General features: G+C 33.2%; 6 protein-coding genes and 1 pseudogene across 8 annotated transcripts; 2 read left to right on the plus strand and 5 right to left on the minus strand.

Annotated features, from left to right (window-relative positions):
• Window positions 1-73,900: 73,900 nt before the first annotated feature.
• Window positions 73,901-165,844, minus strand: LOC140450765 (sodium-dependent neutral amino acid transporter B(0)AT3). The gene is made up of 9 exons (XM_072544439.1): window positions 165,790-165,844; window positions 133,988-134,286; window positions 127,157-127,452; window positions 122,641-122,813; window positions 107,132-107,366; window positions 101,095-101,531; window positions 93,122-93,483; window positions 83,353-83,616; window positions 73,901-74,172 (listed from the first exon to the last, which is right to left on the minus strand). The coding sequence occupies exons 2-9, from the start codon at window positions 134,194-134,196 to the stop codon at window positions 73,977-73,979; spliced, it is 2,172 nt and encodes a 723-aa protein (XP_072400540.1). The 5' UTR covers window positions 134,197-134,286; window positions 165,790-165,844; the 3' UTR covers window positions 73,901-73,976.
• A 2,391-nt stretch (window positions 165,845-168,235) lies between these two features.
• LOC140439307 (uncharacterized) lies at window positions 168,236-169,485 on the plus strand. The gene is made up of 2 exons (XM_072529148.1): window positions 168,236-169,014; window positions 169,073-169,485. Exons 1-2 carry the CDS (start codon window positions 168,267-168,269, stop codon window positions 169,213-169,215), a joined length of 891 nt encoding a protein of 296 aa, XP_072385249.1. The 5' UTR covers window positions 168,236-168,266; the 3' UTR covers window positions 169,216-169,485.
• A 41,627-nt stretch (window positions 169,486-211,112) lies between these two features.
• On the minus strand, window positions 211,113-212,707 carry LOC140439317 (uncharacterized). Its single transcript, XM_072529159.1, has 3 exons — window positions 212,470-212,707; window positions 212,207-212,311; window positions 211,113-211,970 (listed from the first exon to the last, which is right to left on the minus strand). The coding sequence occupies exons 1-3, from the start codon at window positions 212,646-212,648 to the stop codon at window positions 211,634-211,636; spliced, it is 621 nt and encodes a 206-aa protein (XP_072385260.1). The 5' UTR covers window positions 212,649-212,707; the 3' UTR covers window positions 211,113-211,633.
• A 59,427-nt stretch (window positions 212,708-272,134) lies between these two features.
• LPCAT (lysophosphatidylcholine acyltransferase) lies at window positions 272,135-494,572 on the plus strand. 2 transcript variants are annotated; one of them, XM_072544453.1, is made up of 11 exons: window positions 272,135-272,519; window positions 365,422-365,567; window positions 396,238-396,452; window positions 436,044-436,217; window positions 454,496-454,589; window positions 465,735-465,872; window positions 471,532-471,657; window positions 475,751-475,901; window positions 478,424-478,522; window positions 481,341-481,482; window positions 483,937-494,572. In XM_072544453.1, the coding sequence occupies exons 1-11, from the start codon at window positions 272,409-272,411 to the stop codon at window positions 484,062-484,064; spliced, it is 1,524 nt and encodes a 507-aa protein (XP_072400554.1). In that variant the 5' UTR covers window positions 272,135-272,408; the 3' UTR covers window positions 484,065-494,572. The 2 variants fall into 2 exon arrangements, with proteins under 2 accessions (XP_072400554.1, XP_072400552.1); XM_072544451.1 differs by lacking the exon at window positions 396,238-396,452 and adding an exon at window positions 431,705-431,919.
• Window positions 385,850-391,075, minus strand: LOC140450769 (uncharacterized). 2 transcript variants are annotated; one of them, XM_072544446.1, is made up of 2 exons: window positions 390,873-391,075; window positions 385,850-390,670 (listed from the first exon to the last, which is right to left on the minus strand). In XM_072544446.1, exon 2 carries the CDS (start codon window positions 390,354-390,356, stop codon window positions 386,496-386,498), a length of 3,861 nt encoding a protein of 1,286 aa, XP_072400547.1. In that variant the 5' UTR covers window positions 390,357-390,670; window positions 390,873-391,075; the 3' UTR covers window positions 385,850-386,495. The 2 variants fall into 2 exon arrangements, with proteins under 2 accessions (XP_072400547.1, XP_072400542.1); XM_072544441.1 differs by having other exon boundaries at window positions 385,850-390,710.
• Window positions 494,573-497,098: 2,526 nt separating the features above from the next.
• Window positions 497,099-510,480, minus strand: LOC140450783 (probable ATP-dependent RNA helicase DDX17 pseudogene; annotated as a pseudogene).
• Window positions 510,481-522,410: 11,930 nt separating this feature from the next.
• On the minus strand, window positions 522,411-882,989 carry Syn1 (Syntrophin-like 1). The gene is made up of 6 exons (XM_072520238.1): window positions 882,743-882,989; window positions 881,822-882,010; window positions 542,500-542,702; window positions 540,154-540,487; window positions 527,859-528,043; window positions 522,411-523,892 (listed from the first exon to the last, which is right to left on the minus strand). Exons 1-6 carry the CDS (start codon window positions 882,987-882,989, stop codon window positions 523,800-523,802), a joined length of 1,251 nt encoding a protein of 416 aa, XP_072376339.1. The 3' UTR covers window positions 522,411-523,799.
• Window positions 882,990-1,080,449: the final 197,460 nt, after the last annotated feature.

Here is a 1,080,449-nt window from a genome sequence, read left to right on the forward strand (position 1 = left end):
GGAGTCTTCGAATGTTGTTTATTCTATACCGTGTACCAATTGTAACAATACATCGGAGAATCATCTCGTAATTTCCACAGTAGTGTGATCTCATATCGTAGTGACATAAAAAACCAATAAAATAAATGCATGTTTACTTACAAAACATGCATTAACCTTGAAACATAAGTTTAATTTCAAAGATTCCTGTATTTTGGCAAAAGAAAAAAACCATTCAAAACGTGTTTTCTTGGACACGTGTTATAGAAAATCTAGTACGTCTTTCATAAATAAAAAGTTTGACATAGATAAACTGAGCAACATTTATTGTTATTTACTGGAAAAACATCAAAAATAAAATAAATATTTACTTATACATATACCCTTCACAATACACCTGTGTGCATAACAGGTTACATTAATACAGGTTTAAAAATTAAAAATTACCCATTATGGGCCTCTTGGTTTTTGAAAAGAAATCAAGAACCACACCATCAAAAGATGTCTTAAAATAAACAAACTTTTCCTATCCTTACCAAAATTTTAGAATTTATTTTGTCCATTATTTTATGTATGTGTTATTAATGTTGAGGGTCAAAGCTTATTATAAATAATCTCAACAACTAGTAGGTTGCACTGACGAATTGTGATCTTTTGTAAATATTTACATATTCTTTTTATCTATATTACAGCGTCTTGAAAAAGGAATAAAACAGTTCCGAAAGCTAGACAAAAAGTCAAAAGAGTGTTTCTTTAACATCCCGGCCAACCTTCTGACTGCAGCCCTAATACTCCGTCCGGCTCGCGGAGATAAGAATACGGCCGGGGTCAGAAAGCCCTACCTGTCGTAAGAGGCGACTAATGGGTAGGAATCGGGAGGTGGAGAGCCGTCGCTTGAGGTGTCGGGTTGGTAGAAACGCACACGGTCGCTTCGGCGACACGGTCACCGGTCTACATTCCTAGTATCCGAGACGAGACTCTCGTGGGACCACTCTACTCCCATTTCAAAAGAGCCTGGTGAGGTTGAACGAGCTGGGCCCGTACATACCTCTCCTGACCTTGTGTCAGGCGTGGTGTGGGTGTCCCGGCACATACCCACCGGGAGATCCAAGAGTGGTAGAGGAGAGATCCTCGGCGGCGACCTGTCTACGTGCGAGGTGGAAATTCCTCCGCCTGCCAAGCCTATCTTTTCTTTCATTTTCTTTCATTCCAAAAGCTCTCTTGGCTTAACACCCCATTATATTCTTATTTTTCTACAATAACTTCCCCGCCTTGGATATAAAAATAAATTGAGATTGAAAAGAAAAAATTTTTTCAGACCCAAAATACTAAAGACTACATGTCTCTACAATTTTTTTTTATTCAAAATAACGGTATATATCATTAATGTTAAAAAATATACCCCTAATATTGCCATTCTCTATGTGCCCTAATATGTAGCTGTTTACAGAATCTGCTGTTTGCATGACATATGGACTTTCAAATATACTGGCAGCAATTACGCACAAACACCGTTATTCAAATTGGACACTCTCAATTATCAATGTTCTCACCATTACTTTTTTTTAACAATGACTACTGGATTTATGTATTGTGAATCACATCTTTCAATTATTTTATCCCTCACATGTTATCTATTTCTTGACCTACATCTTTTCTATATTTAAACAGAATAGGATATGTCTTCAAACGGAAATTAGATAAGATTTTAATTTTAATCGTGTGTTCGTATTCCGTCGCAACTTTATTTTCTGTATTGATTATTCCCGTGTGTTCTGCCAATAAGTCATACGTCATTTCTTCTTCACAAACCATTGATGTGAACCTTTTCGCAATTCCTTGATTTTATACACATATTAAACTTAATGTCTTTCTCTTCCTCCTCCGATTCTTTTACTTTAACTACAGTTTCTTTCTCCTCCAATATCTTCTCTAGTATTTCCAATTCTTCTCCTCTTTCTACAATTGTGTCCACCTGTATCGGCGTTACACTTCCTTTCTTCCTATTTCTTCTCCTCCTCTTCTTCCCCTCTTCTCTTTCATTGGTGTCCATCGTTTGCGATGCTACATTTCTCATTCCATTAGATTCAATATGCATTGTCAAAACATCTACTTTCGGTGCTGCACTGACTTTCTATTCCTCTTCGTCTTCCTTTAAACTTTCTTCCATTATGTCCTCTCCAAATTTTATATTTTTGTTTTCAAAATCAATTTTCATTGTATACATATCCAATTCATCAACTCCAATGAAAATATTATTTTTCATGTCCTCAATTATAAAACAATTTATCAAATGTTCTTTATTTTTAAATCTCAATGTCAAAATAATAGCCTTATTCGTAGTCGAAATCTTTTTTGAATTAGCACTTAATAACCTTATTCGAGAAATATTATATATATATATATATATATATATATATATATATATATATATATATATATATATATATATATATATATATATACTTTTGAGAACTTAGTCCTAAATTATATATCAATTGTTTATTAACTAATGATACCTCTGAACCAGCGTCCAAAAGTATATTAATCTTTTTATTTTTAATATATCCATGTACCATAACCAAATTATTTCACACGTTTTCAATCTTTTTTCCCGCTAAAGTGATAAATTCCCTAGGGTGAGTATATATTCCTGAATTCAATTTTATCTAAGTGTTTAGTGAGTGCCCTCCCGAAAAGATGGCCCTGCTCTATTGTTTTCTACTTCCACATTGCCTATTTCTTGGTGTCCTTGTTCATCTTCTTCCCTGATTAAACGTAGGTTGTTTATTTCTCTGTTTTGTGTTCTTCCTTGTCCATTGTTGTAGTTATATTGGTTTCCTCTATTAAAATTTTCCCGTCCTGGATTTGGCTGATGTGGTTGACTGTTATAATTTCTCCCATTGTTTTGAAATCTATTTTGCTGATATCCATTTCTATTCTGCTCATTTCTATTTTGATGAAAATTGTTTAGATATCTTAGTCTTCCATTATCTTTATATCCATTGTATCGGTAAGGATTGCCATTACGGGCCGGTCTGTATTTTAGTGTGCGATTTGTTTGATTGTTCCCATAGTTTTCCGGTTGCCTATCGTCCTTCTTTCTTTTCTTCGGGCCTCTCTTACAGCTAAGAACTGGCATAAACTGTCCATGTTTCTATATCCTTGAAAGGTGACATAGTCTTCTATTGTATTGTTAAAATGTCTTGCTATCAACTCAAATAGCTGTTCTTCCGGATAATTATAATTTAAGTATTGCCCACTGACGTATACTTGTAATGCATATCTCTCTTCGGATATTCCTAATTTTTCATCATATTTCCCATTTTGTAATTCACTATTCACGACCATCTGTTTCTCTTTTCCCTAATAATATCTCAAAAATTTCCTTTCAAAATCTTCCCAATCTTGTTACTAACTTTGCTTACTCTCGAACCATAATGCTGCTTCTTCCTTAAAGTGATTCTCTTCAAAATCTTCATACCCTTGTTTTCTATTTTTCAGCCTCCTAGTAAAGGAACTGGGTGCTGTTTCTTTATATACTTCCAATAGTTTCTTATCTATTATCTATTTTTTTTAATTTATCCTCTATTTCCTCGTCTCTATCTTCTACATGTTTCTCCAAATTGTGTAGTTTCTTGGTATGTTTTTCTAAATTTTGGCTAATTTCCTTTGTTTTCTGCTCTATTTCATATTTCATCTGTTGTAAATATATTTGTACCTCCTCTTTAAATTGTTCTCGTCGCTGTTCCATTTGTTTAAAACCTAGATCTTGTCATTTACCTTTTTCGTCTATACGCTTTTCTATTCTTTCTGCTTGTCTTTGATTATTATCATTTATTTTTTTTTTAATTTCTTCTGTCTGTCTTCTACTGTTCTCTTCTTGTATTTGTAGCATTTGACATATCCTATCCATTGTTGAAATTTCTACTCTCCTTGATAGTTGTTTCTGTAATACTATTTTTTTTGTCTATTTCTTCTATTTCTACATTTTCTATTTCTTCCTCGCTATAACATTCTCTTGTCTACTTTTGCTTTTTGCTGTATCCTGTCTCCATTTTTTTTCTTTTTCTGAACTGTACAATGTGAAAGTAAAAACCAATTGAAATATTATCTTTGCCTATTCCCCACGAGTGTTGATCAAATTAAAATATCTGGTTATGTAAAAAAGATATTCAAAGCGAAAATGATTTGAATAATAAAAATTAAAAATAAATGTCGAAATTTGGCAGAGAAAAAAAAATTAGAGAAATCCTGTAAGAAAAGATATATTTTCCAGTACACTTTGTCTTTGTATTGATGTTTCTGCTTTGCCTCACACGTTGGGCGACAGTTGTTTTGTTTCTATTTCTTTCTTTTGTGTATTTGTGTATAAAAAAATCTACGTATATTTATTTTGAATTAATAATTTTTTACACATTTTACGTCATTCAATCACAGAAATGCAAAACCAATACTCAAATAAAATTCAAAAATAAAATATAATCGTATATTAAAAAAAAAATATTGTTCTGAAGCTATTTTCTTGTGGCATTTTAAAGTAATTACTATTTAAAAGGTGAAAGAAATAATAAGTTAGACTTACTCACAATCAATTTAATTTAACTAATCGGACGACCGGTTTCGCTTTCTACAATATGCAAAGCATCTTCAGGTCACGATACAAAGTTAAAATGCTGAAAACAATAATCCCATATTAGGGTGTTGTCTAATAAAGATAAAAACATAGGTAGGTGATACAAATTATATAAATTACAGTAATTATGCCAATATTACATGTCTGTGGTTTTATAAATGAATAAAATAATAATAATAAAATGTTTAAGCAGACAAGGTAAGACCCACAAATTGGTAACATCGTCTATTAAACTGTAATGAATCAATAAATAAATGAACAACTAAATAAACATTACTTACATGCCGGTACTCTATTAATTGATGGAAATTACTATTTAAATGGGAATAAGCCACAATTAAAGGTTAAATTACGTTTATTGACGTTTCAATTTCCACTTCGAACATTTCCAAAAAAAAAATGTTTCTACCAAAGAAATAAACACAAATTTTAATGACAGCATCAATTGCACAAAACAAACAATCCATGAAAAAAGTAAGTAATTATACAGGGTATTTCAAAAAGATATGTCATAAATTAAATCACGCATTCCGGGGACAAAAATAAATTGATTGAATCCAACTTACCGTAGTACAAAAGTATACACAAAAAAGTTACAGCCCTTTGAAGTTACAAAATAAAAATTGTTTTTTTGCATTATCCCCTAAGCTACTTGACATTTTGTAATAGAAATGGACACGTTACTTTCTTGTTCTGAAAGCATTTTTCATACAAAATAAACAACAAAATCTAAGCGCACAGATAAATTTTAAGGGGGGTGTGCAGCCCTAAATCCCACCAAACTTTTGAGTACGTTTAAATCAAATAAATTTTGTGGCATCATTAGTTTAACACATTATTTTTAAAACTTTTTTGCCTCTTATCACTTTATCGAAAAACTAGTTTTTTCTAGTTGGCCATAAAATTACAATTAGTTTCTACGGATACAATAATTACAAACAGTTCCATCAATAATAGCCAATAATTTGAAGCTATCATTTATTATGTGAATAAGATTAATATTAAAAATTTTGATATTACAATGGCCTATACATTTCAGGAAATGGCAGATATGCATTTAACTTTGGGTAAGTTGGATCGGATTAAATTATGATTTTAATAAACTATCGGGAATATCGTAGGTGAATGTCAAGGAAATGTCAAGGCGTTATGCAGTAAAATAACCCAATCCCCATCACATTACAGTAATGAAGTCCGGGAATACCTTTGCAGGCAGTATCCTGGTCGGTGGATTGGAAGGGGTCTTGACGCACCTATTTCTTGGCCACCCAGAAGTCCAGGTCTTAACCCCATGGACTTTTGCTTTTGGGAGTTTATGAAAGAGAAAGTGTATTCTGTAACAATAGAGGACGAACAACAATTGAGAGTTAAAATAATTAAAGCTGCAAATCAATTTCGTTAGAAAAATATGATTTTTCAGCGCATTCGGTTTTACTTATTAAAACGATACCAAATGTGTATCAAAGAAAATGGGAGTCATTTTGAACATTTATTGTAATATCATATTTATAGAGGTTATAGACATTTTTTGTACGTGTTAATTCATTCAAGCTATTTATTTAGTTGCACGTAATTTTTTAAAGGTTAATGAAAAGGGCCGTAACTCAATAAAAACTGTTTCTTGAAAAAATTAAAATTTTAATGAGTTACCTATTAAAGTGTAAAAGTGTAAAAAGACCAAGTAGCCTATAAGTTATTGAATATGTTTATTCTCGAGAGCGAGTATTTAAACAACTTTACTTTACTTACCTAAACAGTCACTCTATAGTTATTTTGTATATTAAAAAAAACTCAAGATATATTCAATTTGTTATTAAAAAACAGTTTAAAAAAGGGATGACTTTTTACTTATAAACATTTATAATAACTTTGACATTTTGTATGGTATAAACTTCTATGTAGGTCCAATGAAAAGCTGGTGAAAAAACACAAAACACCAAACATTAAAAACTAGGACCTTCTATCACCAATAGGAAACCAGATAGCATTTTTTGTCCTTAAATCCATATTTCCATTGTTTATCAATTAAAAGATCTGAAATTTGTACAAATTGTAAAAGAAGATCTAAATCTTATGATTCAACTGATAGATGGTAGTGAAGAAGATGACACAGTGAAAAAGTAAAAAGTTATAACCTCTTAAAAGAATGGTACTCGTAAAATAACAGTGAACAGTGAACGGGAGAACTGTCCGTAGCAGTATCTCAGTTTGTTTCTTGTTATTGGTCATAGAAGGTTCTGTTTTGTTTTGAAAAGTACGCTTTTATTCAGCTCTTTATGGAGCCTACTTATAAATATAGAAGATATAAAAAAATATCAAATTTATTATAAATGTTTAGAAGCTAATAAATCAACCCATTTTCAAACTGTTTTTTAACAATAAATTTAATAAAATGTTAATTTACATTAAACCTGTGTGTGATGTGTTTGAAATTTGGGATACTTTAATAATTCATTAACTGCCATAATTTTAAGTAGTCATATTACATGTGTTTGTTTAAAAAAACAATGTTATTAACATTTATAACCTACTACAAAAATAAGTGATTTTTTAATTATCTCGTTTAATTGTTTACGAATTTTATTTTACTCAAAGAACTCTCAAAATACAGAGCTTTTTATGATCTACAACTTTTATTTGAGATATTTTTCTCTAGAAGTTATAAATATTCCTATATATTTTCCTTTAGCTTTAGCCTATATATATATATATATATATATATATATATATATATATATATATATATATATATATATATATATATATATATATTTTATAGGCAAAAACTATGTTTTTTACTTTTTAAGATTACTTTAAAAAATAACAAAACAAAATCAGCTGTCTTCACGGATTTTTCATCTATCTATCGGAGGAGCTACTCCTCCGATACCTTTTAAAACCTTCAAATACTATCAGATTTTTTCCTCATTGACTGGGGTAATCATATAGTATATCCACTTGCAGCTTATTCGGATATTCCTTTTAGTCGAATAGCCCTTCGTGGCGATTGCTTCGTAGAAGGTGTTGTCGAATGCTTCCTCTATATCGAGAAATACATCCAGCATCTCCTCTTATTTTTTCAGAACGTACTTTACTCTCTGTACGAGAAGGTGCAGTGCCATTTTGATAGATAATCCTGTTCTATACGTATATTTCCCGGATCTATCGGACATTCAGCTAATACACCATACCTAATGTGCCTATCGAGCAGTATTTCTTCAGTACAGATGACATCAGATTTATCGGCCTCAGGCTCCTTTGACTGGATTATTTCCTGACGCAGGTGCTCACAGGACACGGTTGTTTTAGGGCCTATCTCTATAGGATTGGAAAGGCTGATACAGATGAATGCCTATACTGTGGATACTTGAACACTGTGACACATACGATGTTAGATTGCAGCAGATGGATAGTGGAAAGGAACAGAATGGAGAGAGAGACAGGTGTGAATTTTGTTACAGTGAGAGAAATGATTGAGAGAATGATTGAAAATAAATTAGTTTGGACTAACATACACAGCTATATCCGTGCAGTGATGAAAAAAAAAGGAAGAGGAAGAAAGACTGCTGGACCAACGCTAAAGGTAAGAGTGAATGATGCTGAAAGGTGAAGCTAGAAAAGTGGGTCACACTGTATGAGTTAGAATGCGTGAGTCAGACTGTGGGGAAGGAGGAAATGCCCATCTGGGAATGGAATGATGCCGAACTAGGAGCGATGAGTGTCTTCTACGCGCTACCTGGAACGAGACAGGGAGCCTCCTTGCTGATGAATAGAGTATGGATGTGTATGAATGGAGAATGAATGAATAAAGGTAGTGATTCGGAAGTGATGCCAGCCTTACAGCGGCCATTCCGCTTCCGGATCGCTGGATGACAGAGGAGGGTCTGGTTTAGCAGGTAGGCGTTCGGCGTAGACTCGGCGACAAGAGGGCATTTTAAAGTACCTCGGGAACTATCGCCGGGAGTACGAAGAACGAATCCTAAAGTTAGTCAGGCGGCGTCCTGGACTGAGATGTCTTTTGAAGATTCCAGACCACCCCTCTATAAAGACGAAAAAAAAAGGCTCCTGTGTATGTATCGACTAATAAATTTTCTTATTGGGCGTTGAAGACCCATAAGGCAGCGTATACTTAAATTGTTGAAAGCAATGTCTGAAAAATCAATCTAAACAAGGAAAAGTCCACTCAACCTTAAATACAAAAAGTAGTTAGGTAACTTATTTAAATATTTAGGTCAAATACGTAAAAAAGCTAAAGTAAATATCAAGGTAAAAGAACCCAGGTAATTCTCAAGATGAAACAAATATATTGGGAGCTAAGGAAAAACCCGTAATTCTCTCTGCAGAACAAGATTTTTCATTTACATAATCGACATTATGGAGTATGCAGCGGCATGAAATTCTTCAACATAATTTTTTTTTTAAATTCCCAATTAAAAATACTCAGAACAATAATAAAAGCTCCTTTCTGTGTCTTAAATGCAACACTCCACAATGATCTTGGAATACCTTTAGGAAAAATATATTTACAGCTTACGGGACACATTGTATAATTGACAAAAAACTAAGATGCCATGAGAAAATAGTCACAAAATTACAAAAAAACAAAGCACATAAACTTTTGTATCAAAAGCGTTATCTTGTTATGAATTCATAATGCGCTTATCAAATAGTTTAATTTAATGGCACACTCATGACAATACAAATACGTTGCATATCTTTATTATTCATTTGGATCTGGAATTCGAGGTCAAAAACAACACTAAACGTGTTTTATTATCTAATTGCATTTCTGTGAATATCTATGTTGAAATAATAATCGAAAACAAATTAGAACTTACAAATGGTTATCAAAAACTGCAAATTTAATGAAGGTTAGCTTTAGTATTATCATTCATGAAAATTCTATAACCAGAAGAAATAAACTCAAAGAAAAATATTGTGAAATATTTACATGGCGAATATTTTTAATCTCTTACGTATCTGATCTGAACTGTTTTTGTGTGACGAAACAATATATTTACATTATATATCTTTTTTAAACATAAACCACAAAGTTACACGTTTTTGATGTTTGAACCCCAGGTTCGGAAATCGTTTAAAAAAATTTAATGAATATAACAAATAATATAATCTGTAAATAATATGTTTTTCTGTCATTTGGCAGTTAAATAAATTAATTCTTCGCAGTACTTCGCCTGGAGTTTGGCAGCATCAGCAATTTAGATCGCTACTGAAGCCGATCCTAGCAGGTACGAACAGTAGGAAGTTAGACCTCCTAAGACCGATCCATTGTATCACCCTTATCATACGGACTAAGGACCTAGCCTTCGACGTTTCTGGGGCTTAGACTGCTTAAGGCTCCCATATCTGCTATTATCAGCAGGGACTCACAATCTGAGCTCTTCATACCGTTCTGAACGTCTAATCCTTTATTAACCTTGTGGCCTCATAGAAAGCCACAAGTCTCAGCCACAGGCCCATTTGGTTAATTTGCATAAAGGCCGAACCAAGGATCTGCCATCTCTGATGGGCTAGTGCCAGGCACTTTCAGAGGAAATGTGAGAGCATCTTATACGATCTGGAAGGAAAAGTTGGGCTGTAAGACTTTTGGATGGCCCCAGTATTTAAACACTAGCCTATCTCATACCTCCACAAATGGCCCAGTCGTCCAAGAATCTACCTGGAGATTCCTGAGTCTAAAGAATTACCTTATAACTGACTTTGGACGCTTTCAAAGCTCTTGAAAGAGAGCACTTTATCTCCTAGTACATACCAGGATCGCAAAGATCTGGGGCTGAAATATTGATGGATGAGAGCCGAGAGCCTGGCTAGATTCAAATCTGGTTCCGCTACCATATACTTCAGCACTTTCCTGCTCGTCCATTCTGGATCCATTCGTGAACCAGGTGAGGCCGCTTAGATGGATCAGTGTCGTTCTCATTCCATCCACTTATCCCGATCAGAAAATTAAACTAAGAAGGAGGATGAGAATTCAAATTAGGGGGTTATGCTCTCCTGTACCATAGAGAGACAGAACAACAGCCGATGGCATGTCTCCAAATGGCACAACGGCCCATCCGCCCATTTATTTTCAGTCAGTATCCAGTTGAGACGATAGGCTGCCATCATCGCTTCGTGCTCTACAATAAGATGTAGAGGAGGTTAATCTAACAGAGCCTCAAGAGCCGCTGTGGAAGTGGGCCTCATGGCTACTGAGATGCCAATATATGCCAACTGCTGGAGGTGAGTCAACTGGACCCTAGCAGAAGCTAGTCTAGCCCGGTGCCACTACACAATGGCCGCCATTGTATAGGCTTTGTCATGGATTAGTATATCCAATATAGAGTTTTCTAGTTGGTAGAGCTGGTATAGTAGAAACAAAGCAAGGGATATATTTCCCGATAAGTCTATCTACGGATGTTACAATTTTCCAGGCAGGAATAACGTCAATCTATCACTACGTAGAAGAAATAGAAGGTCAGAACAGAATGCACCGTTCAATTGCCATCTTCGTAGATAGCCAGGCAACGCTCTAAAAGTCAATTCTAAGGTGGTATGAGATTGCGTGGATGCCGTAAATAAACTAGAAGATCGTAGAAAGGTTAATGTAGCTTCGGTACCAGGTCACGAGGATCATAAGGGCAGATGAATGAAAAAGCAGATGAAATGGCCAAACGAGGCTCATTAATTCCGTTCATTGAAACGGAACTCTTTTGCGGCATTACAAAGACAGTACCAAGAATGGTACAGGACACAGACAGCCGAAACAGTTTATTATAGAACATTCGCCAAAATTTACAGCAGACCTAAAAAGCAAAGACAGGAAAACAAAGCCATAGTAGGTCTGTTAGCAGGTCACTGCTAACTAGAAAATGTAATCTAGGAATATAGGATCATAATAGATCTGAAAAGGTCGCAGCGCAATAGGCCAAAAGCTACCTCATTTAATCTATCTATCTATAACCGGTGAGCACCGCGTGATAAAATCATGTACCTGCCTGATAAGAAACCAGATTGACTAAATATTAGTCAACGAACGCAAATTAGAAGGAAACATGGGTTTAAATGTTAATGCGAATAAGACTAAATTTATGAACTTAAATAATTTGTTTTAAATTTGGGAAAATATGTCACGGATCAAATGGACCGCAATAAGAAAATCAGATATAGAATTGAGTTTGCTCGTTCAACATTCATTTAAATAAAATCTATTATAAAAAACTCGAACATCGAAATAAAAACTTTTGTTGTAAGTGGTATATTTAATTAAAAAATAAAATTAAAAAAATTCAAATGAATTATAATAAAGTTAAGGACGTTTTCAGACTAATCAGTCCATCTTCAATATACTTTTTAAGTACGTGCTTAACTAACCGCAAAACCAAACAGTGATTGGGTTTATGTTTAAGATAATTTTTCGACTGTTCTAACAACCATTCAAATTTCGTCATTTTGTGTCATGTGGAACAATTTCACCCAATCATGTCAACATTAGACTGATAATTGCATTCAGTGCAATTTTCAATCCCTATGACAACACGATCGAGTTTGACAACTTCATTCAAATAAATTTCAAAATGTCACGTTTTGAAAAGAACACCACAACAAGATTATAAATATTATGCGTGGTAATAGATCTTCTATAGTAGAGAACAGCAACGAATCTAATGTTAACTTAAATTTTAATAATTGTACTTTCACTAACTGTACTTTTAATAAATAAATGTTTCGTTATGTTGAGTTATGATTATTTTTTTTCGAAAAATTATCCGCCGAATATCCCTCAGACATTGATGAATGTCTCATAATTTCATGACAAATTTCTCAAGCTCGTTGCTTGGTAACAGCACTCAGCCTTCGGCTTCGTGCTGTTACCAAGGAACGAGCTTTCGATTGTAATGAAATTATCTAGTATTCGACCTTTTGTTCGGATGTAGAACAAAAAATTTATTATTATTTATCTTTTGAAAATTGACTCAATAAATACTATCAATATTTTACACATCATAAATAATATACTTACTGATTTCACAGTTGCTCTATAAATATATTTAACCATTTTATGTATACTACATATATTCTACTACACATTTAAAAAATTCATTTTATCTATATTTTTATTGATATTTCCATCGATTTTGTTTTATTGTATTGTTTTTCTTTCAGGGCGCTTATAAAATTTGTGCTTTATCTGCGGTAGTGCTTTCGCAGTGAATTTAAGGTGTTTTTAGTGATTGCATATCATACGTTTAAATTTGAAACCTATATTTAATAATGATCAATTTTTAGATTCTCAGTTAACTATAATAGAAATACAACTAAGAGAAGAATCAATAATTAAACATTTTGAACGTTATAATTTTATACAAGATAACATAGAACAAGCCACTGACGATGCCGATGCTCTTGAAAATCGTGATCTTATTGAAAAACACTATTTTAAATATTTAACTTTATTACGCGAAAAGTGCAAATCTCTCGTAGAAACAAATCTACCCACTCAAACTCCCACTGTTACACAAACCACGCCTACTAATGTAAAACTACCCCAATTATCTCTTCAAATGTTCTCAGACAACTAAGATGAATGGATATCATTTTACCAACTCTTTACCTCTCTATTCATTGATAACCCCTCTCTGACAAACATTCAACGGTTTATATACCTGAAATCTTCTCTAAAAAATGAAGCTCTCGCCTTAATTGACTCTCCCGAATTAACCCACGAAAACTTTACCATTGCTCTTGCCTATTGAAAATACAATACCCTAACAATTTAAATATAATTAACGCGAACTTAAAATCCATTTTGTACCACCCCACTCTCACTAAGGTTAATGCCCAAACACTCGAGACTCCGTAACTACAATAAGAGAACACATACAATCTTTAAAAAATTTAAACATTCCAGTAGAGACTTGGGATATCATCTTAGTTTTTATCTTATCACGAAAAATTGACTATAACTCTAAAAAACAATACCAACAAAAAAGAATTAAATCAGGTTTACCCACATTAGACGAGTTTCTAGACATTTTAGAAGATAGGTGCAATTTATTGGGTGATTTAAATGACTCACGTGACTATAAAACGAAAAAACCTATTCCAAAATTCTCTCGCACTACTTTTCTTCACACCAATGTTACCTACAATAATTCTTCCACTTCTAAATGCATATACTGTAATGACTTGTCTCATAAAATATGTATATCGTTGCCCACGTTTCTCATCTCTACCACACTCTGATAAATTAAATTTAACACATTCTCAATACATGTGCACAAACTGCTTGGGCAGTTTAGACATTCTTACAATGAATGCATCTCTAAAACTTGCTCGATTTGCTCTAAAAAACATCACACTCTCTTGCACGTACGCAAAACACACATTCTGATGTCAATTCCAGAAAACATAATTATCGTCAAACTCAAGAACAATCAAACCCTAATTTAAATTTTAATAAAAACCACACAGAATTCGACAACATGCCATCCTCCTCTGTCAATAACATTCACCTTGAGTCTGTCACAGCGGTATCTCTGGATACCACACGTAACTTTACATTCTCCGCTAAACCTTGTAATGTTCTATTAGCAACAATTAAAATATCTATTCAATCAAAATCAGGACATATGATAACAGCCAAGGCACTTCTAGGTAATGCAAGTTTAAGTGGATTTATATCAAGGAATCATTTCGAAAAAATTAGCTGTAAAACCCACCAACAACTACTTCAAATTTCTGGAATTGCCCAGAGCTCAATCATGTCTAACATAATGGCAAACCTTACAATTTTCTCGACTAATAATAAAAGCAATAAACTTAACATGTCTTGTTACGTATTTAATAGAATAACTACCCCACTACCGCAGACGCACATACCCCTAGAATTGCTCTAAATACCACACAACATTTCCTTAGCCGAGAATGAGTTCTTCTCTACTTCAAGCATAGACATTTTGGTAGGTGCTGACAAATACTAGGAACTTATTACCGATGGCATTGTAAGATTATGAAAAAATCTCCCTGTACTTCAAAACACCTTTTTTTGTTGGATTGTCGCTGGTAGTGTACCTCATAATCATTTACCAAATAAAAGAATATCCTTATTTACTCAAACTTCTAATGTTATCTCCGAAAACACTTCTTCCCTTAACTCGCTTCTTCCCAAATTCTGGGAAATGGAGGAAATACCCACTAAAAAACTTCTCACCCCGACTGAAGAAATTGCTGAACTTGACTTTAGGAAAAATTTTAAAATTTTAGAAGACGGACGATTCCAAGTCAATCTTCCCCTTAAATGACTTTTTCCTTATTGCTAAAAAACGATTCGAAGGCTTAGAAAAGAAATTCCAATTAAATCACACTTTATTTTTTGAATACAAAAGGTTTATCGATGAAGACATTACTTAATCATGCACGATATATCCTACTCACACTATACAATAACTTATCCGAACACAAATATTTTTTGCCCCATCATTGCGTGATAAAAGACAGGCAGTACTAGCACTCGATTACGCGTTGTTTTTAATGAAACATTATGCTGACAGGTCCACAGGTACAACCTAATCTATTTGACATTTTTTGCCGTTTTAGAATACAAACCTTCCTGCAAAATATACTGTGGAGAGATGATCGCTCTAAACCACTTGAATGCATTGAACTTACTAGCGTAACGTACGGCCACATATCTTCAAGTTTCTTATCTGTTCGGGCTATAAAAGAGCTTGCGTCCACTAATATACAAAAATACCCCCTTGCTTGTGAAGCCTTCTTTACACAAACTTACGTAGACGACATCCTCTGTGGTACCGAAACTGAAGCTGACCTAGAAACCACATAACACGAATTAAATACCGTTCTATGCAGTTATTGCATTTAACTCACAAATTGGTTTCCAATTCCACAAGGTTCACTGAAAAATATTGTAACAATGATCAACCTACTTCATATGATATCCAAATCGAAAATGCCTCTAATAAAGTTTTAGGACTTTCATGGAACCCTTCTCCAGACACACTCTCAATTTCAGTACCCAAAGCCCCAAATGACACTCACGTTACAAAAAGAATTGCCTTATCCACTCTAGCTAAAATGTATAACCCCTTAGGGTTGATAACTCCTGTGATTCTACATGGAAACTTATTCATTAAGGGACTTTTCCTCGAACGAATATACTGGGACGATATCTTGCCTCCCTCTTTGGAAAAACAATGGACAACCTTTGTAAATAATACACCTCACTTAAAGTCCTTAAAAATCCCACGCTGTCCATTTCTTAATAAAAAAATCTTTACATATAGTATACAGTACTTTTTTTTGTACTGTATACTCTGATAATACAGTTTCCTGCATACTGGTTACAGGAAAATCTCGGGTAAGCCCTATCCGGACAACTACCCTACCTACACTTGAACTCTGTGCCATGTAACTCCTCTTAAAACTCACCGATAGAATCATATCAATATATGAAAACAAACTGTCATTCTCTAGTGTCAATTTGTGGAGCGATTATACAGAAAATGGCTGACTACAAACAACGATGAAGTTTATAAAGAATATAGAGAAAAAGATAGAGAGGTGAAAAAACAAATAACACAACAAAAGAATGAAGAATGGGAAAGAACCTGCTTAAATATTGAAACATACATAGAAGGTACAAGAAATTCGGAGTCATGAAAAGTACTGGGAGGATTGAAACAAAACTCAAAAGAAAAAATTTGGGAAATATACAGGACAAAGAATGGAAGGACTATTACAAGGAACTATTAACAGAACAAAGACCACAATTCATTGGAAGAGAAAACAGGCGAAGACGGAGCAGATCCCCACAACAAGAAATAGAAATAACAGAAAAGGAAATGAGAACGGCCATAAAAGCAATCAACAATAAGAAAGCACCGGGACCTGGAGGCATCTCACCTAAGCTTATAAAATACGGATCAAAAAAATTACACCAGATGATACAATGGATATTTCAGAAAGCCATAAATGGAGAACAGCTCTTAAAGGAGTGGACGGAGGCATATATGACATCTATATTTAAGAAAGGAGATAGAAAACGATGCGAAAACTAGAGGAATAAGCGTAATATCATCAATAGGAAGATTATATGGGAAGATACTGCGATATTCTGTACCAAGGTCAGAACTATGGGATGCAATGTACAAATTAGAAATACAGACGGAACTCATAGAAGCTACAAAAGCTCTGTATAAACAAAATAAAGTGTCCATTAAAACGGGAACAAGAATCATAGGAGACTTCACCACAACAAAAGGACTCCTGCAGGGTTGTTCCACATCTCCAACCCTATTCAAAATATACTTAGAGAAAACCTTGACTACATGGAAAAGAAAATTCGAAGGCATGGGAGTATTGGTACGGAACGAATACCTATATACGTTAAGCTTTGCAGACGATCAAGTAGTGATTGCACAAGACCAAAACGACCTCAGCTACATGATGAAAACACTACAAGAAGAATATACCAAGGCTGGCCTAGATATTAAACTCGCGAAAACAGAGTACCTATCTACAAGTGGAGAAGGCATAGAAGATCTACAGATTGATGACAACGTAACAATCAAAGGCAAGGTGAAACGGGCAGGGGTTCTCTGACACCGTCCAAGTGAGCCGAATAAATATTTCGGCTGGGTACTAGTAATTATGTATAATTACTTCGGATTATTCCTTCGACTTTGGTATATTTCCATTAAGCGGTGGTTCTTTTTGTTGTGTGTATTTAAATAAAGTACTTCTTACTCAGTAGAAATGTATTTCAATTATAAATATTATATCTTCAAATTGTTTTGAAGTTGAAACGGAAGTTGAAACTTAAGAGCGGTGTGCCTGCTCAGGTCGACAGTTAAGCGTAAAAGATGAATAATTCTGTGCAATCCTTCGAGGAGTCAAATTTTGGACCGTGACAAAGGGCGGTCAGGGGTAAGACGTGGGGGCGCTGTTGCCAGTTTGGATCAAGTCCGAACAAACTCCCCGGCCGTTGAATATCTCATTCTATAATGAGGTAGAAAAATAAGAAAGGAATGAGATCTAATGGTGAAGTTGGAACGTGAGAAGATACAGAAGACTTATGATATATGAACAAGAAAGTAAGCAAGAATAAAGAATAAAGAAATAAACAACAATCAAAATTAAGAATCTTCAGGTAAGGGACATAACATGGGCCTAATGCTAATGAAGACTCCTTCACTGGTTCGAATCCGTACAGCTCTGACCTTTAAGTCTAAGCCAGGAAAAATTTCTAATATTCTGGCCAAAGGCCACCTAAGGGGGGGAGTCTCATCCTCCTTCAAGAGAACAAGATCATCAATTTTTAAATTTTCTTTAGTTTGAAACCACTTGGGCCGTCCCTGTAATCTGTTTAAATATTCCAAATAAAATTTCTTCCAAAAGTTCTGTTGAAGCTTATTACAGCGGTGAAAGAGGTTTAGTCTATCTCGAAGTCAGGCATTTTAGATCGGCGGGGTCGCTAGATAGAGGGCAAATTGATCTGGAATTTAATATAGCCTCTATCTAAATTAATACAGTAGCCAATTCTTCAAAAGTGAAGTGGGCGTTGCCTAATATTCGACGAATATGAAATGTTGTCGATTTTATGACGGATTCCCAAATTCCTCCCCAATGAGGACTATGAGGACTATATCCATTTCGATTTTATTAGATTTTCTGAGGCAAAGTTTGAATTGAAGTAGAATGTTTGGAGGTTTTGAGGAAGTCATACAGTTCACAAAGACAGTTATTAGCTCCAGTAAAATTGGTACCGGTATCGCTAAATATAACAGAGTGGTTCCCTCTACGAGCAATAAAACGTTTGAGTGATAGTAAAAAGGAGTCACTAGAGAGAGAGGATACGAGCTCAATATGGACAGCTTTTGTACTCAAACAGATAAAGAGTGCCACATAACATTTTGTGAGAGGGGCCTTACGAAGACGAGATGTTTTATCATAAGTGGTACACTATAGTCAGTACTAACATTTTGAAAGGGCCGTGAGGTCGAAACTCGTTCCTTTCGTAAATCAGGCATGATTTGCTATGCAGGTTGTGCCCGAAATCTGAAACAAGTAGGGTAATTTCGAATATATTTCTTAATTTCCCGGAGACCATTCAAGGGCTAAAATCTTTGTCTGACGTTGGAAAGTAAGTGGTCCGACATGACCAAGTCTAGTATGTTCGTGTGAAAGCAGTAGAGTGACTACATGTGATTTAGAGGGAAGTAAAATAGGGTATTTGTGATATTCTAGAATGTTTGCATTTTTTAAGCGTCCACCGACACATAAAAAACCAGAGTGATTTATGAATGGGCTAAGCGAGACCATGTTTTTATGTGACATTTATTTGCTATTTTGGATTTCAGTGATTTCTGAACTGAAGTGTTGGTGTTGAACAATTTTACAAATTGAGTTAGTGGACGCTAGGAATCCATCTACAGATAGTGGATCAGTACGAGTTTTAGTGGGAAATCTTGAATTGTGAATAAATCTGTGAAAATATGCTATTGCGTGCACTAGTCTAGAAAATTTAGTAAATCTTGGAAATATTTTATGCCAAAAATTTTCATCGGTAGGTTTAGGTAAGAAGTGAAATTTTTCTTTCTTTTAGTAAGTTCATTCATTAATTTTTTCATTAAAATGAGCCAGATTTAGATTGAGGTCTTGCAGAAATGAAGGACCTGACCACTATAAATCTAATATTAAAATGTTTTGGGCTAGTAATCCTCGAGATAGGGAGTCGGCATCATTTTTTGCAGATTTTATGTGGCGCCAATGAAAGGCATTTGTGATTTGAGCAACTTGATTGGAAACAAAGGTATTCCAGCGGGATGCGTGAGATTGTATCCACGATAGTGCTATTCTTGAATCGGTCCACAAATTGACACTAGAGAATGACAGTTTGTTTTCATACATTGATATGATTCTTTTGGTGAGTTTTGAGAAAAGTTACATGGCACAGAGTTCAAGTCTAGGTAGGGTAGTTGTCCTGATAGGGCTTACCCGAGATTTTCCTGTAACCAGTATGCAGGAAACTGTATTATCAGAGTATACAGTACGAAAGAAAGTGCATGCTGTGTAAGCCCTTTCGTTGCTGTCAGCAAAGCCATGAATTTGTATGTTTGCGATTTTCTTATTAAGAAATAGACAGCGTGGGATTATTAAGGATTTTAAGTGAGGTATATTATTTACAAAGATTGTCCATTCTTTTTCCGAAGAGGGAGGCAAGATATCGTCCCAGTCCATTCGTTCGAGGAAAAGTCTCTTAATCAATAACTTTCCATGTAGAATCACAGGAGTTATCGAGTTATCAACCCTAAGGGGTTATACATGTTAGCTAGAGTGGATAAGGCAATTCTTTTTGTAACGTGTGTGTCAGTTGGGGCTTCGGGTACTGAAATTGAGAGTGTGTCTGGAGAAGGGTTCCATGAAAATTCTAAAACTTTATTAGAGGCATTTTCGTTTTGGATATCATATGAAGTGGGTTGATCATTGTTTCAATATTTTTCAGTGAACCTTGTGGAATTGGAAACCCATTTGTGAGTTGAAATGCAGGCACTGCCTATAATGGTATTTAATTCGTGATATGTGGTTTCTAGGTCAGCTTCAGTTTCGGCACCAGGATGTCTTCTACGTAAGTATGTGTAAGTAAGGCTTCACAAGCAAGGGGGTATTTTTGTATATTAGTGGATGCAAGCTCTTTTATAGCTCGAGTAGATAAAAAAACTTGAAGATCTGAGGCCATACGTTACGCTAGTAAGTTCAATGCATTCAAGTAGTTTAGAGGGATCATCTCTCCACAGTATATTTTGCAGGAAGGTTTGTATTCTAAAAACGGCAAAGAATTTCAAATAGATCAGGTTGTACCTGTGGACCTGTGAGCATAATGTCATTTAAAGAGGTTCCAGAAGAGGATTTAAAAGATTCATCAAAAACAACGCGTAGTCGAGTGCTAGTACTGCCCTCTTTTATCACGCAATGATGGGGCAAAAAATATTTGTGTTCGGATAAGTTATTGTATAGTGTGAGTGGGATATATCGTGCATGATTAAGTAATGTATTCATCGATAAAACTTTTGTATTCAAAAAATAAAGTGTGATTTAATTGGAATTTCTTTTCTAAGCCTTCGAATCGTTTTTAGCGATAAGGAAAAAGTCACCTAGTTTGGAATGCTCTGAGGGGCATTTAAGGGGAAGATTGACTTGAAATCGTCCGTTTTCAAAAATTTTTAAATTTTTCCTGAAGTCAAGTTCAGCAATTTCTTCAGTCGGGGTGAGAAGTTTTTTAGTGGGTATTTCCTCCATTTCCCAGAATTTGGGAAGAAGCGAGTTAAGGGAAGAAGTGTTTTCGGAGATAACATTAGAAGATTGAGTAAATAAGAATGCTTTTTTATTTTGTAGATGATTATGAGGTACACTACCAGCGACAATCCAACCAAAAAAGGTGTTTTGAAGTACAGGGAGATTTTTTCCTAATCTAACAATGCCATCGGTAATAATTTTGTAGTATTTGTCAGCACCTATCAAAATGTCAATGCTTGAAGTAGAGAAGAACTCATTGTCGGCTAAGGAAATGGTGTGTGGTATTTAGAGCAATTCTAGGGGTATGTGCGTCTGCGGTAATGGGGTAGTTATTCTATCGAATACGTAACACGACATGTTAAGTTTATTGCTTTTATTATTAGTTGAGAAAATTGTAAGGTTTGCCATTATGTTAGACATGATTGAGCTCTGGGCAATTCCAGAAATTTGAAGTAATTGTTGGTGATTTGGTTATCATATGTCCTGATTTTGATTGAATAGATATTTTAATTGTTGCTAATAGAACATTACAAGGTTTAGCGGAGAATGTAAAGTTACGTGTGGTATCCAGAGATACCGCTGTGACAGACTCGGGGTGAATGTTATTGACAGAGGAGGATGGCATGTTGTCGAATTCTGTGTGGTTTTTATTAAAATTTAAATTAGGGTTTGATTGTTCTTGAGTTTGACGATAATTATGTTTTCTGGAATTGACATCAGAATGTGTGTTTTGCGTACGTGCAAGAGAGTGTGATGTTTTTTAGAGCAAATCGAGCAAGTTTTAGAGATGCATTCATTGTAAGAATGTCTAAACTGCCCAAGCAGTTTGTGCACATGTATTGAGAATGTGTTAAATTTAATTTATCAGAGTGTGGTAGAGATGAGAAACGTGGGCAACGATATACATATTTTATGAGACAAGTCATTACAGTATATGCATTTAGAAGTGGAAGAATTATTGTAGGTAACATTGGTGTGAAGAAAAGTAGTGCGAGAGAATTTTGGAATAGGTTTTTCCGTTTTATAGTCACGTGAGTCATTTAAATCACCCAATAGATTGCACCTTCTAAAATGTCATCTTCTAAAATGTCTAGAAACTCGTCTAATGTGGGTAAATCTGATTTAATCATTTTTACTCCGTATTGTTTTTTAGAGTTATAGTAAATTTTTCGTGATAAGATAAAAACTAAGATGATATCCCAAGTCTCCATTGGAATGTTTAAATTTTTTAAAGATTGTATGTATTTCCTTATTGTAGTAACGAAGTCTCGAGTGTTTGGGCATTAACCTTAGTAAGAGTGGGGTAGTCACTCCGCTCTTAAGTTTCAACTTCCGCATGGTGAATCGTCCGATCACGTGTTAACAATAATTGTAAGTGATAATATTTTGTATAAAAGTAGAGAGCAAATAAATAGTAATTGTATTATCTATCAAACAATTTAAAGATATACTATTTATAATTGAAATGCAGTTCTACTGAGTAAGAAGTACTTTATTTAAATACACACAACAAACAGAACCAACGCTTAATGGAAATATACCAAAGTCGAAGGAATAATCCGAAGTAATTATACATAATTACTAGTACCCAGCCGAAATAGTTATTCGGCTCACTTGGACGGTGTCAGAGAACCCCTGCCCGTTTCACCTTTCTTTTGATTGATACATTGTTATCAATCTGTAGATCTTCTATGTCTTCTCCACTTGTAGATAGGTACTCTGTTTTCGCGAGGTTAATATCTAGGCCGGCCTTGGTATATTCTTCTTGTAGCGTTTTCATCATGTAGCTGAGGTCGTTTTGGTCTTGTGCAATCACTACTTGATCGTCTGCAAAGCTTAACGTATATAGGTATTCGTTCCGTACCGGTACTCCCATGCCTTCGCATTTTATTTTCCATGTAGTCAAGGCTTTCTTTAAGTATATTTTGAATAGGGTTGGAGATGTGGAACAACCCTGCAGGAGCCCTTTTTTTGTGGTAAAGTCTTATATGATTCTTGTTCCCTTTTTAATGGACACCTTATTTTCTTTATACAGAGCTTTTTCAGCTTCTATGAGTTCCGTCTGTATTTCTAATTTGTACATTGCATCCCATAGTTCTGACCTTGGTACAGAATATCGCAGTATCTTCCCATATAATCTTCCTATTGATGATACTACGCTTATTCCTCTAGTTTTCGCATCGTTTTCTATCTCCTTTCTTAAATATAGATGTCACATATGCCTCCGTCCAATCCTTTGGGAGCTGTTCTCCATTTATGGCTTTCTGAAATATCCATTGTATCATCTGGTGTAATTTTTTTGATCCGTATTTTATAAGCTCAGGTGAGATGCCTCCAGGTCCCGGTGCTTTGTTATTTTTGATTGCTTTTATGGGCGTTCTCATTTCCTTATCTGTTATTTCTATTTCTTGTTGTGGGGATCTGCTTCGTCTTCGCCTGTTTTCTCTTCCAATGAATTGTGATCTTTGTTCTGTTAATAGTTCCTTGTAATAGTCCTTCCATTCTTTGTCTTGTATATTTCCCAATTTAATTTTTTCTTTTGAGTTTTGTTTCAATCCTCTCAGTATTTTCATGACTCCGAATTTCTTGTACCTCCTATGTATGTTTCAATATTTAAGCAGGTTCTTTCCCATTCTTCATTCTTTTGTTGTGTTATTTGTTTTTTCACCTCTCTATCTTCTTCTCTATATTCTTAATAAACTTCATCGTTGTTTGTAGTCAGCCGTTTTCTGTATACTTGCTTTTTTTCTTCAATTATTCTTCTTGTTAGTTCATTTATTTCATAATAGTGCTGTTTATTTGTTATATGTTCTTTTTCTCCAAGGGCTTCGAATGCTGCTTGCATTATACTCGCCTTTATATGCTCTTATATTTATCCGATGTTGCCGTATCTAAATTCTATTAATTTTTGCTTCAGACTTTGTTGGTATAGCTCTCTTATTGATTATTTTTGCAGTAGTTTTATATTGTATTGTTTTTCTGTTATAGTGTTCAACGGTTCTTCTGTAAAGGGGATCTTGTTATGTTTCCAATTAATGCCCATTTTTGCTGTCAGTAGTCTATGGTCCGTTCCACATTCTGCTCCTCTTCTGACTTGCACATCTTTGATCGTTATTGTGGTATTTTGTTTGATTATTACGTAGTCTATTATCGATTTCAGCTTTTGTGTTTCTTGCGTCCATGTATATTTATGAATATTTTTATGTCTGAAGAATCCGTTGGTTATTTTTAGGTTGTTTAGATCGCATAATTCAATGAGACGTTCTCCGTTATTGTTTTGTTCATCCTCTCATGTTTATATATAAATTATATCAAATGTCCGTTCAACTTATAATTATGGACACAAAAGTATATTATATTATATGGTCAAGTTTACAAATTTTTTGTATCTGCTACTTATACTTAAGTACATACCAACTCATTTTTTACTTGTTATTAATTAAGAATTGTTAAATATTTTACAGTTTCATGTAAATCATTATTCTTTATATAAAAACATTATAAGGGAGATAAACTGTTAAAAGACGCCGAAAAGGACAAACAAATACGTAAGAAAAAATATTCTTGTTGAAACTCTTTCTTTCTTTTTCTCTTCGTTTTACCAGAGATAAAATGTATATATTCCCTAAACAAACCATTTATAAATCTTTAGTTGTACTATTATAATTTCTAATAAATTCCATTTACAGCATCTCCAATTAAAGTGGATAGGAAACTCGAGCAACAGTATTAATGCAGCTCTATCCTAATGATGCAATTCTGTTGACCTAATCTCTAATTCTCTACCATCATCTTAAAGGACTAAAATTTCATGCCAGAGCCAATTTACTTTCATTATGATTCTAATTTATCTCTCTGACGTTCTCGTCTCATCATTCAACGCAACTTGTCAGAGTGGAAAATTATGGTAACAAACCCTTCCTTGACGAAGACCAATGTCCGATCCATCTTTGTTAACGTCAGTTTTCCGATAGTCTGGTGAAGATAGGTTTGAAAGTGAAAAATATTAACATGACTTGATCTGTATAGATTTTAACAGGATTTAAAAATATTAAAGTTTATTCGTTTACCAAATTCCCATCAGTAAACATGAGCACGTGTTGATATTCGCCGTCTCATTCGTCAAGAGGCTATAAAATATAATTTATTACCGTAAGCTAGACAGATTCTCATGTTACAGATCCCAACTTGTGATCATTTTAAATTCTAATTGTATCGTGTTGATTTTTAATTTAATATATTGTGTTATATTTATGTTATAGTTATTGTTAAGTTATTTACTGGTCGTGTTATTTTTTAGAGTTTAGTTTAATTGTAATATAATGATTAAATTTCAAGAAATTCTTACACTAACAGTTTCAAAAGTAAATATTTTTAAAAATCATATGATACATAGGTCGTACATCAGTACGACCCTGTTTGGCTTACACGTGGTTATATTGACGATTGGGAATTTGTAGAATGAATAGGGTTTAAACACTAACACATTTATATATATATATATATATATATATATATATATATATATATATATATATATATATATATATATATATATATATATATATATATATATATATATATTGTTATGATGTGTTTTTTGTTTGAATGATGAGCAATGAGTATTTTTAATAATATAATATATAGGGTTTTTATCGCGGTTCTCAAAGAATTAGTTTGTAAGTACTTTTTTAAATTATCTTTATTATAACTATTATGAAACACACATATATATCTAACCTAGCCAATGTAAATTTAAAATAAACTATCTTTAAATTGATACTCTTATAAAACTAATTAAATTCTATCTGACCACTTGGATCTGATGTCCTATGTCTTTCCCTACTATGACTTCTACTCACATTTTCCTGCCTTGTACTACTTCGTTCCCTGTCTTCGCAGCTTCTATTCCTTCGAACACAATTTACCTGTCTGTTATAGTTAGGTCGCTCTGTATTTTTTCTATTGTTAAAATCTTGTCTATTATTATTAGTTCTGTTATTAAAATGTTGTCTATTATAATTAGTATTATTATTAAAATTTTGTCTATTTGGATTACTGTTATTATTATTAAAATTTTGTAAACTATCACCATACCTAGTATTATTGTTATATGATTGTCTATATTGTTGATTATCATTTTTATTATATTGAAAGTTATTATTGTTTTTTCTGTTGTTATTATTACTTGTCATATTGCCTCTTTGTATTCTTTGAATAAAATTAATAAAACTATCTATTGTTTGAATATTTTGTACAGTTACGGTTTGCACAACATCAGCATCAAAATGTCTAGATACATTTAAGACTGTTTCATCCTCTCTAAGTGGTGGTTCTAAATATTTTGCAACTGTTATCAGTTTTAATGCATAATCTACCATATTTGATTTTAAATTGTGATTATACTTTCCAAAATATAGAATTTCTCTAAACTTTGCTTGCTCTAATTCACCCCAATAATAATTTAAAAATTTATTTTCAAATGTTTGAAAGTTATCTAAATCATTTTCAATACTAGCAAACCAAGTTGCTGCATTGTCATTTAATGTCATTCTAATATAATCTTTAATATCATTAATATTATTCACAAATCTTAATTTATGTTTTAAACTATTTATGTATACTCTAGGATGCAAATTTTTTATATTACCAGAGAATTTAATCCCAGTCTCATTTGTTAAATTTAAGTAAGGTCTCCCTATGTCTCTCATTTGTGAAATATCATCTATTCTCTGTTCCACATTTCTTATTTGATTACTATTTATTTGGATATTTTGTTGTATATCGTCTAATTTTTCTTCTGTGTTTCTCCTGTCTTCGTTAATTTTTACTTCTAAGTTACATTTCTGCAACTCTATTTTCTGTTCTATTTCTATCTTATTATCTTGAATAATCCTCTTTACTTCTGTCCTCTCATTGTCTATCCTTTTCTTGTAGTCATTCCGTATACTTTTTATTTCATTTGCTACTTTTTTCTCTGCAGTTTCAAGTTTTTTATCCATTTGTTTTTCTATTTGCTTTACAATTTTATTATTATTATCTTCTATTTTCTTTTCTAATTTTCTATAATTCTCTTCCAATTTCTGTTCCATTTTTTTCATGTCCTCTTTGACTTCTTTTGAATTCTCTTCCATTTTTTTCGTATTCTCTTCCATTTTCTGTTCTATTTTTTTTATGTCTTCTTTGACTTCTTTTGAATTCTCTTCCATTTTTTTCGTATTCTCTTCCATTGTCTTGTTCATCTGCATCATTAATGACATCAAAGCTGCCATATTGACATTTTCCTCTCTTTTTGGATTCATTTCTGCAGTATCTTGTGGAACTTGAACTAAACTCTCCTCTTGTATAGGTTGTGTTTCTACTTCCACATCTTCTTCATTCTTTTTGCTTCTTGTACCTTTCTTTCCTTGAGACATTTTGAGACTTTACTTGTTCAAATATAATTAAAAATAAAATCTATAATTTTTTCTTTCTACTGATAATTAATTTAATTATATGAGAGCACTTATCTTCCCAAACTAATTCTTTTAAATAGAGAGCCACCGCGTTGGGTGCCAAATTGTTATGATGTGTTTTTTGTTTGAATGATGAGCAATGAGTATTTTTAATAAAATAATATATAGGGTTTTTATCGCGGTTCTCAAAGAATTAGTTTGTAAGTACTTTTTTAAATTATCTTTATTATAACTATTATGAAACACACATATATATCTAACCTAGCCAATGTAAATTTAAAATAAACTATCTTTAAATTGATACTCTTATAAAACTAATTAAATTCTATAGACAATGTAAAATTTAAACAAACTATCTTCAAAATTGAAATTGTTATGACATTAACTAAATTATATTAACAAAATTTTGTACCTTTCTTTCACTGAATGCCTAAATGAACTGTTTTCCACTATATAGATTCTAATCACCACTGAATGTCTTCGTACTTCGGTTATCCTTGTTTTTGGTGAAATTACTTTTTTCAATTATCAGCTTCTACCAATTTAAGATATATTTTTCTTCACCAGCATTTATACACCACCAAGCAAACCAGCAAACACCATTTATATTTATTCTTCTTTTCAATATACCAATATCCAATTATTATAAGTTGATTTATACTAATCTCCAATCATAATATAATTTTAATTCCTTCCAATGTCCATCCAATATTCATCTAATATACTTTTATAATCTTTAATAATTATTTGTGTATAATTATAAATGTGCATTAAATTATATGCATAATTTTTAATCTTCATTTAACTCACTATATTAAACAATTGGACTATTTGTACTTGATTCACTGACTCCAACTAACTTTCATATTTCTTACTAAACTTTTCTGACTGACTTCTTGAAAATTCTGAACAATTTACTTCACTAACTAAATGTGTCTACTAACTTTCATAATGAACTGGCCTGACTTCTGACTAAAAACTGCCATCTTGAATCCAAATCACGGGTATTTATATGTTTTTGGATATTCTAGAATCATCTGGTAAGAAATCATGTTCGATTTCGTTCTATTTCTTCGATATGGATGTTCTCGAAAAAAATATCTGTTCCATCCACCGACATAATCATTATTCCAGAATGTTCGACCGTAAACAATGGTCACACTCTGCACTCTGGAGAATTCGTTAATGTTCCATTGATAATTTTGTTGACATTTAGGCTTTTCAGATCAGAATAAACATTCAAATTAGTAACTAACACTCTAATTTAATAAAATACACATTTCAAACAATATATTATTATAACCCCACTTTATATTCCCAATTATTTCCTAAAATGTCACTTGGAGAGTAAGTATATTTGTCTATCACTCACTGTATAGTTGGTTGCCTATGCACATGGCTCACTTAAATATATTTACAACATTAAAATACAACTTTTTACAATTATTATATGCTAATTTCTTAAAATGCCCTCACATAAATATATTTTTATAAAATTCTCTAGTATATAACTTATTTAAAACAACCAAATATCTAATATTATGTAGTATATAACTTATAAATTATTTTCTATAAACCCTAATCGTATCAATACCCCAAAATAATATTTAAAATAAATAATTTACTTATTATTTTTTTAAATATTAATTTTCTCATACCTTATTAAATTTAATAAATTAATAATTCAATTTTTTTTTTATTTAAAATGTGTTAAATACATCCCTGTTCGCTGTCTATGTCAAAGCAGAGAACAACGGAGCACAGTTCGGCTATTCTATGGTCAAACTGTCATGTCAAATGGAGCAATGGATGCGATATCAGAGAATAAAATATAACCTTAATTAAAAATATAATCGATATGGTGTTCTGTTTATTTATAGACAAAATCTAGGAATTATTTCCATTCAAAATAACTTTCATCAATATAAATTGGTAAGTTTTTTCACTTTATTATATTAGAAAGACATTTTTATAGCAATTATAGTATCAATTTTGTGTCTAACCCCAAATTATGATTTTTAGGGTACAAATTAATTTCCATATATACAAAGTTCAACAAGTATGATGTCAAATTGATTCAAAATAATGAAATCTACCATCTACCATTTAACAAATCAAGTCTATTGAATAAAATGGATATATCAGTAAGTTATTGGTGTTATTATATTTGTGTTAAAGGTATAGAAAATATTATTCAATCTCTTCATGATATTGAAAAATGTCGTTGATATGAAATATGCCTCTTAGTCTGTTCTCTGCATCTATTAACACATAACTATTTAGTCCATTCTGATTTTCAATTGTATATGGACCTTCAAACATTGGTTGTAATTTCTTACAACGGTTTTCTTTAACATTACTTTTTCTAAGTGAACGAATTAACACTAGGTCTCCTTTTTGAAATGTGATTGGTTTTTTTATATTTCGATTTTGTCTTCTGATATATTTTTCAGCTTTCCTCCTAATTCGGTTATTCACTTTCTGCATTACTTGTTCTAACATGTCCTGATTATATTCACTAATCCACTTTCTGTTTCCTATATGGCCAAACATTAAATATTCTGGTACTTCCTCTGTATTCAAATTATGTGTATTATTTAAAAAATACTCTACTTGTGGTATATGTTGCTGCCAAGTTTCGTGTTGATTTTGGCACAGTATCCTTAAATATTTTATAACTTCTTTAATATATCTTTCTGCAGGATTTGCCTGAGGATGTCTGATACTTGTAAAATGAATGTTGATTCCCTTTTTCTCACAAAATGTCCGAAATTTTTGGTTGTTAAAATATGTAGCATTATCTATTATGCAATTTCTAAATGGTCCTATTTCTTCGAAAAATTGATTAATATATAATTTCAATGTTTTAACATTTGTTCTTGAGCAGGGATATAGTTTAATAAATTTTGTATATAAATCAACTATCACTAGTATATACTTTTTTCCTGTTGGACTTGGAACTAAATTTGAAATAAAATCCATGGAAACTGTATTTAGTTTTTCATATACAACATTAGATTTATATGTGTTCTGGTTTTTGAAATTCTTTTCTTTGTTTAGTTGACATATTGGGCATTGGGTATTAATTTCTTTTGCTATACTTATGTCATTCTTTGCAAAATAATTGTCCCTAAATAGCATCCATAGCTTTCTTGAACCAATATGCATATAATTGTTATGTAAATTTTTCAATATTTTCTTTGCTAAAGTTCTAGTTATTACATATACTTCTATGCCATTTATTATTTTATAATATACCCCATCTTTCCTAAGGACTTTTTGTTTTTCACTCAAATTGATCTGATCTCTTATAATTTCTTCTTTAGAATATAATCCAGTACTTTCTACTAATTGATTTAATCCAATTTTTATTGTTCGCTGCCCTTTTTGTGGTGTATTTTCTAACCTTGATAAAGCATCTGCCACTATATTGGATTTTCCAGAAATGTATTTGATTTCAAAGCAGTATTCACTAAGTATTAGACTCCACCGATGTATTCTACTGTTTCCATATTTGTTATTTAATATAGACGTTAAAGCTTGGTGATCTGTTTCTATTGTAAATTCATTACCCAACAAATAAAATCTTAATTTTGTGACACAGTGTATTATACTTGCTAGTTCTAATTCTGAAACTGAGTAACCCTTTTCATGTGGCTTTGTAATTCTTGAAATGAATTGTATTGGGTATTCGACCCCATCATGTATTTGTAATAATACCCCTGATAATCTCTCTATTGATGCATCTGTTCTTAATATGAATGGCTGTGTGTAGTCAGGATAGTATATTTTCAAATTTGACAGAAAAATGTTTTTAATTTCTTGGAATGCTAGTTCTCTTCTCTGATCCCATCTCCATTTTACACCTTTTCTCAGTAGTTCAAGTAATGGAATTTCTTTTATACTTAGATCTGGTATCATCCTTTTATAATAATTAATTATTCCAATAAATCCTCTTAAAGTTCTTAAATTGTGTGGTGTTTTATATTCCTGAATGACTTGTGTCCGTTCTGGATCCATTTCGATTCCCTTAGTGTTAAGTTTATAACCTAGATATATGACTTCTTTTTGAAAAAATGTACATTTTTCTTGATTTATTTTTAGTCCAACTTTGTCTAATCTATTTATTATAATTTTTAGGTGTTTCTCATGATCTTCAGCCGTTTTAGAAAAAATTAATATATCATCAATGTAGTGAATTACAAAATGTTCATATTGATCCAAAATATCATGAAGACATCTACATAGAGCACTGCAAGATGATTGAAGTCCAAATGGTACTACTTTGAATTGATATACTACTCCATCTATCTGAAATCCTGTATACTGTCTACTTTTTCTTTCTAGAGGTATTAACCAGAAACTATGCTGTAAATCGATTTTAGTGAAAAATGACATTCCTGTAATTCTTCCTAATATTCCATCTATACTCATTGGTGCTTCAAATTGCTTTTCAGTAATCTTGTTAATATTCCTTGCATCCAAACATAACCTGATTTCACCTGATCTTTTTCGTACTACTACTATGGGGTTAATAAAACGTGTGTCTGCCTTCTCAATGATCCCAACTTCTAACATATTATTAATTGTTTTGTTTACTTCTTCTCTGTATTTATATGGTATTGGGTATGATTTTGTTTTAAAATCTTTTTCTTCTTTAACTTTTATACTATGGATATAATTTTGTGCAATTCTATTTTCTTTATTGACAAGTCCCTTGTGTTGCTGCAATATGGAAATGACTATTGATTTATATTCTTCAGGGCAATTTAAAACTTTTATCATATCTTCTTCTTTACAAATAAAATTATTCTTCATTATGTACTCATTATTCCTTGCTTCCAATTTTACGCACTCCTCCTCGTAGGCATCCATCTGCTTAAAATTTCCATTCCTTAAATATTCACTACAATAATTATTCTTTACATTCTTTTGGGACATTTCCCTATCATCAAAATACATTTCTTCTTCATAAACATCATTATTTTCTTTTAATAATATCCTATCAACTCTTATTCCTTCTTCTACCTCATCTTTCTGCATAAATTTAATTATTTGCCCTTCCAAAGTTACCATTCTTTCTTCAAAATCTATCTTTACTTTCCTCTTTTCCAATTCATCATTTCCCATTAATATATCAACACATAAATCCTTGACAATAAATCCTTGCATATTAATTTCTTTATTAAGAATATTAATTTTAAAATTGGCTAGTTTATCAATTTCACCCAACTTCTTATTATTTGCACCAACAATTTTAATTTTTGGAATCTTTATTATATCTGATAATTTTAATGTATTAAAAATAAAATTCTCCGAGACTAAAGTACTTTCTGAACCAGTATCTATCATAATCTTAATCATTTTATTTTTGGCCAAAGCATTTATATAAATTAAATTAATAGATTCAATAATTTTCTCTTCATCTAAAGAAATAAATTCAGAAGGTTTTTCATAATAGCAATGGCCTAACTTGTAATTCAGAAAGTTTACTGCACAAAATTTTGATTATTAGAATTGTCAGATTGTATCTGACCACTTGGATCTGATGTCCTATGTCTTTCCCTACTATGACTTCTACTCACATTTTCCTGCCTTGTACTACTTCGTTCCCTGTCTTCGCAGCTTCTATTCCTTCGAACACAATTTACCTGTCTGTTATAGTTAGGTCGCTCTGTATTTTTTCTATTGTTAAAATCTTGTCTATTATTATTAGTACTGTTATTAAAATGTTGTCTATTATAATTAGTATTATTATTAAAATTTTGTCTATTTGGATTACTGTTATTATTATTAAAATTTTGTAAACTATCACCATACCTAGTATTATTGTTATATGATTGTCTATATTGTTGATTATCATTTTTATTATATTGAAAGTTATTATTGTTTTTTCTGTTGTTATTATTACTTGTCATATTGCCTCTTTGTATTCTTTGAATAAAATTAATAAAACTATCTATTGTTTGAATATTTTGTACAGTTACGGTTTGCACAACATCAGCATCAAAATGTCTAGATACATTTAAGACTGTTTCATCCTCTCTAAGTGGTGGTTCTAAATATTTTGCAACTGTTATCAGTTTTAATGCATAATCTACCATATTTGATTTTAAATTGTGATTATACTTTCCAAAATATAGAATTTCTCTAAACTTTGCTTGCTCTAATTCACCCCAATAATAATTTAAAAATTTATTTTCAAATGTTTGAAAGTTATCTAAATCATTTTCAATACTAGCAAACCAAGTTGCTGCATTGTCATTTAATGTCATTCTAATATAATCTTTAATATCATTAATATTATTCACAAATCTTAATTTATGTTTTAAACTATTTATGTATACTCTAGGATGCAAATTTTTTATATTACCAGAGAATTTAATCCCAGTCTCATTTGTTAAATTTAAGTAAGGTCTCCCTATGTCTCTCATTTGTGAAATATCATCTATTCTCTGTTCCACATTTCTTATTTGATTACTATTTATTTGGATATTTTGTTGTATATCGTCTAATTTTTCTTCTGTGTTTCTCCTGTCTTCGTTAATTTTTACTTCTAAGTTACATTTCTGCAACTCTATTTTCTGTTCTATTTCTATCTTATTATCTTGAATAATCCTCTTTACTTCTGTCCTCTCATTGTCTATCCTTTTCTTGTAGTCATTCCGTATACTTTTTATTTCATTTGCTACTTTTTTCTCTGCAGTTTCAAGTTTTTTATCCATTTGTTTTTCTATTTGCTTTACAATTTTATTATTATTATCTTCTATTTTCTTTTCTAATTTTCTATAATTCTCTTCCAATTTCTGTTCTATTTTTTTCATGTCCTCTTTGACTTCTTTTGAATTCTCTTCCATTTTTTTCGTATTCTCTTCCATTTTCTGTTCTATTTTTTTTATGTCTTCTTTGACTTCTTTTGAATTCTCTTCCATTTTTTTCGTATTCTCTTCCATTGTCTTGTTCATCTGCATCATTAATGACATCAAAGCTGCCATATTGACATTTTCCTCTCTTTTTGGATTCATTTCTGCAGTATCTTGTGGAACTTGAACTAAACTCTCCTCTTGTATAGGTTGTGTTCCTACTTCCACATCTTCTTCATTCTTTTTGCTTCTTGTACCTTTCTTTCCTTGAGACATTTTGAGACTTTACTTGTTCAAATATAATTAAAAATAAAATCTATAATTTTTTCTTTCTACTGATAATTAATTTAATTATATGAGAGCACTTATCTTCCCAAACTAATTCTTTTAAATAGAGAGCCACCGCGTTGGGTGCCAAATTGTTATGATGTGTTTTTTGTTTGAATGATGAGCAATGAGTATTTTTAATAATATAATATATAGGGTTTTTATCGCGGTTCTCAAAGAATTAGTTTGTAAGTACTTTTTTAAATTATCTTTATTATAACTATTATGAAACACACATATATATCTAACCTAGCCAATGTAAATTTAAAATAAACTATCTTTAAATTGATACTCTTATAAAACTAACTAAATTCTATAGACAATGTAAAATTTAAACAAACTATCTTCAAAATTGAAATTGTTATGACATTAACTAAATTATATTAAGAAAATTTTGTACCTTTCTTTCACTGAATGCCTAAATGAACTGTTTTCCACTATATAGATTCTAATCACCACTGAATGTCTTCGTACTTCGGTTATCCTTGTTTTTGGTGAAATTACTTTTTCCAATTATCAGCTTCTACCAATTTAAGATATATTTTTCTTTACCAGCATTTATACACCACCAAGCAAACCAGCAAACACCATTTATATTTATTCTTCTTTTCAATATACCAATATCCAATTATTATAAGTTGATTTATACTAATCTCCAATCATAATATAATTTTAATTCCTTCCAATGTCCATCCAATATTCTTCTAATATACTTTTATAATCTTCAATAATTATTTGTGTATAATTATAAATGTGCATTAAATTATATGCATAATTTTTAATCTTCATTTAACTCACTATATTAAACAATTGGACTATTTGTACTTGATTCACTGACTCCAACTAACTTTCATATTTCTTACTAAACTTTTCTGACTGACTTCTTGAAAATTCTGAACAATTTACTTCACTAACTAAATGTGTCTACTAACTTTCATAATGAACTGGCCTGACTTCTGACTAAAAACTGCCATCTTGAATCCAAATCACGGGTATTTATATGTTTTTGGATATTCTAGAATCATCTGGTAAGAAATCATGTTCGATTTCGTTCTATTTCTTCGATATGGATGTTCTCGAAAAAAATATCTGTTCCATCCACCGACATAATCATTATTCCAGAATGTCGACCGTAAACAATGGTCACACTCTGCACTCTGGAGAATTCGTTAATGTTCCATTGATAATTTTGTTGACATTTAGGCTTTTCAGATCAGAATAAACATTCAAATTAGTAACTAACACTCTAATTTAATAAAATACACATTTCAAACAATATATTATTATAACCCCACTTTATATTCCCAATTATTTCCTAAAATGTCACTTGGAGAGTAAGTATATTTGTCTATCACTCACTGTATAGTTGGTTGCCTATGCACATGGCTCACTTAAATATATTTACAACATTAAAATACAACTTTTTACAATTATTATATGCTAATTTCTTAAAATGCCCTCACATAAATATATTTTTATAAAATTCTCTAGTATATAACTTATTTAAAACAACCAAATATCTAATATTATGTAGTATATAACTTATAAATTATTTTCTATAAACCCTAATCGTATCAATATATATATATATATATATATATATATATATATATATATATATATATATATATATATATATATATATATATATATAAATATGTATATATATATATGTAAATATATATATATATATATATATATATATATATATATATAGGTTTTGTATAAAACTTAATGAGGTCGCTGGTTAAATGATATTCGATAAATAATAATAACGAAAAAATGGAATAATTTGTTTGTAAATCAATTAGCGAAAAATAGCAAATATAACTGTCAATAAATTAGGAAATTAACTGGTCTTACTCATTATTGATGTTTGTACAAAGAAAGACTTGCCTTTTGAAATATTGGAATCGTAGCCAAGGAAATCTCGTTGGTACCGCGTCGGGGCGCCGGCCGACGCTCGTTGGCGAAAACCTATCGCACTAGGTCTGTTTAGTTCGATGTCTTGCGATGAAGTGTTTTTAGATTGCAGGTCAGAAAAGAATCTTTTGGCCGTTGGGTAGAAGAGGGTACATCAATAAATCACCCTATTGTATTGTAATTGAGACCGTAATACGAAACCGTACACTTGTGTGCATATTTGTGACACAGAATACAAAGGAAGTCAAATTCTCCGCACTTATAACATAATACATGAGACAACCAGTTTTTACAGGAAGCAATATATTTACCAAAGTCGTTAGGATACATAGCATTATATTAGATCACATTACAGTACCGTAACAGAAATATTAATAGTAAAAATATGAAAAGAAATAGTATATACTTTCCCAAACATTCTCCCGCGCCAAAAACGAATGTTTTTAAGAACAGCTGAAAATATAAGTGTAAAGAATAGACATGAAAGATCGATATACTAATAAAGAACTAAGTAAGAATGAAATATGAATTGACAAATAAGCGGCGGTCATATTTTGACCACAGAACATTGTTGGATGTCATCTGACCCTGTGCTCAGATTAAAAACGAGTACAATGTCATCAATTAGAAAGGAATAGCGTCGAATCAGTAGAATTTTTTCGACCGACTAAACTAGAAAGACTGTGTCATACACAATACCGTTGGCCCCTTTTCCTATAAGAATTCCGTGGGGTGCGAAAAGACAAGAAGAAGAATAGCGTCGAAATCTCGGCGTGGTGTCCCATTTTAAGTCTTCAATGACAGCCGGAAAGTAATGACATTTCGACGAGCTCCACGGTAGGAAAATGCCAGTTTGGTGAAAATTGTAATAATTGTGCCAGTGATAAAACACGACTAACACAATCAGAGAGGTGTTGATTAGAAGGCATTTGATGCCGAGTAAAGTGTGGTATCAGTTCTTGTATGTGTTTAATACGATTGCCAATTTAGGGGTAGAAAAAATAGCTCAAGAGAGCGCAATCGTCGATATCGGAATCGAAATATCGGAAGATCGGACGAACAACCCTTTGACAAAAGTGACTAGATCAGCCAGCATTATGACTGCCAGGAGTTCCAATCTTGTCGAGACAGAGCGAGCATGAAAATTGGACTAGACTCGTTGACAAAAGTGACTAGATCCGTCAGCAGTATAGCTGCCAAGAGCTCCGATCTCGCGATAGATGTTCCTGTATAGAAATAACACCAGAAATGTAACACATACAAGTACAGAGATCAGATGTATCTGTTCAGATGTTTCATCATCCCAGGATACATTGAAGTACCACAACGGTTTTAGAAGACGTTTGACTAGCAAAAAGACATGGAAAATGAATAAAAACAAGAGGATAGCAACAAAAATACGACTGATTTACAAACGAATGGCCCGCTTTGTGAACGGTTTGTCAAAGGGACAAGAAGAATGAGAAAAGAAATCAGTCGTAGGATTCCATTTTCGGCCCAGTACCGTAAAAATGAAAGGTTCCTCTTTGCCAACGAACAACATGTCAAAATGCGTAAGCCAAAGCCTGAAAATAATTAGAGATGGTTGCTGACGTTGTCGATTTGTCTAGCGTAAAACCATCGTATCGTGCTTTAAAAGCTAAGCAAGTTCTCACTGCAGAAGGTGAGTAGATCAAAGAGAATCACTTGTAGCGTGATTCTGACGTAAGTCCGTCGAGATGGCTGCTGGCCCACTGCCTAGCGGAAAACCATCGAGCATTAAAAACTAAGCATTACTCTTGTAGAATTTATAAGCGAAAGAAAACGAAGAAGTACCGTTAGTAATGATACGTAGTAAAAACTCTTGGAGAGGTTTAAAAAGTCCGATCTCCAGAGAACCCCTTTTATAGTTCCAAAATTCCTTATTTACTTTAATTTGTCGATACGTTTGCTCTATATCGCAAATAAAACAACCACGAAGATATCGAAAATTAAGCAAAGAACGAGATGCCCTTTTAGGACCAGTATCAAAAGCGTCGATTAGCGAAACACCTCGAACGTCATATAGATTGGCGTCGAAGCTAGTACAAATTTTGGATAAAAGAAGCGAAATAAAAATTTGTTTTTTGAAAACTGTGTGAAAGTTATAAGAAATAATCGATTTAAAATCGGATTCAGAAACCGGCATCATATGTTGAGAAGTAACAAAATCTTCCACGAATGCAACATATGTCTCTTTGAGATTCGGAAGTTTCCTAATGCGATTCTCTAGCATACAAATTGAAGATATGCATAAGAATAAAGAATAAGTAGCGAATATAAACAAGAGAAAAAGAAAAATGGATGATACAATGGATATTTAAGAAAGCCATAAATGGAGAACAGCTCCCAAAGGAATGGACGGCGGCATATATGACATCTATATTTAAGAAGGGAGATAGAAAACGATGCGAAAACTACAGAGGAATAAGCGTAATATCATCAATAGGAAGATTATATGGGAAGATACTACGAGAAAAGATAGAGCAAGCGATAAAAGGCAAAATCGGAGAGGATCAGGCAGGCTTCACGGCAGGAAGATCATGCATAGACCACATATACACACTGGAACAACTGTTGGAAAAGAAAAAAGCAAAAAATAGAGATATACACTTGGCATTTGTGGACCTGAGAAAGGCGTATGACTCTGTACCAAGGTCAGAACTATGGGAGGCAATGTACAAATTAGAAATACAGACTGAACTCATAGAAGCTACAAAAGCTCTGTATAAAGAAAATAAAGTGTCCATTAAAATGGGAACAAGAATCATAGGAGACTTCACCACAACAAAAGGGCTCCTGCAGGGTTGTTCCACATCTCCAACCCTATTTAAAATATACTTAGAGAAAGCCTTGACTACATGGAAAAGAAAATGCGAAGGCATGGGAGTACCGGTACGGAACGAATACCTATATACATTAAGTTTTGCAGACGATCAAGTAGTGATTGCACAAGACCAAGACGACCTCAGCTACATGATGAAAAAACTACAAGAAGAATATACCAAGGCTGGCCTAGATATTAACCTCGCGAAAACAGAGTACCTATTTACAAGTGAAGAAGACATAGAAGATCTACAGATTGATGACAACGTAACAATCAAAGGAAAGGATAAATTCAAATACCTGGGGTTTATAATCACGAAAAAGGCAACAACAGAGGAAGAAATTACACAAAGATTAGGACAAACAAGAACAGCAATCCGACAACTTAACTCAGTATGGTGGGATAGACACCTAAATATGAAGACAAAAACGCAGATTTATAAAACATTAGTGCGAAGTATTATGACATATGGGGCTGAAAATTGGATCATAAACAAGAAAACCAGCAGTAAGATAGTAGCAATAGAGATGGAATGCCTGCGAAGATGCTGCAGAGTAACAAGAATGGATAGGAGAAGTAATGACGAAATAAAGCAAAGAACATCAATAGAAACAGACATACTAACATATATAGAACAAAAAAGACTAAAGTGGTATGGACATGTAAGAAGAACTAGCGACAGCAGATGGATAAAGAAAATAACCGAATGGAGCCCCATAGGAAGGAGGAAAAGAGGACGACCCCGAAAATCCTGGAGGAACGAAGTAGACGACGCCATGAGTAAGAGAGGACTAAACGATGGAGAATGGAACAACAGAGAGAGATGGAAACGGTTGAGCGAGGGAAGGCAGTGAATACTGTAGAATCCCTAAATATATATATAAAAAGAAAAATAAAGACGATTGGGTTGTAAAAACGGTGGAATAACAGAAAATCGGCTTGTTAATTTTCGAAAAATTAACAACTGAGAAATATCCTTCACGAGCTTCGTCGTGTTGGGACAAAACTAACAGGTGCCTACTCTTTCCGACTTCCCAAAACCTTTGTAGAAAAGATCTATGTTTGTATACATAGAAGTAATGAAAGAGGTGAAATAAAATATAGAATAAGTCGTAGAAACTCGCCCTTATAGAACATAATTGAAAATGATTTCTAAGACCACAGGATGATTTGGTTCGCCAAGAATTTTGACCAAAATTTACGAAACGAAAAACCAATTCAACACCTATGAGTATGTCTATAAGATCTGATTACAAAAATGCGTGATTTGGTAGATCACGGAAATAAAATTGGCTGTGCAGCCTGTATCTAGCAGGATACGAATTATAAGAAAGATGCGAAAACATATTTGATCTGTATCAACTATGTGGAAAGAAATAGACGAGGACATTAAATGTGGTTGTGTAGCAAAATAGAAATGTTAGTATTTGAAGAAGTGATTGTCTAAAGGAACAAGATGAATTTGAGCGTTGGTTAACAAACGAAGCAAAACGTGAGACCGTGATTCGCAAACCGTGCAATTCGTCGTTTCGAATGAGGTGAAATCAGGCCATGTACACAAGGATTATGTGGATTAACCAACGAGAAAAGTTCTTGAAGCCGTTTAGTCCCAAAAAATACAAACATTTACATGAATAGTAAGAACCAGAACACAAAGCACGAAATAGACGAGGACATTAAATGTGTTTGTGAAGCAAATTAGAAATGTTGGTATTTGAAGAAAAGATTGTCTAAAGGAACAAGATGAATTTGAGCGTTGGTTAACAAACGAAGCAAAACGTGAGACCGTGATTCGCAAACCGTACAATTCGTCGCTTCGAATGAGGTGGAATCAGGCCACGTACACAAGAATTATGTGGATTAACCAACGAAAAAAGTTCTTGAAGCCGTTTAGTCCCAAAAAATACAAACATTTATATGACTGATAAGAACCAGAACACAAGACACATTTAACACCTTGATTAGTTACCTTAGAGTGCTTTGTGGCACTAACGAAACCACAAGTAACGGAGATTTTATCAAAATATTGAAATAAGACAGCGATTATCAAAAGCGAGTAGAAGAAGACAATAAATTCAATCGAAACAAGGTTGTGAGATTTATGAAAATCTAGCCTGGCTACGAATAATAATGAAGGCGTGTGGTTTTGATACTTGAATGCGTTTCATAGGCCTCCTTAAATCTAGAGAATGCCGAGTATGGCGCGAAAAGTTGCATTTGTTCATTTTGTTGAGCATTGTAAGATACAAGCACGAAAGAGAGAACAATGCAGACATAAATTAACAAATCAACACGAAGAGAATATCTAGATTTAAAGAAGTGAACGGTTTTAAACAAAATCAATTGCAAACAAATAAGAATATCGATAAAAAGGTAAGTAACGAAAGGTATAGTAACAAAGAAAATCAAAAGAAATGTGTTTAAGTTAACAAACAAGACGTACAGAATGAGTTGGAAAGTATTGTACAAGTAGAACAAACATAATTCATAAAAATCAACACAAAAATAATGTAAATATGTAATATATATGTATAATTAATATATGGTATTAATCAAAATATATATAAAAGTATTTTACCTACTAAAATTATGAATTATAAAAATAGAAATAAATTTAAAAATTGCTGTGTAAATATGATCCAATTTAATTATGTAAATTAAGTTTAAAAATAATGCCGAAGGACCGATTTAAAGTTAAATTGAGAAGAAAAAAAAACAATTAAAATGAATTAATTGAAACACAATGAAATTAATTGAATCAAAGTCAAAAAAAATTATTATTTATCATCCGCGCTCGAAGTGACCAAATGTTTTGTATAAAACTTAATGAGGTCGCTGGTTAAATGATATTCGATAAATAATAATAACGAAAAAATGAAATAATTTGTTTGTAAATCAATTAGCGAAAAATAGCAAATATAACTGTCAATAAATTAGGAAATTAACTGGTCTTACTCATTATTGATGTTTGTACAAAGAAAGACTTACCTTTTGAAATATTGGAATCGTAGCCAAGGAAATCTCGTTGGTACCGCGTCGGGGCGCCGGCCGACGCTCGTTGGCGAAAACCTATCGCACTAGGTCTGTTTAGTTCGATGTCTTGGGATGCCTCCGCACTTATAACATAATACATGAGACAACCAGTTTTTACAGGAAGCAATATATTTACCAAAGTCGTTAGGATACATAGCATTATATTAGATCACATTACAGTACCGTAACAGAAATATTAATAGTAAAAATATGAAAAGAAATAGTATATACTTTCCCAAACAATATATATATATATATATATATATATATATATATATATATATATATATATATATATATATATATATATATATATATATATAGAAAAAGATTAATGCGAGTTAATAGTAATATAAAGGTAAAAGATATAGCTATCGGCATAGCTCGCAACAAAGTACTGTGCAATTTCGACTTAAGCCAATCATTTGGTAATATCTTAAAGTCATAAATTCTGTTGAAGAGATCACAAAGTGCTTTAATTCTATTTCCTCCCAAAAACTTTATTATTTCAGCACTTACTTTATCGGGGCCAAGTGCACCTGTTATAGCAATCGGTGTATTTCATCTTCAAATAATTCAGATCTTTTATTTCATCTTCAAATAATTCAGAAATGTAATTTTTCTATTCTTTTAACTATTTATTGATATTTAATATTCTGTGTCTATTTTGTCTTCTAAACTTTGGGATAGTTGTTTCGGTTTAATTTCGGCGATGCCTTTTAATATCTTGTGTAGATGAAATGTATCGTGTTTCTTTTCATATTGTTTAATTAATTTCATTAAATTCTTTACTATGAAATTTCGCACGTCTTATCTTCTGCCTGATTATTGTGTGAATCCTCTTGTATTCCTTTTATTTTTATTTCTGATTTCTTTTCTTTAGTCCATTATTTTCAGTATTTCTTCTGTCATCCACTCTTGTATTTCTTTTTGTACTGCACTTATTTAATATATATTTAATTCTCGTCTAGTCTTCCTCAGTACTTTCATCTTTGTTTAATGTCAACTTTATTTGTTGCTCTAATACACTGATTATTTTTACGGTATCATTTTATGTTTTACGGTATCATTTGATACCGTTTCTTTATCAATAGTAACTGTTTGCTTATTACTCCTTGTAACTCTTTTCAATTCCAGTCTTATTTTTTCTACCAGAATATTATGATCTTTTGGTACATCCGTACTTGGATATGTTTTGACTGCCAATACTGAATATCTGTATCTTTTATTTATACATATGAAGTCTATTTGGTTACAAACCACACGTTCAGGTGTATCTGCTGGTGATCTCCAGGTGCAAAGAAGACGCTTTGGAAGTTTGACAATTGCTTTTGTTATTACTAGTTGCTTTTCTATAAAAAAAAGATGCCAACATATTCCCTCTCTCATTTTGTATTCTCAGACAATATTTTGCTATGATATCTTCCTGTTCTCCTTCGCCAATCTTTGCATGAAAATCTCCCATGCCAATATTGAGCTCGTGTTTTTTTGTAGACGCTAATACTTTTTCTAACTCCTGATAGAATTTCTTAATTTCTTCTTTTTCATAGTCTTGTGTGGGTGCATATGCTTGTAATATATTCACATTTATTGTTTTTCTTTGTATTTGTAACATTAGTATCCTGTCTGAGAATAGGACGACGTTTTTTACAGTTTCATTTAATTCCTTCGTTACAATTATTTTTACACAATTTTTGTGTTTTTAACTGTCTTCTCCTGAATAGTATACAACGTGATCGTCCATAGTTCTTTCCGAGACTCTGGTTATCTCATTTCACTTATTCCAAATATACTTATATTTAGGCGCTTTATTTCTTTTATGGTGTTGTGAAATTTCCTGGTTCGTACATGCTTCTGCTTTCATCAGAAAATGTATTCATGCTTCTATCTGATCGCGAGATTCTTAGCACCCCTGCTTCATTTAAGGGGCGTTCGTACTCGGGGCACTTGTAGTTATCAGCCATTTCCATGATTGTTTCTTGGGAAAGTTAGGCTCTAGGTGGTTTTTCGTTGCCTTCCTAGAGTGTGCAGTAGAGGGAAATATAGTTGCCCGTCTTCCCGGGGTGGGGCGGGCTAACTCTTGTTTCTTCCCGGGGTGGGAAGAAACAAGAGTTAGCCAAGAGAAGCTGATAGGAAATATGAAAGACATTTCACTTAAGACAAGTTGAAAAGAAGTAAAATGTGAAGGCCGTTATGATCCGCCAGGTACCTTTTATAAGGGCATGGGTTTATACTTCGGTGTTTTGACTACAAACTGTATGGCTCGTCCAGTATGCCATAGCATGGAGCTTACAGTGCCCATTATTTTTACAATGTGGACATCCCAACTCCATTATACGTAATAAGCAAATATGACTGACATTATACATTGTAAGCAAATATCATACAAAAATAAACAATACATAAACAAATGTGAGGTATTTGAGGTGTGGGCAAATCGACGAATATTAAAAATATGAAAACATAAAGAAATGAAAGATAAAGGATTTAATCAGGAACGACAGGATAAAAAGACAAAAACTAAACTAAAAGATAAATACAAAGTATTACATTTGTTTATAAAGGAAAAGGTTCAGGGCAAGGGCATCATAGGAAGAAGTACGATTTCTTCCTTGAGAAAGCAAATGATTCGATTTTAGTTTTATTCAACTGCTGGGTACCAACCCTGAGATTTAAAGTTTCCATGATAATAACAAACCTTCTTAGTTTAGATAACATTTGACGAAGAATAAGTGAGTATCTTAATGTAAATATTTTTAAAAACAAAGTCTTCTTGTAAGGTTCAATGAGTTTTGAGATTTTTTAAATAAAACAGATGGAGAAGAGGTAAGTTTATTAGTTTATTATAATTTAGAGTTGGTTTGTAATCATCGAATCGTTCATGAAAGATCTGTCATCATCTCTACCAAGTATCCTCGAAGAACAATAGACTATTTCAGATGAATAAAGCATATATATTGTAAATTGGTAAATGTAATGATTGGAATGATCTAGAATTATCTACGCCTGTTAGAGGATTATTATTATTAAACTGGATATCTGGTGATGTTCTATTTAAATCAGTGAATTACCTACTCAAAAAGTGGATCCGAAAGAGGTTTGTTTAAATGTACCTAACCGATTATCGTAAACGTTTCCTTATTAAGATGCAAGTTAACTATCATATTTGTCGACTAAATGTACATATTATGTGGGATAATATATAATGAGAATGATAATCGATTTTAGATTAATATTCAATTAATTTTGGATCATGTTTGGTGTGTTGTAACGATCAGATAGATGAGTTTTCAGAAATATTTTTATGCGACAAACTAAATAATATAGTGTTATTATAGGACAAGTTTTACTAAATCTCTTTTTCTCGAAATACCGTAACAAGTATGCTTTTTAGGAAAATCTTTTATATTTTAAAAGTAATAGAATAATATGTTTTATGTGCCCTCCTCAATATGTAGCCTATTCTCGTCATCTCGCCTATACTTTACTAGAAATTCGTTCCTCTTCAAGCTCCATGTTCTTATTGGAGGTATGTATACCAATTTTGATCTCAGTTGTGTCTGGTATAAATAGTTGATTTATTGTGATCCTAAAGCAATCTCCAACTTGTTCTTTTAACTTTTTTTTCTTCATTGGCCCCTTTTATCGTTTTGATATCATCTTTAAGAAACTTTCTTTGTTTTTAAGGTTTTTAATTGTTTGTGTGTGCGATGAATATAATATAATGAATATAAAAAAAAATCCAATAACTAAGTATTACATAATAAATATATACATTTGGAATTTTATACATAACCTTTAATTTGATTGGTGTAGTGAACCTTGGATTCATTCTTCTTCTTGTAGTGCCTATCCGTTTCGGATGTTGGCGACGGTCATGGCAATCTGTATTTTGGAAACTGCTGCTCTAAAAAGATTTGTGGTTTTGAACCACGCACGTAGATCTTTCAGCCAGGAAATCTTCGCCTTCCTGGACCTCGTTTTCCTTCTACTTTTCCTTATAGAATTAATTGCAGCCACCCATATCTTTCTCTGTTCCTCATGATGTGACCGAGGTATTCGATTTTGACTGTTTTTATTGTGGTTAACAACTCTTTTCCTTTTTGCATTCTTAATAAAACGTCACAAATAGTAACGTGGTTGGTATAGGATATCTTTAGGATTCGACAATAAAGCCACATTTCGAAAGCCTCATTTTTATTTCAGGTAGCGTCTGTGAGAGTCCACGACTCAACTTCGTACAACAGTATAGGAAAGATATAACATCGTAGTAACCTGATTTTTATGGGTAATAATAAATCATGGCATTTGAATATCTTAGCCATTTTTTGAAATACAGATCTTGCTTTCTCCATCGTAAAATTTATTTCTAGGGTATGGTCCGAATTTTTATTGACGTTCGTACTAAGGTAGTGTATGTTTTTACTCTTTCTATTGGTTGACCATTCACACTGATTCTTTCAATTTGCTGTTCTGCGGTGCAAACTGCATCGATTTGGCTCTGACGTTAGGTTCAAAATTATTTCAAAGTTTACCTGCTTTCCACGCGTATATAGGTTGCGATTACACAGCTGCATTTTATAGTAAAGGAAAAATTAGATAAGTCAAAATATTTTCTCAGAATGAAAGGTATCAAACTGTTTTTACAACATTTACTGATGAAGCCGACTTATTCATTGATGAAAAAATGAATGTTGTTCAAGATTTTACTGCGAAAATGTATGCCCTCAATAACTGCAACAGAGTAGATGATTCAAGAAATCGCACTTGTATAAAAAAATTATGCTGCAACGAACAGTTTTTGAAAAAAATTAAAAGCTTTGAATACAACACTTTGCCACCATGCTGGAAATCTTTACAACAAAAAATTGTTTCTTCATACAATCCTGTCTGGAATAAACACCCTATGTGATTTCTTAAAATTGTATTTTTTGTGATGTGATCTGGTTTCTCATTAAAAATGTCATTCGTCACAGACCTTAGTAAAACCTCCATAGCTGTTGTTCAAGTAGTACCTTATCACTAGTTACCCCCATACACTCAAGTCTTTGCACCTTGCTAAGTTTGGCTTTTGCAGCTGTTTGAAGTGTCTTAATCTACCACATCGTCGCTGCATAGGTAGTTGAGGGTTTGATCACCATGGTATACACTCAGTGCATCATGTCTGATTTTAATCACCATTTCTTTCCATACATACGCCTGACCCCCATAAGTGTTGTAACTGTACTGATTTTTATTTTTTTTTAATTGCCGGTTCTAGGTTATTTTTTAGTCTAGTAGAACGCCCAAATACTTTACCTCTCCCTTTGGCTGAATAAATTGTCCCTGTTGCTTTAGAGGACCTTATCTCTCTAGTTTCCGTTTCCGCGACTATAATGGATTTGTGGGGACATACATTTAGCCCCTCTCTATAAATCCATTGTCTCACTAGTTCTAGGGCCTCGTTCATGCGATCTTTAATTACCATATTGTTATTTCCTTGCGAGATAATTACCAAATCATCTGCATATCAAATTGTTTTATGACCATCTGCCGTTAAAATTCCTAGTAGGGAATGCCGGGGGTGCCATTATCGCAATCATCGTCCATTACCAGACTACACAGTGGTGGGGACAGAATTCCCCCCTATGTACATCCTCTGTCGACCCGACCCAACACGGTCTCTCCAAGGATAGTGGTATTTATTACTCTATTCCTGAGCATAGATTCTATCCAGTTCAAACATATATCCCCGACTCATTTGCGTCTCAGGGCACTGGTTATGTATGATATCGAAGTGTTGTCGAAAGCCCCCTCTATATCCCAAAACGCTCCCAACATCACATCTATATTTCCATTTGTGTTCTCTATATGTCCACTTTTTCTAAGAGTAGGGTGCTGTCACGATTGAATTATTTGCTTTATGGGCATGTGGTTCCAGATATATTGGAGTGTGTACCAATGTTTTATCCCTAATATACCTGTTGAGCAATTTCTCTATTGTTTCTGTACGAATGCCATTAGACTTATTGGTCTCAGAGACTACTTTGCCTTTTCCCGTCATCTTGTCCTCGGTTTAGGGATGAAAGTTACTTTAATAGCTCTCTACGCTTTAGGTATGTACCCAAAGGCTACACTACTTCTGAGTACATTGCATATTCTGCTGCATAGAAGTTCCGGTTCCTTTTGTAATAACACTAGATATATTAAATCCATTCCTAGTGATTTATAAGGCTAGCATGAGTTTGTTGTCCTTTCTACTTTTTCTTAGTTTACAATCTTTTTGACTATCTGCCAGTTAGTTCTTGAGGACTTCTGCTCTGCAGAGCCTCATTACCTAGTGATTTCCACTCAATTGGTGATTCAACTATTTGTGATCCAGGGAAGTGCACCCTGAAGAGCTCTTCAGCCGTAAGTGTCTCCGCAGTAAAAGCACCTTGTCTCTTTGAGAGCACCTTTTTTACGTCTGGCACAAGCATAAGAGCTTTCAATTTCCTCACAGTGCTTCCTCCATGTGCCTCTCTTCTCTTATAGCTGTATAGCCTTTCGTGTAGTTCTGTATTTTCCCCATTCCCGGGTTACTTTGGCTCTGTTTAATAGCTTCGTTGTCCTTTTCCTCAACACAGCCCGTTCTTTATTCCACCTTGTGATATCACTGGTGGAACTCCTCTCCGTTAGAGGGCAGGTTTCTTGGAATGCTGAAATGACAGTGTCATTTAGATCATTCACTGCCATTTCTAGACCCGTGGCGTCATTGATCTTTGTCCTCATCCTCGACAGATGCTGGTTTAGAACTTCTTTTATAAGTCTCCAAGTCGGTTAAAGTTGGGTTCCAATAAGTGACTTTTGCGGCTTTCCCCTCTAAGGTGTCTCTAATATGTCTATGGTCTGAGCAGCTCCCGTCCTCAGACACATGCCATTCTGATATAAAATTGCTCAGGAAAATTGAGACTATTGTAATGTCTATTACTTTCTTTCTACTTTTGGTTATAAAATTCGGTTTTTTGTCTACATTTAATATGTCCAAATTATTTGTTATAATAAATAGCATTAACAACTCACCTCTTTTATTGGTGTTCGTGCTCCCCCAAGTCCTGTGGTGTGAATTGGTTTTATAGCAGATGAGCAGCTGCATCACTGTTTTTCTGCAGTATCTCACCAGCTTCATCCACTTCATTGGTCAGTGTCGCTGCAGGATCGTCTTAAATAAGACAGATTGAGCCCAGAATAATCTCTCTCGATCCTCTTCCTTTCTTGATCTTGACTCTTAATGTCTTTAGATCTCTGGAATTAGCGGCAGTATCTTAAGCTCCTTTTTGGTAATCACATAGGTCAGGGGACTTCACTAGATCTACTGTAGATCACTTCTCCATTTAATCCTACACCTTTGATCTCCCTTTGGTTTACCCAAGGCTCTTGTAGAAGGGCAATATCAAACGTTCTTTTTAAGTGCTACAAAGACTGTTAAGACTATCTTGTGTTGGAGGTTATCTGAACTACGCTTAGGCCTATCTTTCTTGGCTTGCAGATCTCTGAAGGTTACCCTACCAAGTCCGTAGTAAGCTTTGTATTTCTTCTCCTTCAGATTTCTGCAGGACTCTTTATCTACAAAAAGGGGCTGGCCCTCCTTCTCTATTTGCTTGTTTAACAGATCCTCAGCATCGGATTCAGATGCTAAAGGCGCGTCATAATCATCTGTGTATCTATGAATTTTGGTTAAGGGATGAAGACCAGGATCCTGGTTCTCACCGGGAGGTCCTTGAATTCAACTACTGTAAAACTCGCCCAGGTCAATGATAGCACTCGCTGCCGAAAGGGCATCATAAAGTACTTCCAGTAGTTTGTTTTGCACCAAGTCTGTCTGTTGTGGCTTAATGTGTAATTGGGATGGCGTCTGTGTATCACCGCCATTCTGATGCACCTCGCCGCTTCGCTATAGCTCACCTCTTTTGAGATATCAGATTAAGAAAAAAGAAAAGTATTAACGAAATAAATAGATGTCTCGCATTTTCTATTCTTCCTTAATAATATGTTTTACACATATTTCCCATTTGTCTAGACTGATTTGTTTAACTGCGCTTGTTCAAAATATTTCAGAATATCTCCCATATTATTATCTGATTGCCACCGAAGACCAATAGGGTATAGTTCTAAGTGATAGAGATGTAGCTGAATATTCGCTATTTCGAAAAGAGCATATATTTCAAACCGATGTTTGTGTACATTCATATTTTTTTTAAAAACAAAACATTAAACAGTTTTTTTGTCTCAGAAATTATTTAAGCATTTTTCCAAGGAGTTGTGTAGGCGATTTTTTAGATCTTTTTCAATGAAATGGAACATTGTACAAAATAATTAAGGAATCTGTTGAAATTGTCTTGACCATTTGCTTAAAGTATTCTCAAAAAGCTTCAGCGTTTATACCTTTGTGATACTGACTAAGACGTTAGTAAACCAACATTCAAAAACCGATGCACTACTACAGATTTAGGCGACTTTCTTATTTTTATAATTTGGATCTAGATTTGGTCTTTTTCCTTTGCTAGAATGTAGTTTTATTTCCGTAGATAGTTCATTTGAATTAACATCCGTCTTGGAATTTGATGTTAAATAAGAGCATTTTCCAATAATATTTTTAATATATAAAGAAATAATAGGAAATAAAAATAACCAAGTAACACTGATGCTTTATTCCACCTATTAACAGAACTATATACAGTCATGTTATTAGAATAAATTTATTATAACCAAAAAAAGAACAACTGTTTTATAACAATTATAGCAAATAATTTTTTCTTATTGTCGTAAATATCAACGTAATTTATCTAAGTATATATTACATATTTATAGTGATATTTTTATAACACGTGTATATATAGAGCTCCTTAATACTAAATTATTGTCTAAATTACTTTTATGATCATTTTAATAATTTTAAAATTGACTAAGTGTAATGGCAAGTTAGAAAATATGCATGCCTCAAAGTGTTATCCAAAAAATATGTTATAATAAAATAAGAATTAAAAATATCTTTTCTCGATTTTTACTTCATAATTTTCTTAGTCTAACTCTCTGTTTTACGGTTTCTGTTGCTTAAGTACGATTTTACTAAAAGAAAACTGTAGCTTAGTAATTCATGTAAAGTGATTGTTGTTGTTAGTGTAGACTGTTGTGAGGGTCCAGCAGGACATCAACAGCAATAGGTAATAAGCCGAATATCCAAAAAGCGAGTAACCAAATTTTAGGAGGCAGAAACCAATTATGAGTACACCCAATAACAAAGGAAAGTTAGCTTGACATAAAAAGAAAGCTTTTACCTGAAAACCAAAACTTCTTAGTGGATATTATTGAAAGGACAGTACAAAAGTCTCACAACATGTATCGAATGCCAACGACAAGTCTCTAGTGTTTCTCCTGATTCAAGAAGAATAATTTAGGAGAGAGTAAACCTTGATATTACATTATTTTACCGAAATTTCTTGAATATCTGAAATACTGAGGCTTAATTTTTCTTTAATGATTTTTTAATATAATTTTCTATTCCATAGTACTGTTGAATTATAGCGTATTCATTTTTGACTCCGAATTAATATTAGCTTTCCTTTTGGATTTAATTTTGCTTCATCATCATCTTTGGCTCGACAATCCTCTGTGGATCTTGGCCTGCTCTAAGATTCGTCGCCATTCTGTTCGGTTTCTGGCAACATGTTGCCATCTTCTGATTTTTAATATCCGTAAGTCGGTTTCAACTCCATCTAACCACCTAATTCGCGGTCGGCCTTTGCTTCTTCTTCCTACAGGTGTTCCTGTGGTTAGCTTTTTAGCAATCGTATTTTCTGGCATTCGTATTATGTGTCCAACCCATCTAAGTCGCTGTGTTTTAATGAACGTTATGACATCTGGCTCTTCAAAGAGCTGATACATTTCAAAATTATATCTTCTGCGCCACTGCCCTTGGTCGTTTATAGCTCCAAATATTTTGCGGAGTATTTTACGCTCAAATGTTCCCAAAAGTCTTTCATCTTTCTGCGTTAGAGTCCATGTTTCTGCTCCATATGTGAGGACCTGCCTCAGCAATGTTTTGTATATAATAATTTTAGTTCTTCTTTGAATGTTTCTTGAGTGGAGATGCTTTTGGGGTCCATAGTATGCCCTATTTGTAAGATTTATTCGTCTCTTGATTTCTTCGCTTGTTTTATTGGTAGCAGTCAATAGCGACCCAAGGTATGTGAAGTTGTTAACACGTGAAAAGGTATGACTTCCAAAGACTGTTTCTCGTTCCTCATTTGCTATCGGATCCTTTGTAACCAACATGTACTTAGTTTTGTCTTCGTTGATGACTAGACCGACCTGTTTCGCCGCTGTTTCCAATTCTAGGAGATATTGCTCAACATCTCGCTTGCTACGCCCTATTATGTCAATGTCATCAGCATATGCTAAGACTTGTATCGATCTATTGTAAATAGTACTGCCGTCCCTAATTCGTGTATCTCGGACTGCCTTTTCTAAGGCAATATTAAATAGGAGGCAAGCCAGAGCATCCCCTTGTCTGAGTCCATCCTTTATCTCAAAGGATCTAGAATTCTCTCCCTGTATTCTAACAGTGGCTTCTAAGTTAGACATTGTCATTCTCATTAGTCGGATAAGTTTCTCTGGTATACCAAACTCATGCATTGATTGGTATAGCACTGTTCTCTTGACACTGTCGTATGCGGCCTTGAAGTCGACGAATAGGTGATGGGTTTCAATATTGAATTCTAATGTTTTCTCGAGAATCTGTCTTAGTGAATGAATCTGGTCAATTGTTGATTTTTCTGGAGTGAATCCACCTTGATATTTACCAACTATGCCCACTGTGTAAACTTGCAGCCTTTCGTAGAGAATATTTGCTAGTATTTGGTAAGCAGTTGTTAACAGGGTTATACCTCTATAGTTGTCACACTGAAGCTGGTCACCTTTTTTATGTAATGGGCATATCACGCCTTGAGACCATTCACAAGGCATGGTCTCATTATGCCAAACAAGAAGTAAAAGCTTATGCAGTGTCTGTAGTAGGGCATCGCCACCATTCTTGTAGAGCTCACTGCAAATTTGATCAATTCCTGGTGATTTATTATTTTTAAGCTTTTTAATGGCTTGGGCAACGTTTTCGATGGTAGGTGGTCTTTCGCTTAATTTACTTTAAGCGGTTACTTAATTTACGGTTAATTTTGGTTACTCTGATGAAAAGAAGATGCCTATTTGTAAATCTGAAATTTAACCAGAAACAAGTGACTCCGTTGAGAAGGTCAGTGTGACCTTCTCTGGCTACGAGAAGCTTATACTCAATATCCCCAAAAAGTAAATGTATGGGCTGGGATTGTTAGGAATACCATTATAGGAGCGTAGTTTTTTGACGGTACTGTGACGGGTGAAAGGTATTTAGAGATGTTACAAACCTACGTAGTTCAATTTTTAACTACAACATTTCCAGATATCAATAATACTGGTCAAATAGATCCGACCATTTGGTTTCATCAGGATGGAGCAAGTCCACATTATGCTGTGGTGGTTAGAAATTTTCTAAATTTAACTTTTTCCAATCGCTGGATTGGACGACGCGGCCACATTGAATGGCCTACTAAGTCTCCAGATTTGAATCCCATGGACGTTCCTATTTGGGGTTATTTGAAAAGTAAGGTATACGTAAACCGACCTATTAATTTGGTAGACCTCAAGCAGAGAATTCGTACTGAAATGCAACAAATTACATCAGTGATGTTGTCAAACATAACCCAAGAATTCATTGGACGTCTTGGATAGTGTCAATTAAACCAAGTAGTTGAATTCGAGCATGTAATTATGTTATACGAGCACTGGTTTCCTTTACACTCTGTAGTATAGTGAAGTTTGAATGTGATGAGTTTGGTGCGGTTGTACTCAGAAAAATATAAGCTTTTAATTTTTTAGATAAAAATATATCTTTTCTATTTAAAAAAAATATCGATGACGTCACATCTGCTAAGGTAGTGGGGGTAAAAGACATTTTTTTTTCAAAAAGGTTAAAAAACAAAAATAAAAATCGACCTCAACAACTGTGAAAATAATTAAGTCATGAAATAATAGACCGTTTCCACATTGTATATGAATTACACCAAAATATTTTTAACTAAGCCAAAATACAAGATATGGACTTACTTAATGTGCGAAGAATGTAAACTGCTCCATTTAATAGCTAAAGCTCTTTAAAGAAGTGTTTAATAGAATTCTCTTTAAAATAGTTTTCTTGGATTGTGACTACATTTATAAGTGGACGTTTCATCAAGTATTTTAATTGAAGCTATGAGGGTCTCGTTTGCGTATATAGATGTTAACATCTAAAGTGTCTCGATATCCGATAAATATCTGAATAACGAATAGTGATGATGTGTGCATATTGTTCAATTTTCAAATCTTTACGCTAAATGTACTTGATAAAAATAAAATTATTTTTTAATATTTTGCCAAAATCAATATAAATCAAATAACAATGCCCACTGTGTAAAACAGAACTTAATATTTATGTGCGCCATGCATATTTTTGTCGATGAGTGAAGGATGGATCTTTTTCCTATACTTACTAATTGTATAGAAAATCATATACAAATATGTACTTTTTTAATATACATAACTATTGACAATATTGCCATAAACTAGTACAGTAACATTCTGCAATTATAAAGGGTAGGGTTAGCACAAAGGTTTTTTACATTTTGATATCGGCAAACATTTTAATACAAAAAGCATTTTTAGTGTTATACTTCAGAGTTTAATATAAAGTTTTGTGGATATAAATATATTGTTTCGAAATTTTTTTAAAAAACCAATTATTTTAACCAGTGTTTGGCTTTTCGCTACTGAATCTGATATTGTTGTTGTTTGTCACTTTATTGTAAAACAACTGACAAAACTGAGTGATAAAAAAGGTAAAAAAGTTAGATTTTAATATTTTATGTTATCAGTACAGTGGTCCTTACTAGTAAAATGATTAAATTTTCAACTTGATTCGTCATCTTACTGCAGAAGCTGGTTCAATAATGTGTTAAGGACCCACGATTTCTTATATCACACGCTTGTTTATTGTTCTGATTGGGGTATTTAATTCCAAGTTACTGCAACTTCGTGAGTGGGAAAATAGATGGAGATATATGCAGTAGAATTAGGGTTGGTTGGATGAAGTGGAAGGAAACGAGTGGTGTGTTGTGTGACATAACAATTCCAATGAAGCTGGAGGAAAAATTCTATAAAACGGCTATAAGACCAGCTCTAATGTACGGATCTGAATGTTGGGCAGTTAAAAAGAAAGAGAAACAACTAATGCATGTGGCAGAAATGAAAATTTTTAGATGGATGAGTGGAGTGACGAAAAAGAATAAAATTAAGAATAAGTATATTAGAGGAAGTCTAGGGTGGCGATCACAATCCAGTTATAATGGATTTTAGACTTAAAAGTTTCTTAAAGTTAAAAGGGAAAAAGTCTCAAGAAAAATAGGCATCTCACAACTGAAGAACCCTAAAAAGAAAAATAGAAAAATGAAATAAGTATCAAGATCAAGTATCAAGTATCAAGGTTGAAACAGAAATAGAAACGCCAGAGAACTTGGTACAAACAGACGTTGAAGTAACATGGGCGGCTCTAAAAACGAAAATAACAAAGATACAATACGAGTCAGATAGAGATATAAAACAAGTCAATAAAATCAGAAAACGTGCAGAGAAGCTAAAGAAAACTGGATGTCAACCAAATGCCTAGGAATTAAACAACTTCAGGAAATATGCGACACCTTTAATGTCCATAAAAAAGTAAAAGAAATGCGAGTTAGGTACAGTAAGAGACAAGAAACAATATTAAGAAATAGTAATAACGAGATAATATAGGTACAGAAGACAAATTGGAGAGATGGAAACAATACAGTCAGACACTTTGTGACGATGATAGACCTTGTTCTCCACCATCCAAGGATGATCGAATAAATGAAAATAGACCAAACATAACAAAAGAAGTTATTTATGCAGTAACAAAAGCTCAGAAGAACGGAAAAACCACCGGTCCAGACCATATTAATGTCGAAATACTTAAATTAATTGCAGACAACGAATGACCAAATGACCGAAAATTACCAAATTTTGTATTTTTCTCTCTGTGATTATGCTGAGTAATTTTTTTTATTTACTCATACGCCGAAGTACCTCACCGTTGGTAACTTTTGTTCACATGAAATTCTCAGCATCCGTCAATATATATATTGACTAAATAAAAAACTGATTAATAAAAAAATTACTCAGCATAATCACAGAGAGAAAAATACAAAATTTGGTCATGTGTTGAGAGGTGAAAGATATGAATTACTCAAATTTTATTGGAAGGTACAGTGCGGGGCAAAAAGATCGTTGGAAGACGCCAGAACTCGTAGCTGAAAGACCTGAGGAGATGAGGAGAAATCTTTCGTACAGCAGTTTCTAAAGATACAATTGCCATTTGGATCGCCAACCTTCGAAAGGAGACAGCGCAATAAGAAGAAGAAGTAGTGGCAGCAATTAATGCCAACATAAGAGAGCATATTATTGTTAAGATGGTTTGGCCATGTTCAACGTTGAGACGTTAATCACCCAATACGGAGAATTGCTAATCTACGGGTTCTTAGGAGGAGTAGGAGGGACAGAAAAAGAAAACCGGGAGACCAATGTTAAAACGCTTACCAAATTACTGGTCAGATATTTGACAGCTTCAAGATGAAAACATAAAGGAATACTTTAACAAAACTAATTAACATAATTCTGAAATGGTAAATAAGAAAAAGTCAACTGCAGAGAACAGGAACGTGAGTACTGTATATAAAATCACAACTTATTAATTTTTTATAAAGATTTATTCAAAAACTACACCAGACCTGAAACAGTCAAACCAATCTCTTAAATTTCGCAGATCATTTTTTTTTCTTATACCTCCATTTTCCGTAAACATTCATTGAATAATATGTCGTAGGTTAATATTAATTTTCCCTCATAAGTGAAAAGATATTGCAGTCTACGGCTACTATTATGGTTATTAACAATTCACTTCCATCGTAGCGTATGATCAGCAAATTTCCATTTAAATTTTGCTATTTCAGTTGACGTCTTTTACTTTGGTTCTACTACAAATCCAGCTGTTTCTTTTCCTATCTGACAGCCCAATGTTTAGCATCTGTATTTCCATATATCTTTGCGTTTCGCTATCTTTTCTAGATTATCCTTGGTAAATGGCCAAGTTTGACATGTGTGTGTAAGAACAGGTTTTTGATCTTAAGTATATAAGATAGTTTACTAAATGCTACCAAAGCTAATCTCCTTCTTTTAATTCCTTCCTCTGATTTTCCTTGTTCAGTTTTGTGATATGCTTAAAGTATACATATTTATTTACTTGTTCTAAGCTTGTTTTTTCTAGTTTAATATAGGTCTTTAGTTTGGTTGGTCGTAGTTTTCGTTTTATTACGTTTTATTACAGTTCATCTTTAATCAGAATTTTATTGACACATTATTTAACCCTTCAACCACTTTTTGAAATCCTTTTTTTTACTAGATATGACCACGATGCCATCAGCATATTGCAAATGATTTAGGTATTGAGCGCTTATAGTCTAATTTGTTAAACATGTCCTCTAGCGCTTGGTTAAATAGTTTTGGTGGCATGGTGTCTCCCTGTTTGACTCCCCGCCCCGGTTTAATTTAATTCGCTCAGTTTGTTCCATAAGCCTGACAAATGTTGTTGCTTTGTAGTATTTTTCAGATCATGGTCAAGGCATTTCATTCCTTATGCAATGTTTGTCGCTCTTACTTAGAGCTCTCTCTGCTTCGTTTATTGCGGTGAATCACTCGTGAATTACTTCTGTCTATATGTCCCAGCCATTTCAGTCTTTGCGCGTTAATAAATCTAACCATATATTTTCTCTTCATTATGTATTTTAGTTTATGGTTCCTTCTTCTTATTATTTTTCCGTTTTTTATTCTTATCGGGCGCATTATTGTTCTGAGGATTTTCCTTTCGAATATTCGTAATTTGTCATCTTTATCTTTGAGGCACATTGTCTTAGCCGCGAATGTAACTGCTTGTCTGATTGCAACTCTGGGTATTTTCAGTTTTGTATTTCTGTATAAGTTCTTGTTTTTCATTAACCTACGATATCTCCAGTATATTTTGTTACCTGCTAGTATTCGCTCCGTTACTTCTTCATTTCTCTTATTTTTGCCATTCAAAATTCAAAATTATTAACAAATATTTAAATTATTAAAATTTTTTAAAAGTGTTGTTCTTTATGTTGATTTCTCTCGTCTTGTTATCTTCTCTTATTGAGCAGAGTAGATATTTTGTTTTTCCTTCGTTAATTTCTAGACCTTTTTTTCGTGCTTTATTTGCCAGGATTGTTACTGCTTCTTTTAATCTTTCCTTGTTTCTTCCTATAAGAACTATGTCATCTGCATACGCTACTATTTGTGTTATAGAGTGAGTTATAAGTCCCTTAATTTCGCTTGCCATGACTGTTCCTTCTACTGATAGATTTGATAGTCTAGTTGAAGTGAAATCGCCTTGTCGCACTCTTGTTTCTATTGCAATTAAGTTTATGCTACCCTTTTCAGTTGTTATTTTAGGATTCTTCATTTCATTAAATACTTTATTTCTTCCAATACAGTCAAGGAGTTGTCTTGGAGGGTGTGTAGTTCTATGTTGTATTCGTGTATATAATAATATATATGTAATATATTAGATATTGGGACTATATATCTATAATCAATTCTTCCTTTCTGTAAAGCATTTATTATTGATCAATACTCTACTGTATCGAATACTTTCTGAAAATACATGAATGCAACATACAAGGGTAGTTTCATAGTTAAAATGTGGTTACTTGTACTAAATCTCTTTCTAAATCCAGCTTGCTTCTGTGACTGGTAGTTGTCTAATTTTAAAGTTAACCTCGTTGTTAAAATTTTAGTTAGTAATTTATACATAACGTTCAGTAGGTTTATAGACATGTAGTTTTTAATTCCTTTCGCTTCCCTTTCTTAAATAATCATAGCTGATCAGTTTTTATTTCTGCTGTTGGTATTTGTTAGCATTGTACTGTATTATAATTAAGGTGGATAGTAAATTTTTATCTTAAAGAATTTGTATAAGCTGTTCACGGTTCGTTCTGTCAAACGACTTGTAATCAATAAAGCATACATACACATTCAGATTTACATCTAAGCATCGTTGTATACGTATGTTGTACGCAAATAGCGATTTTCATGCCCGCAAACCCTTTCAATTTCGGATCTTGAATATATTTTTTAAGCGTGGCATAAATTCTGTGAAGTATAACTTACAAAAATAGTTGTACTCATTAAACTTACTGTGTGATACTCATTACAGCGTTTGATATTTGGTTTTTTAAGAATTGTTAGAATTTGGAGGTGAATCAATCTTGCGGTATCATGCTAGATCCACCAATGCTGTTACATAAATGTTTTAGGATGTTCATGTGTTTCTCGACTAACAGTTTTATTACTTTTGTTTTGCTATTGTCAGATTCAGGTGGTTTTCCATTTTTTATGATATTCAAAGCATATTAAATTTCCGGTTCTCATATATCCAGACCTGTTTCTTGATTTTAATTGTCTCTTTTCGCCCTTCTTCAAATACATCTTTAATAAATTCTTTTTTAGTTTCTAAATACAAATTTTTTGGTTTCTACTTTTCCTGTTAGGTCTTTTACTTAATGGTATAAACTAGATGTTTTATGTTCATTTTGAAACTGTTTTATTTCTTTTATTTTTGTGTAAACTAAGTGTTATGCATGTATTGTTTAAATTTGTTTTATATTTTCCTAGAATATCCATGAATTTTAAAATATCTTCTATCATCACTAATTTATTGACTATTTTAATGCTTTAATTATGTAGATACATCTTTAATTAATGCTCATATTTTGTTCACATACTGTATTGTTTGAAAATAATAGATTTACTTTTATATAACTTCATACTAATTTCTGTAACTATTTTCGATTTAAATTAATACAATTTAGGGTGGTTACATATACTTTCTCAGAATTCTGTTTGTTTTAATATCTGCAAATGGGTATAACTTAATTGTCTCGATAATATTTCCCTGTCTAATATTATTCATCAAGGAGTCTTTTTGGATTGGTACCATTTTATCTGTAACATATTGTAGATACTAAAAGTCTTCATTTTGAAAGCTTATAATATAACGCATTCGAAATTATGATGTTTTGTTCTGGCAGACCTTCTACCAAGAATCTATTTTTATTAATTCTATCTATCTTTCGTAGACCTACAGAAAGCCTTTGGTTGAATTCAGATGGAGGATGTTACAAATCGTCTATGTATCTGTTTATACGTATTTCGCTTTAATAAAGCTCATCAGAACAGTTATTCATAGGCGTTCTCAACGTGAAAAATAGATCTTTCCTGTCTTAAGAAGCAACAATAAAATGGCTTCGAAACGGACGCAATAGCGACATCTGATATTAAATCCGTAAAATAGTTTCGAAACACAATTCAGATAACTGCCTTAATCTGAGCCTTCTATAAATTGCAAGGCATAGCCAGACGTTGATAAAGATGTTAATAGAGACATGTGGAATCTAAAATTTGCATTCCACGACATGTCTCCTCAACATAAGAAATCGTCAGCGAATTGGTTTCTTGTACTCATACAGAGTAGATCCGAATAAAATGAAAAAGACAGTAAAGATTCCATTTCACGTACAAATCGTCTATGTATCTGTTTATACGTATTTCGCTTTAATAAAGCTCATCAGAACAGTTATTCATAGGCGTTCTCAACGTGAAAAATAGATCTTTCCTGTCTTAAGAAGCAACAATAAAATGGCTTCGAAACGGACGCAATAGCGACATCTGATATTAAATCCGTAAAATAGTTTCGAAACACAATTCAGATAACTGCCTTAATCTGAGCCTTCTATAAATTGCAAGGCATAGCCAGACGTTGATAAAGATGTTAATAGAGACATGGGGAATCTAAAATTTGCATTCCACGACATGTCTCCTCAACTAAGCAGAAATCGTTAGCGAATTGGTTTCTTGTACTCATACAGAGTAGATCCGAATAAAATGAAAAAGACAGTAAAGATTCCATCTTTACTGTCGATCCAGGATCTACTCTGTATGAGTACAAGAAACCAATTCGCTAACGATTTCTGCTTAGTTGAGGAGACATGTCGTGGAATGCAAATTTTAGATTCCCCATGTCTCTATTAACATCTTTATCAACGTCTGGCTATGCCTTGCAATTTATAGAAGGCTCAGATTAAGGCAGTTATCTGAATTGTGTTTCGAAACTATTTTACGAATTTAATATCAGATGTCGCTATTGCATCCGTTTCGAAGCCATTTTATTGTTGCTTTTTAAGACAGGAAAGATCTATTTTTCACGTTGAGAACGCCTATGAATAAATGTTCTGATGAGCTTTATTAAAGCGAAATACGTATAAACAGATACATAGACGATTTGTACGTGAAATGGAATCTTTACTGTCTTTTTCATTTTATTCGGATCTACTCTGTATGAGTACAAGAAACCAATTCGCTAACGATTTCTGCTTAGTTGAGGAGACAAGTCGTGGAATGCAAATTTTAGATTCCCCATGTCTCTATTAACATCTTTATCAACGTCTGGCTATGCCTTGCAATTTATAGAAGGCTCAGATTAAGGCAGTTATCTGAATTGTGTTTCGAAACTATTTTACGGATTTAATATCAGATGTCGCTATTGCATCCGTTTCGAAGCCATTTTATTGTTGCTTCTTAAGACAGGAAAGATCTATTTTTCTCGTTGAGAACGCCTATGAATAACTGTTCTGATGAGCTTTATTAAAGCGAAATACGTATAAACAGATACATAGACGATTTGTACCTGAAATGGAATCTTTACTGTCTTTTTCATTTTATTCGGATCTACTCTGTATGAGTACAAGAAACCAATTCGCTAACGATTTCTGCTTAGTTGAGGAGACATGTCGTGGAATGCAAATTTTAGATTCCCCATGTCTCTATTAATATCTTTATCAACGTCTGGCTATGCCTTGCAATTTATAGAAGGCTCAGATTAAGGCAGTTATCTGAATTGTGTTTCGAAACTATTTTACGGATTTAATTAGACCAATTGAAGAATTTACAGAGAAAATACAATTAAAACGCAAGTAAATTGGGAATTTACAGAACCCATTAAATTATTCAATGGAATCAGACAAGAATAGTAATGGAAGTTCGCCAAGGGAAAGGTTATAAAATGGGGAATACGGAGGTGAAAATTCTATGTTATGCAGAGGATATTGTTTTGGCTACGGAAAATAAACATGATTGTCAGAGGCTCTTATATCGTTTTAACACAAAGTGGAAAAGTCGAAATATAACAATAGCAACTGAAAAAACAGCATGCCCATCTAAAAAGAATGGATAAGATGTAAATTGAAAGTTGACGGGAAAGTGATAGAACAAACACCAACTATTAATTATTTAGGGGTAGAGATATTAAACTCCAGTTGCACCGAAGCTGCAAGCTGCAGAAGCTAATAAAGTAGCAGGCTGTAATGATATGAGCACTAGGGTATACAAGTCAACAACACGCCTCATATAACATGCACTGCAGAAACAAGGCGAAACACAAAGGAATAATGGAAACAACAGAGATAAAAATACTAAGAAGGATAATCGGCAAAACTTAAGACGATAAAGAAACACATGAAGACATTCGAAGACAGTACAAATTAGTTCCATTTAGCATATGTGTACATAAAAGAATTGTACAAAGGCATAAACACTTTGATAGAATGGCGGAAAACAGAATAGTAATAATATCTCGAGACAAATTGCCAATAGGTCGCAGAAGCATTGAATAACCTAAAAACGCTGGAATGATTGTTTGGAAGATACCGAAGATTAAACAGGTATTTTCCTAATAAAACAAAATAAAGAAGAAGATATTCTTGCTCTTGGTAAACTTGAATTATATTATTGCCTCTATTATTACCAGTTTCAAATCCATGATTTTCTACACCACTCTCTACTTTCCACAAGGAATCTACGTTCCTGTAGTTGGCTGTATACCATATATTAAAAAATTTATTAAAATCCTTTGTAAAAGGTATAAATATATACATTTTACAAAGGATTTTAATAAACTCTCTACTTTGTCTTGTCTACAATCATAATTGTTATGGAAATAGACATTAGAAGCTTCTATAGTTCACCGTACTCTTAATTAAATAACAAAGAACAATAATTATGCAACGGATTAATGCAGCGAAGTTACCAAAGATCCTTTAAACCAGTAAATAATACAATAAAACTTAAATCATGGTACAACTACACTACTACATATAATTATTACTTAAAATTGCCTTATTATTCTCACCAGTCCTAACATTTAGCAATAATTTCTTCTTATAGTGGTAGTACATATTCGACGGTACAAACATTTGTGCTATTTTATCACAAGTTTATCGATTACAAAACTGAATAAAATCAATAGTGAACACTGTTTCCTTTCGATATTATTGTCGAATTTTGCATAAAATGAGGCAACCCTAGAGTGTAGGAAATTTCGCTGTCTGTTATTTAAAAACAAGACAACTAATATAAAAAGCGTGATATACATCGATTCTTGTCCGAAAAAAAAAATGTTTATCCAGTATACTTTGAGGTTACATTTTGTACATAAATTATATTTTATTTTGTGGAAAAACTATAAACAATATGGTAGTAACATTGTATTTTCTTCGAGATACATTAAGAATTGTTTAAATAAAATAAGTTTTAAACTGAAATAGCTTATTAAAAAATCATTAATAATGTACATATATGGAATTTCAGGATATTGCATTTCGTAATTTGGCCGATCAAAAATAGTGGCCTTGGATCAAGAAGATTTATCCATTCTCCAAAGTCCGCGTGATCTCAATATAGCGCAGACCCCGGTCACTTGTATAATTAATAAAATCTCTCAGATAACTAAAAGCTTAGCGCTAAGGGCTTCGTACACACCATCGTTCCCGCTCCGCTCTCGATATAGGTATTAGCCAGGAACAAGTTTCAGTCATATTTACATCAAAATTTAGATTAGATTAGATTTTGCTTGATACAAAATCATCATTATCATCATCGTCATTCATCATTATCTTTCTCTTTATCCCTATACGGAGTCGGCTTCCCATATTACATTTCCCCTAAAATTTCTATGTTGGATTATTCCAATATCAAGTCCCTTTACCGACATGTCTCCTCCTTCTCCCAAGTGCCTTCTCTGTTGAGATTGGCGATCAATATGGCAAATTTCTCTTTGTTCTGGGCTTGATGAATTAATTCATTTCCTCTTGTCTGGGTCCAATCTCTGATATTTCGTAGCCAAGATTTTTTCTTTCGTCCTTTGCCCATTTTACCTTCAATAAATAAGTAAATTTAATTATAAACCGTTTTAATGTTTCTCTTGCTCTTCAAATCATAAAAATTTCTGTAATCTTAACTATTCTCTAGCTTTCAACGACAATGTCAAAATGTCAATAATGCAATATTTCTAGAACTCTATTTTGTATTGCACGTCACGGTACATGAGCACATGTTTATTAAAATCAGGAGTGTTTAAAAAAATGTGACTTTTTTTTAAGAGTACTCAGCCACAGCATGAGGACAAAAATATTTTCAACTGTAAAAGAAAATATTTGATTAACTAATAAAGATGGTACTTCACACTCTTTGCAAAAAAGCAAAATTCAAAAGGACACAAACATTGGATACTATCATATAGGGAATCAAAGAAATAATAAATCCATTTGATAATACAATTGATCAAGAACAGTTGTTTAATTTAAAGCTACATTAGAGTTGCCGATTTTGTGCTGAGTGTCAAAGAAACTGGCAGTCAATAAAAATTAGAGTTTATTTTAAATTGCTCTTTAACTCCTGATAGAGTTGAGAAACTCATAAAACGTAACAAAATCATCAATTTTGCTTCTAAAAACATCACAAAAGTTCTCATGACTAAAGATAAAAATAATAAGGTGTTAATGAAAATGGGACAAGACATATTTGGATGACTTCTGACAGTTAGCATACAAAAGAAAATTATTCTAGAACATTGCTTGAATTTCTCACTCGCAAGCAGAAGCGGATACGCAGGGTTTTCACGCTCATGAAATTGCACCTGGATCAAGCAGTTTAATTAAAGCTTCGGATATGGATATTTTGGTGATTTTGCTAAGAAATATGCAGAAAATTTCATAGTCCGCAATTTGGCTAGCTCTTCAGCAATTGAAATGTTACATAACCAACAACTTGATTACATCAGCTGCATCGATTTGGCTCTGAAGTTGGGTTCAAAATTATGTCAAAATTTACCTGCTTTTCACGCGTATACAGGTTGCAATTACGAAGCAGCATTTTGTAATAAAGGAAAAATTAGACCATTCAAAATTTTTTCTCGTAATGAAAGGTATCAAACCGTTTTTACGAAGTTAACTGATGAATCCGACATATTCATTGATAAAAAAATTAATGTTGCTCAGGAGTTTACCGCGCAAATGTCTGCTTTGAATAACTACAGCAGAGTAAATGATGCAAGAAATCGCATTTTTATGAAAACTTATGCTGCGAAAGAGGACAACGAACAGTTTTTGAAAAAAAAAGTTTTGGCTCCAACACTATACCACCATGGTTAGAAATTTTTACAACAAAAAATTTTAACAATTATTTTTGTTAATTCCATGTGGCTTAATTCAGATGATTATTTAAAACCAACAGGAAAAATTGGGACCAAATGCCTTTGAAAGTGCAAGACATTCTCCAAATAATGGAAGATGATGGCGACTGTAGCGAAGGCAATAATGAAAATTTTAGTTCCGATGAATCAGAAGTAGAATAAAAATCACTAATTGGAATAAATGTTTTACAAATGTAATATTTATGTTTATAATTTAGAATAATAAAATCGTTGTACTAAATAAAACATCTTTAAAGTTATTTTTAATTATTAATTAATTATAGTCTGGATAAAATTATATCGGGCACCTCTTGTTTTTATAATTTTAAAAATACTTAATTAGCTATAAAATAATTTTTATCCATTAAACACATCGATAAACGTCTTTCTTATAGCGGATCTTGTACCTACATTTTATCAATTTCTAGAAAAATGCAGCTCCAGAAATTCTAAAAATCTTTTAAAGAAATTTTAGAATGCGTGGAAATACTTTTATTGTACTATTGACATTTCTGCCTTATTCATTGACCGGTGGAAAATAATTAAAATTAAATATTATTTTGGTTTTTAATATGGCAAAGATAAACATATTTTCCGATTTATAATTAAATTTACTTCTTTCTCCTAAGACAACTTTTGATAACCTTACCACTGCTAAAAAAAAAGATAGAAAAAATACTTTCATCCTATACTCTACAGTAATAATGTTCTGTTACAGTATCTGTCATATCAACACATTACTCTGCCGTGACAATTTCCAAATATATAGTTCTCTGGTAAGCTAGTAAAGATAAGAAAAAATAAAACTAATATTATCCATCCATTGGCCATCATATCGACGAATTTTGCAAGCTCTTACTAATTAATTTGTATATATGTCTGCCCAGTCACTTAAATTGTTTAGCCACGAGAATTTTTTTTCTGTGTCCCCCTTTGTCACAATGCTTACTCCATTGTGACAGATTTAATAGCACATCCGTTCCTTTTTATGCCAAAAAAGTGATCATGTGTATGATAATGAAAGCCACATATTGGGACAGTCGATTAAAAACGATGTTTAAGTGTGACCAAATGATTTATTGACTCCGTACGTGTGACACACGTTTTGATTGTGAAAACCGAAGACGAACAACTTGAATGATACGAGCTTAAAAATCTAAGCGGTATTTTGGGAACTACAAAAACTAGGAAAAGCTAGGGAAAACGAACAGGAAGCTTATGATCTGTATAAAAACCATACAATAATAACTTTTGTCAAGAAGCAAAACTAAAATCACTAAAAGAGACACAAAGATTGTTGTACAGTGGAAGAAGGAGGGATAAACCGAGAACAAAATTGATAGAAAATATAAAAGGGCTTTGGTAAGTAAATAGTATTAACTCAAGAAAAGACACAAAACCGAAGATCAAATTTTTTTTAATACTGTCGTTTTGCCTTAATTTGCTGTAATCAAATGAGCTTGACTTTAATAAAGTCGTTCCAGGAAGATAATTAAGCAAGGCATTTTGTTACATTACCTATTAGCTTATAAAACTTATGCTAGTAGATTTCCTAGCTTAAAAGTTTTGCATATTTCCCAAATCATTGGTTAGAAAAGTACTCCCGAAAGGATAATTTGACAAACGTTTGTCTGATGTGGAAAAACTGATAAAAACAACAAGTGCAACTAATTTTTGAGTTTTTAAACCGTTTGCATTTATTTTATAGGTAAATTAATTACATATAAAAAAACAAAAATGAGCTTTAAGTAGAAATTATTAAACACTGTCAATCATCATCCTTTATAATACGCAATTGCATAATATGATTTTCAGCGAATCTCCTTTACAAAAACTCTAAGGCTACCTCTGAATTTTAGCTTAAAATATAAAAAAAAAATAAAAAATAAACATATTATTTCTAAGACACTATTTTTTCAAAACTAAATTTAAGTACTAATTGTTTATACTTTTTAAATCTAATTACAGGCTTTTTCTTCTTCGGTGTTTTCAAAAAAGTTTAATTTATATTGTCGTATACGCAAACTAGAAGCTTCAGTCTTAATAATATGATAAAACTTATTTAAGAGATCTAATGAGCTATTAAAAGTTATTGTGAACTATTTAGTCTTTTGACTTACGAAATAAACTTTTTCAATTCAATTCATTCTTTCTAGGATGATAGTCGCCAGAAAAATATTATTTTTTACAACTAAATATCTTAATTTTTTTAAAGATGTGTTGTAACAATATAAAATGGAATAGCTGACCAATGTGTCCAAGAGTTAGAAAGATCCTTCCGTTAGAAAGAAAAAAAGAAAGAAATAACAAAATGAAGTTAAATGTGTCGATAGCAATTAAAGTAAATTGTATACTCACGCTTAATCAAGCCATTAAGAGCGATGCTGGGAATATTTATATTCCACTATGCATCAACAATTTACCCATATAAATTACCATCTTTTTTGTACTCATTGCGTCGAGTAAGGACGATAAATATACGAAAATGGTTGCGTTTCGATTTAATTTGAGCTTCTTACCACTGTGGTAAGAAGCTCAAATTAAATCGAAACGCAACCATTTTCGTATATTTATCGTCCTTACTCGACGCAATGAGTACAAGAAAGATGGTAATTTATATGGGTAAATTGTTGATGCATAGTGGAATATAAATATTCCCAGCATCGCTCTTAATGGCTTGATTAAGCGTGAGTATACAATTTACTTTAATTGCTATCGACACATTTAACTTCATCTTTCATCACTAGATGTCTCTAGTAGCATACTCTGGTAATTGTTTTTTCTATAATTGCCAGAGTAGTCGGTGCGTTTTGGTTTAGTTTGAGTTTTCTTACAAGCTCTCTCTGATGACGGGAAGACCCAGAAACACGTGTCAGGGAGTGGTAAGAAGCTCAAATTAAATCGAAACGCAACCATTTTCGTATAAATAACAAAATACCAAATTCATATATCAACTCTATCGTCACTGTCTTATCTATTATACTTAATACTTTTTGTAGTTTCTACTTACCACTAATGTAATCTCCATTAACTAGAATTGGAACACAGTGCTAAATGATAGATTATTCTCATTATTGTCAATTTTCATTAATCAGTAATTAAACTTTTTTGAAAATATTAATTGGGTACTTGAAGTTTTTCTGTAATTCCTTTAATGATTAAATATTTTGATTATTAAAAATAAATTTTTGATATGCACATGTTCTGATATTATTCTGATATGACAACATAGTTTACCATTTTATTGTGTAATGATATGTTCATTGAATAAACATAAAACATAATAAAAAATAATAAACATAGTGAACATAAACTTATTAGTTCGTAATGTTTCATTATGCATTTTGCAATTTATTTAAATTTTGCAATGGATTGTGTATTTTATTATCTTTTATTTTGTGATATTGACGATATATGTAATTTTAGTATATTTTAAACTGTTATAGTTATTTTTCTGACTTTTTGTAAGCTTTGTCCATAAAATATACAATATTCTGTGATAATATAGCATATTTCTGTTCTAAAGGAGATTTTTGGCTAAATTACCATTAACGTAATATCTCACAATAATGCATACTACTTATTAGGGTTGTTATCCGTTCCTTTTTTAAAGCATACTAGTATTTCTTCGTATTAATGAAGTTGCTGATTAATTGACCTACATTCTAAAGCATTGACATTCTGATGAAAAGCGCCAATTACGGTGACGTTTTATCATTGAGGTTTTAGAAGGACCCGTTTTGGCGGTATTGATTAAAAATAAATCCTGACGATGAATCAGTAACGAGAACAAGTATGTATAAGCAGATAATACTAACTATACTACGTTTATTCCCAAGTTAAGCTCGAGAACACACCGATCACCGGTGGGTATGTCGTGTCGTGGGAAATTAATTTCTAAAAAATGACAAACTGCCACGACACCAAACACTTAGCGATATTTGTGTTTTCGAGCATACCTTGGGAATGGACGTAGTATCTTAAATAAGCAGTAACCAATACTTCGTAAGTACGTCAATGAATGAATGTCGAATTTCTCATTGTTTCGCGGATGGAAGGAGACCGGTAACCCGGTAACTATAGTTTACTATAGGCAGGTGCAAATCAAGACAGCCGAATGTTTCCAAAAAATAAATGTTAAAAAGACAAAATGGATGGAAGTAAGGAATAATCCTAATCTTTCTTATGGTATAATCACAATGGGTAGTGATATGATTATTAGGGTAACTAGAAAGAAATTAGAGACATAATTGAAAAAAATATAAAAAGTTCTCATACACGATATTAAGGCATGAACACTAACCGATGCAAGTGTGGCCATAATCTAAATGGTTTTAATCTAGATATATGAAGTAATGTTATTAATTGTATTGTTATTGTTACTGCATTATGATATCGTACTATAATTTCCGAGTCTTATGTCGTGCTATGACATGCTCTGCTAGACATAGGCCTCTTCCATTTATTTTCCTTGCTATCTACTCTCAACAATTCTCATTAATTGTGTGCCCACGATGATCCGTCCACTTCTTCTGCGGTCTGTCCATTCCTATTGTTTTCTTTTGGTCTTCAGTTTATTATTATCTGCCTCCATTTTTCACAGTTATCTCGAGCAAAATGTCTGACCAATTGCTAATTAAGTCTCGCTATACGTTCCACGACATTTTTCCACAAATTTTTGTTCTGTCACGAATGTCGGTATTCCTAATCCTGTCTCTCAAACTGGTCCCGAGTATGGCTGCCTTCAACGCTCTTTAAGTTGTACTGAGATGGACTTAAGTTTTCCCTAGTAAGATACTTGTGTTGTATACTCTACACTTTAGACACATTGGTACATCTTCAATATATAGCTTAAATCGTTAAAAACTACCCGATAATTGTATGCACCTTTTATTTTTTCTATTTGGTTTTATTTACCAATTCTTAGAATATGCTCGAATATTTGGTTCACCTGATGAGAGGACATAAATACGCATTACTTCAAAATATAATGCAAGGACAAACAGAAGGAAAACGGAATCCAGGCCGTAGAAGAATGTCATGGTTGCGTAATTTGAGAGAGTGGTTTGGCTGTACCACTAATGAACTCTTTAGGTCAGCGGTAAACAAGGTCAGGATAGCCTTGATGATTTCCAATCCTCGATAGGAGCGAGACAAGAAGAAGAAGATGAATATGCCCAAAGGTATATATATATATATATATATATATATATATATATATATATATATATATGTACAGTGATCTACATTTTCCATACTGATTTTTCAATAATGAGATTAGTTTGTAAATTACTCCTTAAACCTTTTTTTCCCAATCCAGTCCAAACAACTTTGGTAAAATAGTATCATCTTGTCTAATAAAGAAGAAGTTGGTGCATAATTGTGAATAAGTTGAATACTGTATTTACGCTTATTAGAGATCGCTTGGAATTTAGTCATTAAGTTTTTAATTCTCTTATGTACCACAAATCCTACTTCTCCTATATGTTGTTTATTTTCAGAAACGTATTAGTACTAAGTAGTAAGTATGCTTTGATTTGAGTAAAATTGATGCTTCATTCACCTTTAAGCTTCGTCTCGGACAAGCCTAAAATGTTCCATTTTATAGCCTTAAGTTCTTCTTGCAACTCGTTTAGGTTACCTTCTGTTCTCGTCGTTCTGATGTTTTATTTTCCGATGTTTATTCTATGTGAACTAAGCGAAGAATCTCTCTATTTATAATTTTTTATATAGGCCTCTCCCTATCTAAACCATTGGTCTGTACCCAGCCAGTGCTGTTGTCATCCAGCTTATTACGGTAGATTTATTTAGACTAGCTTTATCTGCGATCTTCCTCTCTTGTATTCCCTTCTCTTTCTCTGTTCTTTATCCTTTTTAAGGATGTGGTAACGTAATGGTATTCACTATACGGCTACCAACCATTCTTTTCTCTGGTGTATCTTTGCTGCATCAGAGAGCGAGAGAGAAATAGTGAGTGAGAAAGAGAAAGTGAAAGTAAATCGGTATTGCTTTTTATTTGGTGTGACCATAGAAGTAGCGGGCATCCTCGAGTTATTTCCCATAATCCAAAATTGTAGTGAATGGTAAAAACGATGGAGCATTCAGTGAGCTAGATCATGAAACCAGAAAAGGAAAACTTACATAAAAATAAAATTTAATTTGAAAAAAAAACACTAATAATACAGTGAAATAGTACACTATGATAATATATATATATATATATATATATATATATATATATATATATATATATATATATATATATATATATATATATATATATATCGATGTATGTAAAGATAATTAAAATAAAGAGAAGAGTAGAATATAATAAATAGTATAATAAATAAAGTACAGGAATCTAATAATTTCTTCTTTATTTTGTACTACTATTGGTAATTGGAGATATAACCAATATTATCCAAACCAAGGCCATTTTAATTTTGTTTACAACTGTTGTAAACAATTCGTTTATTGTGCAGCTAAACCATTTTCTTAAATTTCTCATCTAGGACATCCTTCTACAGCCTGGATTTCTTCGGCCCTCGATCTTTCCTTGCGTTATATTATGTAGAAGTCCGTATTTTTATTTCCTAATTAGATAGCCTAAACACTACAACTTTTTCTTTTTATGGTAATTAGTATTTTAGGTTTTTATTCATTCGACTTGTACTTCTTTTTGATGATTCTGTCGGCCCAGCTTATTTTCTTGTCGATTCTCAAAATTCTCAATGCTTTTATATTGTTTTGTTTTAAAGTCCAGGCTTCTACACTATACAGTAAGATACTAAACGCATAACATCTTAATAGTCTCCTTCGGTAAGGAGGACTTGCATAGCCGCAAATAACAGAAACTACAGGATTATGGTCTGAACCAAACCCAGGAATGTTTTCATACATTTAACGGCGTTGGCAAAACTGAACTAATCGATCGTCCCATTCATTTGTAGTTGCAAGGCCATGACTTGCAACTACTTAAATATTATCCAACTTTACCTTGCTCCACCTTAGCATTGAATGTCGCCATCAAATAGATATGTAATGAGGTTTTGTTGTTTTCGTGATATTTTCTAAGCTACTATAAAATTCGTGAATTTTACGAGCTTATTATAAACAGAGCAACATAGAAAGATATAGTAAAAATACGCTAAAGTGACCATTAGTAAGACAACATAAAACAAAACAGTGATCAATTAAATAACGAAATTATTCATTAAAATTCATAAAAAACAAGCAAGAAAAAGAAAAACTAAAAACTGAATTGTTTAACAATTAGCAATTTTCTTTTTTTAATAAACTCACTAAAATAGTTATTCCAAAAGTAAATAGATTGATCCTTCCTAAATAGAAAAATTATTCTTCTTTGCTACATAAGTTTAAACCACCCAACTTTCCGAAAGGACCTTATTTTAGTAATAGTAACAAAGTTAGCGATTAAATTAAATGATTTTATAGATATAAATTTATATCAATTCCTTTATTCTTTTATTCATACCCATCAGTGGGTGGTCCTTCGAACTTTAATTTATTAAATTGCTAGTTTGACTCTAAATGTAAGATTGCCATCTTAATTCCTTGAGCATCTTCCACTAGTAGCATCAAGTTTTTTGCACTTTATTTACACAACATTAATTAAGATGTGAAACACATTTTCAATGACGGAAAATATTAATGCTATATGATTTAGCTGACATTATCTGAATAAATTTACTACTATGCTAATAAAATGGTAAATACTTAGTATAAATAAAAAATAATTTCACTACTTGTGAACTTGTACAATAGTAAACTCCAAATACCCATTGTCTTTAATTATTGTCTAAATAGATCTTTATTGTCTTTAAGTCTCTTCATCGTCATCATCATAAGAATGCATTGTGGGACAGCAAAGTCCTTCAGACCCGTCTGCTCTTATACAGAACAGCAAAGTTTCTGCCGTTGTCACTTCGTGGGGCATGATGCCGTGGAAGTCTTTCAGCTCGTTTGCGGGGAACCAAGCTTTTTCGTTGTCGTATATTAAAACGTATCCAAATAGCCTAAGAACAATCAGTAAATTAACAAATAAAATTACTGCTACTTAAAACAGATATTAAGATATATAATATATACCTATTTCAAAAAGGTTTTAACTCTTCAATGAAAAAAAAATTTCTAGTGTTATTGGTAAAATTATAAAAATATTCAAAAAGATCAAAATTTTAAAAACGTTTTTCTAAGCCTCCTGACTGCTGGATCTAACCAAAATTACCAGCCAACCGCTGGGAATTTGCCTTTTATAAGTTTCGAACTTTCTCGAATTAAAGCCAATACCTTCATTTTTTTTAAATGCTAAAAATTCTTTGAACTGATATTAGCCCTTTTCCTTCTTTGTAAGCAATGTGATTGTTAACATCCAAACGTCCCTTCTCGTAGTTAGAAAGCATAAAAGTCTTCTTTACTGAGTGATTGTAGAAATATAATCACAATCACTAAGTACATTTTCATGGTGTGACTTGGTCACACCACGAAAATATGGGAGAGAGTAATTGACAGACGGATACGTGAAGAAACCGAAATATCCGATAACCAGTTTGGCTTTATGCAAGACAGAGCAACAACAGACGCAATTTTTATTATAAGACAGTTGATGTAAAAATACAGAATTAAAAATACAAATGCTCACATGGTATTCATTGATCTTCAGAAAGCATATGCATAGAGTTCCTCGGGAGATTATGTGGAAGGCACTAAATAAGAGAGGAGTCCCCGGTGAATATGTAAAGATTGTGAGAGACATGTATGAAGGAGTAACAACTAGTGGTAGGACAGCTGTGGGAAAAACTGATAAATTTCATGTGAAAGTAGGATTGTACCAAGGCTCGGTGCTTAGTCCTTATTTATTCTCATTAGCTATGGATCAAATAACAGTGAAACTAAAGGGTAATATTCCATGGTGCTTAATGCATGCTGATGATGTAATGTTAGTAGAAAATAGTGAAAGCGACTTAGAACCAAAACTGGAACAGTGAAAACAAGCTCTTGAGGAAAAAGGTTTAAAACTCAGTAGGACAAAAACAGAGTATTTGAAATGTTCATTTAAAGATGGAGTAAGTACAAATATAATGATATATTTGGATGGTGAAATGATTGTGAAAAGTAATAGTTTAAGTACTTAGGATCGGTGTTACAGAGTAATGGGAGAATTTATGGAGATGGATGCAGTAGAATTAGGGTTGGATGGATGAACTGGAGGTAACGAGTATTGTGTGACAGAAACATTCCAATGAAGCTGAAAGGAAAATTCTATAAAACAGCCATAAGACCAGCTATGATGTAAGGAACTGAATGTTGGGCAGTTAAAAAGAAAGAGGAACAACGAATTCATGTGGCAGAAATGAGAATACTTAGACGGATGAGTGGAGTGACAAAAAAGGGTAAAATAAGGAATGAGTATATTAGGGGAAGTCTAGGGGTGGCACCAATTGTTGCCAAGATGAGAGAGTATAGGTTAAGATGGTTTGGTCATGTTCAACGTAGATATGTTTATCACCCAATACGAAGAATTGCTGATCTGCGGGTTCCTGCAAGTACTAGAACTGGAAGACTAACAAAAACCTGGCGGGAGACGTTTAGACAGGGCATGGTAAAGATTATTAATATTGATTTGACCCAAGATAGACACTTATGAAAAAATGTAATTAGGAAAGCCGATCTCTTATAATAATAAAGGCAAATGAATGATGATAATGACTGAGTGATTGTAGAAATTATAATTTCCATTTAAATTATATAGCTAGGCTATTGCAGTGATAACTATCCGTCGGGTGCATTTTATCTGTAAGATACATAGAGACTATTAAACAGATTTTTCAAATATCGGGTGACGCTACTAAACTGAGTTGTCTGTGAGCTTCCCCTACTATTGTTTAGAATAGTCATGCGTGCTTGAGTGTGTCATTATAATTTCAGTTCTTAAGATTCGAAGCATATTCTAAGTAGTGTACTTTGCGCCCTCTCGTCAAATAAATATTAACATTTCTCGAAAATTAACATTTTTCTACAAGAGTGTAATTTCACATTAGTTTATACATAAGTACTAATATATATATATATATATATATATATATATATATATATATATATATATATATATATATATAATGCGTCTATTCAAGTGACTGTATCTACAACTTTTAGATTTCATCTTGACTGCCGAGAAGGCTAGCCGGACGAATTGCATTTACTTCCTGTGAATAGTCTCGTGAATAGATGATTTAAAACCCTGACAAGAAAACAAATAAACTAACGTATTAGTGTAAAATTAAATCAATCTACTACTTAGATTAAAATACGCCGGTCTACCGGGTCGCCTATGAATGGTCGCACTTTATAGATCCCTACCGAACGAGCTTGTACGTTTAAAAAACCGAGATATAGAGATCTTATAATAATTAGTGTATACATATTATACATATACTATACAATACAGTCGATCAGAAAGATGCGGCATTATTATTAGTTGTGTTTGATAACGATGACGATAATGAAAAAGAAGAATAAGGTGATGAACCCGATACTGAAGAAGAGAATAATATTCAACAGTGGAATGAATGTTCTGATAGTGATCAGTCAGCTTTTATGGATCAAAACTCCGATGACGATTCGGAAAACTTTTTCTTGGAAATCACATAAAATACTGACATATTTCACTGCTATCAAGAGTGACGCAAAAAATGCTATTCTGCATATGAATGTTGAAATTATTAAGCGAGAGATAATATTCTTAATATTACTGTTCGCTGGATAAATATATTGAGTTAGTCTCAAACTAATTTTACCAAGAAAGAGACTGTAAAACAGATAAACTTAAACTTAAAGTAGTGGTAGATTTTTATACCGCTTAGGGGTTCTTTGCAGTACCAAACGACGTCTAAAATAGTTATGGGGTACTAATTAATCTGGATATGCGAAAATGGTTGCGTTTCGATTTAATTTGAGCTTCTTACCACTCCCTGACACGTGTTTCTGGGTCTTCCCGTCATCAGAGAGAGCTTGTAAGAAAACTCAAACTAAACCAAAACGCACCGGCTACTCGGCAATTATAGACAAAATAATTACCAGAGTATGCTACTAGAGACATCTAGTGATGAAAGATGAAGGAAGTTAAATGTGTCGATAGCAATTAAAGTAAATTGTATACTCACGCTTAATCAAGCCATTAAGAGCGATGCTGGGAATATTTATATTCCACTAAGCATCAACAATTTACCCATGTAAATTACTATCTTTCTTGTACTCATTGCGTCGAGTAAGGACGATAAATATGCGAAAATGGTTGCGTTTCGATTTACTTGAGCATTGAGCATTGAGATTTTCGCATATTTATCGTCCTTACTCGACGCAATGAGTACAAGAAAGATAGTAATTTACATGGGTAAATTGTTGATGCTTAGTGGAATATAAATATTCCCAGCATCGCTCTTAATGGCTTGATTAAGCGTGAGTATACAATTTACTTTAATTGCTATCGACACATTTAACTTCCTTCATCTTTCATCACTAGATGTCTCTAGTAGCATACTCTGGTAATTATTTTGTCTATAATTGCCGAGTAGCCGGTGCGTTTTGGTTTAGTTTGAGTTTTCTTACAAGCTCTCTCTGATGACGGGAAGACCCAGAAACACGTGTCAGGGAGTGGTAAGAAGCTCAAATTAAATCGAAACGCAACCATTTTCGCATATTTATCGTCCTTACTCGACGCAATGAGTACAAGAAAGATAGTAATTTACATGGGTAAATTGTTGATGCTTAGTGGAATATAAATATTCCCAGCATCGCTCTTAATGGCTTGATTAAGCGTGAGTATACAATTTACTTTAATTGCTATCGACACATTTAACTTCCTTCATCTTTCATCACTAGATGTCTCTAGTAGCATACTCTGGTAATTATTTTGTCTATAATTGCCGAGTAGCCGGTGCGTTTTGGTTTAGTTTGAGTTTTCTTACAAGCTCTCTCTGATGACGGGAAGACCCAGAAACACGTGTCAGGGAGTGGTAAGAAGCTCAAATTAAATCGAAACGCAACCATTTTCGCATATTTATCGTCCTTACTCGACGCAATGAGTACAAGAAAGATAGTAATTTACATGGGTAAATTGTTGATGCTTAGTGGAATATAAATATTCCCAGCATCGCTCTTAATGGCTTGATTAAGCGTGAGTATACAATTTACTTTAATTGCTATCGACACATTTAACTTCCTTAATTAATCTGGAGTTTAGTTCTTCCGTTGGACAAAGAATATCAAACTTTTTAAAAGTTTCTATCCCGAAATAATAGAACGCAGATGGATTAATCAGCTGAAATACGAGCTACTTAAAAAATTGCAATAAATCCTAAACAATGAGGTAGAATGTTACGATATTTAAAAGCTAGAGGATCTATCCTCGACGGTCAAATTTTCTAGGGCTCCTGTTCTTCTCGCTAGGTATCCAGAGTATCTGAGGTAGGACTGATTTATTTGTGTTGATAATTTTATATTGACCTTTAGTTGCTTCTTAGGTGCATTTATTTTAAAGTTTGAGATGATCTCTTTTAGTCATAAATGCCGCCTGTATTGCCTGACCGATCATATCGACAGGCCCGATTGCATATTACTCACGTTCCAATCTGAAACCGATATAGCGTCGATTTTCAATCGGATTAGTAGGCCTTTCACTTTCTTGGGCCTTAATACATGGCGACCTCAAGGGAATATCGTAACGTAATTTCTAATTTCCTGTCTAATTCTTATACCTAAATTCGTCCTCAGGAGTAAAACTACCTACTTGGTTAATTTCCTACCAAAAGTAACATACCTAAATTGATCACCAAGAATAACAGGTAAGGAAAAGTAAACACATATATCTTCGCTATAACAAAAAATTATTTTTCAATATAAATGGTGTCATAGAGTGGACTCTGTGATATACCCTTCAGTCTGCAAGCCAATATTTGTTTGTGTTGAACTGGAAATGAAAGCAATAGATGAAGCTTTTTATGTCAAACAGATTCTTACATACATTACCCATAGGCGAGGCAAAAGCACTAAACCTACCAATTTTCCGCAGCAAACATAAACCGCAGTAATAGCCCTACAGGCCTTAGATGTCATTGGCATTTTCTAGTATATGCAACGTACCCAACTGCCAAAAATGGTTGAGAGAGTAGCTGAATGTACTACCGACATATAATGTGTTACTGTTACACAAAAAAATAGCGTTTGTTAGACATGTAAATACGACAATTTTATAAGATCGTCGGTAATGAATATAAAGTTTTCTTCTTTTATTGTGGAAATAGTTATTGTTTTTATAAACTCAATAACTTCTGCTCTATTTTTCGGTGAAGATGGTAGAATTTTTCTTCTGTTGTTGTACAGGTTATTGCAAATATAATAAATATCTTTGACAGTGATAATATGTATGTAATTGGGCAGTATTTTTCGTTAAAGATAAATTTACGATCTTAGAAGGCTTCTCACAAACATCTTCGGCTGCTGTTTGTTTAACACTAGGACTTACTATTTGCCTGTTTAGCCTTTTCAATTTTTTTTTATGATTATATTCCACTTCACTGCGTACAATTAAATTCTCTAAACCTATTATACACTTTCACTTTACAGAAGTAATATGATTATTATCTTAATCTTATTTCACAATGAATATGAATTACTGTAAACTAAATTCAAATTTTAGTAAATCTTACAGTTTAAGTAGCCTTCTTAATGTCTTAAAATGTTCCGAGAAATTTTAATCATTTGCTAGGGGACAAGTTTAGTTGTAGGTTTATAGTTCCATAATTAACAGAACTACAAAATAAGGGTAGGATTATATTATATTATTACCAGCTCGAGGACGAATTTAGGCCCGTCCGTTTCTCCGCTTTCAGGATAAAAGATTGCTTGCCCTTCCGCGTATTAATTAAACCAACTAACCAATTTACCACTTAACTCATCAGACCAAAAGGCGTTGGTTAGTAACGGCAGTAAAGACAGTTAGTATAATAAACATTCTTATTATTATTGTTTTTGAATATTTTAAAAAAATGTTAGTTGTACTAATTAAATAATAGTATTATACACACTGTGTTCATTTGAAAAGGTCCCACCCTCAATATTTCCGAAATGTGACATATTAGAAAGAAATGCTGAAACACATCAACTTCTAACTTAAGGAGAAACTTTAAACCGCTGATGTCATAAACGTCAGCTTCATCCCCCCTCCCTATTGGAGATAACCCTTTCTTAAAATTTATCAAGTTATATCTCATTTTAAAGTGTATTCCATCATATTGTTTTGTCTTTTATATCAACCTTCATTGTTATTTATAACCGTAGTTTAAAATTACTTTTTTTTAACTTTTTTTATTCCTCGTATTATGTTGGCAATTTAAAAGGTCATAATAACAGCCAGTGGCGCACCCAGGGGGGTTAAACCCCCCAGTACCCTATTCCGACACTGAAACTCACACATTTTAACGACTCGAAAGCATGGAGGTAGCATCATAAAAAAAATTTTGGCCAACCAAACCCCCCCCCCCGCCCAAAGCAACAAAAATAAAAGCAATAATAAGAATTAAAAAAGTCATAGTGATAATTACAATAGCATGATTAAGATGTGTGGTCTTTATGAGTATATTGTTGATCTTTAATAGATAACACTGGTATTGACCATTTTTCAAAATAGTTTATATACATTTCATATTCAAGAGTTTTAACAATTCTGCTGTGAATTATTTTTAAAAATGTGTTAAGTGTGTGACTCATTAAAGCTATTGTTCTGTGATCTAAGCAAGTTGTTGCACTTGGCTTTTTGGGAATTGCTACAAAAGTCGATTGCATTCATTGTCTGGGGATTGTGGCAATCCGATATATTAGATTAAAGAGTTCAACCATCAATAACATCTTCATCGGTGAGTTTTAATAATTCGATTGGCACATCATCTGATCCAGAAGCTTTACCCTCTTTTGTGTTTTTGATGGCATAGATGACTTCTTCTCTTAATATTGGTGGTCCGGTATCCTCGGTGATTTCTAATGACAGCTCTTCTCTTTCATCATTAAATAGTTGTTTTATGTAATTGGTCCAGTGACATAATCTCTCCTTCATATCAGTAATAATATCCCCTTTAAGGATATTCATTCTTGTACGTTTTCTAGAACCTGTCATTTCTTTGATTTTTTTATGTAAATTAAAGCTATCATACTTTTTATCCAGATCTTCTATTTTCTCGCATCTGTCGGAGAGCCACCTCTCTTTTGCCTCTCGAATTTTCTTTCTGATGTTTCTCTGAATTTCTTTGTATTTATTCGCGTCTTTTGCTTTATGTTTTCTTCGTTCTTCCATAAGTTCAAGAAGTTCTACTGTCATCTAAGGTTTTGTTTTTTCTCCAAGTGGTTTAAGGGTTTCTTTTCCAACTGACAGAAGGACATGTTGAATTTTTCCCCATTTTTGGTCAATAGTTAGAGTTTCCGCATTATCTTCTTTGACTTTCCTTAAGTTCTCGTTTATTTTAAATTTTGTTTCCGCATATGTGTTGTCTTGTTTAAGACGTCTTTTATCCATGATTTTCTTGGTGCTAGAGCTGTTGACCTTCGTTAGTTTCACTCTCATCGACAACACAACCGGGTTGTGATCGGAGGATATGTCCGCTCCTGGATAAGTTTTAGATGATATTATAGAATTTCTATATCTTCTATTGACGATAATATAATCTATTTGATTTCTGACTCTTTTTTATTGTTATTGTCAGCTGGTGGCCTTCATGTATATAGTCTACGTTTAGGAAGTTTGAACAAGGTATTTGTAATTATGAGTTCCTCATTGACACAGAAATCGATAAGCCTATCGCCACGTTCATTCCTTTCCCCGAGTCCATATCGCCCCACGCAATTCTCTACTTCTCCTTGGCTCACTTTAGCGTTCAAATCGCCCATTATAATATTTATATCTTGTCTTTTAGTTAGCCTTAAGACATTGTCGATTTGTTCATAGAAGGTCTCTATGGTGTCTTCATCCTTGTCTGCAGTGGGTGCATATACTTGGATTATATTTATTTTACGTTTTAAATGAGAGTTTAGAGACAACATTAATACTCGATTAGAGTAGGGAACAAAGTTACAAACAGCTTTCTGAGAATTCTTATCAACTATAATGCCAACTCCCTGTTTATGCTTGAAGTCGTTGTTTCCAGAATAATACATTGTTTCATTTCTGGTGTTACATTTTCCTGATTCAGGCCATTGTATATCGCTAAGGTCCAGTATGTTAATTTTTATTCTGCACATTTCCGACACAGCGTAATCCAGTTTGCCTGATTGGTATAAACTTCTTACGTTCGATCCTCCGATTTTCAAGGCTATAGAGTTATTCTTATTTGCTTGACAGGGATTTACCTTGATGACGACCTGAGAGGCCCTGTCGTCTAAATCTGATTGTCCTCCCCTGTCGGATCTTGGATTCCGAGCTCCATGATCATTAAGTAAATTATCCATTAGTGGATCCATGATGATTTTTACTAAGGATATCCTTACGTATCTTTAATGTGGTAGTCATCCCCTGGCTTTCCGCATCCCAATGCCGTTGACTAATTTAGTTCTTTCGCCTTCGGAGTTAATTTCTATGTTCCAGGGCAATGAAGTGCCCTACCACGTGTCGGTTCTTCCATCCGTAGCTGTTGACCAACAGGTGGGGGATTACTTATACCTATAATCGTTCGGTTAATTTAACAGCTCTAGTATCCAATAATATACCGATCCAGGATCATTTCCCTTACGCTCTATCTTGGTACTGATGCTGCTGTCTGACAGAGTAGGATATGTGAATGGAAACTTTGGTAATTAGGTGGGAGAATGGGTTTAGGACATAATTTCTCCCAGGTACCAGGAGATTGGGAGATAATTATGGCTGACGTGGGCAGGGTCGCATCCCTGAAGTAGATCTATCTTCTACCGGTAACTTGTTACCCAACTAAATAAAAAAAAATAAGGGATATCTCCAGTAGGGAGGGAGTGAATCTGACCCTGACCCCATGATATTGGCGCTAAAAAATGTTCCCCCCAAGGAAAATATTCAAGTGTTTCGGTATTTCTTTTTAATATGTAGAATTTCTGAAGAATTGAGGGTGGGTCTTTTTCAATTGAACACGTGGTATAAATAAGGACAGTGTATATAATGTAATTGTATTTAATCGTACCTTGCAATAGCAACACCAGGTATCCATAACACGGAAGCCAACACCAACACAGTAATTAACAAGATAGCCCATAGAGGCCAAGGATGTCGTTCAGTCTCTCCTCTCGCAGCCACCCAAGCCGCATATCCAGTACCATCTACTGCAATTTCGATAAAACTTGCTACTAATATGGATAGCATCGCCAACGGGGAGAGGTATTTCCAACATATTAACCAGTATAGACCAGGACGGCTGCCAGTCATCATTTCTATGTCATCGGCAAATCTAAGACAGATACCAATAAAATACATTAAAAGGTATACTTAAATATTGTTTGATATGTTATCTGACTCGGAGAAGAAAATGGTTCCAAAACAGAATCAGAAAATAAAAGGTAGAATAAGAATAATGTTATAATATTCTGTTTGTCTGCATATCTATCTATCTATCTAGAAGAAAAAAAAAGTTAAAGTTATAATTTAAGTAAATAAATCTGGCAATGAATATTCATTTGTCACGTTATTATTATTCGTCAGAGCTCAACACTATTTCATTATCTATTCCATTTGACGTAGAATTAAGGGCCCCATTCACGTTGAGATTAGTATCGTTACATGTGTCACGACAAATTGCAATACACGTATCTTGAGATTTGTATCTGTACCGCTATTGTATCTACACGTTGAGATGGACTCATTAAACATCAGTTAAATTAAAAATTTTTCAATTCACATCTAGAAGTGTGAAAGTGTAATACCTAACCTCTGACTAAGTGGTTGTAAATCTGAATTTAAGAGTATTTCATCAAATAGCTACATAAAAATAAATTCACAGCTGATTAAAAACAAAATAAATAAAACAGTTGACAGTCGTTATCAATGTTCTCATAGGAGAGAACCAAAACTACACAAAAGGATAAAAATTTAATCATCATTATTAATTCCTTGCACCAGAAATGTTCCTGACCGGGAATGTGGCCGGATTAAATACCAACCAGCAGACTGATCCAATCGACCAACAATCATATCCAATGCTAGAGATGCGAACATCATACATACTTCTACAACAGCCAAACCCAATATCGATAGATATATCACAGTACCATCAAAACCAATTACAACCCTTCCCTAACAGTTTTGCTAATCAATTCAAACTTCAGCCACAACCACCTCCACCGGCTGAAGTTAATACAAATCAGACACCCTTACACAGTCATTCAAATTAAATACAACATCCTCAGCATACAGTCGAAAACCCAAATTACTCTCTAGAGCAGTCGTCGAGCGAAGAAGAAATGGAAAGTCATACAAACGAACATGAAACTCCGTCGTAACAAAAAGTAACCAAAAAAAAGAAAGAAATCACAAATACATAGACCTACTAAGCAAAATATACAAACCATAACAAATAACAGATTCCACAATAACAAGTGCTACAAAAACAAGAGAGCGATGGAAACTAAACTGCCAACAACAACACTGATAACCAAATATCAACAATCAAATGATCAAAGGCCACCTCCATTCTATGTCTACGGAGTGACTGACTATATGGCAACACTCCCAGATAGTGTAGCTAAAATAAACACCTCTTAAGTCCAGAAACGTATAGGAAACTAGTAAGCTATATGAGAGAAAAGAAAATTGTATTCCACAGCTACCAACTTCAACAGGATAGAGCATGTAGAGTTGTAGAAAGGGGACTACATCATACACTTTATACAGATGATATAAAAACTGAACTTGCGAAAAAAGGCCACCATGTTAGAAACATAATCAATGTTAAACATAGACTGACAAAGTAACCTCTTTCACTATTCTTTATCGATCTTGAAACCAACACAAATAATAAAATAGCATACGAAATAGAATTTCTATTCAACTCAAAAAATTAACGTAGAGGCTCCAAGACAAAGGAACAGTATAATCCAGTGCACCAGATGCCAGGGCTATGGGCACTTTAAATCATATTGCTTAATAGCATATAATTGCGTAAAATACGGTGGTCCTCATTATATAAAATCATGTACTAAACCTAAAGATATTCCTGCAACTTGCGTTTTATGTAGTGACAGCCATCCAGCCAATTAAAGAGGTTGCACTATATATAGAGACCTAGTAAAGCACAGAAACAAAAATAATGTACCCAGACTACAATACAGCGTAAAACCCAGAAAACACAGTGCAGCACAATCATATAAATATAAAGGTAGTTATTCCCAAGTCGCTTCAGGAAATCTCCAAAGACAAAATGAAAACAGTAATAATAAGGATATAACTACGCTAAAGTCAGACTTCCTAAATGAATTTAAAATGTTATTTAATCAGTTACTTAATTAGGGTTAATGCGAAGTTTAAAATTCCATAAAAATCATAGATTGGAATACTTGGTTGGTGAAAAATACGAACTACTAGGAATATAATGCAGGGTAAAATCAAAGGCAGAAGAATCGTATGACGACGTAAAATTTCGTGGCTACGCAATCTCCGTGAATGGTTTGGATTAAGTTCAATTGAACTATTCAGGCGCGTAACCAACAAAATTATAATTGCCAGAATGATTTCCAATCTCCGATAGGAGCGGAACATGAAGAAGAAGACTTAATTAGAACAGCATGATCCTCAACATGCTAACAACAGTTATAAGCAAAAAAACAAATTAATGTCTAAGCAAATAAGAGTAGCGGCCTGGAATGCCAACGGCCTAACAAATAATGTCCAAGAAATTACGTTATTTTTAGAAGTTGACCAAATAGTTATATTATTAATTTCAGAGAGTCATTCAACTGATAGAACAGTTATCAAAATTCCATTTTACACAACATTTTTTACCCACCATCCCGACGGAACAGCCCATGCAGGATCGGCAATCATAGTCAGATCATCTGTTAAAAATAACAAAGTTATTCCACACTTAAAATTTAAAGCACTTCAATCAGAATAGAAACCTTCTCGTGGCCATTGATTGCCGAAGCTATTTATTTACCTCCTAGACATAATATTTTAGTTGAAGACAACGACAGCTTCTTCCAAACCCTTGGCTCGCACTTCCTGGTAGCAGGCGGTTGGAATGCTAAAAATACTCTATGGGGATCACGACTAACTACAACGAAAGGTAGAAACCTACATCGGTCATTACAGAAAAACAATTCATTCTTTTTATCCACAGGAGAACCAACATACTGGTCAGCAGATAACAACAAAATTCCGGATCTTCTAGATTTCGCAATATTTAAAGTTTTACCTAAAGACAGTTTTACATTATGCTATTTTTATGCTAGGCAAGAGCCATGCAAGACAGATCATAGAACTGGGCATGCCCACGGGCTATTTCCATGCAATTCCTGTGCTAGACGAAAAATTAGAACATGTTCTATTTTTCATGCTATTTTCTTGCAATTTATCGTTAAAATTTATGTTGCCAACATAACAATTTATAATAGATTACAGAATAAAACATAACCTTATCTCTATCTTTAGCGTATATCATAAATTGCCCTACACACAATGGGAATAAATTGAGATATAGCTGATTCTGATACTCTAAAATTGTACATTAGAGATCGAAACGTTTCACCAGTTGCCAGATACCTCAAGTTATAATTAATTTTGTCCTTGATGGAATGCACTGGCGAAAATTGGTATCTCTTTTCTGAATTAAGGGATTAATTTTTTCCAGGAGCTTAAGGAAAGTGGACTCGTTCATTCGAAGAAAGTTTTTAAAACTTTGAAGGTCTCTAGCATCCAAGAACTCTTGGGGTAACTTCAAATTTCCCAGTCCTGCATTCAACCAAGGTTTGACCCAGCATTTTCTAGGTTTTCTTTTTTTATTATTTTTCATGATTGTTGCTACAACAGCAATATTCAACAATAACAATGTTTTCTTTTCTTTGGTTGACATCCTTTAGCCTTTTAATAGCCATAAATAGTGTATACTTATTTATTATATTATTTATTTTAGTACTTAATTATATTTATTTAAAATAAAATAACCTCAAATTGATAAATATTTTCTCTGTTGGCAACAAGGAAAGTGGGATCTAAAATTGCACAGAAATATCTCTGATGTAAAAAGGTCAAGCTAGGCAAGAGATGTGCCATGCAAGACGGACTTGCATAGCATGAGACTTGCATAGCCTAGATGTAAAGCTGCCTTAAGACACATTCAAAAATAAAGCTACAGTTCATTCAAATTTGACGTGCATTAAAAGTAAACAAAACCAGGCTATGCTACGTAAGACTTCATAGGCGTGCGGTTTTGCCATATGTCCTATTTCCTATCAAATTAATAAAACAGTATGTACAATTAAAGATTTGTTTACTATGAACAACGAAGATAAAATATACAATGTTAGTATTATTTTCAAGGAAATTCAAAATTAGCTTCCCTACTGTAAAATAAAAAGAAACTTAATATAAAATAATAAAGCAGTAATAATAAATAATAAAATTATAAAAATAATAAAGCAGTAATTGCAACGTTGTTTTGACGCTTAAGCGATCGAAATCGAAACATCAAATACACTTATTTTTTAAAGTAAATTGTGTGTTAGTTCGCATCAAAAGTAGTAACTTATTATTATGTTTTCAGTTTTTATTTGAAAAACAATAAAACTCAAGTGATCCAGATTACAAATGTTACTAGAAATTGAAAGCCCATTTTACATACATTTCGTAAATTTGAATACAGATATACCTTAACTTAAAATGTTTTCATAAACAAAAATTTTGTATTAAAAAAAATAAGGTATTGCACTTGGAGAAGTGCCGCCAGAAGCGGCACTTCTGTTTTAATAATTTAATACGAAAGCAAAACCGTATGCCAAATTTTGATTTATTGACTACGAAGGCTTCTGGCTGAGTACAAAATAATCAACTGATCAAATCCTATCACGCGATATAGAAAATAAAAGGGAAGTATATAACGAATATATTAAGATAGAAAATCAATTACATTACAAGATATAACGAATCTTGATAGATTCGTTATATCGTCCCTTTTCATTTGCTATGTCGCATATTAGGATTCGATCAGTTGTTTATTTTCTACTCAGCCAGAGGCCTTCTTTAAGTCAATAAATCAAAATTTGTCTTACGGTAAATTTTTTTTAAACGATACGTCCATTAATAACAAAGATGCCGTGTAGTGCCTTTTTGGTAGTCGCCTTGTTTGTTTTTTCTATCTTAATATAACCGTTATCTCTCCCCTTTAATGTTCTATGCGCATGTGAGAATTCGATCAGTTGTTTATTTTGTAGTCAACCCGAGGCCTTCTTGAAGTCAATAAATCAAAATTTGTCTTATAGTAAATTTATTTTCATCCATAGTGCCCTATGATATCTCGTATGTAACTATACGTCCATTAATAACGAACATGCTGTGTAGTGCCCTTTTGGTAGTCGTCTTGTTTGTTTTGTCTATCGTAATACAATCTTTATCCCCTTACCTTTCATTTTCTATGCTGAATGTTAGCATTCAATCAGTTGTTTATTTTGAACTCAGCCAGAGGCCTTCCTTGATTCAATAAATCAAAATTTGTCTTATAGTAAATCTATTTTCATCCATAGCGTCCTATGATATCTCGTATGTAACTATACGTCCATTAATAACGAAGATGCTCTGTAGTGCCGTTTTGGTAGTCATCTTGTTTCTTTTGTCTATCTTAATATAATCCTTATCCGCTCCCCTTTCATTCTATGTCGCATGTTAGGATTCAATCAGTTGTTTATTTTGAACTCAACCAGAGGCCTTCCTTGAGCCAATAATCAAAATTTGTTTTATAGTATATCTATTTTCATCCATAGCGTCTTATGATATCTCGTATGTAACTATATTTTTATCCCATCCTCTTTCATTTTCTATGTCGCATGTTAGGATTCGATCAGTTGTTTATTTTGAACTCAGCCAGAGGCCTTCCTTAAGTCAATAAATCAAAATTTTGGTGGGAAACCGCCATTAGATATTACATTTAATTTTAATTCAATTTTTACATATTCAATTTAATTTTATTAATTCAATGCATTACAATAACGAATTCACTTATTATGTTGTTGGAAAACCTCATTCTAACATTTATTAATTTAATTTCTTATTCTTCTGATCATAAAGTATAAATGATAACATTTATTATAAATATAAATTAATAAATTCAAGCACTATAATTCCTTGACGCACGCATTGGCTAAAATATTATCACTAGAACAACAGTGGCCCAACTAAGTTATAGCAATTCTTCCGCGTACAAGGACTACTAAATGATATGGTATGCTGTTTATACTTGAGTTTCATATACGATGTCTATTTATATAGTTTATGAGGTGGATATTATGTACGTTTTGTCGTCAGGTGCCACCAATCATGCACCTCGACGTGCATCGCCCTTCCTTCTGGAACTTATAATTAAATTTAATTGGTTGAGAAATGAAAAAGTTTCATATAAAAGTTAATTTATCTTTAAATATGGAACATTTTCGGATCTCAAGTCAGTAGTGTCAGTAGTCTCTAGTACATGGTTTTACCCGTGTAGGGTAGCTCCCTAGAGCACTTTGCTCGAAGGGCTCTGCAAACTTTCTAAGACTCTGAAGCTGAGTTTTTTCTTGTTAGAAAGACTGTGTTTTATTTCCACCACCAATAAAACCATAAAGGCATTGTCTCTTCAAGACAATGCCACAATAAGACCGTACCGCCTAACTACGCAATATTACACCATATTGCGCAATAGTTAGAACAATTAATAAACATGGAAACTTGCACCAAGTTGCTGAAAGGAAACACCTTTTCTTACGTTTATTAATTACACCGGAGATGACATGGCGCCCAACCATTTAACGAACTCTACCACAACTCCGAGATGTCAGAGTTCTCATGCTCCAGCGATCGAAAATCGCAAAAGTTCCAACACGACGCCTGCATCAAAACCACTCAAGAAAACAGCGGGGAGAAGCATCGGATGTTAGTACACCAAACTAACATGCCGATATCCACCTTCTGCAGCCTGAAACCATCGATGTGCCATAACTCCGACGAGCCAGCCTACTTCATGCTAAGTACTGGATGCGATGGATGTCCCCGGAGTAGCCAGTCACTGCCAGCCCTACCATTATGTGGTCCAGAGTCACCACGGAGGCTTAGGCAAACTCGCCTACGACACACCGGCGACATGCAGATGGGAAACGTATAGCTAGAGAGGACGAAGCCGCCGTAGAACAAGCACATCACCGAGGATGGACCTGCAGATGCTGTCAACAACACCGACCACCGCCTGTGAGTGTTTTGTGCAGTGCAAGTGCGTGCTACGCGAGTGTAGTGTGTGTTAGAGAACTGTAAGTAAATTTGACAATATGGACATATCCATTTTTTAATATATTTTATGCATTTTTTCTTTTCTATATGTGAATTGTAAAAAAAATTGTTTTCTTAAGTTTTCTAATAAAATCAGCTTTTTTTATCAGCCTTAGAGTCTCCAAAGCAGGGGAGATATCGTCAGGTGCCACTAATCATGCACCTCGACGTGCATCGCCCTTCCTTCTGGAACTTATAATTAAATTTAATTAGTTCAGAAATGAAAAAGTTTCATATAAAAGTTAATTTATCTTTAAATAGGGGACATTTTCGGATCTCAAGTCAGTAGTGTCACTAGTGTCTAGTACATGGTTTTACCCGTGTAGGGTAGCTCCCTAGAGCACTTTGCTCGAAGGGCTCTGCAAACTTTCTAAGACTCTGAAGCTGAGTTTTTTTCTTCTTAGAAAGACTGTGTTTTATTTCCACCACCAATAAAACCATAAAGGCATTGTCTCTTCTAGACAATGCCACAATAAGAGCGTACCGGCTAACTACGCAATACTACACCATATTGCGCAATAGTTAGAACAATTAATAAACATGGAAACTTGCACCAAGTTGCTAGTTTCATACGTTTATTAATTACACCGGAGACGACAGTTTATACATTGTAAATCGTGATTTGGGAGTGCTCCTCGTAATATTCATAATGTTGATAACGTGTCTTGGTTTGTTTACTGCTACTGCATCTTTAAGTTAAATTTGGTTTAGTTTTGACAAAGTTTTGTTGTAGTTGTTGTAGTGATAAAGTTTTGACCTAAGTTCACCATAATAACATTAAGCACAACTATAACATACAATTAACAGTCATTAAGACTATCTAACAAAAAAACAAAATGGGGACAATTTAAAAACACCATTAACCAGAATATAACGTTAGATCACCAAATAAAATAATCTGATGAGCAGGAATTTGCAGTACAACAGCTAACGGCTGTAATATAAAACGCTGCTTGGGCATCTACCCCTATAAGTAAAAAGGGTAATCCTGAAGACAACAATGTGCCATTACATATCAAACAAATTCTGACTGAAAAAACGAGAGGACGGTTCATTCCACACAAAAAGTGGTAATAAATATTTTTATTCAAAATTACAGCCACATTTATTATTTGAAACGTTATTTCTACCCTCTTTCTACAGATTCTTGGTAAATCGACTATTCTACCTGGGGGCGTTTTAGGGGAAAACCGAAGAGTGAAAGTGGTAAGCTTTTTTTGTATTTTTTTTGGGGTCCCAAAGTTGATATTATCTGCAAAATTCAGCTTGTTTGTATGATTTTTAGAGGTTCAGTTGCATTTTCGTCTCTGACAACTGGATTAATTGTATTGAATTCTACGCATTTATTTTAACGAATTTTTCAGTACCAAATTAGTCTTAATTCACAAGCAATTGATTCAATTCCAGCCATCATCTGGTAACTTTTTCTAGCTTTTGCTTTCACACAACGTTCCTGCTATTTGCTCAGCCTGGTTAAGATTTTTGAGTATTGTTTTCTTTATCCCTTGAAAATAATCTTCATTGTTTTATTTTTTATGTATTCTTATTTGTTAGGATACAAATTCTGTATTCTGTATTATGTATTCTTATTTGTTAGGACAAATAGTTCTTATGTCCAAATAACAGAGATAGAGCTAGAAACGCCGAAGAAAACTTCAGTATAGACCAATATAATTTTGAGGTAGTAAATAAGTTTACATATTTGGGTTCCCTCATAACAAACGATAATAACACATCTGAAGAAGTAAAACGGAGGGTACTGCTAGCAAACAAATGTTATTTTGGACTAAGCAAGCAGCTAAAAAACAGAAATTTAAGCCAGAAAACCAAACTAATAATATATAGCACACTCATCCTACCAGTGCTGACATATGGGTCAGAAACATGGACCATCTCCAAAACAGACGCAAATCTTCTGCTCGTCTTCGAAAGGAAGATACTAAGAAGAAGAATGGGCGCATTCTGTGAGAATGGTATTTGGAGAAGGCGATATAATTTCGAATTGTACGAGAAGTATAAAAAAATAGTAAATGGTAGAGATGTAATATCCTTCATAAAAATAGGTAGGCTTAGATGGGCTGGACATGTGTCAAGAGCAAATGAAAATTACCCACCCAGACGAACTCTATTAACGGTCCCAGTGGGAAATAGGAGTAGAGGCAGACCACGACTGAGATGGAGGGACGGTATAGACGAGGACGCAAGGAAAATCGGCGCAGCAAATTGGCAACGGTTGGCGATGAACAGAAACGACTGGCGAAATAGACTGGGGAAGGTCAAGGCTCAACTAGAGCTGTAGCACCACTGATGATGATGATGATTTGTTAGGAATATTTTTAATATTTAATTTTTCGATTTTTAGACAATTTCGCAACCCGTTGTTTATACAGTTTAGCTTTTGTTTTACATAAAATTGTTAATAATAATATTAATAGATTTTTAAAACTTACCTTCGTAAACCATAAACATACGCTACACCTATACATTCAAAAAAGGCAATGATGAGCAGCGGGTAATTCCCGCAAAAGTTATCAAAGAGTACGAAGACATAGCTTCCAGCGCCATGAGCAAACGCCATAGATATTAGGCAGCATAGTGTACATAGGCTTCCGGTGAGAATCTCCTTGGGTAGGTTAGGGAACAATTTCATATCGACCACTGACGTAACGACACCTTCCAATGTGCCAAACTGTGAGTCTATGCCCAAGGTAAAGAGCATAAGGAAGAAGAGAACGGACCAAAACTGAGCACCAGGAAACTGATTTATTGCTTCGGTGAATATGATGAAAGCCAGGCCTGTTCCGGATGCAGACTAAAAATAAAACTCAATGATTAATATTTTTATATTCAATGTGGAATCCATCATAAAATTGCTTTATCTTTATTTTCAAAGTTTATAAAAAAATATTAGACCCTTCAATTTTAAAATGAGCGCTTTATAAACATAAATTTAATTATACAGTAATTATTTTTATAACTATTTATTTTATAAAAACCTGTATATATTTAAATTTTTAAAAGTTCTTTAACAACCTGATCTTAACGAACCATATTATGTTGGGCCCATTATGAATAGTAGAGGGTAAAGTTTTGAAATTATATAGTGTGGAAACCACTTATAGAACAAAATTGTTTGTGTCCTTATTTTAAAAAATTATAAAATCACTGGGATCCATCAACTTTTAAATTCAAATGTGCGCTTTTAAGACATAAACTTAAATTTACAGGGTATTTCACGCAAGTCTAGCAGTCCATCATCTTTAGTTTTAATGAAACATCCTGTATATCTTGCATATTATTATATGCATATATATATTATATGCATAAAATTTTAAATAATTAATAAATTATCAGGCTTTAAATAATGAAATTTTTTTAAAATAGCTAAATACATACATCAATTTTTTTAACTCGGTATCAATATATTGAGTTTTGTATTTAATCTGTTGATGAAGTTTATACATAATTTCAAAATTTCACATTGTATTATTCATAATATCAGTCAAACTGGCAACAGGTGTTATGTTCTCAAAAAACTTGATAGCGTGTAAAATTTATATTAAAATCAGCTGAGTACTTTCGGCATGTAACATGCCATCTTCATAGCTTCCTATAAGGAACAATATTTTTAGGGACATTTGTTTTTTATATACAATGATTAAATCGGTAAGATAGTTTCGAAACAAATTCAGATTTCTGCTTTAATCTGGAGCCTTCTAAAAATTGCAAGACATGACCAGACGATGATAAAGATGTTAAAGAAGACATGGGGAATCTAAAATTTGCATTCCACGACATGTCTATTCATCTAGGCAGAAATCCTAACGAATTTGTTTCTCGTACTCATACAGAGTAGATCCGAAGAAAATGAAAAAGACAGAAAAGATTTTATTTCACGTTCAAAGCGTCTATGTATCTATTGATACGTATTTCGCTTTAATAAAGCTCATCAGAATAGTTATTCATAGTCGTTCTTAACGTGAAAAATAAAATTCTCTGTCTTATTAGAAGTAACAATAACATGACTTCGTTATGGACGCAATAGCGACATCTGATAGAAAAATCGGTAAGATAGTTTCGAAACAAATTCAGATTTCTGCTTTAATCTGGAGCCTTCTAAAAATTGCAAGACATGACCAGACGATGATAAAGATGTTAAAGAAGACACGGGGAATCTAAAATTTGCATTCCACGACATGTCTATTCATCTAGGCAGAAATCCTAACGAATTTGTTTCTCGTACTCATACAGAGTAGATCCGAAGAAAATGAAAAAGACAGAAAAGATTTTATTTCACGTTCAAAGCGTCTATGTATCTATTGATACGTATTTCGCTTTAATAAAGCTCATCAGAATAGTTATTCATAGTCGTTCTTAACGTGAAAAATAAAATTCTCTGTCTTATTAGAAGTAACAATAACATGACTTCGTTATGGACGCAATAGCGACATCTGATAGAAAAATCGGTAAGATAGTTTCGAAACAAATTCAGATTTCTGCTTTAATCTGGAGCCTTCTAAAAATTGCAAGACATGACCAGACGATGATAAAGATGTTAAAGAAGACATGGGGAATCTAAAATTTGCATTCCACGACATGTCTATTCATCTAGGCAGAAATCCTAACGAATTTGTTTCTCGTACTCATACAGAGTAGATCCGAAGAAAATGAAAAAGACAGAAAAGATTTTATTTCACGTTCAAAGCGTCTATGTATCTATTGATACGTATTTCGCTTTAATAAAGCTCATCAGAATAGTTATTCATAGTCGTTCTTAACGTGAAAAATAAAATTCTCTGTCTTATTAGAAGTAACAATAACATGACTTCGTTATGGACGCAATAGCGACAACTGATAGAAAAATCGGTAAGATAGTTTCGAAACAAATTCAGATTTCTGCTTTAATCTGGAGCCTTCTAAAAATTGCAAGACATGACCAGACGATGATAAAGATGTTAAAGAAGACATGGGGAATCTAAAATTTGCATTCCACGACATGTCTATTCATCTAGGCAGAAATCCTAACGAATTTGTTTCTCGTACTCATACAGAGTAGATCCGAAGAAAATGAAAAAGACAGAAAAGATTTTATTTCACGTTCAAAGCGTCTATGTATCTATTGATACGTATTTCGCTTTAATAAAGCTCATCAGAATAGTTATTCATAGTCGTTCTTAACGTGAAAAATAAAATTCTCTGTCTTATTAGAAGTAACAATAACATGACTTCGTTATGGACGCAATAGCGACATCTGATAGAAAAATCGGTAAGTAATAACAAAAAATCAGTGACTGCTAAATATAAAAAATGTAAAGTTATTACGACTGGACTAGTGCTGCGCATGAAGAAACATATTCTAAAATACGTTCGATCTGAAAATTCTTAGTTACCAATGTCAACTAAGGTACTTTCCACCTAAGAAGACTGCTTTGCAATTAAATGCTGGTAACTTTATTACTAGAGGACCAGATAAGCGGCGATATATTTTATACTACCTTTAAGAATAACATTTTACTGCTATGTTGTTTCAATCAGCACTGCTCAACAGTATTTTGACGTATCGTATAATATAGGTTTACCCAATAACCAAAGCTATGCCTTTACAAGAACATATTATTTGAAAAATAAGGAGTACTATGTGTCATAATAATTTTAATCTGCAAATACACACACTACTGCTTATACACACTTTAAAAATTTGTTTAGTAATGTATGTCTTAAATCCACACAATCATTGAAAAATGATTCATGCTATTTAAAAATATCTTTCTGTTCTGACAAAGTGGATCACATTCAAACTTGTCATCATATTTCACTTCTGTTTATCGTTAAAAATTAATTGATGGTCGTGGATTACATTGGTGTTATTTAATTATTTAGCAAAACACATAATCAGCAAAAATCTTATTTAAAACATCCGAACGGTTTTTGAAATAAATCACAATCAATGCAGTGTTACGCTTGTTTAGCATTGGCTGTAAAATAATTTGTGTTCGATTGTTTCGTCTGTTGTACAAGAAGAAAATCTGGTTTGAAGAAAATTTGTTAAAAAACTTGGAGCGACCATCCATAATAGTGTTGGATAATGAATCCTACCACTCAAGAGTAGAAGAGAGATTTCCTTCAAGCAGCTGGACAAAAGAAGAAATAAAGTTGTGGTTGACAGAAAAGAAAATTTATCACAGTGACATATTTTTAAAAGTCGATTTACTTCAAAGGTATGGAGAGCACAAAATTCAAAAGAAATTTGTTACTGACCAAATGGCTCTTAAATATGGCCATGAAGTTCTTCGACTTCCGCCCTATCATTGCCACTATATTGCAATTGAGTTAGTTTGGGGTATAGCCAAAATTTTTTATGATAAACATGCATCCAAAACAACAGATGACGCTAGCGTTCTTAGTTTATGGAAAGAATCGCTAGAACAAATAAAGGCAGAACAATAGCAAAATTGTATTAGACATACGGAAGACATAATCGTTCAGTCTTTTCAAACCGAGCGAGTTATAGATGAGGTCCGGCTTCTAATTATTTAGATAGACAATTCAAATAGTGACGACTCTGATAGTGAAATATCAGACAGTGAATAGGACAGATCGTTTGCTAAAAAAAGTAACAAAAAAGTGTTTCGGGAATTAAATTCGGACTTTGTGGTGTGTTTTAGTTAAACGATAAAGTACCTTCGGTCTAATTACTGGACTGCATACTCTCAATAGCTTTGGTATTAATTACTGCTCTACACCTTTTTTTTGCTGAACACTCGGAAGTGATTTAGTGCCAATTTGTTTCAAGGCTATATTTAATACAGTGTTTGCAGAAAGTAAAGTATTTGATGTATTTTATTCAAGTTTGGACATACCAGCAAATTGGCACTTATTTTCCAATTTTACTGCATGTAAAACCATTCGTATAATTTTCACTCTACACAAAATAGAGACTTATAGAGACCTTGAACATTTGATGTCAACAAATAATTTCGAGTATTCGAAATATTCCGTCGCACTTCTTTTAACTCGCCCTGTATATACATATTATATTCATTTTATTTGCCTTTAATACAGTAAAATCCAATATTATTACTGAACATAAAATACAGGAAATGAAATTTTTACTTTTCAAGCGATCGGAATTAAATATTAACGCCCCACTGCTTGAGGTCCACTGATCATATCTTAATTGCATATCAGCCGTCATACTGTAAAATGACTTTATCTATGATTCCGAGTGACATGAGTATTTAACGCTAGATAAGATATTCGAAATCCAAAAACCTTCAAGGGATGGTTACCTAGATATTATTACAGGTTTAGTTTTTAGAACTTTTAGTTTCAGAGATTTGCATTAAAAGTTTTTAAATTCACATCCTGTATATTTATTGTCCAATCCTGAAGCATGATTTAATTAAGATTTGAATGACAAAAATTAGAATTACCGAATAAATCTTTTTTTCAGAGCCTATGTCAGTGTTAGCAATGTCAGCATCAACAATCTGATACTGATAGTACCACTGACCATGTGGCTCATATTTGGATAAAGAGCTTAAATCCATCACTAACTCTTGTATGCAAAATGTTTTAAGTTTTCCAATTTTTGTTGTGTTCCTAATATTAATAAATAAAGAATACGTATGTTAAAAATTTGTTTAATGTATTTGAGAATTGTTCTTATGTTTTATTTTTTTTTATATTAATAAAGAAATTGAAAAAACGTTTATTTAATTTAAGTATTATAAACATGTTTTAAACGGTTTTAAACAAAAAACTATTTTAAATCTAAACAAATGTTTAAAACATCTTTACAATAGTTAATTAACACAAAATATTTAAATCCTAACAACCCTGCTACAATATCGAGGCCAAGCATGCCAATCCATCAATTTTTGAAAAGACATAACCTAATAACAACTTGGTTATAAATATTAAAAAAATCACAATTTCAAATCAACGATTTCCGGAGTGAAAATCGAAACGTCAAACATTAGTTAGTTAAAAGTGTAATTTTCGTTACAATCAATAATTGAGGCTTAATCCCGTATAAACATATTATTTAATTAAAATATATAGTGTACGACTTGCTGCAGGGCAATATTTAGATCGCCTTTACTATATTCAAACAATGTTATTATTTGAGACAAATATAAAAGTTAAACATATTTTATTTCAAACAATAAAGTGTTTTCAACTTTTAAATTATGAATAATTATATTCTTAATTAGGTATATCTTCTCTGTGTTCTCCATGTACCATGTCCTTTCAGAACGTTGGTTACCATTATAGCTATCTTAATTTTATTCACTGCCACCCTAAATAGCATGCTTGTATCAACACCATACCAATCTCGCAAGTTCTTCTACCATGAGGTTTTTCTTCGTCCTGGACTGCGTTTGCCTGCTATTTAGCCTTGCATGATGTTTTGTAGCAACCTATATTTGGGACCTCTCATTACATGCCCGAAATACTCCAGCTTTCTTGCTTGGTGCTTTTTATGAAATCAGTAGTCTTGCTGAGACGTTCTAGTATTGTGGAGTTTCGAATCTTCTCTACCCAGGAAACTTTTAAAATTCTTCTATAGCACCACATTTCGAAAGCCTCAAGGCGATTTAGATCGATTTTATTCACAGTCCAGGACTCGACACCATAAAGTAAGACCGAGAATACGTAGCAGCGAAGAAGGCGGATCCTCAATGCCAATTTTAGGTCTCTGTTACATAACACCTTGGACATCCTTCTAAAAGCCGCTCTAGCCTGCTCTATCCTAGATCTAATTTAATTGCAGTCCAAGGTAAACGATTTTATCAACTTGCTCAAGTTTGGTATTATTTACATATATAGACGGTTTTATATGCTGTTGTTTACTTATTACGAGTATTTTGGTTTTCTGTATGTTCAGATCCAGACTTGCCTCCCTACAACTCTAAACGACACTATCAAGTATTATTTGCAGATCTTTTTGACTAGAAGCTGGGAGTACTGTATCGTCCACATATCGCAAATTATTGATGACTTCACCGTTCACAAGTATGCCTTCTTGTTTTTCAGAAAGTGCTTTTCTGAAAATTCTTTCTGAGTAAACGTTGAAAATAAGGGGTGACAAGAGGCGTCCCTGCCGTACTTCTCTTTTAATATTAAGAGACCGTGATTCCACACCATCTACTAAAACTGATGTTGTTTGATTCCAATATAAATTTGCAATTATTCGAACATCTCTGCCATCCAAGCCAATGTCTTTTAGAGCTTCGATCAATATAGAGTGCTTAACACGATCAAATGCCTTTTGGAAGTCAATAAAACAACAGTATATGTCTAGATATATATTTGTACATAATTGAGCAAGTACTTTTATTCCAAACAGTGCCTCTCTCGTTCCAAACCCATTACGGAAACCAAACTGTGTGTCATCCAGGTATTCCTCGCATTTATTGTAGATACGACCATATATTACCTTCAGAAATATTTTCAATAAGTGGTTTTTTAACAAACTAATGGTTCTATAATCAGCACAGGTTTTTGCTGTTGTCTTCTTAGGTAGAGCTATAAACAGTGAATTAGACCAACCATTAGGTAGTTGTCCGCTGGTATAAATGGTATTGAAAAACGAAGTTACAGCCTCTAAAACATTGCTATCATTTATAAGCTTGTATATTTCAGTTGGAATTTAATCAGGACCAGTCGCTCTGCCATCTTTTGATGATTGTATGGCTTTTATAACCTCAGAGCATGTTATTAGGGGTCCGTCGCAGTTAGTAATATTGGAAAGTGACCTACTATCGTCTTCGAATAGGTTCGTGAAGTAATGTTCCCATTCTTTAAGTTTGTCCTCTACTTCAAATATTACTTTACCATGTTCATCCTGTAGCAATGCAGTTTGTTTCTTATTGAGGATACCAGCCGCTTCTTTCACTTTTTTATACATGTTAAACGGGTCGTATCTGCTTTCAAGTTCTTCAATGTCATGACACTGTTTGGCTAGATGTTGACTCTTTGCTTCTCGTATTTTACGTCGAATTTCTTTTTGTATGCTGTTATAAAGTGTTTCGTTGTTTTTTGCTAGTCGCCGTTGTTCCATCAAATCCAATATGTCATCTGTCATCCAAGACTGCTTTTTTAGCTTTGACCTGCCTTGTAAATTTCTCACACAGATTTCTATTACTGTTGTTACGATTTTATTTAAGCCCTCATCGACATTTTCACCAATATTTTCCCAAATTAAATTTTTGTTCAGTTTTCTTTGAACTGATTCCTTAACTTATTAGGTATATTATAGATGTAAACTCTCAGAATAAATGCACATAAAAAACAGAGATATCACAATTATAAAATGTTAAAATACTAACAAAGAAAGAAGCTAAAATGTACAGTATTACCATTTTTATACCAATTTAAAATTTAATTTACAACGTAATATAAAATATAAAAGTCTCACCTTGTCCAACTCTTTTTCAAGATCGCAAATTGGTAATTCAGGCATAATTTTACTTATGATCTCTCCACCCACTGTAAAATTTATTAACGTCCCTGCTTCAGGAAGATTAGTATCATTGTATAAACCTCCAAAAAATTCAGTCAATGTTAAATTCCTATGATCCAAACATCGTTCGTAAGTCATAGTCGCCTTGAATCCTATAATGGAAAATACAACGATGCCAGCGAACATGGAAGTAAAACAGTTGGTAAAAGACACCATAATGGCGTCTCGGTAGCAATTATTATTTACAGGGTTATACGAGGAGAACGCTATAAGGCCACCAAATGCAAGTCCGAGGGAGAAGAAGATTTGCGTTCCCGCCTCGAGCCATACCACCGGATCCAAGATTGTATGCCATGTAGGGGTAAAGAGATGTCGGATACCATCTCCAGCACCTAAAAATATTTATAATTTCACAATTGTAGATCACAGATGATTGATTTTTATTAAAAAGTTGGGAAGAGCAAGAACAAAGTCAAAAAATAAACTAAAGCAAAAAATAAAATAAGTAGCGCTTGTGTTAAACAGAATGGAAGATAATAATGTAAATTATATAAAATCAGTAAAGTGTCAAACTCTTATTATGGAATTCAAAAACAAGTCTTAAGAGCAACACAACTAGTGAAATTAAGACCTAGAATTATATAAAGAGATACCGTATCTTCAAAATTGTTTAATTAGTTGTTGGGTAACGGCTTTAAATAACTAAATTAGGGGAAACCACAATTAACCTAAAAATATGAAGATACCGTATAGAAAAGATTTCTGAAAAATTGACATCTATGAATTAGTTCAATAAGCAAATTTTAACATTAACCAGCAGATACATTTTTTTCGTTTATTTACGATTACAATGTTTCTATAAATATCGAGTAAGTAATTTTTATCTATCCTAAATTACTAGAGTTGCTTGAAATCAAGAGTTTCCCTATAGTGTTCCCTTAGTCTAATCTGAACCTGCACCACGAGCACAAGCACTATGCTCTGCTTTTTTACTGTTACTTAAACTAATACGAAGAGCTTTGTCCTCTTCAGTCTTCTAGTTAGCCCTAGGGAGCTGGATTACTTCAACATTCGTATGGCTATAAAGTCGTTTTTCATTATTTTTAGCCATCTTCTTGATTGAGCATTCCAAATGTTTCTCAATATTTCTGAATTATTTCTATATTACCTTTCTTGGTACACCCCAAGAGTTGGCTAACATACGTCCAAATATATCGTAATATTTGTTTATAAAGTAAAATCTTGTTGTATATAGATAGAGAGGACTTTCTTCCAAGCATCCAATTCATTTTTTTGTATCTTATGCCTAATTCTACTTTTTTTTCTTACCATAAACTTTCCAGCGTATTTGTGCATTATCAATTGTAACTGGCATCTTTTGTATCTTTTTATTCGTAAAGTTAACGTGGACAGATTTATTTTCGTTCAGCCTAATTTTCCATTTTTTGTCCTTATTGCCGATAGTGACATCCACCGCTTAAATGGCAGTATCGTCAGCAAAGCTGGTAATGGTATTATGCTTTAATGCAGGTACGTCACACGTGTATAGCAAATAAAAGACCGGACCCAACATGCTACCTTGCGGAACTTCTGCTCTAATTTCTCTTATGCCTGAATAGGTGTTTTCCTGTTTAATTCTAAAGTGCCTTTCTGATATACTAGACTCTAAAATTTGCGAATATTGCTTCGGCGTAAATGTTTTAGCTTATATATCAAACTTTCATGCCACATTTTATCGAAGGCTTAAACAACATCAGGAAGTATAGTAGTAGTTAATCAATTTCTGAAGCCAAATTGGTGTGTCGTAATTAAGTTTTTTGTTTCATAATTGTTTTCATTCTTTTGAGTAGGAGAATCTCAAATACCTTCAATATTACAGAAATTAGTGATATCGGTCTGTACGAAGAAACTTAATTGGGAGGTTTTTCTGGATTAGCAATGATTATGACTTCCAGTATCTTTCATAATCTGAGTACATACATTAACCCAATTACAGCATTAATAAGATTAGTAAGTTTTACAACAGCTTTACGAGGTAGGTTTTTTAGTACCTCACCAGTGGTTAAATCATAGCCTAACTTTTTTTGGGTTGATATTTTCTTTTGTGTTAGTCATTACTTCTTTAGGAGAACTTGGTTTTATTACTTTTTCTCTACTTGAACTCGTTATTTCCTACTTTGCTCATCTTCTTAGCTTTCATTGGGTTTGAATGTATTTTTAAGATGTTTAGCAAATCTGTCTGCTTTTTCTTCATTCCTCCTGGCCCAACTAGCGCCGTCTAGTCTTATGGGCGGGGAGTGGATAATTGGTCTTCTTAGTTTTTTGTAGCTTTCCATAAAGAATAATCAGTTCTATTATCATACGTTAAGTTTTTTAAGTATGTATTAATTGTTTCATTCTTTAGTTGTTGGATATCTCTTTTGAGTTGTTGGATATCTCTTTTGAGTTGGCTCACATTGTTTAATCTTGTTTTATCTTAAGGAGAGTTAGTTTGTTGCCAATTTCTTCTTAGTTTCCCTTTACCAGCTATTCATTTTCTGATTTTCTTTGGATGATTATTTCAGCTTCCTCATCTAGCTGCTCTGAGTTTTGTAGCGGTACTGCCAGGTTATTGTTCTCTTCAAGACATAGTCCGAAACTTTCCCAATCTGTTAGTTTATTAGTTAATATTGGAATAGTATTTTTGTTAATGATCGTATCGCTTAGAGTTAATACTATGGGTGAATGGTTCGAGTTCATGTCCCAACGATCATTGATACCTAGGTAATTAACTGAAATATTTTGAATTATGAAAAAATCTATTAGGTCAAAAATTTCTATCTGTAGGCCAATAGGTTGGTTAACCAGTAAATATTAATTTGCATCTATATTCGTTGATAGCCAATACAAGCTGCTTTTCTTTAGTGGTAGTTAGTCTAGAACCCCAATGAGTATTCTTTGCATTAAAGTTTTCTTCAACTATATATCTCTCTTTTAAGGTATTTAAGAACTTGTTATGTTGTTCTTTTTTAATGGAATGCCTAGGCCGACAATATATTAATATAACATCTAACATTGATATCACAGTTTCTAGTTCTAAAACATGCAGAAGTCGCTTGTTGATGTTGTAGCAACCCATTTGCATTTCTTTCCATGATTCAAATTTCACTAGCCATTTATGATTTTGGAAATAGCACCCTAAGCGCTATGTTCCAGGCGAGTAACTCTTTAATTCAATTTTTTTAGTTCATCTAGTATGAGCTGAAGAGTCGAGACTTATTATTCTCATGCTGGTTTTCCATTTGTACGTATATTTAGATTGTTGGCTTTTAGATGAATCACTATATTTCTTATTAACGGTAGCTCTCCCTGTTTGTTTCCAATTAGTAGCATTTTCTTTATTTTTAGTTACTCTTCTTTCTGAAGGATTTGGTAGGTTAACCTTTTTTGTATTTCTGTTTTTATTTTCTGCATCTCTTTTGCAACAGTATTTCACCTGTAGTTAGCAGGACGCTTATCACCACAAGGATGCATCTTGGATCTGCGTTTTTTTGCTTGCCACAATTTTTAGTTAAATGCTTTTTTGATTTAACACATCTTGGTTCTCCGGCGCAGTATTTCCAAGTATGGTTAAGAATATGCTTACCATCTCTTACATTGTGGCACTAATTTAGAGCTCTTAACTGACTGGATCTCTACTTTTAATCCTAAGATGTCCGTAAACCCGTAAACCTTATTGACATATTCATTTTGCCTAAAGATTTCTATGCACATGTCTAATGGTTGTGTGGTTCCCTATTTAAGCTTATTGAAGCTATTTATCACTTTGTAGCCCCTGTTTTGTAGATCAGCAACATAATCTTTTTCAGAACAAAAGTTATGTATTTTTTCACTATAACTTTAAATGGCCTATCCTGCTTACTTTCATATGGGTGGTATTGATAATTTTTCTCATTTAAAGCTCTTCTTAACTTTCTATATTGTTTACCATCTTGAACATTAATTTTTATTACATCACTATTAATAAATTTGCTTTAATTAAAAATATTTGTATAAGGTATCGTATTGTTTCATGACATCTATTATCACTGGGGGCGGCATCTTGACTGTTATTTCTCTGAAGACAGGTACAGGTGCTGTGGGAGAAGTATCCATTTTTAGTTTTTGTATATTTTTCTTTTACTCTAATCCATTTCGTTTACTTGGCTAATTACTCGTCGTCTGTACAGTATTCTGCTTCTTTTGCCGATTCTTTTTCTGTTTCTTCTGTCTAGTTGACTTTGGTTTCCAACCCTGTAAGTTGTGTCTTCAACTATGCTATTTGTCTTTCGAGAACAGCAACAGCTTCACTCAGTTTAACCTTCTGATTCTCGGTAGATTTCCAAGCATTGAATAAAGCCTGTTCATTATGTGACAATTCTCATGAAAAACCGCTCGATGGGCTTGCGCTAAATACGCATCGTTTTGTGTGGTTAGTTGGATTTTCATGCATCCATTTTTATTAGTAAATAAAATAAGATAACTTACTTGGTAATTATTTTCGTTTTCGTGATAAATAATGACGGTAAAAACCGGTGATCGGATACCACTCACGATAAATAATATTCTTATCTTAATAACTTATAGATACGAGAGCTCTCGCACAAACAACCTTACCATTCAGTAGACAAATGAGTAATGAAATGAACAAATAAATTAAGAAAAAACAAGAATATAATACAAAAAATGTTACGGAGCTTTTAGATACGGGAAAAAGAGATATCAATATCATGAGATGAGAAATATCGCAACGAAATTTGGACAAATTTTAAACAGCTTAGAAAAAAATCTGTGTAAACAGGTACGCATATAACATAGTTATTATAGGTGGAAGTATTGAAGACATACAAAAACTAATCAACGCCATACTAACGAAAGGTGGCAGGTAAGAACTAATAGTTAATACAAAAAGAAACAAAAGTAGCGACCGTCTCACGCAATCTAGGTAAGAAGAATGGCATTTATATGCAAAAAGCAAATAAAGCCCTTACCAAAGTTTTGGAATTTTGGCTGCTAGATAACGATTATTGCTCTTTACTATGAAGTTCAAATCTGAACTCGAACAGAAAATGTCAGATCAGTTTTCTTGTTAATGAAAAAACACCTCGTAAACCCAACCTATCATTAAATGTTCGAAATGGGTTCAAAAAACTTTTTTATTCCATATTACTGTATGCAAATGAAACGTGGTCTCCAGGAGTAAGCAGTATGGAACGACTGGAAACCTTCGAAATATGGGTATTCATAACAATTTTGAATAACTTATGGACGCAACGCAGAACGAAGTGTGCTACAAATTATGGGAACCGATAAAAAACTTTTTGGCATTATTACAAACCGTAAAATGGGTTACCTAGAACACATTCACCGAGAAGAGTAATAAAAACTCCTACTTATCATAATGGGTGGAAATTAAGGAAAACAGGGGTCCGTGAAAGCAAAAATTCTCATGTCTAAAATATTTAAAAAATGTGACAGGCAGACACAAATATACATTATCAAGAACCGTAAAATATAGACATTAATTTTCCGTGATGATGATCAATCGTTATTAATGAAGAAGGTACGTAAAGGAAAGGAAGAATAAAACAAAGGATACAAAAGCTGTTATACCTGTAATGCAATCGGATAAATATACACTGAAAAAGGCTATACCGACATAAGCGAAATAAAATATTGATCTCTAACTACTATTTTTTCTCTACCATTAAGTTAAGGTTTTTTTTTTCGGAAGCCGTTTTTTGTTACTTATTATAACCTTCTGGCTCAGATTTTACCCAGAACCGACGATTTTAAGTGTCCCTGAAAAATTTTTGCTGTCTGCTGCGATCGAACCCGAGTCGTCCGGCTTGGTAAGCCAGTACTTAGCCACTAAGCTACAGCTCCCACTACGTTAAAGGTTATATACAAAACTAGAGAATGAAACTAAAGGTGTAATGATCTTGTACAATTATTATGTAAAGGAAACCCTTACCTTTGAGAGTGATGCCTCTAAAAAAGAAAATAATGAGCACAAGGTACGGAAACGTTGCTGTAACATAGACGACTTTTCCCGAAGAAGCAATTCCTTTTATCATACAAAGATAAACTAGAATCCAGGCGACGAGTAGAGCAAGCGCTATTTTCCAGTTAAAACTTTCTGGAGTGTTCACGTCTTCTGAGATCATCAGTGTCGTCCTGTACCAGAAGTATTGCGTTGGACTGCTAACCTGCAAAGTAATTTTATTTGTAAGTTATTATAATATCCGTCAGTATCGTGTTCAGAAAAACATTGTCCATTTTTCTAATTAAAGAATATATTCAAACTGGTCTATTGAAACAAATATCTATGCTATAAATTAAAATAAATATCAGAACTTTATATTTTCTGCCAATACTTTTTCTTTTGCTTTAAACCATGTCCATCATAGATGAATTAAAAAACTCTACCTTCAACGGAAGCTATAATTCACTGTTCTTTTTTAATAGGAGTATTAGTAGGATAACGTTTTTTACGCGATAAAAAAATAAATGATTGATGATGAAATGATGAAAAAAACCACCTATAACCGAGGACAACCTATAAGTTGAATGCACATTTAATTTTCTTTGAAAATAAGGCTCCAAGAAAAGTAAAATTGGAGAAATCTATAATTTTCCTAAAATGAACTGTGGATTATTTCAAAAAACATTAAAAGATCTTAATTAAATCTACGCTAAATTTGAGAATATCGACAGAATTGCTAGTACCGTCAGATAAGGATAAGTGTCTAATTGTCACCTAAATTGGGAGCGATACTGGTTTTCTGCAAAATGGTGCCCTTGTTTATATATCGAAAGAAACAGGGGACTATCATGAAGACATGAACTACATATGCTTCGAGAAGTAGTTCGAAAGCATTCTCCAACTTGTAGATAGTAACAGCATATCATAGAATTCGATTATACATCTTATCACAGCCGTCGTGTTGGAGGGATTTCAACGATGACTTGTAGAAAAACCGTCATGCAGATTTACTTACGAGAAACATGCATTTCATTTTCAGAGGATAAATGGTCATAATTTCATAAGAAAGTCATAATTTGAGTAGCTATCTGATTAGAACTAACTGACGGAGTTTTTCTTTTGATAGTAGATTCAGAACCAGCCTTTTTTCTAAGGCCTATGCTTTTCTGCTAGAATAGCTAACGTCTAACTTTTAGCCATTTTCGTTTATTTTATCTGAAGGACAACGTTAAGGCTATGGGGTATCATCTATTTTGGGATCTTTGTTAAGTGGCTCTAATATAGAAACTTATTTTTTTTAGATATATATATATATATATATATATATATATATATATAAATATATATATATAAATACTTTTCTATATAAATATATAGATATAAATACTTTTCTAGAAGATTCCAAAAAGAATATATATATATATATATATATATATATATATATCCTTTTCTATATAAATATATAGATATAAATACTTTTCTAGAAGATTCCGAAAAGAATATATATATATATATATATATATATATATATATATATATATATATATATATATAAATAGGTACGTTAGATATATATATCTATATATATATATATATATATATATATATATATATATATATATATATATATATAAAAATATTCTTTTCGGAATCTTCTAGAAAAGTATTTTTTTCTGCTTTTGATATCATTACACCTACTTGCACCGATTAAGAGATACTCTTTTAATAATTCGATTACCTTGAAAAGATTTTATTAAAATCAACTGTAGAAAAAGCTTTCAAATAAAACTGTAAAAAAATTTAAAACTTGAGTTTATTCCTGACAATCCCTGATTTTATTCTACAATAAAGACGAGAGAGGTTTTAATTAACAGAAAATATTAATCATAACTTTTGTTATACATGGTAAAGTTGGACAGCCCGAGGAAAGCTCAATTTTAATGGCTTGCGAAAATTTCTCAGGCATGCATAAATTAAAAGTTTTATTGGTAAAAAAAAATTCAATTCCGCAGTCTTTTAAAAACTTTTAAATTAGAAACCCTATGGGTTATTTACAAATCTCAAACGATTTACATACTTATAACACACTTTAATTTTTAAAGAATGTTACAATAAAGTTTGTTTTGTTGGAAAAACAAAAAATAAGAAAAATCGTACAAATGCTCTACTTTTGTTGGATAATCGTATAAAGTACGATTATTAGTGGATATCGCGAGTGGTAAACAAAATGATACTTTAGAAGTCTTAAAAAATTCATTAAGAAATTCAGCTCAGGCTTGGGATCCTTATCAATATTTATTATTGCTATATTATGGAGGAATACAAGTAATTTTTTGGTTATTTTATTTTTGTTATCTTGTGAACCTTATGAACAGGAAACCTTATCACATTTAATGTAGAAATAACCATAATGAATAACTAGACAAAACAGATATTTTCTAATACAACAAAAACAAAATATTTGAAAAATTTAAAATTAAAAAAAAATTTGTCCTGACGTCAGAGATTTAATCTCTAAAATCTAGAAGAACAAGCTAAATTTTGCTAAGAATGTCAATTTTGGGATCCCAAAAAGGTGCAAAAAGTTTGCCACTTCTACCCCCGAGTTTCCTATTAAAACTATCCTCGTAGAGGGGGGAAACGGAAAATATCGATTTAATAAGAATCTGTACGCCGTAGAAAAAAATGTTTTAAACAAGAAATGTGGCTGAAATAATTTTGAAAAAAACATTTGTTAGCACTTTTTGTGTAGACAGAACCGTTCTTTCAGAAACAATACTTGAAGCGACCGGCGATTTTGAATGTTAGTTACGCACGCGAAATTAATTTTTTAAATAAAATTTGTATTAATTCGACGGTAAAAATTCGATGTCTTCTGATCAGAGTATCCTATCGATTAATATCAAAATAAGTTTTATATGTGAAAAATTGTTCTTTCGTACGCTATTTCTGAATTTTGTCGCAATTTAAGTCAGTTTCTATAAAGCTGTTAAATAAATTAACGTTTCGCGGTTTTTGCCATTTTGACGATTCTCACGAGATCAATAAAATTTATTGCTTCTATTGACTGGTCGCTGTAGAATTTCCATTGCTAGAGGCTAATTTTCTAAAACCTATGATATAAAATTTCGATTTTGAGTTCTGGCAACAAATATGAGGCATTGGAAATGTGCCTAAAAACGCTGAATTTAAACTTTGAAATGAAGACGGCATTGGGTGGAGTTTGTAGATGAAGTTGTGTAGTTTTGAAAAACGTACGTATGCAATCGAAAAGAAGCAGTTGTAAACGTTTTAGATCGATTGTAAGGTAAAAGTTTAAATTTAGCGTTTTTTAGGCATATTTAAAATGCCTTATATTTGTTGCCAAAATCAAAATCGAAATGCTATGCTATGGGTTTTGAAGATTTTCCTCTAGCACTGGAAATTCCATAGCGACTTGCCAATGGTAGCAACAAATTTTATTGATCTTATGAGATTCATAAAAAATGGCAAAAATCGCGCATCGTTTATTTATTTAACAATTTTATTAAAGCATTTTGATTTTTGTCGATAGGGCGCTCTAATCAAAAGATGTCGATCGAAGTCATTTACGTCTCTTACGACTGGAATATTTTGTTTCTTATTTTAAAGAACTCTTGTATGTTACAAAAGACTATTGTAACATACATCTCTATAACATTTTATGATCGTTTGAAGGAAATCGAAATGGATATCGCAAATGAAATGAAGTTAATTTAATAATTTACAGATTAGATCAAATCAGAACCAAAAGTTTGTTTTTTGGACGTTTAATTTCATTATAATTTCTTATGTTTAATATAAATAAAAAAAAAATCAAAGGTAAGCAGCACATGTCGTCTGTATCAGATACAAAAGAAGATACATTGAAATTCCCAGATATAAGAATTTCGTAATTAATAAAATTGTTAATAATATTTCGAGCTGCTAAAAAATTATTCAAATTCCCTTACTGATAAAGAAGGTAGAATATAAATAGAGTATGCCAGCGCATTTAGTTAAGTATAAAAATGCCATATAAAATGGTAGGTACTGACAATTTTAGGTAGAATGTATATAATTAATGTTCTAAAATAAACACAAAAGTTTTTATAATATACAACTCAATGAATGAGCAACTTTCTGGACTGCCTGTACACGGTGTGTTTTTTTGGGTTTTGTAATGGCACTAGGATAAAATTGTTTTTGACTGGTAGCTGCTGATACAGTGTTACCAACCTTACTATAATTATAGTAGACATACTATAATTACACTCCTTTTTACGATTTACTATCATGCCTTTATAGTATTCCTTAAATCTACTATGATTTTCCATATTTTTATTATGGAATTAATTTCTAATAAAATTATACAATCTAAAAAAAAATAATAAAATAACGACATCGTGGAAATTTTGGAATTCAACAGTTCACAGTATCAGATTTCGTTTGTAAGAGTGATTTAACAGCTTCAATATATTGTTGGACTAGACTTAGCACTCCCCATAAAACTAAACTATGTTTTACATACATACCAATTGTGGTAATGTGATGTGAACTTTAACTTAATTTTCTGTGTTTATATTACTTGTACCAGTAAAAACTCACATACATTAATAGTACATATATTTGAATTTGATAGATGGTTGAATGCTCCAATAAATGAACTTTACAAATAAAAGGAAGATATCGCGTACAGTTTTTTATTAAATCTTGCCCAAGTACTTTCGCTCTCAGAGCATCTTCAGGGGCATTTCGTCAAAAATGTTGGTTATCCAACATGTTAATCAATGTTATACACAATAAATTACATTAACACTAACACTATACAGGGACAAACAGTTTAAAACAAAACAGTTCAAAACAAAAGTTCGATGCTACACTGTGGTTAATTCTGTCTCCTGTCGTTGCCCACAATGTAGCATCCAAATAATTTTTAATTAAATAAATCACATGTTGGTAAGTTGTGTTCATAGCTTTCTGCTTGTAATTTTCTGATTACAAATACTTGGTCCGTTGTGCTTCTCCCTCGTCTAAATCCGCACTGATATTCGCCTCTTATATTTTCAACTTCTTTTTCTAGCTTATCTTTTATGGATTTTGGTAGAATTTTATATACGGTATTTAGTAATGCTACTCCTCTATAATTACTGCATTCTGTTTTGTCTCCTTTTCTATGTAATGGGCAAATAATTGCTTCCTTTAAATCTTCTGGTATTCGTTCGTTTATCCATATCTCCTTTATGCTCTTGTATATCCATTCATTTAACAGTTTTTCTCCATACTTCATCATTTCTGCTGTTATGTTTTCACTTTCAGGGCATTTGTTGTTTTTCAGATTTTTTATGATTTCCTCGATTTGTTCTTTGCTGGGTGAATTATTTTCTATGTCTTTTAAGTGTTCGATTCTTGCTTCTGCTTCCATACATTCTCTTTGGTTTGACTTATTATTGTCATTTAGTGATTCATCAAAATACTCTTTCCATCTTTCGGCTATGTCTGCTTCACCGCTTATATTATTTTCTGCTGTGTTTTTGACGAATATGGGTTTTTGTTGGGAAACCTCTGTTTTCATTTCTAGCACCATGATATAGGTTTTTATTTCTGTAATTCTCTTCTATTTCTTTTAGCTTATTTTCTATGTTTTTTCTCTTTTTTTCTCTCAGCACCCTGATGAGCATATAAGCACCAACATGATACATCTTACTTTAGAGAATACACAAAACAGAGTCAAAGTAAACAATCATGCATCGGACAAATTTATAGCAAACGAAGGATTAAGGCAGGGCGATCCTTTGTCATCATTACTCTTCAATTTATGCCTAGAAAAATAATGCGAGAAGCGAAAATCAATCGAGAAGGACTCCTATATCATAAAAGACACCAAGTTTTGGCATTTGCGGATGATGTAGTGTTGCTGGCAAGACGAAAAAAAGAGCTACAGGAGATAGTACAGAGAATAGTAATAGCAGCAAAGAAAACGGAACTTTACATAAATGAAACTAAAACAAAATGTATGCAGTGGACAGATGATCAGTTCAAGGTTGGACAAAAGTTTAAAGTAGAAGTAGAAGAAGGATCTTCATACATATTCGAAATGGTAGAAAGATTTACATACCTAGATGCAATAATATCACGTTAACTGACATTAAAGAAGAATTACAAGCTAGAATAATGGCAGGCAATAGAAGTGTACGTATGCTCTTAGTGGAATGTTGAAAAGTAAGCTTTTATCAAGAAAGGCAAAAATACAGTTATACTAAACAACTATACAACCATTAGTAACATACTCCAGTGAGACATGGACAATGACAAAAAATGAACAAAATTTACTGGAGATATGAGAAAGGAAAATCCTGAGGAAGATATATGGAGGAATAATAAGGGATGGTTTATGGATAAAAAGATCAAATGATGAGTTAAATGAATTATATAATCAACCTAATATAATAGGAGTCATAGAGGCACAGAGACTAAGATGGAAAGGTCAACCCAGAAGGGATGCCGAACATGAGGACTCCAAAAAGGGTACTGAACTACACTATAGCTTAAAAAAGGAGAAAAGAAAGGCCAAAAAATAGATGGAATCAAGAGCTGGAAAAAGATATTGAAAAAAATTTTACTAGAAGGCCAGAAAAGAAAAATGAATATGAAGGCAAGGCAATAAATGACAAGAAGGAATAGAGAAAAATCACATATCGAGCCAGAGAAGATCTCAGTACATAAAAAAAGCGAAAATGAAGAAAGAACAAACTTTTTAAGCCGTGGGCCTCTAAGACCTTTAGTGCTATTGTATATATATATATATATATATATATATATATATATATATATATATATATATATATATATATATATATGTAGATATATATATATATATATATATGTATATATTTATATATATATATATATGTATATATATATATATATATATATATATATATATATATATATATATATATATGTTGTTTGCGAGATACCATGTATTAACTGTGAAGTTGTATATTAAATATAGACTTCACAGACTAGTTTTTAGAATAGACGAGGAGCCAGGTTTTATTCAACGTTTTTGGAACGTCTAATAAATGTCAATTGCGAGTTTTTCAATCAATAAATGTGTGAGTATTTCAGTCATCTTGTTTATTTTGTACTTGGTTTCTCTAAATCCTCCAATTAGTAATTGAAGATAATATTATCCGTTAATATTAATTAAGTAGACTTTACCTAGAATATTGAGAAGAAAAAAACTACCTTTACAAATCTATTGGTGAGAATTTGACTATGTTTTAAGAGAATAATACTATTGACTACTTTCAATGTAGTTGTTCCGATGAGATTGAATCACCAATGAGGTATCTCTTCCGAGGAGGAACAGAGATCGAGAAGAGTATCAGTGAGATCTGTGTGAGCTTATGCCTGTCTGGTTTGATGTTAAGTTGCAAAATTGAACATTACAGAGAATTCAGAAACTAGAGCTGAATATCGTCCAATGAAAAAAAATAGACAAATATTAATTTATTTTTGAGCTACGAATATTAAATTGTATTGAAAATTTATTGTTTTATTCAATAAAACTTACTTTATTTTTTTAAAATCAAATATTCATATTTCATATATTATTTACAAAATAGTAGTGTTTCATGTTTTATTTTATATATAAAATGTTTGTTGAGTATCATCTGGCTCCGTCAAGGGTGCTTTATATTATATTCGATACTATACTATCGAAAACGAGTTTTCAAGAGGGTTAAAGAAGCTTTGAAAATGTTTCTGAATTCAAAGTTGTTTATTCAACTCCGACAACATGCCGAATCTTATCATTTTCTTTTTCCTGTTTCGTCTGATCTAAAACCACTCATGTACGATCAATAAATTGGTCAACGTTTACTTTTGCCGAAATTCGCTAAACACCTTTGAGGGATTACGCTTCGGCAGTTGAGACCATTCCGAACGTTTTTATGAAGGAATAAATCACCGTCGCAAACCCGCACGGTTTTTATTGCAATACGAAAGGTGTTTTGGTAATCTTTTGGTAAACAAGGACATACAATTTTCCGAAAAAGAAATTGATTAAATAAGTATTTGCTAAAGGTATAAACGTGACAAGCTATTTGATTATGAAATTATTAAATATTTTGACATAAACACAAATAAAGTTACAGTTAACGTAAGTTCTTCCTAATATTTTGACATAGGCCTTCCTTGTGTAACACTCTCATTTATCCATATCACGCAAGTTGTTTGCTTTCTATTTTTCAATGCAGGATTCTTTGCATCGTATTTGCATCATATCCCTTATATGATTATTTAGTATTCTATCTATGATAGTTTTTTGGCAGGCTCATCCCCAAAACATCATATTGGTAACGTTTATTCTCTTCTTATATTCTTTCTTTGTTAGTGTCGATACCTTTGCGCTACATGTAACGGTACTCTTCACAAAGATTATAAAAGTACCTTTCTTGATTTTTACCATTAAAGGATCGTTCCATATTATAGGGTATAACTTTAATAAATAACATTCATTCCTCATTTGTATATCTAACGTATCGATCTAATGTTATTGTAACCCCTAAATATTTCTGTTACGTGTTTAATGCTGCCTTTAGCTTTCAATAAATTATGTCCTTTTGCTTCAATCGCCATGTTTTATTCTTTTCCGTGTTTATATTTTTACACCCATCGTATTACATTTTTGCCACTGAATTAGGGCTTTGTGATTATAAATAAAGTGAAGGAAATGTAACAACTCCGTCGTAATCCTATATTACTTAAAAACTCGTCTGAAATTTTTTGTTCACTGTTCTTCATTTCATGTTATAATGAATTCTCAAATGTAATTCCCTATTGGTTTGTTGGTTTTCTTCTAATTGTCTCAAGCAAAAAATAGCTACGTAGAAACTCCAAGGCCTAATGATCTGGACTAATTCTTCTTATTCCACTCCTTTGGGATATTTGTTCATTGAAAGCATTGATTAAATTCTTCCTTTAGTTTTTGATAACTATTATAAGGAAGCCCTTAAAACCATCCAGTGAAAGGGAGGAATCTTTGAGTACAAGTGATATACCAAAGACTCTTATGTGTATGGTATGTACAGTTTTATTGAAATTAACACAATTTGAACCAGAGCTCTTATTTCCGGTGGACAATACTGGAAGCAATCTTCAGTTAATTCTTCTTCTTTAAGTTCCATCTTCTATGGAAGGTTGAAAATCATCATGGCTATGCGGACCTTGGTGACTCTGAACTCTACCTTTATATCCCGACAACATAGAAACTTTTTAAGTTTAATGAATTGTGTACGTGCTACTTCAATACGTTTCTTGACGTTTTGTTTGTCTACATTTGGTTTTATCCATGTTACTAAGTATTTGTAGGTATTCACGTACTCGATTACAATATCTTCAATAACCAGTTGAATATTTCCATCTGCTGATTCAGTCATGATCCTGCACTTAGCTTTCTTCAAATTCATCATCAGCCCGTATTCATGACAGCATACTTTAAGGCGTTGCTTTACGTTCTATAAATTATTTATATCCGTCATTATTATTGTATCATTATAAGTACAAATACACGACATAGATGCAAGGTGGAGAACAAGGAGTAGCATGGAACGATCATAAGCCGAATGACAACGAATAGAGTAATAAAGACGGCAAGAGACGGTTCCCCAATAGGAAGACGATCAGTAGGAAGGTCACGAAAACGATGGAACGACCACTTACTGGAGGCACATTGAAAAGCAGACAGAGTCGTGTCTACATAAAAAGAAGAAGAAAAAGAAGAAGAAGAAGGAGAACAAGAAGAACAAGAAGAACAAGAAGAACAAGAAGAACAAGAAGAACAAGAAGAACAAGAAGAACAAGAAGAACAAGAAGAGCAAGAAGAACAAAAAGAACAAGAAGAACAAGAAGAACAAGAAGAACAAGAAGAACAAGAAGAACAAGAAGAACAAGAAGAACAAGAAGAACAAGAAGAACAAGAAGAACAAGAAGAACAAGAAGAACAAGAAGAACAAGAAGAACAAGAAGAACAAGAAGAACAAGAAGAACAAGAAGAACAAGAAGAACAAGAAGAACAAGAAGAACAAGAAGAACAAGATGAACAAGATGAACAAGAAGAACAAGAAGAACAAGAAGAACAAGAAGAACAAGAAGAACAAGAAGAACAAGAAGAACAAGAAGAACAAGAAGAACAAGAAGAACAAGAAGAACAAGAAGAACAAGAAGAACAAGAAGAACAAGAAGAACAAGAAGAACAAGAAAAACAAGAAGAACAAGAAGAACAAGAAGAACAAGAAGAACAAGAAGAACAAGAAGAACAAGAAGAACAAGAAGAACAAGAAGAACAAGAAGAACAAGAAGAACAAGAAGAACAAGAAGAACAAGAAGAACAAGAAGAACAAGAAGAACAAGAAGAACAAGAAGAACAAGAAGAACAAGAAGAACAAGAAGAACAAGAAGAACAAGAAGAACAAGAAGAACAAGAAGAACAAGAAGAACAAGAAGAACAAGAAGAACAAGAAGAAAAAGAAGAAGAAGAAAAAGAAGAAGTAGAAGATTATTGTATCGTTTGCCGAACCTAAGTTATTCAAAAATTCTCCATTAAAAGAAATATCCTCTAGTGAATATGAGAGCACTTCTTTAGATACCCCTTCACGGAGAGTACTTGAAGAGCTACTCTTCATTGGAGAGTAGCGAGGACAGCACGCAACCCTGGCGGAATCCTCTCTGTATTTTGATATCTCGGGTGTTTTACTTACCTTAACAGTTTGATTCCAATACAGATTAGATATAATTTATATCGCGACTGTTAATGTCAATGACAAATATGTTTAGAAATAATTTGGCTTGAGGCCATATTATTTCTAAACCCAAATTGTGTGTCACTAATTTCATATTAAAGAGTTTTAACAATTCATTTGTATTATTTTCAACAATGTTTTATGCGTGTGAATTATTAATCCTATTGCTCTCTGATCTGGGCAGATTGTTCTACTTTTTGGGAATTGCTACCAAGGTCGACCGCAGCCAGTGTTTAGAGATTGATATATTATTGCAGTCTGATATATTAGTAATTAATTATTGGTGGTCCAGTATTCTCTACGATTGCTACTTACAGTTCTTCTCTTTTATCGTTAAATAGTTCTTTTTCTTCTTCTTTTTATACCGACATGACTCTGTCTGTTTTCAATGTGCCTCCAGTAAGTTGTCGTTCCATCGTTTTCGTGGTCTTCCTACTGATCGTCTTCCTATTGGGGAACCGTCTCTTGCCGTCTTTACTACTCTATTTGTTGTCATTCAGCTTATATGATTATTCCATTCTACCCTTCTATTTCTTACCCAGTTCTTGATGTTCTTCACCCTGCATCTACGTCGTATATCTGTACTTCTAGCTCTGTCCCATAGTGTCTTACCATCAATTTTTCTAGGTGTTTTCATCTCTGCTGTTTCTAACATCCTTTTTGTGCTCTGTGTGTCAAGTTTTGTTTCTGCCGCGTATGTCATTATTGGTTTGATGACTGTTTTGTAAATTCTGCCTTTCATTTCTTTCCCGATAATTTTATTTCTTCATATTGTTTCATTCAGGCAGCCTGCGGCTCTGTTTGCTTTATTCACTTAATCTTCCACTTCAGTTTCTAGCTTTCCGTAGCTAGATAATGTAATGCCTAGATATTTAAAATCCATCACTTGTTCTAACGGGTGTTTTTTTTAGAGGTATAGAAATAGAAGTTGGCAACACGTTTTTAAGGGGCGGCCATTTTGACAGCTGTCAGGTGATTATTATTTACTTTAGTTTGACATTTCAATATGAATAGACTGACGCCTGAACAACGCTTTCAAATTGTGCAAATTTATTTTGAAAATCATAGTTCTGTTCGCAATACGTATCGCGCACTACGTCCATTTTATGGTATACATAATCGCCCATCAGAGCAATTAATTCGATCAACTGTGGAACGTTTTCGCACCACGTTCACTCTTAATGATAATACGCATCCACAGAGACGTCGTACAGTGCGTACAGAAGATGTTGTTGCTGCTGTTGAGCGTAGTATAGAGGAAGACCCGAATCAGTCTATACGCCATCGTGCACAGCAGTTGGATATGTGTCCATCCACTTTATGAAAGATTTTGCGAAAAGATCTTCGTTTGCGTGCTTACAAAATTCAACTCGTACAGGAATTGAAGCCACACGATCACCTAGTAAGGCGTAGATTCGGTGAATGGGCCCAAAACGAAATTGCCGTTGATCCCGACTTTCATAAGCGAATTTTGTTTAGCGACGAAGCTCACTTTTGGTTAAATGGCTACGTCAACAAACAAAACTGCCGTATTTGGAGTGAAGATAATCCTCAAGTGTATGTTGAGAAATCACTATATCCAGAAAAATTGACTGTTTGGTGTGCTTTGTGGGCTGGTGGAATCATTGGTCCGTACTTCTTCAAAAGCGATGCTGGCCAGAACGTTACAGTCAATGGTGACCGCTATAGAGCCATGATTACTGACTTTTTTATTCCTGAATTGAACAACCATAATATGCAGGAGCTGTGGTTTCAGCAAGACGGCGCAACATGTCACACAGCTCGTGCCACAATGGATTTATTGAGGGAAACGTTTGGTAACCGCATAATCTCGCGTTTAGAACTCGTGAATTGGCCTCCAAGGTCGTGCGATTTAACACCGTTAGACTATTTTTTGTGGGGTTATGTGAAGTTGCTAGTCTATGCCAATAATCCTGAAACGATTGACGAACTGGAGGACAACATTCGCTGCGTTATTGCCAATATACGGCCACAAATAGTGAAAAAAGTCGTCGAAAATTGGACCTCCAGATTAGACTACGTCAGAGCCAGCCTTGGTGGTCATACGCCAGAAATCATATTTAAAATATAATGTCAAAAAATTATCTTTCAAATAAAGTTAATATCCTGTTCATATAAAAAATAATCTTTGTTTTATTCCACTTTAAAGTTCTATACCTCTAAAAAAAACACCCGTTATTATCTGGCCTTCCAGCTCCAATTTACATCTTAGTAAATTTGCTGTTGTAACCATGCATTTTGTCTTTTTTGCAGAAATTATTATGTTAAATTTTCTGGCGGTTATATTAAATTGGTGCAGCATACGTTGTAACTAATCTTCACTTTGAGAGAGTAGTATGTAGTATTGCATCGTCTTCATAGCAGATTATTTTAAGTTTTTTTCTTCCTTTTAGTATCCTTTTTTAGTTCCTACTTTTTTTATTATCTCATCCATAATCAGGTTGAACAATAGAGGACTCTTTTCCCATTACCAGTTTCAATAGGGTCGGTTAGTTCTTCTTCTCCTTTTACTGTTATTGTGTTATTTTGGTAGATATTTTAAATCGTGTTGATTATTCCTAGAGGTACAGTACAGTACAGTACAGTGCCGTAAGTGGATAACGTCTTTTAATTTGCCCGGTCAAATGCCTTCTTAAGGTCCACGAAACATAGATATGCCGGTTTGTTTGTTTATCTAATGATTTCTCTTGCACTTGCTTCATTATAAATATAGCGTCGGTACATGATTTTCCCGATCTAAAACCTTGTTGTTCTTCTGCTAGTGTTATAATTTCATTCAGTTTAATTTGTTATCACTTTGGTTGTTAATTTTAGTGTTGTGTTTAATAAATTAATTCCTCTGTAATTTTCCGGGTCCGATTTGTCTCCCTTTTTGAAGAGAGGTATTAGGATGCTTGATCTCCATTCTTGAGGAATTCTGTTTTGTTCTATTATTTTTTGGATTAGTCTTAATAGTTGTTTACTCAGATCTGGTCATTCGTACTTTAGGAGTTCGTTCGGTATTCTGTCCTCTCCTGGTGATTTTCTATTTTTTTTATTTTCATTAAATAGTTGTTGGATATAATTGGTCCATTGTCGCAATTTCTATTCACATCAATAAATATATCCCCTTTATCATTTTTAAGGATATTCTTTCTTGTGGTATTTCTAGAATCTCTCATTGCTTCGAATTTTCTGTCTGATGTTTTCCTAAATTGTTTTGTATTTAGAAAAGACAGTTAAGATTTGATGTCACGTATAGTGCTTCTTTAATTTGCTTAAACGTATTATCCTACTTATCCTACTGAGGCGCTCTGATGAATCCTGAAAGGATGAAATGAACGAAAAATGGTAAGGATTAAAATTGTTGCAAAGGCGATTTCCTACAATTCCTTTCTTACAAAATTTTTTTGTGAGGTCGATACTTTTCGAGTTAAGGAGAAAAATAGTGGAAGGGGATGAAAGCATTATTATCGAATTATTATTTTAACTTTACGACATAATATATCTAAACAAAAATGGAGAGAATTATATTTTATACAATTGTGACTTATTTAATTTTTTTGCTAAAATCAATATTTGAGGTCGTACGTGTACGGTAAAGGTGCGAACGTAAGATCTTACGGCGATTGGTTTTGTTCAATATCTCGGCCGTTTTAAACTATTCGACAAAATTGTGAGGAGTTAAATTGTTGTAACTATAATTTCCCATAATTTCTTTTTTGCAAATTTTTTCGCGTGCGGTCGATATTTTCCTAGTTATGGGTGAAAATAATGAAAGGGGAGAGAAGCACAAAAAATCAAAGAAATCAAAATTGTATAAAATATAATTCTCTTCATTTTTGCTTAGGTATATTCATGGCGTAAAGTTAATAATAAACGAGATAATTCTTCATTATTAAGTTTCCCACCACTTTCCCTTTTTCGCCCTTAACTCTAAAAATATCGACCGCACGAAAAAATTTGTAAAAAAGAAATTGTAGGAAATCGCATTTAGAACAATTTCAGTCCGTATTCAATTTGTCTAAAAGTTGAAAATGGCGGAGATATTACGCATATTAAGCAAAAACGGTTGTCCTTTAAAATTAAGATGGCGGCTGATGCAATATCGGAATTCAGTTGCGATTTTAAATTTATACTACTATTGATTCCCTCTAAGTATTAGAATAATGAAATTTGGGGCAGCTTGCTATGCAAGGTAAAATTCTCTCCCGACTAGACCACTTGGTACTTGACAGAAACTTTACTAATGAATTATAAATTCTCTCATTTCAGTTAGTTTAATAGACTTATTGCAGAATAAATTGTACATTGTGCTACATAAAGCAAACCTTCATATATTGCAATAGCTTCAGCACTAAATATAGAAAATGTGTTATCCAGTTTGTATTAATAATTAATATTTTTGGAGGGAATATAAAAAGCACATCCTACATAATCCTTGACTTAAATCACCAGTATATATTGCGATAATCTTCGAATCTCGCAAGTATTTTGCTTAATAAGTTCGTATTAATATAAAAATTATCATCATTTTTATATTCAGAAACAATGAATTGTAATCGAACTTGCGGTTAATTCCCTTTAAAGATAGTAAATTCATATGCCTTTCTATACATTATTCACTTTTATATTTTTGTACATGGGTATTATATATTGCAAAAATAATCAAAAGAAATATACAATACTCACTTCGCACTCCGGTTCTATGGTATAGGACCCATTAGGGAAATATACATTCGGACACTCTGCCCAAGGAAGCTGAGACTGGAAGCTTTGAACGAAGTAAAAAAGACACCACGCTATGATGGTGTTATAGTAGAGAGCCACATTAAATGAAACCACAGCGCTGCTGATACCTATTCCTAAATATAATAAAAATAAATTTTTTATCTATATAAAGCCACTCTTTAGTAGTAATATTAAAAAGTTTCTCATCCTGCTTACACTGCATTTAATTTGCATGAGAAGATGTTAAAGATTGCAGTTTTGATTTCGGTAATGTAATACAGGTATCATATATTTTTTTGTGAATTATTTTCTTATTGATTATTGCTTATTGCACTAATTTTCAGTATTGCACTAGTTTTCTCCTACTTACTTTAGAATACTTTTTATTTAATTAATTACTTTCCACGTCAACTTTTACTTTTTTATGTTTACTCTTACGTTTATCTCCATCCTTCTTTTGATTTCTTTTCTATAGCCATAATCTATTTTGACGTATTTCGAGATAAGTACTTTTCGTTTCAAATTTTAGAGTATTATGTCCTATATTTTCCTAATCTATCTCGTTCGTTTTGTAGTATTTTTAAATTCTTCGGTATATATTGAAATCCCCTCGTATATGTTAAAACACCGAAGAATTTTTTTAATGTATTTCTATTTCCTTTCGTACGTATTAAATCACCGAATAAACACATTTTTAAAGTTTGTTTATATATCACAGACGCACATTCGTTGGTATTTTCTTTGATCGTGTTCCGCTTAACATTGCGTTTCAAGGTCGCTGTCAGGAGTAGTTGGCTTCAGTGTTCAAATTCAGGTTCAAATTTTACGTCAAATTTGAAATGTTTTGTCCCTTTATATGGAAAATGTGTAGCAGTGTTAAGTTCAATGTATAGTTACAGTTTAAGTAAGGTTTAAAAGATTGGTCATTGAGAGCACACGGCTGCGTATGTAGTTTGAGTTAACCGGCAAATTTTTAGAAAAAAGTGAATTATACTCAATGTAATCCACGATCCAGCTCCCAAATAAACCCTGGGTGGCCGTCCGCATAAGTTTCGATTTGTTTGCTTGCCCTACTTCCACCCCAGTAGTTTCTGTTCCCAATTTTCAACCCCTTGTAATGATCTTAATGTGGTAGGCAAAATAAATCGTTACACTTTTAGACTTACTTTCGGTTTTCACATTATTTTATTTATTTTTTCATCCATCATAAATACATGTCTAGTCTTTATCCTAAAGTGACTATTCGTTTTTAATGTTCAAAATAATCACAACAATTTTTATCTTTCTAAACGAAATAGATCCAGTCTGCGTCTTCCAGACTCTCGCCTACGATCTATATTCCCTTTTAAAATTAATTGCATAACTTTTCGTATTTCTCGTGATGTAACATATTTCATTCTTAAAATTTTGATTCTTTGAAATGTAGATTCTACAATATACAAATGCACTAGAAAAAATCATTTTGAAAGACATTTTGAAAAATATTGGACTTGGTTTTCTATTCGGCTCTTAGCCATAGAATGATCTCAATTTTCGTTAATAATTAATCCGAGATATCTTTACTCTTTCAAGATATTGATTGTTTGCAAATCTCGCCAATTTAATATATGTTTGTGTAGATTATCATATGTATATGTATTTTGTCTTTAAAGATTTCAATAAACGAACTCCTAAAGTACGGACGATCAGATCTAACCAAATAAAAATTAACCAAAAACATAATAGTCAGAGATCAAGCATCCCAATACCTCTATTCAGAAAGGGAGACAAATCGAATCCGGAAAATTACAGAGGAATTCATTAATTAAACACAACACTAAAATTAATAACTAAAGTGATAACAAATAAACTGAATGAAATTAAAATACTAGCAGAAGAAAAACAAGCTTTCAGGTCAAGGAGATCATAAACCGAAGCATTATTTATAATGAGGCAAGTGAAAGAGAAATCATAAGAATACAACAAACCGGCATATCTGTTTCGTGGATCTTAAGAAGGCATTTAACCATGTCAAATTAAAGGACTTTATCCACTTATTATACGCAGAAGAGATACCTGTAGGAATAATCAAAACGATCGAAAATATCTACCAAAACAACACAATAAAAGTAAAAGTAGAAGAAAAACTAACTGACCATATTGAAACTGGCAATGGGACAAGATAGGGTTGATTCCCTGGTTGCTCTACTGTTCAATCTAGTTATGGATGAAATAATAAAAAAAAGTAGGAACTAAGGAATGATATCAAATGGGTGAAAAACAACAAAAACTAATCTGCTAATCAGACGACGCGAGTCAATCAGCAAGTAATCAGCTCTGTCAAAGTGAAGATGATTTACAACGTATGCTGCACCAATTTAATATAACCGCTAGAAAATTTAACATGTTAATTTACACAAAAAAGACAAAATGCATGGTTACAACAGCAAATTTACTACGATGTAAATTGGAGCTGGAAGGTCAGATAATAGAACAAGTGATGAATTTTAAATATCTAGACATGACATTATCTAGCTACGGAATGCTCGAAACCGTAGTGAAAGATCAAGTGAATAGAGCTATCAGAGACGCAGGTTGCCTGAATGAAACAATATGGAGAAATGAAAATATCAGGAAAGAAATTAAAAACAGAATTTACAAAACGATCACCAGATCAAGAATGACATACAAGCCAGAAACACAACCTGACACAGAGAGGACAAAAATGATGTTAGAATCAGTAGAGATGACAACACTTTTTTGAAAAAAAATTGATTTTTTCTTTTCCACTTCGAACTGGAAGTCGAAACATCAAAATAAACGTATTTTCAACTGAAACTGTAGTTATTTCCCATTAAATGGTAAGATCATGTTTATACTTGGTTTTCTTGGTATTAATCCGTATACCGTATTTATTCCATACTCTTTTTATAATCAATAGTAAGATTTGAAGCTTTTGGATGTTCTTATTAACGGCACAATACTTTTTGTACTGCATATCATGTTATCTTTCTCATTACATCCCTGTCTCACTCCCCGTTTTACTTTTTTTACGTCTAAAACTATATTCTCTGTTCTTATATTGGCAGGTTGATTTCAATATAAATTCAGGATTATTCTCAGATCTTTATCATATATGCTCTCAAGAGTATCTTGAGTAATTCACGGCGTACCCTGTGTAAAGCCTTTTTGAAGTCTTTTAATTAGTTGTGTTCATTGATTTCCAAGCATCATAAGAACATTTAGAGCAAACAGAGCTTCCCTAGTGCCTAGCCCTTTTCTGAATCGCAACGGTGTCTCGCTAATATCAACTTCCAGCTTTCTGTAAACACAGTATTGAATGATTTTTAGAAACACCTTGAGCAAATAACCCTGTAACGAGATTGTTCGGTGATCACAATATTCTTTTGTACTAGCTGTTTCTGGTATTTTAATGAACGTGGATAACAGCCATTCTTGAGGAATAGTACCAATATTGTATATAGTACTAAACATATTATGTAATACTATTATAATTATTGAGTTGTTGGTCATGAGTTTTATAGTTCTGTAGGGATTTCCTCGAGCCTCGTTGCTTTTCCATTTTTAGCATTTTTTAGTGCGTTTTCTATTTCTCTAATAATTCTTTGGCATCTTTTATTATTTTTTTGATGTTTCTTTCTTATTCTTTGTATTTTGGCGGATGCTTTTTTACTTTTCGCCTTTGGTTCATCAACTTCAATATCTCTTGTGTCATCACATTTTTTTATGTTTTTTTGGGTGCGTTGATTGGATATTTTTTGCCCACTGCTTATATCGTTTTATTTATATCAATTTTTCTCGATGGAGCTTACTACGTACGGGTACTGTTTTAATCCCAATATACATTATTTATAATCCTTAGTTCACAACTATTTAATCCAATCGGTTTTAGTATTGTAACTAGTCTTTAGCGTTTTACATTGCCAAACGTTTTCTGATACTCAATAGAGCAAACATAATTGTCGTTGTTCGTGTTCCTGCACCTTTAAAACAACGCCTATATATGAATACTTTTGGTTTCTTTGTTCTCATTGAATTAGGAAATGGGATTTGTGTGCGATCTGTATATTCGTTGACCTATGTTAATATATGACTTATGTTAATATAAATTTGATTTATAGATTTTGATTATAGACATTTTTCATGTATTCACCCAACTACATGTCTTTCTTGTGCTTCAACTTTTTGGATTGCTAGATTACAAAAAAGCTGGTTGCTATTACCACAAACATTTTGTCAAAATTAATCTTATTATGTTGCTTATGGTGGTAGAATAAGTCTTAACTGAAAACTGGATCAGATCTTCTAGTACTTATTGTCTTTCTATGACTTCGATAATTATTTCACTACTTTTGTTATCTTGCTGGTATATCATAACGTCCAATAATAATAGTCTACTCTTTTATGACTATTATAACTACTAACCTACATTTATGCTAAAAAAATTTGATAACTATTTTTGTAAATACATATTTACCTGACAAAAATGGCGATACCTGGTTCCACACTCCAATAGCGCCTTTTCGAAGTCTTTGTCCGATTGCAAGCTCCAAATAGAAGATTGGTATTCCTTCTATTGCTAGCATAACGAAATATGGTATTAGGAAAGCACCGCCGCCGTTTTTTTGAGCTAAATACGGAAACCTCCAAACATTGCCCAATCCGACAGCATAACCGATAGTAGCCAGTAAGAACGTCAGTTTGCTGTCCCAGGATTCCCGTTCATCTTCTCCACTTTCAGGTTTGAAAATACCCTTGCCATCTGTAGAATTTCTTGAAATAAAAGACAAACATTAATGGTATATATCTATATACATTAAAAGAAATTAAAAACATTATCGGCCGGATTTTAGTAGTTAGGAATAATTAAACAAAAATATATTCTAGTTTATCTAATGCAGTGTCGTGGAAACTAATCACATCTTATTCTAAAAACGTGTGGGGTTGCTAGACCTCCATCGAGCGCCTCCCCAGGTGGCGGATAGGGAAATATCTCCCAGATATGGGTGATACCGGGAAATGAAATACCCTGGTATAGGGTACTGAAAACAGCACGCCAGTAACTGACCACGAGAAGGTGGCTGCAAATAGCGTCTGTGTCCAGAGGATAGGCTAAAATACAAACCAGAGAAGGCAACGGGAAACCAATCTGGTAAATATTTCAAAAGAAAACTACAATGAACAGAAAGAGAAATGGCTCCTAGTCTCCGGCAGATCTTAGATAATCAAGTGGTGCGAAGAATCCTCAGAGGAATGGTCTAAATATTTTAAATACGAACTTTAAGATTGCAACATGGAACGTTGGAAGTCTGTTCGAAACAGAAAAACTCTGCAAATACAACACTGCTGACGCAAAACTTGTACCATTTTATGATCGATATTTTTTTTTGATCGATGTACTTATTCAAATATCTGGAAAGCTAGCCAGTAAATATTAATTACATATCATTCAGACTTATGCGCCTACGTCTGATAAATAGACCCATACAGAAGCTAGACACGTGATACGCTGAGATAGAAAATATTATAACGATGAAAAAAAACAAGATCTAACTTTAACCTTAGGTCACTTTAACGCTAAGTCGGATAGAGGAAAGGTTTCTGCACTGATTGGAGACTTTGGGAATTGGAGTAAGGAACGACAGGAGAGGGAGTGTTCCGTGTCCTTATACTTTAGTTCATTTTGTTTTCGATTTTATTTTATTTTATATTCATGTCAATAATTCTTTCTTTAAGTTTGTGTAAATTAGTTTCCAGAAATCTCTAGAAAATATTGAAATACCTTCATTCTTACACACTTCTGGGAAAAATTTGCCTATTTTAATTCTTATCTTTAGAAAGGAGATATTTTAACATTTAGAGTTAGTCGAACCCAGCGGTTAATGTTTGATACGTATTTATGTGTTTCTGTCCCTCCCCTCCACTTCTTCTTCTTTTAGTTCCATCTTCTATCGAAGGTTGGAAATCATCTTGGCTATGCGGACTCTGTTGACTGCCACTCTAAAAAGTTCTGCACTACTGCATTCAAACCATTCCCTTAAGTTCTTGAGCCAGGATATTCTTCGTCTTCCCACATTTCGGTTTTCTCGGATTTTGCCTTGCATAATAAGTTGTAATAATTCGTATTTTTGCCCTTTCATCACTAGTCCTAAGTACTCAAGTCTTTTGATAGTTAATATTATTTCTGCCTCATTTCCTATCCTTCTACTTACTTCCACGTTTGACATTCTTTGAATCCATGATATTCGTAGGATTCCCCTTCACTAGCGACTTTTATTATGCATTTTTGTAGCTGTAAAGTATTTTTGTGGTTAGCAGCCATCGAAACTAAGTTCTTTAATCGCTTATAGTAATCAATAAATAATTCTATGAAAATTGTCGTCGTATATTAATTTAATTTGTTAAAATAATATTTTATACTTAGCAAATATATCTCACGGTAAACTAATCGTGGGTCGCTTCAGAGAGAATGACCAAATTCTACCAATAACACAACATGGTAGCGACAAATACATGGTTTAAAGTACATCCTCGTAGATTATAGACTTGGACTTCACCCCAACAAGATGACAACAGACTAATCGTAACCAAATAGATTATATATTGGTCAACAAAAGATATCACAACGCAATTATCAGTGTAAAAATATATTCAGGAACTAACATCAATTCCAATCCTAATCTAATAACACCCAGAAATAACAAATAGGAATAGGTAACAGAAGAGATTTTACAATTAATGGACAAACGAAAATATACCAAGGGAAAAGACGACAAAGATGGAGAATATAAAAGACTAAATAGAATAATTCGAAAAAAAAATAACCGAGGTAAAAGAAAAATGGCTGGAAACAAAATGCATCAAAACAGAAGAACTGAAACAAAGGCATGACTTTTTTAATCTACATGAAAAGGTAAAAGTGACAACCTGCTAGAATCGACCGAAGATAAACTGAAATAATGGAAAAACTATTTGAAAACATTTTTTACGGCATACGAAAAGAATCAAGAAGGTTGGACAACAAAACAAAAAATCGGAAATTCTGAAAACAAATACGAGCCCAGGTCTAAATGGAATGTACCCAAAAACGTTAAATTTAATCAGCGAAGATCACATCGATATATTTGACCTTTTATTAAATTGCATTAATATCAAGAAAAATACCACAAGACTGGCTAGAATCAACATTCATGCGACTACCAAAGAAGCAAAACTCACAACACAGCAACGAGTTCCGTCTGATAAGCCCTATGACTCATGCAGTAAAAGTCCTATTAAAAGTCGTACATAACCTAATCTATAAAAAGTGCGACACAATCACCGGAGACTATCAGTTTGGATTCAGAGCCGGCACGGAAACGAGAGAAGCCCTGTTAAGTTTACTAATTTTAGCCCAAAAATGCTACGACCAACAGAAATGTATATTTATATGCTTTATATACTTCGAAAAAGCATTTGACAGAGTAAGTCACGAACTAGTATTAGAACATTTGCAAGAAGTCGGTTTGAATGGAAAGGATATCAAACTACTAAAAAACTTATACTGGAATCAGTAGTCAGGATCAAGGGTTCGCAGAAGTAGAAATTAGGAGAGGAGTTAAACAAGAATGCGTTAAAGAGGCACTGGAGAATTCCAAAGATGGAGTCAAGGTGAATGGTGTGAATATCAACAGCATCAGATACGCCGATGATACAGTATTGATTGCGGATTCCGACTTAAGTCGACAGGACCAACTCGGTCTGTGAGCAATTTGGTATGAAAATAAACATTAAAAAAACCAAAGTGATGTCAATCCGCAAAAAACCAAAGGGTACCTCAACCTTGCAAAATAAACGGAAACATTTTAAAACAGGTCAACAAGTTCAAGTACCTGGGATTTTGGATCGATAGTAGCCTAAATCCTGATCTAGAAATAACAGACCAGACAGTCTTTCGAAAAAAAATCAAAAGAATGCTATGTGATTTTCGAATAAAACTCGAAATTCGACTACGTTTATTAAAATGCTACGTCTGGTCGACTCTTCTCTATGCACTTAAAACAAAATTAATTGTAAATAAATTAGAGGCCTTTGAAATGTGGCTCTACCGGAGAATCCTCAAGATTGTATGAACGAAGAATTAGAAGAGGTATTTCATACCTCAAACGAAGAAGTATAGAAGAAGAATAGGCAAATAACCAAAAAGTTTTCAACATAGTGAAAATTAGAAAAACATCATAGCTAATCCATATACTGAGAAATAATAAGTATCAATATTCTCAACTAATAGTGAAAGGAAATATTGAGGCAAAGAGAGCATTAGGAAAGATAAGTCTATAGTCTGTGTCAAGTTAAGAATTCATAAAGGAGCCTTATGGGAAGCGGTGATGCCAGAACTACCGATAGACTGAGATAGGCGAGAGTAGTGGAGTTGCAGCGAAAAAGCAGGGCCGAACTGCATGTTATATTGCACATTAGACGTTTTTTCACTTAGGTAACTTTAAATTTTTTTTGTTTTTTTGAAAAATAAAAATTAAAGACATGTCTTTTTCTCACAACAGTTATTTATTAAATTTCGGCTTAGGTCATCATCAGACTCTTAAAAATATTCTTAATTGTTTAATGAACAAATTGAGTGAGTATTGTGGTAGATATTATTAGTGTCAGTAAAAAACATAAAAAAACAATAAAAACTTCTGTATATTTTAAAAAAAATACAACAGAACCATAGAAATGTAACAAATTATTTGGTTTTTTAGTTTGACATTTATATATTTACAATATTACAATTATCAAAAACTATGTACATTCTTCGTCCATATCCAAATCGGAATTGTCACTACTATCATATAAATCTATAACTATGGGAGTTACGTCTTCCATTAGACCGTCCACTTCCCAAAATTTTTTCTCCAGAGTCATTACATGTTGAATATAGTTTTTCCAGTTATCAGACGTAACATTTGAAAACGCTTTTTTTATGAGGTCCTCCATATCCTTCGCTTTGAAGGTGCTGTTATTTACGGCCACATGCCTTTTTACTTGGCTCCATACCATTTCAATTGGATTTAATTCGCAATGGTATGGAGGCAAACGAAGCACTTTGACATTATTTTGTTGTTTACAAAGTTCTTCAATTTTGTAATTATCAAAATTTTGTTTAAATTGCGCGACTACCTCCAAAAGCTCGCACTTCAGATAATTTTCTTCAAAAAATATGTCTTTTTGTCTTAACCAGTCCATAATGTTATTCTTATTCCACGATTGGTTAGGCAACAACTCGGTTTTTACACTATGATATGGAGCATTGTCCATAACAATAACCGTTTTTCGAACTAAGTTGGGCAACAGTTTGTTTTCAAACCAGTTCTCAAAACACGGACCGTCCATTTCGTCGTGATAATCAGCGCTGTTTTTTTTTGCAAGGAAAAACATTTCAGCACCGTTTACAAAACCATTTTCACTTCCGGCATGGACAAGGATGAAACGTGGTCCACGCTGAGTGGGATGCTTTAGTCCAGTACTTAGCCCTTTTATGAACGCATCTCTTGCCGAGGTGACGGTTTTGTCTTTCCATTCTCTGGAAACCGAGTGCCCCACATTGACCCATGACTCATCCAAATACACAATGTCATAGCCCTCAGCCCGATATTGTTTAATGGCCCTTAAATATCCATGCCTCCATGCAATTATATCAGGACGTTCTATTAGCACGGCACTTTTATCACGTTTTGCATAAACAAAGTTCATGTCTTTTAACAACCTGTACATTGTACTGCGGGTAAAATTTGGCAAGTTTTCGTCTTGGTTCACTTTTGGCAGAAGACGATTCAAAGTAGGAGGAATGTTTTCAAAAAAAAAAACTATGCACTGTTCGACGAACGCCGATACGAACACCTTCATCGTAAGTATAGTCTCTGGAGTTGTTTCGGCAACGGGTTCTTTTTCTGTTTGTTTTTACCTCAGAAAGCTCACCTTCTTTGTCTTCCTGTACGATTTTTTGAATCGTACGAACTGACACTCCTGTCATCGCGGATACTTTGTCGAATACAATACGTTGACTTTCATCTCGAAGCAAATTAATGTGGTATCTCACTACGTTTAAGATCACTTTTTTAGCACTCAGATGTAAAATTTGACCACTTTTAAACGGCAAAACTGGATCCATTTTAACAATATAATTTTTTACACTTGAGATTTGAGTGCGCGATGGTTATGCCTTAACCCTTGTCCGGGCAGAAGAATTTAAAAACGTAATCGGGCAGTTTGGGCTTATGTATACAGACAAACATATAATCTCCACTTCACCTAATTACACTATTTTGAAAAACATACCGCTCATTTATCTATAACTCATAAATCTGTCTGCTTTCCAAATGTGCTTTCCAAATGACACTATTGTTTGGAATGACTAAGTACATAAAGAGAATTAGAAAACTATTAATAGTCAATTATAAAGTAATCAATATTGTTTACTGTTAGGGCCTGTTAGCCCGGCTTGCCCGATAATGGAAGTTTAAGCACAATATCTTAATTATTATTGCTTTCTATTTATTAACTATTGTGAAAGTAATATTTTATAAATAATTTTGAGAGTTGACACCTAAGCTGTCAGAATTACCTGTGCCATAATAATTAACCAATTGCGTAAAACCTAATATTTTAACCACTAATAAAGACATTTTTCTAATAATCTTTAAAATCACTTCCCTGAAAATGTAACCATATTTATAAGTAATTGTAGTCGTTAAGCTTATTAAATAGATACGTACCTATCTTTTTAAAATAAATTTGATTAACATTGGAAAATATAAATAAAAATTTGAATATAAATAAAGAATGGGTTATTTCGGCCGGCCCTGCATAGTCCCGTGAACTATTGGCAACATACGCCCGTAAGAAATGCACTGGCCTATCTGTTCAGTTGTGAATTCTTAACTTGAAACAGTCTTTAGGAAAAAAGTCTGTCGTGGCTAAGAAAGATCCGACAATGGATAGGGATAAATTTTGAACAGCTAATAAGAACAACTAAAGGCAGAGAAGAGTTTGCAATTGTAGGAGCCAACTTCTCTTGAGGAGAGGGCACTGAGAAGATTTTCAAAACGGCAAATTGCAAATATTCATTGAAATCCTTGGAAAATAGAATTGACTCAACACTGGACCCTACGTAGTTTCACTCTCTAATGCAATGAAATAAATATGTAATTTGTAAATCTAAAAAGACAACTTTAGTAGTGATTGACAGCTTAGCTTTAGAATAATAAATAAATAGACCGATAGAACGATAAATAAATAGAAAGAAAAATTTAATAAATTAAACTTCATTTACCTTTTGCTGCTATAATTCGACTTGATCTTACTGCTCGGACTTGCATCTTCGACAAATGCGGCATTGGTGGCGCCATATGCTACACCAGTGTTACCATTTTCGACCACTAGGCGGCCTCGCATTTCTCGTAGTTCTAGGCGATCTAGTGAACGTTGAGGATTTAAATCGCGTGAGCTTTGTCTACGAACTAGATGTGCAGTGTTCGCCATAGTTGTAAGTTGGTGGTAGCCGGTCGGTTTTTGATTCTAGTGCATTTAGTCCTAGATAAGAATGGTGTGTTCCTTGGAGGTTTGCATGTTCTGGAAATAATATATTAGCCTTTATAATAATATATTAACATATATCTATTCTGTTAAGTGTTGTTTAAATAAAAGAATAATGTTGAGGATACATTCTTTGCTATTTAATGTACATTACTGATATGTTGATGGTAAAAAATACCGAAAGTGAATTGAAGTAGAGATAAGAACTGAGAAGATTCTCAATTAAAGAAAAGGTCAAACAGATCAAGGACAAAATATTAAGAATATTCATTGGCTGGGGAACTTAGTAATAGAAATAAAATGGTAATTTTGAATAGTAATATTAAAATAGTGTATGAAATCTGAATGGTAAAAGTTTTCAAACTAACAATTATGTTTATTTGGGATTAAGCCGCAATTCATTGTTATGAAAATTAAATTAATTGTAATTAAACTAATGTGAAAACATTAGCTAAAAATGCAATTTTCATTAGAATTAATTCTGGCCTAATTCCAAATAAACATAATATTTCGAGCATGATCGTACCGCAGCCGACTGATTTATTGTTCTTCTTCCATTCGTGTAATCTTCTGGCTCAGGTTTTTGAAACCGTGGCTCCAAAACCATTCAGTTTGTTCTTTTCATTATTTATTACCTTTCATATAATTTTTTACATATTTTTCTTTTGAAAACTTTTTTAAGATTTTTTTCTGCAATATGGATCTTTACCAGTCTCCTGGAATGAGACGTATAGGTGAAAGATTCAGCCGTAAAGAAAAACAAATGATTGTTAATGTTTTAATTACTTTGAAATCTATTAATGTAATCGCAGCTGTGGCAGAAGCAAGCAAAGCATTATGAAACCTTTTCACTGTTTCAATAATTTCCTTGTATGTGGGAGGGTTTTCTTCTTTACGTCTTTCATTCCTTAGCACTACTACCCCAATATTTCTACATTGTTTAATTTTATACAAATTATTTTATACAAGAAATGATCTCACCAGTTTTCTTTACTGTTTTTTAACATATCTATACAGTTTTAGTTTGTTGTTGTCTCTGCTACATATTCACAGTTCTGCTCTACGGAATGGAAGCATGGACACTGACTGTTGCATCTATGAATCGGCTCGAAGCTTTCGAAATGTGGTGTTATAGGCGCATCTTACGTATATCCTGGGTTGACAGAGTTACTAATGTGGAGGTCCTGCGTAGAATGGGGAAATAATGTGAAATTCTCATGACCGTCAAAACTAAAAAGTTGGAATATCTAGGTCATGTAATGAGAAATCAAGAACGTTACGGCCTTCTCCAGCTGATTCTTCAAGGGAAAGTAAATGGTAAGAGAGGACCGGGAAGAAGACGCACTTCCTGGCTTCAAAATTTGCGAAAGTGGTATAACACGACTACCACTGAACTATTCCGCGCTGCAATAAGCAAAGTGAAGATAGCCGTGATGATCGCCAACGTCCGGAACGGATAGGCACTTTAAGAAGAAGAAGAAGAAGTTGTCTCTGTTATTTGCTTCCATTTGCTCTATTATCCATTCTGATAATTTCTTTTTATATAGTGTCGCTTCATGTTTTTCCGTTTGTATTCATTTAGTTTTTCATCTGTTCCGATTTGTATCTATATCATTCGAGCTTATTTGTTCTCTGTTTTTGACCTTGCATTCTTCATCAAATTACTCTTTTGATTCGCTCTTTTGCCTTTGTTGTATTGTTTCATCTGCTGCCCCTATTACATTTGTTTTGATGTTGTCTCAATCAGTTTTTATATCTTCAGTTTCGACAGGGCTGTTTACGAAAAAGAGTTGGTAGGAGAATGTCAGGCTGATTGCAGACATGGAAGAACAACAACCGACCAAATTTTTATGCTAAAATTATTACAAAACAGCAATTATGGACAAAATCTAGGTTTGCATATGCATTTCAATATTAAGCCATTGTATTGCTTGTGTTCTTTTATTGTTAACTCATGTTCTTTTTTCGTTGTTTGTATTCTACTTTTAGAATGTGATTTAAATTAGGTTCTACTGCATTATTGTATATTTTTGAGAGTGGGTTTGTCCCATTTGTTATCAATAAATAAATAATCATTATTTATTTCTTGTTTGTATTTTATACATTTATATTGTAACAAACCAACCATTGACCCTGCTCCTTTGGAGGACGAGCCGTAATATTATGATTTTCAAACCCCAACATATGGCATCTCGAGAGTCTTGTGAGATGGATTAGTGACCTGAGCGTGTGTGGTCTGACCATTTTGTATATATTTTAGTTTTACATATGTGAATAAAACGCCAAAAGACAGTATTCGCATTATATTTAGTCAGTTAACGTTTATCTTTTTGTAAAAGAAATACGATTATACAGCTCTATCAAATCATCATAATTTTCATTATAAAACAAACCCTACAAAGCATGAGATCATTTATTATTAGTATAACATCGTATTATATGTTCGGCTACGTATACGTCTACGTATTAATATGTTATAATATCAACTGATCCAACGAAGACTGTAGTAACTAAAATTTTCCACTTTTTGTGTTACGAACGCAAAACAATACAACATAATGATCTCTTACCTAGGAAAAAATTGTATCTCAGTAAATATAGTTATAAAACCAATATTACGTGTACGCATTTTATAGTATCAGTGATTTATGAAAAACAACCGTAGAAAATCACCGTATCTTGAGTTACGATAGTCTTCGTTGTTATCCGAGGCAATGAACATGAGTTACTACGATATTCGGCACTAGTTTAAGGTTGTGTTCAAAAGTTAAGTTTTGTTATAACTATAAAAACATTGAAACGGATATTTCTTATCGTTCTTTTAAGGTAAATTCATAATAAACTTTATTTAAAATAATAACAACAAAGTAGAAACCTACTTATTTTTTTAAGGTAACATAAACATATTGCTGTAAGTATTGTCGAAGAAAGCAACTACAAAAAGACGAATGAGATATAAATTCTGCATGAAAAATTATTATTTATTTATCTCTTTTGTGTTTAATTTATCTATGAGGAACCATTTTATGTAGACCCAGATTACATTCTGACAGCAGAGGAATACATTCCTGGAGTAATAATTGAATCTAATAAGAATATAACTGAGGCAACCACAAATAGAAAGAGAAGAAACAGGGACAATATAGAGAGAGTAAGTAGGAAAATAATTAAGAACGTTAGTGAGTGGGTGAATGAAAAATCTAAAACTAGTCTAAATCTGGGAACATGAAAATCGATAAGATATTAAAATTAAAGAAAGACAGACAGGTGCACCATACGCAAACACATTTTGAATAAAATGTGCTACCAAAATAGCTAGAGAAGATAGAGACCTTTTTTTCAATGAGTTTTGGAATTTAGAAGCTCATACGAGAAAGTGGAAGTTTATTGCTAGTCGGAAAGAGGTTTGCAAAACTATGTTTTTGGAAAACCTTAACGTTTCAGAAACTTAGATCACTACAGCAATAAGAAAGGTGAAAGAAGGTGGATCATTAGAGTAAGATAAACGTCGAAAACACAATAACAGAGGACATAAACTATCAACACAACTATTCTTCTTCTTTAGGTGCCGTCCTCTTAGCGAATTTTGGCGATGACCTCTGCAAAGTCTTCCCTATTTTGGGCTTTCCCTTTGGATTTTCCCTTCTATAATAAGCTGAAGGAAGTTATACCTGTCATGTCTAAATATGTGTCCAAGATAAGACGTTTTACGCTTCTTCATAATTTCTGTGAGTTCAAGTTCTCTATTCATACGCCTTAAAACTTCTTCATTTCTAACGCGGTCGGTCCATGGAATTTTCAGCATACGACGAAATACCCACATCTCAAAGCTCTCGAAACGTCGTAACGAGCTGACCTGTTAACGTCCAAGCTTCCACGCCGTGTAATAGTACACTATATCATCATCAATCAGCCCTGAGTTGTCCATTGTTGAACATAGGCCTCCTCTAGACTTTTCCATCTGCTTCTGTTCTGCGCCTCTGCTGTCCAATTGGTCACGATTCTTTTGAGGTCGTCGGTCCATCGCGTTGGGGGTCTTCCTCGGCTTCGCTTGTCAGCATGTGGTCTCCACTCAAGCAATTTTTTTGTCCAATTGTCGTCTTTCATTCTTGCAACATGTCCTGCCCATCTCCATTTTTGCCTTGTAATATGTTTGATAATTTCTTCCACTCCGGTTCGTCTACGAACTTCCTCGTTTCTTATTCTATTTCTTAAGCTTATCTTCGCATCTAACTGTCGCATCTTTAAGAAGGTGTTTCTTGCCTGTTCTATTCTACCTTTAACCTCTTGTTCTTGGTCTAAGGTTTCATGTATCCAACAGCCTAGATACTTAAACTTTTTCACCTGTTCAACTAGATTGTTGTTGACTAGTATGTTTATAACTGGTGTGTGTTTTTTTGAAATTACCATTGTTTTGGTTTTTTTACATTCACCTTAAGGCCGTATAGTTCTCCTTCTCGCACTACTTTGGTTAACAGAATTTGTAGTTCTTCTTCACTGCTAGCAATCAGTACTGTATCATCGGCATACCTGATATTGTTCACGATTTTTCCATTGACTTTTATTCCTTCTTGTGCTTCATCTAGAGCATGTGCAAAGATGTCCTCTGAGTATAAGTTGAATAATAATGGTGATAGTATACAACTTTGTCCAACTCCTCTTTGGATGTTTATGGTTTCAGTATCACCCATTTCAGTTCTGACAAAGGCGTTTTGGTTCCAGTAGAGTTCACGTATTGTATTAATGTCGTTTGGATCCAGGTTCTTTTTTTGCAAGCATTCTATTAGCTGATCGTGTTTGACTTTGTCAAAAGCCTTTTCATAATCTATAAAGCACAAGTAGACATGTTCATAATTTATAAAACACAACTATAGACAATGTAAAAAATCACATAAATCAGTTTTCTGTAGTAAGCTTATACGCGTAAGAATACGACGAAGACGTACTTTGAAGAAGGGCTTAATATCCAGAAAATGTACCGATTGTACAACGAGTATTGCAACTGTACAACGAGTATTCTGTAATGATAACTTGCAACTTCAACTTCGAAAGCGCATGGTTAAATGCTACATTTGGCCAGTCCTCTTATACGGTGTCGAAGCATGGACATTAAAAATATCCATCATTAATCGTCTGGAGGCCTTTGAAATGTGGCTGCACATTCATATACTAAAAATTCCATGGACGGCTATGCTGACAAATGTGACAGTCCTTGAGAGAGCAAATGCTGCTCGCGAGCTGCTTGATAACATCAAATGTAGAAAAATAGCCTATTTTGGACACGTAGTAAGTGGAGACCGATATAATATTCTTCAACTTATTATGATGGGTAAAATCGAAGGACGCAGAGGAATTGGTAGAAAGCAGGCCTCTTGGTTGAAGAATATCAGGGAGTGGACAGGAATGAGGAAAGCTGAGCAACTCTTTAGAATAGCTCAAGACAGAGACAGTTTCGCCATGTTAATCGCCAACGTCAAGGGGACTTGATAGGACTTGATTTAAGAAGAAGAATTGGAAATAATCAGGGTTACTGCTATGTCTGGCATAAGCAAGTGGCTAAAAGAGGTCCAAAAAAATTGCCATTTGGCTTTGTAAATTTTTAGATCTCGATGCAAAATATAGTGTTAAAATGATAACTTAAAATAATTAACTGTGGGAGACAAAATAGGAATCGTTTTGTGTTTTCAATGTTTGCTTTTGCTGCTGCACATTGTCACATCGATGTTGTTCACAGATTTCTAGAAAAAAGGCCACAATCAGAACAAAGGTGACAGTGTACGCAAAGAAAAGGTAATAGGTTGTATAAACGTACCAGAGCAGTGGATCACATTAGTCAGAATAGTTAAAACTACAGGAAGAGTTTATGATGTTATGGAAATGTCCCAAGATAATTTTTTTAACTTTAAACAATTGACTGATCGAAAATTGGAAAGTTGACAACGAACATAAATCAATAAAAGTTTAATAATCTATAATTTTAACGAATTCGGTTATGGTTTTAAAAGTTGTGACATAAAATTAAATCGAAAATGCAGAAGACCGCTTCCCACAACCATCAAATTTCCACCGAAACTGTATGATGCACCATTACCAATTGAAGAAGAAAAGCCAAAAGGATAACTGTGGCTGTGTATTACTAGCAAAATACCCACAACGTACTGTGGATTTTATACAAATCTTATGTACCGTTTAAAGTCGAGCACGAAGTTGATTCAGTTGAGAGCAAAGAAAAGCGAAATACAAAACTGCAAATTAGATCAGTAACTTCTTCAAAATGTAGTATTTTATATAAATAAAGTTGAGAAACAAATAATTTTGGAATTTATTACTTTAAAAATATCTACATCGAAAACTATAGTAACTCATTCAAAAGTCACTTATGACCATTTCTGTAATAAAACTGTTTGACTCCTGTATGATCATTATTAAAAGTATTACTTAATGCTATAAAAACATCAATTTTATGGATTAGTGAATTTTGGTAATGATGTAAATATATGTTTATAATTATCTCAATTACATAAAAAATGAGTTACCACAGTCTTCGTGGGATAAGTCAATATGTTATTTTTTCAATATCGTAATGTTTTAAAGGCTTGTTAGATACTGTTATAACTAATCCAAATAGAACAAGGCAAAATAACCCGGGAAAATTTTATATTGTTTTTGTGTATATTAATTTTTTTTTATAATTCATAATTTCCTTTTTAATAATTCCTTAATCCTTTTTCCTAATTTAGATTTATAAACGATTTAAACATATCTTACATAATTATGTATATAATAATTCAGTTAAGGAAATCTGCTCACACTCCCTCTAAGGGAAAATTCACTCATCCCAGATACCTACGGTATCAAAAGGATTGGGCTCTGGTTGGACTCTTTCCACGTTATTGAGTCCTATATAAATTTCCATACTCATCTGGACGTCGAGAATAGTACAGCTTTCTGCATGGTCTTATAGAGATGTTCATTTAGACCCAGTTTTTTGACGTTTTCTATACAGTGTTCCACGTTAAGAAAATAACAACAAGTAAAGTCAGAATAACAACTGAAGAACCACAAAGCACAAAGCCTTATTATCATTATGTAATCTCAGAGAACGACATAAAATCGCTGACATACGCACACCGTATTATTTTAAGTTGCAATTAGTAATTAGATATATGCATTCCAAGCGGTCCATTTATTTGCTTTTAAATCTTTAATAGCCGGCAAAGTGCATGATTTAACTAAGCAATATTTTCTACTGATTTCTATGATTCATGGTATATGATATTTTTACCGAAAAACAAATAAACTGTCGTTACTATAATTAAAATAAGATAAAATAAAATTATCTGTTGTAAATAGGTACTAATTTATTTAATTAAAATCATTTTCTCTACTTTTCATCTCTTGTTTCGAATGGGCACTTTTGGTCAATTACGTTAAAAAACATTAATTTAATTCGTGTCTGTGAAAACGAAAATACAAATTATACAACCCTGAATCGTGCTTGTGTTCATCGTGGCATCACTGCGCTTCTATCCTCCATAAGAAATACATGGCCCTATCTCTGCAATGTTATTTTCTTAAAGTGAAACGCTCAATGACTCTAGTAGTAGAAAGAATAACAGGTATCGTCTGGGTACTTTCTATTCTCCATTACCTCCTTAATTGTATTTCCAGATCTCTGTACTTATCGATATTTTCGTTGTATTTAACACGCAGATTATTGTTGTTGTTACCTATTGCCACATCGCTTAGTGTTTGTCTATTTTGCCCAGTATAGCTTGTAGTTGTTATTCTCAAGCATACTCTCAGCTATTATTATTATAAATAATATTATTATTATTATAAATACAAAACAGTTTTAATAATCTTTTATCTTAGATATTTAAAGATAATATTTTTTTTTTCTAAAAAGAGACAAAGTTGGATCAAACACATCAATCAGATACGATGCAGTATGATAGTAGATCATGTTGTTCATAATTCGTTGAATGAGTTCTTGTATGAAATGTTCTCATTATTCTCTATATTTCACTAATTAATTCAAATTCCGAAACAACTCAGCAGTATTTAACAATTTTTACAAAAGAAATGTGTCAAAAATGTATGAGAATATTCTTAAAAAAATTAGCTTTAGATAAAGTTTATTGTACTACAAATCAAAGTTTATTTCAGCATGATACATTAATTTCAATACACTTTTATATTCAAGCGATGAAGACACAGTTAAGATATAATAACTAATACCTTAACACAGAACACAAACACAGGCAGAAGTGATTAAAAGTGACAGAAGGGAGTATAAATGATTTTCCCATTCAACCCATACTGAACGAAAAACGTGAGACAGACAGTTATGAATTTTGTCAATCTCAAAACTGAGCAGGCAGGCTTTTTCCTCAACTTTCGAGTATTCTTTTATCGCTTTTTTTATACATTAAAACCATATCATATGCCAAATATTAGCGATTGTGTGGCAAATATGGTAATTTACGTAACAAGTTTCGAAAGTAATGTTTTACGAGACGAGTAGGAATTCTGGAATCCTGCGAGTCTCGTAAAATTACTTTTGGATCGTGTTAAGTACAGTATTTTTTCTGCAGCCGTTTTGTATGTTAAAACGAATTGGGTAGTGGGTAGGAACTCCTTGGAATTCCTTGGATAGTCCTATCAGGAAAAAATGAATCATTTCCTGCCCCCCACAGATTCCAGGTGTTTCCTGACAAGGGAAACTAGTACCTGCTTAGGGTCCCTTGTCCAGGGTTACGGATGAAGACCACAACGGCAGTCACGGCGGAGAAGGAGATCTTCCGTACGGCGAAGATGGCGGAAGTGGCGACCCCGGATTTTAGGGTTTGTATAGAATCACGCAGCGTCTGATCCAGAGTGGGCGGCTGCAAACAGCGTCGGATCCAGAATGGGCGGCTGAAAGTGCAGGTCCTCCAAAGTGGGGGTTTTGGCGTCAGGCTTTAGTATCCTGGCACATGCAAAAACAACAAAAGGCGAAAGTACAAGAAGCAGGATGAACAATAACAATATAGTTCCCGAGGGAGCATTCTGCTTTTGGTAAGAGAAGCCCAGTATTAAATTTCAGCCAACGTCGAAAAGAAAAACAGAGAAAGAGGGAAATCACGTGTAGCACCTGGAGGATTCCGCCATCCAAGGATGGCGAACTAAGGACAAAGAGGTGATAGAGGAATTTAAGAGGATGATACTTTAATGAGAGAATTTAAGACCTTGATATCTTGATAACAACTGAGACCAAGAAAAAGGAAAATGGTACACAATTTGTAGATGGCATCTTCTACTGTTGGAGCGGGAAAAAGAAGGAAGAAAGAGCAGCTGCCGCAGTGGGGATACTAGTCAAGAAAAAATGGGTAAAAACAATAAAAACATGGGAACCCATAAATGAACGAATAGTAAAACTCATCATGGAAATCTATGGCAGGCAAATCGTGATACTGGGAGTATACGGCCCTACGGATAACAGTCTGGTAGCAGAAAAGGATCAGTACAAAAGTAGTACTATCAAAATTAGAGATACACGAGTAAAGAGACGAGCCGAATGTGGCACTGATCACCGATTAATAATTTCACAAATAAGGTTTCCCTACACGGTGAACACCCAAACTAGAAGGAAGAAAGAACACGAAGAAGACCAAGTAGAAAATGAACAAAAAAAAAAAATGAATTTCAACATAAATTTACTTCAAGAGGAATCCATAAGGGACCTATACCAGAGAAGACTGGACCAGAAGTTATAGGATTTCGGTTTCAGAAACGCCAAAGAAACGTACCAGCACGTCAAACACAGCATAAAAAAACGGCATTAGAAGCTTTGGGGAAACTTGAGAAAAGAAATACCCAACACAAAGTAAAAATAAACAAAGAAACCAAAAAATGTATTGAGGAGAAGACAATTCTATATATGAAAAGTATGAGCACCCAATTCCCAGAAGACACACAGAAGTACAAAGAAAAAAACAGAGAAGTAAAACATGGAAGGGCAAAAGAAAAGAATGAAGAATAGGAAGAAACATGTGCACAAATTAAACAATACATAGGAGGAACAAGGAATTCGGAATCCTGGAAAATACTGAAATCTTTAAGGAAGAATAACAACGAAAAGGTCCAAATACAATACATATCAGAAAAATAGTGGGAAGACTACTATAAAGAACTACTCACAGAAAACCGCCCAGATTTCATAGAGACAGACACAGAACAGGGGGACCAGAAGGAATCGTTAATGAACTAATTAAGTACGGAACGGACAAACTACACAGAATTATACACGAAATGTTCAGTAACGCTATAAACCTGAACGAAATACCAGAAGAATAGTCCAAAGCATATATAACCTCGATACATAAAAAGGGAGATAAGAAGAAATGCGAGAATTACAGAGGCATCAGTGTAATACCATGTATGGGCAGGCTATATGGAAAAATACTAAAATAAAAACTGGAAAAATCTATCCCAAATAAAATCGGAGAAGATCAGGCGGATTTCACGGCAGGAAGATCTTGCACAGATCACATATATATACACTCCAACAATTAATTGAAAAAAAAATGGCAAAAAATAGACCAGTACACATGGCATTCATAGATTTAAAAAAGGCATCTGACACGGTCCCCAGAAAACAACTATGGAACACGATGAAGGAAATCGGAATAACTCAGAGGTTAATAGAAGCCGTAAAAAACCTTTACAACAACAACAAGGTAAGAGTTAAAACCGGCAATAAATACTCCAACGAATTTAAAACCACAAAAGGCTTATTGCAGGGATGCTCTACATCTTCGACACTGTTCAAGATATTCCTCGAACAAATATTAAAACCATGAAAAAGAAAATGTGAAAGGATGGGAATACCAATCCGGGACAACTTCTTGTACACATTAAGCTTTGCAGATGACCAAGTGGTAACGGCTCAAGATGAAGAAGATCTGTACTATATGCTCCGAAAATTAGAAAAGGAATACACAAAAAAGGGATTGGAAATAAATCTAGCCAATACCGAATATTTAACAACAGAGCAAGAACCAGTGAGAAACTTGAAAATGGACGATAATAGGGAAATTAACGGCACTGACATATTTAAATATTTAGGATTAATACTTTTAAAAAATGGAACCACCGAGCAAGAGATAACCAGCAGATTAGCACAGACAAGAACATGTATTAAACAAATGAACGGGGTACTGTGGGACAGATTACCAGAAATACAAAGAAGAGAATTTATAACACCTTGGTACGCAGTATAATGACCTATGGAGCAGAGAATTGGGTAATAAATAAACGAAACAGGTCCAAAATCACAGCAACTGAAATGGAGTTTATGAGAAGAAGCTGCAGAGTGACAAAAATGGATCGCATCAGAAATGATGAGATAAAACGAAGAATGGCAGTAGAACAAGACATACTCAGCTACATCGAAGAAAAACGTTTAATTTGGTATGGACATGTGAGAAGAACAGATCATACAAGGTGGATAGCAAAGATTTCGGATTGGAGCCCAATAGGAAGGAGAAAAAGAGGTAGACCCCGAAGATCATGGAGGGATGAAGTAGACGAGGCCATGCAAAGACGAGACCTTAAAGATGGAGAATGGCAGAACAGAAAGGACTGGAGACGTTGTCTGAAAGAAGGAAGGCGGCGACAGCTGTAAAAATCCTTATATAGATAAATAGAACGAATATATGAATAAACTTTACTTATGAACTTTTATTAAACACTTTAAAGTTACTTTCATGAATTCAACATTAGAAAAATCTACTTATGAATATTAATAACACAATTATAACAATTATTTACATTGATATTGTTAGGAATATTAACAATTCATAAATAGCGGCTTTAGCAGTTTCCCTAATCTCATCTGGAATCATTTCGGCTTCACTTTCACTGCTGATTTCTATTTCTTGGAATTGAAAAACGAAAAACTGAGCGAAAAAACACAAATCTTAAATGACAAGCGTTGTCATAATAAAATACAAAGTTGATGTTATTGTCAAAGCCAATACCTAGCTACCAAAAATCGTCCCGAAAGTGAAAAAATTAGTCCTGAAAGTAGCTCCTTTCGGTACGAGTCGTGTAAAATGGTACTTTCGATTTATTAAATCATACCGAAAGTTTTATTTTCGGGACGGCTGCAGAAAAAGAATATTTTTTTTGAAATTTCTACATTTTTCGTAAGTATATCTCTACCAAACTTTAATTGTTTGTTTATAATTTTGTCGAAACCTGAAGGTTTTCGATTTTTCAGTTCCTTTTTTGCTGTTATATAATAACATGAATGCAGTTATAACAATATTTATGAAAATATTCTAAAAATGTTATTTATAATGTTGAAAAACTTATGCCACAAACTACCTTAAACAAATATTTATTTTCCATTATGCAATCTCCTCGTAAATTGTACTTTGCTCTTAAATTTCTTTTAACTTTCGTGTATTTAATCGATCCAATTCCAACGAACAACTACAAAGCTAATTTTACATTCAAACAGAAATTTTTACGAATCCACTCTGTAGGAAACACAGTGTTCACTGTTTAGTATGCTGATCTCGTCGTTGAGAAAAGCCTGGAAAATCCGTAAAGTTAGAAACTGTTGAATAAGCCCTTCTTTTTAAGCGCCAGTATAAAATTTTCGTCAGTTTTTCAATTCAGTTAAGTTAGGTTTATTGATATAGATTTTCTTCTAGTTTTGAATAAATAATACATATAAAAATATATGCTGGTAAAAAATTCCGAACGCATATAGAGACATACAGGTCACGATTATATTTAGTGAAAAAGAAATGAGTAAAATATCTCTTGCTCAAATAAAAAAAAATAAAGAAGTAATCGATAAAGTACACATACTAAATAACACTTAACGTAAGAAACATTCGACGCAAAGCAAGATCTTCACAACAAAGTAACAGGTATCTGGTTTAAGCAAAGACAGACATAGTGAGAATTTAACTGATTTCTCCTTTTTGTGGATTTTAATATCTTCATTAGTTACTGGCGATTAACATGGACCTTTTAAATTGGTTCAAACTGGCTCTGGGCAGTTCTATTGATTTTTTACCAATCCGTTATGTCATATCTTTCAGCCACGAGATTTGTTGTCCAGCTGATCTTTTGTTTTGCTTAATTTACCTAGCGTATAAGAAACTTTTTAGTTCGCCCACACGTGATTTAAATCTGCCATTTTCCCAGATTAATTGTGCAGAGGAGTACCATCTATAAGATCAATAACATCCTGTGAAAAAACTATATTTTGAAGATTATTATTTTAGTCTATTAGGGTCTACACCTCTACTGCATGCATTATTGCAAATACATACTATATACTAGAATTCTAACCTATATTTGTGTACCTATTGCTCTGATTAGAGAATCTATTAAAACTGGCTGAATGACTAATGCCTATGACAATAAAAAAACTATATTCTCAGATGTATACGTTTGTATACATCTTAAATTTAATGGACGAGAGAAGAGAAGAGAAAAATGACCCAGACAAATATAAAACCATAAATATATTAATAAGAACCAAAATCAGAGAAGCGAAAGAAAAAGAAGCAAGGAAAAGATGCGAAGAAATTGAGACTCTGCAGTCAAAGTACGATAGTCACAATGTACATAGGAAAGTTAAAGAACTCACAGGAGGACTAAGACGAAGGCAGAAAGGATATATAACTGATTTTGAGGGAAGCATAGTCTTGGACAAACAGAGTAAAATAGTAACGTGGAAAGAATATCTAGAAAAACTATTTGAACGCCGAAGAGATAACACCTTTGAAATAGAAGAAGAGGTAAATGATGGACCAAGAATATTACAGCAGGAATTTTATTCAGCAATAACACAGTTAAAGAATGGCACAGCGGCAGGCCCTGATAATATATAAGCAGAACTACTTAAACTAATGGACAACGAATCAATAGCCATAATCAAAGATATTCAACAACATATACAACTCTGGAGAAATACCAACAGAATGGCTGAAACCTGAGCTTTAGAAACCTGAACCCAAAAAATCCGACGATTACCGTACTATAAGCCTCATGAGTCATCTCCTAAAATTGTTCCTAAAGATAATTCATCTATCTAAGAGAATCTACAAGCTGTGTAAAAGTCAAATTTCCTCCAACCAGTTCGGTTTCACAAATGCTGTTCGGATTCACAAGGCTGTATTTTGTCTCCTCTAATCTTCAATCTGTACTCTGAAAGAATATTTACCGAAGCTGTACATGAAACTGAAAGAGGTATTCTACTAAATGGTTACCGGCTAAACAACATCAGATAGGCAGATGACATACAAGTTCTTATAAACAAAATCACGTATTACAGTCAACAATATGAACTTAATATAAACGTTAAGAAGACAAAGCGTATGATAATTATCAAAAAAAGGATAACAGAAGATCAACTCTACGTCAACCAATCTTCTGTAGAAAGAGTGACGCACTACAACTACCTCGGCAACATAATAAATGAAGAATGGACGAACAACCAGGAGATTAGAGCACGCATTGCAAAAGCTAGATCCACCTTCAATCGAATGGGGGCCTTCTTCAAGAGTCACAACCTCTCTCTTGATACAAAAGTAAGAATGCTGCGATGCTACGTCTTTTCTGTCCTTTTTTATGGTGTTGAATCGTGGACCTTGAACGAAGATATGTGCAGAAAACTGGAAGCATTTGAGATGTGACTATATCAAAGAATACTTAAGATTCCGTGGACTGACCGAGTCACAAAAGAGGAGGTCCTCAGAAGAATGAATAAGAACTGAGAGGTACTGACCACCATCAAATCTCGAAAGTTACAAGTCTTCGGACATATTATGCGAAATGAATACAGATATGCTCTCCTTCAAGTCATCCTGCAAGGAAAAATATTTGGAAAACGAGGTCAAGGAAGAAGAACATCTCGGTTAAAGAACCTCAGAATCCGGTTCAATACAATATATGTGGAGCTTTTCCGCGCTGCTGCAGATAAGATAAAGATTGCCATGATGATCACCACCACTCGTAACGGATAGGCACATCAAGAAGAAGAACTTTTGTTCAATTGAAATTTATGTTTGGTCAAGTTAGGCTTGGAAACAATTGTATTTCCTTCCGTTCTGCAATGTTACTTATGTTTGTAAACGTCATACTAATCAGTTTCATTTGTGTTTGACTGCGATTTTGTAACTTAAAATGGAGTTGCTAACAGTCTGGCCAAATATAATCATGGTGTGGTCATTTAATTCATACGCAAATGAAAGCAGTGACTGGAAACGTATGTTTTGCGTATTCAACTCTCAAGTATTGGTGTTGAAACTTTAAAAGTGGAAGAAAGGAGACGAATAATAAGCCACGATCAGATGCAGTAAGTACTGCATCAACAAACAAGAACGTGACATGATGAATGGGACATGTCGAAGGTTTGATTAGAGAAAATCGCTGACTGTCAGCCTTCAGCAAAGTTTGTGCCTAAGGAGTTCCTCGCTTTTTATCAGAGGACATCTCACTGAATACAGGCAAAATGGTAATAACTTTTTTTCTTAAAAAAACTGGCTACAAATTTTGGTATCATTATTTTGAACCCTCCAGTAAGCTGTCATCGAAACAATGGAAACACGCACATTCTCCGCAATCAAAGCAGTTTATCAAGCTTGCTTCTGTAGGCAAGGTCATGCTAACAATTTTTTTTCTACCATGAATAGCTCTTGCTCATAGAGTTTACGGAACATAGAGTGCATATTAACGCAAACATGTAAAGTGAAACTTTGAATAAGCTTCATTAAGTAATAAGACAAAAGCGCCCAAGAAAGCTTACACTTGGTGTCATTATCTTGCACTATAAAAATCAGCCGCATGTTGCCAAAGTAGTGAAAGAATATGTACAACGAATGAAATGGAATATATTAAAACATCCACTCTATAGTCCAGATTTATCGCCTTGCGATTTTTAACATCTTCGGGCCACTGAAAAATGCGTTAAAAGGTAATAGTTTTCTGTCTGATGAAGAAATACAAAATGTCGTAAAAGAATTACTAGCCAGATTTCTTTAAAAAGAAACTTTTGTCTACACGAAGCCTTGGGAAGTAAGTTCCAAAAAATGAAATAGTTAGTTTTAATATCAATTCCTACTATGAATTTAGCATTTCCTCCGACAGTTTGGGTATAGCATTAGAGAAACTATACTTTCACGTTATTCTTGAGGACAAGAATGGGGCAAGTCCAATTCTGTTCGTGCCCGATCCTCTTAGTCTTTCTGCCTATCAGGGGAAAATTCGAATAAACATAGAGAAAACTAAAGACATTCAGAAGCTTCTATAATATATTCCAGATAATCATAAGGCATTCTACAATAGTGTCTGCGAATGACCTGAATGATGCAGAAAGTTAAACTGTCCTTTTCTATTTTAAATGTTCTTGTCTTTTTTTCTCTAAAATTAGTAAAGAAGTTTAATGCTTATAATAAACTATATTATTTGTAGGAGTAATTTTACTTTTAATACTTGTTTATTTTGAAAATGAGTTATCCCTTTAAAAAAAAATTCTGTTTCTAGGTCTTTTGAAATTAAAAATAATAAAACAATCATCAGTTTTTATGGTGAATTTTAAAACTAAACACACATAAAAAACTTATTTTGCTAATAGTCTTTAAGATGAGAAGTTTTGTACCTCTCCAGTAAAATTTAAAAAGTGGAGGTGACCCCTTTTAAAAATGACCGATTCAATTATAGATCGTTCTTCTCCTGTTCCTTAATATTCTAATAAAACTCATCACTTCGTTGTAGCCCTAACGTTCTCATTTAATTTGGTGTTTATTAACCAATTGATGTATAAATGGCATTTGTAAGTCAATAAAAGCCCAAATTAAAATTCGCTTTAAATAATTACTTTGAGGGCAATCGTGGAATAAGCCAATATTTTCACTTATTCACCCTTGGCATATAAATTAACCTGTTGGTTTTCCTCTTTCTCATTTGCGTTCGTAGGCTGATTGGATTTTATTAGTTCTTGTATTATGCCTACAGGTTACGTAATTTATTCGTGGGTTTAAATGTGTATTTAAGAAGATTTTGAATAAAGCCTAATTAAAATAAATCATAACTCTAGCAGGGTCAACGATTGTTGTAGGGACAAATAAACAGGAACAGCCAACCAGGCTATTAAATATCCAGACATACTATAAATAAACCAAACAACTAGATAATAAAAAAATATATAAAACCAGATAATATAGGCTAAGTATAGGAAGAATATAGGTCGAAATACGAACTCATATAGAGCTTTTAACATAATGTATAAATTCCTAATAAACTCTACCTTATCATTAGATACCCGATACTGATTTGTCAGGACATTTATTTATTCCATACTATTATACGAAGTGCAAAGGTGGGATTACAACTATAAGCCCGATAGAAGAATTTGAGATGTAGATTTTTCGAAGGATGCTGGAGATCTCTTGGGCAGAGCATGTGAGCAACAATGAGGTGCTGAGAAGGATGAAGACTGAGCAAGAACTCCCTATAACTAGAACTTCCTATAACTGATAACGGAAGGGGAAGTGGAAGAAATAGGATGTCCGGGAAGAAGAAAATACTCGTGAAAAATATGGGAGCCTGGACAGACATGGATACCTATTCATGATTAAGAACAGCTTAAAATAGAGAGCAATTTGTCCTAATTACCGCCATTATTTAGTAATGGAAATGGTAGGTACCTTAAAAATAAAAAGAATATATGCAAACAATATACAAGAGAAATATGAAAAAATAACTTATACACAATTAACTCAGAAACCTAAAGATATTTTAGTTTTTTAGATTTCTACTTTGTCGCGAAAAACTACAAAAAATGCGGAAGGAGATTTAACCAGAATAGAACAAAATTCTAGGTAAGATCAATCATTAGAAATATATAAGGAAAGATAATTGAAGAAAAGAAACAGATAACGTATGGTCCTAAAGTTTTGGAAAACATTTCAAAAGCATATAACTCTGACCACAATTATCTTATATTTTTATTGAATTATTCAACAATTTAACTTAACTATCCCTATTATAAATCAAAATTCAAATGACAGACAAGAGACCATTATGTTTGATTTGCCTAATAATTCCCCTGACACGTTGCATCATCCTTTAGACGACCTCGGCGTCAATTTCTCTAATTTTTGTATATATGCGGCGTCCTAACTGTTCCTGATTTTGTGGTTCCCATCCATTATTATTAACTTTCCGACTTAATATTGCCCAGAACTCTTCAATTGGACGAGCCTGAGGTAGGTTGGGGGGATTGTCTGCTTTCGGTACAAAGGTAATGTTAGTTTCGTACCAGTCCCTTGTGATCCTCGTGTAAAGACATGAAGCAAGATCTGGCCAAAAGACTATTTGATCATTTGCATGATGTGTGTTCACAAACTAAAGCAATTTAGAGAGACATCTTTGAATATAAATATTTGCGTTTAAGGCTTCGCCTCGAACAACACCAATGTAGGGCTGTGAGATAAAGCCAGTCTCAGAAATTGCACACCATACCAAAATTTTTTTCCTTACATTTTTTCTTACTTTTGAACTTTATTTCATCACGATCAACTTGTTGACGAAATGCACTCGCCTTAACGCGCGACAACATCTCGGAATTCTCTCTAATTGATCCTCTGTGTATTTTGGAGCTTTCCTTTTTTTCCGGTAGATAATATTGTTACTCGATAGGGCCCTGTATACTGTAGTCTTTCCAACATGAAATCTTCTGGCCAGTTTTCGCTGTGAGACCCCAATTTTGTTCTTAGCTGCTTCAATCAGTCTTGCCTCTCTTATATGGTTCAAAATCCGCGGTCGGTCACTTTTACGCAAGTTAACACATGGTATTCCTTTCTTCACATTCTCTGATTGTGCGATAAATTGTCGATTTGCTTATGTCTTGATCTCGATAAATATTAACAATATCTCGTTTCGACATTCGCCCAACCATATTATATATAAACACCTCGACGAATATCAATTTTATTAGAAAAATTTGGCAGAGCACTAACCAAAATATTCTGCTTTGTTTATTAAATGTCAATAACTGATGACATTTCAATTCCATGGCCTTCTTTGTTAAATGCATTTTGCTTCTCAATCAGACCAGGTGAAATTTTTCCCAAAACTTTAGGACCATACGTTACTGTATGAGAATAGAAAAATCACATCCCAACAGAGGAAGAAGTAATCAAGACAATTAAAAAACTGATAGTTAAACTACCAGGGGACTAACACGTAAGTATAACTGTAGTTTTTTACAAAAAAAGAGAAGATTAAACAACCTGTGACAATTACAAAGAAGTTATTTTACTAAATGTGACATACAAATTATTGACCTACACTCTTTCTAACTACCCATAGAATATGTTTCCTAAAGCAAGGCAACGAAATTCACTTTACAAAGCCATGGTAGGATTCATTGTATCAGTACACTTAATCAAATTAGTGAAATCAAGTATTTCGACTGTGAAAAGCTTTCAGATTATTATGCAGAACACGGCAGAACGAAATATCAAGATCCTCCAAACAAACATAGATTAACGACACAGCATAGCTATTATTCAACATTGTTTAGGAAAATGTGTATTTATATAAACTTATAGTAGCGTCTTTTTAGGGCATACAAATATTACACATTTTGCTGCGTGTTTGTTGTGTCATTGCTGTTTTCAAGGAATTTCTTGTAAACAGAAAAGTCTGCAAGGGTTTTACGCTTTTACCTTTATTATTCAACATGTATTCGGATAAATTATTCAGAGAAGCCTTAAAAGATTCAATAGATCGATTATAAATCAATATATCATGTAGTTCCATACTCAAAGGATACTGTCTAAAACTTAACCGTAAGATTACATATTCTTATAGTAGGCAAAAACAAGAACAAGAAAGCATAGTTTTATACTAACTGAATCAGACTAAAGCAAAAAAGAAAGAATAATCAGTGAAATCATCTTAAAAGTAGTTAAAACTAGCCACATATCAAGGTGTAATAACCTTTAGATTACATGTAGAAAATATTAAATTTTAAAAATATTGTGACACGAGGTTTACATTAGAAGATTTCACTTTAAGGGACCCTACACATTCCTGTTAGAAAAAGGAAAATTAGAGTTCTACGATTGAGACCAGCCAACTTTTCGAGCAGAGCAGGGATATTAATATGTTCCCTTAAAGTGAAATCCTCTAACATCGACCTCCTGTCACAACATTTTTTAAATTCAATATTTTCAACATGTAATCTAAAGGTTATTAGACCTTGATATATAGGTAGATATTACTATTAAGATGTTTTCACTGATGATGGTCTCATAGAAGCGAAAACGTTCTGAAATGTTTCATCCTTTTGGATAATATAAATTTTATAATAAATATATACCATTTAACGTCAGAAGTTTTTACTTCATTGTAAGTTCTTTTAAACTATGGTATACAGCCAACCACTGGGTATTCCATAACAAATTGATTAATCTGTACTTAATAAGGAATGGGATCACTCTTAAAATATCAACGTTTAACCTTTGTGTCTATACCCAGGTACCTGGGTATCCTTGGTAATTGTTTTATCTGAATCATTGACGATAGTATAAATATTTTTATTCGAGCTTCTAGTTATTCCTAAAATTATTTAGAACGAAGAGATTTATAATAAAAACCAAAGAAAAAAATGCATATAATATATTAAAATTACCTGTCAAAGTTTTTACACCATTACGTCCACACACGTGGCACCCGGGTAACACTAATGTTTAGTAAATTATGAAGCTCTGTCTAGTTTTTTTTATAATAAAAGTGATATTGAAACGTAAATAAAAGTTACATTTGAAACACATTGTCCACATTTACTTATATTTACTGAGTGTTCGTTACATAGTGGACGATTACAAACATTACATGATTTTCGTGTCTTTCTTAGCCGCTTTTTCGCTAAAGACATACACATGTAGCAGTTTCCAACAATTTTGAGGCGTCCAGTGGAATCTCGAAGTGGTAATGACTCTGCAGTATTACTTGAATCTGTAGGTAGCGGTTTTCCTAACATACACTCAATTCCTGACCTTGATGAAAAATTTCGGTATACATTTGGTACTTTAGATCTAGCAGAAATTGCAGGCATCACTAGTTGTTTCCCTAAGTCTTGTAGAAAAATTCTACGCTTACTGGTTTCAGTAGAACTCTGTGGATTATTCTCTGTATAAATTATATAGGTTGCTAGGCAAGCTACGTCTAGGATATTGTAAAAGAAGGCTACTGGCCAACGCAAAGTTCTGCGTTTAGTAAATGTTGTCTACGTCTTCTTTAGTTGTATTATAGAACTGAATTATTTCAGGTTTATTTTTTGGGCCACTTACATTATCGTTGTCATGCATTGTTGACAGCAAGATAACGCTTTTTTTCTTTTTTGGTACATATGAACAAATAGTAATACGATCTGCACTGAATCCGTGTAATCACGATTCAGACTGACGCTCTGGCGAAGGCAGCATTTCTTGTGGAATATATGGTTTGTTTCTTTTCAAAGTACCAACTAATGATAAATTCCAAGACAACACGAGACGGGCTAGTGGAAGAGTTGTGAAAAAATTATCCATTGTTATGTTTCGTCCAGAATTTTTGTATCGGTAACACAAATCTTTTACTACGCGTTCACCTTGATTAGTTTCACGTCCAGTCGAATTTTTTCCAGTATAAATTTGTCCAGTAAGTGGATACGAATTATTGGCGTCACAAACCCACCAAACTTTGATGCCATACTTGGCAGGTTTTGCTGGCATATATTGCGTAAAACGTGTCCTACCTCTAAAAGGAAATAACTGTTCATCCACAGTAAGAGAATCCGACGGTAGATAGTTACGACGTAAATTATCATTGAGAAGATGGAATACATCTGTAATAGCTGCAGCTTTATCATTTTGCAAACGTTCTGCACGTGTTTTGTCATTGTCAAACCGTAAGAATCTGCTGATGCTCCAAAAGCGATTTATGCCCATATTTGCTCGGTACAAAGGATGAGAGTCTGTTTTCCATAAATCTTTCGAGTGCTCTGAATTTGAATGCCGTACTCCTGCTGTAATAAGAATACCTAAGTATGCATCAAATTCTTCTGTTGTGAGTGACTTCCAAACATTTCGAGGTTTGTCGGGGTTTTCAACATTATACTTTTCACAAACGCTATTAGCTTTTCGATTGGTTTCGCGTATAATTATGTCACACATTACGTCACTGAAAACACATTTGAATGTATCTCTAATCGAAAGAGTTTTAGTAGAACGTACTGGGCCCGTTTTTTCACGCAAAAGGTTACGTTTCAGTGTTCGACTTGCAGTAAACGGTTTTAGTTGCCAAATCGTTTTATCTTTTGCAACCAGAACATCACTTTGGGAAGAACTTTCTTGAAAATCGTCAAAATCTTCATCACTACTATCGTCGCCGTCGGTATCGATTTCAATCTTATTATTGATATCAGTAAAAACGTCCTCTACGTCAGAAGCTTCATCTCCATCCGGTTTGCTTTGCGAAACATAGTCCTCATCTGATTCCTGGTTTTCGATATTTTTGTCTACTTCCTCATCTATATCGTCTATAAATTGTTGCAAGTACTTCTGTTGCTTTTCATACGTCATTCTAAAATTGAATGATCTATGTATAAAACATTGTAAAAATAAACAGTAATAACTTACCTTCTAAATTCGCTAGCACTCACTTCTCTTCTTGCCATTATTACAAGTAATTACAATATAAAACACGCATATAGTCACAAAGATATTAACAACTTGTAAGCACAGTTAAATAAACACTGATAGCAAACAAAGAAAAATCCCAATTGTCTGTTATTTTCGGAATGTACAAGCGAAGTTTACCGAAACAATGCCGGGTACCTGGGTAGCACGGGTATATACACCCGTATCAGGTACTTGGGTATTGACATAACGGTTTTAAATACGAAATGTTATAAGTATATTCAATCGCTTGAGAAGTATACTCTGTTCGAAATGAGCCTCAATGTGTAGTTACGAATGAGGACTATCGGATGCTAGGCCCTCTTATACGGCGCTGGGCTCTGACTAAAATCTCATGTAGCTTTCTGAAATCATTTGAAATTTGGGGATATCGCAACATACTTAAGGTACCTCGAACATATCTCACCACTAATTAAATAATCCGGAAGTGAATTAGTATAGAATTAAAAGTCATGACATCAGTGAAATCTAGAAAGGCAATCTGCTTAAAATATCTGATGCAAAATGATATCTTCTGATGCAATTCAAACTTCAAAATTAAATCGAAGCGAGAGAGAATAGGCGTAGATCAACAAAGAATATCATAACTGAAAAATTTAAGGCAGTAGATCAAAAGAATAACCACAGAACTGTTCAGAACAGCGCCAGCGGTTGATTGAATTATCTGGATCTATGTGATTTCAAAAATCTAAAAAATATTACCACTGAAACAAGCAGATACATCCAATATGTTTCTCCTGCTACTACACCTACCCTCTTCTTAATCTTAATCCCTTGAATACCAAATATAATACATTTCCATATTTCTTCATTATCAATTTTTTCTTTCATTCCCGTATTACCATTATAATTACTTGCTACATTAACGAAATATTAACTCATCCAGTCTTTCACGTCTTTGATTGATGATATTCTTCTTCTCTATTTCTTGAACAGTTTATCTCATATTTTCAACATTTAGTTGCCATTACACTTCTCACAAAATGTTGTTAATACATAATCATAAGATTACACTAAATAATAGATAATTTATTTTCCATTCATAATCTCTTAGACCATAAAGGATTTTATATCCAATTATATAATTTGATTTTACATTCATACATTGTAGCATTGTACTGACACATCCTAACTTCAGGCATCATTAAGTGTTTCTCATTTTTTGCTATAAATAAATAATTTTCAATTCAATTTCACAATAAACATTATCAACTTATAATATTGGCTATAATTTATTCATCACTATCACTACCACATTTTAACTTACGACCCTTTCAATTATTTAGTCTTTCTTAGCATCAATAATCCTAGAAAACCCTCACTTTTTCAATCATATTCAAATAATCTTTATTTTACAACAATTACAACTCAAATTTCCCTATTAGCAGCGTACAGCGTACCCTACAGTTGCCCATCAAATTTCCAATACTCTTCTTTTTACTTATTTATCATTAATATTGCCTTATTCACACACAAATAGCTATACTTACACTACAGGATATTATAATCGCTCCCAGTGATCTATAAGATAAATTTCATTTCTTTCAAATTTAGATATTCAACAATTTAACTAATTCTTAATTCACTTACTTTCTCTGATCATCACATTTTAATTTTTGTCTTTTTTGTTTGCTTTTAAAAAAATTAAGATATTATCAATCTTTTTCCGAATATCATTGTCACCGTAAACAGTCAATTATCACTTCCGACATATCAAATTAGTTGGCATTTAATATTACTATAGTTGGGATGCAGAAAACTCTTTCGAGTAGGCACTTATGTTCTGTAGGAATTCTAAGTCCATCGACATATTATTATTGCAAGATAATTTCATAATTTTTAGTATGGTTTAATCCATTTAAACCCAACCACTGTTTGGTGTTGAGGTTAATTTGTACTAAAAAGTAAGTAATTAACCACATGCATATAATAGTCAAAATTTTACCTTACGTTTTTATTAATTTAGTGAAACTACTTGCTTTTAGGTTCACTGAAGATGGACTTAGTGAAGATTAGTACGAAAACATTTTGAACTTCATCCTTTTATATTTTTTAAGTTTAATTTCAATTAATTATACCAATGACAACAGATTTGTTTTACTTCAATGTTTAAGTTTTTTAAATATATAGTATACAGCCAACTCCTAGGAATTATCCCCTTTTTAAGTATACATTCTTTGTTGACCTTGTAACGACGTCTGATAGAATATGGTAGAGTATAAAATACAAACCCAGGATGGAATAGAATATAAATAATAAAGCTCAAAAGTGTATGTAGTAGAACTATGCCCCGGTCAGTGAGACTTCTAATCAACAGTGATTCAGATAATCAGAAAAAGCAAAATCAAAAACAAGGAAACAATATTTAGAAATGTTCGGTTACTGCTGACTTAACAATATTAGCAAAAATAAAAAAGATCTGAAAAAGACAAGAAGAAAAATTTTCGAGAAGAGACATAAGTATGAACTCATAATATTTTCAAAAAGTAAAAATATATGATAATGCGACAACACAGTAAGAAGACGAACCAGACCTAAAGATACAAATGAGACACAGAAAAGTGTATACGAGTACATTTGAAAGAGTGCGATAATGTACATATCTGTTACAAAAGTTACAGTAGATGGTAAACGTGTCAACAAATAAACACAAAAATGTACCAAATATTATATAACCACATATAAAAGAATGGAAAATAAGATACACAGTACACACGAAGATGGAAAGCGATAAAATAACAAAAGGAATTTAATTTAGATATATTATAATTATATAGAATAATAACTAATAGAATAACCTATTTTAAACTGAAATTGTTTTTAGTTCCCAAAAAAATAGTAAACAAAATTAAAATGTCACAAGCAAATGTGTATAGTGAGAACAATATGACAAAAACGCTTTTACTACTGACGCTTTAGCACTAATATGCTCCACTTGCTGCTTCAGGCTGAGACTAGCATTATTCAGTACTTTCAGGTACCGAAGAAATTGTTGTGATTTAATGTTCTCCAATGCTCCAAGTGTTACGGTTTCCACCTGTTTTCGACTAGTAATAAGTACTGCATCAGTTTTGCATTTCGTTTTAAATTAACTTTGTTAATCCACTGGCAGATTATCTTGAAGATGATGTCGAATGTGAGATTGATTTCTTCAAGGTACTTTGCAACGATCACCACAGCCACGTCATCGACGTATGCCACAAGCTTAACATCCTTTAATAATTCTAGTTTTAGCAAGAATCGTGATACATATTATTCTAAAAGAGAGGGCCTAGAGCCCAGAGCCCTGTGGTGCTCCCCAGTGATTTTATATTCCTTCGGGCCAGACGTTGTATCATACTTCAAAAGTCAATCAGTGAAGTAGCTAGTCACTATCTTCCTTATATATGCCGGTACCCTCATTTCAGTTAAAGCTCGCATAATGCAGTTCCAGTTGGCGGAGGAAAAAGCATTTTTTCTTCAAACGTCAAATAATAATGACATTACTTATCTAACTTGATCCTGTCAAAGTTTGATGTCTCCGCCGGCAGCAGTTTTTTTTTTCCATTTCTTTACGGCGGAGGGAAAAATGTTGTCATGGCAACAATATGAAACATGTCACAAAGCAACAATACAAATGTCATTAACAACAATTAAATATCATTTTTATTTATAGTAATATTAAAAGTACAATTAGTTAATGAGGCATTTTCAAAATTGAAACCGTGCAAAAATGTTCCCGACTCTTGATACGCATTGGTAATTGTTGATGATACTGATGGTCGAGAACAACTTTCAGCAATCATTCCCGATGTTGGCGAATCATGAGGGTTTAAAATTTTTTGAGCATTATCGTTCTTATAGGACTTGGAGGGCCCCAAACGTGCTACTGCATCATTAGCCGCGGACTCAATTTCGTTTAGGTTTTCCATTTTCGCACTAAATTTGCGCTTGCGGTTGCAACAACAATAAGCTGTCTTTATTAATTGCAAACAACTGTCAAACAACTGTAACCAGGGAGACGCAAATCCCACCGACGACTTAATTATTTTAATTTCTAACATCTAGACGACTTTGATAGTTGTCACAGTTAATTTCGAATAAAAATAGCGTATGAATTGTACTATTTATGGTTGAAAATTTCTACGTTTAAAGAAAAAATAGTATACTTTATTCGGCAAAGAAGCGACTTTTCTTGACTTGCGCTCTATTACGCGCCTCACTTCGTTCGGCGCGTAATATCGGGCGCGTCAAGAAAAGTCATGCTTCTCCGCCTCATAAAGTAATATACTATTGTATGTCCAATGTGGCCACCAGACAGTACAGAAATAGCAGTAAGTGTGTTAAATAATATTTCAGAGAAAACAGAGTGTACATTGAAAATGTTAATTAAAAAAAGAACAGAAATACAGCTAGGATATATTTAAAAATATAACAAATATTGATTTCATTTTGTTTCTATTATTATCACAGCACTTTTTTGGTGGTTGTGTAAGTTCTTTGCTGATGATTATAATTTGGTGTATTATTAATTAGTGCTTCTTTAATGTCAATTTTATTAAACTGAACTATAAAGTTCTATTTAACTATTCAGGCGCGCAAAAAAACAACATTATAATCTTCAGAATGATTTCCAATCTCCGATAGGAGCGAAACTTGAAGAACAAGAAGTAAATAAATTTTATTGTCGACCATTTTTCTTACAAATCATTAAAAATATATAAAATATTATAAGTATTATTTTAGTATTCATCCAGTTTTGTTCTTTTTTTTAAGCTCCAAGTATTCACTATTTTTGCTAATGATTTGGAAGAACTTTTAATCCTATCTAAAATAAATAGTTATCTTACTTTGAAATCGATACTACTTATCTAACCATAATAAATGCATTAGCGTTCAAGACGCAGAGAAACTCCATTATAAACTTAATAACACGATGATTCGATAGAATAGGAAAGTTAACTTCACCAGGTTATTTGTAGTCATTAGTGTGGAAAACAAAGAGGTGACAGATGTTTTTAAAATATTTGGCAGGTATATAATGGATTCTCAATATTAGTAGATTTCTGTTTTATGTATAAGGTATCTCACCTAGACTGTATGTTAGGCTTATCTCTGAAAATAATTAGATTTGAAACCTGAAAGTTAGCACTTCCTCAGAACAGTAGTTGACATATACATCTAAAATATTGTCAATTCGCTGACATTACAAGTAACACCGAAAAGTTTGAGTTCAGTTTAGATTACGTCGGGACAACGAGCTAGCATATTTTGTCTCATGTATTGTTCATTCCCTCCATTTAGTTTTTTAAAAATTAATAATAAAAATCTTTTCCATATGTAGATCGGTTACATATACACACTGTATATATATATACATATATATATATATATATATATATATATATATATATATATATATATATATATATATATATATATATATATTCATGAAGAAATTACACAAAGATTAGGACAAACAAGAACAGCAATCCGACAACTTAACTCAGTATGGTGGGATAGACACCTAAATATGAAGACAAAAACGCAGATTTATAAAACATTAGTGCGAAGTATTATGACATATGGGGCTGAAAATTGGATCATAAACAAGAAAAACAGCAGTAAGATAGTAGCAACAGAGATGGAATGCCTGCGAAGATGCTGCAGAGTAACAAGAATGGATAGGAGAAGTAATGACGAAATAAAGCAAAGAACATCAATAGAAACAGACATACTAACATATATAGAACAAAAAAGACTAAAGTGGTATGGACATGTAAGAAGAACTAGCGACAGCAGATGGATAAAGAGAATAACCGAATGGAGCCCCATAGGAAGGAGGAAAAGAGGACGACCCCGAAAATCCTGGAGGAACGAAGTAGACGACGCCATGAGTAAGAGAGGACTAAACGATGGAGAATGGAACAACAGAGAGAGATGGAAACGGTTGAGCGAGGGAAGGCAGTGAATACTGTAGAATCCCTAAATATATATATATATATATATATATATATATATATATATATATATATATATATATATATATATATGTTCGGATAAATTTCCACGGTCAGATGAATGAAAATTACTTAGTTCTCGGGAAGAACCGCGTTAAGAATTCATTACTCGACGTTTCGGCACCCATTTTGGAGCCATTATCAAGAGTGATATGGTTCCGTTCGAGTTCGGGGTCTCAATATACCTACTCTCCTCACTCGAGACGTACCAGTATCGTGTTCTATATAAATACAATACTCTCGGCACTGAGGTCCCAATCTGCCTACTCCTCAGTGTCGTCACTCGACACTGATATTGTCAAACATATAATTTTACAAAATACAATACTAAAGAGGAGCAGATAAAAGCAATACACATGAATACTCCTACCCAACGTATTGATTAACCAGAAAAATCTTCATGTAATAAAGAGTCAGAATTAGATATACTAAAAAGAAAATTAAGAAACATGAAAGAAGAACACGTAAAACTTCAACAAAAACTTCTAGAAAAAGAAGATACTGAAAACAATCTTAAATCATGAATTAGAGAACTCGAGACATCTAAGCTGGAAAGCAAAACTAAGTTTGAGGAAAAAGCAAAACATATTTTTAAAGACTTTTTAACTCCTAATTAAGTACAAATAATATTAAAAAGAAATCAAAGGCTCGCTGGTCCCAAAAAGAATTATCAAGAGCTTTTAATCTAAGGTACTTTAGTACGCTGAAGTACGTTTTGCACTACATGCATTATTCCCATTCCCAAATGAAAAGTATGTACTCAAAATAATTTAAACAAGTAAATTATATAAATATGTAAAGTAAATTGTATTCAAATATAGTATATTTCAAACTGAGAGTCACGCAGAGAAGAATGGAGCGGTCCATGTTAGGAATAACTCTGCGAGACAGAATAACCAACGAAGACATCAGGAGAAGAACCGGAGTGACTGACATCATCGAGAAGATAGCCAGACTAAAATAGAGATGGGCAGGACACATAGCCAGAATGACAGATGGGCGATGGACAAAGAGGTTATTGGAATGGAGGCCAAGGGAAGACAAGAGAAGCGTCGGTCGACCACCTACAAGATGGACTGACGATTTAAGAAGATTCGATAAAAACTGGATGAGAGCGGCGCAAGATAGACGGGGTTGGAAACATGAGGAAGAGGCCTATGTTCAGCAGTGGACTCTTGAGGCTGGATGATGATGATATTTGTATGCTTTAGTCACATATATACACACGAAAGAATCTACTTCTAATTTATTTAAGTAATAGTGCTATTCTACTACATATAGTACTGCTATGTATTTAGTTGCAATTATATTCTCCTATTTCTGTAAAACTGCAGGTATCTCCCACGTTTTTTAAAGATTGAATGAAATAAATAGTCCTAATTCCATAAAATAAAAAATGCAATTTTTTAATATACATACATTAATATATTTTCAGTCATTGCTGCTTTCCGAGTTCATTTAAAGGAGTAAAGTGAATGAATTTAAATGTAGCATTCTCAGTGACGTCACTCTCGCCATTGGATTCTCTGATTGGTGTTAAGTTACCAGACAACCTGTCTATTTACTAATCTTGGGCTCTGATCAAGTACCAGCCGGGACACTGCCAAAGGAGCAAATAGTGGGTGCTGAGCACCCACGAGCGCATTCCAGTGGCAGTCGAGGGGCATAATTCTGTACACTTCAAATTGACAGATCTCCCAATATTAAACATTTTCTAAACATTCCAAATAGATTTTCAAATTTCTGCTTTAAAAATCCAATAAATGATAACAAGCCACTGTTTAAAATTTTCAAAAGTTACTTGAATATATTACTACTAATCAACAATGTAGAAAGTATAACTTTCTTGAAGTATATTATTCACCAAATTTAGAAGAAATATTCATAAATGTATTTGAACTATAATAAATTTTTAATTTTGATTTTAAGCTTTTAACTCACTGTACCTCAGCAAATAATCAACATATTTAATAATATAATTCATGCTCCTATTCCAAAATTCATCAATCAGCGAGAGCACTCTGGAGAAAGAAATACTGTATAATATCATTAATGTCTTTAAAAAAGTTGCATTGCAAGAAGAACAACGCGAATGGTTCCCACACTTCGCTACAAAGATACGCTTATAATATGAAGATATGAAATTCTAGAATAGTATAGTAGAGTTGGTAAAATAAGAAAAATGACAATACTACTAATCAGTCTTTTATATTTAACAATAAAATGGCTTTAAATTAGACATAAAGTAATTAATTCCATTCATTAAATAGACTCTCAAAATAGGTACAGAATAAAACACTAAAAACTATAGAAAAATATCTGATTTATAGAAAATTACTTATAGTTATGCACTATTAATTAAATAAAGATCCCATTGATTGCTATTTCTACGCGCAACAAAACATTCAGAAGTATAAACCAATAGTGGCGATCAAAATGTATGACGTAATCAACTAATTTTCGTAGACTCGTGCTCCTAAATAAGCTTTTATTTTACTTATCTGTAAACATCTAAATATTTGATAAGGCTGTATAACAAAAATAAAAAATTAACATAAATAACATTATTGGTACAACAATAACGCAGAGTGTTTACAAAATATCAACCTTTAATGCACTTGTAGGTGACTATAGAGTAGATTTAAACTTAGATAACTTCCTTAATCCAGTAGGATTAGCCCATAACTGCGCCAGTTTATTCAAGAATCTCTTTCAAATCCGCTTAAGGCTTGCAGTTACACTGGCAATAGATTAATATTCAATAGAGGTAAAGATTCACGTACCTGTCGATTGGAAGGACGGAGGTACGTCCTTACGTCAGCCACCACACTCACAAACTCACGCCGCGACGCTAAATCGATAGCGGCGTCGGCGCCCTTTTAATGGGACGGTGTTCGGATTCACAGAAATTGCAATTGAATTTTAAGTCTCTGTTACGTAACACTTTTACTCGGTGGTATTTATAGACAGTTTGATGACATCTTAATCTCTTTCGTGATTATAAAGCGTAAGTAAATGATATAATGGCCTTTCAATTGCCGACAAGTTGAACGACTATATCAAAGGATATAACAAAGGAAATTTTCATAAAAGTATCTAAGAGGGAACCCTTTATTAAGATACTGTAATAATAACAAAAAAAAATAATTTTTATATTATAATCAGTACAAGTAATTTTATTTTTATCCAAAATATCCACATTTATTACAAATCTAAGTGCTTAACTAAAGGCAGCTCGTACTTTATGGTTAATAATTATTAAAATAATTTCGTCATCAAGAGATAAAATACAGAAACAAATTTGAACCCTGAACACACCATCAAACAAACTTGAATTTCAAAAATTAATTAGCAGTACTTTACTAAGGAACACAATAACAAGGGTAACAAATAACTTAAACAACGAAGAAATACTACACTTGAGTGCAAAATAATCGACTCAAAAGCGATATTTGAGATTACACCTTCTGTTTCAATGTAAGAATTATGAAAATAAAAAAAATTGAATGTGCAAACAATAACTTTATTATTGAACTTACAAAAACTGCTATTGGATTATTTGGAAACGCATTATAAAAACAATATGCAATACAAACAGAGTTTCCTAAATATTCATCATTCGAACTAACGCAAGAAAGACGTTATGAACAGAGAAATCATCAGTTACAACATGAATTTCTTAATTATTTAGTATTTAATATTACCACCCCTACTCCTAATTACACTTTCCAATCGATTTCGCATGAATCGAATGACTTTTCTAATATTTTCTTGAGGTATTGCTTCCCATTCATCATTAAGCGCAGCTCTCCATTCTATTGTGCTCATTGGTGCATGATTTCTGTCCCGGACCCATCGTTTAAACTTATCCCAAACATGGTCTATTGGATTTATGTCCGGGCTTAACGCAGGCCAATTTATTGTAGGTATACCGATCTCAGATAGATAGGTGGTGGTGACTCGTGCGATATGGCGATATGGCATCGTGCAATAAAATAAAGGCATCACCAATAAATCCCGCGTATGAAACCATATGAAGACCACACGGAAGAAAGGCGAAATGTCAATTTTTGATTATTTTTTGTTCAGAGCAGCAATATGTAGGTTTTTAGTAGTAGTTTTATGTGAGTCGTTCAAACATGGGAAAAAGACGAATCCTCATAGCTTAAAACACGTTATAAAATTCTTCGTACAGGGAAGAAAGGCGAATGGTCCTCACGTAAATCCGAGAAAGGTGGAATGTCAGTGCTTGTCGGGACGTCGGGGGAGTACACGCCGCATTTTGTTTACTAACAACGTTTAGTTTTCGATTAGCCTTCATTAAATAAAGTGCGTGTTATTGTGTTCTAAAATGACGGATAGTGAAAGTGATGATACGTGTCGCGAAAAAAACACTAGAAAAAGGAAAATTACAGGTCGAATAAATGAAGTAATGAAGCGGTTAAGACAACAGAGCCATGAAACAGGTGACGATTGTCAATGTAAGAGACTTAAGTGTTTCAAAACAGTAGATCAACAAAATCGATCAAACATTATAAACAATTTTAACCGTATGGGGCGTGATGAACAAAATATTTACTTGGCAGGCCTAATAACGTTAATGCCCGTAAAGCAAAGAAGAGCCCGAGATGAAGCTACATCAAGATTGCATGATGCAACGTATTCTTTTAGAGTTAGAATAACGACTGACGATAAAACTACTGACGTCCCAGTTTGTTTTAAAGCTTTTCTAAGCCTTCATGGCATTGGTCGGAAGAGGCTTGAAAATATTCAAAAAAGTTTAAAAGCTACTGGTAGTGCACCAATTGACAAACGTGGAAAAAATCCAAAAAAACACGCATTAACAAAACAACAGCTAGATGAAGTTATTGAACACATAAAGCGTTTTGAAGGAAGAGAAAGCCATTATAGTAAAAATAAAACTAAGAAAATGTACCTTCCGGATGACTTAAATATTAAGAAAATGTACACTATGTACAAATCCGATAAGGGCGCTCCTTTGTCTTACGAAACATATCGACAAATCTTTAATAAGCATTTTAACATTAGCTTCGGCTATCCGCGGAGTGATACGTGTAGTGCTTGCGATCATTTCTTGGCTGAACTTAAGGTCCTTCACAATAAACAGAATGAAACAATTGATGCCTCTGAAAAACAAAAGATAGAAGTTGAGATAAAACAAATAACTTTGTCAAATAACCTACACAAATCCAAAGCCGAAGCATTTTATGAAATAAAGAGAAGGGCAAGGAAAGCAGCAATGCAGAATGTTAACTGTGAAGCAGTATCTATGGATTTTGAAAAAAATTTATCCACTCCAAATATTCCGACCAACGACGTCTACTATAAGAGACAACTGACGCTTCACTCCTTTAATATTCATGTATTGTCAACAGGAAATGCTACATTTTATTGTTTTCCAGAAACCATAGGAGGCAAAGGTTCAAACGAAGTAGTGTCATTTCTGCACCATTTTATCTTTGTTCAGCTTGATCTGTCAGTTCGTCACCTCCACATATTCTGTGATTCATGTGGCGGCCAAAATAAAAACTTCACTGTTTTCCGTTATCTTCACTATGTAGTTAATACTGCAAAAAGGTTGGACTCAATCAAAGTAACCTTCCCAATACGAGGTCATTCTTACATGGAGTGCGATCGAGATATGGGTGTGATAAACCAAAAAATTATGGCTGAACTTCCTGAGGATTGGTACACGGAAATTAGATCATGTCGAGTAAAACCAAATCCGTTCGATGTCGTAGAGGTCGATCAATCACTTATAAGAAACTGGTTACTATTCTTGGACAAAATTTACGTAACTAAACCAACATATAAATCAAGACCAATCAGAGAACTCGAAATATTGAAAGATCATCCACGCCTTTTCAAACACCGAGATTCCTATAATGGACAATGGGAGACGTCAATTATACGCAAACCATTTACAAATTCCGATGAGGTGCAACTACCCGAGAGCCAGTTTATTTTGCCACCAAAATTATATACAGGTGAGTTTGTTTTAAAAATTCCCTTCCTTTTCTCTTTTTTCATAGAGATGTTTTTTAGAGCTAAGGAAAATTTCTAAGGAAAAATTTAACGATCTGGTCCACTTGAGTCAGTTTTGCACATCTGAAAGGGCTAGATCGTTCTATAGAGGCTTACCTTACAACAAAAACAACAAAAACGTAAACAAAATGAGGAGAAAATAATAAAAGCTAGACAAATGAAGATCAGAAAAAAAATTGTTGTCATATATTTCGCTTTTTTCCCGTGTTTGTAGTGACTTGTGTTTACATAAAGCAATGTTTCTAAGTTTTGTGTTTTATTTTAAATTCCGTTGATTAAATAATACGTTACAAAATAAGTATGAAGACTACTTAAATAAAGAAGTACGCAAAATATTTAATTGTATGATGATGTTTAGGGTTTGAAAGTTAAAAATTCAATTTTCTCGAATTAACCTCTTTGTGACATTTCGCCTTTCTTCCGTGTGGTCTTCATATGTTCCGCCAAAATGTCTCTGTTACGATCTACCGTTTAACCTCCTCCACGTCCTCCATCAGGCACGAAAATCAACTCGGTTTTCCCATCCATAGAACTTTCTGCCCAAAACATACAAGAATCACCTTCATGGCATAATTCCATGGCATTGAGCAAATTGCTCTACTGGCCTTCCATAGACTCGACGACTCTTGTCGTTGCCATGTAGGCAGATCCTACTTCCATCGGAGAATAATACCTGACTCCATTGATAGTCGTTCCAATCCAGATGTTCAAGAGCAAATTCCAATCGTCTTTGCTTCTGGGCTGCAATTAGGTTGGGACCCATAGCTACCCTTTTTGGTGTCAATTTGGCTGCCTTTAGTCTCCTTCTGACTGTCCAAACGCTGGTTACCACACCTCGGACCTCTCTAAGTTCGTTTTGGAGTTTAGCACCACTTAAATGTCGATTTCTCAGGGATTTCTATACAAGAAATCTATCATCTCTCTCCGTTGTTATTTGTTTACGGCCTTCTCCTTGTCAACGGATATAATCAGCAGTATCTTGATATGGACGATACACTCGGGACACAGCAGATTGGCTTAAATTTAGTCAATTTGCCACGGCCCTCTTGCTCAGGTCTTCTCTCAATAATGCTACTGCATGAGTTGCGTTGACGGGTGTAATATCCATTTGTAATGCAGCTGCGAACTTAAGTGACTGATGTATTAGTGTGTTGCTATCGAAATTCATGCGTTCGATATTAACCGAACGCGTTAAGTCGGTGCGTGTCGATTTCAATTAGTTAAATTCTGACTTCCTCTCGACTATTTATTATTTCTTTGTAATGTTACGGAACCTCAAGGACTATTAGCCGGACGGAACTTACGACGACGACACTGCAAACGAAAAATGGAATTAAGATTAGGAACATGGAACACCCGAACCCTGTACCGAGCTGGAGCACTCGCATCTCTACTAGACATAGTGAACATGTACAGAGTAGATGTTTTGGCACTGCAGGAAATGCGATGGACGGGAACAGGCATTCTTGATAAGAGAACCCACTCCATATATTACAGCTGCAATGAAAACCAACACATAGATGGAGTGGGATTTATAGTAAACCAAAGAACAAAAGGCCTAGTTATTGATTTTAAAGCCTACAGTCAAAGAATGTGCTATTTACGCTTAAAAGGTAAATTCTTTAATTACAGTTTAATTAATGCACATGCCCCGACCGACGACAAACTAGAAGACATTAAAGAACAGTTTTTCGAAGACCTAGAACAAGCCTACAGAAGATGCCCCAAAAATGACATTAAAATAGTGCTAGGTGACATGAATGCAAGAATAGGACGAGAGCATGTTTTTATGCCGACTATAGGAAGGCATAGCCTACACAACATCAGTAGCGATAATGGATTACGACTGATAAACTTAGCAGCAGCACTGAACATGACCGTCGCTAGCACCTATTTTGAACACAAGAATATACACAAGGTAACCTGGACCTCCCCTGATTTAAGAACAACTAGTCAGATTGATCACATCTTAATAGATTCAAGACACGGAACGGACATAATAAACTGCAGAAGTTATAGAGGCGCAAACATAGACTCAGACCATTGTTTAGTGATCTCAACACTAAGGGCTAGAATTTCAAACTCCAACAAAGAAAAAGAAATAAATAGAAAGAAATGGAATGTACAGAAGCTGAGAGATGCAACTGTTGCAAAACAGTACTGGGAAAATGTTACCAATAGGTTAAGGAATCAAAGTCTAGGCGAAGAAGACCAGAGAGATATAGACTCATTCTGGAACAGGATAAGGGAAGATATTGAGTCAGCAGCACAAGATGAAATAGGAACAGAAACTTGTACCCGAAAAAATCACTGGTTTGACGATGAATGCAAAGACGCAACACAGAAAAAAAATGAAGCCTATGCAAAAATGCTTACCCGCCGAACTAGAACAAGTATAGAGAATTACCAGACAAAGAGAAGAGAAGAAAAGAAAATACACAGAATGAAGAAACGAAACCACTTAAAAAAGGAACTTCAATATATAGAAAACCTCAACAGAGAGAAAGAATTCAGAACATTCTATAAGAAAGTTAACATCAACAGAAAAGAATTTAAGGCAAACACAAATCAATGTAGAAGTTTAAATGGCGATCTCTTAACAACAAGAACAGACGTACTAAACCGATGGACGGAATATTTTAACCAGATACTTAATATAGAGGAAGAAGAAAACCCGGAAGACGAAAGCTGCGAGGTAAGCGGAGCAGACGAGAGGGAGGAGGATCCACCAACGATCCTGGAAGTTAAAGACGCTGTAAACAAACTAGCCAGAAACAAATCACCCGGAATAGATAATCTCCCAGCGGAATTATATAAAGAAGGTGGCCACGATATCATAATAGCCCTACAGCAGTTTATAAAAGAAATATGGATACAGAAGTCCCTTCCCAATGATTGGAATATTGGAATACTTTGCACCATACACAAAAAGGGTGATATCTTTGAATGCTCTAACTATCGAGGAATTACGCTCCTAAATGCAGCGTATAAAATATTCTCCAATATACTATGCCATCGTATGGCACCATATGCAGAGCGAATAATAGGACAATACCAGGCTGGTTTCAGAGGTGGTAAATCAACAATTCATCAGATTTCAACCCTAAGACAAATTCTAGAGAAAACACTGGAATACGGTGTAGACACGCACCACATATTTATAGACTACAAGGCAGCCTACGACTCTGTAAATAGAAGAGAATTGTTTAGAGCAATGATAGACCTAGGAGTACCAAATCAGTTGGTAAGTTTAACCAAACTAACCCTTGAAAAAGTTGAATGCAAAGTACGAATCCAGGGGGAACTCTCTGAACCTTTTAAAACAAATAACGGGCTACGTCAGGGAGACCCACTCTCCTGTATACTATTCAATCTAGCTTTGGAAAAAGTAATACGTACGTCACAAATCACAACTACCGGTTCAATATATAACAAATCTGTGCAAATCTTAGCATATGCTGATGATATCAATATTGTTGGGAGAACGGAAAACGCAGCACGAGAGGCGTACGTAGCATTAAAGGAAGCGGCTACAAAAATGGGTTTAATAATAAACACCAACAAAACAAAATACATGGAAATAGGTACGCAACCACAAACACTACGGCCACTTGTTATAGAAAATGACGTCATCGAAGCAGTTAACGAATTTGTATACCTGGGAACGCTCGTCAATACTGAAAATGACACTACCGCAGAGATAAACCGCAGAATTTGCACGGCTAATAGATGCTATTTTGGGCTTAATCTCCTTTTTAAATCTACAGTTATATCAAGAAATACAAAAGTAAAACTCTACAAAACAATAATACGCCCAGTCCTAACATATGGTTCAGAAACCTGGACTTTAACAAAAAGTAATGAAAACATGTTAGGATGTTTCGAAAGAAAAATACTAAGGCGCATCTATGGAGCGGTAAATGAAAATGGTGTCTGGAGAAGACGATACAACTTCGAACTCTATAGGATATACCAGGAACCAGATATCGTAAAACACATAAAGATAGGACGTCTAAGGTGGGTAGGCCATGTTATGCGGATGGAGCAAACCGACCCAGCTAGAAAAACGCTCCTTGATAGACCTATTGGTCAAAGAAGAAGAGGAAGACCCAGAACAAGATTCCTAGATAACATCGATGAAGACATGAGAAATATGGAAATACGTGCTTGGCGGAGGAAGGCGATGGATAGGGACGACTGGAGAAAAATTCTTGGGGAGGCTAGGACCCACACAGGGTTGTAAAGCCAAAATGATGATGATGATGATGATTGTAATGCGTCATCCAATTTACCAAAAAACAAATTTTTTTTAAAACTCAATAATGAGGTTAATGATTGTACACTAAATATTTTTAAATTTACACTTTTTAGATTGAAACAGGAGACGTACTTTCGGAAAATAATTTTGAGTCGATTATTTTGCACTCAAGTGTAGATGCAATAACACAAGAGCTCATAGAACAGTTAATACGAAAGGTGCATAATGTAGGATCGGTCGCTATACCAGATATATCAAGAGAGTAAATTCAAATGATTACATATCATTGCCGTCATCAGTATTATCCTTAAGATTCAGAATGTATTTATAAAATCACTATCTCCAATATTATAATTTTCATAATCATCAATAAGATTATTTAAAGTCATCTTTAATCCATATCTGGTAGTTCGAAGAGCTGTATAATGAATAATTTCAAGTTGGCTTTTAATAGATTTTTTAGCGGATGCATATACAATGACTTTATAATCCACTTTTGATCTGACGAGTGACGTAATATATGTTTAGTATTGTCGTTTCGTGTGCTACTCATTTTCTGTTTTTTAATTTTTTCATTACATTTAATAGGTTTTGGCAGGAATATTTTATTTCTAAAATAAGATATTTTCATGTCAGCTATTCGTTAAATATTACTCCTAGGAAATGAATTTTGTGTGTACATACCAGAGGGTACCCATATATTTCTAAAGATGTCATTTTTAGTTTATGTTTCGGTGGAAAGTATGCATCTTGTTTTTAATAGCGAGAATCGGACAACTACCGATTTGCACCATAACTCAAGCTTATAGATTATTTTAGGATATTTTGTACAATTTTTATATGTTTACTTGTTATGACTAGAACCAGATTGTCATCAAATAGTATTTCCTTCACTAGTGGGGAGTCATCACCCGGTATATCGTTGATAGTAACGAGAAAAATAGTTGACAGTAACGAGAAAAAAGTTGAGTTGCGTCTCGCGATGGCAGGATACATCTGCGCAGCGGACGGAATGCGAAGCCCAGGGAACCCAAATAAAACCTGGACCCCTTACCCATCAAGGAATCCATGGCAACACAAATAGATAACGAGGATTCCCTCCCCGGGTAGAGAAATCTGGGGACCCCCGGACGTTAACGACCCAATATGTTACCGTTTGTGTAGAGTAGCTGCATAAAGGGTATTGCCAACACCAAGGATGTGCCAGCTGTCCGCTAATCAGTGATTCCGTAAAGGATAGATCTGGACACTGGTGTAACTTGGCAAGGGGGCAAAACGGCGGTTTTGCTAGTGTTAGTTAAAAGTACAACTACGAATAATGATTTCAGACCTAGAAAAAACATCTCTTGAGAAAGGACTAAAAATAAATCTAAAGAAAACTAAAATAATGACTAATACAGAACACAGATCAGTAATTACCATAGGGGGAACAAACATAGAACACATCCAAGAATATATTTACTTAGGACAAGCTATCAGACTAGACAAAAGTAACGAGACTACAGAAATAACCAGAAGGATAAGAATGGAGTAGGCTGCATTCGTAAAACTCTCATATACTATCAAAAACCAAAAAATACCTTTAAAATTAAGAACGAAGGTATTTAATGCATGCATCCTACCTGTTCTGACATATGGTGCCCAGACGTAGACGTGTACCAAGAGCAACTTAGATAGAATAAAGAAAACTCAAAGAGCTATGGAAAGACAAATGTTGGGAATATCGTTGAGAGATAAAAAGAGGACCGAGTGGATAAGATCCAAAACCGAAACAACAGACGCTGTCGAACATGCATTGAAATTAAAATGGAAATGGGCTGGGCATAACGAAAGATATCAGGATGGAAGATGGAATAAAGAATTGGTCGCTGGAGACCATATAATGCAAAAATGTCAAGATGTCGACCGCAAATGAGATGGAAAGATGACATTGAGCAAAGCGCAGGTCCAATGTGGAAAAAAACAGAAGACAGAGACAAATGGAGACAAATGGGAGAAGCCTATATTCAACACATGAATAGATTTTGGGCTATAGATAAAAGTACTGGAGTTGACCGCATCCGTCTCGTAAAATAGGACAATCGAACTTTTGTGCCCTTGGGGGCGGAGCTCTGGTGCGGTCGTAACTATATATATTTTTTCATCTATTTCCAGCTAATCCACCTTTTAATACTATCTTATAGCAGATATTAAATTTATTCGTTTTACGTCCAAGTTATATTACATAGATAATAATATTTTGTAAACCTTCGATACTTTCAAACTGCTTTAATTATCGACCTATCTTTTACAATATTCGTATGAATTCGACACTGCTTGTTTTCTTGATTTTTGTTGGTTTACTCAAACATTCGCCATACAAAATAATGTACATATACTCACCTGCATGTATTCTGCTATTATATTAGTTGCAACATACCTTTTCAATCCAGTTCTTTATATTGAAACAACGTCCAACTTTGATTGCAATCACACATCTGTTTTTCGAGTTTTTTGAGCCGCTGTCGGATTGATTCTGTGTCGTATACTCTTTGAGGTCATTAGAGTGGGTTGAAACTGGTTTTATACGCTCAATCCACCAGTCTTGACGTGCATGTACGCGGCTACAATGAAAGAAGATAATGGCGAGGGCTGAAGAGATTTCCTCGTGAAGATGGAAAGTGTCACAAGAGTAGAAATTAATGATTTAAAAAATAGGATATTGTTTAGGAAATTTGAGGAGTTAAGGAAAAATTTAAGGATGTAAGGAGATTGTTATTGTAAGGAGTTTATACATTTTGAAATAAACAATAAATCCTAGAATTAATGTTATAGACGATTTTGTTTTATCGATTCTAATTATAATTACAATTTAAGTATAAGATTATAATTACAAACTAAGTAATTTCAGCGTCTTTACGTATTAAGGACGTAAGATATGTATAGCAATCTGATTGATGTCATTCAGAGGTTATTCCTTTTGTACCTTCAGAAATTCATCGTAGATTCTGTTAATCTAGTTAGAGATGCTAATATGTTTTGTTTTTCTAGTTTTTCTGTCATAAAACTAAATAATTCTTCTCCTTAGGATGCCTTCTCCAGTTTTTTCCGACAGCCGTCTATTATCAACCTATACATTTTCCATTTATTTAGGATACACAATCCACAATTATGTGACCCTGTACTAGCTTGTACAGATCTAATTAACCGATACAACATATTTTTGGAATTACTTCGTTGTCTCCAAAAAGCATTTGCAGACTGCTTTCTGCCTGTCTTTAATCATGCAAGATATATGACAGCATAAGTTTATATGACAGACTATATTCGGAATCACTTGACTAGCGCTTACCCAGTAAGAGAGCCTGTTATAATTCTAAGCTGAATACTGCTTGTTTTAACAGTACATCAGCCCCATTAGCATATCCTCTTCTAACGGTGCCTATCCGCTCCGGATGGCGATCAGCATAACTGTCCTAACTTTACTTGCAGCTATTCGAAATAGTCCGGTTGTAGATATATTGAACTACTTCCTTAGGTTTTGAAGCCAAGATATTCTTCTTCACCTTGGTCCTCTACTGCGTCGTCAGCATATCTAATGTTGTTTAGACGCACTCCGTTAACTAAGACGCCTTCGTGTAGTTATCCCAGTGCTTGCTCGAAGATACGCTCCAAGTAGATGTTAAACAGCACTGGAGGCAGAATGCATCCTTGTTTCACTCCTCTATCTATTGAGATTGTCTCTGTCAACTGGACATCCACTTTACTGTTGGCAGTTTGGTTGTTGTAATATAAATTATTTATAATTCGCAAGTCTCTATCATCCAAGCTCGCTTCTTTCAAGATGGATATAAGCTTGTCATGTTTTACTCTATCAAATGCCTTTTTGTAATCAATAAAACAAATATATACTTTACAGTTGACATCCCTGCACCTCTGGATAACCACTTGCATAGCGAGTAGAGCTTCTCGGGTGCCTAAGGTATCGCATAATCCATATTGTGTCCATGACACTTGTTCTTCACATTTTTTATATCTTCTGTTATGTATCACTGTTAGAAAACATTTTATGTAAGTGGCTCATTAGGCTAATTATTCTGTAGTATTCGCATGTTTTTTGTGTTTATTTAATTTTTTGGTATAGTTACGAAGGTCGACTTTAACCAGCTTTGGGGAATATTTTCAGTTATATCTTGTTAAATATAGTCGTTAGCATCAGCATATGTTCAAAATTTTGCTATGTGTTTGACCGGGTATATTTTCTCAGTGTGAATTATGTGGTTTTAGAATCCAAGCTTTTATATAGTAGCGGTGAACAAATTCCCTTCGTTGGCTCAGTGAAGATGTTCGTTCTGTTGTAATGGAAACACCAAATAATAGTAGCAGAGTTTATTGTTGAGACGTACACTATGGGTGTAGACCCGGGATTACTTTGAGTAGAGACTGATGAAGTTGATCGTTGAAGACTATATGTTCATTGAGTGAATATTGATTGAATGCTTCTCTAGTCAAGAGATATTAGTTTTATATAAATTCTATTTGGGTCAATATTTTTCGCGTACCTAGCGTGATATGTGTATTTAATTTATGTAAATTGTTTAACTTTGTCAGTACTTTTGACTGATGTCCAAATTATTATTTATAATTGACTAAATGTGTATGTAACCTAATTAACTACGTGTGTGTATTTAATAACAAATAGATTCATTCGGTCTACTGGGTGATAAAATTATACTGTCCAATTTCGGATATGAATTCTGAAGATTTGATATTGGACATACTGCGGAATCGGGCAATCTGGCCCAAGTGTCAATACTCAAAGTTTACATATAAGTATTACATAACATAGTAAAATTCAAACATGATAAATTATAAATAGTTTAAGAATAATCAATAATCTTCCAACCGTACCCTAGCTATCAATGTCCGACTCTATCTCTAGATTAAAATTAGGGCAATTGGATGAAAATGTGGAAAGTGGGATGTCAACTTGGGAAGTCGACCGTACATTGTTGTGCCGATTACTAACTAATACAGGTACTTCCTGTTCGTTAGTCTGAGTTTGTGGATTCCCTGAACGACATCGTCGTGCAACAGGACGGTACTTCCATAACGTGAGTATCCCAATTATTACCATTATAGTAATGATCCTGGTGGCCACAAAATAATGCCAATTAGATTCGTGAATCGATCGCCACTGCGTATGCGTCATTTCTTGTTCCAGACTCTCCTCCTCAAGTAACACATGACGTAGCTCTAATCCTGGTATGTCAAGGTAGGTGTTTAGAGGCGTGTTAAACTTGCGGGGTGTCCTCGCCACCAGTTGGGCCACGGGAGTGATTGGCGACTTCAGGTAACTCGTCACTGCTCTGTCCACCCCACTGCTAGTGGGGAGTAATGTAATATTTTTCGTTTGGGCGATACATTTGGGTGAAAGCTTCAGGAATGTGACTCGTTCCAGTACTCTTTCGCTCCGATTTCCATCGCAAATAATGGATATGTGTATCGTGACTGGCGTGATAACTAGCCAGAGGTTGGGAGTACCCATCTTACTCCATTGAGCTGTCTGTATTGTCCTGGCTACCACTGGACATGTGCTATTCTTAGATCGCTCATAAATTTCTTCTAGTATGCAGTTTGGTTGGGTATCCATGTTTCTTATAGCCGTTGGTGAGCACGCTATCTGCGCCTTTGTCATCAGTAAGCACCTTTCTCTATCTTCCGTGGTCAATTCGAAGTAGTGCAGTGTGTTATAATCTACGACCAGTAGATTCCTTGGGGCGACAAATGTGCGCAACACCGACTCCTCAACGTTAAGTGGTATGGCCGTGACTTTGAGCATGCTGTACTTATTTTTCCCTGTCACTATGAAGTAGCCGATGACTGTTATATATCTGTCGTCATGACTGACTTCTGTTTCTATAATGGGTTGTCGTCGTATTTCGACCCCTTGAGGCAGTATCTGCCCTGCTTTCCCTATTAATTTGGTTATTTCACCCGGTTTCACTATATCAATGAAGTGTCCGTGGTTATAGTGAAGGTTTAATATTCCCTCGTAAAATTGAGTATATTCGTTTATGAAGTCCATAACTTGTAATGCTATCGTTTGTATTCGTAACGTGCTATATTCGGTTTCTAGTTTTTGTGCTTTGTCTTCTACTTCGTTAAGTCCTTTAGATATTTCTTGTAGACCTGTGATTAGTGCTTTGTTAAACTTGTTCATTTGCTCGTTTATCCTGTTCTCTGTGTGATTGATTGATGTTATTGTTTCTAACATTATCTTCGCCTGGTGCTGTGATTCCTTTATTAGCTCCTTTTGGTTATTATCTAATGCTTCAATGTTACTGTAGGCTTCGTCATTGACTCCAAATACTGAGGTTAATATTGTTCCTAATATTCCTCTTCTTTCCCTTCCTTTTATTTCTACTGTCAACCCCTCGCTTACTGACTCCGCCTTTCTTTGTCCTTCCTCTAACTTCTCTATTATATCCTTACAATTCACGATTTTTATCTCATGACACAGTTCTCGTACGCGTTGTATCATATTTCCTATTAGTTGGTGCTCTGTTCGAATTCTTCCTTTTTCGAGTAACACCTTTATTCGAAATGTTCCCCGGTCTATGACGACCTCTCCAAGGTCTTCTGTGAAAAATCCTGGTACCGGATTATATATTTTATACGGTTCTGCCTTTATGGGTTTTAACATCGTTAAAAACATTATAGCTACTAGTATTTTCTTCCATCTTAGTGCTGCTGCCTTTTTCGGCTTTTCCTGTTTCTCTTCTTCCAGTCGTATTAGCTTATGTATGGGTCTTTTAGTCAGTTTCCCGTTTGCCTTTCTCACTGTTACTACTCTGGTTAATCCCTCCGCTCCAGGGTGTGTTTCTGTTACCCTCGCTAATGGCCATCTGCCTGGAGGTGTATCCTCTTCTTTAATTATAACTATTTCTTCTTCTTTTATGTTAGGGTGCGCCTTATGCCATCTATTTCTCTGTTGTAATTGGTGCAGGTATTCCTGTTTCCAAATTTTCCAGAAGTCTCTTTTTATTTTCTCCACTAATCTCCACCTCGTCGGCATCTTCAAATAAGTCGTAAGCTCTTCTTCCCGATTTGGTGATATAATTTCTCTCCCTATAAGGAAGTGAGCTGGTGTCAGGGCTATTTTCCCTTCAGGGTCTTCTGATGACCCACATAATGGTCTCGAGTTCATACATGCTTCTATTTGTGCCAGCACCGTACTCAATTCTTCATATGTTAGAACTGTTTCCCCGATGATTCTTTTCAAGTGATATTTCATTATTCGCACTGCGCTCTCCCATAATCCTCCGAAATGTGGTGCATATGCAGGTATGACATGCCACTGGGTACCTAGTGCCAGTAATCCTTGTTTTATCTCGTCATCTATTTTTTGATTTTCTTTTTTCAACAAATTTGCTGTTCCTACGAATGTGGTTCCGTTATCGCTGTATACGTTGTTGCACTGTCCTCTGCGTGCCGTAAATCTCTTGAACGCTGCGATGAAAGCATCCGTAGACATATCGCTTACTACCTCAAGGTGTACTGCCTTCGTTGACAGACACACAAATACTGAGATGTAGCCCTTATAGCTCCTCTGTCCTCTGCCTCTCGTGGTACTTATTTTTATTGGCCCGGCATAATCTATCCCTGTGTTAGTAAAGGGATGACTCGGGTTCACTCTGTCTTTCGGTAGATCTCCCATTAATTGTTGTGCTGCTTGGCTTTTATACCTCCTGCACCTTAAACATTTTGCTAGATGATCTTTCACGGTTCTTCTGCCGTTGATTATCCAGTATTTCCTTTTTATGTACTGTAGTGTTTGTTGTAATCCGCTATGTAGATTTCTTGCGTGACTATCTGTTATAAGTAACTTTGTTAATGCACTATCCTTTGGCAAAATTATCGGATGTTTTTCTCCGTACTTTAGATTCGTGTGTCTCAGTCTTCCGGTGACTCTTAGAATTCCTTGTCTATCCAGGAATGGTACCAATGACGCTAATTTATTTTTCTTGTCTAATTGCTGTTTCTTCTCCAGCTTATTTATTTCTTGTTTGAAGTAGGCGTGCTGTGTGTGCTTTATCACCTTTAATAGCGTTTCCTCTAATTCTTGGACTGTAATCTGACTTTGTCCATTGTCCTTCTTTTTTCTGCATTTGTCTGCAAATCTCCTACAATATGAAAGTACTCTTCTCATTCTTTCTAAATTTGAGAATCTCTCGCATATGTCCTCCTTTATCGTTGTCGTGTGCACCGTTATTTTCGTTTTGACTTCCTCCTCATTTGTCTCTGGTATTTCTTCTGATTCCTGAGTTAAAGTTTTGTTACTAGTCAGCCAAGTTGGTCCCTTCCACCATAGCTCTGCTTCTAATAATTCTGATGCGGTACTTCCACGTGAGAGGATGTCCGCTGGATTTTCCTTTGTATCTACCTTATGCCAATTTTTCGGTCCTATAACGCGTCTTATTTCCTCTACTCTGTTGGCGACGAACATTTTCCACCTTTTTGATGATCCCCTTATCCAAGCCAGGGTTATCGTTGAGTCCGACCATGCATATACCTCAATGTTTTCCCTGTTCAATGCTTGTAGGGTTTTCTTCATTAAATTTGCTAGTAGTACCGCGGCACACAGCTCGAGCCTCGGTAACGTCGTTTTCCCTTTCAATGGTGCGACTTTCGATTTTGCTATCATTAGATTCGTTTTAATTTCTGGGCCTAATACCCTTGAGTAGATTACCGCTCCATATCCTTTCATAGACGCATCTGCAAATCCATGCAGTTCTACTCTGTTTATCTTGCTTAAGTTGTTCCACCTGGGCAATGTTATTTTCTCCAGATTTACTAATTGCGCCTGGTATGTATTCGACCTGCTTTGTTGGTTGCTAGTTAATTCTTTATCCCAACTGGTCTTTTGCTCCCATAATTCCTGTATGAACATTTTCGCCTGAATTACTACAGGTGCTATCCATCCCAGTGGGTCGTATAGTTTTGCTACTTCTGACAGTACGTGTCTTTTCGTTATTTTCTTTGCCGTCGTTATCCCTATTTTGAATGTGATTATATCCTCTTTAGGTGACCAGTGTATTCCTAACGTTTTCCGTACTTCTTCTTGTTTGAATGCCTTCGAGTCTACGTTCCTCATATCCTCCGGTACGTTCTCCATTATTTTTTCTTCGTTGCTCAACCATTTTCTAAGAGTGAAACCTCCTTTTCTGAACAGTTGTATTAATTCCTTTTGGGCTGTTTCTGCTTCCTGCACTGTCTCAGCTCCTCCTAGTATATCGTCTACATACATGTTTTCTTTTACAATTTTCGATGCCAACGGGAACCTCGCTCCTTCGTCTTCTTGTAATTGTTGTATTGTTCTTAACGCTAAAAAGGGTGCTGCGGCCGTGCCGTATGTCACCGTCGTTAAGTTATACTCTTGTATGTGGTCCTTTGTGTCCTTTCTCCACAAAATTTTTTGATATTTTTGGTCTTCTTCTGCCATTCTGATTTGTCTAAACATTTTTTCCAGATCCGCTGAGTATGCTACCTTATTGGATCTCCATCGTAATAGTATATTTGTCAAGTCTTGTTGTAATTTCGGCCCTGTGTGCATAATATCATTCAGGCTTACTGCCGATGAGCTTTTGCTTGATGCATCAAACACGGCTCTTATTTTCGTTGTAGTACTGTCTTCTTTTCTCACTGGATGATGAGGTAAGTAGTACCCATCTCCCTGGTTTTCTGCTATTACCATATGACCTTGGTTTTCATAATCTTCCATGAATTGTCTGTAATTCGCTTCTAACTGTTTGTCTTTTGCAAACTTCCTTTCTAGTTGCATCAATCTGGCGAATGCTTGCTGTTTAGATTCTCCTAACTTTGCGACGTCTTCCCTAAACGGAATTTTTACTTCGTATCTCCCTTCTTCATTCCTTTTTACAGTCTGTCGATACAGTTCTTCACATTCTTGTTCTTCCACTGAGAAACTTGTATCCTGATTTACTTCTTCTAATTCCCAGAAGTTCTTTATTTGTACGTCCATTTCTTGTCTTGATATCATACAGCATACTTCTGCTTTTATATTCTCCCTTTCTCGTGCTATTCCCGAAACTATCCATCCTAGTTTGGTGTTTTGACTCAGGAGTCCATTACTTATTCTGTGCATCCCTTCTGTCAATATGTAACTGTATTCTTTTACTCCTAGTAGTAAGTCTATCTTCCCTACCTTGTAATATCTTGGATCTGCCAGTATTGCATTTTTCTCGTTATAGTCCGGTAGAATTATATCCTTTTCCGGTAAATTCCTTGTTATCTTCGGTAGTACTAGTGCTTCTATTTCCATCTCGAAGTCACTTTCGTAATGAGTTTCGATTAAAAGTTTCATACTCCAGTTGGCTGTTTTTTCTCCTGACGAGCCTATCCCGGATATGGTCGCCTGTATGGGCTTCCTTGTTGTTCCTAGCGTCGTCGCAGCTTGTTCCGTTATAAATGCGCATTGTGACCCTTGGTCGATTAGTGCTCTCATTATGTGTGAATCTCCTTTCGCATCTCTTATGCGTACCACAGCTGTCGCTAGTAATGCTTCACCTTCCTTATGGCTTGCACAGTTTACTGAATTCTGCCCTCTTTGCTGGTCGTTGCTATTCCTAGGCCCATTGGTATCTTGTGTATTTTCTCGCCTTCCGTTATTTTGTTCTCTGGCGTTGTATGGATTATTATTTCCTCCTCTGTACCTATCAGCTTGGTACCCGTTTCTTCTATTGTTTGAATCTCTTCCATTTCTTTCTTGTGTTTGTTCTCGTTTCGTTTCATTGGAGTTTCTTTTGTTGCTTGTGTTTCCTTTTTCATAATGCAACATATGGTGGTCTCCGCCACAGTGTCTGCACCTATATTGTGAATAACATTGTTTTTCTTTTTTATGTGCTAGGCAGTTTGTACACAATCCTTTTTCTTTTATCATCCTGTTCCGGTCTCTTACATTGAGTTCCTGAAATTCTCTGCAGTTCGGTACTCCGTGATCTCCGTTGCATATCACGCAATGTGTTCTTGGTTTCCTAAGAGATCCTCCTTGCTTCTCTTGTCTTTTTTCTGACTCCAGCAGTTCCAGTGTCTGAAATCTTCGCTGTAAGAATGTTTGTGTCGATTTGTACGTCGGTATCTCTCTACTGTCTCCAATGTGGTTTTCGTACAGCCTCCTAGTTTCATTGTCCCATTTCGTTATGATAATTCGGGCTATCAATGGGCTCCACGCTTCCGTGTCTGTTCCTAACCCTCCTATGGCTTCCAGACTTTCGTGGAAGGTGTCATGTAGTGATTTCAATGCTCTAGCAGAAGATTCCTTTACTTCCTGCGCTAGTAGCATCCTGTCTATTAATTTAAACAATATCATCCTTGGGTTCTCATACCTATCTTTTAGCATGTTCCAGGCCACTTCGTAGTTGGCCTCGGATATGTTTAAGTGTTGTATCATTCTGTTGGCTTCCCCTCTTACTTGAGTTTTTAGGTACTGCATTTTTTCTGCGTTTGATAACTGGTCGTTTTCATGTATTACTTTAGTAAACAGATCGTGGAAAGTTCTCCACGTTTCATATCTGCCTTCATACACAGGGATTTTTACCTGCGGTAATGTCACACCGTCCCTCCTCTGTGTGCTTTCTGGCCGTTGCATTCCTGGCCTTATTTTCTTTAAAACTTCCCTGACTTTCCTCTTTAGATGATTTATTCTCTCTACTTCTCCAATATCTGTAGCGTCCAGTTCCTCATTTACTGCTGCTTCAATCATTAGTGTATTCACCTTTTCCATGTATTCTCTTAACTCTGACTGCAATTCTTCATCCTCCTGCAAGTCTTGTTCATTTTCTGGCCGTAATAATTCCTCGATTCTTTGTTTTCTTATCTGTATCTCCTTTACTTTCGGTGCTTTTCCTCTTTTCAGCACCCTTCCATATTCTTCCAACAGGGTTTTCCCCTCAATGTATGTCTTAAATACCTGATCATAGTATTTTGTTTCAAAATATTTTTCTTTCGTTATACCCCCTTCTAGCAGCTTTTCGTGGTTATTTAAAAATTTTGCCCAATATTCTTCTAATTTTTCCTGTCTATCCCGGATGTATTGTTGATTTTTCCGAGATTGGGAATCCTTTTTTGTATTTGAAACGAGTTTCACTATTTCTGTTCCTATTTCCGCTTGCTTAACGTATAGACTCTCCATGATTATTTTAAAAATTTTTTACATTCAGCGGTAAATATATTAGACAATACTAAATGTACGTTATGTATTAAATAAGTATACCTGTATTATAACACTTTCTTTTCTATCGGAATGTGCAATTTAGCGAAATATGAGTGTGACCTTGCCTGCTGTGCTATTCTTTGCATTGAGGTAGGTCAAGATGTAATCCACACACTCTTATAATGATATATATACATATATATATATATATATATATATATATATATATATATATATATATATATATATATATATATATATATATATATATTGTTATCAAAATAAATGAAATTATTTGCTACGTAATTATTTTAATTTTTCGAAATAAAATATTTAATTGTAATTAAAAGCAAGCTATATGTATGAACGTTTCTTTTTTCAAATTGTCATACAAAATTACTGTTTAGTTAATTATAGTTGTGAATGACGTTTATTTTTGTTTTATCAATTCTCTGTATTATTTAAATGGTATGCATTCTAAAGTACATTATTATACGATTGATAGAGTGGAGATTGTTGTTCTAAATTGTTAAATTGTAATAAAAAAAAACTTGTTAAATTGTAAGATTGTAAAAGTTGGAAGATTTTGTAATTATTCAAAAACTTACGGTTTTTTGTGTTCTTAGACGTTGAGGATCCCTCGCTTCTGGTGGGTTCTGCAATCGGTCCTGTCCTTTGGCTGCTCTGCGGCTCTAGTATGGCTCTCGGCTTTGGTACTGCTCTCGGCTCTAATATGGCTCTCGGCTTTGGTACTGCTCTCGGCTCTAGTATGGCTCTCGGCTTTGGTACTGCTCTCGGCTCTAGTATGGCTCTCGGCTTTGGTACTGCTCTCGGCTCTAGTCTGGCTCTCGGCTTTGGTACTGCTCTCGGCTCTGGTACCGCTCTCGGCTCTAGTATGGCTCTCGGCTTTGGTACCGCTCTCGGCTCTAGTATGGCTCTCGGCTTTGGTACTGCTCTCGGCTCTAGTATGGCTCTCGGCTTTGGTACTGCTCTCGGCTCTGGTACCGCTCTCGGCTCTAGTATGGCTCTTGGCTTTGGTACTGCTCTCGTTCTCCCGGGTCTAGTGGTCTCTCTCTGCTACTGAGGGTGTTGCTGTCGTGGACTGTATAGGCTCTCTCAAACTTCCTTGAAGTATTCTGTTTCTCGATAGGACCATGAACAAATTCCCTTCGTTGGCTCAGTGAAGATGTTCGTTCTGTTGTAATGGAAACACCAAATAATAGTAGCAGAGTTTATTGTTGAGACGTACACTATGGGTGTAGACCCGGGATTACTTTGAGTAGAGACTGATGAAGTTGATCGTTGAAGACTATATGTTCGTTGAGTGAATATTGATTGAATGCTTCTCTAGTCAAGAGATATTAGTTTTATATAAATTCTATTTGGGTCAATATTTTTCGCGTACCTAGCGTGATATGTGTATTTAATTTATGTAAATTGTTTAACTTTGTCAGTACTTTTGACTGATGTTCAAATTATTATTTATAATTGACTAAATGTGTATGTAACCTAATTAACTACGTGTGTGTATTTAATAACAAATAGATTCATTCGGTCTACTGGGTGATAAAATTATACTGTCCAATTTCGGATATGAATTCTGAAGATTTGATATTGGACAAGCGGTCGATGCTTTTTGGTACTCCTTGGGTGAGGTCTGGATTGAAGTATTCTCTTTGATCCTCATACCTCATACCATGTTATGTTTAATCCGTCTATCGAGTTGTTATCGACATCCCACACTAGCATAGATGAAGCACCTAGACATATTATCGGATTCGTCTACAGTCAAGGTTGCTCCCTACCACAGGCTCCACATAGCCAACACCACTTCCGCAGCCCAGTTCTTGGTGTTCTCATTAGTATAGTTCACCCACACAGTCCCTGCACTAAGCGTTGATTTATTAAACGTAATTGGTGATCATCTTGAATACCATGTTATGATATAATCTGCTCGTTGGTGCTTCTAGTTTTTTTAGCAACGCTTTGTTGCGTGAAAGTCTCTCGAGGTCACTTTTTACCCTACTTGTTAATCTGTGTTTTGTTTGATTCACGTCCCAGCAACTATTTTTTTTGTTTCTTGATTTTCCTCTTCTGAGCTTCGGATAGAGGTTGGGTCATAATTAGATAAGAGTTTGTCCTCTCGGACCACCTTCTGGCTAAATATTTGGGGCGGAGACAGACTCCGCGACTTGAATCGTCCCTCTACTCGTTTATATGTTTTTTATCTTAGATTCAAAAGGTCGCTCATTTCATTTTTATTTTCACGAATTAGGACGAAATTCTGTTGTGTACAAGTTCAAACACAGAATGATAAGCGAATGCCTGCTCATTTCCCACCTGAAATGGTAGGAACAAAAGGTGTCATCTATTTTAATGGTCATGAACGAAATACGATTTAATAAAATTGTTTTCTATCCTTTTGAGCTGTTCCATAATTGTGTAAAGTTCCAAATGTGCTCCAAAGTTTACATTTCAGCAAAAGCGTGCTATTGTTTGGATGAATAAAAAAGCCAAATATATATGGCACAATAGTACAATTCGTTAAATGCTTCGGGTATGAATTGGTAGCATTATTTTAATAACGCGATATATTTATGCATAACATTGCTTCGTCAGGGACTCAAGTAGATACAAATTCAAACACAGAATGTCGCTGCTTATTTCTCACTATTGCCATTAAAATATATGTCACCTTTTGTAGCTACCACTTCAGAAAATATGCAGAAATAATATGATTTCCGATAGAGACTGGAAACCATTTGCTAGAAATGACTGGCGGTAGTGTTTAAAATAGTATGCAGTAAATAAAATAATCTGAAGTAAATTAAAGTAAGTAGTAACCCAGCAAGAAAAAATATAAAAAAATAAAGATTTAGTTTTGGGTAAAAGAATAAGTCACTTTAAGTTTTTACCCGCTACAGCAGATTCAATTACTATGCTGAATATGTTCTGATGGTGATTAATGCAGCAAAATTCAATGCAATGCAGTGCTGTTATTATTTTTATTTTCTTTAACATATTATGCTTATTATATACATCACTAAATTTGTATGTAGATTGTAAGAATGGACAAATTCTCCTTCCTATCATGATAAGCATAATGACCAAAGTAAATTTTAATTTTTTATTTTCCTTTTAAATAACATTTATTATTGAGAGCATGTTAAATCATATATTTTATTACGAGTAGATCGTCGAGAGAATTAAAATTTATATTTTTATAAATATACACACATCAAAATATTCTAGGGGACAAAAACAAAATGCAAGATTACAGAAGGATTTTAAATAATTGATTTCAAATATTTTTAATAAAAAGGTATAAACAAGTGTCCCGAATATAAAATAAACATTTTTTTTAGAATTATCGCAATAGCTCTTAAGAAAATTAAAAGAGAACTCCATGGTAACAAAAAAATCAAATGGTAACAAAAAAGAAATAAAAAACTAATTTGTTGCCCCTCAACTCCCAACAAAGTAGTCTTTAGGTTCAGTTAGTATAGTGTATGACCTCCGTGGTTGTTGATTACTATCCTACATCTGTAGGGCAAACTCATCATCAGATGGTCAATGTCTTGCTTCAGTATTCTGTTCCACTCCATTAGAAGGCCCTCAAACAGTTGCTGTCTCATATTAAACTTAAAATTTTGTTGTAAAATTTGTCTGCCCAATATGTCTTATACATGCTCAATTTTGGTTAAAGCTGGCGATTTGCAGGCCATGATAAAACCTCAATTTCATTATCTTCGAGAAATGTTCGCATGATACGGCAGTATAAGGACGCGAATTGTCGTGCATTATTTGAAATTGGGGACCAGCTTATTGTACAAAGGGTATAACAATGGGTTCGAGAATAATATCGCGGTAGTCGGTTGCATTTAGAACCCGTTCCCGACAAATGAGATTGGTTCTTTTAGCAAAAGTGATGCCACCCCATACCATTATACTGTCGTCTTGCTGTCTATGAACCTCCTGCATGGTGGCCAATCGTTTAGCATTGCCATATTTTCTTTAAATTCTTGTCGGTCTTGTATCTAGTGCAAATCCAAATCGAGACTCATCTGTGAATAAAGTATGGGTACACTGACGTCTAACCCAATTTACGTGTTCTTGGGTCCACCGAAGTCGATGAGCGCGATTTCCTCTGGAAAATAAAGGCACTCTCACATATCTTTGAGCATTTACCCATACTTCATGCAGTCTATTTCCAATAGTTTTTTCCCTTACAAACACCTGATGGGTCTCTTGTAGCCTCATTTGTAATTGTGTTGCAGTTACAGTGCGATCTCGCATAGCCTGCAACCTTACAAAAGGTCTTCAATCTGGTTGGTTATTCTTGTACGGCTTGTATCACGTTCAGCAATATCACCAGCTTCTTAACATCTTTACCACAAACGGTTAATGAAACTTCTGTTCGTGTGGAGAACCTCAGCAACGTCTCTTTGACTTCTGTCAGCTTGAAGCATCCCGATAGCACGCCACTGCGTTTTGCGATTTAAATGATATCTCTCCATTATTGGCAATTGCAATTCTAAATAAAAATCTACATAGACATTGATAATTAAGTATTAATAAAGAAAAATTACTTCTTATCTTAAAGACAAAAAACGCATACTGAAGTTTTGTTAATTTTTTTTATAGCTATTCTTGCATTACCGTCCAAGTTGGTACAACAATCGACAAAACAACAAAAAAGATTAAAAACATAAATTTATTTTTATATTTGCAGCTAATATTGATTGAAAGCTATAGGTGTCCCCTATAGGTGTCTTAGAAGGCACAGATTAAAGCAAAAATCTGAATTTGGTTTCGAAAATTAGTTTACGGATTTTAATATCAGATGTCGCTATTTGCGTCCATACGAAGCCATGTTAGAGTTGCTTCCTAAGGCAGAAAAGATTTATTTTCACGTTCAGAGGGACTGTGAATATCCGTTCTGAAGAGCCCTTTGAGGGCGAAATACGTATAAGCGGATACACAGAGGCACTATACGTGAAATCAAATCTTATCAAATCAAATCAAATCTTAACTGTCTTTTTCCCCTTATATTATAAATTGTTTCTTTTCTCTTATATATATATATATATATATATATATATATATATATATATATATATATATATATATATATATCATATATATTATATAAATATATATCTATATATATATATATATATATATATATATATATATATATATATATGTATATTTATTTATATATATATACACATAATATATATATATATATATATATATATATATATATATGTATAAATAAATATACATATATACACATATATATATATATATATATATATATATATATATATATATATTATGTGTATATATATATAAATAAATATACATATATATATATATATATATATATAGATATATATTTATATAATATATATATATATATATATATATATATATATATATATGTATATTTATTTATATATATATACACATAATATATATATATATATATATATATATATATATATATATATATATATATGTATAAATAAATATACATATATACACATATATATATATATATATATATATATATATATATATATACATATTTATATTTATGTTGGCATTTATGACATTGAGGCTATTTGTAATTGGTTGCTATTTGAACTTATTTATAAATTCAATTATTTTTATATTAAAAAAATTTTCGGAGAAACATTTATTGGATTAAAACATTTTTTTTTATTAAATATTTTGAAGATGTAAGCAGTGATTTTTACTTACCAAACTAATTTTTATTTGGTAAGTTAACAAAAATTGTTTTTTCTTTTTAGTTCAACCTTGTAAGTATTTTGTCTTTTTTAGCTCTTGATAATAATTGTAAACACAATTGAAAGCTCGAGAATAAAAAAATAGTTAACCAATAGCCCTATTATTGACTCCAACCCATCCAAAACAGTTATATATTTGTTCCAAACGAGTCACAAGTACTTCTTTTTTTTTTCTTATTCTTATATATATATATATATATATATATATATATATATATATATATATATATATATATATATATATATATATATATATATATATATATATATATATTATTGTGATATTTAAAGTCTTGGTGCGCCAAGCAATAATTAGCTAATTAATTTTTTTTTTTTGATTACTTAAAATTATTTAAATGATATGATTATGACTTTATCACAATTTTTAATTCTTTTATCTCAGGGTTAAATTCGTGCTTCAATATCTATGCTATTACATGTGAAAGGTAAGGTCCAGAGAATACCGGAATAATAAAAAACACATATGATCTAACACTATATATTGAAATAAAAATAATGAAATAATTCACACTCAAACGTTTTCAATAAACAAACCTCATATAAGGATTCTCAAGATTTTGTTCTCCGTACGTGAACAATCAAAATTTATGGTACAAACAATATTAATTGAAATCTCAAAATCCCAAACTATTCTAACTCTCCTAATCAAAATATTTATATCCTTTCTAAATTACGTGTAAAAATTGTGTTATCAATAAAAGAAAAAAAAACTGCAGAAAACAAAAATATCTCTCTCTGATGATGAGTGGTCCAAATCCTTGTTCCTTGTAGACTGTATTGTCTCCTCTCAACCGCTCCCTATGTAACCAACAATCTTACACAGATTGTTGCAAGTATATCGTCCTTAATGATCTCCTTCAAAAGCACAAATCATTCAACTTATGATAGCCTTTCTCCTCTCGATAAACTGAATCTCTCGTTGGCCCGAGTGAAAAATGACTCTTGGAATATCTTCTCTTTACGATAAACTGAATCTCTCGTTGGCCTGAACAGTGACTCTTGGAATATAAGTAGAGAAATATGACTTACAATATTTTGCTGCTTCAGCTTCTGTCCGATACACTAACTCCACAAAAACTCACTAACATTCAACACTACTGCTTGCTACATTTCAGGAACCGACCAGAGAACAATCACTGTTCCTCTTCCAGACTTGGAAACCAACTGCTCTTATCTTTTCTCTCTCCTCAACCTCGCTAAACTTTTTCCTACATACTTATCCCACCTTTTTCAATCTCCGCCAATCAAAACTCGTCACAATTCCCCCATTTTTTCATTTCGATAACAAACAAAATTTTACCTATAATTATAAAATTTCCTAAAACTTATTTACAAATAATATTTTCTATAATTCTTAAAAACTAACAAAAACCTCTTTCTAAAATCTCTTCTATTTGTCTCTAATCACTGCATTAATGTATTTTGGAAAACCCCGTTCAATTGTCTTTTTGTTTTCACTTAAAATTATGCGGGTCACTCAAGTATAACAAAGAAATAATTTATGCAAAGCTTACATTTTGTTTAGTACAGGTAATTCAAGAAATTAATAACTCTCCTTCTTCGAAATGTTTGTTGGATATTATCCTACTTATCTGAATTATTTTAATGTTATTGAATTTTGAAATATTTTTAAACAAACCAATATTTTTCTCGATTTTACATATCATAACAAATCCCCGCCATTTGATCTGCCGAAAACTCTTTGTTAAATTTTAAAATGACAAAAGTTTTCTAGGATCAAATTATTTCACTATGTTATTAAAATCTATTCATGATATTGATAGATGTCGTGAATGTTAAAATACCCCGTATATTGCCTGTCTTTATACGGGATTGGATATATTTTCGTTTTAAATTTTTCCAAGTATTTTCCCTTAAAAGAAAGTTCATAATTTTTAACCACTTGATTTACTTTATTAACAAAATCTCCATGGTTTCCTAAAATCTTCTCGATTTCCTTCTCCATGTTTTTTCCACAATTTATATTTCTTTCATCCACCTTTTGTTCACATGTGTTCACTGTCCATAATACTTCTTCACAAAATTCTGGATTCTCGTCCATCAATGCCATTTTTTCTTCTGTTTTCTTTTTATCCTCTAATTCCCTTTGGTATTCCGAGCACCATGTTTCTATTCCTTTCATTTCTCTGATGATACCTTCTTTTTCTTCCTGCTTCCATTCTGTTTTATCGTCGGTTGCCAACAATTCTTCTGTCCCTTCTATTTCCTGTTTTTCTCTGGTCTCCATCTTATTTTCCTGCTTTCTTTTCGAACTCTTCTTCTTTTTCTTCCTTCTCTTTTTCTTTTCTGTTAGATCTTGTTCTTGTACTTTCGGTTTATCCTCTACAGTCATATTGATTTCTTTGCGTTTTTCCTGTGCATTGATCCTTCCAGAATTTGTTTTCCTATCTGTTTGCTTTTCTTCTCCTGTGTTGTCTGGTTCTGCTCTGATTTCCAGTTTATTTTCCGAAAAATTTATGGTGATATCTTTTTTCCTCAATTCATCAATTCCCGCTATCATATCATGATTTAAATCTTCAATCACCACACATTTCATAATATGGAATGTGTTTCCCACTCTTATCTGTACTCCCAAGCCTTCGTTTACTGTCGTCATATTTTTATTGTTTGCACCCACTAAATCAACCCTAGGAATCTTATACACAAATCTGTCCAAATTTAATTCTTTTACTAGTTTTTTATTGATTAGCGATATCTCCGATCCAGAATCAATCACAATTTTAATCGCTTTATGTTTTATAAATGCATCTAAAAATATTAGATTAGAATTAGAAATTTGTCTGTCGTTTCCTATTGCTACATGATTCATCTCCCTTCTATTTTGTTGTTGGAAGCTCTGGTTATTTCTATCGTCCCTTTGTTCGTTAGTATTCCTATTCGGAGGATTTTGTACATCTCTATTCCTGTTGTGATTTTCATATGTTCTCTGTTGTGTGTCATTCCTGTTATCGTAATTTTGTTGTCTATTGTAATTCTTGTAATTTCTCGGCCTATATTCGTTTGTTGATCTGGGATGTCGGTTTCTCTGGTCATAATTTGATGAATACCTTCTTTCCGGTCCATTATATTGGTCATGTTGTCTTCTATTTCTCATTTCTTTTCTTTTCGCTTCTTTTAATTGAAGGAATTGGCACAAACTATCAATATCTTGATAGTTTCTCAAAATCACGTGATCTTCCAACGTTTCCTCAAAATGCCTGCTGATCATTTCTACCAGCTGTTCGGTAGAATATTTGTATTATAGATATTTTGAATTGTTATATATCTGCAAAGCATATCTTTCTTCAGATATTCCCATTTTTTCGTGATATTTTCCATTCTGTAGCTCTTGGTTGATTTCTCTCTGTTTATTTTTCCCCCAGAAATAGTTGAGAAATTTATTTTCAAAATCTGTCCAATTTTCAAACTCATCTTCCTTGCTTTCATACCATAACGCTGCTCCTTCTTTCAAATGGTTTCTAATTGTTTCTTTGCAATCGTCAAAATATCTAATATGTTGTATTTTGGTTTTCAAATTTTTCACAAACGGTACTGGATGTGTTTTCCGAATATCCCCGCCAAATTGTATTTTCGCCTCGCTTGTTCCATGGATGATAACTTCTTTTCTCTCTACCCCTCTTAGTTCAATTTCTGCCATTTGTTTTTCATTTTGCTTTAATCTTCTTTCTACTTCCTTCCTGTCTTCTTGTAGCGCCATTTCAAATTTTTCTTCTAACTGTTCTAATTCCTTTTTCTGGACCGTCTTACTATCTTTCATTACATTTTCAAGTTTGCTTTCTAATTCCTCCAAATTATCTTTAATTCTCATTTCTTGTTCTTTCATATCATTTTTAATTTCATTAATCTCTTCTATTTGTTGTATCAGTTCTTTCTTTATCCCCTCAACACATCCTCTAATTTCCTGTTCATAGTTTTCCAGACGCTGCTCTATATTGCTCATTGTTTGTTTTGTTTCCCGTTGGTTTTCTTCCATTTTTAGTGATGTTTCTTGTTGATTTCTATCCATTTTATCCATTTTCTTTGATGTTTCATCCATTTTTTGTGACTGGAGTTGCATTAGTTGTAATATTTTATCTATTCCTGATAGTTCTTTTCTCTCCTCAACTATTGTCACATTTCCTTCATTATCCGATACTTCTTCCAAAATTGTTTCATCTTCTCTGTTATCCTCCTTCCTTTCCTGCATTTTATTTTGTCTCCTTGTGACAGACATGTTGTTACTTTTTGTTATTGTTTTTGTCCCCGCCAAATGTGAAATTTTACAACACTCTATATGTTTCAGAACACGACAATATTTCTCCCCAAATGTATTAAATTTTCACGACAAATATCAAATATGCAATCAGTAAAATTCAAATAATTCCAAATAAATATCAAATGTATGATTGGTAAAGAAAATAAAATCAAATAATTCAATAGCAGTAAATATCCACTAACTACAATCAATCAATAAATCAAATTTATATTCCCTGGAAAAATTGTCAAAATACTTTCAAATTCAAATTCCCTCAATGTTATATGTTTTTATCTCTGGATCACCTGTACTTATTCCAGATCTCTTTCCCTTCCTTCAAATGTAAAGCTGCGATATTTTTAAGCCCCACGTTGGGCGCCAGTTATTGTGATATTTAAAGTCTTGGTGCGCCAAGCAATAATTAGCTAATTAATTTTTTTTTTTTTTTTGATTACTTAAAATTATTTAAATGATATGATTATGACTTTATCACAATTTTTATTTCTTTTATCTCAGGGTTAAATTCGTGCTTCAATATCTATGCTATTACATGTGAAAGGTAAGGTCCAGAGAATACCGGAATAATAAAAAACACATATGATCTAACACTATATATTGAAATAAAAATAATGAAATAATTCACACTCAAACGTTTTCAATAAACAAACCTCATATAAGGATTCTCAAGATTTTGTTCTCCGTACGTGAACAATCAAAATTTATGGTACAAACAATATTAATTGAAATCTCAAAATCCCAAACTATTCTAACTCTCCTAATCAAAATATTTATATCCTTTCTAAATTACGTGTAAAAATTGTGTTATCAATAAAAGAAAAAAAAAACTGCAGAAAACAAAAATATCTCTCTCTGATGATGAGTGGTCCAAATCCTTGTTCCTTGTAGACTGTATTGTCTCCTCTCAACCGCTCCCTATGTAACCAACAATCTTACACAGATTGTTGCAAGTATATCGTCCTTAATGATCTCCTTCAAAAGCACAAATCATTCAACTTATGATAGCCTTTCTCCTCTCGATAAACTGAATCTCTCGTTGGCCCGAGTGAAAAATGACTCTTGGAATATCTTCTCTTTACGATAAACTGAATCTCTCGTTGGCCTGAACAGTGACTCTTGGAATATAAGTAGAGAAATATGACTTACAATATTTTGCTGCTTCAGCTTCTGTCCGATACACTAACTCCACAAAAACTCACTAACATTCAACACTACTGCTTGCTACATTTCAGGAACCGACCAGAGAACAATCACTGTTCCTCTTCCAGACTTGGAAACCAACTGCTCTTATCTTTTCTCTCTCCTCAACCTCGCTAAACTTTTTCCTACATACTTATCCCACCTTTTTCAATCTCCGCCAATCAAAACTCGTCACAATTCCCCCATTTTTTCATTTCGATAACAAACAAAATTTTACCTATAATTATAAAATTTCCTAAAACTTATTTACAAATAATATTTTCTATAATTCTTAAAAACTAACAAAAACCTCTTTCTAAAATCTCTTCTATTTGTCTCTAATCACTGCATTAATGTATTTTGGAAAACCCCGTTCAATTGTCTTTTTGTTTTCACTTAAAATTATGCGGGTCACTCAAGTATAACAAAGAAATAATTTATGCAAAGCTTACATTTTGTTTAGTACAGGTAATTCAAGAAATTAATAACTCTCCTTCTTCGAAATGTTTGTTGGATATTATCCTACTTATCTGAATTATTTTAATGTTATTGAATTTTGAAATATTTTTAAACAAACCAATATTTTTCTCGATTTTACATATATATATATATATATATATATATATATATATATATATATATATATATATATATATATATATATATATATATATATATATATATATATATATATATATATATATATATATATAGCTATATATATATAGCTAGATAGATAGATCTTTATTTAAATAGAAAACCTAATATACATACAATATAAAGAAAGTACACTATAAATTTTTGATATACTGTTTAAGTAAGTGAAATTATTGAGACTATAATACATAGTATAGTACATTTTTTTACAGATGTAGGTAACTGGTTAAATTTAAGGAAGGTTTTAAAAAAGAACGAATTCATCGTACTTTTATACACAGTTCTAGGTACATAAATGCCATCTAAACCTCGGGTATTATAAGAATGAATATTTCATTAATATGAAATAAAACATGAAATAAAACAGTCTATTTTCAACAAAGAACCAATTTATAGTATTTAACATCGTCCCAATTGGGGTACGGCGATTTGTTTAAAGAATTATTCTTATTCCACTGTTCTTTAATTTTTGTAGCTTGTTAAGTTTGTTAAGGTTATATAAATATAAGATTGATGAGCAGTGGTCAAAATGGTGTTCAATAATTGTTTTATATACTGTTATTTTTGACTCCACTGACAAGTTTTGAGATATTCTACTCAGGAAATAAAGTTTTTTTGATATGTTTATATGAACGTACTCGAAGTGTATCTCAAAATTCAGAATATTGTCAAGTTGGAATCCCAAATATTTAACTGTTGCGACAATTTCAATTTTTTCGTTATTAATATTTAAATTTATGATTTCAGAATCAAGCAAGCTATATTTATGTTTGGTTATGAAAACCATTGCCTTTGTTTTTTTTACATTCAACTTCAGTTTACTCATGTTTACATATATATTAACCATATCTAAAATAGTGCTCATTTCTTGAATAGCTATATCAAAATTGTCATCACTTTAACAGATTAGAGTATCATCAGCAAAAAGATTAATAAATATACAAATTACAAAAATATAGATATCGTTAATGTATAAACGATAATGTATTATGTATATAAATAAAAGGGGGCCTAATACACTACTTTGAGGAATCCCTGTAATACTATCCATTTCAGATGACAATTGGTCTTTAAATGGAAGTTTCTGTTTGCGGTCTTGTAAATAATTTTCTAACCACGCAATTACTGTACCTCCTATACCATACTGTTTAAGTTTAGAAATTATTATTGTCCTGTCAATGGTCTCAAAAGCTCTTTTTAAATCAAGAAATGCACCGACTACGTACTTATTTTTATCTAGATTACCCTTTATGTGACATAATGTAACTTGTAACGCTGATTCACAAGAGAATTGTTTTCGAAAACCTGATTGATTATTAATTAAAATTTTATTTTTTGTTACATGTTCTAATAATTGTTCATAAACAGCAATTTCTAATATTTTCTCTATAGGAGGTAAAGTATTGATTGGTCGGAATTCTTTAGCTTTGATAGTGTTGGGTATTTTTTGAATAGGAGTGATAGTACTTCCTTTACCATTCTGCAATTTAACGTTTCATGTAGTGGGAATTTATTATCTAAATTGCCAACAATTTTTCGCAAATGCTGAATAGAGAGGTCTTCAAATTTTTCAAAATTTAAATATAGATTACTATTTACATTACACCATGTCTCAGAATTATCAATACTTTGAACAATACTTTCAATGCTTTCCACAAACCGTTGTTAACCGTTTTAGGCCAGTAATAATTTCAAAGATTACAGTGTCTGGCATTTCTCGACTATTATCATGGATTAATTTTTTTAAGTTTTCCACATTTGTTTTGGATTGTTTCTATACCTGTCTATTTTGTTAAAATATAACCGCTCTTTTTTTTAGCTTTAACATATTTACTACCTCATTTCATGTCTCTTAAAAACCTGCCATTTATGTTGCTTTTCAATGACGTCAATACATGTTTTAAAATCTTTATAAGCCCTGTCACGTTGTTTAATTTGTTTAAACACCTCATAATCAAACCAAGGTAATTTTGATTGAAACTGGCATGTTACAATTATTGGTATTATGCCATAGATTACATTTTCACAATTTTGCAAAATTTCCTGGTAAATGATATTAACATCAACATAATCTAAATTAAAGTGACACATGATAAGATTAGTTGATTTCATAAATTTCTAAACTTAGATATATTACCATTAGATATATTACAACTTATAAGTATTATTATGATTGATTAGAAAGCACATAATCTATCAAAGTTTTACTAGTGTCAGTAATACGGGTAGGACCACTAATATATTGTTTTATCCTATAAGCCGAAAACGATTTTTTTAATTTTTAAACATTATAAACTTTAATCGTAAGCACAGCACCCGTACTATTGATGTTTAAATTTTAACGACCACTTTTTACTGTTTAATCGAAAAAGTATTATTGCCTTTTTATTTGGAAACAATTCGCACTTTACACATAAATTATGCAAAAAACTAGATGTATATATTTATTCACTTATGCAGATGACACCATCCAAAAATCAAAATTTTTAATGCAATATTTCCACTATAAAATATTTGAAGTATGAGCACATTCCATAGACTTGCTCGTGTACTCGTTAATGATTAACATATATATATATATATATATATATATATATATATATATATATATATATATATATATATATATATATATATATATATATATATATATATATATATATATATACGTACTTATCCTTCTTTATCTGCTGGTGAGAAGAACCACTCGTTACGGTAGAAACATTCAGCATTTTCATCATTGCTCTTGTCATATACTTGATAGTTACATTTATTTTTTATCTTTATCTTTAAAATTTTTGAAAGGACAAACTTTTATTTTTTTGTTACTTCCTTCACTATCTTCGTGTTTATTATCATTTATTTTTTTCTTAGCTTTTTCCTTTTTCATTGTTTTTTTTGCCACCTACTTGTTTATTTCAAGTTTTAATTCTAGCTTATATGGACTAGATGGCAGTGCAGCTGTTTTACTTTATTTAGATTTCCTCTTTGGTTCCATTAATTTACATCTTTTTAGCAGAGGACAAATGTCTTTAGGGCAGTTTGCTTTAAATTAATTGTTGCTATATTGTCTGCAGGGCAAACTGTCAAATGAAAATCGTTACCGGTATAAAGCTTTGCAGTTGAAGTTGAGGCAATTGCCACATCTTGACTTGGCAGTGGTAGACTGCTATTCTCCAAATCTCTTTCAGTCGCAGCAGATGGTTGAAAATCTAGGTCTGTAAATATATTGCGATCATAAGGAACTTTTCCACATTTTTAAAAGTGTTGATATCAGTCAAAGGTGTGGCAGCTTGTAAGAAAGCCTCACCAAAAATGTTACAGATTCGGAAAGCCGTTACCACTCTGCCTGGGTTTTTATTAAGAAAGTTTTTCAATGCCATGTCATAATATCGTACCAAAGACGCAATGAAACCCAAATTGGTTGGCTGCATTCGGTAGTTGGAACGTGGAAGCAAACAAATGATATGTACTTTTTTCTCCCTAGCCAAATAAATTACTTTTATGTTTTTTATATGGCTGCTGTGTCCATCCAAAATTAATAAGATCGGATCGTCTGTATTTGCTTTCGCTTGTTGAACAAATTGTTAAAACCATATTAAACATAGTTCAGTATTTATCCAGCCACTATCGCTACAGGCGAATATTGAACCTGGAGGTGCACAAGCTTGGATTTCGTCTTTTATTCTCTTTCTTGCAAAGATTAACATCGACGGTATGAAGATTACTGATGATGACATGCAAACAACGGCTGTTGTTATTCTACTTCTATTAGCAGAAGTCAGCCGTCCAATTTGTTTCCGTCCTTTATGCGCCAAGATTTTACTAGTACATTTGGGGACTGTACCCAGACCTGTCTCGTCAAAGTTAAAAACACGCATTGGATTGATATGTTTAGAAACCAAAGTAGCTTTATACAAATCAAAAAATTGTTTAACATTGTATCGATTAAAAGCTTAAGCCCTTGCAGCATATGTTGATTCGGGTTTACGTAATGAAAGCCTTGGTTGCCGTTTTCGAAATCCGTACGCCCAATCTAAACCTGCAAGTTTCTTTGTTTTGTTGTATGGATGGCCTATTTTATTTTTTTTTTTTTTCGACCAACTGGAAAGCTAGGTGATGGAGATCAATCAGGCAAAGTAATTCGGTATAAACGCTTCTCCATGTCTAAGATATAATTATAAAATTCTTCTTCCTGTTCTTGTATAAAACCGTTTTGTAGAAACCTAAACCCTGTTCGTCAGAAGAAATTCTAGTTATTTTTTCTTTGCATCTACGAATTAACGTTGCTTTCGGAATACCAAAAACTTTACTAGCTTTTAAATAGTCCATCTTCTCGGCTTTGACTGCCCTAATAGCATTCTTTAAGGCAACAAGAAACCAGGATTGTTGGTCGGTTTTCCTCCTATAATTTCATGCCATTTCTAACTGCAAAAGAATAGTATACTTGAAAAAGTTTCAAGAAAATATATATAATGGGGCAATGTAAACTACTCATAGTCAACGTTGTCCCATGCGTAGTACACATTCAAAATATGGATATTAACGTACAAGTTGAATGAATGTGTTGCTTGTGTGAGTCCATTTCAAATAGGTTAAAGAAATAAAATAAGACTTACAATCGATTTAATTTTACTACCAAAACGACCGGTTTCACTTTCTACACTCTGCAAAGCATCTTCAGGTCAAACGGTACAAAGTAAATTAAATGCTGAAATTATAAAAAGCCCATATTAGGGTGGTGTCTTATAAAGATAAAGATAAAGAATTACAGTAATTATGCCAATATTACATGTCTGTGTTTATTAATATGAATAAAATTGATTAAGCAAAGTAAAAAACCACAAATTGGTAAGAGATAATCTATTGAACTGTAATAAATTAGTAAAAAAAAAATACTACTTACATGCCGGTACCAGAATTATTAGTTAATGATTCGGGAAACATACTTCAAACTATCCTGTATTCCTGATGATGGGTGATCTTCCGTTTTTATTGTAACTGTCTGATAATTAGCGGGGAAGTTTCTTAAGGGAAGAGATGTTAACAAATGAGATAGGAATAAGGTATATGTGATTGTTTGTTAAATGCAAGTGATGTTTTATATTATTTAATTATTAAAAGTTATTTATATTTACTCAAGGGATATATTTTTTAGAAATGTGTGTTAATTTATTGAAATTTTTTACAATAAAAGGACAGTTGTATGACAATGAATGAAATTAGATGTACAATTTTGTGGGTGTGCAATTTCTTTAACTTGTAATTATCAAATTTTTTTGATAAAGTGCATTTGATTTCTGTTTTGGCAGAAATCTGTGATGTCAAATATGTTAAAAATATTAAAACTAAAACAATTAAGGACAATTAGGGACAAACAGAACACAATTAAAAAAGACAAAACAGACATTAAATTTAAAAGGGGGCACTTCTTGGCACTACATCACTTTGTAGGAGAGGAACTGGAAAAATTCAGTTTTTTGTTGTCTACTAGAATTTTAAGAGGTAAATTAGGTAATAGGTAAACAAGGTAATATAGGTTAAAGTGTGACAGTTCTTCTTCTATTTCTTAGTATTGTAACTAAAGTTAACGCAGTACATAGTTTTTATCACGTAGTTGACGACAATAATTCTTTAGGAAGAACCGGCTTCATTATACACAAACGTCTTCAAACAAGTATAGAATCACTAAAGAAATTTTCCACAAAAGTGATTTGTCTTACTCTCAAATTGAATACAAACTATAATATGAAAATAATACAAGTTTATGCACCAACAACAGACCATGATGAAGAAGAAGTGGATCTATTCTATGATGATATTAAAGCTGCTCTTAAATACCATCAAGGACATTTTATTTTTTTATGTGGTGATTTTAACGCCAAAATAGGAATGAAATCCAACCCTAAAAAACACCACTGGGAAATTTTGGCTTGGATGGTAGAAATGAACGTGGCGAAATACTGTTAAGGTTTATGTTGCAACATAAACTATTCCAAGTAAACAGTTTTTTGAAAAAGAAACCACAGAGAAGATGGACATGGTAAAGTCCAAATGAAAAAAAAACCAAAATGAAATAGATTTTACTTTCACGGACAAAAAACACACCGTTAAATACATCACTATTCTAAACAAATTTGTGACCAGTAGCGATCATACGACGTACAAAGTAAAATAGGCTTAAAGAAAATAGAAATAAGCTTAAAGAAGAATAGGTATAAGGTGATTAAAAATAAGAATAAATCAAAACCATGGATGAAACCATCTTAAATGTAGATTGTTTTCAGCAATGTATTTCCGACATACTTAGTAGTCCTGAAACAGAAAATAATATTAACGATTTAAATAATAAATTAAAAAAATGCCTTACTGGAAAGTCAAATCAAATTCTGTCCTAAAATCAAAAAGAAGAAAAGATTAGCCAAAATATAAAGCAACTAATGCAGAAAAGAAGAGAAATAAAAAGCGACACGGAAACTAAAGCCAACGAACTACAAAAATTAAATAAGGATATATCCAAAGCTGTTAGACAAGACACTCGAAAATACAACCAAGAACAAATCGAACATAAAATTGAGAACAATAATAGAAGTATGAAAGTATTGAGTAATAAACTAAGAACGGGGACAAGGCAGATAATACAGATTAAAGATAGAAATGTTCATCTTACAACCAACAGAGAGGAAACCCTTAAAATAGTTAAAGACTTCTACAAATTACTGTACACAAGCCATCACACAGCAAATAGCAGAGAAGATCAAGTACCAGAAATATTAACAAGGAAAAAGGGCATTGTCAACCAAGAATCAAAACTACTATGGGAAATCACAATAGACGAAATAAAACTAGCCCTAAGAAAAGCTAAGAATAACAAATCTCCAAGCGAAGATTATGTAGTTACTGATGCAATCAAAATCGAAGACACTTGCCTACTTAAGAAAATAAAAAACCTTTTTAACGTGTACCTTTTGGACAACAATATACCCGACAAATGGCACAATGCTGAGGTAATTCTATTGTACAAAAAAGGAAATCTCCATGAATTAGAAAACTACAGACCTGTAAGTCTTCTTAGTCACCTATACAAACTCCTTACAAGAATAGTAACGAATCGTCTTGAGAAAAAACTTGATTTCTACCAGCCAAGAGAGCAAGCGGGATTTCGTACCGGATTTGAAACAAATGATCACCTACATAGCATTAAAACGGTAATAAAAACGACTATCGAATACAGTCGACCACTCGTTCTGGCTTTTTTAGATTTCCATAAAGCCTTTGACACGGTAGAATTTAACAAAATTCTAGAAGCACTACAAGCATGCCGCATTGACAACCGATATACAAGATTAATTTGCAATAAGTACATACAAGAGCGCAATTATGTCGGTAAAACTACATAAAAACACGAATATTGATATTTCTACTAAGTACTAGGTTTGTCATGAATTTTGTTTTGGAGATGTTTATTTAATGACCCACACTGGCACACACTAAGTGAAGTTCATGTAGCAATGTACATACCTCCTTGAGGTTGTCCTATAACAAAACTATATCGTCTGCGAATTTCAAATTTGTTAATCTTCTACCATCAATGTTCAGGCTTTTCTCTTCCCAGTTAAGTTTTTTAGAAACATATTCTAGTACTGCGGTAAACAGTTTAGGCCATAAGGTATCACCCTGTCGGACTCCTCTGCCGATTGGAATATGATCCGTGTTTTTATGTTCATAGTTTTACCGACATAATTGCGCTCTTTTATGTATTGTAAATTAATCTTGTATATCAGTTGTCAATTTTGTCAAATTCTGGAATTATGGAAATCTACAAAAGCCAGAACGAGTGGTCGACTGTATTCGATAGTCGCTTCTATTACCGTTTTAATGCTATGTAGGTGATCATTTGTTCCAAATCCGGTACGAAGTCCCGCTTGCTCTATTGGCTGGTAGAAATCAAGTTTTTTCTCAAGACGATTCGTTACTATTCTTGTAAGGAGTTTGTATAGGTGACTAAGAAGACTTATAGGATCTGTAGTTTTCTAATTCATGGAGATCTCCTTTTTTGTAAAATAGAATTACCTCAGCATTATGCCATTTGTCGGGTATATTGTTGTCCAAAAGGTACACGTTAAAAAGGTTTTTTATTTTCTGACTAGGCAAGTCCCTACAATTTTGATTGCATCAGTAACTACACAATCTTCGCCTGGATATTTGTTATTTTTAGCTTTTATTAGGGCTAGTTTTATTTCGTCTATTGTGATTTCCCATAGTAGTTTTGATTCTTAGTTGACAATGCCCTTTTTCCTTGTTAATATTTCTGGTACTTGATCTTCTCTGCTATTTGCTTTTTGATGGCTTGTGTACAGCAATTTGTAGAAGTCTTCAACTATTTTAAGGGTTTCCCCTCTGTTGGTTGTAAGATGAACATTTCTATCTTTAATCTTTATTATCTGCCTTGTCCCCGGTCTTAGTCTATTTCCCAATACTTTCATACTTCTATTGTTCTCGATGGTATGTTCGATTTGTTCTTGGTTGTATTTTCGAGTGTCTTGTCTAACAGCTTTGGATATTTCCTTATTTAATTTTTGTAGTTCGTCGGCTTTAGTTTCCTTCTCGCTTCTCATTTCTCTTCTTTTCTGCATTAGTTGCTTTATATTTTGGCTAATCTTTTCTTCTTTTTGATTCTAGGACAGAATTTATTTTGACTTTCCAGTAAGGCATTTGTTAATTTATTAGTCGTTTATATTATTTTTTGTTTCAGGACTACTAAGTATGTCGAAAATACATTGCTGAAAACAATCTACATTTGAGATGGTTTCATCCATGGTTTTGATTTGTTCTTATTTTTAATCATCTGATACCTCTCCTTCTTTAAGCTTATTTCTATTTTCTTTAAGCCCATTTTACTTCGTACGTCGTATGATCGCTACTGGTAACAAATTTGTTTAGAACCGTGATGTCTTTAACGGTGTGTTTTTTGTCAGTGATAATAAAATCTATTTCATTTTGGTACCATGTCCATCTTCTCTGTGGTTTCTTTTTGAAAAAACTGTTTATTTGGAATAGTTTATGTTGCAACATAAACCTTAACAGTATCTCGCCGCGTTCATCTCTACCATCCAAGCCAAAATTTCCCAATGGTGTTTCTGTAAGGTTGGATTTCATTCCTATTTTGGCGTTAAAATCACCACATAAAAAAGTAAAATGTCCTTGATGGTCTTTAAGAGCAGCTTTAATATCATCATAGAATAGATCCACTTCTTCTTCATCATGGTCTGTTGTTGATGCATAAACCTGTATTATTTTCATATTATACCTTGTATTCAATTTGAGGGTAAGACAAATCACTTTTGTGGAAAATTTCTTTAGTGATACTATACTTGTTTGGAGACGTTTGTGTATAATGAAGCCGGTTCCTTCCAAGGAATTATTGCAGTCACCTACGTGGTAAAAACTATGTACTGATTTTAGTTTAATTAAGTGTTCGCCACGTCTTCTGATTTCGCTGAGACCGACTATGTCCCACTTTATGTTTTCTAGTTCGTTCGAAAGTCCATACTATAAATAAAATCGAAGCATTTGAGTTATAGTTAATAGGACATTAACATGCTTAACAGATATAAACTAGAATATCTTAGACAATTATATCAGGGGAGCAAGATATGAGTTCCTTCGGCTAATTCTGAACGGTAAAATTGAAGGAAAGAAATTGATAGAGCGAAAGAAAATCTGCTGATTGAGAAATTTGCGACAGTGGACAGGTTTAACAGCAGACCAATTTGTACACGTAGCCTAAGACCGAGATCAATATAAGAATACTGTAAGCATGGTAGTCGCTGACGTTCCCTAAGAACAAAGCACCCTAAGAAGAGAAAGCAATAATTACTTTCCACATTAAGTTGTAATTCACCCTTCTAATATTTCTTTGGTATATCTTGCTCTATTGCTGACTATATGGAGGAATTTGGTAAAAAATTAGTAGGTATAAACAACAAAATTATAGTTTTGAGTAATCAAGTAGTGTTTTTAATGAATGTTATTGAATATATTTAAATAATAATTAATCGTATTTTCATTTGTATCTGTTACATTGGTATATTGTTATTGTAAATAAATAAATGTAATCCTATTTAATAACTACCGGGAAAAAATTTCGACTTTGATATGACTAACAGATAAATTTAAAATTGGTACAAGTGCTAGAAATGGTTTAGTGAAATAAATTGTTATTAATATAAACCCATTACATAAGTGTTATACGTTTCATTAACAAAAAAAAACAACAAAGGCGATGCCGGAGCAAACGTAGACTACTAATGATCTTCGAGTATTCGCACCGTATATAGTCCCCATATAAGCCCCCCTGGATAAGAGTTGTATCAACAGCGATCAAGTGACAACAGTAGTAATCTCTAGAGCCTACAATACTCCCGGCAGAGTTGGTCATTGCATACATCTACTATATATAATTCCATTCGAACATGTAAAACTATTTATAAATATTTTTAATTTAGTATTTAACTCCACTTTTGACAAAAATGCACCCACTCTATAAATGTCAAACGATTCTCAAAACAATTTGTCAACAGTTTTCAGAATTATAGTTTTTTGTGCACTTTTTAAATCTCTTTAACTCCTACAAAAAGACTTCCCGAAAAATCAGGCAACCCGCTTACCCTCAGAGCGAATTTAGACGTGGATGAAGCAACATCTCTGTTTGGCAGAAGTCCCTAAAAATCCGTCAAGGATTTAATCCTCAAAACAAGTATACAGTGCTCTCCAAATCGGTCAACGATTTGTCCCACTGTTGGTATAACAGCAATCGATAACCGTGTTTAAAGGTATTTTTCGCATGGTTCTCTGGGTGGTCTTTGACACATGGTTACATCTCCGCAGCTCTTGATGCAGGATCTTCGTGATAACGACTTGGATAGACAATAGTGCACATACACTTTCGAAAGACTTGTTTACTAGTAAGTAGTATTTAGTAGTAGGAATTTTGATTAGTTCTTTATGTATTTGTATTGATTTTATTTATGCTATTTGTTTTTCTCTCCTTTTCTCTTTAATAAACCGTTTTGTACCTTTGGATAGCTTTTTGAACCGTTAGTGTTTAAGACATTCTTATATTACAGGTAAGAGCTCTCATATTTTGTAACCAGCAATCTATGTTTTACTCTATCTCATTTTAGGACATTCTTCATGTTTGTCCTATTGTGTAGATACTAATTTTATCTACAAAACCTATTCTAAGATCGAGATAGTCAACAGTGGGGCATATATCTAAAAGAAGCTACCAGTCCACTTTCGGACTGCCGAAGTTCACTTTTTTGGAGCGCCGAAGCACATTGGTATAGTATAAGGTACTATACAAACTTTGTTTGAGTCACTTAAGACTATCATTTGAAGGGTACAGTAGAGCACCGGAAGACAGTTGAGTGTGAGTCAATTGGAAGTTGTTCTCAGTAATTTAATGAAGTAATGAATCATTACTTCCAGTCTGTTCTTCTCTTAGACAAAACGTAACCATGTCACGATCAACCCTCCCCACACAGTCAAACGCAAGCAACCCAAAACCGGTAGACTCCTCGCACTCTCTTCTGAAATTCAGAATTTAGCATCCAACATGACAGACGATCAAATTGACATGCTGATTGTTGCTCTGTAACTATCAAGATAAAAAACTATCCTTTCCTCAAACGCAAAACAACCCACACGAAATACAAACAAACTTCAGCAACGCTAACGCTAATTACTTACAGGCACACTAACCCAGAGTGCCTTAAACGGCAGTTCAAATAACCTACTTACGATCTCACAAGTCCGATCCCACAAAAACCTAAATGGCTGGGCCTTCTCAAACATGCTCCATTAGACAACCACATAATCCCTCCCACATTGCCCTAACTGATGAAAATTTCCTGGATACCTAGACCTATTCCTATACACACACCTAGACAACAACGCCAGCTCACTATAATCGCTTGTTACAAATTCCCCTTTTCAACCTTAATAAGAAATCTTGCGTAAATATATCTCCTAATTTAATAAGGCTATCATACTCAGAAGACTTTAAGGCCATGCACATTAAATTTAGTGGCAAAGCGAAAAACCTTACAGATAGGGTACTCACCACCCTTCTCCTAGACCTTACACTGCATAGAATCCCAAACTGTAAACCGACCTACATACCTTGATATATCCATCAACAAACACATTGTATGCACGATCAACATAATAGATAGGCTCGATAGAAAATGTGATACTTTTACCTTCCCATACTAGTGAAAGAAACCATCGTATCCCAAGATCAAACATCGTTTCACACCTCCAGAATAACACTCTGACAATTAACGCTCCCCAGTTAAGTAACCTTGACACCCACATTGATATCCAACAGATGTATCACTGATTTACAAAACTTATAAAACTAACAATTGACAGACACAGTACTCAACATTGAAATAAATTCATTAAAAATGTGGATTCCTCCGACAATTCAAACAATAGATTCCTACACCTGACCCTTCTAATTAGACACATGTGTGTGTGTGTGTGTGTGTGTGAGTGTAATCTTTCAGCCTAGTATGTTTTCTCTGTCTAATCCCTCTCGAGAACAGATACCCACCATAAAAGTTACTTTAAATCATTTATATATGGTCATAAGTCATTATCCGTATGGTAGCCATAATTTTATTTGTGATGTTCGTATATCCTGATCTAATCATTACTTTACTCAGATTCTTTAGGTGTGGATACAATATGATACATGTTATTGTAGGTTTTATTACCATCATGTTACAGTTGGGACGGTGCTGTTGAATTCAATGTTTGCTAAGATGTCCAGGTCATCCACATAGCCTACAATGGTTTAATTCTACTTCCACAAGACATTTATTAGTTTTTCCTAATGAGAGTAGTTTTCAGAAGTGCCCTATGATACACTTTCTTAAGATCAATAAATACCATATGAATCTTTGTTTCATTACTCCTATATTTTTCTATCAGCTGCCTTACGATGAAAATTGCATATGATATTAATCTGCTTTGCATAAATCCAATCCACAGTCTCTGTCTTTCTATTACTTTTCCCATATTTTCATGGGGTGTAATTGAAAATTTCCTTTGTTTTTGTACACATGCATTAATATACTACTCTCCATTCTTCTAACATTTGTATCACTTCCAAAATTCTATTAAATAAGCCTATCAGCCAACTTATTTCTGTGTCGTTCCACTGTTTCCCCTTTCTTTATTTTTTTAGCACATAAGTGATTCCTTTAGTTATTTGGTGACCATTGCTGTTACATATTTGTTAGATCAAATGGTTTTCCATAAAATTCTTCATTGAATAAACCTTCAAAGTATGTATTTTGAACTGTTATAAAAAAATCATAATTCAGATAAGGCATGGAAATGAATTCCTTCTTTTGGGTAGTTAGTCCAAACAAGAAATCCAAAACAAAACATATATAATAACTATATTATAGACAATGCATACAATTGTTAGATTTCTTGAAAACCATTCAAAAATTGCAAAGTATAGTGTAATAAAATATTTTTTCAATCTCAGTTACCTGTAGAAATGATATAATCCAATGATATATGTGAAAAAAAGAAAGAAATAATTATTTAACAAAGAAATTATATTCAAAATTTATATAATACTACAAAAATTGTTTAAAATTTTGTCCAATGAAGTCTAAATACACAGTAATATTATTCTCTGCAACAATCAAAACTACACTTTTTATGACACTTTCTAGAGTTTTTCCATATTGTGAATTGGTTCTGAAGAAAAACCATTATATATCTTTAAATCCTAGTTAAATCTAGTTTAATATGGGATGGATATCGGATTAAAATCTTTTGCTTACTGATTCAGTAATAATAGCAAAAATTTAAATGTACTAAAAATAAAAAGGTTTAATATTTCAGTATTTCCTGAAATGAACATGCAAACATATAGAAGCTTTCAAGATGCAGTCTGTTCAGATGAGTAGTAAACAGGGTTATATTACCAAAAGTAAAAGTCAACATCTATAGAGAATAGGCAATGAAATAGTTTATCTGTTTAGAACTGGTTCCACCAAAATACAGAAATATGTGCATATATTCAAAACATTGTCAGATGTTAGTAAAAATCATTTCATACTGCAGCTTTCTCGTTGCCTATATATTGAACAATTGCTAAGTAATTAATAACAACTTTACTTTCTAAATCTATGTTGAACTTATTTTCAAAATTTTTCATAAACTGTTCATTTCGGACATTTAAAACTTTAATATGATCACTAACAGATTTTAGAGCTGATGTAAAGAACAATATATAATTGTATCCCTCTTGTAGAATTCTGGAAAGGGGAGGCTGGAAGGCTGTCCCCCTAATTAATGGTGTGTCCAAATCCCAGTCCAAGTCTATTGTAGATTTTTCTAATATGGATAATTTGTTTTTCACCTCTTGGTTGGCAGCATGCAGGTGATCTCTACAAAATAAAATAAAATATATTATAAAAATAATAAATCTAGGATAGTACTTGTTACTGTGTTTACTTCATGAAAAATCTGTTGTGAAAAATGTGGTTCTACATAAAATTAAAATATTTGTGATATATGCAAACTTGTAATGTGCTTCTGGCAAAATTGCTTTTATCTAGTGACTATTAAAACAATGCAGAGGTGCACAAAAGAAAGAACATATAAAATAATTAAATAAACTTACATGATTCCTCTGATCAATGTTATTTCATCTTCTATCTCTGAGAATATCTTGTACATAAGCTTGTCTTGTAAAACTTTGAAATCCTTTATGTAACTTATATTAGCCCTAGAACCGAAAATTATATTATATATCAACCGAGAATTGATTAAAACTTACGTTACAATATTTCATCTTATTAATATAAGAAGCGGAAAAGAAATTAAACATATTTCTAAATGTAAGAAATAAACAAACACAGTAAGTATACAACCAAATATACTCACTTCTCCACGTGTCTCAACTGTTCAGAGAAATTAACCAGTGCTTGTACAGGTTTTTTTGCTTCATTCAATAAATTTCGCCATTTATCGACATGAGATGGTAATACTTTACAAAAATTTACTAGATTTTTCTGCAGTGTAAGAATAATGGCTTGGCTGTGGCTGTCTATTTCTATTGTCATTATTATGTCATATTTATTAAACTTCAACTAAATTTTTAACAAGATAACAAGTGACAAAAGTGACTGTATGGTGCTGCCCTCTTAACTCTTAGATTAATCTTAACTGTCAAAAGATGGCGCCATACATAGAAAATGAAAGTAGAATACAGTAGATTGTATAAAACGGAATCTATTGTTCAAAATGTCTATATACCCATTGTCCCAAATTTACGATTACAATTTTTATTTTATCATAGTTTATGATGATCAAAGTTTAAATTGCAAAATCACTTGATATGAAACGTAATTATTAAATAATACTAAATTATTTCTCTTAATATTCAAAAATGTTGTATGTGGGTGTTTGTAGGTGTTTTAAACCAACCAAATATTTAGGTAAAATTTTAAATCAAATTTATAAAACGGGATGTGGCACTCTATTCTATTTTATTCCATTCTATTCTATTCTCGTAATTCTAATAAGTAAAAACAAACTCGTATTTGGTAATAAATTTAAACACTTAAACAGAATTCATCAATCAATAAACCCAACGACATGTAATAAGTAAAAACAAACTCGTACACACGCATTAGCCTTTAAGTTACCAGACTATAATTACTTGTTTTTACAGAAAAGGCTCTTCGGGCATTTAGAATTACAAAGAACGCTTAATTTTTTATCATCAACAGCGTCATGAGACTGATATGCTAATATCGCTTCTAAATCTTCTTCGCTTCCGATTTCGGAAAAAGTACCAGCAGATAAGAACGTTTTTAATCCTACTTTAGACTTACAACCGAATAGTGCTTCGTATGGACTACAATTATTGTCGGAATGGCTATATTTTTCATAAAGTGGACGAACTTTATTCCTTCCGACCATTGACTTATTTTGTTTGTTTCCAGACATGTGACCAACATTTTCTCGATATCTTGATTCGCTCTTTCTACTGAACATTGTGACTCGCTGTATCTGGGTTTTCCGTGGAAAATTTTTAGTTAGTTCCACATACCGCAGACTTCTTCAATAACCTTGTTTGCGAATTCTCGACCATTATCGCTGTGTAAAATGTGTGGAGCTCCCAATATGGTGAATACATTCAACAAACGGTACACAACTGATTCGGTACACTTAATTTTTAATGCTCTGAGCTGGACAAATTTGGTAAGAGGGTCTTGATAGACCATAATAAATTTGTAGTCACCATCCGCTTGTGACTGTATGTCAAAAAGATCGACTAACATCTCAAATGAAATGCACGGCTTAAAATAGGCTTTAAAACGAGTCCTTTTTTGAAATACTCATTTTCTTGTGACACAGTACGCAAAGATTTAAGTAAGTGATCACAAACTCCACAGTGATGTTCTTATATTTCGTCTTAAGTTCTTTCATCATTCATCATTGAAATATGAGTCTCGTGAATAATATCAAAACTTTTCTCCATAAAGGCATAATAAACAATAGCATCTTCGTTTTTTACTGGAACAACGAGTTTCTCGACATTACCAATTTTTACAATATCATACCGTGATAACTGTTGATATTCCTGAAGAGGTGTTTGTGAGAAGTCTTACTTTGGTTCTTTTAACTTTCATTGCATATTCAATTGCATTAAATGCATAATTCTTATCTCTTGTGAATAGTTGATGGTTTTTTCCTTTTGTAGATTAAGTGTATTGATCGTTATCGTGCTTTCATGTAGTCTAAATCACTCATTGTTAATAGGTATGCACAGAACACTCAAACCGTCACACCGCTCGTTCAACTAAAATAGTGTATTACACAGTGGCTGCTTCCGACTACAGATTTACTAGCACTGTGGTACGCGCTTTATTTAACACTGGTAGTATATCGCAGTGAATCAGCAGTGAATAGTACACCTCCCTCCACTACGCAAGATTCTACGCGCTTAACGGTTTTAAAATTATCACGTTTAATATGACAAGATAGTTGACGTTCAACGTCAGAAACAGATCTACTGTCCAAGATCAGCAAAAAAGGAAGTAGTTCCACAAAAATTATAACAATAACAGATTGTCTTAGCTCCATCGAAACCCTACATCAAATATAAACATCAAATCCAATAGCAAAATTAATAAAAAGTGAACTTTTCATCTACAAAGTGCACGAAAAGACTTAATATTTATGTGGATACCGTCCTATATTTAATTGAAGAAAATAAGAAGGCCATATAACAAAAAAAGCTAATTACAGAGTCTACACCAATATCTATATTCCAATAACGACAAGCGATACAAAAATTTTGGCTAAAACATTAGATACAAAATATTTTCAAATCCTATTCTCTTAATCGGCTAACAAATTACAAGAAATAAATAAGTACGACGACAAAACCATTGATCTCCATTTCAAAATCCCGAAAAGAGCAGATTAGAGTTTAGTCCCCTACGTATAGAAAATGGAAGTCAGTGTTTTATTTTTGCTAAATATGTGTCCAAAAATTTAAAAATATAATAGTATATTTTTGTGTTTATTATTAGCTTTTTATTGGGTTTTTTTTTCAACTAAAAGTAGTATTATTTAAACCTCAGGTGTTCCAGAAATGAACATATCATTTTAAAATATAAAATAAAAATATAGCTCTTTACACTTTTCTTAGTGTAGAATAAGTAAAATAGTCACTTTATGAAGTTTGCTCGGGATACCCGACTGATTGGCACCACAGCCTCTTAAATAGTTTTCACACCTAAATACAAGAGGGGTAATCTACACTTTTACGCACCAAGTATTATTTTATCAGTTCGTTCTCACACGCCCTTGAGGCATGTGCATTTTAAAACACTCTCAATTCATATATAAAATATTTCTCTACGCCGAAATCGGGCATTTTTTCTCATAAATACGGTTTTCTCTTTTACGTGTGATAAAGAAAGAATTATTTGATATTGTACTGTCAGCTACGGTCGTTTTGAACCTCTTTACTCTAAAAATAGTTAATTATAAGTCGATAAACTAAAGGTGATTTTATTTCTCTGGAGTTATATTTGCTCACATTAACAATCCTTATCCTTCAACGGTCACTGAAGAACCAAACCTATGGAGATACATCCACTCACAAGTCCTTTGAAGTAAGGCTTGGAATCAAAAGATTTCCAACCCTCTCATATAGGGAGCCAGTTACAATTCTCCCACTCATTTCGTGGTCCTATCGAGCACAGATTATTTGATGAAACAGGACTGAAGAAAGAAAAGGATTACACACGCCGGAGAGCAACAGGAAGAAAGAATAATGGTTTCTCGTCCCTAGAAGAAAGATTGCACAAGTTGACCTTCGTTCAAGATTAGACACGTGTGTTTTGTGAAAAGTGCGTTATGTGCTGGTAAGCGACAGCGGTAATTAAATTGGATACTTGAAAAACATTTGGTGAGGTTAAAACTCTTTCTATATATTTCTATAGTCACTGCATGCACACATTTATATTTGGTAGATATTTGTCTCGACTTTTATTTGTTTATTAATATTTATATTAACTAATGGCTTTGATTTGACAACAGATCTTTCTTCTCAATATCGCTAAAGATAGCTGACAATTATTTATTATACAGATTGTCTCACAGCCCGCTCTCAAGAAAAATATTTATTTATCACTCTAGTAAAAATACTCTATTAAAATTAAAATCGCGTCTTAGTTGAAAAAGACATTTACACTAAACAAAATCATTCACTCTTATTTCTCGCTCAGCATATATTTGCAAATAAATTCACTTTTAAATAAAAAATGGAAGCTTTAAAGAAAAAGCGCAAATCACTTAAAGCATCAATTACACGTATCTCAGAATGGTTTATAGCCAATAAAGACACAGAAAACGAAATACTTGATTTTGAAAATAGGAAAGAAAAACTTTTTAATTTTTTCACACAATATGAACAAATTCAATTAGAAATCGAACAGACTGATGACAGCGACCAACAATCAGCTGATCGAGCAAATGTTGAAGAAAAATACTTCAACACACTCAAAGGTTTGCAAAGAAAAATAATAGAATTAAATTTAACAGAAAATAAAGTACCTAGCTCAAATAATAATGCTGTTTCCAGTGCGAGGCTGCCTGAAATTGGCATGAAAACCTTTACCGGCAATTTCTCAGAATTCAATGAATTTTTTCAACTATTTGAAACTCTGATCACAAACAATTCAAGTTTAAATAATGTACAAAAGTTTATATATTTAAAATCCTTCCTCAAAGGAGAACCTTTAAACTTAATTAGCAGTATCGAAGTAGTAGATGCAAATTTTGCTATCGCTATAAAAACCATAAAAGAAAGATATGATGACAAATCACGAGTGATTAGTACTCTTATAAAAAAGCTGTTAAAGTCTCAATCTCTAGTTAAATGCACTCCTCAGGTACTAAGAGATTTTCTTGTACACAGGAAGCAAACGCTTCAAGCTCTTAGTAATCTCGAAGTTCCAATTGAACATTGGGACCTCCTTTTAATAGAAATATTTTTAGAAAAAATAGATTTTGCTTCTCACAAGGCTTTTGAATATGAAGTAGGTTCTAAGAATGTTCCAACACTCAAACAATTTTTTGAATTTCTAGAAAAAAGATGTGATGTTTTAGAGAAACTTAATTACACTGAAACTCAGTCAAAGTTTAATAATAAAGTCACTCAAAAAACTGCTCATATCTCCACTATAAATAATAATAAATCTAGCTATGAAAATTGCATATTTTGTAAACAAACTGGTCATAAAATATATCAGTGTAACTTATTTAAAGACACAAATTCTCGAGAAAGGTTTAATTTTGTAAAGCAAGCACAGCTTTGCAGAAACTGTTTTGGCACTAAGCATTTTACTGATAAATGCATCTCTAAATACACATGTAAAATTTGCAATAAAAGGCACAATACACTTCTGCATGAAGAAAATCATTTTCTCACACTCATGAAAATAATGTATTCTCTCCCACTCGAAGCAATCAAAGTGCTTCAAATTCACATGATGGTAATCAAAGTCACGCCAATAGACAACAATCGCGCTTTAATGCACCACAAACCTCTCAATCGTCCGCAAGTATACAGGGTGATTCACAAACTCGCCATAGTACACCACATATTTCTCAAAGTCATTTTTATGTTCCTCAAAGGAGTAATAATGCCCAAGTTACTCAAAGAATTAATTCTCCACATTCATAAAATGAATCACCAAACACTTCTACTCACTTAAGCACTCAGACAAATGAATATTGTCTACTCTCAGACACACAAAGTCAAAATTCATCTTGCATCTTTTCTCTCTCCACTTTCAATCCAAAAAACGAAGTTTTGCTAGCCACAGCGCTGGTAACAATTTACTCTAAAAGTGGACAACCTGTACACGCAAGATGTCTTCTCGATAATGGATCTCAATCGAGCTTTGCAACAAAAGATTTAGTAAATAAACAAAATTACTCTACCACTAATAAAAGATTACAAATTTCCACAATCTCTCAAAATTGTTCCATCTCAAATGAAATGGTAAACATTGAATTTTTCCCATATAAAAACAATGATATGAAATTTGAAGTATCATGTGCAGTTTTGGATAATATTACGTGTAAAATACCTCAGGTACCTCTAGATCGTAGCAAAATAAAAATACCAGCTGGCATAAAGCTCAGTAATCCCTCTTACTCCTCCCCAGGAAGAATCGATCTCTTATTAGGTGCAGAAATTTACTGTGATCTATTAAAGGATGGTTTAATTCATATTGGAGCAGGTCTTCCAGTGCTTCAAAACACTCATTTAGGATATGTCATGTTCGGTAACTTATCTCCACAAGTTTCATCTAAGAAAAAGATGCACTCTCACTCAAACTGTAACTATTCACACCCGAATCATATTTCTTTATTTGTTCAATCTCACACTGAAGAAGAAAATATAAATAATCTTCTCCAAAGGTTTTGGGACATTGAAGAAGTTCCCGAAATAAAGCGTTTAAGTCCTGATGATGAAAAGGCTGAGAAAATATTTAAAGCCACAACACAAATCCTACCGAATGGACAGTTCCAAGTAGATTTACCCCTATGCACGCCTAATGAAAATAATAAATTGGGCGACTCTTTCCAAATGGCGCGAAGGCGATTTCTAAATTTGGAGAACAAATTCTCAAAAAATGATTCTCTTTACAAACAATATAAATCTTTTATAGACGAGTATGTTGAATTAGGACATGCAAAATATGTTCCGTTGTCTCTGCAGAATGTACACTCAGAAAACAAATATTTCTTGCCTCACCACAGTGTAGAAAAAGACACTTCTCTCACAACTCGTTTGCGCGTAGTTTTTGACGCATCCATGAAAACCACTTCTGATTTTAGCCTTAATGATATTATGTTAAAGGGTTATACCACACAACCAGAACTATTTGACACTTTAGTCAATTTTAGACTTTTTAAGTATGTGTTCACATCTGATATAAAAAAGATGTTTAGACAAATCAGAATTAACCCCAACCAAACTTTCTTATTAAATATTTTGTGGTGCAACTCTCCCTCGGAGCCGTTAAAATGTATACAATTGGAAACGGTTACCTATGGAACGAAACCAGCTACCTTCCTTAGCACACGATGTTTAATTGAACTCGCAAACATGCATAAGGAAGAATATCCTCTCGCTCATGATATGCTCATTAATTTTTGCTATATTGATGACATACTATATGGTACAAATAGTATTGAAACACTCACACTTGCGTATGAGCAAATCACTGCACTGCTACAAAAGGCAGGCATATCTCTTCACAAATGGTGCTCAAATTCACCACAATTTTTAGAAAATATTTCACAATTTTCAACTGACTCTACGTATGTTATATCTTCAGAAAATCATTCCAATAAAATATTAGGTCTTTGTTGGGACTCCAAATTAGATAGTTTCTCTATTTCAGTGCCAGAAATCGAAATAAAAGATTCCTACACTAAGAGACAAGTGCTCTCGATAATCGCAAGTTTTTTCGACCCCAAGGGATTTATTAATCCTGTAATAGTAACTGCAAAAATAATAATGCAAAAAATTTGGCTTTCAAAAATTCAGTGGAATGAAAGTTTAGACTCTACACTCTTAAATGAATGGTTAAATTTTCTCAAACATATTTCAGCACTAAAACATTTAAAAATTCACAGACCTTTTTTTATTGAAAATTATATATGTAGTATACAAATACACGCATTTTCCGACGCTAGTGAAAAGGCATACGCCAGCTGCATATATATTAGAGTTACTTATAGCTCAAGAAATGTCTCTTCCACACTCATCACCTCTAAAAGTAGGGTAGCTCCAATAAAAACATTAACTTTACCTAAGTTAGAACTTATGGGTGCTGTTTTATGCAGCAAACTCACTAAAAGAATAGTTAAAATTCTAAATAATAAATTAACTCAAATAGACTCAATAAACTGCTGGACGGACTCAGAAATCGTACTTGCTTGGTTAGGCTCACATAGCTCGAGATGGTCACAGTTTGTTGCAAATAGAGTTTCTGAAATACAAGGAAACCCACAATTTAAGTGGTGATATATAAAGTCAAAACAAAACCCCGCAGATATTGCGTCAAGAGGCATGTCTGCTCCTGAACTTCTAAACTCAAAATTTTGGTTTCAAGGTCCCTCATTTCTACTTAATTATGACTTAGATTTAACTTCTTATGATTCAAAACCAAATTAAGTAAAATACCCGAGGAAAAGAAAATAGTTCATCTAGCACAAGAAAGTCTTTTCATTGTTCATTCAAAGTTTCATTGAAAATTTATCTCTCAAATTTTCAAACTTCTCAAAACTACAACGCAGTATCACACTTATTCTCAGGTACATTCACAATTTCAAGTTTCCAAATGAAAAATATGTTGGACCCTTCTCTGTTTCAGAATTAAAAAATGCTGAAAATTTAATATTAAAACTTTTGCAAAAGGCACACTTTTTTCGAGAATTTTCTTGTCTTAAAAATAAGGAGATAATTTCAAATAGAACAATTTTAAAACTCAACCCATTCATAGATAATCAGCAAATGATTCGTGTAGGTGGTCGTCTAAGGTACTCACACGTCCCATATGAACAGAAGTATCCATTACTTCTACCCTCTCATAATCACATAGTAAAATTAATGCTGCATAGAGAACATATAAGATTATGTCATGCAGGCCCTCAAAATACTCTTTCCAATTTTCGTTTAAGATATTGGTGTCTAAATGGTCTCAAAGAAACTAAAAGAATAATTAATAAATGTCACGATTGTTTTAAATTTAAAGCAAAGACAGCCACACAGTTAATGGCTGATTTACCACGGGAACGTTCATGTTTCTCCCCTCCATTTACCAATGTTGGTCTAGACTTTGGTGGTCCATTTCTTATAAAAAGCTCCAATTTAAGAAAGGCTCCAAAAATAAAATCCTACATAGCGTTGTTCGTATGTATGGTTACTCGTGCAGTGCACATCGAATTAGTCACAGGTCTCTCCACCGAAAGTTTCTTACTTGCTTTAAAAAGATTCATCAGTAGGAGAGGCTGTCCACAAATTATCTACTCAGATAACGCCACTAATTTTCTAGGAGCTAGAAATCAGTTGAGGGAAGTTGCACTATTTCTTAAACAAAAGGAAACCTCTGAGTCCATATTCAATTTTCTCTCCTCTTCTGAAATCCAATGGAAATTTATTGTAGCCCATTCTCCGCATCATGGTGGAATTTGGGAGGCAGCCATAAAAAGTGCCAAATATCACATTTTAAGGCTTTTAGGCAATACCACTTTAACTTTTGAAGCCTTTAGCACAGTTCTCGCACAAATAGAAGCAGTACTAAACTCACGCCCTCTTTGTGCTATGTCAAATGATCCAAATGACTTTAACACATTGTCTCCAGGACATTTCCTAATTGGAAAACCAATTACGTCATTTCCTGAAGAGATAGTGACGGAAATACCTGACAATAAATTAACAATTTGGCAAAACTACATGAAGATTCAGCAATCATTTGCCAAACGCTGGAAAATTGATTACCTTAATCAACTTCAGAATCGCCCCAAGTGGTTAACACCGCAGAAGAATCTTGAAGTTAACGACTTAGTTCTATTAAAGGAAGATAAAGTTCCACCCCTACACTGGCCATTGGCAAGAATTGTTGAATTGTTTACTGCTAAGGACGATAAGGTCCGTAGTGTTAAAATAAAGACTAGAGATGGATATTTCAACAGACCCATTACAAAACTCTGTCCTCTTCCTGTGGACAAAGTAGAAAATTAAAATTTTAAATTTTGTCACATTTATATGTATTACTCTAGTTTAGGAATAGTTATTTCTTAAATTACATTTAAGTTAAGTTTGCTTACTTTCTCAAATCACTCTTTCTTTCGTTTTGAAGTAAATACTTCAACGCGGGCAGTCTATGTTCCAGAAATGAACATATCATTTTAAAATATAAAATAAAAATATAGTTCTTTACACTTTTCTTAGTGTAGAATAAGTAAAATAGTCACTTTATGAAGTTTGCTCGGGATACCCGACTGATTGGCACCACAGCCTCTTAAATAGTTTTCACACCTAAATACAAGAGGGGTAATCTACACTTTTACGCACCAAGTATTATTTTATCAGTTCGTTCTCACACGCCCTTGAGGCATGTGCATTTTAAAACACTCTCAATTCATATATAAAATATTTCTCTACTCCGAAATCGGGCATTTTTTCTCATAAATACGGTTTTCTCTTTTACGTGTGATAAAGAAAGAATTATTTGATATTGTACTGTCAGCTACGGTCGTTTTGAACCTCTTTACTCTAAAAATAGTTAATTATAAGTCGATAAACTAAAGGTGATTTTATTTCTCTGGAGTTATATTTGCTCACATTAACAATCCTTATCCTTCAACGGTCACTGAAGAACCAAACCTATGGAGATACATCCACTCACAAGTCCTTTGAAGTAAGGCTTGGAATCAAAAGATTTCCAACCCTCGAATGTAGGGATCCAGTTACAAGGCCCCCACATAAGGTTTAATTATGTGACCTCCTATACGGAGAATTTTCCATGATAGATTTTATAGATTATGACTTTTAAATAATATATTTTATATTAGTATCATTCTCTTTTCCTTTCTCTCTACGCCGAAACGTCAACCTTATTAGATTTCTAGAAATTTTTGTAGATTGAATTCATACCAACTTGAATTTCATTATTAAGACATATCTCTTCTAACGGTTTACCACTATGTATTGTTTGGCATCCCTCTTTTTAAGCTGGGGTCTTATATTTTGGGATTGACTTATATCATATCACTTCCCTTAATAGATTAATTTTTATTTTTATCCCTTTTAGTTCAAAAATCCACTTTGATTATTCAAAATTCATTTATTGTTTTTTTCTTTTTTTAACTGCTTAATATTCAGTTAATTTCATCAAAATTTATCTAGCGTTGTTAGAATTTTGTCATTCAGTTTCATTGCAATATTTCAGCATTTCAGTACAATACACCAATCATCGCACTCTGTAAATTTAAGCTAAAAATTATGAAATAGATTAGGTTGTTATATAGAGTTGTTGTCAAAACTCATAACTCTAATTATTACTACAGATGGAAAGGATACACTAAACTAAATAAGGGTAGAATAAAATATCAATGTGTATATAAAATTGGGTAATTCACAAACGAGAGGGTTAAGCGAAAATGGCATTTCGTGACAAAAATGAGATTGTTAACTATAAAACTCGGAAATTGTAATATATCTTTCGTGTCGGTCGTAAATTACAGAGAAATTTGAGTTTAAATTTTTTATGATGTTCACCACAAGTGCAGGTGTACCGGGTTATTGTAAGGAAAAGTTTCTCTTTGATGCCGTATAAGGAATAATATACCTTTTGAAATTATTGACGATTTATATTAAAAATGTAACATAACAAAAGGAAGAGAAAATAAGGGTTTTATTAAAGGAAACGAAACTAAATGAAAGGTTGTTTTGATTTAAATGATTACAAGGTACGTACGTATATTTGACTATTTGTGTAGTAGGGTTTTAACCCCTCATTAAAACGGAAAATATTCTTAAATTATAATAGAAAAAATTCACTATTAACATAAAAAGAAATATGTTTAACAATTAATCCATTGAGCCGAATTGAACGTGCGTATTGGTGGCCCATACAGTGTCTTTCATTCATAAACAATAACGTTTAAGCTAACCTTGAAAAGACACGATAATACGTTGCCGCTGATATTGTAAACAATCGTTCACCTAATATATAGAAATAAATACAGTAGTTAAAATGTAAAGTAGTGACTAATAGTTAATAAACCCTCTGACATCCCTTTTATACCACATGGCAATCTTTTAATAACACATTTGGAGAATTCGTAGCTATCTAAGTTTTCAAATATGTCACCTAAGATCAAGAGTTGAATTTATTCATTTAGTTTGGCTTAAAGACATCACTTGGATTTTTGGTAATGAAAAATCTTAACTGTTAGGCTGATTTCGTATTTTTTTGGAATATAATTCTGGCCTAGTTCGCCTGAGTGCTATTTTTGAAGATGTACAGTCGGCTGTGCTACCAAAAAATATGAATAGCTGTTCTAAACATTTTTAAGCCATGAGTACTTCAGAATTTGGAAAGACCAGTGCAAAAAAATAATAAAGATGAGATTGGTAGGGGAGTATATCCTATATAGAGTGTATCATATATGAAACGAAATCTTTTGCAATCGCAAGACTAGATATTGGAATCACTCAAACTTATTCAAATTGAGTTTGCCTCTTAAAACTCTGACACTCATCTCAAAGTTTATTTACGGGAACTGTTTCACTGCAATCTAGATAATTGATATTCTGTTTCCTGTTTCTCTTGTTGTATATAGTATTTATATGGGAAATCTTCCAATTAGATAGAATATCTATCCCTGCCTGACATTTGTTAAAATTTTAAGTCAAATTTTGTATTACTATGTAGGTCCCTGTTCTCATATTCTATAAATTCCACAAATCTATTACCAGAACCAAATGACTTTTTATGTTTCAAGAGAACATGTCTTAAAAAGTGTATAACTTCATGTAGAACCCTGAGGCAGTGCTGTATAGTTTTGGGAACATGTAATGTTATTATGGTAGGTATCTAATATAAATGCTACAAAAGTGACAAATTTAAAGTCTATCATGCGTAAGTTTATTGCTAATAGTTTGTGTGTAAAATTTGCTCAGGTCGCTGGTTTAATGATTTAAATAATAACGAAAAAAATGCAATATTTTGATTGTGAATGATTACGCTTGAAATAATTTTACGCTTTTTATAATGTTTAGCAAATTCTTCTTTTTTTTTTATAGTATCCATTATCGGAGGGTTTATTATCACCATCAGAAGTGTCACTATTGTGAAAATATATAGAATTTTAACATTTACCTCTATTTAACTTATTTAAACTTGATAATTATACCTAGTAAGCATTATATAAAACCAACACTTCACAAAGGTCAACTAGCAATGTTTGTTGAAACAATTCAACTAATTAACTGCATGCTATTTTATTTTTACAAAATCAATGAAAATTATTATTGTTTGTGAGAACTTTAACTTTTAATTCCTTGATGGCGCAGTGTAAAAGCTTCAATTTATTCAGCGCAAAAACTTGGGACCAAGATGGGACTTAATCGGCAAAGAGAGTCAACTACAATTAAATTGTGCCTTGATGAACTTAGAAGAAGAGAACGGCAAAACTGCATACGTTGAAGGCAATTACAGTGGGATTTCCCAACAACGGGCCGGTGGACGCATTGTTTTAAACCACAGATGAATGTTTTGCTGAATCGCAAACATGGAGAGGTCAACCACTATCTGACGCAGATGCTCTCAGGATATGGCTGCTTTAGAGCATATCTTTATTGCTTTAAACATGCAGATTCTCCAGAATGAACGTCCTGTCTCGGGGTAAAGACGCCGAGTACGTGTTCTTCGTGTGTCCTTGTTTCAACTTACTGCGTAATACTCTGGAAGTAGTTAGCAAACAGAAAATTTAACTAGAGCCCATAGTAGGAGAAATGTGTAGTACATCTAGTTCTGATGATAAGTAAATGTATTGCCAACCAAAAAAGTAATACACACACATACACACACACGCATTACAAATAAAAGTTATATATCATACACTGCTTTTCAGATAAAACTATCCACCATAAATAACTTTTGAACTTCTAATTTTTAGGAAAAGCACGTCAATTACTATTTGAAGGGGGAGACATTATGACATGTTTAAGCTTGCTGGGAAAGGCTCCCTCTCACCCATCATACCATCCCTTAATTTTTTTTAATTACTTCCACCTTTTTATACTGATGTTTGGATTTTCCTCTTTGTACTGATTTTAAAAATGTATAACACATGATGCTTAAAGTAATTAGTTCGCGAGAAAAATAAATACAAAATCAAGAAAACATTATTTTTTAACAATTTTATTAGAAACGTTTAGCATGAACATTTCAGTACCAAAAATGTTTACTATAATTGTTCGAAATTACTGCCATTCACTTTCATATAATAGTATAATCTATTTTAAAATTCTTATCTGATCTTACTTACCACGTCTGCATTTAATTGTCGACATTCATCTTCTATTCTTCTGGTTGAGTAGCATACATTTTTGTTTTTAAATACCCCATAAGAAGAAGTTTATCGGTGTTAAATCCGGGTGTTAAATTGTCACACAGGTGTGGAGGAGCTTCATCATGTTAAAATACAATCAAATCTTCGGAAAGGTGATTATCATTTTCTACTATTTTTCTAATATGATCAACTACTTGCCCAAGTAACTCAAGATCCGATGCGCCATTTAAGTTCCCACTGATGACAAAGGGTCCGATAATGTGATTCCCTAAGATACCACACAATAAGTTTAACTTTTGAGGATGCTTTGTGTGAAATTCACGCACAATATGTGGATCACTTTCAGCCCAGTATCGGCAATTATGTCTGTTCACCAAGCCATTTAATGAAAATGAGCTTTCATCAAAAATGCAAATATTACTTAACAATTATGGATTATTAATCTTGTACCAATTTAATTTTGAATGGATGGAACTTAAATTTATCGAACATTCGGAAGGCTGTAGAAGGTGAAACACTGATTGCTCTGCTTAATAATGACAGTGACTGTGATTGCTCAGCCTCTACGTTAACTTGCCCTAAAACGGCTACTTGTATTGCTTCGTTATTTACGAGTCACTGTCGGTTATGTTATTTATTGCAAACTGGCCTTGTTGCTCTAAATTTCTGCATCAGTTCAATCAAACATAAGGTGCATGTCTATTGTGGTGTGCTTCATTAAAAATTCTAGTAACAGCTCTTGCACAATTATTATTTTAGTAGTATAAACCTGCAATTTCGATTCTTTCTTGCAAAGTGTAAACAAGCAAAAATTGTCTATCTCATAAACTTATCACTGTAAGCCGAATGTATTATACATTTTTGAAATCAGTACAAAAAGTAAAATCCAAATATAAAATAAAAAAAGGGTGAAGTAATTAAAAAAAATAAACGAATGATATGGGGGGAGGGGAGGGGGCGCCTTTCCCAGCCAGTTTAAATATCACATAAAGTTTCCCCCTTTAAATTATAATTGACGTGTTTTTGCGCTTTTCCTAAAAACTAGAAGTTCAAATTCAAAAGTTATTTAAAGTGGATAGTTTTATCTGAAAAGCATTGTATATGACCGGTTGTATAACTAATCGTCCAAGCCTTAAAATAAAAAACTTTATCTTTGACAGTTATTTGACTATTATTGTTTAACTCTTTCCTGTAAAACTGACTCTAAAAATGCTTATAGAGCGACGTTCGCGTAGTTTGATAACCTCCATTTTTCAAGTTAATCAAAATAAGGAAATGTAAAACTAATCAAAGAAATTGTGATTCAAAATTATTTAGTATAAAAACCAGTACAAATATTAGTAAAAAGTATAAAAATATCGACAAAATTTGGCTATGGTTGTATTATTTCGTTTTCAGAGCATTTTTTGTTTGAAATATTGCACTAGAAAATTTATTTTTAAACTGAAATATTCACTACATAATCGACAATGCCAACAAAAACACGTAAATCTTGTATTTGATAAGTATTTTTTAGTTTTTTTAACGTTAAAATTTTTGAGGAGCCTAAAATATATTCTCGATTCAGTGAACGAATGGCGAAACTGCGGTTGACAGTTAAAAAATAATTTGGATACTTTGACCATGTATGTACAATTAAATATGCAATGTTATAATTGCACAAAAATTAATATATGTAATCCTTTCAGCGCTCTTCATTTTATTTTTAACCGATGAAAACTTTCCTATTCCCAGATTTGTTGTCAATTATTTCCCTTCTTCTTTTATCCCTCTGGTGCAATATTATATCCATTTTTAGATAAACCGTTTTGTTTTCATCAGTTTCGTTGTTGTATGTTTCCTTGGATCGTTTTTCTATCTAAGATCGTCTCCTCTTCCTCATATTTCAGTCTTGGATTCCCATATCGCCAATGTAGTATTTGTTTATTCCATTCAGTTTATTTAATGGCTGGATCTCCTCCTACCTCCTCTTTCTATTTTGTTTTTCCTCTTATGCCAATATAGTATCTACCTATTCCATTCTTAATCATTTTGTTAAATAGTGCAGGTTCACAATAGTTCATAGGATAAGTTCATATTCAAACTTTTATTTAAGAAATATTACTTGATCTTTGACACGTCTCTCACCTTTATCATTTCTCTAAACCATTCTTTTCCTTTTCGATCTATTACGTCTTATGTGTATTATATGACTTTCCATTGAATTTTGCGCTTTTAGCTCGGTAAAAACGGAGATTTAACACTATTTAAATTTCTTTGAGAAATAAAATTATCTACCATCGAAATTGAACCAGCAAATAAATAACGAGGCTTCAGATTCGGATGATCAGATACATCATGAAACGAATTAACATATCGGCATACTATTCTTTTATATATTTACAAAAGTCTTTTAATCGTGTACAACTTAAATACAGAACTTTCCTCCTAAATAAGCGAAACTGAATGAGTCTAATCTTATAATAATAATAGTCTCCCGTTTTATACCGCTTCGCGGCTTTGGGAGTATAGCAGGGTAGTTTGCTATATCTAGGGCCTACGGTATACAAGGAAGGTAACATGGCCAGTACTACGCTTCGTCTAATCTTATTCATCATTCAATCTTCGCTTATCCACTGCTGGACATAGATCTCCCTCATAATTTTCCATCTATTTCGATCTTGTGCCTCTTGCATCCAATTCCTATGACAAAGTTTTAGATCGTCAGTCCAACGTGTTGGTGGACGACCTCTGCTTCGGTAGGCATCATCTCTTGGTCTCCATTCCAGTATCCGCTTTGTCCATCTATTATCTGTCATTCGAGCCACGTGACCTGCCCAGTTCCATTTCAGTGTTGCTACTCTCTCTACTGCATCAGCCACTCCTGTTCTTTGTCGTAGCTGGCGATTTGGGATCTTGTCTCATAGTGAAACGCCCAACATAGCACGCTCCATCGCCCTTTGACACACACGGATCTTTTGAACTGTTCTCCTTGTCATGGTCAACGTTTCGGCACCGTAAGTTAACACTGGCAAAACAATCTTATTACAATTATTAAAAACATATCTAGTAGAAACAGTATTCAAGCCAGAAATAACAACAATGTGAAAGGCCATAAATATATCATAGAGGCACACATTAATCTCTCTGCTGTTTAACCTTATTCTGAACGAAATTATCAACAAGGTTTAAAATGCAGGTAATGAATATAAAAGACGTGAAGGACTTGTCTCTTTTAAATTCTATGTAGATGATACCATACTTATTACCATAGAGAAAAGATTATCTGCAAAGACTCCTTTATCATAATTTATTATCCTCCTTTACTTCTTTATCAATTTAATCTAACAGCAAAAAACTGTATGTGATAAAATTAACCCTGTATTGCCTCTCGTAACTCTTAAGTTACATATTGAATAAGAGTCATAAAATACTTTCTAAACCTGTTATTTCCGTAAACTTCCGTTGTGTTTATAAGGTAACAGACAGCTGTGTAACACAGAACATTCCAATCATACACAAGGTCATATTGTATGCATAGGTTCTAGCGTTGTCGTATGTTGTCGTTAGTAGTGTTGCAGCATTGTAATAGGTGATTTTGATCACAATTTCAAATACTTTCTATACTAGCTGACGAAATAAAAAAAAATAAAAATAAAGTAAGTACATTCAGACTCTTATTGTAGCAAATATAATGTTCTGATAATAAAATATTGCGTATTTTGTAAGTAAAAAATGTTTTGTAACTTTAAAGTTACAATGGTCCATAATGTATACCATAATTTTTTTTGCAGGTGGTAACAGAAATGGAACCTATTTGTGTAAAACCATTTTATGGCAAGAAAGAACTAAATAATGTTCAAATTAGGGATATTTGTGGATATGACTCTGAAGATTCCATTTGAGAATCAGACAGTGAAGATGATGAAGTGATACATATTTCAGTAAATGTTTGTTCAGTAGAAGTGAGCGTGGGAGATATGAAAGACAATAATGAGAACCAGGAAAATGATAATGAAAAAGAGGATGACAATGACGACGAAAATAACGTGCCCAATCATCAAAATATCATATGGAAACGAATCACTAGTCGATCTGCACAGCCAATTTAACATTGGAAAGATAGTTTACCGCCAGGGCCTAAAAACCGGTATACTCCAATCAAGTATTTTAGAACGCTCATAGATGGCAATATTTTGGACAATATTGTTTATTAAACAAATCTGTATTCTACCCAAAAGAACACCGAAAAATCTTTAAATCTGGACAAGAACGAGTTAGAACAGTTTTAGTTGTATGTTTGTTCATGTCAGTGTATGGTTTACCCTCAACTATAACCTAAGTACTGGTAAGCTTCTACTCGAATTTCAGTTGTTGCAGAAACAAAAATGTATATAAAAACAAACCAAAAAAGTGGGTCTATAAAGCGTTTCTCCTATGCGACACCAACGGAATTGTATATAATTTTGAACTGTACACTGGTAAAGAAGAGCGTCCAGAATATTTACCAAAATGTTGGAGTCGGCTGAAATGTGGTACTTCGATTGGCCACAATAATTTCAAGAAATGCTTACCATACGATATATTTTGATAACTGGTTTACAAGTATGCAATTGTAAATTTAACTTGCCAAGTTGGGTAAATTGGGTATTCCTACTGTAGGTACGGTACGTCCTAATAGATTAAAAGGATATAATTTCTCTACTGACAAAGATATAAAAAAAGAAAGAAGGAATAACTCTTAGAGCAGTCAAATGGTACGATAACAAGCCGGTGCATTTACTGAGTTTGTTTGTAGGCACGTATCCTACAAGTCAAGTTCAAAGATGGGACAAAGCAAAGAAAGAAACCATTCTTGTGGAATGTCCTAACATTGTAAGTTTTACAATTCCTAACATTGTAACGTTTAACAATAAATATATAGACGGAATGGACTTAATGGAGTCGTTGGTGGCTTTATATAGAACTAGGATTCGTTCTAAATAGTGGTAACTCCACTTTGTGTTATATATTTGATTTAGTAGTTGTGAATGTTTGGTTACTTTATAGATGAGACACCCAGTAACTTGGTATAAGAAAAAACGGTGAACTAAGTGTTTTAGATTTTAAAGCATCTATTGCCACTTGTCTTTGTCAAGAGGGTAAAGAGAAGGCCAAGAAGAGGGGATCGCCCAGTCTATCTGTAATAGAACAAGAAATAGAGCAGAAAAGAAAATGAGGACCTATCGCTTCTCTAGCGCTCCGAATGTAAGACCGTACCGGTTTTGGTACCGTAACGAATTTAGGAGTAAGAAGAGTAAAGAAAGAAAAAGAAGCTGAAAAGACAATGAAACAAATTTAACTGCAATATGCTGGAAATACAATGCGTAAATACGGTATCTTGTGGCTCATAATTTTAATGAAAAATAAAAGGCAGACAAACATCTAGGAAAAGGCAAATAAAAGACAGAAGGGCTCAGATTTATAAGGCTCCAGTGAAGCCAGTTATAACTATATACTACAAAACAAAGAAAACAAGAACAATAATGAAAACGTGAGAAATAAATATAGTCGAGAGAAATCACGGGAAAAATATGGGTCAGACAACATAAAAGAGATTTTAGAGAAAAAAGTAACGTAGAGAACATGATCGATTAGATTAGAACAGACTGAAAAAATGGGTAGGACAGCTATATACCTAAGTAGAATGGGATATTACAGACTAGTTAAAGGGTACACCAGATAAATTAGCCGCTACCCGTTGGTCGAAGAAGTACAGGAGGGCCAGAGAAAAAGCTAGAGTGTTGCACATACAATAAGAGGGCATCCGAATATAAACAGGCGCAAGACGCAAGACATAGGAAGAAAATTAAGGGAAGAGTGTCAAGTTCATTGGCAGACTGGAGAGACCAAATTAGGTAAGACATATCCGTAAAGGTATTAATAACACTGTGAAGGGGTAAGGGTACTAACCAGGAGAAATATTAAAGGAAATATAATAAGGAAAGCCAACTACGCATACGAATAAATAGAAGGAGAATAATGATGAACCCACATATTTAAATGAGAACCAACTTACTTAAAAAATAACGATTTCTCATTTTTTATGGTATGTTTATAGTTTGTCGTTAGTAAAATTAAATTTAAAAAAATCCACAAGGAAAATAAGTTCCTGTAGCTAGCTGTTATCATGTATCACAAAAAATTTGTTTAATTTGTTTAAATTATTATTATTATTATTAAAAACTCCATTTTTATGGTATTTCCATAGTTTATAAAATCGTTTTTAAGAGACTAACAACCAAATTTTTTCGATATCTAATAACTACATTATGCAATGTTACAATAATTAATGAACCGTTATAAAATAACTACTACGCTTCCCTCTATTACCTGAGATCACTCTTTTCAGAGGTTTTGCGCTGTTGACAATTGTATGTAACAGAGATTTAAAAATTTTCTGAAGTCTACTTATTAAAAGTAGAAAGACATATTTTTAGGATTTAAATTTTAGATTAAATGCAGAAATATAGAAAAGATTATTAATAAAAATATTTGGTGGTTATTTAATGTAATATCGAATTAGTTAGTTATCAAGGTAGTTAAACGACTACTTACACATAACCAAAATAAATTGTGTACAACTATTTTTTAGCGAATGCCATTTCGACACATTTATGAGATTACAATAAATAAGTTAAATTTCAATTGACACTATATAAAAACACTTAATCATATCTAATTTATATGCAAACATCGAGATTGTTTATGTAGTTATTTGACTCTGGCGTCGCAAACAGGAAATATTGGGGACTGTCCTGATGGTGGCTTACCCCAACTGTGGAACATATATGCACATCGGCCATGATAAGGTCTAATGCGGTTTAAATGTGCACCAGATCGTACATGGAGGGTCAAATCCAGAAGGTCTTCTGTGATGTAAGGTATAATTTTATTTGGTTGAGCTTCCGACTATTCTTGGCTCCATTTAATAATCATATTGAACCTGATGACTGTCCCGTTAAGTGGCGGCCACAACGAAGCACAGCACATCGCACCCCACCTAGCCTTGACCATAGCCTCGCTGAAGCAAAGTAAATACAAGCATTACCGTAAATGCGCGTGGCCACAACGACGCACCGCTCCTTCCTTCGCACATGGCTGGGTACCATCGCCTCGCCTACGTAAATTGAGCTTAGTATTTTCTGATCTTCGCACTTCGCACAGTGATTATTCTAGGGATATGTAAAAACAAATTAATTATTAGTTGTGTACGTAAAAGAAATAAAATTAGACTCCCAATCAATTTAATTTTGCTACCAAACGACCGGTTTCGCTTTCTTCACTTTGCAAAGCATCTTCAGGTCAAACCGTACAAAGTAAATTAAACGCTGAAATTGTAAAAAGCCCATATTAGGGTGCTGTATAAAGATAAAGATCAAGACAGCACCCTAATATGGGCTTTTTATAATTTCAGCGTTTAATTTAATTTGTACCGTTTGACCTGAAGATGCTTTGCAAAGTGTAGAAAGCGAAACCGGTTGTTTGGTAGTAAAATTAAATTGATTGTGAGTAAGTCTAATTTTATTTCTTTTACCTATTTGAAATGGACTCACACAAGCAACACATTCATATTAGTTGTGTGTTTATTCGTGAACCAATTTGGAACAAAAAAGCAAAAGCCACCACAATAGTTTGGTTTTATCAAAACTGTGGAAAGAAGTGGCAGAGGAATGTGAAACAACAGGTAAATAAAACAATAAAAATGTATAATAAATTATATTTTAATGACTACAGAAATAAGTTTTAAAGTTTTCTCGTATCCATTTTGCTTCATTATTGAGCTTTCCAGGGGGACCTTGTATTTTTTCATTATCATTACCAAATAAATGTGCGGTGAACGGTGCGTCAATACGGCCACTAATGTGCAAAGCAAAGGCTAAGCTAGGTGCGGGGTATGGTGCTGTGCGTTGTACTATGTACTATGCGATGTGCGGTGCGCCGTTGTGTCCGACACCTTAGTCGGCAGCCCAGTGTTGTTAGGGATCATTTTATATCGTTTTGTCAGAAGGTCAGAACAGTCGTTGCTTTTTATGTAAATGTGACCACTGTATTGAAAAAGAGATTAGAAATGAATCAATAAATATAAATGTTCAATTTAAATAACTACTTCTAAAAACCTTGATTATTGTTGAAAATTTTAGGGTTTTGATAGGTTAGTAGAGCGTTTCTCAACCTTTTACCATTTGCGATCCAATTTTCTATAATTATTTGCACCACGCTCCCCCTCGTACAATAACAATACATATATGTATGCAATAATAATGTACCTTGAGTATTTTGCCACTAAACTTACCGCAAAATCTTAATTACAAAATTACCGAGAATAATTAAATTTATTGATATGTGGCAACACAGATCCGAAACCGATGTGTATTTGTCAAAACTGTGTCAAGAATCTTGGCGGTTATATACACCGTTTCTTAAATAAATTAAGTACTTAATAATCTTTTTTGAGAACGATTTCCGGAGTGGAAATCGAAACGTCAAAATTTTAGGTGAAATGTAACTGTCTTTACAGTCAATTGTGGCTTATTCTCATATAAACATAGTATTTAACTTGGACATTCTACAAGAAAACTGTTTCAGAATCTTATTAAAGTGTTATTAGTTACATAACTAACGGTGCAGACTAAAAAAAGACGAAACAAAATAGTGGAAAATGTACAAATAAATAAATAAAGTAATAATATTTCAAGGAAATACACAAAAGAGAATGAGAGATAATTCTGGAAAATATTACTGGGATACCAGTTTTATTGAAGTTGTATCAAAATATAAAATGACATAGAGTAAGATCTTCATTAGCTAATAATATTTACCGCAAGAAATTTTCTTGCGGTAAATTCTCAAAGAATCTCATTGAAGAATTACCTTTACAAAACAAAATAAATGAATAAAAATAATGGGAACATCAAGAAAGATTTTATTATTATTTATTTTGCTATACGCCATGTTATTATTTAAATAAAAGTAAATTCTTTTATTTCTACGCCACTAATTTTTTCAGAATTATTAGACATTTTTTTGTTTCATAAATCAGTTCTAATTAGGTGCAACGTAATTTTAGCCTAACTAGTTTTAAATATTATTACCAGAATATTTGAAAACATTCCAAACAATATCCGATAAAAATTAAAAAAGGATTAAATTTAAAGAATGTGCTATGTCTACGAAAATTTTAATACACCGGCAACGTTGAATCTCTCCCATCACAACAGAAATTTCTTCTTTCACCAACGTGCTCCATATACGCAAAAGTGAAATTAACGATTTCCGAACTCACCAGCGTTTGTATATTGGTCTGTTCCATTGTTGCCGTAGTGTGTGTGTTTTCGGTATTAAAAAGAAAATAAAAATGTTATCATTAAACTGATTTTTTGGCATAGAAATTTCTGAAAGCGCAACGAATTTTGTGAATGTATTTAAGGATGTAATAAAGACAAGAGTAAATTTAGTTTTATAGAATATAGTTAAATTTTAATTTTCAGAAAAAGTAAAATAGCAATTAGGAAGTAGTTTATGAGTAGAAATAAGTATATCGAATCATGTAGGTTTATTATTATTTTACGTTTCATTTAATAAATATTTCTGTTTTAATTACGAAATGGTATTATAAGTAGTTCAATGTACCGAGTTATAAATACTTTTACAAACTCATGTTTGGGCCTTTCACATTTATCAACGATCTCTTAAAGACAATTGTAAACATCAAAAGTAAAGGTTTATATGTATCTAACAATAATAAATATAGTTAAAAATATCATTTACGAACACATATTTGGGCCTTTTACATTTATCTATCTTTTCCCAAAAACAAATATTTTAGTCATCAAAACCAGAGGTTTTCGTTCTAACTATTTAGCTATTGGTAGATAGACAGAGCTACAAAATGAACTAGAAAAACAATAATGAATAGCAACTAAGAGGAAGAAGACCAGGAACAGCAACGGGAAAAGATCAAAACTAGCGTACATAAGGCTTGACAAAATAGTGTAGGATATAAAAAAAAAAGCGCAATTATAAAAAATATATTACAGTGGAAATTCTACACATAATAAAAAAAAGAAATTAAAAAATTATGAAAAATAACAAAGGAAATAGAAATAAATCTTCTTCTCTCCTTCGCGTGCCATATCAGAATTATCCGATTTTGGCGATCACCATTGCGAAGGTTTCTCAATCATCTGCAATATGGAATAATTGTCCTGCATTTGATATCTGGGTCCATCCACGAATGGTTTTTAACCAAGTAACTTGTTTTCTTCCTACACCTCTACGACCCTCTCTTTTGCCTTTAAGGATCAGTTGTAATATTTTATTGTTCTGAAGCTATTTTCATATATATATAATATTTTTTATCAACTTCCCCTTACTATATGTTCCAGATAATACATTTTTCGATGTTTGACAGTCTTTAGCAGTTCTCTATCTTTGTTGACGCTTTGTCAAAAATTTAGTTTTGTTTAAGTTTATTTTTATGCCCATTTCCTCTCCTACCTCGTGAATACGATCAAGCAGAATTTGGAGACCTTCAATATTATCTGACAGAATTACTGTATCATCTGCATATCTAATCACAGTAAGTGATTAGATTGTTTCATTAGATTTTATCAGTCGACGTTGTTCCATTAATTTCAAGATGTCGTCTGTCATCCATTTATTTTTCTTGATTAATTTTTTTTATATAATCATTGTTTGTGGTGATTTGGTTTTTTCACTCCATAGTTCACTCCATAGTTCTTCTGGATCTTCTAGCTGTTCTCCGATGTTTTTTATTCTATTGTTAAATTCTTTTTTTATGTTTATATCGTCAAAGTTAAGTACATTGGTTTTTGGTTTTTGTCGCTGAATTCGTTTTAACCTTAGTTTAATATCTGCTACAAGTGGTTGATGATCAGATCCAATATCTGCCCCAGGAAATGTAGTGACTTTTTTGAAGGCATTTAGGAAACGCTCATTTACAAGTATATAGTCTATTTGATTTCTTGAGGACTCAGGGTTATTGCCATCATTAAATAGGGCTTTCCAAGTGTATAGTCGTCGCTTGGGTAGTTTATACCAGGTGTTTGCAATGATCATATCGTTTTCTTTAGAACATTCATACAATCTCTGTCCTCGATGATTAGATTGTTCTAGACCATAAGGACCTACAGTCTGACCTCGTCGCCCTTCCCTAATTTTTGCATTGAATGTCGCCTATAATATATAAAATTTCGTGTTTATTAAGTTTCTGTAAGATGTCTTGGATCTGATCATACAACTTCTGGACTTCATCGTCATATTTTCTATCTGCAGTCGGGGCATAGATTTGAAGTATGTTAGTTTTAAATGGTTGAGTATTTATTTGGAGTAATATTATTCTATCCGAGACTGGTACGAAATTGGTCACATATTTACTCAGTTCTAATGTTACTAATATACCTACACCATTTTTGTGATGTGGGACTTCTGTGCTGTTACCAGAATAATATAAGTAAAAAGACTTCCGTCCTTTTTACATGATTCTGACTCTGGTCATCTCATTTCGCTGATTCCCAGTAGGTCTATTTTCACTCTTTTCATTTCTTGAATTGCGTTGTCAAGTTTCCCAGCCGCAAATAGACTTCTAATATTCCATGTGCACATTCTAAAATTAGATTTCTTTATTTTTAGGATTTATTCACGAGGTTTTCGCATGTTTACGACCTGAAAGGCCTCGCGATATAAATATGTTTCCCTCTCCTGCCGAATCTTGGTCTCCGCTTTCCATGATTAGTAACGGTTTGCAATTGCAGTGTCAACTCTATGGTGATTTTCCTGGGGGTGCTCTATGAGCCGTAAATGCAGTGGTTCCCCTTTGCCTTCTGCATTCATATGCCTATTAAATCTATATTGGAATCAAACAGCCCACATGAAGAATGGACATATGGTGAGTGAAAACGTAACCATTTCGAGAGGGGTTAGACAGCGCTGTATTCTTTCGCCATTGCTTTTCAACCTGTACACGGAACAAATATTTCTAGAGGCACTGGAAGAGTATAACGAGGGCATCAAGATTAATGGCGTACCAATAAGTAATTTTCGATATGCAGATGATACTGTTATACTGGCCGATAATATCGAAGATTTACAGATGATGCTAAATAGAGTAAATACAATTGGCAACCAATTTGGACTGAAGATCAATAGAAAGAAAACTAAATTTATGGTGATCAGTAAAAAGAACATTCAACATATCGACCTGAATATTGAAGCCGAACGTATTGAAAGAGTACACCGATTTAAATATCTGGGATATACAGTAAATGATAAGTGGGACCTAGATGTAGAGATTAAGATCCGAATTGAAATAGCAAGATCCAAATTCATCAAAATGAGAAAGCTCTTAAGCAACCGCCACCTAAGCGTTAACCTCGGATGGCGCGCCACGAAATGCTACGTACTCTCTACGCTACTTTACGGAGTTGAAGGGTGGACGTTAACAACAGCAACTATAAAGAAGTTAGCGGCTCTAGAAATGTGGCTGTATCGGCGAATACTGAGAATACCTTGGACAGACAGAGTGACCAACACAGAGGTATTAAGACGAATGGGTAAAGAGATGGAATCGTTAACAACTGTTAAAAGGAGAAAAGCGTCATACCTGGGCCACGTGTTCCGTAATGATAACTACAGTCTACTAGAGCTTATCGTGGAAGGCAAGATTGAAGGTAGAAGAGGTTTGGGTAGAAAGAAGAAATCCTGGCTGAGAAATTTGAGAGAATGGTTTCAAATACCAGAAGCCGCAAACATAATACATGCGGCACAAAACAGAGAAACCTATCGTTTGATGGTCGCCAACCTTCGGTAGAAGACGGCACATAAAGAATTCATATGCCGTTGACCAATATTTGTTGATTCATCCGCCTTCGGGGTCGATTTCTCAACCCCAGGACAGAAGAATGCCCTACCACTCACCAACTCATCCGCCCTAAGCCATTGGTCAGTAAGTGGGGGATACCGGCAATCACTCGGACGTCAGAGCCTTATTTGTTATCTAGCAGGATGCACCGAATGACCACAATCAAGATCATCACCGGGCAGGTTGACATTTGGATAGGAGAGGCTATACGTTGCGCATCACTATCCCTTGCATCCCTAGAATAGATAAATAAACAGATTAAAAAGGAAATAAAGGAGAACAAAAATGAATAAAATACAATGGAAAAAGTTCGAGGAAATAACACTATTGTAGACCTCTTATTGTAGGCCTTCAGAAAAACAAATCATTTTGCAAACTCTGGAAAATGTATTTACCAGATCGTTCTCTTTACGATCATAACCTAACGTAACAATATGAGCATTAAAAGTGATGTAAGTGATGTAAAGTTTAAAAAATAATAATGATGTGCGACCCGATAACGTCTTCTTTTTCATTTCGTGTTTTAGGTATTTATTGCCTGTTGTGGCATGACAACTCCCAACCTTTTCAAGGACTTCCTAAATTTCTTTTTTCTTTCGTACTGTATTTTAGTATTTGTTTAGTAAGTCGATTTTCATCCCTTTTGTTTATATCGACTGGTCCTACTATGTAATTGAGATAATTACAAAAATATATCTATATCGTTATCAAAATTCATAATCTATAAAATGGGTGTTTAGCAGTTATAGCAGTAAGTGATACTTTTAATAACGATCTTACAAGAGTAAAACAGATTTAAGACAGAAATGTTCATAAGTGACTTTTGAATGAGTTACTAGGTATAGTTTTTGATGAAGATATTTTTAAAATAATAAAAATCAGAATTATTTGTTTCTTAACTTTATTTATATAAAATATTACATTTTGAAGAAGTTACTGCTCTAATTTGCAGTTTTGTATGTTAGTTCAATTTTCTCCTCTGATTCTTCTTCGCTCTCAACTAAATCAACTTCGAGCTCGACTTTAAGAGGTACATAACCTATATATACTATATTATTTATCTATGGTACATAACTCTTTGAATTAAGATTTTTATAAAATCCATGGTACATTGTGGGTATTTTGCAAGTATCACACAGCCACAGCAATCCTTTTAGATTTTTTTCTTCAATTGGTAATAGTGCATCATATAGTTTCGCTGAAAATTTGATAGTGTGGAAGGCCGTCCTCTGCATTTTCGATTTAATTGTATGTAACAACTTTTAAAACTATGATCGAATTTGTATTTAAACATTATAGAATTTTGGTGTTCATGCGAAAATTGTATTTCTTGTATTTTGCTAACTTTTATTGATTTTTTTTCGTTGTCAACTTTCCAATTCCGGTATCAGTCAGTTAACATCATAAACTCTTCCTTTAGTTTTACACATTCTGATTAATGTGACCCACTGTTCTGGCACTTATACAACCGATTGCCTTTCCTTCGCATTTTCGCTAACAGCATGCATACTGTCACCCTCGTTCTGAGTGTGGTCTTTTTCCAGAAATCTGTGAACAATATCAATGTGAAAATGTACAGCAGCAAAAGTAAACATCGAAAACAAAACGATTCCTATTTTGTCCCCCATAGTTGTTTGAGTAGAATATTATCGTTGCAACACTATGTTTTGCCTTGAGATCTAAAAATTTCCAGAGGCAACTTTCAATTTCCTTTGGACCTCTTTTAGCCACCTGCTCATGCCAGACATAGCAGTAACCCTGATTATTTCCATCATCATAAACTGTAAAGTTATATGTAGAGTATTAAATTTGCTTTTGTTATAAAAATCGCTTAAGTTAGACAAAGGGAGGGAAAAACCAGGAAAAAAACCTCATAATACTATCCCGACATGGTAAGTATTTGGTCTTACATTTAGTTTACTCTCAATAAATACCAAATTCTGATTGTATATGTTTTTTATTCAAAAAAACATAAATGTTGCATCCTCGATATGTTACTGACTTACTAATACTGGTATTTTCCTTTTAATAACTTTCTCTTTTAATATGGGGAACCAGATCCTACTACATTCTGCTGAGGAATTTGCGACACAATTGGTCTCATTTGGCATAATTGGGGCCGCTTCTTTGTTTTTTCTCTTTTTACCATCCGATTCTTTTAGGTACTTGATACTTGATACTTGAATCATTATGTTCATTATCCCATGCATGTTTACATATTTAAGATCTATCAAATTCTTTATTTTTAATATAAGATTGATGTTCATTTATTCTAACATTTAATGGCCTTGATGTTTCACCTAAATAAAACTGATTGCATTCACAAGGTATTTTATAAATACAATTCTTTGTCCTTTCTTGTTCATTGTTAGGTTTGGTTTTAGACAAAATAGATCTCATTGTGTTTGTTGTTTTGAATGTTGCTGAAATGTTGAATTTATTTCTTATCCTTTTAAGTTTTTCTAATAATCCTTTTATCTATGGTATTGTTATTTTCCTCGTATTATTCCTTGTGTATTCTGTAAAATCTCGTTCCAAGTTTTTCTGTTGCTGTTCTGTTCTATTCGGTCGATTGATGAAAAATACTTATTTATAAACAATACAGGATAATCATCTTTTAATAAAACAGATGTTAACAAATGTTTTTCCTCCAAGAACGAATTTTCGTTAGAACAAGCAATTTTGGCTCTATCGTATAAGGACTTAATAACTCCCTTTTTAATATTAATATTGTGATTTGATTTGAAATTTAAATATCTGTTGTTGTGTGTTGGTTTTCTATACATCTGAGTCTCATATCCAGTATCGTTCTTAGAGATTAAAACATATAGAAAAGGTAGTGTGCTATTAAAATATTCCTTTTCCTTGGTAAATGTTATTGTCTCTTCTTTATCGTTTATATCATTCAGGAATGTGTCCAACAACTCTGATCCATGAGGCCATATTCTCAATATATGCTGGTGTAGCATTTAACGCTCTTTATAGGTCTTCGTAAAATTTTTTAATTTCTTTATCCGATTGGGTAGTCGTTGGAGCATATGTCTGGATTACCTTAAGGTTATATCTTGCATTTAGTTGAGATGAGATATACAATCCTGGGGCTTATGCTGACAATTTCAACTAGATTTTGTGTGTGCTTTCTATGTATAATGAATCCTACTCCACTATTTAAAGTGTCTTCTTCATCTCTAAAATAAAATACTTGTCCTGATTTAACAGTAATTTGGGCTTCTCCTCTTCGTCTTATTTCACTGAGGCCGATGATGTCCCATTTTATGTTTTTCAGCTGTTGCTCCAGTTCCATCATCCCATCATCTTCTGGTCTGATATAAGAGTTCTAACATTGTATGAAGTAATATACATTTGTCGCTCGTTGTAGTAGCCTAAGTTTTTCCGGGGATTCTTAGCACCCTCTGCTCCAAACCTGTTCCATCCGCTACCTGGGTTGGGAGTATTGGAGCCGGCGGAGACTGAGGGCCGTTCAGTAGTTTAGTCTTTCATGGAAAATAACTTTTGGGGTTTTAAGCCATTAAAGTTGGTATGGAAGTGGGGGGAGGAAAGGGTGGAGATGGGAATGCTTTGGGTTTGGACATGGTTTCCCCTGGAATGAAAGGCTGGTTAAATCCATGAGCTCGCGTGAGCAGGTATGCTATTCCTGAAGTAGATCCCCTGCCGGGATCACAGGGAAGTATCCACCCGCTACCCGGTGTGACATAAATGTATTCCGTGAAAAATAATAAGACAGCCAAAATATTAAATAATGGAACACCTAAGAAAAAAGATTATAAGATGTCTAAATTCAACACTGTGATCTTAAAATATATGTCAAAAAAAAAACAAATCCCTAAAACGTTGCTTATTGTCCTTAGAAATGGACATTTCAGACGAAGATCTGCCAAAAAAACAAGGGAAGAAAAAAATACCCAATGACAAAATACGACAAAATACGAGAGTCTTGACAACTGTTTGTCAACTTCTATGTTTTCATAACGACAACATAGAAGAAATTAAACCCAGACAACTTATTTGGTATGGCCATATCCAAAGAATAGATGATGGATGACAAAATTAGACATTAGGGCAAGGATCTTCTTCTTATGGTGCCTATCCGTTACGGATGTTGGACACTAACATGGCTATTCTGACTTTGTTGACTGCTGCCCTCAAAAGTCCGGTAGTGGTTAAGGTTTAAGGTTAAACCATTTTCGCAGGATATGCAGCCAGGATATTCTTCTTCGTCCTGGACCTCTTTTCCCATGCACTTGAAGTATGGTGCGAAGTAGGTCATATCGTTGTTCATTGCGCATTATATGGCCCAGGTATTCTAGTTTGCGACGTTTTATGGTTACGACTAGTTCGCGGTCTTTACCCATTCTATGTAGTACTTCTTCGTTGGTAACTCTGTCTATTCAGGAAATCCTTAACATGCGTCTATAGCACCACATCTCGAATGCTTCGAGTCTCTTCAGTGATGCTTCATTTAAGGTCCTTGACTCCACGCCATATAAAATAACGGAGAATACGTAGCATTTTAGTAAACGAACTTTTATTTCCAATTTTATATCGTGGCTGTTAAAGATTTTTTTTCATTTTGACGAAAGCTGATCTTGCCTTCTCGTCAGGGGCAAGGATGGAAACTAGGAACAAAAACTTTTCTAATTTCCGAAAATAACAACCTTCTTTGACGCGAAACTCCTTTAAATCGCATTCCTGTCCTAAAATGCTACATATGACGTGAGACTTGATCACTTGATCTAAACCATAGAGTTTAGAGTTTATTTATTTAACTACTTAACAAACACAAATATTCTTCTTCTTGATGTGCCTATCCGTTACGAATGTTGGCGATCATCATGGCAATCTTTATCTTATCTGCAGCAGCGCGGAAAAGCTGCACAGATGTTGTATTAAACCAGATTCTGAGGTTCTTTAACCAAGATGCTCTTCTTCTTCCTGGACCTCGTTTTCCAAATATTTTTCCTTGCAGGATGGCTTGAAGGAGAGCATATCTGGATTTATTTAGAGAGCATATGAGGACATCCTCATTTGTGACTCGGTTAGTACACGGGATGTTAAGCATTCTCCGATATAGCCATATCTCAAATGCTTCCAGTTTTCTGCACATATCTTCGTTCAAGGTCCACAATTCAACACCATAAAAAAGGACAGAGAAGACGTAGCATCGCAGCATTCTTACTTTTGTATCAAAAGAGAGGTTGTGACTCTTAAAGAAGGCCCCCATCCGATTGAAGGTGGATCTAGCTTTTCCGATGCGTGCTCTAATCTCCTGGTTGTTGGTCCATTCTTCATTTATTATGGTGCCGAGGTAGTTGTAGTGCATCACTCTTTCTACAAGAGATTGGTTGATGTAGAGTTGACCTTCTGTTATCCTTTTCTTCTAATTATCATAAGCTTTGTCTTCTTAACGTTTATATTGAGTCCATATTGTTGACTGTAATACGCGATTCTGTTCATAAGAGGTAGGTCTTCTAAGTTGTCCACAAATACTATGATGTCATCTGCATATCTGATGTTGTTTAGCTGGTAACCATTTAGTAGAATACCTTTTTCAGTTTTATGCAAAGCTTCGATAAATATTCTTTCAGAGTACATATTGAAGATTAGAGGAGACAAAATACAGCCTTGCCTCACTCCACGCATGATTTTCACATAGTCAGTGTGTTCATCTTCAACTCTGAGATTTGCTGTCTGATTCCAGTAAAGATTTGTAATTATTTTCAGATCTTGGTTATGAATTCCTATTTATTTTAGTATTTGCATCATCTTGAAGTGCTGTACTCGATCAAACGCTTTCTCGTAATCAACCAGACATGCGTATACGTCGCAGTTGACGTCTCTGCATCTCTGGAATAAGACTTGTACTGAGAACAAAGCCTCTCTAGTATGAACAGCATTTGTGAACCCGAACTGGTTGGGGGAAATTTGACTTTCACACAGCTAGATTTTCTTATGAATTATCTTTGGGAACAATTTTAGGAGATGACTCATGAGGCTTATGAGGCTTATGAGACTTAAATACAAATATACTTTGATCAAATGAAAGGCAGATATCTAGCACAGTTTATTAATTAAATCTTGCCCAAGTAGTTCATTTATTCGAGCATAAAACGTAACACAAACAAGAACACATATTAAACAGAAAATGATTTTTTACAAAGTCACGGTAAGCAGTTCAGTGGATGTTCTGCAAGTCATTTATTTTTCTGAGCAGGAAAAGCAATGTTTCAGAAGATATTTTTTATAACTTTTTCGAAACTGTTACAGCTTAGCTGTTTAATACTTTTTGGGAAAATATTGTAATAGTTATAATTAACACAATTTTATCTGAAACACGCAATCTACAGCGATTTGTTCGTAAGTGGTGACAGTTTCGCGTATTGTGGAACGTGAACATCAGACTGTTCTCTTAAATAGGCCTGTTGAAGAACAGCCCTTGTTGTCAGAACTTGAAATATCAACAGAGTAGGCAGCGGCATACTTTTGTATTTGATACAGAAAGGTCGGCAGTGTTCTGAATAACTTACACCTGCTAAAATCCTAAGAGCTTTCTTTTGCATTATAAAAATTTGAAGTGCATTTGTTGAATTGCCCTATATGGTTAATCCATAGTTGAGTGGAGAAAAGAAAAATATGTAATTTTTAATGTTTCAAACTTGACAACTCTTGCTAGTTAGCGAATAACAAATAATGAACTTGATTGCTTTTTCTTTAGTTGTAAGATATGAGCCGACCAGTTCAGTCGATGATCTATGGTTATTGCCAATAGTTTAACATTATCTTTATTATCTGGATGATTATGTAAATTACTAGCAGATATAACCAAATTTTGAGTTTTATCGGAGGTAAGTTTTAGTTTGTTTACAGCAAACCATGTGCTAGATTTAGTTGAAACTTCCTCATAAGACATTTCTAAATCATCATTATTTTTTCCTGATATAACGTATGTCGTATCATCTGCGAATTGTATGGTTTTGTACGGAGATATAAATTTAGGCAAATCGTTGACATAAATAATAAACAAAAGAGATCCTAAGACCGAACCTTGTGGGACTCCATGTTTTACGGATAGAAAATCGGAGAGATGACCTTTAGAAACTACCGCCTGGTGTCTGCCACATAGATCAGAAGTTATAAGCTTGAGAGGCATACCTCTGATTCCATAGTAATTTAACTTGTGGTGCAAACTGTCGTGTGAAACGCAGTCAAAAACTTTCTAAAATTCGGAAAGAGACATTTATATGCGATTGGCCTGTTCAAACCCATTCGTAGTAGAACTAGCACTTCTAAATCCATATTGTGAGTTGCTAAAGTAATTATTGGAATCAAAATAGGAATAAAATTGTTGTTTGATAACATTTTTAATCATTTTACCAAAAGTAGAAACAATGTCAGCTTTTGGGGAATCACCTTTTTTGTAGATCGGTAGTACTTTTGAGTATTTTAGTACTTCCGGAAACACTCCAGTTCTTAGAATTAAATTAATAAGATGAGTGAAAGGTATTAAAACTATTTGGTAAGATTCTGTTAAAATTTTACTATCAATTTCGTGAACGTCCCTACAATTAGAATTACTCAGAGACTTTATTATTTGAGAGACCTCTTCTTCCACAACGGGACAAAAAAAGGACTTACTCGGAGAAGGATAATTTCTATAATTAAAGAGGACGTCGATACTAATAGTGGGAGGAGATGTAATTATATTCTCTGCAATTGTAGTAAAAAATTGATTTATTTTATCTGGAGGTAGATCAGGTTGTACCGAACTGAATCTTATATTGTTTCTTCCGAAATTTACTATTTTCCAGCAATCTCTTGGTTTATTATTGGAATTAGTAATAAAACACAGTAAGCTGACTTTTTAGCATTTTGTAATTGCCGATTATATTAAAATTTTTGTTTGTTGTTTATATACTTCGAACAAATCGGGATCCTTAGTGACATCTGCAATGTGTTTAATAAGAGAAAGATTAGATCTGTAAGACCTTAATTAATTATTAAACCATTGCACGGGTTTTTTTTTCAGCAGTTTGTTGTACTTTTTTAGTGGAAAATACTTTGATATTAAGTTGTTATGAGTTTCGGTAAGAAAGACTGTCCAAAAATCAGGACCATTATTAATGTCATAGAAAAAGTTCATCTTTGTACTAGCTAGCGCACTTTTAAGCTTTTGTAAACCAGAAGAAGTAACAAACTGTTGAAATGTTTGATTAGTGTTAACAACTTTATGCTCAGAATCAATAAATAAAAATTGAGCTCGATGGTCAGAAAAACAAGGTTCAAATACGCCCACTCTGTAGATATTTTCAGAAAAATTTGTCATAATCTTGCCAATGCAATTACTGGTCCGAGATGTGATTCTAATAATAATCGTGTATAGTTACCTTTAGACCAAAATATGTTAATAGCTTTTGAACATCAAAAGAAGGGTTAGATTCAATTATAAAATTTATATTAAAATTACCAAGAATGGTTAGTTTATCGGCTTTTCTAAGCAAGGACGTTATGACATTCTCAAAATTTATCAAAAACAAGTCAAAATCACCCTTACTCGATCTCTCTACAGTTAAAACATTGGTTTTTATTGAAGGTACATCATTTGCACAAAATTCTGAATTTTGCTTTACATTATATTCATTTAGATTAAATTAGATAAGAGAAGAATACGTAAGATTTTCTTTTACAATTGCAACTCCACCTTGTTTCTTTTTTACTCTACAAAAGAAATTAGCTAATGAAAAGCCGGAGATCTTAATTAATTTTAAATTTTCTTCCCTTTCCAGTGCTCGGAAAAACGTATGACATCGTATAAATTTTGATCCGCAAGAAAAGCATTGTTCATGAGCAAATTTACGTGAAACATGCTTACCGTGCCTTGTCGAATTAGTTTATTTTGATAAAAATTTGTAGAAGTTTCTAGGTTTCTAGAAAGATACCGTATATGTAGAATATTTGTCAGTTCTATGCCATTCCAATCAATTAAAAGTAATTTCGGGTACCGTTTCACCCAATAATTTTAGAAGATCAACGGCTTTCATATATTTATCAACACCTATGCGGGACAGATGACCTTGTCTAGGAATGGTGTTTACTGTCGACGATTCGTTGCTTCCAATAATGGGTTTATATTAACTTGTTTTCTTTTTTTCAGACTAGTGTCCTGTTTTTAGATTGTTTTTATTTTCTTTTTGTTTATCACTAATATATAAATGAGGTCGACTTGTGTTTTTGTTTAATGACAATTCATTGGGTTCTTGACTGGTAGAACCTGAGTTGCTCTAAATTTTTCTTATAATATTTATCTTTTAATAGAGAAATTAAATCTTGTTGTTCCTCCGTACGTTTTTCTAAACGGAATGATAGTTTACTTACTGCTGCACGTTAAATTTTCATTTTACTTAGTTTCTTGTTTGTCTTTATTTTATACCCTGATCATACGTAATATCGTCTAGGACCTAGGTCAGGTTCAACTTTGAATGCTTTAAGATCTTTTTGCACTGTTACAGACCTTTCACACGGACGTCCAGTTCTGCAGGAGTGGTTTTTTACTGAATCTCGAAAAAACTACTGGTGTGTTCACACACAGTAGTTTGCATCCCGTTTTTTGCGGTAGAGCAATGGGCGATATATTATATTTGCCAGATTAAAACAAAAATTTAGAGGTTATGGACGTGAACACGCTTGCGATATTGTATTATTACCGCCGGTGCCGGCAGTGTAAAAAAAGAAGATTTTGGGTCCACCCGATTCTGAAACAACGACCAAAATTGGATATTTTTCGTAATCTCATAGGCGATTTGAGAAAGGATGAATCAAAGTTTTTTAAGTACTTTAGGATGTCTATGACTACGTTTGACAACCTTTTAAAAAAAGTGGAGAAACATTTAAAAAAACAGAATACAAATATGAGAAAAAGCCTCACTCCTAAAGAAAAGCTTGCAATATGTTTAAGGTGAGAATAAAATACATCTATCATTATTAATATTTATTAAGTAAAGTTGTAGAGTGTGTTTGTGTGTGTGTGTATGTGTGTATTTGTATGTGGGTATGTGTATGTATGTGTTTATGATGGCGTGTATGCGTGTAATTACAACATAGTAAAGTCTGGAAAATCAGAGCGAGTCGATTCAGCTGATGAGCGTTGAAAGTGGTTAAATTGTGATGAACTTTGAGTTGACGGGCTTGGCGATGGTTGAACGTACTCTGATGTTAAATAACCTTGTTGTGATACGAGTAGTTGGAAGTGGATGGTGGTTGACTTCTATTGTGGCTTTTTATGTTTTGCACGAAACTTATAACACCTGCTTGAAATTCTAGTATTTGATTATCGTTAAGTAAGACAACTGTTGGAAGTAAGCTTTTAAAAAAAGACAAGTTACGATCTTCATTTTGCGAATTGTTTTGTATTTTCATCTGGTGATCGATAAATGACATAAATTTTTGATCCACTACATTAAAATTTTGTCTTGGTACATCACTGTTCTTAAATCGTTTAGCACCACTTGTAGGATTTTCTTGTCTAGAGCTTTCATTTAGAATTTTTTTAATTTTCAGCTCGTAATGTTAATAAATAAAGGAAATATGATTTTAAGAATAAAACGTTATGATTTCAAGAATAAAATACTATCTTGGTTACTATTGGTCATAGTAGGTTCTATTTTTTTTTTTTGGAAAGAGTGTTTTTTTTACCAGATTTTGACTGAACAATATCAAACCCATTGTAAATGTTTATAAGTTAAAAAGTCAGCCCTTTTTCAAACAGTTTTTTAACAAAAAATTTAATAAAATATTGAAGTTCTTTTAATACACCCTAAACCTGGAGCTTCAGCGAATTAATTGCAATTTATAAAATACCTGTAGAGTCACTTTTTGGGCATGTACAGTTGTTTAAATAATCACTCTCCGGAATAAACAAATTGAACAACTTATAAACTGTTTGCTCTATCTGATAAAATGAAACTTATTCATTTCCATAATTTCGAGTAGCTATGTTACATGTCGTTGTGCCAAAACAAAGTTATTAACATTTATCATATTGTGCAAAAGGGTTTTTTGCAATTAAGTCGGTCAGTGTTTATATATTTTAATTTGTATACTGTCAAAATTACATAACTTTTTATGATCTATTTTTATTTGCACCATTTTACTCTAAAATGTGTAAGAAAATAAGCGTTATATTATCAATAGGAAGATTATATGGGAAGATATTGCGAGAAAAGATAGAGCAAGCGATAAAAGGCAAAATCAGGGAGGATCAGGCAGGCTTCACGACAGGAAGATCATGCATAGACCACATATACACACTGGAACAACTGTTGGCAAGGAAAAAAGCAAAAAATAGAGATATACATTTGTCATTTGTGGACCTGAGGAAGGCGTATGACTCTGTACCAAGGTCAGAACTATTGAAGGCAATGTACAAATTATAAATACAGACGGAACTCATAGAAGGTACAAAAGCTCTGTATAAACAAAATAAAGTGTCCATTAAAGTAGGAACAAGAATCATAGGAGACTTCACCACAACAAAAAGGCTAGGGTTATTCCACATCTCCAAACCTATTCAAAATATACTTAGACAAAGCCTTGACTACATGGAAAAGAAAATGCGAATGCATGGGAGTACCAGTACGGAACGAATACCTATATACATTAAGCTTTGCAGACGATCAAGTAGTGATTGCACAAGACCAAGACGACCTCAGCTACATGATGAAGAAACTACAAGAAGAATATACCAAGGCTGGCCTAGATATTAACCTCGCGAAAACAGAGTACCTATCTACAAGTGAAGAAGACATAGAATATCTACAGATTGACGACAACAAATAACTTTGATATTTTTTTGTATTATGGACATGTAAGTAGGCTCAATGAAAAGCTGGTAAAAACTCACTTTTCAAAAAACAAGAACCTTCTATGACCAATAAGAAACAAAATAGATTTTTTTTTAAATCATATTTCCATTGTTCATTGACACTAAGACCTGAAACTTAAACAAATTGTAAAAGAAGATCTAGATTTTATGATTCATCTGATAGATGAAATACACAGTGAAGAAGTAAAAAAGTTATACTCGGTTAAAATGATGGTACTCGTAAAATACCGCTACGGAAAAGTGGAGTGGAGAACTGTCCACTGCAATATCTTAGCTTGTTTCTTGTTATTGGTCACAAAAGTTTTGTTACAAAATATGCTTTTTTACCAGCTTTTCATTGAGCCGACTTACATCCATGTGACATAAAAAATATGACAGTTATTATATATGTTTAGAAGCTAATAAGTCAGCCCTTTTTTAAACTGTCTTTTAATAACAAATTTAGTAAAATGTTGAAGTAGCTACAAGATTGGCTACCACTCATATACCTCTTGGAACCTCTAAATATATGTGTAACATTTTTTAGCTTTTTTTTTCATTTACTGTGGTATACACGCTGCATAACGCACGGCATCAGAAGGAGGTTGTTACTGTATAAATATTTCTAGTTTTTTTCAACTTTATTTCTATTATATTCAATTTAATTTAAAAATATTCTCAGTTTATAGTTACAAGTCTTAAAAGCTTTTTTTTTTCATTGTTTGTGTAGCATTTATACTGAAGGAAACAAATACTGCTATCATATTCCACACAAAGTAGGTATATGTTTTTGAAACAATAAATACTATTAAAAGTATTATTTTTTCCTTATCATTTTTTTGAGTCGGTTTTATGTAGACCTTTTTTAAGTATTTGTAAGCAATCAGAAATTACTTTTTAATATAAACGATAACAAATTTGATTTTATAGGTAGGTAGAATAGATAATCAATTTGTTAAGAGTCCTTAATAGTGCAGACGGTCATATCAGTATTGTATGTAGCTTATCTACATTATATTTAGAAACTGTATTGTCGATTTCTACCACTTAGCTTTATTTAGATATACATTCTTGCATTGGTAAATATATTAAGTGTCATTATAATTCATCTCTACATCGAATACTTAATAGAGACAATCAATAAAACAAATAAACATGTGGCAACAATTGCCGTCCACTTATCAGTATAAAGAAAAAAAGAGTAGTAAGCGTTTTTAAAAGGTTTATAGGTACATTGTCACACACAGTCGTAGAAGAGGCAATTGTTTTATTTTACGAAAATTTCCGCTTTCAAATCTATTATTTAATTAATAAAGTTATGGAACAATGGATAATTTTTAGCTAAAATTAATTATAAAAATTTTACAATCACAGTAAACAACAAAAATGCTTTATACATAGATATATTATCTTTATAATTTAATTTTTTTTCCATTTGTCCGGCGTCTACTTTTTGTTCTGGTTAATATTCTTAGTCTTCCTCTAACTACACATTCTCGTTAATTTTTCTATATTACTTATCAATGCCATTTGATTAATTCTTATGAGACAGTCATAGCCAAAAAATTATTTCTTTTGTAATTTGTTGCAGAATGATATTTATTGATAGTTTTTCTTTTGCAGTTGATCCCATTTGCCCCATTTGTTGGAGAAAATTTTCGTCTGATGCAAGGTATAACGTCTTACGCATTGCAAGAATAACATGGGATTACTTGGGTGAAATTAAGACTCCTTTATAACCTTGGCTCCAAAGAAATCCAGACTTAAGTCTAATAGAGTATGCATGGGATATTCTTGGACGACGTATTCGACGTAACCATGTTCAGTTTTAAATCATCAATGACTTGGAGCAGGCAGTTTGTGACGAATTGGAGCAAATTCCTCAGAAAGAATTTGCTGCTTAATCCGAAGTATGCTTGATAGAATGAGCACAGTACTTAGGGGTCGTTGAGCTAATCCACCCTACTAAATATCGTTTTTATTAAAAAATGTTATTACTTAAACAAAATTCAAAAATTTAATTTTTGTTTCTTCACAGATTTTTTAAAATTTTTTGAATTTTTTTTGATTTTTTCTTTGTCAAATTCTTGATTTTTAATCAATTTTACTATTAAATTTAGGTTATTTATAAAATACTCAATTAGAAATATCAAAACTTTTTTAAATGCCAGTTTTTAGGACAAATCTGGGTGTCGGGTTAATTTTGCACTCCATTGTATATCAGTCAACAGTTAACAAAAATAAAAAAAGTAGAACAAAATAAAAATTTCCAAAATAATATGGCTTAACCAATCGTTTAGTATCCAATGTGGTGTGAATGTTAGAAATTGGTTCATTGTGACTTCTAGGTATTTAGCTTCGTTTTGTCATTCGATGGGTCTGTCTTGCACCATTAGCTATTCTTCTGCTTGGGTATTTTCTGGATTTATTGCTATTTTTCATTGCATACTCCATTCTTCTATGATATCCAGTGCCGTTTGTGGATTTCTTACAGCTGTATCCAGATTCCCGTCTGTGGCCGCGATTGCAGTGCAGTGTCGTCTGCATAAAGGCTGATTAGTGTTTCCGGTGTTCTTGGAACGTCTGCTATATATATGCTATAAAGGATGGGTTTCGGTAGCTTCCACCTTTCGGCATATCGTGTACAGATAGAACTGCTCCTATCCGGACCTTCAATTTTCGGTCACTTAGGTACGAGGAGATGAGTTTTGTCATGGTCCTGCTCTTTTCATAATCTCTCATCTTATATGTCAGTCCTTCATGCCACACTTTGCCGAAGGCTTTGCTTACATCCAGGAAGGCTACGCATGTATATTGCTTGCCGTTGAATTCAGCTGCTATGTATTCTGTAAGTCTGAGTACCTGTATTTCACTGGAATGTTGAGCTCTGAATCTGAATTGTGCTTTTGGGATGAATCCTAGCTTGTCAGTCTCTGATTTGAGTGTGGTTTTAATGACTCGCTCTACTATCTTACTGACTGCTGGAAGTAAGCTAATCGGCCTGTAATTTTGCGGAAAAATATGGTTCTTTTCTGGCTTTGGTATCATGATTACATGGGCTTTCGTCCATCGGTTTGGGAAGAGCCTGTATCTTAGTATGTCGTTTGTTACGTTTATCAAACATACAATTGCTTTCGAAGGAAGATACTTCAGACCAGGTGCTTTCTTTGGTGAACTTTTTTTAATTAGTTCACTTATTTCCATTGGTGATGTGGAATTTATTATTTCTTCTTGTTATTTGTGCGTTTCTAGTTCGGTTTCTTCGATCTTCGATAAAGTCTATATCTTCGTTTTGGTGTGTGCACTCTCTCTTTCAAGAATCTTTTTCATCACCTCGGCTTTCTCGTCTACAAAGTAGACGATTCCGTTTTCTCCGTGTAGTGGTAGAATGGGTTTCCTATCGTCTCTTAAAGTTCTTTGACGCCGTCTTATTTCTTGCATATTTTCACTCCCTTCCTACATTTTTTTACGTAGTTGGGTCACTTATTGCTTCTACGTTCTATTATTGTCTGATTTACTTGTCGATCCAGTCGGTTTACCCTATTTTTATTTTCTTGATTTCTTGTTTTTCTGGCTCTCTTTTGGCTCTATTGTTTTCCCTTATCATTTATTTTATTTCCTGATTAATGTCTCTACATCTTACCATGTGAATTTCATTTCTTCTTCAGTAGTATTATTTCGTAGTTCTTCTTTTATGATGTTTTTTAGCTTTAGGACTTTTTCTATATTTCTTGTGGTTTCTTTACTTACTAACTGTTTGACAGCTTCGTTTTCTTTCCTTTCCTTATTGTTTTGTTATCTTCTTCCCATGTGCCTATTTTTTGGAGTATAGGGTTGTGGTCTCCTGATCCTTCGGTCAAGGTTCGGAGATCTAGTTGTAGTCCGATGTATTTGAGCACTACTAGATCCAAATGGGTTGTTAGAGCATTTCCTGAAAAATAGGGTTGGCTTGACGGGCGCAATCGCCATGGTGTTTTAGTTGTTCTCTAGATAATTATTTAATATTCTTCTGTTTCTGTTTGTAGCTCTATCGTTAAACTTATGGGATCTGGAGTTTAGGTCTTCTTTTATCATAGTCGGTTGTTCTATGTTCAGAATCCAGGTCGTCATCGTTTAAAGGATCTTACATATGCTGAAGGGATCCTTATTTTACCTTGTCCCATCTGGACTTTTATTGTTGTCGCTTCCATAGTATTTAGTTCTGGCGTCTGTTGTAATGCATGGTTTATTCATTTTCTCACTAGGATAACAGTTTCTCGTGAATTTGCTCTGTAGTCGTTCCTGTAGATGTAGTATCCTGGAAACTTGACGACATCTATTTCATATGTTTATTAGTTCGACCAGCCAGTTTGCATTTTGTCCTTATGGTGCCTGAGTTACAGGAGCCTATCTTCAGGTGCTAGAGCACAACATAGATATACTCTTTTATTAAAAGTCGAGCTTTCCAAACTGTTTAGTTTCTTTATCAAGACAACTGGAATATGTTTTAAATAGTTCCATGTCATTATAATTGTATTACTACATAATAAATGTTGAGATTAAAACAGTTCGTAAACCATGTTGGAATGAAGACCAATCTAACACATACTTGCAAAAAAACATTCAGACACATAAAATAACATATTTTGCCCAGTCAAAAAATTATTTAAAAACATTTGAACATATAATTTTAAAAAATGAAAAGACTGATATGTTTTTGTACACACTTATAACAAATCGAAAAATGGAAAATGGAAAGTATTTTTGCAGTGTGTAAATAATTTAATTCCTAGCTGAGCGCTTTCGGTTTACAAAGCCATCTTCAGAGCTATGGTCAAGTCTTTAAGTATTACTACTAGGAGAGATCATTTGGTAACAAAATTACAGAAAAATGTATTCTGCTATTGTTCTGAAGCTATTTTCTTGTGGTATTTTAAAGTAATTACTATTTAAATGGGAATAAGCCACAATTAAAGGTTAAAATACATTTATTGACGTTTCAATTTCCACTTCAGAAATCGTTCTAAAAATACAAACATTAATAAATTATAAATCATAAATCAATTTACTTACTTACTTACTTAATCAGTAGAACCCATTTGTACCTTTCGGTGTTGGGCCGTTTACATACAATTCATTAAATTACAATATTTGACAGTCTTCTGAGGTGTCCTAGCTCTTAACGAACTTTCTCCATTCCTTCCTATTGGATGCCATCTATGTTGCTTCCTGCCAAGTCTTACCCTTACTCTGCAGTATCTGCGAGATGTCACTGTTCCATTCTTTAATGGGTCTTTCTCTTCTGTTCTTCCCTATTGGTTTGGCGTCCCACACTGTTTTTACTTGTCTATTATTGTCCATCCGGGTTAGATGTCCGAACCATGCCAATTTTTTCTCTTTGACTCGAGTATCGGTTTGATTTTGAGTCTTTCTCTTATTTCTTCATTTCTGATTCTATCAGTTCTTTTTACTCCTATCGTTCTTCTGAGGTATTTCATCTCTGCTGCCTGAATTCTGCTCTGATGTCTTTTGTTTAATATCCAAATTTCTGCTCCATATGTCACTGTAGGTCTATATATTGTTTTGTATATTGTCGTCTTGGTCTTTGTTGATATTTCTTTGTTATTAAGGAATCCTCTATTTAGTGCTTGGAATAGTTTTGCTGTGTTTTCCATTCTGTTGTTAAGATCATCCTCGATGTCTCCTTTGTTGTTGATTACTGTTCCTAAGTATTTGTATGAATTTGGCTGTATTATTTTTTGTTGGTCTATCATTACTTCTATTTGATATTCCGTCCCTTGTTTCCTTGATATTTTCATTATTTGAGTCTTCTCTTTGTTTACGTTTAAGTTGTATTTGCTTGCTTCTAGATTCCATTTCTCTAAGTTGTATTTCAGTTTTTCTGCAGTTTCCGCAATTAATACTATGTCGTCTGCAAATATACACATCTCAGCATTTATCATTTGCATTTTGTTCCAACCGATGCAGTATTTCTTGAATGTTTTCTTACATTCTTTCACTATCTCATCTATTACATTTATGAATAGTACTGGGCTGAGACTTCCCCCTTGTCTAACTCCTTGGGTTGTTTCAAATGGTTCTGACTGTATATTTAACATTCTTACTGTATTTGTTGTTTTCATGTATATACTCTTTGTTGCTTCTATCAGTTCTTCACTTACTTGTTTCTTCTTTAGGCTTTCCCATATATCTTTTCTTTTGACTGAGTCGAATGCTTTTTCCATGTCTATAAAGCTCAGATGTATTTCTTTATTTTTCTTTAAGGCTTTTTCTATTACTTGTTGCATGGTGAATATATGGTCTTGTGTGTTGTGTCCCTTCCTGAATCCACTTTGTACATCCTCTAATTTATGTTCTATTTCTTTTCTAATAATTTTCCTTTCTATTATGGTTTCGTATACTTTTGCTGCTACACATAGTAGTGATATACCTCTATAGTTCCTACAGTCTCTTGTGTTTCCTTTCTTGTATATAGGTATAATTACTGCATTTGTCCATTCTCTGGGTATTACTTTTCACTTCCATATTAGGTTATATATGTATAACATATATAATTTACATATATGTTATATATGTAAATTATCAATTTACTAATGTTTGTATTTTGAGAACGATTTCCGAAGTGGAAATTGAAACGTCAATAAACGTACTTTAACCTTTAATTGTGGCTTATTCCCATTTAAATAGTAATTAAGTAATCTGCTGCTTTAACTCCAATAAATGGTCCGGTTCTGACACCCGTACAATTACCAAATTTTTTAATATGTTTTTTTTGTGGAGTCCAGCGTACAGTCCTTTTTGTGTTTTTTCAATGAAAAAATAAATAGAACCAACTTAATAAGAAAAATTTTCTGTAATTTTGTTACCAAATAATCTCTCCTAGTAGTGATACTTAAATACTTGACCATAGCTTGACTTAATTGTTTACACACTTCAAAAAAACTTTCCTTTTTCCATTTTTTGATTTGTCATACGTGTGTACACAATATATCAGTTTTTTCATTTTTTAAAATTATATGTTTAAATGTTTTTAAATAATTTTTTACCTGGCCAAAATAGGATATGTTATGTGTCTGAATGTTTTTTTACAAGTATGTTATATTATTCTTCATTTTAACATGACTTACGAACTATTTTAATCTTAACATCTAGTAGGTACTTTTACGATTATAATGACATAAAACTAATATATATTTCAGTTGTCTTAATAAAAAAACTAAACAGTTTTGAAAACTCGACTTTTAATAGTAGTAACCATATGTATTTACGATATCAAATGTTCCTTTCGGCGTATACAACGGGCAGGAGGTTGAGCTTTTACGTAGAAAATTACTTAAATGAGCTATTGTCATTAATATGAGCGCAGATTTTCCGGGACTTAATAACATAGGCTTGCGAAGTACTCTGAATATTGCTGGAGCAATTCCAGATACATTCTCCACAACCCTACCTGCTCGCCATAACCTATAATTAAAGATTCTCTGAACTGACCCTTTATTATGAACGCCAGAAAATGGTTTCATTAGCCTTTCGCCTAGAGCAAATACGCTCATCAGCAACGAAAAAATGTGTTTTTTCGCGTTGTCGTCCATCCAACGGTTCTGCATTAGGTAAACTTAAACAATTATTCTGCAAGTTGTTGTACAAATAATAATTCTTGAATATTTCACCATCAGAAATTCGTTCTTGACCACCAGCGTTAATATAGAGAAAATTATAATTAGCATCAACCAATGCAAGTAAGACTATACTAAATGCTGATTTATAATTAAAGTATTCGCTGCCCGTATTCATTCGTGATTGTAACACCACATGTTTACCATCCGGGGCCCCTTTGCAATGAGGAAAATTTCAAGTATCGTTATACAGTTTAGCTACGTTCAACCATTTCTTATTGGTATCTGCAAAATATAATTCGTGGACCAACTTCTACTATTTTTTTATATGGAGACCATAGAAGTAGTAAATGAGAATTTTAGAGAAGATAATTTTGATATTCCTGAAGATATAATAAAAGCAAAAGAGACTCAGGACACTTTAGAAAGTCAAGAGACTGTAACAGCTTAGGAAACTGTTCAAAGCAGACCAAATAAATTCGCTATACTAGCTCATACTTCCCGAATCCGCATTTGCAGTACTAAGGTCGCAAAACTTGTCCAAATTGTCCAAGAAAAAATAATGGCTGTTTTAGTTCAAGCAGATAGAGGAACCTTTGAACAACATACACAAAGCCCTACTTCTTTAGTAGTGTTCTCCAATTTACACAGCAATGTTTCCAAACGACCCAATATTCCACGCCAACGTATATAGACTCCCAAAGCAATGGTTCCAATACAATTTCCCCAAACATATTCTCTATAGATATGCCCAGTTTGGACTTAAATTAAATCAGTACTGAACATAAGTATAAATAAAATTCGAATAAGAATAAATGAGACGTAGAATGTAGAATGACGTAGACAATGAGATCTGAATGTTTTTTTTTCCAATCCTTCGACTATGGCTCCACATACTTCCGGACTTATTACACTTATAGTTCGAGATTTTAAGAAGGTATTGTTAGCTAGTGAAAGAATCTCCAGTCGCCAAAACATGGATCGTAACAGCTAACCGTTTTTCAACAGAGATAGTTTTCCTCCATTTTGTATCTTTTTGACCTATTTTTTGACATAAGTCAGAAGGCAACATCCTTGTGAAATTTTTATATATTTTTATATTTGGATCAGAAATTTCAGTCGATCAGTGAATTATATATTATATATAATTTATACATTTGTCCGTAAATAATTTTCGAAACCAAATTCAGATTTTTGCTTTAATCTGTGCCTTCTAAGAATTACAAGGCAAAACAGGCGTTGATAAAGATGTTATTAGAGACATGGGGAATCTAAAAATTGCATTCCACAACATATCTCCTCAACTCAGAATAGCCGTCTCTGAAGAGCCCTATTAGGGCGAAATACGTATAAGCGGATACACAGACGCACTGTACGTGAAATCAAATCTTAACTGTCTCTTCTTTTTTATTCCGATATACTTTGTACGAGTACTGGAAAAAAAATCGCTAAGGATTTTTGCTTAGTAGAGGAGATATGTTGTGGAATGCAATTTTTAGATTCCCCATGTCTTTAATAACATCTTTATCAACGTCTCTTTTGCCTTGCAATTCTTAGAAGGCACAGATTAAAGCAAAAATCTGAATTTGGTTTCGAAAATTATTTACGGATTTTAATATCAGATGTCGCTATTTGCGTCTATACGAAGGCATATTAGAGTTGCTTCTTAAGACAGAAAATATTTATTTTCAAGTTCAGAGCAACTGAATAGCCGTCTCTGAAGAGCCCTATTAGGGCGAAATACGTATAAGTAGATACACAGACGCACTGTACGTGAAATCAAATCTTAACTGTCTTTTCCTTTTTACACATTTGTGTTTGCCACCACCTTCTTTCACGAGTATTTTTTGTTTTATTAATTAAATAATGCATAAGAGTGTAGACTGCTGCAGCAACCTCCATCTTGCAGATGCGGATTTACCTCAATTACTGATGAAATGCCAAAATGTTTGGTACAAAGTACGGAACGGTATTCGATTCGTTACTGACTTCATTGTCTCCTGTAACAATTTCTGTTCATTGCGTCGCTGTACGCGATGGGGTTCGAGGCGGTATTCGGAGCATTATGTGGAACACCTTAAGGGCACATCGAGGAGACAAAAATAGCAAATGCTCATGAAATGTACATGCAAACAGATATATAAACTATAATAAATATTTTTATTGCAATATTTTTTAAAGAATTATTATTATATAAAACGACTAATAATTTTAACAATTGATAAGTGAGTCTTATGGGTAACAGACACAGAAGTTTAATAATATGAAAAAAAAATTACGTAAACGATTTTCCATGGTCACAACTTTTCCAAATACAAACTTACATTATTGTTATATATTAGGTATCGTTGAGTGAAAATCAATGAAAATGGAAATAACCTAGTATTCTAGTGAAGAAAATAATATAACATATATAAATCTAAAATAATATAGGTAGGTACTTAATATAAAGGAAACTATTTTGTTACTTTTTATAGTATAAAGTTTTATCAAATTTTTAAACTGGTTTGTTCAGATTTATAGAAATACTTTTTTATACTAATTGTACATTTAATGCAAATATATATACTTAAGTTACGGAGTAATGTTATATAAAACATTTGTTACCTTTACAAAAAAATATTAAAGTACCTTAAATAGATTATTAATACATATACGTACCTGGTAAATTATTGGGCATGTAAAATCGTGTTTAACAATTAAACAATATTATTAGGGTAAAAATATGTAGTATCAATCCAAAGACTCAGACCCTCATCATACGAAAGCTTTTCTTTTTTATATGAAAGCTGTCACTGTCAAAATCGACAAAATTGTTAAATCAAGAGGAATAAAAACAATATTAACCTCCCAACAAAAACTTTCATCTCTTGTCCGATCAATCAAAGACAACATTTTCAATAAACAACAGGGAGTTTATGAAATTTCTTGTGCAGACTGCCCCCGATCCTATATAGACCAAACAAATCGTAGAATCCAAATTAGGATTTATGAACATTCCATTTCTGTTTGCGATTTCAATTTAATTTCAGCTCTAAGTCAACACCATCTTCATACAGGTCACAAAATTGATTTTAAAAACCCCAGAACCATAGTCCTCATCCGCTTCTATAAACCAAAAATTATCCGAGAAGCCATAGAAATTGAAAAAGACCAAATTGTCTCAATAAAACAGATGACGACATACGGTTACCATCGACATCGAGATCTGTCCATGGAGACCATATATATATATATATATATATATATATATATATATATATATATATATATATATATACAGTGCTAGTCAAAAGTCCGTTCCCCCCTCGTATCTTTTGAGCGGTAATTGTTATAATAGTGAAATTTGGAGGGAGGTAATAAACAGACGTAGGCTTCTTAACTAGTCATAACAGGTGACGTAATAGTGACAGATGACGTTACAGCGCCACTGTGACAGATAATTTTAAATGGGACCTTATGGCAAGTGATACCTTATTTGAAAGGTATTGAAAATACCTATTCAGCCATAATAATTTTGTTTGAGTTTAAGCTTATTTTGATGAATAAATTAAATAAATACTAAAATTGTAGCTTCTCATTTAATTGATAAATATTTAACAACCAGTTCTTATCGTAAGTGTTCAAAATGTGCTCCATCTACTTCCTGGCAGTAATGCATCCTATTTCTAAACTCTTGCCGTACTCGTTCAAATCGTGTCTGGGGAAATTGCCCTACATTCTTCAACAATCCGTTGTTTCAAAATGTCAATATTGTCGGTTGATATAGCGTAAACTTTAGATTTCAAGTATCAAGATTCAAAAGAGAAAAAGTACTTTCGTCACTAAAACAAATTGTTTTTATGTAATTGGGCTGATGGTTAATTTTATTGGACATATCTTCACAGAATTCTAGTCTTCGGTCGGGGTCATCATCTGAAAGTTGGTGCACAATTTTTAATTTGTATGGATGGAATTTGTTTTCAGCCAACACTCGGTGTACTGTCTTTTGACTGATTCCATAGATAGATGCAACTTGGGCTGTAGAAGAAGTAGGGTTCACTACCATTTCTGAAATTATGTTAATTTTTTTGTCGTCACTAATTGTTGGTCGACCAGATCGTTTGACATCTTGAACACTACCTGTTTGTTTAAACTTCCGAAGAAGCTTCCTCAAATAAGCTCTCGATGTAGGGCGATAGGGGTACCTCTCATCAAAAAGACGTTCCGCTGCATGGAAATTATTTCCACATTCACCAATTATTAACACAGCTGCTACTTTGTCGGCGACAGTACGTACCATTCTGCCTTTGTAAAAATTTAAACTTCTCGTTAAACAATATTTAAACTAAATATTAACTAAAAACAACTTGACTACACTTGAATTGACTAAACTAGGCAGAAACAGAAACTAAATATTCAGGTATAAACGCGTTTGCAAACTAAAAGTAACTAGAGAATTGACTAAACTAAGTAGAAACAGAAACTAAATATTGAGCTATAAACACTTTTGCAAACTAAAAACAACTAGAGAATTGACAAACGTCAAATTTTTTGACAAATAACCAAAGGCGGACGTTAGAATTTTTATTAATTAAATGTCAAACCAGAATTTTAATGTTTATTTTCTTTATTTATTCGTCAAAATCATCTTAAATCCCAACAAAATTAGAATGATTGAATAGTGTAAAGTCTTTTATTTATTTATAATTATTTATATATTATTTATTAATTCTTCTTATTTTTACGTAACAATAGGTATATTAAAATAATTGTAGTTTCGCATTTAATTAATAAATATTCTAACGTTCGCCTCTAGTTAATTGTCAAAAAAGTTGATGTTGACGTACAAACAATTAGGGGATTGAAAAATGTCAACTTTTTGACAAGTAACCAGTGGCGGAGGTTTTAATATTTATTAATTAAATGCGAAACTACAATTATTTTAGTATTTATTTAATTTATTCATCAAAATAAGCTCAAACTTAAATAAAATTAGTATGGTTGAATAGGTATTTTCAATACCTTTCAAACGAGGTATCACTTGCCATAAGATGCTATTTAAAATTATTTGTCACAGTGGCGCTATAACGTCATCTGTCACTATTACGTCACTTGTTATGACCAGTTAAGAAGCCTACGTCTGTTTATTACCTCCCTCCAAATTTGACTATTATAAGTAAAACCGTTCAAAAGATACGAGGCGGGGAACGGACTTTTGACTAGCACTGTATATAAATATGAATATATATATATATATATATATATATATATATATATATATATATATATATATATATATATATATATAATATATATAGGTACATATAATGAGAAGCAAAATTATGACATAAATTCAGTTTTTTCGAGAATAAGCGACTTTGATAAAACCTTGATATATTATTACGAGTGATAGACAATGCTCGAATTAAATCAAGTCAAATTGGAGCTGATAAAAACATTTCTAAATATACATATAAAAGTCATAATGTCTAAGAAATTAATGAGAATGATCTAGATCGCCGAATGCAGTGTTGAGAAGTAATGCAAGATTTATGTAATCAAAATCTCCGCTTTATTCTTCAAATCCTTTTTTTCCGATAAGAAAATTCTCATTGAAGGAATAAGGCACAGACTCAGTGATCAGATAGTCCCTTAAAAGGTAAAAGTATGGGCAGGGATAGTCGAGGATAGAACTATAGGTGTTATAGGATAGAATTATAGGTATAAGTAGATATTTTTCTTCGATCAAATTCTTACGGGGCAAAGATATTTGATTTTTTTTCAAAATATATATCCGGTCTTACATATGTTTTACCAAATGAAAATGATTGTAATTTGCTAAAAGAAAACATATGGTTTTAGCACTACTGTTCGTATTTTTTTAGATGTTTTCGTAGACGAGGAACAATAGTGTGGCGGCTACCAAGATCTGTAGATCTTACACCACTTGATTTTTTACTATTGGGTTACTTAAAATCAAAAGTTTAAATCGATCGGCCACAAGATTTACAAGATTTAAAAATAGAATTAGATTGAAAATTCGTAATATAACTCCCGAAAATTTTTTACAACGGTTTTTTTTCTGTTTATATACGATTACAATTTGGTCATAAATGACCAATGAGCAATTTTAATCTATCCTAACTCAGTTGCTAATCAACAAGTCCTCGTAGACACTTCGTCTCAGGACTAGGAACCTCCGGTGGAGTCTTACGTTGCCGTGTTATCCATTCCTGTTGTAACTTAAACATCTTAGTTTATAAAGTTTAATAATGCAACTGAGTTATTTTAACAACATTTAAAGAGTTTTTACACATGTATTTAGTTTCTTTTAACATGTACATCCACACTGATACCTTATACCTTTTATAAACAATTTTTAAATAAATTTTTTAGATATATTTTAGATCAGCCTAATTTTCCATTTTTTTTTTGTTCGACAATGCATTTTGTTAACTGCTGTTTGTAGTTTGTTTATTGCCTCGTCGATAGTGTCATCTACCGCTAAAATAGCAGTTTCGTCAGCAAAGGTGGCAATAGTATTATGTTTTAATACAGGTATATCGCACGTGTATAGCCAATAAAGGACCGGGTCCAACACGATACCTTGCGAAACTCCTGCTCTAATTTCTCTTATGTCTGAATGGGTGTTTTCTTGTTTAATTCTAAAGTGTCTTTTAGATATCATCATCATCATCATCATCCTCTACTCTGTATGCGTCTACTGCTGGACATAGGTCTCCCGCTATTTCCATCTGTGTCTGTGTTGTGCGGCTTGTATCGAGTTATTTTTAAAACGCTTCAGGCTGTCAGTCCATTTAGTTGGTGGGCGTCCTCTGCTCCGTATTGCTTCTGGCTCCGTCTCCACTCTAAAATACGTTTTGTCCATCGGTTGTCTGATAATCTGACGACGCGTTCTGCACAATTCCATTTTATTTTTTTTCGACACCATCCACTATTTTTTCGATGGCGTCTGTTGTTTTTATTTTACGACGCATTTATTCGTTTGTGATTCGGTCTCTCAGAGAGACACCCAACATCTGGCGCTCCATAACTATCTGAGTTACCCGAATCTTATTCCCTACCTTTTTTGTAAGTGTTAATGTTTCCGCTCCATAAGTGAGTGCTAACTGCACACATTGGTCAAAGATTTTCCTTTTGTGGCATATGGATAGATCCGATTTAAATACATAGTTTAATTTACCAAACGCTGCTCAGGCTAATCCTATGCGACGTGGGAGCTCACATGTCTGGTTATCTCTGCCTAACCGAATTTCATGTTCTAAGTACTTATACGATAAAGTCTGCACAATATTCCTTCCAGCAACAGCAATATTTCAATTTAGCACCAGATTAGTCATTATTTGGGTCTTGTTCATGTTAATCTTTAGTCCGACCTCCAAGAAAGCGTGATATCATTTTTCAAACATTATTATTGCATCATCCATACGATCAGCTATAAGGACAATGTCATCTCCAAATCTCAAATGACTGAGCTTCTCTCCATTTATGTTGATACCATGCTTGTTCAGATGTGCCTTCTTACAAGTATGTTCTAAAAGCGTCGAGAATAGCTTTGGAGAGACGGTGTCTCCTTGCCGTGCTCCTCGTTGTATACAGAATTAATTTGTTTCTTGTTCAGATACTCTTACGCTAGGTGTAGGATTTTGGTTAATATATTTGATTATGTTAGTGTAGCGATGGTCTATTCGGTATTCTGTCAATGCTTTTAACATTTTCTGTTGGCTCATGGTATCGAATGCTTTCTCGCTGTTATTGTATTCTGCAGACTTCTCTATCAGGTTCTTTATCACTAGTAAGTGGTCGTAAGTGCTGTATCCCGATTTATAGCCAGCTTATTCTCTAGGCGGATAGAAGTCTAATTTAGCGTCCAGTCTGTTTTTGATAGTTTTTGTAAAAAGTTTTTATATGTGTGAAAGCAAACTGATAGGACGGTAGTTTTTTAAATCTGTTATGTCTGCTTGCTTGTGTAATAAAATAAAAATAAAGATATTTAGATATATACGACTGTAAAATTTGCGAATATTGCTTGGACATAAATGTTTTTAGCTTATATATCAAACCTTCATGCCATACTTTATCGAAGGCTTGAGCAACATCAAGAAATACACTAGAACATTGCCATCTTTCCTTCTAATGATTTTTCAACAATATTTATGATTTTATGCACTTGATCAATTGTCACGTGCTTATTTCTAAAATCAAATTGATATGTCGGAATTAAGTTTTTTTGTTTCAAAAATGATTGTTTTAATTCTTATGAGTAGGAGAGTCTCGAATACCTTCGATATTACAGGAAGTAGTGATATTGGTCTGTACGAAGAAACTTCTTTGGTAGGTTTTCTTGGTTTAGCATTTATTATGACTTCCGCTATTTTTTATAATCTGGGTATATACATTAACCTAAAGACAGAATTAATAAAATTAGTCTTCTTCTTCTTTGAGTGCCTCTCCTATCGGAGATTGGATATCATTAGGGCGATTCTAATTTTATTTACTGCTGTTTTGAATAATTCGTTAGTGGTTTTTTTCATTATTATAAAGGTAGACCTAACAATTTCAATACGTCTTTTTATCTCGTGATTTTGGTCACCTGTTTCATTGATGAGGGTTACCAAGTATTTGTATTCGTTTACTTTTTCGAGTTGGGTACCGTTTATTGCGATACTAGTGTCATGTCCTATTGGATTCTTACTGAAGGTCATATATTTGGTTTTTGTGACGTTCATCCTTATGCCGTAGTTACTACATATCTCATTCATATTTTCAACTAGATGTTGTAGATCTTCCGCTGTTCTTGCCATTATCACAGTATCGTCAGCATATCGAATGTTATTGATAACTTCTCCATTGACTATTATCCCTTCGTTTGCATGTGAGAGAGCTTCTTGGCATATCTTTTCGCTGTAGATATTAAACAAGAGCGGTGACAATATACAACCCTGTCGTACTCCTCTACGTATTGCTATTTCGTCCGATCTTTGGACTTCTATTTTATATTAGCTCGCTGATTCCAGTAAAGATTTAATATTATTTGTATGTCTCTGGTGTCGATGTTCTTACCCTCCAGGATTTCTCTAAGTATATTGTGGCGTACTTTGTCAAAGGCCTTTTCAAAGTCTACAAAGCAGGCGTGTACCTCTTGGTTAACATCTGTGGCGCACCCAGGGGGGGGGGTGTCTTTCACACACAATACAAAAAATCTAAAACGCTGATTGAATAATTAAATTACCACTTTAAATATGTAGAACACAATAATTATTGTATAAATACGCAATAATTAATAATATTTTTTATTATATTTAGATATAGATACCTAATATTAGGCTTATAAAAAATTAGACAGAACGAGTCTGTTGCGAGTAGCATGCGCCTACAGGACTGTATCTGCGGCGGCCTTGTGGACTATCACGGGTTGTGTTCCTCTGCATGTGTTAGAGCAGTAGAAAAGAAAAGAGACATCTCTATGGGAGAAGAAAGCATTTGACAACAGCTATAAAAAAAAATCGGTTGCCCGTAAAGTCGGTTTTACGGGCGAAGAATTTACGTGACAACGTCTTTTTCTCGGTAGAATATTTATTGATATGAATATTATTAAATTGCACAATAGGAACAAGGAATTGAATGAAAATAAGAATTGCACAAATTTTAACTATAGAAATATATTTTGTTTACTAAAACATTGTACATGTAAACTTAAACTTAACTAATTTCTATTTGAGTGATTTTGTTGAGGATAGGACGATGATAGGAGAAATATGAAATGAAAGGAAGTGTTTCTGCTGTAATGTGTCTTGAACGCCAAGAACGCTCGAGAAAGACAGAGACACAAGCACGGAAGCACGCACCGATTCAACGCGCCTAATTCTATAGTGCTGCGCGCGCAGCGGACCGATCATGTTTGAGTGGGAGAGAGACGCAAGGCATTCGCCGGTCCGGCGGGCCTCTCTCTCGTTCGGTGACTCATTGTAATAGACGTGAGCGGGCGTTACACTTTTTCATGAATGACTCCGAGCCACAACCTAATTTAAGACGTTGTCACGTCAAAAAAAAAAAAAAGAAAGGGAAAGATCAATGGGAAAATGGCAAGAAGAGTGGAACAACAAGGAAGATGTTGCTCAGTGGACAAAGATGCTGATCCCGAGCCTAAGGGACTGGGTAGATTGTCTGTTTTAGGGCGTATCTTCATAGGTTCAGAAAGACAGATACAGATAAATGCCTATACTGCGAATATTCCGACACTGTTACTCATACAATGCTGGAGTGTAATAGATGTACAGTGGAGAGAAACAGAATGTATAAAGAAATAGGTATGAACCCTGTGACTGTAAGAGATGATCGTAAAGATGACGGGAAATACGGAGGGATGGAATAGTGTTCACAATTACATCCAAGCAGTCATTAAAAAGAAAGAAGAAGAAGAGAAATACCAACCGGGCTAATGACAGAGATAAGATCTAATTACTTTTTTAATGGGAATAAGTCGCAATTGAAGGTTAAAATAAGTTTATTGACATTTGAATTTTTGATCTTTGATCTTGCACTGATAACTTGTTTATACTCCAACAATTAATATAAAAAAGAATAGCGGTTGGTACAGAAGTCCATCTAGCCTTCATCGACCTAGAAAAGGCGTATAATACAGTTCCAAGACTTAAATTGTGGCAAGCTTAACAACAACTCGACATTAGTCCATACCTTTTAGGAATAATCACAGAAGTATACAGGGATAACACTACTTACCTAAAAATCGGATATAGACTATCAGAGCCAATAAAAGAAACTAAAGGACTAAAACAAGGATGCAGTATGTCACCCTTACTGTTTAATTTATATATTGAGGCAGCCCTCCAAAATTGGAAAAACCACTGCCAGGGAATGGGAATCCCCATAGGAAATGACGTACTGTTCTCCCTAAACTTTGCGGATGACCAAGTCATCCTAGCTCAAGATTCTTATGATCTAGAATTTATGATAAAGTGTCTATAGAGAGAATATTTAAAATGGGGGTTACAAGTCAGCATGAAGAAAACAGAATATTTACTTAATTATCAGTTCAGATGCAAGGTTTGAAGTGTTGATAGACGAGGACGTGGAAATCAAACAAGTGAAAAAATTTAAATATTTAGATCCACTAATTCCTAAGAACGGCTTGGGAGAAACCGAAATTAAACACGAAGTAATCAGGGACGTAAAATTGTAGGATGTCTGAACTCCTTATGGTGGGATCACCACATTTCCAAAAGGAACAAAAAAAGAATAGGGCAAACCATGGTTGAATCAGTTCTTTGTTCTATGGCTCTAAAGTATGGACAATTAATGCAGACCTGAAGAGAAGATTGTTGACAGTTGAAATGGATTATTTGAGAAGAAGTGCTAGAATATCAAGGCAGGAAAGGAAGACTAACGAATCTATAAGAAATAACATGAATGCTACAGAAACGGTCATTGACAGAATAGAAAGAAGAGGTTCAAAATGGTTTGGACATCAATTGAGAATGTCTGACAAACGTTGGCCCCAAAAACTTCACAAATCGAAGCCCCCTGGAAGAAAAAAAAGAGGTAGACCTCGACGCTCTTGAAATGAAGGAATTAGAAGAGCGATGGAATCGACAGGTTTGGAGGAGGAGCATGCCTTGCACCGGGAGGAGAACGGGAATACGGCGATAGCCGTCTTCAAAATGTATTGTATTTACAAGTTCGATTAATGTTAAACGTCAATAACCTTATTTTAACCTTCAATTTTGGCTTATTCTCATTAAAATAGTAATTACTTTAAAATGCCACAAGAAAATAGCTTCAGAACAATAGATAAGATCTAGATAAGAGAAGGGAGTGTTCCAAAAATGTCGTCAGCCTTGCAGTGGCCATCCCACTTTCGGAGTACGGTACGTGCGACAGTCAACTGCGCATAAGTAAGAGAGGGTGGTTTTAGTTGGTAGGCAGGATAATAGATACCTGAATCTTTGGAACTGCTATCTTTAGTACTTTAAATTAAACTAAAACCCAAATTGTAGGGACTCAACATGGAGGTGGCATAAAAAAATTTCAAAACCCCCCCCTAAGACAAATTCTGGGTGCGCCACTGGTAACATCTAGACATCTCTGTGTTAGGACGTTTAAGGCAAAGAGAGCTTCTCTTGTACCTAATCCTTTTCTGAATCCCATCTGTGTATCCTTAATATCGATATCTAACTTTTGATAGATTCGGTTGTGGATGACTCTAACAAATATTTTAAGCAGATGAATCATCAAGGAGATTGTTCGATGATCAGAACATTGCGTTGCCTTAGTTTTCTTCGGTATGGTGACAAACATAGACAGCAACCATTCTTGAGGTATTATACCAGTACCGTATATTGTATTGAATAGATGTAATATTATGGTTACGGATTTATCATTCAAAAGCTTCAACAGTTCTGTAGGAATTTCATCAGGTCTATTTGATTTTCCATTTTTAGCGTTTCTTATTGCGTATTCTACTTCTTCTTTCAATATGTCTGGCCCAGTTGCATTGATTAGTAAGTTTCACAATAGTTTTACGAGGTAAGTTTTTTAGTAGCTCACCAGTGATTAAATCATAACCTGGAGCTTTTTTTGGGTTAATATTTTCTTTTATTTCAGTCATTACCTCTTTAGGAGATGTTGGTCTTATTGATTCCTCTACTAGAACTGGTTATTTCCAACTTTGCTCATCTTCTTGGCTTTCATTGAGTTTGAACGTGTTTTCAAGATGTTTAGCAAATGTGTTTACTTTTTCTTCATTGCTTCTGGCCCAATTACCGTCCTCTAGTCTAATGGGTAATTTTCTTATTTTCTTTGGATAATTATTTTCCCTTACCCTGGGTTTCAGCACAGGAGTGTTTTGCCATGCTGCTTGCTCAATATTGTGCACAAATAGTTCAACTTCCTCATCTAGCTGCTCTGAGTTTTGTAAGGGTACTGCCAGGTTGGTTTTTTTTTCAAGACATAGTTTGAAACTATCCCAATCCGTTAGTTTATTAATTAATGTAGGAATATTATCTTTTTCAATCAACAATGTTAAAGAAGATTTTTGATGTCGGTTTAATTAATGCCCAGAGGCAGATGGTTGGCAATTTAAGCATTTAATATAAGTGAAAAGGAATTTTTATATCCCAAATAAACATTTTTTCTGTTTTCAAACAGCCGTAAAATGTATTTGGTATTAAAAAAATTACATCAGATCCGATACACAGATCAAAATAAATATATCATGAGATAAAGAACATAGAAAATACCAGGAGAGGTCGAACAGGATAAAATAGAAATCAATACATACAAATTTGTATGATATATTGTTTTTTAAATAATGTATTAAAATAATAACGGTAATAAACCCAATAATATGATGTGCGTATGTCAATTTTAGATGTCAACGAAATATATTAAAAAAAAATTATTTTCCTAATAATAAAAAAAATATCCCTCCTCTTATTAAGTAAACTGTGGTAACTAATTCGCTTATATATAAGACCTCACATAACACATTATAACAGTGCATTTAAACCATTGAACATAATAATATTGTCCTCCGAATATCTACACATACACAACAAATCAAAACATACTTGACCTATCCTAACCACTACCGAGTCATATCTACATCTGACAACGCCGCTGAAAGCCTTTCACATTTCCAATTGACGACTGGCGATCAGCGCCTCGATTTTAATTTGATCCGAGAATCGCGCGTGGTAGATCGGGTTGAGAATGTACCGAGGTATATTTTGAGTTCCGGAGTTTTTCAAGTTTTTGACAGAGACTTATCACAGTTTGGTGAAATATGAGTACTAATATTACAGGAGCCATCTCTCACGAGGAGTGTCCTACTGAGGAATTGTTAAATCCCTTCGTGCATACGCTGGAACTAAAGACTACCTACGAGAAGATCAAAGTGAGTATCCTAAAATTGGTTAATTAAGGCATGTTGAGGTTTATATTCAGATGATTATGTTCTGTGGTACACTTTAATTAATAAGTAATTCACTGCAGTCGTTGTCAATGACTATTTTTATTTTATACTTACACATTTCAAATGACATAATATAATTATCAAATGCACATTATATGCACATTCAAATGTATGTATCTGTTAATGAAACGTTTAAGAAACATAAAACCAACAAGTCGATAAATAATAAAGTTAAGGTCGAAGCTAAGCTGCTAAGCAAATGCTCAAGACAGACAACCGAACAGGTATCCATTATGAAATATAAATATTAAGAATAAGGAAAGTGATGATATGGTTATTCTATGCCAATGGTACCAGGCAGAGACTAAAACCCAAATATTAGAATTAGGTACATTCGAAGAGCAAATAATGATACTGATGCTTGTCGAAAAAATAGTAAAGGAAACAGAAATAGGAGCATTAAAAAAGTTACCAGTATACAAATTTTTACACCATGTATTAAAATATATAGCATGTTAGACAGTATTCTGATAAGTATGTTAGAAGTAGAATTGTTGAATTCTTTCCTGCTTAAACATCTTGAACGAGAAAACCAAGTTATTGTAATGTTGAGATAGGTTCAGGGTGTCAATAACATAATCGTTAATTTGAGAATTACTAGAATTTGATCGAGTATCACATAACTAATGTTAAAAGTGCAGTCATGGATTTTTTTCACTTCTATATCATTCTCACCATGATCATTCACTTTGTCTTTATATCTATATGGAGTCTGTTCTTACCTTCTTTCTGGTCTTCGGTGAACAGATAATGTATCCAATGAGAAATTATCTTTTACACACAATTCTGCTTTTTTATCGAATTGAGGATTTTAATATTCTAAATGATCTATATATTTGGCGATATTTCACTTGTCGACCTTTAGAGATAAGTACAGGGTAGATAGTTGTTGTGCATAGTTAGGCCAGAAAATGAACGTGAAATACGGCGATACCCTGTAATTTTTCGTGTCACCACCGAATTGCATGAAAATTTGTATTTGAGTTCTACTTAACCTCCACATCACATGAACGTAAGGAGTTGTGACGTAGGTTGCTTTTTATTTTTTAGGGGTGAAAACTACGCCTATTAGAAAAAATCGTATAATTATAAATTAAAGCATGTAATTGATTCAAATCATCTTTTATTGAAGTGAAGGAATGTCAAGTAGTACTAAACAACACAATTTAGGATTTTATCACAGTTTAACCCCTTAATCTTACCCCCTAGATTAGTCATAATTAAAACAATGTCATTAAACCTTGTCTTCACTGATTTGAATGGGAATTTGGATTTAGGTTGTACTTATCCTCCACTTCAAAATTGGACTTGTGCCGTTGGTTGCTTTTTATTTTTAATGGTGAAAACGACCCCTATTAGAAAAAAATCATATAATTGTTAATTCATGCAAATTGGAATTATTTAATTATACAGTGACAATAAATTTGGATTTATTTATTGTTTAATTATTTAACACATAATTTCTACCCCTATAAAAACCACCCCTTACGAATCCAAATAGTTTTTTTCATTGAAACTATAAATACGATAATTTTTTAATCAAAATGAATTTTAAATGAATATGAATAATTATGAATTTATTTTATTTCTACTTAAAAAACAACCCTTATTAGTTGCTACGGATAGGTGAAAGTATGTCTTGCAATTCTCCAGATCTCTCCTGAAATATGTGATTGGGTTTTTACTCATATCTCGGTTGGTTATCTTTTAAGTTCTGAAGTTTATCTTCTAAGCTCTGAAGTACTTAAAAAACCATTTTGTAGCTTTTTTAAGGACAATAAAAGCATTTAAATTATTTTTTTAAACCCTTATTTTTAAAACGGATGTATTTCAAATGGCTGAAAACAAAAAACCGTTTAGACCGAAATGTTCAGAAAAGCAGAACCTATATTTTTTTTACTCTTCAAGATTTTTCTTATCACTAATACTTTTTTAAGTTATTTAAAAAAAAGGCATTTTTTCAAAATTTCAAAAATTTTTCTTTTATTCTAAAACCATTTTTTTTTCAAAAATAAGCACTGTGAACTGGTCAAACTTACAGATCACATAACCAATACATAAATAAAGTAAATTGTAAAGCAGTAACTATTAATTTTGTTTTGGGGTGCTAATTAGAACATGATTGTCACGATGTTTTTACCAAAAAAACGGGCCCAACTTTATTTTGAGCGTAACTCGCTTAGTTTTGATGCTAGAAACTTTTTTAGAAAAACAAAAATATAACTTTTTTTAAACACTTTCAAAAAGTTTTGATGAGTTTTTCCCGAAAATTACTTCATTTTTTGGTTATTTCGCATTGAAATATTCGATTTGGATTTGACAAATACGAACCTACTTTTCATGAACTACAACTCTGCTTCTACTGGGTCTACAGATTTCACAGCACACCATTTTTTTGTTTTTTTATAAGCTACATTTTTGCCAAAAATAATTTTTCAATAAATACTTACTTTTTAAGTTATTTGTGAAAAACCGTCTGCAAACGTGGTTTTTATTTTAAAAAATAAACATTTTCACTCACAAATAACTAAAAAAGAATTGACTTTACTGGAGTAAGTACACAGTATCGATTTGTTCCTGACTTCTATTTTTGGTACATCTGCTCTCGAATTATCGCTAAGACGAATCAGTCCAGTTTGAATTTGGCCGTTAGCTTTTGAGTTAATTCTAGTCTACGAAAATTATAAAAAATTATGGCGCGTAAATATTTTTTTGCTTAATTACAGTTGTCCACTAGTTTACAAAATGTTATAATTTATTGCAGCTAAAAAATTACACTTATCGTACTGAAATCTTGAATGTAGATTAACTAGGAATGTATATTAATTTCTAGTTCTGTAAGGGCGAGTCTATTATACTTAAAATTATTTGTTCATATCTAATAATGAAGTACGACGTTTATCTCTTCTTCTTCCATGGTTCTTTGTCATACACTGTTCTATGCGTAAAAATATGTTTATTATTATTTAGTGATTAAAGCTATAGATATAATGTTATGTCTAACATGAAAAAACATTACTTTATTATTTATTTTTAATTCTCAACCGGCCCTGTAGATCTAGGGCTAAAACACAATTAAATCGAATGATAAATGGGTTACACATGTGAGTCCATTTCAACAGGGTAGTAAAAATAAATGTTAGACTTATTTACAATCTATTTTATTAAACCTAGGACGACCGGTTTCGAACACTACGATTCACTTTCATCTTCAGGTCTCCGGTAAAGTTAACTTAAAATGTTTTGAAAAATTACATTTTGTAACTAATAGGTTTCTATCAGGTCTGTTATAAACACTGCCAGTGGCGCACCGAGGGGGGTTTTGGGGGTTAACCCCCCAGGACCTTATTCCGTCACTGTTACTTACACATTTTAAGGACTCAAAATGGAGGTAACATCATAAAAAAAATTTTGGTGACCAACCAAAACCCCCCCAGAGGCAAATTCTAGGTGCGCTACTGAACACTGCCAATATTACATTTGCATGGTTTGAAGGACTATATAAAAACTGCTTACATTAAAACGGCCTACACACCTAACGATTTATCAAACTGCATGCAGTACTGCATCGGTTAAAACTGCCGCAGTAACGATAAATCGTCACGTGCGTAGGCAAATTGGATGCTGCGCAGTACGTAGTAGTCGTGTCGTTCGCAGTACGGAGCTTCCATAAAATATCGTAACAACGATCGTGTTTGAACGCAAGTTGTAAGATGTGTAGAGTCTTGACTACGGCAGTATTATTGTTGATAGCCAGTTATTGGGACATTAATCATGGACATTAAACAAAAAAAATTCTGTGAAGAGTTTATTGAAATATATAGACAAAACAGCTGTCTATGGAATGTAAAATCAAAAGAATATGCAAATAAAATAAAGAGAAACTCAAGTTATGATATTTTATTTAAGAAATTTCAGGAACTGTTTCCAGAAGGGACAAAAGATGTAATGAAAAAGAAAATAAATAATATAAGAACATCTTTTAGGCGTGAACTGAAGAAGGTAAGATCCATTAACAACCACTGTTTACTCCATTGTCTCTTTTTCACTGATTTTTGATCATCTCCATCAATTAATACCGCAGTTATAAGGGCCGCAACTTTTCTTTTTGAAAATCTTGATGACATAATCCTTACTCTTTTAATAACAACACCACAAATACGATAAATGTGAACTACTCTAGTACGATATGTGTACCTTACGATTTTCTCTACGACCTGCAGTATAAACACGCAGTACAATAAATCATTACGTGTGTAGGGCGTTTAAGCTGCTTACTTACTGCTGCCGATTTAAGAAATGCAGTTAGTTTCACATGCTTGTATTTGAACGCTCGTTTATGCTATGATGCTGTCTGATGGTCTTCAGCTTCATTAAACATCGAAAATTGAGGGATGTGTAGGGGATAAATAGGAACAATATATAAAATATTTAGGCGTTGTCACTTGAAGTGGGATGTACGTATTGATATAGTATGTAAAACCCTAAGAATGTTACTATACAGATTTAGATATCTCAGCAATATCCTTAATTTGTCGTATGTAAAGATACTATTATACTATAGATATAGTATACTAAAGATAAAGTATACTATTCTTTAATAGAGTCACGTCTTAGATATGCCATTTAAGCATGAGCCGGAACATATGGTTCTCATTTGAATAAATTCGAAATAATTACTATTTAAATGGGAATAAGCCACAATTAAAGGTTAAAGTAAGTTTATTGACGTTCGAAAATCGTTCTCAAAATACAAACATTAGTAAATTTACTAGGAAGAAGTACATTGGAGAAGAAATTTTGGAAGTAATCTTTAATTAAATTCATCTAATAACTAGCTAATACTATATTATATACTTTGTAATAATATTTTATATTATCAACCTGATGGTACCTACTGTAGAACAAATATTTGAATAGTGTAAATTAATGTAATCCCTGAGCACAACCTCTGGTTCCACAGGGAATTTCTTCTTTGTTTATTTGCTAACAACTATTTGCTTGTTCAAAATATTTAACTTATAATTAATTTGTTATTCTAAAGGATGATTCATTTAGAGGTACTTTTTTCAACAAGAAAAAACGATGAAAAAAATAAATTTTATTTAAAAATATTTATTATCATACAAAAGAATTATTCTTTACAATTACTTCTTAAAGATAATTTTTTTTAAATGTTGCCCATGACTACGATTAAGTTGGTTCATTCTGAAGTTCCAATTCTCGATGACTCGTTCCAGTATTTCGATTGGTATTTCACTAATGACTCGAGTAATATTGGCGTCCAATGCCTCAATCGTATCTGGTTTATTCACGTAGATTTTGGACTTTAGGTAGCCCCAAAAGAAAGAGTCTAGAGGGGAGATGTCACAGGATCTAGGCGGTCAATTCACTGGTCCAAAGCGTGAAATAATTTGTTCACCGAATCGTTCTCGCAGTAAAGCCATGATTTCACGGGCTGTATGGCAAGTGGCGCCATCTTGTTGGAACCAAATGTCGCCGAGACCACGAGCTTCAGTTTCAGATACCAAATAGTCCGTTATCATGGCAAGATAACGGTCTCCATTCACAGTAACATTCTGGCCGGCCTCTGTTTTAAAGAAATATGGACCAACGATTCCACCAGCCCATAAACTACACCAAACAGTTGTTTTTTCAGGGTGTAATGGCAACTCTTGAACCTCTTTGGGTTGTTCATCACCCCAAATACAGGCATTTTATTTATTAACGTACCCATTAAGCCAAAAATGAGCCTCACCTGAAAACAAAATTTTTCTCGAAAACAGTGGATCTTCTGAAAGCTTATCAAGAGCCCATCGACTGAAACGGTGACGACTCGGAAGGTCGGTCGGCTTCAGCTCTTGCACTAATTGAATTTTGTATGCTTTTAAACCAAGATCCTTACGTAAAATACGCCAAGTTGTTGCATATGATAATCCAAGCTGTTGAGAACGGCGACGAATCGATTCTTCATTATTTTCGAGTACACTATCCGTTACCTCCGCTATATTTTCTTCAGGGCGTGCTAAATGTGGTATATTTGGTCCCGTGTTATCCAATAATGAAAACTTTGTTTCAAACTTACTAATCGTAAAGCGAATTGTACGTTCGGTAGGCCGATTATGTGGACCATAGATTGCTCTAAGCACACGAAATACATTCCTCACAGAACTCCCATTTTCAAAATACAACTTAATAATTTCTAGACGCTGTGCCGGGCTAAGTCTTTCCATCATGTAATGCCAAACAATACTGAACAAAAGCTAAATGTCAGTTTGACAGTATTCATGCACGATCTCCAATCAAATCCCAACAAAAAAAGTACCTCTAAATGAATCACCCTTTATTATATTGAACTATTATATTGTAACATTGATTTATATTGTATAATGGGAAGTAAATAAACATTATTATTATTATTATGTCTTAAGAAGACAGTTGGGAAGCACCCTATTGTTGTTATGATTAAGAAATTATTAATTGATGTGATTGTTTGTCCGACTACAAGTGATGTATTTATAAAATTATTTTTATTTGTTATGTAGGTATAGTTACTGGATATGTGTTATTTATTTATTGAAGAAATTTTTTTATTGTCATCGTACAAAAGTTTCTTCAATAATAAATAAAGCATATATAGTAAATATACCTCTATAATAAATAAAAATAACTTTATACATACAACATCACTTATAGACGGACAATCAATCACATTAATTAATTCTTCCTTTAATCATAACAATAGGTTGCTTTCCAACTGTCTTTTTAAAACATATCCCTCAATTTTAGGACCACGTCTTAATAGAAGCAAGACATGCTTCCGACATTTCAAATGTGAGAAGTCACATAGGGGCAAATAGCAATTCCGGTCACCACCTTGTGCTAATTAAATATAAACAAAAAATTAATGCCAAGCAAACGTAGAAACGTGAAAAAAAGATCAAATATGCTTCAGATATATTGGCTTCTAAAGTAAATAAAAATCAGGACAGAAATATCGAATATACGTGAAAGGTTTTAAAAGAAGCAGTTATAACAGCAGCAAAAGAAATGGTGGGAGGAAGCAAAGAACCTAGCCATCACAAAATAAAGAAAAGATTAAAAGCTAGAAGAACATAATCAGAAAAAGGGTATAAAACAATTCTATAAGGAAATAAATTTTGAGAAAAATGGTTTCCAATCAAGATCAAAATTATGCAAAGACAAAAATGGTGGGCTAATAGCAGACGAAAAAGCAGTCCTAAAACGGTGAAGAGAATATTTCGAAGTATTCTTGAATAAACAAAATCAACGTTATGAAATAATAGAGCTAAGATAAGATAACAAGGTCCTAGGATGCGATGAAATAATTGTAGAAGTGTTAAAATTAATATGAAGGACACATAGAATACAGAGTGAAATATCAAAGTTAATTCTAGATATATGGAATATAGAAATAATGCCAAAAAAATGGAAAATTACAGTGATATGCCCTATACATAAGAAGGGAGATAAGTAAGACTGCAATAATCACCAGGGAATATCAGTTTTTTACGTTGGATATAAAATATTTAGCAAAATATTAAAAGGAATGCTAAACAATATAGTGGAACAAACAATAGGAGATTATCAAGGAGGATTCAGAAAAGATTAGTCAACCATAGACCAAATATTTACAGTAAGGCAAACGCTGCAAACATTTTATGAACGTAATACCGAACTACATCATATTTTTATAAATATCAAACATGCGTATGACTCAATAATTAGAAAGGAATTATATAGCGCAATGCAAGAGTTAAATCTGCCAAAAAAAAAAAACGAATCAGAATAGTAAAACCATGCCTAACCAACACCAAAGCAAAAGTAAGAATCCAAAATCAACTGTCCGATGAATTTAATATTACCGAATGCCTAGCATAAGGAGATGCGCCATCCACAACAGTTTTAACCTTGCGTTGAAACAAGTTATTAGGAAAACTCCTATAGATAGAGAAGGTAAAATATTTACAAAGATCAACCAAGTCGTAACTTACGAAGATGATCTAGACAAAATTAGCTGGACAATAAAAGACCTAAAAAAGATTTATATATTTTAAAGAAGCGGCACATACTATGGGTTTAGCAGTTAAAGTCTCAAAGACAAAGTACATCAAAACAACTCGGGGAAAAATTACAAATGAAAGGCACTCATATATCTGTGAGCGGTCGAAAATTTGAAAGAATAGACCATTTCAAATATTTAGGATCAATAGTTACAGAAGAAAATAGAAACAGTGATGTGGTAACAGCGATAATTTCACTTGGAAACAAATGCTTCTGCGGCCTACAGAATATTATAAAGTCAAAATTACTATCTATTAACTCAAAAGTAAAAATATACACAACAGTTATTGTTGCAGTTTCGCAACTGTTAATAAACATTTATTAAATATTAAGACTTTTCTGGTAGTTTTGATTCTCCCCGTATATCAAGATTTCATGTACAAGGGTTCATCTGGGTTAAAAACTACATGCTACGAGACGGGCAATCTGCAAAATGACACAGATATGTATTCGAGATAAGCGATGCATCTACACAATCAGAGTCGAGTTTTATCTCTCAAACCACACACATGTGTGTGCGTTTGGGTTAAGAGTACCTTAAGACCACACTTGGCATCGGTCCTTTGACCGAGGAAGTCGGTTTTGATGCAGAAAAGTTGCAATATGAAATTTGTGGTTTCTGGTGTACGTCGATGAAGACGTCGTTGGTAATAGCGGTGAGTGCTATCTTTTCATTGGGTAAGGAACAATACACCATAATTTTGTTGCTGCATGGGCTAAGTACGTTTATTTGGTGCCCAATTATTACATATTGTGTCGCGATTTTGAACTTTTGAACTTTATTCAGAACATTAAACGTTGTCAATTGGACATTTTGCTTTTGTTTTGTGTAGTATTTACTCTATTCTTATTTTTTGTAATATGTCATTCCCGATTATAATTTGAATTGAGTTTAAATATTTGTATTTGAATATATAATTTGAGTTGAGTTTGATATAATTCATATATGATATTTTTGATTGCATTTTGTGTAACTGTATTAACAAGGTTTATTCATTTTGTTACGAATTAAGTATATTATAATATCTGCGTATATTTTTCACTCTTTCACGTTTAATATCAATTTTTTTATATGACATATATATTCATATTTTTATTTCTTTTTTGTATAATATTATTTCTATCTATGGTTTGTTTATGGTTCTCTTTTTGTGTGTCGTTACGTATTGATTAATATTTAAGTTTGTACTACATATATTCTTCTTCTTTTAAGTAATATATTCTTCCTTATTTATAATTGTAAGGGTTATGTATATTTATGTTTAATTTCACCTCTTTTTAAAATAGAGTTTTATACAGTCCACTGGTTTTCATTTCTTTTCTTTATTTGAATATACATACCCAATCCGAAAGGGGGAAACCAGCGAGTTCTAGATTGAACAAAATATCTTCTCTCCCCCTTCAGGATGACCCCAATTGTTATATTGAGGTCATCGTATGTGCAGAACGCAACAGTTATAACAGTAATGTGTGCATATAAAATATGGACTTTGACTAGTAAACAAGAGGAATAACTCCTTAGATGGGAAACAAAAATGTTAAGGAAAAATATATGGACCTATACAGGAGAATGGGGAATAGAGTATAAGAATGAGCAATGAAATAAATAGAATATTTAATACACCAACTATATTTAACGACTGAGTTGGTTGGGATACGAAGAAAGGATGGATGATAAGAGAGATACAAAAACAGTATTAAGAAAAGAATTAAATAGAAAGAGACCGAGAGGTAGACTCAGAAAGAGATGGATTCATAGTCTTAACCAGACTTTAAAAGAACTAGGAATACGAGAATGGGAAAAACAAGTAAAGTAAAGAAAATATTGTCAACTAACAAACTAGGAAGTAACGATTTTAGATACAAAACGTTGGACTTTTTAAGGAGTTATGCCTGTGGCTGGGCACCACACTATGTAAAACTTTACAGCTTAGAAACCCCAACGGACGACCATGGCCCTTCATGGACTGTAAGTGGTCACAGATGATAATGAGCGTTCAATACGCGCATATCTAACTACATTCCTTGAATCAGCATGTAAATACTTTTTATAATATAGAGCAGGGGTGCTCAGACTTGTAGTGTCTGCAATCTACCACAAAATATTTTAGAGACAAGCGATCGACTCACTACAACTAGACTGGAGCCTAGATACTAAAATAATTAGATTTCGGAAAATACTTATATTGTAAATACTTATAAATACAAACTATAATTAAGGCATCTAATCAAGCATGTAATCTGTATGCCTAATGTGAGATATTCTTAAGTACTTATTTCGTGTTTTAAATATTTCTATTTTACTTCTTTAACTTCTACTTTTCGTAAATTGATATATACTGACATAATCAGAGAACTACGAACATAATACTCCGCCACCGCAGCTTGTAACACTCGAGAATTATCGGTAACATTCACCAAACATCGCGCGGTCTCATTTCCTCAGAAGCCTGGATTATTTCTATTTTTCAATTAGGCCCTGAATATTTTAAAATTCTTTTGCGATCGACTCAAGAAACTGTCGGGATCGACCGGTCGATCGCGATCGACTGTTTGGGAACCGCTAATATATAGAGCAATATATTATATTCCTTCAAACCATGCATATGAAACATTGACAATATTTATAACAGACCTGATAGAAACCCTATTAGTTAATAATTATAATTTTTAACAAAATATATTGTGAGTAAGTCTAACATGTATTTTTACAACAATAAATCATTACGTATTTTAAAATATACATATTGTCCATGTAGGTGGCTTATAGTCATACTCGTTGTTTGCTGAATTAGTGTACTGTTCTCCAATCATCTCTTTTTTTTTTGTCTCCAGTGGTGAACTCTTATTTTTTCGAAATCTTGTATGCTATCAAACTATCTCTCTCTGGATCGTCTTTTTCTTGTTTTTGTGATTTCTTTAGCATCCTTTCAATACCTATTTTCATAGCATGTCCCATCTATTTACGACCTTATGAAACGACTGATGCTAGGTCCATTATACAGTTTGTTTTTGTCATAGCATATTTGGATTTCTGTGTTCTTAGACTTCCCATTTTTTAACATTATATTAGAAATATTTAACTTAAATTAATAAAACGAATTTCATTAATTTAATATATTTTTTTCATCGTTTATAGGTAATAGTTTCCAATTAGTTTCGATGTTGAACAGTTAAATTTTCAGGTATGGAGTACCTAGGCTAGTTCTGATTTTCAGTTTTACAATGATAAGTTTGTTTGGTTTGCGAATGTATCCGGTCAATGTCTTGTACATTACCAGAAAAATATTCTTTCAAGGTTTTCCCGAGGTTAATTTAGTCTTCACTTACATTTGTTTTACACAACCTATTAATTGGAAACACTTCTATTATGAGAAATTTATTTAAGAGAGGAAAACATGAGTATCTTTTTTGTTCCAATACAGAAAATCCAGAAGGTCCGGAAAGTTCCAATTGGGCGGCAATTATTTCTGGATGAGGGAAAATCAACGATGATGAGATTTTACTCTTACATCTGAAATTGTTACTTTATATTTGATTATATTTTTCCTATATTTAGCTATAGAGCTAAACATGAGATTATGTTGCCAGAAGAACATTCATGACAGGCAGACAAAGGGACACACCTAAAATAAGTAAAATAAATAAGGAAACCAATTAAATGACGAAATTGAGAATAAAAATATGTTGAGAAGATATCTGTATGGAGTGATTTCTCGGTGATAAAATGTACCGGAAAAGTTCAAAATGGGCGACAACCACTCCCATCAGATGGAAAAAGATTGTGATAATTTTGACGACGATGATATTTTGCTCTATCTGATCGTTTCACTTTATAATTTCGTATTTACTTTCATTAATTTTTTTACAAATATTTTACAGGAAATTATATTTTCTTATTGATTAGTCTTAAAATATTATTAAAGTCACTGTCTGCAGTCATCCTGATTCTCATCACGATATCTTTCTTTAATTATTAATTGTTAATTATTATACCCGGTTTCATTACAAATTGACACTACTTTCTTTTAATTTTCATACAGCATTGTCTTCAAGAAATTCTATTTCAACTTCATATTACTATAAACTGGTTTTTATTGTTTACATATCAGACAAATGAAACTCGAAATTCCGTATCTTGACAAGTGAGAAGCCTGCAAATTAATGATTGGATGTCTCTAATGTGGGACAATCGGACAAAATAATTGAGACCAGAGTGAGTGAGCGTATTCGATCTATTGACAGTTAAATAAAAAACATTTGATAAATAGTGCTAATTGTACTATTCATTTAAAATCTGCATTCGACATAATTTTCTCTTCTTCATTTTTTGCGATTTTTTTTTGCCAGTTTTTAGTTATCTTCAATTCACCTACTAGAAATATGTAAATATTATAATAATTTAAAATGATAATCTGATTATAAAAAAATCAAAAAAAATCAGTAAGAAAAATACTTTGATATAAAAAATTGTTTTATATTCAAACTACTTTCACATTTTGTAAATATTAAAACTGTTATATTTATATTAGATATACGGAATCTTTTACTCTTTCGTACATCAAGAAATTAATGCTGTGTTCTTTAAAAGAGCTAACGAGTACTTTTTTGCTTCCTGCATTAAGGACTTTCTACAGCGTTTTCTTATGCTTTTATACGTTTTCTTATTAAACATTTATATTTAAAAGCTTTTGCCGGCAATGTTCTTTCATTATGTCTCAATTCTTTGAATACATATGTTGTTCATTATAACTATTTCTGTATTGGTATATTCTGTCATTTAGGATATACATATTGAACTCAGTTCTTATTATCTATATAATATATTTTTTATTTGCGGACATTTTCATTTCGTAGATCTCACAGATATGAGGCCGTTCAAGTATTACGTACGCTTGCGTCCCACTTGCCAGCAAAAGTAAGCAAAGCTCGATATATCTGTACTTCTAGCTCTGTACCACAGTGTCTTACCATCGATTTTTCTAAGGGTTCTCATCTCTGCTGTTCCTAGCATTATTTTGTCCTCTCTCTGTCAGGTCGTGTTTCTGCCGCGTATGTCAGTATTGGTCTGATTACTGTGATAATTTAATTGATCTTCCACTTCTGTTTCCAGCTTTCCGTAGCTAGATAGTGTGATGCGTAGATATTTAAACTCCAGCTCTTGTTCTATTATCTGGCCCTCCAGCTGTAATTTACATCTTAGTAGATTTCCTGCTATAACCATGCATTTGGTCCTTTTTGGAAAAATTAACATATTAAATCTTCTGGCCGTTATATTACTTCTGGCCGTTATGTTAAATCTTGGTGCAGCATACGTTGTAAATCCTCTTCTTTTTGATAGATTAGTTTTGCGTCGTCTATATAGCAGATGTTGTTTTTGTCCCATTTGGGATCCTTCTTCTCTCTCTATCTCTCTTACGCACACTAAGTGGATAACATTTTTTAATTTGACACTGTCAAATGCCCTTCTAATGCCCACGAAACATAGATATGCCGATTTATTGTATTCTTATGATTTGGTTCTTAATTTTAGTGTTGTGTTTAAAAAATTAATTTCTCTGTAATTCTCCAGGTCCGATTTATCTCTCTTTTTTGAAGAGAGTTATTAGGATGCTTTATCTTCATTCTTGTAGTATTCCGTTTTGTTTTATTATTTTTTGGATTAGCTTTAATAGTTGTTTAGTCAGATCTGGTCCTCGTACTTTAGGAGTTCATTCGGTTTCGTCCTCTTCTTGCGATGTTCTATTTTTTAATTTCCTTAAAGCTTCCTTTAACTTTCCCTTCTTCTTCAATTTCCATCTTTCATCGAAGGATGGAAATCATCATGGGATGGGAATGCGGACCTTGTTGATTGCTGCTCTAAATAGTTCTGCCCTAGTGGATTCAAACCATTCCCTCAAGTTCTTAAGCCACAATATTCTTCGTCTTGCTACATTTCGCTTTCCTAGAATTTTGCGTTCTATAATAAGTTACAATAATGAGTATTTTGGCTCTCAAGGCATGTCCCGTACTGAAGTTTTCTTCTTGTAATAGACAATATTATGGCAAGTTCATTTCCTATTTTTCCAGTAACTTGTACGTTTGACATGTTTTGAGTCTATTCTTCTGTCTGAAGAGAGAGTCTATTCTTGAGTCTGTATTCTTATGAGCCTTCTGTAACACCAAAAGTGAAAGGCGACCAACTTATTGAGATTCCATCATCACTTGTATTAATGCCCATGTTTAAAAGCCATAAAGAAGAGTAGAGAACACGTAACACCAAAGCATCCTTAGACGTAGTGCTAACCTTATACCCCGACAACAAAGAAACTTTTTAAGGTTAACGAATCATGCACGTGCCGTTTCAATACGTGTCTTAATTTCTTTGGTTTGGTCTACATTTGATATTAACCATGATCCCAAGTATTTGTAGGTATTCACACTCTAAATTACAGTATCTTCAACCTCCTCAATTTTCATTTCTCGACATACAATCGAATTGTATGCGATTTTTGCCATTTTTTATGATTCTGATTGAGATCAATAAAATTTATCACTGTCATTGACCAGTCACTATGGAATTTCCATCGTTAGACCCTAGTCTTCAAAACATATAGCATGAAATTTCGGTTTTGAGTTTTGACAACAAACGTAAAAAACGCTGAATTTATACTTTCATATTAAAAACGATCTAAAATTTGTTATGTTCTGGGAACCTTTAAATGTTCATGTTCAAAGGGACCTTGTCTGTTGACACAATCGAGATATTACCGGACTTTTCTTTCTTTCATAGTGGAACGAAATTGAAATATTGAATTTCTTTTATGACTATATATTTTAAAATAATATTAGACCAAGACAAGTGTTGTAGGATAGGCGTTAAATAATGGCTTATAAAGCCTGTCAACTATATTAACACAGAATAAATAACAATCAGAATGCCCACTCTCAGATGCCGCCCTTGAAGTTTGTCAGCACGCGATCGCCATATTTTAAACGGAAACACAGACTCGGATTGAGACATTTGTGACAAGCTACGACATAACCATAATTTAAATTTTTAGAGATTAATAATTTAGTAAATTTGAAATAATTTAATCTATTTTTCAACTAAAACTACGACATAAAATATTGCATATTATGTCTATGGTTGCCGTAAATCAATTCGTCATCACCATCATCATCATCATCCAGCCTTCATTTATCACGTCCACTGCTGGACATAGGCCTAATCAATTAATTCGGGTTAATTTTTTCATGCACACCAGATAAAATTTTACTGAACAGCACTGGTTCCGTTTAAAACATGGCTGAGTCCGTCTGCGCGAACGAGATGCGCGTACTTATCTTGACATGCAGGGTGGGCATTCTGATTGTTATATTATTCTGTGGTATTAGTATGATAGTGTGGGGAAAGTATGCCTTTCTTGACGTAACAAGGGAATATTATTTTTTTTTAATTGGAATTACTTTAAGGAAATTTTTATAATTAAACAAACTCCACGACAAATTTATAAAAAAGCATATTGACATATTGAGCTAAACAACAAGTGCTTTCCAATGATGTATTACATATGCCATATGTGATAAAAATGTAGATGATTTCAAATTTATTCATATTCAAATCACAAATTATTCAAGGTAGTCTATGTTTTTTTCACACTTGTAATATGAACTAATTTTATTTTTGACCGATTGTCACATATTTTATATATTACAACAGTTAATACTGAACTTAATGGCCGAGAATTTTTATGGCTTTTTTCAATGTTTTTAATGGAAAGTGAAGCCCTTGCAATAAGGTCACAATAAACGTTTTAATTTGGACCAGTTAGAAACTATTGATTTTCATTATTTTCTTTCTAATAAAACGTTTTGTTATTTGCAGTATAGGCAAACGTATTTAGTAGAACATTTTTAATTTAAAATTAGATCTAAATATGTAAAGGCTTACTTACGTTAAAAATAGTTAGGAAATGATTATATACAATTTCAAAATAATGGGTAGTTTTTTCTTTTTGCGCTTTATGTCTTCTCTCCCAATTTTATTGGGATGTCTTTTTATAATATCACGTATATTATATACTTCACTGTCTTGGTGGTCTACTTGGAGGTGACTGTAGTCTGGAATTATTTGTTCCGGAAGTTTCGTTTGAAACTTATACAACTGTTATTCAAATCCGTAAGCACATGCGTTTCTTTGAAAAAAATTTAAATTAGTATTTAGTTTAAACTTCTTCTGACGATCTAAATGGAAATTGTAGTGTTAAAAATTGCAGCATAAAAGATTTCTGAAGATGAGCGGTCAAACCATCTTCTAAGGTCATTTTACCATGAATTCTGGCGTCTTCCTACTGATATTTTACTCTGTATTTTATTCGCTATTATGAGTCGAAGTCACTCGTACCTTTCGACTTTTAAACGAGAGCCAAGTACTGTAGATTTTTTCTTTGATTGTGTTGAATATATTTTTTTTTGTTTACTTATGCTCGTCATTCGTGATCTTTTGTACCCCCTGGCCGATTTTCGGTGGGGGAAATGAACGTTTTTTGGAGGGATACCGGGGATCTGAGAAAGTTTTTAAATATAAGTGTTACAATTTTGAGTTTTAAGGCACTTTTCACACCACTTTGAGTGCAATAAAGACATTCACAACTTATCGTTATTAAAGTATTTTTATTTACCTAGCAACAATTTATCTGTCTTTCAAATAGTTGCAAACAATTTTATCATATATTTATAATATATTTAAATATTAAAAAAAAATAAGAACAAATAATTATTTTAATACATCTACTAAATTGGTTATTTTGAAGTAAACTAAACTGGTTTACCAAATAATATTATGCAAGCCATCTTCTTTTAATATTTTTTGGATAAAACATAGAAGTAGACTAATTAGTGAGTTTTATTATAAATACTTGACTTGTACATAATACATTAATATTTAAATTTTTATTCTGTTGTTTGCAGTCTTTGGATTCTTTCATGTGGAGATAGATATCAGTGCTTTAATTATATGTAAAATGGCAGATCTGAACTCGATTACGCTTTCATGGAGCTCAACCCATCTTGTTTCGCATAAACTTGTTAAATTTTGTCAGTTTCAGTTTTAAAACATTTCTCTTCACTGACATGTAAAAAAATGATATTACTAACTTTATTGTTCCCACTGTGTTTCTGATATACGATACATTAATAGAAGTTAAAAAGGAGTTGTTTAAAATATGATTCAGGCAAGGACGTCTAACTGCATTTGTTGCGACTTTTTTAAATTTTTGTTACTTCACCGACTGCTTCAGAGCTTAATATGCTACAACTGTCAGTATCGATTCCTACACATTTCTTTGAATCCAAGTGCAGTTCTTTCAACAAGTTTAATACTATTTTTCCCAAGACTTTTCCTGTCAGGCGTTTTTCATCCCCTTTTTCTTGATTTTCACTAATTATTTTTATGATCTCATAAGCGTTAAACATGACAAAGTCTTCACGAATAATGGGGTGGGTCATGACCCCCATGGCCTCCTCTCTGGATCCGCCCTTGGTTCATAGTATATAAAGACATTTGGAAGACCTCCACTCTTTTTCTGTTTACGAATCTATTATCCAATTTTTGCATCCGTATGGGTTACACTCAGTGTTGATGTTCATAATTCAATCCTCGCTTGTCCACTTCTTCCTCATAAATTTTCAGCTGTTTTGATATTGTGCCTCTTACATTAAATTCATATGACAACGTTTTAGATCCTCAGTCCAACGTGTTGGCGGACGAACTCTGCTTCGGTAGGTATCATCTCTTGGGCTCCATTCCAGTATCCGCTTTGTCCATCTGTTATCGGTCATTCGAACCTCGCGACTTGCCCAGTTCCACTTCAGTGTTGCTATTCTCCCTACAGTATCAGGCATTCCTGATCTTCGTTGTAGCTGGTGATTTGGGAACTTGTCTCGCAGTGAAACACCTAACAAAGCACGCTCCATCGATCTTTGAGCCACACAGATCTTTTACACTGTTCTCCTTGCCTTCTTCTTCTTCTACTTCTTGGAGATCTTTCGATCTGCTTAATTCTGAAGCTGCCTCTGGTTAATTTCCTGGGAGGTAGATTGCCAACTATACCTTCATCTTTTAGGTGGCCTTCCTGGAGGTCTTGAACCGGGCGGGTTATTTTCTAGGACAATTTTTTGGAGTCTATTCTCATCCATTCGTCTTACATGACTGTACCACATCCTTTTACGCTGCCTTCCCCATCTTACAATATCTTGAATTTTGCACTGCTCTCTAACGTTTGTATTTTTTACCCTGTCTCTTCTTGTTTTGCCCACTATTGTTCTTAGGGTTTTCATCTCGGCAATCCTTAGCATCTGTTTTGTTTTGTTGGTATCTTCGCGCACTTCTATGCCATATGTCATGATCGGTCGTATGCAAGTCTTGTATATTCTAACTTTACTATCTGTGCGCATATACGGATTTGACCAGACTATCTCCCGCAGACATCCCGACAATGCGGATGCTTTGTTGATCTGACTCCTTAGGTCCTTTTCTGGGTCCTGTCTGCTTGATATATCTATGCCCAGATATCTGAATTGCATCACCTGTTCTATGGGCTTGTTCTCAACCACCAACTTACATCTGAGCGGATCTTTTGCTATTGTCATTTATTTAGTTTTGTTGGTAGAAATGGTCATATTTAGTTGGCGGCTTATTTGAAAGAACTGAAAAAGCTGTCTCTGAAGATCATCTTCTGATTCGGCAATTATTGCTGCATCATCTTCGTAACACACCATACCAATTCTTTTGTTGCCCATTCTGTATCCGAGATTGAGAGATGTTACTTTGTTTATAATTTTGCCCATGAGTAGGTTAAACAAGAAGGGGCTTAAACTGTCGCCTTATCTAATTCCTCCCGGTATTAGAATATTTTCAGTGAATTGGTCTCCTGCTCTAACTTTGGTTACATTAATTAGGTTATAGACTATCTTTGTTATGTTGGTCGGCGTTTTATTTTCTATTAATATATTTAGAATATCTCCCACGCGAACCCTGTCATGATCAATATTTCCGCTCCGTAAGTCAACACTGACAAAACATACTGATTAAAGGCCTTTTTTAAAAAATATATATATTGCATATTGCAATGTCGGACAATTTTAAAATGTGGTTGAACTTGCCGAAAGCTGCCCAAGTGCTCAACGGTTTGGTTATCTTTTTTATGCCAATTTCATGACCTAGGTATTTATAGGCCTGGTCTATACATCTTGTTCCTACGCATCTATCTTCGCTGACTACAAGATTTGTCATCATCTTGGTATTAGGTAATAGAATAGAATACACCAATAGAATGCATAGTTTTACAATAAATACATTTTGGAAGCTATAAAGAACAAGTAAGAAATACATGTACTAAATATATAAATGTACTTTTAAGTACACAGAAGTAGCTATTAGAAGAAGGTAAAAAGATTGTACTGAGGGAAAAGTACCTATATTATGGGAAAGCATGATAAAATTAAAATCTTCTCCTGGGTTTTTGGAAATATAAAAAATTAACAAGGTAATTAAAGAAAGCTATCTAAAAAAAAACTGGTTAAGATGAAAAAGCAGAAAACAGACCATTTAAACACCACTACAAAGTACCCGCCATAAAAAATCAGCCAAAAATTATTGCAAAAAGCATGAAATATTTAAAAAAATATATTGAATGGTAATATATTTTAAACCAACAAGTAAAAATTCAAATTCTTAATATCAAAATTAATCAAAAAGTACCCAAAATAGCAAGATTTGAAAGAAAATGTATAGTTTTTATTGTAAAATATTTGTCACCAACCAAAATTCAAAGAACAGATTCACGTTGGGCGCCAATGTGTAACTTTTGCACGATTTATCAGAAACGTTGGGTGCCAATGGGTAAGAATATAACTACCTCCGAAACTTGGGAGCCAATGTAGAACCACAAACCTCACAACTTTCTTTGAGAGCCAATTGTTAGGCCTCGTTTTGCTCAGTCTATCAGGTGTAAGAACGTCTTATCTTAGAAGTAAAGATAAAAAATAAGTTTGGCTGGCACAAATAAACCAAGATATTAACTAATCATATTTATTCTACATAAATAACTATAAAAAGTAAAAATTTTATTGTTAAATTAAAACTGAACAAAATCACAAAGCAAATCTTGCCTATAAGCTTTACAAATATAAAATGATACTTATGACATCACTGGATAGCTTGTTGTTGGCTTCAAAGCATTGCAGAATGTAGTGGTTAGTTGCTGATGTTGGCTTTACAGAATAACGTTACTACATACATATGTAGTTGTTAGGCTGATGTTGGCTTTTGATACTTTCATTTTAAGATGAATTATAAAGTTATATCCAACAAGGGGAACAGGAAAAATTAGGCCAAAAAAACCCAGGAAAAGATGTAATAAAACAAATAGATTTTCAATCTAAGCACCAGCTTAAATAAGCAAAAGACATTATAACAACAAGTCTCCCTTTCTCTAGCATTGCAATGTGACATGACAGGGCAGAGTTGTCAAATGACAAATAACGTTTGTCGACTAAAGTAAGGAATATAAATTTATATGTACCATGGGACATGAACAGACTTGAGTCAAATACAGGAATTAAAACTGGAATAAATGAAGATTAAAAATTAAAAATAGAGATTAGATAGGATATTTAGTTGAGTGAAGAGTTGAATAAAAAATTGAACGCCAACGATTTTTAGAATAAAAATAGTAACATAAAAGATACAGTTCATAGATGAATAAAATCAAAAGAAATTGAGATAATAACATGTGACGTTTATAACATTTTAACATAAACAAAGCCAATCTATATTTTCCTTACGCAAACACTTGGTATACCAAGGAAATTGGTAAAACTATTTCATTTATAAAATCGATCAATTTATATGTACTCGTTCTCCATATTGTAGTTTATCTTTTTTCTTTTAGTTAAGGAACGGTTTTCTTTTCTTTAATTCGGCTCCTGTGTTTTTCACAAGTTGGCACCTGATACCTACCATTTTTATATTAGACATAGCTATAAAAGTAAATCCAAAAAAACGATTTTTCCTTGTTTCGTGAATATTACTGAAAAATGATATTTACTTTATGAGACAGAAGAACAAACGGAAAATATAAATAAAAAACGCCATAGCCTCTCGTTTTGGGGTCTGTGTTCGTAACCTTATATTTTATTAACACATTTCAAATTTTTCAAAAGCATTAAGAAACCGTTTTATCGTTTAATCATGCAATGTCTTCTCATTGTCGTAATTACTATCTGTATCCACCGATTATATAAACTAAGCAGTAATGTGATGAATGCAATATCGATTTTTGTCATTGCACATGGAATAATTGGCACGTAAACATGAAGTAATCATACGGAGGTTAAAAACCTTTATGAAAGTTTCTCTGCCAATGTCGGCCAACGAATTGTAAGATTATAGTGTAATTTTCAGTCATTTTATATGAAGAAAAAGACTCTGCATTCACGAAACATCGCAGAAGGGTTATATTTATCTTTTCATGCTTATTGCATTCGTCGTAATCATGTAATTTTATGAAAAGTATAGCTTTGTTTACAAAACGGACTCGTTGCATTTGTGTGCGGGAAATATAATACGTATAATATGGTTACCTGCTTACGTTAGTGGAACAAAACTCTTCATTTCTGTATTCATATTTGTGGCCAGCGCGATAGCTCTCACTTGATTCATTGATACATATGTAATGACGTTTATGCCATAAATGCTAAAATCGAGATAAGGAGAATAAAGTAGAATACATTAAAATAAGCCAGGTAAGATGGAAAGGGAAGGGCTATATTGAAACAATAAATAGAAATCGTCTCTATTATTCAGAAAGGGATGAGTGGAAATATTCGTCACATCAATATCGTCATTCTAGCCTTACAACCCCGTGTGGGTCCTAATCTCCTCAAAAATTTCTCTCCAGTTGTTCCTATCCATCACCTTCCTCAGCTATGTATGTACTCCTATATTTCTCATATTTTTATCGATGCTACGAAAGTAACCTGTTCTGGGTCTTCTTCTTCTGCTCTGACCAATTAGTCTCTCAGGAAGCGTTTGAATATTGCTTAGACCTACTCTAAATATGTATACAGAATAAAGGTGGTAAAGCAAAATGAACAACCACTTGATATTTTTTTTGTTCGTTTACTGTGCAATCAGTCAAAAACAAATTATAAACACATTTGTTGACTTTACATCATTGACGCGAAGAGAAATATTTCAAACTTAAAATGACGGTTTAGGTTTGATTTCGTTACAGCGTACCACGATTCGCTGATATGCATATTTCTGCCTCTTGGATTCTTCAGAGCGATTTAGATTTCCGATTTATATTGTCAGAAATATTTCAATAAATATTTACTCTACATAAATATTACAACATCGATTTTTAACTCAAGAATGGTAAATCTAATGGTAATTTCTGCTTCAAGCATCTCGTTTGTTGACTCTTGTCCAATAAATATAACGCTAACCTATTTGGGTGGATCTCTTCTTCTGCTTTACGTGTCATCTCCGCGACGAAGGTTGGCAATCATCACTGCTATTCTAACTTTTGACACTACAGCCCGAAGGCGTTCAGTTGAGCTGCATCCAAACCATTCTTTGATGTTTCTCAGTCAGGACAGTCTTCTTCTACCTATGCTGCCCTTTCCTTGAACCTTTCCCTGCATTATTAGTTTTAGGAATTTATATCTGTCTGTTACTTAGTAACAGAAAAACAAAATTTGTTTAATTTACTAATGTTTGTATTTTGAGAACGATTTCCGAAGTGGAAATTGAAACGTCAATAAACTTACTTTAACCTTTAAAAAAAAATCGGTTGCCTGTAAAGTCGGTTTTACGGGCGAAGATTTTACGTGACAACGTCTTTTTCTCGGTAGAATATTTATTGATATGAATATTATTAAATTGCACAATAGTTGTTTGCAGTTGAAACGCGCTGTTTCTTCTCAATCGACTGAATTACGATTGATTGCAGAGTGATTTAAACTAATAATTTACTTAACACTATCAACATTTGTCAATAGTATGACATAACCTATAAACTCAGTTTCTCAACTTTTGTGTCAATCTAACAATTAATCAATCAATCATAGTTTACGATAATGAAATATTAGTGTACAATTATTTACCTTTATTGTTGTAGTTGTTGTAAATGACGAATCTAAGCACTCCACATTTTCACTACAGACACAGCTGACGATACTTTAACCACACGTGTGAACTTGTATTATGACGCTTTCTCGGTTTTACAACGCCAAGAACGCTCGAGAAAGACAGAGACACAAGCACGCACCGATTCAACGCGCCTAATTCTCTAGTGCTGCGCGCGCAGCGGACCGATCATGTTTGAGTGGGAGAGAGACGCAAGGCATTCGCCGGTCCGGCGGGCCTCTCTCTCGTTCGGTGACTCATCGTAACAGACGTGAGCGGGCGTTACACTTTTTCATGAGTGACTCCGAGCCACAACATAATTTAAGACGTTGTCACGTCAAAAAGATCTGTATCCTAAAAATAGTTTTTTTCACTAACCCTACCAGTTAAACGCTACTACATCCTACTATTTACAATCAGATCATACTACCAGACTTAAATTCCTATGGGCATGTATTATGCCCAACATAATTTTCGAATAAATGTTTTATCAACTACTAAATGTAAATGTGGGGAAAAAATATACAAACTTTTTTTTTTTATTTTTCAAGAGATACACGTAATGTAAAATCTTATTTAATAACCATATGGAGTTAAATTTTCCTAGTTCCTTTCCGTGGCCAGACAATTAAAACAAGTACGCCCTGCTCGTCTATAAATGTATTTTTATTTGTTTAATTATTGTGTTCATTATTCCTTTTAGTTTTGTTTAGATTATGTTAAAAGACTTAGAAATTAACATTACTGTAAAATACTTCGTTAAGTAATTTGGACAGGCTATAGCAAAGTAACGATCGAATTAAGTGACTGAAGAGGTTGTTATTGAATTCCAAGGATTTCATCCTCATTTTTACATACAATAACGTTACTTATTCATCAAATGTAACTGATTGTATGACCAATAGTCCTAGCCAAAAAAAATAAAAAAGATACATAGTTATCTTTATTTTAAAATATCACATTGACATTTGACATTTTTTATTCAATGCTATTCCTTGCTGATATAATTAAATATTAAAACCTTAATTTTTGTCTTGCGAAGCGGTCTAGTTGGGTACCGTATATAGTTAAACTTTCTTTACTTATCTATTTGTTACAATGACTTGCAACTTCTTAACCCTGAACTATTTTTTTTCTTTGTAGGCTAATTATTTCAATTTTGTTGCTAATTGAACCTTTATAGTAACTAAATTTGTTTTTGTTATTTTTTGTACTCGTTTTAGTAATAGGGACTTAGTAACGTCCGTATTTAAATACTAACTGACTGGGTGAACTTCGTACTCCCTTAGAATTAAATAATATGTCAAAGTTCAATAACTAAGAATTAACAAAAAACTAAAGCAAAATACAAAAATATTATGCAAGAAAAAAATCGATTTAATGCTTTCTATTTTTTGTTTTTTTTTGCGATGCGTAAATATACAATAATGACGAATTGATTAGGATTAAAATGTCAGTTAGTAGTTCAGATTTTTTTCCTAGGTGGCTCTAGGAGTAATTGTCCCGGACAAACTGCATTTCCATGTGGCGTGTTTTCTAGCCTTTTATTAGATAAGATTTGTTGATTCATAGCTTCTTGAGTATTTGTCCTTCCGTAACGCTTCGATTCATTATTTTATTTCTCTTTCTGTTTTTTTATTACCTTTAATATTTTGATTTGCTGCTAATATTTGTTTCATATTGTTTGTAAGAAATATACTTTTTTCTTCTGTTGAAGTTCTTCAGTTAACTGTTTTATTTTTGTTACATATAACATCACTAAATCCTAAGTCTTGTGTTTGAGTCGTCAGAGCTTAGAAGTAGAAACATAACAGCCATCAACATCAAAGTTATATTTATCAAAACTGTCGCAGCAAATATATTATAGTTTTATAACGAAAAACTTCTGTTTGCAATGAATTGATTCTTTAGTTAAGTTTAGTTTAGTTAAAACCGAAATTAAAACAGACAGGGGAGATACGCCTTAAACGAATAAGAAAAATAATTAATTTCTTCTTCTTTAAGTGCCATCTCCGCGACAAAGGTTGGCAATCATCATGGCTATTCTGACCTTCGAAGCAGCTGCTCTGAACAATTGCCTTGAGCTGCAACCAAACCACTCTCTCAGGTTCTTCAACCAGGAAACGCGTCTTCTTCCTACGCTTCTCCTACCCTCTACTTTTCCTTGAATTATTAGTCTCAAGATGTTGTATCTTTCGCCTCTCATCACATGTCCGAGATATTGCAATATCCTTTCTTTTATTGTATTTTCCATTTTAATCCCTCTTCCTATTCTCGTTAACACTATCGTGTTAACGACTGTATTCGTGACTATCTACCCATGGAATCCTTAACAATCTTCTAAATGTCCACATTTCAAATGTGTTAAGTCGATTTATTGTATTCCGGTTTAGTGTCCACGATTCCGCTCCATAGTAGAGTATACTGTGTACATAGCATTTAATTAGCCGTAAGTAAGTATATCGTAAGTTCCCAAGTAAGTATATCTTTTTACTCTCTCAATATGCTGGCTGCCTACCGTTAATATTTCGTTTGTATGGTCGTTCTTGCTAATTTTCATGGATTTGGTTTTTTTGATGTTAAAAGAGAGTCCGTATTCTCCACTAAATCTTAATATTTTGTTCATTATTCTTTCTAAGTCTTCCAAGTTTTCAGCTATTATGACTGTATCGTCGGCATACCTAATATTCTTAATTAAACTTCCGTTCACTTTTATGCCGACTGTCTCGTTTACCGTTAATCTTCTTGTATGATTTCTTCAGAATAAGCATTAAACAATAACGGCGACAGTATGCAACCTTGCCTGACCCCTCTCCTTATCTCCACTTCTCCAAATTTACACGTTTGATCGTTGGCTGTAGTATAAATTTGATATCAATGTTACATCCCTCACATCCAGATTCTTGTTTTTGAGTACTTCTATAAGTCGGTCATGTTTTACCTTATCGAAGCCTTGTTGTAGTCTATAAAGCATACATAAAGATCTCGATTAACATCCAAACATCTTTGGGTCAGCACGTTAAAAGAAAATAGTGCCTCTCTTGTGCCCACTCCATTTCGAAATCCAAACTGGGAATCACTAATATCCATCTCCAGCTTAGCGTGTATTCTATTATGTATGATTTTTAGTAGGGTTTTTAAGGTATGTGACATTAGACTGATCGTTTGATAATCACTACATTCTTTAGCATTTACCTTCTTTGGTAGACAAATAAATATTGATGCCAGTATTTCACGTGGAATGATTCCTGTGGAATAGATAGTGTTCAGTAGTTGGACTAAAAGATCTATGTTTTTTTCATTAACCAGTTTTAGCAATTCACTTGGTATTTCATCTGGACCAGAAGCTTTATTATTTTTCATGGACTTTACTGCATGCATAACTTCTGACTTTGTTATTTCAGGTCCCTCGTCTTTACTCTGATTATCTTCATATGTATTTTCCTGCTCTGGTTATGGAATAATTCCTCTATATATTTTTTCATCTTCCTAATTTTTGTTCTGTCTCCACTAAAATGTTTCCTTGTTTGTCCATTAGTATGCTTGAGGTTTTTTGTTTTGCTACCCCAGCTAATTCTTTAACTTTCTTATGGAGATTGAAGTTATCATGATTAATTTACCACGATTCTATTCAGATTCAAATGTAGGAAACACAGATCAAAATGCGTCGATAATACCTCGATAAAACACAATAAAATTGCAACTAAATAATAGAAAGAGAGGGAACCTGGATCTGAAATATCAATTCACTTAATACTAGAGCTCAGAATCTTATAGAAGAGCTAAAAGAAAACGTATACGTATACAAGGAACTTAATGAAAGGAAAGGACAAATAACCTATGAAGAATATGATGTACTCTAGAAGGATAGACAAAGAACAGAAAACAGTAGCAGGAAATGGAATACTAATCACCCACAAATATAAAGATCAAATACAAGACTGTAAAAAATATGTTTCAGAAAGACGCTAGAACCGGAAACACCTGAAATTACCACAAATGAAGAACTTATTATAAATATACAGGTGGTTCGTAAAACTCTTGAAAAGATGAAGAATAGAAAAGTAGCCCGTAAAGACAGGATACCAAACGAATAACTGAAATATTGTGGAGCAGAAATGATAGAACAATTAACAACATTAATTAAAAAAAATATATATAACACAATAAAATACCGGAAGAATGGAGAACGAGCGAACTAATTCTACTATTCAAAAAAGGAGATAAAAAACAGAAAGAAAAGGACATACGTATAAACTTGTCAAATACTACCCTAAAACTTACAACTAAAATTTTACAAGAACTAATGAATTAGAGAAAAAGTTTAGCAGATGAACGACAGGGTTTCCATAGTGAAAGATCGTGTACAGATGCAATATTCGTTAAAAAGCAAATTACTGAAAAATCACTAGAGTATAATAGACCATCATTTCTGTGTCTGACTTAAAGAAAGCATTTGACAGAGTAAGACTTAAAGTTCTAATACATCTTCTATATTATAGAAAAGTTCCCCTAAATATTATAAAAACTATTGAAAACATCTACCAAAACAACAAAATGGAAGTCAGAATATATGGACAATAGCAGCGGACATAAATAGGCAGCGGAATAAGACAGACTCACTAAGCCCTATGCTCTTCAATTTAAATCATGGATTAAATCAACAAAAGCTTTCATAAAGGAAGAGGATACAGAATGGGAAATAAAAAAAGTTAAAATACTCTGTTATGCAGACGACGCAATATTGATAGGCCAAGATGCAAATAGTCTGCGAAGACTGATCCAAAATCAGCAAAGAACCAACCAAATGCAAAAGAATTCGATGGTGTTATTGAACAAGTAATGGAAATAAAATACCTTTGAATTACACTGTCCAGCTATGGAAACCTGGATAAAGAAGTAAGAGATCCAGTACAAAAAGCAAATAGACTGGCAGGATGCTTTAATAACACTATATGGCCAAACAGGCACATTAACACTGAGATGCAGTCAAGCATTTATAAAGCCAGTGTAAAACCAATAATTACATATACATCGACAATTTCAATCTGCTCTTAAATCAATTGCCATCTTGACTAGGAAATAGTGCAATATACTGAACAAATTGAAATTGATGCATATTGACTTCACAAATAAAAGAATTGCTCTCCTACCAGTCCAACGTTTTCAAAACGGAGTTTTAAAGTGTATAGTGAATGCACTTGAAAGGTGCTAAACAGTGATCTTAATCGTGACCTTAACATCGATATAATCACAGGAATAATCGCTAAATTCGCCAACTGCCATCAGAATAAATTCCAAAACTACACCAATACCGAAGCGTCTCTTCTTCGGACTTCTTTACGGCGGAATATTAATATAACACTTGTATGAATAAAGCCTTTAAATTGTTTACATGACAACACACTACGTGATTAAGTGGGAAATAGTCTTAATTATCGTTAGTATAATCCCAAAACAAAATTAATCGTTAGTTATGTAAACGAGTTCTAATTAAAACTTTAGTAAAAGAAATTATCTGGGAATACATATATTCAGCATGCACAACCCGGAAAATGAAGTAAGATGACAAGTTACAAAAGCTAAGTAAGTAGCAGGCTACCAAAATAACATATTGTAATATGGAGAAATAAACGGTAAATATGAAAATAAATTATCTCTTCGAGTGCCTGGCTTATTTTTTGTTCTTGACTCATTTACATCGTTGGGAGTAAATGCATTGCTTAAGTGATAGCCATTGTTTCAGCTTTTTCTCTTGAGCAATTGGACAATTCAACTTTTTCTTCTCTTAATAACTGCTGTATAGTAATGAGCTATTTTTAATTTTCCGGTAACTTTGCACAATTTTTTTTTCTGGACCAATTTCTTTCTTATAGATATAGAAAGAATAATTTTTTTCTTAATCGAGTGCTTAGTCCGAACCTGACATGCAAGTCATGCTGCTTAAACTGTAAAAGAAAGCTTTGGACAAATACAACGAAATAGAACATATTGCTGATAATAACGATGATACTACTGTCCATATTAATAGTTACACATAGTTGAACATGCCAAATTAATCGGTTAATGAGAATCAAAGTGGAAATAAAAACCAATTACAATGCACACCAGATATTCTTCAAAAACTTTCCTTCGTTGATAATCATTCTATTCAACGTCCTTCATTTAAATTAATCTTCACTCACTTGATATACAATTACAGAATCAATATTGCATACAATAATTCGTCTCGTTACATTTTGGCAACGTTAGCTAATAGCGATTTTCTCTTTTTAGAGTTACGTAGTTATTTCTGGTAGTTTCATTTTAACAGCCGAGAATAAATTAAATGGCTGATAATTATTCCGGTGACGTTTCTGCGAATTTGTAGCAATATAATGTACCTGCGAATGAAGTTTTCAACATACAGTGGTTCTACTTTTATTGTGAAGATTATTGAGTTCTTAACTTTTTTACATACATGTAAACAACTTTGTTGATTGTCTTTTCGTGCCAAAAGGTGGCGTGGTTAATAACTGGATGTTAAATAGAAAATAACAGACGTTGTTGCTTGGTCCACATAAATTTGTTTACAGCGGTTCTGAAAATTTCTAATAATGCGTTATCAACCCACGCACTTATATTTTCAGCCATAAAAATTCGTTGCCTACCGGTCCCCTTTTTCCTTCTAACTTATCTTTTTTTTTGACGTGACAACGTCTTAAATTACGTTGTGGCTCGGAGTCATTCATGAAAAAGTGTAACGCCCGCTCACGTCTGTTACAGTGAGTCACCGAACGAGAGAGAGGCCCGCCGGACCGGCGAATGCCTTGCGTCTCTCTCCCACTCAAACATGATCGGTCCGCTGCGCGCGCAGCACTAGAGAATTAGGCGCGTTGAATCGGTGCGTGCTTCCGTGCTTGTGTCTCTGTCTTTCTCGAGCGTTCTTGGCGTTCAAGACACATTACAGCAGAAACACTTCCTTTCATTTCATATTTCTCCTATCATCGTCCTATCCTCAACAAAATCACTCAAATAGAAATTAGTTAAGTTTAAGTTTACATGTACAATGTTTTAGTAAACAAAATATATTTCTATAGTTAAAATTTGTGCAATTCTTATTTTCATTCAATTCCTTGTTCCTATTGTGCAATTTAATAATATTCATATCAATAAATATTCTACCGAGAAAAAGACGTTGTCACGTAAAATCTTCGCCCGTAAAACCGACTTTACAGGCAACCGATTTTTTTTTCATACAAATATTTAAAGTTAGATACAAAATAATCTTTCAATAAATTTAAAACTTTATTAATTGGAATAATTTATTTGTATTAAATTTGACTATAATATAGAACAGCAAGAAATTAAGGAGGATGTCGAGAACATATAACAGAATCTACCAATGTAACGAGTTGCACATCAAATACGTAGTATACTAATAAGAAAATCAAAATAACGTGGGATCAGAACAATTTAACGGCTCTACTTACACTTTAGAAATATGCAGTACTTTACAATTGGCCAGTTGTAACTACAGCTGTATTCACGATGCGTTTTCATCAGTTGGCGCCACAGCCCTTCGTGATCCCGGGTCTGGCTCAAAACATTCTTCCATCCTTCCCGGTTTAGTGTCTGTCTTCCCCATTCCCTTAATCCAATCTCCTTTAAATAGTCTTGCACATCGTCCAGATATCTGAGTTTGTGTCGCCCCCTTCTTCTTCCGTCCGGCCTATTTAGCATGGTTATTTTAGAAGGATCACTTTCTTCCATTAGCATAACGTGGCCCACTCATCTTAGGCGCTTTATTTTGATGGTTTTCACGATATATGCATCACCAAAAAGTCTAAGTTCGAAATTATATTGCCTTCTCCACAGACTCCGTTCGTTAACTCTGTCATATATGGTCCTCAATAATTTTCTTTCAAAGATTCGTAGTAACGCTTTATCTCGCGTCGTCATTGCCCATGTTTCCGATCCGTAGGAATCACTGGGAGATTTAATAAATTAAAATTTGGTCAACATAAATAAATTATCGGAATCCATAATTCTTTACTCTCTTGTAAGTGGCCTTTCAAAAAGGCATCTTAAAAGTATTGTGTAAATCAAAAATTATTTGTTCAATAAATTTGTTTTAAATAATGAAAATAGGTAGATAACAACGTTTTCTTTAAATAATTTGTTGCGATAATTAATTGTCAAATAAAAAATGTACCGATTGTTATTAAAATCAAGTTTAATTCTAGTATTCTATAAATAAGCAGCTTTAGTATTTTAAAAAGATTAATAAATAGTTGAACAATATAATCCAATACTGAAAATTACTTTGTAGTTTAAATTAGTGTAATTTAAAATGATCGTTATCGAACATATTTATACAAATACATATAGTAAATTCATTCTTAACCGTTGTGCATAAAAATGTCTATTTCAACGATACGGTCATCTATATTTTCACATTAAACTTTTTACATATAGCTTAGTTTATAAATCATCATCGGAGTCTTCTAACTCTAAATATTTATATCTAAATATTTTAAATAATCTAAATTTTTGAGATGTATGTGATTCTACAAACTTATCCCCGTATTTGAGTCCAATTTACTTCAATTAGATTCAACTCGCAATGGCAAGGTGGTCTCAAAACAATGTTACCATGACGTATAACCATTGAATCAATAGCTTATTGACAATATTTACCATGATGTTCCATGATTATTGACATCAATTCTGATTTGGCCAAATCCTCTGTAAATGGAATGTATTTGACTAGTAGCCAGCTCTGCTTGACATATTTTCGATCTGTCATCATTGAAATGCGTTCAACAAGCAACACTACGACAGAGTTACTGTTAACACCCTGGATAATATTAGAGATAATATAGTATCGATGCCAATATGGGCGACAATTAGATGCTGACCTTTATCTGACGATGCTCGCAATTCTGTCAATAAACCTTTAACAACTGCTTGCCAAGCATTTGTTATTGTTTTATAATGCAAAACTCTGTCAACTGTTTGTCCGGCGTTAATCCTCGTCAAGGTAACAAATCTTTCTTTTCTTTACACGGCATTCACGAATTGAGTATAAGTAATTATGTCGCCATGATATTATTTCCTTCTTATCGTTTTATATATCGATACTTAAGATCATGTAATGTTTTTTTAAATGATTTACAGTTCATTTTAGAAAAATGATCGATTTCGTCCATTTTAATTCATAAAGATTTGAGAGTTGGAGACCTATTTTCAAAGAAAAAAGAATACAGTTCTGCGGAGATTATTTTTTTTTGGTTTCCTTAACGGTTTTTTGTCCGCACTGATTTGTATTTAGAGGTTTTAAAACATTTGTCAGTTGTTTCTTGCACATGACGTTCAACTGCAGCTAATGATGATTTTGTTCTGTTAAAAAAGAACAGCAACTAACAGAATCCGTTAAAGGTAGTCTTTTTTTAGTCTATTATATACCTCCCAGATAATTTTTTTTGTACCATTTGTTATATCCATTTTCTATCTGCAAAAAACAGATGGAATTTATTGCAAATCGACATACCTCAACTTAATGTTTTGTTTTAAATCAATAAAAAACAAATTATTAAATTAAGTACCAAAAATACCAGACGAAGCAATTGAATTCAAATGTAACTGTCGATATATTATAACAATAATGATTTTTGTAAATTAAACACTGGTTGCCTAAACTATCCGCATGTTTAAACTTTCACTATTCTTTCATTGCCGAATGACCCTTTATTCGTTATTTAATTCTAACTCATTCCTATTCGAAAAGCCAACGAGTCAACACCTCGGCTTCTTCTAATAGTATTTCTAATAAAAAACTTGTCAGTTAATGTGATTTCTTATCAAGTAATTATTGAAAGTGAAAAGTTTTTTGTGAAACAACTTGGTATATAAACTTTATAATTGATACAAACACACTAATAGGCCAGGCATTGCGCCTGATTTTCATTAAATATTTTGGCATCCAGAATATCTAAAAATGCTTCTTCAACCCACTGCTCCAAGCTAAGCAGCTGTTACCACATCAAAAACAACAAAACCTACACCGACTACCACATCATATCCTAGCAGAAAGCAAGCGATAGTATTAAATGCTCTTCCGGATACCGCTCTCTTCGATTACATTAAGGCGATCGGTGAAATCGTAACACCAAACCATATTCAACCAACGGATTTGCATCTTTCCTGCTTCTATTTCTGACGTCGATATTCTCAAAAACAATCCCACCGTTTCCGTTAAAAATGAAATCGTCCATGTCCACAGACTCATTTCCCCAACTAAAAGATTGTTAATATCTAATGTATGTTCATCGAGTCCAAATCAACCGAGCAGGCATTAAAAACCGAACTTGGTCTGCAACTAGCCTCACCTGTATCTCAGATTCGTACAGGCTCACCCGATGAAGATTATTCCCATATATTAATTTTTCGACGGTCTATCTACGTAATACGTAATACCAGATAAAGAAAATTTCGAAATACAAACCTCCGTATCAATACATTTTGAAAACACTTCCTTCCGAATCTTCGTTACATCAGACAAACTAGAATGTTTCCTTTGCCAAAAAGCCGGTCATACGGCTGAAACCTGCCAAAACCCACCGGATACCACTACCCACCCCCGTTTCGCCCAAGTGCCTAATGAATCCACCAACAATAGCCCCACCGCACCTTTCGGCATCTCTCACACTTCTGCCTCAAATTCTGCCTCCGACAATTTATCTAACATCACACCTCTACCTTTAGATTAACCTCAACCTACACCTCCTACTATCGCCCTCCTCAAAAGAGCCCATTCAACTGACTCAAGCCTCGATTCTCCCCCTGTAATTGCCATTTCAGATCCCACTACTCACACTCCAATCGATCCACATTCCGTCGATGTCAACTCCTTCCGGGCCCCCAAATCAGCCCCTAAAAAAATCGAAAAGCAAAGATACAAAACCACTATCATGCCACATATATACTTCAGCCACTATCAGCCCGTCTGCCCGCTTAATTATAGAAAATCTTATAGCAGCAAACCCATCATCCTTTTCAATTAACCCGCTACAACTAATTGCTTTCTTGGAAAATTCTCTCGACTGCCATGACCCCTTAGCTGAAGCATACCAATTTACTACGAACATTAACGCCCTTCTTGATGACCTCAAACAAATCTACCATAATATCTCGTCTACAAAAAAAATTAAGGCTACGATGAATCTAAATGATGTTATTGACACTGTTAGTCTTGCATCTGTTAGCTCTAATGAGAGTGACCCATCCTTAGACAAAACCGACCTGCCTTAATTTATAACTTTTATATTCACTATAATTCAATGGAATTGCGACGGATATTATCCGCGCTTAGAACGTCTGCAGCTACTGATATCTCTCCACCACCCCACCTTCATTTGCTTACAGTCACTACTAACCTCACGTCAACTAATCTCCATACACTTAAAGATTTTGAAGGGTATCATTACATCAGATCTGTCTGCTCCAGAGCTAGTGGAGGTGCATCTATATTTGCTTCTAAAGACCATTACTCTACTCTTCTTCCTCTGACTACCAATCTCGAGGCCGTCGCCATCACTACTTACTGCCCTAACAAACTTACAATATGCTCTATATACATCCCTCCTGACTACATTTTAAAGGAAGAAGAACTCCTTGATTTAGTATACCAACTCCCCAACCCTATATAATTGTAGGAGACTTCAACGCCCACAACACTATGTGGGGCTCCTCGCGTACATTTGGACGTGGTAAAGTTGTTGAAAATATTGTTGATTGCACTAGCTCATGTGTCCTCAATACGGGATCATACACTCACTTTAAACATTGCTTCAGGTGCTTTTTCTGCCATCGATCTAAGCATATGTGATCCCAAATCGGCCCCCAACTTATCCTGGCAAACAGCGGACGACCTTCACGACAGCAACCATTTTCCTATAATTATACGTGATAACACTTATGACCAAGTTTCAGTGAGAAGTTGTTGGTGCTTCAACAAGGCTAACTGACCAGAGTTCTTCAAAAAATCTGAATACCTTATATGCAAATTACCTAACTCTAATAATAATATCGATGATTCCATACAACTATTCTCAGATGCCATAATTAAAGGAGCATTAACTCATATTGGCAAAACCACAATTAGCTCCCGATATAAAGTTGTACCTTGGTGGAACTCTCAATGTGAACTCGCAATTCGACAATTAAAGACTGCGCTCAATCAATACCGCAAACATAAAAGACCTGAAAATCTAATTAAGTATAAAAAGCTGAAAGCCAAAGCCAAATACGTTGTCAAGCAGAGCAAGAAAACATCCTGGCATAAGTATGTATCAACTTTGAATGATAACACAAATCCCTCCCAAATGTGGAAAAAAATTCGACAAGTTCAGGGACAAAAAACTAACACCAAAATTACCCATTTATTCTCTAACAGCACTTCTTCTATCAACAGCCAAATTATTTGCAATACCCTGGCTAATACATTTGAGGAACAATTTCACAACAAACTCAAACCCCTAATTTCATCCTCTACACAAGAACCGCTCTCCTACAACCTCACTTCACAGCACTTACAAGATATCGACAATATTAATTCTCCTTTCTCACTTTCTAAACTTACATCTGCTTTATCCTCATGCAAAAATACTTCCGCCGGCCCTAATGATATCCCTTATATTTTTCTTAAAAACCTACCCAACCGTCTCACTTTCCTGTTAGACATATATAATTCTATCTGGTCTTCTCAAATAGTTCCTACTCAATGGAACACATCCGTAATTATACCTGTCCTAAAACATGGCCAAATACCAATCTTTCCTCAGTCCTATAGACCGATTTCTCTCACTTACACCATGTGCAAAATAATGGAAAATATGATAAACAGACGTCTTTTATGGTTTATTGACAAACACCAAATTTTACCTAAAGAACAATCTGGTTTTCGCCGACATCGTTCCACAAGCGATAACCTCGTCCTCCTTCATACCCATATCGCCGAATCTATTAATAACAGTCAAGTAGTGATTGCCTGCATTTTTGATATTGAAGCTGCCTTCGATAAAATACCTAGACAGATTATTCTCGATAAACTATTATTATACGGCCTTAATGGTAATATTTTTAAATTCATCAAGCACTTTCTTAGCTCTAGATCTTTCAGAGTCTCTGTAAATGGTTGCCTATCATCACCCCACATCCAACAAGACGGAATCCCTCAGTGCTCTGTATTAAGCCCCACATTGCTTATTTTATCCATTAACCATATATGCCACAGTCTTCCCTCCCCAATCGAATTTACTACATATGCTGATGACCTTGTCATCTATTGCCATGGTGTTGTGACCACTACTACTTGCAAACTTCTCCAAACATCAGTGAACTTATTACAAAATAGATTGACTGCCATCGGCCTGTCCCTCCGATCGCTTTGCCAAAGAAGCTGCTGTATCCAATCGTAAACCACGTAATATACAAATTGCCAGTGACCTAAAAACTAGTATAAAGAAACTCATACGAAATCACAGGCAGAATCATTGGAACCAATCCACTACATTTTTACACCAAATAGATCAGACGATTGAGCGGTTCGTTTTCCCTGGTATAATTAGAAATGAAATGGTTGTTGCTAGAAGATTGCGTATCGGTCACACCAGATTTACACATGGTCACCTAATGAATTCTACAACTAAGCCAATCTGTCACTATTGCCAATCTCCACTAAGCGTTCTACACATCCTTGTGGACTGCCCTCATTATAATAAACGACGCCAAGAACTGGGCATGAAGGGCGACATCACAGATATATTATCGAACCAGAGCCAAGTTATCACAGCTATCCAGTTCCTGAAACTAGAAAACTTACTAAATAATATATAACTATAGTATATTATAATATGTAATTGTACCTTATATATAATTTTATCCACGGTGCCTCGTGCTAATGGCCGAAGCTGTCACAAGCACGTTAAATTAAATAAAAAAAAAATTCTAAATAAAATTAATTTTTAATAGTCATCAAAAATGTTTTAATAGACAATTAAAAATTCGATGGTAATATATGATTAAGAGTTAAAAACACTTTGGGCTTCGACTAAAAATCTGTTTGTAATGTTATTTGTCTTAACACACCTGATCTGGAAACCTTAAAAAAATGCTTAAAAAAGGTTAATACTGAAAATAGGCTAAGTAACCATAGTTACTGAAAAAGTCACATTCGTTAGTTTACTTATGTGACTATTGTTAGAATGTTAGGCTATAAAAAATAGCGAATCTGCATTTGTGTTAACGGAGAATGTACTTATGTATCACCTATTGATTGGTTTTCTTATGAGGTGAATAAACAGAATAGAGAACTTTAAGATCGAACAAACTTTAATGAAACGCTAAACTATTTTTTAATTTTGCTTTAAAATTTAGAAGATTATGATTATATTATTTAGAAGTTTAGTTGTTATGATTCGCTCTCAGATTCTTCAGAGGCATCTGGCTCTGGAAAGGCATCTCTTACACTGTCATCAGAGGATAGATTTGTGTAGAAATCATGGTAAACACGTGGTATTTGAAGTTCCTTACAAAGCTTTTGAAGGTCTTTGGTAGCAATTGGGAACCTCGATTTGTAATGTTTTATTGGAGAATTATTAGAAGAAGGTCTTCCCCATTTGTTTTTCATCCGTTTTGCAATGTACTTCACAAAAGGTGCGTCATCTGAGTAATCCGTCCTCACGAATACATCATCTGGATGAGTTGACAGGTACTTAAACCAAATGGCTTTTTTGAAGGGTAAGTGGTTATATTTTTTATTGCCACTGTCAGGGTCAGACACAACAGGTAACACTGGCATCTTTAAGATTGTAAATGGTAAGGTTGTATACAGTCAACTTTTTGACGTAGAAGAATGGTCCTAGCTATTTTTGGTGTGTTCACTGTTCTGAACGGCTTGGAGATCTGATTGTATTGCCAAAACACTTTCTTGGTCCTTTGTATACTCTTTGTCTTGATCTCTAATTTTTCGTGCTGCTTCCTTGCGTTTAATATGCTCAGTATAGAGACTAATATCATAGTTTGTATCTTCTTTTTGCTCTTCGTGAACAATACATTTCTTACAATGATCTTTAGCAGGTTTGTGAAATTTCAGTTTGTACTCACGAAAAATTCGTCTGTAATTCGGTTGAATATTCGAGGCCTTTTAGTCTCTGGGATGCTTCCTCCTGTCTTTTATAAACACCATTTTTTGATACTTTTAGCTTTTTTGGCGATAAATGATTCCGATTTTGTGCTCGGTTGCGGTTATCATTTATAGTAGGCATATCACTGAGATCACTGCTTCTAGCCGGTATTTCAAGACCAACATTATCATTAGGTTGCTGCAAACAAATAATAAATAAATTCAACTTTACCACAAGATTAAAGTTACAGTACTAAGATTGAGAAGTCTCACTTTACCATGTAAGTTCCAATTCCAATCAAAATTTAAAAATGGTATGCCACTTTCGTTATTTTGACGATTTGTAATGGTTGTAATACACTTTGGAAAAAGTTTGAATGTGGCACATTCGCTTGTTTACCTATCGAATATTCATATTCGACTGTTTAGCGTTGTGAATAGTGAAGTTTTTATTTTTTTTTATTTAAAGAAACAAAGTCGCATCCACCCGAAGGTTATTAGCGACATTCCTGTAACATTTGTAATAATATTAAATTAACATTTGTAACAATTAATCATTGTAACAATTAATTACAATTTGTGAACAATTGAACATTTGTAACAATTAATTAAGTTAAATTTTGTGTAACATATTTATAGATTTTAAGTAACCTAATAAATTGTTCGGAACTAAACTTTTGTTGAGGAGTGCTTTCAGGTTATTTGGCAAATTGTAAGACTGTCTTTGATTTACATATTTAGGACAGTCTATCAAGAAGTGCTTTATACTGTCTACTGTATTGCAGGTTTCGCATTTTGGAGGTTCACTATTTGAGAAGAAATAGGCATGAGTATACCTACAGTGTCCAAGTCGTAGACGTGTAATAATAGTTTGGCATCTTCTACTTTTGGCTGTGGACTTCCATGAAAAAATATCACTTTTGATGGTTCTGAGTTTCGAACTAGAGTTTCCTAGTCTAGACACTCCCGATTCCACGCACTTAACACCTTATTTTTGAAATAAACTTTTAGATCGCCTGCGATACTCCGACACTCTGTTTCTGATACGTCACTGGTGATAGCGTTACGCGCACTAGTATCTGCTTCTTCATTCCCTTCTATGCCTATATGAGATGGTATCCATAGGAAGTGGACTCTTCTGAAATTTTCTTGAGCTTTCATTAATTCGGCCCTGATAATTTTCTCAATGGGGTGTTTAGGGTATACATTTTGCATAGCTTTGACTGCGCTGAGAGAGTCAGAAAGGACTAGACAACAAGGGATGTTTTTAAGATTTACTTGCTTGATGGCTTTGAGCAAACCAAATAGTTCTGCAGTATAGATGCTGGAATTTAGAGGAAGTTTAAATTGAAAAGTTTCATTTGGTGTTACCACTGCTACTCCAATGCCAAGTTCACCTTTGGATGCATCTGTATAAATTTTAATCCACTCATTGTATTGTTGATCTAGGATTGAATTTAGTTTAACTTTAAAAATAATAGGACTAGTTTCATGTTTATTATATATACTTAACGCTGTAATGACTTTGGGCTGTTCGATAGTCCAAGGTAGATAGTTATTGGTATTTGTTTGAAATACTTTTGGGAATTGAATGTTCAGTCTGGAGCTATATAATCGGATTCTCTCGTAATAAGGTTTGGGGGCACGGGGCTTATTATTGTAATAATTAATATATTTGTTATTAAAAGTATTAAAGTAGAGGGGTTTTTTTATATTTGAGGCTATAGATGTAGCATGCGCTAGAGCTAAGTATATTCTTCGGTAATTTAGAGGTGGCTCGCCGGCTTCGCTCAGTATGCTTTCGGAGGGAGTTGTCCGGAAGGCTCCGAGTGCAATTCTAATACCAGCGTTGTGTATGCTGTCAAGTTTTTTAAGTTGTGTTTTTGAAGCAGATGCATATGCAATTGATCCATAATCTAATTTAGATCTAATTAGTGTTTTATATATTCTCAACAGAGTTTCCTGATCTGATCCCCAATTTCGGTTTGCCAATGTTTTCATTAGATTCAGTCTTTTATGACATGTTAAAACTGTTTGTTTTATATGTTCTTGCCAAGTAAGTTTTTGATCAAACCACATACCTAAGAACTTTGCCGTTGGTTTAAATGGTAGCATAGTGTTGTATAATTTTAATGTAGGGGGCATTAATGAAACCTTTTTGGAGAAGAGTATACCTGATGTTTTTGTTACTGAAAATTTGAATCCGGTCGTTAGAGACCATTGTTCTAATTGGTTTAGAAAACACTGCAAAGCGTTTGTCATTGATTCGGTGTTATTTCCTTTGATATAGACAACAAGGTCATCTGCGAAAAGTCGAGCCTTTGAAGGTTTAGTAAGGTTGTTAATAATATTATTTATTGCCACTAAGAATAAAGTAGGGCTTAGGACTGATCTTTGGGGTGTTCCATTTTCTTCAGTTTTCTCCTCTGAGTAAGTATTATGTACTCTTACGCAAAAAGACTGGTTCTGTAAAAAGTTTTTAATAAATTTCAGGCAATTTCCACGAATATTCCATGAATGTAGTTCTTTCAGAATATTGAATTTCCAACAAGTATTGAATGCCCTTTTTAAGTCGAAAAATATTGCAATACAATGTTGTTTGGTTGCTAGCGCTTCATGAATGTCAGATTCTAGATCAAGAATATTGTCAATGCCCGAACGATTTTGTCTAAAACCGTTTTGTTCCGGAACTAAACGATTTGATAATTCTAATGTCCACGTTAATCTAAGATTTACCATTTTTTCCATCAATTTGCTCATAGAACATGTTAAGCTGATTGGTCTGTATGAGTCAGGTTCTAGGATTGATTTTTGAGGTTTTAAAAAAGGTAATATAATAGCTTTAGACCAAATTGATGGAAATTTATTATTTTGCCAAATTAAGTTGAAAAGTTGAAGAATAAATAATTTTGCTGAGTAAGGAAGATGTTTTAGAAATATTTCCGGGATATCGTCTGGGCCCGGGCTAGTATTTTTTAATTCGGATAAAGCATTTTCCAGTTCTTCAAAAGTGAAAGGTAGATCTAATGGATCATTTAAATTGTCATTTGCAAAAAGATCAGTATTTTCTATTATTATTTTCCTTTCAAGGAATGTATCATTGTAGTTACTGTGTGAAGACATTTCTCTAAAAGATTCAGCTAGGGTATTAGCTATTTCTTGAGGAGAAGTTGAAATCCTATTGTCAACTTTTAATTTAGAAATCATTGGCGTGTATTTCAAACCAGAAATTTTTCTTATTTTTTTCCATACTTCGCTGACAGGAGTTGAGGTGTTTATTTCTGAAACATACTTGGACCAGGAAGCCTTCTTAGCTTGTTTTATAATAAGTTGTGTCTTAGCTTTAAGTGATTTGAACATGGTTTTATTTTCAGGTGTTTTATGTCTTTTATATTTATTAAATGCAGTTTTACTTGCTCTAATAGCTGCTCCACATTCTGAGTTCCACCAAGGTACAGGAATCTGATTATTCTTTGTCTTTTTTGATTTTCCAACGAATTGCTCAGCGCTGCTTATGATAATGCTATTCAAATTGTATAAGGATTCATCAATGCTTTCATCCATTTTACAGTTAGGCATTGAGTTGTCGATATAATTTTCGAATTTCAACCAATCAGCAGTTTCAGTTTTCCATCTGGGTATGAAAACGTCATGGGTCAGAGCCATAGAGTTTTTTATTACTATGGGATGGTGGTCGCTCCCATAAGTGTATTGTAAAACTTCCCAAAATAATCGAGGTGTGAGTGCAGGGTCACAAAGACTTAGATCAATTGCTGAAGAATTTCCGGTATTTATGTTAAATCTGGTTGGAGATCCGTCATTAAGAAAATTCAATTGAAAATCTGAAATTATATTTTCGACAATTTTTCCTCTAGCATCTGAATAAGAGGAGCCCCAAATAATATTATGGCTATTAAAATCTCCGACGATGATGCGAGAGGATGGTATTTGATTGAATAACTCCTTTAAATCGTTGTACGTTACTTGACGACTGGAGGGTAAGTAAACGTTGCAAATAAAATACCTGTTTGATGATTGTATTTCCACGACTACAACTTCCAGATTTGTAGCCACTGGAAATTCTTTCGCCGATAGTGATTTTTTTACTAATGTGGCTACACCGCCTGAAGAAAAATTATTATTTGTTATCCTGTCTTTGCGAAAACAGTCATATTGGTTGGAGTTATATTTTTTTGAGGTATTCAGATTAGTTTCCTGTAGGCATATTACATCAGGAGATTGTTCACCAATTAGATGATGGAGCATAGCAAGGCGATGGAAAAAACCATCAATATTCCACTGAAGTAGAGACTTGAATTTAATGTTGGCTTAACTGAGATGTGTCACTTTCCGCTTCCGATGTCTCACTGTTAATATAATTATGGATTTTTTTCCTTATGGACGTGAATTTACGTTTTATGGATCTTTCCTTTAAATGGGGATAAACTTGACTGAGCATATGCGACAAAGCTGGTAGATCTGTGGTATATTCTTTAATTGTGGTTATTGGATCTGTTGACCCCGTAATATTCATTAGGAGCATGTTAAGTTGATCAACGTTTAGAGGGAAAGGTAGAGGTTGATTTTCTATGAAGTTTTTAGCAGGGTCAAGTAAGAGAGAAAATGAGCATTCAGAAGTGCTTGCTGAACTAATTTTAGCTTTTTTAGATTTTGCTTGGACTTTAGGTGGTGAAAAAATGTTACATTCTTTTGAAGATGGATCTGCTTCAGGTGAAATAATTTCATCAAAGTTTCTTTTTGGTTGATTAATTATGTGACTGTCGTTATTTGATGCATCTACTTTGTTCGGTGTCTCCGGGATATTAGAAATAGACATTTGTTCACACTGGGAAGGGTTTGTGTCATTGGATGCTTGCAAGGATATATTTGTTGCGCTGGATACCGATGCTTCATTGTTTTGGTTGGGGTTTAGTTGAGCTAGTGGTTCGGAGCACTGTGAAGCGATGTGTCCTGGCTTCTTGCATCTAAAGCAAACTAAACTGTCTTGAGAAATGAATATTCTATATGTCGTGTTGTCAAAAACAAGAGTAAATGACTCTGGTAGTGTTAGATTGTGAGGACTGATATAGATTTGTCTTCGAAAACTAAGGATGTGATTGTATTCAGGCATAGAAGCACTTATTTTGAGGAAGGTCATAGGGGAGACAGGAACTATGCCGATTTTTTGTAACTCATTGATTAGCAAATCGTGCGGTATTGAAGGACATACGCCGGAGAGCACAAGTCGTTCTGCTGGTGTAACTAACCTTCTTGCTCTGACAATTTCACCTTGTATTTCTATTTGACCATGATTATTCATAAAATCGTCCACTATTTGTTTATTGGATAAATACATACATATGCGATTATTAGATAATCTAGAAGAGAAGATTATATTTTTCGGTTGAATTATATTTCCAAGTGGGAGAAGGTAGTCTTGAAGTTTGGTGTTTTCTAAGGCACTAAAGATAATTGCTTGGGACTTTAAAGGAAATTGCACTCTCGACGCTGCCGAAGAATATAACTGTGATGTGTTTATTTGATTTTGATGGCCTTGTATTGAAGAACTGTTGTGTGATTCCATGTTTGAATTCATTTCAATAAACGTTTATGAAAAGTAAGTCCGACTCTGTACACCTGCTAAAACAGGTATGTCGGTCTTTACTAAAAGCGGTTATTTGCTGGTAAAACTGGATTTGTTTATTGACAACAATAACAATAATTGAAATTTGCTGATTTTAATGCTAATTTAACTGGATATTATGTAAAGAGTTTATACACTTACAGTTTATTCCAATATATCACTAAAATTCACAATTTATAACTTACATTAAACTCTGTTAATGTTAAAAATATTCGGAGCCCACATTGAGTACAACATTATAGTTATCGATGCAGAACCGAACTCCCGAATAGTGAAGTTATAGGTGTGGATTCGTTAAACTAAAAATAGTCAATAATGACAATATGACGTAAATATTGGACCTGCACATTCGCTGTTTTACTGGAATATACATCTTGACAAGCCACAGCTGTTATTAGCTCAGATATGTCAATTTTGCATATTCGCTACTTTACCAATTTGGTCACGATATATTTCATTATTGGTAGTAAATATTAGCTAATTGTTATGTTTATGAGATGGTAAAGACGTAAAATGATAATACAGTTTTTATGTAACATGAATCATTTTCAATGATATGTGTGGATGTATGAAACTAAATTCAGGACAAAGCATTTTTCATAGGAAGTCACGTACTGTAATATATAAAAAGACCAAAGATATTAGGTTTATAAAAAACCCGAAAGAATACTTTACCGTAAAAATAATACTTCACTACGACAGTTCTGTGAGTTTTATAATTTATTTCATATAGAAAAAGTCCCTTGACGAAAAAGGAGTAGTTCTATTAACATTCACGATGACATCGAAAATTCATGAAATGTATAGTGAAGTTTGGAACGTCAGAAAATATATATAAACAGATGTTTTTGACAGTTAAAAACAGTAGTGTTTTTTGAGTTTTAAAGTTAAAAGTTGTCATTGAGTTATTGTGAATAAGTATTGTAAAATTGTTGGTGTTCCGAATAACAAAGGGATTTTAAAGAAGTTTAACATTGGTGACGTCAGTGGGATAAAGAAGGTTACAAGTAATTGTGAATGGTTAAGACTAGATCGACTGAATTTAATAAAAAATGGATACGTCCGGATCCCCTGCATGGTGTTTTAAAAATGAAAGAAGAGAAGAAGAATCGTAATACGGTAAAGAAGAAGTTTTTTACAAAAAGCGTAGACAAAAAGAAGAACAACTGACGGAGAATCGTAGACAAGAAGAGGAAGCACTCAACCTTAACGATTTAGCATTTTTATATATTACTTAACATCGTTGGCCTAATAACCGAACGAATTAGTCATTTATGCGAATACGTTATAAGTATAGTAAACAGACAGGTTCAGTCACGTTACAAGTATAGTAAACAGACAGGTTCAGTCGTTCAGTCTTCTTTGGCAGTCCAAATGGCCTAAAACCACTTCCTTCTTTTCTTCATTTCGTAAAACATGTAACATGCATTCGTAAAACATGTAACTCCAACCATCTAACTCTCTGTGCTCTGATTTTGTACGTTATTTTAGGTCTCTTATAGATCACGATTAGCTCCTGGTTTGTTCTTCTGCTCCATTTCCCATGAGCCTCCTTTATCCCACAAAAAACTTTTATTAGGTTTTTTCTTCTTTTTGATTCATTGTTCAAGTTTTACATGCATACAATACCGTTGGTTTCACTATTGGTTCATAAGTTCAAATATTGGCTGCCCTGGACACGTGTTTTGTCAACCGCTTATCTATTTCCCCCTCTTCGCCTTCTCTATTTGTCACTGTTACTCGAAGGTACTCAAATTCTGTTATCTCTTTCAAATTTATATTCTGCCTCATTCGTTTTTAGATTGATCCATTTATTTTCTTTTGCATTTTCTCCTCTCATTTCCATACACTTGGTTTTAACTTGATTTGTAGTTGGGCCATATTTTCTAGCTTCTTCTTCAAATTTGGCAAACATTTTTCGAAGTTCTATTCTTGAACGTGTTAGAAATTCCAAGTCATCTGCGAAACCTATGCGTCGTTGTCTTTTGTTAAGAATCATGCCGCTAGTCTGGATCTTGGCTTCTCTAATTATTTTTTGTAGTTCTAGGTTGAATAAGTCTGTTGACAGGGGATCTCCCTGTTTTAATCCTCTATTGATGTTAAACGGATTTGAAAGACTTCCTTCTATCATGACTTTATTGACTGTATTAGTTAATGTCATTTTAACTAATCCTATTAGTTTCTCTGATATTCCTAGTAATCTCATTTCTGCGTATAGTTCGTTTCATGAGATGAAGTCGTAGGCTTGTTTAAAATTAATAAAGAGCATATGTAAACCTAGGTTTTGTTTATAACTGTTTAGGTATAAAACTGGTAGATCTTTTAGGTAGAACTGTTTGGTATAAAATAATGCCTAATGACTTAGGCATAAAAATTAGATCAGTTATTGTTCTTCCCTGTCTGAAACCAGACTGGTATTCTCTTATTAACTCTGCCTTCCAGGTCTTTAATCTATTTCGTGTAATTTTAGCTAATACTTTATATACTACTTCTAATACTGCGGTTCCTCTGTAATTTTCACAGAGAGTTTTATCACCTTTCTTGTGAATCGGGGACATGAGTGCTGTGTTCCATTGCTCTGGCATTTTTTCGCTTTCCTAAATTTTATAATAAGTCGAGCTATCTTTTGCCGCAGTATATCTCCTCCTACTTTTAATATTTCTGCTAGTACTCCGCTTTCTCCTACACTTTTATTATTTTTTAAAACTTCTATTACTTCTGTTACCTCCTGCTCTATCGGTTCTTGTGTTTGTTATTCAGTTTCTTCTTGTGTTCGTGGTTGTATTTCTGTTCCTGTTTGGCCTTTATCGGTTAATAATTTATCGAAATACTTTGCCCATCTGTTTAATTTTTCTGTATTGTCTCTAGTAAAATACCATCGTTATTTCTTCAAAACATTGTACTTTTATTTTGTGTTACCCGTGACTTTTTTACTCCTCGATAAAAATTTATGACTTATTTTTGAAAATAGTTGTCTTAAAATACTTTTAGTTATTTTTCATTAATTTTCGCTTCGTTTGTGTACATAATCGTTTAGCTTCTCCCCTTTTGGTTTAATAATCCTCTTTTGTTTTTCTGTTTTCCCAATGCTAAGGTCTGCGGATGGTATCATAGCTATTTGTATTTGCTCCCATTCCTCATCTAGGTCTCCCGTCGTGATTCTTCCTAATCTGTTGTTTATTTCTTTCTCTATTCTTTTTATACCTCTTCTTGCATCTGCTCTGCATGGTATTTTTCCCTTGTTGTCCTTTTCTTGGTTGTTTGGGAATTTCTTTCTTAAGTGTGGCTATTGTCAATATATGGTCACTATTTGCATCTGCTTCTCTGTAGCTTCTATAATCCGTCACTGATCTATTCTGTTTTCTTTCAATAAGAACATGGTCTATTTGGTTTCTCATTTTCCCATCAGGAGAGATCCAGTTGATTTTATGTACATCTTTATGAACAAATTAAATGTCTTCTCTTTCTACTTTCGAATTCATCTCTCCCACGATTATTTTTATCTCATATTTTGGTACTTTTCCAATTAGCTCACCAAGTTAGTTGTTCATAAAACTCATTTTCTGTTTCCACATCTTTCTTCACAATCTTAAATAGCACAGTCTGTGTGATATTGCTTGAAAATCAGTTAGTACTCCGCTTATTCTCTCTTACACCATAAACTCCATCCCCAGGTATATATTTCGTCCGCTGCTTTTAAAAAGAGTACTTTTTTCAACTTTCACTATCTAACTTCTAATAACGGCTTGGTTTCTTGTAGGCCCTTATTTCGATTCTAAATTTCTCACGTATTTAATTTAAATTTCTTAATGCTCCTTCCTAGAAAGTCCGTCTTACGTTTCATGTTATCACTTTTAATATATTTTCCATTTATTTGTTTTCCTTTTTGCTATCTTCTTTTCTTTCCTTCAAAATCATCGTCCTTGTTGTAGCCATATCGTTACCATTTTTCCTTTGTTGCTCACTATTTATTAGCTTTTTGACGACTGTGCAAATTCCATTTTTTTTATTTCGTATAGCCGTTCCTTCTCATCTCATCTTCATTTCCTACCTTCTAACGTTAACTTTTTATATCCTATTCTTGCCGTTTTTTTCTTTTCCTCTTTCTTCTTTCGCCACTTTGGTTATTTGTTTCTGTATTTCTTTTTTTTTTTTTTTCATTGTTGGGTCATTGTTTATGTAAATGCGGTATTTACGGTTTTTTAACTTGTTCTGGTTTATCTGGTAATATCTATGTTGTTTCTATCATCGTTTCTGTTTCTATAACGCAGAGATTCTCCCCAATCGATGTGGCATTCCTTAAGTATAATTTTACTGCAGTTCTCTTGCTCTAAAATTTTTTATTCTTTTTCTTATGTTTCTATCGTCCATTTTTAATCCCGATATTATCAGGTTTTTCTTCCTACTGCATTTATCTGTGTTCTATTTTTTTCTGTAATTGCTTTACTTCTCTTTTTAAGTTCTTATTCTCTTGCATCATTTCCATTTTCTTATTGTTTTTGGCTTGTTCCTTCCTCACTTGATTTATTTCATTTATCATTTCTTTATTTTTTCCCATCACTTCTTTTATCATTCTAACAATAACTGCATTTGTATCTTTGTCTTCACCTTCTTCATTTTTCTGTGGTAATCTCTTTATTTCTTTGCTTCTAAAGCTATAATCTTTTTGTCCTATCTTCAGTTACTTCTCTTCGTCGGTTTCACATTATATTTTAATTACCTATTTCTTTACTCAACACTATTACTTGATTTTTATTGGGAATTGCTGTAAGAGATGTCTCAATAGATATAAATTCAGTTGGTAACTTGAATTTAGGTTAATTCTTACAATAATATAATAATGATGTAATATTATTATAATAGTAATAATACAATAAGAACTAATAAATAATTACATTGGTGATATACACAACGTCACTATATTCTACAGTTAAATTCTACAGTTCTTATCAAATTAAGTGAATCGTTATATTATTTCAATGAAATATTGCGTGGTATCTCAATAAAACAATTCATGAAGTAGCGGATGACTTATTTTTCCTAAAACTGCAGTGTGAAATATAATTATTACGGCGAAACAGGAAGTATCTTAGATATAAAAGGTGAAAGCCCGGGTTATTCAAAACTAGTTTCTGATAGCAATAGGAGAATATTAGTAAAATTTTGCAAAAAATGTCCGAAATGCTGTTCGAAGAAATTTGTTAACGGAATGTTCTTTCTTAGTCGGTAGAAGATTGGTCCCGAGTAATTTATGAGATTCTAAATTTGACGTATGTATTGACGATTGGCAGTGATGACCTACGGCGCAGAAACCTTAACACTCACAAGAACAACAGTGAGTAAACTGTAAGTTGCGGAAAGGGCAATGGAGAGAATAATGTTAGGGATTTCTCTACGTGATCGAATACCCAATGCTACTATACGCAAAAGATCAGGAGTAGCGGACGTTATTGAAAGAATAACAACACTAAAGTGGAACTGGGCAAGTCATGTAGCAAGATCAGTTGATGACCGGTGGACAAAAAGAATTTTGGAATGGTGACCCCGAATACAAGCTAACAGAAATAGAGGTCGACCCCCAACGAGATGGACATATGACATAAGAAGAGTGACTACAAATTGGATTCAGATGGCGCAAAAATCGGACTAAGTGGAAAAGCATGCGAGAGGCCTATGTTCAGCAGTGGACGTTAGAGGCTAGTTGATAATGATGATGATTGGCGATTACCGCAAACGAGTTGAAAAAATGAGTAAAATTTCTCAAATAGCTAATGTTTGGGAGTTGTATGACAGTTTCAGGGTTAGTATGTGTTGTATTTACTGATGATACCGTAAAGAACAAGAGCCAAAATAGAGCAGATGTGGAATGAATTTATCTCTAAACAGTCTAAGGCGATAGATAGATAAAATCTAGGGCGGTGCTACTCCTCTTTAAAAGTAAATATTCGATAAGATATGTCCCAATGTTTAGGTACGAACAAAATAAACATTTTTTATTGTTAATTAGTTGTGTTAGAGTAAAAGTAAGTATATTTTATTTTATATTGCTAATAGAACCTACTTATATTATTTGTAATTAACTAATTACATAGTATTATTTTAAAAACTATTATTAGATAAATACAAACTAGGAATTATTTGAATTATGCATGTATTTTAGTTTGTCCCCATATACAGTTGTTAGGGCTCGTGTACAAAGGTACTCAAAAGTTTCTAAAAAAATTTTGAGTACAAGGTAAATAAAATTTTTTATTTGACCGGTAAAAAAATGTTAAAATATTTATAATGATTATGATGTTTTATGTATGCCTTAATAATTTTTTTTTTCAAAAATGCAAGCATATTCCCCTCCTTGACATCTCTCTATACTTCCTTGGGCAATTGTGAAGTCCTGATCCAGATCCTGATATATTTTGTTTTATAAAATTCCTGTAGGAATTTTTGGCAATGTAAAATATATCTGAAACTCCCAGTTCGATCGAATTGGAGACGATCAAAAATCTATATAAAAGATCCCTACAAAAAGAAGAAGAGTTTTAGAAGACTGACATTAATATTAAATTACTCAAGAAAGTTGTTTTCTTTTGATGGTAAAGTTATTCAAATATTTTGCCAAGGTCTTATTTACCATTATCGATGTATTAAGTATTAAAAGTGACTTCATGTCAGCTTTAATGTATTAAATTCTGAACTTTTATAAATTTTGAGTGCTCGTTTATTTTTGTATATTTTATTTTAAGTAAATATTGAATTTTTAATTTCATTTTTCTTGAACTGACATAGATATAAGGAACTTACTATTGCAGTTCCCTTGATTTTCCCAAACGGCTTTTTTTTATCTCTTAATTTTATCTCTTATATTTTTTTTGTTCAATCGTATATCGTATGTGAAGTGTGTTAAATTTTGTGTGAATTTTCGCGAAAGGATATTTATTATATCATCTCCAGTTCTTTAGTAAAATGCGAAAGATATTCGCTCTGAAGAGAAACCAGAGTAAGGTAACTCTGGCATAACTCTAACATTTCTAAGATCTTTGAAAAACTTCTGTTGAGAAAAATCAAACCAATATTGCACAAAAAGGGTCTTATACTTGACCATCAATTCGGATTTAGTAACCAACACGCTACAATAGAATAAATTTACAGATTATACACAACAATAAGAATTAGTCTCGAAAACAAGCAATACTGTACTGCAGCCTTTTTAAATGCCTTTCAGCTTTTGACAAGGTGTGGCACACAGGAATACTGTACAAGTTAAAGAAAAATCTACCTTACACTTTGTTCAAACTGCTTAAATCATCGCTTAAAGAAAGAAGATATCTAGTAAAGTATAGTGAAGCTTATACAAAACTCTACCCCATCATATCTGGTGTACCTCAGGGTAGTGTGCTTGGACCGATCTTGTTCCTGATATATACGGCTGACTTACCAACAAGCAATAACCTTACGCTTTCAACATTTGCAGATGATACTGCTTTTCTAATATCGCATAGTAATCCAGTAATAGCATCAGAGATACCTCAATTACATCTAAAATAAACTAATAAATGGTTTAAACTCTGGAGAATTAAAGTAAATCCCTCAAAATCCACACATATTACATTTACTCTAAGAAGAGGTATATGTTCACAAGTTAACCTCGATGGACATCCTTTACTCCAAAAGGATGACGTAAAATATCTAGGCATTCATCTGGACAAACGAATAACATGGACCAAATACATATGGACGAAAAGACTACAACTAGGAATTTTATACAGTAAACTTTACTGGATGCTTGGAAAAAACTCACACCTATCGATTGACAACAAATACAAAGTTATAATAAAACCCATTTGGTCATACGGTTCGCAGCTCTAGGGATCAGCTAGCAAATCTAATGTAATACGAAAGATTTAATCTAAAACTCTAAGACCAATCGCTAATGCCCCCTGGAATATCCAGAATTACGTCTTACATAGAGATCTGCAGCTACTAACAGTCTCTAAATGCAAAATAATTTCTGAACAATATCAAAACAGGATGCACGTGCATCCTAACACCCTGGCATACAATCTTTTCCATAACCAACAAGCGAAGAGATTGAAACGATATGATCCCTTGGACCTACCAAACCGTTCCTGACAGTGCCTACAGTAGTGAGCTGTAGGCTACGCCTACAACAGCGCCCAGCCATTGTGATCTTTGCCGCGTTTGAAATTCGTGTTCGCGTACCTATATATGTATGTGCGCATCCCACCGGTAAGTAAAACAAGACTTGTGTTATGACGCTTTAGTCATTGGACCTTAGATCTCTGTGACATTGTAAAGACAAACAATTTTACTTATTGTTTTTATTGTGAAACAGATTGTAAAAAATCTGTTAATAAAAAAAATCTCCAGTTCGATCGAATTGGAGATGATCAAAAATTGATATGAAAGATCCCTATAAAAAGAAGTAAAAAGAGTTTTGAAAGACTGACATTAATATTGAACATCGAATACTAGATAGTTGTAGTACATTTCAGGATGTTGAATTATTCAAGAAAGTTGTTTTCTTTTAATGGGAAAGTTATTCAAATATTTTGTATCGATGTATTGAGTATTAAAACTGACTTCACGTCAGCTTTAAAGTATTAAACTCTTCTTTTATAAATTTTGATTGCTCTTTATTTTTTGTTTATTTTGTTACATTGTATTTTTAATTTCATTTTTTTTAACTGATACAGACATGAGGAACTTGTTCTCTTGTTTTTGTTTTCTAGTTGCACGTTCCGGCATTGAAGCATTAACTTTTTCAATTGCTCGTTCTCGATCCTATAATAATAATAGTGTATACCGATTATCTGTTTATGTTGATAAGAACTGTTTGTTTTTCACGATATGACTCACTGTGTTACCGATAGTGTTGTTTATTTGATCATTAAATTCAGAGTTTAATTTTACTACCTTCAAACCAGACTGTATTTATTAAATACTATTTTTATAATAGAGGTTGAAACTTTTGTAAATTATTTTCTTTTATTTTCTGTGGAATTTTTGTATGATATTTAGCAATCAAAATTCCTATTCCTAAGACTCAGTATAAGCGCTTATGTGAAAGAAAAATTAACGTATTACTTTCCTATTGTTTTGTGATGTTTGCATGCATATTATTTTATGCCATTTTTGGTCATCTAACTTACGATCTTCATGGTTGTTAGTAATTCCATGTTTTTAATATATGTACAAGTATAATTACAAATATATTCCATCTGACGCGTTTCTGTCTCAGCATATGTCCAGGAAACATGTTTTTGACTGGACACTAAAGAGTGATAACCAGTTTTGTTTTATCTTTTACTTTACTGGTTTTTTTACTACTTTTAAAACCAAGTAAATAAATGGTATTTTAAGTACAATGTTTTGTGTATCCATCACCGACTATGTATTAAACTCGCAGTTCAAATCAGTAAGAAGTATTCCGTTTTTACCTTTTGTCAAGAAATAATTTTACACTACACTTTTGATTTATGCACGATACTGTGCACATTTAAGTTTAGGCGTCTCCAGGAAAATTTGCCTATGTTTTTCAATCACCTGCGGCACGTAACAATGTATCTCTTGATATACCAGTCCATTAAAAAATTCAAGAGTGTTTCTATCAATTCCTCTATTTTCTTCTACCTTTTTGTACATAAAAGTTTTCATTTTTCTTCATTTTAGTCAGTTCACCTTTTCCTTGACATATTCTGTTTAATATTTCTATGTTTGAAATACACTGCACCTGTGAGATTTTGAGCATTCGACGATAAGACCACATCTCGAAGGCTTCTAGCTTGTAATCCAGTTTTCATATCGATAAAGTAATACAGGATAGAGATAACATTTTAGGAACTTCATTCTAGTTATTTGTAAGATCAGATAAGAGTTATAAGACAGCACTTAGTTTTCTCAATGCTCATCTTGGCAATTATACCTATACAAGTTTTAATCTCTTTATCAGGATTTAGTGTATCGTTTATCCAGTGGTAAGTATTTAAAATGGATAATTTTTGTATTCAACCTTTGTTGAGAATTAGTTGCATAGTCTTGTTTATACACCACAAGTAGATTTGTCTTTGATGTATAATGTATATCGGTGATTAGTGGAGCATTCTCTAGTGACTTGATGTCTAAGAAATTGAAGAATATCGATATTTTCAAACATGGTGACTGTGTCATTGGCATCTTAAATGTTCTCCTCCAATTCGAACTTAATATTACCCTGGCAAGGCTTCGTTACATATTATTTCTGAGTACAGGGGAAACAAGGTAGAGGACAACACACAACCTTGTCTGACTCCTCTTTGAATGAAAATTTTGCCAGTCTTTTTGTCGTCAATTAAGTGGTATTCTCTATCAAAAGAGAGTTCGTTTATTCAATTTTGATTTTCTCGTAAAGCTCTTTTTCTTCGAATGTAGAGAATTTTTTTTAAACATTTGATTTTTCGAATTGTTATCCTTGCTATGGTCGCTACCTGTAGAAAATCAATTTATTAGGCTCAAATATTTAACAATAGATTTATCCGTATTTATTATGAACCTTAATAGAAGTATTTTCTAAAAATGGAGACTTATTCCATATTAAATGGTAGTGACGGATACGGGTAATAATATTTCCCGTGACGTATATTTAATGTATTAGTCCAGTCGGGACAGCATTTTACCTTACATGACAAGCTGCCCCAAATTTTATTATTCTAATCTTTAGGGAGGTCAATACTAGTGTAAATTTAAAATTGATCTTGAATTAAAAGTGCGATTTTCTACAATTTTTTTTTACAAATTTTGTCGTGAAGCCGATATTTTCTGAGCTAAGGGAAAAATAGTGGAGGAAGGGGAAAACATATTTATTGAATTATCCTGTTTAATATTAACTTTACGACATGAATCTACATGGGCAAAAATGACGAGAATTCTATTTTATACAATTATTTTATTTTATACAAAAGAGATCAAAATTGTATAAAATATAATTCTATCCATTTTTGATTGTGTATATTTATGTTGTAAAGTTAAAAATAAACGAGATAATTCGAAAATTATGCTTCCCCCCTTCTTCCACTATTTTCTTTCGTAACTCGGAAAATATCGACTGCACGAAAAAATTTGTAAAAAATAAACTGTAGAAAATCGCATTTGCAACAATTTCAGTCTGTATCATTTTTGTCGAAAATTACCGAGGTATTGAGCAAAAATGGTTCTTCGTTTTTATATTAAAATTTAAGATGACGGCTAACGCAACGGTTGGATTCAGTCACAATGTTAAAGTTACACTACTATTGACCCCGTTTTATAAAGATTTCTTCCTATTCTTATGGTGCCCATCCGTTACGGATGTTGGACACTAACATGGCTATTCTGACTTTGTTGACTGCTGCCCTGAAAAGTCCGGTAGTGGTTAAGTTAAACCATTTTCACAGGTCATGCAGCCAGGATATTCTTCTTCGTCCTGGACCTCTTTTCCCATGCACTTTACCTTGAATTATGGTCCGAAGTAGGTTGTACCGTTGTTCATTGCGCATTATATAGCCCAGGTATTCTAGTTTGCGACGTTTTATGGTTATGACCAGTTCGCGCTCTTTACCCATTCTATGTAGTACTTCTTCGTTGGTAACTCTGTCTATCCAGGAAATCCTCAACATGCGTCTATAGCACCACATCTCAAATGCTTCGAGTCTCTTCAGTGATGCTTCAGTTAAGGTCCATGACTCCCCGCCATATAAAAGAACGGAGAATACGTAGCATTTTAGTAAACGAACTTTTATTGTCAATTTTCTATCGTATCGTAGATTTTTTTTATCTTGACGAAAGCTGATCTTGCCTTCTCGATCCTTATCTTAATTTCCGTCGATTGGTCCCACTGTTCATTTAAGTTTGCACTTAGATAACAAAAGTTGGTAGTTTGTGTTATAGGTTGTTGGTTAACTAGTAATTGACCAGGTGGTATCCTATTTTTGCTTATAACCATGTATTTGGTTTTTTTGATGTTAAAATCAAACTCAAACCTGCTACTTACTTCTGCCACCCTGGAGACAAGTGTCTGCAGACCGTTCAGACTGTCTGCAAAAATGACAGTATCATCAGCGTATCTTATGTTGTTCAATCGTTCTCCGTTTATAAGTATTTCCTCGTCTATGTCCGTTAGTGCTAGGTTCATAATGTGCTCTGAGTATGTATTGAACAATAATGGGGACACTATACATCCCTGGCGCACACCTCTTTTTATCTTTATGTCGTCTGTTAACTGATTCCCAACTCTAACAGCTGCAGTTTGTTCGTAATAGATATTGTTTATTATACGGCGATCTTTACTGTCTAGACCAATTGAATTTAATATTCTAAAGATTAGAATAATAAAACTTAGGGCAGGTCACCATTCAGAGTTGTGCCTTTTTTCGTCTAATCTGACTGGACTATATGGATAATAATTAATTATGTATATCTAAAAATTATTTTAGATATACATTCCTTCTTAAATTTTTATATAGGTAGATATATACCGGGTGTGTCAAAAGAATCGATACGGTCGAATATTTCGCGAAATTTACATCCGATAAAAAAATGAAAAACCTTGTTCAATATTTTTCAAAAATCTATCGAATGACAATGAACATGACCTCTTACCCCCACCTCCTGGGGGTGTGGCTGGGGACAACTTAAAAATCTTAAATTGTAACTCTAATTTTATATTGTAGATTTAGATTACTCATGCAAAAACAAGTAGCTATTATTCGAGATTTTTTTTGGAATTATTGATAGATAACGTTATAATCGCAAAAAACGATTTATCCTCATACCCTAGGAAAATTATGGGAACGGTCTAATATCTCGAGAAATACACTGCTAAATATAAAATAAAACCAGTGTTAAATATTTTTCAAAAATCTATGGACGTTTTTCCATAGTCCATAGTTGTCCCCCAGCGGTTGAGGCGGGGAACAACTTTGAAATCTTAAAGAGAAACCCTTATTTTATATTGCAGATTCGGATACTATAAAAAGTACTATAAAAATTAGTTTGCAGACTTCTGATCTGTATTTGTTTTTCTGCGATTACAGCACCATCTATTGCGAATCGAAAAAAAATGTAGGTCAAACTTGTTTGCTCTTTTACCTAGAATCCGAATCTGCAAGAAAAATTGGGATTTTTATTTAAGATTTCAAAGTTGCCCCCCCCCCCCCGGATAAATCATTAGACACGTGTTTTCTGATTTTTCATTAGATTTGAGATATTAGACCGTTTCCATAATTTTCCCAGGATATCAAAATAAATCATTTTTTTTTTTCGATTATATCGCCAATTATCAACAATTTGAAAAAAAAATTCAAAATAAAAGTTACTTATTTTTTTATGATGAATCCAAATTTGCAATAAATAATGGGGTTCCTATAAGATTTTAAAGTTTTATTGGCCCCATATATAACCCAAAATTCAACACGTGTTCTTCAGCTTTTTGATCTGATGTTCATTTCGCGAAATATTCGACCGTCCCGCCTCTTTTGGGACACCCGGTATAAACGTGCGTACTACAGTTTGTATTTTTTTGTTCTTAATCTTAATTTGAGTTTTTATCGTTTGGTAGTCGTTCTAAAGTACTAACAGGCCATTCACGTTCCGATTTTTAGTCCGACTAGTGGTCCAAATTCCGCAATTGAATCTAAAATCGGACCGTGAGTGGGCTGGTTGGATTAGTTGGACAACTAGTACTAGTGGTACGAGTCGGAACATCTAAAGGGACGAATTGAAGGTCGGACTTCCGACTATCGACGAAGTGGGTGCGTGAATGGTGAAGTTGGATTTTTTTTATTGGCATAGACTAGGTGTTAATCAGCCAGTTACAACATGACTAATGCCTTAAACATAAAAATTTATGACCGTAAAGTCCATAAAATATCAATAACGAAGAGCTGCATAATATGCTTTAAGAACTAAAATTAAAATAAGATACAAGTTAAATATAGCATCTTTTCAACGTGCAAAGATTCCTAGTTCACAAATATTTAATAGAAAATAAACTTTCAATTGCACGAAAACTACCCCTATTAAAATACACGATTCTTCATCAGCATCTACTTTTTGTTAGGGCAAATCATTTTCCTTTCTGTAGATCTATTTCGGACACTCCCACACAGGTACAATTTCCAACACTCCGGATTGGTTCCAGAAGAATTATCAACAAACAACGAAAATTAAATCATAGTTGTACTGAAATTAGAAGTAACTGTTTCTTTATATTGTTCTGAAGTTATTTTCCTGTGGCATATTATGCAAATTTACTATTTTGATTGAAAATAAGCCTGAAGATTATTTAGAAATTAAATTTTTTTGACGATTCGACTTCAACTTCGGAATATTTTGATAACGATTTTTGAAGTGGAAATCCTAACGTCAAATAAATTTAATTTCTAACTCATATTGTGGCTTATGGCAAATTAAAATGGTAAATGTACTACAAGATCACTTTGTAACTATTATTTCTTCCCTGTATACAATTTGCTTACAACATCAGCTCCAAACAAAACTTTCAATTACACGAAAAATTATTATAGCCCTGCAAGTTTCTGGTATAACCTTTCCCAATAGTTGGGGAGATATTTTACAGCTGAACTTAAGATCATCAAATGACCTTTCAGTTGGCAGAAAGCGTAAGGTTGCTACAAGGCATTGTTCAGTACTGACACATTCACGCATGACGGTATCTTTTTTGGAAATGAGTAGACCAACTTTTTCCAGCAACAGCGAAAAAGTGAAGTAGTCCATTCTGAGGTAGTTTTTGTAATCATCCTCATCAATGGCATTGAGTAATTTCGTGTCACAATAGTTCAGACGATTACCAAATAAATTCTTCATCCAACATTTTTTTTTCCTTTTTTCAAATGATAAGGATAACAAGCACAATGCTGCCATTTTCCTGCTCCTAATTATATTTTGCGTAGTGTTTATTCAATACATTTTTTGGTTAAGCGATATACACAGTCGTAAAAACAAACTCGAACTGAAGTTGGACCGCTAGTTGGATAGCAAGTCAACGACGTCAGGACGAGTATCCAACTATAATAGTTCTACTAAGTGGGACCGCAAGTCGGAACGTGAATGCCCAGCTTAACATTTTCGTTTTCGTGATCTTTTAAATCTTTTTTCTGGTCAGATATTCTAAGTATTGTTCATTCTTATACAAGTCTTGACGATACTACTCTGATGATTTATTCAGAAATCCCATTAAAAATAATAAGATGATAACCACTGACGATAAGATGATAAAACACAATCATATATTAAGAACAGAGAAAACAAAATAGCCGTAACATATTGGATGTAAACAGTTAAAATAATTAGTCAGATTGTATATTACATAATAAAGATGAATATAAAAAAAATAGGGCACCAAATTAAAATGTAGGTAAAATTGTTAACATGTTTTCCAGTAAACACAGCAGTTTCTCCGCGAGAGTACTTACTTATTTGCATTTTGACGTTACGGTATCATTACAATATATTTCGAAATACCTATTAGTTGTATTGTTTATCTAATGTATTGGTCTACCAGTGTTCAGTATACAAGTACTTAGCACAGGAAACACATTCTTAATAGCACGTTAGGCCGACTAATTTCACTTTCACTCGCATTTATAAGACAGACACGTAGTGAAAGCATAATTTTAATCAAATCCTTTTTTACTGTGATGTCATGCGATGTTGTTTTCGTTATTTTTGAGTCAAATACAGAGTTTAAAATACGCGGTGTCGATAACACTTTTGAGGAAGTAGGAAGAAACGACGATATTGGAAATTGGAAGGTATATTATTGTCGTAAATTATTGTATGAATGTGTTTAGTGCAAAATTATTGCAACATGTTTTTGAAGTGTCGCCTTATAACAATCAGCTATTTATTTTAATAGAATACTGGGAATATTTAAAGCAACAATAAAATTGGCAATAATAGTGTACACATAATTGTATCTTAACAATCACAAATGAAAACATATTCGCCGCATTGGGTGTAGTTGTTTATATGAGAATAAGAATGGAATCGTTTAATAATATCTAAAAGTTCAGAAACAAATTGTAAGTAATTTGCTTGGCAATATTAAACGTCTGGAAAATCAGATAGACGTATCAAATGTCTAGAAAGTATTAATCATTGTCCTTTCTGTTTAAAACTTTGTATAAAGGGCAAACTATATTATGTTTCCTCTATTGGGACCGATCAGTTAGTGTAAAATCGGAGACAATCTCGACGACATGAAGTCAGGCCATTTCATATATATTTTCCACTATAAAGTGGAACAAGTATGTAGGTGCCATTGACCTTGAATTGCTGAACAAAAAACCACTGTGCGTCTCTGAACTACGTAGTTCCAGAAATAAATTTCTGTAATTTACTTTATGGAGCATTCTTCTTATATATTTCTTTAGTCCTGACCGCCCAGAGGCAGTGTAGTGGTCATCGTGATTCGTGTATTGTCTGTCTAAAGATCTCTGTCTCTGGTCATTTCTTTTAACTCTCATGCATAGGTCTTTGGGATATTCCTGGATAATACCTTTCCCCAATTTCCTTCTACCTTTCCTTGGATAATAAGTATTTCCATGTTTTCTGGGTCTGCTCTCATAACATGTCCAAAATATTTTAATTGTTGGAGACGAACTTTGCTGGAGAGCCGTTTGCTGACCTTTATTTCTTTTAAAATTGAATTATTTGTTCGGTAATCGGTCCACGGAATTCGTAACATTCTTCTCCAACAAAACATTTCAGTGGCATCTATTTTCTTCTTTCCGCTTGTCATAGGGTCCAAGATTCATATCCGGATGTCAGTATTGGGAATATTAAACAGTTGATCAACCTCATTTTTAGAGCTCGTGAAATTTGAGTGTCCTTCCATATTTTGGCCATCTTTCCTACGGCCACTTTTGATAGATCACATATACGTTTTATTTCTCCCTGTAGTGAACCTGTGTTTGTTTGTGGCCCTTCTTCTTTTATCTTCTATTGTTATCTGCGAAGTATCTGTATCTGTAGAGTAGGGAGGGTGAGTTAAGTTTCACAGCACTTAGGCCACAATTGACCCATTGTGCATCCTGCCAGGGAGCTGTCACCCTTAGCTCATTGTCCATCCTGCCATTTCTAGAAAGGTGGACAAGTCACCAGGAGACATCTCTCTTATGTGTGCAGGTGTGGGCCAGGACTCGCCGAACGCGTGCTCTCGTCTTAACGATAAGTCCGGGCATTCACATAGGACATGCTCTACTGTTTCGTCTTCTCGTTCACACTTCCTACATAGAGGTTGGTTACCCCTGGCAGAGCCCCGCATTACCAGGGGAAGTCTTTATACAATGGGGTTTGCCTGGTTTCCTAGGGGGATCGTTCACGACCACCTAAACCCCGTGGTCATACAGCCATTACCTCAAACCTTAGCTTGGGTAGGCTGCTTCTTGGTCACTGAAGCAGTTCATCCATTCCTAGTCTCTCGAATACCTGGGAGAGATTCCCAGATACCCCAGAGAACTATGTGGTGACAGGAACTGTTCTAGCGTGGTCGTTTCACACCTTTCTATACTTTTTATTCACCAGAGAGCTCCTTATTAGGGAGATCCCATTCATTCACACACACATACTTGTTTCACTTCCTACACCAGACTACAGCCCTATCTGAACAGTCAGCTTAAGCCTCCGAACCTACGTCAAGGTCGTGCAGCCCCTATCGAAGATCTCTGCGAAGTAATGTGTATCTTGTGCAGCTCGAAACAGGAATGTGAGCGTAAACCAGTCCAAACTCTTATGTTTACGTTATTTGCGTCTTCCAGTTGTCTCTTACCTTCTGTTTTCCTTTCTACAATTAACTCAAAAGGTTCTGCTCTACTGCCCGTTTCTCTCTTTCTCTTCTTCATGTTAAAAATCAACTTTCTTTCTTTATTGAGCCTTTGAAGAACTTCCTCGTCATCAGATGTACTTCCACAAAATACATCAGGTTTTTGATTATGTTTACTTGAGACCTGAAATTAGAGTAGGGGAAGATAATCAAACCTGAGATTTAGCGCTGTATAGGTTGGAATTCAACATATGGTTCCAAATCAACATTGTCTTAAAGATCTGCCAGTAAATTAAAAGCAATGAAAAAGCGGTTTGACACTGACTCGACTAAGGATCTGTACTGTCAGGGTTTTAATTCATTCCAAATCTGCTTTATTTTGGCTTTAACTTTCTGTAATTTGTGTTTCATTTTATGTCATACTACTTTAATGACATTTAGGTCAGGACTGTAAAAATGCCAAGAAAGGACGTTTATATTGTGATTTTCAGATAGTTTTTATGGTTCTTGCCGTATGACAGGCGGCTCCGTCGTACTGAAAAATATTATTCTCGATAAAAATAATTTCACATTCCTTGGGGGAGGATGTCTTGAAGTATTTGTTGATATTTCGCAGCATTAACGGTCATCACCATCATCATCATCACCATCATCATCATTAACCGTTTTGAGTCCACTGAGTGTTGGATGCGCTTGATGTCGTCCGACATCTTGTTGGAGGACGTCCTCGATTGTATTTTATTAATTACTTTTCTGGTAAGGGTAAGAGACTTTGCGGTACCGTCAATAAATTCAACATATGCTAACTCTGAAATTGAGATACAACTCCAAATCATAACTTTTTTTAGAAATTTTACGGTCCGTTTTAAACAGTTGTTGTGAATGCTTGGTGCGAATAACTCGTATGCGGCAACACCAACACATACGTCGAATTTTCATTCGTCCCTAAAATTACTTGGGTCCAAGTGATAAAATAACGTAAGATAAAGCTCCCTGGGCAAAAAAATCATTCTAAAATATTTATTTTAATATTATTTATTTAATTTTAATCAGTTTATTAATTTAATAAGTTTGTTAATTTAATCAGTCAGTGTCCGTCCTTTTTTATACAATTTTTAAAAATAGGTAACTATAACTTATATAGTATAATAGGTAACTTGTAACTTATAGTTGAGAAGATATTTATGATAGCTAAACTAACTGTATTCTGTAGGCTGATAACGCCATTGTACTGTGATCCTTTTAGTAGTTTTATTGCCTGATGATGGAGTATAAATTGTAAACTTCGAAACCGGCCGCAGGAACATACCATGAAATAATAATTAATATACTTAAAAGATTGTGAGTAGAGACTATTCTTGCCACATCGTTTACTCGGATCCAATCTTCTACTGACCAAGAAAGTTTAGATTTTGTCCACATGAGCCGGGCTTACTTTTGTTTTGCTGTTAACAGTGGCTTTCTCTGTGCCTATAAGAAAATATAAGTTTGTAAACTAAGAGTACACTCTTAAATTATTATTTATAATTAAACCTTATAAAACTTTGATCAGACTTACGTATCCATTGGCGACAACATCCTCTTGACAAATTTAATCCAGTTTCATGATCCCATTCAGATGTAAATACCATTAAGCATAAATGGTGAGGTAGTTCGGCGCATGAGTAAACAAAAAAAAATTCCTCAGTATAATCAAAGAGAGAAAAATACAATACTTGTGTCATGTGTTGAGAGGTGAAAGAAATCTTTCGTGAAGCAGTTTTCAAAGCTACAATTGTCATTTGGATCGCCAACCTTCGAAAGGAGACGGCGCAATAAGAAGAAGAAGAAGTTTATTCTATCTTCCGACTTGATAAACGTTTCATGCATCGTGGCATACCATTTTTAACAAGACAGATCATTATAATGGGACTTTATAGAGGGCAAGTAGAAAAGTAGAATATATACTGTCGGCTGTCTAAGTTGTAGCCTATTGCGATATGATCGACTTACAGTAAACTTACAATTGTAGAAAATTCTTGTTATTAGCTTCTGTATAATTCATCTTCGGTTTTTGGTAGCTAATATATTTATACTTTAAGCGACGCTTAGGATGAAACGAGAACACTTCATGGCTCTTCTGTAATAAATTCATATTTAAATGGGAATAAGCCACAATTAAAGGTTATAATACGTTTATTGACGTTTCAATTTCCACTTCGGAAATCGTTCCCAAAATACAAACACTAATGTTTGTATTTTGGGAACGATTTCCGAAGTGGAAATTGAAACGTCAATAAACGTATTTTAACCTTTAATTGTGGCTTATTCCCATTTAAATATGAATTAATTTAGAATGCCACAAGAAAATATCTTCTGTAATACTTGCAATAAAACTGTTTATTTTGCTATAAATTATATTACAAATTACACAAACCGATTTTTCTACCATCATTTATCAATACAATAATTATATTGTGGACAAATATATACAATTGTATCTCGGCACAAACAACGACATTTTTAAAAAATGATAGTATTCTTCGCCATACTTCACCATACTTCGTACGTCACGTAAAGCCGTCGGTCCCCCTGGGCTGGTGTGCTTCGACACTAGCTACTTAAGGTCAGTGTCGTGTTAAGCTTACGACACAGGGTTAAAAATGCAATTGGCGCAGGGACCTCGAAAATATCTTCCCGACAAAAATGCCATATGATATTATTATAATATAATTATAAATATATATTTTTTATATTAATATATCAACCAATGGTCTTAAGTAGTTTTGTTAAAAAAGCGTTATTTGTTTTGTACTAGTAAAACCATTTTGTTTCTTTTATTGCATAAAAACTGAGTTGCTCATTACTTAGTACAAAAGTATATATTCCTCCTCATAACACTAATAAGATTCCATACAAACGGCACTGTACTATTGTTATATTAATAGACGTATTTTTACTCGTTATAACTACTATTAAAAAGGCTTTCTATTTTTAAATTACCGTAAACCTATCAAATGGTAGACGCTCCCATTATGTCTATCACTTACAATGTTTAAAAAAAAATGCATAATTTGATTGTTAAGAAGATGATAAAAGTGCATTCGATGAAAAGAAAAATGATGGTTAGCACAGTGTGAATACGCACGTATAATAACAAAAGGCTTTCTATGTTTGTGTGTCATCAACTTTCTTTGAATTTTAATAAGGACACGTTTTATTCAGTGGAATTTTGTAATGGGCAGTGATTGCTTTAATAAATCAATCTTAATGGGTCTGACGATGAGATTACGCTTTAATTGGATTATATCTAGTATCAGGGATTACAGTTTTTAATAGTTTTATGAGTTGAGTGTGTGAAATTGTAGTTATGAAGCAATTTGCCTTTTGGAAGATCAGAGAGAATTTCTGCCAAAGAAAAATCTTTTCATGTCGTTACGTTCTTTCGTAAGATTTAACAACTCTACAATAATTTTTTCCTGACTAACAGATTATGCTTAACAGTTTTCTTCCATTCTATCCTGCCTATCGTTTTTCTCCACAGAATGATTTATTTAAAATACATTAACATACAATTAAGGTAGTCAAATTCTCTTATTAGTAATCCCATGGAGAAAAAACACAAAAAAAGTAATACTATCTGCATGGTAAATATTCAGTGTTATGAATAGTTTTCTGTTAATGTTGACATCAAACATCCATACTGACAAGTGATATCGTGACAAGTAAAGTTTTACATATGGAGAAAATCTGCGATATTTCTTTAATAAACCAAAATAAACTAGTTCACTGATCACAACTAGTTACTTTTTAATTGAAACAAGACTTACATTTAGTTGTCAAAACCATTCGTGACATCAGTCTAATATGTTATGATTTTTCTGTAATGCATTAAATAAGATTGGGATTGACTAATGATAACATAAAATAAAATCAAATAAAACATTTAGCAGCGTTAAAAAAGCATTTGGTGGTATTACGTAACCCTATTTTAGGTGATTTTATAAGAATAAACCATTAATCATGTTTATCAACAGGTATTCAGTGCTTTGATGCACAAATATCACTACGAAAGATTATTATGCAGCTTATGAAATTATTAATAAGTATACTTTTTTTGGTAAAATAATGTATCTTTAATATTTTTGACACAGACAGCTAACTTAAAGAGCAAAAAAGTTAAGCGCAAATTTATGCCACATATGTGGCCTCTATTGAGCTACATGAAAATATACAGCAAATTATAATTTCTCATACTTATAAACCCCCAGTTATAAAATTTTATACATGAAAGTTATAGCGGAAAATAAAATTTTAAATTTCATTTTTTAACACCCTTTATCTTAGTATGAGCATTTTATTTAAGCAAGCTGACTGAAATCATAATATTTTAAAGTGTAGAATCTACTGTTGCTGATCGAAACCGATCGGCGCTCATACAGACTCGATAGATTTCTGAGACGGTACCATCTTTTGTCCACATGTCGAGGAAGTGTGTAGGATTTTGTTTTTTAGTTCCTGCAAGAAATCATAATCCTAATCATGCCATTTCATGTTTTCCTGTTTAGTGGTATCTTTGGCCCATCTTGGCCGTTCGTAATTTAATCGCTGCTTTGCAATCTGCAAATTTGTATATTCAACTATATTTTCAATGATTTCATTTGTAAAGGGTTTTTTAAAAGCACTTAGTTCTGTAGTATCAACTCTCGCACAATATTTTGACCCAGGAAGTATCTTGACCAATATGTTTTGACGGAGTTTTGCTAAGAGATTTTTTATGCCATTTAGTTTTTCTGTCTTGCCGTATAAAATAATCATTGTTTCATCAAGATCGGAACTCTTTTTAATCTTACTGCTTAGAGTCAAGCGTATATTGATTTTCGTCACTCAGGTCAACTTCCGATTCAGTGACGTGCTCTGTTTTTTTCTATTAGCTAATCCGTCGTCTGACATATCTGGGTCTCTCTCAACTTCTTTATCAGATTCTTTCTTAAATATAGCTTGAACCGTAGCTCTAAATTCATATTCTTTTAGTTTTATCTTCTCTTCGCCATTGGTCACTTGATAGACAGTTTCATTTTACTTCATTGATTGATTTTTAATATCAAATTGGCCGAAAAGATTGAAACCTTAACAGGTTTGATTACAGCTTTATATTTTTGACGTGATAACGTCTTAAATTAGGTTGTGGCTCGAAGTCACTCATGAAAAGTGTAACGCCCGCTCACGTCTGTTACGATGAGTCACCGAACGAGAGAGAGGCCCGCCGGACCGGCGAATGCCTTGCGTCTCTCTCCCACTCAAACATGATCGGTCCGCTGGTGCGATGCTATTTCTCCTATCATCGTCCTATCCTCAACAAAATCACTCAAATAGAAATTAGTTAAGTTTAAGTTTACATGTACAATGTTTTAGTAAACAAAATATATTTCTATAGTTAAAATTTGTGCAATTCTTATTTTCATTCAATTCCTTGTTCCTATTGTGCAATTTAATAATATTCATATCAATAAATATTCTACCGAGAAAAAGACGTTGTCACGTAAAATCTTCGCCCGTAAAACCGACTTTACAGGCAACCGATTTTTTTATTTGTTTTGATTTTTGTACTAATTTTACATCTTGTACATTCAGTAATGTTTAATATTTCGTCTAGTACGTTGTAGTATGTGTAGTATTAATTATTCCTGTAATTCTGTTATTGAGCTGTGGGCTACTATCTCTCTTCCCTCCCTCCCTCCCTCTCTCTCTCTCTCTCTCTCTCTCTCTCTCTCTCTCTCTCTCTTTTATCCCTGACAGGGAGTGTAGCGGTCATCGTGATGTCCGTCTGCAAAGATCACTGTCTCTGGTTATTTGTTTTAACTCATGCATAGGTCTGTTATTTGGTCGATCCATCTTGTTGGAGATCTTCCTCGTGATCTTCATCCTTCTACCTTTCCTTGAATAAGTCTTTCCATGTTTTCTATGTCCACTCTCATAACATGTCCAAAGTATTTTAATTTTTGGAGATGGACTTTGCTAGAGAGCCGTTTGCTGACCGTTGCAGCATTGCAGCCGTACTGAGCCGTTCATTTAAAATTTAATTATCCTTCTTCTTTTTTTCTTCTTTCCGCTTATCGTAGGATCCAAGATTCACATCCGTCAAGTCAGTATTGGAAATATTAAGCAGTAAGTTCCTAACAAATTGAAATCTTTTTACTTTTTAGAACGTGTATGTTCAATTTTGATAAAGTCTCCTTTGTCCTTGTTTTCGTGACTACAGTAAATTCAACTTCAAGTTACGGACAGAATAAACACAAATCACCATGTGGTATTGGAGTTTACACGTTACTAACGCCTTGCTATTGGCCAAATTGTCGAACGATCATAAGTCATGCGGTTTGCCCTAACAGGTACGCATTTCGTTTTTCTGCTCCGTCCTCTGTCGAATGCGAAGTGTCCCAGTAATTTTTGTGCAAAACTGTTTGTTGGTTTGTTGATTTGTTAATCGTTAGCTCGTGTGTAGATAGTGCAAAGCATTTTTAAGAACAATTAATTATAGTCGACACATACGTTTTCCTCACTTTAAAATAATTCCTGTAAGTATAATAAAACATTTATAATAGCCATAAGATACGATATAAAGTCGACCTGCACTGATATGTTTAATGGATAAATATTATTTGATATGTAATTTAGTATGTTAAAAATTATGAAAAACAAGAGGTGCCCTATATAATTTTGTCCTGACTATAATTAATTAATAATTAAAACTCTTTGCGGCACGAGATTTTATAAATTTTCTACAATGGACCCTTGGGGCACAGGAACATTCAATTGCACATGTAAAAAGTAAAATGACCTCACTTTTCAAGAAACAACTGATAATAATTTGCGTTTGGCCGGTAACTATGCCGTGGGAATTTTACCAATTAAAGATAACACTTAATGGGAACAGAGGGAATAAGTAATACAAACCACTTGTGTAGGTGTAACTTGATAAAAATAGATTAGTAAGAGATTCATTTTGTGAACTACTGTGCAACATGTAGCAAAAATTTGGTGGTTCAAATTTCAATCCGATGTTCCGAAAAGAGGTAAAAAAATAACTTTTTTTATATATTTAAAAAAAAATTTCAACCCGGGCAGATATTGTTTTAGATTTTCAAGGCTCAAAAACATAAGTAAAAAATTACACATTTAACAAAGCGGTGTAGGTAAACCTTATATTCGGATCCTCTACTATAAGAGTAAATTTTGAAAATGCCCATTTTGTTATTTTAGTTGAGAAAAGTATAATAAGTACATTTATTTAAAATGTCTGATACGGAGTCGGCAAATGAAAATGAGCAACTGTTAACGCTAAGTCCTCCTAGGAAAAGAGCTAAGAAAAATCACATAGATATAAGAACCAAAGAAATAATGGTTAATACATACAAATGTGAATTACAAGATAATCCTACTTTGGCGTTAACGGACATTCAACAAAGGGTTGCAGATAAAGTTGGAGTTTGTTCGAAAACTGTTTTCAATGTTATTAAAAAATATAAAATACCCATACATTATCTGCACCGAAAACAAACCAAAATCGTTCAAAATCAATAGATGATTTTGATAAGTCAGCTATAAGAAGAATGGTTAATCAGTATTTTTTCCGCAATGAAATTCCTACAATTGACAGAGTTCTAAGAGATGTAAATAAAGATAATGACTTACCAAATTTTAAGGGAACCACGTTTTACAAACTCTTACGAAAATTAAATTTTAAATTTCAAAAACGTGGAAGAAACAGTTTGCTACTCGACAAAAATGAAATTGTGCTATGGCGGAGAAATTATTTGCAAAAGATAAGAAAATATAGAGCTGAAAATATAACCATTTATAGACGAAACATGGATAAATGCTGGCCATACAAAACCAAAAGTTTGGGTGGATGCTTCTGTGACTTCTGCAAGACGTGCATTTTTGGATGGGCTGTCGACCGGCTTAAGAAATACCTCAGGTAATTCAAATAAACTTTCAATTTTTATTTATTATCTTTAATATCACTTTTAGGAAAAAGTAAAAGATTTATAGGGTTATATCTGTCACATCGGAAGTGAGAATGGTTTTGTTCCGGATGCACTGTGGGCTTTTGAGTCAAGCAAAAGTGGAGACTACCATGAGGGTCATTTGAAAATTGGCTTCAAAAGATTTTACCGACACTGGAAAAAAAAATGCTGTAATTGTAATGAACAATGCCCCTTACCATTCCAGAAAATTGGAAAAAATTCCCAATATGGCTACAAAAAAGACAGATATTCAAAATTGGCTTCGCCCAAAAGACATTCCCTGTGAAGAAACGATGTTAAAGGTGCAACTTTAAGAAATCGTTAAACAACATAAAGGCGAATATAATAAGTACATAGTAGATGAACTGGTAAGAAGCACAAATATAATTTAGTTGCCACCGTACCACTGCGAGCTCAATCCAATCGAGCTTGTATGGGCGCGTCAATAAGTCAAGAATTATGTTGGAGCGCATAACACAACATTTAAATTTGCTCACATTAAAAATTTATTCCATGAAGCTATGTCTGCTGTAACCATGGAAAAATGGAAAATCTGCGTCAAACTTGTAAAAGAAGAAGTGGCGCCAAAAAAGTGGGAGTTGGACAATTTAATTGGAGTACAAATTGAACCTATCATTATCAACTTTAATGATGATAGCAGTACATCAGATTTTGAAAGTCAAGGTAAAATACGGTAATTTTATAAACTTTTTTTTTGTATACTTTATTTTGTTGTTAATAACTCTCGATCTTGTAAATCATTTTTATATTTAAAAAATTGGTGTACTATAATCTGTACCTGTCAGACGTCTACAAACTATATAAGGTTTTGTATTGCAGCTTTAATTTACTAGTCCGGCCCTGAACAAACGCGTGTTTCTAGCGTGCATTTGTTTACACCGGCCGTAGCTTAAGTTGAATTTATTTTAGTAGTTCGTTTTTTCTTTATTTTTAATCTTCAAAATGTTTGAAATTGTATATTTAATGTAATAACACAGGCCTACATTTTTATTTTCATGAAAAAGTGTTTTAAGTTGAATAGGTGTCCTATAGTAAAGAGGATGTGCTGATCACGAATCTGTACTTAGTTTTCTTCGAGCACGTCAGGTTTTCAAGAAAAGTGTTTTTGACATTTTTCATAGAAACTGACAAAAATACTGAGAAAATATTTATTGAAACCCTATTTAATATAAAATTACACTGCAAAATTGAGTTGTTCTTAAAAAAAAGAATTCAGTATAACCTATGTTAGACAATATTTGGTTTTTTTTTAATAAAACCGTTCTCGTTTTTCATGAAAACTGCATTTTGTGGTCTTCTTTTTATGGATTTTTGTGATCGAGTCCCTCTTCAAGGTCCAGCAGTAATCAACCATCATTCTTATATCCCATCTTCCTTGGTAACGTCTCTTCATCCCCTTTATATCTTGATGGAACCTGTCTTCCAGCCCCTCGCTCACAGCTCCAAGATTTTCGGAAAAATAGGCAACGTGGGAATGCAAAAAATGAAGTTTGACGCTCATATTGCATCCCAGTTTTTTATAATTTTCGACCATGTTAGCTACAATTTCTTTATAGTTTGGAGACTTGTTGTTTCCAAGGAAACCATCTATGAGTTCTACGAAAGAACTTTATGCTTCAGATTCATCCTGGGTCATTGTATTCTGGAACAATCTGTCCGATTGTAAGGTTCGAGTTTGAGGGTCTACAAAAATTCCTTCTTTAAGTTTAGCTTCAGAAAATGCAGGAAATTTGTCGCACAGATATTTAAAGCAGTCAAATTGTTTATCTAGAGCTTTATTAAACTACTTCATCAATCCTAACTTTATGTGAAGAGGAGGCAAAATAACTAATTTTGGGTCAACTAGTGTATCACATTGCACATTTTTTTGTCCCGGTACTAGTCTTTCTCTGAGTAGCCACTCTTTCTTAACGTAATGTAAATTTCGTGCTCGAGTGTCCAACTCGCATAAGAAACATGGATACTTTGTGAATCGAGACTGCTGACTCAAAAGCATGGATATTATTTTGAGATCTCCACAGAGTTGCCAACAATATTTGTTATACTTTATTTTATTTAGCAACAGCTCAAGATTTTCATATGTTTCTTTCAGATGCACGGAGTTAGCAACATGCACTGAGGCACAAGTATTAGGCCCAAGTCTCTCACTAAGTCATTTAGTTTTTTTTCTCTCACTAAGTATATCTTTATATCATAAAGATAAACTTTTGAGGTTGGTCTATCTCAGGATTGAATTCATCTTCATCGGTCTTTTCGTCTGAACTTTCATCTGATGATTGCTGTTGGATGGCGTGAAGAAAAGTTGGAGGAATAGGGATTCCTGGTTCATGAGATACAGGTCGTTTAGCAGAAACTAAATCAGAATATTGAATTTTCTGTATTACTGTAATTTTGTCCATACCATAGGAATGCCGAAGGGTAAAGAGTTACGTGTACCTTTTGTATATTTTCTCAGTAGTTCGACATATTGAAAGCACACTTTGTGTAGAGCTCAAGATTTGTACTGATCACCAAACTTTACAAGCACCAATAAGGTACTTGTTTGCACTAGTACATAATATCTCACAAGATTTTTTTTTAATTTTGTGAAAAATTTTGACGTGATGGACTTAAGCCGAATTTATATTCAGAATCAGCGTACCCGTATTAGCTAAGGACACATGTCAAACTCAAAACACCAAAAATTATGTCGGCCTGTGTAATTTATGTTTGAAATTTGTATGCTTGTTAGTTTTGATCCACGTCTTTTAATGAGAATTTTCTTTATTGTCATAATTCATATTTTTTTACCAACCTCGTATACCACTGAAACAATATTATATCTAATTTGTAAATTTTAATTTTTATATAACTTAGTACGTTGTATGGTAAATAACTTTTTTCCTATGATTAATAATAAAAATAATATTTTCTATATTTTTCGAACTTTGGAGACATACTGTATATAATTGTTAACAATTATAATAATTTGGCCGATATAACTGAAATATTATAGCTCATACTTAAAATGACAATCTTTGGAAAAAAATGAACAGGTTCGGATAATTTATATAAACAGTCTTATATCATAAATTAATTGTACATAAGCATTTCCGGAGAAATCAGATGTCAATTTTCTTACTTATTATTAATTGCAATGTACAGTGAATTACCAACATGCAGTATAAAATACTGGAGAGAACAACTTTTTTTTAACTGTCTGGTAAAGTTTCTTTTATGCTTTCTTTTGTTATGTGCTTATAAGTAATTGTAATTTTAAATCTATTATAATATTCAGATAATCGCAATTTACCTATTATCACATAGACATTGCGAAAAGCTCAGGTTCTTTTGGAAGAATATCACCATGAGATTTTTTTGTATAATAACTTTCATGTGATACCCCAAAATAAGGTTCAAGGGGTCGCCCAGGCGAAAAGCTGTTCAATTTTTTTTTATTTCAAACAAATTACAGTAACAATAATTTTTTAGCCAGAAAAAACTTATTTTAGGTTTTTGGATCATTAATAAATTTTTTTTAGGTTGTTTACAAAAAACAACTGGTCGCCTAGGCGACTGCTTGAACCTTATTTTGGGGTATCTCGTGAAAGTGATTATGCAAAAAAATCTCGGAAATTTTTTCCGAACTAACCCGAGGTTTTCGCCTTGTCTAATAATAATTTCAGTTATCAACTCATCTTTTTTCACTGATTCTTCGTACATGAGCGATATTGTTACGATCCGTCCGTTTAGGACCCTTTTTTTATGAAAAAAAAAAAAAACAAAATGGATGAAAAAGTTCTAAGTTTTAAAGGTTATAAATGACAAATAATACGGAGGGGTGAAAATAGATATATTGAATTCTAGATAAAGGGGTCGTTTGGCTTCGTACACTTTTCCACACTACGACCTGAACGTTTTATTCCACATATATCTATTTATGTGATTATTCCATTTTTTCTGTTTAATATGTACCTACTCGTTTATACCTGTACATTAAATTTTCTTCTGATATCTTTACTTCTCTTTCGATTTATCAGCGTATTTCCCGTAAATTATGGTTGTGGTTTTCTTGAGTATTGTTTTTTGGGTATGTCATTATTGATATTATTAAATTTTCTTTCAGTTGCTATGAATCTGTAGAATAGTCATTGTAAACAATCTTTATCTTCGGATTTCAATATTTCGTCGTTGCATAACAGTATTTTTTCTTACTTATTTGTTCTTCATAGTGTATCCTATTCTTTTATTTTTGACTCTTTTAATGACTCCATCCAGCCGACGATATAGTCATAAAAGGTAAAGATCTAGAATTGGCCAGAGAGATTGGTACGAGAACTCGTTGGGGCTATAGAAAATGTTTGTTTAAGTATAAACATTTAAAAAAAAAGGGAAAAATTTGGCACCTCTCTAGAACATCAGTATTATTGGACAAGAAATATAGCTTTTAGATAAATATAAGTCTTGAATCGCTCTTGGGTGGGCAGTGTATGGAAAACTGAGAGAAACTTTTAGAAATGAGCTACCTAATATATGCCTAAAAAGAAAAGTGTTTGATCAATTCTTCCTACCAATGTTCACATAAGGAACAGATACACTTACCTTAATAAAAGCTTCAACTACCAAATTGAGAGTCACACAGAGAATAATGAAGCAAGCCATGTTAAAAATAACTCTGCGAGTCAAAGTAAAAGACGAAGATATCAGGAAAGAAACCAATGTGACTGACATCATGAGAACGGCTAAAAAAGTCCACTTCTATGTTCAGAAGTGGACTTTTGAGGGATGATGACTCTGGCGAATGCTTTTTTCAAGTGGATCGGACATTTATAGTATTATTATATTATAATGATTTATTGATAATTTGCTTTATGATGAATACTAAATAAAAAGTCTTCTCTTTTATACGCCAATGATATCTCGGTAATTTACTTTATGAGATTGCTGCATCTATACATAATTTTCCAGTACATTACCTATTTTTTAGCTGCCAAGCTTTTCCTCCCATTTATTCGTTCTTGCAACATTTTACTTTTAAGTTTCAAGATGATATTCTACAAAATGATACCCTCTACTTTTCTGGCTGTTTACTATCGTCTTTTTGAGTGGTAGGATTAGTTTGCTGGTTCTCCATTCTTGCGATATTTTATGGTGTTTTATAATTTTGTTAATACCGCACCAAAATATTTTAGTAATTCATTTGTTATCAAATCTTTACTTGTTTTTTGAACTTTCTACTTGTTTATAATTACTTCTTCATTTGTAATAACTATTTTTATTGTAGAAAACAAATAATTTTTATTTATTTGAATGCACATGACCACATTGTTTTTTTCTGCTAAGCAGTTAAATACGTTTGATATTAGGAGACGAAAGGAATAATGTGTGTAAACTCTTATCTAGTTTTAACCCAAACACAAGCGATATTAAAAGATATGTATAATTTGATAATTCATCAACTTCGTTTAGGCAGTAATGAAGTACACATTGGTCGTTCGCTAAATTTAATAATATAAACAGTAGGTAGAATCGTCTACATCAGGTTACAAGTTTGGCTTCGAAATTTTGTAGACTCGTACTATTTAACGGAGTCAACTGCAATGCATTCATATGCATTCACAACATTAAAATAAACCTGCATGGAGTATTTTTGGTGTGAAAAACAAAAGCATTTTAGTAGAACATCATACCTTCTAGAATCCCGATGCGTTAGAATCGGGCCACATTCTAGTTATCATATATAATATTTAGCATGATATTAGAAAAGGGTAATATTAATAGAACAGGTCGGATCTATCACAAAAAATATCAGTGCTTAGCATTTGCAGACGTCTTGTTAAACTTAGCTAAAATAAAATAGAGCTGATAAAAGCAGTCATGAAACATGAAACAATTGTATATAAATGAAACAAAAACAAAGTACATATATGAAATTAACAAATAGGCAATTTTTTCGGGGGCAATACATAGCAATGACAAAAAAAGGAAACACGATATAAATTCAAGATGACAGATTTGAGTACTTAGGAACTGTCTTCACGCTAACTGCTAAGAAGAAATACAGAAAAGAATTATTTGACTTATGGGGTCAAGAATTATGGGGTAACCGCCCCATATATTTTCTCAATAGGTTGTAAAGAACCAAAAATATATCTGGAAGACGGTAATAAGGCGATAATATGCGTCTGAAATAATGGCCACAACAAAAAAAAACATCAACGGTGGTTATTGGTGTGGGGGCGAAAAATACTGCGCAAAATCATTGGTGGGAAAAACTTAAATGGACGATAAATAAAAACAAATAACGAGCTAAATGAATACTATCAAGAACCTAATAATCCAGTCACTGTGGAGGAAAAGAGGTCAATACCTCTAAATTTTTTATAACTGAATCGATTTTGCTAAAAATTTGGAATTAGGCTTATCTTACCTCCCCCTTCAAAAGTTATATATGCGCTAGGTGAGCTTTTTATTTTTAAGGGGTGAAATCACCCCTTATTGAAAATAATGAAAAAAATTTATATTAAAGCATTTTATGGATTTAAATCGTGTTAAATTAGGTAATTGAAATATTGTCAATTATAATAATGGATATTGTGTACATTCTCAACCCTTAAATAATCTTAAAAACCACCCCTTTTAATAAAAATAATTGTAAAAAATCGTTTAACAGGTTCAAACGCTTTTGTAGTGCATTTATATCATCTACAATGTAATTCTTTGCTGATATAAAATAATTTTGGTTGATTGCAACACTTCAACCCTTAAAAACTACACCCTATGTCAAAATATATAAAAAAATCTTTTTAAACAACTTCAAAAGTTTTTAATGTACATTTATATTCAAAAATTCCTTTCTTATCAATAAAATATTTTTTGATTGGTTGCTTATTTTCAACCCTTAAAAACCACCTCTATGTTCACGAAACAAATTCCCCTTTGGTAAATCTCTAAATACAAACATTAAGTATACTCATGATGTTTTTATTGTAAAAAATTATGCATGAAAATACTTTACATTAGAAAGTATACAAAATATATTTACAAAAATAAAAATTATTTACAATATATCAAATTATTCATTGTCTTCTCCTTCTTGTCTGCCTTCTCTGTGTTCGTTAGTTCTCTGAAGCAGATGTTCAGTTTAGAGGTGCCTATTTTAGATACATAACATATATATTGTTATGATATGTAAAATCGAGAAAAATATTGGTTTGTTTAAAATATTTCAAAATTCAATAACATTAAAATAATTCAGATAAGTAGGATAATATCCAACAAACATTTCGGAGAAGGAAAGTTATTAAATCCTTGAATTACCTGTACCAAACAAAATGTAAGCTTTACATCAATCATTTCTTTGTTATACTTCAGTTGACCCGCATAAGTTTAAGTGAAACAAAAGACAAATTGAAACGGGTTTTTACAAATACATTTGTGCAGTGATTAAAGACAATAGAAGATATTTTAGAAAGAGGTTTTTGTTAGTTTTAAGAATTATAGAAAATAATATTTGTAAATAAGTTTTAGGAAATTTTATAATTATAGGTAAAAATTTGTTTGTTATCGAAATGAAAAAATGGGGAATTGTGACGAGTTTTGATTGGCGGAGATTGAAAAAGGTGGGATAAGGAAAGTTTAGCTAGATTGAGGAGAGAGAAAATATAGGCAGTGGGTTTTCCAAATCTGTAAGAGGAACAAGGATTGTTCTCTGGCGGTTCCTGAGAAGTAGCAAGCAGTAGTGTTGAATGTTAGTGAGTTTTTGTGGAGTTAGTGTATCTGACAGAAGCTGGAGCAGCAAAATATTGTAAGTCATATTTTCCTACTTATATTCCAAGAGTCACTGTTCAGGCCAACGAGAGATTCAGTTTATCGTAAAGAGAAGATATTCCAAGAGTCATTTTTCACTCGGGCCAACGAGAGATTCAGTTTATCGAGAGGAGAAAGGCTATCATAATTTGAATGATTTGTGCTTTTGAAGGAGATCATTAAGGACGATATACTTGCAACAATCTGTGTAAGATTGCTGATTACATAGGGAGCGGTTGAGAGGAGATAATATAGTCTACAAGGAACAAGGATTTGGACCACTCATCATCAGAGAGAGATATTTTGTTTTCTGCAGTTTTTTCTTTTATTGATAACACAATTTTTACACTTAATTTAGAAAGGATATAAATATTTTGATTAGGAGAGTTAGAATAGTTTGGAATTTTGAGATTTCAATTAATATTGTTTGTACCATAAATTTTGATTGTTCACTTACGGAGAACAAAATTTAGAGAATCCTTATATGAGATTTGTTTATTGAAAACTTTTGAGTGTGAATTATTTCATTATTTTTATTTCAATATATAGTGTTAGATCATATGTGTTTTTTATTATTCCGGTATTTTCTGGACCTTACCTTTCACATGTAATAGCATAGATATTGAAGCACGAATTTAACCCTGAGATAAAAGAATTAAAAATTGTGATAGAGTCATAATCATATCATTTAAATAATTTTAATTAATCAAAAAAATTAATTAGCTAATTATTGCTTGGCGCACCAAGACTATAAATATCACAATAACTGGCTTCCAAAACGTGGGGCTTGAAAATATCGCAGCTTTACATTTGAAGGAAGGGAAAGAGATCTGGAATAAGTACAGGTAATCCAGAGATAAAAACATATAACATTGAGGGAATTTGAATTTGAAAGTATTTTGACAATTTTTCCAGGGAATATAAATTTGATTTATTGATTGATCGTAGTTAGTGGATATTTACTGCTATTGAATTATTTGATTTTATTTTCTTTACCAATCATACATTTGATATTTATTTTGAATTATTTGAATTTTACTGATTGCATATTTGATATTTGTCGTGAAAATTTAATACATTTGGGGAGAAATATTGTCGTGTTCTGAAACATATAGAGTGTTGTAAAATTTCACATTTGGCGGGGACAAAAACAATAACAAAAAGTAACAACATGTCGACCACAAGGAGTCAAAGCAAAATGCAAGAAAGGAAGGAGGATAACAGAGAAGAGGAAACAATTATTGATGAAGGATCGGATAATGAAGGAAATGCTACAATAATGGAGGAAAGAAAAGAAACAGGGATGCTGGAAAAATTATTAGAAATGATGCAAATACAGACACAAACAATAGAGAAAAACCAAATTGTAACATCACTAAAAATGGAAGAAAACCAACGGGAAACAAGGCTAGCAATAGAACAAAAATTAGAAGAAAATGATAGAAAAATGGAAAAGCGTTTTGACAAATATGAAAATGAGGTAAAAGTCTGTTTAGAAAAAGTCAGAGAAGAAACAGAGAGGAAACTAGAGACGCAGAGAGAAGAAATAGAAACTAAAATGAAAGATATTAAGACTGTACAGAAAAAAGAATTAGAACAGTTAGAAGAAAAATTTGAAATGGCGCTACAAGAAGACAGGAAGGAAATAGAAAGAAGATTAAAGCAAAATGAAAAACAAATGGCAGAAATTGAACTAAGAGGGGTAGAGAGAAAAGAAGTTATCATCCATGGAACAAGCGAGTCGAAAATACAATTTGGCGGGGATATTCGGAAAACACACCCAGTACCGTTTGTTAAAAATTTGAAAACCAAATTACAACATATTAGATATTTTGACGATTGCAAAGAAACGATTAGAAACCATTTGAAAGAAGGAGCAGCGTTATGGTATGAAAGCAAGGAAGATGAGTTTGAAAATTGGACAGATTTTGAAAATAAATTTCTCAACTATTTCTGGGGGAAAAATAAACAGAGAGAAATCAACCAAGAGCTACAGAATGGAAAATATCACGAAAAAATGGGAATATCTGAAGAAAGATATGCTTTTCAGATATATAACAATTCAAAATATCTAGAATACAAATATTCTACCGAACAGCTGGTAGAAATGATCAGCAGACATTTTGAGGAAACGTTGGAAGACCACGTGATTTTGAGAAACTATCAAGATATTGATAGTTTGTGCCAATTCCTTCAATTAAAAGAAGCGAAAAGAAAAGAAATGAGAAATAGAAGACAACATGACCAATATAATGGAGCGGAAAGAAGGTATTCATCAAATTATGACCAGAGAAACCGACATCCCAGATCAACAAACGAATATAGGCCGAGAAATTACAATAATTACAATAGACAACAAAATTACGATAACCGGAATGATACACAAAATAGAACAAATGAAAATCACAACAGGAATAGAGATGCACAAAATCCTCCGAATAGGAATACGAACGAACAAAGGGACGATAGAAATAATCAGAGATTCCAACGACAAAACAGAAGAGAGATGAATCATGTGGCAATAGAAAAGGAGGAAGAAGAAGTATTCAATGAATCCAGACAGGATTTTCAATAAGGCATCCACTAAACAAAAGTAAAAAACTCTCCGGTATATTTTGTCACCCGAGAGAGTTTATACAGTTGGCGGGAAACGAAAAACAAAATTCTAATTCCAGTCTAATTTTTTTAGATGCATTTATAAAACATAAAGCGATTAAAATTCTGATTGATTCTGGATCGGAAATTTCGTTAATCAATAAAAAACTAGTAAAAGAATTAAATATGGACAGATTTGTGTATAAGATTCCGAGGGTTGCTTTAGTGGGTGCAAATAATAAAAAATTGACGACAGTAAACGAAGGTTTAGGAGTACGGATCAGAGTGGGAGACAAATTCTATATTATGCAATGTGTGGTGATCGAAGATCTAAATCATGATATGATAGCGGGAATTGATGAATTGAGTGAAAAACATATCACCATCAATTTTTCGGAAAATCAACTGGAAATCAGAGCAGAACCAGACAACATAGAAGAAGAAAAGGAAACAGATAGGAGAAAATTTTCTGAAAGGATAAATGGACAAGAAAAACATAAAGAAATCAATATGACGGTAGAGGATAAATCGAAAGCTCAAGAAAAAAATCAATCCGAAGAGGAAAAGAGAATAAAAAAAAGAAGAAGAGTTCGAAAAGAAAGCAGGAAAAAAAGGAAGTTATAAGCAGAAAAATGGAAGGAGCCGAAACATGGTGCTCGGAATACCAGATAGAAATTAAAGATAAAGAAAAAATAGAAGAAGAAATAACGGAAGAGGACAGAGAAGAAATGGCAATTATGGACGAGAATCCAGAATTTTGTGAAGAAGTAATACGGACAGTGAACACATGTGAACAAACTGAGGATGAAAGAAAAATAATATGTGGAGAAAACATGGAGAAGGAAATAGAGAAGATTTTAGAAAATTATGGAGATCTCATTAATGAAGAAAGCCGAGTGGCTAAAAATTATGAACATTCTTTTAAAGTTAAAAACTTAGAAAATTTTAAATCGAAAACATATCCAATCCCGTATAAATACAGGCAAAGCGTCGGACAGGAAATTGAAAATATGATCAAAGACAAGGTGATCGAAAGATGTGACTCTCCATATATCAACCCGATAGTATGCGTAAAAAAATCAAATGGTGATTTGCGATTATGTTTAGATGCAAGAAACATTAATTCGCACACAATCGCGCAATACGAAGCGCCTTTGAACATAGAAGCCATTTTTGGACGAATCACAGGATCACACATTTTCTCCAAAATCGATTTGAAACACAGTTTTTGGTTAATACCTTTGGCAGAAAAGTGTCGAAATTATACCGCTTTTTCTATCGACGGAGTGGTGTACCGATTTAGGGTAGTACCATTTGGACTACAAAGTGCATGCGCTGCTTTGGTTCGCGCATTACACACAATTTTAAATAGGCATGGAGAATTTGTTGTACATTACATAGATGATTTATTAATTTTCTCACCGGATATAACAAGCCATCTACGACATATTCATACTGTTCTCGAAGAACTTGATCAAGCCGGATTAAAATTAAATATTCAAAAGTGTCAGTTTTTCCAAAAAGAGGTATTGTATTTAGGATTCAAATTAGACACAAAAGGGATTTGTCTTGCAGAAGATAGAATTGAAGTCATAAACAACTACCCTAGGCCAACCAATTTAAAAACTTTGCGGGGATTTTTAGGAATGGTAAACTATTTCAAAAAGTTAATACCAGACCTCAGTACAAAAGAAATACCGCTAATAGCATTACTTAAGAAAAATGTCAGATGGAAATGGGGAACGGAACAAGAAATCGCTTTCAAAAATTTAAAAGGAGCGTTTTCCACAGCTGTAAGAGTGCACCACCCAAGATATGAGCAACCTTTCATTCTCAGGACCGATGCTTCCATAAAAAAATTTGCAGGGGTGTTATCACAGATACAAGACGATATAGAGGTGCCAATATGTTTTGTTTCCCGTGTAACCAAAACGTATGAGAGAAAATACAGCGTTACTGAATTAGAGTTTGCCAGTGTGTTATTTTGTGTAAACAAATTACGTTTTTACCTACTTGGGGCAAGATTCACCATTGAAACGGACCACGCAGCGTTGATACACATAATGAAAAATAGGTTGGTAAATAATAGAATTCATAGGGGCATTCTTTTACTCCAAGAATATGATTTTGAATTTAAATATATCAAAGGAACGGAAAATATTTTGGCTGATGCGTTGACGAGAGATGAACAATTCCGCAAAGAGGATCACAAAACTCTCCACGTAGGCATGAACATAATGAGAGAAGAAGCAGGCTTATTTTCGTTGGCCAAAATCAGGGAAAATCAGGAAGAATTGAATGAAAGAGAAAAGCAAAGGGCTGAACAAGAAAATAACCTATATTTTAAGAGGGTCGATGGTAAAGAACTCTATGTAATCACGGAGCAAATGGCAAAAGAAGTTTTTTTAAAGTTACACTGTGACAACGGACATATTGGAAGTAGAAAGGTGTGGCTTATGTTCAGGGAGAACTACATTTGTCGACAGGACTATACAATAGCCAAGGAGGTGACTCGAAATTGTGTGACATGCCAAAAGTGTAAAAGTAGGAACTTTAAAAATGAAAACGTCACAAAAAACGTCGTAGCTCGGAAGAAACTGGATATTGTTGCTATTGATATGTTGAGCGATTTGATACCAACAACTCAAAGGAATAAACACATATTAGTTATGGTGGATCTTTTCTCAAAATATGTTAAATTGTACGCATGCAGAACCACAAAAGGAATTGAAATACTTAGGAAGATAGACAATTTTATAGAAACGGTGGGAAGACCAGACAATATTTTATTGGACAATGCGACATATTTTAGGAACGAACGTTTTAAAAGGGAATTAAGAGAGAGAGGCATCGATACAAAATTTATAAGCATCCGTCATCCACAGAGCAACCCATCGGAGCGTTTTATACAAGAAGTCACAAAATTTCTACGAATTGCCGCGGAAGAACATCATCGACATTGGGACAGAAAAGTGTTTGAGATCGAGACCTATTTGAATTGTGCTCCAAATACGGTTACCAAAGAGACGCCTTTATATATAATGAAAGGAACAATGCCTACAAGACCGTGGGAAGACACCGCCCCCAAACAATACGAAGAAGTGATCGAATTGGTTCAAAGAAGATTGAGACGAAGTGGAGAGAAATATCTCCAAAGACAAGAGAGAACCCGAAGAAGAAGGCCGATCAAATTCCAGAAAGGAGATAAAGTCTTAGTGAAGGCACTGAGGGTGTCGAATTTACAAAATGGTATTTGTGCTAAATTGATGCCGATATTTGAAGGTCCATATAGGGTCAATACGGAAAATGGGGTAAATAGTTATGAATTAGCGCACATAGAGACAGGAAATATACGGGGTATTTTTAACATTCACGACATCTATCAATATCATGAATAGATTTTAATAACATAGTGAAATAATTTGATCCTAGAAAACTTTTGTCATTTTTAAAATTTAACAAAGAGTTTTCGGCAGATCAAATGGCGGGGATTTGTTATGATATGTAAAATCGAGAAAAATATTGGTTTGTTTAAAATATTTCAAAATTCAATAACATTAAAATAATTCAGATAAGTAGGATAATATCCAACAAACATTTCGGAGAAGGAAAGTTATTAAATCCTTGAATTACCTGTACCAAACAAAATGTAAGCTTTACATCAATCATTTCTTTGTTATACTTCAGTTGACCCGCATAAGTTTAAGTGAAACAAAAGACAAATTGAAACGGGTTTTTACAAATACATTAGTGCAGTGATTAAAGACAATAGAAGATATTTTAGAAAGAGGTTTTTGTTAGTTTTAAGAATTATAGAAAATAATATTTGTAAATAAGTTTTAGGAAATTTTATAATTATAGGTAAAAATTTGTTTGTTATCGAAATGAAAAAATGGGGAATTGTGACGAGTTTTGATTGGCGGAGATTGAAAAAGGTGGGATAAGGAAAGTTTAGCTAGATTGAGGAGAGAGAAAATATAGGCAGTGGGTTTTCCAAATCTGTAAGAGGAACAAGGATTGTTCTCTGGCGGTTCCTGAGAAGTAGCAAGCAGTAGTGTTGAATGTTAGTGAGTTTTTGTGGAGTTAGTGTATCTGACAGAAGCTGGAGCAGCAAAATATTGTAAGTCATATTTTCCTACTTATATTCCAAGAGTCACTGTTCAGGCCAACGAGAGATTCAGTTTATCGTAAAGAGAAGATATTCCAAGAGTCATTTTTCACTCGGGCCAACGAGAGATTCAGTTTATCGAGAGGAGAAAGGCTATCATAATTTGAATGATTTGTGCTTTTGAAGGAGATCATTAAGGACGATATACTTGCAACAATCTGTGTAAGATTGCTGATTACATAGGGAGCGGTTGAGAGGAGATAATATAGTCTACAAGGAACAAGGATTTGGACCACTCATCATCAGAGAGAGATATTTTGTTTTCTGCAGTTTTTTCTTTTATTGATAACACAATTTTTACACTTAATTTAGAAAGGATATAAATATTTTGATTAAGAGAGTTAGAATAGTTTGGAATTTTGAGATTTCAATTAATATTGTTTGTACCATAAATTTTGATTGTTCACGTACGGAGAACAAAATTTAGAGAATCCTTATATGAGATTTGTTTATTGAAAACTTTTGAGTGTGAATTATTTCATTATTTTTATTTCAATATATAGTGTTAGATCATATGTGTTTTTTATTATTCCGGTATTTTCTGGACCTTACCTTTCACATGTAATAGCATAGATATTGAAGCACGAATTTAACCCTGAGATAAAAGAATTAAAAATTGTGATAGAGTCATAATCATATCATTTAAATAATTTTAATTAATCAAAAAAATTAATTAGCTAATTATTGCTTGGCGCACCAAGACTATAAATATCACAATAATATATATATATATATATATATATATATATATATATATATATATATATATATATATATATATATATATATATATAGATTTTATTTCAAATTCTACAAACGACTACCATGAAGAAATAACTGCTGACGTTTTTGAGGAATATTTCAGTCAAATGATAGATTTATTACCCACCAATTCTGTAATCATCATCATCACTTAGCACTACAACCCTGGGTGGGTCTTTGCTGACTGTACAACTTTTTTCCAATTTGTTCGGTCTTTCATCAACCTAGGGTCAAATGGAATGTTTATTTTCCGGAGATCTGCTTGGATGTTATCTCTCCATCGCATTCTGGGACGTCCGAGTGGTCTTTTGCCTGTGGGAATCTCCTCCCATACCAGTTTTACAAGTCTCTCGTTTTGCAGTCTGTGCACGTGGCCTGTCCATCTTAGTCGCTGTGATTTAATTTCTTGGACAATTCTGTAATAGCCATGGACGATGCCAGTTACGATTCAAGATTAAAGGAACCGTTACCTAACACTAAATGGAGAAAGCAAGAACTCTTGGATTGGCTAATAACCAAAAATATAGTAGTTTTTTAGCCAACAAAAGGTTTACTTAAAAAAGAGTTAATGCACATATGGAAATAATATTTACCAACATTTAAGAAGTATAGTGTAGATAAAATAGCAAAAGAACATGGACTGAAAGTGTTGCGATTACCACCTTATCACTGTGAACTTAACCCCATAAAACTAACCTGGGCTCAAATAAAGTGAAATGTCGCGAGAAATAATAATACATTTCAACTTCAAGATGTTTGTCGAAACCAAATTCAGATTTTGCTTTAATCTGTGCCTTCTAAGAATCGCAAGGCAAAACAGACGTTGATAAAGATGTAATTAGAGAAATGGGGAATCTAAAATTGCATTCCACAACATATCTCCTCAACAAAGCAAAAATCCTTAGCGAATTCGTTTCTAGTACTCATAAAGAGTATACCGAAATAAAAGAAAAGACAGTTAATATTTGATTTCACGTACAGTGCCTCTGTATATCCGCTTATACATATTTCATCCTTAAAGGAATCTTCGGAGAGGCTATTTACAGTTGCTCTAAACGTGAAAACAATCTTTCCTGTCGTAATAGAAGCAACGCTAATATGGCTTCGAGATGGACGCAATAGCGACATCTGATAATAATAATAATATTGCGTCAATATCGAAGCCATTTTAGCGTTGCTTCTATTACGACAGGAAATATTGTGTTCACGTTCAGAGCATATGTAAATAGCCGCTCTTAAGATTCCTTTTAGGATGAAATACGTACAAGCGAATATACAGAGGCACTGTACGTGAAATCAAACCTTAACTATCTTTCCTTTAAAAATGTTTGTCAACTAATATCTGACTTCATATCAAAAATCTCATCCAATAATTGACAAAAATCTATAAGACGTATCATAGCAGAGGAAGGAGCATTCTGGAAAGTAGATATGTTAATAGATGAAACAATAGAACCAATTATTAATTTTGTGGGAAATGAAGAAACTGATGATGATGATGATATCTCCTTATCGGAAGAAGGCAACGTATGTTTAAGTTTATATGATGGTCGTACCCGAAATATATTTATTATTAAATTGTAAGGAAATGTCCTAAACCAATATTTAGTATTTTTATAAAAATTAATTTGGCTACATAATATTGACATTTTTGTTTTTTTTTGTATTAAAGTAATTTTATGTTCTCCGTCACTGGGGCGTTTATTGCTTAATCCCTTAGGGTTTGCTCATTTGCATTTTATGATGTATTATATTTGAGGTTTCTGGGGGTGATCATATTAAAGTCGAATGAAAATTCAGATAAGAAGGTATCAATTATTATTACGTTTTTTCTGCATTGACCAACCCTGTATTTAGACCTTTGCTATAAAATTTGTGCTACCAATCATTTTCAAATGTACTGTAGATGTGCTATTGATTGCTATAAAAGAAGTTCCTTATATTATTAGCAGAGAAACGACCAAGATTAAGAAGACATGATTAGATGAGACAAGCAAACAATAATTATAAGATATTGATATGAAATAAGATAAAAAGAAAAGAAATACGCAAACAAGAATCAGGGAAGACGACCTTGCAAGAAGATAAATGCAAATAGAATAATTAAGAACCGGTCTGTTTTGCAGATGATTTTCAAATAATATTTTTTAATATAAAGAGATCTTCGTTTCGCTAATTTTTTGTACATTTTTATTATTTCCTTTATAGTAAGATTAAAAAAGAATACCAGTAGCTTATTAGTCATTAGATAAGTAGTAACATTTTATGGCATGATCTATTATTTTTGTAATTTGTTTTAAGTGAAGTTCAACTCTTTTATTCCCTGACAATATTCTGAATCAAAGAATCAATAACAGTCACTATTTGTATCTAAAAACTAGGTGTTGATTAATTTATTACACGCTATTCTCAATTTTCCAGCAAAATTAAAATAATTATATATATGTCGCTTTCAATTAATTACATATATGTTACTTTAGAGTCATATACAAGAAAATTAAGCAATTATCTCATTAAATAACGTGCAATAATGTCTATACGTAACAGCTTCAACCGTGAGGATAATTGTAAGACATTTTGTGCTGTTTAAAAATTATGCAAAGAAGTTTGTTAATCCTTCCGTTTCCTTACACAATAAAATTCACTGTATTAACTGTCATTCAGAGCTTTTCCTTTGGAATGTCTTCTTCCGGTACAGAGGAAGTGGGCTTTCTGTGATTTTTCAATATTATATCATAACAAAGCCTATCCATAGAAAACTGCTAGCTACAAACTATTCATAAAACGTCCTTATAGCGACTATACCACCAACTATAGAATAGTATATTACTTTATGAGGCGGAGAATCATGACCTTTCTTGACGCGCCCGATATTACGCGCCGAACGAAGTGAGGCGCGTAATAGAGGGCAAATCAAGAAAAGTCGCTTCTTTGCCGAATAAAGTATACTATTTTTTCTTCAAACGTAGCAATTTTCAACCATAAATAGTACAATTCATACGCTATTTTTACTCGAAATTAACTGTGACATCTATCAAAGTCGTCTAGATGTTAGAAATTAAAATAATTAAGTCGTCGGTGGGATTTGCGTCTCCCTGGTTACAGTTGTTTGACAGTTGTTTGCAATTATTAAAGACAGCTTATTGTTATTGCAACCGCAAGCGCAAATTTAGTGCGAAAATGGAAAACCTAAACGAAATTGAGTCCGCAGCTAATGATGCAGTAGCACGTTTGGGGCCCTCCAAGTCCGATAAGAACGATAATGCTCAAAAAATTTTAAACCCTCATGATTCGCCAACATCGGGAATGATTGCTGAAAGTTGTTCTCGACCATCAGTATCATCAACAATTACCAATGCGTCTCAAGAGTCGGGAACATTTTTGCACGGTTTCAGTTTTGAAAATGCCTCATTAACTAATTGTACTTTTAATATTACTATAAATAAAAATGATGTTTAATTGTTGTTAATGATATTTGTATTGTTGCTTTGTGACATTTTTCATATTGTTGCCATGACAACATTTTTCCCTCCGCCGTAAAGAAATGGGAAAAAAAACTGCTGCCGGCGGAGACATCAAACTTTGACAGGATCAAGTTAGATAAGTAATGTCATCATTATTTGACGTTTGAAGAAAATAGTTATTTTATTTGCCGTTAAACCGAAAATTCGTTGGAAAAAATTTATAATTATAAAGAAAACTAATACTGACTTTTAAACTTTCTATTCCATGTATCGTTCGTGTGCCCTAATATTAAGATATATATTTGTGGTTTCGTGTCTAGTAGGTTTTTATATTTGGCGACTATAAATTGTGTCAAGAATTTTTTCTTTGTAAAATTAAGAGTAAATATTATACATTTATTACTATTATAACTTGATAATCGTATAGACATTTGCATATTTATACTTTTTTCTAGTTTTTCACAGTTGGTAAATTATTCCATGTTGCATATTACTTCAAATATTTATTTATAAACTCCATAAATATCAAAATGAATCACGCTATTTTCTAATTTTATATCTACATGACCCAATATTTGAATAATTATTGAAACAACGTAAAACTATTAAACGTAAACATAACATTGAGTCACGAGAAGAAAGATCAGGAATAAAACATTTTTTATTGGAATATCCTATCAACCGTCCTTAAAATGGCGGTGAATGATATTACCAAAATATTATCGAAATAGAGCAGTGGAGTTAGTTTTTTTCAGAGAGTCGTGTCTGCTAGTTCAACTAAAAATTATGACAAATACATTAGTGGCTTCCTTAAACGACCAAAATTTATATTTAATTTAAGGGAATACATTTTATATTAAATCTGGAATGAGTTGAATGAGTGGAATCAGATCAATTATCAGTTCTAGGTTTCACTTTGATTGATTTGAGTGAATTCGGAAGATATATACGGGCAATTACTGTTAGCCATGGTATTAAACACAGTAAAAAGCAAAATGGATCAAACATTACTGCCATATGCATGATAATATAAATGGATAGTGGTACACAATATGTATTTATTTGATTGGGCTTATCTCTTAAATTTTTTTTTAATCAGTTGCAATCTAGAGCCCATACAGAGACATCGTCTCAGTATAAGCAACTTCCAAATTGGGAGTCTTACTTTGTTATTCAGGGTATCTGTTAAAAACTTTAACATCACACCAACTTATTTACAAAGATGTAATAAACAACAAATTGTTGTACCATTTTAAGGGTTTTTACCCATATATTTAGTGGCGTGACACATATACCCCTGGTGAATGCACTGATGATGGACTAGTTAGTCCGAAAACGTTCTTTTGTGATGTAGCCCAAAAGGGCCTTTTTAAATTATATATCTTTTATAAAGTATTATTTAATAAAACTTTTGGGATATATTGGGTACAGCCAACTACAGGAATTTCATTTTCCTTGTGGATTCTATCTTAACGTGTTTTATATTATCTAATTCCTAGTATATTATATAAAGTTTGAAGTTGTATCATCTTCTCCACACTCCATTGCCATTCACCGCTTTATGGATCCATCTTAGTACTTTTCTTTCGAAACATCCTAACATGTTTTCATTACTTTTCGTTAGAGTCCAGGTCTAGGCACCATATAGTACTGGGCGTATCATTGTTTTGTAGAGTTTTACCTTTGGAAGGAGATTGAGCTTAAAATCGCGCCTGTTAAGCGTGCAATAATTATGCGGTGTATCTCTGCAGTAGTAATATTTTCAGTGTTGACTGTACTCCCATGTATATAAATTCGTTAACTGCTTCGATGACGTCGTTTGCTATGACAGGTCACCTAGGATTTGAGATTGCGGGTTTATTTTCATATACTTCGTTTTTTTGGTGTTTATTATTAAATCCATTTTTGTAGCTACTTCCTTCAGTTTTACATACGCCTCTCGTACAGCGTTGCCCGTTCTCCCAACTTCCGGAGTCAGATTGAACAGTATACAGGAGAGAGGGTCTCCCTGGCGCAGACCGTTATTTGTTTTGAACAGTTCAGACAATTCCTTCTGGATTAGTACTCTATATACAACTTTTCCAAATGTTAGTTTTGTTTAATTTACCTACTGCTTTGGTACTCCTAGCTCCTAGGTACTCTCATTGCTTTGAACATTTCTCTTCTATTTACAGAGTCGTCGACTGCTTTGTAGTCTATAAATATTTGATGAGTATCTATGTCATATTCTAGTCTTTTTTCTAAAATTTGTCTAAGGGGTTGTATTCTGTTGTATGATCGATTTATCACTTATGAAACCAGCTTATTATTTTCCTATTATTCGTTCTGCTTATGGTGCCATACGGTGGCATATTATAATGGAGAATATGTTATACGCTATATGCATTTAGATGAATAATTCCTCTGTGTTTAGAGCATTTAAAGATATCTCCTTTTTTGTGTATGTATATATTCCAAACACTGGGGAGAGATTTTTGTATCCAAATATCTGAGATGCTGTAGTGCCGTCATGGTTTTGTGCCTATCTTTTTTATATAGTTCAGCTTGGAGATTATCTATTTCGCGTAATGTTGGCCAGTTGTTTAACTGCGTCTTTTACTTTCAAGAATTGTTGGTAGTTCCCTCTTCCCTCTCGACAGGTCCGCTTACCTCATCTTTTTCGTCTTCCAGGTTCTCTTTTTCTTCCTCTATATTATACATAATACACAATCACATAACTCACTTTGAAACGTCAATTGGCCTCAGAATTATAAGGACGTAAATGTAACAAGTGGCTCTATCCCGCTTCTACTTAGGTAGTATACCGTCTTTGTTAACAATACTTCATTTTCTTGAATAAATTAACAATAAAATGGTTAGACTCACCGTAAAAAAAATTACGAGGTTCATCACTGCAAAACAACTGTAAATTGGCATCGCTAGCCATTTTAGCAGGCAAGCCAAGAACTGAACTCAACAAAATTGGGTTTTACTATTTCTTTTATAAGCAAAACTAATTAAATTTTGAGATTTTAAAGATGCTCTCAGATTTTTTTAAGAAAGTAGTGTACAGTTATGCTCATAATATCAGTTGGTTCTCATGGGGAAATTATAACAATTTTAACTTAATTACGCCTAGAACTATTTTATTAAGGAAGGGAGAACTTTCAAGTATTGCGTACTTCCACAAGGAATCTAAGTTCCTGTAGTTGGCTGTATACCATATATAACAAAAAAATTTATTAAAAATCCTTTATAAAAGGTATATAATTTAAGAACCCAATCGGGCTATATCACAAAACGTTTTCGGAATCCATATTCCATCATCAGTGCACCTAAAAAGTATATAACCACTTAATTAAAAAGAAGGTGAGATTTAAATTTTGACTAAGGTTAATACAAAATGTGGTTAATACTTACTAGATGGGTATACATGTATTGAGCCACTAAATATGTGGGTAAAAACCCGTTAAAAATTGTTTTTTAAATTTGGTTTACATTATAGGGTGATACATTCTATGATGTTAAAGTTACCAGTGGATTTGATAACATGGCGACGTATAACTCCACCTGAAGTTGCTGGTCCTGAGACGATGTGTCTACGAGGACCTGATGAAAGCAACTGATTGAAATAACAATCTTGACAAGTTAGGACGGAAGTCCGAACAAAGCAGTCAGTGTAACTTTATGTGTTAGTCCAATTAATTGATAGATAATTTATATTTGTATTATGTTATGGATGTGACTAACAAAAAATTTTTATTGCACATTCTATTTTAACTACGATTTTTTTCGTTGTCTCTAATATTTTTCTAAACTTTATATTCTTTTTTAGTTTTCTTATAAAACAGTTATTAATTTTCGCAAACATAAAAACATAAAAAATTTTTCATTCGACATTTAAACTGTTTTATGCTTTTGAAGCCCAAGTTCAAAAAAAATTCGGCTCTATTCTATATAATTATCATTTAGTCTAATTTTAGACATATTAAGTAAGGAGCAAAAACTATTTTACATATCATTTACTGAACATGATCTATATACAAAACATTAATTTTATTAATTATACGAGTATATAATTAAAAACGCTGAACCTATCTACGTTACCTACTTCCAGTCTAATAATTATTATTAACTCTTCATTTTGTTTCAGACAGCCGTTCTAACTGTGATTCTGCTTCCCATAAGAGTGTCAATAATATGTTTCTTCGTAATAGTCGGATGGATCTTCGCTTACATTGGTCTATGGGGACTGACCGAAGAAGAGTTACGACAGAAACCGTTAGACGGTTGGAGAAAGTAAGCAAATACCCCGTTTTGTTAAATCTTTATTTTATAATCCTACCGCTTTGAGTGCGTATGGCTGTAAATACTTTAAAATCATATTAACAATAACCAGTGGCGTAACATAAAAAGGAAGAATTTTTAAAAATTTAGTGTTGGTTACATTATAGTGAGTTTATTTCAGCAGCAGTTTGTTATAGTTTGAAAACTTTGTGTTTTGTATATAAGATAAACTATTTTTTGGCTTTTTGAAACTTGTCATTTCTCGAACAATTATCGTATTGTGCTCACTACATATTTTTTTAAAGGAATAATTTTGATTATTTTATAATTTAAACAAATACATAAAATATGTTACTTTGCTACCTTATCGAACAAATGGTTTAACAAAGAAACAGTAGAATCAGAGCATACAGCAATGGTGACCAAGTGGGACGAATGCCAGATAATTAAAGGAGCAGTTTTTTAGTACATGTACATGTAAATATACATGTATACAAACAATTAACTACCGATTCTTTAAAAACAATACATTTGTTAAAATTTCAATTCAATAAATACGATGTCATTTAATACTTTAACATGTAAAAACAGAAAATTCTGTACAAAATTAGTAATTACTAGACTCATTGAAAAGTTTCAAGAACGGGAATAAATTATTGTTAAAAAAATCCACACGGAAAATGAAATTCCTGTAGTTGGCTGTATACCATAAATCATAAAAAATTTTATTTAAAAAATCCTTTATAAAAGGTATATATATTCTAAAAATACCGTTTCGGGTCACATTAGAGAACGTTATCGGACTAATAAGTACATCATCAGTGCAGTTACTAGGTATACATAAGTGAAACCACTAAATATGTTGGAAAAAACCGTTTAAATGATGTGAACTGTGATGATGTTTTAAATAGATTTTATTCATAGAGGCAAAACTCTCAGGGGTTGCTAACCTGAGACAAGGTCTCTCTATGGGTCCTCGATAGCAACTAAAAAAAAGTCTGTATTCTGAGTTTACTATATATATATATATATATATATATATATATATATATATATATATTAAATGGCCAAATATATGGCATAGGAGGACAAATTCGTTAAACTTCCCGTGCTCGAATAGGTATCAATAAAATGTTATGAATCATTTCGGCCCATCTGACTATCTCCTAAAACTTGACCACAGCAGTGGTTAGCGTAAAATTTAAAATAATTTATCGAAATTAGTCTATACAGCATCATTGGTTACGGTGTTATAGTGATACGTAATTTTTTTAACCAGGTCTGTTCTCACATTTTTTTATCCAGTTAGTCCTAAAAGTTTTTTGTTACTATTCTAACGCTTCGAACACAATTGCATTTGCGTTCCAAAAAATTAATGCCATCGTATTCTTGGATAATTTCGATCTGTCACTTTTTTCGGAACTAAACAACAATCAGGTTCAACGCAGTCCACTCTGTAAAGTGTTACCATAGTTTAGAATAATGGTAAATTTAAGCTTCAACTATAATTACAAATTCACGTACAAAACAGTGATTCTTAAAAAAAAGACCAAAAAGCACCTTCTTATTAAGAAAGTCTTACTCTAAGGTATTTTCATCTTCAGTTAACGAATAGGCCTCATTCGAGTCAATATATTGTAGTACAGAGTTGAAAATGATGTTCCCGTTCAACTGAGTTTCCCATAACTACAAAAATTTCACGTTTGGCCAATTCTCTATCATCCATAATCTTGAAGGTCTAGAGCAAGGATAATCTCTATTAAAACACCGCAACTACCTTCATTACCTTGAAATCAGCGCTTACTTGCCGTTTGTTAATTGCTTGCTAACCTTTGACGTGGACGAGAATTTAGAAATTGCAGTTGCCAGTGGACGTATAACTATTTCTGACAAAATTACGCGGTGTTTGAATGTATAGGTATTATATAAGGATAAGCCGTTAACAAAGAGGAGAGTGGCATTCTGTGTTACTCATATATGCTAAAGGAGGAGCATAATCACCCATTATATCATTTTGTAATTAATTTCAATAGGTTTAGAAATGAACAACATGATGTTTACTTTTTCCATTTTAATACACTATGATGTGATCCGCTATTGCCAACACGTGGAATATGGTGGATGCAGTTGTTTAGTCGATTAACTGTTATTAATTTTCACCTCTTATGTCTCACTTAAGTAGAGATTTGAAATTAGTTGGGGTTTCTATTCATCTTTACCAATTTTTCTTAATCTCTATATTAAAAGATCATGTTTGACATTACTGAAGATACCCTGATCGACGATGAAACATATAAAAACATTTTACCGCTGATTGTAGCATTTTTGACCCAGAATTTAAAGGACATCAGAGCTTTTCTGGTCCCTAAACTTTTAATGAAACCGAATTGGTATTCACCACTCATCTCTTTACGTCTGTCAGTTATCCTGCCGTTAATTATGGGAAAAAATGTCTTTAAAACTATGTTAATGTTATAGTACTAGGGATAATATTGTTCTCACTCTCATTCGGCTTTAACAGGTTTTTGATGCAGATTTGTTGTTGATTTTCTAACAGTATACAATGGAAGTTGAAGTCAGGGATAATGGAATCCACTAACTAGATAACAAATAGTTTTTTGTAAGTATTTTTTACTCCATGTTACGTCTACTTCTGTAGTTTGCAAATTAAGACTGAAATGAGACGCAATGGGCTTGCTGTAATGCGTGTGTATAAATTTGTTTTTACTAGTGGAGCATAGGTGTGGCTCCGAGAACTTGAATATTAGCCTAAAATTTTAAAAATAATGTCATACGGTGATATAAAATATGAGGTGATCTATTTTAAACAAAAAAAGGTAATGTTAGGGGCGAGTTTTGTATCACCCTGCGCTCCAAATCGAACTAACTGAAAAGGTAATGAACCGTGATCATTTTACGATAAACCCTCACAGTCCTTTGTGTTTATTCATGTAAGGTGTTTAATAATTAAAACTGTCGCATGAAATCTACGATATATTTAAAAGCACCTTGTAGGATAGCTATAAAATACCGAAATGGAAAATGAGACGAATTCAAATTTCAAATAATATACATGATGTGTCTTTAAAAAAGTAACACTTTAACAACATTTTAATTTATGCTAATTTTTTGAAGATTAGTCCATGGCGTTTCTGTCTTTTGAAGATATCAAACGTCGAAATGACTACTCTGTAAAAAAATAAACTCATAATTTCACAGTCGAGTTAAAACGCATTTTAATTTATTATTAAGACAACAAAATTTGCAGAAGTAGAAACAGTCCAAAAACTTCCCAATAGGTAAAATTTTGTCTTCTTTCTTTCTTGTTTATTTGTTACGCCACTGGTTATTCAGTTATTTGGTGAGTGAACTATAATTAATAAATGTAAATAGTTGGTTAAAAAAATGGCTACAGCTTTTTAATTTTAAATTAAATATTCGGATCACTGAAAATTATTTGATGTATTTATATCAACTGACCCACTAGTGCTAAGATACTTATACTATCCCGCACATCGATCTTGATAAACCTAGATTAAGTGTAAATAAATTGAATTGATTAGTTTTATTAAGATTGTAACCGTTATTTTGAATGTTAATATGAAAAAGTGAAAGCCTGTCTTTTGGCACTGGTAAATTCGGTTCTCTAATAACCCCTGTTTGTTTCATTTACCTAACGGAATTAATACACATTGCTTTATTCTTTGACTATTCTATTTTGTTGTAAATTCTTGTACATAGTTACATATGAGTACTTCAACATGTATTTATTATGTATTACTCAGAGAATAGTGATCTTTTAAAATTAAATGAAGACGTATCGATCTTTAACGAATTGAACTGTTTAGTTCAATATTGAATACTTAATTATTAAAAAGAAGTTACTAATAGGGAAACTAACCAAAAAAGTATTGGAACACCAACTATGGGGTATCTAGTCTTTAAATAAGTTAAAAGTTTTAGATGTTTGTGAGCTGTAAGCTTAAAAAACAAATGAAAGGCGTTAAGTTAAACAAATGAAACTGGCAGTAAAGAGCTAGGAGTGTCGTTTATAGTGGACAAGACAATAAAATTCCGTATATTAGACTCTCAGCCGTTAAGTGAAAGAGCGTGTTAAGTACGAATTAAATAGGTTCTTTAATATTACAATCAGCATTCACTCTCCTACCGAAGAAAAGGACCTAGAAGAAAAAGAAATATTTTATGAACTTCTAGAAACATCAAACAAGAATCTGTACAAAAAAAGATATAAATTAGTAATCGGGGACATGAATGCTTTAGATTGGAAAAGAAACCGAATAAATAGGACCAACAAGTAAGCATAGCCTCCAAAATACAACAAAAAAAATGGAAGCCTAGTAATGGACTTCGCTGCTAGTAACGGAATGATCATAAGCTCAACCTTTTTCCCTAAATGAGACATTCATAAGTCAACATGGTTCTTAAATACCGGATAGTCAAGCAACCACTATGGTCATAGATATAAAAGCAGCACCATACATAATGGATGTGAGAGCTATGAGGTGAGCCTTTTTACGGTTCGGATTACTTTCTATTACAAATAAAATTTAGGTGCCGCATAAACAGATAGAAGAATAACGAACACCCAAATACCGAAAAATTAATACCTGGAATATCCGGAAATAGAAAAACAAATAGAGAACTTCTAAAATATAGAAGAGTGTATAGAGTAAAATAAAAGAGAGAATATAGAGTAAAATAAGAGAAAAGTGGAATTCATGGGGTGGACTTAGTCCAGGAGTGGATGAAAACGTGCCGAAAAAAAAAAAGAGAAATACTTAAGGTCCATATAAAAACCTGAAAACCTCCTTTGTAGGAATGAAAAATGGCAAATTATCAGTAATTATGCAACAATAAAAGTGGGCTGGAAAAACTATTTTAAGGGTCTACAAACAGCGTAAATACAAAAAACACAGCCCTTGCAATAGCGGATTTGAAAACAACACAAGATTATAACCAAAATAATAAATTAATAAACCCACCCAGAATACCGAAACTAATGCAAGCCATTAAAGCACTGAAGAAAAATAGGGCCTTAGGTGTTAATAACATACCAGCTAAAATTCTCAAAATTAGATATACACAATAATGATAGGATGGAAAATAGCCATTCTATGTCCAATCCACAAGAAGGGAGACAAACTTAGCTGTAAAAACTATATCAGAGGCATATCCTTACTCTCTGTAAGCTATGAGGAGTTCACATCGGTCATAAACAAGAGATTGAGTTACTTCACAAAGCAAATCATAAGCGAATACCAGGCCGCATTCAGACCAAGACGGTCTACTGTTGAACAATTATTCAACACAAAGCAAGAGTTAGCTAAAGTCTGGGAGCACGATATGTCTACCAAATCTTTGTAGATTTTTGACAAGCCTATGATAACATAAACAGAGAAAAAATATATTTAATTATGCGAGAATTTGTTACACCAAGAAAATTAGTAAAATTATTTAAAGCCATCATGACTCACATAAAAGTACAAATATGAGTCCAAAACGAACTGACGAACCCCTTGCAGACAACTATAGGACTTAAACAGGGAGGTAAGATGCTCCGATCTCTTGAATGTATATATGGCGTATGTTATAAGAAAAATGTCTATTAACCCAAAAAAATATATTGTTTTTTAAGTCTAAACAGATTGTGATGTACGCAGACGATGTAAATTTAATGGGTCCAACTGTAAGACACATTACAGTACTATATGTCGAACCTCCTAAATTCCAAAGAAATAGGTCTAGACATCAACGTAGATAAAACTAAAACCCTACTATAAACAAGGAAACATCGAACCTTGCAAAATTTTGTCAAACAGTTGTAAAACAGCTCATATATGTGGGCGTACCTACAGATAACAAAAGACAGCAGTGAAAAGAAGAAAATATGGAGAAGTTACGGATGCTAGCAGAGCATGCTTCTCTCTGTCGCAGGTGTTTGGATCCAAAGAAATCCATAGAGAAGTAAATTTTTAAATATAAAAAACCATCATATGACCAATAGCTACTAATGGCGCAAAAACGTGGGATCATGACAGAAAAAAACCATAAACCGTATTATTACTTCTGGAAGAAAGATATTGAGAATGATATTGGGATCCATTTGCGACAATGGTACGTGGAGAATAAGGTTCAACCACAAGAACAATATTACAAAGATCCCTCTATAGCAAATTGTGAAAAATATAAAGATTTGGATGGACAGGTCACTTTATAAGAATAGATAATCCCAGAACATCCAGTAGTATTCTGTGTGGAAGGACGAGGTGAATAGACGAACTAAGAACCCACAAGGAAACTAAGTTCCTGTAGTTGGCTGTATACCATATATTAAAAAATTTTCAATAAAATCCTTTATAAAAAGGTATATAAAAACTCAGTCGGACTATGTTAAATAGACAAAACGTTTTCGGAATAAGTATTCCATCATCAGTGTCAGGTTAATACATGAATGTAGCCACTAAATATGGGGGTAAAAACCCTTTAAAAATTACTAAATGAAATTTAGTTTACATTATGTCTTCATTACATCTTAAAATTAAGATGGTGAAGTTACCATTGGATTGGTAACATGGCGAAATACATCGCCATTACAACTAAGAACCAATCCTAGGGAGATATTGAAGGTGAATAACTGGATCAGAGCAGCTGAGGAAAGGGAGGCTTGGGGGCGGATGCTGGGGAGGCCAGGGCCTGACTTATGCTGTAACGCCGCCATTTGAGAAAGGAGAGTATTGTGTTTCAAATATTAAAAACCTTACTGCAACAGATGAATCATCATTATTCCGTATGCTTTTATCTTTCGCCGGACAGCTACCCTAATAGAATTTCCTATTAATCCTGCCCACATTCTTCTCCTAATCATCTTAGAATTACTTCAAAACTGAGTATCTGACGTTCTCATAGAATTTACTTTCAAGTTTTATTTGTTCATCACTTGGTTCCATCCATTTTGTATACCCTTCCCGATCCTATTCAATCTTTACTTTCCCATTTCTGTATAATTTTTAGATATCTCCCAGATATTTAAAATTCTTTTTTCAAAATTACTTTCTATTTTTGATATTTTTTTGTCATTTCAGGCTTTAGACCTTTTTTCTCAAGAATCTGCTTCTATTCTTCCAGATTTTATATTTTTCCAGATTCAGCTTATATTAAAATTAGATGTTTTACAATTTATGCCACGCCAAAATAATGCGTTTAGAATTTCCTTATAAACACATTCAACATCAATACAAACAAAGTAACGAATCCTTACTTACATATCTATCAGGAACTCCGTTCGACTTGAGTGCTTACTCTAAAATCTCTCGAGGTCAAGATATTCCATCATTTTCATCATCTTATGGTCAATTGATACCATACGAACTTTTGTTTCTTAATTCCTATATTTTTCGTTCGCCGCATTAGAAATAACGTTGCATCTATTGTTAACCTCCCTAACATCCTCTCTTTAAATCTTACGTTATTATAACCTTATGCATTCTCGCAGTAAAAGAGTGAACACACTTAACATCTTTCGAAAGAAAGACGAAAATGGGAGAATCAGTGATATCATAAAAATATAGAAGCGCACGAATAAACCATGAAATGCAAAAATACGTAAAAAATGAGACCCTGAGTCAAAGAAATAAAGCACAAAAAAAAAACGCTATATGATTAGATTAGGAAGCGTGAAAATAAAGATCTAATGAGCGATATATGACTTATGACAGTCAGATAAAAGATCAAAAACTAAAGATAAAACTGAACTGTTTGAAGAGGACAAAATTCGGAAAATACAAATATGAAAAAGAATTGAAATAAGAAGGATTTTATAAATATACTTACTGTTTAAAAAGCAATTATAAGCTAGAGATTCGGCTTTAACGATAGTGTACGTGTACAATCTGTACATATGTAACATTTGCGCTGAGTAAACACAAATAGAAAAGAACAAACACGTACTGAAAAGATCGGATAAAAAATTAGAAAGTCTAAATTATAACCTAAATACGTACAGAACACTATCGACTGAAAAGTTACTTGAAACACTTACACTCATCGAAAGATCGTGAATACGTACTTCTGAATGAAATAATATAAGAAGTATAATCCGGTCAATTTAGACACAAAAATAGTGACCAAATAAAAAAAATTCTCGGAAAACCAAATATTGGTGGAAAGCTGCGGTTTACCATTAAAAATAAAGTTTTAAAAATCCTCATCCTTTAAACCAAAGTTGTAGATCTTAAAATTCTCTACAAAACTAGTCTTTATGATTTTTTCCTAAGAGTTTCCATTCCTGAGATATCGCGATTCTAAGAGTCACATTATACGTGATATGCACATAAGCCACGTATATACATATCAGCACTTAAGACAAGTATAAAGACCTTTTTGGGTCTCTTTTATATAATATTATACTATTCTGAAAACATTTATTCAATAGATAATCAGTCCCTAACTGAATCTCCTCTACACACGTGACCTTAAAAACATCTGGCTATTCTATTGTATGTAGATCTCGTTCGTATACCTGTTTCGGTTAGTGCTAAAGGTTCAGTTCAAGTGAATATACCTACTTATTACAAGTGTCTACCATTTAGGTTATTAGGTTATTTTATAGCTATCAATCTTTAGGTCTCAGTTTTGCTTTATTTGCAATAAATTTTTAAGTGAAGATAAAAAAGTTGTGGTTGATTGTAGAATGCCAAATTTAATCGAGGCTAGTGTCGCGAGAGGTGATAAGTTTAATGAGTATTTAAGAGTTCAAAAATCCTTTACAATACAAGTGGATTGCAGAAAATCATACACCTGGAAAATTTCAGTCGCTGCAGTGAAAAGACAACATGAGGAGGTACAGGCTAGTACCTCAAAAATAAGTCCACCTAGTACTAAAACGCGAATAAGTGAATCAAATTTTTGTTTAAAAAATACTGTTTATGTTGTGACAATGAAGCGGGTTACTCTGTTCTCCAGTGTATACCCATTGCCAAGGTTCAGTCTTGCTCAAATGTCCAGTTGAGTACAATATAGGAAGATTCACGTGATTTTAATGAAGAGACCAATGACTCAGCCATATTTGTATAATTTAAGAACATCCAGCAAGAAGAAGAAATCGAAGACGAGTTGACTGTTAAACTAGACCTTCAAGAGTATGAATTTGATTAAAATATCTAAAGAAATCAAAACAATAGTTAACCCAATAATCAATAGCAATATCAATAATCAATATCACTAAGGTAATATCTAGAACTTGACGGGTATTGTTCCCTTAAATTATTCTAAAATTGTCATGACAGTTATAGTCCATTTCCATCATATTGAAAGCACATTATGTATGCAAATCCCTAAACTGTTGATACGGGTGACTCAATGAAAAATAGATATTTGTCAACAAGTTTACAGAAGTATATAGGAAAACAATTTTAAATTGAGTATGACCACCAGGTATAAAGGTTGAAGCATAATAGAATACAATAGTTTTGAGGGTTACTAATCCCTAAATAAAGTTGCCAGTGTCGGAGTGATGAAGATTAACAGGTACTAATGAATTTGCAAGCAATGTAAGATGTTTATTTTATTGGTTATATATAAAATAATTTGTGGCCGTAGTAGGGGCCGATTTGTAAAAAAATGAATATAATTTTAATCAAATTCCATTTCAGATTCACTGCTTTCTTCAGAATCTAAGGAGTCTTCAACTTCAATGTTAATTATTACCGGTTCCAGCATTGCATCAGTCATATTATCCAAATTCCACATTTTACTTTCTTCCTTGTGAGCATCACTAACAGCATTTTTCCAATTTTCTGGAGTTACTTTTGATAAGGAATGTTCTAATAATTGTTGTAAGTTTTCTAATTTAAAAGTTTTGTTGTTGCGTCTGACTTCACCATTTACTTGAGACCATATATTTTCTATCGGATTCAGATCACAGTGGTATGGGGGTAAACGTAAAATAATTACATCACGGTTTAATGCCATTTCAGTAGATAGACTACCTGTGTCTGGGGCCATCCCCTAAATCGCATCCCCTAAAATCGCAACCCCCGGTTGCAAATGCCGAACGGCTTAACGTAGGATGACGTACGAGGGCTCGTTGGAAAGGGGATGAAAAATGGGGTTGAACGCAGTATGTGCCGTGCGCATCGGAGCATGCCAAAAGGTCATTACGTCATATCTTTGGTTCTATTGGTCCGATCGGGGCGTACGAGGGCTCGTTGGAACGGGGAGGAGACGGGGACACAAAAAACAAAGATGGCAGCATTGCCAAATGGGCGCTAGAATGTATCTTTGTTGCTATTGGCATGATTTTGACGTATGAGGTGTCAAATGAAAGCGTAGGTGACACACAGAAGCCATGTCAACGATCAGTATGAACATTCTTCTTCTTCTTGTCCATACAGTGCCTAATAGAACGTGACATCCGACGTAGAACGCGACATTCGACGTAGAACGTGACATCCGACGTAGAACGTGACATTCGACGCAGGACGTGACATTCGACGTAGAACGTGACATTTGACGTAGAACGTGAAATGCCACGTGACATTCAACGCAGGACGTGACATTCGACGCAGAACGTGAAATGTCACGTGACATTCGACGCAGGACGTGACATTCGACGCAGAACGTGAAATGTCACGTGACATTAGACGTAGAACGTGACAGCTATGTGACATTCAACGCAGAACGTGACATCCGACGTAGAACGTGACATTCGACGCAGGACGTGACATTCGACGCAGAACGTGAAATGTCACGCGACATTCGATGTAGAACGTGACAGTTATGTGACATTCAACGCAGGACGTGACATTCAACGCAGAACGTGACATCCGACGTAGAACGTGACATTCGACGCAGGACGTGACATTCGACGCAGAACGTGAAATGTCACGCGACATTCGATGTAGAACGTGACAGTTATGTGACATTCAACGCAGGACGTGACATTCGATGCAGAACGTGAAATGTCACGTGACATTCGACGTAGAACGTGACAGTTATGTGACATTCAACGCAGGACGTGACATTCGACGCAGAACGTGGCAGTTATGTGTTAGTCAAGATGTTGCTAGACATAAAATGTGACATTCTACATAGGACATAGTTAGTAGTAGTATGAATCCCATCGAGTACATACATAGAGTAATAGAATTTCAAAGAAAACTTGATCGGTTAAAGATCGACATTAAATCATATGAGGATTTTAAACATATTACAAGACAATTAGATAACCTGCATTTTGACAACAAAACGTGGAAACCCGAAGAGTTGAATCTACAGCAGCAGCAGCAGCAAGACATCTGGGCCTGTAGAAAACTGCCACCAGCTACATATCCATTAAGACGTATTCAACCAATACCATGTTTGTCAGCAACAACAACAACAACACCACGGGTGTCAGCAGCAACAACACAACCAGCGAATATATGAAAAGTGAAATAGATAATGTCTTTACAATGTCCTGTGTAATATTAGCATCTGTATTTATCTTAATTTTAAAAATTATTTTTGAAATTGTAAGAAGAAAATTTGAATCTTCATGTAATATAAAACTCAATCAATAAAGATGTTTTAAATAAAAAAAAAAAAGCGTTTAATTTCTAATATATTTATTTATACATATACAAAAATTACAATGGTATTATGTTATTGGCAAACCAGTGACGTAGACGATCCACATTTCTTTCGGTGCATGAAAATAATCCAGCGGCATGACATGGGTTTGCAGTAGGGCCAACGTTTCCAGTAGCACGAGGCGTACCATCAAACTTGCAAACATCAATAATAATGGGAAAAACTCCAAAAACGTGACGTTTCTTATCCAAATATTCTGCTTTTTGTTCTCCTCGAACGTAGATGTAATCTGCTGCATACAACAACTTGGTTTCTAGTATTTCATTGATTTTGGACAATTCTACTTGCCCATCAGAGTATCGAATTCCAAGCAGTTTTTTCTCCACGTATGAGGCAGTCTTCTTATCGCCATTACTTAGCGCATTAAATGGTTTCTGAGGCAAAAAGATGTAATGACTTCGTTTAAAACCTATTTCAATGGTAAGTTCTTTGGGAACAAACCATCCGTCCACATCGAATCCCTGAATGTCTACGAATGCTACTCTCATGATGACTGCTCGTTCACTACTGACAATTTATGCATCTAATTTAGACTTTTTACAATTTCGGTGAGAGGGAAGTACTCCATTACACAATCATGAATTATAATGCAATAAGCCTTGGTATTTTCGGGAAAACCATTATTCGCTTCAATATCAAGTTTTACGTCAACAGTGGATGCTTTCATGCTTTCTTCTTGTTTCGAACAATCGATGACAAACAATGCGTGATTCTTGAAAGCTGAGAAATCGAGTAGAGGTCGCTTTTGTTGGGAATGTATGTAGCTAGGATAAAATTCGGTATAGTTGAAATAGGCCTCATTGTAGTCAGTTTTGCTAAAGTCCAACTGCATTCGCTCGTTTGGCCAATATTCACCATTTAAAGATAATCTGATACTTTGAATATCGACATTGTCAAATAAGGTGGGATCAGCTGAATTCTTGTCACGTTTGTTGGTTTGAAAGAAAACAATGACATAACGGGGTCTTTCCACTGCATTGCTAGTTTTTACAGCCCAAACTTCACGTCTAGCGCCTTTGGTAAGTGCTGGTAATTCATGCAATTCCCACTTTCTAAACGGAATAACTATAGGTTGATCTTGTTGAATGGATTTCATAAGTTCCAATTTAATATCATCATTGGGAAATATGTGCTTGACTCTGAGCTCAATATTGGTAATGTTAATCTTAACAGTAGTAACTTGGCCTTGAGTTTTTTCTTTGACAATTATGCAATCGTTGTCGTTTCGAGCTCGAACTAGTCTTATTGTTTGACGGCCACACGTAATCAAAGGATAATCATTGAAAATGTTGAACACATGCTTAAGAGGCATCTGTATGTTGAATGAATGATCAGCAGCGTGTAGAATTGGATCCCTAGGGTAATTCCAGCCTGCCATTGCCATATGACCGGAATCTTCTTGAGTATAACATGTCATAGCACGTACAGCGCTTACGATACCAGGATCCCGCACTGTTTCCATCTCCCTTGCGCTTTCGCTGTACGTACACGAATCGAAAAGAAAAGCACCAACATTATTTGCTAGTTTAACGTCACCAGTTCCGTTAATTGTGAGCGATCCTTTAATGCATAACAAGGTTTCGCTCATTGCAAAGAACGAGTCGACTTGATTGATGCTAAATTCCACAATGTCATTGCAATTGAATGATTTGATGAATGGTGCATATGTTCGGTATTCGGCTTTTCGAATCGATTCGTCAAACATCGGCTTACGATAAATATCAAATATTGGAGGCATTATGCTGTTTGAACGTGATCGTTTTCCATACATAGTTGTCATCTTTTCAGTTTAAAACCAAGTGATTGCAAAAATAATTTGTTTGCAAACGTAAGATGTTGCCGCTTAGATGAAGACGTAAGATGTTGCCGCTTAGACGGTTGCTCAACTAATGGTGTACTATGAGCAGTAGATTGCCTTATTAATAATCCCATTTCCCTCTTGATCTAAGTTCCAGCACCAATGTGCTCTGTTCTCCTCTAAAGTTTACAGGTCGTCCTTCTTGATCGACAGCCAACACTGTGATATTGGTGATTTCTCGTTGCGGTACAACAGGTAAATACAACAAATTGTGTGGAGTTTCGTCAATTGCGTACCCAGGATTTGATTGTATGACAAATTCGTAGATCGTGTGAGCAGGTCTGTTACCATCGAAGGCTCCGGTACTAATGTTGCATTCAAAGCGTATGCTAGATACTTTAATAATCCTAACAGGTCGATCTGAAGAATGCGTCTGTCCTGGATTTAGTAGTGCAGGAGAAAATCCCAATACTGTACCAAGACTGTCAGGTTGCTTAAACGAAATCTTATATTTGCTGAAAATTTGACACTGCAACGTGTTATGGTTAGGTTTTAGACTAAATATCGTTTCGGGTTTAAGCACATTATCAGCACCCAATTTCTGTTGTATGTATTCTTCAATATCGGCAATTTCATAACATCCATCGGGGATATCAAATTGTTGCAATTTGTTTTTGTCATTGTAGTAATAAAACTTGTTATTTTCAATGTTTGGTATACTGTTGTAGGAATGGAAAAATCGAAGAGCTATCTCATAATCTTTGTTCGGATCCAACACGATCGGTGTGGGAGGTTGAAATGAGAATATGTAATTGGTGCTGTCTACTCTCAACAACTGCGACATGATGACTGACTCACGTCAATGTATTAATAGGTTATTATATTAGAAAAAAACAACAATATTTACTTTAATAGTTTTACTTGTTCCAAAGCAAGTTTACAAAAATAACATGAAGCTTGAGAATCAGGTGGGCCATCCCAGTGAGTCCTCCAATCCGGTCTGTTATAATGTACGAAGCAAGGAAGTAGTATCTGTAGGTTAAATTCTCTTCGATATTCTTCAGGCAATTTATGCCATATTTGTAACAATTCGTAAGGTCGTACAGTTCGTTTAATATAATCTAGCGGTATGTATTTTAGTTCTTCTTCACTGAATTCTGTAAAACATTTTTTGTAAAACATATGGCCCATAAGCAGTTCTGTACTTTTAGTAGGCTCCATTATATAAAAACTTTAAGCATAAATGTCCACAAATAATTTGATTGTATGTTTGATACTGATGGTTATTATAGGAAATGTTGGCACGTGCACCACCCAGATACTTAACAAGTTCTTTGGTCGGCTTCAAATTACCAAATGAATCGAAATACTCTATGTTGTTGTTTATCTTTCTGTATGCTACCCAATGTGTTCCGTTATGTGTGGACACATCCAAGTTTACTATTGCACATTCTCGTTGTCGAGGACCGTCTCTAGGCAGAGCGTCATTCATGAAAACACCTCGAAAATGTGGTATTTTAAGGATCTTCTTCGCATAATGTGCAATCTCCACATCATATAGCGGACGATTGGGTAGCTTTATTGGAAGTTTTTTTTCAAATATAAGCCGAATCCACCTCTGGGTTTCTTACGTAGGTACAGACCCGAACCGATGTGTTCCATTGCCCTGTTATGGCGAATATCCTCTTCCAATTTCTTTTGAGCATTCTTAGCGTCGACTACTGTCTTCGCCACCCCAGCTGCACCCCCCGCTAAAGCCCCCAAAGCGGAAAGGCCTGCAAATAGAGGTATGAGGGGTAGAAAACCTCCGGATTTTAGTGGTAGCACTCGTGGAACATCAACTTCTTTACGACCGCCAAGTCCTTTGATTATGGATTTTGCTATTCGTACAGCCGTCAAAGCAGTATCTGTTAACGATGCTCCTCTTTTCATGGACTTTGCAATTTTTGGGACAACATCTCGATTGAAAGAGTAACGTCCTCGTCTTCCACGACGACGAGAGCATCCCATCCCCAACTTTCTTTTCGTTTTCATTCCGCCAGTTACAATTAAAGCAGCACTTTTTTCACCAAAGCTAGCGTCTTTCGACTTGAAGCGCTCCCAAGCTCTATCTTCCAATTCTTTATCGGCCTTGTGGCGTTCTTCGAGAGATGAATGCTGCGAATAAGCGATATCGTGTCGTTTGCAAGCTGCGTCTAATGGATTAATTCCTGGATCTCCACGTGCAAGACGTTTTTTTAGTTTTGTTCCGGGTCCACAATACTGATAACCAGGAATATGTAGTTCAACTGGAAGTTTATTAATTAGAGAGTTCACGAGACCTCCTCCTTCAACGACCAACATTGGACTGATACCATGCAAGTGGTGACATCTATAATATATATATTACCGTACTTATGTACTACACTTGCCACATGATGAAGGTCGTTCAGCAAGAGCAGACGCTACCAATTGATAATTTGGACATTGTCCAAAAAACAACCAACAGTAAACATGGTAAATTACTACCGAATTCATTCAGAGCGATTATTTGCGGTCCAAGTGGGTGCGGCAAAACGAATGTTATGCTATCTCTTCTATTCAATCCGAATGGCGTCAAGTTTAAAAATGTCTATGTTTATTCGAAATCCCTCTTTCAACCGAAATACCAACTACTGCAAGATGTAATAGCGCAAGTTAAAGGTGTAGGATATTACCCATTTAAAGACAACGAAGAAATTATTAGTCCCAGCGAAGCTAAACCTCACTCTGTGTTTTTATTTGACGATGTTGCATGCGATGGTCAGCAAAAGATTCGCGAGTATTATTCCATGTGCAGACATAAAGATATCGATGCCGCTTATTTATGCCAAACATATTCAAAAATACCGAAGCAGTTAATTAGAGACAACTGTAACATGATTGTACTATTCAAGCAAGATGAGATAAATTTAAAGCATGTATTTGATGAGCATGTATCACCCGACATGTCATTTGATGAATTTAAAAAAATTTGTTCTGAATGTTGGTGTGATAGGTATGGTACTCTGGTAATTATAAAAGATTTTGCTCTCAATAATGGCCGATATCGCAAAGGATTTGATAAATATATAAAATTGTAAGATAATTGTTTAGTTGTCAACACAATGTCAGATGATACGGTTGCCATTGCGCTTCGCAAGAAGAAAGTCGCCGAATTGGCTAGATCAATTCGCAAAAAATATTTGGCATTAAAATTAGGTCGAACAGAACAAGATGAGTCCCTAAATAAACTGTTTAAACCACTCTCGAAACCTCTCAAAGATATTGCACAATCATCAAAAACGTTACATCATACTATCACTAACAAGTTTGAACAAGTTAAAAAAGAAGAAATGAAAAAGGAAGAGGAGGAGGAGGAGGAGAATGGTGATGATGATGATGTATTTCTTGATGCACCTGATCTAGCGGTACCTAATGAAAACATTATTCAAGAACCAATCGAGATTCCGATGGATGCCACAGACGAATATATTGATCAATATCCTTCAATAAGTCACAAGTACATAAAAGAATATTTAATAAAAGACGATAAAATTGATAAAAACTATGGACCATTTTACGATTCTATTAGTGGCTGGATAATGGGAAAACGTCGAATAAACTTTGACAAACGCAATGGAGACATAATAATAATTCGAGAACGTGATTTAGAAGAACGTAGGTTAGGTGGTACGCCAGGTCTATATCAACTTTTATTTTATGCCAACCCTGACCAATATAATGATGAGGATTTACAAAAGTATAAAACACTGTTGAAAAACACAGAGATTCATCTGGATACCTTAGGACGTCTTAAAGGTTCTAGTGGAGAAAAATACCATTCTATTATTAAACCTCTATTCAAACCATCTGATGCAGCAATGAAAAAGCATGCAACTCGATCCAAAAAAGAACTCGAACACAGAACGAAAACAACAACAACAACAACACGATCATCTTCATCTACGACCAAAGGAACGGGATTGGATGACTCTCGTTTAACATACAACACTGCCCCCATGGAGTATATTTATTGGGATGATCCAAATGAGTTAGTTGAACGTCTTAAACTATTGGTGGCTTCGAAAGACGCCGGCAACACATCTCTCGACAACGAAATCGTAGCAATCATCAATGAACTAAAAGAAGCTAATATAATAGAGTAACTGGGAATGTCAGTATCATTTCCACTATGAGTGTCGACAAATTCGGTCATCACTCTCGTAACAGTAGTAGTAGTAGTAATGCCCAAAAGGTGGCACGAGTTACATTTCCACATACGTCTGACGGAAATATTAATGCCGAAAATGTGAAAATTTGTAATGTCAAGGATCCATCAGACAATGACGATGCTGCAACGAAAAAATACGTTGATAAACAAATCAATGAGTTGCGTAACCTGCACTATCCATTAATTCAAACACATGGTGTGATATTGCAGCAAAAAACTAATGACATACAAGATATAGCAATCGGACTAAACGATGTGAGAAAGGAGCTTCATAAAACTACAGTTCCACTTCTCGAGCAAAAATTGCAGCAAAAAACTAATGACATACAGGATTTAGCAATCGGACTAAACGATGTGAGAAAGGAGCTTCATAAAACTACAGTTCCACTGCTCGAGCAAAAGTTACAAAAAATAATCAAAGATGATTTGAATACACTGAAAAAGGATATGGAGAACAATCTAAAATCTGCTGCAGAAACAGTTGCAAAGCATACGATGTACGATATAAAGATGGAACAGAGGATAAAACAAGTGGAACAATCATTAAAAAGCCTAGTAGATAGCGTTCATTCATGGGATATAGACAAACGTCTTAAGGTAGTGGAAGGTGCGATGAAAAAATAATGTCTAAAGAAAAGAAAGAGGTGGTGAACGAATTGCATAAACCAGCACGAAAAAACTATCCTCGTCGTCGAACAATAATCAAAGGAATCGATGACTTGTGGCAAATGGATTTGGCTGAAATGCGTCCTTATGCACATCAAAATAAAAATTACAAACTAATACTAGTTGTAATTGATTGTTTTTCAAAATTTGTGTGGACACGTCCTCTAAAAACGAAGACTGGTGAGGAAATTACTCGGGCATTTTCGGATATTCTCGCTCATACTCGACGAGTCCCAAAAAACTTACAATCTGATCAGGGAACCGAATTTTACAACAGAAAATTTCAAAATTTAATGAAAAAACATGAAATTAATCATTACAGCACCTACACGATCAAAAAAGCTGCTATTTGCGAAAGAGTTATTAGAACGTTGAAAGCAAAGTTGTACAAGTATTTCAGTTTACATGGATCGTACAAATGGTTAGATGCTCTACCCATAATCACCGAGGAATACAACAACACAAAACACAGTAAAACAGGATACAAACCGTCTAAGGTTAACAAATCCAACGAAAAAGCCATTTTAAACAAAAGTTATACTCATTTAAAGATTGCCGGTCCACGAAAGTTTAAAGTTGGCGACATTGTACGTGTATCAAAGGCAAAACATTTCTTCGAAAAGGCATACACGCCCAATTGGACTACTGAATTATTTAAAATTGTACAAGTTAAGATAACAAATCCTATAACGTATTTGCTCGAAGACATGCAAGGTGCGCCGATTAGTGGCGGTTTTTACGAAGAAGAATTGCAGAAAACATCAAACCCTGACATATATCTGGTCGAAAAAGTACTCAGACGAAAAGGCAATAAGATGTATGTGAAATGGTTAGGAATGGATAGCAAACACAACAGCTGGATAAATAAATCGAATATAGTTTGAGGATCTATATTTCGATTCGCCGCGTAGACATACACTTTTCTAAAAAAGGCTTACAATTAACCACAAGGAGTGGGGAATGACAAAAGTATAAATTTAAGACAAACTACGATGTTCAGTTTACACCCATTTCGTCAACGGTATTCGAAACAAGAAGATGATGATGAGCTCTCAAGATAGTGGTTATGACAGTCAGCCTGTTAATTTCGATGATGATAGCAGTGAATTTAGTATAGAATTTGGCTACGATGAAGATGGTCAACCACCTAGTCCTGGCGCCGAATTAGATCGAGTATTGGCAAAATTTGAAGCAGCAGCCACAAATGAAGTATATTGTTTATTGGAAACTACATATCCAATGAGCTCTCTCCATATAAAAATTGGTCTATCTCCAGCTCGAGATTTTTCACCATCCATCATTCTGTGTAAACATGGTAATTTTAACAGAATCAGTTTAAGCACATTCGAGTGGAAAGCCATAATTGAGTGGTTTAAAGAAAAAATGAGTGATTTTTTCCAAGCAGATCTACCGACTTATGCAGATGAGTATGATCCCATCGAATTTATGTGTGGTGATTTTTGCAAACTAAGACAATTGGTGATGGAAAATGTAAAGTTGCTGACAATCGAGAAATTTGGAGCCGCATTTTATTTGTGGGAAGATGACGTCAACCAAATTATAGAAGCAGACCAGAGCATGATGTCGCATAGAGTGGTGCTGTTAAAGAGTTTACAATTTCACGAATACTATATAAACATTTCAACTTTCATCAAGAACAATTTTGGTGCTATAGACTCTTTACATGGACCAGTTGAAGCCTTCGCAGCATATTGCAATATTTGTCCAAACACTTTGTTAAGTTTAGCTTTAAAGGAATTTGTATATTATTATAAAATTAAAGTTGTAAATGATTTAACTGAATAAATAATATTAATATAAATATGTTGTCTTTTATTTGTAATCTAACATAAATAAAACCAAAAAATGTAAGATTACACAAATTTATTATTAAAACTTACATTATAAAATTAATACTATTTTTTATATTTACAAAAACTACAATTTACAAAAACTTTGCGATAAGTGATCTTTTCTTTTTTTTTGTGATCTTATGAGTAGCCATATACTAAAAGAAGATAATTATTTATGCAAAGAGCATGTACATTGAACGGTCCAGGTAGTATCAAACAAGACATGATCAAATGAATTTTGACACCAATTATCTGCTACATCATACAAATATTTTATGGCATATTCATGATGTTCATCCCAACTAACAACCTGTTCATAGCCATAGCATTTATTTTTTAATTTCAGTACGTTTCGGAAACGTTCATAACAACCAAAACAAAAGTTTAAAGCAATATCATCTGCTACAAATGCAGAATAACGGACACAATACATATTAAATTCTCTTTCTTTATAATGTGATCCACAAAGATGAATTCTTTCTGCTTCACTTTCATGTTTTCTTTGTTCAAAATTCATTTGATCGCATATTTGTATTAGATGCAAATAATCAGATTCATATAATTTTCGAAAGCGATAAATACTATAATTATTACAAATTTCTAAAGTAAGACTCCACGGTAGAGGAGATATTTCAACAAAGTCAGTTATGTCCAAAATATTTTCACAAATAGTTTTTATAGATTGTGTGCGTAGTGTTGGTACCATCCTGCTGTTTTTTTTTTTCTGCAACAACAAATACATGTTATTCAACAAGATAATGTCCCCACGGAAGCGTATTAAATGATTTTGGTATTAAGTACCTCTTATCGTCATAAGGACTTAGAGCCGTTTTGGATTGCTCGATGCTGAATACTGAGTGTTGGTACGACCGAATACATCTTTGGCTCGCGGTTTGAAGTTTGAATTCTTTAAGACATTTTTCATAGTCTTCGTACGTAATTTTATTTCGAACGATGTTATATTTCACTCCTTTTGCTTTTTTCGTTATTCCCAAATTTCCTATGTCACATTCAATTCTCTCTTTGTTTAGTTGTTTTCTTTCTAGACGCTGTCTCTCTTTTTCCCTCTCCTCGTCAGTTATTTGCAGTTTAAATGTGTACATTTTTGATCGTAATCCAATAAAATGTGTAATTATTTTCCCATTTGCCTCGTCCTTCATTAATCCGGGGATTTTTTTATTTAACCTTTCTATTTCGTATGGGTTGTTTTCGGCATAGTCTGAGGTATCGAATTTACTTGGATGCGCCTTTAAAACCTCTCTATATGCATCTGAACATTGCAATTCATAAATAAAGCTATCTGTATCCATGTACAGCAATGAACAGTTTTTCTCTCCCATCGTTGGAAGCATAAAGTTGTAGTGAAAATCATACATACATAATTTGGATATATCGAGGATTGCTGCGCCTATATACAGGGGTTTATTAAAACATACTTCTGATTTCTTAAGTTCGATAGCTACCAAATTTTCGCTAAAGATCGTACGACTGTGAAATCGACTACTCGCAATCAAATTTTTGGCTCCGTACCTTCCATGCCACTTTTTACATAATTTTACAATACGATGACGTCTTATGTTCTCCATGGTCTTGCCGAACACAGCATTATTCATTAATTTGAACAAATTTTTCTCAAAACTGTTGGTGGCTGCCGCCCGTAAATTTGTATTTAACTCGATATACGGTCGCAGCCACGCAGATTGATTAAATTTCAAAACTTTATGTATTTTTGTTAAAATTAACCCGTTGGCTAATGCCTGTTTAAGATTTCTATAATGCATAATATATTTGGTTTTGTGATATAAGGTTGGTATTAACTTTGCTAATTTTGAACCGGGCGGAATGCGGTGTTCGGCAGCAAATGGAAAATCTTTATGTTTGTCGTGTAATTCACGTGGATACTCCAAGTCAACTTGGAAAAAATAGCCCTCCTTTGCATCATCCTGTATTGACATAATATCTATATGGCCTTCGGGAAGATTACCAACACCAAATTTGGTTACGTCTTCGATCCACTTGAATCCTCCTATTGGTAAAGCTTCACTCATGGCCCAGCCATACAGATTATTTACATCTAAATAGAGGATGTACTTAGAGGGCCGTGTGGGATCATACGACGAAATGTATTTGTTGTTGGCCTCCGAATATCTGTTGCTACAAACAGATATCCCACCTCTTATGGCTTTTTCCATAAACAAGATCATATCTACATCTTTTAGCAATTCTAATTTACATTGTGTGTATCTCAACATACAATCCCAAGTGTATCCTGGCATAGTATAATACCATGCTGGATCTAATTTATATGTGTCTCGACATTTTTGTCGAAACTGCTCAAACACATCAGCCAACAGCAGAATATCTGTTTTTAAATACAAATCGCTGTATTCCCCCAAATTTTTACAATTAAATTTCTGCCAAACATTTTGGGCATGAGCATACTTCTCTTCACTAATGTATTCATTATTTAACTTATTATAAAAATGGTTAATTGTGGGTAAAGAAGTTTCATTCAATTTTTCCAAACTATCAATATAATCGTAACAAAATACTCCTTTACAAGTTAACAAATTAAATGTATCATTATCTACTTGACTAAATTCTCGTTTTAAAATCTTCTTTTCTGATATATCTAAAAGAGATGCCAATTCATCGAGTGAAGCTCCCATAAATCTAAGTGAATCAATAAATCGTAATTTAATTTGATGTTCGTCAGATTGTAATGTAAATGAAATATATTTTTCTTTATTAATGGGAAGTAAGCTCAAGTGCCCATGCTTGCAAAGATCTATAATCATAAAATGCGAGTCGTAGCCACTAAAATTATGAAATACGATTGGGACGACAAACAATTTTTTAAAGTTTAAATTACATGCTTGGTGCGCAAATCCCCGTACTTGTCCCGTAAAATGATCGTGATCTACAACAATTGTATCTGTAGCCATAAAGCGTTTGCCACAAATATGGCACAAAGTTGCCATATTTGTGTTGGGCTTTTCGACCATAGGTACAATTGTCTTTATTTTGGAATTTACAAATGTGGAAATTTCGGCCATTTCTTTTGCGAACCACTCCATGCAATTTTCACCTCTATAGCTATTAAAATAAGATAAACTATCATCGTAAGCACATTTCAAATAATAACCTGCACTAAAAGGTACATGTTTCTGATATTTTGCTGTTTTACTCACTGTGACATTGGAATCTGTAAAATTATGTAATTGACATTCAAAATCGGCATAAACTATAAACGGAGTTGTTTGTTTGTATGTAAAATTGCGAAAAGCCACATGATCGTATTTAGGAACAGTCATTCTGCATTTATTCACATCTGAACATATTTCTTCGTGCTCTGCTAGTTTGCTTTCACTGCTAAAATAGTTCAAACATCTATCACATATATATTTTTTATATGTGTCTTTGTTTAATTGCGATTTTACTAATTTTCCCAAATCTTTAATCCAACAATAATGAAGGCGTATTTCAGTCTGATCGTCATCTTCTGGAAGAACATCGTAATCGTTTAATTTTGGAAAATATTTATCTTGTACTAGCAGCAAATTAACATGCTTTTCCATCTTTTGCGGTGTCAGTCTGGCAGGTATTACTTCGTAAAATTGTTTGTCCTTAACTACATTTAATTCTAAGACAAAAACATTAACTGATATGGCGTTTAATTTTTCGAATTTTGAAATTTGGTTTAATGGCATTGGGCTTTCTAATTTATCCGTTTGCAAAACAGTAGAATAATGTGGATATTTCGAAACTCTTCCAGCATGTTCATGTTTGTTAACAGGATACAGAGCGCTAACTATTGACCAATAAAAGCAGGCCTGATCGAAATTATGCACATTAATGCACGCTCGTTTTTTCTGAATCTCTATTGGCAAGTCAATGAACGATGAACCGTTTCCTATTTCTACTTTATTAATATTAACTTCTAATGAGATTACTTTAGACAGAGCAGCACCCGAATCTTTTTCTGCAAATTCAGACAGCTTTGTAAAAATTTTATCCTTAACATTTTCACTAAACCAAAGATGTAAATCGGTCGATGTGTCTATAATAGCATTTTTAGTGTTAAAATATTTTAAATCTAAACTTTCGGTATCACTCGATTTTTTAATGAATTCGCCGCAAAATGTAGTATTGACTTTAAGAATTCTATTTGTTTTTAAAATAATTTTAATTTTTCTACTAACAATAATATAACAATCATTTAGGAACTGTGTTAAGTCCTTATGCACTAAATTAACTATAACTCCAGTTTTAATTCGACTAGCAAAACACGAAATAACATTTTCCCATTTAACTCTATTGCGTAATTTTGAATTCAGCCCCAACCCAACGTACTTATTATTGAAATTTAAAATAATTTGTCTAAAATGCTTAAAATGTCCTATGTAAGTTTGCAATTTTCTAACTGTTCCTACGGATAGTCTATTGTTTTTAATTACTTTACTACATCTAAAAATTTGACTATTTAACCGTCTTGTCCAAACTTTACGATCTCTTTCAGTGAATTTATCGAAAATTATTTTACTAAGCTTTTTAATAATGTGCATCAAATCATCAGACTGTTTAATCACTTGTTTTATATGCATGATGGCTACTCACACACAAAATAAGAAGAAAAAATCACTCACCTCTCTAATCTAATTTTCTACTATTCTAAATGATTGGGCTGGATGTTTTCCTGCTGCAACCGTTCCCTCGTATATTATTGAGTATTTCTGATTGGAAAAGTACTCCAAATATGGGCTGTAGACTTCTGTCACTCGCTCTGGTAGAAACGTGACGCTCTCTGCTAGCTCCAGCAAAACAGCTTGTCCAAATTTACTTTTCACTATCTTTGCCGATAGTATTTTCTGTGGCGTATTAAGTGGCAACTCGTTTAGTTTTATTGCCGGTTTTCTCTCTGCAATACACGAGGATGCATTTAATTTGGTTAGATCCATCTAAAATACAAGCAACCATTTTAAGAAAAATACTATGTGAAATCGAAATACACAAGAAACAAGAAAACAATTCTTATACAAATAGCAGTCGTGAACTGTTTTAAAGCATACACAATGATAAAAAGGACATAATAAATATATAAAAAGACAAACACCGCTTACCTTTATCAGATATCTGTAAGTCACTGCACACCGTCTTGACTACTGCGAACTTGTTGTTGTTGTTGTATGTTTGTGATGCGAACTGTGACACCGTATGCGCTCCTCGGTCTTTTAAAGAACAGAGCAGCATATCGCCCCACGCGAACCCAAGTTGCGTCAACCTAATGCGCCTACGGTACCATCAACTGATTCGTTTCATTGATAAGCAACACCTTGTGTTCTAGAAATGCTCATATTTATATATTTATTTTTATTTCTTTAACTAATTTTTATGGTATACAATAAATAGATATTGCGGTAAGCGAATCGTTGTTATCAATTTAGAATTTTGTTAATGTGGTTGCTGTTATCATCATACATTTTACAAAATGTAGCAACTGCGGTTTTCTTTCCGGTGTACTTGTTTTTCCAATGATTAAAATAAAATTTGTTATCACACTTGTTTACGTGTTTTGAATTATGCGGTACCGCGTTATCACGAGGCTTCATCCTGTTTGCTAACAAATGCACTATTTTAACATATTATTATATTTTAAATATTTCAGTATATAATTCTGTTTTTGTGAATTTTGTATAAATAACTATAGTACCAATTTTTGGAAATTAGTATAAACCAAGATGCTGGTCTGTTTACATGTCTTATTGTTGCTCTCTGTATCTGTGTGCGCACAGAATAGCACTCTGGAGTATGCTAGTTCTTTTCTTAAACGTTTCGGATATCTAAATACATCCAATAATGCTCTTTCTAGTATAGATATGGTTCTAGTTGCCTTTCAGGAAAAATACAATCTCCCTGTGACTGGAACATTAAATAATGATACTATAAATATGATGATGAATAAGCCTCGATGTTCTGTTGGCGACAATAACTATGCCATTCGTTCGAAGTGGAATAAAACGACTTTACGCTGGTATTTCCCTCAGGCTATTAGTAATCCCGATTATATAAATCTTGCTGCAGAAGCTTTCGCTAGATGGGAGACAATATCTAATTTAAAGTTTAAACAAGTAATAATACCTTCTCCGAGGCCTGATATTACTATAACTGTGGTACCAGATACTCATAATTTTCGAGCAAGTTGTCAAGGAACCTCTAAATGTTCATTTAATTTCGATGGTCCTGGAAAAGTATTGGCTCACGCATACTTTCCAAGCGCACACGGAGAGTGTACCGAAATTCATCTTGATGCTAATGAACGGTGGTATGTAGGAAATGGCAGCGCTCCCAATGGTGAAGTCAATTTTTTGGCTGTCCTAATGCATGAAATTGGTCATTCTCTCGGACTAGCACACAGTACTATTGATTCGTCTATTATGTATCCTTGGTATCAACAAGATGTACCACCTTTTGGTGATGATGATAAAAAGGCAATGAGTAATCTATATGGACCAAAAACAACACCCTCTTACATACCAACAACAACACCAGTTACGCTAGCACAAACACCACTTTCGCACAACAAGAACCATATGTCGAAAACATCTACCATCAAACACAGGACCTCTTTGCCAACAACAACAACGACCACACCTGCAATACAAAACATATTATGTCTAATTCCGTATCCAGATTTCATGTTTCTAGCTACTTCTCCTCAGTTTCCAAATTATAGAATGTACGTTGGATATGGTCCGTATATATGGAAGTTTGATTTAAATGAAATGCGCCTTCCAAAACATCCCGAATTAATTACCGATTATCTCCCTAAAGAGTTGAGGTCTACGCACGTTTCACATGTTTTTCAGAATTCCGAGGGACACTTAGTAACTATACGCAATAATCAGTATTACGCTGCATCTTTCCCCAATTTAAAACTTCAAAAACGTTTTATGTTTCCTTCTATACCTGCGAGAACCAAAATAAATGCATTATTTCAAACAAACAGCGGTCAAACGTATTTATTATACAATGATGATTCTTATATTGAATTTAATGAAGCTGGAGATGTCTTAAACCGTGGACCCATGAATTATCTCTTACCCGGACTACCAGATACAATAACATCAGCATTCCGCTATACTGATGGGTTTATTTACTTTTTTCAGAACAACACCTATTATAAGTACAGCGAATACACACGTAAAGTTGTAGCAGCAGGAACGTTTAGCTGGGAACTTTTTGGGATACCCTGCCCCAACGATGGGCTATTAAAACAATTAAGAACTTTGTTAAACAAAATTGTAACTATATACGAATAAAAATGCTCCGTTTATGATGATGTTGTTTTTATTTAAATTCCATTACTCTGTATGTATGTTAAGCAACGTCCTGCGTTGAATGTCACATAACTGTCACGTTCTACGTCGAATGTCACGTCCTGCGTCGAATGTCACGTTCTACGTCGGATGTCACGTTCTACGTCGAATGTCGCGTTCTACGTCGGATGTCACGTTCTATTAGGCACTGTATGGACAAGAAGAAGAAGAATGTTCATACTGATCGTTGACATGGCTTCTGTGTGTCACCTACGCTTTCATTTGACACCTCATACGTCAAAATCATGCCAATAGCAACAAAGATACATTCTAGCGCCCATTTGGCAATGCTGCCATCTTTGTTTTTTGTGTCCCCGTCTCCTCCCCGTTCCAACGAGCCCTCGTACGTCACGATTGGACCAATAGAACCAAAGATATGACGTAATGACCTTTTGGCATGCTCCGATGCGCACGGCACATACTGCGTTCAACCCCATTTTTCATCCCCTTTCCAACGAGCCCTCGTACGTCATCCTACGTTAAGCCGTTCGGCATTTGCAACCGGGGGTTGCGATTTTAGGGGATGCGATTTAGGGGATGGCCGCAGACACAGGTAGTCTATCTACTCATTTCATTAATTATATATTTTTTATAAGCTGCTTTATGTTGCCTTACAATAGGTAATAATTCCTTTTTTGTCGAATTCTCCTTGTACTCAATTGCGTGTTTATCCAACCATTCGATTATCTCTCATTTTTTCCATGCCGTTGTTGGCAATTTTTCTGCTAGCCTTGAATGGTAACTAGCATTATCCATGACTATGACAGAATTTTTTGGAATTAAATCTAACATTTGCTCAAAATATTCTTCTAAAACGTCAGCAGTCATTTCCTCGTGGTAATCTTTGGTTGATTTTGAGGCAAAATTTAATAATCCACCATTGACAAAACCGTATTCGTTTCCAATATGGGTTATTATGAGTCTGCGTCCTTTTCCAACGGGAATATTGTTTATTCCAGTAGATACACCTTCGATGAATGCCTGACGGGAACTTTTCACATTTGTATTAACCCATAGATATGGTACAGTATGACCTTCATTTAGCCAAGTCTCGTCCAAATAAAAAATTGTTTTCCCTTCTTCTCGGTACTTTTTAATAGTTCTTAGATAATCTCGTCTCCAACATAAAATGTAATATTTTTCAATTAAAACGGATTTTCTTCTATTCTTTTGCCAACAAAATCCCATCTCTCTCAATAGTCCCCATAATTTATTGTTGCTTATGATTGGTAACTCTTTGTTTTCTCTAATTAATGTTTGGATTTTGTTCAATGTTGGAAATTCTTTGTTAAAAAAAAAATGAGTGGACGCTGCGTCTTATCATGTTTTTATGTATTTCTTCAATTTCCAAGGGTTTACTCCCTCCACTCTTCTTGGGAGATGAAACAGTTCCCCCTTTTCTTTCTTTTAGGAATCTATAAATTGTTGCTTCTCCAAACTCTATCATATTTGAACACATGTTAACGATTTCACGAACATTACTTAATGGGCGTTGATGTACAAGTGCATCGTGTACATTTAAACCTGTTGTCGACGTCATTTTTAAATGCAAATAACAAAATATCGACACCAAAAACGTAGGTAGGTAAGACATGAACAATGTACATCTGCAAACTAAATGGACGATGCAAACAATTTCTAATTTATATTATTGGCATAAGCTGTAATGTGGCATAAAAACTACTTAAACTATCATTAGTGAAGCCTTATCAGTAATTCCAGGTAATCGTTCAAAGAAGGTATTCTTTTTGTGTCAGGCGATAACATGTATAGAAAACAATAATCACCTTTAAATTACTGTTTACATTAATTTATTTCGTGAAACATTGAATTCTCTCGTTAATCACCCGTGTATAATTAACAATAATCGTGTGGCATATATACCGACGTTTTTTACGCACAAAAAATGTATAGTGAGATTAGTGGACACTTATTTTACAGAAGATTTTTTAAAAGATAATGAATTGTTGACGGCATCTTAACATATTAATTTTTTTTATTTATTTCAAAACAAGTATAGGGTGACGCCTATGGTTTTTTGACCTGTTGAGGATTTGCATACATAATGTGCTATCAATATGATGGAAAAGGACTATAGTAAAGTAAGCCTACAGGGGAAAACAACGGTAAAAAAAAAACGCGCCGAGTACACTACCTCACAGGTGGCGTGGAAATGTGTGCATATCATGTATAATGTGACTCTTAGAATCTCGATATCTCAGGAATGGTAACTCTATTAAAAAAAATTATGAAAACCATTTTTGTAGAGAATTTTAATATCTACAACTTTGGCTTAAGTCTTTATAGTCTTTATAGTATATATAAGTTTATTTTATAAAACTTACTGTTTTCGAGAAAAATCCAAAAAACCTTAAATGTTGACCTTTGACCTCGAATCACTTTTGTAGTACACATACGATCGATGGAGATTTTAAAAAATTTATTTGTACTGATAAACCCCAGCTCTCCACCAATATTTGGCTTTCCGGGAGTTGTTATTATTTTAAATGCCTATATTGACCGGAGTATAATACCAAAATAATTATTTCGAAATCACTTTCAAGGAAAGAGTTAGAGGGTTTATTAAATTAAGATCTTAAGATTACTTTACAAAGTTATCATATCTCTGAAGATAATAAAGGTAGTTAGTAAGACTGAATGTAGATTACGATCAGATTCAATACTGCAGCGACAGTTCCAAAAATGCTGTCATATATTGAAGCTCTTTTAGACTTAGTTAAAAATACATCTTATTAAATATTTTAAACATTTCGTTTTGTGCTGTTAAAATCAAAGTTAAAAACAACGTATCATTAAACGTAGTGATATGTGATATGTTTGTTAAAAACTACCTTAAAAGCCAAGTTCCTCTAGAACAACTGGATTGTTACTAATTCACATAGATTTTGGTTTTTGATGTTTAATATTTATCCAGTCTACTGCAAAGCCAAAAAAATATCGTTTATTATACAAAAAAGATACCATATTAATCTACATCCAGTCTTTGCTTATTTTGGTACCTGCGTAATGTACAAATAAAATAAAACACTAATAAACCGACAAAATAATTATTTTTTCGCTGTATATATACTTTGTATTGTGTGGTTAGTGCAATACGTTTCTTCACCGCCCGAGTGATGCGCAGCGTCTTCGTTGTCGGCGGATTTCACCTGAAAATCATCGGAAGGCAGTCGACAAGGGAGATGGCTCCCGTGGTAGCACTAGCACCGCACTCTTCCTTCATTGACAGCATCGCTATGGTTTACATGGGTGGGCCTTCCATTGTGGCTAAGGGAGAAACTTCGGCTTTGCCTTTCTTTGGTAGTACGTACGTTTTACTAACTGTTCTTGCACATGGAATGTTTTCTTTCTGAATCATTGTCGAAGCCCACGTTAAGTACGTTAATAAGTAACCCTGATTTTGCCAAAAAAATTTCTGAATTGTACTTGTATATTTGAGTTTTCAATTATCTCCAAACTAATGATTGGCTTTTTGCTGTAAAAGTTACAAAACACAATACATTATTGTAACCTTGTTTATTATAAATAAGGAGTGAGGTAGTTTTCTAACAAGAGTTTAACAACATATTGTAACGAAATAGCCCATCTCCGATACGTCATAATTCTTAGAAGGACGAATCTAGAAAACGTAAGAATCGGCTTGTCAATAGCGCCCGTCTTTCGGACGGGAGACAATTAGAGGTGGGACAACGCCAGAATGTTCTCTAAAAGTAACTTTATTATATATATGTAACGTTGTTAGGAGTGAGTTAGTCGTTAAGATACTACCGAACTGTAAAGTTATAAATAAATATATGTATATAAATTCGAACCGCTCGTTTTATTTAATCTCGCTACAGTTGGTGTTACGGTGTGAGTAAAAAGAAATAAATTCAGCAGTGACTTTTGAAAAAGACTTTTGAACTTTTGAAAAGTATTGTTCGTCGGGAACATCCGCGTAGTTCGGTAGTGTCCTTTGTACGAAAGAACATTTAAAAAAAGTACGTGTGTGCCTGACCAAAGATGTTGCTAGTACAACTTTCAGTAAAACAGTTGCGTGAGCAACTAGTAGAACGCGATGAAGATTGCAGCGGGTCCAAGAAGATCCTCCAAGAATGACTGAAGAATATTCTTAACAAGAATGGAGATGACCCAGAGACATTCCATTTTCAGTCAGCAGAAGAAGCAGTTTTAATGAAGATCGAAGAGAGTTTCAGAAAAAATGATAAGAAATTTGAAAACGTCTCTCAAATGATAGAAGAATCTTCTAAAAGAGATGATAATAAATTAGAGAATGTTCCCAAAAGATTCGATGAAACATTCGAAAATGTATTTAGAAGATTCGACGAGACTTCACAAATAATTAAAGAAATATGTATTCAAAACAATGAGAAATTTGAAGAAGTCTCAAGAACATTCGATAAAGTAGAAGAGAAGATCAAACAATTAGAGACCATGAGAAGTAACACAAAAGTGCTACCACCAGTTAATACGGTAGCCTTAGATCCGGTAGTGAAAAAAGAATCACCGAGAGACGAAATGACACATCATATGAGATTCAAATTGCCACCATTTGATGGAAAGTCCTCTTGGTCCATATACCTTAGACAATTTGAAGCTATTGCGACAGCCAATCATTGGACAGAACAAGAAAAAGCTGTTTCCTTGACTGCTGCTTTACGAGGTGATGCTGCGGATATCCTAAGATCAATTCCTAAGGGTCAAGAAAAATGTTACCAGACCTTGTTCACTCGACTAGATAAACGTTACGGAGATGCCCATCTACAACCAGTCTACAAAGTACAAATAAGAAGTAGAATCCAACGAGCAAGTGAGAGTTTGCAAGAATTTGAAGCAAATATTGCTCGTATAGCGCTGTTGGCCTATCCAGAGGCACCAGACAACGTTTTGGAAGAAATCGCTGTAGATGCCTTCGTCAATGGGTTAAGAGACATTGAACTACAGAAAGCTTTACGACTAGCAAGACCGAAAGTTTTAGATGAAGCGCTCGCTATTGCCTTGACTGTAAACGTAAGAATCGGCTTGTCAATAGCGCCCGTCTTTCGGACGGGAGACAATTAGAGGTGGGACAACGCCAGAATGTTCTCGAAAAGTAACTTTATTATATATATGTAACGTTGTTAGGAGTGAGTTAGTCGTTAAGATACTACCGAACTGTAAAGTTATAAATAAATATATGTATATAAATTCGAACCGCTCGTTTTATTTAATCTCGCTACAATATATTAAAAATGTTTTAACTTTATTGCATTTTATTTTGTACAATAGTATATAAAAGTCAATAGCGCAATAAAAGGATATAAACTGACACTGAACCTAGCTACACAGAGACAAGAAATGAAATAGTATCAAATGAAACAGTATAAATGTAATACTTTAGGATGCGTAGCAAACTAACGAAGTAATTCAGAAGCTAAAAAACAACAAAGATCGAGATAATGATTAAATCCTCTATAATTAGAACTCTACAAACATAAAATTTACATAATACTTAACCAAACTTAATCAAACCAGAAGATTATTACAAAAGTATGGAAAGAAGACAAATATCTAAAGGCTGGTATATATATGTTCATTTTGCTGATTGCAAAAAGCTACCAGCTTGAATGTGATAATTACAAAGTATTAAAAATTACGAATGTGATTTTTATGATTAACCTTTTAACTGCAATATATACTAAAATATCCTTTTATATAATGTATAGAGGTTTGAGTCCATACTGAGGAAATTCTGGGTCAATGAGAGTGGATTCTGTATTGTGAACGTGAACATCAGACTGCTTTATAAAATGGGCCCCTTTTTTCTATGAATTTCAGTCAGAACTTGAAATATGAACAGAATAGGTAGCGGCATAATTTTGAATTTGATAAAGAAAGGTCGGCAGTGTTCTAGATACCTAACCCCTGCTAAAATCCTGATAGCTTTCTTTTGCATTCTAAAAATTTGAAGTGCATTTGTTGAATTGCCCCATATGATTAATCCATAGTTTAGGTGAAAGTGGAATAAAGAGAGAAAAAATATGTCACTTTTAATGTTTCAAAGTTGACAACCCTTGCTAGTTGGCGAATAACAAATAATAAACTTGATAACTTTTTCTTTAGTTGTGAGATATGAGTCGACCAGTTCAGTCGATTAAATAAGACATTTTTAAATCGTATGTCGTATCATCTGCGAATTTTACGGATTTGTGCCGACATAAATAATAACAAAAGAGGTCCTAAGACCGAACTTTGTAGGACTCCATGTTTTACAGATAGAAACTCGGAGAGGTAGTCTTTACACATTACCGCCTGGTGTCTGCCACTTAGATAAGAAGTTATAAGCTTAAGAGGGATACGTCTGATTCCATAGTAATTTAATTTGTGGAGAACAATGTCGTGTGAAATGCAGTCAAAAGCCTTCGACAAGTCACAAAGATAAATTGCTATTATGCGATTGCCGCGTTCAAGCCCCTCGTTCACTTCGCTTACAACATTATATAGCGCGTTCGTAGTAGAACGAGCACTTCTCCCAACTCACCATATTGTGAGTTGCTAAAGTAATTATTTGACTCAAAATAGGAATAAAATTGTTGTTTGATAACCTTTTCAATCACTTTCGAAACAGTAGAAACAATGCTAATGGGTCTGTAATTGTCAGGTTTTGGGGAATCGACTTTTTTGTAGATAGGTAGTACTTTTGAGTATTTTAGCACTTCCGGAAATACTTCAGTTGATAGAATTAAATCAGTAAGTTGAGTGAAAGGTGTAAAAACTGTTTGCTAAGTTTCTTTTAAAATTTTGCTATTAATTTCGTGAACGTCCCTTGTTGAGCCACTCAGTTCACACCACAACTCAGTATAGCAACAAAAATATTCAACCAAAAAAAAATTAAAAATTTTAGCAAATACAGAGGCCAACTATTCAACAAAAACTGAGCACTGTTTTAGAATATCCAGAACTGGTACCAGGTATAATCAATCAGTCGAGATAGAAAAAGTAATAAATGCAACCAACCACAGAGGAAAGGGAAGACATTGCATAAAGTGATCAAATTAAAATGGAGATGGGAAAAACGTGTGGCTAAGATTGACACTAACGTATGAACAAAAAGAAACCATTGAACGAAACCATATTCTGCAAAAAAGAAGGCCTAGACGTCCTTTAATGCGGCGAGGCGGTATGATGTTATCCAAAGAGTGCCGAGCAAAAATGGATTTCCGAGGTCCAGAACAAAAAAATGTAGAAAGAATTGAAGATGAGATAGTAGAGTTTATATTGTATAAAATTGTGTAGAAAATTTACACAATTAAGATAATTCAATACTAATCAAAGAGCTTGTTTCTAATATTAACTCTAAGCGATATTTAAAAACGATAAAAAGCTACTTGTTAGCATCAAGAATATACGCTCAGAGAAGTTGACAACTGATAGTCCAGTCGTCAGAGATTTGACTTTTAAAAATCATACCAACAAGCTCAATTTTGCTGAAAATGTCAATTTTGGGATTCCAAACAAGATGCAAAAAGGTTTACCACTCCTACCCTCTGGACTTCCCCCTAAAACCATCACACGTAGGAGGTAAAATGGAAAAAATCGATTTACCAAGAATCTGTACGCCGTATAAAAAAATGTTTCAAAAAATGTATTTATTAACACTTTTTTTTGTAGAATGAACCGTTCTCTCACGTGAACCATCAGTTCTGCGTGCCAAATCAATTTTAAATAAAACTTGTATCAACTTGATGGTAAAAACACGATATTTTCTGAACCTAGTGTCCTAGGGACAAAAATCAATATGTGTCTTAAAAGTGAAGAGTTCTGCTTTAGAATATGAAGCATTTGAAATATGCCGAAAAACGCAGAATTTAAACTCTTACATTACAAACCATCGCACGTCACGGTAAATGTATCCACGAAGACGGTAAATGTATCCACGAAGACGGTATAGGGTATAGTTTGTAGCTGAAGTTGTGTAGTTTTGAAAAACGTACTTGTGTAATTGAAAAGAAGCAGTTTTAAACGTTTTAGATTGCTTGAAATTCAGCGTTTTTAAGGCATATTTCTTGTCAAAACTCAAAACCGGAATTTTATGCTATATGTTTTTAAGATTAGGCTTTAACAATGAAAATTACATAGTGGCGTGTCAATGAAAGTGATAAATTTGATTGATTTTATGAAAAATGGTAAAAATCGCGCAACGTTTATAAAAACTGAATTTATTTGCGGCAAAATACAAAAATTGCATACGAAAGCTACACCACTTACCTTTAACACGCATTTTAATTTTTCTCGATAAGACATCTTATCAAAAGATATCGAATTTTACCGTCGAGTTGATACAAATTTTATTTAAAATTTATTTGGCGCCCGTAACAGAAATTCAAAGTCACCGGCTGCTGTCACTGAGGAGAACGATTCGTTCTATATAAAAAGTGATCACTTTTGTTCAAAATTATCTAAGCTACATTTTTTATTTGAAACATTTTCTCTGCGGGGTAAAGATTCTTGGTAAATCGATTTTGTACGTGTTTTCCCCACTACGATAAGAGGTTTTAAATGGAAGCCGGAGGTTGGGAGTAAACTTTTTTCCATATTTTTTGGGGTCCCAAATGGTCATTCTCAGCAAAATTTAGCTTGTTTGCATGAGTTTTGTGTATGATTCATTTTTCTGAATGACAGTTCTCGATCTCATGTATCTCATACAGTGAGATTGTGTGATATGTGAATAAACCTATGAAGTTAAAAGTCGTGCAACATTTGCATTGTAAACTTCACTTATCACCATGCGACTATCCATTAAAACAGATTCTTAAAATGCGTCGTTTTATTTCGTATAAAAAGTTGGTGATTTCAATAAGGAATTGTACCGCAAAAAGTCGAAAATATTTTTACCATAGAACATTTTTAGATTAGTTAAACAATAGACCTACCTATTAATGTTAATGAGTTTGTTTTTAAATTTGTCGAATAAAAATAGTTAACAGCTTCTAAATATGTTATCATTTAACAACTGTAGTACTTCTAACCTGTTCCTTTAAGTCGTATTATGATTCGATATTATAATATAGTTTCTTTAGTTCATACCACTTGACCTATTTTTAAAAGTAGTTAGGATTTATATACCTAAATATACATATAGAATAAATTACATGCTATTGCGAGTCAATCAAAAATTTAATCTCGTAATGGTTTATGACGTAAAATGTATTGGCAACTGATTCAGAATAATTCATTCCATTATTTTCATTGCATACTTTACTATGCATGATGCACGTGAGGTAGAACTATTATATTTAATGTAATATTTTATTAAAACTTGTATCACTATTTTATTAGTATTAGAACAATAATAATATTTTTTCTCCACGGCTATTAGTGCATGTAATAATTCCAAAATTACCTTTAATCGTAGAAAGTAAAAAATTCTCACTGTGGAAGTAGAATATTTATTCTAAAACAAGTTTTTCTTATTATATTGTGCATGCATTTTCATTCTATAACAATAGACAGAATAAATATTTCACAATGATGCTCAATGACATATAGTCCATTGAAATGTTATATGTTTTATGTGTGCACTTCTTAGAGGACACACCTTTATTTTATTCATGTGTTGGAAGGGTAAGTATAAGCTTAAGTTCAAGTTTTTGGAGTCGCTACCCTTGTCCCTTGGCCGCCATCTTGAAAAAAGAGGGGAAAGGGGTTTCGCGCTGTATCTCGTAAACTAGTAACTCTACAAAACATTTTATAAAGACATTATTTGTAGGAAATTAAAGTGTCTTATAACTATTTCTATTACTTTTAATCGTAAAATGGAAAATACAAAAATTGTAAACAAATAATTAAAAATTTTAGAACAAATTTACTTTTGATAATATCAGAGCAACATCATAGAAGGTTTTCCATGAAATAACTTTCACTACAATTTTGTTTAATTTCATTAATTTCTCTGGCTTCTACAGCGATCTAAAGTTGGCCGGGTTCTTGAATACTCGTCATCTTGGAATAAAGGGTACTAAGTGTTTTCGCGTTGTATTTCGTAAACGAGCAACCCTACAGAAAATTTTATCCGACATTATTTGTAATAAATTAAATTATTTCAGTTGTCAGAGATTCGATACCTAAAAATCATACAAACAAGCTGAATTTTGTTGTAACAAATTAAATTATTCCAGTTGTCAGAGATTCGATACCTAAAAATCATACAAACAAGCTGAATTTTGCCAAAAATATCAACTTTGGGACTTCTAAAAAGATGCAAAAAAGTTTACCACTTTAACCTCCGGGCTTCCCCCTAAAACCCCCCTCGTAGGGGAGTAAAAGCGCAAAAAATCGATTTACCAAGAATCTGTACGCCGTAGAAAATAATGTTTCAAATAAAAAATGTAGCTGAGATAATTTTGAACAAAAATGTTTATTTACACTTTTTAAGTAGAACGAGCCGTTCTCTCAAAAATAAAGCTTGAAGAGACCGGCGATTTTGAATGTCAGTTCCGCGCGCGAAATAAATGTTAAATAAAATTTGTGTCAACTCGACGGTAAACAGTCGATATTTTTTGATCGGAGTGTCCTGTCGACAAAAATAAAAATGCGTTTTAAATGTAAAGAGGCAGCTTTCGTACGCAATTTTTGTATTTTGCCGTAAATGTAGTCAGTTTCTATAAAGCTGTTCAATAAATAAACTTTTGTGTGATTTTTGCCATTTTTTACGATTCTCGTAAGATCAATACAATTTATTACTTTTATTGACCGGTCGTAGTGAAATTTTCATTGTTGGAGACCAGTCTTCAAAACCCATAACAGAAGTTAAGTAATGTTGATAATCGTACTAGTTTAATTAAAAAACAGCAGTTTTAAACGTTTTAGATCGCTTGTAATGTAAAAGTTTAAATCCAGCGTTTTTTAAATATATTTCAAATGCCTTTGTTGGCAAACTCAAAACTAAAATTTCATTCATGCTATAGGTTTTGAAAGGGGTTTTTTTTTTTTTTTTTTTTTTTTTTTGGCAATCGGGCTAAGTGCCCATCCAACCAGCAGCAAATGTGTAATAACGTTCACTTCAATTAACCTATTCTAACTAAACTAAATACATTACAATTCTGGAAATTAAAAGAAGACTACGATGGGAGAGGAACTAGGATTACTTTTCGCACCTACGGGTCATTCAAGATGTCTCACAGACAGAAAGTGTAGACCACGGAAAGTATAGGTAAAAAGGTAAAATATTTGGCGATTCAACAGAGCTAACGAGCTTAACACCTACACTAAAGTTTTAAGTTACACATTTTAATAAACTTAAGAATAATTTTATATACCTTGTACATATTTAATGATATCAAATAAAGTAAATTGAAAGGGGGGTATAATATTTGCAATAATAAACTATTAATAAGTTCTTGTCTTTGTATTTCAAATTTACTACAAGCATAAAAAATGTGATCTAAGTCGCAAACCACATTGCAAGTTTCACAAAGTTCGGTGTTGACTACACCGATTTTATATAAATGTTGATTGAAGCTTGCATGTCCGAATTTTAGCCTACAAATGTTTACAATATCATTTCTTGTAAAATCAAATTCTTGGTGCCACAAATCTGTCGAAATACTTGGATGTAATAGTGTATATCGTGTGAGGTTATTAGAGCAATAGTTTTTCCAATGCAATTCCCATTTTGCCTTAAAATTACTCTTAGATATGATTAAATATTCTTGACCACCTAAATTGTTGTTGATATGCTCTCCAGTTGTAACGCTTTCTTTGGCTAAAAAGTCTGCAACTTAATTGCCACGAAGTCCTATATGAGCTTTTACCCAAGTGAATTTTAATTCGTATTGACTTTTTTTTTAATTTACGAATTCTTGCTTTTAATTCTCTAATAAAAGGATTTGTATCAATAGCCATCACATTAATTGGGTTAGCTATGCATTTAAGAACAGATAAGGAGTCACTCAAAAAATGTATTTTTTTTAACTTGTTTTTTTTTTTTTCGACATAATCGCAGTCTTTAATAATACCAATCGCTTCTGTAGAGAAAATGGAAGTATTATTATTCAGTTTGAATTTTTCTTGAACGTTTGTTGAGGGTATATAGAATGCACATCCCGTACCATTATTTTGTTTTGATGCATCGGTATATATTTCCAGAAAATCTGACAGATTTGATATGCAGGCGCTTAATATATTTTTACTTGTCAACAAATTTTCATTATATACAGGAATATTAATTTCTAGTGGTTCCAACATATCAAAGAATTCAGATTTTTCGACTGAAATAGTTCTTTTTAAATCACTATTAAACTGCTTGTATTTCTAAAAGCCATACATAATGGAGGAGAAGGTTTTTTTGACCAGTACGTGTTAGTTAAATCGTGGTTATTTAATAAGGCTATTTTATCTAACAGAGTACGGTTTTTAAAAAAAGACTTATTCAGAGTCTTAGGGAAATATTTTGAATTATTTCCAGTCGTTTTAGAATGTAAGGACTAACCGATCCATATAACGTACATCCGTAAAACAAGATGGACCTAATAAAGGCTTTGTAAAAAGTTAAACACGATTGTGGATCTGCTCCCCACCAGGTTCTCCTTATGAATTTTAAAAAATTTATGCCTTTTAAACATTTTGATTCTATACTTTGTATAAATGGTTTCCAGCTAAGATTTTTGTCAAGAATAATTCCAAGATAAGTTACCTTATTTGATACTGGATATAAGGTACCATTTACATTAATGTAATCAATATTGGGTAGATTATGTCTTGTAAAGATGGTAATACTAGATTTTTGAGGGGTTAAAGAAAAACCTAACGATTCAAATTTCAAAGTTGTTAGTTGTATATGTGACGTGAGCTCAGTTATGCCTACTTCTAATTTTTTATTAGTGTTATAAACGACAAAATCATTAGCATACTGTATACCATTATAATTATTTTTTTCCTCGTGTATTTCTTTTGTAAAAACATTAAACAAAAGGGGAGAAATAAAGGAGCCCTGTGGTAAACCTGTGGATGATTGTCTGGGACCTATTGCAGAATTGATATTTGACCTTACATAAACTTCTCTTTGTGTTAAAAGATTGCATAAGACATTACATACTCTCGCAGGGACATCTGCCTGAAGCAATTTTTCTCTTAACATAATGATATTAACTGCATCGTAGGCACCTTTTATATCGAGAAATGCAGCACCTAAGTAATAGTAATTTAATAGGTACATTGTATTGATCTCGTGAAATTCATAAAAAATGATAAAAATCGCGCCACGTTCATTTAGTTAACACCTCTATAAAAATTGAGTTAATTTTCGGCAAAATACAAAAATTGCATACGAAAGCTGAGCTCTTTACCTTTCAGATGCATCTTGAATTTTGTCGATAGGACACTGGGATCAAAAGATATTGAATTTTTACCGTCGAGCTGATACAAATTTTAATAAGCTTTGATTTCGCGCGCGTAACTAATATTCAAAATCTCCGATCTGTTCAATCGTTGTTTCTGAGAAAACGGTTTACTCTACGCAAAAAATGCTAATAAACGTTTTTGTTCAAAATTATTTTAGCTGCATTTTTTATTTAAAACATTTTTTCTACGGGGTACAGATTCTTGATAAATCGAGTTTTTTCCCATTTCCCCCCACTTCTTGGGGGTTTTAGGGGAAAGCCCGGGAGTAAAAGTGGTAAACTTTTTTGCATGTTTTTTAGCCTCCTAAGATTGACATTTTTAGCAAAATTCAGCTTGTTTGTATAATTTTTAGGGGTTCCGTGACATTTTCGTCTCTGAAAACTGGAGTAAATTGTCTACAAATTTATTCTTTTACTTTATTTCTATTACTTTTTATGGTAAAATGGAAAATAAAAAAAGTATTAAATAAAAATTTTGAAACAAATTTTCTTTTCGGCCTTAACTTTTTTTTCTAGTAATTTTACAAGAAAAGGATTTCAGAGCAATATTATAGATGGCTTTACGACGAATCATTTTCACAACAAATTTGTATAGTTTCATTAACTTTTCTGGGTTTTTACACCGCTCCGATGTTGACCGGGTTCTTGATTACTCGTAAGATTAGACTTAGTTTTCTATGCTATACATTTTTTATTCATTATTTTTGGTTTTATTTATCTATTAACTTTTTCTTCCATTTTACTATTTATTTTTATATACTTTATTTTAAAAATAGTTATTTAACTCTCTAATCAACTAAATATCCTATTTAATCTTTATTTTTCATTTTCAATGTCTATTTATCTCAGACATAGAAAGTATAAATTTCCATGACACACTTCATTCGAAAAAGTATATCTATTATTTGCCAACTCTTCTATGTTATGTCATTTCAATTCTGTAGAGGTTTATTAAATTAGTTTTTATAGTGTCTTTTGCTTATTTAAGCTGGATCTTCAGCTCAAAATTCATTTTATATTGTTAAATCTTCTCTGGAGTGAGTACTTACATTTCTAGGTAATTAATTTTTTTATATACGTCCTTTTCTAATTTGACTTCTTTTTTATACATATATAATCTCCTCCGTACATGTTTCTTTTAAACTTTATTATTCGCATATTTCGTCTCATATGCAGCTAGTATCTTTAATATAATTTAACTATTTCATCTAATAATAATTGCAGTTGCTAACTAATATTCATTATTCTAGTTTTTTTGGCCTGAGTTATATTTTATCCTGTTTCCTTGCTCAGGAGGGACCACCCCCAAAACCATTGCGAATAAATACTGCAGTAGGTGGTCGCTGCTATTGGAACTCAACATATCCCTGGAGTTTAATCCCAATAGGAACAACGGGAACTAGCAACTAACAAATATATTCTGTAATTTACTCCCAAAGTGAGATTAGTTTTATTGTTCTACATTGGCACCCAATTTTCGGAGGGAGTAATATTGTTACTTACGAATAAAATAATATATAATAAAAAACTAAACCTAATGGTTCGTTTTTATCGTATTCTTTTGAGTATTCCAGAATCCGGTCAACTTCAGAGTGCTGTAAAACTCAGAGAAATGAATGATATTTAACAAATTTGTAGTGAAAATTTTCTATCAAAAACCCTCTATGATATTGCTTTGGTGTCATTTTGTTGTAAAATTACCAGAAAAAAAGTTATAAGGCCGAAAAGAAAATTTTTTCAAAAATTTTTAGTTAGGTATTTCTATTAACAACTTTTTTATTTTTCATTTTACGATTAAAAGTAATAGAAATAAAGTTGTAAACAATTTAATTTGATACAAACGATTAATTAAATTATCTGTAGTGTTGCTAGTTTACGAGATACAGCGCGAAAACCCTGTGCACCCCTAATTCCAAGATGATGAGTATTCAAAAACGAGGTCAACTTCGGGACAACTTTGTAGTGAAAATTTCTCTATGATAAACACTCCATATCAGTGTGGTCCAACCTCAGGCATGCGGGCCTCATGCGATCCGAGGCTCGTTAAACTGCGGCCCCCGCAAACACATTTCAAAAATATTGCCATTGATAACTTTTATCTGTTCCAACCCTGTCTAACTTTCCGTAATCTTAAGAAAGTAGTTAACCTTGAACACCAACTCCTGATGAGCGGGCAGTTAGCTTCAGTCAGCAGCACGTGTAGTGTTGAATTAACAGTGGCGAATAAATTGAATGTTAAATTCAGAATGAGTAGTGCCAAATAACGCAAAGAATGTAAAAATCAATATTTCTTCATCGAACTAAAAGGCAAACCTCAGTGTATTATTTGTTGTCAAGTACTCGCGGTATTAAAAGAATACAATATTAGTAGGCATTATGAAACCCAGCACAAAACAAAATACGACACATATCAAAGTGAAGCTCGCAATACTCTTGTAAAAGAACTTAGAGCTACATTGAATAAACAAAAATCTCCATTTACAAAACCGACAGCTGTTCAACCATCAAGCTTAGCAGCATCACATGAAGTGTGTTTAGAGCTTGTCAAAAGTAAAAAAGCATTTAGAGATGGAGAAATGATCAAGCGGTGTGCCGTTAAAATGGCGCGATCCTTTGGATATGAAAAGATGGCCAAAAATTTTGAATGTGTTTCAGTTTTCCATCAAACTGTATCTAGAAGAGTTGATGAGCTGAATACTCATGTATTTAAAAAAATTTTAGACACAGTTCGTGATTGTTTGTACTACTCCTTAGCCCTGGTCGAATTTTTGTTAGATACATCAGTGAAAATTTTTGTATAACTGAGGAACTTCTAAAACTGCACCACATGGAAGACGGGACCAAAGATATAAATATATTTGAAGCAGTTAGTGACGCTATGAAAAATATAGGCGGTTTTCAAAAGTGCTCTTGTGTTATGTTTCATAACATTATCCATCAAGAGGCTCTCTGCGGAAAGATAATTAAAATCAACGATACTATGAAAACTGTAGTGCAGATAGTAAACAGCTTAAGAGGAGGAAATAAACGGCCTCACACATTTTCCTGCGTGTTTCGAAATAAATCAAGAAGAAACCATGGTCGATTTCTCGAGGTTTGCAAAAGTTCTTACAGAAATAAAAAAGAGAATTCGATGAAAGGGTTTCGGAATTTGATGCACTAAAACCCGATCTTGCGCTTTTTAACAATACAATGGGAGTCAACATCCAGAACCAATCAGCAGAATACCAATTAGAGCTGTGCGAACTACAATCTGATTCGTTTTTTCAAGCAAAGAAAAATGAAGACATTAGTACCTTTTGGAAGTTGGTCTCCAAGGATCGTTTTCCTAAACTTCGTAACTTTGCGTTGAAACTATATTCCTTGTTTGGTAGTACGTATATATGTGAAAGTACATTTTCTGCTTTGAAGCATATTAAATCTAAAACACGTAATCGCATGGAAAACGATTCTCTGGAAGCGTGTATTAGACTCACTTCGACTAGCATATATATAGATGTGCAAAAGTTAGTAGAGGATAAACCCTTGCCACAAATATCCCATTGATATTTTATTTCATGTTAAATTTTAAACATAACATGTAAATTGTAAACCATAATAAAATACTTCGTTTGTATATTATTTTTTTAAATAAACTTTTTTTGAACGAGTCGAGTTCTCTGGCCCTTCATAATAATTTCAAATTTAATACGGCCCGCAACGTCTAAAAGGTTGGACCACACTGCTCTATATTATTGCTCTGATGTCATTTTATTGGTATTCAAGAAAATGGCGAACTTCGGAGCGCTGTAAAAGCCAGAGAAATTATTAAAATTAATTAAAATTTGTAGTAAAAATTACACTATGAAAAACCCTCTATAATATTACTCTGATGTCAGTTTATTATAAAATGTCCAGAAGAAAGTTATAAGACCCAAAAGAAAATTTGTTCAAAAATTTTTAAATAGTTTTGTTTATAACTTTTTTATTTTCAATTTTACGATAAAAAGTAATAGAAAAAAAGTTGTAGAGAATAAACTTGTATTTGATATGCTACAGATAATGATTTATAAAATTTTCTGTAGGGTTGCTAATTAACGAGATACAGCGCGAAAATCCTTTGCCTCCCTTTTCCAAGATGACGGCCGGGGGACAAGAGCGGCAACCCACAAACTTAAAATTTAGCTTATACTAATTACCCCATACATCAAAAAAATAAAATTGCGTCCTCTCAAAAATGTAATCTTAATGTAACTTTTTAATGGGCTATATTTCTGTATCCGGTAGTTTTTGTTAGTATTACTTAATCCTGAATGGCAAGTAGCAAATCCTCCGTTTCATATACATATTTAATTTTCATTCGTTAGATCATGCCTCCGTATTTACTGTTGTCTCAATTTAAGCAGATTGCCTTAATTGCGTGGTGTAAGTTATATATGTCAGACTACTTCTGAAAATAAATTCTTAAATTTGCAACTTGTTTTCACTTTAAATTAGTGTTCCCTTATATCCATAAGGCCTATTTTTCAAAAAAACCATGGTAAGGCTTTTTCAGTAAGAACATATATTTTCAACAACGCGGCAAATATTAATATGGTCTCCTGATTTTTGGGTAATTAAATTTTTTTAAACTGTCGTGAAAATTATTATTTTTGTCACTGAGTTAGGACTCTGTTATACGAGCGCTAATATAGCGTCGACCCAACCGGACAACGACACTACCATGGAGTAATAGTTATTTAACCAACAACTAAGTGTATTAATAAGGGCGATTAACAATTGAGATATATTAACGCGCGAGCGAAGCGAGTGTGTTAATGTTCGAGATTGTTAATCGCCATTTTAATTCACGAGTTCGTTACAAAACTTTTCCGTCGACCATACTTTTCAGAAATAAAAATATCTTAGTTTAAATTTTTATTTACTTAACAATAAATAATGACATACAATGACAGACAGTACTTAGAGCGGCTACTAAATAGGTATGTTTGGTTGCCTACACCACAGGTAACTGCCAATCACAGAGCGTTAAATGTGGTTAAATTTTATGCAAGCAATGTATGTTGTGTTGCCCATTATAAAATCGTTCATTAATAGAAAATCATTCATTAATAGGGGTCATTAATCAATGATTTTGAGGGTGTTAAAATTGATCATAAATGGATGGTCGACGGAAAATTATACTAACGACATTACCGTCGGCGAGTCCGCAATCACGACTGATCACGATGGCAAGTTTTGTAGCGCTTACAACGCGTACAAAATGATTTCAAGGCGACGCAATTACAGTCACGTCACATAACCTGGAAATAATGTGCCCTGTTTGCCGCGTCATTAACGCGACGGCATTAGCGCTCGTCTAACAGCTCCCTTAATAATATCCTTAAAATTTCAATAATATAACACAATACACTATTGGTGGAATTTGTAATATATAAAATCTATGATCTTATTGTATATAATATAATTTTTACATAAAATCTAGAAACAATGTTGCATGTACAGCTTTTGGCATATATTAACACTTTTGTACAAAGGGGGTTTCATTCTGGTTAATATGTAGATATGTACAAATTTATTAGGTTGCTAGAATTGTTGATATCTCTACAATTTTCTTAATGGTGACTACAACGTAATATTAAAAAGAATATAATTTTTTCTAAAAACAAATTTTAAAGTTCTCATTTCCGTTATATTTCGAAAAAATAGCTATTTTTTTTGTATCAGTTCTGAATTACTTTCACAAAAGAAAATCTCAAATGTTTCGTTGTAATCACTAATAAGCGTAATATTGAAATCCAAAATAGGTAACATGAATTTATTTCTAGATGTGTTAAATAACTGTTTAAGTTTAATTACATCTTTCAGATTTTTTATTGTAAAATATTATAAATTATTTAGAATATTATCAAAATAAATAATATAGTAACTGATGGTATTCAAGGAAACAGCTACTCATCTGATAGTTGTAATTAATAGGCAACCGTGTCTGTAGATCGATCCCGACAAACTATCGATTTTGAAGAGTAAAACGTAATATCTTAATTTTTTTCACAGCGTGCAGCGTTAAGTGATAGTCTCATTGTTCATGTATTAAGAACAGTCTGTGAGTATAATGTTTTATTATTAATAAAATCGTCAAATGTCAAATAACAAAATTAATACAACAGTCACATATCAACACAAGTTTTTGCCGACAACGGCATTTATGAAAAAACTTGAAGCAGATACAAATCATGTTTAGGTCTAATAAATGGTGGTTAAAGTTGATACTAACAATGAATTTCTGTTCACATCAATTTAGTTTATACCATGCGTAACCTTTTTTGGATGTTGTTTGAAAGGTCACCAATAGATATACCGCGAACGGCAGTCAGATGGTTGGTAAAGAGCGATTCGTTGGTTTAAAACTATCTTTTGGAATCGGTATGTTGTATAACAGAAGAAATTATCAAAGATAAGATAAGATAACTAATAATAAGAAACGACACAACACATCACAGAAACGACACCGTAATAATAGTTGCCCCACGTATTAATTCGGCAGTAAAATCTTTCACTCCCCATTCAGATAGAATAATGCTTTTACAAATTCAAGCAACACCGGTGGATATTAACATATTACAGGTATACGCGCCAACGGCAGATAAAGATAAGGCAACCAGCGAAGAATTCTATGAACAACTGGGAAGCCTGATGAAAATGACAAAAAAACATGAAGTAACAATAGTGATGGGAGATTTTAACGCAAAGGTTGGCAGAGGCAAGGTGAATGAGATCGTGGGTAACTTCGGCCTAGAAGAGAGAAACGATAGAGGTGATAGACTTATATGCTTCTGCCAGGAATATAACCTGCTGTTAAGTAATACACTCTTCAAGCTCCCCAAACGTCGACTTTACACATGGAAATCCCCCGCTGACTCACCTGACATCATAAGGAATCAGATAGATTATATAGCAGTACCAACAAGATATAAAAACATGATAAAATCATCAAAAACGTACCCAGGTGCCGATGTTCCTACGGACCACAATCTGTTGGTATGCAGAATGGTCATGAGAGTAAAACGGCTCGAGAAAAGATCTAATTTAAACACAATTGATATTAAGAAACTCACTAACCCAAAAACCGAAATAAAAGTACGAGAACAACTAGGAAAGAAAATAAACGACATTAACGAGAACACGTCGGACATAATAGAGAGATGGGATAAATCGAGAGAAGCAATCCAAACAACATGCGCGACTCTATTAAAGCGTGACAGACGGAAGAAGAAAGAATGGATGTCTGATGAGATAATGGATATGATGGATGAAAGACGTAAATCCAAGAATAAAAATGAAGAAAAATACCGGCAGATCCACAAAATCATAAGAACGAAAATTCGAGAAGCCAAAGAAAAATGGTTTTCCAACGAATGCAGGGAAATAGAACAATACGAAAGAAAATACGACAGTTAAAATATGCACAAAAAAATAAAATCAATGACAAACAAGAGGAAATTCAATAAGTCGCCCAACAGCATAAAAGATGGCGATGGAAATCTTATCTCGGAGCCATCAACGATCTTAGAAACATGGAAATCATACATAGAAAAATTATTTGCATCTGACAGGACTGATGATCACCTATATGGAGAAGGAGAAACAGGACCTTCAATCCTTAAATCGGAGATAGAAGATGCCATTGCAGCACTAAAAAAAATAAGTCAGCAGGTCCGGACAATGTACCCTGCGAAATATTAAAGATCCTATGTAAATCAGACAAACAGTTCCTTGATAATCTAGTTGAACTTTTTAACAACATAAATATAATAGCGGTAAAATCCCGGAGAACTGGCTGCAGTCAACATTTATTACAATCCTGAAGACACCAAATGCCCAGATCTGTGATGACTACCGGCTTATAAGCTTGATCAATCATGTCACTAAAGCGTTCACTAAGATCATTCATAGAAGAATATATATGATAAATGTGAGTCAAATATTGATAGATCTGGCTTTCGGAAAGCACTTGGAACTAGAGAAGCAATTTTCGCTGCACTCCAGGTGCTTATACAGCGGTGTAGAGACGTTGATAAGGACGTGTATTTGTGCTTTGTGGATTTTAGAAAAGCATTTGACAATGTCAATCATGAACAATTATTGATAGATATTCTGCGAAAGACAGGTATTGACGACAAGGACATTCGAATTATGGCAAACCTATACTGGGGTCAAACAGCAAGAGCAAAAATTGGCAACGAACTCACTGAAAGTGTGCAGATCAAAAGAGGTGTCCGTCAGGGGTGTATATTATCCCCACTCCTATTCAATATTTATTCCGAAGAAATATTTAACAAATGTATGGAAAATGCAAATGATGGCATAAAAATAAACGGCGAGTTAACGAACAATATAAGATATGCCGACGACACGGTGATCCTTGCCAGTACCATAGACGAATTACAGCAGGTAATGGAAAGAGTTTATTCAGTTAGTGAGGAATACGGCCTGAGCCTCAACTTCAAGAAGACAAAGTGGATGCTGATAAGCAGGAAGCAACAGCCTGCTCGACAGTTACGGATAAGTAACATACTAATTGACCATGTAGAATCTTATGTGTACCTTGGCACCAACGTAAATGCAAAATGGGAACAGGCCACAGAAATTAAGGCGAGAATATAGCGAGCTAGAGCAGCATTTAGCAATATGAAAAAGCTCCTCATAAGCAGGGATTTGTCTCTTCCCCTAAAACTACGTCTAGGTAAATGCTATATTTTTCCGATCTTACTGTATGGTGTGGAGGCCTAGACGCTGACGGAGACGCTCACGAGAAAACTAGAAGCATTCGAAATGTGGGTGTACCGATGCATTCTTCGTATATCCTGGACCGAACATGTCACCAACATAGAGGTAATCCAAAGAATCGGAAAGGAGAAAGAAATCGTGAATACAATTAAACAAAGAAAGCTTGAATATCTAGGCCACATATTGAGACACGATAAGTACCGTCTACTGCAATTGATTGTCCAGGGAAAAATAGACAGTAAGCGAGGGCCAGGCAGGAGAAGACACTCGTGGCTCCAAAATCTGAGGAAGTGGTTCGGGCTCAGATCGGTCGAACTATTCAGAAGCGCCGCAAACAAGATCAGAATTGCCATGTTAATAGCAAACATTCGCAACGGACAGGGCACTTGAAGAAGAAGATAAGATAGTACATAAATAGATTGATAGAGAAACAGATAGATAGAAATGGATAGAAGGTTACCATAAAAAATAGAAAAAGATAGAAAAAGGGCGCCACTTAACATTTTGTAAATAAAAGGGGAAAGCTAAGAAACCTTAAGTGTCGAAGAAATATAAGAATCAACAAACTATTTTAAAGGCTAAATATGTAAAGGATATGGAAGTTTAATTATTGGTTAAACGTCCAATATATAGTCAACACACGTCATATAGTGTCAACACACTATATGAAATGATAAAGCAAAACCTAGGATATAAGGTTTTAATCAACATAAATTGTACATATAAAGTTAACAAAAACAATAGAAATTAATATGGCAGTGACAGTGACTTCTTTCAAACACTGACAGCATAAAGCTGCCTACAATATTAGAAGTCTACAGCCAAAGCAATACTAAAGAGGTTAATATCACATCATTCTTCCACACTATAATCTTCAAAATACCGTGGTAAAGGACGAATTCTTTCAGATCTTCTAGGTAGTGCTGAAGGAGGCGATAAGCTCTGTTCAGAACTCATTGGGGGTTCTTCAAGAAGTAATGAATCCGGTGGAGGGGGAGATGTAGATGTATCTGCCAGGGGCTGCATGTTTTGCGTGGTTGTATTGGATGAGGAATCATTAAGACTCGAATGTAACTCATGTGGGTCTTCTACGAACACTGATTCTTGACCTGGTATATCTAGTATTTCCCCTTCACCTCGTCCACACGGAGCCAGATGACGATTAGACACTGTGGTCTCCCGTCCGTCTTTCAGTTTAACAAAAGAGTATTCAGGATTTGCCTCTATTACCTCCACTTCCTCTACGATAGGCTGGTACTTGTTCTTCCGATCGAACCTTTTCATCAAGACATGCCCAGATTCTGCTAGCCATGACGGTATTGTATTCCCATTTGGAGATCGACGTGTGTGCACGAACATCCTTTCATGCGGCGTACAGTTAGTTGCGGTACACAACAGTGAACGAATGAAATGCAGCACGACAGGTAGGTATTGTTCCCAATTCTCAATAGGTTCTGCATGTGATTTACAGGCCAGTTGAATAGCCTTCCAGACAGTAGAATTCAACTTCTCCACTTGACCATTTCCTTGAGGATTATAAGCAGTAGTTCTACTTGTTGCGATTCCTCTGGCGTTGAGAAACTCTTTGATTTCAGCTGACAGAAATTGAGCCCCCCTATACGAATGAATGTATGCAGGCATTCCAAACATCATGAATAAGTTATTTAAATTCTTGATTACTGTTTTGGCACTAATGTCACTGCATGGGAAAGCAAATGGGAATCTGGAATACTCATCTATTACCGTAAGAATACAATGATTATTGGTATTCGAAGGCACTGGTCCTTTAAAGTCAATACTAAGGCGTTCGAAGGGAGATGTGGCTTTTATAAGCTTTGGAAAAAGCCCCTCATTCTTAAAGTATCTCGGCTTAATTTTAGCACATACCCCACAGTCACGAGTCATAGTCTTGACTTCATTTAGAGAGAAAGGCAAATTCTTTGATTTTATCCAATGAAACATACGTGTTACCCCTGGATGACAAAGTGCAGTGTGAAGTGACTTGAGTTTTGATGCACCTGCCGCCGTGGTAGTAGCACAAGAGGAGATGCGCGATAAAGCATCCGCTGCTTGGTTGTCTTGTCCTGGTCGATACACAATGTCATATTTAAAAGGTGCCAATTCAAGTCGCCATCTTTGTATTTTCTCATTTTTAATCTTGCTGGAATGCTTCGTGTTGAACATAAATGTTACAGACTTTTGATCAGTAATGATTGTGAAAGGCTTTCCTATAAGAAAATGGCGCCACTTCTTTAGAGATTCAACAATAGCATATGCTTCTTTCTTCACAGCAGAATGGTTCAGCTCACTAGAGTTAAGTGATCTTGAAAAGAAAGCAACGGGTCTGGAATCCTGACTCAAGGTAGCAGCAATTGAGTGTTCTGAAGCATCAGTTTCAACAACAAATGGCATATTTTCGTTGATAGCGTGAACAGATAACTTTGCAACTATAGATTTCAGATTTTCAAAACAAGATAAAGCATCTTCGTTCAATGGCAAATTGTTGACATGAGCTAATGTGTGGACCCTTTCGGAAAATTTGGGAATCCATTTTGAATAATGGGCAAACATACCTAATACCCTTCTGAGAGATGCAGTGTCATTCGGTGGAGGCATTTTTAATAAGGGTTGTAGTCTGCTAGCATCGGGCTTTATGACATGGTTTGGTCCTATAGTATAACCAAGTAAGTTTATTACTGTTTGATTGAATTTGCTCTTGGTTTTGTTTAGTGTCAAGCCATATTTGTCTGTGGCCTTCAGAAAGTTCTCAAGATTTTTGTCATGTTCTACCTTCGTCTTACCACAAACAGTTATATCATCAAGATAGGCATATGTCCCTTCAAGGTTTTCTGTGCGTATGAGCCAGTCGATTGTTCTTTGGAAACTGGCTACACTATTGGTAACACCAAACGGAATGCGACAAAATTGGTACAGTTTCCCAGCGGCTTCAAAAGCTGTGTACATCTTTTCATGTGGAAGTATTGGAACCTGATGGTATGCACTTTGGAAATCTATTGCACTAAAGACAGTGAATTGTGATACATTGGAAACCATTTCCTCGATATTTGGCAGTGGATAGGCATCAAGTTGAGTGAATCGATTAATTGTTTGAGAATAATCAATGACAAGCCGCTTCTTGTGAGTTTCGTTTTTGGTGATAAGCACTTGCGCTCTCCAAGGGGACTGACTTTCTTCAATAATGCCATCATTTAAAAGCTTCTTTACCTCATTTTTAATAAAAATCTGATCTTCAGCACTATGCTTGCGCGATTTTACTACGATAGGTTTACAATTTGAAGTCAGGTTACAAAATAAAGGAACTGCAGGTACTGAGGCTTCAACTACACTACATACCTTGAATACTTCTTTAGGTCCTCCAAATTCAAACTCTAGACTTGAGTGGTTAGATAGAACATCATGACCAATTATAATATCAGAACAGAGATTTTTAACTATAAGTAAATTAATGTTTTTGTAGGAGTGGTCACCAATTTTAATATTTTGAGTAGTCACACCTTTAACTTCAGAGGTGTGTGATAATGAGGCCATAGAAACAGTCTGAATACAAGGCTTCCTAGGGAGTTTGCACAGGTTAGCAAAGTCTTCATTAATAAAACTGACAGAGCTACCAGTATCTATAAGGGCATTAGCACGAAGACCTTCAGGCACTATAGCTTTTTTCAATGAAGCAGGATTAGCAGCAATAATGCAGGCTGTGCAGTTTTCATAGCCTTCAAATACGTTGGCAGATGCACTAGTGCTCTTGGAGCGGCAAACCTTTGCAAAGTGTCCCTTTTTATTACAGGATTTGCAAATGGATTCTCGAGCGGGACAGTTCTTCCTTGAATGTATTGGCCCACCACAGAAAAAACATTTGTGTTCTGACCTAGAAGAGTTAGTAGAGTTGATAGCAGCTGTCACAGTGACACATTCAGAATTTGTTGGAGAGCTCTGTGACTCAAATTCATAGTTACCAGGTAGCGCACTAAGTGTCGAATGTTGATTTGAATAAACCTGAGAGTTGAGTTCTGCCATTTACATTGAAATAGCTATATTGTAAGTTTCTTCTAAAGTTAGTGTTAAACTCTCTTACAGTCTCGATCGTATCTTTGTGGATGTCATTCCAGCGATAAAAGCTCCACGGACTGTATCATTTTTATTAGTATCAGCATCTACAGCAGTAAAATTGTAGTCTTTTGCTAACTGTTTTAAAGATTGCATGTAAGAATCGATAGACTCATCTGCCTGTTGTCGTCTAGTGGTTAGTATGTGACGAGCATGAATAGTATTGTTTGGTTTGATGTATATTTTGTCAAGAGTTTGAATGGATTCGTTGTAAGTGTTACAATCACTTATATATGTATATACTCGTGGCGAAAAATGATTTATTAATAGTTGTAGCTTAGTATCATTAATATCTAGGGGTGGTACAGCAGCAACAGCGGGAGTGACAATATGGGTAGCTAAAAAGTTCATAAAAGTTCTTTTCCAATGGTCCCATTCCTTTGCTGTTGATTTTACAGATGGATCCCCGTCGAACCTCTCGGGTCTTAGATACTTTTCCATTTATGTTGATTAAATTGAAATGATAAAGCAAAACCTAGGATATAAGGTTTTAATCAACATAAATTGTACATATAATGTTAACAAAAACAATAGAAATTAATATGGCAGTGACAGTGACTTCTTTCAAACACTAACAGCATAAAGTTGCCTACAATATTAGAAGTCTGCAGCCAAAGCAATACTAAAGAGGTTAATATCACATCACTATATAAAAAAATTCAAAATATATTAGGTGGAAATAGTCCACTCACTATAAGACTTATAAAGCCTGACCTTTCCTTCTGGTTGAAATATAGCAAAAAATCAACATGTTTTTGTAAACGAAGCAAAAAAACATGATAAAACGAGATTTTTCTTTTTTGCCTCAAAAACTTTTTCCACGGGTGTGTAGGTGCAGGCATTACTTCACAAAAAACTTCTTTCTTTTTGCTTCAAAATGACGTTTGGTAGAAGTCTTTAGAGTTCTTAGTATCCGAGATACAATTTTTGAAAGTTCGCACTTACACTATTTGTGGGTCATTTTCCTTATCTTTTTGCTAAAATTATTCTATAAAAAACTCGAATATCGAAGTAAAACAGTTTTTTTATAATTGGTATATTTAATTTAAATTAAACTATCCTAACTGAAGATAACTGATTAGTTCACTAAAGATGAACTAATCAGTTCATCTTCAGTGAATCTAAAAGCAAGTACTGCCAGTAATTAATAAAAATGTAAGGTAAAATTTTGACTATTATATGCAAACATGTGGTTAATTAATTAAAATTCATATAGAGTTCAACATATGGGTCCTTGACCTGGTTTACTTTTAAAAAAATGTACTATCAATCTTGTTCCGAATGTCATTGTCACTCTAAACAGTCAATTATCACTTCCGACATATCAGATTAGTTGGCATTTAACATTTCTACAGTTAGGATGTAGAAAACTCTTTCGTGCAGGGACTTATGTTACCTGTAGGCAATCTGAGTCCATCAGCATACTGCCAGATAATTTAATAATTTTAAGTATGGTTTAATTTTTAAACCCAACCACTGTTTGGTTTTGAGGTTACTTTGCAAGTACTACAAAGTAAGTAATTAACCACATGTTTGCTTATAATAGTCAAAATTTTACCTCGCGTCTTTATTAATTTAGTGGTATTACTTGCTTTCAGGATTTTATGTTCACTAAAGATGGACTGATGATCGAAAACGTTTAGAATTTAGTCCTTTTGAATTTTTATATTTAATTTTAATTAAATATACCAATTACAACAGACGTGTTTTACTTCGATGTTCGAGTTTTTAACTACAGTAAAACCTCCCTTAACCGAAACCTTTTTAACCGTGGAGGGATGCCGGTTTTGAACATCCCTTCACGAAGAGTCTTGTTTGCTAACAGTGTCTCTTTCAGCGGTTTGTACTTGCTGTAAGTCCAATTGGTCCGCTAGCCTTCGAATACTCAGTAATAGAAACTTAAATGGACTCTTAAATGTGATTTAGTCTGGCCTGTTGAATAGATTGATATAATGAAATAAAACAATAACTTGTTTAGCTAGAACTGTAATTGAAAAAGGACAAGAAATAGAAACTTATAAACTGCGAGTGAATAACTAATCGTAATGAACCTAATTAGAAAATTACAGTTTACGAACGAAAACACCATAACACTTCACATTAAGGGTTCCCGATATATTGCGTAACTTGCGATTGCGAACGTGGAGAAAAACTCTCCGAAACTTGAAAAGTAGGTCTAAACCCTACAACGATTGCTAATTCACTGGCTTCCCCTAGCCACTCCGAAATAATTGTCTATGCATTTTGAAGGATCTACCGGTTTAAGGTCAATATGGGCGGAGATTAACATTCTAAGAAATAAGTCAATGCAGGCAAGGAATTTATTTAGGTAACAGATGCGGCGGAAATATTTTTATTAGTTTTGAAATAGAATTATTTGGTTGGAGATTATTGTTCTCCAACAAACCGAAACATCGTTTAACCGAAACGGCTGACATTTTCAATAATTTCGTCAAAAAAAAGTAAATGTTTGTCGCAAAACGTAAACAATTCCGTTAATTTCACTCACCAATTGATGTCTATGTGTGTTGGGAAATAACAAAAACCAAGAGCTCTAAAAGATATTTCCGAAAAGGCATTTTAAGGTATAGAAGCCAAAAAAGTTCATGGATGTCGACCACTTTATTTTTAGAATGGTTTGAAAATGAATTCGTCTCAAGTGTAAAATCCTTTTTAAATCAAAAAACCTTCTCATCAAAGCATTTTTGTTTATTGACAATGCGCCCTCACCCTCAAAATCTACAAAATGGTGACAATTGTCAGATTTTTGCCACCGAATGTCACAAGCTTAATCCAGCTGTTAGACCAGGGAGTCATAGAGACATTCAAGAGACATTATAGAGAAGCATTCTTAAGACATCTGTTATTACAGGAGACGAATTAATACAAAAGTGTTACCGAAATTCTCAAATCTTTAACAATAAAACATTTTTATTGGTGAGCTGAGTCGTGGGCCAAGATCAAATCTTCAACTTTGGAAAAATGCTGGAACAAACTTTTTGATGAGATTTTGATTGACAATCCTGAAGAAGAAAATGGTAAGAAAACAACAGAAAAAATTAAACCTTTCATTAAAAATTTGCCGGGACATGACGAAATTAACTAAGAAGAGATACGTGACTGGTTAGCAGCTGATGACTCAGAACGTGAATTCATCGACCAGGACATCATTGATATGGTTCTTTATCAAGACAACCTGAGCATATCAGATGACGAAGATGACGACCCAAGAGGCAACAGGCAGCACAAGACCGTCGACGAGATTTTCAATGCTTTAGAGGAAAGAATTTTATAAAGTAGGCCTAATTAGTTAGGGACACGACTAGATTCTTAATTTTTGTTGTCATTACATAAAGTTTTGTCCTTTTCAGATTGCTTTACGTTTCGTCGAACAACCGAATGAAGCAAACTCATGACGTTCTGCAAATTAACGTTGGAGGAAGAGAGAAACATCGTTGTCAAACGAAAACGCAAAAAAATAGCAGATTTCTTTAAAAAAGCATGTTAAACTTGTTCGTTTTCCTTAATTTTAGTACTTTATTTTGGATTTACTTATTAGAAAACATTACGAAATCAACTCATAGTATTTTTTAATACCAATACTTTGATCAAGACTATTATAAAAAACAATGTTATTTTTAACCGAAATTCTTGTTATCCGAAACGGCCTCCCCCCCAATTATTTCGGTTAACGGAGGTTTTACTGTATATGTATACAGTCAACTCCTGCGAATTATCCCTTTTAAGATTGTTCTATAACTTTTTTCGACGCTGTTTTAGGTATAAGGTTTTTCAACGTTTTCTACTTTTAACAATTTTTGCTAATTTTTACGGCTATTTTTTAAATTTCTCTTTATACGTTTTTTTTTGTTGTACATTAGATATATGCATTACAAAATAATAAAGAAATCATATTTTCTGTACTTTAAAATATAGCCTATTGTAAAATATTCTAGGACTAACGGTAACCAGGATATGGTTCGTCAAAGTATGATACCTGCAACGATTTTTACTAACTTTTACGGATATTTTGTTAATTTCTGGTTATAACTCCTTTCCATGTACATTTAGCTATATACAAATCGTTGCAAGATATATAATTCAGACATCAGTTATATCACTTTAATCCAGGAGTTATTAGGTGCTAATATATGTCGCTAATAACCCTAAAGGTTGATCGACAAATCTCTAAAACAAAAAACATTGCAAATGTTTATCTACTAATTTATTGATGATAAAAATGTACTGGAAAAATATTGATGCAGTGTTGTCACCATAAACTAAATTGAGTGGGTTGAATGCATCGTTACCTTGAATATTATATCTGCAATTAATAATCACTTAAACACATTAAAAGTCATGTAACATAATCGCTTGTAACTAAGATAATATATTTAAGTTAAATTTTTATTGAAATATAAAAACTAAGGCAAATACTATTGCTGCCTTATACGATATTATGTATTCTGACTTAGCAGCCTTCAATAGAGGGTCAAAAACAATAGAGGCGTCATAGAAGGGAGTATGTGAAATCTGTTTTCGGTTAAAAGAAGATTAAGACAGTAGGATCCGCTCTCGACTGATTTTTTTAACTTTGTCTTGTAGGCAATAATAAGGAAAGTAAGATTCAAAATAGTTGAATCATTTTTCACTTTAAACAGCAATGCATAGCATATCCAGATTACGTAGTCCTCTTAACGAGAACAAAACAGGACTTAAAACATTTCTTATGAACTTTGAAGACGAAGCAAGAAAATTTGCGTTGTTTATAAATGAAACAAAACACACTTCCATAAAAAAATTTATGGAAATGTGTGGAGAACTAACAAAACACAATAAATTTGTCACACTAAAAACAGGAAGAAAGAAATACAAACTTAAAAATGTTATGCAGTTCGAGTAACAACAACGAATAAAGGGGAGAATGAAAAAGAAATTAAAAAACACTACTAAAAGGGAGTTGAGCAATGGTATTAGTTAACAAACCTTTGAAATAAAAAAATGTATGTAGAGCAGCTAAAATTCCAATATATGAAACAGTCATTCGACCGGTGGAGTTGTATACTTGTAAGACTTGCAGCAGGTGAGAAATGAAAATCGGAATCTGGGAAAGAAGCCATTGCGTGGAATTTTCGGTGGTGTTAGAACATCAAAGGAAAACTGGCGAAGACGAATAAATCCTCTAAAACCTCTAATTGTACAAAAAGTCAAAGCACAGAGACTCAGGTGGCTAGGTTACATCACTCGAACGCCAGAGAGACATTGTGTAAAAAAGGTGCTTTTTGGAGGAGACTGAGGTAAAAAGAAAAGAGGAAGACCATAAAGAAAGTGGTTCGAAGCAGTAAAAGGAGATTTGGATGGTATAGGAGTGCAGAATTTTAGAGAGAGAGAAAGAGAGAGATAGAGAAAGAGGGAGATAGAGAAAGAGAGAGAGAGAGATCACACTCCGTAGAAACTAGACCAGAAAGAACAAAAACCAAAAGATTGCTTGAAACAACAGAAATGAATGTACTTCGTGGTATGGGTGGAAAGAATTTTCTAGACAGAGATACAAGTGAAAAGATAAGAAATACATGTGGGGTAGACGATATTCACGATTGGATGCTCTACATGAAAGAAGAGTGGAATGGGCATATTAGCAAAAGAATGGAAGAAAGAAGGATGGTGAGAATCTAACCGGAGCTCTTAAACTTAAGCAGGTCAATATATGCAGATAATCAAGTGGATATGGGATGCCAGGTCATCGGATAATACATGACAGTGAAAGAGCTGATTAACTGACCAGAAGGGGATCAATTACAGAATACTTTGATCCACAACCAGTCCTAGGAATACAAAAAGTACCTTCGACGGAAAAACGCCTGCATCCAAACATAACATAATTCTCACTAAGAAGGTATACCCGGTTAAGCAGATGCCAAAATGTATATTGGACGGGTATTCGCTAAAAGGGCTGAATTACTGGTGTAGACAAGGAGAAATCAGCTCAGACTCTTGTACATGAGCTATTTCCTTACTGGGCATGCACTAGTCACGGGGCATCTGCAGAAAATGGAGCTGTTTCATGGAAACTTTAGCTGTAAACTCTGTAGTAGAAAAATTTAAACAATCAACCAACCATATCTTTCGTGATTTCAAGACACTAAATCGCCAGCGAAAAACACTTCTGGAGACTAACAATCAACTCCAGAAACACATGATAGCAATCTACTAAATCTGTATAAGCTGCTACATGGCTCCAGTTTTCTGGAATGGGTATCATAAATTAATGAAAAATGTACACTAAGCGAATTGCCTTATTATACGGTGGGTTTATAACAGATAACTTCCGAAAAAAAGTATGTTGAAAGCTGGAAATTATATTGGAAAATAAAATGGTTCTTATACAAAGTGTTACACTGCACGTCTTAAGTCCGTTCTCCAACTACATACTTAGAGGAGATATAGCTTTCAGTATTTTTGTTATAATTTAATGTAGAATTATTCAAAATGGCGGAGGTGAGCCATTTTGTGAAATTATTTTAAGTGCGACCATATGCATGCAATATCTCATTTGAAAGCACGTATGTCGTACAGTATGTTCCTAGAAATTTGCGCAATTCTAACGCATTGTTTCAAAATGGCGACTTTTCAATATTTTATTATGCCATTACGAAAATATATAGATCACAAATTATATGATGTGGTAATCTTAACTTTTATGCAAATGCAGACAATTTGTAAATGTGAACCAGTCTAGAATATGTTTGAGCCATAGAATATACTCAAAATAATGAAAATTGGACTTACCAATTCTATAAAAAAAGAACACGATTAACTAGACTGCTAGGGTTAAAAGAATTATAAAGATAAAGTAGCTGGATCATCGAAAGCATAATAACGATATATTTAGAAACAAAAAGCTATTAAAACAAAACCCATTAGAGCTGAAATTAAAGAAAGATCTACAAAATTATTTATAATTATGGTTCTGAAGCTGTTTTAACTATTTATAATGTTCACAAAACTTAGTCAAAAGTAGTATCTAAAGTTTTTACTTTATAAAATATTAGGTGAAATCCATCTTAACTGGATAGAATAAAATTACATCAACAGCGCAGTCCATTTATTTTTCATAACTCCTTGAGGACTTATAATTTCACAGGAACTTTACGATGAAATCATCGCCATATCTCACTTATTGAGAGGACGACTACATTTTTAATGGACCGCTTTTCCCTTCTTGAAAAATAGCAAGGTAGAGATTTCAGTAAAACTTTTGCTGAACTACTTGAGAGTTTGTTGAAAATAAACTTTATGAGAGAAAGGAGATAAAAAATAAACTAGCAATGAAGTTAAAACTTTTAGTGTTAAATGGTATACTTATATTTAAAATATAAAAAAAATAAAACAAACGGATTTCAATATTATCAGAACGTTTTCGGTCTTATCAGACCATCATCAGTGAACACATAGTTAGCAATTGAAACTAGACTCGTAATGTAGTAACCTTTTAATTACAGTTTAAATAAATGTTTTACAAATTAATATTAAAGGGAAATGAACTCGATGTTAAAATATTTAACTTTAAGGGGACATACTGAACCCTACTCGAAACTAGGACAACAGAAGAGTCTTAGGAAAGATCAGTCAGTCGGCTGTGTATTAACTCGAAATAGCACGAAAGTCAACTGAATCAACCGATTGATTATATCGTATGACACATTTATCGTAATTAGATTATAACGATGTTTAATATTGTAACGTAACTTGTGTGGACGGAAAGTGGGGGATGAAAAGAGAAGAAAATCCAGATGCAAGTTAGTTCACCTTGCAAACTGGCGCTCAGGTGTTTTGAAGGACACAACGGTGAGCTGTGGGACGAGGGTCAATTGATTTGGGATGTGGGTATATTAAAGAAAGTTGGGGGAATTGAAATGTACCAATGAAAACGAGGAAATTTGGTAGTAAACGAAAGGGGAAAAATAAAATGCGCCACCTAGTTCTCTGTCGAGAGACGAAGAAAACTCGACACTTGACTTATGAGAAGATAAAAAAATGGTCTAAACCTATAAAAAAACCAATATTCATATATTGTCAAAACGAACCTACCTGAAACCTACCTATCTGGTACTACAGACTACACCTATGGGGTTGTGCAAAGTCAACATCACAGAATACCATCCAAAGATTTCAGTATTAAGTGCTAAGATTTATAGTGGATGCACCATGGTACGTAAGTAATTCACAAAATGAACGTGCCATTCACCATGAAAATGAGCTAGTAAGGGCATTTATTTAATACTGTGTAATGATGTAGATTGTAAATAAACATAGTTATAAAAAAAGGTATACAAAATAATATTAACAACAATTATTAAGAAAAACCTAGACAGTAAATAAATTTATTGAAAATTATGTAGATATAGGAATCTCTGGGAAATGCAGAGGAGCTACAAGAACTATTTATTATACTAGACACAAACACAAAACTTATAAAAATGAACAATAATATTTTATTTTTAGCATATAATAAAACTAACTAATCTTCAATGATTTGTTGCATTTGCAGTGTAGTCAAGTCCTTCCAAGCATTTCTACCAATCTTATTTCCTGAAACGAAATTCTTGATTTACTGAGCAATATAATCCTACCCCGTTCAAACTGATATAATTGTTTAATACATAAATATTTTTAAATATTTTCTTGAGCGAACCAAAATATAAAAATTTATTAGTATAAAAAAGGTATTAGTTTTTATACTGTCGAGAATTACACGCAAGCAGTTCCGCGAGAGTACTTTAGTAATGAAATTGTACTGTATTGCATTCAGTTATAATTATTAGTTCTATTTTTTTTAATATTAAATAGATATACTTAAAATGTATCTATCGTGGGACTACAATGATACCCGTGAAACGGAAGACCCAATGGAAGCTTCTAATTATTTGGAAGATTGACAGAGCTGTCAAGTAAATCATAACCAATACTTGCATTATTTCTCTGACGATGCCAAAGTCATACTGAAAATGATTATGAACGACTTGCTAAATCGTAGGCAATTATGAACACATACTTTGTAACTAAGAATACAAAATTGACTGATTATGCGATTATAGTAGAACCATCTTTATCTAGAAAAAAGAAAAAGTATCATGGCATATTCAGAAAAGTAACACAGGACTTTATTGAATCTATGATCAAAAAAGTAGAATGCAGCGAATATTTTTTCAACTTTTCAAAGCCTTTGAAGTGAATCCGTTCGAAAAGAGGTTCTTTCCTATTTGGCAATAACACTTTGATTAATCTCAAACATACTTATGACACCGTGTGTATGAGCTGGTCAAATAATAATAAAAAATGTTTAATTAGGAGTAGAGATAGGGTAGGCAAAACAAACCGGAACGTTTGCGAACGGCTACTCTTGGTTTGATTGGAGAGCTGGGTCGTGAGTTAGTGAATAAAAAAGGGGAACTGGAAAAGGGTAACTACAAAAAGAGAAATCAAAAAGTACTTACATGGATTTCCTGGACAACACAACACAAGAAGGTTCCTAAACTATTTAATTTTGGACGCCGTTTACAAGAATCTTCCTGCTGGATTGAAAGAAATTTTTTCCTAAAAAATACATTTAAAGGTTTAGAATCTTTTTAAAGGAAATAATACTACACTTGGTTTAGGGAGAAACATTACATATTTATTATTATTTTACCATAAATAGTTACAAATACAAATAATCATAACAAATTGTAAAAACAACTTATAATGGTGTTATCGGTTTACAACAAACTCTTGACGTTGGGGACACTCTAAGAATTTAAATTATCAATAAATTGAAATCATCTAGATCTTTCAATGGAGCTTACATTAAGGTCAACCTTTTTAAAACAGAACAAAACAAATTCAAAATTTATGGTTACGTATGTACCAAATGTTCGAAGAAAATAATGCTAACTGTCATATGTCAAGATTAAATATTGAAACTTAAGAATAATTAAAATGACAATTAGCCAATTATTAAAATTTATAATTTTATTTATTGAAATTATTTAAATTGTCATGAAAGCAATTATTAATGAAAAATGTCTGTTTTTACTTTGAAAATTTTTAACATATCACTAACTGGTGTATTAAACTGGTGTATTAAACTGGTGTATAAAAGTTTTTGGGGTTGGAACTGGATTCAAAACAATGCAAAATAACATAAATGCGTCTCACAAGCTGTAAAATGGTCTGAAATGACCAGGGATAACAAATAGATGATAGAAGGGCAGTGGATTGTCTTGTTGCAATCTTCAAAGCTCGGCTTTTCAAATACTCCTCGAAAACATGTGGACCCCTTATATCAATGTAATACTGCTTACAATTCTTCCATTTAGGACACATATAACAAATCGGTGATAAATTCAACAAAAATTGCCACATTGCATTTGATTTCCTTTGATTTTTGTTCCACAAACAAAATCTGTCGGCTTTTTGAAGATTACGCACCTGTGCTCTTTACCCGTCAAAGTTTCAAATCCAACTTAAATTTGACCTTGCTTCACTCTCTGTACCGGCTTCTTTTGGCTCTCTCACCTCTCCTCTCAGTAAAAGGGACTAGCCAATCGGAATTCTTTTCAACGACGCTTTTCAGGGTATAGGACATTGAATCATTGGTTGGCTTTGAAAATCGCAGAATTAAAACCTAAAATATGACCATATTTTTAATACGCAGTTAAATTTTTCTTCGATGTCCACAAACACTTACGACACAATATAAACAAAAACTCAAGAAATTTTATACATAGCCAGTGGCGTACCAAATAAATCTTATACATTAAATATTCGATAGTTATTAGGAATTTATACATGCTACACTATCTAATAAAAAACAGATGATTATAATTTTACAGTGTTATGAAGAAAATGAAGATAAGTCATAAAATTCCCAATATTACTTAAAACAAGTCATTTCTTTTGCTCATTTTCGGCATTTTCCCATTATGAGTTCGCCGTTTTAATTGTCAACAGTTTTCTATCGTCCCAATCACCTTTGAGATCTCCCTCCATCATCGCAATTCCTATATATATTTTCCAGCTCATAGCTGGTCTCCCTCTTTTTCCTGGAAGTTCCAATTCCATTATTCTTTTGGTTACTTATGGCCTGGCATTCTTTGAATATAACCGTAAAATTGTAGTGCTTCGTTTTCCAATTTTTTTGTTATTGAACATTATACTTCCACCTGGTTCTATATTTCCCCAATACTTATTCTGTTCCATCTGGTAATTTGAAGACATCTTCTCATAGAGTCCAATTGGCCTGTTCTTATTTTATTTCGTATTGTTGCTCTCATTTGCCATACTTCCGATTCGTATAATAACGTTTTCCACAATGCTGTGAAAGATTCTTTTTTTTTTTTTGTTTTCTTTGGTGAGAGTGTTGTTCTATATCAACCCATGAAGTGCTTTTGTAGCTTGCTTTACCTTAGCTATTTTCATTTTATAGCTCGTAGATATGTAGCATCTATGTACTACCTGGAATAAACAGCAAATCCAAAAATTTATATTTTCTATTTGCAAAATTGATTATAGATGTAGAAGATACGAGCTCTGACAGTGACAATAGTGACTAGACTTGAGGATATCTGGAAAAGAGTTCATCTACATTTAAAATCAAGTGGTTGCCATCGAGTCATATTAAATTTTAAAATAGGTTTAATAACTACGGTATTGTTCACAATTATCTGTCAATTCAACAGATTTTCTAAATCTTCTTGCCCTCTGGCTCTTACGTTATTCTCGATTAGTGCAGTGTACCAAGGCTTTTAACTCCAATTCTATATACATGTATCTATTTTCTTGACATTTTAAAAGTAACTAAAGCTGGATTCCCCCTTTAAAGTAAAAACACACTTCGGTATAGGGTAGAGTTTTAAAGTAAAGGATAAATAGAGGTTAATTCCGAAATTTAATCTAAATCAATGCGTGTTGATGGAAATCGGAGGTTCTACTATATTTTTACTGTGGTACACTGCTCTAGATGTAGATTTTACAAATGAAATTCTGTATATAGTACTATACAGAATTTCATTTGTAAGAATTAACATGTAAAATAATAATTATTCTCTGGTTGCCATTTTAAGATATTTTAAGAATATGTTATTTTATTTTTAACTGAAAAGAATCTGAAACAAGTAAAATATTTATATTTTCTATATTCTGACATATATGTTACCGATTATATAGGATTTCAATATCGAGTGAAACATTTTAGCAACCCTAAACCTACTGGTATATTACAAACAATTATTTTTCCTTCAGGAAACTCAAACATTTCACTTGTATAATCGGGAAAAATTGCCTGATGGCCGGAGGCATGAACATAACTATAAAAGGGAGACAGGCTACCAAACGTGAAGCCCCCATATTAGTCGTCGCCCCACATTCCACCTTCTTAGACGGTGGTATTATCTACCTAGTCGGCTTTCCCTCTACTATCTGTAGGAGGGAAAGTGGAACTAACAATCATATAGGAAGTAGGTTTTATGTTTTTTTTTTATTTAATTTTTTTTTTAATTTGGCTTTAATTTTAAATTTAAAGCAATAACTAATGGTGAAATGTTTATATGTATCTTAAAAATTAATTGTTCGCCAAATTGAGTTTATTAGAACATAAATGAAATACCTCTATGTAGTTTTTATGCAAGTTACAGAAAAAAATATTAAAGATATTGTTATGTATTTCTTAGAATTTTAATTGCATTGTAATAAATACAAAAAGTTAGTAAATTGCTATTTTGTTGTTAATAATAGTTTAAGGCCGCATTTAATTTAATCGTTACCTAAATATATCAATATTTTGCTGTTTTAGTGTAAAATGAATTCCAAGTTTTCATTTTTCAACCCATTTCTGTTTCGATTTTCAATAGTTCAAAAAGCTTCAGAGACCTTTGTTGATATAAACAGAATTGTGTATTTTAATACGAAGTAATGACTTTTAATGATATTTTTTTTGGGATTTTTCACTTACAACATATATCTTATCCACTTTCTCATCTGTTAAAAAGGCACTGCTATTTTAAGTAAAAAAGTCGTAATATTAGAAATTTCGCAACTTCTTCATTTCTTTCTCTATCAGTGATTATACCCAACCGATTTCTATTGTTGTTTTTCTCTGTATACCAAAATCTCTATCGGCCACCCAGTTTTTCACCTTTTGTCCTTTGCAAGAGATGACTCTTGAACAGGAGAAATTAAGACTCTATTTATTTAAGCATATCTAATAACTCTATACTTTCATCTATTATGAGATTATCCAAATTTTCAAGATTCTATTCTCATTTCACTAAACTGTAATGGAGTTTCTCTCTATAGTCCAGTCGTCAGAGATTTGAACTCTAAGAATCATACGAACAAGCTGAATTTTTCTGAGAATGTCAATGTTAAGACTCCAGAAAATATGCAAAAAAGTTAACCACTTTTATCCCAAGGCTTTCCTCTAAAACCTCCCCTTCGTAGGTGGGGAAAAACGGAAAAAATCGATTTACCAAGAATATGTACGCATTAGAAAAAAATGTTTTAAATAAAAAATGTAGCTGAGGTTATTTTAAACAAAAATGTTTATTAGCACTTTTTGTGTAGAACGAATTGTTCTCTCAGAAACAACGCTTGAAGCGACCGATCAATTACAGATAGGCGCGCGTAATCACTTTTAAATATAAAATTTATTTCAACTGGACGGTGAAAATTCGATATCCTTTGATAAGATTGTCCTATCGACAAAAATCAAAATGAGTTTTAAAGGTAAAAAGTGATGCTTTCTTATAAACATTTTTTGTGGATTGCAGACTGAAGTTAATATTTATAAAGGTGTTAAAAAAATAAATGTTTAGCAATTTTTACCATTTTTTATGATTCTTATGAGATCAATAATATTTATCAGTTCTATTGACTCATCACTATGGAATTTTCATTATTAGGGCCTAATTTTCAAAACCTATAACATAAAATTTTGATTTTGAGTTTTGGCAACAAATGTGAGGCATTGGAAATGTATCCAACAATCGGCAAATTTAAACATTTACATCACAAACGATCTCAAGTCACAGAAAACGCTTTTATGAACAGTGTATTAGGTGGAATGTGTAGCTAAAGTTGTGTCGTTTCGAAAAACGTACTTGTGTAATCAAAAAGAAACAGTTTTAAACGTTTTAGATCGTTTTTAATGTAAAAGTTTAAATTTAGCGTTTTTTAGCCCCACATTTGTTGCTAAACCTCAAAATCAAAATTTCAGGCTAGGTTTTAAAGATTGGTGATCAATCAGTCAAAGTAATAAATATTATTGATCTGATGAGAATCGTAAAAAATGGTAAAAATCGATAAACGTTTATTTATTTAAGACCTTAATAGAAACTAATTGTCTTTCTTTCTAAAGCTGCTTTCTTGACCTTCAAATCGCATTTTGATTTTTGTTGATAGGACACTTTGATCAAAAGATATCGAATTTTTGCAGTCGAGTTGATATAATTTTATTTAAAAATGATTTCGCCCACGTACCTGACAGTGAAAATCACAGGCCGCTTTAAGCATTGTTTCGAAGAGAACAGTTCGTTCTACAGAAAAACTGTTAATAAACATTTTTGTTCAAAATTATCTGAGCTACATTTTTTTCTGCGGTGTGCAGATTCTTGGTAAAAGGGTTTTTTTCCTTTTTTTCTTTCGTACGGAGGGGGTTTTTAGGGGGAAGCCGGGGGTAAAATTGGTAAACTCTTTTGTATATTTTTTCCGGTCATAAAATTGACATTCTAAGCAACGTTTAGGTTGTTCGTATGATTTTTAGAGGCTCAGTGGCATTTTCGTCTCTGACGACTGGAGTACTAAAGGATTCTTTATCCGAAAAGCCGAACACAGGTTTTTACTTTCGACGTGTTTTACGATACGAGATCATAAGTGCGGAAATTGTCTTTTTGGTATTGTTACCTGAAAGTATTGACCTGTTGTTTTAATGTCTGAATGCATTTTCTATCAACATCGTGCCCAGCAAGATTTTGCTAATAAACTGCCAATATAATCAAAGTGCAATATTACCCCAAACCTACTTAAATTTTTCTTTATAAAAGAGCATTCCTGCAACAATTACTGCATTGCTAGATAGCGCATTATTATCCATATTTCACCAATAAGTGGTACTCATACGTGTTTATTTTTTTCTATTTTGTCTTCTAGTTCTTGATCATTTTTCAATTTGAGCTAGATTATTTATTTAACAATGCATTATTGCCCATATCCCACAACCAGAAGATACTCGTGACTCTTTTCCATTTAATATTTTTTCCTTCTAGTTCTTTTTACTAATTTTGGGTAATATTATTTATTTTCGGTCTCCTTATTCTTTTTTCGCACCATCGGTCTGTTTGATATTCTTTGTCATTATGTTCTGAGGTTTTTTCATGTGTCCCAACCAGCGGATTATTCGAGTCCTTTTCATTGTCATCATCAATGGATTATTATAAAGTTCCTTATGGTTTTTATAGTAAATAATATTTTAAAGACTTCCTCATGGTTTTTACAGTAAATAATATTTTTGTCTTTATTCATTGTAATTAGGCTTTATTGGGCTACTTGAATCTATCGAGAACTTTTATAATCAATGAGACGTATATATAAGTTACAGTTAACCTCCTGCATCTTTAACATAACTTTTTCATAAGTTGTAAACTTTACATTTTATGACACTCGGTATTTTCTGCAGTTTTATAAATATATATTTCAGTCACTTTTAATATACAAATATTTCGAGCTATTTATACAAATATCTTTTAATTATTTCAACTCCTGGTAGTTCATAATTTAAAAAAATTGGAGTAGGTTTTAGGTGATCTTGTTGTTTTATCTTTAGTTCAATCTGTAATAACTTTTTTTAATGACATATTTTATATTTCTGGACTGGTTAATCACTCCTAAGTGCCATATATTTACATTTTTTTATGAAACTAGCAGCTCATAGCTTTTTCGATTTGTTTTCACAAGAATTGTTCTGGCCAATGTTCTGTCCTAATTGTAATATTTCTTTTCGACCGAATCTTGTTATCCGAAATCCATGATAATCTATCGCATTTAAAGTTGGTAACCATTTTATACTAGAGATCATTACTTAGGATGTTTTACTGTTGCCTTTCCCAAAGGTTTTCTTTACTGAAATGTTCCCTTCTCGGGAATGAATATTAGAGATAACGGATGACAATTTTATGGGATATTTGGATGAAGAACACTGACTTCTTTAGAAAGTATGAGTGAAAAATGAGAGCCTTTAAGACAGGGCTACATCTGTAAAATAAGTCTGTCTTTACCAGGTTTATATCTAACCTCTACCTACTTTTGACTTTGTGATTGTGTTGAAGAGATTACCTACTCACATTATTTGTAATGAGAACTTTATAGTTCAGAATTTTTCGTAGCGGTCTTGAACCCGTGTTTTTCTTATTAGTAGATCTTTAGATTTTCATGTATGTGTCACTTTTGTCAAAACTTAGTTTTTTCATTTTTTTATGATCAAATCATACAATAAATTCAATTAATTACTTTAATCTAGTCTATTTTAGTATGTTCAGTTTATACCTTCATATATTTGAAATTAACTTAATTTTGTTATCTTTTATAGAATTAATAAATTTTACACAACCAGTCTATGTATGGAGGGACGATCCAAACTCCCGCCACAACTCGATAAAGGAGATTATCAACCGAGCAACGTCGGATCTGGATTGGCCCCAGATTCTGATCTTTCCGGAAGGAACTTGCACGAATCGATCGTGTCTCATTACGTTCAAGCCTGGTATGTATTTAGTTTCTATAGTATGTTATAAAGATTATTGAACTAATGAAAATTTGTTTGACATTTGACAATATTCTTAATGTTTATGAACATAACAGAAAACATTATTTTCAATTTCGGCTTTGTTTATTTAATAACTCAACATGTTTTGCTAAACATTAAATACATTACAAGACAAATTTCGAACTAAACTAAGTGGTAAACTAGCACACTGATTTCAAGGAAACCGTTAAAAAGTCTTAGTAAGCGTGAGTTTTTTAAGAATATTTGGTCGTTAATTAACACGACCAAATTAATTTTCAAAGTTTCAGGTAAGTTTTACTTTATTATTCTTAATGTAAAAATCATTAACGGAACTATATATATGCTCACTTTTATGTTTTTTGAAATTTCCATTTGTCCTTTATACACTGTTGAGTATAGTAGTAAACTAATTTTCGAAACCAAATTCAGATTTTTGCTTTAATCTGTGCCTTCTAAGAATTGCAAGGCAAACCCGACGTTGATAAAGATGTTTTTAGAGACATGGGGAATCTAAAAATTGCATTCCACAACATATATCCTCAACAAAGCAAAACTCCTTAGCGAATTGGTTTCTAGTACTCGTACAGATTATATCGGAATAAAAGGAAAAAGACAGTTAAGATTTGATTTCACGTATAGTGTGCCTGTGTATCCGCTTATACGTATTTCGCCCTAAAAGGGCTCTTCAGAACGACTACTCAAAGTCGCTCTGAACGTGAACATAAATTTCTTTTGTCTTAGGAAGCAACTCTAACATGCTTCGTATGGACGCAAATAGCGACATCTGATATTATTTTTCCTTTTATTCCGATATACTCTGTAAAAGTACTAGAAACCAATTCGCTAAGGATTTTTGCTTAGTTGAGGAGATATGTTGTGGAATGCAATTTTTAGATTCCTATATATATATATATATATATATATATATATATATATATATATATATATATATATATATATACCCGGTATTTAGGCGTTCCACGCCCTTCCGGTAGGGATCTATGGAGGAGTATCACCTAGCCGCAAGCCCTTATCTCTTGCCGTACTGCTCCACCATAGGCCGATCAGATACCAGCATATTCTAGACTAAGCCGCAGATCCATTTTAGAATTTTAAACTACTGCGTTAGCCTTTTTGTTTTCTATTCACCGGGCCGGGGATTTGAACTGACATCTCTCGCATTGAAGCGAAGGAGAAGCCAGCCGCCCAGCCCGCTTGGCTATCCGATCGACTTAAGATCGATTAAAGCAAAAATCTGAATTTGGTTTCTAAAATTAGTTTACAGATTTTAATATCAGATGTCGCTATTTGTGTCCATACGAAGCCATGTTATAGTTGCTTTCTAAGACAAGAGATTTATTTTCACGTTCAGAGCGACTGTGAATAGCCGTTTTGAAGATCCCTTTTCGGGTGAAATACGTATAAGTGGATACACAGACGCACTATACGTGAAATCAAATCTTAACTGTCTTTTTCCTTTTATTCCGAAAATATGACTCTTATATGGTTTATAGACTAGATTAGGATACGCGGTACTGTTTTAATTAATATGACTTTAAGGTGTCTACTATTCAACTCCTTACAATATTTTATATTTATTAAAATAATAGAGAGAGCAACTAATATAACTCATTGTTTATTTACCTTATATTTGAACAAGCTGTCTTCATGTAAACTGTCTATATACCCATATTTTACCTTATATTGGTATAGGCCGGTTTTTGCTTACTGCTTATCTAATTAGCATATTGGGCACTATATGTTAAAGTGTGAGTATTAAGCAATTGCCTTGTTACTAAGTAAAGTCGGCTCCATTGTCTTTACAACGAATCGCTTATTATATCTGAACGACTGCGATACCTCGGATGAGTATCGTTCCGACAAAGAAGAGATATCTTCTTGATACACAGATTAACTTACAAATTTGATCGGATATTAGTATATTGAAACCATACACCTTTGTGCCAATGGCGGCGCATCGATTTTTGCTGCCACTGATATTTTCCATGAAGAATATTAGGGCATTTCAAATGTAGTGGCGGAAATTTCTTGGAACAGTAAAGCCTGAGATAACAAAGCAGTGGCGTTCCAAAAAATACTTATGATTTAAATCAAATTGTTAAATATAGGTAAACACGATGTATTAAACAATAATATTATATTATATTTGGCAATATTATTTTACATAGGTATATGTATGTGAAACCGTAGATACGTATTACAGTATTCATAAATATTAATTTCAAAGATTGTTTTAACGTTAAAACCGTTATTACTCATTATTACTCACTGAAACATCGCTGTATTAAAAAGAAAAATATAAAGTAAAAAAATAATACATACGTATAGGACAGTTTTGAAAACTTATATGCATATACATCATAATGTTAAATTATATTATTTACTTTCATTATCAGATGCACTGTCGTCGTCACTAAAATCATTTTCCAAATACTTATCTTCGACCTTGACAACATGTTTCCACAGTTTCTTCCAGTTATCTACAGTTACTCTAGCAAATTTCTGTTCCACCAATACGGTTACGTCTTCTAACTTAAAATAAACATTTTGTTTTGTAACTCCATTTTTTATTTGCTCCCAAACCATTTCTATATGGTTCAAGTCTGGATGATATGGCGGAAGTTTAAAGAAAAGTTGTTTGTTTTGTTTGATGATTTCATACAATTGCGGTTTTAACATTGACGTTACGAATGATAAATTTTTTTCTGTCCACCAATACATCATATCCTTTTTTTAGAATGTCTAGTGGGTGCTTTATTAATTGGTACATTATGATATGACTCATTATCAGTAATAACAACAGATGCTACAGGCAAATTGAGGATTAAATTTCATCAATTTTTCAACCTTTTTCCTTTTGAAATATTTTTGAACAATCCTTTGCCACTGGCATCTGTCCAGCTATTTGGCGTAGTGTGTCTTGTATGTACATTGACTTACCTTCGCTTCTGTAATATTTAATGTCGCCCAAATACTTAATGCGTAGAGCACGCATGTCATTCCGTTCAATTAATACACGTCGATTATCTTTCGTTTTCTTCGATTTAAATCCCAAACCTTTCACAATTCTGTAGAGAGAACTGACACTTCCAGTTCACTCGTACACCTCTTCAAGCCTTTTTGCAAAAGCTTCAATGATACATGACGTTCGGTCTCATGAAAACGATGAATGGTATTTCTAATGAACTCTTGCCGTACTCCCTCAACACTGTCACGGTTGTTTTCCTTTTAGCAAGTGTTTTAGCTGGAAATTATTTGACTGTGAGTTTAATAACATATTCACTTGTGGAACGATCCTTTCTACTGTACGTAAAGATACTCCAGTAGCTTCTTTGTATTTGTATATATTTAAATAAACTGTAAACTATTAATTTGGATTCTAGTCTCAATCTGATCTGTTTACTCGTACTACACTTAACCATCTCCATTCTACAAAATATGTAGTTTTAAATCCACTGACTAGAAATTGTCGGAAATAATTTTTATCAGTTCTTTGCATGTCCTTAATGAGTCGCTATGGAGTCAATAATAATGTCTTGATAATTACGGTTTTAAGGTAACCGACATTAAATTAAAAATTTGGCAACTTTTACCAAACTTCATATAGTATCAATTAAAGAGGGTATTAACACCTTCTGTTACAATCTTAAGAAAAAAAACGATCACAAATATTCATATTTTAATACTGTCAGTACTAAACATTTTTACTAAGTTGCTGGATTTAACTAAAAAGCTTGGTATAGATAAAACAATCTGAAAAATCAAACTCCATTTATTATTTAAGTGAGTAATAATTTTGTAGTTAGTACGGTTTCAAATATAAAACAATCTTCTCAAATTGTTTAATATTGCAGCGCCACTACATGGTTCTTAGATATTTTATTGTCTGCGCAATAAACTATTTTCTGGGACTGCTAGCCACTGGATTTGAAATAATACCCTCTACCCATAAACACAAACTTGAAGCAGTAGCCATTTCAGCTTTATGTCCTTCGAAATTGCAATATCTAATGTATACATTCCCCCTAATTACAACTTGGCAAGTACTGTTTTCGAATATCTAATAGCTCATAGTATATTCGTTTTAACAGGTGACTTTAATGCACTCAACATCATGTTGAAATCTGAATATAGTTTTGGCAGAGGCAAAAAGATTATCAAAAATTTAAATATTATCCCACTAAATTCCGGAAACATTATATACTTTTAATTAATAATTGTACTAATTAACTATGAGAGTTAACATTAACCATAATTAGATACTATTTTACTGGGAATAAGCCACAATTGAAGGTCAAAATAATATTTATTAATAAATAAATAATTATAATATTTATTATTAATAAAAATATTTGCCATTATATATTGGCAACATCATTTTAAAGTCGTCTACTTTAAAATGTATAATATATGTCTGAATTGTCAATATAAATGAGTCACATAAAATTAAATGATTAGAAAAATTTTTCACCAAGTAACAAAAAACAAAATTTGTTTAAAATATTAATGTTTGTATTTTGAGAACATTTTCCGAAGTGGAAATTAAAACGTCAATAAACTAATTTTAATCTTCAATTGTGGCTTATTCCCAATAAAATAGTATCCACTTTAAAATGCCACAAGAAAATAGCTTCAGAATAATATTAACCATAATTGTTTATTTAAATGTACTGGTATTATTTATCTGCCGAAATAAGTTAAATGTAAATTTATCAATTAATTTGAACATTGTGTGTAAAATGTAAGTTAAACCGTATGGTATCTGTGATGGCGAATGAATGTTTCTTTCCAGTGCACTGGACTATGTAGAATAGCTGGACTAGTTGGACAACATCTATTTACACTGGGGGTGGATGATTACACAAAACTGAAGTGTTTCACGCACAGTGGTTGTACGATTACTGAGCTATGTGTGTGCATGACGATTAATCTTCTACTCCCTTAATGAGGGGCGGTGTCTACAGAAGCGTATTAGTTTACAAACGTAAAGACATACACACAAGTTAATTAAATAATTAACTATAAAAAGAAGATAAAAAACACAACGAAGAAATATATGTGGATGCACGGAAAAATGTTCATATTCAAACAGGTACATTTTTCTGTGCTCACTTGGTATACATACGATTACCTTATCCTATGGTTTATCTCACAGATTATCTAGTGGAATTAGTACGTAAGTTTAAGTGCCACAGACCCTTCGTCCGCACAAGTTCGGTCAAAGATAAGATCTATGAAAGGACTTAGCATACGCATATGCATCCAGACATACATCACAAACTACTTGAGTTTTATAAAAAGATCTGGACTCGAAAACAATTCCCAATATTATGGCGACAAGGAATTACAATTCAAATTAAAAATAATGAATCTAATAAATATTTTAAAATCATATAGACCAAATTTTCTCACGTGCACACCATGTATATAAGCTGCTAGAAAAAATGATCAATAAACGTCTGATCGCGAAAAATGTAGGTAGGTAGGTAGGTACTGGATAACCTGAAAATTCTTCAAAATGAAATCGCTAATGCACCTTTTAATAAAAGGGAAGTAATAGCAGTATCTTCAGGTACTCAAAGCGAGTTTGAAACTGCGCAAATACCTCTAATTCATAGAAGGTTAAGAAACTATAACTTGAGCGGAAATATCGAACCCTTTTTAATTTCTTTTAAAACAAATCAATCTTTAGAGTATTAACAAATGGAAAAGTATCAGTAATACATGCTTTCGATAATAGTGTAGGTACCTCAGTATTAGTTGATACTCTATATACGTGGATGATGTTGTATTATATTATTAAGGTAAGGTCATAACTAGCTCAAGCACTTTACCTCAAAATCCAGCAAATAAAATACATAACTGATCATTAAGCGCCGGATTTAAGTTCTCAGTTTCAAAATCTAAAGTAATCCATTTTACAAAAAAACTTATTTACCTTTTATAACTCTAAATGGTCTTTATCTGCAAGTAGTCGATGAGTTAAAACTTCTGAGTTTGATATTTGACAACAAGCTTACTTGGGGTACACATATTCAGGAAAATAACGTATAATGAATTCAAAATATTAACTTCCTAAATCTCTAGCTGATTACACTTGGGTAGACGACGAATACTCACTTCTTAAAATGTAATGAGTATTGATTCGCTCCAAGCCCGACTATGGTATTATCCTTTACTTCATCCAGTAATTCCTTACTCATTATCATCATTCTGGCTTTTTCACCCCTGCGTGGGTACGAGACTCCTTAAGAATTTCTCTCCAGTCGTGCCTATCCATCTCCTTCCTCGGATAAGCCTCCTTTCTCGGCCAAGCACGTATTTTCATATTGCTCGTCTTCATCGATGTTATCAAGGAACCTTGTTCTGGGTCTTCCTCTTCTTCTCTGACCAATGGGTCTATCAAGGAGCGTTTTTCTAGTTGGGTCATTTTGTTCCATCTGCATTACATGTTCTACCTACCTCAGACGTACTATCTTAATATATGTTACTATATCTAGTTCCTGGTATATTATATGAATTTTGTATCGTCTTCTTCACACTCCATTGTCATTCACCGTTCCATAGATTCGCCTTAGTACTTTATTTTCGAAACATCCTAACATGTTTTTATTACTTTTTGTTCAGGTCTCTGAACCATATGTTAGGACTGGGCGTATTGTTGTTTTGTAGAGTTTTACTTTTGTATTTCTCGATACAATTTAGGATGTAAGGAGATTGAGCCCAAAATACCATCTGTTGGCCATGCAAATTTTGCGATTTATCTCCGCGATAGTATTATTTTCAGTGTTAAGGAGTGCTCCCAATTATACAAATTCGTTTACTGCTTCGATGATGTCGTTTTCCATAACTTCTTCCATATACTTCTTTTTGTTGTTGTTTATTATTAAACCCATTTTTGTTGCTAATTCTTTTAGTGCTACATACGCCTCTCGTACAGCGTTTACCGTCCTCCGATCAATAATAATGTCATCAGCATACGTAAGGATTTGCACTGATATATTATGTACCGAACAGGCGGTTGTGATTTGAGAAATACGTTTTACTTTTTCGAGAGCTAGATTGAACAATATACAGGAGAGGGTCACCCTGGCGTAATCCGTTATTTGTTTTAAAAGGTTTAGATAGTTTCTCCCGTGATTGGTACTCCATATTCAACTTTTTCAAGAGTTAGTTTTGTTTATTTACCAACTGATTCGGTATTCCGAGCTTTTTCATTGCTTTGAGCATTTCTCTTCTATTTACAGAGTCGTAGGCTACTTCGTAGTCTATAAATATGTGATGAGTATCTATGCAATATTCCAGTGTTTTTTCTAAAATTTGTCTCAGGGTTGCAATCTGATGAATTGTCGATTTACCACCTCTGAAACCAGCCTGGTATTTTCCTTCTATTCGTTCTGCATATGGTGCCATACGGTGGCATAGTACTGTGAAAAATATTTTATACGCTGCATTTAGAAGCGTCACTCCTCTTATATAGTTCAGCTGGGAGATTATCTATTCCGGGTGATTGGTTCTTGGATAGTTTTTTAGCTGCATCTTTAACTTCAAGAATTGTTGGTGGTTTCTCTTCCCTTTCGTCTGTTCCGCTTACCTTATCTCTTTTGTCTTCCAGGTTTTCTTCTTGTTAATTAAGTGCCTGGTTAAAGTATTCTACCCATCTAGTAAATACGTCTTTCCCTGTTGTTAATAGGTCACCATTATGCCTTCTGCATTGACTTGTTGCCTTAAATTCTTGTCTTTAATTCCACACTAAGATCCCTAAAAACAATCCAAAATACATCGTTTGGTCTATGTCTTGCTGCATTCAAATCAAGTTCCGTAGAAACTCTGTATGTTTAATTATCGGAACCATCATTTTATTTTTAATAATACCTGGGAATGGAAATAAAATACCTGGGAATTACACTGTCTAGCTACGGAGACCTGGACAAAGAAGTGAGAAATCAAGTACAAAAAGCAAATAGACTGGCAGGATGACTTAATAATAGTATATGGCGAAACAGACACATTATCACTGATATGAAGTCAAGAATTTATAAAGCCAGTGTGCGACCAATAATGACATATGCCTCAGAATACACTCACAGCAGCACAAATTCTTAGTTCTTTATTAGGTATACACCACTAATGATGTGCATTTGTGCGCTAAGTGTTCTTAATTTTCGCTTAAGATTCTCTATATTCTTTTATTCTCTATATTCTACTTGTTTTAGTGTTTTAAGTTGTTCCAACAACACCATGCGCACCAAATGCACTAAGCGTAAAAATTAGCTTAGTATTTTAAATGACTATTAACATAGTACACTTCTGTTATTTTCAATTTAACACTTCTTCTAACAAAATTGTTAAAAAAGCTTAAATTCAAAGGCCTTGGATTCATTACTGAACCTAAGCTTTAGCGAATGTCACACATTATATGTAAATTCTCCTGTGGGTTTTTAAAAATATTTTTAAAATTACACATCAATGTTATCAATATCCTAATAAAATAATATTTAATACCTAAAATTCTTGTGCATGTTACGGCCATATTAATACGCCTACGGATATTAGCGTTTTTCTATCACAAAGACATCAATTAATTACAGGAAGATCTAAATTTAGAATATCTATTTTTAAAAGAAAACATAAGAAACGAGTGACGATGTACATGTACATGTCGTTGGGGTGTCTTAAAATAAATCTGTACTTGGAAAGTCTTTATATTCGTTATTCTAACCATCAAAAATTCATTCATTCAGATTTTATTTGAGCATAAAAATTTAAGATATTATTTTTTATTTTGACTTACAATGTGATATCACAAGTATTAAAACCATGTATTAAAGTTGAATTTTTTTTATTTACCACATCAACCACTGAGGGTTATTACAAAATACAGTAATCACTAGGAAGCGGATTTATATGCGATTAATCTTGATAAAATATGCGCAGACATGTGCAATAAACAATTACGAAATATGTGCAAGATATGCACAAAAATTCAAAAATGCGTATTTCGAGAAACCACATATTTTCTGTTCTATTCTAGTGGGTTTTATAAATATATTATCTTTCAAATAAAAACATTAGTTCTTAAATATACTCAATTTATTCACATTTTTTACAAAAACTGATATCAGCTACTTATTTAGACAAAAACAATAATATGACTAGATAATATCTTTGATTACAATTAACTACAATGTGTTTTTCCAAATTATTTGCAAGGAAACATTTTCTTTGATGTAATAAAATATTTTTTTATTTTGAAAAACTACTTTCAACATCAACACAGGTAATTGGGGGATATTTAAAATAACTTGTTAAAGCCGAAAATTCTACAACAAAATCATTTTTAAAATTTCCATTAAAAATTTCGTAAATATCCTCCAAAGTTTTAAAGCCGTTATTTTTTTCTAGAACGAATACTAATTTCTTTTTAAGTGAATTACCGATTTCACCGAGAACTTTTCAAATGTTTGCTTTAAAGTTTCTAACTATTTCGATTCTGTTAAAGACATTTTCCGCTTTTCTAAATTATTTATGGTTTTTACTATAAAACTATAATGAGTCTTGATAAAAGTTAGCTGATTTGCCAATGAAGTTGTTTTACCAATATTTTATGCCTTTATAATAGCAACACGGTCTTCGGCGTTAAGTTCTAAAAGCAATTCCTTAATTGCGACGATATGTTCAGCATAAAAAATTGTATCCTCGAACCAATTTCCCCACCTATAATAGTCGATACTGTTTTGGGAGGTAAAGGTACATTCGGTAATTTGTTCTTGTACAACTGGACCCGTAAAGGTCTTTTGACAAATACTTTTTTACGCTACTTATTAGTACATTTACGTCAGGAAATTCACATTTAATGCGTTCAGCTACTCTGTTACATCCATGCGCTAAACAAATTACAAACAATTAAATAATATTCCAGCCTTACACCTAACGGTAGAAAGGCTTAGGACTAAGTAAGTAAGTAAATACTAGGTTCATCTTCGCATAGATCCTACTAATAAATTTATAATGTAACGTCCACAAGAATCTGTAGTTTCATCTACAATAAAATATATGTATCGATTTTCCACTATCTTCTTGATTTTTTTTATGGTATCGTTGTAGATTTGCGATATGTATTTTTTTCTCAATGTTCTTTCATCGGGAACACTTTTCTTGGAATATGTTTGCAAAAAACTTTTAAAAATAGTATTTTCCATTTTTTTTCTAAGGTATGGTAGCACAAAGTATCGCCTCGCATAAATCAGAACTAAATTGTTGTTCATTGGATGAAGTCATTAACGATTGTCTACTGTATTGTGTGACTGAAAATTTTCGCTGATATGATATCTACGACAATAACACGTACTTTTTCAAACTGTTTAAACTTTGAATGTTGAGGAAGCAGCCAAATATTATTTATCAAAGAAAATGAAGAGGAAGAAGGCAATCTTAAAACTCACCATTTTACTACATGCTTTGCAGAATAATTTTCCATCGGTGTAAAGAAGCTCGGGATATGTTCTGATCCAGGAATCAACCAGGCTGGAGTCGTTCGGCATATTGCACTATTCACAAACGGAAGTACTTTCACATTTTTACTAAACTTTCACATTGACCGACTAAAGGTGACTAATTTGACTGATTTACTTTTCCCTTAGCAAAACCAACAGATGTTAAGTCCGTTCATACATTTAATAAGTATCCTCTCTTATCGGCTCAAAGGAATCTGCAGTATTAATGAGCCCAAAGCTCAGCGGGTGGTCAGTACTATTTATTCGGCAAACAAAACGGGATCTGATTTAAATCATAATTAAATTTCCCTTAGAGAATCGTAAAATGATGGTTACAGGTGTAAAATATTCTCTCGACAATAGGGTTTAAAAGAATCACAAAAATTATACCTACTAAATGTAATAAAATTAAATAAAATACGGATTTCCCGATAAACCATCCTTACAATCTTTTTATGACTGCGTACTAATGCGCACTTTGTGGGTAATGATCGGGTGTTTTATAAGAAAACCCGAAAAGGCAGTGAATGAGCCGACATTAGGTAGTTCTCGAAAAGATACGACCGCATGTGCGGGAGAATATTTTGTGTGGAATTAAAAGATTTTAGAATTTTTTGTTTGGACAAAAATGTTTTTAAATAAACACATAATATGCCTATTTCTAAAAAAATATACAAAATTTGGTAAAGTTCTTAAATATGCGAAATATGCAAGCAATATGCGTTTAGCATACAATCCGCTTTCTAGTAATCACAATATAAAATTACAATTTCAGTTGGTATGCTAATTAAAAATTAAAGTTAGACAATATTAAGATCTAGAAATATAAAACTAAGTTATAGTTTGTTAAGTATATTAATGTCCTTTATATAGTTACATAAGTTTTTAAAATTGCAATTGGGTGCTAAAACTTCTGGTATATTGCCGGTATTGAGTGTTGCGTCTTTCTTTGATGGGGTGATGATTAGGACAATCTACCATAATATATGCTCCATATATACCACAGTTAGAATATTCACATAAACGGCGATTTGAATTAGAAATAAGGTAACCATAAGTTATTCTGCTGTACCCTATACCAAACGAGCGACTTAAACGTATAGCATAGCTAACGGTCAATGCTTGACCATGAATTTATTTTAGGCTTAATATTGTGTACGAATTATAACGGGTGCCATATATTTTCTTACACACTTGGCACTTTTTTAACGAAACATTTGAAATCGGTTACGGACACTGTATTCACTACACAGATGACGCACTTTGTATTGCCTCACGTGCATGATGATCAGCTTTTTCGTTGTCTGGCAAACCAGTATGAGATGGGATCCAAGTGAAACTACCTTGCTGTTTTACTTTATTCAACTGTTGTTGAATTAGATAATCTATAGAATTATTTGTACACAGCTATTTTATTGTATGTATTTAACTGAGGGATTTAGTAATCATCACAGCTCTGGAGATTTTGTGACCACTTATGTAAATTAACGCTTGTAGAATTGCAAAATGGCTTGTAGAAACTAAAAATGTCTATAGCCAGTGCTGACGAAGAAATTGCAAGTAAAACAAGAAGAAATCGCAAGCAACGCATACAGTATAAAATACATAAGAAACAACATAAATAGAAGGGAACTCAACATACGATAAGGGCAAGAATTAAAATAGCAAAGGAAAGCTGGATGAAAGAACGATGTGAAGAATTTCAATCACTACAAGAGAAAGGGGACAGCTTTGGACTACATAAAAAGGTTAAAGAAATTTCGAGTATATACAATAAACACCATGAGACTCGCCTAAAGAGTGATCAAGGAGACTACTTACAAACCCAGGAAGAACTAGTAAAATCTGGACAGACTATGCTTCGTTCCTATTTATGGATAATAGACCGCATCTGCGAACTACTAACTTACGGAAAATTTATCCGGACCTCCCGTTATTCGTGCCGAGGTGGAGTATACTATTAAAGTAGTAAAATTGGGCAAAGCCGTTGGAGCGGATGGCATTACTACGGAAGCCATAAAACTATTGGAAAATGACAACGTCGAGATGCTGGTAACAATTTTCAATGCCATATATAACACCGGCTACATTCCAACAGATTGGCTTTATTTAACCTTTATAATGATCCCTAAATCACAAAAAGTGATAAACTGCACAGACCACACACTGATCAGATTAATGAGCCATTTGTTTAAAATATTTCTTCGGATCCTTCAAATAAGAATGTTCAGAAAGATGGAAGAGCTAAGCAGCGAGAAACAATTTGGGTTCAAGAGCGGACTGGGCAAACCTGAAGCAGATTTCTGCTTGAATACTCTTGTAAAAAACTGCATGGATATATTTATCACATTCCTAGATTATGAAGAATCGTTTGACAACTAACTAACATTGGCGAGAAAGATATAAGAGTAATTCAGAATCTCCATTTGAAACAAAAAGCTCGAGTGAGACTGAACATTTCAATGAACACAGGAATTTTAAAAGGGGTGCGACAGGGGTGTTTTTGTCTCTTGTGCTGTTTAACCTCTATGTGGAGAGTGTTTTTACAGAGACACTCGAAGGCTCTGAGTGTGGTATAAAGGTCAGCGAATACCCTATAAATAACATTCGTTACGCCTACAATAATGCTATAATCACAAACAACGAATATGATAATGCAGTTGATGCTAAATAAAATAAATACCGTAGAAAAAAATATATGGCTTAAAGATAAATGCTGGAAAAACTAAATGGATGGCAATAAGAACAAATGCACTTTTAAGAGTACAGCTTCAAGTAGATAGCATACCAATCGAGCAACTGAAAACATTCAAATACTTGGGAATGATAGTGAATGACTAATGGAATCCTCAACAGGAAATAAAATTCCGTACCAAACAAACAAGACAAGGTTTTATTAAATTTAAACCGCTATTATGTAACCGCAATCTTTCCTTCAATATACGCTACAGGATGGTGAAATGCTATATATGGTCCATATATCCAGATGCTATACCCCATGGAGACATGGACGTTAAAAATATCCTCCATTAAGAAGTTGGAGGCCTTCGAAATGTGGACATTGCGAAGAATGTTCCGCATACCATGGACATATAGGGTGAAAAAGGAGGAAGTCTTAAGAAGTGCAACTACTGAGATAAAATTACTCAACTTAATCAGAGTACGAAAAATTGAATATCTGGGCCATATCCTGAAAGAAAAAAATTTGCAATCCCTCTACTAATTATTCAAGGAAAAATTTAGGGCAAGAGGGGAGTAAATCGCAAACAAATGTGGTTACGAAATATAAAGAACTGGACAGGCATAAATAACACTGGCGAGCTTTTACATGCGGAAAAATACGTCTGTCCTTAAGATAATTCGCCAACGCACTATAGGTGCACGGCACTATAAGAAGAAGAAGAAGAATTGTGTATATGCTGTATACACAATGCTTATTTACTGGCAAGAAAACCAACTTTGGATAATATCCATAACATTTCCTTTATTAAGAGCCATATTACTCATACATCATTTAGAAGTAGGTTTTCAACACATATATAAATAAAATAAATACCACACATTCAATCACAACACAAGATAGCTTCTAGACTGAATCCTTAAGAAACCTCCATCCGATGGTCGATGTACAATTAGCTGAACATCGGTAGACAAAGCTTTAGCATAAATGAGCATTTAGTACACGCCATCTTAACAACAGACCTTGTACCAGAATCATTTTAAAGGTTGTACTTTACCGGTGAGCTGATGACGTCCAGAAACTGTAGTGATCGAAACCGGTCGTCGCTAACAACATAAATAGATTGTAAATGGATTTACATGGGCAACCAATTCATTATTTAAATTTTTGTATATTCTTTTTTAAGAGACACTTAGTGTTTTCTTCGGAGATTTTTAAAATACAATATGTTAAGTGTTCATAGGAATATAATTTCCATGATAAACAGAGGGTTAAAAGAAAATTCTACAACCATAGTTATACCTGGTGCTGCCCTTCTGTCATTTTCTTTTCCACTATAAAAATGAACAAAATGTTTAAATTTTTCTGTCCCTTTCCCTCTTATTTTAGATTTGTAAGGATTGTTACAGCTAATAAGCCTCTTTGTTTTTTTCATCACCTCATACCTCTAGTCGGAATACCTTGCATATTCCAAAACTCATGAACCTTTTCCGTAAGCTGGTTCGGAAAAAACCTGGACCTTTCTCGAACAGTTTATAAATGGCATAAAATAAATTGAAATTATGTATGTATTACTAAAATCGCTATTGACAATTTAAACAATATTCTTCAGCAATTGATCTAAGTCTTTGTGACCCTGCACTTACACCTCGATTATTTTGGGAAGTTTTACAATACACTTATGGGAGCGACCACCATCCTATAGTAATAAAAAACTCTATGGTTCTGACTCATGACGTCTTCATACCCAGATGGAAAACTGAAACTGCTGATTGGTTGAAATTCGAAAATTATATCGACAACTCAATGCCTAACTGTAAAATGGATGAAAGCAGTGATGAATCCTTACACAATTTGAATAGCATTATCATAAGCAGTGCTGAGCAATTCGTTGGAAAATCAAAAAAGACAAAGAATAATCAGATTCCTGTACCTTGCTGGAACTCAGAATGTGGAGCAGCTATTAGAGCAAGTAAAACTGCATTTAATAAAAATAAAAGACATAAAACACCTGAAAATAAAACCATGTTCAAATCACTTAAAGCTAAGACACAACTTATTATAAAACAAGCTAAGAATGCTTCCTGGTCCAAGTATGTTTCAGAAATAAACACCTTAACTCCTGTCAGCGAAGTATGGAAAAAAATAAGAAAAATTTCTGGTTTGAAATACACGCCAATGATTTCTAAATTAAAAGTTGACAATAGGATTTCAACTTCTCCTCAAGAAATAGGTAATACCCTAGCTGAATCTTTTAGAGAAATGTCTTCAAACAGTAACTACAATGATACATTCCTTGAAAGGAAAATAATAATAGAAAATACTGATCTTTTTGCAAATGACAATTTAAATGATTCATTAGATCTACCTTTCACTTTTGAAGAACTGGAAAATGCTTTATCCGAATTAAAAAATACTAGCCCGGGCCCAGACGATATCCCGGCAATATTTCTAAAACATCTTCCTTACTCAGCAAAATTATTTATTTTTCAACTTTTCAACTTAATTTGGCAAAATAATAAATTTCCATCAATTTGGTCTAAAGCTATTATATTACCTTTTTTAAAACCTCAATAATCAATCCTAGAACCTGACTCATACAGACCAATCAGCTTAACATGTTCTATGAGCAAATTGATGGAAAAAATGGTAAATCTTAGATTAACGTGGACATTAGAATTATCAAATCGTTTAGTTCCGGAACAAAACGGTTTCAGCCAAAATCGTTCGGGCATTGACAATATTCTTGATCTAGAATCTGACATTCATGAAGCGCTAGCAACCAAACAACATTGTATTGCAATATTTTTCGACTTAAAAAGGGCATTCAATACTTGTTGGAAATTCAATATTCTGAAAGAACTACATTCATGGAATACAATGGCCTGAAATTTATTAAAAACTTTTTACAGAACCGGTCTTTTTGCGTAAGAGTACATAATACTTACTCAGAGGAGAAAAGTGAAGAAAATGGAACACCCCAAGGATCAGTCCTAAGCCCTACTTTATTCTTAGTGGCAATAAATAATATTATTAACAACCTTACTAAACCTCTAAAGGCTCGACTTTTCGCAGATGACCTTGTTGTCTATATCAAAGGAAATAACACCGAATCAATGACAAACGCTTTGCAGTGTTTTCTAAACCAATTAGAACAATGGTCTCTAACGACCGGATTCAAATTTTCAGTAACAAAAACATCAGGTATACTCTTCTCCAAAAAGGTTTCATCAATGCCCCCTACATTAAAATTATACAACACTATGCTACCATTTAAACCAACGGCAAAGTTCTTAGGTATGTGGTTTGATCAAAAACTTACTTGGCAAGAACATATAAAACAAATAGTTTTAACATGTCATAAAAGACTGAATCTAATGAAAACATTGGCAAACCGAAATTGTGGATCAGATCAGGAAACTCTGTTGAGAATATATAAAACACTAATTAGATCTAAATTAGATTATGGATCAATTGCATATGCGTCTGCTTCAAAAACACTACTTAAAAAACTTGACAGTATATACAACGCTGGTATTAGAATTGCACTCGGAGCCTTCCGGACAACTCCCTCCGAAAGCATACTGAGCGAAGCCGGCGAGCCACCTCTAAATTACCGAAGAATATACTTAGCTCTAGCGCATGCTACATCTATAGCCTCAAATATAAAAAAACCCCTCTACTTTAATACTTTTAATAACAAATATATTAATTATTACAATAATAAGCCCCGTGCCCCCAAACCTTATTACGAGAGAATCCGATTATATAGCTCCAGACTAAACATTCAATTCCCAACAGTATTTCAAACAAATACCAATAACTATCTACCTTGGACTATCGAACAGCCCAAAGTTATTACAGCGTTAAGTATATATAATAAACATGAAACTAGTCCTATTATTTTTAAAGTTAAACTAAATTCAATCCTAGATCAACAATACAATGAGTGGATTAAAATTTATACAGATGCATCCAAAGGTGAACTTGGCGTTGGAGTAGCAGTGGTAACACCAAATGACACTTTTCAATTTAAACTTCCTCTAAATTCCAGCATCTATACTGCAGAACTATTTGGTTTGCTCAAAGCCATCAAGCAAGTAAATCTTAAAAACATCCCTTGTTGTCTAGTCCTTTCTGACTCTCTCAGCGCAGTCAAAGCTATGCAAAATGTATACCCTAAACACCCCATTGAGAAAATTATCAGGGCCGAATTAATGAAAGCTCAAGAAAATTTCAGAAGAGTCCACTTCCTATGGATACCATCTCATACAGGCATAGAAGGGAATGAAGAAGCAGATACTAGTGCGCGTAACGCTATCACCAGTGACGTATCAGAAACAGAGTGTCGGAGTATCGCAGGCGATCTAAAAGTTTATTTCAAAAATAAGGTGTTAAGTGCGTGGAATCGGGAGTGGAATGACTCTAGTTCGAAACTCAGAACCATCAAAAGTGATATTTTTTCATGGAAGTCCACAGCCAGAAGTAGAAGATGCCAAACTATTATTACACGTCTACGACTTGGACACTGTAGGTATACTCATGCCTATCTCTTCTCAAATAGTGAACCTCCAAAATGCGAAACCTGCAATACAGTAGACAGTATAAAGCACTTCTTGATAGACTGTCCTAAATATGTAAATCAAAGACAGTCTTACAATTTGCCAAATATCCTGAAAGAACTCCTCAACAAAAGTTTAGTTCCGAACAATTTATTAGGTTACTTAAAATCTATAAATATGTTACACAAAATTTAACTTAATTAATTGTTACAAATGTTCAATTGTTCACAAATTGTAATTAATTGTTACAATGATTTATTGTTACAAATGTTAATTTAATATTATTACAAATGCTACAGGAATGTCGCTAATAACCTTTGGGTGGATGCGACTTTGTTTCTTTAAATAAAAAAAAAAAAAATTTAAACAATATCTATATTTTGCGTAAATTTAAAAAGCAGTAAAATTTTCTGTTTTATTATATGTTTTATGATTTACCAATTTGTAGAATAACGAAATAGTAACATTTTCATAATTTTGTTTTTCTCATTCCAGGTGCATTTTACCCTGGTGTACCAATCCAGCCCGTTTGCATCAGGTATCCCAACAAATTGGACACTGTTACATGGACATGGGAGGGACCTAGTGCGTAAGTGCTTTTAATGTTTTGTTTTTCTCTGTAGACCAAGAGTAGCTACTTTTAAAATATTATCGTTACGATAATAAAAAAATACAAAACATAACAGAATATAACAAAATTATAACTAAGTATGTACTAAATTATCATAAGTAACAAGAAGTCTACGAAGTATATGTATACATTGCCTTTTACATAATCATTCATACAAGCTACAATACAAAACTAATAATAATACAACCATACCGTTTAACATTACAATCAAGCCTCCGTTATATTATAGCGAGTGAGTCATATTGTCAATGTAGATCTTTGCGGGTCTAAAATGAAAGGAAATCGACAAGTCATAGGGGTGCAGCTATTGTATGTTATTATGGTTCCACATCTTCTGCTCTTCTTCCAAGTTGAATTATATGCTCTGACAACGTTTCATTTTCCCTAGAAACCAAATCTTTGACCAAACATTTGAACAATTTAAAAATAGTCCAGTCAAATTATTGAAATGTATTTCATATAAAATGAGATTTTTTTTATCTGAACGTATATTCTTTAAACAGTTAGAAGAAAAAGGTTGTTGTCGTTCTCTCTATTAGTTGTTTCTGGTTAGTTTCTAGTTATCTGGTTTGAGGTCTGCCTCTACTTCTCTTGATTGCTCTTGGTCTCCATTCAATAATTCACTTCGTCCAACGGTTGTCTTCTATTCTTTCCATGTGTCCTGCCCGGTTCCATTTTTAACATGGCAATCTTTTGGACTAAATCTGTAACTTTTGTTCGTCTTATTATTTCTTCATTGGTCTTGCGATCGCTGAGCTTAATTTTGAGCATTCTCCGTTCCATAGCTCTCTGAGTCACTACTTGGAGTTTGTGGATTATGTTGTTGTTAAAAGCCCATGTTTCAGTTCCATAATTATGTCAATACTGGCAACACTTTCTGATTGAAAGTTTTTGCCTTTTAAGTATTTGGTAAGTTTGATTTAAATACTCTTTTGTAATCTGACGAATGTTGTCTATGCTAAGGAACATCTTCTATTTAAATCACCTTTTAAGTTGAGCTTTGTTAATTCAATTTTTTGTCCCAACTATATATATGACTCAACCTTTTCCAAAGATTATTATTGTCCAGAGTTATATCCTCAATTATATGTAGAGATTCGTTTGTTAGATATTTAGTTTTTGCTAGATTTATTTTTAGTCCTATTTATTTAGGTCTAATAGCATCTAATCAAAATAATAAAGACTAACAAAATGAACATAAAAATTAAGAGATATGGCTGTGTGTTTTGGGAAGACGCCATTTTGCACTATCTGTGTAGCGTTTATGCACATTTAGAATATCGATTTCGGATCCTCTAAGTATAGACCACCTTTTGCTTGGTTGATCAAAACCTGGTAGATTTTAGGCAATGCAGAACATGATCTTGCTGCTTTGGTTGATGATTTTCTAAAATACGAGTTTGTTAATGGTGCATTTCCAATATCTTCGTGAATCGGTACATTGATGTTATCCATGCCATTCGCATGAACTGAAATAAAATATCACTAAAGCTCGTGCTTAAAATAGTTCAATTACTTCTTTAACTAATTTAAGAATATGTATTACCGAATAGATAAAAATTTCAAAATATTTAGGCAATTCATTATACGGAAAATGTTAGTTACCCATTGTCTGCCATACTGTTTGCGGAATAGGGGAAGATCATCGAGATGTGGGTGTTAAAGGAGAGTAACCTACTTAAGTTAACCAAGACTGCATAGGTGTTACCCTAAAATATTATTAAAAGCGTAATGGAATATAATATAGATAGCAAATGGTCATAGAAGAATCCCATATTTAAGAAGTTTTTACAAGGGTTTGATCAAATAATTTTTTGAAAATCCACTAATAAATGTTAATAATACTAAAGGTATTGCAATGTTTAGAAAATAAAAAAAATAATTAGTTACGGTGTAATATATTATGTCTAAGTGGCAGCATTCAAAATATATTTTGATATATTTTATAAATATACAAAATGATTACAATTATCAAGATTCAATAATGACTATGAGTAATTGTTTGTTTTAATTGGTACCGTAATTTCAAGTATAATGAATAGCAAAATATTGTCGTAGTATTTAAAATATATTACACTTCAGATATCGAATGGGTCTACATTGTAGACTGATTAACAGTTTTAAAGATAAATAAACTACCAATGAAGTAAAAACTTCTTTTTGTAAAATGGTATAAAATGTTATTATTAAAATTTTTAAAAATTATCCAAAGTGGATTTATAAATATTTAGAATGTTTGAAATCTTCAGATCTTATACAAATAAGTAAAACCACTTAAAAATAAAAACAAAAGGGTAACATTTTGACTGTTAAATTGAAATTGTGTTTAATACTTACGTCTATAAACTAGTTGGAACTAGCCATATAATGAGGTCAGACTAACTTAAATTACATAATTTGAGTAACGAACATTCTGATTCTTCAGTCACTAGGTCGACGATAAAGGATTGTTATGACGTCATTTAATCAACTGGCTTATTAAAATGAAGATTTTATAATAAATTAATAATAATAGTTCTTCTTCTTAGGGTGCCGGTCCGTTCCGAACGTTGGCGATCTTTCTGGTTATGATGACTTTGTTGGTTGCTATACGGAATAGCTGTGTTGAGGTCTTTCTATACCATGTTAGCAAGCCTGGATATTCTTCTTCGTCCTGGAGCCCTTTTTCCTTCAATTTTACCTTGCAGAATGCATTGGAGTAGCTCGTATCTGCCTTGATTTCTCATTATATGTCCCAAGTACTGCAGCTTATGGTCTTTCACGATGTTGACCAAATCCGCGGTTGTGTTCATCCTCCGCAGTACTTCTTCATTGGTGACTTTGTCTGTCCATGGTATCTTCAGCAGATCCTTCTGTATAACCATAGCTCAAGAGTCTGAAGTTTTGATAAAGTTTCCGCCTTTAATGTCCACGGTTCTACTCCGTACAGAAGCACTGAGTATACGTTTAACGTATAACATTTAAGGAGCCTTATTTTTGTTTCCAGGGTGAGGTCATGGCTCTTGAACACAGAGCTTATAGTCAAGAAGGCACTTTTTGCCTTTCCGATGCGACATTTAATCCCTTGGGTATTGTCCCATGACTCATTGATTATAGTTCCCAAGTAGTTGTACTGTGAGACACGTTCAATTTTCATTTGGTTTACATACAAATTTGCTCCAGTTATGGTTTCCTTGCTGATGATCATTAGCTTGGTTTTGCTGGTGTTTATATCCAGTCCATATGTTCTACTTATTTCCGTTATTTTGTTCATTAAGTTTTGTAGCCCTTCTATGGTATTGGAAAACACTATTGTATCATCTGTATACCGCAGGTTATTGAGCTTGACTCTTATTGAGATGCCTTCACCAATATCTTTTAGGGCCTCTTCAAAAATGTGCTCCGAGTACAGATTGAATATCAGTGGTGAAATTATGCACCCCTGTCTCACTTCCCTTAAGATTTTGACCTGATCTGTATATTCTCTATCTATTCGGAGCACCGTTGATTGATTCCAATATAGGTTAGCTATTATTTTTAAGTCTCTTCCGTCAATCCCTGTCCTCTTCAGCACTTTCATCATTTGTTCATGTCTGACTCTATCGAAAGCCTTCTTGTAGTCAATGAGGCATGCAAAAACATTACAGCTGATATCTCTACATTTCTGAAACAATACCTGCACGCTAAATAAAGCTTCCCTCGTACCAACGGCGTTCACAAATCCAAACTGATTGGGCGTAATTTGTTCCTCGCATTTCCGGTAAATTCTTTTTGCTCCTGATACCACTCTAATGGTATTTTTCCTGCCTTGTATATTTCATTAAATATTTTAATTATTTTTATTTCTTCAGCATCTAATAGCTTCAGCAGTTCTGCAGGAATTTCATCAAGTCCCGGTGCCTTTCCATCCTTCATTTGTCTGACGGCTGCCGTTATTTCTTCTGGTAAGATTTCGGGACCCGAATTTTCTTCAATGGTGGGCTCTTGTATTGTCGTCATGGAAAGGTCATGGAAAAGTTCCTCCAAGTATTCTTTCCATACTTTCTTTTTATCTTCTTTGGTTATGGCAAGATTGCCTTTATCATCTGTTATTTTTCCGCTGTTGCGTTTTCGAAACTTTCCAGCTATTTCCTTCACCTTTCGATGAACATTGAAGTTATCATATCGACTCTGATACTCCTCTATTTCTTGACATTGTTCTGTTTTTTGTTTATCTTTGGCTTTTCTTATTTTTCTTCTGACGATGGTATGTATTCTCTTATATTCTTGGAGATTTTCTTTGTTTTTTTCTCTGATCCATCAGTTCAAGTATTTCATCGGTCATCCACGATTTCCGTTTCTCTGTATCTTTCGTCAGGTGTTGTTCTTTAATTTCTCTCACTGTTTCTTGTATGATGGTCAGACTTTACTCTACAGTTCCTGCATTTCTGCATTTTAGCACCTTTTTATTGAGGTTTTCACTCACCTTCAGTCGAACATTGGCATCTTTCAGCTTTCTAACCTCATATCGACTTACTTGTAACCTTTTTTATTCTGACTTTAAAATTACCTACAACTGGTACATGATCAGAATTTATGTCTGCCCCGGATATGTTTTGACAGATGTACAGCTGTTCCTATACCTCTAATTTACTAGCATGTAATCAATGTGATTTCTTACAATCCTTCCCACAGAATCCTGTGGAGATTTCCAGGTGTACAGTTTCCTTGGGTGTAGCTTAAACCAGGTGTTCATTATTATTAATTGATTTGCTTCCGCAAAAATCTCCAATGTATCTCCCCGATCGTTTCGGTTTCCTAGACCAAATGGTCCAACTGCAGATGATGTTTTGCTGGCCCCAACTTTGGCGTTGAAGTCACCCATGACAATTGTTAGATCTTGCTTTTTCAACCTTTTCACGACTTGGTTAATACTATATTATAGTTCTTCTATCTCTTCTTCTGTTCCTTCTGTTGTAGGTGCATACACTTGAATTATATTGATGTCGATTGGACTTGCTTTTAGTTGTATGAGCAGTAGTAATTGAATTTGGAAAATATACTGTTAATAGTATGAGGGTTTTGTAGACATGATCGAAAAACTATAGATTCTAATTGAATTAAAAAAATATTGATGGTTGCCTATGTGTTAGTGCATATATAAGTTCAAATTCATATATCTATGTAGAGTTTTAAAAGGAAAAATATATATGAAAATTGTGAGTGTAATTATTTAAATTAATGTGTCGTAATCACAAAAGGATGTAATATAATTCAGTTCAAAACAAATATCTGTGTACTAGTGAACTTTTTCGAGCTGGGAAATTGTACGTTTCTTTAAAAAAGTAATCCTTTACCATCAACCTAGTGTCTTAAGAATTATAATGTTCGTTACTTAAAATATATAATTTACGGGTCATCTGACCTCATTATGTAGCTAGTTACAACTACTCTATAGACGTATATGTTAACCACATTTTCAATTTAACAGTCAAAATTTTAACCTTCTGTTTTCATTAAGTCTATATTTGTCGTTGTTTTCATTATTTGTCGGTTTTTCACTAACGATAATCTGATAGGATCGAAAACGATTTGAAAATTTATAAATTACTTTTGGATAAGCTTTAAAAAAACTTAATAAAAATTTCATTATATTTGACAAATATTTGGCATGCCAGAAATTGAAAATTTAATGTTTACTGCTTAAAAAATAGCAATACTTTGGAAAAACAGTGCACAAAAGGTAATTATTTTGGGGTCACCATAATTTTAAAAATTTACAATTTTTTTTGCAAACCCTGGATTGCAAAATAATCATGCTGAAACGATTTTATTTGCCTACCACATTGGGTGTCTCTTGTAACAATATATAATTGCTTATAAGGGGCTGAAAAAGGGGACTGAGCAATTACTGGGTTAGAGATGGGTTATGCTAATCAACTAAAACGTTTTCGAACGGCTACTCTTGTTTTGTTTGGAGAGCTGTGGTCGTAAGTAAGGGAGGGACTGGAAGGGGTAACTACAAAGAAAGAAATCAAAAAAATACTTACGGAGATTTCCTGGGCAACAAACACAAGGAAGTTCCTAAACTATTTAAATTGGACGCCGTTTAAAAGAATACTCTTGCTGGATAGAAAGAAAGACTTTTCTTTCCTTATTACAAATAATATTAACAAAATCTTTCAACAAACTTTACAGTGGCGCTATCTGTAAACAATTTATTTATTTTTTAAACAATTATTATAAACCAAAATATCCTAATTTTGATTAACATTACTTACATTGAGTTTAACCTTTAAACAAAACAGAATTTAAAATTATGGTTATGTACCAAATGCCAGAAAAGGATAATCCTGACTGTCATACTGACTGTCGAAATCACTTATCAAACCTTTTTGAAATATTTATTAAATATTAAAGTTAACTTTGTTTAAAAAAAATATGACAATTAGCTGATCCATAAAACTTATAATTTTATCTACAAATTTATATTTTTTTATTTTGTCATGAAAGCAAATCTTTTTATTAACGAAAAAATGTTTATTTTACTTTGAATAATTTTAATAAAAAGTAGTTTGTATCACTGGTTGGTGTATTTCGTATAAGAAAGTTCTTGATATTGGATACGAATCAAAAACACTGTCCCAGACAAAATGCAAATGGTTTGGGGTGACTCATGGAAACACAAAATGTACAAATTTTGGGGAGGCCAAACACTGAATCGGGCTTCGGATTATCCTGGATGCTTCCGACAACATTATCCGATACAAATAATTATCGGATACAAATCGGTGATTAACTCAACAAAGACTTCCAAACATCATTCGGCGTTCAAATTCACCTCTTAACTCAAACAATCTAGCTTATCTCTCTTCTGAATCCAAACTACAGACTGCCTCTCTTCGTCTCGATTCATTCGACCTTTTTTTCTCAACCCCCGTCTAGTTTTCGCTTATGGACCTTAAGACCTTATGGACCTTAAGAGTGCTGGGATTTCAAAGTAAGAATTTATTTAATTAGAACGCAAATAATATCTACGCAGTTAATATTTTTCTTAGATTTCTCGCAAAACACCTGGATAAACAAAACTTTAGGGAATTTTATACACCAGCCAGGGGCGTATCAAATTAATTTTTATACATTAAATATTCGATAGTTATAAGGAAATTTTTTATGCTACAATGCAAAAACTATTACACTGATCCTAACGAAATTTAGCATACGTTTCAGTCGTATTATTATAAGTTTTTCTAGATGAAATATTAAGGCTGTAAGTTATGTCTAAGAGTCGAAAAAAGTTAAAACAAAAACTCCATTTTTTGCACTTTTGTTCCAATTATTGCTATTTTTTAAACAGTAAACATTAAATTTTTAATTTCTAGCTAGTTCGATATTATATCAAATTTTTTGTACTAGCAATATCCCTCGAGTTATGGGCAAAAATATGGATGCAAAAAGCAAAAACTTTCGATTTTTTCAGATTCTGTTAAATAAAAAATAAAGAGTTGTGACTAGCGCATATCGTGATTATTGACACAAGCTAGATCCTCAAGTGATTCCATCAAAAAAAATAGTCTCCTATAAAAATGTCCATTATGGTCTACTTGTCGACAGATCGCGCCTGGACTATAATTTTATACATAATGAATGACACATGACTGACAAAAACGTTAATCGGCGACAGTTTCTTAAATACAGTCTATAATCTATTTGATCTAGAATTATAGTTACTGATTCTTTCTAGTTGTTGGAATTGCCTTTCGGTCCATTATTTTATTTACTAAATAATCTTGGTGACAATTTCTGCATTTGTTATTTTTATGATCTAGGTACTCTGTCATCTCATCCATGCCAGTTATTATTGAAGCCAAGCTTCTATTCTAGCCTTGTATTATGTTTTTAGTATTTTGATAAAATGCTGAGAGCGTCACGGGTAGCGTTAGAAAATAGCGGTTCTTCACATCGATTTACTAGTCTTGATCAATTCGTTTCTAGTCATTATAGGTTTATTTTAAGTAGGTTTAAATTAAAAACTGCATGAAAAATAACTAACAAAATACCAACATTAAATGAGAAGAAAAAAAAAATTAAAAGAATATCTATAACGAAAGATTCGATTCGTAACGATTGTCAAAATTTAAAAGTCATAAATGTCATCAAATTAATAACAATATTGAATATTCTGTTTAAATTTTTATGACGCTTCTGGTTTTAAAATAATTTCATATAAATACAATTGATTGAGTAGATAGCTGCTCAAGAGTTTGCTGTGGAACTCTGAGAACCTGATCATCTTGTTTGTATGTGAATATAGATAAAAAGGAGATAATACAAAAAAAAAAAGAATTTGAATTATATTATGTGTACCGTTTTTTGAACACACTGATGATGTTGAAAAGATGCTATATTTAACTTGTATCTTATTTTAATTTTAGTTCTTAAAGCATATTATTCAGCTCTCCGTTATTGATATTTTATGGACTTTACGGTCATAAAATTTTTATGTTTAAGGTATTAGTCATGTTGTAACTGGCTGATTGACACCTAGTCTATGCAAATAAAAAAAAATCTATAAATACAATTATTATTTTTAAACATCTTGTATAGTTTATATACTAATTAAATTTACTACTAAATGATATTTATTTATATTTTAATATTAATTTAATATCTCGTCTAAATCTGACCGGTCTGTCAGAAGTAAACAATGTATGCTTTGTTAATACAGGTGGCGTTAGGAGTGAGCATAATAATTTATTGAAATATTTTAATATAATATAATTTGGTTTAAAGTATAAATAATAAAATATAGAATAAAGTGATTGTATTTCTTTTTAAAAATATTATTTAAATTTTTGAAATACAGAAAATCTAATATGAAGCTTCACGCTAGTCTACTGTACCGCCTATTGTATTATCTTTTTTTTTTTATATATATATTTTTTATTAATCTTTTAGATCTGGATTTTAGATTTTAGATAGATTTTAGAACTTGAGTCTTTTGCTGTGTGCCGTATTACTTCTTTATTTGGTATGACTCTCTATAATATTTGTGTATTTTAATTGAATACTGTTAATCTTGTGATCTTGTTTCTCCTTGGTCCAGCTAATATTATTCTTATTATCAAGTTTTCAAGTCTTATTTTTGCGGGATGTAGCTCTAGATTTCTCTTCAACTGCATTTGGTTATTTTAATTACTTTTTTTATTATATCATATTCAAAGTGAAAAAGGAAAAAATTGTAAAAATTATATACGTGATCTGATTTAGGATAAGGGTCATGAAATCCGTGAGCAGATCCTTTCCGTGGAAGACACAAGGATTTAATTCTCTTTATATTAAAATCAGAAGTGGATTCCCTAAAGAAAAAATTCCCTAACGGGATTTTTTAATAAAATCTACAAAAGCAACCAGCTACCGCCAAAAAGCTCCTAAATCATTAATAAGCGGAAGATAAGGGGATGTCAGGAGGCTGAGAAATAAATAACCGAAGTCACTCCGACGATACAGCAATATTAGTTGAAAGATTTGATAATATAATCAGACCCTTGTTAATATGGTTAAAGAAGAAGGTGGCCATAGGAATTATATTACCAATATCACAGAAACTAAATGGATGGAATTAGAGAAGATACATGTAGGTCCATATCGACTCATGCTGAACGGACAGAACATTTTAAATTTCTTTGAAGTTGACTGAACACTAAAAGTGACACCGACAAGTAAATTCTTTTCATAATTGAGATATCTCGTAATGCCTTAATGTGTTAAAAAACGATATTATGTGGTAAGAAATATCTTAAACCTTCACAAAAAAAATTGTAAAGTGTTATATCTGGTTAGTCTTGCTATACGGTACAGCTCATCTTCCGCAGTCTGCCTGTTTTTTTTTATAAGTGCGTTTGTTTGGCTTTAATATTTTTATATTTTATGTGATCTTCGTGTTCTTAATGAATATTGGTGTAGCAATAATGTTCATACTTATATCATATTCTTGTCTTTTTTGTAACACTTTCCACTATTTAACATGCATATTAGCAGTAATAATAATTTAATTTGTGGATGTCTTCTATCGAAGATTCCAGAGTCAGGATGATTTTCTTTGTCCTATGGAAAGCTTGCTCTGTATTATGAAGTATGGAAGGTTATACTTCTCTGGATGTGTTATATATACGAAATACTCCATCTTTCGAGTATTTTTGAATGTATCTCATAATTTTTTAAATTGATCTAAAATTATTTCGTTTCTTATTCGGTCGTCCTGTCTATCAATAAAATTATCAGGTAGATCCACATCTTAAAGGATTTTAGTTGTTTCCATAATGTATCTTATATACAGCTTTACGTGCCATCCAATAATTTGAAGAATATGTAGCCAAGGTACTAATCTGATTTTTAGTTTTATGTAGGTACTACCTTTATTGCATAGATATTTTATCGTATAGAAGGCGACTCTTTTTTTTTTGAAGCCGTATATTCTACTCCGGGCGTACTGCAACCAATTGACTTTTTGTATATATTTGATTAAATATTATACAAGATCTCGGAACTTTGGTAGATCTGATGTCCAATTCTATTAGTTAAGGCGGTGCGCTCATATCGTGCCAAGGTTATAATTCGCCACAGTTCTCCAGCTCTGGAGTATCGCTGAGATAACACTTTTTCACCTGTACCATGTTTCCCTGGACGCTATGGTGTTATAACTCCGAATTATCGCAGCACAATTCTAACGATATGATGACTCAGTTGTGGTGAGGATAACCGGTGATTTGCTGATTGAGAATGGTGTGGGTATGTGTAGTTCATCAATTCTAAGCTAATGCAGCGTTCTAAAGTTTATTTTAGGGAACCCATCAAAGCTTTTCTTAAAGTTGATAAAAGATGTAAATACGAATTGTTCTAGATTTATACATCTTTATCCGATCTTCAAACTGAATAATACTTCTGTTGCTCCCATGCCTGGAATTGTGGAATTCAAATTATGTCTTTTTGCTATTTTATACCATTTGATTGTAATTTCTTAAATGGAATATTCTTAAGATACATTTCACAGGTAGGTATGTGAAGAAGACTTAGGCTCATTAGATGAATTAGTTCACTAAACAGTTACGTATTACATTCATATATATATTTTTTTAATTTCAGATGGAAGCTTCTATGGTTGACATTGACTCAACCATACAGTAATTGTGAAATTGAGTTTCTTCCAGTGTACACTCCCAGCGAAGAAGAAAAGAGAGATCCTAAGTTATTTGCAAAAAATGTTAGAGCAGTAATGGCTAAGTAAGTACAATAAGTGAATTAAATAGAAGTATCAAAGTCTTAGCAACCTAGAAGCATTTTACACAGTTCTTCTTTTGTGATACTTTTGTTTCTTTTTTCCATTTAGCCCATTTCGTTTATTTAGTGTTTACTTTTCTACTTTTTGCCTGACACTTGCTACATCCATATATATATATATAAATATATATATATATATATATATATATATATATATATATATATATATATATATATATATATTGATATTTATTTCATATTATTTGTTTTTTCGTCTTTGTTACTTATACAGTTTATTTAATTGGGAAACAGAAATACTTAAATGATGAATAGAGGTAATTGAGGTAGTTCTAGATATTTATTGGCTTTAACGAGTTTTATAATGGAGTTATAGGGTGTTTTATCGATTGTGCTTATTTCTTTCTAAATCCATAACTTTAGAACCATCCTGTATATGTTTTTGATATCTGGTGCACATATTATGTCTATGCTACGGTTGGAAACCGGTCATTCGTTCACGTATAATTAAACAGGAACACAAATGTTTTTCTATTTCATAATCTTCGACCAGGAAATTGTCTTGTACACTCTCTTCTTGCAGCTAGCCCATTTCCATTAAAAAATCCATAAAGATAATATCCGCATGCGCATATTCTTCATTAGAAAATTGATGAGGCATTTTTATAAATCAATATTCGTGTATAATCTAAATTATTTGACATAAACACTGTCAAAGTCATAGGTGTATATATTGAAGCTTGGATACATTTGTACTCTAAGTCTTTACATGATTTAATCAAACCTGAAATGGAGTGCTTCCAATATGCAGATGATTTTGTAATTCTGGTACAAGGGTCAGATATTTATAAATCAATTAATTGCTTAAATACTTACTTACAAAAATTACAGGAGTGGTTTGAAACACACAACTTTAAAATCTCAGCACATAAATCAAAAGCAATAATATTTAGAAAAAGAGCTCAAGCTTATAACTTCCCCCACCTTATGTACCAAAACATGGAAATCCCATGGAAAAATGAAATAAAGTATCTGGGGTTCCATCTACAGTGTAACTTGAATATGACAATTCAAATAAATGATATGATAGCTAAAGCAAGCAAAGGAATTAATGTTATGAGAGCAATTTGTGGTACAAAATGGGGAGCTGACCCAAACATTCTTTTAAGCTTATACAAAGGGATAGTAAGATCTCATTTAGATTATGCAGCCAATCTTTTAAATCCTTGCAGTAAAAGTCTGATGATGAAGTTGGAACAAGTACAAAATGTGGCCTTAAGGATTATAACAGGTTATCTACTACGTTCTACACCAATTTTAATATTACAAGCGGAATGTTCAGTATCCACACTAAAAGTTAGAAGGGAAATATTGGCTCATAAGTATATATTGAAACAAATGTCTGAAAAAAATAACATAGTAATAAGAAGTTTAAATAAGTTAAATGAAGCTATAAATGCAAATAACCAATTTTGGAAGAATAAAGCTATACCAGACTACTCATTAGCATATACGGACATACTCAAAAAATCAAAAAATATAATCCGATACAAAATTAATCCCATATATGAAGTAGAAAGAAAAATTCTTTTGTATCCTATTACAATTAATAGCCTAGAATATGAAAAATATGAAATTGAATCTAATGAAATGTTTTTAGCAAAATATGGTGGAATATATAGTAATCATACCTATGTATATACAGATGGATCTATCGACCCACAAACAAACCAATCTGGATTTGGAATTTATATACCACAGATTAATTACAAATTTTCATCAAGGCTCCATAATTACACACAAATCTGTACAACTAAAACGATAGCTATATATAAAGCTATCTCTGTGTGCATTGAGAAGGGGATCAAGAAAGCAGTTATCTTTGCGGATTCAAAAAGTGCTTTCTCCAAAATTTCCAGTCTCAAATGGGATCAAATGGATTACGTAACCATAATGACCAAAAAACTATTGGTAGAAGCTAATAATACGGGATTCTCGATAGGAATAGAATGGGTACCTGGACATCAAGGGATTAAAGGTAATGAGGTAGCTGATAGGCTGGCGAATATTGGGAGAGAATTAAGAGTACCATATAATATAAAAAATGTTAGTACAGATATCTTTTGCGTTACAAAAAAAGACATTTTAACACAATTCTACAATGAATGGCATTCCCAAATTAAACATAAAGATCCAAACTATTGCAGATTGCAGTGTGATTTCCCCATAAAACCATGGTATGCCAAATGTGGGTATATGGGCAGAAATACCATAACAAATATTAATCGTTTACGTAGTGGACATTGCAAAACTCCTTGCTATCTCTACAAAATAGGTAAAACGGAAACACCGATATGTGAATGCAGAACCATTGGAACAGTGATCCATATCTTCTTTGAATGTCCCATAAACAAACACAAAAATATGAATCTGTATTTAGAACTAATAAAAGCAGGAATAGAGAGTCCAATATCTTTACATAGTATTCTATATAAACCCTCTGAGAAAGTTATAAAAATAATTATTAAATTCATCAAATTTTTTCAAATCGATCTATAAAATTTTTTTTTTTATACTTGTCAAAATAACAAAATAAATCTAGAAAATATGGAAATATCCTAACATACAAAAATGTATGTCCTTAAAATCCTTAATCCTAACCGAAGGTAGCATTACCCATATACCTAATGAGACAATGTTTGGAAGCTACCCCCAAACGAGAAAAGTCTAATCTAACCTTAAATGAAGAAGATAAACAAATGGAAAAGCTAATCTTTCAGTATCACCCAGTTGTCAATTAGCAGTAAACAGTAACCTTAAATGAAGAAGATAAACAAATGGAAAAGCTGATCTTTTAGTATCACCCAGTTGTCAATTAGCAGTAAACAGTAACCTTAAATGAAGAAAATAAACAAATGGAAAAGCTGATCTTTCAGTATCACCCAGTTGTCAATTAGCAGTAAAAAGTAACCTTAAATGAAGAAGATAAACAAATGAAAAAGCTGATCTTTCAGTATCACCCAGTTGTCAATTAGCAGTAAAGTAAACAGAAGTAGAAATTTATCCCTGGTTGTGCATTGCCTAGAGCAAGACGAGCATAACCTTACATGTACTGGGTAAATGATTATATAATCGAAACCCAAAAACAAACGAAGAAGAAGAAGAAGCTTGGATACGGATGTTGTAGTAAAATTTTTTACAATATACCAGCTTGAGCTAATTAATCACAAGAACACAAGAAGCATGCAGTAAATGAATAGAAATAATTCAAATTAATCCGATAATCACTTCGAAATATTTAATTTATCTTAAGTTTCATAAATTTGGAATTTATATTACCAAAGTAATAAAAGGTGTTTTAAAAACTTTTACAAATTTACGAGCCGGAATTTAGAAAATACATACTGGATTGGTCTACAGCCACAAAAAGAAAAAAATGTAGTTAACAATTATTTAGTATTTTCAAAATAACCATTGATTCAATAACTTCAATAATTTTTTATTAAAGTTTCAATATAATTTCAGAATTAGTCATTAAATTGTCTGCTCAAAAATTGAACTGAACCGTTGATCTTAGTTTTTTGTGCCCTTTTCAAATAAGCAAACATATTTTGAAAATTTCAATACAAAGATGTTATTTCAAGCTCACAATTACTTTATATTTTTTTGTTAATCCGGACCAGGATTTTTCTTGTGATCAGCCAGTAGTCGTTTGGGGTCTGAATGGAACATATGTGTACTAAATATTAAAAATATACAGGGTGGATTTAAACTTATGAATTCAGAAAAAATGAGAAAAATCGATAAGGACCCTGTAACTCGGTTATGAAAACCGTTGGAGCCAATAAATGTGGTATAACTGCCTCGGTAACTATTCACCATTTACGTATTTTCGTTTCCCAATAAAGCATCCTGTACATATTCCTGTTTTCGAAACCCATTTTCGAATTCATCTAATTTTTGTATAAGGCATATTTGCATTACTTATTAGCTACACGGATTTTGTAATGATTATCCCTTAACTATGTACCGTAATAACGAAAAAGGGAATTTTTACAAAAAAAAGCTACAAAAAAAGTTAGTCAGTGATATTTAAAATTAACAATACCTTGATTACTGGTCAATGAAAAAAAGTTCTCGAAACAGCCTTGGAAGTAGACGAACATTGTTACAATAGAACCCCTTTTCAGATTTGAAAATTATTGATTATATTTAGGTTTCAAATTTGGGAATATGTCAACTGAAACACTACCTAAAAATAAAAATTATTGTTATCTACTTTGATAGCGCAGACTTCTAGAAGAAGTATTTTCTTCTTTACCAAATGAGACTGTTTTTATTTTTTTGCCTAGTTGATGTTACAAATTACCATTTACTGTTTTCATCTTTTCTATGTAGTCAATCAAGATAATTCCATAAGGAATCTAAAACCTAAAACCAATTGGTATAACCTTCTGTGATGACAAAACCCGTTCTGCCTTCTTTTTTGGTTTCACGATTATATTGGGGAACCTATTACGTGCAAAAAGTATGTCGGATTGTAACAATAGGTCGGAAAAAACGCTTAAATGACTCAATGTTAATCTAGTATGACAACGAAAGGGTGGAGTATTTTTTTAATTTTACAGTAAAAATTCTGTACACACCGTCAGTCAAATTACCTGCATTTTCTGATTTCGCATACACTTTTACGAAATTGTCTTTCAAACGAGAGGGTGGACTTTTTTCATAATATCAAGGGTACAATTAGATTTTATATGTCTATGCGGAGTTTACTCTTTTTGTTAATACAATTAATAATACGAATAAACAACATTTTCCTTCATTAATCCCACCTACAACGAGGACAAAACCCACGAAGAGGTACTTTTAACGCAACTTTTATGCAGTATAATATATTACCTATACTTTTTCTTTTTAAAGGTGTATAGTCTGTTCTGAAAACAACATAAGAAAAGAAAGTCGGTACTGGTGCAAATAGTGTTTAGTATACTGATCTTGGTCCTGCGCCTTGCTTTGGAATTTTACATACCAAGAACTGATTTTGCAAATTTAGGTTTAGGTTTAAATATTATATTTAATTTTGTGTACCTACTGCTTGTGACAAAAATCTACGCATTGTCCATATACTTATTATTTTCAATGTTTATATCAGATATATACACGCTGAGATAGAAGTAGGTGCTCTTGACGTATATGTCGGACAGTGCAGAATTATTTGGCCATCAACTGCATTTATAGTTTTACTTCTTGCCACTTAAGAGGTTACATAAAAGTACTGTAAAACTACTATCCTCTTATTTTTTCTACTGCATGTAAAATCACTGTAGATGTTCAGTTTGACGTACTATAAAAATTCTATAGCTCTGCTTCCTTTTCAAAACTAGGAACGACTTTGAGAATTATACAATCGGGACGACCGCTCTAAGCTGCTAGATTTCATCTACTATAATTCGTGCACCGAATTTGTGCAATCTCTATATTAAATTGCGTTGTCATTAATAATGATCGTATAATCATTAATAATAGATAGAAAACTAAAATTTGCATAATTTTCTGCTAAACCGTTGTTGATGCAAAGATTAATATATTCATTAGAAAGAAAGTTATTTATGATATAACATCGTTTTTATTTGTTTTATAGAGCTCTGGGAATACCAGTTATTGATTACTCATACGACGATTGTATAATGATGACAAAAGCAAAACAGATGCATCTGCCGTACGCTCCATCTCTAGTAGAAGTTAACAAACTTCGGTATAGACTTGGGTAAGTAAAAATTTATTAACATTGTTTTGTGTACCTATATTTTAGAATAAAGTGACAAATGTTTTTAAACCCTGCAATACAATTTTCTTCAGAGTAAATATTTGTGGTACAAATTTTCTTGATTAGTAATATTAAGATTACCCTCGTTAATTAATTTCAGATATCAGTTTATATGATCTCAAAATCCATCAGTTCCATTATTTCTTAGGTTTGTCTTTTGGGTCTTTCTCATTTCTTCCTTGTATTGCTACTGTTGTTCTGTTGGTTTTATTTTATATTATTTCTATTGATGTTTTTATCGGTTTCCGGATACTTCCGACTGTATGCATTGAATGAGTGCTGTTTTTATTATTCTTTTTCTTGAGAATACCATTGAGTGTATTGTCTACCTCTATTTGGATCTCCCTTTCTTTAACTTGATATAGATTAGGTTTATACTACGGTTACTATTGATTGTCTTTATTTTATCGATATTGTGATCAGATCTAATATTAGGTCCTAACAAGTCCTTCACAATATGTGTTCTGTTTCTATAACAGGTGTCTATTTGGTTTCTTATTAAGTTGTTCTCGTTATTACCGGGTAAGTACTTTCGACAAGCATAGTCTTCTGTCCGATAATTGAAATCACGTAATTGCGATTAGAAGATTTTCTTTAAATCACTGATAATAATTTATTAACTTCATTTCTCTTTGTTAGCTGCATTGTTTGTTTGATTTATGCATAAAATTGCTTTAGCTCACTTTTAGTTTTTTCTCACTATTCATTTGATTTGCAGTATAGACATTCTGACTAATATTGGTGCTAAATTCTTTACCGATTATCGAATCGACTATGACGCCGTTATGGTGATGGGGGTTATCGTTGTTAGCAAAATAATTGTATAACTTTCGATGTTTGTTTGTCCCTAAACAGGCCATCTCATTCATTAACTCACTAAGTGAGAATATTTTTAATCTCACTTCTTTCATTTTTGCCAAAAGGTTATGTAATGACCATGGCACGAAAAGTGATTTAGCGTTTCAGGTTCCTATTTTCATCTTTGATTTTCTTTGTTTTTTAGTTTTTTTTTCTAGTATTTTTCATCAATATTCTTAGTATCGGTACTATCCAAAATTATTAAAAGACTTATAAAAGCCCGACTTACGTCCTTTCTCGTTGAGAACAACATTTTATCACAAAATCAGTTCCGCTTTTTATCTAATAAATGTACTAGTCATGCTGTTTTCTGTGATGCATGAGGTTTACCAAGCACTAAAAAATATTCTTTACACTGTTAGTGTTTTTTGTGACTATACCAAGACTTGATAGTCTTAGTCACATTTTGAAAAAATAAATTTGCATGGAATTCGAGGTATTTCTTTGAACTGGTTCCAATCTGATTTGGGAAATAGGAAACAACTGGTTAGAGCAAATGATACTGACTCTAGTCACAAAAGCACTGTATGTGAAGGACCACAAGGTTTAGTATTGGGTCCTCTAATTTTTCTTTTCTTTATAAATGACTTCATTAATTTAAAAATCGATGGAAAAAATTTTTTGTTGCTGATGCTACCAGTATCACCTGGAGCAACTTTAATATTCCAACTATTTATACAACTATACCTTCTTATCTACTTACAATAAAAACCTGGTTAGACTCTAATTTACTCTCTTTTAACGTGGATAAGACAGTAGCATTATCCTATAAAGGTGCTCTTAAACCCTTGCTTGCTAAGAACAGCCAGATCAGTATCATTGATTCTGTAAAATGTCTTGGTATTTTTATAGACAGCAACGTTAAATGGTCCCTTCAGATCAATTTGTTAAGTAAGAAACTAACCTCAGCCTGCTATGTAATAAGATCTGTTTCGAAGAAAATCAATTTAGCATCTTCCAAAATAACATATTCTTGTTTGTTCGAGTCCCATCTTCGATATGGTCTTGCTTTTTTGGGTTTCTAATACAGCTGATCAATTTGATCTTATTTTTAAACTACAAAAAAAGCAATACGGTATCTGTTTGGCCTCAGAAAAACAACACATCGTAGAAGCTACTTTAAAAATCAAGAGATTTTAACGGTGCCTTCCTTATTTATTTTAGAAACTGTTTGCTTAATTCATAAACATCTAAAGGTTTTTTCAGCAAGACCTAATCATGAATACTCCACCAGAAATTCAACCTTTGATGTTTATTTACAGATCTCGTGCACTGAGTTAGTAAAGACCTCTGTATTTTATTCTGTAAATTTGTCCATAAAATTGTACAATTTTCAGTGACAATAAAGCATATTTCTAATTCTAACCCTTCGCCATTAAATGTCGAACAAAGACTTGGTGCTTTTGGTTTTATATAGCCTGCCATAACGAACTATATTAGGAAATATAATAAGGTATTCTCTTTGCCTCTCTAGTTGCTGTATAATTGTCGATTACTATAATTACAACACATCGCATCTAATTCCCAACTGCTGCTAATTTACCGAAGTCTTCGTCTAAGATTAGTTCTGGTTTTGGTCTGGTTTTAATTTTTTTTACTTTCTTTTAAACACACACAATGTTTTTCTTACAATGATATAAGGAGTATCATTGCGTCCTTTGTATTACCCAAAATGTTTGATAAATTATCAGAGACGTACTGAGGTTCTGTTGTAGGCAATTTTTTTCTGCAACAAAGTACACAGTATGATTCAAGAGGGATAATTACGTCCCATCTTAGAATTCTAGTGGCATGTATGTGTCCTAATGTTTGAATTCAATGAATAATAATAAATGGCAAATTATTTGTTACGCAAAAGATGCTAAAGTAGTTTATTGACCTACCTGTCCACACTACTTCTCAAATTATCCGAAGAAAAAATCAAAAACAACGTGTATACCTAACTTTGGCTATGTACGCACCTAGTCGGTGTCAATTCTGATAAACACCTGAATGCTTGTAAGTATAATATGTACATGTAAGATGAGCACTGGGTTGTAGGGTTCGAGAGGGACAGGTTGGCAGGTAGTTTTAAAGATCGACTTTCCCATAAGAATTTTTCAAATTTTCGATGGGATATATATATTACCCGGTAGACGCGATAGGGTTAAATTAATTTATGGATCCATCTGAAAATGTGAGGGTTTGTTGAGGTTGATTCAGACCAACAGTCACGGGAAGATCAGATCACAGTCAAATTAGCGTCAAGTCAAGGGGCAACCCATTCACACACACACAGTCTGGGCAGAGCACCGTCGGTCTACTTTAGCATTCAGGTCGATCAGTATGTAAAAAAATTTCACTTGTAATGTAAACCAATTTTTTAAATTGCTATTTTTTATTGCTAATCAATTTAATTTAGACTACTTATATTATACTAAATACAGTGCTGAATATAACGAAACCGGAAGAAAATTATAAAATATTCTCATTTCTCTGCGATGATCAAGGAACACCTTATAAAGTATTTAACCGTTAATAATAGTCTCATAAAAAGCTGACACGGTCCAGTCAAAATCAAGTCACAGTTTTGATCGCTGGCTGAGCGACTATTATAGACGGGCAGTGATCTTGACTGCCGTAACTGTGACTGTATCTCATTGGAAAACAACAGAAGCAATCTTGACTGTACCGTCTCTAACTGTGACGTGACTGTGGGTGTGAATCAACCTTTAAGCTTCACAAATCACAAGACACGTCTTCTGCCGCAATAACAAAGGTATAGGTTAGTTTTGACGAGACATGAACAATTAACGATTTTGCCCTATTTTACTGTTTTCGGAGCAACAAAATAATTTTACAACCTTAATACACCATTTTGTTTTAAAAAATGAAATTTTACTGCATGTTTCATACATAATTTTTAATTATTAAAAAACAATGCCCAAATTTTTGCAAAACGGTATAGGCTTTCTGGTTACACGTACGTATTAAATAAAAACTTATCAAATAATTGGATAATAACAACGTCCCAAGAAAATATAAGTAATAATGATCACCATAAACATCCGAAAGAAGACGCCATCTTATCAAGAGGAAAGTTTTATTGCAATACATAAATCATTTTTAGTTTGAATACCTTAGATTAGAGTGTTTATGATACCAGATTTTATTACATGAAGTGTTGTTGTTTTAGATTGGAAGATACTAAAAATGAAGAGAATCTAATAAACTCCAATTCGATATGTAAAGACTGTAGTAAAATTAATTACGCTGACTTTGTAAAGTTACTAAACATTCCATCAAACTCTCCAGCTGCTCAGCAACTATTCAGAATATATGATAAGGTAAGTAATTTATAGTTATCCTAGTATTTAACTTAAAAAGAATTATATATCATATCATAGGATACATCGAATGAAGATAACAAACGATGAAAATCGTTTATCTAATAAGCGGTTCCTTGTTTTGGTGGCAGTTGCTACTGCCTTCCAAAACAATTTGTTCCCTTGGAACGGGAGCGGCTACAATACATAAGTAGGTAATTTTACGATTTTCCTTTAGGTTCCTTACGGAAAGATCAAGGTATTGAAATCGCTTATCTATTGATTCTGGGAGCTGCTCCTTTTTTCTTTGTGTGACTAATTTATTGTGATAGGCCGATAAATCTACACATTCTTGCTCTTCACTAGAACTGTGTCCTTCAGTTTCAAAAGAGGATGTTAATTCCTTTACGTGTTTTATTTTATGTCTTATATAGCGCATTGTATTCGCAAGCGTCACCAAATCCTAAAAGTGTATGGTTTTATACCCTGAGTCAAACATTGTTGCAGTTGCCGGAATGATGAATTGTTCAATGGACCAAATCTTTTCTTTAATTCCTTTTTTATTTAGAATTTTACCTTTTTTTCAGTGTAACAACACTTACAGTGTAAGTTCACACTGTAAGTGTTGACCCCGTTGATTCTGTTCGAATAAACAAGCTGTCATTAGAGTGAATGTGCTTATGGTCACATAGCTAGATCCGCTAGACTGTTTCGTTACTTCTTCGAGTGGATATGAAACTTTTTTTATGTCTTCTAACTTTTCAAGTATTTAAGTATTTTTACCTCGGATACACCTAATCTGATTCAAATCTTTTGCTTTCTTTGCTCTATGCTTGCCACGGTTTATATAATTTTTTCTTCTCTTTCATTTTTTCTTGAACTTCGTTTGTCCACCACCAGGTCTCTTTATTTACAAACTTCTTTCCTGACTTTTTTTAAACATTTTAATAGCAGTATCTCTAATGATACTGACCATCTTTCTTCAAATTGTATTAGGACTTCCTTTCATGTTTAAACACATTTTTTCTACTATTATTCTCTTGAATAGATCTTCGTTCTCATCTTTTATCGTTCACCACTTGATTTTTTGTGGTCCTATTCGATATTTTGATGTAGTTTCGCTTATTTACTTCGATGTCCAGCACAAGCAACTTATGTTGTTAGCTTGCTGTCACTGCCTATTAGCTTGTAGTCCTTACATTCACATATATTTATTTGTCATGAATTAATCTATTTGTAACTTTGAACATTTCTGTATGTAATAAGTTGACTTTCTCTCTTTTAAAATAATGTTAACAATCGCCATATCTAATGCTGTTGCTAATTCCAGCCTTATTTCTAGTTCTAAAATCTGGTCCTCCATTTATTGCTTTACATCCTATCTTCGATTGGCCCACATATGCATTTAAATCACCTCCTATTATGACTTTCTTCTCTGTTGGAATATTACTCAATATGTCTCCTAATCGATCATAGAAAGCTTTTCTTTTGTCGTTTCCACCTATTCTCTTGAATGCAAAAAAATTTGTACTCTCCGTCTTTTAACCTAAAACCTATAAACCTCACAAATTATAACGAGATGCAGGGACTGCTTTGCGTCAGTTTTCTCTGTCCCAATGGGGAAACGGACTGGTATTGCATCGATCAGTGTATCTTGTATTATAAGTCCTCACCCGGAAATTCGAACGGTCTCAATTTGCTTTCACAAACCTTAGGAGATGCCATCATTTTAGTATAATTTTTATTAGATTGGAGAAGATCGTTTTATTATTATGTCCTGAAAAGATTCTCGGACGTTTGATGTCAGAATACCTTTTCATCAGCATCATGTTCTGCACGATTTAGCTAACACATACCACCATATTTGTAATGTATATATATATATATATATATATATATATATATATATATATATAAGAATTACTGGATATTAGTGACTGTCAATATAAACAAACAACACAGTTTATTAGGGTTGCAGTCAGAAAATTATGTGCCAAATGTGCCAGAGTTAAAACACACCAGTAAAAGATGACAAAAAAATGTTTACTATCTGTACCTTTAAAGTTTAAAAAAAAATTTAAAATGTATTTTGTCCACTATTTTATATTTTATTAATGTTGAGTGTCTATGCTTTTATAAATAATCCCAACGACTATGTCTTGAAAAAGGAATAAAACCATTCCGAAAGCTAGACAAAAAGTCATAAGAGTGTTTCATTAACATCCCGGCCAATTTTCTGACTGCAACCCTAATAAACTGTGTTGTTTGTATATATATATATATATATATATATATATATATATATATATATATATATATATATATATATATATATACAAAACTCAAATATTTGCAAGCTTTCGCAAATCTTTATTTGCATCATCAGGGTGCTACAATAAACAAAATTAGTACAAAATACAGAAAAAAATTATTTTGCATCTTACACTAATTGTGATGCAATATAATTTTTTTTCTGTATTTTTTCTCTAATTTTCCTCAATATATAAACGAATAAAAGTAATATAGTATTTTATTATTTTCAGAAAAATTCTGGTGTGATAGACTTCAGGGAATATTTACTAGGAGTCCTAGGGATAGTCAAAGACAAAAAAGCTTTAGATGTGTTACAGATAGCTTGTAAGGTAAGTAAATAGTTTATTTAAACTATTTCACTTGTTAGTTTAAGGATTCAGTTATCATTTTGAATTATTTAAAATGAAATTGGTTCTTGATGTGGAGGTGATGTAGGTACGTCTATGTATAATTTCTTCTTTCTTTCTTCATTATCGCTTAGCTCAATATTTCGATAAATGTTACTGTAAAAGGTGGCATCATCGTAACTTTCTTGAATTTAAAACGTATGTTAATGGTTTCGCTAGTGTACACTTAAATCAGTATTTTGCTTCATATTTAAGTTTGAAATTTATGATATTCGTTAAATATTTCCAAGATTTTTTTTTATTTAAACAACTGCCATCAACTGCTAAGAGTTATTAGCGGGAGCATAGACAACAGTAGATAAAGTATTCAATATGGTATATTTTCTTGTCCATAGAATCAAAAATTTATAATTTGGTAGTTTGTCCTTCGGAGAGAGTTAAGTGTGACTTGGTCTTTGCTGTTATTTGAAATAACGAGTTTGGTTACTTTTTCTAAATATTCCTTCAATTCAACCACTGTGTTATCCTAGGTATATTGCCAGATCTTTTAAATATGTATTTTAAAGCTTGGTTTGTTACCATTCTAGGGTAATTGATTAATTGAGAAAGCACTTTTGTTAGTTGTTGTAACAGATTCCACCCAATCAACTTCTTCATTACCATTTACTCCGACATGTGAAGATACCTATATAAAAGTCACACTTGTATCCTATGAGGTTAAGTTAAACAGTTCTTAATTCAGGCATTTTCCGGTCGTGAACGGTGTTTCTTGGCACTCCTAAGGCCGGCTATTCTTCTTCTTCCTCTTTGTAAGCAATTCTGCTTGTAGTTTGGCGGATTAATACCTCTATGTAAGGTCCATAGAGATATTCTTACTCTTACTCTTACTCTTATACTTCATCTTTTGCGCGCTCGTCCGATACTTTTTCTGCAGATTTGTGACATCTCTTACTATTTTGACAACACGGGTCTCCCACACTCTGCTTGTGTGCTTATTCGATGTTTTTTTTTCTATTTAATGTCCATTCATTTAGACACTATACGTTACATTTTATTCTAATATCTTCGCTTTTCTTTCGATCTCTCAGTGTATTTCCTGTAATTCTTCTGAGTACTCCAATCTCTGCCGTTTCCAAGCATTTGGGTCGTGGTTGTGTTGGGTATTGTTTCTAAAGTTTATATCATTATTGGTCTTACACTGGCTTTATAAATGCTTGACTTCATCTCAGTCTTAATGTGTCCGTTTCGTCATATGGTGTTATTAACACTCTCGCCGCCAAGTGTAACATTAATGTGCACTCTGTATTGACACACGTGTAACATTAATATACACTTACAGCGTTTCACGTTAACAAAATAATATAGTTTTGGCGCACGACGAAAAAATTTAAAATATCATTGGCGGCGAGAGTGTTAAGACATCCTGCCAGTCTATTTGTTTTTTTTTACTTAATGAGCCTTGGTAGCTCCGAACCGATCAATTTTGTAGCTAATCCTTTTCTGGCAAGTTCATTAGCTTTTTCTTTCTCTTGTATTCCCCGATGACCTGGCATATATACCAGTGTGATACTGTTATGATCCGTTCGCTTATCGAGCTCTTCTTGGCATTCACACTCTAGCCTAGAGACTACCTTAGGGTTACTAAGAGCCTCCGTATCCTTTGCTTGTTTATCTGTGCATATATTGATCCGCTTAAGTTCAAAAGCCTTTAAAATTTCTCTTGCATAATGCAAGATTGCATAGCATAAATATTTTCATGAAGTAGAGAGATATATTCTCGTAGTGGAATAGAAATGTTTATTATTCTATTTTTGCTGCGTATTCCCAGATGCGACCCTTCAGCAGTTTTAGACCCATCTATGTACACGTTGTAATTCTTTATCATAGGTTGTATGTTTCCTCTGCGCCATCTCTCTCGTGAGTAGACCTTGAAAGGTACTTTGGGCCTATATATGGGGATATGGTCAGAAGCCAGAAGTCGTGATGTTACTGTTTCCTGATTGTTATCCTGATTGTCATGATACTGAGCCTTACTTTTGTCAGGTTTTCCAGAACAAATACTAACTCGATTTTCCAGAACGTACTTCATCCTCTCTACGCAATAATGAAGTACTGTTTTTATAAAGAATTTAGCTCTATACGCATATTGTTCCTAATGTATCGGAATTTCAGTAATACGAGTACATTATCTTTAAAGTTTCTATCGAGCAGTTTTTGTAGAGCCTTGAAGAAATATTTTAGCTATTAGAATTTTTAGTTTTGTATGTTATTTTTGTATGTTGATATTATTTTTCACTAAGTCTTAAGTTTTATTAAACAATAATGGCAAAAGTACATAAATCCGCCTCATTTCCTCTAATATACCTTCCATCACTTCTGAAAGAAACAACTTGATTCCAAAATAAAAGAGCAGTTAGAGCACTATTTTCTTCATGCGGAGTTCTCTTTTTCAAATTGTTATAATTTTGACATACTGTGCCATGTCCAAAGTATTTTTGAAAATTTATGCCATTCTGAAAATATCTATATAACGCAACATATATGATTGCAATATACGAGAAGCGAGTGACCTTGTTTATCCCTTTGTGTATTTTTATCTATTTAATCCGTCTATATCATATTAGAGATAGGTGTGTGTATTTGCCTAAATAAAAAAGATCTATTGAAACTGGATGACTGACGCAGTATATTCCATAAAAAATATGATATATTTTTCTCTTTGAAGTCAAAAAAAAATATTAATTAACATTCATTTGGGATTTACATGAAGATTGTTTTGAAAACCTATTACTTGTTGCAGATATATGATAAAAGTGGACACGGTCGACTAACTTGCGAGGACTTTTGCAAGGCAGCTTGTCAAACAATAGCATTAAGTAAAGACTATGCTATGGAAGTATTTGAACAGGTGGATAGAAATCAACTTGGTTATATTACATATGGTAAGTTTCTTTGTATAAAATTTTAAATAATATCGCTAAATAGTTTTGAAGAGTATTTATACAATAAGGGCATGTACATAATGTGAAGTTATTAATATGACTTCAGAATTCTAAAACTGTATCCATAGGGCTGGTTCAAAATAGTTAGGAGAGAGTAATTACGGTTATAGAAACAATAGCTAATCAATTTTATAAGAGTCTCACCAATATTGCTCGTTTATTCACTCGCGAACTGGTAGTTGGCATATAGGCAGGGTTCACACGCGTGGTTTCTCGTGCGGGTTTGTCCGTCGGGAATTAGCGGTTTTTATCACGTGTCTCACGGTACTGACTGGTAACATTGCTTTTCGCGTATGAAAAATTGAACATACTGGGAGCGGGCGAGAAGAATGACGCCACTGAAACAGAGCATCAAATGATTACCATTAGAATAAGGGTAAAACGAGTAGTAGGGAGATTGTTGTAAAAAACAAGATAACTAAGGTATTCCTCATTAGGTGTGGATACCCTAACAGTTCGAGTAAGAGAATTTTTGCCTAGGTGCAATTCGATGACCTTTGCCAGAGGCGAGAGGATCGTGTGAGTTTTTTCATCTTTGATTAGTACATCACCAATCTTTAAAGAATGAGTAGCGATGTTCCACTTTCTCCTACTTTGGATCATATTTAAATATTCTATGACCGCCTTTTTTAGAAAGCTTGATGAATTTTCGAGATACGCTGAAAGAGGGAGAGACGGTTCTGTGGTATTTCTGAGAAATCTGGTTCTGGTGGACTTGTGAGACTTTTTCTTATAAGGAAGTGTCCGAGCGTTAGCACTGAGAGATCATTTCTCATTTGAGTGTTAAGTGTTTTGAGTTTAAAATGGCTTCGATTTGACAAATTATTGTATTAAAAACTTCAAAAGTAAAACGAATGTTTCCTACAAGACGATAAACATGGTATTTGACACCTTTAATCCCTACCTTATGCAACCCAAATTGAGAAGTGTTACGAGGCACTCCAAATTTAAAGCAAATAGAGTTTTGCTTTAAATCTGTGTGTAAGTTTGAGTCAGAGCCAAAATTAGTGATCCTTTAAGAGAAGGTCTTAGTTTGAAAGAGGTCGTTTAACTCAAGAAGCTGATTGCGGGCACCATAACAATTAGTAGCAGTGGAAACATTGCACATAGTCGTGTATTATCTCCTTTGTTTGTATTATTTCAGTGGTGGGCCAATATTTCGAACTAAAATTTGACAATATAGTCAGTGCACCTGCACGTCCCGATTTCATATGGATTTACTTTATCATTAATTTGATAACTGACTGATTAGAGGGTAGTAACACAGGATATTTCTGTTCAAATGAAATTGAGGTAAATTCTAATTTATCACCTACATAAAAAAGTCCATTTTTTCAAATACGAAGGGGTTTACCTAATAGTTTTATCAGGTTTTATCACTTTGTGATGTTTCAACTTATGAAATTATTTAGAAAAGGCTTTTGCTTGTATGTATTTAACAATCACAGTGGCGGAGGAGGCTATTTCACAAACCTGGAGTAATCCTTATTCTAAGGGTGTATTAGTAGAAGAAGAGAAAACTAAAAACATGAAAATCTCTGAATTTTTGAGAATGACGAAAATTTATTAAAAACGGTATTTTTAGCTTGAGATATGTCAGAGGTTGTGCTTATAGTGACTAAGTTTCAGTAACTCTCCCGTCCATTCGTTTATACTAAACTGAGTGTGTCTGAGTTTCAGTAACTCTCCCGTTCATTCTCTTATCCTGAACTGGGAGTAATCTATTGTACTGGAAATTAAGAAGGGAACCTGCGGTCCACATTTTTGTTAACCTTTGGCTGAGTGATATCTGAGGCTTTAGAGGGCAAATCTTGCTGGTTTATTCACTCGCGAACTGGTAGTCGTCAAATAGACAGGGTTCACACGCGTGGTTTCTCGTACGAGTTTGTCTGTCGCGAATTAGCGGTTTTTTTCACGTGTCCCACGGTACTGTTTCTGTTAAACGGTAGTTATCACTACGAGAAATAAAGAGCACGTCTGGTTTCCACGTGAATCAACAGTCGAGGCAGAGAGTTTTTTTTTCATTTTCTCAGACACGTCCGTATTTCTTGAGGGTGAGCTTAGAGAGGAAGTAGGGAATTTTTCTAAGAGTTAAATTCAGTAATGGCTTTAAGATTGAGGTCGAGAATACAGGATTTGATACAGCGAAAAACATAACATTGTTTTTCGCATGTCAAAAATTGAACAGTATTTTAAATTGAAACTGAACTTTTGTTCAATCAAATTTATCAAACCTTGTATCCAACCATCCAATAAAACATCGCTGACTTTTACATCATCACAACACCACCGACGACGTAGACTAATACTATCCACTCACTATACATTCATTAGGAATTCTCTGTTTAATTGTGAAAACGAAATTTTTTTTAATAACTGTCAATTTTTTTTTAGAAAGCTTTATCAGTTATGCTCAGAAAAAAGCAGAGTTTGCAAATTTCTTCAGTCTCAGCTCCGAGGAGAAGAAAAAGCAACGCAATGGTGAAATTTGCCCCAGCTATAACAACAAAAAAGCTGACTGATCCGAGATATTAATCCATATGTAATGTGTAAAACAAAGCAAGTCATGACAAGATATCTTGGTCAGTATTAGAATAAACGCGACCTGGCATTTTTAATGAGAATTGATAAAATGTTATTTTTTCTGTAGCCATTTGTATCATCAAAGGAATTTCTTAAAATAAATGACAAATAAATAATTATCATTATTATGGTGTATATTAGGGGTGACTTCATTCTGATTATTGCTACGACTAATTGTATTATTTCTTTGTTTTTGATAAATTCATTTGCTTGCATCCACAACTTTTCCAGCTGTTCGATGTATTTTTAGTACATTTCTCTTAAAAATGAAACATTCATGTTATAGATTAAACTAAAGTTTACAAAATTGAAATGATCTTTTACGTATGCATAATAAAACGACATCATTGCAATAAATGTTGTTCGACATAACATAGATCTATACCACATAAGCATCTAACCATTTTGGAAAATTCACACTGATAAACGGAGATTTAGTTTTAAACCAGAAAGAATTTTAATGTTTGCACTGACATTAAAAAGTGAAAATTTGCGATAGTCCTTTCAGGGAACTCGCCAGAAGAAAATCAACTCTCATCAATGCTATAACATTTTCTAATGATATTAGATGCTGATAAAAATTGGTTGTTATTTTTACTGTATTACTGACTATTGTAATTATGAAAATAAAAGAAACCATAATAAGTAATTTAGAGGGGTTAATAAATGAACAAAAAGATAAGTACCTTTGTTGGTAATAAAAATCTAGTCAGAGGTTCGATAAATAGTTTTTCTCCAAGATATTTTAATAATATTCACTAATCTTTTGGTTTGTTATATTAAAATGAAAATAAAGTCTTATTAATGCACAATGACTGAAGTGTAGTTCACATAGATAATGAGAAGGTGAACTAATAAATAAAAGTATAAAATGAGAGATCAAAAAAACCGAAATGTTGAAAAATAAAATAATTAAATCCTGTAATGTCAACTATTCTGAAAACTCCAAAGAGAAGGGCTGCAGATTCTACTAAGTTTTTGTAACTTTAGTTTAAAAATGCTCAGTAGCCATTGAATGCAACAGAATGAATGAACCGAAATGATTTTTGAGGCACCTGATGTAAAACTACTTTTCTAGGACTTCAAAATTTGACAATCAAAATTTAAATCACGAATTTAACAATTGTATTGATATTAAAGTATATTATTCGTGTACTCACTATAGCCATTGCACGTACTTTATATTTAGTCACATTTCATTTTAAACGACAGGTCATGTTTATCAGAACCCTGGTCAATATAGATTTATGATCATTTGTTGATTCTAGAAAATCAATTATTGACACCTTTAGTGACAAAACGACTAAGTAGATGTTTATACTACACCAGTATACATTCCAAGTACCTTAAATGTCTCAATATTCTTTTAGAGCATGCACAGTGGTTGATTTTTTGAGCGTTAAGATTATTTGACGTATAATAATAGACTGTGTTCTATTTTACATAATTTTAAAGTATGAATCTAACTTTTAGATTATCGATTGATACGAAATGATGGATATTTTAATACTTCCTTTATTTTTATCATTGATGCTCTTTTTAAATCAAACAAACGAAGTAGGTACCTACATAACTTGCAAATTGTTAATTTTTTTTTGTCTGTTGTGTTTCATCTTAAGAGCATTTCTTATCGAAATTAAGGTTTCAAAAGAAACGGCTTTTAACTGAAGAACTATTAATAAACGAGAAAAATACAGATTTGGAAAAGTCGAGGTAATCAAGTCTACACAAGTGACTTCGAGATCAAACCTTAGAAATTCGGAAAAGTAGAAAATGTTCAGTAACTAGTAAGACCATTACCTTAAAAAGATCCAATAAAAATACACTATCCAGGATTATCGTATAAAACCGCTATTACTTCAGTGTAAATATCTTTTTTAAATCTCGTTTTTTGAACTTAAGAGAGTAGAGATGGCAATATACTATCATCATAACAATTTTCACAACTGAGAAATATAGGTACTAAAACAGTGAAACAGATCTCAACAATCCATATATGCATCTTTAGACCAGTCTTCCAAAATAACATATGGAGAAGAACAGTGTTAAGAAGAATACTTGGGAAGGGCGGCAACGAACGCTTACAGACAAGTTCCGGAATGGAGTAGCTAGACAAGGTCGAATAAGATTTGAACCAAGAATCTTCGACTCGTTCATTATTTTAAAGCATCTTCCAATATGTTTGTTAGTAAAGAATATTTAGGTACTGTCACGGTCATGGTGAAGTTATTTAAGATTTATCATTATCGTAATAAAATAAAAAAGATGTGTTCCTTAGGTGCTTCCTTACAGTTGTCGTCTCAAATAAAAAATACTACCAGGTATATATGGAGACGATCAAAATAGCTTAAACTCACATATGAAATCTCCATATTAATCAAATCTCACCTGTTGCCGTCTTTACTAATTATCAATATCTACTGTTTTTGCTATTCTTAGATCTTTTTTCTTAGTTTTCGAAGCCATATACGCCAGATAACGTTTTTCTATGTTATAGCTTATACACTCATGTATATGTTCTGGCAATACAGACTTATGACGTTCCAGTGAAAGTTCAAAGTTGGAAGGTCTCCAATGTGACTGTAATATATATTTGGTGGTCCAGCTTCCATCTCTTAAAAATAAATTTATAAAACACGTAGTATATCGGTAGATTTTTCTTTAAAACTGTCGTCTGCGAATCCTATATCGATTGATGATATAATATTTACAGTCGTGGCTGATATCAGTCTATCTTTAGAAGTTATTTCTATTTTGTATATTGTGGTATATATTTTATTTATTTACAGTGCACAACAACTTCGTAGGCTTAGGGCAACGTTTGCATTTGCATTACTTGGTAAGTTATTTTTGAACTAAAGTTTTTGTCGATACTTCTCCGCCTTTTTATGTCTTCTACCCCTTCTCCAGTCCAAGACACTTTTTTTTAGTTTAATATTCTTTTAAGTAAGTTTTAAGGTTTTCTGGTCATCTTGTCATTAATATTTTTCTCCTTCTACTTCCTATGGGCCTCCTACGTAAGATTATCTCGTGAATTCTTCTTTGGGTTTGCTCCAGACATCCCATTATTTGTGCATTGGCATAAATGTCGTAATTTTTTTAATTTAATTTTTAATGATTTTTCTTTCATTGTAATGTCTTTTTGGCGCTCCTTGCCCTTTCTTAAACGTGAACAGCGATTCTCTCTTTATTTTCTCTGTAGTCCCGTTTGTTGTTATGATTATGATTAATATTGACATTATGATTTGATAACATCATTGCCTGTCTTGGTTTGCATTTCGCTTTTGCTAGATCTCTACATTCCTCATCGAACCTATTCTTTACATCTTTAGTTTTGTTTTCATATTCAAGCATTTTTCCACTGCGTATTTCGTCACATCCCAGTTCATTTCTGCTTTCGAATTCATTTTTTTGCAGTTCCAGCTGTATGTGTTACTTAGACTCTTGTCTTATGTCTTCCTTCTTTAGTTTGCTACTGTCAAATCTCATAATGTTTTTCTTGATATCTAAGCTTGTTTGTCTCTTCCCCTCCCACTGCAAAATATATCAGAGGACACAGAGGAGACACAGTCCGCTCCTCTCTTTGTCCAATTCAAATATGGTCTGCTTGTTTCGTTGTTTTACCATCAAGAAACGTCCATGTTCCTTTGTAGATAATTTTTTTTTCAACTGCGTACTTTTATTACTAGGCTATTTTCTAATGCGAACCTGCGAACCTTATCAATATTTTCCCCATTTTCATTAAGCATAATTGCATAATGTGCAAATAAGTTATACATAGGTTCTTTTCTTATTTTTGCATTACACTCCCCCAGATCTTTATGTTTTGGTATTTTCCTGTCGTAATCTGTCATCGCCCTGTCCTGTAAATGTCCTCTGCGAATAATTCATAGAATATGTCTTTATCCTCATCATCCTTCTCTTCTATCGGAACATGTATATTTAGAATGCTTTAATTTCTCTTAATTCCTCTGTTTCTTAATAGAGACATTCTGGAAAAATATTACATCTTTCATTTCAGATATCGGATTTAGCCACCCATATTATATAGAATATTTTATCTTTTTTTCTAACATCTTTCTCCTTTTCAAATGTTATTTTGACGAAGCCGATTTAAAATCATTTTCCGTTTCTATTTTTTTATGTGCCTTATTGCTTTCTCCATAATGATATCGTTCTTACTTAGATCATCATCAGTGGCATTACAGCTCGTTATGAGCCAAAGCCTTCTTCAGAACAATCTTCCATTCGCCCCTTCTCTGGGAACTCTTCTCCATGCTTTAACTCCGATGGATTTTAGATCATCCTCTATGTTATCTTGATACCTAAGTTTTGGTCTCCGTCTGACTCGTCTTCCCAGTGGTCCTCTTCGTTGCATCTTCATCTCGCCTAATTACATATCCTATCCATCGAAGGCGTACTAATTTAATACATTTTAAAACGTCAGGTTCCACAAAACTTCTGTATAACTCAAAGTTTTAGCGCCTATGCCACAAACCCTGTTCTTGGACTCCTCCATATATTTTCCTTAGAATTTTTCGTTTAAGCAATTATTCGTTGTTCTATGTAAGTGACCACGTTTCCGATCCGTATGTTAACACTGGCCTTATTAGTGTTTTATATATGGTAACTTTAATTTTTCTGGGTATTTTTGGAACCATCTGTTTCCTCAAGCCATAATAGCACTTATTGGCAAATACTATTCTTCTTTTAATTTCTTCGCTGACATTGTTGTCTTTGGTCAGCAGCGAGCCCAGGTAGACGAAGGTGTCCACACCTTTCAGTTCCAGATCATCAATTAATAGTCTAGGTATCTGGTTGCCTGATCTAGTCTTACTTAGATCATGAATAATAATAATGGTTTCGTTTAAGTTTAAGTCCTGCTCCTTCCTCATTACTCCGTTCTGCTGTAGAATTTTATCATAGTTCTCCTTTGATACTGTTGTTGTGAAGCTATTTTCTTGTGACATTTTAAACATTGTGGCATCACTTTGATACTGTTTTCTCGCTTAAGAATTTGGATTTCTTCTTTAAATTATTTTGTTCATTCCTGATTTCTTATAGTTCCCTTTTCATTTCCTTCATATCACTTCTTGCATCTTAGGCCATTGCTAGTAGATCCTCACTGATGATCCTCTTCTTACTTTTCGGAAAAGATTCTACTTCTACTTCATCTCCTTTTCTACCTTTAACACGTCTGATTTGTATTGTTCTTCATTGTGACATCGCGGAAAAAATCTACTTCCAATCAACTATTCGAACAGCTGCATTTTATCAATGCTTCTGTCTTATTTAAATGTATTTATATTCTAATTCGATCGATTTTGTTATCTAGTACTCGTTTTCTTAACTTTTTTTTTAAACACGCCACGTCGGAATTATCCCTGTGTATATAGTGATATACTTATTTCTGTACTTAATTTTGTATGGTTTCTGTTTTACATGACTTCTAGAATTTTGTTCTTTGTTTAATTTAAACATAACCGTTTAAAAAATGATTACCTCGTTTAAAACTAACGTTGTCTGGCAACAAAAGAAAAATAGTAGAAGAAAGACAGTCAAGTCTATGCTAACTCATAAAAATAAGTATTATTATTTATTCTACCACCTCGTATTGAAAAGAAACAATAAGCAATATAGCAAATACTGCATCTCAATCGTTATCAGGTCTCCAATACGATAGAAACTTCTCATCATTATGATCTCCTTTTTCTGTAGAATAGAAATCATAACTGGTACCTCAAAACATCAACAACTTCATATAAACTTTCATGCTCAGTGATGATATATCTAGTGTTAAAATATATTTTTATTATTATTATCTAAGGATTTAAGTAATTAACGTCACTGTTATTATAAAATGTAAAAGGAGTGACATAGTAAACAGATACTCACAATGGCAGGTATTTTACCAGTGAATTTGTACATACATACATTTAAATACTAATTATTACTATGCAACTTTTTCAAAGTGTTGATAATATTTATGTTTAAACAAAACCTAAAAGCAAAACATGTTTTAATGTCCAAAGAATATCATCAGCTTGACATGTTTCGTTTTAACAACAGCTTCCTCAGAAGACAAAGTTTAAACTATTTTAGTGTACAAAATTTTTTTAATTGGAATATTTATTATTATAGTTTCTACCGAGTTACCGTTCGTTTGGTTTTTTTCGGAAACCTTTTGTTGTTATAAAGGGTCGTGCAGCTAATTGACTTATCTTCTATTCGTGTTACCTTCTGGCCTATGTTTTACTGTTAACGACTACTTACCTATCTGTTAAATTAGAAATTGAAAAGACCAATAACCAGCCTTTCGAAAAGCCTTTGGAAAGAGACACTTTCGAATATCTGGTTGTGCATTGAAAATGAAATCTGTGTTTTTAGTACGATTGATTTCTAATATTTCGAGTACCTACATCTAATTTTTTAGTTTTGTGTCGTCTATTTAAAATTTCAAAGTTTAGGTTGAATTGATGAGCGTCAATCATCTGTTGAATTGATTTTACTATGGAAAAAACAGTTTCTCCTGTCTTCCTAACTGTCTTCCGTTATCAGTTGTTTAAAACTGCATACTGACTGACCTGTGTATACTTTTGGTCATGTATAATTATTGCGGTAAGACATATAGTGGAACGCTTGTATTAAATATATTTTGTAGGTTAATTCTACTTTAAGATATAGTGCGGCGGCTGGTTGTTCTGGTAATTACATATGTAACTAACATATGTATTTTTACTTTAAAATGATGAATAAGAATAATATAAATTACACAAAATTGTTATCTTGACCCATATTTTTTTAATTCTTTCAGCCGCCCACGTTCTATGTTGAATCTTGATATGTTACAATTTTGTAGTCTGTGAAGTTCTTTAATCATAGCATCTGTTACTGACGTGTTATTAATTTTCAAAAAAATAAATAATAATATTTCTAATGCCAATAAAAGATGCACTCTTTGGCAGCGATTGAAATGCTTTCGGTCGCAATTACCATAAGACACTCTAGGATAAAGTTGAGATGTTTTTTAAATTGTACTTTTTAATGGAAGCATAGTATGTGGTTTCTGTTTCAAGTTCTTCGGCACTGTCATAACTTATGCAATGACACAATATCTATATTTTTTCTGCTACTTATTTTTTGTTTCCGTCGAGAACCAACCTTTTTCTTCTTTTTATAGTGCCGTGCACCTATAGTGCGTTGGCGAATTATCTTAAGGCCAGACGTCTGTCTTTTGCGGCATACAAAAGATCGCCAGTGTTATTTATGCCTTCAAGTTCTTTATGTTCCGTAGCCACATTTGTTTGCGACTGACTCCTCTCTTGCCTTCAATTTTTCCCTGGATGATTAGTTGAGGGATTGCGTATTTTTTTCCTCTCAGAATATGGCCGATGTATCAAATTTTTCGTACCTTGATCAAATTGAGTAGCTCTCTCAGTATTTCCCTTTCTTAACACTTCCTCGTTTTTCACCCTATCTGTCCATGGTATGCGGAACATTCTTCGAAACGTCCACATTTCGAAGGCCTCCAACTTATTAATGGAAGGTACTCTTATCGTCCATGTTTCCATGCCGTATAACAATATGGACCATACATAGCATATTTAACCATCCTGTAGCGGAGATTGAAGGAAAGATGGCGGTTACATAATAGCCGTTTAAATTTGATAAAAGCTTGTCTTGCTTGTTCGGTACGGCATTTTATTTCGGTAAGTATTTAATTGTTTTCACTTTATCGATTGGAGCATTATCTACTTGCAGTTGTATTCTTAAAAGTGCGTTTTTTCTTATTGTCATGCATTTAGTTTTTCCAGCATTTATCTTCAAGCCATATATTTTTCCTACGGCGTTTATTTTATTTAACATCAATTGCATATCATGTTCGTTGTCTGTTATTATCGCGGTATCGTCGGCGTAACGAATGTTATTTATCGGAAACCCGTTTACCATACCATAATAGAGAACCAACCATAATAATAGAATATACCTAAATCAAAATAGAGAAAGAATAGAAAGATTTTTGGATGATAATTTTCTCTTTCCATTGCCAAAATAATTTTTCGTAAAAGTATTCGCGCTTTTTGTAAAATTATTTCAAGAGTTTACCAACTCCCGTATGAAAGTTTGGACGTAAAAAATCTACTTCAAGTAGGGACAGGGACGTATGATTCCCCGTTAGTGATCCATTTCCGTCGACATTTTGCCGTAATTTAATGTTTTTAAATATGTTATCTTCAATTTAAATCCAACTACTGCACCGTTGGGTTTGCGGGTAGTTACGCAAGTACTCCAAACGTTCACTGAAGATGGACTGATTAGTCCGAGAACGATCTGAACTTTATTATAATTCATTTGGATTTTTTAATTTAGTTTTTTAATTAAATATACCACTTACAATAGAAGTTTTTTAGTTCGATGTTCTAGTTTTTTGTACTTATATGGTATACTGACAACTCCCGGGAATTATACAATTTTAAGACTTCTAGTGCAATTGTTATATATTTAATGGAATATTAAATCAAAAATCTAAATGGTCTACAATAATTGTTAAAATTGTTGTTCTTATCATAACAACTGGGTCGGTTGTTGGTCGAATTATTGAGTTTGAAGTTTTTCGATAGTTAAAGTGTTAAAGCCATTGGTTTGGCTAACTTTTCCAGGGGTCGCCGGCGTTATAATATATTTTCGTATGATTTCTTGGAAAATAAACGCACTTGCGTAGACTTTTTATTTTTAAATTTTGCATGGACAATAAAAGAGTGAAAAATTAAATATACTAAATTAAATAAAATTATACTATATTCACTAAAATAGTAAGTTTAATTCTATTTTCTGAGAAAGCTGTTGTTACAGCGAAACATGTCAATTTGATGATATTCTTTGGAAATTAAAAAAATCAGTTATTTAGACTTATATTTTGTTTTATTATTGACCAAAAAAATCTTTTTCTGACAATTTTGTTTGTGTGTAGTTTCGACAAAGTAGTGCAAGGAAAGCCCTTTTTGCATTATCTTGTCGTCTAATAAATCGTTTCCTGGCTTACATTTGTACGACATTTAGAACTTATTTATTGAATGCGTTTAATATTTATCAATAAGAACAATATATGATTTGGTTGTTGTCATAGTCACCAATTCAGAAACTAAAATCAAGTGGGAATATCAAGATAAAAGTTAAAACTCAAATAACTTTTCTTCTTCTTTGCGTGCCTTATTATTTAAAAACATTCACTTTTGTAAGGATATCACGGCCTATTTTACACTGTTTATAGCAGTTCTGAAGACGTCTATTGTTGTTTTTCCACTACACTGCTTTAAATTTTGCAAGTAGAACCTAAGTTGTCTCCCCAGTCCTTTTTTTCCTACCATTTTTCCTTGTATAACCAATTGCAGCAACTCATTTTTTCATTTCTAAGTATGTGACCAAAGTAGCTCATTTTTCATTCCTTTACAGTGTTGAGGATTTCTTTTTGTATCTTTCTTAGCGTTTCCGTGTTTGTTACGTGTTGCGTCCATACTATTTTCCACATTCTTCGATAACACCACATCTCAAAGCTGGCCAGTATTTTTTTAGTTACATTCGTAATTGTCCAGGCTTCGACTTGATATAAAAGGGATGCCAATTTCTATTCCGTTTTCCGTTGCGCTTTTTCGTGCATATTGAAAGCACTTTTGGCTATTTTAATGCGTCATTTTATTTAAAGGCTGCGGTCCCATTGTTCATTTAGCTGACATCCTAAGTAATTGTATCTTGGTACTTTTTCTATGCTTCGTCTGCAATTTTATTCTTACTGACAATGATGCGTTTTGTTTTTTATGTTCATAGCCATTCCATACCTCTCGCAGTACTGCATAGCACCATAAACCATTTGTGATCAACCAAAATTTGCAGATCTTCTCGACTGTCCGCAAGAAGTATTGTATCGTCTGCGTATCTGAGGTTATTCTCTAATTTTCCGTTAATTGATATGCCTTTATTGATATCTTCTAATGCCTTTTTAAACATCTCTTTTGAGTACATATTAAAAAGTAGAGGGGATAGTACATATCCTTGTCGTACTCATCTACTTATAGTTATCTCTTTAGATTTTTGTTGGTCTACTCATATTATGGCTGATATCGGTATAAATTTGTAATGATTCTCACATCCTGATCTGTGTTCCGTAATATGTTTGCCAGCCTTATGGCAAACTTTTACATCACGTTATTGCTCTTGTATTTTTTATTTACAGCACGTTTGATCTTTGTCAAATGTCTTTGAATATGCAAATGTTATAAATATATTCTGAAAAAGTTGTATAATTTAAGGAAGCAAATAATATTATAAAAATAAATTTCTCGTGTATACACTAATATTGTTTACAAAGAAATTAGACTATTTTTTGCGTTATTTACAGTCAAAACTGTGTGTTATCATCGCTTATAGTTCGGGAGGTCGGGTTGGTCGATTTAAAAATAATTTTTCAGTTTTGTACTTCAAGATAATGTCCTGTACTAACGAGTTTAGAGCCATTTATCTAGATTATATGGACTGGGTTACATTCTTCTTCTTTAAGTGCCATCTCCATTATGAAGGTTGGCAAGAGTTGGAAGTTAGTAGGAAATACTGAAAAATATTTATAACGAAAACTGGAAGACTTATAACTCTGGAAGAAAAAGTTTTTAAACTTAGTAATACTAATAGAGAGTATTTGGAGAGTTAGCATTACAAATAAAAGGATAATTTTGGACTGTAAATTAATTGTGAAAACTAAGTACCTCAGTGTTTAAAGCGGAAGGAAGCGAGTGGTGTGTTGTGTGTTTCTTTGCTTATGCTATTGCTATATATTATGTATCGATCAGGCCAACGTATACGAAGAACTTTTCGTAACGCTCTATTCATAAAAACTTGTCTTTGGTGTACTATTGCTGCTGATATTCGTATCTTCCACGTTTCACAGCCATACAGGAATAACAGCTCTTACACTTGTGTTAAAAGTTTTTAGTTGAGTAAATCCTGGATTTTTATAACATGTCATTAAGCATTACGAGCCTTATTAATTATTTCTTGCATATCGCCCCCTGACACACCGTTACAGTCAATTATGCTGTCAGGACACACAAAATCCACCACTCTCCTAACTTCCTGGTAGTTGATCACAATAGGCTGGTTGTTTCTGGTGGTAAATCGTATTTCTTTGGTTTTGTTGATGTTTATTTTTCTACCTTCTTTGATTCTTGTAGTAATCTGTTTATTTTTAGTTGCATGTCCTATTTTGTATGTGCTAAGATATTAATATTATCAGCGGAATGTAGATCATCCAGTCTGTTACTACGTCATACTAATACTTATCTACAAGATTAGTTCTGTTGATTTCCTTATAAAATTTTGCGTTTCTTTCTAGTTTTAACACATTTCAAACATTTTAATACTTTTTATTTTAACTACTAGCTTAGGCTGTGTTTAGGGTAAAAGGCATTTATAATTATATAAATATACCTACAATAATGTTTCCTTTAAACAATGTTACGTGTATCTACATATTATTTTATTTTCAAAACGAAACTGATGTATATTGTAAAAACTTATATAGGATAGTTGCTTTCTCTTGATATAATAGAGGACTTTTATATAAACTCAGTGAAAACCGTACTTAAAATTTGAATATGTACTATTGTAATGTGGCTATTATTCAATTATAAAAATAATCAAAAACTCATACAAAATAATGAAGAATTTCTTACAATATATTTGAGAATAACTTTTTAGTACCTATTCATATTTTGTTCTAAATAAATAAGTCTACGTAAGAAAAAACCTTTCGTGTATGTTCAAGGTTAGTTAACTGAAATAATTATTTTAAATACGTTTTACAATAATTATTGGATAATAACCATATTATATATTTATTTATCTATTTATTCTATGGACATTGAAAACTGATGGCACTTATCAGTAAGAAATGTATTTGATTCGATTTTTGTACAATTTCCAACACTATTTGAATGTATTTTTAAAATTTACTCAGGAATCAGCGGGAATGTCATCAGTTAATATTATTCTATAAATGTTATGTATATTTACGGAAATTTTTAATATAGTTTTAAATAGAAACCGTATTGTTTTATTTTATATTCCTTCCCATGCAACAATTACAGAATTAAGACATTTTTACGCAATTTAAATTAGGTGCGAAAATTTGTAGATTTGTAGAACTATTTTAAAAGTACAGAAGATTTCTACTACTACTACTACAGAAAACTACTCGCCAAGTTTCTGTTCCTCTAATATGAAATCTATAATTCTGCTTGATCAACAGTCAAAATATTGTTTTGCTCAAATATCTATCTAATCGATCTTCTGCTCTCCTAATATTAAGTTCAAAAATCACTCCATTTTAATATGGTACAATATAAATTTTGGTCAACATATCTTATGACTCTTCTGTTATCCTGATAGCAAACCCTAAATTTTATCTCATTTTGAACTTTTTTTTTGATGATTATATAACACAATATTTGATGATCGTATACATCGCTCTTTTGTTCTCTGCTCTCCTGATAGTAAATCTTAAAGTTTGTTCGATTGAGCTGCTTGTAAGATCCGATTTTCGGTCGATAGATCTTATCGATTTTCTGCTCTCCTAATAGTAAATCTTAAATTTTTGTCCGATTGACGATGTTTTAATAAATTTTTGCTGTCGATAGATCTCATCGCTTTTCTGCTCTCCTGATAGCAAATATTAAATTTTTGTTGGATCTTCGTTTTAAGATCGAAATTTTCTATCCATGATAGATCACATCGGTTTTGTTGCCCTCCTGATAGCAAATTTTAAAGTTTGTCCAATTTTAAAGTTTGTTTATTGTTGTGAAATTTTTCCATTATCTCATCAATATTCTGTTTTCCTGATTTTAAGAAATATTAAATGTCAGATTTTAAGCAAGGATTATAGGAAATATGAATGAATTAAATGGAAAGGAATTAAACTCAAAAATAACTCTTTGACATTTATTGCTAATACAACACTTTGGCTAGGATTATATATTGGTTTATTTACAAAAATCACTAACCTTCCTCCAGTTTTCCTAAATCTTACGATAGTAACAATAAAAAGCTATACACGGTTCTTATCTGCCCTTCACAAAAATCTTTATCAACTAATAATTCTTTACAAAATTTTCGCATTATTTGGAAGATTTGTTTTTACTAATTAGGTATAAGTAATATACAAAAGCTAGTTTTGGAATGTAATGTACATTAGTTTATTAGTTGACATACTTCTAAAAACAGAGTGTTTTTGATGAAAAGTTTTAACGAAAAAGTCATTTAACAAAATGTTCAAGGGATTAACTACATATGAAAAGTAAAATATACATTTTTAAATTGGTTATTGTTAAATAATTGAGTCAAAGACAACTTAAGCCTTTAACTCAACACTGATATGTTAAACAGGAACCATTGTGACATTAAAGATATAAGACTGACTTACTGACGAACGTACTTTTATATCTTAACTTAATATGAAGGAAGACCGGACCTATGTTGTATATACGTAAGATAAAAAAGAAAAAGAACTATAATCATCGTAAAAATATATCCCCAAAAATATGTGTAAAAACAGATAAAGTAGATTAATATAGTTTGAATTGTTGTTTTAAAATTAAAATAAGGCAAAAAACTGCCCAAATTTTACATCTATAGTGACATGTCTAATATAGTAGAATTCTTAGGAAGACACAATAAAGCCAATGAAGAGTGGTGGGAATAAAGGATTAGTGGTGAAAAAGTGGCGGGATACGGGCAACAATGACTGGCAGTCCTTATAGTAGGGATCCTGGACTATACAGACAAAAGGACGCGGGTGCGATGTAATACTTTACTTTGATTGACCATCCTGGACATAATGCAGATAGAAGAGCCATTCAGGCAATAAATATTCGAAAACTTTTTCAAGCCATAGTAATGAAAAGACCTCCAATACAACAAAAATTATATTTAAATGATCCTTCGTTCGAATTTCTCGGTAAGGCCTGTTTTAGAGGTAACATCATTACTCGTCAGAAAAATAAGGACAGGTCCTGGAAATCTTAGAAGTCTTTCAGGTAAAAATATGGATTTGGTAAATGCGTCTACTAGAAGGAGAATAACAATCGCTTGCATTCAAGAGACGAAATAAAAGGGATAAAGGGAAAGAGTGAATGAATACAAATTTTGGCAGGGAAAAGTAACACTAGGAATGGAGATGGTTTAGTTGCTAACAAAATAAGTTGCTTTGGCTGGACATTAAAGTAAGAAACGAAAGTAATAGAAAATACTGAAAGCGATAAATGGCAATACACCGATGTAATTAGTTTAAATTACACTTCTTCTTCTTCTTCTTAGCTTTCTGTCGTCCATGTTTGGACATAGACTCTCCCAACTCCTTCCATCGGTCTCTATCCTGAGCAACATATTTCCAATTTGTTCTGGCTATTCTTTTAATATCATCGACCCATCTCATCTGTGGTCTTCCTCTTGGTCGTTTACTTTCGTAAGGTCTCCAATGTTGTATTGTAGTATTCCAACGTTGGTCTTTTTGTCTAGCAGTTTGGCCCGCGAAGCTTCATTTAAGTTTATCAATTTTTGTTGCTATGTCCTCGACTTTTGTTTTGGATCTTACCCAGTCGTTCCTCTTTTTATCTGACAGTCGTATACCTAACATTGCTCTTTCCATTGTTCTTTCTGTTGTGGCTAGTTTATTCATGGTTAGGGTCCAGGTTTGACATCCATATGTCAAACACATATGGATGGATGCATTAGTTGAACACTTTGCTCCTCAAGTATTGGGGTATTTTGCGGTTCTTAAGTATCCAACTAAGTTTTCCAAATCCTGCCCATGCTAGTCTTGCTCTTCTAGTAATTTCCGCACTTTGGTTCTCTTTGTCAAGTCTCAGGATTTGGCCTAGGTAGATATATTCCTGGATTTGTTCTATCTCACTGTCATTATTTTTTGTTTTTTTCATATTCATTTTTAGACCGACTTATTGGGAGCTGGCTGCTAGTTCCCCCATCATAATTTGCAGTTCTTCGAATGTGCTCGCTTTAATCACTACGTCGTCAGCGAATCTGAGGTGGTTTTACTTGTTGCCATTAACGTTAATGCCATAGGTTGACCAATTTGTAGTTGTAGTTGTAGTTGTTTGTAGTTAAATTACACAGAAAACAATTATTGAGGTAACGGTAGTGGCATTCGCCAATCAGTGACGAATGTAAATTTTGTTTCGAGATGCAGGATGGCCGGGTCATACTTCTAAGGCAGCGAGGTGAGGAAATAAATTCGAAGTATTTTATAGAAAGACATGTTTATCACACTGTTTAAGTTATGGTTCTAACTCCCCTCTAATGTTCATCACAGGTAACGTGACCGCATATAGTTATGCCGAAGCAATTGTAGAACCACATTTTCTTCTTATGGTGCCTATCTGTTACGGATGTTAAACACTAACATGGCTATTCTGACTTTGTTGACTGCTGCCCTGAAAAGTCCGGTAGTGGTTAAGTTAAACCATTTTCGCAGGTTATGCAGCAAGGATATTCTTCTTCGTCCTGGACCTCTTTTCCCATGCACTTTACCTTAAAGTATGGTCCGAAGTAGGTCATATCGTTATCCATTGCGCATTATATGGCCCAGGTATTCCAGTTTGCGATGTTTTATGGTTACGACTAGTTCGCGCTCTTTACCCATTCTGTGTAGTACTTCTTCGTTGGTAACTCTGTCTATCCAGGATATCCTCAACATGCGTCTATAGCACCATAATACAAATGCTTCTCTGAGTCAAGATGAGTCTCTTCAGTGATGCTTCAGTTAAGGTCCATGACTCCACGCCATATAAAATAACGGAGAATACGTAGCATTTTAGTAAACGAACTTTTATTTCCAATTTTATATCGTGGCTGTTAAAGATTTTTTTCATTTTGACGAAAGCTGATATTGCCTTCTCGTAAGCCTTACCTTAATTTCCGTCGATTGGTCCCACTGTTCATTTAAATTTGCACCCAGATAACAAAAGTTAGTGATTTGTGTTAGCGGTTGTTGGTTAATAATAATAAAAATATCGGGAAAGAAACGAAAGGCAGAATTTACCAAAACAGTCATCAGACCAATAATGACATACGCGGCAGAAACAAGACCTGACACAGAGAGAACAAAAAGGATTTTAGAAACAGCAGAGATAAAAACACTTAAAAAAATTGATGGTAACACACTATGAGACAGAGCTAGAAGTACAGATATACGACATAGATGCAAGGTGGAGAACATCAAAAACTGGGTAAGAAATAGAAGAGTATAATGGAACGATCATATAAACTGAATGACAACATGTAGAGTAGTAAAGACGGCAAGAGACGGTTCCCCAATAGGAAGACGATCAATAGGAAGACCACGCAAACGAGGGAATGACAACTTACTGGAGGCACATTGAAAAACAGACAGAGTCATGTCTATATAAAAAGAAGAAGAAGGTTGTTGGTTAACTAGTAATTGACCAGGTGCTATCCTATTTTTGCTTATAACCATGTATTTGGTTGTTTTGATGTTAAAATCAAGCCCAAACCTGCTACTTACTTCTGCCACCCTGGAGACTAGTGTCTGCAGACCTTTAAAACTGTCTGCAAATATGTCATCATAATTAATGTATCATCAGCGTATCGTTGTTCAATCGTTCTCCGTTTATAAGTATTCCCTCGTCTAGGTCCGTTAGCGCAAAGTTCATAATGTGCTCTGAATATGTATTGAAAATAATCGGGACAATATACATCCCTGTCGCACACCTCTTTTTATCTTTATGTCGTCTGTTAACTGATCCCCAACTCTAACAGCTGCAGTTAGTTCGTAATAGATATTGTTTATTATACGGCGATCTCTGCTGTCTAGACCAATTGAATTTAATATTTTCATCAGTTCGTCATGTTTTATTCTATCAAACGCTTTCTGGTAATCAACAAAATACACATATACATCACAATTCACGTCTCTACATCTTTGAAAGAGAACTTGTATTGCAAAAAGTGCCTCTCGAGTACCCAATGCATCCCTGAAGCCGAATTGTGTGTTTATCATGTGTTCTTCACACTCTATGGTATAATAACCACATCTTTTGGTGAAACTCCAAATCCGTTTAAAGAACGTGAACTTACTGCTCCAGTAATAAAGATTTCTGGAAGAACACAGAGCAGACACTCATAAACAACCTGGTCCTGGTCAGAAAGCAGATATCGGTATGCATGTCACACATGTAGTAAGAAGCCACAGGGCACCCATCCAAGTTTTGGACTGTTTAGGAAAACTATAAGATCAATGAAAAATGTTCTGGGGTTTACTACAGACTACCTGAAAAAGAACTCCATAACATAGTTAGCAGTAAGCAAGAGTGACAAAAGGGGAAGGCGTTGTACACCGGTAGGTTTCAAATAACTTAAAACTAAATCTGTCCACTATCTCAACCAAAAACCTGACTACAAAACCATAATGCTCTTAAACAATCTATATATTTTACATGTTTATCAATTTTTCATCAATAAGACATTATATTTTTAGAAGAGACAATTTTGCGAATTTGCTCAGAATATATTTCCGAACAGCCTCGTTTAAGCCGTTACTTAGAAGTTATACTTAATCATTAGTTTTTAGTTTAAAACAATTATAAAAAATTGTGTAGAATCAGTAAACGTACAAAATATTACTAAAAACTATTTTGATTAATCTGAGGTTATTAATATACATTTTGGTTAAAGAGAAAAGTTTGTTTTTATCTACAATCTATCCGATATGGTACGTTTTAGCGTACATCATCTATCTTATACAGAAAAGAAAGCTAAATAAATATTGCTTTTGAGATGTTCCTTTACATCTGTTAATAGATTATTTAATATACAGTTTTAGTATCTAATAATATACAACACCGTACCTCTTTCTAAATGACGGAAAACAAGGAGAACTCAATTCTTGTTACAAAATAGACCTTAAGGAGCTTCAAATAGGTTTTCCAAAATTTAGGATTAATAAAAGGCCTAAGACAAGGCTGATGCTTAAGCTCTAAATTTTTATTTACCCTATATCTAAAGGAATCGATACCGAAAATATGGTAAAAAGTTATTAGATATTCTAAACAATAAATTCTTTTCATTTATTTTTAGGATCTCAAACGATTCACCTCGAAAGGTTAGGTTAGGTTCATTTTTGTCGTATTCAAGAAATTGTTTCAGAAGAAAGCAATGTCCATTGTGTAATATGTTTCATTGGAATGCCTTATAAATATTACGAACGAGGAAATGATCTTTTGCAAGCTTTTACAACTTGCATTTTTGTTGCTTTAGAATTATTTAACTCTCTTCAGAACTATCAAATACTCGATTGAGTCCCATTATTTGGAATTTTTCTTGCGATTTCATCCATTTTCTTCTGTCTATATCCGCAGTTCTCCAATTTTTTATCCTTTTTTTCGTGGTCGTCTTTTTTTCTTATTTCCTTTCACTCTCAGCAGCAAGTCCTTTGCCCACATCCCGTCTGCCATTTTGGCCTAACCATCTAAATATCTTTGTGCTGGCGATCTGGCTAATTTCTGGTTTCCCGTATAGCTCTCCAATCTCTGCATTTGTTCGTCTCCTTCAAACGATAGCCAAACTTCATAGTCTTTTACTCCCGCGAATATCTTTCTTTTCCAGATGTTCAGCATATTTTCTTGATTTTTATTCATAACCCGTCTTTTGCTCCGTACATAACAGTGAGCTAAATCACTTTTTAGTATAGTTTTGTATAGTAGTAGTATAGTATAATTTTGCCTCTCTGGAGAGGTTTTTTGCTCTTAGTAGTTTATGTAGAGCACCGATCATCTTTCTTCCTCCCAAAATCCGCTTTTTAATTTCTTGGCTTTCTTCCCGATTACTTTTAGATACTCAAACCCCGTCACCTTTTTGAAGTAATACTCTTGTAATGTACCTGCCTCATTTCCATATATTTTGTGTTCTTCTTATTAATCATTAGTTCATACTGTAGCTGGTTCTACGTTTGCGCTGGGCAGGTAACGTAGACCGATATAATCATAACAGGTGGACACGGAGAATTTTAGAATGGAGACCAAGGACGACAACAAGAAGCATGGGAAGACCTCAAAAAAGATGGATAAATGACATAAGAGCAGTGCCAGGCAAACAGTGGATTAGATTGGCGCAAGATAGAGAAAGATGGAAGCAATTGGGAGAGACCTACATTCACAAGTGGATGGAAAATGGTTGACAAAGAGAGAGAGCCTACGTTTCAAAGAGTTTGAAAATCCTTAGAAGTTCCCGTTTAGTTGTTCTTGCCATTAATACTATATCGTCCGCAAAGGCCATGGCCTAACTTCTGTTGTCATAATTCATACTTGTCGTTCGTATTCCACTACCTCCCATTATTGCCTTCAGCAAGAAATTGAAGAGTATCGTGGACAGCGGATCTCCCTGCTATAGTCTCCTTCTTACTTTAAATTTTCCTGTTAGCCTTTCTTCTATCCTTACTCTATTGTCGGTCTTCATTAAGGTCATTTTTACTAGTCTGGTTATCTTTCCGGAATGCCAAGTACTCTTAGGGTATGGTACAGACGCCTTCTTATCACAAAATCGTAAGCTTGTTTAAACTTTATAAAGGGAAGGTTTAGCTTTAACTGTTGCTCGTACGTACTGCTCTGAATCATTGGTAACACAACTATTTGATCTATGGTGAATCTGCCTTTTTAAATCCTCCCTGCTATTCACCAACCACCTGCTCGTTTAAGTGCCTTTACATTCTACTTCTTATGACTCTGGCGATTACCTTATATGTTTACAGAAGAGTGGTACCCCTTTAGTTTTCGTACACTGCTTTCCTTTCGCTCCCAGATTTTCGTCAGCAGGCTACATATCCGCGTGCTTCTTCCCCATACTTGATTAGTTCTGCAGGAATACCATTGCTGCCTCCACTTTGATTTTTTTATGCTATGATTCTATTCTAATCTAATATCTCTTGACTTCCCCACCATTTCCACTTGCTTCTCATCATTTTTATTCGGTTCTTAATTAAACAGCTCTCTAAAACGCTCCTACCATCTATGTAGCTTTCCCTACGTATCTTCTATTAGGTGCCCTTCTTTACTCTCATATTAATTCTGTTTTCTTGCGCATTGGTCACTGCTCATTTTCGCCTCCTGGTAGAAGTTTTTCACATTTTTACTAATATAATGTTCTTCAATCTCTTGGAGATTTTTATCCATATGCTCCCTTTTCTTCCTCCTTCACAGTTTTTTCGCGCGTCTTCTCTCTACTTCATATTAATTTCTATTTTCGTCACTTGGTTTGTCGATATATTTTAGTCTTGCCTTGTTTCTTTATCTCTTTCCTTCTTTACTTGACCTAAGCGCTTTTGAGCTGCTTCCTTCATAGCTTCTTCTATTATTACCCACTCCATTTCGATGTTCACTTGATTTCCGTTTTGAATTAGTTTGCCTGGAAGTTGTCAGCGGTGTCTTTGTTCCTTAGTTTGGCGACGTCATATTTTTTATACGACATTCTCTGTTCTCTCTAACATCTGTTATTAATTTTGCATGCATTAGAACGTGGTCGATTTGGTGGCGTTTTCTACCGCCTGAAGCGATCCATATTTCTTTGTGGATTTACTTGCGATCGTAGTGATTACTCGTAATTCTCAAGTTGTTCTTTTGCGATAGTCTATGATTATATTTCCTTATTTATTTAAAAGTAATGGTAGCTAACACAACGATAGTTTGCTATTTAATTTGAATTCTAGACCTTTTACTGCTAAAGAGACTTAACGCTATAGATCAAAGGAGACAGTGGATTTAACAACAAAAAACCACTTGCTATCGATTGAACCGCAAACCAGTTTTTAATATACTAAGACAAGAAAAATATACAAAATTTAACTTTGTTTTATTTTCTATATCGATGATTCAATAAAATAGACTCAGGCGACAATAATGCTTTAGAAATTGAATACAACTACTAGAAGACTTATAATTAATAAAAACGTCTGGTTCTGCCTATTCTGTGGATGTAGTCTTCGGAAGAATTGGGGTAATCATAGTTGACTACATATTTTATTCCCTCCATATCTAATCCTCTAGCAGCCACATCTGTAGCAATTAAAATTGTGGATTTTCCGTTTCTGAACTCATTGAGTACAAAGTCTCTCTCTTGTTGGCTCTTGTCTCTATGCATGCAAACAGCTGGTAAGCCGGTTCTTCTTACTGTTCTAACCACATCTTCAGCTTTCTGTTTGGTTTCGACGGAAATTAGAACTTTGGAATCGGGATCACTGTTATTTGCTATTTCTTGGAGAAGTTAGTTCAACTTAGAAGTTGGAGTTGAGAATTCCTACTCATACTCCTGGCAAACATCTACGATATGAAAAATATTGAGTTTGACAGGGAGCTGTAGAAACCCAATGTTGATCTGGACGTAGTCTTTCAGGAAATTCGCAGGTAATTTTTTGACCTCCTTGGGCCATGTTAGAGATCACATCAAAGTCTGATTGTCAGGCCGGATCGTCTCCAAAATTTTACGAATTTGAGGCTCGAAACCCATGTCCAACATTCTGTCAGCTTCATCAAGTACCAAGTAGGTACATCTCTCAAGGTTTGTCGTTCCTTTTTTAAGGAAATCAATTAAACGACCTGGAGTGGCTATACTTATAAGGAATAAAATCTTGAATGAAAAAATTGCATACATTTTCCAGGTATTTGAAACTAATTAATTTAAATGGAAATATTCCGATTTTAAATCAAAGTAGTTTAACTATTGGAGATGTGTAGGATATTCTATTTTGTAAAAAGATTATAAGAATCAACCTACAAATAACAAAAATCTGAAAGTTGAATTCTGTTTCTGTATAAAATTGATGCCGTAAGACTTCAGGAATATGTCTGTTTTTAACAATTACACTAGTAGATACAGTGTTAAATTACCTTATTGTTTAATTTCGAACAAATGGACAAATAATTTTAATAATTTTTCTCTTTGGGAAAAGTTTTTTACATTTACCAGTGTAGTACAAATATTCGGATATCTATTTTCTTTACCAACTTTTTTAAAATTAGGTGTAGTTTAACTCTGTTATTTTATACTTATTGTTTTACTTGACTGAATGCGTGATCGTCAAAATAACATCAATAATTAATACATAAATGTATTAAATAATTAAGTAGACATAAATTATTTATGTATACTCAAGTATAATGGGGGCAGTGGGCTTTGTTACCAAGACTGTAATTTAAGTTGGAGATAAGATATTTTACTGCTTTTATGTTTATATGGGACTTTGAAGGATCAATAATAAAACTAGAGATCGATGGACTATATGCATTGTAGTTTTTAAATAAAAACAAGTATATTCTTTAAAATATTGTTAAAAATAGGATTAAAAAAAAACAAAAACTTTAAGCCCACTAGTGTTTATCTCATTACCCTTTTAGTTTTGAGACGTAAAAAATACTTATGTGGTATAAATGAATGCATTTTGAATATTGTGTAATAGATCTATAAAATGTAAATAAAAATATAATAAAAAGAAATTACTATAATCAAGAATTAAAATTGTAGGCAGTAAATTCTTAGAAATAATATTGACGTTTTAGCGCTATTGTAGGTCTTCCAACGGTGTACGAAAAATTTCATAAAAAATTACAATAAAGCTACTTGTATAGAAAAAATACCTATTTATAATTAATATGTATCATTTTAATGTAGGAATATGATAATTATTCCCATTTGGGTTAGTTATAATAAATAATTTTAGGTTAGTAGGTAATAGTTAAACGTCCCTAAAACCGCGATCGTCGATGAAAGCCGGCAACTCAGGGATTCAGTTGTTTTGCTATCGAAGTAAACAGGTCATGTCACACATAAACACATTGTAAATATTTTATATTTTTACACAGTAGTTTTTTTAGTAGTAGTTTACACAAATTTCGATGATTCAACACCCAAAATATTACAACGTGTTTTATTGCGAACATTAGGATAAATGAACATCAAATATATGAACAGAAGCAGGAAGAGTGTTTTTATAGAAAACGATGAAATTATTTTGTGGGAAGACATACTTACAAAATATTTTAATAATACTAATACATACAAAAAATCTAAAAAAATCTGAGAGTATCGTCATGAAGGACGAAAAGTCTACTATTTAAATGAAACTTGGCAAAATTAAGGTCATACTGTCTCAAAGGTGTGGCAAGATTTTGAAATTAAAAGTCGTTGAGAAGCCATCATTGAAGAGTTTTTGGTTTAAAAACACCAGTGGGTAAAGGACGGAAGCTCATAATAACACATATAGTCAGCGATTCAGGTTTTTTGCATAACGGCTTATTACTATTCGAATCCAAGACAACCAACGATTACCATTAGGAAATAGACGCTTAAAGATTCGAAGGTTGGTTTTCAAAGATTCTACCAAACCTTGAAGCAAATTCTGTCGTTGTTATGGACGATGCGTCCTACCATAGCCGACGGTTGGAGCCAATACCAACAACTGGCTGACGAAAAGGTGACATCATCAACTGGCTCTCTGAAAAAAATATACCATTCGATGACACATTTAGAAAGTACAATTATTAAATCTCGCATGGATACAATATACCCCAATTTAAGAAATATGCTGCCGACGAAATGGCTCGTGAAAACAACATAATTGTACATCGCCTCCCTCCTTATCATTCATGTCAATGAACGTTATTTATACCTTGTTTAGGTGGAGTGCTTCTTCAAGGTGTGGCCTCTGTCATGAGACTGAACAGCTCATGAATGTAAAGTCCTGACAGGGCTATGACATGGGACAGGGGGCACATGGTCTCATGGCTAATATAGAGGTTAAGCAATTTAGATTAGGTTATGATGACACTATATTACCAAAAGTAATAATAATAAGATGTGCAACAGTCCGTATTAAACATTATTACAGCCTCCCTAACCAGGGAGAGAAATAGTACGAGCAGACGTCAGTCTGCGATTGCAATTGTGTATGTAGTTTGGAGGATGGATAGACGAGTGGCTTTGCTAAGAAGCAGTAGTCAGTCAGTGTGTGTTCTTTAGTGGTGTATTGTGGAGCGTGATGGTGTTAGTTGAGGAAGTTTGGTGGCTATGTCATGCACTTCTAAGGGGATACCTTTCGCGTGTTACCAGCTATGCTGTGGAAACGGCTCTTTTCGGTTGAGCGTTTTTGGCATGTAGATTATTACTATCTACGATATCTTAATGGCGTCGCTTCTAGGATCTTGAAATACTCATCAGGAAGTTCGTTTACAGCCCAAGTTAAGAAATTTTTAGGACCTCTTTAGCTCTGATGTTGGAGCTAGCAATGGTACGAAGTGTGTATCTTTGCCGAGAGTTCGGATCCTACTTTCTATTGTTGGTATATTTGTCAGTTGATGGATGGTTGCTGACGGAAAATCCGCACGCCTTCTCATGAGCTTTCTTAAGATCTTTCGTTCGGTGGCCATAATGGCGTTTATTTGGCGGTTGTTCTGTAGGGAGAAAAGAACAGTTCTGTACTCAATAATGGGTCTGATGTAGGTTTTGTTTTTGTAAAGGAGAGTCTTGCTGTGTACCCCCCAAGATCTACCTGATATAGCTACAAGCAGCTTCGCCCTTTTTCTCATCCTGTTAAGGGTGAGATTAAGTTCAGTCTCAAAATTGAGATTCCTTTTAAATTTAACGTTCAAGTAGTTGACTGAACTCTGGAACGGGAGTCTAGATCCGTAGAGCTCTATCGGGTTACCATCGTCCTTATCATTGAACCCTATCGTGCTTAAACGGGCTCAAATAAAAAAAGAAGTGGCAAGATAAAACTTTAGTTTTAAAATGGAGGAGGTGAAAAGCTTGTTACCTACTTGCACAAAAAATGTCAAACCCAAGTCTTGGAAAAATTGTATAAGACCTCAATAAAGATAGAACGTAAGATTTAGGTACAAGATTTTAGGTTGAACCATTAATATCAATTGTAAATAGTAGTGATCGCAATAGCTTTGCATCATCCGACGAGTTGTCTTCATACGATTATTATTATTTTGACTTCCTGTGGAGGTCAAACTACTTTATATCAACGATCATTATTCTATAATAATTTTGATGCATGTGAATGATTAATATATAAGCTAAAATATCTATGATCACAAACTGGCAACGATGCAGTCGCTTTATCATATTCACATTTCTGGGAATCTACTGTCTACAAATTTAATTCTCAACTATAAGTATATGGTGATCATAGGAATTTTTATTGATCAACTCGAGGAGTCGAGTATATATTTATCTGTATAGAAAGGTAAAATAAATACCCATTAGAAAAATAGGGAAAGAGAAAGAGAGAGAGAAACAAACATCGAAAAAATAAAATAAAGATTAACAGTAAAACTACGGACTGAATAAAGACTCGAATGATGGATTATTTCAAGGATATGATGAGGCATGCACAGAAATATAAGCTTATAAACCTCATAATACAAGGTAAGATCTCTGGACCCAAGCTGAAGAACATCTTGACTGCAAAATCTCCGATAGTGATACGGTAAAACATCCATTGATCTATTCCAACTGTCGCAAGTAAAATTATTATAGTCAATATGATTGCTAAAATTAGAAGAACAAGAAAAGAAGAAACAGAAAGCGAATCTAAATGAAGTATAATGACCTATAATTGAATACATATCAAAGCACTGAGTCTCACAGACCCCTAGTCCTATTTTATATATGTTTAGTTTCTTTGTTATATTATAATTGTAAATTTGATATAGAAAATAAAAATCCAGATATTTATTAATTGGTACAAAACTTTGTGGCACAAACTAGCTATAAGTAAGATATAATAAGGTATACTTTGAGACTTGGACAATTTGTTTTTTTTTATATATTCGTATGTGTAATCTAAATGTGTCTACATTTCTTAATTTAATTCAACAAGAATAAAGAATATGGTAATTATGGTAACTAAGAAGGTACTTCCTTGAGATTCCAAATAGTTTATTAATGAATGGCTCAAAAGTAATATGATTTTAGATATGTATGATGTAGAAAATGTTGAATTATAATTAAGGAATATAATACATGCTCAGTATTTGTAGGCGATGATCATATTTTCGTGGTATGTACATAAAAGAAATGTGAAGTAACCATACTTGGTTTGTAGATTGCTGCTATAAAATAATATATTAATAGTTACACCATTCAGATTCATTTATAATCCACCGGTTCCTAATTTTTCTCAGCAATACAGGAGAAACAACTTAAAATATTTAAAAGAAATGCAAAACACTAACAAATAATATATATAACAAATCTAAATCAAATACAAGTAAAATATTAATAAAAATAATACTTTTTCTAATTGTTTATTGGATCAGTTTGGTTTTATTAGAAACAGTAAAGAAAGAAACCTGTGAATTTTTTCATAAACCCATCCAGCTAGGAATATAAATAACATATTATTTCTTTTTAATATAATAAAAACCAAGTATATTACTACACAAATATTGATTGCCTTTCGATTTTTATCAAACATTTTCTGTGTGTACATATGACTAGAATAGAGGTAAAGGAATCGGTACAATACTATTGTCATGCATCGGTTAACTAAGAGAAGAGTTCTATTTGTACCATTCTTTGGAACATGTAAAACGTACATCAAAGGCACAAATTTCATTATAGACCGATAGTAATTCACTTTACAGTAAAACAGTGTGTCCTCAAATCTAGTAACAAAACAAAAAAACTTTTTTTAAATGTACGAGCAAATAATATGTAAATATAAAAAAACACTAGAATATAGTTCGTAGTGTATTGAAATAAACTAGAATATTGAACTGTTAGTAGAGTATGATATATTTATTTTTAAGTTTGTTACCGTTATGTACAATAACTACAACGAAGTTAAAGATAATAATGGAAAGAGTGGAATGACGGAATAAAAGCTTAAATGATGTGTAACAATTGGAGAAACAATAGACATGTATAATATGCGATGACGACTTGCAACCAGATTTAGAAAATTCGATGTACCAAACTCAACTTAACTTATTGCGAATATTGGGCAATGACAACAACACTTTACAACATTAAAGACTTATATTATAAATACCTTTAGGTAAATTTTGGCAAATTTATGGCATATGGTAAAACAGGTCAAAACCGACATAAAGTATTATGAAGATAAAAAGTATGAAACAAAAAATGAAAGATAAGAATTAATAGAGAAAAATTATAAATATAAAATATTAAATACACAGCTTTTGGTTAACCAACATCCAATTGAGAGAGTGGACAGCTACACATACCTTGGTACCAACATTAACAGCCAATGGGATCACTCCAGTGAAATAATTAAATAAAAATCTCTCTCATTGAATGCTATGTATTTTCTACGTTATTATACGGAGTAGAGGCCTGGACACTTTCCGAAGCTTCATGGGTGGATCGTGTGACTAATGTTGAGGTCCTACGTATATTAGGCAAGGAATGCGAGATTATTAACACCATCAAAGAGCGCAAACTAGAATATCTTGGCCATGTTATGAGGAATGAACAGAGATACGGCTTGTTACAACTCATTCTTCAGGGCAAGGTATTTGGAAAGAGAGGACCAGGGAGAAGAAGAATATCTTGGCTTCAAAACCTGAGAAAGTGGTTTAATACATCGATAACCGGACTATTTAGAATAGCAGCAAGCAAAGTTAGGATAGCCATGTTGATTGCCAACATCCGGAACGGATAGGCATCATAAGAAGAAGAAGAAGAGAAAAATTGTTAAACACACCCATAGAGTGTACAGAAAACTCAGGATGAGCTTATGTAATCAAGTGTAAGGTATATTTACGGTACAGGATATATGAATATATCAATTGAAAAGAGAAAGTATAGTGACACGATCCTGTACAAGGTCAAAATTTCTTATCCACAAAGTAGAAACTGCCTCAGATTGTTTAAGTAAGTGATGTAAGAGATGTATTTTAGTTTTTAATAGAAACAAGACACAAGACACAAATAAAACACAAAGTAATTTTAAAGATGCGGAAATAATTCCTTAAATAATAAAGGAAGACACAAGAGCTGAATGTGGATGCAAGCATTAATAATATGAACAAGACAAAAGACGAGGTAAATGGTATTGTCACTTAAGAAAAATGAAGGAAGATAGGAGGAGAGAAACAGCACGCAAGGAATAATTTCTTCCAAAAGATATTACACCTTGTTCTTCTGGTGCACTCCATTACTGGAGGTTTGCGATCACTACATCGAAATGTTCTCTATTCTGCGCCACTCTTAGTAATTGTTGAACGTTTATACCCGTATAAGTTCTAATATTGCGAAGCCATGACATAGCTCTTCTGCCTACTCCTCTTCGGCCCTCTATCTTTCCTTCAATTATTATTCGTAGCAGGTTATAGTTGTCATTTTCCATTATGTGGCCTAGGTAAGAGGTCTTTCTTTCCTTAATCGTTGTTATAAGTTCTTACTCTGTATTTATGGTGTTTCATACTGTTTGATTCATAATACGTTGTGTCCATAATGTTCTGAGTATTCTGCGATAAGCCCCATTTGAAAAGCTTCTAGCCATCTCATGGTATTTAATTTTAATGTCCAGGCTTCAACTCCATACAGAAGGACTGACCAAACGTAGCATTTAGTAACTCTAATTAGGATGTCTAAGCTTGTAACAACATATCCCCCTTATAAGCTTAGTTTTCGATGATATAATTTGCTTCCATTTATTGTACATGTTCCTAGCCTTCCTTTTCGTGTTTTTATTTCTATATATAGATTCCACTTATCTCATTTAATACTACTGCTAAGTATCTGAATTTGTAAACTTGTGCTAATTAAACGTTATTTATTAAACACCAATTACTTTAGTTTTTTGAAGATTTATTGTCGGTCCCATTGCTTCACTTAAATTATTAACTCTGTCTAGAATAATTTGCAACTTTTCCATTTTTTCTGCTATTAGAACGCTATCGTCTGCATTCCTGATATTATTGTTAATATATTTACCGTGTATTTTTATACCAACTTCGCCGCCGTATAGTGTTTGTTTGAATATGCATTCAGAGTATAAGTTAAGAGCAATGGAAAAATGACACAGCCTTGTCGAATACCTCATTGTATAAGGACGCTTTTAGTAGTATGGTTGGTATATTTTAAGGATGCTTTTTCTTCCAATAAAGGTTTTGAATTATACGGAGATCTTTTCCGTCTAGTTTCATTTTCTGTAGTTTATACAACAATTTTTCATGCTGGACTCTATCAAAAACCTTCTGGTAGTTGATGAAATAGAAATATACTTTGTTTCTGGTGATCGAGGCATTTTTGAATGAGTGTTTGAGTCGCATACAGCGCCTCACTTGTTCCCAAGGCCTTTCTAAATCTAAACTGGGAGTTACTTATGTCTATTTCACATTTTTTATATATTCGATTCTGTATGATCTGTAAGAATATTTTTAGTTAGTGCTAATGAACCTAAATTCCTCGCATTTATGGGAACTAGTATCTTACCTTATAGTGACAACTTCAGGACTATTACGAGCTGCGGTCAATAAAGTTAGAATTGCCATGCTAGTAGCCAACATCCGTAACGGATAGGCACACAAGAAGAAGAGTATCTTTGAGGTAGATATGAATTCTGAGTTGGCCATTCCTTTGGTATTACGCCACTTTCATATATATGTTGTTAAAAAGGTGTGTTAGTAGTTTTATATTGTTATCATTTATTAGTTTTATTACATCTATTTCTATTTCGTCTGGTCTACAAGCTTTCCAATTCCTTTTACATTATATCGCATGTTTCACCTCTACGTCTGTTGCAATTCAAGTCTGTCATCCGAATTTCTTTGCTTTCTTTCTATAATTATTCTTCCTTTGTTGTCAGAGTCGGTATATTATGTTACTTGTTATTATAAACTTTTTTTTTTAATTTTTTGTAAAGGTTAAATGTATCGGCGTTTGTTGTCTGGGTTTTCTATTTCGTCACACGTTCATTTTATTTATCCACTTTTCCTTTACGTTTTTGATTCTTGAATCTATCGTTCTTTGGATTTCTTTATATTGATGAAAGTTGCCTTTTTTCCCTTCTCTCTTCCATGAATTTCAAAATATCTTCCGTCATCCATTTTTTCCGTTTCTTACTGTTCGTATTCTTAAGTTCTTCTCTTTGTACTCTAACTATATTTCGAAGTATTTTAATATTGCACTTCTTTGGTTTGTTTCGGCGTATTGTTTTTAATTTTTATCTGAGATTGATAACGACTGGATTGGGCTCTGATCATAGACACATAATACAACAAATAGACTAAGCGCTCCAATACAGACGCGTTCTCCTAGTACGACAGAGAAAACTGACGAAAAGCAATTCCCGCATCTCTTTCTAATGGGCCGGGTTTATCGACGACGTGACATCGATATCGATAAACCCGGCAAGTTAAAAAGAAATGTAGGGACTGCTTTGTAGGGACTGCTTTGTGTCAGTTTTCTCTGTCGCACTGGGGGAACCCGGCTGTATAGCAGCGCTTAGTCTGTTTGTATTATATGTCTATGGGTCGATCCTACGTCCATACCTGGGTAGGTTTTTGTACTCTGTATACTTGATTTAAATCTATGATTAATCAAAGCAAAATCAATTTGATTCCTTACAATCTTTTGATTATTGTCTTGAGGTGATTTCCATATATAGATTCGCCTCGAAGGTAGTTTAAACCAGGTATTTGATACCACATATTCTTCTTCTTGGCAAAATTTCATCTTTCACCTCATCATCATTTCACCTTTCATTGTTTGTGCCTAATCGGTATCCTCCAGTGATAACAGCTAATTTTTTTTTGGGCGATTTTTCCAAGTCGCCTAGTATAATGCTGATGTGTTTCTTGAGGATTTTTTGTAATGTGCGTAATTCCTGCATACAACTATTCTACCTTATTCGATATTACACCGCTGAATCGATATTAAGACATGAAAAGGTTTAAACAATAAAAAGAACAAGAGAAAGGCAAGAAAAGCTTTTCTCTTCCATTCTCCTTGTTGGTTGATACTGCTGATTTGATATTAATTAAGTTATTTCCGTTTCTGACCCATCAACGTTTTTAAGACTCCTTTCCTTTATGTAGTTCATGTGCATTTTTGGTATACTCGACACCCAAGCTTTCCTTTGGATTTTCATTCGACAAAACATTTTTGATTTTTAGACAAAAATATAGAATAGACAATCACGTTCGCAAACGAGGACAAAACGACAAGGACCCTAAAAAAAGCTACTTCATGCTTAAATACCGTTAAGTATTTTGACAAGTCAATTGATGATAGTTGAATCATTTTAATATATTGATTGTTTACAGTGATAAGGAAAACTTGTCTAGCAAAACGAGCTTACCCGTGTTATTAGCAATATTGTAACAGAACTATACGTTTTTTGTAATTGCTAATGTTTAAAGGACACACATAACAATGATGAAAACTTTTTGATATTAGAAACGTTGCATCAGATGCACTAACTAAAACCTATATATTTACAATTCTAGCTAATAGTTTATGTACAGAGTGGTGAGGTTTACTATTATACAGAGGTATATAAATAGTCTGCGTTACTTGACGATATTTCAATAACTTTTTCACAAAACAAATTATGTAAATATATAACATTATATGCATTAATATATATAGTAAAAGCTATAAACGGTTATCACTAAGTCAATCACAATAGCTCAATGAATGGACAATGCAGTTATATCGAAACAAGTAGAGGAAGTGTGCCAAATATGGAATATGTCCCCATTATGGAATATTCTAAGGTCGCACAAACTAAAAGTGGCAACACTGGAACGACATCACCAGCGTGTAGCCATTGCTTGTCGTGACTGTAGTTATATTTGTTTTTACGCCGACTCGAAAATTAGTTAAGGTATGTAAAATAAGCATAGAAATATCCGATTATGCCTTGCATGTTTAGAAGGCTTAAGTTTAATTTTCCGATATTGCAATTTAACATTAACCTGTTGCAAATACTTTAATTTGGCCAACGAAAAAAAAAAGATGGCTATGTACCTTATATGGAATACTATACTGTCCCTATGATGGAATATTCCATATTAGGTACACTTAATTTGTGGAGATTTTAAGAAGTAAATCTAAATAGGATTTCTGTTAATAAATACTGTCTAATCTAATTATTAATATTTTTTTTAGATACCATTTGTCGTAAAAAATGGAGAAAACAAGATATGGTTCGTGCCATCCAAGCTGTGAGAAGTCAGGAGATGGGATACAAAAAAGCCGCAAATATATTCAATGTTCCACGCACTACATTCTTTCGTCTATCAGCTAAGACGAATGCTACACCAGTCCAGGTTGTTGAAACAAAATTAGGAAGATCTGCGATCCTACCACAAAACTTAGAAAATCAGTTGGTAGACTATCTACTTTTAACGGAAAAAAAGAAAAAGAAAATGCCAGAAGAAAATGGTTTAATTTATTCCTGAAACGACACAAGGATAGAATTTCTGTCAGAAAACCAACTGGAACGTCAATCCATAGAGCCAAAGGCTTTAATAAGGAAAACGTGACACTTTTCTTTGATATTTTGGAGGCAGCATTTGAAAACCATAATTATTCAGCTGATAGAGTATTCAACGTGGATGAGACTGAATTAAGTATTGTTCAGTCTAAAGTCCAATACGTTCTTGCGTTTAGAGGTTCGAAGAAGGTAGGAGCAATAACTTCTGCAGAAAGAGGTTCTTTAGTCACAGCAGTCTTGTGTATGAGTGCCGGATGAACTTTTGTTCCACCATATTTGATTTTTCCCAGAAAAAACCACAATATTTTATTGGAAAATGCTCCTCTGGAAACTGCTATTGGTGCTCCTCCTGGTTCAAAAATTGTGTGTCATTCAAGTGGATGGATTCAGACCCATATTTTTACACAGTGGTTCCTACATTTTATTGAAAAAGTGAAGCTTAGAGTGAAGACATAGTGTGCTTGCCCCCTCATTTTACCCACCACATGCAGCCCTTAGATAAAACGTTAATGGGGCCCTTGAAAACCCATTATAGTGAGATGTTGAGATTATTTTTTTAGGTCAAATCAAAGACCAATTACACATTATGACATTGCTGAACTATTTGGAAAGGCGTATCTTAAGGTGCAAACTGGGACAATTGCCGTTAATGGCTTCAGAAAGATAGCAATATTTCCTATAAATCGCCATGCCTTTTATAGTGATATAGTAATACTGAAAAAGAACAATATGCAGTAGTTGAAAATATTGCCGACAATAGTGTAGATGAAAATGAATTTGTTGGACCCGAAAATATTACACCAATGCTTTTCAGCATTACAGTTTTTAGAAAAATAGAAATAAATCAAAACACCTTGTCTTTATGTATATATATCTTGAATTGTTGTAATATGACACATAATGTTAATGAGTACATTGTATATTTCACATTATTCACATTATTTTTAAATTGTAATGTTAATGGCCTCTATGAAGAAAAAAACTTTTGGATGAAAACGAAACCACATTCCAGGAGTACCTACTTGTTATGGGAGATATAAATATATATAGTAAGAGTATATAAGGAATTTTAGATTCTAACATTAGACACAAATTAAAAAAAAAATAACCAGGCCACATTCCAGGGTTGGCGCAGTTAGTAATTACTTTTTGTGCGATAAGAACGACATACGGACCTTATTTTTAGGTAGCGATTGATACCTACATAGATATTTTTCTACACCTTTTCATAATCACCCATCGATTACAACAAACAAAGAAGTTATAGATATGTGGATTGCATAAGTTTTATTTCTATATAATTTCAGATTTTAGGTAATCCCAGATTTATTTTACTAAAACAATCATTTTATAGTTGACTGTTGATAGAACTGGCTTTGTAGAAAATTATTTAGTATTCTCGTCTTATACAACTGTTAGTTCAACTGATTTTTACCTCATTTATAAACAATTTTATTTTATATTAATATTGGTGCCGTTTGACACAAACTACTTGATAACCTCTGTAAATTACAATGTCTACCATCTGAAAATCAATCGTTATATTTGTACAAAATTGTCTAGATAAAAAATATTAAAAAAATATTGGTCTATTTCTAATATCCAAGTGTTTCAAAGAAAGTATCGAATTACATGTAGGAATGTTATTTTCACAGTAATTAAAGGGTAACCAGTAATTATTAAAAATATTATTGGAAAATAATTACAAATTGAAATTATTAAATTTGCCATGTGTTCATATGTTATATCATAAAACTTTAGATGGAAGTCCACTAATAACCTATCCACGTGCCGTGGCCTGTAAAAAGTAAAAATTTGAAATGAATTGAAAGATTAGTTTACAAGTTACACCATTTTAATTGTTGCTGCTTTTACAGTTTTCACAACCGTGTGTTGATAATTCTTTGCGCTCTGATGGAAAAACTACTCTGTGCAAAAAATGATTAAGTGTTGGTATACTGACTAAAATCGAGCTAACCATGATGCTGAATGGTTTCGTTGCTCAAATTTGGCAGTTGTTCCGGAAAAATGGGCTTTGTACTAAGTGCGTACTGAATTTGTCGATAAGTCGAAAAAACACGTTTTTCTGCGCAATAGCAAAGCTCCTTGTAGGTAAAGTGAAGCTCAAACTTAAAGCGCCCAACAAACGAAGAAAAAAAACAGAGCATAGAACTAAGAAAGAAGGATGACCTTTTCCAAGAAATGCAAAAAAGTATGTTCTCTATTCGTAAGGGTACATCTCAAGAAATATGGGAGACTGTTAAACATTTTATAACGACTCCAATTAATGACCCAAAGCTAAATAATCCTATGAAATAAAAACACTGGATAACAGATGATAATTTTAAAATATTTGAGAATAGAGGAAATCTTTGTCAAAGTGGTGTATATAGTAAAAAGGAAAATCGAGTTTAATAAACCTCAACAAAGAAATAAAACGAAGATGCAAGGCTGATAAACAACAATACTATCACAATATATGTAAAAAGAAATTGAGAGCCACGATGAAAACAATCAGCCGAAACATCTATTTAGAAAAATACGCTAACTAACAATAGACTTCAAAGCCATAATTTGGGCCATTTAAGACCACACACGAACCCTCAGAACCAACAGAGAAGATATAGCAGAGACATAGAGATTATATTGCCAGGATCTATATAAAGATAATAAACGCCAGGAACTTGTTCACCAAACCTCTGAAGAAATCGAAAAAAAAAACTAAAATACTGGACAAAGAAATAACACTGGCGACCAGTAAACTTAAATGTAACAAAGCACTATGTCCAGATATGATAACAACAGAAATGCTCTAAGCCACAGAAGAAACCGCAATAAAATTGCTCCACTTGCTCTGTAACAATATATGGCATTCCTAACAATAGTCTAACGACTCAACAAAATCTACAATAATCTCAATACATACAAAGGCAGCATCCATGAATGCGACAATTATAGAACTATCTCCGTTATCTCACATGCAAGCAAGAGAATGCTACACATAATCAATGACAAACTGAAAACTTTCCTACAAAGGGAAATACCCCAAGAGCAAACTGGATTTACCAAAGGTAGAGGTACACCTTGTGAACATAAGACAAATAATAGAAAAATCTAGAGAGTTTAATATTCAACTATATATTTGATTTATAGATTTATAAAACGCAAAGCGTTTGACAGGGTCAAATGGCAACACTTATGACAGATACTAAAAAAAGTAGGCATACCACAACACTTAATTTTGCTTATAACTGAACTATACGAACACACAACTGGAACAGTTAAAGTGCTTGACATACTCTCAAATGAATTCCATCCAAAACAAGAACATATTTGGGAAGCATATTATAAGAAGAGCGCTTGAAGGATGGGAAAAGGGCCTCAATAAATGTCCAAAAAAATAAGCAACCTACGTTTTGCAGAGGACACAGCCCTTCATGCAAATAGTTAAGAAGAGTTAACTGATCTTATATGACTGAAAACGAAAATCAAATATTTGGTCTGTAGTTAAACATGTCAAAGACAAAGATCATGATAGTGGATAGATAACATAACTACCGTCCACAAGTAACCACGATTAACCGGTTTGAGGTTGTTAGGTTATACTTATATCTGGGATCATTGATCACAAACACAGAGTCTCTACAGGAAGAAATAAAACGTAGATGTGATCTAGCTAACAATGAGGTTGATCAACTGCTTAATATTCCCAATACGGATCTAAATCTTGGAGCCTACGACAAGCGGAAAGAAGAAAGATAGACGCCACTAAAATGTTATGTTGAATAAGAATATTACGAATTCCATGGGCCGATTACCGGACAAATAATTCAATTTTAAAGCAACCAAAGGTCAGCAAAAGGCTCTTCAGCAAATTCCATTTCCAACAATTAAAATACTTGTTATGAGGACATATTATGAGAACAGATACAGAAAAACATGTAAAGACTTATTATCTAATTAATGGTAGAAGGCCTAAAATTACGAGGAAAGAAGGCCTAAAATTACGAGGAAAATTCCCAACGATGTGGATCGACCAAATCCAAACAGGAAAATCCAAAAGACCTACGTCTGAGTTAAAAGAAATAACCAGAGACCGGGATCTTTGGAGACAGATAATACACGGCATCACAATGACTACTATACTCCCTCCGAGGGATTAGGACTGAAGAGAGAAAGAAAGAGAGAGATGCACAATAAAATGAAATTTTTGTATCAATATGTGACAACGGATGATACATGGGCCAATTATTTTATTTAAAGGTCAAATGTGCACGCTACTTTATTCTATTTGTTATATATATTTAAAGATAACATCTAATGAACTTGTAAACGAATCAAACACATTGGATATCCATTATGGTATCCCTCAGGGTAGTGTATTGGGTCCTCTACTTTTTATAGTATTTATTAATGATATGGCTTTGTTAACTAATTCACTGACTGGGGTTAACATCATCAGTTATGCGGATGATACTAACATTCTAGTCACAGGAACGTCTGATCAAAATTTGCAAAATAAAACCACACAGATACTATCCACCATCAACAGTTATTTCTTATCCAACAAATTAGTTTTGAATAAAGAGAAATCAAAGTATATGATTTTCACGTCAAATAATTTATTAAACCATCAAGCCACTATAGAAGCAGCAATAGATAAAACAGACTGCACGAAGTTGCTGGGGGTACTTCTAGACAGTAATTGTAAATGGTCAAACCACATTTCTAATTTGAAATCCAGATTAAGTAGCGCATGTTATGCATTGAGAATTCTTTCACGTCTCTTTCATACATCAGTATTAAAAACAGTACACTTTGCCCATTTTTACTCAATAGCCAAATATGGCATTGAAGTCTGGGGTTGTACCTCTGAGTTAGAGCACATATTCGTACTTCAGAAAAGAGCTATTAGGATAATGTATAAAATGAGATTCTTGTAGAGGCATCTTTAGACAAAATAATATTCTTACAATTCCTGGTCTGTATATATTTTCGTCTATAATGTATTTACATAGCAAAATTTATGAATTTAATAAATTTCAATTTAACCATGTTTATTCAACAAGATTCAGAGACAATCACTTTATGCTTCCACAACATCGTTCTGTTTTGTTGGAAAGTAGCACACTCTATGCAGCCATAAGTTTCTTTAACAAATTACCAATAGATATACGAATGAATTTACATCAGCCAAACTTTCGGAGGTGTGTACATCAATACATTTGTGAGCTAGAGCCATATTCTAAAAATAACTTTTAAGTATGTTTTATCGTGTTTATTAATTTATATACTTTTAAGATAACTTTGTAAAATGTAACTTTGACTTGTCTCATACATGTACTTTGTATAATGTCGCATGTGATCAATAAATTTGACTTGACTAGACTTGACTATTCAATGATTACCTTTAAAAAAGGGTAAGTGTTAATAGCGAGTATTATATGGAGTTATTCTTCTTCATCATGTACGATGTCTTTTCAGAACGTTGGTTACCATCATAACTATTTTAATCTTATGCCACTCTAAATAGCATGCTTGTATCAATACCATACCAATCTCGCAAATTTTCCAACTATGAAAACGTTCTTCGGCGTGGATCAATATTTTGCAGCAACCTATAATATCTTATTACATATCCGAAGTAATCTAGCTTTATCTTCTTGTTGCTTATTATAATTTATAATCTTAATGCTTATTATAATTTTTATAAGCTTTTTAAAACGAAAAGCCGCAAGGGCATTTATATAATTTTTATTTACAGTCCAATACTCGCCACCACAAAGTAAAACCGAGAACACATAGCGAAGTAATCGGATCCGCAATGTCAAATTTAGGTCTCTACTATGTAATAGCTTGGAGTTATTGGTGCATTTGAAGAAGGAAATTACGAAAACTGTATCGATAGAGATTTTCCTGGAGCAAGTCCAACAACATATCGTTTTACCAAAAATGTACCGAATATTGAAGCAGCGGTGGAATCAGTCACAAAAATACAAGAATACTATATTTATAGACACTTTATCTAGAGCTGTGATACTTTGTCGTGGTGAAGTTAATCTTCATGTTTAGTCGCGGATACTCAGGTTTCATTTGCTATCTCACGACATGCAGGGATCTGCCGGAAGTAACCATCCATTTCCTAGTTTCTTTTTAAACAAAAATATAACAGGAACAAACAGTCAAAGTCATCCAAAAACTATGGAACTGGATCGCTTTACGGACTATTCTCTTGAATATAATGAGGAACTATTGAAAATCGATCAGCATAACCGCGGTAAAGTTTACCGAAAAAGGTCCATCGAGAGAACATATGCGGCTCACTGAGGTATACGTTTAACTACCTATTGAAACTAGGACGACTCAACAAAAAAAATTTGCTTGATATTAAAGGCTAGATTTAGGGAAATACAAAAAAAGCTCTCAGGTCACAGTAAGGAAAGGTCTACTAAGGAAAAATTATCGTTTTACCTACAATTTACAATCAATGTTTATAGATAGGTAGAATTTAACACAAAAAGTTTTGTTGGGCCTGACGACACAAAACACAAGAGAAGTGCTCTGTCACACTGGGGGAATGTGCTGGTATTCCAACGTTCAGTCTATCTTGTATTATATGTATAAGGGGTATTCTGTTCACTAAAGTGACTCAAAACAACTATGAACAACTATTATTTGACAGGTGGCATGCTAGTCCAACTAGTCAGTACAATAAAGATAAAGTAAACTAATATAAGTAAAGTAACTAATTATAAAACATAAGAATACGCTAAGGGCTAAGGGTACCTTTTTCCAAACAAAATCTTAAAAAAAAAAAATTAGAATAATAAACACGACGATTGCATCTGATTTTATTTTCAAACCGCCCCTTAACTTTTCTTACTTAATAGGTTTTTTTTTGATTAACAAAATGTAACAACAAGAAATTTACGTGAGTCTCGAAAGAATTGCGATATAATTTAATTATGCTTCCTAATTATAGCTTCCCATATTTTTTATATGTTATGTGATTATTTGTAAAAATTCACTGGCAAATTTAACGAAATCATTAGGTAGAAAATCTGTTTCTACTAATTGACAATTTATTGTATTAAAAACAAACTTAAAAATTAATTTTTCATTCAACAATATTTCAGGCTGTCAAGCCTAGTCGATGGATTTTGGCAGATAAGAAATTGTGCAATATGAAGACAATTGGCTTTGGACATCCTTCCATATCCAGTTCCTAAAAGAGAAAAAATGTATTAGAAAGAGCAATAAAATCATTAAAGTATAAAATAAAATTACATCTCACATACACATTATCAAGGCTCCTCTTTTTTCCTAAACAAAATAAGCTTTACCAATTCATGCTTTTTAGCACCAACCAATGCTTGGAAAGTATTGAATTAAATAATTTTTTGTCTGTGTCTTTATTATATCAAAATTCGACCCAATCTCAAGGTTGTCGTAAGTTCTTTTACAGGAAAACGGTTGACTTCAGAAATTTAACAGCATGCTTTTTAGACATATTTAGTACCAACGGCTGCATAATAAGGCAGATAATGGAAAAACATTCTTTGAGAAAGCAGATGGTGTAAGGACAAGTGTAAAAGAGGCGACAAATTTCATGTGAGTGTAGAATTGCATCAGGTGCTAAATCCTTATCTATTTTCATTAATGTTAAATCAGATAATAAGGACGGTCCAAAGTAATATTGAAACCGAATTAGAGTAGGTGAAGATTGGATGTAAAGGCTGACTCTTGGAGAAAAGGGTTTAACATTTGATGAACTAAACACCGATTATATAAAATGTACATTTGAAATTAAAAGTTACTATTACAAACAAGATGTTCTGACATGGGATTCAGATGAGAATTATTACATGGAATATAAGGTCGCTTAAAATCAAGGAAAGTAAGTGCTGAAAGAGAAACAAATAGACATTTGCATTCTACAGCAAACAAAAAAGAAAGAAAAATGACAATCAAAATCAGGTCACCACACACTGATCTGCAGTGGAGTAGCAAAAGAAAACAGGGCCACAGAAGGAATAGCCTTACTAATTCACCAAAGGTACTAAACTCACATCAAAGAATGTCGATACATATTAGAAAGGATTATAACAGCACAGATAAGAATGGAGAAGGAAGATCAGAACATAATCGGAGTAGTATACGGCCAAAAAGCCTCAAAGTATTATTGGGGATTTTAAAGCACGAATACGCAATCAAGTAATACCCGGAATTAAGCAAAAACATAACAAGAATGTTAAAAACGAAAATGGAGAACTGATAATAAACTTCTGCACGAATAACGAACTTAGGTAGCGACCATAGCCTAGTATTATGTAAAAAAGTGGTAAAAACTCAAACATAACATAATTAACGCAACAACAGAATCACTTGGAGAGAATAAAGTAACAAACGCTGCCATATTAAAAAAAAATTCATGTTTTAGAGAGAAAGTGAAGACAAAATGTGAAGAAAAGAAGAAAGCCTTTTTACAATACAGAATACAACAAACACAACAGGCATACAACCACTATAAACGAATTAGAAATGAAACGAATTCTTTAGTTAGACAAACAAAAAGGGAACACATACTTCTTCGGAATACATAACGAAATATGGAGAATGATCAAAGGACAAAGAAAAGAGATTAAGGAACTAACAAAAACTAAACACATTCATAAAGAAATGTGGGCAGACTACTTTCGATTCCTATTTGCTAGTGAGGATAATGCATCATTAATACCAGAGATGACGGCAAACAAAGAAATAACATTGAGGAGTAAAAGGTAAGGGAAGCAAAACTAAAATTAACAACCAAAGTAATAAAAAATAAACTAAATGAAATTAATATCTTCTAGCAAAAGATCAACAAGATTTTAGGTCAAGAAGATCATGTACCGCGGCTATATTTATAATAAGGCAAGGGCAGGAGAAACCATTAGAATACAACAACCTGGCATATCTGTTTCGTGAACTATTTGACCTGATTAAATTAAAGGACGTTATCCACTTACTGTACGCAAGAGAGATACCTTTAGGAATAATCGAAACGATCGAAAATATCTACCAAAACAACACAATAAAAGTAAAAATAGAAGAAGAAACAACTGACCCTACTTAAGCTGTAATATAAAATTATGGATGAAGTAATAAAAAAAGTAAAAACTAAAAAAAGATACCAAATGGGAGAATACCAATTTAAAATAATCTGATATGCAGACGATGCAATACTACTCTCTCAAAGTGAAGAGGATTTACAACTTACGAGGCACCAATTTAATATAAGTGCTAGAAAATTTAACATGTAAATTTCGCCAGAAAAGACAAAATGCATGTTTGTATTAGCAAATTTACCAAGATGTAAATTGAAGCTGGAATGTCAGATAATAGAACAAGTGATGGTGTTTAAATATCCAGGCATCACATTATCTAGCTACGGAAAGCTTGAAACAGAAAAGGAAGATCAAGTGAATAGAGCAAACAGAGCCGAAGGTTGCCCAAATAAAACAATATGGAGAAATAAAAATATCTGGAAAGAAATAAAACGGAGAATTTACAAAACAGTAAAACAGAAAAACGCGTATTTCATTATTGGTTCAGACCAATAATGAAATACGTGGCAGAAACACGACCTAACACAGAGAGGAGAAAAAGAATGTTAGAAACAGCAGAGATGAAAACAATTTGGTGAGTGTGAGTGGAAAACAAAGAAACATTGATGGTAAAACACTATATAATAAAGCTAGAAGTACAAATATACGACGTAGATGCAAAGTGGAGAACATAAAGGACTGGATAAGAAATAAAAGAGTAGAATTTAATGATCATATAAGCCGAATGACAACAAATAGAGTTGTAAAGACGGCAAGAGATGGTTCCCCAATAGGAAGACGAAGGCATATTCAAAAACAGACAGAGTCATGTCTATATAAAAAAAGAAGAAAAAGAAGAAGTCTTTGGCCCCCAAATTTCTGAAGATAGTTATATTATCAGAAACGATCAAAGTGGATCAGAAATTTTTAACCATGTAGTTTTAGTTGAAAATAATTTAAATCGAGCCTTAAAATGTGGTTTTGCTTGCTGCATGGTCGTTTTTAAATTATCTTAAACCAAAAATATTTTAATACCATTATGTTCATACTAACGTTCTTGCTCTAATTCTACTTCTATATCAATACATTTCAAAGAATACTTTCCAAAAAGATCTGAAGCGATTGCGTATATGCCATTTCGACTGGAAACCATAATTAATAATAGAGACATAATATATTTAATTTGTGATATCTTTTCATTGCAGGAATTCAAATATTTATTGCCGACTCAGGGATCAAACTTCGCTCTAGATTCTCAAGTAACATTCTTTCTCTTTATCTGTACATTTCTTCTTTCTGGCGGTTTGTAATTAAGTATGTGCTTAGTTAGTCTGTTTTTATCCATTGTTTTAATTTTTTTTTTGGCATTATTTTATTTTCTCATTGGTCTCATTGGTCATCATTGGAGTATATATTAGTTCTTGTCTTATCTTTATTTCTCTATCTATCAACTTTTGTAATGACTTTAACTCTTCTGTGACATGTTATTTTGCTATCCTGAATTCTAGAAATATCTCTTTTTTCCATAACTTAGATTTCGCGTCCATATAACAGCAATAAAGCTAAAGCATAACTGCAGATTTTTAAGACAGAAGATGTATAATAAGCGAATTGACTTCCCTGCGACCGGTTTACAAAAGACGGCTTCCATAACAGAAAAAATGGTTAAATAAGAAATATTTAATAAACAATAAACAAACACTCTAACCCATTTTTATTATATATTGAAGAATATTATCACATTTCAACATAGCGCCCGCATTTTCTACTAGTTTTTTTGAATTTTATTAGAATATGGCAACGTTATGGAAACGGGAAGTTCGTAAAATGAATGAATTAAATTTTAATTTAAAGAAATCAAAGAATATGTAATCTTTTTGCAACTTCTTAATAACCCACTATTATACAATAAAATATGAAAACATTTGATAAAAAGGTAATACAGTTTTCAACTGACTCAAAGGTCTCCAAGATTCACAATGAACAGACATTATAAAGCAGATAATCTCGAAATAATCAATAAAACTTTAAACTATTTTCCATTAAACATTCATCAAAAACTATTTCTACTATACTAACGAGATAAAACAAGAGGGTGTACTTACAACATCTCCTTCATCGGCCGCACCGAAATCCAACCATAGATACCTCTTGCCGTCGTCCGAAGAATTCCTTAGCCTATCGAAGGGATACCTCCAGAGCGTCCTTGATCCCGTACCCGCCTCCAATAACGTGAAACCGTTCTCGTAGTGAATTACTAATTGGGCCGGTCGCCCTTTCCAAACACATCCTAAAATCACATTAGAATCTAGTTAAGGAAAACTATATACAGGGTATGATAGTGGTGATCAATATATTTAGTGTTTTAACAGTATACATATTAGAATAACGATGACCTCATCGTTTGATTTTGGAAAAGTAAAAATTATTATTGATAATTTTTAGGAAGCTTTTTTCTCCTTAAACCACTGTCCAATTTTAAGCACATTTCTTTTATTACTACATTTCTTTTATCATTACCATATTTTTTTACCTTTATCCCTACGCTGTAGGTGTACCATTTATAACTAAATATTATACTTTTATGTAAGGACAAAAATAAACATTAAAAGAGTAAAAAGCCAATTTACTTTCTATATCTAATTGTAGAGTGACGGGGCAAAGTGATCTAAGTGCCAAAAAATCAAAAAATCACTTTTTCCACTCAAAGTGTTCTATGTGCCATCGCCAATAGCCCCACTGTGATTTAAGTCCCTATTCTACCTAATTTAAAAATTGACTGCATGATCAAACTAGCGGTATGTCCTTCGGACGTGTCCGGCCATACTGTTCTAAGTGCCATGCTTCTTTATTAGTATTGTTCCATGTCAGTAGTTGCTTATAAACGTTCGGGAACGTGTCGTTTTAAGGTTAAAATTCCTATTTTGCATGAAATAATGAATGAACAAGCATTTTGTCGTGATGAAACAGTTAAAAACAAAAAACGTAAGAGAAAAATACAGAGTGAGGCACGAGTTACTGGAAATTCGTACACTACCGATAAATTTAAAAAACTAGTTCCGGCAAGACGTAAACCTAAAAACGAGGTTAGTATTAATTTTTATTTTCGAGTATGTGTGCAATAATGACGTTAGCAACAAAAACCAATATTTGCAATTTAACCTTATATTTTGCTTTTTTTGTTTTCAGGTTGAATGCAAATGTAAGAACAGCTATTGTAAGGAACTGACTGGAATAGAGAAGATGCAACTCCATGAGTCCTACTATTCACTGGATTTAAATGCACGGGGTAGTTATCTTATGGGACTGATTCAGATACTTCCGGTGACACGACGTCGTCATGGTACTTACGATGATGGTGCAGAGAGCCGACGCCAATGCACTATGAGTTACACTGTTCCTAATGGTAAGAGAGGTTTACAAAAAGTTTGTAAACGGACATTCATGAAGATTTTTGCTGTTACTCCCCAAAGGATTACAACCATTGTCAAGAAGAAAAAAAGTGGGGATTACATGTACACAGACAAGCGAGGTGGTGCAAAAATGTTTAAATTCACTGTCCATGATCGTCGTTTAGTGAAACAACATATTAATAGCTTCCCTAGAGATGTCAGTCATTACAACCGACTTAAGTCGGACAAAGAGTATTTGAGCTCTGATCTGAATGTGCATAGGCTTTTCAGGGCATTTCAAGAAAAGAATCCTTGTACTCATATTTCACACAAGTTTTACCGAAGTGTTTTTTTGAAGGATTTTCCGAACCTATCCTTCCGTCGACCACGAGTGGATACTTGCAAAACATGCGATCAACTGAGCATATCAACCAAAAGTTCTGACCCAGCAACCAAGAAAACAGGGACAACAAAACTTGAGTTACATCACCGCCAAGTAGAAGCTGTTTTCGCATCTATAAAAAGCGACTTTATACGAAGCACCTTGCCAGTAAGTGACACGTGCACCATAACAATGGATTTGCAGAAAGTATTTTCGTTACCCAAACTAACTCACAGTAGTATGTACTATTCTCGCCAAATATCTGGTTACAACTTTGGTATTCACGTGGCTGATACAGATGATTAATTGATGTGTATTTGGCATGAGCGGCAATCAGGAAGAGGAGGCAACCAAATGGCATCTTGCCTTTTACAAACACTAAACTGTGGAGTACTCAATACATACAAAAAAAATCTGTGCGTTTGGAGTGATAACTGTGCAGGTCAGTTGAAAAACAGAATGCTTTTGTTCTTGTACATTTTTCTTGTCTGCCATGAAGTTTTTGAAACGATTGATCATAAGTTTCTTGTATCAGGTCATTCGTTCTCAGCTTCAGATCGGGATTTTGCTTTAATCGAAAAAAGAGCAAGAGAATGTAAGCTAATTAATATGCAGGAAGTTTATGAAGGCGATAGTCACAGCGAGATCTTCACGTCCTTACAAAGTTCTGAACATGGGTGACGAGAAAACGTTTTTTGATTTTGATGCAGCCTCTTCCGCGTTTCTGAATACAGCCAAACTTGGAATTTGTACAGCTGTTTGGATTCGAGTTTCAAAGAACAACCCTGTGACCGTCATGTACAAGAAAAGTTACAGTGATTTAGCACCGTGGGAAAGTTGTATAGTCCTAAAACCTGGCATTACTGCCACTACCATCAAAAATGCTACACTGTCTTCTTTTCCAAATTCCTTACCTTTAAAAGAATCTAAAAAGAAAGACATTACTGCAATGTTGCAATTTCTCGATGATGACAATAAACAATATTTTTTAAACATTTTGACAATTTAAGCACTTTATCATTTTCATTTTTTGTAATATGTGTTATATTTGAAGCATGTTTAATATTTAAAATGACTTAATTTAACAGTTTTTATTTTTAAATAAACGATTTACGACAATAAATTTGATTCAAAAACGGTTTTTTGTGTTTTCCCAATAAAATGTTTTTTGGCACTTAGATCACTTTGCCCCGTCACTCTACAATTGGAGAAATACAATATTATTGACAGTCAAAAGCTTTTCATACTGCTTTAGATACGGAGGACTTTGGGGGTGATCAAGAATCAAATGAAGGTTTTATAAGCAATATAATGATGTAAATATATCAAAGATTTGATGTCAAACAAGGAGAAGGACAAGATAATAAAAAATTGGCTGACAAGGTTTCCAATAGTAGTATGCGAATTTTAAAAGAAAAAAGTTTGTCAAATGGTCTAAACAAAGCTGAAATCGATTACAAGGATTCTTCAGATTGTGATAATAAAGTGGACCCTCCTGACACAAACATAAATGGAATTACTTATATTGTTATTATCAGAGGAGATTTAAGAAATCCTTTTGTTAGATAAGTGCTGTTTGGGATAAATATTTGATAGGATAGAAATAGTTTGACTGGACTACATCAATATACATACAATATAAAATTTAGGATGCTACAAAGATTATTGGTCTTCGAGGGTAGATCTTCGCGATATCAGTCTTTTTGTCATGAGCTCTCGGTCATCTCGATCCTGTACGATTACCACTAGTCGTCAGGTGTATTGCGTTGTGTCGTCATCTATATCCCCATGCCAATACAAGATTTTCTCTATCGTTTAAGAGCTTTATTATTGTAAAACATATTAAGACGTCTGATGTGGATAGGGCATGTAATGCGAATGGAACAAAATGATCCAACTAGAAAAACGCTTCTTGATAGACCAATTCGTCAAAGAAGACGAGGAAGACCTAGAACAAGGTTCCTTGATAACATCGATGAAGACATGAGACATATGGAAATACGTACTTGGCGGAGAAAGGCGATGGATAGGGACGATGCATGATCATGACTAAATCAGCAGATGCAAACATCTAATTGAGTGTTGAGGAGTAATTGAGAGTGTGGATACCTACAAATACCTAGGAATATGGATAACATCAAATGTAGACCCAACCAAAGAAATTATAACACGTATTGAAATAGCACGTGGATCATTTGTTAAACTTAAAAAAGTTTCTTTGTTGTCGAGATATAAGGTTAGGACTATGCCTAAGAATGCTCAGGTGTTACGAATTTACTACTCTTCTTTATGGCTTGGAAGCATGGACATTCAACCAAGTGCATCTAAATAAGTTGGTCTCCTTTGTATTTTGTTGTTACAGATGAATCCTACGAATATCATGAATTCAAAGAAGAACTCAAACGCAGAAGTTACTAGAAGAATAGGAAATGAAGCTGAAATAATATTCACTATCAAAAGAAGAAAACTTGAGTACTTAGGTCATGTTATGAGAGAGCAAAAATACTCATTTATGCACCTTATTGTGCAAAGCAAAATTCGAGGAAAGCAAAATGTGGGAAGACGAAGCATATCGTGGCTTAAGAACTTAAGGGAATGGATTAAATGCAGTAGTGCAGAAATATTTAGAGCGGTACTCAACAGGCTCCATATAGCCATGATGACTTACAATCTTCGATAGAAGATGAAACTTAAAGAAGAAGAAAGAATAGCGCACTAGAACTGGAATAACACCATTTAAAAGGTAAACTAAAGGTGGCGAAAGTTACAAAATAGTTAATCGACTCTATATCACCTCAAACTAATAATAAAATGCAACTAAGAATAAACTATAACGTATCTCTGCTTAAGTTCAAACCAGGATTTAGGGGAGGGAGATCCTGCAGTACTTTTTTTTGCAATATTTTGTAATTAAAATCATATTAAACGACTCAAATTTCAACCTCACTCGCACTGTGATAATAGGTGGAAGTGATAGGTAAGAAATGATACACAAGTGTTAACCCTCGGATACTCTGCTGGATATCAAAGGTGTAACCTAATTATAAGGGATATCAGAAATGGAATATAATTTTAGTTTAGTTTAAAATGAAAAAAATATCTAAAACGTTTTAAGTTAGCAGAAACACAGAGATTTCCAACACAATTTTACAATCTAGACTAATACCAAAAATATAAGATCTGAATTACACCTACTAAGATCAGATCAGATTTATTAACTGCTTTTATAAAAAGCACAAGGGAAGATTTTGCAAATATTCAAAAGTAGAATATTCTGCTTAAAAAAAATGTAATTTAATGCAATCACTATAAAACTGATCGGAATGGCAGTATCTAAAGCCATAACTGGAACTTATAGTCAATACAAGCAATAAGTAAACTACTACTCTTCTTCTTTTAGTACCCTGTCCGATTATTGAACGTTGGCGATCATATTGGCAATAATAACTTTGTTTACGTTAATTTGAAATAGATTAGCGGATGTCTCTTAATACCATTCTCGTAGATTTCGGAGCCAAGATATTCTCTTTCCGTCTAGGGCTCTTCTTTCGACGATCTTACCCTGTATTATTATGAGGTGTAGAAGGTTATGCATACCTGGATGTCTCATTACTTGGCCGAAATATTGTAACTTTTGAATTTTTATTAAACTACAACTAGCACTTACAATTTTTTTAAAAGTTGTCTTACGAAACCTGAAACCATTAAAATGTTTAGAAAACTCTTGTTTTACCCTGTATAAGAAAGATACCGAAATCTCTAGGAAGAGGTGACAATTAATTAAACTCGGTTCTATTAGGTATTGAACTTTGGGGTGAATAATGGCTCATGACGAATTCGCAAATTCACCTAATGAATTTCTGTGTGCGGTTAGTAGGGTCTAAGTTTAAACAAAAAAGTCTTTTCTAGCTAAATGTTGAGTGAGTTAAGGCGTTGGAATAGGTTAAATGTAATCAAAAAGTTCACTTATAATATCAGTACAGCAAATCTAATTTTAACTGTTTTTTAATGAAACCTGTTTATTTGTAATCTATACATATAAAGAAATTTAAGTAAAACTGATATTGTATGTATTTTTCTGGTCTTATATGTATTTTTTTTTGGTAAAGTATTTTGTTTAAAATGTACCTATGTGCATTTGCCATGATTGTTGATAGTTAACGAAAATTAACAAGTCCACATTTGTAAATATAGTTTGACCTGTTTTTACTGTATTCACTTTAATTGTCCACTTTTGTAGACAAATTATATTTGTATGTGTGTTTTGGATTTTTGTCTCCCCTTTAAAAAGTAGGCATGGTTCGTAAATCCGTAAGCAATATTCTAAGACTCCAGCCTGTAAAAATGGTACCTTGACTTGGTTGACAGTTTTTAACTGTCATATTTGGTTTACAGGTTAAATTAAAATTTTCTTAATTTGAAATTTTTTTGAAAACGATTACCAGATTGGAAATCGTAATGTCAAAACAAATGTAAAATATAATTCGTATTACAATCAATTGTGATTTAATACGAATGAAAATAATTTTCTACGAAAAACTAATTTCTTTTGGCACGTTTAACATAGATTAGATATATTTTAGGTGGAATTAAATCACAATTAATTGTAATGACAATTAAATTTTTTATTTTGTTTTGACATTTCGATATACAATCCGCAAATTGTTTCCAAAAAATTGAGAAAATGATCTTTAACCTTTAAATATTTGTGTTTCTGAGGTGTTTCTCTTCGTTTTCGGCCTTCTACTACCGATAGTTACATTCTGTTCTTATGGCTACGTGGCTGAAGAAGAATATTACCAAACAGAACAGATTGTTATTTAAATCGTAAATAACCAAAACTGGCACTAAAGTTCCAAAAAAGCCACAAATGTTCAACTTCCGAAACTTCTAAAGTTCTAACATATATTGTTCAACGAATTTTTTCGAAGAGAAACGTGACAAGTTATTCTCAAGATTCTAAAAGTTACAGTACAAACGACAAAAGGACATCGTTTTATCTTGCGGTTTTAGGACAAAGCCAAATTATCGAACGTCTGCGAAATATCATTTATAGAAGAATAAAAGAAGAATTCAAGTTTTCATAGTATTCTTTCTTAAAATTCTTTGCATTACCCACGGACCTGTGGACAGAGCTTTGAAAGGAGCGCATAAATATGAATATTTTGCTACTTAAGATAGCAGACCTCATCATGTTCCGTCAAAAAAAAAAAAAAATCTGAAGACGTGATTGCTCTCCTGCAATGTACAATTATTCTTTCAGATAATCTTCAAAATACCAATATCTAGATCCAAGCTTATCAATTTCGAAGATATATGACTTATATGAATTATATGTATTATATCTCAATAAATGCAACAAAAATAATAAGTGCCCGAAATTACTTCTTAATGTCGTATATTTGGAAAAGAATTTAATTTATCTTTCTATCATCCTAAAAAGAATTTTTGAAAAGTATGCGAGATAGAACTTAGAACAAAAAAAACTTAGAACAATGATAAGGTTAGATCAAATGCATATACCACTTTTATAATTGAACATTTGAACTACAAAATGTTTTGAATATTCCAACGACCGACGTTTTTTAAATGTATTATTCAAGGAAGTTATGTGGCTACAATTTGACTATTTATGTAACTGTGAAACCCAATAAAGCTTATTTCTTTTCTTGGATAGAACAAAATGGTGAAAGTGGAAGTTATGAAAAAGAAACTGCTCTACAAGAAAGTATTCCAATTATTATAAAAGAAGTTAGTGTTTTTTTCTGACAGCTGCAGTGGACAGAACTGAAATCAATTTTTTTTCTGCTCGCTTTTTGCATATTGTATACGACTGTTTGGTGTTATCTAATATATTTTTTTCGAGAAAGGGCACACATACATTGAGGTAGACTCGATGCATTTAGCAATCAAAATAACAAAGAAAAATGCATGCTTCTTTACACACAATGATCTTTTAAACGTTTTCCGACTTGCAAGTTCCAAACGTAATAAAAATGTAAGCTATAACATTCACGAATTAAGTTTTTCCGATTTCATATACTTAAAATATCTCGCAACTTGCTTGATTAATTTAGACATTGTATAATTATTTTAATTTAGACATTGTATAACATAATATTATCATTCCGTATTATTGTAACATATTCTAAATGTAACACTTAATGTTTGTGTAATGAAAATTCATGTTATAGTACCTGTGTAAATGGCCATAGTAGCCGAGCACGTTAAAGTTGAAATAAAAAAAAAAATAAATAAATAAAGGAAAGACGAAAACTACAAAAAATTGAATAGCTAAAAATTAAATTTAGTTATGAAAAGGCCAGTCTAGGATGTATTTTCTTTTAATACAGATTCTGAAAGACTGAATTTCAAGTTCATCAGATAGCTAAAAGAGGAACAGCTACAGCTATTTTATATATCGTTGTTACTAATTACGTAAACGAAGATGAGCAGTTTGCTTAAACTTACACCATGTAACATAATTCAGCACATATTGTGAGATCGTCAGCATAAAGGAAGTACCTTGGTTTTAGTCGGATTGAGTTCTTATCGTCGTAGAGTACTTTTAGTGTACATGGAGTTCGTAGGTAGTTTGTCTGTGATTCAATCTTCTTCTAGTGTTTGGGTATTTATGTTGGTTCTTAGTTCTTAAATTCACAAGGACTTGATTAGCGACTTCGTTAACTGTAATCTCGCAAGGTGGTTTATGTTCCTGAGGATCATCGCTTCTTCTTCTTGTAGCACCTATCAGTTTCGGATGTTGCCGACCATCATGGCAATCTGACTTGGTTTACTGTAATCTCGCAAGGTGGTTTATATTCCTAAGGACCACCGCTTCTTCTTCTTGTAGTGCCTATCCATTTCGGATGTTGCCGACCATCATGGCAATCTGTATTTTGCAAACTATTGCTCTGAAAAGATTAGTGGTTGTTGTGTTGAGCCACAAGCCAAGATCGGGGTTATACAAGTGTATGCTCCCACAACAACACATCAGGAAGAGGTAGTTGAAATGTTCTACGAAGATCTGATAAGAGCATTAAGAGAAAATGATACAAAGCATACCATCATTATGGGCGATTTCAACGCAAAATTAGGTAAAAAAGAAGAAAATACTGAAACTAAAATAGAGATGCATGGTTATGGCATACGAAATAAAAGAGGAGAAAAATTATATACCTTCTTAGAACAACAAAATTTATATGCCATGCCTATAACACACACTTCAAGAAACCAACAAACCGAAAATGGACGTGCATATCTCCCGATAAAAAGACGAAAACCGAGATCGATTACTTCTTGTGTGGGAACGAAGACATTTTTTAAGATATAACTGCTCTTAATCGATTCACAACTGGCAGCGATCATTGCCTTTTAAGAGGAAGTATTCATATTAAACAAACAAAAACTAGTAATAACAGGCCGTATAATAATTCTAATCAGATAGATCAAACTAAAAAACGATAGAAGGGAGATGAGTACAGAGAGTTAAGAAAAGAATTTGTAGAACATTATCAACATGAACACAATTAATAAATAAATGCAACGAAAGCTCTTGAAAGCAGGACTGACTGTTGCAAAGAAGACGATAAATAAGGAAGACAGAATAAGTGACAGAACAAAACGGTTGATGGAAAAGAGACACACATTTCTAAGCGAAGGAAAGCGAAACACCAATGGTTTCAAAGAATTAAATAAACAAATAAAGAAGGGAGTAAAGGAAGATTAAAGGATCTATAATTAAAACAAACAACAGGAAAGAGAAGCATAGGGAGGATTAGAATGTCATGGCTGCGCAACCTGAGATAGTGGTACGGATGTAGATCAAATGAACTTTTCAGAGCAGCCGCATCAAAAGTCCGAATAGCTATGATGATTGCCGACCTCCGTCGCGTAGATTGCACTTGAAATAGAAGAATGAAAACAAGGTAGAAAAAATACCCGAGAAAAAAAAATAGAAAAGAACCGAGGCCTGAAATGCCTAAGATCAAATTTAGCAAAGCCTATAATAATCTCATTGAAGGATAAAGACGAGAAGGAAATAAGACATAAGAATAAAATCCTAAAAGTTACTCAAACATTTTACCGTGATTTATATTCCTTAAACAAGAACCCAGATAACACTGCAAAGGAAGATCTTAAGAGAAAGATAACGAATGTCAACTCAAAAATACTCCCTAACATAGAATTCTTCGAAATAAAACAAGCTATGGCACAACTAAAAAACAATAAGGCTCCGGGCTCAGATGAAATACTTGTAGAAATGTTGAAGGAGGGGAGTGAAATTATTCTCGAAGAATTAAAAATTTTTTCAACGAATGTCTTCACAGAGGAGAAGTCCCAGATGATTGGAATTAAAGTTTGACAATACTTCTCTTCAAAAAGGGAGACAGGGGAGATCGGAAGAACTATAGGCCAATCTCCCTGCTGTCTCAAATGTACAAACTGTTTATGAGAGTAAAAACTAACAGATTAACGTCGAAACTAGATAGCTATCAACCGGTAGAGCAGGCAGGATTCCGAAAGGGTTACAGTACAGCGGATCGTCTTTTTACAGTCAGAACGCTAATAGAGAAAGCCAATGAATATCACTTGAACTTATACATTGTTTTCGTTGATTACGAAAAAGCATTTGACTTCATAGAACTTTGGGCAATAGAGAGAGCTATGAATAACTGCAGGATATACTCCCGATACAGAATGCTCATACATAATATTTACAAGAAACCTATAATGAAAATTCAAATGCGAAAATCAAAGCTATACCAATCAATAGAGGAATTCGCCAGAGAGATGTTATCTCAGCAAAGCTATTCACCCTTGGACTGGAAGACGTGTTCAAAGACATTAACTGGGTATATAAAGGAATAAATGTTAATGGAAGAAAACTGAGTCATGTGAGATAAGCTGATGACATTGTATTATTCGCTACAAGTTTCGAAGAACTACAGACCATGATGACGCAACTATTTGAAGCTTTGGAAAAAGTAGGTCTTAAGATGAACTTAGAACAAACAAAATAACGACAAATACACCGAACATTAGAGAAATAACGTTGAAAGACATAAATTTAGAAACAGTAAGCGAATACATCCACCTGGGACAGATAATGAAAGTTAACATATCAAATCAAACTGCTAAAATTCCCAGAAGAATAAGGTTAGCATGGGCAGGATTTGGAAAACCAGAATTTACGATTCTCCCTATGTACCTCCCTATACTCTCGTATGGTTCACAGATGTGGACACTCACCAAGTCTAATATGGATAAAATAGTAAAAGCACAAAGAGCGATGGAAAGATCAATGCTCGGGGTGAGACTTATAGACAAAAAAACAAATAAATTGATTAGAAGTAAAACCAAAGTAAAAAGACGCAGGAGAATAACATGCTGCCAAATTAAAATGGACACAATGCCCGACTAAAGGATAAAAAATGGAACCACGAATACAATAATGGAGACCATGGTTAGGAAAAAGAAGCAGAGGAATACCACAAGTGAGATGGTCTGATGATATTAAGAAGATCGGAGGACACAGCTGGAAGCAAGTGACGCAAAATAGAAAACCCTGGATTGATTTGGGGGAAACGACCAAGAGGAAGACCACAGATGAGATGGGTTGATGATATTAAAAGATTAGCCGGAACAAATTGGAAATATGTTGCTCAGGATAGTGACCGATGGAAGGAATTGGGAGAGGCCTATGTCCAAACATGGACGATACAAGGCTAAGAAGAAAAAGAAGAAGATTTGGGGGAGGCCTATGTCCAAAATTGGATTATTTAAGGCTGAAGAAGAAGAAGAAGAGGAAGTGTGTTAAGCCACGTACGTAGATTTTTCAGCCAGGAAATCCCTCGCCTTCCTGGTCCGCGTTTTCCTTCTACTTTTTTTTTGTAGAATTAATTGCATATCTTTAGGCTGTACCTCAGGATGTAACCGAGGTATTTGATTTTGTCTGTTTTATTGTGGTTAACAACTCTTTTCCTTTTTTCATTCTAAATAAAACGTCCTGGTTAGTAACGTGGTCGGTATAGGATATCTTCAGAATTCGACGATAAAGCCACATTTCGAAAGCCTCAACTTTCTTGCAGATAACGTCTGTGATAGTCCATGACTCAACTCCGTACAACAATATAGGAAAAAATAACATTGAAATGACCTCATTTTTATGGATATTGATAAATCATGGCATTTGAATATCACCGCTAAGGAACAAATTTACATGCTATTTTGCTACTATGTGTCATATGACCATTGCTGTTGCAGTGGCTAGAGCTCATAATGTTGAATTTAAATTATTATCTGGTATCTTTACTCTTCTGCTTTGGATCCTAAAGAATATTATTTGTTAAAAACCAGAAAAAATAATATAGTTTCATGAAACTTTAAGATAATCAAGCTATACATACACAGCTATTTCAAATATTTGGATTCATAAAATTAAAGCGTTGCTAATTTTAAAGGGTATAAGATGGGCAGAAGTTTATATTAAAAAATAAAATATTTTTCTTGTTAAAATACTTGAGTTTTCTTTATTAAATAACCTAGTTATAAAATACGACTCATATTGGATGTAAAATCAAAAATAGCTAAAAATTTACTCATAAACAAGAATATCATACTTACTGCAAACCAACTCCCGCTGGGTCACGGCGCTCGCATGGCTTCCATTAACTAACGCTTTCGCCCACGCTGCCAAGTCCCTGTGCGTTTCCGCTCGCAGCGAGTGTGTTATCACTCCTTCCACAGTCGCGCATCGTATGCTAAATTCTGGTAGCTCTGCCTTTTTTCCAGATCCTACTAGTCGAGTTGCTATCAGTGAATAAGCTTCCGCAGGCGCTCGCCATGCTTCACCTGACCACGGCGCGCTTTCGTAGAAGCGTAACTCACTGTCCGTCACGGCCGCGAAGATAGACTGCCATCGGTCCATGTCTTCGGAAGATTCGGAACTGGACATAGTCTATAAAAAACAGGATATTAAAATGAAATTCTTTATTATTCACCAGATAGCTGCCCCCCTTTTTGGCTTTATAAAGATCATGACAAACTGAAAGATGAAAAAGGAGCTCGGCACTTTTCTAATGTAAAAGTGGTTTAAATTGAGCCAAGATTCAGAGATCAACTGTTTCTGAGTTACAGAGGTTCAGAGTGTCGGTTTTTATTCCTTTTAAATAATACATATTTATAAAATATACAGAGTTTTTATTCTAAAGGAGCCATCTTTTACCGATATAGATATCTGTCAATTTTTAACTCTCTCGCTTCCAGTACCGTAACCATATTTTTTTCAATATTAACTCTATTTTTGTGAAAAATGTCATTTTATTGAAGGTGTTACACCTCTTAAAACGTAAACGTAACGCCTATGTTTTGTTTGTGCAATTTCGGGTCATGCCAAAAATTACATTAACATGAAACTTGCAATAATAATGGGAAAATTTATAAAATGTATAGTAAATAAAATGAACTAAATTTTAAATTAATAAATTCATAATTCTAAATAGTTTACTTATCAGTTCTAATCATTTAGCCTATTCGCTATCTAGCTAAATCTTAGTTAAATCCGTGATCTTGCATTCCATTTAATAAGCCACCGATTTAAAACTCCTGGATTTCTTCATATCTTTGTTTCTTCTATTAAATCTTACAGAAATGTAGAGCAACAATATAAGATAAGTGTGTTTGCTTCTATTTTTTGTACTATATATGCATTTTGGTGGTTTTGAGAGGTTAAGCCTGACTTTTTTTACCTTTATTAAACCAATATCATGGGTCAAGTGTCGAGTTTTTCTCGTCCCTCGACAAAGGACTTAATGACGCACTTCATTTCCTCCTTTTCTTTCAGTAACAAATTCTGTCATTTTCGTTGGTACGATTCAATTCCCAAATTTTTGTATAAATATACTACCATTGTATCCAAAGCTCACCGTTGTATCCTTCAAAACACCTAAGCATTGGTTTGGAAGGTTCTGGATTTCCTATTATCTTTTAATTCCCTACTTTCTATCCCGACAAGTATCGTTACACTCTTAGGAAATCATTATCAAAACACAACAAAATATTAATTTATTATATAATACTGGTAATCAATAAGAATATACCTCTGTAAATTATTTAATACATCTCCTATGGATGCTATTGTGGTCCAGTGCCCTTTTTTGTCGTAGCTATACTCAGGGTGTTTTTATCTGTATAAGCCATGATCCGTTCACCAATTTCTTCTAAACGAATATGAATTTGTATATACCAGATTTTGGTAAACGGAACATAGCTAAGGTGTATTTTACACCGTCATATCAATTGGTTTGTAAAGAAAATTACTTCACCTTAGATCAATTCCATAGAATAACAGATATAATAAAGAGAGTATTGGAAGAAAAGAAAGTATGTGCAACTATCTTTCTTGAAGTGGCCCAAACTTTTATCAATCGATTTTTAAAGTCATATTGACGCTTAAATTTTTTTTTAAATTTAAACCACTAAGAAGGGGTGGCATTCACCCTGGGGTAAAAGCACACATCGACATTATAGAACCTCTATTATTTGAGGTATTTTAAAGGTCCAATCAAAACTTCAAGTAAATAGATGCGGTCTTAAAGGGTTCGTAGCGGAAACTGTTTAGTCACTGGACTATACAATGTAAACCGACATATGGCAAAGTTGATAAGACAGAAATTAAATAAAAAAAAATCAAAATGCATACAAAAATAAAAGCCATAATAAAAAGCTTTAAAAAACATTTTAGAGGATGATTTAGTATAAATGCAAATATATAAAGAGCATTATAAACAAAGTGAAAAAAACTACAGGTAAATTTATTAATAAATTACCTAGTTCTTTGTTAACGATAAGTTGAACACTCGGTATTGCCATTTTATTACTAGCAGCTAATTCCAGAGAATTCCTTAAAATGGTTTATACTAACAAACGTGTGTGATTATACATGGGATACTTTTAAAAATAGCCACTTACCTCCGACCTAGGTCTTCGTAATAACCATCCTATATGCCTAAGATCTGGGATTGCCCTGGAAGCGTCGTGAAGTGCCGAAGTGGTAAGAAGGGATAGTGCCGAATGAAGAGTGTTGAACCACGCTACTGCTTCGGCTGGATCAGCTGCACGTAACACACAACTGTGGATGGCATCTGGGGAATGAAGTTCTAACGTTCGACCCTCTGAAATATAAATGAATTGATATAGTTTTTATAAACCAGATATGTTATTCTTATTGCTGCCTTTAGAATTTAACTTATTTTATTATTAGAACTCTCGCCAGTAGTTTTCTTAATTCGTTATTACCTTTCTTCGTTAAAGTCTATTTGTAAAACCAATAAGAAACACTCAACACTAATAATAATAAGAAAATAGAAAGCACGAATGTTGTCAAAGTTGTATCTTAGGGAGATAATGACCTGTATTTCTGCTCTTTAATTTTTTCACGAAGGAACTTCTCTCTTTTATTAGTACTACTATTTTTGGATTTTATAAGACATATCTGTACTGTTACATTTATAGAATACTTTGTTTTATTAGGGGATAATCCTTAATTAATGACTTTGACAAATTTGACAAATCATCCTTGCGGTACCTGCCTACCTGACGATCGATTAAGGGAAAGTTGATATATATTGTGTTGGTGAAAAAACCATTTACAGATTTTTAAGTAAAAGAAAACAACAAAACATTACTGAGCCAAAAATACCCTAAGGAAAACAACCAATGGAAATCGATGGCCTTCATAAAAACACCCTTCGGAGAAAAGTTCATTCATTTAATTTAAACAAGAAGATTCCTACATTGGATACAATATTAAAGGCAATAAGAGATAATAATTTTGCTCACTTTGGTCGAGATAAGTTATGGAAATTACTTAAAGAAATCGGGTTTTGCTATGAAAATCCAAATAAAAAACCCTATATTGAATATACGAGTACAAAAAATATTGAATCATACCGTTTCAAAAGTATGGGTAGATAAAAATATTACAAGTTCTCGACAAGCCTTTCTAAAAGGATATTCTAATGGTTTAAATACTACTGATTTAAATACTCCTGCAGGAAAGGGTCCAAGATTAATAATCACGCACATTGGTAGCGAACATAGTTTTGCGGAGAATGGTTTATTTGATTTCTTTCACAATCCACTAAAGATTACCAAGAAAAAATAAACTCCGATGTTTTTGAGGATTACTTTTCTCAGGTATTCAATTTTCTACCAAATAATACTGTTGTTGTTTTCCATAATGCCACCCATCGCACAAAATTAGTGGAAAAGTTATCGACGGTCTCGTGGAACAAACTACATATATTTGACTGGCTTTAACGCAAAACAATACCGTATGATCAGACTATGCTTAAAACTAAATTATTACGAATTTCAAGAAAACATAAATCGTAATATAAAAAATATGTCATTGACGAAATCGCAAAAATATGGGCACAAGTAAAAGATGAAGTGGCCAGACAAAATACAACTTTTAAATTGAAAGATGTCAAACAATTTTTAGCAATACTCAATTTGGGTTTAGGAGTGGCTTGGGTACAAGAGAAGCCTTGTTTATTATACATATGCTAGTACAGAGATGCAGAGATATAAATCAAAATGTGTACATTTGTGCAATCGATTTTGAAAAGGCTTTTGACAAAGTCCGACATAACAAAATGCTAGAAATATTGGAAACACTTGGATTGGACGATAAAGATCTACGAATAATTACAAATCTATACTGGCATCAAGTGGCAAGAATAAAGATTGAACAAGAACTGTCGGATGAAATATATTTAAAAAGAGGAGTGATACAAGGCTGTATATTGTCGCCTTTACTTTTTAACTTATATTCGGAGGAAATATTTAAGGAAGCCTTAATTGAGACAACCGAAGGTATTATTGTGAATGGAGTAACTGTCAACAATATTAGATATGCCGACGATACCTTAGTGCTTGCTAATTGCGGAGAAAACCTTCAAAATCTAATGAACAAAATAAAACAGACTTGTGATCAGTATGGATTAAAATTCAACGTTAAGAAAACTAAATATATGATAGTTAACAAACAAAACTATATACAGGATGACCGTATAAAAGTTGGAGATGCCATACTGCACAGAGTAGAGAAACTCGTGTATCTCGGCAGTAATATCAATGAGAGCTGGGATCCAACCGCAAAAATTAAAAGCCGAATAGAACAAGCCCGAGCTGCCTTTGTAAAAATGAGAAACGTACTTTGCAGTCACGATCTTAGCATTGACCTTGGAGTTCGAATGACATCTTGCTACATCTTTCCTATCTTGCTGTATGAAGTGGAAGCGTGGACTCTAACTGAGGCTATCCTTAGACGCTTGACAGCCTTTGAGATGTGGGTATACAGACGACTACTGAAAATAAGGTGGGTCGACAGAGTTAGAAATGAGGAGGTCCTTAGACGGCTGAATCAAACAACACAACTGGTCAATATAATAAAGAAAGGCAAGCTGGAATATTTCGGTCACATTATGAGACACCCCGAAAAATATGAACTTTAACATCTGATCATTCAGGGAAAGATCCAAGGTATTCGTGGTCCTGGTAGAAGGAAAACATCATGGCTGAAAAATCTAAGGCAATGGTATGGAAAATCAACTACATCGTTATTTAGAGCTGCTGTCAATAAAGTCACGATAGCGAATATGGTAGGCAACATGATATCCAACGATCGATAACGGTCATGGAATAAGAAGAAAAAGAAACAATTTTTATTAAATTTTATATAAAAAGAAAACTAAAGATAACTGGACCAATGCCGTAGACCAAGTAAAAAAAGAGAAAGAAAGATTGTGGACTATTTACAATAACATTAACGAATTTTGTCCATCTATAATCTTTACAATCTGTCCGGACAACGAATCTGACACAGAAAAACAGAAAGATATAAAAATCTATAATTAATAAGTAACTTAGTAAGTTTTTAATTTATGCACATTGCTTAAATGTTAAATATCAACAGGATATAATAATATTCCCTTTCATATTAATTTTATTTAACATATACATCTGTCGCTTTTTGATTCTCCAACAGTTACCCATGATTTTCATACCTGTTAGGTAAATAACCTACAGGCTTGTATTGTTATTTTTATGTGAACTGGGTGAACTCTTTAAAAAATATTATCTAAAACTAAATTTCAACACGAGAGGACATTATTTCAGTTTGACCACTTTACCTACTGTTTGCAGATTAGTGAAGATTTGAATTTTTAATGAGTTGCCAGTAGCAAACAAATAAAGTGAAGCTATGATTAAATCGAATAAATCTAATGAGTAAATATATTATACATACTATATTATACATTTATACCGAATAGTAAAAGAAATCCAAATCTGCCTGAATAGGATAAGCTAGAAGAGGATTGTTCGATAACTATATTCTTAACGTCCTTCACAGTTTTGTGGAATAATGGGTCAGTACATGTAAAAGTACAGTAAAATGTAACACCAACAAAAATACTCCATAGCTGAATTCAAAACTATTTAGACGCTGCTTCTTTTAAAATCATTAAACATTGAGTTACCAAATGTAACCAAAATTATATGAGAGCTCAAATGTTGAACCTTTTAGTAAGCTCCCAAAAAGTTAAAAGTCTAAATATGGATGTAAAAAGCTGAAACCCTACCATAAATGAATGTCTTCAAAAAGGACGAAGGTTAGTATTAATGAGGGCAGTCAATAAAAATGTTTTCATAAAGAATGTCTATTCGAAATTCAGATCCAATACAAAATGAGTTGCTGATTACTATAACAACAGTAACACATCTACTCTAGTAATTAGAAGCAATAGTTGAAGGTGATGCTTATTCAAAATTTTCCACATAAGTTATATAGGCAAAAACGCTCTAGTATGAGTAATTTTCCCCTTCATTCCTAGTGCCCTTCTCAAGGCGTGGTCACACTCTAAATATTGTTAGCTTGCTGTCTCCATTGACTGCGATCCTGTGCCTTTATGTATCCTGTGCCTGTGGCTTTATGTAGGGGTTCTTCCACCAGAGTCTTCATTCGGTCTGCCCATCTTGATCGGGATCTTCCTCTTGGTCTTGGGCCTTATACCTTTCCTTCTACTATCAATAGTTCCATGCTTTTCGTTCCTATGAAGTAATTTAAGTATGCTTGGTTTAGTTTATTTAATAGCCTGTCTTTTGTATGAAGCTCTTCCAGAATTGACATGTTGGTTCTATGTTTTGTCCCGGACACACATAGAATTCTCCTATATACCCATATTTCGACGACTTCAATCTTACTTCTATCGATTTTTTTGAGAGTCCATGTTTCAGCTACGTATGTAACAATAAAAAAATAAGGAAATTGAGCAACCTAAGCTTAGTATTTCTTTTTATTGTTCAGTATTTCCACATTTTAATTAATTAAGCTGTTGGGGTTCGGGACATTGCTAGTATACGCTTGATTTCTGAGGAGAAATTATCATTGTTGACTATCAGGGAGCCCAAGTATACAAGTCTGACTACCACTTCGAAAGTCGCCACTTGTATGTGCGGTACATTCCATATTTTCCGTCTTAGCCGTTCAGTGATGGTAATAATTTCAACTTTATTCGCTTCTAGTTAAAGTTTGTCATCTATATATCACAGGTTGCTAATGTTTCTGCCTTTTAAGTGATTCCGTCATCCTCATTCTAGTTCTCATTATACATTCAAAATATATGTTATATAATAATGGTCATAGTGTGCTGCCCTGTCGAGCTCCTTTCTTTGTTTTGAACGCATCTGAACATATTTCGTGTATTTTAACTTTGGCTGAGATTTTATCATATAAATTTCTTATTAGGTTAACTAGGTAGTTAGGTACTCACATATTTTCCTTTATACTTTAAAGGGGACCCATTTGACTGAATCGACGTCTTTGTAATCTCTGAAACGTAGAGCAATATTGGTATGTTGTGTTGCCTTGCTTTTTACATTATATTTCTGGTGTTCAGTATCTGATCCCGCGTTCCTTTCCTAATACGAATTCGCATTGTTCTTCGGCTATCTCTGGAAGTTCGTGTTCGGCCTTCTTGACACCATGACCGATAACATCTTGACACTATACCAACTTCTGTTAAACCTATTCGCAATTTCCGGAAAAAAAGTACGGCTTCTCTTACGTCAACTATTCGAAACATATCACTGAGAGTATTCAGTTGATGAAAATTTGTCCGTCTTCGTACTCTAGGCCTTGTAAACGATTAAAAAAAAACCAAAAACCACACACCGCTAAATTCTAATCAGTACTAAATTTAAAGCTAAAATTTTAAGTCTTATTCTTCTTCTTTTTTTATGTAGATCTGAATCTGTCTGTTTTCTCTGAGAGAAAATCGTGCTCCAGTAAGTTGTCGTTCCATCGTTTTCGTGGTCTTCCTACTGATCGTCTTCCTATTGGTGAACCGTCTCTTGCCGTCTTTACTACTCTATTTGTTGTCATTCGGCTTATATGATCGTTCCATTCTACTCTTCTATTTCTCACCTAGTTCTTGATGTTCTCCACCTTGCATCTACGTCGTATATCTGTAGTGTTTTCATCTCTGCTGTTTCTAATATTCTTCTTGTCCTGTGTGAGTCAGATCGTGTTTCTGCAGCGTATGTCATTTTTTGTCTGATGACTGTTTTGTAAATTCTGCCTTTCATTTCTTTTCCGATATTTTTATTTCTCCATATTAATTCATTCAGGTAGACTGCGGCTATTTGTTCTATTCACTTGATCTTCTACTTCAATTTCGAGCTTTCCGTAGCTAGATAATGTGATGCCTATATTTAAACTCCATCACTTGTTCTATTATCTGCCCTTCCAGCTCCAATTTACATTTTAGTAAATTTGCAGTTGTAACCAATCATTTTGTCTTTTTTGGGGAAATTAACATGTTAAATTTTCTGGTGGTTATATTAAATTGGTGCAGCATACGTTGTAAATCGTCTTCACTTTGAGAGAGTAGTATTGTGTCGTCTGCATAGCAGATTATTTTAAGTTGTTTTTCTCTTATTTGATATCCTTTTTTAGTTCTTACTTTCTTTTATTATTTCATCCATAATCAGGCTGAACAATAAAGGACTCAGGGAATCTCCCTGTCTTATCCCATTGCCAGTTTCAATAGGGTCGGTTAGTTCTTCTTTTACTTTTACTTTTATTGTGTTGTTTTGGTAGATACTTTTGATCGTTTTCATTATTCCTAGAGGTATCTCTCTTGCGTACAGTAAATGGATAACGTCCCTTAATTTGACCCGATCAAATGCCTTCTTAAGGTCCACGAAACATAGATATGCCCTTTTTTTGTATTCTAATGATTTCTTTTGCACTTACCTCATTATAAATGCAGCGTCGGTGCATGATCTTCCCGACCTAAAACATTGTTGTTCTTCTGCTAGTGTTTCATTCAGTTTATTTGTTATCACTTTGGTTATGAATTTTAGTGTTGTGTTTAATAAATTAATTCCTCTGTAATTTTTCGGGTCCGATTTGTCTTCCTTTTTGAAGAGACGTATTAGGTATTAGGATACTTGATACCACATACCCATAATTGTTTGGTCAGATCTGGTCCTCTGTACTTTAGGAGTTCGTTCGGTATTCTCTCCTCTCCTGGTTATTTTCTATTTTTTAATTTTCTTAATGCTTCCTTAACCTGTTCCTCCTCATATCACATTTATTTCCTCGTTTGTCGCCCCCTGTGGTGCTGGTGGTTTATTATCGTCACCTTTTTGTTGGCAATTTTTTAGTGGTTAGCAAATTTAGAAAAAAAATAAAAAAAAAAGAAAAAAAGAAAACCTAAGCTAATATGACAGAAATTTTAATGATTTATTGTTTTTGCGAAGATAAGCCTGTACACCAAGTTTTATTAAAATAAAATAATTTATAATGAGTGATAGAATTTCTATGACACTGAGTATAGTAACAAATGTATTACAATTATTAAAGTAATAAAATTAGGATTAATTAAATAATATAAACTTTGTTCAGCTTCAATAAATATGTCAATATACCTCATGTATTTTGAAGTGTAACCGTTTTGGTCGTTAATATCATACATTACTGTACAATATTTTTAGATAGTCGTAATAAATTTCGAAAATTTTCATTGTATTCCTACTCGACGGATATTGAATCTCAAAACCGAAAATAATTTCTTCCTCGAAAGTAAGCGATCGCGGTCATTAATAATCCGGCAACATTACGATAGTTCGAAGAATATCTACCTATCATGTCTAGAAAGCGTTTATACTTGTAGATCGATAAAATCCGAGGTTATTTTTTTGTAAAGTGTGCAAACTCTTCGATGCATGTTCGATAAATATTCATTGCCAAGACGTGTTGAAAAATTGCTGAAGCTTTCAGATATCATGCAAAGCTCTTATGCATAAAGAGGAACTGCGGAATACAGTATGTATACTGTATGTAGGTGTAAGTATATAGTTTATTCAGAAATGTCGTGCTTTGTCTTTTTTCTTTGTAATATGGTAAACATTTTTTAAGCCATTCAATAATGGAATAAGAAAAGATAAAACGAATGAACTACAAAAACAAAATAACCAAACAACTACTCGACGAAACTAAAACACAAATGTTAAAAAAAAAGTATCAAATAAAGGATAGATCGATAGATGTCTCGACGAAAATGAAAATTAATCGTACTCCAAATAAAGATGGTATACTGGCACAAGCAATCAAACATAGAGGACAAAAATTACTGTTTAACTTTTCCTTCTTAATGCAAATATAACATAATTGAACCACGGTAAAATAATTCTATTTCATAAATGTAACATACATTTTTTTTTATAAATTTATCAATCGATTACTTTTCTAAGTCATCGTCGTCTTAAGTTGTTTACTTAAATAATAAATACAAAAATAAAAAGAAAGCTGAAGAAAGGATACAGGTCCAACGGTTATTTACAAAACATCAAAACCATATATTTCATTAAAAACATGATGAAATAAAACAAGCCTGTAGTGTTACACTTTATTGATATTTCTATAGCTTTTGACACTGTTAAATTTAAGCAAAATACTACAGGCAGTTAGCAATCCAACTTTTATTATATATTATTTGTAACTTTGTTATGATATAATAATTTATGTATTATTATACAATATTTTGCAATATATACCAGTAAGCAATAGACACCATCAAATTACATAAAATCATTAATATATAACTTAACATGGAATAGACTAGGGGGCTCCATTTAGTTTAAACATTTATTACTGACTTATAACGCACCTTCCAGTCAACAGCGCAAGAAAACATGTGTAGACGAACAATTATCCGAAAATTAACACAAAATACTGTCTTTTTTTCAAGTTCTATCTTCTATCGAAAGTTAGAAATAATCATGGCTATAAGAACCCTGTTAACTGCCGTTCTAAATAGTTCTGCACTAGGTCTGCATAAGTTGCAATAATGAGTATATTTGCCATCTTATCACATGGCCTAAGTACTCAAGTTTTCTTCTCTTTATATTCATCCTTTCTTATATCCCGACAACAAAGAAACTTTTTAAGTTGAAAGAATGATGCACGTAATATTTCAATACGTGTCTTAATTTTTTTGGTTTGGTCTACATTTAATGTTATCCATGTTCTTAAGGATTTGTAGGTACGCAATTTCTCAATTACAATATCTTCAACAATCAATTAGATGTTTGCATTTGCTGATTTAGTCATAATCATGCATTTGGTATTTTTCAAATTCATCCCTAGTCCGTATTCATGACAGCATTTATTAAGGCGTTGCATTACGTTCTGTAAAGCATTGTTGTTATCCGTCATCATTATTGTATCGTCTGCAAAACGCAAGTTATTCAAAACTTCTTCATTGATATATATACCTTCTATTAAATCTAAGAGCACTTCTTTAAATACCGCTTTACTGTAGACATTGAAGAGTAATAGTGACAGTACGCAACCCTGGCGGACTTTTCTCTGTATTTTGATATCTCGGGTATTATGGTTGTTATTCTTACCTTAGCAGTTTGATTCCAATATAGATTAGATATAATTTTCATATCACGAGTGTAAATATTTTTGCTTTTAAATATATCACAAGCTTTTTATGTTAAATCCTATCAAATGCCTGTTCAAAATGTACAAAACATGTCCTAAAAGTACATGTCCTAACTCATGTCTATACATATTTGGGCCAGCACATTCAAGCCGAACAAAGCATCTCTTGTGCCCATACCATTTCTAAAGCCAAATTGTGTGTCTCATTAAAGGCAGATATTTTAAGTGTGTGACTAATTAACGCTATTGTTCTGTGGCTTGAGAAGGATGGTGCACTTGACTTTTTGGGTATTGCGACAAAGGTCGATTTTAGCGATTGTCTGGGGATTGTGGCAGTATGAAATATTAGATTAAAAAATTCCACCATTATATCATTAACATCTTTATCAATGAGTTTTAATATTTCGATGGGCACATTATCTGGTTCAAAAGCTTTGCCCTCTTTTGTATTTTTGATGGCATAGATGACTTCTTTCCGTAATATTGGTGGTCCGGTATCCTTTGTGGTTTCTAGTGATAGTTATTCTTTTTCATCATTAAATATAAATTAAGTCTAATAACATAAAATTATATTGTTCTGAAGTTTATTTTTATTAATGTATCACAAAAAATCATTAAAAAAATAATCGATTTGTTTCTATGAAATAAATAATAATTTTTAATTCAATTCTGTAAACCAAATCTAATAATATAAAATTATATTGTTGTGAACTTAATTTTTATTATGGTATCATAAAAAATATTAAAAAAATTAATTTGTTTAAACAAAGAGTGTTTAAATAATTATATATCAAATGAGAATATTTATATTTAGAGCGTTAAAAGGTACATGTTTGGTAAGTTTTTCTAAAAAGAAGTCTACAACATAATAAACAATATGTAGTTTTATTTTATTACAAATCAATAATTTATTTATTTATAACAAAACTAAAGCATCTTTGGGATTTGATTATTATAATATTTGTTATAAATATCTTGAAGGTATGAAAATTTTTATCAAGAAAAAGCTCAAAGAAAGGTAATGGTTCAAAAATTTCCATTCTATTTTTTATAATTTTGTCGCAAATGCCCGTCAACTTTGACTAGTTGTTTCTCAGGAACCACTGCTCGTAATTGAACCTTTTCTTTCTTTCAAAGAATCATCTTAGCGAGTCTTTTCCAATGCCGTTTTCTGAATTTAATTTAAAATAATAGTTACCGAGTAATTCTATTTTTTATAAGCTAAAAAATGTTTGAAATTTTAAAACATTCCTAAGGCTGCTCAAATAATCCGATCTCAATTCTATTAAGTATGTTGGATAAGTAGAGTGTCTTTTTATATATACAATAATTCGCAAACTTCTAGCTGGACTATTTTTTGCGTTGCAAGATTTTAAAGAATTATATATATTTTTTTTAAATTTTGTAAATTATTATGTAAAATCTGTTAAAACGATTTTAATAAAATTTGGTGTTTTACTATCTTGGTCGTTGAAAATATTGAATAAGAAAAGGCTTGTTTCCCCTTTTATGTATTTATTGGTATTTTGCAGCAGGGTAATACATTAAAATATTTTAAACCAGTCGTATCTTATAGAAAATTCAATTATTGCTATTTTATTTTATTATGAATTAGCTCCAAAATAAATTTTTTTAAGTTACGCCCTGGTCTAATAGTACAGTACCTAAATTGAGAGAACTAAAACAAGTTGTTTCAAACAAAAACCTACCAAAAACTAAAAGAATGATAAATTTAGTTCGTAACCAGTACATTAACATTAATAGAAAGTTAGTTTACTCGGTATCTTTGCGTTTATCCCTATGTGGATTATAACTTTCTATCTTGCGTTATCTCAACATTGATCCCTTTTTGTCCCAACATGTCCTGCCTAATCGTCTCCTCAGCAATTCTTTGTATTGGGTGATTAGCATCTCGACGTTAAATATGCTTACTGTTTTAACCTATGCTCCTTTATTTTATTGGTGCCACACATAAACTTAAATAGCACTTATCCACCTAAATATTCCAATTTTTACCAAATGCATTAGTTGTTTCTCTTTTATTTTAACTACCCAACGTTTAGTTCCGGACATCATAGCTGTTGTTTTTATGGTAGTTTTATATAATTTTTCTTTCAGTTTCATTGGTATCTTTTAGTCACACAATACTAACTCGCCACCTTTCATTTCATCCATCCCTCCCGAATTCTACTGTATCATTTTTATTTATTTCTCTATAACTTTGTAATGCCGATCCTAGATACTTAACTTTTCACAACCAGTTCACCATCTAAATGTATCTTATTTGTAGTAGTAACTCCATTTTTATATAAACGCTTCCTACTATTTTTGTCCTACCAAGTTTTAAACCTTTTTCTTCAAGAATATATTTCCACTGTTCCAGTTTTTGTTCTAAATATCTCTCAGTATATCCTATCATATACTAAATCATTAACATTAAACATCAGGGAACGGTACCTTGTATTTTCGATGTTATCTGATCCCACACTAATGAGAATAAATAAGCACTTAGTACTGAGCCCTGATGCAATTCTACTTTTTTGTTTTATTTTTGTAGTATCAATAAAGTAATAAACAGAAACACACCCTAACTTAGGTTCCAGCTACTAAATTTAGAGAAAAATGGAACAATCCATTCTGAAAATAATTTTCGAGTCAAACTAAAATTAAAAAAAATAAGAAAATGAACTAAATTCACTTTGTAATTTAATGAATATCCAAAATAAATTGTACATATGATAGAGCTTTTGATAAATGCTCAATGGACGAAGAGGTATTATAATTAAGACCATATGAGAATAAATAAATCAAAAGATGAAAACCAAAAGATGCACCAAAAATCTAGCCAAAAAAAAAATTTAATAAAAATTTGATGGCGCATGATAAGCAGAACAGGAGGACTTGGTTTATCGTGGACATTCAAGATTGGATAAGAATGATAACTTTTTAAACAAAACTTACTAAAGATAACTAAAAATATCTAATAGAATATCTTATCATGAGATGTTTGATAATGAATCTATTGTTACGATAAATATACTGGCCTAAATTTTATGACTAATTATTCTGTTTTGTTGTAGAAATTTCGGTGGAAGTCTAGAACCAAAATTATGGTGAATGAGCCCGGCTAAGCTTCTCGATCTTTCGATGCAAGACAATGCGATCTTTCGATGCTGTTCTCGAATATCAGGATTGCTTATAAAATAACCGAACTTTGATTGAAGGGGGCAGTTAATTCTGAAGACCCGCGGCCGCGATATTTACTGTTACGCTCGCCTATATAAATTATGTGTATTTTTAGTGATAAATAAATTAATATCAGTTAGTGTGCTTTTTAATAAATTTAGATAAGAACCTTTTGATAAAGACATTATAAATTAAAGACATAACAATTAATAAATTCACAACAGTGGTGTCGGAATAGTGGGATACGTAAAATAAATTGTGAAAATGGCTACATCTCGAAGACAGAGAATTAGCTTCTACCGGAAAAAAGGCTGAGTTAGTCCAACGACTAAAGAACGCTTTGCTAGAAGAAGGTCTAGATCCAGAGACTTATATATTTGAAGATGCTGTCCTCTCGTCGATTTCGAAAGTTTCTGGTGACATCGCATTATTAGAGAACAAAGTTTCTGGCGATATTTCGAAAGTTTCTGGTGATATCGCATCATTAGAGAACAAAGTTTCCGGCGACATCGCATCATTCGAGAACAAAGTATCCGGCGACATCGCTTCTTTAGAAAGCAAAGTTTCTAACGAGATTTCTTCTCTGGAAAGCAAAGTCTCTGCTAACATCTCTTCGGAAATCTCTAAAGTCACTTCTGAGATGTCTGCCCTGGACGATAGAATATCTTCGTTAAAAAACCAAGTTGCTGCCGATATGTTGGCCTTCGAAGAAAAGATATGGAAAGAGATGGAAAAGAAGCTGGATGAAACAGGGACGGCAGAGAGAGGAAACAATCCAATTACAGTAGAGACAAAAGAAGACGAGACTAAATGTAAGTTGGAAATACGGCCGAAATTTGAAGGAAGTGGAGGTTCTGTCCATGTGAAAGTCCCAACTTTCGACGGAAAATCGTCATGGAATAACTACATGAAACAGTTCGAATCAGCTGCAAGAGCGAATGGATGGTCTGAAAAAGAAAAGGCTGTAAACCTGACTATCGCTCTTCGAGGAGATGCCTTAGATGTGCTTCAGACCATAGCCGTAGAGGAGACCGATGATTTCGAACAACTGAAGAAGAGGTTAAATATGCGATATAGCCACGAACATTTGGAGCATGTATATCAGTCGCAGCTTAAAAATCGTAGACAGAAGAAAGATGAGGCTCTTCAAGAATATGAGGTAGATATTGCCAGATTAGTACGATATGCTTATCCAACAGCTCCCGAAGACATGATGGAAAAATTGGCCGTTCAAACGTTTATTGATGGTCTTCGTGATCATGAAATGCAGAGAACACTACGATTAGCTCGTCACAAGACGCTGGTTGATGTCTTATCCGCCGCCCTCGAATACGAGTCAGCTACGCAGGCCTCTGGCGGGTACAGTAAAGTTAGGACTGTAAAAGAGGAAGGAGATGAAGATAAACTTGACCAGCTCGTTAATATGATGAAAAGCATGACATATAAGAAAACGAAGACCATCAGATGCTGGAATTGTGGCGAAATAGGACACGTACGAAGCTCCTGTAAGCACCCTAGGTACGACGCAAATCAAGAAACTCACCATCAGGAAAACTAGAACGGGTCAGCCTTAGGGGGGCAGCTTCGACCCAGAACTTTTCCAAAGACCCTCTCATACTAATAGCTTCTTTGAAATGTCGTGAAGATAGTGTATATGTAGATGGAGACATAAATGGTAAAAAGCATACGTTGTTGGTGGATACCGGAGCGACCAGAACCATTATACGCCCGACAGTTATAAACAGCCGAAAGAAACTGTTACCAACGAGGTTGCGACTTCGGACCGCTACAGGTGAAAATGCTAACATTCATGGAGAAATCCAGGTACAATTGGGAATTGGAGCAGAAAAGTTCGTCCATACTGTTATAGTTGCTGACATCGAAGAAGATGTTATATTAGGAATGGACGTAATGAATATGCATGGATTCCAATTGGATTTTAAGAATAAGGTAATCAAAGTTGGCAACGAGGAGGTATTTCTCCATCCACATAATGACAATACTATGCAAGCAGCCATTACAAAAGATACAGTCGTGCCTGCGAGAAGCGAAACGATCATAGTAGCGCGACTACAGGGAATTGTAGACGAAGGGACACCTGTTATGATGGAGCCTTGGAACCACGACGATGAGGTTGGCCGTGGAATCATAATTGGAAAGGAATTGGTGACTTCGGCTAAAGAAATTCCTGTGAGACTTATCAATGTCAACGACTACCCAGTGAACATCAAGAAAGAGACAAAGGTAGGAACTTGTGTACCTGTGACATCCATAATCCGTCAGGCGACAACATCTGATAATTCCAACGACAAATTCGACCAAATGGTTGCAGTTGCAGGACAGTCTCTAAATCAGATGGAGAAAAGGAAATTAAGGGAATTTCTTCGGCAGTATCGTGATATTTTCGTACCGAAAGGAGGAAAGACGGGAAGAACTACCGTTGTTAAGCATAAAATTGATACTGGTAATGCTAAGCCAATTCGTCAAACAGCTCGACGATTACCACAGGCGAAGAGAGAGGAAGCTGAAACGATTGTTCAGGAAATGAAGAAAGACGGGGTGATAGAACCTTCTACGAGCCCATGGGTCTCTCCGGTGGTCCTGGTTAAGAAGAAAGACGGAACGACGAGGTTCTGTGTGGATTACCGTTTGCTGAACAACGTTACCAAGAAAGATAGTTATCCTCTGCCTCGGATCGATGACACATTGGACACATTGGCTGGAAGTAAATTGTTTTCTACTTTAGATTTGAAGTCTGGATACTGGCAGGTAGAAATGGACCCAGTCGATAAAGAAAAGACAGCCTTCACCACAGGATCTGGATTGTGGCAATTCAACGTTATGCCATTTGGACTTTGTAATGCTCCTGCGACATTTGAGAGGCGTATGGAAAATGTGTTGAGAGGGTTATCTTGGAAAACATGCCTGGTTTATTTAGATGACATAATCGTCTTGGGGGAGACATTCGAAGATCATTTGAGGAATTTAGAAAACGTTTTTAATCGACTTAAAGCTGCCCAATTGATGCTAAACCCCAAGAAGTGCCAGCTATTTCAAGGTAAAGTCAATTATCTGGGTCATATAGTCAGTAAAGAAGGAGTGGCCGTGGATAAGGGAAAAATCGATTCCATTAAGGAATGGCCAAAACCAACTGACAAACATCAAGTGAGAAGTTTTCTTGGACTATGTACTTACTACCGGAGGTTTATTAAGAAGTTTGCAGATATTGCTAAGCCATTAACGCGACTTACGGAGGAAGCAAGAGATTACCGCTGGGATATAGACTGCCAAAATGCCTTTGAAACGTTGAAAAAGCATTTAATAACAGCACCAATTTTAGGGTATCCACAGCCAGAAGGAGAGTTCATCTTAGATACGGATGCACGTAATGTGGGAATTTGAGGAGTGCTGTCTCAGATTCAAGGAGGACAGGAACGAGTCCTCGGATATTTTAGTAAAGTTCTTTCAAAACCTGAATGGAATTATTGCGTCACGAGAAGAGAACTTCTGGCAGTAGTGAAATCAGTAGAGCACTTCTATCAATATCTCTATGGCAGAAAGTTTCTAATCCGAACCGACCATGCCGCCCTTAAGTGGTTGATGCAGTTTAAGAATCCAGAGGGTCAGATAGCCAGGTGGATCGAACGACTCCAAGAATACGATTTTAAGATTGAGCACCGGGCTGGAGTTAGCCATAGAAACGCTGATTCTCTTTCCAGAAGGCCATGCCCAGCAGAGTGTTCCCACTGCAACAAAACGGAATCCAACGAAGCAGCAGTGCTAAGAACGACGATTGTCAACGACGACTGGACGCCTACTAAGATAAGGGAAGAACAAGAGAGAGATCCAGTTATACAGAAAATCCGAAAATGGAAAGAGGAAAACCGTCGACCACCTTGGCAGGAAATATCAAACCTATGCTCAGTAGTTAAAACGTATTGGGCCCAGTGGGACTCCTTTATCATCGAAGATGGCTTGCTCAAACGAGTCCTGGAAAATGATGACGGTTCAGAGAAGAGAAGACAGTTGGTGATCCCAAAGAGCAGAATAGCCGAAGTACTTCGTCAGTTACACGACAGTCCATCGGGAGGGCATTTTGGTGTAAAGAAAACCCTTCAGCGAATTCGGGAACGGTTTTATTGGATGAACAGTTCCGACGATGTAAAAGACTGGTGTAAGAAATGTACTATTTGTGCCACGAGTAACGGGCCTTACCGAAAAAGGAGAGCTCCTATGAGACAATATAATGTTGGAAGCCCGTTTGAAAGAATAGCTTTGGACATCGCTGGGCCATTTCCAGAAAGTGAAAATGGAGGCAAGTACATGCTGGTTGTAATCGATTACTTCACTAAGTGGGTCGAGATTTACGCACTTCCAGACCAGAAGGCCGCTACCGTTGCAGATAAGTTGATCCAAGAATATTTCAGCCGATTTGGAGTGCCTTTGGAGATCCATAGTGACCAAGGCAGGAACTTCGAAAGCGATCTATTCCAAGGAATATGTGATAGACTAGGCATAAAGAAAACAAGAACTACCGCGTATCATCCGCAATCGGATGGTATGGTAGAACGAATGAATAGGACAGTTGGCAAGTATTTGACAAAGATGGTGTCCGATCATCAGCGAGACTGGGACCAATACCTTCCGTTCTTCACAATGGCCTACAGATCTGCTGTTAACGAATCAACAGGCCAGACACCAGCCAAAGTCCTATTCGGACGCGAAATGCGACTACCTTGTGATCTCGAGTTTGGATGTCGACCTGGAGAAGATGTAGCAGGTGAAGATTATGTGATCGAATTACGAAGAAGAATGGACGATGTACATGAGTTAGTCCGTTCCTACCTTCAGATCGCTAGCGACCGAATGAAGAAACGGTACGATACACAAGCCGAAAAGGATTGCTTTAAGAAAAACGACAAGGTCTGGCTGTATAATCCCAAGAAGCGAAAAGGTTGTTCTCCCAAACTGCAGCAGTTTTGGGAAGGTCCATACCTCGTCATGGAGAAAATCAACGGTGTCATCTACCGAATAAGCAAGATTCCGAGGGGAAAGCCGATGATAGTACACCATAACCGGCTAGCGTCTTTCGAAGGTGACCACGACGTAGATGAAGAAGTGGAAGTAAACCAAGTCCAAGATGTGTCTGACCTCACGTTTGAGGAATTCATGGGTGTCTATGGAGGTACCGGTAAAGCAAGACATGGTGTTACCACTGAAGAAAAGCAAGATCTACTCGCGCTCCCCGCTGACTACTCGCTGGCCCTTACCATCCCGGCCAGTATCAAAGACGCACCAGGGTTGGCATCCGTCTTTCGAAGGAAGTTTGGTCGAGTTGCAGAACTTCAATGCCAGGTGCCAGCTCCCGGTAAAACTTTGAAACTCCAAGATGCATCGCGTTACCTTTTCTACCTGGTAACAAAAGACACTGCCCGTGACCAACCTACCTACCGAGATGTATGCGAAGCCTTACTTCAATTGAGAGAGCACGTACTAGAGTCCGACGTGCAAAAGTTAGCCATGCCAAAGTTGGAGTGCCGCCAATTAGATTGGAGGGTTATCCGAAATATGGTGGAGGAGATCTTCAAAGACACCGAAGTCCAGGTGTTAGTCTGTTGCAATCCGCTAAGTACCTTGTGCGGAGAGAAAACCGTCCCTTGTCATTTTTATACAACTGGAAGTTGTAAAAGAGGGTCCAGTTGCCGATACCAGCATACAGTTCCGGTTCCAGTCCCGACAAGGTTCCAGGAGGAACCATCTTTTAAGAGGGGGGCAATGTTACGATAAATATACTGGCCTAAATTTTATGACTAATTATTCTGTTTTGTTGTAGAAATTTCATGCGATCTTTCGATGCTGTTCTCGAATATCAGGATTGCTTATAAAATAACCGAACTTTGATTGAAGGGGGCAGTTAATTCTAAAGACCCGCGGCCGCGATATTTACTGTTACGCTCGCCTATATAAATTATGTGTATTTTTAGTGATAAATAAATTAATATCAGTTAGTGTGCTTTTTAATAAATTTAGATAAGAACCTTTTGATAAAGACATTATAAATTAAAGACATAACAATTAATAAATTCACAACACTATATTAACAATTACTGAACAGTTTGGTAACTACCCTAAATGGCGGCAGAGCAAATAGTTAAGATTTTCTTTTGCAAATGGACAATGTTATAAACAGTTGCAGAAAAACATTATAGACGACATTAACAATATACCATGCATATACTTTACCACGGGTTTCTTGAGATAATCTGACAATTAAATGAAAGAACATAATAAAAAAAATATAAAACATGAAACTGAGGTAAGTTTTCCTTGTTAGAAATCCATTGTTTTACAAAATAAATATATCATCCCAGCTATATTTTTGAAAAATTTTACCGTACCGTACCGTACTTGTACAAACAACAACAACTAAATGTTGGCAAAAAAATTAATTTATTGAAAATTTTAATACTATAAACTCGAAATTAGAAAATAAAAGAACTACGTTAATAAAATATGTAATAAAACTCTGTCATTCATCGTAATTTATATGAAATTATTTGGTTTCCATATACATTGAAATACATTGTTGGCGAACAATAAACAAACATATTGCACAATATATGATACTATACTATTATAGTTTTAGAGATATCGAGTTAGTATGTACACAATAAATATTTTTGTGTAAAACATCCGTTTTGCCAAAAACTGATTATCAAATTTGGTTAGGTCTAGAAAATACATAAAATTAGAAAAACTTTGGGTAGATCAGGAATTATGTCCGATAGAGACTGATATAAACAATAAAAACCTACAAATTTTTGGGAACCATCATATATAAAAATAGAAACACAGCGCATAGAAATATTTGTTATTAGGGGTGTCACCAAAAGAATCTAAATGGAGTTTTGTCCTCTAGCAGCGCCATTTTACGAATAAAATTCGACTCTGTTTGGTTCTTAAAACCAGATAAACCTATAAGAGGCCCTAAAAAACAGTATTTCATTGAATAACCACATATCTTAAATACCCCATAACCCATGCATAATTATTTATTGACGACAGGTATACCTTTGCTAATGACCAAAAAACGACTGGCTCTAATCGACATAACATGGTTTAACATAGTAGGAATTAAATAGGAACAAACCCGGTTTACGATATACATGTGGGTTTAATGAGATCAAAACCGGTTTAGTGCTGGTTTGACAGCATATCCGAACCTCTCTTATGTATTCTTTTAGCATATTCGAAGTGCTTTTATGTATTCTTTAGCATATCCGAACCTCTCTTATGTATTCTTTTAGCATATCCGAACGTCTCTTATGTCTACCCCATATCCAATAACCTCTTATTTACCATTTACTGAGCCAAGCTCTTAAAATTATATGCGAACAAAACATAAACGATGAACAGTGTAGTATTGTGCTATTAAAAACAAAGTAGAGATAGGACAAAAAATATTTATATGTGTTTTATTGTTTATGAAAAGGCATTTGAGTGAATAAAACACACCAAACTCATTGACCCAATAATTAGACAAGGACTAGACTAACGAGATATTAATTTTATTAAAAATCTGTATAGAAAACGTACAGCCATAGTTAAAATAGGCGAAGACCTATCCTGTGGTATCACTATAACAAGAGGGGTGCGTCAGGGGTGTGTTTTATCACCTCTTTTCTACAACCTTTATTCTGAAGAAGTGTTTCAGAGTGCACTGAAAATTATCCAAGAAGGCACTTAAGTTAACGGAAGGCTGATCAACATGAGATATGTCAATGATACTGTCATGTTGAAGGAAACCCGGAGGGGTTTTAATGACTCCTAGGCGCAGTAACAGAAGTCGAATCCTTTGATGTTAAAGTCAACACCAGTAAAACAAAAGCAAGGGTACTAAACAAACGTCCAAATTTATCAGCTAACATTCAAATTTTTAACACCCAAATATAATACCTTGGCTTATGGATAAGCAAAGATATAATTCCGGAGGGTAAAATCCAAGCTCGAATTTAATACTTAATATCTGCATTCCTTAAAATAAAACACATTTGACTAATGCAACTCTTTTCTTGGACACTTGGTATCGATTCGTGAAAAGATAAATTTATTTTATTCATTCCATGTTATACAGGAGATAGACATCGACAATAAACCTAATTACTCAGGATCTGCATTCCTTAAAATAAAAGACTTTTGACTAATGCAACTCTTTTCTTGGACACTAGGTATCGATTAATGAAAAGATAAATTTATTTTATTCAATCCATGTTATATAGGAGATAGACATAGACAATAAACCTAATTATTCTGAGGAGGTTGAAAGCCTTCGAGATATAGGTGTTCAGAAGACTCCTGAAAATACCAAGGACATACAATGTCATTAACAAGGCAGTATGGAGTAAAATGTGCTTCAAGGTCAACAGAAAAGACCCACAGTTAAGAAAACCAAAGAAACCGCTACTCAATATATTATTATAGTCCAAAATATCTCTATCTATTGTGGATAAATAATGATAAGGATAAGGAAAATGCAATACTTGGGTCATGTGTTGAGAGGCGAAAGATATGAATTACTTCAAGTTATACTGGAAGGAAAAGTACAGGGCAAAAGATCAGTAGGAAGACGCCAGAACTCGTGGCTAAAAGACCTGAGGAGATGGTTCGACCGCTCATCCGCAGAGATCTTTCGCGCTGCAGTTTCCAAAACTACAATTGCCATTTGGCTCATTTATTGCATGAGACAGAAGCGTGGATAATGAGTCTAAGTACCATGAGAAGGTTGGAAGCTTATGAGATGTGGGTATTCAGAAGACTCCTGAAAATATTATGAACATACCATGTCACTAACGAGGCAGTATTGAGTAAAATGGATCAAGACACAGAACTTCCTAATATTATCAAGAAGCGCAAAACCAGTTATCTAGGACATGTGTAACGGGGAAGACATTATGAGCTCCTGAGATTGTCAATGAAGGAGAAAACTGAAGGAAACAGATGTGCAGGTATGAGAAAATGTTCATGGTTAAAACACCTAGAGTCTCCAAGGTAGCCAAAGCAACAGGTAATGATTTTTAAGAATTGCCATTTTTTGAAAAACATATAAACATACAAGATTTCACATTGTTTAGGTTAGTAATTAGATATTTGGTATATTTATGAACAATTGCAACTTTTTTTAAAATAAAATTTATTTAATGTGTTGTAGACCAAATTTTGCCCTTAAAACAGTGGTTTGACCGCGGTTTCACTTTTTTTTCAAGCTTTTCCTTCTAAAAGCACCATATTTTTGAACAAAGTATACACTGTGAGGGAGTAGACATACACACATCAACGCTTTCGTCGTACACACAACAGAGCTTTAATGTGACGTTGTCATTAACCAAATGGATTCTTGGAAGTTTGTTTTATGGAAAGAGAAAGAAAGTTTAAAATATTAATACTGTTTTACAAGTTTTTCATACAGCAGTAATGCAAAGTAATCACGAAAAGAGCTGAAATAAACTTATAAAAGCTTTTAAACTTTTGTTTATTTTTGGAAAATAATAGTAATAATAAATGTAAACACATTATGAAAAAACTTATATGGTACAGTTTTTACTAAGGTGTATATTTTTGAATGATAAATATTTGTATTAAGACAAAATAAGATATTACGATGAATGCGTTGCAATGGCGTAAGATTGCTAAACCTGGACAAAGTCAAAGTTGCACATGGATAAATTAGAGAAAAAGGAAGACTACTAAAGCAGAAGTGAAAAAGATAATTAAGTGATTTTTTTAGGTTATAACTATGAGAAAAACAGGTTCTGTATCGAAATCAAGGTTTTAAAATTCGGCTATTCCTGGTACAAATATAAAATATTTATTACAATTTTGTTGTTTATTTTTCGATAAAATGGATGAAATTAATCCCAGTAAGTGATTTTCTAGTTACCAAAAAATTAAATCTAAATTTTTATGAAAATAATTTGAAAGATATACATTATGAAGTGTTCAATTTATTTCTGAATTGTATAGACCACAAAAATAATTTTTCGAATACTAAAATTATCCTAATGTAGAGTGATACTAAGCAGCAAAGTAAGTTATGCTTTAGGCATAACTCTATGCATAAAGCAAGGCAAATCGATGAATCGAATCATATCGATGATTGTTTGAATGTATTCCAAAATTTTCCGATTAGATTCGTTATGGTCAAAACCTAAATGTTGCCGAACCAGATAAATTTGGATAACCAGAGTTACTTAAGTTATCCAAGAGGGTTACAGTTACATTACTCTATTAGCTTCAAAAGCTTTAGTTGATACCTATAAAATCATGTAGATTTTCTGGTGCAACAAGGATTGTTGCACTAAATGTCAAAGGTTAATTTAAAACCGCGCTCTCTTTTAAGATGAGCTGCACTCAGCACAAAGCATAAACCCAAAAAACTGACCTGGGCTTTGAAACATTGAAATTGTCCAGAAGAATGGAAATCCAATCCCTTCATCCATGAGATTTGATTTGGAGATTATAATAGTTCATTTATATTTGTTTAGATTAATCTGTTAATGCCTAGAAATCATCAGATTATCAAAGAAATTTATTCCACATTCCCAGGTGTTTTTTTTATTTACAAAAATTGTTGCATCAACCTCTGAGGTTATTAGCGACATATATACATTTAAATAAAATAATTTAACTTTGATCAGATAAAAGGCATATATCGAGCACAGTTTAATTAAATCTTGCCCAAGTACTTTCGATCCCTAGATCATCTTCAGGGGCATCTGAAATAAGCCAAGAAACGTTTTTTTATAACCAAAGAAATTGAATAACTTCGATAAAAACTCGAAGTTTTATGGTTGAAAAAAGGTTTTTTATATGATTAACGTTTATAGACTTACTTCGTCAATTGTGGCCTATCCGGCAAGAACAAGATGTCATAAACATAAAATTGTACATTACACTACACTACAAATAGACAAACAAACACTTTAAAATAATTTAAGGGAGGCTACATTGCTTGAAGAAGTCGGAGACAGAATGGCTCCTGATCTAACGGAAATGTTGGGGTGACATGTGACAAATGACAACTTGGATGAGCAGTCACAATCATAGATATGTGATCTGCACCTTTTACAATTCTATGAAACTAAGTATTGACCGAAAGTCCAACTGACACTACTATAGGAGATCACTGATGAAAAATAAAAATTATATAGAATATTTTTAAGTAAATTGAATAATCCAGATCTCACACTCAAACATGTCTGTAATAATTAAGGTGTTAGTTTGAGAGCAACTGAAATAGACGAAAAGTAAGAATGCAAGAAGCGGACTAAACAATATGTTAAACAGTGGGTGGTTGACTACAATAAAATGGTCTACCAAGCACTATCTGTAATATAGAAAGGAAGAGATCTGACTATGTAATTAAAATACTAATAATTGAAAATCAAAATGGAAAGCAAAATATATAAATGGGGTGTAATCCAAGTAGTTCAGTTGAACCCACAGTCAATGGTATAACTATAAAATTACTATGGATGTGCTCAGTGCAGGAAGTCTAAACAGTCGAGCTGGGTCCCCTACGAGGTGAAGCTGTAATAAAGTTTTTAAAAATAGGTTTAAATTTAGTACAATTTAAATTAATTTGAGTATTAAGACAGTGAGAGTTTTCATTCGTTTCCCTTGTAATTTCCAAATCTTCCAATAAATCCAACTCCATATAGTTTTTCTTTCTACTAATGTCATGTAAGATAGATGAACCAGTGTTGATGTTAAAATTGTGTTTACTGGATAATAAGTGTTGACCAAAACTTGAAGAGTTTGGTCTTTTCAAATGTTCTGAAACTCTAGTGGATAACTTTCTAATGGTTCTACCTACATAAGAGGCATCACAATCATCACATTTTAATTTGTAAATACCACTTTTGTCAAGTGTGTTCATCCTATCTTTGGTGTTGATTAAGAAGGAACCTAAGGTGTTGTGTGACTTGAAGGAAATTTTGATGTTATCGATTGTAGAAGTAAAAAGTTTAGATATTTTATTGGAAATGCTGCTAATGTAGGTGAAGGAAAAATATCTGGTGTTATTTGAAGCAGTAGGTTGAAGAAAACATTGTGATGAATATGCAAGCTTTTCTGCAATTTTTAGTTTAGCTCTATTTAGAAGCTTATAGATAATGTTAGGATCATAACCATTATTGAAAGCAATTTGTTTAAGAGTGTTAAGTTCTGAATTAAAATTATCATTAGAAAGTGGAAATTTGAGTAACCTATGAATGTAACTGTTGAAAGCAGCCATTTTATGTTGGGTTGGATGATTAGATGTATCATGTATAACATGATCTGTTTGGGTAGGTTTTCTGTAAATATTGTACTCTAAAGAATCTTTATTACGGGAAATAGTCATATCCAAGAAGTTCAACTTTTTATCAGATTCTGGTTCCAGAGTAAAAGAGATGTTGGGATGGAGGTTATTAAGATCATCCAGAATCTGTAAAGCATCATCTTGGGTTCCCTGTATGAGAGCTATACAATCATCAACATACCTTGACCAAAAAACTATTTTGTTGTTGTTGTTAACAAACTTCTGTTCTAAGCTGTCTAAGAAAATGTCAGCCAGAAAAGGTGATAGTGGAGATCCCATTGCTAAACCTGTTGGTTGTTTGTATATTTTTTGATTGAATTGAAAGAAGTCCTGATCCAGACAGAATTTAAGTATAGTTAAGATAGCATCTTTGTCTTTTGCTGATATGTTGCAATTGTCTAGAAGATTGTGTACTAAAGGTAATCACAATCTTCTAGACAATTGCAACATATCAGCAAAAGACAAAGATGCTATCTTAACTATACTTAAATTCTGTCTGGATCAGGACTTCTTTCAATTCAATCAAAAAATATACAAACAACCAACAGGTTTAGCAATGGGATCTCCACTATCACCTTTTCTGGCTGACATTTTCTTAGACAGCTTAGAACAGAAGTTTGTTAACAACAACAACAAAATAGTTTTTTGGTCAAGGTATGTTGATGATTGTATAGCTCTCATACAGGGAACCCAAGATGATGCTTTACAGATTCTGGATGATCTTAATAACCTCCATCCCAACATCTCTTTTACTCTGGAACCAGAATCTGATAAAAAGTTGAACTTCTTGGATATGACTATTTCCCGTAATAAAGATTCTTTAGAGTACAATATTTACAGAAAACCTACCCAAACAGATCATGTTATACATGATACATCTAATCATCCAACCCAACATAAAATGGCTGCTTTCAACAGTTACATTCATAGGTTACTCAAATTTCCACTTTCTAATGATAATTTTAATTCAGAACTTAACACTCTTAAACAAATTGCTTTCAATAATGGTTATGATCCTAACATTATCTATAAGCTTCTAAATAGAGCTAAACTAAAAATTGCAGAAAAGCTTGCATATTCATCACAATGTTTTCTTCAACCTACTGCTTCAAATAACACCAGATATTTTTCCTTCACCTACATTAGCAGCATTTCCAATAAAATATCTAAACTTTTTACTTCTACAATCGATAACATCAAAATTTCCTTCAAGTCACACAACACCTTAGGTTCCTTCTTAATCAACACCAAAGATAGGATGAACACACTTGACAAAAGTGGTATTTACAAATTAAAATGTGATGATTGTGATGCCTCTTATGTAGGTAGAACCATTAGAAAGTTATCCACTAGAGTTTCAGAACATTTGAAAAGACCAAACTCTTCAAGTTTTGGTCAACACTTATTATCCAGTAAACACAATTTTAACATCAACACTGGTTCATCTATCTTACATGACATTAGTAGAAAGAAAAACTATATGGAGTTGGATTTATTGGAAGATTTGGAAATTACAAGGGAAACGAATGAAAACTCTCACTGTCTTAATACTCAAATTAATTTAAATTGTACTAAATTTAAACCTATTTTTAAAAACTTTATTACAGCTTCACCTCGTAGGGGACCCAGCTCGACTGTTTAGACTTCCTGCACTGAGCACATCCATAGTAATTTTATAGTTATACCATTGACTGTGGGTTCAACTGAACTACTTGGATTACACCCCATTTATATATTTTGCTTTCCATTTTGATTTTCAATTATTAGTATTTTAATTACATAGTCAGATCTCTTCCTTTCTATATTACAGATAGTGCTTGGTAGACCATTTTATTGTAGTCAACCACCCACTGTTTAACATATTGTTTAGTCCGCTTCTTGCATTCTTACTTTTCGTCTATTTCAGTTGCTCTCAAACTAACACCTTAATTATTACAGACATGTTTGAGTGTGAGATCTGGATTATTCAATTTACTTAAAAATATTCTATATAATTTTTATTTTTCATCAGTGATCTCCTATAGTAGTGTCAGTTGGACTTTCGGTCAATACTTAGTTTCATAGAATTGTAAAAGGTGCAGATCACATATCTATGATTGTGACTGCTCATCCAAGTTGTCATTTGTCACATGTCACCCCAACATTTCCGTTAGATCAGGAGCCATTCTGTCTCCGACTTCTTCAAGCAATGTAGCCTCCCTTAAATTATTTTAAAGTGTTTGTTTGTCTATTTGTAGTGTAGTGTAATGTACAATTTTATGTTTATGACATCTTGTTCTTGCCGGATAGGCCACAATTGACGAAGTAAGTCTATAAACGTTAATCATATAAAAAACCTTTTTTCAACCATAAAACTTCGAGTTTTTATCGAAGTTATTCAATTTCTTTGGTTATAAAAAAACGTTTCTTGGCTTATTTCAGATGCCCCTGAAGATGATCTAGGGATCGAAAGTACTTGGGCAAGATTTAATTAAACTGTGCTCGATATATGCCTTTTATCTGATCAAAGTTCATTTATTCGAGCATTCAACCTTATATTTATTTAAAATAATTTACTTATAAATATTAAATTTTATTAAGTATATTAATGTCTTTAAGGAATTTATTTTGTTCAATTTTACATATTTCTACTAAGATTTCACTTGTTGATGCAATGATGTGGTTGGTCTGTCTCTGCAACTGGTATCTTGGACACTCTACAACCACATGCTTAACACTGAGTGTTTCCTGCTTGTTGGACAATGCGGTCCACTTGTTCCTTCCCTTGAAGTCCAATGTGTGACGGAACCCATAGAAATTGTACAGTATGGTTGATATTTTGTATGGTAGCTAGTTCTTTTTTAATTAGGACAGCAATTGGATGTGTTGTGTAATGCTGGTTAATGGTATTGATGGAACTGAGGGAATTGGTAATTATAAGAGTATTGGATATATTACCGGAGTTAATATGAATGAGAGGTTGGTAGATGGCATATAGTTCGCCGGTATGTATGTAGCTTAAGGATGGTAGTTTATATTCAAGTGTAATATTTGAAGTAACGACAGCTGCCCTAACTCTAGTAGATGTTTTAGAGGCATCTGTGTATACGTGATAGAAGATAGACAATTTTGTAATTGTAGATTGTTTATAAAGATATGTTTTATTAAGGAGTAGGGAGTATCGTTCTTTCTAAAGGTATTTAAGACTGTGTCGGATTGAGGAATTCTTATTGTTCAAGGAAGTTGGAGTAGGTATTTGGTATCGGAATTTGTGAAGCCATGAGAGTTTGCCTAAGTCTTTCGTAGAATGGTGGTTTCACATTCCTATTTTCAGTCTATAAGTTTTTAAAAAGATCAGTGAATATGTTATTTCAAGTTGCATTGTTCGGATTAGAATTAGCGGCAAATGCATATGTGAGAGTTAAATGCATCCTTCTATATTTAAGTGGTGCCTCTCCAGTTTCTTCTCTCAAACTTACTGTTGGGCTGGTCTGGAATCTTCCTGTTGCTATTGTTAATGCCGTAGTTTAAATAACGTCAAGGTGATGTAATAAAGATTCTTTGGTTGATGCATAATACTTACTATGAAACCGTAATCTATTTTAGATCTTATTATGGTTTTATAAACATGGATTAAGCAGTTATAGTCCGCTCCATAGTTTTCATTAGAGAGTGTTTTCATGAGATTGATTCCATTTTGGCACGTTTTTTTTAATTTGCAGTCTATGTTTTTTCCATGTTAGTTTCGTATCGAAGATCATTCCTAAAAACCTAATGTTATCAGTGTAATTTAGAATATAATTTGAGCTGTGGTTTAATCGGATCACGTTTCTTTGTAAATAACCAAGCTTTTTGATTTTTTGAGTAAAAACTGAAATCCTATTTTCTTCGACCAGTTTTCCTGTTAACTCTCATTTTTGTTCAAATATTTAAAAAAAAATTAGTGAAAAACATAAATTAAGAACATAGTTTCAGAACCACATTAAATAACGCATTAGCTATGATTTTTAACTGCCCTGTACCGGTTTAAAAATTTAAAAAAAATTCTGGAACATAGTTTTGTAATCATACATCATGTATATTTTCTTGAGCTATATTTGAATTTCCTGTTAACTCTAATTTTTATTTAAATATTTTTGTAGAGCACAAAAAAGAGTTATGGTTAAAAACGATTTTTGACGTTTTATGGAATTTTGAGGTTATGTGTCAATATTTTGTGCTAAAATTTGGTAAATCTTATCCTTTGTGATGCCGAACAATACAACCAAATTTAAGGTCAAGTTTCTCATGGGGGCAATTTTGTTCTTATCCGGCTTTGCCCTTTTAGGCGTTCGTCAAGTCTATATATCCCGAAATGCAAAGGCATATAAATTTGTTTATGGATTTTATAAACTGATTTTTGCAATATAGAATCAAAATATAATTACCCATTTTAACACTACTTGACTTAGACTTTTATCTGATATTTTTGTTTTTTTTTTAAATATGATGTCCAACCTATCGAAAAAGAGCCTCGAAAAATGCTAAAATTGATTTTTTTCCGGGATTTTTATTTGTTTATTTACATTTATGCTTAAAGTATGCATTTTACGAAATAACCACAAAAATAACATTCGTCTTAAAATAACCCGATTTATTAAAAAAGGAGTTTTGAACCAAAAAAGTATTTTTTTACAAAATTGTTTTAAAAATAATTACAAATAAAAAGGTTCCCGTGGAAAAATTTCGGTACACTTTTAAACATAGCATATTGAAATCATAATTCACCGATTAAAACAAGTTTTAGCTTGTGGGTATGAAATTAACTTTTTGGACAAAAGCAATCCGCCTATTAAGACCAAACAAAAGGGCCAAACAAAAAAGAAATATGTTAGGTGAAATGAATGGTCTATTAAAAGATAAAAAAAATGACAATACGGATCACATAAGTAAAATACTTATCTGCAATAGAAAATATACAGAAACAATATACTAACGAATTCTCCAGCATTGCAATATTGTGCATACTGCAGTAAACTAGACAAAAAACAGTCTTACATTACATCAAATTAAAATATTCCCTATTTTTTTTGTCATCTAATTTGGCCGGACTGTCGGATGCGGCCAACTCCGTCGGTTGCCAAGCGAAGTTGCAAAACAAAGTTTTGTCACTAATTACCCTGTTAATTAGAGTTACAACTACCACGAAACATTATGAACTATGTCGTTTGTCTCCGTGTTTCCCTCTCATATAATTTAATATTAAAATTGGCCACTGTAAAATTCGAATAATGCTCAGGGGCCGAGAGTTTGTCATGCGGAATTTTCAGCTTTGGCTTATGCCGATTAAGTGCATAATCAGTACCTAACATACACATTTTTAAGGCCATTTGCTTCTTCCTTATACCTATGCACAAAACTAGTTGTTTAACGTTTAGGTTTTTTAGATTTAGAAATATTAATAAAATCTAGATCTCAGAGACTATAGAAAGCGACAACACAGTTCCAAAAAATTGGAATACATTTAATGAAAGTATGTATGCATGTAATGGAAATAAATGAATAAAAATCTTGGCAGATGAGTTGCTCTTGTTGCTCATCATTGTACTTTAGTAGCTCGGATAGTCTAATTAATAATATGTCTCCACTGGTCTTGGTCATTTGTTACATCCTCTGCCTCCGTATACTGCTTGTTAAGAAGCTTTTCCGTGATGTCTATTAATCGCTGTGGAGATCTGCCGCGTTGGTGTTGACTCTGAGGCGTTCCATGGAACTCCAACCGCTCCATTTTGTGATCACTTTGATGGATATGACCAAAGAACTTCAGAATTTTAGAGTAAACAGTACTAGAGAGACGCTGATTGACGCTGATTCACTGACGCAAAATCATCTATGTCTCTCTAATTCTTTGACTGTCCATGTCTCTTATGAATAGTTAAATATGGAAAAGATCAGAGTTAAAACGAGTCTCTTCTTCTTTGTCATAGTAATGTGACGATCACGCCAGACCCCACTTAGTTCAGTCATTCCTGCTTTTATTAGTTGAATGCGTCTTTAAATTTCGGGTTCACAACTGCCGGTGTTGTTAACTAGAGCTTCAAGATATATCATAGAGAAGACTACCTAGCATCCCGGAATAGCTTGGGTTTCAGGAAACTGTTGTTGGCAATTAATTATCATAATTTTGGTTTTGTTGTAGTTAACTTTGAGTTCAAATTTAGCTCTTACTACCACAAGTTATTTTAATAAGTAATTTCTTCTGAAGTAGAGGCTAGAAGTGTAGTGTCATCTGAGAAACACAAGTTAGATATCTTGACACTGCCTAGGTTTACTCCTCCCTCTCACCATCCAAGAACATGCGCATTATGAACTCTGAGTATAAGTTAAATAATAAGAACGACAAGTGCATTCATCAGATATGTATACGTTCATTCGAATATATGTCAGGTTTTATTGACACAGTTTGCTAACAAGGTGAGTTAAATGTTTAAGTACACTATTGTCGTCAATATCTTCCGTTGTTTGCTCACTCCAACATTATCAAATACCTTTATTGAATCAACAAAACATATAAATATCATGATTTGATATTCTCTGGCTTTTTCTATGACATTTCTTATATTAACGATTTGTTCCCTAGTACCTCTGCCCTTCACAAATCCATTCTGCTCAGGTGCTTTTTGCCAACCTATAAAGTTTTCTAGACGACGTTGCAGTAGGTAAAGGGTTACTTTACTGGCGTTTAATAGTAGAGCTAGTAGTCTATAGTTGTTACAATTATTTGGTGGAAATTTCCTACGTAGAGGTATGATTATGGTCTTTCTCCAAGACAAAAAATCTACGAAAATCTAGATAGAGGAAGATTAATGGTCAAATTTGGAATGGTAGACAGAAATAGACGAGGTCATTAACTTTAACAGAAATGCTACAAATATAAATGTAATGGTATTGTTACGTAAAAATATGAGTCATAGTTTTAACCTTTAAAACATGTTTTTATTCACTAATAATTCTGTTCTATTGTAGAAGTTTTGGCGAAAGATCTAGATTCAAATTATGGTGAATCATCCAACTAGATGCTTCTCGATTTTTCGATGCAAGACAATGCGATCTTTCGATGCTGTTCTAGTATATCAGGATTTCGTATATAAATACAAAATTTTTATATGGAGGGCCAGTTAATTCTCAAGACCCGCGCTCGCGAATTTGTTACGTACGGATATAATAAATTATTGTCAGATAAGTTAATATAAATAAAGAAATAAATTAAATCCGTAAGTGTTATAAATATTGAACCTTTTAATAAATTCACAACAAATGGTGGCAGAAGTGAGATCGAACATAAATTAGACTTATAATAATAATACAAGTGAATATTTGTAAATTGTGAAAATGACGACGATTTATGAGCTGACAGTGACTAATTTAAGAAGACATCTTGAAGACAGAGAATTAGCTTCTACCGGAAAAAAGGCTGAGTTAGTCCAACGACTAAAGAACGCTTTGCTAGAAGAAGGACTAGATCCAGAGACTTATATATTTGAAGATGCTGTCATCTCGTCGATTTCGAAATTAGAGAACAAAGTTTCCGGCGACATCGCTTCTTTAGAAAGCAAAGTTTCTAACGAGATTTCTTCCCTGGAAAGCAAAGTTTCTGCTAACATCTCTTCAGAAATCTCTAAAGTCACTTCTGAGATGTCTGCCCTGGACGATAGAATATCTTCGTTAAAAAACCAAGTTGCTGCCGATAAGTTGGCCTTCGAAGAAAAGATTAAAGAGATGGAAAGAAAGATGGAAGAAACAGGGACAGCAGAGAGAGGTAACAATCCGATTACAGTGGAGATAAAAGAAGACGAGACGAAATTTAAGTTGGAGACACGGCCGAAATTTGAAGGAAGTGGAGGTTCTATTCATGTTAAAGTCCCAACTTTCGACGGAAAATCATCATGGAACAACTACATGAAACAGTTCGAATCAGCCGCAAGAGCAAATGGATGGTCTGAAAAAGAAAAGGCTGTAAACCTGACTATCGCTCTTCGAGGAGATGCCTTAGATGTGCTTCAGACCATAGCCGTAGAGGAGACCGATGATTTCGAACAACTGAAGAAGAGGTTAAATATGCGATATGGCCACGAACATTTGGAGCATGTATATCAGTCGCAGCTTAAAAATCGTAGACAGAAGAAAGATGAGGCTCTTCAAGAATATGAGGTAGATATTGCCAGATTAGTACGATATGCTTATCCAACAGCTCCCGAAGACATGATGGAAAAATTGGCCGTTCAAACGTTTATTGATGGTCTTCGTGATCATGAAATGCAGAGAACACTGCGATTAGCTCGTCACAAGACGCTGGTTGGAGATGAAGATAAACTTGACCAGCTCGTTAATATGATGAAAAGTATTACATGCAAGAAAACGAAGACCATAAAATCAAGAAACTCACCATCAGGAAAACCAGAACGAGTCGGCTTTAGGGAAGCAGCTTCGACCCGGACCTTTTCCAAAGACCCTCTTATACTAATAGCTTCTTTGAAATGTCGTGAAGATAGTGTATATGTAGATGGAGAAATAAATGGTAAAAGACATACGTTGTTGGTGGATACCGGAGCGACCAGAACCATTATACGCCCAACAGTTATAAACAGCCGTAAGAAACTATTACCAACGAGGTTGCGACTTCGGACCGCTACAGGTGAAAATGCCAACATTCATGGAGAAATCCAGGTACAATTGGGAATTGGAGCAGAAAAGTTTGTCCATACTGTTATAGTTGCTGACATCGAAGAGGATGTTATATTAGGAATGGACGTAATGAATATGCATGGATTCCAATTGGATTTTAAGAATAAGGTAATCAAAGTTGGCAACGAGGAAGTATTTCTCCGTCCACATAATGACAACACTGTGCAAGCAGCCATTAAAGAAGATACAGTCGTGCCTGCGAGAAGTGAAACGATCATAGTAGCGCGGCTACAGGGAATTGTGGACGAAGGGAGACCTGTTATGATGGAGCCTTGGAACCACGACGATGAGGTTGGCCGTGGAATCATAATTGGAAAGGAATTGGTGACTTTGGCTAAGGAAATTCCTGTGAGGCTTATCAATGTCAATGACTACCCAGTGACAATCAAGAAAGAGACAAAAGTAGGAACTTGTGTACCTGTGACATCCATAATCCGTCAGGCGACAACATCTGATAATTCCAACGACAAATTCGACCAAATGGTTGCAGTGGCAGGACAGTCTCTAAACCAGATGGAGAAAAGGAAATTAAGGGAATTTCTTCGACAGTATCGTGATATTTTCGTACCGAAAGGAGGAAAAACGGGAAGAACTACCGTTGTTAAGCATAAAATTGATACTGGTAATGCTAAGCCAATTCGTCAAACAGCTCGACGATTACCACATGCGAAAAGAGAGGAAGCTGAAACGATTGTTCAGGAAATGAAGAAAGACGGGGTGATAGAACCTTCTACGAGCCCATGGGTCTCTCCGGTGGTCCTGGTTAAGAAGAAAGACGGAACGACAAGGTTCTGTGTGGATTACCGTTTGCTGAACAACGTTACCAAGAAAGATAGTTATCCTCTGCCTCGGATCGATGACACATTGGACACATTGGCTGGAAGTAAATTGTTTTCTACTTTGGATTTGAAGTCTGGATACTGGCAGGTAGAAATGGACCCAGTAGATAAAGAAAAGACGGCCTTCACCACAGGATCTGGATTGTGGCAATTCAACGTTATGCCATTTGGACTCTGTAATGCTCCTGCGACATTTGAGAGGCTTATGGAAAATGTGTTGAGAGGGTTATTTTGGAAAACATGCCTGGTTTATTTGGATGACATAATCGTCTTGGGGGAGACATTCGAAGAACATCTGAAGAATTTAGAAAACGTTTTTAATCGACTTAAAGCTGTACAATTGATGTTAAACCCCAAGAAGTGCCAGCTATTTCAAGGTAAAGTCAATTATCTGGGTCATATAGTCAGTAAAGAAGGAGTGGCCGTGGATAAGGGAAAAATCGATTCCATTAAGGAATGGCCAAAACCAACTGACAAACATCAAGTGAGAAGTTTTCTTGGACTATGTACTTACTACCGGAGGTTTATTAAGAAGTTTGCAGATATCGCTAAGCCATTAACGCGACTTACGGAGGAAGCAAGAGATTACCGCTGGGATACAGACTGCCAAAATGCCTTTGAGACCTTGAAAAAGCATTTAATAACAGCACCAATTTTAGGGTATCCACTGCCAGAAGGAGAGTTCATCTTAGATACAGATGCAAGTAATGTGGGAATTGGAGGAGTGCTGTCTCAGATTCAAGGAGGACAGGAACGAGTCCTCGGATATTTTAGTAAAGTTCTTTCAAAACCTGAGCGGAATTATTGCGTCACGAGAAGAGAACTTCTGGCAGTAGTGAAATCAGTAGAGCACTTCTATCAATACCTCTATGGAAGGAAGTTTTTAATCCGAACCGACCATGCCGCCCTTAAGTGGTTGATGCAGTTTAAGAATCCAGAGGGTCAGATAGCCAGGTGGATCGAACGACTCCAAGAATACGATTTTAAGATTGAGCACCGAGCCGGAGTTAGCCACAGAAACGCTGATTCTCTTTCCAGACGGCCATGCCCAGCAGAGTGTCCCCACTGCAACAAAACGGAATCCAAGGAAGCAGCAGTGCTAAGAACGACGATTGTCAACGACGACTGGACGCCTACTAAGATAAGGGAAGAACAAGAGAGAGATCCAGTTATACAGAAAATCCGAAAATGGAAAGAGGAAAACCGTCGACCACCTTGGCAGGAAATATCAAACCTATGCTCAGTAGTTAAGACGTATTGGGCCCAGTGGGACTCATTTATCATCGAAGATGGCTTGCTCAAACGAGTCCTGAAAAATGATGACGGTTCAGAGAAAAGAAGACAGTTGGTGATCCCAAAGAGCAGAATAGCCGAAGTACTTCGTCAGTTACACGACAGTCCATCGGGAGGGCATTTTGGTGTAAGGAAAACCCTTCAGCGAATTCGGGAACAGTTTTATTGGATGAACAGTTCCGACGACGTAAAAGACTGGTGTAAGAAATGTACTATTTGTGCTACGAGTAATGGGCCTCACCGAAAAAGGAGAGCTCCTATGAGACAATATAATGTTGGAAGCCCGTTTGAAAGAATAGCTTTGGACATTGCAGGGCCATTTCCAGAAAGTGAAAATGGGGGCAGGTACATGTTGGTAGTAATGGATTACTTCACTAAGTGGGTCGAGATTTACGCACTTCCAGACCAGAAGGCCGCCACCGTTGCAGATAAGTTGATCCAAGAATATATCAGCCGATTTGGAGTGCCTTTGGAGATCCATAGTGACCAAGGCAGGAACTTCGAAAGCGATCTATTCCAAGGAATATGTGATAGACTAGGCATGAAGAAAACAAGAACTACCGCGTATCACCCGCAATCGGATGGTATGGTAGAACGAATGAATAGGACAGTTGGCAAGTATTTGACAAAGATGGTGTCCGATCATCAGCGAGACTGGGACCAATACCTTCCGCTCTTCACAATGGCCTACAGATCTGCTGTTAACGAATCAACAGGCCAGACACCAGCCAAAGTCCTATTCGGACGCGAAATGCGACTACCTTGTGATCTAGAGTTTGGGTGTCGACCTGGAGAAGATGTAGCAGGTGAAGATTATGTGATCGAATTACGAAGAAGAATGGACGATGTACATGAGTTGGTCCGTTCCCACCTTCAGATCGCTAGCGACCGAATGAAGAAACGGTACGATACACAAGCCGAAAAGGGTTGCTTTAAGAAGAACGACAAAGTATGGCTGTATAATCCCAAGAAGCGAAAAGGTTGTTCTCCCAAATTGCAGCAGTTTTGGGAAGGTCCATACCTCATCATGGAGAAGATCAACGATGTCATCTACCGAATAAGCAAGATTCCGAGGGGAAAGCCGATGATAGTACACCATAACCGGCTGGCGTCTTTCGAAGGTGACCACGAAGTAGATGAAGAAGTGGAAGTAAACCAAGTCCAAGACGTGTCTGACCTCACGTTTGAGGAATTCATGGGTGCCTATGGAGGCACCGGTAAAGCAAGACATGGTGTTACCACTGAAGAAAAGCAAGATCTACTCGCGCTCCCCGATGACTACTCGCTGGCCCTTACCATCCCGGCCAGTATCAAAGACGCACCAGGGTTGGCATCCGTCTTTCGAAGGAAGTTTGGTCGAGTTGCAGAACTTCAATGCCAAGTGCCAGCTCCCGGTAAAACCTTGAAACTCCAAGATGCATCACGTTACCTTTTCTACCTGGTAACAAAAGACACTGCCCGTGACCAACCTACCTACCGAGATGTATGGGAAGCCTTACTTCAATTGAGAGGGCACGTACTAGAGTCCGAAGTGCAAAAGTTAGCCATGCCAAAGTTGGAGTGCCGCCAATTAGATTGGAGGGTTATCCGAAATATGGTGGAGGAGATCTTTAAAGACACCGAAGTCCAGGTGTTTTTCTGTTGCAATCCGCATAGTTACTGGTGCGGAGAGAAAACCGTCCCTTGTCATTTTTATACAACTGGAAGTTGTAAAAGAGGGTCCAGTTGCCGATACCAGCATACCGTTCCAGTTCTAGTCCCGACAAGGTTCCAGGAGGAACCATCTTTTGAGAGGGGGGCAATGTTACGTAAAAATATGAGTCATAGTTTTAACCTTTAAAACATGTTTTTATTCACTAATAATTCTGTTCTATTGTAGAAGTTTTGGCGAAGGATCTAGATTCAAATTATGGTGAATCATCCAATTAGATGCTTCTCGATTTTTCGATGCAAGACAATGCGATCTTTCGATGCTGTTCTAGTATATCAGGATTTCGTATATAAATACAACATTTTTATATGGAGGGCCAGTTAATTCTCAAGACCCGCGCTCGCGAATTTGTTACGTACGGATATAATAAATTATTGTCAGATAAGTTAATATAAATAAAGAAATAAATTAAATCCGTAAGTGTTATAAATATTGAACCTTTTAATAAATTCACAACAGTATATATTATAAATTATAAATTTCTCGGAAACGGCTAATAGTCTTCATATAGTTGCGACCATTTTTCCTGAGAAAGTGACCATAAATCAGTTAGGGCAAAATGTATTTTAAATACAAGGAATAAAAGGGACTTACTTAAACATTTTAAACAGATTGATCGATGAAAACATTCTTAAGCTCATAAAGATCTCCTTGTTAGACTTTAGGTACAGTCTCTTGTTAGGAGGTTGGTAATTATCACGACTATGTTTATTTTTGATACTGCATCTATGAATAAATCAACATAACTGTATTTATACAATTTCTTTAAATTATTTATCCAGAAAATACGTCTTCTAATAATACTCCTCTTTCCTTGTATTTTGTTCTGTATTATCATCTATGGCAACAAACACTTATCTCCTCTCACCACATGACGCAGTATTAAAGTTTTCTTCTCTACAATTTAAATTGTATTTATAATGTTCTTTCTTCGTTTTCCTAAGCATCTCAAAATTTGTTACTCTGTCCACCCAGCTTATTTTTAACATCCTTCTGTAGCCAACATCTCAAGTGCTTTTAATCAGCAGCACAGAAAACACATAGAAGCCTTACATTCTTATTTAAAACTGTAAGCTAACGTCAACAGGACCTAATACATAAAGGACAACAAGGATGTTAGAAACAGCAGAGATGAAAACACTTGGAAAAGATTGATGGTAATACGCTATGAGACAGAAGTAGAAGTATAGATATATGACATACATGCAGGATGAAAAACATTAAGGACTGGGTAAGAAATAAAAAAGTGGAATGAAACGATCACATAAGCCAAATGACAACAAATAATGTACATAGACGGCAAGAGATGGTTTCCCAATAGGAGGACGATCAATAAGATGACCACGAAAACGATGGATTGATAACTTACTGGAGGTACATTATAAAACAGACAGAGTCATGTCCACATAAAAAGAAAAAAAAAGTATATACGAACGATGAAAGCGTACTGAAATCTGTATGGATATATCGACACTGTAGGGAGATGAAAAAAAAAATAAAATAAATATGAGAGCTGAAACATATGTAACTAAAACACATAAATAAAAACATAGTTTTTAAATGATTCTTTAACCTTGCAATAAAACTTTTACTAATAGCATCAAATTGTGCACAGTAAAAAATGGCAAAATGAAAAACGACGATATTAAATTCCAGAATGCTTTCGTATCTTAAAATTCGTAATTGCATAGGCTCCAAATTAAAATTATGGTACAAAATATATTGCTGCGATAATAAACCGGCAAAAATAATTAATTTTCAATCTGAGAATCACTAGACAAACACCAAGAGAAAATCCATCAGGAAGTCAACAAGGCGCCGATCCTTTTTCACAGTCTAAACGTCAATATTTTCTTAATACTAGTAATGATACATTCATCCCGAATCGAGCCCAAAGGAGCTTTTTAATCGCTTTCTCCGGCTTTAACCAAATATTATCGTTCGCTTTCTCTACTTGTTCCGAACGCTCATCGGCCAGTGGTGCACTCATATATTTTTACCTCTTTTGTTTGTTTTCAACAGACAAAAAGGTATTAACGTTCATGGGCTGGAGAAACTATCTTTTACACAAAGGCAACATTTTAAAGTTTGGTAAAACAATAATATGGTTGTTATAATTATTAAATAAATGTAAATATATTAATAAGTTCTATTGTAGCGTTAGATTATTAATCACTAGAAAATATTTTCAAAATAATTATAAGTTGCAGAAAATCTCTCCAGTAAACATTTGGATAATAAACTTTTATTTTGATATCCTATAGTCGACTGATTAAGTGTACATGCAAATTGGCAAATTAAAATATATAAGAAATAACAGTAGTCCTAAAACAGATCCTTGAGACATGATATTGTTACGATAAATATACTGGCCTAACTTTTATGACTAATTATTCTGTTTTATTGTAGAAATTTCGGTGGAAGTCTAGAACCAAAATTATGGTGAATGAGCCGGCCAAGCTTCTCGATCTTTCGATGCTGTTCTAGTATATCAGGATTTCGTATATAAATACAACATTTTTATATGGAGGGCAGTTAATTCGGACGACGCGCTCGCGATAAAATGTTACGTTCGCTTTTTAATAAATTATGTATGTTTAGTGAAAATAAATAAATATCAGTCATTGTGCTTTTTAATGAATTAAGATAAGAACAAGACATTATAAATTAAAGACTTAACAATTAATAAATTCACAACAAATGGTGTCAGAGTGAGATCGAACATAAATTAGACTTATAATAATAATACAAGTGAATATAAAAAAATTGTGAAAATGGCTACGATTTATGAGCTGACAGTGACTAATTTAAGAAGACATCTCGAAGACAGAGAATTAGCTTCTACCGGAAAAAAGGCTGAGTTAGTCCAACGACTAAAGAACGCTTTGCTAGAAGAAGGACTAGATCCAGAGACTTATATATTTGAAGACAAACATGATGCTGTCATCTCGTCGATTTCGAAATTGGAGAACAAAGTATCCGGCGACATCGCTTCTTTAGAAAGCAAAGTTTCTAACGAGATTTCTTCGCTGGAAAGCAAAGTCTCTGCTAACATCTCTTCGGAAATCTCTAAAGTCACTTCTGAGATGTCTGCTCTCGACGATAGAATATCTTCGTTAAAAAATCAAGTTGCTGCCGATATGTTGGCCTTCGAAGAAAAGATGAAAGAAATGGAAAGGAAGATGGAGGAAACAGGGACAGCAGAGAGAGGTAACAATCCGATTACAGTGGAGATAAAAGAAGACGAGACGAAATGTAAGTTGGAGACACGGCCGAAATTTGAAGGAAGTGGAGGTTCTATTCATGTTAAAGTCCCAACTTTCGATGGAAAATCGTCATGGAACAACTACATGAAACAGTTCGAATCAGCCGCAAGAGCAAATGGATGGTCTGAAAAAGAAAAGGCGGTAAACCTGACTATCGCTCTTCGAGGAGATGCCTTAGATGTGCTTCAGACCATAGCCGTAGAGGAGACCGATGATTTCGAACAACTGAAGAAGAGGTTAAATATGCGATATGGCCACGAACATTTGGAGCATGTATATCAGTCACAGCTTAAAAATCGTAGACAGAAGAAAGATGAGGCTCTTCAAGAATATGAGGTAGATATTGCCAGATTAGTACGATATGCTTATCCAACAGCTCCCGAAGACATGATGGAAAAATTGGCCGTTCAAACGTTTATTGATGGTCTTCGTGATCATGAAATGCAGAGAACACTGCGATTAGCACGTCACAAGACGCTGGTTGATGTCCTATCCGCCGCCCTCGAATATGAGTCAGCTACGCAGGCCTCTGGCGGTTACAGTAAAGTTAGGACTGTAAAAGAGGAAGGAGATGAAGATAAACTTGACCAGCTCTTTAATTTGATGAAAAGCATGACATGCAAGAAAAAGAAGACCATAAAATCAAGAAACTCACCATCAGGAAAACCAGAACGAGTCAACCTTAGGGGGGCAGCTTCGACCCGGAACTCTTCCAAAGACCCTCTTATACTAATAGCTTCTTTGAAATGTCGTGAAGATAGTGTATATGTAGATGGAGACATAAATGGTAAAAAGCATACGTTGTTGGTGGATACCGGAGCGACCAGAACCATTATACGCCCGACAGTTATAAACAGCCGAAAGAAACTGTTACCAACGAGGTTGCGACTTCGGACCGCTACAGGTGAAAATGCCAACATTCATGGAGAAATCCAGGTACAATTGGGGATTGGAGCAGAAAAGTTTGTCCATACTGTTATAGTTGCTGACATCGAAGAGGATGTTATATTAGGAATGGACGTAATGAATATGCATGGATTCCAATTGGATTTTAAGAATAAGGTAATCAAAGTTGGCAACGAGGAAGTATTTCTCCATCCACATAATGACAACACTGTGCAAGCAGCCATTACAGAAGATACAGTCGTGCCTGCGAGAAGCGAAACGATCATAGTAGCGCGACTACAGGGAATTGTAGACGAAGGGAGACCTGTTATGATGGAGCCTTGGAACCACGACGATGAGGTTGGCCGTGGAATCATAATTGGAAAGGAATTGGTGACTTCGGCTAAAGAAATTCCTGTGAGACTTATCAATGTCAACGACTACCCAGTGACCATAAAGAAAGAGACAAAAGTAGGAACTTGTGTACCTGTGACATCCATAATTCGTCAGGCGACAACATCTGATAATTCCAACGACAAATTCGACCAAATGGTTGCAGTTGCAGGACAGTCTCTAAACCAGATGGAGAAAAGGAAATTAAGGGAATTTCTTCGGCAGTATCGTGATATTTTCGTACCGAAAGGAGGAAAGACGGGAAGAACTACCGTTGTTAAGCATAAAATTGATACTGGTAATGCTAAGCCAATTCGTCAAACAGCTCGACGATTACCACAGGCGAAAAGAGAGGAAGCTGAAACGATTGTTCAGGAAATGAAGAAAGACGGGGTGATAGAACCTTCTACGAGCCCATGGGTCTCTCCGGTGGTCCTGGTTAAGAAGAAAGACGGAACGACGAGGTTCTGTGTGGATTACCGTTTGCTGAACAACGTTACCAAGAAAGATAGTTATCCTCTGCCTCGGATCGATGACACATTGGACACATTGGCTGGAAGTAAATTGTTTTCCACTTTAGATTTGAAGTCTGGATACTGGCAGGTAGAAATGGACCCAGTAGATAAAGAAAAGACAGCCTTCACCACAGGATCTGGATTGTGGCAATTCAACGTTATGCCATTTGGACTTTGTAATGCTCCTGCGACATTTGAGAGGCTTATGGAAAATGTGTTGAGAGGGTTATCTTGGAAAACATGCCTGGTTTATTTAGATGACATAATCGTCTTGGGGGAGACATTCGAAGATCATTTGAGGAATTTAGAAAACGTTTTTAATCGACTTAAAGCTGCCCAATTGATGCTAAACCCCAAGAAGTGCCAGCTATTTCAAGGTAAAGTCAATTATCTGGGTCATATAGTCAGTAAAGAAGGAGTGGCCGTGGATAAGGGAAAAATCGATTCCATTAAGGAATGGCCAAAACCAACTGACAAACATCAAGTGAGAAGTTTTCTTGGATTATGTACTTACTACCGGAGGTTTATTAAGAAGTTTGCAGATATCGCTAAGCCATTAACGCGACTTACAGAGGAAGCAAGAGAATACCGCTGGGATATAGACTGCCAAAATGCCTTTGAGACCTTGAAAAAGCATTTAATAACAGCACCAATTTTAGGGTATCCACTGCCAGAAGGAGAGTTCATCTTAGATACAGATGCAAGTAATGTGGGAATTGGAGGAGTGCTGTCTCAGATTCAAGGAGGACAGGAACGAGTCCTCGGATATTTTAGTAAAGTTCTTTCAAAACCTGAGCGGAATTATTGCGTCACGAGAAGAGAACTTCTGGCAGTAGTGAAATCAGTAGAGCACTTCTATCAATACCTCTATGGAAGAAAGTTTCTAATCCGAACCGACCATGCCGCCCTTAAGTGGTTGATGCAGTTTAAGAATCCAGAGGGTCAGATAGCCAGGTGGATCGAACGACTCCAAGAATACGATTTTAAGATTGAGCACCGGGCCGGAGTTAGCCACAGAAACGCTGATTCTCTTTCCAGAAGGCCATGCTCAGCAGAGTGTTCCCACTGCAACAAAACGGAATCCAAGGAAGCAGCAGTGCTAAGAACGACGATTGTCAACGACGACTGGACGCCTACTAAGATCAGGGAAGAACAAGAGAGAGATCCAGTTATACAGAAAATCCGAAAATGGAAAGAGGAAAACCGTCGACCACCTTGGCAGGAAATATCAAACCTATGCTCAGTAGTTAAGACGTATTGGGCCCAGTGGGACTCATTTATCATCGAAGATGGCTTGCTTAAACGAGTCCTGGAAAATGATGACGGTTCAGAGAAGAGAAGACAGTTGGTGATCCCAAAGAGCAGAATAGCCGAAGTACTTCGTCAGTTACACGACAGTCCATCGGGAGGGCATTTTGGTGTAAGGAAAACCCTTCAGCGAATTCGGGAACGGTTTTATTGGATGAACAGTTCCGACGATGTAAAAGACTGGTGTAAGAAATGTACTATTTGTGCCACGAGTAACGGGCCTTACCGAAAAAGGAGAGCTCCTATGAGACAATATAATGTTGGAAGCCCGTTTGAAAGAATAGCTTTGGACATCGCTGGGCCATTTCCAGAAAGTGAAAATGGAGGCAAGTACATGCTGGTAGTAATGGATTACTTCAGTAAGTGGGTCGAGATTTACGCACTTCCAGACCAGAAGGCCGCCACCGTTGCAGATAAGTTGATCCAAGAATATATCAGCCGATTTGGAGTGCCTTTGGAGATCCATAGTGACCAAGGCAGGAACTTCGAAAGCGATCTATTCCAAGGAATATGTGATAGACTAGGCATGAAGAAAACAAGAACTACAGCATATCATCCGCAATCTGATGGTATGGTAGAACGGATGAATAGGACAGTTGGCAAATATTTGACAAAGATGGTGTCCGATCATCAGCGAGACTGGGACCAATACCTTCCGTTCTTCACAATGGCCTACAGATCTGCTGTTAACGAATCAACAGGCCAGACACCAGCGAAAGTCCTATTCGGACGCGAAATGCGACTACCTTGTGATCTCGAGTTTGGATGTCGACCTGGAGAAGATGTAGCAGGTGAAGATTATGTGATCGAATTACGAAGAAGAATGGACGATGTACATGAGTTGGTCCGTTCCCACCTTCAGATCGCTAGCGACCGAATGAAGAAACGGTACGATACACAAGCCGAAAAGGGTTGCTTTAAGAAGAACGACAAGGTCTGGCTCTATAATCCCAAGAAGCGAAAAGGTTGTTCTCCCAAATTGCAGCAGTTTTGGGAAGGCCCATACCTAATTATGGAGAAGATCAACGATGTCATCTACCGAATAAGCAAGATTCCGAGGGGAAAGCCGATGATAGTACACCATAACCGGTTGGCATCTTTCGAAGGTGACCACGACGTAGATGAAGAAGTGGAAGTAAACCAAGTCCAAGATGTGTCTGACCTCACGTTTGAGGAATTCATGGGTGCCTATGGAGGTACCGGTAAAGCGAGACATGGTGTTACCACTGAAGAAAAGCAAGATCTACTCGCGCTCCCCGATGACTACTCGCTGGCCCTTACCATCCCGGCCAGTATCAAAGACGCACCAGGGTTGGCATCCGTCTTTCGAAGGAAGTTTGGTCGAGTTGCAGAACTTCAATGCCAAGTGCCAGCGTCCGGTAAAACCTTGAAACTCCAAGATGCATCACGTTACCTTTTCTACCTGGTAACAAAAGACACTGCCCGTGGCCAACCTACCTACCGAGATGTATGGGAAGCCTTACTTCAATTGAGAGGGCACGTACTAGAGTCCGACGTGCAAAAGTTAGCCATGCCAAAGTTGGAGTGCCGCCAATTAGATTGGAGGGTTATCCGAAATATGGTGGAGGAGATCTTTAAAGACACCGAAGTCCAGGTGTTAGTCTGTTGCAATCCGCATAGTTACTGGTGCGGAGAGAAAACCGTCCCTTGTCATTTTTATACAACTGGAAGTTGTAAAAGAGGGTCCAGTTGCCGATACCAGCATACAGTTCCGGTTCCAGTCCCGACAAGGTTCCAGGAGGAACCATCTTTTAAGAGGGGGGCAATGTTACGATAAATATACTGGCCTAACTTTTATGACTAATTATTCTGTTTTATTGTAGAAATTTCGGTGGAAGTCTAGAACCAAAATTATGGTGAATGAGCCGGCCAAGCTTCTCGATCTTTCGATGCTGTTCTAGTATATCAGGATTTCGTATATAAATACAACATTTTTATATGGAGGGCAGTTAATTCGGACGACGCGCTCGCGATAAAATGTTACGTTCGCTTTTTAATAAATTATGTATGTTTAGTGAAAATAAATAAATATCAGTCATTGTGCTTTTTAATGAATTAAGATAAGAACAAGACATTATAAATTAAAGACTTAACAATTAATAAATTCACAACAATATTTTAAAGTTGTAAACGTTATATTTTGGTTTCGTGACCGGTATTTTCTCCATATTTTTCATTTAATTTTTTCCGTTTCTCAGTTCCTCATCATGTTTTACTAAGTTTGTTTTAAAAATAGTTTAGTGTCCTTTAACTATAATTATTTCAAATTCTTTATGCGTCAGAAAATATCGACCTGCTCTCTCAGGCCAATATTTAAAATATTTTTATATAATGAGTATTTTCAAATTATCCCCTCTATCTAATAAATTAGTTGCACTTCTGTCTGCATGCCGTTTTATTAAATAGAAAGTCCAAATTTTCTAATTTTTAGGGAGAGGGTCAATAATAGTAGTGTAAATTTCAAATCGCGACTAAATTCCACCGCTATGTTATCTTGCATTTAAAGCAATTTTGGCTTAATATTTCTGCCATTTTCACCTCTTTGACAAAAATTGTACTAACTGAACTTCTTCATTCACATTTTTTCGTGCGGTCGATATTTTCCGAGTTAAGGGGGAAAATACTGACAAATGGTAATTATTGAATTATCTCGTTTAATATTAACATTACGTCGTACATAAACAAAAATGTAGAGAAATATATTTTATACAATTTTGTTCTTCTTGATTTTTTTTATAAATCAGTATTCAAGATCGTATAAATGCGATTAACTCTCGATCAAAAGACTTTGCGGATAATGATTTTATAGGAATTTTATTTTGTTTAATATTTCGTCCATTTTCAAGTTTGCGACAAAATGGTAGGGGATTAAATTGCTGTAATTGCAATTACCTACAAATTTATTTTTTGCAAATTTTTTCTTGTGGTCGATACTTTCCGAGTTACAGAAGAAAATAATGACTAAGTATAATAATTATTGCATTATCTCGTTTATTATTAACTTTACAACATAAATGTACATAAACCAAAATAGAGAGAATTATATTTTATGCAATTTTGATATGCAACTGACACTTGCGGTAAAAGCGCAGAGCAATATTAAAATCGTATGTTTAAAACTCTATAATGTTAATTGTAACACTAAATGCAAGGAAATCAAAATTATACAAAATATAATTCATTTTCTCCTAATTTAACTAGCTTAATATCAACCACACGAAAAAAATTTTCAAAGAAGAAATTGTAGAAATTCGCATTTAAAAGCAATTTTTCTTCTTTAAATTCCAGATTGCGCTTAACGCGGCGGCAGAGTTCAGTTGCGATTTTAAATTTACACTATCATTGACACCCCTAAAGGTTAAAATAATAAAATTTGGGGGAAATCAACATGCAAGGTTAGGTCTGTTTTTCGTCTATCTCAACTGGACTAGAGTTTTTAGTATATATAGACATTCTGAAGGACACCAGAACACCAGAGGAGAGTTTATTATTAACTTTACAACATAAATGTACATAAACAAAAATAGAGAGAGTTATATTTTATGCAATTTTAATTTCTTTTATTTTTTGCTATAATAAATATTTAAGGTCATACGTACACTTGCGGTAAAAGCGCAGAGCAATATTAAAATCGTATGTTTAAAACTCTTCAATGTTGATTGTACCACTTAAAAGCAAAGGAATTAAAATTATACAATATATAATTCATTTTCTCTTAATTTAACTCTCTAAATATCAACCACAACGAAAAAATTTTCAAAAAAGAAATTGTAAAAATTCGCATTTACAAGCAATGTTTATCGAAAAAAAAAAATTCTTCTTTAAACTCCAGATTGCGGTTAACGCAGCGGCAGAATTCAGTTGCGATTTTAAATTTACACTATTATTGACACCCCTAAAGGTTAAAATAATAAAAATTTTTGGGAAATCAACATGCAAGGTTAGGCCTGTTTCTCCACTCTCTCAACTGGACTACGGTTTTTAGTATATACAGGGTGGTCCTTAAGTAATTGTACAAACAGAAACCGTGGATTCTGAACTTTAAAATATTAAGATCTAAGCCAAATTGCTTTAATAAAATATTGATATTAAGAAAGATACAGGGTGTTAAAGTGGAAATTTAAAATTTTATTAATCGCTATAACTTTCACGTTTGTAAATATTTTTGGACAAAAATTTACAGTTGGATGCTCTTGAGTAGGATAAGTTAAACTTTTTTACTTACTTTATTGTAACTAATAGAGGGCGCCACATATGCCACATGTGTGGCATAAATTTACGCTTAACTTTTTTGCTCTTTAAGTTAGCTCTATTTGTAAGAAAAGGTATACTTGTTAGTAACCTGAAAATTATATATTCATCCATTATACATTATAGCCACCACGTAGCCCTGAATTTAATCCGCTTGATTTTGGTGTATGGGGCACATTAAAACAACATGTCTATAAGAATCCCATAAATATTCACAACTAACTATGGGAAGAAATAAATACTGCAGCAGTTTCTTTAAAACCAATGATGATATTTAATATAAGACGATCTTTTATGGAATATATTGACAAATGAATTAAAGAAAATGGTGGACATATAAAAAACTTACTTTGACAAAAAGTTATGTTATTTAGTTTAACTATTTCTTAATTTGGTTTTTAAACAAAATGTTTTGATTATGACTTTAATTTAACATAAAACGTAAAATGTTTGATGTAAAATCCTATTATTCTGTTATTTTGTCAAATCCTATTATTAATAATCCTGCTGACATATTTATTTTATTTAATATTTCGTTAACTACTAACTTTAGTTAAAGCTATTTTATACAAGTATTCAGAAGTATTAATATTTTTGTCTATTTTTTCTTCATTGCATGGAGTAATTGCCTTAGATCAGAATTATGCAGCTGATTTTTAAAACGCGATAATCTCGAAAACTGTTGAGTTTTAAAGTTATTAACAAGTGTACCTTTTTTTTTGTTAAAATAATGTATCTTTAATATATTTTATCCCAAATACAGGTAACATAAAGAGCAAAAAAGTTAAGTGCAAATTTATACCACATATGTGGTATAAGTGGCGGCCTATATCAGTTACATCAAAGTGTGCATCAAATTATAATTTCTCATATTTAATAGTATCCAGTTGTAAATTTTTATACATAAATGTTTACAAACATGAAAGTTATAGCGAAAAATAAAATTTTAATTTTGCACTTTAACACCCTGTATCCTTCTTAATATCAACATTTTATTAAAGCAATTTGGCTTAAATCATAATATTTTAAAGTGTAGAATCTACTGTTTCTTTTTGTACAATTACTTAAGGACCACCCTGTACAGATATTCTGAAGGAAACCAGAACACCAGAGGAGAGTTATGTTTGGTTTTAAAATATAATATTTTAAAATTTTAGCTAGTTACTAAGTTTAAAAAATGATTAATCCTATCTAGCAATTAAGTAAAATGTTTTATTATCTTAATTTTGTAACTTTATTGTTTAAGAAGTGTGAACTGTGATTTTATTTAATTTTATTTGCATGTATATTTCATTTGCTAAACCCCATCTATCTCATTTTTTCCATATTTTTTTTTGTACTTTTCTCCTACTGATAATAAAGTTACTGTGCAGTTCGATAATAAAATCTCTTTGGACGTTTCTATATATAATTTTATATTTTTTATTTTTTTATCAAAAAAAAGCGCAGGGACATAAAAAACTAAAGAACCCACTGTTGAGAATAATAAACATGTGAAACTGAAAGGTAAGCATACAAAACATTGGTTCCAGCCCATTAGCTGAGTACAATTAAATGGTGATACGAGTAGTACTTCTTGAAAAGCGGAAACAGGATATTGGTATCTAAACACAGACAAAAAAATTCTGGATGACCAATGAGATTCTAAATTTATTAAGAGAATGGAGGGAACAAAAACAAAAAATGCTAATATGTACAGAAAACTTAATAAAACTTTTCATAGAAAGTGCTGTGAATTTGAAAAACTAAAGTAAACTACTACTTACACAAAGCGTATAAACAAACTAAAGAAGTAACGGACCAAAATTAAAAAAAAAGCGAAATATTGAAAAATATCAACAATCAGATTCTTCTCGAAAATAAACACAAACTCACGTATTAACAAGTTTCTTGAGAGTCATGTATACCCATACTTTCATAGATAGGCCACAGACGAATACCAGAAACTATCAGAAATACATAGAGCAACGGGTATAGATAAAGGTAACTTAAAAATTATCACAAAACTCAGTGGCAACTGAATATTGGTATCAGATAGCTCAAGCAATAGTGGAGAACCACATGTTTAAGGACATAGCCATAAGAAAAGGTAGGCAGGGTAGATTATCCTCACTTATCTTTAATCCTTATTCGGAAAACATTTTTAAAAGGCTCTTAAAGGTAATAGCCTAATAATCATAATAAAAGGCACACCAATTAATATTATAAGATAAGACAATGACACAATCGTTCTTGTCAGCAGTCTGCTGAAACTGCAGAAACTACAGAAACTTATAAATGACATGGTAGAATATATCAAGACTCATACCCTATATATAAAAGTCACCAAATAGAATCGTCGTTGGTGTTATCCATCAGATGCACTAACGAATATACGTTGCGTTTCGACAAAAGGGGTACTTTCAAGAATAAATAGGCTAGGACGACGTTTATTTATGTATTTCCAATTTTTTTAAGGCATGAGAGCTTTACTCTTAACCCTTAACTAGAAAAACGCAGCTTATTTTAACCTACCTTTATAGAAGAATACTATGTATGTTTTGGACCAAAAGAACAAGAAACATCAAAGTTGTTAACAGAATGCAGAATAACAACGAACTGATGCCAACAACCAAAGAGCGTAAACTAACGGCATGGGCATGTAATGAAGAGAGACAGATTATGTGATTTTTTGCAGTTTCAATTGTATTCCTATAAATTATATTAAATTACAGAAAAAACATTGTTGTAGCAAATCTTTTTAGAAGTTCTAAACAATAAAGAGTTTTGGCGACTAATTTAAGTAGTTTGGTAGTCCACTGTCTTTTGTGTACATCTTTTAAAATGAAAACAGGAAAAAAAATTAAATTTACTAAAGATTCTTTTATCAGATTGACTAAAGATTAGATGTTTTGGACCAAAAGAACAAGAAACATCAAAGTTGTTAACAGAATGCGGAATAACAACGAACTGATGCCAACAACCAAAGAGCGTAAACTAACGACATGGGTATGTAATGACGAGAGACAGATTATGTGATTTTTTGCAGTTTCAATTGTATTCCTATAAATTATATTAAATTACAGAAAAAACATTGTTGTAGCAAATCTTTTTAGAAGTTCTAAACAATAAAGAGTTTTGGCGACTAATTTGAGTAGTTTGGTAGTCCACTGTCTTTTGTGTACATCTTTTAAAATGAAAACAGCAAAAAAAATTAAATTTACTAAAGATTAAATCCGTAAAATAGTTTCCGTAAAATAATTTTATTTTTACTAAAGATTCTTTTATCAGATTGACTAAAGATTAGATGGTAACGTTTTTTTTTGGCTTATTAACTTCATAAAAGAATATTACAAAAATTCAAGTCATTAAAGAAGGTAAAATTTTGAGTTAAATATTAAGCGAATTACAAGGGAATAATTTTCCCATAAAAGATGAATTATTATGTTCTAACTTTATACTGTTTATTAAGTATAAACTTTATATAAAATAAAGATAAAAATAGTATTTTGTCAATATTATGCACATTAAAATATTTTTTAAATGAAGCTACTAATAGCATAAAACTAAAATCCATATTGGATATTATAAAACTTCCATATTGGATATTAAGATGGCCCTTATCTAACCACGACACTGTCGAACGTTCTTTCGATAGCGAAACTTAAGATCCGGTTATTTATTTAACACAAAAACAAACAGAACGATGCTAGGCGAATTGCCAATTACAATGGAATTATTATTGAAGTTCGAAATTCTTGTCCAAATTTTGGCGAGAGCGATCTAAGGAGCATCCGCTATAATTTAGAATATATTGGGAACCGTGTATTATTCTCTTCTACGGATCTTGAGTTCTCTCTTTTCCAAATAAATTTAAGGTCGCGTCGTTTAGGACTGTTTTTGTATTTTTAATTAGATAAATTTTCTGAAAAAAGCGTAGTTTAGTTATGAGTTTATTGTTGTTATAATTTTTATATTAGACTGTTATGTTATGAATGTTTGAATAAGGCCGACATGATTTTTGGTGTTGAATTTGATAAGTGTTCTTAACCTTTTCGTGACCGTACGGGGTATTTTATGTGCCCCAGATGCTGTTTTGTTTTTATAAGGTTTCAAAATATTATTATTTTTTATTCCCTCCAGGTAATCTTAGAAAATATATTACCAAATCCTTTTTTTATAAAAAATATTAGGTATAATTTCAATTTTCTGCTAAAATTGAAATTAATTATTTGGGGTACCTCGTAATACTTGAAAAATTTAATTAAAATTATCCTGCTGATGAAATAGTTTGGGAAAATGTTACAATTACTGAATTATACGTGTTCATTGTAGTGCTTATAGAAAGTGGGAGGAATCACGGAAGAAAACTTCACTTGGCAAAAATGTGGGCCGAAAATAAACTACTATTCAACCAACCAATTTTTATGCTGTAATGTCTTGAAGAAGATTTAAGATGATTGACAGATACTTAAGAATTAATGACTCCTACACAAGAGCAAATAGAATAATAGAAACAAAAGATAAACTACAGGCCGTTCGCAATATCTACATAATCAATTTGTAAAAAATTGCGCTGATAACTATTCACCTGTTGAAAATATCACAGTCAATGAGATGTTATCAACATTCGGATGAAAATGTCCATTTAGAGTTTATAGAAAAAGTAATCCTGCTCGATATGGAATAAAAATTTGGGTTTGTTCGGACTCTAATACTGCTTATATTTTGAACAGTCAGATATACACTGGAATGATAGAAAATCAAAGAGAAATGAATCAGGGTTTTAGGTTAGTTTTTGATATGGTTAGACTCTAGAAACGAGATTTCTGCCGAATTTGCTTCGAAGTCTGCGTGCGAAGATCGTTCCCCTATTTTTTTTTAATGATGGCACATTAGTATCCTATGTACCTACAAATTAGAAAGCAGTCATTGTCTGATCGACACAGTTTCACAGCGGCGAAAAATCCTCTGATAAAAAAGCAAAACGTAAGCCTGAAATTATTTTCCACTCTAATAAAACTAAAGGGTCAGTTGACACCGCAGATAAAATGACCAGAGAATATACAATGCGTTCGTTAAAGTAGGAGATGGCCATTTAGTATTTTTATGGAAATTATTGATATGACTGCACTCAATGCCTATATTATATTCCCTAAGAAGTTTTCGGATTGAAAAAGTAATGACCAAACTAGGCGAAGGATTTTTTTACAAAACCTGGCACAAGAACTTGCACTTTCAAACGTTCTATAACGGAAACAGAATAGTAATAATTTCCACACAACTATAAAGACTGCGATAAATTAATTTCTTTAACAACAACGCCACACTGTTAGAAACCCCTGCTAGAGGGATTTAACGTTATACTCATCAAACATGCAGCTTTTGTGCGAGATTACGGGATAGACAGACTTTATATCATGTAGTGTACATGCAGAAAACCCATTTGCAACATACATCGAGAAGAAAGTAAAAACTTTGTATGCCCTGACTGTAAAAATAATAAATAAGAGCAAATTCTAATTAAAAGTACAAATAAAAAAAATATACATTTTACAGTGTATACTTGGCTGACCAGAAAATCAATCCAGTACCTCGAATCAAATGTTTAAGCAAACGAGTATAAGTTGTGATGCTCCAAAAATAGATATTTCTAATAATGTTAATTGTAAAATTTCAGTTGTTTTTAATCCTTAATGTGTTTGAATTTGTAAATTTTATTAAATAAAAAAAGTTACAACATTTTATTTACTCAAAACAGTTGTTATAGCAACACTTAAACATTAGCTATGGAAAAAAACCTGATTGTTATATATATATATATATATATATATATATATATATATATATATATATCAATATATATATATATATATATATATATATATATATATATATATCAATATATATATATATATATATATATATATATATATATATATATATATATAATGTTATGATTGTTTAATGTTTTGACTTTAATCTTAGTTTATTGAGCCAAAAAAAAATATAACTTATTTGTTATCAAAAGTAAAATAAACTCCTTATATTACCTGTGTTCGATGGATTCAAAGATTTTCTAGTTGTCTTTTATCGGGATAGAGAAGAAGGATAAGAATAAAAAATATATTATATCACAAAAATTTACGTTTCTTTATTTTAAATGAACGAATAAAACAATTATCAAATTCTGTCGTTATCTTATCAATCAGCATACAAGGAAATAAATCAAATTTTTATAATAATAAGATTTTAAATCTACATACATTTATATTAAGTGAAAACCAATTTTACTTAAATTTTTCTTTACTTGAAACAAGAAACAACAAAACTTTAAACTTTTGATAAGCCTAACAAAACCTCAGTTCTTAAATTTGAATGCTAATGACCATGCTGTCAAACCGATCCTTCACAAATATAAAATTCAATTGTACAAAACACTTACAGCTTATTTTCTTATTGAGTTGTATGTTGGAACATACTCAGAAAAATCCAGTCTCCTCAACGATGTGATCTCTCCTTTTTGGCACCTAGGCTTTTTCCTAACGTCTCTGCAAACCTGCTGCACTAACTAAAAACACCTGATGCACTTCTCCAAAAACTCAACTACTTATTAATGACACAAGGACCTCCTTTTGTCAACTTGATGCCGTAAAACTACTTTCACAAATCTTCACAAAATGCCAACGGTAGATACAAGGACCTGTTTTAATCTACTTGCTATCTCCTTCTGCAAAACTATTCAATTCTTTTCACAATGCCGGTATCCAACTCACGAAACCACACTCCTCCGGTTCTCATGATCGACTCACAAATTCCCATTTAAAAAGGACCGTCCAATCAAAAGCTCAAATTGTGTTTACCATGATTTTGGAAAAGCCTAATTTTGGTTTCAGAGAAAAACTAAATAGCTTACTTTAAAATTGGTTTTGTCAATACACAATTTATACATATTTCAAAAGATTAGAATATTATCATTTAATACTCGATTATACAAACACTGAAAAGATTAACTTACAGGTAAAAAATGTCTTCTAATTCTAAACAAAGGTTTTTTGATAATTTTGTTTGAAACGGAATTGCCAAACAAATTTCTATTCTTATCTACACTAAATCTTATCTTAAATTACTATATACAATTTGTTTATATTGATATCTTAATTTTATTTCGATGGATTTTTTTATTTATTTTTCTTTGGTTGGGAAAGAAGAAACATAACAATATATATATATATATATATATATATATATATATATATATATATATATATATATATATATATTAAACTTAGAGCTAAGATTAATATTATCATAAAAATTAATATTAAACTCACCAGTCTTCCGGGTTGAACCGCGTCGATATCCATTTTGCCGAGCTTTCGACATCCTCTCTGATGTCTTCTTCAGGGCTTCCGAGGTCTCAGTCTCCCGAGCCCCCAGATACTACTACACTCACTAGTCACTTCTAGTTCACTCACTAGTTCACTACTTAGCTCTAAGAACCGCGGAAATCTCTCCGAACATATATATATATATATATATATATATATATATATATATATATATATATATATATATATATATACATATATTTATTTATATGTAATTCATGTTACAATTAATTGTGGTGTTAATATACATAATAATATTTAAAATAAATTTTAATGGGTTGGATATTTAAAATGTGGTTGTAATATTATTTTTTATTTGTATAAAATTCGTTAAAACTCTTTGATATATGATATTGTTATATTCCTCAAATATGTTCCTCTTATTATTTTACTCTTTATCTCCATTGGGAACAGAATAGTGAATTTTATGCGTTACTGTTAGTATCAGAATAAAAACACAATAAAATTTAAAATTTATAACAGTTAGTTTAATAAAAATACGAAATAAAAGTGTCATAACAAACAGATACGGGGCATTTGAAAAGTGTTTTTAAGAATTATATATTTGATTCTCAAAAAGAATATTTGGTACAACTCTTGAAAACGTGAATACTTATAGAATATTATTTTTATTTTGGCGAGCCAATTTTTATTTGTTAAACTTAAGATTCTGAGAATATACCTATTGTAGTTTTCTATTAAATATCTTTTTGTATTATCCAGGGTAAGCCACTCAAAAGAGTATACCCTGATATTTGAAAATATTTACATTACATTCACGTTAATCCACTTAACGCCTCCATTTTGCTAGTGTAAATGACATATTTTTTCTGTCACGTCAAAAACTAAATTAAAAGAAATTTGCAAAAAATGAAGTTATCTGAATGTTTTGTAGCGTTTATTAGCGATATTGAATAAGTATTTTTTAAATTCGTTTGAAGTGGTCTATTCTATCGCAAAAAGGGTTGATATTATCTCCATATTTTTTGAAAATGAAAAGTGTGCGAGAATAGCGAATATATTTAATTAAGAAAATACAGTTAAGATTTGACTTCAGTATAGTGCTTCCACTATTCCTTTATACGTATTTCGTTTTATCAGGACTCCTAAGAGCGAGTATGTAGAAGCTCTAAACGTGAAGTCAATTTTTTTACGTCAAAAAAGTAATTATAAAAATATTTGTTTGGAAAATATTTGATTTCACGTTTAAAGCTTCTACATAGTCGATCTGACAGTACGAAATAAATATAAGCATATAGTGGAAGCACTATACTAAAGTTAAATCTTTACTGTCTTTTCTAGTTTATTTTATTTACCGTATATTCAATAAATTATTCGTTTATCGCGAAATGAATGTATGAGAGCACCGACGAAAAGCAAGATTATCCCTTGCCCAAAATTACAAACCAGTGATCAAAATGAATGCCAGAAGTAACACCATACGAAATCAAAACGGAACTTCAGAAATGAACATCAAATTAGAAATGAAAAATTACAAATCCACTAGAAATCATAAACTAGTGATCGGGCGATCAAACTAGGTGGCTAGGTGGAAATAAACTAATCGAGCCTTTAGCTAAACTTTTCACCGAATGCATGTGCCAAGGAAAAATCACTTCTCAATAGAACAGTGCAGTCATTGTGTTATTAAACACGCAAGGAGATATACCAGATCTAAAAAACTACCATCCTCTCAGTTTGCTCTTACATATATATATATAATTTGAAATATATATATATATATATATATATATATATATATATATATATATATATATATATTGATATGATTAGTGTTTAAAGAAAATAATTTATAAGTTATATACTAGATAATATTAGATATAACAAGTATTTGGTTATTTTAGGAAGTTATATACTAGAGAATTTAATAAAATTTATTTATGTGAGCGCATTTTTAAGAAATTAGCATATAATAATTGTAAAAAGTTGTATTTTAATGTTGTAAATATATTTAAGTGAGCCATGTGATTAGGCAACCAGATATACATACTCTCGAAGTGACAGATAGAAATTAAGAATTATTATGAATATAAGTGGGGTTATAATAATAAAATGTGTAGTTTATTAAATTAGAATGTTAAGTTAATGATTTAAGTGTATATTCTGATCTGAAAAGCCTAAATGTCAACAAAATTATCAATAGAAAATTAACGAATTCTCCAGAATGCAGAATTTGACCTTTGTTTATGTTGGAACATTCTGGAATAATGATTATGTCTGTGGATCGAACATATACTTTTTTCGAGAACATCCATATAGAAGAAATAGAACTAAATCGAACATGATTTCTTACCAGATGGTTCTGGAAGATTGAAAAGATATAAATACCCGTGATTTGGATTCAAGAGGGAGTTTTTAGTAAGAAGGTCCATTAAGTTAGTCAGTCAGTTGTGAGTTATAGTTACTATTAGTCCAGTTTTAGTATGAAAATAGTTAGAGGCAGTCAATCAGTTACAATTGTTCAATATAGTGAGTTAAATTAAGATAAGAAACAGTATAAAGAAAATATTATTGAAGATTAAAAATTATGTTATGTATAAATGATGATAATGGAAGAAGTATTAATTGAATATTAAAATAAAATAATATTTTGGTGATTGGATATTGGTATATAGAAAAGAAGAATAAATATAAATGCTGTTTGCTGGTTTGCTTGGTAATTGATAAATGCTGTGAGGAAAAATATCTTAAATTGGTGGAAGCTGATAATTGGAAAAAGTAATTTCACAAAAACAAGGATAACCGAAGCTGCGAAGAAGACATTGAGTGGTGATTATACTCTATACAGTGGAAAACAGTTCATTTAGGCATTCAGTGACAGAAAGGTACAAAAATTTGTTAATATAATTTAGTTAGTGTCATAACAATTTCAATTTTGAAGATAGTTTGTTTAAATTTTACATTGTCTATAGAATTTAATTAGTTTCATAAGAATTTCAATTTAAAGATAGTTTATTTTAAATTTACATTGGCTAGGTTAGATATATATGTGTTTTTCATTATAGATATAATAAAGATATTATTATAGATATATTATAGATATAATAAAGATTTAATTTAAAAAAGTACTTACAAACTAATTCTTTGAGAACCGCGATAAAATAAAAACCCTATATTATTAAAAAATACTCATTGCTCAACATTCACAAACAATAACATCATAACAATATATATATATATATATATATATATATATATATATATATATATATATATATATAAATTAAAAAAAAGACTTTACGTTAAGTTGGACTTCTATCAGCCTAGAGAACAAGCTGGATTTGGATCGGGATACAGCACTAATGACCACTTACTAGCGATAAAAACCTGGTTGAGAAGTTTGCAGAATAAAATCAACCATTGGCACTGATATTCGTGAGAAAGCATTCGATGCCATAAGCCAGCATGATAAAAGCATTACCAGAATACGGAACAAACCATTGCTACACTAATATAATCAAATATCTCTACCAAAATGCGACAGCTAGCATAAAATTATCTCAAAAAGAAACAAGTAAATTCTGTATATAGCGAGGAGTACGGCATGGAGACACAGTCTCTCTAAAGCTATTCATGATACTTTTAGAACATACTTGTAAGAAGGCAGATCTAAACGAGCATGGTATCAATATAAATGGAGAGAAGCTTAGTCATTTGAGATTCACATATGACATCGCATATGCTTTGCTTATAGCCGATCGTAAAAACGATGCAATAATAATGTTAAAAAAATTATATCATGCTTCCTTGGAGATCGGACTAAAGATTAATATGAACGGGACACAAATAATGACAAATTGGTGCTAAATCGAAATATTGCTATTGTTGGACAGGATATTGTACAGACTGCATCGTATAAGTAGAAAGAACATAAAATTCAGTTGAAAAGCAATGACCAGATATGTGAGAACTTACGTTACCTAGGATTTGACTGGGCAGAGTTTGGTAAATTAAAATATGTATTTAAATCGGACCTACTCCTATGCACCAAAAGGAAAGTCTTTGACTAATGTATATTACCTATACTCACTTATGGAGCGGAAACATTAACACTCACAAGAAAGGTAGTGAATAAGACACGCGTGACTCAGAGGGCTATCTAGCACCAGATGTTGGGTGTCTATCTGAAAAACCAAATACCTAACGAAGACATACGCCGTAGAACAAAAACAACAGATGCTATCGAAAAAATCGCAACGGTAAAATAAAATTGGGTAGGACACGTAGCCAGATTATTAGAAAACCGATGGATAAAACGTATTGTCAAGCGGAGACCAATACGGAGCAGAGGATGTCTATCTATCAGATAGACTAATGACGTGAAGCGTGTAAGCAATAAATAAATGCAAGCCGCATAGGACAGAGACAAAAGAAAAGAGCTAAGGGAGACCTATCTCTAGCAGTGGAAGCATGAAGGTTGATGATGACATTCAATAAATATGTGATGTATTCGACCATTACTTGATGGAAGTTCATTTTATATAACACTAAAAACGTTTGTTTTCAACACTTTTTCAAAATTTATTATAATTTATAATCACTACAGAATGCCTTTCTTAAGTGAACTACTTCATATGATCAACTTGAGAAAGGCACTATGTCGAAACAGTTGTAGTGATAATAAATTATATTACATTTTGTAGAAATGTTGAAAACAAAAGGTTTCAGTGTTTTACTGTTACATTCAATAAAGTTTCCTATTAATATTGCAAAATTTAATTTACTTTGAAGTGATAGGAAAAAACTGAAATCAATTGACGGTAGCCAAACATAGGTGTTACGTGTAGGTTTTTAAAAAATGTAACTTGTTTAATAAACTGGGGCTTTTTCACGAGAATAGGGTTAATATGGCAAAAAAATCAGGTTGCCTGAGTTCTCCAGCAAAATACCTGTCTAATGATATGCCACATATGGTATATACCTTTATTTAAAATTATAGGTTTGTGGTACTGGAAGGGATAGAGAAGGGAAGTCCAGACATCCATATCGGTAATAGATGTTCATTTTGGAATAAAAATACATGTTTAGCATTGGTTTGGGATTTGAGCCTGTCTTAGAATTTTCACAAAATTCAATGAATATTGTCAAATTTTTGCGTGGACACGTTATTTTTACCATTTTAAATTTTAACAATAAAAACAGAAATGTAATCAAAAACGCAAATGTTAGTCCATATATTATATCTTATGCGATGTCCAAATCTTATGCGATTAACCAGCACTAAAACGGATTTCAAATTAAAACGTTTATTTAAGCAGATCATTGATTTCACGATAATTATAAAGAAAAAAATGTATTGGCTATTAATCATGGTTAATATTCCCTCTTTTGTTTTTCATATAGAGTCTAAAAGTGTTAAATGATTATACAGATATTTGACTCTATATTAAATACACTACAAAATTCATTCTACCGTTAAAAATAACAAATGATTGTTAATTAAATGTACTCTATCAACACATACAACAAATTATTTAAATTAGTTAACGTTAATTTATCGTCCACTAATTTTTAACACGTTTGCCATATATCAGAGAAAGAAAAGCATTACTTATTAATTGAATAATGAATTTAAACCAAACATAAAAGTTTAACCTTGTTTTTAATTATTAAAAAATTCTTCTTTTTTCTCTAGCGTTGAAACCCTCTATAGGTTTTGGCCTGTTTACAATTATTGCATTTCATTCCCTTTTATAATTCGCGACGTTTCTCCAATTCTGCATCTTTGAATTCTGCCTTAATATTTTAGGAGTAAGCAGTTTTTATTTTTGTGATATGTCCTATTTTCTTTGCTTATTCTATTCCGTATTACTGCATTTACATCATTACGTTCGATTACTAGGGATCCTATGTACGTGAACTCTTATACATTTTCAAACCTTTGGAGATGCGTTTGGAAGAAAATTCAATTATCTCGTCTTGCCCTTGACATAAATATATATTTGTTTTATCCTGATTTACACCAATCTGCCTAGTTTTTATAGGTATGCCTATAAGAATCAGACTTTCATACAGTTTTTTTCTGTTTATAATGTCAAACGCTTGTTTGAAATGAACAAATAACTGTGTATGTCGATGTTGTATTCATCGCTCTATTCTTACGGTTGCTTTAGCATCTGTATGTGGTTACTTGTAGATTATTTTGGCCATAATCCGCACTGACAGTCACAAATGATATCTTTGGCAAAGAACGTCAGTTCTTTATATAGTATAGATACTACAGTATGCATTCTATATATTTAATAACATAATTATTTTATGGTTGGAGCATTTTTGTCTACTGCCTTTCTTGTAAATGTGGTGTATAAAGAGCCTTGTCCATCCTTTAGGTATTGTTTTATCATCCCAAATTTGGGTGTTTAAACTGTATATTTGATTTGGTCCTCCATTTTTTATTAATTGAGCTGTTATTGTATCAGTACCAGGTGCACTATTATTGTTTTTAATTTTTAATTCAAAATTAATATTTAGTTTATTATACTTCGGAAGCTTTTATAAGCAGTCAGCATATTTCCTTCACACTTTTTTTGTATCTCTTTTTTTGATGCTGTACTCATCCTTGCTACTTATTATTCCTAGTGGTAAATATTCAATTCTCTCATCGTCCTTTTGCCTTATAATCAATCTACATTTGGCGTCAAACTACTCTGCGTTTTGATGTTTCTCCTATTCTTCTATTACCTGCTCTGCCGCTATTAGTATGATAATATATCTCTTATTCTTTATATGTCGCCATCGCCTTTCCACATCTAGTAGACGTTCATGACTATTTACTCCTCTCTCTCTCTCTCTCTCTTATTACTTCTCTATTGCATTTTTTCTCTTAGATTTGCCTCGTTGCCCAGTTTTCTTATATTCCATTTTTCGCTTGTATTTAATACATATTCCATTTTAAACAAACACGTTAATCTTAATTTTAAAAGTTTAATATAAATACTAGAAATAGAAATAGAAATATAATTGTAAAATTTTTAAATTGTGTACCAAAAAACTTGACTTTTCTTCAACAATACATTTTAAAAGCAGTACACAGTATTCAATTTAATATTCAGTTAATTAAAATTAAATTTTGTGTTAAAAAATGTGTTGAAAATATGAATAAACCACAAACACAAAACTATGGGGATCTACTAGGATCTACTAGGGATCACACGGAAATAACTCCACCACATGTCAATCCTTTTGATACCGTAGGTATTTGATATACGTAAACTTTCCTCTTAGAGAGAATGCGAGTCGCGTGCCTTAAATCTATTTATTATTAATAACGGAAATTAACCAGACGATACATATTATTCTCTCAACTATTAAAGTTATTACAAAGAACCTCCCAGAGAATATGGTTGGGTCCTAGTAAATATCTCTGTATTACCACGCAGAAAGCGATACTGCTTTTACCACAGATTTGTACGAAAATTTTTAAGAATTATTCCGGAGCACCAGGACCAGGAGCACCACCAGACCATATATTTTTAATCATATCTAGGATAAGTGATCACAGGTAAAATACCAACAGACTGGCTAAAAATCAACATTCGTAGCATTACCAAAAAAATAGAATTCCTCACAATGCGATGATTATCGAATATTAAGCTTGATGTCTCATGTCCTTAAAACTTTTCTCAGAATTATCCATACACGAATTTACAAGAAGTGTGAGTTCCAGATGAGTGACACTCAATTCGGATTTCGAAACGGATTGGGAACACGAGAGGCTCTTTTTGCTTTAAATGTGTTATCGCAACGATGCCGAGAGACATTAATGTAGATGTATATGCATGTTTTATTTACTATCGAAAAGCATTTGACTGCGTTAACCATCAAAAGATGATCGAAATTCTGAGAACAACTGGAGTTGACGAACAAGACTTGCAAATTATCTCAGAACTATACTGGCACCAAACGGCAACAATTGAAATAGAGCACACAACATCCGAAGACATACAAATCCGACGAGGAGTGAGACAGGGTTGCGTCTTATCACAGCTACTCTTTAATTTGTATTCGGAGTATATATTCAGAGAAACATTAGACGAGGTCCAAGGCGGAATTAAGATTAACGGAATCAGCATAGACAACATCAGATATGCTGATAATACCGTCTTAATAGGAAGCAACGCACAAGAACTACAAAATATAATAAATGCGGTAGTTCACCACAGCGAAATGTTCGGTTTACATCTAAACGTTTTCAAAACTAAAACTTTAGTATTTTCAAAGACACCAATAAACGTACAGGTGTATGCCAAGGGTCAAATAATAGAACAGGTAAATTCCATAAAATATTTGGGAACCTTCGAAAGGAGATGGCGCAATGAGAAGAAGAAGGATAAGTGAGTTTTCTTCTTAGATGGAATGAGACTCATATAAGTGCTACGCGAATATTAATTAATTATTAAGTAGGAAATATCATCATTCCTTACTCAAGGAACAACTTACTTGATACCGAATATTCAATATAATACCAAAGGTTCAGCCAAATTCCGTTCAATTACTTGTCTTTCGACTTTTTATAAATTGATAACACGCTGTGTAGTCCAGCGTATGTAGCTGGAGAATGTTAAGGAAAAAAAATCCAGATCCCCCCAAAACTCTGCCAGAGTTACGTTAAAATATAATTTACTGTTACTTACTTACGTGACTGTATACAGAACAATAAATTATAATGTATTAAACGTTTGCATTATCATCCTGAGAACTAAATACTTACCATATACTCTGGCGCATACTGATATATAATTGAGTTCTAAAAAGATTTTCGATTTGCATTAAAAAATATCAATTTTTAATCAAAAACACTGAAACTTCTTAAAATTGAAGCAATCTTACCAAATTACATTTTTTAAACCAGCTTGTACAATATTAAGACTTTTTTAAACCTTATCGCAGAAAACTTACTTCCCCTAGCCAGTTACTAACCTAAACTGTTCCGAAGAGAATAATAAGGTCGTATTAATGCTTACTTCCGTTTCATAAAGTTGAATTAGCTTAATTTAAATGAAATGTCTCGACTGTGGCACAACGCCAAATTACATCTGGTTGTCCTGCAGAGACTCTGGGATTGCGTACTAAGATTTTATGTGTCAGCAATTTTCGGCTTTCAAAATATTTTTTTCGTTGCGGACGAGCAGAGTAACTGCGACGAAATTATTCCTGAACAAACAGAGATGCCGCGAATGCTACTTTGTTGGTGGTTAATGAGCACTGAGTCGCTAATGCGGAGATACAAATACATAAATGTTTTAAAGAGAAGCTATTTCATTACTTTCTGAAAAGTAATTTAGGAATATTACAAAAATAGGTTAGAGCTGTCATATCACTGTACATTAAAATAATAAAATTGATATAGTGATTTTGTTTATATAAATCGTAAAAAATGTATTGTAATATTAACAACGACATTTCATAAATAGGTCAGATTTAAAAAAATCAAGATATATTTGCCTCGTAAGAGGCTTCTCGAAGAAAACGATCATGTAATTTTATCCTTGACTATCTCTATCGATACATTTACTTGTTGAGTCATCCAATAAGAATTCACTGTTCTATGTAAATAAAAAGTTGTTTCATCAGAAAACAAGATTTGGCGAATGAACCGTTAATTTTAATTACATAAATCTTGCATTACTTCTCATAAACGGATTCGGCAATTTGGATCATCATCATTGATTTCTTGACATTATAAATTTTATACGATATTTTTTGATATATATTTTTTACATATTTTTTTTGTTAATACCCATAAAACATACGTTTTAAAAATGTTTGTACTAGCTACAATTTGCTTTAATTAAATTGAGGATTCTCTGTCACACTTATACATCAAGGTTTACATTATCATTTACTGGTAGACGACCAACATTTGCAACATGTTCCACATAACCAGTTTTTTCCACATTTCTTCCAAATTTTATTAATAGTGGATTGTGTGATAAGCGTATTGGGATACATTTTTTTAATAAATTACATACTTCATGTTGTATTCTAGTTTTATCTTCATAAGCAGCTATAATTATTACTTCGATTCTTTGACTTAAAGACCTACGCTACCTCTTGTCGTGCCTATCCTTTTCGGATGTTGGCGACCAGTATGGCATCTGTATTTTACAAACTGCTGCTCTGAAACGATTTGTGACTGTTGTGTTGAACTATGTACGTACATTTTTCACCAAGGAAATCCGTCGCCTTCTTGGTCCTTGTTTTCCTTCTACTTTTCCTTGTAGAATAAATTGCAACAACCCATATCTTTCGCTGTTTCTCGTGGTAGGTACAGAATATCTTCAGGATTCGATGATAAACCACATTTTGGAAGCCTCAATTTTTTTGCAGGTAGCTTCTGTGAGAGTCCACGACTCAATTCCGTATAACAGTATATGAATTATATAACATCGTAGTAACCTGATTTTTATGTGTACTGATAAATCATGGCATTTGAATAGCCTAGACATTTTTTTTAAATGAAGATCTTGTTTTCTCTATCCTACATTAAATTACTAGGGAATGGTCCCAATTTTCATTGACATGTGTACCAAAGTAGGTGTATGTTTTACTCTTTCTATTGGTTGACCATTTACACTGATTCCTTGAATTTGCTGTTCCTTCTTAGAGATCATCATATATTTTGTTTTCTTAATGTTCAGTGAAAGTCCACATCGGTACCACCGTATCGTCTGCTGTCATCCGATGTTATTGATACATTCGCCGTTAATTTGAATTCCAGCTTAAACATCCTCTACTGCTTCTTGAAAAATTTTCTTGAGTATATGTTAAACAGCAAGGGTGATAGTATACATCCCTGTCGGACTCCACGTTTGATATTGATATTATCGGATTCTCCTGCATCTGTACGGATGGACGATGTTTGATTCCAGTAAAGATTGCTAATAATTTTTAGATCACACGTGTTTATTCCAATATTTTATAATATCGCCATCAGCATGTCGTGTTTTACTGTATCCAACGCTTTATGGTAATCAATAAAGCATGCATAAATATCGCAATTCACGTCTCTACATCGTTGAAATAGCACTTCTATGCTAAAGAGAGCCTCTCTCGTACCCACTGCGTTCCGAAAACCAAACTGTCTACGGCTGATTATTCTTCGCATAGTCTATATATCCGTTGATGCTTGATTTTTAGAAATAACTATAAAATGTGGCTCATTAAGCCACATCTTGGTCACGCCATTAGCGTGACTTCAGCCATGATCTTGGTATTACTCCGTTTAAAAATATATGTCATTAAATATTTTTGTTAGTCGTTAAGTCTTGTTGGTGTTAAATAGCTTTATGAGTTCAGTATATGCATTGTCAGATCCAGGAGCTTTGCCATCTTTTAGTTGTGATATTGGTTTTTTCACTTTATCTGATGCGATTGATTGAAGTAGTAATTACATATCGCTCATCGACTTAAATACTGCCATAACCCCGACAAACGTAATTTTACAGGAGACGCCAAACAAAGTTTGCTATTTTCTTTTAATGGTTAATTTCGCGCTCTCACAACTTACCAATGCTAATTTTTACCTTCGGTTTTATTTAAGGCTGTTATACATTGCTATATTGACAATGGGACAATGGCATTAAAGAATTTGCTTAAAAATATATTTTTGTGGGTTATGACACTATTGTCCAATGTATTTTGTCCCAAAAATTGGTATAGGATATCAAGTTTATGTCAAATAAAAAATATTTTGCTTTTAATAGTGAAATTTATTCTTTTAATAACTACAAGGAACAAAGGACAAGATAACAACGACTTAAGGAAACGACCATTTTACAATTTCCTCTAAGTTTCAAACATTGATTCAAAAACTGGCTCATAGGTCAAAGGTATTGCACGTGCCATAATTAAATCTTATTAGTATCAATAGATATTCTTTTTTTGTAGGCTGGCAGTAAATTGGGAATTTTCGAGGGGACCTTATTGGCTCTTTGGCGGAAAGTAACTTCTTGCATTTCGTCTTCGTAGCTTGTGTTCAAGTAAAAAAAAATCGGTCGGGACTTGTCAAACCTCATCATTTTAATTTCAGTTATTTTGTGCTTTTGGCCTGATTGATCAATCTTACAATTTGAACCCAGCTGCTTCTGAAGACTTTTAAAATCTAGAAAGTCTGTGTAAGACAGTTCATTAATAGTGAACTCTTTCCCTCGTTTTGATGATGTTTTCAAAATTGTGACATATTGTTGTGGTATGAAAATGGGTCCATTTCTCAAGGTCTATTTAATTTGCTTTTCAATGACAGCATGAGCGGCGTTCCCTTCATTTTGTGTGTGACCAACAATCAAAAAATGATGGTTGATTGCCTTAATCTTGAGAGTTCTTACTGCATAAGCATACATTGATATTATGTACCTGTTCTTGTTTTGGCCACAACAATTATCAGAGTACAAAGTAACTTCTAAACTATCATTATCTACCTCTTTTGACAACTGTGAAATAATTAAAAATACAAGTTGCTATTTCGTTAGCACCTCGCATGCCCTCGCCTTAGTGCCAAAAGTAACAAGTTGTGTTTGAATTAATGATATTAGTTACAGTGAAATTATAACAATTAAGTTTTGACTTATAATAAAAAAGAGAAACATTGCCAATGGGACATGGCATAACCTTTTGTAGTCAAAGCAGCAGACATAGTGAAGCGGATTTTTCTTCGCTTTGTTTTTGTCTAACTCTTTGACAATCCTGCTTAGCACTTTTTCGTATTGATGGTTTTCATAATCTTCATGAATATCTTGGTCATTTGGATTATTTTTGAAAGCTTCACAAAGACCACATTGGTCTTTTTTTGGGATGAAGAAGGAAATGTTAAATTCATTCCGAAACATACGAGAAAAAGTAACCAAGGAGGCAGCATCTTCCCTTTCTTTTTTTTTTATTCATAGAATAGTCACGGTAAATGTCAGCTAAGCTCTTGCCACCATCTATAAATTCTCCGGTACACACTTTGAAAAAATAACACTTTCTGAGGGGAGGGCGCTACATTCTCCAAATTGGCATAGGTTACAGAAGAACTATTTAAGGTATCAGTCTCGTTACGGTTCATTAGGTACTTATCGTTGTCTTGAATTAGGCTCTCTCCCGATCGCAGAAGAAATAATGGTTCAGCATGCTGTGCTACAGCCACGTCTTCTAGACACTCGATGTATCCAGGTCCTGCATCATCGTGATGATCACTTTCAACCCCTAGAAGCAAAACATAATAATAATTAATGATTACATTGTACATTTAGGTCTAAAAAAGATTTCTGTAGCATTTGCTACAGAAGTGTAGCAAGCTCACAATTAGAAGAAAGGCTAGGTAGATTAACTAGCTACTTGCAGTCTTACTTGAAGGGGAAAGTGGTGGCTCCTCTTTTTTCTGTTTCACTATTTCTTAGGCAGCAGATGCGTCTTTTTTCGATAGTTTAAGCATTAATGCACCCCTTGAGTTCATTGGTATGGTTATAGGCTTCTGCTGATGCATATTTAAAAAATAGAATCCAAGCACCAAGTCGGTGTCAAAGCCAAATACACAATCTGAAATAAACAATAAAATAATTCTATGTCAAGGTAGAATGAGTAATAATAGTCTGGTTTTTACAAACAATGATAAAGTCATATAACCCTGTTGAGGCAGTTATTATCAAATTAATTACCAAAATTAATCATAAATAATGTCACAACACACCTGTTCACACTATTGTGGAAAACTTGCTACATAGAATCCAGTAACATCAGTCTACAACAGTGCCATATCATAAAATATGACACTGTTTAAAAAAACTTGCCATTTTTTGCAATAATTCGGACCACAACAGTGCCGTAACAAACTTAAGGCAATATTAATGTTCCATTTCGTGTATTTTTATTGATACTAACACCATATCAATAACGCATCATTACGTAATAAGGCAATATTTATGAACGAAAACAGCTTACCATTGACGGACAGCAGGGTTATGGCACTATTTCACTCTCTGTGCATCCTCACTTTTGTCGGTGGTCACGGACAAACTAGCTTTTGGCAGTTTAGCAGACTGGGTTTCAACAGAAAATGCTCGAGGCCATAACGATACAATGCGCTTCAGGTTGTTATTTGTGACACTACAATTACAACGTTAATGCTGTATGAAGATACCGATTTTTAAAGTCATTTGCGACAAAAACCCCATTTTCAATTTTTTTTGTGTTATGGCACTATTTAAGTCGATGAGCGATATGTAGGACGGAGATTTTTCGGATCTATTATTATCAAAGATTTCTAATATGCATTTGGTCCATATGCATATTTCTTGATTTTTATCTGTGATGATGTTCCCATGTTATCTTTGAAGGCCCTGTTTATTTTCTATTAGATGTTTTTTTTCTGATCTTGTTAAATAATTTACTTATATTCTGAAGTGATTCTTCTGGATCATATGTTTCTCGATGTTACTTAGCTTTTCTGAAAGAATTCGTGCGACCGTTTCCTTTGTTTCCGCCAACTTGATATTTAAAAACTATACCTGTCACTAAAGTTTTTTTATTTCTCATTATTTATGTGACTAGAAGGAATTAATTTTTGTTTTTTTCAAACTATTAGAAAAAACAGTAGTAGTAAAAATTTATTTACAAAATTCTTTAAGTCTTTTAATCGTAGACTAATTTACGTTTCTTTAATTTAATACATTTTAAGAACGCAATGAGGATACTCTAAAACACAATATTTAAAACATATAATTCGAGGCAAGTGGGTGACAATTTGAAAATAAAAAACAACCTTTATTTGTTAAATATATATTTTTTTGTTTTTGATAGCACTCTTTTGTTGCATCTTAATAAACTAGTCCAAAATTTCGACTAAAATTACAAGCCACCATCTTCAGTTCAGTTAATAGCGCGAAATTGCAAGATTACTTGTTGATTACTCATTCAACCAAAAAATATTATTTATTCGTCAAGAATCTCATAGAACCGAGTATGCATTTATCCTTCTAATAAAGCTGTAATTGATGACTTTCTCAATAAAGCAGGGCCAATAAAAATAAATAATAAAGTATTTGTAGCACGTAGACTAAGCACCCCATCAGAACGACTTCTCTTATCTAATGTAAGTCAAACAATCCCACATGAAATACTGAGCAATCTTCTCCAGAACCTAGAATTGAAATTGATGTCGCCAATAACTGTTTGAGAATTAGAGCTACAAATACTAAATATAGCCATATTCTTAGTTTTAGGCGTCCAGTATACATAGAGCCCCTAGATAATATAATCATACCTAAATTAGTTACAAGGTATTGTTAATTCAGCGACCAATCGCTTTGTTTCAAACGCAAACAAAACGGCCATTTGCCTCACAATGTTCATCTAAAAAATCTTTTCCAATTAATTCTGATATACTGAATGCTATTTCAACTTCTAATCAGCCTTATAATATCAATCCGCAGTTTTCCATAACAGACAGCCACGATAATAGTTCAACAACTTCTTCTCTTCCAATAAACTTGATTTAGTTACAAATCTGATCCTTCCAACAACAGAAATATCAACATTATCAATCAAACCACATCTATAATAAACCATTTCTCCAACAGAAGAACTGCCAACCAACCTGTTTTACAATGTATGTAACAAAAGTAGTTCCACATAAAAAAATTGGACTGACAATAATTCTGCATACGATAAAAACATTTACTGTCCATTTAAGACCAACCCCAAGAGCAACAGTTACAAAAGGGAAACAAACTAAAAAATAGCAACAACAGAAACCGAAGAAGCTGCTAAAAGATTTATCAATAAACTTCGGAATTTACTACATGAGACATACACAGCTACTGTCTATAATATTGTTAAGGATTATTCACCGGACTTAACATTACTCATTAAAATTCTAGAAAACACTTATGATAATTTTACTGACTCTAAATGAAAAAAACTTAATCACACGACTACTTTTCCTACTATTAGAACATGAAATATATAAACTCGATAGTGATCCATGTGTTTCAAGTAAATAATAAATTATGAGTAGCTCTACATATAAAGTCAAATATACCTGTCCAAAATATAAACCTCACAACTATTATCGAACCAGTCGTCGTAACAATACTAGCCCCACAAAAGTTCAATATTTGCAGCATTTATGTTTCACTAGACGAAACTTGAACTAAATCTGAATTACTTAATCTTCTCCAACAAATTCCCTCACCTCGAATATTCACAGATTTTAATGGCCTCGAAGATTTTAATGGCCATAACATTACATAAGTATTAAATAAAATAACATCGATGAGAAATATGTTATTTTTTAACAGTATCAACCTACTCAGCGAATGTGCTGCAACAAGATTTAATATGGCTATAGGAACATCTGTCCGCCATTGATCTCTCCATAAGTAAACCCTCAATGCTCACCCAACTCCACGTAAATTCCAATACAAATACAATACCAACACAAAAATGGAAACTAAAAAAGGCAAAGTGGATGGAATTCGAGAAAATTTGTAAAAAAACAGAATAAATCAGTTTAAAATTTCAGACTACATTGATGGCACACTCACAAGCTTTAATCAGCTTGTACTGAATGGTGCTAATATAGCCATAGGAAAATTTCAACTTAAAAAAAAACACAAACCAGTTCCCTGGTGGTATACATAATATAAGGCCGCTATTAAAGTTAGTAAAACAATTTGGAACCGATAAAAATAGTACAAAAAAAATGTTGATTCATTAAGAGAGTACAAAAAATTTAGAGCAGAAGCAAGAAGAATTAATAAAAAAAGCAAACAGCAATCCTAACAGAAATACATATCTAACATTAGCAGCAGCACAAACATATTATCAATTTGCAAAAAGGTTAAAAAATAACACGACTGCATAGCTAGCAACAAATTGTAAGTAGAGAAAAATAAAGAATGTTACTAACTGACCCACAGGATATAGTAAATAAACTAGCTGATACCTATCAGAAATTTTCATCCAGCCAAAATCACAGTAACGAGTTCCCAACCTACAAAGAACAGGAGGAGGCAACCTATTACAATTTCCGACGAATTCAACCATATCAATTCTTAGTTATAGGGAGTTTCAAAAAGCACCTAATAGCATGAAAGGCACTTCACTAGGCTCAAACGACGTACTAATTCAATTTATTTAAAAACTTCCCATGGTTGTAAAAGAGTTTCTACCATACATTTAATATTATTTGGTCACAAAAATTATTTCTAAAAATGTGGAAAAATGTCATTGTTATCCCTATTAGTAAACCAAATAAAGATAAATTACGTTATTCATGTAAACTTATAGAAAAATTAGTCAACAAAAGATTAATGTGAAACCTGAAAAATAATGATGAACTAACAATCGAACAAGATGACTTTAGACAAAGTATATAATACAAACGACAACATTATCAATCTGGCAAACGCTATTCACGAATATGTTAAAAACATATAAAAATGTATGGCAGTTTACGTTGACATAACTAAAGCATTTGATACAGTATGGAAACACCGTATATTGAAAAACAACATTTCAAGTCCTAACGATTGGTGCTATATCCCCTCTCTTAGAGAGCAACAAAACGGAATACCACAGAAAATGACCTGATTCTTTACATCAAAGGCACAAACGTCATTCATATGGCGTTAATATTAGAAGAACACTTAAATAAACTAATCCCTAATTTATCCCTAAGCATCGATTTTAGTTTTGGTTTTATTAAAACAAAATGTATAATATTTTCAAAAAAACATATCGAGGATAAACTGATCTCACCATTGACAATCAAAATATTTCCTAAATAAACGAAATAAAATTTGTAGGAATTATATTTAATCAACAGTTAAATTAGAAGTCATATTTAGCAGTTAGTTCTTTCATATCAAAATGGTCTTAACTTGTTAAAGTACCTAACACAGCACCTGGGATGGTAGAACACTGCTTATGTCATATAGAGCCTTAATTCGTTCCAAAATTGATTACAGATATGTAGCATATACATCTGCCAGCAAAACAACTTTAAAAGCTTTGGATACGTTACATAACACCACCCTAAGGATTATACTTAAAGCTTACAGAACAACTCCGATAAATAGCATAGAATCTGAAATAGGTGAACCCGCGCTAAAGCTTTAAAGCTTCGTAGACAGCTGTTAACCATTAATTAAGCTTCTAACATAACTGTAAATAAAAAAATTCCAATAAATAATATTTTAAACATGTCTGCGACTAATCAATCTTTAAAGTTAAATCTTCCATATTTCTTCAGATTACATCATACAATAAAACTACTTAACTGAAAGAAATTTCCACCCTTATATCAATACAAAACTATATCTTCATCTTCACCTTGGACTGCAAAAATTCCAACAATTAAATGTGGTCTAATACAATTCCTATACAGAAGCGTCTAAAATTGAAAATGGAGGCTTTATAATTTGTACAAAAAACCTTTTTGACAACGATTTCCGGAGTAGAAATCGAAACGTCAAATATAACTAAATTAAAAATGTGATTTTATTATTAAAAATTACATTTCATTGTAAGGTTTCCTTTGACAAAAGGTACAGTTATGCCTTTATTTGAACAGGTCAAAGCTTTAATAACACTTTACAGCAAAGAAGCAAGTAATATCATTAAGATAATAAAATTTGTCATCACAATAACATTGGTGGATAAAAAATCATTAAAAAGTCAAACCAACCAACATTAATGTTCTAATGTATATAGAGAAAATACTATAATCAGCACATATTATTAGGGTAGAAGCTGTTACACCAGTCCAACAGTTATTTTTAACAATAATATTTTTTGCTTTTGGAAAAATGCAAATATGAGTAGCTGACTATATGGGTATATGAGGGCAACAGCTTCAAAAATGAAGAATGTATCAAACAAATAATGAAACGATCCAAGTTGAAGGAGAGTTTTATGCCATCTTATGATTTCCAAGATGCATAGCTGTATAGTCGGTTCGCTATATTTACGCGGGTTTCGGATTAAAAATTTTATTGTAAGTACCCAGTTTTAATTACCTGCTCTTTGGGGAAATATCAACTGGTCAAATGAAATGAAAAATAATCCATAACTTTTTTTAATTAAATAATAATGGAAAATCTTTTATATAATTGACAGTATAATAAGGAGAATTACTTCATTAATGGAGTCTAATGTGGCTAATATAAACCTAATAATAATTCTATATTACACTTCACACAGAAAATATGGTCTATGTATATTTGTTCCATGGAGAGAATTTCTAATGAAAAATAAAAAAAATTTAACTTGCCAACAAAAATGAAAATCAGTCATTATCATCAAAAATATCATAATCGTCATCATCACTGTCATCACCATTAATTGTTATTATGATTGGACTTATTTCGTTTATTTTATTTTCACGAGTCCACAAATCTTCTATTAGTTTCTCGCACTTGAATATACAGTTGCACCACACTTCTGGAGTTACAATTGAAAGTGCCTTTCGCCAAGTTTCCCGAACTGCGTCGTCGCTATAACCGTTAGGCCTAATATGGTTGTCATAATATTGTTTTGCTATTCCCCATATATACTCGATGGGATTAAACTGGCAATGATACGGTGGCAGACGTAGAACTTGATGACCGTAACTTTCAATAATCTGATCCACAACAAAGGTTTTTGGTTTTGCGTGGATATTTGCCAAGCGTAATAATTCTGATTTTAAAATATGTTGTGTAAATGGTATATGTTCCTTTGTCAACCATTCTTTAATTTTATTAACAGTCCAAGAATTCGTTGGACTTTTGTTTAATACTTCAGAATGGTAAGGTGCATTGTCTAAAATAATTACGCTGGTCTCACTTAAACCTGGGAGAGTTTTTCATGTAACCATTTTACAAACATTTCTGTGTTTATATTATCGTGATAGTCACTTGATTTTGATTTAGATGAAAATATTAAATCAGCACCTTCTATAAAACCCAATTTCCCTCCTGCATGTAAAATTATGTGTCGCTTCCCTTCTCCATCAGTATGTTTGATAGGCTTTACGTTATCATCTTGCCATATTCTCTTGGTTGCACCCCTAGAAAATATCCATGTTTCGTCTAAATATATAAAATTTACCCTTTCTTCTTTTAATTTAGAATATTTTCTTAGAAAGTTAATACTTTTATGTACAACAGAACTTCTTTCACAAAGGGCTTTTCTGTTATCCTCCTTTTGAAATTTGAAACCCAAATTATGTATCACTTGCCATAGACTTGTTCTGCCAATTTCGTCAAATTTTCTATCTTTTAATTCCGAGAGAATTGTATTTAAGGTCACATGTTCCTTGTTGGCTCGCATCCGATCAATGGTATCACGAATTTCAAATTTTTTTCCATCTGGAATATCTTTCGTTTTCAATGATAGGCGAGTTTTTCGGTCTTCTTTCGGCCATTCATTATTGCGATTTAGTAATACTCCTTTTAGTTTGGTTTCACTAATTCCTAGAGCATCACATACGCGTTGTTGAACAGACATTACCGATTTTAAAGGACCGCCATTTTCTTTTTCATCCGTAAAATACTTATGTAAACTACAAATTAGACTATCTACATCTAACACACGTCTAGGCATTTTTAAATATTTCCACCAAACATACAATGTCAACACTGGCAAAGAATCAATTCAACAGCAATATTGTAACAAATTTATACCTACCCTAATGTTATTTTAATGTATTTTAAAATATCGATGGCGTCACGACAAAAAGGCATAAGCGCCAAAATTTATAAATTTATGTTTTGGTATCAAAATAAAATACATTTTACGTCCTATCGACTATTAAAATGACGCAGCTGTAAAAAATTCCAACTCGACTAAAACAAGCTTTGCATTTTCTAACCGCCAAACGAGTTTCTTAAAAGATGAGACACCGAAATCAGTAAGCGACAAGATCCGTAGTGGAAGGTGGTGCTTACGTCTTGGGTCTGAAAACGTGGTTATATCAATAAGGTAAACAATAATTTGAAATATTATTAATATATTATATATAATATGTTTTGTTAAGCGTTTAGATTATTTATCTTGAAAAATCATAATATACCATAAGAATGTACAATTTTACCGACTGTCGGTTAGGCCTTTTCAGAAAAAGACTTAGATTTGCCATAGAAAAGTTACTACTTAACCGACTTAAATAAGGTTTGAACCTAAATAAAATATATATTGACTTTGTTGTATAGTTTTCTTTTTTTTAATTTTAAAGTTATATTTTGGTAGTAATATTATTTTAAAAAACTAACATTGGAATGGCGCTTACTTCTTTTTTTAATGGTTTTAAGAATGGTTTCTCGGGGGCACAAAATAATGAATCTTGCATTGCAATCCATTTGGGAAGATCAGAAAAGCAATGTGCAGGAATCCAGCGGAAATAATAAAAACCATGGTTCATTTTCCACTGAAAATGAGGTCCTCAATGAAGCGCTAAAGTATGATATTCTTTTAGAGCCTGTACTAAAAGACCGTGAACAAGAACTCCAAATTCCTAGTTCTGTTCTAGATGATGATGCCATTGTGGATTTCAGTTTTCCTCAAGTCTAAATTTGAATATTGACAGCCGTTTATTTTCGAATATTGATGAAACTGCCGAAGAAGAGACTGATTTATTAACCTGTGATAAAAAGCTTGTACCTTACTCAGATAGTGATGATACTGATGATAGTAGTAATGATGCCGCAATAGAATTTAGTTCATTAGTTGATGATAAGATAGGTTGTAATGATTTTATACAACAAAATGGTTCTTTAAACTCCAAATCAGATTTATCATCCTTGACAGTATTTTTTAAAAATTGACAGCATTAGTTCTAGCTCACTACGTTCTAGCTCATCAACTGGTTCAATTTTCTGTTATATCGGTTCTTCGTTTCTATTAGTTTGTTTTGTTATCGATAAATGTTATTTTCTGTTATCAAATTTTGATTTGCATTTTATTTCTATTAGTTTTATAATACAACTTACTTAGTTATCAATGTAGAAAAAATGGTACGTTTTAATAGTTTTTGTTGTTTTTTACTTAATGTTACGTGATAATTATATTAACTTTTATTTTTGTATTTTTTTACACCAATATAACTCTAAGAAACTCATAAATATATTATTGTGTATTGTTTAATTTGTATTATTTTTACTTAATTGTTATGCTTTAAAATGAAAAGATTTATTCTCCATTTTTGTTATAATTCCGTAAAATTAAAAGGCGTACAAGTTCCTAAGCGACATTTTTTGATCAAAATACTTTTTTCGAAATATGGTAACCGCCTTTCAAAAAGGCTTAAACACCACAGAACCTAACATTAAAGGCGTAAGCACCAAAATGTTAAATATCTCATGTTTATAGTAATTGTTTTATAAATAACATATGGTAAGTCAGAATGCCTCAGTTCGATAATAATAAAATGCCAAAAAAATGTAAAAAAAGAAATATTAAGCGATATTAAACGTTTTTTGTGTCTCCTGAAAAAAACTGTCAATGGCGCTTATGCCTTTCTGTCGTGACACCGTCGATATGACCATTAATGCAGTTTTTACCGAATTTTCTGGGAAGTCGTTTACTGCAACTGTTTATCAATGAGTCATTAGTATAATTTTGTTAATCCGAAACCCGCGTAAATATAGCGAACCGACTATAGTTGTTTTTACTTTAATACGAATTGGCCCTTATGGGGGCGCAAGTGTAGAAATATATTGTTCAGAAAAAGAATTTTTGCTTTAAATGTTTAAACAATTAATAAAAATTAGAAATATTGTTGCAAAATAACTTGGTTCTGTACATGATCAAACAAAATTTAGTGATAGTGACATACAAAGTTTTAAAGCTGTAGACTTTTAGGTTTGTAATATTTTTGAGACAATTTATAGTTGATCAGTGTGGTAACAGTTTGATATCATATTTGATGACACAGCTAGACAAGATGCTAGAACAGAAGCACAGAATCTTTGTAAGATCTCCCAGTGGGGTTTAGCATAGAGTAGTGAAGGTACCTTCGACATAGAGACCTCTCATAAAGAAAATATCGTCCACTTGAGTCGCGAATCAAAATCCTACTGTTAGAAATGTTCACGCCAATCCTCGCGCCAATGCCCACGCTAACCCCCACGCCAACCTCCACCCAAACCACGTCACCATCGACGGTATAAATGAACCGCCCTCTGTTCTCAGTAACAGTAATGCATTGGTTAGTGATCAGTGTAGTAATGTCTGGGGGCTCGGGAGATTGAGACCTTGTGTGCCCTGAATAATACATCAAAGAGGATATCGACAGCTTCACGCAAAGATACTCGACGCGGTTCAACCCGGAAGACTTTAAAATTTGCGTTTAGTTTAAATTTAGTTATTTAATATAAATGACTTATAAGACAAACCTTTTTGTACAGTATATTTACTATAAATTTTCTTGAACATATTTTTGTTTTAATTATAATTTAATTATCGATTTTTAATTATTGTTCCTTAATATCTTTCATGATTGGCCTTTCTCTCTTTTATTTGTCCTCTTATCGGCCATTCTCTTCATTTAAAACTTCCAGTTTTTGTTCATATTTTTCTTGGTTTCTGTACTTAATTGATTTTTATTTGGATACTTGCTGAATAAGTAAAAGTTCACCTTTTTGTGAAATTTAAAGAACTCTTTTTTATAAAGACATAATTAATAACAATTAACGATTTTATATACAAATTAACATACAACAAAAAAAAGGTTATTTTGTGAAAAATAAAGCAACATTGATAGAAACACAATTACCAACCTATTTTTCGTTCACAAATTGTTGAGAGCACGAAATATGCCTCAAACTCATAAAACGGTCGTAAATCATAGGCGTTCCTAAGGCGTTTATTTATTAAATAATAATATAATGTTTTAATACTGTTATATATAATATTGATAATATTTTAATACTAATATATTTAGCAAAAAAACAATTAAAACTTTCATTTATTAAAAACTATAAAAATAATAAATAAATAATAAAATTACTTTATTCGATATTAAACATATTTTTTTAAATTTGAAAAATACAGAAAAGATAGTATGAAGCTTTTTGCTAGTCTACACTACCGCCTACTGTACCACTTTTTTTTAAATTATCTCTCTCTAATTGACCGATGCCCTGCCTGCCCCTTTTTCTCTTGACCCATGGTATATAATTTAAAAATTAAAGTTCTAATAACATTAAATGTCCACGGAAAACAAGAAAACAATATTTAATCTTTTATTTATTAAATGGGTTTTTAGGCCTATTATTATTTTTAAGAAGGAAGATGTTTTTATGCAATTATTCAAATACATTCAAGTGAAACCATCCCGACCGTTATTAATACACCTACCATTTGATGTACGACAACAAAGGCGAATATTAATGCATTTCCATTTTCTACCGAGAGGGTAAGGTTAATTTTAATGAAACGTCACCGCCAGAACGCCAAACAACGACGATTGTTTTTTGTTCGTCTACGACAACTCGGATGCTGAACACTACAAATGATATTTTGAATATAAAACGGAGAATATTGGCACATTGCTATTGTCGTATTGTAGCGAGGAAGAGGTAAATAATGAAAACGGTACAATGGAGGTTTTCATATCTTCGTTATAACTTCACTGGTAATAAACGAATTCACTTTTTGCTCAATTTAACCTCTTTTTAGGTAAACATAAGTATTTATATTTAATATATTACACATAATTAACTATATGTAAGTAAAAATGTATAATTATGAAACAAAAAGAAGGAAATATATAAAAAAAGAAAACCAATTAAATTACGAACTTAAATGTATAAAAACCATTAATAGAGAGAAATAATTATATAACAAAGTTAATACTAACTGAAAAAAAAATTCAAAGCAACAACAAACCAATGCAGCAGCCAATGAGTGGAGAGCCAGTAATGAAGAGGAAATACGTATTAAATCGATGGATAGAGTCTGACCAGACACTTAAAAAGGACACAGAAAAAAACCTTAAACAAGAAAAAGAAGACGTACGCGAAACAGATCAAACAAATAAAAGGGAAGAGGAGCTACCATCGATTTTTGACGTTGAAAAGGCAGTTAAAAAACTAGCCAAAAACAAATCACCCGGAACAGATAATTTTTCAGCTGAAGTATATAACGAAGGCAGCCAAGATACAATACCTAATAGCGCTACAACAACTAAAAGAAATATGGAGACATAAATCGCTCGCTAGCAATTGGAATATTAGAATACTTTTCACAATATATAAAAGACGTGATAGTTTCTAATGCTTTAACTACAGATGAATTACGTTTTTAAATACATCGTATAAAATATTCTCCAAGATACTAAGCCACCATATTGTATGAAATGCGGAAAAAAGAAATGGAAAATACCACGCTGGGTTCACTTAAGGCAAACCGATAATTTATCAGATTTCTACCCTTAGACAAATTAAAAAAAAACATGAATGTGGCACTGACATTCAACACATGAGAAAAAAGTCTAAATCAGTTCATAACTTTAACAAAAATAAGACTCCAAAAAGTTGAGTGCAGGATACGCAACCAGGAGATAGTGTCTAAACAACGGTCTACGGCAGGGAAACTGTCTCAGCTGTACACTATTTAATATAGCGCTAGAGAACTAATACGCATGTTACAAATCACAACCACAGGCTAAATGTATAACAAGTCTATGCAAAGCCTTGTCCATGCAGGTGATATCCATATAGTTCGAATAAAAGAAAATTACGTCAAAGAGGCATACAAAACGTTAAAAGAAGTATCCAACAAAAGTGGGTTTTACAATAAATAGCATACCAAACAAAATGAAATACATGAAGATAAGCAACCCCGAATCCTACAGCCACTAGTTACAGAAGACGACGAAGTGTAAGCACTTGTCACTATTTACAATAGCACTACGGTAAAAATTTTAATCGCAGAATTTGTTTCTTTAACATATGCCATTTTGAGCTCAATTTCCTTTTAATTCCTCAAAAATTTCAAGAAATATAAATGTCAAGCTTTACAAAACAATAATAAGCTCAATCCTAAGAAACATCCTAAGATACTTGGACTTTACCAAAAAGCAATGAAAACAATTTAGGATGTTTTGAGAAGAAGATACTAAGGGGAATTAAAGAAGCGGAAAGTGATGGTGGTATGAGGACACTACAGTACAACTTTAAACTGTACAGGATATACAAGGAACCAGATATCGGCAAACACGTTTGAATAGAACGACTAATATGAGAAATACATGTAGAGCCAATAAAGCAAAATGATACAGTAAGAAATACACTCCTTAATACGCTGATTGGCCAGAGCAAAAGAGAAAATCCAGGTAAGATTTTTTAATAAAATCGAAGAAGATATGAGAAACATGTGAGTATGTGCTTGGCGGAGGAAGGTGATTTATACGGAAGACTAGAGGAAAATTCTTGAGGATGCTAGGACCCACATAAGATTGAATAACCAGAATGATGTCCATGATGATGTCTTGATACTATATTTATCATTATTGACATTCTGAAGATAATAAAACATAATTGGAGCGAAATAAACATATTTAGGGTATCTTCATGAACCTAATTAAGCAATCAAATAATTTGTTAATTGTCATCGTTTTGCTAATCAATAAATGCTAATCAATAATGTATAAAAAGTAACATTTTATGTTATCCATTTATATATTTGTTTGTATATATTCTCCTGCCCATCCATTGAGCCCAGGGCGTGGTGACTCTTAATATTATTAGCTTGCTGCCTCCATTGCTTTAATCCTGTGCCATATGGATGGCTTCATGTAGGATTTTTCCAACCAGAGTCTTTATTTGGTCTGCCCATCGTATTGGAGATCTTCCTCTTGGTCTTAGGCTTTTTACCTTTCCTTCTAGTACCAATAGTTCCATGGTTCTCGCTCTTCTAGCTATGTGGTCGAAGTAAATTAGATATGCTCGGTTTACTTTTTTTAATACCCTGTCTTTTATATGAAGCTCTTCAAGAATTGACAGATTGGTTCTATGTTCTGTCCAGGACATGCGTAGAATTCTTCTCTAGACCCACATTTCGAAGGCTTCGATTTTATTCCTATCGATTTTTTGAGAGTCCATATTTCAGCAGCGTATGTAGCAATAGAAAAAATAAGGGCATTAACTAACCTGAGCTTAGTATTTATTGTTATTGTTCGGTCTTTTCATATTTTAATCAGTTTAGCTGTTGCGGTTCGGGCCATTGCTAGTCTACCTTTTTTTTCTGAGGATCAATGGCCATTGTTGGTTATCAGGGAGCTCAAGTATATAACTCTGTCTACCACTTCGAAATTTGCCACTTGGTGTATGTGGGTAGATTATTATTTGCTCTATCTACGATCATTGTTTTTGTTTTTCTAAATGTTTTTGTTTTTCTGATTTTGTTGATCTGAATGCCGTTCAGTAATGTTCGCCTGGAACATCAAGAAGAAGCAAAACTAATCGGACTTGGCAATGGCAAGTGTGACCTTGCCGAAACGTCGCCAAAACAATGGTTTTTCTAAAAACCAAAGCTATTTAACCCGGAGTCTAACCCGGAAAACAACTGAAACCATATATCGCACCTTGAAAACCATAGGGCAGTAACTGCAAAAATCATAATATTGAGTTATGAGCGTTTCAATTTTTTTTGAAGTTAATATTATTTACTGTTATTCCAAAAATTAAGCTACAAACGTGGTATTTAGCATAATTATCTTTAATTTTGCATATTTTTATATGCAGTAAGGAGTATGTGAAATTTATTTCAGGAAATAGGTATTTTAGCACATACGGCCAGATGGTTTTAAAATATATATCAATTTTGGAAAATGACTCTGTAAAAATTCATATCAAATAAAAGTTTTTTTATTTAAAATTGTACTTATTTATTACAATTTTTTCAGACATTTCATTAATTTTGTAAGGTTCCCCTGTTTTTTCCCTGTTTGAACTACTGTGACCCATTGCGCAGGCACATAAATTGGTCCTCCTTTTAATGCCTTTTTTTTTGTTTCTCAATCAAAGAATGCATGTTATCTCCCTCATTTTGGGAGTGACAGGTTATCAAAAATTTGTGGGTAATTTTAGGTATGTTCAATTTCTGTACTGCATAGAGATAAAGACAGACAATATACTTATTCTTATTTTGCCCACTGCAGTTATCTGAATATAATATTATTTCCTGTTCTCTGGCTCAGAAATTGTAACAGGCATAATTCCCTCGAACCAAAGGTAGCGGTGTCCTGCATTTGTGGTCAGGTCAAAAATTGTGGAATTAAATGTTGATAATCTCCCTTTGCAATTAAATAAGGAGACATCGCCTGAAGGTGTCGGTAATACGGCTTGTAAGTCAAAACAAGCAGTAATGCAAGTATTGAATTTTGCAGATTTTGAGTCTTTTTCTTTTCTACTAAGTTCCACTTCTTGACGGTGAGTATTATAGGCTGCTTCTAATGTAGTTTTATCTAATGAATTTTTGTAACTTTCACATAGTGAGCAGAGGTCTTTTTTGGGCTTAAAGAAACTTATATTAAATTCCGTGTTAAATATGATCCTAAACGTAGCGTAATTTCCGAACACCAAACCTTTATCTGCGCAAAATTTTATATAATCGCGATGAATATCAGTCAGAGTTTTGTCACCACTGACGAATTCTCTTTTAGTTTGTTTTCTTAAGTAGTGAGATTCCACTCTAGGAATGGATTCGATGTAACTCATTATGATTTGTTTCACGACTTCGTCGATTCTTTTTCCATTCTTGTGAGTTCCTCTTGTCTTGTTCTCGCTTGTCTTTTGGGATAAACCCATCTACAGTACGACGTTGTATATTTGTTATAATCTTGTCGTTTATTTCCAGTGTTGCAATAAAATTGTACTTACACACTCTGTTTCTTGCCTTCCACTTCGAAGAAATAGCCATACTTTGCTTCACGATTACTGTCTGGATTTACTCTTCTATTATTCACATTAGTTTTTCCATTGATCTTCCTATAAAATTCCACTACAGATGTAAGTCTCCAAATGCCCAATAATTTTTAAATAATTACGTTCTTTGTTCATCAGTTACATTTTTGCATTCAAATTTGCATTTTCCCTCAGTACATCTTGCTTTCATTTTATGAGCAAGGGTCTCATTTTTTTACATTAACATAATCCATTCCTGAATTGCGTAATTTCTTTCTTTTATTTTTGCCGCATTCCTCCGGTTGACATTTCCTCTTTCTACTTTTCTTTTGAGAGCTTATCTCCACAACACCTTTATTTTTAAGAGTATTAGAATCAGTAACACTATTTAGTCTTGGACAAATTTCCTCATGTGTCTTGTCATCCGAAGGTGAAATCGATTTGATTTAAGGGTGCCAGGTACGATCGTAGTCACTGAGTTCTCCAAATAATGACTCGGATGAGCATATTTCCTCATTATCACTCGATTTTGATGACGGTTATGACTGGGTCGTTATAAACAGATATTTCATTTTGATCACCAATGTTGTATGATTTAATAACCGTGTTGGTGCCCTCATTTCCTCTCGTTTTCTCAAGTATAGTAGTGATTAAATCAACCGTAATGTTCTTCGTTTCCACTGAGTCATACTGCAAAAAAAATTAACCGAAGTTAATAACAATTTTGATTTAAAGAACGGTATATTAGAGGGAGCGCATAAAATGCAATACAAAAAGAAGGCGTGTAAACTCCATCTCCTCACGTAATTGAGCGAGAGATGCCCGTGCTCCTCAGTGGCATAAATGGAAAAAAATTGTTACAAGTAGTTAACTTCTCATAGGGGATGGCAAATTCATGTGCTAAAAGTACTCGTGAAGTACTAGGCAAGCTGCTACTACGGGATGTTACGTTTAACTAAATTAAAAACGATTGTTTACTCACAACACAACAGATAAAAGTAGTTACAGGCAATGTTACATTTTTGCCAGGCTTGAAAAACCATTTAACATTAACTGCTGATATTACCAGATAGATCTGAGTTTTTGTTCCTATTTTAGAACCATAGAGCAACAACTGCAGATAATGCCTGATGGTATAAAAAGATGAATAGATTTTTTACAAAAGCCATAAGGACGTATCTTTCTGGTGCCGAATTTAAAATTCGTTGCAGATGCTGCTAAATAGCATTAAAAAATAGATTTTTTGTTCTATTAGACTGCAATAAAAGGTCATTTTACAAAAAAATTGCAGATATTGCCATATGATTTTCAAGGTGCGATATATATATATATATATATATATATATATATATATATATATATATATATATATATATATAATCAATCAATTGCCCACAACTAATCATATGTATACTGAAGACTGTATCTAATGAAAGCCCCTAAATTCACACTTATACTTTAAATAAAAGTAAAGTAAGGATTTCTAAATGAAAAACTACAGCCAACTAAAACAAACTACGTTCTTGAAACAGTTTCAGGTCACACTATTCCAATTCATGGAGAGATAACGCCACGCAACCATATATATTGGTAACACTTTAATAAAACACCCACTTTTTTCCGATATTAAACATAAATGCGTTCTTGGGATGGATTTAATGAAAAACAAATTTATCATAGATCTTCAATATAAAATTTTGTTTACTGAAAATGAAGAAGTTATCCCAATTCTGGAAGAATTGGTGAAACGAGAAGGTGGCAAATTTCTATTGATTTGTGACGCATTATCATTATAACAAGAATAGGAAGGCGAAGAAAAAGATATTACATATTTTAGTAAAACAATGGAAAAGGCTGAAAAGAAATATTGCGCTACCACAAAAGAGCTCCTAGCTATTATAAAGGCTCTAGAACATTTGGAATTATAATGGCGTATTGGGCTTAATGGGAATGCTTGCATCTTTCCAATGATTTATTATATTGAAAGTGGAAAAGTCCGATTGGAGAACGTACGGTTAAAAAAGTGGTACTCCAAAATCATGCATTAAAAGTGTGTTGCAAAAATGTGATAGCAGCCTTTCTGGACGACATTTTGGAGTCAAAAAGAACACTGGCCAGATTTCAAAATAGATTTTACTGGATTAACTGTCGCCGATATGTAGAAGAGTGGTGTCAGCAATCCATTTGTGTAACGTTAGGAAAGGTCCTAGAATATGAAGTCGTGGTTAAATGGCAAAATATCATTCTGGAGAGCCATTTGAATAACTATTTGGGTATTAAGAAAACTCGTACTATGCCTCTCCATCCTCAATCAGACGGAATGATTGAAAGACATAATAGAACTGTTTGTCAATATCTTTAAATGTTTGTCGGTGATAATCAAAAAGGTTGAGATACTTTAATTACTTTATTTTTGTTAGCCTATAGAAATTCCGAACGTAAAGTAACCGGTTATTCTCCATTTATTATGATTACCGGAAAAAAATGAAGCTTCCTTAAGATCTTATCTTTGGAAGACTGGGGGATACATCACGTCCAAACTATATAAAATTGAGGACTATAGGCCTAATACTCTCCAAGAATTAAGAGAAGATTATCTAATGTTAGACGCAAGTTTTATAATAGGCTAAGTTATTGTTTTGCTCCTAAGGATGCTTATTTGAACATTTTTTGTCAATGCATTTATTTAAAATAAAATAAGTTTATTTAGATTATTTTTTCTTTTTGTAGATGTTTTACTTATTTAAATATTTTTTGGTAAATGTATTTATTTAGAACGTTGTTTGAATTTTTGTAGAATTTTTACTTTATTTTCGAAAGTACATTGTTTTTTTTTAAACTATTTTCAGGTTTTACGTTAAAAAGTTTTAATAAAAACTGACATAACTTTTTAGTGATTCAAAGCAAACGATATATGCATAATTTCAAAATACTTAATTATTGCAACAAAACCATATATGGAATTCGAACTCGTAGCTTCCGCGTGAAGGTATAGTACTCTTACAATTAAACCACCAAGCTTCCATAATTCTTTAGTGATAAGAGTGTATGCGATGCTCTTATTCTTCATACTATTTTTATCTTTTTTATTTTACAACGTATTTGAGATAAATAATAGAGGAATAAATCAATACGTTGATGATCTGGATCTGATAACTTTTCCCATCTAAATACCAAAGGAACCATTTGCCCCTTTCTCAGTTAAACTGTCGAAAATCTAGGTTTCAAGTTAAATATAAACAAAAACAAAATAATAACCGAAACGCAGAACTAGAAGCACTGTTCACAACTTCAGCGTGGATACAATTTTGGTGCAATAAAGAAATTATTATTATGACTAACTATTACTTAAAAACAGTGGAGATAACTAAGAACTAACGAATAAATAAGCCAAAACAACAAACTAGCAATATATGATAATCATCTTACAACAATATTCGAAGTCTAGATTTGTAGTATCATCAATTTTATTTACAAGAAAAAACATAAACTAGAACAAAAAGGTATAACTTGAACCAAAAATAATGACTTTATACTTGAGTAAGATGTTTTGCCTAAGAATTGTTGATGAAAATTTATGATTTAATTAGTCCAAAATTATAGCTTTAGTTCATTACCATACCATTACTGACACACATAGAGACCGTAAGAACAGAATCAATTTAATTAAGAACAAGCGCACATACTAAGTCCTTTCAACAAAGGAATAGAAATCAAAGACAGCCTCCTGATGATACAATGTTCAAATCATTTTTTACGAAACGTAATATTACACGACTCAACGCTTTCGCTTTAGCCTTGCGTTCCATATATTAAACATGCTACCGAAACAAGAGCGGGAATTTGGGGTAGAGACGGGGGAAAATTTAAATTATGTAGAATATGAGAATTTTCTAGTTTAGCTTGTCACAGTAATTAAAATATTAGTTCTGCGCGTTGATGAAACCTTATAAAATGCACAAAATGATATAAAGTAACCTCGTAATACTACCATATAAAGCTAAATGAAAACTACTAAGGGCCTTTTTATTTTATTATAAGAAAAGAGAGTTGCCTAATCCAATAGTAAATTATCAGGAAATACACAAAAAATCCATCATTTTTGTGGAAAAGTGGCATAAGAAAATTACAGTATTGCAATATAAAAACTAAAAATACTTACACAAAAAAAATTATATACCACACAATAACTAAAATCTGGCGACTTAGTTCACGATTATGTATACATTATTATGTATATATTATCCGAATACAATATCCGAAAACTGTAGACAGTAGTTTACTAGTATAATTACTATTGAAATTGAACTAGCGGATGATTCGAATCTGAAAGATCTGTTAGTTCTTACAATGATATGGTTTTTATCGTTAGATTAATCATTGGCATATAGTTGCTTTCTAGTTCTACAAAAATAATTTAAACGTGTGGATCTTAAAGACTGAACTGATCTAGTATATAAGAGAAGCATACTGTCATATTTTATAAAAACTACCGAAAACATCAATAGGAGAACAAACATTCAGAACAGAATTAACAACCAATTAATAGAATCTATAAAGGTCCAAAAAGTCATACTTCAGGAAGAGTCACTAAGCCCGCGATTCACTAAAATTATTAACATGGTTCAAAATACAGGTTTATTTATTTATTCATCGTATGGCATACAATAAGAACAATAATTAAAAATCAATGTAAAACGTTACTTGGAGTATTCCAAACGTACATCCATTACATACTTATTAATATAATGTTAAACATTTTCGGTAGCATTCAGGAACTCATTGAAAACTCCAGGTTATTCTTATTCTGTTTAGCGTTGTCCATGTATTGTGGGTCAGTTGGTGAGGATAAAATGTTCCTGATGTAAGGAGTTGGCTCTTAACAATGGAGGGTATTTGGAGCGCAGTCTGTTTATTTCGACATTAAGCTTATCATGGTGGTTAGCTTCGATTTTTCGATATTCTCCGAGAAGACAATGCCTTCTTCGCAGTTACGGCGGTGAAATGTGACTCGGAATGGGAAGCCGATAGTTCGGTGTGGATTTAATTATACCTGAGATCATTCGCATTGTCTGGTTTATTTGGGTGTTAATAATCTTCGTGTGTTTGCTATTGAGCCATACCGGGGAAGCATATTCAGCCGTCGAGTATACAATTACGAGAACGGATGACCTGAGTACGGAGGCTGAGGACCCCCATGTGGGGCCACATAGTTTTTGGACTATATTATTTTGCGGTTTTAGTTTAGCTACCGTTCTTTGTAGGTGTTCTTTAAAACGTAATGTTTTGTCCAGAGTCACTCCAAGATATTTTGGTGCTGAGTTATGAGTGAGCAGTCTGTTTTCAAAGTAAACGGAGAGTTTTTTGTTGGCTTTGACATTATTCAGATACAAACAGCACACTTAGATTTTCGTTGCATTGGGCCGTAGCCTCCATTATTCCGTATTCTCTTATAACGACAAGGTCAACCTTTAGTATTGTTTCTGTAATATCCATGTTATTATCTCTTGCTGCAATGGATCAGTCGTCAGCGTAGCCGAATTTCTACGAAGTTGTCCCAGAGAGGTCCGCGATGTATAAATTTAACAGTAAGGCTGCCAAAACAGATCCCTGTGGCAGTCTATTGCTAAGCTTCATTTTCACACTTTTAAAGTTGCCCATTGTGACTTACAAAGGTCTGTCGGTGAGCATGCTATCAATGAGTTTAGTTACCATTTGACACGGGATGCCACGGATTAGTATGCAGATTAGTCCTTGTCTTCAGACAGTATCGTATGCAGGTGATATGTCAATGAAAGCAACGGATGTTTTTTGCTTTCTTTGAAAACCTGCTTCAATGTGTGTTGTTAGGGATAGGATCTGATCTGTGCAGCTGTGGTTAGATCTGAACCCTACTTGCTCAATAGGTATCAATTCAAATATATTTCTACTAATTCTGTTTTATAGACACAACTCAGTAGTGCAATGGGTCGGTAGTTTTGGAGCTGAACATTTGCCTTTCCTGGTTTTAATATGGCGATACAAAATGGCTATACGAAATACAGGTATATATTGTACATGATGACTGGATAAAAACGAAACAGAGCCATTATCAGAAACTTTCATAATATTTTCGAAAAACCCAGCTTGATGACGATTTTTGACTAAAGGAGGATTTTTTCATCATTTCATCATCATCAAAATACATAAAGAAATAAATAAACCTATTGATGTTTACTAACTTGAGGTTTTTCAAGACAATATTAAATAAATAAAAGTTGAACTAACTACTTTGCGGTCATTTCATTCACGTATATTATTTTCTTCTCTTCTCATGAAATGATTCATTTGGGAGTGGTTTTGTTCACTAGACGTCACCCTAATAACGAATGTATTGAATAAAAAGAAGTATTTGCTTTAACTTCCTCGTATTTAATTATTTACTTAATAGTAATTGAATAAAAGAACAGTAACTACTTTACTTAAAAAAGTTTACTTGTGCAAAAAGTAATCTCTGTTATTTTCAAGTAATTACTGAAAGTATAAGGTTATACATAAATTTTTCCAGTTCTCACTTCTTTTTAGTTTAATAAAAAGAAGACTATTTTACAATAAGTAAGTAATACCTTAATATTTGTTAAGGGAAGTCAAATGATTACTTACGCCAATAGAGTGTGCATACTTACACTAGCATAGTGGTGGTTCTAAATATTTTTTGTCTGTTATAATTATGGTTGACTTTATAATATATGTTCGCAAAAATAAACACTACAAGGCGAATGAAACCATAGGTTTCGCAGTCAATATCCCAACCACACACATATAAACACTACAAGAAAAGAAAAAGCATAAGTCCCAGTAAATCTAAGGCTCTATTGCGTTTTGAAAGCGAAAGTATCGACTTTCTATCAGATTATTTTTTGCCACACCTAGATGAAACCAGAGGAGGTACAAGTTGCTCTCGACAAAGGATGAAGATTTTTCTGCGATACGTTAGTGATACTGGATTTCAACCAGATATTGCTGAAGATTTCGGCGTTCACCATACGACGGTATGCAAAACCATTTCGTCTGACATGGAAGGTACGGAAGAAGCAAGGATAAAATGGGCAAATCGATTCCAAATAGCTACAGTCATTGGTGCACTGGATTGTACCCACGTTTGTATTAAAAAAAAATTCAGAATTTGGTGACGGATTTATCTCCGAACATCCCTAATCCCGAACATCTACGGGATAATTTTGAGTTTGCCGAAAATTAACTGGAAAGCCCACAGGATCTCCATGATGTACCGGAAGTAGATAACATCCGTCTAAGAGAAGCTGCAAAACGTCAATTAATAGTGGAAACAATATTTAACAATAATATTAAAAAACAATGTTTAACTTGATTTTGTTTTTTTTCTAGCATTAATTTGTTCTTAACTTGTTTACTTAAATGTCATTGATAATTTTTGTGGCATAGATATATATATATATATATATATATATATATATATATATATATATATATATATATATATATATATATATATATATATATATATATATATATATATTGTTATGATTGTTTATTTTGAGTTCAAACTTAGTTTATTGAGCCAATAAAAAAATTATAACTTATCTGTTATCAAAAGTAAAATAATCCTTATATTACCTGTGTTCGATGGATTCAAAAGTTTTTCTAGTTGTCTTTTATCGGGATAGAGAAAAAAGGATAATAATACAAATATATTATATTACAAAGATTTACGTTTCTTTATTTAATATGAACGAATAAAACAATTATTAAATTCTGTCGTTATCTTATCAATCAGCATACAAGAAAATAAATCAAATTATTATGATAATAAGATTATAAAGCTACATATATTTATATTACGTGAAAAACCAATTTTACTTAAAATTTTCTTTACTTGAAAAAAGAAACCACAAAACTTTAAACTTTTGATTAGCCTAACAAAACCTCAGTTCTTAAATTTGAATGCTAATGACCCTGATGTCGAAACGATCCTTCACAGATATAAAATTCAATTGTACAAACACTTACAGTTTATTTTCTTCTTGAGTTGTATGTTGGAACATACCCAGAAAAAGTCCAGTCTCCTCAAAGATGTGATCTCCCCTCTTTGTCACCTCGGCTCCTTCTTTACGTCTCTGCAAACCTCCTTCAGACTACACAAAAACACCTGATTCACTTCTCCAAACTCCGCTACTTATTTATGACACTAGGACCTCCTTTTGTCAACTTGATGCCGTAAGAATACTTTCACATATCCTTTATAAAATGCCCACGGTAGATACAAGGACCTCTTTTAATCTACTTATTATCTCCTTCTTCAAACTATTCACTTCTTTTCGTTACGCCGGTATCCAAACTCACGAACTACACCCTATCTTGAGACACACGACTGTTTCCTTTCGATGACCAAAATATGACTAACTTCTCCTCTCTCATGATCGACTCACCAAATTCCCATTTAAACACGACCGTCCAATCAAAAAGCTTAAATTGTGTTTACTATGATATTGGAAAAGCCTAATTTCGGTTTCAGAGAAAACTAAATAGCTTACTTTAAAATTGGTTTTTTTCAATACATCATTTATACATATTTCAAAAGATTAGAATATGGTCATTTAATACTCGACTCTACAAACAATGAAGAGATTAACTTACAGGTAAAATGTCTTCTAATTCTAAACAAAGGTTTTTTGATAATTTTGTTTGCAACGGAAACAGGTCGTTTGCCAAACAAATTTCTATTCTTATCTACACTAAATCTTATCTTAAATTAATATATACATTTTTGTTTCTAATGATTTCTTAAAATTTTATTCCGATGGATATTTTTATTTATTTTTCTTTGGTTGGGAAAGAAAAAGTATGACAAATCTGGCGCCCTATTTTAACTCATATCGTTATTGCTTCTTTGGTTAGTACAATGATTTATAGTATCTTTAAGTTTCATATATTTTAAATTTGGCCATAATTGGTTTTAATAATTTAATATATGACACATCCAGTTAAGACAGTATGTTGGATAAATAAATATTGGACAACACGCTGTGCCACTTGTGAAACTTAAAAAAACCGACGCCTTTGCAAGAAAAATCAATCCTGTACATCGTCAAAACTGTCTCGAGGTTCGAGACCGAGTCATATATGAACTTACACACGACAGGATTAATTTCTTTTTCATGGTTGAGTAAAAGCTGCCGTCGTCAAATATTCAGAATCCTTTCATCTCCAATTCTTCTACACAAAAAACGTTATAAGGTCGTAAGTAATTGCTTCCGACTTTGTGCTCTTTGTCAACTGGAATGAATATGAAGCTGCACGAGACATTGCCGTTTTTCTTGCGACGTTTTTTCCATTATAGTCTGGTAATGAAATAAGATATACAATTACAGGTGAACAGCTCGAAATTCCGAGCTGGAGTTGATTAATTTCAGAGACGCCCACTAACATCGAATGAAATTATATCCCATGCCTTCCACCTACAAGTCCCTAAAAGGCTTTTTACCAAGCTGTACAATGTGGGAGAGACACGTGAAATATACGCAGGATATTTAAAATGAGTCATATGTAAACTATTATTCAAAAATAAATATAAATAGATGTTTGTTACCGGAGCCCATCAGAGTAAGTCAAAAAAGAGTGTAAATGGGTTTCTCAGAGATTTCATGCTTCTTTATATAAATACTTATGTATTTCTAATGGTGAAATAATGCTGATGCACAATAAAAATTTCAACAATATAGTTACTTCATTAGCATATTCACTTTAAAACTGGTTTTTGCGAATATATTTATGTAAAATTAAAATCCATCAAAACGTTTTCGGTCGTCTCAGACCATTATTGTCAGTGAGTCTTGATAAAAGCATGCGTGCAGCCACAGAAAGGCGCGTACACATCTGGCGAACGCATGTGACGAAGCCCTTGGACCGAATTTATTTGATGTTTTCAGTGTTTGATGGAAAATTTGGTCTTTCGTCCACATTATAGCGAACCAATTTGTTTGCAGTCATTCGTTCAGTTTCGCGGGTATTTTTGGCGATTCGTGGCGCGGCAGTTATTTATTTGATGTAAATTGTAAAAATGACATCGGATGAGGATATAATTATTGCAAGTGCGTTGTATAATATTATTCGTGAGGCAGACGCCGGATCAGTGAAAGACCGCCCAAAAAAACGAAAACGGCGCTGGTTGACAACATAATTGTTCAAAAGCAGAAGTCGGTATAGAGGAATAGGCATATTTAATGATCTAAAAGCAGAAATGGAATACGGATTTTAAATTTTTTTTTGAAGTCTACTGATTTTGAACTGTTATTAAAAATGAAATTGGTCCAAAAATTGCGAAAGAAGATACAAAGTTTATAGATACGATACTGATAATAGAAAGGTTAATGTTAATTCTACGATATTTAGCTACCGGTGACTCATATCATACAAGTTTGATGCATACTTCTAAAATTTCAAAAAAACTCTTTTCAAAGATAATACCAGATGTTTGCTCTGCTATAATTAAGACGCTTCAAGAATACGTAAAATTAGGGAAAATAGTTATGTATAATAAGTATTTATTAAAAAATTCTAGGGTTTACATAGAAAATATCAAAAAATACCTTAACGACTATCTGCAAACATTAGGTATCTTCGAATTATCTGTTGGCTGTAACATAAGGTTTGATAAGGCTGTCGAAAAAAAGACTCACTAAAGTTGATACCAAAGGAGTACTAGTGCTTTGAGCGTAAGAAATATTGATTATTTGGATTGGGTGTTGTGCTAGGCCCGATACTAATAAAAGTTTGTTGATTGGATTGAGGTGAATAATATTGTTTGCGGCTAATGGAACTGATTGAGGAAACGTGTGGTTTATTAACTTTCTTATTAGCCTGTATTTTTTATGCTTTGATGCCACATGCTCCTCAAAAATTTTACTATCGTCTCTTGTTCTTTAATTACAACCATTTCTTGTAATATTTATTATACTTCTTGCGTTCTAGAGGTAGCACTGCTCGTGCCATAGGTGGATTCTCAGAAGCCATAGGTGGTACTTGTTTGACCTTCTTGGAGATTTAAAATCTGATTTTCTTTCGAGAGTTGTTTGTTATGTTACTTGTGTGTCATTATTAATTTCATCAATAACAATATCATCTTTGGCCATGTCTTCTTCATCTTCCTTCTTCTCCTCTTCATCTTCTTTTTGATATTGACTTCTTCGAACCATTTCCTGAAAAGTTTTTGGTTTTATAATTTTGGACACTATTGTTTTTTTTTAGATGCCTACAACTAAAGAAGAATGGCGATATGCTGCAGAAAATTATCAGGCTCAATGGATTGGATGGAGATTTTTCTCACTGTATTGGTGCCATAGATGGTAGACACTACATACTTCATGCACCAATACACAGTGGTAGCAGCTATTTCAATTATAAAGCAAATTTTAGTATAGTTTTATTGGGTATTGCGGATAAAAACTATTGCTTTTTGTTTGCTAATATTGGCTACCAAGGTAGAATTTTAGATAAAGGTGTGTCAAAAAACTCCATATTCTAAAAAAAATTGCAAAAACGATGAGCTCCATTTACCACCTGATAACATTCTACCTAATAGATATGTGAAAGTTCCCTTATGTATTTGTAGGAGATGATGCTTTTAGCTTTAGTAAGCATTTAATGAAGGGGTATCCAGTAAAACAAAAAAGAAAGGTTCTTAAAAACGTATCTTTAGTTATAGACTTTGTAGAGCAATGCGCATTTTTGAAATTGTTTTTAGCATCATGTCAGCTGTTTTTAGAGTTTTAAGAAAAGTGATGCTACTATCATCTGAAAAAGCTACTTTGATAGTTTTAGCATGCGTCTATTTACACAACTTCTTAAGAAAAAGTAAACATTAACGCAAGATTTACACTCCACCAGGGACATTTGATGAGGATGAAGAAGAAAATATTAATCCTGGCATTTGGAGACAAACAAACGAAAATAAAAATGAAAAATCTTTTCTTCTGATACCTAACATTGGACCAAAAAGTTAGGCGAATTGTGAGGCAATTAGAAATGAATTTGCTGCATATTTTATGGGCAAAGGTAGCGTGAGTTGGCAAAATACACATGCATAAATATATTATATAAATTAATAATAAGTGTGTAGGGTACTTGGGGGTAAAAACACGCACGGGGCAAAAGAACGCACCTCATTTAAATTTGCCGCTAATGTCCAGTTTCTAACGATTTTAGTTACAAACGTTTGGCAACATTGTGCCATATGTGTGTTCCAAGTTGAAAGCTGATTCAAGACGTTGTTTACAAATTATGAGGTAAATATTATTTTTTACTATTACACTGTAATATTGGCATAACAAAATTAATTTGTGATAAAATCAAATTGGCATTTTTCATTGAATTAGTTTATTCGGGTGTTTTGTTGGCTTGATTGTAGGTTATTATGTTAAGAGTTTTCGATTGAGGTTAGGTCTTTTATATCTCAACAGGTGGTTTTGACAGTGTTGCAGAATGGGGCAAAAATACGCGAGAGTTATGGGGCAAAACTTCGAATGCGTATTTTTGCCCCGTTATCGTAAATTAATTTTGTTTCTACTAATTTTGGAATTAAATATTCAATTCATCTAAATCTTGGTTTCTTTTTTTTTTCAGAAACTACAAAAGAAAATCAGAGCGCAAGCCTTTGACAGAAGTTATTTTGTGTGAAGCTCGTGAACTTATTAATAATGGCGTTTCTATACGTCAGGCAGCAAAAGCTGTGGGATTTCATGAAGCGACACTACGGCAAAGGTTGAAAAAAGGAAATGGTGTCCAGTCTTTAGGCAGATTTAAAGCAGTTCTAACCAAGATCCAAGAAAACGAAATAGTTCAGCATTGCAAAGAACTCGACAAACGATTTTATGGAATGACGCTGAAGTCATTGCGTTTTTTAATTTACTCTTATTGTGTAAGAAACCGTATGGAGCATCCATTTTCACCTGTAAATCAGTTGGCTGATCGGAACTTCACTAGATCGTTCATGAAAAGGAACCGACTATCTTTACGTGTTCCACGAAAAACCAGTATTGCTAGAACTATGGGCTTCAATAGAGTGCAACTAGCTCTGTATTTTAATATTTTGGAGAACACCATAAAAAAATATGTTACCTCCCAACCGTGTATATAACGTCGATGAAACGGGCATTCAGACAGTCCCAAACCATCAACCCAAACATGTTGCCCCAATTGGAAAGAGAGATGTAGCAAAAGCTGTAGCTGCCGAGCAAAGACAAACTATTACGGCTGTTTGTTGTATGAGTGCAACTGGTCACCATGTCCCTCCATTTTTCTTATTTGCTCGAAAACGGATGAATTTTCTTCTAATCAAAGACGGGCCCACTGCCTGCGACATGGCTGTTACTGATAGTGGTTACATGAACACTCCCACGTTTATCAAGTACCTGGAGCATTTTAAAAAACATACAAGTCCAACAGAGGAGAACCCCGTTCTCCTGATTCTAGATAATCATGTATCGCACACAAGTCTTCAAGTAGTAACATTTGCAAAAGACAGTTTCATCCATTTATTAAGACTGCCACCACATAGCAGCCATAAGACCCAGCCACTCGATCGGGCATTTTTCAAACCATTAAAAGCTTATTATGAGAGCGTCGCTGACAGCTGGACCAGTTCCCATCCAGGACAGGTTCTCTCCATTTACCATGTAGTTGGTCTCTTTTCCACAGCATTTGCAAAAACTGCTACTGTAGATATAGCAAGAGAGGGCTTTCGGTCTACTGGAATCTACCCACTAGATAAAAATATTTTTTCGGACGTAGATTTTATGCCAGCGAAAGTAACAGAGCAAGATTTAGGTGAAGATTCAGACGATGAAGGTCATGTTTTTATTCAGTTTCAGCAAGAAGAAGAACTTGTTACTGATCAGCCCAGCCGTCATCAAAATTGGAAGTCAGAATTTCTGTACCTGGTCCTTCAAATACTGAAAAAGAAACTGTTCCTGACACGAAAGAGCCCCAGCCGTCATCAAAATCGGAAGTCAGAATTTCTGTACCTGGTCCTTCAAATATTGAAAAAGAAACTGTTCCTGACACGAAAGAGCCCCAGCCGTCATCAAAATCGGAAGTCAGAATTTCTGTACCTGGTCCTTCAAATATTGAAAAAGAAACTGTTCCTGACACGAAAGAGCCCCAGCCGTCATCAAAATCGGAAGTCAGAATTTCTGTACCTGGTCCTTCAAATGTTGAAAAAGAAACTGTTACTGACACGAGAGAGCCCCAGCCGTCATCAAAATTGTAAGTCAGAATTTCTGTACCTGGCCCTTCAAATATTGAAAGAGAAACTGTTACTGACACGAAAGAGCCCCATCCGTTATCAAAATCAATTTTAGCTTCAGATATTATTCCCTTCCCAAAAATTAAGATAAAAAGGAAACGAACTAGGAAAAGTTTGAAGTCAACCCTATTAACATCGACGCCTAATAAGGAACGACTTTTAGAAGAACAAGAAGAAAAGAAGGAAGCTGAAAAAGAGAAGGAGAGGAAAGCATTACTGAAGAATCAAAAGATCAAATCTCAAAGTGCTAAAGTTCGTGCTGCCAAAAGGAAAGTTTTCGACGAATCATCATCTGATGAATCAGTAGCACTCTCCTATCAAGAAAGTATTGATTCTTGTGACATTCATTTTTCCGATAACGATGAAGAGCAAGACATTGATGTTGTATCAGATATTTTACCTGATGACTTTGTTGTAGTGAAGGTTTTTGGAAAAAAATCATACAGATTATTTGTCGCCAAAGTCTGCCAAGTAAATGATGATGGTTATGAAGGGGTATTTTTTAAGCGACGCCTACAACATTCCGTTTTCGTGAAACAACGGAAGATGCCTTTTTTTGAAAGGACGATATTGTTTTAAAGCTTTCAAAGCCAATAAAAACCAGCTCTTTCAGATTTTCAAATTCAGTGGGATTCTCTGATGACCTCGTCAAATACTCTTCTCTTTTAGATTAACGTCTTGTATTTTATTTTACGTTTGGTTTTTTTCAATAAAATTGGTTTCTTTTAAACGCCTACCATCTCTTTTATTTGGGGTTTTATACATTTTAGCTTCGGGGCAAAAATACTCACTTGCGTACTACTGCCCCATTTGTAGGGGCAAGAGTACGCAAATGCAGATTTTTCAAAACTTTTTTTTTTAATTTGTTAGTGAACTTATAGAACTACTGTCGATACTTAAAATGGAAAAACAATATGTAAGCTCTCCTGTAATAATATTGGAAAAGTTCTAAACTGTTATAATTTCTGAAGACGACAGGAGATGAAACGAAACTGCGTGTTTTTGCCCCCAACTACCCTAGTTAAATCTCATATTGAAGGCAATTTAATTACTTTTATAACGTTGATTAAATTTTCAAAATCGCTTAATTGCCACTTAACTCCTATTCCTATTTCAAAATTTGAATTTGACACCGGTTGCGCCAATAATGTATACTATATTAGACTATGGGTCAAATAACCCAGCATGAATCACATATAAATCAATACTACAGTATATAGTAACAACTTTAGAAACTATGCCGCCAATTCTTAACGGTACACAATGCATGGAGGTTCAAACTAAGGGTTGCGCCTTAGATTTCTCACCCCTGTTTCAGCCAAAATTCACGCGTTGCAAAAAAAATTCCGAAAATAATCAATTTTCCCTGCTTCTGGTACCAACATTTTTGTACAGCATGAAGTCGCAGGTCATTATTTTTGTTTTATCTATCAAAGTTATAATAGACGTACAAAAATGTTTGGCCAAAAATACCGCCTTGAGTGGTAAGTTTATCTTACCTATGACTCAGATGTACCGATAAGAATTGACGGCATAGTTTCTAAAGTTGTTATTACATACTGCAGTATTGTTTTATATGTGATTCATGCTGGGTCAAATGGCCCAGCAGATAAAAAAATAAATACTTTGACTTACTTCAGTGTTTTTAGTTTCTTTTCATATAAACTTATCAATTAAGAAAAACGTATCTTTAAAAGCGAACCTTATCTTGTTTTTATCTGTTACGTCGTAATGATGTTAATACAGATTTCATTTTCTTTTTGACCTCCCCTGTATTGCCTTTCATAATTTTGCTGATTTAGGCATCCATTTTCTTTATTTTATTTTTGTAATATTTATGTACTGGATTCCATAAAAGTTCCCGCTCTCAATATACAATAATAAGTTTTAAACAAGAAGAATTAGTCTACTACATTATGCAAATTAGAAAATCAAAACAAAATCGACACGACGACGTTCGACACTTTCACTTGGGAAGAGTACACACTAAACACAGCCAAAAGAATTCGTTCTTAAATTTTTTTTTTGATGTCCCGCCCAGTGAACGAACTCTAGAGAAGGCAGACACATGCGTTTGTTGTCGTTTGTTGGGTCGTACATATTTACCGAAGGCGTTTGGTCGCAAGGCAAACAAATGTGTCGTGTTATTATTTCTAATGAAATATTGAATCTACTTCTAAGTTCCAAAATCGGACCAAGAAACAAATTCAACATCACATCGCCAACATCAATACGGCGAGCATGAGATCTCTGTATATCCTTGAATCCTGCTTGTTTGTATTCTCCGTGCATAACATTATCAACAAAAAGACTGAAACTCAAAATAAACGCTTTATATATCCACATTACTTTAGTTGCTTTAGAAGTAACTTTAGTTTAGTAAAAATACTAAAAATTATCTGTATCTGTTAACATGCAAGTAATAGACTTTATTAAGAAACTTAGCTGGTGGTCTGAAGGCTTCTTCAGGTGCTGCCCTGGATTATTTACACCTTCAGATCTTCTTCAAGAGCCGTCAGACGGTAGATTCACAAACAAAGACTAGAGACTCCACAAAATTACTGCCAGCGGTAAAGAAACCCTTCCTTTTCTCCATTAGCCTGGGTATGATAACATTCTCTTGTCAGCAACAAATGGATTCATTTGGTTGCTTTGGGGACTGCTATTTGATCAACGATTGCGTATTTGGTTGCTTTTAGGACAGCTTTTTAATCAACAATTACAAATGCCTATTCACGGGTTAGATTCTCGCCATTCTTCAGGATGCCAACTAGGATTTATAGATCACACCTACTTGACAGAGTCTGTACAAAAAATCTAAACAGTACAGCCAGAATATTTATATGAGCAAAAAAATTACAAAAAGGTCAATGACAACAGATAACAAAGTAGAAATTGCTACTGAAACGAACTAACTTGAAACTCATTGCGGAACTCGTTCGCAAAAAACGTTTTTTTGTAAAAATTATTTAGAAATGTGTATAATCAAAAATTTTGTTATTCATTATGACATTTTAGAGTTAACGTGACTGACCTAGATCTTGTAGGCCAATAGCCCCTAGTGGCTAAAACACATTTTGAGGGTGGAGTTACTACCCTAGGAATATCAAAATCTGATTGCTTTTGTGTATTTCATGTTATATGTTTGTGTAAAAACTATGATAGTTGTGGTTTTATAACATAAATTGAGCAATTGATTTATTTATGTGTGTATTGTGTGTTGCATATGTGTTGTGTTTTAGATGGTAGATGGTGTGTTTGACCTTCTATTACTTAGCTAATGTTGGTATATTCTTGTTGTTGACTTTTTCTTTTGGTATTGGCAATCAAAGACGGCTACATTCTGCTGACCTCTTTAGAGCAGCGGCGTCGAAAGTGCGAATTGCCATGATGGTTGCCAACCTTCTTAGAGGAGATGGCACGTGAAGAAGAAGAAGATTGGCAATCAAAGGCGGCTACATTCTGCTGATGGATTTGCTACACATTTTTCTTCGTTGAGTAGGATGAGGGCTTTGATTTTTCTCTTTTCCGTGTCTGTTTCTTTTATGATTATTGATGCACCTTTCCATTGTGGTGTCTGCTCATTGTCATAAGCATGTTTGCATATCTGGGATTTCTCAAAGTCTCTGTTCTTGATATGTTTCATGCTCGTTTATCCTGACATTAAGTGGTCTTGTTGTTTCTCCCACGCAGAAAATGTTACATTCACAGGGTATTTTGTAGATGCAGTTTTTTTATATTGCTTGTGTGTTCTTGGGTTTGGTTTTGGACAGGATGGACTTTAGATATTGGTTGTTTTGAATATTGTTATGATGTACTTGTTTCCTATTTTTTTGTTTTTCTGATAAGCCTTTTACACATGATATTGTTGTCATCTTTAAGTCCCTTCTAGCTCAATTACTCACTTTACGTTACACAATCACAACTATGATCATTTTTACACAAACATATAACATGAAACACACAAGAGCAGTCAGAATTTAATATTTCTAGGGATAAAACCACCCTCAAAATTTGATTTAGCCACAAGGCGCTATTGGCCTACAAGATCTAGGTCAGACACGTCAACTTTGAAATGACATAGCCAATAAAAAAAATCTTTGGTTATACACATTTCTAAATAATTTGTATAAACAAACCTTTTTGGGAACGACTTTCAGAGTGGACATTAAAACGTTAAATATTAGTTATTTAAAAATGTGATTTTAATCACAATCACAACCAATAATTATGACTTAATCCCATAAAAAACATACCATTTAACTTAACAATGCCAGAAGAAAGTAGTTTCAGAACCTTGATAAATAATTTGTTTTAAAATACAATATCTACGAAGAATGACTATTTTACTGGAAATAATTTAAAAATTTGATGTCCCAATGGAAAACTAAAATTGTATTTTTACAATTAATACTATTTGAGATAACGGAAATACCTTTTTGAATCGGGCATCACCATTTAAATTATAAAATAAAATATTGATATACCAGGCGAACAAAGAAAATACAAAAGAGCCGAAAAACAAATATTTACTAAAATGAAAATCAAAACAGCTAAACCCGGATTTATGGGAGGACGTTTAAATACAGAGTGAAAATTAATTCTAGAAACTAGCGGATTTGCACGCTACAAATGTATGATTAGAAATTCTCAGACACCATAAAATTGAAGTGTCCAAAAAGAAATTTGATCAAATAAATAAAGGATCTTTCTCCAAATAAATTTATGTGAAAGCATTTAAAAGGTAGAATTTATTCTTTACCAAATATATGGTGAAGAAGACTTAGACTTATAAAAAGGTGCATAATTTATTGTGACGTAATTGTATTATAAATTACTTCATTGTTTTCGTATTAGAAATATACATATTACAAATATAGAGTTACCGAAAAAGAGTCAAAGTAAACCATACTACATTTTATTCGTATGGAATTTTAGACATTTTATTTTTCAGACTGTTTACATAACAGTCTACAAAACATTAATAAAACAGTTTATTAAAGTTTTGTAGTTTATTAACGATGTGTGTTTTTCAGAAGGATTTACGAAGTAAAAATTGTAACTTTAAACTAACTTATTTTGAACTAAAATTTTGGCTTATTTCCAATAAAAATATTAAATTTCTTTCTTTTGGAATCTGGTCATGTATGGATTGACTCCTATACTCGGCAGACAATAAATTATTAATACTTTTTGACTATAAATACCTATGATGGTCGTACTAAATTTCTGCCGTATTAACACAAGGATTTCATTCCTAGACTATGAAGAAGGCAGTGTCGAGGAGGACCATTTTTGTTGGCTTTTTATTACTTGTTACATAAATCAAGCTGGGTGACACTATTAAAACAATAGAGACCTCCTCGTTTTGTCACAGCGACTCCCAGTTCGCACAATGGAACTTTTCCTGCGGCCCTTTTTCCGTTTTTTGTGCATTAATCATTTTTTTCTGTTAGTTTGTACAATTTTTGCGCCATCCTCGTTACCTGCAGCTCATCTCATTTAATTGATTGAAAAATTTTAAAGCACGTATGGACGGATTTTCCTCTGTTATTGATTTAAAATGTACGCTTTGAAGGCACGTATGCATACAATAACGGCGTCTAGATAGTGTGACTGGTTTTTGTGTTAGATGATGGAATTGATACGATTTTGGCGAGAAAATTGAATGAAAGTTGCAATGGCTGTATTAGAGATGGTCCGGTTATTTTGGAAACAATTTTCGTTAATCTGTGTTCTTAGGGTTTTTATACTACATTTCGACTTTACCAATACAGATGCCTAAAAATACATTTACCTTGAACTAATAATACACGAATTTCCAATCTTTAGTTCAAATGTTCGATATACAGACATAGGATAACAATGGCAGAAAAATTATCAGTATTTTACTGAAACTGCTATTGTAGTTTATTACAGAGTGTCAAGATAGTCAGGTAGCGATTATATACTCTCAAAATATGATCCCGAGATCTGCTTCGGATATGCGACCCAGCCCACGCAAGCCATGACTATGTCCCAAATTACTAAGGGGAAATCAGGGGAAGTTTTAAACCACGCATTATATCAAGTACCCATAATTTTTATTAAATAGTTAATCGCCAGGAGTAAACCTAACGTGAAAGAAAAATCACTCAAAAAGGCAACATGAACCACCCCAATTAAATTTCCCGAGCAAAATATAAAAATTACAGATAAACAGTGCTAACTTTGGAACTTTACATTAAAGCTTTTTTAAAATGTCTGTTTATTAAACTCTTTAACTTTTACAAAACTGACTTATTTGTGTTTTTTTTTTGATAACTCAAACTGAATGTTATGTACTTTTTAATCTAGGTGGTTCATAAATTAAGCTATTTTCTTAACTTCCATCATAATATTGCTGCATACCTTTTGTAAGATGAACTGATGAGGTGTATAAATTTAATACAAAAAAGTCTTCAATAAAAGGATGAAGTAGCTGATATCCATTCTTTTATTCTTTAAATATTGATCGAGAACCCTCAACTATCTGACTGAACAACATTTAGTATTAAATTCAACATTAACATTTAATAATCAGTATATATAGTACTTACTAACTCTTTTACTTAATTAAGGTTACAGTTGTTTGCTTGATTGTTTCAATTTTGATTTTAAAAATTTTTGTATTAGGTGTTTATTCTTTATTTTATGATGTGGTTTTTTATCCTCGAAACCGGTAGCTTAGAAAATTCTACTTCAATAAAAAAACTTACTTAATTGACTCTCCTATACAGAAATATATATATATATATATATATATATATATATATATATATATATATATATATATATATATATACAAGAAATACTGGATATTATTGACTGTCGATATAAATAAACAACACAGTTTATTAGGGCTACAGTTAGAAAGTTTGGCCGGGATGTTACATAAACACTTTTTTGACTTTTGGTCTAGCTTTCGGAATTTTTTTTATTTCTTCTTCAAGATACTGTAATTAGGAGAATGTGTAAATATTTACAACATATCACAAATTGTCAGTGCAACTTACTAGTCGTCGAGATTATTTACATAAAGCTATGACACTCAACATTAATAACACACATATAAAATATAACATATAAAATAATGAACAAAATACATTTTAAAATTTAGTTATTGATAGTAAAAATTTCGTTTGTGCCATCTTTTAACGGTGTGTTTTAACTGATCCATAGAGAACAGAAAGAAAAAACAAAAATAGTATGATTAAAATGTAATTAAGTGTTCTTCAAGTTCTATTAATGGAAGTAGTATATTAAACTTGTCTTGATGGTATGCAACATACTTTGCATGCAGGTGTATTATGGTGTGTATATGTAAAAATAAATCTTCATTTTATTTTTGATGTCTTGTCAGTAAATAACAATAAATGTTACTCAGTTTATCTATGTCAGACTTTTTATTTATACAAGACGTATTGGCTTTTATGAAACACATTTCCAAGAAAACACGTTTTGAATGGTTTTTTTTCTTTGCCAAAATACAGGAATTTTTGAAATTTAATTCATGTTTTAACGTTAATGCATGTTCTTTTAGCGCACATGCATTAATTTTTTTGGTTTTAATGTCGATGCGATGCGAGATCACTCTACTGTGAAAATTACGAGATGATTCTCCGATATACACGTTTTTACAATTGGCACACGGTATAGAATAAACAAAATTCGATGACTCCTCTATTGTAAAAGGATCTTTTGTCTTTGTGTACAACTTCGATACCGTTTTCACATTCTTAGTTGCAATTTTAAAGCCACTGTCAATTTGTGATATGTTGTAAATATTTACACATTCTTTTGATTACAGTGTCTTGAAGAAGGAATAAAAGCAGTTCCGAAAGCTAGACCAAAGGTCAAAAGAGTGTTTCTGTAACATCCCGGCCAAACTTTCTGACTACAGCCCTAATAAACTGTGTGCCCTAATAACTTGAGTATTTGTCATCTGTTACATGATGTTAATTTTAAAAGATCCCATCTCTATTACATTCACCTAGTCAATATGTTTTCACTATTTTTTGTAGTTCCACAGTAGAATTGACATATTTATGGTGAGAAAATTGGACGAGAATTGTTATGTATAAAAATATGAAGCAGTGTTTGCGAAATATCGTATATATTTGTCAGAACATGATAGAAAATAAAAGTTTATTTTTGCAAAAATGTTTATTATGCTACTAGAAAATTTTTACTAGATATCTCAATTTCTGAGCCAATTAATTATATATTAAATGTGTTTGAGGATATTTTATTGTTGCGAAAAAATAATGTTAGTATTCCCCTTATTTTTTAGAACGTAGATTAGGTTTTGCATATTCCATCTTCGAAAGTTTACTATGGCCATCTCTTTCGTGTTATTTTTCTTTTCCACTACCGTGTTGACAATCGTTTCTTCTTCCATCGCTTAAATGTATTTATTACATTATTTTTCTTTTTGATACTAATTTATTATTAACCTTTGACCTTAATATGTGTCTTATTCTTTTGGTTCATCTGTCTAGGGATGTCTTTATTGCTATTCTACGAAGTGTACCTGCACGCAGGTAGCTCAAGGTCAAACAACTAAATGTCATTAATAGTACCGATACAAATCTTTTGATGTCGCTATACTATGCAGTTTAGGTTTAGAACGAAATTAAAAATGATAATTGTCACTTGCCAATTATTAGTAATTGATTAGCATGGTTATTATGCGATTATATTGTTTAATTTGTTGGTTATTATTGCAAATTGCAAAGAAATCAAACTAATCTTTGTTTAATATCTTTGGGTTATTGTTAGCATTTTGCAGATTAATAATAATTAGTTAAATATGGTTTTCAGAATAAATGTATCGTACAATGTACCAATTCGTCAACAATTAGACATGCCTTTCCAAATCCTGATAAAGATATTATACGATTTAGGAAGTAGCTTAGTGTTATAAAAAAACCCTAATTTAGATACGACGAATTCCGCTACAGTTTTTAAAACAAAACGAATATGCCACAGGCACTTTAAAGATGAGTTTGTTTCTTCATGGAGTCAAAGATTGTATCCAAATGCAATTCCTAGCTTAAATTTGCATGGTGAGTTCAATAAGTGTTTGATATTAGAGAACAAATAACTGATTGATTTTAGATTTCTCTTCTTATGTACACCCCAGGAGTATTTCAGTATTGTGTGCGGAAGCAAATGTAACAGAAAATAAGTAACTCTGATATGTAATTAATAAAAATTGTTTTACTTGAAGTGAATCTTCACACATGTTTCAATCATTTGAGATACACCATTGTAGTAATTATTGGAAAGATAACAATTAATAATTTTCCAATTGATTACTATTTTATGAACACAATTATGCACAGTTACCAAACGAAGACATGTTAATTGTACAAACTGATGAGAGTAAGGATTTAAAAGGTTATTGTAGTTACAATTTTATTTTTTGTATTGCCATCAGCAGATTTGTAAATATTCTCTAATACGATTCTTTATAAAATTAACAGTTTGCTTAACCTTCGGATAGTGATACTAGTGTTTGTGACGGGTAGCTCTTTCGAGGCGACAGACTCAGTAAAACACAAGTTGAAATAAAATGAAATCTATTAATTCTAACGTATGTACAAAAATAAAAATAAAATATATTCTATATCCCCGTCTGGATCCCGCGAGAGTGAATTTCCCGGCGGAAGTCTGTAAGAGAAAAATTTTTATTACTAACAGAAAATGAAACACGCGAACTCGATCGCACGCAGACTTATACTCGCTTCCACCTTAGTCCAGCGGAAGCGCCAAACGCTCTCGCAATCAAAATATTCGATTGTGCAGATCCACGTTATACTCTGATTCAGAGTTGACGGTAACGTTCAATCCACTATACCCACGAGGTCTGCTTGATTAAGGACAGAGCATAATCCTCACTGCGAAAGTCTTTCTGTCCGGGTTGGCTCGCAGATTCAATGCACTAGCGAGCCAGGGAGCCTAGAGCGTTAGCCACAAGACTCCTTTAACTCCGCCAGCCGCTCGCTTTAAATAGCCGCTCCGGACCCCACCTCGTCGTCTTGTCGTGGAAATCGATGCGTGATTATCCGACACTCCGACGGTTTGAATTGTTGAACGCTGTTGCTGTAGGACGTTCAGCACATCGTTATAAGTTTTTTATAAGTTTAGTTGCTTCAGTGTCATAGACCAGATGGGACTAAAAACTAGATATATGAGCTTGCTTGTGTTGATAATCTCCCATTGCTAAAATCTAACAAATACATATAAAGGTACTAAAACATTCTAGTACTTACAAGAAATTGTTTAATACTCACACCAAAAAGCAGTCTACTAAGTCTCTCACGCAGTAATGCCACTAGACGAAGGTTAATATGATAAATAGATTTTGACTTGTAAGGATTGAATAAAGAAATTAATATCACATTTACTTTTGGGTGTTTCTCTGTGTAGGATATCAAAAAGTACAATTACCCCTAAAAAGAAAAAAAATACATGGAGCATCAAAACAACTACACCATAAATATTATTTAGAAAGAAATAGTAAAAAGTCTTTTAAACGCAGACTGTTTTAAGCTAAAGAATTTTATAAAGAAAAGAAATTGGGTGATCTTCAGAAAATTAATAGAATGTGTATATACCCTTCATTATGTTTTCGCTTTCTAATCTTCATGATAGAATTTTATTCCTGAAATATAAATTAAACTGTGGTCCTGATAGTGTTCATAGTTATTTTCTAAAAAGATGCTTTACACTATCTGTGTACCTTTATGTTATTTATTTAACTATCATAAAATCATCATTAAAATTGCACATACTTATATCCTACAACTTGTTGAATAATACTTAAATTACTCCTATTTTAAAGAATTGATGATATGGTATAAACCTATATATGAAAAGAATTAAAAAATACAGACAAAGCTAATGAACCAGATAACGAAATGGCAAAACTACAACAAATTAACCAGAAAATCCTAGATAAATATCTTAGCCCAACAACGGTTAAAAAGAAAGAGTGGATTACTGATAAAATTATAAATATGATGGAGAATAGAAGAGGAGCTAAAAACAGAGACATGTGGGAGTATAAACGACTTGACAAAGAAATAAAAACTATTAGAGAAACCAAAAACAAATGGTTGGAAGATTAATGCAGAGAAGTAGAATCATTGGAAAGTAGACACGACTCGTTTAATCTCCACAAGAAGGTAAAAGAGGCAACAGGAATGTATAAACCCAAGAGATCAGGACATATGACTGATGATCATAGCAACCCGGTAATAGACATTGAACAAACAAAGAATATATGCAAGAGGTACGTTGAGAAGACATTCGATGACGACAGAGATAACAACCAGATAATTATGGAATACGACACAGGGCCACCAATCACTCAACACGAAGTCAAAGCCGCAATTAATGCAATCAAATTATTATTATCGGCGTATTATAAGTCTAATGAGCCACATTATTAAGACCTTCTTAAAGATAATACACAGAAGAATTTATCAAAAATGCGAGTCACAGATCTCACGAACGTAGTTTGGATTCAGGGATGCGTTAGGTACAAGAGAAGCCTTATTCGCGGTTCAGGTATTATTTCAAAGGTACAGAGACGTCAACTGCGATATTTATGTATGCTTTATCGACTACCAGAAAGCTTTCGACAGAAAAAAGCATGATAAGGTCATGGATATACTAAAGGCAACTGATCTAAATAACAAAGACCGAGTAATTAAGAACATATACTACAACCAATCAGAAACCATTCGGGTAAAAGACCAACTAACAGAAGAAGTTGCAATAAAGAGAGGAGAACGACAGGGCTGCATGCTCTTTACTCTATTCGGAACACGTCATGAGCCAGGCCTTACAGCATATCGAAGAGGGCATTCTCATAAATGGCGAGCTCCTGAATAACATCAAATATGCAGACGACACCATCTTCTTTGCAGATAGTATAGAAGGTTTACAGACACTAGTAACGCAATTGTAGAGAATCAGTCAAGAATACGGGCTTGATTTTAACATCAAGAAAACAAAGTACATGGTCATCAGTAAGAAGCATATTCCACCTAGTCAATAACTGGTAGATCAGCAACAAATACTACAAGTGCCCCGTTACTACTATTTAGGAAACACCATAAACGACCAATGGGACCATTGAGTTGAGATAAAACAATGAATTGAAAAAGTCAGAATGAGCAAGATATTTAAGAGCCACGACCTACCCTTAAAACGAAAATCCGTTTATTGAGATGCTACGTATTTACAGTGCTGCGCTATGGGGTTGAATCATGAACAATAACCGAGGCATCCATGGGAAAACTTAAGGCGTTTGAGATGTGGTATTATAGACGGATACTGAGGATATCCTGGGTGGACCGAATAACAAACATTGAGGTTCTACGTCGGATGGATAAAACATGTGAAATTTTATCCACAGTAAAACAACGCAATCCAGAATATCTTGGGCATATAATGCGAAACGATCATAGATATAACCTGCTGCAACTTATATTACAGGAAAAGGTATACGGAAAGAGGGGACCAGGAAGAAGAAGCATATCTTGGCTCCAGAACTTACGAAAATGATTTTCATTGACCACTTCAGGACTATTTCGAGCTACGGTCAATAAAGTTAGAATTACCATGCTAGTAGCCAACATCCGTAACGGATAGGTACCACAAGAAGAAGAAGATGATGATGTGATTATGCTGTCTTCAATTCCTAAGTTATTTCAGTGGCTTCACTGTAAACCTTTGATTTGGTACTGTAATGCTCTATTGATCAGCCACCAACATGGATCCGGGACTAAAAAGTATATCCTAACTAATTTGATTATCTATCAACAACACATTGTTTCAACTTTCAAGAAGAAGGTTTAGGTATGTGAAATATATTCTAAATTTTCAAAGGTCTTTGAAAGGGCGAATCATAGTCTGTTGCTTCATAAACTTCAGCTGTATGGACTTTCTGCTTAAGTGGAAGCGATTACTCTACTTGACTAATTGGGTTTGGTACATAACGGTAAAGTCTTATTACTTCTGCTATAATTGTTTCCACTGATGGCCCTTATTTGGGATCTTTACTATTCAATATGTCTATTAATGATATAACTTTAATAGTTAAGCATAACAGGTTTTTATTCGTTACTGATGATCTCAAACTTTATATGGAGATAGCTAGTGTAGCCGATTATATTAAAATTCAAGAGAGCCTAGTTATTAAAAGAATAAATTTCACTATTAAAAGCAAAATATTTTTTATTTGAGATTATAAACTTAATATCCTCTACCAATTTTTAGGAGAAAATACATTGGACAATAGTGTCATAACCCACAAAATATATTTTTTACCAAATTCTTTAATGCCATCAGCCTTGAATAAAACCGAAGGCAAAAATTAGCATTGGTAAGTTGTGAGAGCGCGAAATTAACAATTAAAAAAAAATAGCAAACATTGTTTCGCGTCTCCTGTAAAATTGCGTTTTCCGGGATTATGGCAGTATTTAAGCCGATGAGCGATATCAAAATATCAACAAAAATTGCAAAGCAAAAACAAATTAACTGTAGCGTTGTAAACGTCACATGTTTGTCAGTTTTTTTCAAATAACTATTTTGTTTCAATTTCTTTCGATTTTATTTATCTATTAACTTTTTCTTTTATTTTACTATTTTTATTCTAAAAATAGTTAGCGATCAACTTTTTATTTATTAAATGTTCTGTTGTACACTTTATTTTTCATGCTAAATGTTTATTCATTTCAGTTACATTTCCCCTATTCGACTCCAGTCTCTTCTATGCCGTAGAAATAAAACAGTATAAAGTATCTATGCTCCACTTCAGTCGACCACAATTCTTTTGTCAGTTGGCAGGTCTTGACTTCTCTCATGTCAGTTTTACTTTGTCCAATGTCCATTGTCTTTTCTGTTAATTTGTGTATTCGTATTTATACATGCAGTAAGAATATTTAATGTAATTTAACTAATTTATTTTTTGAATAATCATAATGATTTAATTATCCTTGCCATTATCTACGTTCTTTAAAAAAATTGTTTTTTCTATGGCAAAGAAAGTTAAAACATATGCAGTTGCTAACTCAAGGTTTATTATTTTAGTATTCTGGCCTAAATAAATTTTTCTTGCTCCTTCTTGTTAGGTGGAACTTTCTGAAGCCTCGTGGTGCACCACACGTGGGATGACAACTGCAGCAACATAGCAGATATTATATAGAACTAAATAGCCGCTTGAAACTACAATGGGTCTAGATCCCCAGCATCACATTAATATTAATTTTATATACTTTTTTGTTAGATTATGTTAAATCCAAGAAATTAAGGATTTTTGCCACTGTTAGAACGCCACTGTTCGAACACTGTGAAAACTACGCCAGTATGTGTGTGTACTCATGAATAATCCCGTAGACCAACAGCAAACGTGGGCTATATTCGATATTAATGGCAGCGAATTTCTGGGATAATGTTTCGAAAAGCCGTTACCGGTCGAAAAGGCAAACGCAATGGTTTAAGCTGCGAAAATCCTTTATCCCAAAGCCCTATATAAACCAATCCTTTGATTGAAGATGTACCAAGATACACATCGCCCAAATAAACTCTAGAATATCGTTTTTAATCGAGTCAACGCTCTAGAATTAAGCCTCGTTTTATATGCAAATAAGAATCAGAATATTAATTTAATTATTGATTTTTATATTTCCAGACATTTCTTTTAATTTATAGATATGACGAATTCCACAGAAAATATCCACTTTTTTATGCCAAAAACATTGTTTTTAAATTCATTTTATTCCGTAGTACTCAAAACTCAAGAAAAAGGTAGTGCCGCCACCCAGAACGAGGGTAATCGTGTCTTTTTTGCTAGATTCCCAAGATAAAATGAGTGAAATAATAGTGATTTTTGGAGTGTAAAAATTGCGACTTAAAATCACTGTAGAATCTGTTCAAAAGCACCTACAAAACCTTTTTAAAAAACAAAAATAAAGGCCTTATTTATACATTTATTATAATGCTTGTGTTGTTCTCTTCATTCCCAATCTACAGGGTGAGTTTGAACTAATGAACGCCTTAATCATCTCGGAAAATTTTTTATTAAAAATCCTTTATAAAAGGTATATAATTTGAAAACCCAATCGGGCTATATCACAAAATATGGTATACAGCCAACTACAGGAACTTAGATTCCTTGTGAATCTCGGAAAAAACTTACACGATTTTTATAGATTATGGTACGTAAGAGTCTTTTGATGTGGTCGATATGGTGGTATTTACATGGTTGTCAGATCTTTAGTTTTTCTGGATATATAATGAACTTTCTTATTTCAATTGGATCATCCTGTAAATTCTTGTGTCTTTTGAAGTTGTTAAGAAATACTGATTATTTTTCAATTTATGGTTACTATACCTAACCTAAATGCTATAACTTATATATTTACATTACCTTTGCCGACGTTACAATAATACATTTAGATGGCTATAACTATTACAATAACGAATTTGACGTTGCAATAAATTAGTATTGGTGGTGTTTATTTTAAGTCAAAATAAAATGAATAACTGCAACAAGAAACGTGTAATATTTTTCTTCTTCTTCTTTTTCGAATGAAAGCATTATATGAGATGGTCCATTATTAGCCCAAAAATCATACATGTTTGAGGCTTTATAGACTACATAACATGGCAGTAGTTCTCCACTGCCAGAAGCATCAAACATGATCGATGTGGATGATTATTTGTGATTTACAATACGATCTGGATATTTACATCCCCTCTTGGCAATTATACTTTTTCGACCTGGATCATCTGAGAGGTTGGTTTTGTCGTAATTGACGATATTGGTAGCGGGAATGCCTTCTAATTCTGCAGACAAACATTCAAAATATTCTGTAATGATTGCCGTCGTACCACCTGCATGGTTTTGTTTTATATTCAGACACATTTTTCAGATATCATATTAAAATGTCGTTTTAAGAAGCTATATATAAATTCCTTACCTAAAAGGTTATCTTAAAAATGGCGAGTAACTTTACCAGACCGGTTTATATATTGTTGAACAAGCAATATTAAATTGTATGTACCAAAAGGGTATATCCCCATTAACTGCAAGTAAGCGACTTTTCAGCAATATATATTTCTTCGGCCACAGTCAATACTGTTTAACCTCCTTGTTTTTTAGTATTTTTATTTTTAATGTGCCTTTGAAGCAACGTGTAATCAATCAATCAATGTTTGTTCTCGAGGATAGGGATAGGGATTCTTTATTACGATATGGATAGAACGTTTTTTGTGCCCGTTTAGGATCGGTTGATCCTCTTTAGTTTAGCTTGAGTTTGAATGTGTTGGATAATGCAGTACAAAGCAAACAGTCCTAGATTCACTGGGGTGTTAGCAATCTTCTTCTTCTCCTGGAAGTAGTTGAGATGTAGTCACCATTGGAGAATAAGGGGTAAAAGGCTTGACTGGAATTTGATGTTCTTTCCAGGTGAATATGAGTATTTTAGAACCAAATACGACAAGGCCGGGTCTCTAGTGACCATTGATCCTGTGCAGTCTCGAGCTTAACTCGCCCCCAAAACCAGTGTATTGCACAGTAATTTTGTGGGCTAGCGTGTAAGCAAGATTGTGCCTTTTAGCGGCTTGTCTAATACTGCAACCATTATTTATAACGTTGTTTTTTGCCTTATCTATTATATCTTGGCTATACTTCTTGTCACGTTCTCCCTCCACTTTAGGTTTATAGTTTTTAGATATTTTTACGTAGATATTAATCCTACCAACCTCAGATACGGACTCTGTTCACCCCAGCTATTGATCATATTCACCCCAAAACTACGAAAAAATACAGCGAATTAAAAATGATGTCACAGACGGGCAACGAATGCAAATAATTAAAACCAATTTTACTAATTTAATTACTAACCTATTTACTCCAGTCGTCAGAGACGAATATGTTTCTAAACAATAAAACACTGAAAACTTTGTTTTCAAAACTTCCACAAATTTATTTTAAATTCTTGTCACTACACCTGTTTCGGTTAATTGCCTTTCTCAAGTGATCTGTTTTTGGCATGGGTTTACACTTTATAGTCTCTAATGAAATAGGTTGAGGAGGGGAGAACTGTTTGTCTCAAGCTGGTCATTCAGAATTATATCTGTGGTTTTTAATTTGTTGATTTCCATAGATTCTAACAAAGATAGCTTAAGGCCTTTATTTTGAATGTGTAGAATTTTAAATTCGTCATTAAAAAAATGATTATGATCTAGAAGGTGAAGTGCGTATGTAGAATCTGTTTTTCTCTTATTGAAAGCCCTTTTATGTTCTGCTATTCGTTTATTAAAATTTCTACCTGTTTGACCAATGTAAGTTTTTGGGCAGTCGCCACATTTAAGTTTGTACACACCACTGCGTAAGTGTTTTTGTTTTGGTGTGTACAAACTCCCAAAAACTTACATTGGTCAAACAGGTAGAAATTTTAATAAACGAATAGCAGAACACAAAAACAATGATAGAAAAATAGATTCTACATACGCACTTCACCTTCTAGATCATAATCATTCTTTTAATGACGAATTTAAAATTCTACACATTCAAAATAAAGGCCTTAAGCTATCTTTGTTAGAATCTATGAAAATCAACAAATTAAAAAACACAGATATAATTCTGAATGACCAGCTTGAGACAAACAGTTCTCCCCTCCTCAACCTATTTCATTAGAGACTATAAAGTGTAAACCCATGCCAAAAACAGATCACTTGAGAAAGGCAATTAGCCGAAACAGCTGTAGTGATAAGAATTTAAAATAAATTTTGTGGAAGTTTTGAAAACAAAGTTTTCAGTGTTTTATTGTTACATAAAATGAATTTCCATCAAGTAACGGTCGAACCCATCGATTATGTTTCTAAACCTCTAAAAATCATACGAGCAAGCTGAATTTTTCAGAGAATATTAATTTTGAGACCATAAAAAAGATGCAAGAGAGTTTACCAATTTACACCTGGGCTTCCCCCTAAAACCACCCTCGCAGGGGGGTAAAAACGCAAAAATATCGATTTACACAGAATCTGTACACCGTAGAAAAATATTTCAAATAAAAAATGTAGCTGAGATAATTTTAAACAAAAATGTTTATAAACATTTTTTCTGTAGAATGAACCGATCTCTTAGAAACAACGCTTGAAGCGACCGTCGATTTTGCATGTCATTTACACGCGGGAAATCAAAGTTAAATAAAATTTGTATCAGCTTGACGGTAAAAATTCGATATATTTTGATTCAAGTGACCTATCGAAAAAAATTAAGATGCGTTTTAAACGTAAAGAGTTTAGCTTTTGTATGCAGTTCTTGTATTTTGCCGCAAATAATCTCAGATTTTATACAGGTACTTTCATTGACTGGCTACTATGAAGTTTTGATTACTAGAGCCTAACCTTTAAAAGCTATAGCATGAAATTTTAGTTTTGCGTTTTAACAACAAATGTAAGGCATTTGAAATATACTTAGAAAACGTTGGATTTAAACTTTTGCACAACAAACGATCTGAAACATTTAAAACTTTTTTTATCATTTACACTAGTACATTTACCAAAAGAACAAAACTACTGCAATAATTTACATTCAAAACAGTCTTCTTAGATGCATTTTTCGTGAAGTGTGATCGTTTGTAATGTAAAACATTAAATTCTGCGTTTTTTATTCATATTTCAAATGCCTCATATTTATTACCACAACTCAAAATTGAAATTTCATGTCATAGGTTTTAAAGATTGATCTCTAAAAATGAAAACTTTACTACAACTGGTCAATGAAAGTAATCAATTTTATTGTTCTCACGAGAATCGTAAAAAATGGCAAAAATCGCGCCACGTTAATTTATTCAACAACTTTATAAAAACTGAGTTTATTCTCGGCAAAATACAAAAACTGCATACGAAAGCTCAACTCTTTGCCTTTAAAACGAATCTTGATTTTTGTTGATAGGACATTTGGATCAAAAGATATCGAATTTTTACCATCCAGCTGATACAAATTTTATTGAACTTTGCTTTTACGCGCGCAACTGACATGCAAAATCGACGGTCCCTCCAAGCGTTGTTCTAAGAAAACCGTTCATTCTACACAAAAATTGCTTGGAAACATTTTTGTTTAAAATTATCTCAGCTACATTTTTTATTTAAAACATTTTTTTCTACGGTGTACAGAATCTTGGTAAATCTATTTTTTCACGTTTTTACCCCCATGCAAGGTGGATTTTAGGGGGAAGCCCGAGGGTAAAAGTGGTAAAGCTTTTTGCACCTTTTTTGGGGTCCCAAAATTAATATTCTCGGCAAAATTCAGCTTGTTCGTATGATTTTTGGGGGTCAACTCGCTGACGACTGGACTATATTGGAGCCACTAACGTTATAATACTTTAGGGCCGACTTTTTACGGCTGACTAAAAATATTATTACGTTATGTGTTAGTTTTCAGTATATGACTATGCGATATGGAACCCACGAACGTTAAATATGACACTTTTGGCCAGTTGTTCTGGTTTTGTGATTTTTTAAAACAAATTCTCCACTTTTGGTTCTATTCACCACAGCGATCCTATTCACCCCATTTTACTGTAACTTTTTGGTACGTCAAAAGAAATTTATCAGCATAGTTTTTTTTTCTTGGCAATCGGGCTAAGTGCCCATCCAGCCAGTAGCAAATGTGTAATATCGTTCACTTAAATTAACCTATTCTAACTAAACTAAATACACTACAATTCTAGACATTAAAAGAAGACTACGATGGGAGAGGAACTAGGATTACTTTTCGCACCTAGGGGTCATTCAAGGTGACTCACAGACAGAAAGTGTAGACCACGGAAAGTATAGGTAAAAGGTAAAATATTTGGCGATTCAACAGAGGTAACGAGCTTAACACCTACACTAAAGTTTTAAGTTACCCATTTTAATAAACTTAAGAATAATTTTATATACCTTGTACATATTTAATGATATCAAATAAAGTAGATTGAAAGGGGGGTATAATTTCTGCAATAATAAACTATTAATAAGTCCTTGTCTTTGTATTTCAAATTTACTACAAGCATAAAAAATGTGATCTAAGTCGCAAACCACATTGCAAGTTTCACAAAGTTCAGTGTTGACTACACCGATTTTATATAGGTGTTGAGGGAAGCTTGCATGTCCGAATTTTAGCCTACAAATGGTCACAATATCATTTCTTGTAAAATCAAATTCTTGGTGCAACAAATCTGTCGGAATACTTGGATGTAATAGTGTATATCGTGTGAGGTTATTAGAGCAATAGTTTTTCCAATGCAATTCCCATTTTGCCTTAAAACTACTCTTAGATATCATTAAATATTCTTGACCACCTAAATTGTTGTTGATATGCTCTCCAGTTGTAACGCTTTCTTTGGCTAAGGAGTCTGCAACTTCATTGCCACGAAGTCCTATATGAGCTTTTACCCAGGTGAATTTTAATTCGTATTGACATTTTTTAATTTATGAATTCTTGCTTTTAATTCTCTAATAAAGGATTTGTATCAGTAGCCATCACATTAATTGGGTTAGCGATGCATTTAAGAACAGATAAGGAGTCACTCAAAAAATGTATTTTTTTTAACTTGTTTTTTTTCCACATAATCGCAGGCTTTAATAATACCAATCGCTTCTGCAGAAAAAACGGAAGTATTATTATTCAGTTTAAAATTTTTCTTGAACGTTTGTTGATGGTATATAGAATGCACATCCCGTGCCATTATTTTGTTTTGATGCATCGGTATATATTTCCAGAAAATCTGACAGATTTGATATGCAGGCGCTTAATATATTTTTACTTATCAACAGATTACGGTTTTTAAAAAAAGACTTAATAATAAATTTTTCTGCTAACCATTCCTTTCGTAAAAAGAATGGTGGTTCTAGTGCTTCAATCCGAAGTGGTTCCACAGGCGTTGAACACATTGCACTCAAACAGAGCCTTAGGGAAATATTTTGAATTATTTCCAGTCGTTTTAGAATGTAAGGACTAGCTGATCCATATAACGTACATCCGTAATCCAATATGGACCTAATAAAGGCTTTATAAAAAGTTAAACACGATTGTGGATCAGCTCCCCACCAGGTTCTCCTTATGAATTTTAAAAAATTTATGCCTTTTAAACATTTTGATTCTATACTTTGTATAAATTGTTTCCAGCTAAGCTTTTTGTCAAGAACAATTCCAAGATAAATTACCTTATTTGATACTGGATATAAGGTACCATTTACATTTATGTTATCAATATTGGGTAGATTATGTCTTGTAAAGATGGTAACACTAGGTTTTTGAGGGGTTAAAGAAAAACCTAACGATTCAAATTTCAGTATAGTATTCAAGTAGTATTCAAGTAGTTAGTTGTATATGTGACGTGAGCTCAGTTATGCCTACTTCTAATTTTTTATTAGTGTTATAAACGGCAAAATCATCAGCATACTGTATAATATTATAATTATTTTTTTCCTCGTGTATTTCTTTTGTAAAAACATTAAACAAAAGGGGAGAAATAACGGAGCCCTGTGGTAAACCTGTGGATGATCGTCTAAGACCTATTACAGAGAATTGTTATTTGACCTTACATAAACTTTTCTTTGTGTTAAAAGATTGCATAAGACATTACACACTCTCGCAGGGACATCTGCTTGAAGCAATTTTTCTCTTAACATAATGATATTAACTGCATCGTAGGCACCTTTTATATCGAGAAATGCAGCACCTAAGTAATAGTTATTTGAAAAACATAACTGAATGTCTGTTGTTAAATAAGAAACTGCGTCAATAGTACTAAACCCCTTTTTAAAACCAAATTGTTCCAACGGAAAAAAGGCAGTGCTAGTCAAATGAAATTCTAACCGGTGTTTAATAATTCGTTCAAAGGTTTTCATAACACAGGACAACAAGGAAATAGGCCGGTAAGACTCTGCAAGGTTGGGATTTTTGTGTGGTTTCGGCATTGGTACAACTAAAACATTTTTCCACTCCTCATTGACAGCGTTAGATAACCAAATATCGTTAAAAATTTCCAAAAGAAATAATTTACCGACAGTTGGTAAATTCCACAACATATCGTATGTAACTTGATCTATACCTGGAGCTGTGTTACTGGTACTTTTTAATGCAAATTGTAGTTCCGTAAATTTCAAAGGATAATTAAATATATCATTTTGAACATCTGTATTATCTATTAAATCCTTTACTTCCTGATCTGCTGAAAATGGTGTGATATTTTGCAAAGAAGTTTCTATCCAGTCATAGTTACTACATTTAGGCTTAGGTGCGGGAATTCTTTGCATTTTTTTTGCCTGTTGCCATATTTCCTTAGACGGAGTATTTTTGTTAAGTTTAGCGCAGTAGTTAATCCAGTAGCTCTTAGCCTTGTTTTTTAAAAAAATTTTTGATGTTGCCATTTTTTCTTTAACCTGTATATAATTTTCTATATTACTATTGTTGATATAATTATTTAAAGCTTCTTTTCTACAACGAACGACTTTATCACATTCATAATCCCACCAAGGAGGTGGTGACAGTTTGGCTCTTTTACAAGGCTTATTGATTGGAATTGAACATGTAGCAGCATATTCAATGCCTTACATGAAATATTTATATTTATCATTTACATTTAGTAGTTGCGGTTTATTACTAAAATATAAAATGCACATTCGTTCGTATTGATCAGTATAGTTAAAACAGAAAAATATTTAAAGGTTATTTGTTTTAAATAAAATGGATTTTTAAACTCCCTTTCAAAAAAAATCGAGGTTCCAGCAATTTGATCACAAGAATAAAGGTATGTGAAGTTACGCGCTTGTGCCATTCGTCTTGACAATCTAGCTAATAGCCAAGACGATTTAACAAAACTAGAAATTTTCTATATTATTAAAAATGACACTAGTGTTAAAAATATTGACTGCTTTACTTATATCTAAATGGCATACCCGTGTCATTGGTCTTCACAGTCTAGCCATCAACAATTAATTTTAATGAAAATAAAATACAAAAAAAGCTCAGTCTGAGAGGATTACCTTGTAATGATGCAACGATCGAAAACTGCCAAGGAATAAATCAGCCAGCCTTTTAGTAACGCTCCATTGTCTTCGGGCCAAAGGTTGACATTGATGGGGAAAAACGAATGTCCGTTTATAAGATATTTGTACGGATAAAGGTCGGCCGTTAGCGTCCTTTCGTCTCATCCTTAAACCTCTTCGAGCGTTAAAAATGACGATATACGGGCTTTACTTAATTAGATTTCGGACCTGCGAAGAATCGGGGATTAATCATAACGTATTGGAAATTTAGCGTTTTATGTCATTTTGGGTTGGAATAGATTGATAGCTTTTTAATGATGTCACTATACCTAATCGGTTTATTATATATCCATAATATACAACGACATGCATTAAATTAATCATAACTCAATCTATCAAGTAAACCAGAAAATCTGGAAAAATTTCAATAAATGGAAAAATCAAACAAATGTAATATTTTAACTATTATAGTTAAATTATTTTTAACATATGTAAAAACCTAGATAAATGTTTAAAAGAAATATAAATAAAAAGAATATCTTCTTCTTTAAGTGCCGTCTCCTGATCGAAGGTTGGATATCATCATCACTATCTTTACTCTATCTACTGCTGCTCTGCAGAGTTATATAGAACTGCATGTAAACCAGTCCCTTAAATTCTTCAACCATGACACTCTCCTTCTTCCTATACTCTTTCCTCCTCTTATTTTTCCCTGTATTATCAGTCTTAGCAGTTCATATCGCTGTCCCCTCATTACGTGTCCCAGATATTGTAACTTCCTTATTTTTATTGTGTCATTTCGCATTCATTGCCCATTTCTCGCAATACTTCCGTGTTAGTTTTCTTCCGTATCCATGCTATTCTAAGCATTCCCCTGTAACACCACATTTCAAAGGACTGTAACTTAGTTATGTGTTCTTGCTTTAATGTCCAGCTTTTAAGTCTATATTGCAGTATCGAAAACACGTAGCATCTCAGTGCTCTTACTCTCAGAATATACATAACTATAAAAGGAAATAATTGTAAATAACATATTTCTGACTTATTGGTAGTCATTAGTACCGTGTTGAAAAGTAATTTGTCTACAATGAAAGTTAAAATTTTTATTACGGAATTGTTTATTGATGAGGAGTAAAAGAGAAGATGTATTTGCGACATGAAATATAATGAATACAAGAGAGGAGTTTTACCCACTGCACTATTACAAAACGTAGACTTAATGGTTTTCTTTCAATTATCTTCATCTTCTTTTTTGCGTCGTCTCCTTAAAGAAAGTGAAACAGTGTCTTTATAATTTTAACTAATGATTAAATATTTAAGGCACAGTAACTACTCCCAAATGCCAGAACAGTTCCTCTTAAAAGAGAGGTTTGACGAAACTTCCCATCCCATCCATTACCGCATTTTCACATAATAATAAGCATTATTTTAAAAAGGTTAACAGTTCATTAAAAGATGTAATACTTATTTGGAAACAGTTAAAAAACTTTTGAGGGTATTTTCTCAATTTGTTGAGTCACGAAAGAACCCATGGCCAATCTATCATTAATTAAAGGGTGCACCTACTATCTTCTTTGTCGCCTTTGCCTTGCTCTGAATCTACAGTGTAACAACCAAATACATGCTAACTCCTCTAACTCCATAACCGTCGGCTGTCGACATTCTGGTAAACCACGGCATTAAGCGCTGTCATGTGAACGATACCACTTTTTCTAACGAGCGCTGAACACGGCGTCTAACGCTTTCAAGTGAACAGGCCCTAAGAGACTTGCACACTCCTTTAAATGACATACGGGTGTTAGAATTCAGTGAAGCAAGGTATATTAATTCGTTAAACTTGGAACTACTCCACCGCGCTCCAATGCTCCAGACCATCCCTTTCCACCCTATACCAGCACTCTCCTATACCACACGATATCCTAACCCGATCAATGTAGGCTAGCATGATGCGTTTATTTTCTGCTTTCTCTATTGACGTATCTTTGAACTGAAATTTCTGTTCGGGCCTCGAATCTCCACTCTAGGCTACGACCAGTTCGGCGACTCAGTGCCATAAGTATCTTCGTTGATAGAGCTACGAACGTTTCTATTATTTATATATTTGCAGGATTTGTTATTTGGGCGTTTGTGCTTTCATCGATAAAATGCATTGTACCTAAATATCTCTCGCAATATCGGGCTTAAGTGGTTTTTAAGCGAACTTAACTCTGGATTTTTCGACCATCGCGACAATCACCCTTATTTGTTGAAGTTTTTTGAACAAGAAACGTGTAGCGTTGTATCTAGGTAGATTTACTGCTTGGCGTGGCTGCTGTCACTTATATCTTTTTTTGTTTGTGTTGTAGATATTTCCACATACGAGAGATGCATATGTTAATATAGGCAATAAGAAGCTATTTATCAGTCTTATTTTTGTTTTAGTACGTAGTTTGATTTATCTATCTCTTTTCCATTCGAAGGGATTGTTTTTTGCATCGTCAGCTGTTCATCTGGGTTTTCCTTTTTTAAGAGCACCGCTTATGTTTTCTCAAAGTTGATGGCAATGCCTCACTGAATACTCCATTCTTCTATGCTGTCTAGTGCTGTTTGCAAGTTGTTGACCGCAATGCCGATATTTCTGTGTTTGGTCGCAATCGCTGTGTCTGCTGCATAAAGGCTAAGTAGTATTCCAGGTATTCTTGAAACATCGGCGATGTGTATTCTTTACAGTAGAGGTGACAGGATCGCTCCCTGCGACACTCCAGCCTCCGGAGGTCAGAGTTCGGATAGGACGTGCTATTCGAACTCTGAAGCTTCGGTTGCTCAAGTACGAAGGGATCATTCCCGTCGTGGCTCGACTGTATCCATAGCCTCTCATTTTATATGTCAGTCTTTTATGCCAGACTGTTAGTCTAAGTACTTGCAGCTCGCTGGAATGGTCTGCTCTAAATCCGAACTAAGCTTCTGAGATGAGTCCTAGCCGGTCTGTCTCTGCTGGAAGTCTGCTGAGTATGACTCTTTCCACAGTCTTTCTGACTGCTGGAAGTAAGATTATCGGCCTGTAGTTTTGTGGGAACGTGGTGTCCTTTCTTGGCTTTGGTATTATAGTGACATGAGCTTGATTTCATCGATTTGGGAAGAGCCTGTATCTAAGTATCGCGTTTTTTAAGTTTGTTAAACATACTATTGCTTTTACCGGTAGATACTTTGGAGCTTTATTTGTAATTTTATTTAAACCAGTGCTTTCCTTGGACTAAGTCAATATCTTCGTCTTGGTGATAATTCAGCGTACACACTCTCTAGAGAGTCATCCTTATTAACTTGGTTTTTTCCTACATAAAGAAGACAATTCCAGTCTCTCCGTGTAGTGGAAAATTAAGTTTTCTGCCATTTCTTAGAATTTTTTGCAATAATTTCTAAATATTTTGCATATTTAAGCCCTGTTCTTTCATTACTGGAACGTGTTTGTCCCAGCTTCGGCTTCGGTCTTCTTGTAGCGCTGTTTTTACCTCTCTGTTTAGCCGATTTATTCGAATGCATCTAATGGATTTCTGCTCGGTCCTTTTTACAGCCAGTAACAGTATAAAAACAAGTTCTGTTGAATACATAAAAAGAATAATTCCTTAATTGTGTAGAATTTATATAAAGAGAAAATGCATAAAGTAGAGCAATGTAGGAATCCCTAATCTATAGCAATGCTTAACATAAAAACGACAATCCAAAAAATTGTACAATCAGAAAACACCAACTCAACAGGCAAAACTTTTAAGACAGAATAAAAGAAACAAAAAAAAAATTTAAACAAATTAATTGAATAGTACAAAAACAGTATAATAAAAACATTGAAAAGACATACAGAAAGAGTCATAGAGAAAAATCGAAGGATTTTTCGAACATGCATCATACACAAAAGGAACAAACAATATTATAACCATGAAAAATCTAGAACAACTACTAGAAAGTAGTAAACCCCAAATATTCCATTAAAGAAAAATATACCTAAACAATGGAATACTACCAACACTAATACACAAGAAATGAATACTGAAGACCTGAAAAGTTACCCAGCATTTTCACTCCTTTTACATTTTTTACAAATTATCGAATAAATGTATTGTTTAACTATAAGAGTTTTTTACTTCTATCAAATGTTTAAAATTACTGGTGTTCTTTTTGATGACGAAATAAGTTAAATACAAATTTATTAATTAATTTGAATATTGTGTGTACGTGTGGTAATTGTGATTAAACGGTAGCTTTGATTTCCTCTATTTCTTCTCTTTAAACCGCGCTGTTTTTTAAGTCAATCTCCGTGATTTTCTCTTTTATACAACTAAGCGCGCTGGTTTTTAAGTCAATTTTCTCTTGATTTTCTCTTTTATGCCACTTTTGTTAGTTTTCACCATAAGGAACCTTAAAAAAGGCATAACGGCAAGTCGTGAACAAAAATTTTTTTTGAAAAAGTTGCGAAAATTTTGATTTTCATTAAAACGCACCCTGATTCAACTCTAAATTTTTCTTTTTTTATTTATCTCATATGACATTCGACAATACAATATTCTATAAGCCAACTTACTTGTTATGCATAGAACATCTATTGACACAGCTGCATTTATACTCAATCAGCATTTTTTATGTAAGCGCTTGTTTGGTTATCTTAAGCTGGGATCCAAAGGAACGTGAAGTTGCGTTCTTTATCGGTCATAGTTGGCAAAGAGAAATAAAAAATAGGTAATAGAAAAAGATAAAATCTAAAGACGGGAACCAACGTTACGTGGAATACCGTTCTTCCCCTCAATATTTGCGGAATCTGATTCATAGAATACGGTAAAACTGTCGATTTATGGTCGGCGAGGGCAGTCCTGTCATTTGTTGGTAAATCAACACGATTCAAAGGAAAGTCAGAAGCTGATGTATATATTTATTCCTTCAACCTTTTTGATACGCCTATGGGCTGTTACGCTCAGTGTCGTGGTAATTTTACCATGCAATAATCTAACGAAGTGGTGTTGGAAATTTAATCAATATATAAATTACACAACTTATTAAAATTTTCAACGGCAACGCTGGTCGTGTATGATAGACCAAACTAAACAAAACCCTCGATATTCGAGGTGACACACTTCATCTGAGTGGTTAAACCACATTTTGACATTTATTTTATTTTCGATTTCTCTTCATTCATTTTTTCATCTTGTTTGAAGTAAGTCGTTAGGTTTTATATTATATATTACAAATTGATTTTTTATTGAACAATGGATACACCATCAACTTTTAACCTGAGATTTCAAATTCCGACAGTGATGAAGAAAAGATCCCCAGCGACTGAAAAACCAGGATTATATACCCAATCCATAAAAAAGGGATAAACTGAAATGCGAAAATTATCGCGGCATAACCTTTTTTTGCACAGCGTACACAGTTTTCACTTATATACTAAATAAATGACTTCAACAACTAACTGAAAATATTTTCGGGGAATACTTAACCGGTTTCCGACAAGGAAGATCTACAACTGATCATTGATCAAGTATTCACAGTAAAACAAATTCTCAACAAATCGGGGGATTACGACATTGACGAGACACAACATTTTCATAGATTTCAAATAGGCCTCCAATTCAATTAATGGACAAAAGTTATATCAAATATTGCATAGCTTTAACATCCCTCAAAAATACATCCAACTAGTAAAAGCAACAATGTACTCGTCAATAACAACTGTCAGAGTACAAAATGAGCTCACTGAGAACTTTTCAATAGTCAAAAGATTAAAACAAGAGGACGGGCTGGCACCGACACTAATCAACGTGACTCTTGAATATGTGATAAGGCAGCTGAATATAGGAAGAGGTAATCACGTAACAAATAAATCAATACAGACGGCCGCTTATGCCGATGATATTAGAAGTATGTATCGCAGAACAGAAGAGGCGGCAGAAGTATATTGACAATTAAAAACAGGAGCAAAAGAGACCGGAGTAGAAAAAAATATTCAAAAGACAAAAAAACACAATGGAGATCAAAAATAAAAAAATGGTCTACAAGACTATTATTAGACCAATAGTATGTTATAGATGCAAGACATGGGTAATGACAGAAGACACCAAACGAAAGCTGGAAGTCTTTGAACAACCATGAACTCCACTAACTGTTCAAAGAGGCACCGATCTTAGAATTTGTTAATCTTCAGAGACTTCGATGGGCTGGTCATGTAGTGAGAATGGAGATCGAAATATTGTCAAAAACAGCCTTATATAGTAAAATTCAGGGCACAAGACCAGCAGGAGGCCACGGAAATGATGGGAGGATAAAGTGGCAGCGGAAGCGCAAAATTTGCTAAACGTGAGAACCTGGAGAAGACCGGCGAGGGACCAGCAAGGTCGGAGGCATAGTTTAGAGGAGGCCAAGGCTCCGTTACGCCGAAAATAATCACAAACAACAAACATGATATGTAGTTGATATTAAATAAAATAAATACCGTAGGAAAAATATATGGTTTAAAGATAAATGATGGAAAAACTAAATGCATGTCAATGAAAAAAAAAAGTGCAATTCGAGAGTACAACTGCAAGAAGATAATACTCCAATCAAGCAAGTGAAAACATTTATATACTTGGTAATGATAGTGCATGATCAGTGAAATCCTCAACAAGATATAAAATGCCGTACCCAACAAGCAATACCAGCTTTTATTAAATGTAATCCGCGACTATTTAACCGCAACCTTTACTTCAATCTCCGCTATGGAACGGTTAAATGCTATGTATGGTACATATTGTTATGCAGCATGGAGACATGGATGTTAAAAATGTCCTTAATTAACAAGTTGAAGGCCATCGAAATGTAGACCTTGCAAAGAATGTCCCGCATAACGTGGACAAATAGGGTGAGAAGGATATCTGGGCCATATCTTGAGGGGAAAAATAAGCCTGCAAACAACAGACCTAAATATAATTTGTCAACGCACTACAGGTGCGCGGCACCATAAGAATAAGAAGGTTCTTGAAAATAACTCCAGTGGTAGAAAGAATAATAAATATTGTCTGAGTACTTTTGGTCTGTGAGCACAGTGCGGTCCCAATGTAACTTTAAGTTGTCATTCTCAAGCATACTATCTGGGACGAATTCATAATATTGAAGATGGTTTATTTGGAGAAGTCTCAGTTTGATAGCTATACCTTAATGAAGGATTTGGCATGCTGAATTACTCCGTTCCTTATATTCAGTTAAAGCAAATGCCTCACAGCCCCCGGTAAGATTACTTACCGGGGGCTGTGAGAATAAGAATTATTTCATACACAGACACACACACATATGCACACACACATACACACATAAAGTTAAATTAAAAATTACATATTGCTCTGAGCATGAACATTGTTTAAATTTTTTTACCCCACTTGATACGGAAAATATGACAAAAATCGAACATTTAGAGAGTTTTTATAATTTAAAAAAATACAAATTGCTGTCAGCAAACACGGGAATTTCTATATATTTTTTGGCCTACTTGATAATTCTCGACGATAACTGCATACAACCACTTAGAGAAAATTGTTAAGCGAAATACACGTACGGAAACTTTTTTGAAATATTGCAAACAGCACTTTTCCATCGGGATGTTTTAAAAAGTTTTCCGGCCGAAAAAATTTCCATGTGTATGTTCCTTTTCAAAGATAATTGAATTCCAAACGGCTTCGAATTGCGCGTCGTTTTTCACACTCGAACTCTGGAAACACTTATACACCAAGGGCTTGAGCTGGAACTGAAGTAAGACAAAATAGGAAATTTGTCAGGGCTTTTAGATTGTACGATCTGATTTGTCGTATTGTGTTTTTCGGTAGAAAGACGTAATACGTCTTTCTCAGGCTTACATTGCTATCTATTCGAAGAAAATTACAAAGGCCGTGTAAATTGTGTACGTATATAGGGTTATTCTTCCTAATGTGTGCTATTGCATCGAGATACCAACATTTATTAAAATATTAACGTTTAGGTCATATATGCTCATTCGTGCGACATATGGATAATAATAAAATAAAAAAATATCGTAATAATGCCATATTTCTAAATGTGTTTTTAATTTTTTTCAAATTTGGTTTAGTACAAAATCCTGAAGCTAGAAGTCAGATCAAATTTTTTCAGTATGTATTTAAAAAAAATAGTTTAAATGATAGTACCTGGAAGAGTTTTAGTACTATATACAGGGTATACAAGTATCTATGATATATATATATATATATATATATATATATATATATATATATATATATATATATATATATATAGAATTATACTTATAAGTAAGTGATGGATTCGACCGTTACTTATTGAAAATTCATTTTATATCACAATAAAACAATAGAAAACTTTTGGTTTTAAAACTTTTACAAAATTTATTATAAATTTTTATCACTACAGCTATTTCGGCAAAGGGGCCATCTCAATTTTCTCAACTTGCGAAAGGCACTCTGCCAAAACAGCTGCCGTAAAGATATTTTTAAGTATCTATATATATATATATATATATATATATATATATATATATATATATATATATATATATACATATATATATAATATATATATATATATATATATATATATATACATATATATATATATATATATATATATATATATATATATATATATATATATATATATATATATATATAAACCTAGAAACCTATAAACCGAGTCAATTATCGTTGCGCCGAGCTTTCGACATCCTCTTCAATGTCTTCTTCAGGGCTTCCGAGGTCTCCCGAGTCCCCATAATACTGATCAATATTGCCTTGACTAGTATAGACCTAGGACTTATAGGTTTTTGTGATGTTATGAAAACTATACGATAACTTAACAATAAAAATACAACAAACCACACCAGAAAAAAAAGCCACAAGAAAACTGAATAAGAGCACTAATGTTCGTTAATTTTACCTTGAACCTCGAACAGTTTCAGAAGTTATTTTCAATATAGGTTTCACTATTTTCCAAAGAGATTTAGCGGAAAAAAATCATATTTCGCAAAATTGCGTTCGACAATTTAATATCCTATATAGTAACCCAGTATGCATATTCCAGATGGTTATTTTGAGGTTCCAGGCATATTCATGAAAAACAGCAGAGTCTCGAGTGTAAAATTGTGGTTTGTAAAGGAATAGACGTTTCTGTAGATACATGCACATGGGATATTGTGCCGCACAGGAAATTGCCTTGACAGGAACCGATAATACGGGTTAGGGTATGTTTAATGGAGAGAAATACAGACCGAAAAGAAGTGTCTGTATTATTTAAAATAGTCTAAAAAGAGGTAGCGACCCAAGCGTGTTTTTAGTAATTTATTAGGTGTTAAACATTTGTCGTAAAGTGGGTTTTAAATACTGCTGGAATTATATGAGAATTATTCTTGGAAAGAAGTATCTTAAGAAATTTAATGGACGTTGATTTTTTTCAAGTTTTTATTTCATTTTTTCTTTTTAGGATTATTTTAAATAGGGTAGATGTATAACATAAACAATTTTGTGAACACGAACAAGACTTAAGTAAATACAATAAAATCTCAGTGTTAAATTTCACTAAGGTTACAGAAGGATAAAAAATTGGCCCAGACGAAGAATGAGATAATAAAATTCGATAAGAAATACCCGGAAAATCAACAATGCATATTCCTTCATCGGTGAATTTTCTACTGATTATTACTTATTTGCCAATTTTACTAATATTCATTTTTTAATATATTTGTGTATGTGTGGTTTTTGATGGGATTTTTAATTTGTCTTTTTATTTTTGTTGTTAAGCTGCAAACACATTTATTAATATGTTTCGTAGGACATTATTTATATTTTGAGTATTTGCAATGCTGGTAATGTCAGGTACCATCTATCGTTTTCAACAGCAAAAATATTTTAAAATTTGAGTTCATTTTGTATTTTTTAAAGTTATAGCGAAAAATTAAATTAATTGGATTAGAACGATAAAAATTTTAAGGAATGATTTATTTTTATTTTCAACACAGACTATTAAGCTAATATCAATTTACTTCTGAATCTGAAAATAATGAAACATACATTAAGAACAAAAAATTCAAAAAATTTCAGATATGCACATATGTCTAGGATAACGAGCACAGAGTACCATAGAAAGATGCATCAATAATCATAAAAGAAACAGAGATGAAAAAGGAAAATTTCGAAGAAGCAGCTCTGATCCATATTATGGGGCAGTTCTCATCCGCATTAGCAAAATGCAGCAGTGTTTTGGTTGCCAATACTAAAAGAAAAAGTCAACAACAACAATCATAAAAACAATACTGAATTAAAGAAAGTCGCATACATTACATCTACGATTATACACAATAGATATGCAACACAGAATATACAAACATATAATCTAAAGTAAACCCACAATCGAAAAAAATCTCAGATATGCCAACATGCCTGGGATAACGAGCACAGAATACCATAGAAGTAAGATGCAAAGGAGTCGAGGACATATTATGTTTAAATTAGATTGAATCTATGCTCAGGAATAGAGTAATAAATACCAATATCCTTGGAGAGACTCTAAGCTGGTGTGGGACTACATCAAAGAACTTAATGAACTAGGAGACAGGAACAATATTGACCTGGTCTGGATACCAGGACATCAGAGCATCGGAGGCAACAAAAAAGAAGATAAATTTGCAAAATAAAATCGAACGAATTAAACGAACCGGCTGTAATTCTGGGAATACCGAAAGCTGCACTTTATAGGGCTATAAAGGACTGGATCAAAGAGGGTCATGAGCGATATTGGGAGAGAATCCCAAAAGAAACACATGGAAAAATCTTCAGTGGTGGATCATGTAGAAAAAGAACTACTGCATATAGGCAGAAACATACTGAGAACAGTAACATAAATGTTGACCAGTAGGAGAATTTCTAAATAAAATAGGCAATTACAATGAAGACCTTAACTGCAGACACTGTGACAAGGAATTAGAAACTGCAAAACATGTATTATGCAACTGCGAGGCGGGGGACCATAAAAGACAAAAACTGTAAGGGCAACCAAGAGGAGATTTTTATATATTTAGGACGCAATAAGAAAAAGACGTGTACAAACTTCTACAGGGTACAAAAATTCTAGGCTGGGTGTAGGAAACAACAATGTGCAGCAAACACAATAAGCTTTAGGTTCAGTGATAACGGAGATCTTTTTGATCAGATGGGCCCAGAAGGAGAAAAAATGTAAACACACATTATATAAATAAATAACACAAAAAAAACACACCTAATAGTCAGAATTTGTTATTCCAAGTTTTGTTACCACTATTTGTTTTTTGTTTCACCAAAAGCAGGCTATACCTACAACAAGATCAAACGCAAGTAAGTCATCCATCAATTTTGAAAAATATAACCAATTAACAACCAACTAATAACTGTGCCCTTTTCAATATATATGATTTCAATATATGTTCAAGCTACAGCAGTCTTTGACATTTATTATACCAGGGTTAAGTTGACAATCCAGAATAGTATTATATCATTTATTTGAGAATATTGCCATGCCATGTTGTGAAATAAAGATACCGTCAACAACTCTTGAACAATATTACGCAAATACGGTCGGTATTTTAAAATATAAGTACTTGTTATCTTCTAATACTCATCTTTTAAGCATCCCATTTATTTTAGTACACTAAGCACATTTTCCATAAAATTGTACTTATGTCTTCGCGCTACATTTGAACTTCTTTCAGTTGAGTGATAACACAACACTTTTACGCCAACCCCCTAAAATACGAATGCGATGGATTTTATATCGCTGTCAATAAAATATCCTCATCACAACCGTTTGACGCGAACAATCGAAAAGTGTTGTTAGAAAAGTGACGGAACCCTAGCGCGAAAAATCAGATTCGTAGTCTCCGAAAGGGTGTGGACGGCACGAAGACATTGGGACAGAGAGAGAAAGACGACGATAGCGGAGTTAGGCTTCAGTCATGAGATTAACTTAGCTAGCGCCCCCGTAGTTGCAACACGAGGCGTAGAAATGGTGTAGAATAATAATGGATCGTGCGGTTACTAGCGACGACTAAATCTGCGGTATCAATTGTTTCCCCTCTGACAGGTGGGAAAAAATTCGGCGATTAAACGGTCTTTCTTTGAGGAATTCAGTTACTAAAGATGTCTGATATAGTTAACGATCGGTTGGAGGTATTTCATAAGGAACAAAGAAAACAAATCTTTTATAAAAATGTAAGAAAAGATTGTGAATTTAATTTTATCTTCATTTACTAGATAATAATGTTATTAAGTATAATTTCTGACTGATTTTAAAATACTTGGGTTCGCCTAGTAAATGTTTTCTAGTAAATGTTAATTTTAATGCAGGAACAATAAAAAACCCATTTATCCTAATCCTAATATGATTGACAATTTAAAAATACTACGCAAACAAAATAACTGAACACAAAAACACATACTGTAACCGTTACCATAAATTTTATACAAAAGAGAGATGTTTAAACGATGTATTGACTTACCATTAGCAGACCAATTAAGATAGTAAAAAATAAATATAATATAAAAGGAAAGAGAGTTAAGATTTGATTTTACGTACAGTGCCTCTGTATACTAACTTATACGTCTTTCATTCTAAAAGAAATCTTTGGAGCGGCTATTTACAGAAGCTCTGAACGTGAAAAGAGTCTTTTCTGTCGAAAAGGAAGCAACGATAAAATGGCTTCGGTATAGACGCCATAGCGACATCTGATTATAAATCACTTTTTTTACATCACACATTTTACATCTTTATCAAACGTCTGTTTTGCCTTGCAACTCTCAGAAGGCACGGATTAAAGCAAAAATCTGGATTTTGGTTCCGTTAATTAGAAAACTTCGGATTTCTAGTTTCGTAATTTAAATATAATATAGTATAATAGTATAATAAATTTAATTGAAACTATTTTTAAATAAAAAATCACAACAAGCTCATTATTTTGCTCCTAACTTAAAAACTTGTCTATTTGAAGATTTATTATTTTCGAAAAAAAAAAAAAGATAGCCAAAATGAGATACCTATACCAAACTAAAATCGGTTAATAAACAAAAAAGGTATTGTAAAATGAACAGCAAAATCGCTGTTTTTGAATATTGTTAATAACTTTTTTATTGTTTATTCTAATTTGTTTAAATGTACCTGAATTTGAGGGCCTTATCGTTTTTAATTTGCATGCAAAAGGTAAGATCGGTTGAATAATTTTTGCGATATTTAATGTGTTTATAAGATTTTTTAAAAAAAATCTGGTCCAGATAATTTGACTGCATGAATCTCAATAGTCAGGGGCTTATTTTCCTCGTTAAGACATATACTAATGACTTATGGAACAATGTTCAAAAAAAAATTAGTCCACTAATTTGTAATACCACATTAAATTTTCTGAATTTGTATAGTTCACCGTGTATAATTGTGAAACGTATCGATTAGTTGCTTAATTACAGTTTGTTCAACTTTCTGCAAACTATTGCTTAATATTTTATTGAGGAAATGCCTGCAATCATTTACTCGGTTTAAATTATATTTGCTAGATTTCAAAAGTCAAAAGTTTTTGTTCTATGCAGAGGGCAATACACTTATTTGATGAATCGTAGCATTTTAGTGAGATTATAAATATGGATTCCGAACTAGTTTGGGACGCAGTCTATTATAAATGTTTACCTCAACAACAACTGTAGTGCAATAATTCAATAGCAGTCAATAAAACTATATTTTACTCAACGACTTTAACATTTTATTATATCATCGTTGATCAAGAAGAAGCGGACACAGGGAATTTAGAACAATTTGAACTTATAATTACATTTAAATTTGTTTAAACAAAATGTTTAAAACAATTACGTTTATGTACACAACAAGGTTTAATAATAAATAGCACTTTTTAAGCTTATAAACATTTATAATAACAGCGTAGAATTTCGTTTCAAATAAATGGCTAGAAAATATTTGAAAAGTTAATTAAAAAATACAACTTTGTTGTCTTTAAAAAAGCATATACGACTCATAGGAGCCGAGACAGCCCTTTTTTAAATCCTTGTTGCGTAAATTAACAACATTAAGGGCTGAATTTAAATAATCTTCTAAAAAAATCAAACTTTTTAACCCTAGCATTACCTAAAAATTACGTAGCATTGCGAAAACTCGCTAATTACTGTCAAACGCTTCAACTCTCTCACTCCAAGTACTAGCAGTGCCTCCAGTGGACTATTGGTAATTTTTTTCGTTAGTTGTAATATAAATCGCGACTAAGTAGGTGCTAGTGTGTCGCGATCCCTGAGGGTCAACACGTAAATTTTACGTGTGAAGAGCATTAATAGATAAATAAACGTACGTTAATTTGACGTGTGAAGAGTTTTATCGGACTTTTTTTATAATAAAATGAGTAGAAAGGCGCTAACATATGCCGAACTTGAACGGTTGATTTACGAGAGTAGTGAGAGTGAGGGAGAAGATCATATTGAAGTGGATAGCGATGGAATTGATAGCGATTCTGATGACAGCATTGTTGATCCCGATTTTTTTTCCGATGAAGAAGGAGGGCGTGGAAAAAAGTCTAAGATGTATACGGAAAAATACAAAGAGTACTACAATGCCTACAAAAAAGCGAAGACTACTTTCAAATGCTTCTAGGACACAAGAAGAAGGGTCACCTAGTATGAGTTTTGAAGGGGTAGTTTGATTTTATAATTTATTGGCTAGCCTGTACTTAATTTTATTTTTGTAATTTATAGGATGTTGCTGTCGATACTGAAACAATGATCCAACCAGACTATGCGCAGAGATGGGAGCTTTCCAGTACCAATTTTCTGGAGGTATTAATTTAATTTGCTTTGTGCCAATTGTTAAATTGTTAAACTAATCTCAATAATTTTTAGGGGCCGCTATTCATCTCGAACACATTATAGTTACAGATGGAGATTCTTTTATGGGCAAAAATGGATATCTTTGGGAAATAACGCCACAAGCAATCGGTAAAATACCTGCAATCAACGTTGTCCATGTAAGGCCTGGACCTAAGGCTCAAGCCAGGGGCATTTTAGAACCTTTGCGTGCATTCGAAATATTTTTCACCGATTCGATGCTAACTAAAATAGTAACATATTCAAATCAAGAAATATACCGAAAAAACAAAAATTATCCTGACGCTGCCCAAAAAACATCTGAAACCAATCTAAACGAACTGATTGCGCTCTTGGGACTTTATATACTCGCTGCAGTACTAAAGGACAATCACTTGTCATCAAATATTAAGTTTGATACATCGTTTTCCGGTGCCATATACAGGGCTATAATGAGCAAATTTCGATTTGAATTTCTGACTACTTATCTTAGGTTCGATGATAAGACAACTAGAGGTGGAAGGAGGGAAATTACTGTTTTTGCCCCTATACCAAGAATATGGGAGGAATTTATTAACCATTGTAAAATGAATTACAAGTCCAGTTCACATTTGACAATTGATGAGCAGCTGGTGGGTTTAAGGGGAAAATGCAATTTTCGCATGTACATAACAAATAAACCTGCTAAGTACGGGTTAAAATTGGTTTTGTTATGCGATATCGTCACCAAGTACTTGGTCAATCCTAAACCGTATTTCTCTAGCCGATCACTTTGTAACTGTTTTAATAGCTCCAATTCACGGCACTAACCGGAACCTGACCATGGACAACTGGTTCACGAATATTCGTTTGGCAGAGAAATTACTAAAAAGACCCTAAAATTTGACAATACTTGGGATGATCCAGAAGAATAAACCACACATTTCATCAGAATTATTGGAAAATAATAACCAGCGTCAGATCAACACGTCTATGTACGCATATAGTAAAACTTGTTCCTTGGTGTCCTATAAACCTAAAAGTAATAAAATAGTGACTCTACTATCAACAATGCATGAAAAAGGAACAGTTAACACAAATACAAAAAAAACCCGAAATGATAATGTCGTATAATTATACGAAAGGAGCAGTCAATACGTTGGACCAAATGTGTCAAAATATGTGTGCGAACCCCAAGACCAAAAGATGGCCGATGTGCATATTTTATAATATGATCAATATGGCTTGCATCAATGCCTACGTTATTTATTCGCATAACGTTTTTACTCAAGGTGAAAAACCGTTACAAAGACAGCAGTTTATGATGGAGCTTCATAAAAAACTTACAGAACCTCACCACACAAGTCGCTTAAAAAATAAAAAATTGAACCGTGAAAAAAAAAAAACAAAATATTTCTGAGATCTTGTAAACAGAAGATACTCCCGAAGTCATAACAGAAAACCAAAGAGGTCCAAGGAAGTATTGCTCAATCTGTCCCACAACAATTAAACGAATGACAACCACTTATTGTCCGAAGCAAAAAACCTATTTTTGCGGAAAACACCAAATTAAGCAGTGTCAAAACTGTTATTGAATATGTTATTTTTTTTTATTGAATATGTTATTAGTAAGAATGTTTTTTGTGTATTTCTGTTTGCAACAAATATTTTGTTCATTTACCACTGTTCTTAGATTTGTTTATTCAATATACGTAAATTTTACGTGTTAAGAGTATTAAGCGTTGAATTACGTACGAGAGTGTTCTAGGGTCAAAAAAACTTTTAGCAAATATTATTATTGAAAATTGTTTAAACAGGATTGTTGTAAACAAAGAGTACTTTGCGTTTCGACTAGAGTAAAAGTAATATAGGTAGCCGATTGAAGGACCAGCCGCGCTCTTCAAAAAATCCAACACAATTACAAAATAGAACGGTGGGAAAAAATGACTCATCTAGGGTTTTACTGGATCAAATTTGCTCTTTATTTTTTTAAACTAGGATCACAAGGTTAAAATAATAATATTCATTGAATTCCATTGAAAAATTATCCAAAACAAAACAGCTAATGACTGTTTATATTTCAATTTAAACATACGAAATATTGAAAATATTTTGTCAAGTTGCATTTTCTTAATGGAAAACTTGGCAACATGTACATTTTGTAATTTTTTAGGTGATTTTTAACTTTAGCTGTAAGGACAAATGTGTTTTTACCAGGTTTTTTAGCAATCAGTGTGAAATATGAACCCATAGTGACAAGAACTGACTCAAAGAAGTAACAAGTATAATAGTTGTTATGACAAGCAATACTTTATTTCGTCCAATTTTCTCTTAACTAACACAATACTTTTTAAGTGCATAGTTTAACTCGTTAGACTTAATACCCCAAACAGTATTGTATTAGAGGCATTACTTCGTTTTTGAGATTCCCTCACAATTAACACAATACTTTGTGGAAATTACGTCAGTTCTTTTGCTACAAGCAGCACGTCAAATAGTGCTAAGTGAGAAGCAATACTTTGTTCTCACGTTTTCTTCTTAACCAATACAATACTTTGTTTAAAGTAAATCTCTCATAACACAATACTGTGAGCTTCCCTCAAATTCAAAAATTCTGAGTTTGGCTGCCAACATACTTAGCATTGAACTTCACTAACTCCACGTTTGGTGCTGAAGACTGATTTTTTCGTATGTGCTAGTAAGTTTTGTGACACGAACCATAAACACCAGAAAAGTAAGTTTTAAGTTAAGTTTATTGTTCTATTATTATTTATACAATTTTAGGTAGAATATGAATTTCAGGATTCACATTTAATTTCATATTTTATTTTATATTGTTAATAATTGCCATTTGTTTTCTCATTTACAATGTACAATTTTTCCTGCAATATTTTCTCATCTATCTAGCTTTAGTGGAATTGTAGATCATTATATTTTATCTTTTTAGTATCTTTGATTTCAACAGTTTTCCTTTGAGGCTCAACATTGATATTTCAATATTACAGCAAGAGTTTTCTATTTACGATCCTGCACCTGTGTTTTGTACTTCTATATACAAGATCTTTTCAAGATCTTGGCCACTTGTGTAACTCATTTGTTAACAATGACTATGAGAAGTACAAATATTTTCTTAAGTCTTACATTATTTAAAATATAATTAAAATAAATAAATTTTATTTATAGACATTAATAAATTGTTATTTATAAACAATTTTTCCATATACTGTTATTAAATTTAAACAAATCAGTTTTTTGGTATTGAAAAAAAAATTATAACTAATTTTTAAAATTTTTTTAGAACAATAAACCATTTTTTTAAATAAGTTCTTATAATATAATATTAGATACATGTATACAATTTAACCCAATTCACCTAGTCCGAAAATGCTTCCCAATGGAGCTAGACCACTTAGATGGCGCCTTATAATTGGTTTTTTTAATAACTTCAGAACGTTTCTATTTAGAAAAACGAAAACTGGTACGATTATTTATCATCTAAAGCTGAATCGATTCCATCAATTGCGAATTTTTAGTACCGGTCATAGGCGTCCGTTTTGGGTAGGTCAACAATTATTTTATTGCATAACTTTTTTTTCTAACTTTTAAGCATTCGTTATACTATATCCTCATTAATAAAAATCATTTTTGTTAAATTAAAATTGTTATATTTAAATGATAAAAAACTAAAAGATAAACTTCGCGAATCGACCACTTTTACATACATACTTCTGTTGAGAGGTCAAAGCCAACTGGTGCAAAAAATATTAATTTAACTTTAATTACTATTTAAATGGGAATAAGCCACAATTAAAGGTTAAAATACGTTTATTGACGTTTCAATTTCTACTTCGGAAATCGTTCTCAAAATACAAACATTAGTAAATTAAACAAATTTTGTTTTTTGTTGACGTCAATAAACGTATTATAACCTTTAATTGTGGCTTATTCCACAAGAAAATAGCTTCAGAACAATATTAATTTAACTTTCATGACTAAAAAACGAAAAAGTTTCAAGTCCATTTTTCTGGACAACGGTATATCCTATCGACTTTAAGAAAGAGTCCGTTTTATTACTATAATATTATAAATACTATATATATATATATATATATATATACATATATATATATATATATATATATATATATATATATATATATATATATATATATATAAGGAGTTATTTAAAAAACCATTTTAAAGAGCTCTAGAATTGCATTAAATTGTCTTAAAATTATCTGAGGAATCTCCCGTCTTCGTTTGTCATGAGAGTTTTTGGACACCCTGTATACGATTTTTTGTTATAACATTTATTTAATATAATTATATTTTAAATAAATAAATAGCACTAATATAATTTTGCAATAAAAATATGATAAATGTTATTATGAGATACCTAAGAACTCTTAGTTTTGATTACCAACAAAATGGCGATTGTTTGAAAAAATCGTATGCTACTCATCGAATTTTTTTTTCTAATTTAAAATTTGTATTACAAATTTTTGAATCTGCATATTTAACCAACTCTACATTAAAATATAATATTTAAAGAAGTATTTTAGACAGTTCCAGAGTGCCAAATTAAATGGTCAAAAAGTTATAGCAAGTGTGAGTATACGGGTAAAGTGTGCACGGAAAATGATTTTCTCTTCATGAAAAACTTATAACCCTTGGATAATCGATTAAATTTGTTTATATATTTATAAAAATTATCTTTTTTATTTAACATAGTTTTTTAAATTACAATTAGGGTATTACAAAGTAATGGGAGAAATAAATGGAGATGCGTGAGTAGAATTAGGGTTGAATGAATGAAGTGTAAGGAAGTAAGTGGTGCGTTGTGTGACAGACAAATTCTAATAAAACTGAAAGGAAAATTCTACAGCTATTAAAAATAAAGAGAAACAACGAATGCAAACGGTGGAAATGAGAATGCTTAAATAAATAAGTGGAGGGACAAAAAACGACTAAATTAAGAATAAGTGTCTTGAAGGAAGTCAAGGGATGGCACCAATTAATCCCCAAATTAGAGAGCATAGGTTAAGATGGATCCGGAATGTTCAACGTCGAGAAGTTAATCACCTAATAAATACCCATTAAAATATTTAAAAAAAAGTATTGTCGAATGAGAAAAATAAATATCGTTTAACTCAATTGTTCTGTGAATATTTAAAAAAAAATTTATGGAAAAATAGTTATATAAAAAAGTTTTAAAACAGAAGAGTATTTTTTGCCAGAGTATTACTTCCTCGTGAAGCAACGTTCGAATTATTATTGTTACTAATGTAAATCGCCAATATAGATTTATGTAATCATATTACATGTAAATACTCGATTGATATCTTCTTGATTATCTTGATACCTGAAAACAGTTTGATTACCTAAGGTTAAATAAAGATATTATAACAGATTCTACTGAAACAGACACACTATACTATTGACATACATAAAAAGATTCAAAACTTATGGAAGAACATGGTTTTGTACAGGTACAATTACTCTATTGCCAAATCAACGAAGATATACCAATACTTTCCTTGGCACACAAAGTTACTTTAAGTATTATTGACTCACTTCTGCCTTTGCACGCTATTGGTGGATGTGAGTTGCATCCAATTTTTTTTAATTTGAAAGAAAAAAGCATATTTAGCTTTGAAAAAAAAATAAGTGATAATAATTTACAAAATATTTCGATTGTTATACATTTGCCGATATAAAAAGCGTAAAAAATTGTTAGTTGCTTCTTAGCTTCAGAATATCATCCTTCGAAAAAATCAAAATTAGGTAGATCTAGTGTAAACTCACTTAGGTACAACTTAGCTATCGAGAAAATACATACATAGATCAACTGGCTCCCTCGAAATCGAAAATAAAACAACATGGTTTATGGTCTATGTGGCAAATCAATGAGTAGTGCCATGCTATTTTGCCAGAAATTACTTCATGTGAAGTAGGGAAGTATGGACGGATTCAATATGACGATAAATAAAATCCGATTTTTTACAAAGGAACTCGGTACTGCGATGGAGCATTTTACAAGAGTATTTTTGTACATGTCAAACATATCCTGTACAAGTAATATTTGTCATTGTATTAAGTCAAAAATAAGACTACTGTGAAGCATGTTGAAGCAATAAGACTACTGAGCAGCATTAGTATCTCAAAGTGAAGGAATAATAATTAACGGAACATCTATTAACAACATAAGATATGCACATGATACCGTGATTATGGCAAGCTGTGCTGAACAACTCTAATTACTGCTAAACAAAACAAACAGTTTCTGTGAAAAATATGGACTAAAAATGAATATAAAAAAGACCAAATACATGATAATAACAAAGAAAACAAATATACCAATAAACATACATTTGGGAAATGTACCGATAGAAAGGGTTGATAAATACAAATACCTAGGAACCTGCATTTCAGACAATAATGATCAAACAACAGAAATAAGAGCAAGGATAGAAATAGCAAGAAATGTGTTTGTAAAAATGAAAACAATTCTCTGAAACAAAGACCTTAGATTAGAACTGAGAGTAAGAGCACTAAAATGCTACGTGTTTTCGATACTGCAATATGGACTTGAAACCTGGACATTAAAGCAAGAACACATAAATAAGTTACAGTCCTTTGAAATGTCGTGTTACAGGAGGATGCTTAGAATAGCATGGATACAGAAGAAAACTAACACGAAATTATTGCGAGAAATGGGAAAGAATGTGAAACAATAAACACAATAAAAATAAGAAAGTTACAATATCTGGGACACGTAATGAGGAAACAGCGATATGAAGTGCTAAGGCTGATAATACAGGCAAAGATACGAGAAGGAAGGAGTATATAAAGAAGAAGAGCGTCATGGTTGAAGAATTTAAGGGACTGGTTTAAATGCAGTTCTATAGAGAACTGCTATAGAGAGCTGCTTCAGAGCAGCAGTAGATAGAGTAAAGATAGTGATGATGATATCCAACCTCCGATCGGGAGACGGCACTTAAAGAAGAAGAAGAAGCATGTTGATGTTCTGAATTAAGTTGCAATAACAGTTACGTTTAAAAAAAAAACTTAAACAATTCTCAATTAAACAATGATTTTTCAGATCATACATTTTTGGATGACTTTTTATAGTCTAATACTGGTTTTCAAGTACTATATAATATAACTTCTTTTAATTATTTTGTTGTAATGTTAATATATAATTGTAACAAGAAATAACAACTGTTATCTATAATTAATTAAGTAAACTATTTCAAAAATTACTTAAATCCCGTTATTTGCCGAAGATAATTAACTAATATTATATTCGTAAATTTCTTATCAAACACAATATTGACGAACAATTACCAAACTATAATAATTATAAACAAATTTAGATACAAAACAATTTCGAATCTACAAAAGGTAGATTCAAAAAATTGTAATACAGATCTTTAATTAGAAAAAAATATCCGACGAGTAGCACACTACTTTTTCAAAAAATTTCTATTTTGTATATATAGTCAAAATTAAGAGTTAGGATACATCTGATTTATGCGGAAATGCCCATAGTATATTGTGACAAAAAAAAAATCGAAACGTTTTAACCGAGATGATATAATGGCGATTTAAATAAAAAATTTCAGTAAAATTATAAAATCAAATTTTTTGCGTTTTTCTTATTAATTTTCATGTTATTCCAAACAAAAAATTTTACTTAGAAATGTTGATTTTAATTACAAAGATTTTGTTACCAAAATTACCTGGTAGCCGGAGATTTATTGGTTTATCAAAAACTAAAGCACTTTTTGGGCGTTCGCTGCTCGCCTACATAGATAACACAGTTTGTTTAGAATCGACGCCTCAAGGAATCAAACGTCAAAATTAAAAAATAGTTTACTTTTAGCCTTTATATAACATAGACCTTTAAAATTATCTAGAGTAGTAAATTCTTCTTTGAAAGTAACTTACTTATATTGAAGCTCACCATATAAGATATATTTACCTGGAACAAAAAAGAAAATTGTTATTATCAAATTTATTAAGTCTGAAAAATTATATTATTTAATGTCCAAAGTATACACAAAAGGTTTTCACAAAAAAACTGTACAAATAGTGAATTTTTGGTTCAACCTTTATATGTCTGGATTACAGACTGATGGAGTATATGTATGTAACCTGACATAGGTAACTATGTCAGGCGAGAATCGGACGATAATTGAAAGTGAAAGGAAAAGACAAAAAAAGTTCTTCGTTACGCTGTCGAACTATAGTCGACTCACGTAACATTATTTATTCTTAACTTAAAATAACTTTCTAAAAATATTCTTCTTATTTTCTGAGCAACCTAACTGTTCTACTCTACATACTGGTGACTATAACAGTAATTCCCACATTATCGACTACTTTACAAAATCAACTCTCTGGTTGTAATCTTAAAACGTTCTTGAACTTTTAACAGATCACATTCCTGTTATTCTTAAGGCCATGATCGACAGGCGAGTAAAACTGCGGTTTTGTGGCTCGTCGGTAAAGCTCGTCAGTGTATCATTGCAATACCGCGGTTTTATATACCTACGCGCCTGGCTCGTGGCTCGACAGTTTGTTTTAATTTTTACTTGGCTCGTCGTTTAAAACCGCGCGTGTATCACTACTGGCGAGCAAAACCGGCAGTTTTCAGCGACCGTTGAAGTGGAAAGATCAGTTATCATGGATATGGGAACTCTCAGTCACGACTTTTTATTAGAATTTATATATTGTTTACGAGACTGTGTTTGTTTATGGAAATGTACATCGCCAGAATACAAAAACAAAACAACGACTTACCGCATATGTTAAACATTGAAATAGCCAACGTCTATGGCGTTCCAGCTTTTTTTTGTAGTTTCGTAGTATGCTATAGCGAAGTAACATAAAACTTCACTTTCAGTTGAACACGACATGTTAGCTGTGGACGGTTGACAATCACTGTTTTGCTCGCTAGTCGATCAGCAGTCAGCACCAACGAGCCGCGAGTAAAACCGTCGTTCTTAAAACCGCGGTATTATGGCTCGCTCGTCGATCACTCACTTTAATCTTCCTTTGCCGTAAACCGTGGGTGATCGACGTGCGAGCCATAATACCGCGGTTTTAAGAACGACGGTTTTACTCGCGGCTCGTTGGTGCTGATCGACTAGCGAGCAAAACAGTCATTGTCAACCGTCCACAGCTAACATGTCATGTTCAATTGAAAGTGAAGTATATTCTTTGGTTTTATGTTACCTCGCTATATTATACTACGAAATTACAAAAAAAAAAGCGGAGACGCCCTAGACGTTGGGTATTTAAAAGTTTAACATATGCGGTAAGTCGAGTTGTTTTGTTTTTGTATTCTGGCGATGTACATTTCCATAAACAAACACAGTCTCGTAAACAATATATAAATTCTAATAAAAAGTCGTGGCTGAGAGTTCGCATATCCATGATTAAAAACTGATCTTTTCACTTCAATGGTCGCTGAAAACTGCCGGTTTTGCTCGCCAGTAGTGATACACGCGCGGTTTTAAATGACGAGCCAAGTAAAAAATAAAACAAACTGACGAGCCACAAGTAAGGCTCGTCGGTATATAAAACCGCGGTATTGCAGTGATACACTGGCGAGCTTTACCGCCGAGCCACAAAACCGCGGTTTTACTCGCCTGTCGATCAGGGCCTTAACATTGTTAATCATTTTGCAATAATTGTTTCAACTCTGCACAAGTCTAAAAAGTTAGTTGGCCGATACTACAGATATCTATTTAGTTGTAAATGTTGTTCGGCCTTAATACTTGTTTTCTGCCAAATTCCCTATACCCTTCTCTTTTTTTTTAAACTCAGTTTTTATGTAATATTTTAAATAACTTAGCATGCTGTATGCTATCGAAAGTTTCCTTATAATTTACGAAATATACATAGGCGTGTCATGGATGATATTTGCTTTTCTAAAGGAGTATATTATGTTCAAAACGAAGCTTTTCGTGTCTTGAACGCATTGCGGAACTTAAACTGTGTGCCGTTAAGTCCTTCTTCGGATTTCTTTCCAATTTAGTTAGGTATAACTAGGAAAAAGACTTAAAGAATTTGGTTCATAATGCTGATGCGTCTGTAATAGCTGCAGTGTTTTTGTTGTCTGTTTTAGGGTGAGTTTACAAATTTAGGTGTTAGCCCATTGCTAGGTAGAACACCAGTTTTATAGATTTCATTGAAAAGTTAAGCGTCTTCATCCGAGTGCCTGTTTGGTTTTAGGTGTATTTATCGTTTATTTTATCGTTTTATTCGTTAACTGCCTTAGTTTCTATGCTATCTGCCTAAAATATTTAAACTGCATAGTAATGTATGGACCTCCATCTTAGTAAAATGACTGACACAAACAATTATGAGACTACGACTAAAATATAACAAAAAAAACTAGTTGCTTTGACAAAGTCCTCGTAGACATACCGTCTCAAGACTTGCAACTTAATGTAGAGTCATATGTCGCCATGTTACCAATCCAACGGTAACTTTAACATTTTAACTGTAAATTAGACATAATGTAAACTAAATTTCATTTAATAATTTTTAAAGGGTTTTTACCCACATATTTAGTGGCTACATCCATGTATTAACTAGACACTGATGATGGAATACTTATTCCGAAAACGTTTTGTCAATTCAACATAGCCCAACTGGGTTTTTTATATACCTTTTTATAAAGGATTTTATCCAAAATTTTTTTTTTAATATATGGTATACAGCCAAATACAGGAACTTTGTTTCCTTGTGGATTTTAAAATATAACAGTTTCGTCATCGATGAATTGGAGATTTTAAGTACTAAACATTTTAAGTACTAAAAATTTACGTTACCCATCCCTATATTTAAATTTGTCCAGAATAAATCGAAAAACTTAATAAGTACATACGACAAAAATGGATATACGTTCAATTATTTGCCTGAATGGCAACTTTTGATAGAAAATTTTTATACTATTAGCAAAGAATATAGAAGCGTCTATATTCTTTGCTATTAGTAAAGAAATGTTTTCCAACGTGTTAAGTTAACTATTTTTAAAACAAAAAGTTGTAAAAATAAAGTTTTGTAAAGAAAAAAGTGAAAATCCGAAGATGTCTACTTCTAAACCAAAACTTTTAAATTTTTACTTAAAGATGTGCCTTCTACGATTTAAAAAGCAAGCATACGATGAATGGACCGACTTGGGGAAATATAAAATTGCATTCAACATCATATCGATTCCTCTAAGCAAGAACCTTTCATGACCTGCTTCGAATACTTAAAGTACGAGTAAATAAATATATAGAAAATACAGTTAAGATTTTATTTTACGAATAGTGCCTCTATAATTCGCTTATACGTATTTTGTCATTTAAGTAGTCATCAGAGAGACTCATTAAGAAGTCCTAAATGTAAAATCAAATCTTTTTCGTCAAAGGAAATAATAATAAAATTATAAAAATAAAATTAAAGACAGTCAAGATTCCCTTTCACGCAAAAATAGTCTATGTATCTGTTGATACGTATTTCGCTTTAATAAAGCTCATCAGAACAGTTATTCATAGGCTTTCTCAACGTGAAAATTAATCTTTTCCTGTCTTTGTGAAGCAACGATAAAATGGCTTCGAAACGGACGCAATAGCGACATCTGATATTAAATCCGTAAAATAGTTTCGAAACACAATTCAGATAACTGCCTTAATCTGAACCTTCTATAAATGCAAGGTATAACAGACGCTGATAAAGATGTTAATAGAGACATGGGGAATCTAAAATTTGCATTCCACGACATGTCTCCTCAGCTAAGCAGAAATCGTTAGCGAATTGGTTTCTTGTACTCATACAGAGTAGATCCGAATAAAAATAAAATTAAAGACAGTCAAGATTCCCTTTCACGCAAAAATAGTCTATGTATCTGTTGATACGTATTTCGCTTTAATAAAACTCATCAGAACAGTTATTCATAGGCTTTCTCAACGTGAAAATTAATCTTTTCCTGTCTTTGTGAAGCAACGATAAAATTATAATTTTCTTTGATATTATGTGGAATGCAATGACAATGTGAAATGCAATTTTAGATTACCTATGTCGATCCATGGATCGTCTACTTGCTTTTTAAATCGTAGAAGGCACAGACTTAGTATGAATTTGAGTTTTTGGTTTTGAATAAGTAGAAATCTTTGGATTTTTACCTTTTGCTTAATTCTTAAATGTCACCGTATTCGTATTAAGGAGATTTAGTTCATTATTACTTCCTTTGACGGAAAAGATTTAATTTCACATTTAGTGCTAGTTACTGAGTCGCTCTGATGAGTCTTGAAAGGCCGAAATTCGTATAAGCAACTAGTAAATGCACTATACGTGAAATTAAATCTTACCTACATTTTTTTATAAAGTTTTGTAAATTTCATTATGGAAAATGGGAAAGTTCTTTGTAATATCTGAAAATCTAAATACTTGTTTCCTGTTTCTGAATAATCATTATGAAATTTAGCTCTGACTTTAATCTTCTTTGTAAAAAAAATCATGTTTTTCTAGAAAATTCTTTTATATTTTTTGATATGGTGTCCTTTTAGCTAAATACAATGATTCTAGTAATTTTTCAACTTCTTTATGCCATCCAAATAATACGATTCTGAAAGCTCTGAAAAATATGTGCTTGTTTCGTCAATTATCTCTTCGTTCGAGCTTATTTTTTATTTGCGGATGATCTCTTCAGATCTGGAAACACATTATATTCAGAGGGATCCAAATCAGAAGAACAAGCTACTTAAGAAGAAATTCTAAGCTTACCTCATGAATTTATGCCATTGCCATAACGCTGTTGTGAGTCAGTGTGTTTTCTTGGAGAAACAACAGTTTTTTCTGCCTACGGGGCCGTTTTGCAATGAGTTGCTGCTTTAGTTTCTCCAATAAAGCAAAATAATATTGGATATTAATAGTATAACCTTTTTCAAGAAAAATAATTAAAATGATATCGTTGCAATCCCAAAATACCATTTCCCACCCATTAATCGACACTTGGTCACTTCGTAGTACATTTGCCAGCTTCAGTCTACTGCTGTGCGTTCATTTCGTTGTAATTTTGTTGTCTGGTGTGTAGTATTGGATCCAGGTTATATCAACGGTTACCAATCGATGCCCATATTCCGACGGATTGTGCTTCATAAGGTCCAAACATTGCTGAAAATTGGTCACGCGATCTTGTTTTTGGTCAATGGTCAGCAAACGCGGTACCCATCAACCAGATTATTTTTTCATAATCAAATCTTCGTTCAAAATATGACTACTGCGCTTTTTACTAATTCTTGTGGTCATTGCCAATTTACACACTTTACGATCGGCTAGATTTTTTCACATTTTCTGGTGTAACTACATCGGTGGACTGTCCAGTAGGTGATTTATCCAATGTAGATATACGGGTATAACAAAACCACAATTGGACAGTGAGGTCTGAAGGAGTATTAGTCCCGTAATATTTATCTAGCTCTTCTGTTGTTAAATTTGTCGTTTTGTTTCTTAGATAATAACGTTTACAGAGAGATCGAAAATCGTTTATGTCCCTATGTGTCATTTCTGAAATTACTTATCAGGCCACCAGATATAAATCGTGGGTTTTTGTGTTTAGGATCAGGGTTAAGAAATTGAAAAGTAGAAGTCTGTGACATTCCTATTTAGTTCTAGAATATTTTCTGAACATATTTAAATTCTAATTGAAAACAACCTTTATGGTATGGTTCTACAAAAAGCTATGCCACTTAATACACGCAACTCTAAACTGATCCTGACTAGGCTACGGTTACTAGTAACTACTGGCACAATGAGTGGAGTCAGCTAAAGATAATTTTTCTCCAGTCGTCAATATCCATCGCCTTTCTCCACCAAGCACGTATTCCCATATTTCCCATATCTTCATATATGTTATTAAGGAACCTTGTTCTGTTTATCTGTTAAATCATCCATCCAATCTGTTTTTAATCAGTTCGTTTGATGTTTCTTCTGGGCCTTCTAATATTTTGTTCTTTAGTGTTATGATTGACCTTGATTTTTTTCGAAAGCTGTCTGTTATAAAACGGCCGTTCTGAAGGCAATTGACTCATTGTACTTGTTTCATTTATTCCTCATCCCCCTTCTAGAATTCTTAAACCCTGTACCAGCTTGTACAGGTCTAGCAGATAGAAACCATATGTTATTTAAGTCACTTGATAGTTTCCAAAAAGAATTTGCCGACTTAAATATAATGTCTCGCTGTGATGGAAGATATATGTAGTTACCTATTTCAGTTTCTCTGTTGCAGAGTTTGCAGTTTAGGTCTCAATAAAATAGCTCCACTTTTTCTTGTCCATTACACATTCGGCAAGAAAGCCTGTTAAGACTCTGATTGCAGATTGCTTATGCAGTAATTGAGCCCTATTGGCGCATGTCAATCTAAACATTTTTTTATGTTTACTTTCCCAGTGACAGTTATTTTGTGTTTGGATCTAGACTTTTTTCAGTAGCGGACGGTGCTTTTTGGCACTTCTATGGCCAGAGGTAAAATTCAGTATTTTATAGCTGATCCCTTCTGTCAAATTTAACAGATATTTTTTTGCCGTATATATCTTGCTTTACTTTTTTATCTGGTCTTCCACATCATTTTATTATATTTTATTTTTTGTTCTATTAACTTTCAGATGTTCAGTTTGTAGATTTTTGTAGTAACCTTAGTAGTATGATTAGTAACCTTAGTAGTAACCTAGAGATACCAGTTGGTATAAAAATCCACAATTTTCCTTTATAAGTCAAGTTACTTTTTTGAAAAAATACAGAAAAACAGAATATTGGACTTCACAAAAAACAAATTAAAAAAATTTTATGAATTTTATGATATGGGTGTAAGAATCCGACCATTTGGTTGGAGTTGAGGCCGCAAACAGAATGACAGAATCGAATGCCGGCCCTTTAACTCATTCCTAAAGGTGACAATTGACATGTGTCATACTTAGAAAACTAAGATTTTTTAAATTATCAAAAAGCTGATGAATTAAAATGCATAATGAAATAAGATATTTATCAAAGACTGTCTAAAATTAAGTTTTATAAATCTTGGTTTGCATCGCATCATAATAATATGTTAAAAATTGACCGAAAGTTAAAGTAGGGTCAATTGACAAGTTATCCCTAAAACAACAATTCAAACCATTTATGTATATAAAGAAATGCTGTATGGTTCTTAAGGTGGGAGTTATTTAAAGGCTAAAATATCATCCACATATCTGTAGCATAATATTATTTCTGGTTGGCAATGAACAGGAAATATTTGTTCTTTCTGCGTAAAGTATTTTCAAGAGAGTCGATAAAAAGATCTGTAAGTAGGGGAGATAGTATATTTCCCATTGCTAAACCTTTGTCTATACATTTTATCGTAAAAGATATTGAGAAAAACAGAATTGTAGACATTTATTGGGGTCAATGGTTTTTGCAAGTAAAAGGTTATTGATGATTGGAATAGTGTCTAATCTGGGAACATTAAAGAAAAGATTTGTTATATCGAAAGAGACTATAGTAAATTTATTTAGAAGAGTTAGAAACATTTTTTTTAAACTTAAGTCTAAAGTGTCGGTGACAGTATATTTGGAAGTGTAATTAATTAGATCTTAGAGAAGAGTGTTAAATAACAAAACAAACTGTAGGTCTTATTGAAACATTCACTTTATGAATTTTTGGAAGACCCTAAGTCTTGGCATCAAAGCACTACTAGAAATAAAAGATTAAAAGTTAATTTGAAGACCTTGAAACAAATTTGTAGCATTAGAAATGTTAGATTTTAGGTCACTTACAAGTTTATTTATCGGATTTTAGTTAAGCGGAATAAATCAGTAGTTGGATAGAAAAGATTCTACTTTGTTAACATAATATGTATTGTACATAATTATTTCGTCGGATTTTGTAATAATAAGTTTGTGAAATTTAATTTTATTAGAAATAGATTAAACAAATTTAAATGTTAAGTGAATAGTTGACATAATCTTATTGTTAGAAGAGTATTTTTAACAGGACTGGTTTAGTGAAAGAAGACCTGACATTTTTAAGTCCCCTAAGTGACCCCTTCTCTATGATGAGGAGAAGATTGTTGATTCCTACTGTTATTATTATTTTTAATAAAAGAATCCCGAATAAGTCTCGAATAAGTACATAAAACTAATAACCTATATATCTAATGCAATCCTGCGCCTAAACTACTTCCCTAGTTCATGGAAAGTGGTACAAATCATAATAATCCGCAAACCTGGAAAAAGACCGGAAAATTCATCTTCATACCGGCCTTTAAGCCTTTTGCCTATGATTAGCAAAGTCTTTAAAAAATATACGTAAAAAGGTTAAAAACGATAATAGACGAACATAAAATAATTCCAGAACATCAATTCGGTTTCCAAGACAAACACGGAACCATAGAACAAGTGCATAGGCTAGTCATCCAAACAAACAACGATTTTAACACCAAAAGATACTGTTCTGCTACTTTCCTTGACATATCTCAGGCTTTTGACAAAGTATGACACATAGGACTACAAATAAAATTAAAGAAGCTCCTACCCTATCCTCACTTCCAGCTCTCAAAATTCTACATAGAAAATAGACACTTCCTGGTGAAGCAGGGTACCGAGCACACTAAGATATATCCTATTCACTCAGGCATTCCACAAGGCAGGGTTCTTGGCCCAATTCTATATATTTTATACACAGCGGATATTCCAACATCTAGTACAACTACTGTTGCAACGTATGCAGATGACACTGCAATCCTGGCATCCCACACAGATCCATCAACAGCATCAAGAAATCTTCAATCAAACCTAAATAGAATTCAGCAATGAATGAAAGTATGGCGAATCAAATCTAATGGAGCTAAGTCAAGAAATGTTACATTCACGCTTCGTAGAGAAACATGCCCCTCTGTATATATTGATAATTGTCTAATTCCTCAATCCAAGGGTGCTAAATATCTTGGCATGCACTTGGATCGCAGTCTAACTTGGAAAAAACATATTTTTAACAAACGAAAACAGCTTGGACTTAAATTGAGAAATATGTATTGGATGATTGGACGCAATTCAAAACTATCTTTGGATAACAAAATTTTACTCTACAAGTCCATCCTCAAGCCCATATGGACTTCAAGTTGTTGGTTATTACCTGATCGATCTGATTTTAGTTTAATTTTATTGTTTTTCATCTTTAAGTTGTTTACCCAATATTAAATCATCTTGATATTCTTGAAGAGCTTGTTGAAAGGCTAAAAAGAAGAGGTGACCCCTGCAATCTTATTATATAATATTTTAAGTTTAATGTTAATATTGTTGTTCTTGGCATAATGGAGACAAATTTCTTTTCTAAGGAGTTTTCTTTGTGGTGTAAAATGTGGTGTTTAATGTTGCTCAAGGAATACAAAAAACCTATTAGTCTTTTTACTTAAACGAAAATTAGTTGTAAACAAAGAATGCTAAGGTAACTACAGCGACAAACCAGATCTAGACAAAATAAACCCAACTTTAAATAATACAATATTTAATACGTACCCAAATGTGGTTCTTTAGCTTTTTTATTTTGGCATTTGATACGTTAAATTCTATATTTTTTCCAGGACTAAATAATAATAGCGACCTTATTCACGTTTCTGTCAACAAAAATAGTGTAACATGGTGTTTTCTCCCAATTTACAGACTGTAATTATTATTCTATCTACACATATTGAGAAAACTGAAATATTTTGTAAAAACGCTTTTCATTAAAAAGTTAATGGAACCATATATAGAAACTCGAAGAGAAGTGTAAACGGAAGCCCAATCAAACTAACGTTGAACTGAACAACTTCGAACTGAAGTAATATGCATTTACGCTAATTTGTGCACTTAACTAGAGTGCTACCAACGACCAATGGGAGATCAGCCTAGGTGTACACATGTATAACGAGTTAATGAATATCTTTTAGATTGATGAAAATGTATGAAACGTATCGAAATTGCAGTCAGTGTCCACTGAATCGGAATATGGAAGACACGTTCAGTTTTTGCCACCACTCACATAAAAATTTTATTTACAAAATGCAGTTTTATGTACACGTAGCTAATGTTTTTTGCCATCATAAATGTATTTCTAAAGTTATTTTCTGAAGTTATTTATATTTTTTGACCTTAACCACAAAAGAAATTAAAAACAAATTTATTTGACGTTTCAATAATTTATTGAAAAATTAGATAAATTCTTTTGTTTTTTTACTTTCAAGCAAAATTATTATGATAATTTTTCGACTGTTCTAACAACCATTCAAATTTCGTCATTTTGTGTCATGTGGAACAATTTCACCTAATCATGTCAACATTAGACTGATAATTGCATTCAGTGCAATTTTCAATCCCTATGACAACACGATCGAGTTTGACAACTTCATCCAAATAAATTTCAAAATGTCACGTTTCGGCAATGAGAATGTTCAAAGTATAAATGTTAATTACTTTCACTAACTGTACTTTTAATAAATAAATGTTTCGTTATGTTGAGTTATGATTTTTTTTTTTTCGAAAAATTATCCTCCGAATATCCCTCGGACATTGACGAATGCCTCATAATTTCATGACAAATTTCTCAAGCTCGTTGCTTGGTAACAGCACTCAACCTTCGGCTTCGTGCTGTTACCAAGGAACGAGCTTTCGATTGTCATGAAATTATCTCGTCTGTTATCAATATCCTAGGGATATTACTACTGATAATTTAATTGCATCTCTTCCTCTTAAATCCTAATCCCTTATAAGAATGTGGCGATACCATGGAATTTTTATAATATTTTTTTCAGTTACTTCCATTGTTCTCTGTCCTGGGCTAGTTGTTTTTCTTCATGTAAACCTCGGTTAATCAGGATTTTTTTTGATCCACCCAATGGCTTGAGGATCTTGCCTAGGTCTTTTCCTTTCAAATCTGCCGTCGATTATCATTCGGCAAAATGGCAGAAGTTTAAGAAGTCAAGAAAGATTTGAATAAATTAAATACTTACTTACTTTACTTAGTCCTAAGCCTTTCTACCGTTAGGTGTAAGGCTGCTGGGGTTAAGTTTTGTACTGTTGTCTCCATGCTATCTGGCCTTGTGTTAGATTTCGTGCACTTTCCCATGTCAATCCTTTCTTGTCAACTTCTTTTCTGATTTCCTCTACCCACCTAACTCTTGGTCTTCCTCGTTTGTTTTTCCCTTGCATTCTCGTTTCAAACACTCGTTTTGTTAATCTTTCATTCGACATTCTACACATGTGCCCGAACCATCTTAGTTGCCCCTCTACTATTTTTTCGTTTATTGGTTCTAGTTTTAGGTTTTGTCTGATTGTTTCGTTTCGTATTTTATCTGTCCTCTTTCTGTTTGCTATTTTCCTCAGGGACCTCATTTCCATAGCATTGACTCGAGATTTTTGTCTCCCAGTCAATGTCCATGACTCGCTATTATACATGATTGTAGGTCTAACTACTGATTTAACGACTGCCGTTTTTACTTTCTCCGGTATTTCTTTTTTCTCCAAAAATGTTGTTTTCATAGTGGTAAATAAGCTTCCTGTTCGTCCCATTCTCTCATTTATTTCCATGTCTTGTTTACCGTTTGATTCAATTATTGCTCCTTGGTATTTAAAATGTTCCACTTGTTCTAGTTGTTTTCCGTTTAATTGTATTGCGTGTGTCTTTCTCTTATTTGAAATTATCATTGTTTTTGTTTTTGTATTTGTGTATATGTTGTATTTATTTTCATACTTATGTTTGACAGTTCTTCTCTTAGGATTTCAAGGTTGTTCTGTAGGTCTTCTCTGTTTTCTGCTATCAAGATCATGTCGTCTGCAAATAGAAGCTCTGATAGTTGAGTCTGTTTCATTTGCCAGTATCCTAATGTTAGTTTTCTCATTCTTCTCTTGGCTTTCTTTATTGCTTCATCCAGTACCACTGAGAACAGCAGTGGGCTCAACGCGCATCCCTGTTTGACGCCTTGACTTGTAGTAAATTCTTTGGATTCCTCGTTGTTGGGTCTCACCTTATTTGTATTATTATTGTACATATCCTTTATTACATCAATTGTTATCCTGTCAACTCCTCTTTCCTTTAATGTCCTCCATACGTACTTTCTTTTTATTCTGTCTAACGCCTTTTCCAGATCAATAAAGCATATATGTATTTCTCTATTTTTATTGATTACTTTCTCACTTATTTGTCTTATTGTAAATATGTGGTTCTTGCGTGCTTCTGTCCTTCCTGAATCCACATTGTGTATCTTCATAGTTGGTTCTATTTGGGTTTTTATTCTTGTTTCCATTATTCTTGCGAATACCTTCCCAGGAATACTTGATATAGTAATAACTCGGTAATTATTACAGTTTCTCTTGTCGCCCTTTTTGTGTATTGGTAGTATAATGTCTTTCTTCCAGTAATGTGGTATTTCTACTCTCTTAATGATATCATTCATTAGTTCTTTCATGCTGTCCACTCCCTCTATTCCCATGAATTTTATCATTTCCGGGGTGATATCATCCTTGCCTGGTGCTTTGCCTAATTTAACTCTTTCAATTGCCTTTTCTAGTTCCTCTGTTGTTATGGGTTCTACTTTTTGTTCTTCATTAATTTGTTGTATCTGCACTATGTTGTCTACGTCTGTATGAGTTAGCTCTTTGAAATGCTCTCTCCATCTTTCTATTATTTGGTTTTCTTCTGTTATTGCCTTTCCATTCTTGTCTTTTATATTCGGCATCATGTGTTCTTTCTTTTGTCTGAGCTGTTTTAATGCGCCATGGAAGAGTTTTTGGTTTTCTCTATAATTATTTGTCATTTTTAGTCCAAACTTTTCCCATGACCTTTCTTTTTCTGCTTTCACAGCTATTTTAACCTCTTTTCTTTTTTCTTTATATGCCTCGTAATCTTCAGGGCGCTTTGTACTTAGATATCTCTTTTATTTGTCTTTTTTTTCTTTACTTTCCTTCGTATTTTGTCCGTCCACCATTCAGTTCTCCTCATGCTATTATTTGCAATTTTTGTCTTCCCGCAAGTTTCCTTAGCAGCTATGATTAAGCTGGTCTTGAGATTTTCCCACTTTTCTTCTATACTTGCAGTTTTTGTCCTATTTTTCAAAATATTGTCTAATTTTTCTTGGAATATCTTCTTATATCTTTCTTCTTTTAATTTGTAGCTTTTTACTTTTTCATTTACTACCTTTCTCCTCTGTTCTTCCTTTTCTTTTGCTCTTCTCATTCTCATTATTACTAGATGATGATTACTACCAATCTCTGAGCCTCTTTTCACTATCGTGTCTTGTACTCTTTTCCATTTGTTGCTACTTACCAAAAAGTAATCTATGATTGATTTTTCATTTCTACTTTCTTGTACTCTCGTGTTTTTTTATACTTTTTTATGATTAAATTTTGTATTTGTTATAACAAGTTTATTCTCCATACATATTTATATTATTCTTTCACCATTTTTGTTTAGTATTTCTTCTCCTTCTTTTCCCATGCATTCCTCAATTCCATTGTTATTATTTCCGACTCTACCGTTTAGATCTCCCATTACAGTTATATTTTCTTCCCCATTGTCAATTTGCATTTGGAGCTCTTCGAAAAATTTATCCTTCTCTTCCTTTTTTTGCATCTTCATTTACTCCGTAGGCTGTTATTATTGTCCATATTTCCGTTGCTTTGGTCGTTATCAATGTTCCTCTTATGGGTGTAGTTTTCTAGTTTTTAGGATGTTTTTCCAGTTCCTTTTTTATTTTGTTCCATCTCCATTCTTCTTGGTTTACTAACACCTTGTTGTAATCAATTTTGACGTCTTTCCCTTTTTCTTTTTCGTTTTTTGATTTAAATAAAAGTGATATAATTAGGATAATAATTGACCAAAAAGCGCGTTAAGACATAAAGTCAAGTTATAAAGTGGTAAAGTATGATGCAACTGAAATATTTGATAATTTTATAACTGACCATGCTGAAGCTGTAACTCATTTACCATTAAAATATAATCTTAAAATCGCAAGCACTAGTCGTTTCAAGACGTATTATCAGAGAACTTTAACAAACGATTAGTTATCAGGATTATATAAGAAATTTGCTGCAAAGCTCAGCAAAGGTGGAGGTTAAACATAATCCAAATACAAACAAACAAAGCGGTGTTATCGGTCATCACGTGAAAATTTAACACTACAAATCAGCAGTTCTCAAGCGTATTAATGCAAGTACAACACAGTTTTAAAATGAATAATATTTTATATTTTGATAGTACAGAAAAATTGAAAACATACCTACAAAGTTCCCCGGACAGCAGTTCTCTTGCACTTTGTACGAGAACAAGGTAAATGGATCCAATTCTTTCAGAATTACTATAAATTTAGAATTGACCACACCACAAACGTGACCGAATGGCATAAAGATGAGCGAACATTTTTTTCTCAGATACAACTCCATTGATAAAAATATCCTAAGCAAATCAAATCCATTAACCAAAAAAGTGAGAAGAAAAAGTATTATTTCGAATTAAAATGTTACTAAAGTGAAAAATTATTTAAATATCATTCATTAAAATGCTCAATTATTGCGTAAATTTTCTTTAACTCTCTACCATTATGAATAAAGCTCTGGAAAAAACTGACAAGCATAAATTTATTATTATTACGGGTGACTTTAGTCCTACGTTCATTTTAATTAAATAGACAACAAAGTTTTAAAACTTTGTAATATTTACAATCCTACAAAAAAAGTTCCTACAGCTTTATAAAAAAATTTGAATTTAACACTCGGTGTAATAGATGTCTCGATAATATCTTCACAAATATTGATGCTACAAAACCTGTGGATCTCACTCACCCATCTGACAGCAGAGGTATTTTCTTTCAGACAACTTACTCATATACAAATTTTGCAATCAGAGTTTGTTATAGACCTATAACAGAGGAGGATCTCTTTAATTTGAACCATATTTTGCTGAATTGCAACTTTATTTTGTATATAATAATAATTTGGATATTGAGTTAAAATTCAAAATGCTGATTAATGTGTTATTAAATTCCACAAAATATATTTTGTTGCAGATTCACAACTTTAGATAACCACTGCTTAAATATTACCAGACTTTTAGCTAGTTTTGATTCTCCTTCTACATTTAGCCAAGATTTCGCGTTCAATTATGCAGACATTAATAAACAATAACCGGTTGTTATACAATGTTGCAATGAATTGGGCTGTTTATTCATCCATTGTATCTTAATAATGAAGTGAAGCATAGAGAAATGAGAATCTTTCGTTAAAAGTGCCGCTCGCTTGGTAATTAAGTGGAAAAAACAACTTAACTAACCGCAGTTTTTAAGTAAGTAAGAGATAATCGTTCCATCCAGTAGTGGTGGAGGCTGCCTAGTCATCAAGGATACGAGTTTCATCGGGCAAGCGATACAGTAGTGTCTTAGTAAAGGGTGGAGATCCTCTCCGTAATCAAGTATCAGTGGAAAGGAAGAGTCGTTCGATCCAGTAGAGGTGGAGGTTGCTCTGACATCATCAATACTTTTGTGGTTGTTGCAGTCGAAGAAGACATCGTTTTCTTTAGCGGGTGCTACCACTCTATTGGGATAAAGCACAACCTACATGATTTGTTCCAAAAACTATTTATTGCTATATTAAGTACCGTTTACTGGTATATGCATTTTGTTGGTGTTATATTTAAATACATTTATTCATGAACTTAACTAAATCTTTATTTGTATAATTTAAATTTAACTTTATTAGTTTAAAAGGGAAGAATTACAAAATTTGATAGATATGAATTAAATGGCGAATCAACAAAAATAGGTCTACAAATGAATTATAATAAAACGAAAATTATGACCAACCAACCAGAAGAATTAATAATTACAATTGCACAAACAACTATAGAACAAGTAAAAGAATATGTATATTTGGGACAAGTAGTTAAATTAAATAAAGAAAATCAGACCGGAGAAATAAAGAGAAGGATACGGTTGGCTTGGGTATCTTTCGGAAAACTTTCCTATATAGTAAAAAATAGAAAATACTCCCAATATTTAAAAACAAGAGTCTTCAACCAATGTATAATTCCTGTTTTCACCTACGGATCTCAAACTTAGACGTTTACAAACGAAAACATGAAAAACATAGCAAAGACCCAAAGAGCCATGGAAAGGCAAATGCTGAACATCAGGCTATCAGACAAAAAATGAAATACTTGGATCCGCAACAAAACAAAACTGACCGATGTATTAACGCAGATAGCAAAACTTAAGTGAAAGTTCGCTGAACATACCATAAGACAGAAAGACGACAGATGAAATAAGATGATTATACACTGGAGACCATATAGTTACAAAAGAAAAAGAGAAAGGCCACAAATGAGATGGTCAGATGACTTGAAGAAACACGCAGGCCCTAAGTAGATACAAACTGCATACAATAGAGAGACGTGGAAGAGGGAAGAGGAGGCCTAGGTCCAAAATTGGACAGCAGGGTCTGTATATATATATATATAAATATATATATATATATATATATATATATATATATATATATTACATTATGTTATGTTTAATAGAAATAAAGACGAAATAAAGAGGTGGGTGCTGAGAGCACGGAGTCCGGACTGCTGGATTTTGTTAATTTCGTTTTGTTAGTGTACATGTATTTAAGAGGTTAATCATAAAATAAAAATATTAGATAAAAAAAATTGACGCATTCCGTTTAAATCAAATGTTTAGATTGATGAGCGTGATAAAAAATTATAAATGAATAAGTTTTGAACTTTATAGATGAGGCATCGATTAATACTAATATAGAGGAACAGAAGTTAAGATAGTTAGCGTACCTTCAACGTCTTAATGAATAATAAACAATAAATCGAATAATTGATGAGCACCAAGGTAATAGACCATAGAATGTCTATTAAGAGTGTAATACAAAATAGAAACAGGACGAAAAATACAATTAGACAATATAAACCTCTAGAACGGTAAAAACATATGTACTGATGGCCAAAAAAAATTTAGCACTTTGTATACTGTTATTTATTTTGATTGAAAGTATTTGTACTTGTAAGTCTAATTTAAAAGTATATAGTTAAGTTTTTACCTCTCTTTCTTTAATTGTATTTTTTTTAGTTTTCTTTTTTCGTAAAAACAAAAAAGATAAGAAAGTTTATTTTCGTGTACTTAATATTTTATTTGTAATTTATAGTCATTTTGAATCGTTTTGAGTTACCCAAAAAATTTAAAATCTTAAGAGTTCGCGATCGTCGGGAATTTCGTCATTTAACCGACTTCGAAAAAGCCCGCATTGTAGGCATCAAAACAGCCGGTTTTGGTTTCACGGAGAGTTAAAATTAATAATCCGTTGACGGTATTAAGACTTTGAAAGAGGTCCAATGATGAAACTTATTGGCGTCGTGGAGGGTCTGGACGTCTTAGAATATTGCAAGTTCGTGATTTGCTCCATCTTAGACTTCCTTATCTTAGAAATAGACGGGATAGTGTACATCAAGTAAGAGATAATTTATTTGCAGCATCAAAAAAGATTACTTGGAATGGGACTTGGAGCTTATCGTTCGGTTTTGATGTTACCTTTCTATTTTGTCTGCTTCAGTGATGAATGTAGGTTTTGTTTGGGTGACTCTGATGGGCTCATAAAAGTTTAACGTTTTCGAGGTGAGAGATGAAATAAAGACAACCAAGCACTATGATGTAAGGTGGTATATGTTTAGCAAGCAAATAACCTCTAGTTTTTATTAACGACACTGACAGCTCGACGATATATTGGTGAATTACTGCAACCGGTTTGACATCTCTACCTACAAACCAATCCAAATGCGATCTTGCAACAGGATACCGCAAGACCTCATTATGCCCCCGAAACCATATAGTTCATACAAAAATCTGGTAGAGACTTTGGAGCTACATTCGAGATCAGCTGATTTGTCACCCATCGAAAAAATTGGAATATGGTAGGTCGAAACCAAAATCGATTGCTACGTCTTCCAGCAAACTTAGAAGACATGTAGCATGCCATAATAACAATTTGGGTGAGTATTCCGCAATATAGAGTACCTGAGTATATAGAAATAAACATTTGTCGTTGCACTTTTTTTTTGCCATCAGTATATAATGATATTTATTGTTAAGGGACAATTTTCTTAAGGATAGCTTATTTAATTACCTGAATAGAAATAAAACTTTCTAATAATTTAGAAAATATTTATATCTATGCACTGCAAAAGAAAGTATTTGCGGATATTTTATCTAATCCTAAAATATTTTCTAGCGGTTTTCGATAACGGAGCCAATGTGAACAACCACAAATACGTTATTAGTGCTTCCGCAGTTACAAAAGGACGGGCTATTATTCAAATAGCTCGTTGCAGTGTAAAATGAAGCATAATAAAGCAAAATAAACACAATTTCCATTACAAAATAATAAATACGTAATTTCAACATATCTACAATGTCGATATGGTGTATACAAATTACACGTAAAATAGAAAGCAGTTGTTTATTGATTGATATTGGGAAAAGCAAAATATATTATGTAGAAAAATATAGTACGGTGAACTGATTATCAATTTTTCTTCAATTTTTGTAAAAATCGTGTACACCCGCTCTCTACGTGATCAGTTCATCGCTTCCTGGACTCTCTTTTTCGATTTCCTACTGATAATTTATCTAAAGCTGATCTCACCACCCTTTTTTTCGATTCTGTTAATATATTTATTACTTTTTTTTTCTTTTAAAATACCCAGTTATTGCTTTTTGGTCTTTTGACTGAGAATGTCTTTTCAGATATCCTACAAAGTATCTTTATTTATTTTTTGCAGTAGATAATGTACATATTGTTTTTCAATGTTTCTGGTCTAGTTTCTGCATTATACGCCATGATAAGTCTTATAGCTTTCTTGTTGATTCTTTATTTGTTCTCAATTCTAAAGTTTTTGTTTTGCCCTATGGTATCTTTTTTTTTTTTTTTTTTTTTTTTGGCATAGACTTTTAGTCATTCAGCCAGACTCAACATGGTAAAAGAAAGATTGTCTGAGTTTATATGTATTAAAATTAAAATAAATATACAAAACAGGTAAACAGGGTCACTCTCTTCTCGCCTAGGGGCCCATCAAGGCATTTTTTTTACATACAACACTAGGCCACGGTAAGAAAGGAATTTAAACAATTGGGTTAGAGACAAAGGTTACGTTATTAACTAATGTATAATTATTCACATGGTTATTTTACTATCTTCTAAAAACATAACTAATAAATCATACACTGCTCTCGAGTCTAATGATAATAGGTACTGAAGGTTCCAAGGGGCTAATATGTTGTGTTTGTGTAAATTATTTATTAATCTGGATGAAGTTATAATATTTCTGGGGCAACTGAAAAATATATGATCTAGGTTTCCTTCTTCTGTACAAAATTCACATTGATCATTATCTAAAACCTTAAGTTTAAATAAATGTTTGGGGTAACAAGCGTGCCCAAATCTCAGTCTTATGATCGTGGTAACATATTTTCTAGGTACATTTAAAAACTTATACCAAGGAGTTTTAGGAATATCTGTTTGAAGAGAAGTGTATCTATTTGGGCTAACAATGGAATATTCCTTCCATATATTATCCCACCTTTGGTATCATTTAAACATGTTAATTATTTCAACTTCATATCTCAGAGGTGTGAGGACATCTTTGATGTCTTCATGCATTTTGTTATAGGCGGTGGATGTCCCTTATAAATAAGTGAGTATGTAAATTTTTGGTAATATTTCCTTGGATTCGGTTTTTTACGTATATAATATTTTCTATAGTATTGATAAGTTAATACGGAATTTGAAAGACTTACTTTAGTGGGACAGAATCAAATGCCTAAACTGAGTTAACAATATACAGGGTGTCCACAACCGCTCTTTACAAAAGAAAACTACCAATTTATTAAATTTATTTTGACGTAAATTTCGATTTGACGTAAATAATCCCATCGAAAAATGTTTCTTCCTAAGGGATTTAGAGCTCTTTAAAGATGGCGTCCTAACATCAGTTTAATAAAATTAAAAAAAAACGAATCAAATGAATATAATGATAATTTATTAGTAATTGTGATTGCTTGGATATTACAATTTCAGCTCGATGATATCCAAAAATTTTAGGCGGATATTAAGTTGAAGAAGCTCAAGCTTTTTTAGTGGTTTTTCTTTTAAAACTACAGAAATCTAGTTACGTTCAAAAGAGAATAAGAAAAATCGTGTCCAATCTAATTCGACAACTAAGCGAACAAGTTTCCTTATAACACGTCTTTTCATTGCGAGAAAGAAAAAGCTGTGCCGCTTGGCTGTTTGAATGTCTTTTTGTTTAGACAGTGGCGTATATAAAGTGCCGGAAAGCTTTTATCTCGTTTCTTATTTAATCTATTTATCAAACAAAAAATCGATTAGAACTATTTAGAATTCGTTTATTTCAAAGATCTATATACCCAATAATCGCAATCGTTATTTTTATCAATTTAACTTATTTTGAATGATGTAAATATTGCGGGTAAACCCAGAAATTGCTCGACTATTAGCCTCATCAAGCAATATCACTACAAATTTCGACAATCAGGAAATCGTCATCGAAGAGGAGAAGTGTCATTAGGAGATATCACAATCAAACAATGACGTCCCTCTTTGTCAGAATTTCCATTCTTCTTCTTAACGTGCCCCATCCCTAAGGACATTGGCGATCATCATGTCTCTATCTGCAACCGTTCTGAAAAGTTCTATTGACGTTTTCCTACTCCATTGTCTCAAATTCTTTAGCCAGGACGTGCGTCTTCTCCCCGGTCCTCTTTTACCTTTCACCTGTATGACCAGCCGCATCAATTCGTATTTCTAGTTTCTTAGTATGTGACCAAAGTAGCTCATTTTTCTTTTCTTTATAGCGTTGAGTATTTCTTTATCTTTTTTCATTCTTCGTAGCGTTTCCGCATTTGTTATATGTTGTGTCCAAGATATTTTTCACATTCTTCGATAACACCACATTTCAAAGTAAATGAGTTTTTTCTCTGTTGCCTTTGTAATTGTCCAGGCCTCAACTCCATACAACAGGACAGAGAACACGTAGCATCTCAATACTCTAGTTCTAGTTGAGTTTTCCATTGCATAATATTGCTTTCATCTTATTAAAAGCACTTCTAGCTATCTCAATACACCGTTTTATTTCAGTACTTCTATCCCAATCTTTATTTACCTAAGTACTGATATCTGTGCACCGTACCTAAGAGTATTTCTTTAGCATAAACACTGTCTGCCTCAATCTTGTTCTTGCTTACCACCATGATTTTTGTTTTATTTGTATTCAGTGGCATTCCATACCTTTCGCAGTATTGGGTAATGCAATCAACCAAGATCTGTAGTCCTTCTCTGCTGTCCGCAAGGAGTATTGTGTCATCTGCGTATCTAAGATTATTCAAAAGTGCTCCGTTATTAAATATTCCTTAATTTGCGTCTTCTAATGCCTCTTTAAACAATTCTTCTGAAAACATATTAAAAATTAAAGGGGAAATCACACATCCTTGTCTTACTCCACGATTTATGGGTATTTATTTCGATTTTTGTTGGTCTATTCGTATTATGGCTTTCTGATATCGATATAGATTGGCATGATTCTCACGTCTTCGTCATCTAATTCTGTGTTGTGCAGTATTTTTGCCATTCTTCGGTGTTGTACTTTGTCGAAAGCTTTCGAAGTCGACTAGACATATGAATACCTCGTAATTGACATCTCGAAATCGTTCGATTAGTGTTTGTACAGTAAATAATGCTTCTCTGGTGCCAAAGCCTTTTCTGAATCCCAATTGGTTTTCATCTATTCTATCATCTAGCTTTTTATAGATACGTTTGTGTATCACTCGTAAGAACACTTTAAGAATATGGTTCATCAAGCTAATTGTCCTGTGCTCTTCACACTTCATTGCGTTTGATTTTTTGGATATTGGAATAAATATTGATATTAACCATTCTTTCGGAATCTCTCCCGTATACTAAATGTCACTAAATAATTCTATTAGTGTGCCCATATGATTTTTTGTTAATATTCTTAAGATTTCTGTAGGTATTTCATCTGGTCACATGGCCTTCTCATTTTTTATACGTTTCAGCGCTTTCTCAATTTCGTCTTTGGTGATTAGTGGCCCATTTCTTCCCCTTGGTTCAATGACCTCAAATATATCAACCCTTCGAATAGCTGTTATATGTATTCTTTCCATCTGTTTATTTTATCTGTATATTCCGTTATTATCTTGTTATTTTTATCCATGATATTTCCGACACCCTTCTTCTTGTATATGCCAGCTGTCTCTTTGATTTTCCGGTGTATGTTTAAACTGTCATGTTGTTTATCTAACTTTTCTATTTCGTCACACTTTTCTGATAGCCACAGTTCCTTAGCTTCTTTGTTTTTCTGTTTGATTATGTTTTTAATTTTTTTGTACTGTTGTTCGTTTTTATTCTTGTGCGCCCTTCTTTTCGTCATCAGTTCTTTTATCTCTTGTGTGATCCATTGTTTATTTTTAGATGATGTGTCTTCTTGAAGTTTTTGTTTTGTGATATTTCTCAAGATCTTCTCTACTTTCCTCTATTTATCTGTTGTTGTCAATTGCTTTTACCTTTCTACTTCCTGAATTTCTTTGGGCTTTGATTTGTTGGTATACACCAGTTTCTTTTAGTTTTCTCAGATTGATTCTCTGTGTTTTGGCAGTTGTTTTTAACTTTTTTAACTTAAGTTTCATGTTTGCTTGAACAAGATTGTGGTCACTTGTTATATCTGCTCCTGGGTACGCTTTAGCCGATACTATAGCATTTCGGAATCTTTGATTTATTATTATGTAATCTATTTGGTTTCTTATTATAATTTCACTATCATCTCTAGGTGCTTTCCATGTATATATTCTTTGATTTTGGAGTTTATACCACGTGTTTTTACTTCTTCCTCTGTGCTATTAGATGTTGGTGCATACACTACAATAATGTTTATGTTGCACGGTATAGTGTTTAATTTCAATAGTGCCATTCTATACGTTATCGGTATAAGCCCTTTGACTGATCTTTCGATTTCTTTGCTGATGACTATTGCTACTCTATTGCGGTTTTGTGTGTTATTATCTCCGGAATAGTAAAACACGTAGTTGTCTATGACACTTCTGGCGTTGTTAGGCCATCGGACTTCACTACATCCAAGGATATCTATCTTTAAGCGTCTCATTTCTTGTGTTAGATTATGGGCTTTTCCTTGTTGGTACAAACTCCACACGTTTTAAGTGCCTATTTTTTCAGTGTATTTAGTTGGATGGCTGGTCTTGTAGATGTTTTTCTCAATACATCACTGAAATGACCATAAAGGATCACAATTTGCTACAACTTCAGGAAACATAAAAAATACGACGAATGCCCCATGACCAATCCAAAAATACCTAAATTGCCAGCTAGATAACCCAGCATATTTCAAGATGCCTTGTCCCAAAAATCCCCCCAACTAACTCAACCTTAGCTTTGGAACGTTTATTTAAATCTTAATGCGTTTCACTTTTCGGTTATTCCGGGAGCGAGCGAATGAAGCGGTATAAAAAAATCCAATGCTGTTGGATCGGTTGGATCCAGAAATGAACAAAAAGTGAACAATCTGATACGACCTTTATTAACTGTTTACATAGACATAAGAGTAGCTAATGCCAGTTTCATTTTAGACCTATAGCTTATTGCTTCATTTCTATCCCGACATAGTCTCGTTACTATAATATCCACACAGTGGCATATAGCCCGCTAGAATTCTACTTGGATTATGTTCATTTAAAAGTCACGTTCTTTCCAAATAGTAAAACTGGTTCATAGGGTTAGTTTCATTTATAAACTAACTTCTTTTTTCCGATAAAACTTTGATTTTTTGCATATTATAGTTTCGTCACATTAGTAATTTAATTATTTATTTTAGCATATATGGTTTGACCATACCATATTTTACCGATTACAGTAGATCGCAGTTACTTAAAGCTTCTAATTGTTTAATGATTTTTTGTGATTTTTTACAATACATATAAATTTTTAACACTATTTACAATTCATTATGTCGTTTGGACAACATTAATATTTCAATTTTATAGCTTTAATACTAATACCTAAATTTTTAAACTCACTGTTCTATACATTTAGATTTTCCTTTTCATATGCAGCAACATTTTCTACATATGCAGCCATTGCCATATACTCTTATGAGCTCAGATATATAGACTTGCTTACTCAGCGATTCTGGTTTTCCTTATTCTATTTTTGCATCTCATAGCTATTAATGTAAAATGTAAAATTATTGCAGATGTTAAAAATATAGGAAAAGATGACAAATATATTCGTGTCATTAAAAATCTATACTGGAACCAAACTGTTATCGTAAAAATTGGACTTAATTACACCGACGACGAAATCTCCATACAACGCGAAGTCAGACAAGGTTGCATTTTGTCCCCAACATTGTTCAATGTTTACACGAACCAGTTATTTAAAAAGACACTTAAAAGACAGCCATATAGAATCAAAATCAACGGGGAACTACTTGATCGAATTAGATACGTGGACGATACATTAATTCTGTCAGAAAATATTGAAGGTCTCCAAATTCTGCTTAATCGTATTAACGAGGTATGAGAGGCAATGTGCAAAAAATAAAAACATCCAGATGCAGAGCTTTAACTAAATGGAGTCCAAGTTAAAAAAGTTCACAAAATTATATGGTAATTGTCATACGGACAAACTAGATCCAGACATAGAAATAAAACGAAGAATAGCAATGACTATAACTACTTTTATGAAAAAGAAGATATTTCTTTGCAATAATCATCTCAGTTTCGAATTAAGACAAAGAATGGTTTAGTGCTAGATTTGGCCTGTTTTTTGTATGGGGCAGAAGTCTGAGCACTAAAAATATCAATGAACAAAATTGAAGCATTGGTAATGTGAATTCATAAAGGGATGCTGAAAATACCTTGGAAAACAAGAAAAAGTAATAAGAAAGTACTAAGGAGGGTCAACAAAGATAAAGAATTATTAAATACTGTTAAACACTGGAAATGTCTTATCTGAGACATATAACGAGGGAAAATCGATATAGAATACTACAACTAATCCTTAAGGCAAAATAGAAGGCCGTAGAGGTGTAGAAAGAAAACAGGTTTCTTGGTTAAAAAACATTCGTGAATGGACTCAGATATCAAATGCAGGACAATTATTCCATGTGGCAACAGCTCGAGAAGCATTCGCACAGGAAGTAACAGAGGATTAACATAGATAAAAACAGGTAGGACAGTGGGTTTCAAATCCAGCTACTCGGAACATTCCATATATTTTCATACACTCTTAAAAAGGGGAAGCAATCGTCATCTCTTAATCCAGGCAGAGAGACCTTAGATCATTTAACTTATTAAGAAAGAGAAGTATTTCAGTTGTCAGTGATTTGACCTCCAAATATCATACAAACTAGCTAAATCGGCTTCCACCTCGAAGGCGGGGAGGGCGGAAAATATCAATTTGCCAAGAATAAAAAATGTAGCTGAGATAATTCTGCACAAAAATTTGTATTGGCACTTTTTGTGTAGAATGAACTGTTATCTCAGAAACAACGCTTGAAGCGACCAGCAATTTTGAATGTCAGTTACGTAAGAATTCGACATCTTTTGGTTAGAGTGTCCTACCGACAAAAATTAAATGCGTTTTAAAGGCGAAGGGCGCAGCTTCGTATAAATTTCGCGTATTTTGCCGCAAATAAAGTTAGTTTTTATAAAAGTTTTTACGATTCTCTTGAGATCAATAGAGTTTATCACTTGACCGGTCGTAGTGGAATTTCTGTCGATGAAATATGAGGCATTTGAAATATGTCTTAAAATCGTAGAATTTAAACTTTTACATTACAAACGATCGTACTTTATGGTAAATGCCTCCACGAAAACGGTATTGGGTGGAATTTTTAGCTGAATTTGTGCAGTTTTGAAAAATCTACTTATGTAATTAAAAGCAGTTTTAAACATTTTAGATCGTGTGTAATGTTAGTTTAAATTCAGCGTTTTTTAGGGCTTGTGTCATATGCCTCATATTTGTTACCTAACCTCAAAAAAACGGAAATTGTATGCTATAGGTTTTGAAGATTAGGCCCTAACAATAGAAATTTTATAGTGACCAGTCACTGAAAGTGATACATTTTATTAATCGCACGAAAATAATAAAAAATGGCAAAAATCGTTTAAAGTCTATTTATTTAACTTCTTCTTTTGAGGCAAAATACAAAATTGCATACGGAAGCTGCACTCTTTTCCTTTAAAACGCATTTTGATTTTTGTCGATGAGACACTCTGATCAAAAGATATCCAATTTTTACCGTCGAGTTGATACATATTTTATTAAGAATTGATTTCGCGCGCGTAACTGACATTCAAAATCGCCGGTCACTTCAAGTGTTGTTTCCAGGACAACTTTTCATGCTAAACAAAAAGTGCTTTAAAAATTTTTGTTCAGAATTAACATAGTTCATATTGATATTGTTGATTTTTGATATATCGATTTCCCCCCACCCATCCACGGGGGGGTTTATGGGGCGAAACCGGGTAAAGGTTAAATTTTTTGCATATTTTTGATTTTTTGTAGTCCCAAAGTTGACATTGTTACCAAAATTCAACTTGTTCGTATGATGTTTAGAGAGGATCTATGACATTTTCGTCTTTGACGACTAGAGTAAAGTTGAAAGATATCACTTTGTTTTAAATAAGTATTTTTAAACAGAATCCTGCCATGTCCTTTTGGCAGAAAATTTTTTTAGCTGATACAAGAAATACTGTTAAAAACTCTTGTAAAAGCTGTTTTGTCTAACATTACTTATTGTAAACTAAGGATAAATACGAAATTTGCAATAATTATCCAATATACTAGTTTATTAATTAAAGTTTATCAGGTATTAATCATATTAAATACCTTTTTAAAACTTTATTCTCAAAACGGCTTAAATTCTGGTCATGTGCTTTTAATTTTAAAATCCACAAGGAAACTAAATTCCTGTACCTGGCTGTATACCATGTATTACAATAAATTTATTTAAATATTCTTTTATATATAAAAAGTATATATTAATGTATACCTTTTACAAATGAATTTTTAAATAAATTTTTTCTTTTAATTTTAGCACTTCCAAAGGCGTAAGATTTTTGTAAGTCTGTATAAAGATTGCCATATACTTTGTAAAACATTAGACCTCTTCCTAAAGTTGTATCTTAACTACTTTTTTTTTAAATAAATCTTATTTCTGAGTTTCATCATTTCATTGATTAAAGACATTTTTGAAATAAGCTCTTTATACATATATAGATTATAGTTTAAAAACGGTTTTCAATCCGGTCTTGTTTAAAGTCGAAATATCAATAATAAATCTCATAATTTCTAAAATATGTCTTCTTGTAGTACCGCTTACATTGAAGATAGAAAATTATCTGGACAATCTTAAACTTATTTGCCGGGATCTAAGAGAGCTCATTCAGTGAGTAAAATTTTTTTAGGTTATAAAGAAAGACAACACGGTAATAATAAAGCTAAATTAATAATTTTATTAGTGGTATTTATATTACAATAATTACAGTATCTTTCGAAATAAGCTCCGCCACTGAAATATCCTTTAATTTAATGTAAAGATGAGTTGACGTAAGAATGAATGAAGAAAAATAAAAAGCAACACACGAGATTCCGAGCTAGGCTTCTTCACACAGAAAACGTCCCCATTGTATTCAAAACAGGCCCGTAACGGGAGCGATGCTAAGGTGCTGGAATTGCATCCTCGGGCTATCTGTGTTTTGAATATAGTTGAGGAATTCTTTGGGGAGATGAAAGGATCGAGAAGCGGGGAAAGTAAACAGTTGATGTTGAATGCATAAGGTGGATTTTATAAACCGAAGAGATTTTCGGATTATTTTTTTTAGAATTCTTTTTAAACTACTATTGTGTAGATAGAAAATAGATTAAAATAAAACATAGTTGCTTATATACCAAGACATGAGAAGCATTGTTTATATTTTAAACATTGGCAACGCTGAATATTGTTCAGGTCCATTCGCTCAACTCGGGCATATTTTGACAGATTCATAGCTGGAAACCTACAACACAAAAGTTCCTAGCTCACAGTATTAACAGCTTAAATAAACTTTTATTACAGACTTCTTTCATTGAAAAAAGAAGAATTATTATAAATAGTGGAAGTGTATACTAAACTCATAAACTTTAAGGTAGTATATATTTTAAAGATATATTTTAGTTGTTATAATTTAACATAACTATTTATTATATGGTGCAAATAAATAAATATTGTTTGTCGGTTATTCGTAGAGTTCTATTTTATATACTATTTAGTTTGTTTACTATTAATATTGGCTATAAGTACGTGTGCTTGGTAGTATAGTAATTTCCAGCTACTTCTAGTCTATCAAAAAGTAACTAACTTCGCAAAAAAATAATTACTAAATTCACTAGATAGTTCGGACTAGGAATAGCGAACCGACTTACGTGCTGTCTAACGACTCCCGAACAAAAAGTTTAACATTTTTCACATAACATTCAGTACCTTATTTATTGTTTGAGCGATTTGTGTTGTTTTTGCATCCTTTAGTCTCATCAGTTCAGTTCGAGTAGCTGAACAGTGCGGACGTGCTTTGGAGAGTCGAGACCGATCTGAGTCAACGGAGCTTTTCAGCTCCTAGCGGTGGGTAAGACACCGCAAGTGGCTTGGACGCTTGAGACAATTTAAAGCGAAAAGTGGATGCGATTTCATTATTAGCTTGAACCGCAGATAGGTTGATTTTTATAGGCCTCTCTCGGAGGGCTATAATTAGATTAGCGATTCACGAAATATCGGGATATCTGTACGGTGCCGTCAGGGATGACACTGTAAGGCTTTGTTGTTTGCATCAAAGTCGGACAGAAACGGCCCCTGCCCTACAGAGTGAGAACAGCAAGCGGATCCCTCCTGGAAACAGGAGTGAACAACCGAGTCAGGTCCTGGGAAGGCACCAAGAATCCATTCGACACGTGTCGGGTGGACAAACAAAAAACTGCGGTCATCTAAGTACACAGATCTCGATGTCGTTGGTTTCTAATGAAACCCCTGAGCCTCCAGCTCAACTAGATTTCGTTAACCCCCCTAACCCAAACCCTGTCGAGTCAGAGTGTGTGTCGGAAGGCACAGCTCCAGACTCTTTCCCGTCGGCCTCACCCTCGCCCTCCATTATCGATGAAATGGACGAGCAATACGACTCCCCCGCAATATCAGACAATGAATATAGCAACGATGCGACTGACCCTCAGTCAGTCAAATCATTTGCAGACAATTTATCCACCGTGGAATTTAACTCTAGACGCGAGATCTTCAATCGAGAAAACGTTTATAACACTCGTTGCCCCGAAACGGTGAAACGACCATGCTCCAGCCCAGGGCTAAGCCCTGAGCTAGAAAATAAAAAACAACGTGAAGAGGAAAGCTCGGCAACGCAAATACAACTACAACGCCTCATCCAGAAAATGGATGAGATGCAAACCAGCCATAATAGGCAAATAAAGGAGCTATTAGACCAGTTAAAAGAAATGAGGTGTGAGATCAAACAAAAAGACCGAGAAAACAGAGAACTAGTGGCACGAATAGTGTCACTAACGGAAAAGAAAGGGGAACCCACTGTTCCCGCAAAGCGCGCACGCGAGGCCAGTGCAAATAGAAATGATGAAAGTCAAATCGGCAAATCGGTTAAAATACATGAAGAGGTCTAAAAACCGAATAATGTATTAAAAACCGACAAACCGTGTGAGGAGGAATGGCAAGTTATAGCAAAAAACAAAAAAAGTAAGGCAATCACTGCTAAAATCAGCGAAGCCACGCCCACAGAAAATGTGAGCGCTGCGCAGAAACAAAGAACACTTGTCGAAAAATGACAAGAAAAAATTATGGATGATGAGATCAAAGCTCATCAATCCAAAAGAGCCCAAAAGGTACAGAATCAATCAAGAGAAGAACCAGTGGTGCCTGCCGAAAAACAAGCAAAAACGCCAAAACCGCCGGCGATAATATTGAAAACTGTCGGCGAAAGTCAGAACATCCTGCGCAAAGCCGCAGAGAAATCCATCATATCAGACAATAAGTTTGCGAAATCTGGGCGGTCTGTAGTCATACAGACTAAGACAAGAGAAGGATACCTAGCGATGGTCAACATCCTAGAAAATCACAAACCTGCGGTAAACTTTATAGCGTATCCTATAGATACACCAAAAACTAAAAGACTAGTAATCCGTGGATTACATAAAAACATGGACATGGAAACGATAATAAATGAAATCGAAAACAAAGGCGTACATGCAATAAAAATAGAGACCGTCACAGCCATGAGAGAGGGAGTAAGAGTCACACTCCCCCTATACAAAATAACTGTACCTGAAGAAGATGCAGAAAAAGCTAAAAACCTAACTAACCTCTGCTACTTAAGAATAAGAGTAGAGGATGAGATTAAACAGCAACGAAATATTGTTCAATGCTATAACTGCCAGGACTTTTATTACGGTTCGAGTGCCTGCCACTGCGCTTCGCGTTGCGTGAAATGCGGAGAATACCACCGATCGTCGGACTGTCCCAAGGACAGAGAAACCCCAGCTAAATGCGCAAATTGCGACGGAGCGCACACAGCAAGCTACAGGGGGTGCACCAAAGCACCCAAAAAGAAGCCGAAAACAACGGCCCCACCGAAATTCAGAGATGCACCGAGTGCACCTACCACCCGGCCTAACACAAGTTATGCCGCGGCGACAAAGGCAGCAACACCATCAACAGCTGCCCCTGTAGCAAAAACAATTACAAACGACGACATACTAGAAATAATGAATAACAAATTCAAACAAATATCGGATCACTTCTCCGGTATGTTTGAAAACTTCACCAAGGCATTCGAGGCGATGAGTAAGTGCGGACCGAAATAATGCCAGTACAGTTGGACGAGCTAAAGATCGGATCGTGGAATTCGGGCGGGATTCGTTCGAAACTTAACATCCTTGACGAGTTTACCAACAGACTTGCTATAGATGTCATGGCTCTTCAAGAGACTAAATTAGTCGAAAGAATTAAAACTAAAATTCCGGGCTATGTCATCTATAGAGACGATCACAGAGCGCGCTCAGGTGGCACGGCCATTATGGTAAGAGGGCAAATAGACCACCATCTAGTGCCCACACCACTTGGCCTGGCCACAATGGAAGCTACGATAGTACGAATCATTATGCCTAACGAGACGCTGAAAATCGTTTCAGCGTATGTTAGGCCTAATGAGCCGATATTAAGAGAAGACCTTGATCTAATACTAGATTCTGACGAACCGACTGTAATTATCGGCGATCTGAACGCTAGATCTCCCAACTGGTACGACCGTGGAACAAACGCGAACGGTAGACGACTCTGTGTCTATCTAGAAAACAAAAATAACACCGTAGTAGCGGGTCCTATAGACCCAACATGTTTTCACGGAGAACTTCCCTCACACATCGACATAGCAATTCTGCACAACATAGGGCAACAACATGAAACACAATCGGTAAATGAAGGCGACTCTACACACAATGTAATCGTCATGACCCTAGGCGCAGTGGAACTAAACCCACTGCAGCCCCACCAAACAAAGAAGACAAACTGGCCAAATTTTAGAAAAGTAATAAGCGAAAATATCGGAGCAATTCAGACTATTAACAACATAGAAGAACTCGAAGGAAGTATCATAAAACTAGAGCAAACAATGTTAAATGCCATTGAGGCCAGTACAAAAACAGAAAACAAAACAACACCAAAAGGCAGATTCGATGAAATTTCAAATGAGCTAAAATATCTCATTAAAGAAAAGAACAGGAAAAGAAGAAGAGCATAAAGAACTAGAAATCAAGAAGATAAAAGAATTGCTAATGAATTAGACAGGGAAGTCAAAAGAAGACTAAACGAGCACAGAAGCGAACAATGGGACAAATATATCCAAGAATTAAATCCAAACCAATCCGCATTCTGGAAAGTATCAAAAATAGTAAGAAAGGATAAAAAACCCATACCACCATTACACGGAACAAATGGCAGAGTATTTACTGATCAGGAAAAATCGGAAGTAATGAGAGAAACACTCGAAACCAATAATACGCAAAATTTTCACCCGGCAGAAGACCTAGACTTCACGGAGGAAGTAGAAAGAAGCGCTAGACGCTTAAGAAGAAGAAAAGGCATAATAGGCCTAGAGCATACAAGTCCGGAAGAGATCAAAGATCTAATCAAAATATTAAATCCCAAAAAAGCAGCAGGTCCTGATAAAATCACAAACAGGGCTATAAAAAATGTACCTAACAAGATCATAGTGTACATTGCTAACATAATAAAAGGAATATTGCGACTAAGATACTTTCCAGACAGATGGAAAGAGGCGGAAGTAATAATGATTGGAAAACCGGGAAAAGATGGGAGTTTTCCACAAAACTACCGACCTATAAGCTTACTATCATGTTTAAGCAAAATAGCCGAAAGAATAATTTTAAATAGACTTCAAGCAGAGTCTGAAGCAATCGGTATGATTCCAGAAGCACAGTTCGGCTTTAGATCCAGACACTCTTGTGAACTACAAGTGCTCAGATTAACGGAATTCATCACCAAAGGTTACAACGAAAAAATGTACACAGCTGCAGCTTTCCTCGATGTTAGTAAAGCATTTGATAGAGTATGGCACGAAGGCCTACTATACAAAATGAATCACAGCGGGTACAGTGAGGCGATGACATGTCTTCTTGCGTCATACCTAGCAAACCGGAGATTCCGAGTTCGTATAGGGACTACCCTATCCGAGGTCGGAACTCTGGAGGCTGGTGTGCCTCAGGGGGCTGTGTTGTCACCTTACCTGTATACCATATATACAGCAGATACACCCAGCGACTACAAAACAATGCTCAGCTTGTATGCGGACGACACAGCGCTAGCAACCAGCAACAGGAACATAACCTTTGCAACAAGAAACCTACAACGATCTCTAAATCGGCTATATGCATGGTGCATAAAGTGGAAAATCGCACTTAACCCGGATAAAACACAGGCCGTCATGTTCAGAAAACGAAGACAAATACCCAACATGCAACTTAATTTAGCAAATAAAGACATAGAATGGAGCAATCAAGCTAAATACCTAGGAGTGACCCTTCATCACAAGCTCACATTCACGGAACATGTAAATCAATCAGTATATAAAGCTAAATTAACAAAGATACAACTTGCCTCACTAATAGGTAAGAAAAGCAAACTAAACTTCTGGACGAAGATAAGGGTAGCAAATAGTATAATACTTCCAACGCTAACTTACGCATCAGCAGCATGGGGACACACATGTAAAACAAACAGAAAGAAACTGCAAGTAGCACAAAATCAGCTAATCAGAGATGCACTAAATGTACCAAAATATGTACCTCTACGGTACCTATATAGAGATACAAAACAGAAAAGAATTCTTCACACCATGAACGAAAGAGCACATGATATCTTCTATGAGATAAGAAACCACCCCAACAGAAAGCTGCGTGAGCTAACAGACTATGATGAAAACGTTAGGACGACACATAGGCGGCCTAAACAACAGATAGCAGGATATGTCCCAGTAGCATAAACACAGTAAAGATAAAGATAGGCACAGACTAGTCGAAGGCAACGCGGGTTAGAGGTAGAAAAAAAAAAAAAAAAGAAAAAATAAAAACTGGGGTCTGGCATTTTAGAGTTCCAGACACCAGGAATTACCACCAAAAAAATATTTAGTTTTAAGTTCTAGTTTTAGTTTATTAAAATCGATAAAAGACCCTCTAATTTCCGCGAACGAATTATAGTGTCAATGAATTATATATTCATAACCCGGGCGCGATATATTACGTGATACTGATCCCTATCACAGCATACAGATATACACGCGAATGAATGGTATAAAGAGAGCCATCTGCCCTCTTTGTACAGCCAACTTGTTGGCTTAGGCCCTTATGGCAGTTCCAATTTGAGAGGCCAGCGCGCGACCTCAGGAGAACAAATTAACTTTTGCCAAATCGGCGGCTGAGTGTCCGAACACACACATTTCCCTGCACGGAGAGGCACCAACTAAGGTTGGTGCCTCTCCTTGCAGGGGCACACACTTTTTAGGGACATCAGGTCCAAAGTAATGCTCATGCCAAATTAAATTCAGTTAAGTCAATAGGGAGAAAAGCTTATAGCTACCCCTTAATTTCAGGTGGCCTAACCACAACCATATCGATACGGAGGGTTTTATTCATTACCCAAATAGCCCGACGTAAAGTTCATAAGCCTTTGCTGCGTATGTCACACGTAGCAAAGGGGTGGTGGAAAAACCTGGGGGTCAGATAGGTACCGATCCAGAATGATTAGCTCTTCTGGAGCGAGACCGGTTTGATCTTCGGACATGTGGATCCCACTGACTAGCAGTGGTATACACAGTGGTCACTAGGGGTTGGGTTGAATGCCTCGCGTGTGTATGTGTATGTGTGTTGTTTTTGCACTTGACACTTGAAATAGTGAATTAGCAAAAAAATGAAACTACCTTTCGTGCAATGATTTCTTCTGTAGTCGTACTCATCGAAGTCTAAAAGGTTGTCCACAAATAGCTGAGCAAAAATTAATAATAAAACATTGTCATTGATATATAGTTACATAGGTATACAGGTACAATGAGATTGACGTATTCTTAACCTTAATTTTATTGGCATAGATAATATATTTTGTCATTGTTTAGTTATGACAAATGATTGTTCTCGTAGGATCCCACATAATCCCAAAATAATGCTCGTGTCGATTGGTGCAAACAAATTATTGAGAATAACAATGACTTCGTTTAAAATAAAAATAGCATGGCATAAAGTGAAAAATCATGGACTACACTTATAAGCTGGAAACTAAACCATCGATCTAACATATAACTAATTCAGTAAAAATTAAATTCAGCAAAGAATGATCTATTTTAAAACATTCCCAAACCGATGGTTTCTTTGAAGCAAATAATAGTAAAGTTTGAAAGAAACACAATTATTTGTCATCGGCCAAGTCCTACGCCCTGTTAAAGAAAAACAAATAAGAGCCATCAGATAATCCTTTATAAAGACAATATCAGCCATCATATATTGTAACATACAAATGTTGGAGTGTTAGAGCCACACAAAATGAACGAGGACACGTTGCTCAGAATTGGAAGAGATGTGAAAGTAGTTTTTTAGACAGTTCCACTGGTACACAAACTGAAGTAGAATTAAAAAAAAAGAAAAAAAGAATATAAGATAATAGCTACTAAAGCTAAACTAGAAATATTAAATAAGCAGAACAAAGGAACTAATAATACTCTAAGTGTAGGAAAAGGGCGCCACCATATTTTTTCTTTATAGCTTTTAAAAAAACTGGAAAAAGAAGACAAGATATAAAGGAAAATAAACGACTTTTTGGCTTTTTAAGGAGAAAACTGTAAATGCATTAGAATAATAATAGGATGTAAACAAAGTGAATATTTAAATACCAGCTTGAAATAAACTAAAACAAAAAAACCTCATTCGACTTTGTAAATCTTCTGTTACCGATGCTGAGGATGTCAACGAATTAAATGGGAATCGGAGTTAGCTTATCTCGATGGCCCGTTGGTACATTTTGACCCCCCACCAGAAACTCAGAAACCAAAAGTTTTTTTTTAATTTAAGAAAATAAGAAAACACGTCAATTTGTACTGGGAGGGGGATGATTTTTTATGCAAAATTCATGACCTTAAATGTAACCCCTACTGCCGCATATCAAGCCCCAGTTTTTTTTTTAAATAGCAAGTGTGGTCAAGTGACACATAATTTGAAAGGTAATTTTTTCTCTACATGGCACTTTATTTTTATTTAATTTACATAATAACTTTGAAGGTAATTTTGGATTTAATTAATTTATTTATAAACTTTCACCAAATTAACTAATTAAATGTTCTTAGTGAACTCCAATACAATAATTCAATCAACTTACAAATAGATATCAACACGCCACTTTTTTTTATTTGTAAACATATCACTTTTTCACATAAATTTTTTCTAAAGTTAATGAATCCTAATTATCTTCTTTGATGTTTACCAGGTTACCTTTGATTTGAGTTTTGTCAACGACTGATTAATCAGAGATATTATTATAAAGCGGCAAGGATCTTTAATACGAACAACCCAGAAAAAAACGTAAGTCACTAATCCGTTAAACATTTAACTGATAAGTTTGAAACTACAGGTGACGTTAACAACACAAAGCACGAAGTACACCATCGAGTGCGAAATGAAGTAGTTGCAGTGGTGGTATTGGGTCATTTACAAATGGATAATCGACAGTCTATCAGACAACTAACTCGTGTATCGGGTGTATCAGCATCTAGTGTTAATCAAATTATAAAAGTCAATAAATTTTACTCTTATAAAATACGATTACTTCGTCAATTTGTCAATTCGTCAATTCGTCAATTAAAAGATGATCCTGATCGTCGGTTTCAATTTTGTGAAGAATTTAGTGGAATCATAAATAACAACCAACATCGATTTTACAATACGTATTTTTCCGACAAGTGTACTTTTATTGTATTGAAATTAAATGTATGGGTTGGCGATTTAGGAAATCGCGTTATTGGACCATTATTTCTTCAAGAAAATCTCAACAAAACAATTTATTTAAATTTGTTAGAAGACGTTATTGATCCGCTCATCACTGACACACTGGAATCTGATTATATTCTTTTAAACTATGAACCGACTTTCCAACAGGACTGGGCACCCCCTCATTATGATATACGCGTAAGACAATTTTTGAATCAACCTTTACCAGGACGTTGAATTGGCAGAAGCGATTCAATAGAGTGGCCGGCCAGATCACGGGATCTATTGACTTAGTATTTTTTTTGTGGGGATACCTAAAATCAAAAAGCCCCTCCACCTACAGATCTTGGAGAGCTGCGATAAAGAATTGTGACAGAATGCCAATTATTGACACCGGAAGTATTTTCAAATGTACGAAGAGACTATAAAAATATACTGTATTATTGTATGGAGGTCACAGAAGGTCATTTCGAACATTTAATTGGTTAGTTTGATTAAATTTTATTTTTTGTTATTAGTGTGTTCAACTAATAAATTAGTTAAATCCAAAATTATCTTCAAAAGTTATTTCGAAAATTAAAAAAAAAATAGAGTGTCGTGTAGAGAAAAAATATTCGTTTCAAATGATGTGCCACTCAACCACACTTGCTATTTAAAAAAACGAGGGGTTGATGTAAGGCAGTAGGGGGTTACATTTGAGGGCATGAATTTTGCATGAAAATTCGTCCTCCATCCAACACGTTTTTTTTTTTAATTTTGAAGAATCTCTTGGTTTCTAAGTTTCTGAGGACGGGGGGTCAAACTTTCATTGGAACACACTGTATATTTAAAGATGTGTATTTTTTCATTATGTAATCAAGCAGAGAGAAAGAAACATTAGTGTTTTTTACACTAAAAATTGTTACAAGAAAAACTTACATACCTGGTAAACCAGAAGAAACACACACTACTCTTCGCACCGCTAACTGATATGAAATGCCGACGTGATTTTCCTAGACCGGCGTTCTGTAGAAATAATCCGAGATTGATATCATATGATTTCTTTAACCAATCTGTAGCTTTCTTGTTCGATTTTTGTATTGTGCCGCAATTAAACACTATAAAAGTGTTAAAGAAATAAACGTCTTGCCATCTTTGCCATTTTTTACGATTCCCATTATATTATTAAACTGTCACTTTTCCATTAACCAGTAATTATAAGATTTCCATTCTTAAAGTCCAATCTTCAAAACATAAGGCATCAAATTTCGGTTTTGATTTTTGGCAAGACATGTGAGGCATTTGAAATATGCCTAAAAACACGCATACCATCTTCACGAACACGGTATGTGGTGAAATTAGTAGCTGAATTAGTGTAGTGTATAAAAACGTATTTATGTAATCGTTTAAAATTTTAGATCGTTTGTAATGTGAAAGTTTAAATTCGGCGTTTTTTAGGCATATTTGAACTGCACATATTATGTTGCCAAAAATCAAAACCAACATTTTTGGCCACAAGTTTTGAAGAATGGACTTTAACAATAAAAATTCCATAGTGACCGGTTAACGAAAAAGCGATACAGTTTAATAATCTTATGAGAACCGTAAAAAATGGCAAAAATTACACAACGTATATTACTTTAAACCGTTTATAGAAACTCATTTTAATTGCGGCAAAACACAAAAATCACATAAGAAATTTTCACTCTTTACTTTTGAAAAGATTTTTTGTTTTTTGTCGATAGGAGACTCTGACCAAAGATATCGAATTTTTACCGTGGAATTGATACACATTTTATTTAAAATTAATATAGCTTGCGTAGCCGCGTCGCTTCAAGCGATATTTTTGAGAGAACGGTTTATTTGACAAAAAAGTATTAATACACACTTTTATTATTAAAATTGTCTCAGCTACTTATTTAAAATATTGTTTTTTCGACGCACCGATTCTTGGTAAATCGATTTTTCCGTGTTTTCCCCTAGGAGTTGTTCTGGTTTTAAGGAAAAGTCGGGGTTTGGAATAGTAGAACTTTTTTGCATATTTTTTGGGGTACCAAAGTTTACATTTTCAGAAAAATTCAGTTTAGTCATATGATTTTTAGAGGTTCTGTTGCATTTCGTCTTTGACAACTAAAGTATAAATAAATTAATTTTTTAATTTATAACGAAACGAAAGCATTTTTGGTATTTGGTATTGCATTGTTTTGATGACTCTATTCGATTTACGTTGGATTAAAAGCTGTTGGATTGCTTAATTGGATGCCCAGAAAATTAAATTTTTTTACGTATACCGATTTTGATATTTGAAATTAAATTTTCTTTAACCTCCGTCCATCCAAATGATCCGATTTTAAATTTATAAAAAAAATTGGCAATCTTCTATATTGTCCAGTTTTTGTTGTGCAAGATTTTAAAAAAATTAAATTAAAAAAAATAGATTGCAAAATTATTATGTGACATATGTTAAATCGATTTTAATTAAAGTTGGTGTGCTGTTTTATTCTGTTATAAATATTTTCCAGACAAATTCTAAAGGTCTTAAGTGGCTGAAAAATATTGAATAAGAAAAGGCTTGCTTCCCCTTCTTTTTTTGTATTTATTGCTATTTTGAAGCAAGGGCAAACTATTAAACCATTATTTACCAGCCGTATCTTATAGAAAATTTTATTGTCGCTATTTTATTTTATTACGACTTATTACGCTCAAAAATGAAGTGTTTTAAAGTTATAAGTAAGGAAAATAAAAGAAATCGAAGTTTGAAGTAATTTTTAAATATTTTAATTTTTTATTATTGTTATTGACCCATTTGATAAAAAGGATAAGTCAATTACTATTACTGAACTTATAACCTAACTATTTCTGCAAAAATCCAAATGCAACCTCTCACATCCACCTCCAAACAGATCCACCCTTACCTAATTCCCAAATACCATATTCAATGTAAGCTCTTATTTGTTGTTCATTTTCTTCTAATATGAACCTTTTAATTGTTGTTTATTTTCTTCTAATATTAATTGTTATTACCCTCCGATTCACAAATCTTCTATTAAGTCTAGATTTCTTAACCTAATTTCCATACAATGGAATTTTCTGTTCCATGTTTGTAACAATTTCGAGAAATATCTATAAATACAGTAAGCAACAGACAGCATCCCTGCTTATATAGTTTCCTTATTTTTATTTCGGGCATAGAAATATTACTCCTTGCTGGTGGTATTCAGAAAGAGTTAATTCTAATTTTGAGTTCTGTGTAGGTAAAACGGAAAAAGTTGTCCATTATTAATATTACTGATCGAAAACCAGTTTGTTCTTTTGTTTCCTGTTCTTGTAATATTTTCTCAGCATTTACAAATCTTTAGAAAATTTTGTTATATGCTCATATAAAGTTGTAGAGTCACATTTATCGAGTTCTCTGAGTATGTAGCTGGTTACTTAGAAACGTTTTGAAGTGATATTGCTATTATATTAGTGTTACTAAAGCTATTGTTTTCCTTCTATTATTCCTTAGTCTTCTTATAATTCTTCAGCTTTCCGAATTTATACTTCCCTTTATGTAGGTATTGTTTTTAAGCAATTTATTTCTCATGCTTCGTTCTTCTATTTCCTATTTTCGTCTTGGCAATTTTTTGCACTTCACTCTGGTTTCTGTAATTTTGAAACGTAGCTATTTTCAATATGCCTTTATTTTCAATTTTATATATTCTTGTTTTTAGTGTGTGTCTTGGTTCTCCCTTATATCCGAATATATTCCATCTGTAAGTAAGAAGTAGCCATCACTGTCGCAACTATGTCTTTTGAATATTTTTACATATTTTGTCTGCAGTTGCACACTGTCTATGATTTCGTATTTTCATTCTATCTATTTCGTATTTGCATGGAAAGTATTAATTCAGAAATTTGAGGTAGCGATTACATACATATATTTGTCTGTCTACGTTGTTCTTTACATAGTACTAGTAGTAGTAATTGGTACTACTGCTTGGTAATTTTTTCTAAATTATCATTCTAAGTCACTCCTATATTGGATGATAAAACCACAATTAATCAAAATTTCTTTCTGTACAGCACTAAAAGATTTATGTAGTAGTCACCACTTCCCAATCAATAATAAAATATATCATTCATTTAAATACAAATACAATACCAACTCAAAAATGGAAACCAAAAAGGCAAATTGGATTGAATTTGAAAAAATTGTATCAGACAAAAAGAATCAGATTAAAATTTCAGAATCCATTGACGGCACACTCACGAGCTTTAATCGGCTTTTATGGATGCTGCTAATATAGTGTTATGATTGTTTATTTTGAGTTCAAACTTAGTTTATTGAGCCAATAAAAAAATTATAACTTATCTGTTATCAAAAGTAAAATAATCCTTATATTACCTGTGTTCGATGGATTCAAAAGATTTTCTAGTTGTCTTTTATCGGGAGAGAGAAGAAAGGATAATAATACAAATATATTATATTACAAAGATTTACGTTTCTTTATTTTATATGAACGAATAAAACAATTATTAAATTCTGTCGTTATCTTATCAATCAGCATACAAGAAAATAAATCAAATTATTATGATAATAAGATTATAAAGCTACATACATTTATATTACGTGAAAAACCAATTTTACTTAAAATTTTCTTTACTTGAAAAAAAGAAACCACAAAACTTTAAACTTTTGATTAGCCTAACAAAACCTCAATTCTTAAATTTGAATGCTAATGACCATGATGTCGAAACGATCCTTCACAGATATAAAATTCAATTGTACAAACACTTACAGTTTATTTTCTTCCTGAGTTGTATGTTGGAACATACCCAGAAAAGTCCAGTCTCCTCAAAGATGTGATCTCCTTTTTTTGGCACCTCGGCTCCTTCTTTACGTCTCTGCAAACCTCCTGCAGACTACACAAAAAACACCTGATTCACTTCTCCAAACTCCGCTACTTATTTATGACACCAGGACCTCCTTTTGTCAATTTGATGCCGTAAGAATACTTTCACATATACTTTATAAAAATGCCCACGGTAGATACAAGGACCTCTTTTAATCTACTTGTTATCTCCTTCTTCAAACTATTCACTTCTTTTCGTTACGCCGGTATCCAAACTCACGAACCACACCCTATCTTGAGACACACGACTGTTTTTCTTTCGATGACCAAAATATGACTAACTTCTCCTCTCTCATGATCGACTCACCAAATTCCCATTTTAAAAACGACCGTCCAATCAAAAAGCTTAAATTGTGTTTATCATGATTTTGGAAAAGCCTAATTTCGGTTTCAGAGAAAACTAAATAGCTTACTTTAAAATTGGTTTTTTTCAATACATCATTTATACATATTTCAAAAGATTAAAATATGGTCATTTAATACTCGACTATACAAACAATGAAAAGATTATTAACTTGCAGGTAAAATGTCTTCTAATTCTAAACAAAGGTTTTTTGATAATTTTGTTTGCAACGGAAACAGGTCGTTTGCCAAACAAATTTCTATTCTTATCTACACTAAATCTTATCTTAAATTAATATATACATTTTTGTTTATAATGATTTCTTAAAATTTTATTCCGATGGATATTTTATTTATTTTTCTTTGGTTGGGAAAGAAGAAACATAACAATAGCTATAGGAAAATCTCAACTTACTTAAAAAAAAACACAAATCAGATTACTAGTAGAATACACAATGTGAGGCCGCTATTAAATTAATTAAAACAATTTGAAACCGATACAAAAAGTACAAAAATATTGCTATAGTACGTCCACCCTATCTTTTCCCGTGCGTCAATATGGATTTTCAAACAAGTTCAATCAAAATATTAAATGAAACGTACGTCGATGTGTAGATAATTATCATTGATACCTACTACTGTCAATATAATAATTACGAAATGGCTATAATCCCGGTGGATGTATTTTATAAAGTTAAATTTAGTAAATATATTATTTATTATAATTTTTATTATAAAATTAATAATTATTAGTAAATTAATAATAAATTTTATTATAAGATTAATAAACATATGATGAAAAGAAGATTAAAAAGTAATCTTAATATTATTTGTACAATCTGGAAAAATAATTAATTTTGTATCAATTTTATTCTATTGCAACATAGCAGCAATGTCGAATGCGGTGATGATTTGGATGGGTAACCGCTGCGGAACCACGTAGCTGTGGGACACCTCGTGTTGTTGCCTTCCTTTTTTTGTAATTCTTGGTATTATTTTCAGTACTATTTTGGTAAATAGTAAGTATTACAATTAGCTTAAAATTAAAAAAATAAAAATAAACTGTTTAAAATATATTTATTTCGTTATAATCATATAATAGAAATATAACTTCTTATGTGCGTACTAAGTACACACACTCTTTTTTTTATTGAAGTGTTTATTCTTTTTCACTATTAAGGAGATTGATGAACCCAACGTTTAACAGCTTAAACCTCATACCGACTATTACTAGTATAAACATAAATATAGAACGGTAATAAATAAATTTAAAAAAAGTCACAACAAAAGTTAATATTGTTAAGAAGTTTTAATATTACCTAATATTCAGAAATACAAAACTATCGACATAAAAAACAATTAATTTTTTAATATATCGCACCTTTAGGGAAACAGTGACACAAGTTCAAATTTTTCACAAATTGAGTTATCAACACTACAGTCTTATTAATACTCGTTTTTATCTGGGGACCCAAAAGTCAGAGTTGCAACTCTTCCTTTTGTCACTCATGTAACTTTGACACATTTATGGATTCAAATTAAGGAAAAAGATCTATTTAGTGGTTATCGTATGTCACTGGTTTTAAATGGCTAAAAGATAATCCAAAGCGAGGACTGATGGAACAATCTCATATTTCTGTGAAGAGAGCAGAATCTTTGAGATTATACCAAAAATATAAACATTAAGAACTGTACAAGTTTGTTTCTATAGATGAAACTTGATCTATAGATCTATATGTCGCTTATGACAAGAGAAGAATAAAATATGTGTAAAATCTATTAAAACTGATGAAACACCGTAATATATTTATATTCACCATAATATAACCGTAATCATATTGAAAACATGAAAATGTTGAAATAATTTTTTTGTAGATATATTATTCTTTGTGCTGGTAATAAAAATGTGTATATATATTTTCCTCTAAATCTGCTGTAATAGACTACCATGAAGAAATGAATCAAGCACATTTCTTATCGTGGTTTGAAAATCAACTATTAAAAAATTTGTCCGAACTATCCCTAATGATTATAATAGCTAATGCTCCATACCATGCATATTCTTAGAGAAAGTACCAAATATGTCTTCAAACAAGACTAAAATAAAAGATTGGGTAACTATTCCACATATTTAAAAAAGCAGTATCAGAATGCCCATGCCCATCTATACCAATATACTTATTGTAATTCGAATTGCAATTTGCCTAAATTAATTCAGTTGCGTTAAATTCACAGTGATAAGGAGGCAGTCTCAACACCGTATGACCATATTCTAGAAGCAACTCGTCAATTATATATATATATATATATATATATATATATATATATATATATATATATATATATATATATATATATATATATATATATATATATATACATATTTTCTTTTCTGTTATTTTTGGCTATTTGTAGCAATTCGGCTTTAGAAAAATGTGGGTTATATTTGATATTATTTGTTATCAACCAACTAATAATTTCATCTTTCCTTGAAGTAGATAAAAGGTTATTTATTTAAAAGGACACAGTGGTAAGAAGAATTATCCATTACAACCAATGATGGCTCTTCTAATTTAGGTATTAACTTTGTTCTTATCCACTTAGTAAAAGTTCGTTGTTCATTTCATCATGATAATCAGCTACGTTAGATTTTAAACAAAACAATAAATTTGCTCGCGAAACAAATCCTTTGCGTGAACCAGCGTAAACAATTACTAAACGTTTACCATCATAACCTCTTGGCTTTCGGACACTTTTGGCACTACTGTCTTGCTAAGAATTTGTTTTACTTCCTTTTGAGTAAATCCAAGTTTCATCTAAAAAAACAACTTGTAAATACACTTTCAAGATTTTCCATATATTTACGAAGGAATCTGGCCCTTAGAGCGGCAATACTAGTTTGCTCAATTATTGCTCGTCGATTGTCATTCCTTTTAAATTTAAATCGGATGTCTTTTAACAATGTACTAAGCGATGATTTTCCAATATCCACTACTTCTTTATCCCTTAATTGACAGCTCAAACTCCGAAGAGTAAGGTGCTGCTCTGAAAAAAAAATATTAAATAAAATAAATTAATTATTAGCCGAAAATAAGTAGATAGAAAGTTTCATGAAAATTAAAGTACCTACCCAGGTTCTTGTTTATCATAAAATTTACACTGAAGAAACCAATACTTACTCTGTTGGTACATATCATACAACGTATTCAGTACTGCCATTTTTGATGCCTCGGGCATATCAGTCGTCTTACTCTTAAGACAACGTCTATTTTTGCCTGGTTTTGAAAGGACGGGGTTGTTTTCTTTTTTTTTATCAAGTATATTGTCCACTAAAAAAATAATTATTTAATAGTAACTAATTAACAAACATGCATTTAATATTTTACCTCTTAAACAGATGTAAGAGGCTCCAAAGTTCCTCCATTACTTCTTTTTAACTCAAAATATTCACATAAAATCAATATAAGTTGCTGCGCTTGGGAATTTAGCTTTTTTCCGGGCATATCTTAAAAATAATAATATTAAGTAATCTCGAAAATATACAAATAAGTTTCCGTTCGACGGAACTGTAGCCACACTCATGTAGTATAATGAGAATTTGTGGATTAAAAAATATTACTTTTCTCATTAATAAATACTAACCGAAAGTAATCAAATTAAGAGAGAAGTTCGTTATAGCAATAATTATGCTTAAAAATATATAATTCAAATGGCATACTCAAAGACTACAAGTTAAATAATTTGAAAAACCAAAAAAAAAATAAATTGCAATAAATCAATAAACACGAGAAATGAGCCAATGTCACTGTCAATAAAAATTATAAACCTCAAAATTTACAGTAAACAAGGTATGAAAGACATGCTATATTTTTGATCCTTGTTTAACTTATTGTAAATTCTACAAGCGACTTAATTTTGCAATACTAGCTTCTGTGAGTAAAAAAGAGACTAATCTTCTTAAAAATACACAAAAATAGTATAATAAAAACTGTTCATTCTTTGACGTTTTCTCTTTTATATCGATAGCTGTTTTCAGAGTAAAGTTTAAATTAAAGAAACTTTGATATTTTTTCGTGCGTGGAAAACCAACAACGCTAATAACTAAAACTGAATTATTTATTCGGAATAAGCATTTTTTATCGTTCTGCATTAAACGCAACCCTGTGTTACTTGGGCATATCCGGACCAGTTGTTTCATTTGAAATCTTGCTGTAATTTGGCGGGATGTGTCCGGAGGCAAAATCTGTGTTATAAGATTTTGGTAACGATATCATACAGCAACGAGCGCATCATCTGACAAACGCTACAACACGTAGGACATAAAAACAATGTAATAACATTGTGTTGCAATTGAAGACAGCAATTCCGTTTCTAGAAATGAAGGATAAATATATTTAATAACATTTTTTACGTGATTTATTATTAACACAATGTCAAAAATCACCAATAATTCACAACTTGTACCTAGCTTAAAATAATTATAAACGATATAATATGAACATTTATGTAATACAGATAAACACCATAAAAATAAGAATAAATAAGAGAAAGTTCATACGAATTAACTACGATCGGAAAATAAATAGAAGGTAAATAATCAACCATAACATCTAGAAGGATCAACGTAATGTATTATTTCATGTATTGGTAGTTGACAGAAAAAGTCTATCATCAACTACCAACAGTTTCCTGGCCCCATTAAATTTATAATTTTTACATTCAATAAAAGTTCAGTAAGAACTTTTTTCAATTATGTTTTTCACTTTAATTAACTTCGTCGGTATTCTATTAATATTTAATTTTTTTCACAATTGTTGTAAACTTTAGTACTGAAAATAATTCTATTATTATATGAGATTACCTTGTGAAATTTGTGACAATTTATTGTATTTTTAATGTACTTTTTAAACTAACGTACTCGTCTACAGTCACTTTTGTGGAAGGTAATCCGATCTTTTATGGATCTTGAACTTAGAACGTAGATTACACCCAGAAAGATGCACTCTTGCCACAAATGTACATAATAATAATCATACTATGGATTATAGTTCCTTTAAAATCATAGGTATTGAAAATAATTATAGTAAGAAAATCTTTCTAGAAATTAAGAAAAAAATAGACATTAAACATTTGTGTGCAATATATTCCTATTGACTAGCCTTGGAGAAGAATAAAATTATAAAAGTACTTAGGTTTGCCTAAGATCTGTCGCTTAATTGATTATTACTGTTGATTGCTGATAAACTAATAAACTTTTTAGCTTAATATAATAATGACCAAAAAAATTGACTAATTTTTACTAAAATTTATAAAATCTATTGATATAAAACAGAATTGTACATCGAGTAAATGTCTAACCTTACTTCAATTTATGAATCTGTCAGAAAAAAAAAATTGAATTGGTTTAACATTATGTATTTTAATTTAAATTGTGGACGTGAAATATGCGTAAAATTTGTGCCTTAGGTTTGGTTTTTATTTATGGTAATGTATAATTATTGAGTCAACTCAAACATCTTGACAAACATCCTCACTTAGTAAGTAAGTAAAAAACTAATTCATCATGTAAGGGATACCTAATGCCAATTATTGTAGGTTTCCTTTATATGAATATAAAAATAGGCGAAATATAAACTTAACTTAGCCGAGAATTGAACATGCTCTTCGATGTCTTCCTTTTGATTCCTCTTCTTTAGGACTTCCGAGGTCGCAGTCTTCGGAGCCCCAGACACTGATCACTAATCAATGCATTACTGGTACTGACAACAGAGGACGGTTCATTTATACCGTCAATGGTGACGTGGTTTGGGTGGAGGTTGGCGTGGGGGTTAGCGCAGTAATTGGCGCGTGGATTGGCGCGGAAGATGGGGCAAACATTTCTGACAGTAGGATTTTGATGGACGATATTTTATCTATCAGATATCAGCAAGTCGAAGGTAAGCTTATACCGTCATTTGGCCTTTTTTCAATTTCTATGACTACGCGGACAAGTCTTGGTTTATAAAAACGGATGGGGCTACGGTTTTAGAGTTTTCAAAGTCAATTTTGTGACTTGTATTAAGAAGGTGATGACCTAGAGCTGAAATTGAGTCGAAATTCTATTTTGGATTCTACGATTTGTTTGGCCTATATAGGATAGGGGGCAGTCTGCATAAGGAATTTTATAATTCCGTGTTGTTCATTTGAAATTTTGTCTTTGATTGATCGGACAAGAGATAAAAGTTTTTGTTTCATCAGCTTGAGCAGATACCCATTCCAATATTTAGCAGTCTACCTACGTTACCAGAGGATAATGTCGAAACGTTATCTTAAACCTTCCAAAGGATTCTTCCAAATTGCTTGCCTCCAGACTAAAGAAAAAGAATCTTCTTCAGACACCAAAATTACTACCGTTATAAAGAAAAAGATGTTTTGCCTATTTTTTCTCAGCAAGATAATATGGTTTTTTGTAACAATATTAAATGACTTAGAAAAAATGGGTATACCGGAGAATACACCAGATCACTGGCGTCTTTTTATCGACAGTTCTAAAGGAAGTTTAAAGTGTGTCCTTCTACATAATGGCAAAAAATATGGAAGTATACCAATTAGGCGTTCTACAAAAATGAAAGAAGGATATAAAAGAATATCACTGGAGCTAAAAAACATCAAGTATGACCAACATCAGTGGGCGATCTGTGTTGATTTTAAGATGGTGAACTTCCTCCAGGGACAACAAGGTGACTATACAAAATATACTTGTTTCCTGTGTCTTTGGGATAGCAGGGTTAAGGACCAATACTGGAGTAAAAGAAAATGGCGTTCTAGAGATGCTTTAGGTCAAGGAGAAGCTTGAAAGCCGTAATATTTGATGGGCCCCAGATATGACAACGCATTTTCCAGAATCGATGACTGAAATTGAGTGGAATGCATGAAACTCTTTTGTGAAAGTTGTAGAAAATTTTCTTGGAAACAATATATCGGAAAATTACCGGGATATAGTGGAAGAAACGCTCAAGAATTTTAACAAAGACGGTTGTCATATAAGTATTAAAATTCATTACCTTCATAGCCACCTAAACCGTTTTCTAGAAAATCTCGGTGACATTAGTGAGGAACAAGGGGAACGCTTCCACCAAGATATCAAAACGATGAAAGAGAGGTATCAGCGGAGATGAGTCACTCACATGATGGTGGATTACTGCTAAAGTCTTCAAAGGGGCCGTCTTTTTACAGACTTTGCCATAAAATTCTATAAAAGAAGTTTTTAGGTGACGCTGAATAACAGATTTGTGCTTCGATGCTGGTTGAGTTAGATGAAAAGTTAAGTTTTTTTGACAGGTATTATGTGTGATGATTTTTGTAAGTATATTGTTGTACAAAAAATATCTTACCTTTTATTCGTGTTTTGTTTATTTGATGAGTAGCAGGACTACATATATAGAATTTTTTATATAAAAATGATTACACGTGATTCAAGATTTACGACGTCAGAACCCCACAGCGTTGCCAACACATCAGAATAGTTAGTAAGAGAGGAATTTTTAAATTGTCAACCATTTGTCAAACTGTTATATTAACAGTAAATACACTTAGTTTTAAGACTGCTGCAACACACTAAAATACATAAGAAAACATTTTAATAAAAAATTATATATTCTAAATTTTAAACTTTCCTCTTTTAAAGCATCAATAGTAAAAACGTCCCGCGATTATTTCTTATTCAAAATAATCTATTGTTACGTAAAAATATGAGTCATAGTTTTAACCTTTAAAACATGTTTTTAATCTGATATGTTGTAGAGTTTACGAGAGGCCTCGATTTACCTGAGCGACCTTCCAGAACAGATGCGAGGGAAATCCAGTTTGCTTTTACCGTTTCGCCATCGAAGGTTTTAGACTATTCGAGATAACGGCACTGGTATATAATAACGGAACTTTATTTGGAAGGGACAGTTAATAAAGAAGATTCGCGCTCGTGATATTATTGTTACGCTCGCCTACTAATAAATTATTGTATATGTAGTGATAAATAAACTTATATAAATTATCGTGCCTTTTAATAAATTAAAGTAGGAACAAGATAATAAATTAGTAAAGACATTATAAATTAAAGACATAACAATTAATAAATTCACAACAAATGGTGTCAGAGTGAGATCGAACATAAATTAGACTTATAATAATAATACAAGTGAATACGTAAAATAAATTGTGAAAATGGCTACGATTTATGAGCTCACAGTGACGAATTTAAGAAGACATCTCGAAGACAGAGAATTAGCTTCTACCGGAAAAAAGGCTGAGTTAGTCCAACGACTAAAGAACGCTTTGCTAGAAGAAGGACTAGATCCAGAAACTTATATATTTGAAGACAAGCATGATGCTGTCCTCTCGTCGATTTCGAAAGTTTCTTCTGATGTAGCCAAAGTTTCCGGCGACATCGCATCATTGGAGAACAAAGTATCCGGCGACATCGCTTCTTTAGAAAGCAAAGTTTCTAACGAGATTTCTTCGCTGGAAAGCAAAGTCTCTGCTAACATCTCTTCGGAAATCTCTAAAGTCACTTCTGAGATGTCTGCCCTGGACGATAGAATATCTTCATTAAAAAACCAAGTTGCTGCCGATATGTTAGCCTTCGAAGAAAAGATATGGAAAGAGATGGAAAAGAAGATGGAGGAAACAGGGACAGCAGAGAGAGGTAACAATCCGATTACAGTGGAGATAAAAGAAGACGAGACGAAATTTAAGTTGGAGACACGGCCGAAATTTGAAGGAAGTGGAGGTTCTATTCATGTTAAAGTCCCAACTTTCGACGGAAAATCATCATGGAACAACTACATGAAACAGTTCGAATCAGCCGCAAGAGCAAATGGATGGTCTGAAAAAGAAAAGGCTGTAAACCTGACTATCGCCCTTCGAGGAGATGCCTTAGATGTGCTTCAGACCATAGCCGTAGAGGAGACCGATGATTTCGAACAACTGAAGAAGAGGTTAAATATGCGATATGGCCACGAACATTTGGAGCATGTATATCATTCACAGCTTAAAAATCGTAGACAGAAGAAAGATGAGGCTCTTCAAGAATATGAGGTAGATATTGCCAGATTAGTACGATATGCTTATCCAACAGCTCCCGAAGACATGATGGAAAAATTGGCCGTTCAAACGTTTATTGATGGTCTTCGTGATCATGAAATGCAGAGAACACTGCGATTAGCTCGTCACAAGACGCTGGTTGATGTCCTATCCGCCGCCCTCGAATACGAGTCAGCTACGCAGGCCTCTGGCGGGTACAGTAAAGTTAGGACTGTAAAAGAGGAAGGAGATGAAGATAAACTTGACCAGCTCGTTAATATGATGAAAAGCATGACATACAAGAAAACGAAGACCATCAGATGCTGGAATTGTGGCGAAATAGGACACGTACGAAGCTCCTGTAAGCACCCTAGGTACGACGCAAATCAAGAAACTCACCATCAGGAAAACTAGAACGGGTCAGCCTTAGGGGGGCAGCTTCGACCCAGAACTTTTCCAAAGACCCTCTCATACTAATAGCTTCTTTGAAATGTCGTGAAGATAGTGTATATGTAGATGGAGACATAAATGGTAAAAAGCATACGTTGTTGGTGGATACCGGAGCGACCAGAACCATTATACGCCCGACAGTTATAAACAGCCGAAAGAAACTGTTACCAACGAGGTTACGACTTCGGACCGCTACAGGTGAAAATGCCAACATTCATGGAGAAATCCAGGTACAATTGGGAATTGGGGCAGAAAAGTTTGTCCATACTGTTATAGTTGCTGACATCGAAGAGGATGTTATATTAGGAATGGACGTAATGAATATGCATGGATTCCAATTGGATTTTAAGAATAAGGTAATCAAAGTTGGCAACGAGGAGGTATTTCTCCATCCACATAATGACAACACTGTGCAAGCAGCCATTACAGAAGATACAGTCGTGCCTGCGAGAAGCGAAACGATCATAGTAGCGCGACTACAGGGAATTGTAGACGAAGGGAGACCTGTTATGATGGAGCCTTGGAACCACGACGATGAGGTTGGCCGTGGAATCATAATTGGAAAGGAATTGGTGACTTCGGCTAAAGAAATTCCTGTGAGACTTATCAATGTCAACGACTACCCAGTGACCATAAAGAAAGAGACAAAAGTAGGAACTTGTGTACCTGTGACATCCATAATTCGTCAGGCGACAACATCTGATAATTCCAACGACAAATTCGACCAAATGGTTGCAGTTGCAGGACAGTCTCTAAATCAGATGGAGAAAAGGAAATTAAGGGAATTTCTTCGGCAGTATCGTGATATTTTCGTACCGAAAGGAGGAAAGACGGGAAGAACTACCGTTGTTAAGCATAAAATTGATACTGGTAATGCTAAGCCAATTCGTCAAACAGCTCGACGATTACCACAGGCGAAGAGAGAGGAAGCTGAAACGATTGTTCAGGAAATGAAGAAAGACGGGGTGATAGAACCTTCTACGAGTCCATGGGTCTCTCCGGTGGTCCTGGTTAAGAAGAAAGACGGAACGACGAGGTTCTGTGTGGATTACCGTTTGCTGAACAACGTTACCAAGAAAGATAGTTATCCTCTGCCTCGGATCGATGACACATTGGACACATTGGCTGGAAGTAAATTGTTTTCTACTTTAGATTTGAAGTCTGGATACTGGCAGGTAGAAATGGACCCAGTCGATAAAGAAAAGACAGCCTTCACCACAGGATCTGGATTGTGGCAATTCAACGTTATGCCATTTGGTCTTTGTAATGCTCCTGCGACATTTGAGAGGCTTATGGAAAATGTGTTGAGAGGGTTATCTTGGAAAACATGCCTGGTTTATTTAGATGACATAATCGTCTTGGGGGAGACATTCGAAGATCATTTGAGGAATTTAGAAAACGTTTTTAATCGACTTAAAGCTGCCCAATTGATGCTAAACCCCAAGAAGTGCCAGCTATTTCAAGGTAAAGTCAATTATCTGGGTCATATAGTCAGTAAAGAAGGACTGGCCGTGGATAAGGGAAAAATCGATTCCATTAAGGAATGGCCAAAACCAACTGACAAACATCAAGTGAGAAGTTTTCTTGGACTATGTACTTACTACCGGAGGTTTATTAAGAAGTTTGCAGATATCGCTAAGCCATTAACGCGACTTACAGAGGAAGCAAGAGAATACCGCTGGGATATAGACTGCCAAAATGCCTTTGAAACGTTGAAAAAGCATTTAATAACAGCACCAATTTTAGGGTATCCACTGCCAGAAGGAGAGTTCATCTTAGATACAGATGCAAGTAATGTGGGAATTGGAGGAGTGCTGTCTCAGATTCAAGGAGGACAGGAACGAGTCCTCGGATATTTTAGTAAAGTTCTTTCAAAACCTGAGCGGAATTATTGCGTCACGAGAAGAGAACTTCTGGCAGTAGTGAAATCAGTAGAGCACTTCTATCAATACCTCTATGGAAGGAAGTTTTTAATCCGAACCGACCATGCCGCCCTTAAGTGGTTGATGCAGTTTAAGAATCCAGAGGGTCAGATAGCCAGGTGGATCGAACGACTCCAAGAATACGATTTTAAGATTGAGCACCGAGCCGGAGTTAGCCACAGAAACGCTGATTCTCTTTCCAGACGGCCATGCCCAGCAGAGTGTCCCCACTGCAACAAAACGGAATCCAAGGAAGCAGCAGTGCTAAGAACGACGATTGTCAACGACGACTGGACGCCTACTAAGATAAGGGAAGAACAAGAGAGAGATCCAGTTATACAGAAAATCCGAAAATGGAAAGAGGAAAACCGTCGACCACCTTGGCAGGAAATATCAAACCTATGCTCAGTAGTTAAGACGTATTGGGCCCAGTGGGACTCATTTATCATCGATGATGGCTTGCTTAAACGAGTCCTGGAAAATGATGACGGTTCAGAGAAGAGAAGACAGTTGGTGATCCCAAAAAGCAGAATAGCCGAAGTACTTCGTCAGTTACACGACAGTCCATCGGGAGGGCATTTTGGTGTAAGGAAAACCCTTCAGCGAATTCGGGAACGGTTTTATTGGATGAACAGTTCCGACGACGTAAAAGACTGGTGTAAGAAATGTACTATTTGTGCTACGAGTAACGGGCCTCACCGGAAAAGGAGAGCTCCTATGAGACAATATAATGTTGGAAGCCCGTTTGAAAGAATAGCTTTGGACATTGCAGGGCCATTTCCAGAAAGTGAAAATGGGGGCAAGTACATGTTGGTAGTAATGGATTACTTCACTAAGTGGGTCGAGATTTACGCACTTCCAGACCAGAAGGCCGCCACCGTTGCAGATAAGTTGATCCAAGAATATATCAGCCGATTTGGAGTGCCTTTGGAGATCCATAGTGACCAAGGCAGGAACTTCGAAAGTGATCTATTCCAAGGAATATGTGATAGACTAGGCATGAAGAAAACAAGAACTACCGCGTATCATCCGCAATCGGATGGTATGGTAGAACGAATGAATAGGACAGTTGGCAAGTATTTGACAAAGATGGTGTCCGATCATCAGCGAGACTGGGACCAATACCTTCCGTTCTTCACAATGGCCTACAGATCTGCTGTTAACGAATCAACGGGCCAGACACCAGCCAGAGTCCTATTCGGACGCGAAATGCGACTACCTTGTGATCTAGAATTTGGGTGTCGACCTGGAGAAGATGTAGCAGGTGAAGATTATGTGATCGAATTACGAAGAAGAATGGACGATGTACATGAGTTGGTCCGTTCCCACCTTCAGATCGCTAGCGACCGAATGAAGAAACGGTACGATACACAAGCCGAAAAGGGTTGCTTTAAGAAGAACGACAAAGTATGGCTGTATAATCCCAAGAAGCGAAAAGGTTGTTCTCCCAAATTGCAGCAGTTTTGGGAAGGTCCATACCTCATCATGGAGAAGATCAACGATGTCATCTACCGAATAAGCAAGATTCCGAGGGGAAAGCCGATGATAGTACACCATAACCGGTTGGCATCTTTCGAAGGTGACCACGACGTAGATGAAGAAGCGGAAGTAAACCAAGTCCAAGATGTGTTTGACCTCACGTTTGAGGAATTCATGGGTGCCTATGGAGGTACCGGTAAAGCGAGACATGGTGTTACCACTGAAGAAAAGCAAGATCTACTCGAGCTCCCCGATGACTACTCGCTGGCCCTTACCATCCCGGCCAGTATCAAAGACGCACCAGGGTTGGCATCCGTCTTTCGAAGGAAGTTTGGTCGAGTTGCAGAACTTCAATGCCAAGTGCCAGCTCCCGGTAAAACCTTGAAACTCCAAGATGCATCACGTTACCTTTTCTACCTGGTAACAAAAGACACTGCCCGTGACCAACCTACCTACCGAGATGTATGGGAAGCCTTACTTCAATTGAGAGGGCACGTACTAGAGTCCGACGTGCAAAAGTTAGCCATGCCAAAGTTGGAGTGCCGCCAATTAGATTGGAGGGTTATCCGAAATATGGTGGAGGAGATCTTTAAAGACACCGAAGTCCAGGTGTTAGTCTGTTGCAATCCGCATAGTTACTGGTGCGGAGAGAAAACCGTCCCTTGTCATTTTTATACAACTGGAAGTTGTAAAAGAGGGTCCAGTTGCCGATACCAGCATACCGTTCCAGTTCTAGTCCCAACAAGGTTCCAGGAGGAACCATCTTTTGAGAGGGGGGCAATGTTACGTAAAAATATGAGTCATAGTTTTAACCTTTAAAACATGTTTTTAATCTGATATGTTGTAGAGTTTACGAGAGGCCTCGATTTACCTGAGCGACCTTCCAGAACAGATGCGAGGGAAATCCAGTTTGCTTTTACCGTTTCGCCATCGAAGGTTTTAGACTATTCGAGATAACGGCACTGGTATATAATAACGGAACTTTATTTGGAAGGGACAGTTAATAAAGAAGATTCGCGCTCGTGATATTATTGTTACGCTCGCCTACTAATAAATTATTGTATATGTAGTGATAAATAAACTTATATAAATTATCGTGCCTTTTAATAAATTAAAGTAGGAACAAGATAATAAATTAGTAAAGACATTATAAATTAAAGACATAACAATTAATAAATTCACAACACTATCTTATATGAAAGCTTATCAGCTTTCTACAGACTATTTAGTTGTTTTGGCATAGCACAATCACAATACACAACAATAATTAGTTTTTAAAGCTATTAATCTAAATTTAATATGTATTTATAAATACAATTTATTAAAGTAATTACTATTTAAATGGGAATAAGCCACAATTAAAGGTTAAAGTACGTTTATTGACGTTTTAATTTCCACTTCGGAAATCGTTCTCAAAATACAAACAGTAAATTTATTTACTATTTGTATATACTTTAACCTTTAATTGTGGCTTATTCCCATTTAAATAGTAATTACTTTAACATGCCACAAGAAAATAGCTTCAGATCAATACAATTTATTAAAAGATAATATAGTATGATCAAATTGTGTAAGAAATCATAACATAAACAAAGTTCTTACTCTAAAAAAGCGGCAACACTTTAAACAATTTTGCCACACGCTGAACTGACATTAAAATTTGACGTATTCCCGTATCAGTTGCGTACAATTGTCTAATCTCTTTAATGAAAATTATTATTTTGTAAAATATTAGACACAAAGAGTTATTTCATAAAATTTATATTATTAATAACAAATGTTTTTGGTTATTTAATTAATATAATTCTAAAATTACCAATATAATGATGATTACATTTTTATGATTATTATACCATTTTGACGCCTATGAAAGATCGAGCAGTTCCGTATGGGTTTCGTATTATTAGCTGTGTTAGGAAAATTTGAACTCTACTGTTGACGTTCTGGAAATTTTAAATATAAAGTGACGTCACTTTATATAAATTGTGACGTGCAACGTTTTTACTTTGAAAAATGGTATGTGTACCAATTTAAAACGGAACATACAATTTAATATATGTCTGTTTGAACTGCATTTGAAATAGTGGACCAATATAAAACTTGGACAAAAATAAATCCATACCCGGTGATAGACATTGTATAAAATATCGTTCAACTATCTATCTCCTTTAAAGGAAAGAGGTGCTTGCCTAATAGTCGGAGAGATAGAGCCGAAATTTTGAACTGATCAGTAATATGACATTTCTCTATTGGAATATATTCATTGTAACTGGGTTAAGACTTTGCCTTACAGGCGGACGTCCCTCGTGGTACAGGGGGTGGCTATACAGGGATGAAGTTGAAATTTTTTTCGGAAAAATTAACGATTGATAATATGGCTGAAAATTTGCCCAGAGTAAGATCTTGGTATAACTAGACGAAATCCCAAAGGGCGGACGCGAGAGTGGATACATAAGGGGTGGCGGACAGGGGTGAAGTTGCAATTTTTTGGGGAAAAATTAACGATAAGTAATATGTCCGCCATTTTCATGGCTTATTATTTAGCCCCTAAAAACTCTAAATCCAAAAGGGCGGACAGCTGAGTTGGTACAGAGAGCCACAAAACGGGGTCAAATGTACCACTTGCCTGCGCATTTTAGGTCTCGGTAACAATTTTGAAACTGATTTTATTATGATATTTTTATACCGATTGATTTGAAAATTTGTATGCTCACTTCTGTTACTATTCTGAGAAGCGTCAAGTAGAGTTTTCCTCAAAATTTTCCAAAAAAATTTCCGTAAATGAAAATTTTCGTAATTTTTTGAGGTAAAATCTAATTTGTAGAATCCTTTCAATTTTCTGTAAGTTATACCATGATTTTTTTCCAAAAATTTTCAAACGATTTTTCCGATAAGAAAAAAAAATTTAGAAAAACTTCGTGATTTTTCTCACTCTCATTGATGTTATCACATTCATCATCTTTGTCACTTTCACTTTCAATAATATCACATTCATTATCTGCTTCATTTTCAATCACTACTTCTCGAACTGATTCTGGCATCTGAGGTCCACTAAACCATTTGAATTTATATGTTTCATCTTCAAACTCCCAACCATGTTCTTCAACAATCAATTCTGTTGGTACTTTTTTATGAGCATTTGTCCAAATATTTGAAATATAATGGGCTCGCAGTAGATGTTGGTGTAATTCATCTTGACATGGTGGTAAGCTTGAAGCATCGAAATTTTTTAGTTTTTTTTTTAAGGCTCGTTCACATCATGCAACTTATACTGCCGGTTAAATAGTAAAAATCTGACATCGTTTACTTTCATTTTTGGAATTGTTCTCGTCAGTCCTGTTCCATATAAGTGACAGGTTTCAAAAACTTCATTACAATCGAAGTCAGTTTCACCAAGTTGAATAAAAGCATCTTGATACTTATTACATTTAGCGCATGCGTCTAGAATTACTGATCTAAATGAACGCGCATCATTATTATTTTAATATTTTAAAATAATATTCATGCAAAATTAATGTCCAAACAAAATTTGTAAAATTATAATTAACTAATGAAAAAAAAATTCAATCAATTTGAAAGTTAAAAAAAATATTGAGAATATCTAAGTACAAACTAAATTTCAAAACTTAAAAAATTGATAATTCCACTATTAAATTGATTTTTATTAATAATTATTTGTAAAATGTTAAAGGAATTCTACAAATTGAATTTTACCTATTGATAAATAGAAATAATATATTTTGTATTTGATTATTAATGTAATAATAAATCAAATTTTTCTTATATCTGAACAATCATTATTTATGCAATGTGAATTTAAAAACCTTTTTATTGTAATAAAAAATAAGTAAAATTACTGTTTGTTATACCAAAAATATTTAATAGTTAAATTATAAATTCGGCTCTATCTCTTGGACTATAAGGAAGCGATAAGTGGTTTGACAGCATAATAACTGCTTGTTTAGTGTAGTTTTTTCAGTGATTCTAGGCAACCTATTTGGGTGGAGTTTTGACTTGTTCTTGAATGAGTTCCGAATTCAGCAGCCCGCTGAAGTATTGGATTTTTATAATATAATTATTTGACAAACCTTTTGTTGGCCAACCACCTAGAGCGGAGTTGAGCCGAAATACATTGATTTCGTATGTTCCGTTTTAAATTCGTTCAATCTGTATGTTAAAAATGTGATCTGTTGTCGTATTTTCTGAAAACGATCCAATGAAGCAAATCTGGTGGCATTTTTGGATTCAGCAGATCCACATTACCCAGAAACAGTAAAAAAATTCCGACAGTAAACTGTGTGTTTACCAGTAATACGTCATTTATCTTAAAATTATATACTTTCAGCCGATAGTTAAAACTATATTTCCATAGGATCCTAAAATTTTTCATTACTTCAAATATTTAACGTTTAATTAATTTTATAAGGCATAAGATAATTGTTAGTATTTACATTATTGCCTAATTATAAATTACGATATTATTGCAAAAGACGTGCCTGAATATTGAACATTATAAAGATTATGTATATACGCAATACATACTTTCTAAACTTCTTAAAAACAGTAATAATTTAACAATAAAATATATTTACTTACACTCTAAAAGTCTCGTGTTTGATACTTGTCTAATAATAGTCGACATCGTTTCTCCACGGGTGGTGGTAGTTTTTGTGGATAGGTGGCGGTGGGGTTTTCATTACGGAAATACAGACAGAATAAGCAAAGTATATTATTGATATTTTGCTATACATTATATTTTTTCGACACTAGTGTTGTGCTTATTCCACTTTATATGTATAATAATACAAATACCATATGATTAATATCAACTGCGAGGCATAAGTTAGGGATATAGCTAAATAATAAATAAACAATAATACAACAATTATACAACTGTATAAATGAACAGTTGTCATTCACTTATCTACATCAACAATTAACACAATTTTTTGGTTTTTTTGTTCAAAGAAATAAATAATTAAATTAAATTAAATTTATAAGTTGATTATAGTTTATCATCCCATCAAAAGAAGCCAAAAAATCACTTTAAAAATCGAAAAATTACTGGGCCCTACATTTTAACTGGGATGTAGATAGAAAGGACGTATTATCTCGTGGTTATCGAAACTTTTACTGCGTCATTACATTTCAGCAAAAAAAGGGACTTTTTTTCATTCATTTCTGATTATCTTTATAAAGTCTCAAATTTTCATGTTTTTTAAAAAATTATAATAATTTTTTTTGTTGACTTACAAATAATTGAAACAGAATCAAGTACCATTATATTCGCAATAACCCTAACTTATGCCGCGCAGTATATATTATAATATTAATATCAATAATTTCTGCATATAACTCGACATTGTTGAATGATTTATATTATAATTTTAAATACTTTGTTCTCACAATAGGCGTAAAATAAATTATTATCTGGAATATGATTAGTTTTAATTCAATTATATTAATTTAATTTGCAGTACATGAATTTTTAAAATATAGTTTTCATGTTTAAGTGGAAAACATTACATATAAATATTAAAATTTCACATAGAATGTTAAAATCCAAAGTAGGGAATAGGCTGAAAAATAAAACTCTTTTAATATTGGATGTCACATTGTAAAGCTATAAAAGATTTTAAGTAAATTCTTTAAATTCTTTAGAAATAAATCTGATATGATCATAAGAATATTAAAGTTCTATATATATTCTGTGCGATGGATGACATTACGATTTTTCTTAATATTTGTCTTAGAGTTTCCTACCTCTTCTACTGAATGTTGATATTAGACGTACCTGTGCCTAAATTTTGGAGTTTCAATTCTGGCTAATAGAAGTTAAGGAACAACTAAAAATTAACACTTTGGTAAATATTTCTTTGTTAATTTTTAACAAAGATATTAAACACATTTTAAGCTTTGGCAAATGTTTCTATGTTAATTTTTTGCCGAGATATTGAAAATTGATTTACGCGAGCTGATTCGCGTACTCATTCGCCGCAAGCTGACCGTACGCCTCAAAGCGCGTTATTAAAAGTTCCATATCTTGGCCAAAAATTAACATAGAAATATTTGTCAAATCTTGCTTCTATTTGAGTTGTTCTATAACTTTTATTAACAGTATTTTTAAGGTTTATAGCTTAATTTGTTTTAATCTTTTATAAACAAATTAATATGCAACTTTTTAATAACATTTTTAAGGTTTAGTTGTTATAACTTTTTTATTAATATAGATACAGTAATTTTGTAAAGTTTTATTTTAAGCTGAAACAATTACTTTTAAAATAATAAGGGGTTTTTGAAAGTTCATCGCATGTATGAAAGCTGAGTTATTTTTGGAAAAGCCTGATTAATGGCCTATTTTGCAATTGTTTTTCACAAAATTTTTATAGTTCCGGTACTCACAATCAGATCTATGTTTTCCCAACGCCATTTTGTTTATTTTTTTTAAAAGAAACAATTTTTATTTTGGTATAATTAAACATTTCTGATATTTTAAGAGATACAATAATTTAAAAATTAAATTGTTAATAACAAATTATCTGACGTGTTTTCAGCCTGGTACTCTCCAAAAAAAGATTCTACGCACCAAAAAAATGAAAAACTTCAAGATATCCAGCAGACATAAAAATGCATACTCAACCCCCTCTCCTGACTCTTAGGCTATAAAACAATACTACAATATGTAATAACAACTTTAAAAACTTGCTGTCAATTCTTAGGGGGGGATAAGGCAAACTTGGGGGGGGGGGAACTTTTTGAAGAAAAGCCACCACCGGACAGTCTCATTAAAGATTGTCTTGAACTTATTAAACTGTAATACCACAATACTGAAAAGGTCACACTCGAATAGGCCAAAAGCCACCTCATTGAATCTGTCTTCCTTTCTAAAATACAGCAGCAATATATGTTAATAGCGACCTCTAACTAGGACGCTGTGTACAGTAGGTTTTTTAATTCAAAAAATTTAAAAATACCTTTACATATTCTTTTTGAAACACCCATGTCTATCCTTACATTACCAACTTTTTAAATTAAAATTACGAAAAACTCAAAAAAATTCTATACGTTTTTTTGAGGGAGAGATCTACGACCAGGAGACTGGGCCGATAGACATAAATAAAGACTGGGAATTGGAAGGCGCAGGATGCTATAAACCGAACATTATATTATATATAATCTTTTTAGCTGAAACTCGTCGTATTTTCTATATTGTATTGTAATGTAGATTGTTTAGTAGGAGTAATTGTAATGTTGGAGCTTGTAACGTTTCAATCAACCAATTGAACGTGACACCAAGCTCCGCTTGGTACTTGTCCCCCATACTATATTATTCCAAAGCGACCTCACTAAATTATAAATATTTTTAGTAGCCATTCCACTCTATATAAGCCGACACAAATTTTTATTGGCTCTTTTCAATCATATCACTACAATCATTCTGCCAATGAAACTATAGTCACATAAATTGGTTAGTGTCTTGGCCGTATACACGGGTATACTAAAACAATTTTTAATTGAAGGTGATTACTTGGCAACATCGCACTTAACGAAGCTCTTAACGATAACTTTTCAACGAAGTAGTCCCCTTTGCAGAGGAGTACCAAAAAAAAATTAATTATTTATTTATTTATTTAAACACATAAGTAATTACGTAAAAATTAAATCTAAGACCGATATAATTATTAAATTATCATGTGTCTTTTGACAGGTATCTTATAGTTGTCTAACAAATTAAAGTAAAATTTTATTCTTATTAGAGAGTACCTAATACAGAACTTCAAAAAACAGAAAACTTTGGAAAATACTTATTTTTTGATTAGGCTAAACAATCTGAAATTTTAACATACGATCTCGTCATTACCCATCATTCTCTATTTATAGAATTGCTGTGTGCTGTAAACGTTATATTTGTTTTTTTTTTAACTTAATTTGAAAGTTTCCTTGTGTTTATTTGTTTATATAAATATAAAAATATATTATGAAGTTCGTTTAAATTAAAATGAAGTAAGCTAAACTATTATCATGTGAATGCTTGTATATAGTAGTGCATTTGTTTATTTCAGTAAATTCTCGAAATATGAAATGAAGATGGCACTAACTACTAAAGAGTTAATAGCTTTGTTAGAAGAAGACTCAGATTGTGAGAATGCTGACTTACTTAATGTGGTTTATTTGCCGCCGAGAATAGATTAGAAAGTTTCTGATGTAGAAGACATTGATGGTAATATTATTTGCGAAGAATCAATAAAATCGGATATTGAAGTAACATATGAAATTCAAGTGATTGGGTATTCTGGCGATTATGATTATGATATTCCTCTGAACCACAGATATAACGTCCAAAGAAAAAACCAGGCAAAAATAGTAAATCCAAATTTGTCTCAAGTTGTAACAACAGATACTCCTTCGTGCTCAGTAGTAATTCAACATCAGTCTGATTGATATTTAGACAATATAAAAGCCAACCATGGAAGCAAGTCATATATTGAAGTTTTTTCATTCTTTTTTGATAAAAAAGTAATTGAGTGCATTCTATATTTTACAAATATTTATGCATCGCAGAATAACCGTCACGATTTTGAAATGAATAACATAGATTTAAAAAAAAATTATTAGCATATGTATATTATCTGGTTCATACTCTGCTTCAAGTTGATATGCATTGGTCAAAGGATGAGGATAAAGAAGTGCACAATATAAGAGAAAACATGAGCCGACATTGATTTATATTGTTCTGAAGCTATTTTTTTGTGGCATTTTAAATTAATTAATATTTAAATGGGAATAAGTCACAATTAAAGGTTAAAATACATTTATTGACGTTTCAATTTCCACTTCGGAAATCGTTCTCAAAATACAAACATTAGTAATAACTAATGTTTGTATTTTGAGAACGATTTCCGAAGTGGAAATTGAAACGTCAATAAATGTATTTTAACCTTTAATTGTGACTTATTCCCATTTAAATATTAATTGACATTGATATTTATTTATAATTTATAATAGTGAATAAACCGCTACATCAGTGTCAAACGTAGTACATGGATGTCAATCTTAATTTGCTTTACCAGATGAAACCAGATTTGACAATATTGGCCACATTACAAAAACAGACGATAGTGCAAGAATGTAGGATGTGCGAAAGTAATACTATTTATTTATGTAAAAGGTGTAGATTACATCTACACCCCGAATGTTTCGAAAATTTTTACCTTACAATTTAATTTACATTTAAGATACAATGTGTTCCTTTATTAAAAATTGTACTGTTTTCCTTGAAAGTGGGAAAAAAAGCGTTTTGGTTATAAATTAGTCTTAATTTATGTGTTTTTTTAATTAATTAATTTTTAACTTAATTTTTTAATTAATTGTCTTATTTCTCTTTGTATATTTAGCGGCCATTAATGGGTTTATACTATATAAAGAATAAACTTGCCTCAAATTTACTTTACTTACATCAAAATTATTTTAAGTTTAAGTTAATAATAAAGTCTATTTAATAAATATATTCCCAAGAAATAGAACACACTACGCCTATGCACATATAAAATTTGGAACGAATAAACTAAAATATCATATTTCTCTCATTCCCATTCTTTCTAAAAACGTAAATATATATATATATATATATATATATATATATATATATATATATATATATATATATATATGTAAAAGATATAATCTTTTAGCGAAAGCCGCTATCGCTTTATTAAATTAAATGGCCAAATATATGGCCTAGGAGGACAAATTCGATAAACTTCCCGTGCTCGAATCGGTATCAATAAAGTGTTATGATCATTTCGGCCTAGCCCAGCCTCATCAGACACTTTGGGCTGATACAAATTCAAACTCGGAAAGTCCAACGAATGTCTCCCAAAACTTCACTACAACAGTAGTTAGCTACAAAGGCGCCACCTGCTTTGGCGACCGTGAACGAAAACGATATGATAATATCGGAATATACAGAAAACGATATTATCATATCGTTTTCGTTCACGGCCGCCAAATCAGGTGGCACCTTTGTAGCTAACTACTGTTGTAGTGAAGTTTTGGGAGACATTGGTTGGACTTTCCGAGTTTGAATTTGTATCAGCCCAAAGTGTCTGATGAGGCTGGGCTAGGCCGAAATGATCATAACACTTTATTGATACCGATTCGAGCACGGGAAGTTTATCGAATTTGTCCTCCTAGGCCATATATTTGGCCATTTAATATATATATATATATATATATATATATATATATATATATATATATATAGACCAGCAAAATATTGATAAGTTTACCCATCTTTCAAACTATTCAATGAACTTGTCTCACTATACACTAGTGAATCGCACCAATTTATACTGTTACGGGGGCAAATTTTATGAAACTTATCTTACTTTTTCACTTATTTACATGAGCGAAGCATACACAATAAAAATGACCCCCGTAAGAATTTACTGCTGACATTTTACATTGTTGCCGCTACCGTGTAGTTCAATTTGTAGATTAGTTATCACCTTTAATTGAAAATTGTCTGACTATAAGTATCTTTTTATAGTTTTAGGCCTCTGTTTTTTACTTGTTTTCTTTTGCATAGCAGATACGATCTTTCTTAAAATAAAGCTGAAAACATTTTAACTTTTATTTGTTTTACTGTATATATGTACCTACCTATATTACCTTATTTTCTTTAATATCTTATTAATAAAATTTTTTCTTACAAATTTATTTTTATTAATGCCAGGCTGTGATCAGATATTTTGCTGAGATCGTTTTTCTCTGAATACTCAGCTTTATTTCTGATTAGGCTTTTCTTTTGGGAAAAAACTGATCTTTGTATGAATTTTCTAGCAACTACCGTGGGGAGCAAGAAATAGCCAACCACACTGCCGTGGGAAGCAAGCACTAGCCAACCACACTACCTTGGGAAAAACAATCAGAAACCACCCATACTACTTTAAATCCTTTATATATATATATATATATATATATATATATATATATATATATATATATATATATAAACTAAGGTACACTCGAAGAGTGGTGGGTTTATCGGTCAAAGTGGAGAAATAAAAGACAAAGACGATGGCTACTTCATCTATTTATTGAAGACGTTTCGCTTTCTGCTCAGAAAGCATCATCAGTTCATCTAAAAAGAACAATATGAAACCAAACATCCATAGAGAAGTTATAACCAAAGTGTGTTACCTTACAAAGACATGTAGCAGTCAGTGATGTAAAAAATATGAAAAAGCTTACAAAGCTGGACATTCAGAGTTAACGTTGTATATAACAATTAATTGAAACTAGGTAAAGTTTGCAATTTGACAAAATTAGCACAGCAAAAGAACATGTGATAAAAATACATGTATATATAAAAAAAAATTTATAAAAACTTAGTAAAAAACATTAAGGTTTATTTTAAAGTGTAAAGAACTAGAAAGATCATTAGATTGCACTTCCAACAAATTTATTTAAAAATTATATTTTAATTTTAACTTTAGGTAACATTATAAGTTATTAAAGATTAATAGTAATAAAGAAAAAAATAAAGTTACCAGTCTTTAGCTTACTGAGGCTCGTTGGTAAATGAATTTAAAAGTTTTGACACCCACGCACAACAACGTGAGTAGAAGTGGCCTTGAAGTCACAATGACATAAACAGCAAGGCAAGCTACCAACCTCTATGTATAAGGCGGTATATTCAAAGAGTGTGATAAATTTGGTTGACAACTTGTCGCTCTTTGAATATACCGCCTTATACATAGAGGTTGGTAGCTTGCCTTGCTGTTTATGTCATTGTGACTTCAAGGCCACTTCTACTCACGTTGTTGTGCGTGGGTGTCAAAACTTTTAAATTCATTTACCAACGAGCCTCAGTAAGCTAAAGACTGGTAACTTCATTTTTTTCTTTATTACTATTAATCTTTAATAACTTATAATGTTACCTAAAGTTAAAATTAAAATATAATTTTTAAATAAATTTGTTGGAAGTGCAATCTAATGATCTTTCTAGTTCTTTACACTTTAAAATAAACCTTAATGTTTTTTACTAAGTTTTTATAAAATTTTTTTTATATATACATGTATTTTTATCACATGTTCTTTTGCTGTGCTAATTTTGTCAAATTGCAAACTTTACCTAGTTTCAATTAATTGTTATATACAACTTTAACTCTGAATGTCCAGCTTTGTAAGCTTTTTCATATTTTTTACATCACTGACTGCTACATGTCTTTGTAAGGTAACACACTTTGGTTATAACTTCTCTATGGATGTTTGGTTTCATATTGTTCTTTTTAGATGAACTGATGATGCTTTCTGAGCAGAAAGCGAAACGTCTTCAATAAATAGATGAAGTAGCCATCGTCTTTGTCTTTTATTTCTCCACTTTGACCGATAAACCCACCACTCTTCGAGTGTACCTTAGTTTATATTGGATTGACGGTCGTACTCCTTTTCTCGATATATATATATATATATATATATATATATATATATATATATATATATATATATATATATATATATATATATATATATATATATATATATAAAATAATGCATAAAACACTCATTTTTATTTTACAGTCAATATATTTAAAACTTAATCCCCAATTGATACTCAATTTTTTCATTATTTTAAATATTTAATATAATATTTAATTTTATATAAAAACATTAACAATTTTATTGCAATTTATATTATCATTCAGCCAGTTTAGTAGCTCAGTTTACGACAAAATAAAGATAAATCCTTGGAGTACAATAAATTGATTTGTGTAACTTATAGATTTAACACCATTTGATCGAGTCCAAACAAATGATATATACTGTTAATATATGACAGAAGCATACCAGTAATACAATAATAATATTGAAACCAGTGAACAAAGTAATTAAAAAGTTAGCGAAATGATGGAAAGAACTACACGTAAAGGGGGCATAAGGCAAAGTGACTCCCTGATTGCTGTTCTATTCAATTTGACTATAGAATTGTCAAGAAATTGTCAAAGTTAATTTTATATTGTAAAAAAAGTTTAAAAAAAAGTGATAAGAGAGTGAGTGATAGAATAAGAACAGAGATACTAAAAATTATTTGCTGTACTAATTATGAAATAATCACATCAAAAATAATGCTGCACCAATTTGATACAACCGCTTTACTCATCGCTATAGTAATTTTACAAGACCCCTTCATTAAATTGACTAATTGAAGACAAAATAATTTAACATATAGAAACATGGTAACTAGCAATCTTAATATCCAACATCTAAAAAATAAAGAAATAAGTAGAACAGCAAATTACTTAAGCTAGACAGAACATTTATAAACTCTATTTCAAGAAAGCAGTTCTTATCAGTGGACATAAAAACCATATTTAATTATATAAAGCTGTGATTAGACTAGTAATGGCCTACACTGCAGAAACCTAAGCTGACACGAACCTAACAACGCAAATGTTAATAATAAACACTGGAAACAAAAGTACTTCGTAAAATATCACATATTCAGGGAACAAAATAGAATACGGAAAGAAGACATAGGACACATATGAATGACTGAGAATAGAGTAGTAAAAATGGCATGAGGGATCACCAACTGGAAAAAGATTAACTGGGAGGCCAAGAAAACGATTGTCAGACAATATATGAAATAAAGGAATAACCTCAAGAGTGACAGCATATGTCAAAAAAATAACCACAACAAAGAATAAGACAAAGGAAAAGCAGAAGAAAGATTTCTCCATAATGATAAAGAAGACTCCGAATTCGTGCCAGTTCTGAGTTGGAACCAGATAATTATTGATTATCTCCTTGTACTAAAACGTTTTATTTTATTTATTTCATTACAAACCTGTAAATCTACCTAGGGGTAGATTTTTTGTCATTCTTTTATCCAGTAATTAATAATTAAAGAAATGACAAGTGAGCCTTAATTCGTATTTTTTCCATTATAATTAAGCCGAAAAAAGTTGGTTAAATTTTTTATTCTTTACCTTGCGGGTAAGAGGGTTAAAACACAGGAATTAATTAATTTAAGGGTTCAGGATTTTTTCGAGTTCTATGCTTTCAAGCAGAAAAAGCTTGTTAGCAGAAATTGGGATTAAATGATTTTATATTTTTGGATTGTAACAGTGAAAATCAAATTTCCACACATAATTAAAGAAACAAAAAAGTTAAAACACCTAGCAAAAATCGATAAACCAAAAAAGTATACTAGCTTTGTTTATAAAAGAAAGCATGTTCTTTTTTAAACATTGACACTAGGTATATTAAATTAAAATTAAACAATGAAAATTGACACATATATTTGTATTTTGAGAACGATTCCCGAAGTGGAAATTGAAACGTTAACTTACTCTAAAGTTTTGGCTTATTTTGAGCAAAAATAGTAAAATTGTATTAAGATGCCACAAGAAAAGAGGCCGATTCTGCGAGCGCTAAGAAGAACAAAAAGCCTAGATTGTACAGATAAAAAGCATAGAGGGCGGGAGCGTCAAAGAAGCTCTAACTAAAGAAAACTTACAGGTTGAGCAGAATAAACATCCAGATCTAAAATAAAGATGGTCTATGAGTGGCTGGATAATAGAGCTAGACCACAGTGGCAGGAGATTTTCAAATCTGCGCAAGAAGTAAAGGGCTATTGGCTTTAATGGGACTCCTTGTATCTGCAAGATGACGTCATCACTCTTAAAGGGAAAAGTCAAGATGGAACAACAGTGACCCATGTTGTTCTCTTAAGTACATGTGTTAATCACGGGTTTGAAGAACTCCACGGTAGTCCCTTCACAGGCAATTTTGGGTTTAATCTTACTGTGGCCAGAGTCCGTTAGAGGTATTACTGAGTCAATTGTCAGCAATATGTGAAAGAATGGTGCAACCGCTGTGACCTGTGTGCATCCTAGAAGAGACCCAAAACGAGACCAAAAGGAAATTCAAACAATACATCTCCGTAACTTTATGGGAATGATTTTAGTAATAACATCAGAAAATAAATATTTGATAGTTGCATTGGTATGTTTTACCAAATGACCAGAAGTAGTTGCAGTACCCAACTAAGAAGTTATGAGAATCACAGTTATGAGACCCTGCTTAAGAACGTCGTTTGCTGATATTGGTCCAGTTTTACTTCATTCCGATTAGGACGCAAATTCGAATCGGAAGTTTGGCAGGCCATGATGGCTTTACTGAGTATTAAGTATACCATAACGACACCGCTTCATCATCAGTCCGACGGCATGGTATAAAGACATAACCATTGGACCAATCAGAGCAATGATTGTTAGTTTGCCCAATTAAAACGAAGATTATTATCTTTGATTTCATTGGTCCCACGACGAAAAGATCACTGCGCACATGCAATTACTAAATTGCATAAAATCAGTGTATCTTTCAAATACACTGATAGGAAGGATAGGCTAGTTCTAAATCTCAACAAGCAAGATATATTTTGGCTGAGTAGCCCATTTTAACGAAACTCTGCGTTTTATATTCTCACCTATGCCAATCATCGAACTTATAGACTTCGCCAACGAAGATTCTCGATACTTGGAAATTTGATGGACATAACGAAAAGCCTGAAAAAGACTTTCACAAATAACAAACAGCTCGAAGTAAACACTTCGCTGTTCAGTTATCATTTTTTTAAAATAAATAAAAGTCTGAAAAGACTTTCATATTATTGCACAAATTGTCGAACGGTCGAAGGGCGTCGCTATGTCACCAACGGTTAGAAATTAATAAAAATCATTAATCTTTTTACCTATTCGAATTAATAAAAGTTTGTAGGGAATTATTTCACGAAGGGTAACGAGCCGAAGTAAACATTTTGTCATTGAATTGTTATTGTCGAAATAAATAAAGGTATGGAAAGGACTCAGAAGTATTTTACAATTCTCGAAACAATCAAAGTTTCAACGCTTTGCCGGTATTCTTACGCATTGAGGAAGACAGTATCTACATTAATACAATAAATAAATACGACAAACTATATTAATTTCTTATATAATAAGAAGATAGAACTGAAGAGTCTTTGTTCCCCTTCTCGAGCGGCGACTGGTTACCATCCAGGAATCCAAGATACTGTAGAGGATGAACAGATCGTACGACAACTGGACCATCAGCAACCTGTCCCGGGTTGTACATAAAAACCATAGAGACTAAGATAAACTAGTGCATCTCTTTATATTAACTTACCGAAGCTTTCAACATTAAGCAACTGGTTACACTCCATCAATTCTATTGACTCCTAGAGAGATAAAACTTCCCATAGAACCCCCACCTGGCAGTTTATCAGATAGAGAGCCAGACCAAGAGATATTCCTTAAGTATGTCAGTCTAGTTAAGTCAGTCCTCAATTGACCGTATTTTCTTATTTTCTTGGTAATGAATTCGGTTCGTATGCTTTTTTCGACAGGATAATTTTTGGTGAACTTGCACGTAAACTTATTTACGGCAACATCGAAAACACACTTCTCTTCTAAATCATCTCGAAGAAAAATTAAAAATAAACTGTGTCAACTAATCATATCGTATGGCACAATGGCATCGACAAAACGATGAATAATATATTTAGTGACTAATGTATCTGGGCAATTTTGTAGCTGCTGCTTCAAAGCCAGAGCAAAACCTTTAAAGAAAAGATAAAAGGCATGAAGGACCGAAATGGAAAAGTATCAGAAAATGACAAAGAGTTTAAAGAAATCTAGATTTATTATTTTAAAGAATTATTAACAGCACAAGAGGACCAAGACTTAAATGAAAACGTTGAAGAAGAGACCACGATGATAGAAACCGAGCTAGAAAAACCAACGAAAGTTGAAGTTGAGGAAATTATAAACAGTAGTCGCAACGGTAAAGCACCAGGTATAGACGGTATAAACATGGAACTTATAAAATATGGTGGACATGAACTCAGAGAAAAAATATATGAATTAATAAAAGTCATATGGGACGAAGAAAAGATGCCAGAAGAATGGTACAAAGGACAAATTATCACAGTCCATAAAAAAGGAGACCAACAAATGTGTAATAATTATAGAGGACTGACATAATTAAACACAGCGTATAAAATCATGTCAACCTTTATAAAACGAAGACTGGCCGAAGCGACTACAAATATCATGGGACAGTATCAATGCGGATTTATTAGGGGAAAGGCAACAACAGATGCCATACATACGGTAAAGCAAATTGTGGAGAAAGCTTATGGATATAAAATAGAAATTGAATTGCTTTTTATACACTTCCAACAAGCATTTGATTCAATAAACAGAGCGAAATTACAGCTATGAGAGAAATGAGAATACACAACAAATTAAGACGACTACTAAAAATGACAATCAGCAAAACTGTAGTAACTGTAAAAACACAAGAAGAGACAGAAGACTTTGTTATAAATTAAGGTGTACGTCAAGGAGATTCATTATCTGCAACTCCGTTTAATCTTGTACTGGAATATATAGTCAGGAAAATCAACAAAGGTACACTTAGAACGAGAGAGGGACACATAATAGCATATGCCGACGATATTGTGTTAATAACAAAGAACAGAAAAACAACGAAAAGTATGTTAAAAGAATTGGTAGCAGAAGGGAAAGTAATGGGCTTAGTAATAAATTAAGAAAAAACAAAAATAATGAGATTTGACAAAAAATATGAAAACAAAAAGACTAAACTGGGAGAATATATATTTGAAGAAGTAGAAAAGTTTAAGTATTTGGGAATATTAATAACAAACAATGGAGAAAGGGAAACAGAAATTAAAGAAAGGATAATTACAGCAAATAAGACCTACCATGCAAATAAAAAACTTTTAAACAATAAATTACTGAGCAAGAAATCGAAAATGAAGATATATAAGACAATAATTCGACCGACTATGATGTATGCTGCCGAAACCCTTAGCATGACAAAAAAAAACAAGAGGAAGACCTTAGAATACTAGAAAGGAAAATACTAAGAGCAATATTAGGACCAATAAAAATTAATGAAAACCAATATAGACAAAGACCGAATCATGAACTACTAAACTAAATTAAAGAGTTTGTAAAATAAAACAGCAAAGGGCAAAATGGCTAGGACATATATTGAGATCAGGACCGCCTGCGACAATATTTTTAATATTGGAATGGACACCAGCTGGTAAAAAAATATGTGGAAGACCAAGATCTACATGGCTACAAGAAGTAACAAATGATCTCAATAGAGCGGACGTACGGCAATGGAGAGAAAAAACCGGATATCGGTAACAGTGGAGAAAAATAACCGGAAAAATTAAATAAAGAAAATGAGGACTGATCTACCTCGTAACATAGATCTAGAGAGCTTAAGCGGCGTAACCCCGTGTGAGGTGTTTAGCCACAATAATAAATATATTATATATATATATATATATATATATATATATATATATATATATATATACATATATATATATATATATATATATATATATATATATATATATATATATATGTAAATACTTTTTTCTTTTTGGGTGTGGTAGTCAATAAAAACAGCTTTGCTAAGGCGTACTATTTATTCTGAATCCAAGCTTTCGGTGGTTTTTTTGCCACCTTTATCAAGGTCTACAAAGAAAATCACTATGTTGTAACAATTTGAATGGTGCCAAAAAAAGGCTATAAAAAACTATAAAAAACTTACCCGAATGTAAGATTCATGGCAGAAACAACAACGTTAAATAACATGATATACTGAAGTTGCAACTAAACTTTAAAAATTACTGTTAAAAAAACACTTTAAAAATTACTAAATACGTTAAAAGTTAAAAACAAAATGAAGGACGACATGTTAAAACAGTCGTCGTTGCAGGCTTGATTTCAGTCACATTTCACGAGCAGAAAGAGGACGTGGGTGGACAATTATTGTTTAAATAGTTAGGAGAAAATACAAAAAACAACTTTGAAATTAACGTCTCACAAAATACTGTTTATGAATTTTGAGTACTACCAACTGTATTACCAACTTAAAAATAAGCGGGAAGTTAAAAATGTTATTTATAACATAAGCAATCGAAAGAAAATAGTATTTAGTAAATAGGTTTAGAAAAAATATAATAACTCAAACAAAACAAAACTAAATTAGTAACTGAAGTTTGATCACAAATATTCAATTAATACTGAAATTTAAAAAAAAAAAGAAAAGAAACAAAGAAAACTCTGAGATGCAAAATAGCTCAGTCAAAAGTCAATATAAAATTGTAAATTTTGCTAAGATTCTGGATCTCAGATCTCTTATTAAGATTGTTATTATCACTCTTGCTGATATGTACCATCTCTAAGAAAGTTCTCTTAAATTTATTTTTCTCTCTGGCTAAAATTTTTACATTGTTGAAATCTTTCTTGAGAACTGTTGAGAACTTTCTTAGAGATGGTACATATCAGCAAGAGTGATAATAACAATCTTAATAAGAGATCTGAGATCCAGAATCTTAGCAAAATTTACAATTTTATATTGACTTTTGACTGAGCTATTTTGCATCTCAGAGTTTTCTTTGTTTATTTTCTTTTTTTTTAAATTTCAGTATTAATTGAATATTTGTGATCAAACTTCAGTTACTAATTTAGTTTTGTTTTGTTTGAGTTATTATATTTTTTCTAAACCTATTTACTAAATACTATTTTCTTTCGATTGCTTATGTTATAAATAACATTTTTAACTTCCCGCTTATTTTTAAGTTGGTAATACAGTTGGTAGTACTCAAAATTCATAAACAGTATTTTGTGAGACGTTAATTTCAAAGTTGTTTTTTGTATTTTCTCCTAACTATTTAAACAATAATTGTCCACCCACGTTCTCTTTCTGCTCGTGAAATGTGACTGAAATCAAACCTGCAGCGACGACTGTTTTAACATGTCGTCCTTCATTTTGTTTTTAACTTTTAACGTATTTAGTAATTTTTAAAGTGTTTTTTTAACAGTAATTTTTAAAGTTTAGTTGCAACTTCAGTATATCATGTTATTTAATGTTGTAGTTTCTGCCACGAATCTTACATTCGGGTAAGTTTTTTATAGTTTTTTATAGCCTTTTTTTGGCACCATTCAAATTGTTACAACATAGTAATTTTCATCTCTGTTTTTATTGACTACCACACCCAAAAAGAAAAAAGTATTTACATATATTTTTTCCAAACTAGTCAAAAAATTTTGGACTACTTTATATATATATATATATATATATATATATATATATATATATATATATATATATATATATATATACAGCGCAAAAGTCTCAGGATATTTTAATAATTTGACAATACCAATGACAGAAATTTCATGACCATATAAATTTGCTTGTACTATAATTGTTGATACAGACACACACTTCTCCTCAAAAAAAAAAAATTGTAAAACTGATAGCAATGCGTGTTTTAGGATGTTTTTTATAATGCACAAAAAATCGACATTTTTATGTTTTGTTTATTTTTAATTTTAGTCACTTTATACCATTCTTGCTTAATAGGTGAGTTACAGACATTGTCTTTTTACCATCCAGCGACAACATTTAACGTTGGACGAGATGAATAGAGCCGTGGGTCTCCTTCAAGCTGGTATGCGACAAACTCAAGTTGCTCACCAGCTGGGTGTCTTCCAAAGCGTCGTAAGCCGTTTGTTACGTCGGTTTAGAGACACTGGGAGTACAGCCGAGCAACATCCAGGACGTGGTCGCTCTACAACCGTCGCTCAAGAGCGATATTTAATTTTAAATGCCAGAAGGCAGCCAACAATCACAGCACCCGAGCTGGTTAATGAATTACAGCTTGCACATAATTTAACAATTAGCAGGAGTACTGTGAGGAATCGTCTCCATAAAGCCAATTTTCGTATTCGGCGACCACTGAGATGTCCACCTCTATCTAGAGCCAATCGCGCTGCAAGATTAACCTGGTGTCAAGGGTTTCAGAATTGGACTGACAATGACTAGGCCACAGTTTTGTTTAGTGACGAGTTTAGATATGGATTTCATCTAGATTCTCGTCGGACAAGAGTTTGGAGACGACCCGGAAATGAAGAACGATTACGACATCTTCAAGAAGTGTATGCATACAGAGGTGGTACATTAATGGTATAGGGCGGAATCATGATTAACGGAAGAACTGGCCTCATTTTCCCACGTGGCTTTATCACAAGTCAGTAATATTTGGACACTATTCTTGGAGCTGTTGTGCGCCCGTTTGCTGCTGCTCTTGAAGACAATTCTTACTTTATGCATGATAACGCTCGACCACATGTTGCACATATTGTAACAAACTGGTTGGATAACGAGGGTATTGATGCATTGCCGTGGCCAGCACAATCACCGGACTTGAATCCCATTGAGCATGCATGGGACTTGCTCCAACGTAGAATTACTTCACATATGGGCAATATCTACAATGAGTTTCAATTAAAAGAGCTTCTGAGAGAACAATGGACACAACTACCTCAAGCAGACATCAACAATGTGATTCGGAGCATGAACAGTAGATGTAGAGCTGTGATAAACCAACGTGGTGGCCATACTTTATTTTAAGTTTATATTTCGTATTTTTGACATTTTATGGTGGTATGTGAAACATGGGTGATTTGCAATATATTTTTTTTGCTCCAATTTTCTGTTTTTTTTTTTGCAATTTATGGTTTTTGACATATTAAACAACAATTTAAACTACAAATTTTACATTACTTTTTTTAAGTTGATTACAGATAAACAAACTACGTCTATTTATAAAAATATCCCTAGACTTTTGCGTTGTGTGTATATATATATTTGGTTTAACTCTTTATTTTTTAACCACTAATAATGAGTCACATAGTTCGACTGTCTTACAAGATCTAAATAGCTAATCTATTATAATATCTTGATGATTCTTTTTATCACTATACTTATGGACTAATGGAAATTTGCAATAAAAACTACAGTCATACTTTTACCGCCTTCACGTAAATATAGACGCCAATAACGATAACTTAACGTCTTCAGATAATAACGTCTCGGCGTAAACAGTATCCGAGATTATTAGTTGCCGGCTGGGAGCATTAAATTTCAATCCACGTTTAATCAAGTTATAAATTCATGTTACAACCTGAGAAAGGTGAGACATTCAATATTGTCGCTTTGATTTTCAATTTTGACCTTAAGATCATGCCAGAAATTATTATATTCAGCACTTTAGTACGGTTCGTTAAAAATTATTTCTTCAGATTTAATTTTACTAACCAATAAATGATTTTTTTCTATATAGTGTAAAAACGCATAGAATTAAGTATACTATAGTAAGTATAGTATACTTTTGTAACGATAAGATTACTTTATCGTTACTGAGAAATTTAAAATAACTTAATTCTGCCTGTAAGGTATGCAACCAACTATATATGTAATCGTATTATCAATTGTTTATCAATTGGTCAAACTGCTTACCTGCCGCTTCCGCTTAGCTTGGAACTGACGGAAGCCGACGATTTTAAAAGTGTAAGAGCTCAATTTATATCTAACCTTCGAACGGGTCAGAAGAGTGATCCTTCAACGACCAACGCCACGTGGTTCAAGTTATCAGAAAAAAATTTTTAAGTTATTCAGAGGTGAATTTAAGTTAAAGAAGGCGTTTTTTTTTAATATTAGAAGTTTTGGGAAAAGAAGATTTTGGTTTAATTGTTGAAATATTGTTGCGTTGGGTGAGTTTCATTTTAATTAAAGTACGTCATTTTTTTAACCATTATTAGTTTTATATTAAAATCATTTATTCAATAATTTTACCTTAATTATATCAGTCAAATCACGTTCAGAATTCTTTCTGTTAGAAATTCTCCTAAGTACACGTTCTCATCAATATCCAAGCAATTCGGTAATGTAAGGAGATCCTTCATTACTATTTGCCTATAATATATTCGTGATAAGTTAAATTTTAGTTCTTCAGTGAAATATTCATAGTAAAATCCCAACATTTTTTTTAAATACATAGTTTTCGATTAATTTTCCAAGGTCACAAAAAGTGTACGAAACCTTCACTAATTATCATCTTCGGACTAGTTTTTCTTGTCCTAACCGCCTTTTTGTTTATTAACTCTGAATAAAGCTAATGAGAGCTTCTTTGATTTTATTTTAGTCGTTGGAGGAAGAAGGAATATAAAGTCAATACAATAAAGATTATTTTGGATTCGGGGTAATAGCTTTCAGTTGAGTTTAGTTTGGAGTTTTTTTTTTGGTTTTTCCCGAATATTGGAGTAGCGGTTCAGTTTGGTGCTAGAACAGTGGGCTTACAGCTTTCACCCGAACGAGTCCCAGCAGCGTAAGACGTCCGGAAGAAGAACCTTCTCGGCTTGAGAGTAGACAGGTTCTTTTTTTTTTACTGTTTTTTGTAATATCTTAAAAATAAGTTACTTAAATATTGTTTAATCTTTAGTGAGTGAACGAACCAAAACTTAAAAATAATTCTAGTCAATTTTCATAATTCATAATTGCGAATCATTATCTATATTACATTCAATTTTTCTTAACATCATTTGCTTATTTTTTTTTGTCATTAAATATTTTAAATATATATATGTATTAGTAACAACAGGGTAGGGGTGGATTTTAATACACTTTGTAAGGTCATTTGTGCACAAAGGTCCATTTTGTATTTTTACAGCCCTACTGGTAACGTCACTGATTCATCTTGGATCTGTTCCTTTCTGAACAGACCAATTGAAATATATCTACAGGTTATCTGATTGGAATCAACTTAGAAATTGTCAAACTGATACATTGTGTTAAATATAGGGAGGGGTAATAATTGTTTGAATATATAAATACGTTGGTTGTCAGTAAATTTTGTTTTAATTAATTAATAAAACTTCATAATAAAAGTTCATACTTTTCTAGCATATTAGAGGGTGTAAATATATTGTAAATAGGGATCAATAGGTTTTTGTATGATAGGGTATTTAAGTTAAATTGTACATTACGGTTTACAGGTTTTTCTATTTTATTATTATCAAATTGGGTTATAAGTGATAATCTGTTTTAATAAACAACCTTTTTTTTTAATAAGGTTATATCTAGTTACTGAAAACATAGTTAGCAGCAGCAATAAAGTCACTAGGTGAAGTGTTTGTTAGACTAAGAGTCCAGTAAACATCTTCCCTGGCGCCCAAATCATTCTTCTCTCATATATTCCTATTGTCAGTACTTACCCTTAGCTCGTTTTGGTTATTCTTATATTTCCTTAGTTAATATACATCTTTCCTATTCTTTACTGTTTTCTCAGGGCATGCAAATAGGCCTAACCCTACCTTGAGTATCAACTGGCCAGTCTCAAGCATACCCAGCTAGCAGAACTGCATTCAGTTTCAACTCTTATTTTAATTTAGTTTCAAACTTATCTTCACACTACTCTACAGATCTTATAACATCAGGGACATAGTCCCAAGGGATCTGCCTACTATATTTGTTACAGTAGCGCCCAAAGTGGAGCAATATAAATTTGTTACACTTTCTAAAAAGACATACAGGAGTATCTTTTATATCAAACTACAGTTGGACAGAAAATGTATTTTTCTGAAGAGCCGAGTGATATGCGCTAGATTACTGGAGGATAGAAAGTAAGCATAAGTAGCTATAGGTTATTCGCAGTAGACAGCTTCGTTTGTAGAATTTTCTCGTAACTTGGTTGATAGCTAGACTTACCAACGGCAGGCGTCATGTCCAATTCTAATATAATTAAATATGAGTATTTATTCGGTAAATGAGTAACGAGACGCAAGGTCCCATAACTAGTAGTACTGATCATTCATAGGTCAATCCTAAACTTTTTGTTTTCTGGCAGGAGTTTGAATTATTAATCTAGGCAAGTGCGCTTCACCTGCCTGGCCAACTAAGCCATTATTAACGTAAGTATTTAAGAGAACCGCCTAATAAAATATTTAATAATTAAATAATAATTCAGTAACATACTACTAAACTCAATAAATAACTTTGCTGTAACCTTGCCAAATCTATAAGTATTTATTGGTGTTATAACGCTTAATATTTATTTTACGCCCTTTTTACGCTTTTACAGTCATTAACGCTATGAGAACAATGAGCTTATAAACGCAATAAGGATAATAACACTTTCAGTGGATGAATATGTGTTTTAATTATCCGATATTTACTTAATATTGAAAATAATTTGAATCTTTTGACCAAATCAGAAGACTGAGGTACCGGAATGGATTTTGATAAATATTCCAGGACAGGCACCGATACCTCGACGTAGCCATATTCGCCATGATCGCAGTTTAATAATAATTTTTATAACGGTATTACTAGTAATGACTATAATAAGATTAATCGAAATAAATTTTCGTGAAAATTTTTCATGGTTAACTTTACTTTGTACGGCATGGCATGTCTATCATATGAAAGCGTGTGGCATTTTGAACTGGCTTACTTAATTGAACATCACACTTAAACTAAGTTATAAAAGGAAGGAGAGCAATATCAACACCTCGTAAATTTTCTTTCGAGCGTAAATAGGCATTGAATGTGTTTTAATGAAATTCGAAACTCTCAAACTCGACAGGGCACAACCCTTTCTTCGGTTCAACCGTAAATTAAAATTCTTTCTCTTATTAATATTAATTCTGGAACGAGTCGACGGCAAAATTACGAAACTTTGAGGTTGAGCATGTATGCGACTGTTGAAACATGGGTCGTTCAAGTAAAGTACAACAAGAGTTTGTCATTGTCTCGTCGAGGGGATGTTACGTAATTTTTATTGGTACTTTGTGCGGATTAAACGACCTTAAAAATGGCGCAGTGTGATAGAATTAATTATGAGAGAAGCTGTAGTTTAAGAAGTCTTATTTTAAGATATAATTTATATTAAAAGGAGGTTAATCTTTGTAAATGAGTATATTAAAAAAAATCATTAAAAGAGCTACATCAAAAACAAGAACGTTTTCGGAACAACAGTTCCATCATCAGGTTAAAAATACCTAAAATAACTATAAACCATTTAATTAAAGCAAAACAAATTTATATTATTTGCAACATATTTAAAATATTACGATTTTATTAGGTTTTAAAAATATTTACCTGGTGCCAAGTAAGTGTTTATTCTGGAGCAGTTTCTTTCCCAGCTTTCGTTTTTCTTCTTAGTTATTATCGCACCTCGTACGTTTCTTTAGACTGTTCGATATTTATTTTTATTTTGACCAGTATTTATATTTAAGTGTTTGTGGTATTTATCTCGTTTAGTCTTTATTTTTCTTCGATTTCTTCATCCCACTAATATGGTTTCCTTCGTTCGGGTTTTTCATATTTAACCAGGGCTTCTTCTGCGGCACTTTTGAGACATTGTTTTATGTAATTGTAATGGTGCTCAACACTATCAAAGTTTTCATGTAAGAGCTTTTCATCGAGTCGCTTTTTGTAACTGATCCATAAAAATACAGTTTTCAGGTTTATGTATTACAATATTAAATTAAATTCAAATAAATGAAATGGAAAGCACGTGGTGACCATTTTTGAGTATAAGTACTAGTATATGTAACTTATATTATGTGTTTTGTAGTATCCAACAAAACTGGGATAAATTATGGATAAATGTAATGGTATGATGTCTATTAGCAACTAAGAAATTCCACTTGTTTGGAAGAGTAGTAAATGAGAAAAAAATAAAATCCAATTGGACCCTTGTATGAAGTAAAGACTGTAAAAAGTGGATGTGAACTTTTAGAAGAATCTGCTATAGACAATTAAAACTCTTACGAGAACTATATACTCTTACGTGACTATAACGCGAGTGAACAGTGACTTTAGGTACTAATCTATCTATACCCCTTAAAATTTTATTTTACAACTTGTTTATTAGATTATTTATTATTAAAATTACGGGCTGTCAAAAATATTCTAAGTGTTAAAATTAACGCACCACCTTAACAATGTTACATTTTGAAGTCTCGTATTTCCTAAACCTGTTGTCCGATTTATTTGATTTTTTTAATGTGTAGACTTTATTTAATGTGGATTTTTTAATTGTGGATGTTATAGCCTTATACTTTCGTTTCTGCCTAACGTGAATTTTGACTCCGCCTTCGCACAGCTCCATGGTCATGAGTGTTTGCACTATCTTTGTCTAGTTTGAAATGAACTCAAACGAGAAACTACTTAGTTCATTATTTAAATAAAGTTTTTGCTTATTGGATAAATATTTACGTCATTTTAAATTAGCAAACTAATAATCAAATAAAAAAACTTTTATTGTCATAATCAAATTTCTGTAACTCCAAAAATACATGGAGAAATATTAAAATTTTCAATTTATTTACTTTTGCAAAAATATCTATTTACTGTCTACCTAGTTGTACATGTAGAGCTGTAAACCAAAATCAAAAATGTTATTATGAATAGAAATTTGTGGGTCCACTCTTGGATTAACTGTAAAATTTTGAACATATACGAGTTCCGCATTGCTCGCCTATATTTTTTGATATCCTGTATATTTCCCAAACTCACCACAAAATCCTATTATGCTGTGACATATTTTTTGCGTTTTTAAATCAATTTTTTCGTAATCTGCAGCCGGCCATTTGATTTTATGCGACGTCGGACCAGATGAAAATCACCATAAAACATCCAATATCTGTTCTGATTTTTTTCCACCCATCCAAAGCCCATATCCCGAGGATTTATCCCGGTATATTCTCGGTGATGACCAGGACTTCCAGACGAAGTTGAGGCGATTGTGCGACATCGAGGAAATCGAATTTTCGTTTTTATATTGCGAAGGGGGTGTTGTGGCCAATGACCCATAAGCCTATCCCGAATCAACTTTGTTGTGCAATTTAAAGCTATACAGGGTGGATGTTGTCATACTAGAATAAATAAACTTATTCAAGTAAGTGATTTTGGTTAGTATATTTTGAGTGTATATGTTCACAATGGAAATAAAAAGAAGTATGAGACTAAAACGCTTGAAGAACTGAAAGCTCTAAGAAAATAGAACGAGGCAAGAAACTTTTATAGATAGATTACTAGTGCAGAAACAGAATTTAAACTAAGATTAAATCCGTGTAAAGACAAAGAAGGAAATACAAGCTTATAAAGACAAAATTCTTAAGAGATAAATGAATCAAATCAAGGATTTGCGTGCACTGATAATGATATTGCTCTAGATATACAACTAAACCTTGACCTAAATGAGAACTAATTGGATTCACCGACCTTACAGGAGACTACCAATTTAATCCAAAATCTAAAGAAAAATAAAGCGCCAAGAATACATTAATTCCCCCCTCCCCATCTGTACAAAGTGCAGTAGAACAACACAAAAAATCTACAAAATTATAACTAGAGTATAGCAATTATCTGAAAAATGGTTCGCCCTGTCCATTACACAAAAAAGGCGATCTAGTTGAATGTTTATTTACAGAGGTATAACATTCTTCAATCCGTGTCCTTCCCACCTTACGTGGAGAAAGAGTTTTGAATTAAAGGGGTTCTTATCTAATTCGCGGAAGACGAACTGGCGGGGAGTCCTCAACCCCAACAAGGCGCGTCCCACTGGCTAATAAGTTAATGTCCAACAGATCTGTACGATAGGTGTGAATAAGGTCTTACTAAATAAGCACTCGTTGACCAACTGATGCATGGCATAGGGCAGCAGCTATGCCATTACGTAAAAGAGCTGCAATGGAATGAGGGCACTCACGGGCGAATATATTGATTCAACCGGCAGTAATACTGCGATCGGGCAGGCAATAAGAAACCACCTAATTATTTTCCCAAGAGTACACTCCAAATGAATAAATAGCGTAACACAAAAAGAACAGATGCCATGCGATCCGGGTAGCGACCGGCGCTGTCCTGATTCCGGGTCAGATAGCGTAAAATGGGTCAACGAGCACTAGCGCGCGAGCAACCAGGTCACTTGTTGTAAATCGGCGACTGAAGGAAAAAGTCAAACTCAGAAGCGTTAAAGTAGAAAATCGATGAATATAGAAGCATGAAACGTCAGAGGTCTTGTCGAAACTGGAAAATTTCACATATTAACCAAAGAGCTAAGAAGACAAAATATAAACATACGTAATCTAAAAGAAACAAACTGGAGAGATCTAGAACATTTTAAAACAAAAAACCACACTATCTACATATCAGTATGTGAAAACAATGAACACAATAGTGTCGCCTTACCTATCAACAATAGAATATCGAAATATATCAGGCAATATAGAAAAATAAACAAACGCTATAAACAAACCAGCCAGAAACAAATCACCCGGAATAGATGATCTCCCAGCGGAATTATATAAAGAAGGTGGCCACGATATCATAATAGCGCTACAGCAGCTTATAAAAGAAATATGGATACAGAAGTCCCTTCCCAGTGATTGGAATATTGGAATACTCTGCACCATACACAAAAAGGGAGATACCTTTGAATGCTCTAACCATCTAGGAATTACGCTACTAAATGCAGCGTATAAAATATTCTCCATTATACTATGCCATCGTATGGCACCATATGCAGAGCAAATAACAGGACAATACCAGGCTGGTTTCAGAGGTGGTAAATGAACAATTCATCGGATTTCAACCCTGAGACAAATTCTAGAGAAAACACTGGAATACGGTGTAGACACGCACCACATATTTATAGACTACAAGGCAGCCTACGGCTCTGCAAATAGAAGAGAATTGTTTAGAGCAATGATAGACCTAGGAGTACCAAATCAGTTGGTAAGTCTAACCAAACTAACCCTTGAAAAAGTTGAATGTAGAGTACAAATCCAGGGGGAACTCTCTGAACCTTTTAAAGCATATAACGGGCTACGTTAGGGAGACCCACTCTCCTGTATACTATTCAATCTAGCTCTGGAAAAAGTAATACGTACGTCACAAATCACAACTACCTGTTCAATATATAACAAATCTGTGCAAATCCTAGCATATGCTTGTCATCAGGTGCCACCAATCACGAACTTCGATATGCATCGCCCTTCCTTCTGGAACATATAATTAAATTTAATTGGTTGAGAAATGAAAAAGTTTCATATAAAAGATAATTTATCTTTAAATATGGGACATTTTCGGATCTCAAGTCAAGTATAGTCAGTGTATGGTGTAGTTTTACCCGTGTAGGGTAGCTCCCTAGAGCACTTTGCTCGAAGGGGTCTGAATCTTTCTAAGACTCTGAAGCCGAGTTTTTTTCTTCTTAGAAAGAATGTGTTTTATTTCCACCTCTAATAAAACCATAATGGCATTGTCTCTTCAAGATAATGCCACAATAAGAGCGTACCGGCGAACTACGCAATATTACACCATATTGCGCAATAGTTGGACAAATTAATAAACATGAGAATTTTGCACCAAATTGCTAACACATTTTCATACGTTTATTAATTACACCGGAGACGACATGCTGATGATATCAATATTGTTGGGAGAACGGAAAACGCAGCACGAGAGGCGTACGTAGCACTAAAGGAAGCGGCTACAAAAATGGATTTAATAATAAACACCAATAAAACAAAATGCATGAAAATAGGTACGCAACCACAAATACTACGACCACTTGTTATAGAAAACGACGTCATCGAAGCAGTTAACGAATTTGTATACCTAGGAACGCTCGTCAATACTGAAAATGACACTACCGCAGAGATAAACCGCAGAATTTGCACGGTCAATAGATGCTATTTTGGGCTTAATCTTCTTTTAAATCTACAGTTAAATCAAGAGATACAAAAGTAAAACTCTTCAAAACAATAATACGCACAGTCCTAACATATGGTTCAGAAACCTGGACTTTAACAAAAAGCAATGAAAACATGTTAGGATGATTAGAAAAAAAAAATACTAAGGCGAATCTTCTTCTTCTTAACATGCCATACACCAAAGTGCGTAGGCGACTATCTCATTACTAGAATTCTGTTCTTGGCGGCGTGACACAGCTCGCCTGTATTGTGTATTCCTGTCCATTCTTTAATATTTCTTAACCAGGATAATTGTTTGCGCCGGCTCCTCTCCTACCTTCGATCTTCCCTTGTAGGATTAACTGTGGTATTTCATATTTTGCTCCTCTCAATATGTGCTCAAGGTAACCAATCTTGCGTTTTTTAATTAATTTAAAGAGTTCTCTTTCCACGCCGGCTCTCTTAAGGACGTCATCGTTTCGAACTCTATCCACCCAAGGTATGCGCATCATTCTTCTCAATGACCACATTTCAAATGCTTCAAGTTTGTTGATAGATGTTTTTTTCAAAGTCCACGTTTCCATGCCATAAAGCAAGATGGACCATATGTAGCACTTGACCATTCTGTAGTGTATTTCGAAATGTAGGTTTTGATTACATAGGAGCGGTCTGAATTTCACAAAAGCTTGTCTTGCCATTTGTATTCGGGTTTTTATCTCTTGTTGTGGATCCGATTGGTCATTGATTGTGGTGCCAAGGTATTTAAAAGTTTTCACGCGTTTTATGCGATCGTCACCTATGCATATTATCGGGTTTTCTGGAGGGTTTCTGCTAATGACCATATATTTCGTTTTCAAAATGTTGATTTTGAGGCCATATTTTTTAGCTATGCTATTCACCCTATCAAGTAATAACTGCTGATCTTCCAATTTATCAGTTATAATCACTGTGTCGTCCGCATAGAGTAGGTTGCTAATTGGTATGCCGTTCACCTTAATGCCTAATTCCGTGTCTTCTAATGCTTCCGCAAATATATTTTCAACATATAAATTAAAAAGCATCGGAGAGAGTATGCAGCCTTGGCGGACACCTTTCCGGATTTCAAATTCATCCGTATATTGGTCTTGATCAATCCTCACCTTTACCATTTGGTTCCAGTATAGATTCTGAATAATTCTGATCTCCTTCTGGTCAATGTTGGCCCTATGTAGTAGTTCCATTATGATATCATGTTTAACATTGTCAAATGCCTTCTCGTAGTCGATGAAGGTGAGGTAGACATCTTTTCGTTGATCTAAACAGTTTTGTATTAAAGTGTTCAAACATAACATTGCCTCTCTTGTTCCTAGTCCTCCCTTAAAACCGAATTGTGTTGACCCGCTAAGTTCTTCTAGTATCTTGTACATTCTTGAGTGTAATATCCTAAGGAAGAGTTTCTGCAAGTGACTCATTAAACTGATTAAGCGGTGTTCATTGCATTTTGTGGCATTAGCTGTTTTTGGGATCATCACAAAGGATGATTGCAGCCATTCTCGCGGAATGTAACCAGTATCATAAATTTTATTGAACATCTTTACCAAGATTTCGATATTCTCCTCGTCTATTAGTTTTATTGCTTCTATATTAATTTCATCTGGACCTGTTTTATGCATCTTTGTGGTTCTAACTGCATATTCTATTTCACTTCGCATTACTGATGGCCCTGATAAGTTTTCGGAAGGAAGTTTGCGCGTTGGTTGTCTTGGTCTTTAGTCATTAAAAAGTCTTTCTGCGTATTCTTTCCACGCCATTGTTATCTCCTCTTCTGACTCTATGTATTCGTTTCTGTCGTTGCGTATTCTTGTTCTGTGGTGGCTTTTGTGTATATTCGAAAACTATCTCCTTTTTCCTGCAATTGTTCTATTTCGTTGCACCTTTCCACCATCCAACGTTCTTTTGCTTTCTTAATTTTCTGGCCAATTTCTTTGTGTATCTGTTTGTATTTGTCTTGATTACGTTGTTGTTTATGTTGCCTTCGCTTTTCCATTAGATCCATAATTTCGTCCGTCATCCATTCGTTATGCTTTCTCTTTCTGATCTGTGTTTTAACTTCCCTGTTTACTGCCAGAATCGTTTCTTTAATATCATTGACCATCTCTTCGATAGCATCATTTTGTTCTATTATTCGCATTCTTTCATTAATTTGATTTGCATAACTTTTCTTCAGATTTTCGTCTCTCATCAGTTCTCTTGTATTTATAGGCGTGCTGGTGTTTGTATTTGTTTTCTTAATTTTTGCTAGTTTTTTAAAGTTTTTTTTAAAACTAGCAAGGCGAGTCTATGGAACGATAAATGAAAATGGTGTCTGAAGAAGACGATACAACTTCGAACTCTATAGAATATACTAGTAACCAGATATCGTAGAACACATTAAGATAGGACGTCTGAGGTGGGTAGGCCATGTAATGCGGATGGAGCAAACCGACCCAGCTAGAAAACGATCCTTGATAGACCTATTGATCAAAGAAGAAGAGGAAGACTCAGAACAAGATTCCTAAATAATATAGATCAAGATATGAGAAATATAGAAATACGTGCTTGGCGGAGGAAGGCGATGGATAGGGACGACTGGAAAAAAATTCGTGGGGAGGCTAGGACCCACACAGGGTTGTAAAGCCAAAATGATGATATAGAAAAATAAACGATAGACTTAAAAGATAACATTAGAAGCAAAACCAGAAAATTTCCATGTTATTCAGTTATATATGCCTACAGTAGATGCCCCTCATGAAGACCTTGACGAGACATACAACAAAATAAAAAACATCTTGTTTGAAACCATGATATTTTGAGCATTTTACGATCTGAATACATTGACCACAACTCGAATGCTTCTTATTTGTTTAACCTTAATGATTCAGGTTTTACATCCATATACTAATACAGGATAGACATAACATTTTGGAAACATCAGAATAAGAGAGGACGTCAGAATCAATCAACTTAGATGGTACTGAAACATACAAAGAATGGATAGCAGTAGAATTAAAAAAAAGTATTTAACTGGACAAGAAAGAATCGCAGGCCGAGATTAGGTTATAGAAAAGGAGTCGACAAGGATATAAAAGCGAGAAAAATATAATAGTACCTTCTGAATGACCGAGACCAATGTCAACTGGAAATCAGAAAACGGCGAAGAACGTTATAGTTCAACCCAGTCAACCCGTTATGGTTTAAGTGTAAAAAAGAAAGGGTATTTGGGAAAATATTTGGAACAGATCTTCTTCTTTAAGTGTCGTCTCCTTTAAGAAGGTTGGCTATACGGATATTGGAGAAAATCTATGGAATGCATATATAGGTAAAAAGAACTGCAGAGTTCGAGAATATATGCGCGGAATCAAATTTAATAGGAATTATAAAATCGCAAAAACAAAGAAGTTAGGACATATCCAAAGAATGGCAGAGACAAGATAAACTAAAAGAATTATAATTTGGAAAATTGGAGAAAAAAGAAGTCAGACCTAAAATCAAAAGAAAACAAAGAAACTGAAAATAACAAATTGGGAAATTAAATAAAAAAATAGGAAAGAGTGGATACAAATAGTTTCTAATAAATTTAGCTGTAACATAATTCGAAAGCACAAATTAATCAGCAGATAATTTCCTATTTAAAAAAATTTGTTCCTTATAATAAAAATCATTTATAAAAGGTAGGTGTATATAATTTAACAAACTTAATCGGGCTATGTCATGAAGACAAAACGTTTGCGGAAACCATATTCCATCATCAGTGTCTGGGTGTACATGTTTTGAGCCACTAAATATCTGATATATTCGATGGTATGTTAGGTAAACTAAAAAAAATCCAATAAATCCTGTTAAATTCAAATACTAGAAAATGTTCACCATTTTATCATTTTCCATTCGACAACTGTGTAATCTGTCTTTACAACCCATACAGAGATAAAGTTATACACGTTTGGAATAAACTTATATTATGCACTTTCAGTTTAACGCACTCTTTATTCGAAACTCTAGGAGTTATCTCTAATGAAATTTCGTTTTACTACTCTAAAGGTTCTAACGAGCCAAACAAACGTGAAGTGTCTGTATTTCGTTACCTTTGCTGAAATAAAAATCCATAGTTACGGAAGATAAATGCAAAATACTGCATAATAAAGAAAATAAAGACTCGCAGTAAGGCCAATTTTATTCAGTACAGTCAGCGGATATTTCACATTGCATATAGCAGTTGTAAAGACATTGTAACAACATTATAAAGGTTTTTTATTTATTACTATATTTTTCAATTAAAAGGCGTAGAATAATTATCATGAAATTTGCACCTGTCGTTAATCTGCCTCGGTTAATTCCAAAATTATTTTTGAATATTTCAGTTTTCTATGTAGTCGTATAAGTATGAATATTCTTATTTATTTAGTTTCTTATGTAGCTAAGTAGTTCTATGACATTATGAACAATATTCTGCATATTGTTCGAAAGCTATTTTCACAAAACGAAACGTACAAATAAACGTATTTTTAATCGATATTGCCGTTAATTTACATTAAAGGTAGTAAATAATAATATCCTTTAAATATATTTAATTCTTTTTTCATTTAAGGTTTTATTTGACATTGAGAAATAAGGGTTGGTCGAAACGTCTTTAAATATTTTCTATCAAAAGGAAACCAAATTTTCAACGAATCAACAACCGATCAATAAAAACATTGTCTTCCATCCGTGAAACGAACGCACTAGAAAAAACTTAATAACTGTTCTTGTCGAATGCTCTTTAGGTTTTTCACTTATTTTTCTATAATGTTTTCAACCGCGTTTCAACCCATTCCGTAGAGGCAATTGGATCTCTGTTTCCATATCGAAGCTATAAACTCAGATCTCGTCCCCAAAGATGATGCGTTTCAAAATATGCTTTCACTACTTGCCAAGATATTCTGAAAAGTGTACACTCGTTGTTTTTGATCTTTTGTTCTCAAATATCGTAGAGCCTTACACATTTAGGTTTTGAATTAAAATTCCCTGGTATCAACCAAATGAACTGTTGCATTTATCATAAATGTTTAGAGACGATTTGAGAGACTCTTCACTTTTTATTAAAGTCATTGACAAGTCGATCATTGTCATAAATGATTGTTAACTGACGACTTCCGGTCTACTTTAATTATCTTAAATTACCCGTGATAAATTTCTGTAAAACTTTTTCCCAGTTTTGTACAAAACTTAACACAAGCGCACATATTGCTGTTTGTTTAGTATAATATTCTTCTTACTATAAAATATCAAAAAAATATGCAAAGCATGAACGAATGTCAATCTAGAGGAATTAGAGCAGGAACTAGGGGCTATTAAATGGGATATTGTAAGCTTATGTGAAACGAGACTTCAAGGAGAGAAAAAGGCCACCCTAAAATCTGGGCACACTCTATTGCAATATAATTCAGAAGAGAATCACGGCCAAGGAGAAGTGGCTTTTATGGTCAACCGAAGAATAGAACACCAGATTGTGAAATATTGAGCAGTGTCGGAAAGAGTAATATATCTTGTATTAAAACTGAATAAACGATATAGCTTACAGATAATACTGCTATGCTCCAACTTTCACTGCGGATAACGAGTCAATAGAACAACTCTACGAAGATATAACGCGACCTAAAGTCCTAGAATAAACACAGTATGTTATTATCACCGGAGATTTTAATGCAAAAATAGGGCGGTGATTACCATGCGACTTGGACTACATAAGAAAATTTCGGTCTAGACAACAGAAACACCAGAGAAGAGACATTAGCAAATTACGTACGAACCGAAAAAATGTTTTGCCTGAACACGTTCTATAAAAAAAATACAAAAAAAGTGGACATGGCATAGCCCTGATGGCCAGGATAAGAATGAAATAGATTGTATCCTTTCCAGTGATAGATCAATATATAAAAACATCGAGGTGCTGAACAAATTTAACACCGGCAGTGACCATAGACTAGTTCCTGCCGATATACGTATTAACGTAAAGAGAGAAAGACGAAAACTATTAACAACAAACCCTTTACTGACGGCAAACATCCTAGCCAGTAATAAAGAGAAATGCCAAGAGGAATTAGCACGGAAACTAGTAGCAAATATCTTTGAGCACAAGAATATAGATAAACTAGCTGAGAAAATAACTAAAAACATACAAACAGTCACTAAGAAACTTTTTTGCAGAATAAGAAAACAAAAAGAAGATAAACTAAAACCCGAGACTCTAGAACAGATAGAGAAAAAAAGAAGAACGAACAGAGATAACCCGGACTATAAAGCGCTCAACAGAAGCGTTAAGAAAAATATTCGAGAAGACCTCAGAGCTTATCGAACAAGTCAGATTCTTGAAACCATAGAGAACAATCAGAACATGAAAGTACTAAAAACATGTAAATCCACTGGCAGGAATAAAATCATAAAGATAAAAGACGACCGTGGAACATTGTGCTCGCATAAGGAAGAGATCGTTAGAGAAATACGAAAATTTTATGAGAAGCTGTATACTTCTACTATTCCAAACCCCGATATACCAACAAAACATATCTTAAATGTGGGCTCAGAGGATCTCCCTGAAATAATACCATCAGAAATTAGAGCCTCCCTAAAACAAGTGGAAAATGGAAAAACACCAGGAGAAGATAAAATTACTTCAGAGATGCTAAAAATGGAAGGCACTGCATTAGAAGAGGCAATGAGAGCATTACTAAATAAATGCCTATTGGAAGGACAAATACCAAAAGCATGGAAAAATGCGGAAGTCATTCTAGTCCATAAAAAAGGGGACGCCGCAAATATAGAAAACTACCGACCAATAAGCTTATTATCACACCTTTATAAACAAATAGATTGACAGCTAAGCTAGATGCATATCAACCAGTGAAGCAAGCAGGCTTTCGTAAGGGTTTTAGCACTATCGATCACTTGCAAACAATCCGGACAGTTATTGAAAAAACAATTGAGTACAACATACCACTACATCTGGCATTTGCCGATTATCACAAAGCATTCGACAGTATCGAGAAATGGGCTTTCTTAACAGCATTGGACGATGCCAGAGTAGATTCAAGGTATGCTGCCCTTCTTAAGAATACATACGATGATGCTACTTTTCACGTAAAAATAGATGATGATCTGGAAACTATGAAAATAGACCTTGGCAAAGGTGTGAGACAAGGCGACACCATCTCACCCAAGTTATTTACTTTGGCATTAGAAAATGTCTTCAAAAAACTAAATTGGGCCAAAAAGGGATTAAAAATAGATGGAGTATATCTTAACCATTTGCGTTTCGCAGACGACATAGTACTAATAAGCACAGATATTCATGAACCAAAATCAATGCTACAAGATTTAAATCACAAATCGAATCAAATAGGATTAAAAATGAATCTCGACAAAACAAAGATATTAAGCAACAGCCTAGAAAACATCAAGATAGGTAACATCAATATAGAAAAGGTAGAACAATATATATATATATATATATATATATATATATATATATATATATATATATATATATATATATATATATATATATATATATATATATATATATATATATATATATATATATATATATTGAATTTGAAATTTCCGCGGGAGCTATATGTGGTTTCAGTTGTTTTCCGGGTTTGACTCCGCGTTAAATATTTTTGGTTTTTAGAAAAACCATTGTTTTGACGACGTTTCGGCAAGGTCACACTTGCCATTGTCAAGTCAGATTCTGCTTCGTCTTGATGTTACAGGCGAACTGATTTCTCGGTCGCTGCACGCTGAGTTTAAATATCTTGTTGCGCTTCTTGTCATTGGTCCTGTGCGCAGAGTGGGCGTGGTCTTCTTCGCTATTTTAATTTTTACGTTTTTCTGCAGAATTGTTTTCCACGTATTTGGGAGTCTTTGGGCATCATCTCTGGTGTTTAAATTTTTCGGATGTTTTTCGATCTCTATGGCTTCTCTGATTACACGTTTGGCCTTATTTTCGATGTTGGCTAGCATTGTTGTTCCATTTAAGTCTATTTTATGTCCTGTGTTTATGACATGTTGTGCTAGGGATGAAGTTTTTTCTTTTCTTTCGATGGCGTTTCGATGTTCTTCGCGTCTAACCTGTATCCTTCGATTTGTTTGTCCGATGTACGATTTATCGCAGTCTTCACACGGGATCCTGTATACGCCTTGATTTTCTAATGCAACTTTTGTTTTTGCTGATGGTAATATGGTTGCTATTTTTAGTAATATATAATATATATATATATATATATATATATATATATATAATAATAATAATAATATATATATATATATATATATATATATATATATATATATATATATATATATATATATATATATATATATATATCTAGGACATGCAATTAAAAACGAAAAGGAAAATCAAACCCTAGAAATTAAAAGGATACAATTGTCATGGGCTGCTTTTGGTAAGTTGAGCTTTATTTTAAAAGACAGAAAAATTCCAATATACTTAAAACGAAAAACCTATGACACTTGTATACTACCAGTTGCAATTATGTATTGGAAACTATGGCAATAACAAGAAAAATGTTATTGCCCATGTTAAATAATATAAGCCTTAGAGACAAAATTCCTAATACCGAAATACATCGAAGTACTAAAGTAACCGACATCATGGAAAAATAACGACATTGAGATGGCAATGGGTAGCACATGTAGCAAGACAAGACACCTACAGATGGTCTCATAAAGTGACATTCTGGAGACATCGAGAAATAAAAAAGAAGCGTGGGAAGACCCAAAAAGAGATGGATAGACGATATAACAGCTGTAGCTGGAAAGCAGTGGATGAGAATTGCAAAAAATAGAAAAGCTTGGAAGCAATTGGAGAAGGCCTATGTCCAACAATGGATAAATGAAGGCTGAAGAAGAAGAAGAAGAAGAAGAAGAAGAAGTAAATTTAAATATTATATAGACTAAATAATAAATATGTTAAAAAATAATAACTGTATTTATATGAAATTATTATAATACGAGAAATGTGTTTAAAAATTAAACAGATAATTTAATATTGTTGTTAATCGGATGACATTTATGACTTTTAAATTTTGACAATAGTAGTGACAATTATTCTTTTAATTTTTTTACTTTTTATTAAATGTCTGTATTTCTTTAGTTATTTTAGTTAGTTAGTTAGTTCCGTGACGACGCCATCTTTGTTGGGTTCTGCACATACGATGACCTTAATGTAACTATTGGGGTCATCAGGAAGAAAAGAGAATATATTCTGTTCAATCCAGAACTCGCTGGTTTCCACCTTTCGCATTGGGTATGTAAATCCCCATAGAAATAATAAGCAAGATTGTATGAAATTCTTGTTAAAAATAGGTAAAATCAAACATAAATATACATAACCAAACATACAATTATAACTAAACAAGAGTTTATACAAACTTAAATATTAGTTAATATGAAACGACACCAAAAAGATAAACATTTAAGGGATATAATACTAATAGATCAAACAAAGCGATAAATACGACGTATTTAACAACTAAAAGACAAACCTACCATAGCCGCAAACATACTATACATAAAAAGATAAAAGACAATCTTATATACTAAAACGCTAAGCCCTTTTCTTGTCCACCACTTTACTCAAAAACCATATTAGATAAGTAAAATATTTTTTCGGAATATTATTAGTATTACGTATGAGATTGTCAAGATACACTTTTGGTACAAAAATTCACTTCCGGTTTTGAGATGACCGGAAGTTAAAATTTACTTTAAATTTTAGACCCCACAATGTATATATGGATCGAAAGGTCCTGTCGAGACGAATCTAAATATGTACTTCCGGTTGCGATCCGACAGCGGAAGTGACCCGAAAAGCGCATAAAACGTCAAGAGCAGATCTGACACAGAATTCGTGATCAGCATGCAAAATTAACTGCTAAATGATGACATTGTAACAAAAAACATTGTTTTCGACGATATATTTCGTGATATTTAATATACTTTTTACTTGCATTATTATTGATGAATGTTATGTATATTATTGCTTATATTGTTTGTATTGATCTCTTCTCGCAAAATAAAAATTTCATTTAAAAAAACTCGATGTCGAATTGGTCCGCTAGTTTAATAATATTACAAAAAACAACCTTATTACGGATACATATGTCAACGTTATACAAACAAATTAATAATGCGTTGCATACAAATAATTAATACATTTATTAACACAAAACACACGTGAAATAAAATCGGTGTTAACAAAATACAAATATAGAAAATAGTAAATAAAACAAAACAAATGCAAAATGTTCAATTGCCAATGTTCAACCGCGATCGCGGCACAGCTGAGATAAAGTTCTAAACAAATATGAAGTCTTCATACCAAGTAAACGTACTTAATGTATGCAGCAACAAGATAAGTGGTGTATTGTTCCTTATCCAATGAAATAATAGCACCAACCGCTATCGCAAAAGATGTCTTCAGCGACGTACAGGAACCACAAAAATTTGATAATGGACATTCCAACCTAACTGCATTTAACGACTCTCCCGGTCACAGGAATGATGCGAAGTCTCTCAGGTACTTTTAACCCAAACGCATACACACATCCGTGTGGTTTGAGAGATAAAACTCGACTCGTATCTCAAACTTACGTCTTTTTTATCTCGCAGATGGCTCTTCTTGCAATGTTAAGCCTTTAAAACCGCTGTGCCCTTGTATACGCAATCTCGTTTAAATATACTACAAGCAGAATCAAAACTAACAAAAAGTATGGTAATATTTTATAAATGTTTATATATCGTTGCGAAACAGCAACAATGTGGCGCTGGATTTCTTGACGCTCGACATTTTACTATATAGAAAAAAGTAATACAACACCAGTATACAAGCTTTTCTTTAAAAAAATAATCTTATAGCTTCTATAGATTTTACGTTATTACTTTACTGTTAAAAAAAACAAAATATACGAAGTATGCTACCTATTTATTTATATCATGTACATATAAAATATATATACACTTTATTATATATAAAAATATTATAACATACAAACACACAAAAAATACAACATTTGTTACTCGTTACTAAAGAATTTCCTTTTATATCACTTTTTAGCATGTGAGTGTAAAGACCAATTTCGCTGAAGGCTCCAACAATGTTCGGACATCATATGGCAATATCATCTTCCTTGATAACGAGTTTCCAGAAATACGAAAAAGGATAACGCAGGCAAACAAAGCTTATTTTGCCCTCTCCCATATATTTCGGTCTAAAAGTGTCCACCGAAATACAAAGATGAGAATCTATAAAACTTTAATTCGGCCAATAGCATGTTATGGCAGCGAAGCATGGGTCCTGAAAGAAACATCCAAAAACAAACTCGACACATTCGAAAGAAAAGTACTGAGGAGAATACTAGGACCTGTGAGGGAAAACGGAATCTTCAGAATTCGATATAACAACGAGCTCTATCAACTGTATAAGGAAACACCCCTGTCAGACTTCATTAGAATACAAAGATTGCAATGGGCCAGACATGTGATACGAATGGGAGAGGATAGGCTACCAAAACGAGCACTGAACGCCAGAATGCAGGGAAAGAGACCAGTTGGAAAGCCAAGAAAGCGCTGGGAAGACACAGTAAGCAGCGACGCACAAGCACTTTTAGGAGTCCGTGTATGGAGAAGAGCAGCCACAGACAGACAAGGGTGGAGGCAAAAAATAAAGGAGGCCAAGGCTCATTTTGGGCTGTAGTGCCGTAGAAGAAGAGAAGAAGATAACGAGTTTCCATGGTTTTAATATCCTGATGAAATCTTTCTGTCTGTCATTCACTGAAGTTACGTCAGTTTTCTGAAAATCGATTTAAGTGACTGTGGAAATTGTGTACATTAATTGTAACGTTATAACCCCTAATGTATCAATTGCAAAATTGCTACATTAGACGTTATACGAAACACTCCCTGGCTAGCTCACTCAGGACGTGAATATGGCCTACTCTGGAGCAACACACGCAAACAAGTAAAAAGAAGAAACAATACACAGTTAAATTAACACATGTTTATTAAAATATTAAAAAAAATGAGAGAAAAATACATGTTTAAATATATTGAATTTAAATAAAAATTATTTGACTTCTTGCTACAGTGTTACATTATCGTAAGGAAAAATGCTTGTCACCAAATCCTAGGTTTTATCCTGGTCTTTTCTGCTATGGTTGTTAGCAAGCCATGTTGTGAGTTGTGGATTTTCTTCTCCTGGAGTCAACTCTCCTATTGGAATGATAGTGCCATTCTCAGGCCGGTTGGTCTTCTGGATGTTAATATAAATTGACCCGCACCTGAGAAATGTATCCCGGAGGTTGACTCCTAATTCAGGAGACGACACAACAATTGGTTATTATACTAAAGTCATGAAGAAAATCGACATTTTTTGAAATAAAAGCCATTATATACACTAGCATTAAACTAAACAGAGAATAAAGATGGCACCTCTCGTTCCAAAGTAACAGAAATAGAGATGAAAATAAAATTCATTCTTTAAAAACTTGAGTAAAAGATAAAAATGATGATTATTAAGAAAATAGGAAAGGTAGATACTGAAATATATATATATATAAAGAAGATAGATTTGGACGCCAACTGGTTTTTATACCAAATACCAGTAAAAATGAAAAGAGAATAATGAATCAATTAAGTAACGATATAATTCTGATACAATCTATATCTGAGAAAATATATAGAAAAATAAGAGATACAATGGAGGATATAGAAGAATATGAATTATGACAGAAGATATGGAAATCGGAGAATAGAATTAACGAAATATATTAACATAAGAAAGAAAGCAGGCAATGTAGCAGTTATAACGCTACACACTTCCACCACCCAGTAGAAAAATTTCTAAAGTACCTTGAGAAATTTTTCTCATCACTAAACTCATTATATGTTATGATCATCAAAATAATAATAAAGGAAATCTTTACCAAATAATAAAGTTATCTAGATACCTAGATATAGGTATAATAACTTGTAAGTTTAGGTACTATTATTTAAACAAAATAAAGTGAAAATGGTTAACTTGTGATAAGATATAAAAATTAATATACTTATATTAACCTAAGTCAAAAAAAATAAATGACTATCACCCAACGAATTATAGTATCCGTCAAACTAAAATTTTAACTACATAATTATAAACTATGTATTACAGTATTGTAATACTATATACACTAAATGACTTTAGAGTGAGCACTCTGGGTATTATTTCATCCCCAACGAATTATAGTATTCGTCACACTAAAATTGTAAGGTAAATAATCCTATGCTATACCTTATAGCAATTCCTTACAAGGCTTTAGAGTTAATACTCAGGATAATATTTTATCCCAACGAATTATAGTATTCGTCACACTAAAATTATGAGGCAAATATTTATGTGCTATACATTGTAGCAGCATGTAACAGGGCTTTAGAGTTAATACTCAGGGAAATATTTTATCCCAACGAATTATAGTATTCGTCACACTAAAATTGGTCGTAGACCAAGAGGGAGAAAAGCTACGTTAAGGGTTATCCGCAATCTTTGGTACTGTACATCGATTATACACTGGGCCGGTTGAAATCATGTTGGTATGAACGCAGTAGCTCATAATCCATGGTTAAACCTCGAAAGCGCTCCTCAGAGACGACAGTCCTGTGTACTATGAACCCCCCGACGCCATACCCTAAAGACAACCTTACCATTAAAGGAAGATCCAGTGGTATAAATGTACATCTCCACCACAGTTCGGTCCCATATATATGTAATTACATAAATATCATACAAAAACAGCTAATATGGGGACGATGTATCTATCACTCATGGAGATAAACATCGTTAGAAAGACATTCTTTCAAGAATGTTAGTTCTTAAGGGAAGCTAATTTTAAACCAAGGTAATTATGATATTAGCAATATCACTAGATATGCATATAATCATTAAGTTATAAAAGATAAGATATCATAATCATCAGTAATGCAGTAGGTATATAAATCCAAATATTAGTTATCATAATACTAATCTAGATTTTAGTTGCATATATTGCATGAGATAGTATGAGTAGAACATTATAAGCAGTTAAGAAAGATAAGGTAAACATCAAAATATAAAAGAAATAAGTAAAAATTTAGTAAGACCAGTCTAGACATCTATTAAGTATAAAATTTACACAAGATGAAAAGAAAACTGCACAAAATTATACTCAGTTGAACTGAAGAAGAAAAATTAGTCATAAATATACTTTGATTTAAATCCAAACGTTATGCACCTGTTAGAATAATAAAGTAATCTATACAGAAAAATTGTACAGAGCAAAGTTATACAAGAGGGTATAAAAAACAAAACCTTTCCATTGTCATTTCAAAGAGACACAACCCTACACCAGATTTCTAAATAGTAGTATGCATAAGGTTAAATCTACCTTGTAAATGCAATAAAAAAATTTCATTAAAATATAACACTCAAGAAAAAGAAAATTCATTGTAGTTATGCATTGATGAGGGCAATCATTGTGAACTAAATCAGAGAAACTTATTATGACTAAACTTCAATAGACAGTATGGTCTGAAAACAATTACATTGTTTATTAAAGATAAGAAGATAATGAGAATGAATTCTCGGCATATTGCATATGCATATTTATGGACTAAGGCAAGTCAATAAAACAGCAAATTGACATTAAGCTAGTATAAGATAAAGTAATTTTTGTACCAAATAGTATCAAAAATTAAAAGGTAGGTAAATATCAAGATAATTAAGTAACACAAGTAATTTTGATTGTCAGATAAAGATAAGTATATTCTTCACAATACCTAGTAAGTCAAAGTTCTACACAAAAGACATTAAAGATACTGCATAAAATTTGGCTCACTTATGATAAAGGAAAATACAAAGCAAAGATAAGATAAGTTGTGGTAATATCATATAAAATTGCTATAACACTAAACACTATCCAGGGATCTACACAAAAGAAATAGAACTAGAACTGCATAAATATAGACGTATGTATTTAAAATGTTAAAGACAATTCAAATGCAATCAAAAACTTCAAAGCTTCATAATCTTACACCAGAGGTTTCTATAAAAGAAGATATATGCATAAGATTACTTTCACTCCAAAAGATAAAGAATTATGCCTAACGCAACACCCCTAATGGGTAAATGGAAAATATTAACGCCCTTGTTAATAGTTTTCCTGCAGTGACCTCAAGTCCCGCGAAGATAAATCATCCTAGGCAATTTTTATGTGCTTGTCCGAACAAATCTCATATTTGAACCCACTCAACGGAAAAACAAGACACTTGCACTAGGTATGAAAATTAGACATAAGTTATTACCGCAATAGTTTTAATAACACCATAAAGGTAATACAAGTAGCTAACTTGCAAAGGTAAGAGATAATGTGTTATTAAACGAAGATAAAGATAAGTAAATAACAATCAAACTTGTGAAAGGTAGTAGATAAATTTTCTAGCAAAGGTTCTCATAACTAAATATTTTATTGAAAAGTCCATAAATAACGAAGATATTTGTTAACGCAGGTAATAAAAATATGTATAAGCTTAACAAAAGAGATAAGAAGATAATTTAAAATATATGCAATACAAGATATATGTAAGTTTAAATTACACTTAAAGGTAAGATATAATAGTATAACTGCAAGTTTTACTCAAAAGATATATTTTTAATATGCATTACTGATTTTCATCGTCACTAGAATCAGTGACATCTAATTTGATATCCCTGACATGAAAATTTCCAAGATCATTTCCATCTAGATCCTTTAAATTGTAGACTAATTTAGACAAAACTTTATTGACAATACAGGGGACAAATTTTGGCGCTAGTTTTGCAGAGAAATCATCGACAGCTTTTGATAGGACAAAATTTTTCTTCCAGACTTTATCACCAACGTGATATTTGACATCACGTCTACGAAGGTTATACCTGCTAGAATTCGTCGCATAAGAGTGACGTATTCTCTTTTGCACTTCTTTGAAAATAGAAGACATATTTTCTAGTGGTCTTGGGTCGAATAGCTTGTTATTAATATTAATGACATTGCTTGCTTTGTCTTCTATTGCACCAAAGAAGGAACCGTCCAAAGGGATATTTCTGGCAAAAGTTAGAAACGAAGGACTAAATTGTGTAACTTCGTGTTTGGCTAGGCGAATAGCCTGGGCAATCTTAAAGATTTCTTTGTCCCAATCTTTATGATTATCATGTATAAAAGAACGAATAGCTGTTACGATAGTTCTGTTAACTCTCTCAGTAGGATTTATTTGAGGAAAATATCTCGCATTATACCAAATTTTTTGTACTTTATATTTATTCATTAAATTTTTGAAATCATTGGAAACGAACTGTTTCCCATTATCAACTGCGAAAATTTGTGGTACCCCAAAGATAAGAAAAACTTGATTTTCAATAAATTTAACAATAGCTGTAGAGGTAGTATTTGCCATTAGATGGACAAAAATAAATTTCGTGAACCAGTCGACAACAACTAAAAGAAAACGATTTCCATTTTTAGATCTAGGATAAGGGCCTAATAAGTCAGCAGATAAAAACTGAAATGGAAAATTAATATCTCTGTACTTTCCCATTAAACCAGCAGGAGGTACATTTCCTGGTTTACTAGCAGCACAGATTTTGCACTTACTGATATAGTTTGCGACATAAAGTCTCATTCTAGGCCAGTAATACAATTCCGTGATTCTAGAGAGCGTTTTATATACTCCTAGGTGAGCAGCTGTAGGATCATCATGAAAGAGTTTCAAAATATCTTTTCTGTGAGGAGACGGAACGAAAATTTTCCATTCTGGGGAAGGATCTGAAAACTTATTCCTTGAAAAGATATGCTTGTAAAGAACATTACCATGAACTTTAAAAGCAGGAAATTGATCTGGATTATTTTGTACTTTTTGTACCATATTATTATACCAAGTATCTGTTTTAAGATTAGATAAATCTAAAAGAGAAATTTCAGGATTTTGTTCAGGTATTCTAGAAAGGGAATCAGCCACAACATTTAAAGAACCACTACGGTGAATGACAGTGAACTTGTGACAGGATAGTTTCATTATCCATCTGGCAATTCTAGGAGAAGGGTTTTTCATGGAATATAACCACTGTAAGGATGAGTGATCAGTAATCACAGTGAAGTTTTCACTTCCTTCAATATAACACCTAAATTTTTCAATAGATAATAAAATAGCCAGCAGTTCTTTCTCAGTAGTAGTGTACTTACGTTGAGCTTTAGAGAGAGTTTTACTAAAGAAAGCTATAGGATGCTCTAAACCATCTTCTTTTTGAAATAATACACCCCCAACACCAGTGTCACTTGCATCACAAGCAAGATAAAAATGCTTGTCAAAGTCTGGACTAGCAAGAACAGGAGCAGATGTTAGTGCCTGTTTAATCTGACTGAAAGCTAAGTTAGCTTCTGGAGTCCAAACAATAGACTGTCCTTTCTTTTTACCCTTGAGTAAATCAGAAATGGGAGTACAAATGGATGCAAAATTATTCAAAAATCGACGGTAATAACCTATCAATCCGATAAGTCTACGAATTTGAGTAGTAGTTTTTGGAACTGGATATTCCAAAATAGCTTCTACTTTAGCTGGGTCAGTTCTTAACCCTTGTTGATCTACAACAAAACCAAGAAATTTAAGAGAAGGTCTACAAAACTGACACTTTTCAAAATTGACTGTAAGATTTGCATATTTAAGTCTCTTAAACAACATTTTAAGAATTTTGATATGACAATCAAAGTCAGGAGTAACAACAATAATATCATCAAGATAATAGAAAACATAAGGCTCCAGTAAAGGACCTATAACTGAATCCATAACTCTGCACATAGCTTGTGCACTATTATTTAAGCCAAAAGGTAATACATTAAAACAGAACAAACCTCTATTTTGAACTGTAAATGCAGTCTTTAATTTGGATTGATCATCCAAATGTATCTGATAAAAAGCTTGTTTTAAATCGATTGACGAAATAAATTTAGCATCTCTTACTTTAGATATGATTGAATCTATTAAAGGCATGGGGTAACTATCAGGAACTGTTATCGAATTAAGTTTTCGACCATCAAAACAAACTCTATAGGAACTATCTTTCTTCGGAACCAACCACAAAGGAGACAACCAAGGTGTACTGGTTGTTAATGGTTCGATGACTTTCAACTTAAGCATCTCATCAACTCCTTCGTTGAGAATTTTCTGCATAGCAGGCGAAAGAGGATATTGTCTTTGCCTAATTGGTTTCGCATCACCAGTGTCTATATGGTGAGTATACAAGTGGGTTCTACCAATAGAATCTGTTGGGCCTATTTCCTTAAACAGTTTGACTACCGAATGTAGTTGTGAAAGCTGATGGGTGGATAAATTCTCTGAACTTACTATAGTATTAACAACACAAGTTGACAGTTTAGCTGTACTATACGAAAAATTTGTGAAATCCAAAGAAATTCTAAACAATTTCATAAAATCCATACCTAAAATCATTTTATGTGAGATAGAAGGAACCACTAAAACTTTTAACTTTTGTGTGCTACCAGATAAGGTAACAGGTAAAAACACATAACCTAAGGTACTTTGGACATTACCATCAGCAGTAGTTAGCTGTACTGAAATATCATAGTGAAGATGCAAATTCAGCTTCTTAAGAAGAAATAAGGCTGGAGAGCCAATAATAGAGACATTACTACCAGAGTCTACAAGTGCAGATATTGTTTCACTGCCAATATTTATTGAAATATATGGTCGATTATCCTGTGTACGAATATCGAGAAGAGGATTAGTTCTACATAAAGTATCAGACGTTGAAATCAACGGAAAAGAAATATTCGCAGGATTTAAAGAAACATTGTGCGTTGTATCTATTGGAGTTTTGTCTATAGGTAAAGGATTAAAATCACAATTAGAATCAGAAGTTTCAGCTCGCGTTTTAATAATAGGTGGTAGTTGAAATGTTACTCTGCTTGTCCTTTGTTTGAAGTTTTCTTCAAATTTTTTCCTGGTATGTTCTTGCCTTTTAGGTTTGATGCAGACATTTGACTGCAATGAGGTTGATTCCTGTCCACTATCGAACAACCTCGCGCTTCGTTTTTTGAACATTTGGGGCAATGTGCCTTAATAACGTTCTTAAAACCGCAACCATAACAAAATTTATTTTTCTGGTACCTGCACTGAGGATACACATGACCTCGTTTGTTGCAATTCCAACAAATTTCATCAAGTGAATTTGTTTCATATGAAAATTTCTTATTATTATTATTAAAGTGGGGTATAGATAACGCAGACTCAATTCTTTTACAGTAAGAGGTAAGATCAGATACAGTGTCTATATCGTGCAAAGCCAAAGCTTTGATGTAGTCTGGCAAAAGACCACGTCTAATTTCAGATACTTTATCTTTCTCTGAAACGGCAGAAGGTAAACGGAAGAAAAGAGCTTCAAAATTAGAGATAAATGTAGATACAGGTTCTCGAAAAGATTGCCTTGTAGAACGAATTTGTTCCCACAAATTCCTCTCATAATCTGCCGGAAGATAAGTTTCCTTTAAAGCGGCAACTAAGTCAGACCATGACTGAAATGTCTTTTTAAGAAGATGATTATGCCACCAAGTGAAAGCATTGCCATCAAACAGATCTCCTGCAGAAAGAAACAGGTCATCATTAGAACAATTCCTGGAGATTTTAAGCGTCTCAATTTGTTCAAGAAAAGGAATCAAAGGCTGTTTGCCGGAAAACTTTTGAATTCCCCATTTATAAATGGGCACAGACTTCACTACTGAAGATGCAGTATGTGGTTCTACCCTAACTGGAGTAGATTCTGAAGGAAGATTAAGTTTTTCCACAAGCACACCCTCAATTGACAATAATTTACTCCGTAACTGTCTTTTGACTGTTTCCTGCGTTGAAGAAGTGGTCTTCAGACGAGATACACGGCCAGACAAATGAGTTAAACGAGAACAAATACATTTGTACCTATAATCAGACTTACTACCTGAAAATTCATCGATGATACTAGATAAATCAGCAAGAGTAGCCAAGGCCTGATTATGGTCTTGCTCAAATTCAAGAGGGACAACTGTTTCAGAGAAGCTTCTGTCTGATGCTTCCTGAGACAAAATTCCACTAAGGACTTTTCTTTTCTCATCGACAGTAGAAGGAACCTCAAGATCTCTAATAATTAACTCATAGGTTAACTCATCAGTTTTTAAATGCTTAGGGTTGATGGTAGCCATTTTGTAAGATTATTTAAAAAACAATAATTTATGTAAACCAACAAGTAACCAAATCAACTTTAAAGATAAAGATAATTAAATTTACGAAAATAATATAAAACTACTATTTTATTTTTAATTAAGTTTTAACACTACCCAACAACACATGGACTTGTCAAGGTTAATGATAACCAGCAGACAAAAAAGGTTGGTGATCAAAAAAAAACTATCAGTAAAAATTAGATAAAAAAAATAAGTGTAAAAAAGTAAGTAAGATAGAAAATAGATATTTTTACTGAAATTTAATAAATTTACTACTCAAAATAGGAAGAAAAATGTTAAAGATAATAATAGCAAGAAAATATAAAAGTATTGTTTCAACTAAATACAAGAATGTATGCATTACTCAGAGTATATTACGTTGGTGCGCCAATTTATATTAACATCTAGAAGACCAACCGGCCTGAGAATGGCACTATCATTCCAATAGGAGAGTTGACTCCAGGGCAAGAAAATCCACAACTAACAACATGGCTTGCTAACAACCATAGCAGAAAAGACCAGGATAAAACCTAGGATTTGGTGACAAGCATTTTTCCTCACTATAATGTAACACTGTAGCAAGAAGTCGAATAATTTTTATTTAAATTCAATATAATTTTTAAACATGTATTTTTCTGCCCTTTTTGTTTAATATTTTAATAAACATGTGTTAATTTAACTGTGTATTGTTTCTTCTTTTTACTTGTTTGCATGTGTTGCTCCAGAGTAGGCCATATTCACGTCCTGAGTGAGCTAGCCAGGGAGTGTTTCGTATAACGTCTAATGTAGCAATTTTGCAATTGATACATTAGGGGTTATGACGTTAAAAATTGGTCCCAACGGGAAACGATTTGTCACTCCAACGTTGTTAGTGATGTTAGTCGGATTGTAGCAGCAAACTAAGGTTTGCGGTTACAAGTTGACAACAGCAGCTCAACGTTGGGATGTTACAAATTGAGCCTCGAAGGATTACAAATTGGCACCCAATGAATGTTCGTTGGAACGTTACAAATTGGTGCCTAACGTTACAAATTGGCGCCCAACGTGGGGCGCCAATGTAACGTTATAACCCCTAATGTATCAATTGCAAAATTGCTACATTAGACGTTATACGAAACACTCCCTGGCTAGCTCACTCAGGACGTGAATATGGCCTACTCTGGAGCAACACACGCAAACAAGTAAAAAGAAGAAACAATACACAGTTAAATTAACACATGTTTATTAAAATATTAAAAAAAAATGAGAGAAAAATACATGTTTAAATATATTGAATTTAAATAAAAATTATTTGACTTCTTGCTACAGTGTTACATTATCGTAAGGAAAAATGCTTGTCACCAAATCCTAGGTTTTATCCTGGTCTTTTCTGCTATGGTTGTTAGCAAGCCATGTTGTGAGTTGTGGATTTTCTTCTCCTGGAGTCAACTCTCCTATTGGAATGATAGTGCCATTCTCAGGCCGGTTGGTCTTCTGGATGTTAATATAAATTGACCCGCACCTGAGAAATGTATCCCGGAGGTTGACTCCTAATTCAGGAGACGACACAACAATTGGTTATTATACTAAAGTCATGAAGAAAATCGACATTTTTTGAAATAAAAGCCATTATATCGACTTTTGTATCGAACGGGAAGGGGGAAATGTCAACAAAAAGGAGTCTTTGTCACTAGCATTAAACTAAACAGAGAATAAAGATGGCACCTCTCGTTCCAAAGTAACAGAAATAGAGATGAAAATAAAATTCATTCTTTAGAAACTTGAGTAAAAGATAAAAATGATGATTATTAAGAAAATAGGAAAGGTAGATACTGAAATATATATATATAAAGAAGATAGATTTGGACGCCAACTGGTTTTTATACCAAATACCAGTAAAAATGAAAAGAGAATAATGAATCAATTAAGTAACGATATAATTCTGATACAATCTATATCTGAGAAAATATATAGAAAAATAAGAGATACAATGGAGGATATAGAAGAATATGAATTATGACAGAAGATATGGAAATCGGAGAATAGAATTAACGAAATATATTAACATAAGAAAGAAAGCAGGCAATGTAGCAGTTATAACGCTACATAATGTTCATGTAATAACAGATAATAATAAAACAAAGAAAGTTTTATATTTTTTTAACAAACAAACACCAAGCATTCAATTTAACTTCGTTCGTTGATGATGTGAATTTTCAATCTTTATTTTTTGTGCTTATTCCAGAAAATTTACATAATAAGTTTTCAAAACATTGTGCATCTTGATCTAAAGCCTCTACAAGGTTCAAGGTACAAACGCCAATGTTTTTACCGCGGTGTTGATTCTTTGTTCTAAAGGCATACAAAACAATGATTTTTTGTATTTTCACTTAACTAGACAAGGATACAGTCTACCATTTTTAAATCGACAAAAATTATCAGTGATGTTCTTCATACTTATTTTTGTAGAACAGGTGATATTATTTAATATTGCTCTTTTATACAAGTGGAATAACTAATTGCGATTGATCAAAATTATTACCGTTGTGTGATCACAACTGTAGATGCGAAGGACACGTTTCAAAGTACGTTTTGAACTGTCAATATAAAGTGCCATTCGTCTGGTGTATATTTCGATAAACTCATTTTTCTAGCGAACCTCTTACGGTGTTGCAGAAAACCAAGTTACTTCGTTCTTTTTTCCTCTCTTTTCCATTTCATTTTTTTTAGACTAAAGGCAAGTAATTCAGAAGTTTACTTGGATTGATTCAGGTCTTTAACAAGATAATTCAGATCTCACTGATCGACATGTTTAGTGCTTTCCATATCGGCTTAAAAATCACTGTCGTTATTCTATTGCAAACAGTTAATTTCATCATTTTTCTTATCTTCTGAATGCGTTACTGGCCTTATTTCTAAATCTAGGTCAGGATATATTCATTTTTGTTATAATTTCATAATTAAGGGCATTTTCTGTTTCCCATTAATAATTCCCGTAAGTAAATAAACAAATGATCACTGGAAACGTTTTTCGAATAAAATTCAACATGATTTTTATGATCTGTAAAAAAAATATGGCGCTTTATAAAAGTTTAAAAAATGGAGGAAAAAGAAATAGTATATCCAAAACACATAGAAAATGATACATGGATTCACTATCTAAAAAAGCTCTTTACAAAAGAAGAACAAATGACGCTAGAACCAGAAACACCAGAAATAACCACAAATGAAGACGTTGATATAAATAAAGAGGACGTTAGAAAAACACTTAAAAAGCTAAAGAAAAGAAAAGCTGCAGGTGAAGACGAAATGCCAAATTAATTACTGAAATATTGTTGAGCCATATTGTGGATTGCTTAGTTATCAATCTTTTGTGGAGGGAACAAGTACAACATTTAATAACAAAATTACAAAACACAATAAAATACGGGAATAATGAAGAACTGGCGAACTAAATCTACTATTTAAAAAAGGAGATAAAAACAGCCAGAAAACTACAGAGGTATAAACTTATATACTACCCTAAATTTTAGTTATACTACCCTAAAATTTACAGCTAAAACTTTACAACAACTTATGAATGAGAGGATAAGTTAAGCAGAAAACAGCAGATTTTCGCACTGAGAAATCACTAGAGTATAATAGACCAGCATTTTCTAATTGACTTGAAGAAAGTATTTGGCAAAGTCCAAGACTCCAAGGTGTCTTAACGGATAAAGATAAAAGATATTAAAAATATCTACCAAAATAACAAAATGAAAGTAAGAATAGATGGAAAATATACAGAACCTGTAGACATAGCTAAAGAAATAAAACAGGTGGACTCATTGAACAAAGGAAGAGGATACAGAATGAAAAATAAAGCAATAAAGCAGTAAACATAATCTGATACGTAGACGACGCAATATCGATAGCCCAAGAAGAAGATAGTCCACAGAGATTTAACATAAGAGCAAAATAATTAAATGTGACAATCTCAACGCAGAAAACTTAAACAATAGTAATCAGCAAATAACCAATCAGATGTACAATAGAAATCGATGACATTAGCATTGAACAAGTAATAGAAATACAATACCTTGGAATTACACTGTCTAGCTATTGAGACCTGGACAAAGAAGTGAGAGATCAAGTACAAATAGCAAATAGACTGGTAGGATGCCTTAATAACACTATATGGTGAAACCGACATAATAACACTATAAGATGAAGTCGAGAATTTATAAAGCCAGTATAAGACCCATAATGACATAGAAACAAGACCCGATATAGCCACAACACAAAGACTACTGGAAACGGCAGAGATAAGAGTACTGAGAATAATTTCAGAAAATACGCTGAGAGATCGAAAGAGGAATAAAGACACCAGAACAAAATTTAATGTACAGTGTATAAAATAATGGACACTAAATAAAAAAAAAGAATTGAATAACCATATAATCAGAATGAACAAGACAGAGGTGATCAAAATAGCAAGAGATAAATCACCAATCGGCAGAAGAAGTAATGGACGACCGCGCAAAAGAGGTAGTGACAACCTTCCACAGAGGTATCAAACCGCCAATTAAAAAGGAGAATTTCAGAAGAAGAAAGATTCCTGTAAATGGTTTACATAATTTACATACCACATGTGGTGCTCAAGATTTATCCTGGATACCTATGTGGACGCCAAAATAGGCCAGATACGTTCTTTTCACAACGTCAGAAGCGGGTTTCCTGTTTTCTTAAAATATATTCACCACATATATAACAAAAAACATCTGGTCGATTAAAGTAACCACCTTTGTTTGAAGAAACCATTATGTTAATTATTTTGTTACTAAACATTTTCGACAATGAACAAATACTGATAGTACTAAATTACTCATTAGAACTAATGGTAAATTGAAACTTGTAAGGGTATAGGTACATATTAAGTATACAATATTGTTCTGAAGCAATTTTCTTGTGGCATTTTAAAGTAATTACTATTTAAATGGAAATAAGCCACAACTAAAGGTTAAAGTAAGTTTATTGACATTTAAATCTCCACTTCGAAAATCGTTCTCAAAATACAAACATTAGTAAAATCAATTTACGTCAATAAACTTACTTTAACCTTTAATTGTAGCTTATTCCCATTTAAATAGTAATTACTTAAGTTTACAAGTAATTACTATTTAAATGGGAAGTAAGTATACAACTCCAGATCTAAAAAGCTAGTCTTGTGTTATTTCTATGAGTTCTAATGTACCAACAATGTGTAATTACTTCAAACATGGATGGGTGGTGATAGCATGGAATTACGAAAAGGTGCAGTAACTTTTGCACAATTTGTTTCTTTGGTTTTCTATGTGTAGCGACGGTCTGTATTAACAAGACTTAATTAGAATAAAAAATCCGCCTGTTTGTATAAAGTACTATTTTTAGACTCTAATACTATCAGACTATTCTTTATCCTTTGTGCTTTGTTGCATTTTACTACCTTTCGTATAAAGGTTAGAAGGATATAAAAAAATTACAACCTATCTCCGAACTCGGATCCTAAAATGAGAATTACTATTTGTTATTGAGGCGAGAGAAAGGTCATAATGGAGAATCCTGTAAAAACCGAGTTTTTATTCCTGTATACTTCATTAGGTTCGATGTTAAAGTGCCAAGTTTACTTCATAAACTTTGTTTTAGTAGGAACGTTTCTTAAAGGGGCCAATGTTGTATTTCGGTGCCGAAGTAGTTAAGATTTTTATGGTAATGGAAGGATAATATTCTCTAAAGACAAAGGAATTCCACTTGAAATAAAATTTTGAAAATAACTGATACTAAAACTAACTGTATTGCTCTTAGTATCAAGAAAAAATAATTGTTTAACACATGGTGTTTTCTTAGAAACCTTAGTAGGCTCGTAAAATTTCCACCCCAGTTATGTATGACCGGGATTTGCACGTTTATGCGTCTACATATTCTCATGCACATTTAGGTTTTCTCTATAAATAATATTTTTAAGTATGGGTTCATAAACAAAGTATTTTCTTGCGGCACTTCAGTATTATCAATTCTATGTAATAAGAATAAATCACAATGTTAATTGAAAATACGTCACAGTTGATGTTTCGATTTCTACCTTAGATGTTTGATTATATTCTAAGAACAATATTCGACGTAGAATTTAAACGTTAAATATAACGTAATTTCGATTAAAATTGTGGTTTATTCTTATTAAATAGATAGATAACCAAATAATAATAGGAAATGTTTAAAATCGTAGCTATAATAAATACATACTTATTATATAAATGAGAAAGGTGTAATACAAACTGTTCCGTTTCCTTACATTTGAATTAATTTTATTAGTTAGTTTTTAAATATGTAATTTTTGTTGTTCCTTTGTTAAATTTATTTTACCTGAAATCTGTTTAAAAGATTAAAATTATAGTTTAATATGTACCTTTCTGTTAAAGATTGAAAAGTGCAAATGTTATCTTGTAAATAAGTATGGCATTTATTATTAGGTAGAGTAGAAAGTCGGCTATTTTTTGTGAATAATTTTTCCTTTGGTACTTTTGTTATTTTCAGAGAATGACCATTATGAATTGTGTGTACGGGCCTTGGAAATTACCCAAATTGAAAAGGTATAATTTTAGATGCCAGGATTGAGCATTCAAACGTGAGCATATAAACATCGCTATCGCAAACAATAAACATTCTATTAAGCTCTGGTTGCATATTAGTAATAGTATTAGCAAACTAGCCGTGGGTCAAAACACAAACACATGACAAAAAATTATAAACCTAGCACAGGAATATTTCTCAAGCCTCTTTGATTTCAAAAAATCATCACAGGAAATTCATAGACAAAAAAAGGAAAAATTAAAATATCAACTCTGACCTTAGAAGTCCCAGGTTTTACGCCCAACGTGACCTGAAGTAGAATCGGAAGTCGATACTTGAATTTATTATTTAAAGTCATCTTTAAACTTTGGCCAAACTTCGGGTCATAACTTTTTAACCAAAAATTGCACCAAAACCGAAGCTACTTATTCGAGCTAGACTTTTCAATACACGTTGATTGATACATTACATGGACTACTTCTACGACTACTATGTGGCACTTCCGGTTACAACTTTTTAACTGGAAGCTGATTTTGCACCTCAATTGTGATTCTATCTATTGTATTATTGAAAAAGTTCTGATTTAGGACAGACCCACGGACAGACAGACATTTGTAAATTAATGTGGTTTCATTTTTTTTTAATATCCAGAAAGAAAAAGTTAATTTTCTGTAGTCGGCTGTATACCATATATCACAAAAAATTTTATTAAAAAATACTCTATACTATAAAAGGTATATTTATTAAATCAAAACCTTTACGGGCTAAATCACAGAACGTTTGCGGGCTAAATAGTTCATCTTCAGTGCTGCTACTAGGTATACGTATTTAAAGCCACTAAATCTATGGGCGAAAACCTTTTAAATGTTATTTAATTGATATTGGATAACAATGATGAAAAGGCTGCCAATGTGAGTTCACAATACTGGTTTATAGAAGATTGTCGATTCTTGAAATCTCAGGTAGCTTTTTTTGTAATAAAATTGCAGGCTACGGGTTTCGAGGATTACAATATATGCCCCATCATCAGGCTACAGTGCAAAGGTCTTGATTTTAATAAAAACCAAAAGCTAAAAACAACATGAAACAAACAATGAACACACAATACAAACAAAAGTTAGTTTCGATTTCCATTTCGGAAATTGTTCCAGAAAATACCGAATACGAAAAATCTCACGTTACCATTCTCACCCAAGCAGGTATGTAATGCAATGGAGAATCGTATTATTTCAAAAGGGTATGTTGAGCAGAATACTTAAGAGGCTATGCACGTCACAGTTAAACTTGAAGAAATACTATATAAAACTCCTGACCGAAACCTTTCAGATTAAGACAGCGACGATAATGTTTCGGATCTCACCTATTCTTATGAGCAATAATCTGAAGACAAATTAGACCAAAATCAAAAACAAGATGAAATATTAACTAGAAATAGGAAAGCGAATATAAAAAATTAAAAAAAAAACATGTAACAAAGCTGAAAAGATATCCAGGTTTGGAATGCAGAACGGATAGCGGCAGTCGCGTCATACGGCCGTAATCATTAAAACAACCCTGTAGGGATATGTGCTAACTCTTATGTAGAAACAGAATTCCCGAAGACCGCCAACAAATTATATATGCGAATTTTTGGAATCCAACAAAAACAATAAATATAAGAAGGTAATACTTAGCATCAGCATTGCACAGGTACCAACAAAAAAAAACGTAGGAAAGTAGCAGGCGAAAAGCATAGAAAATAATCATATCGATAATTTGAGTTTGAAACAGGAGTAAAAGTAACAGTTTGTTATTTTTTTTTAATAACTTAAGAATCTACCTCTCTTAAGGTCACATAAGACACTGCAAATAAAAGGAAAAATGATAAAGGTCTTGTACCTACTACTTTTCGCATGGGTTATTGTTCAGAAATATTTCGTGGGAATATTTTTTCCAATACCACTCTACTAAAAAATTTACTTTTTGAAGTAAACGTAGTTTGGCTTTGGGATACAGTTGTTGATTGGGGTACAGATATTAAGTAGTGTTCTATAATTTTATTATTGAGACGACAAACTTAAAACAGGTTTATGGTCCACAGACTGCATTTTTATGAAAAATATTTAACAGTGGCGAATTAATTAATACATATTACCTGTATTTTTAACAAAAACTTTCGTTATGAAACAATTTTTTAGCAACTATATAGAGAAAATCCAATTAAGCTTTATCTTGATTCCATACATAGTTAATTTATACAACCTCAGAGGACATCTACTATTGTCTAAAAGGGTGTCTACGTAGACAATGCTCTGGTATGTAATATATTTATTAAATCTCCCATTTCGTAACTACGGCCTCGTGATCTCATACCAGGGAGTATTTATAAGTAATATTGGAGTTATAAATAACGTTCATTATTTCAGGAAAACAATGTATTGTGTCAATGGCTTCCATGGCATTCTATCCCCAGTGCCTCGGAATTAATATCTTGAATGCGTTAAGGAACAAAACCTTCCTCAACAATAATACGATTTCCAAGGCTTGCTGGGGCTGCCGTATTATTTCAAATCGATTCGGCGCTAGAATTTCGTTATTAGTAGAAAAGACAAAGACATAAAGCAATTAATACTGAGCTTTTACAATTTGAAATCCGAAATGTTTGCTTACCACTAGGACTTTTATATTTATTTAAGTGACCACTTTAAATAATTTAACAATAAAAATTTTTTTATAAATTCATTTGAATTTTGTAACAGTCAATTATATAATTATTATAATATTAAAATATTAAAATTAAGGAATCCGAACCTGTAAAGACATTAGATATCTACAATTGACCTTTGATTACCGATTAGAAAAGAGAAGCCTTCATGCAGAGTAAAATAACATTTTAGGATTAGACTTAATTTTCATTTCTATTGTAGCAGTTCTATTATTTGTAAAAATAAATTTTTAAAAAGGTGATTTTTGAAACAAATTATTTAATTGGCGCTGCGAATAGGATAGTCAGAGGTGAATAGTTTATCATCGTGTATTTCAATACTTTGCTGACTATAACGTTGAAAACTAGAAGTTACAAGAGATTCCTGCCTACTAGCTGACATGAAACTACTATCTGAGTAAGTGCATATTTTATTTGGTTTTTAGGAAAATCTGTATCTCATTTATATTTTCTTTGGTTACAATTTTTGCTTTTAATATATAGGTACACCTTTTTGGAATAACTTTACATGAACAGTGATCTTGAACATTTACTACTTGAATTCAGTCTCATTTCAATTTCTGACAAAAATCCTAATCAGTTAATCAATTTCCAACTAGAAAAGCAACAAAAAATGGCCAGTCCAGTTATTACGGATGAACAATTGAAAAGCTTTTGTCAAACTATACCTATTTTTTCGCCTGAACAAAATGATACTTTATCTACGTTTATTAGTTATTATAACAGTTGATGATATAATTAAACTCTTTGAATCTGGTACTTTTACAATGTGTTCAAATGTACAAGTCCATTTGTTAAATCTCCACATCGTGAGTAGACTAAAAGACACAGCTCATACGTATATCACTTCAAATAATTATCACGAATTTAGTCCTGATTCTTTTACTACTTGGAAAAATATTCGTAAAGCCCTTTTAGAACAATTTGGTCAAACAAAATCAGAAGACACATTATTTAATGAACTACAGAGAGAAAGGCAAAAACCTAACGAACATTATAGAGATTTTCATCTGCGAATTAATACTAAATTTAATATTCTTATGAAGCATGTACAACTAGTACATAATTACGCAAAAGATATTTACTATACAGAAGCTTTAAAAACCTTTATTTCAGGTTTACAGTCGCCTTACAGAGAAACTGTATATTATGCCAATCCTCGTACATTACACGAATGCCTTGAACAATGTGAGCGTTACGCTCACCTCATGACTCGTTCACAAAATAGATCGTTCAACCAAAATAACCAGAGACCTTTTAATACATTTAATAATAATAACTTTAATAATAATAGCAATGACAACCATAATAATATGTCTAGAGCTAAATTTAATACAAATAACTCTAGAAATAACAATAATTCAAATAATTTTCAAAGAAATTTCACTCCTCTACAACCAGCATCACAACCACGACGTGATATAATACAACAAGTTAGAAATAATCAATAATGGGAACTAATGTCTATGAGAACTACTTCTAGCAGACAAAACGTTCAGCACAATTTTCATAACTTAGAACAAGACCAATTTTTAGAAAATAATTATCCCAGCAATTCATATTCTTACGACGCGAAGATTTGAACAATGAAGATAATTATTCTTGCACTTCTAATTACGAATCTCAAGTAAACAATGGTATACAAGAGGATGTAGAATATAGAGAATTTCTTTCTTGGAGAAATGCTAGGGAAAGGAAACATGAAAATTTTCCATAGATGCCTCACAGAAAAACCACCCATAATACAACTAAACAATGTGAACAATACTAAATTACCCTATATATTTTTACCTAAACTTAAACTTAAAATCTTAATAGACTTTTCAATTCCAAGAAAATTTTACAATCAAGTCGGTATTTACAACTTTTTCACAGTAATCAAAATATTAAAATTCCCATATTTAAAGAATATAATGTAGAAAATCTGATAAAATTCCGAATTTTTAAATGGCATGATAAATTTGATGCATTAATTGGCTCTAGTGACTAAGAAAAACTAAAAGCACAGATAAGCTACATAAATAAAACAATCAAATTAAATGATAATATTATTCCTTTTCAACTAGGAGAGACAAGATGTAACCGAATTCCAGTAAATCAAATAGATGGTTAAGCTTATTTACCTGAAACTAAAATACAAGACCATATATTTATTCCACCATCGATACATAAGGTAATAAATGGTCACATAGAAATACCAAATCTAATTATAAAGGCACCTCTTAGGTCAAATTAGGATGCACGAAGATTCAATACAAAAAACAGCGTTTACAGTCCCTCAAGGTCATTATGAATATCTTCGAATGCCATTTGGACTTAAAAATGCTCCAAGTACATTTCAACGTTTAATGAATGAAGTTTTAGCTCCTCATATCCATACAAGATGCTTTGTCTACATGGACGATATCATAGTTTTTTCTAAAAGCTTACATGATCACCCTAAGATTAATCTTTGACTCTCTTGCAGACTTAAAAATACAGGTAGACAAAAGTGAATTTCTAACAAAAAACTTTTAGGAATTTTTAGGACACATAGTTACACCTCAGGGAATCACTCCAAATCCATCAAAGATTAAAGCAATTAAAAAATACCCTATTCCTAGAACGGTTAAGGAGATCAAATCTTTCCTCGGCTTAATAGGTTATAATAGACGTTTCATTCCGGATTTTGCGAAAATAACATTTCCATTAAACAGGTGCACTAGAAAAAATGAAAAGATTGACATCGAACTTTCCGAATACAAAGAGGCATTTGAAAAATGCAAAGAACTAATTATTAATTCTCCCATTTTAAATTATCCTGATTTCTCTTTACCTTTTACGTTAACCACTGACGCATCTGATATAGCTTTAGGTTCTGTCCTGTCACAAGAGAATAAACCAATAGCCTTCTTTTCCAGAACTCTGAACACAGCAGAACGAAACTACTCAGTAATAGAAAAATAATTATTGTCTATCATAGAGTCAGTTAAACTTTTTAGACTTTATTTATATGGCAGACATTTTACAGTATTAACAGATCATAATCCCCTCGTATGGCTAGCGAAACTAAAAACTCCTAATAGTCGCCTAATACGTTGGAAAATTAAACAACAAGTTCAATGGTCCCTATGATTACTGATTTACAAGAACATAACGTAGTAGAAAATGAAGGACTAGAAGAGTCTCAAAATTCTTCCGATAATCCTGATAACGATGACTTAAATATAATTACGGAAAGTCTGAATAAAAATAAACAAATTAATGAACAAACAATATCTATTGCTCAAATTACACAAAACCAGCTACATAATACAATTCAAGAGTTTAATCAAAACATTAACGAGATAAAGAGCGTACTTTGTAACATTACAAATATTGAAACTTCTATCATTCATTATCAAATACTAAATAATCAATTAGAACTAATTTTAAATTTCCTTAGGAAAATAGTTATGACAATTACTTTATCTAAAGCCAATATAACGAATATCGAATTATTCAATGTTGACCAACTAAACTCTCCTCAAGAGATCTTGTTTAGTACATATAATAAAAAAACAAATAATTTTCTCTGATAAATATCCTTTTAAACTTTTGGAATATTCTGAACTTATTACGTACGTTCAACAATCTGAATTAAAACTAATTTTAAAAGTACCCATACTAAGTAGATTTGAGTATAAATTATATCAGATATTACCTATCCCGAATAAAAATGCAACATTACTCCTAGCACCTGCTGCATACTATTCAAATGAAAAATGGTTCTCTCAATGTTGGCATTTGGAAGAAAAAAGATACATATGTGAAAACCACAAAACTGACCGATGCAATTTATCCCATTTAAAAACTTGCACTTTCGCAAAGACAGAAATACAGGACTATTTTTATATATCTTTGCAACAGACTTCAGTAAGCACAAAAAATCCACAAATAGAACGATGTCCTACCTCAAAACAATGCGAGGTCTTCATCGTACCTGTCAGCTGCTTGCATATACAAGAATTAACCATTCCTGATCCAAAGAAAGTATCATTAGAAGCCCAATACCAGTTAAAATTAAGAAACATTTCTATTCCTGAAGGTTACACCATAGAAGTACTTCAAGAAAACCGAATTTCAGCTCATCACTACATCTCCTGGACTTCATTTTTCTTAATGTGTTTAACAGCTTCCGTCTTAAGGGGTTAAGAATTAAGGAATCCGAACCTGTAAAGACATTAGTTATCTACAATTGACCTTTGATTACCGATTAGAAAAGAGAAATTAGAGATGGGCGAGTAGAGTTATCCAACTCGAGTAACTCGAGTCAAATCGTAAACGAGTCAACTCGACGTTAGTTTTTATCAACTCGAGCTAACTCGGTCTGAGATCACCATACCACCGTTGACGTGTACCCGAGCCGACGCGACGAATTCATAGTATAGTCCTAGTCGAGTTTCGTCTAGTCGAGTCGTCGGCGTTGAGTGCAACAGTGAGATTGTGTGTTTTTTATGACGGTCATTGAGTGAAACCGTGTGTTCGCGTCGATCAACTCATCAACCCCACTCACGTTAACAGCATCAGTTCGGTTTAGACACCAGACAGTATCGAAATTGCAACAATATTATTTTTATATACAAATGTCACTTACTTAGAAATAGAAAAAGTGTGGCGTGGGAGTTCTTTGTAAAAAACGACGATAAAACCAAAGTAGTATGCAAATTATGCTCTTTTGAATATAAATACATAGGGAACACTACGTAATTAATGAATCATATAAAGAAAAAACATATAGTTCAGTACAGTGAAGTGATTGGAAAAAATTTAACAAGTGAAAGAATAGAGAATAATGCACCCGAACAGAGTTCTAGAACCTCCTTGATGAATAGAACAGATTCATCAAAACCATTTTAGCACCATCGCATATACATAATGTCAGAGCATTCAATGAACCCGTTCCGAAGCGCCCAAAACAAATGCGTTTAACTGTATCTACAAAAATGAACCAAAAAATTGGTGACGATGCATTATTGGACATGATTGTGGTAGATATGCAACCACTGCAAATAGTTGAAAATGAAGGTTTTAAAAAATATACAAACAAATTAAACCCGGATTATATATTGCCATCGCGAAAAAAATAGCTCAGATGCTGGAAGACAAATACAAAATATGCAGTTTAGAAGTAAAAGAGAAGTTACAAGGTGTAGAGTATATAGCTCTGACAACAGATATATGGAGTTCAGATAGTCAAAAAAGCTTTATAAGTGTAACTGCACATTTTATAAAAGATGTAAAATTGCATTTTATAGTAATTTCAACGACTGAACTGTCTGAACATCATACATCATTAAATATTGCAAATGCTTTGCGAACAATATTATTAGATTGGGAAATGTTTGATAAACTAGTAACCATTGTAACTGATAATGCTTCTAATATGAAAAAAGCAGTCAAGGATTTCCTAAACAAAAGAAATCACTTTTGTGTTGCTCACACATTAAATCTCGTCGTAAAAGACTGCATTAGCAAAAATAATGAAAATGACCGAAATTCTGATTTAAAAAATGCCGCAGTGCTGGATGTTATATTAAAAAGTCGTGCAATAGTGATCCACTTTAAACAGAGCATATAATCGTCTAATACACTGAGAGACATGCAGAGACAAATGAACTTAGATATTATCAAACTTAAGCAAGACGTACAAACAAGGTGGAATTCGACATATTTATTGTTTGATAGATTATTGAGAGTCAAAGTTCCTCTATCCGCGACTTTACCACTGCTTGACTCGCCCCCATCAGGCTTGACATCAGCTGAATGGTTAATTCTAGAAGATTGTGTGGTAATTTTACAGCCAGTAAAAAAAATCACCACCGCATTATCTGGGGAATCATATCCGACGCTGTCATGCATTATCCCTCTAGTTAGAGGACTACAAAGTTCTTAAATGAAGAAAACTCCATTGACTGAACCTTGGAAACACCTACAGCGATCGGTTACTGGAAAATGTAGACAAAAGATTAGGGGTTTATGAAGTTAACCGGACTGCATCAATGGCAACCATTCTAGATCCACGTTTAAAAAAAGGCATTTGGAACGGACAGTGCTGCAGAAAATGCGATTAAATATGTATTGGATGAACTGGCACAATTTCAACAAGTTCATGAGCAAATACCAGAACCAGCCGTAGTGTCGACATCTGGAACTTCAGCTAAAGCCGATGACGACGATATATGGGAGCATTTTGACAAGAAAATAAGTGACACTGTCATGCAACAGACAACAATCTCCTCTGCTACCATTGTTTTAACACAATATCTAGATTTGCCATATCTAGATAGAAAGCAAGACCCACTACATTTTTGGAAGCAAAGGGAACACATATTTCCTTCCCTATGTCGAATGGCATATAAATATTTATGCATTCCTGCTACCTCTGTGCCATCAGAATGCCTTTTTTCTAAAGCTGGATTACTTACTGATCAAAGAAGGAACAGTCTCATGCCAAAAAAAGTGGACGAACTATTATTTTTAAACTCTTTCTGTACTGAAAAGAGGACACATTGAAGTAATTTATTATTTATACGTATATATTTTTTTATTGTAATTTTATTTAAAGAAAAAATATTTTATTTTCTGTAAGTATTCTTTTTATAAATAAGAAAAAGCAGTTGTTTTGTTATCTAAGGAGATAATCATTTAAGTTTTGTTTTGTTTTACTTTACAGTTACTTAACTTTGCTGGTCTTGTGCCTATTAAGTAGATATCAAAGATTTCTTTAAAATGTTTGTAGTTAATGGCTGTTGTTTAAGAGTGCAATATTGATTAGTTTTAGAATATTATTTACACATTCAACAGATAATAAATGTTATCTAAAAACTGCAAAGTGATGCACATTAGTACCTTTAAATCATTAAGTGTACCACAATCAACTAAATTTTACTATTTGAGATTCATTCACGGTTCCTTTTATTTTTTCGTTATTTTTTTAAATTTTTTCCAATTAGTATTAAAATTAGTATTATTAGGAGTATGTAAGGTACACATACTCGTACGTAATACATATAAATATAGCAAGTTTATTGTTAATAAACATTTGATTGAAAATACCTACTATTTTTTATTAATAACAATATTACATTTATCCTATTGGTTTTCCAATTGTTTAAAAATATCAACAACTAGTCTTGTGCCTACTAATGGTCGCTGCTACGACTCCAAGTCGAGTTAACTCGAGTTGCAACTCGAGTTGATCGATATATGAACTCGAGTCAGAAAAGATCCGACTCGTCACATCGCTTGAAGCCTTCATGCAGAGTAAAATTACATTTTAGGATTAGACTTAATTTTCATTTCTATTGTAGCAGTTCTATTATTTGTAAAAATAAATTTTGAAAAAGGTGATTTTTGAAACAAATTATTTAATTTTAATAAAAAAATAAAATAAATGTTTTTCCAAACTGCTCAGTTTTGGATAGCGAGAAGAAGTAATAATAAGAATATACTTGTTCAATTTTTTTACATGCGAAAAATCATGTCATTTTTTCGCTATATTACTTACTACCATTCTACCACAATTTTACAATCATCACCCTACCCCAACCCTTCCTATTCCATTTCAACCCCCCTCCTTTAGAAATACAGACAGTTGTAACCTAGCAAACAAGAAAACGGCTCTCTTGCCTGTTCCTTATCGTTGAGAAAATTCGCTCTCTTGCATGTTGTCTATCGCTGAGAACAGACACTCTCTCTTCGCTGTTGACTATCGTTAGTAACAGAGCATACTTCTACTGTTAACTGCCGCTAACATCAGACATTCTCCCTCTCCCGCTTAAAGTTACACGAAAAATACCGCAAATACTGTATTAAATCGTATACACACGCAAATGTGCTCTATCTCGTGATCTCAGTGTTAGTATCGCGAGACACTTTTTCAGAAATCGGTACCCATACAGCTTCCCCGTGTGACGAACAACTGCGAGTGAAAGCCTGTAAATACCACGAGTGTGTGTGCAGCAGAAGAATTGGTAATAAACTTTGTATAAACTTAATTTGCTATAATCTGTATAACTCTTTACTACACATCCTAATTTATTTGAACCAGTCCTATGTAATACAGTCCTCATACACTGAAATTATATTCATAATTTCACATATATACACCTTTTTTGTACATATTGTGTACAGTACAGTAAAAAGTTTTTGAGTTATTTGCAATCGAATAGACTAAAATAGATAAATTTACAACATTTAACAAAAAGAAGAGAAAAAATATAAATAATACATACACATATATATCCATAAACATATACAATTAACATGGGTCACTCGTTTCACGTCCAGGGGACCATCAGGACATTATAATATATAACATACACAGAACTAGGCCACGGTAAATAGGATTAAACATATAAATTAGAGAAAACAAAGGTAAAAAGTAAAAACCAATTTTTTTTTTTTTTAACTAAAGAAAAATATTACATTTGGTCAAAAAATCGATTATGCAATCGTAAATTAATCTATTTTGAGTCGCTAGGGCAGATAAAACGTTAAACGGAGATTTACCGGTAATACGAACTATATTATTATATAATAAGGTGGATTCCAAATTATATTTGGCACAACCAAAAATTACATGATCTAGGTCACCTTCTACTCCACATTCCACACAGTTTTTACTCTCGATCACATGAATCCTTGCAAGATGAGCAGGAAAACAAGCATGTCCAAATTTAAGCCTAGATATGGTTGTTATATAACGCCTAGGGACATTATAAGTTCTGTGCCAATGTGCAACAGGGACAGTTGTGTGTAAAGAAGTGTATCTATTTGGGTTGGTAAAACAAAACTCAGACCATAAGTCACTCCATTTATATTTTAAAACTGCCTTGCGTGAAGCAACCAAATCAGAAATACTGGGTAGAAATTCTGTGGTATCCACTGAATAAATACTTAATTTGGCTAGTTGGTCCACATGTTCATTATGTTTAATTCCACTGTGTGCTTTGGCCCATATAAATATCACATTTTTTTTATTTTCCTTAAAGTGTTTAACTAATTTTTTAATTAATATTATGTAGGGATTGGAGTATGTGGTTGGAACAAAAGGTTGGTTAATGGCTGTGAGAACTGACATGGAATCTGAAACAATAATAACGGAGGAATCTCTGTTAGAAACAAAAAGTAGGGCTTGATATATGGCAATTGCTTCCGCACTAAATATGGAAATATTTGCTTTTAATTTGAACATTTTTTCTACCTTCTCCATGGGGATGTAAAAGGCACATCCTGTACCGTCTTCTGATTTGGAGGCATCCGTGTAGATAGTACTGTAGTAATCCCAATTGGATAAGATGCTTGTTATAATGTTGTTATTTGCTCTTCCAGTGTTAACATAATTTGGTTTAATAAATTTAACGCTATAAAAAAGAGCTTCAAAATCATTTATATCTGTGTGTGATTTTAAATTAATAGCTTCATCAGCACAAACTGTGTTTTCTCTAAGAGCTTCACATAGGGTTGGAGAATTTTTCTTAATCCAATATTTATTCGTTAAATCATAATTGTTTAAATTTGTTAATTCGGTATAAAGGAAAGTGTTCTGGTGTTTAATTTTCAGTAAAAATTTGAGAAATTGGAGGCTCACGTGCTTCAACATAAAGGGGCTCAATAGGAGTTGTCTTCATGGCACCAATACAGATACGCAAACACTGGTTTATAAATATGTTTAATTTGTTTAGTAAGTTCTTGCTGGCAGATCCATATAACCAACATCCATAATCTATGATAGAGCGAATGTAAGTTCTATAAAAAAGTAAGGAAGTCTGAACATCTGTTCCCCACCAAGTTTTAGTTGTCATTTTCAGAAAGTTTAGGCCTTTTTCACATCTATTTAACATATATTCTATGTGAAATGTCCATGTGAGCTTGTGATCCAGTATAATGCCCAAATATTTAATTACCTTTTTAAAAGGAATTTCTCGCTGTTTTACTATAAATGTTTCGATATTGGGAATATTATGTCTACTGAAAATGGTCACTGCTGATTTTGTGGCCGACAGCTGAAGGTGATTTTCTTCCAACCATATTTCTACAACGTTGTAGGTATCCATTAAAAATCCAAAAGCTTCATCTCTCTTCTTTGTTTCACAGTAAATGCAGAAGTCATCTGCATATTGGATGATCTTAAAAGGATATTTTTCCAACTTTAATTTATGTAGGTCAGCTGTGTATAAATTGAAAAGAAAAGGACTTAAGACAGCTCCTTGTGGAATTCCTGTGAAAACATATCTTGGGCCTAATAAATGGTTGTTAAAATCCCTGACATAAACATGTCTTTCTGAATATAATCCGATAATAGCATACACTATTGCCTTAGGAATGTTAAAATCAATAATCATTTTTTTACTCAAAATATTTAAGTTTAAGGTGTCATATGCTTTCTCAATATCAATAAAAATTGTTGGAAGAAAGTTATTTCTAGAGAAATTATTTTGAATATTTGTTACTAAGGTTGTAAGTGCATCTAGCGTACCCAGTCCTCTTTTGTATGTAAATTGACAGGGCGTAAGCAGGTCTTTTTTATGTAGCCACCATTCCAGCCTATGTTTTATCATACGTTCGAAAGTTTTTTGCACACATGATAGCAGAGAAATTGGTCTATAAGAATGGGCCAAGTTAGGGTCTTTACCTTGTTTAGGAATCGGTGTGATTATAATTTTCCTAAAATCTTCAATGCACTCACCTGCAAGCATCTCATCAAAAATTTGTAGAAGAAAACTTTTTGCTATAATTGGTAGGTTCTCTAACATCGGATACTTTATTTGATCAAAACCCGGGGCAGTACTTTTTTTATTTCTTAAAGCATAATTTAGTTCATTAATGTGAAAATTATTTGCCAAAAAATGTTTTTTATCTAAGATCGTATGTTCGATATTTACAGTGAAAGGAACAGTCTGGGGAGCTACATGATTAAAAAACTCATCTATTAAATCATCATTATGTGGCTTACCAATGTTTATTGTTTTACGATTCATTTTTTTTGCTTGTTTCCATATCATGCTAGTTGGAGTATTTTTGTTCAGATTGGAACACCATTCAATCCAACTTTTTTTAGCTTTTTCTTTTAATGTTATTTTAGTAAGTGCCTTGCATTTTTGGTATGCAAGAAAATTATCTTTTGTGGGGTTTTCTTTGTATACTTGCAGTACATGTTTCCTTTCAGAAATTATGTTGTCACATTCTGCATCCCACCAAGGTGAAGGTGTTCGATTTTTGCACTTAAACGGTCTGTATTCTTTTAAAGTTCTTTGTGCCGCATTATTTATACAATTAATTAAGAATGCATATTTTTCTTTGGTGGTTGGATATTCTGCATCAGTAAAGTTATAAAAGTAGTCTTCCACAAACTCTTTATATTGTTCCCAATTAGCTCCTTTTAGGTTCCATCTATATCGCGGAATTGTGATGTCCTGCAGAATTTGCTGCATTGCAAGAGTTATTTTTATCATAAAATGATTCGATCCAAGTGTGTCAAAGTAAACTGCCCAATCTATATCACTAGCTACGTCCGAGGAGCAAAAGGTAACATCTATCATAGAATCATTGCATCCTGGCCGGGTAATACACGTGGGTTCGCCAGTATTCATAACTACAAAATCACAATTATTGCTTGCTTCAATGAGTTGTTTACCAATAGAATCGTTTTTATGGGATCCCCAAGTAGCATGATGCGCGTTAAAATCCCCACCAATAATACATGGAGTTGAAAACTGCGAAAAAATATTTACCCAATCAGTTGTGTTGGTTTTAATATCCGGTGACCTATAAACGGAAATTATACTTAAAGTTTTATTGTTGAATTTGATATTAATACCACAAACAAGAAGATCGACATTAAAATTGGAAACTATGCTTAATTCTAGGTGTGAAATCGACTTTTTGACCAAAATGCAAATTCCTGAAAAACCATCTTGTCTATCTTTACGAATTACATTATAACCTACGAAACTATATACTTTTTTGGGTTCAAACCATGTTTCACTTATTATTGCTACATCAATATTATTATTTACAAGATAATGCATTAGACTATTTTTATTCGAAACAGCAGAACGTGCATTCCACTGACAAATATTTAATGTCTTTGGTAATGGAGTGAAGGTTACTTTTTACATGTGTCCTCCAACACTTTATTTATCCCTGTTTGAATTAAATCATTATTCAAATTTTTGATATCTTCAATGGTATGAATACCTTTTAAAAATTCAACTATAAAATCTGCAATTGACTTTACAATGTTTTTGTTATTTAAATTTTGATAATTTGGTGGATTATTATTTCGAGGCAGTGGTTGATTAGGGCCAAACTGAAACGGAAACATCGGTTGTGGAGGAGGAGTGTCATTAGAAATTCGACGTTTTTTATTGCTATGGCCGGTAGGACTTCGTGTAGGATGGGTGGGCAAAACGTAATTGCTATTATTCTTAAAATTTGAGTGTAAAAGGGAGTTAGAATTTCCAGACTTAGATTCAATCGCTGGTAAAGGCGGAAAATTGGAGTTGGATAAAATAGAAAAACTATTGTTTACAGATATACCAGAATAAGACATTTCACAATATTCTTTTGCCTCAATAAAGGAAATATTTTGTTCAACCATAACATTCTTAATTTTACGTTGTTTTTCATAATGAGGACATTTTCTTGAAATAGAAACGTGGTCATTTGTTTTACAATATAAACAGCGAATTTCTGAATCGTGACAAACATGATTTTCAGCTTTTACATTACTACACTTAATACATAACTCTTCAATATTTTTACATTGCCTAGAAATGTGACCATAGCGTAGACATCTGAAGCACTGTGTAACTCTGCTAAAAAACCGCTCCACCGAAAAATATACACTATTTATTGAAATATAACTAGGTAAAGTGTTCCCTTCAAAAGTTACAATAATGGTTTTTTTGGGGACATACTGTATATCACCATCCTTTTCTATTCTACGATGTGTACGTTTAACATCAACTACTGTTGAAGGAGATTTTATGTTATCTAAAATATATTTCGTATCGAATTGAGTATCAATATCTTTTATCAAACCCTTAATTTCTAATAAATGATTTGGTATAAACGCTACAAGATCATTTTCTGATAAAAGAGGATTGTTTACTAAAGCATTGGCATCAGAACATGTTTTTAGACTAACTTTTATTCTATTTTTTCCAACAGATCTAATTTGGTTAATATTGTTAACATTTAGTTTTTTGTGTAAGATATCTCCCACAAATAAGGGATGAAGACGGTCGGCATTTTCAATATTTTTTCGTTCGATAAAAACACAAATATTACTCAAATTATACTTATCTCCATTTCTTAGATTAAAAACTTTAGGTGCTTTATTTTGTTTATAAATATCCTTTTCTTTATCACTAATGACCTGACGACTGGTTTCAGCTGTTGTCTCAGAACTTAAAGTGGTATCCATGTCTTGTACGGGGACCGATAAATAATTTTCTGATTCCGCATCACTTTTAGAGTTATTTGCACTCATTGTCTGGTTAATAGTTACACCTAACGGCGTCTTTCTTTTTAAAGCTTCCCCCATTTAGGGGGGAGCTATTTACACTCCGTACACGTTAACCACCGTACCACTCCGTTGGCTACCTGAATGGGAATCTTGAATACTTATTAATTGTAATATAACTATTAAATACTTTTTAATATACACACAATTATTAAAAACTAATAGTAGAACTTTTAATTATCAAGTTTAACTTTGACAGTTATTTGACGTGTGCGTTATAATTTTGGATGTAAATCATAATTTCTCTCTGTGACTCTCTATCTTTCTGTCTCACATCTTAATTCTACATAGTGTGGCAGATTTTTTGAGTCATATATTATGTAAATCCTTATCCTCTGTTTAATCTCATGCTCCATTGAGCACTATTTTTTATTCGATTCGGTTCAGATAAATCTTATCTCTGCTGTAAATCTCATTAGATTTGGTCCTTCGAAATTATGATTTCTATATATGTGTAATTGTGTATATGTTATTTGATATATGTGTATATATGTATATACGTATGTATTGATAAATCTATATATATATATATATATATATATATATATATATATATATATATATATATATATATATATATATATATATACCTATATATATATATATATATATATATTGATTTATATTATCAGCAATCGGTCTGTAGGAAATAAAACTGTATTTGTTCTGTCTCAATATTTCGTCACGATTTTGTGACTTCTTCAGGAGAAAACTGTAAATTTATTAGAATAATTAATTATTATATGTAAACAAAGTGAATATTTCAATACCTTACATTTTTGTTTGATTTTTATTTAGGAGTAGGGGAGAGGTAGGTACAGTGAGACGGTCGGAACACTGAGACAAACGCGGTAGAGCTTACCCCGTTCGGTATTATAAGGTAGAACTAAACGAACATGCCTATTACCACCTTAAAGTGAAGCAAACAAGAAACCATTAAGATTCAACAAGAAATGTTTTAGTTATCGCTGGTCATTTGAAGTGAGTGCATCGTAGTAAATATACCGTATCCACGTGGCCGCTGTTTTCACGAAAATTGAAGTTTCTTAGACAAGGTAGGTTATTCTAACTACAAAGTAAACCATTTTACGAAACAATTAAATTAATTAAAACAAATGATTTTTGTACATATTTCATTAGTTTTTTTCATATATTTTTATTAACGATTTTTTAAGGAACAGTGAGACAACACAGCAGATGGAACAGTGAGACGCGTCTCACTGTTCCTTTACTGTCTCACTGTTCCGTTATAGTTGTATAAGCCAGGTCATTTGCAAAATAATTTCTCTTACAGAACGAAGATGCCAAAAAAAAATAAAACAGATCGGAAAATAGGAAGACAGGCTGTTGAATTAGTACAAGGTGGCACTTCTATACGGCAAGCAGCACGAATAAAAGGAGTATCTTTCCAAACAGTCCACAGATATGTTAAAAATATCAACAAGATGAGAACGTCCGTTTATGTCCTAATTACAAAGTAAAACAAATTTTTACTATCGAACAGGAGAACGACTTGTGCGAATATATAATTAAATGTTCTAAAATGTTTTATGGCCTATCAAGAGAAGATACCCGAAAACTGTCATATGAAGCCGCAGTCTACAATAACATAGTGGTTCCAGCAAACTGGCATACTTCAAAAATCGCTTCACTTGCCTGGATGAAAGGATTTCAGAAACGTCATTCCAATAATTTATCCCTCCGGACTCCAGAAGGTTGTAGTCTTGCAAGGGCAACCGGTTTCAATAAATTTAATGTTGAAATGTTTTTCAGTAAACTTGAAACCGTTTTACAGCGTTTCCCTGTGTTTGGAGATGGTAGTCGCATCTTTAATTTAGATGAGACAGGAACCGTTACCGTTCAAAAGTCCCAAAAAGTGTTTGCAGAAAGAGGTATACGACAGGTTAGTAAAGCCACAAGTGGCGAACGTGGAACACTCGTTACAACATGCTGTATTGTTGGAGCATCTGGAGTAGCTATTCCTCCTGCTCTGGTATTCCCAAGAGTACACTTTAAAGATTTTATGATAAATGGGTCGCCTCCTGGAACTTTAGGACTAGCTTAAAAACAGGTTGGATGAATACAGAGTGCTTTGTGCAAGTTGTTAGGCATTTTATTAAGCACACTGGTAGTACTAGAGAAAACCCTTCTTTATTGCTAATGGATAATCATCAAAGTCATTTATCGATTGAGGCAATCGATTTATGTAAAAATAATGGCGTTACAATCCTGACTATACCGCCACACTGCACCAACAGATTACAGCTGTTATACGTAGGTTTATTTAAGCCATTTCAGACTTTCTACAATGCTGCAGTAGATGCATGGATGATGAACCATCCCGGTCAGACATTTACAATTTACAACGTAGCAGCTTGTGTGGACACAGCATATCCACGAGCAATGACGCCAGTTAACATCGCAAGCGCTTTTCGAAAATCTGGAATATTTCCATTCGATCGGCATGTCTTCGCTGAAGAAGATTTTTTGTCAAGTTTTGTGACAGATAGGCCACTTGTTGCAGTTGAAGCTGCTGCTGAAAAGATAAGTGAATCTCCAGATGTAGAAAATCCAGGTCCAAGTCATACTGCTACTACTACTAAAACCTTTGTTAGTCCAACAGTTTTTAAGGGTTATCCTAAAGCTCAGACAAGAAAATCTGTAGAGGACAACAAAAGACGCAAAGGAAGGACGATGATAGCTACGGATACCCCGGAAAAAATGGAGCTGATTAAATCTAAAGAAAAAACACCAAAACAGAAAAAAGTAGCACGGTGCGTATTAGATAGTGATTCTGACGAGCAAGACGAAAATGAGATGGAACTACAAGATTTCAGCGGAGGGGAGGATTTTATTGGTGAAGATCCAGAACCAATTATTTTCGAAGATCTTGATCGCTGTCCAAATGATGGGAATTATGTGCTCGTTGAATTCAACTCTAAGCAAAAGACATATTATGTAGGCAAAGTCTTGTCTCAAATAAAAGAAAATGATTTTAAAATATCGTTTTTACGAAAAAGCGCTAAATGTGAAAATAGGTTCTTCTTTCCAGTTGTCCCAGATGTCTGACATGTATTAAAAAGAGACATTAAAATGATTTTGCCGCCCCCTTTAATGCAAGGGTTAACCAAGCGCCAAAGTTCGCTTTTAAAATTTGAATTAAACTTTGATAGTCTTAACGTCAAATAATGTTAATTGTTACGTCTCAGTGTTCCCACATTGAAAGGAACAGTGAGACATTTACTAATTTTTAATTTTTATATTTTTGAGGTTTTAACATTAATTTTTATGAGAAAACGACATGATTTTTCAGTTCTTATTTATATACCAAATATCATTGTACAATATAAGTTTAAAGTAGCATTTAATAAAAAAGTTATTGGCATTGAAATTTTTTCGTCTCAGTGTTCCTACCACTCCCCCATTTTATTTTGTTTTATATATCTTAATGTTTAAAAACAAACTTAGTAATTCAATCAATCAATTCAATCAACCTCTTACTTGTTACGTTACGTTAAGTTTTTTTCTTAAAATTTCTTAGCATTTCTCCTCCCACAACCCGATGATTACTAACTACGTAAAACTTATTTATAACTTAAACATATAATAATATGCTGTAACAATATATAGATTCAATTAATTTATTTTATATAAAACCTAAAAAGCAGTTAACGTCTCCACCGCCACGTGCATTATTAAAGATCCAAAGCCATAAAACGAATCATTATCGTATATAACTTTAATCAGTATATTATGAATGTTAGAAAATACCTTCCAGAACAAAATAATTACATCTGCATACCCCGATTTCCTTCTCCATTCTGATTTTAATAAAGCGGCTTAACAAGTTGTAGCAAATCGTTAAGCTTAGACTAAGAAGGCATTAAATCACATTTCCATATCAGACAAGTGATAAATGAAATTACAACTTCATTACCAGGGCTTTGAAGAATGAGGTTAAGCAGGGCCGCCTTAACTTTTCGTTAATATACTCGCGGTTCAGTGGGACGCGAGGAAAATTTATGGAGTGTGATGGATGTTCGTTTGGAGCCCTTATAATTTCGATTTCTATCATTTTTGGCTTTTGTTAGATAAAATTTGATAATGCGAAGGTATGTTTATTACAAGGGAACGATAAGAGGCGAAGTTTTTTTAAATTAACTTAACTTAAAAGACAGGACAATTTCAGTTGACAATAAATTAATTGGAGAATGGAAAATACAGGAAATGACGTTTAAAAATAAATACAGAAAAGACACATTATATGATTATTAGTGGCATAAAATAGAAATCTAACATAATATAAAATATAACACTGTGTTTAGTTCCAACAGAATATAGTGAACTTAATACTTGGTATATATGTAGTCAAACGATTTATACGTGCACACACCTTACAGCAACGGTGACCTATCCATATCTATTTGTTCGTTAAGAGTTGTCAGTATTTTTAGATCAATTGACTTCTCATATTTTAAGAAAACCTCATTTTGTTGCCTGTTAACCACTTGTTTGTTGCCTATACAAAATTTCACAGTTTTCGTCAAATTCATGACCCTCTATAGAATATGTTGAATTTGTTTTATCTTTGACAAATCTTTGCCTATAGCATATGCCACGCCCCATATACGTCACATCCCAGTAAAATATTGCTGTATATTCTTAAGTTACTTAAGAACTGAAGACTAAACTTGCGACAACTTCTTAAGAAGTCTACAGAATTTCAGGTGTCAATGAAAATGAAAATATTTAATTTGTAATAGAGATTTTTAGGAGTTAGTGAATTCAGATGGCCGAACTTAGGAGAATACGAGGCTGATGACCACCATGTGCATGACAACGATGTACGCAATCACTATAATGGTGTAGCAGTTATCCTTAACAACGAAACTCAAAAATTCCTAAAGTCCTTTGTTGCATATCTGATTTAGTAATATTTCGTCAATTAAACGCAAAACCGTATAACATCAATATTATCAAAACAATAGGTTTACGCTTCAATTAGTGAATACTCACATAATATTCTAAAATAGTTTTTCAGCCAAATACAGACTGTGTTAAGTTGTACAAAATCCTGAGAAATCGCCATATTAGTGGGAGATTTTAAAGCTTAGTAACGTCGAAACCGAAGACGTGGTTGATTTTTATGGTTTCAGTGCTGCAACTGGAAGTGGAGATTGTCTTTTTCACTTTTGACAGGAAATGGGTCTAATTGTTTCAAATACTTTCTTTAAACTTCCACCTAGGCGCCTCTATACATGGGTTTTCAGTGCAGGCATGCCAAAAGAATCGTTAGGAATTAAACAGAGTTTATCATGATCAAAAAACGTTTTTAAAACAGTATTAAATTACCAAAATATTATTCTAGCGCAGATGTGGATTCGGACTACAATCCAGTAGTTAAATGATACTTCCCTTAAAAAAATTGAGTCTAAAAATAATAAAATCAGACTTAGTATTTATACTTTAGGCAATAACATAGTAGCAATCGAATTAAAAAACGAACTCAACAGAAGACTACAAAACATAAATACACACATAAAAAATGTCTAAAGTATACCACTGTTATTCCAATCTTTTTAATAAAAACTAAAACTCTTTTTTGTTATTAGATACCCAGTTTGAAGTCTCAAAATCGCGCCTCAAGTTTGTACTAGTAATTGCTTTAAATTGTAGAGAAAAAGTGCTTTATATTTTAAAAATATTCTGTATTTAGTTTAAAATTTTACTAAAACAAGATTATTAAACGCAACGATAGTCATGGACCGTCGGCATTAAACACATGTTCAAATAGTAAGTACTGTAGATATGATTGAAGCTGGTCTTTCACAAGCTGATGTTGTAAGTCATTTTGACGTGTCTCAAAGCGTGTTTTCACGATTGTGGCACCGATATAAACAATTAAGTAATGTCGCTGAGAGACATGGAGGTCATTAACGAGCAACTACTCCTCGGAAAATCCCACAACATTACTGTATATAGATAAAGCTAAATTTTGTCTCTATCCTAATTCAAAAAGAGTGAGAATTTGGAGAGGACCTGGTTGAGAAGAGAGACTCAGGCATGCACAAGGTATTTGTCCGTATAGTGGTTTATAAGCTATGATCTGGGCTGAAATAATTTTTCATTCAAAACATGTTTTTAGTGAAGACACTTTGAATCAATATAAATGTATTGATCTTATCTTAAAACCTGTTGGCTTTCCATTTGCCACTGCTGCAGGTTTTAATTTGCGTTACATGCAGACTAATACTAGCCCACATACTACATCAACAGTAAGAGATTGATTTTATAATAAGGTGTAGCAGTCACAACTGCTAACATATAATTAATTAATATAATTTATTATTGAAATCCTAAAACCCCTCAGAATCCCGTTTATGAAACGTTCATGGGCAATAGACGGTACGATGCGCAAACTACAGGTCAAGAGGCGCTCGCTAAAGTCAGTTTTGGCCAACAACTCACGCAGAGAGGTGTATTTCTCCAAGCCTTAACCGGCATTTTTTTTTGTCTTTAAATCGGGTAGAAAATCTGGGATTGGATTTAATATTTTCCCCGAACATCAAGGGAGAAATTGGAACAGATGATAAAGAATCTTGATTGAAAAACCGACTTCCAAATCTATAGAAATGAATATTTAAGACCCGGCTTCCAAATCTACTGAAATAATTATTTAAAACCCAGGTGAGCAATTAAATCATTTAGTTTTATAGGCCTATCATTTTATTGATATTTTCATTGTCTTTTGAAATATTAAAAGTGTAAAATCCGAGTTTTCTCATATGTATCATGTGGCCTTGAGCCTAGATCATAAATTTATCGGACACCTAATTAGTTTTTCTGTTTTTTTTTGTATACCTATGTTCCAGAAATGAACATATAATTTTAAAATATAAAATAAAAATATAGTTCTTTACACTTTTTTTAGTGTAGAATAAGTAAAACAGTCACTTTATGAAGTTTGCTCGGGATACCCGACGGATTGGCGCCAAAGCCTCTTAAATAGTTTTCACACCTAAATACAAGAGGGGTAATCTATACTTTTACGCACCAAGTATTAGTTAATCAGTTCTCACAGATCGCCCTTGAGGCATCGGATTTTAAATTCACTCTCAATTCACGTATAAAATATTTCTCTACGCCGAAATCGGGCATTTTTTCTCATAAATACGGTTATCTCTTTTACGTGTGATAAAGAAAGAATTATTTGATACTGTACTGTCAGCTACGGTCGTTTTGAACCTCTCCACTCTAAAAATAAGTTAATTATAAGTCGATAAACTTAAAGTGCTTTTATTTCTCTGGAGCAATATTTGCTCACCTTAACAATCCTTTTCCTTCAACGGTCACTGAAGAACCAAACCTATGGAGATACATCCAGTCACAAGTCCTTTGAAGTAAGGCTTGGAATCAAAGGATTTCCAACCCTCGAATATAGGGAGCCAGTAACAAGGCTCCCACACATTCGTGGTCCTATCGAGCACAGATTATTTGATGAAACAGGACTGAAGAAAGAAAAGGATTACACACGCCGGAGAGCAACAGGAAGAAAGAATAATGGTTTCTCGTCCCTAGAAGAAAGATTGCACAAGTTGACCTTCGTTCAAGATTAGACACGTGTGTTTTGTGAAAAGTGCGTTATGTGCTGGTAAGCGACAGCGGTAATTAAATTGGATACTTGAAAAACATTTGGTGAGGTTAAAACTCTTTTTATATTTTCTATAGTTACTGCATGCACGTAATTTATATTGATAGACATTTGTCTCGACTTTTATTTGTTTATTAATATTTATATTAACTAATGGCTTTGATTTGACAACAGATCTTTCTTCTCAATATCGCATATCGCTAAAGATAGCTGACAATTATTTATTATACAGATTGTCTCACAGCCCGCTCTCAAGAAAAATATTTATTTATCACTCTAGTAAAAATACTCTATTAAAACTAAAATCGCGTCTTAGTTGAAAAAGACATTTACACTAAACAAAATCATTCACTCTTATTTCTCGCTCAGCATATATTTGCAAATAAATTCACTTTTAAATAAAAAATGGAAGCTTTAAAGAAAAAGCGCAAATCACTTAAAGCATCAATTACACGTATCTCAGAATGGTTTATAGCCAATAAAGACACAGAAAACGAAATACTTGATTTTGAAAATAGGAAAGAAAAACTTTTTAATTTTTTCACACAATATGAACAAATTCAATTAGAAATCGAACAGACTGATGACAGCGACCAACAATCAGCTGATCGAGCAAATGTTGAAGAAAAATACTTCAACACACTCAAAGGTTTGCAAAGAAAAATAATAGAATTAAATTTAACAGAAAATAAAGCACCTAGCTCAAATAATAATGCTGTTTCCAGTGCGAGGCTGCCTGAAATTAGCATGAAAACCTTTACCGGCAATTTCTCAGAATTCAATGAATTTTTTCAACTATTTGAAACTCTGATCACAAACAATTCAAGTTTAAATAATGTACAAAAGTTTATATATTTAAAATCCTTCCTCAAAGGAGAACCTTTAAACTTAATTAGCAGTATCGAAGTAGTAGATGCAAATTTTGCTATCGCTATAAAAACCCTAAAAGAAAGATATGATGACAAATCACGAGTGATTAGTACTCTTATAAAAAAGCTGTTAAAGTCTCAATCTCTAGTTAAATGCACTCCTCAGGTACTAAGAGATTTTCTTGTACACACGAAGCAAACGCTTCAAGCTCTTAGTAATCTCGAAGTTCCAATTGAACATTGGGACCTCCTTTTAATAGAAATATTTTTAGAAAAAATAGATTTTGCTTCTCACAAGGCTTTTGAATATGAAGTAGGTTCTAAGAATGTTCCAACACTCAAACAATTTTTCGAATTTCTAGAAAAAAGATGTGATGTTTTAGAGAAACTTAATTACACTGAAACTCAGTCAAAGTTTAATAATAAAGTCACTCAAAAAACTGCTCATATTTCCACTATAAATAATAATAAATCTAGCTATGAAAATTGCATATTTTGTAAACAAACTGGTCATAAAATATATCAGTGTAACTTATTTAAAGACACAAATTCTCGAGAAAGGTTTAATTTTGTAAAGCAAGCACAGCTTTGCAGAAACTGTTTTGTTACCAAGCATTTTACTGATAAATGCATATCTAAATACACATGTAAAATTTGCAATAAAAAGCACAATACACTTCTGCATGAAGAACATAATTTTTCTCACACTCATCAAAATAATTTATTCTCTCCCACTCGAAGCAATCAAAGTGCTTCAAATTCACATGATGGTAATCAAAGTCACGCCAATAGGCAACAATCACGCTTTAATGCACCACAAACCTCTCAATCCTCCGCAAGTATACAGGGTGATTCACAAACTCGCCATAGTGCACCACATATCTCTCAAAGTCATTTTCATGTTCCTCAAAGGAGTAATAATGCCCAAGTTACTCAAACAATTAATTCTCCACATTCATATAATGAATCACCAAACACTTCTACTCACTTAAGCACTCAGACAAATGAAAATTGTCTACTCTCAGACACGCAAAGTCAAAATTCATCTTGCATCTCTTCTCTCTCCACTTTCAATCCAAAAAACGGAAGTTTTGCTAGCCACAGCGCTGGTAACAATTTACTCTAAAAGTGGACAACCTGTACACGCAAGATGTCTTCTCGATAATGGATCTCAATCGAGCTTTGCAACAAAGGATTTAGTAAATAAACTAAATTACTCTACCACTAATAAAAGATTACAAATTTCCACAATCTCTCAAAATTTTTCCATCTCAAATGAAATGGTAAACATTGAATTTTTCCCATATAAAAACAATGATATGAAATTTGAAGTATCATGTGCAGTTTTGGATAATATTACGTGTAAAATACCTCAGGTACCTCTAGATCGTAGCAAAATAAAAATACCAGCTGGCATAAAGCTCAGTGATCCCTCTTACTCCTCCCCAGGGAGAATCGATCTCTTATTAGGTGCAGAAATTTACTGTGATCTATTAAAGGATGGTTTAATTCATATTGGAGCAGGTCTTCCAGTGCTTCAAAACACTCATTTAGGATATGTCATGTTCGGTAACTTATCTCCACAAGTTTCATCTAAGAAAAAGATGCACTCTCACTCAAACTGTAACTATTCACACTCGAATCATATTTCTTTATTTGTTCAATCTCACACTGAAGAAGAAAATATAAATAATCTTCTCCAAAGGTTTTGGGACATTGAAGAAGTTCCCGAAATAAAACGTTTAAGTCCTGATGATGAAAAGGCTGAGAAAATATTTAAAGCCACAACACAAATCCTACCGAATGGACAGTTCCAAGTAGATTTACCCCTATGCACGCCTAATGAAAATAATAAATTGTTCGACTCTTTCCAAATGGCGCGAAGGCGATTTCTAAATTTGGAAAACAAATTCTCAAAAAATGATTCTCTTTACAAACAATATAAATCTTTTATAGACGAGTATGTTGAATTAGGACATGCAAAATATGTTCCGTTGTCTCTGCAGAATGTACACTCAGAAAACAAATATTTCTTGCCTCACCACAGTGTAGAAAAAGACACTTCTCTCACAACTCGTTTGCGCATAGTTTTTGACGCATCCATGAAAACCACTTCTGGTTTTAGCCTTAATGATATTTTGTTAAAGGGTTATACCACACAACCAGAACTATTTGACACTTTAGTCAACTTTAGACTCTTCAAGTATGTATTCACATCTGATATAAAAAAGATGTTTAGACAAATCAGAATAAACCCCAACCAAACTTTCTTATTAAATATTTTGTGGCGCAACTCTCCCTCGGAGCCGTTAAAATGTATACAATTGGAAACGGTTACCTATGGAACGAAACCAGCTACCTTCCTTAGCACACGATGTTTAATTGAACTCGCAAACATGTATAAGGAAGAATATCCTCTCGCTCATGATATGCTCATTAATTTTTGCTATATTGATGACATATTATATGGTACAAATAGTATTGAAACACTCACACTTGCGCATGAGCAAATCACTGCACTGCTACAAAAGGCAGGCATATCTCTTCACAAATGGTGTTCAAATTCACCACAATTTTTAGAAAATATTTCACAATTTTCAACTGACTCTACGTATGTTATATCTTCAGAAAATCATTCCAATAAAATATTAGGTCTTTGTTGGGACTCTAAATTAGATAGTTTCTCTATTTCAGTGCCAGAAATCGAAATAAAAGATTCCTACACTAAGAGACAAGTGCTCTCGATAATCGCAAGTTTTTTCGACCCCAAGGGATTAATTAATCCTGTAATAGTAACTGCAAAAATAATAATGCAAAAAAATTGGCTTTCAAAAATTCAGTGGAATGAAAGTTTAGACTCTACACTCTTAAATGAATGAATTTTTTTATTGAAAATTATGTATGTAGTATACAAATCCACGCATTTTCCGACGCTAGTGAAAAGGCATACGCCAGCTGCATATATATTAGAGTTACTTATAGCTCAAGGAATGTCTCTTCCACACTCATCACCTCTAAAAGTAGGGTAGCTCCAATAAAAACATTAACTTTACCTAAGTTAGAACTTCTGGGTGCTGTTTTATGCAGCAAACTCACTAAAAGAATAGTTGAAATTCTAAATAATAAATTAACTCAAATAGACTCAATAAACTGCTGGACGGACTCAGAAATCGTACTTGCTTGGTTAGGCTCACATAGCTCGAGATGGTCACAGTTTGTTGCAAATAGAGTTTCTGAAATACAAGGAAACCCACAATTTAAGTGGCGATATATAAAGTCAAAACAAAACCCCGCAGATATTGCGTCAAGAGGCATGTCTGCTCCTGAACTTCTAAACTCAAAATTTTGGTTTCAAGGTCCCTCATTTCTACTTAATTATGACTTAGATTTAACTTCTTATGATTCAAAACCAAATGTAAGTAAAATACCCGAGGAAAAGAAAATAGTTCATCTAGCACAAGAAAGCCCAATAAGTTTCATTGAAAATTTATCTCTCAAATCTTCAAACTTCTCAAAACTACAACGCAGTATCACACTTATTCTCAGGTACATTCACAATTTCAAGTTTCCAAATGAAAAATATGTTGGACCCTTCTCTGTTTCAGAATTAAAAAATGCTGAAAATTTAATAATAAAACTTTTGCAAAAGGCACACTTTTTTCGAGAATTTTCTTGTCTTAAAAATAAGGAGATAATTTCAAATAGAACAATTTTAAAACTCAACCCATTCATAGATAATCAGCAAATGATTCGTGTAGGTGGTCGTCTAAGGTACTCAGACGTCCCATATGAACAGAAGTACCCATTACTTCTACCCCCTCATAATCACATAGTAAAATTAATGCTGCATAGAGAACATATAAGATTATGTCATGCAGGCCCTCAAAATACTCTTTCCAATTTTCGTTTAAGATATTGGTGTCTAAATGGTCTCAAAGAAACTAAAAGAATAATTAATAAATGTCACGATTGTTTTAAATTTAAAGCAAAGACAGCCACACAGTTAATGGCTGATTTACCACGGGAACGTTCATGTTTCTCCCCTCCATTTACCAATGTTGGTCTAGACTTTGGTGGTCCATTTCTTATAAAAAGCTCCAATTTAAGAAAGGCTCCAAAAATAAAATCCTACATAGCGTTGTTCGTATGTATGGTTACTCGTGCAGTGCACATCGAATTAGTCACAGGTCTCTCCACCGAAAGTTTCTTACTTGCTTTAAAAAGATTCATCAGTAGGAGAGGCTGTCCACAAATTATCTACTCAGATAACGCCACTAATTTTCTAGGAGCTAGAAATCAGTTGAGGGAAGTTGCACTATTTCTTAAACAAAAGGAAACCTCTGAGTTCATATTCAATTTCCTCTCCTCTTCTGAAATCCAATGGAAATTTATTGTAGCCCATTCTCCGCATCATGGTGGAATTTGGGAGGCAGCCATAAAAAGTGCCAAATATCACATTTTAAGCCTTTTAGGCAATACCACTTTAACTTTTGAAGCCTTTAGCACAGTTCTCGCACAAATAGAAGCAGTACTAAACTCACGCCCTCTTTGTGTTATGTCAAATGATCCAAATGACTTTAACACATTGTCTCCAGGACATTTCCTAATAGGAAAACCAATTACGTCATTTCCTGAAGAGATAGTGACGGAAATACCTGACAATAAATTAACAATTTGGCAAAACTACATGAAGATTCAGCAATCATTTGCCAAACGCTGGAAGATTGATTACCTTAATCAACTTCAGAATCGCCCCAAGTGGTTAACACCACAGAAGAATCTTGAAGTTAACGACTTAGTTCTATTAAAGGAAGATAAAGTTCCACCCCTACACTGGCCATTGGCAAGAATTGTTGAATTGTTTACTGGTAAGGACGATAAGGTCCGTAGTGTTAAAATAAAGACTAGATATTTTAACAGACCCATTACAAAACTCTGTCCTCTTCCTGTGGACAAAGTAGAAAATTAAAATTTTTAAATTTTGTCACATTTATATGTATTACTCTAGTTTAGGAATAGTTATTTCTTAAATTACATTTAAGTTAAGTTTGCTTACTTTCTCAAATCACTCTTTCTTTCGTTTTGAAGTAAATACTTCAACGCGGGCAGTCTATGTTCCAGAAATGAACATATAATTTTAAAATATAAAATAAAAATATAGTTCTTTACACTTTTTTTAGTGTAGAATAAGTAAAACAGTCACTTTATGAAGTTTGCTCGGGATACCCGACGGATTGGCGCCAAAGCCTCTTAAATAGTTTTCACACCTAAATACAAGAGGGGTAATCTATACTTTTACGCACCAAGTATTAGTTAATCAGTTCTCACAGATCGCCCTTGAGGCATCGGATTTTAAATTCACTCTCAATTCACGTATAAAATATTTCTCTACGCCGAAATCGGGCATTTTTTCTCATAAATACGGTTATCTCTTTTACGTGTGATAAAGAAAGAATTATTTGATACTGTACTGTCAGCTACGGTCGTTTTGAACCTCTCCACTCTAAAAATAAGTTAATTATAAGTCGATAAACTTAAAGTGCTTTTATTTCTCTGGAGCAATATTTGCTCACCTTAACAATCCTTTTCCTTCAACGGTCACTGAAGAACCAAACCTATGGAGATACATCCAGTCACAAGTCCTTTGAAGTAAGGCTTGGAATCAAAGGATTTCCAACTCTCGAATATAGGGAGCCAGATACAAGGCCCCCTCAACCTACTCGGTATAAAAACTGTCATGCCTAATTTACTAGATATTCTTTAAATGCGCAGACGCAATAAATAGACAGGATGACAGTCAGCTGATGAAATAAAATGTTTGTTTATTGTGGTAATTCGATGTAAGAGTATGTGTTGACAGTCATCTTTGGGTGCCTTGATGTTTCTCTAAATGTTATTTTTTGTAGATTTCACCCGATTAGGATAACGTTTAATACTAGAATTAGTTTAACCAAACACCTAATTCAACCCATTGGTAACCAGGAACCGATTGTCTCCAGAACCACAGCGTTCTTCTTCATTCGTTTTTTTCGGAGCCTCAAGGATCGTCAGAGTCTTAAGGGGACTTATCCAGGACCGCTGTAGTGTTGTGACAGACAGTAACAACTAGTTTCTCAGGGTTAAGGTTTTTCTTGTAATTTACAACTTTGTATATGCATATACCAAGGTTAGTACTTATTACAGTTTTTGTAACATCTATAAAAAGTTAGGTAAATAGTTATTAATTAATTAAATTAGATTCATTGTTAGGGAAGGGGTTCATGATTTTGGTATAGCGGTTTTTAAAAGGGAAGGGAAGAAATTTATGTATCAGGGTTTTTAAAAATTATATATATATCTTTCCGAGTCTGTTGGCCATACTCATCACACTTGATCACTTTAGATATCTCCCAGCATCTGTGTGTAAGCATAACACTTACACATAGATCTGGTGTTTAGCTGCTTCGACACATATTAGTCGTATATTTGTTAGGTAAGGTAGTTTCTTTTGTATAACCGTCACGGTTTTTTTTTAGTATTTATATTCCCTACCTTACCTATCTAGGATTTAACTTTCGTAACTAACCTTAGTGTTAAGATCTCGCTTCTCCCATGGACTTAGATTATAGATTTACTAATACCTTTTTCGTTTGGCCCAGTAGTGGGGATATTTAATTTTGTCGTGGCTTTTTTGGTCCTCGCATACCGTAGACCCACTACTGTAATTAAATTTTCTCTATATATATATATATATATATATATATATATATATATATAGGTGAGTTTTGTTAGTTGTTAATATTATAAATATATTTGTTACAAGTAGTTTTGCTTTTATTTCAGTTCCTGCTTACAATTATAATATAGCAGAACAAGGTCAATAGTGTCGTTTCGGTTTTTAAACATTATTACAGGGTATTAAATCAATAGTACTTTATTCCTTGTTGTTCATAACTTCATTTATTTTTTTTTGTTAATTTCCTTCAGAAATTAGCTGGCGCCCATTTTAGTATTTTCCTAGGCATCTCCGTATATTCTCTTATCTTACCCCTTTTATAGTTCCAGATTTTCCGGTGCATTATTATATTGTATTCTTTTGGTTAAAAGATCTCTTTTCCCCTTATCTCAAAGCCAAATTCTAGTGTAGTGAGGCTAGCCCGAATTCGTGCTTGAGGTTTTGTGTCTCTGTGTTCTTTTGAGCTAAGCCATTCTTTTTATTATAACTTCTTTGCTAGTTCTTCTCTAATTGATCATCTCCTTCTCCATATACCACCCCTAAATTTTATTTAGGTTTCAATTGGCGCTTTTGCGTTTGCAATTTGGTTAGGTTTCAATTGGCGCTTTTGCGTTTGCAACTTGAGTTGTTTCAATTGGCGCCCAACGTGGTTGGGCGCCACTTTAAATCTTTGGTTTTTTTTTTCTCCCACTTTAATTTCTGGTTGTGTACCTTTGGTGTTGTATTTTAATTTTCAGCTGTGTTCTTTAACTCTTGGTTTCTTAACTGCAACATTGGTTTTTGTATTTCAATATTTAGTTTATCTACATTCTCTATTAACTATACCCGTAGTACCCTTGTTTTGCTATATTGTGGGTAGACTGAATAAATTGCTTTTTTTGATTAACTAAATATCCATATTGGATTAATAATAAATAACATAAGTATATATTAAAAAGGAAAATTATTTAAATATTTTAAATTTAACTATCTTAACACTATAAAAGTCCGGAGTAGCACCAAAGTAATTCACCACTGTCTGGAAGTAACATTTTTTGAAATTTCTAGGTTTCTCAGAGATTGTAGCCGTACCTTGCATCTGAGTTCACGACTGGATAAACAAGCAAACATTACTGGTAAAATAATTCAATTATAATAATAACCTGGCAACATAGAGTAAGTTAGACTTTACCTATTTTATCATAGATTTCCTCATATATTTTCTGGTATATTTCCAAGTTGTATAAAATGTCTGCTTTCAAGGTAGAGCATCTGTTAGGTCCAGAATTAGAGTACGAGTTGAGAGTCCGGCACTTAAACGATCCATCTTTGACAACAGTGGAAAGGAAAAGGGTAGTGTTGCGTGGTGCATTAAAGCAAGCTGCAGCAAATCGGAGTTATGCTGTTCTGTCTGCTTCCCATCTTAATTTTAAGGACGAGATTGCGGAAATAGAGGTTACTCTTGCAGATCTGGTGGTCAAAATTGGTTCTTTTGTTGGTTCTCCTAGTGATACTGCCTATGCTCGCTATACTTCTCGCTTAGGTCATGTTGCAGCTAGAGTCCATCTGTTAGAAGCTACAACAGAGGAAGAGGAGGAAGTGAAGAGGTCTCTTAATTTCAGGGTTCTGATTCTGGAAGGTGAACTTGATTGTAAAGTGATTCCACAGGCACAGTCAACTCCTCATAATGCTAGTGTTTCAGTAAATCCATTTTCCTTCGTTAAGTCTGCTCCTATTCATAAATGGGGTGTCCATTTTTCAGGTCAAGATAATGAAAATGTTGTTAGTTTCTTAGAGAAGGTAGAATGTCTGCGTATAGCGCGTGGTAACAGCGAGGAAGAGTGTTACTCTTCTGCTGCCGATTTATTTAAGGATTCAGCCTTCACTTGGTATCTCAATAACCGAGGTAGTTTTGCTTCATGGCAAGAGTTAGTTGCCAAACTTAGGTCAGATTTTCTTCCATATAACTATGAGGACAATCTTCTTGATGAAATTAAGTCTCGAAAACAAGCTCCGCAGGAGAAGGTAACTATATTTGTAAATGAGACTCCTTTGTCTGAGTCACATATCATAAGGATCATTAGAAAAAATTTGTTGCCATCGTATCATTCTAGTCTGGCACTTACAGATATTTCTTCAATTGCTGACTTAACGGAAAAGTGTAAGAAGTTAGAAGAAGTTTTGTCATGGTCTTCTGACAACGTGTCTAGAGTCCCTATTCATCAGAATTTCAGAAATAATGACTCATCTTATTCTGATAGACCCAATTATTCACGGTCTAGTAATAGTAGAAATTTCAGAAATAATGACTCATCCTATTCTGGTAGGCCTAACTATTCTCGGTCTGGTAATGTCTCTTCTTTTAATTCGAAGCTTACCTGTTGGAATTGTTGTCAGTCAGGACATGGGTATTACGAATGTTCTGAGCCTAGAATTCGGTTCTGTTATGGTTGTGGACGTCAAGGTGTCCGTAAATTTGAGTGTGAATCCTGTTCGGGAAACGACAGAAGGGGTGGGTTGGCCCTGGCTCCTACTCCTCGTCAAAATACAGGGAATACAAACACTGTCCAAACTCCTCAAAACCAAGGAACCAGTTTCTCGAGTCTGGATGCCCAAGCTTCCACAAAACAAACATCTCACGCTCTACCGAAAGACAAAAGACCACAGAACGGCAAATACCAACCGAAGAGAGGACAACGTTAATTGAGCATGAACACCGTGATTCTTCTGTAGTTTCTTCAAGTAATCTCTTGTCTTCGTTTGTTGATTTAGATATAAACTCATTGTTAGTTCGAAAAAACAAGGATAATCGTCCATATCTTGAAATATCTATCTTAGGACATTCTTGTTTAGCTTTACTGGACACAGGGTCCAATATCTCTATTTTAGGTTTTCTAGGTCTGGAATTTCTCCAGAATTTAAATGTAAATATAGGAATAGATCAAAGTTTGCAAGTGACTACCGCTGAATGTCAAATTCAACCAATTTTAGGTCAATTCACTACTGAGATTTCTGTTAGTTTTTGTAAAAGAATGATTACATTCTTTGTTATTCCTTCAGTTAAGAATTCAGTCATCCTAGGTATGGATTTTCTGAAAACTTTTAATAGTGAATTAAATTTTACTGAATTTTCCTTATCTGTGTCTTCTTTCAATCTCCTCTCTCAGGAATTAGAGCAGTTAAATAGTGTCATCACATCATTCTCTTCTATCTCATCGAAAAATCAGTTAGGTCGAACTCATCTCATCAAACATCACATTGATGTTGGTTCGTCTAAGCCCTTCAGGCAATATCAATATCCCTTGCCTCAAGCCTGGCATGAAAGTTTAGTAAAGGAGGTAGATGAAATGCTTAAGTTAGGTATTATTGAGCCCAGTACTTCTTCTTTTTGTAGCCCTCTGTGGCTGACAAAAAAGAAAGATGGGACTTTTTGTGTCTGTTTTGACGGACGTAAACTTAACGGTATAACTATGAACAGAGATGCTTATCCTATATCTCGTATAGATATCATCCTAAGTAAATTACAGAATGCAAAATTTATTTCATCTATCGACTTAAAGAAGGCGTTTTTACAGATTCCTCTCAGCGAGGAGAGTAAAAAGCTTACTGCCTTTGCAGTAAATGGCAAAGGATTGTATCAGTTCACTACGATGCCTTTTGGTCATGTGTCTGCTCCTCAGACTATGTGTCGATTAATGGATTTGCTAATAGGTCCTGCTTTAGACCCATTTTGTCAATACTATCTTGATGACATTCTTGTCATTACTCCTGATTTCGAAACTCATATCTCTGTATTGCAGCAGTTGTTTCAGCGTTTAAAAGACGCAAATTTGACTATTAATTTGGATAAAAGCAGCTTTTGTCGTGACTCGTGATGAAGTTTTTAGGATATGTTGTAGATTCTCAGGGTCTTCGTACTGATCCTGATAAGATGTCAGCGATTCGGGATTTTCCTGTGCCTAAAAATACCACTCAGGTCCGTCGATTGTTAGGAATGGTTGGTTATTATAAGAAGTTTGTTAAGTCTTATTCGACCTTGTTGTCTCCTATCACAGATTTACTTCAAAATCGGAAAAAGGGACAAAATATTGTGTGGACTCCTGAGGCTAATGAAGCTTTCATTAAAATCAAGGAGGCTCTCACAAATTCTCCTGTTATGGTAGCCCCAGATTTTACTAAGCCTTTTTATCTGATGACAGATTGTTCTAACACTGCATCTGGAGGTGTACTCTATCAAATGGTAGATGGAGAAGAACACCCTATAGCTTATACAAGCAAGAAATTAAATAAAGCCCAGAAAAATTATACTACAACTGAAAAGGAGTTGCTAGCTATAATTACTGGTATTGAACATTTCAGATATTTTCTTGAGGGTCGTTCTTTCACGGTCATAACTGACCATAGTAGTTTGGTGTGGTTACAGAATATGAAGAACCCATCTCCTCGTTTGGCTAGGTGGATTTTAAAATTGGCACGATATGATTATAAGATTATTCATCGTAAAGCTGCAGGTGTAGTAGTCGCTGATGCACTCTCTAGAACGTTCGATATTAATTTGTTAGATTTATCTTCCTTGCAACCAGATGACTGGTATCGAAAAATGTTGTATGATGTACAGAATGTACCAGGTAAATTTCCTGATTTTAAAGTTAAACATGGTGTTTTGTATAAACATGTCTTAAGTTCCATGGATGCCCTTACTGGAATGTCGGATTGGAAGATAGTCGTTCCAACTCCTAATAGAGCAGAGGTTTTGGCCACTTTTCATGACCATCCTACTGCAGCTCATTTTGGTTTTTACAAAACTTTCCGTCGTATATCGGAACTCTATTACTGGCCAAAGATGCGTCAAACTGTACGTAGCTATATCGCTAAATGCAAAATCTGTGCTACATGCAAATCCCAGGAAACTAGGAAGGTTTCATGTCAAAGACTTACTGGAGGACAAGACAGTAGGTCCACATAACTTGTCAGATAATTTGGATTCTTCATCTTCAGATGAAGATTAACTGGTCCCTTATCAATGCTGTACCAGTTTGGTTGTTTAAGATCGGTTTATCTATTTTTGTTTACCTGGCAAAACAATAAGATGTTGTGCTATTTTGCCTTCTATTTTTTTTATCTTATCTTAATGTTGGTTATTATCTTAGTTTATGGACTTGTTAATTTTGTTGTTTGTTTTCTCTAAAAAGTCCAACTGCATATCATAGGAGTACAGGATGGATATATGGGAATTTCCCCATCTTGAGTTCTGAGTTGAATAGATATCTACAGGGATAATGCGGAAAACATTCCAAATATTTTCTTTAATAGTGTTGTATGGTTTTGTGGACCATGGCCATAAATCTTATGCATTCATATTCACTTACTGTGTCGGTGTTTTAGCGTGGGTTCAGGATTGATCACCCTGGATGTGTGCCCTCACTTGGCTCAGAAATATATCAATACATATTAGTTGTTTCTTGAATGTCTCTTAGGTTGAAATTAGAATGTGTCATTTAGAATTGGATCGTTCTGATATTCAGCAATAAGTAAGTCTGTTTAACTTGGTTTGTTATCTCCTATGTTGTTATCTTCTCAAGAATTTGAGTTTAACATATCTTAGTATCTTGAGTTTGTACCTGTCTACCTACCATTCGTACGGATTGGTAGATGTGAGTTTATCTTTACCTTGAGTGTACCTTTATCTTTACCTTAATTGAGTTTATCTCGTACCTTTACCTTAATTGGTTTATCTCATACCTTTACCTTAAGTTAGTTATCTTTACCTTTACCTTGATAAGTTTATTTCTTATCTATATCTTATGAATATATATCTTATCTTTATCTTGATTATGGAGTCCTAAAAATCTGTCCTTTACTGTTCTTGTCGTGAGTAAAAAATTGGACCACGTCAATAGTACAGTTTGGGTATTACAGTTAGAATCTCTTTTACCTTTCCTTCTACCAAGTGTATAGCTGGTAGAAGTGAGTTTTGTGCATATCCTCTACCATGAGTAGATCTGGACTTGCAATTATCTTTTACCTTTTGTGCATATTCTTTACTACGAGTTGGGATTGCAGTTAACTTACTTATTTTTTTTTTAGCATACCCTATACCATGAGTATAGTGGGCTTGCTAGTATCTAGGCTTGCTAGTGCCTTTACCGATTGTGTGTTTTTCCTACCGCTGGTAAAGCAAGTAGATGTATTGAATTATCTTTTACCTTGAATTTTCGAATATGTTGCTGATATCCAGAACCATATCATATAGATGTTTAGGTTTGTAGTAATATAGTTTCAACTAGTCCTAATAAATTAAGCCCTCATTGAACTCTTGGGTGATTAATAGAATCTGTTCGCTCTAGTGTCAACGTTGGGTAAACTTGATAGGACTTTGTTTGAGTTTGTGTTGTGAATGGTTCTTGGTCCTATCTTTTAGAGGTTGTTAACACACCTCAGTAGTGTAGTTTATTTATAGTTTTACTAATACTTGGAAATATAGAATTTAAGTATTGTCGAAGGTTAATTTACTCTATATAAGGTTGAATTGAATTATATTGAATATATTGGTATTGAGATTGATATTGCTATAAAGTTATTGAATTATATTTAGAAAGTACCTAAGTGATTGGGTTATATGTTTTTTTTTTACTTTTCTTAATACTTTGTCTAAATACATTAAATTATTTTCATTTTTTTTGGTAAATTACACATTATCAAATAGATCACATGCTGTCTGTCTACTGTACGTCTGTCAGCGTCATTACTTTTATCCCATCTCCTGAGTAACCAGTGTGGCTGATAAGCTCAAAATCCTTGTGGTTGACACCACAACGTTTCGGCTTCATCATATTCATCGTCTGGTTTGTCTTTAAGGCTAGATTGTCCTAGACAATAAAAAAAAAAGGAAACTTCTGGTAAGTGGAAAGTTTTCCTTTTTTTTTTCTGGAGTTGAGGGAGGATGTAGCAGTCACAACTGCTAACATATAATTAATTAATATAATTTATTATTGAAATCCTAAAACCCCTCAGAATCCCGTTTATGAAACGTTCATGGGCAATAGACGGTACGATGCGCAAACTACAGGTCAAGAGGCGCTCGCTAAAGTCAGTTTTGGCCAACAACTCACGCAGAGAGGTGTATTTCTCCAAGCCTTAACCGGCATTTTTTTTTGTCTTTAAATCGGGTAGAAAATCTGGGATTGGATTTAATATTTTCCCCGAACATCAAGGGAGAAATTGGAACAGATGATAAAGAATCTTGATTGAAAAACCGACTTCCAAATCTATAGAAATGAATATTTAAGACCCGGCTTCCAAATCTACTGAAATAATTATTAAAAACCCAGGTGAGCAATTAAATCATTTAGTTTTATAGGCCTATCATTTTATTGATATTTTCATTGTCTTTTGAAATATTAAAAGTGTAAAATCCGAGTTTTCTCATATGTATCATGTGGCCTTGAGCCTAGATCATAAACTTATCCGACACCTAATTAGTTTTTCTGTTTTTTTTTGTATACCTACTCGGTATAAAAAGTGTCATGCCTAATTTACTAGATATTCTTTAAATGCGCAGACGCAATAAATAGACAGGATGACAGTCAGCTGATGAAATAAAATGTTTGTTTATTGTGGTAATTCGATGTAAGAGTATGTGTTGACAGTCATCTTTGGGTGCCTTGATGTTTCTCTAAATGTTATTTTTTGTAGATTTCACCCGATTAGGATAACGTTTAATACTAGAATTAGTTTAACCAAACACCTAATTCAACCCATTGGTAACCAGGAACCGATTGTCTCCAGAACCACAGCGTTCTTCTTCATTCGTTTTTTTCGGAGCCTCAAGGATCGTCAGAGTCTTAAGGGGACTTATCCAGGACCGCTGTAGTGTTGTGACAGACAGTAACAACTAGTTTCTCAGGGTTAAGGTTTTTCTTGTAATTTACAACTTTGTATATGCATATACCAAGGTTAGTACTTATTACAGTTTTTGTAACATCTATAAAAAGTTAGGTAAATAGTTATTAATTAATTAAATTAGATTCATTGTTAGGGAAGGGGTTCATGATTTTTGTATAGCGGTTTTTAAAAGGGAAGGGAAGAAATTTATGTATCAGGGTTTTTAAAAATTATATATATATCTTTCCGAGTCTGTTGGCCATACTCATCACACTTGATCACTTTAGATATCTCCCAGCATCTGTGTGTAAGCATAACACTTACACATAGATCTGGTGTTTAGCTGCTTCGACACATATTAGTCGTATATTTGTTAGGTAAGGTAGTTTCTTTTGTATAACCGTCACGGTTTTTTTTTAGTATTTATATTCCCTACCCTACTTATCTAGGATTTAACTTTCGTAACTAACCTTAGTGTTAAGATCTCGCTTCTCCCATGGACTTAGAATATAGATTTACTAATACCTTTTTCGTTTGGCCCAGTAGTGGGGATATTTAATTTTGTCGTGGCTTTTTTGGTCCTCGCATACCGTAGACCCACTACTGTAATTAAATTTTCTCTATATATATATATATATATATATATATATATATATATATATATATATATATATATATATATATATAGGTGAGTTTTGTTAGTTGTTAATATTATAAATATATTTGTTACAAGTAGTTTTGCTTTTATTTCAGTTCCTGCTTACAATTATAATATAGCAGAACAAGGTCAATAGTGTCTTTTCGGTTTTTAAACATTATTACAGGGTATTAAATCAATAGTACTTTATTCCTTGTTGTTCATAACTTCATTTATTTTTTTTGTTAATTTCCTTCAGAAATTAGCTGGCGCCCATTTTAGTATTTTCCTAGGCATCTCCGTATATTCTCTTATCTTACCCCTTTTATAGTTCCAGATTTTCCGGTGCATTATTATATTGTATTCTTTTGGTTAAAAGATCTCTTTTCCCCTTATCTCAAAGCCAAATTCTAGTGTAGTGAGGCTAGCCCAAATTCGTGCTTGAGGTTTTGTGTCTCTGTGTTCTTTTGAGCTAAGCCATTCTTTTTATTATAACTTCTTTGCTAGTTCTTCTCTAATTGATCATCTCCTTCTCCATATACCGCCCCTAAATTTTATTTAGGTTTCAATTGGCGCTTTTGCGTTTGCAATTTGGTTAGGTTTCAATTGGCGCTTTTGCGTTTGCAACTTGAGTTGTTTCAAAGGATATTACACTTTTACCGTGGCCAGCTAATCGCCAGATCTTATTCCCATCGAGCATGAATGAAATAGGCTTTAAGCCTGGATTATTCCTCAGCTACACAACGTTTATGTTAGACAAAATCTTCAAGATCTTTTTACAAAGGAATGGATCCTATTGCCTTAAAACGAACAAATAATTTAATTTTAAGCATGTCAAGGCGGTGCTGTTGTTAATACTGCTGGAGGAAACACATATTATTAAACATATTTGTTGTTAGATTTTTATATTTTATATTGACTTTTACGTAAAAATTTTTAATTTAATTAGCCTGGCCAAAAAAAGGATTATGACAACAATATTAAGAATTAGAAGATTTAGATGCTAAACACCAAACTTTCAATATGCACGAAGGTATTAAAGAAGTAGCTTGATTATTTAATCGAAACGAAAGCAGATATCCTATTTAAAAACCATTGTAAAATTATAGTAAATACTAGCAAAAAAACTCAAAAAATAGTGTAGTTATATCTAAAATTAATTTAATAATAATCTGCCTGTTTAATTACGCAATATTATTAACCAAAAATAATAATATTAAAGCGGTATAACACGATAACGTACACACAGAAATCTTATAAGTAATAAAAAATATAAGATTCTTTGAATATATTGGTTAAACTCTTTAATCTGTTGAAATCTACGTTTAACACATTGCTTAAAAACATTTAGCAAATAAATGTTCGAATTATCGCCTAATATGCCTAATGAGACATGTTTTAAAAACATTTTTAAAGGCATTTCGTAGTAGAATTTATAAAAAAATTGAATCTTTTATGGTCGGCATACAGTTTGGATTTCATTAAGTTTCGGAACGAGAGAAGCCTTATTTAGTGTTCAGGTCCTAGTTCAAGGATCAAAGGATGTGTCAATACCAATATATGCTTATTTTACACATTATAAAAAGGCTTTTGATTTTGTCTAACACGTAAAACTTCTGGATATTCTTCAAAAAGTTGGCCTGGGTAATCATGATCTCAAGTTAATTGTCAGCTTGTACTGGAACCAGATTTCCCAAATAAAACTTTATGACTAGTTATCTGAAGAGGATAGAATTCAAAAGTTCAAAAGAAACAAGTGTTCTTTAGGGTTGTATACTATCTCCGCTGTGATTTAACGTTTACAGAAACAAAATAATATACAATGCACTCTATATCTGCGAAGTTGGCCTGACCATAAATACCATAAAACTGAACTCCTGTAGCTGGCTGTACACCATGTATCACAAATTTATTTAAAACTACCTTTATACAAGGTATATTACAACACCCTATCGGGCTACACCACAGAACGTTTTAGGAATTAATATTCCATCATCAGTGTTATTTGGATGTACATGTTTTGAACCACTAAATACTTGGGTAAAAACCCTTTAAATGTTGCTAGATACCGTAACTCAAATTAAATTTGAGTTACGTTATTTGATTTTATATACTAGGATGTTTAAGTTACCATAGAGGAACATGGCATTTACCATCTTATATAAGTGCAAGAGAATTATAATAAAATAATAACAGTGATTAAATTGTTACAATATCACGAGACCAATGTAATAATTTGAGTCGATTTGAAAATTTATGTCTAATCCCTGGATGACGAAGAAGAAAAATATCTAAATTATTGTCAATGATAAGGATTCTATTTTATCAGAATATTCTACTATTCCTGTTTGTAGAAACTCGATGTTTTATGTAGTAAGCTATTTAATAGAGCCTTCTTCTTTCTCCTCTTTATAAACAGTTCTGCTTGTTCAGTGGCGGATTAATACCTCTATGGAAGGTAGTCACTCCATCTCCGGCGGTCGTCCGATACTTCTTCTGCCGATTGGTGATTTCCAGTATCCTTTGTCTTGTGGCTGTGTCGGTTCTTAATTCTGAAGCATATGTCATTATTCGTCATGCATTGACTTAATAAATTCTTGACTTTATCTCAGTGTTATGTTGTCTGATTCGCCATATAGTATTATTAAGGCATCCCGCCAGAATATTTGCTTATTGTACTTAATCTAACTTCTTTTTTCCAGGTCTTCATAGCTACACAGTGTAATTCCAAGGTATTTTATTTCCATTACTTGTTCAATACTGATACCATAAATTTCTATTTTACATTTAATTGGTTCAATTACTACTTTTATTAGGAATTAGCCAGAATTAAAGTTTAAAATAAATTCATTTTTGACGTTTCAATTGTAACTTCTCGTTCGGAGAACGATTTTCCAATGGAAATTAAAATGTTAAAGATACACATGTTTTAAACTTAAGTTGTGGCTTATTTCCATTAAAAATAGTAATTACATTAAGATACCGCAAGAAAATAGCTTCAGAAAAATATTAAATTAATTCATTGCTGATTACTATTGTTTTTGTTTTCTAAGATCAGATTGTCATATTAAATTCTTTTGCTCTTATGTTAAGTTGTGGACCAGTGCTTGCAGACTATCTTCATGTTGAACTGTCAATATTGCGTCGTCTGCGTAACAGAGTATTTTTACTTCTTAAGATGGATTATACCTTTGAGTCTTACTATGTCAAATGCTTTCTTTAATTCAATCAGACACTAAAATGCTTGTCTATTATACTCTAGTGATTTCTCAGTTATATACTTTATAACTAATATTTCATCTGTACACGATCTTCCAGTATGAAAACTCTGTTGTTCATCTGCTGAAACCACTGTAGTTTTTTGACTGTTTTTTATCTGCTTTTTTGAATAGCAGAATTACTTTGCTCGTTTTCCATTCTTCCGGTATTTTGTTGTGTTTTACAATTTTGACAATTATTGTTGTTAATTGTTCTGTCATTGCTGCTTCACAATATTTTAGTAATTTGTTTGGTATTTCGACTTAAACTGCTTGGTTTCTGTTCTTCAGCTTTTCACGTATTTTACGAATTCCCTGTATATTTATATTAAGTTAGATAGTCAATCCATGTATCCTTTTTATGTGTTTTGGTTATATTAGTTTCTTTAACTCCGTTCTTTGACCTCTTATAAATAGCCATATTTCCTTATGCAGACCAAAAAAATCATGTTCTATTTCTTTCGAAAAGCGTTCACAGCAATAATTTTTCCCATAATAAATTAGTTAGTAGATTTATTATGATTTTCATTTATTTACTAGGCTTTTTTCATGTTTGTAAGTTCAAAAAGAGAGAGTTAGGCTACTGATGTTTGTATAAATCTGCCCATACCACTGTCCGTTTGTAACTATTACATTGACGTCAAAACTTTATGGATAATTTATGGTAATACCACTCGATGATTTAAAAAAACCATTCGATTTTGTAGGCTGTAATAAATCACTATGCCGTAATGAAGTCCTTGTAAAATAACCGAATTGACTATAGATATAAAATTTCTATACTAAATAAAGACCAGTGTAAAACAAATCTAAAATGTTTAGGTAAAGGTATTAAAAAATCTTACACGCTTAAAATCTATGTTCCCTTTAGCTTGTCCTATGTTCCCTTTAGTTTTTAGTAATTTCTGTTTTGTTAGTCTATTCCCCATTCCTTTCTGGTTAAGCTTGTACTTTTGGATTTATACCGCAACTGTAATTTGGAGAATAGCAGCAGAACACCGGTAACCTATAATTTTGGTTTTAACTATTTCAACAACTGGAAGAAATTATGAGTTGAGGTCTTATCCTGCAATTACTATCGTCGCTATGGCTGCTACTCACGTTACAAATTGGAAAATTTAATGTGTCTGAGAACGATATGCGATATTCGCAGGCAGGATGTTTCATTTCCGCCGAGTCTAATTCCGGTCTTGTTGATTTTGTTTCCTCCGCTGGCTTCCAGCGTAGTTGCCGGTTCTCTAACAACTTTTTCTACAAACATGGTAATTAGTACCTCTTTCGGTGCATTTTTTATGTTTCAATTAAGTTTTCAGTTTTAAATTATTATACTAGTGAAAATAACTTCACGTGGATTCTGCTCAAACAAAAAATTAAGTTGTTATCATATTGTTTTAAAATTAAAAATGCCAATAAAAAATTTAAAGTTTTATCTTCATCTATCATTATTTTACATTGGTTACTTGGATGGTATAAATATTTCACAGTAGAATACTTTAAAACAGTATTTTCAAAGTATAGTAGTACCCAGATATAACGGGCAAAAAATCCGGTCAAACGTAAAAAAATAAAAACGTACTGTTAATATTGTTACGAACATACTCTCGGCATGGCCCAGGTAACGGTTGCATTGCATCTCTAATACTCTTCTCGAAACTTCGAGGCGTATCGAGTGCGAGAGAGAATAACCGGTCACGTAGGCGAATTAGAGGTGGGACAACGCCAGAATATTCTCGAACCTAGTAACTGTAGTATATATAGGTAACAATGTTAGAAGTAGAGTCAGTTGATAAGAGAGTACCGAACTGTAAACTTATAAATAAATATATGTATATAAATTCGAACCGCTCGTTTTATTTAATCTCGCTACAGTTGGTGTTACGGTGTGAGATTTGCAAATAAATTCAGCAGTGATTTTCGAAAAAAACTTTTGAACTTTTGAAAAGTATTGTTCGTCGGGAACATTCGCGTAGTTCGGTAGTGCCCTATGTACGAAAGAACATTTAAAAAAGTACGTGTGTGCCTGTACAAAGATGCTGCTAGTACAACTTTCAGTAAAACAGTTGCGCGAGCAACTGGAAGAACGCGATGAAGACTGCAGCGGGTCCAAGAAAATACTCCAAGAACGACTAAAAACTGTTCTTAACAAGAATGGAGATGACCCAGAGACATTCCATTTTCAGTCAGCAGAAGAAGTAGTTTTAATGAAGATAGAAGAAACTTCTAAAAAAACTGATGATAAATTCGAGACTGTTTCCAAAAGATTCGATGAAACGTCTCAAATGATTGAAGAATCTTCTCGAAAGAATGATGAAAGATTCAATGAAACGTCTCAAATGATTGAAGAATCTTCTCGAAAGAATGATGAAAGATTCAATGAAACGTCTCAAACTATTAAAGAAATAGCTAGACAAAACGACGAGAAATTCGAAAATATGTCTAGAAGATTCGACGAAGTATGTAATCAAAACAATGACAAATTTGAAGAAGTCACAAGAACATTCGATAAAGTAGAAGAGAAGATCAAACAGTTAGAGAGCATGATAACTAATACAAAAGTGCTACCACCAGTTAACACAATAGCCTTAGATCCGGTAGTGAAAGAAGAATCACCTAGAGACGAAACGACACATAATATGAGATTCAAATTGCCACCATTTGATGGAAAGTCTTATTGGTCCATATACCTTAGACAATTCGAAGCTATTGCGACAGCCAATCATTGGACAGAACAAGAAAAAGCTGTTTCCTTGACTGCTGCTTTACGAGGTGATGCTGCAGATATCCTAAGATCGATTCCTAAGGGTCAAGAAAAATGTTACCAGACCTTGTTTACCCGACTAGACAAACGTTATGGAGATGCCCATCTACAACAAGTCTACAAGGCACAACTAAGAAGTAGAATTCAACTAGCAAGTGAAAATTTGCAAGAGTTTGAAGCAGATGTTGCTCGTATAGTGCGGTTGGCTTATCCGGAGGTACCAGACAACATTTTAGAAGAAATTGCTGTAGATACCTTCGTCAATGGGTTAAAAGAAAGTGAATTACAGAAAGCTTTACGACTAGCAAGACCGAAAGTTCTAGATGAAGCGCTCTATTGCCTTGGAACATGAAACAGCCAGTCAAACTTCACGGAGTCATCGAGTAAGAACCATTGAAGAAGGCGACGAACCAAACGATGAACGTCTGGAAGAAATGGTACGAAAAGTAGTTCGTAACACGATGCCGAAGAGACGCGAGCCCAGATGTTGGAATTGCGGTGACGTAGGTCATATTCGCCGTAATTGCAAGAAAATGATACAACAGTCGGAAAACTAGAACGGGTCGACAACAAGGGGCAACTGCCGACCTCGAGAAACACAGCCCCCATAGTAACAGTGAACATTACGTCCTCAGGTGGAATTCATAGCTTGTACATAGAGGGTCGTATCAATAATAAATGTAGATCGTTTTTGGTAGATACAGGTGCAACGAGAACTATTGCACGGCCAGAAGTAGTACGAGGCCATCTTAAATTATTGCCTGCAACAGTAAAGCTTAGAACAGAAACTGGTGAGATAATTAATACATATGGCGAGGCTAATATGTCAGTATCCATTGGCCAGACCACAGTGAAACATACAGTATTATTTGCAGAGATCTCCGATGAGTTCATATTGGGGATGGATTTACTAAGGAAAGTTGGGGCTGTATTGAATGTCAAAGATGGAGTTCTCGAGATCAGTGGTGAAGAGTTGCCGTTTCATGAAGACAAAGAAGATGTTATCAGCTTAATAACTACTTGTGATGTAACAATACCCGGTAATAGTGAGAAAATTTTGATGACCAGACCTGATGGTAACTGCCGAGAGGGAAGTTTAAGGATGGTCGAAGATGTGAATAATGCCGAGTTCCTAACAGCAAAAGCTTTGGTGAGAATTCGAGATGTCGTCCCTGTAAGAGTTATGAATTTAAAGGGAAATGCTATTAAGTTAAGTAAAAGAACTTTGATCGGACAGTGTGTTCCCGTGGCTTCGATTTGTTCTATGAATACTAATGAGAAACCGTCGAAATCTAAGTATCCAAAGGAGCTTGTTGAGACGATGATTAAAACGTGCCAAGATCTTGATGATGAACGAACTAAAAAAGTGAAGTCTATGCTGATAGAATTTCAAGATGTTTTTGCCATGGATAAGAAGGATAACGGCGAAACAAGCATAGTAAAGCATAAAATTAATACCGGAGACGCTCAGCCAATCAGACAACAACCTAGACGACTTCCATTTGCAAAAAGAGATGAAGCTGAAGACATCATCAAAGATATGAACAAACAAGGGGTAATTGAACCATCAAATAGTCCATGGACATCACCAGTAGTGCTAGTAAAGAAGAAAGATGGTTCAACACGTTTTTGTATTGACTACCGACAGCTCAATGCAGTAACTAAAAAAGATAGTTATCCTTTGCCCAGAATAGACGATACTTTGGATACACTTTCTGGTTCTCGTTGGTTCTCCACACTCGATCTGAAAAGTGGATATTGGCAAGTAGACATGGAGCCAGCTGATCGTGAACAAAACCGCATTCTCGATAGGATCAGGGCTTTGGCAGTTCACAGTTATGCCCTTTAGTTTATGTAATGCCCCGGCCACATTTGAAAGATTAATGGAGGCAGTTTTAAGAGGTCTAACATGGAAAACATGCCTGGTTTATTTGGATGATGTAATTGTAGTTGGAAGATCCTTCGATGAACATTCCAATAATCTGACAGAAGTCTTTCAACGATTGCGGGCAGCGAATTTAAAGTTAAGTCCAAAGAAATGTCACTTGTTTCGACGAGAAGTGAAGTACTTGGGACATATTGTAGCAAGTAATGGTGTAACAGCTGATCCTGAAAAACTTTCAGCAATTAAGGATTGGCCTGTACCAAGAGATAAACACGAAATTAGAAGTTTTCTTGGCCTATGTACATATTACCGACGTTTTGTCAAAGGATTTGCCAACATCTCCAAGCCATTAACAAAGTTGACAGAAGAAGGCAAAGAATATACATGGAACGAAGAGTGTCAAAGAGCTTTCGAAAACTTACAAATGGCTCTGACCAGCGCACCGATTTTAAGCTACCCTAGACAGGCAGGAAAATTTGTGTTGGACACCGATGCAAGCAACAGTGCAATAGGAGCTGTTCTCTCACAAATCCAAGATAGACAGGAGAAAGTCATCGCTTACTTTAGCAAAGTCTTGTCGAAACCAGAAAGAAACTATTGCGTTACTAGGAGAGAATTGCTAGGCGTAGTAAAGGCTTGCGAGCATTTCCATAAATACTTGTATGGCAGAAAGTTTCTTCTTCGCACGGATCACGCTGCTCTAAAATGGCTTCTACAATTCCGTAATCCAGAGGGCCAGATGGCAAGATGGTTAGAACGATTGCAAGAAAATGATTACGAGATCGAACACAGGGCTGGCAGAGTTCATTCAAATGCTGATGCCCTTTCGAGACGGCCGTGCAGTGCAAATTGTAATCACTGTCTTAAATTAGAAGAACGACTTTGCCCCGTGAGACGAACCACCGTCATTAATAATCAATGGCAGCCTCAACAGCTACAAGACGCTCAAGCAGATGATCCATGTATAAAAAGAGTATTGGATTGGATGCGTCGAAGTGAAAGACCTTCTTGGCAAGATATTAGTGCATGTAGTCCAGAAGTCAAGTGTTACTGGAGCCAATGGAATTATCTAGTGCTGAAAGATGATCTTCTGTATAGAACCTTTGAGAACGATGATGGTACAGAAACTAAGCTTCAGTTGATTGTACCTAAAAGTAAAGTGTCAGAAGTATTGCGTCAGTTGCATGACGGTGCATCAGGTGGACACTTTGGTATCACGAAGACTCTGCAAAAGGTTCGAGAACGGTTCTATTGGGTGAACTGTAAAGATGATGTAAGAAGATGGTGCCGGAAATGTGAACTGTGTGCAACCAGTAATGGTCCAGCTGGTAAAAAGAGGGCACCCATGAGACAGTACAATGTTGGTAGTCCTATGGAAAGAGTAGCAATCGACATTGCAGGTCCACTTCCAGAGACAAATGATGGAAATAAATATATCCTGGTAGCCATGGATTATTTTACGAAATGGACTGAGGCCTATGCGATACCAAATCAAGAAGCTGCTACCGTTGCAGAGGTACTTGTTAAAGAATTTTTTAGCCGATTTGGTGTTCCTTTGGAGATCCACTCCGACCAAGGGCGAAACTTCGAGTCAACCCTTTTCCAAAACGTTTGTAAATTGATTGGTGTCAATAAGACCAGAACGACACCCCTGCATCCTCAATCAGATGGAATGGTCGAGAGAATGAACCGAACAATGGGTAAACACCTGTCCAAAGTTGTATCAGAACATCAAAGAGATTGGGACCAGTACATTCATTTATTCCTAATGGCCTACCGCTCGGCCGTGAATGAAACTACAGGCCAGACTCCAACCTGCCTGATGTTAGGTCGTGAAGTTCGTTTACCCTGCGACCTAGAGTTTGGCTGCAGACCTTCCGAAGAACATGTTGCAAGCGAAGATTATGTCGACCGCCTGAAGTTAAGAATGAACAACATTCATGAACTTGCCCGACAACACATCCAGATAGCCAGTGACAGAATGAAAGATCAATATGATTCTCGATGCAAGAGTGAAAGCTATGAAGTAGGTGATCTTGTTTGGCTTTATAATCCACAACGTCGTCGAGGCTTGTCTCCCAAACTGCAAAGACAATGGGAAGGTCCATATGAAATTAAAAAGAAAATAAATGACGTAATATACCAAATTAAGAAGTTGCCGAAAGGTAAACCAAAAGTAGTTCACATAAATCGTCTTGCACCATATGCTGGCTCAAATGAAACAGAAGAAGCACGAACCCTTCAACATGAGATCAAAGATGACCGGCGACCAAGCTTTAATGAATTTATGTCAAATTACGCAGAGAGAAAGAGTGCTAGATTCGGCGTGACCACAGAAGTTCAGCAGGATCTTTTTAGTGTTCCGCATAACGTCTCTCTAGCCCACTGTGTTGCCCAAAGTCTTGAGATGACTAAAGGAATCTCATCCGTATTTTATAAGAAATTCGGTCGTTTGGACGAGTTAAAAAACCAGCAGCCTAAAGTTGGAAGAGTACTGAGATTAGAAGATGGTTCTCGATCTTTGCTGTATATGGTGACCAGGAAGTCTTATACAGACAGGGCAAGCTACGAGGATATATGGCGTGCTCTAACTAATTTGAAGAAAATTGTGTGCAATCAAGACATCATGACATCAAGAATTTGGCCTTACCCAAGATAGGCCATGCACTAAGTAATCTGGACTGGAAGATTGTCAGAAGCATGCTTGAAGTAATCTTCCGAGAAACCGGCGTAAGAATTACTGTGTGTTGCATTAACCCGATGAGATCGTATCCTTCAAAGTCAGTAGACTGTTATTTCTTTCTAAAGGGTTCATGCAGAGCTGGAGAGTCCTGTAGATTCCGCCATCCTGTGCCTACATATAGAGTTGCTGATCGGGACGATCAGATTTAACAGGGGAGCAGTGTTACGAACATACTCTCGGCATGGCCCAGGTAACGGTTGCATTGCATCTCTAATACTCTTTTCGAAACTTCGAGGCGTATCGAGTGCGAGAGAGAATAACCGGTCACGTAGGCGAATTAGAGGTGGGACAACGCCAGAATATTCTCGAACCTAATAACTGTAGTGTATATAGGTAACAATGTTAGAAGTAGAGTCAGTTGATAAGAGAGTACCGAACTGTAAACTTATAAATAAATATATGTATATAAATTCGAACCGCTCGTTTTATTTAATCTCGCTACAATATTATACATGCTTAACTCGTCCCATACGACTGTATTTTACAAAGAATTTCAATATAATTTAGCATAAGAGGATACATTTCCAATAGTAATATGTATACATTTTTTGCATTTGTAAGAGAAACGTAATATTTTATCATAAACATAATATAATGTATCTACACACATGATATATAAATTTATACATTTGTAGGCAAGAGACAGAAAGTGACAACCATATTATTAGGGGATTCCCTGATATAATAACCCTTAGGTTTCTATCATCGAGAGGGCATCACGTGACTAAAAACAATCTCACTTCGGCCATAGTGTTATGATCGTTGTGTTAGATCGTGTATGATTGTTTACGTTTGTTGTTTTTAAAAGATTTTTAGTTTTAATACTTTTATAGTAACTGTAATATTATATTGTGATAGTGCATAAAAACAGTTTTTTGTTCTCAACGTAGTTGCAGTAGCAGTAGCAATTTTGATAAAAAATCTTCAGGAATAACGTTTCTTAGGTTAGTTTACAAATATGTAAACAAAGTAATGGCCCTTACTTCACAGAATAAATTAATAGTATTCATAAAAATCTTATAAATAACGTAGATCAGTTTCTCGATTAATTTTTTAGTCATTATTTTGTAGGTATTTTGAAAAGTTTACAAAATAGCAATTAAAACGTCCACTTCCAATAAAATAGAAATAATGAATGCACAGAATATAACGATACTAATAAACAATTTCTAAGCTTTTTATAATACTTTTGAGTTCATTAATCATATTTTTTATTTTAAATATAAATTTGTTATTATTAAATGCTTATTGATGCATATAATTGTATTTTTAGGCTTCATCTCAAATCAACCAAAAGCCGAAATTTTTATTGTCAGAGATCCTACCGACTCCAGTTTAGTAATTTATTGTCTTATAATAGTAAATTTTTCTCTTTGACGATAAACAATTGATAATATAAGTACGGTGATAAAAAACCGAAGAATAATTGTTAATAATATTTACTGTATCTTATCTTTTTTATTAGTAATTGTATAACAATTAAACCTTAATAGAATCAAATTCTGAGATATTTTTTGGGTGCTATTCTTGAGAGTACTCAAATCTAAATCTTATAATTTCAATATTAACTACAATAACATATATTTTTTTTATTTATACACAGTATTTCGATTGTGATATTCGGCAGATATTCATTGTTGTTTGTTTAATAATAAGTTTTCTAACTTTGTTAATTGAACTAATTTTCGATCAAGTACACACATGTCCAAAAGTTTGGAATACGTACAAATAATATATCTACGCCTATGGTGGTTTTAAAATTTTTATTAATATTCATTCTAGAGCATTTTTAAATGAAAATGATGAACAATTTGAATCGTTTTTGTATGATTTTAATCACATTCTGTTACACATACGCTCATTGGCGTATTTACACATTTTTTCAGTTTTTGTTTAAATTTGAATTGATCCGTTTAAAAATGCCTAGAAACGTGATATCTCATTTTGACATACCTACAGTAATTTCTTCGTTACAACAAGGTGTTTTAGTCAAAGTTATAACGCGAATATTGTTGATGCTACTCAGAGTGCTGTATCGAAAATTAAAAAAAAAATCCAAGATACAAATGACGTTAGGGATCGTCCCAAAAGTGGTAGAAGTCGATGTACAACAGCGGCATAAGACCGGCAAATACCATTGATAGCTCGTAGAAATCGTCTGAAATCTACAAGTGGTATATCCAGAGAAATTTCTAGGCTTCAAGGACTGAATATTTCACGGCAAACAATAACACGCAGACTAAATGCAGCAAATTTATATCGTAGAAGACAGCTACGTATTCCTAAACTAACCTACCAACACAAAATAGTAAGGTTGCAATGGGCTAGAGAAATGGTGCATCATGGTCCTAACTGGAATAACGTGATTTTCTCTGATGAGTCAAAAATTGGCTTGGTATCTGATTCGCGAACAACACTGGTTTGGAGGGACCCTGGACGAGAAACCCGACTAGAAACAGCCCAACCGTGTGTCTCATTTGAGGGTGGCAGTATTATGGTTTGGGGTGGTATTATGAGTGGTACACGGACGCCACTGCTGGTTCTATAGAGAAGAGTCACTGGTGCTGTGCACATCGAGGAAGTTTTAAATCCTATCGTACGTCTATTGAGAGGGGCAGTAGGTGATGAATTTGTGTTTATGCATGACAACGCACCTCCTTATCGAACAGCAGCAGTACAAAATATTCTAGAAGAAGAAGAAATATCTACATTACAGTGGTCCTCGAATTTCCCCGACATGAACGTTATTGAACATACTTGGGACATTCTCAAAACACGCATCAAGAAGCGAAATAATCCCCCTATTACACTTCTAGAACTAAAAGATGCTGCCCGTGAAGAATGGAAGAGAATTCCGCAAGCCCAGCTCGACCAGTTAATCGGCAGCATGCCAAATTGCCTACAGGCATGCATACAGGCCAATTGAGGAATTACTAATTATTAGTTTTATTAAAAACTATTTTTTTCTATATTAATTTACTTTTAAATGTAAGTTTTACATTGTAAGTTTTTCACTCCAAGAGAATAAATATTTTTTTTGCATATCGCTTATCTGGTTTTGAGATTTATTTAGTATTATTGAGAATTGAAACAAAATGATGTTTAATTATTCAGAAGAGTTTATATATAAAAATAAATAAAAAGGTGAAATATTCCAATATTCCAAACTTTTGGACATATGTGTATGTAACGAACTTTGCACAGCGTTCAGTTAATTTGAAGTTACCAAATACATAAGTTGTAAAACGAACGTATTTCTTTTATTTCATACCATATATTTAGCTTACCCTTTAAAATATTATTTATATTATTATCTCTTTCAGGTACAACTTGTTTGATTGTATTAATTATTCTTTATATATTAAGTATATATGTCGAATTGTTAGTATTTACAGCGGGATATAGTTACTCTTCCCTACTCTTTTTTGTTTCTCGTCCAGGAACCATCTGTATCTTTCTAGTATTGTTTTTGTCTTATTTTCTTTCCTTTTTGGTCACTTTATATCTTTCACGGTATCGCTCTTATCTAAGTTTCTATCCATTCTCGTATTTACTAGGTTTCCCTGATTCTTCAAAAATAGGGTTTTGCCCAAAAGTTTCGTCTCTTACGTGTATTTACCTCACTCGCGAATGTCTTGTAGTCTAGCTCTGTCAAACCCCGACCAAGACACCTCTACCAGACTGAAGCCCATACCGTAGTACCCTTATTTGTGTAACCGTGTTGCCAAAGATCAAAGTATTTTTCATCTTCCATTAAGCACACTTCTTCACAGCCTGGCAGTGGCATTTATTATGCTACACTTTTAATCAATAGGCATCTTGTATTCCTACATTTTAATCAACTTGTTTCCTACATTTTTTATACTCGCGCATTTAGTGTACATCATCATTTTGATACGATTTTCTAATAGCTACCCAATGACAATCCCTTTAATTTTGATGATCGTTAACCACACCTTCTGACGACGTTTTTAATATATACGTTAATATGCTTATAGCTTCTCCATATATTTTAACTCGATGGTTTCTATGATTATATGGATGTTTGTTATGGCGTGCACACCACTGTGTGTATATTTACCTCAATATTTAGACTACATAGGAGATGATAAACACTTTCGCTGATAATTTCGAGGTGTCAGCGATATGTTCAAGGACTATGAGAGGTTTTAAGAAATAGTTTGTATTCATTAGGTCAGTATAGTTTTATACCCTAAGCTGCTAACAACTAAATAAACTTGTGCATTTCATTTAATTTCGTTACTTAATTCTCCAACGGCTACACATAATTTTATACAAAATAAAAGTTGTTTACCTCACTGGCCGGTGATTCACGCAACTCTTCAGCAGTTTGACTTCTTTATTCGTTGTGAATAAACACATTTAGATTAGGCCAGTACAGTAAATTTTCGCAATCCTACCCTATAAATATGGACAAACGTAAAAGAATCAATCTAACGATTAATCATAAACTAAAGATTATACAAAAGTTAGTCAAGATTTGCTTTCTATTATTATTTCGTTTATTTATAATAAATATGATTAGTTAATATAATCTTTTAGTTGTCCTTGCCAAAATTTCTCTATGTTCAGTTTTGTATTTAAGATAAGACGTACCTACACCTGAGAGGCACAGCTAGTCGAAGCCTAAACAGTTAGCACCCAATGTTATAGCTAGTAGTTCCACTGTTATACATTGTTTGTTAGATTGTTATATTTTGGCGCCTAACATTTCTCAAGAGTAGTTATATCAATATACATTGGTGCCCAACGTGGGGCTCTAATGTCTAACAATCTAACAAAAAATGTGTAACAATCTAACAACCAATGTATAACAGTGGGATTACTAGCCATAACATTGGGTACTTATTGTTAAGGCTTTAAATTTAATTGATAATTTATTAATCATAATCTTACAAATTGATATGTAGTTTGTGATTAATCTAAAAAGATAGCTATTAATCAAATCTAGACTTCTTGACAACATAAAAGTTTGATTAGATATCACTTCCTGATCTTCCAACTGGTTGGTAAGTTTGTCTTGACCCAGGCATTTATCGACATTATGTCATTTAATTTTAAGTCCATTTGACATTTATATGTAAAGTAAAGTTTTTTTTTCAAATGTCCATTTCATAAAATGACGATACGAATCTTCGTAAACCATAGTGGACATAATAGGCAACAATCTTTCGGTTACAGTCTTTGCAGTACACAAAACATCTGGAGGAATAAGCGATGCCGTGAGATCTTCGGAATCAGACATAATACTTGTACTTTTGGGCGACAATAAGCACAAATGTTCACAAATTTTAACAAGTAACGCAAAAATTGTCGCTTTATGCAAATATTTTAATAAGTAATAATACCACATTATTGACAGTTTAAATTCTACTGTTTTTATTAAATCTTCCAGGTATTACTGACGATGTTCCGATGTAACCGACATTTAAAAAAAATTGTAATCCTCTTTAAAATTTAATATATTACCATGGGTGGTCAGTATGTACATATTATAACAAAAGTTTTACACTTCCTTGTAACATTTTTTTAACATCTGTACGATAAATAGGATTCAGAATAGCTCTGAATACTGGTACGGTAGCAATAAACTGAACATTCTACTTCTTCAAATGTGTAGGTATGTGTTCCTTTTGTTTTTACAAATTGGACTTCAGCTTTCTTATTAACGTTGTACGAGACCCTAAAAAGGGTTTTTACAAGACTCCAAAAAGGGTCTAGTAAAAACCCCCAAACATTAAACCATTTTGGGGTTATACCTGATTCAAAGATAAAATTAAAAATATATTATCTGTTTGGAATAGTGTTTACGACTGATTTAAATATTTTTTTTTATTATTCAGAATATGACCTTATTTAGTTTTAAATCTTTTATTTAATTATAATATATTAGCTAATTATAATATGGCTTTAGTTCCACACCTTTTTAAATTCTCGAACTCAAATTGGTTGATTAATTATTGTCAAGTTCTAAGAATTCACTTGTCTGAAAAACAACATGTTTTTGGGAAACTATTTATCAACCCAAAATCACTTCAGAGTCCTTAAGGAAACGTACCCGTCCTTTGTGTAGAAGCTTAATTTATTGCTATTCACGGAGGTCCTAAAAATAAAAGAACCACCCTAGTCGACTTTCATACATACGTATCTTTTTTCGTATGATCGGTCACTCTGCAACAACTTCTCGTCGTGAAAGCAAGCATCAAACCAGCATTAAGTGTGCGTCTCAATTACCCTTAGACTCCGAGCGGGGCCCAACCACAGACAAAAGGTAAGTGAATCTCATATAGAATTGACAATAAGTTATTAAATATGCCAATTACTCTTTGAATTACATTTTATTTTAAATATCCATTTACAAATATTTGCTATTTTCGCTACTTTTATTTACAGTCAAAATACTTCATTTTTTTCTCCATTATTATTCTAATACAGTAGACTCCCTCTATAACGAGAACTGAAATGACAGACTAATTACCTCGTTATAAGCCGATCTCGTTATATCAGATAATAATAATACTGTGCATACATATGAATCTGTAGTTTTCTAAACTATTAACTTCCTATAGTGAAGCCATTAGGAGCAATATAAGATGCTAATAAATATTGTTTGAATGGCGTTTTTGAAAAAAAGTTATTTACTTTTATTGTCAATGAAATGTATTAAAACATAAAAGAGTTGTTTACTTTTATTATCAATGATAAACGTTAAAACAAAAAATCTGTACTTATATTTTTTTCCAACTACATAATGTATAAAGCGTATTTTCAAGGATAATGTAAACTATTGCTTCTGCAATTTTAAGAACTCATTCATTTTTAACTGCTTTAAATGGTCCAGTATCATTCTATCATATTTTCTAAAGATGTGAAACAGTTGTATTTATTCATTGTAAAGAAGTTTATTGCGGGCTGCAGTTAAGTTTATTGAGGGGCTGTATGAAAAGGTATTTATTTATAGCCACGACCGGACCAAAAACGTAAAAAACATGTTTTTTGATCTTATTTTCTCTCGTTATAACCAAATTTGCCTCGCTATAGACGGTTATAGTTCAATAGAAATTTCACGGGACATCTAAAGTATCTCTTTATAAGCGAAACCTCGTAATAACCGTGTTCGTTATAGAGGGAGTATACTGTATCATTTAACCAGCGACCTCTTAAGTTTTATTCAAAACATTATCTTTAAATTAAGATCTAGTTCCTTTTTCTCTAAAGTTTCCTCATATTTTTAGTTAAATTTTTCTCATATTTAGTATGTGGCAACAGTGGCAAAAGCCAAGCGCCATCAGACAGTAAACTGCGCCTTTTCCATACTTCAGTAATTTTTATCTTTGTATATTTATGCTGCATTTTGAGCTGACGTGTCAGATGCAGATATACTCACTCGTAAGTTCTGCGGAATTCCCGCTCTCACAATACCTTATTATTGGTTGCTCCATTACAGAAGCGCATCTTGATATTTTTATTTTGGAAACACGAAAATCACGACAGTGAACGTGTATTATTGCTTTATTTCTGTTCCTTCGCGGTTTTGGAATAAACAAGTGCACTTTGATTTGATTTAGTATGCAGAATAGATTAAATGCACGAGAGTTTAGAGGTATTAAATGAAAAACATATCTAGCTATTCACATCAGAAATCAAATTTTAAAAACAACATATATGTTTGATAATAACGTTCGACCTATCATCCTAGTCGTTGTATCAGCCTTTATTCATACACATGATCGACTGCCATAATTCCACTTTTATGCAAAAATTGACATATGCCCTAATCATCTTAAGTAATGCTCTTTTGTTTGGCATATTTGGTATTTTTAAATAATATTATTTGTTCTAAAAAAATTTTAATAAAACCCTTTATAAAAAGGTATATAAAAACCCAGTCGGGCTATGTTAAATAGACAAAACGTTTTCGGAATAAATATTCCATCATCAGTGTCCTAAAAAAGTATTTAACCACTTAATTAAAAAGAACATGAAATAATTTAAATTTTGACCAAGGTTAATGTAAAATGTAGTTAATACTTACAGGTTAATACATGAATGTAGCCACTAAATTTGGGGGTAAAAACCCTTTAAAAATTACTAATTGAAATTTAGTTTACATTATTTCTTGTATAAAATTAAGAGGGTAAAGTTACCGTTGGATTGGTAACATGGCGACATATGACTCTACATTAAGTTGAAAGTCCTGAGACGGTATGTCTACGAGGATTTTATGAAAGCAACTGATTGAAATGACAATCTTGACAGGTTATGACGGAAGTCGTAACAGAGCAGTCAGTGTAACTGTATGTGTCTATTTAAGACAGAAGCCAACGTTATTTAAAATTGTGAAAGTTAAAATTAAAATAAAAAAAATTATAACAGTATCAACCATCAATGTTGTTGTTTTAAATTATGTATGTGAGATAAAATTGTGGTGAGAAAATTATGTGATTATAGTTAGGCAACCAATTATACAAGTGTCAAGTGGTGTAGTGAAAAAGATTCTAATATAAGGCCCTTTATGTTTCATTAACATTTGGTACCTGGAAAATGGAAACTAGACACAGGTGGAAAGTTGGGTTCTTGAAAAAGTATAGGAATTAATATATTTAATATGCGAGAATGTTATTGAGTGGATGAAATAAAACTTTTGTAATATAAAGTTCATGTAAAATTTGACTTATAACTCAATTATATAAGGCCCTGTATGTCAAAAAGCAACATTTGGTACCTGGTAAATGGTACCAAATGGTACCATTTTTTTTACCTCTTGCAACATTAGAGTCTAGTCCCTTCATATCGCTTTGTTAAGTAAAAAACTAGCCTCAACCTGCTTTACAATCAGATCTGTTTTGAAGGAAATCAATTTAGCATCTTTCAAAACAACATATTTTTCTATGATCGAGTCTCATCTTCGATATGGCCTTCCTTTTTGTTGTACTATTACAGCTGCCCAATCTGATGCTACTTTTAAATTACAGAAAAGAGCAATACGGTATCTTTTTGGCCTCAGGAGAATAACACATTGCAGAAGCTACTTTAAAAATCAAGGGATTTTAACTCTTCCCTCTTTATATTATATTCTAGAAACTGCCTGCTTAATTCGTAAACACCTACATATTTTCCCAACAAGACCTAATCATACCTATTCCAACAGAAATTCAACAAAATTTGATGTGTATTTACCGTTCCCGTCCACTGAGTTAGAAAGAAATCTATATTATATTTAACAAAAAAATTATACAATCATATACCTTTGCAACTTAATCTTCTTCTTTCCTAAACTTTTTTTCTTAAGTTCCGTAAATTGACAAAAGCCTATCTATCTGAAAGACCCTATTATCCAGTAGAAGAGTTTTTTGACGAATAACTACGAAATTACAGTACGTTTAGGTACAAGCAACTAAAGTATTTTTTATACATATTTGGGTATCAGATGCAGCAACTTAAACTTATTCGTAATCTAGTTCGTAAGGTTTTATTATACAATTTAGTTAAATTTTGCAATGTATTTTATATTTTATTATCTTTTATTTTGTAATATTGATGATTTATGTAATTTTAATAAATTTTAATTGTTACTGTTAGTTTTTTGACTTTTTGTAAGCTTTGTCCATAAAATTGTACAATTTTCAATGACAATAAAGCATATTTATATTCCATAATTTCCTTTATTGTTTGGTTGAATAGCTGTCTCCATAGCTTTAATATTTAGACCGTAAATCTCACATATCTTTCTCCAGACCATTTTTATTGCCACGATGGTGTAATCTTCTGTTACTTAGGGTTCACTTTTGTAAATAATTTTATCGTCTTCCCCTATTATCTGTTCTGCCAGTTTGCAAATACAAAGTTAAATAGTAACCAATTAAATTTTTAAATATCTACCAAATAATTATGTCTTTGGGGAAAACAAAGATGTAAAAAAACAAAAGCAGGTGCATATATACTTAACAAGTATCACTACAGTGTAACTTGCTTAAACGTTAAGATTTTTTAAGAAGCCATTTTTCGTGTGACATCATGTAGAAGTAGAAAAAAAAATTTATTTATTTTATATAACAATGTATTTCCATCAAGTAAAGTTCTCCTCAGTTCTACAATTTTGTCTTCTGCCAAGCCCCATATTTTTTTCCTGCAACATACACACGCCCATGAAGAATTGTAAAAGGCGGGCTTGAATTTTAACATGTGTATTTTATCAAGCCCGTGACATTTTATAGTATACCGGCATAGGACCGAAAAGCGTGACTAGGATCGGGATCTGTTGCTCTTTAAAGTTGTTATACAAACACGTTTAACAAAATGGATGATCTGCCACAACTGGAGAGTTTTTTCTTTAAGTTGTGAAATTTTGTATCGGGTAGGTGACATATGTCGTGACATTTGTATTTTCGTAATGCAAAAGGAAAATCCAATATAAAAATGTAAATGTGAAATAAGTTTTATTGAAGTAAGTGCTTATTTGACTAGGAAACAAAAAAATGAGATTATTTTATCAAAACAAAACAAAAATATAAACAAGATATGCTTTCAGAAACCGTGGAAATCAAAAAAATACATAATACAAAATTATGTTATATTTATTAGATATTTAATGGCTTTTAAATATTCTGAACCGGTATAAATTAAAATTTAAGACTTAAAAGTAATCATTCAGACCGGTAACAATGACTAAACCACAAACATATTAAAAATATAAATAAAAAAAGAAAGATATGGGAAAAAGGGACGTGTAGGAACTCATCACTTTATAGCCCCCCATAAAATTATTAGACCCTCCGAGATATAGTAAACTGATCACCGGCATCCTTTGAAGACAGGTAAACTCGTCACCGCAGATAGGTAAACTCATCACCAGCATTTTTGCCCCAAGGCGCTGGTTCCTAATGCGGAAGATTGTCTATTACCTGTTACATTTCACGTTTATGTGGTAATTTATTAAATTCAGAAACTATTTTAAGCAAATTGCTTTAAAAGAGATATTAACTTCGGGTTTCTTACGATGTGGCCTATTAGATGTATCTGCCAATCTAAACGGTTTTGAGATTCGAAAATTCGGTTGCATAGGTTTTCGATAGTGAACTTTATAATGAAAATATTTATGAGCATGTAGCTGACTCCTATCTTCTCTAATGTGATTCAGTTATTCTGAGCTTTTTTATGTACTCTCAACACTTTCCTTCTTCAGATAGTTCTTATTTTTGGTAGATTCACCTCCTCCTTTCCCTTCAACAGCAAACCCAAAATGCACTTTTTTGGCATTCATTTTAGTTTTCTCAATACCAATAACAGTGTAAAAAAGCTTTAAATATACAGAAGTTTTAGAACCACACAGTTGTAAAAAAGTATTGTATTGAGTGCTTTCGCTCAGGTCCATCTTTTTTATTTTTGGTTTTGTTTACCGACCTAGGCATATGTCTTTTGATTTGTGTTGTATGAATCAGACTGGCAATTGTACTGTTCTTGTCTTTTCGAGTATGGAACTTTATAAAACTCTTCTTTGACTACGTTGATGTAAATAGACACGTGTAGGCAGATGTAAGAACGTGAAACGTTTATTTTTGTGCTTAAACGGTACAAAAACTAGAGCTCTTCGAGGAGCTACATACCTGGTAATTTGTTCACTTTTTTTTCCTCCTGTAACTCTTGTCTTTCTAGTCCCTTTATTTCGTTCACCAACACTTACACTTCCATCTGCTCCATACATTATCCTTTAAATAATAAAGTCATTACTAATTGTACTATTTGTAGTATTGTGTAATTGTGTATATGTAGTAATTGTAATATAAGTGACAATGTGAATGTAACATTTTAATCAGAAATCTAAAAATGTAATATCGGAAAGGGTAATCTACTTAAAGCAACAAAGTAACATTATGCCTTGTCTACAAGAAACATGTTATACAGTTGACTTAAAGAACTTATTTAAGCTGATTTTTTTTATTTTTTTCTGTTTGATTAAAATAATCCGCCCCTAGTGCGAAGCAACTAAAAAAACGGTATAAAATCTACTGACCAGTTGTATCACATTTAGAGTTACATCCTTTCGTCGCACAAGTCCACAAAAGGCAGTTCGATTTTAGAGTCTTTGGTAATTGAAATTTGAAATTATTGATATCTTCACTTTTCGTTCACGTTGGCTCAAAACGTAATTAATGAGCAGTTCACTATCCATGTGAAAAGATCAAGGGCAAATAAAGAGAAATTTTCCTTTCTCATTTTTTTAGGTAGCTATTACATATGCATTTTTTAATATATCTATTTTAGATTTATTCTGTCAAATTACCAAATCTTAGCGGTTTGCAAGGGGTTTATGGTCTATACCCGCCACGGGATGCAGGTAGGCCAGTGATGAGTTTACCAATCTCTAGAAGTCTATTTTAAAATCCCTAATTTATAACGGTGATGAGATTGTACTATGTATGAGGGTACTTATGCTAATTGGTTTAAGTGTTTAAGTTTAAGTGTACCCGGAAAAAGTGGGATGAACACAGAATTAATTAAATAAACAGTTAATTACTTCCTGTCACACTACATATTCAAAAGGAGCAACAGAGGCCACTACAAAAACTTTAGACATTAATTTACAAAAGCATATAAAATTGACGTAAAAATTCTAAATAATAAACTTAAAGATGATATTTGAAATTCTTACAAAAGATGAACACAATGAAATACAAAATCAGGTTGGTAGAACTAATATATTTATACTTAAGTATTCATAGAGAAATGCAATGAAAATAACCTTCTTATAGCTTTCACCTAATTCAATAAACAACTTTTTGCTGAGTCGATCAAAACATGATCTAGGACATTACTGCTTAACAATGTAATTATTTTAGGCTTCAAAACAGTTAATTTCGTTTTGGTTTTACTTGCTGAAATGAATAATAACCATGAAATTGTTCAATTTGCTCTTGATTAGAAGAGAAAAGTAAATGTTGATTATTAGCATGATTTCATGTTTTCACTTTGATCAATTTTGTGAAATGATCAAACAAGCAAAATGTATTACAGCTGTAAATGGTTTATAACACGATTACAATCTGGTCATGGACCAATAAGCAATTTTAATCTATCTTAAATTACTAAAGTTGCTTGAAATCAAGAGTTTACCTTATAGTGTTCCCTTAATCTAATCTGATAAATGTTAACATGCACCACACGCACATGCGCAATGCTCTGCTTTCTCACTGTCACTTAAACCAATTCGATATGCCTTGTCCTCTTGAGTCTTCTAGTTACCCCTGCGTTGTCAAGCTGCTTGATTGCTTTAACATTCACATGGCTATAAAGTCCTTTTTCATGATGTTCAGTCATCTTCTTGATAATTGTAGTACCGGTTTCTATACTCAGGTTCTTATGGAGGTCGCTGTTCCTCACGTACCAAGTAGCATTTACAATTTTTCTTAATACTTTATTCTGAAATTTCTGAATTATTTCTATACTACTATTCTTGGCACACCCCCAGATTTGAATATCATAAGTCAAAATAGCTCGCAGTATTTGTTTATAAAGTAAAAGCTTGTTGGATATAGATGGAGAGGACTTTCTTCCAAGCATTGAATGAACTTTTGTAGCTTGTGCCAAGTTCTTCCATTTTTCTCTTAACATGAACATTTCCGCGTAGTTGTACATCTAATGTTATACCTAGTTATTTTGCCTTATTTGCATTTGGTACTTAGTAATTATTAATTGTATCGTATATTTTATATATTTTTATTGGTAAAGTTAAAGTGGACAAATTTATTTTCATTCAGCCTAATTTTCCATTTTTCTGTCCAGGAATGTATTTTGTTAACTGCTGTTTGTATTTTGTTTATTGCCTCTTCGATAATGTCATCTACCGCTAAACTTACAGTATGTTAGCTAAGCTGGCAACAGTATTATGTTTTAATAAAGGTATGTAGTAGGTGTATAGCAGACACCGGACCAAGCCCAACACGCTACCTTGCATAACTCTTGTTTTAATTTTCTTATGTCTGAGTAGACGTTTTCTTGTTTAATTCTATATCTTTTAGATATATAAGACAGTATAATTTGAGAATATTGCTTGGGCATAAATGTTTTTAGCTTATATATCAAACCTTCATGTTATACATTATGGAAGGCTTGAGCAACATCTAGAAATACAGTACAACATACCCTCTTTTCTTCTAATAATTTTTTAATGATATTTATTATTCTATGCATGTAAACAATTGCCGCGTGCTTATTTCTGAAGCCACATTGATGTTTCGGAGTCAAGTTTTTTGTTTTAATAATTGTTTTCATTCTTTTGAGTAGGATAGTCTCGAATACCTTCGATATTACAGGAAGTAGTGATATTGGTCTGTATGAAGTAAATTAATTGGGAGGTTTTCCCAGTTTAGCTATAATTTAGTCCGAAGAATATACACCTGGAAAGCCCCTAGAGATGACGATGAGAACATAGTAAGAAACCAGATTGTCTACATCATTATAGACCAAAAATTCCGTAACCCCATAGTATCGACTAAAGCTTACCCAGAGGTAGATATAGCAAGTGACTACAACCTTGTTTTAGCAGACATGAAACTTAAACTAAACAAAATAAAAACAGCCACCAAGAAACCTAGAATTAACTTAAAAAGACTAAGAGAAGCTTATCTTTGTTACACAAGATCATAGAGCAAATACACAAGGAAGTCCAGGAAGTCGAAAGACAAGAACAACTTAACGCTACAAAAAAATTCAGAAAGTAAGAGAATATCCTACGGATGATACATCCCACAAAAGCAAATAATGGACAACACAAAAAATAAAGTCATTGATATCGGAAAGGAGAAAATATAAGAATAAAAACGAACAACAAGACAAATACGTAAATAAAACAATCAAACAAAACATCAAAGAGACCAAAGAATTATGGCTATCAGAAAAATGTACAGAAATAGAGAGATTAGAAAAACAACATGACAGCTATAACATATACCAAAAAATTAAAAAAACTGCTGGCATATACAAAAAGAGGTATTGGAAAAATAATGGATAAAAACAACAAAATAGTAATTAACAGTGCATAGAAAATAAATAGATGGAAAGAATATATAAAAGAGCTATTCAAAGACGACCAAAGAATGGAGACAATAAAACCAAGATGTAGAAATGGACCTACAATTACCAACGACGAAATTAAAAAAGCAATCAAACGTATAAAAAATGATAAAGCCGTTGCTCCGGATAAAATACCTACAGAAATCTTGAGACTACTAACAAAGAACCACATTGATATACTAGTAGAATTATTCAATAAAATGTACTATACCGAAGAAATTTACTATATAAAGAAGAAGAAAAAACTGAATGTAATAAAATGTGAAAAATATAGAACAATTACCTTGATGAACCATGTTTTAAAAGTCTTCTTGCAAGTGATACATAAATGTGTCTACAAAAAACTAGACGACAGGATAACAGGAAACTAACTGGGATTTAGAAAAGGCTTTGGCACTAGAGAGACATTATTTACTATACAAACACTCATAGAACGGTGTCGAGATATCAACTATGACGTATTCATATGTCTAGTTGACTTTAAGAAAGTCTTTGACAAAATACAATACAAAAGGTTGGCAAACATATTACGGAATACAGGAATAGATGATCAGGATGTGAGAATCATCACAATTTATACCGATATTAGAAAGCCATAATACGAGTAGACCAACAAAAATCTAAAAAGATATCCATAAGAAGAGGAGTACTAGGATGTGTACTATCACCTTTACTTTTTAATATGTGTTTACAAGATATGTTTAGAGAGGCACTCGAAGACATCAATAAAGGCATATTAATTAACAGAACACTAGTAAATAATCTCAGATATGCAGACGATATAATATTCCTTGTGGACAGCCGAGAAGGGCTGCAAATTTTGGTTGATCGCACTACGCAGTACTAAGAGAGGTATGGAACGGCACTGAATACAAAAAAAGCATGATTACTTGGAATGTGAGCTAAAATAGCCGTAAAATAAAACGATGCATTGAGATAGCCAGAAGCGCTTTCAATTAGATAAAAGCACTATTATGTAATGGAAAAATGGAAATGAAAATTAGAACTATAGTCTTGAGATGCTACGTATTTTCTACCCTTTTATAGCAGGATTTAAAGTTTTGACAGTTACAGACGCAACTGAAAGAAGACTTGTTAGTTTTTAGATGTGGTATTATTGAATAATGTGCAAAATATCATGGGTACAATACGTAACAAACGGGGAAACATTAAGAAAAATGAAAAAAGCATAAGAAATACTCAACATTATAAAGGAGACATAACTGAGCTACTTTGGTCCTCCTCCTCCTAAGTGCCTTCTCTGTTGAGGTTGGCGATCAATATGGCAAATTTCTCTCTGTTCTGGGCTTGATGAATTAATTCTTTTCCTCTAGTGTGGGTCCAATCTCTGATGTTTTGGAGCCAAGATTTTCCTTTTGTCCTATGCCCCTTTTACCTTCAATCTTGCCTTCCAATATTACCTGGAGCTGCTCAAATTCCCTATGGCGCATTATGTGTCCTAGATATGACGTCTTTCTAATTTTGATAGTATTGACCAGATGAGGGCGTGTGTTCATTGCTCTCAGTACTTCTTCATTCGTAGTTCTGCTGGTCCAGCTTATTCTTAGCATTCGGCGTAATATTTCAAATGAATTTAATTTGTTGACGTCATACTGTTTTAATGTCCAGGTCTCACAGCCATATAGTAATAGAGACCACACATAACACTTTAGTGTTCTCAATCTTATTGAGACTGATAGCTTGAGGCTACAGAGCATTTTACGCATATTGCCTGCCTGCCCAGGTATATGAAGCTTTGGGGACTCTGAAGGGTGATACCATTTATTTGTATGTTAGGTGTAACTCGTTCATGGGGGTTTTTGTGGAATACCAGAATTTTGGTTTTGGAAAAGTTAATGTCCAAGCCCAGCCTGTGACTTTCTTCTGATAATATGTTCATCAATATTTTTAGTTGGTCTTCTGTTTCTGCTAATACTACGGTGTCATCGGCATATCTTATATTGTTAATGATGATTCCATTGGCTCTGGCACCTTCAGGGCGCTCTTAAAGAAAAGCTCTAATTATATGTTCGGCATATACATTAAATAATAGGGGGAATAAAATGCACCCTTGACGCACTCCTCGTTCATGTTGATGTACTTGGTGTTTTTGTTCTCTGTTCGAACGCATCCTGTGTGCTTCCAGTATGTATGACTTATGAGAGCTATGTCGTGTCCATCCAACCCTACTTCTTTTAGCACCCCAATCAAATTTCCGTATTTGATGCGGTTGAAGGCCTTTATATAATCCACAAAGCACACATACAGCCGTTTGAACCTCTCAAGATACCTTTCTGCCATCAGTGTCAATCCCATAATTGCTTATCTATTGCCTGTACCATTTCTAAAACCATATTGAGAACGACTCAGGTATTCTTCAAACCTAATGTGAATTCTGCTGCATAAAAGTCTTAGCGGCATGACTCATTAGGGATACAGTTCGATGGTCTTTACATTTCCTTGCTTTTTGTTTTTAGGAAGAGCTATATATGTGGATGTTAGCCAGTCATGCGGTATTATGCCATGTTCATATATTATAATGTTGTAGAGGTTTGTTAATTTCCGGACAGCATTATCACTTAGGTGTTTAAAATGTTTGGCTGTTATTAGGTCTTCGCCGGGTACCTTGTTGTTCTTGGCGTCTTTTATTGCCTGCAAAACTTCTTCGGTGACAATGTTTAATTTTTTATCTCTATCTATTGGTGGGTGCTCTTCTGTTCTCTGATAACCAAACAAATCTTTAAGATATTGCTCCCATATTTCTTTCTGCTTTTCAGGATCTAATTCCATTTGAATTTTCTTGTTTGTTACAATCGATAAAATCGATAAGTGTTTGGGTTTCCATATTGCAGCTACTTCTTTAACCTTTCTGTGTAGTTCTCTATTTTTATGCTTCATTTGCAAATCTTCTACCTCTTTGCATTTTTCTTTCATCCACTCTTCCTAAGCTAGATTTATTTTTTTCTTAATTTCCCTGTTGAGTTCTTTGTATCTTGTTAGGTTTTTGTTTTTTACCATCCATCTCTTCTCCATAATTTGTAATATTTCGTTTGTCATCCATGGTTTTCTATGTTTACGGTTTTCTTTCTGTATACTTTGGTCTGCTGCCTCCAAAACAGTATTTTTAATTTTCCCCCACATGTCTTCAATATTTTCTTTTATTGTCTTCTCCTTAGTGGGAGCTATTGTCTTAGACTCTAAGTGCTTGTCTACCATGTCTTCATACTTCTGTTGTTCTCCTTGGTCAGCACACTCCATGCTATTCTCTGACTGGGTTTAGCCTTGTCTACTCTTTTAAGTTTTAATCGGACAATTGCGACTACAGGATTGTGGTCTAAATTTATGTCACAGCTTGGGTACGTTTTTACATTTAGAATACCATTACGGAACCTTTTGTTAATTGTAATGTAGTCAATTTGGTTCCTCACAATATTTACTTCGCAATCTTGATTAGACCTCCACGTATATACAGGTCTTTAAGGTAATTTAAACCATGTGTTGAGAAACTCTAGGTTGTTCTTTTGGAAAATTTTAACAAAGCGTGTGCCTTGTTCGTTCGTGGTTCCTAAACCATATGGACCGATGATCGATTCGACTTTTTCTGCTCCTACTTTGGCATTTCAATCTTCCATAAATATGTTGATGTTGTCTGATTTTATGTGTTTTTTGATCTTTTCAGTATTGGAATAGAAAATCTCAAGATCTTCGTCTGGGCTGTCTGCTGTCGGTGCATTTGTATTATATTGATGTCGTGTTATATTTATTGTTTAATTCTTTAGTTGTTGGATTTCTCTTTTGAGTTCTTAACTTGCATTATTTATTCTTGTAATATCTTGATTAGACCTTGTTTGTTGCAATATTTTTCTTAGTTTCCTGCTATCAAGTTTTAGTTACACAAAGTAACGAAAACGGTAACGAGAAAATTTTTCCTGAAAATTGGCAAAAAATCGAAAGTGGACATGAATAATTAGTTTTAACTATGGAAACCAGCAAAAAATCAAAAAAAGGACTTTCATATTTTCCACTTCCTTTTCGTATTTTTTTATTTTTATTTATATTTTACAATACCTATATATGTATGTGCGTGCATAAGTGCAAAAAAAGACTTTCATAAATACGTTTTATTTAAAAAGGCTATAAATTACCATTTTTTTAAGTTAAAAGTAAAATTAAAATAAAAGGAAGACCTAAAGGTGCCGATCAAAGCATCTTCACGTTATTGGATTACAAAGCGAAAACGAATTAAAAATTTTTTGAGCTTTGATAATAATAATTACCTTACGTATGAAAATTATTTTAGCAGTATTTTGTATATGTTATGTTAACAGAATATATATTTTCTTAACCTGAATATATATTGTTATATACACATTGATTTATAACAATTAAGTTTGAGACATTTATGCTTCCCTTCCCTTAATCACAAATATTTGTCTATCAAACGAACACTAAACACACCAAAAAATCCGAAAATTAGCGTGTACCAAAAATAATCACAACTCACAGCGCACGCTAACAAATGACGTCACTGGCTTTGTGAAGCTACGTTAGCGTGTATCTAATTTTTAGATTTGCGTACAAGTTAGCGTGTACCCAGACGAGATAACGTGGTAATACGAGAACGAAAAAAAAATTGATAATGAAAAAGTATGGAAATATAATTCAGTATAGAAATATAATATTCAGGAGATTACGATGAAGAAGAGGGTCGGTGTAGTAGAAGGAGAAAAAGGTTGAATGCGTTAGTACGGCTGAGATTAATATGAGCTATTTAGGAAAGTTAATTGTAGTTAATGAGGTAAAGGAGTAATAATATAGAAGGCGATAGAAGGAGTATGATGAAGGTATTGATAAGTATATATGCAAAATAAGATATGACAGGTTATTAAGTAAAATTAAGAAAAGTATGGAGATAACGAAAACAACTGTGGATGGATGAGAAAAGTTACGGTTAAGCAAATTCTGTCTGTCGACACAGTTAGGACTGTCCTTCATAATAATCCCTAAAGCTTCGTACAGATCTAAACGTAATATGTTTCTTTGATGTATATTGTGAATTAGTTAAACACCTTCAGGAATCTTAAGTTGTTCGTTGACTTTTTAGTGGTGTGAACAGGCAGACGTGAAACTCCAAGAGAGAGTTTACATCTACACTCTGTTCAGAGGATCTGAACAAGACAGTTTATACATGCGCTAGATGAGCTCGACAGACTGGCGATTATGTTTCGCCAGTCACACTGGTATGAAGTTCAAGTCACCCAGGATTACCAAGCAATGAAAGTGCTGATGAACTTGCTAGAAGACAGCTACAAAATACTTCTGCGGAAAACTAGCAGGAATTAGCTTAGTACTATCGAGGCTAAGTAACTCCAAAAAAATATAGTACCCAACCAATAGATATGTGCAAGCTGCTACAGGGTTTCATAATTCTGGTATGGGTATCATAAGAGAAATGGAAGATGGCAAATAAGCCAATAAGCCAGTACAATCGATTTATAACCGAGAGTAGAAGAAGATCAAAATGTTAGTAAAGTTGTTGAAACAAAGCTATACTTGCAGATTACTGCTCGTTTGTACGTAAAGGTAAACTCATTTACAAGAGACACTTTAAAAGACGGTGACCAAATGAACAAACTAAAAGAAACGTGAAATCCTGTCACTGTCGTTGTAATTAAATACTGACATCTACTTTCACACTGATCTCACTCTTGATACATAACGCCTTTTACTCAGTATTAAATACTGCTTTTAAAATAAACCTTTTTAATTAAAACTTTGTGAAATTATTCTCTCTATTTTTTTTTTCAATATCATACTGTTTTTATATCATTTTCAATATCATACTGTTTTTAAATATTATTAGTTGACACAATATGCCCAACTTGATATGTCGGCTTGCAAATAGGAAACAATTAACAAAACTATACGATTAAATCAGCTGAGTTTGAGATTTGGTTTAAACAAGCGCGTATAGTTTACCGCTATAATATATATATTCGCAATTGGCAGCACACAAACCTTATTATAAAAGCAAATACTACTATAGCAAACAAAGTTAATCAGAATAATGTCAACCATGTTTATATTAATTTCTGTTGAAATGTACATATTGTTATCACTTTTCAAATAGTTCCCCCAATACATATATAAACAACAATACAAACCCAAGAGACTACAATAGATTAGTTACGAAAATCATAGCTTCATAGCATTAGAAAGAGATCCAACATGTTTACGAAAATAAATTATCTTCTTCAAGTGCCATCTTCGTTCCGAAGGTTGGCGATCATCAGGGCTATACGTATTTTCGAAACTGCTGACCGAAACAATTCGTTGCTGCTACAGCTATACCATTCCCGTAGATTCTTTAGCCAGGAGTTTCGTCTTCTTCCTATGGACCTTTTTCCTGCTATTTTCCCTTGCATAATTATTCGAAGCAGTTCATATCTTTCGCCTCTTGTAATGTGTCCCAAGTATTGCAGTTTTCGTTTTTTGATCGTAAATATGACTTCCTTTTCTTTATTCATTCTTCTCAAGACCTCGACATTTGTGACTCTCTCGGTCCATTATATTCTCAGGATTCTGCGATACATCCACAGTTCAAATGCCTCTAATTTTTTGGTATCAATCTTTTTCAACGTCCATGACTCCATTCCGTAGAACAGCACAGAAAGTACGTAACATCTCATCAGGCGAAGTTTCATTTCAAGGCTCAAATCTCTTCCGCAGAACACTCTCTTCATTTTAGTGAATATGGATCTGGCTTTTTCTATTCTTATTTTGATTTCTGCTGAGCTATCGTTGTCTTCATTTATAAAAGTACCTAAATATTTGTATTTGCTAACTCGATCGATAATTTCATTGTGTAAATATAAATTTTGGACATTTTGTGTTGATTTCGATATTACCATAAATTTAGTTTTCCTTATGTTCAAAGATAGTCCATATTCTTCGCTGCAGTCTGCTATCTTATTCACCAATGTCTGTAGCTCTTCAAGTGTTTCTGCGATCAGAACGGTGTCGTCGGCAAATCTCAGATTGTTTAATCTAACACCATTTATTTTAATACCTACGGATTGCTCAGAGAGTGTTCTATTCATTACGTCTTCGGAATAGAGATTAAACAGGGTTGGTGACAGTATACACCCTTGTCTCACACCACGCTTTATTTCGATTTCTTCAGTGGTATTATTCTCTACTCTCACTAGTGCTTTCTGATTGTAGTACATATTTGCTATTAGTCGGATGTCTCGTTTATCTAAATTCTTTTCTGTCAGGAGTCTGATTAGGTGATCATGCCGCACTTTATCAAAGGCCTTGTTGTAATCTATGAAACACATGAATACATCTTGATTTATGTCAAGACATCTTTGAGACATAACGTTCAGTGCAAACAACGCCTCTCTTGTTCCAAGTCCATTTCGGAATCCAAACTGGGTATTATTGATGTCCATTTCCAGTTTTCTGTGTACTCTAGAGTGTATAATTTTCAGAAATATTTTCAGTACATGGCTCATCAGACTGATTGTACGGTAATCACTGCATTGTTTGGCATTTATCTTTTTTGGTATAGTAACAAAGGTGGATAAAAGCCATTCTTGTGGTATTTTTCCTGATGTATAAATGCTATTGAAAAGTTTAACCAAAATGTGAATCGAGTCTTTTTCTATTAGTTTAAGGATTTCCGTTGGTATTTCATCTGGACCTGGGGCTTTACCATTTTTCATTCTTTTTAGTGCGTACATTACTTCTTCTTCCGTTATTTCTGGACCTTCGTCTCCTTGTATGTTACTTAGCTCAGATTGTTGTCTATCATCTGCAAAGTTCTGCAAAAAAAAGTTCTTTCACTTTTTTATGTACATTAAAAATATCATGTTTTGCCTGCAATTGCTCTATTTCTTCACATTTTCTTTTATAAAAATCTTCTTTTGCTATTCTGATTTCTATTTTGATTTCTTTCTGTATTTGTTTATACCTTTGTTCGTTTTTTCCTTTCATTATTCTCCGTTTGTCCATGAGAAGAAGGATCTTATCAGTCATCCACCTTTGCTTTATTTTTGGTTTTTCTTTAGTCAGAATTTTCTTCATATGACCTGTTATCGCCATTTTTACGTTTTGCCATTTTTTATCTATGTTGTTCGTTGGCTGAGATGTTTCTTTTTCATGAAGTATTTTGAAATTATTATTAATACATTTTTGCAGTTTCTCCTTTACCTCCAGGTTACATAAACGACTGACGTCTATCTGATTTGCTCTTCTTTTCTGCTCCAATCTTTTTAGTTTAATACTCATTTGCGCTATTAGAGGGTTATGGTCTGAAAAGACATCTGCGCCTGGGTAAGCTTTAACGGATTTTAAGGAGTTTCTGTATCGTTCGTTTATCAGTAAAAAATCAATCTGGTTTTGAATTATTCTTTCGCCATTGTCCTTGGGTGATTTCCACGTATAAAGTCTTCTCTTTGGTAAGTTGAAGAATGTATTAGATGCAATCATGTTATTCTCCTGGCAGAATTGAAGTAGTCTGTCATCTCGTTTATTTCTTTTACCGAGTCCGTTTACAACATGTTTACGAAAATAAATTATAGGAAATTTAATTATGTAATGTAAAGATTAATATCAAAAAATACGACAGATATAAAAACAAAATAAAGTGATTTATGATTCGTAATAAACTGAACTGAAAGTAAAAATATAAGTCTATTATGCAGCGAAAAAAATAATATTAAAAATATGTAAAAATGTCTACTTGGTTTTATACGATGCATCTGCAGTATTTTGTAGCGAAGTTTTATTCCTAAAATATTTAAGTTCAAATCTATTTTTAATATACACATAAAAAATGTCTAAGGACCACAAAGTCTTTTTTCTTTTATTAATTGTAATTGGATTTAAAAAAGCGAAATATCGTTATAGTGCCTGATTACTCAGCAATGAACTCATCTTAATTTCGGTGTAATATGCTTTCTCTATGATGAAATAATGAAACATAGTTAAGATGTTCACTAATTTAATGGACATTTTTAACATAAAAGTCAATATCCACATCATCATCGTCATCTTGGTGCTACAGCCCTTAGAGGGCCTCGATCTTCTCAAGTTTTCTGCGCCATCCTGTTCTGTCCCTTGCTTGCATTTTCCAGTTGCCGACTCCGATCTTCTCGGCATCTTGTGTTACCCCGTCCATCCACCTCAGCTTTGGTCTACCCCGTCTTTTAATTTCCACGGGTTGGGCTGTTAGAATCTTTTTTATCATGTTCGATTCAGGGGCCCGGGCTACATGTCCTGCCCACTGCAGGCGGTTTCGTATAATTATAGTGGTAATATCTTTACCACCAAACGTATGCTTGTAGATATTCTGCAGTTCAAAGTTTTATCTACGCCTCCATATTCCGTTCTCACAGACCGCTCCGAATATCCTGCGTAGCACCTTTCTTTCAAAAATCGATAGAGCGGATTCATCTGTTTTAGTTAGCGTCCATGCCTCTGATCCATATGTAAGAACGGGGACTATCAGTGTTCTATACAGCCTTATACGAGTTTTTTGAGACAGACGTTTGTTAGCTAACTACTTTGATATACTATGATAACACCTGTTTGCAATTATTATTCGCCTCTTTATTTCCTGAGATGTGTTATTATTGGGGTTAACCGATGTCCCTAGATATATGAACTCTTTGACTGCTTATCTCAGCGCATCTCCCTGCCTTAACCTATTATGTATTTCAAATGGGGTTGACGAGTCGTTTTTAATTTTAACTGCTGATAGCATCTTCGCCATTGTCATTTTTATCAAACATATGAGTTTTTTTGGAATTCCTTACTCATTCATAACGTTGTAAAGACTTGGTCTTAAGACACTGTCATATGCCGCTTTAAAATCGACAAAGGTATGATACATATCTATGTACAACTCTTGCGCTTTTTCGAGGATCTGTCGTAGTGTAAAGATCTGGTTAATGGTTGAACGTCCACGCCTGAATCCTGCCTGATATTCTCTTAGAAACGTTTCGGTATAAGGCTTCAATCGCTCGTGCAAAATGTTTGACAATATCTTGTATGCTATATTTAGGAGAGTTATTCCGCGGTAATTATTGCATTCCAGTTGGTTTCCCTTGTTGTGTAACGGGCAAATTAAGCCTAAGCTCCATTCTTCAGGCATTTGCTCCTCAGACCAAATTTTACCAACAATTTCTCGCATCACCTTGGTGAGCTGCTCTCCACCGTGCTTAAATAACTGCTACCTGGGGATTTGTGGTTCCTTAGTATTCTATAGATATTTTCACTTCATCTACCGAGGGAGGTTCCACGACTTCCTCATTTCAGTATTCTAGCTCTATATTGTTAGTAGATTCCCCTTCCAGCAACCCTTGAAAGTGCTCTACCCATCGTAATATGATATCCTCTTTTTTGGTAAGTTCCTTCCTTAAGTACCTTCCTTATCATTACAATAGTTGATTCTCGGTTTTAATTCTTTTCTAATAATATTTATTTGATGATAGAACTTTCTTGTTTCTCCGTGACTCATATGGCTTTCGAGCCGTTCTAATATGCCATTTTCCGAGTCTCGTTTCTTTTTTCGGAATATGCGTTTCTCCTCTCTCCTTAAGTTTTTGTATCTATCTATTGTTGTCCTAGTTTTCCGTTTTTACATGGTCCTAAATGCCTCGTTCTTCTCATCTGTTATTTTTTTGCAGTCTTGGTCGAACAAGTCGTTTCTTTCTTGGGTTAGGGATATTCCCAATGTGCTTTCGGCTACTAATTTCAGAGCCTCCTTGTAGTTGTTCCACATTTCCGTGCTTGACTGGTCGACTGCTCAGGTGTGTTCTAGGGTTTCTTTTATATGTGACTGGAACTGTTTCTCTTTATTTTCATTTTTTAGCATATGTAAATTATATTTTACTTGTCAAGTGCCCCTTTTCCTTCTTGGCATTGGAAATTCTTTGTCGTAACTTGGCCCCTACCCATGAAGTGATCTGAGTCAATATTTGCACCTCTGTAACTTCTGACGTCTATTAGGTTTGTAAAGTGCCTTCTGGTAATTATAACATGTTCAATTCGATATGTGGTGTGTCCATTTGGTGATATCCAAGTTGCTTTATGGATATTTTTATGATTAAAACATGTACTTTCCACAATTAAATCTTTGGAAGCTGCCGTACTAATAAGCCATCCGCTTCTCGCCGGACCGAGTGTTGATTGGCCCGTTCTATCACTATTCCTTTGGCACGGTCTTTTCCGTCTTCGCCGAGTGTGTATTAACACACCGTGATTACCGTTTAGATTTTATGAGACTAATTGTATTTTATTTTTTGCAGGTACTAAACAGTGTTATATATTTTAAATATATTTTTATTTAAATTAAACCTGTGTTTTATTAAGTCTGTTGTCTAAAAGGGCTACTCGGCACAAATTGGCACCCGAGCAGAAGTAAAGCATTAGGTACAAATTGGCGCGCAAACAAAAATAGATATGTCGCTCCGTCCAGTAACGACAGACATAGACTCCGTAGCAGGTACCACGACACGTAAGTCATGGATATACCGCCTTTCCAAAGAGGAATTACAGCACGAGGCCAAAAATGTCGGCTTGGATAACAAAGGAACCGTCAAAGATTTAAAATTAAGACTTAGCGATTTTTTTTAATATCGCGGAGGCCTAGCAAGTTCCGAATAGAAATCGAATGCTAAAAAGAACCGAAAAGAAACTAACCCGAATAAGATTCGAATAGGAATCGACTCCGAAGATGAACCGAAAAAAAACCTAACCCGAATTTAAACCGAACAAGACCCGAATAGAAAGCAAACCGAATAGGAACGAAATAGCAGCAGGCCAGTTAAGAATTGCGACAACTGTTTGCTGAACAGCGCACAAATTATTGTCTGGCTATGTTCAAATAGCACGTTATGTTAAAACCTAGAAGTAAACGCCTTCTTACTACTAGTGTAAACCATCGCAGATACAGCCAGCAGAAAAATGTGACTATCCAATTTGGTGGGACCATGTCCAAGATCTACAGAAGGAAGCATCTTTTTTACAGTCATCCAAGACCAGTTAACAAAGTAGACTATCGCCTAACTGATAAAGACCATAACGTTGATGAGATCATGCCGTTGTAGGCTCCAAGCTACAACAATTATGTAAACTAAATTTTTTTTTCAAAGAAAAGGGGTGTAACGATGTACATCGCCTCCATCCCGTGAGCGTTTCATACATACGCACTTCCATCAAAAGTTCCTCCTTCATAGACGCGCGCTAGAGAATATAGAAGGCCTATGTGACATGCCTTTCCCATCTTTGCCGAATGTGTATTAACACACCGTAATTACTGTTTAGATTTTATGACATTAATTGTTGCATTTTATTTTTCACAGGTATTAAACAGTGGGTTATAGTGCCGTCGATGGCGTCGTCGCCAGTATTGACGTTTTATTTTTTATTGTACACATTAGCTAGGATCTAATTTTACTTTGTTAATTATTTCGCGTATATTTTTATTTAAATTAAACCAGTATTTTACACATTTTTAAAAATAATATACAGCAGAATTGTTAAAGCTTTTGAATATAAAATTAGTGACACACACTTTGGCTTTAGAAATGGTATGGACACAAGAGATATTTTGTTCGGCTTAAATGTGCTGGTCCAGAGATGCGTGGATATGAATCAGGACCTGTACTTATGTTTTGTAGATTTTGATATGGCAAAGGATAAGGTTCAACATAAAAAGCTTGTAGAAATATTAAAAAGCAAAAATTTTGACAGTCGTGATATGAAAATTATATCTAATATATATTGGAATTAAACTGCTTAGATAAGAGTTGACAACAAGAACACCCGAGATTTCAAAATGCAGAGAGAACTCTCCCAGGGTTGCGTGCTGTCACCACTACTCTTTACCATCTACAGTGAAGCGGTATTTAAAGAAGCGCTCTCAGATTCAATAGAAGGTATAGCGTTTTGCAGAAGACACAGTAATAATGAAGGATAACAACAATGCATAAAAACAACTAAATGCATGATCATGACTAAATCGGCAGATGCAAATTTCCAATTGATTGTTGAGGATACTGTAACTGAGAGTGTGGATACCTACAAATACTTAGGAATATGGATAACATTAAATGTAGGCCAAACAAAGAAATTAAGACACGTATTGAAATAGCACGTGCATCATTCGTTAAACTTAAAAAAATTCTTTGCTGTCGGGATATAAGTAAGGTCTACGCCTAAGAATTCTTCGGTATTACGTATTCACTACTCTTCTTTATGGCTTGAAAGTATGGACATTAAAACAATTGCATCTAAATAAGTTGGCCGCCTTTGAATATAGGGTCTTACAGAAGAATCCTACAAATATCATACACTCATATGTCACACGCAGAAGTTACTAGAATAATAGGAAATGAAGCTGAAATAATATTGACTATCAAAAGAAGAAAACTTAGTGCTTAGGCTATGTTGTGAGAGGGCAAAGATACTCATTATTGCAGCTTATTATGCAAGGCAAAATTCGAGGAAAGCGAAATATGGGTAGACGAAGAATGTCGTAACTTAAGAACTTGAGTGAATAGTTTGAACGCATTAATGCAAAACAATGCTATCAACAAGTTCTCGTATTAACACTTCGTCTCAGGACTAGTTACCTCCAGTGGAGTCTTACGTTGCCATGTTATCTATTCCTGTTGTAACTTAAAGATCTTAGTTTATAAAGTTAAATAATGCAACTGAGTTATTTTAACAACATTTAAAGTGTTTTTACCCATGTATTTAGTGGCTTAAAACATGTACATCCAGATAGCACTGATGATGGAATATTAATTCCAAAGACGTTCTGTGATGTAGCCCGATAGGGTTTTTTGTATTATACCTTTTATAAAGGAATTTTTAATTCTTTTATATCTTCGTGTATGACTCGCCTTAATTTGTTTCTCACACCCTGAAACGTTTTCTAGCCTATTGCATTGATCAATTCATCATTAGAATCGAGGCATGGCTACAAGTGATAACGTATACCTTGATTTTGATTGATACATTTGTTGCATACAAGGTATACTAAACAGAAATCAATAATTATTAATTTTTTCAGAAAAATGAATTACGAGAAAAAATAAATGATTCTAAAGAGTCTAATGGAAGAATACCAAGGTAAAGATAGTGAAGCTGAGAAAAGTGTTAACAAGGAAAACACAGATGAACAAGAAGTGGTGAAAGAAAGAAGTGGAAAAGAATTAGACCAAGAACTAGACGAAGCTGAATTGGGTACCAGGAGAAGACCATTCTCCGGAATATAGACGTGAGTTGGTTGGAATACAAGGATGAGAGTTACCAAGAAAAAAATTGTCAAACAGCTGCCTGGACCAAAAAGAGGTACCAAAAACTTAAAAATAGAATCACTAACAGGAGATTTTTACTGTCATCATGGCATGTGTTTGTCTTTTTCAAGACGAATTACATGCTATGATTTTTTCTGACGGATATTCTCAAGTTAAAGTTGATTTCATGTAATCAATGTAATCTTACAAGTAAAGTCGTCCCAGGAACGCAACTCAACAATATAAATAGTAATTACTTTAACATACCACAAGAAAATAGCTTCAGAACAATATCCAGAAACAGTGAAGAAAATCAACTCGAAATCCAATCGTAAAAAATGGCAAGAATTTCGCAACGTTTATTTATTTAACAGCTTTATATAAACTGACTTCATTCAGCTGCATTCTTAACATTCAAATCGCATTGTGACTGGTGTCGATAGAATACTCTAATCACAAGATATCGAATTTTTACCGTCGAGTTGATACAAAGTTTACTTAAAAAATTTATTTCGCACGCGTAACTGACATTCAAAATCTCTACGGCATAAAATTTCTTAGTAAATAGGTGTTTTATGTCCCCTTCCCGCGAGGAGGATTTTTCTAGGTTCCAAAATTGACATTCTCAGTCAAATTCAGCTTGTTTATCTTCGTTTTTAGAGATCAAATTGACGACTTATTTTTAGAGTTTTAGAAGTGTAAGTTGGCAACAGGTTTTTAACTGGCGACCCTTTTGACGGATAACAAGTGATTTATGTTTAGTTTGGTTTAAAATTTTAGCATGAATAGACTGAGACATAAACAACGCTTTCAAATTGTGTAAATTTATTTTGAAAATCATGGTTTAGTTCGAAATACGTATCGCGCACTACGTCTATTTTATGGACAACATAATCGTCCATCGGAGCAATTAATTCAATTAACCATGGAACGTTTTCGCACCACGTTTACTACAAATCACCCAAAGAGGAAGACCCAAATCACTCTATCCGCCATCGTGCACAGCAGTTGGATATGTGTCTATCTACTTTATGGAAGATTTTACGGAAAGATCTTGGTTTTCGTGCTTACAAAATCCAACTTGTGTAAGAATTATAGCTACACGATCACCTAGCAAGGCATAGATTCGGTGAAAGGATCCTAAACGAGACTGCTGTTGATCCTGACTTTCATAAGCGAATTTTGTTTAGCGATGAAGGTCACTTTTGGTTGAATGGCTATGTTAACAAACAAAACTACCACATTTGGAGTGAAGATAATCCTCAAGTGTACGTCAAGATATCATTACATCCAGAAAAACTGACTGTTTGGTGTGCTTTGTGGGCTGATGGAATCATTGGTCCATACTTCTTCAAAAACTATGCTGGTCAGAACGTTCAGTGAATGATGGCCGCTATAGGGCCATGATTACTGACATTTTTATTCCTTATTTGACCAATTATTATGTGCAGAAGATGAGGTTTCAAAAAAACGGCGCAACATATCACAGAGCTAGTGCCACAATTGATTTATTGAAAAAACGTTTGGTAACCGCAAATTTTCATGTTTCGGACCCTTGAATTGGCCTTTAAGAACGTGCGATTTAACACCGCCAGACTATTTTCTGTGGGGATATGTGAAGTCGCTATTCTATGCCGATAAGCCTAAAACTATTGACCCTTTGGAGAATAATATTAGCCGCGTTAGTGCCGATGTATAGCCAGAAATGTTGGAAAAAGTCATCGAAAACTGGACCTCTAGATTAGACTACGTCAGAGCCAGCTGTGGCGGTCATATTCCAAAAATCTTATATACTAAAACGCTAAGCCCTTTTCTTGCCCACCACTTTACTCAAAAACCATATTAGATAATTAAAATATTTTTTTGGAATATTATTAGTATTACGTATGAGATTGTCAAGATATACTTTTGGTACAAAAATTCACTTCCGGTTTTGAGATGACCGGAAGTTAAAATTTACTTTAAGTTGGACCCCACAATGTATATATGGATCGAAAGGTCTCGTCGAGACGAATCTAAATATGTACTTCCGGTTGCGATCCGACACCGGAAGTGACCCGAAACGCGCATAAAACGTCAAGATAGAGCAAATCTGACACCGGATTCGTGATCAGCATGCAAAATTAACTGCTAAATGATATCCATGTCGACATTTGATGAACTAAAAATTGCATTCCGGTTTTGAGGTCGACTTCCGGTTTCGTTTTTATTAGTCAAATCAATTAGAGAATTCAACGTAGAGTTCAAAAATGTAAGTTCACGTTCAGTTCATTATCATTTATAGTTTTTGAGTTATTGATAAAAATATTTTTACTTCCGGTCATTATATATATTGTATATTTTTCTCACAAAATAAAAATTTCATTTAAAAAACTCGATGTCGAGTTGGTCCGTTAGTTAAAAAATCGTCTGTGTTATTCCAAATCAAAATTCTATATCTCTAAAAAAACATCCATTATTTTTAGTTATATAGTCTAATTTCTAAAAAATAATTTATTATTTTTTAAATCGTGTAGTATTAATAAAATTAATATGCGTTAAAATTCGAAAAAAAAATTCTATGGGTAGTTGGATACCATTGATAAAATAAATAGCACTAACCTGGATCGGGATATCTAAAGTTCCTAGCCAGATGGCATAATTGAAGGGGCAGGTATCTGGTGTCAGCCCTTTGAGGCGATCGCACTACAGGGGGCGCTCCTGAAAGGAAACCTCTCTGCAGTTCCCATCCCACTTCTGATATGATACTGGCTTTCCTGAAGTAGGGAGTCACTTCCCGGAGGTATTTAACTGAAAATATAAAATTCGCTTTGAAGTTTTTTTTATCACTTTATGTTAGTAAGAGCAAGGTAATAAGAATGTCGTTTAATTTAGTTTTTTTTACATATTTTTAAATTGCAAATTAAAGTTTTTTTGTGAACTCGTTTCGTCGTTTCCAAAATAAAGTTAGGTTGGTCTGAATCTATTTTCTTGAGACACCCTAATACATACTATTTTTCCTGGAAATAAGTCAATATTTTACTGTAACTCTTAACCAACGTGGTGAATTAATTTTACACAAACGACGTGGTAGAGTCCTTGGGACTCCATGTTGTCAATCTGACAATTTGTATTCTGAATGTTATGTTAAAGATATTGAAAGTTAAAAAGACATTAAGACAGCATATTTATTATAAAAAGTTGAACAATACAAAATAATACCAACTTATAGGAAAATAAAAATTGCATGAACCGAAAAATCTGCTATCAGCGTTTGCGTCGATAAAAAAACAAATTATTTTATATAAACATTTTTTTTTTCAAAAACACGTTTTTAAAACTATATTGAATACTAAAATAATATTTGTCATACAAAAAGTTACTCTAAAAATAAATGTGCAAGTCCTGAAAATTGGCCAGTTGATCACATTTCTTCACGCTTACTTACATATTCACTATACATTTTTTTGCTACATTGCAAGCAGATCGGTTGTTTACATTGTATACACAGAAAACTTGTCTTCCTTTTTAATTTTGGGTTACATAAATAGCAGTACTTCCTAGCGTTCCTAGGTAAGGTATCTGTATGATCGTCATTTTCGGTTGGATTTATTCTTAGCACCTTTTGAATGCTGAGTTTTAGTTCTATTGGAAGACGTTGGTTAGTTTCTCGTTCTCGAATAAGTGATTCATATAGTTGCTGTGCCAATATCTTCAGAAACTCTAATCTTGTATATTCTGTTCTGTTGGCACAAGCCTGGTGAATAATATATGCATTTAATGCACTCATATCGATTATTCGAAAAAATATTGCCATCGGCCAGCGCCTGGTTCTTCAACTGCACGAGTATTTTGTGCATTTTTCGTCTACTGAATCTACGCCTGCTTTTGTATTGTTATAAAAGGCATTTATTTCCGGTAGCCCAGTTTTGATATCATCTTCTTTCGTGTGATGCAACGAGGATATTAAAAGCACATCCCTATTTTTCTTTAGCACTCGAGAGATTATAGTTTTAGTTTTTGTAACTCCGTATAAAGTTGAGTTTACAGATCTTGATCTAGATGGTAGGAACTCTTTAGGAATTTCTCTCTTATTTCTTTTTATAGTACCAACATATGTTAAATTGTTATTTAATAAAATATCTAGAAGTTCCACTGATTACAGTTGTCGTCTGTAACATTTTTATTACTGCCAAAGATCGGCTTGCAAAGGCGAACCACCGCTTGGAAGGAAATAAAGAGTTTTTTTCTTCTGCAGTCAAATCCTCTAATGCATCAGATCCTTTTCCAGAATATATATAAGTGTTGTATACATAATGGGTGCGAGCATCTGCTAAACAATAAATCTTTATTCCATACTTTTCAGGTTTACTAGGTATATATATTTTAAACCTACAGCGCCCTCGAAAACCAACTAGCATTTTATCGACTGTAGTATTAGCAGCTAGTACATAAGAATTTTGGTTGAATATCTTTAAAATGTGGGAAATTGCGAAAGCTGAATGAGTTTTAGCTCGATTCGCTCTTTCTTCTCGTGTATCAAATCGTAGGCGTATTAGCAGTACAGCAAATCTACGTGCTGAGAATGCCATTCTAAATATTGCTCCCCCTACACTATTAGTAGCAAACAGTGCGTTCACGTCTTCATGGTTAGACTTGAAGACTGATGTCAATAACAGAAGGCTCAAAAATCCGATGATCTCTGTATTATTGGTATCTCTAAATTCTGTGCAGTTGTGATTTCGGTCCTTGTTGCGATATTCCCTCAGTTTGACATTTGTGTAATATACAATAAAGTCAACGACATCTCTAGAAAAAATTTAAAGCCACGCCACCACTGCTTCCATCTATGTTAAAGATCTTTTGATAGTAGGCAATCTCAATAAATTAGAAGCAGATGTTCTAACATTGCGAGTAGGTTCAACTAATGCCCATTTGTACCTATTTCCATAAAATTATCGTCTGTTTGGGTCCACTTTATTTATTGAATCTTCATCTGACTCCTGACTTTCGTTCGATTGACAATTGTTAGTATCGCTAGCATATAATTCGTTCTCAGAACTATGCTCACTCAAAATTGGTTCTTCGTGTTTACTGTTTGGCGTGTCGTCACGATCTTGATCGGAAAAATCACTATCAGCCTCTTCGTGCCATCGCCCAACAATTTTTTCAAACCGCCATTTAAATAAAAACTATCACAAACTACGTCGTAGAGTCCCTCGGACTCTAATGTGTTCTATTCGATAAGTTCTACTCAACTGATCGACACCACTCGTTTGGATCAATAGTATGGAAAATATGAAGCGTTGTTTGAACTGCGGAGTCCGAGGAACTCCACAACGTCGGTTAAGGGTTAAAATAAGTTTCTTTTGACGATCCGATTTAATATATATATATATATATATATATATATATATATATATATATATATATATATATATACATATAAATATTTTAATTTCCTAACAACACTTAATATTAAAGTTGCACAATATGACATTAAACTATTAGAATTACATAACATTTAATAGAATTCACATAAAACTGGCAATTCTGGGAAGAACCGATGGTAGATAAATTTCACATTTTTTACTTTTTAGCTTTGACAGTCGCAGATATTCATTTATGATCATTACCCTAATGACGGTATTATAAATTGTTAAAAATATTTAGATTGTAAATACGATAACAAACTAGAATAACATAAAAGTTTGTACGCACCGTTGGCAATAATAGATGTGTATACCTTCGGGCATGCCTTTGGGCGACTTACAAACAATTGGGTCACAGGCCCTTTAAACAGCTCTCAGGTATTAACCCGTTAGCGCCCAGCGTCCTCGTTTGACGATGGCTTGTTTAGGTGGGGATAAAACACTGTCTGCGTGAATATTTGGTGATTGCTTACCGTAGTGGTTTAGTAGAAGCCCTATCGTAGACAGAAGTGTATGTGTCGGCGCTTTATTTTTATTTGACGAGATACTGGCCCAAGGTTAAAAGTACGATATTCAAGTTTATTGAACTATACTTACATCGACGTGCATAACTTTTTTACTTGCAAAGGTGAGTTCTAAAAATTTGTATTTTTTATTAGGTTAGATCCACAACTTACACAAAAAAATTCAAAAATGACTGCCCAGTAAAAAAAATGTCAAAAAAATTATAAGACTATTATGTGTCCTCAAATGAGGACGCTGGGCTAATTCATATATTTTGTGTAAAAAGTCTATACGGGTATTTCGATAAACTAATTGTTTTTTTCTATTTTAGGACGAGTCGAAGATATTTTCGTAATCTTAAAGAGGCCATTGATTATTTAAATTCTGAACAAATAGATGCTGACATAGCTGCATTGCCCCCCGAAGTCAATGATTTAACAGACGAGGACGAAATCAATGACGATGAATTAGGCGTTGCTGAGGTGGAAGACATACCCGGAGGGACTGAAGTTTTTATTGAGGAAGAAGATGATCAAAATCTTGATGATGAAGATGACTTACCACTTGTACCAATAACCAAAAGGAAAAATATGAATCCAAAAAATCGTTTGTACCTAACTGGAGTAAATCGGATCCACAATATGAACACATTGAAAATGAAGTATATGAAAATGTAAAGAGGCAGGTACGTCAATACACTCCACTACAAATTTTTGAAATGTTTTTTGATGAAGTTGTTTACAACCATACCTTAACAGAAACACAACGCTATGCTACAGAGCAAAAAAATAAACATGGTTACTCAATAACAGCTGAAGAAATTAAAATTTTTATTGGATTTCTAATTTTTACTGGATACCACCAATTACCCAGCGAGAGGGACTACTGGTCTGAACAAGAAGACTTGGGAATACCGCTTGTAAACAATGCATTAAGTCGTAATGCATATTTAGAAATAAAGCATCTAATCCATTTTGCAAATAATTCCGAAGCTGACAATAACAAACATGATAAGTCATTCAAAATTAGACCTTTGCTAAATCTTCTAAATGCGCGGTTCCAACAATGGGGAGTGTTTCACCAACATCTATCAGTCGATGAAATGATAGTGAAGTATTACGGCCATAATTCACTAAAACAATTCATTAGGGCCAAACCAATTTGATTTGGTTTTAAACTGTGGGCGCTGTGTGGCGATAATGGTTATTGTTACAATTTTGCTCTTTATTGTGGAAAAGCTTCGGGAGAGGAATCAACTGAGCCTTTAGGTACAAGAGTTGTTTCTAACATGCTGAGTATCGTAGAAAACCCACAGAGACATATTGTATATTTTGATAACTTTTTTACAAGTTACAGTCTCCTTTGCCAATTAAAAGAAAAAGGGTATCGCGCTACGGGAACTATTAGAGAAAACCGAACTGCAAAGTGTCCTACTAAACAATCAAACGTCCTACAAAAAGAACCTCGAGGCGCGTATGACTGGTGCTTTGACAAAAACAACAAAATACTAATATGCAAATGGAACGACAGTAATTGTGTTTCTGTTGGAACTAACTATGATACGGTTTTCCCACCAATCAGGTTCAACGATGGAGTAAGAAGGAAAAAAATAAAGTACAAGTGAGCCAACCATCCACTTTTTCCAATTATAACATATGGGTGGCGTGGATCACCATGACTGGATATTAGAAAAACACCATATATCTGTCAGAGGAAAAAAATGGTATTGGTGTCTTTTTACACGAATGATAGATATGGCTATAGTAAATGGGTGTGTGCTGTATAATGTGATACATAAAGGAGAAAAAAATATATCCATCAAAGACTACAGACGACAAATAGCTACTTCGTATCTAAAACGTGGTCATGGCGTAAGAATAAGCAAAGGTCGACCACTTAGTCTTCCAAGTACATCAAGAAGCAATATCTGTGAAGACATTAGATATGATAGTAAAAATCACATTATAGCAAAACGGGAAAAACAACGAAGATGTCAAAATCGAGACTGTACGTCAAAACCACGAACATATTGCCAAAAATGTAATGTAACGCTTTGTGTATCAATTTGTTTTGAACAATTTCATACAAAAATATAGGATTTATATAAACATTTTTTATCTCCATAGTGTATAATATGAAAATAATTTGAAAAACAACTAAATAAACTTATTTTGTTAAACTAAATTTTGTCTTTAATTTTATAGTAGTTGAGCCCAGCGTCCTCAAATGAGACAGTTGTTTTTCCAAAAATTTGAACACAAAAAACAAAAATTTTGATAGGACATCATTTTGTACCTCAAAATATATTACGAAACAAAAAATTACTCTAAAAATGCAAAAAAAAATAATTTGGGCGTTAATGCCCAAATTAGGTTAAGCACTATACGTAAAATCAAATATTAACTGTCCTATATCTTTGTATACTTGTTTATTTTGAGTACAAGAATCCAATTCACGAAAGCTTCTTACCTAGGTGAATCAATATATCGTTGTATGTAATTTTAGAATTAACCATGTCGTTCCAATTCACGGCCTGTTTACCTTAAAAATCGTAGAAGGCGCATATTTATGAACACTTAGAACTCTTTGGTTTTTTAATAGAGTGTTATACAGTCCTCTTGCTTATTATTTTGTTTATGGTAATATACATAACCAAGGCGAAATTGTGTAACCAGCGCGTTCTAGACGGAACATAGATATTTTCCTTTCTTTCTGATGGCCTCATATATTATTTAAAGGTCATCGTATATGCAGAAAACAACAGCCACCTTCTTTATTTAGTTCAGCTGGGAGATTATCTATTCGGGGTGATTTGTTTCTGTCGATTTGTTCTGCGTCTTTAATGTCAAGTATCGTTGGTGATTCCTCTTCCTTCTTGTCTGTTCTGCTTATCTCATTTATTTTGTCTTTCAGGTTTTCTTGTTCTTCTTCTATATTAGGTGACTGGTTAAAGAATTCCACGTGTAGATTCAGTATGTAGTTTACTATTTGAGAAAGCCAGAGTATACTTAAACAGGTATAAATAATTTCACGGTAAATTTTTTAGAAATATAGGATCAACGTATTTATTTTATATACACTAAACCCATTATTCATTTATTTTTGTTTTTCATACAATTTCAGCGCATTAAATTTTGACAATAGATTTCGTTTGATAATTTAAGCGATATGTGTAAATACGTTCACACAAACCGATGTTTATTTTAATCATCACATCCCATTGCCCAGCTCTTTGACATAAGCACAGAATCGCTATATGTAAATAATAACCATGATGAATTTAGTTTTACATATTTTTTATGTACTTTAAATAAATATTGATTCATATCACACAAAAGACCGTGTAACCAGTCATCATCGGTTTTTGAATTTTGTGGTTATAGTACTGAGAGAAAAACAAAGAATTTGTTTGTTTTAATTCGATTTAATCAGGTGAGTTTTGATAAAATACCACATTCATTTTAGCTGACTATAGCAGTAATTAATATTAGTCATAATTATCATTTTCTTTGAATTTATCCCCACGTCGAGTCTCTACATTTCTCTATACGTTTTGGTCTGTGTCATATAAATAATGATATTCTTCACCTACATGTATCTTTTTTAGCAGTCTCCCACCATGTAGTGCTGTATAATAAAAATTGCATCTTTTTTTGACCCGTCTTGAATAAATTGAAAACGATTATCGTAAAGTTTGGTTTCCTCACATATTCTTCACGTCAATTACTCTCTCATATTTTGATGCTCTGACTTAATATTTTTAAGACCCTCTATTTACTACACTTAATGAAAATAAATTGAAAAGTGTACTTCGCAAATGTAATCATTGGATGGTCGGATGAAACATCGTAAGACAATGAAAAATGCCACAAATGAATTACTCAACACGTCTCTGTATTTGTGATTCGTTCAAAAAAGAAGCAAAGCTATTCCTTTGTTCAGACCAATTGTTGCCCAAAAATATGCACACGGATTTAAAATGCAGAAGCAACTAATCACAGCAATGATGTGTTCAAATGCAAGTGATGACTACTACGCACAACATAGTGCATGGATCTCCCAAGAAATATTCGCTGACTGGTTCAAAAAGGTATGTATTGCAAACCAAAATTTGTTAATCTCTTTTTCTAACTCCCTATTATTTCAAAAAGGTTTTTGTACTGGACGTTCGACAATACTCTCGATCAAAAACATTTTGGACAATGCACCTGCCCATCCTAAAGCCGGTATGCTGCGAAGTGATGATGAAAATATCACGTGCTGTTTTCTGCCTGCGAATACAACATCATTCATACAACCAATGGATCAATCGGTCATTGAAACTTTCAAACGACCATACAGAAACAAATTTATTCAAAACCTTGTTACGGAAGAGGAATATTCTTTGCAAAAAACCTCTAAAGTATACAATTTAAAACACGCAGTCGACGATGCTGGGGATGCTTGGGCTGATGTTTCGTAATGCTGAAAAGAGCATGGAATATATTATGGTCTGTATCAACCAAAGATAAAAATGTGACAAACGAGAGTGATGCGGCAACAAACGAAGTTATGGCTGAATCAACTGTTTTATTTTCGTGGCCTAAAGTTTTCGAGGCGGACGAAACAAATTCAGAAGCTGACACAGACTTGGAATTTGACGGTGGCGGTGTCTATGATGATATTGTAACTGACAAAGATTTGCGTTAAGAAGCTAGAGAAGCTCATTGCACATGCAACAATTCATCGAGTGGTATTCTCGACCGGAAGAAACAATAAAGTAGATTGCATGAACTTACACCGATTAAAAATTTAGCCGTTGGAAAGTGTAAAGCAACAGAAAACAAAGATTTCAGAATATTTTAAACCAAATTGATTTTATTGTACAAACACAAATCCCTCTTATATTGTCAATCAAAACATACAAATAATATTTGAGAGTTGCACTATGAATTTTTAATTTTTTCTAATGTTCCGTTAACCGTCTTTTATGTTTCGAAAGGAAAGTACTACGGCGAATCTATAGAGCAGTGAATGATAATGGAGGGTGAAAAAGACGATACAACTTCGAACTTTACCATATACCCCAGGAACCAGTTATCGTAAAATGTATTAAGATAGGACATCTGAGGTAGATAGGGCTTGTAAGGCGGACAGAACAAAATGATCCAGCTATAAAAATGCTCCGTGATATACCCATTTGTCAGAGAAGAACAGAAATACCCAGAACAAGGTTCCTTGATTACATCGATAAAGAAATAATAAATATGGGAATACGTGCTTGGCAGAGGAAGGCGATGGATAGAGAGATCTGGCGAGAAATTCTTAAAGAGGCTAGGGTCCACAAAGAGTTGTAAAGCCAGTATAAGAATGATGATGTACATATAAAAAAATAAAACTAAACTCATCATGGTTATTACTTACAAATATCAATTCTATGCTTATGCCAACGAGTTGGGCGACATAATGTGATCCTTAAAATAAACAGTATTTGTCATTATATTTACACGTATTACTCAAAACATCAAACAAAATCCATTGTCAAAATTTAATACACTAAAATTGTAAGGATAACAAAAAATGATAATGTATAATTGGTTTAGTATGAGAAATATAAAAACAAAACTTTATTTCTGAAAAAACCCTGTAATTGTTTACACAAGTTTTATTCCTCTGTGGCTTTCTTAAATGAAACTGCAATTATTTAAAATCTTATAAATTATTAAACAATCAATCAAATTAAAATAAAATAAGTAACCAGTTTATATCTTCCACATACAATTATTCATATTTAACATAGCCTGTAATTTGCCGGTACATTTTTGTCTTTAGCTTTTGAGAACTATATATTATGTATAAAACAAAGCCGTAAATCGTGTTAATTTAGTATAGCTTGACCAATTTTCACGATTTTTGATATTTTTAGATTTGGGTCCACTAGAAAGCAGAATCATTAAAACAAATAAGAACAAAAATAAGAAAGACACACGCGCACGAATTTTTTCTTGTGAACTATCGATATAAAATAAAGGTAATTATTTAAAATCTAATTTGTTTGATTAGAAAATAAAATTTTTGATATTCTGGTAAACACTATAATAAAAAACTCGAATGTCTTTCAACATTTTTTTTTAATTTTTTTATTTAAAATTAACGTGTCTCGACAGCTTATGGTCATTGACACGGGTACAGTAATTTACAACATTATACATATTTTATATAGGTAATCTAGGAACACTGTCAAAACGGTTTGGAACACTGAGAATGTCTTTTAGATTTCCTTTTAGGCTGTGCTTGTTTCTGGAAGAGTCATACTGGCAGCAGTCCACTATTACGTGTTTCATGGAAAGGACGTTATTACAGTAGTGGCATACTGGAGGGTTTTCTGATGCCATAAGGTATCCATGTGTGAGACGTGTATGCCCTATTCGTAGTCGGTGAATAACTGATTTTTCTTTCCTGTTCATAAAGGAGATATTGACGCGAGATAAGTTGGGCTGAACTTCATGCAGCTTAGTTGTTGTTTTACTCCACAGGTCCGCCCATGAGCTGAGGATTTTTTGTTTTACCAATATTTTAAGATCCGTATGGATTTGGACCTCTTGGAAGGCTATGTCAGAAGAACATGCTGCTTTAGCGGCTTGGTCTGCTTTTTCGTTTCCCAATATACCAACATGAGATGGAGTCCAGATCATTATGACTTTTATGTTAGCAGAATATAGTTGGTTACAGATAGTGTGGATTTCCTGGACTAGTGGGTTTTTCGAGAAAATGCATCTTATTGAATAAATCGAGGAAAGAGAATCAGTGCAAATGGCGATTTTTATGCTTTCATTTGAAGTAGGACGGATTGAAGTCTTTAATGCTTGGAGTATTCCATATAATTCTGCGGTATAGATACTACAACTTTTAGGCAATCGCACAGAGCTTATTGTCGTCGTCAGTGTGGACACAGCGGAGCCACAACAGTCTTCATTCTTGGACGCATCGGTGTATAAAATTTCATCAAATTGTGTTGAGTTAAGGATGTTTTGGAAGGATTTTCTAAGGATTAAGTTTGGGGTTTCTGTTTTGTCGAATCTGCATAAATCAGTATTGAATATTGGAAGATTGTGCATCCATGGAGCTGTCTTAGGGGTATAAATAGAAGTAGTATTGGAGAGGTTGATGGAATCTAATAAAGGAGATAATATTTGTGGTAATGTGAGAGACTGATAGAAAGCGTTTACTGGGGGAGGTTCTATGGGATTGATTAGATTTATTACCGTGTTACTTGGGTTTGCTGATATTCTTACAAAGTATGAAAGTAGAAGCTGCTGCCTTCTTAGATGGAGTGGTGGCTCTGAAGATTCAACGCACAGACTTTCAGCGGGGCTTGATTTGAAAACACCGAGGCATAGTCGTAGGGATGTATTTTGAATCGTGTTTAGAGACTTTAAAAATAAATAAATGTTACCGGTTAAATTATATTCCGTTAATTTTCTTAGAATTAGAGGTCGTTGTACAGTGTCGAAGGCACTTTGGATATCTAAAGTTACTGCTATGACTTCGCTTCTATTCGAAAATGCATTAACAATATCAGTATGTAGTGTGACCAGGTTATCCATTGTACTTCGATTTGATCTGAAACCTGTTTGGAATGGGTCAAGAATATTATTTCTTTCTAGATACCATAGTAAGCGTTTATTGACCATCTTTTCTAACAGTTTACATAGTGAATAAGTGAGAGAAATTGGTCTATATGATTTTAGAAGATTTGGAGATGAGTCATTCTTTTTAATAGGAATTGTAGTTGCTTGTCGCCATAACGTTGGGAACTGGTTTTGAGACCAGATCTTATTATACAACTCTAGCAGTTTGAGATGTGTGTCTGGATGGAGATTTTTTAAGAATATTGATGGGATATCGTCAGGAGCGGCTGCTGAGTTTTTCAATGAAGATATGGCTTCGTTTAATTCTAGGAGATTAAAAGGAAGATTCATAGAGATGGTGTTAGAAAATATTTTGGGGCTGGAAATGTTGGTATATGAGTTATTGGGAAGATTCGGAATATTTGACTTATCTGAAAAGTGAGAGGCAAAGATATCTGCAATATGTTGATCATCGGTAACTGTATGATCCTGCAGGGAGATGGCGGCTATTTTGCTGGATGTATTATGACCTTTCATACGTCTTATCTTTGACCACATTTGCGCGGGAGAAGTATCTTTTGTGATTGAACTAACGTATTGATTCCATGAGGCTTTCTTACTTTCTTTTAAAATACGCCTAGAATTGGCCCTAAGTTTTTTAAAATTTATTAAATCCGTGGTGGTACGGATCTTCCGGAATTTATTTAATGCTTTTTTGCATTGTTTGACAGCTATTTTGCACGACTCATTCCACCACGGAACAGGTTTCTTGGAAGGATCAATCGCGCATTTACCAATACATTCCTTAGCAGATTCAGCTAAACAGTTATTTAATAGTTCTACATCTGTATCTATATTATTGTTAAAAAGTAATTCATCGGTTTTTCCCTTAACAGTGGTTCTGAAAAGATCCCAGTTTGCTTGAGTGATTTTCCATTTTGTTATAATTCTTGAGGGCATTTTTGACTGGTCAGAGATAAGAATAGGAAAATGATTACTATCATAGAGACTGTTTAATGTGTACCATGAAAGTAAAGGAAATATTCCGGGATTACAGAAAGATAAATCTATGGAAGAGAAACTACCTGATTGGATGTGAAAGTATGTACTACTTCCTGAATTTAGTAAGTTTATATTTACGTTATTTAGGAAATTTTCGATTGTTTTACCTCTTCCAAATGTGTTTTCGGATCCCCACATAGTATTATGTGCATTAAAGTCACCTACTAAGATAAAAGGTGTGGGAAGCTGAGAAGTTAAATCTTCAAGATCGGAACTTATTAAACAGTAGTTTGGAGGGATGTATATGCAACAAATTGTAATTTTGTAGGGACACCAAGCTATAACGGCTATAGCTTCGACGTTTGTGTTTAGCGGAAATTCTTTATGGAAAATATCAGTGGAAACAAAAATTGATGCTCCGCCACTGGCACGAAGTTGGGTAGTTCGAATATAGTGGTAACCTGTAAAATTTTTAAGTTGTCCGGAATATTTATCAGTGAAGTTTGTTTCTTGTAGGCATAGAAAGTCAGGAGAAGACTCAGATATGAGCTGTTTAAGGCGTGGACGACGGGGATAAAATCCGTCACAATTCCATTGTATCAGTGTGAAGGTTGAAATTAATATGTAGAGTATTTGGATGTTTGCGAGGTTTGTGAAGTATCAGACAGGTATTCTTTATCACAAGCATCCTGGGAATTATCAAGACTGTTTATACTTTCAGAATCATCTGTTGCAGAATGTATTTTAGTTTTAATTTTTTTAATTAAGCGTGTAATTCTGATTTTTGTAGACCTATCTTTAAAATTAGGGTTTATTGATTGCAAAGTTAGAATGAGTGATTTAATATCTGTTGTGAATTTAAAGGCTTCTGAGACAGGGTCACAGCTGCCGTAAGCGTTCCCGATAAAGGCAATTATATTATCAGGAGGAACTGCAAAAGCTTCTGGGTTTTGTTTATAGGCTTCGTGTATTGCTTGCTTGGAGTCAGTGGATAGACTGGGGTCGAGAGAAGAACTACGTTTTCGTTTCTTTTTTGTGTTGGAGGTGCTAGATGAACTAGGAACTGTTTGTTTGGGAGGAAACATAGTTTGTTCTGTTGCAAGGTTTTCCCCAGATTGAAGGTTCTGATCGCTTATAGATGATACAGATGAGCGTGGCCTTTTCTGTGAAAGATGAGAACTTAAACATAGTTTATCTGACTTTTCAGATATTGTATCATTTTCGCAATTCTCTGGGGAAAAAGACAAATAAAATACATTTGTTTGGGAGGAAGATGATTCAGAATGAGATGGAAATTGTGTATTCTGTTGCTGTGACGGTGATTCGGTGGGGGGATTTGGGAGGACATGGGAAACAGTAGGATTTTCAGATGATAAGTTGTCAGATGAAGTATTGGGACAATTAGAAGCAACATGTCCTGATTGTTTGCATAAGAAACATTCCATTTTGTCCGTAGACAGAAAAATTCTATTATCATTGCCTTCAAAAGGAATTAACAAGGAGGTGTGAAGCTCAAAATTATCAGAGGGAGGAAAAATATATACTTGACGGCGGAAGCTAAGGATGTGGGAGTATTCATCACCTGGAATGCCCGCTTTAAGAAAGGACACGGGGGAGGCTATTTGGAAACCAAGACTTTACACTGCATTTTCGGCCAGTTCATGGGGAATGTAAGGAGAGATATTCGAAATTAATATTCTTTTTGTTGGGGAGACAAGTTTACGAATACTTAAAGTAAGGCGTCCGATTTGAACGGTTGGATGGGATTTCAGAAGTTGATCAACGAGATTTAAGTTCACTAGATATATGCAGATCCTATTGTTAGATATACTGGATGCAAAGGAAATATTTTTTGGTCCGATGATGTCACCAATGGCTTTAACGTAGTCTAGAAGTTTAAGGTTTTCTTCTGCGTGAAGAACTATCGCCTGTTCTTTTTTTGGGAAAGATGGTTTCGGTGTAGATTTTGCAGCGGTTACGTATGAAAGAGATGTAGTTGCTGGAATGTTGTTTGTAGCAGTTTGAAGGGCCATTGTTAAGGTAGAAACTGTAGGAGTATATCTTTCATCATTTAAACACAAGGAAGTTAAGTCAGTTTGATTAGGTTTCCGCCAAATTTTTGCCATTTCGTCTCTACGAACAACGATTTCATTAATACAGTGTTCCCCAATATCATCGTTAAACACTAAAAATCACAATTGGTTAAAAGAAAAACTATACAGATGACTGCATTCCTTCAAATCTATTAACTGTGTAACAAACCAACACTTGTGCTTGGCTTAGCAGTGCACAATTTACAACTAAAAGTTGTATAGGTTTTCATCATAATTACAAATCTGAACTAACAAAATCTACGTAAAGAGACGCATTTGATGATGTTAAAGCTCATAGAAAACATAATACACGCGACGATACTCAAAGGAAAATTTAGGGATAAAGACGTTTCCATTCCGTGGATTCCGATAAAACCAACCGATATGCAATTAAAATTTTAACAAACTTAATATCTGATTTATTTTGCATTCAGTTGAGTTTATCCTTTTGAAAAGAATGTGCTAACAGTCGCCGTATCTAATATTCTTGCTAATTCAAGCATATTATTTCAAGCTTCATTTCTAGTTTTTAACCCTTTTCAGTCGGGGGTCATGGTAATATTTTCTGCTTTAGCCGCATATGAAACTACTAATGCCGATTGTGAAAACTACATTGCGTTGCCCTACCTTCCTGATAGATGGCGCTGCATTGATTTATTTTACAGTTCTATCAGTAATCGATAATAAGAAGTGGCACTTTGTAGTGACACAACGATAAAAAATTCACAGTAAATTTTAAGTCATTCCTAAGGTGACTAACTGAACAAGTAATTGCATAAAAAATATATTTGTTTCCTTACATTGTTTGTATTTGATAATTTGCATTATAGTTTGCTCAGTTACAAGAATGTTTATGTAAAGAAATTTGTTTATAAATATAAACGGAATTATTGGGCCATTGAGCTAAATGGCATCATAGGGAAGTCGGGTGAATTTTGTTTCTGTCAATAAAATAAAAAGGTACAATATATTTCAGATGGATCGTGTGTTTAAAAATAACAAAACCAAAATTTCTTTTCGGGAATTGGAAAACCTGTCAAAGAAAGAGATAGTTGGTCTTCTTGATTACTCTGATCTCGAATTTGTTGATGATGAGAGTATATTAATGATATATAATGATATTAGATGATAAGAATATTATTAAGGAAGATACTTTGGAAGAAGAAACTGAAATAGAAAAATTATTGGAAAACATTGTTAAAGACAGCTTAAGCAACTGATAACACAGCTTTCTATAGAGAATATGACAGAAAGTGTTAAAGAAATTGCATAAGAGTTACAGACAGATCATACCAGGAAAAACAAAAGCATAGAAAAACCAACTTGGACAGACAACGATTTTATTGATGTAAACACTGAATACAATAGTAATTCTTCAGTTGATGAAAATATTTATACGCCTTTTTAATATTTTAAAACCTTTTGTGACTTTAAAATTTTTCTGAGCAGGCAAACTTGTATTCTGTGAACACAAGTATTCTGTTTTGTAAACACGATGTAATACTATAGCCAATATCATATCACGCCATCGTTTTGATAAACTGTGGATATATTTTCAAGTATCGTCTAGCAACAATGACAAATTATAGAAAGCAAAACCTTTCATTAAAAAAATTCGGCAAAATATGAATAAGATAGAAGCTGACAAATTCAAGAGCATCGATGAGTTTATCAGTCTAAAGCGTTATATAAAAAATAAACCTCATAAATGAGGCATAAAAGTTTGTACAAGAGCAGGACGCAGCGACCTACAATACGATTTTGAGAATCTGTGGGTAAAGAACGAGTGCAAGATGAATTAGGTTGATTAGAAATCTGCCAAACCACATAAATTTCAAGATGTTCACGGATAATTGGTGCACATCTTATAATTTATTTGTTACTCTGAAAGAAAGGGGCAGCTGGCAGGTTGTCGTTTTTATAAGACAAAGTTCTAATGGCAAAAAATATTACTGCTCTCAAGTGGCATAACAAAAGTTTGTCACGTTAGCATCGAGCTATATAGGAAAATATCCTCTTGATAAAGTAAAGAGATAGTGCAACAAGAAAAAAATCTATGTAGATATCAAGCGGCCAGCAATTGTCAAAGAATAGAACATTTAGATGGGAATTGTTAATTACCATGAAATGATTGTGAACTATATAGAACCAAAATTAAAACCAAACGATTCTGCTTGAGAATATTATTTTATCTTGTATTGTTATATATGTATTCTCAACTCCTGGCTGCTATACCGAAGACACTGCAAAACAAAAACAAGTAGGACACATCACCCGTCTCCAATTCAAATCTCAAGTTGGACATGCGTTACTGAAAACTAAAAGGTCCAACACAAGTGAAAAACGAGAACGCCCTTCTCAAGAGAATACACCAAATAAAAGACAAGTATAGCATCCTGCACCAATGCAAGATGTTCCATTTGATGGCGTAGAACACTGGCCCCCTTTTGACTTATTCTTGACTGGCTTTACAACTCGGGGTGAGTCTTAGTCGCATCCACTATAGCCCCCATTTTCCAAGATCCTGCGCTTAGATTTCCCATTGTTGTACCACAATCCTAGATAAATGGGCTTTAACATCATCGTTTTCCATCATCCATCTTCTTCTGGAACGGTCTACTGATCTTCTACCGTCGAGTCTCACATTGTCCTTAGCACTCTGTCTTTCTCTGATCTTATCACATAACTTGCTCATCTTATCCGATTAGGTTTTAAATGTCTGATGATGTTTTCAGTACCATACAGGCTAACCAATTCAGCATAGCGGCGCCTTCTCGACTTTCCTTTCAATCCATCTCTTTCAGCTTCGGATATCATTCTGAGAATTTTTCTTTTAAATATCAGCAGCTTATTTAATTCCCTCTGATGTAGACTTCATGCTTCACTTCCATATGTAACAACTGGGCGAATAATTGACTTTTCTTGTCTTAATTTATATTTTCTTTTTAGCAGTTTAGATTTTAATAATGATGGTAGTGAGTATAATGCTCTATTGCCCGCAGCTATCCTTGTTTTATATATTAGAGTTTTATTAAAGATATTTCAATTCTTTTACTGCTTCGAAGTTGTGTTCATTAATAGTTATGTTCTGTCTAACTCTTGGTCTTCTATTTTTGGTTACTAGCATGTATTTCGTCTTCTCTTCATTTATTAGAAGACCCAGACTACCTGTTTCCTCTTTGAGTTATGCAAACACCTCTCTCACGTCTCAACTAGAATGAGCAACACTAGCCTCTACATGATTAAAATCACACAAGGTGAAAATTATGTATAAAGTCTTACTCTAGAACAAAATGTCTCAGTCTTTTTATGTTTAGTGTCATGTTTTGTATGTTTAAACATTATTAAAAATTGTTTTTATAGTTTCCATGTACAAAATTAAATTATTTATAGTATAAGTGCAATAATAAACGTAATTCCCACTATAGTAAATTTTTTACCAGACCACTATATCAAATTTTTATAATTCAGGTACCATCAACGCCAGATGTTTGAAAATTGAACCATTTTTTTTTTATAAATAATAATAGTTTTCAGACTCTATGATGCAAATTTTCTTAAAAATCTAACCACAAATATTTTTTCTTGTATTTGATTTCTTTGACGTAATTTTTTCAACAAAAAAAAAACATGTTACAGTGGGCGGTACAGTAGATTAGCGAGAAAAACTTTATAATATGTTTTTTCTATTTTTAAAATTTAAATAATATTTTTAAAACTGAATAAAGTAATTTTGTCAATTATTTATTATGTTCAAAAATAATAATTGTATTCACATAAAATTATTTTAAAACGAGAAGAGTATTAAAAATGTAAACAGATGATTCAATATTTTAATTAATCGGATGACATTTATGACTTTTAAATGTTGACAACCATTGTGAATCGAATCTTTTATTAACAAATATTCCTTTAATTTCTTACTTCTTATTTATTGTCTATATTTTGTTAGTTATTTTCATGCAGTTTTTAATTTAAGTCTGCTTAGAAGAATTAAATGATGACTAGAAGCGGTGACGACGCCATCCTGTGGCGCTAGTTCTGTGACGACTCCATCTTGTGGCGCTAGTTCCGTGACGACGCCATATTGTTGCGATAGTTTCATGACGCTCTCTTTAACGTTTTACTTTATACAGAAAAAAAGTAATACAACGCCGGTATAGAAGCTTCTCTTCAATATTTATTGATAACACAAAAATAATTTGGGCTGGAAAGGGTTAAGCCAGTCCTTCTTTCCGTCAGTTCCTTCTTTCTTCATACCCTGCTTTGGATTGACCCACATGTACATTAAAATCACCTTCTAATATGACTCTCTTCGCTGATAAATCATCATATAGTATATCTTCTAATTAATCATAGAAAGCTTTTCTGTGATTCTCACTTTGCACTGTTAACATCAATGCAACTTAAGTGCAGGATTATTACTCACCGTCTCTCATTTTTCTATACTCATATAGGCCAGGATACCTACTGGAAGGACTGCCTTATAAGCCAATATATTGTTGTCAGTATCTCACCATTAGGAGACACGTAAACTATTCGGGACACGTATGCCCTTTCTAAATAAAAATATTAAAAAAAATTATTTTTATAAAGATTTTTTTATAATTCAAATTCTGTATACTTACTACTGTTAAGCATGATGGTAAATAATTAAGTCATTTTTATTATTGCTCATTTCCTATATCCCATTGTATCTAAAATCCTTCATTTTCAACTAAATGTTGGTAACGTAATAGCAAAGCGGCATAATTTTCCTGCAAAAAAGGGAAAATACAGGCAATTTCGCCTTTTGATGTACTGTTCAACAAAGGCAGGTAATGGCCCGTCATTTACTAAATAGAGGATAACAAGGTTGAATAATCTTTTCATGTACTAAACGGCGGAGTCGGCAGGTATGCCAACTTAGCAATTGAGAATCAATTTCGTAAATTAAAAAATGTGATAGTTGAATAAGACAATTGAAATATCTCTAGAAAAAGGTAAAGTTACGGTAAAATAATGAAATCAAAAATTATACACTTAGGAAATTTTATCAAAAATAAACACTATATAAAATGGACTAAAACAAGATATTTATATTTTGCTATGCAGATTGTGTGATACTTATAGACGATAATTAGAATTATCTAAGACGTTCATATTATATGGTAAAAAACTGTATCCTAAAAATTCAACCATTTTGAAATTAAAATTCAAATTTAAAAAAAGGACATAAGATTGTATGTGACTTTTGACGACTTTGAAAATGGATATTTTGTTCTACTCTTTATAACCTTTTACGACACAAACCTTTTACAAACGCCGAATTGGGTAAAAAATAGGTGGAATTACTTGGAAAGAGATGGTGAACAAAATTCGAAATAACAAAATTTTTTTTTTGTAATCACATTATAAAAAAACTGAACATGCAACGTCATTGTCTGTTAATATAGTGTAACGAAGTTTTAAAAATGAAACAATATTTTATTTATAAAAAATTATACCTTCACATGTAGGACTTGTAGGAAATGAGGTTGCAGGTGTAGCCGCAAGGAGCTTCTACTTTGGATAAACCTATATTCAAAAAATATTTAAAAAGCGTATATATGACAAGTAGCAAGCTAACTGGACCACAACTCCGAGCTAATTGCACGATATACAACCAGTTATACCTTCCTTAGGGCTACCACCTATGCGCAGAAGACACAAGGTTATTCCAAGAAGATTAAGGATTGGACACACTCGGCTTACACATGGCTGTCTCATGGCATCTACCGATCCACCTCCACCTGCATGCTGTCATTGCAGCAGTCGTTTAACCATCAAGCATTTCCTTAAAGAATGTCCACATCTTTCTACTAAAAGAAAACAACATCAGTTGGGAGATATTTTTTTTGTTTTTTTTTTCTATATATTTCATTATCTTTGGACTAATTTCATCGCTCTATGGAGCTTTCCACGTTTTTATCTTTCCTATTGCTTCTTCTAATTCTTCTTCCTGTATAGCTTTTGTTTCCTTTGCGTTTTCCTCTCATCCGCTAGCTACGTCGGTTTCATTTTTTTTCCTTTTTCTTGCTCTCCGTTCAACAGTTGTTCAATACGTTCTCTCCATATTTCCATTATATCCTTGTCATCAGTTAATATGTTTTGTGTTCGGTCATTATTTGATTTAAGTTTATTTCTTTGTTGCTTCGTACGTTTTTCAGTGTTCTATAAAACAATTTTACATTTTCTTTACTGTTTTCTTCCATTTTTTTAAACTTGTCTCAACTTTTCTTTGTCTCATTTTTGACTATTTTTTAGTTTTTATTCCCTGTATTTTAAATATTTCATATTTTGTTGTGTTTGGTCTTGTTCATCCCTATTAATTTCAATACTCTATAAACCATTTTTCAAATTGATAAAAGAACAATAGAGTAAAATAAGAAGTTTGTTTTTAACTGACTAACACAGATGCTGGAATCAACATTAATTTCATTTAGGAATCAACTTGGTAAGAATTTTTATTTACTTTTTTGGTTGTTATTTTAGTTTGAAGATTTCTGCCTTTAGAATTCCAGACCAGATGAGCATCAGTTTATTCACATGACCGCACTATAGAAGTTTGGACCGAATCATTTGGGAGTTCTTCGTTCCTCACCATCGAGAGTCCTACAGAAACACATCACCGGTTTTTCTACAACCTTACTTTAATATTATTTTCTACTTAGTAAGTCACAATATTACAATTGTTACAGGATATATTGGTCCTAGACGATAAGCGGTTATGTGTACTTAATTCTGTTTCCGGAATTCAATTGATTATCATTTTTTTATTACTTATATAGACCGTCTAGAAAGTATCCGGAAAAAAGAAACCAGAATGATAATTTTACGGTATTTATTTCTATCATTTAAAATATAAAATCTCAACAAATAATTCATCTCGTTTACTTATACAACCTCCATTTAAATCTAAACATTTAACTAAACGTCCAGGTACGCCTGAAACTAGGTCAAGGCCATATTTTTCGATAATGGTGTTCCAGGCCTGTAAAACTAACCGAATCAAACCTTCTTTATCTCGTGGCGCTGCTTGTTCCACTTCAATCTTGGGGCTAAGATCTGAAGATGCTGCTGGCCACGGAATTGTTGCCAATTCGTGTTCGTGCATCCAAGCTTGAGTATAAGCAGAAGTATAGCATCTTGCATTATCTTGCTGAAAACACCACCCCTCTGGATATAAAACATGAGCCGTGTCAAGAAGGAAACCATTTAGGATGTCGCAATATTTCGCACTATCAACAGTACCATTAACTATACAGAGATGTGTGGCACAATGCTGAGATATTGCTTCCCAAACCATTATTTTAGTGGGAAATTTGGAAATTTGAACGGTCACATTTTCTCTTGATAGGACTTTTAGATGATTTGCACCAAGCTGGAAACAACTTTTATCAGATATAAAGACATTATTAAAATGATCTTCTCGAAAACGTTGACAAAAATCTATTCTTTGTTGTCTTTGCAGAGGTGTCATTGTAGGGATTTTTTTGGATTCCTTGATACGTAGCCTTGCTTTTTCAGTGACATGCGGACAGTTTATGGGGACATTTTTATTCTTCGTTGATTTCCAAATCTGTTCGCTAATTTTCGAAACACTAGGCGCGGATTTTGTCGTCCTAAAGCCACTAGAGCTTTTAAATTGTTTCCGCGAATCTTACGCGGTCTACCCGAAACTGGTCTATGTCTCCTATCTATGCCATTTTTTCTCCTCTTTATTGTATCATACACTGCACTTTTTCCGAGTTCAGTCAATTGCACTAATTTTTTAAAGTTTCGGACACCCTTTCTATACAAATATTCCACCACTTTTCTTTTTTCTACTTGTGACATTATTTCACAAATCTTAAGTCTATTTACAAACAACATTATTTGACAGATGGTGTTGTCATGCGATTTTGTCCATAACCTACTATCGGCATAACCTACTTGATGCATTACTTTTGTCTTTAAATGTTACAAAAAGGAAATCTATTAAAATTAGGAAAAATATAAAATTCCGGATACTTTCTAGACGGACTATATATTTAACTTTATACAATGTTTTAGAACCTTTTAACGTCTTTGTTTTTTTTTTGTTAATTTGTAAAGTAAATTTCAGTGGTATGGTTATTTTTAAATAATTATTATACGGGGGGTACTTCGTCAAGTACTATTGTATTTTACTTAAATTTTTAGAAATAAGCTAACATAGGGAGCATTTATTGTTCAAAATACCTTCCTATTTTCACTTGTATATAGTTTAGAAATAAAAAAAAAAAAGAAATTCATTTATTTTTATTATAAATAGGGTTTATTTTGTTATTCCTAAATGAGTTATACGGCTAATAATATTTTATTTTAGTACCGTTTATTACTCTGACATGTACTAAAAGGATTGACTTTGTATTATATGGGTCACAACTTGGCGAAGTCGATGGTATATACTTCTCTGGTGCATAAATGTTTACTTTCAGTAAGGATTCTTTACACCTTGTGTGTTACTTCTATTTTCTTAAATTATTCTTGTATTCCGTAAAATAGTTTCGAAACACAATTCAGATTTATGCCAAATTTCTACAAATTTCATTTTATTCTTGTATTGTTCTATATTCTACTGTCTTTTAGAGCCATACAAATTGGTCTACTCCATGCTAATTCTTCTAGTGGTCACTCCCTTGCATTCAGCCTCTTTGTTTCATTTAGCTGAGCATTTTTACAATTCCCTTATTACATTTGATATATTGACGTCCAATCTGTTATACTGCTACTCAATTTGTTAAATTGGTCCAAACGTGGCCCTTTTATTTCCTTTAATTAACTAGAAGCATAGTAATCACTTATAAACCTCAAAGACTGCGAAACAAAGTGTTTAATTCCTGTATCCTACCTGTACTTACATGTGGAGCTCAAACCTGGACATTCACTAAAATAAACAAGGAGAAGATCAGAAAAACTCAGAGATCTATGGAACGACAGATGCTGGGTATCTCACTTAAAGACCATAAAACCAATGAAGACATTCGTAATAGAACAAAAGTAAAAGATGCTGTCGAACAGGCAGTTAAATTGAAATGGAAATAGGCTGGACATAACGAACGTCTTAAGAATGGCTGATGGAATGCAGAAATCGGGAATTGGCGGCCATATGAAGACAAAACACCACGAGGAAGACCGCAAATGCGCTGGAGCGACGATATTAAAAGAACTGCACGACCCATGTGGAAACGTCATACAAACAATAGAGATAAATGGCGAGTATTAGGAGAGGCCTATATTCGGCAATTCGAATAGAGAGAACGGCTTAAAAAAATAGTGACCACCTAATTAGAAGCGAGTCTAGGCGAATCCAAGAGTGTGTTGCCCACTACGAGGTACACTAACACATTATTTGATTTGCCCCTGGAAGTTGTTTCAATTATATTGAAATTTTTATCGTTTGTTTATTTTGCTGCCCTGTTGAATTATAAAAATATTTCCAGAATAACATATTTATAATTGGTATTCGGATTTCTGTCACTTAGTATATTTAGTATCTTTAATGGGAATTAAGTATAATTTCAGTTAAACATCGTTTTTAAAACACAAATTAAACAAACTATGTTACTTGGTAATACAAAAAATTCTCAACATACTTTAATTTTATCTGCCTTGTTAATATTATTGATAGTTAATAGATTATAATATACATTTTTAAAGACGATAAGTTTACACTGATGTTGTCAATAATTTTAGGGTGCGTATATGAAACGACTTAAAAATATCGGCAATATCATTGAAGTCAATAACTTATATTCATATATATATATATATATATATATATATATATATATATATATATATATATATATATATATATATATATATGTAGGCTTTGTAAATTAAAAATTAAATTTATACCTTAATATCCCTTGGCCTTAACAGTCGAGTTATGGTGAGAGTGTTCATGAGTTCAAATCCTTGAAAAGAGTCATAATAAAAATGGTTATATTATAATAAAAGAAAATACCTTTACAATTCAATATGTTGTTCTTCCATGTGTAAATAATTCAATCCTACAATAAAACTGATCTTTATTTTTATATGGGGGTATCTCTTTTCATATAAAGAAACATATTTCAAAAGTTTTACTTTAAAGCTATAGTGCCAAAGAGCTAAAGTTTCACCGCCAATATAGCATATATTAAGGTATCGTATTCTAGTCGGCGACGGATCAATATCCTTGACAAACCTTTCGCATGTCAATGTAAAATACACACCTTAAGAAAATGTCGACGTTCGTATATTAAAAATAAATTAAATCACAATTTTGCTGCTGAGAATGAACGATATAAAGACTTTTCTTTCCAAAAACTAACGAGTTCGAATTTATAGACCAGGCACTAAGGAAAATATAGCTCGCGTAAATAAAATATATTTTCTTTTTTGTACTTCCCCATCACTCGTTATCTTTTTCTTTGTAAAATGATCAATGTTTGCATAATTAACTCACGTACACTAATTGCTCGTTATTAAAGCTAGACTTCCCACACTACATGAGTTTTTAGTTATTTATTCATATATAGTCCATCTCACCTTGACTTTACAGCCTATGGTCAGCAAATATCCAAATTTCTTCACAAAAAGGTTTGCAGCAAATATGCTTCTCTGCAGTATGAAATATAAATAACTTCAATGTTAAGTTTTATGGAATTATATTATCTACTTTTTGAGGCTGCCAAGGATCTAAAACATATTCTTTTTGATAGATGCTCGCTTGTGAATGAAATGTACACACTTATGTACATATTTATTATATATATATATATATATATATATATTTATATATATATATATATATATGTATATATATATATATATATATATATATATATATATATATATATATATATATATATATATTGAAGATCTTTTTGTGTGTGGTGGATCACCGCATTCTGTATTTGGTTTTACAGTTTTTGGTGTGAAACTTTAAATTCCTTTAGCCATAGCACAACAAAGGTTAAAAAAGCAAGTATGTTCGTATTTCAAGAAAAGTGTACTCTTCTATCGTACGTATCTTGAAACCATAAAAATGTTTTCTTGTTATCTACTATGCATTACGATGACAATATTGATAATGAATGCAGGTAAACCAGATATAATCATACAATATACTCAATCAGACTATATGGATATAGAGTCCTGGGTATCGTTAACAAAGTCTGCAAGACATACAGTTGCGATAGAGCAGCTCGTCGCTGGCCAATGGTCATTTTTTACAGTTCTTTGAATATCGCTTAAATAAATTTCTACATGATATACAAATCGAATACAAACACATGCATTCCGAAATAAAAGTTTTTGGAAGACTAGGTTTTTCACTTAGTAATGAACATATTCGCAAACGAGAATGTACGTTCTGCAGTCATAAGAAAAAGCGCAAAACTCGGTTTCTTTGTAGGCAGTGAAATTAATTTTAAAACGTGTCTGAATGTTGGAGATAAAATCGCTAAATACCTTCTTTATGGTCAACTGAAAAAATACACATGTTAACTTTTATGGCCTACATATCGAGTGCAGTGTAGTGCATAATTTTTCTATAGAGTATTGCATTTTTTTTGGTATCCCGCATTAATATTTGTTTCTAAATACAGCCTAACAGTTTGCATGTCAGTGCTCCATTGATCAAAGGGAATTGTTTTATCCGTTTGTTCAGCTAATTAACATGTAATCTTTTTTTATAGATAGTAAGATATAATTCCTATAATATAATATAAGAGGTAATGCCGAAGCATTTTTGCTAAATTTCACTATTTAAATTTAATTAAACTATTTAAATTTTAATTTAATGGTTATTTATGCACCAACGGTGATATTAAAATAATTACGCCCAAAGAGCAATATAATCCAGTCAGAGGGCCTCTGACCCGAGGGATGGATGTAATCATCCGGTAACACCAGTGGTACATACAAGATTTTATTTTTTACTTTACATAATGTAAAAACTAAAATTGAGACGTTTTTACTCTTTGTTTTACTGCACCTACAAAATATACTACTCTCCAAAATTACCGCACCACCTCAAATGGATCATGATTCTGAAACTATATTTCTTCTGGACCCTTAACTGGATTTCGATAATTTTTTATAGGTATATTTCTAATTAATTACTATGTTATTGTTTTTTGAGCAATGTCAACATTTTTTTATCTAATTTTGCAACACCCTGAGTAATGTATTATAAACAACCGCTACATCTTCCCTTCTTAACATATTCGTAAAAAATGATCTCGATATTGATATTATCAAAAAAGCAAAGTACGTTCAAAGCATTACATGATTTTCTATTCTCCAATTTTAACGCATTACATCAACTGTAACATACTTTTTAAGCTATTTTTCTTTTGAATCCTTGAAATTTAAATTGGATTAAGATGATTTTTTTTTCGCATTACAGATCTATTTGTACGTAATTATGATATTAATGGGTTTTGGAAAAGTCAACGTTTTACCAATATACGATATGTAAAAATAAAGTTGCTTTTTTTATCTTATTTTGCAACACCCTGTGGACTTTACTAAAAGCAAACGCTACATCAATCTTTATTATCAAAAAAGAACAGTACCTTCAAAGCATACCGTGATTTTATTGAATTGTATTACTCATTAATGGAAGCAGTTGGTTTGCTATGAAAAATTAAATAATTTGACAGGACAGTTTTAGACTATAAATATCGTTTACAATTCAATACATTGTTTTGCTGTTTTACGTATATTAGTTAGTTGACATGGACCGTATTTCAAAAAATCTGAGCTGTGATGAATGTGTTCAGGTAATTTTAGCTGATGTAGAGTTTAGTTATCGTGAAATAGGCTAGTGAAACGAGTCATTCAACATTTTCGAGAAACAAACAACCATACGAGCCGGCGTGGACAAGGAAGAGAAAGACCCAACACCACGCCCTAGATCAGTTTTTCTGGCTTTGTGCTATAAGAGAACGTTTTGTCACAATGGGACATTTACAAATACAAGTGGTAGATGTTTATATTATTCAAATTAGTAGAAACGCTATACAAAGGCCTGTCGCTTGAACAAGATCTGCATGTAAGAATACTAGTCAGAGCACCAGCTTTAAACGTAAATCATCGTAGAAGTAGATTACAATTTGCCAGAGAGCACCTTGACTGAAATGGACTGGGAGCACTGATAAATTGAGGTATTGCGACATAGTGCAACATAAGACCTATTACTTTATTCAATGGAGGATCTGATGGTGGTTTGTGGAGGAATATCTCTTACAGCACGAATGGACCTTGTTGTTTTAAGAAGAGGTTCCTTAACATGTGAAAGATATATTACAGACATTTTGCTTAACGATGTAGTTCCCATTTGCTCCTTACATAGGAAATAATTTTCTTTTAATGCATGATAACGTTCGACAACATGTTGCATGTGTGGCCTGTGATTATTTCGACGAGGTTGAAATACAAACCATGAACTGGCCACCCTGCAGCTCTGATCTAAATCCCATAGACAATGTGTAGAATATTATTGATTGCCAACTCAGGAGCCGACCACCACCATCTGTCTCTTTTGACGACACAGAAATTATGGTGAGAAGAAGTTTAAGATGGAATTGATCAGGACTAAATACGCCACTTGATTTTAAGTATGTCTCGTCGTTGTAAAGAAGTAATTAGATTTAAATGTTAATAAAAACTTGTTACATTTAAAGTTCTGTATATTCTGTGAAAATAAAGATATCAAGACAATTTTTTTACGAAAGTCTTAAAAAGGATAAAACTATCTCAAAATATTACTAGGATGTGGTGTTTTTTTCTAATAAATTCCACAGAGTGTTGCAAAATACGATAAAAAACACAACTTATTTTTATACTCCGTATACGGATAAAACAGTGAAATTTTTTAAAAGCATTACTACAGTGATTTAAAATAAAGAGACCTATATTATGAGACAAAAATCATAAAAATCCGGTCACCTGTTCAGAAGAAAAATAGCTTCAAACGTGTATGTACCACTGGTGGTACCTAATGTTTTCGCACTATCGAGCAACATTCATCCCCCGGATTAGAGGTCCTGTGACTAGATTATGTTGCTTTCCGGGCGTAATCATCTTAATACCACCCTAGGTGCATAAATAACTCTAAAACCGTTGTTTTAAAACCTATATTATGAGACAAAAATCATAAAAATCCGGTCACCTGTTCAGAAGAAAAATAGCTTCAAACGTGTATGTACCACTGGTGGTACCTAATGTTTTCGCACCATCGAGCAACATTCATCCCCCGGATTAGAGGTCCTGTGACTAGATTATGTTGCTTTCCGGGCGTAATCATCTTAATACCACCCTAGGTGCATAAATAACTCTAAAACCGTTGTTTTTTAACTGACAATGGAGCGCATATGGTAGGTCGGGCGCTCTTTTGTACAAAGAGAATTTAAACCAGCAAAAATGTGTGCCCTAGATCTGGTTTCTCTCTATTATACAAACCGCAGGCCAAGCGCCAGTTCTGTCACTAGCGCTTCATTAACAATTAAAAAACAATGTTTTATATTGAATAGGCCCAAAATATTTATTGGGAAATTATAGAACAAGGCTTAAATTTGAATTTAGGTCCTTAGTGAATTTAAAAATAATGTTTTTTTACTTACTTGAAACCTTATTTTGAACTATCTCTTAAAAATAATTATGCAAAAAAATCTCATGGGTATATTTTTTCAAACGAACCCGAGCTTTTCGCCTTGTCTAAACATGTCTAAAACGTAGTTAAAGAATAAAAAAAGTTTACTCTATTATTTCGGCATTCAATTTTTATATGTGTGTCATTTATAATAGAGAAGAGCATAACGTGCATGAATATGATTGATGTATCACATACACTCAAAGTTAGTATTATTTGAAAGTCCAATCGATTCAAATATTTTTGTATTAAGTAACATTTTTGTTGAGAATATAAACAACATTGTATTATACCGTTATATTGTGTACTATTTACTTTCATACGACCGTTCACTACCGTCTAACACTACCGTTCATTAGTTTACACAAAGTATATTGAAGTTAATCTTTTGTCAGGCTAAATCAGCTGAAAAACCATTACTGTGATCGGATGTTTATATGGCAACCAACGTAGGGTTGAAAGATGGATATTTTAAAGTACTAATTTAAAACCATAACATAGTAATAAGAGGTAGATAGATTATTTATTAATCTAGCTTCAATTGTCAATAATAACTGTTTCAATACCCATTCTTTTCCGTATCTCGTCATTTCTTATTTTGTCGTATTCTGTTAGCCTACAACATTGTCCTTAAATCCTCATATTCATTAACAGTAGCTTCTTTTTTTAAATATTCTGTCATTTGTCAGATCTCAGCTATATTATTTACGATTCTTTGGACTATGATCTTGTAGATTCTGATTTTTGTATCCTGTCTATTTCTAGGTTCCACAGAGTTTCCTTTATGTTTTTTTTTAATATCGTACTATATATTTTATTTTCATACAAAAAAAAATTTTGCGTTATTTTTAATGGGTTGTGAGAATTCTATTGTGATTGTAAAATGATGATGATGATTGATGTAAAATGGGAATACGTTGTCACTGGTTACAGTAACATCTTAAGTAAACGAAGGTATACGTTTCGGTTTAATTTTTTCGAATGAATGTAATAATTATTTTAAATTAATGAAAATAAAATTTCTTCTCTAATATTTTAAGCAATAGCATGGGAGCACATAAGCCAACACTAATGAAATGTAATTAATTCGGTGTTCTAGTGTGTTTTTGCAGCCATCTCTCGGTCTATAACCCTAAAACATTTTCAGTTGATCGTCGAATCGTAGTTCGTCATGCAATATTCATGTTTTTCTCCCGAAACGTGTGCGAACATGTAAGAACATCACCTAATGGAAATGATTGAGCAATCCAGTTTCGACGAAATTATTTTCTTTGACGTTTCTGCTCCTTTTTTAACAGCCACCGTCTAGACTTTGACTGGGTGGCATTTTTTTATATAATGCGTAGTATTTAAATTTATCAGTTACGCTTTGCGCTTTTTTGCCTTTCGAAAGAGGTAAGTAGAGCAAAAACTGGTCATTAGCTTGGGTCTATACATTTAAAAAGTTTGTACGCCGACGGTTTTTTTATATTCTTTTGTTATGCTCAGACCATTAGTTCATATTTTTAAAAGGAGACATCGATGTTAAATCGAAAAACGAAAAGAGAGTATAAAATACAGGGTGCTCACAGCTACTTTTCATACAAGAAAACTGTAAACTGTTCTTTTGATTTTAGGTTGTCCGCTGATACATTTTTTGACATAATTCGTCATCTGGAATTACTTATTCCTCATCTTTTGTCAGAATTTCAGTAGGCATTATCAAAAGTGATGCAATAACGGTCTTTTTTTAAACTCGTCTGTTGTACAGAGTGGCTCCTCTGCTCGTCTCTTTTATATTTTTGTTGGTAAACTCAAAAAAGTTTCTCAGTTTTGAGTCACAATCTGGGTCATCTCTTTTTGTTATTCTCTTATGGTATTCCAACGAGTTAGGACGAAACACTGCCAGGCACGGTGCGCCCGTGCTCAAACTACCTTTTTTCCAATACCTTTAAGCTTTTATTCTATTCTATTACTTTAAAAATTGTTTGTATCTTGTATTTTCGTACATGTTTTCGTATTTTTTTTTATATCTTATTGCTAAGTCGTCTATAATTTTCTGTTTTTTCTTCTTTATCTTTAATAAGCTCTTTTTTGTGTTAATTTATTTTAGCAGATGTTTTATTTCGTTTACTATAAGATACAGCGTCTTTTAGAGCATTTACTATATAGAAATAACTTCTTCTTCTTTCGGTGCCTATTCCTTTCGAATATTGGCGATCATTCTGGCTATAATTATTTTATTAACTGATGCTTTAAATAGATTAGTTGTTGTTGTGGAGAACCATTTCCTCAGGCTTTTTAACCATGATATTCTTATTCTCCCAATTTCTCGCTTTCCGAATACTTTGCTTTGAAGGAATATTTTTAGTAATTTAAATTTAGTGTTGTTTCTTATACAGGGTGAGTCATGAGGAACTTTACATACTTCTACCATATGTAGAGTCCCTCAAGGAGCATATCATGTGGACACTAAAAAATGTCAACTCCTCTTCTTTATTAATTAACAGGGTGATTTGTGTAATTGACCATTTATTTCATTTTACTGTAGTGTTTATACGGCTCATTTGATTTTTTTAATTTTTACATGATACAGTACACTACTATCAAGCATTCGACTGGTATTAGCTAAACTAAAAAATTCCAGGACTGGCTTTGAAAAAATTAATTTAGGGATTCGTATTAAATATTACACATAAATGAGTTCCTACAACATAATCTAATACGTAGAAAATTAACATCTTTACTGTCACTTTGTATTATCTCTACGATAGAATCAATTGTTTTTCAATTTTAAATTTTTACTCATAGATCGTATGTGTTAGTTTTCGTTGATTGTAAATGATTAAAATTTTATGTCAAATAATAATACATTGCATCACACTGTACTAAATAAAAATAAATCTAAAAAAGTTTAAAATGAAGGTTGGCGTTGACCGTTTGACGTTTCTTGATATTTTATACCCATTGTCATTATCAATTGTTATTTATGTGTACAAGAATACATATTTCTTCTGTCATATCTACGTTAAGTACATTATGTTAGTTTTGGTAGAGCTTTTGTTACTTTCGTTCAAAATGCCACATCAGTTTTCGACCACAGAATATGCAGACATAATATTTGTTTATGGATTCTGTAATGGGAATGGTAGGGCTGATAGTAGAGAATATCGCAGGAGATTTCCTAATCGTCGAACTCCCAGTCATCCAACATTTGGGTCAGTTTTTAATTATTTGCGAGAAAATGGCACTTTTCCTAGTGGAACAACAGAGCGACATATAGATGAAGCGCAGGAAGATGACATTATGGACGCCGTTACTATGAACCCTACAATAAGCACTAGACAAGTAGGTCGAGAACTCAATGTTACTCAATAAAAAGTAAGTAGAGTCTTACAAAAAAATAATCTATACCCATATCACATTCAAATGGTTCAGCGACTACATGCTGGAGATGAGATCGATAGGTTGGAATTTTGTAGATGGATTAACAATAATCGACCAACGCTATACAGGACACTATTTACAGATGAAGCCCAATTTACCAGAGACGGGATAAATATTTCACGAAATTCACATGTGTGGGCAGAAGAAAATCCCCATGCTATTCGAGAACGTCGTTCTCAGTTAAGGTTTTCGGTTAACGTGTGGATTGGTGTCATAAATAACCAATTAGTAGGTCCTCACTTTTTTGATGGTCCTTTAACAGGGCAGGTTTATTTAAACTTTCTAAAAAATATTTTGCCGAATTTGCTTGCCAACGCGAACGTTGCTATCCGAGGGATGTATTTTTAGCATGATGGGGCACCCCCACACTTTTTACTGGCAGTGAGAGAACATCTCAATAATGTTTATGGCGACAGATGGATAGGACGTGCAGGTCCTATTTCGTGGCCTTCAAGATCCCCTGATTTCAATCCCGTTGATTACCATATTTGGGGACGATTGAAGCAACTAGTTTACGCAGTGAATATTAATAACCGACAACAATTAATTGATAGAATTATACATTGTTGTAATACTATTCGAAAAAATCCCCAGAGTATACGTAATTCAATACATATTTTTAGATTTTTTTTTAATTGTTCTTCGTTATTGTTAGTAGTTACTGTTTTTTGTTGTGCAGTGACTCAGTTAATCATTTCAATTAAAATGTTTGAAATTTATAACATTTGTTTAAATTAATTACCTTATAATTTGATACTTCATTATGGTTGGTCTATTTTTGGTAAGATTTGATCGTTCACTAAAAATTTAATAAAAGTGCGACAACATTGTCGCATATGTCGTTTTCATTGGCTATTTATGTAGTTTAAAAATCACTTATTGCATTTTAAAAAAAATATATACAGGGTGTAATATTTAATATGAATCCCTAAATTAATTTTTTCAAAGCCAGTCCTGGAATTTTTTAGTTTAGCTAATACCAGTCGAATGCTTGATAGTAGTGTACTGTATCATGCAAAAATTAAAAAAATCAAATGAGCCGTATAAACACTACAGTAAGATGAAATAAATGGTCAATTACACAAATCACCCTATTAATTAATAAAGAAGAGGAGTTGACATTTTTAAGTAGCCACATAATATGCTCCCTGAGGGACCCTACATATGGTAGAAGTATGTAAAGTTCCTCATGACTCACCCTGTATACTTCTTGAATATACTTAGGATTCTTTTGTATAGCCACATCTCGAAAGTAGAAAGAACAGTTAAGATTTAACTTCACGTATAATGCTTTTACAATGGGCTTATATATTTTGTCTATTGACTTAACTATCTTTTCTATATCTTTCTTTATTGGTATTTTGAGTATTAGAACCAGTTCATGAAGGGTTCTTACTTAGATGAAGTGATATAAGGTGGAATACAATTTTGGATTTCCCATTAGGATTTATTTCATCGTCTGTTTAATTTTTATATCTTAGAAGGCACATATTGAAGTGAGCATCTAAATTTTTGGTTTTGAACATGTAGTAGAAATTTTCGGATTTTTACTTTTGGCTTCATTTACAAGGTGTTTATTTAATTCCTCGAGCTCTTAGCTCTTTAATTTTTAAAGATCCTCCTCAATATATTCTGCGTATTTGCTTCGTTAACTTTTTATTGTTAAAAGTTTGGTTCTTTCTTTCTTTACACTTCGTTCTACCTTTCGTATCACAGCTTGATGGTCAATACTCAAAAAGGACATTTTTCAAGTAATTGGAAGCACGCCAAGATCATCCCTCTACTAAAACCAAGAAAAGATGGAAGAAGACCGAAAAGCTGTAGACCAATATCACTACTGGAAACACTAGGAAAAGTACTGGAAAAAATCATCTATAGAAGACTGATGAAACACGCGGAAAGAAAAAGAATCATTCTGAATCTTAATCTGAATCGTAATTGGAGGACCAATTACGATTCAGAAGAGGAAGAAACTGCGAACTCCCACTAGCAAGAGTCATTAGCGACACAAAGATAGGATTCAACAGAAGATAGAAAACAGGAATGGCCATTCTAGATATCGAAAAAGCATATGACACGGTCTAGAAGAAGGCACTAACATATAAGATGGACAGAGCTAGATTGCCCCATTATTTAGTTAATATGAGTGATATATCTATCTAATATTTCCTAAGAAACATACAACTCTTTAGATATAAATTTATTTAAAAATCTTTAGAAAGATTATTTTTTACATAAAAAATAAGGTTGTACTACAAGAAGGGCTCTCCTGGCTGGTTAATTTAAATTCAAGAGGCGAGAGTTGCTTAACTCACGGTCTTCTCTAGGTCTTCTAACACTGGGTGATCATTACGATTAAAAGTATAAACTGCACAAATAAAATCAATGTTTAGCCTTCTAAACTGAAAAATCTTTAGAACATCTATTTTGAAGGCAATGTAAATTCCAGGTATATTAGAGAAAAATATTGCCACTCTAAAAAAGAATTCTGAAATCTGAAATCATAAATGCAATTAATCATCTTAAAACAAATAAAAGCCCAGGTCCAGACGGAATATACCCAGAAACGTTAAAATTAATCAGCGAAGAAAATATCGAAATATTTGTCCTTTTATTCAATCGCATTTATGATACAGGTAAAATACCCCAAGATTGGCTGGAGTCAATATTCATCCCACTACCAAAAAAGCCAAACCCACAACACTGCAATGAGTTCCGTCTGATAAGCCTTATGAGTCATGCAGTAAAAGTCCTACTAAAAATCGTACATAATCGTATCTATAGAAAGTGCGAAACAATCATCGGAGACGATCAGTTTGGATTCAGAGCCGGCATGGGAACGAGAGAAGCCCTGTTCAGTTTACTAGTTCTCGCACAAAAATGCTACGACCAACAGAAAGATATATTTATATGCTTTATAGACTTCGAAAAAGCATTTGATAGAGTAAGACACGACCTACTATTAGAACGTTTGCAAGAAGTCGGTTTAGATGGAAAAGACATCAAATTCTTAAAAAACTTGTACTGGAACCAAAACGCCAGAGTTAGGATCGAAGGTTCCACATCCGCAGAAGTAGAAATTAGGAGGGGAGTTAGACAAGGATGTGTTCTGTCGCCTCTGCTGTTTAATCTTTACTCCGAGTTTCTATTTAAAGAAGCATTGGAGGATTCCAAGGATGGAGTCAAGGTGAATGGCGTAAATATCAACAGTATCAGATACGCCGATGATACAGTGTTAATTGCGGATTCCGACGTAGGTCTACAACGACTCATCGACAAGACCAACTCGACCTGTGAGCAATTTGGTATGAAAATAAACATTAAAAAAACCAAAGTGATGTCAATCCGAAAAAATCAAAACGTACCTCAACCTTGCACAATAAATGGGCACATTTTAGAACAGGTCAATAGATTTAAGTACCTGGGATGTTGGATCGATAGCAGCCTAAATCCTGATCTAGAAATAAGATTGAGAATAGAACAGGCCAGAAAATCTTTCGAAAAAATAAAAAAACTGCTTTGTGATTCTCGAATAAAACTCGAAATTCGACTACGTTTATCAAAATGCTACGTCTGGTCGACTCTTCTATATGCAGTTGAAACGTGGACCCTAAAAACATCAACCGTAAATAAATTGGAGGCCTTTGAAATGTGGATCTACCGGAGAATGCTCAAAATTTCATGGACATCGCATACCTCAAACGAAGAAGTGCTGCATAGAATAGGCAAGGAAAGAGAACTTTTTAACACAGTAAAAGTTAGAAAAACATCATACCTAGGCCACATACTGAGAAATAATAAGTACCAATATGCCCAACTTATAGTGAAAGGAAAAATCGAGGGAAAGAGAGGCCTAGGAAGGAAAAGACTATCGTGGCTCAGAAACATCCGACAATGGACAGGGCTAAATTTTGAACAGCTAATAAGAACAGCTGAAGATAGAGAAGATTTTAAAATTGTAGTAGCCAACCTCCATTGAGGAGAGGGCACTTTAAGAAGAAGAACAAAGTTGATGAGTATCCCTCCTTTTATATAACTATTAAAAAAAAACAGCACAGATTTAAAATTTTATTTAAGATCTTTTAGTAGTAAAAACTTAACTCAAATAAAAAAAGCAGCAACAAAATTCTGAAGCTAGGTTTTAGTAGAATAAACTATTCCATAATAAGTGAATAAATATGTATGCTATATTTTGTAATTAAGACTAAGTCCGATTCCTCGAGCACATTTTTTTATTGTCCAATTTATAAACTTTTAAAACTTTGCCCATATGTGCTTTTTTTAATCGTATGCTATTACCCATGATTGTAATAGTAGAGTGGAATTCATACTATTACTACTAAACTTTTTTCTAATACAATTTTGAGTCAATAATAAAATACAATGGTTTATTCATAATGGTATGATTTGTACGAAAATATACCTGATCTGGACTTGATTCTTAACTAAACTCTAACTAAACCCTAACCTTTTTTACCTGTTTAACCCATTAAAGTAATTAACACAATACATCAACTACTTTTCACTCCCGCACTAGTTATAACATACAGTTATTTCTTTTTAATATTATGTATTGCAATTTTAAATGAATAGGAAGAACATGCTTTCGAGTTCGTATTCGTAAGTGTTTTTGTAAATATATGTTTTAATATTTATTGTTTTTCTCATAATATTTAGAAATGATAAGCTATTATTTGTTGCTGGGATGTTAACGACCCCTTGCACATTTGTAGTACTATTTTACAATTTTGATATTTCGTTAGGAAAAAGTCATTTTCACTTGCTAAACTGTTAAAGGAAACCGAGAATATTGACGATGAAAATATTCCAATATAGCCAAAAGGCATATATGTCACACCTCCCGATAATTAAAGAGATAATACTGACTGTGACTCAGGAGGCGAGGAAGGTAATGATGTAAATTATCTAAGTATCCGACAACTTTGAGCAGAAGGAAAGCTTATGTATAGTAGAGAAAATAAGCGTATTTTATTGAATATGGAGGTAGATATAGAAGAAAGAGAAGAAGGTAACTCACTTTACATTTTAAATAAAAGTAAGGAAAATATATTTAATAATACTCAATTAAATAATAAACTCGTGCAACCAACAAAAAAAGCTAAAACCGAGATTTTGACTAAAACCAAATTTCAATGGAAAAAAGGATAATCAAGATAGATCGATTTTCACTTGGAATTATACATTTGTGCTACCATTACCATTATATAAAAATAGTCATCCTATTAAATTTTTTAAGCTTTTCATGAGTCAATCAGTCATCAAAGAGGTAGGGAAATATACTATTATGCAAGTTACTGAAAAAAATGGTCCATGAAGTATCAGCAAATAGTCGTATGTATTTATCAGAATTCTTCTGGTTAGCGCCTACGTCTCCTTACCTTATACGAAAATGTTTTGCGAAGAATCAGAAGATGTGCACAATAAACTAGTAACTCAGTCAATGCGGCGTAATTGGTTTGAGGAGATCTATAGATTTTTATGCAGCTTATGACGACATATTACCTCAGGGGGACAAAATTGATAAGCTATGCCTATTTATTGACGCATTGAATAAAACGTTCTTGTATTATACTCTCTTGCAGTCAAATATATCCATCGACGAGTCAATGATTCCTTATTATGAAAAACATAGCTGTAAACAATTCATACGGAGTAAGCTAATTAATTTCAACTACAAAGGTTGGTTCATGTGAACCAAATTAGGCTATTGCTTACAGTTTGATATTTATATAGGACGAAAAAACAAAGAAATATTTAATGAATACCAAGGTCTTGGACAATCTGTTGTACAAAAGTTTGCTAATGTTTTACAATAAGAATATCATGATTTGCACTTTTCATTATATTTTGATAAGTTTTTTACCCCCTAAAAATAAATGTACAAACTTACTCAAATAAATACCGGAACGGTAAGGGGGGGCCATGAATTGTGCACTAAATAATTCCAATATAATGAAAAAATAAAATGAAATAAACAAAGAAACAAACAAACAAAGACAAAATAAATGTAGGGGTACCACAGCTACATGTCATAAAAATGTATAACACATACATCGGGGGTGTAGATCAAGTGGATAATAACATATCCAATTACAGAATTTCTATTTGCCAACCGACAAGAAGATGTTCCACGTATAAAAATAAAACTACAAAAGCATGTTAAAGTTGTCAGATTCCAACGATAAATAATGTTTTGACGAATTTCATAAATTGTAAAACATTGAAATTTTAATAAATTAAAAAAGACTTAATCTTAGTTTTTATTTCAGTAAAGACTAAATGGGTAATTAACAACTCACTCTCAAGAACATAAATTAAATATAAAAAAAAATATTAATTAAAGGCCAATTTCTTGTAAACTATCATGAATGAAACGATAGATGTATGCGGCAGACATATAACTAGCTAATTTGAATACTGAAATTTTGAACAAAAATTTTGAAATGAAAACCTTTTTTGGTTACCTTTACAAAATTTAAAAACAACGAACAATTTAACTGTAAGTAGATTTATACAAGATTCTTTTTGTCCAACCCTATATTAGTGAATAAAATAGTTTTAATGCAAATATATAAAGAAAGCCTTCCCGGTGTTCCTTTGCCACCTAAACCATTAATTAAAAGGTGGGGAACATGCCTCGAAGCAGTTTTTTTACTTTGAACAGTGCAGTGAAATAGAATTAGTATTGACAAAATTTTTCTTCTTCTACTTTTTATATAGACATGACTCTGTCTGTTTTTCAATGTGCCTTTAATAAGTTGTCGTTCCATCGTTTTCGTGGTCTTCCTACTGATCGTCTTCCTATTGGGAAACCGTCTCTTGCCGTCTTTACTACTCTATTTGTTGTCATTCGGCTTATATGATTGTTCCATTCTACTCTTCTGTTTCTTACCCAGTTCTTGATGTTCTCCACCTTGCATCAACGTCGTATATCTGTACTTCTAACTCTGTCCTATAGTGTCTTACCATGAATTTTTCTAAATGTTTTTATCTCTGCTGTTTCTAACATCCTTTTTGTCCTCTCTGTGTCATTTCTTGTAAATTCTCCGTTTTGTAAATTCTGCCTTTCGTTTCTTTCCCGATATTTTTATTTCTCCATATTGTTTCATTCAGGCAGCCTGCGGCTCTGCTTGCTCTATTCACTTGATCTTTTACTTCAGTTTCGAGCTTTCCGTAGCTAGATAATGTGATGCCTAGATATTTAAACTCGACCACTTGTTTTATGATCTGACCTTCCAGTTCCAATTTACATCTTAGTAAATTTGCTGTTGTAATCATGCATTTTTTCTATTTTGGGTAAATTAACACGTTAAATTTTCTGGCAGTTATATTAAATTGGTGCAGCATACGTTGTAATACGTTGTAAATCATCTTCTCTTGTGAGAGTAGTATGAGGAATCAGGAAATTTCCCTGTCTTATCCCATTGCCAGCTTCAATAGGGTCGGTTAGTTCTTCTTCTACTTTTATTGTGTTGTTTTGGTAGATATTTTTGATCGTTTTGATTATTCCTAGAGGTTAGGAATTCGTTCGGTATTTTGTCCTCTCCTGGTGATTTTATATTTTTTAATTTCCGTAATGCTTCCTTTATCTCTTCCTCCTCAATATTTATTTCTTCGTTTTTCGTCACCTCCGGTGTTGGTGGTTCATTATCGCCACCTTTAGCAAATAGGGATCGAACGTAGTCTACCCATGTTTTCTTCTGAATATGTTTCGTTTTTACTAGTTCGTTCATCTCTTTTCTTTGTCCTCTGATTATTCTCCATATTTCTTTTTGTGTTCCATAGAAGTCGTGTTCCATCTGTTTTGAGAAACTCTGCCAGCGTTTCTTTTTTATTTGTCTAGCTAAAGTATTAGTTTCATTTCTGATTCGTTTATAGTGGTTGTATGCCTGTTGTGTTCGTTGTGTTCTGTATTGTAAAAAGGCTTTCCACTTTTCTTTACATTTTGTCTTTACTTCCTTTCTAAACTATGGTGTTTTCTTTTTGGATATGTTAGTATTCGTTACTTTCCTCTCTCCAAGTGATTCTGTTAATTATGTTATTTTTGAGTTTTTCCCAGCTTTCCTTGATGTTATCGTTTTCTAATATTTTATTCCCAACGATTTTCTCTGATATTTTTTCCTGTATTGAATTAGATGATGATATTTCCGAAGCCAATCTAAAAAAAAATATTAAAAAATTCTAAATTGAAACAGTAACTAGCATAATACCAATAACAATTATAAATTAATAGTTAGCACAATTACCCTATTGGAAAAAAAAGGTAATTTATGTGTCAGTAAAATTAGTTGATAATTTAAAGTAATCATTAAATCGGCACTTGGAAGTTATGGTCAATTCATTAAAAAAAAATGAAATATGTATTTGACTAGAACGAAGGTTTTTCGCTTTGATCGAATGTTACTAAAGATTTAAATAAGACGTTTTTCGAGGAATCACAAATTGATCCAGATCCGCTCTGAAATTTGCTCTAATTACATCTGTCAATGTAGAATATTAATTTTCAATATACAAATTCGTTTTATGTATTCGAGGACATAGTTTTTAGACCGAAAATATGGTAAATCATATAGTTGTGGCTATTGATGATAAAATTTATAGCCGGTTCACAATTTGGTGATAGCTCACTACAAGTTTAAACCTAATTAGAAAACTGAAATACAGAGAGGATAGGTAATACGATATAATAGTAAAAACCAACCTAAAATTGACGGTTTAAGACGTTTTCGACTAACCCACCTTATATCTGAAGGAATACAATACCTTATAATCCTATTACGGGGGTATTTTGAATGGTTAGAGATGAACGACCAGTGTCGTAGAGTATATGATTGAAACATTTATTTGAACTAAATCAATATATTTTTTAAATTGTACTTATGTAAATTGTATTTTTTAATAAAACTTATTTATTTTATTCAAAAATAAAAAGTTTCTTGCCATGTGTAAAAGATACATTTATTTAATTAAGGAAAAAGGCGCCAAATGTCGCCTGGCATAATTTCCAATGTGTTTTAAATGTATCCATTATTTTCGAATCCGTAGAAAACTAATAAATATTTTTGAAAAATTTAAACGCAGAATGAAAGATTACATTATTACTGAGGGCAACCAACTGAGACCAAATTTTTTTTAGAGTATGACCTGAGTTTACCCACGTTTCATCCTGGTAGAAGATGGGCCTTACTTCAGCCCGGAATTTTCGTATGGATTTTAGATAATTTCTTCTCCAACATATTATCTCCTCCCGGTCAATCAAAAGTGATTTTCGGTCTGATTTCTCCCACCGGAAATTTAATTCTTTTAAAACTTGCCACAATTTAGTTCGTCCGATATGAGGCAAATCCGGGTCGTCTCTAACTTCTTGTAAAATTTTGTTTAGGTTTGGTATTTCTTTTTTGAAAAAAAAATCCATGAATTTTCCTTCGAATACCAGTTTTAGCAAATTCATCAATTTCAATAGGCTTTTTCCCTCTCTTTAAGTGTTCGTTTGTGTTTGGGTTAGCTATACTGTGTTTTTTTCTGATAGGAACCTATATATAGTTGACTCTTCTACGCCAGTCATGTTGGCACAACTTTCGACTATGTTGCGAACAGTGTTTGTGGGATTCTGAGAAACCAGAGCATCGTGAACATTCAGGACAATAGTCTTCTCTCTTGGTGAATAGACAAACTTACTGACTGTACGCAACAGTACCGGTGTAAAACTTGATGATGTTGATGATGAAGCCATCAAAAACAATCCAACAAAACGAGCACGAGCGAAAGGTACGTAGGGGAGAGTGTTGTACCTCGGACCGGGTTGTACCTCGGGTCAGTTGACTTTCTTTCTTACCCACTGCAGATTTCTCTTCGATTTGGTTGAATTAGTGGTTTAATAATATCAGCGGTAGATGGCATCTAAATACACTTATCAAAAAATTGCAGCGTGGTGACTTGCAGAGCGTTTTGTGTTTTGTTTGATCGTAAGTAAATTATTTACCTATTTGTTATCTGTAAAAATCCGCTTCAAATGTAAATATATATATTTTATTATTATCTGTAATGGACAATATATATTTACGCTTGATAATCATGAATGTATTTTTTGTCTAAACGCATAACCTAATATTAGAAAACAAAAAACAGCTGAAATTGTTACGTTGTGTACCTTGGGTCACCGGTAGGTCGTGTACCTTGGAACGGACCAAGGTACAATCTTATTGCGAATTAACATTATTTTGACTTTTATTTAAATTAGTTGGTGTGTCTGTTACCAAAAAAACCTTTTATTATTGTTTCAGATAGTCATTTTAAAATGCCGAGAAGTAAAGTGGGTATCAAAAGACCACATTTAAATGCCCAGGATTTAACTGCAGCCGCAAATAAATGCATAAGTGGTGAATTATCAATTAGGGAAGCAGCAAAGTACTATAACATATCAAAAACCACGCTGATCAGGCACGTAAAATCCTTCAGGCAGTCGGGGGCTTCAGAATTTTCTTATGTTGCTGCCAATAATGTAAAACAAGTTTTTAATAAAGAAGAGGAAGCTGAGTTAAAAATATATCTTCTTACTGCTGCACGCCTCCACTATGGTTTGACGAAAATGGAAGTTCGTACTTTAGCATACCAGTATGAAACTGCAAATAACAAGTCTTATCCACCTTCTTGGGACCAAAAAAAAGATAGCTGGCAAGGAATGGCTGAGGCAGTTTCTTAGAAGACATGAAGATTTATCACTTCGTAAACCAGAACCTACAAGTTTGGCCAGATCAACATCCTTCAATAAAACAAATATATCTTCCTTTTTTAAGAACTACAAAGAAGCTTTGTCTCGTGGAGATTTTTTCCCAGAAAAAATTTGGAATTGTGACGAGACAGGGTTAACGACTGTCCATGTACCACCAAAAATTGTAGGACCTAAGGGAATAAAACAATTAGGTCAAATGACAAGTGGAGAGCGAGGTCAAAATGTAACCTTGATAGCCTCAATAAATGCAATCGGAAATCATATTCCGCCAATGATGATATTTCCGAGGGTTAATTTTAAGCCTCACATGCTAAAAGGTTGTCCAGTTGGAACTATAGGAGGTGCAAATTCGTTCGGCTGGTCAAACGAAATATTGTTTTTGGAATACCTACAACACTTTACAACAAATTAATCATTAGTTAATCATAATGTTCTGATTATTTTGAGATATTCAATAAAACATTTCAAGATTTGTTCTATTTTTTTTTATAACTGACCCAAGGTACAATATAATGCTGGTCCAAGGTACAATATATGCTGGTCCAAGGTACATTACCAGTTTGTACCTTGGGTCAACATGCAAGGGCCTGCTAAAATATATTTTTTAACTAACTACTAAGCTTAAAATGTGTCAATAAAAAGAAAGCATGTAGCCAAATAGACAAAGTAACTAATACATTGGATAAACTTTGCAAATATATAATTTTAGGATTTAGAAAAAAATAAAAACTAAAAATTGACCCAAGGTACAACACTCTCCCCTATATTATTATGTTCGTAGGTATATGGAATAAAAAATCACTCACGCACTGAATATAATTCGCAAAAGAAATATTCGAGACGCTAATTACTGCCGTAGACGCGGACACACCGACGAGCCGTAAATTACATGCGATCAAAAACGTACTAAATAAAAAAATTGTTTTCGTTCGTAATAACTTCACCCTTTTAAGTTAAGTTTCGAATATAAACTGAACAAACGAGGCACGTGGCCAAAGCATACCCATTATATTATTAAAAATCTGGGGAATTCCATCCTAATTATCTTGCAACGAATAGTACCTTCGGATATGAATTCCAGGTTTTCTAGTAAAGTGATTAAACGCAAAGATTAGTATTGAAATATCCAAAGAGATAAGGTATACTTATTTACAAAATTGTTAATGGTTAAATTCTTATTTTTATTAATATAATATAATTACATAACATTAGCCGTGAAAGTTTTAATTGTTTTTTTGCTAAATATATTAGTATTAAAATATTATTAATATTATATATATATAACAGTATTAAAAAATATTATATTATTATTTAATGGATAAACACCTCAGGAACGCCTATGGTTTACGACCGTTTTATGTGTTTGAGGCACATTTCGCGCTCTCAACAATTTATGAACGGAGAATAAATCGTTACAATGTTTAATTATTAATTAACAATTATTTAGTTATTAATTTATTATGTTACTAATGTTATGTTTTGTAAATAAATTTTTGTTAAGTTAATATTAAGTTATTTCACTTTGTATAATAAGTAATACATTATTTGCTTATGTTGCCTATATTATATGATGTCTATAGATGAAGATATCTGTTTTTTCTAATAAAAAAGCCTTTTTCTTCAATTGCTGTTGCCTATAAATCTATTCTCTGGTCATAACAAAAAAACTACCTTACTAACGTGCTTAATACTGGTACACCAAAGTGAATTCAAACATGATTTTGTAAATTAAATAAAGCTAGGTTAGTTGAACTATTCTAAGTCATCTCTTGTAATATGTACTTAAATATGTACGATCAATTATTAATTGATTGATTTAATTTACATTTAAAATTGTTATTAAGGATAATATTAACCTATTTAAAGATAATAGAATATAATCTATCCAGATATGCTACATACCATGGATTGTATTTCCTAAAAAAATTTTTGAGGTGTGGTGTGGGAATAACTATTTTTAAAATTTTTAAAGTATTTCAGGAGTAAAGACAAATATGATGGAGCAGACTTATTGGATAAAGAGAAGGAAGCAGAATACAATAAGACTCTGGTAAATGAAATAAGTTTGTCGCTAAACTAATAATACGTATGTAGAATAAATTTGGTATATCTTTAAAACAAAATCAAATACAACTGAAAAACATACATAACAATTATACAATTATAATTTTATACCAACAAAAGGCGTTGAAATGAAAAACAATCTAAAACTAATGGTATCAACAAATTCTATTACATATATGTAAATACTTTTTTTTTTAATTTACACAATATTATAGGAGGTACGTCAAAAATTATGAAATTCGTTCAGGAGTAAAGTACCTTTATATTTCACAATATCGAAAATTGTTATTATGAAAAGTTGTTTGGAATTAAAAACTATGTTTAAATACGCAATTAGGTATATCCTTTTAACCAAAAAAATTTTGTGCAATTTTTTCTCAAAACATCATTTTCAATTATTATTACAAACATGATACCTCTTTTTTTTTATTAATTTTACTAAAACAAAGTTATTCTTATTTTCAACAATCAGATATAAAATTTTATCAATATTATACGAGATATGTGAAAAAATATGAATTTCGAACTATTGCTTCTGCAATTTTAAGAACTCTGTTATTTTACCTGCTTTAAATGGTCCAGTATCATTCTATCATATATTTTCTAAAGATGTGAAACAGTTGTATTTATTCATTGTAAAGAAGTTTATTGCGGGCTGCAGTTAAGTTTATTGAGGGGCTGTTTGAAAAGGTATTTATTTATAGCCACGACCGGACTAAAAACGTAAAAAACACGTTTTTTGATCTTATTTTCTCTCGTTATAACCAAATTTGCCTCGCTATAGACGGTTATAGTTCAATAGAAATTTCACGGGACATCTAATGTATCTCGTTATAAGAGAAACCTCGTAATAACCGTGTTCGTTATAGAGGGAGTATACTATATATATATATATATATATATATATATATATATATATATATATATATATATATAATAAAGTTTTATTTTGAGGTTGCAGTCATTAATATTCGCTTCTTCAGGATACGCTAAAGTATGGTTATAATTATTTTATCAGTCTTAAATACAATGAAACTAGAGTTAAAAAACATTGTATAAAACTAGAAATGTATATTTATTTTTGATGTTTTGATGTTTTTGAAAAAAAAAAAATAAATATTTACCTCTACATATTCTTGTATGCATAACTGGTTGCCTACAGGTTTAATAATTAAAAATTAAAACTACCCAATATGGGCCTCTTGGTTCTTGAAAATAAATACAATATGAAGAACACCTAATTACATTTTAATCATATTGTTTTTTTTCTTTCTATTCTCTATGTATCAGAGTTAAAACACACCAACAAAACATGTCATGAAATAAACTAAGTTTTACTATCATTACCAAAATTTTTAGAATGTATTGCCCATTATTATATTTTATATTTGTGATGTTACTGTTGAGTGTCAAAGTTTATTGTACATAATCTCAACAACTAGTAAGTTGCACTGATGAATTGTGATATTTTGTAAATATTTACACATTTTTTATCTATATTACAGTGTATTGAAAAAGGAATAAAACAATTCCGAAAGCTTGACAAAAAGTCAAAAGAGTGTTTCTCTAACATCTCGGCCAACTTTTTGACTGATATATATATATATATATATATATATATATATATATATATATATATATATATATATATATATATATATATATATATATATATATATATATCGTCGCCGTGAATGTGAAGAGAGCTCACCAACAAAAGTCAGTTTCGAGATAATGAGCATTTTAGATTACCATGTCTACGAAAAAATACATTTTAGTTACCTACTTTATACTGAACGAAACACTAGTAAAACATTGATTTATATGAGGGTAGAAGGGTTTCGTTCACTTAGCTTCATTTACCACTAGATAACTTTTCACGAATCATATTTTTTGTTGTGTGAAAAGATCTAAGATCTAAGATCTTAAAATGTTTAATTTTGGATACAAAAATAACACAAAAGTATGGGAAATTCAATTTAGTTTTTAGTCTTTAACATTGAATATTATTTAATATTGAATATACAGAAATCTAATTATTTTATCGCTACTCGGATTCCGAACCGTCTATAGCGATTCTCTCTATTGGTTTTAAAAGTCGGAGGTAGTAATAATGATAGGTGGCTGGGATAGTACCTGACCTACAACGATCTTGTAGATCTTTTAGTTTCTTAGGCTTTATTCCTAAAGCACAAGGATACAGTTTCGGAACCTCACTGAAAACATTGTTGTCAACTCGAGTGTTTCTACGAATGCACAATTGTTTGAAGTCTACCTGAGTAAGTTGTATTTTATGGAAGATTATATCAAGGTGTTCTTTTCTATATTGCAGCCATTTGATATTTAGCAACTTTATAACATCGCCATCGACTGTCTTCGTTTTGTTAATAATTAATTTTTCGCTGTAGTTTTAAAATCTAAAAAATGGCTGTAATCTATTTCCTTAGCAACGTATAGAGGGTAATTTACTTTAGCTGTTCTTGCCCCTGTGTACCACCCGTCAGGCACATACATATTTATTTTTCGTCCCCTACTTTCAATAGCAGAATGAACGCTGTCGCAGAATGTCCGAATTACATGAACTTTTGATTAATAATTTGTAAATTATCAAAAGAAGACAAAGCTTTTATAAACATTGCAGATAAAATGGAATTTCTATTTTGACCTGTTGCAGTATCAGAATAAAATGTTACTTCACTCACTTCAGATGGTAGCTCAGAAAGCATGTTCCATAAGCATGTAGCTACTTCTGATGATCTAGATCTAGATCACTTGAGAAAGGCACTCTGCCGAAACAGCTGTAGTAATAAGTGTTTATAATAAATTTTTTGGAAGTTTTGAAAACAAAGTTTTCAGTGTTTTAGATTATGTGAGGTCGTTAAGGCCATGCGGCCTCACCACACTTCGACCTATAGAGATCTTTTGTGCATTTTTCAGTGTTTTATTGTTACATAAAACGAATTTCCATCAAGTAACGGTCGAATCCATCAATTATAAATTTAATACAAGACTTGTTACAATCGAGTACCGTGAGATTTTGCTTTAACAGCAAACCGCAGCTAACGATAAGGTGGCTAATCGACTGTGTCATAATAACTTATCTGTCTGTTGTTATTTGCACACTAAGCTCAAGCGTCTGATAGCTCTGTTCACCACTGACAATATGTTCAGTACCCGATGGTGGTAAGTGGTATAGATCACTTCACTGCAAAAAATAAGGATTGTGAATTCACTTAGCGTCTTTTCACACTTTAGAATATAAACCATTTGAAACAACATATTCACTTAGATCTCTTCACTACAATATGAAATCTTTCTTTCTGATTGCGATGCTGCAGTTAGCTCATTTTTAAGAAAATGTGGGTTAGCTCTCTTCACATCCACGACGACGATATATATATGTATATATATATATATATATATATATATATATATATATATATATATATATATATATATATATATATATTTTCCTTATTTTTATATATATATATATATATATATATATATATATATCCTCGGGTTTTGTTTTTGATAATAAAACATTATCAATATTATAAAAAAAACTACTAGATAGTTACTGGTAACAAAATACAAAACATTAATAAATTTAACAAATTTTGGTTTTTAAGTTCCAATTTAAGTTTTAACAACAAAATCAAAATGTGTTTAATTTATTAATGTTTTGAATTTTCCGAAGTGAAAATCGAAATGTCAAAATAAACTTATTAGTAAAATTATTCCCCAATGCCACAAGAAAATAGCTTCAGCACATGCTAAGCTAAGAACAATAACATGATAGAAAAAGAGGCTTAAGCTGTTTTATTCTTTTAAATTTCTTACGGGGTTTAAATTGTATAAAAATAAAATTCTAATTATTGTTGTTTTGATTATTTATGTACCTAAATTGAATAACAAAGACTTCTATTGACTAACTTGCCAAAATTAACTTTTGTATAACTTCTACAACTTTAAATCTACAAAAGATTTTACCGTTTTTGACTAACACACACCCAAACCGCATGATACATCGCGTTTCATTTCAAAACATTGCTCGTTCCTAAAAAGTTAGGAAAGAAGAAGCCGAGACACGTCACTCCTTAAACTTCGGAGCGACATAATGACACAACATCCGCAAAGTCTTCTCAAAGAAGAGAAACAAAATGTAACGCACCGAATCTAATATATTAGGATAGGACGGGGATGAAAGGTTTTACTGGGAAATCCGGTTTAAGCTTGGCGTTTCTCAGTCGGACAAAGTGGTGGCGATCAGGGGTGCAGAAAAGTGTGTCGCGGTCGAAAGGATTAAAATACAGAAGTTTTTTATTTAGTCCAGCTCTTAGTCCGAAATAATATGCTAATATTTATGTTTATTTGGTTAAGCTGTAAAAACAAATATGAAAAAGTTACTGTTGATATTTTATTACCTGTATCCTAAAATCAATTTGGATTAGTTCAAAGCAAATTAACCACATATGCAGTTTTAACTGTAAGGAAATTAATGGTAATATGTAGGAATAAAGAAGTAACCGTTCAATGTTATTGATTTATCATAAGAAAGGATATGGCAGTTTTAACTGTAAGGAAATTAATGGTAATATGTAGGAATAAAGAAGTATCCGTTCAATGTTATTGATTTATCTTAAGAAAGGATATCTAGTGTGTAATTTGAGAAGCTATGCGATCGGCACAAAATAAAGCAGAAAATCTTGCAAATGTAATTAAAGTTAATTGTAATAATTTTGTCGATAATCGTTACCTCAATGATACTATTCATTAGCTGTCATTCAGTTCCATTACACAGTCGTTGTTGATTAATGTTATGTAACATATAACTGATTATACCTTTAATTGTAAATTGTTAGGTGAGAGTCCACGCAATTCCAATGAATTTAAAAAATTCCGCTTTGATTTACACCAGCTGTATACAATAATCTGATAAATGCTTGCATTTCGATTTTATTCGTTCCTTTTACATTTTTTTCATTTAAAAATGAGTCGATTTGGACCAAACAACTGTTGTTGGTAGTATCTAATATTATTTTGAAAATATTGTCAGTGTGTATACAATTCTAGCAATGCAAATGAGTAGTTTTCTTTAAAGTGACTATATTATTAGGAATATCTGTAACATTATGATTATTAAACTCAGTATATTCCGTTATTCTCTAACATTAGTCAGATGGCTGACTTAATGTCTCCTCTTGACATACTCAGGAAGCGACATCAAGTCAGATCATAACTTATTGCTTGGTAGAAACAAAACTTAGGTTAAAAAATGCGATACAGGGTAAACAAAAAATATGACATAAAGCAACTGAAAGACAAACTTTAAGACTCAATCTCTCAGAAAGGCACCCTACATCTGTAGCTTCATACCTCTTTCAGCCACGCGAATATTGTTCACTACATTTTTTGTAAGTATACAGGTAACAAACACTGGTCAAAGATTTTCCTAATCTAACGCATCCAGTTTTCATCTAAAAGTAAACCAAGGTAGTGCATATCAAGAGATTAGCTCCATGCCATGGAACTGATTTACCCCGTTCGCTTTAATTGGCCTCTAATAGACCAGTTATTCGAGATTAATAACTAAAAAGGAAAAAGCAGTGTTACAAAAGGTCCGTAAGATTTACCCCACATAGAAGAAGTTCCTTGACGAAAAAGAAGATGTATTAACATTCTAGAATAGTCAAGATGCCAACTAAAATTTTAAAAGTCTAAAACGCCAGAAAATGCATATAAACAGATGTTGTTGACAATTTAAACAACAGGTTGTAATTGAATATTTAAATGATGAGCCATTTAGATCAGACCTTTTTAAAATTAATGTACAAACAATATGAAGAACAAGTGTCATGGAAACAATTTGGATTGGGCGACGTTTTAGGTAAATGGAATATTCTTTCACCTATACAAATTCTAATCCAATGATGCCAAATGTGACGTCTTCTTCTTCTTCAAGTGCTCTGTCCGTTGCGAACGTTGGCTATTAACATTGCAATTCTGATCTTATTTGCGGCGCTTCTGAATAGTTCGACCGATGTGAGCCCGAACCACCTCCTCAGATTTTGGAGCCACGAGTGTATTCTCCTGCCTGGCCCTCGCTTACTGTCTATTTTTCCCTGGACAATCAATTGCAGTAGACGGTACTTATCGTGTCTCAATATATGGCCTAGATATTCAAGCTTTCTTTGTTTAATTGTATTCACGATTTCTTTCTCCTTTCCGATTCTTTGGATTACCTCTGTGTTGGTGACACGTTCGGTCCAGGATATACGAAGAATGCGTCGGTACACCCACATTTCGAATGCTTCTAGTTTTCTCGTGAGCGTCTCCGTCAGCGTCCAGGCCTCCACACCATACAGTAAGATCGGAAAAATGTAGCATTTAACTAGACGTAGTTTTAGGGGAAGAGACAAATCCCTGCTTATGAGAAGCTTTTTCATATTGCTAAATGCTGCTCTAGCTCGTTCTATTCTCGCCTTAATTTCTGTGGCCTGTTCCCATTTTGCATTTACGTTGGTGCCAAGGTACACATAAGATTCTACATGGTCAATTAGTATATTACTTATCCGTAACTGTCGAGCAGGCTGTTGCTTCCTGCTTATCAGCATCCACTTTGTCTTCTTGAAGTTGAGGCTCAGGCCGTATTCCTCACTAACTGAATAAACTCTTTCCATTACCTGCTGTAATTCGTCTATGGTACTGGCAAGGATCACCGTGTCGTCGGCATATCTTATATTGTTCGTTAACTCGCCGTTTATTTTTATGCCCTCATTTGCATTTTCCATACATTTATTAAATATTTCTTCGGAATTAATATTAAATAGGAGTGGGGATAATATACAACCCTGACGGACACCTCTTTTGATCTGCACACTTTTAGTGAGTTCGTTGCCAATTTTTGCTCTTGCTGTTTGACCCCAGTATAGATTTGTCATAATTCGAATGTCCTTGTCGTCAATACCTGTCTTTCGCAGAATATCTATCAATTGTTCATGATTGACATTGTCAAATGCTTTTCTAAAATCCACAAAGCACAAATACACGTCCTTATCAACATCTCTACACCGCTGTATAAGCACCTGGAGAGCGAAAATTGCTTCTCTAGTTCCAAGTGCTTTCCGAAAGCCAAACTGCGATCTATCAATATTTGCCTCACATTTATCATATATTCTTCTATGAATGTTCTTAGTGAACGCTTTAGTGACATGATTAATCAAGCTTATAAGCCGGTAGTCATCACAGATCTGGGCATTTGGTGTCTTCAGGATTGTAATAAATGTTGACTGCAGCCAGTTCTCCGGGATTTTACCGCTATTATATTTATGTTGTTAAAAAGTTCAACTAGATTATCAAGGAACTGTTTGTCTGATTTACATAGGATCTTTAATATTTCGCAGGATACATTGTCCGGACCTGCTGACTTATTTTTTTTTAGTGCTGCAATGGCATCTTCTATCTCCGATTTAAGGATTGAAGGTCCTGTTTCTCCTTCTCCATATAGGTGATCATCAGTCCTGTCAGATGCAAATAATTTTTCTATGTATGATTTCCATGTTGCTAAGATCGTTGATGGCTCCGAGATAAGATTTCCATCGCCATCTTTTATGCTGTTGGGCGACTTATTGAATTTCCTCTTGTTTGTCATTGATTTTATTTTTTTGTGCATATTTTAACTGTCGTATTTTCGTTCGTATTGTTCTATTTCCCTGCATTCGTTGGAAAACCATTTTTCTTTGGCTTCTCGAATTTTCGTTCTTATGATTTTGTGGATCTGCTGGTATTTTTCTTCATTTTTATTCTTGGATTTACGTCTTTCATCCATCATATCCATTATCTCATCAGACATCCATTCTTTCTTCTTCCGTCTGTCACGCTTTAATAGAGTCGCGCATGTTGTTTGGATTGCTTCCCTCGATTTATCCCATCTCTCTATTATGTCCGACGTGTTCTCGTTAATGTCGTTTATTTTCTTTCCTAGTTGTTCTCGTACTTTTATTTCGGTTTTTGGGTTAGTAAGTTTCTTAATATCAATTGTGTTTAAATTAGATCTTTTCTCGAGCCGTTTTACTCTCATGACCATTCTGCATACCAACAGATTGTGGTCCGTAGGAACATCGGCACCTGGGTACGTTTTTGATGATTTTATCATGTTTTTATATCTTGTTGGTACTGCTATATAATCTATCTGATTCCTTATGATGTTGTCAGGTGAGTCAGCGGAGGATTTCCATGTGTAAAGTAGACGTTTGGGGAGCTTGAAGAGTGTATTACTTAATAGCAGGTTATATTCCTGGCAAAAGCATATAAGTCTATCACCTCTATCGTTTCTCTCTCCTAGGCCGAAGTTACCCACGATCTCATTCACCTTGCCTCTGCCAACCTTTGCGTTAAAATCTCCCATCACTATTGTTACTTCTTGTTTTTTTGTCATTTTCATCAGGCTTCCCAGTTGTTCATAGAATTCTTCGCTGGTTGCCTCATCTTTATCTGCCGTTGGCGCGTATACCTGTAATATGTTAATATTCACCGGTGTTGCTTGAATTTGTAAAAGCATTATTCTATCTGAAGGGGGAGTAAAAGATTTTACTGCCGAATTAATACGTGGGGCTACTATTATTGCGGTGCTGTTTCTGTGATGTGTTGTGTCGTTTCCAGCATAGTAAACTTTATATCCAAGTATATTGCATTGTCCAGAGTTTTGCCAGTGTGTTTCACTAATTCCCAATATATCAATTTTTAATCTTTTCATCTATTTTACAATGTTATGAGTTTTGCCGCTCTCGTACATACTTCGTACATTCCAAGTTCCAATCCTTAGGTGTTGAGGACTTGCTTCCTTTTTTAGGCCGTAGGGATTTCGCTGGCTGACGACCAGGGAGGCCCTACTATTTGTTTGTGTGCATCCTCCCCTGCCGGGTCTTGGGATCCGATCACCATGATCAGTAATGTTTTTGTTATCGTAGTGTATTGCCATGATAACTATTCTAGGAAATTCTTATGGGGTGGTTTTCCGTTGCCTTCCCCATCGCAGTACCACAACCATTCAAACTGCTCCAGTCATGCTTGTGGTAGTCCAGTTTTAAGCCGATCCAGGATCATTTCCTTTGCGCCTTGAGCTGGTACTGATGATCGCTGCTGCCCTTCATCAGGTATCACTCGGTAATTACTCGGTGAAATTTTCGCCATATCTGGCTACCCTCACTTAGTTTAGCCTGCAGACCAATGCAGTTGCCCGGGGTGTGGCACATGGAGCCATAAGTGAGAGTTAGGTGTCTTATGAGGACCAGTTATCTAGAACCATCTCCCGTCTATGACGCTCGATGTGGTCGTTCCGATAAAAGGTACTACCTCTATAACACTCAAATGTGACGTATATCTTTTTTTTTTCGATTACCAGAAGATATTTGATACAGTTAAAGATTATAAGCTCATAAGTCAAATATAATACGCTACCTAAAATCAGCGGAGTTAGATGGTGAATATCTAACAATCGTTTCTATTATATTCTATAACCAAACTACCAACATTGAGAAATAATGAAGAGGAGCACACTGTCTAATTTCTGGGGTGATGAAGAAAAAGAAGCAGTAGGATAGAGGAGGAAATTGAGCCAGGGATATGAAATTTATGGTTATTATTATTTATTAGTTTATGGCCTAACGTCTGAAACATTTTCCGATTTACGGTAATAGGTATGGTTATTTATAAACTTTTAGTTTTTTATTTTCGTTGTCTATTAAGTGGAAAGACCATCTCTCTGGAATGGTGATTAAGGTTTTAGCCGGAACACGGTTAATCCGGCACTACACTGGGGTCTTCTGGCCTAGTATCCTACTCGGCCGAAAGATGCCAGGGTGTCTTGTTCCGCGACGTAGATGTCTAAAAACGATTGTCCCCACCGGTGCCTGTCAGAATTCAATGGATACCTTTTTAGGCTCTTACTGGAATCTGGCAATACGGTAATTAAAAAAAAAACTACCAACATTGAAGTGAATAAACGATTGACAGACGTAATCTCAATAGGTGTATTAGACAATCCGAAAGTCAGCTAGACAAAAACAGCGTTGCATCTTGGCTTAAAACGAACTTCCTTGCAAAGAATCCTGAAGAAGCTGGGCGCATTTTCGTATGTGAATCAGGTACATCAACAATTACATCTGAGGGATTATTACAGTAGAGTCGAATATTGTGCCAGAATTCTTGTAGTACCGTATGAAAATCCTGAATTTTTGAAAAATGTATGAAAAATGTAAATTTTCATTTGTCAGGCCATGTAAATCGTCGCACAAATCAATTTTTGGACTTTACCAGACCAAATGAAGTTCAAGAAGTTCCTTTACATAGTGCAAAAGTGAGTATCTGGTATGCAGTTTCGGGAGACAGAATCGTTGGTCCATACTTTATCGAAGAAAATGGTAGGCAAGTCACACTTAATCAAAAAAGGTACATACAAATTTCAACATGCTTTATCCCTGATCTAAGTTAATTTTGTTGTGCATGTAATTTGGCATTTCGAGACCAATTTTTTCAGCAGGATGAGGTAACTTGCGATACTGATGTCATAGTTTGTCAATTTCTTCAGGGACATTTTCCAAATAAAATCATTTCACGATTTGCTGATTTTCCCTATGCTGCACATTCTCCAGACTTAACATCTCCAGACGCATACATTTGGGGCATGGCTAAAACTGCCGTTTTTAAACTTGCACCACAAACCATCAATGAGTTAAAGGATGCCGTTAGAGCCTTCCTCGCGGACTTCCGACAACCTTTATTCCATAACATTACGAGAAATCTGGAATACCGATATGAAGTCTGTCTTGAGAGAAGAGGAGATCATTTAGAACATGTAAAAGAAGAAAGAACAATAAAATAATTACAAGTTCAGTACTGTTTATTTTGGGCTATCCTGTACAATAATTTAATTTACTATCAAATGATATTTAGTTATATTTTATAATTAATTTAATATTTGGTCTGAATTTGACAGGTATGTCAGAAGTAATTAACGCATGCTTTGTTAATATGTTAACAGGTGGTCTTAGGAGAAAACAATAATTTATTTAATTTGTTTAAATTATAAAAAATTATTAAATGATAAAATTATTTTATTTAGTTTTAAAAATATTATTTAAATTTTAAAAATATAGAAAAAAGTATGAGGTTTCGTGCTAGTCCACAGTATTGCCTACTGTTCCTGTTTTTACCAAGAATTTTTATTTCTATGCGTTGAATTTTTTTTGTTAATTTTACAAGTAGATTTAAATAGGAAATTAAATTGCAAACAATTTTATTTCTATCTATTTTTATCGTATAGATGATGTCCTTACCCACAATTAGTTTACAGTGAGATATATTTGCTATAAAATATTATATTATTATATTAAAATAATATACGACGACAATTTTTATAGAACTATTTATTGCTTACTATACGTGTTTACAGAACTGAGTTTCGTTCGTTACTACTAAAATTACATTACAAATGCCGAACCATACACACAAACTCCTAGTAGAGGGGAGGGCGTTACTAAGAACTATATAATTTTTCCTTGGGGTAAAGACGTAAATTCAAAAATCATTCATATTGTCCTTATCAGAAACATATACAGACGCAGCGGATGCGACAACAACAGCCGATGAATTTGCTGGGTACATACTTTCTAAAGGAAGGGATTATAATAGTCGAATTTTTCACAGAAATATGTAAAACTAATAAATATTTTAATCTTTTAATAGATTTCTGGAAACTAAAATTTACCGAAAACTTTAAAAATTACAACTATGAATCTAAATAAAATAAAATCGAAAAATAATATGAACTAAATTATAATGAGACGGAACAGATGATAATTTCCGATATATTCCGGATGAACGGTTCAAAAATATCAGTCTGTAACGTCGATGACATATAGCAAAGTTATTTAGCCAGATTCTAAATTATAGTTATATACAAGCAATCTTCTGAAAATATTTCTACAACAATATAAGGCCCAGTTCACTACATACAACCCTAAACAGATCCTGACTGTCCTAACCATATTTTAATAGAAATAAATCGAATAAAACCTTTAGAAAATGTAACATGTTGAACAGAGAACAAGAAAATATCTTTATTATTATTAAAAATCACTATTTAATACCAGCGAAAAGGAATAATGTTACTGAACAACTCTTAACGCAAAAAATCCACTACGACCTTGTCGAATTCTTAGGTGAACCGGCCAAGATAAAACTAAGACTTTTACCATTTGGATTATTGAAAGGCATTCCAAAAGACCAGTTCTTTCGAAAAGGTCCGACCCCGCAGATTATAGGATAACTTTTCCGGCCAAACGTCTTACGGATTTATTTTTGGGAGATTAAGGTCATGGGGTTTTTAAAAGTTTCGAATGTGCATCAAGGTGGCTACCAAAAGTTTTCAATTTAACAATGAAAAAAAAAACGTAAGTCAAGATCCTTATCTGATTCTTATAAAAGTTTTTGGTACGTTACCTTTTCCATGTATTTGTTGCTTGGGGAAACGTCTATTTTAGTTTGAATTAAAATTACTCTATTGTACTAAATGCTATAAGAAAGTATATAATATTTATTTTCTGATGCTAAAATTGGAATCAAAAATTAATACCTTTTAACAGATAAATATCTATCAAAACCCAATTCGATTATTGAATATAGACATAAAGATATCTTCCACCGACTGATTGTGCAAATTTGAATATTTTGTATCTGTAAGCCATGCCTCCATGTCTTTATTTAATTGGTCCCGTTCTTACGTTTAATCCACATATAAAGTTTTATATGATTTTAAAAAGTAGAATAGTTTTTACAGGCCAAAATATTTGGAAAATTAGAACAATGCATATTCTTGTACAAAAAAGGAAATAAGATAAATATAAAAAGCTATCAATCGAAATGTCTGTTGTCCTACAGCCATAAATTGTCAACATGAATAATAACTAATCGGGTGATAGCAAAACGTGATCTTGTTACGTTCCAAATTTAAAGTAAAAAGTCCCACCTCTATTTTATCAAAATTTAAATAATTCAGGACGTGTAAGAGCGGTTGCCTATAATATATTATAAGCAAGGTGGCGAAAATAAAATTAGTAATTTTCAAATAGGGGTAATGTCTGGCAAATTGTGCTGAAGTTAAGGGAACACGTCCTCTTTTTTGTGAAGAAACTAATTTAGATCGTTCTTTCTAGAGTTATCTTGGAAGAATTGGGATCATAAAATCGAAATTTTTGAATCTCGGTATTATTCGGTGACCTCCGTGTGTCAAGTTGTCAAGTGTTCGGAAAGACGACGGAAAGAAAGTGATTCCAGGTTTGACGGTGTAACTGAAAGGTTGGGCTAGATTAAAAACGGCATTTTGTTTTTTTGCTTTTGCTGCTGTTCCATGTGGGATCTGGACTAGTCCGAACCGTGTGGATATTCAAGGGGATTTGCTGCCTTCGTGGAAGGGTTTTTTTTGGAATATCCACAATTTCGCTAAAAAAAGCGGATCTACAGTACACGTGAATACCGGGAGTCGTATTTAGATCAAGAAATTAGCCTTAATCACGAGTCCAAATAGCCGGCTACGCTTCGGTCCAATTTGGGATATTTCAAACCCCTAATCTGGCTAAGAAGGGGTTGGTTGGTTTGTTTGTTTCTTTCTGCTTCTTCTTCTTCGTATTTTTCCGTCTGGCTGTAATTTCCAACTTTTCAACATTGTCACACAAGTCTATGTACATCGGCAATCGTATGGGATTTTGGATTGAAGACACGCTGAACTATAACTGGAATTCCACGCGGTGAAGTATATGAAAATTCGAGGTATGGATCGATAATAATTAATTTTCAACGGAAGATTTAAGCGCCGTCTAATTTGGTTTGCGAAATACAATAGTTTTTTTTAAAAGATTATTTGCTGTTAGTTTTTATTTTCATATTTACAAATACTTTACAGATTTTTTTTAAAGATAATTTGCGGTTTATTTTATTAATTCAATATTTACACATACCTATTTTAATTTTGTAAACTGCGTCTAAGGGGGGGGTTATATATTTGAGATTTATTTTTTTATATTATTTTCTGCGCACGCACTTGAGCTCACGTGGTGTCCTATTTGCGTTAATTATTTTTTTTGGTTGGTATTGAACCGCACACCCCTTAGCGTCCGGTACTTTTGATATGTCCTACCTTTCATTTTGTTCTGTTAAATAGAAATAACTTATGAATTTTTGTTAGGCAAGCAGAAGCCGCATTTTTATATTATTTTTTTATTAAGCCTATGGTAAAGTTAAATAATATTGTAATATGTATTTATTTTCAACTATCTTGGGAATCTATTTATTAAATTTGACTAAATTCTAATCTGACAATTTCATTTATTTTTTTATTTATTCAGATTGTATACTGTTACTTAGTATTTTAGTAGTAAACCTATTGGTAAGTTGGTGGTTTATGGAATAGTAACGTAGGGAAGGCTGTGGGCCAATTTACCTGGCGCCCCTGATATAACTTCGGATTTTTTTTTTGTTTTGTGGACCGCACGACCATCTCCACTGTTTTGTCTAGCCGCGAGCCATTCCCAGACTGTCACCGTATAGTACTTTTCTTTCCGGGTGTACGTCTGATTTATATTTGGTACATTTTATAATTTTTTTATATAGATTCGGTTTTGTACGCCACAATCTTTATTTAGCAGCCCAGAATACTAGATTTATTTATTTTGAAAATATAGACATTGTAGCATTTCAAATCACGTCGTATATGTTAAAACACCGAAATATTTTCTTAATACTTTTGCGTCATTGGGATTAATAATATAAACATTTCTGGTTTGTCTATAATAACTTTTAATTGAATTCTTTTAATCGTAAAGCCGCTTTAGGATATTTTGCTCGTCAAATAAACAGGAGTATTTCCGTTTATGCTTTTATTTATACCGGGTTGGGCGAATGATATCACTCTACGATGAATCGTTGGAGTGGTCACTTCATCGTTTTGTCCGGATTTTCATCAAATTCGTTATTGTTTTTCGTTTTTTTCGTTTTTGTCATGGAAATATAGTGTAAAGTCATAGTGGCAGTTAAATGTGTAGTTTAAGTAATTAATAATTGCTTTCATGACAAGTTAGAAAATTGTAATAAATAAAATTATTATTTCAAAAAGGTAAAAGTTTTAATATTTAATTTCGACATATGACATTAAGTATTATCTCTTTTGGATATTTGGTACATAACCATAAATTTTGAATTGTTTTGTTTGTATTTGAAGTTTAACCTGAATGTAAGCTCCTTTGAAAAATCTAGATATTTTCATTTTAATAATAATTTAAATTCGTTTAGTGTCCCTAAAGTCTAGAGTTTGTTGTAAACCATTACAAATAGCACAATTGTAAGTTGTTTTTAAATTTTGCTATTATTATTTGTAATAATTGTTTATGGTGAAGTAGTAATAAATATGTAATGTTTCTCTCTAAACCAAGTGTCAGTTTTTTACCCTTTTATATTTTTTAGGAAAGAAAAGTCTTTTTTTTTTCACCCGGCAGGAAGATTCTTGTAAACGGCGTCCAATTTAAATAGTTTAGGAACTTTCTTGTGTTGTGTTACCCAGGAAATCTATGTACTTTTTTATTTCTATTTTGTAGTTACCCCTTTCCAGTCCCTCTTTTATTCACTTACTTACGACCCGGCTCTCCAACCAAACCAAGAGAAGCCATTCGCAGACGTTTCGGTTTGTTTGCTTACCCTATCTCAAGCCCAGTAATTTCTGTCCCCAGTCTTCAACCCCCTATAAGGGATACCCAATGTGGTAGGCAAATATAACCGCTACAACATTAGAAACAGAACAAAGGTCTTTGATTTAATAGAACGATTTCCTTGTATTCAGTGGAAATGGGCCACGTAATTATAAGACAACGTTATAGTTCAAAGTTTTCTTATAAAAAATAATAGTTTTTAGTTTAGTTTGTAGAACTTTTCATGTTCAGTCTTTATTTTAGGTATCTCCGAATCAGCCTATAATTTACTTCATAAAATTAATCAACTACATTTTAACAGTAATTTTACCATGGAACTAAAAACCAACTTTCTTGACTTATCTATCACCAGAATAAATAACCAATACAACATTGGTAATACAGTAAACCTACACAAATAGAACCTGTCATTCACTTTTCGAATCATCCACTGTCACAGAAGCTCTCTACTTTCCGCAGTTTTAATTATAGACTACGTTTTATACCTCTTTGACAACATCAAAATGTCATTCAAAGTTAACAACACCCTTAACAAGAGTTTAACCAATACCAAGGATCCAACACATTACACGAACCGCAGTGGTGTATAAAAACTCCCTTGTTCAAATTGCGACGCTACCTATAATGGTTGAACTTACAGATCTTTATCCACCAGATCCTCCGAACGGTCCAAGAGAGAGTCGATATCTGCCTTTTCACACCATTTAAAAGTCAACAAATATCAACTTAAGATTCCTGAAGGTGTCCAAATAATACATAATATACAACAAAGAAACATTACGTTTGGATATATACAAATATAATAGAGATCATTAAAAAAATTAAGGACAGTCCCAATTGTGTCAACCGTAACTTTGTTCCTATTCATCGACAGTTGTTTTCGTAATATCCACACTTTTCCTAATTTGACTCAATAACCTTTTATATCTTCGTTTGATTTTCTACTCATAAATCATCTTTCTCTTATTCCTTCTATTACACTATTATTCCTTTACCACATTAACATCAATTAATTTCTTCTTCTTCTTGATGTGCCTATCCGTTACGAATGTTGGCGATCATCATGGCAATCTTTATCTTATCTGCAGCAGCGCGGAAAAGCTGCACAGATGTTGTATTGAACCAGATTCTGAGGTTGTTTAACCAAGATGTTCTTCTTCTTCCTGGACCTCGTTTTCCAAATATTTTTCCTTGCAGAATGGCTTGAAGGAGAGCATATCTGGATTCATTTAGCATAATATGTCCGAAGAATTGTAACTTTCGAGATTTAATGGTGGTCAGTACCTCTCGGTTCTTATTCATTCTTCTGAGGACCTCCTCATTTGTGACTCGGTCAGCCCACGGGATCTTAAGTATTCTCCAATATAGCCACATCTCAAATGCTTCCAATTTTCTGCACACATCTTCGTTCAAGGTCCACGATTCAACACCATAAAAAAGGATAGAGAAGACGTAGCATCGCCGCATTCTTACGTTTGTATCAAGAGAGAGTTTGTGACTCTTGAAGAATGCCCCATCCGATTGAAGGTGGATCTAGCTTTTCCGATGCGATCAATTAATTTACCCAGCTCATATTCATCTCAACCATACTAACTTAAAATCTTTTTCTCCTGTTTGTACACCGATCCTCTCCTTTTTCTTAATTTCTGTAAGGCTAAATAGAATTAACTTTCTATACTCTTTTTCATCACATACTTTTCTTTCATTCCTGTATTATCGTCATTATTCCTTCCTAAATGAACGAAAACTAACTACACACCTCATACTAATTTTAACAATTTTACCTTATTCAGTCTTTCTATTCCTTCTTTATTAATCTCCTTCTTCTTCTTCCCAATTTCTTGAACAGTTTAAGTTACTTTTTCACCATTCTAACATTTGACAAACAATAGATAATTTCATTCCCATTCAGAATAACTTATACAATAAATTAATGATTAAAATATCCAACCGTATTATATGTGTTACACACATTGATATATTGAATTGACACATCTTCACTTCAGGAATCAATAAGTTCCCCCTTTTTCTTTAATTATTTATCATTCAATTTTGCAATTCGTATTATGAACTTATTCCATAGACAACTTTCTCTTAGCATTAACAACCTGAGAACTCTCTGATTTTCGTCACATTCAAATAATCTTTATTAAAGAACTAACCATACAGCTGACCTTAAAAATCCAATGCTACTTTATGCATCATCAACATTACTTTATTCACACACCATTACTTATAATTACACTACAGGACATATCCCAGTGGTCCATAAGATGAATTTCTTTTCCTTCATATTTAGTTATTCAACGGTTTATCTTATTCTTAATTCACTTACTTTCTCTTATTATTTTTTATTTCTGTCTTTTTCTAACGTCAGCTTCCAATTTGACTGAAGAGTTTAATTTTATAGTCTATTTAAAAAATATAAACAAATAAATAAAACAAAAATAAGAATAGCTACTGTCTTAATTTTAATAAACTAATCTAATAAAAAATTTAAATAAATTTAAAATTAAAGAAAAATTAGAATTTAAACATTTGGGTCCTTGACCTGGTTTACTTTTCAAAACCAACTATCAATGTTGTTACGAATGTCATTGTCATTAAAAACAGTCAATTAATATTATCGGCATCTCAGGTCAGTGGGCTTTGTCCATCCCAACAGTTTGGATGTAAAAATAAATTTTTCCGAGTAGGAACTTACGTTCCCGGTTGGTAATCTAATCTTATCGGCATACCGCCCTATAATTTAACAATTTCAAGTATGGTTTCATCAATGTAAACCCAACTATTGTTTGGTTTTGCGGTTATTTACGCAAGTACTACAAAAGTAAGGAAAATGGACTGATAAGTCCGAAAACGTTTCGAACTTCTAATCCATTCGAATTTTTAAATTTAATTTACCCATAAGTTTCAATTTGCCCAGACGGCAACCCTGTAAGCCCTAGACAAAGCCTAGTGTCATTGGGATATTTAACAAAATTGGCGTTTAATATTACTAGAAGACCGATTGAAAATTCATCCTCAATTTTATCAGCCATACAAAAATTTTATACATGAATATATCGATTTAGGTCACATGATTAGAGTGGAAAGTGAAAGAGTCACTAAACCAACTTATTGCCTTCCCCACCATGACATATACAAGCCTAATAGTCTGACTACTCAACTTAGGGTGGTCTTCGATAGATCAAGTTTAAGTAGCTCTGTATGGTATCTCAACGAATTACAATATGTTAGACCAAAGGTGCAAAATAACATATTTGACATTCTAATTAGATTCCAACTGTACAAATATGTTCAAGGACATACAACATGGACCAAAAAATTGTATATTTAAATTATTGTTGATTGAAATTGATTATTCCCTTATTATTAGTGATGGTAAATAATTGTTCGATATGATGAAGAAATCACTTCACACGTTCTTTATTGTGCTCTTATGGCAACATATGGAAACATACTGCGTATATAAAATTGCAACGGCTTTGCTAGCGCTTACAGGGTTGCCGTCTGGACAAAATAAAGTTTATGGCTAAGAGTTTACATTTACATATAATTAAACAAATTTTTAAAAAAATTTAAACACCACTTTGTCCCTGCAGTGTTTGAAATCTATTCTTAAATAACATATTGGTGAATAAACATGAAAGTACCGCCATACGTGTCTATATTCACTGGTATATATTTATGTGTTTAAGGTTGGCTAGTGTAAGGATATTGCCTTCAAAACTAGATCACTAGATTTTATCACTTATAAATTAGAACATACAGGCTGACAGAGTAAGGGTGTTACAGTAAACTTTATTTGAATAAAAACTTCAACGTTGTATATCTCCCACATAGTTGGATATTGCAGACATATTATACTTAATCCGTCAACCAGAGTGTAAACAGGTCTACTCCTATTCGTTTATTCGATATATTTCCATTTTTCGTTTCAACAGTAATTTTTAAACATTTTCATATAATTGTATTTATTTTTACATTTTAAACCACACTAATTATTATTTCTGATAGTTTATTTGTAGGGAACTTTTCCATTTCATGCCGTCCTTACCTGTTCAAATGCTTTCCGATAATTCGTTATCTTAGCTAGTTTTATTAGATGGTATTTGTAATAATAGTTTTGTTAACGGTACAGTTTGCAATTAATGTTTTAAATCCACTTACATCTATATTGTTCTTAAGCTATTTTCTTGTGGCATTTTAAATTAATTAATATTTAAATGGGAATAAGCCACAATTAAAGGTTAAAATACATTTATTGACGTTTCAATTTCCACTTCGGAAATCGTTCTCAAAATACAATGTTTTAATTGTTTATTAATTTACTAATGTTTGTATTTTGAGAACGATTTCCGAAGTGGAAATTGAAACGTCAATAAATGTATTTTAACCTTTAATTGTGACTTATTCCCATTTAAATATTAATTAATCTATATTGTGTTTTTATATCTTAATATTTAATGTGCACATTGATTCCGGGTTAAATTACTGTGTCTTGTACTTACAGATTTCACTCTACTATTTTTTCAATTCATTGCCGAGGTGAATTTAATACTGTTTAAAAGATATCGGTATAATTAAAAGTTATTTATGCATTTTTCACTGCAATAAATTATTGTTTATTTATCTCGTTCAATCAATATAATATTCCTCTTTCCCATACGAAAGTATTTCAAAACCCATTACTTCTTGACCCTCCGTCGGACTCGAAACGTATGTCCGGCAAAAAAGCGAAAAACCAATTAACAAACAACGAAAAGCGTAACATTGTTAAACGAAAATTCATGGAAAATGTTGCACAAAAACATGTTTGTTCTTTTACACCCCTAAATGACCACTTAACGTCACTACTACCGTCCTACTCGTTCGCCCACTTTAAACACGATTCCTCCATTTGTGCATTTTGCCGATTAAACAAACGGGAGCGTTGTAGGACCCGAATAATAACAAAGTCGATTATGTAAAATTGCACGGTGTGATGTTGATATAAGGAGTGTGTATGGTTCGAAAGGAAAAATAAATAAACAAGCTGCTGAAAGTAAATCTTGCGTGCCGCATACATCAACACAATCGTACAATTGGAGTATAGTTCGGCAAGCTTTAGTATGGACTGCACATTTCCATATCTGGTTGTACTCGCCTTTTATCGACCAGACTTACGTTACTGGTATTTGGTGCCATTAACTCAAAGGCATAAAAACGAAACTAGACTATTATATTCTTTAAAATGTATTTTAAGTGTAACAATGCTAAATAAACAATGAAAAAGACAACAAATAACAAAGCTTAAAAAACAGAAACATAACGTAAACTAATATCGCGTGTTTGCCCCTTTACTTTTTATAACAGCTTCACATCTCCTAGGTTTCCTGGATGTTAAGCCGGCTATTTGATTATGGTCTATGGAATTTCAGATATCAATAACCATAGTTTCGATATCTTGCAGGCAAGCAGGATGGGGTTGACGAAGTCTTTATTGTCTACCGACAATATCCCATAATTCTAAATAAGATTCATTCAATGGAGGGGAGCAATTCAATGTCTGAGTATTTACCTTACCTGTCGTTACCTAATATTTAGAAACGGTAATAATACGGCCAGTAAAATGTAGAATACAGCCAATAAACTAAAATACAACAACAGCTTGTATTAGAGACACATCAAAAGGGGTTTAACTTCCTTGCCATTTTACCAAATTACAATTAAACAAATAGCAGATGGCAAGGATAAAACGAAATATAATTATTATTAAACTTAGTTAAATTCTTTGTTAAGATTCTCACTGCACAAGAAAAACGTGGTTTAAAAGAAGTAAGGTTATAACTATTGAGAATGCTGTCAGAATTATAGAATATTAGATTACAATGAAAATCTCACCCCATAAGACCAATTCTGCAGACCATAAAATTAAGCTTATTATAATTTTTGCCTTCTTTTATAAATTTTAATTATAGACAAAAAACATATCCCACTATGTCAGAAAAGCTGATTGACAGAAAGTGGAAAACTGAAATAAAGTTAGCACATATGTCATAGGATATATGCCTATAATGGAATTAGCTTTCCTGTAACATAGAACAGAATATTTAGTCTACCGGACAGAGAGAGAGAGAAGGCAAATATTTATTCTAATGGAAAGAAAGAGAAAGAAAAGAAAGGCACAGGGCGATTTTTTGAAGAAAAAATTGTAGAAATAAAGCTGGAGGTAAAGGAATTAATAAATTAATAAAAAAATTAAAATAAAATAATTATTTAAATATAAATTAATAAAGATGTGACGTTTTTAACGTTTTATTCTTTAATACACCGCCGTCAGATACGAGACCATTGGTTCCAAAGTCCACTAGAAGGAAACGATAATTTGCATCAACAATAGCAGGTAGAACCATACTATGCTTTTCCTTGTAGTTATAATAGTAATACCCAGAATCTTTTGAGGGCATAATGTCAATATGATTTCCATTCATGGCACCGATGCAGTGTGGAAAATTCCATCGCTTTTGAAATTCTTTGTATTATCTTTTCATCCGTTTTCAGTGTTAGGAATCTGAAACGTCAAAATTTAAGCATAAAAAACTGAAGTTTTAAATTATAAAAAAAAGAATACTTTATGTTTCCAGGAAAACATTGACCACCCACCTCCAGAGGAGATTTAACTGCGACCCATGGTACAACAGGATTCGCCACTTACATCCACGACCAGAAATTAATGACCTGGTGCAAATAAAAAAAGAAAAGAAAATGAAGATTTGTCAACAGAAATATTGACCGTGATGACTTTAAAGCTCCTAAAGCACAAGTCGACTGCTGCGAGCTGTTAAAAAGCTGCGAGTTGTGAATTAATGACTTTTTATTTGAGAGTGATATTAGACGCCAAACTCAACTTTGAATTATTTACAACAGAGCAACCCATGTTCCACTCCAAGTCCACAGCACTACACCATATATCCCGCTTTAAGTCCACACAGTTACACTTCTAAAGATAGCACATGTACATTAGGCTCAACAGCAAATTATTTTTCAAATTTTGCACTTGACAATTTATAGTTCTCTAGGAAAAAAACTGCAACTACCAAGTCGTTTTTTCTATTCCTTAATTAGACCCAAGGCTCCTTTTTGAAGGCTAAAAAAATAAAAATAAAATAAATTCTGACTTTTTTTAAGACCATAATTTACATACCTTTCTGTGTTTCTTTAAAACTTTGTAGAGGGTCACACATGTCTTGGGAATAATTTGGCCAAGAGCTTGTGGCGAAATTCTTGTAAAAAATTTAAGACATTCGTATGATTGCCCGGTTGCTAAATATCTTAAAGTGGCTGTCAACCTTTCGTGTAAGAATATGACTTATCTCATAACTGTGTCTTTCTTCTGAATCAAAGGAGATACTAGTTCAAGTAACTCATTGTCACAGATTAATTCATGCAAAGAAAATTCTGATAATCAGCTGGTTAATATGTTAATTCTTTAAGGAGAAAAATGTGTGTAAATTTATTTCTTCTCTGCAGGCACTCTTTACACCATTGTTTGCGAGTTTGTTGCCTTCTTCTCTATTTTTTAAAAACCACAAAAAATAACACGAGAAGTTCATACTAACCTTAAATTCTTTTCGATACTATATATATATATATATATATATATATATATATATATATATATATATATATATATATATATATATATATATATATATATATATATATATATATATAAATATATATGTAAAAGATAAAATCTTTTAGCGAAAGCCGCTATCGCTTTATTAAATTAAATTGTCCTTCTATGACATATATATATATATATATATATATATATATATATATATATATATATATATATATATATATATATATATATATATATATATATATATACATATAAACTCGGTGGCTTTCTTTAACCAACCTGATTTAAAATCTGGAATAAGAATTCAAACCATGGAAGAAGAAATATCGAAACTCTTTGTCTTTATTATAACTATAATTCTCATCCTATTAATAACATGTGCTTTATGGATCAAACGTTTTATATAAGTTGTGTACATTAGGACTTCATTTCAATTCCGACTTGCTTTGATCGACGGACTCACTTCGACTGGAACCATTTCAATTAGATTATTTATAGAGTAGTATCCTCGAGGAATTTTTAATGCCTCCCACATTCTTTATTCACCGTCGCTTTACATAAAATTCCACACCTCTGAAATATCCCAAAAAGTCTTCTGAAAGCTTCGGGTCCGTTGAAGGGAGATTAACATAAAACGTTTTAATCGAATTAGGAGAAGGGAAAGTTTTCTGATGTTGCGATCAGCACTCGACCGTCGGTAAGATTTTGGAAATGGGTGGGTTACGACACCCTAAAATTAAAGGTCGTGGCATATTATCGTGCACGTTGCGTTTCCAGCACATAGCGTTTAGTTTCCGAAAAATATAATTTAAATGGTTTTAAATATGAACAACGCACACTGTCCGGAACATCGCGTTTCAGACACTTAACGTTTCTGTTCAGTATATTTGAAAACAATATTTTACTGATGCTGACGGCTACGTAATGAGTCGTAACCGGTTGGTAAGGATATTGTAAATTAGATGTCCGTCGTTTTCCCCCGTTGTTTATTTAGGTATTTGTTTGATTTTGGTACAAAGTATTTAAAAAAATAATTTTCGAGGCTATTTTGTCATTTATGCATGTGTTTTTATTGCTTTGTGACAATTAATCACGGAAGTGATAAACAATTAGGACTTTTGTACGGAAGTGATACCTCTTTTTTTTTTAAAATACTTTTTGGTTTGATATGCATGGCTTCGTTAAATGTAGTATTTTTTTTTTAGATGAAGGTGAAATTAAATTTAAAACATATTTAAACTGAATCCTATTCATTCTAAAATATCTATACTATTTTTCATCGTCATCAATTAATTCTTTGTATAAAGTCCAGTATTCACATTTCTTCTTCCTTTCTCTTAGCATTGGATGTACTTCAAACCTTCTTTTTAACACAATTTTTCATTCTTCATCGTTAAGTAGAAGAGCAATTGCACATAATTGTTGTCGAGAAAAGCAAGATCATATCTTCACCGAACCAAACTGAAATGTTCTATGAATGAAAATGTGAACGCGCAGCCCAATTGCTGGAGTGGAAACGCTACATGCCGGAAACTATACGTGCACACTAATTACAGTCATTTTCATCATATTTATTGATATTATGATCATCATAATTATTGTTCGCATAATCGTAATTATTTGCATTTTTACCAAGATAAAACATATAAAATCTGAGAATTTGATAAAGTACAAAAAGATTTTTAAATAAAATGCAACCTAAATCAGAGCAATGATTATGAAAAAGGTTTTCAAACATTCTCGACAGTCGTAATCTTCCCAAGGACTTCAAATTTTTTAAGATAATCGTCATATTAAAGAGTCCCATCGGTACCTTAACGTTTTTTTTTGTGCGTAGATTAGATTTTTCGAGAGTTTCTGACTAAAAACCTGTCAGAAAATTTGTTAACAACGTAATTGTTTAAATGATTATATCTCCTAAACTATTTGAGATTAGTTAATTTACCAAAATAAAAATTATTTCTGTTGTAAAAGTGTAAAAGTGAGTTATCAACATTTTCGTGAAAAACAATTGCAAAACAGGCATTCTATGTGGCTTTTCCAAATGTAGCTCAGCGTTACGTACAATTAACTTTTAAAACTCCCTTAGCTTAAAGTTAATTGTTTCAGCTTTAAAAAAACTTTAACTGCAAAATTACTTTATCTTGAATAATAAAAAGTTATAACAATTACACATTAAAAATTGCAATAAAAAGTTGGGAATTAATTTGTTTATAAGAGATTTAAGCAAAATTAAGCTTTAAACTTAAAATCTGGCTAATCATACTTATAGAACAAGTCAAAGCTTCGGTAAATATAAATTTACATAACGGACAACGCTACACAACGGACAATTATTTCCCTGTCGGTGTCCGTTATGGAGAAATTTCACTGTACTTTATCATTATAAATAAAAAAAGTTATGGTTGTTTATAGTTAAAATTTTTATTAAATATTGGTGACCTAATTTGTTTATAAGAGTTTTAATTAAAATTGAGCCGTAATCACTGGCAGTTGGGTTATAACTCGTTGATTAGATATAACTTGTTGTGGTCCTATATAACTTGTTGATTATGCTTTATGTAACTATATGACATGTCCTATATCACATTGTGATCTCATTGAATTAATAAAGAATATTTTGTTTTATTCTATTCTATAGCGCGCTCGAATTCGCTGCGAGCTGATTCTATGTCTTGGCCAAAAATTACCATACAAACATTTACTAAAGCATAAAATGTTCGTTGTGAGTTGTTCTATAACTTTCAGTAGCCAGATTTTCAAATTGTTTAGCTTACTTTTGTTTAAACTTCGTATAAACAAATTAAATCGCAACTTTTTAGTCAAATTTTTTATTAATAAAAATAAAGTAATTTTGTAAAAGTTTTTTTTTTTTAATCTGAAACAATTACTTTTAAAATGAGAGAGCCTTTGCTGCAAAAGCCTCATCGAATGCCTATTTTGCAATTGTTTTTCACGAAATTTGTTATGACTCCGGACTTAGCGATCACCATTTTCGCAGATCCGTGAAGGTCCGCAGGAACTCATGTAAAGTGTAGCATAAAAAAGAGTAGACTCAGCCTTAACTTTAAACTCAAAAAACAATTAATGGTAATAAGTAAACATAATATTACACCTGGACAACCATTATTCAGTAAATAACCGATAGAAGCGACCACGAAGTACAAGTTTAAATGAGCAATCAGAAAATTTGATTAAAATAAATATAAGGTTTCAGAACTTAAATATAACACACGCCCAAATAAAAAACTTTAGAAGTCAAAAAATACAATTTGTTGTAATATATTAAAGTGAACAGGAACAGTATTAAAAAACACTAAAAGAAAGTGTGCGATACATATTGTAGTATGTAGAAAAAAGTAACAACTTGGTCTATTAAAAGTCTATTAAAAAATTTGCTTTTCATTTAAGAGGACCATATTCACGAAAGTTGTGATATCCCTATAAACGCCTGCAAAATAATCGTTCATATTCTTGTTAAAATTTTAATTTAGAAATAACACAGACGAATTACGCTCCGGAAAACAACCAACCGGTACGGTAACCGCATCCCCTTTGTGGAAAAGCGAGGTCTTAACCCTCGTTGCAGCGGCGCCTTAGTTGCCGTTTTAAAAGTTTCCGTTTTCGAAGAACTTCATTTGAATACAAGATGTTCATTTTCTATTGAAGGAATCACAAAGTGAATTTTAAGGCTATTTAAAGAAGGCATTTCATTTGCTGGCAGTTGTTGACGCAATTTGTCTTGTCAGGAAATGAACTCTTTTATGATTAAGTCACTTCTTGTGGAATTTAATTCCTGCCTTTCGGACAACCTGAAAAACCAGGATATTGTGCTCGTTGTGTTTAATGACGAGGTAAAATTAGAGTTCGTTTTTTTCTTTTTGAAGTCGGATAAAACAAAAGGGTTTAAAAAAGAGTGAACATCTCTTTGACGAAAATACTTGACGAAAATAATTGGGGCAACTTATTTATGCTTTTTTGTTTTTATTGTAGACCATTTGGTATATTAAACTATTTTTTTAAATTTTGAAGTAAATCAAATTTACAGGATAATTTCGATAACGTCGCTTAAATGTTCACTTAAAGTTTCGTATTGCTATAGTGACAATAGAGTGATTAAAGGGTGTGGTCAGTTCTTATTGTCACCAGTTTAGTTTCTTCACAACCAAAAAAAAAACGAATTTCTTAGGGATTCTATAAAGACTTGCTTTTGATCCATTATAAACTTAATCGTTGTAGATATAGATATAATTTAGCATGAGTTATGAGACTACGGTTGTAACTGATCAAATTTTAGGCCCCAAGATTTAGATAACAAAAAAACACTCGAATTTATTATGACAATAACTATTACCAATAATTTAGGTACATAAACAGTAATTGTCCAGTTGGCCAACTACTGTGATAATTTTTTTAAATTAAATAAATTTTTAGATATAATTTGTTTTTTTGTTGTGTTGTTGTTGTTTTCTACATTACATTTTGCATGTTATAAGTTATATTATTCTTATCGTTGGCTTCAGATATTCTAAGAGTATTCTCACCGAAAAAAATATAAAGAAGAAGATATTATTAAGGCTTTTGGAGTCTAATGAAAATGGTATGAGTCAAAGTGAAGCTTCTAAGTTAAGACGGATTCCTCGAGCCACACTTTAGTTCCGGTCAAGTGTCAGAATTATTAATAAAGTTCTTAAAAATAAAACACAGAAAACTTTTGTTTTCAACGCTTCCACAAAATTTATTTTAAATTACTATTACTACAGCTGTTTCGGCGTGAAGGCCTTTCTCAAGTGATCTATTTTTGGTATATGTTTACACTTTATAGCCTTTAACTAAATAATTTAAGGAGGGGGAACTGTTTGTCTCAAATTGGTCATTCAGAATTATGTATGTATTTTTTAATTTGTTGATTTCCATAGATTCTAATAAAGATAGCTTAAGGCCTTTATTTTGAATGTGAAGAATTTGAAATTCACCATTAAGAGAATGATTATGGCCTAGAAGGTGAAGTGCGTACGTAGAGTCTGTTTTTTTATTATTGAAAGCCCTTTTATGATCTGCTATACGTTTGAGAAAAGTTCTACCAGTTTAACCAATGTAAGTTTTAGAACAGTCGCCACATTTAAGCTTGTATACACCGCTATGTATTTGCTTTTTCTTTTGGCTCGTGTTGCTCTTAATATATTTGCCTAAGTTGTTGTTTGTTCTAAAAGCTGGTGTTATAACTTTCTTTTTTATGTGTTTGGCTATTTTTGTTGATAGAAATAGTTCTGAATGACCAACTTTAGACAAACAGTTCCCCCTTCTCAACTTACTCAGTTGACTTCAGTTGACTTTATAGTCAACCAAAAATACATCACTTGAGAAAGGCACTCTGGCCGATTTTGTGGAAGTGTTGAAAACAAAAGTTTTCAGGAAGAACGATCGACCTCTGAAGTAAAACGAAGTTTAAAACATCCATATAAAACCGGTTTTTAGGTGTTAAAAAGCAACAAAATAATTACAGTTTTACTTACAAAGTGAATCTAAGTGATTTTTCTCACCACAAATATAAAATCTGTGAGTACAATATTTATTTAATCTAAATAATTAACATTCAAGTTAGATCCACGTAAACAAGAATCAATTTTTGGTTATAAAGCACAACTTTTTACTGCTACCGTTTATCAGTTCTGATATCGAGTAGACAGGACCGGACTAGGTTTTTGAAAGTTATCGATGATAATAATTAAAAATGGATAATTTTCCGCCTCTTAGGGCTCATAAACAAGAACTAGAGCAACGTTCATTAAATACAAATATGAAACAATCTTTTTCAACTGTCATAAATCAAAATGTACCTAAATTTCCATCCAAAACACAAGCAATAGTCTTTCCTTCGTTGGAAAATACAAAGTTGGAAGATTATCTATTTGTAGTTGGTGATTTAATGCATCCAAAAAATATTCTATTCTCCTCTAGAATGTCAAATGGTCGAAATTGCATTTATCTAGCAAGCGAAACTTTAGTTAACAATTTTCTACAAATTAACAAAGGGATAATAACTGTAAACCACCAAAAAATTCAGGCTCGTAAATTAATGTCACCAATAGATTATTGATATCAAATGTTTGTCCTTCAATCCCACATTTAATTATTGAAAATGCCCTTTCTAATTTGGGATTAACTTTGGTAACTCCAATAAATTTTTTAAAAATTGGTAGATCAAATCCTAATGCAAACACATTTTCAGTTTCAGAAGGCATACTTTTATTTCTCCCCCAGTCTCATCAATACCCGACTCAATAATTGTAAATTACGAAATGACATCATATCGTATATTTCTTCTAATGGAGAAGGATCTATGTACTAATTGCAGGCAAGCGAGACATTCGGCTGAAAATTGCCCAACTACTAAGGAAACTCAAATATTTCAAACAAAAAATGTTGCTCCAACTACTTCAACTGATCCAATAGACAATGAATAAATTCCCCTAATGCAAAACATACCTTCCTCGGCTCCTACACTATCAACTAAACTGGATATCCATCTTTTACCATCTACTCATGTTACAGAAAGCACTGATTTTCAACAGATGTCCCTCCCTCAAACAAACGAAATCGCTCTAAAATTATAACCCCTCCACCAAATGATACTACAGTAAATAATTCCTTTCCAGACCCTAAATAAAAAAAGCCAAAGTCTTCAATCACAGACATAGGAACCATTAAAGTAACTGACGATATAAAAAGTTCAGCTTGATGAATATATGAAGATACTTCAGTAAATCGTTCAATATCTTATGAAACATTAGTAGATATACTGGAAAATGCTCATGGTACCCCTGACCCAGTAAGCTTAATAAAAACTTATACAAATGATCTAGAAAACCTTTTAAATCAACTACATGAAAATTTATCAAATAGGAAATCAAAAAATAGATGCAATACACTTCGAAACAAAATACTTTAATACATACAATCAAAAACTAACACCGAATCCGATAATGAATTTGTAAAAGATATATTATAATGGCTTTCTCAATTATCCAGTGGAACCAACGACGGTATTATACTCGCCTTGAGATATTACAACAAGTGATTAAAAAACTTACTCCATCCATACTTTGTTTACAGGAAACTCATTTTAAAAATACTAAAGTTCATAATTTAAAAAACTTCATATGCACATATAAAAATAGAGAAAATGTAGACCATGCTAGTGGTGGCATAGCAATTTACACTCATTCATCCATCGATGTAGAAATTCTTCAAATCAATACACAACTCAAAGCGGTCGCAATTACTAGCAAAGGGCCATTAAAAATGAACATATGAACATAATATATACATTTCACCTACACAAAAACCAAGCAATAATGAAATCTCATATTTGATTGAGCAAATACCTTCACCTCGTCTAATAGTTGGAGATTTTAATGCACATAATTACATATGAGTATCAAAAAAATTACTCCATTAGGTCGTAGAATCGAAATAATGTTGGACTATTTTCAGTTAAACCTACTAAACGATGGAAGAAATACTCATTTTGACATTTCTACTGGTAAATCCTTTGCCCTAGACCTTTCAATATGTGATCCAGCATTATCAGCTACCTTATCTTGGGAGGTACTACTTGGGATAGTGACCACTTTCCGATTGTAATAACAAATCCTGATAGTATACAATACTTTTGTAAAGTTGAAAAATGGAATATCAAAAATGCAAATTGGCAAGAGTAGTTTCAAATGAAATAAATGCATAACATGAAATTTTACAATCAAATAATAATATTGATAGTCAAATTCAAGAGTTTTCCAATGTATTATTAAATGCCGCCGAAAAACAGTTGGTAAAATGAATTCCTAACAATTGAATTTGTCAGTTCCTTGGTGGAATTCTGAATATCAAGAAGCTATTAAACTTTCCAAAACAGCATTAAATCGATTCAGGAAATATAATACATAAGAAAATAAATTAGAATTCAAACGACTAAAAGCACGAGCTAGATTCATCATTAAAAGAAGTAAAAGTGAATCATGGAAAAAGTTTGTTTTAGAAATAAATTCATCTTCACCAATTAATAAAATGTGGCAAATGGTAAGAAAGGTATCTGGGAAAAATACCCCAAACCACATTAACTTCTTAGAAGAAAAACAAAAAATATACACTTTCCCTGTAAGTATAGCCAATAATCTAGCTAACAGTTTTGAAAGATTCTCAAGCGATGATGTTCTTCCTCCAGATTTTTTTACAAAAAAGGAAAAGAAGAATCCAAAGGTATTGATATACCGCCTGATGACCTTTCTCCTTTAAATTATCCTAAAACCATGAATGAATTAGAATAATCACTCAATAATACGAAAAACTTTTCTCCCGGTCCTGATAACATCCCTGCAATATTTCTTTAAAAACTTCCTTCATCTGCAAAGAAACACGTGTTGAATATCTATAATAATATATGGAGACATAGCAAGTTTCCAAAAATCTGGTGTTTATCTATCGTCATCCCTATTTATAAACAAAATCAACCAAAATCTCTGTCACATTCATAAAGACCTATTTCTCTATCTTGTGTAATGTGTAAAGTTCTCGAGAAAATCATATCCAACAGATTAATGTGGTTTTTAGAAAATAATAAATTACTTGCCCCGGAACAAAGCGGATTCCGGAAAAATCGTTCAACACCGGATAATCTTATTAGTTTAGAGTCTGAGATTCATAAAGCAATGGCATGTGGACAAAAATGTATCGCAGTATTTTTTGACATAACTGGAGCATACGATACAGTTTGGCGACATGGTATTATTCAAATACTTAGTCAATGGGAAATAAAAGGTAATATAGCACAATTCATAAAAAATTTCCTATCTCATCGAACTTTTAATGTATGAGTTAACGGTACTTTATCTCATACAAAAATTCAAAATTTTGTGATTTTGATCTAATTTAAGCGTCTCCCTATTTCTTATTGGACTGTTCCCATCCCACCTATCAAAACCAAAATTTATATATATAAAAAAGCAGGTAACCATCAAAAAGCATTATATCAATATGTCCTGCAAGAACTCAAGACATAAAGAAACCATAATCTTATATATATATATATATACCGATGCCTCTGAACTATAGATAGAGCAGCATTTATGTCTAATAAAACAAAAATATTAATGGAACTCTCTTTAATTTTTTATTTATTTAATTAACATCCATTTACATAGCCGAGTTAATCGCTATTCTCAATGCAATAAATTTTACGGTAGAAAATAGTATCAAAAACCCTGTCACTGTTACGGATTCCCTAAGTTCTATAATTGCCCTAAATAACTTATATCCTAGCCATCCAAGTCTACTACTTATTAAATCAGCATTAAGCCAACTGCAAACTATGAACATAAATGTAAACTTTGTATAGATTCTTTCCATATCGGAATTGCTGGTAATGAAGAAGTAGATTCTTTGACAAAACTAGCAATTTCTAGTCCGGAAGCTATAGAAATCAGAAGCACTCCACATCTAGATATAAAACCTATAATCAAGAACTTAACAATCAATGATTGGCAGACCAAATGAAATCAGTCAACATCCAAACTACGAGAAGTAAAACATTCTATATTACCTTGGAAATCAACCCCAAATAAGCGTATACATCAAACCATCCTATCTCGTCTGAGAATAGGCTACACCGCCATCACCCATAAACATCTGCTGGAGAGTGAATTAAAACCACAGTGCTACGTATGTGATATTGTGCTCAGTGTTCGCCAAATTTTACTGGAGTGTCCTTTATATTGCATGGAGAGACTTCAGTATAAATTACAACATACCTTACAGGCAATATTAAGTGACGGAACTGATATGAAAAATTTGACATCATTCTTATATTCCATAAATGTAATAAATAAATTGTAAAACTTTAGATTTTACAACGCCAATGACCCTATGCGGTTGAGGCATAAATAAATAAACAAAAAGTTTTTGGTGTTTCATTGTTAGATCAAATGAATTATTACCAAGTAACGGTCGAATCCATTCTCTTAGACCTAACCCAGTATTAACTTCTGTAGTAGAATCAGTATTAGAAAGAACCATTTTGACCCCATACAAGGAAGGATTTTCGCGTAGAATAAAAGTCATTTAAGCTTCTGCGAAATATTACGTAGACACACCCCCTGTAGAGAAAATTCGTTTAAAGATAACCGTCCAGGAGTATGATGGTATCACGCCTTCCTAAAACTTCACCGAAATATTACTCTAAGAACCTTAGAAGGAAAAATAGCAGCTAGCTCAGTGGTAGCCGAAGCAAACATAAGAAACTAGTTTACTAATGTGTAAGACTATTTAAAGGAAAAAAAATGTGAGTTTCCTGAAGATCCCAGCAGAATCTTCAATGTAGACGAAACCTGTTTTTGGCTTACCTCAAAGAACAAAAAAGTTCTTGCATTAAGAGGAGAGAAAAATGTTTATGAAATACAACATCATTTAAAAAACAACATCACAGTAATGTTTACATTTTCAGCTTGTGGTGTTGTGAAGCCACATGTAAATTTCGACTGTCAGCTGTACCTGACACCTGGGAAATTGAGTGCAATGATAATAGTTGGATTACTTAAACAAAAATAACATTAAATTTCCAGTAGCCTTGTTCGTTGATGGTTAGAGTACAGATTTTACCTATGAAATAAGCGAATTATACTTAAAGCTACAGATAATTGTAATTGCTCTATACTCTAAATCGACTCAAATTAAGGAACCTAAAGATGTGGCCATCTTTAAGCCCCAAAAAGAAGAATGAAAAAGAGCTATATTAAAGTTTCGGAGAGAGCACACAACTGAAGTTGTAACAAAGGACAATTTTGCTGCAGTTTTAAAAGCAATGGTTAATAATATAAAACCAGAAAATATTAAAAATGGTTTTTGTGCCTGTGGGCTTCTTCGTTGAAATGTATCCCCAATTAATTATTCCAAATGCAATGGCCAGACAAAAGAAAAACATAAAGATACGGAAGTCACTGAAATTACGTTCGAAACGTTTAAAAACGTTGTTGAAGAGAAAAAAATGGAAAGGCTTAAAAACTTTGTTAAAAGTGATATATGAAAGTACATAATTTCGATTTTTTGACGCCCTTTTATATTTATAAAGAACTTTGAAGGCAAGGCCATCCGTGAATACTAATCACCTGGAAGATATATGGATACAGATCTATAGCGAAGATATAATACAGAGAAGATATAATAAAGATATTATATCTATAGCTAAGATGAAATACAGATATAATACAGCGAAGATACAGATCAGCAGGGAGGAAGAGACCAACTCCATGGAAGGATCCATTTTCTAAAATCTGTGAGCCATATATAAATCTTAAAATCGTAAATTTACAGGACGGAAAATAAGGGTTTTATTAAGTATGCTTAGGAAATTATCGTAAATGAGCAAATGTTTGACATTGAAAATATTCCTATTCTAATAGAAGAAAATAGTATCTTAAAAAACCAAATGCCTAGCACTTCTTCGTTTGCCTCTGAACACGTCTTATAAAATAAATCATCTTCATCAATCAACGATTATGATATTTGGCCTAAAACTCCCGAAAGAAAAGGAAAAAGAAAGACGGAGAAACTACCATTTGTTTTGACTTCTTTCGTAAAATAAAAGTCAATAAAACCAAAAATAGTCATAAAAAAAGAACTAAAGGCAAAGAAAGAGTTCAGGTTGAAAGGTTGAACATAAAGCAACTAAAAGGAAAACAAACAAATTAAGCAATAGCAGCAATCAAAATAAAGCCTAAACTTAATGATACAGAAGGATCACCAAACAATAATAATGTTAAACTTATTTTTAAAAATAATACAGGTTCAGACGCTGCCACAAACAGAGCAGGTGATATAGAAAACAATGATCCCAATATGAAAAATGTAAGTGTGCGTGTAAATAAATGTGCAAGCAAGGAAGTATCTAAAATAATACACGCAACGATGGTGATGCTTTACTCAACGTAACGGAAATCTTGCCAAAAATGGACTTCCAACATAGCCCTGAAAACATCGAAAGTTATCTTACTGTTGTGCCAGAAAAAAATTGTCTAGTGACAACAGTAAAGATCGAGTAGATAATACGAAAAAAATCATTAACACGAATATGGTTATTATTTATTAGACTATATACACTGGACTGACTAGTCAATATGGAGTTTTGAGAACATTGTTAAACAATAAATGACATACTGAATCATAAAGTGGACACTTTAGCCTAATATTTAGTGTATTATTTAAACATATGGTTTTCAACAAAAATTTGTGACTTACACATCTATCAAACTCTAAGTTGCCAATCAATGAAGCCTTTACCTTATGACCAAAGTACTCAGCTTTCTGTTCTTCGTTCATTATTCGCAACACTTCTTCTTGTAACACGATCTATCCACGGTATCCGTAAAATACTACGGTAGCACCATATTTCGAATTTTTCTAATTTATATAGTTCAGCTTTTTTCTAAAGTCCATGTTTTAATGCCATAAAACAATGTGTAGAGTACATACCACCCTAGTTACCCTTAATTCTAATGTTATGTCTTATTGGTTAGTAGGTTTTTCATTTTCATAAATGTAGCTCTTGTTATTTCTATAAGGCGTCTGATCCCTTTTAAAACGAAGCTTCTTACTGGCGTTATATTACTTTTTTCTGTATAGTAAAATGCTGAGGCGAGCACCACAAAAAGACGTCACGGGTAGCGTCGCGAAATAGCGATTTATATAGCCATCATATATTTATTCTACGCAGGTTTAAATTAAAAACTAACAAAATACGGACATTAAATAAGCAGTTAAAAATTAAAAGAATATCTGTCAATAAAAGATTCGACTCGTAACGATTGTCAAAATTTAAAAGTCGTAAATCTGCTTAAATTTTTATGACAATTCTAAAAAATTTCATATAAATAAAGTTATTATTTTTAAATATCTTATTTAGTTTATATAATAATTAAGTTTACTATCAAATGATATTTATTTATATTTTATTACTGAATTTGACAGGTCTATCAGAAGTAAACAACGTATGATTTGTTAATAGGTTAGCAGGTGGATTTAGGAGCGAACATAATAATTTATTAAATTATTCTTATATAAGATAATTTGTTTAAATATTAAGTAATAAATAAATAATAAAATTACTTTATTTAATTTTAAAAATATCAGATAAATTTTAAAAATACAGAAAACATATTATCTACAATCTACTATACCTCCGGTTGTACTGTACCATATTCTGCGTCTTTCGTTATCTATGCGCCACGTATTTATAGTGGTCTACTTTTTGTATTATTGTATTAAATATAGTTAAGATTCATTCATTATTGTTTGTAGAATTTTTAATAATTTTTATAAATTTTGTTTTCCTTAAATTCATCTTTATCGCATAGACATTACATGTATCATTTAGATGTATCGTATGTTATTATATTCTCTAAATCAATTTAATTAGCTGCAGTTATACCGTAGCATCGGAGTGCCGCAAATTATTAATAACATGCAATATGCAGCTTTGTCTAACTACTCTTAGTATTTTTACTTCTTCTGATAGTCAATGTCTATTTTTATTTTGGCTTTTTGGTTCCAGTATAAATTCGTAATTATTCTGATATCCTGTTCATCAATATTTTTCTCCATAAAATGTCAATAAGATTGTCTGTCATCATCATCAAATGCTTTCTCAAAGTCAAAAAAAGATGAAACATCACTGCATTAACCTATTCATACCTAACAACGTCTCTCTTAAAATGCTTTAGGCTTTCACGGCCATTGTCTAACTTGTTAAACTGTTTGTTCGGGCTGTTAGGCCGTTGTCTTCTGAGATTAGTTCTCGACGTTTCGCCAACACTAGGGGTTGGCATCTTCTGGAGATGTTACTGCTTCACTTGTAAGCTCATACCGACTCTTCCTAACATCACCAGAAGATGCCAACCCCTAGTGTTGGCGAAACGTCGAGAACTAATCTCAGAAGACAACGGCCTAACAGCCCGAACAAACAGTTTAACAACGTCTCTCCTGTTCCAGTTTCCTTTCTTAATGAATCCCAGTCGAGACTCGCTTATTTCTATACTTAGTTTTTTGCATATCCGGTTTTACACTTCTGAAATAAAATTATTTCTGTCCTTGTTTTAAAAAATTGCAAAAAACACTAAGACCAGCCAACTTTTAAATTTTAATGTGCGCTTTTTAAACACATACTTAAATGTACAAGGTGATTCAGGTAAGTATAGCGTAGTCCATAAGATTTATTTTTAATGGTACACCCTGTATATTTTTAAAATCTTCTTAACAATCTGATCTCGACGAGCTGTATCATGTAGTCTATTATGAGTAATAAAGGGTGAATTTTTGAAATTATAAAGTGTGAAAACCATTTATGATATTAACCACGTTTTTTATAATTTTCTAAAATATTGAAACAAACAATTTTATTCCGTAAGAGGTTTCAACACTGTATAATTTCAAAATTTTACCCTGTTATATTCTTAATTTAGGTCCTACATGATATAGTTCGTTGAGATTATATATTATTATTATTATTATTATATATTATATTATTATTATTATATATACCTAGAGTGTTTCATTAAAAATAAAGCTTCTGGACACTGGTATTTGTTCGTTGTAGAAAGTGGAAATTAAAACGTTAATCAACTTATCAAGTTGAAATTGTGGCTTATTCCCATTAAAAATTTCTAAGAAACACAATTATTACTTCATTTTTTTTTAATATTTAATAATTTGGTTAATAAATAACAATAAAATGTTAATAAATACCATTCGATTTGGTATCTACAATAATAATTATGGTGCCAATTACACTATTTTATTCTTCTTTGTGATGGTCGTCAAGGTGATGGTCGTCAGTAAAACGCCAATACAACCGGAAGTGGTAACAGCTTATGGTGAACAACTGGAGAGAACTAACAGTATCACTTACCTTGGATGTAATCTAAATGAGAACTGGGACATGAGCAAAGAAAATAGAATACGGATAGAGAAGGCCAGAGCGGCATTCTTTAAGATGAAGAAACTGTTATGTGGAAACAATATTACTTTAAGTCTGAAAATTAGATTAGTGAGATGTTATGTGTTCTCTATACACTTCTCAAGAAACTGGAAGCCTTTGAAATCTGGGTGTATCGGAGAATCCTACGAATAAGTTGGGTGGATAGAGTTCGTAACGAAGCTGTTTTGCATCGGATGGGAAAAGTTACGGAAGTCGTCAAAACAGTTAAAAATCGCAAACTCGAATATTTTGGCCATGTTATGCGCCACCCATAGAGATATAATATACTCCATTTAATAACACAAGGCAAGGTAGACGGAACAAGAAGGCCAGGTCGAAGAAGAACGTCATGGCTTAAAAACCTGAGAGATTGGTTTAACAGATCCTCTGCATTTCTTTTCCAAGCTGCCGTCAACCAAATTACTATAGCCAATTTGATAGCCAACGCTCGATAATCGAGCTCGGCACATGAAGAAGAAGAAGAAGATGTAATATGACATTTATCATATTGTCTTATATATTATATATAAGAAAAAAGTGACAGCGACTCAAATTTGTATAATTAATTGTTTCAAATTGTAAAAAAGACTACTTCAAATTTTAACTATAATCTGTATTTACTCCTCTCCAAACCTCCCAAATCTTGGCACAATAAAAGTCGATGCAAAAAATGAAATTCCATATACATGCGAGATTCAATATAAAGGTACCTATAATAATTGATAAACTCTAGGATGAAATCCTCAACAAATAATATAGTAGTTAAATTAAGAGGGCTTCTATCAAGATTCAACGTTTAAAACAATTTTTAGGAATCATTTTTTTACCAATTCTTTATTATGATCTTATACAATTTTAACTTACCTATGGCTCTTTAGGATGGGGTGGAATACAAAATAATTACTTGCATTTTATAAACATTATTCAGACGTGGCTAATTAGAATTATTTATGAGGAAGAATTTAAGATATTCTAGCGAGCTGTTATATTAAGAAAATATATTTTTAACTTTACATTATTATTCTGTTACCCTGTTCTGTTATATACGTTAACTATACGTAAGCCCTTATACATATCCATAAAAAAAGATAATATTAAACTTAACAATCATGCCGATGAAACTAGGTATTCAAGGAATAATGCAATTTTACCTAAATGTACTAATTCCATATTCTAGAGATATGTTGGTTACATAGTGCCCAAATTATAAAAACATAGATATAAATATGCAATTAAACATTGGATTAGAAACTACACAACACATGGACAATACTAATAATTGTTACATATCTAAGTAGATTTTTATTACCAACTACAGCTCGTCAAGAATTGCAATGTCTCTGAGTTTTGACAAGAATATAAATTTGGAGGGGAGATTCCGTCAGTAGCCCGAATATACTCAGTTCCATTTTGTTAGTAGAAGCAAACAGATCAGACGCATATCAATTACACTGGTGTAGGACTTATTAATCAATTTTTAGGAATCATTTTTTTACCAATTCTTTATTATGATCTTATACAATTTTAACTTACCTATGGCTCTTTAGGATGGGGTGGAATACAAAATAATTACTTGCATTTTATAAACATTATTCAGACGTGGCTAATTAGAATTATTTATGAGGAAGAATTTAAGATATTCTAGCGAGCTGTTATATTAAGAAAATATATTTTTAACTTTACATTATTATTCTGTTACCCTGTTCTGTTATATACGTTAACTATACGTAAGCCCTTATACATATCCATAAAAAAAGATAATATTAAACTTAACAATCATGCCGATGAAACTAGGTATTCAAGGAATAATGCAATTTTACCTAAATGTACTAATTCCATATTCTAGAGATATGTTGGTTACATAGTGCCCAAATTATAAAAACATAGATATAAATATGCAATTAAACATTGGATTAGAAACTACACAACACATGGACAATACTAATAATTGTTACATATCTAAGTAGATTTTTATTACCAACTACAGCTCGTCAAGAATTGCAATGTCTCTGAGTTTTGACAAGAATATAAATTTGGAGGGGAGATTCCGTCAGTAGCCCGAATATACTCAGTTCCATTTTGTTAGTAGAAGCAAACAGATCAGACGCATATCAATTACACTGGTGTAGGACTTATTAATCCGGTTCTGTTAAAATGGAATTTAAATCAAAAGTTCATCGTAAAGTTTTGAGTGGTCAATCTCGTGAAATTATAGCAAATGTGATATATTTTATGAAACGAGAAGCGGAGGCTAAACATCCGATAATAGAACTAACGAAAATTTAAGAACTTGTTTCGCGCGCAACTGATGTTAGTGTTGGTTCTGTAAAGCAAATTTCAAAGGAAATGAGATCAGTTGAAGATGGTGAAAGTGGTTCGTTTTATACACCTAATATTAAAAGACAAAAAAGTTCGACCAAAACTAAGTTGGATAATATGGATAAGGAAATTCTTCGGAGATTTGTAATAAATTTTCACGTCCACGAAAAAAAAGTTCCTACGTTGAGAGGCATACACAGGAAATTTGTCAATGAAATTAATTACACAGGATCGTATGAAAGTTTACGAAGATTATTACATAAAATTGGTTTCCGTTGGCGAAAAACTCAGACAAAGAAAAAATTGCTTATGGAAAAACCTGACATCCAACAAAAAAGGATAGCTTTTTTGCGAAATATTAAGAGGTACAGAAACGAAAATCGTCCTATAGTATACATGGACGAAACATACATCCACTTTTGTCACACATTCAATAAAAGTTGGAATGATGATTCTCACGATCGTTTGCGTAACCCTATCTCTAAAGAACAGAGGTTAATAATAGTTTATGCAGGAGGAGAAATGGGGTTCATAAAAAATTCCTACTTAAAATTTAAATCAAATTTAAAAACTGGTGATTACCATAGTCAGATGAACTATAGTTTTCAAGTTGTTGTTTATATATATAATTATGTTTATATATATATATATATATATATATATATATATATATATATATATATATATATATATATATATATATATATTATTTTGACTTGCTACAAACGTGTATTTTATATGTGTGTAACGTAATGAAATAAAATAAATTTAAATCTATTCTACTGTACAAGCAAACAAAATTTGAAATGATTTTATTAATAATTTGATTTGTAAATATCATTTTTTATAATATATTTCATCTTTAAAAACAATAAAAATCGATAATTTTCATTATCGCATGATATTACGTGGAATAATTACTCCTAATTATTTAAATTTCAATAACTATTGAGTTCAATTGACCCTCCCCCAGTCATAGTTCCATAATAAAATAATTTTTAAATCCGAACGCATTTGCTATCTTCTTTACTCCGAATGCGTTCTCTGTTTATTTTTCGTCGCTAGAGTTTAAACTGAAAGACTGACTAACTGAGGAGCTTTTTTACAAAACTGCATAAATCCACTTTTCAAAAATTTTCAGGAGACGTAAAAACGTGCTGCAGCTGTTGTACTAAAATTTTCGAAATTTCAGAGAACATAATCAAATTGAGGTTAGACTTAGAGAAATAAAACGTTAATTAACATTATTTTTATTGATTTGCATTAACAAAATATAGCCATGTGTCTGTTGGAGATATCGCGTTTTGTAAAAAAAGATGGGAGATATTAACTTTTGTCAAATTAACAATATCTTAGAAATACAAAATATTAAACGGCACCCACTAAAACAAAAAAAAAATGAGGAGTACAAACAATTTAGATGTGAACATTTTTTGGCTCATCTTCCAAGTAATCACACTCGCCATCATGGTAGTTGTGGGTTTCTGGATTTGGATCACTAGTAACTTTGTGTTGAAGAGCATTAATATACCAATGAAGATCAGGGATCTCTTTCCAATTTTGTCCAAAGTGGGTTTGCAATAAGTGAAGGACATCTTTTTTTTTCTCTTCAGTCACGGAATGAGATAGTGGGATTTGGGGAAGAGCCTGAAGAAAATCATTTTTATTTTTTTTTACAATGCCTCTAAAAGGTTCTGTTCCACTATCGAACCTATAGTTGGCGCAGCATTTTATTTTGGTTGAAGTATGCCGGTCCCTTGTTTTGATTTTCTTAATAATGAGGCGTTTGGTTTGGCTGATTCCTTTTATTTTTTGATAAATCATTTCAAGGCTTTTGATATCGTATATCACCCAGTCTTGTCCCAGTTTCTGTACACAACCAAACTCCTCGTAAATAGAAGCATACTCTTCGCTCGAGATGATGGTATCAGTTTTTTTCAAGCGCTTCTCCACACGGCCAAAAGCTCGATCAGCTGGAAGAAAACTGTGGCCACGAGTCGGAAAGGTGACATGAATTTTCTGTACATTCTCTGGAGCCTCATTTTTAAGCCAATGGCACAAAAGATGAACAATATGCGCATTTTTATTTTGGCCAGCGCAACCATCACAAAACAACGATACTGCAGAAAAAGACGAAAGATCTTGCCTTCTTAAGTGATGGATGAGTGCAGATCCGATTTCATTTGCTCCTCTGCTTCCCTGCGTTTCATTCCACGTATAAAATGTTGGTGCCTTTGAGTCAATAGGCACACAGCAAAATGCATAGAATGCAATTTGTCGGCGATAAAAGGCATCGCCGATTGGAGTTTTAGGGAGTGGATGCACTTGTTGCAAATCAAAAACAAAACTATAAGTATCACTGGGAACTTCCTTCATTAGTTTGTAAAACGCATCCGCTCTCAGCTTGTGAATACGAAGTTCAGTCATTGGACTAATTCTTTCAACTGAACCGCGAGCGTTTTGTTGAATAAGAAATTTAAGACGAGTGCACGTAGCGCATGCGTCTGTAGCTGGAGAGGAAAATCCAATGTTAAAATCGGTTACAAAAATACGGTGAAAACATGAATAACTCACGTGAAAATCGGCAGTGTAAGCATCCTTAAACATTTTATATAACTTATTTACACTTAACTCTGCTGAAAGGTAAACTCTTTTACTTTTTCCTCTTCCATAATGAGATTCGACACAATTTAGTTTACCAAGAAATTGATGGACTGCTTCCTTTTTGGCTCTAAAAAAAGCTTCTCGTCGATAACCACCTCTATTTTCTTTGGGCAGCAGACCTTGATTGACGACCTTTCCAATCCGCAGTAGTCGAGAGGCAGGTACACTCATTGAAAAAGCAAAAAACTTTTTACACACAGGAATCATGCGTTTCTGTTTCTGACTATTGAGAAAAAATTTCACAGAAACCGTTCTTGTGTGAGTTGCAGAGACAGGCGTACCACTTCCCCTTCTTCTTTGGGGCTCGAAAGCAGAGATATATTTCATCAAAACAAGATCTTGTTTCTCTTTACCCTCTGCCATGTAGACTGCTTGTCGATTAAGTTTTATATCATCGTAGGATACCGTAGCACAACGAAGATTTTTCGAATTATGGGCACATGGTCTGGTCTTCTGTTTTAGAAACACTAAATGAGGATCACTATCGTTGTACTTCATAATTTTTGAACGCCCTCTCTCACTTGTTTTGATGGATCGTCTTTTTTTAGATCCCACCGATAAATTAGTAACAGTATCCATCTCAAAATAACACGCAAAACACAGAAAACAACGTTGACATACAACGAATTCACAACATCCCGTCTCATCGAACGGAAAAGTACTGATAATCTCATACAGCGTGGCCACGCGTGGCATGGCCTGGCTACGCTACTACACACTGTCAGTGCGACCCGTGGGTAGTTTTAGAACTAACGAATATTATATTTTGTTTCACGAATCAACATCTAATTCTAGAGGATGCTTTTAAATCCAAACAAAAATAGTAGAGGGATAGATCTGCAGGCCGGAGGATTTATGCAGTTTTGTAAAATAAAAATTAATTTTAATGGTTGGCTAAAGAAGGAGATGTTAAGTTTTGTATAAAAAAAGAGTGAACATGGGGTAAAGGTTTTTGAGTGGATTAATTAAGTTTTGTGGAAGAAACGTGATTTTGAGGCTCCTTTTAAATGGGAAATATTAACTTTTAACACATGAGACTTATACACAAGATCTAAGGCAGATCAAACTCTCGAAATTCAACAAAAAATGTATTTTAGCCGGAAATGGATTTATGCAGTTTTGTAAAAAAGCTCTTCAACTGAAAGAACTAACTTTGACGAACTGTACAATATTGCTTGAATTCACTGTAGTTAATACCATCTACATTTTTTACATTTTTCTGTACTCACATTTGTATCACATGCTATATTAAAATTAAAATTAATTTATTTTTGTTAGTGCTCATATGTAAGTTACTATTTATATTTACACATTTGTTAAATATTTCTTTGCTTAAATTATATATTTTTAAGTCTCACGCACAAGAGGTGCTACTTTTACGGTAGCTCTACTTCAGTGAGTTTTTATGATTATTTAGTATTTAGTATGCTTTTTGTGTCTTTTAATCTATAATATATCGTACGCTTCCTAAATAAACATTATTATTATTATTCTAATAATGACAAAAACATGATAAAAAATGATATAGAAAATATTATAATAACCAGCAATAAACCAAAATTCATATACGAGTTATTTATGCTATAGCACACTCAGAACGCACTCACACGTTGTTGGTCGCACTACATCTGTAACCGTGATTACCGCTCGAATGATAACGTCATAAATTGTTTTGCAAATAGCTCGTTCCTATAAACCGTCTGGAAATAGTGCCTGAGTACGTAATCCGGATGTAGAAATGTTAAATGTCGGTCGGATGTGGACAGGCTGATTCGAGGACCAAACTAAATTTACTGATAGTGTTAAACTGGGCTAAACACACACCGAGAGACCAAACGGTAATAGTAATAACAAGATGAGTCAACTGGAATGGATGTTGCTTTGATTATAATGGATTGAGTGTCAACTTAGTTACTAACTTATATATTATACACATTTGCTCTTAATTGTAAATGTAATTAAAATTAATTTAGTTACTTTTCGTTTTTTTTTCAGATTTGCTCTAATTTCTTTTTTCTGCCATCTCTTGTCTTATGATCGCCGTTTTGTTTTTTGATTTTTAAAGATACTTCTAATTGATTCGTTTTATTATATTATATACCTGATTATATTATATACCTGACAAAAGCATTCGACAGGTTAAATGGAAACACTTCTAGCAATTCTTAAAACAATATAGTGTCTAAACACCAACAATACTGTAGTAATACTGTAGTTCAAATGTATTTTTTTTACTTTTTCCAAGTGGGCCGGAAATTGTTATTTACAAATATCTTATAACAAAAAACCAATTTCCAGAATCGCTTCGAGTAAAATTTCTTTAGGCGTATCTCATCGAAATGAAATACTCTTTCTATCTTGGTACTTTTTCTAAAAATGCTTTTTTTTCGAGTTATTTGCAATTTTTTTGTTAGTGAAATTAGGGATTATTTTCTAAAAAACTATTTAATTAATTGCAATTGTTTAAAAAGCTTCATAATCATTAAACCTTCAAGTAGAACTAAGAATATTTAAGATTGAATAAGGATAAATGGATTCTATCTTGCTCAAAACATAATACCAAATATTTTGAATATGCATTTCGTGTAATTTATTGCTGTATATGATAATAAGCGTGTACAGTCCCGGCGATACAAGCGCGAGATGCTTAGAAATCTTTGTTTAAATTTAAAACTATGTTCTTAGCAAGATAGAATTTTGTAGAATATAGATAGGCTTGTTGTAGAATTTTATTTTATTTAGTGGTTATTTAGGAAGCAATTGTCACAAAATTACCAGAAGAGAAAAAGTAAACCGCTCGCCTAAAAGTGTAGAATCATATTGACTCTAAGAGTATTCAGTAAATAAAAATATATTCTTCTTCTTCTTTAAGTGCCATCTCCGCGGCGGAGGTCGGCAATTATCATAGCTATTCGGACTTTTGAGACGGCTGCTCTGAAAAGTTCATTTTATGCACATCCGTAAAGATAGTTCAAGCACTCCTGACCACGGCGCAGTAGACGAAATTTGGTTTAGTCCCCACTTTCATGCGAAACGCATTGTACTATGCACTGTATAATTCTACTTACAATAGAACCTTTCTGCCTTTATGTGAATTTGACTCCGCCTTCGCGCAGCTCCATGGTCAGGAGTGTTTGAACTATCTTTACCACTCTCTCAGGTTGCGCAGCCATGACATTCTACGCCTCACTATGCTTCTCTTTCCTTGGATCTTTTTCTTTCTAATTAGTTGGAGCAAGGTTTATTTCTCTCCACGTGTAATGTGTCCGAGATATTCCAATTTTCTTGTTTTAATTGTATTTAAAATTTCCATTTCTTTATTCATCCTTCTCAGAATCTCTTTGTTTGTGACGTGTTCTGTCCACGATATTTTCAGAATTCTTCTATACACTCACAGCTCGAAAGATTCCAGTTTTTTCATTAATGTCGCAATTAAGGTCCAATATTCCCTTTCATAAAACAAAGTCGAAAAAACATGGCACTTCGCCAACCTAACTTATAGTTCCAATTTTAAATCTCTTGTACATAGCACTCTTTTCATTTTGTTGAAATTTGCTCTAGCCTTGTTCCCAGATATGCATATTTGTCCACGTGTTTGACATTGATACCATTTATTAGAAGATTCTCGTTATTTCTTTGAGTTTTCGATATTCTCATAAATTTCGTCTTCTTGGCGTTCATTGTTAGACAGTACTCTTTTCCATACTCCGGTATTCTGGTTAATAGTTTCTGAAGATCTTCAACATTTTCGGCTAAGATCACAGTATCGTCCGCATATCTAATGTTGTTAATGGGAACTTCTTCATTTACCTTTATTCCAGCTGTTTCACCCTCAAGAGTTTTTTTCAGGATCTCTTTGGAGTAGTCATTGAAAAGAATTGGCGACAATACGCATACCTGTCTCACTTCACGTCTAATTTCAATTTCTTCTGACAGCTGTTCGTTAACACATATTTTTGCTCGCTGTTTATAGTATAAATTTGATATGAAGTCGCTCATTCATTAATTGTTCATGTCGTACTTTATCGAATGCTTTATTATAGTCAATAAAACATCTTGAATGACGTCCAGGCATCTTTTTATCAGTATATTAAATGAAAAAAGAGCTTCACGCCTTCCTAGGCCTTTGCAAAAACCAAATTGTGTATCATTAACGTCATGTCCAGTTTGTGATATATTCAGTTATGGATGACTTTTAGTAGTAACTTATAAAAACCTATACTTAACAACAAAAACCTAACTACTCAAATGAGATTAATAGAACACTCACATGTTATGTGTTTCTTTATGGTTGTGAAACATGGACACAATGAATATAATAGACGTTTTTGAGTTATGGTGCTACCGGTGAATGTTAAAAATTTTACTAGGCTATACACACCAGCAAAAAAAAAATTGGTTGCCTGTAAAGTCGGTTTTACGGGCGAAGATTTTACGTGACAACGTCTTTTTCTCGGTAGAATATTTATTGATATGAATATTATTAAATTGCACAATAGTTGTTTGCAGTTGAAAAGCGCTGTTTCTTCTCAATCGACTGAATTACGATTGATTGCAGAGTGATTTAAACTAATAATTTACTTAACACTATCAACATTTGTCAATAGTATGACATAACCTATAAACTCAGTTTCTCAACTTTTGTGTCAATCTAACAATTAATCAATCAATCATAGTTTACGATAATGAAATATTAGTGTACAATTATTTACCTTTATTTTTGTAGTTGTTGTAAATGACGAATCTAAGCACTCCACATTTTCACTACAGATACAGCTGACGATACTTTAACCACACGTGTGAACTTGTATTATGACGCTTTCTCGGTTTTCCAACGCCAAGAACGCTCGAGAAAGACAGAGACACAAGCACGCACCGATTCAACGCGCCTAATTCTCTAGTGCTGCGCGCGCAGCGGACCGATCATGTTTGAGTGGGAGAGAGACGTAAGGCATTCGCCGGTCCGGCGGGCCTCTCTCTCGTTCGGTGACTCATCGTAACAGACGTGAGCGGGCGTTACACTTTTTCATGAGTGACTCCGAGCCACAACCTAATTTAAGACGTTGTCGTGTCAAAAGGGTCATTAAATTGCTAAATAATGTTTGGAAGCTTTTAGATATCATCAAAACGGAAAAATGTAGATAATTCGGACAAGTAAGTAAAAGCAACAAATACCATATTTCTGATTATCCCGGGAACAGTAGGAACCAAGAAATGGATTAGAGTAGGGCAACTTTTATATGAAGCAAACGATCGAGGAAGGTTTAATAACATTGTCATAAAGATAGCCAACCCCTGGACAGAGTCAAGTCACTAAAAGAAAAAGAAAAAAGACCTTTTTAGTGCGACAGCGACAACAGCATGAACAACAACTACAGCCTGTTGTTTACAATTTTCTTGACAACAATTTAAGATAACACAATAGACAATAATACTGTTAAAAATAACCCTTATAATAATAACCGCCGAATATCCTCAAATTTAAATGTACACAGCGGCCCTCGAAAACTGCCTGTTTTCTCAATTGCAATTTGCGTTTCCTCATAAGAAATTACAGAATATATATATATATAGCAGTATATTTATTTTTGCTTCTCTATAGTAGACTTGACCAGAAGTTGTCGTACAGTGCAGCCAATTCTTGTTCACGAGTAGTAATTATGGTCATACAAAACCTGTATTCTTCCACGCAGCGATTATTACCGTCATAAAAATACCAAAAAACATAATTTTTTCAATAGTAAAAATTAAGCACAAAATTGTAATGAAATAAATTTTATTTATATTTTCCGTTTCGTTACATATTTAAATTTATAAAATAAAAATCAATATTTTAAAACATTATTTTTTAATCGTTTGGGAATGTTGGAATTAGCGAGGAAACTCCGTTTTACAATTCGGACCCAGACATGCCGTAAAACTAGTTTTTATTATTTTTTCGCCGAAGAAATGGTTCATTTACATTGGCGTTTCTATGGGTAGTGCATGTGTTACATTTTGTGAGTATATTTTATGTCATAAGTTTGTAAACTTATTGTTGTCAATACTGTTTTATCAATACTGTATTGTAGTATTGATAAAACGTGTTATTACTAATAAGAGTGTTATAGTTTGTCGTTTTATAGTAAATTTTTAGTTATATTCTGTGATTATTGAAATACAATGGACGAAAAACCGAGTTGTTCCAAGAGAAGACAGCAAAATTCTGATGTTGATTCCAAAAATGAGAAGCCGCAAAAGAGACGGAAAATGTTAACGTCCGAAGAGAAGGTTTACGATACGAAACGTTTATGAAGGAATTGTCGGCAGAAAAATGGCATTAAATGTTAGCCAAGCGGTCGACATTTGTAGCAGTTCAACAAAAGTATCCGTTAGCTGTATTTATCGTGTACTTAAAAATACATCGGAAAATAAAAAGCAAGAAAAAGGTAAAACTAGAGGTAGGAAAAGCATTGTTTTGGATGACGAGACAAGGAATATTATACGTCGAAAAATTCATTAAAAATTTCTCAAGAGCGCGAAAACGATGACCCTTTACCCAAGATATCTCGTAGGGTCTTAATCAGGACCATGCGCGAAATGAACTTTCGATATGTAAAACGCAACAGAAAAAGTATGCTATTAGAAAAAAATGAAATTATTCTGTGGAGAAGAAAATAGTTAGAAGAAATACGAAAAATTCGCAGCACTGGACGCAAAATATATTATTTGGATGAAACCTGGATTAACGAAGGTCGTACAGTTGGAAAAGTTTGGCAAGATTTAAATGTCAAAAGTAAACGCGAAGCATTTATAGAAGGAGGCGATGAAATAGTGGCAGATGCCTTGAAGGTGGCTGGAAAAAGATTATGGCAGGTCCTTGCCAAACTATTCACTAGATGTTTGCAGGAAGCAATAACACCAACCCAGTGGTATAACGCAGAAATTATCATACTTCATAAAAAAGGGGATGCTACCGACCTCAGGAATTACAGGCCCATAAGTCTACTTTCACATATTTATAAACTATTTACAAAAATAATTACGAAACAACTAGAAAATAAATTGGAATTTTATCAGCCCATAGAACAGGCGGGTTTTAGAAAAGGCTATGGAACAAACGATCACCTACTGGTAATAAAAAATCTTATAGAAAAATGCACTGAATATAATAAACCACTAGCTTTAATATTTGTCGACTATGAAAAGGCATTCGACACCGTAAATCAACAAAAAATGTTGGAAGCCTTGACAGAATGCCGAATTGACTATCGGTATATAAATATAATTAAACATATATACCAAAACACAACAGCCAGTGTTAGAGTGGGTGATCGTCAAACCCAGAAATTCCCGATACAACGTGGAGTACGCCAGGGGGACACCATATCGCCGAAACTGTTCACTACGCTTTTGGAATATATATGTAAAAGGGCAAAACTGACCGACAAGGGCATAAACATAAACGGAGAAAAGCTTAGCCATCTAAGGTTTGCAGATGATATTGTACTAATAGCTGATAGGATAGATGAGGCCAAAGAACTTTTAAATCAGCTCTACCTTTCCTCGCTAGAAGGGGATTGAAAATAAATATATCTAAAACCCAGATGATGACAAATCTTGTAGTCAGCGAAGATATATGCGTAGGAACAAGATCCATAGACCAGGTAATGGCCTATAAATACCTAGGTCATGAGATTCGCATAGGAAAAGATAACCAAACCGTTGAGCTTCTCCGTCGTATAAGACTGACTTGGGCAGCCTTCGGCAAACTGAACCATATTTTCAAATCGTCTGATATACCAATATGCCTTAAAAGAAAAACGTTTAATCAGTGTGTTTTGCCAGTGTTAACTTACGGTGCCGAAACGTTGACCATGACAAGGAGAACAGTTCAAAAGATCCGTGTGTGTCAAAGGGCGATGGAGCGTGCTATGTTGGGCGTTTCACTACGAGACAAGATCCCAAATCGCCAGCTACGACAAAGAACAGGAGTGGCTGATGCAGTAGAGATAGTAGCAACACTGAAATGGAACTGGGCAGGTCACGTGGCTCGAATGACAGATAATAGATGGACAAAGCGGATACTGGAATGGAGACCAAGAGATGATGCCTACCGAAGCAGAGGTCGTCCACCAACACGTTGGACTGACGATCTAAAACGTTGTCATAGGAATTGGATGCAAGAGGCACAAGATCGAAATAGATGGAAAGTTGTGAGGGAGATCTATATCCAGCAGTGGATAAGCGAAGATTGAATGATGATGATGATTTATAGAAGGCTGGTCTACAGGATTAAAAACTCCATCAGGAAAGGGACGGCGTTTAATCATCACCCATATAGGAAGTGATACAGGGTTCCTTGATGATGGTTTGCTTCAATTTGAGTCGAAAAAAATAGGTAATTATCATGAAGAAATGACTTCTGAAGTATTTGAGTTGAGTGAGTCTTGTGGTTGTTATGGACAATGCGCCTTATCATAGCCGCAGACTAGAACAATTACCGATGACGGCATGGCGGAAAGGTGGAGTTAGAGAATGGCTTACAGAAAAGGGGATTGCATACGAAGAATCAATGCTCAAAATTCAACTACTTGACATTGCACGGTTAAGGAAAAGTGAATATCTCAAATATGTTGTTGATGAAACTGCAAAAGATTATGGTGTGAAAGTTCTGCGTCTACCACCTTATCATTGCGAACTTAATCCCATTGAACTTATCTGGGCGCAAGTGAAAGGAAAAGTAGCACGCAATAACACAACATTCAAATTAAACGAAGTTAAGGAACTTTTGATTCAAGCAATCCTCTATGTAACTCCAGAGAAATGAGCTAAATGTATAGGCCACATAATTAAAGAAGAATATCGTATGTGGGAACTTGACACTCATGTCGAAGTTTTACTAGAGCCAATTATAATTACACCAGGTGAAGATAATTACAGTGATAGCAGCACTGCATCTTCAGATTTAGACAGCGAATAATATTTTCTAATAGTTTAGTAGGAACATCAGCATAAAAAAACCAAAAACAAAAAAAAAACGAGAAGAACATAGTAAGTGTGTATAGTGTTTGTGTTTAAATAGAATAGTACAATGTTTTGTTACATCCAAAATTATTTTTATTTTGTTTTTATAGAATTTTATTTTGTTTTATAGGATTTTATTTTGTTTTGTTTTATACTGTTTAAGTGTTTTGTTCATTTTATTTAATAAGACAATATGGCTCTTGGCGAACACCCATTTAAAAAAAGTAACGTGCCACAAGACATACCTCTCGGGTGGTGTGGAAACTGTCTTAAAATTTGTTTTAAAAAAATTTCATTGTGTAACTCTTTAAGGACGGGTCAAGTCAAAAGACGTTTTAGCGTAACGTTCGCGGACAGCCGGGTGGCATCAGTAATCTTTCTGCAAAATGACTTGTTTTTTATAGCTTTTTGTTTGTGGCATTCTGTATTTTTAGGAGACTGTATGGAATAAGCCACAAAATATTTATTTATAGGTTTAATTTACTGATGTTTCGATCTCTATATAAAGAGATCGTTTTCAAATATACAAGTGATAGTAATATTTATTTTTCTATGGCTTTTTGCTTGCCGTTCTGTATATTTAAAAATAATGTTGGGAATAAGTAACAATCTATTTAATTGAAATGTTTAATTTACTGACGATTCGATCTCTATATAAAGAGATCGTTTTCAAATATACAAATGATAGCAATATTTATTTTTCTGTGGCTTTTTGCTTGTGGCATTCCGTATTTTTCGGGAGAACGTTGGAAATAAGCCACAATACATCTATTTACATGTTTATTTTACTGATGATTCGATCTCTATTACAGAGACCGTTTTTAAAGGTTAGAAAAAAAAAAGAAAATAAATAATATAAGAATATATAAATATATAATAATAAACAAATACAATAAGAGATGGAAACCTCAGTAAAAACCTGTAAATAAATATATTGTGGCCTATTTTGAACAATAATATTTAAACAATATAATATAATTAACGTTGAAATAAATGTGAGTGTACGCCACTGGATTTTCATACGTCTTTCCCCACTTCTACGCCTTTAAACGATGAATCACTCTCCCAAATAGTGAAATTAGAGTTTAGTGATAAAGATTTATTTGATGGCTTAGTAATAGTAACGTACTATAGGAGAGAAAATATCCTTTTTTTTTAAGTTAAAGTTAAAGTGATACATGCATGAAGATATAATTGAATTAACCGTTTAATGTATTTGGGTTTTTTGTTTCTAATTATTTTTATACATTCTAAAATTATAGATGCATCATTGATGGTAAATCCGCCTTGACACATGTTTAATACTTCAGTTTCTCATTTTTACTACCGTTTCAAGATTATTACTATTAATTACGTTGCTTATTAATTTTTAATTGGCCTAATACTGACGTTTCTGTCCTGCCGGGACAGCGATAGAATTTTCAACATAGGTCTGGCAATTTTTCAAACTTCCTCTAGTATTGAGTATTCTGCATAATATTTATATAATTAATATTTTTTTATTCTAGTTTCAAAAATTGTTAATAATAATTTATACGTATTGTTTCATCAGCTAAAAATTCTTCCCCTAGGACAAAGTCCTCACAGCGTCGTCGTTGTCATCAACAAAGAAGGTCAAGTGTCAGTTCAATTAAAAGGACAAGTATCGATTGATCGAGTTCGGCAATTGTACTAGTCCTCGTTGTATCACATTGTGTCATCATCCGGCGTTGTCAGGTCTCTTTATTGTTTTGGTTGGTCCACTTCATCACTACCGGTTACAAACCGACCACTCTATTCACCGATTGTTGATTAAACACGCGCTCGACTCATTGTTTCAGCGGATAATTGTGCAAAAAGTGGAAGGACATTGATATCTAGACACCTGGGGAAAGGGGGAGATGACAAAAATTAACCAGTCTCGATGATGACGAGGGTAACAAATTAAAAACCAGTAAGAAAAATCAGAAATATATTTTAATTAACTTTTAATTAACTTGATGAAAAGATAACTAGATGGAAAGAAAATTTATAACCTTAATGCAATATTACAAAAGAACAAAGAACAAATTCGTTGAACGTATTGTTTTAGCTTAAACTGCTTATGAAAAATATTTCGTTTCAAAAATGTATCAAAATTCAAAAATATCTTAAACTATTGTTAACTTGTTTTTTTCATCATCCCTAGTATCAAGCTGGGCTGGATTTGGTCCATCAGATTTTATTCTTTAATTGAGACTACCCTAAGTACTTACAATATTTACGGAAGTACTTGCCGTACCTTAATTTTCATCTTGAGCATGTTCCAAAAATTAAATGCCCATTTAAATTATGATAGGAACAATTATGTTAGAAATAAAAGAGAGGACATTGTAGTCTAATGATATTATCGGTTTCTAGAAAACCTACCAGTTTCGTTCGGTTTGCAGAGATATTGTCATCCATAAAAATAAATTCTAAGGCAACAACGCTTCGCAATAAGGTAAGATACTCTTTTAACACATCGGTTAAGTCTATTCATCATGCCACTCTAGATGTTCATATGCTCATTCCACTGGCAGTACTTTTTATTGAAATGTAACTTTTGGAGTGTATAAAAGTCTTCTTGTGAAAAACTTTATCAAATGTAATCTGTTTCTGATTTTCTAGTCACAAATTGTTTTGTCATGAGTTTGCTGCACTTAGTGTCCAACGGCTGGAGTGCTCATGGTGGGGTTTCTCCGCGCCGTTAATTTTAGAAAACGATTATGGATATCTGTGATGATTCTGGGTCTTTCACTATTTGATCTGTTACTGACAAACTTTGTTTGTCTAATTTTTTTTTATAATTTTAGAGATATATAGAAGGATAATTGTCGATATTTCCAAGGTATTGTAGAAGTTTGAAAGAAGAATGTTAAATAAGCGATATTTGAGCTGCTTTGAATGGATAGTACCTTTTGTTTAAAATGGTCATATCGAGAGTAATAAACTGCAAATGATTTTAAACAACTAGTCCAAAATAGGAAATTAACGATCATTTATATCTCTATATAACACCACTTTAACTGCACCGATCAGTATGCTAAACCAAGATAGAATACGTCGATATGGCGAAGTATCTGTCTCAAAATCTGACTGTCTCAAAACTAAATACAGGCAAGAGTAGCGAAAACGAATAATTGTGTATTAAACAACCAATGGTGGCGTTATGTTCAAAAAAACTGTCTAAGGAAGGTAATGAGAAACCATCTCATTATTGTCCCTTCATCGTTATAACGCTATCAAAATCAGATATGAGAAGCATTTTTCAAAAACACCATGCCAAGATCAATGGTGCGTAATAAGATACTCTAATTACTATTTAAATGGGAATAAGCCACAATTAAAGGTTAAAGTAAGTTTATTGACGTTTCAATTTCCACTTCGGAAAAATGAAAAATTTAATTGAAACGTCAATAAACGTACTTTAGCCATTAATTGTGGCTTATTCCCATTTAAATAGTAATTACTTTAAAATGCCATAAGAAAATAGCTTCAAAACAATAATAAGATACTCTGTTCAGAATAGCTCAAGACAAAAGGAGTTTGCCGTTCTAATCGCCAAAGTCAAGGAGACTTGATAAGGTACGTTAAGAAGAATACATGAAGATAGGAACATGGAATGTCGTTAGTATGTATGAAGCTAAAAAATCTCATAATATTGCACAGCAGTATAAAAGTACACATTCCTACAAAATATAATGCAAGGAAAAATCCAAGGACGCAGAAATCCAGGCCGTAGAAGAATGTCCTGGATGAGAAATTTAAGAGAGTGGTTTGGCTGTACCACTAACGAATTATTCAAAACAGCAGCAAATAAAATTAGAATCGCCTTAATGATGTCCAATCTCCGATAGGAGAGGCACTCAAAAAGAAGGCTAGGAACATGTAAAATAAATAGAAGCAAATTATCTATAACCATAAACTAAGCTTGGACATCCGAATAAGAGTTACTAAATGCTACGTTTAGTGAGTTCTTCTGTATGAAGTTGAAGCCTGGACATTAACATGAAGCCTTCGAATTGTGGCTTTATCGCACAATGCTCAGAATGTCATCGACACAACACAATACGAATCGAATAGTATTAAACACCATAAATAGAACTTATAACAACGATTAAGAAAAGAAAGACCTCGTACCTAGGATATATAATGAGAAACGGCAAATATAACCTGCTACGAATAATATTTAAAGAAAAGATAGAGAGTCCAAGAGCAGTAGAAAGAGGAGTCATATCATGACTTCCCAATATCAGAACTTGAACGGGCATGAACTTTCAACAATTACTTAGAGTGGCGCAGAAGAGAGAACATTTTGATGTAGTAATCGATAATTTTTAGTAAGGACGTGCACCAGAAGAAAAAGGAGTTAATAACGATCATCAGTTAGATGTTACTTTTAAAATCAATTGTAAAGACTGCAATTTTACATAATATATTGTGCAAACACACCAATATCTACTTAGAAGGGTTGTTGCACACTACATAGGGTACAAACCAACAAATTAAACACCACAGCCAAGCGCTCTCGAGAAAACAGCCATTCTTTTGATTTTGGAGACGTACAGATTTTGAAAAAAGAACACAGCTACAACAAAAGATGTATTTAGATGTATTTAGGGTCAGATACGTACAGTTTTGCATTCCATCGAAAACTATCAAAAAGTGCAGACATAAATATAAAGTGTGTTTTGTACTGTTTATATGTAATTAAAGTGCTTATTGAAAAAGGCACGAAAAAATAACCGAAACGTATAGAAATAATTAAGTGTTTTATTTGTAACAGACCTACAAACTTAGAAATTAAAAAAGTTTCTATTTGTATATGTACACATGTATATATAAATATAGAGAATATTTACATGTATATCCTCTTTTAACTTACTAGTATAGGGGTATTATTTTTTATCCAATTTTCACTGTTTTCAAATTTCTTTCCCTCCTTTTTATTTCGTGACTTTGTTTTTGTCTTATTCTATGGCACTCTTTTTTTATTTAATAGTCTAAATATTTTGTTTTTACAAGTTGCTCTTGGTCTTGTTCCCTCTCTATTTTGTTGTTGAACCTTCTCTCGCCCCCTTTTCTAGTTTATTTGTTGTCATTCTGCTCATATGATCGTTCCATTTTAGTTATTTCCTTCTTACGTAGTCCTTGATGTTCTCCACTTTACATCTTCGTCGTATATCTGTCCCATAGTGTCTGATCATAATTTTTTCCGAAGGATTTCATCTTTGATATTTCTGGGATTCTTTTTGTTCTCTCTGTGTCTGGTCGTGTTTCTTCTCTGTATGTTTGGTCTGTTCTATTATTGGTCTGATGACTATTATGAAAATTCTGCCAGGCACTTCTTTCCCAATATTTTTATTCCTCCATATTGTTTCATTTAGGCTCTGTTTGCACTATTTACTTGACTTTCCACTTTTGTTTCGAGTTTTTTGTAGCTAGGGAGTGTGATGCATAAGTATTATATTTAACTCCATCACTTATTCTATCATCTGTCCCTCTATAGCTGTAAAATTATCATGTTAAATTTTCTGGCAATTATACCAAATTGGTAAAGCATATGATATAAATCATCTTTACTTTCAAAAGTTAGTGTTGCGTTGTCTGCATAGCAGATTATTTTAAGTTGTTTTTCTTCCCTGCGGTATTCTTTTTTCGTTCTTACTTTTTTTATTATTTCATTCATGATTAATAGACCTTAGACCTTCTTTTTTTCATACCTCAAATTCGTCTTATGTCATATGTTCCTTAATTTCTATAACCTGAATATTGTTTTCTACCTCTGGGACAATGCCCATGTCTTGCATCCGTAAATGGTTGTTGGGTAGATTAATTTGTATATATCTATAATAATAATATACAGAATGTTGAACACAAAAAAACGAACGGAACATTTTCAAACAACCATAGGGTACAATAGAATGGAACTAATACAAGTAGACGCATTTATGTACACAGATGGTCTAGTTCTTGCAGTGGACAGTTACGAAATCTGAACAGACTGATATTTATAGCTAGATATTTATACGCAGACGATATTAGATTAAAATGTGAAAATATAAATAAACTAAGGAAACAATATTGGAGAACATTATCCAAATAGGGAACATCCAAATAAAGGAAAAAACGAAAACATAGCAAAAAGACGAAGAAAGGCAACTGATATATACTTGTACAACATTATATAAAACAATAATGGAAAATCAAGAAATAAGTATAATAGTAAAACCCGAGTTTTTAATATAGCATTTTTAAATTCTTTGGTATATGTTGAAATCTCCTCGTATATGTTAAAGTACCCAAAAAGTGATTTTATTTCTTTTTGTGTCGCCAAGGTGATATATGTATATACATTTTACAGTTTGTTAATATATCACAGACGCATATTTTTTGGTATTTTCTTTGATCGTTTTCCGCTTAATATTGCGTTTCAAATAAACATCCACTTAGATCGCTGAGAAGGTTATGCGGGGAAGCGAATTATTTTTAAGAATCACTCTCGCTGAGATCGCTGTTGGGGACAGCTGGCTTCAGTGTTGGTCCAAATTTTACGTCAAATTTGTAATGTTTTCTAGTTTTTTATCCCTTTTCATGAAAAATGTGAAGCAGTGTTAGGTTAAATGTGTAGTTACAGTTTAAGTGAGATTTGCAAGATTGGCCATTGAAAGCAGACGTGTTTAGTTTAGTCGGAAAAAAACCGGCAAATTCGTTAACAAAAAAGGGATTTTTACTCAATGTAATGTGTCAATTTTCGAAGAGTAATCACGGTTTTTTTATTTGTAAGCAGTCTCTCATCTGAGATATTTGTAAAACGGCGTTTACAACAATTTTAAAAATATTCACATGGTTCCAGTTTTTTTAAGAAACCGAGTCTAAAGTTTGTGTCCAATGCCAATTTTAACCTTAATTTGCTTTTTCCTAAGAAGCCTTTTCAAAATACTTTTTCACAGTTTGGAGATGAATTTGTTCGTGTGGCACAGAGTGTAAGTCTAGTTTCTAGAAATTTTAGTGAAACCTAGGTAACTCTTTCTGTTTGAACTTTTAAAGTAAAAATAGACATTTTTTTTTTAATAATAATTGCTTTCATTAAAATTTAAGAAACTGTAATAATTAAAAATTGTAAATCTTAGGGTTTGGCTTAGCTGTCTTTATATTCGTTCTCAGTTTTAAGATTTAGTATTGACGTATGATAGTTAGCAGTATTTTTGATATTTGATAAATATCTAATCATATTTGAGATTTTATTTCTGTTTTTTTAAAAAAGGTTAACCTTTATGCATGGTTTCACTTAAAAAGATATTTCTTTATTTGTAATAATTTATTTCTGCTACAAATTGTCGCCCATTAACAATAAACAATTAACAAAAAAGTTTTGTCGTATCTCCAACTTCTAGAGTTTGTAAACTGATGGGACATAGTAAGTGTTTTTTCTTTGTTATTTTGGTATTTATCTTTGTAACTATTTATATAGTATTTTTTTTGTATTACCATTTACTTTTGTAACTGTTTGTGGTGAGACAGTAATAAATAATAATAAAAAAAATTTTTTTTCCTAAACCATTTTGTTTATTTATTTTAAAAAAAATTTCTAACCTCTTTTGTGTTTTTAGGAAGCAAGAGCCTTTTTCTTTCATCCAGCAGGAAGATTCCTCAAAGCGGTGTCCTTATTTTACATAGCTAGAGGACCTTCTTGTGTTTTGTTTGTTCCAGGAGACTCATATAAGTACACATTTATTTCATTTTTGTAGTTGCCCCATTTCAGTCCCCTTGTCATTCACTTATCCACGATCCAGTTCTCCAAATAAACCCTGAGTGACCGTTCGCCAACGTTTCGATTTGTTTTGCTTGCCCTATCCCCACCCCAGTAATTTCTGTTCCCAATGTTTAACCCCCTATAATGATCCCAATGTGGTAAGTAAAATTAACACAGTTAATTTATCTAGTTCTACATATGAGAATGAAGCATGGATGTATTAAAGAGACTTAAAAGGACATAGAGTAAAATATATGAAATGGGGGAAATGAATGAAAAATTAAAGTAAATTACAATTTACCATCAAAAATCAGAATTTGGAATTTATTCAACATGTTAGATATCAACTTCTAACGAAAAATGATATAAGGAATAAGGAAGGGTATAAGGAAAGGTTGTGGGACAAAAATGTAAACGAGAAAAAAAATATCATTACTGCGAAGCTTAAGAGAGTGGCTCGACTGCATCTCTAATTAATGATTAAATTTCGAAAAGAAGGAGACACTAAAGACGAAGAATAAAGTGAAACCAGGAAGTATACAATAAGCACACAGACAAAAAAATTATAAGGCGCAAGAATCAGATGACTAGTAACTATGCACCAAATAGCAGAAGAGAAAATAACAAAGAGAAAGACATAGTTTAAAAATAATAAATTTTTCGCCCTAGTTCTGCGAGGAAAGTTAAGTATTAGACATAATATTATATTAATATTGACTTTTTAATATTGGAATATTTTTGGCCCTATTTCTTAGATATATATTTATATTTGGTCTTAAAGAAGAAAAATTTTAATCTATAAAACTATGCTCCTACTTTCGTACTAAATATTTAGCAACAATTAAAATTTCCAAGGACTCTAGTAAAGCTCCCTTCCCATCTCCGTTCAACGAAAAATTTCATTACCCTTTCCAGATATCTCTACTGCAAAGGGTTATAAAGTTTCCTGTTTCCTAAACCTCTTAAGCACAGTAAAGTCAGAATATATAATACTACTTACTTACTTAAAATTCATAGAATTCCATAATGTGAAAATACTCTACGTTCTCTGATATCCGAATTAGCGACAAACAACTAAAACTACAACTTAAAACTTTTATAGGAAATATGCTTAGAAAATTGTTGGTTAAACTGATTAAGGTATTAGCGGAAACGTATTTAATAAAGTTTCTATTTTATACACAAACATAAATAATTTGAAAACAACTGAAAATTATTAGTTTATTTTCTACAACGCTATAGGTTAATAAACGTAAAACAATATGGTAGCACATTGGTAAATCAGATAATATAGAATATATTGTACATATCTTAAATATGTTCGAAGATGGAGATCGATAATAGACTATGTATATGTGATTGATACTAAGATGTTGAAATTAATGAAACCCGAATATTGATGTCTGCTACTTAATAAAATATATGTTAGAAGTAGGAATGCATACGGGATGTCCCGTCTCGCACGTTGTTCCGCATTTTGTCCAGCGGCATAGAGCAAGACGCGGGACGGGTCGGCAATTTTGGCTGCGGGACATGAGACAGCCATTTTGCTGTGAGATAGCCATTTTTATGCAGGACGGTACTGGTTCTGTATCCCTCGGGTCGTTCCGCATGTCCCGCAAAAACTGCACTTTTATTATTATCGGAATAATTTGGTAATTCCAGACCTCGAAAACGGACAACATATTTCCTGCTCTCAGAGCTATGACTACTTGGGTGTTGCCTTTGACAATACAGGAACTGATACACGGGAAATAGAAAAACGAATCACTCAAGCAAAGAAAGTCTTAGGATGTCTCAATAGTATACTGTGGAGTAAAGAGATAACGAAAGAAAGGAAATTTAATATATATGAGACCATGATTAAAACTACTCTTCTTTATGGCGCTGAAACATGGAGAATTAGTGAAAAGAACAAAAAGCGAATAGAAGCAGTAGAGATGGATGCAATGAGAAGATCTTTAGGTATTTCCAGACGAGACCGAATCAGAAATGATGTAATAAAACAACGTATGGGAATAGAAGGAAATATAACTCAAGATATAGAGAAGAAACAATTAAGGTGGTATGGGCATGTTCAACGGATGCCAGCATCAAGACTCCCCAAAAAAGTAATAGAATGGCAACCGATAGGTCGACGGAAAAGGGGAAGACCCAGATTAGAATGGCAACACGGCGTAAACAAGTCCATGAGCGAAAGAAATTTAACAACAAACGACTGCGAAGATAGGAAGAGATGGTGTTTAGGTATCGGACAACGTCGAAAGACGTTCTAAACCGATGTATATATATATATATATATATATATATATATATATTTATATATATATATATATATATATATATATATATATATATATATAATTTGGTAATTAAAGTTATACAAGTATCTGTATTATGTTTGCAACGTTAATATATGTATAGAAATGTTACAATGTTTTCTACAATTTTTTAAAATTTATTGCAATGCACGCCTGGTATGCAAAACGTGGTTTTAGTTTATATCATCTTAATAAACCGTCACCCGATATTACAGGAACGCCACGATAATGATAGCTTTGATACGTAAACGTTAACGTGATAAGTAAAGCTCGAATTATAGACAAAATGCCTTTTTTGCCTATTTTGCCTATTATAATTGTTTTTTGCACTTTTTGCATTCTTTCGCAAATTCCGCCTATTTGTGCCTTTTTTAAAATTTCATGGTACTACCCATGATATTATTCTATTATTAAACCATTCTATAATAAAATTTTGGGTCAATAATAAAATATCAATGGTTTGTTTATATAACAGATTTCTAGGAAAATGTACCTGATCAACACTTGAGGGTTAACTATTTGGAAATCCCTAAGCTTTATTAGTTTATTATCAATTATCAGTTGTACAATCGGTTACTGTATCAGAGTTTAGTCACAAATTACTATATCCTAGTTTAGTTTTTTTGCGTATACCGAAAAGCAAAGAACACGTTTTAAAACGTTTTAGACATTTGTGTGAAAAGATGACATTTAAATTAAGGCTGTGGATCGTACCTTATTCGGAACTTTCTCTAGAAGGAGATGGAGCATTTTGTAAACCCTTCGGCAAATCGGTAAGTTTTATTTTTTCTCTTTTTTTCTTGTCTCACAACATAACTAAATTCTAAAGCGGTTTTGGAATTCTAATTATTTTTTTTTTAATTCTCAGATTTCAAGTAGAAAAAAGTACTTTATTGACCAGCATTGTGGAACCCCACTTCATAAACGTAATTTGGAAAAATTAAATTCCTCTAAGTTAGCCCAAATATCTCTTCGGGATAGTTTAAGCAGTTCAAAAAAAAGGAGGAAGACGCATTTAAATTTGATTTATGCCAGATGATGATTGCATCCAACATTCCTCTATATAAAGTTAATAACCCTAGTTTTAAATGCTTTTTCGAAAAATATCTTAATAAATCCTTACCGGACGAGAGTACATTGAGAAAACATACTGTGGAAAAATGTTATGTGGAATGTATTTCAAAAATTAAGCGGGCGTTAGAGGGCAATTTTTTGTATATTATCGTGGATGAAACGACAGATGTATGCGGCAGGTATATAGCTAACTTAATGATTGGAATTTTGAACGGAAACTTTGCAAGAAAACCTTATTTAGTTGCCGTCAAAGAATTGGAAAAAACAAACAATTTAACAATAAGTCGATTTATACAAGATAGTTTAACAAACCTCTTTTTACCCAACGCTATACCAGTGAATAAAATAGTTTTATTGCTTTCAGATGCTGCGGCATATATGTTAAAAGCTGCTGTTAATTTAAAGATTTTTTATCCTAATTTAATTCATTGCACTTGGGTAGCCCACGGGGTAAATCGAATTGCTGAAGAAATAAGAAATCTGTTTCCGTTGGTAAATAATTTTATGAAAAAAGATTTTGTAAAGGCTCCGTTGAGGGTGCAAATATATAAAGAAAGACTTCCCGGTGTCCCTTTGCCACCTAAACCAGTAATTACAAGGTGGGGAACCTGGCTCGAAGCAGTTTTTTTTTACTTTGAACACTGCAATGAAATAGAATTAGTTATGTCAGAATTTGATGATATTTCCGAAGCCATTCGAGAAGCAAAAAAAAAATATTAAAAAATCCCAAATTGAAACAGGAACTCGCTTATATCAATGACAATTATAAATTAATAGTTACCACAATTACCTTATTAGAAAAACAAGAGATGTTTTCGACAAGAATGAAGGTTTTTCGTTTTTATCTAATGGTGCTAAAGTTTTGAATGGGACATTTTCCGAGGAATTTCAAATTATGCCAGATTTATTATCCGCTTTGAAATATGCTCCAATTACATCTGTCGATGTCGAACGTTCGTCTTCAATGTACAAATTAATTTTAAGTGATCGAAGACATAGTTTTAAGACCGAAAATATTGAAAAACATTTAGTTGTTTTTATTAATGACAAAATTTTAAGTGGTTACAATGTTTAATTATTAATTTACAGTTATTTAGTTACTAGTTTATTTATACTAATGTTATGATTATGATGTGTAAATAAACCTGCCTTAAGTTAATATTCCGTTAATTCACTCTGTACAATAAATAATAAGTTATATTTCTTTATTGCCTATATTTTGCCTAAATGTTAATATTCCTGCCTTTTTTAATAAAAATCTTTGCCTATATAGGCGCCTTTTTCTTCAATTTTTGTTGCCTATAAATCCGAGCTTTAGTGATAAGTATATAGAACTTTCCTTCTCTTACTTTCTTCTGTGTCAGTAATTCAAAATTAATACCATACAAAATCCAAGAAGCATAATGGGATATACTAAAACCATTTAAAGCTTTCTTAAAAAACTACAAAAATGTTACAAACTTACCATAAGGGGAAAAGTATGTCACGCTTCCTAGTGTGGTTATGTACATAAATTTATTATTCGACTACCTCAATAAAAAAATATTAGAAATCAGTACTGACCAAAACAGCAGCTACCAAACTGAGAGTCACGCAGAGAAGAATGGAGCGGTCCATGTTAGGAATAACTCTGCGAGACAGAATAACCAACGAAGACATCAGGAGAAGAACCGGAGTGACTGACATCATCGAGAAGATAGCCAGACTAAAATGCAAATGTGCAGGACACATAGCCAGAATGACAGATGGGCAATGGACAAAGAGGTTATTGGAATGGAGGCCAAGGGAAGACAAGAGAAGCGTCGGTCGACCACCTACAAGATGGACTGACGATTCAAGAAGACTCAATAAAAACTGGATAAGAGCGGCGCAAGATAGACGGGGTTGGAAACATGAGGAAGAGGCCTATGTTCAGCAGTGGACTCTTGAGGCTGGATGATGATGACTGGCCAAAACAATCACGAGGAATTCAATTTAAAAAACTCTTTTATAACAGCAAGAAATAAGATACTTCCATGTTTTATTTTATTAAATTGGGTGTACTATATTTCTCTAGTAATCGATCCCCGCTACAAATTGGAAGCTTTCGATTTATCGAAATGGGGACGTTCCTTGTAACAATAAATGAAGACAAAAGAAAATTATATAAAAAATATGAAAAAAAACAGTCTCAACCTGGTAGCCACAAGAAATTTGGATCTTCCTCTGGGTTCTGTAGTGAAAAGGACGATCTCACAATTGTGTCACTGTACAATAAAAAAGTGCGCCATGTTGACGAACTGAATCGATATCTAGCAAAACAACGAGAGAACAGAAACATGTGCATCTTATCTTAGAGAAAAGACAACCAGAATAAATTTCGTACTACGGATTGTTTGGCCAGGGATATCCTATTAATTCCAACTATATCCGACCCGGCAGAAAGGCTCTTTTCCAGAACTGGCTTGACCATAAGACAGAAAAAAGAAGCCTGTTCAGAGTGGATTTAGTGAATGCGATACTTTGTTTCCAATCATGGACTAAAGATAAAATATTTTTTAATTTAATTAAAGAATACTTGTAGATATATTGTATCAATTAAGATTTCTAAAATAAATGCATATTGAAATAAGTACTTTTCTGTTCAAATATGGCTTGTAAACCTATTATATAATTATAGTGTCCCTGTCCAATTAGGTCGGCACTAAATGGGACTTTTTTTATTTTTAGCTTTATGAAAAAGTTATTCATATAAAGTTCTGCATGTTCTAAAACCCAAAAAAAAATCTAATTAGCGATTAGACGTTGATTGTCACAAATTCATTGGTTTTTCAGTGCATACTAAATTAAATATCGATGTCTAAACAAATTGTAAATTAATAGGAAATTAAAAAAATAATAAAATTATATTATCAATAATATAATTTATACTCAAAAATTACTCATAAAATTCCAATATTCCATTTAAAATAAAAAACTTCCAGCGATTTTAAATCTAACTAAAAGTTATTTTTAATTTAATTTTAATTAATAAAAAAAAGTAATACATTAGAAGGTGGCACATCAGCAAGGATTTTTTCCTAAACTTTCATAGATATACGACAATAGAACATTAAAAACTTTTAATTAAATTGTTGAGTGAATAATCCTAACTATTAATTGTACATGAAAACGTGCCACGTGTAGTAACTGAAGTAATTATTAAATTTGTCTAATAATATAATTTTGATATTTTATTGTTAAAAGAATTTGTAAAATCAAAATAAGCTCAGAAAAAAATATAAATATTAAATTTGTCTTTATATAATTATTATAAAAATACAATTACTTATTTGGAAAACATAATTTCAGTTAGCTTTTCGGGATAGCGGGACGTCCCGCGTGACAGGGGTCGGGACACAGAAATAGCCGCGGGATGCGGGACGGGACAGAGGAAAAAGTGCGGGAAGCGGGACATGAAAAGAACCTGTCCCACATCTCGCTGTCCCACGTGAAACCATAGTTAGAAGAAAAATATCATTTAAATTACTGAAATCTACGTTAATAACTTTATCAAAAGAGGCCATCGCGTACCATTATAAAGACTCCAGACTTAGAAAAATATTCAAATAGAAAGAACAGTTACAAGTACTTGGGAACATGAATAATGCAGGGAAAATTCAAGTGATGTAAAGTTAAAGCTAAATTTGTAAGTACGAATAAAGTATTATGCAATAAGAAAATAATGATGGACCAAAGGGCTGAACCTCTGAGGTCTAGGATTAAAACAATCAGAGAACAAGATTAGAGGCATTTGATCGCTGGTACTAGCTTGGAATTCTAAGTATATCGTGGATAGATAGAGTTACCAATATTGAAGTCCTACGCAGATTAAAAAAAAAAACAAAGTACAAATTATTATTTTCAATATACAAAGTTTCTTTGTTGTCGGGATATAAGGTTAGAACTACGTCTGAGAATGCTTCGATGTTACGTGTTCTCTACTCTTCTTTATGGCTTGGAAGCGTGGACAATAAAACAAGTCCATCTGAATAAGTTGGCAGCCTTTGAATTTTGGTGTTACTGAAGAATCCTACGAATATCAAGGATTTAAAGAATGTCAAACGTGGAAGTAACTAGAAGGATAAGAAATGAGGCGGAAATAATATTAACTATCAAAATTCGAAAACTTGAGTACTTGGGACATGTGATAAGAGGGCAAAAATACGCATTATTACAACATATTAGGCAAGGCAAACTCCGAGGAAAGCGAAATGTGGGAAGACGAATAATATTCTGGCTTAAGAACTTAAGGAAATGGTGTGAATGCAGTAGTGCAGAACTTTTTAGAGCGGCAGTCAACAGAGTCCGCATAGCCATGATAATTTCCAACCTTCGATAGAAGATGGAACTTAAAGAAGACAAATTATTAAAAATCGGAAATTTGTTTTGGACATGTCACAAGCGGATCAAGATACAGAATACTACAGTTGTACTACAGATTGTGGAACATAAAAGAGATATAGGACGAAGTCTTGGTTGCGAAATCTCAGAGAATGATCCATCTTTTTAGGGCTGCCATTAATAAAGTGAAAATTGCCATGTTTATATTCAACCTTGGATAGAAGACGGAACTTTAAAAAGCGAAGTAGAGGAAATATGGATTTAAATCAACGCAAAAGAAATATAAATAAACGAAACATAAATAATATACCCTATACAATGACAATGACACTGCTGTATTTGCACATAAGTTAGAGGATTTAAAAAACTTTTAAACGATGTCAACAGAATAGGAAAAATAGTTGACCCAAGAAATAATATTGATAAAACAAAGTTTGGGTACGGATTCATATATGTCCATTGATCCTCTCCATAGAGAATTAGAGCCTTCTTTTCTAGTGCTCACATGGATGATTCTTACCTGACTAGTGCACGAAGCAGGGGTGGATACCTTTCACTTCAGGTGCCTGAGTGAACACATGGCACAGCGGCCTCAGGCTTTAGCATCCTGGCACATGTAAAAACAGCAAAAGGCGAACATACAAGAACCAGGACGAAAAATCAGGATGTAATTTTTTTGGTGCCAATCTACACCTCCAACAGAGGGAGCCCCATCAGATGTGGGGGAAGGTAATTCTGCTTTTAGTAAGAGAAACCTAGTCTTAAATTTTAACCAACATCAAAAGCAATTAAAACAGAAAGGGAAAGAGAGATAGAGAGCGTGAAATTAAGTGTATCACTTGAAACATACCAGGATGGAGAACTTAAGTCACAGGTGATCACTTTCTTTAATCCTGAACCCCCGGAGGGCGGGCCATCTTGATGTTGTGTATTTTCCGTCTCCAAAGATCTCTGTCTCTAGTCATTTCTCTTAACTCACAGAGGTTATAAAAAAATTAATTTAAGAGGATAAATCTTGATATTTTGGTAATCCCTAAAACCTATAAAAATGGGTTTTATCACAACTTTACAGTAGCAGTAATACTTTCCTTTCCTTCTTTTTAATTGGTCAAACAAATATGCCTTTTTCTTCATTTCAACGTCTTCAAATTTCCCAGTCGTAAGTACTTTAACATTTTCTAGATACTCCAAATTCCCAACTTCTTTCAAACAACCTTTTTCGTTAGTCTTTCGTTCAAACACAAATTGTTCCTAAATGCACTTCAAAACCAATAAACAAGTTCATGAATATTATCGATTAGATTACAAATATGTTAACAAAGACAACATTATACTGGGTAAAACCAATACCTATGTTAACAATAGACAGACAAATAGGTATTTTATATTTTAAATGCAAGAGACAAATATTTTTTAAAAAACTACTTTTACTTATTACAAAATGACAAATTTTATGTATACAAAGTTACAAAAGTTATAAAAGCATTAAAAGATATATAGGTAATATGCGACACGAAAGCAAGAAGTCAACGAAGACAGCAAAATATGATATTATTGGTATTAAATAATGAGAAACTGATTCGGAATATAAAATTTAAAATATGTCTAGCCTTAAAAGAAACTGAAATATAAATATGTACCTAACAAATCTCAGAAAGAAATTGATAATAGTAAAACGAAGTCCGTGTTAAAAAAGGTAAAGAGTAAACTTAATAAAGATTGGCAAGAAAATATATCGGACATGGATATTCAAAATTATGAATCGGTCAAACCGAAAGCTATACTAGCTATAACCTAACAGCAAAGTGGTAAATGGAAGAACATAATTAAAAACTATAAAATAATGCATGGAAAAGTGTGTTGTAAAATGTTTAAAGCTTATTAAACAGCGATTTTAGCAAAGAAGCAGGAAGACCATAGCTACGAGAACAGACAAGATGTGCAAAATAAAAAAAAAGCTTAGTATATAGACAACAAAATAGACTTGGCGAAATAAATGGACTACTTGACCATGCTGAAAGAAAGGTGCAGCAGTAGTTAAACTAAATAATATACCTACAAAAGTATGGAGAGTGTTAGGGGAAACAGAAACAAGCCTCATAAGATAGTCTTTTATAACAGAAATATTAAAGTGGACAAATATCAGATGAGTCAAAAAGTTGGATGTAAGTAATCATGTACATTTAATCGTGTAAAAAGTAAAGGTTTAACAATGTACAAATTTTGTCATGCAAGCAAATCCTTTGAGGAGACCTACATTTTATAAACCGGTAGATTTGGGACCCCAAAAAGATACAAAAAAGTTAATGATTTTTACCCCTCGCCTTTCCCTAAAACGCCCTATCGTAGGGAGGGGGAACGAAAAAAATCAATTTATTAAGAATCTGTATGCCGTAGAAAAAAATGAATCAAATAATAAATGCAGCTGAGATAATTCTGAACAAAAATGTTTATAAGCACTTTTTGTGTAGAATGAACCGTTCTCTCAGAAACAATGCTAAAACTGACCAGCGATTTTTAATGTCAGTTGCGCGCGCAAAATCAATTTTAAATTAAAATTGTATTAATTTGATGGTAAAAATTCGATATCTTATCACAGTGTCTATCCACAAAAATTAAAATGCGTTTTAAAGGTCAAGAGTGCAGCTTTTGTATCCAATTTTTGTATTTTGCCGCAAATAAAGTCAGTTTTAATAAAGGTGTTAAATAAATAAATAATCATTGCGCGATTTTTCCATTTTTTATAATTCTCATGAGACTAATAAAATTTATCACTTTTATTGATTGGTAGTAGTAGAATTTCCATTGTTACACACAACCTTCAAAGCTTATAACATAAAATTTTCATTTTCAATTTTGTCAACAAGTATTAAGCATTTCAAAACCTAAAAAACACAGAATTTAAACGTTTAAAGTACAAACTGTTATACGCCAAAGGAAAGGCCTCCATGAAGGCAGTATTTGATGGAACGTTTTAGATCGTTTGTAAGGTGAAAGTTTAAATTCAGCGTTTTGTAGACATATATACACCGAAATTTCATACTCTAGGTTTTAAAGATTAGGATCAAATAATGAAAATTTCATAGTGGCTCGTCAATAAAAGTAATACATTTTATTGATCTCAAGAGAATCATAAAAAATGGCAATTTTTTATACCATTTAAATTTATTTCACGCATTTGCGGCAAAATGTACAAAGTTCATACGAAAAATGCATTCTTCATTTTAAAAACGCATTTTGATTATTGTCAATAGAACACTCTAATCAATATATCAATATATTACCGTTGAGTTAATACGAATTTTGGTTAAAATTGATTTCGCGCGCGTAACTGATCTTCAAAATCGCTGGTGGCTTGAAGCGTTATTTCTGAGAGAACGGTTCATTCTACACAAAAAGTGCTAATAAATATTTATGTTCAAAATTCTCTCAGCTACATTTTTTATTTAAAACATTTTTTTCCACAGTGAACAGATTATTGGTAAATCGATTTTTTCCGCCCCCCTGGCATGTTTTAGAGGTAAGTTGGGGAGTAAGTGGTAAACTTTTTGCACCTTTTTTGGGGTCCCAAAATTGATATTCTTAGCAAAATTCAGCTTCTTTCGTATGATTTTTAGAGATTCAGTGGCATTTTCGTCTTTGTCGACTGGCGTATACGTAAAATATACAATAATAAAAATAATTATTTATTAAAAGGCAATTAGAAAAAATTGTTCTTAAAAATATTTAGAAACAGACCTTGTAAATCGTTTGTGATACAAATAGGACCTATTAAAAAATATTAAAAACTATCTACAAACAATTTACCTTTATCAAACGTCAGGAGGAAGTAAAATATTTACCTGAAACAAAAAAGGATGGTTAGTAAAGTTAGATTTTCGATAGGTTTTTATTTTTAGCATAAATATTATACACTTTTAATTGCCAACATTTTTTTGCGTGTATCAGATGAGGCGAGTTACATTTAATACGTTAATATTCTTGGAATAGAAATTTAAATTTTTAGAGTAAATGTAAAAATATTCTAATCTTCATTACTAAATACTGAGGACAACTTGACGAATTTTATTTCTTTATTTTCTTTTTTGCGCTGCGATTCACTGACTCAATTTTATCATCTTTGAATATTGAATTTGGTTTTATTTCTTTAGCCCCATTATATTAGCCATTTTGTCGTATCAAAGCTTTGTACTCCAATAATCTACTTAAGATTACATTTGTACTACACCAAATATAGTTCTATAGCTAAAAACGTACAGGTGTATGCCAAGGGTCAAATAATAGAACAGGTAAATTCCATAAAATATTTGGGAACAGATATCAATAGTCAGTGTAATCCAAAAAAAGAAATCCTATCAAGAATCGAACAAGCAAGGAAAACATTCATGAGCATTAAAACATTTTTTACAAGATCAGACCTTAGTCTACAGCTTAGAATCCGAATGATCAGATGTTACGTTTTTTCTGTCTTACTGTATGGCTGTGAAAGTTGGACAATGGACTCTGAAATAGAAAAAAGAATAGATGCCTTTGAGATGTATATATACAGACGAATGTTGAGGATTCCATGGGTTCAAAGAGTTACTAATGTTGAGGTACTTCGTCGCATGTGTAAACAAAAAGAATTACTAAGAATAATCAAAGAGAGGAAAATGCAATATTTGGATCATGTGCTGAGAGGCGAAAGATATGAATTACTTCAAGTTATACTGGAAGGAAAAGTAGAGGGCAAAAGATCAGTAGGAAGACGCCAGAACTCGTGGCTGAAAGACCTGAGGAGATGGTTCGACCGCTCATCCGCAGAGATCATTTGCGCAGCAGTTTCCAAAACTACAATTGCCATTTAGATCGCCAACCTTCGAAAGGAGACAGCGCAATGAGAAGCAGAAGCTAAAAACTCTGTTCATTTTTAGTAATATTTGTATAATTTTCAGCCATTTGCTTTGAGTAAATGTTTGTTTCTAATATTATTAACTCTAGCACATCGTCATCCAAAGGCATTTTAAAATAATATAAAAGACGTATTACATATCTTGTCTGGTAATCTGACATTATTACTGGTTGTATTTACTGTATAGCCAGATGGTTGTTCAATCAAATTATATATTGTTTGAAACGGTTTTTTAGTTACTTTTTTTTGTTTCTTCAATATTGTGTTGCTTGTGTTGTATTGTGTTTTTATTAAATTTCTTTTGTTTAAATATTATTTCAATACTTTCATTATTTTTATTTTGATGATTACTTTAAACATGGTTACGTTGTTGATTTTCCGCCACTATAACTTCTTTAACCTGATTTAATATATCTTCATTTATTTTAAATTTATATAACATTATCCTCTTCTTGATTTTTCCTATCATCTTATTTAGTTTCCATAATATTCAAAATTTTATATATCCCAGACTCTTCATCCGGTTTATCACACAAATCAACTGTTACAGGACAGGCTTTCGGTGCGGAAGGTAACATTATTTTCTCACTAGATTCAATGTAGGAGTCGATTGTTAGATTCGGAATCAACATATAATTGTCACTGTTTTATAATCCATATGAAAAATTGTAGAATTTTGCTTGTTATACTACTTGCCATCTTTCCAAGAAATTAATATGCTGGTGCGACAAAAGCTCTTTATACGAACTCATAAAATTATTGTAATACCGCCGTAATTTTAGTAATTTGCCAGTCCTTTCATACCTAGATATAACGGTTAATGTGTATTTAAATACATATTTTCAGTATACATAATATGTCTTGATACAAAGTTATATATTGCCTAACTAGTTTTTATATAATTTAAGGAAACAGTCATTACAATCAAGGGTTAATTTAATTATTTTAATCAATTATTTTAATTAGATGATGTGTATACCTGCAGTATACATCATCTAATCTATACTATCATCTGATGACAATAAGTAGATATAATAAAACAGATAATTACTAAAATATTAGACAGAAGCCAGAATATGCAGTTTACACAAGAAATGAGATAAACTATACAATGCAGAAAGTTTTAAGAATGGTGAATACGTAATAAAAAAAAATAATGCATAACTGTGTAAAAGAGTTCTTAACAGAACATAATAATGATAGTAGTAGTAATAAGAAAGTAATATTACAAAAAAAAGGGATATAGAATGTGAATCGGATCATAACTTACTGAAATCTGGACCTTAAATTTCCTATAAACATAAAAATAATGATACACTTAACGGAAAACTACAAAACAACTGAGAAAAGAACACAGTTTAATATAAACAGCCTTTACGATGACAGCACATGAAAACTATATAAGAACAGACTAGGCCAGAGACCTAATAGTGCATATATATTATAAACCACGACACAAATATACTTTATGCCCACATGGTGAATTGCTAAACTGAGCTGCATATGAATCCTTGGGAAAAAAAGAGCGATTCTACCGATAAACAAATAGGAACATATTATGAAACGATGAACTAGAACAACAGAATCAGATAAAGCATTGAGCATATGACAAATCGCTTACCTCCCAAGTAGTCGACGATAATACAATACAATACAATAGTACCAATACCACAATTAACAAATAATTTTTAAAATAATAGTTATAAGACGTAAAAACCAAACATGGAAATGAAAATGCGAGGAAGTAGAATCATGTCTAGGCGGAAGCAAGTCTTCTGAGGCTTGGAGATTCATACGAAATCTAAGGAGTGAGGATATAAATACAACAAACTTACAAACTGTCAACAACAATTTTATGTATTTAAAAGTTACTACGAAAAAGAACTATAAGAATCCCTGACTATCTCGAAAAACACTCAGAAGATACTAAATGCATGGACCAGATAATAACATCGAAGACGACCTAACTGTCAAACTTATTCAAACCATGAAAAGTAAAAAAACCTTTGGAAGTAATCCCTGCTAAACTTTCAGCAACATCAACGCTTGTTAATACGCTGACAAAACTTTTTAATAAATACATAAACGGAAATACTATACCTACCAGTTAAAAAGAAGCTTGAGGGATTACACCGAATAATGAAAAAGGGGCAGTCTGCAAAATAAGAAAAAATTACCGTTGCATTTAAGTTGCCAGAACTCTGAGTAGATTGCATGAAAAAGCCATAAACATCCTAGTCGAAACCGAATATGGATCGCTTGAGCTGAAACATCAAGTAGGATTTTGAGTTGAGCGATCTTGCATCGACCATATCCACACTTTAACCCCACTAATTGAAAAAAAATGGCTAGGGATAGACCACGTCATCTATTATTTGTGGACTTAATGGAAGCTTTTGATATAATAGCCCTATGTAGATTTATGGCAAGTACTATAAAGCTCATATATCAATATTATACTCGTGAAAAAGATACAAGGATTATATACTAATCTTTGATCAAAAATAAAGATTAACAACCAGTTCTCCGAGAATTTTAGGGTAAATAAGGGACTAAGGTAAGGCTACCGTCTCTCTTCAATACATTATCGACCTTAGTGAGACACTGAAAAAATGGAGGAGATCATGTTCTGGAATGGGTATACTATTAGACGACGAAGCAGTCCTATATATGCTTCATTTTGTGGACGACTAAGTAGTCATCTCATAGGACCAGGATGATCTGCAATTCGTGACAAAGCGATTAACTAGCGATAGGGACTAAATGTTAACTTAATAAAAACATAATACATGTGCATAACAGGAGTTGAAACGATGAACTTAACTTAAAAGATGGAAATACAATTTCGTCGTATTCCGAATATATCTATTTGAGGGCAAAGATGGAAAGAAATAGACGTAATAAAACAGAAATCGAAGAACAACTTATAAAAGCAAAAAAATAATAAGCGCACTTATCTCACTACTCTAGTCAACAATTATCTCTAAATAGAAAAAGATACAGCTTATATAACAGCATTTTTAAAAGCGTTGTACTTTATGGATGCTAAATCTAGCAGCTCACTATGAGAACGGAACGAAAACTCCTTGTTCTGAAAATTGATTTTTGGCGCAGATATGCAGATATACAAAGAATTTTGTAAGTAACAAATGAAAGGAAACAAGAGACAGAATAACCTGCTGTTGACCATAATGTAGCATCCTAAACAATTTTTAAAGTATTTGTCCTTTTGTCTATTGCTTGTCTTTGAATAAGTTGATTTCATTGTTTACGATATTCTCTAATGTACTGGATAGCCAAATTTTTTGACAAAATTCTCCTGAAAATGCTCTGAGAGCAAAAGTACTTGAGCAAGATTTAACCCTCTAGTGGATGGGTGGGTTAAAAATCACACGATTACAAGAGGGGGCTTGTCAGGACCAATTTTTTTGGAATTTTTTTAGTGTAAAATATTTTTTTTTTGCGTAAAATAAAACACACCTTTATCAATAGCTACATTTAATCAAAAAATAGGTTATTCTTTTTATCACATTTGAAATACTCAAAAATAAAAAAACTCCTAAATTTTAAGATCTTTATATTTAAAAATCAATAACGCCATTTTCTACAAAAACAAAAATTATAAAAATATTTAGTGTAATAAAGTTAAGACTGTGACCTAAACTTGAACTTTTTTTCCCCAATTTTGGTTTAGACACTACGCATAACAGGCTGTAAAATGCTCCAGAAAAAACTCGTCTCTTAAACAATTTACAAAAAATCTAGTTTTACGCATTTTACAATATTTGTAGTCTCCTTTTGTTTGGTGGGAGATTTGGATGCTCTGGAGCAGGTATTATAATACCCGCATATTTTGCGGCAATCTGGCGCACACCTCTAGGCAACGTCTCAGTTAAAGCCAGTGCTGCAATGTTTGATTTAATCAAGTTAAGTCCTAATTTTTTTTTCTAGATTCTTCTGTCTTTGCTCCTGGGTGCATCTAGATTATCATGCATAGTTATAACAGAAGCATTAATTGCAGCCACATTTAGCAGTCCTTAAAATGTTACCGTTGTTCATTTTTTAGTTGCTTAATATAATGGCTACGTTATACGTTAAAGCCATTCTATCTAACACATCTACTTCACTTTTTGTTAGGTGATCGACGTTGTTAGATAATATTCCGATAAAAAGACGGAGATACTACTAAGACACTTTTAGATTTCTTGGAGAAATAGATCATTGCGGTGGTATATAATTGTAAATGCATTTTTCAACAACGGGGAACCGCATGATTCAGTTTTAGTTACTTGGGAAATTACCCACATCAAATTACTAGATGGAACTACATTGTGTATATTGGCAAAAGTTACATAACCGGACGGGTGAGGCTTGTCAGTCCATTTAGCTAGTATATCTTGAATGCGTATTATTTTTTTTTTCAATAAAAAAATGTAAATATCTGCAGATTCTTAACCTTGAAAAGTACCTATAATATCGCACAATTTTAGCAAATAGTTGTTAATGCCAAAAAGAAGAGTTTTGCCTGGACTGGCAGGTCTCACATGTGCAACGGAGGTTTAATAAAAGAACTGTACTTGATATTTACCTTTTATTTGTAAAAAACTAAATAAATATAGTTTTATTTTAGCTAGATAATATTCTGCTGTCGATTACTTGTTCTTAATGGCAATAATTTCCTTCTCAAATTAAAAATAATAAAATGCAATCTAATCGTATGCATGTAATTACCCCTTTTAGTTTTCAACGTCACTTATGCAAAACGAATTTTCATAAATCTGCATAAATAATTCAGCGAGGGAGCACACTATGCGTGATCATATTTTCGCCCTACTTTTACCGTCGGCTCTTTTCTCTGGAAACTAATCCGCAAATTGTGACCTTTGCTCATTAATTATGAAACAGTGAAAAAATCGTTGGTGCTTGCGTATCACTTAAAGGCAAGAGAGTTAGCTTCTAATTACATGCATTATTTAACAGCCATTCAAGACATGTGTACTGTGAATACATAGAGAGTGTACCTATTAGATTTAAGTGCTGTATACTGGATGAGGTAGTTTGTCCTTATTATACGAACAATATATAAATATATTTATGTATATCTGCTTACTTAGTTACTTGTATTAAGATTTATGAAGGCAGATTTATCACAGTTCTCGCTCCCATCTCTATATTTCATATTTTTTCTATTACTAATTAACATTTATAGGTCAATATAATTTCTTAATTTTATAATATTGTGTGAAAACGACTTACGGATTGAAAATAACAAAGTAATTGTAAAAAAAATTTAAAATGTAATTTTCATTACAATTAATAACGATTTAATCCCATATAAATACTTAAGTATTTAACTATATTTTTCTGTCATATGATTTTAACTCTTCTAAGTAGTTCCTAGTAGTTCCTCTCTTTCTGTCCTTGAGAAAAAGATCTACCCGAAACTTGTCTATATCTCTTTTGTCATAAACTATTTTGTATTACTGATGAATTCGACCGTTACTCGATGGAAATTTATTTTATCTAACAATGAAACAGTGAAAACTTTTGTTTTCAACACTTCCACAAAATTTATTTAAAATTACTATCATTACAGCTGTTTCGACCAGAGTGCCTTTCTCAAGTTATCTATTTTTGGTATGTGTTTACACTTTATAGTCTTTAACTGAATAAGTTTAGGAGGGCCGAATCATGTCATATATTCAGTTGGTCATAGATTCTAATAAAAGTAGCTTTAGGCCTTTATTTTGAATGTGAAAAATTTGAAATTCATCATTAAAAGAATGATTATGGTCTAGAAGATAAAGTTCCTACGCAGAGTCTGTTTTTTTATTATTGAAAGCCCTTTTATGTTCTACTATACGTTTGATTAAAGTTCTACCAGTTTGACCGATGTAAGTTTTTGGTGGAAATTAGTATTTTCACCACCAGAGAAAAAACTCAGTACCTTCTGCTCGATTACATATACAGGAAAGATATCAACAAAAATAGCAAAACACGTAAAAAAAAAGGAATAATACCAGCTTTTAGAACAAACAACAACGTAAGCAAATATATTAAGAACAACAAGAGTCAAAAGAAAAAGCCATTACACATCGGTGTATACAAACTTAAATGTGGTGACTGCCCAAAGTCTTACATTGGTCAAACTGGTAGAATAGACTGTAATAGACTTTCAGTAATAGAAAAATAGACTGTACGTACGCACTTCACCTACTAGATCATAATCATTCTTTTAGTGACGAATTTGAAATTCTTAACATTTAAAATAAAGGCCTTAAGCTATCTTTATTAGAATCTATAAAAATCAACAAATTAAAAAATACAAATATAATTCTGAATGACCAACTTGAGACATATAGGTCTACCCTCCTTAACTTATTCAGTTAAAGACTATAAAGTGTATAAAGTGCACTCTGGCCGAAACGTAGTGATAATAATTTAAAATAAATTTTGTGGAAGTGTTGAAAACAAAAGTTTTTAGTGTTTTATTGTTAGATATTTGTATTAACTTTGGCAACTTCCTCTTTTACCAAACTAAACCCTATAGCAGTATAAAGCTTAGTCCGGGATTTAAGTTATTATTGCACATTTTAAGTTTTTAATTAAGTGAGAAAAATTCTTGAGCAATCTACAAAAAAAGGAAATAAACCTTAAAGAAGAATGTGCCTCAGCAAATCTGACATTTGTCTTCTGTCACAAAATATGTGTCATATGATCTGTCCTCAACCTTCTTTAATATTTCATCTCTTATCTAATTTTCAATTCCATTTAATACATTACTGCATTTACTTCCCAATCGATTTTTCCCAGTCAGAATTTTTGTTGGCCCTATATTATACTACATTAAAACAAATTTTCATCAATTCCAAGTCAAAAATAAAATTCCTGAATCTTCTAACCGCGTAATTGGACAGCGCAGTATGCGGCGAGCCGAGCTCTGGATACAAATAGATCTATTTATCAGGAATGATCCATTTGGTGATTCATATCGTAATTTGGACGCCATAACGAGTTCCTACATTAAATTAATCGCTTCCGAAATTAATTGCTGTTTTGTTCTCCGGGGTAAACTAAAAATTATTCTAATTGCGCCGGGATTATGTGTAATATTTCTGAGTCGTTATCCTCGGTCCCACTGAGGCCCTACCGTTGTCCTTTTTACACTAGTTTCTAGATCGCTAAACTAAAGGGCCCTAATTTATTATCTTCCAAGTAATCCAGTATAGTTTAGATTTTCCTTTATTTTTTTATTGGCATATTGGCTTTCTCTGGTTTACTTGGTGAAAAATTCTTGATATTGACAATATTGATATTGATATTGACTCGTTGATATTGACAATTCAGACATATATTATACATTTTAAAGTGGATCACTTTAAAATGATATTGCCAATATTGCTAAGTTGCGTTCCTGGGACGACTTTATTGTAAGATAGTTCATTTGATTACATGAAATTATCTTTAACTTGAGAATATCCGAAAGCAAAATCATAGCACATAATTCGTCTTTACAAAGACAACCACATGTAATGATGACAGTAAAATTCTCCTGTTAGTGATTCCATAGTAAATCATAAAGAAAAAACTAGGAAAACACCTTATTATACAATCTCGATGTGGCAAGTATTTGGTCTTATATATAGTACTCTCACTAAACACTGAACTCTGATTTTATATTTATATTATTTAAAAACACAAATTATGTATCCTCGGCATGTTACTGGTTTACTAATAGTGGTATTTTTGTTTTATTGACTACCTTTTTTAATATCGATAACCACATCCCACTTCACTTCTAGCAGATCTCTACCGAAAAATTTTCGACGCAATTTGTCTCAATTAGTATAGCAGCTTCTTTTATTTTTCTCTTTTCACCATCTGTTTCTTTTAGTCTATATATTTAGTTCTGTAGTTATACTTGAACCGTTTCATTGATCCCTATGTTTATTTTCCCATGAGTGCATGGGAAAATGCCATGCCAATCCCATGCATTTAATGGTCTTGATGTTTTAACAAACTAAAAATGATCGCATTCACAAGCTATTTTATAAATACAATTCTTTGTTCGTTCTGGTTCATTATTAGGTTTAGTTTTAGATAAAGTAGATCTCAATGTGTTTCTTGCTTTGAAAGTTGTTGAAATGTTGAATTTTTTTTATCATTTAAAGTTTTTCTGATAATCCTTGTGTGTATGGTATAGTTATTTTCCTTGTATTATTTCTTGTGTATGCTGTATGATCTCATTCTAAGTTGTTCTGTTTCATTCGGTCAATGTTGAAAATTCCTTATTTGATGCGTGATTTGATTTGTAATTTGTATATCTGTTGGTGTCTGTTGACTGTGTATACACCTGAGTCTCTTATACGATATCTTACTTAGAGAATAAAACTTATAGAAAAGGTAGGGTGTTATTATATTCCTTTTCCATGGTAAATGTTATTTTCTCTTCTTTTAGGAATGTGTCCAACAACTCTCATTCATGAGGCCATATTGAGAATACATAATCTAAATATATCTACCATACTGTGAGTTTTAAAGTTTGTTTAGAAATAATATTTGTTTAAAAATCTTCCATAAACATATTGGCTAATAATGAAGATATCTAAAGCCCATTGTTAGTACAAAATTGTGTTAATAGAATTCACTATTTAGTTGAAAATAAGTATTATTGGTACATAGTGTTAATACCTCCATTATAGCTGATATATTTAGTCTTGTTTTAGTTACCCATGTATCATGATATTGTAATTTTGTTTTGAATATATTTAAAGTCTTGTCTAATGACATACTTGTAAATAAACTATTTATATCATAAATTACTAAAATATTATTTGAATTAAATTCAAATTTGAATAATTTATTTAAAAAATGTTGTGTATTTTTTATAAATATGTCATTTTTATGTGCAACTGGTTGTATAATATTTAATAAAAAATTTGACAGTTTACTCCAAGGAGAAGTGATGTTACTATAAATAGGTCTAAGTGATGTATTCGTTTTTATGAACTTTCGGTAATCCATAAAAATGAGGTGTCTTACTGTAATGAGGTGAAATTAATGTTCTTTGATAAATTGTTAAATAATTAATTAAAATTAATTATTAATAATTATTCAGCATCATCTGCAGAACGGAGGAAGAGTAAAGAAAATTAAATATAAATAAATTATTCTTTTCGGATTTCTTTTTTTATTTAATCTATTTATAAATATATCAATGATAGATTCATAGCCAGCCAATCCAGTTAGAAAAAAATGTTTATAACAATTGCTACCACCGTTTGAGATAGGAGACTAACATATTTTTATTCAGAGATATACATAATAAAATAAAAGGATAAAAGAATAAAAGAAATAATAGTTTTTAACTTTCCACCCCTCCATGCATACAGAGAGGTACACAGCTGCCGAAATAAAATGACTTATGATACGGTGATATTTATGCTGCTTCCCAGTTCCGAGATCCAATACCATCGTGCCAATGAAAGACACGGTGCAAGGTGAAGTTGTGATGGGTAGCTCTTTCGGGGCGACAGACTCAGTAAAACACAGGTTGAAATAAAAAAAATAAATCTATTAATTTAGCATATATACAATAAATAAAATAAAATGAATTCTACGCCGTACATACAATAAATAAAAATGAAGTGAATTCTACGTCCCCGTCTGGGTCCCGCGATGAATGAACTCTCCGGCGAACGTCTATAAAAGAAAAGAAACTAATTATTACTAATAAAGAAATGAAATAGGTGAAGTCGATCACACGCAGACTTATGCTCGCTTCCGCTTCAATTCAGCGGGAGCTCTGAACGCACTCACAAATAAAAAATAAGGCTATGCAGACCCACGGTAATGTTCAATACACAGTACCGATGGGTTCCGCTTGGTTAAGGACAGAGTACGATCCTCAATACAGAAATCTCTCTGTCCGGGTTGGCTCGCAGGTTCACTACACCGGCGAGTCAGGGAGCCTAGAGCGCTAGCTACAAGACTGTCTAATTCCGCTACTCACACGCCTTAAATAGCCGTTTCGAATCCCACTTCGTCGTCTCGTTGTAGAAGTGGATGCGCAAATATTGACACTTCCACGGTTCGAACTGTTACACGATTAGAACATCATTACAAAGTGTCGTACATGCCTCCAATTAATTATTAATAATTATTCAGTATCATCTGCAGAACGGAGGAAGAGTAAAGAAAATTATATATAAATAAATCATTCTTTTCGGATTTCGTTTGTTAATTAATCTATTTATAAAGATATCAATGACAGATTCATAGCCAGCCAATCCAGTTAGAAAAAAAAAAAATGTTTATAAAAATTGGTAGGTACCACCTTTTGAGATAAGAGACCTACATATTCCTATTAAGCGATATACATAAGGTATAGAATAGTTTTCAACTATCCACCCTTCCATACATACAGAAATTACTCAGCTGCCAGACTAAAATGACTTATGGTACGGTGATTTTTATGATGCTTTCCAGTCCTGAGATCTAATAGCATCGTGCCAATTGAAGACATGGTCAGGGGAAAGTCGCGCCTATGTCTCCAATGTCTCAGAAAGCTGAAGAACTTTGTTTTAGTAATCGGGGTCCTACAGGCAAACCTTAAGTACAGTAAGGTAGCTTAGATAGAACCCACTGTTGCCATGAGAAGGTTAGATTTAGTCTTGATGCAAGAGCCCTAGGTCTACCAGGGGTAAATAAAAGGTCTATCAAGTCCCGAGGTCTGGTATAATAGTTATTACAAATTGAGACTTATTTTTTTGTAAATTTCTTGTCTAGTCTAATACTTTTAATTAAGTTTGTGTTTGTGTATGATCGGAAGCTGACTCATCGGTACAACCTTTAAAAACACTGGAATAAAATGGAAGTCAATAGCACTATTCTCCGTTCATAAATTGTTGAGAGCACGAAATGTGCCTCAAACTCATAAAACGGTCGTAAACCATAGGCGTTCCTGAGGTGATTATTCATTAAATAATAATATAATATTTTTTAATACTGTTATATATATAATATTAATAATATTTTAATACTAATATATTTAGCAAAAAAACAATTAAAACTTTCAGGGCTAATGTTATGTAATTATAATATATTAATAAAAATAAGAATTTAACCATTAACAATTTTGTAAATAAGAATACCTTATCTCTTTGGATATTTCAATACTAATCTTCGCGTTTAATCACTCTACTAGAAAACCTGGAATTCATATCCGAAGGTACTACTCGTTGCAAGATAATTAGGATGGAATTCCCCAGATTTTTAATAATATAATGGGTATGCTTTGGCCACGTGCCTCGTTTGGTCAGTTTATATTCGAAACTTAACTTAAAAGGGTGAAGTTATTACGAACGAAAACAATTTTTTTGTTTAGTACGTTTTTAATCGCATGTAATTTACGGCTCGTCAGTGTGTCCGCGTCTACGGCAGTAATTAGCGTCTCGAATATTTCTTTTGCGAATTATATGCAGTGCGTGAGTGATTTTTTATTTCATCTACCTACGAACATATACGTACCTTTCGCTCGTGCTCGTTTTGTTAGATTGTTTGTGATGGCTTCATCATCAACATCATCAAGTTTTACACCGGTACTGTTGCGTACAGTCAGTAAGTCTGTCTATTCACCAAGAGAGAAGACTATTGCCCTGAATGTTCACGATGCTCTGGTTTCTCAGAATCCCACAAACACTGTTCGCAACATAGTCGAAAGTTGTGCCAACATGACTGGCGTAGGAGAGTCAACTATATATAGGTTCCTATCATGGAGACAAAAATACGGTATAGCTAACCCAAACACAAACGAACACTTAAAGAGAGGGAAAAAGCCTATTGAAATTGATGAATTTGCAAAAAATGGTATTCGAAGGAAAATTCATGGATTTTTTTTCAAAAAAGAAATACCAAACCTAAACAAAATTTTACAAGAAGTTACAGACGACCCGGATTTGCCTCATATTGGACGAACTAAATTGTGGCAAGTTTTAAAAGAATTAAATTTCCGGTGGGAGAAATCAGACCAAAAATCACTTTTGATTTATCTAAGATCCATACGAAAATTCTGGACTGAAGGAAGGCCCATCTTCTCCCAGGATGAAACGTGGGTAAACTCAGGTCATACTCTAAAAAAAATTTGGTCAGATAAAAATATATTAAGCTCCAGGCAAGCCTTTATGGAAGGTTGCTCTACTGGTATCTCCCCACCTTCTGGTAAAGGCAGTAGATTAATAATTTCTCACATTGGCAGTGAAAAAGGATTTGTTAAGCATGGTTTGTTGGAATTTCAGTCCAAAAGCACAAAAGACTATCACGAGGAGATGACAGCTGATGTTTTCGAAGAGTATTTTAAGCAGATGATTGAACACACACCACCAAATTCAATTATAGTATTAGATAATGCACCTTATCATTCACGACTAGTAGAAAGACTTCCAATGACTGCGTGGAAGAAATAGGATATTCTTGACTGGCTGCGGAATAAGTATCTGCCTTACGAAGATGGAATGGTAAAAGCAGAACTTCTAAAAATTGCCCGGCAACACAAATCTAAGTTCAAGGAATACGTAGTTGACAAAATGGCGGAAAGGCAAAACATTACAGTCCTTAGACTTCCACCCTACCACTGCGAAATAAATCCAATTGAACTCATTTGGACACAAATGAAAAGTTATGTGGCTAGAAAAAATACGTTATATAAAATACAAGCTGTACGTGAATTTTATACGAGTCTTTACAACATATTACAGAACAAAACTGGAAAGATGCAGTAAGGCATGTAATAGAAGAAGAACAAAAAATGTGGGATCTTGATAACATAATTGATGCGATCGTAGAGACACAACCGCTAATTATTAACCCTCAAGATGACTCGGATTCCGAAGTTGATCCTATTTATTTTGAATTTGAATAGTTTTCTAATCGTAATTATATAAGGTAAGTAATAATAGTTGTAATCGTAAGGTACTAAAGGGGAAAGGCGCAAAATGTCGCCTGTCAAAATGTTCAATGTGTTTTAAATGTATCCATTTTTTTTTCAAATCCTGAGAAAACTAAACAGCATTTTTGAAAAATTTAAAGGCAGAATGAAATATTTTTTAGAATAAATATAAAGTTTCTTTTGCATGCAATATTTTCAATTAAAAATTATACTATATTTTCTCTTTTATTTTCACCCCTGTTACATAACATATTAAAATAAACATTGTAGAAGTTTTCAGGGACTTTCTGCCCTGAGTAATAATGTAATCTTTCATTCTGCGTTTAAATTTTTCAAAAATATTTATTAGTTTTCTCCGGATTCTAAAATAATGGATACATTTAAAACACATTGGAAATTTTGCCAGGCGACATTTGGCGCCTTTTTCCTTAATTAAATAAATGTATATTTTACAAATGGCAAGAAACTTTTTATTTTTGAATAAAATAAATAAGTTTTATTAAAAAATACAATTTACATAAGTACAATTTAAAAAATATATTTATTTAGTTCAAATAAATGTTTCAATCATATACTCTACGACACTGGTCGTTCATCTCTAACCATTCAAAATACCCCCGTAATAGGATTATAAGGTATTGTATTCCTTCAGATATAAGGTGGGTTAGTCGAAAATGTCTTAAACCGTCAGTTTTAGGTTGGTCATTACTATTATATCGTATTACCTATCCTCTCTGTATTTCGGTTTTCTAATTAGGGTTAAACTTCTGTAGTGAGCTATCAACAAATTGTGAACCGACTGTACATAAAGATCAGCGAACTACACTAGTCATTCATACATCCTATAATAAATAATGGATAGATATCAGAATACACCATTCTTTTATCCTATAATGGCTAAATAGGAAGTTTTTAGATAGATAAACAGTATAAAACTGACAGAAAAAACTACTGAATAGAAAAACAACAAAAAATGTATAATGATACTTTCCAAGTGCGATTCAAAAATCTAAGAGCAACAAACAACTTTTTCCCTATATTGCTATATAAAACGTTTTTTTTTGTCATATGGAATCCTTTTTTATTCATGTAGACATTCCGTCTAGAGTGTCCCTCACGTCGGTCGGTCCTGTTATCCTACCCGGAATAACAGTGACACACTTTAATTTCACCGCTCTTTTGAAGCTTTAATTGAGCAACTTTTTCTACGAAGTAACATGCCGGTGATAGATATTAAAACCTTTTTCTGTTCGCTGTTGTCAACGAACACAATGGCGAATTCTGATATAAAAGGAATCCTTTCTATGCTAGTCTCGTACCAAATTTAAAGTTGGTCCTTTGGCTTGATCTTTTTTGTCGGGAACGTATTCAAAATGAAGTCTTATAAGTTTCTTCTTTTTACCGTAAGCGGACCTTATACAAAGAATAGTATTAAATGTTTTCTGTCTTTTACTTGTTTAAATTTTATTTTAGGTTATCCACAAACCGCTGTTTTATAAAACTGTTTGGACTATATCACTGACATTATAAAAACAAAAAAATTTTATTTGAACTTTATTTGACAATAACTTAGAAAAATGCGTTCCCGACAGAGAAATGTTTATTAATTTAATAAAAACAAATAGCGAAGCTGCAATTACCGCTATGATTACTCAAAAATCATTGCAACCAAAATCTTGCCTTACCGTATAGTAGGTTGACGAATATAAGAATATAATATCTTGTCGAAAAAAAGCTTTTAGAAAGTATAATGTTGTCTTAAATCTTATAAATTATCTAGAATTTAAACACATCCAAGCCAAATGCAAAGTTGTTTTCACGAAAAAACATACCGGATCAATCTTGCAAATTCTTCTTCTTCTTAGCCTTCTGTCGTCCATGTTTGGACATAGGCCTCTCCCAACTCCTTCCATCGGTCTCTATCCTGAGCAACATATTTCCAATTTGTTCCGGCTATTCTTTTAATGTCGTCAACCCATCTCATCTGTGGTCTTCCTCTTGGTCGTTTACTTTCGTAAGGTCTCCAATGTTGTATTGTAGTATTCCAACGTTGGTCTTTTTGTCTAGCAGTGTGGCCTGCGAAGCTCCATTTAAGTTAGGCAATTTTTGTTGTTATGTCCTCGACTTTTGTTTTGGATGTTACCCAGTCGTTCCTCTTTTTATCTGACAGTCGTATACCTAACATTGCTCTTTCCATTGTTCTTTCTGTTGTGGCTAGTTTATTTATTTTTGCCTTGGTTAAGGTCCAGGTTTGACATCCATATGTTATGATAGAAAGGATGAATTGATTAAACACTTTTCTCCTCAAGTATTGGGGTATTTTGCGGTTCTTAAGTATCCAACTAAGTTTTCCAAATCCAGCCTATGCTAGTCTTGCTCTTCTAGTAATTTCCGCACTTTGGTTCTCTTTGTCAAGTTTCAGGATTTGGCCTAGGTAGGTATATTCCTGGATTTGTTCTATCTCACTGCCATTTATAGTTATACGTCTGGGGTCATCTGTGTTTGACATAATTTTTTTTTTATCATATTCATTTTTAGGCCAACGTATTGGGAGCTGGCTGCTAATTCCCCCATCATAATTTGCAGTTCCTCGAATGTGCTCGCTATAATCACTATGTCGTCAGCGAATCTGCGGTGGTTTAACTTGTTGCCAATAATGTTAATGACATAGGTTGACCAATTTGTAGTTCGCCACTTGTAGTAATGCCATTTGTGGTTGAGCAATCTTGCAAATACTATCAATAAAAATATACCGCTCAATAAAATATGGACATTTTTTATTAAAATGGCTACTAAAAATTATCATTCAAAAACACAAACAAATTTAGCAGAGCTAATAGAAGATTTACTTGACAAGCTCGCTCCACTATACGTTGAAGACCAATTAAAATACGTAATATTATGCAATTAGAGTACATTCAAATTAATAGAAAATTCTATATACATCCAAGAACTAGATTCAGCTAGTAAAATATTAAAATCTACTGAACCAGGAAAGATTATATCACTTATTCGATAATTAATCATCTCCCCGGTAAGGTTAAAAATCATCTAAGTAATAAAAACATTTAATGATTGGCTTCTGGAAGAAAGTTACATTGACAAAATAACAAAAAACAATTATATGCCTTTTTATCAAAAACCAACAAAGACAAAAACTGTCTCATCGTCTTACCGACCTATTTCTCTATTGTCTTGTATAAAAAAACTTTAGAAACAAGTATCAAAAATGTTTGATGTATAATGTATAATGTTTTGCCAAACATGCAGCATCGATTTCGATTCGGTCTTGGTACACTAAATGTAATAACCAAGTCACTTAACAATAGTTACCCAACTCAATTTTTCTAAAAAAAAATATTCAGTTTTTTTTAGATCTTAACGACGCTTACGACTGTTTTAATTTAATCTCAATGCATTCAAAGTTATGGGAGCTAGTACACAAATTTATCCGCTAATATAATATTTTCAGCAACCGCATTTTAAATATATAAGCTAACAAGTTTTCAAATACCGTAGGAATCAGTAACATGGTCTAAGAATAACGTATACAGGATTTCCACAGAAGTGTTTATTAAAACCGATTCTCTTCAACATATTTTCGGTAAGTATACACAGCATTTTTACTGATTTCATAAAATGTATCCAGTATGTTGATAATATGTTATGTATTTATTGATTCCGTGATTTATATGACGATTGTGTTAGTGTTCTGGAACACATCGTGAAACTAGTGGACAATAGGACTAAAAACCATACACTAAAAACCATTATGATATTTACAGATAGACATATGATACGTACGCCTCATAGTCTAAACCTATCCGGATATGTTAGATCTGTTTTTAGTGAGGATAAATCTCTTGGTATGATCTTAAATCCTAAATTACTATGGTTCAACCAGATCCAATATATACAAAAAGGTATGAGAAAGGCATCAATACCCTTAAATGTGGTGTTTACAGGAGATGGAGTGCTGATTTCAAAGTTGTACTGAGGTTTTACAGGACCTACGTGCGATTAATTTTGGATTACGGGTGTATGTTATATGGATCACCAAGCAATACGCATTTACTAAAAATAGTTCGTAAAGGAAAATAAGTACGTTATCTTTACCAATTTTCTTTAGAGCATCAAACCTTCGTGATGACCTGTCGAATTTGTATTACAGGAGTTTGTGTGATAGTTGATTATTTTTGGTTGTTTTTATGGGGGTGAAATTATACACAATACGTTCTTTTACCGGTTTATTTTAATTCCACGGTATATCTAACTTATACACTTTATAATAATAAATTACACCTTTCAATTCTAAATAACTTTGCTATAAATAACTTTGCTTATATTGTACAACTAAAAACTAAAGGTAACTGTTTTTGAACACAATTACAGGTACTGATTGGTACCTACAAAGGGGTGTACGGGCTGGAGAAATTTACTCATAACAGGTAATATTTCAAATGCAGGTGTCGCAAAGCACAGTAGCGGCGTTAGATTAAATTAAAGTAGTGACAAAATGTAGTTGGTTTTTCAGCAGATCGTTTTCAATTTACCAGTTTGAGATTAACTCTAGGTGGTATGAAATTAACAACATGCCCTCTATTACGTAGTCAAGTAGAGAATATCACTCTTTGGACCGATAACTGCTATGGACAAAATAAAAATATAAGTATTATAATGTGCTATTTTTGGATACTGCATAATTACCCTAAAATAAAGACGCTCATTCAAAAGTTTTTCCTGAAAGGGCACACACATATGAAATCAGACAGTGTTCATGCTTGAAACTCCATGCACATGCTCCAATTTGGCCATTTTAACACCATGGGACTGGCAACAGCTAGTTAGGCAAACATCAGGTAAATATACAGTGCAAAATATGGAACTTGCAGATTTCAATCACATCAAAACGCTGTTAGATAAGAAACTGTCACCTACTCGTAATCCTCCTTTTGTAGGTAGCAAAAAATATGTAAACAAAGAGCCTGTTCTACTGTCAACATGTGTTTTCATACAAGTCCAACAAGAAAACATTGGAAAGCTCTTTTATAAGACCAATTTCAATAATCAATATATCTATGAGGTGGACTTCATGAGGTATCGAAGACAGCAAGTAACGTTTCCAGCCCAATTAAATCAAGTCTCAGTAATCCCATTACCAATCACAAAATAGAAGTACAATGACTTAATTGCACTATTAATTGCCTTTTATTCCGTCGGTTTGTCATGCGCTTTATCAAAATTTAACACATAGCGATGTAACCACAAACGATTACCCCCAAGAAGATGAAGATGATAGGATCCTCGTTAACAATTTTGAGACCTGTCTATAATTTTACTTAATTATTATAACATTATAATATTTGTCTAATAAAATAATAGTATAGGCTGTTTAATGAGTTTGTCTTGTTTATTTCGTAGAGACCTTAACGTACAATATTACATTATTTAAAAAAGTTGTTATGAGGTTTTATGTATACACACACACACACATATATATATATATATATATATATATATATATATATATATATATATATATATATATATATATATATATATATATATATATATAAATATATATATATATATATATATATATATATATATATACATTATTAACAAATATAAGGAGTAATTAATGTGTCTAAATTAATTTTTAAACGTTGTACGTGTTATTATAGGTAGCTTTATTATTATGATCCATTCAAGCATGATAATAAACGAAAGTGAAAACGGTCCATTGGCTTTTGTCGAAAGCTGCCTTAAATCGGTTCGATTTCGGGCTGACACAGCCGTTCCTAATCTAAACATTGACTCTTTCACCCCAACAGTATGAACTCCACCAGCATCAGCAGCGGCAGCAGTAGAAGCACGATCTCTTTTGTAGCCCATTAATAATAATTTTGCCGATTCACAAACCTGAAGAAGTTAAACGATACTTTAATTTTCAATTGAGTTAACAACAAACTTTGCTGGGAAAGTTGGGTGGAAATTTAAATTATCTGTATTCAGCAAAGCGTGTAGTAATTCTCTCAAATTCTGATGTCTATTGCAATTTTCCCTGCCAGCCATTCCAATTTGAAGTACTGAATAAGTTATAACAAGTTAAAGAATTACATTTTGCATCTACTTTCGAACACTTTGAGTTACTTTGATATTTAAAGTCGAGTATTGCGCCTTTTCCGAGTGCTACTATTGGAATTTCAAAGAAATTAAATGTTTTCGAGAGAGACAAAATAGATAATTTATGTTACACGAAAACCGTAGCAGCACGGCATACTTTCTTAGTTAAAGGATGTCCAGGGACGTTCCAGGAGAGATTAGAGGACGCCAAATCAATATTAAATATAATATAACTAAATACCGGTGAGAGTTCATAACAGTTCGCCATTAATCCGAAAAGTAAAAACAGAACTTTCACATTTATTATTGATATTTACTATATACCCTCTATAATGTTTTAAAAAGAAGTTAGTAGTATTTGATATAGACTCACTTAAATTATTGCTGTCTAAGGAATGGTGTAGAGAGGAACTTTGTTGTTGTGACCTAGTATATGAAGAAGATGAAGTTTGGAGTTGGAGGCCGGCACATTGAGATGCAAAATGACCTGGTTGCTTGCACTTATAGCATAATGTATCTGTTGTAAGAAATATGCGATATTTTAAGTAATCATGATTAATTTCTAATGCATCGGGAATATGGAAACTATCATCTGAAGGAGATATGTACACCTGCCTTCGAAAACTAAGTATGTGACTATACGCCGGATCGGTTGCTTCAATTCGTAAGAATGTAAGGGGTTACATTAGCTCTAATCCAATAGTTTTTAACTCAGTTTCCAATATATTATGTGGAATTGTGGGACTTACGTTGGATAGAACAGGTCTTTGTGACGGGGTAACTAGCTTTCTTACTGGTATTACTGTGTTATTAATCTTAATAGAATTATGTTCTTTTAAAAATTTGTCCACACCTGATTTACTGGATAAGTATACACAAACACAGTTATTTGAAATTCTGGATGAAAAAATTATGTTTTTTGGATCTACAAGTGGTCCGAGTTCTAATAAATAATCTTGTAATTTGAGGCCCTCTACTGCAGAAAAAATAATTGCCTGATCTTTGCTAGGAAAAGTTGTTGGTGAGTGAATCAATGCTGTGGAGTATTTTTTAGTGTTTGGTGAGTTCTCAGTCTCAATAATAACATTTCCGTTATTACTATTCATTTTGGTCGTTTTCGATTTTTCGGTTTCATCAATTCGGCTGAGTACGGATCTGTTTTATTCAAAAGTTCCAGAGTAACCAGATTTTAATAATTGCTCTTTTTATTTTAACCAAATTGTTAGATTCGTTAGGGCAATAATTTATTCAGTTTATTATCATGCAATCAAACAAAATCAAAGTTTTCTTTACTCACGTATGATTTCCTGCACTTAAATAATCACTATAATCACTTTAGTAATAATTTTAACTTGTTAATTATCGGTTTTTACTATTAATATTTCAATATTGTTCTGAAGCTATTTTCTTGTGGCATTACTATTTAAATGGGAATAAGCCACAATTATTAATAACCACATTGTGGCTTATTCCCATTTAAATAGTAATTAATTAATATTTCAGAGCTATTTGTGAAACCAGTTGCTGTTAGTACGATCTGGTCAGAATCGAAGAATATTTTTGCTTCTACTAAAATAATAATGATCTACGTCACTTATTGTTTTCTCTTTTACAATATTCATTTATGTTTTTGATTTTGTTTGATGATTAGGTGGTCATGTATTATACATTTCAGATTTAAAGTTAGTTGGGTCCAACTACTTTTATGTATGATGGTCAACAAAAACAAATCGTTGGTAATCTTGAGGTCGTTATATTCACAAATGTCGATTAGTCTTCTGCCGTTTGCTCTACATTTTCCGAGATGTTCTGTTATTTAAATCTCCTTGAGAAAATAAAATTAGGAATAAAAAAGAGAAACCTAATCTATTTTCATCTATATATTATAAAAATTTAATCAACTAGCAACCCCGCTAGCTTCAAAAAAATTTGAAAATGACAAAAAACAACACAATAAATAATGATAAAGACTTGATGATGCACTTTTTTATACAGACATTTACAATTTAATGCACTGATGATACGGCTAACAAAACAGATAACATGTAGAAGCTACAAGATATAGTGAATACTGTAAATAGAATGGGAAGTATGATCTTAACATGAACATTGCAAAAACAAAGTTGATTAATAAAATTAAAAATAAATCATAGAAAAAAATAAGATATTTAAATATCCTGTAGCTACATTAACCTGTAAAATGACAGTGCGGCGAAGAAATAAAGATACGATTAGCAATGGATATAAATACTCTTACCAAATTTAATAACTACCCTCTTTCATCTGGTAACATCAAACAAGATAGGTATACTGTATAGAACAATTCGAAATATGGTAGCTTTAAAGGTTAATCAAAATTTGATGGTTCGATTACAGATGAAGAGCTCATAAGAAGAATTAATCCCATAAAAGATTACAAACTAAACTTCCTTAAAGTACCCTTCATTTTTTTTTGATAGACATCTAGTTAATTTTATCATTTAAACCCTTAAAACATAAATTGTTCTTTTTGTAATTAACCCTCAAAGGTCCCACCGGCCTCAATATTCAAACTCAGTAGCCACATCGTACAGGGAATATCATTCAAATTTATATCTTTCTACGTCACGTCTTCGGAGAACTAGCTCCCTGTTCCAAAACAGAGAAAGTGGAAAGCAATTAAAAAGTAAATGATGATTATTAAAGGATAAAAGGGTAGATCCGGCTCACTCGGTTCAGATTATGAAAAACTTTGGCGATTTGTCATACGAAAACCTTCCCATTATTTATAACGTTTGTTATCTCCTCAACGGACGAAATCCATGGTAATTTTTTAAGTTTATGGGAGTTAATATATCAGAGAAGAGGATGTATAAATAAAGATTAATATACAGGTTTGTTTCGGCCGTTCATTTGGCAAGCCTATTTTGATAAATAGGTGCTTTAATTTTGTTACGCTAGAATAAAAGTGTAAAATTACCAGAATCGTGTATAATATATCGTGTGTCCCAAAAAGTTTTATTAAAATGAAGAAAAAGCTTGTCTAAGTCAGGACAACTTAAAAATACGTAACTTTTATTTCAATGGCACAGACCCACTTCATGCCAAAAATCAATTATTTATGGCAAATTTTTAATAAAAGGACACAACAACTAAAAAATTATTATTTATGTTACTTTACAAAAGCAAAAACATATGGTATCTATTATTATACACCAGTAATAAGCTTTATCTAGTGTTTTTATTTTTAATTTAAATTACACAGATTAACCCTTAACCACTGACGTGGGGTATACCATACAGCGCCGAAAATATATTTGGTTGTAAAACCTGTTTAAGAAAAGATTCCTAGTGTTTCTGCTCTCAACTGCTGCAGTTTTATTATGGGTTTAGTCTTTGCGCTACTTTGACGTAAAGTTTTCTTGCGGTATCACGTGCCGCATGTCAGTTTTTATGTTTCTATAGTTAAAATCAGTCCAGTGTATTCTTTCGCTATTCGGATGGCAGCAAGTTCATCAAGTTTTATTTAATTTACTCGCAAATCTGTAAAACCTTCAGATTAGGATTTTGAGGCTGTTATAGCTCAATGGGCTCACGAAGTACCTAGCGATTAAGAATATTTTAGTGATAGTGATATTGACGATGTAAGCAAATAAGTAGGCATTGAAAGTCAACACGACACCGGAAGTGAGCAATCAGAAGGTTCTACAGACGAATATGATTTAAATGCTACTGATAAATCATATTTGTATGGCAAAAATCGTTTAATGTGGTTTATTACAGAACCCTCAAAAAATATAAAAACTCAATTACACAATCTTGTAACAAAGCTACCAGCTCTTCGGTTCAAAGATGTAAGAAACGAGACTTCATATTTTTTTAATTTTCTTTTTTTTTGCGGATACAATACAAGAAATACTAAAATGGACAAATAATAAATTATGTGCAATTCGTGAAACCTATAGAAAAATTAATACACCAGAACTAAATGAAATTGAAATAGAACTAAAAGCCTTTTTGGAATTGCTTTTATACATATCAGCTTTCAAATCCAATGACGAAGATATAAACCCTAAATTTGCTACAGATGGCACTGGTAGGGATATTTTGAGATGTGTTACGTCAAACGAAAGATTTGCAATATTTCTAAAATGGTTATGTTTTGATAACCCTCCTGATAGAGAGGAAAGAAGAACGATAGATCCAACAGTAGCCATTAGACACATGTTTAATATATTTATATCAAATTGTCAAAAACTGTATTCCGTAGGCACATGTATTTGTATTGATGAAATGTTGGTCGGCTTTAGGGGAAGGTGTAGGTTCAAAATGTATATGCCTAATAAGCCTGTGAAATATGGCATTAAAATAATGTGCCTGACTAATGCACAAATGAGTTACTTATACAATGCCTATATATATGGAGGCAAGGACACTAACGGAACAGGGTTATCTGAGGAAGAAAAGAAGATGAATAAACCAACTCAATTTATTTTTCGGCTTAACATACTATGTACTACTATAAAATTAGTACAGCAGTTAGAAGTAAAGAAGTTAAACTATGTGGGAACCCTTAAGAAAAATAAACGGGAAATCGCTTCGGAATTCCAGTCACACCGATGCAGGGAAGTAAATTCGACAGATTTACGAAAAGTTTAACCCTAATTTCCCATGTGCCAAAAAACTCGAAAGCTGTTTTACTTATTTCCTCGATGCACCATTCAATAAGTATGAATGAATCAGATTACCGGAAAACGAGAGACCATAGCTCATTATAATATTACAAAAGGAAGTGTCGATACTTTAGATGCCAAGTGTGCCAAATAAGCTGTTAAACGTCGTTCTCGCCGATGTTCACTTACTGTTTTTTAAAGCATCATTGATATAGCTGCTGTTAGTTCGCATGTTGTGTACCAATCACTACAGGAAAAAAATACGGAGAGGTTAAACTACACAAAGGAGTTGGCGAACCTGTTACATCTTCAGAGATGACTCGAAAATCCAAAATCCCGAAAGAATTTATATGTTGTATTGAACGAATACTAAGACAAAAGCGCTAAAAAGACGTAGATTCTGAAGAAAGGCTTGAGAAAAAGAAAACGTGTTACTTATATCCAAGTGCACTCAAGCGAAAAACGTTTTATGTGTGCTTTTCTTGTGAAAAACCAGTGCGCTTACAGCGTACAAAAAATTTGCGGACCTTGCGCTCAAAATTACTAGTTATTTTATTGTAATTTTTAGTTATTGTCAGTATTTTGTATTTTTTTTTTGTTAATTCATATTATTAGTCTATGCCTTTCAACATTCTGTTACCATTTTTTAGTTACCAATTCCTACTCAAACTGTAATTCTTTTTATAAAGGATTTTGTAATAACGTCCACGATTTTTTTTTTTAATATTATGCATGCGTTCATAATTTTCTTGAAAATATAAAGTTTATTTTATTTGGAGCAGTATTTTATTCTACAGGAGTGTGAAGAATCATTCCGTAGTTGATGTAAAAAACAAATATACAGTACTATGTGACAAATTCATATTGAAAACAAAGGAGCATAGGCAGCGGTATGATATACCGCATGTCAGTGTGTACGTCCTGATACATCCAAGTCAGTAGTTAAGGGTTAATGGCCAGTCACACTGCTTATAAATACAGAGTAGAATATTATGATTGATGACTAGACGTAATAAATTCCTTATTTACAAATACTACAGTTTATTTAATATTTTATTATTAGGAACCTATTATCTAAATCTATTAAACTAAATTTATACAGAATATAATGAAAAATTTACAATAATACATTTTTTTAATAATCAAAAATTTAAATATTAAAACCTCCAGTATATACTTCTTCTTCTTCTTTTAATCGCGCTACACTCTTGGCTAGCTTAACAACGTTCTTCCATTGTGCCCTGTCGGATACTTTTCTTTGCCACTGCCCGATATTGACGGTTTTGAAATCTTCCTCTATGTCGTCTATCCATTTTTACGGGGCCTTCCATTTGTCCTATTTGCTTGGGGCTTCCATCTCTGGATTAGAGACCCGGATTTTACAGATCGATTATCTGGCATCTTTCTCAATATATTGTGCTTAAATATTCTCCAGTACATACTAATGTTACAAACATGCTCTCGGCATGGCCCAGGTAACGGTTGCATTGCATCTCTAATACCCTTCCAGAAGCTTCTCCGTGTATCGAGTGCGAGAGAGAATAACCGGTCACGTAGGCGAATTAGAGGTGGGACAACGCCAGAATATTCTCGAACCTAGTAACTGTAGTATATATAGGTAACAATGTTTAAAAGTAGAGGTTAGTTGGTAAGATACTACCGAACTGTAAAGTATAAATAAATATATGTATATAAATTCGAACCGCTCGTTTTATTTAATCTCGCTACAGTGGTGTCACGGTGTGAGGATAATTGATTTATTTAAAAATAAATTCAGCAGTGACTTTTAAAAAAGACTTTTGCGTGAGCAGCTAGAAGAACGCGATGAAGATTGCAGCGGGTCCAAGAAGATCCTCCAAGAACGACTGAAGAATGTTCTTAACAAGAATGGAGATGACCCAGAGATATTTCATTTTCAGTCAGCAGAAGAAGCAGTTTTAATGAAGATCGAAGAGAGTTTCAGAAAAAATGATAAGAAATTTGAAAACGTCTCTCAAATGATAGAAGAATCTTCTAAAAGAGATGATAATAAATTAGAGAATGTTCCCAAAAGATTCGATGAAACATTCGAAAATGTATTTAGAAGATTCGACGAGACTTCACAAATAATTGAAGAAATATGTATTCAAAACAATGAGAAATTTGAAGAAGTCTCGAGAAAATTCGATAAGATACAGAAAAATGTAAACGACAAGATAGGAGAAGTAGAAGAGAAGATCAAAAAATTAGAGACCATGATAACTAACACGAAAGTGCTACCACCAGTTAATACAGTAGCCTTAGATCCGGTAGTGAAAGAAGAATCACCGAGAGACGAAATGACAAATCATATGAGATTCAAATTGCCACCATTTGATGGAAAGTCCTCTTGGTCCATATACCTTAGACAATTTGAAGCTATTGCGACAGCCAATCATTGGACAGAACAAGAAAAAGCTGTTTCCTTGACTGCCGCTTTACGAGGTGATGCTGCGGATATCCTAAGATCAATTCCTAAGGGTCAAGAAAAATGTTACCAGACCTTGTTCACTCGACTAGATAAACGTTACGGAGATGCCCATCTACAACCAGTGTACAAAGTACAAATAAGAAGTAGAATCCAACGAGCAAGTGAGAGTTTGCAAGAATTTGAAGCAGATATTGCTCGTATAGCGTTGTTGGCATATCCAGAGGCACCAGACAACATTTTGGAAGAAATTGCTGTAGATGCCTTCGTCAATGGGTTAAGAGACAGTGAACTACAGAAAGCTTTACGACTAGCAAGACCGAAAGTTTTAGATGAAGCGCTCGGTAGTGCCTTGGAACATGAAACAGCTAGTCAAGTTTCACGGAGCTATCGAGTACGAACCTCTGAAGAGAGCGACGAACAAAACGAGAAACGTCTGGAGGAAATCGTACGGAAAGTAGTTGGCAACATGATGCCGAAGAGACACGAAACCAGATGTTCGAATGATGGCGACGTAGGCCACATTCGCCGTAAATTGCAAGAAAATAATACAACAGTCAGAAAGCTAGAACAAATGGAACACAGGGCTGGAAAGAGTCATTCAAATGATGATGCTCAGTCAAGACGGGCATACAGTGCAAATCGTAATCATTGTCTTGAACTAGAAAAACGACTTTGTCCCGTGAGACGAACCGCCGTCATTAATGATCAATGGCAGCCTCAACAGCTACAAGACGCTCAAGCAGATGATCCATGTATAAAAAGAGTATTGGATTGGATGCGTCGAAGTGGAAGACCTTCTTGGCAAGACATTAGTGCATGTAGTCCAGAAGTCAAGTGTTACTGAAGCCAATGGAATTGCCTAGTGCTGAAAGATGATCTTCTGTATAGAACATTTGAGAACGATGATGGTACAGAAACTAAGCTTCAGTTGATTGTACCTCAAAGTAAAGTGTCAGAAGTTTTACGTCAGTTGCATGACGGTTCATCAGGTGGACACTTTGGTATAACGAAGACTCTGCAAAAGGTTCGAGAACGGTTCTATTGGGTGAACTGTAAAGATGATGTACGAAGATGGTACCGGAAATGTGAACTGTGTGCAACCAGTAATGGTCCAGTTGGTAAAAAGGGGGCACCCATGAAACAGTACAATGTTGGTAGTCCTATGGAAAGAGTAGCAATCGACATTGCAGGTCCACTTCCAGAGACGAATGATAGAAATAAATATGATTCTCGATGCAAGAGTGAAAGCTATGAAGTAGGTGATCTTGTTTGGCTTTATAATCCACAACGTCGTCGAGGCTTGTCTCCCAAACTGCAAAGACAATGGGAAGGTCCGTATGAAATTAAAAAGAAAATAAATGACGTAATATACCGAATTAAGAAGTTGCCGAAAGGTAAACCAAAAGTAGTTCACATAAATCGTCTTGCACCATATGCTGGTTCAAATGAAACAGAAGAAGCACGTACCCTTCAACATAAGATCAAAGATGACCAGCGACCAAGCTTTAATGAATTTATGTCAAATTACGCAGAGAGAAAGAGTGCTAGATTCGGCGTGACCACAGAAGTTCAGCAGGATCTTTTTAGTGTTCCGCATAACGTCTCTCTAGCCCACTGTGTTGCCCAAGATCTTGAGATGACTAAAGGAATCTCATCCGTATTTTATAAGAAATTCGGTCGTTTGGACGAGTTAAAAAACCAGCAGCCTAAAGTTGGAAGAGTACTGAGATTAGAAGATGGTTCTCGATCTTTGCTGTATATGGTGACCAGGAAGTCGTATACAGACAGGGCAAGCTACGAGGATATATGGCGTGCTCTAACTAATTTGAAGAAAATTGTGTGCAATTACGACATCAAGAATTTGGCCTTACCCAAGATAGGCCATGCACTAGATAATCTGGAATGAAAGATTGTCAGAACCATGCTTGAAGTAATCTTCCGAGAAACCGGCGTACGAATTACTGTGTGTTGCATTAACCCGATGAGATCGTATCCTTCAAAGTCAGTAGACTGTTATTTGTTTCTAAAGGGTTCATGCAGAGCTGGAGAGTCCTGTAGATTCCGCCATCCTGTGCCTACATATAGAGTTGCTGATCGGGACGATCAGATTTAAGAGGGGAGCAGTGTTACAAACATGCTCTCGGCATGGCCCAGGTAACGGTTGCATTGCATCTCTAATACCCTTCCAGAAGCTTCTCCGTGTATCGAGTGCGAGAGAGAATAACCGGTCACGTAGGCGAATTAGAGGTGGGACAACGCCAGAATATTCTCGAACCTAGTAACTGTAGTATATATAGGTAACAATGTTTAGAAGTAGAGGTTAGTTGTTAAGATACTACCGAACTGTAAAGTATAAATAAATATATGTATATAAATTCGAACCGCTCGTTTTATTTAATCTCGCTACACTAATATATCATAATTACAAATAATGGTTCGACCATATAATATAGACTAATCTGTCCTTCTCTATAATAGAACTATTCCTTCACACTTTTTATCGACATCCAATTATTTGGACCAGTTTAAAGAACAATGCTTACATTTTTGTGGCTACTTTATGATAGTATTTAAATTGTCATGTATTTTATTTTAGACAGCCTAGGAGGTTCATATGATTTCAAAACATTCACATATTTTTAATGTTATTACTAGTGCCCTTAACAAATTTTTTACCAGATGAACATAAAAATATACAGTGATGAGTGTCTTACCACCCGGCTTTTTAACGTAAGAGATAGAAAACACAGTTTCCTTGTGAAATAAAAAGAGATGAAACTCGTAGAGGTGAGAAATAATCGGAAAAACCTATAATTTATATTACATTACATTACCACTATCGATAGTCTCACACCTTTAGACGTTAGATTCGAGCTAAATCACCTCGGTCATAATTATTATGAGTAACGTCGAATGTGTGACGTATTTCCATTTTTTAATTTCGCATAAAGTAAAAACTGATTGACCACAATAAAGCAAAATTGTGAATAAAATAATTTAATTAATAATGATTATTTAATCTAAAGTTTTAAATTATTAACCAAGAATAATTTCTACTATGATTTGAGGAGTTTCATACACTCTTGTCACGGAATAATTATAAATCCTTCGTGGATTAGTGGTAAGAATTCGACATTGCGATACAGACATCGCAGACAATTAGAGTTCAAAACCCACATGTAGTTTTCTTTTTTTTTTTTAATAATTTGAAATTTTGCAAAGATCGTTTTGCTTTGAAACACTAAACAAAACTAAACAAAAACTAAAGTTAAAACAAAAAATCTTATTGACAAAACAGTATCGTCGTATTTTCGAAAATAAAGTAAAAACTTTTAAAGAATGTTTAAATAAGTAAAAATTCTACAAAAATTAAAAAATATCCGTGGCCACTAATCAATCGATTAGGAAAAGTCGCACTAAGATATACACTGACGATGCGAGAATTATGTGCAGGACAACCATCGTGTTGAAACCATATATGGAATCGAAAAGTATTGGTAAATTACAAAGGGCTAGGACAATTTCATTTTGCAGAAGTTCCAAGTATTTCCGCCCAGTCAACATACCGTCTATAAAAAATGGACCAATGACATGATTCCCTATTATGCCTCCCCAAACATTTACTTTTCGAAGACGCTGGGTACGAGCGACATAAATCTGACGAGGATTTCCTCGAGATCAATACCTAGCATTGATTGAATTGTGACGGCCATGCAATGAAAACGTACATTCATCGGTGAACAAAACGTTCTCTAAAAAATGTTCATCTTGATGTGACATTTCCATTGTAGTTTGACAAAATTCTAAACGTCTATATTGATCCCCAGGGAATTGTTCGTTGGATTTATGAAGTTTATAGGGACGGTATCGATGTCTTTACAAAATTTCACCTACTCTTAATCTTGGAATTCCACATTGTTCTCCGAGACGAGGTATTGATTGGGTAGGATTTTGCTCAATACTTGCACAAATCAAAGTGTCCCTTAGTTCCAAATCTGGATTTACCTCCCTTCGTCTGCGAACTCCTCTTGGATCGAACACGAATCCATAAGTAAAAAAATTACGTATAATAGACTGAATTGTTGATCGTGCTGGAGCCGGCCTATTTGGAAACATATTTACAAATTGTTGTCTAATCGTGTTGTCCGATAATCCATTCACATGCCAGACAACAATTTGCACTTTTTCCTCGACCGTTAAAATCCTTTTCACGAATTGTTTTTTCAATAAAAAGTTTCTGTTTACCGTAAAAAATACTTCTCGATGTGTTATTATTTGATAACTTGAAGGCTTGATGATTTGGTTAGATATAAAGCAGGTAGCTGTTCGCGCTCATCCATTCCAATGTCGTCAATTGTTTTGAAAATCATTACCTGTACAGAGGAATTGATATTGACACTGATAATTTAGTGATGGATTTGACATTAAACAGTCTTCAATGGATTATTTTACATTAAAAACTGAAGACTGTAAAACTGGAATTGAATTTGAAATATTTTGTATTTCTATTTTATAACATTGGAATAAGAATAAATTGTAAATTATGAGTTTTTCAAAAACTTGTTACCTAATATGTATCATATTTTCTATTATTTTTGATTGAGTAAAACAAAAATTTTACCCTTGGTGTGAATTGAACCCCAGTCTTCTTATCAATAGACAACGTCTCTAACTATTACTCCAACTTCACATACAACAATTGTTTTCGGACTGAACATACCTATTTAGTTTAGTCAAATATTTCAGTTGAGTTATTTTTATTATTAAATAAACTTGAAGATTTATAATTTAAAATCTCTACTAATTAATGTTTTTTACTATAATATATCTTAATATATTTAATCATTTATTCTAACATCAGAAATTATTAAAATAAAATATTTTCGAGGTCATCCGTACTCAAGTCAAATAGACACGTCTAATAACTAGAATTATTATAATATATATATATATATATATATATATATATATATATATATATATATATATATATATATAATATATATATAGAACCTTATCTCGTACTATCTCACAACTTAATCTGTCTTCTATCCTTTCCGCTATTTTGCCGGGTGGTAAGACACTCATCACTGTATTTGTGTACTCATTATAAATTAATTTTATCTTCAACCTTATGAATTTTATTTTAAACAGTGCGTTCTTATAAATGCTCGTAATTCATTCTTGGATTTTAAATTTAATTTAGCCTGAATTAGAAGCTTTTATAGTAAATTATTTCTTAAAGATGCATGCCTGGAATCCTAAATAGTAAGTTTCTTATGTTAACACATTTTGCACGACTTCTGCATGCATAAGAAGTTTTAAATAACTTAAAAAGACAACATTCAGATAAACAAGATTTGATTTTAACTGACCTTGTTTGACATCATATAAATACTACAAAAATAATAACAGAAATTAAACGTGTCTGAGATTACTTATCTGACATTACGTGTTTAAGATTACTTGTCAAACAATTGTATACATTCTTTACAAACGATATGTTATCTTTACATTTCTAAGGGTTTTTTGGGTGTGAGTGACTTACCACCCATATACCTTAAGTAGTAAGTTTATTTAAAAAATAAACAAATAATTAATAAAATACCTATTACGTTGTATACCGTCCAAGAAAAAGTGCAACTTGTAACATGGTACTTTCAGGGTCATTCGATACGCGAAGTAATGGATATATTTATTGTTGCCTTCGACAATAGACCCCCACCAAGTATTATAACAGTTAAAAATACCATTAATCATTTTCAAACTTCAGGATGTGTTAGACCTGTCGATGAGAAGCATAAAAAACACAATCCATCCGTTGCAAAGTATTATTCAAGGAAAAATAAGCACCTCAGTGTTGCAGTGCGAACGCAGCATCCGCAAATGTTAAATGTTTGGACTGGGATGTTAGGATATTGTCGGTCCATTTTTTATCGATGGAAACCTAAATGGACCCAGATATTTACAACTCTTACAGGACCCAGATATTTACAACTCTTACAGAATTAGATCATTCCGGCAGTTCGACCCCTTCCCGTTCATTTTCAGGAGGTTTATTTCTAACAGGATGGGTGTTCGGCTCACAACTCTAGAGCATCTATTGACTTCCTCAATGGAAGTATCGTAAACAAGGACGGAGTGGTATCGTAAACCTTGTTTTAGTAACCGTTTCATAAACTTTTATTCTCAACATCCATCTAAGATTAAAACAAATTTGGTTTTGGCCCTTAAAACTAGGGTTATCAACTTATCACACATCGAGTTCAGGGACAAGAGACTAAAAAAGTTGAGATCTATACTACAAGAGAACTCCTATCCTACAGGGCTTTTGAATAAACTCATTTTTGGTTCTCCTTTTCTTTTGCAATTTTCTGACAACCAAAATTTTCATAATAATGAGGTAAATGAGGTCCGACAACTGACACAGACATTGACACAGAACACATCAGAGCTACCACAATCTAAAATAACGTATGCTTGCCTACCCTATATTCCAGTTCACACACCTAAGCTATTGAACATTTTCAAAAATGTTAGTGGCTTAAAAATTGCAACTAAGAATGTGAAAACGGTATCGAAGTTGTACACAAAGACAAAGGATCCTTTCACAATACAGGAGTCATCGAATGTTGTTTATTCTATACCGTGTGCCAACTGTAAAAACGTGTATATCGGAGAATCAACTCGTAATTTTCACAATAGAGTAATATCACATCGCAGCGACATAAAAACCAAAAAGATAAACGCATGTGCGCTCACAGAACATGCATTAACTTTAAAACATGAATTTAATTTCGAGGATTCCTGTATTCTGGCTAAGGAAAAAACCATTCAAAACGTGTTTTCTTGAAAATGTGTTTCATAAAATCTAATACGTCTTGTATAAATAAAAAGTCAGACGTAGATAAATTGAGCAACATTTATTGTTACTTACTGACAAAACATCAAAAATAAAATAAAGATTTACTTTTACATATACACACCGTAATACACCTGCATACAAAACATGTTGCATACTATCAAGACAGGTTTAAGATACTACTTCCATTAATATAATAGCAAGAACTCCTAATTACTTTTTAATCACACTATTTTTGTTTTTTTTTCTGTTCTCTATGGATCAGTCAAAACACACCATGAAAAGATGTCACTAACAAAATTTTAACTTTCCAACTAAATTTTAAAATGTATATTGTCCATTATTTTAAATGTTATATTTTATATGTGTGTTTTTAATGTTGAGTGTCGTAGCTTTAGAAAAATAATCTCAACGACTAGTAAGTTGTAATGACAATTTGAGATATGTTGTAAATATTTACACTTTCTTCTAATTACAGTGTCTTGAAGAAGGAATAAAAAAATTCCGAAAGCTCGACCAAAAGTCAAAAGAGTGTTTCTATAACATCCCGGCCAAACCTACTGACTGCAGCCCTAATAAACTGTGTTGTTTGTTTATATCGACAGTCAATAATATCCAGTATTTTCTATATATATATATATATATATATATATATATATATATATATATATATATATATATATGTATATATATATATATGTATATATATATATATATATATATATATATATATATAGTTTGGTGAAGAAAGGGAAGACGTAGAAAGTGGCTTTGACCTGAAGTTGTAGTTTTTGTTGTTTTTTAGATGTTTTTGTGTTGTATTTGTAAAAATACCCTTTTATGTTGTAATGATTGTATTTAAAATTTTAGATGATTGTTTTTGACATATTGTATGGCAATATTCACTACTAGGATTACCTGACTTAAAATAAACAAGTTTTCTATTTAGGTTCTGATGAAGGTAACAGCATAATACCTAAAATTTCACATTTAGAATAAAGTGTTCTTCACCAAAGTGGCTTATACCATCTTTAGCCAATCCTTTACCTGATGCTTTCCCGAAAGTTATCTACCAAAGAAGTATCTACCATATATATATATATAAATATATATATATATATATATATATACATATATATATATATATATATATATATACATATATATATATTTAAAAATTTCAAGTTCACAAATTTATTTTTACTCTTCAACGGACACTCTTACTAAGCATAAAATGTTTATATTATTATTCTTTAGATAATTCTTTTTATACTGTTGATACTGCTGATACAAGAATCAATATAGATGTAAACTAATAACTAGTTCTAATAAAACAAAATGAAATTCCTACACCAAACTGGAATATTCGCCGCTCAAATTTAATCAACAGCCAAAGTTGATCAAAACTTGGACGTCATTAGCCCAGTTTTCAGGCTTGATAACGTAAGATGGCATGCAGAACTTGGATCGTTACATAACTATATGTTAGACTCGTGGAGAAACTGTAAGCTATAACAGTCATTAAAGTTCATATCAACATTTTGGTACATTTCGTGACGTCACATAAAATACTTCATACGGTTCACGCAATTTAGTGAGTTAAGTATAACTTAAGTTAAGTATAACTAATGAAATAAGTTTAATAGCCCATTTTATTTTTTCTATATTTTATGGTATTTAATATATACAGCTTTATAGTTTTAAGTAGTATTTCGTGTATAGACTTTCGTAATTAGTAAGTTTTTATAGTAACAAATTTTGTTTAAAAAAAGCAAAAATGCTTGATCTATTCGCAATCTTTTAGTCGAAAACAATATTTCTATGTAAATAAAAGTTATATGCTGACTTTAAAAGCTGTGATAAAGACAAAAAGATGCTAAAAGTTCTGGTCAGGTAAATTCTAAAGTTATACCGGAAAACATCACAAAAGAATATGTAATTGTTACTGCGTAACACATTTTTCATTAAAATTTGTTAATAACAAAGCTCTGTCCAAAATAGGTGTTGCGTCAACGATTTTAGATTTAGATGTGGGATGTGTAAGTGTGATCAGTTGCTATAGGTTGTTGACAAACTTAAAAAAAAATGCTTCAAGAAAAAGAGTTTTGGAACGACTGAAGACATATGTAAAAATTCTAGACCATTTTGAATAAAATCTGTTATTTTAATAGTAAGATCAGGGACTTGACTAACATTGTACGTTTTAATACAGTGGGTCAATTTGAACAATTATAATGTGCTATATCTCACGAACAAAAGCTTACATCGAAAAATGTTTGAAACTGTTACTAGGATACTAAGGGGAAACCAAAATGAAATGAATGAGAACTCACCCCATCACCCCCTAGGCCCCACCTAACATAGCCAAAAAACCAAAAAAAAAATTGCAAACCCCTACTTGTGATACATCATTGAAAAGACTATAAAATGAAAAATTTAATGAGGTTTTTCTTGATTCTGTTGATAACCCTGTATAATTACTGTTTATTAATTATATAGGGTCTTAACATCAGTCGGGTTTTATGACTTTTGTATTTGTAATGCTATCTCTCGGACTATTATTTTTAATGATAAGGGCCCGTCGGATTTTTTTTTGTTAAATAAAATCTTAATTTGCCATTTTGAACAAGTTGAAAACATCTGTTTTTTGGATTCTGTCAGATTCAATAATTTTTGGTTTATTTGAGAATTTTAAATGTCATTAGTTTTCATCAGTTGTACAATCGGTACTGTTATTCAGCTGTAGTTGTCACGATGGTTTACAGTATACCTGAACGCGTAGAGATCATTTTCATATTTGCCTTTAAGAACCAGTGTTATTTACGAACAGCTCAAATATTTCATGAAAGGCATCCGGACTAACATGTAAGTCATGTGTACGTCCGCGATTTAGTTAAAAACTATAGAGAAACGAGATCAGTGCATAATAAAAAAAGAATGCCCAAGATTACTGAATGAAGCATCCAAAATTAAGGTCCTTGGAAATTTTGCAATAGAGCCTACTTCATCAACACAAGTATCTGCAATAACATGTCTTTCACATGAGTCGATTAGAAAGGTGTTGAAAATACATATGTTTCACCCGTAGAAAAGACATATTCTTTAAGAACTAGGCGATGATGATCCAGACCGACGGATTGAGTTTTGTGAACTCATGACTGAAAGAATTCGCGTTGAACCGAGAATGTTAAAAAATATTCGTTTCGCTGATGAATGTACATTTATGCTGAATGGTAGTGTAAATAAACAAAACTGTCGGTACTGGAGTGATGCGAACCCGCATCGATTTAGAGAAGGTCACACTCAATATCCTGAAAAACTGAATGTTTGGGCAGGAATATTAGGCGATGCTATAATTGGCCCCCTGTTCATACCATGCAATTTAAGTGGTGACATTTATCTCGATATGATGGAAAACACCATCGAACTTTTATTTGTGCATGAATTAGAGAACCAAAAGGACGATCAAGGCAACCTAGCTCTAGACAAAGATTTGCTTTACTTCCAACAAGATGGAGCACCTCCTCACTATGCAGCTCCAGTTAGGCACTGGTTGGATACTAATTATCCAAACAAATAGATTGGAAGGAGAGGTCCTATTGAGTGGCCACCGAGGTCACGGGACTTAATCCCACCTGACTTTTTTCTATGGGTTACCTCAAGTCAGTTGTTTATAAAAGTCAACCTGCGTCACTTGGGGAATTGTGAGAAAGAATTAAGCAAGCATGTCGCGCTATTACTAGGGTAACTACTACTATTTTAAAATAGGGTATATTATTGTTTACAAAACCATTATATTGTTTATACCATTGGATAGCATTTTGTATAGTCTCGTTAATGATGTATTACAAGTAGGGATTTTCAATTTAAACTTTTATGGTTGTGGTGGGTGGGGCCTAGGGGGTTGACGGTGGTAAGTTTTGTCACTCTTTCATGTCATTTTAGTTCCCCCTTACTAACCCAGAAACGGTTTTAAGCATTTTTCAAAATCAACTTTTGTTCGTGAGATATAGCCCATTATAAGTTTAAAAATTAACACACTGTATATAGCAGGTTTACGTTTAGTGCATAAATGCAACCTGCCAGAAAACGGAATCGCCTAAGGAGACATTTATTTAAACGACATTAAGTACTTTCCCAATTAATATAAACATCATTTTGCAATAAGTAAAAGCCCCCAAATAAACCATGAATTTGGACGTATTTCCCAAATTTCTAGTAAGCTGAATAAATCAGAAAAAAACTCTTAGCCCACTGACTTAAAAATATATGTTAATAAAAAATTTTGTTATTGTCAGAAAAAGGTTTGTGTAAAAGGTAACTTTCAAAACATTGTACGGAAATACATCACAAACAGTTTTCTTGTCATTTCAAATCGCAATATAACTAATAGATGGCGCCATACTATGACTAACAAAGGAAACTGGGATTAACAAAATAAATCAGTTTTAAAAGAGTGGGCATTAGCCGCACACTGAATATACCGTTTCTCATTCGGTCTAAGAAGTCAAACAGTGTCGGTTGCGGTTAGTACTTGGATGGATGACCGCTTGAAAACACCGCATATGGTTGCTATATGAAACCTTCCTTCTCCGAAACAGATGGACGTATTTTTATGAAATTTTACATATATGTAGGTAGTACATGTTCTGTTTTTCATATCCCTAAGGGATATGGATAGTTCACACCAATTTTTTTTTTATTTTTATGTTTTTATGATGTGGCAATAAACAATACATACAGAATCTAATATTAACCCACCCCTTTTTTAATAACCATATTAGTGCAACAGAGTTAGTTGCCATACTCCTACGAAACGGCGTGACTAATAGGTCTGATAATTGGTCGTAATGTATTTTTCATACACCTAAGTACTAACGAATTGAAGGGGATAAAGACATCCCACCCCCTTCCTGAGGAGAAGAAACTTTGTTTAATGCGGGAACTCTTTCCTCAGGTGGAGGATAAGAGTGAAAGGGTTACTGGTTTTGTAGATGCGGAACCTTTTACTGAGTTGGAACTCGGCGAGGCTGTTGGAAGGATGAAGTTCCGAAAGGCACTTAGCATAGATGAAGTCAGGCCAGAGACAGTAAGACTCGCCGCACTAAGATACCCGCAGGTTTTCCTGAGATTGCTAGACAAACTGCTTGAACAACAGCAGTTTCCAACAATGAACTAAGGTTTTCCTTATCCCTAAAGGTAGAGGTGAAGAGGAAGAGGTGCGATTTCGGTCACTTTGCCTTCTTAGTTCGATAGCTAAATTGTTTGAACAGCTTGTAAAAGGCCGCCTTGAGTGAGAGCTAGAAGAAAAGCATGCGCTGAGCGACCGCCAATATGGTTTAAGGGCCAAAAGGTCCACCATAGATGTGGTTACAGAAATAACCTTTTTAGTTACGCAGGATACAAAGAGATGGGTGGCTCTCATCCTGATTGACGTCAAGAGTGCCTTTAATACGGCATCATGGGAAAAAATCATGTCTAGGCTGAGAGAATTGGGCATGAGTGAATACCTGGTAAACGTAATTGACAGATACTTTATTGACAGGTTCAAGACGAATCCTCCTCAGGGTATCTAGCGCATACAGGATAGTTTCAAATGAAGCTCTATATGTCATTAGAGCAGTGATGCCGATCATTTGTCCACCGCAATGGAGTATCCTTTATGTTCCTTTGGATCGTGCCTTTCCTTTCTAAGAGAATAAAATTAATGTTTTCTTTTATTTTTATTTTCTTAATTCTGATTGTTTTGTGTGTTTAGCTCTTACGTGCTTATGTATTATGTGCTTATAATTATAGATGATTGAGATTCTTTTAATCCAATAATGTTGGTACGTTCTTGTTGCTAACTTCTTTTTTCATTATTGACAACCAGAGGTTGCTATGGGAACTTATCAGCAGAACATTCTACTGATGAGTTTCGTAAATATTGTCTTTCTTCAGAAATAATTATAAATACTTTCCTAAGTGCAAATCGAAACTTCAAAACGATTAAGAAAATATATTTTCATTACCATCAATGATGGCTTAATTTTACATAAACATAATATTAACCTTAATAAAACTTATTGAAATATAATATTTCATTTAATAATTTTATTTTATTTGAAAACAAACTAATACATTTATTAATGAATGATAATAGAACAAGTGATGGAGTTTAAATATTTAGACATCACATTATCTAGCTACGGAAGGCTCGAAACTAAAGTGGAAGATGAAGTCAATAGAGCAAACAGAGCCACAGGCTGTCTAAATGAAACAATATGGATAAATAAAAATATCGGGAAAGAAACGAAAGGCATAATTTACAAAACAGTCATCAGATTAAGAGTGTCAGAAACAAGAACTGACACATAGATGACAAAAAAGATCTTAGAAACAGCAGAGATGAAAAATTGATGGAAAGACATTATGAGACAGAGCTAGAAGTATAGATATACGACGTAGATGCAAGGTGGAGAACATCAAGAACTGGGTAAGAAATAGAAGAGTAGAATGGAACGATCATATAAGCCAAATGACAACAAATAGAGTTGTAAAGACGAAAAGAGATGGTTCGCCAATAGGAAGACGATCAGTAGCAAGAAAACAAAATGGATGAAACGACAACTTACTGGATGCACATTGAAAAACAGACAGAGTCATGTTTATATAAAAAGAAGAAAAAGAAGATTAATAAAGTGTTAATTTCTTGGAGCAGTGTAGTAGAAGAAAAGAGATTTATTATTATAGAGTATCTTTTGTTTTTATATTTAAGTTATTAAAAAATTAACGCTCTCGTAATTTTATTATAAGATTTTCAATCTACTTAATTAATTTTTACGATACCTTAATCAAGCTGTAAAAGTACTTCATACAAATTATGTATTTGTACAAAAACCTATGTCTGTATGTATGTTGGTATGGTAACACCTCTGGTTTTATCATATCAACCCTGTATCGTCAAGATTTCGAGATTTTAAACGCTTAAGATCCACGGAAATGTCTTTACGACTAATATTTCACCAGTAAAATTACGAAAGCTAGAGCAAAAATTCATTGCTCGCTGCTATTTCCACGATTACAGAAAGAGCATAACCACTTTAGTACCAATTAGAAGTAGTTTTGGTGTAAAACTCTCATTCTTTTATTAACATCTGAAGTTAAATGGGATATTTAAAAATTCAAAAGGAACTCCATGGCGCATTATAAGCAATCGGCACGGGCAGCTACCAGAATGGCGGGATGGTCTGAAAAGATAATTATGCTTTGGAATGGATTTAAAATTAACGCTTTGGCATATCTTCAAATGTACAAATTAGTATAAAATCAATAAAAAAAAAGGAAATTTCTTTCGTTTACATATTATGTTCGTTTACATAATATATGTTTGTTATAATAAAATATGTTCGTTGTTTTAATTTTTATGCGTTTTCTGTATTTATTCTTTCCTTAAATCATAAAATCCAAAAAGTAATTTACACCGTTTTAAAATTTACAAAAAATAAAACAGAAAATCGACAATTGTTAATAGATTTAAGGAAAGTACAGGAACGTGTTGCTGAAAAGACAGGTTTTGTGTAGGTACCACTTAATAATTAGTATTTTTAATCTAATCTAATTATAATCTAAAGTTTTAAGTCGTTCAACTATAAACATAATTGCTGGTAGAGGTTGTTAAGTTGATGATGGGGAAAAAGTGTTTTCTCTATTCAGAATTTGACGTTACTGAGAATAACAATGAATTATCACAATCTACTTTACAACCACTTTAATAGTTTTAATTCTCTAAATTCTGTCAAATTAGAAGAATACTTGTTAGCTGTAGGCTCTCTAGTTAGTCTAAAATATATTCCTTTTTCATTGAGAATCACCAGCTGAGTTTTATTTATTTATTTCTCAATCAAACAAGTCGTGGATGATTTTTTCCAAACAATAGGGGTTTTATCACTGTAAACAATATACAAATTCAAGTCTGTAGACTAATTACTACAAGTGGAAGACCCTTAATATCCAATTATCTCCTAATATCCAGCATAAGATAACAGAGAAAAAACGTTTATCTTAAGTGCTAAAATCAACTTCGTCAATATCGTACTTATATCGTGTGTATGTGTGTATGTTATATGTATGACAATATGTTTCCATTGCAAACAACATGGACATATTTCCAGTGGTTGCTGAGTAATAGTAAATAACTTAGATACAGCTGTTCCCAATACTATATTTTCAAACAAAAATGAATCTACTACAGTATCTTTTGCAGCAACGACTGATATTACAACTTCAACAACATGTACCTCTACTTCTTCTTCTTCCTTCTTGTATGTAGGCTTTAAAGCCCTGTTTCTTTTTCAATATTAGCCTTCTAAATTGTTTAAATTACACAGGTTTACAAAAAAAATATTTTTTAAAATTGTTTGGAATTTCATAACTGATTTTTATGTATTTTTCAGCGCTGATTGCAAAAATGAATCCATTTTTTTCTATCACGTAAGGTTTTCTCACAAAAAAGGAATTACTTTTTGGCATAATAACAAAATTTTAGCAATTTTTCAAATTTTTTCTTAAGTTAAGGATTTTATTTCATGTATAATACATGTTATAAACTACATATCTAGTACACTTACATTTCTCTTTAAGCTCATAAGTCCTTATAGTAATGCTTTTGCTTTCCGTCGAAGCTTCTTTTATTGCTTTTCCGGCTGTGTACTCGTTGAGGGTCATCTCGTTTTAGCATCCAGCAGTAGTCCGCTATCATGTTGACGTTCCATCTTCCTTGGTACCTTCTTTCCATTTCCTTGATATCTTGGTGGAATCTTTCACCCTGCTCTTCACTTACATCACCAAGGTTTGCAGGGAAGTAGTCTAGATGTGAATGGAGGAAATGAACTTTAATGCTCATGTTACATCCCAGCTTCTTAAAGTTGTCGAGCATGTCTGCGACGATTGTTTTGTAGTTAGGATCTTTTTTGTTTCCTAGGAAACCGGTAACAACTAGTTTAAAAGATGTCCGTGCTGCTTTTTCGTTTGTTTCCATTTTGTCCATAAAATTGGGATCTCTCATCAGTTTTCTAATGTCTGGTCCGACAAAGACTCCTTCCTTTAGTTTTGCCTCGGATAAACCAGGAAACTGTCCACAAAGATACTTGAAACACTCCCCTTCTTTTGGCAACGCCTTTACAAATTGTTTCATTAACCCCAACTTAAGGTGGAGTGGTGGTAGTAATACCTTTTTGTGATCCACAAGCCTTTTCCTCTCAACATTTTTAACCCCCACCTGTAAGATTTTTCTCAAGGGCCAAACTTTTTTAATGTAGTGTTGCTTTCTGTCTCTACTGTCCCATTCACAGAGAAAGCAAGGGAACTTTGTATAACCACTTTGTTGACCAAGCAGCATTGAGATCACTTTCAAATCACCACATAGTGTCCATTTATGGTCTGAATAGCAGAGTTTGTTTAAAACCAGTTCGAGGTTTTTATAATATTCTTTCAAGTGAACAGAATGTTCAACTGGCATAGAAGCATACTTATTGCCATTGTGTAGAAGCACTGCTTTAAGGCTTCTTTTTGAAGAATCTATAAAAAGTCTCCACTCATCAGGAGCATATTCTATTTTGAAACGTGCCAAGTCCAGGAACATCACTGCAAAACACCAAGTCACCTTCTTGAGAGAAAAAAGGATACAAAATTCTTTTCCCTGGAACGATACCAAGAAAAGGACGTACCCGGAGCCAACATATTTTTATCTTTTAATGTAGACCCTAAAAGTTCTGCCGAGTCTTTAGGAAGACCTAGGTCTCTAACTAAATCATTTAGTTCAGATTGTGAGAATGGAACGGGATCGGTTGTGCCAGGATCGTAGCCATCACTGTCTTCTTCATTTTCACCTAGCTGAGCCAATGGCTCGTGGTCATCTAAAATACCATCCAAAGAAACTGGAGGAGAGGGTATTGGTACTTCAGGTCCATGAGGAACAGGGCGAATGGCTGATTTGATGTTAGGGTAAGAAATTTCCTTTTGTTTTTCAAATTGAAACCTTGAACATTGCAAGAACAAAAATAGCAGTCATCACTATGGTTTTTGGGCTCCCTCCAAGCCATTGGTATTCCAAAACGAAATGACTGCTTTTTACCTTGAAACCATTGTCTCAGTTCTTCAACACACACTGAACAAACTTTGTGTGGGGCCCAAGACTTGTCTTGATCACCCAACTTTATACCAAAATAGGCAAAATATACCTTTTCAACAAAATCGGAAACGTTTCTTTGTTGCTTTTTAACTGTATAGTTACCACAAATGTAGCAGAAGCAATCTGGTGAGTTGATACATCCTCTGGTAGCCATTTTTCATAAAACAACTTCACACCACAAGAAAACAATCTGTTTAGGCTGATGCCTTGAATTTATGTTCTTTGTAGTTCGATAAAAAATCACTGAAAGTTATTTGATTCACACTTTATTGCCAACTATCCGTGTGTCACGAGATATCATTTAATACTACTCTCACGATTACTACTACAAATCACTAGTAACCACAGCACGTGAACAGCACAGAGTGAAGAGATACTGTGAACTGAAGAACAGGTAGCAGAAGCTCACTGCTTGGTGATGGAGAGGGGGATGGGCACTGTGGCAGACAGGCACTGACATAAAAGATGCTCAGTGAGTCAGTAAGTGGATGGCGACGGAGGGGAGGCAATGGACAAGTACCGACATGAAAATAATGCTGGTTTCTCCTAATCAACTCTTTATTTTACATACAACTTTCGTTTCTCTTTTCTATGGGTCTTATTTAACTTATCTTTCGTTGGATGATAAGTTGAAGTAATTGATATTTACTTCATCTCATGATATGTCTTAAAAGGAGCAGTTTCTACTTTTAAATAGCCAACTTTTATTATTCTTCTTAACACTTTGGCATTGTAGATTCTCTGCATCTACGAAATTCGGAAGATTTTACGATACACCAAATGGACAAATTATGATTTATTATAATAAATTCAAACACAATAAATGTTTTTTTCTACACAATACAAACAACCCCACAAACCCCACAATACAAACCCCGCTATCTCGTGTGTGTTTAACTAGCGATCTATGAGAGACAGAGAGAGGGAGGGAGAGAGAGGGAGAGAGAGAGAGGATTCAATAATTCAAACGCCAATATGTAACACTCCAACAGCATTTTTAAGAATAAATTTTGTGTTACCCGCATTGTAATTAAGTTGTTTCAATAAAGTGATTTTAATTAAAATCAATACTTTCCATTATATTAAGTATTTACAGCAGAGCTAAACAGCTTTGTTTTCTTACATATTTCTTACTAAATATCCCAACTATATATATATATATATATATATATATATATATATATATATATATATATATATATATATATATATATATGTTTATAGTTTTTGAAGTTTTTCGACTACCAGCACATTCTTAATTTAAACTATCTTCACAATACATATTCAAAATGATTAGCAAGAGCATATATTTTCTTTGATCTGCATCTTTGATCTTTCTTTGCAGTTATATAAAAGTCCTCGTAACAGTCTTCTGTGTTTGCTAAACCATAAATTTTCTGAGTAAATGCATACATTTATACCCAATTTACCTAATTGATGCGTCAGGAAAATCTCGGCTAAAAAAATTTATACACAAAGCAAGCTCCAGAAGAGCACATTCGATAAATTCTCTCCCACAGTCAGCCCTACACAGCTAAGCAATTTTCCTAATTTTCATTTCTTTATTTTCTTTTATCCCTATAGCCAAAGGTAACAGCTTATTGCGAAATTTTCTTCCCAGACAAACGGCTTCTGCTCTCCAAAACTTATCCTGAACAACATTGTATTGCTGAAGTAAAAGCCTTCTGGTAGTTGCTGAAAAGATTTCGCCAATGAACACGTTTCAGTTGGAAAATTTAATACAGGAGATGGGGTTCTAAAGATCAAAAGTTTCTATTCAGTTTTTGAAAATATCTAAAATACACTGTGGAAAACTAAAAAATGAGTAAACTTTTGATTTAAAAAAATAAAATATTTTATCATGAACATATACAGATATTCTGTATATATTTCAGTTATATTTAAATAACACACTTGATAAATTTATTAATTACGATAAAATAACAACACTAAAATTTAAATAGAAAATACGGGTGTGAAATTAAAATTAAAATGAGACAAATATAAACAAAAAATATTTGTAAAATTGACCGAATCATCAAATTTAACAAGAATCGATACTTTCGAACTCTTCTTATACCGCAGAGTATTAAAAAAAAAAGTACTGGAGAGGGTTGGTAAAGAAGCAGAACTAATCAGTACTATAGAAAAAAGGAAACTGGAATACCTAAAGTAATGAGGGGACCAAAATATGAAATTCTGAGACCAATATTACAGGGAAAGATTCAAGAAGAAGATCTGTTGGTCGTTGGTATCACTGCAAATTAATTAATTTGTTTAGAGCAGCAAGTTCAAAAATAAAAATATCCATTATGACTGCTAACCTCCGTAGAGATACGGCACTCTAAGAAGAAGCCAAAATGCTCTAGTGGAAGGAGGTTCGAATAATGGCCCAGTGTACAAAAAATGAATCTGCTGATTAAACTATATACGTTGGTGTCTGATCGTACTATGGTGGAGAAGTACTGCAAGAGATAAACGCTTATGTCCCGTATATAATATACACTGCGTCCCTAAAGTAACGCATAAATTTGTTATTAGCTAAATAAACAAAATTATTAGAAATTCTCAAAACCGGTCAATTTTTGATTTAAATTTACTATTTCTTTAAGTTATAATTTAATATACAGGGTGAACCACCTTCGTAAGATGACGTCATCACAATTTTTTTAAATGGAACCTCCATTTCTTTTTCAATTTATAAATTTCCCTTGCTGAGATGATTCTTTGACGTTCCTGGGGTTTCTTCAGGCGGTAATTGGTACAGGGTGGTAAAAATGCAAAAACTTCCAAGTTACCTACAAAATAATAAATGAGGGATAAACGTAGTAAACACATTAAATGAAATAACATATTGCTATACAACTACTTTAATATTATGCAATTGCTGTAATCTTCTTCTTCTTCTTCTTCTTCGTCTAGCCATTCACGTCCACATCTGAACATAAGCGCCTCTTTAAGTCTTCCTTTCCATTGTTTTTTATTGTACGCTACTTGTAGCCAATTTTTCCCGGCAGTCCTTTTCAGATCATCTGTCCATCTCATAGGAGGTCTGCCTCTGGGTCTTTTGTGTTGGTATGGTCTCCAGGTTAAAATTGATCTGTGCCATTTGTTTAGATCGCTCCTAGCTACATGTCCAGCGTAGTTAATATATAATCCAATATATAATTATTATTATATAATATATTAATATATAGTCCAAGTTAATATATCTGCTGTCTATTCTACAATTTTGCATTGCATTTATTACGGCAGTGTGTTCTATGGTATCGAAAGCTATTTCGTAGTTTACAAATGCTAGGAAGACTGGAAACTTGTATTCGTTAGATTTTTCTATTAATATTTTTGTGGTTAACAGGTGATCGGAAGTTGAATAGCCTTTTCTAAAACCTGCCTGTTCATATGGTTGGTATTCGTCTAATTTCCTTGTTAGTCGAGTAGTTATGACTTTGGTGAGTATTTTAAACAGGTGTGACAGTAGGCTGATGGGTCTGTAGTTTTCCAATTTTTTACTATCACCTTTCTTGTATAATAAGATTACTTAAGAGTCGTTCCAGCTCTTAGGGACTTTGCCCTGATGTAAACAACTGTCCACAAGCTTAGTTACAATTGCAATTAGTTCCTTACCTTCTTCTAATATCATGTCTGTGGTAATACTATCTTCTCCTGCAGCTTTATTTCTCTTCATGTTTTCCAATGCTGTAGTTACCTCTGAAATTGTTACTTTTGGCATTATTTCTGATCCAACATTTTTTATTAATTTCCGTGCTGGTCTCATCTCATCATCTTGTTGATGTGTTCTGTAAAGTTCTGTGTAAAATTCTTCTATTCGTGTCAGTATGTTTTCTCTAGTTGTGATTTCATTTTCGTCTTTTCCCATTAATGATATCATCTGACGTCGTCCTAGTGTCAGTCTGAGGCATTTCATACTCTTATTTTTTTCAATAGTTGTTGTTATTCATTTTTCGTTTTCTTTTCTTTTTTGTTGTCTGATTCCTTTTCTAATCTGCCTATTAAGTTCTCTATATTGTCGGTTCCCCTTTTGTTAGATTTATTTAAGATCTTCCTTCTTTTTATTTGTTGTAATATTTCTTTGTCTAATTCATTGTATGTTGTTTTTGGTTTTTTCAGTTGCAGAAGGCTTTTATTCACTGTTTCGGTAATAAGGTTATTCAAATCATCAATATCATTGGAGTTGATCTGCTGCATGCTAACTTGATTTAATGCATGCGCTATCTTTTTATTAAATTCACTATTTTTGATTTATTCCGATGTCCATTTGTATCTTTTTTCATGTATTCTTTTTCTTTCTAGTTTTTTGTTAATTATAAGTTTTGTTCTTATTAGTCTATGATCGCTTCCTAGGTCAAACTGATTTAATACTGATACGTCTTCTACTAGGTTTCTATTCTTCGTTAAGATATAATCTATTTCATTCTTTGTCTTTTTATCGGGGCTCATCCATGTCCATTTTCTGCTTGGTTTTTTATTGAAAAAGGAGTTCATTGAGTACATGTTATGTTCATTCATGACATTGAGAAGCATTTCTCCTCTATCGTTTCTTTTCCCGTAGCCATAGTTACCAATTAAGTGTTCGTAATCTTCCTCTTTTTTGCCCAATTTAGCATTAAAATCTCCTAATAGTATTTTGTAATTTGCTTTATTTGTATCTATAGCTGTTCTTATTTCATCATAAAATATTTCTACTTCTTCATCGTCGTGGCTTTTGGTCGGAGCGTATACTTGGATCACTTTCAGAGTGGTTCTTTTATTAATCCTGATAAGATATGCTACTCTGTCTGATATGGGCTTGAATTCTTCGATACACTGTGTGAGGCTTTGTTTTACCAAGAATTCCACTCCCGTGTATTCGCCACCTTTATGCATAAAATGTGTGCCATTTTTTAGTATTATATACTCAATTGCTGTGATACATTACCAAAAATACACAAACGAAAATTTACAGTAAATGTTCAAATTGTTCTCCATTGATCGTGAGAAAACGACTGAACCGGCCAGTATTTTCGTCTTTAACATTATGTAGCATAGCGGGTGCTATGTTCGGTATTACTTTTCTAATTCGGTCTTGAAGTTAACGGCTATTATCAGATCTGCTTTTGTAGACTTTATATTTTAAATAACCCCATTAAAAGAAATCTATTGAGTTCAAATCAGGTGATATAGGGGATTTTTGTTACTTGGTGAATTATTCCTTTTTTTTACAAAAGAATTTTTCACCAAGTAACAAAAAAACAAAATTTGTTTAATTTACTAATGTTTGTATTTTGATAACGCTTTCCGGAGTGGAAATTGGAACGTCAATAAACTTACTTTAACCTTTAATTGTGGCTTATTCCCATTTAAATAGTAACTACTTTAAAATGTCACTAGGAAATAGCTTCAGAACAATTTCAAAAAGATTGTTAAAATAGAGGTAAGTAAATATGAGGTTATTCTTGGCGAATGAACCAAGGATAAATCTGTAAAATATTCTGTGATTCAGGCAGTTTTCTGTGATAAATGGGACAACAGATCGATATTTGGTTTAGTAGTTTAGTGATTTGTCCCATTTGTTGTTATGCCTCTTAGTAGTTCCGTTCTGTCGCCAAGTGGATCGTGGAACCCCACTGTATACCTCTCTAAATACAACACGGGGTTCTATTTCGTAAGATAAACTTCTATTCAGGCAAGTTTTCTCGTCAAATTTATAACTTATTAATTTTTGGTAAGAAATATTTTTATCCGATTAAAATAAATCTTTTGTATTATTACATATCACATAACACAAAACCTAGTCATGTAGATTATACATACAAAAGCCCATTATTGACTCGCATGAATAACCACCAAACGAAATGAACAAATCTACTTTGAACTCACCTCCTAAAATCGTTACTCCCACCGTTGATCTCGTGCGGCGATTCCATATTTAATCCAGTCGTTTGTTTCCAGAAACGAGACAGATAAATTGTCCATTTATCTTCGGATATATCAATTCTTTTGCCAGCGACCGATCAGTGATGTTCGTTCACCGTTTTGCTATAGAGATGTCTGCGATTCTAATAGTGGCGGCACGGTACTTTTGAATCGATTGATTGATCCATTTTAAACTATCAATTACAATATTTACTAGAGAAAATCATTCTAGAAATTGTAAAAAACTTGAAAAAAATAGAAAAATATTTAATTTAAGACGTATATTTTGATATCAGACAATAGGAAGAAATTAAAACGAATCAGGTAACATATCTCATTCTTTATGTGCATTATTATAATTACACGACGTTGGCGATTACCACTGACTTTCTGATCTTCTGCCACATGATTGTTTAGGCAAATGGATCTAGTAATCCGCAGTCATATTTCCAACCACACACACACACACTCTGCTACATGGAATAATTTTGTCCTGAATTTGGTATCTGAGTCACAAATGTTTTATAGCCAAGGAACCTATTTTCTTCCTAAACATTTTCGACCTTCTATTTTGTCTTGAAGAATTAGTTGTAGTATTCCCTATCGATTTCGCATTAATATATGCCCCAGACTAAATATTTTCCAGTGTTTGACAGTTTAGTAATTCTCTATATTTGTTGACCCTTCTTCGTACATCCTCGTTAGTTTCTCTTGGTGTACAAGGTATCTTCAATATCCGTCTATAAATCATTCCTAAAGCATTTCTAATGCTTTAATTTGGTTTATTCTTGATACTTTTAGGGTCCACATTTCTGCTCCATACAGAAGTACAGACCAAACATATCATTTAATCATTTTTGGTCTTAGTTCTAAACTGAGATGGTTATTGCAAAGAAATGTGTTTATTTTCAGAAAAGTGGTTGTAGTCATTGCTATTCTGCGTTTTTATTCAGTCTCAATCTAATATATAACAAGTCTGTGCAAATCCCTGGCCCCTCTGATGACATCGATACGAAATAAATGAACGAGATGTTGCATTATGTGTAAAAAACAGTTTGTATTATAACTTGACTTTCCTATTATACCGATGGCAAAAAAAAATGCAACACTTTGTATACGGTTATTTATTTGGATCTTAATTATTTCTTTGTGAGTCTATTCTAAAAATATATTTGTAATAAAGTTTTTATCTTGCTATCTTTTCTTTAACTGACGTTTTTTTCTATTTTTTTTTTCGCAAAAACAAAAAAGATAAGAAAGAGTATTTCTGTGTATTTAACTTTGATTTATTTGTAATTTTTAGTAATTATGGATTGATTTTGATTTACCCAAAAAGATAAAATGCCAAGAGTTTGCGGTTGTCGGCAATTTCGTCATTTAAGTGACTTCGAAAAAGGATGCATTGTAGGCATGGAATTGGCCGGTTTTGGTTTACGAGAAATTTCACTAAGAGTTGAAGCTAATCCATTGTGGTCGACTTATCGGCGTCGTGGATGGTCTGAACAACCTAGAATATTGCAAGGCTGTGATATGCGCCATCTTAGACTTAATGTCTGAAGAAAAACAGTTAAAAAAAGATTACTTGGAATGGGACTGAGAGCTTACCGTCCGCTTTTGGTGTTACTTTTGACACCACAGCATAAGGTTTGACAAAGCAGTTCGGTGCAGAGCTAGGTAAAACTGGAATGGCCAATGAAATTTTGTCTTTTTTATTGATAAATATACGTTTTGTTTGGGTGGCTCTGATGGGCGCATAAGAGGTGAGAGACGAAATATAGACTTGGCTGTTGAATGTCATACATTAAGACAACCAAGAATTAGGAATAAGGGATGCTATATGTTTGGGAAGCATATCCACCTCATGTTGTTATTAATGATCACCACTTAGACAACTCGACAATATATTGGTTAAGTACTTCAACTGGTTTTACATCCCTACTTACAAACCATTCTAAATGCGATCTATCGACAGCATAGTGCAAGACCTCATATCGCCCGTGAAACAATCATACAAAAATCTGGTATAGAGACTTTGGAGTGGCCATCAAGATCAACGGACTTAGAAATGTGGTATGCCATAAGAAGAGTCTCGATTAGTATTGCGCAATGTGATATAGACCACTTCATTCGATTAATGCTCCATATAGTAACTAAATGTATGAAAAATCCAGGAAGGGTTACTCGTTATTAATTTTTAGACAAAATGACGTTTTGCTGCATTTTTTGGGCCATCATTATATATTTAACATATTTTTCATTTACTTAATAATGCTGACTTAGCATACCTATACCGATTTTAACTATAAAACCGAGAATTTAAAAGATGAACTACAATAGCCAAAAAATTGAAAACCGTTCTTATAGTACATAAATCCCACTCTTCTTGGTAATTATGAGAGGTAAGAGTTAAGAGTATATATTTTTACCACCATGGACTAAACCATAATTAAAAAAAAATTGTGTAGTGCAACCACCTCTATTCAGTTACATTTAGTTCAACTGCTGGGAAACGAAACACGCCGGATATCGTTTGCATATCGTTAGCCTTTATGCACTGAAATATTCGGTACAGAACTTGAAAGAGGGATGTTGTATCGAATTTTGCAGAAAAAAATTAAACCTTTTGTATTCTCCAAGTTGATCAGATACCAACATACGGTTCAAATGGCGAGAACAAATAACAACTGTCAAACATGATCTTTTGTTAATAAGATTATGATTAATCTATCTAATCTATATACTTAAATTTAGTTGACGCCTTTTTATTTATAATCAAAAGCTAAGAAATAAGTTATTATTTGTAAATAAACAGCATAACAATAAATTCCAACCTAGTTCGACTTTAGAAGCATATACATACTATATTCAGCAACGATATTACCCTTTAAATCATTCATACAACTTATTGTTTATGAATGTTATCTTTAGCTTTAAATCGTTATTAGCAAGCAGTACTCTTCCATATAAATAGGTACACCAACTTTGTTTCTATTTTCAATACCATCCTTTCTATCCTTTCCCTGTTCTTTTACTCTTTGTGTCCTCTCGACTTCATCTCTTGGATGCAAGCAATTTGAATTCATCTTCTTTTCATACTTTTACGTGTATGCTTCCGAGATTCTAAGACCTTAGCGATACTGTTTACCCAAAAATGTAAACGAAAGCTGGTTTTTTTGTTCTAAAACTTTAAACTCTCTGATGCTACTAACGTTTCAATATAGTTTTACTGAATTCCTTTTCTATCAGCATTGTGCTCACCATTTTGTTAACAAAGTGTTATTATGTAGATGAAATTGTTCTCTCTGTCAAATCGTTTGCATAGTCATGTGCCAATTATTCCCATTTTTATTTATCGACTAACCGACTGACAATTAGTATTAAATGTGGGAATGCGGATTGTCTTCAACAATCAATAGGAAGGGAGGCTCAATATTTTTGTTTTCTATAATTTAAGATAATTTTAAAAATGGTATATCGCGAAAGGTGCCTTAGGTCTGAATAAATTCAATAATCATATACCCACCCACAAAGCACATGAGTCGGGAAAATTAACTTAATTGCAACAAAAATAACAAAGCCCTGGTTTACCACCGAAATACGGGATCTAGTGAACGAGAAGAAGAAACATACTTACAATAGGTGCTGCAGTCACAAAACATCAAGTGACTACCAACAATACAGAGATACAAGAAATTACATGAAATCTAAAATAACCATTTAAATTCCCTGGCAATAAACTTGCTTGATAACAGACTAAAACGTAAAAATCTTTAGACCTGATTTATAAATAAGTTTTCTAACTCACCGTAATTGTGTGGGTAAAAATTTTAGACATAACATGTATTGTTTGTAAATGTGAAGTGTATGTATATAATATATAATATCGAAATTCATGTTAATTCCATACCAGAGATCCAGTCATTGGACTAAAGTAAATTTTTATTTCGGACCACAAAGACGCTTATTATTAGAATTATTATAACTAATAAATTGCTGAATATACCTTATAAAAAATATTCTTTAAGTAAAATAGAAACAGAACAATGGATCAAATAATACAAAAGAACTATACAAGATAGATACAGTAAACATACACCTAAACGAGAAGAAACGGAAAGTTAAGAATAATCAAATATAGAAACGGAAATGAAACCACAAAAGGGGAATGGTTAATGTAAATTAACAAAGCGAAAAGCCTCGGTACCCCAGTCGTCAGGGACGAAAATGCCACTGTATTTTTAAAAAGCATACTGAGAAGCTGAATTTTGAAGAGAATGTCTATTTGGAATCGCAGAAATATACAAAAAAAAAGTTTACCAGTCCTACTTCCGGGCCTCCCCTAAAACCATTCTCGTAAGGGTGGACAAACGGAAAAAATCGATTTACTAATAATCTGTACGCGGTAAAACAAAATGTTTTAAATAAAAATGTAGCTGAGATAATTAAAAAAAAACTGTCTATTAGCACTTTTTATGCAGAACGAACCGTTCTCTCAGAAATAACGCTTGAAGCGACCGGCGATTTTGAATGTTAGTTACGCGCGCGAAATCAATTTTAACCCGGGGGATCGGTCATGTGGTGAGAAAAATCCTACCATTTACTATTTCTTGCGATAATATTGATAATAATTTCTGTAAGGTCTTGGTCCTTTAGCAATGCGGCAGGTACGTCTCTGGGATTAGGCTTGAAACATTTTGACTGGTGAGAAGATGACCATTAACCGTTATTGTTTAGTGCCTATCGATATCCAGTGGGTGATGGATGGTGAGAAGAAATCTCTACACAGGACTCTTTGCATACGTAAACTTGTTAAGTAAACAATTTGTCACAAAAAGCTGATTGAAGAGAAAAATAGGTAAGATTTTAAATAACATTTTTAAGAATACCTAATATTAACAATTTTTATTATATTTAACATACTTTTTATTTGTTGTTTTATGGATATGTTATTTGTTTTCAATATAATCTATGCTTATAGTATACATAAATTTATTTTTTTTGACATTAAAACCAGAAATCAACTTTAAAAGTGGTACGAAGAAGTAGAAGCAGAACCGATATCAGAACATTCTGACTCAGAAAATGACAATTCTTCTGCACATATATTGTTATAGGCAACAGCGCGTTGTGCGAAATAAAAGTGTTAAACATTTTTTACCAGTGTTTATTCCGATTTTTGAGGTAATAGTGAGAAATAAAATCCAAACTATACGTGAAAAATTGTATGAGGACATAAACTCTCTGCAGTGCAAAGAAAATTGGCAAAAAGTGACCTGTAAGTAAGTTTTAAAACATTTTATTGTATTCAAAACAAAACGACATTTAGAAATTCCAGTTCTTTTAATAACAGATAAGAAGACAAGTCTTGATCAAATTGAATGCGACGTTGCCGGTTATCCAAAAAGTTTCAAAAATCCAAGAAAGGAAATCCGCTAATTAATAATATTAACTAAATAAACAAAATTTAGAAGAAATAAAATATTTAATAAATTTAAATTTCATACTCAATTATTGCTTGAGAAGTTCTAGAGCTTCTGACGGGTTGACCGGAGAACTAGAACTTACCGCTTGCTATAATATAGAGTAAAAAATACATAAAAAAGAAATAAAAATGGATAGCGATGATGACTACACCTCAGAAGACAATAAAAAAAGAAGTCGAAAGGAAGATGATGAAGATATTTTCAACAAGAGCAAGAAACTTACCAGAACACCAACCAAACAACAGAAAGATGAAAACAAAATAGATCAGCTTTTAAAAATGATGCAAAATTTAACAGATCAAACAAAACATCTAACAACGGAGGTAAAAGGAATAAAAGAAGAACAACGAGAATATAGAAATGACCTCAGAGAATTAAAAAAAGAAATAAATGAATTCAAACAAAGTAACCAACAACTAAAAAAGGAAAATGATGAAATGAAGCAGGAACTAAAGATAGTGAAAATGAAGGTAGAACAGCTCGAGAAAGAGAGAAAGGCTAACAATGTTATTGTCCAGGGTCTACCGATGGATACAAATAACCCAAATGTAGTCAACGAGATTATGGCAAATTTCGTGGAAAAAGAATTAGGCATTAAAGTAGAAATAGAAGATGCTTATAAAATAGGCGACAAAACATGTCTTGTAAAACTAAAAAACAGAAATGAAAAAATTAAAATCATGAAGAACAAAAACAAACTAAGGGCATCAAAGCCAGAAATATACATCAATAACGATCTAACGCAAGAAGAGATGAAGATCCAACAAGAAATACGGAAAATTGCAAAATTTCAACAAGAAAAAGGTATGAACACCAGAGTAGGTTATCAAAAATTAAATATTGACGGGGCTATATGGAAATGGAACAAAGAGAAGAATGAACTGGAAAAGGCAAACCAAGACACGCCAAAAAACCGATAAAACAACAAATATCGTACACACAACAAAAAACGGAAACGAAAATGACAAAGGAAAAGGACATGAATAGATTAGATAAGATAAAACAGACGAGCAGGAAAAAATATAATAGAAAAATGAAAAAACGCGATGAACTAAAAATAAGTACGTGGAACATCAGAACAATGCTTGAACCAGGAAAAATGCAGGAGATTGTCTCAGAACTAGAAAGATACCAAATTGATATTGCAGTGATTCAAGAAATTAGATGGGCAGGTCAAGGAGAAATAAATAAAAAAAACTACACACTACAGTATTCCGGACATGGAAAACAAGGTCAATATGGAGTTGCTTTCATAATTATGGGAAAAATAAAAAATAACATTATGCAATTTAAACCAATAAATGAACGTATGGCTTACCTGAGAATTAACGCCAAACCATTTAATATATCAATCATAAACGTATATGCTCCAACTGAAAGTGCTGCTGCGGAGGAAAAAGACAAAATGTATGAGGAACTTGAACGAGAAATGGAGAATTTACCTAGAGAAGACACAATACTGGTAATGGGAGATTTTAACGCCCAAGTAGGTAAGGAAGACTACATTAACCAAGTAGCAGGTAAACACACATTACACGAAAAAACAAATGACAATGGTCAAAGATTATGTAACCTAGCAGCTAGTACCAATATGATTATCATTAGTACAAATTTCGAACATCCTAAATACCATAAAGTAACATGGATTTCCCCAGACCAAAAAACATGGTCCCAAATAGACCATATTCTGATTACAAGAAGGAAACAAACATCGGTTACGGACGTGAGAACTTACAGAGGTGCGCATGCAGACACAGATCATTTTATGGTGACTGCAAAGGTAAAACAAAAAGTCAAAAGAACTCTAAAAAACACGACAATGAAAGACAAATGGTACGTAGAAAAACTGAATGCTCCAGACATAAGGATTAAGTATGCTGATGACATGAACAAAAAACTAAAGGAACAGTGTAAATATACAAAGGATATAGAAACAGAATAGAGAAATTTAAAAAAATGTATAAATGAAACAGCGGATGTACACATAGGAATAAAAAGAAACAAAAAAAAACAAGAATGGTATAATGAAGAATGCCATAACATGCTAAAAAAGAAGATAGAAATTAGACAAATGTGGATAAGAACAAATAGACAGGATTATAGGGAAGAATACAATAGAATAAGGAATGAATGTAAGAAAAAAATAAGGAAAATTAAACGTGCCTGGTTAGATGATAAGATAAAAGAAATAGAAAAAGAAAGTAAGAACAGAAACACAAAAGCATTTTATAAGAAAATTAGCGAGCAAAACAAAACTTTTAAAGGAAAGATAAAAGGCATAAAAGATAAAAATGGAAAAGTATCAGAAAATGATGAAGAGTATAAAGAAATTTGGACTCACTATTTTAAAGAATTATTAACAGAGCAAGAAGATCAAGACCTAAATGAAAACGTAGAAGAAGAGACAATGATGTTAGGAAACCAGCTAGAAAGACCAACAAAAGAGGAAGTTGAGGAAATTATAAATAGCAGCCGTAATGGTAAATCTTCAGGATCAGACGGGATCAATATGGAACTTATAAAATATGGTGGTGAAGAATTAAAAGAAAAACTGTACAATTTAATAAAAGACATATGGGACGAAGAAAAAATGCCGGAAGAATGGAACAAAGGACAAATTATCACGATTCATAAAAAAGGAGACCAACAAATGTGTAATAACTACAGAGGACTGACGCTATTAAACACAGCATATAAAATTATGTCGACCTTAATACATCGAAGACTGACCAACGCTATGACGAATATCATAGGACACTATCAATGCGGATTTATTAAGGGAAAGTCTACAACAGATGCCATACATACAGTTAAACAAATTATGGAAAAAGCTCATGGATATAAAATAGAAATTGAACTGCTTTTTATAGATTTTCAGCAAGCATTTGATACAATAAAAAGATCAAAATTAATGGTAGCTCTGAAAGAAATGGGAATACAAAACAAATTAAGACGATTAATAAAAATGACAATGAGTAGAACTGTAGTGAGTATAAAAACTCAAGTAGGAGACACAGAAGAATTTGTCATAAATAAAGGGGTTAGACAAGGAGATTCGTTATCAGCAACCCTGTTTAATCTTGCCCTGGAATACATCGTCAGGAAAATAAACAAAGGTACCCTTAGAACTAGAGAAGGACAAATAATAGCATACGCTGACGATATTGTGCTAATAACAAAAAATAGAAAAACAATGGAAAAAATGTTAAATGAAATGGTAACAGAAGGAAAAGTAATGGGATTAAAAATAAACCAAGAAAAAACAAAAATAATGAGATTTGATAAAAACTTCGAAAACAAAAAGGTTAGACTAGGCGAATACATTTTTGAAGAAGTCGAAAAATTTAAGTACTTGGGAATATTAATAACAAACAATGGAGAAAGAGAAACAGAAATCAAAGAAAGGATTATTACAGCAAATAAGACCTTCCATGCAAATAAGAAATTACTAAAAAATAAACTATTGAGTAAGAAATCGAAAATGAAGGTATACAAAACAATAATTCGACCGACGATGATGTATGCAGCCGAAACCCTCAGCATGACAAAAAAACAAGAGGAAAACCTTAGAATACAAGAAAGAAAAATACTAAGAGCAATACTGGGACCAATAAAAATAAATGAAAATGAATTTAGACAAAGAACGAACCTTGAGCTACTGGAAGAAATTAAGGAAGATATAGTGTGTAAAATAAAACAACAAAGAGCAAAATGGCTAGGACACGTATGGAGATCAGGATCAACTACGACGATATTCTCAATATTGGAATGGACACCAGCTGGCAAAAGAAGACGTGGAAGACCAAGATCTACATGGTTACAAGAAGTTGTAAATGATCTCAACAAGGCGGGCATACGACAGTGGAAAGGAAAAACCAGAGATAGGACACAATGGAGAAAAATAACTGAGAAAATTAAATAAGGAACATGAGGACTGATCTACCTCAAAACATAGATCTAGAGAGCGTAAGCGGCGTAACCCCTAAAGGGGTGTTTAGCCACATATATATATATATAATATTAACAATTTTTATTATATTTAACATACTTTTTATTTGTTGTTTTATGGATATGTTATTTGTTTTCAATATAATCTATGCTTATAGTATACATAAATTTATTTTTTTTGACATTAAAACCAGAAATCAACTTTAAAAGTGGTACGAAGAAGTAGAAGCAGAACCGATATCAGAACATTCTGACTCAGAAAATGACAATTCTTTTGCACATATCATTCATGAGAGGGACGGGAAGCAGTCAGAAAATGATGAGAATTTTGAATTATGTGAGCCAATTGACTAACCTATAGTAATAACTACAGTGGTCTCAAAATTTTCTCAATTGAATTTTCGCAATTTTCTTGCTAGTTTTAGATGAAAACCACTCGATTGTTTACTAGCACTGGCATGTGTAAAAATATACCCTGCTTTTTCGCCTTGCCAGTATAGGTATACGGGCTACTGGCATGCCAATAACTAGCAAATGTGTTTTGTGCTTGACAGTTACTGGCCTATGGCAGCAATTGGCATGACACCTACTTCCTGGCATGTGTGTACCCGGCTTTATTGGCAAAGATGGAACAGTTTGCTTAAAACATAAAATGACAAAACCTGTATCAAAAACAAAAAGACAAAATATTGTTATTCAACTTCCAGGTGTAAAAGCAGTAGCATCAAAGTGTTCTGGACTGTTTTAAACTTTTTTTTCCTGATAGTACTCTAGAAAATATCGTACAATATACAAATAAACAACTTGCGGTCATGCGGAAATCGTATAAACTGGAAAAAGATTGTCCGGAAACAGATTTCCATGAAATATGTGCGTTTATTAGGGTTCTATATTTCTGGAATAAAAAAGGGGCAGCATTTGAGCACTCGTGGAACAGCACCTGCATACTTTGATGCCACTATGACACAGAAGCGCTTCCATGTCCTTGTGCGATGTATTCGTTTTGATGATCGTCAAACCAGACCAGAAAGGAGAGCTGTTGATAATTTAGCTCCTATTAGAGAGCTATTTTAAAACTTTGAAAATAAATGTTGTCTATATAATACTCCAGGGTCATACGTCACAATCAACGAGATGTTGGAAAATTTTCGTGGTAAGTGCCGTTTTCGTCAATATATAGCAAATAAACCTCAGAAATATGGCATTAAAATCTATGCGCTGGTTGATGCACGAACAACGAACATTTTATGTCCACAGTATGGTGATCTACGCTGGGAAACAACCAGAAGGCCCCTACGTACTGCAAAATGATGCATCGAGCGTTGTAAAAAGATTAATAAAACCCATTGATAATACTGGTCGAAATATTAAAATGGACAATTATTTTGCATTTATTCCTTTGGTAAATGATCTGTTTGTGAACCACAGACTTACTATTGTAAAAAGAATAGGAAAAAATAAAAGGGGTTTACCTTTAGACTTTCTCACTATTAAAGGTCGACCAGTTCATAGCAACATGTTTGCATATGGCCAGAATGAAAATCACTGCACTAAAGTGTCGTACACCCCAAAAAAAAAACGTCCTAATGTTATCAAAGATGCACGATAACGATTCAATTGATATAAAGGCTAATGAGCACAAACCAGAGATGACAACATTTTATAATTTAACTAAAGGAGGCGTGGATGTTGTAGATAGGATAAAGTCACAATACACTGTACCCAGAATTAGTAACATATGGTCATTGACTCTATGTTGTACTCCTCTCAATATAGCTGCTACCTAAATGGACCAAATAATTAATAGGAGTAATACTAACACCTTATTAGAAAGAAGAACTTTTATTTCAAATTTAGCAAAACAGTTGATAAAACCACATTTAAAAAAACGGTCTTCAATTTCAACTTTTTCCATTAACCTAAAGCAAGAAATTCGGGATATTCTACAGATTAGGATGCTCATTTTGTCCTACTAAGAAAAATAGATACACACAAGACTCTTGTAGTTCTTGCACAAAAGCAATAGGCAAAGAACACACTAAAAAAACAACATGGTGTGTAGTGATTGCATTCTGATTCCTGAGAGTGATGCATCGGAATAAATAATAAATTTGTAAAATCTAAATTACTGCAAAAAACTTGTGTTACTTATATTATAAATCTAATACATTGTGCTTAATATAATATAATTTACTTTTTACTTAACCTTTGAAAACTAGCCCACATAGTTCAATTTTATAAGGATATTATTGATTTGATACATATTTTATTTTATACTTAATTTGTCTCACAAACGTGGTTCGAATTAGCTGTATGGTTTACATTTTGTAATCAGACAATTTGTAATATAAAGAAAAAGAATATATTTAACTAGGCCTGAAAATAGCATTTTTATGCTGACTGTATTTTTTTTACAAAGTGAGAAAAAATTCTCTACACGGGACCCATGGCGTAACGTAACTTAACGGGACCTATCCCTGGTTAAATAAAATTTGTATCAACTCGACGGTAAAAATTCGACATCTGTTGATTAGAGTACCCTATCAACAAAAATCAAAGTGTTTTAAAGGTGAAGAAAACGGCTTTCGTTTGCCTTTTTTATATTTTTCCGCAAATGAAGTCAGTTTTTAAAAACTGACTAAATACGTTAAATAAAAAAAATGTGCAATTTTACCATTTTGTACGACTCTAAAGAACTGTATTATTTTTTATCAAGGAAAAGTAGTGAAAAGAAAATGTTTGGAAATAAAGAAATATCTTGGATAAGAAATATCGTAGATTGGACTAACCTCAGTGTTAAACAGATATTTGACGTTGCAAAAGATAGGGAAGCGTTTAAAAACGTGATCGCCAACCTTCGTTAATAGACGGCACAATAAGAAGTATGGTACTCGTGATATCAATAAAATTTATCACTTTGGTTGACTGGTCACTATGGAATTTTTATTTTTAGAGGCCAATCTTCAAAACCTCTAGCATGAAATTTTGGTTGTAAGTCTGCAACAAATGTGAGGAATTTGAAATATGCCTAAGAACCGATGAATCTAAACTTTTAAATCACAAACGGTGTAAAACATTTAAAACTGCTTTTTTTTAATTAAACAAGTACGTTTTTCAAAATAACAGAATTGAAGCTACAAATTTCACCTTTGTAATCTAAAATTTAAAATTCTGCGTTTTTTACTCATATTTCAAATGCCTCATATTTGTTGCCAATATTCAAAATCGAAATTTGATGGTATAGCTCTTGAAGATTAGGTTCTTACATTGGAAATCCCACTATGACCGGTCAAAGAAAGTGATCTCATAGGAATCGTAAAAAATAGCAAAAATTGCGAAACGTTTATTTATTTAACATCATTAAAAAACTGACGTTAATACAAATTTTATTTAAAATTGATTTCATGCGCGTAACTATATTCAAAATCGTAAATAACTTAAAACATTGTTTATGCGAGAACGGTTCATTTTACACAAAAGTGCTAATAAAAACTTTCATTTAAACTTAAAGATTCTTGATAAATAGATCAGCTTGTTTGTATCAGTTTTAAAAGTCAAATATCTGACGATTTGTCAACAGAACCCAATAGAATACCAAATAAACTCTAACCATACCAATATATAAGAGAGGAAATAGGAAAGATCCTATCAGTTACCTTACCATTACCGTGCTGACCACAACTTATAAAGTTTTAATAAAAACACTTGCCAATAAAATAAATAAAAAGTGCATAATTAGTGAAATAGACACCAAATTTATTGCTAGACAAAATGCCGAGAAAGCATTGGAATATAATAAACCTACATATAAATATGTTTTATAGATTTGACTAAAGACTTGAAGATATGTTAAGATTACTAAAAGAAAAAAAGAGCCATTAAGATTGTTTTAAGTTCACTGCAGGACATAGGTCTCTCCTGTTTGTATCCAGAGTGCACGGTCTTGTACTCAATGCATTTTTTAATCAGTTGTTTTATCGTTTACAGGTGGTCCTTGTCGTTAAATTTTCATCGAAATGTCGCTTGGTCTCTGGTTTAGTACATGTCTATTGTTTTAACCAATCTCGTTATTATAACTCTTGTGAAGAGTTTGTACATATGGCATAGCAGGCTAATGGGTCGATGATTTTCTACGTCAGTTGTATCCCTATTTTTGTGTAGCAGATTGCTTGTCTGATTTCACTGATGACACAAGTGTTGTGTCTGGCATTACTACTATATACATAGTTTTTAATGGAAATCTTTCACTTCAAAAATCAATTTTTAACAACTATATTCTATTGGTTATTATTTCACCCTGTTTGTCTTAATTGTCTTTGACTCCTTCCAGTTGTAGATTTTCTTTGAAGGACCTTGAAGCCTTTATTTACATGTATCGTTTGTTGGATTTTTGCGTTATTATATTTTCTCAAATCCTTTTTGTACTTCTTGATTCATTCTTCTTATTTCTTCTTTACGTCTATTCTTATTCTCTTTTATAATTTTTATTTGTTTTATTAGGGCTGGTTTTACTGCTGAGTTTGACTTCGTTCTTTATTTTTGGATAATATTTTTTTTGGTTTTTTCGGACAGCTTGTGTAATGAATTGAGTGATAACATTTATATCTTGAGTCGGAGATGTCCTTGTATTTGATTTTAATTTATCTTAATGTGTTGTTGGTATATTTTGTCTAGATATATTTTATCTTTCGCACATACCATTCGATTATCACCACCTGTATAACATTTGGTTAGGACAGTCACATCTTGGACGATTTCTATTTTGTTGTTAATTATATAGTCTATTTAGATTTCACAATGAACTACAAGTGGAGTGATAAACAAGTTGTAGCGGTCTGACAAAGTCAGTTTCCAAAGAACAAAAGTTAATTATTGTTGCTGCTGGTAATAATAATGGATTCTTATATGAGGTGGAAATCCCATTCTAAATCCGTTAATTATAACGACAATATAAACTATATAAACTTCGAGAGTTACCGGAAGTGACGTACGGATAAACTTTAAATTTACCTCCAAACAGCGTTATAGTATTAGACAATGCCCCATACCACAATAAAAAGGGGATAAACATCTAAATTCTACAACTAAAAAAGCAAATATGCAACGATGGCTTAGGAAAAAAAATATAGGATATAATGAAATGTTTTATCCAGAGTTATACAAGTTGACTAAAATACATTAGACTTCATTTGATAAGTATTCAATTGACGTATTATTGAAAGTGTTGGAAATGAGGTATTAGGACTAGCAACGTACGGAATTATTAGTACGTATTGAATTATCTGATGAGTCTTATGGTACCTACAATTTGCGTTAAAAAATGGGAAACACTTTTCAGTAAACTCATTTCAATCGAAAATACCTTTGTGTCAAAAAAATATTTACTTGGTGCAGTTTTGATCGACTTGGGTGACGCAGTCACAGGACCGGGACGCCGTCGTATCTCGTGGTTGAAAAATCTCCGACAATGGTTTGGGATGACCTCAGCGGAGCTGTTTCGCAGAGCAGTCAACAAAACCATGATAGCCTTGATGATCGCCAACATCCGGACCGGATAAGGCACTGAAGAAGAAGAAGGGTGACGCAGCAGGCACTGGTTCTGATATAGATATTTATAGCTCCAATGTATTATGTGGCGACTAAGAATCACAATTTTTCGGTTTGAAGTAAGGTTTTTAACTACCTATTATTTTTTTATTAAAGAAGTTTAACATAAAAATCAACCACATATATGAAATATAAATAAAAAATACAATTTATGTGAAAAACTTATTTATTATTAAAAATATATGGCATTATTCAAAATTGAAATAGTGGAAAGTATCTTTGCTGATAAAAAACAGTTATAGCTTAATATTGCTTAAATCAATTTTTATTATTACCTAGCATAATTAAAGTTTAAACATGATGTTGATCCAATTTGTTCCATATTGTCTGAAGAGCCTCACTAAGCTCAGGCAAGTTTTTTGGTCAGGGTAATCAAACTTAGTTCCTTAGGCTAGTCCCATAGATATTCAATTGGATTAACGCCGCGGCTGAATGCTGGCCAATTCATACGGAGAATTCCGACGCCTACTAAATATTCATGTGATTCTAGCACGGTAGGGATGCGTATTATCGTCCATAAAAATAAAGTCAGGTTCTATGAATGGCGCAAAAGTGTAGATGACCTTCTAGTGTAGTTGAAATTTTGCCGCATGGCGTATGCTGCTCAAGTCACGGCTCTTGCAGCATCCGTTAGTGTTTATGTCATTGTAACAAAATTAAACAATCTAAACTCAAAACGTTTTAATACCAAAGTGGTGTGGTTGTTAAATTCAGTACGATAACAAATTAATTTCTTGTCTTTTATCGAACTTAAGTTTTTGACAAAAACATAAATTTCTATTGTTTATAAGACACCCAATAAAAAATTTAAAAATAATATCTAGAAATTAATAACTGTTCTTATACGATAGTTTCTGTAAATTTCTTTATGCCATTTAATAAGTACCAAGTTTTAAAACTCGTAATAAATAGGAAACATGTCATGAATTGAATTTTTTGCACCTCAGTGTAGATTTTTTTCTGCAATATTCACATCACAATTTTTGACTCGGCAACACTGCATTTGCAACAAGCATGACTATAAGCCTATTTTATCTCTCTTGTAAAAGTTTGATTTTTATTTACGCGCAGATGACCACACACTTCTCGCTTGTCGTACTGTATACCAAATTGACCAAGACTTTGAAGTGTCCAAATTCATAAATTAAGGGTCTAGGTGCGGAACTTCTTCTTCTTCAAGTGCCATCTTCGTTCCGAAGGTTGGCGATCATCAGGGCTATACGTATTTTCGAAACTGCTGACCGAAACAATTCGTTGCTGCTACAGCTATACCATTCCCGTAGATTCTTTAGCCAGGAGTTTCGTCTTCTTCCTATGGACCTTTTTCCTGCTATTTTCCCTTGCATAATTATTCGAAGCAGTTCATATCTTTCGCCTCTTGTAATGTGTCCCAAGTATTGCAGTTTTCGTTTTTTGATTGTAAATATGACTTCCTTTTCTTTATTCATTCTTCTCAAGACCTCGACATTTGTGACTCTCTCGGTTCATGATATTCTCAGGATTCTGCGATACATCCACAGTTCAAATGCCTCTAATTTTTTGGTATCAATCTTTTTCAACGGTGCGGAACTAATTGAAGCCAAAACGCCAAAAGTCATACTCACCTAAAATAATAATCAGTGAATATTTAGTTCCTGAAAGTAGTAAGCGGAGAAAGATCAGAGACAATATTGTAGGTGAGAGACATGTCTGTCAACGGAATTAAGGTAAAATAAACTGACCATAATTGAATAAAAAAAATTTCGGGTAAATTTAAATTGGGAAGTGTATTTTTGACTGATTAAAACAAGTATTAGGACAGACTGAAAATTCCATGTAAGACTATAATTATACCAGGACTTAAAGCTAAAATTTTATTTATTTAAGTAGTACTGTATTTGCAATGAATTCCTGTTTCGATAAGAAACCCCAAACAAAGTGGCCATGGTAATGGATTAATAACAAGTATTAGAACAGACAAATTTCATGTAAGACTAGGATTACATCAGAACTTACGGCTAAGACTTATTGATTCTACGTAGTACTGGATTTGCAAGGAATTCCATTTTCTATAAGAAATTCAAAAGAGAGTGGACATGGTTAAGTACCAATGGAATAACGAAAAACGGGATAGACTTCATTTTTTCATTTTTTCACAAATATATTGCAAAAGATGCAACCATTCTCCACAAGTTCACAAGTGGTAATGAATAACTAGTTGGAGCTAATAGAGTATGATGCAAAAGTTTAGAATTAATTTATTATTTCAAAAATAGACTACTTTAAAAAAATTATATTACGTCAATTTTAATTTTTAAATGGCTAGCAATTGCTATTATGTTGAACATTGCGTCATCAGTGTTGGCGTAATGACGTAATCGACGATTTTTTTAATACAAATCAAGGTCATGGAATAACTAATTTGAAAGGTCTCCTAATCGTCTTTGCAACGATCTATTATACCAATATTTATTTCTACAGGATTAAATCAACCTATGTACTTGGTTAAGTATGATGCAAAAATATGTAATACATTTCAATTTCTTTCATTATTATTTAATTAATTTAGAAACAGAAGCCTTTAAAAACATTTATAACACGTCAATTTTAAGTTTTGAACGGCCATCAATTACTATTAAGTTAAGGATATTACGTCATCAGTTTTTTTATTAGAAAACACACTTTAAGAGGTGTCTTTTACACTGCAATCTGATCTGAAAGATCAATAAGCAGTTCTGTTTCATCCTAAATTAATACTAATAAGTACTTAAACTACAGTTCCATTCAATAACGTTTCTACACGGTCTTTCCTATTTCTACACTCACACTAATTATTTATCCAATCTTTGCTCATGATTGTTGGCACAATTCCTTATTATCTCTTCAACAGTCTCCATCTTCAAGTGTCAGTGAACGTAGCTATCTTTAACGTATCAAGGGACACGACGCTGCTCGTTAATAATTTGTTTTAAAAACGTATCTGTAAAATATTTTTTTGCTGGCACAACCACAGAGCTAAGCACCGTATAATCATATCGGTTTAAGTATTTGTCTATAGTTGAAAATTTTATTATTTATGTAGAGTTTTAAGACTCTTCCAAGCCACCAGTACAAATTTTTGTATTTGAGTTCAAGTTCCTGTCGTTTTTTCTTTATTTCTTTATTATCTTTCCAAGAAAGTCTCGCCTCAAGAGGCATACCCAGGTACTTCTTAGTATCTGTAACAGTGATCTGGGTATCATTTATTTCAATTGACACATATTGCTTTTTCTTATTAGAGCAATTCACACGCACTGATTTGGTCTCATTTAATTTTATCGTCCTTTTTTTTTGGTTCAAACATCTTATCCATTGAAGATTGTAGATTTCTTCCAGCTTCTTAATGATTATTCTCCACTGTCAAAACAGTTTTGTCGTCCGTAAATGTTGCGATAGTTCCATTTTCGAGTTCAGGAATACCGATAGTATAATAAGTAGAGAACGCCTTGATTTCTTTTAATTCTTTGTAGGTAACTTCCTGCTTTATTCTGAAATGTCTTTCAGTGTAGTGTTTTAGGTGTGCCTCGGTAGTGTTTTATTTAATTTATGGTTAAGGTCTTCATGGCATACCTTATCGAAGGATTGGGCCACATCTCAGATAGCTGAACAGATTTGTTTTTCTTCTAGCGCCTTTTCAATGATGTTAGTGATCCTATGATCCTGATCTATCGTTGAATGATTCTCTCTATAGCCAAACTGATGTGGCGATATTAGTCTCTTTTCCTCGATAATGATCTAGTTTTCTATGATAATGATCTATAGTTTTTTCATTAGGATTTTTTATATAATTTTGAAAGTACAAGCAATAATAAAACGGGCCTATAGAATAAAACTTCATTTGGCGGCTTTCTTGGTTTTTCAATCATTATGACTTCTGCCACTTTCCAAATTGTGGGAACATACTTTAGTCTAGACGATGCATTAAATAGGAAAGTAATCTTAGTAATGGCTTTTTTTGGTAAATATTTTAATATTTCGCCTGTTATTAGATCGAATCCTAAAGGGTTTTTAAAATAATTCAAAAATTAAAATGATCGTGTTTTAAATTTTTTTTTAAAGTCGTCTGTTTCTGAAATAATGAATTTATTCCATACTTTTGCATCATACTGTATATCAATAAAAGTTTTGCTATAAAATTACAAGGTAACAAGATAACAAGACACAAGGTTCTTCTTCTTCTTAAAGTGCCTATCCGTTCCGGATGTTGGCGATCATCACGGCTATCTTTACTTTATTTATTGCAGCGCGGAACAGTTCAGTGGTATTCGTGTTATACCACTTTCGTAAATTTTGAAGCCAGGAAATGCGTCTTCTTCCCGGTCCTCTCTTGCCATTTACTTTCCCTTGGAGAATCAGCTGGAGAAGGCCGTAACGTTCTTGATTTCTCATTTCATGTCCTAGATATTCCAACTTTTTAGTTTTGACGTTTTGTCATGAGAATTTCACATTCTTTCCCCATTCTACGCAGGACCTCCACATTAGTAACTCTGTCAACCCAGGATATACGTAAGATGCGCCTATAACACCACATTTCGAAAGCTTCGAGCCGATTCATAGATGCAACAGTCAGTATCCATGCTTCCATTCCGTAGAGCAGAACTGTGAATATGTAGCAGTTCAATAGACGGCATTTTGTTTTTAATGATATGTCTCGACTGTTGAAAATGGTTCTCATTCTAAAGAATGCTGCTTTTGCTTTTATTATTCGCTGTTTAATTTCTGTTGAGTGGTCCCATTGGCTATTTAAATTGGTGCCAAGATATGTATATTGTTCGACTCTTTAGATATTCTGTTGGTTGATTGTAAGTTGAGCGTTTAGTATTGGTTTTTTACTAATTGTCATAAATTTGGTTATCTTTATGTTAAGAGCTAGTCCATATCTGTTGCTGACTTCTGTTATGCGATTTGTTAATATCTGTAAGTCATTCAGATTATCGGCAAAAACTAGTGTCATCTGCATATCTAATGTTATTCAACCATTCACCGTTTATTAGTATTCCTTTCGCACAACCATCTAAAGCTTACTTAAATACCCATTCAGAATAAATGTTGAACAACAATGGAGACAAAATACAGCCCTGTCGTACTCCACGTTCTATTGCAATTTTATCAGTTAACTGGTCTTCTATTTTGATTTTGGCCGTTTGATTGTAGTAATTGTTTCTGATAATTCTAAGGTCTTTGGTGTCAATTCCAATTTCTTGCATTAGAGTCATTAATTTGTCATGTTTTACTCTGTCAAATGCCTTCTGTTAATCTATAAAGCATACGTATATGTCACAATTCACATCCCTGCATCTCTGAAATAGCACCTGTACAGCAAAAAGGGCCTCCCGTGTTCCCAGAGCATTACGAAATCCGAATTGTGTTCTTGTTAGTTGTTCCTCACATTTTGTATATATTCTTTTGTGAATGACCTTTAGAAATGTTTTAAGTAAATGGCTCATAGAGCTTATAATTCTATAGTCTTCGCACTTTCTCGAATTGGGTTTTTTTGGAAGATTTATAAAAGTTGACACTAACCACTCTTGGGAAACCACGCCCGCATCATATATACTGTTAAATATATTTGTCAACCATTTTATGCCATCATAGTCCATAAGTTTTAAGAATTCTGAGTGAAAATTATCAGGGCCTACTGCTTTACCATCTTTGGTGCTTTTGATGGCATATTTTACTTCTTCGACTGTAAATGGTGGTCCAGATTCGCAATTGGTGTTTGTTGTAACATCAGTGTTACTTCGTATATCACAAGGTAACAAATTGCAAATGTAAGATAATGCAAAATTAAGATAATATTAAAATGAGTATCAGGAAACGATTCAGAAGGAACTTATCAAAATATATGCAGAACAAACAGATATCAAAAGAACTAAATACCACGTTAAATGTGCTATTGGAAGCCTGTAAAAAAGAACAAAAGAATAGCAGTAACACGAAAAAATAAATCTCAGGTAAGTAAAACTATATATTTCTAAGACAACGAAAATATATTATATAGATGGACAAAAGGGGAAGTGCAGAAATTACTGTATATCTATATAAATAAATTAGAAAATTAATAAGGGAGCAAAAAAAAGCAGGAAGTCCGAATCAAAACCATAATAGAAAGAGATAGAAGCAGAGCTTAGTAAAGCAGAAATAAGAAAAGAAATTATAAGAAACAACAAACAAAAAACAATAAATCAAAAGGAAAATAAGGAGTCACTACAGAAATATTAAATGAAGAAAAAGCAGTTATTAATATTCTCCTTCTTTTTATTGCGCCGTCTTTCTTCGAAGGTCAAAATGGCAATTAAAAAAATTTCTGCGGACGAGCGATAACCTTTCCCACCGATCTTTTGACTTCCCACTGATCTCTTGCTTTGTATTGTACCTTTCAATATTATTTGGAGTAATTTATATCTTTCACCTCTCAATACATAAGCAAAGTATTGTATTTTCTTCTCTTTAAATTATTCTAGTAATTCTTTTTGTTACTATGCGCCTATGTAGGTACCTCATAGTTAGTAACTTTTTGTACCCATGGAATTTTTAGCATCCGTCTGTATATATACATCTCAAAGGCGTCTATGAGTCCATTGTCCAACTTTTTTAGCCATACAGCAAGACAGAAAAAAACGTAACATCTGATTATTCGGATTCTGAGCTCCAGACTAAGGTCTGATCTTGTAAAAATGTTTTCATTTTCATGAATGTTTTCCTCGCTTGTTTGATTCTAGACAACATTTCTTTTTTTTTGGGTTACACTTGCTATTGATATTTGCTCCCAAATATTTTATTAAAGTTACCTATTTTATTTTTTTTTCCTTTAATAAAATATACATTTATTGGTGTCTTTGAAAATACTAAAATTTTTGTTTTCTAAACGTTTAGATGTAAACTAAAAAAAACGAAGATCTCGATGACTGAAACAAAGCAGTAGGGCTATGATTGTACAAAAAAAGTGACTTAAAAGATTGTCGTGCATTAAAATTACACAATACTTCTAATAAAAATTCTTACTAACAGGTTAACAACAACATTAGATGTCCACTAGGAAACTAAGTTCTTGTAGCTGGCTGCATACCATGTATCACAAAAAAATTTTATTTCAAATCTTTAGTAAAAGGTATAAATAAAATACCCAAACGGGCTATATCACAAATACGAACGTTTTCGGAATGTTAATTTCATCATCAATGTAACAAAGTGTACATGCTATGAGCCACTAAAATATATAACTCGTTGAGTTGTTATCAACAGGTCCTCGAAGACACTTTATCTCACGACCAAGTAACCGATGTAGAGCCATACGTTGCCATCTTACCAATTCCAAAGGTAACTTAAACATCCTAATTTTTAATAACATATAATGTAACATATTTATAAATTTATAACATTTAAAGGGTTTTCACCCATATATTTTAGTGGCTCATAGCATGTACACTTTGTTACACTGATGATGGAATTTACATTCCGAAAACGTTCGTATTTGTGATATAGCCCGTTTGGGTATTTTATTTGTATCTTTTACCAAAAATGTGAAATAAAATTAGATGGATATCAGACACAAGAACAGGTAGGATTCCTAAAGGGATTTAGCACCAGTGACCATTTGTTAACTCTGAAAATCTTAATCGAAAAAGCAAATGAATATAATATTCCGATATATGCAGCTTTTGTATACTTTAAGAAAACTTTTGGCAGTATAGAATACTAACCAATAAAATGTTTACTAAATAGCAATGGGATAGACTACAGATGTATTGAACTTATTAACAATTGAAAACATATACCAGAAAGCAAAAATACGAATTAAGATGCATGAACTCACGGATCCAACTGAACAGAGGAATCAAGCAAGGTAACACAATATCACCAAATTTGTTTAACCAAGCACAGAAGGATATGTTCAAGAAACTAAATTTGCAAGATAAAGAAATGAGAATAAATGGAGTATATCTTAACGGCCTACGATACGCTAATGTCTTTCTAGTATGAAGTGATGTAGAATATTTGAAAATTATGATTTTGGAGCTAAATAGAGAAACAAGAAAGATTGGACTTAGAATTAACTGTAAGAAAACGAAAATAATGAGTAACACCAATAGAACTGCAAAATAATGAGGTAAGACATTAAAATTATTAAGTAAAAATAGCAAATTACATTAAGATGCCATAAGAAAATAGCTTCTGAACAATATTAGATATCAGGTTTTAAGCTAAGTATATTTGGGACCTGACCGTCGGTCAGATAGCCAAGCGGGCTGGGCGGCCGGTTTTCATTCGCTTCACTGCGAAGGATGTGAGTTCCATCCCCAGCTCGGTGTACAGAAAACAAAAAGGCTAACGCAGCAGTTTAAAATTCTAAATGAATCTGCGGCTTAGTCTAGAATATGCTGGTGTCTGATCGGCCTATGGTGGAGCAGTACGGCAAGAGATAAGGGCTTGCGGCTCAGTGATACTCCTCCATAGACCCCTACCGGAAGGGCGAGGCGCCTAAATACCGGTGTATATATATATTTGGGATAAATCATAAAATTTAACAAAGAAATTTGGATTGTGAAGATAAAACGTCGAACAATATTAGCAAAAACATGACAATGGCAAGATCGAATACGGGTAAATTAGCAAATACGTTAAGAGCAATGAAAGGGATAATGTTGGGACTAGGCATAAGAGACACAGAACATGAAATGTGACGTAAATTACAATGGACAGAAAAAAGTGGAAGTTAGAGGAAGAGGCCTATATCTAAAAACATGGATACAAAAAGGACTTCAGATAGATAGTACTGGATCAAATAAAAGGTAAACTTCAGGAAAAAATTCTTTGAATTATAAAGTGTGCTGATGAAGCGCTTTTACTATAAAATGTCTAAATGAAATTGGTACAAACACTGCAGTGGCGATTACAAAAAAACTATTACTGATTCATAGGTGTTTGGAAAAAGTTAATTAAATTTAAATTCATTAAATATTTTAATTTACAACTTGCCGTTTTTAAATAGAGAATTTTGTTTTCTTAAAGGAACTATCAAATTTCTTAATTAATTGCACTAGATTCTCGAACGCCAACAACGATTTAAAATAAAATCCTCTTTTCATAAAATAAAAATCATTCCATTCACTTTGTCTGCTACATCATTTTATACTCTCATCCCTATTCTTTTCCTATTGAAAATATCTAAAGTTTCCAGCTCGCCAACTTCCAAAGTAGTCAACAATCATCACATGTATTTTAATATTCCGTCTGATATTACCTTTGAGATATAACAAAAGTTTCGTAGTTGAAAATGCAGGAATTTGAAATAAAATTTGTTTTTCTTGACTTAGTGGAAGTTGAAACTGAACTTTGTTCTTAAATTGCTGAAATGAGAAAAATATGAGAATGAAGATGGATGATAATCTCTATCAATGTAACTATATGGTAGACACATGTTCATGCAGTAAACGTGATGATTTTCCTATTCATTAGTACGTATTAATAGATAACAAAGGGAACTTTTCTTATTTTCTACAACTAATGAATTCTCAACAGACTAACGTAATCTTAGAAAGTAGTCAGTAGAAGTAAAGAGTATTACGCAATATCGCCAAAAAAAATAAATGTATAAAAAAGTATAGGCTGAAGGTAGTCGTACTGAAATATGGCTTTTCTAAATTTGCTAAGATACTAACTATAGATACCTCTAAAATTGATAACTATAGTTTTTGCAACTGTAAGCTCTTGTTCAAAGAATTTTGTAAAAGATGTTCCCTTCCGTCGATTTGTTTTCTCTGATGATTTGACGTTCATATCAATGTGACCCTGTTATGTTTCGCTAGCAAATAAGCTTCTCGTTATTTTTGCACTAGGCTAGGAGCTGCTTAGAGTTCCTAAATTTCCCATAGTTGCTTGAAAACCTATACACATATTGATCTGTTTATGTTTACAAGCACCGATGTTATTTATTTCTGTTCCACAATTCCAGATTGCAGAAATCGTTGGAATACATAGAATATAAAGAAAACATGCTCTATATGAAATATAAAATATTGGAATAAAACAGTTCTAGAGAAATTCTAGAAACTTAAGATACAGCTTATGAGCTGCTATGTACTATCAGTGCTAAAATAAAGGCACGGTTTCGTTAGTGCGGTTTTTATTTTGTGCGTATCTAATTTTATAGGAATGGGTATACAATTAAACGATCAGGATTACATATATACTTTACAGTTTGCAGATGATCAGGTGGTGATCTCAAATGACAAAGATGACATGGAATACATGCTTAGAAAACTAATTGAAGAATACCAGAAATGGGGATTAAATATCAATTTAGAAAAGACAGAATACCTCTCAATTGGAGCTGAAGCAGAACAACTCGATATCGATGAGAATCAAAAAATAAATCCATGCAACGAATATAAATACCTGGGCGTCATCTTCGACCGTAGTGGAAAAGACGAACGAGAAATAGAACATCGAATTGTACAAGCACGAAGAGCTATAGCATGTTTGAACGGAGTTCTATGGAGTAAAGAAATATCAAAGAAAAGAAAATGGAACATCTATGAGACAATGATTAAAACTAGCCTACTTTGTGGAGCTGAGACATGGAGAATAACCGAAAAATATAAGAAAAAGGTCGAAGCCACAGAAATGGATGCCATCAGAAAATCGATGAGAATATCAAGAGCCGACAGAATACGGAATGAAGTGATAAAACAACAAATGGGTATAGAGGGCACTATAGTTGAGGATATTAAGAGAAAACAGCTCATATGGTATGGGCATGTAAGCCGAAAGGGGGACGAAAGATTGCCTAAAAAAACGATGATGTGGCAACCCCCAGAGAAGAGAAAACGAGGAAGACCACCACACAGCTGGAACCTGGGAGTTAGGAAAGCGATTAGCGCTCGAAATCTGGACGAAGACCTAACTCAAGACAGAATACAGTGGCGTTTGGGAGTCGGACAACGTCGTAAGACGTTATAAAAAACCGAATATATATATATATATATATATATATATATATATATATATATATATATATATATATATATATATATATATATATCTAATTTTATGTGATTGCGATTTAAATTAGTTTAAAAGATTTTGTTCGTTGATGTGCATGGATTAAGTCGTTTACTTGACTGATACTGACAAAATTAATAACACTGATCTTTTAAGTATAATTTCTCTTAGAAGAAGAGGAAGAAGAAAATGGCTACAACTGCAATTATTAAAAAAGGAATAATGTGAATAACACGATATATTTATATTCGAACTGAACATGCCTTATTTTTTCAGAAGTTCTCTTTCATTATAACATTTTTATAGTTTTCATGTTCGTAATCAAAAATCAATGGATATTTTTGAACTTCTTCCACCAATACTCATTTGCATTGAATTTGGCCATTTTTACTGAACGACTGCGATTTAATTGTTTCACCTAGCAGTCGAATTGCCACTGCTGCAGCTCGACCGTACCGGTCTTCTACTGAACCGCGTCAACCAAAACGTATATGCGTAAATTGTATAAAACCAGTGCCGCGACTGTAATCACAGTCGCTATTGCGACTCAATCGCAGTCGCGAGCCGCACCAACGAAACCGTATCTAAAGGAATGGAATCGTGGACATAGAAAAACGACATTAAGAAAATAGAGTCTTTTGAATTCCTGTTGTATTTTAGAATATTACTAATTTTATGGATACATATCACAAATACCGATGTGTTAAGTCCTACTAAAAAAAGAGTTGTAATCACTATGAAAAAGAGAAAACTTCATTATCTTGGATACATTATAAGAGGTGACAAATATTAACTGATTTTACTCATAATGTAGGCAAAAATCAGTGAAAGAAGATCAATAAAAAAGAAAAAGATATTCCTAGCGAAAAAATTTGCGTGAATATGTAGTTCAACGCAACTAATAACCATATATTTAGAACTTCGGTCTCGATGTTATGGATAGCTCTGATGATTGCCAACCTTAGAAACGGGGACGGCACTTAAAAAAGAACAAAAGCTACAAGAACTATATAACTATAACTATAAACACATAAACACACACACACACACACACACACACACACACACACACACACACACACACACACACACACACACACATAATATCTTTTTTTCATTTTGTCATCAACTTGACATATTTCGTTTAGAAAATTACATTAAATTGAGCAATTCATTTGTAAATGTAAATACGAAAACCTGAGGAGGATGACATAAATCTGAGTAGTAAAAAAATTAAACAAAACGTAAAAGAAAGCACTTAAGCATACAAGTACTAAATCAAACAAAAGTAAACAAGAAAAAACAATAATCCTTACATATCGTGTACAACAAGAAAAATAAAATGATCTTATTACTATAAGAAAATGGGAAATGAGACGCAAAAATATTTAACCATGAATTTAATGGTCTTCAACAAAAAATTTCCCAAATGGCACTAAATGTCACGAAAAGAGACATTAGCAAATGAAAAAGGAGTAAACTAAAACGCCGACTTGAAAAAGGCCTTTCAAACGAAAATACAAAAGAGAACATTAAGAGAAATAGTTGATAATATTATTATAGAAGAGTTATGACCACTATGATATCCCAACACAATGTCAAACGAGCACTATTACCATTTTATGTTTTAGGAGTATGCTAAGAAAATATTTTTAAACTCATCATCCTTGGTTCTTTACCTGTTCCAGGATCAGTCTCCATTCTTGTATATTTTTTGCTTCGATTTTGCAATTTCTCACTTCTAAGGTTTTTAAAGTTTATTTCACTTAATTCTTAAGCCCAGCTCTGAGTTTATCTCTCGTTCTTCGTCCATGCGGTCTTTAATTATACAGGGTTTGTTAAAAGAAAGCAGTTTTTTTTCAACCGTGTATCGACTGACTCCAAACACGACCTACTGCCACACCCCCTAGAGCGGAGAGGTGGTAACTTTGAAATCTTAAATGGGAACCCTCATTTTTTATTACAGTCTTGAATTCCTTATAAAAAAATAATTGACTTTCATAAAGATCATTTTTTCAAATTGTTGATACATGGTGTTATAATCGGAAAAAAAATTATCGTGATACTCGAGGAATATAGAAATGGTTTAATATTTTGAGAAATACACTTTTAAATGAAAACTCAAAAAACACATGTTTAATATTTTTCAAAAATCTATAGAATGGCATTAAACATGACCCTGGAAACTCACCCTAGGAGGCGGAGGGCAACTTTAAAATCGAAAATGAAAAACCACATTTTTTATTGGAGATTGGGATTCTACCTGAAAAAGTTTAATCTGATTTTTTTTTATTTACTATAGATTGCCCTAGAATTACAGAAAAATATAAACAGATTAAAAGTATGCAATTCCTATTTTCAAGATTTCAAAGCTGCACGCCGCCTCACACCCAGGTGAGGCATTGCGGGGTTGTGTTTGGTACCACGCGATAGATTTAAAAAAAATTAATTATGCACGTGTTTTGTGGTTTTACATTTTGAAGTGTATTTCTAGTGATATTAAATCGTTTTCATAATTTTTCTAGGGTATCACAAGAAATCTTTTTTACGATTTTCCGATTAAAACGCCATCTATCAACAATTCGAGAAAATGTCTGAAATAAAAATTAAGTACTTATTTTTTATGAGAAATCTAGAGGGTGTGGGTGGTGGGTTGTTTTTTTCAGTTTTTCGATCCGACCAGGTGAGAATACGTATACATTTAATATCAGTTATTTTAACACATTAACAGAATGGGAAGAGAGAGGCTTACCCGAATAGTAAGAGATGAAAAACCAGAAGTTAAAACACTACAATGCAGATCCCCTAAAAGATGGAGAGATAGCTGGCAGTCAACATCGCAAATACTGCTAAATCAGACTGGAAACAACAAGCCTTAAGGATTAACATACGAAGAAGAAGAAGAAGAAAAAAGTGTGACGTTTATAAACATAACTAACATTTCAGAATGTCAGTAGAATGACTACAATTCTTTCCAGGGTTACCCTGACTAAAGATTTAAAAAGTGTATATTATCATAACTTAATTAATAATTGTAAGCGCATTTAGTGGAGTTTACATATTAAAATCCAGAGCCAAAATCCATATGTATTTTCATTTTTAAGGAATAGTCTGAATAATTTAGAATGTAGTCTAAGTAATAAATAATTAAGTGAAAATCCAAGCAAACATAAATGAGAAAATTACTCGACTATAACTACTGAAATTTAAAAACGCATTGAAAGTCTTCTATTAAATGTAATCACGAACTAAATGATTAAAAGACGTACCAAAAATAAAGATATAGATTACAAGAACATGGGTAGATAGATTTATCTATGTATTTAAGTTCACGTAAAATAATTCTATAATATGTAAAAACAACTTTAGAAACTATGCCATTAATTCTTATCGGTACAGGTAAGTCACAGGCAAGATAAACTTACCACTCAAGGGGGGGGGGGGTTTTGATTAACTTAGGTAGGTAGTACTGTGACCTAATGCCGTACAAAAATATTGGTATTGGAGCAAGGAAAATTTTTTATTTGTGAAAAACTGTTTCCCTGTTTTCGGCAATTTGACACAGTATGGTATTCATACACAAAGTTTGTAGAATAAATAATTTCCTTATAACTATCGAAAATTTAAGCTATAGGAATTATTTCATACGTCCCTGGCTATATATAAAAATTTCTTGAAGTTTGTTTACACAAGTGTTTTGCGATACGTCTAAGAAATTTTAACTGCGTAGATAACATTAACGTTTTAATTAAATAATTCCTAATTTTAAAAGACCAGCACTATTAAGGTCTATAATCGAATAAAAAGCGTCATTAAAAGAGTTTCGATTGGCTAGCAGCGAAAACTAGTCGGGGGATTGTAAAAGGTCGAACGAACCAAGAAGAAGAAAAACAGTTAGGAGAGGAGATTTAGATTCGGAAGAGATAGCTTTTGGGCGCCTAGCCTTCAAAGCCGGTAATTTTTTTGTCGAAATGTGAATTTGGGTTCAATATAATATTTGGCAGTTTTTGTTAAGGGATTTGTAAGACGGCGTTTCCAACCATTTGAGAGGTCCAAATGGCTTTAAAAACGAATTAAGTAGCCGAGTTTTGAATACTGCAATTTGTTGTCATCCAGGATAATCCGAAGCCCGAATCAGTGTTCTACCTCCCAGAACTTGTCCATTTTGTATTCCATGGCCACCCCAAACTATTTGCAGGTTGTGTGGGACACAGTTGTGTGTTGTTTGCAGTGTTCTTGATTCAATTCCAAACCCAAAAACTTTCTTAAAGGAAATACACCAACCAGTGATATCAGGTACTTTTTATTAAAGTTCAAAATAAACAATTTTTCATTAATAAAAAAGATTTGCTTTCATGCCAAACTAAAAAATTATAAATAAATAAAATTTAAAAGTTTTATGGTTGTTTTCTTCTTTTATGTACAATTAATTTTAATATTTAATTAATATTTCAAAAAGGTTTAATATTTCATTTCGACGTAACGACAGTCAGTATTATCCTTTTCTGACATTTGGTACATAACCATAATTTTGAATTCAGTTTTGTTCAAAGAATTATTTTAGAATATCCACTATAAATTGTCCAAAATAGTTAAAGGGAATATGGTAATTTCCAAAATATCTGTGAGGAGAATTCCCTTTTATAATTGAAATGAAAATATATACATGAGCTGGCCACGTACCTAAGAGGTGGAGGCCATAAAACGAAAGAAGAAGCTTAGTCCGTAATTGCTTAGTCTCCACTTTCAACCCCCTATAAGTGATACCCAATGTGGTAGGCAAATTAAATCGTTATAAGTTTCGGATCGGTATATGGAATCATTTTTGCGATGCCGTACCCCTCTAAACGACCCTCTGAAAATGTCCCATGGGCTTGTAGTCTAATATTGGAGTATAAGTGAAAAGCACATGTTCAATGTAGACGATATTTATACCTAAATATTGAAAAGATAAAAGACTTTAATGGATATATTAAGTGAATACTAAGACATTGAATAATAAAATAGAAAGAACGGTGAGAGTTACTCGAGGTAAGTCACCAGTAGGACATCGCAGGATTGACCGTCCCTGAAACAGATAGAACAAGAAAAAGAAGATTGCCAAATTCATAGATCAGATGACGTAGGAAGGACAATAAAATTACTGATAGGTATATCCGTAATACTTTATCTAAAATTGAATTCAAATTTTTTAGGTTTATATATTTATACGTAGGAATAACAATTTAAATGAAAACAACAGAAACAATACAAACAAAATTAATTAATACACCCACAAAGTCATAGTAAAAAAAGCAAATTAACGTAGTATAAATTTGGGCGAAAACTTGTTGGTATCAATTTATTTATTACTTATATTGTCAAACGATAAAAAAGTGCCGACAAAGTACAACTCGTAACACATTTTATTATCAACTATTTTCCTTTGAAGATAGATCCAAGAGATCATATAGAAAATGAAGGTATACGCTTTGGTTTTACTTCTGGTAAGTTACGTATTTATCTTTTTTAAGTATTTCTATTTTTAACGTTTAACTGAAAGTAAATATACTATTTTTATGTTTGCAAAAGTTGTTATAAATAATTTTATTTAAAGTAAAATTTACATAAGTGTCCAACAAACTGTCAGGTAGGTGATTATCAAGAAAAGAAGTGACGTTATTGATTTGAGAAATGATAAATT

Source organism: Diabrotica undecimpunctata, chromosome 1, assembly GCF_040954645.1.
Source record: "Diabrotica undecimpunctata isolate CICGRU chromosome 1, icDiaUnde3, whole genome shotgun sequence".
NCBI classification, from domain to species: Eukaryota; Metazoa; Arthropoda; class Insecta; order Coleoptera; family Chrysomelidae; genus Diabrotica; species Diabrotica undecimpunctata.

Excerpts from the sequence above, each read along its gene's own strand:
- LOC140450765 (XM_072544439.1), bottom strand. The coding sequence starts at position 134,196 with ATGGCGAACACTGCACATCTAGTTCGTAGACAAAGCTCACGCGATTTA. Across the intron at positions 101,532-107,131 it reads TAGAGGCATCACTCTCAAAG|GTGCTGGAGATGGTATCCGA; the intron begins GTAAGGGTTTCC and ends AAATATTTTTAG. Across the intron at positions 83,617-93,121 it reads TATGTTTATGGTTTACGAAG|ATTTGCCGATGACATAGAAA; the intron begins GTAAGTTTTAAA and ends TATCTGTCTTAG.
- LOC140439307 (XM_072529148.1), top strand. The coding sequence starts at position 168,267 with ATGCAGAATGTTAACTGTGAAGCAGTATCTATGGATTTTGAAAAAAAT. Across the intron at positions 169,015-169,072 it reads GCCACCAAAATTATATACAG|AGCTAAGGAAAATTTCTAAG; the intron begins GTGAGTTTGTTT and ends GATGTTTTTTAG.
- LOC140439317 (XM_072529159.1), bottom strand. The coding sequence starts at position 212,648 with ATGACAATAGAAATAGACAGCCACAGCCAAGCCATTATTCTTACACTG. Across the intron at positions 212,312-212,469 it reads CAGTTGAGACACGTGGAGAA|GGCTAATATAAGTTACATAA; the intron begins GTGAGTATATTT and ends TTTCGGTTCTAG. Across the intron at positions 211,971-212,206 it reads ACATTGATCAGAGGAATCAT|AGATCACCTGCATGCTGCCA; the intron begins GTAAGTTTATTT and ends TTTATTTTGTAG.
- LPCAT (XM_072544453.1), top strand. The coding sequence starts at position 272,409 with ATGAGTACTAATATTACAGGAGCCATCTCTCACGAGGAGTGTCCTACT. Across the intron at positions 365,568-396,237 it reads CCGTTAGACGGTTGGAGAAA|TGCAATACGTTTCTTCACCG; the intron begins GTAAGCAAATAC and ends TTGTGTGGTTAG. Across the intron at positions 436,218-454,495 it reads TCTCATTACGTTCAAGCCTG|GTGCATTTTACCCTGGTGTA; the intron begins GTATGTATTTAG and ends TTCTCATTCCAG.
- LOC140450769 (XM_072544446.1), bottom strand. The coding sequence starts at position 390,356 with ATGCATATAAAACAAGTGATTAAACAGTCTGATGATTTGATGCACATT.
- Syn1 (XM_072520238.1), bottom strand. The coding sequence starts at position 882,989 with ATGAGTGCATTAAATGCATATATTATTCACCAGGCTTGTGCCAACAGA. Across the intron at positions 882,011-882,742 it reads TAGGAAGTACTGCTATTTAT|TTAAATACCTCCGGGAAGTG; the intron begins GTAACCCAAAAT and ends TTATATTTTCAG. Across the intron at positions 523,893-527,858 it reads CGGCCGATGAAGGAGATGTT|GAACTGGATATGGAAGGATG; the intron begins GTAAGTACACCC and ends TTTCTCTTTTAG.